Genomic DNA, 1,153,433 nt, shown 5'->3' on the forward strand with positions numbered 1-1,153,433 from the left:
AATTTATTTTCCCCTCAAAATAACTCAGAATATAGCCATTAATATCCAAACCCCTGGCAACAAACGTGAGTACACCCCTTAGAAACTACGTACATCCCTGAATGTCCAAATTGAGTACTGCTTGTCATTTTCTCTCCAAAATGTCATGCGACTCGTTACAGGAGTGCTGTCAGCATTGCTGGAGAGATTGAAGAGTAGGGGGTCAGCCTGTTAGTGCTCAGACCATACGCCGCACTCTGCATCAAATTGGTGTGCATGGCTGTCACCCCAGGAAGAAGCTTCTTCTGAAGACGGTACACAAGAAAGTCCGCTCGTCTCATCAGACCATAGGACATGGTTCCAGTAATCCATGTGTTTTGTTGACATGTCTTCAGAAAACTGTTTGCGGGCTTTCTTGTGTACTTCCCCCCCTACTTATAGTCTGATAAATTCATGTATATTTCCTATGGAAACAGTGCCTCTAATAAAACATTGTACCTTACTAAAGAATCACTCAATAAGTAGCAACTGGACATTTATATATGGCGGAAAACATTCAGGTGACTTCAAGTTCTGCTCCGGGACCCCCAGTTTGGCCAAATTTCAAAATTGTCCGATACGCATGTGTGATACATCATTGGAAAGCTTAAAATCTTGATTTTCTGAGGGAAGAAAAAATTTTGAACAGGAGGGCGTTTAAAAAAAAAAAAAAAAAAAAAATTTAAACCCTATCTGGAGGTGAGAGCACACAAGAGCAGAATTAAAGACACCATGACTTTAACAAGACATGATCGTGTACTTACCTTGCTTTGATCCAAAAACTCCATGTAGCATGTATCACTGAGTGTCAAGACACAGCTGTGAATAGCCACAGCTGGATTTTTGTGGGATTTTATGGGTGAAACATGGTAATATAACAAAGGTGGTGATGCAGAAATCGCAGACATCAAGGAGTGTTCGAGATTTTCTTTTTCATATATTTACCCTTTTAAACGTTTTTTTTTTTTCCAATTTTTCTTTGTTTGGATCGATTATTTATCATCTAACATATCGGAGAAAATGCGACAATAACAAAACAAAAAAATAAAATAAAAAAATACAATTACGCGATAGTTATGAGGTAGATATCCGTGACTTTTTTTACAGACGCCATTTTTTTCATTGTGACGTAATTTGTTTAAAAGGTTAAAATATGTGCATGAATAATTTTAAGTTTTTTTTTTTTTTTTTTTTTTAATGAAATATTAGATATCAATGAATGATTCTAAGCTAAAAATGACATTTTGAATAATATAATTTAGGGCTGTCAAAATTATTGCGTTAACGGGCGGTAATTAATTTTTTAAATTAATCACGTTAAAATATTTGACGCAATTAACGCACATGCCCCGCTCAAACAGATTAAAATGACAGCACAGTGCAATGCCAACTTGTTACTTGTGTTTTTTGGAGTTTTGTCGCCCTCTGCTGGTGCTTGGGTTCGACGGATTTTAAAGGCTTAAGCACCCATGAGCATTGTGTAATTATTGACATCAACAATGGCGGGCTACTAGTTTAATTTTTGATTGAAAATTTTACAAATTTTATTAAAACGAAAACATTAAGAGGGGTTTTAATATTACATTTTTTTAACTTGTACTAACATTTATCTTTTAAGAACAAGTCTTTCTTTCCATGAATCGCTTTAACAGAATGTTAATAATGTTAATGCCATCTTGTTGATTTATTGTTATAATAAACAAATACAGTACTTATGTACAGCATGTTGAACGTATATATCCGTCTTGTGTCTTATCTTTCCATTCCAACAATAATTTACAGAAAAATATGGCATATTTTATAGATGGTTTGAATTGCGATTAATTACGATTAATTAATTTTTAAGCTGTAATTAACTCGATTAAAATTTTTAATCGTTTGACAGCGCTAGTCTAATTACTTTCATTTTATGGCTGTGTTGAAACAAAAGCAATTGCGCGATGTTTGTAAATGGGGGTTTCCAGGGTAAAACGGACAAATTAAAAACAGTTTGGGGGCTTAATGCGCCATGAATCTGCTATGGCAGCATACAAACATATTGTTATGTCCAACACAACAGCTGTTTTGGCTTAAAATACCGCAGTTTCTTTTAAAGAGTGCAAGAGTAGAAACTGTTTAGTCAGTCTTGTCAGTGTTTTCTGCCATAATACATGTCCATTTAAAATAAATGCAACCAAAAATATAGAAATAATAACCTGAGAGACAAAAGTGGTTGGCAGATACAGTTTTTAATGTATCACAACAATGAGCAACAAACATACTTGATGAACTATTTCCAGAAATTGTTCAAATACCATCTACAATAAACGTCATTTCAACTATGACAACAGGTCTGTGACAAATAAAAAAAAAAACAAACAAAAAAAAGTTTCCAAAACCATGTTATTACCGTGATACGGTACAGTTGAGACCTCAAACAGTACAGTAACAAAAACTAATGTGACTACTCTCTATATATAAAACATCAATAACATTTTTGGTTTAGTTTATTTAAAGTTTTAGCCGTAGGGGCTTCTTCTTAATAAAACCTCAGGGTGCATTTCCTATGTTACCCAGATGTTGAAGAGTACATATTGAGTAGGATATGATTGCGCCATGAAAATCCCTTTGACATCCAGAAGAGCAATTCCAATTTTCAACCTTTTGAAGGCTGTCCTCATAAACATGACACAATCCGTCCATTTTTTTTTTTTTCATTTTTGTTTTTTTTTTAAAGTTCTTTTTTTTGTTTTGTTTTGTTTTATTTTTGGCTGCTGTGCAGTTGCAATAACTATGTACAGTTGCTGTTGGACCATCCGTTTTGTTGGTTTGTTAGCTGTAACCAGTCCGTGTTGTGGAAAGCGTCCTGTCTGTGATGCTAGCATCTTAGCACGCGATGCTAGCAAGCAACAAGTTCAGTCTTAAAATGCTGAGCCACCGAGTGGGGGAAAGGCAAAAAAGCCAAGTGGTGAAAGCCTTTGGAATCAGGACAGTCGCTCATGTTTGTACAATGGCAGAATTGCACCTTGGGAGGCCAGAATGTCTCTTAGGAAACACAATCGAAAAGTGTCTTCAGGATTAACGTAATTGATAAAAAAAATAATAACAATAAAAATCCAAATAAGGACAAAAAGCTCACAGAGAAAATCAAAAACGGACATTTTGCTTCAAAACTTTGGGAAGGAACACCTTTACAATACTCGAACAAAAGGAAATGTTACTTGATTTAATTGTTTGAAACAATAACTAAGCATGATTTGATTTAACCTGTCAAACAGTTGCATTACATGCTACTTGCTCATCTCAGAATAGGAAATACCAAAAAAGCAATACAATTTTGCATTTCTTCATATTAATAAATTTGTACCATGCACAGCCAACTATGAATATGTACAACAGCTTTGCTCTTTTTGTTCACAAGCCTTTCCTTTCATACAAATAGCCTTCTGTTACTTTGGAATGAACCACGTTAGTTTCAATGACCGAACTAGAAAGTGATTCTAAAAAACAAACAAAAAAAAAATAAACAAACTGAACACCTTTTGACAGTTTTCACATTCTTAGTTCCACAGCAAAATTAAAGAATACAACATAAAAAAATAGCAGAAGCAAATTAATTTATCAGTATTTTGTCTGGTAGAAGTTTTGAGAGAAATAATGGCGAGCAAAATATAATTACACAGTAGCAGCAAAACTTTTGTAAGGTAATACTTTGCAATGTTGAAATTATTTCATGAAATGAAGATGATCACAAGTGCCCGGAGAATTAATGGGAGGACGTCCACCTATGTACTCAAAAGCCGTACATAGGTGTAACACTGTTGTCAGATGTACGAGTACGTACATGAAATGATTTTTTTTTCTTTAAAAGCAGCGTATTTGCAAAGAAATGATCATACCTTTTGTTTTTTTTTTCTTTTTCAAACATTGTGTCCAACCTGTACCTTAACAGTTTCAAGTATACAGTACTGTATGGAGCCCTTAAAGGGACATTGACAGGAATAAAATAAATTTAAACCATCTGGTGCTCACAAGAATCAGAAAATAGTATGTGGTGCGCACCATAAACAATCGGTACGCACCGAATAGTATGTGGAACGCACTAGAAACTATCTGGTGCCTCCCAAATAGTATGTGGTGCACACTAGAAACTAACTGGTGCGCACCTAATAGTATGTGGAACGCACTAGAAACTATCTGGTGCATCTGAGATAGCATGTGGTGCGCAGTAGACACTATCTGGTGCTAATGAGAAACTATCTGGTGCGTCCCAGATAGTATGTGGTGCCACACTAGAAACTACCTGATGTGTCCCAGATAGTATGTGGTGCACACTAGAAACTAAATGGTGCTCACGAGAAACAATCTGGTGCGCACCAGTTAGATAGTTAATTGTATGTACCAGCTAGATAGTTTCTTGTGTGCACCACATACCATCTAGTGCGCGCCAGATTGTTTCTCATGCGCACCAAATAGTTTCTCGTGCGCACCAACTATCATCTGGTACGAAACCAGAGTTTCTAGTGTACACCACATACTATCTGGTGTGCACCAGACTGTTTCTGGTGCACACCAGATAGTTTCTAGTTTGCACAACATACTATATGGTGCACTCCAGATTGTTTCTGGTGCGCACCAGATAGTTACGAGTGCGCACTACATACTATGTGATGCTCACTATATTGTTTTTGCACCAGATAGTAGGTGGTGCGCACCAGAAAGTATGTGGTGCTCACGAGAAACAATCTTTTGCGCACCAGAAAGTATGTGGTGTGCACTACAAACTATCTAGTGTGCACCGGATACTATGTAGTGCGCACTAGAAACTATCTGGTGCTCATGAGAAACAGTATGGTGCGCACCAGATAGTTTCTCGTGCGCACCAGATAGTTTCTAGTGCACACCACATGCTATCGGATACGGAACATATAGTTTTTAGTGCACACCACATACTATCTGGGATGCACCAGATAGTTTCTAGTCCGTTCCACATAATATTTGGTGCGCACCATAATGTTTCTGGTACGCACCAGATAGTGTCTAATGCGCACCACATACTACGCGGTGCGCACCAGATGGTCTCTAGTGTCCACCACATACTATACTATGTGATGCTCACCATATTGTTTCTGGTGCGCAACAGTTTTTAGTGCGTGTCACATACTATCTGGTGCACACTAGAAACTATCTGGCGCTCACGAGAAACAATCTTATGCGCACCAGATAGTATGTGGTGTCCGTGTCCACGAGAAACTATCTGGTGCCCACCGGGTAGTATGTGGTGCGCACTAGAAACTATCTCACCAGATTGTTTCTGGTGCACACCAGATAGTTACTAGTGCACACCACATACTATGTGATGCTCACCATATTGTTTTCTGGTGCGCAAAACATACCATCTGGTGCACACTAGAAACTATCTGGTGCTCACGAGAAACAATCTTTCTCGCACCAGATAGTATGTGGTGCGCACTACATAGTAGGTGGTGTGCACTAGAAACTATCTGGTGCGCACCAGATAGTATGTGGTGCACACTAGAAACTATCTGGTGCTCATCAGAAACAGTATGGTGCACACCAGATAGTATGTGGTGCGCACTAAAAACTGGTGCACACCAGATTCTTTCTGGTGTGCACCAGATAGCATGTTGTGCGAGCTAGAAACTATCTGATGTGCACCAGATAGTATGTGATGCACACTAGAAACTAGCTGGTACGCACCAGATAGTATGCAGTGTGCACTAGAAACTAGTGTGCACCAGAGACAATCTGGTGCGCACCAGATAGTTCCGAGACAATTTAATGGTGACGATGTGCAAGTAATGCAGTAATATCTTTATAGTTGAGTCAAAGATTTTAGTAAAACTCAATTAAATCCTGTATTAACATTTTTAGCACGCAAAAACTGCTGGTGTCTGATGCGCACCTGCAGTTTCTGGTGTATAAAAGGGAACTTTCTGGTGCGCATCAGATACTTTTCTAGTGCACACCAGATAGTTTCTAGTGTGACTGTTTCTCGTGCGCACCAGATAGTTTCTAGTGCGCACCACATACTATCTGGTGCGCACCAGATGCTTTAAATTCATTTAATTTCTGTTGATGTCCCTTTAGGGTCTCCGTAGTACTGCTTTCATGGATGCACCAATTGTTAAATAGATTGCTAGGCATCAATCACGTAACACATATGGACCAGTATGTTGCTGCAATTGACAGAAATAATAATTAAAATCCATACATACAAACATACAAACCCAAAAAAAATCTATTAAATTAACAAATGGCCTATGTATATGAAAAAAACAAAACAAAATAAGTGCACTATAGTCCAGACACAAGCAGGTACCGTAACAGTATAGCAATTCACCAAAGAAAGTGTTCTATTCACATGATCAGAAAGTCTATCAAAACTAGAATTATTACCTCTTGAGAAAAGGGTGTGAGCAGAGGTACAAGTGAGAAGGTTGGCACAGATTAGTATAGAGTACAAGAACAAAAAAAGGGGCGGGGCAATTAAATAGTTACAACTTGTCGTATTAAAAACTGGCAAACGCGGGGTCGTAGTATGTTTCTTCGAACCGTTCTCAATTCCCTCAATGGCAAAACCACACCGTCTTTTAGGGCACAACTCAAATAATATGCACATCGTCCATTGTAACAGTTATATTGTCTCTTGGTACTCTATACACACCAAGGAAATGCGTCCGATAAAGCTCGACATGTTTTGGTTATAAGCCAAGTGTACCCAGGCTTGCAGTTTAACAAATGAGAAATGTTATGTTATCTGACCTGAGAATTTAAAGCTACTGAATTACACCTATCTAAAAACTAAGAGAGATTCTCTTTGAGGGTTTCTGGATCGTCATCCCATACAGTACATGCTAGCATTTTGGAAAACAATCCAGCTGAGGTGCAATTTGCTATCATGAGAGTTTTTGGCTTGAAACAAGCCCCCCCTCAAATGAGGGAGCCTGTGAATTTTTCCCTACTCCGTGTTTTTTGTATACAATATAAGCTCAGTCAAGCATCTGCAACAGTTCTGTCCATAACAAAAAAGAAAAAAAACGAACCAAAAAAACGAACAAATCTATCAATATCTTGCCAGCATATCAATATGGGAAAAACAATCCTGAGTCAATCATTTGGTACTGAATTTTTTTTGGGTTAAGAGAAACTTTGGAACTGCAGTTTTAAAAGTCTTTTTTTTTTTCTTCACGCAAGGGATCCTTTTGTCACTCCTACACACTGAACATATCCATTCTGATACTACTGAAGCTCGCGTCTAGGCCAGAGGCTGGCTTCGCCTTGACTTCCAACGCGTTATCTAAGTCGTCCAGCTTTTGGCTTAGCTCATTGTCAGACTCGTCTGAACAACTCTCGGTGGGTAGTGAAGTTGGAACCCCTGAGGTGCTGCAGGAAGTTGAGGTAACCGTTGACGGCGAGGACAGGGGAGGGGGAGGAGAGGTTGAAGGGGAGGAGGAGGAAGCAGCTTTCTGGACTGTGGTGGTGGTGGCCTGGAACAGGACGTTAGGCCAGGACTTCATGGACAAGTGAGACAGATGAGGAAAGGTGTTGTTAGAAGAAGCTGCAGACTGCGAGGTAGATGTGGTGTTAGGAGTAGGGGAGCAGACAGAATGAGGTAATAATCTAGTATGCTCTTTGGCATTTCTCATTGCTTGTTTGATTGTTTTCTCTTTGTGCAAGCTCGACTGAAGGTGTTGGCCAAGTGCTTCGTTCCCATTGACGACCACGTTGCAGGCGACGCACGTGTAGTTGCTCACTGCCTTTCGAAGCACCATCTCTTGCGGGTCGCTAAAAGTGTGTCCGAAGTAACAGAGGGATTTCTGATGACGTACCACGGAGTCTTCGTCCGGGAAAATCAACTGGCACTTCCTGCATATAAACTCATGCTTGACGGACGGTACGATAAAAGCGTCTGGAAAATCTTTCGTACTTTTGGTTTCTGTTTTCGGTTCTTCTTTTGTGCTTTCGGTTGAAGAGCCTGTGTTGATATCGTCCTTAGGGTGATTAGCTTCTTTTGGTTTGAAAGAGTTGGTTGCATTGCCCTTCGTGCTCTGGGGTGTCTTGACAGGGGTTGGTTTCTGCTGCTGCTGCTTCTGCTGTTGCTCCAGTTGTTTCTGCTGTTGTTGTTTCTGCAGAGAATCTTGGAGGGACTGTTGGTACTGTTGATACTGCTGCAGAAGAGCGGTTGGGGAGAGACCAGCGGCCATAGCGGCTTGTGGGACTGCTGCCGGGCCGTATGGGAACAGGTTCTCCATCCCGCAAAGCGGTGGGAAATAGCCCCCTGCTTGGACACCTCTGTGAAGCTGGGGTGAGAAGCAGTTAGGGAATCCAGGAAGGAAGTAGGGCAGGAACTGGCCTCCTAAGAAAGAGCTGGGATCACCTGCGGCCAGAGCGTTCTGAAGGGCCTGCAGTTTCGCCGTGTCTAGCGGAGGCTCACTTCCTGGTTTCCCTGCGAGTTTCTCCCTCTTCTTGGCCATACCGGTGTTCTCAGACTGTGAAGCGCTATCTTTCTCGCTGCCCTTCGTCTTCATCTGTGGCGGTTTGTCTCCCGTTGCTTTGCTGTTGTCTCTCTCTGAGTCTTTACCTTGCTGCTCTGTATTATTTACTGCTGCCAAAGGTGTGGAGGGAACAGGAGGAGGAGGAGGTGGTGGAGGAGGAGGAGGAGGAGTCTGCAGAATACTCTTGGTTGGGGTAGTGCTGAGAGACATGGCAGGAGATGGGGTGGCTGGTGTAGGGAACCCGAGCATGCCAGCACCAGGAGATGCTAAAGCTGAAATACAGTAGTATATAGATATGGAAATATTCAATATTTAGAAAGTCAGCAATAAATTGGGGAAATTCGTAAAGTTGTTCTTTTTAAATTCAATCTCTTATTTTGTTATGGATCAAAACTGTCACATTTGCATTAAGACACCATCAGTCAATCTTAATATAATACTATAAATAGCTGATAATTCGTAAATTAAAATGAAAGCCATGGTAAATACACATTTGTTGTACGAAAAACTTTCATTACCAGCTCAACTCTGATGATGAAAACCAGGCATGCATTACACCAACCATTTGTAATTTCAAAATTGTATTGAAAAATAGGACTCTCTGACTAACACCACTGTGACAGGAAAAACAGCAGTATCGAAGAATAAAACAGTGCATGATCGAGATCAGTTCACAAAGGTTGTAGTCTATTTCATCATGGTTTGTCATACTAACTCACCGGGTGTGTTGGGTGGGAAAACAGGAAGTGATGACGGCCCGTTGACTCCAGGAAGTAGAACTGGCGGAAGGCCAGAGATCCCTGGGTAGCCTGAGGGCAGGCTAAGGCCATGAAGTGCATTACTGTTGTCCATTGCTGTCTGTTGCTGCTGGCCAGGCAGACCGAGTCCCTCACCAGCTTTCTTCATGCGATCAAGTTCTTGCTGGGCCATCAGCTGTCGGACAGTGGTTGGTGCTAGGTAGTCCTTTTCCCTATCAACCTGGTTTCCCAGGGTTTCTTGCACTTTGGTGATGTGCTGTTTGGAGAAAATGTGGTCTCGGATAGACATCCGTGGAGTGTACTTTATGCCGCACAAAGTACACTCTGGTCTCGGTCCATCTGGCGAGCCTTGACTTATCATGAATGGCTTTCCAATATTTATCTTGAATTTCTTTTCTTTAGCTCTGGCATTCTGGAACCATACTTGGACGACACGCTTGGGAAGTCCAATCTCATTGCCCAGCATCTCGCACTCTTGCATTGTAGGAGTGCGGTAATCACTGAAACAGGCTTTGAGGACTTTGAGTTGCAGGTTACTCATCTGTGTTCTAAATCGTTTGTGACCTGGTCTATCCCCTGCATTGGTGCCTTTACCAGACTTGAAGGGGTTGCCAGACCCGAATGGACTTGGAGAACTGGGATCGGCGAGGCTTGACGATTCACTTCTGTCATTGGTCTCATCCAGGTCGTCTTCACGGGAGCTATAGTAATTGTCACAGTCTTTTCCAGAGAAACTGAGGGCAGGGCTCACCATGCTGAACTGGAATCGGTCATTGGCACCATCGGAATTTGAAACCATGCCACCTTTGTTTTCAGTCAGCTTGTCTCCTCCGTTAGCCGTGAAGCTTTCAACCTCATTGTTATTGCCCTCGTCTCCAGTTGTAGCATCACTAATGGCTGTATTAATTGATGATGTCTCATCAAAGTCTACCTTGCTAAGATCATAAGATGATAGATCTGCTGAGTTAACATTAGGCCCATCAGTTTCATCACAGTTTTCAGCTTTTAATGATGAAGGGCTTAAGAAGTTTTTTAGTTGCATTTCAGATGGTTTTACTGGAGTGGATGATGCGGTAGGCAACTCGTAGTCATTTGGCTCAGTCTTGGTAGGCAGCTGTGAAAAGTCAAAGAAATTATACTTTGGGCTATCATCTCTGTCGTTGTCTTGATTCATCATTGGGCTCGGTGGCAAACTAAATCCTGCCTGCTTTGCCTCATGCCAGTGTCTCGATCGTATGTGACTGTCTAGAGCCGACTTAGCTTTGAACAGAGCCCTGCAAAAGGGGCATTTTTTGTGGGACTGGGAGGGTCCAATTGCTCGGAACTGTCCCTTTCTCTCCCGAGCACGAGTGTTTTGGAACCAAACTTGTACCACTCTCTTTTTTAAGCCGACCTCTCTTGCAATGTGATCCAACATTTTTCTTGTCGGATTGGAATCAATCAGGTATTTATCATAAAGGACCTCAAGTTGTTCAGGTGTTATGGTGGTTCTCAGGCGCTTATCTCTGTGTTGTTCCTCACTGCTGTTCCCACCATCTTTATCATTGCCACTTTCATCCTTATCATCCAATTTTCTCTTCATTGGCCCTGATCCAGCAGCAGAGGTCAAACCGGAACTACCTTGGGAAGAGATTTGGGAGAGGCTTCCAGATAATAGCTGGCTAGCCATTAAGGGGTTGTTTGGGTCAAATATCATATAAGGCATATCAATGGGTCGCTCAAGGAACTGCGAGTGTAGAAATTGGTTCTGAGCTGCTAGGAAATGCATGTGTTGATGTTCCTGCCAAAGCTCCACTGTAGGGAATGCAATCTTACACTGGTCACACTGGTATTGAAGCATTTGGTGGGGCAGGCTGTTTGTGAGGGAGGAAAGTGCCAAGGAAAGAGGACTAGAGGGCACTGTGGCTGCCTGTGGCTGGGAATGGGGTCTTGACATTGGTGGCTGGGCTGCTTTTTGAGGGGGTGGTTGAGGTGTGCAAGCTTTAGATGGTCTTGGCTCCGGTAGAGATTTAACCACTGGTGAAGGTGCAGTCTCATTTTGTTTTGGTTCGCTTTCAGAACGAAGTTCAAAGTCTGGCTTAGGAGAGGCTTTTTCTATGCTGGCACGAGGCGAGGCCATTACAGGGGAGCTTGAGCCAGAGCTGGTAGCATTTCCCTGGGAATTTTGGGGTGGCTCTAAAGATTGCTGGACAACTTTAATCGGAAGTTGCTCATCTGTGTATTCTTCGCATTGGTTTTCCTCACTACCTTCCTCATCTTCATCCTTGTAACACAACTTCTTCTGGTGAGTGATGAGGTCAAAGATACGTGGGAAAACAATGCTGCACTTTTTACACTGGTACTGCATATTGCTAGTTCTGATGTATCGTTCATTTGTCAGCTCTTTTTTCTCACTGTCTTTAGAATCGGCTTGATTTTCATAGCTCTTGCGGGCTTTCTGGCGAGCGTTTTGGAACCACACCACAATCACACGAGTAGGTAGATTAAGGACTGTGGAAAGCTGCTCAATTTCATCGTCCTTGGGATAGGCATTGGTATCAAAGAAATCTTGAAGAACCCTCAATTGGTAATCTGTGAATCTGGTTCTGGAAGATCTTTTGTTGATGGCTGAGTCAGTCCGGTAATATTCATGTGTGCTTAACTGGGTCTCTATTCGAATGTCATCCAAAGTAGTAATGGGAGGAATATTAAAATTGTAGGGGGAGTCTTTGCTCCGCTGCCTCTCTTTGAAAAGAGTGTTACGGAACCAGTGTTTAATGACCTTTTGAGGCAAACCCGACTTTTCTGACATCTCTTGAATTTGCTCTTCATTAGGAGAATTGTTGATGTCAAAGTTGGCACGGAGGATTTTAAGCTGGTCGTCAGTTATACGAGTTCGAGGTCGCTTAAACTGGGACTGTCGAAGGAAGTTTGGATCGAGCCCCAGTTGTTGCTGGCAGAGTTGTGTAAGGTCTGTGGAGAGAGAATCCATAGTCGGCAGCTGGAGGGCCAATTGAGGGGGCAATCCCGGGTGCTGGACGGACTGCATCATAAGAGGTGGGAAAAGCGGCAAGTCCAGTGGAACGGGAAGCTGCACTTGGGGAGGTGCGGAGGAAGCAGTCGGTGTTGGGGGAGGATGCGGTGGCTGTAGTGTCGGTGCCTGGTGAGTTGTCTGGTGTGAGGTCTGATGGGGGACTGGGACTGGAGACGGTGCCGGTGTTAGGGGCTTGGGCAGTGATGTTGAAGTTGGTTGAGGTGTTGTCACCAGAGCAGTAGCAGGAGGAGGCGGAGGAGGTGGAGGAGGAGGCGGCGGTGGTGGTGGCGTCTCCGGTGAAGCTGGATTAATTGGGTAGAGTTTGTCGTAGGCCTCTCTGTACTGTTGGGCAAACTTTTCAAGCTCAACATATGGGAAAAACTGACTGTGTACATGTTCTTGGTGGCTTTTGAGTATGAGCATATTGGAGAACAGCTTTCCGCACATTCCGCACTCAAGCTTATCAGGGGTTATATGCATTTGTTCACCTCCATCTTTAGTTTTCTTTTGGTTCTTTTGTCTATTTTCATTGTATTGGATGACGAGTTCAAATCCAAAATTCTCCAACAATGCTTTGGCTGCATTACCCCTAGCTCCTGACACAATACGAGGAGGCGGAATCAGCGGCTCAGAGAATTTGGACTTTTTAGTGTCTTTGTTATCTTTTGGCCCATCCATAACAGCTTCACATCCATTTTCCAACTTTGCTTTGCCGTCTTGTTTTTCAATGTGGTCTTCAGCCTCTTTTGACATTTGATTATCTGAAACTGATGCATTGCTTGGCTCCATTTTAGGTTTTTGGTTTAACATTTGCTGGTTCTTCTGCTGCTGAATCTGTGACTGTGTTTGAGAGACTTGCTGTTGTTGCTGCTGCTGCTGTTGTTGTTGTTGTTGAGCCTGTTGCAGTTGGTGCTGCTGTTGCATCTGCTGCTTTAAATCTTCCAAGAAGGATCCTGTGAGACCTGGCATTCCAAAAGCTGCTGCCGAATGCAGAGCAAGCTCTGGGCTCAGGTTGAATTCTGCTCCCGGGATGTAGAAGGGGAATAAGAATTGCGGCTGTTGAAATTGCAGCAACGCTTCCGGGGTCATTGGGAAATGAGGGAAGAAAGCCGGGTTAAGAAACTGAGGCTGGAAGAAGGCAGCTTGCTGCTGGAGTTCATGTTGGAGCTGCATTTGCAGTTGCGCAGAGGACTGGGCTGACTGGTGGCTGCTTGACTGCGCTGAAACATTTTCAGTAGTTTGTTTTGTGTTGTTGTTGCTAGTAGCGTCTTTGGGTTCAACAGTGTTTTCTTTACTCGCTGATGGTGTTCCACTTCGAGCAGGGTCTGTGTTGCTGCTGTTTCCTTGTGTGCTTGGAGCAGGACTTTTTGCTGGCACTGGACCACTAGTGCCAATACTGTCTTTGCTCATTTCAGATTTGGCCGTTCGAGCTTTAGTCTGGTGTAGTACTGACCTCATGTGAATCTCAAGGGTTGAACTTTGGCTATAGGCAACATTGCAAATATTACATTTGTATGGTTTGTTGTCAATGTTGTTGCCTGTTTCTTGGGGAATTGGGCTTGATGCCTCTTGAAGGACTTTCTTTAACTTGTGCAGGTGGGAAACAGAATTATAGTGGACTAGTAAAATATTCTTCTGAGTAAAAGACTCCTTACATACTGTGCACTTGTAAGGTCGAGAAGGATCTAAAAACTTCTCCATCGTAAAATTTGGCCCTTTTCTAAACGGTAGGGTTCGTTTTGGTTCTGCTCCCATGTCATCGATTAGAGAGCTGCTGTCACTCCCAGTAGGACTGGGCTTATCTTCATGATCCATTTCATCATCCTTGTCCAAGTCATGCTCAAATGCCTGAGCTTCCTCCAAAGCCCTGACTTCACTTTCAGTGATGTCACCATTTAGAGGGAGATTTCCAATTAATTGCTGTACTTCAGCCTCAGTAAGTTCAGGATGTCCATTTTCCAAATGCTTTCTGAGGGCCAGGAATGTCCTGAAGCTCCGTTGGCAAAGGCTGCACATAGTGGCTGCTCTGATGGCATGGTACTGGGAATGTATCTGCAGCTTCTGCATTGTCTTGAAGGCAAGGCTGCAGTGATTGCAACGGTATTTGTAGACGTGGCGATCAGACACTGAGAGTTGCTGCTGCTGCTGTTGGAGCCTTTGGAGTTCACTGAGATGATCCTGAAGGACATCTGGGGACTTGCTGTCATGCCCTAACCCGCTTGCTCTCCTCCAGTCTGGAGCTTCTGACGCCTCCTTGGGGGGTTTCATTTCTTCACCTTGGAGGTCTAATTCATTCTTGTCTTGACTTGTCAATTCTTCTTTAGAAGAGTTTCCTTAAAGCAGACAACACAAGTGTGAACTCACTACTGGTAGTTTAGAATATCTATGCACGAATTATTACAAATGTAGTGTGTGGTTTACCTTGTGATCTTTTAGATTCATCAATCGAGGCTGGTGATTCTATTGAAGGCAGTCCTTTTTCTTGTCCAGATTGGGGATGAAGAGTGCTATTTGACACTGTTGTATCAGGTCCAACAACCTATGAGAACAAACAGTTTTTCTTTAATTAGTACAGCTTCAACATCTGCAGAAGCTAAATGACATGGTGGGTGACCTACAATTTCTGACAGCGAGGACAATAGTTTAAAAGGCAAATGTTCCGTATAACTTTTGTAATTTGCAACGAGGACAGCGAGGTCACTCTGCTGTTCTGATGAAATTATGCCATGCAATTACAGGCAATTACACGCACACATGCACACGGTCTTTACATACCGTCATAATGAGCTTTTCTACGCAGTCAGGTGCCACACTGTGAAGGTGGGTGAGATGCAGCTGTAGGTGAATCTTGTTGCTGAGGACATCCTGACATAGTGGGCAGCGGATTACTGGCTGCATGGAATGCTGGGACATCACATGGAGCTGCATACGGTTGGCGTCTTTACTGCTGAAGTTGCAATATGGACATTGCTGAACCTGAAACAAAAATGAACAAGGGTATCATTAGTTTGCTTATAAATCCAACCAAAGCAAGTACACAATAATACAGCTAGTTTTTCGAGAGCTAAGGATTTTGTACTACTTGGTGTGAAAATGACCATGTATCTGGTACCTGGTCTTTCTCCACACTGAAAATGTACAATTACCATGTTACACATAATTTAGTTAAGTGAATTTATTCGATTTTTTTCAGCCAGAATCATAACTAGGCAGAATGTTCAATCAGGAGATTACAACAGTGTATACGCTTTCATGCTATGTCCCTAGTACTCATCACAGGGAGTATGCAGTACATTCAGTAGCTGCCTCCCTACCACCTGTCTTAATAGAATCCATTCCTGAAATGACAAAGTCTTCCATTCTTATAGGACCCGGACGGGCTAATACTTCATAATCTAATTTAAAAACACATATAATTTAAAGAGATGCAAAATGGGGAGTAGCCAGGCGGCAGTTACAATGCGAGTGCAGGTATTCTATCTAAAAGCATGATGATTGTTCTTGATCGTAAAAAGCTCTGACAGGGAGGGAATGGAGCGCTGTACTTAACCCTTTCAAAGGGAACTGAAGAGTCCTTTCTTTCAATTTTTTGTACTCTTTACTCTGTTCAGGATCATGGCAGGAACTAAAGTTCATCCGAAATAATGTAGCGTCATTTTTGGACTAAGGCATACCTGACTATAAGCTGCCACCCACTAAATTTGACATGAAAACGGCATTTGTTCATAGATAAGCCGCAATGGACTATATACTGCAGTCGTCTTCATTGTATTAAGAGATATGTACATCTAAAGATATTAACCGGTAACACTTCATTTGACAGCGGCATCATAAGACTATCATAAGACCAAATGAACCACCATGAAGCTTTGAACTAATTGGTTGCAAAGCTTCAAGAAGCTTTATTTGGCCATCACTCCTCCCGACATTCAACATCTGCTGCCACCTGCTGTCAACACTGTTGTCATCCAACATACCTCCTAGCATGCAATGCGGCGCTACAGATGTAAATAACAATCAAAATTCATGTTCTGTGCTAATTATCTCTTCAGTTACTGTTCCAGTTGTTTCATTAATTGCTAGTTATGGTATTTGGTAATGCTTTTTTTGAAAATGGTGCCATAAGACTGTCATAAGACAATCATAATTACGGGTCCGATCACGCCATTTTCAAAGTATCGGAATCGGCAAAAAAATATCGGACATCCCCTTTTTTAATATACTGGACTGTCTCAGAAAATTAGAATACACAATATTCTAATTTTTTGAGACAGTCCTGTGTATATATACAGGACTGTCTCAGGAAATTAGAATACACAATATTCTAATTTCCTGAGACAGTCAGGAAATTAGAATATTGTGTATTCTAATTTCCTGAGACAGTCAGGAAATTAGAATATTGTGTATTCTAATTTCCTGAGACAGTCCTGTATATATACACAGGACTGTCTCAAAAAATTAGAATATTGTGTATTCTAATTTTCTGAGACAGTCAGGAAATTAGAATATTGTGTATTCTAATTTCCTGAGACAGTCCTGTATATATACACAGGACTGTCTCAAAAAATTAGAATATTGTGTATTCTAATTTTCTGAGACAGTCCAGTATATATATATATTTTTTAATTAAATCATTTTCTAATTCTATTTAACGTTACAGACAAAATGTCTTACATTCATCCAGAGTCTTTAGTTTCGGCTTAAAGTAGGGCTATCAAATCTATCGCGTAAACGGCGGTAATTAATTTTTTTTTAATTAATCACGTTAAAATATTTAATGCAATTAACGCATGACTGTCTCAGGAAATTAGAATATTGTGTATTCTAATTTCCTGAGACAGTCCTGTATATATACACAGGACTGTCTCAAAAAATTAGAATATTGTGTATTCTAATTTTCTGAGACAGTCCAGTATATTTGTCCGAGTTTTATTCATTTTTTTCTTAATGCATTGCCAAAATGTATATGATCGGGAAAAATGATCGGGAATGATTGGAATTGAATCGGGAGAAAAAAAAAAAAAAAGCAATCGGATCGGGAAATATCGGTATCAGCAGATACTCAAACTAAAACGATCGGGATCGGGAGCAAAAAAAACATGATCGGAACAACCCTAATAATTATGACATTTAGGGATAAAGCCAGCTATTTGTAACTTCTGTGTGTCTTAAACGCTTCACAATTAAAAAAGTGTGCAGCATATTCATCTTATATAGTGCTTGCTAGTAGGTACAATACCATGAAAACGCCAAATAAATCACCAATTGTGTTGCATTTGAAAGGGTGAGAACAGTAACAATCTCTGGGTGCACCTTAATAACTTGACAACGACTGAATTTTTTAAGCATTGGGTTACACAACTGTTAGATTCTGCAGACCAGTACCTGATCAGCGACGGAGTTCTTCACCTCAGCAGATTTGGGCCTTTTAGGAGGGCTTTCTATTTGTTGATCGGGCTGGAGTGAATGTTTCACCGCTGTGTTCTGTCCAGCCGATTCTTTAGACGTTGCGTTCGCTCCTAAAGTGTGGGAGGGAAACAATTAATACACAGACATATAGTATATACAGTACATGTACAGCTAGTCCCCGGTTTATGTTCCTACGCTGGCAACTCAACCACAATTTCCTCGTAACTTGGAATTCACCCTTTAAGTACCCCTAAATACCCCCTAAATCTTAAAATAACAATCCAAAAACATGTATTATACTAGTGCTACAACGATTAATCGATTAGCTCGAGCAGTTCGATTAGAAAAATGCTTTGAATCAATCTTTGCTGCTTCGAGTATTCGTTTGATTAGATTGGCGTTGTAATTAAGGCTTCTTTCGTGGCAAGCCAGACCAACTTAGAGTGTTTGTTGCCAAAAAGCTCAATCTTGGTCTCATCTGACCAAAGCACACAGTCCCAGTTGAAGCCTGAAACCGTGTGTCTTTTTGTGAAAGATGCACATGCTGAAAAGCACCTCATACCCACTGTGAAGTATGGGGGTGGGTCAGTGATGCTGTGGGGCTGTTTCGCTTCCAAAGGCCCTGGGAACCTTGTTAGGGTGCATTGCATCACGAATGCTTTGAAATACCAGGACATTTTAAATCAAAATCTGTTGCCCTCTGCCCGAAAGCTGAAGATGGGTCGTCACTGGGTCTTTCAGCAAGACAATGACCCTAAACATATGGCCAAATATACACAGAAATGGTTCACCAGACACAAAATCAAGCTCCTCCCATGGCCATCTCAGTCCCCAGACCTTGTTTTGCTGGCAAAAGGGGGTTGTACAAAGTATTAACACCAGGGGTGCTAATAATTGTCACACACATTATTTGAAGTCAAATTATTTTTTTCTTTATGTGGGATTTTTTCCCCACTGAATGAATGCACTTTTATTGAAGGTTGTATTTTTCTCTTTTTTTCCATTAAGGTCCCATATTATTTGAATTGAAAAAAATATATATTAGAAGCTAAAAAACTAGGGCTGTCAAAATTATCGCGTTAACGGGCGTTAATTAATTTTTAAATTAATCACGTTAAAATATTTGACGCAATTAACGCATGCACTGAATGAGCCGCTCTCGCATTGCCTCTAACAGATTTCAATGACGCCGTTTATGGACATTAAGAGTGAAGAGAATGCCACCGGCCGCTTGGGGGCAGCGCAGCACCGTTCCATACTAATGTTATTCCTTCTAATAGTGGGAGAATTAGTAGTTGTGAGACGTTTATGCTGTTGCTTTGTGCTCCACACATATTTCGGTAAGTTTGCTTTCTTTTAGTGGTAATTATGTGTCTCGTTGTATTTTGGGTAAGATATGGTGTTGGTAAATGGTGCTATACTTATATAGCGCTTTTCCACCTTTCAAGGCGCTTTACACTATCTCGCCATCCACCTACTGGTGACGCAGCACCAGGAGCAATGTGGGGTTCAGTATCTTGCTCAAGGACACTTAGGCAAGTTCATCAGGGCGGAGAATTGAACCCACAACCTCTGGGTTGGGGGACAACTACTCTACCACTGAGCCACGCCACCCCAATGCACAGAGATATATCTGTTATAAAGGCGAGTGGACACAGGCGTTCTTTGTGCTGCGCCGTTTATTGGCATAAGCTTCTGCAACATCTTCACAACAAACAGAAGTATCATTTAGTGAAAGCACAACAAATATTGCAATCTCTCAAAAAAAAATAATGTTCACAAAAAGAAAAGCACTTCAGTCTGTAGTAATGAGGCCCTATTCTCACACAGCTAAACAACAATGCAAAGTGAACTGGCATTACTCAGAGTTTGGTCACTCAGTTCTTATTATTGTTATTTTTATTCTTATTATTATTATATTAACTCTACTTTTGATTGAAAATTGTACAAATTTTATTAAAACGAAAATATGAAGAGGAGTTTTAATATAAAATCACTATAACATTTATCTTTTATGAACTACAAGTCTTACTATCCGTGGATCACTTAAACAGAAAGAATGTTAATAACGCCATTTGTGGATTTATTGTTATGATAAACAAATACAGCACTTATGTACAGTATGTTGTATGTATATATCCGTCTTGTGTCTTATCTTTCCATTCCAACAATAATTTACAGAAAAATATGGCATATTTTAGAGATGGTTTGAATTGCGATTAATTACGATTAATGACGATTAATTAATTTTTAAGCTGTAATCAACTCGATTAAAAATTTTAACCGTTTGACAGCCCTATAAAAAACACATCTTTTTCAGGGGTGCCAAAAATTATCGAGGGCACTGTATATGCTTTAACCATGTTCATGTTTTGTCGTATATACCCACTTCTCAAGTGGACACATAGGTGATCCTTTAAAGGCTTTGACATCAACATACATATCCAGGCGCTAGCTGCATCACTCATGCACACACACCAACACACGCACTTCCTACCCTGAGGCAATGTGAAATGGAGGAAGCTCATTATCACAGCACGACATACATTAAATGTTATGGTAATATTATACACTTCATTAGATCATATACATTTTCCTTGGCTGCTTCAACCATGCGTCCGTCTGCACGAGATGCAACATTTCGGTCTGGGGCGGGGGGTTGTGCACGGCTGGCGGTACAGTAACGTGCGTGTCGATTTGTACGTGCATGTGTAAGTGTGTGTGACGTTAACAAACAGCGCCCGGTGTGGGGAGATCAGCCTCTGGTTGTATTTAGTGATAAATCTTTCATTAGCTTCACCCTCACATACAGCCACTGCAGCTTAACACAGCCGGCACAAAACAAAGACCCAGCAACAGAAAACTCTCCCACTCCCCCCAAAGTCACCCCCTCCTCGCCTGGTCACTCAAGGCAATATTCGAGCCTCACTCTTGCGAATCAACGCTTCACGCTGGATGCACAAAGGGAAAAAAAATGGGAAAATCAAAGCACTGATACATAGAGAGAGGCTAGAAGAGAGAGGGGAAAAAGAAAAACATTTTGTATTTCATATTGGCTCATGTTTTTATTGGGTGCATATCAATTCCTCTGGCCCGTTCATGCATTTTAATTCTGTTGCATTAAGTAGGCGTTCCACTTATTTTATTTGTAATCCCCTATATCTGGAGCCTGAAATATTGGCCTGTCAAGGGAAGTGACAAGAGAGAAGGAGGGAGGGAGGAAAAAAAAAACACAAGGGCACAATGTGAATTTCCAAGAACATCCGAAAATTGGACCGCGGCTCAGAATAGCGAGGTAATCTTGTCTTACGCCGTTAGCCGCGGCCCCTGCGAGGCTTACACGTATGTGTGCACATTACGCATTCGGTGACAGGCCTCTGACACTTCATCGCAGCCATCATATAACCTGACCTTTCTGCTCCCTTGCCGCCTCGCCTCCCCTATTCATTATGACCGATTCTAATTTCAACTTTCAATTTTTGCCTCCGTCTTTCACTCAATTTGCAACTAAATTGCATCCTCGCGCGGGGAGATGAGGCGATTGTCGGACAAGAGGCTGCAGACACATTTACATGGCAGATGGGAGCGAGCCGCACATCACCATTGATTACTGTCACGGCGAACGCGAATGTATGTTTGCGTAATGGCTCGGTTGTGCGTCTGTCCTTCCGACGTCGATCTGTCTCGGCGCTTTCATCAAGAAAAACAGTTGGGCTAACCTTGAATGCCGCGAGAAGCATTCTCTCTGTGGCCACTTAGGAGATTTAAATGGCGAGCCCTGCCGGTGCATAATGAAGCTGTTTGGAGAAAGTCTAGTGTCCTTCAAACATATAATGACCTGAAACCCCATTGTACACAATGGGGTAAAAGCACAATTCAAATAGCATCTATGATTTTATGAGAGAAAATCAAATATCCATTTGTCGGTTTTGGCTCTGCGTGGATTGCGAGAGTCATTAAAAAATAATCACGGGAGTGAGCAGGACCTAGAAAAAAGATGGCGAACCACCCCCCTCGTTTTCCTTTGTCTGGGTGAGTCTGCATCCTACGCTTAATGACTATGCCCTTTTTCCCCTCCTCCTTTTTTTTTTTTTGCCTTTCCACCTTTCCTCCATCTTCATGTGGACTCCACCAGCTGCAGCCCATGAAGTGGCTGGGCCGAATGAACCTGACACCCTGTAACCGCTAGGACTCACCCCTCCCACCTTCACCGATGACAAATGTCTGCACGCAGCAGGACCTGGTTGATTAGATAAATCAAAAGGAGATTTATGACACTCGCCCCCCTTTTGCATTTCAGGGGGGAAGAGCGCAGCGCACTCGCAACCCATCTTTATTTGCAACTGTCAGTGGTGTTTAGGGCGTCGTAGGGGTCTTAGATGGAGAAAAGTAAAGAGCAGCGCATTGATAAATAAAGAAAATATATTAGAGGACAGAGAAGCATGCAAATTCATATTTTAATAAACACTCCATTTGGACGCCTACAAATACAGTGGTATGAAAAAGTGAACCGTTTTGGAATTTCTCACATTTCTGCATAAAATCACCATCAAATGTGATGTGATCTTTGTCAAAATCACACAGATGTAAAAACAGTGTCTGATTTCGCTAAAACAGGGGACCTGCGGGTTATTAAAAGTATTAAAAAAACATTGAATGTAGTTTTCCATTATTAACCCTTTAACACCTAAGTCTATTTTGGCCGAATTTGCATGCATTTGATGTTGCCTTTATATTTCAAAGAAAAAAATGTTCACAAAGGCCAATTTGGATCCCTTTTTTCAGTATATTCATGTCCAAACTGTTGTTTTCTTCACTGACCAACTTTAATCCACATTTTGGAACCAAAAAGACAAAAAAATCCCAAAATCTTTTTTCAAAATTTGTAATGTTGAAGTCACACTGACAACCAAACATGCTCGACCAACCGTTTTGAAGCTTGATAATATTTATTTAACTTGCTGGGATAAACATTCAATAGAAAAAAAATAAGATTGAATAGTTTTATGTTTGACAATTCAACACAAACAGCAGCTATGGTCATAGGCGTTTTTGGCCTTCACACATACTATGGTTAAAACAGGTTATATACAGTGCAAAATAGTGAGAAAAAAATTATATACAGTATATTATCCAACACAAAAAGGGTTTGGAGGATATCTCTTTGTGAAGTTAGGTATTGTACCCATCAACTTATCAAAGGTATATATGTACATGCAATCCAGCTTCTCGAACACACATCTATATAAAAATTGAAAAGATTCATCGTGAAGAAAAAATAACAAACATTGAAAAAGTATTTTCAAAAATATTGACAAGTAGTTCAGTTCAATTCAATTTTTTTTAGTCATGCGAGCCAATATATCTTTTTTTTGCGCACTCAATAAAGTTTGTTTTTGAACATGTCACTAAGCTGCGTCACATACAACGTCACACAGCCTACTCTTTCGCCCGTTTGCGCGCTGCTGTCACTTCTACTCGCCGAGACGCCGACTGATCCCAGGAAAACAATAACAAATACAGCTCATCCTATTTCTTGAGTTAATGAAATAATGCATTAGCTTGCGCTAAATTTAGTTTTCGATTCATTCTGCACGTTTCAAAGTCGCTCGCTGAATCCAACCGGCCGTTGCTTGCTACGCGTGTCTCCTTTCCCTTAGTTGGCGCCTTGCTCGTCAATTTATTAAAAATGTTCACATTAGGTTCGTCCTTCTTGACATCACAACGGCTCTTGAAATATGTCGTCTTTTGTGCTGCTTTCGGTTTTGAAAAAAGGACAAGAAATGATGGAAATATGGAGATAGACACATGGTCAATGCAGCGTTTTCATGCATATTTATGAGTGCAATAAAACTATAAAACTCAAATGACACTATCTCCCGTTTTACTTGGTCGATTGAATTCAAATAAAAACTGGTGTGGACATCAACTTCCGTACTTTCAAAGGAGACCAACCAGGGGCACGTGGGTGATGTAATTACAGCGTTACGAGGCTTCAAAGATGATATGCGTAAACGTGTCGCATCCGACACGTTCGGTGTTAAAGGGTTAAAGGGGTTAAAAATTAGCAGTCGTAAGTCTTGAATTTTTTCACCGTGGTTTTAATTTTGAAGAACATCTCAGTGCAACCTAAATTATATCCGTGACAAAGTTTTTTTTTTTTTTTTAATCCATAACGAAGATGACGCGTAGAATTTTTACGATGCACTGCACTACAAATCATAATGCACCACGTGCGTGCGCGCTGTTAGCATCATTAGCATCAACATCACAACAGCAGACAATCGCACAGTACTGTGTGCTAACGTAAGGAACTGCTCAGATGCCTTAGTTGTTATGTTTGACGAAAACCTTCACAAGACAACCAAGTCCAAACAGTTGGACCAGCATGTGAGGTATTGGATCGGCGACCAAGTCGCATCCAGATACTTTGGGTCGCAGTTTATGGGTCATGCGAAGGCAGTGGACCTGCTTAACATTTCAAAGTAAGTTGTTAGATTCAATAATGTATTTCTGCACGGTTTCCCTTTCGAATGAATGTGAATTTCGTAGTTTTAACTCAAGAGTTAGCCATGTTCAATGGGGTATTGGCAGGTGCACTAGCCTTAGCATGGATAAACCGGAGTCGTAGATCCACCATCACCCACAGATAAACAACACGGTTGACACTCTTATTGGAACGAGTGTGGGGTAACGTTGATCTGAATAACATGGCATGGTGATAGGCAAATTAGAATGTAGGTGATAGTAAAACACCTCCTGGTATATTTAAATGTTTTTCATAAGAGTATGGATTTTCTCTATCTGATTAAAAGAAATGTCTTCAATAGCTAACAAAGGATTAACATGTGTTTTGTATGCTTCTTGTAATGTGATTAGAAAAAAAACAATTACCAAGGGAAATGGTCATGTGGAGCTTTTTTATTTTGTGGTAATTAATGGTAAACTACTGCCATTTATTGGCTGTTTTTTAAACTTTCACTGCCAATTGCAAGATTTTCCCAAGCACTATTTTACAGTTAAGGTGACCAACTTGACAATCACTAACCTACCACCTTGACTAGGTCCTCTTAAAAGGGAAACCTGTTGTATTGCAAATGTAATTTCTGAAGTTGCTTTACAAAAATAGTGTAAAATCCATTTCATACTGGGAAAAAAAACATTCTGAAAGACCTTATATTTAAATGTGTTTTAATTGTATCTTCAGTGAATGTGTATTCTTTTGTCAAACACACTTAGTAATTGAGGTTAAATTTGATGTTCAGTGCTTTATTTTTTTAATATGATTCAATATTATCTAAATAATGGGTGCGAGAAAAGTATTAATTTTCAGTTGAAATGGCATTAAAAAAGGTCTTAAAAGTCTTGAATTTAGACTTATCAATCCTGGGGGGATCCTGTAAAACCACCCAAACATTTATAGGTTTTCATATTTTAAAGAGGATAGCACGCAAACAATGACAGAAGGGGGAAAAAAATAATAAAGTGAACCCTCTGCCTAAGGAGACTTAAATCATTCACTCCAATCCATTTTCACCGGAGCAAGGCCCTTCGCTCTTGGCCGTTTTACTGGATTTCGACTGATTTTGCAAAGCCCGCAGAAAATTCTGTTCTATTGTTAAACATGGAACCCACCAAAAGAAAGATTAGACTCTCTTCTTTCAGCAGAAAAAAAAGTTAGTTCATATTTTTTTTCCATTCTTTAGAAATCAGCATTAGAAAATAGCTGAGGTTGAGCAATTTTCCAATTTCTGATGAAAAAACGGATAAATTGAGCTTTTTGGGAAAGCATGCATTTCAAACATAACTTTGACTTATACACAGCTATTTTTTGCTATAGTTACATCCCAATTAATGTTTACAGACGCTAATTTTTTCATTGTAATGTAATTTGTTTAAAAGTTTAAAATATGCGAGTGAATCATTTTTTTAAGTCGTTTTTTTCCCCCCAACTAAATATTAGACATCTATTAATGATTCTAAGCTAAAAAGGACTAACATTTCGAATAATATATACGATTACTTACCATCTTTTTATGACTAGGTTGAAACAAAAGCGGTTGCGCGACGTCTGTAAACACGGGTTTCCAGCGTAAAACGGACAAATTAAAAATAGTTCGGGGATATAATGCGTCATGAATCTGCTATGTCACCATATAGACATGTTGTTCAATCAAACACAACAGTTCTTTTGGCTTAAAATACAGCAGTTTCTTTTAAAGAGGGGTGCAAGAGCAGAAACTGCATTTTCAGCCTTGACTGTGTTTTCCACCATATACATACTGTACATCTGTAGCTTGGGGCCATCTTATCTCACCGATGCTCTTGTTCCATACCGCCCCAACAGAACACTCCGCTCTCAGAATGCAGGTCTACTGGTAGTTCCCAGGGTTTCTAAAAGTACTGTTGGAGCTAGAGCCTTTAGCCACCAAGCCCCTGTTTTATGGAATCAGCTTCCAGCTAGTATTAAAGAAGCCGAGACAGTCTGCACATTTAAGATTAGATTGAAAACGTTCCTATTCAACAAAGCTTATAGTCAGGCTAGTTGAAGTCGGAGTAGACTCAAAGTTTAGTCTAAGCTGCACTAGAAGCTATAAAGCTGGGGGAAGTACAGCCACTGAGTTCTATCTCCTTTTTCTCACTCTATCTACCACTTATCTTACTTTATTTCTATTTTCCAATGTTAATATCTAGTTGTCTAGTCTCTTCATCACTAGTCACCCGGTGTCCCCTTTCCCCCCTCCCCACTGGGGAGGGGCTATTTTTCAGCTGCAGCCTCCTGACTTTCCGGACCCCACGCTGGATGGACGTCCTCGTTGCTACCCCCGTCTCATCTGGATAGATGGACCGCTTCTCACTCCTTTACTCCACTGCATCTTTACGGACTGTAACTTCGCCTGCTAATTCCTATTAGCGGTCCTGGGGCTTCCTGTCTATCCGTCCTGGGAGTGGATCTCTCCTGACTGTGGTACTCCCCAAGGTTTCTCATTTTTCTCCCGAAGACTCTGGAGTTTTTTTGGAGTTTTTCCTTGCCGACATGGAGGGTCTAAGGATGGGGGAAACCCAGGACTTGAATTTATTTATTCATCTTTGTTGCTTCATTTGCTGTTTCTGATTGTGTATCATATTGCCTCTGCAAAGCCCTTTGAGACATTGTTGTTGTGATCTAGGGCTATACAAATAAACCTGAATTGAATTGAATTGAATTGAAAAAGGCGTTGGAAGAAGCCGAGCTTTATTATAAGTACATTTTGGCTTCCAATTTAATATAAATGTTTTTCTGCTTGGTAGGGATGTGGTTTAGTATGTCATAAGAGCCAATGAAAAAACTACAGGCCAAATATTGATCATAAATTTCTTATTTCCTACAATACGTTCATTATTGCAGTCTGTAGAAGTGCGCTGTTATAACGAGAGCCGTTTCTTTATTCTTCCACGTTCATGCTGCTGTATACAAGATATTAACGCAGCAGAATTCAACAATACTATGAGTGCAACAATAAACATACTGCGGTGAAATCAATCCCCTCTCAGAATCGAGCATTATCGTCTTCGTAAAACCACTTTGTATCAGGATGTAATTTGATTGGAGAGACAGCGAGAATCAAAAGTGGTATTTGCCATGTGGCAATTTTTTTTTTTTGCCATTTGGCTTTTTTTTTTTGCCATGTGGCAAAAATGTTTTGCCATGTGGCATTTTCTTTGCTGTGTGGCAAAAATGTTTTGCCATGTGGCACATTTTTTTTGCCATGTGGCATTTTTTTTGCCATGTGGCATTTTTTTTGCCATCTGGCAAAAATGTTTTGCCATCTGGCATCTTTTTTTTGCCATGTGGCAAAATATTTTTGGGCATGTGGAATTTTTTTTGCCATGTGGTATTTTTTTTGCCATGTGGCATTTTTTTTGCCATGTGGCAAAAATGTTTTGCCATCTGGTATTTTTTTTTTTGCCATGTGGCAAAATATTTTTGGGCATGTTGCATTTTTTTTTTTTTTTTTATTGCCATGTGGCAAAAATGTTTTGCCATGTGGCATTTTTTTTGCCACGTGGTTTTTTTTTTGCCATCTGGCAACAATGTTTTGCCATCTGGCATTTTTTTTTGCCATGTGGCAAAATATTTTTGGGCATGTGGCATTTTTTCTTTTGGTTTTCGGCCCTGCTGTTTGATTGTGCGCCTGACGTTCGTGACTAAAAGTTTTTCATTCCGTGCAAAGCTACCTACTTTTGAACTTGTGCGAGCGACTGAGCAATTAAAGTCCATTCCAGACAATTTCGTGAAAATACGAAAGGCTCCACAACTTAAGCGCAAGCAGGCTGGGTGGCGGCAGCTTGGATTTAGTATTCAATTTAGCACTGTTGAGCCCTGGCAGACTGGCTAAGGTTATGAAGCAGTAAATCTAAGAGGGGGAGCTGGCCAAAATGGGCCGGGGAGGACCGGTTGACATGATTTACTCGTCTCTTGCTCCGAGGTTACGCATTGGGCTGACCCCTGGTCACTTGATCACATTACAACAACACACTCTGAACCCCAAACTCCCAACGAAGCAGTCAGTGGGCTACAACAGGAGCGAGAGAGAGAGAGAGCTGTTAAAGGGAACCTTGGACTTGTAAGCTCTAATAAGCCACACTTGTTCTCTTTTACTAAAATATGTTATTAGAAACACATATTATTGGCATTTATTTAAAAATCTATAATATTTAGTACGTTTTGACCAACAGAGGGTGACATGTACATGCTTGGGGGGATGACGCAGTCGGGCTGGACTTGAATAGCTGTATTAGCTAACAAACAAAGCTAGTATGACAACTGGCATGATTGCGTCACATTCTGCTGCTGGTCAGATTGTATTGTTACAGAGAAGTGGGATGAGTTCCCAACGTTGTACCTGCATCCAATTCCAGCTCATCAGCAGTGTCTTTAAACCGATCCTAGGCGGCTTGCCGAGATATTGACTTGCCTCTATTTGACAGTTTGTATTTCCCTTCGTTGCTAGTTGCATCATTGCCTTGTTTTTTTTTTTCGTTTGTCTGCCTCTCATAGCGGTTCACCCTCATTTTTTTTTTTTTTTTTAAATTGATCCCGACCTACAAGCCAGCCTCACTTTCTTTTCAGTTGTGTTTCCCATTCAGGTTTTACCGCACAGAGAAAGACAACACACGTATGTGGGTTGTGATTGTTTTTTAAGAAAAATCATGACCCAACGTCACGTGGAAAAAGGGTCCTGTGGTCTATGCGCTCATTGTCGCGCGGATTAATTGATTTTGCTGCTCGTTTTTTGAAATATCGACAATGCTGTCCTGCTTACCACTTTTCCACTCGGTTTCATACTGGAAGGGCAGAACTGACGACATGTTACGTAGCTAAAAAGTGAAACTGTGGTAGCCCGGCAGTGCTTCCCAGTGATGTCACCACCTAGCATGCATTGCGTTGTCAACAACAATGGCGACCTACTAGTTAAACTAAGGTTACAAATTTTGATAACACGAAAACAATAAGATGGGTTTTAATAGCGAATAAGACTCATACTGACATTTCTCTTTTAAGAAATACATGACTTTCTATCCGGGGTACCCAGAGGTGGGTAGAGTAGCTAAAAATTATACTCAAGCAAGAATAGCGTTACTTTAAATTAATATTACTCAAGTAAAAGTAGTAAGTCGTAATTCAAAAAAACGTACTCAAGTACAAGTAAAAAAATACTTGGTGTAAAGAATACTCAAGTAATGAGTAAAATTGTGTGAGTAACTGCTTACACTTTTTGTTTTTTGTTTTTTTTATATAAACAATGGGATTTTTAAGTAAAAAGTTATCAATATGAACTTTTGTTATAATGATACTGTAAAATAATTACAAACTATTATATACATATAACATACACATACATATAATTACATTACATAACAATATTAAGCCAAAGAAAATACAACAACAACAAAAAAATCATCGAATTCTGGCAAGGAAAAAAAAAAAATGACAGAAATGAAGCATTATTTATCCAAAGAGCATGTGTGCCCACTATTGGAGGAAATTGTTCCTAGTTTGAACAGTGAATGGTTCCTTCATAGTTCCTATTATAAGATTAAAAGGATCATATCTCCGGTTTTCCGCGGTCAATCGGCGCCGAATAAAATCTGAGAGAGGTTTAAATCTGCACTTTCAAGTCATATTGAGGGCACCGCTCTATATCAAATACTTCATTTTTTACGGTGCTTTAAAGACGTCACGTGAATAAACAGATTGGCGTGATCATAGAACGGTAAGCTTGCGTCTTATTGGTATAATGGAGTCATGTGATTATTGTTGCGACATCTCATTGGTGAAATTGGTAGAGCTACTCTTGGCATCATTGACAAAAATATATGAATAAATCTACCAAAAAAATGTTACGACTCTCGTGTAGCCCAAAGTAGCGGAGTAAGAGTAGCGTTTTTTCTTCACAAATTGACTCAAGTAAAAGTAAAAAGTATGGCTTAGTAAAACTACTCTTAGAAGTACATTTTTCTCAGAAAGTAAACAGAGTACATGTAACGCGTTACTAGCCACCCTTAAAAAAACAACCGTCTCGCCATGTATGCGTGTGTTTTAATGACTTGCCTTCTTTTTGTTCGAGTTGCATCTGATAAGCGAGATGAATATGAACAGGGCCTTGTCACATTTGACAAATTGGCTACGACGCACAACAAGCTGTCATTATAAAAACACACACGCATAGAGGAATAGCTGCAGGCCCGTAATTAAACATGGTAATATCTTTAATATATTTTAATCTCATCTCGGAGAGACTAAAAACGAGTGGAGCGCTCATCTCAAATTTGCTAGATGGATGCAAATTTCGAAAAAGGAAATATGGAATTCATAATAATCTGGTTCGGGTGCATTTCCATTTCGCTGTTATCGGAACAATCCGAACTTGTATATGCTTTTAATAAATTTCGCTGCGGGAGCGATGAGTAATAGCTTTGCTAATTTGAAGCAGGTAGATATCCGCAAAATTTTCTTGGACCGCATGATATGCTCATTTCCATTCCGGGGCCTTTTGTTTGGTTGGTTATTTATAAGAAGTAGGCCCCTGAGCCATGGTGACATGCGCCGTCTACACACACAGCACAAAGCTATCTGGAAGTAATCCACATCAGGGACATTTGCATGGAGAATGTAACATGGATTATAATTAATCTAAAGTGACATGGGATTTAAAAAGACAATGTAAATGAAGCAAGGGAAAAGCCCATTCTGCCTTGCCTCGCCCCCCTTCTTATATCTCCCCCTATTTTTTTTTTTTTTCCGCCATCTCCCTTGTCCCCTCTGCATCTATATGCCCCCTCTTTGTTTAAAGCGTCTCGGAGATGAAGTGCACAAGCAGCAGACTGCTCACTTGGCCACACTGTAATCCCTCCCCTCCATAGGGAATGGCACATACACACATCTGATGCGCGCCAGAGACTGCAGGCTTAGGAAGGAGTCGCTAAATTGAAGTACAGTGGTACCTCGACGATAGAGGTGGGTAGTAACTAGTGCTGCAACGATTAATTCGAATTAAATTTTGCTGCTATTTGTGTTAAAGTGGCGTTGTAATTGTTTTTGAAACTCTTTGCATTTAGTTTTATTTATCTGGGTGAATACACTGCCCTCTAGTGGCAATAGTGAATGTGACATAACTTATTTCACATGGCTAATTTCAGCTGCTCCCTGTTAAGACCAACATAAGCTAACTATTAGTTTGAGCCTTTGTTTTTTTTTTTTTTTTTAAACATATTTGTAATTTAGTTTATAAGTACCGTAATTTCCCGAATATAAGGCGCACCCGTGTATAACGCACACCCCAACTTCACCTGTAAGATCTAGGGAAAATTCTTGTACCCGTGCATAAAGTGCACCCTAATTTTAGCACCAATAAATATGAGTCTTGTGTCTCGAACTTTTATAAAGAACGCGGTTGCAGCATTTTTTATCCTTTTGTCAAATATTAAAAAAAATAAAAAATAGAAAATTAATTAGGGTTGTTCCGACCATGTTTTTTTGCTCCCGATCCGATCCCGATCGTTTTAGTTTGAGTATTTGCCGATCCCGATATTTCCCGATCCGATAGCTTTTTTTTGCTCCCGATTCAATTCCAATCATTCCCGATAATTTTTCCCGATCATAGACATTTTGGCAATGCATTAAGAAAAAAAATGAATAAAACTCGGACGAATATATTCATTCAACATACAGTACATAAGTACTGTATTTGTTTATTATGACAATAAATCCTCAAGATGGCATTTGCATTATTAACATTCTTTCTGTGAGAGGGATCCATGGATAGAAAGACTTGTGACTTTGTATATTGTGACTAAATATTGCCATCTAGTGTATTTGTTGAGCTTTCCGTAAATGATACTGTGGCCATGCCCAAATGCGTGATGGGAAGTGGAACCATGACTGTCCGTAGTGCTACCAATTGATATATCTGCTCTGCGTTGGGAAATAACATAAGGTATTAAGAAAACGATCAATTGCTACCTTGCTTCCCCACATTGCTCCCCATGATATTTCTAATCGTAGGGAGAGGGATTGTAAGGCTTTAGCCAATTAAACAAAGGCTCCAAAGGCTGCCAAAATTCACTCTACTCATTTTACGCTGCCTTTTATCTCTCTATATGGGTAAAACAGCGCCATTCCAGATTGAGCGCGATAATGCGTGAGTGGGTCGTGCAGCGCATGTATTAATGACAAAAAAACCCCCACTTTTTTAATTTCCTTTTAATTCATAATTTATTTGTTTTGCTATGTGTAATTGCTATTTGCACGTTGGCCCTGAAGTGCAAAACACAACGGCAAATCCAAAGATACAACGGCAAATAAAAAAAATACACAACGACAAATCAGAAAACACAAAGGCAAATTAAAATACAAAATTACAATGAGCATTACCAAAGACGCGAACGTAGCTTCTGCTATAAATGAATATTTTTATTCGGGACATACGTCTGAAGGAAGACATTGAAGTAAAATATTACTTCATACGTATATCCTGAATAAAAATTTAAATTTATATGAATGAATATTACATTGTAGCATCACTAGGCCTACTGACGGTGCTGCGATGGTGTGTCAGTGCGACTTTCCTATTGGCGCTCCCATTGTTTGGATTTTTTTGTCTCCTCGGACAAAACTCTTTTTTGCTCTGCCATCTTTGCAGAATTTGCATGAGACCGTTCACATCGACTTCTGTCTTTATAACCGAATGAGGAAAGGGGGAAGTGACATATGTCGTAAAGCAGTCAGCACATTTATAGTACTGGTGCACAATAATTATCGGTCCGATAATAGGAATTATGACGTCATCCCGATAAATCCAATAATATTTATAATAGGACCGATAATATGTACTGTTCTGGCTTTGCAGTCTACACAATAGTATGGGAAATCAGTTGACCATTTGCGGGGCATTGCTCCCACCTGCTGGTCAGAATAATTCAACGCCCCTATTTTTTGTTACAGTAGTTTAGTTCGATCACTTACACATTGCGGTGTCTAGCGGTAGCATTGACAGTCGTGAATGCTTTCTGTTACGTTTCCGCCTCGGAAATATATGTAAGTATTTTATGTTTACTATTACATATGGATGTACAAAAAATGTTTACTTCTGTGGTGAAGGGTCATATGTACAGAACTTCATAAGTTGTGTTATAGAAACCAGCCAATGTTTTAGTAGCTCATACTAGTGTGCTATGCTATACATATAATAGTTGTGTATATAAGTGTATTGTGCACTTTGTTGTATATTGAGTATTGAATATGTGTATTTTTCTGTTGTACTTTCACAATATTAAGACGAGTGTCTTCCCATAAAAGCAAGAAAAAGACCAAGCCTTATGGTTTATGGAAGTGCATTCATTCTTAGCTGGCTGTCGGGCAGTACAGAAGTGAAACGCACTGTTTTGTTCATGTCATTATAAAAAATCTGATGAGATCAAAGGAAAATCTATGACGAATCCAGCACTATTTTTTTTTTTAAACCTCCAGGTGTTCAAAAACTCAGGTTATACATTTTAAAAATTATATATTTATTATCGGTTATCGATATCGGTATCGGCTTTGAGGAGCAGGAAGTTATCGATATCGGTATCGGTTTCAAAAAATGGATATCGTACACCCCTAATTTATAGGGGTTTTTTTTTTGTGTGTGTGTGGCAGGGTTCCTGCCACCCTCCTCAAAGTTAATTAGTGCCGGTGAAAGCGATACTGACCCCCTCAAGATAGAAAAGAGGTGTCATTCAACTAATTGTCAGTCGACATATCGTCACAAATGCTATGAAAATATCTTATGAAGGTTGAAAAGTTACCTTGCGTTGCTTTAATGTGATTAAGTTTTTTGATTTGTCGTTTTTTAAATTGCCATTTTATGTTTTTGATTTACTGTTGTGCTTTGCACTTCAGGGCCACCGTAGTTTGTGATCATACAGTATTCATTAAGGATTTATCGTAGATTTTTGGGCTGTGTAACGCAGGAATCGCATTGTAATGTATTCTTATTGGGAAATCTGACTCGACATATGGCCATTTCTACATACAGGTCCTGGAAGGAATTAAATTCATATGTTTAAGTTACAAAAATGCAAAGGAAAAACAAAATAGGGTTGCGAATGATTACAGATGGATAGACAGAGAGACAGACGGATATTGTTGCCCTTTTTATCACCCTTTTTTGGTCTATGTATGAAGTGGTGTTGAATGACATTAGAGTTAATACACGGTATTGGACGCACGGATGGTGGTTCCTTCCCCCCGCCAGTCACTCAGACTGGCCTGTCAGAAAGATAGAGATGAAAGATAGATAATGAACCAAACTAATAGGCCCCGGCCTTACTCGGCTCGCCTTCTGCCTCATTGAGCCGCACATTATGAGGCGAGGTATGGCTTGCGCAGATGCAGGAGATGGGGAAGGTTACTGTGAGATAGATAGAGGGTAGGAGGTGGAGGTGTCTGCATGGTTAGGGTAAGAGGATGTTAGTGGAGGGAGAACTACAGGGGATGAAATGGAGGAAGTAAGATCATAGACGGCCACGAATTTCCATCTCGTACATAACCGGTTATACTGTATGAATTCTTATTTGGGAAATCACATCTTTCAAAATGGTGATGCTATCCTAAATCTGCCCCACTGCTGAACTCCGACCACCGGCCAGAATCCACATACAGTGGTATAAAAAAAGTATCTGAACCTTTTGGAATTTCTCACATTTCTGCACAAAATCACCATCAAATGTGATCTGATCTTTGTCAAAATCACACAGATGAAAATACAGTGTCTGCTTTAACTAAAACCATCCAAATATTTATAGGTTTTCATATTTTAATGAGGATAGTATGCAAACAATGACAGAAGGGGGGAAAAAAATAAGTGAACACTCTGCTTAAGGAGACTTAAAAGAGCAATTGAAACCAATTTTTTACCAATCATTTTCAGTCAGGTGTGTGCCTAATCACGAATGAGTGGTTTAAAGCTGCCCTCCCCACTATAAAACACACACCTGGTAAGAATTGTATTGATGAGAAGCATTGTCTGGTGGATTATGGTTTGTTACTTTGTATAAAACTGGGAAAGGATACAAAACCATCTTTAAAACTACGGATGTTCATCAATCAACAGTCAGAAAAGTTGTCTAAAAAATGATTTGGGGCCGTTTTGCTTTCTCAGGGCCTCGACAACTTGCAATCATTAATGGAAGAATGAATTCAAAAGTTAAAGAAGCTAAAAAAGGATGGATGCTGCAACAAGACAATGATCCAAAACACAGAAGTAAATCAACTTCAGAAGGATTTCAGGAGAACAAAATACACGTTCTGGAGTGGCCAAATCAAAGTCCAGATTTGAACCCCATTGAGATGCTGTGGCATGACATAAAGACAGCGATTCATGCCCGTCATCCCAGGAATCTGACTGAACTAGAGCAGTTTTGAAGAGAAGAATGTGCCTGATCGATGTGCCAGACTGATCTGCAACTACAGGAAGCGTCTGGTTGAAGTTATTGCTGCCAAAGGGGGGGGGGGCACAAAATATTTAATGTGATGATTCACTTACTTACTCCCCCCTTCTATCATTGTTTTTCTATAATATCCTCATTAAAATATGAAAACCTATAAATGTTTGTGTAGTTTTAGTTAAAGCAGACACTTTTTTCATCTGTGTGATTTTGACAAAGATCAGATTACATTTGATGGTGATTTTATGGAGAAATGTAAGAAATTCCAAAAGGTTCAGATACTTTTTCATACCACTGTACTGTATTGTTACTCATAACCATTCTTTAGAAAACAGTGCAATTTCAATGTTTAAATTAACAACCGTTGGGCAGTGTTACATATTTCCCCACAATTAATAGATGGATTGAGCCAGAGACACAAAATGAAGAGTATAGGGAGAAAAACTCATTTAGGCTTTGCAACGATGCACATTAGAAAAACATATACACAGCAGCCCTATCACCCAGCCCCCCATCTAATCCCGAGTTTATGAAAAATTAATATGTCATCCGAGAGGGCACAAGAACGGGAAAAGATTAATGCAAGGCGCTTATAAATTACAAGCACGCGAACTGATTTGATTAAAAAATAATCTGTGGCCTGGACATTGCCTTGTAATAACCACAACTTCTACCTCTCTTTTTCCTCATTTCTTTCTCTCACCCGACTGCTTTCTCTTGCTCGTTTTCTCTTTCTCATTCTATCTCTCACTCTCGCTTTTTGACAGATGGAAACGATTAAAGCAGGTCACATGGAGGCTAGACTGCAGCGTTCACATGTTACACACACATGTTTAAAACTGACTCCTGAGAGAAAGAAAGGGAAGGATCACTTGGGAAAGATGGGATGCTTTGAGCTAAGAGGTGCCTCTGTCTGTGTGTGTTTGTGCACTCACGGTCAGCTCTTCTACTGTCAGTCAAGTCTCGGTCACTGAGATTGGATGCGGGCCTGGAAGAAGAGGCAGGAGGTCTCTCGCCATCCTCCGTGGTCTCCTCTGAAAATGCAGCAAAGTAAAGACTGGATTACACATGGAAAAACAACAGCACTAAAACAGACAGAAGGCAGATGTTTTGAATGATATATTTGCATGTGTTACAAACAATTATCTTTTAAAGTAACATGTCAAGTTGAATTACTGCACAGTATAGTGTATATGAACTGCAAAATATATATATATATTTCAACATATGTCTATTTCAATATAGCCCTGTCGTTCCAGTTTTGGAGGGTGAAATAATAAACTCACGGCCAAAAAGAAGGGACATCAGATGCTGATGAATACCGTAATTTTTGTACTATAAGGCGTGACCCACCAAAGAAGACACGAAAACGACATTTGTTTATAGATAAGCCGCACTGGACTATAAGCTGCAGCTGTCCTCACCGTATTATGGGATATTTTCACACTGAAGGATCACCTGACTATAAGCCGCAACGCTCCAAATTTGACACGTAAACAACATTTGTTCCTTGATAAACCGCACTGGACTATAAGCCACCGCTATCCTCACTGTATTATGGGATATCTTCACACTATAAGGCGCACCTAACTATAAGTCACGACCAACCAAATGTGACACGAAAACGACACTTGTTCATAGATAAGCCGCACTGGACTATTAGCCACAGCTGTCCTCACTGTATTATGGGATATCTTTGCACAATAAGACGCACCTGACTATAAGCCGCGACCCACCAAATTTGACAAGAAAACGACATTTGTTCACTGGACTATAAGCCACACTGGACTATAAGCCACATCTGTCTTCACTGTATTATGGGATTTTTACACAAAATGATATTACCGGTAACACTTTATTTGACAGTGGCATTCTACGACCGTCATAAAACCAAATGAACCACCATGAAGCTTCATTTGGCCATCACTGCTCCCTTGGGAGAGACAGTCAACCTCTGCTGTCAACACTGTTGCATCCAACATGCCTCCTAGCATGCATTGTAGCGCAACAGATGTAAATAACAATCAAAATTCATGTTCTGTGCTCATTATTTCTTCAGTTACTGTTCCAGTTGTTTCATTAATTGCTAGCTATGGTATTTGGTGACACTTTATTTAAAAGTGGCGCCATAAGACTGCTATAAGACAATCATAATTATCACATGGCACTGTCATGAGCATTAATGAATGCTTATAACAGATGTCATTTAGGTTTTATCTGGCAAATTATCTCACTTTTGAATGGACGTAAAAGATCCGAGCTGCCCAGAAATGGAGTTAGTGACATAATTTGCCGGATGACAGCTAATGACATCCGTCATAAGCATTCAGTAATGCCCATGATCGTGTCCTATGGCAGTCTTATGACGCCGCTGTCTAATAAAGTGTTACATATTAACCCAAATAAATCAACAAACAAGCTGCACTGGACTATAAGCCGCGAGGATTCAAAATGAAGGAAAAAAGTAGCGGCTTATAGTCTGAAAATTACGGTAAACTGTATTTGTCATTCTGGTCACCTTTCACTTCTGTTTATGTTGAACTGTTCTCCAGATTTGGAAGGTTTTTTAACCTAAAGTTTATCACCGTATGTGAACAATAAAAAGTTAAATGCTCCGGACTGGTCTATTTATACGTACGCACTGTACACATACATACCTCTCACCAAAAATAAGTTCGTGCACACGCTGTCTGTGAACGCGTGTTCATTTGTGCCTGCATATAACCATATAGACACGCACACTCGCCACTATTAGCAGATTAGCCAAGCCATCTCTGAGAGTTCAGCCCCTTGTTTGATAATTCTGTGTATCTGCAGTGTTCTGCCAGTGGATTAAAGCCAATGTGTGCGTGCATTTGTGTGTAAGTGTGTATATGTGTCGCCAGCACAAGCTAACACTAATCCCAGCCGAGCTCCAGCGCACCCTTTCATCCAGCCATCATTTGTCTCCGGCTGGGCTGATGTCACTTTGTAATGAATTTTGAGCAGTCTGAGAGAGGCCAGATAACCAGGCACACACACCCGCACACGCGCACGCACACCTACACGCATACATGTGTGCATCTCTACATCCAGCCCTCCTCCATTTCAGAGCTAGCAAATGAATAAAAATCCCAAAGTGAAACACTTGCAGCCAGGCGTCAAATCAAATAAATTCGCACACACACACACACACACAAAACAAAATTCACATAAAAAGCTTTATAACTGTCATGTCTTCTGAATGTGTGAGTGTGGTGGTGGTTATAGCGAGAGGGAGTCTTTGCCCACAATCCCCTTATCCTGCCCAAAAACAAAAATGGTGTACAAATACACATACTATATACTGTACACTGCACAGCTGTGCCTATTGTGAAAGAGCTATATAGATACTTGACATGAGCCGAGTGTGTGTGTGTGTGTGTGTGTATATATATATATATATATACAGTGGGGAGAACAAATATTTGATACACTGCCAATGGGAAAACCCATTGGCAGTGTATCAAATACTTGTTCTCCCCACTGTATATATACACACAGATATACATACAGTATACGTATAAACAGATGCATACATACATACATATACTGTACATATTTATATATGGCGGAAAACACAGACAAGACTGAAAAAGCAGTTTCTGCTGTTGCACTCCTCTTTAAAAGAAACTGCTGTATTCTAAGCCAAAACAACTGTTGTGTTTGATAGAACCATATGTCTATATGCTGCCATAGCAGATTCATGGCGCATGAAGCCCCCAAACTATTTTTAATTTGTCCGTTTTACCCTGAAAACCCCTGTTTACCGACGTCGCGCAACCACTTTTGTTTCAACCCAGCCATAAAAAAAGGTAATTAAATATATTTACTATTCAAAATGTCTGTCATTTTTAGCTTAGAATCATGAATTGAAGTCTAATATTTCATTAAAAGAAAAAAACGACTTGAAAAAATTATTTACTCGCATATTGTGAACTTTTAAACAAATTACGTCACAATGAATAACATGGCGTCTGTAAAAAAGTCACGAATATTTACCTCATAACGATCGCTTAATTGTATTTTTTTTGTTTTTGTTTCTGTCGCATTTTCTCCCATATGTTAGATGATAAATAATCGATCCAAACAAAGAAAAATGGGAAAGAAACGTTTAAAAAGGTAAATATATGAAAAAGAACATCTCGACCACTCCTTGATATCTGCGATTTTTGCATCGCGACCTTTGTTATATTACCATGTTTCACCCATAAAAGCCCCCCAAAATTCCGGCTGTGGCAATTCACAGCTGTGTCCTGACACTCAGTGATACATGCTCCATGGAGTTTTTGGGTCCAAACAAGGTCAGTACGCAATAATATCTCCTTAAAGTCATGGCGTCTGTAATTGTGCTCTTGCGTGCTCTCACCAACACCTCCATTTTGCTGTTTAATTTTTTTTCTTTTTTTTTCACACAAAAATACACACGGTCCCAGGCTTCAACTGGGACCATGTGCTTTGGTCAGATGGGACCAAGATTGAGCTTTTTGGCAAAAAACACTCTAAGTGGGTCTGGCGTGCCACGAAAGATGCGCATGCTGAAAAGCACCTCATACCCACTGTGAAGTATGGGGGTGGGTCAGTGATGCTGTGGGGCTATTTCGCTTCCAAAGGCCCTGGGAACCTTGTTAGGGTGCATGGCATCATGAATGCTTTGAAATACCAGGACATTTTAAATCAAAATCTGTTGCCCTCTGCCCGAAAGCTGAAGATGGGTCGTCACTGGGTCTTTTATGGCCAAATCTACACAGAAATGGTTCACCAGACACAAAATCAAGCTCCTCCCATGGCCATCTCAGTCTCCAGACCTTGTTTCGTTGGCAAAAGGGGGTTGTACAAAGTATTAACACCAGGGGTGCTAATAATTGTGACACACATTATTTGATGTCAAATAATTTTTCTTTATGTGGGATTTTTTCCCCACTGAATGAATGCACTTGTATTGAAGGTTGGATTTTTCTCTTTTTTTCCATTAAAGTCCCATATTATTTGAATTAAAAAAAAAATATTAGAAGCTAAAAAACACATCTTTATCAGGGATGCCAATAATTATGGAGGGCACTGTATATACGCTTACATATATATATTTGTGTGTGTGTGTGTGTATATATGTATAAATATATAAACACTTAAGCTCTCTGCTACCATCTGAATACAAAGACACTGAACAAGTAGATATTATATATAACATGAGATATCTTGAGCTGGCAGCATGAAAAAACAGTGGCCATCTTGCGGTGGGGTCCACTGTAGTGGACATGAATTGAGCTACTTACACCACTAAAATACTCTTTACTCGCTGAATTAGTGATGAATTTACACATGGTTTTGTTTATAACAAACCATATTAACGTGCAGATTCAGGCTGGATATTAATATTATTATTATTTTAACCACTCCTACAATTGCACTTTACATTCTATAACTGTCTTTTCAATATTGTGTATTTAATTATTTTTTGTGTATATTTTATTGTTTTGTATGTAAATCTTAATAAATGCATTTTTTACGTGCTAACAATATTTTGATTTAGTTGTTCACTAAGGCCTATTTAAATATTTTTTTAAATATTATTTTTGGGACACAGAGTGTTGTGCAATTCAAATGTGATTAATCAAAATTAATTGTATATATCAATGAGATATATACTATATATGTATATATGCACTCAAGCATCTACAATCAATTAGGACATTTAATCAGATTAACTTAATGGATTTATATATGTATTGTGATTCATTTATTGGTAAAGAAAAAGAAGTGTGTTTGTAAGTGATGTAATACTTCCGTACTGTAATTTTAAGCCACTACGACCCCCCCGCCCGGTTTGAACCATGCAGTTGTGACTTTTATGTGAACAGTTTTCTTGTCAATTTTTGTGGGTGTGGCTTATTGACTGGTGCGCTTTACAGTCCCAAAATTGCAGTACGTTTCACTCAAAAGAAAAAAGAACAAATACAAAAATACTAAATGCATATTTTACAATAATATTCTAAGTAAATTATTTCATGAAAGATGGCATGTTGTGGTATTGGCAGCCTGCCCTGGGTCATTACAATCTCCCAAAGGGGTCTTAAAAAACCTCTAGGGAGAACTCTACCTGTAAACAGGATAGGACCCGAGAGATTGAGAGTGACAACGGAAGAGGGATGAAGAAGCGGGAAAATATAAGAGAGGAAAGGAAAGAGGAAGGTGATCATCTGGGCCTCATCAGTGTCTTTAGCCCCAGCACCCCACCTCTCCGACACCATTCTCATTGGTTAGATCAGTGGCAAGTGTGTATGCGTGTGCATACGGGAATGCGTCTCCACGCTGAGGACATTCCCAGACGAGCTCTCTCAATACATCAGCACAGTGTCTGCCCTCTGACTGACCCTGACAGTTACACACCACATGATGGTGTAGATGCGTAGGGGTGTGTACGTGCGTGTGCACGCCATTGATCACGTGTGTGAGACAGTGAGCGCATATGTTTGCGCGTGTGAGAGCAGTGACTATCAACTTAATCGCAACCAGAGGAAAACTTTCACAGCCACCTTACACTGCCTCGTGAACACGCGCACGCCGACATGTGCACGCACACACACAGCGGGTCAGGCAGTGGGTGTGATTTTGGATTTTGGCAGCCTGGCGAGATTCTCCTTTGATGTGGCTTGCTTGGAACATTAAAGCCGGCCGGTGAGCTGGATTCTAACCACACGGCCCGGGTCCGATTACCCTTGGCGACCAACGCCAGCCTATATTTAACTGTTAGGAGAGGAAGAAGAATTAAGTGACTCTTGATCAGCTACACACCCAAGTCGACGTGGTTTTACATTTAGCTATTAATTGGAAGCGCTGGCCGTGGTTGCGAATAAATGAGAAATCCACAAGATGGACATTTGGCATCTTTAGAAACAAAAATGTTCAGACTTGATGACATTTTTAAAAGTATTTAAAAGTAGATCCAATATCCTTTTGTAGCTGGTTGTTTTCCAGACTTGTGATCAGCTAAATGATGCCTCCTGGACAGAAAATGTGCTTTCCTCTATTTATCATATTACCATGGCAGTACAGAAATTTAAAGTATTTTGTTATGTTTTAATCACCTGCATATGTATGGGCAAAATAATCCAAATCAACATTTAGTTAGCACTAGTGCAGCAACGATTAATCGTTTAACTCACTTAATTCTATTCGAAAAAAGCTTTGAATCAAATTTTGCTGCTTTGAGGATTTGTTTAATTAGAATGGCGTTTTCACTAGAGATGTCCGATCACGTCATTTTCAAAGTATCGGACATGCCTTTTTTAATATATATATATATATATTTTGATTAAATCGTTTTCTAATTGTATTTAACGTTACAAACATAATATGTTACACTCATCCAGAGTCTTTAGTTTAGGCTTAAGGTAGGGTTATCAAATTTATCCTGATAACGGTGGTAATTAATTTTTAAAAAAATGTATCACGTTAAAATATTTAAAGTATTTAATGCATGCGCTGCACGACCCACTCACGCATTATCGCGCTCAATCTGTAATGGCGCCGTTTTACCTATATAGAGAGATAAAAGGCAGCGTAAAATGAGTAGAATGAATTTTGGCAGCTTTTGGAGCCTTTTTTTAATTGGCTAAAGCCTTACAATCCCTCTCCCTACGATTAGAAATATCATGGGAAGCAATGTGGGGAAGCAAGGTAGCAATTGATCTTTTTCTTAACACCTTATGTTATTTCCCAACACAGAGAAGATATATCAAATGGTAGCACTACGCACAGTCATGGTTCCACTTCCCATCATGCATTTGGGCATGGCTACAGTATCATTTACTGAAAGCTCAACAAATACACTAGATGGCAATATTTAGTCACAATATACAAAGTCACAAGTCTTTCTATCCGTGGATCCCTCTCACAGAAAGAATGTTAATAATGTAAATGCCATCTTGAGGATTTATTGTCATAATAAACAAATACAGTACTTATGTACTGTATGTTGAATGTATATATTCGTCCGAGTTTTATTCATTTTTTCTTAATGCATTGCCATAATGTATATGATCGGGAAAAAGTATCGGGAATGATTGGAATTGAATCGGGAGAAAAAAAAAAGCAATCGGATCGGGAAATATCGGGATCGGCAGATACTCAAACTAAAACGATCGGGATCGGATCGGAAGCAAAAAAACATGTTTGGAACAACGATTTGTTTTGAAAGTGTTTAGTGTTTTAGTGTTTTTTGATAGATTTAAACTGCCTTCCAGTAGAAACAGTAAATATCACGTTGTCTAACATGGCTGAATCCAGCTGTTCCCTGTTAAGACCAACATAAGGTAGGTTTTTGTTTGAGCTAATATGTTTTCTTATATACCGTCATTTTCACACTATAAGGCGCACCTGACTATAAGCCGCTACCCACTTAATTAGAAACGAAAACGGCATTTCCCCCCCCCCTTTTTATAGATAAGCTACACTGGACTATAAGCCTTAGCTGTCCTCACTGTATTATGGGATATTTACACCAAATGATATTAACCGGTAACACTTTATTTGACAGTGGCATCATAAGACCAAATGAACCACCATGAAGCTTTGAACCATTTGGCAGCGAAGCTTCATTGCTTCAAGAAGCTTCATTTGGCCATCACTGCTCCCTTGGGGGAGAAAATCAACCTCTGCTGTCAACGCTATTGTCATCCAACATGCCTCCTAGCATGCATTGTAGTGCAACAAATGGAAATACTAATCAAAATTCATGTTCTGTGCTAATTATTTCTTCCGTTACTGTTCCAGTTGTTTCATTAATGGCTAGTTATAGTATTTGGTAACACTTTTTTTGACAGTGGCACCAATAAAATTGTCATTAGAAAATTATAAGTATGACATGACACTGTCATGGGCATTAATGAATGCTTATTACAGATGTCATTTAGTGTTACCTGGCAAATTATCTCACCTTTGAATGGACGTAAAAGAGCCAAGCTGGACAGAAATTGAGTTAGTGACATAATTTGCCGGATGACACTTAATGACATCTGTCATAAGCATTCAGTAATGCCCACGATAGTGTTTTATGGCAGTCTTATGACACGGTCAAATAAAGTGTTGACTATCAACCCAAATAAATCAACAAATAAGCCAAACTTGACTATAAACCGCAGGATTCAAAATGATGGAAGAAAGTAGTGGCTTATAGTCCGAAAATTACGGTATTCGTAATTTAGTTTAGAGGTATATTCATGTGGGAATATGTGTTTGAACTATTTGTTAAGAGCCAAGTAAAAGAAAAAAAAAAGTTGGCAATTTATAGCTTTTAAGCAGTGTTGCTTTCCTCAACGATGACGAAAAATTTTTTTTTTTGTCAACAAACACTTTTTTCATGACGACGACAAGACCACAATGAGCTAAAAAACGTTATTTAGGGAGACTACAACATAACGAGATAAATGTTAGTTTTTCGTCTGACAAGACAAGAACGAGACAAAAATGCGCCATAGTTTCTGTCACATGTTCACATTGTCTGACATCTTATGTGTTGTTAGCTGGCATCGTAGCAGTGTCTGGTTGTGTTGTCCTTGTAATAATCATAATAATAGTAGATTTTATGTGATTTGATTTTATATTAGTCGCCCTTCTGAAACTCAAGGTTGCCGTACAATCATTTTAAAAAAATCTTTTTAAAAAATTTAAGATAAAAATAACAGTAAGAAATATAGGTATACAATGTTTAAAACAGATTTACTGTACTGTAAACAATAAAATGTAAAAAAAAAAAAAAAAAAAAAAAAAACTTTTAAATACTAGGCGCTACAATTTGTGCTAGACTGTCAATATTCATTCGAAATACTTGTAAACCTTTATATGTTTATTTCTTTTTGGAGTATTTATTATTATTATTTTTTTAATTTTACAGATGAAAATATTGAGTAAACAGCAACTAAAACTATACAAAATGAGTCTTGAGTTTTCGTCAACAAAACTGGATGAAGACAAACACAATCTGAAATGAATAAGACTAAAGTATGACTTATAAGTATTTCGTTAAGACGAAAATTAAAAGGGCTGTCAAAAACAACACTGCATTTAAGCTAGTGGTCTTTTTGCTATGCAAGTTAGCCAATTGTTCTTTTGTTGTACTTTGAGAAGCATTTATTCATGTTTTTGTACCATTTGAGACTGAGGTCAGGTATTTTAATTTATTTATAAATGCATGTATTGCAAGTGCAATTCTGCATAGTTTGAACAAAACACTCGGGAATTTTATTTTGTACTCGCATTAAATGCTTTGTGAAAGTGTAATCTTAGCAACTCAAAATAAATATAATTGCGAGCATTAAAACTTGGTTCTTTCATTTTACACGTAAAATTTATTCTCCATGGCATTAAATGTTTGTAATCTGATTATTCGTACTCACAAATCGACTAGTTAGTACATCTTGCTGTATCATTTTAGGCTTGCGAGTACAGCTCCACGACAAGTAATGATGCAGAGGATGGCGCGCAAGAAACAGATGTTTGGAAAGAAAATAGAAGAATAGACAAATGGGAGATGGATGCAATGGAGATTGTTTTGTGTGTGTGTCTCTCTCGACTTCTGTTGTATAATGACCTGCTCTGAGACCACTCGCTCTCCCTCCTGTCTCCCCCTAAGGGCCCATAACCACCATGCCGGGTCATTATGTGCCCGGTGGAGAACTCGGTTGCACAGCGCAACAACCACAGAGCAATAACATGCCAACAAACTGGACTCGGAGACTCCAAAATGGTTGAATTCATTAGTGGGGACCTAGCTGCCGCTAATTTGCTTCTTCAGGGGCTCAGATTGTGCCCCTTAAAGGATAAATGAGCACAATAAAAACATATATATGTACATATACAACCCCGAGCAAAAAGTATGGAATCACCAGTCTCGGACGAACACTAACTCAGACATTTTATAATGTAGAACAAACTCAGATAAAAAGCTTGAAAAAATAATGAATTAGTTCATAAGTGCAACTCTTTAGCATTCAGAAACACTAAAGGAAATTAATAAAAAACATTGTGCTATCTTTGTAAATCTCACTTGAACGGCACCAAACAAAAGTTCCAGCATCATCTCCTTGTCAAGAGTCAAGAATCTGAATTGGACAAGGTGATGATGCTGGAACTTTTGAGATTTACAAAGATGATTGGAGAAGACATCAAAATTCCCTCAGTCCTTGATGATATGGGGCTGCATGTCAGGCAAAGGTACTGGGGAGATGGTTGTGGGTAAATCTTCAATAAATGCACAAGTTTACGTTGAAATTTTAGACAGCTTTCTTATCCCTTCAACTGAAAATGTGTTTGTTATTTTCCAAGATGACAATGCATCATGCCACAGAGCTAAAATTGGAGAAAGACTCATCCAGTCGATGTCATGGCCTGCAAATAGCCCAGATCTCAATCCTATTGAAAACCTGTGGTGGAAATGGAAAAATATGGTCCACAGCAAGGCTCCGACCTGCAAGGATGATCTGGCAACTGCAATCAAAGAGAGTTGGCATCAAATTGATGAAGAATACTCATCAAATCCATGCCTCAGAGACTGCAAGCTGTCATAAAAGCCAGAGGTGGTGCTACTAAATACTAGGGATGTGTTTTGATTGGAGATGTCCCGATCGATCAGCATCCCGAACGATCGGGACATCTCCAATCAAAACACATCACGTCATTTTCAAAGTATCAGAATCGGCAAAAAAATATCGGCGATGCCTTTTTTTAATACATTTATATTTTTTAATTAAATCGTTTTCTAATTGTATTTAACGTTACAGACATAAAATGTTACACTCATCCAGAGTCTTTAGTCTAGGCTTAAGGTAGGATGATCAAATTTATCCCAATAACGGCGGTAATTAATTTTTAAAAAAATGTTTCACGTTAAAATATTTAATGCAATTAATGCATGCGCTGCACGACCCACTCACACATTGTCGCGCTCAATCTGTAATGGCGCGGTTTTACCTATATAGAGAGCTAAAAGGCAGTGTATAATGAGAAGAGTGAATTTTGGCAGCCTTTGGAGCCTCTTTTTAATTGGCTAAAGCCTTTCAATCCCTCTCCCTACGATTAGAAATATCATGGGAAGCAATGTGGGGAAGCAAGGTAGCAATTGATCTTTTTCTTAACACCTTAAGTTATTTCCCAACGCAGAGAAGATATATCAATTAGTAGCACTACGCACAGTCATGGTTCCACTTCCCATCATGCATTTGGGCATGGCTACAGTATCATTTACTGAAAGCTCAACAAATACACTAGATGGCAATATTTAGTCACAATATACAAAGTCACAAGTCTTTCTATCCGTGGATCCCTCTCACAGAAAGAATGTTAATAATGTAAATGCCATCTTGAGGATTTGTTGTAATAATAAACAAATACAGTACTTATGTACTGTATGTTGAATGTATATATTCGTCCGAGTTTTATTCATTTTTTTCTTAATGCATTGGCAAAATTATCAGGAATGATTGGAACTGAATCGGGAGCAAAAAAAAAAAAGCAATCGGATCGGGAAATATCGGGATCGGCAGATACTCAAACTAAAACGATCGGGATCGGATCGGGAGCAAAAAAACATGATCGGAACAACCCTAGTTTTGATTGTTATTTCTTTGTTTGTTTCTCAAGATTCCATATTTTTTCCCCTCAGAATGGAGTGATTCCATATAGATTTCCCTGCACTTGCTCTAAAAAATTAACATTTACTGACCACCACAATGTTTTTTTAAAAAAAATTTTTTAATCTGAGCTTGTTCTACATCAGGGGTGGGCAAACTATTCCACAAAGGGCCGCAGTGGGTGCGGGTTTTTGTTGCAACCCATTAAGCCGACACATTTTCACCAATCAGCTGTTTTAGAAGTGCAGTCAGTTGATTGCAGTCAGGTGCTTCTCATTTTTGCTGAAAACTCATTGGTTATACTATCTGTGCTGGGTCAGTTGGAACAAAGACCAGGACCCACTGCGGCCCTCGAGGGCCGGTTTGCCCACCACTGTTCTACATGATAAAATGTCTGAGTGAGTGCTCGTTTGCGACTAGTGATTCCATACTTTTTGCTAGCAGTTGTACACATATGTGTAGAAGTAATGTAGCCTTAACTCCTATGACCACCATGTCTCCTGTACTTCACGCTGATGTTGATGTTGATTTCTTCGAACAACTCCCGTCATGTCCCTTGTGAGTCTGTCTGCATGTGAGTGTGATAGTGCATCAATGCAAAAGGGGGCTCCGTGACGTCACCTTTCTGTGCGCGTGGCTCTAGTATAGTCTCTTGGTTCTAAAGGAGAAAGCTTTGAAACTGTACACACCGGCGGTCATACTGCCAGAGTAATAACCTTATAGACTTACTGATCTCCTTCTCTTCTGTTCTCTCACCCTCAAATCTTTATTTACCCAACTCTCCCCTCTTTTCCACCCCCTGCCTCATTCTGCCTGTACCTTCTCCCCCCGAATTTCAGCGCGTTTAACAAGCATTTAGATCTTAACCAGATGTTGTTAATGTAGCATGTCTAAAATACTAAACATCAACCCAGCAAAGGGAGGCTGCAGCTCCCGCACAAAAAAAGGGCCTGGAAATAACTCACATGCACACATTGTGCTCCAAGTATTTCATGCAGCGTTCAACATGCTAACATGTAAACACACGTGTTTCCATCCACAGCTTAAATCCACCCACATACGACTTTTATTGCTTAAAAACACGGTCGAAAATATTACAACTGTTTAGCTTCAGCTCAACCTGGAGGATAAGACAATAGCGTTGTCACATTAAACACACTCCTGGCGTGAATGTCAATGATGGAATATGCTGAAAAATGACTTTTGCGCAAAGGGGGAGAAAAAGAAATGCTCGTATCAGCAGCTTCAAATTTGCTTTGTTGTTGTCAATTACGACTTCCTGAGACACACTACATTGCATTTCATTTTCTCTCAAATTGCCCGCTCTGCTGTCTTACGGGCAACTAACAAAACATGTATTATGTTCACATAAAAAAAAAATAATAAGGATTTGAATAAACATAACCTAGATTAAAGGCGCGCTATACAGAAATGAGCTGTTGTTGCTCGTTAAAAGACGGGGGGTTCATTTTCAGTGCCGCGTGCATGCACGAGAGGTAATGTATTTGATTCTTTAAAGCTTAATACAAAAGACGGGAGAACAATAATGCTTCAAAAGATTCGGTCGGGCAACACCTGGCCTTAAACAAAAGTGCTAGCACACCTACTGTAGACTTCCACACGCAAGCACCTGTGTCTTGCACAACAGCCATATTGCATTTCGGCTACATGGATCACCGGAGGAGGAAGGGCGAGAGTGGAGAGACGTTAAGGAAAGCACACGAGGAGACAGTGTTGTTTTCGTCAACAATGACGACGATGAACACATTTTTTCATAACAAAAATGAGCCAAAAACGTAGCTTTGACGACTCACTGTAAATGCTAATATCCAACTTAATTAGATATGATAAGGGAACCAAACTAAATTGTTTACAACCTGTTGTGAACACTTATTTTTATCAAATTTATCCCAATTATGGCGGTATTTTTTTATTTTTTATGTATCACGTTAAAATATTTAACACAATTAATGCATGTGCTGCACAACCCACTCATGCATTGTCGCGCTCAATCTGTAATGGCGCCGTTTTACCTAAATAGAGAGCTAAAAGGCAGCGTAAAATGAGTAGAGTGAATTTTGGAAGCCTTTGGAGCCTTTTTTTAATTGGCTAAAGCCTTACAATCCCTCTCCCTATGATTAGAAATATCATGGGAAGCAATGTGGGGAAGCAAAGTAGTAATTGATCATTTTCTTAACACCCTATGTTATTTCCCAACTCAGAGAAAATATATCAATTGGTAGCACTACGCACAGTCATGGCTCCACTTCCCATCATGCACTTGGGCATGGCTACAGTATCATTTACTGAAAGCTCAACAGATACACTAGATGGCAATATTTAGTCACAATATACAAAGTCACATTTGTCCTTTAAGAATTAGAAGTCCTTATATCTGTGGCTCCCTCTCACAGAAAGAATGTTAATAATGTAAATGCCATCTTGAGAATTTATTGTCATAATAAACAAATACAGTACTTATGTACTGTATGTTGAATGTATATATTCGTCCGAGTTTTATTCATTTTTTTCTTAATGCATTGCCAAAATGTACAGTGGGGAGAACAAGTATTTGATACACTGCCAATGGGAAAATCCATTGGCAGTGTATCAACTGTTTTGTGGCAAAAGGTAGATTTTTCAGATGAATCTTCCATTGAATTACACCACAGTCGCCGCAAATATTGCAGGAGACCTACTGGAGCCCGCATGGAGCAGAGATTCACTCAGAAAACAGTGAAGTTTGCTGGTGGCAAAATCGTGGTCTGGGGTTACATCCAATATGGGGGTGTGCGAGACATCTGCAGGGTGGAAGGCAAAATAAATAGTCTAAAATATCAACAAATCTTAGCTGCCTCTTACATTCCTAACCATAAAAAGGGACAAATTCTGCAGCAGGATGGTGCTCCGTTGCATACTCCAATCTCTACCTGAAAGTTTCTCAAGGCAAAGAAGATCAAGATCCTCCAGGACTGGCCAGCCCAGTCACCAGACATAAACATCATTGAGCATGTCTGGGGTAGGATGAAAGAGGAAGCATGGAAGACGAAACCCAAGAATGTTGATGAACTCTAGGAGGCATGCAAAACTGCTCTCTTGTTCCTGTTTCATGTTCTTGATGACTTCATCAATAAATTGCATGAAACCTTGCCGAAGCCCATGGACGTCATACAAAATATTAAATTTGGATCTCACAGCACCACTACTTAATTCGCTTATGTTATGTAACATATTTTTGTATTTGAAGTACATTTTTGTCGAATTTCACACTATCTGTAAGCGACAAAACTTTTGTCTTGCCAAAATTTGACCTTTATGTCTTCATTAAATGATAAAAATTTTTTCAGTGGAATAAATATATTTTTGTACATTCAACATCATTTGGGAGGGTCTTAGCTTTCATATCAAGCAAGATTTTTTTTTGTTCCTAATTAGATGAGAATAGGGGTGGGATTAATTAAGTTTTCTTCTTCCCACTCCTTTCCAGGCGTGCAGTTGATGTTGCTATGTTACTTAGTTTTGCTGCTCTTTTTGTTATATGTTTATATGAGCTGTATATACTTGCTGTCTTGACAAGGAAAATCATGGTCTGAAATAAACTAATGAATGAATGAATATGAGCCATGTCTTAAACCAATTGAATTATTAAAAGTCAGGTTATGAGCAATTGTTTCTACAAAATGAATAAGCGACAAGACTTTTTGTCAGGGACTGTATTATCACTCACTTCCTGGACTAAGCTGTAGATGATGAATGGATGGGTTTATTATCATCCCAAAGTTGGTGTTGTCGTTGTAGATGCTACAATATGTGCTCGCCTGTCTATGTTCATTCAAAATTGTTGAAAACCTTTATTTATTTTTGGCCTAAAAATTTAGAATTTTCCAGAAGAAAACACTTCAAGTAACTGTCGACTAAAACTAGACAAAATTTGTATGATATTTCATCGACTAAACCTAGACGAAGAACACATTTTGAAATGACTAAAACATCACCAAGATTAAGAAGTATTTTTATCCAAAAGACTAAAACAAAAATTAAAAGGGTTGCCAAAAACCACTGCTGCGAGATTTAGGACTCATCAGAAAAGAGAATTTCTCTTCTCTGTTTCATATCTTTGCTCTATTTTCTTTTCTTTTATGATATCTAAGCACAATATTTAGTCAGCCCCCGATCTGGTCGACGAGGCAGTCTTCGCAGCGGCGGCTGTAAACACAGACACACACACCCCAGGAGGTGGCACACACAGTGGAAATATCACACTCGCTCACCAGGCTGACCCTGTCAGGTCCAGTGGATGGAAGGATGGATCGAGGGAGGGAGGAGGAGTAGAAGAGGGAGCCGTGAGTTCGCAACGGCAACAAAAACACACGACAAGGAGCCGAGGGTTAATAGCGTTCCCATTTCTGTGATAAGAATTCATTCTCTTCTGTTACCAGCACTTATCTCAGATGCTGCCTCGTGTCGCCGTTCTACCCTTCATATACACACTCAAACACACATGCACAGTGAGGGTCCAAGATCGATAGATGATCCTAATGAAGAAAGCCGCTGTTCCTCGGCATACCTGCCCAACTCTATCAGCCTGACAAGATCTCACTGTTACGTTTGTCCATCTATCCATCCATCCGACCATCCATTTAGCTATCTTTTCATCTCCTTTTAATCTTTCCGCACAGCTAGCCATCAACATATATCTCATTTGTCCCTCCATTTATTCCTCCTTATCTGAACAGCCATCGCCACACTGGTTAACAGAGAGGCAGATATCATTTGTAATTGACCACACTGGCCCTTGTCATGTAGTCGGGATTTATTTCTTCTTCTCAGAACTAATACCAGCCCATGAAAGAGGAAATTTAATTTTAAAAATGCAGTGGTTTTAAGAGCATATGCCCTCTGCTACCGATTCGTGTGTATCGATGCTTTTAAATGGGCCTGTGACGGCAGGAGACGAATAGATCTTTATCCTATAAGGCCGCCGTCTTGTCCGGGTGATGTAGAAACCGACATTTTCCCCAAACTGTCAAACACAACGATGTAGAGCTGAACATAGCGCTAATAAATAAGGCTAGGTTCTGACCGCAGGTCGTAAGGTACGAATTATGGCTGTCAAACGATTAAAATTTTTAATTGTGTTCATCACAGATTTAAAATTAATTAATCGTAATTAATCGCAATTCAAACCATCTCTAAAATATGCCATATTTTTCTGCAGGAGTGCCTAAATGTAAAAAATTATTGTTTTTCAGAAAGTCACAATCAAATAACCCTTGCTGGATTCTTCATGGAACAAAAGTAAATAAAATAAAAAAAAATTAAAAAAAAAAAATATATATAAACATATATTATAATACAATATAATATAATATTACTAGGGCTGTCGAAATTATCGCGTTAACGGGCGGTGATAAATTTTTCTAATTAATCACGTTAAAATATTTGACGCATTTAACGCACATGCCCCGCTCAAACAGATTAAAATGACAGCACAGTGTTATGTCCATTTGTTACTTGTGTTTTTTGGTGTTTTGTCGCCCTCTGCTGGCGCTTGAGTGCGACTGATTTAATGGGTTTCAGCACCATGAGCATTGTGTCAGTAATTATTGACATCAACAATGGCGAGCTACTAGTTTATTTTTTGTTAAATTGTCAAATTTTATTAAAACGAAAAAATTAAGAGGGGTTTTAAAATAAAAATTCTATCACTTGTACGAACATTTATCTTTTAAGAACTACAAGTCTTTCTATCAATGGATCGCTTTAACAGAATGTTAATAATGTTAATGCCATCTTGTTGATTTATTTTATAATAAACAAATACAGTACTTATGTACAGTATGTTGAATGTATATATCCGTCTTGTCATTCCAACAATAATTTACAGAAAAATATGGCATATTTTATAGATGGTTTGAATTGCGATTAATTACGATGAATTAATTTTTAAGCTGTGATCAACTCGATTAAAAATTTTAATCGTTTGACAGCCCTAAATATAATAGAATATAATATAAAATTATATTATAACACTATTAATCAAATAATTAACAACCAAATAACCCTCTCTGGGTTCTTCACAGAAAAAGCCAGAAAAAAAATAACACAAGTGAAAAAAAAAAAAAAATGTTCAGGGGGCCGGACTAAATGTGGAGGCGGGCCGCCCCTGCTGTAAGTTATTGTTGGAATGGAAAAATAAGACACAAGATGGACATAAACATTCAACATACTGGACATAAGTACTGTATTTGTTTATTATAACAATAAATCCACAAGATTGCATTAACATTAATAACATTTATGTGTATTTTGCATAGCTATTTGATTGGGAATACCAGTTCTCTTTGCATTGAGCACTTTTCTTTTTGTGGAAATTATTTTTTTGAGGGATAGGAATATTATTTTTGTTGTGATTTCACTAAATGATACTGTAGCGACTTAACTGTTCGGCCCAAATGTATGATGGGAAGTTGGGCAACCATGACTGTCAGTGGTGGCTGCAACAGTAAAGTTCACTAAATCCTGACCTCTGTGCCACTTTTCCTGTCGTGTTTTCCACGTCTTTCTCCCCTAACACACCTGAATCAGATGATTATGTCATCAGCAACCTCTCCAGAAGCCTGATAATGATCCTGATTATTTTGATACAGGTGTGTTGGATGAGGGAGACATGGAAAACACGACAGGAAAAGTGGCACCGAGGTCCGGATTTAGTGAACCTTGGTATACAGTATGTTCTGCGTTGTGTTCAATTAGGAGTGTTAAGAAAAAGAAAGTTTCCTGTTCTACCCAAATGCATGATGGGAAGTTGGGCAACCATGACTGTCATTAGTGCCTGCAAATGGTATACGATATGTTCTGCGTTGTGTTCAATTCTGCGTGTTAAGAAAATGATCGTCTCTTGCTCCGCCCAAATGCATGATGGGAAGTTGGGCAACCATGACTGTTAGTAGTAGCTGCCTAAGCCAATAAAAGGCGTGGTCCAATGAACCTGTGTCTACTCGCATTTCTCTGCCTTTTTGGTCTCAATGTGCTAAAACCGCGTCATTGTAAACTGTTTGAGGCAACGCATGAATGGCTCATTCCATCTATGCGTTAATTGCGTCATATATTTTAACGAGATTAATTAAAAAAATTAAAAACCGCCCGTTAACGCAATAAATTTGATAGCCCTAGTACGAATCCAAATTTTTCAGGTTTTTCCGACTCGAGTGAGGCATTAAGTTGACGGTCTGAAAGGGACAAGTTGCATACAAATGGGCCATTTCAAATCACTTTCATCTGTGGTTTAAACCTGATCTAGGCCACATTTTTCCAGAACGTGGCAGAGGTCTAAACTGTCAAGTCTCCCAAATGCATTATATTTTTCGTTATATGCATGCATTTTGAAATGTGAAAAAAATCAATGGGAGAAATTAGCGGCTACAGCATTGGCATCATAGTTTGCAATATTTACGTAAAATAAATGCTAACTGCACGTTCTTTTGCTTTAAACACAAGAATCGAGACTGTTTTACGTCCATATGTATAAAGAATCCAGGGATTTAGCATTTATCCCCAAGAGTTTTCAACGGAAAAAGCTCTTTGTTTACATAAGGCCGCCGCTACGTTTGCCTACTGACTAGCATCATAGTTCGCAAGATTTACGTAAAATAAATGCTAACTGCGCGGTTTGTTTGCGTTTAACCAAGAATCGAAACTGTTTTACGTCCATATCTATACAGAATTCAGGGATTTAAGCATTTATTCACAAGAATTTTCAACGGAAAAAGCTCTTTGTTTACATAAGGCCGCCGCTACATTTGCTTACTGACTAGCATCATGGTTCGCAATATTTAAGTAAAATAAATGCTAACTGCTCGATTTTTTTTTTCTTTTAACCAAGAATCAAAAATGTTTCACGCCCATATCTATACAGAATTCAGGGATTTAAGCATTTATTCACAAGAATTTTCAACAGAAAAAGCTCTTTGTCTGTGATTCCACTCAGTCAGCTTTGACGGCCACGCCAACAATGCAGGCCCGCTATTAATCGGCCCCGCGCCCTGTGAATACAATTTGAAGTCTATGATTGGTGCATAAAAATAGGATCCAGAAAGCCATGTCTCTGCACAATTGCTGCTTTCAGGAAGAAAAATACAAAAAACAAAACAAAAAACAATCGCACGTCCTGCAATGGGACTACTGCGCATGCACACATGGCGTTGGCAATGTGCAAACGATATATTGTGCAGGCCTAGTGAATTTGTTGTTTTTTTTATCGTCACATCTGAGGGGCATTTGTGGCTGTTTTCAACAATGTACATCTAAAATAAAGACATTGATTGTCAAAAAATGGTTCAATATTAGGTTAAATGTTTTTCTCATGTATATTTAAAATTGCTCTTTACCTAAAAAAAAAAAAAAAAAAAAAAAAAAAGTTTTATCTGATTAGGCACACCTGACTATAAGCCGCCACCTACCAAATTTGACACGAAAACGGCATTTGTTCATAAATAAACCGCACTGGACTATAAACCGCAGCTGTCCTCACTAGATTATGGGATATTTACACCAAAAGATGTTAAACAATAACACTTTATTTGACTGCTGCATCATACGACTGTCATGAGACCAAATGGACCACCATGAAGTTTTGAACCCATTGGGTGCAAAGCTTCATTGCTTCAAAAGGCTTCATTTGGTCATCACCGCATCACAGTCAACCTCTGCTGCCACCTGCTGTCAACACTGTTGTTGTCCAACATGCCTCCTAGCATGCATTACAGCACTACAGATGTAAATAACAATCAAAATTATGTTCTGTGCTAATTATTTCTTCAGTTACTGTTCCAGTTGTTTCATTAATAGCTAGTTATGCTATTTGGCAACACTTTATTTGACAGTGGCGCCATAAGAATGTCATGAGACAATCATAATACTCGATTACTAAAATATTCGATAGCTGCAGCCCTAGAATTATGTAATCATGCGTGACAGTTGTGGAAAAATATGCAATTATGCGAATGTAAAATGTTGATTTGAGCGCTTTAATTGAGGCCTTATCCAACGCAAATCACATTAACAAAGAATGCATTCATGTCATGGCAACATTCCTTATTGATGGGCGCTACCATTTTACAATTTCATACTCATGTGACATGTCATTTCCCTTCAGACAAGATGGCAAAACATTTCTTGGGTTATTATGTGTTCTGGAGCGCGGCAAGACTTTTCAACATAAGAAGAATATCTCTAGGCAGAAATATTCATTAGGCTGCTAGGAGTCTTCTGCGGAATGACCACATGCAACCTGTAATATGGCGTCTTGCAACACACACCTGGGGCAAATACCCTGAAGATGGTATTCCCAGATGGTTATAAAGCAGGAGTGTTGGCTTTCCTTAGACCTTTTCAAAAACATGCAAAAAATGTCCATTTCATTACTGGCTAAACAATGTCATATGGGCCCCCACCGACCCTAATAGAGGCAGACAAAGACAGAGGAGCTAACATATGCTTCGAATAAATCAGATTACCCAGGGAGAGGGGTGAGGAGGGGAAGAGAATGAGGGAGCGAAAGAGGGAAAGAAAGGGAGACACCGCCAGACACTTAGAGGATTGACAATATTCCCATTTCTAGCTACCTCGCTCCCCTTCCCCGCATCCCTCACTTTCCTTTCCTATAGCTCCCGCCGACCCTCCTCCCTCCTCCGGCGGGATCTGTTTTAGATTTGAGCCAGAGCTTCAGCCATATCTCTCCCTTATCTCTGCTAGCCGTCAGAAAACAGAAAGCTCCATGTTTCCATGCATTAGACTCCCAGTTCCTGACACGCCACTCAAGATGGCCGCGCAAAAGTGCAACGGTATGATTTAATCAAGTCAAAGGCTGGTAAGCGGCCCGCGTTTTCCCAAATTGTATCGGAGAACATCAGAATTTAAACATTTCATTCCATGACGATTCTTAAAATTTTTACTACAGTATTATTATTATTTTACATTAATTCAGGGGTGTCCAAAGTGGTCATCAAAGGCCGCTGTGGTTCTAGTTTTTGTTTAACCAATAAAGTTTCTGCTACAACAAGCAGCACCTGATAACACTTGTAAGTAGAGGTCGACCGATATGGGATTTTCAAATGCTGAAACCGAAAAATTCAGCCGATTTTGCAAGCCGATATGCTTATTATTATTATTTTTTTTTTAAAGCACGTAGATTATGAAATGCAATTTTAAAAAAATGCTTTATCAGCTTAAAATTTACAATGATGACCCGAGAGTTAAAGAATTACTACACTCAGCAAGAACAGTACATGATTTTCAAATAATTAAAACCCATCCGGACGTCACAATGAGAGGTTAACATGTCAGAGTTGAGTTGCTAATGCTAACATGAATGTTACGCTAACGCTACGAGTTACATTTAGAGTGTAAGGATCACTCAGTACACATCTTAAAAGGCTAAAGCAACACTGCATATTCTCTCATAAAGAGAGATAAAAAAAAATCTTACAATATTTATAAAACAGCAGCCTGCCTTCAAGCTGTTGCAGGGTCCTTCCAGGGTCCTACCGTCAGTCACAGCTGCCCGCAAAGACGCCTGATCAAAATCCTTTTTAATTGCCTTTTATTTTTTGTTAACTGTCTGAAGGCAGATGTTGGAAAGAAGTCCATATATTAGCCTGATACAGTGCCCTCCATAATTATTGGCACCCCTGAAAAAGATGTGTTTTTTAGCTTCTGATATTTTTTTTATTCAAATAATATGGGACCTTAATGGAAAAAAAGAGAAAAATCCAACCTTCAATACAAGTGCATTCATTCAGTGCGGAAAAAACAAACATATAGAAAAAATTATTTGACATCAAATAATGTGTGTCACAATTATTAGCACCCCTGGTGTTAATACTTTGTACAACCCCCTTTTGCCAACAAAACAAGGTCTGGGGACTGAGATGGCCATGGGAGGAGCTTAATTTCTTGTCTCTTGAACCATTTCTGTGTAGATTTGGCCATATGTTTAGGGTCATTGTCTTGCTGAAGACCCAGTGACGACCCATCTTCAGCTTTCGGGCAGAGGGCAACAGATTTTGATTTAAAATGTCCTGGTATTTCAAAGCATCCATGATGCCATGCACCCTGACAAGGTTCCGAGGGCCTTTGGAAGCGAAACAGCCCCACAGCATCACTGACCCACCCCCATAATTCACAGTGGGGATGAGGTGCTTTTCAGCATGCGCATCTTTCGTGGCATGCCAGACCCACTTCGAGTGTTTGTTGCCAAAAAGCTCAATCTTGGTCACACACAAAAATACACAAGGTCCCAGACTTCAACTGGGACCGTGTGCTTTGGTCAGATGAGACATTCAGCAAGAAAATGACCCTAAACATATGGCCAAATCTACACAGAAATGGTTCACCAGACACAAAATCAAGCTCCTCCCATGGCCAGCTTAGTCCCCAGACCTTTTTTTGTTGGCAAAAGGGGGTTGTACAAAGTATTAACACCAGGGGTGCTAATAATTGTGACACCATTCATTTGCACTAGTAAATGCTATTAGCATTTAACCTCATTGTTTATTTGTGATTATTTCTTGTCATTTACATGATTATTTGTACTTTAATAAACAATTTAAGTGTTCCAAAATAGTTTTGTGAATTAATAAGCATCAACAAAAATTTCATTGCTAAATTAGTACAAAAAAAAAAAAATAAAATTAATTGATTAGTCGATTAATCGTAAAACTAGTCGGCTGACTAATCAGGAGAAAATTTGTCGTTTAGGACAGCCCTAGTGTACCAGAAAATATTTTCTCCACACCCTTCTCACCTTTTTAACCCCTGACCCATGAAGAGGGCCCCTGGATATGTTCTCCTTAGGCCCCAAAATTGCCAAGTCCGCCAATGAGTATAGTATAGTATAGTATAGTATAGTATAGTATAGTATAGCATAGCATAGCATAGCATAGCATAGCATAGCATAGCATAGCATAGTGTTAGTACAGTTCAGTATAATACAGTACAGTATAGTATGGTGTCATATTAGTACAGTTCAGTATAGTACAGTACAGTATATTTATATATAATAATAATAATTAGAATAAAATCTTCATCTTGAGTATCACTTCTAAACAAGGAAAGTGTACTCAAAGTATGTACAACATACTACTCAGTACAAAGATTTGATCCGTTTTCACTACGCCATGAAAAAGTAAATAATTAAGAAACTGAACAACAAAATTCCACTTTAAGATCATAGTAATACCATTAGATATTAGATCATCTTTTACCAGCAAAATCAGCATCATTGTTGCAAATAATTACGATCACAATTTGAGGCGCCGAGACACACCGTTGTTCTTTTTCTCCCAATTAGCACTTTGACGACAGTACACAAAAGTATCGACTCCCCTTGAAGTTTGAACAAAAACATGGGAAAACTGTATTGCGGGGTGTATGTTCAAAGGAAAAAAATCTATATTCAAATGACTCTTTCTATTGATTTATAATTAAGTCTTAATTAAAGCAGGGTTTGGACATTCAAACTGTGCTGTCACAATAGCTGAGAGAGGAGATAGGGGAAAATTATTGATACACTCTAACAGCGGTGGTCGCCCAGACATTGATTCAGACATTTTGCGGTGCCTTTGGCATGCTTGGAGGATTTAAATGAACAGGCAATTGAGCTAACACACACTCTGCTGTGCACCTGCATTCACAAATTCACACACACCTAAGCGAACTACAAAGGATAATTAACCTTCATCGAGGAAAAGTCAGAGCTAGCTTATCTGCAAACTGAACTGTGTGTGTGTTGATGTGTGTGTGTGCCCATCAGATGTAATTACATTATTAGGTGGGGAGCTGATTGACTTCAGGTGGGAGGCAGGAATAAATACGTTGCAATCCGTGTGTGTTTAAGGCACATTTATTGGTGTCTCGGGTGCTCGCGGCGTTTTTTAGCGGCATATCGCAACATGTATGTCCCCACGGGGCTAATCAGGTATCTGGAACCTTTTGTTTTGGGAGCTCATTGATGGATGAAATCTTTATCTGCGCTATTGATCATGGAAGGGTGCAATGGTCCTAAACTGTCTGTCTCGCAGCCTGCCTGCTCCGTCTCTAACAAGATTGCCAGGGCCGAGTATATCAGTTAACATTTAATCAATGGCAGCTTAAGACACTGGGACACTGGGAGAGAGGCCCACCGCTTCAAGCCTTCTGCCCCAAACCATTAAAGGAAAATCTGTGTGAGTGAGACGGGGGTCCGGCAGATGATTACAAGGGATTGGGACAGGTAGATCACATGTCTAATGAGGACAATGGTGTTTCTGTTTGTAGGGAACTGCTGACTTGTCTACACAATGCAATATTTCCAAAACGAAAGAAGGAATACACAATTTAAAGGTGCTATGAAGTGGTGACTATTGGGCCTGCACAATATATGAATGAATGAAATATTTATTGTCATCATCATCAGTATCATTGACAATCATTGACAATTACAAAATGTGATATGATTTGCCCAAACGAACCGAAGAAGACAAAGGCTTGAGTTTCTTGTTTTCAGCGCGCATTAACTGGAGCTCTCTGACGATTTCTTGATTCTGGTTTTGAATCAAGCCAGTCAAGGAGACCTCCAATTTCTGTATGGAGGACTTTATTTCATCCAAGTCTCCAGGTTTCAAATTCTTTGGAGCCTTACTGGAAGTCGAGCTTGCTGGCCCTGAGTTGGCCCTGAGCGCTTAACGGTTGAGATAAGTTGCTCTTGGGAGCTCAGAAGAGTGTGTCTGTTCACAGCTTGAGCTGAATCAAACGTTTGAACATCGCCATTGCACTGTGTGCATGTGCAGTGGTCACATCGCAGGACCTGCAATTGTTATTTTGATTTACTTTATAAAAGCAGCAAGTGTCCTCTTCACTATACAGCCGTACTGTTGTATGAGAAGGACTAAGGATTCAGCTGATTTTGCTGATTAATTCGTTTATTTTTCACATCGCGCCAGCCAAACGGCTGCAGAAAAATCTTGCTGTACAAGGGAGAGGCGTGTTAGCCTTTTTGGGGCAAAAGGTTCCCATTCACCGGTGGATATTGGCCAAAACAAGCCCTACTACTGTGGGACCATGGGACTTACGAGGAAGTGAGTAGACATCTTGTATTATGTCAAATACTGGGATCATTTTAATATGTAGGTGGCTTGCATTTTGTGGCCGACATGCTCCTCGTCCCCTCAGCCGACGACCGGCGGCTTGTCGCACATCCCCCCGCCTGGAGAGCACTATACTCGGCTTATTGCCCTCTTCATGTGCCCGGTGTTCTGTCAAATTTTCAACCCCATCAGAAATTGCAACTTTATGTTACAAATGGCCGTGAATACAGCGATTACAAAGTAAACACTACAAACTTTCTTTAAATAAAGGACTATTCACTTACGTTTGACCATGGACGGACAAGTAGAAAAGCTCTCCTCAGACACATCCTGCCATGTTAGCTGCACAACAACTGCAGCTGCTCTCGTATGACTCACTGTTTACGTCTTCGCCATGTAGTAAAGCATTATTTTGCCATATTCGTGTTAACCATTTGGCAGCTGCACACTCTTCTGACGTTGGCCGGTTTGTCTAGCGGTCATTGTCCCACTACTTCCCTGCAAACGAGCCCTCTGCCCGCAGCAGGGGAACGACTAACTCTAACTTGCTCACCGCCAAAGGGGTTGCCAATCAGCGAAGACAATTGACAATCCCGCCGCCGTGTGAGATGATCCGGGCTAGTTTTGTGTGATTTTTCGCTTCGAAGACTTTGAAACATCACTCTGTTCGGGTTAGCATGTCGGCTAGCTGTCACGCCTCTTGGTTTGTTTACATTCTCCGAAGCCGTGGCAGGGAAATGACAAAAGCCCGACTAACTACGGTGGCATAAAATATCATTCGGGAGGTGCGACAGTAAAGGTGAAGTCGACAGTTTTGACCATTATGGAGTAATTTTGACATGTTGTACTGAATAAATGCATTTTTATTATTTCATATTCCATTTAGCACAAGACTGTTATTTTTTATGACCATACCATTTATTTAGGTATTGGGGAAAAATACTTTGATAAAAAAAATGTCTTGTAGAAATATTGGATAAGAGAGACTGAAACAATGACATTTTGCGGCTCTCGTCGTCACATTTTCCTCGTTCTGAATAACTCCCCCTCGATGCGCTGAATTGTAAATCAGATGAAACCATAACCCAGCCGACGTCATCCTCCTGTTGGGGACGCTAGAGCGCTATAATGGTAGGCGTGGCTAAACGGCGGATTAAAAGACTAATATCTCGTCATCTGCGCTTTGCCAAATTGTTGTAGTTGAATCATCTCAAAATTCAATTCATAATAAGGCTATTTAAGACTTTTTTTATCCTGTAGTACGCACCTTAAAGTCACCATCTGCCGTTTTTCATAGCACCTTTTCACACAATATCAAATATACTCAATCCGTTTTTTCATCACCGAATCACAACTTCAACGATTGACAACAAGAGGAAATACATTGTGTGGGTTTGTGTGTTTGGGCTTCTCTGACGAGGGAAGCCCCTCGTTTTGTCCAAAGCCTGGGAGATTCCCACCGCTGAAAATCAATGTTTGTGAGAGCAGACTACGCGAGCGAGTGTGTGTGTGTCAGGGTTTTGTAAGACAAATCTCTCCAGCGCGCGTCGCTTTAGTGCTATTGAACCAAGTTTCGATCACTTGGCCGCTGTGAATAATGCAAGGGAGGCTACTTGCTCACTTACAGCGCAGGACTCTCATGGCCATGCGTGACAAGATGCTCCCTTTCTCAACTCTTTCCGAATGCAAAAATTCGCCTCTTCTTAATCTTGTGTCAAATATAGGAACTACCACATTGCTATTGTCTCTTGGAGTGTATGTGCTACATATGTGTGTACCCGTGATGATGTACGCTGGAGGCTCCTACCGTAGACAGGAAGAACTTAACTCGACCTGACAACTCTGTGACACAACCTGAGTCATTGTTACATACAACAGGCACAGAATTGGAATATTGTCATTAAAAAAAAGATAATTAGAGATAAGGAAGAGGGGGAAAAAAATAGGTGAACGCGCTCATCTTCATGTCCTCAGGTATGTGAAGCGTAGACGTTCATAAACAGAAAGCTACCGTGTAATTATTTTGATTATAAATGATGAGAGTTCTGTGTTGTCCTGCTAATTAAACTGAAAGATGCGGAGTGACACAAACCATAATACTTTAATGGCGTCCTATAGTCGATGTAGCCGAGGGGGACAACGGACACGCAGATGCTTAATGCCGCTGTCTATGAACAACATCTCATCTTTGGCCATAACCATCCCTGTCATCACTTTGGAGGCAATTAAACAAAACATCACTTCCTATTTCCTCTCATCGTCATGTTTCATCTCCTCTACTCGTTCTTTTTTTTTTATATCTAGGAGGGTTTTTCGTTCTCTTCTCCTCTCCCACTTGGCTCTTCTTCCTCCTTTCCCATGCGGCTCCAAACAGGGTTTCAATTTCAGCATGCTGATTGTCTCATTGCCGACTCCATGCATGTCTAACACTCACTGGCACTCTCGGGACTGGCCTCTTTGACTCCCACGTGATTCTGTCGGGCGTGCGTGTGTGCGAGTGTGTGCGCAAAGGGGTGATGAGGGTGCAAAATGCCTATTACATTGAGAGTTTGGTCCCTCTTACACTGGAGAGAATTCTCTGGTGCCTAAAGAGCAGAAAATTGCAATGCTCTTCTTCCTCACTCCCCATTAACCTATGTTTGGAAACAAAGCCCCGGCCAGGTTGCGTGTGCGCGTGTGTGTTTCCAGGCAAAAATCTGCATTTAAATGGAGTGTTCTCCTTTGTAGGAATGTTATACTGCAAAATTATGGAGGTATTTTTGTCAAAAATAATATCTTATTTTAGTCGGTCAGGGCTAAAGTGATAACAGTCTAATATGCAGAAACATACAGTGGGGCAAATAAGTATTTAGTCATCCACTAATTGTGCAAGTTCTCCCACTTGAAAATATTAGAGAGGCCTGTAATTGTCAACATGGGTAAACCTCAACCATGAGAGAAGAGAATGTGGAAAAAAAAAAACAGAAAATCACATTGTTTGATTTTTAAAGAATTTATTTGCAAATCATGGTGGAAAATAAGTATTGGTCAATACTAAAGATGTCCCGATCGATCGGCGTCCCAATCGATCGGGTCCGATCACGTCATTTTCAAAGTATCGGAATCGGCAAAAAAATATCAGACATGCCTTTTTTAAATATAGATATTTTTTAATTAAATCGTTTTCTAATTGTATTAACGTTACAGACAAAATGTCTTACATTCATCCAGAGTCTTTAGTTTTGGCTTAAAGTAGGGTTATCAAATTTATCGCGTTAACGGCGGTAATCATTTTTTTTTTTTTAATTAATCACGTTAAAGTATTTAGCGCAATCAACGCATGCACTGCACGACCCACTCACGCAATGTCGCGTTCAATCAATAATCGCCGTTTTACCTATATTTAGAGCTAAAAAGGCAGCGTAAAATGAGTAGAGTGAATTTTGGCAGCCTTTAGAGCCTATTATTAATTGGCTAAAGCCTTACAATCCCTCTCTCAACAATTAGAAATATCGTGGAAAGCAATGTGGTGAAGAAAGGTAGTGGTTGATCTTTTTCTTAACACCCTATGTTATTTCCCAACGCAGAGAAGATATATCAATTGGTGCCACTTTGCACAGTCATGCTTGCACTTCCCATCATGCATTTGGGCAGAACAGTTAAATGGCTACAGTATCTTTTACTGAAAGCTCAACAAATACACTAGATGGCTATATTTAGTTACAACATACAAAGTCGCATTTATCCTTTAAGAATTACAAGTCTTTCTATCCGTGGATCCCTCTCACAGAAAGAATGTTAATAATGTAAATGCCATCTTGAGGATTTGTTGTCATAATAAACAAATGCGGTACTTATGTACTGTATGTTGAATGTATATATTGGAGTTTTATTCATTTTTTTCTTACTGCATTGCCAAAATGTATATGATGGGGGAACAATTATCGGGAATGAATTAAATCAGGAGCAAAAAAAAAAAGCAATCGGATTGGGAAATATCGGGATGGGCAGATACTCAAACTAAATGATCGGGATCGGATCAGGAGCAAAAAAACATGATCGGAACAACCCTAGTCAATACCAAAAGTTCACCTCAATTTTTTGCTTTTAACCAAGAATGGAGACCGTTTTACATCCATATCTATAAAGAATTCAGGGATTTAAGCATTTATTCACAAGAATTTTCATGGCAAAAAGCTTTTTGTTGTGATAAGACAGCGCCACATTAGCTAAAAGACTAGCATCACATTTGAAATATTTACATAAAATAAATGCTAACTGCCCATTTTTATGCTTTTAACCAAGAATCGAGACTTTTTTACGTTCATAGCTATAAAGAATTCAGGGATTTAACCTTTATTCACAAGAATTTTCATTGTAAAAAGCTCTTTGTGGTGCTAAGGCAGCCGCCACATTGGCTTAAAGACTAGCATCACATTCAACATCTTTACGTAAAATAAATGCTAACTGCCCATTTTTTGCTTTTAACCAAGAATTGAGACTGTTTTAAGTTTATTTCTATAAAAAAATCAGGGATTCAAGCATTTATTCACAAGAATTTTCAACGTATGTAGCTCGCGCTAGAGTTGCTTGTCGCTTTACCAACATCACGTCCGCCCGTAGCTATTTGGTCCACTCCGCTGTCTGTTTGCTGTGGCTTGCTCAGCCCTGGAAATTTGATCCGCGGAACGGTCGCCAGACTCTATCACTGGAACATCAGTGAGTCTGGAGCTCCAGGCAAGCTCACTAACACAGAATGAGTTGCCACAACAACTGTTTAACAAGTTAAACGATGATTGACACATGTGGTGCTTTGAAGTTTCGGTTTCCAAGCCTCTCTGTCAAGGTCCAAACTTAATGTCTGTCAATCAACGTCACTCGGCAGGAGCGAGAGTGAGAGGCTACGTGATCGGATCGGGACAGCTCTATAAATTACTACATTTATTTATTTTTTATTTGAAAAAAAAAATCCGCAATGGACTGAGAGCGCAAAGTTTGAAGTGTAAAATCGCGAAGGATCACAGTATATCGCAAACCCCCAAAAAGTCGCAATGTCAAGTTTTTTCCAATATCGTTCAGCCCTACTCCAGAGTACAAGTCCCACCCCCGGCTAAACCATGAAAAAAAAAACTGCAACTTATAGTCCGAAAAATACGGTATATGTAAAGTAGTGCAAAAAATATTAATGTAGAATATCATGATATTTTGTCTCAGCTCTACTCCATTCTTTATTACATGTCACTCCAATTCATTTTTCCAGATCCTTATATGTATGTTTCTAAATGAAATGTTTCCTCCTTTCTGTCCCTTGTTATAAAGAGCAAACGAGGAGATGTCATCTGATGAAAAGCTTGGAGATGAATCCAAGGAGGCATATTTGTTTAATTTGCACAAAGACATCCTACATCAAAGTCGAGACCCCCGGATCATTCTGCGGATTTTTATTTTCCTTTTTTTTCTTCCAGCATCCTCTTCTGATTCAATGTCACATATTTTCTGTCTCTCTCTATTTCCACAGTGTTATTAGTACATGATAAAAGCAAAAAAAAAAAAAAAAAAAAAGGGATGTCATGACACAGGACCCCCGGTAAGCATTAGGAGGTGGGAGAGAAAACGAAAGAGAATGAAGGAGCGTGTGGGGAGGGTGCAAAGGGGAGCGGCAAAGATGAAAGAGATTTTGTCTGGAAATGATTGCTCACAAGGCATTGATTCCGAGCTTTAATCTCACACCGGGCGCTCAAATTTCCTATTAGGGAGATGAAGAGCGAGCGAGAGAGAGATGTCGTCATATACTATATGTGGGAGGTGAAACTTTGGCAATACAAAAAAAGTACATTGTCCTTAATTTTGACACTTATTTGCAGCAAGGCTGAGAATGAAAAGTGGCATTTGCAATGTGGCAAAATGGATTTTGGCATGTGGCATTTTTTTTTTTGCCATGTAGCAAAAATGCCATGTGGCATTTTTTTTTGGCATGTGGCAAAAATGATTTTACCATGTGGCAAAATGGATTTTGCCATGTGGCATTGTTTTTTGCCATGTGGCATTTTTTGCCATGCAGCAAAATAGATTTTGCCATGTGGTATGTTTTTTTGTCATGTGGCATTTTTTTGCCATGTGGCAAAATGGATTTTGCCATGTGGAATTATTTTTGCCACTTGGCAAAATAGAATTTACCATGTGGCTTTTTTTTTTTTTTTTGCCATGTGGCATTTCTTTTTGCCATGTGGCAAAATGGATTTTGCCATATGGCATGTTTTTTTGCTATGTGGCATTTTTTTGCCATGTGGCAAAATAGATTTTGCCATGTGGCAAAATGGATTTTGGCATGTGGCAAAATGGATTTTGTCATGTGGCATTTTTTTTGCCATGTGGCATTCTGTTTGCCATGTGGCATGTTTTTTTGCCATGTGGCATTTTTTTTTTTTGCCATGATTTTTTGCCATGTGGCATGATTTTTTGCCATGTGGCATTTTTATTGCCATGTGGCAAAATTGATTTGGCCATGTGGCATTTTTTTTTGCCATGTGGCATTTTGTTTGCCATGTGGCCAAACTGATTTTTCCATGTGGCATGTTTTTTTGCCATGTGGCATTTTTTTGCTATGTGGCAAAATTGATTTTGCCATGCCATGTGTTTTTTTTTGCCATGTGCCATTTTTTTGGTATGAGGCAAAATGGATTTTGGTTTGTGGCATTTTTTCTTGCCATGTGGCAAAATTGTTTTTTTTTCCATGTGGCATGTTTTGTTGCCATGTGGCATTTTTTTGCTATGTGGCAAAATTGATTTTGCCATGCCATGTGTTTTTTTTTTTTTTTTTTTTTTTGCCATGTGCCATTTTTTTGGTATGAGGCAAAATGGATTTTGGTTTGTGGCATTTTTCGGGGTATGTGACATTTTGGTAGGCCATGCACGTCCATGCCATTGATGGTTATGCGAGTCCAAATTTTCCATTCATAGCCATTCATAGCCGTCAATGGCTTAGCCTTACTTGGGTGCCGATTGAACGTCAATGAGCTGTAATGTAAAGTGTACGGTCAAAATTTACAGCCACGCATGTTTTTCTGCCATTTAAAATGAATGGAAAATTTGGACGTGCATGGCCTGAAAAAATGCAATATACCAAAAAAAAAAAAAAAAAAAAAAAAAAAAAGCCAGATGCCAAAAACAAAAAGGCCACGTGGCAAAATCCATTTTGGCACGTGGCAAATACCACTTTTGGTTCTCGCTGTCTCTCCTTATCTGGCCAAAATCTCACTTTTTTACATTATCTTTCAGCGAGCATAGAGTGCAACACTCACAACAAGCCATTGACAGGGGCTATTGCTGCAAAGCTTCCTCTAGTTAGCGACGATTAGCCTGAGCTATAGGTAATCAATAACCTCTATCAATTCCATACCTTCCGCTGATGGATGAGTTAAGAAGAGGGAGGAAGGAGGAGGGGGGATGGCAGAAATTGTCCCTGACAATACCAACTTATCATGTGAATCTGCAAGTGTGTGTGTGAGAGAGAGCGGGTACGTGTGTGTCAGCCGCCTCCGATGTCCATCTGCGAACTGTATCATCGCCGTCTCAGATTAGCGGCTGCTTGGACCAAGCCTGAGCATTGCCTGGTTACCGTGGCTCCGGCCCCACACGGGCCCCCTCCCATCACCTGATTGTTTGTCTTAATGCTGTGTGACACAGCCCATTGTTTTGTCCATCTGTGGTTAAGAGTCAATGGACAGAGGGTGTATGAGGGGATCAGGGGTAGAAAAGAATGGAGGTGAAGAAGGATGAAATAAAGAAAAAAATGCAGGGGGCAGGAGGAGGAAAAAAACCCTGAAACCAGAGTTGTTTTTAGCAGCCCTTTTAATTTTTGTTTTAGTCTTAGTCTTTTGGACATAATTACTTATTAGTCAGATTTTAGTCAATTTAAAATCTGTTTGTTTTCGTCTAGTTGTAGTAGGCATGTGCCGGTATGAGATTCTGACGGTATGATAACCTAAAGCTAAAATATCACGGTTTTACAGTATCGCAATTACAGCTCTAAAATGTTTTATTTTGACATTCCTGGGTTCCTGTTTTTTTTTTTCCAGTGAACAGGATTTGTATTTTTCAAAACAACATATAAGCAAATTGGAATATAAGTATATTGCTAGGTAATATAAATTTATATTCTAAAAAAAAAATTTTTTTTGAAATTGGCATAATAATTGGCCACGTTATCTGCCTCGTGAACAAGCTTACATTACAATATGTTTTATCACTGCTAGACACACTACACATGCTGGAGTTAACTCTCGTAGCTAGTGGGAAACATTCATGACAGTGTTTAATCACCTTTAATTTTGTATAAATGCGAAATCATATTGGAGATATTGCCTTCTCTGGTAGCCGCCCCCCACAAACAGGTTTTACATTTCGGTTGGCCCATGTACTGTAAGCCGCGGCTGTCTGTAACTTTCCTGTACCCGAAGTACTCCCATACCAGTGATTTCGTTTTCTTCGATGGGGGAAAAAGTTCAGGTGTTTTATGTGAGCCCTGCATTTTTGGGACATAAAAAACAGTTAATACCTAGCAGTTTAGAAACCTTGATATTTTCATACCATGGTATACCTTGAAGCCAGTAACCTGCACATGCCTAAGTTGTAGTCGAAGAAATCTCATATAAATTTCGTCTAGTTTTAGTCGACAGTTACTGAAAATGTTTTCGTCTCTAAAATTAAAAAGATAAATACAGTGGTACCTCTACTTAAAAAATTAATTGGTACTGGAAGTAGTTTTGTAACCCGAAACTTCGTAATTATAGACGCGTTTTCCATGTAGATGCCCTAATCCGTTCCAAGCCCCCCAAAATTCAGACATAATTTTTTAAAAAAAGTATCAAAATGCATCGAAACATGTAACAAATACACATAACAATTACATTATTGCACGATAAACAAGCTGTCAGAACACGAGGGGCGAATGAAGAGGACCCTCACATACACATTAATTCTTGCACACTGTCAAGGCACCCAGTGCCAGAGGCAGCAAAACAACCCCAAAACATCATTGAAGCTCCACCATGTTAGACTGTAGGCACTGTGTTCTTTTATTTGTAGGCCTCATAGTTTTTTCTGGCATATTGGTGCCTTGACAGTGTGCAAGAAGTCATGAAATCTGGAGACTATCATAATATTTTAGGCTGTAATGCAGGGTGTTGTCAGAAAACTGGTTCTGCATCAGAGGTCATGGGTGTTGCAACATGACAATGACCCAAACGTACATTAAGTAGCACAAAGAAATGGTTGGGAGACTAAGCGCTGGAGAATTCTGAGGTGCCATCTCATTGAAGACCTATGGATAGCTCTCAAAATAGCCGTTGCAAGAAAGCATCGTTGAAATCTGAGAGAACTGGAACAGTTCGCAAAAGCGCAATGGTCCAAAATTCCATCTGAGAAGTGCAAAAAACTTGCTGATGGCTATAGGAAGTGATTGCTTTCTGGAACTTCTTCCAAAGGATCTGTAACCAGATTTTGAGTTAAAGGTGCAAACAATTTTGTCCAGCTATTTTTTTTTTTTAAAGTTTTGTCTAAAATTGTGTCAATTTTGGCTTTTTCCGCAGCTTTTTTGTGTTTTTCCAATGCACATCCAAGATGTAAACACATTCATACTGAAAACATTTGTAATTGCATTAATTTCTGTGAGAAATGCTGTATTTTCTGGGGAAAATTCCAGGGGTGCCAATTTTTTTGCCCATGACTCTACATATGTGTGCTACAGCTTTACAAATTATCAAATGTGAAGGAAGGAAAAAGCTTCAAAAACCACACTTGCCTTGTTTGCTGTCTGTCAAGCTGAACAACTTTTAGTGAACACGTTAAATTAATAAAGATAAGAATAATATACAGTGTGGTACAATAAGGTACTGTTTACGCAGTTAAAAAACAAAAACAAAACGCTTAGAGACAATGACTGACGAGACTCTGTTGTCGTACAGTCGAAATTGCGTAAGTCGAGTACATCGTAACCCAGGGACTACCTGTACAATATGAAAATGTCACGCATTGTGAACATATGACAGAAACAATGTCGCATTTTCGTCGCGTCAGACAAAAACTGGCACCTACAAAACCACGTTTTTAGCTCGGCACCGTGACATCATCGTCATGAAAAAAAATTGTTCGTCGACGAAATATTTTCGGTATCGTTATTGTTGACGAAAACAACACTGGCTGAAACCAAATCAGACTCTAGTTGAGAAAAAATCTAGCCTATAATAAGCGTTCTTCTTCAAAAACTGACTTTATATTCAACACTTCCTGCTCCAGAGGCTCCTAGGTCCATATGGACTTTTTTGTGACATCACAGACATATGAGACATCCTCCTCAAAAGGCTTAAGTCATATTTAGTATGCGTCCTCAGAGCACTCCGGCTTTGTATTGTAAATAAGGCTAATGTGGCATTGGTCAGGTATGCTAATTCAGATAATCAGTGCAATTTCTGCAAATTATAACTGTCAGTGTAGCAGGGCACAGAATCCTTGGCGGAAAACATGAGGGAACAATTTAGCACGGGTAATACCCCTCCACCAAAGAGCTGCCTCCACTCAAAGAAAAACAATCGGGCCGAGCTCTGACCGCCCCCCGCCGCACCATTTCAAAAATAGTTTATGGTGAATGAGACTCATTTCTTCAGTTAGACTCTCTACAGTATGCGCGCACACAAACCACACAGTAATTATCATTTGCTTGCATGGAATAATTCAAAAAATGACCACACTGCCTTAAGAGAGCTTGGTTTGGGGGAATTTGGGGGTAAATTACTGCTTGCCCAAAATATATTAATAAAACATCCATTGTGGCTTAGTCTCTTTTGGCTAATTCATCATTTAACTTGATTACCTTTATTCTAGGGCAGAGAGTACTTTCGGCCAAACAATTGTGCATGACTGCAAACAAAATGGTGTTTTTGCAAGGTTCTTGCACCCTTTTAAAAGTCAAATTTAAGACATTTTTAAGACCATAAACATATCATTTAAGAGCAAAACAAACTAATAGATAGAAAAACAAGCTGTTTTTATCCTCCTGTGAATTGGGAGTTTATCACTAGTTGACGTCCAATTCATTTAAAGAGGGATATATAGAGGGATCATACATTCCTTGTTTTGCTATGTGTAATTAGGACCCGAGCACCAACTGGCGCAAGAGCCCTTTTGTTTTGCAAAGGATTATTATTGTAATTATTATTATTGAATTTTTCAAAAAGGCCTCTCATATGAGGTTTTTTCAACAAAGAGCAATGAAATTTGGGGAGTCGATACCTTATGCAAAACTGCTCCAAAAAGTATTTTGCCGCCAGATTTCAAACCAAACAGGAAATCGGGAATTTTGGATTGAATGTTACATTTATATCGAGTTACTGGGTGCATATCTGAGACGTACTGGCACCTTGGAAGTTAGCTGGATCGTCCTCTAAATTGGTGAGACTGTTCATGAGACATATGATATCTTAAGTTATCAAAATGGTGAGTTTTCATTCACAGGCCTGACCTGGGCGAGGCGCCAAAGTCGGCAATTTTGTCGGCAATATGCCAAATTCAGTAAATAACTAATAACTCCCTGATACAAGGTTTAGTCTTTTTTTTTTTAGGCCCCCACATGGTGTAAACCGGAAATACATCTCGCTGACGATAGCACCAGCATATTAGTAACTATTCTAGTTGTTCAATGTATTTCTTGTTTTGTTTGTGAATGTGTTTCTTTTCTTTCTTCTTTTGTATTTCTTTTCTTCTGTCCCCCCATAATCCCTTCCTGTTCACTGCTTTGTCATAATAAAAAGGTATTCTGAATGATCACAATGGGATTATGTCAGATTCTCAATGTGAAACATTAAAACTGTTCAGACTATCCGGGCACTTAGACTTCCATTCTCTGTGTCAAACAGCTGAACAGGACAGGTTAAAAAAAAAAAAAAAAAAAAAAGGTTTAGTCTTTTTCCATATCTGGCATGTATGAGAGGTATCCCAGCCTGAACATGACTGCATTGATATTGAAAAAAGCAGTTGAACTCATCACAGGAGCTTTAATAAGACATGTGTTCAGTGGCCTGATGAAAAATATTAAACAGGAAAGTGAAAATGTCGTCATTTTGTCTCACCACAAATTTTGAACAGTCATAACTTGGCAGACATACAACATATCTGCGCCAAACTTCCTGGACATGGTGAGAATTGTACCCTGAAGGGTCCTGTAGTGCTTATTTTCATCAACTCTGCACCCCAACTAGTGGCAACAGAAAGTCACTCATTTTTCTTATATATGTCCAGTTGTAACGGCCCTGGCCGTTTAACAATTGTTTTGTTTTGAGACTCCTCCAGTCACCTGATCATCACTTCGCCAGTTGCCTGCCTCCCCTCCCAACGTGACGTACGCTGATTGATGCCGGACGGGCAGACGACATCGCCGCCGCTGATTGGCCACCGAAAGACTCTGCCAACTTCAAAAATCAGCCGCTGTCAACGCTCTGAGAAGTCGCATTGACAGCATTCTTACCGCGGTCCTCCTCGCCAGCTGTTTGCTCGCCGTTCATTCACTTTTGCATTTGATCGCTAGTTCGTAATACTCCCGCTTTTTCGGTGAGGTCTTTTGTATTTGCCATTATTGGATCGTTTTTAATCACCACTGTAAATAAGAGCACCGAAGCAGTAGGGGTAAGCTGCCATTTTCGTTCAACCAGTTTTCTCCTGTTTTGTTTAGTGTAGGAAGCCAAGGTAGTGGCTGTCTTTTTGTTCTTTCCTTTAACGATCAGGGTTTAGCTAGCGGGTGGGGTTTAAGTGTAGTTTCCTTTTGTTTATTATTTTGGCCTGGGCTTATCCTGAAGCCGCGCTTCTCTGTTATTTTGTATTCCTTGTTCATTTCGGGTTTGACTTGTATAAATAAATTGTGTCCGCTTGTATACGTGTGGCTCGTTCTATGTTACGCCATTAGCGAGCCATCCGTGGGATGTAACACCAGTTCTTTTCAGGTTTTTCATTGTAGTTACAAGACCTTTTGTAATACTACATTTTGAGGCCCATGTCTGTTGCCGTGATGACCCTTTGTTCGCCATTAAAGGACGATTTTTTCAGGGACTTAGGCATCTTATAGAGCCACGAAATTTGGCACACTTGGTCGAATTGGCCCGATTAGAAGATTCATTTTGGTTTTGAAAAAGAGTGTAGCTGCACATATCAGTTGCACCTTCTTTTTTGTAGGACCCTCTTCAGTAGGGTTTTTTTCTCCTAGGTGTGTGAATGTATTTCTAATCCCAAAAAAAGAGGCGAGTTTCGAGCAAGTTAGGTTCTCATGATCTCATGAGATGATGAGAGGGGGACGATCTGCCACCACCCTGACCTGCATGCCGTCCGAGTTGCGCCAAACTGCGAGGACCCGTTTAGTCCTTCTTGGAGGGCTAGTTGCTATTTGTAATCGTACCAGCAATATTTTTTAAGGATTCAGCGTAGGTTTTTGGGCTGTGGAACAAATTAATCGAATTATAATGTATTCGTATAATGTATTATGGGAAAATCTCACTCGACGTACGACAATTTCGACTTATAAACCAGGTCCTGGAACGAATTAAATCTGTATGTCGAGGTACCACTGTAGTTTGTTGTAGTGATCATTCTGAGATGTGTGTTGCTTATTTAGTAAACAACAACAAAAACCTATTGTTAAACTGATTTCACTCAGGCATTGTCAGACTGCGCTAATCTGTGTGGAAGGAGTACACTGTAGAAGATGGTAACTCAATCAGATGGCCTAACTAGTCTCAATGTGGCCTTCTGTGCTAACCAAAGGAAATGTGTGCGCGCGTGCGTATTGCATCCGTTCTCTCGCTTCTCCGACCATCCGTGAATGTTTATGTGACGGCCGCAAATTACGGAGACGAACCCTGGAAATAGACTTCTGTCTGAAGAGGGGCCGTCAAGAAAATAAAAGAGAACCGCTGGAATGGCGAAACCATCCCCACCGAACTGGGAAAAAAATGGATAAAGGAGTCAAAGTGAGAGAGACAAACCAAAAATGCCTCAAACACATCTTGATGTCATCACACACACATACGAAATGATCTATTTTCTACGCTGAAAATGAAGTGATCACACACTGTGTACACGCGGCCTGGTGATGCGGGGATTCATCATGGAACAAACTTCCCGTGCAAGTCCGCCACATCTCCATCCATTTACAAGCACATCCAAGGATAATAAGTGTCCATTAGGCTCATTTTAGCCTACAGCCGCTGGGAAAGTGGTTAGCGCGGCGACAATTATTTGGACCCAACATGTCCCAGAGCCTTATCACTCAGTAGAAAACAAAAGGACACACGCGGTACAATCGCACACACGCATGTGTTGAAAGTATTTTTGGTGTACAAGTTAGAGGTCTTTTGTTTAAAAGATGGACTCAGACAAAGGAGGTCCTCTCCCTCCCTGTTTAATGCATGTTGTGTAGTGACGGTGGGGGCTTCTAGGGGGAGGTCGGGGGGCTATGGATGACAGGCCTGGCTCTCAAAAGTAATTACCTCCATGAGATCCCATCTACCATCCTTTTTTATGGAGGACAGAGGGAAGAAAAGAAGAAACAAGTATGCAAAGGGAAGAAAAGTGTGCCCTTGTGTTTCTGCTTGATCTGACTTATGAGGAGCTTTACACATGACGGTCACAGGGTTGGCTAATGGCTGATGACACACGCACAAGCATGCGCACACACAAGGGCGTGGGTTTGGTCTCAATGTTGGTAGGGACGATATAACAGCATAACCTGCATGTACACTTTTTGCTGGGGACGGGATATTAATAAGACCAAACAGATTGGGTGAACAGGGGTCAGGGTTACATTTCTCGAATAATTTTATCCATCTTGTTTTGAGTGTTAAAGGCTAGTTTACAGATTAATGCGTCAGATTATTTTTTCTTATAAAGCCCATACATCTAAAAGCTGGTCATTTTTCACCTAAATCAAGAAGAAAATGCCGTCAAATTATGTTTTGAACAATACCTATTCTTGAATTAAGAACATTTCTTACAAAAAAAAAGAAGTTTTTTTTTAATTAAGATTATATATCCAAATATTTTGCCTAAAATAAGTGTTAAGAAAACAGCTAGCTGAAAATAAGCTTATTTCAAGAAATCTGAGTAAAATTTCAGTCCATACATCTAAAAGTTGGTCATTTTTCACCTAAATCAAGAAGAAAATGCCTTCAAATAATGTTCTGAACAATATCTATTCTTGAATTAAGAAAATTTCTGACAAAAAAAGTTTTTTTAAAAAAATTAAGAATATAAATACAAATATTTTGCTTAAAATAAGTGTTAAGAAAACAGCTATCTGAAAACAAGCTTATTTCAAGAAATTTGAGTAAAATTTAAGCCCATACATCTAAAAGCTGGTCATTTTTCACCCAAATCAAGAAGAAAATGCCGTCAAATAATGTGTTGAACAATATCTATTCTTGAATTAAGAACATTTCTGACAAATAAGTTTTTTAAGGTTAGATATACAAAACCTTTTGCTTAAAATATGTTTTAAGAAAAACAGCTAGCTGAAAACAAGCTTATTTCAAGAAATCCGAGTAAAATTTCAGCCCATACATCTAAAAGTTGGTCATTTTTCACATAAATCAAAAAGGAAATGCCTTCAAATAATGTTCTGAACAATATCTATTCTTGAATTAAGAACATTTCTGACAAAAAAAAAGTTTTTTTTTAATTAAGATTATATATACAAATATTTTGCTTAAAATAACTGTTAATAAAAACAGCTAGCTGAAAACAAGCCTATTTCAAGAAATCCGAGTAAAATTTCAGCTCATACATCTAAAAGTTGGTCATTTTTCACATAAATCAAGAAGGAAATGCCTTCAAATAATGTTGTGAACAATATCTATTCTTGAATTAACATTTCTGACAAAAAAAACAAGTTTTTTAAGTATATACAAATTATTTTGCTTAAAATAAGTGTTAAGAAAACAGCTAGCTAAAAACAAGCTTATTTCAAGAAATTTGAGTAAAATTTTGGCCCATACATCTAATAGTTGGTCATTTTTCACATAAATCAAGAGGAAAATGCCTTCAAATAATGTTCTGAATAATATCTATTCTTGAATTAAGAACATTTTTGACAAAAAAAAAAAAAGTTTTTTAAAGATTATATACAGTATATACAAATATTTTGCTTAAAATAAGTGTTAAGAAAACTGCTAGCTGAAAACAAGCTTATTTCAAGAAATTTGAGTAAAATTTAAGCCCACACATCTAATAGTTGGTCATTTTTCACCTAAATCAAGGAGAAAATGCCTTCAAATAATGTGCTGAACAATATCTATTCTTGAATTAAGAACATTTTTGACAAAAAAAAAAAAGTTTTATTAAGATTATATATACAAATATTTTGCTTAAAATAAGTGTTAAGAAAACAGCTAGCTGAAAACAAGCTTATTTCAAGAAATCTGAGTGAAATTTAAGCCCTACATCTAAAAGTTGGTCATTTCTCACCTAAATCAAGAAGAAAATGCCGTCAAATAATGTTTTGAACAATATCTATTCTTGAATTAACAACATTTATGACAAATAAGCTTTTTTAAGATTAAATATACAATCTTTTTGCTTAAAATAAGTCTGTTAAGAAAAACAGCTAGCTGAAATAAGCTTATTTCAAGAAATTTGAGTAAAATTTAAGCCCATACATCTAAAAATTGGTCATTTTTCACATTAATCAAGAAGAGAATGCCTACAAATAATTTTCTGAACAATATCTATTCTTGAATTAAGAACATTTCTGACAAAAAAGTTCCTTTTAAGATTAAATATAAAATCTTTTTGCTTAAGATAAGTGTTAAGAAAAACAGCTAGCTGAAAAAAGGGGTTATTTGAAGAAATCTGAGTAAAATTTAAGCCCTTACATCTAAATCATTTTTCACCTGAATCAAGAAGAAAATGCCTTCAAATAATATTTTGAACAATATCTATTCTTGAATTAAGAACATTTCTGACAAATAAAGTTTTTTAAAGATTAAATTTACAAACTTTTTGCTTAAAATAAGTCTGTTAAGAAAAACGGCTAGCTGAAAAAAAAGGTTATTTCAAGAAATCGGAGTAAAATTTAAGCCCATACATCTAAAAGTTGACCACATTAATAAAATAAAAAATGAAAACTAGGGAGAAGGTGGTAAACCTCGGTACACTACATTTCTTAAAGTTTAATTAACTTTAACAGTTAAAAGCAGCTTCCTCCTCGAGTTCGAAAAATTCACACAGATTAATGTTATGCTAACTCTGTTGCAGGTCGGACTTTCAGCAGCAACATTAGTGGTGTGTTCCCCACCTCCACAACATTGCTGTCTTATTACATTACTTACAGTGGCTGCTGCTGGCAGTAGCTGTAATTCGCTTAATGATGGTAGGGTCAATTCTATCCTTACAAAACATGGGAAGACAATCTAAATGACTTATATATCTAAAGTTATTATATAATGCAAATAAGGTTGCTTAAAAGTTGGTGGGGACAATTTGAGCATCCTAAAAAGTTGGAAGTGTTATGTCCCTACCGTCACTACACAAAGCCACGCCCTTGCGCACACACAACCTTACCATTACGGCAAAGACAGAGGAACAACAAGAGTATCTTGAGAAAAATCTCTCCACAAGTTGGTCGAAAATGCCGTGCAAGCTGTCATATTTGACTTCTACATGGACTTGATTAAACAAATCCATTTTGGGCATGATTTCATTACAGAGCAGAGAAGCGCACACAGAGAAAGATCTCATTTCTCTTAACAACTTTTGGACGACCCTCAAAGCAAAATGGCCTCTAAAGTCCTTCCACACTGAAGGGCAATCCATTTAGGCTAATTCTTATGATGCAAACTGGCTTTTTTTCCCTTCCTTTGAATCAACTCAATTATCTGTAACACTTCTAATTGTGCACACAGTAGCGCAATTTATCACAGCGATACCGACACAGAAGACTTTTTGTCTGTGAGGGAAACCACTAAAGGGTCATGGGAGAGTTTAGTAACAGGGATGGAAATTTGACTACATGTCCTTGACGAACTAGAGTGAAAATTAATAGGGATTTAACAAAATGAGCTTTTGTATTTGGATCGTACGGAACAATGGATCTCAAATAATGCTGAAACAGTGGAGGCCTGTGTGGAGCTCAACTGACAAACAGTTTTCCTGTATTTCGCCAAGTGGGCAACTCCAGAATTATTTGTTTTTTAAAGAAACAGTGGTACCTCTACAAACAAACGTCTCTACATACAGAATTTTCAGGTTAAGACACGCCTCAATGGGAAAATATCGCCTCTTGTTATGAAATAAATTTCAGGAAAAGAAAAGCAAAAATAAAGTATGGCTGGTGCTCACTTACTTATAGCTAGGGTTGTTCCGATCATGTTTTTTTGCTCCCGATCCGATCCCGATCGTTTTAGTTTGAGTATCTGCCGATCCTGATATTTCCCGATCCGATTGCTTTTTAATGCTCCCGATTCAATTCCAATCATTCCCGATATTTTTCCCCGATCATATACATTTTGGCAATGCATTAAGAAAAAAAATGAATAAAACTCGGACGAATATAAACATTCAACATACAGTACATAAGTACTGTATTTGTTTATTATGACAATAAATCCTCAAGATGGCATTTACATTATTAACATTCTTTCTGTGAGAGGGATCAACGGATAGAAAGACTTGTAATTCTTAAAGGATAAATGTGACTTTGTATATTGTGACTAAATATTGCCATCTAGTGTATTTGTTGAGCTTTCAGTAAATGATACTGTAGCCATTTAACTTCTGCCCAAATGCATGATGGGAAGTGCAACCGTGACTGTGCGTCGTGGTACCAATTGATATATATTCTCTGCGTTGGGAAATAACTTAGGGTGTTAAGAAAAAGATCAACTACTACCTTGCTTCCCCACATTGCTTCCCACGATTATTCTTATCGTTGGGAGAGGGATTGTAAGGCTTTAGTCACATAAAAAAAGGCTCCAAAGGCTGCCATAATTCTCTCTACTCATTTTACGCTGCTTTTTAGCCCTATATACTGTATGGGTAAAATGGCGCCATTATAGATTGAACGCGACAATGCGTGAGTGGGTCGTGCAGCGCATGCGTTAATTGCGTTAAATATTGTAACGTGATAAATGTATTAAATATTAATTCTCGCCGTTAACGTGATAAATTTGATAACCCTACCTTAAGCTTAAACTAAAGACTCTGGAAGAGTCTAAGACATTATGTCTGTAACGTTAAATACAATTAGAAAACGATTTAATTGAAAAAAATATATATATTAAAAAAAAGGCATGTCCGATATTTTTTTGACGATTCCGATACTTTGATTGTCCCGATCGATCGGGACATCTCTATTGCATTTTTAGGCATGATAAAAGATTTGTGTCTGAAAATTTGGGGGGCTGGAAGAGATTAGGTCATTTAAATGGAAAGCGCGTCTCCACTTACAGAATTTTCAAGTTAAGAAACTACTTCCAGAGCCAATTAATTTCGTAAGTAGAGGTACCACTGTAATTATTTTGTAATTTTAGAGACAAAAACATTTGAGTAACTGTCGACTAAAACTATGTATGAGATTTCGTCGACTACAACGACAAAAACAAACAGATTTTGAATTTTCAAGTAGTACTTCCAGGACCAAATAATTTTGTAAGTAGAGGTACCACTGTATTTTGAAGCATTATTTCCTGTTTTGATTTTTTTTCTCTCTCAGATTTTGTTCTCAAGCTCCGTGAAGTTGGCCCCCGGGGCATCACATGCAAATTAATATAAAAATGATGTCAATCGTTTTGTGCTACATTTGTCCTGCAGGAAGTTTCGTTCGTGCTGCTCTCGTTGAGATATTAACAATTCTTTTATAGGTCAATATGGGATCAAGCAGCCCCACATTTTGACTAAAAATGTCTAAAAATGGTGTTAATCGTTTGTGCCGTAAATGTTTTTGTTTATGCTGTAACAGTTTTGGAGATATTATGCTTTTAATTTGTAGTTTTGACGTCATTTACCGAAAAAATGGACCCGAAGTGGTGCCATTTGTTTGTGTTAGTTTGTGCTGTTATCGATTTATAGATATTGAGATATTGATTTCAAGTGATGATGTCACTCGCAACTCTTCGGTATCCTAACGACAGTGGCTGATGGAGCGTACTAACTCTCTCAATAAGGGAGGGGTGTCCGAACAACTAGTGCTAATGTAGCACAAACAAATGGCACCACTTCGGGTCCATTTTGCAGTAAATGGGGTGCTGCGAGTGACGTCCTCACTCAAAATTAATACATTGGTACCTCTACTTAAGAACGTCTCTACATACAGAATTTTCAGGTTAAGACACACCTCAATTGGAAAAATATTGCCTCCTGTTACAAAAGAAATTTCAGGATAAGAAAGGAAAAAATACAATATGGCTCACTTTGTTACTTATAGCTGCTCTGCCATTGGCTATTGCCTAGCATTCCTGGCATCCAATTGGCTAAGAAAGACCTCTACTGTATGTATGTATCCTAGTGTCCTCTTTATTCGCCCCTCGTGTTCTGACAGCTTTACATGAGTGTATTAACTTTGATTCTTTACTCTCTTCTTGGTTTTTTACACTATGTACAACTCAGATTTTATTTTTATTGTGCAACAACCTAATAGTAACAGGTATTTGTGAAATGTTTTCACACATTTTTAGGCCATATGAATATTTATAACTGAATTTCGGGGGGCTTGGAAAGGATTAGGCTATTTACCTGAAAAACCCGTCACGACTTACAGAATTTTCAAGTTAAGAAACTACTTCCAGAACCAATTAATTTCATAAGTAGAGGTGCCACTGTACTTAAAAAATGATAGCGGCACAAACAAAACTTTTTACAGCACAAACGTAGCACAAACGATTGACATTATTTTTATGTAAATTTGCATCTGTTGGGGAGGGCAACTTTACACATTTTTGGTTTCAGAATCAAGTTTTACTCAAGAAAGGGCATGATTCGGTGTCAGGATTAGCGATCAGATAGCATAGAATAGGATGCCAGCATACTCACATGGGATTCACACAAATACTGGGTTCTACACCTCACAGAGCCGATTTGTGTACACTCCACCGCTCCCAATCCCTTATCTTTCTGACCCCACCTTCTTTTCTTTTTTCCTTGGTCATCAGGCCCTCCACATGGTGTCAACTGGAATACAACTGACTAATGATCGCACCAACATATTCGTAGTTAGTGTCGGCGTTCAATGCATTTCTTGTTGTTGTTTGTACTTCTGTCTCTCTCTCCTTCTTTTCTTCTGTCCCCCATAATACCTTCCTGTTCACTGCTTTCTACTAATCAAAGGGGCTTGCTGAATGATCACAATGCGATATGTCATACACCTATGTGATACATTAAAACCGTTCAGACCAATCTGACACTCAGTTTTCCATTCCTCGAGTCAAGCAGCTGAACAGGACAGGTTTAAAGAAAAAATCATAATAATAACTTAAGAAAAAAAAGCGCATGATGATAGCATTGGACCAATTCAAATTCAAAGGGATGAAGGGTCGGACATAATCTGCCCTCCAAATTCTGGAATGACCCGTTACCTTTCAAACCATAAAATTAAACTGTGCAAGGGGGCGAAGCGACACGGTAACAAAGTAAACCCAGGAGAAGTGTTGCTTGCGTACTGCCTGTCAAAACACCTCCTCCCTTATGTTGCAGCTCCGCAGTGCTGTACCCTTAATTAGGCCATAAAATCAGCACCCAAATTGTTTAATGAAAGCCATTCACATGTACATAAAGTCTGGAGCATTAGAACCCTTATTCCCAAATGGGCCTGTAATTATCTGGCTCAGCGCCAGGTCCCGGCTTTAAGAGAAAGATACCGGTCAGCACTTAAATTAATCTTTTTCATACCGCTCTCTAATGAACCGAAAGTGCTCGAGTCAGGAGTTGTAGCCCCAGAAAAATAATAGCATGCACACACAAACAGACGAATACAGACTCTTTATAAGGACCGCTGGCTAGAAATGTTTCCTATTCTAGAGTTGCTTCAGTCAAAGGGGGTTGGGGATCCCATTGTTCCCCTAAATTCTGAACACTTCATGGCGAGGTGGGTAGTAACACGTTACATTGACTCCGTTACATTTGCTTAAGTAACTTTTTAAGAAAAACTTACTTCGAAGAGTAGTTTTATGATGCTATACTTTTTACTTAAGTGTATTTGTGAAGAAGAAACACTACCCTTACGTCGCTAATTAAGTCTACACTATAGTATTTACATTTTTCTTCTTTATACTACAGATTTTGATTTATTTTTGGCAGAGATCAGCATAGTAGCTTTACCAGTTTCTCCATTGAGACGTCGCAACAATAGCCACATGACTCCATTACACCAATCAGACGGAACAATACAGTCATATGACCTCTGATTACGCTGGCCTGTTTAATCAAATGGCATCTATAAAATGCTGTAAAAATTGAACTATTTGATATAAAGTCAACATAACTCAGCGCAGATTTCACACTCAGTTTTTATTTGGCACCAATAGACCACGGCAAACCGGATATACGGTCGTTTTTATTTTATGGTCGGAAAGTTTTTTTTCTCGACTAGAGGGCAGTCATGCACTTTGGACGGGTGATGTTTCATTTCCCTAGATTTTTCTGGTCTGAATCGGATGACTTTTGTGGGGGGGGTTTCGGCCTAATATGGCCATGTGATAGGTTATTGTACAGTATTATAATAATACAGCAGTACCTTGGCATAAGATCGCATCGACATATGATGTAAAATTTGCCTCATCATTAGTCTAGAGGCGACGTCATTAAGCGACGTAATCCGAATTTCCACGGAACTCCGAATTAATGCTTGAAGTACCCCTTAATCTTAAAATAACTTTCCAAAAAGTCCAAAGGTATTGTATTTTGTTTAATAATGGAGGCTGCACTACCCTCTGGTGGCAGTGTTGGGTCTGGCTGGACTGTGGCCTTATGACTGAGGAGCAGACTCTCGTCTGACATAGATAAAGGACAGCTGCGCTCTGGTTTGGCCCACATAAGGCTGTAAGTTGTTTCGGCTAATATGTTTGTTTATGCATTTATAATTACGTTTACAGCTACAGTTTGTGGAGTTAAGTGTGAGCGATTTTCTATGTGAAATTCTAAATACGTTAGCATTCATAGTATTTAAGCTAGCCGACTTTTGTTAGACAAATTAGGCTAATTTAATGGACTAAATTGACATTGATCAGACGAAATGGACTTTTGAACACCAATTGTTTTGTGTCAGGTAGACGGTTTCAAGGTATACCGTGGTATGAAAATGTCAAGGTTTCAAAACATCAAAAAAATTCCGTCACTCTGTCCCTTCAGTTTTAGCTATTTTTTTATGTCCCAAAAATGCATGGGGAAATCCCTCGCTAGCAACGGCAAGGCTCAACCCTCGCCCACCAGTTGTTGCTCAGTGTCAGTGAGTCAGCTGTGCTACATAACTGCTGGAGGAGGTGAAACTCCTGAACATTTTTCCCCATTGAATAAAACGAAATTGCTGGTATGGGAATACTTCAGCTACAGAAAACTTACAGACGGCCGCGGTTTAGCGAAGGAGGGACAACTGACTGCTGAGGAGGCTATACCTCCAATATGATTTGGCATTTATACAAAATTAAAGGGTAGTAAACACCGTCATAAACGTTTCCCACCAGCTACGATAGTTAACTCCAGCGTGTTTAGTGTGTCTAGCAGTGGTAAAACGTGTTTTTCTCTCTCTAAGAACTGTGTTGAGAAAGAGAGTGAGTGTACAACGTAAACATGGTACGAGTCATACACATGTGCGTTTTAAGGAAAATAATTCAATTATGTTTGTTCTGTTGGTAATAATATTGAGCTGTGGCTCTGGGTTTGGGCTCACCTAAAGGACTGCATTAATTTTAATTGTATTTGGATTTTTTTTTTTTTTAACTTATTATTAGGGGTGTAAGGGTACACAAAAATCTCGGTTCGGTACGTACCTCGGTTTTGAGGTCACGGTTCGGTACATTTTCGGTACAGTAAGAAAACAAAATGTAAAATATAAATGTGCTAGTTTATTACACACTTTTGTGCTTTCAACAATAGGAACATTAGCCTATAAAAAGCTAGAATTCTGCTCAAAAATAGAAAATACAATATTCTGAAACGTAGATATTTTGAAAAACAAAATAAAAATAAATAACATTGGCTAAGACTTTTTCTTTAAAAAAATATCAGATGTGCAAAATTGAACAGTTGCAACACTGATCAGTTTCTAATTTCTCATATAAACTTTATGACTGTTTCTTCCATGTCTACATTTAACTGTTACCCACGCTGCTCACTGCACTTCTGAGTGGTGCGACGGCCCTGGCCGTTTAATTGTTATCTTTTTTTTGAGACTGTCGGTCAGCTGATCGTCGCGTCCGCCAGCTGGCTGCTTCCCCTCCCAATGTGACGTACTCTGATTGACGCCGGAAGGGTGCCAACTTCAGAAACTAGCCGCTGTCTGTCATGTATCCATTGTGCAGCCCTTTGTTTACATTTGCGGCAATAACGACACTTGCTTTACGGCAGCTAAACCGATACAAGGTAGTACTATTAGGCCGTTGTTTAAGCTCGCATCCTCGCGTGTGTGTTGTATTGTGCCTGAGTCTTGTTAACCAAATAAAGGCAGCGTTAACAAAAGTCATCTGACCGCTCGTCATTTTATAGTCAACACTCAGAGTTTGCATTTGACAGCATACGTTGCGCGTACCTCCTCGCCAGCTGTTTGTTTGTTTGGAGCAAAATTTTATAAGGGTGCAAAATTTGACAGGACACTGCTCCGTGAAAAAAAGACCCAAATCACACCGGTCCGTGGTGCAAAAAAAGGTTGGGGACCCCTGCTATAGAGTAATTCAGTTACTAACTCAGTTACTTTTTGGAAAAAGAAGTGAGTAACTATAACTAATTACTTTTTTTAAATAACGAGCCCAACACTGAAAATAAGATGCTGTGTGGTGCAGTAAGGTACTGTTTATGCCGCAAAAAAAAAAATGACTGGACACAAAATTGGATACCAGACTCCGGCGTTGTAAAGTCGAAATCGTGTAAGTCGAGTATATCAGAACTCGGGGACTACCACATACACGCAGTCAAACATTTTGGTCATGAAATAACTATTTTGATGACTGACCATCAAAGCATTGAACTTTGGTAGAACTTCGTATCCACCATGTATCTTCATGCCTTAAAATACATATACTGGCCAAAAAGAGGGAATAAGGAGAAAATAAGCAATAAGTGGTTTAGATGCTGCCAGCTTCCGTTCATACACTGCAGTAGTTTCCCCTTGGAAATTCCCGATTTGGAGTCTACGTCAAGGCATGAAATGACAGCCGCAATGGCAAATACAGTGCATTTGAGGAGCAGAGCTTTTGGACTAGGTGCAGCGATCATATATTGCTTTTACAAATATGCTGTGCTCACAACATGGAGGTGGAAAATTTGGAATCTAAAAAGCAAGACATAAAAGGAGCGAGATAGCAAGTTGCGATGAGGAAGTGCAGTGCGGGAGCTCCCAATCTTGCCGAAATGTGATCTGTGTGTAATTAAAACCAAAGTTACAGCAGTAATGAGTGTCCATGTCAGGGTGGGGAGTGTGTGGGACGCACATGCTCGCACACACACATGAGTGTCAGGCCAAATATTATGCTGGAATGCTATTCAAAGCATGTTACCTTCTCGCCCAGCCCCACCCGCTCCTTCAGGTCAAGCAAAGCAAAAACAAGTTAAGCGCTCATTTTCTCCCTGCAGCATTAACATAAGGATGACTAAATAATGGACCCTGACTCTTCTGGTTTAAATTACACCATGAGACCCCACTCTCCTCCTCCAGCCCTCCCCTTACACCCTCACCAGCCATCAAACCCCCACTCAAAGAAAAACGATTAATCTTTCTTCTCTTTTTTTTTGCTCTCTCTGAATGTTTTACAGTTCTGTTACACTTATTAGCTGCTGGCAGGACGGAGACCCTTAAATGAAAGCCAAATTGCTTTGGTCATGAGAAAGGAAATGAAAGCTCACTCCAGGGAGAGGCTTGCATGTGTGTGTGTATATATATATATATATATGTGTGTGTGTTGATTGTAAGTGTGCACAGGCTGCGAGATCCTCCCAAGGTGAAATTTCATAAGCTGCCCGCCTGCTTGGGATGTCCCTGTGCACGCAGCGTGTGTGTTTGTGTCAGTGTGTGTGTTTGTGGGAGATATAAGCACGGCAGCCTAATAGGAACAGTATGCTCATTTTGGAGAGATTAGGAGGGAAGGACGGCTCTGTATCGGGAGACGTGATGCGGATAGGAAGGCCAAAGGCGAGAGGGAGGGAGAAAGATTTGACAGTGTGTAGAGGGAGTGGTGCGAGAAAGAGAAGATAGCAGGACTGCTAGCGAGGAAAGTAAGGTGGCTGTAATTATAGCCAAGGGCAATCACAGTGGAGAAAAATATCATAAGTGGAAAAATAATGCAAGATTTTGTACAGGTTGCAGATGGAAAAAGTCTACATGCATGTGTGATAAATAGTACGATCATCCTTATAGAGGAAATACCTTCAATGATAACTATATTCGGCGTATATGCCTGAAATTTGAGGTGACGATAATCCACTTGGCATGTCAAAAAGTAAAGTAAAATTCAAGTACTGTATTTTCCAGACGATAAGGATGAATAAATAAAAGAAAATAAATTCTAACTGCACAGTATTTTTTGCTTTTTACCAAGAATCGAGACCGTTTTACATCCATTTCTATAAATAATTCAGGGATTTATGCATTTATTCACAAAAATTTTCACCGGAAAAGCTCTGTTTACGTTAGGTAGCCGCTAGCCTCAGTCGCTAACAGAATAGCATTGTACTTTGAAATATTTACGTAACAAACACTAAATGCACGTTTTCTTGTTTTTTGTTCATTTGCTTTTAACCAAGAATCAAGACTGTTTTACATCCATATCTATGAAGAATTTGGGGATTTAAGCATTTATTCACAAGACTTTTCGCCAGAAAAGCTCTGTTTACATCAGGCGGCCGCTAGCCTCAGTTGCTAACAGAGTAGCATTGTACTTCGACATATTTACGTAAAATAAATGCTAACTGCACGGTTCCTTAGCTTTTAATCAAGATTTGAGACTGTTTTACGTCCATATCTATGAAGAATTTGGGGATTTAAGCATTTATTCACAAGAATTTTCGCCAGAAAAGCTCTGTTTATGTCAAGCGGGCGCTATCCTCATTCACTACAACTATATAACTAACTATACAACTGTATAATGACAATATGAGTTGTGATTGCATATAGAATCTATTAATAATCTATTTATATATATATATATATATATATATGTTCTACTCCATATATACTATATATAATATAATATTTAACATATTAAATATTAAATATATATTTACTAGGGCAGTCAAAATGATCGCGTTAACGGTCGGTAATTAATTTCTTTAATTAATCGCGTTAAAATATTTAATTAACGCACATGCCCCACTCAAACAGATTAAAATGACAGTAGTGTAATGTCCGCTTGTTACTTGTTTTTTGGTGTTTGGCGCCCTCTGCTGGCGCTTGGGTCCAAATGATTTTATGGGTTTGGGGAGTGAGCATGGTGTAATTATTGACATCAAAAATGGCGAGCCAATAGTTTATTTTTTGATTGAAAATTTTACAAATTTTAATGAAAAGAAAACATTAAGATGGGTTTTAATATAAAATTTCTATAACTTGTACTAACATTTATCTTTTAAGAACTACACATTTTTCTATCCATGGATCGCTTTAAGAGAATGTTAATAATGTTAATGCCATCTTGTTGATTTATTGTTATAATAAACAAGTACAGTAATTATGTACCGTATGTTGAATGTATATATCCGTCTTGTGTCTTATCTTTTCATTCTAACAATAATTTACAGAAAAATATGGCATATTTTATAGATGGTTTGAATTGCGATTAATTACTATTAATTTTTAAGCTGTAATTAACTCGATAAAAATTTTAATTGTTTGACAGCCCTATTTTTTACATAAGGCGGCCGCTAGCTACATTCACTAACATACTACCATTGTAGTTTGACATATTCATGTAAAATAAATGAAAACTGCATGTTTTTTTTTTTTTTTTTTTTTTTTTGCTTTTAACCAAGAATTGCGACTGTTTTACGTCTGTTTGGGGATTTAAGCATTTATTCACATAAATTTTCCTCCGAAAAGCTCTGTTTACATTTGGCGGCCACTAGCTACAGTGGGGTAAATAAGTATTTAGTCAACCACTGATTGTGCAAGTTCTCCCACTTGAAAATATTAGAGAGGCCTGTAATTGTCAACATGGGTAAACCTCAACCATGAGAGACAGAATGTGGAAAAAAAACAGAAAATCACATTGTTTGATTTTTAAAGAATTTATTTGCAAATCATGGTGGAAAATAAGTATTTATTTTCTATTCCAAAAGTATAAATAAAATAAATAAATATATAGAGAAATAAATATATAAATAAATAAATATATAACGATATACTTTGTCATTGACATTTACTTTTGGTCATTAACAACTACAAACGGAAAAAACAATGACAATATTTTTCATTGACTTTTACTTTCTGTCATTGAACACCACAAACGGAAAAAACAATGACAATTGTATTTTTTGCCTTTGCCTTTTCTGTTTGGCTTTCACATTGTCATTGTCATTTGTCGATCGCCTTTCCTCTTCGGGAATGTAAATGACAAATGCGCAGAGAAACGGTCTGTCAATCAAATGACGTTGGGCGGGGCTTTCCAACCAGGAATAGTAGTCGATAACTGATTATTCCTAGTTTACCTGAAGGAAAGTGATGTCGGTTATCGAGTTGCACGTGCGGTTTCTATGGATAGGATAGACTGGATAGATATGGATATGGATAGACTTTTTACGTGATAGATTCAACGATAGAAATACAGTTTTCTAGACTGGTAAAAAAATATATTATAAAATATATTATTCGACACACATGCCAGACCATTCAAAGAATAGTTATTTTCTATGTCCGAATCTTCGCGTTTATAATCATGACGACATTGGAGGAAGTGGCGTAGTGCAGTCACACAAAACAACAGCGGGCGCGCTTGGGTAGCCGTACGGCGCATGTGCGGAAAGTTAAACCAGGAATAATCAGTTATCGACTACTATTCCTGGTTGGAAAGCCGCTCCCAACGTCATTTGATTGACAGACCGTTTCTCTGCGAATTTTCCATTTACATTCCCAAAGAGGAAAGGCGATCGACAAATGACAATGTGAAAGCCAAACAGAAAAGGCAAAGGCAAAAAATATAATTGTCATTGTTTTTTCCGTTTGTGGTGTTCAATGACAAAAAGTAAAAGTCAATGAAAAATATTGTCATTGTTTTTTCTGTTTGTGGTTGTTAATGACCAAAAGTAAATGCCAATGACAAAGTATACCGTTATATTTTTTATTTATTTATATATTTATTTCTCTTTATATTTATTTATTCGTTCATTTATTTACCTATTCATTTATTTATTCATTCATTTATTTATTTATTCATTTATTTTTTATTTTGGCACTCCTGTGACTCCATAGCCGATATCCATTTGCAGTATAAGTGTAAAATTGGCGGGAAAAAAAAAAAATTTGAATATTGCAAACACTGAACTTAATTAAAATACCTAAAGCATGTCTACTGAAATTCAGGTAACGTCGCCAGCGTAGGGATTTGTTCGTAACCCTGGGACTACTTGTAACTGTTAATATGAGATGTTACCAGATGCATGTTTAGCCTTTTTTTCCCCATTTTACTCTATTTACTCAAATGGATAATGCATGGTAGAATTAAAATACCCGCCTAAAATCGCAAAATGCAAAGGATATTCCAGTACGACTCATATATAGTACGTTATTATTTTTCCTCTTCATTTTCTGGCTGGTGCGACTTAAAGCCCCCCAAATACACTACTGTACCTCCTTAACCCTTTAACACCGAACGTGTCGGCAACAACACGTTTACGCATATCGTCTTTGACGCTTCGTCACGCTGTAATTACGTCACCCACGTGCCGCTGGTTGGTCTCATTTGAAAGTGCGGAAGTTGATGTCCACGCCAGTTTTTATTCGAAGTCAATCGACCAAGAAAAACGGGAGATAATGTTATTTGAGTTGTATAGTTTTATTGCACTCATAAATATGCATTCAAACGCTGCATGGACCATGTATCTATCTCCATATTTCCATCATTTCTAGTCCTTTTTCAAAACCGAAAGCAGCACAAAAGACTACATATCCCAAGAGCCGTTCTGATGTCAAGAAGGACGAACTGAATGTGATCATTTTTAATAAATTTCCGAACGAGACGCCAAGCAATGAAAGGGAGGCATGCGACGCAAGCAGCGGCCGGTTGGTTTGAGCGAGCGACTTTGAAACATGCAGAATGAATATGAAACTACATTTAGTGCAAGCTAATGCATTATTTCATTAACTCAAGGAGGAAGATGAGCCGTATTTGCCGTCTTTTTCTTTGCATGAGTCGGCGTCTCGGCGAATAGAAGTGACGGCAGCGCGCAAACGGCGAAAGAGTAGGCTGTGTGACGTTGTGTGTGACGCAGCTCCGTGACCTGTTCAAGCTTTATTGAGTGCGCAAAAAAAAAAAAAAAAAAAACCTTTATTGGGTCGCATACCTGAAAATTTTGAATTGAACTGAACTACCTGTCAATATTTTTAAAAATACTTTTTTTCAATGTTATTTTTATTTTTTCTTTACTATAATCTTTTCAATTTTTATGTAGATGTGTGTTCGAGAAGCTTGATTGCATGTAGGTATATACTTTTGATAAGGTGATGGGTACAACACCTAACTTCACAAAGAGATATCCTCCAAACCCTTTTTGTGTTACATGATATATATAATTTTTTTTCTCACTATTTTGCACTGTACATAACCTGTTTTGACCATAGTATGTATAAAGGCCAAAAACGCCTATGACCATACCTGCCGTTTGTGTTGAATTGTCAAACATAAAACTATTCAATCTTATTTTTTTCTATTGAATGTTTATCCTAACAAGTTGAATAAATATGATCAAGCTTCAAAACGGTTGGTCGAGCATGTTTGGTTGTCAGTGGGACGTCAACATTACAAATTTTGAAAAAAGATTTTGGGATTTTTTTGGCTTTTTGGGTCCACAATGTGGATTATAATTGGTCAGTGAAGAAAACAACAGTTTGGACATGAAGTTCAAGGTGTCCTGAAAAAAGGGATCCAACTTGGCCATTGTAAACAATCTTTTCTTTGAAATATAAAGGCAACATCAAATGCATGCAAATTCGGCCAAAATAGGCTTAGGTGTTAAAGGGTTAACACAAGGTTTAAAAAGAGCCAATAAACAGCACAGACCTTGGCTGGAAGGACACTCCTTCACGTGGAACAGCTCGTGGAGGCTGAATCCGTCCTCGTCCCCTCTCAGGCCTTGCTGGTGCAGTTGCAGCTTCCTCAGGCCTTCGTTCTGCAAATGCCGGGCAGAGCGGGCATGCTGTACCAGGTTGAGTCGAGCCTTGGTGGAGTAGTCGCACAGCGTACAATGATAGACGTAAGACTCAGGGCTGTAGGCGCTGTCCAGCTTGTGTAAGTGCTGTTAAAGAGAAGGGGAAGCTTCTTTAGAAGTGTGCTCAATCATACGGAATAAAATTTGGGAGAACATCAGTTCACTAAATCATTTACCACTTAATCACCATTCAAACTTTTCGTTCTGCTCCGTTTCCAGTTCAGTTCCAATGATCCAAAGCCTAGAAATCCCACTTCCCTGGCTTCAGATGAGCCATCAATGGATAATATCCCCGCCACTTTGTCTATTTTTTCCAGCTAGTTGTTAATTAGAAATTGCAGTACGTGAGCTGAAGCCGCCCTAATAAAGCGAGGAAAAAAATGCTAAAAGCCACTTTTGGTTTTGTGTTTAATTTTGCGTTTTATGAAAGCATCATGCAGCGGTTCCAGCATTAAATTTATCTGCTATCAAATATCATATGATGATAAAGTAAAGCAGAAGAAAAACAGCTGTGCTCATGCACACAGCCTGGGTGTCATTAATTGGACAAGTCTGAGGTGACGTGCAGACTCAGCACATAGAAAAAGTTAAAATAAGGGGCTGCGAGGGGAAAGCTGTTCTTCTGTGAACGTTCACATTGTCCGGCTCGCTTCATTGTTGCCAGCTGCAGGGGTTTCTCATTCAACGTGTGCTGTCAGTTAGTTGCAAGCCCGCATCTCCACTTGCCTCTTTAATGGCACTGCAGCCATGCAAAGCCACCCCCTACATCTTGCCCTGCCCTCAGCGCCTGCATGTGCGCAGGCTGACAAACATGCACGCACAGCAACCCGACCTGCTCCAACCCCGCACCCACCCCTTGGTCTGTAGCGACCCACCTTGTCCCGCTCTCATACACCCGGTCAAGCCAAGCATATCGAGTGTGCCTCTGTTGTTGCTGCCGGGCTAATGAACAATGCACAAAAACAAAAGAGCAGGCCAAGCTTTTATTATCTGATCCTCTACGGTGGGAGGAGGGAAGTACGCGGGGGGTGTTGCATAGACGCCGGGCAAAATGTTACTTCCGTGAAGTTGGGCCCCCCCATCGGAAGCAAATGTATATCAAAACGATGTCAATCGTTTGTGCAACATTTGTGCATTAAAAAGTTTTGTTTGTGATGCCATCGTTTTTCAGATATTTACAATTCTTTTATAGGACAATCTAATGTCAACCAGATTGATTAAAAATGGCAGTCGTTGTGCTGTAAAAAAAAAAAAAGTGTTTGTGCTGTAAGGGTTTTGCCGATATTATGTGTAGTGATGACGTCATGCAGCCCCCACATTTAGTACAAAATAGACCCAAAGTGGTACCGTTAGTTTGTGCTACGTTTGTGATATAAATTTTTTTGTTTGTGCTGCCATCGCTTTATAGATATTGATATAAATTTTGAGTGATGACGTCAATCGCAGCCCTACTTGCCATTCCATTGACTGGAAGTCACCTGTAATCAACAGGAAGTGACCAGTTATCAAAAGGAAGTAGGGCTGCAGCTATCGAATATTTTAGTAATCGAGTAATCAACTGAAAATTCAATCGATTAATCGAGTAATCGGATAAAATATATTTTTAGGTGAAGAGCAATTACAAATATACATGAGAAAACAAGACATTTCATCTAATCTTGAACCATTTTCAGTCAATCAATGTCTTCATTTTCAATGTACTGTATATTGTTGAAAACAGCCAACAATTGCATCTCAGATGTAACTAGAATAAATTTTTTTTTTTAAAAAAGACTAATTTACTGCTTTCACTCAAAAAACCTTTAGATCTTATTAAAAAAAAAAAAAAATATATATATATATATATATATATATATATATATTTTAGGGCTGTCAAAATTATCGCGTTAACGCGCGGTAATTAATTTTTTAAATTAATCACGTTAAAATATTTGACGCAATTAACGCATATGTCCCGCTCAGACAGTATTCTGCCTTTTAGTAAGTTTTACAGCAAGGTTTTTTGTGCTGTCTAACAGCGAACTCTTGTGGTCGCTTTGTGACATGGTTTATTGCTTTCTTGCCAGTTCAATATGGCTGCACGACGTCTTGGGCTGACGCCTACGTTGTAATGTTGTGCTTATATGATCCTTGGACAAGATTTGTCCGTAAGTATGGTTGTTGTAAAGAATGTACATATTATGTTAGTAAGCGAAATGTTATATTTTTTGTATGAGACACTTTTTGTTTATATTTAGTGAACCTGTATAGCGTGCTAAACTAACGTTGTTGCTAATGCAATGCTTGTGTACTTTTTTTTTGTAGTTTCACTACGGTCTAAAGAGGACAATGGTTTGAGGCCATTTTATGAATAAATCAGATGAAAAAGAAAGAAGTCTGATTTTTAAGGCGTCGTTCACTAGCTGTCTAGCTTTGGAAAAAGTAGACGCTTCGGAGTGAGGACAGCATAGACAGATTTAAATGACTACTAGTAGAGTGAAATGCCCACTACAGTCCTTATGTACCGTATGTTAAATATATATATCTATCTTGTGTCTTATCTTTCCATTCCAACATATTATTTTACAGAATATATATATATAGTTTACAGAAAAATATGGCATATTTTATAGATCGTTTGAATTGCGATTAATTGCGATTTATTAATTTTTAAGCTGCAATTAACTCGATTAAAATTTTTAATCGTTTGACAGCCCCAATATATATATATATATATGTATATATACCTAAAAATGCCATTACGCTTGATAACACACATCACTTAAAAGTTAGGATTTTTTCCCACGTGTCTCAATTGAATTTCTATTTGTGTCAAGCCATTTTTAAGTTCTATTTAAGTTTTAAGTTAGTCTAAACTGTAAGTCCTGATAGGATTTTGAGTTTTTGTAGTGTTAAAAATAAATTTATGATACAGGCTGTATTGGAGCACATTGGGGACCAGTGCTACTTGGTGTTTTATCCAGCAATGACTACTGAGCTAAAATTGATAATTAGCATTATTGAGTTTTTATTTTACACCCTCATCACTCCACAACGCTATGTTATGTTGAAGCCTGTATGTAAGACACGTTAGCCATGCATCGACAGTGGTCATAATTAATAGAAACCTAGCCCTCCGCAGGGCTAACGTTACATGAGCTAATGACAGTAACGTCAATCTTATTCATTAGCGCTTAGCGCTCTTCATTAGCGCTTAGCGCTCTACTGCTTTAAGATGGCGGCTGTTTACTTACGCTGCCCAGACGTGGCCGAGTCTCTCATTTTGCATCGAGTTCAACATACATGTGATCTCGATGAGACTCATCAGACGCTACCTGCTACCAACGTAGCATCGTGCGGGCTAGTATTTAGCAACATCGGCGTCGTTTGTAGCGGCTGTCGGCTGCAGTGTTTTTTTTTTTGTGCTTCTTCCTCTACGCATGTGACATCAGCGCGTTGTCCCGCATTAAAAGTAGTCCGAGCAAAATGTGATGCTTAGAGCTGTCAAAATAAACGATTACTCGAGGTGAATAAAATTACTCGGATCAGTTTTTAAACTCGAGTTACTTGAGTTTCTCGAGTATTCGTTTCAGCTCTAAAAAGAAGTACCCCAAAACACCCTAAAATCAAAAGGAAGTGACCTGGCAAATACCCACATATCCTGGTTTGTCACTACGATTCATTCCAATGGTCCTATTTAGAGGTGGGAATCTTTGGGCACCTAACAATTCGATTACGATTGTGAAGCTACGATTCGATTATAAATCGATTATTGACGCCCACCCTGCTTTTAATGTTTCCTACATTAGTTCCAAAATTGTTCAAAAATCTTCTCAGGCTAAACCAAACTACTACTAGTTCAGTATCAAGTTAACAGTTCAAAACAGTAAATAAAATAATCAATGACCAATTCTGTATCAGCACCTTTAAACTAGATTCAATTAATTTAATGTTGTGAATGAACTGTTAAAGTTGTGAAAATCTCTCCCATTATTCCATAATTTCCCTTCTGTCTACTTTTGACATGTGAAGGTATTAAAACCGTTTCATGATTTAAAGATGGATTCAAGTCAAGATTTTGCCGATTTAGGAGTATTTTAGATAAAAAAGTTAATTAGGTTCGCTACAACAGAGCCTTCCAGAGAAGTCTACTGCTTTAAGATGGCGGCTGTTTACTAACGCCGGCAAGTCTGATATTTCGCATTCATGATGCCATGCACCCTAACAAGCTCAATCTTGGTCTCACACAAAAATACACACTGTCCCAGGCTTCAACTGGGACCGTGTGCTTTGGTCAGATGAGACCAAGATTGAGCTTTTTGGCAACAAACACTCTAAGTGGGTCTGGAGTGCCACGAAAGATGCGCATGCTGAAAAGCACCTCATACCCACTGTGAAGTATGGGGGTGGGTCAGTGATGCTGTGGGGCTGTTTCGCTTCCAAAGGCCCTGGGAACCTTGTTAGGGTGCATGGCATCATGAATGCATTGAAATACCAGGACATTTTAAATCAAAATCTGTTGCCCTCTGCCCGAAAGCTGAAGATGGGTCGTCACTGGGTCTTTCAGCAAGACAATGATCCTAAACATATGGCCAAATCTACACAGAAATGGTTCACCAGAAACAAAATCAAGCTCCTCCCATGGCCATCTCAGTCCCCAGATCTTGTTTTATTGGCAAAAGGGGGTTGTACAAAGTATTAACACCAGGGGTGCTAATAATTGTGACACACATTATTTGATGTCAAATAATTTTTTCTTTATGTGGGATTTTTTCCCCACTGAATGAATGCACTTGTATTGAAGGTTGGATTTTTCTCTTTTTTTCCCATTAAGGTCCCATATTATTTGAATTAAAAAAAAAATTAAAAAAATAGAAGGTAAAAAACACATCTTTTTCAGGGGTGCCAATAATTATGGAGGGCACTGTATATTGTGCAGGCCAAGTATAGCCTCTCAATAACAGAGGGGTGTCACAACAACTTGCCCCTCATTTTCAGCTAAATTGACCCGAAGTGTTACGTTTCGCGAATGTGGGATGCAAGATTAGACCCAAGAGTAGACAACAATTGAGGGGATGTGTACAAGGGTTTATCAATGCAAACAAAAACGCAATCGCGGAAAAGGGGGAATAACAAAATGGGTCTGTGACAAGAGGTTGACGGGGATCAAATAACACTAAACTAAGCAGTGAGCAGAGAGCCACAAGATAACAAAAATAAACACACTCCATACCTGCACAAGGTAGAGGAAACCGAAAACAAAAAACAGCTGACGGACAAGTTAGCAAATCCAAGGAGCCTCGAAAGCACAAGTGTCGAATGGCGATCAGCAAGTTAATATCTCGGCTTCGTTGTCTTGGATTGCCAGCATTTATATACAAATGTTGATTATCTGGAAATAGCTGCAGGTGTGATGTCGGGAATGTCCCCACAAACAAAACAAAATATAACCAGCAATGTTACACGCAGTGGTGTCATTTGTTTGTGCTCCGTCTGTGCTAGTTGTTGGGACACCCCTCTGTTATTGAGAGAGTTGGTACGCTCCGTCAGCCACTGAAGTTAGATGGTAAATGGAGAGTACTTATATCGCACATTTATCTACACTGTTACAATGCCCAAAGCGCTTAACATTAGCAGACATTTACCGTTTCACACACACATTCACACACCAATGGGACTGCTGCCATGCAAGGCTTTGCAATCTATTGGTGACAAGTTAGGTTTCAGTGCCTTGCCCAAGGGCACTTCGACAGTGGGCAGTCGTTAGCCTGGAACTCCAGACTCACCGCTGTTGGAGCTATAGAGTCTGGCGACTGTTCAGCGCATCAAATTCCCAGGGCGGAGCAAGCCACAGCAAACAGACAGCGGAGTGGGCCAATCAGCGACAGGCGGATGTGACGTTGGTAAAGCGACAAGAAACTCTAGCACGAGGACGTTAACATACGAGGAAAGCGGAGAAGTTTATTCAACATGGCTAGTGCGAGACAGACTGAGTTTTAGCGACTCAATGTGTTTTTGGTCATTTAAAACTGAATTTACCGCAGATAGGAACATATTCTCGGCTCTCCCGTTCGCCATCTGTGTTGTTGTGGAGACGACGTCCTACGTGCAAGAGTGCATTGCTCGTTAAGAACACGTCACACAAATCAACAAATCTGATTGCATGGACGATTTCGTTCGGCCTCGAGAGGCCAATAAGGAGCTGGGTCCCAGACTCTATACAGGGTCCCCCCAGAATTGAAATTCAAGACTTTTAAGACCTTTTTTAATGCCATTTGAACTGAAAATTAATACTTTTCTTGCACCCATAATTTAGAACATATTGAATCATTGAACTGAAAATTAATACTTTTCTTGCACCCATAATGTAGAACATATTGAATCATATTAAATAAACAAAGCACTGAACATCAAATTGAACCTCAATTACGAAGTGTGTTTGACAAAAGAATGCACATATATTGAAGATACAATTAAAACACATTTAAAGTAACATTATAAAGTCTGTCAGAATTTTTTTAAACACACACGCACACAATAATTATGGACAAAAGAGGGACAAAAAGAATGCTCCCTCCGGAAAAAAACACGATTTGACCAACATTATGTTTAACAAACTTTTCCAGCGTTATTTCATTGTGTAAATGCATTTATAATGATCATAAAAATATGTAGACTATTTAAACATTAGGAAAATGTGCGGTTTTTTTTCTGCCAACTGAAAATTCGTTACAAAAGACAGTTAGGACATCGGGAACGCTCCCTCTGGAGCACAACGCAATATGACCAACATTGTGACAGCTGATGCCGACCAAAAATGACGTAATATCCGAAACAGATTACCAATGGGCTCATTTGAAGTATATGAATGGTGGTCTGTTTTGGTGTTCAGAATCCACAATACTTCTGCCTGCAGGGTTTTCGTTCCACCGACAAACGGACGCATTCCCGATGCAGAGGTGGGTGGATTCTCCGTTTTGCCGGTTGCTGTGGTTTAGCACGCACGAGTTGCATTTCGATTTGTAGTGCAGTGCATCGTAAAAATTCTATGAGTCATCTTCGTTATGGATTTGTTAAAAAAAAAAAAAAAAAAAACTTTTTCACGGATATAATTTAGGTTGCACTGAGACGTTCTTGAAAAAAAAACCACGGTGAAAAAATTCCAGACTTACCACAGCTAATTTAATACTTTTAATACCTTTAATAATGGAAAACTAAATTCAATGCTTTTTTAAATACTTTTAATAACCTGCGGGTACCATGCTATAGCTGGAACAGCGGTGAGCCTGGAGTTCCAGGCTAGGCAGTCATAGCCTGGGCGATATGACAAAAAATTGTTATCACGATAAAAGTTTTCTTACCAGTCGAAATCGATAATTATCACAATATTTTTGTCTTTTAAATTTAACATCTGATTTTTGCCCCAGGGTGAAAGTTGACAAAACCAGATGCTGCTCCAAAAAGTTTCATTTCTTTCGTAAAGCATTAGCACTGTATTAATGCAGGCATGGTTCTTTCCTGCAACATACAAACAATACTGCGGTAAACAGGTTGAGGAAATGGTGTGTGTGTGTGTGTGTGTGTGTGTGTGTGTGTGTGTGTGTGTGTGTGTGTGTGTGTGCGTGCGTGTGTGTGTGTTGGACTGCAGGTGTGTGAGTTCTAACGCCCCCACCCCTTCTTCCGTCTTTGACAAACAGGGATTAGCAACTTAGCTACAGCTGCTAACACATCTTTTCTTCATTCCTTCTTTTCTTTCTTTTGTCGGAAATCTGACCAGGTTTTTCTCATGAGGCGGTGGGACGTCCCTGCGCAGTCAGAGGCCCTTTCAGAAGCCTTAAGTTTTAATTAAGTCCGAGTTGTCAGAGGAAAGCTCCCCTAGACCAGAGCTCAGGGCCATTAATTACTGCTATCTTTGTTTCTCTGTGAAAAGAGGCCTCCCTCGCACTCTTTCCCCCTTTTTACTCTCTCCCTCTTTTCTTTTCTGCCCTCCTGTGAAGGAGACGACCGAGTTGCATACATGTACTCCTGGATATAAACATATAGAAAGCAAGATTTGACAGTTTGGAGTCTTTCCACTGAAACAATTCTCGCAATACCTTTTTTCGTACTGATACCAATCATCATGTTCTGGCCTGTTATAATGGCCTTACATAATCACACCATATGCTAGGCAGCATATACAAGGGCCCCTATAGATCTTTCATTCTGTCATCAATCATTAGTCCTTCAGCGTAAAAACAATGGCGCCTTTCACCGCGCCTTCTTTTTTTTTTTGTACTTTCTCGATTCACTCGGAATTTCAAACTCGGCTCCTTACTCAATGAGTCCTTAGCGTTGAATAGCAAACCGGCACTCCATCGAGGCCTTGATTTTGTCCTGTGACAACAACTGCGAAAAGAAGAAAGACGCCATGTAAATGTGACAAAGCCTGTGTTTTTTTTCTTTTTCAAAGCCTTCAGCTACTGATATCTCCGCGAGAAAGAGTGAGGCTTCTTTCGCCGGAGTCATCCTCGACTGGTTTTCAAATGTTTCTCCTGGCAAAGCTGTTCAGGTAATTGAACGGGTTTGGAAATTAAAACGCTCGTTCAAATCGACGGCGGCCCCCGAAAAACGCTCGACACGGTTCGAGATTTTGACTTATTTGCTTTTAGGGATATGAAGCTTCAGTCAGACAGAGTTGAATGATACACTTGGGGTTGAAGTAGGCTGCCAGCTAGGTTTAGACCTAATATTAATTCTCTCGCCATCAGCACATTCCAGAGGGTTTGTTTAAGACCTAAACTAGAGGGCTGTCTGTCTGTCGCTCTGGCACTCAGCAGGCGCTCTGGAAATCGCGGGCCAAAATATCCATGATTTATGAATGTTTAAAGGAGCACTTTGACTCCTGCCAGGCGTGGGCTGTGTAATGCATATTCAAACACACAAACACAATGTTCCTGCTCCTGGGTTTGCGCTTGTGTCTGTATCCCATTTAAATGTGGATATAATTGATGGACCTGCTCTCAGGAGACATCTGTAGGACTTGGTTATAGGGCTGCAGCTATCGATTATTTTAGCAGTCGATCATTCAATGAACTAATTATTTCAAATAATCGAGTAATCGAATAGGGAGCATTAAAGAAAATCCTGAGCTGAGCCTCAAACGGTATTAAAAAATAAATACATAAATGAGGATCTATGTTCAACAAAAGAACAATTGGCTAAGTTACATAGCAAAAGTCCATTAGCTTAATTGCTATAAAACTTTTTTTTTTAATTTACATTGGTCTTGACATTGGTCATAAAAACAGTTAAATGTACCTTTAAACTAAATTACGAATGCATTAAAAAACATTAGCTCAAACAAAAACTTAGCTTATGTTGGTCTTCACAGGGAGGTGCTGGATTCAGCCATGTCAAATGAGGTAGTGTATCCACCCAAATCAATATAACTAAATGCAAACACTTTCAAAACAAACCATTACAAAGCCACTTTAGTTAAACGAATACTCGAAGCAGCAAAATTGATTTCGGATCTTGTTTTCCAATTGAATACTCGAGTTAATCGATTAATCGTTGCAGCACTACTTGGTTATTTTGGAATTAGTACATACTGTACATATTTTTTTAGAGCTGTCAAATGATTAAAATTTTTAATGGAGTTAAACACAGCTTAAAAATTAATTAATCGTAATTAATTGCAATTCAAACAGTCTCTAAAATATGCCATATTTTTCTGTAAATTATTGTTGGAATGTAAGGATAAGTAAAGTAGTGATTGAAAATACACCACAAGGTGTCAATAGCGAGTTTCAAATTAATTAGAGATCTAGCCAAGGCAAAGTCTGAGTAAGTTTTATGTGTTTTTCGCATAGCTATTTTGATTGGGAATGCCAGTTCTCTTTGCATTGAGCGCTTTTCTTTTTGTGAACATTATTTTTTTTGAGGGATAGGAATATTATTTTTGTTGCGCTTTCATTAAATGATACTGTAGCGACTTAACTGTTCCCCCCTAATGCATGCTGGGAAGTTGTGTACCATGACTGTCAGTAGTAGCTGTGAATGGTATACAATCTGGTCTGCGTTGTGTTCAATTAAGCGTAATATGAAAAAGATCGTCTCCTGCTCCCCCCTAATGCATGCTGGGAACTTGTGCAACCATGACTGTCGGTAGTAGCTGTGAATGGTATACAATCTGGTCTGCGCTATGTTCAATTAACCGTGCTAAGAAAAAGATAGTTTCCTGCTCTGCCCAAATGCATGATGGGAAGTTGGGCAGCCATGACTGTCAGTGGTGGCTGCAAATGGTATGCAGTATGTTCTACGTTGTTTTCAATTAAGCGTGTTAGGAAAAAGCTCGTCTCCTGCTCCGCCCGAATGCATGCCGGGAATTTGTGCAACCATGACTGTCAGTAGTAGCTGCGAATGGTTTACAATCCATTTGTGTTCAATTAAGTGTGTTACAAAAAAAGATCATCTCCTGCTCTGCCCAAATGCATGACGGGAAGATTTGCAACCATGACTCTCAGTGGTGGCTGCAAATGGTATACAGTATTTCCTGCTTTGTGTTCAATTAAGTGTGTTAAGAAAAAGATCGTCTCCTGCTTCACCCAAATGCATGCTGGGAAGTTGTGTACCATGACTGTCAGTAGTAGCTGTGAATGGTATACAATCTGGTCTGCGTTGGGTACAATTAGCCATGTTAAGAAAAAGATCGTCAATGAACTCATTTGTCCACTCCCAATGTGCTAAAATAGCGTCACTGTAAACTGTTTGAGGCAACGCATGAACAGGTTATTCCGTGCATACGTTAATTGCGTCAAATATTTTAACGTGATTAATTTAAAAAATTAATTACCGCCCGTTAACGCGATAAATTTGACAGTCCTAATTTTTTTTTAAACCTGTCCTGTTCAGCTGCTTGACATGGAAGATAGGAATCCAAGTGTCCTCTTGGTCTGAACAGTTTTAATGTATCACATGGGAGCAGAGCTGAAACGATTACTCGAGTAATTTGAGTAAATCAAATTTAAAAAATGATCGAGGAATTTTCTGCACCTCGACGAATCGTTTTATTTCGCCAGCTCTAAGCATGACGTCTTTCCCCGAACTACTTTTCGTCACGTACGTACAGGAAGAAGAAAGAGGTCCCGGATATAATTGATTTCAACCGTGCATGAATATAGAGGTACCGACGATGAAGCCGATGAAAGCAAAGAGAAAGACACCAAGAAAAGGCAGAAAATGTCAAAAAAGTGCAAGCATTTTAAGCTGGACACCAAGGCAAACACTTTCATGTATTCACTGTAAGACATCGCTTGCATACTACTACAGCACATCTTCACTGCCACAGCTCCACCGAAGGCACCCGGATACTCGGTACAAGTAGGCCTGTCGCGATAACAAATTTTAGTAGGCGATATATTGTCTCATAAATTATTGCTGATACGCGATATTATTGCCTGTTTTTTTTGTTTGTTCGTTTGTCACAAAATTAACATCTAACAGTGCAGTGGCAAAGTTGTTGAACAATCCACGAAAAATAACAGCACAGCACTTGGTTATATGCAATTTTCTAACAAATTCTCAAGAGAGTCCTTTGAATTAACACGTATACGCATTAGTGCCATGTTATTGTCTGCGTGTGTCCACATAATTACAAAAACACTCACAAATCCTTGTGGCTTATGGCACCTCATCACAGCGCCTGGTGGTGGTTAATTGTTGGGAATTAGCGTTTGGCAAACAACCAAATAAGCTAACATTCCCGGTGGGCCAATCAAGCTCATGAACAGCCCCCCCACTGTCACGGGTAGACCATAATGTAGCACGTACACCTTTTTTAGATGTTGGCGTATGTGCGCGCTCACATCCTCCAAGCCTCTCACATGGAATGCAAATCGCCACACGGGGGACTTACTGTTTATTTGTCAAAAACACGACGTTGTCACTCTTGTCCATTAAAAAAAAAAAAAAAAAAAAAAAAAAAAAAAAACACAAATTGGGAGAGGGTGGAGGAGAGTTAATTTGACAGGTGTGGGAAGCTCCCTTGTGGAGCTTTTGCATGTGTGTGTATGAGAGAGAGAGAGAAAGGCTGACAGAGAACTACATTCATTATTCTGAATGAGATGTTTACAAAACACCTTTCTGGCACACACGAATACAACTACACACACCTCGGTGCTCACTCGCTTGGTTTGCGGGGAGGGGAAGCGGCCGCGCCGCATCATATTCATTTGTTCTGTCTGTGGTGGCAAAGCTGTCTCATTAACTGAATTCTTAATAAGGCACGGCGAAAACATCTCTGCGAGAAAAAACTTCTTTTATCCTTCGCCTCGCGTTTGTGTGCGCGTGTGTGTTTATGCATCAGTCGTTTCCAGAGCATTTTTTTTTTTATATTTTCATTTGCCGTATGTTTTTGTCTGCCTATATAATTTCAATTGTGCGACTCTTTTTAGTCTTCGCCTCTGATTGTTGAGCGTGAACTTGTAACTACAAAACTATTTCAAAAGCAGAAGGCTCGCAAATTCCTCCATAAGCCCTATGACAAATTAGGGTACGTCGCACAAACATGACTCTTTCCTGTCATTAAGTGCAAAAGCAGGCCACTAATGAACACATATGCCACTGTAGCTATGTAGTAATAACTACTATGTGCATGTCACACCGAGTGCATACATGTTTTTATATTTGAAGGAAGATCACGGGTGTCCGTTGAGGGCAGCGGGAGCACATATGCAAGTGTGCCCCATCACACTGCGACGGCTCACCAAAAGAGACATCGACAGACATAAAATAAATTTAGAAATAATCTGTTGCGCACACGATACTATTTAGTAAACATTAGCATTATATAGCATTTAAGCTAGCGGACTTTTGCTATTCAAGTTAGCCAATTGTTGTCAACATTGCATTATATAGCATTTTAGTTAGTTGACTTTTGTTATGCAAGTTAGCCAATTGTTGTAAACATTAGCATTATATAGCATTTAAGCTAGCGGACTTTTGTTATAAAAGTTAGCCAATTGCAACAATGCAACAACTGGCTAAATTGCATAGTAAAAGTCCGCTAGCTTTAATGCTGCACCAGAAACTATCTGCTAGCTTAAATGCTGCACCAGAAAATATCTGGTCAAAGTTTAGCATTATATACCATTTAAATTAGCGGACTTTTGCTATGATAGTTATCCAATTGTTGTAAACATTACCATTATATAGCATTTAAGCTAAGTTAACTAATTGCGACAATGCAACAAATTTAAGCCAGCGGACTTTGCTATGGAAGTTAGCCAATTGCAACAATATAACAACTGGCTAACTTGCATAGCAAAAGTCCGCTATATAATGCTAATGTTTACGAGATGTAAACATTAGCATTATATAGCATTTAACCCCTTTAGACTCGTTTTTTTCTGCTGGGCAAAAAAAAAAAAAAAAAAAAAAAAAATCTGCGAGTATTTTTACTCCACTCAAACACCAGAACAAATTTCAAAATTCTTTGATCGGAGATATTTCATGCTTTTAATAGTTATTTTTAATGTTAATGTTAATGTGTTTTTAATGAGAAATGAGCACTTGATGTTATTCTTTTTGAAGCTGCTCAGCCATTTTCGAAGAGCCACAAATAGCAAAGAGGGCGTGCCAAACCTGATGATTTCATTTCGATGGGTAAAGTTTCATCCAATCATCTCCCAGAAGTGGCAATAGCAACTAAATTCAGTGTATTTATTGGTTTAAAGACGCGAACGTCATATTATTCAGGAGCATGCTTATGTCTGAAGGGGTTTTGCTATGCAGGTTAGTCAATTGGTTTTAAACAAGAGCTGTCAAACGATTAAAATTTTTAATTTTAGTTTTTTAGTTAATTACAGTTTAAAAATTAATTAATCGTAATTAATCGGAATTCAAACCATCTATAAAATATGCCATATTTTTCTGTAAATTATTGTTGGAATGGAAAGATAAGACACAAGATGGCTATATACATTCAACATACGGTACATAAGTACTGTATTTGTTTATTATAGCAATAAATCAACAAGATGGCATTAACATTATTAACATTCTGTTAAAGCGATCCATGGATAGAAAGACTTGTAGTTCTTAAAAGATAAATGTTCGTATAAGTTATTGAAATTTTATATTAAAACCCCTCTTAATCTTTTCGTTTTAATAAAATTTGTAAAATTTTCAATCAAAAAATAAACTAGTAGCTCGCCATTTTTGATGTCAATAATTACACTATGCTCATGGTGCTGAAACCCATAAAATCAGTCGAACCCAAGAACCAGCAGAGGGCTACAAAACACCAAAAAACACAAGTAACAAGTGGACATTACACTGTGCTGTCATTTTAATCTGTTTGTGCGGGGCATGTGCGTTAAATGCGTCAAATATTTTCACGTGATCAACTAAAAAGATTATTAACCCCCCGTTAACGCGATAATTTTGACAGCCCTATTTTAAACATTCGCATTATATAGCATTTAAGTTCGTAGACTTTTGCTATGCAAGTTAGCCAATTGCAACAATACAACAATTGGCTAACTTGCAGAGCAAAAGTCCACTACCTGAATTCTATATAATGCTAATGTTTGTCAGATTGTTTCTACTGCGGACTAGAAACAATCTGGTGCATACGAGAAACTATCTGGTGCACACCAGATTGCTTAAATTTATTGTATTTCTGTCGCTGTCCCTTTAGGGGCTCTGTACACTACGACGAGAAAAAACTTTTTTTTAATGGGACCAGGGCTTTGGTTGTTGGCTAAACCTTACTCGTGGAGCGTCACCAGCTTCCGGTGTTATCCCTTGAGCCCCCCGGAGCCATCCGAGACAAAAACAGCCCCACATGGCCCGCACACAACAAAAGCCTGTTTTGTTCCTTGAAAGTATTTTAAACACATACCAACACAGCCTGGAAGGCTGCCAAGTGTAGAATTCCAACCTGTGCTACCATCTCCCAAACGCGTTCCTGCCTACCACCGTTCAGCCCTCGGGACATAGGCGAGTGAATAGCGAGATCACTGCTGATGAATCTGAGGTACTAAAAAAAGAAACTGAAGGCTCAGGTACGTGTCACCTTCTGCCGTTAGCGAGACTAGCAAATGTAAAAAGCAGGAAAAGACACATTTTAAGCCAGATACAAGAACAGTGACTGCATAGTGTCAGGTGAAAACTTTTAAATCTCGATTTTATGACAAGGTTGGCTAATGAGATTCTCAGTGCACTGCACATGCATCATTAAAGCGGAATAAGTCAGCAACCAGTGAGTTTTATAAGGCCACATTTTTAACGACCATCTTACACGACCTCGAGACCACACATCTTCCATCGACTTTGATTGAAACACAACATCGAAATAGTGATATATCATGATACTTTGTGGATTTGGAGAAGATGTTCAACCATGTCCCTTCGGGAGTCCTGTAGGGGGTGCTTCAGAAGTACGGCGTACCGAGCCCGCTAGTAAGGGCTGTTTGGCCCCTGTACGACTGTAGCCAGAGTTTGGTCCGCATTGCCGGCAGCAACTCGGATTTGTTCCCCGTGAGGGTTGGACTCCGCCAAGTTTGCCGTTTATCGATGATTCTGGTCATAACTTTTATGGAAAGAATTTCTAGGCGCAGCCAAAGCGTTGAGGCGGTCTTGTTTGGTGGCCTCAGCATTGCATCTCTACTTTTTGCAGGTGATGTGGTGCTGTTAGCTCCATCAATCTGTGATCTCCAACTCTCACTGGAGCGGTTCGCAGCCAAGTGTGAAGCGGTTGGGATGAAGTACAGCACCTCCAAATCTGAGACCATCATCCTCAGTCGGAAAAGGGTGGCATGATCTCTCTGGGTCTGGGATGAGACCCTGCCCTACGTGGAGGAGTTAATGTATCTTGGGGTCTTGTTCACGAGTGAGAGTGAGCAGGAGATCGACAGGCGGATTGGTGCGGCGTCTGCAGTGATGCGGACTCTGTACCGGTCCGTTTTCGTGAAGAAGGAGCTGAGCCAAAATGCGAAGCTCTTGATTAACCAGTCGGTCTAGGTTTCTACCCTCACCTATGGTTACGAGCTGTGGGTTTTAAGCGAAAGAATCAGATCCCAGATACAAGCGGCCGCAATGTGTTTGCTCCGTTGGTTGTCTGGGTTCTACCTTAGAGATAGGGTGAGAAGCTTTGTCATCCGGGAAGGATGAGCTGCTACTCCTCTGCCTTGAGAGGAGCCAACTAAGGTGGCTGGGGCATCTGGTTTGGATGCCTCCTGGAGAGGTCTTCCAGGCATGTCCCACCGGTGGGAGCCCGCAGAGACGACCCAGGACACGCTTTAGAAACTTTGTTTCTCGGCTGGCTTGGGAACGCCTTGCGATCTTGCCAGAGGAGCTGGTTGAAGTGGTTGGGCAGAGGGAAGTCTGGGCTTCCCTGCTAAAGCTGCTACCCCCGACACCCAACCCTGGATTAAGCGGTAGATAATGCGCCTGCCAAGTATCGATATTTCATTTTAAAATGTGTCACTGTTTAAAAAAAAAAAAAACACGTTGCTAACAAACCTTCCACCAGAACAGTGTCTTTGTTTACTCAATGGCTGCCATTGACAGCGCTAAATGCCCAATCCATTTAGTGGAGCGAATGAAATTTCATTCATTCGAAAGCAGAGCATTCGCAGCCAGATTTCCCAATTTTCATGGCATTTCGAGGGCACTTTCTGTTCATTTTAGAGCATTTACAGATGACTTCCTGTTGAGTTTGAGTCACTGCCTATTCATTTGGGGAGATAGCCAAGTCACTTCTTGGTCTATGACCAAGAATCAACAGGAAGTAACCCATAACTTGGCCAAAATCAACAGGAACTGATCTATAAATGCTACAAAATCAACAAACTATATGTGTGTTACAGCTTTACAAACTGTAAAAAGTGAACGATATAAAACGCTTCAAAAACCACTATTACCTCTTTTGCTCTGTGTCAAGCTCAACAACTTCACGTTTAGTGAGCACAGATCACGTCATATTAATAAAGCAAAATAAAAAATAAGATACAGTGAGGTACAATAAGGTACTGTTTACGCGACTTAGAAAAAAAATAAATAAATAACTGTAGACAAAATGGCGGACGTTCTTCTCTACGGAGCCCTAAGGGGACATGGAAGAAGGAAAAAAACTGAGTGGGAAAAAAAGTTGACGTTAAAAAAAATAAATAAAAGTGCCAGTCACAAAAAAAAAAAAAAAAAAAACCCAGAAGTGAAAAAAGAAATTCACATCAAAGCAAATAAAAAAAAAAAATCTTCGGAAAAAAAAGTTAACACTGAAGCAAAAAAAAATCTTGGAAGCTAATCATGCCTCCAGGGCATTTTGAGTTTTGGGAATCGAAGAGATCATGGAGAACGACTTGGACACTCAGTGACCTGAGAGAGGGCAAAATAACGGAATCTTTTTGCAACCCATCCTTGCCTATACATCTTGAAGTTGACTAACAAGGAGCCTAGCATACGGCCAGCAGCCAGTGAGCTTCTGCAGGGTGAACTTTTCTGCAATAAAGATGTGGTAATCCATGGTTTGCCGGAAACTGTTCTTAATATCAAGTGTTGATCCTATGTCAGCATATTTTAGGCCTCTTTCAAAGTAAACTCCTGCCCCAAAGGTGAAGAAGCTCCATTGTTGCCATTGTTTTTGTGGCACTGTTGAATCCTTGTTGCTGTATTGTTAGATCTAGGTTGTGATTGTCTATGAGCGACAGGGGCCGCTGAGGCTACAGAAAAAAGAGCTCCGCATTATAGCTGGACAGTCGGCAATAAGTTTGTCAAAGGCAATAAATAAAATGTTGAACTCGACACTGGTAGTCTTCAATTCATCAAAGACAGATAAAGCATGGTACATTTTAAATTGAGCCGCACAACATATATTACCGCACAATATAGCAGAATTAGGTATTTTAATTTTTTTTTGCTGCGACCTCAACTTTTGTTTGTTTTTTTTTTTGCTTCAATGTAAAAAAAATTGCTTTGATGTAAATTTTTTTTTGCTTGACGTAAAAAAAATAAAAAAAAAATTTGAGGTAAAATTTTTTTTGCTTCGACGTAAAAAAAAAAAAAAAAAATTTTTTTTTTTGCTTCATGCAAAAAAAAATAAATTTTTTTTGTTTTTTTGTTTATGATCTCAAATTTTATTTTATTATTATTATTATTATTATTATTATTTTACTTCTGTGTTATTATTTTTTTCCCCGGGGCATTTTGTTGTGGTTTAACAGAAAAGAAAAAAAAAAGTGCCCTGAAAGGGACATGGAAGATTTTTTTTTCTCTATTTTTTCTCTTCTTCCATGTCACCTTAGGGGCGCCGTACTTCTCCTTGTGTACATGTGCTTGTGTGCGGAAGTACTACCTACTACACATAAAAAAATAAATAAATAAAAAAGAAAGAAAGACTGGAGACAAAATAGCAGCTGAGACTCCGGTGACGTAATCATCACGTCGTAACCCGGAGACTACCTGTATTTCAAAATAATAAATACAGAAAATACAAGGAAGTCACTGAAACGATTGATTTACATTTGTACTGTTAATCTGCCCAGCAACAGAGGCGTCTTTCCATGATATATCACACTGTAAAATCTTTTATTGAAACTTATCATCAGATTTTTACTTCAGCGTCACACTATGTAAATCTTCATCTTTATTTTTCACTCCCTCAAGGCAATTGTGCCCTTTTCCACCACTTTTTTTGCATAAGACTATAAAAAAATACCTAAAAGCAATAACTAAAAAACAAAAAAAAAACATTTTTTCCCCCTTTCTTGCTGATCTCCTTTCCATGTTTTGCTTGTAAAGCTTCCACTATCATAAAAGCTAAGAAAAATATTACCTCAAGCTAAATTACTTCTCCTGTGTCTCAGTCCTGGCTGATGACCGTCCCATGTAATCACAGCTCTGAGGCCTGTCCACGAGGTGCGTGAAGGCCCGTGGGCGAGCTTAGCTTAGGTCACCTAGAAATAATAAGCATCCATTGCATAATGTCTGCCAAGGCAAATAAATGAATTATCACACTGAGTCTTTCATATAAAGCATCCTGCCATCCGTCTGCTCGTATGCGCTCTCCCTCCCTCCATTCCGAAATTTACTCCTTGCTACTTGTCAGCGGACACAATGAGGACATAAAAGCGATAAAGCTTTGGGAAAAATAATATAACTCCCCGGGCCTAGCAACCGGATTTCCCTTTCTCTAACTTCCACACGCATGCATACATTTTACACTCTTGCAGTAGTGATGTAAGTATATCTGACATATGGGCCAAAGGTCAATCTGAAGTTCACAGCTTCCTGACCTTCTCGCCCCCCTTTCTTGGAAAAAACACTTCAGTCTCCCGAGCTCTCGTTTTTTTCTCTCTCTCCCTTTTACACAAGCATATCCCCCCGCCTCCTACACACACACACAGCCACCCCCTCACAAAAGGAGGAGACAAACAGCCTTGCTAAGGATTTACATGATCCATTTCTTCTGGTTTTAGTCAATGAAGCCTAGTCACACATATTTTACATTGTACTGAGCCAGCAGTTGTGAATAACAGACTCAAAGAAACACAGATGCCAGAAGAGGGCTTACTTACTCATAAGCGCGTATGTGTGTGTTAGGTGTCTTAAAAGCCAGTTCACCTTCACCCCCATCCGAATGGATGAGTATTTACATTAGCATTAGATTTAGAAAGCAAGGCTCAGCCACTTATTCCTTATTAGCTATCCCGACCTTAACCCATTAAGGTCTAAAAGCTCCCGCTAGTCTCCGTTGCTGCCAGGTGACTGACCAGACCTCACAATTAGGGCTGAACGATACAGGGAAAAACTGACATCGCGACCATTGGGGGGTTTGATTGCGATTAGGCATGAGCCGGTTACCGGTTTCAAGGTTTACCGTTATATGTAATCGTCACGGTTTCAAAACCACTAAAATTACCGTAGTACGGTATTACAACCCCTAGCAAAAAGTATGGAATCACCAGTCTTGGACGAGCACTCATTCAGACATTTTATCATGTAGAACAAACTCGGATAAAAAGCTTGAAAAAAATAATGACTTTTGTCAAAAGTGCAACTCTTTAGCATTCAGAAACACTAAGGGGCAGTTTACATGGCGACTCTGCGACACAAAGACGCAATGACTGAGTTGCAGACTCGCCTCGCGTGCATATGGTGTAGGCGAAGACGGAAGGCGAAGACGAAAAATTCTGAATCCTACCTCCAAAGTGGAAGAATCCGATTGCAGGGGGTAGAGGGGGGCTTCCTCGGCATGCATATCAAAGGCTCCTGCGGCGCGAGACCGTGTCGTTAACGTCAGCACTCGTACACGTCACATTGGGCGTGCGCAGCGGTGCTACTAAACATTAAAAACAGCAAATATGGCGGAACGTCGGCTTTAATTTACTGTTTTAATAATATCTTTAAATTAAATATGTTGAACGTTTCAATTTTTGTGCCTTTTTGAGCAAAAGAAAAATGACATTGCATCGAGTGGGCGGGCATATTTTTTTTCCGGGCTGAGGGAGCTTGGTGGGGTCAAAGTGCATCATTCTCTGTCGCCCAGTAAATCTGCACTGCCCCCTGCCTGCATGAATACTACATCGTTTTCATGCGGAATCGCGACATTTTTCAAATGGAGACGCAAATGCAAATTTGACGTTTTTCGTATTCTCGCAGAGTCACCATGTAAACGGCCCCTAAAAGAAACTAGAAACTGCAATTTCTGGAGATATTACTCTGGGTCTTTCCTGTGTGGAAATACAGATCTTAGCCCCGCCCAGGGCTATCAATAGAATGGACAAACATGCCAGTCAATGGCATTAAACAAAAAAAAAATGCCATTAGAAAAGATGCAGAAATTTAGACGTCGATGGCCGTCAATGGCAGCACCCTCCATAAGCGTCAATGGAATGGAGGACGTTTGGGGGACACGTTTTATTGAAATGTGGTAATTTCCTGGTGATTTGGGGGACATTGTTTTTATTTTTTTTGCCATTGAAAATGAATGGGGAAAAATTTGGACATCCGTGGCCATCAATGGCATCGACTTAAATAGGCGCCAATGGAATCCAAGTACATTGGCATCAACAGAATGGACGAATATGCCCGTCAATGGCATTAAACAAAGTAAATGCCATTAGAAATGAATGGGAAATTTGGACGTCCATGGCCGTCAATGGCAGCACCCTCCATAAGCGTCAATGGAATAGGGGAAGTTTGGGGGACACGTCCTATTGATATCAGGTTATTTCCTGTTGATTTGGGGATTTTTTTTTTCCTATTGAAAATAAATAGGAAAAATGTTGGACGTCCATGGCCATCAATGGCATCGTTTTACATCTGCGTCAATGGAATCCAAGTACATTAGCATCAATAGATCCGTCATGCATGGCCGTCAATGGCATCAATGCAATGTAAATTCCATTGGAAATCCCATTGGAAGTGAATAGGAAATTTTTCCATAAGAAATGAATAGGAAAGTTTTTGGCAAATTTCTGGGGAACCGTAAATTTTTTCCAAATTCTGTATACAAATTCTATGCCCCTCACCGAATTTTTTTATGCCTAAATTATGTGATTTGTAAAAAATTGTTGGACTAGATATATTTTGAAACTTTTTTTTGTTTTCAGAAAATTGCCGCTCACAGGCGAACGGAAAATTTTTCGGGGCCATTTGAGAAATTCCCTGCGTGGCACGAAAATTGCGGCCGTGCCGATACTTGAACAGTGGTGATCGGTGCAACGTTTACATTTAGAGAAAAAACCAAAAAAAAAAAATCACACGTCCTGCGAAGGGACTACTGAGCACATGCACATTGTGATAGCAATGTTCAAACAATGTATTACACAGGTCTACTCACCATATTAAACCATCTTTTTCCTCGTCTTACGGTGGGACGGAGATCATGAAGATCAAAATGTTTGAAATGCTAACACGCTCACGGGATTATAATTTTTTTTTCTTTCACAATGCTATGCAAGAGGGGAGGGATTCGACACTAATGCTCACACGCTCTTGGGCAGGGTTAATCATTTTCCAGTTTTCCTAACATGCAAAGATGCTCTGGGAGAAAATCAAGGCAAGGCCTAATTGATTGAAAGGATCTGTGAGCGATGTCAAGAAAAACAAAAATAAAAGGAATGGAAATCTGGGGCTTCAGCTAATTGCTTGGTAGCATCAAAGAGGTTTGTACTACACTGATGTTGTTATATTTAACTAAAACTGAAAGAGTAGGGAAAATATTTTTGGCGCCGGGAGGGGCCGCATTTTTTAATATAATTTTTTTCACGTTTGGTTGTCTTTGCTCTCTTCATGACTCATGCTCGGAAAATAATATCCATCAGTGATACACAGGAGGAATGGTAAAAATAGTGTGACCAAACGTCCTCTTTTGCCCGGACATGTCCACTTTTTACCTCCTATTCGCGGCGTCCGGCGATATTTTGTTATTATTTTGTTATTTTGTTTTCAAATGCCAATACTGATTATAACTGATTTTGTAAGTTGATATAGTGCTTCAAAACCAATGAACGCAACACTTCTTTTTATGATTATGCACACTCAGCAATAACCGTAAATAATTTTCAAATAATTAAACCCACCAGGATGTCACGCTAAGATGTAAACATGTGAGAGTGAGAGTTTAAGAGGATGCTCGCCATGCTAATGCTACGCTAATGCTAAGTGTTACATTTAGAGTGTAAGGATCACTCATTAAACACAATAAAAAGCTAAAGAGACAATGCATATTCTCTTATGAGTATAATTTAAGCACAACCCATAAAATTTGACACGAAAAAGGCATTTACTCATAGATAAGACTCACCGGACTATAAACAGCAGCTGTCCTCACTGTATTATGGGATATTTACACCAAAAAAGATTCATCGGTAACACTTTATTTGACAGCGGCATCATAAGACTGTCATAAAACCAAATGAACCACCATGAACCACTTTGAACCAATTGACTGCAAAGCTTCATTGCATCAAGAAGCTTCATGTGGCCATCACTGCTCCCTTGGGGGAGACAGACAACCTCTGCTGCCACCTGCTGTCAACACCGTTGTCGCCCAACATGCCTCCTAGCATGCACTGCAGCACTACAGATGTAAATAACAACCAAATTCATGTTCTGAGCTAATTATTTCTTCAGTTACTGTTCCAGTTGTTTCATTATTTGCAAGTTATGGCATCCAGTAACACTTTATTTGACAGTGGCGCTATAAGACTGTGATAACACCATCATGATTATGACATGACACTGCTATGACCATTAATGAATGCTTATGACAGATGTCATTTTGTGTCATCCAGCAAATTATCTCACTTTTGAATGGATATAAAAGATCCAAGCAGGATATAAATGGAGTTAGTGACATAATTTGCCGGAAGTTACCTATTAACCTGGGGTTAATTTTTACCGGACCTTGCCAGAACAAGATCCGGCACCTCTTGATTTTGGCCTCCCTGTATTCAGGGACTTATTTGGGCAGATCTGGCACCTCTCGTGTATAGAAAATAATATTAATATAAAAATGTTTTTTTTAAAAATGGATGAAATAAAATAATAAGCATACAGTAAATTCATTTACAGAACAAATCCCAAGAATTGCATGTTGTTTATAAAAAATTAACGTCATTTGAAAGAGTCGGAGATTTGTTGATCCACTGAAAAGCTGGACCAACAAATCACGCCTGCATCTGGGGAGCAAGCAGCCAGGATCAAACAGTATTTCAACATGCCAAAAAGACAGTTGCATTTACTGTATTTTTTAAAAAAGAAGAAAGATGGTTCAAAACGAGTCAGAAAAGATACAACCGATCATGCTACCGGGCAGGACCGGGTGCTACAGTAGGCTAGCGCCGCAGCAGCTAGCCAGGTTCACGGATAGCCAGCCAAGCCGGGGCAGGAGGCTGCTCCCGTGGCAGCAGCTGGTCAGGTTCAGCGCCTCCTGGAGTGGGGGTCAGCTAAAGCACCAGCAGTCAGCCAGGTGGACCACCAACAGCCGGAGCAACAGGCCAGTACCCTTATGGGAAATTTGGTTTTGGGCTGCACACTTTGTAAGGCAGTGGGAACTTCGGGGCCAGAGAGGACCAATGGGGGATGAAACTCAAAAGAGTGGCTTTGTGTTATTTATTGTAATCTCTGATTTTGTTTATGTTTGACAAGTTCGACCTGTTGAGAAACTAATTACTGACAAGAGGTGGGAATCTTTGGGCACCTAACGATTCAATTACGATTCAGAGGCTACTATTCGATTATAAATCGATTATTGATGACACCCCTCCAGCCATAAGCTGCTCTTAATGTTTTGTACATTAGTTACAAAAACTGTAAAATAAATAAATACATAAATAAATACATGAATAAATAAACGACTATTTCAGGATCAAGTTAACAGTTAAAAACAATAAATAATACACTCAAATCCCTATTCTGTATCAGCAGCTTTACACTACATTCAATTAATGTTGTGAATCAACCGTTAAAGTTGTTAAAATTGCTCCCGTTATTCCATAATTTCCCTTTTGTCTACTTTCGACATGTGAAAGTTTTAAAACTATTTTAAAGACCGATTCAACTCAATATTTTACCGATTTAGGAGTATTTTAGATAAAAAGTTAATTAGGTTCGCTTGGAAGGTTCGCTACAACAGCCTTACAGGGAAGTCTACTGCTTTAAGATGGCGGCCGTTTACTAACGCCCGCATCTAGCTTTCTGTACATGTGCTGCTAACGCCACCGAGTCTATTTTGCATCTAGTCCTATATAAATATGATATCTACCGTACCATTATGTGGAGCTGTTGGCAGCAGTCAGGTATGTTGCTGTTTTTTTTATCTCGCGGCATTAGTTGAGCTAGAGCCGTGAGTTGAGCATTGGCATTACCCGAGGGGCCGGGTAATGACAAGCACAATGTTTAGCTACTCTCGCTCTGTTCCTCATTCCGTCCCGAAGACCGCGCGGTGCGCTGAGTGTGTTTTACTTCCGCTTTACTTGACATATTCCAATAATCGGAATTTGGATGTTTGTGAATTGTTCTCGAACCTTCCGCGGCCGAATCGCGAATAATCTAAGAATCGGAAATTTCGCACATCTCTACTGCTGACTGTACTGTAAGTCCGGCCTGTGGTTATGTGGGCAATTGCCTGTGCAGAGTATAACCTAAATAATTGTAAATTGTTGTCATAATATTTATACCATGGGTATTATCTGAAATTGAGGGTTGTCCCACAGCATGGCAAGTGGGTATTTACCCGTTATTTTCAGCACCATTTTCTGCGTATGTTCCGGGATCTGTGCCCGTCTCGTCATCCCTTTGCTGCCATATGTACTTTGTGTTCCGGCACCTTATGATTTACAAATTAAGCACTGCTATTAACCCAAATAAATCAACAAATAAGCTGCACTGGACACTAAACCACAGGATTCAAAATGAGGGAAAAAAGTAACGACTTATAGTCGGGCCGAGCGTCTTCTTTTTTGGAAATCAAAATATGGTCACTTTAGGTAAAAATGCATGGCAAGACAAGCTGATTAGTTTGAAAGAGTGAGAAACTATAAGAGTTGAAAACAAAAGGACAGAAGGGGAGAAAATCATAGGGAAGAATCTAGACAAGCGTAGTCGGGTTCAAATCACTAATTACACATTCCTGAGCCTGTGAAGGGAGTATTGTTTTTCAGATAGCTTTTACCCTGTCACATGGTTTCACTTAGCACAAAACAAAAGGTACAGGGGAAAAAAAAAAAAAAAAAACATGTCTAATACCGAGAGTCCTGCTAATGAAAGAAATGGGAGAAATTATCCTAAGGGTGAATCCTCGTGAGAAATTGGGTGGTGATTACAGGACAAAGGGAAGTCATTTTGCAACTGTCACAAAATGTCAGACTGCATGTCTCCTTCCTTTAAGAAGTGCAGTAATTAAATGAGGCGCTCGTCATGCGGTGACAGTGTGCACATGACATATTTTAATCACACCTTTCAATCTTTAATACGAGTTGTTGCTTGGCTTGCTTTGCAGTTGATAGGGGAGATGGCACATTTGCCTTCCGTCTTGGAGGGACCAACCGTTATACTGCATACTTATCAGTAGGCCGAGACAGAAATAGAGACATAGGCGGAGTTTGACTTTTGTGGGAGGAGGGGGCAAAACATGTAGATGACCCTGAAACGCGGTGTCAGCAATAAAATGAACTCATTTATATTTATGTATATCTGTATATACTGTATACACTGTTCGTGTTCAATCATCGGTTCAAGCTCAGTTGTTGTTGAAGCTTTTGAAAGGTTTAAAAACAATTCAAAATATCCATCTTGCCTTTTCAGGTGTAGTTTTGGCTAAGCAAAGGACCGTCGCTAAGGTGCTAGTCACATGATCCGTTCGAAAAATAATTTTGGCCCATTAGGAAATACTTTGTAGGATTCTTATTCATTTATTCATTTTTGTTGTTTGTTTTATTGCTTGATAACTTTTATCGACAACATTTTAACGGCTAGGTCTTTATTTTAAAGGGGAAGTTCAGAATTTTTGACAATAGGCTTAATCTTCGAGTTAGTGGGGGTTTCATTAGGGGTGGAGTTGATTCCAACAAATTCTGTACAGTTTGACAGTTGTCTGTTAGTTTCAGGGCATCGGAGCGGCGAAGCTAGCGCGAGCGCCTGCTTAGCATCCCAATTAAAAACAATATTAAGAGATCTAAGATAGTCAAATAAATTCAAAATGAAGATCATTGTTGGAAATACTTATGCGGCCAAAACAACTTCACACCAAACTGCCTTCATTCATTTCATTCTGCAGGACTATTTTTTTTAGATGCGTAATACAACCACAATAGAGAGGAGTCCTTTAGCCACTCGTGCTCAGTCTGCTGGGGAGTCACTTTCGTTCCCACACACACAAAAAAAAAAAAACAGCAGTGAAAATACCGATGTGATATCACTCCGCCTTGCTTGCCTAGACAGCCTGTTCCCTGCACAGCTGCTGGATTACAAATGTTGCTGTTCATATCACAATTATTGACAGGCAATGGTAAGTTTTGATAACTTTATTCTGATTGCATGGGTCATTAGTGATTCTCAGACGTGCATATGTTGTTTTTTTAATTGGTATGCTATACAGGCACCATTGACTCGCAATAGCTTAGCCACTCCGGAGCCCTGATACTAACAAATAACAAACAAACTGCACAGAATTTGTTGAAATCAACTCCGTTGACTAATTAAACCCCGACTAACGCCATGTCAAATATTCTGAACCTCTCCTTTAATAGAATAGAATAGAATAGAATAGAATAGAATAGAATAGAATAGAATAGAATAGAATAGAATAGAATAGAATAGAATAGAATAGAATAGAATAAGGGCTGCAGCTATCGAATATTTTGGTAATCGAGTAATCGACTGAAAATTCTATCGATTAATTGAGTAATCGGATAAAACAAATATAATTTTAGGAGAAGAGCAATTATAAATATACATGAGAAAACAAGACATTTCATCTAATCTTGAACCATTTTCAGTCAATCAATGTCTTTATTTTCGATGTATAATGTTGAAAACAGCCAACAATTGCATCTCAGATGTAACTAGAATTAAAAAAAAAAAAAAAAAAAAAAGACTAATTCACTGCTTCCACTCAAAAAACTTTTAGATCTTATTTAAAAAAAAAAAAAAAAAAAAAATATATATATATATATATATATATATCTTACCTAAAAATGCCGTTACGCTTAATAACACACATCACTTAAAAGTTAGGATTTTTTCTCACGTGTTTCAATTGAATTTCTATTTGTGTCAAGCCATTTTTAAGTTCTAGTTAAGTTTTCAGTTAGTCTCTAAACTGTAAGTCCTGATAGGATTTTGAGTTTTTGCAGTGTTCAAAATAAATGTATGATACAGGCTGTATTGGAGCAAATTAGGGACCAGCGCTACTTGGTGTTTTATCCAGCAATGACTACTGAGCTAAAATTGATAGTTAGCATTATTGAGTTTTTATTTTACACCCTCATCACTCTACAACGCTATGTTATGTTGAAGCCTGTATGTAAGACACGTTAGCCACGCATCGATAGTGGTCATAATTAATAGAAACCTAGCCCTCCGCAGGGCTAACGTTACGTGAGCTAGTGACAGTACGTTAATCTTATTTATTAGCGCTTAGCGCTCTTTATTAGCGCTTAGCGCTCTACTGCTTTAAGATGGCGGCTGTTTACTAATGCTGCCCAGACGCGGCCGAGTCTGTCATTTCACATCTAGTTCAACATACATGTGATCTCTATGAGACGCATCAGATGCTACCTGCTACCAACGTGGCATCGTGCGGGCTAGTATTTAGCAACGTCGGCGTCGTTTGTAGCAGCTGTCGGCTGCAGTGTTTTTTTTTTTTTTTTTTTTGCTTCTTCCTCTACGCACGTGACATCAGCGCGTTGTCCCGCATTAAAAGTAGTCCGAGCAAAACGTGATGCTTAGAGCTGTCAAAATAGACGATTACTCGAGGTGAATAAAATTACTTTATTACTTAGTTTTTAAACTCGAGTTACTCGATTTGCTCGAGTATTCGTTTCAGCTCTAAATAGAATAGAATAGCCCTTTATTGTCATTATACAGCTGTACAATGAACTTGTGGAGCATCTCCCTTTATAGTGCTGGACAAGTAAAAATCTCTGAAGTGACTTGCACGTATAAAAGTATAAAATCTAAATTAATACAAAATGTGTATGAGGTAGTCCTACGTTCAGGCAGTGCAAATAATTAAAGTGAAGCAGCAGCAGTTGACAGTGAAAGCATTGAGTATTGAACATAATATTGCATGTAAATAAGTATTGCACATGGAATATGTGTGAATAGAATTGAAGTAGCAGCAGTTTGAAAGTGAAGGTATTGAATATTGCACGTTAATATACGTAAGTCAGTATTGCACATAGAATATTGCATGTAAATGAATAGTGGACATTGGGTGTCACATATGGGAGTTCAGGGTAGAGATGGCTTTAGCTAAGAAGCTGTTGCTCTGTTTGTTCTGTTGTTCATTTAAAGGAAAGTCAATTACATGCAATGACATTTTTCGGACCATGGTGGGGGCACTACCCACCGACCACCCTCAATCGCCGCCTATGAATAGAGACTGTTTGTCTTCAAGCACACTCAGATAATTCCTGTAACTGGCATATCCTCGAAACTCAATCAAACGCATTTTCAACAACATGATTCGTTCCATCTACTCCATAAACTGGGCGATGCACGACAAACAAATTTAGACGAGGCTACCCTGGCAGCACCATAAGGTAAAGTTGCCTGGCTGGTGGTGTTTGCCCAGACCCCGGCAGTGTAAAGGAAGGATATTGTTTTCCCTTGAAAAAGCCTCAGCCGTAGTGCACATACCAGCGTCCACTCAACATACCAATGAACTCTTTGAAGATTACTCAAATGTTTGCCTTTGTTCCCCCACCAACCCCCAACCGCCCAGTCTGTTAGCCCTAACCTAGACTCCTGCTTGACTGAAGAGGAATACCCCCCTCCAAAAACAAAAAAAAAAACAGCATCAAATGGCCACTGCTGGGGATGCAGAGCCATTTTAAAAAAAGGAAACTGTCTTGCAGAAAAGTTTGCACACCCATATGACTATTGCTCATACTTATGTTAGTCTTTTACTGCATATTCCAATGACTTCTGCAGAAATCAAAACAGTCCAAGGAATACAGGGCGAGGTGCAGAATATTAGCGTTTTACCTGTAGTTTTTATTATTGCCGAAAAGAAACTGCCTGCCACAATGTTTCAATTTTTTTTCCAGCAGTCAGCAGTAATGTTGATAAAACAAGTTGATTATTCATACTTACTTTTAATTGTTTCCTGATCTGCACTTTACATATTTTGTTTGTTTGTTTTTTGCATGCTGTAGGCCTATGATTACAAAAAACAAATGGTTGCTTAAATCTTTTCTTCATGATCACTACTGCCTCCATCCTATCGTTTGACACTTTACTGCCTTGCTGCCCTGTACTAGTTTCCACTTTGACTAAAAGTCATTAACATGAACCCTAAAATGTCCATAACATAAAGCTTTTTTTATCATCAAATCCTGCCGAATAAGTGTGATCACAAAACTAAACTTTCTCTCCAGTTCATTTAAAACAGTCTAGTACCGCAACGAGTAATCGATTAATTCCAGTAATTCGATTAAAAAAAAGCTTCGAATCAAATTTTGCTGCTTAGAATATTTGTTTGATTAGAGTGGCGTTGTCATGGTTTGTTTTGAAAGTGTTTGCATTTAGTTTTATTGATTTGGTTAGATACACTGCCCTTTAGCGGCAAGAGTGAATATGACAACTCATTTAACATGGCTGAATCCAACTGCTCCCTGTTAAGATCATCATAAGGTAAGTTTTTGTTTGAGATAATATGTTTTTGTTTTTTTTTGCATTCGTAATTTAGTTAATAGGTGCATTTAGCCATTTTGTGTGGGAATATGTGTTTTAACGATTTAACAGCATTGTAAAAAAAAGTTTGCGTTTTATAGCATTTAAGCTAATGGACTCTTGCTATGTAAGTTAGCCAATTGTTCCTTTGTTGTATTTCACAGGTGTCAAACCGATTCCAGAAAGGGCCAAGTGGGTGCAGGTTTGCTTTCCAACCAATGACGAGGACACCTTTTCACCAATTAGATCTTTTACATGTGTAATCAGTTCAACTTTGTCAGGTGCTGCTTGTTTCAGCAGGAAGTTCATTGGTTAAACTCTCTCCGCGGTATCGGTTGGAACAAAATCCAGCACCCACTTGGCCCTTTCTGGAATCGGTTTGACACCTGTGTTGTATTTAGACCTCAGCCCAGGTATTTTTATTTATTTTTGTTCCTTATTCGATTACTTGATTATTCAAACTAACTAGTTCATCGATTAATCGACTACTAAAATAATCGATAGCTGCAGCCTTACATCGGGGTATAAGGTGCACCTTCAACGAATGGCCTCTTTTAAAACTGTTTCATATGGAGGACATACAACATTATAAAGGCGCAGTAGTAGTAGTAGTAGTGGTTTGTGTTGTTTATGCATCCACTAGATCAGCGGTGCCCAAGTCTGGTCCTCGAGAGCCCCTATGCGGCTTGTTTTCCATGTCTCCCTCCTTTAACACACTTGAATCAAATGATCAGCTCATCAGCAAGCGCTGCAGGAGCCTGAGAATGATCCTGATCCTGTTTGCTAATGTAAAGCGCTTTGGGTTAGGGTTAACATTAACATTTATAGAATTTAGGCTAGCGGCTAAGATCAGGTATTTTAACTTATTTTTAAATGAAAGTTTTATTGATTTGGGTGGATATACTGCCCTTTAGTGGCAACAGTGAATATGAAATCACTAGTTTGATATGGCTGAATCCAGCTGCTCCCTGTTAAAACAAACATAAGTTTTTCTTTGAGCTAATGTTTCTTTATTGCTTCGTAAGTAAGTTTATCGGTATTTTTAGCAGTTTTTTTTTTTTTGTGGGAATATGTGTTTGATTGATTTGTAAAAAACAAACAAACAAACAAAAAACCTAAAACCAGCATTTTACAGCATTTAAGCTAGCTGGCTTTTGCTTTGCACATTAGCCAATTGTTCTTTAGTTGTACTTCGATCCTCATTTATTCATTTACTTATTTGTATACCGTTTGAGGCTAAACACTTGGGAATTTTATTTTGTATTCGCATTTAAGTTTCTACCAAAATCTTCATTCGCAGTCACTCTTTCCAATTTACGGGGCATTTACTGGTCACTTTTTGTTCGTTTTAGGGCATTTACAAGTCACTTCCTTTTGAGTTTGAGTCACTGCCTATTCCTTCCCGGGTCACTTCCTGTTCTGTAACCCAAAATCAAGAGGAAGTGACACATAAAATGCTCCAAAATCAACAGGTAGTGACCTAAAATAGCCCAAAATCGCCTGGCATTGGCTGCCACTGACAGCCATAGAAGTGGGTGGGTCCTGTATGAAATGGGAGGGGTTAATTTTCTGCCACCCTCCCATTTCAAATGGATTGGACGTTTACTAGAGATAAACTTACAGCAGAAGGATGAAGCTAGCTTGTTTTTCTGTGTATTAGTTGTTTTGTAGAATATCCTAAAATGATTTCCTGACCAATGTATCGATAATCCTTGTGTCGCCATATGGTGAGATCATTGTTATCATGAGCTTTGTATCGCGAATCGTACTGTAAGGTACCAAGAGGTTTCCTCCCCTCCAACCAACAGACGAAGCTGCGTTGCTGTGAGACCTGTTGCGGCTCAATATTGATTCACATATAAGGCGCACAGAATTATAAGACACACTGTCGGCTTTTGAGGCAAATTTAGGCTTTTAGTGCGGAAAATACGGTAATTTTACATGTGATTATTCCAGTGGGATAGTTAATGTGCAGAAAACTCCCACCTTCCACCGTCATCCGACCCACATTAATCCCAAACAAGCAAGTGGGCTTTCTATCAGGTCTATTTCAAAGCATTAGGGATTACCTCACAGAACCTAAGCAGCTTGAACTCAGAGGAGGTCAGAAGCATTGTGCTGCTGGTCGGAGGATAGGGGGCCACTGGGTAAAGGTGGGTGGACAGCAGTACAAGGCGGCTCTTCTTCCCCCTCCTTCCGCTGGCCCGCCAACACCATTCCTGTAGCTCTCTTTTCATTCCTATCGCTCTTTTCCACCATATAATCGAATATCTCCCACTACTTATCTATTCACTGAGCACCTAATGGTTAAAATCAATTAGAGCTGGAATGCTGAAATGCCGAATACTGGACCACATGCTGATAATGACAGAGCGAGAGAGAGAAAGAGACTTGGGACCGGTCCAAGGGAGGCACAATTACCTCCAAATCGATTGATTATTGATTTGCTAGTGGCGTTGAGGAGTATTTCAGCTCAACTTTGTCTACATCAATATCTTATGGTTTCAAGAGAAGAGAAAAGTATGGAAAAGCAAGGATCTGAACACCAGTATGAAGAAATCGGATGTCTACTAAAATGCTACTAATTGTGCATTTTTTTGTTTTAGTATTATTCGTTTGTCAAACACAAAACTGCCTGACCAAACGCCCTAAAGTTTTGAACGTGACCCCCCCAAAAAAAAAAAGCTGCCAAAACCTTGCCCGAGGAAGGGAAAGTGCTCATCTAACGCAAGAGAGAGAGCGAGAAAGAGAGCGTAACTGAATGACTGACTGGTGAATCAATACTAGCATACTTTTACACCAGAGACTGAGTCACATGATATTGAGAATCTGTCGATACCGGTCCCGATCCGCTACCGAAAAAAAAAATTAAACTTAAGTTCCAAACATGTTATTGTCCCACCGTGCCGTCTTTATAATGTGAATTATTTATAAACAAGAATAACGTAGAAAAATACTTAACTTTATTAAGTCTTCATTGAGTGAGTCCACTCATTCAGCAGAGAAAAGCCTCTCACTTACACTATGAGATGCCACGGCACACTTATGCAAGTTTAACGATGATTGACAGATTTGTGCTTTTGATCGTAGAGCTACCAAGCTTCTCAGGCAAGATCAAAGCTACAAACCTGTCAATCATTGTTAAATTTAAGTACCAAACGCAAGCTGGACAGTTTGGCCGCAGTGCTTAGCAGGAGGAAGGGTGAGTTTTTTTTTGTTTTTTTTAAAATTAAAACCCAGATTCTTTTCACTCGATTCCGATCCTCTGGAAAATGACGTGATTGGCCCGATTTCCAATCACGTGATCAGATCGGGACATCCCTAATAGATACATGGGGTTCATGCTTGGTACAGTACTTTAACACAATTTCAGTTATACAAAGCAGATAAGGGAGTCCTTACAATGAAGTACCACACAGGTAAGGTACTTAAAGTGTAATGAAACGTATTGTTTCCATTTTGCTGCGTCATTTGAAGTGGCGGCACATTGGTTAGCACGACGTTGACACCTCGTTGTTCTGAGATCAATGGTTCAATCCCGGGATCCGGCATTCCTGTAAGGAGTTTGCTTGTTCTTCGCCTGCCTACTTGGGTATTCTCCGTGTACTCTCCAGCTTGCTCCCACATCCCCAAAACATGCAATGTAGGTTGTGTGAATACTCTAAATTGTCCGTAGGTATGACTATGTGTGTAAATTGTTTTTTTTTGCCTTTGTGTGTCCTGCAATTGGCAATCAACTAGCCTAGGGTGTAACACCTTTGTGAGGATAAGCAGTGAGGAAGATGAATTAATGAAATTATTTGAGAATGGCTACCATTTATTGGTATCCTAACCAAATGCTTGGTAGAAAATCAATGCAGATTAATATTTGTCATTGCAAACTGAGCTGACATTAAAAAGTGGAAACGAGGTTAACACCACGGAACTTGAGTTGCAATTTAGGTTGTCAAAAAAAAAAAAGACTATAGATAGTCCCCGGGTTCCATTCCTACCATGGTGATGTAACCCAAATTGCGCTCTGGTTTAGGCTGTAAGTTGTTTCAGCTAATATATGTTTGCTTATGAATTTGCAATTAAGTTTAGAGCTACAGTTTGTGGACTTATGTGTGAGCGATTTGCTATGAGAATTGTAAATACGCTAGCATTCATAGCATTTAAGCTAGAGGACTTTTGTTAGGCAAATTAGGCTAATTTAATCTACTAAATTTACATATTGATCAGGCTAGATGGATATTTGGGCACCAATTGTTTTGTTTCAAGTGTTTTATTGTTAAAATGCGTGTCGTTCTGAACATACGTGTACCGTAATTTTCAGACTATAAGCTGCTACTTTTTTTTCCCCTCATTTCGAATCCTGCGGTTTATAGTCCAGTCCCGATTATTTGTTGATTTATTTGGGTTACGAGGGAATGCTTCATTGACAGTGGCGTCATAAGACTGTGATAAGACATCATATTTATGACACGACACTACCATTACTGAATGCTTATAACATTAAGTGTCATCTGGCAAATTATGTCACTAACTCTAACTCAGGATCTTTTACCTCCATTTAAAACTTAATTATTTGCCCGATGACACTAAATGATATTTGTTATAAGCATTAATTAATGTTTTTAAGGGTGTCATATCATAATTATGATTGTGTTATGACAGTCTTAAGGCACCACTGTTAATTCAAGTGTTACCAAGTACTATAACTAGTAATTAATGAAATAACTGGAACAGTAACTGAAGAAATGATTAGCATAGAACATGAATTTTGATTGTTACTTACATCTGTAGCACCGCAATGCATGCTAGGAGGCAAGTTGGATGACAACAGTGTTGACAGCAGGTGGCGGCAGAGATTGACTCTCTCCCCCAAAGGAGCATTAATGGCCAAATGAAGCTTCTTGAAGCAATGAATGGTGGTTCATTTGGTCTTATGACAGTCTTATGATGCTGCTGTCAAATAAATAGTTCCCAGTTGATATCTTTTTGGTGTAAATATCCCATAATACAGTGAGGACAGCTACAGCTTATAGTCCTGTGCGGTTCAGGTTCATCTATGAACAAAAGTTGTTTTCGTGTCAAATTTGGTGGGTGGCGAAAATTACAGTACATATGTGATATAGCTTTACAAGTTGTCAAAAGTGAAGGAAGTAAAAAGCTTCAAAAAGCACAATCATTTAGTGAGGACAGAACATATCATATTAATAAAGTAAAGGAAAAAAATAAGATACTGTGAGGTACAATAAGGTACTGTTTACGTGACTAAAAAATAATGACTGGAGACAAAATGGCGGACATCATGAAGTCGAAATCACGTAAGTCAAGTACGTCATAACCCGGGGACAACCTGTAGTCTGCACATCATACACATACTGTATCAAGTCCTGCGTAATAAAGATCTGCTAACCATCTGGTTCAAGTCTGGAAAGGAGAAACTCTTATTAATATCGAGGAGGATTAGCGAAGGATAAAAGCTGTCTACTCAAACGCTACAAGCCACAGTGTACACACACACACCCATTCACACAAGCACCTGCATTTATGCTTTAATTAGCCTTGTACCCTCCCCCACTTCACCAGAAGCTCTCATAGATATCCATTGTAATGGTGGCAGGTGAAAGGCGAGACTGTTTGAACCATTTACAAGGCACAGGGATGAGGAGGTGAAAAATGAGGGGACACAAGGTGAGGTCAGTCGGGTGAGAGGTCTGCATCATGACAGGACGCGATGATTCGGGAAGAATAACAACGATTTGAGTTAATGGGAGACAAGAACGCAGTGATCAAGCAGACAGACGCTCAAGTGGGAAGACTTCATAATGGAGACAACGTTTGAACCAGAGATTTAACAGTGGATATAAGTACACCTCGATGAATTTATGCAACGATACGCTTCCGTGTGAGCATATGCGAGGGACTGAGCCGTAAACGGTGTCATGCATTTGAAATTGATCTATCTCTTTACTATTCCTGAGGACTATCACAATGGGTTTTTATGCTAATCTACAGGAGTCAATCTCCTGTCTATTTTCCCATCACACTGGTCTATATGACAGTCTGATAATTTGGGCTGCATATATTTAGAGATATTTGATTTTCAAATGAGCGTAGGACGAGTTGACCCTCTCTAATAGCCAAGGCACAGCACTTGACTTAATACTCAAAATGCATAAACTAAGTGATCTGCATTCTAAAGAGATGGTCTAAATACAATATGTATGCAAGAAAGGCAATAAATAAGATAGGAAGAGATGCTGATAATGAGAAAAGGGCCGACTCTTAAGATGCATCAACAAATGATTTCCATTGTTTAATTGGCACCAGTTGTTAGCCAGGGGAATTATGGGTTATGACTAGGGCTGTTCCGATCATGTTTTTTTGCTCCCGATCCGATCCCGATCGTTTTAGGTTGAGTATCTGCCGATCCCGATATTTCCCGATCCGATTGCTTTTTTTTGCTCCCGATTCAATTCCAATCATTCCCGATAATTTTTTCCCGATCATTAAGAAAAAAAATGAATAAAACTCGGACGAATATATACATTCAACATACAGTACATAAGTACTGTATTTGTTTATTATGACAATCAATCCTCAAGATGGCATTTACATTATTAACATTCTTTCTGTGAGAGGGATCCACGGATAGAAAGACTTGTGACTTTGTATATTGTGACTAAATATTGCCATCTAGTGTATTTGTTGAGCTTTCAGTAAATGATACTGTAGCCATGCCCAAATGCATGATGGGAAGTGGAACCATGACTGCGCGTAGTGCTACCAATAATATATCTTCTCTGCGTTGGGAAATTACATATTAGGTGTTAAGAAAAAGATCAATTGCTACCTTGCTTCCCCACATTGCTTCCCATGATATTTCTAATCTTAGGGAGAGGGATTGTAAGGCTTTAGCCAATTAAAAAAAGGCTCCAAAGGCTGCCAAAATTCACTCTACTCATTTTACGCTGCCTTTTATCTCTCTATATAGGTAAAACAGAGCCATTACAGATTGAGCGCGACAATGCGTGAGTGGGTCGTGCAGCGCATGCATTAATTGCGTAATTATTTTAACGTGATACATTTTTTAAAAATTAATTACCACCGTTATTGGGATAAATCTGATAACCCTACCTTAAATACACTGTACAGAAAGTAATTTGGGAACATTTTTGCTTTAACATACTCAGAAAAGGTTGAAAAACACTGATTTATCGGAAGGTGTTCACGTTTGCCACTTCTCTCAACACGTGTGGAAAATAATGAGCAGAAATGCACGATGGATTCGGGATGTCCATTGGTGCTAAAATCATGACAGAAAACTGGACAGAGACAGGCAGACATTAGGACGGACGGGGGAGGGGTATTGGCGACTGAGGACAGTGGAAGATTTATTCAGAGAGCCATCTGAGAAACAGGTGCTATGGCCTATGAGACAGTGTGTCTGTGTTTGTGTGTATACGTATACGTGTGTGTGTGGTCCATGAACATGCAACATTGACCATGAACATTCTCCACTCCTAATGACCCAAGGGCACAGCCCTGATCGCAACCTCAAAGCCCAGTGGACGCACACACGTTGGCTAGAAACTGACCCCCCCACTTAGCCCTGCAACACTTGTGAATGGCACTGACAGATTTACTCCCGTCTCCTGTGCGTATTAAAGGCTGCTGTTTGTTATTACAAATCATAAACGAACCCATACATCATCATATTCAATGCTAAGCTAAACATGAGCGCCGGCCAGCGACAGACATGCTATGCTATGATCGTGTTTAATGTTCAGCTAACCACACAGGCTACTGGCACAACATGTGCACAAAGACTTGCACTCAACAGCTGTGCTAATACTGAATTTAGGTAATAGTAGATGTAACCTATAATATCTAACACAACTTTGTAAGAAATTTTAAACGGAAATTGCTTTTGATTTGACCATAATAAGCCCCTTTCATACATATAACCCGGTAAATTCCAGTGTATGGTGACACGGGATTTACCCGTGTCATGGCTTTCAGACATGGAGAGACAAATACAGATTAACAAGACTTGCAAGTTTGGAAAAAAAAGTTAACTAAATGACATTCTTGGAAAAGTAGGACTAATTCAAATTTATAATTCCCCCGGACAAAATGATTACATCAGTTGCCATTCTAAGGGAAGCAGGTCTATATTGACACAGGGTTGAATGTGGGATGGTTGAAAATTAAATCATGAAATACATACCTTATTACAAATAGACATTTTAAATAGGGCTGTCAAAATGATCGCATTAACGGGCGGTAATTAATTTTTTAAATTAATCACCTTAAAATATTTGGCGTACATGCCCTGCACAAACAGATTAAAATGACAAAACAGTACAATGTACACTTGTTATTTGTGTTTTTTGGAGTTTTGTCGCCCTCTGCTGGCGCTTGAGTGCCACTGATTCTATGGGCTGCAGGACCCATGAGCATTGTGTAATTATTGACATCAACAATGGCGGGCTACTAGTTTATTTTTTGATTGAAAATTTTACCAATTTCAATCGAAAACATTAAGAGAGGTTTTGACAGTAACATGTTTAAAACTTTTGTTTAAAAAAAAAAAAAACAAGTTTTTTTCGGTATCGGATCGGGACTCTGGATTGGCAGATTTTCAAAATCATGTGACTCAGACTCGGGTGAGATCGGGACATCCCTAATTTTAATTCCTCTGTTGTCAAAATTACATCATCTAATTATGATTAGGAGTTGGAACCTCTTGGTACCTCACGATACGATACGATTTGCGATACAAAGCTCACGATAACGATGATCTGACGATATGGCAATACAAAGATTTTCGATACAGTGGTCAGAAAATCTTCTAGGATATTCTACAAACAACGAATAAATAGAGAAAACAAGCTTCTGCTGTGAATTGGAATGTGTTTATCACTAGTAGATGTTCAATCCGTTTGAAGTGGGAGGGTGGCAGCGAATGAACGTTCGCTGCCATCCCTCCCACTTCAAACGGATTGGACGTCTATGGCCGTCAGTGGCAGCCAATGACAGGCAATTAGGTAATTTTGGGCCATTTAAGGTCTCACTGGAACAGCACCAAACCAAAGTTCCAGCATCATCACTTTGTCCAATGCAGATTCTTGACTCTTGACAAGGTGATGATGCTGGAACTTTAGTTTGGTGCCGTTCCAGGGCGATTTACAAAGATGATTGCCTGAAAAAGACATCAAAATTCATTTTGGGCCATTTAAGGTCATTTACCTGTTGATTTTCAGTTACTTGCTGTTGATTTTGGGGTATTTTATGGATCACTTCCTGTTTATGTTGAGTTACAGAACAGGAAGTGACCTGGGAATCACCCAAATGCATAGGCAGTGACTCAAACTCAACAGGAAATGACCTGTAAATGCCCTAAAATGAACAGTAAGTGACCTGGAAAACCGGACAGAATGACTGTGAATGCTCTGGTTTCGAATGAACGAATGTTCCCAGTAAAGATAGGTCCGATCACGTCATTTTCAAAGTATCGGAATCGGCAAAAAAATATCGGACATGCCTTTTTTTAAATATATTTTTTAATTAAATCGTTTTCTAATTGTATTTAACGTTACAGACAAAATGTCTTACACTCATCCGGAGTCTTTAGTTTTGGTTTAAAGTTGGGCTATCAAATTTGTCGCGTTAAAGGCGGTAATTATTATTTTTTATACGCAATTAACATATGCGCTGCACGACCCACTCACGCATTGTCGCGTTCAATCTATAATGGCTTACTGATTTACCTATATATAGAGCTAAAAGGCAGCGTAAAATGAATAGAGTCAATTTTGTCTTTGGAGCCTTTTTTTAATTGGCTAAAGCCTTACAATCCCTCTCTCAACAATTAGAAATATTGTGGGAAGCAATGTGGGGAAGCAAGGTAGTAGTTGATCTTTTTCTTAACACTGTTATTTTCCAACGCAGAGAAGATATATCAACTGGTGCCACTACGCACAGTCATGGTTGCACTTCCCATCATGCTTTTTGGCAGAACAGTTAAATGGCTACAGTATCATTTACTGAAAGCTCAACAAATACACTAGATGACAATATTTAGTCACAATATACAAAGTCACATTTATCCTGAGAATGTTAATAATGTAAATGCCATCTTGAGGATTTATTGTCATAATAAACAAATACAGTACTTATGTACTGTATGTTGAATGTTTATATTCGTCCGAGTTTTATTCATTTTTTTCTTAATGCATTGCCAAAATGTATATGATCGGGAAAAATTATCGAGAACGATTGGAATTGAATCGGGAGCAAAAAAAAAAAAGCAATCGGATCGGGAAATATCGGGATCGGCAGATACTCAAACGAAAACGTTTGGGTCGGATCGGAAGTGAAAAAACATGATCGGAACAACCCTAGTTCCCAGTCTAAATGGATCGGGCGTCGAGCACCGTCAATGGCAGCCTTAGAGTTAACTGAGACACTATGATGGTGGAAGATTTTGGTAGCAACTTTTTTTTTTTCAACATCGACACCTTTTTAAAACGATATCTCGATTCTTGGCAGGAGCATATCGATAACCTTTTGGGACACAAAGTATCACGATATATCACCATTTCGATATTTTGTCACACCCCTAATTATGATGGTTGATGTCTATCTGTGACAAAAAAAATGAAAACGGCAAGACAAGCAGTCGACTTTCTGGAAAAACATTCCTATTTTAGTCCTTTTTTTCTCCCCAAAGATATTCCACCAAAGCAAGGTCTTTTAACCGAGGCAAGTGAGGGCCAGCCCAATGCCCGCTCTGTGCACCCTTTGCACAGCAATACCACATCTACCCACTCGCCGACCTACAGACCTCAACAAATGTGCTCCACAGATGAAGCTTTTAATGCCTCTGGCAGTAGTCCCAATATTTTACCCGTGGCCATGTGGTACATGATCTAGTAAAGTCAAACAAGTGGGAGAGAAGGCAAAGGAGTGGTAGAACTGAAGTAGAGGAAAAAAATAATTTCTTTTATTTGACCAGAAAAAAAGCACTTCTTTCATGTATTGGCAGAGGTGAAAAGCACATGGGAATGGAGGTAGCTTGGCCCGGTGCATAAAAGATCCGAGTGTTGATGACTTTACCATCTGTTTTTTTGGAAACACGGAAAATCTTTATGGCATGGGAAACCATTTGAAGACACAAAACAAAAAGCGCATTCAGGAGATTTTATGACTGCTTTGTAGCGGCGACGAAGCACTTCTGAAGGGAATTTGAATGTGTCTTTTTTTCCATACTTTATAAAAGAGAGACAAATGACATTTGCAGCACATAGACATGAAATAAACGAGTTTCGTGGGACTGGCAAGTGTCGAGGGAGTCAAAATAAAACAAAAAGGTGGGGTTGTGGCAAGAAAATGCTTTACCCAGGACTGGACATAATGATCAAGTCATCTGAATTATTTTGTTTGATTGCACGTTGTTGTTTTTTGGACTAGAAGTTGCACCAGTCAAAGAATGCGCAATAAAGAGGAGATAAACGTAAGTAGGTCACACAAGAGTGCAGGTCGTCCCCGTGTTATGAACGAGTTCCGTTCCTACCCTGGCGACGTCACCCGAATTTCCGTAAAAGTCGATTTCAACCCTTAAGTACCCCTAAACCCCCCCCTAAATCTAAAAATAACTACCCAAAAACATGTTTTATACGTCATGTACTGTCCTAGCCAGAAGGCGAGCTAAACACCGAAATGACGATGTGGTTTGCTGACTATATTCATCTGCTCATGACATCAATACTTGCAGAATGTAATTAAAACAAAAATGACATTAAATCAGCAATAACAATCCACACAAACAATTAGCATGTATCAGTTAGCGTCCGTTCATCATCAAAACTGTGGATACTTCACAAGCAACAAATGCGTGCGCAAGCCTGCAGTTGTCATATAACACCAGTGGCGGACTTGGAAATTTTGGGGCCTAAGGCGAACATATCCATGGGCCCTCTTAATGGGTCGGGGGTTAAAAAAGTAAGATGGATGTGGAGGAAATATGTTCCGGTACACTAGGGCTGTCCTAAATGACAAATTTTCTCCTGATTAGTCAGCCAACTAGTTTTACGAACAGTTGACTAATCTAATAATTTTCTTTTTTTTTTTTTTTTTACTAGTTTAGCAATGAAATTTTGTTGACACTTATTAATTCACAAAACCATTTTGGAACACTTAAATTCTTTATTAAAGTACAAATAATCATCTAAATAACAACAACTAATCACAAATAAACAATGAGGTTAAATGCTGATAGCATTTACTAGTGCAAAAGAATGGAAAGTAAACAGATTCAGAACACTGACTTTGCCTTTCCAACATTCTTCGAAACAATTCTTTAAAAAAAAAATTCTAGCATTATTATTATAGTTGATACTATATATATAATAGTAGTATAATAATCATAATAATTATTCATTGCCAATCATATTTGTCATAAAGAGTGTCATTTGAAAGCTATTCTTAGTGTAGAATCTGTATTCTGCAAACACTCTAAGTGGGTCTGGCGTGCCACGAAAGATGCGCATGCTGAAAAGCACCTCATACCCACTGTGAAGTATGGGGTTGGGTCAGTAATGCTGTGGGGCTGTTTCGCTTCCAAAGGCTCTGGGAACCTTGTTAGGGTGCATGGCATCATGAATGCTTTGAAATACCAGGACATTTTAAATCAGAATCCTGTTGCCCTCTGCCCGAAAGCTGAAGATGGGTCGTCACTGGGTCTTCAGCAAGACAATGACCCTAAACATATGGCCAAATTTACACAGAAATGGTTCACCAGACACAAAATCAAGCTCCTCCCATGGCCATCTCAGTCGCCAGACCTTGTTTTGTTGGCAAAAGGGGGTTGTACAAAGTATTAACACCAGGGGTGCTAATAATTGTGACACACATTATTTGATGTCAAATATTTTTTTCTTTATGTGGGATGTTTTCCCCACTGAATGAGTGCACTTGTATTGAAGGTTGAATTTTTCTCTTTTTTTTTCATTAAGGTCCCATATTATTTGAAAAAAAAAAAAAAAAAGATTAGATTATTATTAGAAGCTAAAAAACACATCTTAACCAGGGGGGCCAATAATTATGGAGGGCACTGTAGGTATATGAAGTCGTTTTTTGTGGGAATACGTGTTTGAATCATTTGTTAAGAGCGTTGTTAAAAAAAAAAAAAAAAAAAAAAAAAACATTTTGTAGCATTTAAGCTAACGGACGTATGCTATGTAAGTTAGCCAATTGTTCTTTTATTGTACTGAGATCCTCATTTATTTACTTTTTAATACCGTTTGAGGCTCAGCTCAGGTAATTTTTATGTTCCTTATCCAGTTACTCGATTATTCGAACAAACTAGTTAATTGATTAATCAACTACTAAAATTATCGATAGCTGCAGCCCTAGTATGATACATGTTTTTGGATTGTTATTATTATTATTATTATTTTTTTTTTAAATTTAGAGGGAGTTTTGATGTATTTAAAGCAAGGGTGGGCAAACTATTCCACAAAGGGCCGCAGTGGGTGCGGGTTTCTGTTCCAACTCATCAAGAGGAAACCTTTTTACCAATCTGGTGTCTTGCAGGCGCAATCAGTTGTTCACAGGCAGGTGCTTCTTGTTTCAGCAGAAACTTCATTGGTTAAACTGTCCTTGCTGGATCAGTTGGAGCAAAGACCAGGACCCACTACGGCCCTTGAGGACCGGTTTGCCCACCCCTGATTTAAAGGATTAATTCAGATTTATGCCAGGGCAGGATCGGAACTCGTTCGTAAACCAGGGGATAACTGTACCTGCTCTACATAAAAAAAAATAAACTACTGAATACAAAATGGCGGCGTCTGTTTTCCGAAATTTCCAGGTTCGCCGTGAATCAGTAACAGGCACACTTTTGCAAAATAGAAAAAATAGAAAATCGTTTACTGTGACAAATGAGCGGGGAGCCAGCACACTCCGGTAAGGCGGCGAAGGAACAAAGCCAGGCGATCCGTACGTGACCCGCTGGCGGACTTCACGGTAAGTGATTTTCATTGCTCAGGGACATTTCGTTTTGCTGTAACGGTAACGCGGGGATTCTGGGGTTGACAAACTCAAATCTAGCGTCATCGTTGACATTTGTTGATACTTGTTTGCTTGCTCTTGTGGGATTGTAATCAATAAATCTCATTTATTCTGCATTTCCTAATCAATAAACATTGTCTATTTTGCAAAAAGTGTGCCTGTTACTGATTCAACGGAACCTGGAAATTTCGGAAAACAGCGTCGTAAAGTCAAAATCACGTTAAGTCAGTACATTGTCACCCAAGGTCTACCTGTATTGCCACCTGGTTCAAAGCAGGGCACATGCCTGTATTTTGTTGGAATCATCTTGCATCCACATGATGGGCTTTTTTATTTTTTGTCATTGCTTTCTCATGGGAACTTTTTAACCTTGTGATGGTCTCAGTTAAGAGGCAGCGCAAACTCTTTATAAACAAAAAGATGCCAAATCTAAACTTAGTTTGATTGTATCCAGCTCTCGCTACAGTGTATAGGAATGTGACTGATGTACGATATAACGCGGACAAACACTGCGATTAGATAAGAGCGGTTTTACCTTGTAAAGTCGTATGGCAGCCTCATGCCTCTGGTTGGTGGTGTGTAGCCTCAATTTATCCACGCTGTTGCTGTAGTAGTCACAAGCATTGCACTTGAGGTGCACGGGGTTGCCAATGGCCACACACTTTAATCTCCACTGGTTGGCCTTGCCTCCCTCCTTGATGTGGGCCACCAGCTGGTGCTTCTGCATGTGCTTGTCCGTCTTGCAGTGCAGCTGAAAGTTGGCCTTGAGCTGCGTGTTGTAGCTGCACAGCTTGCACTGGTAGACGTCGCCGACCACGCAGCGCCACTCCTCCTCGGGCAGCGAGCGCTCCGTGTTAACGTGGGCATTAAGAGCCTCCAGGCTGTCTGTAGAGTAGCAGTTGCACACGGCACACTGGTAGAGGCGCAGCGAGGGGTCACTAATAGGCGGCGACAGGGAGGAGAGGGAAGGGTCCACTGAGGACATGCCCCCCATTCCACCTGAGGACACCAGCGAGAGGTCGTCGGCCATCAGCTGACCGCCGGCGAGACGCAATTCCGATGATAGGTCACTGTTGACTGCAAAGCAAATGAATGATAAGGTGATATCAAAAATAAGATTCAGCTGAATTCCGGAGATTAGTATAGAACAACAAAAATACAAAAACAACATGGGAATAAATACGGTGGAAGAATCGAGAAAAACAAAGGGACGGTGAACCGAGTCCTCCATGCGGGCCTCTTTTACACAATAGGATTTGATAAAATAGAGCTTCACAGACAACTAGGGCTGCTTACAAAGTCTCATCTATAAAAAAGCCCTAATAGGATTGAATCAGGATCAATTACAATCATCCTTTTCAACTTGCTAACTCGCTCATCAGGTAGCTTTAATTACTTCTCTCAGCAGAGCCGGGACGACGCTTTTAAACCGCCGGGTTTTTCTCTCATCTAAGGACGCACACGCGAAGATGTGAAAAGAATGGACATTTTCTCTTTAAATTGCTCACCCAGACCTGGAAAGGAATCTAAACTAGCTTCCCCCCCCCCCCCCCCCCAATAGGCCCTAACCTGGAATTTTAGGGCCGTTAGTAGAAAGTAGTGCTGCAACGATTAATCGTTCAACTCAAGTAATTCTTTTTTGTTGTTGTTGTTGTTAATTAAACCTGTCCTGTTCAGCTGTTTGACACGGAGAATGGAAGTCTAAGTGTCCGGTTGGTCTGAACTAGAGCTGAAACGAATACTCGAGCAACTCGAGTTTAAAAACTGATCCGTGTAATATTATTCACCTCGAGGAATCGTTTAATTTTTCCAGCTCTAAGCATCATGTTTTGCCCGGGCTACTTTTAATGCGGGACAACGCACTGATGTCACGTGTATAAAGGAAGAAGCAATAAATTTAAAAAAAAAAAAAAGAAAATTTTAAACCTTACTGCAGCAAACAGCCGCTACAAACTACGTCAACGTTGCTAAAAACTAGGCTGCATGATGCTACTGTGGTAGCAGCAAGTAATAATAATAATAATAATAATAATACATTTTATTTCTAGAGCCCTTTTCAAAACACACAAAGACGCTTCACAAGAGACATGGAATCACAGTACGATAAAAAGGTATTAAAAGGATAAAAAATTAAAAGCGCAATAAAAAGAAGTAAAAACATAACAGAGCTAGGGGTTATGGTGGGTAAGAAAGAGTGAACAGGTGTGTTTTCAGTCTAGATTTGAAAAGTGATAGGGTAGATATGCTGCAAAGATCAGGGGGTAGGGAGTTCCAGAGCTGGGGGGCGCAATGACTAAAAGCTCTGGAACCAAAGGTGGAGAGGCGGACACGGGGGACGGAGAAGAATAGTGGTAAAGCGAAGTGAATGGGTTGGATTGTTCAGACGGAGAAGATCGCAAAGGTAGGGAGGGGTCAGGGGATGGAGTATTTTGAAGGTGATGATGAGGATCTTGTAGTTGTAGCGTCTGATGTGTCTCGTAGGTATCACTTGTATGATGAACTAGATGCGAAATGAGAGAGTCAACGGCTTTAATAAACAGCCGCCATCTTAAAGCACTCGCTCATGTAAAGTTAGCCCTGCGGAGAGCTAGGCTTCTATACATTATGACCACTGTCGATGCGTTGCTAACGTGTCTTACATACAGGCTTTATTTAATCTGTGAAAACATAGCGCTGTGGAGTGATGAGGGTGTAAAATAAAAACTTAATAATGCTAACTGTTAATTTTAGCTCAGCCATCATTGCTGGATAAAACACCAAGTAGCACTGGTCCCTAATGTGCTCCAATACAGCAGGTATCATACTGTAACGTTGACAAAGAGTCACCCGCTTCATTAGGTTGCAATTATTTATTTTTTTGGGAACTTGTGGAACAACCAACACACGACTGCTGTATGCCAAAGCCGACACGCAAGCACCCGCCAGAACCACACCAGGAAGGCACGTCGCTCGCTCTCCCGCACCTCCTTGACCCCCGCACGTCACGCGGTGCATTCAGGAACGCATGCAAATATCCCCGCCATATTCTAACTTGATATGTTACAATACATCTATTTTGAACACTGCAAAAACTCAAAATCCTATCAGGACTTACAGTTTAGACTAACTTAAAGCTTAACTAGAATTTAAAATTAGCTCGACACAAATGGAAATTTAACTGAAACACGTTGGAAAAATACCTAACTTTTAGGTGATGTGTGTTATCAAGCATAATGGCATTTTTAGGTAAGAATATATTTTTTATAAGATCTAAAAGTTTTTTGAGTGAAAGCAGTGAATGTGTTGTTTTTTTTTTTATTCTAGTCACATCTGAGATGCAATTGTTGGCTGTTTTCAACAATGTACATCGAAAATAAAGACATTGATTGACTGAAAATGGTTCAATATTAGATGAAAAGTCTTGTTTTCTAATGTATATTTATAATTGCTCTTTACCTATAAAAAATTTGTTTTATCCGATTACTCGATTAATCGATAGAATTTTCAGTCGATTACTCGATTACTAAAATATTCGATAGCTGCAGCCCTAGTCTGAACAGTTTTAATGTTTCACCTTGAGAGTATGACTTACTCCCATTGTGACCATTCAACATATATCGTTTATTATGACAAAACAGCGAACAGGAAGGGGTTATTGGGGAACAGAAGCAAAGAAACACAAGAAAAGAAAGAAAAGAATCACAAACAACAACAAGAAATACATTGAACACCTACACTAACTATTAGAGCTGGGAATCTTTGGGCACCTAACGATTTGATTACGATTCAGAGGCTCCGATTAGATTTTTTTTTTTTTTTTTAATGTTTTGTACATTAGTTCCAAAATTGTTCAAAAATCCTCTCAGGCTAAACCAAACTACTATTTCAGTATCAAGTTAACATATAACAGTAAACAAATATACAAAAATAACAGTAAATACAATACTCCGGTCCCCATTCTGTATCAGCAGCTTTAAACTACATTCAATTAATTTATTGTTGTGAATCAACCGTTACAGTTGTTAAAATTGCTCCCGTTATTCCATAATTTCCCTTCTGTCTACTTTTGACATGTCAAAGTTTTAAAACTGTTTCATCATTTAAAGATAGATTAGAGACAAGATTTTGCCGAGTTAGGAGTATTTTATATAAAAAGTTAATTAGGTTTGCTACAACAAAGCCTTCTAGAGAAGTCTACTGCTTTAAAATGGCGGTTGTTTACTAACGCCGGCAAGTCCGTCATTTCGCATCTCTGTTCAATAATACATGTTCTAACACCGCCGTCGTCTGTCATTTTGCATCTAGTTCTACATATATATGATATCTACTAGAGCTGGGAATCTCTGGGCACCTAACGATTCGATTACGATTACGATTCAGAGGCTCCGATTCGATTATAAAACGATTATTGATGCACCCCCCTCCTTTTTTTTTTTCTCCTTTTTTTTTATTTTTTAATGTTTTGTACATTAGTTCCAAAATTGTTCAAAAATACTCTCAGGCTAAACCACACTACTATTTCAGTATCAAGTTAACATATAGCAGTAAACAAATAAAAACAACATTAAATAAAAAACTCCAGTCCCCATTCTGTATCAGCAGCTTTAAACTACATTCAATTAATTTAATGCTGTGAATCAACCGTTAAATTTGTTAAAATTGCTCCCGTTATTCCATAATTTCCCTTTTGCCTACTTTCGACATGTGAAAGTTTTAAAACTATTTTAAAGATAGATTCAAGTCAATATTTTACCGATTTAGGAGTATTTTAGATAAAAAGTTAATTAGGTTTGCTTGGAAGGTTCGCTACAACAGCCTTGCAGGGAAGTGTACTGCTTTAAGATGGCGGCCGTTTATAACGCCCGCATCTAGCTTTTTGTAAATATGCTGCTAACACTACCAAATCTATATTGCATCTAGTCCTATATAAATGATATCCACCGTAACACTATATGGATGTACTTGTAGCAGCTTTTCGGCAGCAGTCAGGTATGTTGTTGTGTTTTTTTATCTCGTTGCATGAGTTGAGCTAGAGCCGTGGGTTGAGCATTGGCATTACCCGAGGGGCCGGGTAATGGGAGGCATGATGTTTAGCTACTCTCGCTCCTTTCCGTCCCAAAGACCGCGCGGCGCGCTGAGTGTTGTGTACTTCCGCTTTACTTTGCATATTTCAATAATCGGAATTTGGATGTTTGTGAATCGTTCTCGAATCTTCCACGGCCGAATCGCGAATAATCTAAGAATCGGAAATTTTGCACACCTCTAATATCTACTGTAGCCGTTTGTTTGTAGCAACTAGCAACCGGGCGTTGTTTGTAGCGGCTGTCAGGTATGATTGTTTTTTTTTTAATCTAGCGGCATGAGTTGAACATGATATTTACTCTCGGTCCGTTCCACATTGCGTCCCAAAGATCACGCCGACTGTGTTTTACTTCCGCTTTACCTGGTATAATTCAATAATCGGAATTTGAAAGTTTGTGAATCGTTCTCGAATCTTCCACGGCCGAATCGCGACTAATCTAATAAGCGGAAATTTCGCACGCCTCTACTAACTATTAATATGTTGGTGCTATCGTCAGCTAGATGTATTTCCGGTTGACACCATGTGGGGGGCCTGTTGACCAGGGAAAGAAGGGGAAGGGGGTGGGGAAGTCTATAAACTAAGTGACTGGGAGGGGTAGAGTGTACATAAATCAGCTCTGCTATCTAGAACCCAGTAATCGTGTGAATCCCTTGTGAGTGTAAGCCCTTTGGCAACCGACCCTCCGACGCCAGCCCCGGCACCGGGACCCCCCCACCCGACTAGAAATAATTCGACTAGAAAAAAAGCTTTGAATCAAATTTTGCTGCTTTCGAGGCTACGTTTAATTAGAGTGACTTTGTTATAATTTATTTCGAAAGTGTTGCATTTTCTTTTATTGATTTGGGTAGATACTATAACTGCCTTCTAGTGCAGTGCTTCTCAATTATTTTCTGTTACGTCACCCCCAGGAAGACATAAACGCCAACTCTCTGTCGCCACTGTAAGTAGAATTATTTGTCTATAAAAGTATTACTATAAGTACACATCTGCATAACATGGTGTCCTTTTTAATATTAAAGTATTATAGATCAACTTACAATTAAGTAAAAAAAGATTTAAAAGCGTAACAATTTAAATAGAAGTGGAAATTAGTAACAATAACAGTAAATAAATACTAAATAAACAATATACAAGTAAATAAAATACTCAAGTCCCCATTCCGTACCAGCAGCTTTAAACTGCATTAAACTGCGAAGAGAAAAAAAAACTATCATAATTGCTCAACGGTATATTAATGTGGCATAGAATTTTGTCCGCCAGTCACAGATTTTAGTGAAAGCTATTATTCATTTGGTGAATGGCACATAACAGTGCTCATTCCTACTGACAGTACTTAATATTTGAATATAAAACAATCAAGCTATCACCATCTAAACCTATGTACAGCTGCGCTCACTATAGGGAGCGGGGTGTTATCAGTGTAAATCACTGTGAGTACATCTTCTGGCTGGGCTGTGACCTCAACACTAGCGGAGGGAGTGTGTGTAACACTGCAGGGTCATTGTTAAATCTCCCTCACTCCTACGGGAATCCACTTCCTGCTGTGTGCCAGCATACGTGTGTTTGTGTGTGCGAGTTCTTTCTGAGGGTGTGGAGAGTATGGTGGTGAGGATTATGCTGATTTAAGAAAATTACAAACCAAAGATTAAAAATCATTCTCGTGTGTCGTCTCACAATCATCTTTTTAATCAGTGAGGGCTCAAAGAAAGAAGACTGACAGAGAGACGATAGGAGAGAAGAAATAAGGAGATGGGGAAAAAATGAGCTAGAGCAGCGCAGCTAACAGGAGAAAAATGCATGGTCGAGATAAAAAATGGAAAGGAATGAAAGAAATATACAGAAATACACAGATTATAACTGAAAAGGACACATTTTGAAAAGTGAATGACTCGATGAAAAACAGAATGAGAAGCAAACTTGAGACTAGTCATTTTCTTACGGAGGACCAGGAGTGCAAAAATTAAATGAATAGATACACAATAAAAAAAAAAATACGAAATGTGTCTTTAAAATGCTTCTATATCAATATTTTTTAAAATTTTTATTTATTTATTTCAATTTATGTCTATGTCTTTCAATATATCTTCATTTGTTTCAGTTTTTACTTAATTATTTCAACATTTCCATTGTTTTTATTTCCTTCAATATTTATGAATTAATTCCAATATATTTGTTTATTTCAATTTATATTTATTCATTTCATTTTTTTATTTATTTAAATTTTGGTTTCCATTTCTATTCATTTATTTCGATATTTATGGATTTATTCCAATATATATCAATGTATTTATTTCAATTCATATTTATTTATTTTAATTTTTATTTAGTTATTTCATTTTTGATTTAATTATTTCAATATTGATTTCCATTTTCATTTATTTCAACATTTATGTATTTATTCCAATATATATTTATCTACTTATTTGAATTTATATTTATCTACTTAAATTTATATTTATTCATTGAATGTTTTATTTAATTATTTCGACATTTATTTCAACATTTATGTATATATTCCAGTATTTATTTCAGTTTTTATTCATTAATTTTTTTATTCAATTATTTCAACATTTATTTCCATTTTTATTTATGTATTTCAACATTTATGTCTATATTCCAAAATATATGTATTTATTTATTTCAATTTTTATTAATTCATTTTTTATTTAATTATTTTAACATTTATGTATGTATTCCAATATTTATTTATTTCAATTTTTTTTTTTATTTCAATTTCTATTCATTCATTTCATATTTTAAATTTCATTATTTCAACATTTATTTCCATTTTTAGTTATTTATTTCAACATTTATGTATATATTCCAATGTATATTTATTTATTTAAAATGTTATTACTTGATTTCGTTTTTCGTTTAATTATTCCAACATTTATTTCCATTTTTATTTATTTATTTAAATATCTATTTATTTATTTATTTGAACGTTTATTTATTTTTTCATGATTTTTTTTTTAAATAAAGAAATATTTTTTATTTTGTTTTTTATTTAATTATTTCAACATTTATTTCCATTTTTATTTATTTATTTAAATATATATTTATTTATTTCAACGTTTATTTATTTATTCATGACTCTTTTTTTTTTTTAAAATAAAGAATTAAGAAATAGAAAATGGAAATGAATAAATTCACGAGGAATTTATTTGTAAATAATAAAGAAATTAGTAATAAAAATTGGAAAAAAAAAAAAAAATCTAAAGAGAAGCATTTTAATGACACATTTAATCATTTATTTAATTGCGTATTTATTTATTTAGTTAATTGTTGCACTCCCGGTCCTCCGTATTATCGAAGTATTGCTATTTTTGTGGAATAAAGATGGATGGTTGGAATGATGGATTGATAATCTTATTGAGGTTATTTCCCTATTAAAGTATTCACTCGTCAGTTGGCATTTAAAAAGTGGAACGGCCACCGTCTCGTCGTTAGCTCTCAAACATTTTCATAATTAATGTGTCACTTACCGAGACCGGATCCAAGAGCACTTGCTGTTGCAGCATCGAGCTGAAAGGGGTTGATCATCATCTGGGTGTCTGGGCCGCCGCTGATGGGGTTCTCCAGTTTGACACCTGCCAAGCCAATATTTTGAGCCAGATAATACTGGTAAAGCTCCGCCTCAGCAGGTGCCAGCCCTAGATGAAGACTGTGCTGGATTTGCTTCATGTTCTGCTGCAGCAGCATCATGTTGTGCATGTGTTTCTCGCTAGTCATATGAATTCGCAGGTTTCGGGCCACATTGGTCTCATAGTCGCACACCTGTACAAGGAAATAGTTATATTTAAATTAATCAAGGTCATGTATGTTTTGTGGAGGAAAACAATAAGACAATAGGATGAATCTTCAATTGTGTTGCGAATTAGCATGTTGCTATGACTGCATTACAATGCCGGTCTAGTAAGAGTTTATTTTGGATTACCTCACATCGCCACGTCGGCTTCTGTTTGGGCTTTGATGGCGAGGGTGCCCCACAGCCACCACCAAGGCCTGTACTAGCTACTGGGTTGGTATGGCTGTGGTTGTGGTTGTACTGTGCCTCACTTCCACCGTTCTGGAGTGTTTGGACATTGTTCAGATGCTTGTCTGACTGCATATGGATGCTAAGGTTGCCTTTGGTGGTAGTTGAATAGTTGCATACCTGAAATTCAAGATTTGTTGTTAGATATATACCTAGTATCTGTTATTAAAAGTGACACAAAGTTCAGTAAATGCGGTGTACAAAGGCCTTTTCACACTAGCGTCAGCCCAGTGTGAAGAGTGGTCCACGGCAAGCGCAAATGGTTGGAGCCACATAGCCTGGCGTAGATGTTGTCAGAAAGTGAAAAGCAGCAAGAAAAATTAATATAGTCCAGTGGTTCTTAACCAGGGGTAAGCCTCAGGAATTCGGTGAAGGTTAAGAAACACAGAGCCATATTTTGTACGCTGACTAAATTTAGGCAAATTGGTGTTCTAGACCAGATTTTGGACTGGTTTGCCCTCAATTTTGAGGCTTTATTGCATTTTTTCAAATGCTAGCCCATTATCTAATGGGTGGAGAAATTTGTTTGCTCAGTGGAAGGTTGACTGACACTTGGCATGAGGACGTAACAGACCTACAAGCAGTGTGAACTGCGTAGATAAATTTAAAAAAATTAATTTTATGCCATGAATGAAAACAAAAACAGAAACAGCGTGAAATGAAATGACTTTAGATTCATTGACCAACATGAAAATCAACAGCAAAAGGCAAAACTATTTGTAGTAATTTAGATATCTGGAAGAAATTTGAATAGGAATTTAATTACCGTATTGGCCCGAATATAAGACGGTGTTTCTTTGCTTGAAAAAGTGGAGGTCGTCTTCTATTCGCGGTCTAGCTATTACACCCATTCACGATGCTAGATGGCGCCAGATATCATTGAAGCAATGTTCTGTCATGACAGATCTCAGCTACTCTCACGTTTAACCAGTTTGCATTATTTTATTGCAATGTTTTTCCTTATTCAGATTTGTTTCAAGACTACAGTTAGTTATACTTCACTTTGATGGTTAAGGCAGTAATTGCAATTTTGTTGTTTTATCACAATAGATTGGTTTATTTACATTTCAAAAACCAGAAGCCATTCATTTAGGAATGTGATTGTACTTTAGTTTACATATTTAAATGCTCAGATATTAAAATTTGAATGAGGCAAAATAACATGCTTTTTCTCTCAAATATATTGTTATATTCATTTGTTTCAGATGTACTGTAATTATTTTCTGTATAAAAATAATTTGGTGTTCAAAAAGTCCTTTTTCAAACTTGAGTCTTGAAAAAGAGGGGGTCGTCTTATAATCGGGGCCATCTTATATTCGGGCCAATACGGTAGTTTAGCTAGCTAGGTTTTGAATTCGTTCTTGAAAATGGCTTTATTATGAAATTCCGAAGGGTTCGGTGAATGCACATGTGAAAGTCCTGGGGTCCGGTACCTTTAGCAAGCATCAATGTGTTTATTAGTCATTGTTGCACAAGAAAACAGTGACTTTGCCTATTTCAAGGAGTAAGGGGCATTATAGTAGCGGTGTAAAAGAAGAGTTTTACTAGTTTCGTTGAGAAGGTGAATAGTTATTTTTGTCGTTCGTTAACTATATTTCCATACAAACGCACATTGTGGTACAATTTAGCATTTAGCTTAGCAAGAAAGGTATGAGAGTCATCAAGTGTCCCAGATCTTGCAAAACCTTTTAAAAAGTGTATTTATCAAGGTTTCGCCAGCCGTGATTTGTGCATAACTGTCTTCCGAAACAGCCTGATAGTACAGATATAAGTACGCCTGCCTCTCTGCTACTGGATGCATTGTTGACGTCAGCGCGGTGATGCCGTAAAAATACAACAAGTCTCTATTTTGGGCCTCGCAACTCGGCAAAAATTCACTCAAGACTTTCTGCTCCATCCAAAATAACTACCGCCGCTCAATTCCCAACCCTTCGCGCTAGGCTGTCGCTAGTTTAAAACGGCCTAAAGGATTCACCCCTGCAATTATGCTCAGACAGTGATGTAAAATTGAACAGACCTCACAGCGGAACGGCTTGTATCCACAGGTATAGCTTTCCCCTCTGGCTAAACGAGGGTGAGGCTGTCCTGTACGGCAGTAAACACACGATCCTCCAGACTCTGGATGTTTCTCCTTCATATGAGCGTCCAGTGTCTGCTGGTACTTGTAGTGCCAGTTACACTTAGGACACTTCAGCGTCTTGCAGGAGTTCCGCGAATGCATCATAGTCATGTGTCCCCCAAGAGAACGAGAAGATCCCAAGACTGTGTCGCACTTCGGGCACTCCACACCACTTCCTGGCGAACCTTCACCTGGACCTGGGGTACCAGGTGTTCCTGGAGTACCAGGGGTACTGGGATTTCCAGTATTTGGATGAGGAGTTCCAGGACTGTCGTCCTCCCTCCGCATCGATAAAAATTCAAGGGGATGGGAGGATGGTGACGACCCATCCCGTCCCATCAGAGCTTCAAAGTTCGAGTCATTACTGCTCTCGCGCTCTCTGGCAGCAGCCAGTGCGATGGACAAGCGGTTCTTTTCCATTTCCAGCTTTTCACACATAGGCAGGGAGGAAGAGGCGGTGGATGCAGGAACTTTGCTGTCACTGTTAAACATTAGCACACTGTTGGAAAGAGGGGAAATACTTTGGTTTAAGAGAGGGAAATCTTTGCTACTGGTGCTGTTGGCCCGCTGGCCTTTCATAACTACGTTCATTGCCTGCTCCTCTTCATCCTCTGCCTCAATTTCCTCTCCGCCACCATTGGAGTAACTGTCCTCAAACGTCTCCGGACTTTGTTCTCCCACGACACCGGGCTCCCGCTTTATAGGGGGGTAGTGGCTCAGGTCCGGCCCATTGGGTTGCAAAGTGCACGTGTCCCCCATGTGGCCCTTACTATCAAGGTCAGAGTTCCGACTATCTTGGTTGCCACCAGTGGGAGCAGCAGCGGAGCTTCCACTGGAGGTTCTATGGGGACCTCCGAGGTTTGGGTTGGTCTCGGCCTTTGGCATGGTTTGGGATCTAGGATTTTGGTCATTGGAGGAGCTGCTGGCACTGCCCTTCAAAAAAGCAAAACCTGCCTGAAGGGACTCGACATTCTCCCCACTACTGTGGAAAGCGTTCCACAAGCCGCGGAGCCCAGTGTCCGGCCCTAGGAAGTTGGCAGGTGTAGGAAAGTGGGATAGCACAGATACAGGGGTTTTTTTTGGTTCCAGAAAGCTTATAAGAGGTTCTTTGTCCTTGCCGATGCCCTGTATGATAGCAGAAACACGCTTGTTGCTCAGCAGCTTTTGCTCCTGCTCATTCAGGGTCATACGGTGGTCATGGACAGCATGTGTCACGAAGGACCGGCTATAGCCAAATGAGAGCTTGCACAAGAAACACATGAGCACTGGCTTTCGCCGCCCATCGGCCACGCAGCCCTCAAATTTGGATAAGTCCACATTGTTGGGGACATCTTTGGACACACAGGAGTTTTTGGCTGTACCGTCCCCCGTCAGATAGTCTTTGTCATTCTTGTGGCGGAGGTCATAAACACGAAAACTGTGCAACACAGGACTAGCTCCAGCCCGCCCTCCATTTGAGGTATTGGATATAGAGAGGGGGTCGGCCGCTGACGATTTACTTCCCAAAGATGATGCGATGTGGAAGGAGTTAATGATCTGGGGATAGAAGGACATGGGTGCAGCAGGCTGCTCCAACCGTTCCCCCCCTTGGCCCCCACCACTTTGGCCAGTGGTCGACTGGGCGTTGGGGAAGGTCTGGGAGGATAGCAGTCCCCTGAAATGGAGAGCCCCAGGGAGCCCTTCCTTGTTGCCACGCTGCTCTTTGGAGTCCTCCATGATGAAGGCAGAGCCATCCGGCTGGTAGATGATCTCGCCGCACAAGTTCTCTACATCGCTCTCCTCTTCCATCTCGCGATTTATTTCCCCTCCGTCAGCCGCACCTCCCACACACTCCCCATCATCTTCGCTCTCCTCTCCTACCATACCGTCGATATCATCAATGTCTTCATGACATCCGGTGGTAGGCAGTCGGGCGTTGGGGCAGTGGTGCTCCATATATTTTTGTAAACTGGAGAAGGAGCCGGAACATTCGTTGCAAGGGATCTCCTTTGCCGGTGCCACAGGTGACGTGGCAGGGGCAGAACAGTCTGAACCCAAAGCTGCTCCACCTCCAACTCCTGGTAAAGTCCCAGTAACACTCCCTTTGTTACCGGTTGTAAAGCTTTCTCTCCGACTCTGCTCTGTAACAGAGTCGATGGTTGCACTGACAGAGGTGAGGGTAGCTGTCGACCGCAGTGGGCTAACAGTGGCCTCTCCAAGGCCATTCTCCATCTCTCTGGCTACAGGTGCTGTTTGGTTGTTATTGGCATTGTTGCTGTTGGCGACACCGGTCTCCATGGCCACAACGGAGTTGTCCTCAGCGGCAATGTGCCTCTGGCCACCATGTTCCTGCTGCCGTGAAGAGACCATAGGGGGGGAGTCACAAGTTGCCATGGCGTCCGCTACATAGGGATCTCATCTCATCCAGCCTAGCAGGGACCTGAGTTGGACAGAAAAGAAGAAATCAAGACACAGAGGTAAGTAAATAATCAGAAAAAAGTCATCGACATCTATTCGAAAACCACAAATTAAATTACTCCAAATAAGCAGTTTCTATTGAAGGCCTTTTAAAGAGGAACATTGAGTAATGCGTGAAAGGGTTTTTCACAGGCAGTGCGCAAAGTTTGTTTCCAAGAACATTTAAAGCTTTCACCTCAAATTACTGCATCTTGACTTTAGAGAACTGGATTAGATTAAGAAAAGCTTTCAGTAACGCGCTACCTTCGTCTCACCATGTTCTTTATTATTCAGGTGAAGTCACCACAAACATTTTAGCCCATTAAGTCCATTGAGGCATAAATTTGAGTCTACAGTATGTGGACAAAGAAAGCAAATTAGGAACAAAGAGAGTTCCTAACTCTTATTTTCTTTAATGCTAGCAACATACAGGCAAGACAAAAAGAGACTATAGACGCTGTTTCTATTAAGGGCAACCGATTTTAATGCTAGTTGCTCTGCACTGAACCAATCATGTTCTTGAATGGACCCAAATCAAGATATAAAAAAGGAGTTGTCATTCATGAACGGAGTCACAGTGAGGCTGAATAGACATCTTTGTTGTGAGGAAGCACATAAAAAGTTAGGAACTGTGGATGTTGCTTTTGCACTGTATAATCTGGTCAGAAACATGCACTGCAAACAATGTCACGTGCACGAATCAATCTCTATTTAACCAAGTGAAGTAGTCTCATATATGAACGCACACTCCATACACCTCCCACTCCAAGAAATAAAACCGTGTTACAAAAGACCAGTAAACACCATTGAAAATAAGGGATTTGAATGGATGAGTGGAAGTAATAATATACTTTGATATACAGTGTGTTGATAGATTGATTAAAAACAAGAGGTGTGCCATAGGGCTGCAGTTATCGATTATTTTCGTAGTCATTCATCGATCAACTAGTTAGTTCGAATAATCGAGTAATCGGATTAAGAACATTTAATGCGTTTCAGATGTTAAACAAAGGCTTGCTAAGACTGCACTTTTGAAATGAGCATAAAATGCGAACATTTAACATTTAAAAATATATTAAAATACCTGATCTTAGCCTCAAACGGTATTAAAAAAAATAAATGAGGATCTGAGTACGACAAAAGAAAAACTGGCTAACTTGCATAGCAAAAGTCAGCTAGCTTAAAGGCTATAAAATGCAAACTTTTTTTTCTTTTACAATACTCTTAACAAATCGTTCAAACACATGTTCCAACAACAACAACAAAAAAACGGCTAAAAAAACTAAATTAAAAAACAAAAAACCTATTAGCTTATGATGGTCTTAACAGGGAGCGGCTGGATTCAGCCATGTTAAATGACCTATGTCATATTCACTGTTGCCACTAAAGGGCAGTATATCCACCCGAAGCAATAAAACAAAATGCAAACACTATATCGCCACTTCAATTAAATACTCCAATCAGCAAAATTTGATTTGAAGCTTTTTTTCCCTAACCAAATTACTCGAGTTGATCGATTACTCACTGCAGCACTAGTGCGCCAAAATATCAAGAAGGTGATAAATCGAGATACTTTGCATCCCAAAAGGTTATCGATATGCTCCTGCCAAGAAACGATATATCGTTTTAAAAAGGTGTCACTGTAAAAAAAAAAAAAAAAAAAAATCTTCCACTAGAATAGTGTCTCTGTTATCTCAATGGCTGCCATTGACGACGCTAGATGCTCAATCCATTTAGACTGGAACCAGACTAGAGCATTCGCAGCCAGTCTTCCCGATTTTTGGGGCATTTACAAGTCGCATCCTACTGTGTTTGGGTCACTGCCTATTCATTTGGCGATATTCCCAGGTCACTTCCTGTTCTGTAACCCAAAATCAATAGGTAGTGACCCATAAATGCCACAAAAAACACGGGAACGCTTAATTGAACACAACACAGAACATATTGTATACAATTTGCAGCCACCACTGACAGTCATGGTTGCCCAACTTCCCATCATGCATTTGGGCGGAGCAGGAGACGTTCTTTTTCTTAATATAAAATTACTATAACTTGTACTCTAATTTATCTTTTAAGAACTACAGGTCTTTCTATCTGTGGATCCCTTTAACAGAAAGAATGCTAATAATGTTAATGCCATCTTGTGGATTTATTGTTATAATCAACAAATACAGTACTTATGTACAGTATGTTGAATGTTCATGTCCGTCTTGTCTTATCTTTCCATTCCAACAATAATTTACAGAAAAATATGGCATATTTTAGAAATAGTTAGAATTGCGATTAATTACAATTAATTCATTTTTAAGCTGTGATTACCTCAATTAAAAATTTTAATCGTTTGACAGCCCTAAGAATATCGTAAAATGATTTCCTGACCCATGATTCGATAAATCGTGAGCCTTGTATCGGAAATTCGCATCGTATTGTGAGGTACCCAGAGGTTCCCTCCCCTATTAAAAACAAAATAAAATATAACAAACGATAAATCTTTCTAGGTGATCAGGTATCAGCTGGTCTCGAGTAGCTTGCGGCTAAATGAGCTGACATTACAAGATAGCTTTAAAGGACTATGTCGACCTTCACCTCCATCCACCTTCCGCATAGTTCTGCCTTGCTTTCTACTCTCTCCCTGTCCCACAACAAAGCTACAAAGCAATTAGATTAATCTGTAACAATCCGAGGCCAAACAAAGCCAGTGGGAGAGACAGTGAAAGCGTGAGGAATGAAATCAAACGTGTGTGTGTGTGCGAGTGAGTGCATGTGTATGTGCACGCGCTATAATCAGGTCTAATCTGACATATCCAAGAGATGATTCCATGGGGACTAGTGATAGATTAAAAGAGAGAAATTATGTTTTCATTCTCTGTGTCTCACTCAGGTTCTATCATTTTATACAGTGTGTAAGATAAAACGGGGAAAGGGGAAATCAGGAGGGCAAGGAATCATTTGATTTTGTCTGTCTGATGTGTTTTGGGCCATTGTGAAAATTGTAGCAACTTAATTGAAAAACATGTAGGACCATTTCAAGTATTTTGGAATTGCAGGACATGAAATGACACTATTTCGCACTTACTGACACACACAGGCCCGCACATCAAACTAGGGCTGAAAATTCTATCAATTAATTGAGCAAATAAAACATTTTTTTAAGGTAAGGAGCAATTATAAATATTTCATCTAATACTGAACCATTTTCAGTCAATCAATGTCTTTATTTTTTATGTACATTGTTGAAAACAGCCAACAGAAGTGACTAGATTTTATTTTATTTTTTTACTGTTTTCACTCAAAAACTTCAAAAATCTTATTTCTTACCTAAAAATTTCATTACGCTTGATAACACTAGGGCTGCAGCTATCCATTATTTTAGTAGTCGATTAATCAATGAACTAGTTAGTCCGAAGAATCGAGTAATCGGATTAACATGAAAAAAATTTAAATACCTGAGCTGGGCCTCAAACGGTATTAAAAAAATAAATAAATAAATGATCTACATATGTACAACAAAATAACAATTGGCTAACTTACATAACAAAAGTCCACTAGCTTAAATGCTATAAAATACTAACTTTATTTTATTTTTTATTTTTTTAACAATGCTGTCAACAAATACTTCTGACACATATTCCCACAAAAATTGGCTAAATATACCTTTAAACTAAATTACGAATGCATTAAAAAACATTAGCTCAAACAAAAACCTAGGTTATGTTGGTCTTAACAGGGAGCAGCTGGATTTGGCCATGTAAAATGAGGAAGACTAGAGGGCAGTGTATCCACCCAAATCAAAAAACCTAAATGCAAACACTTTCAAGAACAAACCATTGCAACGACACTTTAATTAAACGAATACTCGAAGCAGCAAAATTTAATTTGAATTTTTTCTAATCGATTAACTCGATTCAATTAGCAAAAAGCTTCGAATCAAGTTTTGCTGCTTCAACCGTTCGTTTAATTAGAGTGGCTTTCTAATGGGTTGTTTTTAGAGTGTTGGCGTTAAGTTTTATTGTTTTGACATAACTTATTTAACATGGCTGTCTCCAGCTGCTCCCTGTGAAGACCACCATAAGGTAAGTTTTTGCCTGAGCTTATGTTTATTTATGCATTCGTAATGTTGTGTAGGGTTTTTTTGTAGAAATATGTGTTTGAAAGATTTGTTAAGAGCATTGTTTAAAAAAAAAAAAAAAAAAAAAAAAAAACGTTAGCATTTTATAGCATTTAAGCGAATGGACTTTTGCAATGCAAGTTAGCCAATTGTTCTCGTACTTAAAGCTACAATATTTAAGCTCAGGTATTTTTATATATTTTAAATGAAAGTGAAAAACGGCATAGTTTGAAGAAACACTCAGGAATTTTATTTTGTATTTGCTTTTAATGCTCTTTTGAAGGTTCAATCTTAGGAAGCCTTTGCTTTACATCTTTTAAAATTTATTCTGCAGTCCATACAAATTTTACTAATCCGATTACTTAAATATTCAAACTAACTAGTTGATAATCGACTACTAAAGTAACTGATAGCTGCAGCCCTACAAACAAGAACAACAATCAGCTCACACACATGCCGACATGGTGGCACCCTTGTAATTGTGAAAAAAAAATAGCAAGAATAAGCTTTACTTCGTAAACAAGCCACAAGTTATAACAGGTCCTAAATAGGTGTTTCATCACAGGAATGCGTGACGTTATCAAAATATGCAAAAGCATTCAGGCCAATATTCCTGAAAAGAACACCATTTACAAATGGGGTAATAATGACGCTAGGGCTGCAGCTATCGAATATTTTAGTAGTCGATTAATTGATGGACTAGTTAAATCGAATAATCGAGTAATCAGATAAGGAACATGAAAATTTAAAATACCTGAGCTGAGCCTTAAGCGGTATATGAGGATCTATTTACAACAAAAGAACAATTGGCTAACTTATATAGAAAACATCTGCTAGCTTAGATGCTATAAAATGCTAAAGTTTTTTTCACAATGCTCTTAACAAATGGTTCGGACACATATTCCCACAAAAAAACGGTTAAATATACCAATAAACTAAATTATGAATACATTAAAAAAACATTAGCTCAAACAAAAATTTAGCTCACGTTGGCCTTAACAGGGAGCAGTTGGATTCAGCCATGTGAAAAGAGGCAGACCAGAGGGCAGTGTATCCAACCTAATCAATTAAACTAAATGCAAACATTTCAAAATAAACCATTACAGCGCCACTTTAATTTAACGAATACACGAAGCAACAAAATTTAATTTGAATATTTTTTTCTAATCGAATACTCAAGTTAATCGATTAATCATTGCATCACTAAATGACGCATTAAAAAAAATAAAAAAAAATAAATCATTATTATACTACTGTATTGTTTTATAAAAAGTGTAAATTTAAAATTGATGTAATGTAAAATACATATTTGGAAACCTCCTCTGTACAAACTTCTGAGAAGTACTGTGTTTTCCGCACTATAAGGTACATCGGAGTAGTGCTGCAACGATTAATCGATTAACTCGAGTAATTCAATTAGAAAAAAATATTTTAATTAATTTTGCTTTTAATTAATGTGGCGTTGTAATGGTTTGTTTTAAAAGTGTTCGCATTTAGTTTTATTGATTTGGGTGGATATACTGCCCTCTAGTGGCAACAGTGAATATGACATAACTCATTTCACATGGCTGAATCCAGCTGCTCCCTGTTAAGACCAACATAAGCTAAGTTTTTGTTTGACCTAATGCTTTTTTTAACACATTCTTAGTTTATACGGATATTTAGCCGTTTTTTGAATGTGTTTGAACCATTCTTAAAAAATAAAGCTTAATAATGGACTTTTGCTGTGTAAGTTAGTCAATTGTTCTTTTGCTGTATTTAGACACTCAGCCCAGGTATTTTAATTTTTTTTTGTTCCTTACCCAACTATGTGATCTAACTAGTTCATCGATTAATCGACTACTAAAATAATCGATAGCTGCAGCCCTACATCGGAGTATAAGGTGCATCTTCAATCAATGGCCTTTTACATTACAAACTGTTACATATATAGGACACACCACATTGTAAGGTGCAGTAGTAGTAGTAGTGGTTTGTGTTGTGTTATGCATCCACTAGATGGAGCTGCGTTAAGGGAATGGCATGCCATGATTAACTGGCGGCCGTGATGCTGTTGGTAGCTAGTGTTGTCCTGGGACTGAAGGGTTCGATTCCCGGCTACGACCGCCCACTGTCGAAGTACCCTTGGGCAAGGCACTAAACCCTAATTTGCCCCTATTGAGTGGTCAAGGCCTTGCATGGCAGCAGCACCATTGGTGTGTGAATGTGTGCGTGAAAGTGTAAATGTGTTCTAATGTAAAGCGCTTTGGGTATTGTAACAATGTAGATAAATGAGCATATAAGTAATCTCCATTTACCATTTAACCAAAAGCTTTTGAAGGTCTGTGTGTAGTAGTTAGTCATATTTTAGTCATTTTCTTCATCTAGTTTTAGTCGACAATTCTCAAATTTTTTTCGTCTATAAACTTCAAAATTTTTTGTCCATGAATAAAAACATAAAAGGTTTCCAACATTTTCGAATGAACATTGACAGACAAGCACATAATTGTAGAGTCCATGGGGACATCAAAATCTTCATGATGAGATAATACACACTCAGCACATTATTTGCAATTAATTAAACTCACCTGGTCGCCACGAACTGTATGTAAAATGTTTTCCAAGAGTTTAAAAAGACACCGAGTCACCGCGCTAAATGCCAATGCTAACGCGAACGCTATGCTAACGCTACAAGTTAGTTTAACGTGTGATGATCACCAGCACAGACCTTTAAAGGCTAAAGCAACATGGCATATCTAGCCAAGATAAGAAAGCAAAGCTTACCAGGCAGCACCTGACACACACTGTATGTTTCAGAAACTCACCAGTTGGTGAGTAAGCGTGTGTGTGGGAGGTTCGGGGGGAGGGGCAGCATGTCACATGAGTGACACAACCAAACACTGCTAAATGCGTGCTAACTACACATACAACAAGAAAATATCACATATTATAAATTTATGACGGAATCTATGGCAAATTTTCATCTCGTGTCGTCAGACAACAACCAGAATCCATCTTATGTTTTAGTCTCCCATGACACGTTTTCACCACGTAATCATGACATGAAAAAACTTGTTCCTTGACTAAATATTTTCGTTATCATCGTCATTGACGAAAACAACATTGGTGATCATCACACACTAAATGTAACTTGTAGCATTAGCATAGCATTCCCGTTAGCATTATGCTAATGCTAACAGCGAGTGTTCTCTCAACTTTTTTGACATACAGCTCGTGGTGTCCAGGTTGGTATAATTAATTGTAAACAATGTACTGTTTTTCTGCTGGGTGTGTATAGTCACATGATAGATTTGTCGATCCTTGTTGATGCTAAAATATGTATAAATAGTTGGAGACCTTTACTTATTCATTTTTGGAGTATTTTTTAATTTCATTTTACAAACGAAAACATTTTGAGTAAATGTCGAAAAAAACTAGACGAAGACAAACACATTTTGATATGACTACAATGTAACTCAGACTAATAAGTATTATCATCCAAAAGACTAAGACGGAAATTAATAGGGCTGCCAAAAACAACACTGGTCTGTATTCATGATCAGAGAGTATTAAAATCATGCAAACATTTGTCATTAAAGTTTGCTAAATCTGATTTGTGTTCGTTGTAAGGCTTGTGATACATTGTGTAACCAGAGAACAAAAAAAAAAACAAAAACAAAAGAAAACAGAATTTCAGCCTTGACATACCGAGCTCCAGCTTTTGTCCTCCTGTCACACTACCATTCATAAGTCGCAGTCTAACATGTTACATGTGCAATGTAATCGTGGCGTCACCACAATGTCGCCTCTGCTTATGTGAGAATGTGTTTTAAATCCAAATTCTCCATTTATACTAGGGCTGCAGCTATCGATTATTTTAGGAGTCCATTAATCGATAAACCATAAGTTCGAATAATCGAGTGATCGGATAAGGAACATGAAAAATTAAATTACCTTAGCTGCGCCTCAAACGGTATAAAAAAATAAATAAATGAGGATCTATGTACAACAAAAGAAAAATTGGTGGTAACTTGCTAATGCTAACTTTTTTACAATGCTCTTAACAAATGGTTCGGACACAAACTCCCACAAAAATAGGCTATATATACTTATAAACTAAATTACAAATGCATAAAAATGCAAATGCAAAAAAAAAAAAAGCTTAACAAAATTTAGCTTATTTTGGTCTTAACAGGGAGCACCTGGATTCAGCCATGTGAATTGAGGCATACTAGAAGGCACTGTATCCACCCAAATCAATAAAACTAAATGCAAACACTTTCAAAATAAACCATTAGAACGTCACTTTAAATAAACGAATACTCGACTCAGCAAGATTGAATTTGAATTTTTTTTTTCAATCGAATACTCGATTAATCGTTGCAGCACTAATTTATACCAAACTCCGACAGGTGATTGCCTCTCAATTATGCATCTATTTCATTTGAGTCCACATGAATCCGATTGTTGAAAAGTCAAAGTTGTGGCTATATATCCAATCTTTGAGGTCTACCAGAAGGTCATCCTTTCTCACCATGCGGCCCCTCACTCAAACACCAAATCTTCTATCAAAATGTCAGCTGGCATTAACCAAAGACAAAGGACGAGTTTGCTGTGAAAGCCAGTGCATCCATCTCCTTCTGACACGGTCGTGAATAGGCCAACTCGGGTCTAATTAGGCCCGTTTATTTGTTGCGGTGCATAAGCGCAGGGAACAAAAAAACAAAGTAGGAGGAGAATGATCTGCCTTTGGATTAATTTACACACACATGCATTCAATTACAGGGCCAAGTCAAGTTCTTATTATTTAAAGAGAAAATAGGAGCAAATTAGAAATTGGAATGACAAATGTGACCAAATATTTTTGCTTTGCATGCAACCATTGTTTGTTGCCTGAAGGCAGAGGAGCAGACATTAGATACTGTGTTTAGAGGCACCGCACATCTTTTACTAGCTGTCTCGATCTTTGCTGTGTTTTTATTGCAAGCATGCAGTAGGTCATCATACTACAAAAAAGAAACCCATCAAAATGTTTGTTTAAGGTAATACAACTTGTACAAATCTTGACTAAAGATACAACAGTGTCAGATTAGTACACAGGATTTCATTTATGTTGTTAAAAGGGGCTAACTTTAGAACTTTTTGGGACCACAGAGTGTTTATCAAGTTACAAATGAACAGTGTTGTTAATCTTACTTTAAAAAAGTAATTAATTACAGTTACAAATTACTTCTCCCAAAAAGCAATTGCGTTAGTAACTCAGTTACCTGAATGTAAGAGTAATTAGTTACTTGGCAAAGTAACTGATGATAATTTCCATGTTTTGTTTTGTTTTTTTCCTCAAAAAAACAAACAAACAAAAAAAACCCATAGGCCACACAATGTGAAGTTTAAAAGGTTTTTGAGACAATTGGTCCTAGCCCAATCTTTACCCTAATTTACCCTTTACCCTGAGTCAACTGTTAAAAGTTGTTAAAATTGCTCCCATTATTGCATTAGTTCCCATCTGTCTACTCTTGACATGTGGAAGTTTTAAAACTGTTTCATCATTTAAAGATAGATTCAAGTCAAGATTTTGCCAATTTAGGAGTATTTTAGATAAAAAGTTACTTAGGTTCGCTAGGAAGATTCTCTGCAATAGAGCCTTCCTAAGAAGTCTACTGCTTTAAGATGGCGGCTGTTTACTAACTCATCTAGTTCCTATACTGTACATGTTGTAAATGTCATTTCGCATCTAGTTCTATATCTATGTGACGTCTAACATATCCACCATATCATGTGGGCGTAGTTTGTAGGCTATCGGCTACAGTCAGGTATTATTGGAGCCACCTAGCATCGCGTTTGCTCGGCGTCACAACTTTTTTGCCTCCTCCCTACTCCTGCTCTGCATGTCGTCTCGGTGAGTCCGTCTCCCTTAGACCTTTCTCGCATCATTCACCCAATATAGTAACGGACGCCTATCCATTCTCAGTAACGGTAACAGCGTTGCCAAGATGAGAAAAGTAATTAATTAGATTACTCACTACTGAGAAAAATAACGCCGTTATTAACAACACTGCAAATGAATACAAGACATGCAAGCAGGACTGAACGGACCCTCGCAGTTTGGCGCAACTTGGACGGCACGCAGCTCAGGTTGGTGGCAGGTCGTCTTTCTCTTATCAACTCATGAGAAACTAACATGTGCTGGAATCCTGAGATGAGAAATACATTCGCACACCTAGGTGAAAAAAACCCTATTGATGAGGGTCCTACAAAAAAGGAGGAGCTACTGAGCTGTGAAGCCACGCCATTATTGAAAACCAAAAATGAATCTTCTAATTAGGCTGACTTGATCAAGTGTGCCAAATTTCGTGGCTCTATAAGCTCCCTAAGTCCTTGAAGAAATCTACTTACTTTTAATGGCGAAAAAATGGTCGTCATGACAACAGACAGAGACATGTGGACATGGACCTTAAAATGTAGTATAACAAAAGGTTTTGTAACTACACTGAGCAACCTGAAAAGAACTAGACATGTGTAACTAAAATGAGTGACTTTCTTTTGCCACTAGCTGGCACTGTAGGGTTGATGCCCAAATGTTCAGCCATTTTGTTCTGGTTCTTCGCAAAGTCGCAAAATTATCGAAATGTATGCCTAGCTGCATGTATGTGCAAATTTGGGAGGATTTTTTGAGCAAGGCCTCGAAATGTTCCATTTTCATTTTCCCTGAAATAATAATAAAAATGATAATAATATTAATAATTCTCTGACATACACTTCATAATGATGTTGACGGGACACTTTCCCCAGACACTGTGCCACGCCTTTAGGTAGGGGGCCGTCCCACACTCCGCTTCAGTCGGTCCAAGTCGGTCACAGTTATTCTCAAACACATGCAGCAATCAAACGCCGGATTTAAGTTGGAAAAAGTAGGAAAGCTGTACCGCATGCAAACAGGAAGGATTTACTCAGGAGTGATTTGTTCGAGGATCCAAGGTAATTATTATATTTTTCGTACCATGCATGCAATTTGAAACATGAAAAAAATCAATGGGAGAAATTAACCGCTACGTCATTGGTGTCATAATTCAAAATATTTACGTAAAATTAATACTAACTGCTCGTTTTTTTTTTGCTTTTAACCAAGAATGGAGACTGTTTTACGTCCATATCTTTAATGAAATCAGGGATTCAAGCATTTATTCTAACGTACAAAGCTTGTTGTGATGATAAGGCGGCACCACAGTGGCTTAAAGACTAGCAGCACATTCGACATATTTACCCAAAATAAATGCTAATTGCCCGTTTTTTGTTTTTTTTTTTTTTCGTTTTTTTTGCTTTTAACCAAGAATCGAGACTGTTTTACATCCATATAAAAAAAATAATTCAGGGATTTAAGCATTTATTCACAAGAATTTTAAACGTAAAAAGCTCTTTGTCTGTGTTTACACTCGGTCAGCTTTGATGGAGATAGGCCCCACTATTTTATTCGGCCCCACGCCCCGTGTCCCGTCAATATATTATGAAGTCTATGCCTTTGCCTTTGGTGCTCGGGCCCTAAATATGAAGCAAACAGCAATGATTTAACCCTCTAGTTACCTAAGTTTTGCTGGGTCAGTTTGACACAAATAATGTCAAAAAATTATTTTTAAAAAAATTAAGGTCAGACACATTGGCTGCTATTGACAGCGATAGACACCCGAGCCATTTTGATCGAGCCTTTTTGACTTCCAAGTCAAAATGGCTCGGACGTCTATCGCCCTAAATGGCAATGAGAGGTAAATGTGTCGTAAACTTAAATTTTAAAAATTTAATCGAACTGTAAACATGTTATACTAACTTTAATTGAGCTAAGCATAACACGTTTAATACTAAAAAAATATATTTTTTTAACAAAACAAGGAGTCAATTTGACCTCGAAACTTACCAAGCAGCACCTGACACGTTTCACAAAAGTAGCCTTGAGTGGGCACATGGGGGGGCGGGGCATCACATCACATGAGTGACACGACCAAACGCTGCTAAGATAAGTACTAACTACACATACGATAAGAAAATGTTAGACATTGTGAACTTATGACGGAAACGATAGCAAATTTTCATCTTGTTCTCATCTCGTTTTGTTTTTAGTCTCCCAAGACATGTTTTTAGCTCGTCAACGTCAGAAAAAAATTTGTTTCTTGACGAAAACAACACTGGACCCATCAATATAACAGGTGGGTTAAGTCACCAATAGCGCTTCACATGCTCTAAATCCATGCAATCTGTTTTTATTAGAGTTGTTCCGATCATGTTTTTTTGCTCCCGATCCGATCCCGATCGTTTTAGTTTGAGTATCTGCCGACCCCGATATTTCCCGATCCGATTACTTTTTTTTTTTGCTCCCGATTCAATTCCAATCATTCCCGATAATTTTTCCCGATCATATACATTTTGGCAATGCATTAAGAAAAAAATGAATAAAACTCGGACGAATATATACAATCAACATACAGTACATAAGTACTGTATTTGTTTATTATGACAATAAATCCTCAAGATGCCATTTACGTTATTAACATTCTTCCTGTGAGAGGGATCCACGGATAGAAAGACTTGTCATTCTTAAAGGATAAATGTGACTTTGTATATTGTGACTAAATATTGCCATCTAGTGTATTTGTTGAGCTTTCAGTAAATGATACTGTAGCCATTTAACTGTTCTGCCCAAATGCATGATGGGAAGTGCAACCATGCTTATGTGTAGTGGCACCAATTGATATATCTTCTCTGCGTTAGGAAGTAACATAGGGTGTTAAGGAAAAGATCAACCACTACTGTTCTTCCCCACATTGCTTCCCACGATATTTCTAATTGAGTGAATTGAATCTAGTTAAGAGAGGGGTTTTGAGGCTTTAGCCAATTAAAAAGAGGCTCCAAAGACTGCCAAAGTTCTCTCTACTCATTTTACGCTGCCTGTTAGTTCTATATATAGGTAAAACGGCGCCATTATAGATTGAACGCGACAATGCGTGAGTGGGTCGTGCAGCACATGCATTAATTGCATTAAATATTTTAACGTGATTAATTAAAAAAATAAAATAATTACCCTACTTTAAGCCAAAACTAAAGACTTGATGAATGTAAGACATTTTGTCTGTAACGTTAAATACAATTACAAAATGATTTAATTAAAAAAAAATATATATATATATATTTAAAAAAGGCATGTCCGATATTTTTTTGCCGATTCTGATAGTTTGAAAATGACGTGATCGGACCCGATCGATCGGACTAACTACACATACAATAAGAAAATGTCAGACATTGTGAACTTATGACGGAAACGATGTCAAATTTTCATCTTGTTCTCATCTCGTTTTGCTTTTAGTCTCCCAAGACATGTTTTAGCTCGTCATCATCACGAACAAATTGTTCCTTGCCGAAAAAAAACACTGGACCCATCAATATAACAGGTGGGTTAAGTCACCAAAAGTGCTTCACATGCTCTAAATCCATGCAATCTGTTTTTATCACTGGAAAATTGCCAATATGCAGGAGAAATACAGTGGATCTAAAATAAAGTATTTGCGAGTTTGATAGAGAGCAAACGCTGGTTGAGTGGTCAGAAGGGTTCATTATTTTCACCCTGGAGCAGGTATGCAGCACCTATCATTCAGCTTGACGACAGGTAAATTGGCCTGGCCTGATGCTCTGGTAACATTACACTAAACCGCCCCAGGTCTACACCTGATAAGTCATTGTTCGTGAAAGACAATACCTGGCTGATGTCGGGAATACATCCCCCTCTCACACACTCACACACACATAAAAATTAATCAGATTCAAAAGTAAACTTGCTGACTAGGGGCTATGTTGATGAATTAAGAAACAGAAATCATGAGTGAGCTAGAAAAGCTGACCTGGGGTCAAATTCCATGAGCCTAATCTTCACCAAGATGACGGTAAAAGTTCTCCTCAGTCCAAAAGAACTATTGTCTTTCCCTTCTGAGCCATGACAAAAAGATTACTGTTAACACAACTGGGATAGTAGGACAAGACAACTTTGACTAGTATAATTTTATCTCAAAAACGGGCTGACACAGTGAGTCCAGTCTAAATATGTGTGTAAAACTCAGCAATATTGAGCCCGAGCTAAAACATTAAAATAAATAGTCAGACACTGCTGGGTCACAGTCTGCAATTACGGCCCTTGCTAAAGATTTTTTTTTTTTTTTTTTCAGCATCAAAGGAGAAGCCAATCTACATAGCTAATGCCTCCAATTTTTCCCCTTTCCGTCCTCCCAACTCAAAACAGCAGAGGCTGGGGGTAAAAGGGAGGTGGAATGAAAGGGGGGTGGAATTTTCTTTTGCTGGCAATCTGGAAACACTCTCCAGTTAATTAAGGTTGATTAGAAATGAACCGCACAAACAAAGGGCAGCCTATGCCCCGAATATTATGACTCGCGCACATGTATGCACGCGTGCACGAGGGAGGGGGTTGCTTTAGCCACCTCAGAAGCAAAGAAGAAGCTACCCTCTTTGGACACTCACCCTGATAACCCCCCCAGCCTCGTACCACCCACCCACCACCAGATTAAGGGAACGCACAGCCCAAAGAATGTGTGACGACCTCCACTGCCACAGAGAAAAAAAAAACTTCCAGCCCCTGATGCCACAAAAGGCAAGGAGGTAATTAAGTTTGAAAGAATAGAGGCACTACCACAAACAATGCAGCAGTGTCCATGGGGAGGGATTGGAGAGTGTGTGTATGTGTTTGGATGAGGGGGCAGAAAATCCATTAACATTCAGCAGCAGGGTGAGCGAGAGGAAAGAGGGCAAAGGGGAAGTAAGGATGGCATTCTCTCTCTTTTTTTTTGCTCTGTCTTTTCTCTAATCGCAGCAAGACTCGTCTGTGCATCCTTTTTTTATGTGTCTCTTCTTTAAGGCTTCTCTCACATCTGTTTTTGGAGCCCCCCACCTTCCATCCCAAATCCTGCACCCCTCCTTAGTACACAGCATCAGCCCTGCGGTGATCCTGTTTTTGCCCTTTTGATTTTCCCCTAGCGTAACCTTCCTTGCTGAAGCAGAGTCTAGTTTACAAGGATGCGTTTCATGTAGGGTTGCCAACTCCCTGGAAAAATAAAATAATATAAGGGACACCTCATTGGTAGAGCCGGCCAGCCGATAACAGTCACCCTTTATTTGAAAAGTGATTTTTTTTTTTTTTTTTTTAATTTAGGCATTTTTAAGTAGGTACATATTTGGGTGATGTACAGTGATCCCTCGTTTTTTTTAGTGTAACGGGGACCAGAACTCGCCGCGATAAGTGAAAAAACGTGATGTAACGCACCATCACTCTCCTTTGTGTGTGTGTGTATGTTAAATGTATTTATTCAGATTTAGCATGGAAAGAATACCTATAAGATGATTTTTTTTCACTTTTTTCCCCCCAAAATATAATTAAAAAAAACATATATATATATATATATATATATATATACTAGGGCTGTCAAACAATTAAAATTTTTAATCGAGTTAAATACAGCTTAAAAATTAATTAATCGTAATTAATCGCAATTAATCGCAATTCAAACCATCTATAAAATATGCCATATTTTTCTGTAAATTATTGTTGGAATGGAAAGATAAGACACAAGATGGATATATACATTCAAAATACTTTACATAAGGACTATTTGTTAATTATAACAATAAATCAACAAGATGGCATTAACATTATTAACATTCTGTTAAAGCGATCCATGGATAGAAAGACTTGTAGCTTTTAAAAGATAAATGTTAGTACATGTTATAGAAATTATATATTAAAACCCCTCTAAATGTTTTCGTTTTAATAAAATTTTCAATCAAAAAATAAACTAGTAGCCCACCATTGTTGATGTCAATAATTACTTACACAATGCTCATGGGTGCTGAAGCCTATAAAATCAGTTACACCCAAGCGCCAGCAGAGGGCAGCAAAACTCCATAAAACACAATTAACAAGTGGGCATTTCACTCTACTGTCATTTAAATCTGTCGGAGAGGGACATGTGCGTTAATTGCGTCAAATATTTTAACGTGATAATTTGACAGCCCTAATATATATATATGTATATACCGTAGTTTTTGCACTATAAGGTGCACCTGACCATAAGCCGCCACCGACCAAATTTGACAAGAAAACGGCATTTGTTCATAGATAAGCCGCACTGGACTATAAGCCGCTGCTGTCCTCACTGTATTATGGGATATTTACTAGAGATGTCCGATCAATCAGGTCCGATCACGTCATTTTCAAAGTATCGGAATCGGCAAAAGAATATCGGCCATGCCTTTTTTTAATATGTATATATTTTTTAAATTAAATCGTTTTCTAATTGTATTTAACGTTACAGACATATTATGTTACACTCATCCAGAATCTTTAGTTTAGGCTTAAGGTAAGGTTATCAAATTTATCCCGATAACGGCGGTAATTAATTTTTTAAAAAATGTATCACGTTAAAATATTTAACGCAATTAATGCATGTACTGCACGACCCACTCACGCATTGTCGCGCTCAATCTGTAAAGGCAGCGTAAAATGAGTAGAGTGAATTTTGGCAGCCTTTGGAGGCTTTTTTTGATGGGCTAAAACCTTACAATCCCTCTCCCTACGATTAGAAATATCATGGGAAGCAATGTGGGGAAGCAAGGTAGCAATTGATCTTTTTCTTAACACCTTATGTTATTTCCCAACGCAGAGAAGATATATCAATTGGTAGCACTACGCACAGTCATGGTTCCACTTCCCATCATGTATTTGGGTATGGCTACAGTATCATTTACTGAAAGAGATGACAGCTTAGCTCGCTGTCTAGCTAGGATTTAGCTCCTACGTACATACATGTTTTTGGATAGTTATTTTGAGATTTAGGGTGTGTTTGGCCGTACTTAAAAGGTTAATTCCGACTAACGCGGTTACGTCGCCAGCGTAGAAACGGAACTAGGTCGTAACCCGGGGACTACCTTTATATTAGCTGTATTAGCCTCTCTCTATCTATCTATCTATCTATCTAGCCTAACTAACAAAATGGCCAAGTTGCCTGCAAATACATAATGAGCCTTCATGATCCAATAGAGAATGTTGCACCACGTGACTCTTCTGTTGTACGATGCCACCTCAAGTTTACCTTCATTATAATATTAATGAGTTGGACGAACGTTTGTCCTCCTACAGAAACCATACTAAAAGAAATAATATCTTTCCCTCCCCCATCTTTTTCCATTTTTAAAAATTTATGAAAAACTCCAGGGAGCAACTAGGGTAGTGCTAAAGAGCCACATGTGGCTCTAGAGCCGCGGGTTTCTGACCGCCGAGCTTAAGGGACATGGACAGAAATAAAATAAATTCAAACAATCAGGTGCGCGGAAGAAACGATCTGATGAACATTAGCATTTTATAGCATTTAAGCTAGCAGACTTTTGCTATGCAAATTTGCCAATGCTTCTTTTGTAACATCCTCGTGTATTTTTTTTTTTCATAGCATTTAAGGCTAAGCTAAGGCACGCAACAGAGCTTAGCCTCAAACAATATAAAAAATAAATAAATAAATCAATGAAGATTTAAGTACAACAAAAGAACAATTAGCTAACTCGCATAGCAAAAGTTTGATATCTTAAATGCTATGTAATGCTAATGTTTACCAGATTGTTTATGGTGCGCACTAGAAACAATCTGGTGCGCACCAGAATTTTTCTGCTGTGCACCACATACTCCTGAAAATAAAGTGCACAGAGAAGAACAAGAAAACAAATGATCATCATTTTGAACATGCTTTTCACTCAAGCTTCACTCAAACCTCTTATCTTCCAAACTCTCAGGTTGTCTTCAGTTATCATCATGGAAAGTGACAGTACCTCAACCAATGAGACGAGTGGGCTTTCAAATTGTCATTTTCATCAGCTCATTGGTAAAAAAGCAGGAATAAGGCATTTCCCTGCATATTCTTGTAAAGCACAATACCAGGAGTCGTTCATTCTACAAATAAGACACTTTTTTTAAGTTTCAACATAATACGGGACAAAGTGCGTCCCTTGAAAGCTCAATACAGGACACGTACTTTTATTTCTGAATACGTGACATTTCTGTTTTTTAAGGGGCAGTTAGCAACCCTAGTTTCAAGTCATGTATACATTGACAGTGCCCCCATTAGGGCAGGTATGCTTTTAGAAAAGGGTTTTCAAAAACATTTGCAAACACTGCTGGATGAATATTATTTTTTTGTATCTTTGATATTAGTCTAAAATCCATCAGGAAAGGGCATTTGAATAAACGTTCTCAATAGGATCCATTAACATTATTGTTTGGAATATATGTTATCTGCCACAGATGAACGGTTACAATCAGGCAGCAATAATTTTACCGCCGCATTTCTCTTATGTGATACGAACTACAGACCCAAAAAATTCCCAACTTCATCCATTTTTAGTTGGACCCTAAAAAGACAACCCACCTGAGAGCGCTAAAGGCTAACAAGATTAGCGCCTGGGGAAAAAAATTACAGGAACAAATCACATGCACACATTACTTTCATCTCTGTTTTTTCGCCACTTCTCCGACACAGCGGTTTAACTCAATTAGCAAAGAATGTAATTTGATTTGCAAACTCAACATGGAACTTCGCAAAATGCCCGCATTCTCACACGGCACCGGCGAGCTATCCCTCTGCTTCCACGTGCTTGCAGCTCAAAAAAGAAGTATTCATTGCTCATGCATGTGTGTCAGCCTGAGTGCGTGAGTGCCTGTATGCGTTAACAGTGGACGGATCATGAGACGCGCAAGTGTTAATCGGGCAAATAACTGCTGATGTCAACGTGAGTATATGTGGATTGTGAAGGACAGAAGTAAAACAAAGTGAAACAAAACGAGATTGAATGTCCACTAGGGCTGCAGCGATCGATTATTTTTGCAATCGATCAACTAGTTCGAATAATCGAGGATTCATATTAGGAAAATTTAATGCGTTGCAGAATAAATTTTAGGAGATGTAAAACAAAGACTTGCTAAGATTGTACTTTCAAAAGAGCCTTAAATGCAATAATTTTTCCGAGTGTTTCTTCATAATATGCAGAATTGCACTTTCATTTCAAAATAAAATACCTGATCTTCGCCTCAAACAGTATGAAAAAAATAAATATGTGGATCCAAGTACAACAAAAGAGCAATTGGCTAACTTGCATAACGAAAGTCCGCTCGCCGAAATGCTCTAAAATGCTAACGTTCATGCTAGCTTAAATTCTATAAACTGCTAACTTTTTTTTCAATGCTCATTCACATTAAAAAACTGCTAAGTATACCTACAGTGGTATGAAAATGTATCCATAACTTTTGGAATTTCTCACATTTCTCCATAAAATCACAATCAAATGTGAGCTGATCTTTGTCAAATCACACAGATATAAAAACAGTGTCTGCTTTAACTAAAAACACCCAAACATTTATAGGTTTTCATATTTTAATGAGGATAACATGCAAACAATGACAGAAGGGCGATAAATAAGTAAGTGCCTAAGGCAGGGGTGGGCAAACTATCCCACAAAGGGCCGCAGTGGGTGCAGGTTTTTGTTCATACCCATCATGAGGACAGCCTTTCACCAATCTGGTTTCTTACAAGTTCAATCAGTTGATTGCAGTCAGGTGCTCCTTGTTTCCACTGAAACCTCATTGGTTATACTGTGTGTGCTGAATCAGTTGGAACAAAGACCAGGACCCACTGCGGCCCTCGAGGACCGTTTTGCCCACCCCTGGCCAAAGGAGACTGAGAAAGCAATAGACACCAATTTTTACCAAAAAAATTAATACAGGTGTGTTTGCCCAATCACTGATGATGATGATGCCCTGCCCACTATAAAACACACACCAGGTACAAATTGTCTTGATGAGAAGCATTGTCTGATGTGCATCATGGCTTGATCAAAAGAGCTGTCTGAAGACCTGCGATCAAGGATTGTTGATTTGTATAAAGCTGGGAAAGGATACAAAAGTCTGGATGGTCATCAATCGACAGTCAGAGAAGTTGTCTACAAATTGACAGAGTTTGGCACTATTGCTTCTCTCCCAAGGAGTGGCCGTCCACCAAAGATGATGGCAAGAGTTTAGCGCAGAATACTCAGACAGGTAAAAAAGAACTATAGCGTGTCTGCTAAAGATTTACAGAACTCACTGGCGCAGTCCAATATCTCTGTGCTCACATCAACTATGTGTAAAACAATGTCCAAGAATGGTGTTCATGGGAGGACTCCACGAAGGAAGCCACTGCTGTCTAAAAAAAAAAAAAAAAACATTGTTGCTTGTTTAACGTTTGCAAAAAGGCACTTGGACACTCCACAGAAGTTTTGGCGAAATATTTTGTGGACTGATGAAACTAAAGTTGAATTCTTTGGGAGTAACACACAACGTCATGTGTGGAGGAAAAACAGAACAGCTCACCAACATCAACACCTCATCCCCACCATGAAGCATGGTGGAGGGAGCTTCATGATTTGGGGCTGCTTTGCTACCACAGGGCCTGGACAACTCGCTATCAACAATGGAAGAATGAATTCAAAAGAATGAATGTGCTGTTTTCACTCACTTATTTTTTCCCCTTCTGTCATTGTTTGCATACTATCCTCCTATTAAAATACGAAAACCTATAAATGTTTGGGTGGTTTCAGTTAAAGCAAACAGTTTTTTCATCTGTGTGATTTTGACAAACATCAGATAACATTTGATGGTAATTTTATGGAGAAATATAAGAAATTCCAAAAGGTTCAGATACTTTTTCATACCACTGTATAAACTAAATTACGAATACATTAAAAAAAAAATTTTTTAAAAACATTGGTTCAAACAAAAACTCTTATGTTGGTCTGAACAGGGAGCAGCTAAATCCAGTCGTGTACTAGAGGGCAGTGTATCCACCCAAATCAATAAAACTAAATTTAAACACTTTTGAAACAAACCATTACAACGCCTCTTTAATTAAACGAATCCTCGACGCAGAATAATTTGATTCAAAGCTTTTTTTCTCATTAAATTACTTAAATTCATCGATTAATTGTTGCAGCACTACTGTCCACCTCTGGTTTGAGTCAACGACTAATTGCGACTTTGTTGCGCGATGTCTTTCGTAATCTGCCTGGCTTTGTCTCTGCATCTCACCAGAGACATGGATTAGCGCTAAAACGATGACTGCTTAATCCTTGATTTGCCTGTACTAAATAAATATTAATCTACTATGCTCATCATGCTCTTGTAAGGTACAACATACACAATATGAAAGAGCTTAGCTGTTACATAAATCGTGGCCTTATCTTTTGGATGAGGCTAAAGCACGGCGCAACACACACACGCACACACACCCCTACTCCATGCTGGGATTATTTGCCAAGTGAAATTATTAATCCTGCTAAATACAGAGCCTGAAAAAAAAAATCTCTTAAAAATGTTTTCTCTCAGGGTGTGTAGATGCACACAATTATGTAGCGGCGTGAGGGGGAGCAAAAAACAACACATATCACTCATTTGTGTTGATTCAGACCCCTCTCACTCAGCCTCTCAGTAGGTTTGTTTAGCGAAAATACTGCTGGGAATATAAAAAAATGAAAACTACCTTTGCTCCCAACCAACACACACACTTAAATTGACAAGTCCGTGGCAGTGCAGCGCAGAAGAGGTTAAGCAAACAGTGTCCACGTCAGTCAAGGATAGCACACACTCACAGAGACACAGAGCACAGTCTCTGACGCAGGCATTTCACATCCACCTGGCAAATATAAAAGGCCGGTTATACTGTATCAACTAGCCAGAGTCCCAAATTCTTTGCTTGTTTTGTGCTATCACAACTGCCCCACTTGCGAGTCATCTTGTATTTCTGACTGATTATTAAAGGGAAAAAAATGGGGGAAAGAGTTGAATATTCTAGTAAAACAAAGGAGATAAATAGCATCTTAGAAGGGAGAGTGGTGTCTACAAGTATTTTGGCAATGACTTGTAAATAGTGCTACAACGATTAACTCGAGTAATTCGATTAGAATCAAATTTTGCTGCTTCGAGGGTTCGTTTAACTAGAGTGGCATTGTAATGGTTTGTTTTGTGTGAATACACTGCCCTCTAGTTGCAACAGTGAATATTCCATAGCTAGTCTAACGTGGCTGAATCTAGCTGCTCCCTGTTAAGGACAATATAAGGTTGAAGTAAGTTTTTTATGAGCCAATATGTTTGTTTATGCATTAATTGTTTAGTTTAGGAGTATATTTAGTGATTTTTGTGTGGATATGTGTTTGAAAGATTTGTTAAAAGGATTGTTAAAAAAAAATGTTAGCATTTTATAGCATTTAGGCTAGCGGACTTTTGCAATGGAATGCAAAAACAATGGAATTTCATTTTGTATTTAAATTTAATGCTCTTTGAAAGTGCAATCTTAGAGTACATTTAGCAGTTTTTTTAGTGGGAATATGAGTTTGAATGATTTGTCAAGAGCATTGTTGAAAAAAAAAGTTAACATTTTATAGCATTTAACCTAACGGACTTTTGCAATGGATTGCAAATACAGTGGAATTTTATTTTGTATTCCCGTTCAAAGCTCTTTAAAGTGCAATCTTGGAGCACATTTAGCATTTTTTTTTTTTTTTTTGCATTTTCAAAAAAAAAAAGTTAGCATTTTATAGCATTTAAGCTAGCGGACGTTTGCATTGCTAGTTAGCCAATTGTTCTTTTGTTGTACTTTGTTCTTCTTTCATTATTATTATTATTATTTTTCCGTTTGAGGCTCAACTCATGTATTTTATTTTTTAATGCATTTATTGCTCTTGTGAAATGAAAGTGCAATTCTGGACCGTTTGAAAAAAACACTATGGAATTTTATTTTGTATTCGCATTTAAAGCTCTTGTGAAAGTGCAATCTTGGAGTATATTTAGCAGTTTTTTGGGGGGAATATGTGTTTGAACATTTTGTTAAGAACAGTGTAAAGGGAAAAAAAAAAACGTTAGCATTTTATAGCATTTAAGCTAGTAGACTTTTGCATTGCTAGTTAGACAATTGTTCTTTTGTTATACTTTGATCCTCATTTATTTATTTATTTAATTTTTAAAATATTGTGTGAGGCTAAACTCAGGTATTTTATTTTTAAATGCATTTATTGATTTTCTATTCACATTTAATGCTCTTTTAAAAGTGTAATCTTGGAGTATATTTGGCAGTTTTTTGTGGGAATATGTGAACGATTTGTCAAGAGCGTTATAAAAAAAAAAAAAAAAAAAAAAAAAAAAAAAAAAAAGCATATTATAGCATTTAAGCTAGCGGACTTTTGCATTGCAAGTTAGCCTATTGTTCTTTTGTCGTACTTATACCCTCATTTATTAATTTTTTAATTGTTTGATGCTAAACTCAAGTATTTTATTTTTAAAACTGCATTTATTGCTCTTGTGAAATGATTCAAATGAAAATGCAATTCTGCATCGTTTGAAAAAAAAACACCATGGAATTTTAATTTGTATTCGCATTTAATGCTCTTTTGAAAGTGTAATCTTGGAGTATGTTAAGCAGTATTTTGTGGGAGTATGTGTTTGAACGATATGTTAAGACCATTGTAAAAAAAGAAAAAAAAAAAAAGTTAGCATTTTATAGCATTTACGCTAGAGGACTTTTGCAATGCAAGTTAGCCAAAGTCTTCCCAAACAGAGCTATTCAAGTCATCTGGTGAAAATTCTTCTAGTTTTAATATTTCAATATATCGCAAACCCCAAAAAAGTCACAATGTAAGTTTTTTTCCAATATTGTTCAGCCCTAGTTCAGTCACAACCCCTGTTTATTGTCTTCAGAAACATCAGAAATTTTATACATGTACCCTGACACAGGCTACAAGCAATGCGGCCCTCATTTAACCATCAAAATAAAAAAAGAATTAAAAACAAAAAAACTAAAGCATGAATAAGCTACTGGGCACTTCAGAGCACAGAGGACGGGTGCAGACAACAAAACAACAACACATACCTTTTGCCTTCAATACTCGTGACAGGTCTAATTTCTGGACCCAGGGAATTACTAATTAACTTAAGCTTTTGGCTTTATATTTAATTAGAGAGGTCTCCAAATGAACTTTAGACCAAAGCCATTTGCTTTTAAAACAACCCAATGCCCCCCGTTTTTTTCCCCTTCTTTCTGACAGCTGCTGTTAGTTTGCCTTCTTCTCACACAAAAAAACACAGTTGCTATTTAGGCCATCATGGGTACTTTTTCTTGGTTGCCGAGAAGGGAATTTCAGAGGGGAGTGAGGTGGTGACTGTTGAGGATGGAAAAACGAGAACATTTTAATTTGATTTTACTACAAACAAGTAACTGTCAGATGTAATTAGTGTGGTTTTTAGATTAGCGACGAAATATCCCTTTATCAAATAAACAACCTGTCACGCAAAATTCAGGGCAGGACCGCTGAGGAGAGAAAATAAGATGTAATGGACGCATTACCGTTCTACTCGCTGTAGGAAATCAAGTATAAGGGACAAAAAAAAAAAACTTTCATGTTACAGAAGTCGGTAGTAACCAATGTTCCCTCTAAACTGTCAACAATCGCGCATTGCTTGCACAGAGTCAGCGCACAAGAAAATCTAGGCAGCGCACAAAATACAATTCAACAGAAACATATTGTAGCATCACTAGGAGTACTGTCAGCGCCGCAGTGATGTGTCAGCGCGACACTCCTATTGGTGGTTCGATGCAGCAATGTGACACTCCTATTGGTGAGTTCGATATGGCAACGCGGCGCTCCCATTGGTGGGTTACTGACACCAAGATTGTACAAAGTTGTGAGGTGCATGACATGAGGAGGGCTGAGAAAAATAAAGGGCTTCTTCAAGGGTTTGCTGAACACACAAAAAACACGCAAACGTTAAAATGGATTAAAAAAAATAAAATTAAAAAAAAGGTCCGTGACAGTATGTCAGGATCAACTGAAAAAAAAAAAAAAAAAAAACGCGGGAAAACAGCAGTTTGAGGCAGACGAACGGAAAAACCAAGGCAAGGATGCAACTAGCAACCAAGGGATATACACACACTGTCAAATGGCAGCAGGTCAATATCTCGGCAACCCGCCTAGGATCGGTTTAAAGACACTGCTGGATGCAGGTACGTAGGGCTGCAGCTATCGAATATTTTAGTTGTCGATTAATCGATGGACGAGTTAGTTCGAATCCTCGAGTAATCGGATAAGGAGCATGAAAAATTCAAATACATGAGCTGAGCCTCAAACGGTATATATATATATGTATATATATATATATATATTTTTTTTTTTTTTTTTTTTAAATGAGGATCTATGTAGAAGAAAAAAACAATTGGGTAACTTACATAGAAAAAGTTCGCTAGCTTAAATGCTATAAATTGCTAAAGTTTTTTTTACAATGCTCTTAACAAATTTTTCAGACAGATATTCCCACAGCGGTTAAATATACTTATAAACTAAATTATGAATGCCTTAAAAAACATTAGCTCAAACAAAAACTTTGCTGAAAAAGAGGCAAAGAGCAGAGGGCAGTGTATCCACCCTAAACAGTAAAACTGAATGCAAACACTTTCAAAATAAACCATTACAACACCACTTTAATTAAACGAATACTCTAAGCAAAAAAAAATTAATTCGAATATTTTTTTCTAATCTAATCTTCGAGTTAAATCGATTAATCGCTGCAGCACTACAGGTACGGCTCATCCCATAGTAACACAGTAAGACTCCTGTGCAGTTTTGCTGATGCCACATTCCGCTGCTACAGTATTAATTAATTCATAAATTTAGAACTGATATAATCTAGTTAATTAGGCCAATAATTTTGTTTCAGTACCATGTTGCTTCTTTGGTATGGGTAAGGGTATTTTTGTTGTTGTTGTTGTCGTCGTTTTTTTTAAAAAAATATTTTACACCAGTCCTGTAAAGCTGCTTTGACACAGGGAATAGGAATCTTGAGTGTCCTTATTGTCTGAACAGTTTTCTGACACAAAAGTGGACTATAAGCCGCAGCTGTGCTCACTGTATTATGGGATATTTACACCAAAAGATATTAACCGGTAACACTTTATTTGACAGGGGCATCATAAGACTATCATAAGACCGAATGAACCACCATGAAGCTTTGAACCAATTGGCTGCAAAGCTTCATTGCTTCAAGAAGCTTCATTTGGCCATCACTGCTCACTTGGGGTAGACAGTCAACCTCTGCTGCCACCTGTTGTCAACACTATTGTCGTCCAACATCCCTCCTGGCATGCATTGCAGCGCTACGGATGTAAACAACAATCAAAATTCATGTTCTGTGCTAATTATTTCTTCAGTTACTGTATGGTTTCATTAATTGCTAGTTATGGTATTTGGTGACACCTTATTTGACAGTGGTGCCATAACGACTCATAAGACAATCATAATTATGACATGACACTGTCATGAGCATTAATGAATGCTTATAACAGAGGTAATTTAGTGTCATCTGTCATAAGCATGTAATAATGCCCATGATTAATAAATGCTTATTACAGATGTCATTTAGTGTCATCTGTCATAAGCATGTAATAATGCCCATGATAGTGTCATGTTACGACAGTTTTATGACATTCTTATGTCTAGTAAAGTGTTAACTATCAACCCAAATAAATCAACAAATAAACCGTATCCCGAATCCCATGGACTATAAGCCACGGGATTCAAAATGAGGGGAAAAAAGTAGCGGCTTATATTCCGAAAATTACCAATGCTTTCCAATGCTAAATCTAAATAAATACACACGCACAAAAAAAAAAAAAAAAAACTACTTCGCTTCGATCACTGTATAGCATTTTGACAGCCTTAAAAGGGTCGAAAGGTGCAATGCAAGTGTAACATTTGCCATTACCATTTAACCAATCAGAGGACGGGATGAATACTGGTGGAGGAGAGAGAGGAACGGATGCATCTAAAGTGAAATAATCCAGTTTTTTTTTTTCACATCAGCCAGTCAAATTAAAAAAAAAAGGTCATTACCGATATACGTTAAATTTCCATATATCGGTGTCGATAATCGGCCCGGCCGATAATCAGTCTATTTCTAGTAAAAAAAATAATATTTCATATCTCAATGGTTACATCGTAATAGTTTATAATTATACCATAAAATCCATCAGCGCTTCCTAACAAATATTTAAGGCCTGCTTTGCTTTTTTAACAATTCCTGCACAGCCTTCTTCTATCTGCTCATCCGAACAGGATAAAACAGGACAAAGCACCCCCTCTCTTATTTAGTCTAGGAGCAGAAAGCTGATTCATCAGCCAAAACCACTGACAAAAACCACCCCTGTTAATACCTACAATTTCATACACAGGAACATTCCTGCCCCAGCTCTGCTCTTCTTCCTTCTCTTTTTCTCCACTGTCACACAAAAAAAGCCTCATTTTTTTCCCCTCCCTCCCTTTAAAAAGCAAATAATTAAAGATTATTCCATGACTGGTGCCAAGCGGGAAAAGTCCTGAAAAGGGTTTGAGAGGGATAGTCTTGGCTGGAGTCTACCCAGGGGAGATGTGGAGACACATGCTTGCCTGTTTTAGATCATTCCATGAAAAAAAAAAAATATTCAGCCCTTTTTTTGACATGCAAAAAACGGCTCATGCAGTTCTTATATTTGCCATATGCCGGAGTGTTGAATTCTAACTTGAAAGGAAATATTTCTTCTAATTACCTCTCTCACATGCTTATTATTACCTTTGTGGTAATGTTTTCACGCAGCTCGAGCTAAATTCCTTGGTAAACTTGTCTCATTTTTCATTACACTGTTGTTTAAACCCAGCGGTCATACATAATTAATTAGCCACTTATTCCCTGACGAGTTCCGCCAATGGCCCTGGTATTCGTGTGCAATTGCCTGCAGGAATAGCAAATGCCAATCATCGCGGAGGCCACTTCCATTAACGCTAGCATGCATGCGGAGTGACATGCAGAGTGGATAACTGATTTCACACAGATGACATATACAAATGTGTGGATTTTTTTTTTTCATTATTAATTGGATACACAACGCCATCTTCTCATCACTAATGCGCAAATGTCCCGTGACCGCGCTTGGTCAAACTGCGTCTTTGTCTTTCGGCAAACAAGGAGGAGAACGTATCGTTTGTCATGAGACGTCCAAACTTCTGCATGCTTAGTCATTCATTCAGCAGGTTTTTCTTTCCCATTCTAATTAAGGGCATCTCTGTTAGCTTGACCTTTAACCAACAGCTGGAGGTTCTGCATTAACTATGCTTTTAAAAGTCTTACGTTGTCCAGAGAAAAACAAAGAAAAGCAGTGCGGCAGATGCGCAGGACTGAAGAAAAAGTTGGACGAGGGCTTGTGATAGGAGTGAAAGATGACAAAGGACATGCAACAGACACCACCAGGCAAATATTATAGCTTAAAAGAGGAAGTAAGGCTGCAACAATTAATCAATTACCGTAATGTTCGGACTATGCGCCGCTACTTTTTTCCTTTATTTTGAATCCTACGGCTTATAGTCCAGTGTGGCTTATTTGTTGATTTATTTGGGTTGATAGGTAACACTTTATTTGACAGTGGCGCCATAAGACTGTCATAAAACTGTCATAATTATGACATGACACTATCATGGACATTATTGAATGCTTATGACAGGTCTCATTAAGTGTCATTCAGAAAATATGTCACCAAGTCCACTTATGTCCAGCTTGGATCTCTTACATCCATTCAATAGTGAGATAATTTGCCAGATAACACTAAATGACATCTGTTATAAGCATTTATAATTGCTCATGACAATATCATGTCATAATTATGATTGTCTAATGGCAGTCCTATGGCACCATTGTCAAATAAAGTGCTACCAAATACCATAACTAGGAATTAATGAAACAAATGGAACAGTAACTGAAGAAAAAATTAGCACAGAACATGAATTTTGATTGTTATTTACATTTATAGTGCTGCAAAGCATGCTAGGAAGTAGAGGTGTGCAAAATTTCCGATTCTTAGATTATTCGCGATTCGGCCGTGGAAGATTCGAGAACGATTCACAAACCTCCAAATTCCGATTACTGAAATATGCCAAGTAAAGCGGAAGTACAACACACTCAGCGCGCCGCGCGGTCAATGAGGAACGGAGCGAGAGTAGCTAAACATCATGCTTCTCATTACCCGGCCCCTCGGGTAATGCCAATGCTCAAGTCACGGCTCTCGCTCAACTCATGCCACGAGATAAAAAAACACAACAACATACCTGACTGCTGCCGAAAAGCTGCTACTAAGTACATCCACATAATGTTACGGTAGATATCATTTATATAGGACTAGATGCAATATAGATTCGGTAGCGTTAGCAGCACACCTACAAAAAGCTAGATGCAGGCGTTAGTCAACGGCCGCCATCTTAAATCAGTACACTTCCCTGCAAGGCTGTTGTAGCGAACTTTCCAAGCAAACCTAATTAACTTTTTATCTAAAATACTCCTAAATCGGTAAAATATTGACTTGAATCTATCTTTAAAATAGTTTTAAAACTTTCACATGTCGAAAGTAGACAAAAGGGAAATTATGGAATAACGGGAGCAATTTTAACAACTTTACGGTTGATTCACAACATTAAATTAATTGAATGTAGTTTAAAGCTGCTGATACAGAATGGGGACTGGAGTTTTTTATTTACTGTTATTTTTGTATATTTGTTTACTGCTATATGTTAACTTGATACTGAAATAGTAGTGTGGTTTAGCCTGAGAGTATTTTTGAACAATTTTGGAACTAATGTACAAAACATTTGAAAAAAAAAAAAAAAAAAAAAAGTCTTATGATGCCCCTGTCCAATAAAGTGTTACCGGTTAATAGCTTTTGGTGTAAATATCCCATAATACAGTGAGCACAGCTGCGGCTTATAGTCCGCTTTCATGTCAGATTTGGTGGGGGGTGGCTTATAGTCACGTGTGCCTTATAGTGTGAAAATTAAGGCAAATCAATTAAAATTATTTAATGAAGCCGTTGCCAACTAATTCGATTATCGTTTTTTTTTTTTCCGGCAGCTATGAGCATTCCCGTCTGGGTCCTTGTTTGTGTGTAATGTGAGGCTGCACAAGAACCTATTAGAATGCAAATGTTTATTTATTTATTTATTTTTCAATGAAAATGGCCTATTTGGACATGCTTGAAAACTCACCAAAATTTGCACATACATGCGGCTTCGCGTAAATTTCAATAATTTCGCAACGTTGCAAAAAAACGTTACTAAATGGCTCAGTGGTGCCCCCTTGAATTTTTAAAAAAAAAGGCCTCTCCTTTGATGTTTTTCAACGTGCAGCGATGAAATTTGGGGAGTTAATACGTTGTCAAAACTGCTCCAAAAAGTCTCTTGCACCCATATTCCAATCCCAACAGCAAATCCGGTATTTTGGATTGAATGTTAAAAAACATGCAATTTTAGTCAATAAACAGCGTGCATGTATGAGACCAGTGCGCCTAGGCAGTAAGTTGGATCCTCCTCAAAATTGGTGAGACTGTTCATGAGACATATGATATGTTAAGTTATCAAAACGGTAAGTTTTCATTTACGGTCCTGACCTGGGCAGGGTACCAAAGTCGGGCGTTTTTTTTTTGGGTTAAAGGTTTAGGGTTAGGTTCTCATTAGATGATTAGAGGGGGATGACCTGCCACCACCCCGACCTGCATGCTGTCCGAGTTAGCGTGATGTCTGAGTGCAACGTGCGAGGGCCCATTCAGTCCTGCTTGCAGGGCTAGTTTGATTTTGTTGTTTCGTTTGTTTAAAGGAAATAAATTAGTCATTGACACGATTTATATCAGCACTTTGACCACAAGATTACAATTTAATCAATCAGCAGCACTTTTTTTCATTTGAATGAACAGGACTTTTATCTTATTTGTGTACCGAGAAATTATTTTTATGTTTTATACTCAGAAGTTTTATTAAAAAACTTACGTACTTAAAACAGTATAGTTGGGGACTACAGTTAAGTCAGGAAGCTTCAAAAAGCTTTGTCATCCATTGTTACTTACAACATGTCTAAAAACACTTTAAGTTAAATTGTGAAGGTAATTGAAAAAAGTGACATTTATCCAATTAATCCATTAATCGTCCGATTAATCGATTAAAAAAATACAGGTAGTCCCCGGGTTACGACATACCCGACTTACATGATTTCAAATTTATGACGACAGAGTCTTCAGTCGTTTATTTATTTTTTTATTACATGTATTTTTTTGGACCCTATCGGGTACGGTAATCATTTGAGTGGATTCTTATTGCTGTATCAGCAGCTAGTTGTAAATGCAAATTTTAATTGCTGTTATTGAAGATGAAACTGATTTAATTTCATGATTATTTTAGTTTCATTCTTAAAATATTGATGTCATGAGCAGCTGAATAAAGTCAGCAAACCACACTGACGTCTGACATCGAAATTTTGGAGGTTAGCTCGTTGTCTAGCTAGGACTTAGCTCTAACATCTTGGCGAGGACAGTACAATGACGAATAATGCATGTTTTTTTATCGTTATTTGGATAATTGGGGGGTATTTAGGGGTACTTAAAGGGTAAATTCCGATTTACGCGGAAATTCGGGTTACGTCGCCAGCGTAGGACTACCTGTAATCGTTACTTGCAGCCCAAAAAGAAGAATCCTACTTTTTTTTGCCTAACGGAAGACCGTTTTGTTTGACCTAAAACTGAGACTGTCCATGAAATCTCCCCACTTCCACTTCGAAACGCGTAGAATCAGCATATTATTCTGCATTAAATAGCCAGGCCCATAGCTAATATCCTGGAGTAGATGCTGAGCAGGCAGGAGAGCCTGAGAAAAAGGACAGAGAACTCAGAGAAAGAAAAGGAGAGGAGAGGGGGAAAAATCCCCTTTCTGTTTTCCCTGAAGAGATTGATGAAGGCCCTGCGAGATGAGAGAGAGAGAGGGGGTAACACAATCCCGACTGGCGTGAGACCAACAGCAACAAAAACATTTAGATAACCGGGCTCAATAATGTACGATTTCAATGAGGACAAAAATTACATTTCCTACAGATAACATGCCCCCTTTCCCAAAACACAGCCTTGAAAAGGAGCCCTGAAACCGTGTCATGCTAAACAGTGTTGCTGGCGTATTATGCTAGCAGCGCACCGTTGTCTTAACTGCATTAGTATCCTTTTACTCTGTGAGATGACTGTGATTTAGGCTATGTCCACACTTGATAATTTTTTTTAATCTTTCCACAGCAATGGAAGCACACACAGCTTAGTTTTGTTTTGGGGGGGAAGCCACAGGTGATGCAATGAACCCCAACAAGGCCAACCGGCCAATTGGAAGACAGTAAAAGCCAAAGTGGGGAATTGAGGGATACTGAAATTCAGTGTTCCAGAAGGTGGAAGGGAATAAAGTGGAATTACTTAAATGTAATTCTAACTTTACAATCAGGGTCCCTTAATTAACATTAGTTAAAGCATTTTTAGACTATAACTAATGTTTAAGTAACATTATAATAATTCATACAATCCCTTAGCTAAAATTTGTTATAGGGGTGGGAACCTCTTGGTACCTGACGATATGATATAACTCGCGACACAAAGCTCACGATATCGGTAAGCGATAAGCGATGGCGATACAATGACTATCGATACATTGTTCAGGAAATCATTCTAGGATATTCTACAAAACAACTAAAATACAAAAAAACAAGCAGTGAATTGAAATGAATTTCTAGTAGACATCCAATCCGTTTGAGCTTAGAGGCTGGCATTCGCTGCCATCCCACCCACTTCAAATTAATTGGACGTCTGTGGCGGTCAATGGCAGCCAATAAGTTCAATTTGGGGCGCATTTAAGGCCATTTGTTGTTGATATATGGTCACTTCGTGTTGATTTTGGGGCATTTATGGGCCTACTTTCTGTTGATCTTGGGGCATTTATGGGTCAGTTCCAGTTTATTTTGGGTTACAGAACAAGAAGTGACCCAAGAATCTCCCCAAATTAATTGGCAATGACTCAAACTCAACAGAAAATTACCAGTAAATGCCCTAAAATGAACAAAAAATGACCTCTAAGCGCCTAGCAGGAACATATCGATAGCCTTTTGGCAGAGAAAGTATCACAATATTTCACCATTTCGATATTTTGTCTCACCTCTAATTAGTTAATATATCAATTAACATCAGTTAATGGATAGCCAAGCCATACAGTAACTAAACTAATCGCAGTGATGGATGAAGTACTCACTTATTTACTTGGTAAACGTACAGATACAGGAGCTAAAAATTACTTAAGTAAAAGTACACACAAGAGTGTGCAGCACCCATCTGAAAGCGGCTGCTCTCACTGTTGATTTTTATTGGTCAATATCTTCTTCACCTGACTAATCTTTCTTGTAGTCATGGTGCTTATCGATTGGTCTGGACGCATGAAAACGAAAAAACGTGTAACGCAGGCGACAATTTGAAAAGTAGTGGAGTAAAAAGTACAGATACGTCCTGTAAAACGTAGTGAAGTAAAAAGTACCACTTTCTACTTGTACTCAAATAAAGTTCGATACACAAAAAAAGTACAGTAACGAAGTATTTTGTTACATCAACCACTGACTAATGGTTAAGTCCCATTAAAAAAATGAAAATAATGCAATACTTAACATTAATTCACATATACATTAGTGCATTATTACACAGTTCATAATGTATACTGCTCCCAGTAAGTGAATATATTCTAATATCTTTAATAAAAATTTTCCGTTCGCCCGTGAACTGCGATCTTTTAAAAAAAAAAAAAAAAAAAAGTTCCAAAATGTATGTAGTCCTAATTTTTTGGGACCAAATCACATAATGTGTGCATGAAAAATTCCGGGACGGTGAGGGGCATAAAGGTTGCATATAGAAATTGGAAAAAATTTACGGTTCCCCGGAAATTTGCCAAAAACGTTCCTATTCATTTTTAATAGAAAATTTCCTATTCACTTTCAATAGAATTTCGAATGGAATTTACATTGCATTGATTTTTATGTCGAATCTATTGATGCCAATGTTCTTGGATTCCATTGACACATTTGTAAGTCAATACCATTGACGGTCATGGACGTCCAAATTTCCCATTTATTTCTAATGGCATTTACTTTGTTTAATGCCATTAACGGGCATGTTTGTCCATTCTATTGATAGCCCTGGGCGGGGCTAAGATCTGTATCTCCACACAGCAAAGCCCGACAGTAATTTCTCAAGAAATTGTTGTTTCTAGTGTTAATTAAGGGACCTCAATTTTTCAAGTCGTAAACATTCTTTAAACTGGATCGTGTACAGAAATAATCGTCAAAATATACATCTGCATTCTATGGAAATTACGTTATCGCAATCATGATGCCTTAAAATGTAAAATGAAATACTTTTCCATCATCATATAAAATATTTTTTATTTATTTATCACCAGATAAGATGGGGGAAAAAATCATGGTACTATGAAGTGAGGATATCAAATATGTCTACTGTCCTATTGCACGCTATTTACAGATAACTATCAAGTCTGTATGATAGCTCAATTACATCAACCATGTTTCTTCTGCATATCGCTAGCGCTACCTATGACATGGCTTGAACGGTCCACCCATGTGCATGACACACAACAAGGGCCCACTCCACCTAAACACTCAGGATCCACAGCCTACTTGATCCTGGCAAGTGGTACAGGTCACAGCTAGATTGCGATCGCTGCCTCTCCTGTGCAGCCAGCGCTCACTTCCTTTCACGCCAAATTCTGTCAAGTTGCTTGAGAGGGGGAAGAAGCAGGAAAAAGAGGAGATGCAGCACAGAGAGAGAGAGAGTGGGAGTCTTTGTCCTCTTCCACTCGGCTCCACCGTGTGTTTCCTCCTCTGGTCTGGCCACCATTTGCATATGAAAGGCGAGGGAAGGCGTGCAAAAGGTCAAAGAAAGAGGATCCTGTCCAATAACAGACAACAAAAACAGGCCGCATCGGCCTTTGTGGGGTTGCATGTTCTCCACCATATTACCCCCCCCCCCCCCCCCTCTTTTGCGGGATCATTTCCATACAGCAGACGCCATGGCTGAAGATGACGGTTGATCATAAATTAGTCACAAAAGTCGAGTCGGGTCACATGGAAGTCATGGTGGCAATTTGAAGTTGTGTCAACCGCCCCCTTGTACCACAAGTGCTCACACACATGGTATTCATATAAAACACACCTGCTTCGAACAAATCCGCGCTTCAATGTATGAACACTGGATTGTAGAACATGGCGGCCACGTAAACGCTACCTGAGCCACGACATAATTGCGCGGGAGGTTTTAGCTGAAGGGGGACTAATATATTGCTTTACATGACAGCCTGCGTCTACCGGCATCTGAAACGCACCAGAAAACACCAGCGTGGCGTTTCCGTGCTGCAGGTTCTTGACCGCCGACAGCGTCCGGGAGACAGCAGGACCGGAGGGGGGCGAGCGGAGGGGTAGAGCATTTCATCTCCCTTTCATCTCTGTCACCCAGTCAAGCATTCAATGCCCTATTCAGCGCCCGGCCAGCATTATGCAAAATAATGCTAATCCCCTTTCCCGTGCTTTCACACTTGTATAAACTGCCGATCCTGCCTCTGAAAAGCAATTATATCAGTTTACGTTGCTGTCAAAAAACAGGATTAGCATGCGACTACTAGTAGCAGCAGGCAGGCACCCACTTAGCTACCTTTGGCTACTATGTTTTCCCCAACAGAAGAGTACCAAAAAAACGTGTCACTATAACCAGTGGCAGACTTGGCAATTTTGGGGCCTGAGGCGAACATATCCAGGGGCCCTATATATGGGTCAGGGGTTAAAAAGGTGAGAAGGGTGTGGAGGAAATATGTTCTGGTACACTAGGGCTGTCCTAAAAGACAAATTTTCTCTTGATTAGTCAGCCGACTAGTTTTACAATTAGTCGACTAATCTAATAATTTTCTTTTTTTTTGCTAATTTAGCAATGAAATTTTTGTTGACGCTTATTAATTCACAAAACCATTTTGGAACACTTAAATTCTTTATTAAAGTACAAATAATCATGTAAATAACAATAACTAATCACAAATAAACAATGAGGTTAAATAGTGATAGCCTTTACTAGTGCAAAAGAATGGAAAGTAAACAGATTCAGAACACTGACTTTGCCTTTCCAACATTATTCAAAACAATTCTTAAAAAAAAATTCTATCATTATTATTATTATTATAGTATACTACTATGTATAATAGTTAAGGGTGTAACGGTACATGTATTCGTATCGAACCGTTTCGGTACTTGGTCCTCGGTTCGGAACGAAGGCGTACCGAACGAGTTTCTAACGTAATGTAACCCTAACTTTTCCAGGCTGTGAGTCGATCGGGTTACAGTTTCTTTGTGTAGATTATGTTCACTCCGTCTTCTCTACTCTAATGAGGACCAACACGGTAGGACAGAAACGTCAACGGCGCGACAACGTGGCCGCCGCGAGAACGCAGTGAAACGCGGCCGTTAGAGTCACTCAGCCAATGCACACCAGTCGCAGTGCGGCCGCGTGTTAGACGCGTCCCAGAAGTGGCTCAAAACGATGCACGCGAAAAGAACGGCTTAAACGGAAGTTTATTATTTGACGCGAGACGCGGCCCTCCTGCGTCAATACTACTAGCTATCAGACCGGAAGTCACTCGTGTAAAAATACGGAGGATCCGGTCAATTTTCAAACTAATATGCAATCGTAACCCACTTTTTGAGTCCATCAGATGTCTTGAGTGGTAGATCGGGGCACAGTTGACTTGTCTTTGTTGATTTACTGCTGTCTTCTCTCCTATAATAATAACCAATACGGCCCCGTGTTCAATACAAAACCCTCCTACCACAACAAAACAAGTAGGAACTAATATTCACATAGGAACTAAAGTTATACAACATAAAATATACAATATATGTATATGAATACAACATCACATTTGTAAAATACAAACACATAATAATAGCGAATTTAAATAAAATAAATTGAAATGAGCTAAAACTCCTGTAATTAAATAATAAGAATAATACACAGATCCTGCTTACACAATTAAATTTATTAATCACTGTGTGGCGCTTTAACTTGAGAAAATCCTCCAATAAAGCTTTTGAAAACCGTTCATAAGAAAAAAAAATAATTGAGGCATTTCATTTGTAAAATACATGTTAAAATCTTTGTCATTGGGATTGCTTTTCTCTTTAGCACAGGACTTCTTTTTTCTTCTTTCTTTCAGAAAAAAAGCTAACCAATACCAATTTGTCTGAAAGGCAAATTGTTGTAAGATTATTATCTTTAAATACCCGCTACTTTTTGAACAGAATTCTAGCTTTGTATAGGTTACTGTTCCTATTGTTGAAAGCACAAAACTGTGTAATAAACAACTAGCACATTTATATTTTGCATTTTGTTTTCTTACTGTACCAAAAATGAACCAAACCGTGACCTCAAAACCGAGGTACGTACCGAACTGAGATTTTTGTGTACCGTTACACCGCTAATAAAAGTAGTATAAAAATTATAATAATTATTCATTGCCAATCATATTTGTCATAAAGAGTGTCATTTGAAAGCTATTCTTACTGTAGAATCTGTATTCGGTAGTCTTTACTCATTATATTATAATAATAATTCTGAAGTATGTGGGATTAACTCCAGAAATCGTTATTTATATGACGAAAATGACGTGCTTTTATTTTGAAATGTTCATCGGAAGTACGTTCGCTAAACCGCTAACAGGAAGCTTTCCACTCCGCAAAAAAAAAAAAAAAAGCTCTTTTCGTCATTGCATGTGGTGTCTGCAATCAATTTTTTCCATTTTCTTCATTTGCAAATGCTGTTAACCAGCAATTTTTCATGTTTGAAGTGTCACCTTTTAACCGCAACTTTGCATTTTGGAGAAAACTGCTTATGTTTTATAGCAGGCTAAAGTAGGTTGTATTTTTTTCCCCGTTAGCCTCAATGTAGTAATGCTAACGTTTACAGTGTTTAATATAGATGTGTTTCCTTAATCTGTATGTCAAATTAAATTCTACGGCGTGTTGATGACCAATAAACAGCTGTGAAAAGAACTGGAGTCGCATATGCCATCAACACTCAAGTGTCCACGCACGCAAAAATGTATGCACGCACGCACGCGACGATAAAACGCAGCCGTGGAAAATTACCGCCCTCATTTTCATTTACCGTTCGATAAATTTACTCATTGCATATCGTGACATGCTTAGCAATAGAGGTGGGAATCTTTGGGCACCTAACGATTCGATTACGATTCAGAGACTCCAATTCGATTATAAATCGATTATTGATGACACCCCCCCCCACTTTTTTTTTTTCTTTTTTTTTAAATGTTTTGTATATTTGTTCCAAAATTGTTCAAAAATCCTCTCAGGCTAAATAAACCAAACTACTATTTTAGTATCAAGTTACCGGTTAAAAACAGTAAATAAAATACTCAAGTCCCCATTCTGTATCAGCAGCTTTAAACTACATTCAATTAATTTAATGTTGTCAATCAACTGTTAAAGTTGTTAAAATTGCGCCCATTATACCATAATTTCCCTCATGTCTACTTTCGACATGTGAAAGTTTTAAAACGGTTTCATCATTTAAAGATAGATTCAAGTCAAGATTTTGCCGATTTAGGGGTATTTTAGATAAAAAGTAATTAGGGTTCTCTATAATAGAGCTTTCTAGAGAAGTCTACTGCTTTAAGATGGCGCCTGTTTACTAGCGCGGGAAAGTCTGTCATTTCACATCTACTCTAGATATATGTGATATCTACCATAGCCGTATGTTGCCATATGTTTGTAGCAACTACCAACTGGGCGCTGTTTGTAGCGGCTGACGGCCGCAGTCAGGTATTATTATTATTTTTTTTTTTTTTTTTAACCTAGCGGCATTAGCTGCACATGATATTTACTCTCGGTCCGTTCCTCATTGCGTCCCGAAGACCGCGCTGACTGCGTTTTATTTCCGCTTTACCTGGTATAATTCAATAATCGGAATTTGGATGTTTGTGAATCGTTCTCGAATCTTCCACAGCCGAATCGCGAATAATCTAAGAATCAGAAATTTTGCATGCCTCTACTTAGCAACTTCAATAAAACACGTCGTTAGTTAGTTAGATGGACTTACAATATGCTAGCTTGTAATTATCTCCTGTCATCTTCCAAAATTACAACTGGGTGACGGCGCTTTAGGTGTTCATTCATGGCCGACATGCAGCCAAGCTTGGCATTGAAGCGACAGGACACAACAGTGTACCCTCCTTTGTTTTTCGTTGAAATAAATCAATGTTTTGGCCACTCTGGTGCGCTTTTTTGGCCTTTTGCCGCTTTCCCCGCTAACCCACTGCCCCATGTTGTAAGGTTAATTCTAAACTTACAACATGGGAAGACAAGCTAAATTACTTATATAGTTGAAGGCATTATATAATGCATATAAGGTTTCGTAAAAGTTGGTGGGGACAATTTGAGCATCCTGAAAAGTTGGTAGTGTTATGTCCCTACCGTCCCTATGCAAACCTAGGCCCTTGCTATAACATATGTGAACAAGCTATAACAGACGGAAACTCATATGTTGTTTTTATGCTTGTTTGTTTGACTAGACAAAATCCCAGTCATGTCCCATAATCAAAAACAAACTCATGGCTGTCTCCCTGCCAGTCTGAGCAGACGTAACACATGTGACACACCACTGAACCGCTGTCGTCCGACCAAAACCCCCGCCCCGAAACCCACCCGCCACACATTGACGCCACATGCGAACGCACAGCGAGTAGACAAACGAACATAGTGGGGGATTTTTTTTTTTTTTTTTAATATGCAAATACGCGTACAAGAGGAGCGTGTGTGCAAATATGAGCTGCTTTAATCTGGACAGTTGGGCCTCTCGCACTCTAACCTTCTCATGTTTGTGTGTGTCGGGTGGTTGTAGGGGGGTGTGTGACATCCATCCTGACTGGCAGCAGATCATGGGGACATTAGTCAGCACAATTAAGCAGGTTGTCATGGCGACTAATGAAATTTGGCAAAGCGGCCAGCCAGAGATTTACATAAGTGAGCTGGTTATGTACTCGCCATTATTCTTTCTCCCTGCCGTGGCACTACAATAGAACCACTTGTGTCCCAGCCCACATACCCATCGGCACTACAAGCCCTCCACGAGCCTGACAATTTGCATATGTTAATATAATTAAGTGCTAATTACACTAAAACTGGCATATTCACAAGCACCCTCCCTAGGAGCTACAGAGAGGCTTGATCTTATTCCAAGTCTTTAACCCTCCTCAGTGATAGGGAGAAAGCACGTGTGTGTGTGTGTGTGTGTTCGCTTGGTGGTGCCCCAGGCCTGACACAGGAAAGCCCCCCACACACCCAACCACCACCAGCGCTCCCCTCCTTCAGACGTAACGCTGAGCTGCAGCACACTTCTTCTTCTTGCCCCCTCACATCAAGGAAATTTAACACGTGCAGTAGGGCTGAACAATATTGAAAAAAACTGACATTGCGATTTTTTTTGGGGGGGGGGGGGGGGTTACGATATACATTTCGATAAAAAAACTCAAGCTGTCCAAATCATCGATGACGAAAATGCGTCGACGCATAGACTTCATTACCTATTGACGTGACACTTATTCATTCTTTGCGTAACGGGCTTAATTTAGTAATAGCCGAAGACGGCACACGCTTATGTCAGATTTAGGCTTGGATTTTTGAAGAACTACGAAAGCTGTACCACATACAAACAGGAAGGATTGTCTCAGGAGTGATTTGTTCGAGGATTCAAGGTAAATATTATATTTTTCGTACCATGCATGCGTGATTGAAGCATTTATTTGCAGGAATTTTCTTCTTTGTTTACACATGGAGGCGGCTAATTTTCGTAACTGACAAGCCTTATAGTTGGCAATATTCATGCAAAATAAATGCTACCTGCACGTTTTTTTTCTTTTAACCAAGAATCGAGACTGTTTTACGTCCATTTCTATAAAGAATTCAGGGATTTAAACATTTATTCACAAGAATTTTCTCCAGAAAAGCTCTGTTTATGCCAGGCGGCCACTAGCCTCATTCGCTAACAGAGTAGCATTGTACTTCGACAATATATGTAAAATAAACGCTAACTGCACGGTTTCTTTGCTTTTAACCAAGAATCGAGATTGTTTTATGTCCATATCTATGAAGAATTTGGGGATATGAGCATTTATTCACAAGAATTTTCACCAGAAAAGCTCTGTTGACGCCAGGCGGCCGCTAGCCTCATTCGTAAACAGTATACAGTGTATAATGATTATAAAAGACTGTTCTATTCTATAATAAGTTGTGATTGTATATAGAATGTATTAATAATCTATTTACATATTATTCATAATCAATTCTGCATGTTTTCCTCAAGTATTAAGTTTCTGATGTTAAATTGAGTGATTTATTAGCTGTTGAAAACTTGCAGTAAATAAAAAAATAATAAAAAGTTATATGATATGTTAAATATTGCTATTGATCCTGAAAATAGAGGTGATTATCTCTGCTTTCGTTGATTTTTGTGCATCTAGTGTGAAATTTGAGACTTTTAGAGCAATATTAAATTGTATTACACTTATATAAAAAATAATTAATCGGGATTTTATAAGGGAACGACTTTGAATGTTTTGATGCCGCTGCTCATGGAGACTCATATATGGCTAAGGTAGGTGCCTGTTTTGGTTTTAGGTCGGTAGCAGCTATGGTTTAGAAAAGTTTTTGAAAATATGCCTCTTATGTATCAGCCCCGTTTCCAGCGTCATGTCAATAGGTTATGAAGTCTATGGTCGACGAGCACAACAGCCCGTCGACGGTTAATGAAGGGTAAAAAAAATATACATGCATGGAAAGTTGAGAATCGCAGATGCTCTCTATGCAAGCGGGGAAATCTGCAAAAAGCCAAAAAAGTGCACTAGAGTGGCCAAAACATTGATTTATTTCAAAGAAACAAAGGAGGGTACACTGTTGTGTCCTGTCTCTTCCCTGCCAAGCATGGCTGCACGTCGGCCATGAACACCTAAAGCGCCGTCACCCAGTTGTAATTTTGGAAGACGACAGAAGACAACAAGCTGGCAGATAGTAAATCCATCTTACTAAAGACATGTTTTATTGAAGTTGCTAAGCCTGTCGCGATATGCAATAAGTCCATTTATCGCACTGCAAATCAAAATGAGGGTGGTTATTTCCATGGCTGCGTTAGCCGAGTGCGTGCGTGTACACGTGCGTGTTGATGGCATATGAGACTCCAGTTCTTTTAACAGATGTTTATTGGTCATCAACACGCCGTAGAATTTAAGTTTATACATACAAAATAAGGAAACATCTATATTAAACACTGTAAACGTTAGCATTGCTGACTGAGTTAGCATTACTGAGGCTAATGGGGAAAAATGAAAACCTACTTTAGCCTGCTATAAAATATTGGCAGTCTTCTCCAAAACGCAAACTTGCGGTTAAAAGGTGACACTTCAAACATGAAAAATCGCTGGTTAACAGCATTTGCAAACAAAAAAAATGAAAAATATGACTGACACCAATAAAAAGTGCTTTTTTTGCTGAGTGTAAAGCTTACAGTTAGCGGTTTAGCAAAGGTACTTACAGTGAACATTTCAAAATAAAAGCACGTCATTTTTGTCTAATAAATAACGATTTCAGAAGTTAATCCCACATACTTCAGAATTAAAGTAAGTAAAGAATTTAAGAGTTCCAAAATCTTATTTTGTGAATTAATAAGCGTCAACAAAAATTTCATTGCTAAATTAGTAAAAAAGAATAAAAAACTATTGGATTAGTCGACTAATCGTATAAATAGTCGGGACAAAAATAGTTGTTTGGGACAGCCTTAGTTAAAACTAGAAGAATTTTCACCAGGCTTGAATAGCTCTGTTTGGGAAGACTTTGGTTGACTCACTATGAACACATTGTATTCATTAGCGATGTCTCAATCTGATCACACAATTAGAAATCGGGCTGATCGCGCTATTTTTCAGAGGATCGGAATCAGGTGGAAAGGATCAGGATTTTAATTTAAAAAAAAAAAAACATTTATGTTTTTCTGCTTCATGCTCACATAGCCACCTATGCTCCCTCCGGAAAAGCAGTGCAACCAAACTGTTTTCCTTGGTCACCAGTGCAGCTGAAGTTTGGTACTTAAAGTTAACGATGATTGGCAGGTTTGTAGCTTTCATCTAGCCAGAGACGCCTCGATAGCGCTACGATCAAAGGCACACATGTGTTAATCATCGTTAAGCTTGGTACACAGTACGGCTGAACGATATTGGAAAAAAACTTACATTGCGACTTTTTGGAGGTTTGCGATATACAGTGGTATGAAAAAGCATCTGAACTGTTTGTAATTTCTTGGATTTCTGCATAAAATCCCCATCAAATGTCAAAATCACACAGATGAAAACAATCACTGGCACAGTCCAATATCTCTGCGTACACAATAACTATATGTAAAACTATGGCCAAGAATGGTGTTCATGGGAGGACTCCACGGAGGAAGCCACTGCTGTCTAAAAAAAAAAAAAAACATTGTTGCTCGTTTAATGTTCGCAAAAAGGCACTTGGACATGCCACAGACGTTTTGACAAAATATTTTGTGGACTGATGAAACCAAAGTTGAATTATTTGGGATTAACACACAACGTCATGTGTGGAGGAAATATGGAACAGCTCACCAACATCAACACCTCATCCCCACCGTGAAGCATGGTAGAGGGAGCATCATGATTTGGGGCTGTTTTGCTACCTCAGGGCCGGGACAACTTGCAATCAGTAATGGAAGAATAAATTCAAAAGTGTATCGGGATGTTTTGCAGGAAAACCTGAGGCTGTCTGTCAGACAGTTGAAGCTAAAAAGAGGATGGATGCAGCAACGAGACAATGATCCAAAACACAGACGTAAATCAACCTCAGAATGGTTTCAGAAGGGCAAAATACAGGTTCTGGAATGGCCAAGTCAAAGTGCAGACTTGAACCCCATTGAGATGCTGTGGCATGACCTAAAGACAGCGATTCATGCCAGACATCCCAGGAATCTGACTGAACGACAGCGGTTTTGTGGAGAAGAATGTGCCAAGATTAGTCCTGATCGATGTGCCAGACTGATCTGCAGCTACAGGAAGTGTCTGGTTGATGTTATTGCTGCCGAAGGGGTGGGGTGGGAGGGGGCACAAAATATTAAATGTGATTATTCACTTCCTTATTTTTTCCCCTTCTGTCGTTTACTGCATACTATCCTCATTTATATATGAAAACCTATTATTTTGGGGGTGGTTTTAGTTAAAGCAGACACTGTTTTTTCATCTGTGTGATTCTGACAAAGATCACATTTGATGGATATTTTATGCAGAAATGTGAGAAATTCCAAAAGGTTCAGATACTTTTTCATACCACTGTATTGGGATATATACTGCAATATTAAAACTAGAAGAATTTTTACCAGACGATTGAATAGCTTTGTCTGGGAAGACTTGAGATTTTCTCAGTTATCCTTGTGTTCTTAATTTTCTTTATTTTATATTCTTTAAACAATTTACAAATATTCTTCATGATAAAAATGTGATGTCAGTTTCTGCATTTTTTTATTCTTGCATTATACATTTAAGATGCTTCAATTTTAATTATATTTATTAATTTATTATTCATTTACTTAAGAACTAAGTGCAAAAAAACTGCAAAACCGCAATATATGATTGTATTCCCATTTAATCCATTCTAAGGGGGTTTATCGGTGAATGATGAAGATTTGTGTATATAAAAGGGATACAGGAGGTCATGTATCGGCACAATTGCTGCTTTTATGAAGCAAACCAAAAGTTTACGTGTTCCAAAAAAATAATTACGCAAATCTTGCGATAGGACTATTGCGCCTAAGCATATCGCGATGGCAATATTCAAACGATACATTGTGCAGGCCTTGTACACAGTCTGACGTGTGCTGTGGCAACTCATTCATTGTGTAAGTAAGAAGCTGTTCTGAGCAGCGTGAGCGTCAAAGCAAAAAAACAACACTTTTTTCAATATACAATTGGAACATCCCTAGTATTCATATAATACTGTTTAATCCAGGTTAAGGGGGTTTGTCTGTGAATTATGAAGATTGCTCTATATGAAAGTGATACAGGGAAGTCATGTTTCTGCAAAATTGCTGCTTTTATGAAGAAAAACAATTTTACATTAGAAAAAGAACACAAAAAACAAACAATCGAACATCCTAGGATGGGACTATTGTCTAAATGAACTAGGGCTGCAGCTATCGAATATTTTAGTAATCGAGTAATCGACTAAAATTCTATCAATTAATCGGATAAAACATTTTTTTTTTTTTTTTTAAGGAAAAGAGCAATTATGAATATACATGAGAAAATTTCATCTAATATTGAACCATTTTCAGTCAATCAATGTCTTTATTTTCGATGTACATTGTTGAAAACAGCCAACAATTGCATCTCAGATGTACTCCCGGATCATAGAAGCACTGCCTGGCATCGACGTCATCCGCCTTAGGTGCACTATTTTCGGCTTGAACTCCTCGAGCTGAGTCCCATGGCTGGCTGGAGCCCTGGTTGCCATTATTCTTGCTTCATCATGCTTTTATGCCATTGGCGTAATCACCTGTCACTTAAACATGTAGGAAGTAGCGACGAAGTTGGATGTTTGTGTCAAACTGATTCAATCAAAACTTTTTCTACTTAAAAAAAAAAATGAGTTAAATTTTTGTTTTTTAAATTAAAAAAAAAATATATATATATATATATATATATATATATATATATATATATATATATTTTTTTTTTTTTTAAGGAAGGGCAATTTTATTTTTTGCAAACAATTTTTTTCTTTAACTGAAAACAGTTTTTTTGGGTTGAAGCATTTTTTTCTGGGATTGAATGATTTGGACACAAATGTCCTCCCCATAATATGGCCCAAACAAAAAAAGGATTGATGCAAATTTCTGAGTCTCAAATATTTTTTCACATTCAAAAACTTTTCTATGATTAATTTTTTAAAATTTTTGATTGAAGTGATTTTTTTGGTTTGAGCCAACTAATATGGCCCAAATGCAAAACTACATTATTTCAATCAAAAAAGTTGTTTAAATAAAAAAAATTTTTTTAAAAACTTGATTTCAATCAAAAGAAAAAAATTCAATCCAAGAAAAAGTTTTCAAATGCATTTTTTTGAGCTTCAAATTTATTTTTGCATTCAAACACATTTTTTTGATTGAAGTGACTTTTTTTTTTTTGATTGAAGCAACTTTTTTTTGGATTGAATAATAAAGACACAAATTGACCTCCATAGAAACCTAGCCCTCCGCAGGGCTAACGTTACTTGAGCGAGTGACAGCGAGCGACATCGTACTTATTAGCGCTGAGAAGTCTACAGCTTTAAGATGGCGGCTGTTTACTAACGCCGCCCAGTCTGTCATTTTGCATTTAGTTCTACATACGTGATATCAATGAGCCTCATCAGACGCTACTAAAACACTACCATAGCATCATGCGGGCGTAGTTTTTAGCAACGTCGGAGTAGTTTGCGGTAAGGTATTTTTTTTTATATTGCTTTCTCCTCTACGCACGTGACGTCAGTGCGTTGTCCCGCACTAAAAGTAGCCCGGGCAAAACGTGATGCTTAGAGCTGGCAAAATTAAACGATTCCTCGAGGTGAATACAATTACTCGGACCAGTTTTTAAACTCGAGTTACTCGAGTTGTTCGAGTATTCGTTTCAGCTCTAATGTAAACATTGCGATTAGGGTTGTTCCGATCATGTTTTTTTGCTTCCGATCTGATCCTGATCGTTTAAGTTTGAGTATCTGCCGATCCCGATATTTCCCGATCCGATTGCTTTTTTTTTTGCTCCCGATTCAATTCCAATCATTCCCGATAATTTTTCCCGATCATATACATTTTGGCAATGCATTAAGAAAAAAATGAATAAAACGTGGACGAATATATACATTCAACATACAGTATATAAGTACTATATTTGTTTATCATGACAATAAATCCTCAAGATGGCGTTTACATTTTTAACATTCTTTCTGTGAGAGGGATCCACGGATAGAAAGACTTGTTATTCTTAAAGGACAAATGTGACTTTGTATATTGTGACTAAATATTGCCATCTAGTGTATTTGTTTAGCTTTCAGTAAATGATACTGTAGCCATGCCCAAATGCATGATGGGAAGTGCAACCATGACTGTGCCTAGTGCTACCAATTGATATATCTTCTCTGCGTTGGGAAATAACATAGGGTGTTAAGAAAAAGATCAATTACTACCTTTCTTCCCCACATTGCTTCCCACGATATTTCTAATCATAGGCAGAGGGATTGAAAGGCTTTAGCCAATTAAAAAAAGGCTCCAAATGCTGCCAAAATTCACTCAACTCATTTTACGCTGCCTTTTAGCTCTCTATAGGGGTAAAACGGCACCATTACAGATTGAATGCGACAATACGTGAGTGGGTCGTGCAGTGCATGCTTTAATTGCGTTAAATATTTTAACGTGATACATTTTTTAAAAAATGAATTACCGCCGTTATCGGGATAAATTTGATAACCCTACCTTAAGCCTAAACTGAAGCCTCTGGATGAGTAACATATTATGTCTGTAACATTAAATACAATTAGAAAACGATTTAATTAAAAAATATATATATATTAAAAAAAGGCATGTCCGATATTTTTTGCCGATTCCGATACTTTGAAAATGACGTGATCGGACCCAATCGATCGTGATGGCCTAACGTGCAGCAAAATAACACACGCGTTACGATTAACCTCAAATATTCCGTTTTCTGTTTACTTGAATCGGACGAGTCACAGTCCCTAAACGAAAGAGGATGGAATTGTGCGTCTGTCCGTGCAAACTCGGTGTTTTTTGATGCAGGACGAGGCCTTTCACATTGTAATGGCCATGAACCGGGAGGAAGCCAAGCGGTCGTGCTACAATTAGAGGTCCTTTGTGCCTCTTCCTCTGTCGCTTTCTCCCTCTCCTCACTTGTTTTTTCTCTCCCCATCAACTGTGTGTTAAAATAGCCTGAATAAGCAGCAAGAAAATATTTAAGGGGGGCTTTCCACCCCTTGCAATGTACCGGACACATGCATGAACCACAGCAGATGGTACAGGAAGGAGGATTAAATACCACACACACCTATAGGCACACGCGCGCCTTAATGAACGTCTGTAGGGAGTCGAAAGGCTCGTTTAGTTGACTCTCAATGAGATGCGGCATTATGACTATTGTAATAATATGCCCCTCCATTCACTAATCACCACGGCGGTCATTGTATGGCACACATACGCCAGATGTTGCTTGATCTCGACACGTGATTCTATGCAAATATATTAGAGGATGGAGAAATATTGTTCGAGCAGTCAAGCCTTCGTGTGGTAAACTACAGTGTTTGCTCAGCCATGACAGTTTGGATGTAGCACTATAGGAGAAAGGGGATGTGTGTGTGGCGGGTGGTAGGGGGGGATCCCTTTCACTAATACCTGCTACTTGGATTACACAGCGTCTTATGTATTCAACCGGACTCATATTTTCTCTTTCTGCCTTTTTAGGCAAATTGGGTGTCTTTACAGTGTAAAGCAGCGATACAGCCCTCCTTACTGAAGGCCTATGGGGATTCACTGAGATGAACATTAAAATGCAGCGATAGCCTTGTTGCAAAGCTCCTCTCCGTCTCTCTCTCTCTCTCGTTCGTTCGCTCTCGGTCTCTCTCCCAGCAGCAGCAAAGGCTTCTAAATCATCCAGCCTCCTCTATTAGACGGGAGACTTATTGAGGTAGAAACCATAAAAAATGAAGAAGGGAAATTTAATCCCTGAAATATTGATTTGCACATTAATATCAGATAGGCAGAGGGCAATCTAGCTGGGTGGAAATGACACATTGTCGACCCCTAGGAGAGGTTCGAGCCAATCTTCTTGCTGCATGTGTCTCAGGCCCAGGAGTTATAGGACAGACCCCCCCCTCCATCCCTCTCTCTCTCCATCTCCCATCATCTCCTCCTCCCTGTAACCCTCTCATCCCCCTCCGCCCTGGCGTGTGCACCCTTAATGAAGGCTGCAATACTGCAAATGCATTAGCTTTTAATAATCAAGAAGCATTTTCAAGCCAACAGCTATTGTCCTCAGCCCATCTCTCACACAATGTTTTTTTTTTTTATTCTACTCCCTCCTCGTCGTTTCCTTCCACTGCTATGGGTAAAATGAATACAGCGAGCTGCTTAACTAACACGCAGAGATACACGCTCAGCCCTTTGATAGAGCTAAGACGCCATGCAAAGGAAAAACAAAAACAAGGGGGACTCGATTGTGCAAACAAACCTTTAAAAAAAGAACTCGTTTGCGAGACCGGAAAATAAGAGTGAGACAATAGGATCATTAACTGATGAAATTCAATGCAATTAGAGAGTCATTTCATCCAACACATTCTTGATTTTTAGTCAGGCAAATGGGCCTTTTGGGGTAATGTTATAATTAAAATAGATTTTAAAAAGCATGCCTAGACTCATAAATATCTTAAAAATACACAAATTTATTTAATTAAAGTCATACTTCAAAAGAACGAAACAATTAATGTTCCCTTTAGAATCAGTAAAATCACATTAAAATACAATAGTAACCATTGTATTATAACAATGGCAATTATAGCTATTAAAAAGTCCTATTTTGTATTAATTCCAAATAAATAGAAATTGAAACAATACTGTTAATAGTCGATTAAAACAATTTAATTAGATTTTGCTTTGAATATGTTCGAGAAATACCAATTAAAAAGCAAATACATGCTTGACTCTATATCGAAAAATAAAAAAACAATATACTGAGTTAAAATGGCTTCCTTGCACTGAAAGATACACTTTCAATACACACACGTTTATAAACTCGGTTTAGAGACAGACTGGCCCCTTGGCCCTGATGTTTTTTTTCCCCCTGTGCGATCGATGACCTCTACCCAATCCCATGACCTGTCACTTGTGCCACTCTGAGACGTTCCTTTACGAAATAAAATAACACACACACACACACACAAAAAAACAACAACAGGGAAACGACACATACAATAGAAATGAAGCATAAACTGATAAATGGACGGAAGATTATTTAATTAGCAGGTAAGAAATGTTATTCTTAAAAATAATATTATAGAATTGTGAATAAATGCGAATGTATGAGGAAATGTGGTTTCTTTAATTGAATATTTGGAATAAAGCCGATGGAGAGTGTTTGGTTCATCCCCGGTCTCCCTCACGCTGACACCCGGGAACGAGTGCTCTCCCCCGGGCTCGCTATGCAATCAGCAACCGGTCAGTCGCTTGGTAGCCCACCCGAACCACCTTACGATAATAAAACTTTTTAAAGCACTTAAAGCGTAGCAGGTGAACGAATGTAGTTATAAACACCCGATTTAAAAATATATATTTTTTAAAATCCCTTTTTTTTGTTAAAATGATACATTTTCTTCGCGGAAGGTACTTCCACTGGACAGACCTCCTAGCACGAACAGCGTCCAAAAAATGGGTATAAAACGCAAGGAAGTGAAAGAAAAGAGGATTCATATCCGTAAAAGAAGGTTTCGCAAAAGCGGCAAAACGTTTCGTTTCGTCGCGGAATAGCGGGACAGTCGCGAACTTTCGTCCGGCTTTCAAACTCGGATAAGCGGACAGCCGCGGTCTCGGAAGCCGCTCGGAAGCGCTCCTCCGCGGCTGGCAGGAGCCCAGAGTGGTCGCAGCCAAATTGCCGGAGATGCACGGACAACTCCGGCGTCCACATCCGCCTCCAGTGTGGACTCTTAAAAAAAAATCCGACAAGGCATCCAACACCTGTTCTCCAAACTGACCCGATGTCAGTGAACCAGCAGCCAGATAGATAATCGATAGGCTCGCTCGCCGTAGATGGAGCGCACACACCGTGCCAACTACTCAATAAAAGTTAAAGGAGCGAACTTACTTTCTTCCCCCTCCAAAGCCGCCACCTCCGCTCCACTTCGCTCTTGCTCGAACAAAAAACAGTCACATCCAGCTCACGAAGACAATTACGAAAAACAGGTGAAATTGAAATAATCCTCCCACTTTAAGGTCGGGGGAAAAAAAGGGAGAGGGGTAAAAAATCACAAACGTCAAGCGGTCTCTCGGTCCCTTATTTTGGTTCCGGTGGCGGTGAGACGACGTGTCGACGGGGCTGCTAACGCGGTCTCTCCTGCGGGGACGGAGGCTCACCAAGCGCCAAGGTTGAAAAGGAAATGAAAATCCGATATGCCTTTATTCTGCTAATTATTATCGTTTTAGCGCTGTTTTTAAAAAAAATGGCTGATTAAGTTGAGTGCGCATGTCTTTGTGTGTCCATTTCCCGATATGCACTCTGGGAATGGGTCGAGAGACAGAGAGAGAGAGAGAGAGAGAGGGAGAGAGAGAGAGAATCAGAGAGAGAGAGAGAGAGAGAGAGAGAGAGAGAGAGAGAGAGAGAAAGAGAGAGAGACGGAGAGAGAGAAGTAGGCGGAGATAAGAAAAATAAGTGTAATTAGTGAGTTGATCAACAGTCGCCACAACGCAAATGAGACGACCACAGAAGGTCCATGCAGAGGAAAACGAATGGGATATCGATCTTGAAGCAAAAACGGAATAAATACCGTGTGAGAACATAAATGCAAAGTATAACATATAAGAGCAGGGCAGAACAATGGAAGAAATAAGCAAGATGGACAAGCAATGCATATTCCTATGCGGGGTTAATATGTTTTTTTCATATCTATTTTCTATAATATGTACACCTTCAAGTACATATTGTGTTTTCAAAAAATAAGATTAATATAAATATGACAAATTAACACCAAAGCGTGTCCAAAATATACACAGAAAAAAAAATTGATGGATATACTTGCTAAAATCATTGTAACAATTTGCACTTAAAATTCACATAGTAAAAGTGCAATTTACTACAAGCAGTAAAATTTACCTAATAAAAGTAAGTGCAAATTGTTACAATGATTTTATCAAGTAAATCCACCAAATATTTTTTTTCTGTGTTACACACACAAGCTTCTTTTACACATGCAAGTATGTGTAAAGGTCTGTGTGATGTGTAATAAAGTACATTGTACATGTGTTGCCCCTTTAGGACAATCAAGGGGCCCATGTGGGTTCACAAGATCCCCAAAATACTGTACAAGTTCAACCCACCCCACCCTCCTCCACCGCCCCCTATTCAAAGATGCACCACAAAGTACTCCTTTTGAGCGTTTCAATGCAAACAGTTTACTGTGTGTTTCCTCAATGGCGGCTTATAGGCGAGAGTAAGACTTTCTCTATAGAGGAGAAAATCAAGAGATCTGGTCCGCCTTGGTGGGGGGGAAAAATCGAAGCTGGGGGGTGAAGTGAACCGGGGCTTGGGGATGTGATGATAAGGCTGCTACTGGCAAGTGAACTATACTTGCTCCACTTTGCAGCCGTGCACGGACCGAACCGGATCCTTGAGAAGTCACAGGACCCCAGGCTTGGTTATTCTGGCTTCTTTTGACACCAAAAGAGAGAAAGCGAGCGAAGGGGAGGGGGGGTCGAGGCTGTCACTTTCTCACCGGATCCGAGGCAACTGCTGCAGCTGCCTCCCTGTCCTCCAGGGGGGTTCGCAGCTTGCAAAAGCCCGGCGACGCTGCGTTTGCAGGCGGCCCCGAGAACAGTGGAAACGCTCGCGTGACGGATGTCCAAGTAGCGCACCGGCGATTTGCTTGTCAAGCGTGGACCTACAGTATATTCTTCATTGCATAAGTTAAACACCGGAGGATTATACGGTATAGTCTTAAAACATCGCTTTCTCTTTTAATTTAAAGACGCATCTTTTCCTTGCACCCTTCATTATTTCTCTTCGTTATTTTCTTTTAAATATTTTCCCCTCAAATCAGAGGGGGTGATAGTGTTGGAAAATGCAAAAAAATGATATTGAATAGCGCGAATCTTGACTTTCATATCTGCCACTCCTGATCTCTCTGTCCGTATGCTCTTGCTTCTTAGGACCGCTTTAAAATACAGCGCATATTTCCAAGAGCGATTTCCATGCAGTAACCTCGATCCATAATTTATCTGAAAACAGCGTCGGTTGTTATTAAATATGCAAGTGTGTTTTAAATTGTAAATAAACCCACCTTGGAACCATTTTAAAATAAATAAATATTGTTGTTAAATTGTTGCAAAGCTCTGAATGCGTTTTAATTTGGTTTACCTTATCTATTAAAATGTTCAATAACTCATCTATAGTGTGAAAATCCCACACAAAAACTAATAATTTGCTGTCTATCAGATAAAATAAAATACTTTTGTTTTTAATCTGCTATGCTTGTATTCATTATAAATATAGATCTACTTACATAAGTGCTTTTTTAAAGATACCCCTTGATATGACACACGGCTGACCTGCAAGAATCCACCTAAAAACACGCCAAAAAAAAAGTCCACAGCTGTGACCCACACGCAGTGACCCACTGCTCATGTCTTTCCGTTTCACACAATCATACACACGTGCACAAAGCAGCAACACAATCAAAGAATCAACAAATAAAGTGACAATCGATCAGCAAGGTCGATATTCAGGAGAGACAAAAGATCCAAATATTCATCTAAAAATCAATGCATATTAACAATCGAAATTAAATCACTTATCAAAGTCACCAAGTTCATTCCCAACAAACTGCAAACTCAATTAAAAATGAGGAAAACCACCTTTTTACTTGAAAAGCGTAATTCGCTCACAATCAGCAACGCAATAAGCCATCAAAACGAATTAAATGAATTAAAAAACAACGAAAAATATATGTTTAGTTCAATATTCACTGCACGATACTTTCCCCCTCAAGAGCCATGCACATACATAAAAAATGCAATGTCTTGAAGACAAAAAAACGAAAAGAAACAACAAATATTTTCTTACCTCGCTTTAAAATCACCCATCAAAAAAGATCACAACACCACAAAGCCAATGATTGGGTGGGGGGGAATCAAATGGAGGGGGAAAAGTGTAGATTCTTGGTACCTTTGGTATAAAGCATTCCGTTTTGCCGTCTTTCTCTTGCTCAGTAGCGATCCGATAATAGCATATGGAAAGTGTTGTTCAAAATGCGCACATTTGGCACATTGTCATTGAGAGCAGAGGAGCAGTGATGCGCTCCTCCAACACGGGAAATGAGTTGCGGATTGGACGCAGCCCGCCTCGGTGCCGACTTATCCCACTTTAATTTAATATTCCGCAATCACACACACTAGTGATGGCATATAATTCAAGGAGAAATTCACAGGGAAGGAAATGCTTTGTGTGTGTGTGTGTGTATTTTTGTGTATGTGCGTGCATGCGCGCGCGCGCAGCGAGTGTTTTTACACCACTTTATTTGATTAAGGACAGACAGTACTTTTTTTTAAAATATATTTTCCTATTTTATAACCCTCAAACCAGTTCAATAGTCTTTATTATTAATATTTTTTGAGTGATTATATTTCGTATTCAAATCGGTTTTGGAACATATATAAATAAAGAGAGAAATTAGCAATCCGGACGTGTTTTCGCATCGTTGTAATCAGTTGTAACACAAAATCGAGACCCATAAACGCTTGTTTGTAAAACACTGAACCCGAAATCGATGTATTGGGACATTTCGATCGATTATATAAACGAAAATCCATACGCAACATGAGACCGGTATCAGCCCACTCTTCCGCTCCACTTTGAGAGAGAGACAGTGAGGGGGAGAGAGAGGGGGAGAGCGGGGTGGGGGAACTTGTAGTGTCTGCATTGAAAACAAAGAGTACCAGTGCAGACCTTTGCCTCCTTCTTTCAGATCACAGCTTAGCCAACAAGCCCCGAATGGACACCCCATCTTTTGTCAGGGTTTGCATCAAGGGCGTAGGTTTGCATAGGGACGGTAGGGACATAACACTACCAAATTTTCAGGATGCTGAAATTGTCCCCACCAACTTTTAAGCAACCTTATTTGCATTATACAACGAGTTCACCTATAAAGGTATTTTAGATTGTCTTCCCATGTGTTTTTGGATAGAATTGAGCCTACCATTATCAAGTGCATTACTTCAATTTAGGGCTGTCAAAAGATTACAGTTTTTAATCACAGCTTATAAATTAGTCGTAATTAATCGCAATTCAAACCATCTCTAAAATATGCCATATTTTTCTGGAAATTATTGTTGGAATAGAAAGATAACACATAAGACGGATATATACATTCAACATACTGTACATAAGTACTGTATTTCTTTATTATACCAATAAATCCACAAAATGGCATTAACATTATTAATATTCTTCCTGTTAAAGGGATCCACAAGAAAGACTTGTAGTTCCTAAAAGATAAACGTTACTACAAGTTATACTAATTTTATATTAAAACTAGGGTTGTTCTGATCATGTTTTTTTTTGCTCCCGATCCGATCCCGATCGTTTTAGTTTGAGTATCTGCCGATCCCGATATTTCCCAATCCGATTGCTTTTTTTTGCTCCCGATTGAATTCCAATCATTCCCGACAATTTTCCCGATCATATACATTTTGGCAATGCATTAAGAAAAAAATGAATAAAACTCGGACGAATATATACATTCAACATACAGTACATAAGTACTGTATTTGTTTGTTATCACAATAAATCCTCAAGATGGCATTTACATTATTAACATTCTTTCTGTGAGAGGGATCCATGGATAGAGACTTGTGACTTTGTATATTGTGACTAAATATTGCCATCTAGTGTATTTGTTGAGCTTTCAGTAAATGATACTGTAGCCATGCCCAAATGCATGATGGGAAGTGGAACCATGACTGTGCGTAGTGCTACCATTTGATATATCTTCTCTGCGTTGGGAAATAACATAAGGTGTTAAGAAAAAGATCAATTGCTACCTTGCTTCCCCTCATTGCTTCCCATGATATTTCTAATCGTAGGGTGAGGAATTGTAAGGCTTTAGCCAATTAAAAAAAGGCTCCAAAGTCTGCCAAAATTAATTCTACTCATTTTACGCTTCCTTTTATCTCTCTATATAGGGAAAACGGCGCCATTACAGATTGAGCACGATAATGCGTGAGTGGGTCGTGCAGCGCATGCATTAATTGCGTTAAATATTTTAACGTGATACATTAAAAAAAAATTTACCACCGTTATTGGGATAAATCTGATAACCCTACCTTAAGCCTAAACTAAAGACTCTGGACAAAGGTAACATATTATGTTTGTGACGTTAAATACAATTAGAAAACGATTTAATTAAAAAAAGTATGTATATTAAAAAATGGCATGGGATATTTCTTTGCCGATTCCGATACTGTGAAAATGATGTGATCTGACCCGATCGATCGGCATCTCTAATTAAAACACCTCTTAATGTTTTCGTTTTAAGAAGATTTGTAAAATTTTCAATCAAAAAATAAACTATATACACTAAATACACCACAAGGTGTCAGAAGCCAAATAGTGTGTTTTGTCCCTCGACTGACGTAGTTTCCTGTTTACTGGTCCATCCATTGTAATTCACGTCATTTGAGTGCTGGCTTCACAACGTACTTGACCTCCGATAGCTTGTATATTGTGAATAAATATTGCCATCCAGTATATTTGTTGAACTAAATGAAATGTTTGAATGGAGTTTGACCTAAGTCTGAGTAAGTTTTATGTGTATGTTGCATAGCTATTTTGATTGGGAATGCCAGTTCTCTTTCCACTGTTGTTTAACTGTGTGAGAATAGGGGCTCATTAATACGGATTGAAGCGCTTTTTATTTTTTTTTGAGAGATATTATTTTTGTTGTGCTTTCACTAAATATACTTATGTTTGTTGTGAAGGAGTTCCTGAAGCTTATGCCGATAAACAGCGCGGTCCAATGGAGGCCTGTGTCCACTCGCCTTTTGTAATATTCTGATATAGAATTATCTGAGGCACCTTGAAGTGCACGTGGCGCCAATGTTGTTTACTCACATGATGCAGGAGTGAGTTTGAGTGCCCGCACGTCGCGTGTGGTATACCTTTGTTAAGAAAAAGCACTAAACAAGACACCTTTCTCTGCCTCTTAGCTCTCAAGTGTGTCATTGTAATCTGTTTGAGGCAATGCATGTGCAGGTCATTCCGCGCATGCGTTAAAAAAGTATTTTTTAAAGCAATAAATATATAAATAAATATTTTAACATGATTAATTAAAAAAATTAATTACCGCCCGTTAACGCGATAAATTTGACAGCACTATTTTAATTATGTTCAGACTTACATTTACCCCTTTTCACTTGCTATTCAGCAGTGCCGTTCCATTTTTCCCCCTCACACACGTTTGATTGGCTGATGACTAGAACCCCCACATTCACACATTCTCGACAGAGATACATGTCAATATGCCACCTCCTCTGGCCCCTTTGAAGAGGAAGGATATTAGGAGTTTTTTTTTGGCCGGCAGCCACTGTAAGTAATGTAAAAAGATGTCAATGTTGTGGAACACGCCACTAATTTTGCGACTGAAAGTCCGACCTGCATCAGAGTTAGCATAACATAAAACTGTGAACTTGCTAACCTGTAAAACTCGAGTAGAAAGCTGCTTAGAGAGGTGTCTTCCTGTATGTTTTCTACTGTTAATGTTAATTCAACTGTGCATTTATTCATTATTAAAATGTATTTATTTTCTACATCATTTAAAAAAAAATATTTGCAGCCAATCCACATTTTAACCCCCCCAAATTAAAAAACACAAAAGCACAACCACTCTACATTTCCATTATATGAAGCAAGCATTACTTTCCCCCTATGAAAATAATTTTACCTTTTTTCATTTTTATGTAGTAACCAGCTATTTTTGAGAAATGTACCCAATCTGTTTGGTCTTATTAATGTCCCATCCCCAGCAAAAAGTGTGCATGCAAGTTATGCTGTTATAGCGTCCCTACCAATGTTGAGACCAAACCTACGCCCTTGGCTAAAATTGTCCCCACCAACCTTTAATCGACAGCGGAATGTTGATCCAACATCTTTTCAAAGTCAGTCTGCTAACTGGGAAATCACTCAATTTAACATCAGAAACGTAATCCTTGAGGAAAACATGCAGAATCAATTATAAATAATATTTAAATGGATTATCAATAAATTCTATTTACAATCACAACTTATTATAGATTAGAATAGCCCAATATAATCATTATACACTATATACGCTTAGAGAATGAAGTTAGCGGCCGCCCGGTGTAAACAGAGCTTTTCTGGTGAAAAATATTGTGAATAAAGGCATAAATCCCCGAATTCTTCATAGAAATGTACGTAAAACAGTCTCAATTCTTGGTTAAAAAAAAAAAAAAAAAAAAAAAATTAAAAAAAACTTGCAGTTAGCTTCTATTTTACATATATTGTCGAAGTACAATGCTACTCTGTTAGTGAATGATGCCTGGCGTAAACAGAGCTTTTATGGCGAAGATTCTTGTGAATTAATGCTTAAATCCCTGAATTCTTTCTACATATGTAGATATGGATGTAAAACAGTCTCAATTCTCGGTTAAAAGCAAAGAAACCGTGCATTTAGTGTTTATTTTACGTATATTGTCGAAGTACAATGCTACTATGTTAGCGAATGAGGCTAGTGGCCGCCTAGTGTAAACTGAGCTTTTCTGGCGAAAATTCTTGTGAATAAATGCTAAAATCCCTGAATTCTTCATAGATATGGAGGTAAAACAGTCTCAATTCTTGGTTAAAAGCAAAGAAACCGTGAAGTTAGCGTTTATTTAACATATATTGTCGAAGTGTAATGCTACTCTGTTAGCAAATGAGGCTAGCAGCCGCCTGACGTAAACAGAGCTTTTCTGGCAAAAATTCTTGTGAATAAATGCTTAAATCACCAAATTTTTCATAGATATGGACGTAAACCAGTCTCGATTCTTGGTTAAAAGCAAAGAAACCGCGCAGTTAGCGTTTATTTTACATGTATTGTCGAAGTACAATGCTACTCTGTTAGTGAATAAGGCTAGCGGCCACCTGACATAAACAGAGCTTATCTGGCGAAAATTCTTGTGAATAAATGCTTAAATCCCTGAATTCTTTCTACATATGTAGATATGGATGTAAAACAGTCTCGATTCTTGTTAAAAGCAACAAAAAAAAAAAAAGTGCAGGTAGCATTTATTTCGTGTAAATATTGCCAACTATGCGGCTAGTCAGTTACGAGAATTAGTCGCTTTCATGACGAAAATTTCTGCGAATAAATGCTTCAATCACGCATGCATGTACGAAAAGTATAATATTTACCTTGAAACCTTCCTATTTGTATGCGGTACAGCTTACGTAGTTCTTCAAAAATCCAAGCTTAAATCCGACATGAGCGCGTGCCAAATGAAGCTCGGCCCCCTCTGATAAGGCGTTACGCAAAGAATGACGAAGTGTTACGTCAATAGGGAATGAAGTATATGATAATTATTGTTTTTGAATTTTTTTTTTTTTGGGTGGTGTTGGTGGCGTAGGGGGTTGGGTCATAGACTTAGAAGTACTTCCAGATGCCCGCTGATCGTGCACCACACTGATGACAACAATTAAGACAGGAAAATGCCCCAATCAAAGGGGTGCACACTGGATTACATTGCATTTTAGGGGTCAAGGGGAATCATCTCACCGACCCCCACCGGCCCTTCCCCCCTCCTCAGCCGCCTACTCATACCCCCTTTTGCCCTTTGTTTTCATACAGCAAATATCACATTTCAGCATCATGTAACAAATGAAAGCAACAATCATGAACTGGGGGGGCCCAACACAATCACATATGCAAATGGAGTGCCCTCTTGTGCGCTGTCAGATGAGCATTAAGTGCATTAATATGCAACATGATATAGAGATGTGTGTGTATGCGTTGGGATTGCTGGTTGTAAAATGAGGTGCCAGTCATGTAAAATTTACATGGGACCACAGCTGTTTAGGCTCTGGAGACAGGAGAGGAAGGGGTTGAGATTTGGAAGGCAGAACTGTGCGGTCCATAGGACGAGCTAGGGAAATGCTAAGGGCGTCAATAAAAACATGTTCAAATAGAATTTGATGATAGCAGGATTCAAAAAAATTATACAAGACAATATAACAAAACAACAATAATACATATAGTAATAATCAGTGTTGTTTTCGTCAACAATTTTTTCATGACTGTGACGAGACGATAACGAGCTAAAAATGTGTTTTGTGAGAGTAAAACATAACAAAACTAATGCCAATTTTCGTTTGACGAGACGAAAATGCGCCAATGTGAGATATTTTATATGTAGTTAGCCTTCATCATAGCAGTGTCTGGTTGTGTCACTCATTTGAAGTGCCAGTGTCCCCTCCAGTCTCCACATTGCTTGTTTTTAGACACACACAGTAAGATTTATTTTCTTATCTTGGCAAGAGAGAATATGAAATGTTGCTTTAGCCTTTAAAAGGTGTGTGTGCTGAGTGATAATGACACAGTAAATGTAACTCGTAGTATTAGCATTAGGCTAATGTTCTTAAACTCTCGGACAACTTTTTTTTAATATACAGTTCGTGGCGTCCGGGTGGGTATAATTAATTGAAAATAATGTTTTGTTTTCCTGCTGCGTGTGTATTATCACCTAGTTGGCGTTGTCTTTGTAGATGCTACAATATGTGCTTGTCTGTCAATGTTCATTCGAAATAGTTGGGAACCTTTATTTATTCATTTTTGGAAGAAATATTTTTAGTTAACGTCGACTAAAACTAGTCCAAATTAGTCTTGAGCTTTCGTCAACAAAAACTAGTCGAAGACAGCCACATTTTGAGTTGACTAAAATATGACTAAGACGAATAAATGCTATTGTCCAAAAGACTAAGACTAAAACGAAAATTAAAAGGTCTGTCAAAAATAACACTGGTAATAAGAATTTAAATAATAACAATGAAATTCTTTTTCTAATGCGCCTTTTGCCCGTATCTCTGTTTTCTGTGATGCGGTAATTTCACCACAGTCTCTAATCTCACTCACTCTACCGCAGACCAGAGTTACCTGAAGGTGCAGGTCACATTTTAGAAAGAAGAGCGAGAAAGAGGAGGAGCATAAACGTGAAAAAGACAGGTTTGTTGTAATGAAAAAAACTTTTTTTAATTGCATAAACACGTTCACTTAGCAAAATTGCAAGCTCGCGGTTATTTACATAGAGTTTAGATGACATACTGCTAAAGCTAAATTATACTGTATCATTAGCCAGGGCTGTTGTTTTAGAAATATTTTTAGTATTTAGCCAGGTGTGTATTAGTATCAATTACATTTATTCCCTCTCCCATTTTAGAGAAAGTTGGACAAAGTTTATAGGGGAATAAAATTGGAGAGACAGCGAGAACCAAAAATGGTATATGCCATGTGGTCAAATGGATTTTGCTGAGTGGCATTTTTTTGCCATGTGGCAAAATGGGTTTTGCCATGTGGCATTTTTTCTCTGCCATGTGGCAAAATGGATTTTGCCATGTGCCATTTTTTTCTTTGCCATGTGGCATTTTTTTGCCATGTGGCATTTTTTTTTGCGATGTGGCATTTTTTTTGCCATTTTTTTTTTTTTTTTTACCATGTGGCATTTTTTTGCCATGTGGCAAAATAGATTTTGCCATGTGGCATTTTTTTGCCATGTGGCAAAATGGATTTTGCCGTGTGGCTTTTTTTTTTGCCATGTGGCAAAATGGATTTTGCCACGTGGCATTTTTTTCCATGTGGCAAAAGGGATTTTGCCAAGTGGTATTTTTTTGGGATTTGGCAAAATGGATTTTGCCATGTGGCCTTTTTTTGGCATGTAGCAAAATGGATTTTGCCATGTGGCATTTTTTTGCCATGTTGCAAAAGGGATTTTGCCATGTGGCCTTTTTTTTTTTTGCTATATGGCTTTTTTTTTTTTGCCATGTGGCAAAATTGATTTTGCCATGTGACATTTTTTTTTTTTGCCATGTGGGTCTTTTTGCCATGTGGCATTTTTTTTGCCATATGGCAAAAAGGATTTTGCCATGTGGCATTTTTTTGGCATGTGGCATTTTTTTGCCATGTGGCAAAATGGATTTTGCCATGTGGCATTTTTTTGCCATGTTGTAAAAGGGATTTTGCCATGTGGCCTTTTTTTTTTTTTGCTACGTGGCTTTTTTTTTTTGCCATGTGGCAAAATTGATTTTGCCATGTGATTTTTTTTTTTGCCATGTGGGTTTTTTTGCCATGTGGCATTTTTTTGCCATGTGGCAAAATGGATTTTGCCATGTGGCATTTTTTGCCATGTTGCAAAAGGGATTTTGCCATGTGGCATTTTTTTGGCATGTGGCAAAATTGATTTTCCCATGTGGCATTTTTTTTTGCCACATGGCAAAATTAAATTTGCTAAATTGCTACATCAATTTTGCTACATGGCAAAAAAATGCCACATGGCAAAATCAATTTTGCCACATGCCAAAAAAATGCCACATGCCAAAATCCATTTAGCCACATGGCAAATACCACTTTTCGTTCTTGCCTAACTGTAAAATTGTGTTTGCTGATTTTCATGTGATATGAAGCACTTTTACCTTGTGTTAAATTGTGCTATTCAAATAAAATTGCCTTGCGTAATTTTGCCAAGGTTAATTAAATAAATACACCATTAAATATGCAATTAATAATTTCATAGTTCTGTGGTATGGGGGACTAAAAGTGCCATGGATTGAGGCACAAGCACATATGTTGCCTAGGGTACCGAATTGGCCAGGTTGGAGGGAGGGGGGCACCTAGAATGGTGTTTCCAAACAGCCCTAGTTCCACACTGTTTATTTTATAAGAGCAAAATCAATGGCCTCAACCTGGCTCAGCCGAGCGAGCGAGGAAGACTGCCATGTTGGCGGCGTGAAGGAAGTCGGAAGAAGGCGTCGGGGTCACTCAGCAGAGGTCGCCCCCTCCTGATTTTTTTTTGTGTGTGCCTCCCCTCAAGAGAGGATATCAACACGCGCAAGGAGATCCAAAGCAGCACCAGCGATTCCTTTTCAGCTTCACCTCGGCCTCCTCCCACTTGGCCCTTTGCTCTTGCCATCTTTTTCATTGTTGATCCCTTTTTAATAGACACGCATCCGGTCACTGTCCTCCATCTATGAACTAGGAGAGGATGGGGGAGGGAATACAAAAAGAAGGACCCCCACAAACGCCCCCGTGTGATGGCCCAACACACACATTCACTTCCACAGCGAATCCTATTGATTATCACTCAGGCACATGCACTTATAGAGCCGTAACACGGCAGTAGATGCATGAGAACAATCGCACCTGCGAGATCGCTGTTCGGCGCGAGTGATAAAAAAGCCAAAATTGGAAATTACTCAGCGCACCTATTTGAACATATAATGCAGAAGAAAAAAAGCCAAGTACTAAATAAATACAGTACTGTCAACAGTGTAATCGAAGCAATAAAAAAAGGACCACCCTTATGGAAGTAAGACCCTATATATTGTCACACGGCTTATTAGAGTGCTTCCGACATGACAAGCCACAAGCTTGAACATGTCAATTTGGTGGTCCGAGAGGTCCTTTTAGATCTCAGCCTCTCTCTGGGGGACTGTCACCCTTGCACTTTTCCCACCCCATCATCCATTCATCTATGCACCCCTCACAACACTCCCCTCTCTCCGTCTTTCTGTCTTCCTTAACACTAGGTTGGCCGCCCAAACGCTCCAAATAACCTGCTCAGTAGCAAGAAGTCAATTTGATGTCAACATATTGATGTAGCAGCATCAGTTGCCATGTGGTTTGAGCAAAAGTGCAATTTCTCCTATGAATTTGGCAAAAAAAAGGGTACTAAAAACTCAAAATTGTATGAACACTGATCTAGTTGTTCATCAATAGGTAGTAAGCCTGCCTGTCAGGTGACCTAGCCACCACCCCACCCCCTAAAAAAAACAAGTCAGACAAAAACATTCTTTCAAATAAGAGACGCAGAGAGAGAAAAAAGCAAAACAAATGGTGAATTTTTCACGAGTTGCCATCATTTATTTGTGTGTGTTAGTGGCTGGATTTTCTATGACAAATATACATACAAATATATATGGCGGAAAACACACAAAAGCCTAAAAAAAAAAACAGTTTCTGCTTTTGCGCCCCTCTTTAAAATAAACTGCTGTATTTTAAGCCAAAAGAACTGTTGTGTTTGATACAACAATATGTCTATATGCTGCCATAGCAGAGTCATGGCGCAATTTTAATTTGTCCGTTTTACCCTGGAGACACCCGTTTACAGACACCGCGCAGCTGCTTTTGTTTCAACCAAGCCATAAAAAGAAGGTAAGTAATTATTTTTAATATTCAAAATGTCAAGCATTTTTAGCTTAATATCATTCATAGATGTCGAATATTTAATTTGGAGAAGAAAAAAAAAAATTATAAAATTATTCACTCGCATATTTTAAACTTTGAAACAAATGATGTCACAATGAAAAACGGATATCTACCTCATAATTATCGCTTAATTGGATTTTATTTTTTTGTTACTGCCTGCATTTTACCCAATATTTTAGATGATAATCAATCCAAACAAAGAAAAATTGAAAAAAAAAAATGTTTAAAAGGGTATATATTTGAAAAAGAAAACCTCCACCACTCCTTGATTTTTGCAATTTCTTCATTGCGACCCTTGTTATATTACCGTGTTTCACCCATAAAATCCCCCAAAAGTCCAGCTGTGGCCATTCACAGCTGTGTCTTGACACTCGGTGAGACATGCTACATGGAGTTTTTGGATCGAAACAAGGTAAGTACACGATAATATCACGTTAAAATCATGGTGTCTTTAATTATGCTCTCAGGTTGAGTTATGGGTTAGGCGTTGATGAAAAAAACTATTTTAAAAAATGGCCTCCTGTTCAAAATTTTTCTTCCCCAGAAAATTGAGATTTTAAGCTTTCCAATAATGTATCACACATGCATATAGGACAATTTTAAAAACTGGCCAAATTGGGGGTCTCAGAGCAGAACTTCAAGTCACCTGAGTGTTTTCCGCCAATAATTGATACACTGCAAAAACACACCTCCTTAAAACGAGTTGAGTTCCCTTGTTTTCAGTGTAAATCTACTAGAAATAAGTCAAATGACGTGCCAGTGCTTCAAGTAAATTTTAGTCAGATTTCTAGAAATAAGAAAAATAGCTAGCTGAATATAAGCTTAACAGACTTATTTTAAGCAATAAATTAGTGTGTTTAATCTTTAAAAAAAATCTTGTCAGAAATTTTCTTAATTCAAGAGTAGATATTGTTCAAAACATTATTTGAAAGCAAATTTTTCTTGATTTAGGTGAAAAATGACTAGCTTTTAATAAGATTTGAAATTAAGATTGATTTAATCATATAAAAATAAGTAAAATTTACTTAAAGTAAGTGTAGTAACCTTACACATTCATCTGTTAACAAGTCTAACACTCAGAACAAGATGGAGAAAATTATTTGACTAGATTTAAGAAAAATACTCTTATCAAGACATGATAAATTTGACGTGTATCTATCTACTGTATACAGTGATCCTTGTTTTTCGCGAGTAATGAGGACTGCAAGAATCGAAAATCCGCTAAGTAGAGGCGGAGTATATTTACATAAAAAATGCTTTTTTGTGTGTGTTCAAACTATTTATTCATATTTAACAGCATTGGAAACAGAAACATATACGACATGTTTTTCCCCTTTTTTTCCACCCAAAGAATAATTAAACAAATAAACAAGTACAGTACGAGAGCAAGTTTATAATTTGAGAGGATATGGCAAGTTTACACCACCAATATTTCATACTACATGTAAAGGAGTCTGTATGTGGGGAAAAACTAACAGCCTGGACTTACAATATAAGCAGTGCCAAAATATTCATAGATTCAAATTGTTTTATAAACAACAGGTCTGGTCACGATACACAGAAAGAGGTCTCTAAATGTGTTGGGTATATATATATATATATATAAATATTACATGCGTTATGTATAATAATGATTACATTTGTGATAGTTACTTATACTGTATGGATAATTACTGATCCATATATAATTACTGCAAATATTATAATCGGTATAATCGTTATGATTAAGTATAGTTGTTGTTATATTGGGAAGTGACTGTATTCTCATGGAATTTTTTTAAGAGTGAATTGGGGGTGGGACCTAACAAAAGCTTGGCTTCTTCCCACTCCTTCTCGTGCAACATGTGTAGTTATTTCTTATTCATTTTGTTATAATCATCATTACTGTTATTGTCATTGTTGTTTTTTTCTTCCACTCGTTATATTTCGTTATTATGGCTCGAAATCAATCAATCAATCAATCAATCAATCAATCAATCAACAAAAACCTCATACTGTATGTATACTTATATTTCATAATTTTTTTTAGCACTGGAAATGCAATGATTACAATATAAATGAGATAGACAGTATATTAAAGAAAACAATGATTTGTACATGTATGCATGCATATACTATTTGCATATATATACTACCAGTGCTGTTAAATAGGAACAAATACATTGAACACCCTCCCGCCAAAAAATTATGTAAATTTACTATTAACATGCTTTTTTTTTTTAAAAATAAAATGCAGTATTTATGTATTTATTTGAATTGAAAAATAAATCCACAATTGTCTGAGGTTTAAATCACAAAATATATAAAGTTAATATATAAATACAGTAGGTTATATATATATTTAAAACATGTAATGTACATGGGTGTGTAAATATGCTGCTTACTAGAAAGAAAATGTGCAAATGCATTTAAAAGACAAAAGAATATAAGACGTTAGCAGTTCACGACAAAACACTTGTTGGTTTCATTCCAGTGTTAAAAGTTTGCTTCACCTACCTCATTAATTTAACCATATGACCTGGGTTCAAGCAATCATTTGGGTTGCAATGATGGCAGTGGGCATAACTGAAATATTTGAACACAGCTTACAAAATGTACACTATGTGTGTATATTTTCCATTTATATGTCAGTATTGTTTTCGAATTTAGTAAAGATGTTTCTTTTGTTAAAAGAATAAATAGATTTATGTAATTAATTAGATTTTTTTTAATGGGAAAAAAAACAATGACTGTGTTGGAAACAACTCAACAACACACACACACACGCAAAATGAACCCTGTTATGTTTTCAATTTGGGTTGATATGCGGACATTTTCCTCGGTTGCATAACTGACTTCTCCCTTCAATTAAATGCTATTTCTTCCAAACAAAATGTCACAATCATCGCACACAGTGCGGTTCATCAGTGATTTGTTCTGAAAGCTGCGTCTTTCTCCGAGCTGTGCATTTTTTTTGTCTCCTGACCTCGATTCTTTATGCATTCAGTTAAAAAAAAAAAAAGAAATGGAAGAACATTTTTTAATTCCTAATAATACATATTGACAATAAAAAAAATCTTACATCATTCTATGTGACATCCTGAAAATTGTGTGTGGACGGATTATGACAAAAAGCTGTCATCGCTGATTTATTTATTTTTTTCACTAAAGGAAATATGGAATTGTATGTTGTTAAAAAGCTGAAATGTGATATTTTTATAGTTAATTATGAACAGGTAAATTTAGTTAAATAGGTACATTTAGGAATACGTTACAAGTCTGCACACATACACTCCGTTCATGTCATTTGCTGACTGTGAATCCAAGATGGCCGCGCACCTGCCGTTTTCAAATGGAGGTCATCTGAAGGCCTTAATAAGTTTGCTGTTTGCGGGTTGCTGGTTCAACTCTGCTCCAAATCCTGGCTGTTTGACCCTGGCGAGCGCCTTCTCCCTCTGTCTCTCATTCTATTTCTTTCTCGGTCCCTCTCTCACATCAGAAGCGTTGAAATGTACCCCAGGGCCAAATAGCACTGAACAACCCCTCTGAGCCAGAGGGGGGAAAAAAAAGAAGCTGGAATCCGTTTGTCCTGATATTTCACCAGCACCAGCCAGGAGCGTGGGGAGAGAGAGAGGGAGAGACATGGGATGGATGGGAAAACGACAAACCAGGGCTGCATTTATTTGGGGTGTGTGTGTGAATGCCACATTGTAGGCTGTGGGATGGTCTGGAGAAGTGTGAGGTGTCGCCGTTAAGTGGGGAAAGAGCATACCTAGATAGCGTGGTAGAAGACTTAAAAAAAATGGGGTGTGGAGGTGGTTGTTGTTGGGGGGGAGATGGAAGGATTGGTCATGCGCAAGGTAAGAAAGAGGCTTTGTTTGATTGTATGTGGGAGGAGGAGGGGGTACGGGATGGGAGGGAGGTGGCTGAAGCTGTTGTCTGTGGGGTTATTATTATTGCAGGCAATCTGTATGTGCGTGTGTGCGAGAGAGAAGGCGAGATGAGGCGATATGAGATTCAGCTGCAGGGTCATTATATATTTTTTCCCCATGTCACAAGGCTAAAAGGAGGTTTGAAGTCACACACTTCCTGTCAGCTTTGATTGTTTGGCTCTTTTGCATTGGTCAGTGCTAAGCAAGCATTGTGAATGGACATTTCTTGGAGTATCACACATAGCACTTTTTTGGTTATAATTTGGGGGAAATCCACCCAATTTAATGGCAAAACTGTCAATGGGACTAATCTGTATTTATATATATAAAGGTGCAGGCATCAATCAAGGAGTGTCAGACGATTGCTGAATCTGGGCTATGCGCCTCTTCACAGATGACTGATTAGCAAGCCAAAATCACCAAATCCATCTTCCGACGGTCACTTTTATTACAGTCATTTTTAAAGTGACAGCAACCTGCCTTGTCTCACCACACTGGCTATCGCATATATATTCTTATTCCCGTTGCCCCACCACCCGGCAACATCAGTCTTTCTTTCCCACCCACTGTTTGGTCATCTCCTGTTGTTTGGTATTCTCGATCCTTCTTTTAACTACTTTTATTTGACTTTTCATTCTCAAACACCTTCATTTCTATCACACACACCCACACCCACACACTCCATCTGTGGTACTCGTGTTATAGTTAGCCTCCCACTTTCCTGGGCAGGTTGTGGTGGGTTATATTTGTGCAGGCTTGTGTAAAGAGGATGAACAAGGCGTAACTCCACAATATGTAGCTCTAAACTTAATTACAAATACATACAAAGCATATACAGTGTGCAGCCATTAGCAGTGTATCAAATACTTGTTCTCCCCACTGTATTAGCTGAAACAACTTACAGCCTTATGTGGGCTAAACCAAAGCGCAGCTATCCTTTATCCATGTCAAATGTCTGAGTATGCTTCTCAGTCATACAACCTGACAGTCCAGTCAGACTCAACGCTGCCACAAGAGGGCAGTGTATCATCCACCATTAAACAAGTATAATAACAGTGGTACCTCTACATACAAAGATAATTCCTTCCAGGACCTTGTTTGTAAGTTGAAATGGTCGTATGTCAAGCAGGATTTTCCCATAAGAATACATTATACAGTCCCAGACAAAAGTCTTGTCGCTTATCCATTTTGTAGAAAAAATTGCTAATAACCTGATTGTTTAATTATTCAATGGGGTTTCAGAAATAGCTCATATGAAAGCTAAGACCCTCCCAAATGATGTTGAATGAACAAAAAATTATTTGTTTCACTGAAAAAAGATTGATCATTTAATGAAGACATAAAGGTCAAATTTTGGCAAGACAAAAGTTTTGTCACCTACAGAAAGTAGTGTGAAAATTGAACGAAAATTGTACTTCAAATACAAAAATATGTTACATAACATAAGCGGATTAAATAGTGGTGCTGTGAGATCCAAATTTAATATTTTGTATGACTTCCATGGGTTTCGGCAAGGATTCATACAATTTATCGATGAAGTCATCAGGAACTTCAAGGAAAGCACTCTTGCATGCCTCCCAGAGTTCATCAACATTCTTGGGTTTCGTCTTCCATGCTTCCTCTTTCATCCTGTTCATGTCTGGTGACTGGGCTGGCCAGTCCTGGAGGATATTGATCTTCTTTGCCTTGAGGACCTTTGAGGTCAAGATTAAAGTATGCAATGGAGCACCATCTTGCTGCAGAATTTGTCCCTTTTTATGGTTAGGAATGTAAGAGGCAGCTAAGATTTGTTGATATTTCAGACTATTTATGTTGCCTTCTACCCTGCAGATCTCTCGCACACCCCCCATACTGGATGTAACCCCAGACCATGATTTTGCCACCACCAAACTTCACTGTTTTCTGACTGAATCTTGGATCCCTGCGGGCTGAAGTAGGTCTCCAGCAATATTTGCGGAGACTGTGGTGTAAGTCATTTCATCTGAAAAATCCACATTTTACCACTTTTCCAGCATCCATCCTTTTGACAGGCTGTGGGCCTTGGCAAATGCCACACCGTTTTTGAATTGTCTGCACCCTGAGGGATAAATAGTCGTCGGATGTCGAAAAGATTGTGTGTTGAAGCGATCGTATGTCGAGGTACGGCTGTACATTTTGGATAGTTATTGTGAATTTTTAAAGTGTTACGTCGCCAGCATAGAAACAGAGGAACAGAACCGGTTCTGAACCCGTGGACTACCTGGATAGATATTCTCTTTTTTTGGGGGTTGGGGGGGGGCTCGTATGTTCACTTTCACTAATGGCATCTAGTCACCCTCGTCGTACACGAGTGCAATTCCCCCGTACAAGATACAGAAAACATAAATGAAACTACAGTGGGGAGAACAAGTATTTGATACACTGCCAATTTTGGCAGTGTATCAAAGAGGTCTGTAATTTGTATCATAAGTTCTCTTCAACTGTGAGGGACGTAATCTAATACATAAAAAACAGAAAATCACGTTGTATGATTTTTAAATAATACATTTGCATTTAATTGCATGAAATGAGTATTTGATACATCACAAAAATCAAACTTAATATTTGGTACAGAAACCTTTGTTTGCTATTAGAGATACCAAACGTTTCCTGTAGTCCTTGACAAGGTTTGCACACACTGCAGCAGGGATTTTGGCCCACTCCTCCATGCAGATCTTCTCCAGAGCCTTCAGGTTTCGGGGCTGCTGCCGGGCAACACGGACTTTCAGCTCCCTCCATAGATTTTCTATCGGGTTCAGATCTGGTGACTGGCTAGGCCACTCCAGGACCTTAAGATGCTTCTTACGGAGCCACTCTTTAGTTGCCTTGGCTGTGTGCTTTGGGTCGTTGTCATGCTGGAAGACCCATCTTCAGGGCTCTCACTGAAGGAAGGAGGTTGTCAGCCAAGATCTGGCGATACATAGCCCCATCCATCCTCCCCTCAATACGGTGCAGTCGTCCTGTACCCTTGGCAGAGAAGCAGCCCCAAAAAAATGATGTTTCCTCCTCCATGTTTCACGGTTGGGATGGTGTTCTTGGGGTTGTACTCATCCTTCTTTTTCCTCCAAACACAACAAGCCGAGTTTAGATCAAATAGTTCAATTTTGGTCTCATCCGACCACATGCCCTTTTCCCATTGCTCCTCCGGATCATCCAGATGGTCAGTGGCAAACTTCAGACGTGTCTGGACATGCACTGGCTTCAGCAGCGGGACCTTGCGTGCGCTGTAGGATTTTAATCCATGACGGCGTAATGTGTTTCCGATGGTTTTCTTCGAGACTGTGGTTCCAGCTCTCTTCAGGTCATTGGCCAGGTCCTGCCGTGTAGTTCTGGGCTGATCCCTCAACTTCCTCATGATCATTGATGCCCCACGAGGTGAGATCTTGCATGGAGCCCCGGAACGAGGCAGATTGACCGTCAACTTGATCTTCTTCCATTTTTTAATAATCGCTCCAACAGTTGTTACCTTCTCACCAAGCTGCTTGCTTATTTTCCTGTAGCCCATCCCAGCCTTGTGCAGGTCTATTACTTTATCCCTGATGTCCTTAAACAGCTCTTTGGTCTTGGCCATTGTGGAGAGGTTGGAGTTTGTTTGTTTGAGCAGGTGAACAGGTGTCTTTTATACAGGTAACAAGTTCAAACAGGTGCAGTTACTTCCGGTAATGAGTAGAGAACAGGAGGGGTTCTAAAAAAGGACTGAGAGCCGAAATATTTACTAGTTGGTATATATCAAATACTTATTTCATGCAGTTAAATACAAATTTATTATTTAAAAATTATACAATGTGATTTTCTGGATTTTTGTATTAGATTCCATCCCTCAACGTGTGAAGAGAAGTTATGATACAAATTACAGACCTGCAAGTGGGAAAACCAGCAAAATTGGCAGTGTATCAAATACTTGTTCTCCCCACTGTAATTTGCTGGATAACACTTAATGACATCCGTCATAAGCATTCAGTAATGCCAATGATAGTGTCATGTCATCATTATGACGATCTTATGACACCAGAGTGAAAAAAATTCTAACCTATTAACCCAAATAAATCAACAAATAAGCCGCACTGGACTATAAGGTGCAGGATGCAAAATGAGGGGAAAATTACGGGAGGTGCATAGTATTGTCACAGCTACACATGCATGGTAGTATTCTAAGAAACAGATGGAGGGGATAGGGTGCCTGGTACAAGTGTTAAAATGTGTAATAATAGAGGAAAAGGGGGTATCAGTTGACAGATTTGTTTGGTAGAAATGAGTTCCAGGGCTTGTCAGTACTATTTTCCTCTTTTCATTTGTATACTTACAAACTGTGTGCTAAATAAATCACAGCATTAAATGATGATTGGGAAATTGTTTTTTTTTTTTTTTTTTAAATAAAAAAAAGCAATGTTTACCTAACCGTTTACGTACACACGAGAGCCGGGCACTCTGACAGAGTTCTCCTGTGTCTTGGCAGGAGATATGCTAATCGGAATCGACAACAATCTGAAAAACATCAGGCCAAGTAACATGTGTCTGAGATTACATTTACAACCTCCCGAGCATAGAGGGACGCGCACACACGTGCACGCCGGAAAAGTGGGTCAGGTGAAGCAAGCAAACATTTTAGCGACAGAATGCCATTAACAATGCCCTAAAAAAATTTTTTTTAAATGACAAAAAAAAAAACATTAAGGCCTCAATTTTAAAGAGGTTTGTAGAAATGCTAAACACAGACAGCATTAGTCTTTCGTTTATGTCACTTATGCTCAACGCAAACATGTCGTCCTTTTGTTCAGACACTTAAAGTTATGATTTCCTTCCTTTTTTCATTGGAAAAATGAGTCATACTCTTTTTAAGGCTGCGATATACATTAGACAGAGGACAACCTGTGGCATATATAACAGGAACGCACCTGAACATCAAAGTAGCTGTGACGTGTATAAAATATGTCTTGCTCAAACCAATTTGGTTCTGCTCGTAAGATGTGTGTCCGCGTGTGTGTTGAGGGGGCAGATAGACAGACGTGCGCACAGGAAATCATAGTAATGGTGCTAGCAGCTGTGCCGGGCTAAGTGAACACATGCGACTGTAGGCTGTAGTGGATCGGTCCTTCTGAAAAGTTGGGATCAAGTGTGAGTGTATACACGTGGAAGTGACCGCAATCTCAAGTAAGAATGGGCCTTTTAATGTGCACTCTTGGATTAATTTGATAAATTATGATTAAATGCTTTCAAACAAACATTTTTACATCGTTTAATTTAGTAGGAACACATACAAATTGCATAGATTTCATAACCTGTTGACAGGACACGGGGAAACGGGGCCGATTCGTAGGGGACCTATTTTCAAAAACTTCAAATATTTTCAAAACCAAAGCTGCTACTGACCTAAAACCAAAACAGGCACCTACCTTAGCCATATATGAGTCTCCATGAGCAGCGTCATCCAAGAAATTCAAAGTCATCCTTTATAAAATCCTGATTAATTATTTTTTATATCATTATAACGGAACTTCAAATGGCTATGAAAGTCTCAGATTTTACACGAGATGCACAAAAATCACCAAATTCAGAGATAACCACCTATATTTTCAGGATCAATAGCGATATTTAACATATCTTATACGTTTTTGACCAAAATAGCAACTTTTTTAAATTTACTGAAGGTTTTAAATGCTAATAAATCACTCAATTTTAACATCAGAAACTTAATACTTGAGGAAAACATGCAGAATCAATTAAAAATAATACGTGAATAGATTAATAATAATTCCATATACAATCACAACTTAATATAGAATAGAATAGCCCTTTATTATCATTACAAACTATACAGTGGGGCAAATAAGTATTTAGTCAACCACTAATTGTGCAAGTTCTCCCACTTGAAAACATTATAGAGGCCTGTAATTGTCAACATGGGTAAACCTCAACCATGAGAGACAGAATGTGGAAAAAAAAAACAGAAAATCACATTGATTTTTAAAGAATTTATTTGCAAATCATGGTGGAAAATAAGTATTTGGTCAATAACAAAAGTTCATCTCAATACTTTGTTATGTACCTTTTGTTGGCAATAACGAAGGCCAAATGTTTTCTCTAACTCTTCGCAAGCTTTTCACACACTGTTGCTGGTATTTTGGCCCATTCCTCCATGCAGATCTCCTCTAGAGCAGTGATGTTTTGGGGCTGTCGTTGGGCAACACGGACTTTCAACTCCCTCCTCACCCCGTGGCGTCTAAATGATAACAAGAACGTTGAGCAAAAATCCCAGAACCACACGGGGTGACCTAGTGAATGACCAACAGAGAGCTGGGACCACAGTAACAAAAGTTACTATCAGTAACACAATGCACCGCCAGTGACTCAAATCCTGCACTGCCAGACGTGTCCCCCTGCTGAAGAAAGTACACGTCCAGGCCCGTCTGTGGTTCGCTAGAGAGCATTTGGATGATCCAGAAGAGGACTGAGAGAATGTGTTATGGTCAGATGAAACCAAAATAGAACTTTTTGGTAGAAACACAGGTTCTCGTGTTTGGAGAAAAAAGAATACTGAATTGGACCATACCCACTGTAAAGCATGGGGGTGGAAACATCATGCTTTGGGGCTATTTTTCTGCAAAGGGACTAGGACGACTGATCTGTGTCAAGGAAAGAATGAATGGGGCCATGTATCGAGAGATTTTGAGTGAAAATCTTTTTCCATCAGCAAGGGCATTGAAGATGAGACGTGGCTGGGTCTTTCAGCATGACAATGACCCCAAACAAACAACCAGGGCAACAAAGGAGTGGCTTCGTAAGAAGCATTTCAAGGTCCTGGAATGGCCTAGCAAGTCTCCAGATCTCAACCCCATAGAAAATCTGTGGAGGGAGTTGAAAGTCTGTGTTGCCCATCGACAGCCCCAAAACATCACTGCTCTAGAGGAGATCTGCATGGAGGAATGGGCCAAAATACCAGCAACAGTGTGTGAAAAGCTTGTGAAGAGTTACAGAAAACGTTTGGCCTCCGTTATTGCCAACAAAGGGTACATAACAAAGTATTGAGATGAACTTTTGGTATTGACCAAATACTTATTTTCCACCATGATTTGCAAATAAATTCTTTAAAAATCAAACAATGTGATTTTATCTTTTTTTTTCCCACTTTCTGTCTCTCATGGTTGAGGTTTACCCATGTTGACAATTACAGGCCTCTCCAATATTTTCAAGTGGGAGAACTTGCACAATTAGTGGTTGACTAAATACTTATTTGCCCCACAGTATATATTGTTAGCGAATGAGGCTAGCAGCCGATTGATGTAAACAGAGCCTTTCTGACAAAAAATATTGTGAATAAATGCTTAAATCCCTGAATTCCTTATAGATATGGACGTAAAACAGTCTTGATTCTTGGTTAAAAGCAAAGAAACCGTGCAGTTAGCGTTTATTTTACGTAGATTGTCCAAGTACAATGCTACTCTGTTAGCGAATGAGGCTAGAGGCCGCCTGACGTAAACAGAGCTTTTCTGGCAAAAATTCTATTGAATAAATGCTTAAATCACTGAATTCCTTATAGATATGGACGTAAAACAGTCTTGATTCTTGGTTAAAAGCAAAGAAACCATGCAGTTAGCGTTTATTTTACGTATATTGTCCAAGTACAATGCTACTCTGTTCGCGAATGAGGCTAGCGGCCGCCTGACGTAAACAGAGCTTTTCTGGCAAAAATTCTTGTGAATAAATGCTTAAATCCCTGAATTCCTTATAGATATTGACGTAAAACAGTCTTGATTTTTGGTTAAAAGCAAGAAACCATGCAGTAAGCGTTTATTTTACATTATTGTCCAAGTACAATGCTACTCTGTTAAAGAATGAGGCTAGCGGCCGCCTGACGTAAACAGAGCTTTTTAGGCCCCCCTACTTGAAGGCGTGGCACAGTGTGTGACTGGTGTGACCCGTCAATATAATTATGAAGTCTTTGGCCTGCATTTTTTCCTCCCCAGACAAAACCTTTTGTCTCTTTTGTTGCATAGCAATCTTTGCAGAATTCATGCGAAAGCATCAGCGTCGATTTCCGTCTTTACTAGAATCAGAACTTACACTCTGCCTATTTCCACACCTATTTCTTTTGACATCATTGAACATTTAGCATATTCAGCATTTAAGAACTAGATTTTTTTTTCCAGAGGAGCACAAATTCAACGTGTAAAAGAATTATTCATTTCAATGGAACGTTTCTTATAAAAGTCAGTCAATCAGGAGATGACAAAAGGAGCTTTCATTGAAGACTGTGAAGTACAAATTAAAAAAAAACAGTTTGAGCTGGCTCACCTCTGTTTTGTATGTAATATGTAATATTGGCAGGTTTCTCCCACTCTTCCAGAATTGGCCTTTCTTGTTTGAAAGGGAATCAAATTGAGATTTTTTTTTTTTAATGGCCCAGCTCCCTAGCCTTGTGAGAGGTCTAATGTAATTATGGCGCATAACTGTGGCAAAGGAGGCACATGCCATGAGATGGTATGCACATACAAGCTTTAAACTGCAACTTCTTCTTGGCTAAGAGCAATGTTGACTGGATCAATATGTTTAGCTGCAGATTGTAAAACGTTCCAGTTAGTGACTTTATTTAGACTTAACTCTGTCTGACCTCCTTGTGCTCAACCTTGACTCTGACTGCATTCAAAGCGCATACAAGCCTTTCACCACTACCAGGTGGCATTGCAATGTGGTGACGTGATTTTTAAAAAGTAAAAATAATTTTAAAAATAAATAACAACTATTCAAAATTATGAAAAGCTATTACATGACTAGATCTGATTGCACCTCCAAATTAACCCCCGCCCTGTAATTAAATACAAGACAATCAATGACCTTTTACTAACTTATTTAACCAAAGCTAAGTAAAACAGTAATATTTTTTGTAGCCGCCCCCCCGCCCCCCCCCCCCCCCCCCCCACACACACACACACGCTTTTCATGTGACTTCAAGTTGTGAGCTATTGTATTGTACACATTTACATACAAGCCCGTCAACTGGGTATGTTGTCCCGGGCCTCTGGACCATAGGGGCCCCTGAATGACCCTTAATTTATTTTTTACATTCACATATTTATTTTTTATTTAAATCATTGTCTGATTAAATATTATGTTCTACTCCATATAACCTTAAAATTTTTAACATATTAAATATTATATGTGGCGGAAAACACAGACAAGACTGAAAAAGCAGTTTCTGCTCTTGCACTCCTCTTTAAAAGAAATTGCTATATTTTAAGCCAAAACAACTGTTGTGCTGGATAGAGCAACATGTCTATATGCTGCCATAGCAGATGCATGGCGTATTAAGCCCCCGAACTATTTTTAATTTCTCCGTTTTACCCTGAAAACCCCCGTTTACAGACGTCGCGCAACCGCTTTTGTTTCAACCCAGCCACAAAACGAAGGCAATTTATTATATTTTTTATTCAAAATGTCTGTCGTTTTTAGCTTAGAATCATTAATTGATGTCTCATATTTCGTTTGAAAAAAAAAAATCGACTTTAAAAAATTTTTCAACAAATTATGTCACAACGAAAAAAAATGGCGTCTGTAAAAATGTCACGGATATCTACCTCATAACTATCGCTTAATTGTATTTTTTTTTTGTTACTCTCGCATTTTCTCCGATATATTAGATGATAAATAATCGATCCAAACAAAAAAAATTGGAAAAAAAAACTGATTAAAATGGTAAATATATGAAAAAGAAAATCTCAACCTCGCTTTGATGTCTGCGATTTCAGCATCGCGACCCTTGTTATATTACCATGTTTCACCCATAAAATCCCCCAAAAATCCGGCTGTGGCCATTCACAGCTGTGTCTTGACACTCGATGATACATGCTACATGGACTTTTTGGATCGAAACAGGGTAAGTATGCGATAATATCTCGTTAAAGTCATGGCGTCTGTAATTCTGCTCTTGCGTGCTCTCAGCTCCAGATGGGGTTTTGCTGTTTAAAAAACATTTTTTTAAAAATGCCCTCCTGTTCAAAAATTTTCTTCCTCCAGAAAATAGAGATTTTAAGCTTTCCAATGATGTATCACACATGCATATCGGACTATTTTAAAAGTTGGCTAAATTGGGGGTCTCGGAGTGGAACTTCAAGTCACCTGAGTGTTTTCCGCCATAAATATATATGTATATATATATGTATATATACAGTACTGTGCAAAAATTTTAGGCAGGACACCTGCCTAAAACTTTTGCACAGTACTGTATATATATTTTTTTAATTATTAAATTTATTAGGATCATGGAAGCTTCCACTTGGGGAAAATATATACATACAGTATATCCTGTATATGCATAATATAATAAAAATATACAGTACTGTGCAAAGGTTTTACATATATACTGTATATATATATATATATATATATATTAGGGCTGTCAAACGATAAAAATTTTTAATCAAGTTAATTGCAGCTTAAAAATTCATTAATCGTAATTAATCACAATTAATCGCAATTCAAACCATCTATAAAATATGCCATATTTTTCTGTAAATTATATATATATTCTGTAAAATAAATTGTTGGAATGGAAAGATAAGACAGCTAGTGAACGACGCCTCAATAATCAGACTTCTTCCTTTTTCATCTGATTTATTAATAAAATGGCCTCAAACCATTGTCCTCTTTAGACCGTCGTAAAACTACAAAAAAAAAAAGTACACAAGCATTGCATTAGCAACAACGTTAGCTTTGCACGCTATACAGGTTCACTATACATAAACAAAAAGCGTCTCATATAAAAAATATAACATTTCGCTTACTAACATAATATGTACATTCTTTACAACAACCATACTTACGGACAAATCTTGTTCAAGGATCATATAAGCACAACATTACAACGTAGGTAACAGCCCGAGACGTCGTGCAGCCATATTGAACTGGCAAGAAAACAATAAACCATGTCGCAAAGCGACCACAAGAGTTCGCTGTTAGACAGCACAAAAAGCCTAACTGTAAACCTTACCAAAAGGCAGACTACTGTCTGAGCGGGACATGTGCGTTAATTGCGTCAAATATTTTAACGTGATTAATTTAAAAAAATTAATTACCGCCCGTTAACGCGATAGTTTTAACAGCCCTAATATATATATTTATATATATATATATATATATTATTTTTTAAAATTAATCACGTTAAGATATTTGACGCAATTAACGCACATGCCCCGCGCAAACAGATTAAAATGACAGCAGTGTAATGTCCGCTTGTTACTTGTTTTTAGTTGTTTGGCGCCCTCTGCTGGCGCATAGGTCCAAATGATTTTATGGGTTTGGGGAGTGAGCGTGTTGTAATTATTGACATCAACTATGGCGGGCGAGCTAGTTCATTTTTTTGATTGAAAATTTTACAAATTTTAATAAAACGAAAACATTAAGAGGGGTTTTAATATAAAATTTCTATAACTTGTACGAACATTTATCTTTTAAGAACTACAAGTCTTTCTATCCATGGATCGCTTTCAGAGAATGTTAATTTTAATGCCACCTTGTTGATTTATTGTTATAATAAACAAATACAGTACTTATGTACCGTATGTTGATTGTATATAGCCGTCTTGTGTTTTATCTTTTCATTCTGGTCGTCCATTCGGTCGTCTTCCGCTGGTGCCCTGGCTGTGCGGCTAGGACGTTCGTTCCGTTGAATCGGGTTGCGGGTACTGCCCTCCAGTGGCCAGTTTTATTGCTGTAAAATTGATTTTCAGTATTGTACTTTGGAGCAAAGTTGCATCAGAACCTAGAGATGTCTCTTATGTAAAAGATGTATAAATATGTATTTGGGACACGGAAATAATTAAAAATAGAACGTATTTATACGTTTTTGGGAGCAAATGAGTTAACTGTGTTTGTTTGTGCAACTGTGTGTGAAGAAGGAAACAAAAGCAGGATTGACTAGCTATGGTGATTTTGCCTAAACAATATGTTAGCGAACTCTTCTGAAAGTCAATTTGAAAAATAGAAGAATATGCGCGTAAAGGGAGAATTAAACAAAAATTAGGAAGTACAAAATTCTCGATTTATCAATGCTCTCAACAAATTTTGTCAGGTTTTCCTGATGTTTTCAACCAATAAAGCCAAAATACACATACTGTATTCTGCTTTTTGTATGTGTGTGTCTATGTGTATGTGATATTGACAATCGCATCCCTTGATCTGTGAAGAGGAGGTGATGTTTCTTAACAGTGTGTATTTGCACCGCTAACAATCGTGTAATGTGTGTTGCATTTTGCGTGTGTACGTGCGTGCGTGCGGCTACTGAAAGCAATTCCTCAGAATAACCAGCAATTTAGGCTACCTGCTGGCATGAGCTAAGCTGGAGATCAATAACAAGTGTTTGTGCATCTATGTGCAAAGTGTTGGCTGTATGGTTATTTGTAAGTGCGGATGTGTGTGTGTCCACTGCACACTTACTGGAAGACTTTCTATATTTGGCTGGTTGTATGAAAGCAATCAATCCGGTATATATTTCAATCAGGCTAAAATCTCTAAAGTGAATCCAACAATTTCATCAAAGTCATTAAACAAATACATTTGCGCGGCGACAGATTTTAGGAGTTATATTTGCTCAATAATACATTTAGGACAACCTTTTGGATCACACACCCGCACAAAAGCGCACACACATTCAGTTGCTATGGTTTCTGGATACTTTTTACATGTCGTTGTAACTTGAAGGGCACAGTGACCCAGGCTGGGAGACGCTCTCCTTCTGCTGTCACGTCCAGTATGTCCTGACAACACACAAACCCCTTGTACAAATTGTGTCTCACACCCTCACTCATAGGAGCTAATTTTGCATGATCAACAGTAATGACAAAAAAGACTTTAATTCAAAAATAAGAAAATACTGTACATGTATTAGAGTGGAATCACTGAATGGACATTGCCAACAAACCAAAGCAGCGCTCGATGAAGGTTTAGTTAAAATACAAATAAATAAAAACATCAGCATTGGAAGGATAACGTATTTTTCCACACTATATCCGTGTTTAAGGCGTATCTTCAGCTATATTTTAAAACTGTTTCCATATACAGTGGGGCAAATAAGTATTTAGTCAACCACCAATTGTGCAAGTTCTCCTACTTGAAAAGATTAGAGAGGCCTGTAATCGTCAACATGGGTAAACCTCAACCATGAGAGACAGAATTTGGGGGAAAAAATATAGAAAATCACATTGTTTGATTTTTAAAGAATTTATTTCCTAATTGGAGTGGAAAATAAGTATTTGGTCACCTACAAACAAGCAACATTTCTGAGAGGTCTAACCTCTTCTAACTAGGTCTAACGAGGCTCCACTCTATACCTGTATTAATGGCACCTATTTTAACTCATTATTGGTATAAAACACACCTGTCCACAACCTCAGTCAGTCACACTCCAAACTCCACTATGGCCAAGACCAAAGATCTGTCAAAGGACACCAGAAACAAAATTGTAGACCTGCACCAGGCTGGGAAGACTGAATCTGCAAGAGGTAAAACGCTTGGTGTAAAGAAATCAACTGTGGGAGCAATTATTAGAAAATGGAAGACATACAAGACCAATGATAATCTCCCTCGATCTGGGGCTCCATGCAAGATCTCACCCCGTGGTGTCGAAATGATAACAAGAACGGTGAGCAAAAATCCCAGAACCATACGGGGGGACCTAGTGAATGACCTACAGACAGCTGGGACCACAGTAACAAAGGCTACTATCAGTAACACAATGCGCCGCTAGGGACCAAAATCCTGCACTGCCAGACGTGTCCCCCTGCTGAAGCCAGTACACGTCCAGGCACGTCTGCGGTTCGCTAGAGAGCATTTGGATGATCCAGAAGAGGACTGGGAGAATGTGTTATGGTCAGATGAAACCAAAATAGAACTTTTTTGGTAGAAACAGAGGTTCTCGTGTTTGGAGGAGAAAGAATACTCAATTGCATCTGAAGAACACCATACCCACTGTGAAGCATGGGGGTGAAAACATTATGCTTTGGGGCTGTTTTTCTGCAAAGGGACCAGGACGACTGATCTGTATATTGGAAAGAATGAATGGGGCCATGTATCGAGAGATTTTGAGTGAAAATCTCCCTCTATCAGCAAGGGCATTGAAGATGAGACGTGGCTGTTTTTTTTTTTTTAGCATGACAATGATCCCAAACACACAGCCAGGGCAACAAAGGAGTGGCTTCGTAAGAAGCATTTCAAGGTCCTGGAGTGGCCTAGCCAGTCTCCAGATCTCAACCCCATAGAAAATCTGTGGAGGGAGTTGAAAGTCCGTGTTGCCCAACGACAGCCCCAAAACATCACTGCTCAAGAGGAGATCTGCATGGAGGAATGGGCCAAAATGCCAGCAACAGTGTGTGAAAAGCTTGAGTTACAGAAAACGTTTGGCCTCCGTTATTGCCAACAAAGGGTACATAACAAAGTATTGAGATGAGCATAGAAAAACATAGAAACAGTTAACTAACAGGAAAGAACCCCGCCAAAAAAACCTCTGCATTGTGACCAAAATAGTATAATAAAAGTAAAAGTGAAACTGCTCTGCAACTAATTGGCAAACAAGGCTGCAAACTAGTGTCGAGGCTGCACTTTTCCTTTGGGACTGTTTGTCTGGTGACTGATTAAACAAGTAAAAATGCAGGCAAATACATGCTCGTGTGCTCAAAGAAAGTAGATAAGAAAGAAAGCTAACTTGTGTGGATGAGGAAAAAAACTAGTTCTCTGCTGAATACCACACTGAGTCACTAGGGATGACTTATTGATGAAAATTAAGAGAAACAGACCAAAAAAAAAACAAAAAATGTTCCATCTGTATCCTGAAGTGATTCAACTAAGTCATGAATACTATTTCATTTGTATGGCAAGAATACATTTGTATATAATGAATAGGACAGAGTTGATGGAATGTTGCTACAGCAAAGTAACAAAGTCAGACGCCAAAATATACAGTCTAACAGATTAAAACAAAATCTAAAACTATTCCCCCTAGGCAATTATATTCCTTCCCCGGTACAAAACATAATCACGCTAAAAATGAGGCGAAAGAGTCCTTTTTTGAAACTCGCCGTGGCTTGGACATGGTAATGAGGATGTTGATTTGGGTCTGATTATCAAGAATTGTGCAGCGGATGTTGATATTTCAGCACTGTGTACTTCCCTCCTGCCAGGCATCATGGACACCAAACTGCCAGCATTCATTTTTTTTTTTTAAATGCCCAATTAGTCACCATGATCAGTTCAATGAACAAGACAGCATTCTGGAAAATTGTGCGATTTCTATGGTTGGACCTGACTTCTGTTAACAAACAATAGTGTTATCAAGGGGGAGATGATAATGGATTTAGATGTGTCTGAAGGTGACAACATTTGGCACTCAATAAACTCTAGAAAAATGACTTTAAAATGATTATCTACTTATTGAATGAATTAATGATTTTTTTTTTAACCCTATATTGCCAAATGTATCACATCTGATACACCTAAAATTTCATGATTTTGAGACTAATTCAGAATTTTGACATTTCTTTTTGAAAAAAAAATGATGGATGCAAGTCAACACATGCATATGCAGGTTCCATGAAAAAAACAAACAGGATTTAGCAAGGGTTATAGATATCTGAGCGCTTATTACTAGAGATGTCCCGATCGATCACGTCATTTTCAAAGTATCGGAATTGGCAAAAAAAATATCGGACATGCCTTTTTTAATACATACATTTTTTTTTTTTTTTTAATTAAATCATTTTCTTAAATGTCTTACACTCATCCAGAGTCTTCAGTTTTGGCTTAAAGTGGGGCTGTCAAATTTATCGCGTCATCAGCGGTAATAACAATAAAATATTTAATGCAATTAACGCATGTGCTGCACTACCCACTCACGCATTGCCGCATTCAATCTATAATGGCACCGTATTACGTATACATAGAACTGAAAGGCAACGTAACAGGAGTAGAGAGAATTTTGGCAATCTTTGAAGCCTTTTTTAACTAGCAAAGGCCTTACATTCCCTCTCTCAACGATCAGAAATATTGTGGGAAGCAATGTGGGGAAGAAAGGTAGTAGTTGATCTTTTTCTTTACAACGTATTTTATTTCCCAACGCTGAGAAGATATATCAATTGGTACCATTACGCACAGTCATGGTTGCACTTCCCATCATGCATTTGGGCAGACGTTAAATGGCTGAATTATTATATACTGAAAGCTCATAAAAATCCACTAGATGGCAATATTTAGTCACAATATACAAAGTCACATTTGTTAATATGTTACACTCATCTCTTTAGAGTCTTTAGTTTAGGTTTAAGGTAGGGTTATCAAATTTATCCCGATAACGGCTGTAATTATTTTTTTTTTAAATGTATCATGTTAAAATATTTAACGCAATTAATGCATGCGCTGCATGACCCTCCCACGCATTGTCGCGCTCAATTCGTAATGGCGCCGTTTTACCTATATATAGAGATAAAAGGCAGCGTAAAATGAGTAGTTTGAATTTTGGCAGCCTTTGGAGCCTTTTTTTAATTGGCTAAAGCCTTACAATCCCTCTCCCTACGATTAGAAATATCATGGGAAGCAATGTGGGGAAGCAAGGTAGCAATTGATCTTTTTCTTAACACCTTATATAAATTGGTAGCACTACGCACAGTCATGGTTCCACTTCCCATCATGCATTGGGGCATGGCTACAGTATCATGTACTGAAAGCTCAACAAATGCTCTAGATGGCAATATTTAGTCACAATATACAAAGTCACAAGTCTGTCTATCCGTGGATCCCTCTCACAGAAAGAATGTTAATAATGTAAATGCCATCTTGAGGATTTATTGTCATAATAAACAAATACAGTACTTATGTACTGTATGTTGAATGTATATATTTGTCCGAGTTTTATTCATTTTTTTCTTAATGCATTGCCAAAATGTATATGATCGGGAAAAATTATCGGGAATGATTGGAATTGAATCAGGAGCAAAAATAGCAATCGGATTGGGAAATATCGGGATCGGCAGATACTCAAACTAAAACGATCAGGATCGGATCAGGAGCAAAAAAACATGATCGGAACAACCCTAACTATCAGTGTTTACATTGACCACATACAGTAGCAACTTTGGCATCTTACAACACTCAAATTAAGGAAACACATCGGCAGACTTCCGAAAGTTCTGATGGCTTTAATGTTATTCATCGATAACTCATTGGCTGCCAATGCCAATAGATGCCACTGGGTCCAAAAGACTTTTTGATGCAGTTTTGCACAAAGTATCGAGTCCCCAGTTTGCATCGCTCTATGTTGAAAAAACCTAATAGGAGGGACCTTTTTGAAAAATTCAAGGAGGCGATGATGAGCCAATTTTTAAGTTTTTTCTTTCTGCAAGGTTGGAAAATTATCAAAATTTACGCCAAACTGCATGTATCTTGAAAGTTTTCAAGCATGTTAGGGCCTCCAAGTTGTATTTTTCATTTGCTCCTAAACAAGAAGCAGCTAATGTGCGACAAAAGCCCCTTCCAGACTTAAATCCCGGTAATTTACAACAACAACCTAACAACAATTGGTTAACGTCCGCTATCTTAAATGCTATAAAATGTTTTTTTTTTCTACAATGCTCTCAACAAATCTGTCAAACACATATTCCCACAGATCTACCAATAAACTAAATAGTGCTGCAACGATTAATCGATTAACTCGAGTATTCGATTAGAAAAATAAATTCGAATTACATTTTGCTGCTTCGAGTAGTCGGTTAATTAAAGTGGCATTGTAATGCTTTATTTTGAAAGTGTTTGCATCCAGTTTTATTGATTTGGGTGGATACACTGCCCTCTTGTCTGCCTCATTTCACATGGCTCAATGCAGCTGCTCCATGTTAAGACCAACATAAACCAAGTTTTAGTTTGCGCTAATGTTTTTTTAATACATTTGTAATTTAGTTATCGGTATCGGTATATTTAGCTGTTTTTTTGTAGGAATATGTGTCTGAACTATTTGTTAAGAGCATTGTAAAAAGAAAAGAAAAAAGCAGAGTTTAATCATATCACCAGTGTTGTCACAGATTACTTAAAAAAGTAATTTAATTACTGATTACTGATTACACCTCAAAAAAGTAATCTAGTTACTTTACCGATTACTTCATCAAAGTAACTAAGTTACTTTAAAAGTAACTTATCCGTTATCCTAATGTAAAAAATTCTGAACTTCCCCTTTAAAATAAAGACCTAGCTGTCAAAATATTGTCTATAAAAGTTGTAAAGCAATAAAACAAACAACAAAAATTATTGAAATGAACAAGAATCCTACAACGTATTTCATAATGGGTCAAAATCATTTTTCGAGCAGATCATGTGACTAGCACCTAAGACACTAGCTTTTGCTTTGCTAAGCCAAAACTACACCTGTGGAGGCAAGATGGGTATTTAGAATTTCTGTAAAACTAAGCTTTCAAACGCAACCAACAACAACTGAGCTTGAACAGTTTTATATATGTGTATATATACAGTATTGGCCAACAGTTTGGCGACACCTCAAAGGTGGACACTTTGAAGAATGTAGAATATAATTTTCAGTTACTTCACTTTTTTTTGGCATTCCACATGTTCGTTTATAGTTTTGATGTATTCGGAGAGGATTTACAATAGTAGGGAAAATATATAAAATGCAAAAATGTTGAGGTGTGTCCAAACTTTTGACTTTAGTTTCAGTCATCAACAGGCTTTGCCCCCAGCCCCACAAAAGTAAAACTCCGCCTATGGTTACAAACACTGACAATAAAATGTGCATAAAAGCTGGTTACAAACTGTAGAAGTGCTGGCTGTCTTTTTACCTCTCGGTTTTTGCGAGTTTTGTCGCGTTGTCCTGTAATTCCAAGTGCTTCCTTGTTGAATTGGATGTAGAGTTTTTAGCGGCCGACAGTCTTTTTCAGCCAGCGTAAAGTTTGCAACGCACGGAGATATTTTTGTCATCTTTACTGGACAGAAATGTGAAGTAATGGCTGTATTTCCAGTGAGCAAATTCATCCATTTGCGGCATATACCCTGCCTTTCACTGTTAGCCTCGCCGGAATGCTATGTTGTTGACCGCCGTGGCAGACAGCCTCAAACAGCATCGTAAGACACGTGACCCCCCCCCAATGAGAAATGCTCTTCATACAAGAACAGTATTCTTCATTCTACATACGTTATGAGGCAAAAACAAAATAGTAACGCACAGGCACTAGGGAAACTAACTTTAATCGGATTACTGGCTTGGAAAAATGAACGCGTTAGATTACTCGTTACTGAAGAAAGTAATCAGATTACAGTAATTGACAACACTGCATATCACAATACTATTTTGTAACTGTCAATGATACCGATGATGATGACAATAAACAAACAAACAAACAAAGTGCTATTGCAAAACATGCACAAGAAATTTCAAGAACTTCAAAAAGTGAACAGAAACAACTCAAAACATGCTCTTAGTAAAAATGCTAAAAATCCGAGCACTCCCATTATACATAATTTAGGAGAATCTATATTCATAGAAGTACCGGGCGTGATGTGCTCAATGGGGTAAAACGCCCCTGTGTGGCTAATGGAACGGCCTGAGTTAAGTGATTGAGTGAAATGTGCTGGAAAGATTGGGAGGAATAGCGAAGATAAATAAAGAGGAGATTCTGCTTTTTTGCCGGGCTCAGCATTAATGCAGCATCTCCCCAGGTGATCAACACATTCAAATGAGGAGATCGAAGTAACGCGGAGACAGAAAGAGGAAAGCGGGACGGAGGGATACCGTGAGAGATGCCAGACGAAGGGAAAAGAGAGGGAGAGAGATGGGCCACTTGAAGAGATAGTCCCGCTCCACATGCACAAGGGCTATAATATCTCATATATCATCGTAATGTTACTGTTGGAAGGTTCAAAGGAAGGGAGGGGGTAGTGAGAAAATGGATCTTGGCAAATTCAAAGTAAAAAAAAAGAAAATAACCAAGGGACATTACGGAGCTTCTACAGTAGATGACTTGAGAAGGCCAAGGCTGTCACATGCATTTCTTTTCTCCTTTTTTCTCGTCTTACCTTCCATAATTTTGCGTCAAATGTGAGATGGCAGCCCTTTCTTTACACCTTCCTCTCTTCACATCCATTACCTTTGGAGAGATGCAAAGTGAACATTTCAATTGGGATTGCAATGGCCAGTTAGCGCTGCTTTGATCCCCACTCTGCTCTTTGGGGCCTCCATTGTCCCTGATTTGCTGCCTTGATTTGCCTGCCTGTGGATAATGGCCAGAGAACTACCGTCTGGCCTTCACATGACTACCTATTTTCCCTGATCAGAGCTATGAAGCTCAAAACAAATGATTGTATGCTGTGACATACAGTATTGTTGGACCAATACGTACTGTATCATTCAAAATATGTCGAAGAATCGCAAGTGCTCAGTCGCAGTGTGAGTGGATACAGACCACATGGGAGTAGGTTCGCATAGGGACGGTAAGGACATAACACTACCAACTTTTCAGGATGCTCAAATTGTCCCTACCAACTTCTAGGCAACCTTACTTGTATTATATGATGAGTTCAGTTATATAAGGTGGAAAACACTCAGGTGACTTGAAGTTCCACTCTGAGACCCCCAATTTAGCCAACTTTCGAAATTGTCCCATATGCATGTGTGATACATCATTGGAAAGCTTAAAATCTCAATTTTCTGGGGGGGGGGGGGGATTGAACAGGAGGGCATTTAAAAAAAAAAAAAAAAAAAAAAAAAAAAGGTTTTTAAAACAGCACAACCCTATCTTGAAGTGGGAGCATGCGAGAGCAGGATTACAGACGCCATGACTTTAACGAGATATTATCGCGTACTTAACTTGTTTCGATGGAAAAAATTCATGTAGCTTTTTTTTTGATTGAATAACAAAGACAAAAATCTATCTCCATAGAAACCTAGCCCTCCGGAGGGCTAACGTAACGTGAGCGAGTGACAGCTAGCTACATCTTATTTATTAGCGCTGAGAATCTACTGCTTTAAGATGGTGGCTGTTTACTAATGCCGCCCAGTCTGTCATTTCGCATCTAGTTCTACATAGATGTGATATCTATGAGCCCTATCAGACGCTACCTGCTACTACAGTAGCATCATGCAGGCGTAGTTATTCGCAATGTCGGAGTAGTTTGTAGCGGCTTTTTTTGTAGTTTTTTTTTTTTTTTTTTTTAAATTGCTTCTTCCTCTACGTACAGTTGTGGTCAAAAGTTTACATACACTTGTGAAGAACATAATGTCATGGCTCTCTTGAGTTTCCAGTTATTTCTACAACTCTGATTTTTCTCCAATAGAGTGATTGGAACAGAAGTTTGGTTCTTTTATGACTTTATTATGGGTGAACAGACAAAAGTGATCAAATCTGCTGGGTCAAAAATATACATACAGCAGCGCTAATATTTGGTAACATGTCCCTTGGCCATTTTCACTTCAATTAGGCGCTTTTGGTAGCCATCCACAAGCTTCTGGTTGAATCTTTGACCACTCCTCTTGACAGAATTGGTGCAGTTCAGTTAAATTTGATGGCTTTCTGACATGGACTTGTTTCTTCAGCATTGTCCACAAGTTCTCAATGGGGTTTAAGTCAGGACTTTGGGAAGGCCTTTCGAAAACCTTAATTCTAGCCTGATTTAGCCATTCCATTACCACTTTTGATGTGTGTTTGGGGTCATTGTCCTGTTGGAACACCCAACTGCGCCCAAGACCTAATCTTCGGGCTGATGACGTTAGGTTATCTTGAAGAATTTGAAGGTAATCCTCCTTCTTCATTATCCCATTTACTCTCTGTAAAGCACCAGTTCCACTGGCAGCAAAACAGCCCCACAGCATAATACTACCACCACCGTGCTTGACGGTAGGCATGGTGTACTTGGGGTTAAAGGCCTCACCTTTTCTCCTCCAAACATAGTGCTGGGCATTGTGGCCAAACAGCTCGATTTTTGTTTCGTCTGACCACAGAACTTTCCTCCAGAAGGTCTTATCTTTGTCCATGTGATCAGCAGCAAACTTCAGTCGAGCCTTAAGGTGCCGCTTTTGGAGCAAGGGCTTCCTTCTTGCACGGCAGCCTCTCAGTCCATGGAGATGCAAAACACGCTTGACTGTGGACACTGACACCTGTGTTCCAGCAGCTTGTAATTCTTGGCAGATCTGCTTTTTGGTGATTCTCGGTTGAATCTTCACCCTACTGACCAATTTTCTCTCAGCAGCAGGTGATAGCTTGCGTTTTGTTCCTGATCGTGGCAGTGACAAAACAGTGCCATGCACTTTATACTTACAAACAATTGTTTGCACTGTTGCTCTTGGGACCTGCAGCTGCTTTGAAATGGCTCCAAGTGACTTTCCTGACTTGTTCAAGTCAATGATTCGCTTTTTCAGATCCATGTATGTATATTTTTGACCCAGCAGATTTGATCACTATTTTCTGTTAACCCATAATAAAGTCATAAAAGAACCAAACTTCATGAATGTTTTTTTGTGACAAAGAAGTATCTGTTCCAATCACTCTTTCGGAGAAAAATCAGAGTTGTAGAAATAACTGGAAACTCAAGCAAGCCATGACATTATGTTCTTCACAAGTGCATGTAAACTTTTGACCACAACTGTACGTGACGTCTGCGCGTTGTCCCGCATTAATTAAAAGTAGTCCGGGCAAAACGTGATGCTTAGAGCTGGCAAAATTAAACGATTCCTCGAGGTGAATAAAATTACTCGGACCATTTTTAAACTCGAGTTACTCGAGTTGCTGAAGTATTCGTTTCAGCTCTACTATTAACATTAATTACACTGTTAGAAATTTAGTGAAACGGAGGTTCGTTTACCCCCTTTCTCCTCTTTTCACACTAGCGTCAGCTCAATGTGCTTATTTCAAGGAGTAGGGGGCAATGTAATAGTCATGTAAAGAGTTTTACTAGTTTCGGAGAGAAGGTGAATTGGTTTCGTTGTTGTTCGTGAACTACATTTCCACTCAAACGCACATCGAGATGTCATTTAGCTTAGCAAGGAGAGGTATGAGAGTCCTTTTTCAAGTGTCCCAGAGCTCACGAAACTTAAAAAAAGCGCTTTTACCAACGTTTCGTCAGCCATGGTTTGTGTATATCCGTCCGCCGAAACAGCCTGATAGCACAGATATAAGTCCGCCTGCCCCTCTGGTATTGGATGCGTTGCTGACGTTAGCGCGGTGGTGTTCTGGAAATAGAGCAAGGCTCTATTTTGGGCCCCGCTTTCAGCGCAAATTCATTCAAATTTGCTGTTCCACCCAGAGCCGCTGAACCCTTCACAGTAGGCTGCAGCTAATTTGAAACGGCTCTTAAATCCCAAATATGTATTTATTTATTAAGCCTTTCTGGTTTGGTCGCATATTAATACTAGAAAGGTTTGCACCAAATTACTTGATTTGACTGCTGAATTTGCTGCGCTGACAATGACCAATGTCATATTTGGAGTGCTTTTTGTAGCACATCTATTTATTGTTGGGTGCACAGTGAAGAATGTTCTTTCATGGTAGTATTTTTTAACAGCGTATCAGGCTTTTTGTAAGAGACAGAGTTCACAAAGTGCTGTTATGTGCACTGAGGTAGGTGTAATAAGCAATGCCTTCAGCCTACACACTGATTCACAGTTTTTATTTATTTATTTATTTTTACCGTGGATAAAACCACTTTTTGTACATCGTGTTTGTGTTATTTTTAACATTGAAGTGAATGCAATCAAAATGCTTTTGCCGGAGAAAAGTACAGGTAGTCCCCTGGTTACGAACGTTCCTACGCTGGTGACGTAATCCGAATTTCCAAGTAAATCGGAATTAACCTTTAAAAAAATAACTATCCAAAAAGTCCAAAAGTATTTTATTTTGTTTAATGATGGAGGATACACTGCCCTCAGGTGGCAGCGTTGGGTGTGGCTGCACTGTTGGCTTGGCTTCTATGACTGAGTTAGGAGACCTGTCTGACATTAACCATATAATTCATAATGATATTGACGGGACACTTTCCCCAGACACTGTGCCACGCCTTCAAGTAGGGGGCCATCCAACACTACGCTTCAGTCGGTTGAAGTCAGTCGAGTGTTCTCAAACACACTCAACGCCGGATTTAGGTCGAAAAAGTAAAAAAGCTGTATAGCATAAAAACAGAAAGGATTGTCTCAGGAGTGATTTGTTCGAGGATTTCAGGTAATTATTATATTTTTTGTACCGTGCAAGCATTTTTAAATGCTGTGAAAAAAATCTATAGGACAAATCAGTCTATAATGCATTGGCATCATAGCTCGCCATATTTACGTAAAATACATGCTAACTGCACGTTTTTTTGCTTTTAACCAAAAATTGAGACTGTTTTACATCTATATATATGAAGAATTCGGGGATTTAAGCATTTATTTACAAGAATTCTTGCCAGAAAAGCTCTGTTTACTTCAGGGGGCCGCTAGCCTCATTCACTAACAGAATAGCATTGTACTTTGAAATATTTATGTAACAAACGCTAGATGCACGGGTTTTTTTTGCCTTTAACCAAGAATCGAGACTGTTTCACATCCACATCTATGAAGAATTTGGGGATTTAAGCATTTATTCATACGAATTTTTGCCAGAAAAGCTCTGTTTACATCAGGCAGCCGCTAGCCTCAGTTGCTAAAAGAGTAGCATTGTACTTCGACATATTTACGTAACAAACGCTATATTCGCATTTCGTTGTTCACGCACTGTACACTTAATCAGCATTTTGTTCTCTATTGTATTTTTATATTAAATTACCTTTCAAGATGACATATCTGTTATATGCGTTGGATTTTATCAAGTAAATTTCCCCCAAAAATGCGACTTATACTCCGGTGCGACTGATGTTTTTCTTCTCTTCGTTGGGCATTTTATTGCTGGTGCGACTTGTAATCTGAAAAATACGGTACTAAATTTACATTTTGATGAAACGAGATGGACATTTCAACACCGGTTGTTTTGTGTCAGGTGTTTTATTGTTAAAATGTGCCGTTGTGAACTGAAGTGTACATACGTATGTGTGGTACAGCTTTACAAACTGTCAAAAGTGAAGGAAGGAAAACGCTTCAAATAGCGCAGTTGCCTTTATAAAGTTAAAAATAAGATCCTGTGTGGTACAATAAGGTACTGTTTACGCAGCTTAAAAAAAAAATGACGAGACAATGGCGGACGAGGCTCGGCGTACTGTTGAAAACGCGTAAGTCGAGTCCATCGTAACCCAGGGGACTATCTGTAGTGCCAATTTTAAGGGCCTAAAAAGTGGCAAAATATAATGTTTTCATTACAATTTTTTATCAGGGAATTCAATTTAGGAAAATTACCACAACACAAACACCACAACTATTAAATTTACAAACCACAGACAAAAAACAATGGTTTTCTTTTAAAATTTCTTGGGTGCGACTTATAGTCCAGTGGGCTTTCAAGTGAGTTCTAAGAATTTCTCTCTTTTGTTCAAAAGGAGTTCTGAGATCTGTAGAATGATTTCTTAATATTTTCTACAAGAAATAATGTAAGCTTCAGGAGAAAAGCTAAAATCTAATCACAAATTAATACTTTTCCTAAAACTCATTCAAGATTGTTTCAACTGTCCATTTACTTCTTACGCACCGATTCCTGAAGATGTTTCAGCTTTTATTTAGTGCAGTGCAGAAAACAAACCAAAGCAGAATGGCGCTCGAAGGTGATGATCAGTGTACGAATCGCACGTACCTGCAGCAAGTGTAAATAGAACACGCGGCGAGAATTTGCTCGAGTGTCTGGTCTCCTCCCAGATACAAATGAACAATTTGTTTTCCAATTCTTTGCCAACCTTCATCTCAGACGTTGGGCTTTGAAGTAGATAGGGAGAAAGGGGAGGAATGGAGGGAGGGGTCTGTTCAGATTGTACGATGCCGTGTTTGTCTTCAAAGGGTCCCAGCTTGCTTACAAATGCAGCGGTGAGTGCAACACCTTCAAGCTAAAACTGATAAATCTCGCTTTCGTGGCAGGGAAAATAAGCCGAATTTGGATGCTTTTTGGGATGCAAATGTTGTCGAACATGACAAACAAAATCAAACTGTGCCAAGTTGATAAGAATATTTGGGTAAAGGCCGGGAGGTAATTGCATTCATGAACATTCACCGGTGTCTGGCTCAGTCTCATCAAAGCTGATTGAAATAACATTTTCAAGCACTCGAAACAACTATGAGGTTCAGACGAACAAGATAGTAAAATAGTAAAAAATAAAAATACATTTTTGGACTGTAAATATTAGAGGCGTGCGAAATGTCCGATTCTGAGATTATTCGCGATTTGGCTGTGGAAGATTCGAGAACGATTCAAAAAAATCCAAATAACGATTATTGAATTATACCTGGTTAAGCAGACCTAAAACATAGGGGGGTAATATCAATAATCGATTTATAATCGAATCGGAGCCTCTGAATCGTAATCGAATCGTTAGATGCCAAAAGATTCCCACCTCTAGTAAATATCCACAATGGAAATAACTAGGGGTGTTAAAAAAATTGATTCTGAGATATATCACGATATTATGTCATGCATTTCTCGTATCGATTCAAAATTCGTCTGTATTGATTCTTACATGTGGGTTTTTGTTGGAAATAAACATTTCAGTGGCTGCAATTCTACTCCTGTCCAGTAGTTGGCAGCGTGCAGCAGCATTATCTTGCAGTTTGCTGAGGTAACAAAAACCTTATAAGTATTTGGTCAATACCAAAAGTTCGTCTCAATACTTTGTTATGTACCCTTTGTTGGCAATAAAGGAGGCCAAACGATTTCTGTAACTCTTCACAAGCTTTTCACACACTGTTGCTGGTATTTTGGTCCATTTCTCCATGCAGATCTCCTCTAGAGCAGTGATGTTTTGGGGCTGTCGTTGGACAACACGGACTTTCAACTCCCTCCACTGATTTTCTATGGGGTTGAGATCTGGAGACTGGCTAGGCAACTCCAGGACCTTGAAATGCTTCTTACGAAGCCACTCCTTTGTTGCCCTGGCTGTGTGTTTGGGATCATTGACATGCTGAAAGACCCAGCCACGTCTCATCTTCAATGCCCTTGCTGATGGAAGGAGATTTTCTCTCAAAATCTCTCGATACATAGCCCCATTCATTCTTTCCTTTACACAAATCAGTCGTCCTGGTCCCTTTGCAGAAAAACAACCCCAAAGCATGATGTTTCCACCCCCATGCTTCACAGTGGGTATGGTGTTCTTCGGATGCAATTCAGTACTCTTTCTCCTCCAAACACAAGAACCTGTGTTTCTACCAAAAAGTTATATTTTGGTTTCATCTGACCATAACACATTCTCTCAGTCCTCTTCTGGATCATCCAAATGCTCTCTAGCGAACCGCAGACGGGCCTGGACGTGTACTTTCTTCAGCAGGGGGACACGTCTGGCAGTGCAGGATTTGAGTCCCTGGTGGCGCATTGTGTTACTGATAGTAGCCTTTGTTAATGTGGTCCCAGCTCTCTGTAGGTCATTCACTAGGTCCCCCCGTATGGTTCTGGGATTTTTGCTCACCGTTCTTGTTATCATTTTGACGCCACAGGGTGAGATCTTGCATGGAGCCCCAGATCGAGGGAGATTATCAGTGGTCTTGTATGTCTTCCATTTTCTAATAATTGCTCCCAAAGTTGATTTCATTACACCAAGCGTTTTACCTATTGCAGATTCAGTCTTCCCAGCCTGGTGCAGGTCTACAATTTTGTCTCTGGTGTCCTTCGACAGCTCTTTGGTCTTGGCCATAGTGGAGTTTGGAGTGTGCCTGAGTGAGGTTGTGGACAGGTGTCTTTTATACCGATAATGAGTTAAAACAGGTGCCATTAATACAGGTAACGAGTGGATGCTCCTTAGACCTCATTAGAAGAAGTTAGACCTCTTTGACAGCCAGAAGTCTTGCTTGTTTGTAGGTGACCAAATACTTATTTTCCACTCCAATTTGGAAATAAATTCTTTAAAAATCAAACAATCTGATTTTCTGGGTTTTTTTCCACATTCTGTCACTCATGGTTGAGGTTTACCCATGTTGACAATTACAGGCCTCTCTAAACTTTTCAAGTAGGAGAACTTGCACAATTGGTGGTTGACTAAATACTTATTTACCCCACTGTAAATTAAGGATTTGGTGTAGGTTTTCGGGCTGTGTAACCCATTAATGTAATTATAATGTATTGTTATGGGAAAATCCTGCTCGACATACAACCATTACTACTTACAAACAAGGTCCTGGAACCAATTAACTTCATATGTAGCGGTACCACTGTATTTGGAATTTCTTTCTTTCATGTTTTGCCCCACCATGTCTCGCACAAAAGTCAAACTCCGCTAATGCTTTTCCGTCAATTTTTATTTGTTTTTTCCAAAGTGATATACAGATATTGCAACAATTGTCTCCGAGTGTAGTATTTGGATTAAATAGGATCGAATCAAATCGTGATTTGAATCGTCGTACGAATCGCCAGGTATGAGGCAACACACACCCCCTAGTAATAACATTCCATAACCTCTTCAAGCAAACAAACAAGGCAGCCGCAGGAACGGAAACGGAGGGTGGGGGGCGGGGTGCAAAGACAAAGAGAAAAGTCATCAATTGTCCATCTGCTGTGGATGACATATCTTGCACCCTCTCTGTCATGTCTGTCTCATCTGCTTGGATGGACACTCTCTTTCTCTTCCTTTCTCTGGGATGACTGCCTCGCTCAAGTCCCACAAGACACCTTTTTCCTTCTGTCTCTCGCCTCTTTCTTCCCCTCAGCTGCTGCTATCGTTCTGAAACTTTATGAATTAGTTACACCGCTCCCTCTCCTATTTCCCCGTCCTCACCTTTTCCTCGTTTCAGTGGGGCTGCAAATTCACCGAGCGCCCGTCTGTCCGCGTCTTTATCTCTACGTCTGTCTGCCAGTCTATTGCATCCGTCTCAGCCAGTGTGGTTTTCGTTAATGATGACTTTAACGAAAATATTTAGTCAACGAACAATTTCAAACGACGATGACGAGACAATAACGAGCTAAAAATGTGTCGTGGGAAACTAAAACATAACAACACGAATGCCAGTTTTTCGAGATCGAGACGAAAATGTGCCATAGTTTTTGTCACATGTTCACAATGTGTGTCTGGTTGTATCACTTATGTGATATGCTGCGCAGATTTGTCTTTTTTTCTTGGCAAGAAGAGTGAATATGCAATGTCACTTCAGCCTTTAAAGGTCTGTGCTGAGTGATCATCACACACTATATGTAACTCGTAGCATTAGCATAGCATTCACGTTAGCATCAGGCTATAGCTAACGGCAAGCGTCCTCTTAAACTCTCTGTGCTGAGTGATTGCCACACACTAAATGTTAACTCTTAGGGCTAGCATAGCATTCACATTTGCGTTAGCAGAGCGTCCTCTTAAACTCTGTACTGAGTGATAATCACAAACTAAACGTAACTTGTAGCGTTAGCAGAGCAGTCATGTTAGCATCAGGCTATTTCTAATGGCGAGTGTCCTCTTCAAGTCTGTGCTGAGTGACCATCACACACTAGTGCTGCAACGATTAATCGATTTACTTGAGTATTCAATTAGAAAAAAATATTCGAATTTTATTGCTTCGAGTAATCGTTTTATTAAAGTGGCGTTGTAATGGTTTATTTTGAAAGTGTTTGCTTACGGTGGATACAATGCCCTCTGGTCTGCTTCATTTCACATGGCTGAATCCAACTGCTCCCTGTTAAGACCAACAGTTTTTGTTTGAGCTAATGTTTTTTTTTTAATGCATTCATAATTTAGTTTATATATTTAACCGTTTTTTGTGGAAATATATGTCTGAACCATTTGTTAAGAGCACTGTAAAAAAAAAAAAAAAAAAAACCTTAGCATTTTATAGCATTTAAGCTTTTTTTTTTAAATTTTTTTTTTTAAGTACCGTTTAAGGCTCAGCTCAGGTATTTTAATTTTTCATGTTCCTTATCTGATTACTCGATTATTCGAACTAACTGGTTCATCGATTAATCGACTACTAAAATAATCGATAGCTGCAGCCCTATCACACACTTAATGTAACTCGTAGCGTTAGCATAGCATTCATGTTAGCATCAGGCTATTGCTAATGGTGAGCGTCCTCTTAAATTATCTGTGCTGAGTGATCATCACACACTAAATGTAACTCATAGCATTAGCATAGCATTCATGTTCAAGTTAGCATCAGGACATTGCTAACGGCGAGCGTCCTCTTAAACTGTGCTGAGTGATCATCACACACTAAATGTAACTCGTAGCGTTAGCACAGCATTCACGTTAGCATCAGGCTATTGCTAACGGAGAGTGTCCTCTTAAACTCTGTGCTGAGTGATCACCACACACTAAATGTAACTCGTATCATTAGCATAACATTCAGGTTCACATTAGCATCAGGCTATTGCTAACGGTGAGCGTCCGAAACTCTCAGACAACTTTTTTTACATACGGTTCGTGGTGTCCAGGTGGGTTTCATATTTTTTTTCATTTCACGAACGAAAACATCTTTATTAAACGTCGACTAAAACTAGACAAAATTAGTCCCGAGTTTTAGTCAACAAAAACACATTTTAAAATGACTAAAATATGACTAAGACCAAAAAGTATTGTCGACCAAAAGACTAAGACCAAAATTAAAAGAGCTGCCAAAAACAACATTCGTCTCAGCCATCGAACCCAAAACCTTCTTGGGAAAAAATATAAGACTGATTAATTTTGCTGGGAAATTATGATTGGTGGGTTTTTCACCTTGCAAAAAGTTCCCCGTAAATGAAACGCAGCTGCGGATCGAACGCTCCTACAACTCCCTGCTGCCTTCATTCCTTATTTTTCCAGAATTGGGCAAACGCAGAGGGTGGCGCGAATGAGTGTGCGTGGGTGTACAAGCGCATATCCTTTGTGACTGTTTTCCTGAACCCGGAGCCTCCCCGCACGGAGGGAAATGGCGGACTGTGGCAACGACAGGCCAGTTTTACAGTGTAGCAGGCTGAATGTTAAACTTATATTTAATGTATGACATTTCACACAAATCATCCGGCCACAGACATGACCCTGGGGTATTCCACAGATTGCTTTTTTACTGCCTCAGCAACTGTGGAATTGTTCGTCCCAGAGAGAGAGAGTTGGGAAGGAAGGGGAAGGGGGAAAAAAAAAAAAAAAAAATCACACTCTCGCCACATCGTCCATCCCGAGCTGGAAGCTTCTTTTCTCTGTGATATCATGATTGCAGCCCATGCCAAATTGAAAACATCTTGGCAGACTGGAGGCTGTTTGAAACACCCATACATTATACGTCGTACAACACCAGATTGGATAGCAAAACAATTATGCTGCTTTGCCATCTCAAACGATCCCCTTTGCCCCTCTCAGGCCTCCTTTCCTTTCATTTCTATACAGAAAAATGCTGTAAATATCGCACGTTGGATTCGCTCTGTGGGGATACATGATATGGAAATAGCGGCGAGCACAATAAGTTCATGAATACGCAGTGAGGGAGGCTTGAGCATTCCCCCCTCCCGAAAAAACACTCAGGCGCTGAAAATAAATACAGGGCTGCGGCAAGCCTTTCAAACTGCCCAGAACCGTACAAGCAAAGAAAAAAAAAATCAACATTTTCTTGGCCCTTCTTGTCAGCTCAGGCTTGCAAAACAAAGTATTACCAACTGACTCTAGTGGGGGGGGGGGGGGTGTCATCCATTTTATCTGAAGGGACATTTTTCAACATTTTGGCACGTTTTGTTGCTGCCAAGAGCAACGCCGTCTACTAAATCAGCATCACTCTTGCCTCTCAAGGTTAGAGAATGCGAGTGGAGACTTAAGGTACGTAAGGGCATGGTTACCTGTCACACTCGAAATAGTACGCACACGCATCCCGAACATGCACTTATGCGCACAACATTTACAACTGTGTTTGATTTAGCAATTGTTTTTTAGCAAAAGAAATAATTGCACAGATCTCAAACATCATATAAGAAAGCCATTTAACAAATAACATTGCTCATAAAATAAATATTTATAGTACTATATACCAGTCTCGCCCCTAGGGGCCAACTATGCCATCTTTGCTGGCCTAAACGTGATGTCTTATCACTCAGATGAAATTATATTCCTTTCTTTCAAACAATCTGTTATCATCATTTCATGGTATGACTGCCTCTTTAACTTCACAATTTCCACTCCAGTGTTGTTTTTAAAGCCCTTTTAATTTTCGTTTTAGTCATATTTTAGTCATCTCAAAATGTGTCTTCATCTATTTGTTGTTGACAAAGACTCATGACTAATTTTGACTAGTTTTAGTCGAGGTTTACTAAAAATGTTTTCATCTATAAAGTTTAAAAAAAAATCCTCGAAAAATAAATATATCAATAAAGTTTCCCATATTTCGAAATACATTGACAGATGAGCACATATTGTAGCGTCTACAAGGACAACAGCAACTTGGTGATAATACACGCTCAGCAGGAAAACAATACATTATTTCTAATTAAATATACCCACTTGGACACCACGAAACCACTTTTGTTTCAACGTAGCCATGGAAAGAAGGTAAGTAATCATATTATTCGAAATTTCTGTCATTTTTAGCTCAGAATCATTAATTGATGTCTTATATTTAGTTAAAAAAAAAAAAAAAAAAAGATTTAAAAATATTAGTCACTCGCATATTTTAAACTTTTAAACAAATTACGTCACAATTAAAAAATTAGCGTCTGTAAAAAAGTCACGGATATCTACCTCATAACTACTGCTTAATTGTATTTTTTTCGTTACTGTCGCATTTCCCCCAATATTTTAGATGATAAATAATCGATCCAAACAAAGAAAAATTGAAAAAAAAAAAAAAACATTTAAAAGGTAAAATATATGAAAATGAAAATCTCAACCACCACTCCTAGATATCTGCGATTTCTGCATCGCGACCCTTGTTATATTACCACGTTCCACCCATAAAATCCCCCAAAATCCGACTGTGGCCATTCACAGCTGTGTCTTGACACTCGGTGATACATGCTACATGGAGTTTTTGGATGAAAAATATGTAAGTACAAGATAATATCTCGTTAGAATCATGTCGTCTTTAATTATGCTCTCGCGTGCTCTCACCTCCAGTTAAGGGCAGTGCTTCTCAATTATTTTCTGTTACGACCCCCCTACCACTGTATTAAATGTCAAAGCCAGAAGGCAAACGGCCCGAAAAAAGTAGGTGAGGGCGGTCGTCGTGACGATCCCAAGCCGAAAATGGCACTTCCCGGGCGAACACGTGAGAACCGGAGAAGACAGTTGGTCACTGCATGAGCCCGGCCGGAAAACGGCTTTCGAAAACGGCGCACAGTTCTTCATACCTCTCCTCTGTGTGCTCTTGCTTACTTCAAAAATACTGCGCGCACTTTGAAAACGAGAGTGCCACTGCCACTCACTGAGTGGATGTGCAAGTACACTTTATTCTAGTACGGCCAAAAAAAAAAAAAAAAAGCATGTTCCCCGAGGTCACTTGCGTACGGAGCCCCCGGGTGCCAGGATAGAAAAAAAAAAATCATAGCTAATCTGTACCCACAGTTTACTAATCTGTACCCACAGATTAGTAAACTGTACCCACAGTTTACTAATCTGGACCTACAGATGACTAAACTGTACCGACAGATTAGTAAACTGTACCCACAGATTACTGAACTGTGCCCACATTTTACTAATCTGTCCCCACAGTTTACTAAACTGTGCCCACAGTTTACTAATCTGTACCCACAGATTACTAAACTGTGCCCACAGTTTACTAATCCGTACGGACCGTACCCACAGTTTAGCAATGACCCTGAAACAGTAGTCACCAATGTTTGGCGGGGACTCCGAGTCCAAACGCCGAGGAACCGACCGAGCAACCATCTGCACCATTTGCCCTCGGCGAACAAAGGGGTTTTAAAAGGTAACTATTGCACGTTTTATTTGGTAGGTGTCTTTCGGGTGTCATCAATCAATATGGCATGATGTGTTTGCACATTTTCTGTGCTGCTGTCATGTCCGTGCGTGGTTAATTCAAGTAATGTTCATTTGTCAGTTAGTGCGGCTACTAACACACAACATGCTATATTGATTGATGACACCTGAAAATGTAGACGGCTACCAAAGAAAATGTGCATTAGTTACCTTTTAAAACCCCTTTGTTCGCCGGGGGCAAAAGGTGCAGGTGCTTGCTCGGTCGGTCCCTCGGCGTTTGGACTCGGAGTCCCCGCCAAACATTGGTGACTACTGTTTCAGGGTCATTGCTAAACTGTGGGTACAGATTAGTTATCTGTGGGTACAGTTTAGTAATCTGTGGGTACAGTTGAGTAAACTGTGGGTACAGTTTAGTAATCTGTGGGTACAGATTAGTAAACTGTGGGTACAGATTGCTAAACTGTGGGTACAGTTTAGTAATCTGTGAGTACAGATTAGTAATCTGTGGGTACAGATTAGCTATGATTTTTAAATTTTTTTCTACCCTGGCACCCGGGGGGCTCCGTACATGCGACACCCCTCGCATCGCTCTGCCCCCCCCCAACTATTTGAGAAGAACTGAGTTAGGGTTTTGCTATCTATTTATTTATTTTTTTAATGCCCTCCTGTTCAAAAATTTTCTTCCCCCAGAAAATTGAGACTTTAAGATTTCCAATGATGTATCACACATGCATATAGGACAATTTTGAAATTTGGCCAAATTGGGGGCCTCAGAGCAGAACTTCAAGTCACCTGAGTGTTTTCCGCCATATAGAAAAAAAATGAACACCCCAAACACATTTAGTCATTGTTAAGCAACACTCAAAAAAAAAAACTCAAACACGATTTGACAGCAAACTCATGATAAATAAGATGAGAGTGCATTGCGTCTGATTATGCAGACGCATTTGATCGGGGTAGCAATATCAGCATTGTAAACACTACAAGGGAGATAAAAGAGAAAATCATAGACTGTAGTGTAGTAAAAACTTCTTGAAACCACATGCCCAAACACACAAATACTCACAAGTCCCGACCGACCACAGCCTACAGCATAATTAGCAGTTTTCCCTACGGGCTGTAGGAAACCTGTTCCTAATTGAAACCCAGTTGGGACTTTACATGGATTAAAATACATGAGGCGCGAGTAAGATGGAAACGCGCATACGCAGAATAGTGTAAAAAGGGAAGAAAAGAGCCCGATAAGTTGGCAACTTTTACCCTAAATTTCTATTTACGCTAAACCCGGCATGATCCCTGCCGTCTCGCTCGGCACGGCTGGAGTGAGTCTCCATAGGACAATTACAGAACTATTTTTGCCCCTTCTGTTTTGTATTCTGTTTTTCTTTTTATTTGTGTTCCATTTCCCTGACTTAAGCTGTTGTTTAATGGACAGCATCGTGACAAGAGAGGAGTTTGCTATCAGATTGAAGCCGCTTGGCCTTTTTGCCAATTTGCCAGCAGCCTCCTCTGTACTTGTGAGACGGCCAATTAGCTGACCATCTGACAGAGGCTCTCTGACCGTGGCTATTAAAACACCGAGAAACACACACACGCACGCACACATGCATACACAACCATCAAGTGCAGCCTGTCTACGACTGGCCGTCTCTATCTGTAGTTTTTGAGCCTAGATTTCACCCCTTCCCTTGCACTTACAATTAGGACGGGGGCACACAGAAACACCCGCGCGCAGTCATTTTCCTTCCTGACATGCACACTGACCCCCCGAATCAACACGCACACACACCAACACACACCTGTTTGCCATCTTGCTCCACCTCTGAAAGCTTTTCCTTTCTCCCTTTTCCTTTTTTTTTTTTTGATTTTTGAGATGTGTTGTTTGGAAAAAAAAATCATGCTTTAATCCAGTGTTTCTCAATTATACTCTGTTACTGTTGTTTTTTGTTTTCATATCTTGGCAAGAGAAAATATGCAATGTTGCTTTGGCCTTTTAACGTCTGTAAAGAGTGATCAACACACACTAAATGTAACTCATAGTGTTCATGTTCGTGTTAGCATTAGGCTAATGCTACACTAAGCAAAACGGTTGTTTAGCCACAAGTGGATTCATTACCTTATTACTAGAGATGTTCCGATCGGGTCCGTTCACGTCATTTTCAAAGTATCGGAATCGGCAAAAAGAATATCGGACATGCCTTTTTTTAATACATATATATATTTTTTAATTAAATCGTTTTCTAATTGTATTTAACGTTACAGACATAATATGTTACACTGATCCAGAGTCTTTAGTTTAGGCTTAAGGTAGGGTTATCAAATTTATCCCGTTAACGGCGGTAATTAATTTTTAAACGCAATTAATGCATGCGCTGCACGACCCACTCACGCATTGTCGCGTTCAATCTGTAATGGCGCGGTTTTACCTATATATAGAGCTAAAAGGCAGCGTAAAATGAGTAGAGTGAATTTTGGCAGCCTTTGGAGCCTTTTTTTTTAATTGGCTAAGGCCTTACAATCCCTCTCCCGACGATTAGAAATATCGTGGGAAGCAATGTAGGGAAGAAAGGTAGGAATTGATCTTTTTCTTAACACCCTATGTTCTTTCCCAATGCAGAGAAGATATATCAATTGGTACCACTATGCATAGTCATGGTTGGACTTCCCATCATGCATTTGGGCAGAACGGTTAAATGGCTACAGTATTATTTAATGAAAGCTCAACAAATACACTCGATGGCAATATTTAGTCACAATACACAAAGTCACAAGTCTTTCTATCCGTGGATCCCTCTCACAGACAGAATGTTAATAATGTAAATGCCATCTTGAGGATTTATTGTCATAATAAACAAATACAGTACTTCTGTACTGTATGTTGAATGTATATATTCGTCCGAGTTTTATTCATTTTTTTCTTAAAGCATTGCCAAAATGTATATGATCGGGAAAAATTATCGGGAATGATTGGAATTGAATCGGGAGCAAAAAAAAAAAAGCAATCGAATCGGGAAATATCGGGATCGGCAGATACTCAAACTAAAACGATCGGATCGGGAGCAAAAAAAACATGATCGGAACAACCCTACTTATGACTATAATTTTCAGACTGTAAGGTGCACCTGACTATAAGCCGCAACCCACCAAATTTTGCACAAAAATGGCATTTGTTCATCGATAAGCAGCACTGGACTATACAGTGCCTGACAAAAGTCTTGTCGCGTATCCATTTTGTCGAAACAATCGCTAATAACCTTTTAATTATTCAATTGGTTTCAGAAATTGCTCAAATGAAAGCTAAGACCATTCCAAATGATGATTGAATGTACAAAAATATATTTATTTCACTGAAAAAAGATTATTTAATGAAGACATAAAGGTCAAATTTTGGCAAGACAAAAGTATTGTCGCCTAAAGAAAGTAGTGTGAAAATTTAACAAAAAATGTACTTCAAAAACAAAAATATGTTACATAACATAAGTGAATTAAGTAGTGGTGCTGTGAGATCCAAATTTAATATTTTGTATGACTTCCATGGGCTTTGGCAGTGATTCATACAATGAAGGAACATCAAAGAAAGCAGTCTTGCATGCCTCCCACAGTTCATCAACATTCTTGGGTTTCGTCTTCCATGCTTCCTCTTTCATCTTACCCCAGACATGCTCAATGATGTTCATGTCTGGTGACTGGGCTGGCCAGTCATGGAGGATCTTGATCTTCTTTGCCTTGAAGAACTTTGAGGTATGCGATGGAGCACCATCCTGCTGCAGAATTTGTCCCTTTTTATGGTTAGGAATGTAAGAGCCAGATTTGTTGATGTTTCAGACTATTTATGTTGCCTTCCACCCTGCAGATCTCTTAGGGTGCAGACAACTAAAAAAAACGTGTCGCATTTGCCAAGGCCTACAGCCTGTCAAAAGGATGGACGCTGGAAAAGTGCCAAAAGGTGGATTATTCAGATGAATCTTCCATTGAGTTACACCACAGTCGCCGCAAATATTGCAGGAGACCTACTGGAGCCCGCATGGATCCGAGATTCACTCAGAAATCAGTGAAGTTTGGTGGTGGCAAAATCATGGTCTGGGGTTACATCCAATATGGGGGTGTGCGAGAGATCTGCAGGGTGGAAGGCAACATAAATAGTATTAAATATCAACAAATCTTAGCTGCCTCTTAAATTCCTAACCATTAAAAGGGACAAATTCTGCAGCAGGATGGTGCTCCATCGCATACTTCAAAGTTCCTCAAGGCAAAGAAGATCAAGATCCTCCAGGACTGGCCAGCCCAGTCACCAGACATGAAGAGGATGAAAGAGGAAGCATGGAAGACGAAACCCAAGAATGTTGATGAACTCTTGGAAGCATGCAAGACTGTTTTCTTTGATGTTCCTGATGACTTCATCAATAAATTGTATGAATGCTTGCCGAAGCCCATGGAAGACATCCAAAATATTAAATTTGGATCTCACAGCACCACTACTTAATTCGTTTATGTTATGTAACATATTTTTGTATTTGAAGTACATTTTTTGTTCAATTTTCACACTACTTTCTGCAGGCGACAAAACTTTTGTCTTGCCAAAATTTGACCTTTATGTCTTCATAAAATGATAAACCTTTTTTCAGTGAAACAAATTAGTAATGCAACGATTAATCGATTAACTCGAGTATTCGATTAGAAAAAAAATTATTCGAATTAAATTTTGCTGCTTCGAATATTCGTTTAATTTAAGTGGCATTATAATGGTGTGTTTTTGAAAGTGTTTGCATTTAGTTTTATTGATTTGGGTGGATACGATGCCCTCTAGTCTGCTTCATTTTACATGGCCAAATCCAGCTGCTCCCTGTTAAGACCAACATAAGCTAGGTTTTTGTTTGCAGTAATGTTTTTTTAATGCATTCGGAATTTAGTTTAAAAGTATATTTAGCCAATTTTTGTGGGAACATGTGTCTGAAACCATTTGTTAAGAGAATTGCAAAAAAAAAAAAAAAAAAAAGTATTTTATAGCATTTAAACTAGCGGACTTTTGCTATATAAGTTAGCCAATTGTTATTTTGCTGTACATAGATCATTATTTATTTATTTATTTATACCATTTGATGCTCAGCTCAGGTATTTTATTTTTTTATGATTATCTGATTACTTGATTATTCGAACTAACTAGTTCATCGATTAATCGACAACTAAAATAAACAATAGCTGCAGCCCTAAAACAAATATATATTTGTACATTCAACCTCATTTGGGAGGGTCTTAGTTTTCATATGAACCATTTCTAAAACCAATTGAATAATTAAAAGTCAGGTTAGCAATTGTTTCTACAAAAGGGATAAGCGACAAGACTTTTGTCAGGGACTGTACGTTTCAGTTGAATTTTATTTCGTGCTTTGTATAGATTTTCTTGCGCGCTGAGTATGTGCAAGCAGTGCGCGATTGCACACTCATACAACTTATAGGGGACATTGCTTGGGGTCCAGTTTCATGTCAATGGACTGACATGGTAAATGGTCAAAAATCACAAGGACCTGTGTTTTCCCGCCATTTAAAATGAATGGGAAATTTGGACGTACATGGCTGTCAATGGCATACCATTAGAAATGAATGGGACATTTTTGGGCGAATTTTGGGGGAAGTTTTTGGCAAATTCTGTATCCACCATTTATGCCCCTTACCGTCCTTGTGTAAATTATTTGGTCAAAAATTGTAGGACTAGATACATTTTGAGAAAAAAAAAATATTTTTTTTCAAAAAATTCACGTTCAGGGGCGAACTGAAAATTTTGAGGGGTCATTCGAAAAATTCCCTGCGTCACGCAAAAATTCTGGTCATTGTGATATCAGAACGGTAACGGTGTGTCAAATAGTTTGGGCTGTGCGGCGTGCCGAAGAAAGGCCATTCAAAAACAAAAAAAGGAATTTTACTATCTGGGCCTTTGCCTTGCAAAGCCCCATCTAATAATGATTTAAAATTGAGGATTTCAGAAATACCCATTAGAAATGGTGTAAACATTGAGCAAAAAAATCACATGAACTCAAGCTAAATACTAAAAATGACATTTGGAAAGAAGCACAACTGCAGCCTAGAGACGCTCTCCCCCCGTGAAGTCTAAGCTTTCTAACCCAAACACCCCCACCTCCTTGCGACCCTGTCTTTGTTGTCCATCAGTGGTTTGTTTTAAGCCTCCGCTCAGATGGCGTCACCCCACTCCCTCCATGGTCAAGTTCAAGGGTCCTCTGGAAACACACCGGGTGGTTATGGCGTATGTGTGTGCGTGTTGAGACATGGATGGAAGGTTCTATAAACAGACGTGTTTGTGCACCAGCCGCGCACATGGACAGCCTCGGCCATATTCATCGCCAGGAACTATCCATCCATTATAAAAATATATGAATATGAATGTCATGAGAGCAGTGGGCAGGAATATTTTGTCTTTTAAAAAGCATGCTTATAAAAAAATCAATAAGAAAACAAAATGCAACGACATTTACACGGTGTTGGCGGCGCACCTGCCTCCTCAAGGTCTGTCGGCTGAAGTCAAAATGGTGGACACAATAACAGCGGGCTTTGATTCCTAATATGGAGGAAACAATTCTATTTTTCGCCGGGCGCTCAAAAATTCAACCTCTCTCCTTCTCTCTCCCACGAGCGTGCACACACACCATATCAAACTCTATTTGGGGATACGTGGACATCAACGTGCGGCAGAAATTTAAGCGAGATGAACATTCTTTTGCATAAATAAGCGCTATTGTCGGTGAACGAATGAATTACTGTTGATTGAAGTTTGAATAAATAAACGATACTGTAAAATAAACACATTGATTTGCATTTGAAATGCAATCTCGGTGTCTGTCTTGCAGTTACTCCTAATTAATTTTTCCACATAATTCTTTGGAGACTATTTCATTTCCAGAATTAACACAAAAGGAACTCGTCTCACCAAATATAATTATAGTTAAAGAGGGTTTGCTCATTTAAAAAAAAAAAAAAAAAAAAAATGCTATCCGCATGACATCAAATATAAATCTTTGATCTATCTGGTTCTGTCCCTGATGGTTAAATGCTGTTAATTATATTCTGAGGAGAGAATTAACTTCCTCGGAATAATTAACACAGCAAGTCTAATTTTGTTTCCTGGGAGAATTGTGTGCTGCTAAATTCATTCCTGTGTGTGACAAACAAACTTCATACATACAATTGCTTATACACTGAAAATGTAACATCTGAACCAGATATTTTTTCTTAAATCTAGTTAAATATTTTTTTCCCATCTTTTTTTGAGTGTTAAAGACCAGTTAATAGATTATTGCGTCAGATGATTCCACTTACTTTAAGTAAATATTACTATTTGTTCTTATTAGGCCCATACATTTAAAAGTTGGTCATTTTTCACCTAAATCAAGAAAAAAAAGACTTGTTCTCTCCTCACTAAACATGAAGTTTTTCAGCTTGACAGAGAAAAAAAACAAGCAATTGTGCTTTTTGAAGCTTTTTACTTCCTTGACTTTTGACAATTTGTAAAGCTGTAACACACATATGCACACGTCTGTTCAAAACGACACGAATTTTCACAATAAAACACTCGACACGAAAAATTGGTGTTCAAACGTCCTTGTAGTTTCATCAATATGTAAATTTAGTAGATTAAATTAGCCAAATTTGCCTAACAAAAGTCTGCTAGCTTAAATGCTACAAATGCTAACGTATTTACAATTATCATAGCAACTTTCTTACACTTAACTCCGCAAACTGTAGCTCTAAACTTAATTACAAATGCTTAAACAAACATATATTAGCTGAAACAACTTACAGCAGACCAGCAAACCAGAGCGCAGCTATCCTTTATCCATGTGAGACGTCTGAGTGCTCTTATATGGAAGCATTATTGAACGACAGTCCAGCCAGACCCAACACTGCCACCAGAGGGCAGTGTATCCTCCATTATTAAACAAAGTACAATACTTTTGAACTTTCTGGATAGTTATGTTAAATTTTAAAAGGGTTAATTCCGACTTGCGCGGAAATTTGGGTTATGTCGCCAGTGTAGGAACGGAACTCGTTCATAACCTGGGGAGTACCTGTAACCTTGATTTAACCCCTTCTTGCCAAATGTATCACATTTGATACACTTAGAATTTCATGATTTTGAGACTAATTCAGAATTTTGAATTATCTTTCCTCAAAAAAAAAAAAAAATGGATGCAAGTCAACTCATGCATCTGCAGGTTCCATGAGAAAAACAACAACAACAACAACAAAAAAAACAGGATTTAGCAAGGGCTATAGATATTAGAGCGCTTATTACACATATATTTTTTTTCTTTTTTACAAATTTGAAAAAAATGTTTCATTAAGGCGTATTTTTCAAATTTTGTGATTATCTGAGAATTGCTTTACATTGCAGGCATTAAGGGGTTAAGAAGAATTTGACATTTCAAAGCTTTTTTTTGTTTGTTTTTTTAAGATTAAATGCTAAGGTTGCAACAACTAATTGATTAAATCGATTAATTGATTAATAATTTGATAATCAATTTGAATCATTTGGGTCCTTGTTTGTTTGGCATGTGAGGCTGCGCATGTGCTAGTGATCAGAGCAAGAGAGAGAAAGAGTTCACTGCAGCAACTGCAGGTGTTGGGTTGCTGAATTAATAATATTGTAGCGTCGACAAAAGAATCGCCCGCTTAGTCAGGTTTATTATTTTGGAACTTTTGGGAAACAACACGGCTCCTGTCTGCCGCAGCCGACCGCAACAACAACAACAGGAAGACATCTAACTCTGTCGCACCTCCTTCACTCATGTAAGTCACGTGGAGCATTTATTAAGTGTCAAGAGTTAGATTGCATCATGTGTTGTTAGATCCAGCGTGCCTCGGTCATAAGTGAGTATATGAAGCCAATTGTATTGTTTGTATTCTTTGTTGATGAGACTTTACTATTTAGCATGGATCGCTAAGTTAGTTAGCGATTATGCTAATTAGTGTTTGAAGCATTCATTTGTATTGTGTTCTGGAGAAGCATATTAGCACTTGAGTTATTGTTAGATCGTAAAGTTGTCTCCTTTCTTTTTCTTAAGAAACCACACATACAGTGCCTTGCAAAAGTATTCGGCCCCCCTTCAACCTTGCAACCTTTGGCCACATTTCAGGCTTCAAACATAAAGATATAAAATTTTATTTTTTTGTCAAGAATCAACAACAAGTGGGACACAATTGTGAAGTGGAACAAAATTTATTGGATAATTTAAACTTTTTTAACAAATAAAAAACTGAAAAGTGGGGCGTGCAATATTATTCGGCCCCCTTGCGTTAATACTTTGTAGCGCCACCTTTTGCTCCAATTACAGCTGCAAGTCACTTGGGGTATGTTTCTATCAGTTTTGCACATCGAGAGACTGACATTCTTGCCCATTCTTCCTTGCAAAACAGCTCGAGCTCAGTGAGGTTGGATGAAGAGTGTTTGTGAACAGCAGTCTTCAGCTCTTTCCACAGATTCTCGAATGGATTCAGGTCTGGACTTTGACTTGGCCATTCTAACACCTGGATACGTTTATTTTTGAACCATTCCATTGTAGATTTGGCTTTATGTTTTGGATCATTGTCCTGTTGGACGATAAATCTCCGTCCCAGTCTCAGGCCTTGTGCAGATACCAACAGGTTTTCTTCCAGAATGTTCCTGTATTTGGCTGCATCCATCTTCCCGTCAATTTTAACCATCTTCCCTGTCCCTGCTGAAGAAAAGCAGGCCCAAACCATGATGCTGCCACCACCATGTTTGACAGTGGGGATGGTGTGTTCAGGGTGATGAGCTGTGTTGCTTTTACGCCAAACATATCGTTTTGCATTTTGGCCAAAAAGTTCAATTTTGGTTTCATCTGACCAGAGCACCTTCTTCCACATGTTTGGTGTGTCTCCCAGGTGGCTTGTGGCAAACTTTAAACCAGACTTTTTATGGATATCTTTGAGAAATGGCTTTCTTCTTGCCACTCTTCCATAAAGGTCAGATTTGTGCAGTGTACGACTGATTGTTGTCCTATGGACAGACTCTCCCACCTCAGCTGTAGATCTCTGCAGTTCATCCAGAGTGATCATGGGCCTCTTGGCTGCATCTCTGATCAGTTTTCTCCTTGTTTGAGAAGAAAGTTTGGAAGGACGGCCGGGTCTTGGTAGATTTGCAGTGGTCTGATGCTCCTTCCATTTCAATATGATGGCTTGCACAGTGCTCCTTGAGATGTTTAAAGCTTGGGAAATTTTTTTGTATCCAAATCCGGCTTTAAACTTCTCCACAACAGTATCTCGGACCTGCCTGGTGTGTTCCTTGGTTTTCATAATGCTCTCTGCACTTTAAACAGAACCCTGAGACTATCACAGAGCAGGTGCATTTATACGGAGACTTGATTACACACAGGTGGATTCTATTTATCATCATCGGTCATTTAGGACAACATTGGATCATTCAGAGATCCTCACTGAACTTCTGGAGTGAGTTTGCTGCACTGAAAGTAAAGGGGCCGAATAATATTGCACGCCCCACTTTTCAGTTTTTTATTTGTTAAAAAAGTTTAAATTATCCAATAAATGTTGTTTCACTTCACGATTGTGTCCCACTTGTTGTTGATTCTTGACAAAAAAAATTAAATTTCATATCTTTATGTTTGAAGCCTGAAATGTGGCGAAAGGTTGCAAGATTCAAGGGGGCCGAATACTTTTGCAAGGCACTGTATAAACTTATTTATATAACAGCTTAGAGTCTCCTTGCAACACGAACTCAAACTAAATTGTCATAAAGGAGAATGTGCTTTGAAATTGGATTTGGATTGTATTCATGAATAATTGCTTGATAAAGAAAACAGATTCATTACAGTCTGCCTCCTCCTTTTTTGATTTTGTTGTTTAGTTTGTATAAAGAAAATAAATGAGTCTTTGACTCAATTTACATCAGCGCTTTGACCACAAGAAAAAAAAAAAGTCAATCAGCAGCACTTTTTCATAATCAATAGATAGAAGTGTCGAGAGTTAGTCTTTTGTGTTGTTAGATCCAGTGTGCCTCCATCAGAGGTGAGTATATGAAGCCAATTGTATTGTTTGTATTCTTTGTTGATGAGACTTTACTAGTTAGCACAGAGCGCTAAGCTAGTTAGCTATGATGCTAATTAGTATCTTAAGTGTCCGTTTGCATTGTATTTTAATGAAGCATTTTAGCACTTGAGTTATTGGTAGATAGTAAAGAGTGTCATTTCTTTTTATAAATAACCCACACTCATAAATCCATTCATATAACAACTTTCAAAACAAACTCCCGATTCAAACTGTAAATTGTCATACAAGAGAGTGTGCTTTGACATTGGGATTTACTGAACAACTGTTTCATAAAGAAAACTGATTCATTTGCAGTCCGCCTCCTCCTTACTCGATTTTGTTTAGTTTGTATAGAGAAATCTTAAGTGTCTGTTTGTATTGTATTTTAATGAAGCATATTAGGACTTGAGTTATTGGTAGATAGTAAAGTGTCTCATTTCTTTTTATAAATAAACCACACTCATATAAACAGCTTTTAACACAAACTCGCTTTTAACACAAACTCCGATTCAAACTGTAAATTGTCATACAAGAGAGTGTGCTTTGAAATTGGATTTGGATTGTATTTATGGACAACTGTTTCATAAAGAAACATATTTATTGTATTGTATTGTATCGTATTTATGTCATTTAGCTTATTTAAAAAAAAAAAAATGAGTCGTTGACACAATTTACATCAGTGCTTTGCTCACAAGTAAAAAATGTTGATTTTATTTGAATAAAAAGGACTTTTGTCTGATTTATATACTGAGAAATTCTTCTAATGTTTTATAATCAAAACCTTTATTAAAAACTTTATTACGTTTTATGTAATGTAGACTAAAGTTAGGAAGCTGGAATAAAATATTTTAGAACAGTCATCCATTTTTTCTTCATTGTTACAACAATGACAACACGCTACAACTTCAAGTTGAGTTGTGAAGGTAACTGAAAAAAGTGACATTTATCCGATGAATCGATTATGAACATAATCGTTAGTTGCAGGCTTATTATACAAATGTATTGCTTATTTTCAGCTAGTAATTTGTCTTATTTCAAGAAATCTTAGTGAAATTTACTTGAATCACTGGCAGATAATTCCACTTCTTTCTAGTACATTTACTTTGAAGACAAGGGAATTTAACTAGTTTTAAGGAGGTGTGCTTTTGCAGTGTACACACACTGGATAGCCATTTACTGCATATCAAAACACTGCTAGTCATTTCCGTAAATTTTAGTATCATAATCTGTATAAGTGTGTATGCTGTAAAAAAAAAAAAAAAAAAAAAAAAAAGAAATTAAACAAAAAAATGTGCAAAGCTCACATATGACTCACGTGTTTTTGACAATTGGGCGAGTGGAGGTAAAGGGGTAGGAGGCTTATCCATATCTTATTATACTCCCCTATAGAATACCACCATCTCCCTTGTGTGTCCATACACAGTCAGATGATTCATATTATCTTTACTATCCAACTCCTCGCTATAACCTTCCTTCCTGCCTGCCATTATGTAAAACTATGGATTACCTTTGGTATGCGTGCGATTCCCGCATTTGTGAGCGTGCCGTGCGTGCGTGTGTCTATTTGGGATGGATGTTGTATACATCCGTGCGTGCATGTATGTATGCATTCAAGCGAAGACCCCTCCCTCGCTCGCTCCTTCCACATCTATCATGCATCCATAGGTCTATCAGCTGCCTGAATGAGGTGTGGGGAAAGAAGAAGAAGGGACACAGGGTACCTAGGTGGGGTTGGGGGGACAAGAAATAAATTTAGCCCCCTCCCATACTTTAAAAATGCACATACATTTCCATACATTGAAAAGGCAGTGAGGTGCACAAACCCTTGCTGCTCTATCCCCAATATGCATTTCCCCCACCCACCCACACCCACACACGAACAGTGAATACAACAAAGATGGATGTGTGTGTCCCGTTCAGTGGGTGTGGGTGAAAGTCTAGCCCTCGCCATATTTATCTTCATAAGAGCAGGAGGTGCATATGTGTATTTGTCCATACGTGCCCCGTGTGTGTTTGTTTTTGTGTCTGTGTGTACATAAAAGATGTAAGGCACCTGAAGAAAATAAAAAATAAGGAATGTAGTTTATTCTTATATTTATGGAGCGCATCTAAAAAAAGCTATTTGGATTATTCGATGTATAATTCATTTTATTGTATTGCAACGTATAAATGGCTTGGAAGGAGAATACAGTAAATTGAATGTCTCTGGAGTGCTTCATATTTTTACCACTAGTTTAATCTAGTGCTGCAACGATTAACTCGAGTAATTCGATAAGAATAATTTGCATCAAATTTTGCTGCCTTGAATATTTGTTTAATTAGAGTGGCGTTGTAATGGTTTGTTTTGAAAGTGTTTGCATTTAGTTTTATTGATTTGGGTGGACACACTGCCCTCAAGTGGCAACAGAGAATTATTCATTAAGCATGGCTGAATCCAATTGCTCCCTGTTAAGACCAACATGAATTTTTTTTTTTTTTTTTTTTTTGTGGGAATATGTGTTTGAACAATTTGTTCAATTGTAAAAACATTAACATTTTGGAGTACTTTTGTTATGTGAGTTAGCCAATTGTTCTTTTGCTCTACTTAGATTCTTATTCTTTTTTTTTAATTATTTTTTTAATACCGTTTTAAGGCCAAACTCAGGTATTTTGTTTTTAAATGAAAGTACAATTCTGCATAATTTGAAGAAACACAAATTGTATTTTGTATTTGCATCTAATGCTATTTTTGAAGTGCAGTCTTAGCTCACAGACTTCATAATAATATTGACAGGACACGAGGTGCGGGGCCGATTAATAGGGGGCCTATCTCCTTCAAAGCTGACCGAGTGGAAACAGAGAGCTTTTTATGTTGAAAATTCTTGTGAATAAATGCTTAAATCCCTGAATTCTTTATAGATATGGACGTAAAACAGTCTTGATTCATGGTTAAAAGAGCAAAGAACCGGGCAGTTAGCATTTATGTTATTTAAATATGTCGAATGTGCTGCTAGTCTTTAAGCCACTGTGGCGCCGCCTTATTACAACAAAGAGCTTATTACGTTGAAATTTTTGGGAAGAAATGCTTAAATTCCTGAACTCTTAGATATGGACGTAAAATAGTCGTGATTCTTGGTTTAAAGCAAAAAAAAAAAAAAAAAACAGGCAGTTAGTATTTATTTTATGTAAATATGTTGAATGTGCTGCTAGCCTTTAAGCCACTGTGGTGTCGCCCTATCACAACAAAGAGCATTTTACGTCGAAATTTTTGGGAAGAAATGCTTAAACCCTGAATTATTTATAGATATGTATGTAAAACAGTCTCGATTCTTGGTTAAAAGCAAAAGAAACGGGCAGTTAGCGTTTATTTTACGTAAATATGTCGAATGTGCTGCTAGTCTTTAAGCTACTGTGGCGCCACCTTATCACAACAAAGAGCTTATTACGTTGAATTTTTTGTGAATAAATGCTTAAATCCCTACATTCTTTATAGATATGGATGTAAAACAGTCTCAATTCTTGGTTAAAAGCAAAAAACTGGACCGTTAGCATTTATTTTAAGTAAATATGTTGAATGTGCTGCTAGTTTTAGGTCACTGTGGCGCCGCCTTATCACAACAAAGAGCTTTTCACGTTGAAATTTTTGGGAATAAATGCTTAAATCCCTGAATCCTTTATAGATATGGATGTAAAACAGTCGGTTAAAAGCAAAAAAGAAAACGGACAGTTAGCATTTATTTTACGTAAATATTGAGAATTATGACAATGCCGTAGCGGTTAATTTCTCCCATTGATTTTTTTTTTTCACGTTTCAAAATGCATGCATGGAATGAAAAATATATTACCTTGAATCCTCGAACAAATCACTCCTGAGACAATTCTTCCTGTTTGTATGCGGTACAGTTTTCGTACTTTTTCAACCTAAATCAGGCGTTGGATCGCTGCATGTGTTGACTAACTGCGACCGACTGAAACGTAGTGTAGGACGGGCCCCTACTTGAAGGCGTGGCACAGTGTCTGGCGAATATGACCCGTCAATATCATTATGAAGTCCATGCTTAGCCAGTCTTTGTTTTACATCTTCTAAAATTAACTCTGCAATGCATTAAATACTCCTAATCCTATTCCTCGATTATTTGAACTAACTACTAGATAAATTAATTGACTACTAAAATATTTGATAGCTGCAGCTCCAGTTTAGTCAATAATCCAGTATTTTTTTAATACTTATTTTGCAAGAGTTCAACCAGAAATCATCTTTTCCCTTCAAAAAAAGCAACGACATCACTTCTTGTCGATAATGACGGGTTTGTTGAGAGACACAAGCACACTATTGTTCGGCAAGACGAGTTTGTTCGGGAGAAGTGATTTTTTGGCTTTTAAAAAGTTCCATTTTGCACTCCCCAGGCACCGCATATAGGCCACCCCAGGGAGGCGTGTGTGTGCGCATGGTGATCTATTGTGGGTGTGTGTAGTGTAAAATATTCTGACTGAACTGTCTTGTGGTTCATGGAGCAAGGAGATGTGTCCTGTCTCTTGCATTCTAATGTGAGTGGGTTTTGGAAGTAAAAGTAAACAGATATGCTTGCTTGAACGCACACATGCAATTGTATGTGTACTGTATTTGCGTGTGTGTGTGGAAACCTGGTATGAACCTGTACGCGCACTGATGTAAGTAGTGCGTTTGTACACATGTAAACACTGCACATCAGGATTTTCGCCTGTTTTGCTTCAACACCTTCACAATACGTAGAAGAACTTCAGTCTTTTGTTTAAATTATGAATAAGATGTCTAAAAGTCTGTATTATATTTGCAATTTTTTGTGTTTTTGTCCATCATGACTAAAGATGTCCCGTCGGGTCCGATTACATCATTTTCAAAGTATCGGAATCAGCAAAAAAATATCGGACATGCCTTTTTTTAATATATATATATATATATATATATATATATATATATATATATATATATATATATATATTTTAATTAAATCGTTTTCTAATTGTATTTAACGTTACAGACAAAATGTCTTTCATTTATCCAGAGTCTTTAGTTTTGGCTTAGAGTAGGACTATCAAATTTATCGCGTAAATGGCGGTAATTAAATTTTTTTTTTAAATTAATCACGTTAAAATATTTAATGCAATAAAAACATGCGCTGCACGACCCACTCATGCATTGTCGCGTTCAGTCTATAATGGCGCCGTTTTACATATATATAGAGCTAACAGGCAGCGTAAAATAAGTAAAGTGAATTTTGGCAGTCTTTGGAGCCTTTTTTTAATTGGCTAAAGCCTTAAAATCCCTCTCTCAACAATTAGAAATATCGTGGGAAGCAATATGGGGAAGAACGGTAGTGATTGATCTTTTCCTTAACACCCTATGTTACTTCTCAACGCAGAGAAGATATATCAATTGGTGCCACTACGCACAGCCATGGTTGCACTTCCCATCATGCATTTGGGCAGAACAGGTAAATGGCTACAGTATCATTTACTGAAAGCTCAACAAATACACTAGATGGCAATATTTAGTCACAATATACAAAGTCACATTTATCCTTTAAGAATTACAAGTCTTTCTATCCGTGGATCCCTCTCACAGAAAGAATGTTAATAATGTAAATGTCATCTTGAGGATTTATTGTCATAATAAACAAATACAGTACTTATGCACTGTATGTTGAATGTATATATTCGTCCGAGTTTTATTCATTTTTTTCTTAATGCGTTGCCAAAATGTATATGATCGGGAAAAATTATCGGGAATGATTGGAATTGAATCTGGAGCAAAAAAAAAAGCAATCGGATCGGAAAATATCGGGATCGGCAGATACTCAAACTAAAACGATCGGGATCGGATCAGGAGCAAAAAAACATGATCGGAACAACCCTAATCATGACTAAAGATAGACCGATTATCAGCGCCGACGTTAAGCCTTAGGTGAAGTTTTTTGGTTTTTGATTGCCTAAAACTGACTCATCAATATACCGCTATACCAGTTGCCCCTGTCTATTGCAATACAGCATTTTTATTGTCCTAAATAATTGTCCATATAGCACCTGAACTACTGTAATATAAGAAGGTGAGTGCTCTCTTAGTTGTGAATGTGTTACAAGGGAGGTGGTGAGAAGGGTAAAATGGGGCCCTTCAAACAAAATACGACCCGGTTAAAACGATCCCATTCCTATTGTCGACCATATTTCCTGCACTTCTTCCCTCTCCCAGTCTTGGTCCCGCTTCCCCGTCGAAGTCAGTTCGTTCACAGATGTGCTCTCTGTCACGGCCATGATGATAAATTAGCGCGGCTGCTGCCGTGTGAAATAGGAGCCGGTGTCTGGGTGCAGAGGGCGATCCACTGGACAATGCCAGGGATGAGGCACTGCTAGTTCAGCTGTGGAGTAAAGCTTTGGAAGGTACCATGAGTTAGGACTAGTGCCAGAACACTGACAGTATGCTGGATGGTCATTTTGGTGAAGGGTTTAGCACTCTGCTTTTTTATTTATTTGTTAAGATTATTATTTTAACCTAACTCTTAATACGTCTTTCTCTAGTACTGATCACAACTTGAACTAGAAACTGCAATTTCTGGAGAAATTACTTCTGGTCTTTGCCGAGTGGATATACAGATCTTACCCCCGCCCAGGGCTATCAACAGAATGGACAAACATGCCCGTCAATGGCATTAAACTAAGTAAATGCCATTAGAAATGAATGGGAAATTTGGACGTCTATGGCCGTCAATGGCAGCACCCTTCAAAAGCGTCAATGGAATCGGGGAAGTTTGGGGAACACGTCCTATTGATATCTGGTCATTTCCTGTTGATTTGGGGATTTTTTTGTTTTGTTTTTCCCATTGAAAATGAATGGGAAAAATTTTGGACGTCCATGGCCGTCAATGGCATTGATTTACATATGCGTTGATAGAATTCAAGTCCATTAGCATCAATAGGTTTTACATACATAGCCGTCAATGGCAACAATGCAATGTAGATTCTATTGGAAATCCCATTGAAAGTGAATGGGACATTTCCCATTAAAAATGAATGGAAAAGTTTTTGGCAAATTACCGGGGAACCGTAAATTTTTTCCAAATTCTGTATACAATCTTGATGCCCCGTCCCGGAATTTTTGATGTCCAAATTATGTGATTTGGTCAAAAATTGTAGGACAAGTAGCGTTTTGAAAATTTTTTTACAAATCAGAGAATCAGCGTTTACGTGAAAATGGAAAATTAACATTATCTGGCTTTGCCAAAAAGGCAAAGACCAGATAATTAGTGCTGCAGCTATTCATTATTTAAGTAATCGATTAACAGGTGGGTAGAGTAGCCAAAAACGATAAGAAAATATCACACATTGTGAATTTATAACGGAAACTATGGTGAATTTTCATCTCGTTCTCGACTCGTCAGACGACAACTGGCATCCATTTCGTTATGTTTTAGTCTCCCAAGCAGTGTTTTCTTCATTAAAGACAATAACTAAAATATTTAATTGCCAAACAAATTAAAAGAGCTAAAAGCGTGTCTTCGAAGACTAAAACATAATGAAACGAATGGCAGTTTTCATCTGACGAGACGAGAAGGATACGGAAATGAGGCGTAGTTTTTGTCACAATGTGTGACATTTTTATTTATAGTTAGCATGCAGTGTCTGGTTGTGCCACTCATGTGATGTGCAGCGCCAGTGTAATCACCAGTCTCCCCTTTGCTTGTTATGAAACACACACGGTAAGATTTTTCTGATCTTGACAAGAGAGAATATGCAATGTTGCTTTAGCCTTTAAAGGTCTGGGCTGAGTGATGACCACACACTAAATGTAACTCTTAGCGTTAGCATAACATTCCCATTAGCATAAGGTTAATGCTAACGGCGAGCTTTTTTTTTTTTTTTACATACAGTTCTTGACGTCAGGTGGGTATAATTAATTGAAAATAATGTTTTCCTGCTGACTGTGTATTATCACCAAGTTTGTGATATTTGTTGATGCTTGTAGAAGCTACAATATGTGCTTGTTTGTCAAAGTTGGAAACCTTTATTAATTTAACAGACGAAAACACTGAGTAAACATCGACTAAAGATGAAATTAGTCTGGGTTTTCATCAACAAAAACTAGACGAAGACAAAGACATTTTGAAAGTATGACTAAGACTATAAGCCGCTCTGTAGCGCTGCAATGTATGCTAGGAGGCATGTTGGACAACAACAGGGTTGACAGCAGGTGGCAGCAGAGGTTGACTGACTCCCCCAAGGGAGCAGCGATGGCCAAATGAAGCTTTTTGAAGCAATGAAGCTTTGCAGCCAATTGGTTCAAAGCTTCATGGTGGTTCATTTGGTTTTATGATAGTCGTATGATGCCTCTGTCAATTAAAGTGTTTCCGGTTAATATCTTTTGGTGTAAATATCCCATAAGACAGTGAGGACCGCTGCGGTTTGTAGTCCAGTGCGGTTTATCTATGAACAAATGCCGTTTTCGTGCCAAATTTGGTGGGTGGCGGCTTATAGTCAGGTGTGCCTTATAGTGCGAAAATTAGGGTAAGTATTATTGTCCAAAAGACTAAGACGAAAAATAAAAGGGCTGCCAAAAACAACACCAAGACACGATTTTAGCTCATCATCATGACGTCATTCATATGAAAAAATTGTTCGTTGACAAATTATTTTCGTTATTATCGTTGACGAAAACAACACTGAATCACTCTAATTCAACGAATCCTTGATTGATTGATTGATTTGATTCAAAGCTTTTTTTTTCTCCGAATCGAATTACTTGAGTTAATAATCATTGTAGTGCTGCAACAATTAATCGATTAATTCGAGTATTCGATTAGAAAAAAATATTCGAATTAAATTTTGCTGCTTCGAGTACTCGTTTAATTAAAGTGGCATTCTAATGGTTTGTTTTGAAAGTGTTTGCATTTAGTTTTATTGATATGGGTGGATACACTGCCCTCTAGTCTGCGTCATTTCACGTGACTGAATCCAGCTGCTCCTTGATAAGACCAACATAAGCTTTTGTTAAACTTAAGCATAAATTTTTGTTTGAGCTAATGTTTTTCTTAATGCATTCGCAAAGTAGTTTATGGGTATATTTAGCCGTTTTTTGTGGGAATATGTGTATGAACTAGAGCTGCAGCTATCGAATATTTTAGTAATCGAGTAATCGACTGAAAATCCTATCGATTAATCGAGTAATCGGATAAAACTTTTAGGTAAAAAGCAATCATAAATATATATGAGAAAACAAGACATTTCATCTAATATTGAACCATTTTCAGTCAATCATTGTCTTTATTTTCAATGTACATTGTTGAAAACAGCCAACAATTGCCTCTGAGATGTGACTAGAATACAAAAATAAAAAGATCAATTCACTGCTATCACTCGAAAAACTTTTAGATCTTATAAAATATATATTTCTTACCTAAAAATGCCATTACGCTTGATAACACACATCACTTAAAAGTTAGGTGTTTTCCCCACGTGTTTCAATTGAATTTCCATTTGTGTCAAGCTATTTTTAAGTTCTAGTTAGGTTTTAAGTTAGTCTAAACTGTAAGTGCTGATAGGATTTTGAGTTTTTGCAGTGTTCAAAATAAATGTATTGTAACATATCAGGTTATAATATGGCGGGGATATTTGCATGCGTTCCTGAATGCACCGCGTGACGTGCAGGGGTGAGGGAGTTGCGGGAGAGCGAGAGACGTGCCTTTCTGTTGTTGTTGTCGTTTCACAAGATCCCCAAAAATAAATAATAGCAACCTAACGAAGCGGGTGACTCTTTGTCAACGTTACAGTATGATACCTGTTGTATTGGAGCACATTAGGGACCAAAGCTACTGGGTGTTTTATCCAGCAATGACTACTTAGCTAAAATTGACAGTTAGCTTTATCATATTTTCCTTTTAAACCCTCATCACTCTACAACGCTATGTTTTCATAGATTAAATAAAACCTATATGTAAGACACGATAGCCACGCGCAGGGCTAACGTTACGTGAGCGAGTAACGTTAATCTTATTTATTAGCGCTGTGAAGTGTACTGCTTTAAGATGGCCGCTGTTTACTAACACCGCTGACTCTGTCATTTCACATCTAGTTCAACATACATGTGATATCTATGAGACGCATTAGATGTTACCTGGTACCGCGGTAGCATCCTGCGGGCTAGTTTTTAGCAACATCGGCGTAGTTTGTAGCGGCTTTCGGCTGCAGAAAGGTATTTTATATTTTTTTATTGCTTCCACCTCGACGCACGTGACATCAGCGCGTTGTCACGCATTAAAAGTAGTCCAGGCAAAACGTGATGCTTAGAGCTGGCAAAAATTAAACGATTCCTTGAGGTGAATAAAATTACTCGGAGCAGTTTTTAAACTCGAGTTACTCGAGTTGCTCGAGTATTCGTTTCAGCTCTAGTATGAACCATTTGTTAAGAACATTGTTGTAAAAAAAAATTTTTTTTTAAACGTTAGCATTTTGTAGCATTTAAGATAGCGGCCTTATGCAGTGTTAGTTAGCTAAATGTTCTTTTGTTGTAGATAGATCCTCATTCTTTTTTTTTTTTTTTTTTCTTATACTGTTTGAGGCTCAGCTCAGGTGTTTTAATTTTTTTTTTATGTTCCTTAGCCGATTACTCGATTATTCGAAATAACTAGTTCATCGATTAATCGACTACTAAAATAATCGATAGCTGCATCCCTAAATCATTTCATTCAATCATTTGCACAAATCGAAATCAATTGGTGTACAGATGTGTGCATGTTCAGGGCGGGATCTGGTAGCAGCTGCGTGTACAATATGTGCATTTTCTTTGTGTGTTTGTGTTCTTGCGCGATTCTTTTACCTGCAGGCTTTGGTTTTTGTGTGTGTGTGCGCGCGGACATGTGTTTCTTATGAAGTAAGGCCCATGCCGGGCAAATTAATTCTCAGAAGTTGCGTGGCAGGGGCTCTCCTTCCCTTTGAAATGGGGCATACGGCTCCCTGTAATCAATAAGTCAAGCCATCTTGGCTGCATGTTGCAACCCCCCGGTACACAGATGAAGAAGCCCAATTTACTCATCATAAATTCTGATTCCCTCAATAAATATGAGAGGAGGTCCCTCGGTATTTGAATATGTGGAATCTCAGGGGCGTTTGAAATGCCGAATGTCCCTCGCCTCGCCCGCGGTTGCTTTTGTTGGTCCGAATGCGTGCTTTGTGTTGAATAATAATGACGCGTGGTCAAGAATATTTATTTTTGATCTAAAAGAGATGAAAACCAAGCCTGTTTGGCTCATACAGATGTTCGGTCCTTTATCATGTGCGATGCGTTTCATGTTTTTGTCTACCTTTGGAACACATTTCTTTCTTTTTTTGCATCTTCACATTTTCTAATGAGGCTCGACAGGCACCTCCAGACAAGTAGTGACGTGCGCACTCAAAGGCATGTGACGTTTGGGGACACGTTAATCTTTCGGACAAGCGGTGTCTCTCCTGTTTATAGCCCGCTGTTTAAATTCTATGTGCATGACAGTGAACAGGGGAGGGGAACAAGTGTCCAAAATGCGGTGCACCTACAGTACATGGAAGTGGGTGAGGCCTGCTACATCTGTTCAAGTAACTCAAAAGAGAAGACACATTGTAGCAATAAATCATTTCTTTTTGTTGAGCGGCAGTCGCAGCATTTTTTTTATTTTACAAGCATACATTTAGTCAATGTGGTGCGCATACATGTGGGTAAACATGATTTAATGCAATATGGCAACTCTATAACTAGTGGTTTTGTTTGCTGGCTCATCACTGCAAAGTTCTTTTGTTAGATTCATGACATTTACGAGCCATGGTGAATGTTATGACAAAAAGACCGGAACAACACGTGGCTAAAAAAAGAAAAAAGCGGGTTGCTTAGCAGAATATTACTGCTATTCAAATGTTGATTACCGTATTTTTCGGACTATAAGTCGCGGTTTTACTCATATTTTGGCTGGGGGTGCGACTTATACTTAGGAGCGACTTATGTGTGGAATTATTAACACATTATGATATAATTTCACATGTTATTTTGGTGTTTTGCAGTGACACTGATGGTTTTGTAAAGTTGTTAGCATGTTCTTATGCTATAGTTATCTGAATAACTCTTTATAGCTATGGCCACGTTCGCGTTCTGCCTTTGGCAGTGTATGTTCAATTGTATTATTGGCTTTTTTATCTTGAAATGGATGCATTTAGTTTGTGGCGCTTTCATGCCCACGTGAGGGCGCACTCGTATTTGTTTATGTGAAGAAGAGTGCTCACATGCCAGAAGAAGACGGACAGCTACGTAGCTCTGAGTGAGTAAGTGAGTGAGTGGGCGAGTTAGCGAGAGAGAATAGACGGCTGCGAACCTACTTTCATTGTTTATGCTTTTAAATCATCTCTACAGAGGCAACGCCTGCGTGTATCATCTTTTCTGTTGTTGTTGTGTGTTTTCCACCCGCGATCGGACACTCAGAGCCAGTTGTTCGGTTGTTTGAACGATGTGCTAATGATAGCGAACGCATGCTAACCTGTTACTTATTACTAATAGTACCTAATTATCATTTATTTACGTTGATGCGAACCTGTTTTCTATCGAGGACCAAATTGATTCAGCAAATTATACGGACGTCCAGCATTGTCTTTTGGGAGTTCGCTGTATAGCCAGGACCGAGCCGTAACGTAGGACAGTATATTCACATTTCGTTGTTCATACACTGCACACTGTACATTTATTTAGCATGTTGTTCTCTATTGTATTTTTATATTAAATTGCCTTTCAAGATGACATGTCTGTTCTATGTGTTGGATTTTATCAAGTAAATTTCCCCAAAAAATTCGACTTATACTCCGGTGCGACTTGTATATGTTTCTTTCTCTTCGTTGGGCATTTTATGGCTGGATCGACTTATACTCAGGAGCGACTTGTAGTCCGAAAAATACGGTATATAATCAAATATTTATATAATTGAGGATGACATAAAAGGCTACATGATTTAAAAGCAAAGGTAAATACGCACCAAACTATAATTTCTTATTTTTAACATATTTAGTCAAATTAATCTACAGTGGGGCAAATAAGTATTTAGTCAACCACTAATTGCGCAAGTTCTCCCACTTGAAAATATTAGAGAGGCCTGTAATTGTCAACATGGTTAAACCTCAACCATGACAGACAGAATGTGGAAAAAAAACAGAAAATCACATTGTTTGATTTGGAAGTGGAAAATAAGTATTTGGTCAATACCAAAAGTTCATCTCAATACTTTGTTTTGTCCCCTTTGTTGGCAATAACGGAGGCCAAACGTTTTCTGTAACTCTTCACAAGCTTTTCACACACTGTTGCTGGTATTTTGGCCCATTCCTCCATGCAGATCTCTTCTAGAGCAGTGATGTTTTGGGGCTGTCGTTGGACAACACGGACTTTCAACTCCCTCCTTACCCCCTGGCCACACGGGGGGGACCTAGTGAATGACCTACAGAGAGCTGGGACCACAGTAACAAAGGCCGCTATCAGTAACTCAATGCGCCGCCAGGGACTCAAATCCTGCACTGCAAGACGTGTCCCCCTGCTGAAGAAAGTACACGTCCAGGCCCGTCTGCGGTTCGCTACAGCAGGGGTCCCCATCTGCCGGGCCGCGGACCGGTACCAGTCCGTGGTGCATTTGCTACCGGGCCGCACAGAAATAATAATTTAATAACGACCGCATTCTGGCTGAATTAACCCTGTGCCCCTGCTTAACACACCAATATCTCTGTCTACTCAAGATATTATACTACAGGATCGATTACAATGTTGTCATAGAAGCCCATTGATTGGACTGCTAGCAGTACATCTTGTTTGTGTATATAATATATCTATGTGCGCTTGTCCTCGATAATAACGTACTACTAGGCCGCGGGCGCAGCACATTTGTTCCCGGAAATAATTAGCCCCCACACGAGCGAAGATAACTGGAAAACAGACGTCTTTGGAGATATTTTTACGGCGAAAAGGATTTTTGCGGCGAAAAGGGCACCTGACGAGCCTACAACCTCGAAGACCCACGAACTGCAAAGGAGTGGTTTCGTGACCCGTTTGTGAATAAAAAGAGAGATCGCAAATGACGGCGACCTTATTAAACGTACATTTGAGACAACAACTCTACCGAGGTTCTGGATTCAAGTCATTCTGGAATATCCTGACATCGCGACAAGAGCGTTGAAAACCTTGCTACAATTTCCAACATCGTATCTTTGTGAAGCAGGCTTCTTAATTAATGTTTAACGACAAGGCGAAGTCGTTAATGGTGAACGCGGTGTGCAGCTGTTGTGTGAAGCTTACATGGCAGGATGAATCTGAGGAGAATTTTTCTACAAGTCCTTCCATGATCAAACGTAAGTTAATATTCCTTTCTTTCAAGAAAGTTTGTAGTGTTTACTTTGGAATCGCTGCATTTGCGCATTTTGCGGCTATGTTTAACGTTACGCGCATGCGCAGAACCGCATCGTTGCAATTTTTGATGGGTTGCAAAATTTGTCAGAACACCGGTCCGTGAAAAAAAAGACCCAAATGACACCGGTCCGTGGTGCAAAAAAGGTTGGGGACCCCCGCTCCAGAGGAGTTGTGCATGGAGGAATGGGCCAAAATACCAGCAACAGTGTGTGAAAAGCTTGTGAAGAGTTACAGAAAACGTTTGGCCTCCGTTCTTGCCAACAAAGGGTACATAACAAAGTATTGAGATGAACTTTTGGTATTGACCAAATACTTATTTTCCACCATGATTTGCAGATAAATTCTTTAAAAATCAAACAATGTGATTTTGTTTGTTTTTTTCCACATTCTGTCTCTCATAGTTGAGGTTTAACCATGTTGACAATTACAGGCCTCTCTTAATATTTTTAAGTGGGAGAACTTGCACAATTAGTGGTTGACTAAATACTTATTGCCCCACTGTATTGTATTGACTGCACAATTGCAGTTTTGAGCTTTAATAGTGAGAGGCAAATGTGATTTTCGAAGCTTATTTTTGACAATTTGTAAAGCTGTAACACACATATGTGCACTTATGTTCAAAACGACATGCATTTTAACAATAAAACACTTGACACAAAACAATTGGTGTTCAAATGTCCATTTAGTGTGATCAATATGTAAATTTATTTGATTAAATTAGCCTAATTTGCCTAACAAAAGTCCGCTAGCTTAAATGCTAAAAATGCTAACGTATTTACAATTCTCATAGCAAATCGCTCACACATACACTGCTGGACAAAGGTATTGGCAACCCTGCAATTCTGTCAGATAATGTTCAATTTCTCCCAGAAAATGATTGCAATTACAAATGCTTTGGTAGTAATATCTTCATTTACTTTACAGTTAGGTGTCAGATGTAGAGTGCGGCGTATGGTCTAAGCCAGGGGTCCCCAAACTACGGCCCGAGGGCCGGACACAGCCCGCAGCCACATTTGGTCCGGCCCCCTGAGGAGAAAAAAAAAAAAAAAAAACTCCCCCCTAATAGTGTTATTTATTTCCTGGCTTTTTTCTGTGAAGAACCCAGAGAGGGTTATTTGGTTATTATCTATTTAATTAATAGTGTTATTATTACATTATATTTTATATTATATTTAGGGCTGTCAAAGTTATCGCGTTAACGGGCGGTAATTATTATTTTTCATTAATCTCATTAATCACGTTAAAATATTTGACGCAATTAACGCACATGGCCCGCTCAAACAGATTAAAATGACAGCAGAGTGTCATGTCCATTTGTTACTTGTGTTTTTTGTCGCCCTCTGATGGCACTTGGGTGCGACTGATTTTATGCACCATGAGCATCGTGTAATTATTGGCATCAACAATGGCGAGCTACTAGTTTATTTTTTTTGATTGAAAATTTTACATATTTTACTATAACGAAAACATTAAGAGGGGTTTTAATGTAAAATTTCTATAACTTGTGCTAAAATTGATCTTTTAAGAACTACAAGTCTTTCTATCCATGGATCGCTTCATCAGAATGTTAGCAATGTTAATGCCATCTTGTTGATTTATTATAATAAACAAATACAGTACTTATGTACAGTATGTTGAATGTATATATCCGTCTTGTGTCTTATCTTTCCATTCCAACAATAATTTACAGAAAAATAAGGCATATTTTAGAGATGTCTGAGTTGCAATTAATTACGAATGATTAATTTTTAAGCTGTGATTAACTCGATTAAAAATTTTAATCGTTTGACAGCCCTAATTATATCATATTATATTATGTTATTTTTATTTTATTTACTTTGGGTCCGTGAAGAATCCAGAAAGGGTTATTTGATTGTGGCTTTTTGAAAAACAATACATTTTTACATTTAGGCACTCCTGCAATCGTCACACTTTTTCTATTACAAACTGACCCCAACCCCTCATCAGAGAAGGGAAGGGTTATGTGGCCGTCACAGGAAAAAGTTTGGGGACCCCTGGTCTAAGCACTAACAGGCTGACCCCCCCACCTCTTCAATTGCTGCAGCAATGCTGACAGCACTCCTGTAATGAGTCACATGACATTTTGGAGGGAAAATGACAAGCAGTACTCAATTTGTACATTTAGTGATGTACGTAGTTTCTAAGGGGTGTACTCACTTTTGTTGCCAGGGGTTGGATATCAATGGCTATATTTTGAGTTATTTTGAGGGGAAAATAAATTAACTCTATTATATAAGCTGCACACAGACTACTTTTCATTGTGTCAAAGTGTAATTTTGTCTGTGTTGTCCCATGAAAAGATACTTAAATATAGGGCTGCAGCTATGGATTATTTTATTAGTCGATTAATCGATGAACTAGTTAGTTTCGAATAATCGAGTAATCAGATCAGGAACATGAAAAATTAAAATACCTGAGCTGAGCCTGAAACGGCTTTTTTTTTTTTTTTTTTTTAATGATCTACATACAACAAAAGAACAATTGGCTAACTTACATAGCAAAGGTCCGCTAGCTTAAATGCTATAAAATGCTAACTTTTTTTTTTTTTTACAATGCTCTTAACAAAAGGTTCAAACACATATTCCCACAAATAAATGGCTAAATATATCTATAAACGAAATTACGAATGCATTAAAAAACATTAGCGCAAACAAAAACGTATGTTGGTCTGAACAGGGAGCAGTTGGATTCAGCCATGTGAAATGAGGCAGACCAGAGGGCAGTGCATCCACCCTAATTAATAAAACTAAATGCTAACACTTTCAAAATAAACGATTACAACGCCACTTTAATTAAACAAACACTCAAAGCAATATTTTAATTCTAATATTTTTTTCTAATGGAATACTCGAGTTAATCGATTAATCGTTGCAGCACTACTTAAATATCTGCAGAAATGTGAGGGGTGTACTCACTTTTGTGATAGACTCTATTTTCTTTTTGGGCCAATATAACTAGAATTACTACTCTCATCTGTACTGTTTTTTCGGGATGAGAGGATTGAACACCTATAAAGGTTCTGAGAAAATGCCAAGAATAGGCCATTGCTGGGAAATGCTAAGAAGAGAAGAAAGCACTCTCAGTGTTAGTCAATACCGATGTCTTCATTGACAGGGAAGCATTAGAAAGCTCTAATTCTTCACCTGTTAGTTACATGTGTGAAGAGCTAATCCATAATTCTGCTGCTAAGTGGTTCATCAGCGAGCGCCTCGGCATTGAATGTCACCAATTAAGACACCTAAATGACTTGATAATGCAGCGCGGAATGTACCGCCTATAATTACAACTCTCTCACACCTCGCTAATTGCGGCCATTTTTTTTGACAGTTTGGTTTTAGTGCATTCACAGGTTTGATTGGCAAAACAATTCAGCCCTATGGTCAAATCATTAGCAATTACAATCAAATCGCTTCCGTGGCCGAGCGCGGGATTCAGGTTTTTAATAGATACAAACGTCAAGGTAACCATTAGCTACTGATTAAACATTATATTTAATTACGTGTCATTAATGTGTTGTTACGCTTATTGTTGGAACTTAACACCCATATAAAGAACTCAATATAATTGACATCTTATGGTAATTACAGAGACTACTTATGATTGTGGTTCAAAATACAGTTGATTAGGGGATCTGTTAGTTTCTAAGGACATCTCGTTTCTACAAAATTTTGAATGCGTGAAAAAGTGGTTAAAGCTCTAGACATACTGACCAGAAAAGCTAAGTGGCTCTGCTTTAGACTGGCCAGAGTTTTAAAAGGAAACTCGTCATTCTGACGCTAATGCTAGTGCAAATGCTACGCTAACACGAGTAGTGACATTTAGCGTGGGATGATCACTCAGCACAGACCTTTAAAGGCTAAAGCAACATTGCATATTCTCGCTTCTTGCCACGATAAGAAAACAAATCTTACCGTCTTACCAAACAAGCAAGATAGCACTGCCTAGCTTGTGGCTAGCGGCCGCCTGGCATAAACAGAGCTTTTCTGGCGAAAATAAATGCTTAAATCCTCAAATTCTTCATCGATATGGACGTAAACCAGTCTCGATTCTTGGTTAAAAGCAAAGAAACCGTGCAGTTAGTGTTTATTTTACGTATGTTGTCGAAGTACAATGCTACTCTGTTAGCGAATGTGGCTAGTGGCTGCCTGGCATAAACAGAGCTTTTCTATTGAAAATTCTTGTGAATAGATGCTTAAATCCCTGAATTCTTTATAGATGTGGACATAAAATGTCTTGATTCTTGGTTAAAAGAAAAGAAACTATGCAGTTAGCATTTATTTTATTTTACGTATATATGTCAAAGTACAATGCTAGTCTGGTAGGGAATGAGGCTAGCTGACGCCTGGCATAAACAGACCTTTTCTGGCGAAAATTCTTGCGAATTAATGCTTAAATCCCCGAATACTTCATGGACATAAAACTGTCTTGATTCTTGGTTATAAGAAAAGAGCAGTTAGTGTTTATTTTATATGTGTATATGTCGAAGTACAAAGCTACTCTGTTAGCGAATGACGCTAGCGGCAGCCTGACGTAAACAGAGCTTTTCTGTTGAAAATTCTTGTGAATAAATGCTTAAATCCCTGAGTTCTTTATAGATATGGGTAAAACAATCTCGATTCTTGGTTAAAAGCAAAGAAACCGTGCAGTTAGAATTTATTTTACGTATATTGCCGAAGTACTATGCTACTCTGTTAGCGAATGAGGCTAGCGGCCACCTGGCGTAAACAGAGCATTTCTGGCGAAAATTCTTGTTAATAAATAAATGCTTAAATCCCCGCATTCTTCATAGATGTGGACGTAAAACCATCTCGATTCTTGGTTAAAAGCAAAGAACCCGTGCAGTTAGCGTTTATTTTATGTATATTGCCGAAGTGCAATGCTATTCTGTTAGCAAATGAGGCTAGCGGCCGCCTGGCGTAAACAGCTTTTCTGGCAAAAATTCTTGTGAATAAATGCTTAAATCCCCGAATTATTCATAGATATGGACGTAAAACAGTTTTGATTTTTGGTTAAAAGCAAAAGAAATCGTGCAGTTACCGTTTATTTTACATATATTGTCGTAGTACAATGCTACTCTTTTCGCGAAAAAGGACAGCGGCCGCCTGACGTAAACAGAGCTTTTCTGGCGAAAATTAGCATTAGCATTTATATTACATAAATATGGCGCACAATGAGCCTAGTCCATTAAGAATCTTACAATATGACGTTCAAATTCTCGTCCAGGATTTGAAGTTAGTACTACTCAAAACATTTTTCATTCTTATAATGTATTTTTTTCGTACAGCACATCCTCCATATTTGTACTGTATATTGGACCCTGTGTTGAGGCAGGACTTTTTTATTCAAGCTCCTGATAAATTCTCATATGATCCCGTCGAGTATTATCACAAATCAGCGGCAAAAAATAACAGACGAGAGCGTTTGTAGGAGGCGGCGGCGGTGGCGGAGGTCTCGTGAAGAATGAGAAGCGATAAAGATCTTTTCCGGGCCTCTCCTTGCCTTGGCCCACAGGTCTGAAGAGCAGAGCAAATTGTGCCTGAAAGGAGATGATACTCATCGGAATGTTAATGGCGCTGAATATTTCAGAGGTGGGATCATCGCATGGCAGGAGGAGGACGGGTGGGTTTCCCGAAAGCATTTAGCGTTTGAGGTTCGTTTCTGTTATTGTGAAGACCGAGTCGAAGATGATTCCGACGCGCAGCTAACAAGGCCCGTGAGCTGTCGGTGAGGTTTGATCTCTCCCAAAACACGCTAAAAAGTTAATGCTCGTCGGGAATTTCTGATCACTTGGAGTAATAATTCAGATCTTCACTTTGACTTTTTTTTTTTTTTTAAGCTCACTTTGGCTTAATGGGACTTCCCGATGCAACTTCCTGCAAGCTTAGTCTTTGTTTGCAGCAGATTTGTCAATTTCAGCATGTGCAACCTTGAGCGATAAACACAGATAACTTGTATTCCTTATGGTTGTTTCTAGGAACAGAATGCATGTGTCATTGTAAAATAAAACTCATGGAAAATCCAGTTTAAGTAGCTATTGGTTAAAAAGTGATTTCTTTTGAAGAAGTAGAGATAATCATGGGAGTAATAAAATTTATATAAAGAAAAAATAAATGGGAAGTCAGGGAATAGCTACAACATGTCTGTATAAACATCTGTCTAAGAAAAACGAGCTCTTATAAGTAGTTAAAAAAAATGCAAAAAAGCGAGGATGCAGGAAGGGAGGAGGAAGTAAGGGGGTTTTAAAATTAAGAGAATTATTGCATGTTCCCAGATGTGCAGTGGAAGATGACCTGCAAGTCAAAGTTGTCCCCCATCAATCATTGCCATATGCTCCCGGAGAAATGGATCCTGCAGGACACTTCATATTCTTCCTTCTGATTAGTTCATTTGAGAGATGAAGGAGGGGATGGGATGATAGGGAGGGGGTGGCGTTCTATACAAATGGACGGCCCCAATGTAACCCAAGACCGGAGAGGGTTCAATGTCAAAGTGAAGCGTCGCTATTTAGTACTTCAGGGATTTTTTCTTCTCATGGCTACCTTTTTTTCCCCCACTCTCTTGTTTTTTTTTTTCTTTTCACGTGATGGTGTCAGAGATGGACAAAAATTTGTTGCTAATTTATTCTAATAAAACTAATACAGGTCGTCCGCAGGTTATGACGTACTCAAACTTTCGCGATTTTGACTTTTTGACACCGGAGTCTCGTCTGCCATTGTCGCCAGGCGTTTTTTGTTGTTGTTTTTTTTTTTAGCTGCGGAAACTGTATCGTATTGTACCACACAGTGACTCCGCTGACGTCATCCACCTGTTGGGGACGCTAGAGCCCTATAGACCCTACCCACGTGACGTCACAACTCCGCCCTCCTGACTGGTGCCGCCCAATTGTCCGTCAACACATCGTGTTTACCTGTTACGGCTACGTACATTCCTCCTATTTACGGCGTGTTTTTCTGCTCGTTAACATTAATAATCAAAATGGTGAAGGCGTGTGTGGCGGTCGGTTGCAATAACAGAGTAGATAGACGGAGAGACTTGAAGTTCTACCGGATTCCGAGAGACCCGGAGAGGAGAGAGCGAGATGGGCTGCTGCAATTCGACGGGAAAACTGGGCTCCAAACGATTACCACAGATTATGTAGTAGTCATTTTATATCTGGTAAGATGCATTTAATATATTTAGAGGGTTTGGGGCTGACAACCACAATTAAGATCATTGCTAGGCTAATCGCCGACAGCATACACGTATGTATGTAGTGAGAGTGCTATCGCTAAACCATATAAACATTAAAAGCCCTACCTCCATTGACAAATGACATGAAATACATTAGACTTGACAGTGGATGTTAGCAAGAACAAAAGATTTTGAATTGAAAATTTAGGAACTCACCTTTCCAAGCACAAGATAGATTCCTGCCGAATTTTCGTGGACGAGGACCTGTTTCACCCAACCAGCAACCAAGTATTTATAAGCCTCCAAGCTCTTAAAGTTTTTCAAACTTTCGTGAGAATAGGCTGATTTTGTGTGGACAAGATAGTTGTACAGTTCAGGGTAGCTAGCAGATGTCAGGCAAATACGGCGAAGACAGCGGGTCGAAAAACATCGATTTAGGCATCAAATATGGATCTGGCGAATGGATAAACTGAAGCTTTTCCACATAACGCCTTTTATGCAACGCATCAAGTGAGTTTACGGCATCCGAAAGCACCGGGTCTTCCATGAAATGCATTATAAATTGCTCGATCAATTGAGACCATTGATAATACCGACACAAAATGACGGACAAGGGGGCGGAACAATACAGCCATCACGTGATTTTGTGATGTCGGTGGGTAGGGTCTATAATGATAGGCGTGGCTAACCAGCAGATTAAAAGACTAATTTCTCGTCATCTGCGCTTTGCTAAATTGTTGTATATAGTCGAATCGTCTCAAAATATAATTCAAATTCACATAATAATCCTATTCAAGACACTTTTTCTCCTGTCGTACGCACTTTAAGCGTGTGCCCATTCCAGGCTTCTTTTGTGAAACATCTCAGGTGCTGCTTGGCAAATTTTGTTCTCTTATCTTGGCTATGCCATGTTGCTTTAGCCTTTAACACTAGAAAACCCAGCAAAGGCCGAATCAGCCTTTCCCCAAGACAAATACTCCTAATATTCCCATATATGAATGGCTCTTGTCTGTCGGACAACGACTTTCCAATTCAAAAGCACTTGGGTCATTTTGGCCACCTCTGGGTTTTTCCGGTGTAGAGGCCAAATCGGTCATTGCTTGGGACGATGAGGAGTACAAGAATTCTCTGGGACTTCTAGTGTCTGTGCTGAGTGATCATCTCACTCTAAACTTGTAGCGTTAGCATAGTGTAGGGTGACCAAACGTCCTCTTTTTCCCGGACAAGTCCTACTTTCACGTGGTGTCCTCGTGGTCCGGGCGGGTTTTATAAATTCATAAAAATTTCCGGTTTTTATGATTTTTCACGGGACCAATTTGAAGAGAATCCCTCCGACCGCTGGGTGGCAGCAGTTGACATGGCTCCTACAAGAATGGAGGGAAGTAGTAGTTCTTGTTTTTGTTGGTAGTTTACCCCTATCATGAGGCATTACCGCCATCTACTGGGTTGACGATTTGGCCACAATGCCTGAAGTTTTTTTTTTCATGATAAATACATATATAATGGTAACTGTTGACTTCTGTCGGAGCTTTGACTGTAAAATCCTGTTTGGTGTCGCATCGGCGCTGCCGATGATTGTAAACTTTTATAGCAAAGTTTGATTTTTGCCTCAGCTAGCTGTCAGTAAGCTAAACCGCGCTAGGCATTATGGGAAACGTAGTTTTGAACTGCTACGTTTGGAAACATGCTGATTGAATAGTTTATCAGTTTATTTCGGTTTTTGTTTGTGTGCAATCTAGAACATTAAATGAGAACATCAATTGAATGGGAATAATAATTTGTCAAGGACAATTGTCGTGATAGTAATTTATAAAAATGTTTAGTTGGCACATAGCCTACTGTGTGTATGTGTATTGACTGGACTACATTTCTATGGGTCTGCATTATATACATATATATATATATATATTAGGGCTGTCAAAATTATCGCGTTAACGGGCGTTAATTATTTTTTTTAATTAATCACGTTAAAATATTTGACGCAATTAACGCACTAGGCCCGCTCAGACAGATTTAAATGTCAGTACAGTGAAAGGCCAACTTGTTAATTGTGTTTTATGGAGTTTTTTCGCCCTCTGCTGGCGCTTGGGTGTGACTTGCATATGTTATGTGGCGTAATGTCGCCCTCTGCTGGCGATTCAGTGCAGCTGATTATTTGGGTTTCGGCGCGCTTTTCTGACGTGATTATATGTCGACGCGAACTCACACTAATAGACAGTGCTATTCAGACCAGCTAATGTCCGCATCCAGTATTCAGTGGCAGTTCTCGTAGCCCCGTCACACTGTTTGTGTCTAATACATGCATCGCTTGTGAGTTATATTCCTCCTTTGTTTATATTCATGAGCATTAGATAGTTATTGATGATGTGTATTTGAATTTGTTCACATATATGGTGAAATGCAGTTACATTGTTAGATGCTTGTGAGCTAATTGGCTAGTGCTACTGCTCAAATGGACACGCGTGTGTACATTTTATGTTAGTTTGTGATTTATGCAAGTTATTGACACATTGCCTTGTTATTTTCAGTTTTACAAAAATACAAGAAACGTGCTCCTGTCAAAAAGAGATGACTTCAGTAAAGCCCATGCAACTTTGCCACACCGTCTGATTTCTTTTTGGAACTTATGTTCGCTATCTGTCAATTTGTGTACTCACACACATTGAGGACAGAATAGGGCTACTAGTTTATTTTTTGATTGAAAATTTTACTAATTTTATTAAAACGAAAACATTAAGAGGCGTTTTAATATAACATTTCTATAACTTGTACTAATATTCATCTTTTAAGAACTACAAGTCTTTCTATCCATGGATCACTTTAACAGAATGTTAATAATGTTAATGCCATCTTGTTGATTTATTGTTATAATAAACAAATACAGTCCTTATGTACCGTATGTTGAATGTATATATCCATCTTGTCTTATCTTTCCATTCCAACAATAATTTACAGAAAAATATGGCATATTTTATAGATGGTTTGAATTGCGATTAATTGCGATTAATTACGATTAATTAATTTTTAAGCTGTAATTAACTCGATTAAAAATTTTAATCGTTTGACAGCCCTAATATATATATATATATATATTTTTAGTCATTATTTATTTTTTTTCAAACTGCATTTTTCCATCCAGAGTGAGGGGGCACACTTTAAATATATTAAAGTGATATAGGCATCTCTGAGTGAACTTCGAGTAAAATTCAAGTATCTTGAGGCTGGGCTGAGTGTCCTCTTTTTTAGAAATCAAAATATGGTCACCCTAGCATAGTGGTCGCGTTAGCCTTAGCATTTGGCGTGGTGACTCGGTGTCTTCTTAAACTCTTGGGGAAAAAATGATATACAGTTCATGGCGTCCAGGTAAGTTTGAATAATTGCAAATAATGTGCCGTTTTCCTGCTGAGTGTCTATTATCATCATGAAGATGTTGATGTCGTTGTAGACCCTACAATGATGTGCTGGTCTGTCAATGTTCATTCGAAATTGTTGGAAACCTTTTATTCATCCTATACTAAAATATGACGAAGACTATTAAGTATTTTTGTCCAAAAGACGAAAATTAAAAGGGCTGCCAAAAACAATACTGCTTTGAATGATTAATTTCAGAAAATAATCAATGCTACTAAGTAAAGATGTCCCGATCGATCGGCGTCTCGATCAATCGGGTCCGATCACGTCATTCTCAAAGTATCGGAATCAGCAAAAAAATATCGGACATGCCTTTTTTAAATATATATATATATATTTTTTTTTTTTAAATCATTTTCTAATTGTATTTAACGTTACAGACAAAGTGTCTTACACTCATCTAGAGTAGTTTTGGCTTAAAGTAGGGCTATCAAATTTATTGCGTTAACGGCGGTTATTTATTTTTTTTAATTAATCACGTTAATAATTATTGCATGCGCAGCATGGCGCGGTTTTACCTATATATAGGGCAATAAGGAAGCGTATGATGGGTAGAGAGAATTTTGACAGCCTTTGGAGCCTATTTTTATTTGGCCAAAGCCTTACAATCCCCCTCTCGGCACTTAGAAATAACGTGGGAGGTACTATAGGGAAGAAAGGTAGTAGTTGATCATTTTCTTAACACCCTGTATTATTTCCCAACGCAGAGAAGATATATGAATTGGTGCCACTACGCTGAGTCATGGTTGCACTTCCCATCATGCATTTGGGCAGAAGTTAAATGGCTACAGTATCATTTACTGAAAGCTCAACAAATACACTCGATGGCAATATTTAGTCACAATTTACAAAGTCACATTTATCCTTTAAGAATTACAAGTCTTTCTATCAGTGGATCCCTCTCACAGAAAGAATGTTAATAATGTAAATGCCATCTTGAGGATTCATTGTCATAATAAACAAATACAGTACTTATGTAATGTATGTTGAATGTATATATTCGTCCGAGTTTTATTCATTTTTTTCTTAATGCATTGCCAAATTGTATATGATCGGGAAAAATTATCGGGAATGATTGGAATTGAATCGAGAGCAAAAACAAAAAACAAAAAAAAAAGCAATCGGATCGGGAAATATCGGGATCGGCAGATACTTAAACTAAAACCATCGGGATCGGATCGGGGGAAAAAAAAAACATGATTGGAACAACCCTACTACTAAGTAAAGAATCTGTGCTTTTTGTTGATATTTTCTCTTAAGATACTTTTACTCAAGTATCACTTTAAGGTACACTACGATTAAACGGTCTGCATTCACCCTCTTTAATCCTTCACCGTTAGCTCCTTCCTCTCTCCCGGCTCCGTTCTCCCTCCGCTCACCTTTCCCTCCCAGGGCATCGGTAATTATCGGCGAGGTCTTAGTGACTGCAAATGAAATTACCATTTAAGAGAGCGAGGGAGAAAGAGACATCCCCTTTACCATCGGAGGGGGGCTTAAGTGAGGCGGCTTGGATTTCAGCTATTGATTTTTAAACTGCTACATCTGAGTGTAATGCTTTCATAATTTCAAATAAACTGTCCGCTAAAACGAAGTACTAATGAGAGAAAGAGTAAGGGCATATGGAGCAAAGCCGGGGGTTGAATTTTAAGTGTTGATGCATGTAAAGGGGAAATTAAAGCGAAGCGCTAATCAGACAAGACAGTCTGTGTTGACGTACAGCAAATAGTTCTGTAATGTAAAGAGTTTTATAGAGCCTGTATTGAGATCTAAATGCTCAGTTGACTTTAAATCGGGGTGGGACTTGATTAAAGTAATAAGAGGCCCTGTTATTCAACTGATCTTGATTGCATTTTAAATGTACATCATACGCATAGGCAAAAGAATGTCAAATAGACAGGAAGATCTTAAATCGAGAAAAAGTCTTTCAAAGTCTGTCAAAATTAGCATAGATTAAATTTCTGCCTTTAATGAGTCCCATTTCGGCCATGTTTCATGTGAAGTAGTCCCATTGAAAATAGAGATGTCCTGATTGATCGGCATCCCGATCAATTGGGTTCAATCACGTCATTTTCAAAGTATCGGAATCGGCAAAAAAATATCGGCCAAGCCTTTTTTTAATATATATACTGTATATTTTTTAATAAATCGTTTTCTAATTGTATTTAACGTTACAGAAATATTATGTTACACTCATCCAGTCTTTAGTTTAGGCTTAAGGTAGAGTTATCAATTTTATCCCGATAACGGTAGAAATTAATTTTTTGATAACATATGACGTTAAAATATTTATCGCAATTAACGCATGCGCTGCACGACCCACTCACGCATTGACGCGCTCATTCTGTCATGGCGCGTTTTACCGATACAGAGATAAAAGGCAGCGTAAAATAAGAGTGAATTTTGGCAGCCTTTGGAGCCTTTTCTTAATTGGCTAAAGCCTTACAATCCCTCTTCCCACAATTAGAAATATCATGAGAAGCAATGTGGGGAAGCAAGGTAGCAATCTTTTTCTTAACACATTATGTTATTTCCCAACGCAGAGAAGATATATCAATTGGTAGCACTACGCACAATCATGGTTCCACTTCCCATCATGCGTTTGGGCATGGCTACAGTATAATTTACTGAAAGCTCAACAAATACACTAGATGGCAATATTTAGTCACAATATACAAAGTCACAAGTCTTTCTATCCGTGGATCCCTCTCACAGAAAGAAAATAATGTAAATGCCATCTTGAGGATTTATTATAATAAACAAATTTAGTACTTATGTATTGTATGTTGAATGTATATATTCGTCCAAGTTTTATTCATTTTTTTCTTAATGCATTGCCAAAATGTATATGATCGGGAAAAATTATCGGGAATTATTGGAATTGAATCGGGAGCAAAAAAAAGCAATCGGATCGAGAAATATCGGGATCGGCAGATACTCAAACTAAAACGATTGGGATCGGATCGGGAGCAAAAAAACATGATCGGAACAACCCTAATTGAAAACGTTTCTTCAACTTTTACACTTGTGATATTTGTGTTTACCTCTTTGTCCCTTATTCAGCACTAAGAGACAATAAAGGTTTTTTTTCTACAACTTTCGAGCGATTAAAACGCATAACGTCTAATCGGTCTCACTCTTTCTGTTTCCCACCACAGACCATGGGCCATTGGAGGCATCTTAGAAATCTCTTACATCTGGAGGAGCCATAATTCATGGGATTTGGCCTGACAGCCATGACAGCCATTGGGGCGGCCGGCAACAACTGTCTCCTGTGTTAGCAGCCGCAAGTGTATAAGAGGGAAAGAGAGACTCAAATTATACGGAAGCAGTGTTTGTGTACGCCTACATACAAGTAGCTTTGCTTAGCTTGTGCGTAAGGACTCCGAGAAGTAAAAAAAAAAAAAAAAAAGATTTTTTTTTCCTCCAGTTTTCCCCAAAATAAATACATAAATAAATAAAACTTTTTTTTTTTCTACTGGCGGAAGCAGGCAACAGCAATTAAAAAAAAAAAAATATATATATATATATATATATATATATATGTATATAGATTTTTTTCCCTCTGGCGGAAATGGGCTTCTTGTTTTGTAGTTTTCATACTTTTTTTTTTTTTTTTTTTTTTTTGAGTGGTGAGAATGGGATTCCATATTATCTACATTGGCTGGAGCCTACAAGTGTGCAACATCTACATTTACATACAGCCTAGCCTAGCTTAGCTTGTGCGTAAGGACTCCGAGAAGGAAAAAAAAAAAATATATATATATATATATATATATATATATATATTTTTTTTTTTCTCCCAGTGACAGAAACGGGCATAGCATGTAAAATAAATACATATATAAATGAATAAAACTTTTTTTTTTTCTACTGGCGGAAACAGGCAACAGCAATAATATATATATATATATATTAGGGCTGTCAAAATGATCGCGTTAACGGGCGTTAATTAATTTTTTAAATTAATCACGTTAAAATATTTGACGCAATTAACGCACTCCCCCCGCTCAGACAGATTCAAATGACAGGACAATGAACTGCTTGTTAATTGTGTTTTATGGAGTTTTGCCGCCTTTTGCTGGCGCTTGGGTGCGACTAATTTTATAGGCTTCAGCACCAATGGCGCATTGTGTAAATAATTATTGACATCAACAATGGCGGGCTACTAGTTTATTTTTTGATTGAAAATTTTACAAATTTTATTAAAACGAAAACATTATGAGGGGTTTTAATATAACATTTCTATAACTTGTTCTAACATTTTTCTTTTAAGAACTACAAGTCTTTCTATCCATGGATCGCTTTAAAAGAATGTTAATAATGTTAATGCCATCTTGTTGATTTATTGTTATAATAAACAAATAGTCCTTATGTACTGTATTTTGAATGTATATATCCATCTTGTATCTTATCTTTCCATTCCAACAATAATTTACAGAACAATATGGCATATTTTATAGATGGTTTGAATTGCGATTAATTACAATTAATTTTTAAGCTGTAATTAACTCGATTAAAAATTTTCATCGTTTGACAGCCCTAATACATACACACACACACACACACACACACACACACACACATATATATATACACATACATATATATATATATATATATGTATGTATTATTTTCCCTCTGGCTGAAATGGGCTTCTTGTTTTGTTGAAAAAAAAGTTTTCATACTTTTTTTTTTAGTAGTGGGAATGGGCTTCCATATTATCTACATCGACTGGAGCCTACAAGTGTGCAACATCTACATTTACATACAAGTAGCCTTGCTTAGCTTGTGCGTAAGGACTCCGAGAAGTAAAAAAAAAAAAAAATATATATATATATATTTTCCCCCAGTGGCGGAAACGGGCATTGCAAGTAAAATAAAATGAAAATAAATAAATAAAAAGTTTTTTTTTTGTGTGTACTGGCGGAAACAAGCAACAGCAATTAGAAAAAAAAAAAAAATGTTCATACTTTTTTTTTTTTTTTTGAGTGGCAGGAATTTAGGGGCTCCGTAGTTGCAACTAATTTAATGATCAATTTTAATCAATGGCTTGCTTAATAGACCCCAATTTCAGCTAAATGTTATGAACACGCACAATTCTTTAGAAGAGCTCATGCAAGGATGGCAGAAGAAAATAATTTACTAAGTTTTAATTGGAAGGTGTATTAAAAAAATAAGTGTATTTCTGGTAAAAACAACTAGTGTCTGTAACGTTTTATCACATTTCACTTTTTCTAAATGTCTGTCAGTTGGTTGGGGAGTATCAAAAAAGGATTTGTTTACAAAGACAAAAAAAAGCAATAGAAAAATTATTAAATTTCAAGTCAAAGAACCAAAATACAAAGAAATTACCACACCACACCGCAGAAAAAAGGACAATATAACATAGGACACGTGACACTAGCATTCAAACATTTTGGGCATTTGATAGCATTAGATATATTAATAAATAGATAATAACCCGCGTGTTTCGATGCTTGCATACAAGTGGCCTCACCCTCATAAATGTCCAGTGTTTCATGACGTGCCAGCGTCGGCCCTAAATATCACGCACAGACAGTAGCGATGACTTCCAAGCCTCAAATCCTACATTCCACATTCCTGTTTCTGACGGCTTGCCTGCTAAGCTGGGCAACACATGAACGGCCATTGTCAGGAAGAGCGAGAGAGGGGGTCATGTATCATTCCCTTACACTCCTCGGTCCTATCCGTCCGTCTTTATATTCTACCGTCCACCGCTTCTCTACCTCTTCTTGTCTGCCTTCATCGCTCTTATGTGTCGCTTTACTGCCCAATCCTACTACCTCATATTTCTTTTATTTCTTTTATCCTTGTCTAGACCTTACTTCAGGTTCCCACTGATGCTGTTAGGGTCGCTTCTGTTTTACGACACCTTCTGCTTCCTCTGTCTTTGTGTCCCTCTTGATTGCCGCTGCATGTCCCCTTCCCCGTCTATGTTTTCAGAAATTCATGTCAAGCTTTTCCTCACATTAGATATAGATTTATGGCCCTCCGCCTGATCCCCATGGCCACTAAATTTGATACCATAGACTAAGACACATTGTTTTCTTGCGTGTTTGGGATTGACTGTGATTGCGAGGCAGTCGGTATACTCTGTAACACAAGTTGGTTTCCAAGCATTCCAAGAAGTGAGACTTTTCTGTATGCATTCTGTACACAAACACACTCATACAGTGTCGGGATGTTCCAATCATGTTTTTTTGCTCCCGATTCAATTCCAATCATTCCCGATAATTTTTCCCGATCATATACATTTTGGCAATGCATTAAGAAAAAAATGAATAAAACTCGGACAAGTATATACATTGAACATACAGTACATAAGTACTAGAATTTATTATGACAATAAATCCTCAAGATGGCATTTACATTATTAACATTCTTTCTGTGAGAGGGATCCACAGGTAGAAAGACTTGTAATTCTTAAAGGATAAATGTGACTTTGTATATTGTGACTAAATATTGCCATTCAGTGTATTTGTTGAGCTTTCAGTAAATGATACTGTAGCCATTTAACTTCTGCTCAAATGCATGATGGGAAGTGCAACCATGACTGTGCGTCGTGGTACCAATTGATATTTCTTCTCTGCGTTGGGAAATAACATAGGGTGTTAAGAAAAAGATTAATTACTACCTTTCTTCCCCACATTGCTTCCCACGATATTTTCTAATCGTAGGGAGAGGGATTGTAGGCTATAGCATATTAAAAAAAGGCTCCAAAGGCTGCCAAAATTCATTCTACTCATTTTACGCTGCCTTTTAGCTCTATATATAGGTAAAATGGCGCCATTACAGATTGAACGCGACAATGCGTGAGTGGGTGGTGCAGCGCATGCGTGAATTGTGTTAAATATTTTAACGTGATAATTTTTTTTTTTAATTAATTACTGCCGTTAACGGGATAAATTTGATAAACCTACCTTAAGCCTAAACTAAAGACTCTGGATGAGTGTAACATATTATGTCTGTAACGTTAAATACAGTTAAAAAACAATTTAATTAAAAAATATATACGTATATTAAAAAAAGGCATGTCCGATATTTTTTTGTCGATTCCGATACTTTGAAAATGACGTGATCGGACCTGATCGATCGGCATCACATCTCTAATTATTATTATTATTAACTAGAATAAAAAAAAGACTAATTCACTGCTTTCACTCTTTAGAACTCAAAAAAAAAAAAAAAAAAAATATATATATATATATATATATATTCCTTACCTAAAAATGCTATTACGCTTGATAACAAACATCACTTAAAAGTTAAACGGATTTTTTTCCCACGTGTTTCAATGGAATTTCTATTTGTGTCAAGCCATTTTTAAGTTCTAGTTAAGTTTTCAGTTAGTCTAAACTGTAAGTCCTGATAGGATTTTGAGGTTTTAGCAGTGTTCAAAATAAATGTATGATACAGGCTGTATTGGAGCACATTAGGGACCAGTGTAGAGCTGAAACGAGTACTCGAGCAACTCGAGTAACTCGAGTTTAAAAACTGATCCGAGTAATTTTATTCACCTTGAGTAATCGTTTATTTTGACAGCTTTAAGCATCACGTTTTGCTCGGACTACGTTTAATGCGGGACAACGCGCTGTCACGTGCGGAGAGGAAGAAGGACAAAAAAAAAAAAACTTACTGCAGCCGACGCCGCCACAAACGACGCCGACGTTGCTAAATACTAGCCCGCACGATGCTACGTTGGTACAGGTAGCGTCTGATGCGTCTCATAGAGATCACATGTATGTTGAACTAGATGCGAAATGACAGAATCGGCCGCGTCTGGGCAGCGTTAGTAAACAGCCGCCATCTTAAAGCAGTAGAGCGCTAAGCGCTAATAAAGAGCGCTAAGCGCTAATAAATAAGATTAACGTTACTGTCGCTATTAGCTCACGTAACGTTAGCCCAGCGGAGGGCTAGGTTTCAATTAATTATGACCACTGTCGATGCGTGGCTAACGTGTCTTACATACAGGCTTTAACATAACATAGCATTGTGGAGTGATGAGGGTGTAAAATAAAAACTTAATCATGCTAACTATCAATTTTAGCTCAGTAGTCATTGTTGGATAAAACACCAAGTAGCACTGGTCCCTAATGTGCTCCAATACAGTCTGTATCATACATTTATTTTGAACACTGCAAAAACTCAAAATCCTATCAGGACTTACAGTTTAGACTAACTTAAAACTTAACTAGAACTTAAAAATGGCTTGACACAAAGACAAATTCAATTGAAACACGTGGGAAAAAATCCTAACTTTTAAGTGATGTGTGTTATCAAGCGTAACGGCATTTTTAGGTAAGATATATATATATATATATATTATTTTAATAAGATCTAAAAGTTTTTTGAGAGAAAGCAGTGAATTAGTCTTTTTTTTTTAAATTCTAGTTACATCTGAGACGCAATTGTTGGCTGTTTTCAACAATATACATCAAAAATAAAGACATTGATTGACTGAAAATGGTTCAAGATTAGATGAAATGTCCTGTTTTCTCATGTATATTTATAATTGCTCTTCACCTAAAAATATATTTGTTTTATCCGATTACTCGATTAATCGATAGAATTTTCAGTCGATTACTCGATTATTAAAATATTCGATAGCTGCAGCCCTAGACCAGTGCTACTTGGTGTTTTATCCAGCAATGACTACTGAGCTAAAATTGATAGTTAGCATTATTGAGTTTTTATTTTACACCCTCATCACTCCACAACGCTATGTAATGTTAAAGCCTGTATGTAAGACATGTTAGCCACGCATCGACAGTGGTCATAATTAATAGAAACCTAGCCCTCCGCAGGGCTAACGTTACGTGAGCTAGTGAAAGTAACGTTAATCATATTTATTAGCCCTTAGCGCTCTTTATTAGCGCTTAGCTCGCTACTGCTTTAAGATGGCGGCTGTTTACTAACGCCGCTGACTCTGTCATTTCGCATCTAGTTCAACATACATGTGATCTCTCTCTATGAGACGCATCAGACGCTACCTGCTACCAACGTAGCATCATGCGGGCAAGTTTTTAGCAACGTCGGCGTCGTTTGTAGCTGCTGTCGGCTGCTGTAAGTTTTTTTTTTTTTTTTTTTTTTTGCTTATTCCTCTACGCATGTGACATCAGCGCGTTGTCCCACATTAGGAGTACTCCGAGCAAAACGCGATGCTTAGAGCTGTCAAAATAAACGATTACTCAAGGTGAATAAAATTTATCGGATCAGTTTTTAAACTCGAGTTACTCGAGTATTTGTTTCAGCTCTAGAGTCAACTTTCAAATAAGTTGCACGGTTGTGACAAGCCCTTTTCTGTGGTCACAGCTCATGTGGTAATACACAAACATTTAAGTAAAGACAGTATACTGCTGTATTCAAAGATATAAAAATACATGCTTAACTCAGTAGCTAAAATAGAATAGTAGACAACCAAGTAGAATCCATAAAATGTTATTAATTCTGACAGTAGTCACTTCACAGCCACTTGTCCTCTCGCCATGCATTTTTGATTTGCTGTAGGTGATATTTGTAGTGTATTTATGTTGCCTTATTTAAATCCTTCAACTTGCTCCACAAGTTGCCACTGGTGAAATGGCACCTACCATTGTAATATTGTTTTTTTGCGGGAAACAAGGTGGAATTTGCAGTTTGATGTTCGGCTCGGAGGAAATGCACAAAATAAAGCCTCACAAGATAAAGGTGTGTTCCTGCACATGTCTTAGTGTGTGTGCACATGTTGCCTCCAACTATTTATCTGTCAGTCAGCGTATGCACATTGTTTGCAGTGGTGTGTGTGCACAAAAAAGCTGGATCGTGCTTGAGATCAAATAGTGTATCAAGGAGGAGAGTGACAGAGATGGTGAAAGTGATGGCTCTTTAATGGAACCTATCCACTCAAACCAAAATAAATAGAAGACCAGAAACACACAGAATAGGAAAGTATGTTTTAGGGTTAAAAGAGTGACATGAAACACTTATGCAGAAAAGCGCCAAACATGACGTTGGCTTTGTAGAAAAGGACAAAAGTGTCTCACAAAAATACAGAGAAAGAAAAAAGAATGAAGGCAAGCCACACTGAAGTAAGGGACACAAAACACATTTTAGGTGGCGCCTACCGACAGTCAAAAATACTTATTGGAACAACAAATTCTGTAAAAACAGCTAAAAATCACAAGATTTGTTAAATGCAATGGTAAAATACTATTTTAACTGTCCCTCCAATGACTTCTGAGTTCAGTCAGCCAATCACAAGATTCTTAACTGTGATATAGAAGTAGAAGCACAAGTAGCAATTATACAGTGGTACCTCGACATAAGATCCTTTCGACATCCGACGTAGAATTTGATTTGTCGTTTGTTTCGACATAGCCACACTAAGCCACAAGGTTGCTAACAGTCATATGCTATTGTTTAGCCACAACTGGATTCATAACCTTATTAATCCTTAACACAGCTGCTAGAAACAGAAATGTTGTTTAATCTATCTGCAGGCAAGATTGATTTTTGATTGATTGATGATTTTAGAACACTTTGTTGGTGTGCACTGTTCCTCATGGGAAACGCAGTCTTTCTTAAGACAAAACAGTACCGCTTTTGTCCACCGGCATCGCTAAAATCGACCAAAATTGAAAAACTACCAAGCGTTTGTTAGGGCTGCAGCTATCGAATATTTTAGTAGTCGATTAATCGATGGACTAGTTAGTTAGAATATTCGAGTAATCGGATAAGGAACATGAAAAATTAAAATATCGGCCTCAAACGGTATAATTTTCTTTTAAAATGAGGATCTCTGTACAACAAAAGAACAATTAGCTAACTTGCATAGAAAAAGTCTGCTAGCTTAAATGCTATTAAATGCTAAAGTCACTTAAATGGTTCAGACACATATTCCCACAAAAAACGGCCAATTATACCTATAAACTCAATTATGAATGCATTAAAAAAACATTAGCTTAAACAAAAACTTAGCTTACGTTAGCCTTAGCAGGGAGCAGTTGCATTCAGCCATGTGAAAAGAGGTAGACCAGAGGGCAATATATCCGCCCTAATCAATAAAACTAAATGCAAAAACTTTCAAAATAAACCATTACAACGCCACTTCAATTAAACGAATACTCGAAGTAACAAAATGTAATTCGAATGTATTTTTCTAATCGAATACTCGAGTTGATCGATTAATCGTTGCAGCACTACAAGTTATTAAATGTGATGGTTCATTTACTTATTATTCCCCATTCTGTCATTGTTTGCACACTATCCTCATTAAAATATGAAAACCTATAATTGTTTGAGTGGTTTTAGTTAAAGCAGACATTGTTTTTTCATCTGTGTGGTTTTGACAAAGATCAGATCACATTTGATGGTGATTTTGTGGGAAATGTGAGAAATTCCAAAATGTTCAGTTACTTTTTCATATCACTGTAACTGATGAATTACAGCTCAAGTTACTTGAACTCCTCTACTTCGCGCAGGATCTCATCTCTGAATCTGAGAGCGATCTGCAACCTTTTCCAACACAGGACCATGGCCTCAGCTCTGAAGGAGTCGATTGTTAAGCAAGCCCCCGCCCCGCCAACGTCCTGAAGCTTCAGGAACTCTTGGCAGATCTCATCCGTGGCGGCACTGTCATCAAGGAGCTTTTTAACCACCTCGGCGACTTCAATCTCAAAGAAAAGAGAGCCTCAGGGTTCCATTGCTTAATGCGTGACGTTCCATGAACATCAATAGATCTGCAATGCTCACTGTAATAGTTCTCGTTCACTTTATCTATTGAATATTTTTTTTTGTAGTTGTCGTACATGCCACATCAAACCATTTCATTAAGAGTTAAAAAATATTTCTCCATCTTAACATAGAACATGGTCACTGTTATCGCCCTCTTTTTGCACACACAATCACATAAAGGCACACTCCACATTCCTGTCCTTGTGCCTGACTCTCTTCTTGCCAGGAAATTAACCTTGACATTTCCAACACATAATTCCCTCTAATAAAACTAGCGTATAAATAAACAAACATGAAGAATATTCACTGAGGCGGCTGTAGGCAACAAAAGGGCCTGCAGAGTCTGAGGCTGTGCTCAAGTAAAGGGATTTTCTCTGTTTTTATAACAACACAGCAATCATGCCAGGATCAATTTTGTCCTAATGACAATATTCAAATCTATTGAACAATATCTTTGATATACAGTTCTACCTCTACTTACGAAATTAATAGATTCTGGAAGTAGTATCGTACCTTGAAAATTCTGGAATAGAGACGCGTTTTCCATGTAAATGCCCTTATCCGTTCCACGCCCCCCAAAATTCCGACATAAATCTTTTAGAACGTATAAAAATGTATCAAAACATTTAGCAAATACATGTTACAGTTATATTATTGCACATTAAACATAAAATCAGAGTTGTGCATAATGTAAAAAACCAAGAAAAGAACAAAGAATAAAAGTTCATACATGCATGAATGAAGAGGACGCTGGGATACACACATACACATAAGGTAGAGGTCACTTAGCCAATTAGATGCTAGAAATGATAATCAATAGCCAGTGGCAGGGTAGCTGTAAGTATGTGACGTTCAATAAACTCCGGGAGCTGCGAGTGCCAGCCGTTCTGTATTTTTGCTACATATTGTATGTAGCTCTTCGTGACAATGGCAGTGAACTTTTTCAGTGCCACTGACAATGTTAGACGCCCAATCATCGTTCCGCTGTGAATTTCAATGAGTTTATCACCAGTACACGTCCAGTCTATTTGAACTGTCCAGTCTATTTGAACTGGGAATGGGTTATGAGCTGTGGTGTTCCCCAGGGGTCAATCTCAGCACCCCTACTGTTCATTCTGCATAAAAAACATTGGTAAAAATCAAAGAAAATCAAAGGGATTGGACGTCTAAGGCCATTAATGGCAGGTTCTTTGACATTGATAAAAGAATCGGTGGAGAAATAGGCTAGTCTTAACTTTATTTTAACGTCAATGCATTGAATTTAATGGGAATGTAGGGTAGGGAAGGTAGGGGGCAATGAAAGGTCTTCTCATGCTTCTGTCATGAATTGAAATGAGTTTGTCACTAGTAGACATCCAATCCATTTCAAGTCGATTGGACATATATCACCGTCGATGGCAACCAATGAGTTAACGGGTATTTGATTTCAACTTAACTTGGGTTTTCAAACCTAGTTCTAAATTTAAAGATGTTTGTACACACTATCTAGACAGTAGTTTGCTTATAAACTTGAGACAAATCAACAACAACAAAATCTTTTGTTGCAGTTCATTAAAATGTTAGCTGTCAAAGGGCTTTTGTGGCTCCTGCTACATTTTTTTGTTTGTTTGTTTGTTTGTTTGGCGGGAGACCGTCAAAATGTATCTTTTGATTATCTAAGGTTGCTGAAATTAGCGTATTGGCCCGAATATAAGACTGTGTTTTTGGCATTGAAATAAGACTGAAAAAGTGGGGGTCGTCTTATATTCGCGGTCTAGACGTTATACCCATTCACAACGCTAGATGGCGCCAGATATCATTGAAGCGATGTTCTGTCGTGACAGATCTCAGCTACTCTCAAGTTTAACCATTTTGCATTATTTTATTGCAATGTTTTTCCTTACTCAGATTTGTTTCAAGACTACAGTTAGACTTCACTTTGATGGTTAATGCAGTTATTACAATTTTGTTGTTTTAATCACATTAGATTGGTTTATTTACATTTCAAAAACCAGAAGCCATTAATTTGCGAATGTGATTGCACTTTGGTTTACCTATTTAAATGTTTAGATATTAACATTTGAATGAGGCAAAATAACATGCTTTTTCTCTCAAATATATTTTTTATAATCATTTATAATGTACTGTAATTATTTTCTGTATAAAAAGTTGGTGTTCAAAAAGCCTTTTTTCAAACTTGAGTCTTGAAAAAGAGGGGGTCGTCTTATAATCAGGGCCGTCTTATATTCGGGCCAATACGGTCCTCTTGAGTTTTCGTCAACAAAAACTAGACGAAGACAGAACATTTTAAGATCACTAAAATATGACTAAGACTAATAAGTATTACCGTCCAAAAAGACCAAGACGAAAATTAAACGGGCTGCCAAAAACAAGACTGCTGCCTGCATCTGTCCATGCTCTCCAATGTTTTTCCCACGTTTATTTCGACAACTGTGCTGTAAGTAGTCTTTCCATGGGAGGAACATTACGCAGTACAAACATCGTGTACACCACAATTTATTATTCATAGAAGTAGGTCTGTGTAATCTTGCTCTTTCTCCATGTTTTTCTCGATACACACTGAAATTCACAACTACTGTGTTTGAATCTAAATCACAAGCATCCTATTCCAAAAGGATGCAACATATTATTTATTTGTGAGGGATTATATTCTTTTCCAGACAATGCCTGCATGTGGCCACCTGCGCATTACTTCATATATATTTTTGAGCCTTGCAAATGTACTACGCTAGAATGCTCCTATCGTAATGGAATGACACTGATGCGGATCCGAAATGTATGATTTTTAGTATCTGGACACTGGGGTTGAACCTACAGTAAATTGGTAGGGGTGGGGATGAGGATGCACGTGGGTAAGTAGTGATTGTATAATACCCATCGAGGAACAACACCGCTCCCCATCTGACCATGCATCATTTTAGGGCAATGGAACCACACAGGAAAAAGGTGTCAAAGGCAGATTATTCTGGCTTGGAAAATCAGCCTTCATGTTTTTATTCATGCTTGCACCACAAACAACAACAGAATGTGATTTTCAGTGTAAATATTCTGGATCGATGCTGTAGGGCTAGAATGTATGTATTTGTCATAACTAGTACATCAGAGAGGGAATTCTTTTTTTTTTTTTCCTGACGATGATAATGAATAATAGGGAATGACAGTCACAATGGGAAACAGTGAGTATCAATTAAGGTTATTAGTAGGGATGTCCCAGGTCCACGATCACGTGATCGGAAATCGGGCCATTTTTCAGAGGCTAGGAATCAGGTGAAAAGGATTGGTTTTACATTTTTTAAAATTGTGGTTTTTTTTTGTTTTTTTCAGGGCTAAAAAAGTAACAAAATAATCCAGAAATACAATGGCATTGCCAAAAGAAAATCAGAATATCAGATTTTTTTTAAAGGCTACAAAGCAACAAAGTAAGATGTACAAAGATATCTTGAAAAGTAAAAAAAAAAATTATGTTTTGTACTACAACATCGGAACTTGGTGGAAAATATATTGTGTTTCTAAGACTTTTTAATGGCTACAAAGCAACAAAACAAGAATATTGTCAAAAGAAACCAAAAAAATGTATTTTTTTTGTCATAAATTATTAAAGAAACCTTAACCCTAAACCAGTACTTCTCAAATAGTGGGGCACAGAGCGATGCCAAGGGTGGCGCGTGTGACCTCGGGGAACATGCTTTTTTTTTTTTTTTTTTTTTTTAATATATAAAGTGTACTTGCACATCCACTCAGTGGGTGGCAGTGGCGCTCTCATTTTCAAAGTGCGCACAGTATTTTTGAAGTAAGCAAGAGCACATGGAAGAGACTAATGAAGCACTGGAGAGCTGTGCGCCGTTTTCGAAAGCCGTTTTCCGGCCGGACTCACGCAGCGACCCACTGTCTTCTCCGGTTCTCACGTGTCCGCCCGAGAAGTGCCATTTTCGGCTTGGGATCGTGACGACGACCGCCCTCACCTACGGTTCTCCCTCGGCCGGCAAGAATGCGCTTTTTTCGGGCCGTTTGCCTTTTGGCTTTGACATTTAATACAGTGGTAGATTAGGAAAGACCACTGTTTACTGTGTCTAAAAATGATTATAGCGGACAGCCAGAAGCCAAATCAATTAAGACTCCACTTAAAGACATTAGACCCCAATCTCATTGATAAGCCGCTTGGTTGTTGTTTAGTGAAAATGTGCCGAATATTGCCAAAAATCGTCCCGCTTTGTCAGTGTTATATCAGTAAACCAGTGAGCACTGTTAGCATGCTCAGTGCAAAATAACCCCACACCATTGCAAACTGGAGGTGATACTGTCAGCAGCGAGACGCGAAAATAAAAACTGTCCTTCTGTCCAAAGGCACTTTTTTTTTTCCTATTCAGTTTTGTTTTTCCGGTCATTTTTTGGGGGGGCATATTGTCCTCATGAGTTAATGTTTCTAATCAATTTGAATTTGTTATTATTTACTGATTTTATTTTTCAGTATCAAATGGTCAAAAATGTACCTTGAGTGTATTTTTACAGTTTGGATGTGACTTTTTTTAAATTTTTTTTTTTAAGTTCAGGCAAATTGATGCGCGTTAAGTCTTTTCTGTTACAAACAAAATAATGTTAATAAAGTTATACTTTATAAGTTGATCTCTGTTATTTTCTCTAATAGAAAAAAAGGATACAATGTGAGGTAGAGGCGTACTTATAAAAGTAATATTATAGACAAATGATACTATTTACAGTGGCGGCAGAGTTTGGGGGGGGCGCGAAACATTTATGTCTTCTTTGGGGGGGGGGGGGGGGGGGGCGTAACAGAAAATAATTGAGAAGCACTACCCTAAACCCATGACAACCGTAAAAAGGAAGTAGACCGCTTCAGGGACTTATGCAGCTTATAGAAAGAGAGGAGTTTGGCACACTTGGTTGAATTGGCCCAATTAGAAGATTTTGGTTTTGAATAAGGGCGTGGCTGCACAGCTCAGTAGTGCCTTCTTTTTTGTAGGACCCTCTTCAATAGGCATTTTTTTCACCTAGGTGTATGAATGTATTTCGCAACTCAGGATATAAAAACATCTCTGTCAGCCATGCATGTCCACAACACAAAAGAGGTTCAACACACACAAAAAAAAAGGTGAGTTAAACCACATATTAGTTTCTCATGAGATAAATTCGGCCTATTCAGCCCTGCTAGTTTTTTTTTCTTAATTTTTTTTTTTTTTTTTAATTGTGGATTTTCTTTTGTTGACTATAATAACATTTTACTGCAATCCCCATTCATAATGCTTACAGAAGGCAGAAAAATGTAGTGTTTGTATGAATGAAAATAGTTTGCAAGGTGGATGAATATTTTGGGGTTATGCCTGTAACTATCTGCTGAATACCAAATAGTTATTTCAGTGGCTCCAAAAGCAACATGTCACATCATTCACAGTGTAATGGCATCTCCATAGCCAAGTCCAGCTCTAATCACCATCCCTTCCTGCTGGGCAGATGTCATATCTTGCGGAGCCAAATGACGGTGACTAGGATGAGGTACATGTACCTCCTGCGGATTACATGGCTCCTGTCTCCACGGTGACAGAGGCCCTAGCTGATACAAGCAGATCTCTGTGTGACTTTAGGTTCTTGACGTGATGTTTAAATGGATGGAATGGCAGATGGAGATCAGCGGTAGAGCAGACTAGCAAGAATGAAAGACTCTATTCATGCAGTGCACACATTAACTACACAAACATACTCTGGAAGTATAGATGGAAGGTAAAATAAAAAATAAAACACACAGATTTATGGATTCACAACATGGAGAGCATCCAGAGGTTCAAGGTAATTTTTTTTTTTGCTCGTGTAATCTATTATTATTTGAAACGGTAGTGCCTGGGTTACGAATGAGTTCCATCAAATTTCCGCGCAAGTCAAAATTAAACCTTTCAGTACCCCTGACTCTCAAAATAACTTTCCAAAAAATCCAAAAGTATTGTATTTGTTACATGATGGAGGATACACTGCCCTCTGGTGGCAGTGTTGAGAATGGCTGGACTGGACTCATCTGACATGGAGTTAGAACTTGTGCAACACAACACGGCTACTGTTAGCTGTAGCAGACGCCAAAAACAACAGAACATGAAAAGCAAAAAATCTGCCGCACCTCTCTCTCGTCAGTCACACGGTGCGTTCAGGAGCAGCATGTAAAACACACTTGTCACATTAGACCTAATTTGTTAAATTATTATTTAAATTATTATGAGAATTCCGATTTGTATTTATAATTTATTTGTTTTGCTAATGTGTAAGTGCTAATTGTAATTGTACATAAAGTATTTATTAAGGCTTTGGCGTGTGTTTTTGGCCTGTGGAATGAATTAATCGAATTGTAATGTATTCTTATGGGAAAATCCTGCTCGACACCCAACCATTTCGACATACAAACTAGAGCTGTCCCGACTAGTCGACGTCATCGATGACATAAATGCGTTGACGAGCACATGAAGGGTTAAAAAAATATACGCTTGGTATGCAACTGGGGAAAGCGGCAAAAAGCCAAAAAAGCGCACCAGAGTGGCCAAAAAATTGACTTACGTACACTACTTTGTCCTGTCTCTTCAATGCCAAGCTTGCATACCAGGCTGTACGTGGGCTGTGAATGAACACCTAAAGCGCCGTCACCCAGTTGGAATTTTGTAAGACGACAGGAAACAACAAGCTTGCAGATCGTAAGTCCATCCAACTAACTAACGACGTTTTATTGAAGTTGCTAAGCCTGTCGCGATATGCAATGAGTCCATTTATCGCACGGTAAATAAAAATGAGGGCGGTAATTTTCACGTCTGCGTTTTATCGCCGCGTGCATGTGTGGATAAATTTGCGCGTGCGTGTTGATGGCCTATCAAGATTCCAGTTCCTTTTACAGATGTTTATTAGTCATCAACACACCGTAGAATTAAAGTTCAGATATACAAAATAAGGAAACACATCTATATTAAACACTGTAAACGTTAGCATTGCTACAATGAGGATAATGGGGAATAAAAGACAACCTACTTTAGCCTGCTTTAAAACATTGGCAGTCTTCTCCAAAACGCAAAGTTGGGGTTAAAAGGTGCTTTTTTTCGCAGAGTGTAAAGCTTACGGTTAGCGGTTAAGCGAACGTACTTCCGGTGAACATTTCAAAATAAAAGCACGTCATGTTCTCCATATAAATAACGATTTCTGGTGTTAATCCCACATACTTCAGAATTCAGATTCTACACTAAGAATAGCTTTAAAATGACACACTTTATGAAAAATCTGATTGGCAATGAATAATTATTGTAATTATTATAATACTATTATATATAGTCGTATACTATAATATTAATGCTAGATTTTTTTTTTTTTTTTTTCAAGAATTGTTTTGAATCATGTTGGAAAGGCGAAGTCAGTTTTCCGAATGTTTACATTCCATTCTTTTGCACCAGATAATGCTATCAGCATTTGACCTCATTATTTTTTATTTATTATTGTTATATATGTGTTTATTTGTACTTTACATAGAGAATTTAAGTGTTCCCAAATGTTTTTTGTGAATTAATAAGCGTCAACAAAAAATTCATTGCTAAATTATGAAGAAAATAAATAAATAAGTAAATTATTAGATTCGTCAACTAATTGTAAAAATAGTTAGCTGACTAATTGGGAGAAAATAGTCGTTCGAGACAGCCCTAATACAAACAGGTGCTGGAACGAATCAAATTCATATGTGCAACCCTATAAAACAATAATCTTAAATACATGATCTAGATCAGATATGTTGGTCATATTGGGACATCGAATTTGAATAGTTTTCCTATTTTTTTTCTAAGCTTTAAAGATTTTTTTTTTCATGCATATATCCATGGACAAAAGATGCATGAATTTCTCTGGGAATTAAAAAAAAAAAAAGAGCCAGGAATCTGCATTAAACAAGGAGATGATGCTGGAACTTTTGTTTGGTGCTGTTCCAGTGAGATTTCGAATCGAATCGAATCGTAGCCCCTGAATCGTAATCTAATCGAATCGTGGGGTGGCTACGATGGCACACCCCTACTACAAGCTGTCATAAAAGCCAGAGGTGGTGCTACTAAATACTGGAAATGTGTTTTGTTATTTGTTTGTTTTTAATGATTCCATTTTTTTGTCCTCAGAATGGAGTGATTCCATATATATTTCCCTGCACTTGCTCTATAAAATTAACATTTACTGACCACCACAAAGTGTTTTATTCATTTCTTTTAGTGTTTGTGAATGCTAAAAAGTTGCACTTTTGAACATTCATTATTTTTTTCCAAGCTTTTTACCTTCTTTTTGTCCATGGAAATATGCATGAAAATATAACTCCACGAACTCAAGCACACTAGTAAAAATAAACATATCCCGATCAGTGTTGTCTAGCTGCAAGCGTCTTCACTTTAAAAAGTAAGATTCAGAATGCAGGATGCGTGAATTTCTCTGGGAATAAAAAAATATATTTATAAATAACCAATTCTAACATGTCGTAAAATACCGATATCCTTAAGCAGACATGTATTTTTTATGTATAGACTCCTGCCAGTGAATTGTACAGATGAGACACTTAAGGCAAGACAATAGTGTTATAGATTGTGGCAAGAGTTAAATCAATAGACCTTCTGAGGAGTAACAAGACACCCGGTAGCAAGTGCTACTGCTACACACGCATAGACACAAGAGGGGCTGGGAAACAAATGAGGACTGGCAGACAGAGGCTAAGACCTCAGTGTCACTGACTAGCCATTATATGTTAGGATGTATGTACTCTTGGTGCGCTCCTGTTGTGTGTCTGTGCATCCTGGCCTACTAAGAACATGTGTTATGGATGTGTGTGTTTGTGTTTGTAAAGCATAAGCAAGCGCAGATACCTGTGTTTCAGTTGTACTTTTATCTCTGCTTCTTGGCTCAGTAATCTCCCACTGGGCATCAAAGCAGAGCCCTATTACTAGCTGTACCACACCCCTATATATCCCCAAGATCCCTGTGTGGAGGAGTGTGTGCGTGTAAGAGAGAGAGGGGAAAAAACAGAGACAAAGGAGATTGAGGGTTGAGCAGAATATGTTGAGAGTGAGTGAAAGGAAGAGAGATAGGATGGCAGAATTCAAATGAATCAAGGTTGTCTTTTTTTAACAGGCAATGGGAGGGAGGGAAGCTTTGCGGAAAGCTTTGGACCTTCACCTCGCCACGGTTGTCTTCCAAGCTCTGTTTGCGAGCACCTCTCCAGGGCAGCTTCCGCTAACCCCCCCTTTAGGTTGGACTCCACCTCTACTGTCTCTCCCACCTCTGATCCGGGATCAGCAATTCCTGGGGCCATGATAGGTGTCGAGGTCCATTAACCCCGAGCAGGTCTTATCATATTCATCGGGAAGATCACAGATGAGACTTATCTCTGTTTTTATCAGATTTTGAGGCTTTGAAAGGCTGCCAAAGAGGAGAGGAAGGATCGTGACAGACGTTCAGATCACCACTCACTCATACAGCATTTCAAGAAACAGTCTGCTTTTACGGGGCTGTCACTTTAGACTGGTTTATAGAATCGAACAATCATTCAGTCACCTAATAGGTGTTCTAATCTTTCTGTTTAGAAGAATAATTGTTTTAGCCCATCGGTCATGTTTTGGGGTAAAGCTTTGATGAGCTAAGAAGTTACTATCAATCAAGGGCGTAGGTTTGCATAGGGACAGTAGAGACAAGACAATACCAACTTTTCAAGAGGCTCAAATTGTCTCCACCAACTTTTAAGCAACCTTATTTGCATTAGATAATTTGTTCAGTTATATAGGTCATTAAGATTGTCTTCCCATTTGTTGTAACGAAAGAATTGACCCTACCGTTATTAAGTGAATTATTTTCATTATTTTCAAACTTACATTTACCCCTTTTTCACTTGCTGAATGTGCCATTCCATGGTTTTTTTGTCCTCAAACGCACGCTTGATTGGCTGTTGACTTAACCCACCCCCCCTTACCTCTGCCCCTCCACACACACACATACACACACACAACTCTCACAGTACAGAATTACGTTACATGGGAGGGATATTATAAGTTTTTTTTCGGCCTAGCAGCCCTCTGTAAGTAATGTAAAACGTAACTGTTGTGAAATGCACAACTAAGTTTGTTACTGAAAGTCCTACCTGCATCACAGTTTAGCATTACCATTACATTAAACTGTGTGAACTTGCTAAAAGAGTAGGAAGCTGCTTAGGAGAAGTTTCCTTCTCTATGTGTTTTCCACTATGTTAACGTTAATTAAACTGTGAGAAATATAATAAACTCTGCTCAGCTGGAAGACATTTAGTGTACCAAGGTTTACCCCCGTCTCCCCAGTTATCATTTTTATTTTGTTTATGTGGTCTTAAAGCAGCACAAAGCAGCTTTCATTTTTTGTAGAGTTTGGCTGTGCTTGTGGACAAAAGCAGTAGTGTTTTTCCTGAAAGAAGGCTCCATTTTTATTATTTTTGGTTATTCCCTGACTAAGTTTTTTTTTTGTTGTATTTAATTTATTTAGACAATTATGAGTGGTATTAAGAAGAAATGTTTTTTTTTTTTTGTTTTTTTTTTTTTGTTTTTTTTTTTTGCATTCCTGGATACTTAGGGGATGATTAACAAGTTTGTATTTCTTGTGTATGTTAATATATAATTTGTGTTCAAATAAAGCAATTTAAAATTTCCTAATAAAATCAAGACATTTATACTGGAAGTTTTCAAAATGTTTCTTTCGCAGTTTTTGAAAACAAAGGTTTGAATCAAACCGTGTATCACCTAATCCAATACATCTGCACTGCATAAACCCACCTCCTTAAAATTGAAGAAAAAAATAATTCCCTTGTTTTCAGTGTAAATTTACAAAAAATAAGTGAAATTATCTGCTAGTGCTTCAATTTTACTCAGATTTCTTGAAATATAAAATAGCTGGCTGAAAATAAGATTGACTTTTTAAATGAAAAAAAAAAAAATGTATATTTAATTTTTTTTTTAAATTCAGAAATGTTCTTAATAATACCACTAGCTAATGATAACAACATATTCATAGTGTTGTAATTCAAGAATATTGTTCAAAACATTATTTTAAAGCTTTTTTTTCTTGATTTAGGTGAAAAATAAACGACTTTTACATGTATAAGCTTAAGAACTAATGGTAATATTTACTAAAAGAATCTGACGCATGAATATGTTAACTAGCCTTTCAAACTCAAAACAAGATGAAAATTATTAAGAAAAATTAACAGATTAAGACGTTATACTGTAAATTTACAGTGTGAAAGTTAGTATAGTCTCACCTCTCACAGACAAGACTGAAAAAGTTGTTTCTGCTCTGCACTTGTCTGTTTTCCACGATAAAAAAAAAAAAAAAAAATATATATATATATATATATATATATATGGCGGTAAACACAGACAAGGCTGAAAAAGCAGTTTCTGTTCTTGCACCCCTCTTTAAAAGAAACTGCTGTATTTTAAGCCAAAAGAACTGTTGTGTCTGATAGAACAATATGTTTTTATGCTGCCATAGCAGATTCATGGCGCATTAAGCCCTCGAACTATTTTTAATTTGTCCGTTTTACCTTGGAAACCACCGTTTACTGATGTCGCGCAACCGCTTTTCTTTCAAACCAGTCATAAAAAGAATTATATTTATTATTCAAAATGTCATTTTTAGCCTAGAATCATTAATCAATGTCTAATATTTTGTTTAAAAAAAATAAATAAATAAAAAAATAAAAAATGATTCACTCGCATATTTCAAACTTTTAAACAAATTACATCACAATGAAAAAAATTGGTGTCTGCAAATAAGTCACGGATATCTACCTCATAACTATTGCTTAATTGTATTTTTTTTTTTTGTTACTGTTGCATTTTCCCCGATATTTTAGTTGATAATTGATCCAAACAAAGAAAATTTGGAAAAAAAAATCGTTTAAAAGGGTAAATATATGAAAAAGAAAATCTCGACCACTCCTTGATGTCTGCGATTTCTGCATCGTGACCATTGTTGTATTACCATGTTTCACCCATAAAATCCCCCAAAAATCTAGCTGTGACCATTCACAGCTGTGTCTTGACACTCAGTGATACATGCTACATGGAGTTTTTGGATCGAAAAGAGGTAAGTACGCGATAACATCACGTTAAAATTGTGGTGTCTTTAATTATGCTCTCTCGTGCTCTCACCTCCAGTTAGGGTTTTGCTGTCTTAGTCATTTTGTCAGTGTTGTCCCATGAAAAGATAAACTTAAAATATCTGCATAAATGCGAGGGGGTGTACTCACTTTGTGATACACTGTATGTATAGAGATTAAAGTTTCACCGATACCGATACCAGTATCGGCAGGGGGCGCCGATCCGGCCCGAATTGGTGGTATCTGTATCGACGAGTACCAACATTTAGGGCGCCGATACCATCTACTGGCATCACTTGAACGCAAATGTACTGTCCTCCCCACGTGAACTAACTTCCCAAATCCCGATGCATGACATCTATGTGTCTTTGTCTCGAAATTACCAAACGAAATTAACACCTTCGTCTTCAATATTAAGGATGTAAACTACAACGCATATCCGTGATATTACGCTGCTCATTTAGCATGACATTCACAAATGATTAGCATGCGTAAGCTAACACCTGCCGTTGTACAGCCATTGGGATCAGAAAGGCTAAGACCGTGGGAGACTATGCAAACTCATGGTTTCATGATAAACAACAAGTGGCAAATTAAGAGCGCCGTACTTCAAACTCGTCCTTTTTATGAAAGTCGAGTGTCATATGCTGGTGTTGTGCAGTACAGAGCAGAAGTGACTTCTGTGGCCAGAAAACACTCTAGCGCAGGGGTGTCCAAACTTTTTGCAAAGGGGGCCAGATTTGGTGTGGTAAAAATTGGGGGGGCCGACCTTCGCTGACGTCCTTTATGTCGAACAATTTATTTTAGCAATCCATTCTGTGTGTCACATTTGCTCAAATATTTTTTAAATGAATAATTTCAACAGTCTCGCAACTAACCTTTGTGGCGTTCTCTTTCGACTCTCGGGCTCTTGCAAAATACTGCTGCTGTAAAATTAAACTAGCTTCAAGTTGCTGCAATCTCTCGCTATGGATCTTCCCTGTAATCTTGTCGTACATGTCAGCGTGTCTTGTTTGGTAATATCGCCTCACATTGAACTCTTTAAAAACAGCAACTGTCTTTTTGCAAATGAGGCAGACAGTTGTTGCTTATTTTAGTGAAGAAACAGTCCAATTTCCACCTATCCTTGAAGCGTCGGCCGTCGCAGTCAACGTTCTTTTTTTTGTTGTTGATTGTCCCCATTTTAGAAAATTGGGAGTAAAGGCCACACGGGATAATGTTGCTTAGAGTGCTGCTGCCTTTTCGTGGGTAAATGAGGAGCAGCATTTAGTGTGTAAAATACTTCATATGCTGGTAGCAGTACTGCTGACCAATTTATTAGGTATGTGTGCGGGCCAGACGTTATTGATTTTATGACAGATGCTGGGGTCCGGATGAAATTTGTCCACGGGCCGCATTTGGCCCCCGGGCCGGAATTTGGACATGTCTGCTATAGCGGGTAGCGGCGCAGCGCGCACACTAGATATCATCAAATGGCAACCTAGATGTCCTATGTTAGATCCCATGCGAACTCTCGTGCGCATACACTAGATATCATCAAATAGCAACCTAGATGTGCCTCATTAGATCCCATGCCATTAGCTACGTGAGCCCAGAGCGACGCGTAATCCATACACTACATTGATGAATTAGAAACCGCCTTGACTGAATGGAAGTTAAGCAGGCCAAATCAATGCATACCAGTGACTATAGATAATGCTGCAAATACTGTTAATTCAGTACATGTTACAGATGGACTCGGACCACAAACAGGATGTTTTGCTTATATGGTAAATATAGCTGCTCAGAGAGCTGCAGCAATCAACAGTGTGCCCCACTTTACTAACAGTAAAGATTGTTCTCAGCACTTATATACAAAATTTCTTCAGATCAGTAAGAAATAAGCACATAAATATTATGCACTATAATGCTTGTTTATATGATGGCACTGTTATTTTTGCTTGTTAGCAAAAAAATAATAATAAAAAAAAAATTAATAATAATAACAGTTGTATTTTCTAATTTAGAGCATTAAATGTATTGAATTGTATCAAAAAATCGTACCGAACCATGGCTTAACTGTATTGTTGCATCCCTTATATGTACTTTATTTTGCAAACAGAGTGGTATCGGAATGGTATCGACCGATACTGCACAGCCAGGTATCTGTATCGGTATCTGGCCCAAAAAATGGTATCGGTGCAACACTAATAGAAATGCACGATAATATCGGTCACCGATAATTATCGGCCGATAATGGTAATTATGACGTCACACAGATAACCCAGATAAAACGAAATTCAACCGATAATGCAATCCGATAATTATATACTTGATTTAGCCTCCAAATATGCGCAATCAACAGTTTTGTCCAATTCTGCTAGTTTTAAGGAGGTGTTTTTGCACTGTAGTAATGTGATATTTGTTAGGAATGGCTTACTTTTAAAGGCACTTTTGTGCAACTTGGGTGTTTACTCTCTAAGTAATTGTTGCCAAAAGCTTACCATTACACAATGTCATTGCCATTGTTTAGGTGTTGGAATTTACTACTTGTTCACATTTGATGTGGAAAAAAATAGCACTAAATTACATTTTTGCACAATAACATTTGATCTTGTATACTTTAAAATTTTACATACATATTTGAATAGAATTATCGGCATGACATTATCGGTTATCGGGTGGAAGGGGCAGGAAATTATCGGTTATCGATATCGGTTGAAAAATGTATTATCGTGCATCACTAATATATATGTGTATATATATATATATATTATATATACATAAAGGTTTGTAAATATACTGGACACACACACACAAAATTGAGGGGGGGGGGGGCGCTACTACAGGTTCTGGTCCCCATTAACCACGAAAAACGAGGGATCACTGTAGTGAGGTGTTTAAGATCCACATTGACTTAGCAAATATGGTTTTTTGGCTATAAATGGCTACAGGTATGCAAAATGCTTTATTCTTACCACTACCTGAATGTGTCAAAATCAGCCTAGGAAGTGAAGTAAAATGTTTCATTCCCTATAATTAGAATAATTTTATAATGAAAGGGAAAAAACATGTTGAAAAAGATCCTTTCTAACAATATAAAACACTCTTTGACCGACTATCACCTTGGGCCTTTAAGTTAGCGAAACCTGACATCCCATTTACCCCAGTCATGGGCTTCGGGGCTATCTGCTCTTGTCTATGTTGGATCTGAGAGTACACCTCTCATAAAAATACTTGAAGTTGAATGTATTTATATGCTCTAGCAGGCCTAATCATAAATAAAATTAATGAGTGCATTTTTCTTCTAAAATACAACATAATTTTATCAAGCTGACTACAAACTGTACATACTTGTGTTTACATCTTTCCCCTCTTTCTCTTTTATCTTCTTCTGAATTTTCATCCTTGTTGATATCCACTTATTATGCCTCCCTTGGACAGATTTGCCCCTTCCCTCCGATACTTTTCATACAATTTAATAGCTCTCTGTCTCCTTTCCTTCCACCTCGCTCGCTCTCTATCTGACTTCTCCAGGTCTGCTCTAATTCCCTCCTTTATTCATGAACCTAACCCTGCTGGGTTAGTTGGTGGAGTGTGTATGTGCATTTCCTGTCAGTGTATGTGTGCGAGAGCGAGTGTGATCGCACAAGCAGAGTGGGAGACAGTAAATAGGAATATGAATCTTTAAGAGCCTGCTGGTACTGCGGGTGAAATGACTTTTCGGAGCTGCAGTGATTTTCCAAGAAGGATGTTGATGAGGGTTGGATTGCAGCAGATATCAGTGTGTGTTTCATGGTGTGTGTACTTTTGAATATGGAAAAAATAAAAAAAAGTGATCTCAGTGCTCTTGTCTACAAATCTGCTTTATAGATCTGCAATCCATTTAACTTAATAAACCCCAGTCTATCCAACAAACAGATGCATTTTTCTTAGATTTACAGTATACTGTTTCTTTAAATATGGATGATGTTTCAACATGCCCCAGATGTCCAATAATAATACAGATTTTGCAAATCTAAGAATGTATAGAAATCATCTACTCCCTCTGAACATAATGTTGGTGATACACTATAAATATTATTTATACCAATCCTAAAACCTGAGCATCGCCGTTGGGGGTTGTGAACAGCGTGAGACACTTCTTTTCGAGCACTACAGCCATGTGTCCCGGACCCTAAATGTCATCTTGATTACTTGCCATTGATCACAATGAGTCAGCAATAATTTATTAGTGGCGGTGGAACGTAGATGGGGACGGCAGCTGTGGGTCAGGGTTAAGGGTAAAGGTCATGTCGGGAGGCACTGTTCACCGAATTAGATTAAGTGGGCCTCGTTTTAGTCAAATTCATTTGGGACATAAGGCGCCAAATGTTAAAAAAAAAATACAAAGTCAGAAGAAAGGTTAAATAAGAAGTCTTCAGATTAGAGCTGTCCCGACTAGTCGACGTAGACGACGTCATCGATGAAGTAAATGTGTCGACTGTCAATGACAGGTTGAAAAAAATATGGCGGAAAACACAGAAAAGGCTGAAAAAGCAGTTTCTGCTCTTCCACCCCGCTTTAAAATTAACTGCTGCATTTTAAGCTAAAATACATGTTGTATTTGATAAAACAATATGTCTATATGCTGCCATAGCAGATTCATGGCGCGACAAGCCCCCGAACTATTTTTAATTTGTCCGTTTTACCCTGGAAACTCCCGATTACAGACGTCGCGCAACCGCTTTGTTTCAACCTTGCCATAAAAAGACGGTAAGTACCGTATTTTTCGGACTACAAGTCGCACCTGAGTATAAGTCGCACCAGCCATAAAATGTCCAACGAAAAGAAAAAAAACATATACAAGTCGCACCGGAGTATAAGTCTCGTTTTTGGGGGAAATTTACTTGATAAAATCCAACACATTGAACAGACATGTCATCTTGAAAGGCAATTTAATAAAAAAATACAATAGAGAACAACATGCTAAATAAGTGTATAGTGCATGAACAACGAAATGCGAATATACTGTCCTCACCAGGACGCTTAACTCGGCTAAACTCCCAAATGATGATGCTGGACGTCCGTATAATTTGCTGAATGAATTTTGTCCTTGATACCAAACAGGTTCGCATCGACGTAAATAAATGATAATTAGGTGCTTTTACAGCAATGACATGACATAAACGGTTAGCATGCGTTCGCTAGCATTAGCGCATCGTTCAAACAACCACACAAATGGCTCTAAGTGTCCGATCGCGGGTGGAAAACACACAACAACAACAGAAAAGATGATACACACAGGCGTTGCCTCTGTAGAGATATTTTACAAGCATAAACAATGAACGTAGGTTCGCAGCCGTGTTTCTCTATCGCTAACTCGCCCACTCAGTCAGAACTACGTAGCTGTCGGTCTTCTTCTGGCGTGTGAGCGCTCTTCTTCACGTAAACAAGGGCAAGTGCGCCCCCACGTGGTCGTGAAAGCGCCAAAAACTAAAAGCATGCATTTCAATATAAAAAAAGTCAATAATACAATTGAACACACATTGCCAAAGGCAGAACGCAAACGTGGCCATAGCTATTAAGTTATTCACATCACTATAGCATAAAGAAAATGCTAAAGGGTTTACCAAACATTCAGTGTCACTCCAGAACACCAAAACAACATGTGAAATGATATCATAATGTGTTAACAATTTCACACATGTCGCTCCTGAGTATAAGTCGCACCCCCAGCCAAACTATGAAAAAAAACTGCGACTTATAGTCCGAAAAATACGGTAATCGTATTAATTATTCGAAATGTCTGTCATTTTTAGCTAAGAATCATTATTTGATGTCTAATATTTAGTTTAGGAAGAAAAAAAAAACTTTAAAAAAATTATTCACTCGCATATTTTAAACTTTTAAACAAATTATGTCACAATGGAAAAATTGGCATCTGTAAAAAAGTCACGGATACCTACTTCATAACTATCACTTAATTTTATTTTTGTCATTACTGTCGCATTTATCTCCCAATATTTTAGATGATAATCGATCCAAACAAAGAAAAAAAAAAAAAAAAAAAAAAGTTTAAAAGGGTAAATATATGTAAACGAAAATCTCGATTACTCCTTGATGTCTGCAATTTCTGCATCGTGACCCTTGTTATATTACCATTATTCACCCATAAAAGCCCAAAAAATCCAGCTGTGGCCTTTCACAGCTGTGTCATGACACTCGGTTATACATGCTACATGGAGTTTTTGGATCGAAACAAGGTACGTACGCGATAATATCTTGTTAAAGTCTGTAATTCTGCTCTCGTGTGCTCTCACCTCCAGATAGGGTTTTGCTGTTTAATATTTTTTTTTAAAATACCCTCCTGTTCAAAATTTTTCTTCCCCCAGAAAATTGAGATTTTAAGCTTTCCAATGATGTATCACACATGCATAAAGGACAATTTTGAAATTTGGCCAATTTGGGGGTCTCAGAGCGGAACTTCAAGTCACCTGACTGTTTTCCGCCATATATAAGTGGAAAGTTGAGAATGTCGGAAGCTCGGTATGCAAGCGGGGAAAGCGGCACAAAGCCAAAAAAGCGCACCCTAGTGGCCAAAACGTTGACTTATTTCAACGAAACAAAAGAGGGTACACTGTTTTGTCCTGTCTCTTCAATGCCAAGCTTGGCCACACGTCGGCCATGAATGAACACCTGAAGCAGCGTCACCCAGTTGTAATTTTGCAAGACGACAGGAGACAACAGGCTGGCAGATCGTAAGTCCATCTAACTAACAAACTAACGGCATATTTTAATGAAGTTGCTAAGTCTGTCGCGATATGCAATGAGTCCATTTATCGCCGCGTGCGTGCATGTCATGGCATATGAGACTCCAGTTCCTTTCACAGATGTTTATTGATCATCAACACGCCTTAGAATTAAAGTTCAGACATGCAAAATAAAGAAAACACATCTATATAAAACACTGTAAACGTCAGCATAGCTACATTGAGGCCAATGGGGAAAAGCTACTTTAACATGCTATAAAACATTGGCAGTCTTCTCCAAAACGCAAACTTGCGGTTAAAAGGTGACACTTCAAACATTAAAAATTGCTGGTTAACAACATTTGCAAACGAAAAAATGAAGGAAAAAAAAATATTACTGGCACCACATGAAATAACGAAAAGTGTTGTTGTTTTTTTGTGGAGTATACAGCTTTAGCGAACGTACTTCTGGCAAACCTTTCAAAATAAAAGCACATTATGTTGGTCATATAAATAACGATTTCTGGAGTTAATCCCACATACTTCAGAATTCAGATTCTGTACTAAGAATAGCTTTAAAATGACACCCTTTATGAAAAATCTGATGGGCAATGAATATTACTATAATACTATTGTACATAGTAGTATACTATTAATGCTAGATATTTTTTTTAAGAACTGTTCTGAATCATGTTGGAAAAGCGAAGTCAGTGTTCTGAATCTGTTTATATTCCATTCTTTTGCACTAGTTAATGCAATCAGCATTTGACCTCTTTGTTCATTTGTGATTTATTATTCTTATTTACGTGTTTATTTCTACTTTAAAATAAAGTTTAATTGTTCCAAAATGTTTTTGTGAATTAATAAGTGTCAACAAAAATTCCACTGCTAAATTAGTTTAAAAAAAAATATATATATATATATATATATATTAGTCGACTAATCGTAAAAATAGTCGGTTGACTAATCGGGAGAAAATTAGTCGCTTGGGACAGCCCTACTTCAGATGACACTGAGGCATCTTTGAGTATACAATATTTAATTACAGGACCCTATTAGAATTTTTGCTTCATGTCAAAAGACAGGTTCCATTGTAATTCACTTAGCATCTGCTCAAAGGCTCGTGACAATTAGAAAAATGTACTTCCTCATTATTCGAGTTTATCTATGCTCTAAAATAACTGCAGCATGCTGCAAAACCAAGAAACTGCAGTTCACTGTGTGCTCACAATCAAAATTTTGGTTGTGTGTTTATCACCGAGCGTGTGTGTGTGTGTCATAGGGGAAAGAGGGGCGAGAAGCCATTACCCTGCACCCAGATAATAACCTGGTTTTATAATGTTGCATATCTATATTCAGGGCAATTCCCCCTAGGGGGGCAAGCCAGAATAATAACGCTGGCCATTTTACCCCTCCGAGCGGGCGGCCATTTTCTGCCCTAATTCTCAGCACGGACCTCTCGTCATTCCCAAGGTATCACATAATGGATGCGGCTATGAGATGGAGTGACATTGTGGTGTCTGAAATGTGAAAAGCCTATTTGCCAACCTGGCCTGCCTCGACGGGGTGACCGGTGGAGATACAGGAGGTGTTTATGCTTAATCCTCTTTGCAATTTCATATGTTGTCATTTCGGATGATTGTCTCTATCTACGGCAAATTGGCAAATTTAGTAAATAGGTGCAAAAATGGCAGAGAAAAACATACCCGCTGTTAAACAGGTGCCGTGTACGTTCTGAGAACTGATTTACATTGCAAAGTTTCACGCATTCGCATAGGTCGTGTCTTTCAAGCTAACACATTTGTATCAACGCAATCATCGGCCGATCCGCATAGAGTGCAAGCAGAGTTTTAAAGTTGAGGGCCTGATGAGGAGATGTGGACATCCTTCTCACCAGTCAATGTCAATACAACTCCAGACAAAGAAAGGTTAGGCTGTATGGATTTCTGATTGTAGTCCCATTCAAAGAAGTGTACTGTGAAGCAGACATACTGCATCTCCCCCTTTCTCCCTATTCCTCTTCTGAACTCTAAATGCTATTCACTCACACTCGTCTTCCATCTTATCCCTTGCCTCTTCAATAATTCACATGCGTAGCTTTCTCTGGCCTTCCAAACCTTTTGAAAAGTAACCTACATCCAACAAACACACCGTTCTTGTTATCCCGTTGATGACGCGTATTTATTCCGGCCCTTTGCTCAGAAAGAAAAGGGAACGGAAAAGCTTCTTCACATGTCAGACATTATTGATTGTCATCGACAAGTTGATAGCAGATAAAACTGAAGTGCACTTTAGAAATAGCCCCTTATAGTAAATATGACTTGATATGTCACATGTGTTTGATTCGACAATAGATTTTCAAGTGGCGGATAAACATAGGTTGACTTTAATATACAGTACACTTCGATCTGTTTACTTACTAGTGAAAACTAATAAAAGCTTTACTTTATTAGTCTACATCACATTCTACTAAGTAGGGCTGCAGCTATCGATTATTTTAGTAGTCGATTAATCGATGAACTAGTTAGTTGGAAAAAGGAACATAAAAACTTAAAATACCTGAGCTAAGCCTCAAACGATATTATAGAATAATTCAATAAATAGGGATCCATATATAACAAAAGAACAATTGGCTAACTTACATAGCAAAAGTCAGCTAGCTTAAATGCTATAAAATACTAACTTTTCTTCTTGTTGTTTACAATGCTCTGACCAAATGGTTCAGACACATATTTCCACAAAAATTGGCTAAATATACCTTTAAACTAAATAACGAACACATTTAATATTCTCAAACAAAACCTAGCTTATGTTGGTCTTAACAGGGAGCAGCTGGATTGGGCCAAGTTGATATGAGGCAGACTAAAGGGCAGTGTATCCACCCAAATCAATAAAACTAAATGCAAACACTTTCAAAACAATCCATTACAACACCACTTTAATTAAACTAATACTCGAAGCGGCAAAATTTAATTCAAATCTTTTTTTCTAATCGAATACTCGAGTTAATCGATTAACCGTTGCAGCATTACTACTAAGTAAGTTTAATTAGGGCCCGAGCACCAAATGGTGCAAGAGCCTGATTAGGGTTTATAGGTTCAGAGTTTTTTCAACATAGAGTGGTGAAGTTTGCGGAGTCGATACCTTGTGCTCCAAAATGTCTCTTGCACCCATATTCCAAACCCAACAGGAAATCCGGTATTTTTGGATTGAATGTGAATTTTTTTTTTTATCGGTTTACAGGGTGCACATTTTAGACCTTGGCGCCTAGGGAGTTAGTTGGATCCTCCTCAAAATTGGTGAGACTGTTCATAAGACATATGAGATCTAATTTATCAAAATGGTAAATTTTCATTAACGGGCCTGACCTGGGTGCGGTGCCAAAGTCACCCTTTTTTAGGCAACGAGCCAAATTCAGTAAATGACTAATAACTCCCTGATCCAAGGTTCAGTCTTTTTAACATACTATATGGCATGTATGAGAGGCCTGGCGCCCCTGCTGTGAACAGGAAACGCCCGGTTTTACTAGACAGGCTCCTCCTCTAAGGGGAAAAAAAAAACAATTGATCTCAAACCTGCATCTGGGGAGCTTCAGGATATATGTTAAGGTGCCTGATGAAAAATACTGAGGTTTCATTGAAGCCAAGGGGTCCAAACAGGAAAGTGAAAATGACCATTGTCATTTTGTTTTACCACAAATTTTGAACAGTCATAATTTGGCCAAACTTCCCGTGCTTGTTGAGATTTGTACCCTGAAGTGTCCTGTAGGTGTCATTTGCAAGAACCCTACCGCGCCAACTACGGGCAACAGAAAGTCACTCATTTTATTTCCACACATCCAGCTCCTTTCAGGTTGGTCAGTGTTGTTACAAGACCTTTTTTACAAGACATTTTAGGCCCATGTCCCTATGTCTCTGTCTGTTAACATGACAACCCGTTGTTCACCATTAAAAGGAAGTACTTTTCTTCAGGGACTTATGCAGCTTATAGAGCCACAAAATTTGGCAAACTTGGTCGAATTGACCCAATTAGAAGATTTATTTTGGTTTTGAATAATGGTATGGCTGCATAGCTCAGTAGTCCCTCCTTTTTTTGTAGGACCCTTCTCAATAGGGGTTTTTTCACCTCGGTGTGTGACTGTATTTCTCATTTTAGGAATTACAAAAAAATCTTTGGCAGCCATGCCCACAACACAAAAGAGGTTCGCCACAAAAAAATGAGGCAAGTTTCGAACACGTTAGTTTCTAATGAGATGATGAGAGGGGGACAATCATCACTACCCTAAGCTGCGTGCTGTCCGAGTTGCGGGAAATTGCGAGGGCCCGTTCAATCCAGTTTACAGGCCTAGTTTTGTTTTATAATTACAACTTGAAACTCAACCAGAATCTCCCAAGATTAGAGTGAGTACGTAGAACTTTCAAAGTTCCACTGTCATGAATCAAAACCATTGGTGATGTCCTTAGAATAACTCCAAGTTTTCAAACTTTGTCTATCATTTCAGCAGTAATGAATAAAGTGTAATAAATGGTCTGCCTCAGCTTTTGAAAATGGAGGGTGAGAGGCTGCAATGCAGGTAGTCAGAGCGAGAAGCTCTGTCCAAGACAATCATACCATGTATCATTCATTCTGTCAGTGTGCAGATGCTCCCCCTCCCTCTTTTCGTCTCTCACTCTCGACTCCATCCCAGTCTTCCGTTGAGGCCATGATGATGCCCCTTCTCCGCATCACGCTGTAGCCACCTGACTGCACGGGGATTACACATTTCAATGACACGTTCACACTCACGCGCTCGCCAACATTGAAATGGCGCCATAAACAACTAATTCAAATGTTCCTGATGACTCCCCAACACTGCGGAAGGGAATATTTTGCCACTCGCACAATTCTCCTAATCCTCCCACAGACATCAAGGACATAATAGTGTGGTATCCCTTTTCATCAGGTGAACCAGTTTAGCGGCATGGCTATTAATTTGCGGTCCCATTTTATTCATCTTGGACTGCTGCGCAAGGTGTTTTTAAAAAGAGTGAGTGCTGCCTCGGAATCATTTGACCCTTGCGATTTGCTAATGAATGCTCGGAGCAATCACCATTTCCCAGAAAATGGACAAAAATGATCCCTCATCTGTAAACCTAATCACTTACTGCCATTATCGTGCATATGTGGGGTGCTTATGTGTGCGCCTGTGTGTACTAGGTGACTCTCTGATTACCATCCATGAAAGAAATTGTTGTTCAAAATGATCCTGTGGGAGAAGGGATCGTTATTCAAGATGAAACAGGGCAGGACTAGTTTGAAAGAAGGGTAAGGATCAAAAAGTGAAATGGGGAAAAGTAGAATTTTAATCAGTGGTTCTTGTTGGTGTTAACATTTTTAATGTGACTGGTTTCTCTTGAGAAGATTTTGTATTTTCATAAGACTTTTTTGTTGTTGTTTAATATCGATATTTTGGGCTCATAACGAACAGTAAAATTACATTTTTAGTTTCTTGAACAATCTAATTGGTACCTATTGCACTGTTGGAGAGAACTCCAATTCCCAGATTCTTTATTCACATTTTTTTGGTATATTCATATTTGTATTTTAATTTTTACAACTTAATTTTATTCTAAGAAACCATGAAATGCAACAACGTTTTGTTCTGTATTCACTTGTGCATACCAGAATGAAAGATGGACAGAAAGACAGACCTATCCATCCAGATCTTTCAATCTATCTATATCTGTCTAGATCTTTTGATCTATCTATCTATCTATCTCTCCATCTATCTAGATCTATCGATCTGTCTAGATCGATATATCTGTCTAGATCTTTCGATCTATCTATTAGTCTACATTTTTTGATCTAGCTGTCTGTCTAGATCTTTCGATCTATCTTTCTGTGTCTAGATCTTTCGATCTATCTTTCTGTGTCTAGATCTTTCGATCTATCTAGATCCATTGATCTGTCCATCTAGATCTATTAATATGTCTAGATCTATCTATCCAGATCGATCCGTCTAGATCTGTGTAGATCTTTGGATCTATCGAGCTGTCTAGATGTTTGGTTCTATCTGTCTGTCTAGATCTTTCGATCTATCAATCTGTCTATCTACATTTTTCTATCTCTGTCTGTCCAGATCTTTGGATCTATTTGTCTAGATCTTTCGATCGTTCGATCTAGATCTTTGGATCTGTTATCTAGCTCTTCCGATCTATCTATCTAGATCTTTCGATCTGTCGTTTTAGATCTTTCGATCTATCTATCCATCTAGATCTATAAATCTGTCTAGATCAATCTAGATTGATCGATCAGTCTAGATCAGACATGTCCAAAGTCCGGCCCGGGGGCCAAATGCGGCCCGTGGTCAAATTTCATCCGGCCCCCAGCCTCTGTCATAAAATCAATAACATCTGGCCCGCACACAGACTTAATAAATTGGTCAGCAGTACTGCCACCAGCATATGAAGTAGCTTACACACGAAATGCTGCTCCTCATTTACCCACTAAAAGGCAGCTGCACTCTTAGCAACATTACCCCGTGTGACCCTTTACTCCTAATTTTCTAAAATTACGACAATCAACAAAAAAAGTTGACTGCTAAAGGCCGACGCTTCAAGGATAGGTGGAAATTGGACTATTTGTTGACTAGAATACGCAACAACTGTGTCTGCCTCATTTGCAAAGAGACAGTCGCTGATTTTATAGAGTTCAATGTGAGGCGATATTACCAAACACGACACGCTGATATGTACGACAAGATTACAGGGAAGATACGCAGTGAGAAATTGAAGCAACTTGAAGATAGTTTAATTTCACAGCAGCAGTATTTCACAAGAGCCCGAGAGTCAAAAGAGAACGCCACAAGGCTAGTTGCGAGATTGTTGAAATTATTAATTTTAAAAAATAATGAAGCAAATGTGACACACAGAATGGCTTGCTAAAATTTGCTTAAATATATTATTCAACGTAAAGGTAGTCAGCCAAGGTCGGCCCCCCACATTTTTAACACACCAAATCTGGCCCCCTTTGCAAAAGGTTTGGACACCCCTGGTCTAGATCTTTCGATCAATCTATTTGTCTACATTTTTGGACTTATTTGTCTAGATCTTTCGATCCGTCTACCTAGATCTTTCGATCAGTCTATCTACAGTATGTCCATCCCCAGGTTGCAAGAAATACATCGATAATAACTGTAATCTCTTCAGATTTTTAATATAATAATTGTACATGTGAGAAAATTTGAATTTGTGCTAAACGTTAATATTCATTTTAGTTTGTTTCGTTTTTTTTTAGATCAATCTCTACAAATGTCCCTTCATAGAAGTATACATAAATACCTACTGTGATCGACTGTCCCTGGAATTCATACATTTTCACTCATTGCAGTCTTCCTACTTTATATTTACTTTTAATCAACAGGAACAAGTCAGACAGAAATCTGTGCACATGCCTTCACCTGAGTGTGAGCACCGAGTGACTTACCCAACCTCACGCAAACACATATACACAGACACACAAAAAGGGACGGGTAAGGCGACAAAGGTCACACTGAAGCATCGCGGGGATAAACTGAGTCACTCGAAATCCCATCTCCAATGACCAAATCAGATCAGTGCTGCAGATGTGGACACAAAGCTGCAAAGCAACAGGGAGGGGAAGGACAAGAAGAAGAAGGCAGAGGATTTGAATGAGAAAATTACATTTTCTTGTCTCTTCGCCGTGAACAAAGAGAAATTCCACATAATCGGCTTTTCCATCACACACGTTTCTATGCTATGGAACATAAAAAGACAGATGGACGTAGCTTTCCTTATGCCCACTATTTTGCTAATAAATGTCTAGCTTTTGTCAACTGGATTGCACAACTGAGTCATTTGATAAGGAAATAAAGCGAAGGAGGTAAACTCAGTGTAACGGACTCGGAAATTGTGGATTTACGATTTAACGGACAATATCCACTTGAAAATCGTAGTTTCCATTTGGACCTTAAAACACCTGCATGGCGCGTGAAAAGTCAGTTTGTTGCAGAATGATTCTTGTTCTGACAGAGCCTGCTATTATTTTCCTGTTGTTTTGCATGCCATGCCATACTGATTTTGTGACATTAATGATACAATATCAAATGAAGTAGGAATTGTGTCGCAAAACATTCTCTCAATTTGGAGAAAATACTTTTACTTTTTAGTTGTAAAGAAAATTCCAAAGCAAAAACTTTTGTACTTTTAATTTAGTACTTTTTTCTGAGTTACTTGTACTTTAAAAAAATTTTTTTGCCTTTGTATCCATACCTTCCCTAAATTTCAGACTATAAGGCACACCTGACTATACTGACTGAGTCTAGCAGTGAACTCTCTCTCTCTTGCTCCAATAACTGGCATGCACGCACAGCCTCACATGACTCAGAAACAAGGCCCCAAACGGGACTGCTGATAGCTGCCGGCAAAAATTATCAAATTAGTTGGCAAGTAATTTATTAATTGATTACCGTAATTTTCGGACTAAAAGGCGCACCTGACTATAAGCCGCCACCCACCAAATTGGACACGAAAATGGCATTTGCTCATAGATAAACACTGGACTATAAGCCGCAGCTGTCTTTACTGAATTATGGGATATTTACACCAAAAGATATTAACCAGTAACACTTTATTTGACAGCGGCATCATAAGACTGTCAAATGAACCACCATGAAGCTTTGAACCAATTGGCTGCAAAGCTTCGATGCTTCAAGAACCTTCATCTGGCCATCACCGCTCCCTTGAAGGAGACAGTCAACCTCTGCTGCCCCCTGCTGTCAACACTGTTGTCATTGAACATGCCTCCTAGCATGCATTGCGGCGCTACAGACAAAATTCGTGTTCTGTGCTAATTATTTCTTCAGTTACTGTTCCAGTTGTGTCATTATTTGCTAGTTATGGTATTTGGTAACACTTTATTTGACAGTGACGCTATAAGACTGTCATAAAACAATCATATTTATGAAATGACACCGTCATGAGCATTAATGAATGCTTATAACGGATGTCATTGAGTGTCATCCGGCAAATTATCTGACGTTTGAATGGGTGTAAAAGATCCGAGCTGGACATAAATAGAGTTAATGACATCTAGGAGTGGGAACCTCAGGGCACCTCACGATACGATACGATTCGCGAAACAAGGCTCACGATAACGATTATCACACGATATCACGATACAGCGATTATCGATATAGTGGTCAGAAATTGGATGATATTGATATTCTACGATACAACTCTTGCAACGGAAGAAGAAAAAAAAAAAAAAAAAAAAAACGATATTTCAAAATAGAAAAAATACTGTTTAAGTCATTTATTAAACAGTGACACCTTTTCTGTGCAACATTGCTATAAAATATAAATCTACTGCAAATTGTGCACCTGCACATACAGAGGAAACAAACCACAACCACTGATATCTCTTGGAGAGATCATGATGAATGGCACCCTTAATTTCTTTAAAGTTTTAAATCTTAAAAAAAAAAAAAAAAAAAAAACTGTGCTGTAGGTGTCAGTCAGCAGTTGAGCTTGGAGTGGGGCAATGATAAAATTGGTGGGTCTTTTCTTCGTATATGACCTTTGTTGCCAAAAGCGTTGGTTTGAGCACTTCCATTATCTGCTTCAGCATTTGAGATGTCAGACTTGGTCAGTCACAGTCTTCCTCACCTTAAAAACAACAAAATAAAACAAAAAATATTAGCTACTTCATAGCTTTTGAGTTGAAATCCTGATTGTGTGTGTGTGTGTGTGTTGGAAGTATTGAATCAAAAAAATATGAATTGAATGTATAGAAATTAAAAATGCAATAATTACCTATTTTCAATAAGTAGGCTACATTAATTATCATGCACATCACTTTATATATCTTGGAACCTATTCAAACCATTTTTATAGCTTATTGTATCAAAATGGCAGTAATAACAGTTTGTGTAGTAAACTAGATGGAAAGTGGTTCTCAAATAATATCAAATAAATCGGTAAATTCATGTGGGCTTGTTCGATATTCATTTTCATCCAGTTTAGGGTCCATGTTTATTTTAAATCATTCAACACCAAATGTCATCAAAATAATACATGTAAATTAAAAATCAATAACATTGCAAAACTTTCTTACCTCAAGTGATGAAAGCGAAGCAGTGAAGAAATCCGGTGTGCACTTCATCACCAGCTCCCAGTGAACCTTATTTTTGTTAGACAATTCTTGCATACAGCAAAGTCCTTGTTCACCTTACTTCCTTTCTTTTTGGTGTAAAATCTAAAGTGTGTCCACATGTGTGATTTGTAGCAATATTTTTCACATTTTTTCCTCCACCGTTCTTACGAAGCTTTATTTTTTCAACCCACTTGGAGCTGCCTCTCTTCTTCTCTAGACGACTTGTGCGCACTTTACCTTCACCGCCACTCTCGAGCGTCCCTAGTGGACCGCCAAGGAATTGCTCAACATACATTGAGCAGTTTACAGCATCCATACTCCATTATATGGCCAATATGTTAAATAAAAGTATCGATACTTGGCGGGAGCATATCGATAACCGATCGGGTAGCAAAATATCGCGATATATCGCTGTAACGAGATATTGTCACACTCTTAATGATTTCTGTCATAAACATTCTGTAACACCCATGATAGTGTCATGTCATAACTATGACGCTGCTGTCAAATAAAGTGTTACCTATTAACGCAAATAAATCACCAAATAAGCTGCACTGCGACTATAAGCCGCAGGATTCAAAATGAGGGGGGAAAAAGTAGCGGCTTATAGTTCCAAAATTGTGGAAGTTAAAAAAAGGGAGCACTTCATCCACCACTGCTCAATGGTATCACATTCCCTGAGGACTACCTTTCTACATATCATTTATGTATCGTATACAATGTTCCCCACTGTGGAGGTACAAATCCTTTCAAGAACACATATGAAAGTTGAGCTTTGTCATAACAGTGTTTTCACACACTGGCAAAATAAAAGAGCAGAGAGGAAACTGATAAAAGAGGAGAAAGAAGTTATAGACGGAAAATTTTAACGACTGTCAATACTGTTAGTGTTATCAGCGTTACAAAGGAGAGGAAGCTTTAGCAAAGCTTTCTTTCACTTCTAACATCAGCACTTTATAATACCCATTTGGGGATCAACACACCTATGTGAGTGTTTACGTTTGGACAAGTTGTATTTGAGTAGGCTACTTCTGTGTGCTCTAGTGGGAATGTGTACGTGTGTTTATAATTGTGCTTCCTATCCACCTGTGAGTGTGTGTTCTGGCAAGATTGGGTCACCTTGCATCCATCTTTTTTCGTTTTTTTAGACCCCCTGCAAGGATAAAAATCATCCTGTGAACTTAATCCAGGCTTATATCTTCTCCTTCATCCTCACTCACAAAAAGCACACACAAACACACACAAATACTGTACATGCAGACACATGTACACAAAAGTGTGCAGAGCTAAAACCAACACAGACACTTCACTGCTGGAGGCATCAATCAGTACACATACTTTAAGCATGATAAAGTAAGGTTAAAAAAATATATATATATTGAATGCTCAGACATATTTAATATTTGAAAGAGAAAATACTACTGTAGAGCTGTTTGAATGAATGATAAAGTACGTCTAGACATGAAAAATAAACCTTATATGCTCTATTTAACATACAACAGTGTCAGTGTTCTCTCAACTTGAACCATAAGATACTCCTTGTCACCCGAAGTTGCTCTTAGTAACTATGTACAGGTAGTCCCTATGTATACTTTTATCTTGGCGCAGAAGGCGGGTAGCCCTAATGGCACGCAGGTAAGAGCGCATGTACAAACAAAGAAGAACATATTTGCACACACGAAGAAGAGCGCATTTGCTCCGGCAAAGAAGTCATGCAACTGTGTTAGAGAGAGAGGGGAAAGATACGACTGCAAACCTGCGCGCACATTTGTTGCTTGTGAGGCATCCACAGAGGCAACACCTGTATATAACAACTTTTGTACTGTTTATTGTGCGTTTTTAATTGTGGGGCGAGTTTAATGATATTGTTTTTTGATGACGTGCGGACGCTAACTGATACATGCTAATCGTTTGTGTGGATAGTCATTGCTGTATCTGCAGCTAGGTTTAAACGCATATTTGAATCATTATTGAAGATGAAACTGATTTAATTTTATGTTTATTTTAGTTTTATTCTGCATGTGATGATGTCATGAGTAGCTGAATAAAGTCAGAAAACCACATGGACGTCTGACATCGTCATTTCAGAGCTTAGCTCGGTGTCTAGCTAGGACTTAGCTCCAAGGTCTTGGCTAGGACAGTAAAATGATGTATAATACATGTTTTGGATAGTTATTTTCAGATTTGAGGGGTATCTAGGGGTACTTAAAGGGTTAATTCTGACTTACGCTGAAATTCTGGTTACGTCGCCAACGTAGGAATGGAACTCGTTCATAACCCGTGAACTACCTGTATACACTTTAACTATTGTGCATCAAGTCATAGGCCCTGGCAGATGTCAGCAAGGTCAAAGGACAAATGGAACAGAAGACAACAAAAAAAACGAATCATTAACCCGTTAGTTAATGCAGATGGGGAAAATAATCGGTCGGCCAGAGCAGTTGATAATCAAAGGCATCCAAGGTGGATGTAGAAACCGTAGAATCTACATGAGCCTCCAGCTGAGCTATGTCCCCAAGTTCAGCTCAGCTCCAGTTTGTGAATGTATATAATTTATATAAAAAGATAAAATTATAGCTTTTTGTTTTCATCTCAATATAATTTAAAAAGTTGAAGACCCTGAATTTTGGTAGAATGATGAAACTTGAGTTATACAAACACACTCTAAAATATTCACACTATTCAAAATGAATGCTTTTACAACACCGATTTCTGACCTGTAAAATGTGTTGGGTCCTCTCTTTTTTCCAGGGTCTCCATGTCCTTTAACACCAACGTAATATTCCTTCCCTTTCTCCAGGCTGTCCAAGCCTGTTTGAAGTGGCTATTAGAGCCCAAATCAAAGTCTGCCCTTTTTGAATATTCACCAACGGTCCTGCTGGCCTTTTGTGAGCCCCGGGTAAAAAAAAAAAAAAAAAAATCAAAATCAGAATGGACCTTCATGTGCAATAATACTCTGTCTACTCCGGCCTCCGCTGTCAAAGCCATTTATAATTCATGCACCCACACTGATGGGTGCGGGACACGTTCAAGAGGTCTGCTTATCGCAGTTCATCAATAGCTGCCAGCCAGGTAGGGGACTATATTATTGAACGGTGGCCAATCACTGTTTTCTAATTATGAGAACTTCAAAAACTTTTCAGCCTCCCTCCGTCAAACTCTCCTTCAGTTTTCTCTGTTGGTAATTTAAACACTAGCGGTTTCATCCCTCGCCGCGGGTGTTTGTTTTACAATAAAAGGTCATCCTCATTTGTCCGTAGTCATGAAAGGGACCACCGTTGGGGCTGAGGTCAGACAACCAGACAGATATACCGAAGGACAGAGGGATGGTTGGCACTAAGAATGTAGAAGGACATGACAGAAAGATTATATGGTCCAGCAAAATCCAGCATATGCTGCTAGGCCCTACAGTGAGGAAAATAAGTATCTGAAGACCCTGCGATTTTGCAAGTTCTCCAACTTAGAAATGATGAGCGGGTTTAAAAATCAATGTTAATATTTGATAAAGTAGCCTTTGATTACAATTACAGAGGTTAAACGTTTCCTGTAACTTTTCACCAGATTTGCACTAACTGCAGAAGAGATTTTGAACCACTCCTCCACACAGATCTTCTCTAGATCAATCAGGTTTTTGGGCTGTCACTGAGAAACACAGAGTTTGAGCTTCCTCCAAAGATTTTCTATTGGGTTTAGGTCTGGAGACCAGAACCTTGATATGCTTTTTATCAAGGCACTTCTTGGTTATTCAGGCCATTGTCATGTTGGAAGACCCAATTACAACCCATTCTCAATGCTCTAACTGAGGGAAGGAGGTTATTCTTCAAAACTTCACAATACATGGCCCTGGTCATCCTCTCCTTAATACAGTGCACTCGTCTTGTCCCATATGCAGAAAACACCCCCAAAGCATGATGATACCACGCCCGTGCTTCACAGTAGGGATGGTGTTCCTGTGATGGTACTCATTGTTGTTCTTCCTCCAAAAACTATCAGTGGAATTAAGACCAAACACCTCCATTTTGATCTCATGTGGCCACATGACTTTCTCCCATGACTCCTGTGGATCATCCAAATGGTTATTGGCAAACTTAAAACAGCCCTGGACATGTGCTAATATAAGCAGGGGAACCTTCCGTGCAATGCATGATTTTAAACGATGACGTCTTAGTGTATTACCAACAGTAACCTTGGAAACGTTAGTCTCTTCTCCTTTGAGGTCATTGACCAGCTCCTCTTGTGTAGTTCTTGGCCGATTCCTCACCATTCTTAGGGGCAGTCTACATGGCGACTCTGCGACACAAAGACGCAATGACTGAGTTGCGGACTCGCCTCGCGTGCATATGGCGTCGGCGAAGACGCAAAATTCTGAATCCTGCCTCGAAAGTGGAAGAATTCGATTGCGGTGGAATGAGGGGGGCTTGCTTCGCATGCATATGAAAGGCTACTGCCGCGCCGGACCCGCGACGATAACGTCAGCACTCGTACACGTCACATTGGGCGTGTGCAGCGGTGCTATTTAACATTAAAAACTGCGGAACGCCGGCTTTAATTTACTGTTTTAATAATATTTTTACATTTAAATATGTTGAATGTTTCCATTTTTGTGCCTTTTGGAGCAAAAGGAAAATGCCACTGCTTCGAATGGGCGGGCATGTTTTCTTCCGGGCTGAGGAGCCCCGTGTGGTCAAAGTGCATCATTCGCTGTCACCTTGTAAATCTGCACTGCCCCCTAGGGCCTTGCATGAATACTACATCGTTTTCATGCAGAATTGCGACATTGTTCGAATGGAAACGAAACCATGTAGATGCACATTTGAAATTTTTCGTCTTCTCGGAGAGTCACCATGTAAACGGCCCCTTAGGATCATTCAAACCCTCCGAGGTAGATCTTGCATGGAGCCCTGGTCCGAGGGAGATTGACTGTCATGTTTAGCTTCTTATATGTTCAAATAATTGCTCCAACGGTGGATCTTACATCACCAAGCTGTTTGGCAATTAGCCAGGAACTCCAGACTCACCGCTGTTCCAGTTGGACCCAGCTCCTTATTGGCCTCTCGAGCCCGAACGAAATTGTCCGTGCAAACATTCATTTATTTGCATAACCTGTTCTTAACGAGCAATGTCACTCTTGCGCGTCTAAAGTCGTCTCCACAACAACACAGATGGCGAACGGGAGAGCCGAGAAAATGTTCCTATTCCAGTTTTAAATGACCAAAAACACATTGAGTTGCTAAAACCAACAGTCTGTCTCGCGCTAGCCATGTTGAATAGACTTCTCCGTTCTCCGCTCTCCTCGTATGTTTACGTCCTCGCGCTAGAGTCGCTTTACCAACGTACATCCACCCATCACTGATTGGTCCACTCAGCTGTCTGTTTGCTGTGGCTTGCTCCGCCCTGGGAATTTGATCCACTGAACAGACTCTATAGCTGGAACAGCGGTGAGTCTGGAGTTGCTACTTGGCAATTGCCCCATAACCCTGTCCAGCCTTGTAGAGGTCTACAATTCTCTCTCTGGTGTCTTTAGACAGCTCTTTGGTCTTGACAATGTTCGGAATCGGAGTCTTCCTGATTGTATGGGGTGGACAAGTGTTTATATACAGCTAACCGCCACAAACAGGTCAAGCATTCAGACTTAAAAGTTAAAAAGTATACCTCAACTCCACTTATTCTTTAGACTTTTTAAAGGCCACTAACAGGTCTTTGAGGCTTATAATTTTAGCTAATAGACAGGTGTTCAAATACTTATTTGCAGCAGTTTAATGCAAATAAATTGTTAAAAAAAAAAAATCAAACACTGTGATTTTTTCCTTTAGATTGTCTCTCACAGTGGACAAGCACATGTCACGAAAATTTCAAACCCGCCCATCATTTCTAAGTGGGAGAGCTTGCAAAATCTCAGGGTGTTCAAATATCTATTTTCCTCACTGTATGCTGAATTTATTGCGTTTTAGTGATGGTCTTGCTGGTGTAGACGCAAGACCAACACAAAAACAAAATGAATACAGCACTATATTGGATTTTCTTTCAGCAGTGCGATGCAAAGACAGCACGGGGAACAGACCAAAGGCGAGAGATGGCCGGGGCCAGCGATGGCAAGAGGGTGTGCTGATAACTAATCATGCTATCACCTCAAGTCTTCTCCCTCGCCTCTGTGCCTTCTTCACCTCCACCATGTACCTTTCCGGCATGATTGACGAGGGCACAGTCGACTGAGGTTGTCTCGGTCCCCAGATTAAAAAGTCCTCAAACAAATGACGCCTGGAAACGATCGCTAGGGAGCTGGAAGCCACAGGCAGACAGACAGGACACACACTTTGGCTCAAAGGCATGAGAGGATAGGGGAGGAGGGCCTGAGATGCAGATGGAGGAGAAGATGGTATATGGCATCAAAATTAACCTGGCCAACACAATTGAGTATACAGTGGTACCCTTCCTTACCAACGTTTCTACAAACGGAAATTTTTAAGTTACGACATGCCTCAACGGGAAAATATTGCCTCTTGCTATGAAAGAAATTTCAGGATACGAAAGGCAGAAATACAGTATGGGCTGCTACTCGCAGTTCCAAGAATTTACTGAACATAACATCCTTATAGCTGCTCAGCCATGTGCTATTGCCTAGCATCTTCCTGGCATCCAATTGACAAAGACGGACCTCTACTGGATATGTATGTGTGTATCCCAGCATCCTCTTCATTCGCCCCTCAAGCGCTACTTGAGTGTATGAAATAATCGAATTCTAACATGTATTTGTTACATGGTTTGATGCATTTTTATGCTTTATAACAGATTTAGATTAATCCTATACACTTCGCATTGTACAATCAGGGACGGCAGCGTCCCCTTGATTTCTGTGGAGCATAACATCTGTTGTACTCGTCATAAAAACGTTATTTTTGGCCAGTATATAGACAAATAGTAGCTCTTTCATTCATCACCACATGGCAGCACTGTCCTCTCGTGACGAAATGAGTTTTCCCGAGGCAACTGAAAAAGTCCAGTCAAAGTTCGTCCCAGTGGCGGCCATCTTGGATCTGCGAAGTTTCATATCCCCTCTGCTGGAATAATCCATTTTGATCACAATCATATTGGAAATATGGCATCACAACAACAAAGCAGGGGTAGAAGAAGGTGTGGAACACCAAGAGAAGACAATTCAGTCCGTTGGAGGCAAGTAGAAACAGTAAATTATGCAGTCTGATGTGGAATCACCAGAGAGAGGGGCAGGAGGTTGAGCCAGAGGCCCCTCCCAGATAGAGAAGATGAAGTTTCATTTCATTGAAATGAATAGAAAATGTTATTTTTCCAAGTTTCATGACGATAATGTCAATTGTTTACAGACTATTGTCAAAAATTTTTGGAATGTAAATTACTCCGTGCTCATTTGCTCCACCACTTATCAACTACTTTTAAGTTTTTTAAGTAAGTCCAAACCTTACAGAGATTTATAGTTTATCAGTAATCAGGCAATGTGTGTGATATCCCATATTTGGCATTTGAAATTCTTCAAATTCTGGGAATGACACTTTCCTAAATGTAAAAATTTGGGTGGAAAAGTTCATGACATAATCCTTTGATGATTTACGAATAAAAAAAGATGTACAACAAAGCATGTTTGAACTGTTTCTTTAGTTGGCAGAAAACAGTCAGGTGACTTGAAATTCCGCTCTGAGACCCCCAATTTAGCCAATTTTCAAAATTGTCCGATATGCATGTGTGATACATCATTGGAAAGCTTAAAATCTCAATTTTCTGGGGGAAGAAAAATTTTGAGCCGGAGGGCATTTTAAAAAAAAAAAAATAATAATAATTTATAAACAGCAAAACCCTTTCTGGAGGCGAGAGCACGCGAGAACAGAATTACAGACGCCATGACTTTAACGAGATATTATCGCGTGCTTACTTTGTTTCGAGCCAAAAACTCTACGTAGCATGTATCACTGAGTGTCAAGACACAGCTGTGAATGGCCACAGCTGAATTTGTTTGGGATTTTATGGGTGAAACATGGTAATATAACAAGGGTCGCGATGCAGAAATCGCAGACATCAAAGAGTGGTCGAGATTTTCTTTTTGATATATTTACCCTTTTAAACGTTCTTTTCAACTTTTTTTTGTTTGGATCAATTATTTATCATCTAACATATCAGAGAAAATGCAACAGTAACAAAAAAATACAATTAAGCGATAGTTATGAGGTAGATATCTGTGACTTTTTTACAGATGCCATTTTTTTTCATTGTGACATAATTTGTTTAAAAGTTTAAAATATGTGAGTAAATAATTGTTTTAAGTGTTTTTTTTTTTTTAAACGAAATATGAGACATCAATGAATGATTCTAAGCTAAAAACGACAGACGTTTTGAATAATAAATATAATTAATTACCTTCATTTTATGGCTGGGTTGAAACAAAAGCAGTTGCGCGACGTCTGTAAACGGGGGTTTTCAGGGTAAAACGGACAAATTAAAAATAGTTCGGGGGCTTCATGTGCCATGAATCTGCGATGGCAGCATATAGACATATTGCTCTATTAAACACAACAGTTGTTTTGCCTTAAAATACAGTAGTTTCTTTTAAAGAGGAGCGCAAGAGCAGAAACTGCTTTTTCAGCCTTGTCTGTGTTTTCCGCCATATATATATATATATATATATATATATACACACTCATAGAAAAATCAACCCCAAATTTCACCCAAAAAAATGCTCAGAGTGTATAAGTTAACTTTAATGATGAAAGTGGCCAAGAATACACTAAGGGATGGTATCTGTGCATTTCAGTTTGACTTTTATAGATTTTAGATTATAATAGTAACAGAGTTTAGTTTCTTTTCAATGGAGCACAATGATTCCAGAATTTTGAAAACATTTCTCATGATCACTCATTCCCTCCCCATGATGTCTCTAAAAGTAAAATATCAATTTTGGGCAGAGCTGGAAGATAATTACTAAATAATTATGATTTCTTGTGCTGATATTGTCAATTATTTACTGTAAACATGGTAATTATGATCTGCATGCAGCATCATTGAAATGTTTTAACATTATTTTCAGTACAAAATTATTTTGTCATGAACACAGGATCTTCAAGACAACGAGTAAATATGATAAAAAGGGAACATGGTGTTTTTAACAAAGATTCCCCTGAAATGTGGGATGAAATGCCAAGAAGAGTAATGATTAAAACAAGTAAAACGTAGAATCAGTGTCAGGTGTAGAGAAAACAGGAGCACACCTTTTACTATGCCACCTGTTCTCGACCCACCGAGATTATGGCTTTTGTTCTCATGTGCCCCGCAGTGGTGATAAGGTACATTTATCAGAGGCTAAACATCACCCAGTAACTCCCCCCCTTAGCACATTACATATCCAGCATCTTCTCCGCTACCTCTTGAAAAATGATTTTCTGCAACCGTAGCCCCGTTGTTTAAAATTCAAGCATAAAAGGAGGAGCAAAAAAATGTTGATATACGAGCAGATATTAAGAAAAAGTTTGATTTTTATAGATGTCCTGTGACCCGAGCATGAGTGCCCTCCATTTTCCCGAATGGCGCAGGCCCAAGGTTTTAATGGAGTCTCTACGAGTCATATATCAGCACAGCTTGTATCGTAAAGCTCTCCTCAGACCGACCTCACAAAGCACCTCCACCTTTATCAGGACACTTAGAGAGGTTTTCACGAGGAGGAAATAGATGTATTATGATTTTAATATAGTCAGCAGACAGGGGAAAAATGAGGATAGTAGATGGAGGAGTCTCTCGTTTTTTTAATCATTTACACTGTTTTCTTTGCTATCTCTGTACCAAATCCATCTTAATTTTCCACTCTCTCATGTGTCTGTGGAATGTCACAGTACGAAAGCAAGTCAACATGACACATTTTTGCAGTTTTTACAAAGAGGCTGACAGAGCAAAGGAGAGCTTAACCTTGTAACTTGCAATACCACCTGTCTCTCGCCATGTTGTTACTTTTTACTTAAAGGGGCATCAAAAGGTGACTGTATACATCCTAAACCTATAAAATATTTGAGTGTCGCAGATACTAATACTATAACTAATTGAGTGAATGAACCGTTCTCCATAAGTTCTTAACTCCTGTTTAAATCCAGTACTGCATTGCAGCCAGGAAGGGTTTATGTTTGAAAGAATGATTCGAGCTAAATATCCTTTTCCTTTCTACATACGTATGGCGGAAAACGCAGATAAGGCTGAAAATGCAGTTTCTCCTCTTGCACCCTTCTTTAAAATAAACTGCAATATTTCAAGCCAAAAGAACTGTTGTGTTTGATAGAACAATATGTCTTAATGCTGCCATAGCAGATTCATGGCGCATAAAGTCCCCGAACTACTTTTCATTTGTCCGTTTTACCCTGGAAACCCCCATTTACAAACGTCGCACAACCGCTTTTGTTTTAACCTAGTCATAAAAAGAAGGTAATCGGATTTATTATTCGAAATGTCTGTCATTTTTAGCTTAGAATCATTATTTGATGTCTAATATTTAGTTTATAAAAATAAAAAAAAGACTTTAAAAAATTATTCGCTCACATATTTCAAACTTTTAAACAAATTACGTCACAATGAAAAAATGTGCGTCTGTAAATAAGTCACGGATATCAACTTCATAACTATCGCTTGATTGTATTTTTTTCGTTACTGTCATATTTTAGATAATAATAGATCCAAACAAAGAAACATTTAAAACTAGGGCTGTCAAACGATTAAAATTTTAAAAATTAAATAACCGTAATTAATTGCAATTCAAACCATAACTTAAAATATGCCATATTTTTCTGTAAATTATTGTTGGAATGGAACGACACAAGACCGAAATATACATTCAACATACTGTACATAAGTACTGTATTTGTTTATTATAACAATAAATCAACAAGATGGCATTAACATTCTTAACATTCTTTCTGTTAATGGGATCCGCGGATAGAAAGACTTGTAGTTCTTAAAAGATAAATGTTAGTACAAGTTATAGTAATTTTACAATAAAACCCCTCTTAATGTTTTGATTTTAATAAAATTTGTAACATTTTGTAAAATTTTCAATCAAAAATTAACTCGTAGCTGGCCATTATTAACGTCGCCGAGCGGTGACGTCACATTGGCTCCCTGCCGTTCTTCCAGTGTCTTTAACTACGTAAGGTAGTGACTGAAATACACCACAAGGTGTCAATGGCGAGTTTTAAATTACTTAGGAATTAAGCCGATTAGAAATCAAGCGAATGAGTGTGTTTTGTCCCTCGACTGACACCGTAGTTCCGTTTCCATTGTACTTCACGGTCATTTGAGTGCTGGCTTCACAATGTATTTGTAATGTATTTGTAGAGCTAAATGATTGAAGCGCTTTTCTTTTTGTGAACATTTTTTTTTGAGAGAGAGGAATAATATTTTGGTTGCGCTCTCACCAAATGATACTTATGTTTGTTGTGAAGGAGTTGCCGAAGCTTATGCCAATAAATAGCGCGGTCCAATGAACGCCTGTGCCCACTCGCCTTTCTCTGCCTCTTAGCTCTCAATGTGCAAAAAACTGCGTCATTGTAATCTGTTTGAGGCAATGCATGCAGGTCATTCCATTAAATGCGTCAAATATTTTAACGTGATTCATTTAAAAAATTAATTACCGCCCGTTAACGCGATAAATTTGACAGCACAAAAAAAAAAAGTGTAAAAGGGTAAATATATGAAAATCTCGACACTCCTTGATGTCTGCGATTTCTGCATCGCGAACCTTGTTATATTACCATGTTTCACCCATAAAATCCCCCAGAAATCCAGCTGTGACCATTCACAGCTGTGTCTTGACACCAGGTGATACACGCTAAATGGAGTTTTTGGATCGAAAAGAGGCAAGTACGCGATAATATCTGGTTAAAATCATGGTGTCTTTATACGCTCTTGCATGCTCTCACCTCAAATTAGGATTTTTTTTTTTTTAATTGCCCTCCTGTTCAAAAATTTTCTTCCCCCAGAAAATTGAGATTTTAAGCTTTCCAATGATGTATCACACATGCATATAGGACAATTTTTAAATTTGGCCAAATTGGGGGTCTCAGAGCGGAACTTCAAGTCACTTGAGTGTTTTCCGCCATATATATTCAAAATACATTAAAACAAATGAAATCCTTTATTACCTTACCTATTACATTATTACCATCGGAACAAAAATAATTGAATTATTTTCCAGAAAAAGCTTGAGTGTATGACTCGTACCATGTTTATATTATACACACACCCTTTCTCAACATAGACAGTTGCCAGAGAGAAAAAAAAAACACGTTTTACCACCGTTAGACACACTAAACACGCTGGAGTTAACTCTCATAGCTAGTGGGAAACGTTCATGACAGTGTTTACTAACTTTTAATTTTGTATAAATGCAAAATAATATAATAAGGTATTGCCTCCCTCCGCAAACATGTCTTACATGTCGGTTGGGCCTCTTCTAAGCTGCGGCCGTCTAACTTTGTTGTAGCTGAAGTATTCCCATACTAGTGATTTTGTTTTCTTCGATGGTGGAAATCAGTGGTTCCCAATCCGGTCCACAAGGACCCCTGTGGGTCCTGGTTTTTGTTCCTACCGATCAAGTACAGACCGTTTAACCCATGTGGTTTCTGCTAAAACAAGCAGCACCTGACTACAATCAATTGATTACACTTGTAAAACACCAGATTGGTACACATGTGCCGTCCTGTTTTGTTGGAAAGAAATCCAGCAACCGCAGCGGCCCGATGTGGAATAGTTTGGGAACCCCTGGTGGAAAGAGTTCAGGAGTTTCACCTCCTCCAGCCGTCGTGTAGCACAGCTGACTCACTGACACTGAGCAACAACCGGTAGGGAGGCTGCAAGCAAAGGATTTCTCCATGCATTTTTCGGACATAAAAAATAGCTTAGGGACGGTATGACGGAAAATGTTAGCGGTTTTGAAACCTTGACGTTTTCATACCACGGTGTACCTTGAAACCGATAATCGGCACATGCCTACATCCGCCGTAAAATTTGACTAACCATTTGTCTCGACAAATGACGACATGCTGGAAATATGACGATTCATGACAGCGTCGCAATGTCATTGTTTTCCCGCAGGGCTAACGCACGGCAGACTTTCTTAATTAAAAAAATAAATAAATAGACCCCCGCCAGCTCGAGGATTAAGCCTCATGTCAAAAATTCTGAACTTCCGTCTTAAGATAAATTATCACTGTTAGTAAAACAGGTCTGTTTTCACTTCATTTTATTAGAAAATGATCTTGTTTTAAATGTCAATGTCCAAAAAGTGAACGGTTCTATCCAGACAGTGATCTTTTAATCTGCTAATGTGAGGGCAAGAATAATCCCACATCTGGAAGTTCTACCCCGGTACATAATTGCTCCCCCAATCCATCCAGTGCCTCAGAGAAAAAGAATGACCCGCATTCAGTCCCTGCGTGACAACATTTAGAGCCATGAAATTTGGTTAATTTCAAATGACTCGACGTTTCCAAACCAATTTGTTTTCTCTCGCTCTGTTTATTGACGTTTCTTTTAATACGAAGATTGACTGTGGCACATATTTCCACAAGTGATGGATTCATAGGAATCATAGCTTTTCTATCTTCTGTTCATCCCGTGCAGGATTTCATCTGGACAGGTGCTTCCTGTCCACACTCTGATGTGAAATTAAACACGAGTCCAGATGTGAAATCTTGTGTGCTTCACTATAGACAGACGGAAAGCATGTTTCTCATGCACGGCCATTTGAGGAAAGTGGCACAAGTAAAAGGTCATTGTCAACTTTCCATGAACCGTGTAACTCTTTAATCTAAATGTTTTATTATACGACATTTCGCTACGCTCAAACCACAATGTGTTCATGTCTTTAGCGTAACGTCGGCGTCTATTCATTGGATTTCAATCCAGTTTCAAAGTGAGCCCGGGTTAATGGCATCACAATGCGCCTTTCAAAGACCAATTAAATACAGTCGTCTACAAGATGTGGTTTTCAATTTTCCCGTTTCTTTTGTCGTCCTTGTCTTACATGCGGAGAGAGAAAGAAACCTGGGGATAAGAGAAGCATGGACAGAAATGGAAAGGTCAAGAGTGATGGATGCTTTGTGTGGGTCTGTCATTCCCAATTACTGAACTTTGCCTTCTAAAGCATCGCTTAGCTGCATTTCTCATTTCTGCCTTTCTGACTGATGAAGAACAGGCTCTGACTGGGGGCACTGCATTTTAAAGACTGCCTCGCGAGTTGGTCGCTATTTACTTCAGATGCAACGCAGAGCAGCAGCTCCTCCCACGATATTCCATGTCAGCTTCCTTGATCAGTTTATAATATGTGTGCTATTCTTCTGATTAGCTGTGGCGAATATACTTTATTTATGTGTTTGTTTTAGCTGTTGAGCCTACTAAACTAAACTAAAAATATTTTAGTTCAATGCAAATTGTACCGTAGTTTTTGTTCTGTTTTTCTCAGAATTTATGCATTTGGTATATACAATCGGATAAAGGTAATTATGTTATAGAAAAACCAGCTACCCTGACATTCCTGAAAAAGCATTTTGTCATGATAAAATTGAATTTATTATCATTAAATGTTATTTTTAGTGGGTTTGGAGAATCTCAAAATAATGCAGAGCAGATGAGCTACAGTATTATAGCAGAAGTTAACATTATGTTGTTGAACAGAGCTCACTTTATGTTGATTTTGTGATGGACTCAACAATAAGTTCCTGAAGGGTGAATATGGTTTAGTAATCTCGGCTGGTAATACCAGGTCACTAGTGCTAGAAGTGTACAGGCAATGGACCTATCGCAAAAACACGCCCCCAAATCATAAAAGTCGGACACCTCGCAGTAGAGTTGCATAGGAATACTGTGTGGTCGTGACTTAAAACATCTTTTTTCAAACTTTAAAATAGCAAAAACCCGATGGTTTAATGCTGTGCGTGGAGTACCTGTAATTTTGACACCAGGTACCCTGGAGGATTGGGCAGAGGAATTTTTTGTGCCTTTTTCAAAGATGAAAAAGGCCCTCCAAATGCACTAGGCATGTGCAAGTATGAGAATTTGACGGTATGATAGCCTTAAGCAAAAATACAGCAGTTTCACGGTATCACAGTATTGAAATTATAGCGGTAAATTGTGTTATTTTGAGATGTAGGAGTTAAAAAAACATTTTTTAAAAATTCACAACATATTTGCAAATTAGCAAATGTTTACAATTACGGAAGACTTTACAAAAGTAGGCTAATGGTAGAGAGGAAACTACTTAGCCGTCATGGTAACTAGCTACGTCATCTTCCTCGTTAACAAGCTTACATTATAGTATTTGTTTTACCATCGCTAGACACACTAAAAATTATCTGTCAAAATTATCGCGTTAACGGGCGGTAACTATTTTTTTAAATTAATCATGTTAAAATATTTGACGCAATTAACGCACATGCCGTGATCAAACAGATTAAAATGACAGCACAGTGTGATGTCCACTTGTTACTCGTGTTTTGTCGCCCTCTGCTGGCACTTGGATGCGACTGATTTTACGGGTTTCAGGACCATGAGAATTGTGTAATTATTGACATCAACAATGGCGAGCTACTAGTTTATTTCTAGATTGAAAATTTTACAAATTTTATTCAAACGAAAACATTAAGAGGGGTTTTAATATAACATTTCTGTAACTTGTACTAACATTTATCTTTTAAGAACTACAAGTCTATCCATGGATCGCTTTAACAGAATGTTAATGTTAATGCCATCTTGTTGATCTATTGTTATAATCAACAAATACAGTACTTATGTACCGTATGTTGAATGTATGTATCCGTCTTGTGTCTTATCTTTCCATTCCAACAATAATTTACAGAAAAATATGGCATATTTTATAGATGGTTTGAATTGCGATTAATTACAATTAATTTTTAAGCTGTGATTAACTCGATTAAGAATTTTAATCGTTTGACAGCCCTACTAATATGTTGTTTTGAAAAATAAAAATCCTGTTTCATTGGAAAAAGAAAAAAATTCAACTCAGACATAATAAAGGCAAAACAACACATTTTAGAGCTATAATTGCAATAACGTGAAACCATAATTTTTGCTTAAGGTTATCATACCATTAGAATCTCATATTGGCACATGCCTAACTAAGACTAATAAGTATTTCTGTCCAAAAAAGACTAAAACCATCATTAAAAGGGCTGCCAAAAACAACAGTGGGACACAGCCAAAACCCAAAGTGCAAAAACATGAGATGAAGCACCATTAAGCCAGGAGTTTCTAAACACAGAAGCAATGATGACCACGGTCATTTTACTTTCTTCCCTTTGCGTATTTTCTTTCATCCTTCAAGGTCAAGCGTTAGAGTGCGCCTGTATGTCACGGCTTCTTTGTCTATTCAGATAAAATTGCTGTATTCATCGTGTGTCAGATAAACCTCAAACGGGGAGCGGGGAGTGAGAGAAAAAGGTAGGAAAAAGGAAGAGGGGGAAAGTAAAAGACGAAAAAAACAGTGCTATCACGGCGTCCTCCAGCCTGCCCCCTTGCCTGTTTTTATCTGGCCATGACAAATTCCAGCGTTCACTCTCTCCTTTTTACTCTACATTTTCTCTGGACCTTATCTACTGTCTCAGCACTGCCTCACTTGCCATTTTAGAATAATGCCCGGCCATGTCTGTAATGACATTGGCTTTGTGCTTCAGATTACCTTGGGATTTTCAATCCTCGTGCCCTCACCAAAAACACCATGGACTCAAAAATCAAAATAAGAAGACCCAAAACAGGATATGTCATTAAACATGATCGTTACTAGGGATGTGACAATATTTCGAAGAGGAGATATATCGTGATACTTTGTAGCCCAAAGGGGTTATAGATATGCTCCCGCCAAGAATCGATATATCGTTAGAAAAAGTGTCACTAATATTGTATCTATGTTAGCTCACTAGCTGCCATTGACAGCGCTAGACATCCAATGGCGTACCGCACACAGGCTATTTTTAGACCGTGACGTCGCATCGTAAAGCGGAAGTAAAGCCGAAGTGGGACATGAAAGACCCGCCCTCGCATAGACACAACGTAATTTGAGCTAGTTTTATCCGGTAATCTTTCAAAAACGAACATGCCGATCACGCATTGCTTTTTTGGAACTTGTATAAACGACTCTAGACATCACGACACATGAAGGATGTTTTCTTCATACGTTTCATACGTAGCTCTGTAAACATCTCCTCCGTACACGATTTCCATTCATTTCCTATTAGGGACAAACGGTGGCTTGTCCCTACTTAGCAACGTAGCTAATGTCATGAATATTAATGAGCGGAACTGACGTGTTGCTTGCGGTCCGCCATTCATTTAGACAGGATTGGACGTCGAGCGCGTGTCAATGGCACTAAAACCAGAGTATTCACAGCCAGTCTTATGTGAGCATTTACAGGTTACTTCCTGTTCATTTTGAGTCACTTCCTATTTATTCGGGGGAATTCTTGAGTCACGAATCCAAAATCAACAGTGGGCGACCTGCGAATGCCCAAAAATCAACAAGACCTGATCTAGAAATACCACAAAATCACCAGGAAGGGACCAAAAATCAACAAGAAATGACGTGAAAAGCCCCAAAATTAACTCGTCGATTGGCATTGACAGCCACTGACCGCCACAGAAGTCCAATCCATTTGAAATGGGAGGAATGGCAGCAGATGACCAACTGTTCATTCGCTCCCAATCTCCCAGATCAAATGCAATTGATGTCTACTATTGATAAACTCAAAGCAGAAGGACGAAAATAGCCTGTTTTTCTGTGTTTTAGCTGTTTTGTAGAATATCATAGAATAATTTCCCCACCCATTTATCAATAATTGTTGTATCGCTATATCGCTCGATCTCTATCATGAGCCTTGTACAGAAAATCGTATCGTAAGCTAACCAGAGGTTCCCACCCCTAATGAATGCAATTTCAGGGGTAGACAATAAGGTAATTAGCTTTTGAAGTTCTTTTGCCCCACTATCAAAAGCCCTGGCCCAGGTCAATGTGTCAGTTATTGATCCCAATAATCACGAAAAAAAAGCAATTTGCTCTAATAAAAAATTTTTTAGGTAAATTTAATGAGAAGTGCAGCAAAACGATGCAAAAACAAGAATCTAGTGCAAATAATCCTATTCCAATTCCATATTCATTCCAGAGTACATGAATAAACCCAAATCGACTCCACTGACCACTTAAGACATATTTTGATGTTTTCGGAAAACAAACACATACAAAAAAAAAAATTCTTGGGCCGTCCAGGGGGAGGCGGGCCCACGGGAGAGACCCGTGCCTGGCAAAGCTTTCCTGTCTTCCCCTAACCGCCCTCTGGAAGTCTCGGTGTTTGTGGCAACAATTTAGAAGTCAAAGATTTGACTAGGGCAATTATGGCAAACAAATTTCAAGCTACACCATCGTTATGACGATATTATGACGCGGATTAATTATCACGTTATGTTCATACTATAGGTTTTATACTCATTAATTTTTCCCTAACTTACCGTAACTTTCGCACTATAAGGTGCACCTGAGTACAGGCCGCCACCCAACAAAATTGACACGAAAACGGCATTGTTCATAGGTAAGCCACACTGGACTATAAGCTGCAGCTGTCCTCACTGTAATGTAAGTGTCTGTCATAAGACCAAATGAATCAGCATGAAGCTTTGAACCAGTTGGCTGCAAAACTCTATTGCTTCAAGAAGCTTCATTTGGCCATTACCGCTCCCATGGGGGAGACAGTCAACCTGCCACCTGCTGTCAATACTGTTGTGAAATGCCTCTTGCATGCATTGTAGCACTAAAGATGTAAATACCAATCAAAATTCATGTTCTGTGCTAATTATTTCTTCAGTTACTGTTCCAGTTGTTTCGTTAATTGCTAGTTATGACATTTGGCAACACTTTATTTGACAGTGGTGCCAAAAGACAGTCATTAGGCAATCTTAATAATGACATGACACTGTTATGAGCATTAACAAATGCTTATAACAGTCATTTAGTGTTATCTGGCAAATTACCCCACTTTTGAATGGATGTAAAAGATCTGAGCTGGACATAAAGGGAGTTAGAGACATTATTTGCCAGATGACACTTATTGACATCGGTCATAAGCAATCAGTAATGCCCATGATAGTGTATGACTGTCTTATAACGCCGCTTTCAAATAAAGTGTTACCTATCAACCCAAATAAATCAACAAATAAGTAGCACAGGACTATGAGCCGCAAGATTCAAAATGAAGGAAAAAAGTAGAGGCGTATACTCTGAAAATGACGGTACTTGTCTGCATATGTGGGCATTGATCTGTACACCTCACAGTAAAGCTCGTTTTTTTATCTCATCATAGCTAAGCCAATTCCAGCGGTCTTGGTCTCGCAACTGGGGCTGAAAGTTTCTCTCCCTTTTCCTTTCATATTGGATTTTGCTTTCCCTCAGCTCCTCCATGGACTTTCTCTTTCTTAAGTAGTCTTTTTCCCCAGTACTTGGCTGGGTGCTGGGGGTTTCAGAAACATGTCATCTTGTAGTATAACATTAGATGGGTACCGAGATACTGACAATCAATCAGCAGCAGTAATCAGGTTGGACACATTCACGGAGAGCAACGCCTGGCTTCATACACTGTAAGGTTGTCCTTGATCGGGATCGCGTAACGTCAACAAAACACCGAACAACTGGGAATTAACGTGAAATAAAATGTTCTTTTTTTAAGTCGACGCATTATTTTTACTGGCCACACCAGGCCAGTGGTTGAAGAATTCTGGTTGCCCTGACGGTTTTAAAAGTATGTCCGGGCCATTTATATTGTCCACCCCTGAATTTTCTCATCTAGCATTTGCTTCAGGTATTAGATCTACGATCGTCGTGTAAGCTCCTTAAACTGTGACAGATCTGTCGCTTAGCAGCTGAACTGTCTTAATCACATGATAATTAGCCCACCACCTCACACAGGACACATAATGAGGACATTAGGCAATCTTGTGAAAGGACCCCCTATCAAGTGGAAGATCAATGGTCTGACCTGATGAAAGGTGGACTATGCAGCTGATGGTTGGATGCAAAGAGTGCTATTGATTGTGCACACACATCATCGGCTGTACCCAACTCAGTAATGAGGGAGCTTAAATTGGGAAGAAGAAAACAAAGCAAAAGTGACTGACCACTATATAACGCAATCAGTCATAAGTACACTATTCTTATTTATTTCTTCCTGCAAATACTGCAAAGCAGTAACGTGTTCAGTAAGTACAACTAGATGTTCTTTTCTCTCAGATTTACAATTAAAGACGGAGGTCATATACAATAGCTTTGTTTGGGCATTTGCTGTGATTTGATAGAATCAAGGCCTGTGCTGTGCAAGGAGTGGTAATGAGATTGTCAGTGGAAGTGAATCATTCCGGTCACAATGTGGCAACAATAAACCCCCACTATGCTGCACATCATATAAGCTGCTGTGACAATTCACGTGTGTGTGTGACGGATGAACTCTTCTACCCATACTTCCCTTGCCTTTTATAAATTCCATGTACAGTATGTATATTCCTATTCATGTCTGAATGCATTCCGGCAACACTTTGAATCCGGCCACGAGGTCCACTGGGGTCATTTTAATTGTCAGACGCATGTTGTGATCATAAATACTATCCTGTGTGCATGGCGCTTCTTTAAATCATGGACACATCTTTTTTTGTCCTCCCTTCCAGTGCCATTAGGTTTCAATTTGTAATAAAAAAAAACTGCAGCATGACACTGCCACAGTCGTTGATCGCATTTGCTTTTATTTTTTTGCATCTTTTCCCACCCTTTCTGCCGTCGCAGTGACTGACTTTTAATTTAATAAACATTGCATGAGCCCACTGACCAGAACAAAGGGAAAGATGGGGGAAGTGCCATTCTTAACATCTATCAGATCATTCTTGTTTAAAAAAAAAAAAAAAAAAAAAAGCCGGGGGTGATGCTCAGTACAGGGAAAGGGTAGGATATAAGGTTTCATGGCAAGATCGTAAAATTACTGAAGAATAAACCCCATTCATTTCACATGACATCACCACATTCTGAGGATGTGAGCTTCAGTGGCTTTAAAAGGAAGGCACAGTGTTTCCTTTAGTGGGATGTGCCTGGACATTAAATACCGCTAATAGAAATTAAAAAATAAACATGCAATAAAAACAAAAGTACATTCTGTGCTCGAACTGAGTTGCTTACCAAAAACAACATCAATTATACTGTATGTTTGTATACAAACACTACACTAATCATCCCCAAAACCTAGAGCGGTAGATCTCAATAACCTCTGAACTCCTTTGCACCCTGGATTAATGTTGTTTCAACATTGAAATCCAAACAAAAAGAATTATTAAAAATATTAGAACAACACTGAATCAATGTTATGCTTTCCTTCATTTTCAACCACGATGATATTAATGATTTCAAATAATATTAATAATAAAAGCATAATAAAAATACTCTCCGAAGCCATCGCGTTGCATTACCGTAATGCAAACAATGATCCAAATGAGGGACGGTTAGCTTGACTGCCTTATTACTTGTGAAGGCTGGCCTGACCTAAGGTTAGCAAGTTCACACAGTTTAATGTTATGCTAACTCTGATGCAGGCCGGACTTTCAATAGCAAAATTAATGGTGTTTCCCCCACCTCCACAACATTGACGTCCTTTTACATTACTTACAGGCTGCTGCTGGTCGAAAAAAAACTCCTCTGGTGGCAGGTTGTCGATATGAATCTGTTGGAGCTGAGTGAGTGGGCGTGTGTGTTCATGTGGCGGGAGGGGGGACTCAAGTCATTAATGTTATGTATTCCTTCATTTTCAACAATGATAATGCTTTCAAATATGCCTAGATATAGAGGTCGTTCTTTATTTACAGACAGAAGAAACAGCTAGGCTGAGAAATAAAATATTACACGTGAACAATAAAATATATCAAATAAATAATTTATCAATACAAAATAAAAATACTCTCTGAAGTCATCGCGTTACATTACCGTAATGCACATAAAGCAAACAATGATCCAAATAAGGAATGGCAAGCTTGACTGCCTTATTCCTTGTGAAGACTGGCCTGACCTAAGTAGTTTTGCAGGTTCGCAACTTAGTTCACACAGTTTAATGTTATGCCAACTCTGATGCAGGAAGACTTTCATTAGCAAAATTAGACGTGTTTCCCCAATCTCCACAACATTGATGTCATTTTACATTACTTACAGTGGCTGCTGCTGGCCGAAGAAAAAAACCTCATCTGCGGAGGAGGAGGCAAGTTGTTGATATGAATCTGTCGGGGCTGTGTGAGTGGGCATGTGTCTGTATGGGGGGGGGCTCTAGTCATCAGCCAATCAAACGTATGTTTGATGGGAGAAAAAATGAAGTGGCACATTCAGCAAGTGAAAAGGGATAAATGTAAGTCTGAACATAATGAAAACAATTCATCTAATAATGTTAGGGTCTATTCTATCCTACAACACATGGGAAGACAATGTAAATTACCTATATAACTGAACTCAATATGTAATTCAAAAAAGGTTACTTAAAAGTTGGTGGAGACAATGTGACCAGCCTGAAAAGTTGGTAGTTTTATGTCCCTACCGTCATACGCTCTTGAATGTAGCCCTGGCTCCTGATCTAAAGTCTGTTTAGTCTTTTTAATGTCCTGTCCCCAGCAAAAAGTGTACATGCAGGTTTTGTTTTTATTTCGTCCCTAGCAATGTTGACACCAAACTAGGGGTTTGTCATCTAAGGAATCGAATTGTGGGGTGCAATTACGATTTAGGGTGCTACGATTTGATTATTGAACTATCTTCACGGTAGTAGTTCAATGATCAGAATTTTCGAAGCATCTTTCCTTCCCTACCTTTCAGGATTTCTTTATTCTTACTTTCTGGCTGCTTCATACTTTTAAGCAAGGTATATTTGCCAGTAATTATTAATTAAAGCAGCCAAACAAATTTATGTCCGTTACGTTTTATTTCCAATCACCTAATGATCCAGCAGGAACAATAGAAACATGCCTATACAACACAAAGCTGACCTTAAGCTGCTCTTTTTCACAAGAAGGTACAAAACCATTAGCTGTTTCAAAGGCAGTACTTATTTATCGCCAAAAAAAAAAAAAGTACAAAATTTACACTGGTTGAATGAATTCCACATTTTCTGGAAGCAAAGAGCTTTTAGAAAAAAGACATCTTCTAACCAATATACTTTGTACTTAATCCTGGTTTTACACATTTTGTATATGGAGTAACTTTTGCACACAACCAAACAACACACGAATGGATATGGAAATACACGTAGCGAATTCGCTAATTAGCATAGTGCTCGGCGCTAACTAGTAATGTCTCAGGGTTCGTGAGGGTTCATGTACTCACCTCTTTTAGACGCACACGTGACTTAGCAACACACTCAGGACATGTTCCAATTAACATAACTTGAAACTACTGCTGGACAACTGAAAGGCAAGGAGCAGCGCACTATTTCTCTTCCCCTCTCGCTCTAAAAAATAACTTAAATAACCCACAGAAGAGGACCCATAGAGCGACCGCTTGGTCCTTGCCCGTCTCATACACAAATTTATTTTCTTGTCTTTTGTACAGGAATAAATCTCTCACTAAATAACTTGCACTGCACCCATCCTCACCTTCTGCATCCCTTAAGGCAGGGGTCCCCATCTGCCGGGCCGCGGACCGGTACCGGTCCGTGGCGCATTTGCGACCGGGCCGCAAAGAAAAAAATAATTTAATAACGACCGCATTCTGGCCGAATTAACCCTGTGCCCCTGCTTAACACACCAATATCTCTGTCTAGATATAATACTACGGGATAGATAACAATGGTGTCATAGAAGTCCATTGATTGGACTGCTAGAAGTACATCTTGTTTGTGTATATAATATATCTATGTGGGCTTGTCCTCGATAATAGCGTATTACTAGGCCGCGGCGCAGCACATTTGTTCCCGGAAATAATTAGCCTCCACACGAGCGAAGATAACAGGAAAACAGACGTCTTTGGAAATATTTTAACGGCGAAAAGGATATTTTTACAGCGAAAAGGGCACCTGACGAGCCTACAACCTTGAAGACCCACGAACTGCGAAGGAGTGGATTCGTGACCCGTTTGTGAATAAACAGAGAGATCGCAAATGACGGTGACCTTATTAAACGTACATTTGAGACAACAACTCTACCGAGGTTCTGGATTAAAGTCATTCTGGAATATCCTGACATCGCGACAAGAGCGTTGAAAACCTTGCTACAATTTCCAACATCGTATCTTTGTGAAGTGGGCTTCTTAATTAATGTTTAACGACAAGGCGAAGTCGTTAATGGTGAGCGCGGTGTGCAGCTGTTGTGTGAAGCTTACATGGCAGGATGAATCTGAGGAGAACTTTTCTACAAGTCCTTCCATGATCAAACGTAAGTTAATATTCCTTTCTTTCAAGAAAGTTTGTAGTGTTTACTTTGGAATCGCTGCATTTGCGCATTTTGCGGCTATTTTTAACTTTACGCGCATGCACAGAACCGCATCGTTGCAATTTTTGATGGGTTGCAAAATTTGTCAGAACACCGGTCCGTGAAAAAAAAGACCTAAATAACACCGGTCCGTGGTGCAAAAAAGGTTGGGGACCCCTGCCTTAAGGTGTCCAGGCAGCAGACGTGTCTTGAATTGCGTTCCGCTAGCAGCGGCTGTTATTAAGTTATTAGGGAAAATCATCGTTTTTGAACATTAATGAATCGTAATTGAATCGTCACGTGTCGAATCTCGATGGATCTAATCATCGATGTATTGGCAGACTGCTAGACCAAACCTACGCCCTTGTATTTTGGTATTTCAACCTTTAAAGATACATCTTATTAAGACACAAAATCAGCCATGGCAACTTGTTTTAGGTTTGATAAATAACATTGCATATGCTACATGAAACTATTTGGATGTACGACTAGCATGCAGTCACAATTGTTCGTAGATTGATCTCTACAAATTCTAGATTAAGCACGCTTTTCAAGTACATATTCCTTAACCATTTCCTGCCATGCATACTGTTAACATTGACCACAAATTTACTTTCAAACCCTGGTTTTTACCAATTATGTATATTCACGTGGCTGTCAGTCACTCGCCATTCGCCCAAGTATATGCTTGACATAAATGATATGTCGCCGAAGCGTGCTTCAGGGGTACTAATGGTCGGTGTGAATAGTTCCCAGCCAGTCTCACTGGAAAGACATCATTTCCACACAGGCCCCACGGCAAAACTACACCACACTCAAAGAAATACACTTCCACTTGAAGGAAACATACCAGCGAATATAGGACGGCTATCAAGAGTTGGGTGTTTGTACAGATGGGGAATCACTAAATTCCCTGAAATTGATTTGTTATTTTTTTTCATGAATATATATAATGGGATGGAATTATCTCCCTCGCCAGCATGTTCGAGTAGTGGGTAGCATGTCTGCCTCACAGTTGGAATGTTAAGATTGTAAGGTTAAAATTCTACGTTTGCCTTCCTGGGCGGAGCTTGCATGTTCTCCCCACTCCAGCATTGATTTGTCTCAAGCTGAAGTATAAATTGCTGTCCGTATTAGAGGTGCACGATAATTATCGATCCGATAATAGGAATTATGACGTCATCCCAATAAATCCAATAACATTATATATTATCGGGCCTACTAATATTAATTTTGGCATGGTGTCGATGGATTGGGATGTGTGTGTTTGTTTCCACTCCTGTTTTGCCAGTTTGCAAAGTTTTGTTACTGTTCTAGAGGCCTTATTTTTCCATCACCGAGTGATCAACCCTTGCTATAGCAATTAGCAAATGTTTGCATTTTACAGTGTTATGTTTACAAGTTATTGAGAGGCCTTTTGGTTATTGATAGGCGTGCTGTCCCATAATTGCCAGGTTAAAAGTTGTTTAATGGACCAAGACGACAAAAGTCTCCTCTCCTGTTGCACCAAATGTTTTATCTGCTGACAAAGCACAATACCTGTTGGGTTTATGTTTGTTTTAGTTCTGTGCTTATTGTTCAGGGGAACACATCGTCAATGACTGATTGATTGTGATTGACTCAAAATATATTTATTTGAAAAATTGATATGGGCACTTTATTTGAAGTCCAAACTGTTCTTGTCTTTGTTTTGTTCATTATAATAATGTTCATGACAACATGAAAATTCTGGTTAGGTCAAAGGCTGAATCCACCACTGGTATTTTTGACCTAGAGGTGTTCAAAAACTCAGGTGAATATACATTGTAAAATTATATACAGTGGGGAAAATAAGTATTTAGTCAACCACTAGTTGTGCAAGTTCTCCCACTTGAAAATATTAGAGAGGCCTGTAATTGTCAACATGGGTAAACCTCAACCATGAGAGACCGAATGTGGAAAAACAGAAAATCACATTGATTTTTAAATAATTTATTTGCAAATCATGGTGAAAAATAAGTATTTGGTCTAAGTTCATCTCAATACTTTGTTATGTACCCTTTGTCGGCAATAACGGAGGCCAAACGTTTTCTGTAACTCTTGACAAGCTGTTCACAGACTTTTGCTGGTATTTTGGCCCATTCTTCCATGCAGATCTCCTCTAGAGCAGTGATGTTTTGGGGCAGTCGTTGGGCAACACGGACTTTCAACTCCCTCCACACCCCGTGGCGTCAAAATGTTAACAAGAACGGGGAGCAAAAATCCCAGAACCACATTGGGAGACCTAGTGAATGACCTACAGAGAGCTGGGATCACAGTAACAAAGGCTACTATCAGTAACACAATGCGCCACCAGGGACTCAAATCCTGCACTGCCAGACGTGTCCCCCTGCTGAAGAAAGTACACGTCCAGGCCCGTCTGCGGTTCGCTAGAGAGCATTTGGATGATCCAGAAGAGGACTGGGAGAATGTGTTATGGTCAGATGAAACCAAAATATAACTTTTTGGTCGAAACACAGGTTCTCGTGTTTGGAGGAAAAAGAATACTGAATTGCACCATACCCACTGTGAAGCATGGGGGTGAAAACATCATGCTTTGGGGCTGTTTTTCTGCAAAGGGACCAGGACGACTGATCTGTGTAAAGGAAAGAATGAATGGGGCGATGTATCGAGAGATTTTGAGTGAAAATCTCCTTCCATCAGCAAGGGCATTGAAGATGAGACGTGGCTGGGTCTTTCAGCATGACAATGATCCCAAACACACAGCCAGGGAAATAAAGGAGTGGCTTCGTAAGAAGCATTTCAAAGTCCTGGAGTGGCCTAGCCAGTCTCCAGGTCTCAACCCCATAGAAAATCTGTGGAGGCAGTTGAAAGTCCATGTTGCCCAACGACAGCCCCAGAACATCACTGCTCTAGAGGAGATCTGCATGGAGGAATGGACCAAAATACAAGCAACAGTGTGTAAAAAACTTGTGAAGAGTTGCAGAAAACGTTTGGCCTCCGTTATTGCCAACAAAGGGTACATAACAAAGGATTGAGATGAACTTTTGGTATTGACCAAATACTTATTTTCCATCATGATTTGCAAATAAATTCTTTAAAAATCAAACAATGTGATTTGCTGTTTTTTTTCCCACATTCTGTCTCTCGTGGTTGAGGTTTAACCATGTTGACAATTACAGGCCTCTCTAATGTTTTCAAGTGGGAGAACTTGCACAATTAGTGGTTGACTAAATACTTATTTGCCCCACTGTATATATATTATCGGTATCAGCCTTAAGGAGCAGGAAGTTATTAATATCGGTATCGGTTAGAAAAAATGGATATCGTGCACCCCTAGTCCGTATGTGCAACACTAAAGATTTATCAATTATTTTACGTATATCTAAGTTGGGAGATGAGATTAATAAGAGTTGCATGCAAAACATATATACAAGACAATAAAGTATAAAATATTATTTTTCTTGCTTTCATAGTGACACATCATTTGGCACAGTATTGCCCCGCCCGGGGTGGGAGCCCTTGCGCAGTAGACGAAGCGTAGTAATTTCTCATCTATCAAATTATAGTTTATTGTTCAGCACAGCCACCTCAGGCTACACACGCAACCCTCTGCACTGACAGTTATGAAACATTAGATTTCTACTGTCATAGTCCAGCCTTGAGACAAAACTGGTGAAAGCAAACAGAAAGAGGGAATCTTGACACTTATCTCAGCGTGATCTATGTTAAAAGGACCACTGAAAATAGACCCTGTTGCTATTTTAGGGGGTTGCTAACAGCATTATGTTGCCCCAACTGCCATTAGGAACGACTGTATAAGCTTGTTTGTTATTGCCCTGGTAATGATTTTTCTGCCAAATTCAATTTGGTAGCAGGAAATTGTGTTTAATGCCACTCTAATGAGTCTGCTGTAAATTAGCCGTTGTGCTAGCGTGGATGACTAAAAGGCCTTTAAAGGACCTTTGGTCCTCGTTGAGAGTAATCTGATCCTTGGTGCCACTGATGACTCACTGAGCTTAATTTAAAACTACTGGCTTGACTGAGGCATTATCATAGATGTCCTTCACCCAAGACACGTTTAAAATCTTGTGATTAATTGACTCGAGCGTGTTTGGTGTACATAATACAATTGGAAAGCACATATACAGGCAGTAGTTTTTAAGGTATCGACCCCCACAAGTTTCACATGTTGATTCAACGAACCCTTCAGAATAATAAAGCAATTTGTTTCAAATACAAGACCAATATATCTAAGATAGCAAGCTAATAATTTAGCAAATTCCCATTAAAATTATTCTCATTTTGACAGCATGCTTTATAAACAGGTCAAAATTTGAGACCACGCTACCCGTCGGTCATTTGTATTGATTCATACCTGGTGCGAGTCAACCTTCCACTGTGCAAACCAGTTCCTCCCCCTATCAGATCGAGGACTAGCAGTTAAAAGAAACGGATTAAGCTTGTAAATTGGAAGCAAACCAGTCCAAAACCTGGTCTAAAAAGCCACTTTGCCTATATTTAATCGGCATACGAAAATATGGCTGTGTGTTTAGTTTTACGCAAGAGCTTTGCATCATGCAGCACATTTGTAAACCAGATAATAGTATTAAAACTGAAAATGTTAAAGGAAGCATAATTTTCAAAGTGGTTGGGTGTCATCATGTGGTTCAAGCTGTCTTGGTGTTTTGTGAGTTTTTGTACAAAACAAAGGATGTCATCCCAGCAAGGCTTGGACTGGTTATTGTTTCAGGGTACAATGAACATTCAAAAATTCAGTTGTCAGGACAGATAAGTGATATAACCACAACTCAGTTCTAGGAATCAAATATCATTCATTGCAAAATATGTCGTTGTATATGGCTTGCTAGCGGGCGTGTAATGAGGGATAGAACCAAGAGCAAGGAAACAAGGCAAAACAGGGAGCCGGTGCAAATTAAAGTTTATTTAACATAAACTTGTTTTCAGTAACAAAAGACTGGGCAAAACAAACGACAAGGTAACAAATCGAAACCTCGATCGAGAGAAACTTACTAGCACTGGGAAATACAAGACGTGGAAGCAACGATGATCTGACATGGACTACACAAAAACTGAGGGATTATATACACTTTTTGTGGATTCAGGTGGGTGACACGCGAGGAAGCCGATTGGTGGACACACAGGAAGCAGTTAACAACAGGTTAAAAAAAATAGGCGATATCCCAGTAAACTCCTGTGTGACGTGGGATTTACCCGTGTCATGGCTTTCAGATATGGGGAGATGTCCCGGGAGTTACCCAGGTTGGACACTTTCAGACTTGTACCGTGTTGGCGACGCGTTGCTCTCTGTGCATGGAGGGCGGGAGGCGGGTTTTTATAATTACGTCATTTTTGGTCGGAATCGGCACTAAAATAAACCACAAATTTCCAAAGATGGACGATGGACTGTATCTTCCTCGGCTCTAAGATCCAGTAGCAATTTACTTTTGTTATGTTTCCAGTTTTATTTTGCTATTTCTAGTTTGCCATGTTGATAATTGCAATATTTATTTACCGATTTTCGTCTTGCTGTGAAGAAAGAGAAAATGACAATCTACCCGCCATGATATTTACTGCATGTCATCAGCGTTCGCGCTGTGAATTACACTTCTGCTTTCACACACGTCGCGTCCCTGGTGAGTCCCGGATATTATACTCGGATGTGACCCGGTTAATTTCCGTGTCAGTCAACCCGGGAAATTGCTTTCAGACACAAGGGCTACTCGTTTAAATCCTGGGATTTAAACGGGTATGTTTGGCATATGTCTGAAAGGCATATGTCTGAAAGGGTCTTAAGGCACAAACATGAAACGAACTAAACCACTAACCAACCCAAACCCTGACATATAGATTGCAAAGTCCATAAAAAGTGATACAAAGAGTCAATGATGTCCCCAAAAACATAGGTTTAATACTTTGTCCAGTATATTTTTTTTATATTCATAATTGAGAAAAGTTTTCAAGTGTTGGCTTGAAAATTCCAGATGTACTCAGATGATAAAGTCTCTTAAATCGATGTGTAGGCAGATTTTTTTCGATGTGTGAGCTTTGTCCAGGCATTGTGGTGATCTAATCCTGAGAGGCAATTAGAGGTGTGTCTTACAGAGCTGGCCTTTGCATCTTATGTCTTAATGATGTGATGCTAGTCCTTAATACAGGTGGTCCCTCAATGGGGAGCCTGTTCCTCTTTAGGCGCTGTGGGTGTTTAAATGCTAACTCCCTGCTACGCCCCCTTCTAACCTTGCATTGCTATCAAACTCTCACCACATTTTACCACCCTAAGTTGTTCCCTCCCCTCCTCAAGCAGCACGTGCCCCTTCTTAGTGCCAACATACCCTCGTCTAGCCTCCCTTTCATCCCCCTCCACTCGTTTTTTCCCACGCCCGCCTTTTTGTCAGCTCGCAGTGGGAGTGGTATCACCGCACGTGCCGCTTTTTAGTGCCAACAAGATCCCCTGTGGCCCACTGCCCCCCTCGCCACCATCTTCCTGTACTTGCACCCCCAATCATGTTTTACCCCACCTCCCTCTCTTTCGCAGAGTTTCCCTCATTGCTATGTAAGAGGGGATGCCAGACTGCTTTGCATATGGCTGTTTAGTCCTTTGTGGCAGGCGGGGCGGCATGTGAATATGCAAAATGCTCATAGGAGGCATTTTGTACTGTGATGAGGAAGGGGAGAGGGCGGCACTTAGGAAAAAAAATAGCGGCTTGTGTTTGTGCGCTTCCGACAGATTTGTTGCGGCGGTGGTTGGCGGAAGAAGGGATGCCACCAGAACCAACGTGGCACTGGAATACCATCTTTGGCAGCCATCGTTTCAACATGGAGGGATACTTATCGCCTATGGCCTTCTATTCCGCGTGGGGGACAAAGCTTGGGTAGTTGTTTTTTTCTTCCTTATATTCGTCGTTATTGTAAATCCAAGGCGTCAACTCGACAAATCGGCAGCGCATTAAGAAGAAAGGGACGGGGAAGTATGTTTTACGTCCTCCTCCTTGTTGCGAGGTTTCCTTCTCTCCTACTTATCTGTGGCAGAGAGCCAATGGTTCATTGTAATTGGCCGTTGTCATCATACAGATGACACGCAGTCAGCACTCTGAATATCATTAGCGCCTTTGCATACCTCCGCTCTTTTGTCTTTTTCCCATCCTTTGCTCCTGTTCCTTTATTCCAAAGGCTCGTTTCGCGGTAAAATATTCCAAAAGGTAATAATCATCCATGAAGCAGCGCATCAATATGCGGGGAAAGGCATAATGGGGAACGAAGGTGCATGTCTGATTAGCGTTTTTTTCCACTCATTACCTCCAGCGCCAATGTAGAAGAATCTCCCGAGTACGAGGAAGGAACGACTGTACTTGTATGATTATATTCAACTGTCCTTACGTTGGATTCCATTGTTCATCTCTGCTCTCCATCGCTTGTTTGCATATATCAGCCTTTCCACGGGGAGAATAATTTCTCTTAATTCTTCTCTGCAGTGGCCGCCTTCTGATCCGCCACGAAAAAAATGAAAAAGCTAGACATTTAATTTGCATTCTCCGCATAATGATAAGGCGTCAGTTGTAGACTGCCTAATTACCAAGTCCTCCAGTCACTCTCTCTCTCCTCCTGGAGCGTTTGCTTTTAACCCTTGCTCACCCATTTGCCATTGCTTCTTCCTCAGAGGAAACCCTCGTCACGTATGGCGTTAATTCATCTGGAAGGGCGCAAAAAAAAAAAAAAAACCAAGCATATCAATGCAACGATAGACGATTCGTTCGTTCGTCTTCGTTTACTCCCCCCGTCTGTGTTTATTGGCTAATTTGCGGCTCCTCTTGCTCGCGGCGCTCCTTAAGCTACCCGCTTTGTCTTTGAAATTTACAAAATCGTACAAGAAATCAATACTTAATTGATTATTCGCTTTCCCGCAGCTTCCAACGACTGGTGAGTGCGTGTTCGGTGTTAAATCCAAAAGTGCGCACTTGTGAGTCTCTGCTAGATCCGGTGGCATTCCCAGTGCTTTTGAGGAAGCGAGCGGATGAAGTGGCAGGGAGCTCCGAGAGAAGCGGTGCAGCATCTTACGTTTTACGTGTGTGCGTATGTGTATGTGTGTGTAGGAGATGTACAGAGGTCCCCTCAACCACACCAAAAGCCAGAGAAGTTCCAAGATCTGGTGAGGATTGACTACTCAACCAATTTGCTCAGAAGGGAAACAGCCATCCAGGTAACAACAACAACAACAACATCAAGTCTGTGGGCACAGAAAGTACTGCAGGCTCCCGGTAGGATGTGGTATGAAGTATCCTTGTTTCTTTTAACCACCCTTTATGTTTTCTGTCCCAACTGGGCAACATGCCACCTGGACCCTTTCGAGGACTGGATGGCAAAGTGGGCGTGGAATGAAGGACGTGAGGAGGAGGACGAGTAGAAGAAGGGGGGGTAAAGGGTGCCCCGTCTCTGATATGCCAAAAGGATGGCAGGCACGTAATGATAGTAACTGTTTTTCAGATTGGCTTAAAGGAGGAAGAGGAGGGGGAAGCCAGATGGCAAAGCTGGCCTGGTGCCAAGGAAACGAAAACATGACAACACAAGGGATAGCGCCGACTACCCCCGCCCCTCTCACACACTTGTTGCTGCTACTTATGCGGAAGAATGACATAGCCTTATACTGAATTTAACCTTTGCTATAATGCCTGACCGGAGTATTTTCTTTAAAAATCATTGAGTATGTCAATACCACTAAATGTACACAATGCAGTGAGTGAGAAGGGCCTACAGCATAAAACGTGCATGGCCCCGAATTGACCTCCCATCTATAACATGCAGCAAAAGGCCAAATATCGACTCCTCCATGCTTCTAGTCTTGTCTGTCAAAAAAAAAAAAAAGTATGCTTCAACTAACTTTAACCTCTGTTTAACCACAGTGGATATATGTTTGTTATGTATGTAATGAGGAATAAAGCTGATGCTTCGTAATCTTTCATGCTTCATTCCTTCTTTGAATATACAGTGCTCTCCATAATTATTGGCACCCCTGAAAAAGATGTGTTTTTTAGCTTCTAATAATTATTTTTTAATTCAAATAATATGGGACCTTAATGGGAAAAAAAGAGAAAAATTCAACCTTCAATACAAGTGCATTCATTCAGTAGGGAAAAAAATCCCACATAAAGAAAAAATGATTTGACATCAAATAATGTGTGTCACAATTATTAGCACCCCTGGTTCTAATACATTGTACAACCCCCTTTTGCCAACAAAACAAGGTCTGAGGACTGAGATGGCCATGGGAGGAGCTTGATTTTGTGTCTGGTGAACCATTTCTGTGTAGATTTGGCCATATGTTTAGGGTCATTGTCTTGCTGAAAGACCCAGTGATGACCCATCTTCAGCTTTCGGGCAGGGGGCAACAGATTTTGATTTAAAATGTCCTGGTATTTCAAAGCATTCATGGTGCCATGCACCCTAACAAGGTTCCCAGGGCCTTTGGAAGCGAAACAGCCCCACAGCATCACTAACCCACCCCCATACTTCACAGTGGGTATGAGGTGCTTTTCAGCATGCGCATCTTTCGTGGCACGCCAGACCCACTTAGAGTGTGTGTTGCCAAAAAGCTCAATCTTGGTCTCATCTGACCAAAGCACACGGTCCCAGTTGAAGCCTGGGACCATATGTATTTTTGTGTGAGACCAAGATTGAGCTTTTTGGCAACAAACACTCTAAGTGGGAACCCTGGGAACCTTGTTAGGGTGCATGGCATCATGAATGCTTTGAAATACCAGGACATTTTAAATCAAAATCTGTTAATTATTTTAACAATGGTTTCACGCTACATTTTATTGTATACGTTTTTTTTTTTATTTACTTGTATTAACACCCAATAGGAGATAACCGTTTTCTTTGTTTTTGAACCATTTGTGGATTATAAATTCTGCTGTTACATTTCGCCGTGGGTCACATTCTGCGTTCCTACATTGGGTATTCATGTGTACAGTATTATTCACTGCATCATTAAATTCAAAACTATTTGGTTTTCGTCGTTGTGGCAGGTATAGTTCAGCTGTGACATGATTTAGAAATGTTCGACACGTTAGAACATCGTCATAGCATACAATGCCACTCTAGTAATCACTGGAACATTGTTTTAGCATATGTAGGAATGTTTCTATGATCAACTGTACCAGCCCAAAACAAAAACACAAAAGGATGAAATATGGATGGTTGTCTTGTGTGAGTAATTTCAAATGTGAAGAACGTAAATTATCTTCAAATTCTGAAATGACCGACCTAATAGACAGGGGTGCACATATTTTTTTGCCCAGGTTCTCAGGGGAGGACCTGGAGATGTGACTTGGTCCTCATTGAGCTTGACAGCCGACCCGCCTGATGCGATAAAAGTATGACAAGCTTTACTTAGAGCCAATTACCTTTAATTTATTATATTAACAATTAACACTTGATTAACATCAACTGGCACAACAAAATTGCCATTACTTTGAAGTGAAATGTAAAATAAACATAAAAGCACTAATTCAAAATAAAGGGCATTATGTGGCTCCCACATTAACTCCAAGCCTTTGTAAAAGTGGGATGTCTCCTCTTCATAAGAGCTCATTGAACGTGGATGTTTAGCTTTGTAAAATGCGAGCAAAAACACGTTTGTCAGAGCATGGCGCTGTTCTTCATTAACTTTATTCCACCACTTGTCCAAAGGGTGAGTGGGATCCTGTCTGACATCGCCACATGCTCTGTTTTTTTCGTGCTTTTCAAAGTTTGGATGGCTGAAATTCTTTGACCCTACATAAAATGCGCTGCTCTTATCAGCGACATTGGGATTCTAACGGCAGATTTAGCACCACATTTCCGTGCGAGTATCATTTGCTTCTAGCCATGGTACCTCCTGCAGCCACTTTTCACCAAAAGTCCTTTTTTTCGATAGCTCCGGTGACATCTCTGTCGTCTGTCTGTCTTTTGACGGGTGTGGGGGAACACGGAAATAATTACTCAGTGGGGCCTGCCTCTTTGACATTTTGAGAAGTGATTTTCTCGTGTCCGCCGCAAATACAGTGGTCAGCCATCGGCACGCAAAAGCGTATGGAAACGGTTGAGGGCCAGCGCATTTGTCTACCTCCAGTCCGCATGCGGACCACTTATGTGCACCCCTGCTAATAGAACATCGTTGTAGCATATGTAGAATGCTACTGTGATTACGTAAGCTCGCACGGTAGACGTAGTTGTCAGGTTATTCTGATAAAGTATGCTGGTCTGCCAGAACACTGGACTTGGGCACCCCTGCATTAGACCAAGATGACCAGGGTCTGTGGAGAGCTACATCGCAACATCACTTGGAAATGACTTGAAGGTTGAAAAGGTTCAGTATTCACACTGCACCAACTGAACAAAAGGCGCACTCATTGATTGGACAAATTTAGAAGAGGATATAAGAAGAGGGAGCGTGGTAGGAAGCAGCACGTAATGTAGAATTAGCGCACCCAGGCCTGCTTGCATTCACAGGCGAAGCAGGGTGTGCTTAAAGCAGCCCACGATTTTTGAGCGGACCAGAGTTTGTTTGTTTGGTCCAAACTCTGCCTGTCTCGGCCACTGTCACTCTCACACAGGAACTCAGGAAATGCATGCAAAACACAACCACCACTTTAGAACACGATTTTGGGTATCAAATGCAATAAAACCAGGAAAGGGAACCGCATAGTACCCGAAGTCATACTCAATCACTCTCCTTTTCGTGACTTTTGGACAGTCAAATTGTCGCCACTTCCCGGGGAGCCAGACTTACGAAACGGCCACCCTGAGAGGCTATGAACGTCTTTGCCACAGTCAATCTCACACAGGAACAGCAGGTAAAACACAACCGCCAATGAAAACCCAATTCTGGGTATCAAATGCTGCTTAGCGCAGCACAACAACATTTGGCCATGCTGATTTTTGATAGCGTACGCGCTGTACTTCTGCTTCCAAGGATGCGCTATGTGTAGTTTCACAGCCTGGAGCGTCACACACATAAAGTAGCAAAAGTGCACTTTAATCTGCTTGCATTCACAAGCGAAGCAGGGTGCGCTTAAAGCGGACCGAGACCCATGATTTTTAAAGCTGACCAGAGTTCGTTTGTTTTTTTCCGAACTAGAGTTCGGGTGCGCGTTTACATCTACAAAACGAAGTGAATTAACAGAGAAAAAGAACTCTGGTCCGTTTAAAACGGACCAAACAGTGCTAGTGTGAAAGCGCCCTTACGGTCTGTAACTGGTTCAGTCAAGCAAGAGGTTCTAACGGCATTAAGAATTCAGAACATTACAATAAATGTTGACGTCAGTTTTTGCTTAGCAGGCATTTTGTCGCATAAGGCATTTTTCACCGGTGAAAATGACCACACCATTGTTAAATGTTTCACGTTTTCTTGATTTGCATGATTGGCAGTTGGATGTAATGTTGGAGAACATCGTCAGAAGCTCTGTTATGTGTAGATAAAGACAACTCATTTAATCATACTCCATATGTGTTTGGCTAGTCTGACGGGAGAGAAATCAAACATCCATTTGTATAAGAACAATTATAGCCAGAAAATTGAGTCGCAGAGAGGCGGAAATAAGAGACAGTTTGACTTGCGGATCCAGCTATGCATATCTGCATGCTAATTACATAGTGAGAAGGGGGAAGAGTAGAAAGCGCCCCCTTTGCCTCTATGCGCCAGACAGAGTAAGGGCGAGGGAGGGAAGACATTGCAGACACGAGCGAGAAACGAAGGGACGGTTGGCGCAACAAACGGACAAACAAACGAAGAAATCAAAGGGGGATGTAGATGAGACGAGCAATTAATTTGCCATCGGCCTTTCTTCTACGCCGATTGGCGCTTTCTGGAAACAAAGCGACTCGTGGAAGCGGCGGAAAGGACGACGAAGAACGCCATTGGAGAGCTACTGAAGGGGGACATCTTAAAATTAAAATTATTGATTGATTTTAAGGTTGCCGAGGGGGGTTGCGGATCGGTTTTAAGGATGTAATTAGTGCGGACTGGGACAACGGCCGGGATGATAATAGATGACGTTGGAATTCATGATGGCGGTTGGCCATTAATCTCCATCTCAGAGGAGCAGGATATTAAAAATTATAATTGGAGAGACGAGAGTGATGTAGACGCTGCGTGTTTATGTACGATGGTGGGACGCTGCGCTACGATGTTTTTCCAATAATTGCCACCAAGGGGGAGTCCTTTGGACAATCGTCAATTGAATTCACTTGCTGTTTTGAATTATGAACTGTTCAGCATACAAATATGCATGTAGTGTCATAACGTGTGTATATATACAGTACAAATATATGCGTGTATGTAAGTAGCTTTTGCTTTTATTGCATGTTTTGTGTGTTTTATTGGGTATTGCACATGATTATGTATGATATATGAAATATAATAAAATCATTTTTCAACTGATTGTTATTATTCCTCAATAAGAAAAGCTCTTCTCGTGGTATTTCTACCCCTCATGGAGTGCTGTGATATCATCAGTGATGGCCTTGAATGCCACATCAACTCAGATTAATATGATAGTCCAATACTGTGCTTATCAATACATACACAACCTTGCATAACTTCCTGTGACACTGGAAATAGATTGTAAAATCTTACCGCGTCACCTACTCAATATTACAAATTGCCTCTGTGCAGCCTGTGTTTGTGCACGCATACGTCCGTGTGCGTGGGTATGACGTAAGCATGTACGGCGTTAATGCATATGTTCCTGTAATGTGTCCATGTAGTCACTTTGCATGATTGGGAACTGTCCTTGAATTAGTAAGATGAAAGTGCTACCCCCCCACGCGCATAAACACTCATTCATCCCTACATGCAAGTGGGCGCATACACAAACATAACACATGCATGCATAGACACATTCACGTAAAATATATGGAATGGTTTCACCTATGTTAATTCATAGTTCATTGTAAAAAGGGAATACCACTGCCTAGCTGCATGTGCGTGTGTGTGCCTGTGTGGCGGGCCAATGTAATGTCATTAAGTTAATGGCCTGGTGGTGGGGCTAGTCATTAAATGAGGATATTAAGGCAGGAGGCTGTTTTTTATATGCATGACAGAGTGATGTGCGAGGTCACAGTTGCTTGATGTCATCACTCATGTACAAATACAGACAGAGGTCCTCCCCTCTTTCTAAGTGACCAACAAACCACCAGGATTGTCCTTTTTTCGAGTTCACTTTTGTGTTGCCTTTAATCACAATATCATTATTGTAATGCACTTCAAAGGAAGGTGACAACAAAGCAAGAATATGAGACTTTCATCATCCGATTGGTCTTATTTACGATTCACTGTAAGTAGGAAATGTGCCCATGCACATTGGACAGTCAATTGTCACAAAATGGGTCTTCCTTGAAGCAACACTAGGGCTGGGTTCATACAGCAGGTTTTACTGCACGAATTAGATTTTTTCGTGTTTTTTGACAGTCCGAACGTGACAAGTCGCATAGAAGTGGACCATTTCAAGTCCGATCTGGGTTAGTTTCGTATGTGGTTTCAATCCGATCTGGGCCACATTTTTCCAGAATGTGGCGGCGGTCAACTGTCAAGTCTCCCAAATCGGAATTCATGCAATTATGTCAGCAAAGAGCGAGAGCAGCACGCAAGAAGGAAGCGATGTAGCTGTTCAATAGTGTTAGCGCCTAGCTTGAACTCGGCTTGTACTACGCAGGAGGCTGGCTTTACCGCACTCGTAAAAAAATACAATGAAGAAAGGGATAAGCCTGATAATGCTCGGTTTCTCTGTGCACCAAATGAGCAATATTTCATTATTGCTTACACGGCCCAGTTGGGGCAAACTGACCCATGCACGCATAGCACGGCAGCGATCTTACTATACAGTAGCATTAGCGCCTAGCTTGAACTCTGCTTTCTGGGAAGAGACGATCTCGACAACAGTCAGAAAAAACATAAAATGGAGGGGGTCAAGCCTGAGAATGCTCGGTTTTCTTTTTGTGTGGTAAATGAGCAGTAATGTATTTCAATGTTTACTTGGATAGGAGTCGGGGCAAACTGACCGAATGTGTGTGCGTCCATGCACACACATATGGTGCATGCCTTCTATCAATCCATATAAACTTTGAATATAAGACTAAACGGGTGTTATTTATGTCTGTTATTTGTGACTTCTTTTTGGAAATCAAAATGTGATAACCATAGAATGATGCAGAGCAAGCATGTGTAGTCATTTGTTTTGATGTTTTGATGCTTCCGTGCATGCGGGTCAGTTAGCTCAGCGCGTCGGACTGCGAGTTAATGCGCATGCATAATACTTGAACGTGCGAAATGGACAAAGGCAGTCTCAACGGGTTATGACAAAAAATCGGAATTGTGCATTAAGACGTGCAGTATAAACCTAGCCTGGGTAAGTTCAGTTTTGATGGATTTTAGCGACGCTGACGGACAAAAGCGGTAGTGTTTAGCTTTAAAGGGATCCTCTGTTTTTAAGAAAAGTAATTCTTAAAAGATACATGTTAGTATGAGTTATAATAATTTGATATTAAAACCTCTCTTAATGTTTTTGTTTTAATAGTTTGTAAAATTATTTTAAGTGATAGGTTGCCATTCCTGTTACGTCGCAGTGCGTGACGTCACTGGTCCCGTTGCCAAAATTCCAGCGTGTCACTCGTTAGCTTTCCCAACATGTTGTCAGTTCTACCCTTCCTATTTGAACCAGATCTGAAAAGTGAAGAGCAGGACAGCACTGTCGGTCGTTCACAAGACGAGCTTCAGGGAAAAATGTGTGCAGCAAATACCTGATAAGACAAAAGTTGGGCAAAACTGCTGGTGCGAGAGAGTCCTGTTGGGAAGTCCGTTTGGGAGCGAGAGTGTATGCTGTCCGGTTTTATTAGCAAATATTCAAGGTAAGCATATTGCGTTTTCAAACTTACCCCAATATAATTATGTAGATTGTTAGCATCCAGAGCTGCCGTGTGCTTACAGTACAGGCCAAAGAACACACCTTGTGTAATCCATGTCTTGTACATTGTAACGCGTGGTAGCTAGGATACGTATATAAAAGTACCAAAAAGGGGAGAAGCTTCCACTTATGCACATTTATTCACAAAAAATAATATTTCCACCTTGACCACTCTTCACTCGGGAGCTCAGCAGTACGCAAACACGCGTTCCCTGACGAACTCCCAACATTGTTGAAAGGTCCACGTCAGAGTCACTGTCGTCACTGTAGCGTGCCATAGTGCTTTAATTATTTAGTATGATTTGGGGAAAACTACCACGAAGAATAGTCAACAAAAAAGATAGCAATAGTAATCCAAATCCGCGTTTTTTACTCACTCGAAGATCCAGGAATTAGACCGATCCCATGGCAATGTCGCAGCCGTCGATTCCACAAAATAGACTGATCCGAAAAGCCGCTGTGGGACCGACGAATCAAAAAAAATGGACAGATCCAAAACCAATATTGCAGATGCGGTGGGACCGTCCGATCCAGAAAACAGACGGATCCCATACTTGACTGAGGATCCAGGAAAAATGTTCGGGCGCCAGTTGTAACGCGTGGTGGGTAGGATACGTGCATACAGGGACCAAAAAGGGGGAGAAGCTTCCACTTACGCACATTTATTCACTAAAAATAATAATTCCACCTTGACCACTCACTTCACTCCCCTTCTTTCCATTTGACTGGAAATTGCATCCAAAAGCTGCACATCGTGGCATTTTACTTCACGAGTTTAGGCAGCAATAAGCAATTGTTGAACACGAAAGATACCAATGACGTCATCACTGCGAGCCCACAAACCATGGCGCCAGTTAACGGTCAAAATATGGACTAAATATTATAAAATATTGCCATTGATTTAACATTTTATGTGTTTCTAACAACATATTTTAGTACAAGAGAACAATTGTGGTTTATTAGAGCCTACATGTATTTAAGTTAGAGGATCACTTTAAGGAAGAGGACCAGCGCACAGTGTTGTGATCTGATCTCCCGGTCGCCTGCGACATTTCTGTTTCCAGCAGCTGTGTGAAGGACGATTAGTAATGAGGTAATTAATCCAGTTGTGGCAAAAAAGTAGATGACATAGTAGATGACAATGTTGAAAAAAAGAAACATTTGATTTTGTACTGGAGTCACGTCAGCGAGTGAAAGCCGCGCCAATGTTTCTTCTTGAGTGTCCTTTTATCCTGGTAGCCTTCCTTTTTCGTCTCACCTCGCCATACTCACTTTGACCTATTTTATCAATGACAGAGTAAAAAACAATGCAATCCTACATGAGGTCCTTTTAAAACACATTTACCAGTACTTTATGTTGGGTTTTATGCAAAAGCTGAAAAGATGCTGACATGTTTTCTGATTAAAAGGCCAGACTTCACTTCTCAATTAAATGTGTAAGTCTACGTCTCAAGAAGATAATTTCTTGGAAATAAATCCTGATTTTCAAGAACAAAACAGTTTCTGGCTCCTGCTATTCTTGGAATAAGAAAAACAACAATTAAGTTGTACACACATGTACATAAATATACCAAGGCCTAGGTCAAAATCTTTAATATCTACATTGAATTTTATTCGGAAAATGTGTGCAAGATCTACATAAGCATGAGATGACTAAAACCAACACTTTATTATAATCTGTAGTTTCACCTTGCATCAACTGGGTATGGATGCATCCAATACAGACAGGATTTGGAAATTTTAAGAGTTACAGTGTTGGTGAAGCAGAGCATGGCCACGTGACTGCGGACGTGATTGCTGATTCTGAAAGCAGCACTGGACTCTGAGGCGGAGATTATTATGAATTTGGTCATTGGCAATGAGCACACTACAGCGGAGGGGAAAACAAATATTAGGGCCCCCTTCAGTGACGGGTCCAGTGTGAGCTATTTTCCATTTTAATGCATTTATGTGCGTATCAGCGAAAACGAGATGAGGTTTTTCTTTTTCTTGCGTGTGTATGTGTGTGCGTGTCCATGTGTGTTATTCAGCAAACTCAGATTTACATTTCCCTTGCACTGCCTGTGAAATGTTTTGAGACGTGGACAGCGTGACTGCAATAATATAAGGTTTGCTCTCGAGCACTCAGACCAACACACTAGACACACATTATTTTGCACAGGATCGAAAATGTGAGTTCGGTGGTACCTCTACTTACGATATTAATTAGTTCTGGGATTGGTCTCGTAACCCGAAAATTTCGTAATTAGAGACGAGTTTTACATGGAAATGCCCTAATCTGTTCCAAGCACTACTGACACTACACATTGAATTTTATAATTGGTGTAAAACTGGAATAAAACAGCCAAACGCATTTGAATTATTCCATATACATTACCTAACCGTTAATACATGTAATGAAGTAGATAATAGAAAAAAATGCAAAGGAAAAAAATTTTACCTTTTGAGTGAGGCAATGTCCTTTCACAAGATCAATGGTGCCTATAGACCCTACTTACCAACGTCACAGAATGACGTGTCGCTGTATCCGGCCGCCATATTGTCCGTAATTGTTTATCCGTATTCTCAATGGTTTCAATTTGTCGTGCAATTTATAGTGCAATTCATGGAAGCCCCGGTGCTTTCAGACGCTGTAAACTCATTGGATGCGTTGCATAAAAGGCGTTATGTGGAAAAGCTTCAGTCTATCCATTCGCCAGATCCATATTTGATGCCTAAATCGATATTGTTCGACCCGCTGTCTTCGCCCTCTCTGCCTGACATCTGCTACCCTGATATCTACAACTATCTTGTCCACACAAAATCAGCCTATTCTCATGAAAGTTTGAACAACTTTAAGAGCAGCACTCTAAGCAACATTACCCCGTGTGGACCTTTACTTCCAATTTTCTAAAATGGCAACAATCAATAAAAAAAAAAAGTTGACTGCGATGGCCGACGCTTCAAGGATAGGTGGATATTGGACTATTTCTTCAATAAAACACGCAACAACTGTGTCTGCCTCATTTGCAAAGAGACAGTCGCTGTTTTCAAAGAGTTCGATGTGACGCGATAATGATATTACCGAACAAAACAAGCTGACATGTACGACAACATTACAGGGAAGATACGCAGCGAGAAATTATAGCAACTTGAAGCTAGTTTAATTTCACAGCCGCAGTATTTCGCAAGAGCCCGAGTGTCGAAAGAGAACGCCACAAAGACGAGACTGTTGAAATTATGAATTTAAAAAAATAATAAAGCAAATGTGACACACAGAAGGGCTTGATAAAATTTGTTTAAATATATTGTTCTATGTAAATCAGCCAAGGTAGCCCCCTGCATTTTTACCACACCAAATCTGGCCCCCTTTGCAAAAGGCTTTTTGCTCATTTGGCTCAAACGTCCTGGCAATATCAACAATAACACTATTGCGCCTGTATACGTCATCATACTGCGATGCCCGAATTGAAACATCATGAACAATAAATAGACAGACAGAGAGGAATTCCATTACAGAGGCATGATGTATTACACATAAAAATCTTGTTCTTCAGAATTTTGTTTGGTACAAATGTTCCGTGTTCATCCAGTTTCTGGTACACCCGACTAGAAACAAAATGGTAGACGAGACTCCAGCGTCGTAAAGTCGAAATCACGTAAGTCGTGTAAGTCGTAACCAGGGGACTACCTGTATAAAAATAATAATATGAAGAAGAAGAATGTAACGAATCAAATTCTAATGGGTCGGCTGTGTTTTGCATGCTGTTCCTGAACGCACCATGTGACCGAGAGAGGTGCATTAGAGTTTTTGCTTTCTCTTTTCATGTTCGGTTGTTGTTGGTGTCGGCTACGGCGGACAGTAGCCGTGTTGTGTTGTTCTGAAATAAATGGCTAAAAACTTATAATGACTGGCAAACGGAGGTCGGAGGAGAACCGTTGAGATCATCAACATATTCCATCATTTCAATCTTAATTTCAATGGTAATGGTTCTTTTATGCATCACCTGCACTAACTGTGTTTTCAAATTGCAACATGACATAGAACATCAGTTAAATTAGAGTGAGCGCACATCCAATTAGGTCGTCTTTTGTTTTTCTACTGAGGAAGTAGAGTCCAAATCAGCAAGCAACAGTGTAGCATAATCAGCTAGACCTTGTCAAAGTTGCTGAAATCAAGCTCTAAATAAGCTTCGTAAGTTACAGCGACTTACCTGTTTGTTCACTAAAGGGCCAATGTGGACGCGCATGGCCTGTAAAAATGCCATACCCCCCTCCCCCCACCCAAAAAACAAAAACCAAAAAAACTGCCACATACCAAAAAAAATTGTCACATAAAATCAATTTGCCACATACCTAAAAAAATGCCACATACCAAAATCCAAATTACCAAATGCCAAAAAAAAAAAATGCCACATGGCAAAATCAGTTTTGCCGCATACTCAAAAAATGCCAAATACCAAAAAAAAAAAAAAAGTCCACATGCCAAAAAAATGCCACATCCCAAAATACATTTTGCCACGTGGCAAAATCAATTTTGCCACATGGCAAAAAAAGATGCCACATGCCAAAATACATTTGTCCACATACCCAGAAAAAAAAAAAAAAAGGCCACATGGCAAAAAAAAAAAAAGGCCACATGTCAATATACATTTTGCCACACGGGAAAATCAATTTTGCCACATACCAAAAATATGCCACATGGCAAAAAAAGCCACATGCCAAACTCCATTTTGCCACATACCAAAAAAAAAAAAAAATGCCACATGGGGAAAAAATGCCACATGCCAAAAACAAGCCGGCATACTCAGTGTACCTTTTTCACCATCCACCAGCATTGATCTAAGTACTGTATCTTATCTTTTACTCATTTTATTAATATGATGCAAAATATAGTTTCTGGTATGTTATTTTGATATTTAGGGGGTATTTAAGGTAAGCGGTAATTCCGATTTACGCGGACATTCGGGATACGTCACTAGCGTAGAAACGGAACTGGTTCGTAAACCAGGGACTACCTGTATTATTATTCCGAATTGTATATATAATTTATGTTTTGCGATGTGTAATTGCCATTTTTAATAGTACCAGCAGTATTTATTAAGGATTTAGTGTAGGTTTTTGGGCTGTGGAACGAATTAATGGAATTATAATGTATTCGTATGGGAAAATCCCGCACGGCATACAACTATTTCGACATACAAACCAGATCCTGGAATTAATTAAATTCGTATGTAGCGGTGCCACCACTATAAAGCTAAGATCCTTTTTTTTTTTTTTTTTTTTTTTTTTTCAAATTATTATCCTTCTTGAAATATTAAACAATAACGAAAGATCAGTATTGAATGACCACGAGTTACTGCTGTTCAGTAGTATTCTATGTAATTTTTTTTTTTTTTTTTTTTTGTTATATGGAAGGAATACAGCATGACAACACAGGAATTGAATTTGAGCTGCAACTCTTGAGGGAGGCATCACCGCTCCATTTACACACACACACAAACACGGACATACATCTTGCCCAGGTCCCCAAAGCTAATTAAAGTGAAGGTAGGCAAGCTGAGATGTGATAACTCTGTGAATCATGTAGAATAGTTGTAATGGGTGACCTTTCTTTCAGCGCGGGTGCAGCGGGCAGAAATCTCATTTGAGAGTGAGCCAGTCCAATTTGCTGCAGCGAAGCAGGTGTCAAAGTCTCACACAGGCAGAAAAACATCCCTCAGTCTTCTCTCTCTTTTGTCTGAGATCACATGACGACGTAGCGACGGAAAATGCAAAGACCCACCCGAGCAAATTCAAGGAGGTTGTACTGAATATTCGTGGACATCAACCAGTTTTCTTCTCCTCGAGTTACTTAAAAAGAAAAGTGTTTTCTGTCCCTCTGTTTTTGTGTAGTGACCGGATTATGAAATGAAATTTTGTGATCAGAAGCAAACATGGGAATTATAAACAGTCCATCTTCATTAGGCTTGAGGCCAGATATTACTGGGCTGGACAGCCTGGAATGTTTGGTCGTCCATTTAGCCAAAGGCAGGAGCAGAAGGGCTGCTGTGCAGGGCTCCAACACGCTTTGATCCTGTGCAAATGTGTGTGTATGTGTGCCTGCAATGTAATTTCACAACCCAAGTACACCAGCTGGTCCACGTTAAACTTCCAAGGTAACCATGGCGCCCTGCGGCTGGTGCAGAGTGTGTGAGTGTGTATGTGCATGATAACATGTGGAATACGTTTGGATGTGCTATCCACCCTTCACCCCCGCGGCCCCCTCTCCCCAGCTCACCTCCCTTCGCCCCCCTTGGCTTTGACTTTTAAGAAGTCTCGACACTGAGCTTTCGCCTCAATAAGGTAAACAAGATATGGGTCAGTGATTAGATAACATATAAACATTCACTTGACCATCACTATGCGAGGATGAGCGTACTGTATATCCTCCTGACCAATGAATACCTGGGGTTTTTGTGTGTATCACTTTCATGTGTCATTTTCAGTATCACGTACTCTTGTGTAAATACTGATTTGGGTGGTCTGCCAAGAACAATGTTGGGAGAAACATTGATAAGTACAATATACACAAGACCAAAGTTGATACTATACACAAGAATCAATTACAATAATATTTGTGGTGTTTTCATACACAAGTCAAATGTCTGATAGGCATTCACTGCGAAGCTTAATTCATCATCTTTATTTTGAATAAATACGGGGTTTAACCCTTTAACACCTAAGCCTATTTTGGCCGAATTTGCATGCATTTGATGTTGCCTTTATATTTCAAAGAAAAAAATTGTTCACAATGGCCAAGTTGGGTCCCTTTTTTAAGTAAACCCTTGAACTTCATGTCCAAACTGTTGTTTTCTTCACTGACCAATTATAATCCACATTTTGGATCCAAAAAGACAAAAAAATCCCAAAATACTTTTTCTAAATTTGTAATGTTGATGTCCCATTGACAACCAAACATGCTCGACCAACCGTTTTGAAGCTTGATAATATTTATTCAACTTGTTAGGATAAACATTCAATAGAAAAAATAAGATTGAATAGTTTTATGTTTGACAATTCAACGCAAACAGCAAGTATGGTCATAGGCGTTTTTGGCCTTTACACATACTATGGTCAAAACAGGTTATATACAGTGCAAAATAGTGAGGAAAAAAAAATAATATATATCATCTAACACAAAAAGGGTTTGGAGGATATCTCTTTGTGAAGTTAGGTATTATACCCATCACCTTATCTAAAGTATATACGTACATGCAATCAAGCTTCTCGAACAATCATCTTTATAAAAATTGAAAAGATTATAGTGAAGAAAAAATATATATAACATTGAAAAAAAGTATTTTCAAAAATATTGACAAGTAGTTCAGTTCAATCCAAATTTTCAGGCGTGCGACCCAATAAAGTTTTTTTCTTTTTTTTTTTGCGCACTCAATAAAGCTTCTGCATGAACAGGTCACGGAGCTGCGTCACACACAACGTCACACAGTCTGCTCTATAGCGCGCTGCTGTCACTTCTACTCGCCGGGACGTGGACTCATCCCAGGAAAACAACGACAAATACGGCTCATCTTCTTCCTTGAGTTAATGAAATAATGCATTAGCTTACGCTAAATTTAGTTTTAGATTCATTCTGCACGTTTCAAAGTCGTTCGCTCAAACCAACCGACCGTTGCTTGCTTCGCATGCCTCCTTTTCCTTAGTTGGCGCCTCGCTCGGAAATTTATTAAAAATGTCCACATTCGGTTCGTCCTTCTTGACATCACAACGGCTCTTGGGATCTGTAGTTTTTTGTGCTGCTTTCGGTTTTGAAAAAGGACAAGAAATGATGGAAATATGGAGATACATGGTCCATGCAGCGTTTTAATGCATATTTATGAGTGCAATAAAACTATAAAACTCAAATGACATTATCTCCCGTTTTTCTTGGTCGATTGACTTCAAATAAAAACTGGTGTCGACATCAACTTCCGCACGTTCAAATGAGACCAACCAACGGCACGTGGGTGACGTAATTACAGCGTGACGAAGCTTCAAAGATGACATGCGTAAACGCGTCGCTGCCGACACGTTCGGTGTTAAAGGGTTAAGGAATGAATAATCACCCCCACCCCTTCCAATTCAAATGAATTGGGTATCTCACTAAGGCCATGTCCACATGTGGCAGCAGTGTTATTTTTGGCAGCACTTATAATTTTTGTCTGAATATTTTTTAACAGAAACTTTATTTGATCTATTTGTTAAAGATGATTTCATAGTCGTGTAAAAAAGAGATGTAACTTACCTCAGGGCCGTGCCATGCTTCTCGGACAGATATTCAACCATGTCCCTGGCGGTGCGGAAGTTTCTGTCCCCACCCCCCCAGAGTGCACGTCTCTTCTGAAGGTCTGGGAGAGGAAGCCAATCTCTTAATCACTCTCCTCTTTGTCATGCTCAGAGCCATAGAAGCAATGTTGAACCTTGTGGGGCATCATTATCATCATTCTGATGAATGGAAGCAATAGAAACAAATAATGACTAACAAATAAAATTAGACCCTCCACAACACACATATGAAGTCTAATAAACAAAAACCTACCTTGTACTCCACATTGTCAGCCTTTTCACTGTCAGTTTTGTGCTCATCCTTGACAGGGTGTTTGAAACTTGTTGACCGCCTTGTCATAAAGATGTGGGAATGCCTGACCACACTGTCCTCCCCACATTTGTAGACAAGTTTCCTGAGTTTCATGGGCGGCGCAATCTTTTACATTTTCAGCTCCTCACACATGTAGGAAAAAAAACAAATAGGATGTCATTCTTTTTTTTTTTTTTTGCAGACAGATAGTAATTAAACTTTTGTTTTATTTAAAATGATTGGTGCATCTGAGAAACAGGTCAATAAATCACAATTTATAAAATTGTTAGAAATATTTTAACGAAGGTGGCGTATAAGTCCAGCTTCCTATCCTCAAAGTAGAATGCATAGTCTCGATATATGTCCACCAAAGTACAGTAAGTGTTGTTGTGAGGCACATCAAGTTGTCTTCCCTTGTCTAACAGTGTTTTCCACCTGTAAACAAACAAACAACAACTTGTCACACTTGCGTTTATGCATTTAGGGTAAGAAGCCCATGTACAGTATGACTTGTAGTAGTTGAGTGTTTTCTATTTATCGTTGTATAACTAGATTTTGCAGAGCTAATGTCTCAGCTGTGACCCAAAACACAGAATTGTAGTCAAATTGAATAAAATTGTGCCATCTTACATATGCTGAATAGCAACAGGCTTGCAACTGATAGCTTGTGTTGCAGCCACAGCAGTTGCAGTAAATAATATTAAAGATCATAATAATAATCATTGTAATAACAATATCAAAGACAACAAGTTGTTTCATACGCAAGACTTTAGCTTTAGTATTTTTGGGGCACTGGACACATGAAAATGCAGAGATAGAAAGAACATACCTTACATACAAAGCAGCAACATGGCTACATAAACACCCGGTCTTTGTGGTGGCACAGGCTTGGTTCCACATCTGCCTTCGTGAAGATGCCGTCCTCCCATTTCGCGATGATGACAGATGGATGCGGTTTGTCTTTTTTGAGGGATTTTGATGAGTGATTCCACTCCAGCTCCACTGTAGTTTTGGTTAAAGAAAGAGTAAAACGGCAGAAATGCGGAAATAAAGCGGAAGTACCTTGGAAACTTGTCTATAAAACCATCCCTCAGCATCTCATATATCCGGATCATTCTGCCTCGTTTCTCTATTCTACCGTGTAGATCTATGTGCCTCGATGACTTTTCTCTAGTGATGCACGATAATGCATTTTTCAACCGATACCGATAACCGATAATTTCCTCCTCATTCCAACCGATAACCGATAATGTCAAGCCGATAATTCTATTAAAAGATTTATGTAAAATTTTAAAGTATACACAAAAGAAAATATTACTGTGCAAAAATATAATTTATTGCTCTTTTTTTCAACATAAAGTATGAACAAGTCGTCAATTCAAACATCTAAATAATGACAGATTGTCTGACATTGTGTAATGGTAAACCTTTGGCAACAATTACTTACAGAGTAAATACCTAAGTTGCACAAAAATGCGTTTAAAAGTAAGCCATTATATATAACATTAATCCGCTGCAAAACACACCTCCTTAAAACTAGTCAGTTTTAAGTGTAAATCTATTGGCAATAAGTGAAATTATCTGCGATCGCTTCAAGTGTATTTCTCTCAGATTTCTTGGAAGAAAAATAGCTAGCTGAAAATAATCTTAACAGCCTTGTTTTAAGCAATACATTATTATACTTAATCCTGAAAAAAAAAACTTGAAGAAGGAAAGATTTTGAATAATATTTGTGGCTACAGAATATTGATTTAAGAATTTGATTATCTACTGTGACTGTAATTGAGCAGAGAAATAAGTTAAATAATTTGAAAAGTGATTGCTAATGTTATATGCTTTGTTGCACACTGTGAAAATGATTACCTCAAAAGAGCGAGATGTCATGTACCCATTCTGCAGCGCTTTGTTTACATTTGCGGCTTTCACATTTGCGTTACAGCAGCTAAACTGCTACACGGCAGTACTATTTGGACGGAGTTGGAGGAGCTCGCATCCGCGTGCGTGTTGTTTTGTGCCTGAGTTTTATTAAGCCGAAAATAAAGGCAGCGTTACAAAGTCATCTGACCGCTCGTCATTTCACATTCTGAATGCATTATTGACTGGCTGACTTCGTTTTCTCCATGTTTAAATTATCTTATAACCACTGTGCCGTCATGATAAGCTTGCTTACCGGACATCACTTTTTCATGAAGAATGGCGGTCGAATAAACTGCATTATTTCTTTTATCCAGGGCTTTGGTTCTCGGGTCATTAAGGTAAAAAAAAAAAAAAAACGTCCCTCGTCTCGGCGGCGGCGGCAGCTACATTCGTACCGGATAATCCGCCCGCCCCGGCCGGTTCGCCGCGGCGTATTCGGGTCCTGGCTCTGCTCGCACGCCGTGGGGGAACGCTCGAGAAACCGGGGTGTTCGCCGGAGGTCCAGAGACCGGGGAACCGGGCTCGGCCCGTCCCGCCCCGCCGATGGCGAGGCGGCGGCGGCGTGCCGGACTGGCCAGAGCGGCGGGCTCCGTCGGAAGATTGCTACTTGCCGACTATCGGTCTCCAGTAGTGCCGGTGTTTAGCCTTAGATGCGAATTTACCACCCGCCTTGGGCTGCATTCCCAAACAGCCCGACTCTGTATCGTCACAAGCCCTGTAGTTTAAATTAGTGTTTACAATAGCTTTAGCATTCCTGCTAGCAGCAGCCTCGTATTTGTTCCAAAATTCTTTGTGATGCAGTTTTAAATGGCTGCTGGGTTAGTGGTTTTGAATGAGGACGCGTTCTTTCTGCCTCGTGGAACTTCTACGGTACATGTTTCGCAGATGGCGAGACCGTCGTTTTTTTTAGTAACAGCCGCCATAATATTCAACTACTTCTTGTCTTGTAACTCCGCCTCCTCAACCCCTCCTCCCTCAGGGGCTTCAGAGAGGGGAGGGGTTGAGGAGGCGGCGTGCTGAATTCTTTGGTTGCGCACATTTGGAGGCCAAATCAAGTATATAATTATCGGATTGCATTATCGGTTGAATTTTTTTATTATCTGGATTATCTGTGTGACGTCATAATTGCCATTATCGGCCGATAATTATCGGTGACCGATATTATCGTGTATCTTTACTTTTCTCTCCATGAAACAATAAAATTATAGAAAACATTTTTCCCCCCAGAGTCTAAATAAGCGCTCATTCACCATACGTTGCGGCAATGTGCAGCAGCATTAGCCATGCAGCTTTTTTTGACTGGCTTCGAGCAGACAATGTGAATGTCTTGCTTTCATAAGGAGAATTTCAGAGGTCATGTTATGTTCTGTGTGTGCCATTTTGATGTCAGTAGGCTCACCAAACCAACTGCCATGGTAACAATGCCGTTCGACACAAATGAGTACAGACATGCAAGGTATTTGAATCCAAGAAAAGACCCATAGGTTTCCATATATACGGCAAAATCTTCAAAAGTAAGTATTTCACTGAGGATGAGTCATAAAATTGTAGTAAAGTTGTAATACTCTCCGCAGTATAGCATTTCTTTTGGCTCAATTTTAGCTGTATACACTTGATATGTGTCATTGTGAGGCAACTACGATGATTCCGATGGGAACTATTAAAAAAGATTGGATTGGAGTGGCAAACAATATATGAGTCTGCTCTGGGACTCGCAATGTTTCAGGTGTAGGGTCAGGAGATGATCTTATTGCCCACGCAAGATTTGTGTTTTGTACTTTCAAGTTTTACATGAAGACATTCTGGAAGAAACTTTTTGAATATGAAGTTTTCATGAACGTTTAGTATTGTACTATACACCTTGCGGCCTCTCCTTAGGCAATATTCTAATCACCCTTTGCATCTGGATGCAAGGAACCTCATTGACATCAAGTGCATTAATACCAAGCCCGAGCACTACACGATGAGTGGGAGAAAACACGGCCAAAAAGTATTCATATGCTCCTTTCTGACAGCTTTAAAGATGTTTAATATTCTTCTGAAATTAAATATCATCCTGCTCTGAAGCCATCCAACGCAAGACAGACAGATTCAGATGTTAATAGTTAGCGACGAGCGCTAAGCTAATTAGCTAATTCGCTAACGTGTATTTCATATGCAGAACGTGTAATTCCATGATCAAGAACAGCGGTAACACTCCAAACATGCGAAATAGTACAGAAATCTGTTGTCGCAGGAGAGAGTGGGAGAGAAGTGCGCGCGCTGTAATGAGTGTGTGCGTGGCAGTGTCAAAAGCAGTTGTGTATTCCACCTTTAACACTGTGAAAACAAAGTATGGTATATTGGTTAAAAGTATTTTTTTCTAAAGGCACTTTTTTTGTGTCCAGAAAATGTGGAATTCATTCTACCAGTGTAAATGTTATTGTATTGTTGAGAGAAAAAAGTACTCCCTTTAAAATGGTTCATGTTTTTGCACTTTCATGTAAAAAATAAATAAAAAGCAGCTTTAAGGGCAGCCTAACCCTAACCCGGTGATTACCTGTATGTTTTTTTTCCTCTTCAATGCGCAAGTTTTGGCTGGTGCGACTTATACTTGGGTGCGACTTATAGTCCGAAAAATATGGTGCTGCAAAGGTTTAGTATTTTATGGCCGAGTTAAATCACAGATCAAATTTAATCCACGAGCAAAAATGTCGTCAGATTTCACAAAGAACACAAAATTAAAAGTTTAACCAATGCATTATGAACAAAACAATAGACAAGTTTCCTGAGCGAAATATGGGCGCCGCCATCTTGGAAAATGTCTGCTTCGAACTTCCAGTTTAGAAAGAACAAACATGAATTGCGGTTGAAGTAAGCAGTGTGTTGACAAAGTTGAAAATGCAAAATTAAAGGAGAGGAACTCACGGAATCTCCAAAAATCAATGTAGAAGCACGCACGACGTAGATGAGATGTAGATGAGATTGTATGATTGTTCTCATCACTTCGTTGATCATTCGTGGACAAAATTCTAACAACCTGTCAGCCTGTGTTGACGTGAGGTGTTCGTTACGTCGGCCACTCGAGTGACCAAAATGAGGTGAAATTACAAATTATATTGAATTTGCTGAATGCAGAAGGGCTGACACGGATTTTGTTGTTACAAGGAAATACTACAAGGTATGTATATATAAACAAAAGTAGTATGTTATTCTTTTGTATTGCAGATATTGATCGCAATAAATCATTTGGCCAAAATGATTCCATTTCTTGTTTTATTGAAAATGATTGGTGCATGTGCAAAACAGGTCAATAAATCACGATTTAAAAAATTATTAGAAAAATATTATCGAAGGTTGTGCATACGAGGAATGTGTTATCAGACAGCAGAGCTTAAGGGAGCCTCGCCAAACTTTCACCCGACATTACGGAGACCTTCGGCGGCATTCAGATGGACTTTCTCCCGCCGTCCTCGGTAATTCCAGCTCCAATAGCGTATGTTAAATTGCTGCAGTAAAAAAGCTCGTAGTTGGATATCGGGATCAAGCTGACTGTCGCGATGCGAGCCACCGTCTTCAGCCCCAGCCTCTCGATCGCTCACGGGTAGGACGCACAGTCTAGATATACTGTATGTCCATCAACGTACAGTAAGTGTTTTGAGGCACATACACTTATCATCCCTTGCCTATCAGCGTTTTCCACCTGTAAACGAACAAAAAAACACTTGCATTTATTAGTTGACATAATTGTGCTATCCAACATGTACTGATTAGCAACAGGCTAGCAGCAGATATAGCAGTTGTAGTAAATAATATTAAAGCTCATCATAATGACAATCATCACCGTAATAACAATATCAAAGGCAACAAATCGTTTCATGAGCAATATTTTAGCTTTAGTATTTTTTGAGCACTGGACACATGAAAATGCAGGGATAGGAAAAACATACCTTCCATAACACAGCGGCAACGTGGCTGTAAAAACACCTGGTCTTTGTACTGGCACGAGCTTGGTTCCACATCTGCCTTCATGAACATCTTATCCTCCCCTGTTGTAATGATGGCAGATGGATGCGGTATTTCCATATTGTCTTTTTAAAGGGATTTTGATGAGTCATGTTACTCCAGCTCCACTGTTGTTTTGGATTGAGAAATTCTAAAACAGAAGTTGCTAGCAGACATGTGGAAGTAAAGTAGAAGTACCTCGGAAACTTGTTTATTGTGTTTTGGAGAAGTATATTTGCACTTGAGTTATTGTTAGTCTAATTTCTTTTTAGAAAGAAACCACATTCATGTAACAGCTAAATCTGCGTTCAACAAAATAAATTGTCATACAAGAGAGTGTGCTTCGAAACTGGATTTGGATTGTATTTATGAACAACTGTTTGACAATGGAAACTGAATCATTGCAGTATGTCTCCTCCTTATCCAATTTTGTTGTTTAGTTTGTTTCAAGACAATGAATGAATCACTGACATAATTTATAAGCGGAAGTACCTTGAAAACTGGACTATAGAACAGTCTTTCCTTGTTGGCGAATTGGATGGCAATTTTTGGAAATTAGGACATTTTGCTGAGTCAAAAGAATGTCAAATTCCGACCTGTAGCTTGAACCTAAGCATTGGTAAACATTTGAGGTTGAACATGACGCAAAAATGAGTCTTATTATCAATAAAACTGGAAAGTTACATTTGGTTTGTCGGTCAGCCATCTGCATGTTTCTCCGTGGCAGCTCAGCATTTAATAACCATGTCCATTGATTTCCCAGCAGACTGAACGGTTTGCACAATATGGACTCCGCTGATGTTTTTCAAGCGGGCAAGTCTCCCCTTTCCAGATGTGTACTAACTAGTTTAGGAGGCCATTTTCAAGAAGGCCCGAAACATAATGCCATGCTTAACATTAGTGAATGTTTGGCATTTTAATGCTTCAACTTGTTATGGTTAGACAAAAATTGGTTCCTGTTTTTCAAACTCTAGAATCTTTCGGGCAACTATGATGGAACACCCAGGAAGAATAAATCAATCAGACGATTAAAGATGCTTGAGAAGCCTGATCAACTGCAAGATTAATTATGGAAAAAACTATTGTTGCGATTTTTGGGGGGTTTGGGATATTATATTGCAAAGACATTTTCACTAGATGACTTGAATAGGTGTTTGGAAAGACTTTGGATTATTTACCGTAACACAGTGTACAGTGATCCATTGTTTTTCATGGTTAGTGGGGACCAGAACCCGCCGCAATAAGTGAAAAACCGCAAAGTAGCGCACCTCACCTCCCCAAATTTTTTTTTTTTTTTTTTTTTTTTTAAATTTTTTTGGGTCTGGGTGCAATGTATTTATTCAGATTTAGCATTGAAAACAGATACATAAGACATGTTTTTTTCACTTTTTCCCCCCAAAGTATGATTAAAAACATGTATATATATATATATATATATTATAGTTTATTACATATTTTAATAAATGGTTTTTAAGGACTTCAAATGTAATAATTATGATCAGTTTTAAAAATTACTGTCCCACCGAATCATTTTGAAACAAGAATAAAGTACTGTAGTAGACAAATGTGAATAAAGTACTATAGTAGAACAATGTTTGGCTTTATTAAATGCTTCTGTTTACCTACCTTGGCTGTAAGTCCTGGATTGACATGTAGAAATTACAAACTCCTCAAGATCACTTCTAGCGTTTATTGCCACGACATAACATGTCCGGCTGGCTGCCTCGAATGTCTCGACACACACACATTCATTCCAGCACGCGCTTCCTTGCGCAGCACATATAACCAGTTAAACAATGATTGACGTATGAGGCGCATGTGAAGTTGGCTTCTCTGGCAAGATCAAAGACAAACATCCGTCACCATCGTTAACTTTGATAAGCGAGTGCCACAGTGACTAAGGAACAAAGAGCTGGGCGAGGGAGGGAGGGAAGCTGTGCGAGCGCATAACGTTTGTGGGATAAAAAAAAAAAAAAAAACATTATCGCACGTCCTTGCGAAGGGACTATTGCGCATGTGCACATTGCGATGGCGATGTTTAAACGATATATCGTTCAGGCTTAGTTTGTAATGAATCGCAGCTGTTTTTATACTTTGGTTGTCCGTGAAACTTACAATTCGGGACTGAGGCACGGCTCTTTCATCCCCCAAAAAACTCGTGCCCATGACTTTACCTTGCCATCAATTATTAAGACGAGATCTTGGAGTGAAAAAGTAATTTTCCTTAAAAGAACCCAGATGGAATTGACATAAACCCAAGCCTTAAAACACACTCCAAGCGGTATCTAAAAGCTCAGTATGTAGCAATAAAAGAGGAGGGTGGAAAAAAACTAAAGTCATTCTAACAAAACAAAACAACAACTCCAAGAACAACCCATTGAACTGGGGAAGTGAAAAACAAGAGAGACTTAAGGTGACTCTAATCTTTGACTCCAAAGCCTAGGCACCCGCAAAAAAGTGGGAATGTAATTTCCCAGACTAGGAACATAAGCCAGCAGTAATCTGGCCTGTAATTCCTTCTGGTCCTTAAATAAAAGCCCTCCATTTTAGTCCTCAAGCTCGTTTCTTTCCCCCCCACTTCTCCCACCTTTAATAGGATTTGGCAGAAAATGGCTTTTTGAATCACTCTTCTCCATCTAGCTGAAGGAAGAGCAGAGCATCTTCATTGAGAAGTGCTTAATTGCTTCAAATGAGTGATGCGAATGGCCTTGAGAGCAGCCGCCGCCGTCGTCACCAAGACTGCACAACAAATGGTTTTCCAAGACGATTGGCTGAGGTTGGTGGGTTACAAGGAAAATGTTTGCATCAGATGGCTCTCCAGAAGCGTCATAAGAGGGTACTGGAGCATGAGGTGAGCCTCCTGCCATTTCTTGAATGTGGACCTGCAGGGACTGGTGTGTGGGCGTGTCGGTGCGAGTCTTATTGTCACCCCGGTAAGGGTCTAAATTAAAGCTGTGATTAATCGTGCCTGTCAGGACAGGACAGTAGAGAGACTCTAAACTGTAGTTCGCCTGCAATTACGTGCGAAGTAGGGGTGTTCCTAGACCTAATACAATTGTGGGGCACCTGCGAGTGACACAAATTTTTTTTAGCACTTATGTATCATAAAAAGTCAAATATACTGTAATTTTGGCACCATAAGGTACACCTGACTATAAGCCGCCACCCACCAAATGTGACATGAAAACAGCATATGTACATAGATAAGGACTTTTAGTCAGAGCAAATGAACCACCATGAAGCTTTGGCTGCAAAGCTTCATTGTTTCAAGAAGCTTCATTTGGCCATCACTGCTCCCTTGGGGGACACAGTCAACCTCTCTTGCCACCTGGTGTCAACAATGTTGTTGACCAATATGCCTCCGAGCATGCATAGCAGTGCTACAGATTTAAATAATCAAAATTCATGTTCTGTGCTAATTATTAATTGTTATTGTTCGAGTTATTTAGGGTTATTAAGTTATTAAGGGTGTAATGGTACATGTATTGAACGTTTCGGCACATGGTGCTCGATTTGGAAAGGAGGCGTACCGAACAAGTTTCTGACGTAATGTAACCCTTACTTTTCGAGGCTGTGAGTCGATTAGGTTACAGTTTCTTTGTGTCGATTATATTTACTCCGTCTTCTCAACTATAATGAGGACCAACACGGAAGGACAGTATAACCCAGAAATGTCAATGGTGCGACAACGTGGCCGCCGCGAGAACGCAGTGAAACGCGGGCGTTAAAGTTAGGCCAATGCACACCAGTCGCAGTGCGGCCGCGTGTTAGACGCATCCCAGAAGCGGCTCAACACGACATACGTGATAAGAACGGCAGAGTTTATTATTTGACGCGAGACGCGAGTCACGCGACCCTCCTGTGTCAATACTACTACCAGTAGCTAGGATCAGGCAGACCGGAAGTCACTCGTGTAAAAATACGTTGGATCTGGTCGATTTTCAAACTAATATATAATCGTAACCCACTTTTTGAGTGCATCAGATCTCTTGAGTGGTGTATCGGGGCACAGTTGACTTGTCTTTGTTGATTTACTGCTGTCTTCTCCGCTATAATAATAACCAACACCAATACATAACCCTCCTACCACAACAAAACAAGTAGGCACTAATATTCACATAGGAACTAAAGTTATACAACATAAAATATGCAATATAAATGAATACTATACAAACACATAATAAAATAAATAATAGCCCATTTAAATAAAATAAATTGAAATGAGCAAAAACACCTGTAATTAAATAATAATAATACAGATCCTGCGTCCACAATTAAATTTATTACTTTCTGTGTGGCGCTTTAACTTGAGAAAATCCACCAATAAAGCTTTTGAAAACCATTCATAAGAAAAAAAAAATGATTCATTGAGGCATTTCATTTGTAAAATACATGTTAAAATCTTTGTCATTGGGATTGCTTTTCTCTTTAGCACAGGACTTCTTTTTTTCTTTTCTTTCAGAAAGAAAGTTGACCAATACGCGGGGTCTGAAAGGCAAATTGTTGTTGGATTATCTTTAAATACCCGCTACTTTTTGAGCAGAATTCTAGCTTTGTATATGCTAATGTTCCTATTGTTGAAAGCACAAAGGTGTGTAATAAACAACTAGCACATTTATATTTTGCCTTTTGTTTTCTTACTGTACCGAAAATGAACCAAACCGTGACCTCAAAACCGAGGTACGTACCGAACCGAGATTTTTGTGTACCGTTACACCCCTGCTAGTTATGGTATTTGGTAACACTTTATTTGACAGTGGCGCCATAAGACTGTTTTAAGAAAATCATAACTATGACATGACACTGTCATGAGCATGAATGAATACTTATAACAAATGTCATTTTGTGTTATCTGGCAAATTCTCTCACTTTTGAATCGATGTAAAAGATCCTAAAGTGCGCCTTATAATCTGATGTGCTTTATGTATGGATTAATATTGGTTAATCACGGCATGTCGTTCCTTTTAGCACAGCTCCCTCTAGTGGATGCATAACAAAACCCCAACCACAATGATTACTACTACTACTACTACTACTTTGCTTATAATGCGGTGAAGCCTATACATAAAAACGCTTCTAAAATAGGCCATTCATTCAAGGTGCGCGAAAATACATTACTTGCTATTTGTATGGTAGCCAAATTCAAAAACTTTTCAGACACACAAATCGGTTTAGTATTGGGTGTCCAAAAAAAAAAAATACTGTACATACCATAGTATGCTTACATGCATTGTATGCAGTGTGGGTTTGCTTAACTGTAAAAACAGATTTCAGGTTTATTTTAGTTGCAAATAAGCAAGGCGCAGTACATCTAGAACTGACATCTGCAAAGAATAGACCTGCTCATTTGCCGTTAATAAAAACAGCCTGACTTTATTGGTGTAGCAGCAATGATGTGTAAGCCTCTGGCAAAGGCAAAGAGAAAGAAAAACACAGATGTGTGCGTCTTACACACAGAAACACATTTGAATAAAAGGTCAAATAGCTTTATCAATAACTGTGGAAAATGTGTTTTGTGAGAAGAAGGAACGGCTGATCTGACAGTGGCCACTGCCCTGATGAATAACTGCTCGTGGAATCAATAGGAAAGAGGAGTTGTGGTGGAGTGCGGGAACGTTTTGTCATCCAGCGGTACACTCCAATATCTAAGCTCATCCATCAAAATGCTGCAATGGCACTTTGTCCTCCGCTTTAATTGAAAGCACACAGAAACAAGTTATTTACATGACGGGCTGGATTTGAACGGCTGCACGGCAGCAGGAAATGTTGCGGATGTGCGCTTGCTAAATGTTTCTTTCATGATGCGGACGCTTTGGTGTGTCTGAGGCAAGGGCTGATAGTCAGCAGAACGAAACAACGATCGACTCGTGGCCTCTCTTAAGGTTTGAAAAAGAACGTAGGAGTAAACAATTATCATCTGACATTTCACCAAAGCTATTCAGTATTCGCAGTCATTCAGAAAAAAAGGTTATAATTTTTTTTTTTTCTTTTACAGCTGATTTTCTAAAGTGATCTTTGGCAGCATGTCCTCATTGAATTACTTTGGGACTAAAAGGTTAGTGATTCATAAAATCTCTAACTGATACTGTGACTTTCACTTTTTCTCTCCTTGATAAAAACACTTTCCATGCCGTCTTGAAACCATTCATTTACAAATTCTTCAAATTTCAGTGTTTTGAGGTTCAGAACGGACAGAATAAAATCAAATCGCAAGTTTCTTCAAGGCCCCGTAAGGCAGGGATCCCCATCTGCCGGGCCGCGGACCGGTACCGGTCCGTGGCGCATTTGCTACCGGGCCACATAAAAATAATAATTTAATAATGACCGGATTCTGGCTGAATTAACCCTGTGCCCCTGCTTAACACACCAATATCCCTGTCTACTCTAGATATAATACTACGGGATTGATTAGAATGTCCTCATAGAAATCCATTGATTGGATTGCTATCAGTACATCTTGTTTGTGTATATAATATATCTATGTACGCTTGTCCTCGAAAATAACGTATTGCTTGGCCGCAGGCGCAGCACATTTGTTCCCGGAAATAATTACCCACACGAGCGAAGATGACTGTAAAACAGACATCTTTGGAGATATTTTTATGGCGAAAAGGGTACCTGAAGAGCCTACAACTTCGGAGACCCACGAACTGCGATGGAGTGGATTCGTGACCCGTTTGTGAATAAAAAAAGTGATTCGAGCACGTCTGTGAAACAGGAAGATCAACTTGTAGAGATCACAAATGACGGCGACCTTATTAAACGTACATTTGAGACAACTCTACCGAGGTTCTGGATTAAAGTCATTCTGGAATATCCTGACATCGCTACAAGAGCATTGAACACCTTGCTACAATTTCCAACATCGTATCTTTGTGAAGCGGGCTTAATTAATGTTTAACGACAAGGCGAAGTCGTTAATGGTGCGAGCGGTGTGCAGTTGTTGTGTGCAGCTTACATGGCAGGATGTATCTGAGGAGAACTATTCTACAAGTCCTTCCATGATCAAACGTAAGTTAATATTCCTTTCTTTCAAGAAAGTTTGTCGTGTTTACTTTGGAATCGCTGCATTTGCGCATTTTGCAGCTATGTTTAACGTTACGCGCATGCGCAGAACCGCATCATTGTAATTTTTGATGGGTTGCAAAATTTGTCAGAACACCGGTCCGTGAAAAAAAGACCCAATTAATACCGGTCCGTGGTGCAAAAAAGGTTGGGGACCCCTGCCGTAAGGCATCCTTAAAGGGATCCACGGATAGAAAGGATTGTAGTTTTTAAAAGATAAACATTATTAATGAGTAAGGGTGTAACGGTACTTGTATTTGTATTGGACCGTTTCGGTACGTGGTGCTCGGTTCGGAACGGAGGCGTACCGAACGAGTTTCTGACGTAATGTAACGCTGTAAGTCGATCGGGTTACAGTTTCTTTGTGTAGATTACATTTACTCCGTCTTCTCTACTATAATGAGGACCAACACGGTAGGACAGTATAACCCAGAAACGTCAACGGCGCGACAACGCAGCCGCCGCGAGAACGCAGTGAAACGCGGGTGTTAAAGTCAATCAGCAAATTCACACCAGCCGCAGTGCTGCCGCGTGTTAGACGCGTCCCAGAAGCGGCTCAACACAATGCACACGAAAAGAACGTTTATTATTTGACGCGAGACGCGACCCTCCTGCATCAATACTACTACCGGTAGCTAGGATCGGGCAAACCGGAAGTCATTCGTGTAAAAATAAGGTGGATCCGGTCGATTTTCAAACTAATATGCAATCGTAACCCACTTTTTGAGTCCATCAGATCTCTTGAGTGGTAGAGCAGGGTTGAGCACAGTTGACTTGTCTTTGTTGATTTACTGCTGTCTTCTCTGCTATAATAATAACCAACACGGCCCCGTGTTCAATACAAAACCGTCCTACCACAACAAAACAAGTAGGAACTAATATTCACATAGGAACTAAAGTTATACAACATAAAATATACAATATAAATGAATACTACATCACATTTGTTAAATATAAACACATAATAAAATAAATAATAGCCCATTTAAATTAAATAAATTGAAATGAGCTAAAACACCTGTGATTAAATAATAAGTAATACACAGATCCTGCTTACACAATTAAGTTTATCAATTTCTGTGTGGCGCTTTAACTTGAGAAAATCCACCAATAAAGCTTTTGAAAACCGTTCATAAGAAAAAAAGATTCGTTGAGGCATTTCATATTTAAAATACATGTTAAAATCTTTGTCATTGGGATTGCTTTTCTCTTTAGAACAGGACTTCTTTTTTCTTTTCTTTCAGAAAGAAAGTTGACCAATACGCGGGGTCTGAAAGGCAAATTGTTGTTGGATTATCTTTAAATACCCGCAACTTTTTGAGCAGAATTCTAGCTTTGTATAGGCTAATGTTCCTATTGTTGAAAGCACAAAGGTGTGTAATAAACAACTAGCACATTTATATTTTGCATTTTGTTTTCTTACTGTACCGAAAAACAACCGAACCGTGACCTCAAAACCGAGGTACGTACCGAATCTACCGTTACAGCCCTATTAATGAGTTAAAATAATTATGTTGAAAACCCTATTGATGTTTTCGTTTTTATGCAATTTGTTAAATTAGTTTAAGTAGTAGGTCGCCATTGTTGTTGACGTCATATGGTTACGCTGCCGGGCTTCCAGAGTATAACACTAGCGACCAAAACATGTCATATGTTCAACCCTTTTAATATGAACCCGAGAGGAATATTAGTGAGCATGACAGCACTGTCGATATTTCACAAAACGAGCAGCAAAAGCAAAATGAACAGGAAAGACGGAATAAGACGAGACAAGAGTCGGACAAAACCGGTGTTCTGCCAAAATGTGCTGCACCGGCGAAACATTCTACAAGTTGCGAATTTGCAACGGGCGTTCATCTAGAAATTATGTTCTTCCTCGCTGAAGTAAACTCTTGGATGCACAAGCAGGTAATGTTGCTACTGCTTGGCAACCTAAAAAAATAATAATAATAATACTGTATGCATGATCCAAAGTGCCTTGTGACCTCTTGAAAACATGTTGGCAACTAAACAGGTGGCGTAATATATTCTGATCTGAAATGTTTGGGCATTGGCGATACTTGACTGTACTGGATCTGGATGACCCCGTGTGAACTTTCGAGAACTACTGTGTGTCAATAGTTTGTGTGCTTTGTTCCAAGCAAAGCTAACAAGGCGAGGGGCCAGCTGCCATCTGCTGAGCATATTCTTATGTGGAGCAGTTTTACCGAAAATATCCCTAAGACCACACTGACTGTTCATAGCTTTTCCACACAGACAAAACCTAAACAGGCAGCTTGAAGGGTTTTCTTAAAGTTGACCAAGCGAGACAAGCTGAGCCAACACCTATTCACACTCTGGGAAACCCAATGTTACTCATTTTATTTAATCCCAGTGTCACACATTTTATGGTGACAAAGCCAAATTAAACAAATGGCTAAATTCAAACCAAGACTGTTCACACTTGACAGGTTCGGTTCACGCAAATCAAACACATGACTCTAATCACCTGAAAAGTGTTAAGAGCTCAGAGAATGTAAAACCAAGCAAAGAGGTACAATTTCCAGTTGTGACATGGTTAAAAGTTCAAGATTGTTAAATTTAAGAGCACCCAGGGTTTGGCAAATATACCTAATCACAGGTTTAGAAGCATTTATAAATTTAACAAGGGCAACTAGATATGGTTCAAATGTTTACGTTTATCATTTTTAGGATTGTGACAAAATATCAAAATGGTCCAGCCAACCATCCATTTTCTCCCGCTTATCAGAGGTCGGGTCGCGGGGGCAGCAGCTTCAGAAGGGAAGCCCAGACTTCCCTCTCCCCAGCAACTTCAGCCAGCTCTTCTTGGGGGATCCCAAGGTGTTCCCAGGCCAGCCGGAAAACATAGTCTCCCTAGCGTGTCCTGGGTCGGCCCCGTGGCATCCTCCCTGTGGGTCGTGTCCGGAAGACCTCACCAGGGACGCGCCCCGGAGGCATCCTAATCAGATGCCCGAGCCACCTCATCTTGCTCCTCTCGATGTGGAGGAGCTGCGGCTCTACTCCGAGCCCCTCCCGGATGACCGAGCTTCTCACCTTATCTCTAAGGGAGAGCCCGGACACCCTACGGAGGAAACTCATTTCGGCGGCTTGTACCCGGGATCTTGTTCTTTTGGTCACGACCCACAGCTCGTGACCATAGGTGAGGGTAGGAACGTAAATCGACCGGTAAATAGAGAGCTTCGCCTTTCGGTTCAGCTCCGTCTTCACCACGACGGACCGATGCAGAGTCCGCATCACTGCAGACGCGGCACCGATCCGCCTGTCGATCTCCCGTTCCATTTTTCCCCCCACTCGTGAACAAGACACCGAGATATTTGAACTCCTCCACTTGGGAAAGGACCTCATCACTGACCTGGAGTCGGCATTCCACCTTTTCCCGACTGAAGACCATAGTCTCAGATTTAGAGGTGCTGATTCTCATCCTGACCGCTTCACACTCGGCTGCGAACCGCTCCAGTGAGAGCTGAAGGTCACGGCCCGATGAAGCCAACAACACCACATCATCCGCAAAAAGCAGAGATGCAATATTGAGGCCACCAAACCGGACCCCGTCAGTGCCTCGGCTGCGGCTAGATATTCTGTCCATAAAGGTGATGAACAGAACCGGTGACATAGGGCAGCCTTGGCGGAGTCCAACTCTCACTGGAAACGGATCCGACTTACAACCGGCTACACGGACCAAACTCTGACACCGGTCATACAGGGACCGGATCCCACGTATCAGGAATTCTGATACCCCATACTCCCGGAGCACCCCCCACAGGACTCCACGAGGGACACGGTCGTTCGCCTTCTCCAAGTCCACAAAACATATGTAGACTGGTTGGGCGAACTCCCATGACGCCCCGAGAACCCTGCTGAGGGTATAGAGCTGATCCACTGTTCCGCGGCCCAGACGAAAACCACACTGCTCCTCTTGAATCCGAGATTCGACTTCCCGACAGACCCTCCTCTCCAGCACCCCCGAGTAGACCTTCCCAGGGAGGCTGAGGAGTGTGATCTCCCAATAGTTGGAACACATCCTCCAGTCCCCCTTTTTAAAAAGAGGGACCACCACCCCGGTTTGCCAATTCAGAGGCACTGTCCCCGATGTCCACGCGATACTGCAGACTCGTGTCAACCAAGACAACCCCACAACATCCAGAGCCTTTAGAAACTCCGGGCGGATCTCATCGAAATGTTGATATATGGTAATACTTTATATCCCAAAAGGTTATCAATATGCTCCTGCCAAGAATCGAGATATAGTTTTAAAAAAGGTGTCGGTGTTCAAAAAAATAAAAGGAACCAACAAGTTGCTACCAAAATCTTCCACCATAATAGTGTCTCAGTTAACTATATGGCTTCCATTGACGGGATTTTCCTAAAAAAAATACATTACAATTCAATTAATTCATTCTACAGCCCAAAAATTTAGGCTAAATCCTTCATAAATACTGAATAATAATATAACGAATCGGGTGAATAAGGTGGCGGTTGTGTTTTGCATGCTGTTCCTGAACAGACTGATGAGAAGGTGCGCGAATGGTCACTTCAGGTCATTTGCTGTTGATTTTCCCAGTCATTTCTGGGTCGGGAATCTGCCCAAATGAATAGGCAGTCTCTCAAACTCAACAGATGTGACCACTACATGCCCTAGAATGAACAGAAAGCGTAGAAACTTTACTCCACTGTATTTTTACGGACTATAACTTCGCTTGCTAATTCCCATTAGCAGTTCTGGGGTTCCTGTCTATCCGTCCTGGGAGTGGATCTCTCCTGACTGCGGTACTCCCCAAGGTTTCTCATTTTTCTCCCAATTGACTCTGGAGTTTTTGGAGTTTTTCCTTGCCGGCATGGAGGGTCTTAAGGATAGGGGATACCCAGGACTTGAACTGTATCTATTCATCTTTGTTGCTTCATTTCTAATTGTGTATCATATTGCCTCTGTAAAGCCCTTTGAGACTTCTGTTGTGATTGAGGGCTATACAAATAAAATTGAATTGAATTGAATAGAAAAAAAAAATTCAACAGGATTTTTATTTTTCCAAAACATTAGCAAATTGGAACATAACTACAATGTTAAAAAAAAATGATTCTAAATATTATTAAAATAAATGCAGTCCTTTAGGTGAGCCTAAACTCACAGCCACAGCTCAACATTATTACCAGCAGAACAAAAATAATTCCATTAAAAGTAAGTGTGAATGACTCGTATCATGCTTAGATTATGCACACCCTCTTTCTCAACACAGACAGTTACCAGAGAGAAAAAAAGCCATGTTATACACCGCTAGTATCACTAAACATGCTGGAGTTTACACTCATAGCTCGTGGGAAACGTTCAAGACAGTGTTTACTAACCTTCAATTTTGTACAAATAAGAAATCATATTGGAGGTATTGCCTCATCGGCAGCCACCCTCCAAAACCATGTTTTACATGTCGGTTGGCCCTCCTCCTCTAAGCCGCAGCCGTCTGTAACTTTTCTCTAGCCGAAGTATTCCCATACCAGTGATTCGGGGGTTTTTTCTCGATGGGGGAAAAGTTTCACCTCCTCCAGCCATCGTGTAGCTCAGCTGACTCTATGACACTAAGCAACAACCGGTGGGGGAGGGTTGAGCCTTACAGCTGCAAGCGAGGAATTTCTCCATGCATTTTTGGAACATAAAAATAGCTCATACCTTGGGGACAGTATAACAGAATTTTTTTGCGGTTTTGAAACCTTTTTCATACCACAGTATACCTTGAAACCGGTCATCGGCACATGTCTACTTGGGACCCATGTTGATTTCTTTCACAAGAAAATTCTCCATGTTGCCGTTTTGTGGGAAAACAATGAAATTGTGACGCTGTTATAAATCGTCGTATTTCGAGCATGTCGTCACATGTCGGGACAAATGACGAGACGAATTTTACGTCGGCTGTCGAAAGGATTGTATGTCGAGGTGTTAGTATGTCGAGGTACCAGTGTAGTTCTGCCAGGTTGACCTTAAAATTGTAGACTCATTCATCTCTTATCCCTCGAGTTGTTAAAAGTGATGATGCTTAAAATATATTCTCTTAACCATAAAATGCTGAAATGTACTAGAAATTTAACATTTGGTCATTTGGCATTCCTTATTGATTTTTGCCAGCTCTTTTAAATGGATTTTTGATTATGTTTATTTTTGTCTTAAGCATTGACTTACAGTATGGATAAATCTTCGTTTTTGAGGGTCACTTTGACTCAGGACTCCTGCCAGTTTTGGATTGTTTTTAAATATGATCTGTATTTTCCTTGATTTTCGCAAAGAAAGATTTTTTTTTATTACTTCTGCGTCTTTTTTTTGGGGGGGTGGGGGGGTAAGTATAAAACACTAGTTAGGTGAGGGGCCGAAATGTCCTATGAAAACATTTCACCAATAGCCTGAGGTTTTGCCAAGGTAAATGAGCCGTGACGACTATTTTCATAAAAAGCAATAAAGATGGGTAATTATAAAAATGTCAATACAAATTCATCTTTCAAAAATCTATAAGGCCATTATATTCTTAATTAAAAAGATGATCAGATAAGTCTAAGTAAATTGCATTTTCCTGCACAAGCGACCGTTAGGCTTCAGCTCCCGTTTGTTTAGCAAATTCTTCAACAAAAACATTAAGTCTGAAATATTCATCTAATCCATTGTATTGATAGGAATCCCCCCCTCCTTCAAAACACAGGGTTCTGTACTTCATACACACATGCGTCATTAGCCACACTTCAGTCGCAGAGCCATTGGGTCATTAAGCCGCTGCATTTGCTCCTACACTCATTCACATTCCATTAGTTGACTTCAAAATGATTCATATTTACTTTTTTTTTTTTACCTAAATGCATCATCAAACAGGTGTAAAAACACAAATCATGGATTTCACAAAAAAATTAAAAATTAAATTAAAAAAAATAAAAATAAAAAATGCATATGCTCCCAAAATACTCTTTATACTATTTGATAGTAATTAAAATACTAAATAGAAATACTCTTATTCCATTTACTTACCATGTTTTACGATAGAGTGAAGCCCCAGTTATTTATGTATGTATGCATGGATGGATGGATGAAAAAAATAACTCATTAATCTTAGGGCTGCAGTTATCGATTATTTAAGTATTCGAATAATCTATCAACTACTTAGTTAGAATAATCGAGTAATCGGATTAGGACCAGTGTTGTTTTTGGCAGCCCTTTTAATTTTCGTCTTAGTCTTTCGGTCGATAAAACCTATTAGTCATATTTACCGTATTGGCCCGAATATGAGACGGTGTTTTTTGCATTGAAACAAGACTGAAAAAAGGGGGGTCGTCTTATATCCGCGCTCCAGACATTATACCCATTCACAACGCTAGATGGCGCCAGATATCATTGACGCGAATGCTGAACTTGAGGAGTAATGTTCCGTCATGACAGATCTCAGCTACTCTCAAGCTTAACCAGTTTGCATTATTTTATTGCAATGTTTTTCCTTATTCAGATTTGGTTCAAGACCACAGTTACAGTTAGACCTCACTTTGATGGTTATTGCAGTTATTGCAATTTTGTTGTTTTATCACAATAGATTGGTGTATCTACATTTCAAAAACCAGAAGCCATTCATTTACGAATGTCATTGCACTTTAGTTTACATAATAAAAGGTTCCGATATTAAGATTTGAATGAGGCAAAATAACATGCTTTTTCTGTCAAATATAATGTTATAATCTTTTTTTTTTTTGTCAGATGTACAGTAATTATTTTCTGTATAAAAATTAATTTGGTGTTCAAAAAGTCTTTTTTCAAACTTGAGTCTTGAAAAAGACGGGGTCGTCTGATAATCAGGGCCATCTTATATTCGGGCCAATACGGTAAGTCATTTCAAAATGTTTTCGTCTTTGTCTGGTTTTAGTCGAGGAAATCTCACACAAATTTCGTCTAGTTCTAGTCGACAGTAAATCAAAATGTTTTCGTCTGTAATATTCAAAAGTTTTAGTCCAAAAATAATGTAAAAAAAAAAAATGTTTTTTTTTAATTCCAAGATCCAACTATTCGAATGAACATTGACAGAAGAGCACATAATGAGCATATACAGTACAAGCATCAACAAATCTATCATGTTAAAAAACACACTAAGCAGGAAAACAGTACATTATTTTCAATGTATTATATCCACAAACTGTGTGTGGAAAAAGTTGAGAGTTTAAGAGGACGCTCGCCGTTAGCAGTGCCTAATGCTAACACTACTGTTAAATTTAGTGTGTGATGATCGCTCAGCATTGACCTTTGAAGGCTAAAGCAAGATTGCATATTGTCTCTTGCCAAGATAAAAAGCAAAATCTTACAGTGTGTGTCTCAATACAAGCAATGGCGAGACTGGAGAGAACCTAGGGGGTGATTTGGGGGGGGGGGGGGGGGTACAGCACGTCAAATGAGTGACACAACCAGACACTATGCAGTCTAACAACACATAAAATCTCACACATTGTGAACATGCGATGGAAACTATGGCGTATTTTCGTTTCGTTCTCGTCCCATCAGACGAAAACTAGTCTCCCAAGACAAATTTTTAGCTCGTTATCATCTTGTCATTGTCATCAAAAAATTGTTTGTTGACGAAATATTTTCGTTTTAGTCATCCTTGATGAAAACAACACTGATTAGGATCATTTAATGCTTTGCAGAGTAAATTTTAGAAGCTCTAAATCACAAAGGCTTGCTAAGAATGCACTAAGTGCATTAAATGCAAATCCAAATAAAATTCCCTAGTTTTTCTTCAAATTATGCAGAATTGGATTTTCCATTCCACAAGAACAATAAATGCCTTTAAAAATAAATGTAAATACCTGAGCTTAGCCTCAAACGGTTTAAAAAAATTTTTAAAAATGATCTAAATACAACAAAAGAACAATTAGATAACTTGCATAGCAAAAGTCTGCTGGCTTAAATGCTATAAGATGAACTTTTTTTTTAACATCTCTTAAAAAAATCATTCAAACATGTTCACACATAAAACTGCTAAATATACCTATAAACTAAATTACGAATGCATTAACAATCATATGAGCTCAAACCAAATTACACAACCTTATGTTGGTCTTAACAGGGAGCGGCTGGATTCAGCCATATTAAATGAGTTATGGCATATTTCCTGTCACCACTAGAGGGCAGTGTATCCACCCAAATCAATCTAACTAAATGCAACAATTTCAAACTAAACCAGTACAACGTAACTCTAATTAAACGGATCTTCAAAGCAGCAAAATTTGATTTGAATATTTTTTCTAATCGAATTAATCGATTAAATCGGTGCAGCACTAATTAATTTAAAGAACTGAAATATCACAATATGACAGAAGCCTTTCAATTTAGGGCTGCAGCTATCGATTGTTTTAGTAGTCGATTAATCGATGAACTAGTTAGTTTGACTTATCAAGTATTTGGATAAGGCACATAAAAAATTTAAATTCTGGAGCCGAGCCTCAAACGGTATACAAAAATAAATAAATGAGGATCTAAGTACAACAAAAGAACAATTGGCGAACTTGTAGAGCAAAAGTCCGCTAGCTTAAATATTATAAAATGCCAACTTTTTTTTTTACAATGCTCTTAACAAATGGTTCAAAAACATATGCCCATAAAAAAAGGCTAAATATACCAATAAACTAAATTACAAATGCATTAGCAAAACAGCAGATGAAACAAAAACTTAGCTTATGTTGGTCTTAACAGGGAGCAGCTGGATTCAACCACGTAAAATGAGTTATATTACATTCACTGTTGCCACTAGAGGGCAGTATATCCACCCAAATCAATAAAACTAAATGCAAAGACTTTCAAAACATACTATTACGACGCCACTTTAATCAAACGAATCCTCGAAGCAGCAACATTTCATTTGAATCTTTTTTCTAATCAAATTACTCGAGTTAATCTAATAATCGATGCAGCACTACTTCAATTCTCCATTGGATAAATTACACAAAATATCTGAGCTCCACATTATGAATGAGTAATAAAAAAATAACAATTATAACAATAATTATTTTTTTAAGTACACAAAAAACAGCATCCCATGACATTTTTATATAATACAATGAAATAAATTTGTACAAGGCCATTTTTTAATTATAAATGTTTGATTCCAAAGCTCTCAAACATGACATTCAAACATTATAAAGAAAACTTTGAGTGGTACACAACATCTCTCCACGCGTTATTTTAAGTGTGTTTTTGTGTGCATGGACATCTCACGCTCGTACTAATGTTTTGATCTGCTGTGTGTGTGTGTTCACATTGGACATTAGGGCATCTCTCAAAGCAGTAATGGGCTTTGATTCCCCAGGGCTGCAGTGAGATGGCCACTTCTTACATTAGCCAGTCAGGTATGACAGTGCCACGGCTCGCCTTCCCCTTGGTCGGCCTGGATTAATAATAAATGAAAGTGGTATTTCAGTCCTCCAAATCATCCACAGGGTCAAGACTCTTTTCTCGCAATGAACTTTGTAAGACGCGCCGAAGCGCAGCGAGACGCTAAAGGTTAGCGTCTCGGACAAGACAATGGTGCATTCGGCCTGCAAGCACAAGTAGTTGATAAACATCCACTACAACGACTCAACCCCTCCCTGTTGTTGGTGAGCACCTTTCTTTTGCGGCTTCCTACATGTGTACGTGCAGATGTGGCAGTTAGGCTTGCTAAGAGGAAACGTTAGCATTAATCTGCTGCTAAATTGCCCAACTGATTTTTCCAAAGACTGCAATTTTAAAAGCTCACACCAAAAATATAGCAATTTTCAATGTTATTTGCTCAAATGGCTTCAGATTAGTGTGTACTGAGATGACAAAAAAAATGTGGCAAAAGCAGCGATTTCAATTGTCCTATTGCTCATGCTTGAATAAGTTACTGCTTTTTAGCAACTGGACCAGTTTTGAGCTCAGTTTTGAGTTAAGTATTATAACAAAATTATAGATTCTGACAGTTTTTTTTTTCCTATCCTATTTTACGTTCAATTTGTCTGACCAGTCAAGTTTGCCAATTAGTGATTTTTTTTTTTTTATTTAAAATCCGAACCAAAATCACAAACTGAACAGAATTCAAATCGTTAACACTTCAAATAATTTTCAAAGGCATTTAGAAAGTTCAAAATTCAAAATCTAGTATAGAACAACTCAGTCCATCAAAAAATAAATAAATAAATAAAAATTCAATTCCTACCATAACCCTTGTTGTTCAGGTGGGGAAATAGAAGAAATCCAACTCGTGGGTAGCTCGCCACTTGGTTTTCACTGAGAATCCTGTTGTCCTTCAAGTCGTTGTCATCCTCGTCGTTCTTCAATCCGGTTGTCTGAATTTCTACTGAAACCTGGCCTGTTATCAGTCCACAAGATATTTTTAGTCATTTTCTAAACAAAACAAAAAAAAAGTTTAAAATTATTTCAATCCGGCTGTTAAAGTAACACTTGGTAAATTTTCAGTTTTGGTCGAATTTAGCGACGCCTGGCCGTTTCATAGTTTATTTTTTGAGACTCTTCCAGTCAGCTGATCGTCACCTCCACCCGCTGGCTACTTCCCCTCCCACTATGACGAAAGCTGATCGACGCTGGACGGACCGGCGACGTCGCCGCAGCTGATTGACCACTAAAAAAAGGCGCCAAGCTTCAAAAACCTGCCTGTCAACGCTCTCGGAGGTCACATTTGACAGCATTCTGCCGCGGTCCTCCTCGCCAGCTGTTTGCTCGCCTTTCACTCTTGTGTGCGTTTGATCGCTAGTTTGATACACTTCCGCTTCTTCGGTGAGGTCTTTTGTGTTTTGCCATTATTGGATCGTTTTTGTTCACCACTGTAAATAAGAGCACTGAAGCAGTAGGGGTAAGTCGCCATTTCTGTTGAACCCGTTTTCTCCTGTTTTATTTAGTGTAAGAAGCTAGGTTAGTGGCTGTCTTTTCTTTGTTCCTTTTCATGATCAGGGTTTAGTTAGCGGGCGGGGTTTAAGTGTAGATTACTTTTGTTTGTTGTTTTGGCCTGGGCTTACCCTGAAGCCGCGCTTCATCCACATTTTGAACATATTCATTGCGAGTTTGATTGTTGTGTAAATAAATTTGTGTCCACTCGTACGTTGTGTGGCTCGTTTTATGTTGCGCCCTTAGCGAGGCGTCCGTGGGACGTAACAGACGCCAGTGGACAAAAACGGTTTTGTAGGCCTGCACAAAATATCGTTAGAACATCGCTATCGCATTGTGCGCATGAGCAATGGTCCTATCGCAGAGGTGCAATTTGTATTTTGGAGGGGGGGGGGGTCTTCATAAAAACAGCAAGTGTGCAGAGACATGGCCTCCTGACTCCCATTTATCAGAGCTTGGTAGAGTAGCCAAAAATTGTACTCAAGTAAGAGTCGCGTTACTTCAAAATAATACTCAAGTAAAAGGAGTCATTATCCAAGAAATGTACTCAAGTACTAGGAAAAAGTACAAGGTGAAAAGAATACTCAAGTAATGAGTAACGCTGTGAGTAACTGCGCACAATTTTTAAAATTTAAATATGGTATTTTTTTCTCAGCACATACGCCAAATATATATATTTTTTTACGGTGCTTTAAAGACCATGTGACTGAACAGTCTGACGTGCTGGAAGAACGGCAAGCTTGAGTCTGATTGGTATAATGGAGTCATGTGATTATTGTTGCGACATTTCATTGGTGAAACTTGAGCATCTCTGACAAAAATAAAGTCGATATTTCGAATAAAGAGGAAAAATATAATGACTCTAGTGTAGCCCAAAGTAGCAGAGTATGAGTAGCGTTTCTTATTCACGAATCTAGTCAAGAAAAAGTACATTTTTCTCAAAAAGTTACTCAAGTAAATGTAATGGAGTAAATGTAATGCATGACTACTCACCTCTGCCTTTAAAATACAGCAATCTTCATCATTCAAAAATTAACCCCCTTAGCCTGGAATATACGGTATTATATGAATAGAATGTGGTCATGGTGAGTCAACCAAAGTATCTGTCCAAATTCTTCTGGTTATAGCATCGCAATATATTTCGCAAATGCGCCCCAAAAAATCGCAATGTCAGTTTTTTCCAATATCCAAATCGTTCAGCCGTAGTGTTTTGCCTTCAGGAAGACTGCGTTTCCAATGAGGACTCGCACAGTGTTGTAAAATCATCAGCCAATCAAAAATCCATCTCCCGGTCGCCTGCAGATGGATTAAAAAAACAATTCTGTTTCCAGCAGTTGTGTGAAGGATGAAGAGTAATAAGGTAATGAATCTAGTTGTGGCTAAACAATGGCATACGACGGTTAGCAACCATTTGGCTTAGGGGTCGTTTACATGTTGACGCTGCGACACCAAGACGCAACAATTGAGTTGCGAAATGGACTCGCCTTAATATGGTGACAGTGAAAACAGAGGGCGACGACACAAACCTTTGATTCCGGGCTCCAAAGTGGAAGGATTCGATTGCGAGGCTAGCTCCGCAAGCACATAATTGTAAAGCTCTCGCGCCGATGACGTCAGCACTCACACATGCATTTAGGGCATGCGCAGCGCTGCTACTAAACATCAAAAACAGCAACTATGGCGGAATGTCGGCTTTAATTTACTGTTTTTATAATAGTTTTGATTTAAATATGTTTATTATTTGCATTTTTGTGTCTTTTGGAGCAAAAGACGAATGCTATTGCTTGGAGAGGGCGGGCATGTTGTCTTCCAGGCTGAGGAGGTTGATGGTGCCAAGGAAATGCATATTTGGCTGTCGCCTTGTAAATCTGCACTGCCCCCTAGAGCCTGGCATGAATACTACATCGTTTTCACGTGGAATTGCGACATCGTTCGAATAGAGACGGAACCATATAAATGCAAACATGAAATTTGTCGTAATTTCGGTGCGTCACCATGCAAACTCCCCGTTAGTGTGGAAGCAAGTGAAAGCCGGGCCAATGTTTATTCTGTATATTCCAGTAGCCTGCCTTTTATTTTCCTCCTCAAACAAAACTTTATGTCTCTATTGTTGTTCTGCCATATTTGTAGAATTCGCGTGAAAGCATTCGCATCAACTCCAGTCTTTATAACGAATGGGTAAAAGGGGAAGTGACGTATTTCGTAAAGCAGTCAGCACATTTGTTTAAAGGGTTTCTGCCACCCTCCTCATAGTTAATAAGTGTCGGTGAAAGCGATACAGACCTCCTCAAGATATATAAGAGGTGTCATTCAACTAGTTGTCAGTGGACATATTATGACAAATGTTATGAAAATATTTTTAAAAAGGTTGAAAATAGGGCTGAACGATATTGGAAAAAACCTTTTGGGGTTTTGAGATATATATTGCAATATTAAAACTAGAAGAATTTTCATCAGATGGCATGAATACCTCTGACTGAAAAATTAGTTTCCCCCTTGTTTTTCTCATTTATCCTTTTATTCTTAATTTTTCCTTCTTTATTTTATATTCTTTAAACAATTTATCATATTCTTGATGATTAAAAAACATAATCTTAGTTTCTGTACTTTTTTTATTGTTGCTTAATGGATGTAAAGTGCTTCAATTTTTGTATTTATTTATTATTCATTTATTTAAGAACTGAAAGTGCAAAAAAAGTTTGCAAAACCGTGCTATATGATTGTAATCATATATTACTGTTTAATCCAGGCTAAGGGGGTTTATCTGTGAACGATCGAGAGTGCTGTATATAAAAGGGATTCAGGAAGCCTAATTTTGTGCAGGCCTAGTTGAAAAGTTACCTAGTGTTGCTTTAAGAAGACCGAATTTCGAGACCTAAAATGGGTTGGTTGCCCGTTTTTTTTTTTTTTTTTAAAACAGATTTTACAGATTAAATGAATCCAAATCACACAATATAATACATCATTATTTTTACATTAAAATAAAATAAATTTAAAAAAACAATGACATACATACAATATCATTCTCCGTTTAATTGTATAGGGAATGGGACGTACTACGTCACTGTTTGGCTAGGCCGCCATGCTGGCAATATGCTTCCGGCAGGCTCAACGGGGATTGTAACGTGTGGTAGTGCTAACCTAATTCCTTCGGTGTATTAGAAAGAAAATATGGGTGTGCATTGTTGTGTTACCGGGTGCAACAGTGTCTCCTGCGACAAAAAAAAAAGGGCGAGGAAAACTGGACTCACTTCTCACCGTTTTTCTGCATGGAGGACCAAATATCAGATCACGAAGGCACGACGGATGGCTGGGTTGCAGCGGTTCGTCGGAAAAGCATTTCTTTTGATCATATTTCTGCTGGAATGAGAGCGTGTTCCCGTCATCTCTACTCTTGTAAGTTGAACGATTTATCCGTTTTGGTTTCAATACGTTTTTTTATTTTATTTTTTTACCGTTGTGTAAATCTGCCTCGGTAGCAATGCTAACCTACTCCTCCTTCTCACCTACCTGTTGTGTTACTAGGTAAACCTGCTGACAAGACATCCCGATTGGTCACCATCTCTCTTCTTGGATTATTTGACAAAGAAAATTTGTTCAATTGAGTGGTTCCATTTGTCTTGTGTCGGAATCAAACAAGCCCCTGCAGCAGACGTCGTCTGGGTCTGCCTTTCTTGCTGATAAACTGCGGGCTTTTAACTTGTGAAAATGCAAGAACTTTAATGCACATATTTATTCTGCCTGGCTATTTAACTAAGGCCAGTGAAGTGTTGTTTTTTTTAACCACTTTGACAAAGACACGTTTCATTGTAATGTTGAATTGATAAATTCTATTATTATTTATAATTATTCTTGTTTGCACTAATGTAGACTTTAGACTGTCAATTCAAATAGTGTTGGAAAAGTTGCAATACCTAAAATAGAAATGCAAGAACTGTAATGTACATATTTATACACCTTTATCTACCTGAGGCCACTGAATGTTTTTTTAACTGCTTTGAAAAATACAGGTTTTGTTGTGATCTTGTATTTATATAGTATATAGCTTTTTATAATGTATTATGTATTATAATATTTGCTACCCCCTGTCAGAGTGTGGGCCATTTTGCACTAAAAGGATTTTAAACTGTCAGTTCAAATATTGTGTTGGAGAACTTGCAATACCTAAAATGGAAATGCAAGAACTTTAAACCACATATTTATTCTGTCTGGCAATTTACCCAAGGCCAGTAAATAGTTTTTAAACTGCTTTGACAAAGACACATTTATGTTAAACTTGTATATATTATAATTATATAATATTTGCTGACCCTATCAGAGGGTGGGCCTTGTTTGCACTAATTTAAAGATTTTAAACTGTCAGCTCAAATATTGTATTGGAGAAGTTGCATTACTTGAAATAAATCTATTGCAACTTATCAGTCCCAGTTCTTGTCTACAACACTGTCCACACATTGTCAATGCATATTCCAAATAGAATAACAAAATTAAGTCACCTGACTTTGTAATTATTACACCTGTTTATTATGAAGACCTGAAGTAAACAACAAGCAGTTACAGTTTGTCAGGAAGTTGTTCAAGTCATGTTTTGGTATTCATATTTTATTGACTTTTCACAACAACACTTGGGATCGTGTTTGTAAGAGCAGAGCAAACTGAAGTTTCAGCGTGCACTCTTCGCCTTTCCAACCTCTCATAACGCTCCGATGTGGTGCGCTTGACCTCAGAATAACCCAAGAAGAGATATGGTGACCAATCGGGATGTGTTGTCAGCATTTCATATGCAGGTTTTCCTAGTAACACAACAGGTAGGTGAGGAGGAGGAGTAGGTTAGCATTGCTACCGAGGCAGATTTACACAACGGTAAAAAAAAATAAAAAAACGTATTGAAACCAAAACGGATAAATCGTTCTACTTACAAGAGTAGAGATGACGGGAACACGCTCTCATTCCAGCAGAAATATGATCAAAAGAAATGCTTTTCCGACGAACCGCTGCAACCCAGCCATCCGTCGTGCCTTCGTGATCTGATATTTGGCCCTCCATGCAGAAAAACGGTGAGAAGTGAGTCCAGTTTTCCTCGCCCTTTTTTTTTTTTTGTCGCAGGAGACACTGTTGCACCCGGTGACACAACAATGCACACCCATATTTTCTTTCTAATACACCGAAGGAATTAGGTTAGCACTACCACACGTTACAATCCCCATTGAGCCTGCCGGAAGCATATTGCCAACATGGCGGCCTAGCCAAACAGTGACGTAGTACGTCCCATTCCCTATTAACAGTGGCAGGTGCATGTGCCTAATGCATAGTTGCTCCGCTAAAACAACTTCTAAAAATAAGCATTTATACAAAATAAAACTTACCAAAACGTGTCTGGTTGAGCTTTTGAGCCTTCCAAAGGGTCACACCGCTCTTCTGGTAAGACTCAGGGTCGGCCTTTTGGAAGGAAAAGAGTTTATTCGTCTCCGTTTGGTTAGCACTAGCTTGTAGCTAATTACTCAGCTTCCCATCAGTCTCTTGTCCAAGACTCTTGGGTAGGGGAGGGGCTCTTTCACACTTGCAAAAAACTTTATTAGCAAAAGAGAAAATTCTTAATCTATTGCGTATTTACAAATTTTATCCGTTTAGAAAATTACAATTTTGTTTACTTTTAATATAAAATTGACTTTCTATTTTGTGTTTCATTGATTACTTATTTGCTGATTTTTTGATGCAATAATTTTAACTGGGGTGACAACAACATAGAATGATGCAGGATGTGGTTCAGTATTTGTGACTGACATTCATTTCACTTTACTGCAGTTGAACCTACAGTATTTTATATTTAACGCAGGCAATTTATTTTAGGTCTTAGGATCGGTGACACAAATGACATCACTGTAAATGTCTCCAAACATCAGTTTTCACTTTAACAGGAGTTTAAAAAAAAAAAATCATATATCCTCTGCATAAAATGTGTTCCTAATATCCCCAAATGTCTATTGATTTGTGCGGCGCATTGTGTCAGTAAAAGTCACTTCAAAGCAGCAACCTCTTATAAATCTCCACGTGTGCGATCAAGTTGAGTTAATAACGACTGTTTATAGCTCCGTCCCAGACAGCCATTCCGCTTCATTCTTCTATTTACCCTGCAAGGTGAAGTTAACCTTCTTCAGCTCATTGTAGCCAGAGGAGAAAGCAGAGATTAGTGTATTGGTCATGGTGATGTGACTGTGCATAAAGTACACAAGCATATGAAAAAATATATATATATTGCTCTTCCCCGCAAGACAACTTTAAAGTTTATTGTATTGAAACTCAATGCCTAGTGACAACAGAGAATTGATTTGTGGAAGCCACTGACTGACAAGGCACCATATGCTTGTCTCTTATGATCACAACTCACAAGACGACCCTCGTGAGGAAAAGCGGTATGGAAAAAAGATGTGTTCTATTTGTGGTTGATTTTATTTCATATTTGTGTGGCGATGAATGTTAGCAAATTTGATTTGTAATCATTTTATCATAGGAAAAGTATTTGCTAAATTGTTTGTCACTTAATTTAATTGCTGGCATAATAAATAAATGTTTTAGGATGGTGATACTTCGTACCAGTGTTGCGGATTAGATTGTTCAACTTCCAGAGTAGGCCTGAACAATATTAGAACAAATTATTGCAATTTTTTTTCCTGTTTGCGATACTATATTGCCATATTAAAACTAGACGAATTTTCACCAGATAACTTGAATAGCTCTGTTTGGGATAGGTCTGAACAATATTGGAAAAAATTAACATTGCGATATGTATTGGTAAGGCTTCACACTTACTTTTTGCATTGGTTGCAATGGTGTGCATAACCGTTTCCTTCAAGGGCGTAGGTTTGGTCTCAAAATTGGTAGGGACGCTATAACAGTATAGGTTGCATGTGCACTTTTTGCTGGGGACGGGACATTAATAACACCAAATTACTCGTATATTCAACATACATCTACATACATACAAGGCATGTGCTGGTGTGACATTCTGATGGTATGATAACCTTTAGCAAAAATATCATGGTTTCATGGTATTGCAATTACAGCTCTAAAATGTGTTACTTTTAGATATCTGGGTTACATCTTTTTTTTATTTTTAACTTTTTTCCATTGAACAGAATTTGTATTTGTTATACTCTTGTAGCTGGTGAGAAACATTCATGACAGTGTTTACTAACCTTTAATTTTGTATAAATGCGAAATCATTTTGGAGGCATTGCATCATCGGCAGCCACCATCCGCAAACATGTTTTACACGTCGGTTGGCCCTCCTCATCTAAGCCGCGGCTGTCTGTAACTTTTCTGTTGCCGAAGTATTCCCATTCCAGCGATTTTGTTTTCTTCAATGGGGAAAAAAAGTTCAGGAGTTTCACCTCCTCTAGCCATCTTGTAGCACAGGTGACTCACTGACACTGAGCAACAACTGGTGGGGGAGGGTTGACCCTTACAGCTGCAAGCGAGGGATTTGTCCCTGCACTTTTGGGACATAAACAATAGCTAATACTGGTTTTGAAACTGTGACGTTTTCATACCATGGTATACCTTGGAACCGGTAATCGTCACATGTCTAATACATACTATAAAGTTTTATACATACTGTAATGCTTTTTACTGTGCTTACTATACAAACTATACATACATATGCAGAGATGAAAATTATGATGTCCTGAAAAAGGGGTCTCAACCAGGCCATTGTGAAAAATTTTTTCTTTGAAATATAAAGGCAACTTGAAGGCATGCAAAATCAAAAATAATAGGCAGAGACCTTAAAGGGTTAAGGTGCGTCACCACAAAATGAAGACGCACCCACATTTTTGATTGCATCACCTTTAACGCCAATTCATTCATTCTTTCATCTTCTGAACTGTTTATCCTCACGAGGTTTACGGGGCTGCTGGAGCCTATCACAGCTAAGTGCAAGCAGAAGGCATGGTACACCCTGAATTGGGTGCCAGCCACATCTCTACACACAACCATTCACGCACACACTCACACCTACGGACAATTTGGAGTGCTCAATCAGCATACCATGCACGTTTTTTGGGATGGAGGAACTCGGAGTACACTACTGAACTACCAAGTCCTCTCTGGCCAGATCAAAGCTACAAACCTGTCAATCATCGTTAACTTTAAGTACCAAACGCCAGCTGCGCTGGTGACCAAGAAAAACAGTTATGTCCCACTGAGGGAAGGAGGGAGGGTGAGATGCTATGGCGCAGTACAAGCATGAAGCAGAAAAACATGTCTCCGTGTTCAAAAAACAACAACAAAAATATAGCACCTCCTTCTGATGCGAGTATTGCACATCCGCACAACGCCATGACAATGTTCAAACGATATACACTACATACCTGTCAACCCGAGGCTGTTGGCAATCTTACAAATAGTGACGTATGCCCTTACAAATTGGTGACTAATCTTACAACGTTCTATATAGTGTGCAATATGAAATAAAAATAAAACTCAGTTTTTAAAATAATATGAATTTATTGTTAATATTGTAACATACAGTATAACCAAGTGCAATCAAAGAACAATATCTTCAGCTACTGCATGATTACTAAAATTTAACAGTGACTTTTGTTATAATTTTATGTAGCACTTTTGGCAATTTCTATCATGTCTTGATGGCTGCACTTTATGGCACTTCAGCTCGCAATTCAGTTTGACTTGAAGGTAATTCGTTGGTGTGTCCAGTTATAAATAAAAAAAGGTCAATTGATAAAATGAACTTACCGATGCAATCTTTGAGTCAGGGAACATTTCTTTTGCTAATTCTGAGAAGTGATCAGCAATAGTTGCAGGCAAATTGTGTTCGGCAACAAATTGGCAGAATAAAATCTTCACTTTTCATTCTGCAGACTTCATCTTTATGACCAGTGTTGTTAATCTTACTTTTAAAAAGTAATTAATTAGTTCCAAATTACTTCTCCCAAAAAGTAATTGAATTAGTAACTCAGTTATCTGAAGGTAAGAGTAATTAGTCACTTGGCAAAGTAACTGGTGTCAGGGCCGGCCCAGCCTATACGCAGACTATGCAGCTGCTTAGGGCCCCTGACCACTAGGGAGTCCCCAATCTGGCAATTGTTTAATGTATATTTTATTTTGTTGACTACAGTTTGCTTTAGTTGACTTTTTTGAGTTTTGATACTTAATTTCAAGCTTAAGAAATAAAAGTTCTTCCTTAACTTTTCATTTCCTCTTTTAGAAAAAGGTTTGGCGCTATATACTGTAAGTACTGACAATCATTTGGGGTGAGAAGTTTGAAGTATGCAATGCAACAAAATTTGATTAATATACAAAATATGGAAGTACAGTATGGGTTGGATTGCATGTATGGGTTTCACAGTACACTGTGACGAAATGGTGGGTCAAAAATATGGGCCCCTTGGCATTATTTTGCTTTGGGCCCCCAAATGGCCTGGGCCGGCCCTGACTGGTGTTACCCTTCATGTTTTTTGTTTTTTTTTTCATTAAAAAACAAAAAACATCGTAACCTTTGCTGTGTTTGGAAATCATTTAATGTTGTGAATCAACTGTTAAAGTTGTTAAAATTGCTACCGTTTTTGCATTAGTTTCCTTCTGTCTACTTTCGGCATGTGAAAGTGTTAAAACTGTATCATCATTAAAGATAGATTCAAGGCAAGATTTTGCCGATTTAGGCGTATGTTAGATAAAAAGTTACTAAGGTTCGCTAGGAAGGTTCACTACAACAGGGCCTTTCTGAGAAGTCTACTGCTTCAAAATGGCGGCTGTTTATTAACGCAGCCGTCTGTCATTTTGCATGCAGTTCTATAAGCATTTGATATCTAGGCGCAGATTGTAAGCTGTCGGCTACAGTCAGGAAATATTGGAGCCACCTAGCCTTTCATCGCGTTTGCTACTGCGTCACAACACTCAGTGTCTCTGGCATTTCTCGCGTCATTCAACCAACGTAGTAACGCATCATGACGCACATTGTCTCGTTGCCGAAACGGTGACAAAATCCGAACGGAGAAAAAAAAAAACGTAACACACGAAAAACGTACAGATTTTGAACGTACGGCGTACACATTTAAAAATCAGAGCTCACTTGTACAAATTACGCCGAAACCGTACAACTTGACAGGTATGGATATATTAGCTTTCTTATAGCTAATAGCAATAACCGAGTCACTTTTGTGTGACACTTCACAATCTGCCTTCATCTTTCCATCTTCCTGTTCATCTGTCCATCAATCAAGAGTGCTACTTAAGACGGAATCTCATCAGAACAAAGCAATCAGCCTCGCGTGTCACCCCTCATTTCATTAGAGGCCATACAAACCCTAGTGCATGAATGTGTGTGTATGTATGTGCACATGTGCAGGGGGGAGTGCTTATTAGCCAAGGTCAACTAATTATTTGACCAACTTAATGAAGGTCAGTACTTGTGTGTATCCCCATGCTGATGACCTGGACCTGATTGAGATAAATACTCCCCTTCAATGCACCTGTCATCTTGATTAAGAGACTAAGGGACACATTTTCTTGGTAATTTACTTTTTACAATTTTACATCAAGTTTGCTCTTCGTTAGGTTCCAAAGATCATTTTTATCAAGATGAGCGTATGCTTTGCATCCAAACTTTGGAAAAGACAATCTATGTAATTGTACAATATAGGCTTGTCACACAAGAATACAGTATAGTGTGCAGAGAACGTCACCATTAACATGATGGATCGGCCTACAAATGATGCAGATTTGGTTATAAGATTGAAATTACATATCCACTTACCTGGTTGTTTAATGAAGTGAAAGCGGCAATGTCTATTATTCTTGTGCTAGGTGTGATTACACAGTATGTCCAAGGCCTACTTACTGACTGGAAAGCACACGCAAGATTCTGCTATTGTATGAGGTGTGCACTCAACAAGATCATTATTGGGTCTATAGAGAGGTAGAAAGCCATTTAAGTTTCATTCTTCATTTAGATTTGCCATTCTAATAGTGTGGATAAAAAAACTTGCAAGCTGTGTAAGCCTCGTATTATACTAATATAATTTTATTACTGTACACAGAACAGTTAGTTCAACTCACAATATGCTGAATATTAGAGTTGTTCCGATCATGTTTTTTTGCTCCTGATCCGATCCCCATCGTTTTAGTTTGAGTATCTGCCGATCCCGATATTTCCTGATCCGATTGTTTTTTTTTTGCTCCTGATTCAGTTCCAATCATTTCCGATAATTTTTCCCGATCATATACATTTGGGCAATGCATTAAGAAAAAAATGAATAAAACTCGGACGAATATATACATTCAACATACAGTACATAAGAACTGTATTTGTTTATTATGACAATAAATCCTCAAGATGACATTTACATTATTAACATTCTTTCTGTGAGAGGGATCCACGGATAGAAAGACTTGTGACTTTGTATATTGTGACTAAATATTGCCATCTAGTGTATTTGTTGAGCTTTCAGTAAATGATACTGCAGCCATGCCCAAATGCATGATGGGAAGTGGGACCATGACTGTGCGTAGTGCACCAATTGATATATTGATCTCTGCGTTGGGAAATAACATAAGGTGTTAAGAAAAAGATCATTTGCTACCTTGCTTCCACACATTGCACCCCATGATATTTCTAATCGTAGGGAGAGGGATTGTAAGGCTTTAGCCAATTAAAAAACGGCTCCAAAGGCTGCCAAAATTCACTCTATTCATTTTACGCTGCCTTTTATCTCTCTATATAGGTAAAACGGCGCCATTACAGGTTGAGCATGACAATGCGTGAGTGGGTCGTGCAGCGCATGCATTAATTGCGGTAAATATTTTAACGTGATACATTTTTTTTTTTAATTAAATACCGCCGTTATTGGGATAAATTTGATAACCCTACCTTAAGCCTAAATTAAAGACTCTGGATGAGTATAACATTATGTCTGTAACGTTAAATACAATTAGAAAACGATTTAATTAAAAATATATATATATATATATATATATATATATATATATATATGTATAGTAAAAAAAGGCATGGCCGATATTTTTTTTGCCGATTCCGATACTTTGGAAATGACGTGATCGGACATCTCTACTGAATATACTGTGTAAAAGAGTGTAGAAGTCACATATGGCAGAGATTTAAAAATATACGTTTCTTCTTTTTAAAAGTTTTAAGATTGCGTGATTGTAGATTAAAGTGCCCATGACAGCATAAAAAAATCTTAAATAGCATTATTATATGAATTAGAATCATGTTTTGAGACGTTTCGACCATATACAACAATTTGGCAAAGCGCAGAGGTTGAGAAATTAGCCTTTAAATCTGCCGTTTGGCCCCGCCTGACATTATAGCACTCTTGCGTCCCCAGCTGGATGATGACGTCGACAGGGTCACGATTTCATCTGAATTAAAAGTCAGCCCATTGAGGGGGAAGATTTAGAACGAGGAAACTGTGACAAAGAGCAGCAAATTCTCAAGATCATTTCAACATCCCTAATATTTTTACAGGATATTCTTTTTATCTAAGTATTTTTCCCCAATTGCTAAATAAATGGTATTGTCGTGACAAATAACAGTCTTGTGCTAAATAGAATATGAAATATTAAAAATGCATGTATTCAGTACTGCATAATGGTCAAACTGCCGACTTCTTCCTCTCCCGAACGGTATTTTATGCCACCGAAGTTAGTCCGGCTTTTTTTATTTCCCTGCCCTGGCTTCGGAGTAGAAAGAGTGTAAACAAAACAGAAGGCGTGACAGCTAGCTAACCCTAAATGAACAGCTTTTCCAAGTCTTGTTCTCACCTTTCGAAAACGAAAACTCACACAAAACTACCCCGTCTCATGTCACGCACGGCAGTGGGGTTGATTGTCTTCACCGATCAGCCAGCCCCGGCGGCGAGCAAGTTACAGCACACCGTTCTGCTGCGGCTCTGGCGGGCAGGCAGAGAGGGGAATGAACGCCAAAAATAGTGCATTCTCGGTGGACAAACCGGCCGACGTCAGAGCGGGAGGGCTGCCCGAGCCCAAGATTGTGGTCTATTGGCGGCCACACGAGGAGAACCGAGGGGGTGGAAGTGACCATGGTATGTGACGAGCCACCGATCGTCGACCGAGTGGCTTTCTTGGTGGACAAGGAGCATTATTATCCACAAAAGGCAAGCCACCTCCTTACTAAAACGTGTGCCATGATCCCAGCATTTGACATAATACAAAACACGTAGTTTACTCACTTCCTCGTCGGTCCAGTGGTATCACAGTTGTCGGACTTGTTTTGGCCATTCTCCGCGGTGAACAGGAACTTTTTGAAACCCAAAAAGGCTCACACGCCTCTCCCTGGTGCAGCAACAAAAGCCTGTAGCACATTGGGCTAGCGTGATGTGAAAAATAAACAAATTAATCCACAAAATCAGCCGAATCCGCAGTCCATGTGCATGCTCTATAGCACTGATGTCAAACTGACTCCATAAAGGGCTGAGTGGGTGCAGGTTTTCTTTCCAACCAACGAAGAGGACACCTCTTGACCAATCTGATCTCTTACATGGGTAATAAGTTAAACTTTGTCATGTGCTGCTTGTTTCAACAGAAAAGTCATTGGTTAAACTGTTTGCGCAGTATCGGTTGGAACAAATTCCAGCACCCACTTGGCCCTTTGTGGAACTGGTTTGACACCTATGCTCTATAGCAATTTCTGTAGAGTGAGATGGTGACCCGGCTGACGTCACATTCGTATTCTTCCTCAATCCGGCAAGTCACTCCTTTTCACGGCGCGGGATTCAAAATATTGAATAAATAAATCGATCGCTTCCACACATCCAAGAAGTCCATTTCATTCAGGAGCATAAAATACCGCGTGAAATAGAAATAAACATGCTTTTTGCTGTCATAGGCACTTTAATAGAGTCATTTTCGGACTATTAGCCACTGCTGTTTTCTCTCCTTTTGAAACCTGAGACTTATATAATGAAGCGAAGTTTGTTATGACGAGAGGATGCAATGCTAGGGCCGATTTGCTGTTTTCAACCAGCAGTCAAAGGTGTTTTTGCCGACTAAGGTCCCATCAATGCCTGATGCCATTACAGAAGAACAGGTAAAGCTAGCCGTTGGTGTTTTGACAGTTTTAAAGAGGGTGGATAGTCACCGTGATTTAAAACAAAGCTACTATGCTAGAGCTAGCACTGTCAGCCGTTAGTCCTGAGTTTAGAGCTGTCCCTACTAGTCGACGTTGTCGACGTCATCGATGACGCAAATGTGTCGACGGGCAAAACATACCGTCGACGGGTAATGACGGGTTTAAAAAAAAAATTTACATGCAGTTTAGAATGGCAAGCGCTCGCGATGCAAGCGGTTGTTACTGGCACCCCCAAGGAGGCCGCTTTTATTTCAATGTAACCCGCTTTGTCAGATTGAGCAAAGAGGAAGAAAGTGGGCGAGCGAGAGAGAGGGAGCAAAATCGGTGAGTTGGGAAAGTGCGCGGGTTGCGTGGGGTTCAGTTGCTGCATCCCCCATGTTTTTGCTTTGGTCAATAAAAGTATCCATAAAGAGCCATCCGATATATATATATATTAGATTAGTCGACTAATCGTAAAAATAGTCGGCTGACTAATCGGGAGGAAATTAGTCGTTTGGGACAGCCCTACCTGAGTTAGTTAAATCATTTAGCGTGGGAATTTTTAAGAGGACTTGTATAGAGCATGAAAGTCAAGGTAAAGTGAATCTTGTTTTTTAAACCTTAAATATGTAGAGATTTTTTTTTTTCCCAAGATAGGTGTTTTAATGTTTTTGACTGCCGCAGAGAACATAGAGTGGGACTTGGCATGTTGATGTTAATTTGGTTAAGAAATATATTTTCCATCCATGAAATGTTTCTGTGTACTGTAAACAGGGTTCCCATATTAAGACATGGACACAGGCGACTGATGTTAAGGTGTGGTGTATATATGGATTTCTTTCTTGAATTTTGTGAAATTTGGACTGCACGATTAATATATAGGTGTGCTCGATAGTGTGGAAATTACAGTAATTCCCTTTGTATTATTCCCCATACAGTGAAATTGTTTAAATCTTTTTTTGGGTGCTCATTTCATCTTTCTTGAGTTGATTTACTTTGAGAAACAGTCTGGTAAGTGTGACTCTTAATTTAAAGCGTCAGTTCCCAAATTCTCCTCTCCGGTCCCAAAAATTCCTCCTCTCCATCAACCTTAAAAGTCCCTCTCTGGCTAGCTCTGCAAGGCTCAGCGTCTCTAACAAGCAGCGGATACAGCGCTGGATTACTGTAGGCGTTAAATCAATAGCTGCTGGTCTCCCAGGCACGACTATAGATTATGAATCAGTGTTGGTGAGCAGAGTGCCATAGTGGCGAAAGAGAGGAAGATGACTTGGGGAAACGCGAAGGTGGAAAATACAGATTGGCTCCATTAACGTGTCATATTATCAAATGTAGCATTACCTTCACAATTTAGGTCATAATTTAGAACAACGCCGAGAGGAAAACATGCATTGATTTCTCACTATTTTATTTTTGGATATGTAAATGTCATCATTTGTATGTGATGCGTATGTACAATGCATGTCCTGTTGAACAACCGTTATTGTCAATATGTATTGTAGGAATTCATAAACTTGAAACACTATGCAGGGTTTCCCCAAGGATTTTTTGAAGCTGAAATTTTTTTTTTTTACATTTTTTTTCCGAAGAAGAACCATAACAATTACCTATTTGAAATATTTCATAAGCCAGGCTAATGTCGTAGCTCTCAGCTACGGTACATGTACGTAAAACGCGTAGCTGATCACAGCGACATTACCCTAGGTAAAAATATGACTTATTTTTTTTCGTAGCAATAGTACGACTTACATCTCGTAGTCCTTCTTTTTCCTTTTTTTTGGCCCTAATACGTACTACATTACCACAACAAAAATACTCCTTCTGTTAACAGACCTATTTCAAGGAGTAAAGTGAAATTCTAATAGCCGTGTAAAGAGTTTTACTAGTTTCGGTGAGAAGGTGAATAGTTTTTTTTAATGCTTACTTTTAGTGGTTCCTAACTGTCGACCAATCACATGCACCTAACCCTCCCAATTCACACGAACTTAAGAAAACAAATTTGCACGAAACTAAAAAATAGGGACCCATAAAAACTTTATCGTTCTTTTGGTGTTCGTGAACTACGTTTCCACACAATTGCACATCGAGGTACCATTTAGCTTAGTAAGGAGGGTTATGAGAGTCATTTTTCGAGTGTCCCGGAGCTAGTGAACCTTAAAAAAAAGCGCATTTGTCAAGGCGTCGTCACCTCTGATTGCATATATCTGTCTGCCGAAACAGCCTGATAGCACAGATATAAGTACGCCTGCCCCTCTGCTATTCGATGCTTTGTTGACGTTAGCACGGCGGCGCTCTGAAAATAGAGTAAGGCTCCATTTTGGGCCCCGCCTTTCAGTGCAAATTCATTCAAATTTGCCAATCCGTCCAAGACGGGCGTCCAACGCTCACTTTTGCCGAAAAGACCGATCCAAAATGCTGTAATGCCCCGGATGGGGGGGTGAAGGAGAGGAGTCGGTATTGGCTTACCCACTAAATCGTGGTAACAATAATAAAGAAAAACAATAACAAAAAAAAGCGGGCTGCCACGAAATGCGACCACTATCTCTTGCTATTTCACCCGGTCTCCCATTCTTCCTACTCTCGTCCCCTTACGTCACAGCTCCCCAATCCGATCGTCTCCTAAGGGGGCCGCGCTTAGTTACGGACATTACAAGACACAATGAATAGGTGGCCCTTCTGAACCCTTCACACTAGGCTGCCACTAGTTTGAAACAGCCTTAAAAAAAGAAAACAAAAAACATCTCATTTGCGAGGCGTGATCGCTTTTATTTTGGTGTGGCGGTGCGCCACAATCTTTTTTTGTTAGGGGAAACCCTGCTATGCAATATATTCAGTATTAGAGGTCGACTGATATATTGGTCTGTGATAAATGGTCTTTTCTGAAACATGGGCCATCGTACGATTAACAAACAAAATTCACACACAAAAAAAAAAAAAAAAACTAATAAAAAAAAGGTTTTGATCAGGCATCTGTGTGGGCAACGGTGGCCGCCGCTGACTGATGGTAGGACCCTGGGAGGACCCCGCAGCAGTTTGAAGGCAGACTACAACAGGAAGCGTCAGGCTTGCCTGTTTTATAAATATAGGTTGTTGGGGTTTTTTTTTTTTAATCTTGCATGAGAGAATATGCAATGCTGCTTTTGCCTTTTAAGGTGTTTACTGAGTGATTATTTCACTTTGAATGTAACTTGTAGCGTTAGCATTAGCTTTAGCGTGGCGAGCATCCTCTTAAACTCTGACTTGTTTACATCTCGTCTCGATGTCATTGTTGGTTTAATTATTTGACAAGAATGTATTGTTCTTGCTGGGTGTGTATAATTAGAAAAATAAGTGCTACGTTCGTTTGTTTACTAGCACTGGACTAAATTATTGCTTTAAGTCTCAGGTCATCATGGTAAATTTGAAGCTGTTTAAACAATTTTTTAAAAATTGCCATTATAAACTACGTGCTTTAAAAAAAAAAGAAAAAAGTATATCGGCCTCAAATAACGATTTAAAAAATTGGCTTTGCATATCGGCAATCAGCCTAAATTTCTTTTTAGATATCGGTATCGGCATTTGAAAATCCCATATCGGTCAACCTGTATTCAGCATAAATAATTTAAACAATATGAAAAAAAAAATCAGTTTATGTATATCAGACAGGAAGATTAAAAGAATTAAATAAACATGTTTTCTTTTCCTTCGATTCAAAAAGTCTCTTCCCGGTGTCCTGATGAATATACTGTCCTTAATTAATGTAAACAATTCTGGTGAGCTAGAGCCAGAAATAACACATCACAGATGAAATATAGAAAATGCGAGGTTTCCAACTGACCCCTGCCAATATACAAGTGATTCATTGTGGGAGGAAAAAAATAAAAGCCCATTAACCTGTATTGAACTCTTGTAATCTCTGCAGTGAGCTGGGCTCTTTGCAGCTCCCCCGTTTAATTCAAGGCCCTCTGAGTCCTGTTTACAGATGCTATCTAAGTAGCTTGATTCAACTGCCAATGAATATTGGCATCTGTCTACACCCCATAGACCCTTCTATTAGGGGCTGAGACCACAGGGTTAGCCAAACACAAAGTGAACATGACATTTCCCTCGCCTTTGCAAGTCAGACGCGCAGGGATGCACGCATGCATCGACAGGGAAATAAACATGCAAAAAAATAACATCATTAATTGTATATCTCTCACATGGCAAACTATCAGGACTTTGCAGGTACATATTTAGCTGTCCCGAAAGTATGGGCATTGAAGTAATTGTACGGAAAGATGCACACACAAATACACACAAATAACCTTGCTATGGGCTGGGTTGCTAGACCCATACTGCCCCCTGGCTCGCCTCTCCACTCCTCCTCTGTTTGTTGAGCTGCTCAAGACGCCTAAGGAAGAACTTGTCTCCCACCACAGATTCAGGGTCAGATTACCCTGGACCAACTCCCTAACCTTAACTATTAGAAGGATAAGAAAATATCTGTTCTCGGATCAGGGGTTTGGGGGGAAGGGTCCAGATGATATTGAGGAGCTGTCAGAGGTGACTAAGTTCAGGGTCAGGCCCTCGGGAGCACTGAGGTGGGAATAGTCTGTCTGGCTACCGTACAGCAAAGTGTAAAAGGGAGTTCTCTGTCTGCTAGATAAATAAAGAAGGATGCTTACTGGCAGTGGCTTGTAGATTAGCTTGTTGCTGGCACTGTATTTCATTTACCTGCAAAAAACCCCCCCAAAAAAATGTGTGGTACAAAGAAACCACCCTCCTGATGCCTTCAAGATGGTGCGCTGGCAGCTAAGGCTGCTAGCTTGGGCTTTTGTCATGGTGGTTATCGTGCTCGCCTGCTGTGCTGTACGCGTCATGCGGCGTGAGTACGAGCCCGGACCTGGTCGAGCGGGACAGATCGCGTCATGCGGCCTGGTTCTGTGCAGTCCGGTTACACTGGTGCTGTGACCCGGCTCGGCAGTGAAGGTTTCAGGGGGTGAGTGTTACGGGTGCACGCGGGTCCATTGTGTGTGGTGCAAAGAAACCTCTCTCCCGATGCCTTCAAGAGGGTGCGCTGGCGGCTGAAGCTACTAGCCTGGGCTTTCGGCTTACTAGTTAGCGCGCTTGCCTGACCTGGACGGGGGGGACGGATCGCGTCGTGCGGCGTGGCTCCATGCAGATCGGTTACACATATGCATTTAAAATATTGAGGTGTTATGTCGATCGATGGATCTATCGCAAAGCCCCGCCCCCTTGGAAAACTCTGTCAACCCAAGGCTCTGTCAAATTCTCTCAGTGACAGTGATTGAGTGAACGAACGATTTATGGGTGATGGCGGGAGTTCAAATTTCTGAATTTGCACTACTACATCTGGCAATAGAAGTGTTTATTTTATTTATTTTTTTAATAAATGTTTTTTGTTTGTCTGTTTTTAAATGAATTTAGTCTAGAAGCAGACAGAGAGTGTTGAGGTAATGGAGCGGTGTGTCCGTAGTATTTACAGAGAGGAGACCATTATTATAATCGAAGCGAAAAGCTACCACTCACAACTTAAAACCAAGAAACAACAAAGGCAAAATATCTACCTAGCTATAATGTTGGCTCCTTAGTAATGTTATGTCATGTGTTCTGCCAAATTTTTCTCCCGAAATTTTTGTGGCGATGAATAAGCAATCTTTTACATTCAGTTGGATTCTCAATTTTATCCAGAGATGCTAAATAAACAACTTACATCATAAATATACATGGGCAATATGAATACGATTAGTTGACCACAGAAAAATGCTAGGTGTGTGCATGAGGAGAACTTTCCTTCGTGTGTGTCTGTGACCAAACGTAAGTACATCTTTCTTTTGAAATAGAAAGTTTGCGGTGTTTATCTTGGACTTTCAGTGCTGGGGTCTGGATAGCTTAGATTAGCTATATTTTATTCTATTTGTGTAGTAACAGGCTAGTAAAGAAGTAGGCTGTCAAATATTATCAACTTAAGTCTTATGTTTTGCTACATTCTGTCATTTTTTTTTTTATTTTTTTATTTTTTTAAACATCGATCATTAACTTACCTTTGAACAAGCACAAGTGTCCTTGGGTGACTGTCTTGACATTAAGTTTATGTGGTCGACGACAGAGCACTCCTCCAATCTTTGAGTGTACCTGGTGATGGTATTACAGGTACCCCATGCAGAGAACTAAATCATTGGGTTTTTGCTATTTTAAAGTTAGAAAAAAAGGTGTTTTAAGTCACGACCACATAGGATTCCTATTCAACTCTACGTCTAGATGCCCGACTTTTGGGATTTGGGGGCATGGTTTTGCGATAGGTCCACTGAGCTAGGCTTCCAATTACAATATTACCCTCTCACAGTGGATAATTGCAGAGCAGACAGTGTTAAGTGTTAGTAAGTTCGAGTTGCCACAACCTGCCAGCTGTGTCTCAAAAATGGCTTCCACCCTACTATGGAGCCGTCAAGGTCAGAGGGGACACACACACATAAAGAAGCACGCACACGCACTCCTCCAGCGGAATCTACCAAACAAGCACACATGCACACATAGCACCAGCATGATTAATCTGTCAATCAATGCCCCCCATTTACCGCATTGGACCCTCCCCATGCACAGTTGCTGTGAATTGAAACAAGAGCTTGAAAGATCAGTGTGCTACTTTTTTTTATTGGATTTGTGCAATCAGTCTATTCACAACATTTTACACGACACACATGCAGAGCATTATGCACGCTAGCACCTGATCCTATTTGGAGCTGCCTGCGTACACCGCGGTTAGCTTTCATTTTATCGCACTTTGGTCCACTGATGACAGCTGGCAAAGAGCAAGCTGTCGGAGAAGTGGTAAGTAGAGCTCTCAAAAAAGATGCAGAGATTGAGAATTGTGGTTGCATATGGACGATTTGTTAAAATACAGTAGGAGATATACACAAATAACATGCTTTTTAAAAGTTAATGATATCACTTGCACCCTTCAAAAAGTTCAATTTAATGCTTTTAAATACATTTTTAAGACCTTAAAAATATAATTTAAGACCAAAACAGAAAATCCTTGTACGATATTCTACAAAACAACGAACAAGACCATTTTTATCCTTCTGCTGCTAATTGGAATGAGTTTATCACTAGTAAAAATCCAATCTGTTTGAAGTGGGAGGGATGGCAACCTCAAACAAGTGCATCTGATTCAGGATAATAATGGAGGTGGACTTTTAATAGGTGGACTAACAGGTCTTTCAGGGTCAGCACGTTGGATTACACAATAGCGTAATTTTTACTTGAAATATTTACGTAAAATGAATAACTGCCTGTTTTTTTTTTTTTGGTTTTTTTTCTGCTTTTAACCAAGAATCTAGACTGTTCTATGTTCATATCCATAGAAATTCCAGGATGTATGCATTTTTTTACAAGAATTTTTAACTTAAAAAGCTTTTTGTGACGGCCGCCGCATTGGATCTATACACGGTAGCGTAACTTTACATTCAAATGATCAGGTAATTTTCGGCCGACTGCCGGTTTTTTGGCAAAAAAAAAAGTAGTAATTTAGACAATTCTTTGTCCATACAAAAAAAAAAAAAAATCTCAAATACTTTATTTTATGTAACATTTCAATCCCAATCAAAAAATGACGCCCAGGCAACAGTAACATCGGAATTCAACCTAAATAAGTTGTGATTGTATATAGAAAAATGCAATTTTTGCTTTTGTTGAGCAAAATTAAGATGACTCCGCAGGTTTTCCTCAAGTATTACGTTTCTGATGTGAAAATTAAGTGATTTGTTAGTTGTTGAAAACTAAAAAAAAAAAAGTTGCTATTTTGGCCAAAAACTCATGTTAAATATTGCTATTGATCCTGAAAATATAGGTGATTATCTCTGCATTTTATTCTGAATTTTGTGCATCTAGCGTAAAATTTTAGAATTTTATAGCCATTTTAAGTTTTGTTATACTTGTATAAAAGATAATTAATTGGGATTTTATTAGGGAAGGACTGAATTTTTTTTATGTCGCTGCTAATGGAGACTCACATATGCCTAAGGGAGGTGCCTGTTTTGGTTTTAGGTTGCTAGCGGCTTTGGTTTTGAAAATATTCCAATTTTATGTTTTTGAAAATAGGCCCACTACTTATTGGCCCCGATCCCCATGTCCCGTCAACTGATAGTGATGGCTATAGTTTGACAATTTTACATGCACATTGATTAACCTGCATGCAAGAGCAAATGTCCATAATCTACGAACTTCATCTTGTTGAAATGTCAATGCTACATTCTAACCGTCAAAACATATCTGTCGTAATCTCTTTATTGCGCTCCTCATTGCTATTCAAACGGCCTCATAAGATGAATACGCAAGCTTGTGATGTTGTTTACTGTACAGGAGATGTCTAATTATTACTTTGCATAAAATTAGAATGTGCACTTACTTCTCTTTATGAGTTTGATAATGAAGTATCACGGTTCTCATTTTCCAATTTAGATTCTGTTATTAAACCAGCATATTAATATGGTAAATCAACATCATTAAACATGTTGCGCCCAGAATTAATGACAGCTGCAGAGGCATATATATTAAATTTAGTGATGCGTTGGAGTGTGTTTTCAATTTGACTCATTTTCCCTTGCAAATGGATGTTTATTAGACTTCCTAATGAATGCTACATGAGACAACACTTGCATTTGACAGTTTTAATAGATCTATTTCTGCGGAATTAGTTAAATTACAAGGTTGGAGCACAAATGCAAACAGCACAGGCGTTCGCCTTCATTACCATCAAGTAGAGTGGCATTACTACCACCACAAAAAGAATCAAAGACTTGATTTTTTTAGTCACGTGAATGGTTTGGTAGCTTTATTTCAACATACAGTGGGGCAAATAAGTTTTTAGTCAACCACTAATTGACTAATTAAAAGTTCTCCCACTTGAAAATATACGAGAGGCCTGTAATTGTCAACATGGTTACACCTCAACCATGAGAGGCAGAATGTAGAAAAAAAACCCAGAAAATCACATTGTTTGATTTTTAAAGAATTTATTTGCAAATCATGGTGGAAAATAAGTATTTGGTCTATACCAAAAGTTCATCTCAATCCTTTGTTATGTACCCTTTGTTGGCAATAACGGAGGCCAAACGTTTTCTGTAACTCTTCACAAGCTTTTCACACACTGTTGCTGGTATTTTGGCCCATTCCTCCATGCAGATCTCCTCTAGAGCAGTGATGTTTTAGGGCTGTCGTTGGGCAACACGGACTTTCAACTCCCTCCTCACCCCGTGGCCTCAAAATGATAACAAGAACGGGGAGCAAAAATCCCAGAACCACACGGGGGTACCTAGTGAATGACCTACCGAGAGATGGGACCACAGTAACAAAGGCTACTATCAGTAACACAATGCGCCGCCAGGGACTCAAATGCTGCACTGCCAGACATGTCCCCCTGCTGAAGAAAGTACACATCCAGGCTCGTCTGCGGTTCGCTAGAGAGCATTTGGATGATCCAGAAGAGGACTGGGAGAATGTGTTATGGTCAGATGAAACCAAAATAGAACTTTTTGGTAGAAACACAGGTTCTCTTGTTTGGAGGAAAAAGAATATTGAATTGCACCATACCCACCGTGAAGCATGGGGTTGGAAACATCATGCTTTGGGGCTGTTTTTCTGCAAAGGGACCAGGACGACTGATCTGTGTAAAGGAAAGAATGAATGGGGACCAGTGTTGTAAATAACGGCGTTACAATATAACGGCGTTACTAACGGCGTTATTTTTTTCAGTAGTGGGTAATCTAATTAATTACTTTTCTCATCTTGGCAACGCCGTTACCGTTACTGAGGACGGAAAGGCATGCGTTACTATGCGTTACTATATTGGTCGAAAAGTCTGAGGGAGACGGACTCACCGAGACGACAGAGCAGAGCAGGAGTGGGGAGAGGCAAGAAAGTTGTGACGCCGAGCAGACACGATGCTAGGTAGCTCCAAAAATACATGTTGTAGCCGATAGCCTACAAACTACGCCCGCATGTTATGGTAGATATGGTAGACATGGTAGATACCACATGTACTGTATATAGATATAACTAGATGCAAAATGACAGACATGGCACTAAATGCGTTAGTAGACAGCCGCCATCTTGAAGCAGTACACTTTTTAGGACTGCTCTGTTGTAGAGAACCTTCCTAGCGAACCTAAGTAACTTTTTATATAAAATACTTCTAAATCGGCAAAATCTTGACTTGAATCTATCTTTAAATGATGAAACATTTTTAAAACTTTCATATGTCGAAAGTAGAGAGAAGGGAACTAATGCAATAATGGGAGCAATTCTAACAACTTTTAACAGTTGATCCAGGGTAAAGAGTAAATTAGGGTAAAGAATTGGGCTCGGGCCAATTGTACCAAAAACCTTCACAAAAAACTTCACATAGGATGGCCAATGTTTTTTATTTTTGTTTTTTTTGAGGAAAAAAAAAAAAAGTAATTATCACCAATTACTTTGCCAAGTAACTAATTACTCTTACATTCAGGTAATTGAGTTACTAAAGCAATTACTTTTTGGGAGAAGTAATTTGTAACTATAATTAATTACTTTTTTTCAGTAAGATTAACAACACTGATGGGGACATGTATCGAGATATTTTGAGTGAAAATCTCCTTCCATCTGCAAGGGCATTGAAGATGAGACGTGGGTGGGACTTTCAGCATGACAATGATCCCAAACACACAGCCAGGGCAACAAAGGAGTGGGTTCGTAAGAAGCATTTCAAGGTCCTTGAGTGGCCTAGCCAGTCTCCAGATCTCAACCCCATAGAAAATCTGTGGAGGGAGTTGAAAGTTTGTATTGCCCAACGACAGCCCCAAAACATCACTGCTCTAGAGGAGATCTGCATGGAGGAATGGGCCAAAATACCAGCAACAGTGTGTGAAAAGCTTGTGAAGAGTTACAGAAAACATTTGCCAACAAAGGGTACATAACAAAGTATTGAGATGAACTTTTGGTATTGACCAAATACTTATTTTCCATCATGATTTGCAAATAAATTCTTTAAAAATCAAACAATGTGATTTTCTGTTTTTTTTTTCCACATTCTGTCTCTCATGGTTGAGGTTTACCCATGTTGACAATTAGAGGCCTCTCTAATATTTTCAAGTGGGAGAACTTGCACAATTAGTGGTTGACTAAATACTTATTTGCCCCACTGTATGTTATACACGGTGTTATATTTAATACATTACCACAGGTAGGTGAATCAAGGAAATCTAAACATTGTCTGGAAAAACAGTATTCTTGTTGTGGAAAAAAAGAAAAACCTAAATCATCTTGCATTTCAATGTAAAAGTCGATTTACTGTGCAAATGCTAAAACAAACATGAAACTCACTCCAAATGGGAAAGTTCCCTTCGGCGTAACAGTTTACATAGTTTTCATTTGTCGCCTTACCACTCCAAATGTAAAACTAGCATTTAAATATATGTTATAATTAAAGATAATCGATCAGGATGCCGATCACGTCATTTTGAAAGTATTGGAATCGGCAAAAAAATATTGGACATGCCCTTTTTTAATACATATATTTTTTTTAATTAAATTGTTTTCTATTTGTATTTAACGTTACAGACAAAATGTCTTACACTACTCATCCAGAGTCTTTAGTTTTGGCTTAAAGTAGGGCTATCAAATTTATCGCGTTAACGGCGGTAATTTTTTTTTTTTTTAATTAATCACGTTAAAATATTTAACGCAATTAACGCATGCGCTGCACGACCTACTCACGCATTGTCGCGTTCAATCTATAATGGCATCGTTTTACCTATATATAGAGCTAAAAGGCAGCGTAAAATGAGTAGAGTGAATTTTGGCAGTCTTTGAAGCCTTTTTTTAATTGGCTAAAGCCTTACAATCCTTATCTCAACAATTAGAAATATCGTGGGCAGTAATGTGGGGAAGCAAGGTAATAGTTGATCTTTTTCTTAACACCCTATGTTATTTCCCAACGCAGAGAAGATATATCAATTGGTGCCACTACGCACAGTCATGGTTGCACTTCCCATCATGCATTTGGGCAGAACAGTTAAATGGCTACAGTATCATTTACTAAAAGCTCAACAAATACACTAGATGGCAATATTTAGTCACAATATACAAAGTCACATTTATCCTTTAAGAATTACAAGTCTTTCTATCCGTGCATCCCTCTCACAGAAAGAATGTTAATAATGTAAATGCTATCTTGAGGATTTATTGTCATAATAAACAAAGACAGTACTTATGTACTGTATGTTGAATGTATATATTCGTCCGCGTTTTATTCATTATTTTCTTAATGCATTGCCAAAATGTATATGATCGGGAAAAATTATCGGGAATGAATGGAATTGAATCGGGAGCAAAAAAAAGCAGTCAGATCGGGAAATATCGGGATCGGCAGATACTCAACTAAAACGATCGGGATCGGATCGGGAGCAAAAAAACATGATCGGAACAACCCTAGTTATAATGCAATGACATAATCGAACTAGTACTTAAATACGGGATTTTATCCATTTTCCCATAAATGTCGCAATTACCGCTGTCAGTTCCATTGAAAACCACGACAGCGCTGCTTGTGCTTGGAACTGCCCACACCCTACAGGAACCACGTGACCCCCTGCGGTGACATCAAAGAGTGTCCTGACTCTATACGGCTCTTGATTTTGATTTTTTAGTCACGTAAATGGTATCGTAGCTTTATTTCAACATATGTTAAATTGTACCGTTCGATTTAATTTACCTCTTTACAAAGGTGTTATAGGAACACGTCGTGACCGAGTGGTCTTATTTTTCCGACTTCTCTGACTAATCAGCGCTTCTCTAGCAGCCTCATGCTCCCTCATTTACTCTTTCACTCACACACATTCTCCCCATCACTTGAGCTCCTTGTTCGCCCACTGCCTTGCTAGCGCTAATTGCGTACAAGCGGTTCAGATGGAGAGCCAAAAGTTGGAAAATCAGGAACAAGACCATTAGCTCTTTATTGGAAGGGGGGGCTAAAAAAGTTAGCGTATTCCACGAGATCCAATCCGCATCAGTCACATTGGGAAAATTGGATTCTGAATAAAGAAACCCCAGGAGAGAGGTTAGGCTGTCCGTCTGAATCAGCAGAAGACCTTCGTTTTTTTTTTTCTCATTGAGGCGCTGTGTGGAGCTCGGTTCTGTTCTCACTTTAGTGAACCAATAGAGCCATAATAAGTATTGATTAAGCCATTAGCCGGCATTACCCAGGCACTGGTAGATACCTCGATTGGAATCAGTACCTCAAGACTCTGTCACAGTGTATCACGTGCGTACACGCAGACACGTATGCACACACACACACAGATGCCGTTTTAAAGAAGCTGATTGAAACAGGTTAGTTAGCGAAGTCAGTAAAGTGCTACTCTCTCGTCCATTTCCCCCCCTTCTGCCTTCGCCTGTCTTCTTGCACTCTATCTAGCGCTGTAACTGAACTCCAATCAAGTGAGGACACAGCTCGGAATACATTGTGTTCCAATAAGATGGTTGGGAAACACAAACACACATATAGACGAACACGCACACACACCTACACGTATACACAGCAAGAGGGGGATCAGATCAAAGAAGCTTGATTGCAAAGGACAAGTTCGTAGTGAAGAGTGACACTGGTTAGAGCCAAGCTATCAGAGTTAGGCAACACACAACAGCAAGTGCGCATACCAAACACAGACACACATATTCAATGGTTGTGTGTACGAAGAAACTGGTTAGAGAGCTTCTGAATGGTAATATTGGGTTGTAGTCACAAAGCTAATACTTAGTGCTGTCAAATTTATCGCGTTAACGGGCGGTAATTAATTTTTAAATATAAACACGTTAAAATATTTGACGCATTTAAAGTGCCTGTGACACGAAAAAGCATGTTTATTTCATAATACACGCCGTATTTTATGCTCCTGAATGAAATGGACCGCTTGGATGTGTGTGGAAGCGATCGCTATATTTATTCAGTTTTTTGAATTCCACGCCATGAAAATGCGTGACTTCCGGCTTTGGTCTTGCATTGAGGAGGAGGGCGCTGTGACGTGTACGGAGGAAGGAGTCCTCTTTACTATAGAGCCGTACTGTAAGGACTAAGGATTCAGATGATTTTGCGGATTAATAAGTTTATTTTTCGCATCACACCAGCCAAATGGCTGCAGAAAAATCTTGCTGTAGGAGGGAGAGGCGTGTGCGCCTTTTTGGGGTTTCATAAGGTTCCCATTCACCGGTGGATATTGGCCAAAACAAGCCCTACTACTGTGCGACCATGGGACTTAAGAGGAAGTGAGTAAACATCGTGTTTTGTATTATGTTATTATATTAGTATATTAAATACTGGGATCATTTTAATATGTAGGTGGCTTGCATTTTGTGACATACTCCTTGTCCCCTCGGCCGACGACCGGCGGCTTGTCGCACATCCCCCCACCGGGAGAGCACTACTAGTATACTCGGCTTATTCCTCTCTTAATTCAAGTGCCTGGTGTTCTGTCAAATTTTCCGACAGATCAGAAATTGCAACTTTGAGTTAAAAATAGCCGCGAATACAGCGATTACAAAGTAAACAGAACAAACTTTCTTTAAATAAAGCACTACTTACGTTTGATCATGGATTGGCAAATCATTGTCATTGATTGACAGCGGTCATTGTCCAGCTGCTTCCCCGGCGAGCTCCCCTGTCCGTAGTAACTAGGAACTAGCTGTAAATTGCTCTCCACGGGGTGGTTTGCCGATCGACGAAGACGATCGACAACCCAGTCGTCATGTGAAATGACCCGGGCTAGTTATGTGTGATTTTCCGCTTCGAAGACTTTGAAACATCACTCGGTTTGGGTTAGCATGTGGGCTAGCTGTAACGCCTCTTGTTTTGTTTACATTCTCCGAAGCCGGGGAAGGGAAATGACATCAGCCCGATTTAGGTGGCAAAAAATATCGTTCGGGAGGTGCGACAGTAAAGGTGAAGTCGAGAGTTTTGACCATTACGGAGTAATTTTGCCATGTTGTCTTGAATAAATGGATTTTTATTATTTCATATTCCATTTAGCACAAGACTTATTTGTCATGACCATGCCATTCATTTAGCAATTGGGGAAAAATACTTGGATAAAAAATAATATCCTGTAAAAATATTGGGGTAGAGAGACTTAAACAATGGCATTTTGCGGCTCTCTTCGTCACGTTTTCCTCGTTCTGAATTATTCCCCCTCAACTGGCTATCTGGTCCGTCTCAAGCCATTTATTTAGCTATTGGGGAAAATACTTAGGTAAAAAGAATATCCTGTAAAAATATTGGAGTAGAGCGACTGAAACAATGACATTTTGCGTCTCTCTTCGTCATGTTTTCCTCGCTGTGAATAATTCCCCATTAATGGGCTGCATACTAAATTTTGATGAAATTGTGACTCCGCTGATATCATCCACCTGTTGGGAACGCTAGAGCCCTATAATGGTAGGCGTGGCTAACCAGCAGATTAAAAGACTAATTTCTCGTCATCTACGCTTTGCTAAATTGTTGTATATAGTCAAATCGTCTCAAAGTATGATTCTAATTCAGATAATAATCTTATTTAAGACTTTTTTTCTCGTGTCGTACGCACTTTAACGCATGCAGGGAATGACCCGTTCATGCATTGCCTCAAACAGATTACAATGACGCATTTTTTGCGCATTAAGAGCTAAGAGGCAGAGAAAGGCAGTGGACACAGGCGTTCATTGGACCGCGCAGTTTAGTGGCATATGCTTCGGCAACTCCTTCACAGCAAACATAAGTATTATTTCGTGAAAACGCAGAAAAATAATATTCCTATCTCTCAAAAAAAAAAATGTTCACAAAAAGAAAAACTGGCATTCCCAATCAAAATAGCTATGCAAAATACAAATAAAACTTCCTCAGACTTTGGTCAAACTCTATTCAAACATTTTGTTTAGCTCAACAAATACACTGGATGGCCATATTTAGTCACAACATACCAACTATCAGTGGTCATCAGTCTAAAAAAAAAAAAAACAGGGAGCCACGGCGTCCGTCGAGGGACACAACACTCATTGGCTTGATTTCTAATTTAAAACTCATCATTGACACCTTGTGGTGTATTTCAGTCACTATCTTACATAGTTAAAGACACTGTGGAAGAATGGCTATGACGTCACCGCTCGGCAACGTCAACAACGGCCAGGTACTAGTTGTTTTTTTTTTTTTTGATTGAAAATTTTACAAATTTTATTAAAAAGAATTAAGAGGATTTTTAATATAAAATTACTATAACTTGTACTAACAGTTATCTTTTAAGAACTACAAGTCTTTTTATCCGTGGATCCCTTTAACAGAAAGAATGTTAATAATGTTAATGCCATCTTGTGGATTTATTGTTATAATAAACAAATACAGTGCTTACGTACAGTATGTTGAATGTATATATCCGTCTTGTGTCTTATCTTTCCATTCCAACAATAATTTACAGAAAAATATGCGTATTTTAGGGATGGTTTGAATTGCAATTACGATTAATTTTTAAGCTGTGATTAACTCGATTAAAAATTTTAATCGTTTGACAGCCCTACTAATATGTCATTGTGAGTGAAACATCCTCTGAAACAGTGTTTTCAACCACTGTGCCGTGGCCAGAGGTGGGTACAATAGCCAAAAATTTTACTCAAGTGAGAGTAGCGTTACTTCAAACTTCCTTAATATATTGACGGCTCACTTACCCCAGACACTGTGCCACGCCTTCGCGTAGGGGGCCTGCCCACACACAGCACCAAGAGCAGTTATTCTCAAACACAAGCAGCAATCTAACGCCGGATTTAGGTTGAAAAAGTACGAAATCTGTACCACATACAAACAGGAAGGATTGTCTCAGGAGTGACTTGTTCGAGGATTCAAGGTAATTATTTTTCGTACCATGCATGCATTTTGAAACGCTGTGAACAAAATCAATCGGAGAAATTAACCGCTATGGAATTGGCGTCATATTTCACAATATTTACGTAAAATAAATACTAACTGCCCGTTTTTGGCTTTTAACCAAGAATTCAGACCGTTTTATGTTCATATCTATCCAGAATTCATTCTTTCTTTCATTCTATTCTTGGATAAGTGATAGAGGAGTGACATTTGCTTTTTGCTCACTGTGCTGTGTGCATAAAGAGGGTGCACGATTGAGTTAGTAACTCATCGTTCAGGTACGTAATTCGTATTCTGTAATTTTTCAAAATATATTATAGAATTAAGAGGATTTTTAATTTTTCCGTGGTCTGTGGGTGCCAAATAAAAACTGGGAGAAAGGTTAAAATCCGCGCTTTCGAGTCATGTTGAGGACAGAATTTTCAACGTGAAAAGCTCTGTTTAGATATGGCGGACGCCACATTGACTAAAGGACTAGCATCGTACTTCGACATATTTACGTAAAATACTGGAAATGCTAAATGCACTTTTTTTTGTTGTTGTTGCTTTTAATCAATAATCAAGACTGTTTTATGTCCATATCTATGAAGAATTCAAGGATTTAAGCATTTAGTCACAAGAATCTTCAACATAAAAAAACTGTTTACATATGGCGGCCACCACATTGACTAACAGACTAGTGTCGTACTTTGACATATTCACGTAAAATAAATGTTAACTGCACGTTTTTTTTTTTTTGCTTTTAACCAAGAATCGAGACTGTTTTACGTCCATATCTATTGAGAATTCAGGGATTTACGCATTTATTCACGAGAACAACAACAAAAAGTGTTTGGCTTTTTGTCCAAAAAGGATGATAGTGAAAAGAGATGAAGACTGTAAAAAAGAAAATACAAAGTATCGTCACCAGTTAACGCAAACACACTGAGCCTGTATTGAATAGCTTTTTATGAGAAAATGACTAATTCAGATGTTCATTGACTGGTATCATACATTTAAGTTCAATGTTTCTCTACTGTGTCCTACTTAATTCGCCTTGGTATAAACTTCAGCGGTGTAATGATGCAAATGCTGTAATGTCAGACAATTTTATGACGCTAACACAGATATCAACACCCACGCAAGCCAAACTGGTGTTTACCGTTTCAAAATGTGCCATGGTGACGCCACCTCTAGCCAACGCCGCATGCTTTGGATATCTTAAGCAAAAATTCAACTGATTTAGTGGTCGCCAATACAATGTCAGAACAAATTACCTCCACTTAATAAGATCCTCGGCGGAAGCAGAGGACAGCGGAGTGGGAGAGAGGAAATGACAAGTATTAATTTGGGATTTTTCACAAACTGACACTCGAGTCTCCATCCTCAGGCCCCGAGGCTGTGTCACTTCTCACTGATACACACGTACAAACATGTACACACACACGTGCTCCTTGGCCTCTCTTCCCCCCTCCCACCGCAGATCATAGAGGAAATTCTACAGCAATTACCAAAGTCTTTTATCAGTCATTTCAAAGGAGGAAAATTAGAGCAATTGTGTCAGGATGGTCACATGGGCAGAAATTGCACACTTATTGGGTGCACTTATGCCTGTGACTCCACTGCCTGGCCTAATGGTGCCCATTGTTAGCGAACGTAGCCACGGTGGCTGCTGATTGGGGCGAGGAACGGATTCATCACCCCTTCCAAAATTTACAAAGCTCTCTCCCTTTTCCAGAGTCTCACTCCAACTCCACCTCGAGTCCCCAATTCCACCAGGCCTTTGTCACGCTAGAGCTCCCTATCGAACTTCACACTTAATTGATTGTACACCAGAGCCCAATTTACGAACACTCTGACCAATAAATCATATTTTAACACTAACAGATTGTTGGTGTTATTGTTAGGTGTGGTGGGAATGATTGTGGCCATCTAATATGAATAGTTCTATATAGAGATGTCCCGATCGATCGGCATCCCTTCCGGCGGAAGACGATGGAATGGACGACGACTGGAGGACCGAGCAGAACGACCGGGACCACTAGTGCATCGGACGATGACGTTGAGCCCGTGCTGCTCGCGAGCAGAGCCCGCAGAGACTCAAAAAAATTCATCTTTTATGAGACAGGCAGCGATGAGGGAAAAGTTGAACCGGCTGTCGCGGCCACAACGGCGTCATCTTTCAGTTAGTTATGTGTAAATAAATTGTTACTTTGCTATCAAAAGCTCTATTTGTCTTGTTGTTTACGTTATTTTGTAAAAGGAAAACGTTATTCAGATGTTTGGGATGTAACTAAAGCAAAAAATAGCTGTGGTAAAGTCAAAGTTATGTTTGAAATGTAGTTTTTTCATCAGAAATTGGAAAATTGCTCAAACTAAGCTATTTTTTAATGCTAATTTCTAAAGAATGGAAAAAGATATGAACTTTTTTTTCTGCTGAAAGTAGAGAGTCTAATCTTTCTTTTGGTGGCTTCCATGTTTATATAGCAATAGAACAGAATTTTCTGTGGGCCTTGCAAAATCAGTCAAAATCCAATAAAACGGGCGGGAGCGAAGGGCCTTGCTCGGGTGAAAATGCCTGGGAGTGAATGAGTTAATACAAATATCGACTACCGTTTCCGCTACTGACATGACTGAATTGTCAGCTTTGTTGGGTTCGAGTCCCCGGCTCATTAGGCAGTGGTGAAATGTACCTTTAAACCTAAACATGACCCCCCTCTCCCCTCGCCCGTGCTCAGAGGATGATGTGCCACACTGCTGTCTAGGAAGTCTCCATCTACAAAAAACACTGACAGCTCACAGGGATCTTTCCTTAAACGCTAACAAGATTCAGGCAGGGAATTCTAGCAGTAAATGCTAAGTCTATGGCTTAATCTTCAACTCGAGCCCCTTCACACCACAGGGAGCTGCCAGGCCTCTCTATTCCCACTCCACTGGCCACACATCTCCACCCAATCTGTCTTAGCATATTGATTTCCCAGCTGTCTCATTGGTTCCTAACATAATTATGGCTGGCTGGGCTCGGGGCGCAGGCGCGGGGGCTAATACATTTACACCCAGGCCCCATCAGCGCGGGCTTATATTCGTGTCATTGAAAGAGGCAAATCTACGAAGAGAATTCGGGGGTCTTTGCTGTAATGAAAAAGGGAATTAGCCGGCTCGACCTCCGCAGCTTCAAGAGATCAATAGCAACGTCCATGAAAATATTCAGTGCGACATAAAATGAAGAGAGGTAAAACAACATCCGTTCATCAAGCCTTTTATTAAAACTCGGGAATTAATTTTCTTTCTCTATTTTCTAGTCGTACGAGTTGAATAGGCAGGGAGAAAAAAATCAGGTTGATGGAGAAAATAAGGTCACAGTCCATCTATTTCACTGTGGTTAATAGTTGTCAGAAGATGACCTAAAACACCAAGACAGTATTTTTCTAAGTCAAGGATGAGGTAGAGGATGGGTGGGCCATTCATCACGTTCCCTCATCCCCTCACCCACTCACCAACCATAAATGCAAGGGACCGCTTGTTGTATGATTTGAAAGCAAAATACAACTCAATACACTATACTTAGTTACTTTTTGTAAATTTTGTACCGTAATTTTCAAACTATAAGCTGCTACTTTTTTTTCTTTATTTTAAATCCTGTGGCTTATAGTCCAGTGTGGCTTATATGATGATTTATTTGGGTTAATAGGTAACACTTTATTTGACAGCGGCATCATAAGACTGTCATAAGAAAGTCATAATTATGACATGACGATATCATGGGCATTACTGAATGCTTATGACAGATGTCATTAAGAATCATCTGGGAAATTACGTCACTAACTCCATTTATATCCAGCTTGGATCTTTTACATCCATTCAAAAGTGAGATAATTTGCCAGATAACACTGAATGACATCTGTTATAAGCATTAATTAATGCTCATGACAGTTTCATGCATAAGCGGATTTTATGGGGGGCCAGGCCCCCCTGGTGTCCGAAAAGTGTCATTGCATGTAATTGACTTTCCGATATATATAAAAGTTGAAAAGCAATAAAACTGCAACAAAAATGAATGAAATGAACAAAAATTTTTAATTTTTTTTTTTTATAATGGGTCAAAATTATTTTTCGAGCACCTTAGATGGTCATTTGCTTTGCATATAATTTAAAAAAAAAAAAAAAAAGTTTTTTTTGAAAAGAAAGATTTTAAAAAATGATTGTTTTCTTTGACCTAAAATGTTTTTTTTGTTTTTTTTTGATTGAAGCAACTTTTTGGGGGTATTTGAGTGATTTAGACACAAATGTCCTAATTTTAATATGGCCCAAAAACAAAAAGGATTGCTTCAATCAAAGAAAATTTTTTCAATGAAAAATTAAGTGTTCAAATGCAAATTTTTCAATCTCAAATATTTTTTCGCATTCAAGAACTTTTTCTATGATTGAAATTGTTCTTTTTTTTTTTTTTTTTTGATTGAAGTGATTTTCTTTTTTAAAATCTATATTTTTTGAAGCAACTTATTTTTTCATTGAATAATATAGACACAAATGTCCTAGCCAAACTGTGGCCCAAAAACACATCAACATTAGTTCAATCAAAAAAATTGCTTCAATCAAAAAAACTTGAAATGTACACATGCATTTTTTTTGGGGGGGGGGGGGGGGGGGGGGGGGGGTTTCAAATTTATTTTTGCATTCAAACACATTTTTTTTTTAATTGAAGCGACATTTTTTTGGTTGAATAATAAAGACACAAATCTACCTCCATATGGCTCTGCCCAGGGGATACAATTTTTGACTGGGGTAACTACATTAGCGTGACACCGGCGGGCGTACCATATTAAATGGATGACAATCTTGGCGAAAAGTATTGCCGAAGCAGCCTGATTTAGAATTCCCCTCAGGAATAATGGGAAACAAAAAACACTCATTGTCAACTTATGATTATAAATATTCTTGTAAGTTAATTTTATTGCTGACACTACGTTTCGGGGTCATCAACATGTTGTGCCCGCCCCCGCCCCAAAAGTCAAACTCCGCCTATGGTTTCATGTCATAATTATGATGGTCTAATGACAGTCTTATGTCGCCAATGTAAAGTGTTACCAAATACCATGACTAGCAATTAATGAAACAAATGGAACAGTAACTGAAGAAATAATTAGCACAGAACGTGAATAATAAACATGCTTTGTGTCACAGTGAGGACAGCTGCGGCTTATCCGGAAACAAATGCCGTTTTCAAGTAAAAATTTGACAGGTGGACGCTTCCAGACAGGTTCGCCTTATAGTCCGAAAATTACGGTATAGCCTATAGGATTTTATTCATCTTCATTGCACATTTTTTGGCTGGTGCAACTAATACTCAGGTGTGTTTTACAGTCCGAAAAATACGGTAAATGCAACCGAATAGAAGTGATTTTCAATGCTCAATTAAATAAGATTGGGTCATAGGAAGTAACTTGTCTTTTCAGTGGCCTGATTCCTTTTTTGTTGTTGTTGTTGTTGCTCTCAGTTCCAAAATTCCACTTATTTATTAATTTATTTGTCAATCTTTCGTTTCTCTGTGGCATTTTGGACAGTCCTCAGCAGTTGCTGACAGTTATTTTGGCTCCTGGCAGCGCAGACATTGACTGTCAACAGGATGTCTCCTTTCTTTTATTCATTTGGTCTTTGCTGAGAGATGCTGAATGTGAGTCAGTCTTTTCCCCCTGGAGGATGGGGGAGTACAGCGGGGTGAGAGCGGGAAGGACGTTGGGTGACGGCGGAAGGGGAGGGGTTATTGTGGAAAAGGTCCGCAAGGAAGGGAAGGGTGTTGTGTGGTGGACTGCCTCTCAATCTATCTGCTGTGTGCGAGCGTGTGTGTTCAAAGTGTGTCAAGGGTTATTCAAGAGGACAGTCTCCTGACCATCAGTCTGACATGCTGCAAATCCGTGGCCTGGAAACATGATGTGGAGGTCAAAAGTGTGGCTGCACCTGCTTGCTACTGTGCATGAAGTACAATTAAAAAGGGGGGAAAAAAGCAATCCAACAATAGTTCAAGTACAGTGAGGGTCCAAGGTAAGGTTTACATACACTCAAGAGCAAGTTACCATTATTGATGGTAGCTTTGCATGTAATGCAAAAGCAACAATCTATGTTATTCCTTTTCTTTTTTGAATGGAATTGTTGGTTTTTTCAATATATGTAGTCCCGCAATTTCTAGGTTTAAGCCCGTTGACAGCCCTGGCCACAGGTAAGTAACAGGTAATGTTAATTACACAAATCAGAGAAGCATCACATGATTTTTCAAAGGGTGCCAATGCTTTTGTCCGGCCCATTTTTGGAGTTTTGTCTAAAATATGATTTTATTATTTTTTTTCCCCCTCATTCTCTTTTGTGTTTTTTCATTGCAAGCAAAACAAATGAAGATATTGCTACCAAAGAATTTGTAATGGCAATCATTTTCTGGGAGAAATTGAGCATTATCTGACAGAATTGCAGGAGTGCCAACACTTTTGGCCAGCAAATAAGTATTTAGTCGACCACTAATTGTGCAAGTTCTCACACTTGAAAACATAAGAGAGGCTTGTAATTGTCAACATAGGTAAACCTCAACCATGAGAGACAGAATGTGGGAAAAAAAAACTGAAAATCACATTGTTTGATTTTTAAAGAATTTATTTGCAAATCATGGTGGAAAATAGGTATTTGGTCAATACCAAAAGTTCATCTCAATACTTTGTTATGTACCCTTTGTTGGCAATAACGGAGGCCAAACGTTTTCTGTAACTCTTCACAAGCTTTACACACAGTGTTGCTGGTATTTTGGCCCATCCCTCCATGCAGATCTCCTCTAGAGCAATGATGTTTTGGGGCTGTCGTTGGGCAACACGGACTTTCAACTCCCTCCACGGATTTTCTATGGGGTTGAGATCTGGAGACTGGCTAGGGCACTCCAAGACCTTGAAATGCTTCTTACGAAGCCACTCCTTTGTTACCCCGGCTGTGTGTTTGGGATCATTGTCATGCTGAAAGACCCAGCCACGTCTCATCTTCAATGCCCTTGCTGATGGAAGGAGATTTTCTCTCAAAATCTCTCGATACATGGCCCCATTCATTCTTTCCTTTACACAAATCAGTCGTCCTGGTCCCTTTGCAGAAAAACAGCCCCAAACCATGATGTTTCCACCCCCATGCTTCACAGTGGGTATGGTGTTCTTCGAATGCAATTCAGTATTCTTTCTCCTCCAAACACGACAACCTGTGTTTCTACCAAAAAGTTCTATTTTGGTTTCATCTGACCATAACACATTCTTCCAGTCCTCTTCTGGATCATCCAAATGCTCTCTAGTGAACCGCAGACAGGCCTGGGCATGTACTTTCTTCAGCAGGGGGACACGTCTGGCAGTGCAGGATTTGAGTCCCTGTCGGCGCATTGTGTTACTGATAAGTAGCCTTTGTTACTGTGGTCCGAGCTCTCTGTAGGTAATTCACTAGGTCCCCCCGTGTGGTTCTGGGATTTTTGCTCACCGTTCTTGTTATCATTTTGACGCCACAGGGTGAGATCTTGCATGTGGCCCCAGATCGAGGGAGGTTATCAGTGGTGTTGTATGTCTTCCATTTTCTAATAATTTCTACCAGAGTTAGTTTCTTTACACAAAGCGTTTTACCGATTGCAGATTCAGTCTTCCCAGCTTGGTGCAGGTCTACAATTTTGTCTCTGGTGTCCTTCGACAGCTCTTTGGTCTTGGCCAAAGTGGAGTTTGGAGTGTGACTGACTGAGGTTGTGGACAGGTGTCTTTTATACCGATAATGAGTTAAAACAGGTGCCATTCATACAGATACCAAGTGGAGCCTCGTTAGACCTCTTTGAAAGTCAGAAATCTTGCTTGTTTGTAGGTGACCAAATACTTATTTTCCACTCTAATTTGGAAATAAATTCTTTAAAAATCAATGTGATTTTCTGTTTTTTTCCCCCCACATTCTGTCCCTCATGGTTGAGGTTTAATCATGTTGACAATTACAGGCCTCTCTAATCTTTTTAAGTAGGAGAACTTGCACAATTGGTGGTTGACTAAATACTTATTTGCCCCACTGTAGCTGCTGCATGTATGGTGAATACGGACTGATTAATCTACATCCTGATGTGGGCTTTACGGTCAAACCTGATGCTTATTAATTGACTGCAATGATCTTTCATCACCTCTCGTCTGCGCGATTCATTGCATTATTCCATCTGATGCCGCGAACACACCGAGAAATTCCTAATCACTTTGGCAAACTTTTTCCCCTGCGCTTATTTGCATCCAAAGAAATGCCTATTTTATTCATTCCCCAACCAGACTCTTGTTTAATTGATTACCGTCTGTTTCTCCTTTCAATTTATACGGCTTTCTTCTTCTCGCGCCTCTCTTCCTCCCCATCAGAGTTGTGAGCGAGTGCTCGCTTTCCACGCTAGTGGGGCTACACAGGTTTTAAGCCTATACGGTTTGTCTGAGTGTAGTTGTATTGATCCTTGGCTGAGACATTAGATGTGTACGTCATGTCAAGGGTTTGGTGACCTCTAGCAGTCTACCTCCAAGTGATAGCTTTGATAAGCCCCATCCCTCTCTTTGTTCTATCTGCAGCTCGCCACTAACCTTTAGCCCTGCTCTGTGTTTGAGCATGACCTTTCTTTCATGTGTAATACACACCACGTGCCACCCCGCCACAGAGCGCACTCATTCACACATGAGACTTACACACATACACCGTTAGTCAACACCCCGAAGCATCAAATCCCATGGAACCTTATTAAAACCAACTTCAGTGGAAATGAGGGAAGTTCTCAAAGTCTCAATAACTTGTATAATGTGTTGTATGAATAATGTTTTATTTTTTTCCTCACCTCCTCATTTCTTCCCTGCTCAGTCGTTAATGCAGAAAACCCCAATTGAGACTGGCGCGCGCACACGGCAAAAAAGACAAAAGTCCACTCGAGGCCACCGATGGGCATGTGTTATTTACTCAGGGCAACAACAAGCGGCATACGTTTGCGCTCAGACGTAGATACTCTCTCGCCGCGTACGTTTGTTTGATGTTTGCCAATCATCCGAGATCCCTCACAGCTTGCCCTGCCTCCTACCAAATAGCTGTCTTCATTAATTAAAAAAGAAAAGGCAGCATTATTATAATTCCCTTTGCCTTCGCCTTGATGTCATAGAGGGGTACGCGTGGTGTTTTGTGGCTCTTCCCAAGTTTGCTTTCATCATTGTCTGCCATTCCCCACGGCTTTGCCTTACTGCCATCAAACTCCTTTCCTTCTTTTTTTGTCTTTTTATCCAATAAGAGGAAGTTATGGAAAAGTTGCTGGAGCCCAGTGAATTTTTTTTTCAGCGGTAGTTGCCCCCTAAGATACTTTCAGGCCACAATTAGCAATGTTAGCTTTATTAGCCTGTTTAATTATTAGTGGACTAATTTTCGAGGCTCGAGAAATTTTGTTTGGAAAGTGCAGATTAGGGCTGCAGCTATCGATTATTTGTTGTTATTTTTTTTGTGATTATTATTTTTTTTATACCTGTCCTGTTCAGCTGTTTGACACAGAGAATGGAAGTCTAAGTGCCCGGATAGTCTGAACAGTTTTAATGTTTCACATTGAGAGTCTGACATACTCCCATTGTGATCATTCAAAATACCTTTTTATTATGACAAAGCAGCGAACAGGAAGGGATTATGGGGGGACAGAAGAAAAGAAACACAAGAGAAGAAAGGAAAGAAACACATACACAAACAACAACAAGAAATACATTGAACATCTAGACTAATTACTAATATGCTGGTGCCATCGTCAGCGAGATGTATTTCCGGTTTACACCATGTGGGGGCCTATTGGCCAGTGAAAGAGGGGGACGGGGGTGGGGGTGTCTATAAGCCAAGTGATTGAAAGGCGTAGAGCAGGGGTGTCCAAACTTTTTGCAAAGGGGGCCAGAATCGGTGTCGTAAAAATGTGGGGGCCGACCTTGGCTGACATCCTTTACGTAGAACAATATATTTATGCAATATATTTTAGCAAGCCATTCTGTGTGTCACATTTGCTTTATTTATTTATTTTTTTAATTAATAATTTCCACAAAGTCTTGCAACTAGCCTTTGTGGCATTCTCTTTCATCGCTTGGGCTCTTGCGAAATACTGTTGCTGTAAAATTAAACTAGCTTTAAGTTGCTTCAATTTCTCGCTACATATCTTCCCTGTAATCTTGTCGTACATGTCAGCATGTCTTGTTTAGTAATATCGCCTCACATCGAACTCTTTCAAAACAGCGACTGTCTCTTTGCAAATGAGGCAGACAGTTTTTGCGTATTTTAGTGAAGAAATAGTCCAATTTCCACCTATCCTTGAAGCGTCGGCCATCACAGTCAACTTTATTGGTTTTGTTGTTGATTCTCGCCATTTTACAAAATTGGGAGTAAAGGGTCACATGGGGTAATGTTGCTTAGAGTGCTCCTGCCTTTTAGTGGGTAAATGAGGAGCAGCATATAGTGTGTAAGCTACTTCATATGCTGGTAGCAGTACTGCTGACCAATTTATTAGGTCTGTATGCGGGCCAGACATGACTGAAGCGCAGCCTATCCCTCTTTCCGCAGCCCAGCAAAGGAGGCATCGTCCCACCCCGGGGATCCAGGGTGGTCCCCCGGGCCACTCGCGCACCCATCGACCGGTCTTCAGGGATGGCAGGAGGGGACGCACCACCAACCCCAAGTCTACCCCCACCCCCGCCCGCCCACTCGCAACGAGCCACAGCCGCAGCCCCCCAACCAGCACGGCGCGCCACGGGACCCCCAGCGGCCCACCAAGCCCAAGGCAGGGCAGGGTCCCCCGCCGGTGCAGGCAACACCCCGCTGATACACCAGCGCCCAGCCGGCGACCCGCGACGGAGCAGAGGGCGGATGAAGTCAGAGAAGAGAGGGGAAGGCGGAGGCATAAAGGTCTACTGTATTTTTCATATAGTGTCAGTCAACCTTCCACTGTGCAAACCAGTTTCACCTTCTGTGGTAGAAGAGGATTTGCTTGTTGCCACTGTTAAAGGGAATTGAATGAAGCCTGCTGATTGGCGGTAAAGCGTTGGCAGTATTGATAAAGTTTGCTGCCCTCTTTTTAAAAGTACAAGAAGTCATCAAAACCTGCCCTAAAATGCCTCTGTGCTTGGGGTAGACTTTCGCAGGTCTAGATTTAGATGACATATGAAAATAGAACTCTATGTGGCATTATAGACCCTACCCACGTGACGTCACAACTCCGCTCTCCTGAATGGTACCGCCCAATTGACCGTCAAAACATAGTGTTAACCTGTTACGGCTACGTACATTCCTCCTATTTACGGCGTGTTTTTCTGCTCCTTAACATTAATAATCAAAATGGTGAAGGCGTGTGTGGATGTTGGTTGCACTAACAGAGAAGATGGAAGGAGAGACTTGAAGTTTTACCGTATTCCGAGGGATCCAAAGAGGAGAGCGAAATGGACGGCTGCAATTCGACGTGAAAACTGGGCACCAAAAAATCACCACAGACTATGTAGTAGTCATTTTATATCCGGTAAGATGCATTTAAGATATACTTAGAGGGTTTTGGGCTGACAAATAACCACAATTAAGATCATTGCTAGGCTAATCGCCGACAACATACACGTATGTATGTAGTGAGAGTGCTATCGCTAAACCATATAAACATTAAAAGCCTTAACTCCATTGACAAACGACATGAAATACATTAGACTTGACAGTGGATGTTAGCAATAACAAAAGATTTGAAAATTTCATAACTCACCTTTCCAAGCACAAGATAGATTCCTGCCGAATTTTCGTGGACGAGGACCTGTTTCACCCAACCAGCAACGAAGTATTTATAAGCCTCCAAGCTCTTGAAGTTTTTCAAATTTTCGTGAGAATAGGCTGATTTTGTGTGGACAAGATAATTGTAAATATCAGCGTAGCAGATGTCAGGCAGACAGGGCGAAGACAGTGGGTCGAAAAACATCAATTTGGGCATCAAATATGGATCTGGCGACTGTATAGAACGAAGCTTTTCCACATAACGCCTTTTATGCAATACATCCAGTGAGTTTACGGCATCAGAAAGCACCGGGTCTTCCATGAAATGCATTTTAAATTCCTCGATCAATTGAAACCAATGCTAATACAGAGACAAAATGACGGACAAGTGGGCGGAACCATACCGCGAGCACGTGGTTTTGTGACGTCGGTGGGTAGGGTCTATAGCCTGATATGCGCGTCTCAAAAAGTTGTCTTAGATTACACTAATTGTATTTCGTTTCGATTTTTGCAGTTCTGCTTATATTAAAACATGAATTGCCTGGTGTAAGTTTGACATATTTTCCTATGGAGAAATTGCCTAAATATAAGCAGATTAAAGGTCAAACACTTTTGCGAAAGGGAAACGATGACCAGCGTAATAGGGCAAATGGCAGCTTCTTTAAGACTTAGTCGAGAAAAACAATTGTGCATGCACAGTCCTAAATGACTAATGAGCCATGCAAGGAAAATGAGTGAGAAAGTAGAGCACACGTTTGCACTGTTTGCAAAGGCTAAACTTATTAGTGTCTTCTTAATGCCTCGAAGTGCAGATAGCATTAAGAAATACAGGGTAATGATGATTTGTGTTCTCTTCATCGAGGCAGAAGGAGTGGAGGCCACTTATTCCACATAAGTGTTATAATTGGTACCTTATTGCATTAGGGTGAGAATGCATTGTGTGATTTCCTGGGTGTCATTTTTGACTAATGGATTTTTAAGAATAGTAATCTAATCGCTGTCATTACTTCATCCCTGATGTTTTCAGAAAAGGCAAAAAGTAGCTGGGGCTGAAGCACTTCAAAATGTGGACGGAAATTAATCTGCACACCTTGCAAAAAGCCTGTTTTCAACAAATGGCAGGCATTAATTCACACGGTGGATTATTTTAAAGTGGTTTTCTTGTTTTCTTTCATATTATATATATATATATATATATATATATATTAGGGCTGTCAAACGATTAAAATTTTTAATCGAGTTAATTACAGCTTAAAAATTAATTAATCGTAATTAATCGCAATTCAAACCATCTATAAAATATGCCATATTGTTCTGTAAATTATTGTTGGAATGGAAAGATAAGACACAAGACGGATATATACATTCAACATACGGTACATAAGTACTGTATTTGTTTATTATAACAATAAATCAACATGATGGCATTAACATTATTAACATTCTCTTAAAGCGATCCATGGATAGAAAGACTTGTACTTCTTAAAAGAAAAATGTTAGTACAAGTTATAGAAGTTTTATATTAAAACCCCTCTTAATGTTTTCGTTTTAATAAAATTTGTAAAATTTTCAAATAATAAATAAACTAGTAGCCCGCCATCGTTGATGTCAATAATGACTTACACAATGCTCATGGGTGCTGTACAATCAGTCGCACCCAAGCGCCAGCAGAGGGTGGCAAAACTCCATAACATTCTCTTAAAGCGATCCATGGATAGAAAGACTTGTAGTTCTTAAAAGATCAATGTTAGTACAAGTTATAGAAATTTTATATTAAAACCCCTCTTAATGTTTTCGTTTTATTTAAATTTGTCAAAATTTCAATCAAAGAATAAACTAGTAGCTCGCCTTTGTTGATGTCAATAATTACACCATGCTCACTCATGGTACGAACACATAAAATCAGTTAGACCCAAACACCAGCAGAGGGCGCCAAACACCAAAAAACAAGTAACAAGCGGACATTACACTGTACTGTCATTTTAGTCTGTTTGAGCGGGGCATTTGCATTATTGCGTCAAATATTTTAACGTGATTAATTTAAAAAATTAATTACTGCTCATTAACGCGATAATTTTGACAGCCCTATTTTTTTTTTCTTTTTTTAAACAAACAATGCAGTAAAATTACAGTATAGAATATTGCCATGAACCTGCCTGCCTGCTGTTGTGATTTGGACATTGAGTCTGTTAACCCTTTAACACCTAAGCCAGTTTTGGCCGAATTTGCATGCATTTGATCTTGCCTTTATATTTCAAAGAAAAAATGTTCAGAATGGCCAAGTTGGGTCCCTTTTTTCAGGACACCTAGAAATTCATGTCCAAACTGTTGTTTTCTTCACTGACCAATTATAATCGACATGGCGAGCTTCTAACATTCAATAGAAAAAAACAAGATTGAATAATTTTATGTTTAACAATTCAACACAAACAGTAGGTATGATATTTATGAGTGCAATAAAACTATAAAACTCAAATGACATTATCTCCCGTTTTACTTGGTCGATTGACTTCAAATAAAAACTGATGTGGACATCAACTTCCGCACTTTCAAATGAGACCAACCAGCGGCACGTGGGTGACGTAATTAAGGCTTGACAAAGCTTCAAAGACAATATGCGGAAACGCGTCGCTGACGGCACGTTCGGTGTTAAAGGGTTAATCCGTCCGTACGTCCGCCCGCTCATTTTTTTTTTCATATCGTTATTAACGCATTTGCTCCCAAAAACGTATAATACGTTCTATTTTTAATTGTTTCAGTGTCCCAAAGACTTATTTATATGTCTTTTACGTTGTTATTTTTTTTCAAAAGACATCTCTGGGTTCTGATTCAATTTAACTCCAAAGCACAAAGCTGAAAATCCATTTTAAAGCAATAAAACTGGCCACTGGATGGCAGTAGCGCATTTGGTAAGATCGGCAACCCGATTCAACGGCAACGAACGTCCGGGCCACTCGGCCGGGGCGCCGAACAACCTAGAGGACACCCAGAATGTCAGGCGCTGGATGACCGAGCAGAACGACCGGGACTACCAGTGCAGCAGACGATGTCATTGAGTCCGTGCTGCTCGCAGAGCAGACCTCGCAGGGACTAAAAAAAAAAAAAATCCATCTTTATGAGACAGGCGACGATGAGGGAAAAGTTTAACCGGCTGTCGCGGCCACAACAGCATCATCTCTGTTAGTTATGTGTAAATAAATTGTTACTTTGCTATTAAAAGCGCTATTTGTCTTGTTGTTTATGTTATTTTGTAAAAGGAAAACATTCATCTGTTCGGGATGTAACTGAAGCAAAAAATAGCTGTGTTAAAGTCAAAGTTATGTTTGAAATGTATGCTTTCACAAAAAGCTCAATTTCTCTGTTTTTTCATCAGAAATTGGAAAATTGCTCAAACTAAACTATTTTCTAATGCTGATTTCTAAAGAATGGAAAAAGATATGAACCAACTCTTTTTTTCCTGCTGAAAGACGAGAGTCTAATCTTTCTTTTGGTGGGTTCCATGTTTATATAGCAATTGAACAGAATTTTTTGTGGGCCTTGCAAAATCAGTCAAAATCCAGTAAAAAGGCCGGGAGCGAAAGGCCTTGCTCTGGTGAAAATGGCTGAGAGTGAATGAGTTAATAAATGTTAGATAAGAAACTACAATGCCCTCCATAATTATTGGCACCCCTGGTTAAGATGTGTTTTTTAGCTTCTAATATTTTTTTTAATTCAAATAATATGGGACCTTAATGGAAAAAAGAGAAAAATCCAACCTTCAATACAAGTGCATTTATTCAGAGGGGGAAAAATTTTTAAAATCAAAATCTGTTGCCTTCTGCCCGAAAGCTGAAGATGGGTCGTCACTGGGTCTTTCAGCAAGACAATGACCCTAAACATATGGCCAAATCTACACGGAAATGGTTCACCAGACACAAAATCAAGCTCCTCCCATGGCCATCTCAGTCCCCAGACCTTGTTTTGTTGGCAAAAGGGGGTTGTACAAAGTATTAACACCAGGGGTGCTAATAATTGTGACACACATTATTTGATGTCAAATAATTATTTCTTTATGTGGGATTTTTTCCCCCACTGAATAAATGCACTTGTATTGAAGGTTGGATCTTTCTCTTTTTTTCTATTCAGGTCAAATATTATTTGAATAAAAAAATTTAAAAAAATAGAAGCTAAAAAACACATCTTAACCAGTGGTGCCAATAATTATGGAGGGCACTGTATATTAATTATTGTAATTAGAGATGTCCCGATCGATCGGGTCCAATCACGTCATTTTCAAAGTATCGGAATCGGCAAAACAATATCGGACATGCCTTTTTAATATATATATATATATATATATATTTTTTTTTTATTGAATCGTTTTCTAATTACAATATTTACCGCAATTAACGCATGCGCTGCACGACCCACTCATGCATTGTCGCGTTCAATCTATAATGGCGCCGTTTTACCCATAAAGTATATAGAGCTAAAAGGCAGCGTAAAATGAGAAGAGTGAATTTTGGCAGCCTTTGGAGCCTTATTTTAAATGGCTAAAACCTCACAATCCCTCTCCCAACGATTAGAATAATCGTGGGAAGCAATGTGGGGAAGAAAGGTAGTAGTTGATCTTTTTCTTAACACCCTATGTTATTTCCCAACGCAGAGAAGATATATCAATTGGTAACACGACGCACAGTCATGGTTGCACTTCCCATCATGCATTTGTGCAGAAGTTAAATGGCTACAGTATCATTTACTGAAAGCTCAACAAATACACTAGATGGCAAAATTTAGTCACAACATACAAAGTCATATTTATCCTTTAAGAAGTCTTTCTATCCGTGGATCCCTCTCACAGAAAGAATGTTAATAATGTAAATGCCATCTTGAGGATTTATTGTCATAATAAACAAATACAGTACTTATGTACTGTATGTTGAATATATATGACGGAAAACACAGACAAGACTGAAAAAGCCGTTTCTGCTCTTGCTACCCTCTTTAAAAGAAACTGCTGTATTTTAAGCCAAAAGAATTGTTGTGTTTGAAAGAGCAATATGTCTATATGCTGCCATAGCAGATTCATGGCCCATTAAGCCCCCGAACTATTTTTAATTTACCCGTTTTACCCTGGAAACCCCCGTTTACAGACGTCGCGCAACCGCTTTTGTTTCAAACCATCTATAAAACGTAGGTAATTAATTACATTTATTATTCAAAATGTCTGTCATTTTTAGCTTAGAATCATTATTCAATGTCTAATATTTCATTTAAAACAAAAAAAAAAACGACAAAAAAATTATTCACTCACATATTTTAAACTTTTAAACAAATTACTTCACAATGAAAAAAATGGTGTCTGTAACAAAGTCACAGATATCTACCTCATAACTATCGCCTAATTGTATTTTTTTTTTTGTTACTATCATATTTTCTCCGATATGTTAAATGATAATTAATCGATTCAAACAAAGAAAAATTGAAAAACAACATTTAAAAGGGTAAATATATGAAAAAGACCATCTCGACCACTCCTTGATGTCTACGATTTCTGCATCGCGGCCCTTGCTATATTACCATGTTTCACCCATAAAATCCCCCCAAAATCCAGCTGTGGCCATTCACAGCTGTGTCTTGACACTCAGTGATACGTGCTACATGGAGTTTTTGGATCAAAACAAGGTAAGTACGCGATAATATCTCATTAAAGTCATGGCGTCTTTAATTCTGCTCTCGCGTGCTCTCACCTCCAGATAGGGTTTTGCTGTTTAATTTTTTTTTTCTTTCCTAAAATTGCCCTCCTGTTCAAAAATTTGCTTCCCCCAGGAAATTAAGATTTTAAGCTTTCCAATGATGTATCACACATGCATATCAGACAATTTTGAAAGTTAGCCAAATTGGGGGTCTCAGAGCAGAAGTTCAAGTCACCTGAGTGTTTTCCGCCATATATTCGTCCCAGTTTTTTTCATTCATTTTTTTCTTAATGCATTGCCAAAATGTATATGATCGGGAAAAATTATCGGGAATGATTGGAATTGAATCTGAAGCAAAAAAAAAAAGGCAATCGGATCGGGAAATATCGGGATCGGCAGATACTCAAACTAAAACGATCGGGGGCAAAAAAACATGATCGGAACAACCCTACATTGTAATGTTACTTAAACATTAGTTATTGTCTAAAAATGCATTAACTAATGTTCATTAAGGGACCCTTATTCTAAAGTGTGACCAAAGACATTTTTTTAGAAATTGGACACCTTAACTTTTAATTGATGACCTCTGTCCAAGAAAGTCTATAAACTTGGCATTTGTCATGGAGACTCTGTCAAACATGCATCAAAAAGTATGGCAGTTGCAGGATTGAAATTCATAAAAAGTCTCCCCAGTGTGAGCAACATTTGCATTAAGGGTGATGTTTGTGAATGTTTATGCATGTCTTTGTGTGTGTCTGTCATTTAAAGTAGACAGCATTTATCAGGAACAAAATAGCCCCAAAGTGTCATCGACTAATGGACGTGTCCCTGTCCTCACTCTACCCCCTGTTGTGATCACCCGCAGAAATTCATTAGAAATAACGAATAAAAAGTCCGCTCTCATTTATAACAGCGGTAATTGCTCTTCCCTCATTGTAGGTTAAGTCTTTTAAACACTGTCTTACATCAGGACGTGCTCATCTTCGCCATCTATAATTCATGATATACTTTGCACCAAGCAAAGCTGTTAAATATTTAGTGAGTCATTGCCTTAAACTTAATCACTCTCTGATAAATGCATGTTTTTCCTCCGCCTTTTTTTTGTTGTTGCTTTGAGCTCTTCAGTCAAGAGGATACACACTCCAACAACTTGTATAATCTATTTTTAATTTCGCATTTTGCAAATTAACATAATACCACTTAGCGCCTCGTGTTAATTGCATTAGATTGTTAAGTGCGCCATTAGGTCTATGTGAAACAAGCTATTATCATTGTACTTCATAAAGTATTCAATGTAATCCATTTTTAAAGAATGCTTAAACATTAATTTGCTACACTTGCTGCTAATGTCTCCGCTCATCAAACTAATTCCCAACACGGCTGCAAAGTAGAGCAAACGGACGACTGCTTTAAACTGACTCGCTGTTTGGCCTCGGAGAATTTAACACGGCATCAAAATGTTAGGAAATGAAGTGTTTCTGTGACTTTGCTGCTTAAAGAACAATATGAATGAGGAACAAAAGTACTTGAACTCTTTTATATGCCTGTAGTGCATCTAGGACTTATTCATATTCCATAAATATATTCATTTTTTTTAAATTAAATGCTTTTATTAAAGTTTTTTTTCATTGAATGCTTTGAAACAAATGAAAAAAATGTGGATCCTATTGAAACCTCTATATTGTACAATATAATACCATTTTTTTTGGGCAGCTTTGAGGTTTGTTTGTATGTAAACCAGTAAATTAGGCTAGATAGATGGGTAGGTATACAGTGGGGCAAATAAGTATTTAGTCAACCACCAATTGTGCAAGTTCTCCTACTTGAAAAGATTAGGGAGGCCTGTAATTGTCAACATGGGTAAACCTCAACCATGAGAGACAGAATGTGGAAAAAAAACAGAAAATCACATTGTTTGATTTTTAAAGAATTTATTTCCAAATTAGAGTGGAAAATAAGTATTTGGTCACCTACAAACAAGCAAGATTTCTGACTGTCAAAGAGGTCTAACTTCTTCTAACGCGGCTCCACTCGTTACCTGTATTAATGGCACCTGTTTTAACTCATTATCGGTATAATAGACACCTGTCCACAAGCTCAGTCAGTCACACTCCAAACTCCACTATGGCCAAGACCGAAGAGTTGTCGAAGGACACCAGAGACAAAATTGTAGACCTGCACCAGGCTGGGAAGACTGAATCTGCAATAGGTAAAACGCTTGGTGTAAAGAAATCAACTGTGGGAACAATTATTAGAAAATGGAGGACATAAAAGAACACTGATAAACTCCCTCGATCTGGGGCTCCATGCAAGATCTCACCCCGTGGCGTCAAAATGATAACAAGAACGGTTAGCAAAAATCCCAGAACCACACGGGGGGACCTAGTGAATGACCTACAGAGAGCTGGACCACAGTAACAAAGGCTACTATCAGTAACACAATGCGCCACCAGGAACTCTAATCCTGCACTGCCAGACGTGTCCCCCTGCTGAAGGGGGACACGTCTGGCTCGAGAGCATTTGGATTATTCACAAGAGGACTGGGAGAATGTGTTATGGTCAGATGAAACCAAAATAGAACATTTTGGTAGAAACACAGGTTCTCGTGTTTGGAGGAGAAAGAATACTGAATAGCATCCGAAGAACACCATAACCTCTGTGAAGCATGGGGGTGGAAACATCATGCTTTGGGGCTGTATTTATGGAAACGTACCAGGACGACTGATCTGTGTAAAGGAAAGAATGAATGGGGCCATGTATCGAGAGATTTTGAGTGAAAATCTCCATCCACCAGCAAGGGCATTGAAGATGAGACGTGGCTGGGTCTTTCAGCATGACAATGATCCCAAACACACAGCCAGGGCAACAAAGGAGTGGCTTCGTAAGAAGCATTTCAAGGTCCTGGAGTGGCCTAGCCAGTCTCCAGATCTCAACCCCATAGAAAATCTGTGGAGGGAGTTGAAAGTCCGTGTTGCCCAACGACAGCCCCAAAACATCACTGCTCTAGAGGAGATCTGCATGGAGGAATGGGCCAAAATACCAGCAACAGTGTGTGAAAAGCTTGTGAAGAGTTACAGAAAACCTTTGGCCTCCGTTATTGCCAACATAGGGTACATAACAAAGTATTGAAATGAACTTTTGGTCTTGACCAAATACTTATTTTCCTCCATGATTTGCAAATAAATTCTTTAAAAATCGAACAATGGGATTTTCTGTTTGTTTTGTTTTTTTTTCTCCACATTCTGTCTCTCATGTTTGAGGTTTACCCATATTGAAAATTATAGGCCTCTCTAATATTTTCAAGTGGGAGAACTTGCACAATTAGTGGTTGACTAAATACTTATTTGCCCCACTGTACGTAAATAAGCTCTGCCACTACTTTGCGGATTTTGATTATCTGGGAGGGGGGGATTGGGAGGGCGGTCCCCATTAATGGCGAACTAAAACAACACTAGCTGCAAGTATTTTACCGCACATGGAAAGCTTTTTTTTTGTGTGTTTTTTTTTGAAGGTGTACCCTCTTATCTCTCTAAAGCAAAGGTCACTAACTAGTGGATTTTGGGTCAAATTCCAGACCAACAAACACCCACACACCCAAATTTACAGCCCCAAAATTTCAATGATTTTGTTGTACACATAACCAAACGAGCACACTTAAAATATTAAGGTTCAATAAAACCAAAAATTCAAGGTCACGGGGGTGCTTGAGCATATTCCAACTATTTACAAGCAGGAACTGGTTGCCAGGCAATAACAGGGCACAAAGAAATAAACAACTATTCACGCTTGCGTTCACACTTTAGGAGAATTCGGAGGGTTCAATCAATTTAGCGTGCATGTTTTTTTGGGATGTACCTGGAGAAAAAACCCTTAATCTCAAACCTCTGAGGCGTTGTGCAAACCAGCCATCCACTGTTCCGCCGCGCTCTAAACTGTCATTCATCGTAACATAAAATCGCACATGTAAATACGCCTGCATTCTTTCAACATAAACCACCTTTTTCTCAATAGACAAAAAGTATCTTTAGAGATTCTAAACAAGCCATTTTAATGCACATCCCTCTCATCGTTTCTCTCTCCTAGTGCATCTCCCCTCCTCGCGCCAAGGCACTCCATCTCCCTGATGTTTAATTCATTGTGCCTTTCCATCATCCTTCCACCTATCTCCACGGCTGTGTCAGGTAACAAACAATGAGTTTTTGATGTGAATAATTTAATGCGTGTACGGCAAATGGCGGCGCTCCGCATCGCCTGCGCCCGTACGTTGGGGCTGTCATTAAGACACCTGATTTCCCCCAAGATTCCTTGCAGCCTGCCTGCTAGATGAAAAGGCAGCACGCGTGTCGACATTTCTCCCCCCTTTACATCTAGGGAGGATGACTATATTTTTAGACAAGCTAAATGAAACAAAGACATTGATAAGCATTGAAAAGAGAAGGGGGAGAGCAAGACACAGAGCGGGTCGGAGGAAGGAAAGCGACTGTTTGGTCTTACATATTTTTTGTTTTCTCTCACTTTCATCCCATGTCACCACATCAAACAATAACCCTACTTTCAAAAGCTGGCGGAAGCACTGATTCAATATTTTCTCCCGGTCTGCGCCGCTGTGATCCTGAAACTGCTCTCTGGCTAGATGTTGAAACGCCGAGAGAAAATGATGGCGGCAACATCAAACACTAACGTGCAGTGGATAATAAACGCCACATCCTCATTCTCCATCATCTTATGACCAGGGGTGAAAGTGGCTAGAATTTCTTGCGGGAACTCCTCGACGTGAAGGTCGCCACAGAGCAAGAAATTGTATTTATTTTAGGGCTGTCAAACGATTAAAATTTTTAATCGAGTTAATTACAGCTTAAAAATTAATCGTAATTAATCGCAATTCAAACCATCTATAAAATATGCCATATTTTTCTGTAAATTATTGTTGGAATGGAAAGATAAGACACAAGATGGATATATACATTCACCATATGGTACATAAGGACTGTATTTGATTATTATAACAATAAATCAACAAGATGGCATTAACATTGTTAACATTCTGTTGAAGCGATCCATGGATAGAAAGACTCTTAAAAGTAGAGTCTTTCTTAAAAGACTTAAAAGATAGTTCTTAAAAGATAAATGTTAGTACTGTCATGTTTGTGTGTTCTCAGCTCTTTTTTCTTTATTCAGCTCCTGATTGAACCAGACTGGCAGGGTAACACAACACACCTGTGCTTGATTGGGAAAGCTCAATATTTAAGGAAGCCTGTCACCATCTGCTAGTGTCGGACTATTGCTTGCTACCTGCCTTGCTTACCGCTGTGTTCTCATCGTCGTTCTTCGTGCTTCCCGACATTCTACGGTCGTGGTCTGGTTTGATCATTTTTACGTTTGTGCTCTTTTGGACTTTGTAGTTAGGATTTTGTACTCTGTTATATTCGCGCCTTTCTTGCGTGCTCTCTTAGTTGTAATTTGTTACACTCACGTTTTTCCAGCGTGCTCCCTTAGTTGTAATTTGTTACATTCGCGTTTTCCAGCGTGCTCCCTTAGTTGTAATTTGTTACACTCGCGTTTTCCAGCGTGCTCCCTTTGTTGTACTTCTGATCTTCTGGTCTGTGTTTGGGATCCACATCAACGGCTTGCCGTTCATAACAAGTACAAGTTATAGAAATTTTATATTAAAACCCCTCTTAATGTTTCCATTTTAATAAAATTTGTAAAATCTTTAATCAAAAAGTAAACTAGTAGCCTGCCATTGTTGATGTCAATAATTACTTACACAATGCTCATGGGTGCTGAAGCCTATAAAATCAGTCGCACTCAAGCGCCAGCAGAGGGCGGCAAAACTCCATAAAACACAATTGACAAGTGGGTATTTCACGCTACTGTCGTTTAAATATGTCTGAGCGGGGCTTGTGCGTTAATTGCATCAAATATTTTAACGCTATAGGAAAAGGTGGCTTGGTAGGGTGGGAGGAGGAGATGAGGCGATGCTAGACAATGGGGTTTTAAAACATACAGTACATGAAGCACAAGGACAGAGCTCAAAGAATCTGGGCCAATATAAAACTATACAGCCAAGTGAAGTGGAAAGAAGTAGAAAGAAAAGAAATAAAGGGTGCAATGTAGTGAAGGTGGGTATGGTTTTAATAAGCCATTGTGGGGATAATTGAGGCATGGGGAGGTGGCTCTGAAAGCCTTTTTAAGACTCACTTCAATCTTGATTCACTTTCATCACTTCCAGTGTGGCCATGTTGATTGTGTGAAATCGGCAGGAGGGCCTTCAATTATTGCATCTCATCTGTACTCACACAGACACACACCCTTAGACACACATGATAATAACATGTTTGAAACATACATTCTCAATGAAAGTATATGTTCTTTTCGGTCTTACATAGACACACATACAGTATACGCCGAGCGGAATTATGATGTTCCCTTGATTTCATCCAAATGGCTGGGGAGAAAGGGAGCGGATACACAATAGGAACATGGACAAAAGCAGCGGAGATGGAGCAGTGTGTTGATTATTCTCTTTGTCTATTACGTTATTAGCAGATGGTAGCTCGATAATGAAGTGGGTACTTAATGTTGTCTCACAATAGGAAAAATGAGAGAAAATCCTATATATAATGACTTGGTGAATGGATTGGTTACCTTACAAGTGACTGCATGTGCATGTATGTGTTGTGTGTCAACCATGGCTTCCAGGAGCATCAGCATTGGTGTAAAACACATAGTGAAAGTATTGCAAACATCGTCAAATAATGCATTTTGCACTTATTCCACACCACTGTGCTCCAAATCAGTCTGCATTAAGCTGGGTGTACTCACAGAGTGAGGGCCTCCTTGCAGATCAGTTTTGTAGTTGAACAAGTTCAATGATCGAGCGTTCCTATTCGTTCATATTTTGAGCGAAGGTGAAGTCAATATTGTTTTGTAAACATTTTTGTGAATTCTGGTGCCAGTGAGTCATCAAAATGTGCACTTACAGGGCGTCAAACTGATTTTACAAAGCAAAGGGTGCTGGTTTTTGTATCAATAGATCCTGCAGAGACAGTTCGACCAATAAGGTTTCTGCTAAAACAAGCAGCACCTGACTGTTATCAACTGATTACCAGTGGTGAAAATGGTTAGAGTTTATTGCCGGAACTCCCTGATATAAAGGTAGCGGTCATACCTCCTAAAACCACCTGAAACCGCAGAAAGGCAAAGAAAGCTGTTTTAGCAGTTATACATATAAAACACAACAGGTTTAACACATGCATTATCCTACTGCATTACACTTACTGAAACAAGGCATTAATGATAAACTGATTTTTCATTCAAAAGTGGGTATTTTTTCAATGATGTGCAAAATAACCTCCTAATTTTTAATTTTCCCTAATTTCCTGACATCTAAACACAAAACCTCAAGGTTTTATTAAATACATACGAAAATACAGTGAGGCAGATAAGTATTTAGTCAACCACTAATTGTGCAAGTTCTCCCACTTGAAAATATTAGAGGCCTGTAATTTTCAACATGGGTAAACCTCAACCATGAGAGACAGAATGTGGGGGGGGGGGGGGGGGGAACAGAAAATTATATTGTTTGATTTTTAAAAATGTATTTGCAAATCATGGTGGAAAATAAGTATTTGGTCAATACAAAAAGTTCATCTCAATTCTTTGTTATGTACCCTTTGTTGGCAATAACGGAGGCCAAATGTTTTCTGTAACTCTTCACAAGCTTTTCACACACTGCTGCTGGTATTTTGGCCCATTCCTCCATGCAGATCTCATCTAGAGCAGTGATGTTTTGGGGCTGTCGTTGGGCAACATGGACTTTCAACTCCCTCCACAGATTTTCTATGGGGTTGAGATCTGGAGACTGGCTAGGCCACTCCAGGACCTTGAAATGCTTCTTACGAAGCCACTCCTTTGTTGCCCTGGCTGTGTGTTCGCGATCATTGTCATGCTGAAAGACCCAGCTACGTCTCATCTTCAATGCCCTTGCTGATGGAAGGAGATTTTCACTCAAAATCTCTCGATACATGGCCCCATTCATTCTTTCCTTTACACCAAAGGTGTCAAACCAATTCCAGAAAGGGCCAAGTGTCTGCTGGGTTTTGTTCCAACCGATACCGTGCAAAGAGTTTAACCAATGAACTTCCTACTGAAACAAGCAGCACCTTACAAAGTTTAACTGATTACACATGTAAAAGATCTGATTGGTGAAAAGGTGTCCTCTTCATTGGTTGGAAAGCAAACCTGCACCCACTTGGCCCTTTCTGGAATCGGTTTGACACCTGTGCTTTACACAGATCAGTCGTCCTGATCCCTTTGCGGAAAAAAAGGCACCAAAGCATGATGTTTCCACCCCCATTCTTCACAGCGGGTATGGTGTTCTTCGGACGCAATTCAGTATTCTTTATCCTCCAAACACGAGAACCTATGTTTCTACCAAAAAGTTCTATTTTGGTTTCATCTGACCATAACACATTCTCCCAGTCCTCTTCTGGATCATCCAAATGCTCTCTAGCGAACCGCAGACGGGCCTGGAAGTGTACTTTCTTCAGCAGGAGGACACGTCTGGCAGTGCAGGATTTGAGTCCCTGGCGGCGCATTGTGTTACTGATAGTAGCCTTTGTTACTGTGGTCCCAGCTCTCTGTAGGTCATTCACTAGGTCCCCTCGTGTGATTCTGGGATATTTGCTCACCGTTTTTGTAATCATTTTGACGCCACGGGGTAAGATCTTGCATGGAGCCCCAGATCGAGGGAGATTATCAGTGGTCTTATATGTCTTCCATTTTCTAATAACAGCTCCCACAGTTGATTTCTTTACACCAAGCGTTTTACCTATTGCAGATTCAGTCTTCCCAGCCTGGTGCAGGTCTACAATATTGTCTCTGGTGTCCTTCGACAGCTCTTTGGTCTTGGCCATAGTGGAGCGCGGAGTGTGACTGACTCAGAATGTGGACAGGTGTCTTTTATACCAATAATGAGTTAAAACAGGTGCCAGTAATACACGTAACGAGTGGAGCCTCGTTAGACCTTGTTAGACCTCGTTAGAAGAAGTTAGACCTCTTTGACAGCCCGAAATCTTGCTTGCTTGTAGGTGACCAAATACTTATTTTCCACTCTATTTTGGAAATAAATTCTTTAAAAATCAAACAATGTGATTTTCTGTTTCTTTTTCCACATTCTGTCTCTCATGGTTGAGGTTTACCCATGTTGACAATTACAGGCCTCTCAAATCTTTTCAAGTAGGAGAACTTGCACAATTGGTGGTTGACTAAATACTTATTTGCCCCACTGTACAAGCGATTGCAGAAAAGGGGGAAAAACACAATGGGTCCGTGACAGTAAGTAGACGGGGATCAATAATACTAACCTAAGTGGTAGGCAGAGAGCCAAAAAAGTCAGCAAAACAAATACACTCAAAATCCCAGCAGAAGGTAGGGGATTTCAAAACAAGGGTGGCAGAGGTTTCGAATGGCAAGTTAATATCTCGGTACCCTTCTTTAGGATCGCCTGGGCTTACATACAGTCTTGATGAGCTTGAATTGGCTGCAGTTACAACGTCTGGAACGTTCCCACAACCGGCTCTGGAACAAAGTACAATTTGACAAACATTGTGACAGCCGATGCCGACCAAAAATGATGTAATGTCTGGGTTATAAAATCGCGCCAGCAGCCCTTATCGCACAGAGAGCGCTAGTGGGACAAGCCTGTGAAAAGTGTCCAATCCGCATCATTCTCAGGACATCTCTACATGCATGAAAGCAATGACGGGAGTAAATCCCGCGTCACATTACACTGGAATTTACCGGAATACGTTTGTGAGAGGGGCTTTACACTCTAAATGTAACTTGTAGAGTTAGCGTAGCATTCGCGTTAGCATTAGCGTTAGCATGCAAAATCTTTTTTTTTTTTTTTTTTTTAAAACCTGTCCCGTTCAGCTGTTTTACACAGAGAATGAAAGTCTAAGTGTCTGGTTGTTCTGAACATTTTTAATGTTTCACATTGAAAGTATGACTTACTCCCATTGTGATCATTCAACATATCTCGTTTATTATGACAAAGCAGCGAACAGGAAGGGGTTATGGGGGAACAGGAGAAAAGAAACACAAGAGAAGAAAGAAAATAAACACAAACAACAACAAGAAATACAATGAACGCCTACACTAACTGTTAATATGTTGGTGCTATCGTCAGCTAGATGTATTTCCGGTTGACACCATGTGGGGGGCCTGTTGACCAGGGAAAGAAGGGGAGGGGGGTGGGTAAGTCTATAAGCTAAGTGATTGGGAGGGGTAGAGTGTGCACAAATCCGCTCTGTGTTCTAGAACCCAGTCATCGTGTGAATCCCTTGTGAGTGTAAGGCCGTTGGCAACTGACCCAACGCCGCCCCACCGCCAGCATGTAAAATCTGACAAAATTGGCCCGGACCTTAGAGGGGTAAGTCTTAGGCCATCATTTTAAATTATAAAAATTATATCATTACTAGGGCTGTCAAACAATTAAATTTTTTAATCGAGTTAATTACAGCTTAAAAATTAATTAATCGTAATTAATCGCAATTAATCGTAATTCAAACCACCTATAAAATATGCCATATTTTTCTGTAAATTATTGTTGGAATGGAAAGATAAGACACAAGATGGATATATACATTCAACATACGGTACATAAGGACTGTATTTGTTTATTATAACAATAAATCAACAAGATGGCATTAACATTATTAACATTCTGTTAAAGCGAGCCATGGATAGAAAGACTTGTACTTCTTAAAAGAAAAATGTTAGTACAAGTTATAGAAATTTTATATTAAAACCCCTCTTAATGTTTTCGTTTTAATAAAATTTGTAAAATTTTCAATCAAAAAATAAACTAGTAGCCCGCCATCGTTGATGTCAATAATGACTTACACAATGCTCATGGGTGCTGTACAATCAGTCGCACCCAAGCGCCAGCAGAGGGTGGCAAAACTCCATAAAACACAACAAGTGAGCGTTTCACTGTACTGTCATTTAAATCTGTCTGAGCGGGGCATCTGCATTAATTGCATCAAATATTTTAACGTGATTAATTTTAAAAAATTAATTACGGCCCGTTAACGCGATAATTTTGACAGCCCTAGTTTTAATGTTTCACATTGAAAGTATGACTTACTCCCATTGTGATCATTCAACATATGTCGTTTATTATGATAAAGCAGCGAACAGGAAGGGGTTATGGGGGAACAGGAGAAAAGAAACACAAGAGAAGAAAGAAAATAAACACAAACAACAACAAGAAATACATTGAACGCCTACACTAACTGTTAATATGTTGGTGCTATCGTCAGCTAGATTGATTGATTGATTGATTGACTGATTGATTGAATTTTATTTCGAAAACATGCATCACATTATGGATATACAAGAATACCAACAAAACATAAGATTCGAAAAGGAGTAGGAAGAAGTAAAAACTTATATGAATCCTACCCCTTTGTCCGCTACCGACTCATCAGCATGAATCAGACAAAACAAATACAATTCACAACAGTTCAATAATGCCTAAAGAACAATTGTTGGCATCACTCAACATTTTCTCAACATAAATACTATAATTCATTTCTATAATTACAGAAAACAAGATCTTTGTATTTTCTCTTAAACATGCTCAAATTAGCGCTTTTCTTTAGGTCCTCAGTAAGTTTGTTCCACAAGTCCATACCTAAAATTGAAGGACAAAAACTCTTTTTTGTTGTACGGTGGTATTGCTTTTTGAAATTTAACTCGACTCTCAGATTATACCCTCCTTGTCTATTTGAAAACAAAATTTGTATATTTCCAGGTAATGCGTTTTTCCGTGCCTTGAACATGATTATGGCCGTTTTGAATTTGACTAGATCCAGGAATTTTAACTGCTTGGATTCCAAGAACAGTCTATTTGTATGTTCGAGGTATTTAGCCTTGTGCACTATTCTTATTGCCTTTTTTTGAAGTACCACAAGTGACTGTAAATTGCTGGGATATGTATTGCCCCAAACCTCCACACAGTAGCTGAGGTATGGCATTACTAATGAAGAGAACAAGATATGGCGTGCTTTATAATTTAAAAAGGGTTTCGTTTTGTTCAGTAGTCCAACACTTTTTGCCAGTTTTGTTTTTATGTGCTTTATTTGTGACTTCCAATTCAACTGTTCATCCAGTATTACACCTAAAAATTTAGTCTCAGTTACTCGCTCAATTTCGCTATTGTCTATAATTATCTTTTCTGCAGTTTCTGTCTTTTTATTTCCAAACAAAATATATTTAGTTTTTTCCATATTTATTGATAATTTGTTTAGCGTGAACCAGTGATTCAGATATGTTAATAGATGTATTTCCGGTTGACACCATGTGGGGGGCATGTTGACCAGGGAAAGAAGGGGAGGGGGGTGGGGAAGTCTATAAGCTAAGGGATTGGGAGGGGTAGAGTGTGCACAAATCCGTTCTGTGTTCTAGAACCCAGTCATCGTGTGAATCCCTTGTGAGTGTAAGGCTGTTGGCAACCGACCCAATGCCGCCCCACTGACAGCATGTAACATCTGACAAAATTGGCCCGGACGTTAGAGGGGTAAGTCTTAGGCCATCATTTTGAATTATAAAAATTATATAATTATTTTTATTATTATGATTATGTTTTTTTTTTGTTTTTTGTTTTTTATATATCGGTATCGGCATTTGAAAATCCCATATTGGTCGACCTCTAATATGAGGCATTTTGTAAAATTCAGTCCAAGTGATTTTCTTCCTCCGCCTTCACTTCATTATTGATAAGCTAACTTAAAGGGATACGTTCCCACCTATGAACCCGTTCTCATTTTAACAGCAATTTAACAACAATGCTTTACAAGCATTTGGACAAATATAGGCCTCTTCTCAAATAAATGCCAGTTACGATTATGCAGTTAGAGAAACAAACGCCTCAAGCTATTGTTTGAAGAAACACCTTATTCTGTTGAAACTTCTGTGAGTTCAGACATACATACCGTACGCCAAATGTGTGAATATTAAGTCAGAGATGGAAGGTTTTGTGGCATTATGAGCATTATATCAGTGCATGTTTGTGTCTCTATTTCATTCTCTGCCTTGCCTTCATGCCTCTTCCTCTCATCCCTTGCTTACGATCAAATAAATTTGTCATGAAAGACCTCGAATGCATCATTCATGCCTGCTCGAGCACACACACACACACACACACACACACACACACACACACACACACACACACACACACACACACACACACGCACAGTGTCAGTGAATATAGACTCATAGGTGGATATGGAGGGCCCTAAGTCCTCTTTAAACCAAGCTTTTATTTCCCCTGTCGCTCAATGGCTTGTGCGTACGTGTGTGTTAGCGAGTGCAGTCTGAGCATAATTTTAGGACGGCAAAAATGCACAATTTAAATGTTTGCGTGCACCTTCACGGGTGTCGGTACGTCTCTTTTCTCATCTTAATTAAAATTGAGGCCCCAGTCACCGAAGCAGCCACTGGGAATATTTTTAATTATTTGCCCCCTCTCGTGTTCGACGTTTTTTATGTGATTACTGACAGTGAGCGGAGATTAAGTGACAGTGGGGTTGTATTTGCACGCTGCTGTACTGTTTGTCAAAGGTGACAGGAATAATGACTGCTGTAAAACATGCATCACTGTAGGACTGCATTCCTGTTTGGTTTGATCGTGCGTGAGTGGTAGTAACATTGAAAAGTAAGTCAACTTTAACAAATTTGTGTCAGTTAAACTAAAACAAGTACAGAATGTCTGTATCTCAACTAATCTGGACGTCTCACACACACTGTAACAGGAAATAATAGTCCTACTCGATTTGTTAAATAACTCAACAGGAGTACAAATCGTTAAAGTGCCTGCGACAGGATTAAAAAAAAAGTCTTAAATAGCATTATTATGTGAATTAAAATCATATTTTGAGACAATTTGACTATATACAACAAGGGTTGTTCCAATCATGTTTTTTTGCTCCTGATCCGATCCCGATCGTTTTAGTTTGAGTATCTGCCGATCCCGATATTTCTCGATCCGATTGCTTTTTTTTTTTGCTCCCGATTCAATTCCAATCATTCCCGATAATTTTTCCCGATCATATACATTTTGGCAATGCATTAAGAAAAAAATGAATAATAACGCGGACGAATATATACATTCAACATACAGTACATAATTACTGTATTTGTTTATTATGACAATAAATCCTCAAGACGGCGTTTACATTATTAACATTCTTTCTGTGAGAGGGATCCACGGATAGAAAGAGTTGTAATTCTTAAAGGATAAATGTGACTTTGTATATAGTGACTAAATATTGCCATCTAGTGTATTTGTTAAGCTTTCAGTAAACGATACTGTAGCCATTTAACTTCTGCCCAAATGCATGATTGGAAGTGCAACCATGACTGTGCGTAGTGCTACCAATTGATATATCTTCTATGCGTTTGGAAACAACATAGGGTGTTAAGAAAAAGATCAATTACTACCTTTCTTCCCCACATTGCTTCCCACGATATTAGTAATCGTAGGGAGAGGGACTGTAAGGTGTTGGTCAATTAAAGAAAGGCTCCAAAGGCTGCCAAAATTCACTCTACTCATTTTACACTGCCTTTTAGCTCTATATATAGGTAAAACTGTGCCATTACAGATTGAACGCAACAATGCGTGAGTGGGTCGTGCAGTGCATGTGTTAATTGCGTTAAATATTTTAACATGATAATTTTTTTTTTTAATTAATGGTATAAATTTGATAACCCTACCTTAAGCCTAAACTAAAGACTCTGGATGAGTGTAACATTATGTCTGTAACGTTAAATACAATTAGAAAACGATTTAATTATAAAATATAGATATATTAAAAAAAGGCATGTCTGATGTTTTTTTGCCGATTCCGATACTTTGAAAATGACGTGATCGGACCCGATCGATCGGGATGCCATCGATCGGGGACATTTCTATATACAACAATTTGCCAAAGTGCAGATGACAAGAAATTAGCCTTTTAATCTGCCGTTTAGCTACGCCTGTCGTTATAGCGCTCTAGCGTCCCCAGCTGGATGATGACGTCGGCAGGGTCACGATTTCAGCTGATTTAGAATTCAGCCCATTGAGGGCGAAGATTCAGAACGAGGAAAATTGCGACAGAGAGCAGCAAAATGTCATTGTTTCAATCTCTCTACTCCAATATTTTTATAGGATATTCTTTTTATCGAAGTATTTTTCCCCAATTGCTAAATAAATGGAATGGTCATGACAAATAACAATCTTGTGCTAAATGGAAAAATGAAATATTAAAAATGCATTTATTCAATATGACAGTAAAAATTACTGCATAATGGTCTAAACTGTAGGCTCCTTGTACCTCCTGAACAGTATTTTATGCCACCGGAGTCAGGCTTTTGTCATTTCCCTGCCCCGGGTTCGGAGACGGAGGAAAGAGTGTAAACAAACAGAAGGCGTCTGAAACCTAGCTGAAATGCTAACCCGAACCGAACGGCATTTCCAAGTCTTTTTCTCGCCTTTCGAAAACGAAAAATCACACAAAACTACCCCAACTCATGTCAAACACGCCGGCGGGGTTGATTGTCTTCACCGATCAGCCAGCCCACGACAGAGAGCAAGTTACTGCGCCCCGGCGGGCAGGCAGTGCTCATCGCCGGGGAGAGAAGGGGAAACGCCGAAAACGAAAACTCACATAAAACTGCCCCAACTCATTTCACACACGCCGGTGGAGTTGAATGTCTTTACCGATCAGCCAGCCCTTGACGGCGAGCAAGTTACGGCTCATCATTCTGCTGCCCCGGCGGCCAGGCAGTGCTCATCGCCGGGAAGAGAAGGGGAAACGCCAAAAATGTAAACAAAACAGGAGTAGTATTATCACCCGAAAATTGCAAGCCACCTCCTTATTAAAACGTTTGCCATGATCCCAGTATTTGACATAATATAAAACACGAAGCTAACTCACTTTCTTGTCTGTCCAATGGTTCCTCGGTTGTCGGACTTGTTTTGACCATTGCGGTGAACAAGGACCTTTTGGAAATCCAAAAACCTCATATCACTCTCCCAGGTGTAGCAACAAAAGCCTGCAGCACATTGGGCTAGTGTGATGCAAAAAAACAAATTAATCCTCAAAATCAGATGAATCTGCAGTCCTTCTGCATCATATATGGTAATGCTGTCTACCGCTGACGTCACATTCGCCTTCTTCCTCAACCTGAGTCTGGAGCCGGAAGGCACTCATTTTCATGGCGCGGGATTAAAAAAATTCCACACACATCCAAGTGGTCCAATTCATTCAGGAGCATAAAATACCGGGTGTAATATGAAATAAACATGCTTTTTGGTGTCACAGGCACTTTAATAGTGTGTGGTTTAGCAAGCAGCATATTAAGAAGTGTGTCATTCATTAATATGTAAACTAGTTTGCTGTTATAATATTGAGGTTGAGAAACCAGAGTGCATGGTGGGTAAGGTTGGGGGGTTGCGGGGGCGGTAAGGGAGTCAAGGCAGCAGAGTCAAGGGTTGATTGAGTTCAGCAGTGCTGATTGATAAGTGTTTGCGTGTACGTGCCTGTGTGTTTCTGGGTAGTTGGCTTTTTTTGTGCTTTTCTGAGAGAAGCCTCAAGGTTTTTTTGGTAAACACTGACTGGTATTTTGAACTGGTCATAATTCCTTCCATCCAATATTAGGCCCTAGTATCCATCCAATATAAAGCCCTAGTACACTGACAACACTATGTTTCAATGTTTTGGAGTTGTGTTGTTTATCTGTGATGTGCACTCTTGTATTGGTACCAAACATTCAGTGGTATAAAAAGTTTGGGCACCCCAGATAATTTTCAAGATTTTTCTCTAGAAATCATTAGTTTTATGGATCACCAACTTCGGTTAAGCATATCATATACAAGTAGTCCCTGGGTTACAACGTGCCTGACTTAAGTGATTTCGACTGACTTGACAAAATGGCGGAGTCTCCTCTGCCATTTTCCAGTTGTGTGTGTGTGTGTTTTTTTTTTTTTTTTTTTTTTTTTTTTTTTTTTTTTTAAATAATTGTTAAGAATTCTTCAAATTCAGGGGCGCTGTAAAGCTAAGTTCATACTCTTAATGCACAAATACGATTTTTTTCGTGTTTTTCCAACTCGAGTCAGACATTAACTTGACGGTCTGAAGAAGACAGGTCGCATAAAAGTGGACCTTTTAAAATAACTTTCACTTGGTCACTTTCGTATGTGGCTGAAATCCGATCTGGGCCAAATTTTTCCAGAATGTGGCAGCGGTCTGAATTTTCAAGTCCCCCAAAATCGGAATTCATGCAGCAATTACGTCAGCAAAGAGTGAGCGAGACAAGGCGCCACGTTAGCAATGGAGCTGTGCATTAGCGTTAGCGTGTAGCTTGAAACCGGCTTTTAGGGAAGAGGCGAGTTTGACGACAGTCATAAAAATATAAAATGGGGGGTTAACCATCCATCCATCCCTGCATCCATCCCTCCATCCATCCATCATCTGCCACTTAATCCGGGTTCAGGTCGCGGGGGCAGCAGCTTTAGCAGGGAAGCCCAGACATCCCTCTCCTCAGCCACTTCAACCAGCTCTTCAGGCGGAATCCCAAGGTGTTCCCAGGCCAGCTGAGAGACATAGTCGCTCCAGCGTGTCCTGGGTCGTCCCCAGGGACTCCCGCCGGTGGGATATGCCTGGAACACCTCTACAGGGAGGCGTCCAGGAGGCATCCGGACCAGATGCCCGAGCCACCTCAGCTGGCTCCTGTCAACGTGGAGGAGGAGTGGCTCGACACAGAGTCCCTCCCAGATGACCCAGGTTGTCACCCTATCTCTAAGGAAGAGCCTGGACACCCTGCGGAGGAAACTCATTTTGGCCGCTTGTATCTGGGATCTTGTTCTTTCGGTTACGACCCACAGTTTATGACCATAGGTGAGGTTAGGAACGTATATCGCCTGGTAAATCACGAGCTTCGCCTTTCGGCTTAACTCCTTCACCACTAAGGACCGGTGCAGAGTTTGCATCATCGCAGACGCTGCACCGATCCTCCTGTCGATCTCCCTCCTACCCTCGCTCCGGAACAACTCCACCTGGGGCAGGATCTCATCCCTGACCTGGAGAGGGCACGCCACCCTTTACCGACAGAGGACCATGATCTCGGACTTGGAGGTGCAGATCTTCATCCCAACCGCTTCACACTCGGCTGCGAACTGCTCCAGTGAGAGTTGGAGGTCACGGCTTAATGAAGCCAACAGCACCACATCGTCTGCAAAAAGCACTGATGTAATACTGAGGCCACCAAACCGGACCCCCTCAACGCTTCGGCTGTGCCTAGAAATTCTGTCCATAAAAGTTATGAACAGAATCGGAGACAAAGGGCAGCCTTGGCGGAGTCCAACCCTCACTGGGAACGAATGGTGGGTTATCTGTTCTCCAAAAAAGCAATATTTCAAGATTGCTCACATGGCCGAGAGTCGGGGCAAACTGTCTGTATATGTGTGTGTCATGCATGCACAGTGCTTGCATGTGATCAATCCATATAAACTTTGAATATAAGACTAAAACGGGGATTATTTATGTCTGTTATTCGTGTCCTGTTCTTGGAAATCGAAATATGGTCACCCTAGAATGCCTTTGAGCCAGCTTTTGTTTTGATGTTCCTGTGGGTCAGTTTGCACAGCGCATCTCGGACTGCGAATTAGTGCGCATGCATGATACTTAAACGGGCTCAATGGTCAAAGGCAGTCTGAATGCGCACGCCAAAAAACAGATATAACAAAAAATTGGAATTGTGCATTAGCACCTATGGTATGAACCTAGCCTGTGTCACTCACAGCAGGGGTTGCTGGGGATGTTTTTTAAGTTCTTCCTGTCCAAAAACAGCCATTTTGGTCCAAATTTGTCTTACTCACACGTTTTCCCAATACAAGGCGTGCACAATGGCAGTACACACTCATGCTGGATAGTTCACGTACTACTACTAGGCTACTATAAAGACAGCGGTCAATTTCACCAATAGTGAATGTTAAGAGTTTTTGTATTTGTATTTTGTACTGCAATGACACATAAACATATTTGAAGTCCAAAAAGCCTCGGTTTAACGCCCCTTTTACACAAATAGCGCCTTATTCAACGTGACCCGGTAGCTAGCAAGGTGTCAGGTGGTGGACATGTTATTAAAAAAAAACAAAAACAAACAAAAAGCTCGCTGTCTAGCTAGGACTTAGCTCCAACATCTTAGCGAGGACAGTACAATGTATAATACACGTATAATACACTTTTTTGGATGGTTATTTTGAGATTTAGCGGGTATTTAGGGATTCTTAAGGGCTAATTCTGATTTACGCGGAAATTCAGGTTATTTCGCCAGTGCTGAAACGGAACTCGTTCGTAACCCAGGGACTACCTGCATTAAATGGCATCTTTTATTCCTTTTTACTCCATATTTTAACTCATTGGCTGCCATGGATGGAGATAGACGAGCATTCTATCGCTGCCAACTAAGCCTGCACAATATATCGTTTAAACATCACCATTGTGATGTACATATAGTCTCATCGCAAGATGTGCAATTGTTTTGTTTATGAAAACTATTCTTTTGCTTCATAAAAGCAGAACATGCACAGAGACATGACCTCCTGGATCCCTTTTAAATACAGCAATCTTAATCATTCACAGATGAACCCAATTTTTCTGGATTATATGGTACGATATGAATACAATATGATCATAGTGAATCAACCCAAACAGAGCTATTCAAGTTATCTTGTTTTAATATCGCAATACATATCGCAACCCCACCCTAAAAGTGTCAATGTCAGTTCTTTCCAATCTTGTTCAGTCTTACGTCCACCCCTCCCAGTTCAAATGGATTGGACGTTTAATAGAGAAAACTAATGTAAATTCACAGCAGAAAGACGTAAAGTGCCACATGATTGGACACCTATCATTGTCAATGGCACTGAAATAGTTTATCTATACACCTAATTTAGTTGGTATAGATTTTTACATCCATTGTAACTGTACGGGCATGCATGCGTGCATATGGAGCACAAGTTCTGTTGACAAGCAGGAGCGTTTGATTGAGGATTCCAAATGAGTTGCCGTATATGTATTCTAGTGTGTGTGTGGGTGTGTGTGAGTAGGTGCCTTCCAGGGTCTCAAGGTCCCCCGGGTGATTAAAGACAATAAATATGCTTGATTACAAATGTCCTACCTCCCCATCAACTCCCCTTAATGTATGCAGTTTAATTGAGCGTCAAAAGCAAAGTATGAGTTATGGCATGAGCAGACAGGCCAATATCTCAGAGAGGCTGAAAGGGGGAGAGATTATTTGTCAAACACCACAAGAGAGGAAAAGCAATATTAATCAGGTCAATAAAAAAAAGTGGCCATTTGATATCAAATTGGAAAACCTCATTAGCTGCTTAACCCTGGATATGTTAGAAATTCTGACTTTTAACTACATAAGAATCAGGTTAACAATAAATACATTGCTTTATTATCAAATATAAAGCAAGTGTGTGGTTTCAGTGTGTCAGTGTTCAGTTTCAGTGGTGGAATGTACCGTAACTAGGGATGGGAATTGATTTTACAATTCCGATTACATTATCGATATTGCTTAACGATTCGATTCTTTATCAATTCTCTTATCGATTCTAATTTGGACTGATGGACTGCATGAGGTTCTGAGTTCAATATGTTTTATGGTTCATTCGCTTTGGGGTGTCGGTTAGAACACACGGCGCGGAGAGTGGAGTTGGTCTTTGGCACTTTTAATCCAACTTGGCAACAGGCGCAACTATATACCGGCAATGGCACTTGATATGACAATCACTCAATGAGCAGATGAGAGCATGCGGGGAAAGATGTTGATGTATTTGTACAGTATGTGTGTAGAAGAAGATTGGCATGTGTGGGTATATGTGTGGTTCTGAAAGGACAGAAAATTACATCATATTATTGCAAATGCAATAAACAATGAAAATTGACTGTAAAGCAGTCAATAACACACATACATGACTCGCACAGTATAATGAACACAAAGGTGTGTGGGGCGCGAGTGCGCGCGCACAACCCGGAAGCACGCTGCGCGCACGTGCCCTATCTCAGCCATAAAAGTAGCGAAAACTAAGCACTTTACACTCATATGGATGTACAACATCATCTTAAGATGCTAAACTAACACATTCCCTCTTAACACAAATGTGCAACGCGAATATAATGTTAACAATGCTCTCCTCGACGCAGCGAGAAAGAGCGGGAGCAACCAGCCGACGTAACAGTAAAAACACGAAACGGTCGCGCTATGACATGAAGAGGAAATACTTATATTCGCACTCTGTTCGAAATGCGCACCTTATGCCTATGACTTGAATCTATCTTTAAATGACGAAATAGTTTTGAAATTTTCACATGTTGAAAGTAGACAGTAGGGAACTATTGCAATAACGAGAGCAATTTTAACAACTTTAACAGTTGATTCACAACATTAAATGACTTCCAAACATAGCAAAGGTTACTATCTTGTTATCGCAACATCCGCAATACCCGTGTCTAGTTAGGTTTAAGGTTAAAAAATTGGGGTACGGCAAATTGTCCCAAAAACCCTTTGAACATGTGAAAAAAATAACTGGTGGATTTATTTGATAAAATCATTGTAACAATTTGCACTTACTTTTATTAAGGCGATTTTACTGCTTGCAATATTAAATTCGGCTCACAAGCAGTAAAATTTACTTAATAGAAGTAAGTGCAAATTGTTACAATGTGCAGATTAAATTGCAATTAAAGTGCAATGTAAATCCACCTATATACATATATGTATATATATATGTGTGTGAGTGTGTGTTATTTTTTTCAGTGTAGTTTTTTTTTTGAATGAATGAATGAATGAATGAATGAATGAATGAATGAAAAAATATATATATATGAAAAGTAACACCAGTGCCAAGTAACTAACTACTCTTACATTCAGGTAACTGAGTGACTAACTCAATTACTTTTTGGGAGAAGTAATATGAAACTGTAATTATTTACTTTTTAAAGGTAAGATTAACAACACTGGTCACAACCCCCTTCTCGCCTCCCCCCTCCCGCTCTGCACTTTCCGGGGCAGGCAGTCAGGCAAGCGGACGTGTGACAAAATCAGACAACTTGCGCTTCATTCAACCAAATTGTAGTAACGCACTAACGCACCCCTTCACATCCTCAGTAACGATAATGGCGTTGAAAAGATGGCAAAAGTAATTAATTAGATTACTCACTACTAGGGTTGGGCATCGTTTGAAATTGAACGACTCCGGTTCCGATTCCACATTTCGATTCCGGTTCCGAACGATTCTCGATTCCGATTCTTTTAAAAGGCAGGGTAAAAAAAATTGCATGGTTAATATTAAAGTGCATGTGACACGAAAAAGCATGTTTATTTCATAATACACACGGTATTTTATGCTCCTGAATGATATGGACCGCTTGGATGTGTGTTGAAGCGATCGCTATATTTATTTAGTTTTTTTAATCCCGTGCCATGAAAATGAGTGACTTCCGGCTTCGGTCTTGCATTGAGGAGGAAGGCGCTGTGACGTGTACGGGTGAAGGCGTCCTCTTCACTAAACAGCCGTACTGTTGTGTATGAGGACTAAGGATTCAGCTGATTTTGCGGAGTAATGCGTTTATTTTTCGCATCACGCCAGCCAAACAGCTGGAGAAAAATCTTGCTTTATCAGGGAGAGGCGTGTGCGCCTTTTTGGAGTTTCAAAAGGTTCCCATTCACCGTGGATATTGGCCAAAACAAGCCCTACTACTGTGGGACCATTGGACTTATGAGGAAGTGAGTAAACATCTTGTTTTGTATGATGTGAAATACGAATACAGCGATTACAAAGTAAACACTACAAACTTTCTTTAAATAAAGGACTACTTACATTGGATCATTGATAGGCATATAAAAAGCTTTCCTCATGCACATTAGCTGCACGTTAGCTGCACAACAACTGCAGGTGCACTCCTCCGGGGAACGAACTGTAAATTGCTCTCCGCCGGGCGGTTTGCCGATCCGCAGAGCCAATCGCCAACCCAGTCGTCATGTCAAATAATCCGGGCTAGTCATGTGTGATTTTCCGCTTCGAAGACTTTGAAACATCACTCGGTTCGGGTTAGCATGTCGGCTAGCTGTCACGCCTCTTGGTTTGTTTACATTCTCCGAAGCCGGGGAAGGGAAATGACATACTGTATGTCTGATTTAGGTGTCATAGAATATCGTTCGGGAGGTGCGACAGTAAAGGTGAAGTCGACAGTTTTGACCATTATGGAGTAATTTTGCCATGTCCTCCTGAATAAGTGCATTTTTATTATTTCATATTCCATTTAGCACAAGACTGTTATTTCTCATGACCATGCCATTTATTTAGCTATTGGGGAAAAATACTTGGATAAAAAGAATATCCTGTAAAAATATTGGAGTAGAGAGACTGAAACAATGCCATTTTGTGGCTCTCTTTGTCGCGTTTTCCTCGTTCTGAATAATTCCCCCTCAATGGGCTGAGTAGTAAAACCGATGAGCCCAGTCTACAGCTGACGTCATCCACCTGTTGGGGACGCTAGCGCCCTATAATGGTAGGCGTGGCTAACCGGCAGAATAAAAGACTAATTTCTTGTCATCTGCGCTTTGCTAAATTGTTGTATATAGTCGAATCGTCTCAAAATATGATTCTAATTCACCTAATAATGCTATTTAAGACTTTTTTTCTCCTGTCGTATGCTCTTTAAAGTCTTAACTTCTCGATTATTTTTTGAAATTATATGAACTTCTCACAGGGCTAATTTTAACTTGTATAAAGATATCAGTCATTGAACTTGGGCAATTTTTTTCCGCTCGGCGGTCAGGGCATCGAAGCATGGAATCGAAATTTAAAAATTCAAACGATTCCGGGAGCATCGGAGTGATAGAACCGGTTCCCATCGATGCTCGATGCCCAACCCTACTCACTACTTAAAAAGGTACAGCGTTATAAACGCTGTTATACTCTAACGCCGTTATTAACAACATTGGTAAGTTTATCGAAATGCTTGCTGATCCTCGCTATTTTTCGTTGTTGTTGTTTTGTTTTACCTCGCAAATTTGAGATATGAGTACTGGATGGTTTAGTGAAGAACGTTTTTTATTCTACGGTGAGAGGGCCTTTTCAGATGTAAATCCCATCGACAGTTAGAAAGCAAAAGAGTGTAGCCAAGTGGAAATTTACTTAGCATTTCCCACAAACTATTACCTGAAAATCATCTTCATCTCTGTTCCTAGCAGCAGGAAATATATGCAGAGGAAATCTGTAAAACCACTCCTGTGTCTGTCTCACCTCTAACCTACACACTTACACAAGCACATACACACTCAGGCCCTGGTCCTGGTATGGGTTTCTTCTAATTGGCTTATTGTCTTGAGAAGCCAGTGACAGAGGCATACTTTCAAACTCGGCTATGGAGAGGGATAGCTAATTTCCACCGGTTTCCCTGTCCGACCTCAACGCTGCGCATACAGTAGCGAGCCCTCTCTGGAGGGATCATTAGGAGTCTGGCATTCTGACTCGAGCTATCTCTACACACCCATACATCCCAAACCCACACTCACACATACTTCCACACTAGTGGTCAACAAGCAAACACACAGCTAACCTTTAGAGGAAAGTGAAACAAGGATCTTATGGCCCAAGCAAGAAGACAGGACCGCGGTCAAAATGCATTGTTCATAAGCCTATCAGACTCGCACATGCACATTTCCAAGGATAATGCAGGCGACCACTGAAAAATTTTACTTTTTTGACATGTACAACCTTTATCATTGCTTTAAAGGTTTGAGGAGGAAGGCTAGGAGCAGATTCACATACAATACATTAATATACAATACATTAATATTTGAAAAAAAAAAAAAGAAATATATTTTTTTAGGGCTGTCAAAATTATCGCGTTAACGGGCAGTAATTAATTTTTTAAATTAATCACATTAAAATATTCGACGCAATTAACACACAGATGCCCCGCTCAAAGAAATTAAAATGACAGCACAGTGAAATGTGTACTTGTGTTTTTCGGAGTTTTGGCGCCCTCTGCTGGCGCTTGGGTGCGACTGATTTTATAGGCTTCAGCACCTATGAGCATTGTGTAAGTAATTATTGACATCAACAATGGCGGGCTACTAGTTTATTTTTTGATTGAAATTTTTACAAATTTTATTAAAACGAAAACATGAAGAGGGGTTTTAATATAAAATTTCTATAACTTGGACTAACATTTATCTTTTAAGAACTACAAGTCTTTCTATCCATGGATCGCTTTTAACAGAATGTTAATAATGGTAATGTCATCTTGTTGATTTATTGTTATAATAAAGAAATACAGTCCTTATGTACTGTATTTTGAATGGATATATCCATCTTGTGTCTTATCTTTCCATTCCAACAATAATTTATGGCAATAAAATATGGCATATTTTATAGATGGTTTGAATTGCGATTAATTGCAATTAATTACGATTAATTAATTTTTAAGCTGTAATTAACTCGATAAAAAATTGTAATCGTTTGGCACCCCTAATATTTTTGTACATCTTCTGTTCTTTTCATCTTAGTCTAAGTCTTTTGGACGAAAATATTTATAGTCTTAGTCATATGTTAAAAAGTTTAAAATGTGTCTTCATCTAGGTTTTGTTGATGAAAACTAATTTGGTCTAGTTTTAGTCGCCATTTACTCAAAATGTTTTCGTCTCTAAAATTCAAAAGTTTTAGTACAAAAACTAAAATAGGTTTCCAACAATTTTCAATGAACATTGACAGGCGATATAGTGTGCGATATAGTAGCGCACATATAGGAGTAACAGTACATTACTTTCACTAGCCTGATGCTAACGCAAATGCAATGCTAACGCTACAAGTTACATTTAATGTGTGATGATCACTCAGCGCAGACCTTCAAAGGCTAAAACAATATTGCATATTCTCTCTTGCCAAGATAAGGAAGCAAATCTTACTTTGTGTTGCAAAACAAGCAAGCCTGGAGAGGAGAGGACACTGGTGAGTTAGGGGGGGCAGCACATCACATTTCACACAACCAGACACTCCTACGATGCCGGCTAACTACAGATAAATGTCAGACATTGTGAACATGTAATGGAAACTATGGCGCATTGAAAATGCACGCATGGTACGAAAAATATAATATTTACCTTGAATCCTCGAGCAAATCGCTCCTGAGGCAATCCTTCCTGTTTGTATGTGGTACAGCTTTCGTAGTTCTTCAAAAATCCCCAGCTTAAATCTGACATGAGTGTTGCTGTCTTCGGCTATTACTAAATGAAGCTCAGCCCCCTATGATAAGGCAAAGAATGACGAAGTGTCAGGTCAATAGGAATTATGAAATCTATGGTCAATGCAAAACTGACATCACATTCCAATGTTGTTTTGAATCATTTCGAAAGATGACTACGATTTAGAAATAAATTGAGGGTGCACAACGCGCAAATGCTGGTTTTGTTAGTGATCGCTAAGGGCAACGTGCTATTTCTGATATTCTTTGTACCTGCCATCTTTAAGTGATGCAAGTCTTTCCCAAGAATTGCGAATGTGACTGCCAACCCACGTGACGGCTTAAAATCAAGAGTAGGGCTCCAGGATTGGATTGTTGCAGGGACATGCAGTCAACCAGTAGTGAGGAAGGCGGTGGTGGTAGTGACTTCACGGGCCATAAAAGAGCAGACACCCCCATCCCGGGGGAGCTCCAAGTAGGCATACGCCCTAGGAGAGGAGGGTTTACTGCTAATTTACGAGCCCCTCTGCACCTTGGTCAACAAAAATAAAACTGCTGTGGTAATTACATATTCATTATTAATAGGGAGCATTATTTATGAGCAGCAAAAAGAGGTGCTACACGCCTGTGGTTTCTTTCGTATCTCGACCGGACTGATGATGTGGTGAAGACCCTGCCTGAGGCATTCTCATCGCTTCTCCTGTGTGGACCTGAGTAAAGGGCAAAGGGGCCAATATCAAGAGATAACGTAAAAAACCCGTCCAAGTGTTTATGGTATACTGTATGCAAGGGGCGACCCTGCATAAATCTGAAAGGCAACGCATAAGAGTTGAAAATCTTATCAAAATCGTTCTAGGATATATCCTATATAGATATATCACTAGTAGACGTCCAATCCATTTGAACTGGGAGGGTGGCAGCGAATGAACTGGCAGCGCTGCCATCCCTCCCTTTTCAAACGGATTGAACGTCTATTGCTGTCAGTGGCAGTCAAAGCCAGGCGATTAGGTAATTTTGGGCCATTTAAGGTCTCACTGGAACAGCACCAAACAAAAGTTCCAGCATCATCATCACCTTGTCCAATGCAGATTTTTGACTCTTGACAAGGTGATGATGCTGGAACTTTTGTTTGGTGCCATTCCAGTGAGATTTACAAAGATGATTGCTTGAAGAAACATTAAAATTCTCTCAGTACTTGATGATATGGGGCTGCATATCAGGCAAAGGCACTGGGGAGATGGCTGTGGTTAAATCTTCAATAAATTCCCAAGTTTACATGAAAATTTTAGACAGCTTTCCATAAGCGGATTTTAAGGGTGGGCCAGGCCCCCCTGGTGGCCGAAAAATGTCATTGCATGTAATTGACTTTCCTATATATGTATATATAAAGAATGAAATGAACAAAAAATATATATTTTTGTAATCGGTCAAAATTATTTTTCGAGCACCTTAGATCAGGGGTTCCCAAACTTTTTCCTGTGAGGGCCACATACTCTAACTTTTCCCTTCTCTGATGAGGAGCCGGGGTCAGTTTGTAACAGAAAAAGTGTGACAAATGCAGGAGTGCCTAAATGTAAAACAATGTTGTTTTTCAGAAAGCCACAATCAAATAACCCTTACTGGATTCTTCACGGAACAAAAGTAAATCAAATAAAAATAATAATATAATAATAACAATAAATAATAATAACACTAATAATGCTAATAAATAAATACTAATAGATAATAACTAAATAACAATTTCTGAGTTCTTCACAGAAAAAGGCCAGGAAATATATAACACTATTGAGAAAAAAAAAAAATTCAAAATGCTCTCAGGTATTGCTCTGGGGGCCGGACCAAATGTGGAGGTGGGCCGTATCCGGCCCGCGTGCCGTAGTTTGGGGACCCCCGCCTTAGACGATCATTTGCTTTGCATATAATTTTCAAAAATAAAAAATAAAATAAAATAAAAATATGAGAAAAAAAAAAGATTTTTTTCTTTGATTGAAAATATTTTTGTTTTTGATTGAAGCAACTTTTTTGGGGATTTAATTATTTATATACAAATGTCCTAATCCTAATATGGCCCAAACACAAAAAAATATTGCTTCAAAGAAAACCTTTTCCATGAAAAATTCAGTATTGAAATGCAATAGTTTCAATATAAACAATTTTTTTCATTCAAAAACTTTCTATGATTGAATTTTTTCTTTTTTTAATCGAAGCGGTTTTCTTTTTGAAAATCTTTTTTTTTTGAAGCAACTTATTTTTAGATTGAATAATAAAGACAAAAATGTCCTCGCCAAAATGTGGCCCAAACACAAATCAACATTACTTCAATCAAAAAAGTTGCTTCAATTCCAAAAAACACTTGACTTCAATCCAAAAAAATAAAAAATCAAATAAAAAAATAAAAAACTCAAAGAAAAATAGCTTTCACATGCATTTTTTTAAAAAGTTTTTTTAATTTCAATTTTGTTTTTGAATTAAAACACTTTTTTTTATATTGAAGCCACATTTTTTTGGTTGAAAATATATATTTTGATTGAAGCAACTTTTTTTTTTTAATTGAAGCAAATTTTTATTGATTGAATAATAATGACACAAATCTACCTCCATAATTGTCAACTTATTATTATAAATATTTTTGAAAGTTAATTTTATTGTTGACACTGCATTTCGGGGTCATCAACATGTTGTGCCACCCCCTTCCTTAAAACTCAAACTCCGCTTATGCAGCTTTCTTATCCCTTCAATTGAAAATATGTTTGTTGTTGACACCAAATTGATGAAGAATACTCATCAAGTCCATGCTTCAGAGACTGTAAGCTGTCATTAAAGCCAGAGGTGCTACTAAATCCTAGAGATGTGTTTTGACTGTTATTTCTTTGTTTGTTTCTAATGATTCCAGATTTTTTTCCTCCGAATGGAGTGATTCCATATATATTTCCCTGCACTTGCTCTATTAAAGTAACATTTACTGACCACCACAACGATTTCTATTCATTTCTTTTAGTGTTTCTGAATGTTAAAGAGTTGCACGTTTGAACTAATTCATTATTTTTTCAAGCTTTTTACCTGAGTTTGTTCTACATGATAAAATGTCAGAGTGAGTGCTCGTACAAGACTGGTGATTGCATACATTATGGTGGAAGATTTTGATAACAACTTGTTGGTTCCTTTTTTTTTGTTTTGTTTTGTTTTTTTTGTTTAATAAACATTGACAGCTTTTTAAAACAATATCTAGTTTCTTGGCAGGAGCATATCTATAACCTTTTGGGATACAAAGTATCACAATATATCACCATTTCGATATTTTGTCACACCCCCACTATAGAATAAGATGTCTGGCATCGGTCAATAATCGAATGTCCCACAATGGCACATTTCCCAAGGATGCAATGCTAATCGGAGAATCGATCTATACCGCAGTTTCTCTTAAACACCGCCACATAACATCACAGTCGACAGAATTACAGCGTGAATTCCAATAGTTCTCAATAAGATGAGAATTGGGGTATTTTTAGGCATTTGATCCATCCTGAGGTTCATGGATTTAAAAGCTTTTGTGTTATGACCGTGAAATGATACATTTGCAGGCCTACTTAAAACTCAATTTAACCATAGCTGCAGCATTGCCATAATGGCTACCCTCTATTTCCAGAGCTCTGCCAATCAATAACAAATTGCTGAAAGCACAAATGATTCCATTTTCTGCTAGGGGGAAACGAGAATGATGAGAAAATAGTTGAAATTGATATGTGAGGGAATATTATCAATGCTCTAAATGTCAGCAGGATGAGGTACTATGACCTTTCGGGCCAGAGAGAGGGGAAAAAACCCTCACAGAGGTAAACCTCCAAATGCAGACAAACAATGTATATAAATTAGCAAATGTGAAGCTATTATTTATTTTTTTTCCAGAAATGGATGGTTATTAAACATCACTAGCAAGGAAGAGTGATGGATTTTGCACAGACTTTATGCAGTGGTGGACCCACCAGGGTGAAAAGACAGGCTTGACACCCCAGTTGGGACCAATGGGGGGGAGGGGCGCCACTCAATTTGACATTTACTGCCATTAATTATTATAATTCTCGCACTATAAGGCGCACCTGACTATAAGCCGCGACCCACCAAATTTGGCACAAAAACAGCATTTGTTAATGGTTAAACTGCACTGGACTATACACCGCAGCTGTCCTCACTGTATTATGGGGTATTGACACCAAAAGATATTAACCGGTAACACTTTATTTGACAGCGACATCATACGACTGTCACAACACCAAATGAACCACCATGAAGCTTTGTAGCCAATTGATCCAAAGCTTCATGGTGGTTCATTTGGTCTTGTGACAGTCGTATAAGGTTGCTGCATGTGGCACCAGAGGTTGACTGTCTCCCTCAAGGGAGCAGTAATGGCCAAATGAAGCTTCTTGAAGCAGTGAACCAATTGGCTACAAAGCTTCACTGCTTCAAGAAGCTTCATTTGGCCATCAAATGATTAGCTGCAAAGCAATGAAGGGGTTAGCCATTAATAGCTATGGCCAAGAAGTTTCATTTGGGGCAGTGATGGCCAAATGAAGCTTGGCCCAAAAAAAAAAAAAAAAATGTTAGGGCTGTCAAAATTATCGCGTTAACGGGCGGTAATTAATTTTTTAAATTAATCACGTTAAAATATTTGACGCAATTAACGCACATGCCCAGCTCAGACAGATTTTAAATGACAGTACAGTGAACTGCCCACTTGTTAATTGTGTTTTATGGAGTTTTGCTGCCCTCTGCTGGCGCTTGAGTGCGACTGATTTTATAGGCTTCAGCACCCATGAGCATTGTGTAAGTCATTATTGACATCAACAATGGCGGACTACTAGTTTATTTTTTGATTGAAATTTTTACAAATTTTATTAAAACGAAAACATTAAGAGGGGTTTTAATAAAAAATGTCTATAACTTGTACTAACATTTATCATTAAGAACTACAAGTCTTTCTATCCATGGATCGCTTTAACAGAATGTTAATCATGTTAATGCCATTTTGTTAATTTATTGTAATAATAAACAAATACAGTCCTTATGTACCGCATGTTGAATGGATACGTCCATCTTATGTCTTATCTTTGCATTCCAACAATAATTTACAGAAAAATATGGCATATTTTATAGATGGTTTGAATTGCGATTAATTGCAACTAATTACGATTAATTAATTTTTAAGCTGTAATTAACTAGATTAAAAATTTTATCGTTTGACAGCCCTAACATATATATATATATATATATATATATTCCGGAACAAAAGTTTAATCCGCAACATGGAAGTATTTGCATGGTTGCGCACCAACGTGCTATTCCACAACGGGCAAGGAGGAATTAGGAACTGGACTCGGAAGTGAAGGTTTATTTCAGAATAGTGTCTTTATTTGCTTTAGCTAGCTGCATGGCAATGCACTTCCCCATATGAAGCGTCTTGAAGCAGTGAACCAATTGGCTGCAAAGCTTCATTGCTTCAAGAAGCTTCTTGAAGCAGTGAAACAATTGGCTGCAAAGCTACATTGCTTCAAGAAGCTTCAATTTGCCATCACTGCCCCCTTGGGGGAGACAGCCAACTTATGCTGCCACCTACTGTCAACACTGTTGTTGTCCAACATGCCTCTTAGCATGCATTGCAGCAACACATTTCAATTGAAGTTATGGAAAAAGTGCCTATAGTCCACCAGTATATTTGTTGTTGAAATCAAAATAATACAAACATCAATTTTTTGGATCAAGTGCAAATGCAAGTGCCAATAAGACACTGCCATACCGCATATGGCTCACACAGTACTTCTGGCTCAAAATAACAACAAAGGCGCACAGTGAATGAGGTATGTAATGAGTTTATAATTCTCAATCATTCATTGTTCATTTAATTTTTACACCAGGAATTCAAATGGTCTGCTCACATAACAAATGCTAATCATCTTAGTTTGGAGACATCTAATGGTCAATAAGCATAACTGCTGTGCAAAGCTGTGACCAGCCCTTGTACAAAGGCAGAAAGCTTCTACATGCGCTTGAAGGCAACATGCATTTGGCTCAAAACCGATATTGAAAAACCGATGGTGATATGATCAGATACAATGGGTTTATCCGCCGATAGAATCGGCTCTCTTACCCCGTAATGAGTTTATGTTCACTTTTCCTGACTGCCCGATAATCTCAGACAACTAATTCCAGTAAATAACGTTTAAAATAAAAAAAGTTTTTTAACTGTTAAGTAGGGTTGTTACGATCATGTTTTTTTGCTCCCGATCGTTTTAGTTTGAGTATCTGCCGATCCCGATATTTCCCGATCCGATTGCTTTTTTTTTGTTTTTTGCTCCCGATTCAATTCCAATCATTCCCGATAATTTTTCCCGATCATATACATTTTGGCAATGCATTAAGAAAAAAAATGGATAAAACTCGGACGAATATATACATTCAACATACAGTGCATAAGTACTGTATTTGTTTATTATGACAATAAATCCTCAAGATGGCATTTACATTATTAACATTCTTTCTGTGAGAGGGATCCACGGATAGAAAGACTTGTAATTCTTAAAGGACAAATGTGACCTTGTATATTGTGACTAAATATTGCCATCTAGTGGATTTTTATGAGCTTTCAGTAAATGATAATTCAGCCATTTAACTTCTGCCCGAATGCATGATGGGAAGTGCAACCATGACTGTGCATAATGGTATCAATTGATATATCTTCTCAGCGTTGGGAAATAAATTAGGGTGTTAAGAAAAAGATCAACTGCTATCTTTCTTCCCCACAATATTTCTGATTATTGAGAGAGGGATTGTAAGGCTTTGGCCATTTAAAAAAAGTTTCAAAAGCTGCCAAAATACTCTCTGCTCATTTTACGTTGCCTTTTAGTTCTATGTATACGTAATACGGTGCCATTATAGATTGAACGGGACAATGCGTGAGTGGGTAGTGCAGCGCATGCATAAATTGCGTTAAATATTTTAATGTTATTACTGCCGTTGACACGATAAGTTTGACAGCCCCACTTTAAGCCAAAACTAAAGACTCGTGATGAGTGTAAGACATATTGTCTGTAACGTTAAATACAATTAGAAAACAATTTAATAAAAAAAAAAAATATATATATATATATATATACTGTATATATATTAAAAAAGGCATGTCCGATATTTTTTTGCCGATTCCAATACTTTGAAAATGACGTGATCGGACATCTCTACTGTTAAGTTTAAATAATTTTTAATGCCTCAAACATTTAGTTTAATGTTTTTTTTTTTTTTTAACGTCTGAATTTTGACAAAATCCATTTAATGGCTTTAAAAGTTTTCAATGACCCGCATAATCTTTTGCACAAGGTACAGTATCTTAAAGGACGATAAAACAGTGTCCAAACCAACACATATTCTGTAATTTTCACAAATAATAACAAAAAAATGTAGGGCACAAAGAAATTTGACCTTACGTAAACATATAAGCCCTTTAACCTTTTGACTTAAATCACATTGTCTGGCTTGTCTTAATATCTTGCTTGAGGGCCATGTAAACAGTTGATATTGTGTGTGTTTTTTTTTTTTTTCTTTTCGTCTTCATTCTTTTTTGCAAGGGCATATATATATATATGTAAGGAGAAACACTTCATTCTTAAGAATAGCCTGCATGTTTTCCTTAGAGCAGTAAACACCATTGTGAAGGTATACAGCAAAGCAAGATTCAATAGAGACAAGGTAAATAATGAATATAACCTAACCCTGCCCTCAATAAATTCTCAAACATCTAAGCAATATTGTCTTTTTTATCCTCCTTTTTGTCACATTAGAAACGGATCTCGACATCCTGCATCTCATTCCTATCTTGGACTGAAGCTATCGATTATTTAAGCAATCTATTAATCTATCCATTAGTTAATTCGAATAACCGAGTAATCAGATTAGAAACATTTAATGCATTGAAGACTAAATTTTACGAGATATAAAACAAAAGCTTGCTAATATTGCACTTTCAAAAGAGCATTGAATACGAATATAAAATAAAATTCCTGAGTGTTTTTTAAAACTATGCAAAATAGCTTTCATTTCACAAGAGCAATAAATGCATTTAAAAAAAATTAAAATATATGAGCTTAGCCCCAAACAGTTTAAAAAATAAGAATGAGGATCTAAATTCAACAAAAGAGCAATTGGATAACTTGCATAGCAAACATCTGCTAGCTTAAATGTTATAAAATGTTAACTTTTTTTTTTTTAATAAAGCGCTTCATCATTCAAACATGTTCACACATAAATCTGCTAAATATACCTATAAACAAAATTACTAATGCATTAACAATCATGTAAGCGCAAACAAAAACGTACAACCAATGTTGGTCTTAACAGGGAGCAGCTAGATTAAGCCATGTTAGACAAATTCGGGCATCTTCCCTGTTGCCACTCGAGGGCAGTGTATCCACACATCTCAATAAAGTTAAATGCATCATTTCAAAAAAAACTATTACAACGTGACTCTAATTAAACCGATCCTCAAAGCAGCAAAATTTGATTTGAAGCTTTTTCTTAATCGAATTAATCGATTAATCGGTGCAGCCCTAATTAATTTAAAGAACTGAAATATCATTTTATATGACAGAAGCCCTTCAATCCTCCATTGGATAAATTACACATGTCAAAATATCTGAGCTCCAGAATATGAATGAGTGGTAAAAAGGAACAAAATATTACAATAATGTTGTTTTTTTAAAAGTAGCCTGTATAAAAAACAGCTTGCCATAACATTTTTATACAAGACAATCAAATAAATGTGTAAATGGCCAGTTTTTAATTATAAATGTTTGATTCCCAGGCTTAATAAATGAGGTTCAAAGTACAAGATGAGAACAATCAGCTAACTTGCACAGCAAAAATCAGCTAGCTTAAATGCTATAAAATGCTTTTTCTCTTAACAAATCGTTCAAACATATATTCCCACAAAAAACTAAATATATTAAATATACCTCTAAAATAAATTATGTATGCATAAACAATCATATTAGCTCAAACAAAAACATACCTTATATTGGTCTTAACTGGGAGCAGCTGGATTAAACCATGTTGAATGAGTTATGTTATATTCACTGTTACCTCTATAGGGCAATGTTAACACCCGACTCAATAATTAAAATAACGATAATTAAACGAATCCTCGAAGCAGCACAATTTTATTTGAAGCTTTTTTTCTAATCAAATTAATCGATTAATCGGTGCAGCACTAATTAATTTAAAGAACTGAAACATCACTTTTTATGACAGAAGCCCTTCAATCCTCCAGTGGATAAATTACACATGTCAAAATATCTCAGCTCCAGAATATGAATGAGTGGTAAAAAAGAAAAAAATGTAACAATAATACATTTTTTAAAAAGTATATAAAAAAACAACATGCCATAACATTTTTATACAATACAATGAAATAAATGTGTACAAGGCCAGTTTTTAATTATAAACGTTTGATTCCCAGGCTTAAATGAGGATCGAAGTACAAGATAAGAACAACTGGCTAACTTGCATAGCAAAAGTCCGCTAGCTTAAATGCTATAAAATGCTAACTTTTTTTTTTTTTTTCATAATGCACTTAACAATATTTCAAAGACATATTCCCACAAAAAAAACTGCTAAATATACCTCTAAACTAAATTACGAATGCATAAACAATCATATTCGCTTAAACAAAAACTTCCAACCTTATGTTGGTCTTAACAGGGAGCACCTGGATCCAGCCAGATGAGTTAGATGTTTATCATATTCACTGTTGCCACTATAGGGCTGTGTGTCCACCCAACAAAATAAAACTAAATGCAAACACTTTCAAAACAAAACATTACAACGCCACTTGAATTAAACAAATCCTCGAAGCAGCAAAATTTGATTCCAAGCTTTTTTTGTCCCGAATCGAATTACTCGAGTTCATCGATAAATCGTTGCAGAACTATTCCTATTTCCTAGCCGATCTTCATCAAAAATTGGAAGACGCTAAATCCCGATATCAGAGTATTAGAGTCCTGAGTTTAAATTCAGCAGTTTGTGTTCTTTTTTGTTTTGTTTGTTTTTTAATTTTAAGTGGATCGGTCTTGATGGTCATCCCACACCCAGCTTTAGGCCATATTGCACTAATTTCTCCTAAGCAATGAAGTGGAGAGTATTGTCTTTACCATGGCTAACGCTCAGTAAAATCAATGACAGGGCACATAAAGCTCAGCCAAGGCCCTCTGAAATCTCGTTAGTTTAAATGCCTGCAGGAGATATGTGCTAATAAATGAAAACACAATTAACAGTGCGCACTTTGGCTCCACTGGACTCTGATCTGACCAATGCAAGGACATACCCTGAAGTGTTTTCAAACAATTCGAGTTAATTATATTTTCTTATGTTCAGCACAGAAAAAAAATTAGAAGGATGTGCAAGTTAACAAGGAAAAAAACTGGATGTTTTGGCCTGCCTTGTCTGGCCTCCTGGGATCTAAAAATGATGCGATCTTTGAACTTCAACATAATTCTCAAAAGACTACAATTATTGGAAGGAGGTGAATTATGGAGTTGGCTGTTTGTGCACTAGCTTTTGCCTAAGAGGTATGAAATTGATATTATGGGTACGTTTATTAGAGACTAGCGCAAGTTGCAGTTAAATTTTAATCAGTATTCACATACCATAGGCTTGTTTTGATCATAAAAGGTCGAAACATGTGTTTGAGGTCAATAATGTGTTTCGACGAATTACGAAAGACAATCAGGTCAAAAACTCCAAAAGCATAATAACTGGTGCTGTCAAGTGATCGACATTTTTTATTATTATTATTAGAGATGTCCCGATCGATGATGCTGATTGATCGGGTCCGATCACGTCATTTTCAAAGTATCGGAATCGGCAAAAAAATATCGGCCATGCCTTTTTTAAATATATATATTTTTTTTTTTATTAAATCATTTTCTAATTGTATTTAACGTTACAAACATAATATGTTACACTCATCCAGAGTCTTTAGTTTAGGCTTAAGGTGGGGTTATCAAATTTATCCCGATAACGACAGTAATTAATTTTTTAAAAAATGTATCACGTTAAAATATTTAACGCAATTAATGCATGCGTAGCACGACCCAATCACGCATTGTCGCGCTCAATCTGTAATGGCGCTGTTTTACCTATATAGAGCCTTTTTTTAATTGGCTAAAGCCTTACAATCCCTCTCCCTAAGATTATAAATATCATGGGAAACAATGTGGGGAAGCAAGGTAGCAATTGATCTTTTTCTTAACACCTTATTTCTCAACGCAGAGAAGATATATCAATGGGTAGCACTACGCACAGTCATGGTTCCACTCCCCATCATGCATTTGGGCATGGCTACAGTATCATTTACTGAAAGCTCAACAAAAACACTAGATGGCAATATTTAGTCACAATATACAAAGTCACAAGTCTTTCGATCCGTGGATCCCTCTCACAGAAAGAATGTTAATAATGTAAATGCCATCTTGAGGATTTATTGTCATAATAAACAAATACAATACTTATATACTGTATGTTGAATGTATATATTCGTCCGAGTTTTATTCTTTTTTTTTTTTTAATGCATTACCAAAATGTATATATGATCATGAAAAATTATCGGGAATGATTGGAATTGAATCGGGAGCAAAAAAAAGCAATCGGATCGGGAAATATCGGGATCGGCAGATACTCACACTAAAACGATCGGGATCGGATCGGGAGCAAAAAAACATGATCGGAACAACCAATCATTAGCAGTTGTTCATTCACTGCCATCCCTCCCAATTCAAGCAGACTGGATGTCTATGGTGGTGTTAAGTTTCAACCCCTACTGGAATGCAAAGGATTATTATTATTCTTTTTTTGTGGACAAATGAAAATGGCCAGTTTGGAGGCCTTAAGATGCTCAAAAATTAGGCAAATTTTGCACATACCTGCAGCTTTGCGTAAATTTCGATCATTTTGCAACCTTGCGAAACAAAATGGCCCAACATTGCCCTCTTGAATTTTTCAAAATGACCTCTCTGAATAGGTTTTTTTCAACATAGCACGATAAAATTTGGTGAGTCGATATCTTGTGCAAAACTGCTCCAAAACGTCTCTTGGACCCATATTCCAAACCCAACAGGAAATCAGTTATTTTGGACTGAATGTGAACTTGAAATCGATTTACTTGGTACGTATCTCAGACATTGGCACCTCAGGAGTTGGTTGGCTCCGCCTCAAAATTGGTGAGACTGTTCATGAGACATATGAGATCTAAAGTTATTAAAATGGTGGGTTTTCATTCACAGGCCTGACCTGGGTAGGGTGCCAAATTTGGCCTTTTTTTGCCAACACGCCAAATGACGAATAACTCCCTGATCCAGTGTTCAGTCTTTCTTCATAACTGGCATGTATGAAAGGTATCGCAGCCTGAACAGGACTGCGTTGAAATATCACCCATTAGGCCTTGTGCCACATGCTGGGAACAGGAAACATGCTTTATTTTACTAGACAGGCCCCTCCTCTCGGAAAAAAAAAAAATCAATTGACCTCATCTTGGGAGCCCTAAGATAAGACGTTTTCAGGTACCTGATGAAAAATATTGAAGTTTCGTCCAGGAGTCCAAACAGGAAAGTGAAAATGACTGTCGCCATTTTTTCTCACCACTAATTTTGAACGGTAATCACTTGGCAGATATACAATATATCTGCGTCAAACTTCTCACGCTTGATGAGAGTCATACCCTGAAGGGTCCTGTAGGGGTCATTTGCATCAACCCTACAGCGCCAACTAGTGGCAACAGAAAGTCACTCATTTTACTTGTGCATGTCCAGTCCCTTTCAGGTTGGTCGGTGTAGTTACACGACCTTTTTAATACGATGTTTTAAAGCCCTGATGACCCATTGTTCGCCATTAAAAGGCATTAATTTCGTCAGGGACTTAGGCAGCTTATAGAGCCACGAAATTCGGCACACTTGGTCAATTGTCCCAATTAAAAGATTCATTATGGTTTTGAACAAGGGCGTGGTTGCACAGCACAGTAGTTCATTTTGGGAGGACCCTCTTCAATAGGATTTATTTCCACCTAGGTGTGTGACTATATTTTTCATCTCAGGATATACAAAAACATCTGTCAGACATGACAACAACACAAAAGATTCTCATGAGATGCGGACGATCTGCCACCACTCTAAGCTGCGTACCGTCCGAGTTGCGCCAAACTGCAAGGGCCCGTTCAGTCTTGCTTGCAGTCCTAGTTCTACTTTAAGACTCATAAGAAACAACAGTTGGGCATCTGAACTCTTGTAAGGATGAATTAACCATCAATTTTTTCAGCCTCACAGTTCTGAGATCTGTTGGAGTTCCTCTAAAATGTCCTTAGGTATGAATGTGTGCGTGCATGATTGTCTGTCTCCTTGTGCCCTGTGACTGACTGGAAACCAATTCAGGGTCTACCCCACCTACTGCCCATAGTTAACTGGTGAAGGGAAAAGACCAACTTTGGCACCCCACCCAGGTCAGGCCTGTGAATGAAAACCCACCATTTTAATAACTTTAGATCTCATATGTCTTATGAACAGTCTCACCAATTTTGAGGAGGATCCAACCAACTCCCGAGGTGCCAATGTCTGAGATATGTACCAAGTAAATCGATTTCAATTTCACATTCTGTCCAAAATAACTGATTTCCTGTTGGGTTCGGAATATGGGTCCAAGATACGTTTTGGAACAGTTTTGCACAAGGTATTGATTCACCAAATTTCATCGTGCTATGTTGAAAAAAACTTATTAAGAGAGGTCATTTTGAAAAGTTCAAGAGGGCAATGTTGGGCCATTGTGTTACCTTTCTCGCAGACACCATATAACTGTTTGCATTAGTCTAACACATTCATTATAGTAAAGCATTTAGAGAGATGTTACTACATGCCATTTGACACAGTAAAGTTGATTGGCTTATCAGCCCGCGCCTGATAAGCGAAGGAAAGGACGTCAACGGCTCTTCGGTGGGTCAGGGCGCCCTTGCCCTACCAAGACAACAAATTGATAGTGCGGTGTCTTAGACGTCAAGACATGCCTCAGTTGCCGTAGCAACCACGTCCCAGTCACGAAAGATGACACACAAACCTGACCGCCCAAAACCTGCCACAGAAGGATGATCCCAAGACAACACCCAGGCACACCTTCCGCCCGGCCCACTCCACCGCAGCTTTAAAAGGACTGAACATTTTAGCGAACAACGGTCGCTTCTCGGGGACATTTTGATGTATCCGTTGTTTTGCGGACCCTGGATCCAGCATTGCCTCTCCGTCATCTGTTTTGCCTTGCTTTTGACCACTGTCGACGAATAAATTGTCAACCTGTTTTTGGTGAGCCTTCCTTAAAGTGTTCAAAATGGAGCCAGTACAAAGGGTTAACACCGGAGTGGACGCACGGAGTTTGGCCTCGCCGGCCACCTTGCTGGAGCGGCGCCAGCGGAACGCCATCTGGTTCGGCTGTCGCTGTTCCGGCGGCTTGGCTGGGGGTACAAATTCCTTCTCTTGGATTGACTCCGGCACCCCCACAATGCTCGTGAGAATAAGCGACATGGAAGATGAATGATTTTTCAAAAATGCATCTCCAATAAGTTTACGGTTTCCATTCTCTGGACTTCTATGCGTGTTTAAAAATGCCCACATTGTCATGACTCCGCTAAACTCCATTGTTTGTACTCAGTACTTAGCATTCCCCCGAAAAGGCAAGTATCACATAGGTGCGACTATGACCAAGTGCATGTGCGCGGACGTGCATGTATGTGGGCCTGGCGAGTGCGTGTTGACCATGGAGGTGTACCATAGGCCATTTGCAGCGGCCCAGTGCGCTTACGAAATTGCTTCTGGGTGCGAGGGTGCTCACAATGTTCTGGACCATTAGCTCAAATAAGTCACAGCCAAAACTCTTAGTATCTGTCTCACTGCCCAAATGACAAACTGCATCCTCCCAAATCCCAAACAGGTAGGAAGAGACACGGAAAGACAGAGGAACTAAAAAGATGGATGTTCAATATTACTTCTTCCTGTAATTGAGAACTTTAATTACACAGCACTGCAAGGTGTACTTAAACCCTAACCCTACTAATATAAAAGACCAGAAAAAGCTTCCCTATCGCGGGAACTGTTACTTCTAAATAACATTACTGAAGCAATAGTAAAAATAGTCATCCAAAAATTTACTGAAGTCCAATTAAAAAGTATTGGTTGAAAAGAATACTCAAGCTATGAGTAATATTGCGAGTAACTGCTTACAATGTCAGAATTTTTTCTTTTTTTAAACGGGAAAAAAAAATTCTTAGCATATCTTCGTCTATATGAACTGTTATTATTATACTGTACTAAAACCTATTACGTAACCATATTAGGCCAAAAAGATGACACAAAAATCATCAAATTCAGACCAGAACAACACTATAAAACATCACCAGTCCAAAGACTGGAAAAAAACATTGTTACCACTGATTGTTATAATGGCGTTATGTGATTATTGTTGCGACGTCTGATGCTGCGTTTGAGGAAGATAGGAAGTCGGACTTTACTAATCTCCGACGAGGAAAAATATTATTGGAACGCCACTCGTGCTGGGAGGAAGTCGGAAAAAAAATACCCCGACTTCACAAGTCGCTTCAATCTGATGTCACTTGACAAAATGGCCCTACCCGTCGAGAAGCAGACCGTCAATAGTAAAACACAAGTTACACGATTATAAATAATATGTATCAGTATCTATTTATTATCAAATCAATATGATGAACTCTATGGCCAAAATAAAAAACAACTTATCGCGATCAGCCATCTTTGCTGTTTACATTCGCTTGGAACACTTTGAGTGATGAAGGAAAAGAGTCAATTTATCCTTGTTAGAGGTTGTTTTATTCTTATAACGAACAGGAGATGATGACACAGAATTCTGGAATAAAAAAGAACAAAGAATTTACACTTAAAGACAGACAAACAGAAAAGACAAGACATATTGGTACCAGGTGACAAAGAAAAGTGCTCCCAGCCTCCCCGTTCATAGCCTTTTTTTCCCCTTCTCGGGTAACTTGCTTGGAATGTACAACCCCCCGCCATGTTCAAATTACATACACTAAGAAGACAAAAGAGGCCTGTGTGAATATGTTAGAAAAGTAAGTGGCATTTTTCACGTGAGATTATTGTGAATAAATGGAAATATAGTTCTACAGTGAGATAAGTCCGAATTTCCACATTCACTGTTGTTTTCGTCAACGATGACTATAACGAAAACATTCCGTCAACAAACAATTTTTTACATGACGGTCACGTGACGATAACGAGCTACAAACGTGCTTTGGGAGACTAAACTATAACGAAAATAATGCCAGTTTTCGTCTGACGAGACAAGACGAAAATGCGACATAGTTTCCGTGACATGTTCACAATGTAGGACATTTTATGTGTAATTAGCCTGCATCGTAGCAGTGTCTCTCGTGTGAAGTGCCAGTGTCCTCTCCAGTCCCCCCATTGCTTGTTTTGAGACAAACACGGTAAGATTTATTTTCTTATTTTAACAAGAGAGAATATGCAATGTTGCTTTAGCCTTTAAAAAGTGAGTGCAATGGCACACTAAATGTAACTCGTAGCATTAGCGTAGCATTCGCGTTAGCATTAGGCTAATGCTCTTAAACTCTTGGACATTTTTTACATAAAGTTGGTGGCGTCCAGGTGGGTATATTTAATTGAAAATAATGTATTGTTTTCCTACTTAGTGTGTATTATTACCAAGTTGGCGTTGTCCTTGTAGATGCTACAACACGTGCTCGTCTCTAAATGTTCATTCGAAATACAGTATTTGGGAACCTGGGAGGATTTTTTTTTTTTCAATTTTACAGACGAAAATATTTTTAGTAAGTTTCAACTAAAACTAGTCTAAATTAGTCCAGTTTTTGTCAACAAAAACTAGACGAAGACAAACACATTTTGAGATGACTAAAATATGACTATGACAAATCAGTACTTTTGTCCAAACGACGAAAACAAAAATTAAAGGGGCTGCCAAAAACAATACCGCCCACTTTTCTCGAATGCACCATGAGACTGTTGGCATTTCTGGCAAAAATAAAGTCATTATGTAATTGACAAAAAAAAAAGAAAAATGTAACGACTCTAGTATAGCCCAAAGTAGCTGCGTAAGTGTAGCGAAAAGTGTGAGAGACTTAAGCTGCCCAGATAGTCACTCTGGACAATGTAAGTGTAGCCTCCAGCACCACAGTTAAAAACCTAGGAGTTCTGACTTATCGTTTAAAGCTCACATTAAACAAACCTGCAGAACAGCCTTCTTTCACCTGCGCAACATAGCCAAAATTAGAAATATTTTATCTAAAAACGATGCAGAAAAATTCACGTGTTCGTTACATCGAGATTGGAATACTCTAACTCCCTACTTGCAGCTTGTCCTAAAAGTTCTCTAAAAGGTCTTCAGCTAGTCTAAAACGCAGCAGAAAGACTTTTAACAGGAACCAATAGAAGAGACCACATCACCCCTGTGCTCCAGGCCCTTCACTGGCTTCCAGTTGAGTTTAGAATTAAATTTAAAATCCTCCTTCTTACATTTAAGACCATGAATGGGTTGGGGCCATCTTATTTCACCGATGCTCTGGTTCCATACCGCCCCAAGAGAACACTCCGCTCTCAGAATGCAGGTCTACTGGTAGTTCCCAGGGTTTCTAAAAGTACTGTCGGAGCTAGAGCCTTAAGCCACCAAGCCCGTTTCATGGAATCAGCTTCCAGCTAATATTAAAGAAACCGAGACAGTCTGCACATTTAAGATTAGATTAAAAACGTTCCTATTCGACAAAGCTTATGGTCAGGCTAGTTGAAGTCGGAGTAGACTCACAGTTTAGTCTAAGCTGCACTAGAAGCTATCATGCTGGGGGAAGTACAGCCACTGAGTTCTATCTCCTTTTTCTCACCCTACCTACCCCTTGTCTTACTTTATTTCTATTTTCCAATGTTAATATCTAGTTGTCTAGTCTCTTCATCACTAGTCACCCGGTGTCCCCTTTCCCCTCTCCCCTCTGGGGAGGGCCTATTTTTCAGCTGCAACCTCCTGACTGTCCGGACCCCTGGCTGGATGGACGTCCTCGTTGCTACCCCTGTCTCATCTGGCTAGATGGACCTCTTCTTGTTACTTTACTCCACTGCATCTTTACGGACTGTAACTTCGCCGGCTAATTCCCATTAGCAGTCCTGGTGCTTCCAGTCTATCCGTCCTTGGAGTGGATCTCTCCTGACTGTGGTACTCCCCAAGGTTTCTCATTTTCTCCCAAAGACTCTGGAGTTTTTGGAGTTTTTCCTTGCCGACATGGAGGGTCTAAGGATGGGGGATGCCCAGGACTTGAAGTTTATTTACTCATCTTTGTTGCTTCATTTGCTGTTTCTGATTGTGTATCATATTGCCTCTGCAAAGCCCTTTGAGACAACCTTGTTGTGATTTAGGGCTATACAAATAAAATTGAATTGTTTTTTTTTCTTCATAAATCTAGTAAAAATAAAATGCATTACGTGGTAAAACTACTCGAAGAAGTACATTTTTCTCAAAAAGTTACTCAAGTAAATGTAACGGAGTAAATGTAGCGCGTTACAACTCACCTCTGGTTATGTCTGTTTTGTGAAAACTGTCCAATGGTAGGGTTGAGCTTCATTAGGGTTGCAAAAACACCAAGTTAAGCTAGAGGTTTAACATTTAAAACCTTTAACCCGTCAGAAAAACGGCATTGAGTTGGGAGCCTGTGTAAAAGTGTTTGTCGAACTCCAACCTAACCACCTCATTTGTCTTCATCTCGCCGCCAACGGAACAATGACTTTTGTTTAACCCCGTTTGATTTCCCTTTTAGAGCTGATCCCTTGACGAAGGGGGCCCATTATCGGAGAGGCATGTTTCACTAACGAGCGATCACTAATGAAAGCTTTGATGTAGGATTAATTACACTCCAAATTGAATGTCTAATTGCTTTTATTCCCTTCCCATGAAATATGCTCCGGCTGCCACTTCAATGCCATCTGCTGTAATTACAAAAAGGGAAACAGCGATAGACGGGGGGGAGCGCCTATGGTGGGCGGTTGGGGAAGAGGGGCTTTCAGGGCCGCGGATTAATAGAAGATGCACAAGATGAAACCTTTTTCTGTCAGAAAATTCAAGCGAGTTGACCTTTTCCTACATTGCCTTTGAGTTGTATTCGACCTACCTTGATTACACCTCACAGATACATGATGAGCTTTTTCCGACTGAACCCTGGCTAATTACATCTCTTGATGAGTTTAGGCAAATGCATGAGCTAATTAGATTTGTGATCTTAAAACACGGCGTGATTGATCAAGTGTAGAAGATAGTGGTTCATTTCGGTTCATTCATTTATCTTCCGTATGGCTTATTCTTACAAGGTTCGTAGCGGCATAGGCAGAAAAGCCGGGTTCAGCTTCCTGTCATGACAACAAACTTTTCAGACCAATGTATTTTTCATCCAAAAAATACCGCGCTAAACGATATTATCTTTTTGTTTTTTGTTGTCCTGCTGGTATGCTGTTTCATCATAATTAATTATCATACAAATATACTGCATGCGAAACTCATTTAACATGTCTGAATCCAGTTGCTCCCTGTTAAGACCAATGAATATGAATGAGGGCCTATGAGAGATGTCATTGAGTGTCATTTAGTAAATTATGTCATTTTTGATGCAATATTGAGATTTTTTTTTTCAAATGTCTTTGGGTTGGGATTAGAGTTTAGGAACTGTGTCAGGGTTAGGACCGGTGTTGTTTTTGGCAACCCTTTTAAAATGTTTGTCTTAGTTTTAGTCTTTTGGACGAAAATACTTATTATATTTTAGTCATTTCAAAATGTTTTCGTCTTCTTCTAGTTTTAGTCGACAAAATCTCATACAAATTCTGTCTAGTTTTTAGTCGATAGTTACTCAAAATGTTTCCGTCTGTAAAAAAAAAAAAAGTTTTAGTCCAAAAAAAAAAGGTTTCCAAAAATTTTGATTGAACGTAGAAAGACAAGCTCATATTGTAGCATCTACAAATCTATCAGAAACTTTGTGATAATATACACTCAGCAGGAAAACAGCATATTATTTTCAAAGAAACCTACCAAGAAGCCACGAACTGTATGTAAAAAAAAAAAATTTTTTAAATATGTCTGAACGTTTAACTGATTTGCTCCAAAAACGTATAAATACATTCTATTTTTAATTGTTTCAGTGTCCCAAAGACTTATTTATACGTCTTTTACATTTTTTTCACAAGAGACATCTCTGGGTTCTGATTCAAATTAGCTCCAAAGCACAAAGCTGAAAATCCATTTTAAAGTAATAAAACTGGCAACTGGAGGGCAGTAGCGCATTTGGTAAGACCTCCAACCTGATTCAACGGAACGAACGGCCAGGCCGCATGGCTGGGGCGCCGGCAGAAGACGACCGAATGGACGTCCAGGATGCATGGCGGCGGACGACCGAGCAGAACAAACGGGACCACCAGTGCAGCGGACGATGCCGTTGAGTCCATGCTGCTCGCCGAGCAGAGCCCGTGCCTCCGTGCTCGCCCGTTCGCGCCCCCCACACCCTCCAGTGTCCCACACAGAAACATGCACGGCCAAACCAGTTCCCCCCCAGGAACACAAGTTCCCAGGCGAACTCTGCCACGAGGCAGTGGTCACCACAACAGAAAGACTAAAAAAAAAAGCATCTTTATGAGACAGGCGGCGATGAGGGAAAAGTTTACCCCGGCTGTCGCAGCCACAACAGCGTCATCTCTCAGTTAGTTATGTGTAAATAAATTGTTATTTTGCTATTAAAAGCTCTATTTGTCTTGTTGTTTATGTTATTTTGTAAAAGGAAAACATTATTCAGATGTTTGGGATGTAACTAAAGCAAATAATAGCTGTGTTAAAGTCAGTTATGTTTGAAATATATCCTTTTACAAAAAGCTCAATTTCTCTGATTTTTCATCAGAAAATGGAAAATTGCTCAAACTAAGCTATTTTCTAATACTAATTTATAAAGAATGGAAAAAGATATGAACTAACTTTTTTTCCTGCGGAAAGAAGAGTCTAATCTTTCTTTTGGTGGGTTTCATGTTTATGTAGCAATTGAACAGAATTTTCTGTGGGCGTTGTAAAATCAATCAAAATCCTGTAAAACGGCCGGGAGCGAAGGGGGGTTACACCGGTGAAAATGGCTGGGAGTGAATGAGTTAACATCCTCTTGACTTACTGACAAGAAAAGCCAAGTGGCTCTGCTTTATACTGGCCAGTGTTTTAAGAAGATTCTCGCCATTCTGAAGCTAATGCTAAAGCGAGCACGAATGCTAAGCTAACTCTCGGATTACATTTAGCATCTGATGATCATTCAGCACAGACCTTTAAAGGCTAAAACAACATCGCATATTCTCTCTTGTCAAGATAAGAAAGCAAATCTTACCGTGTTTCCACACAAGCAAGATGGAACCCAGCCTACCTTGAGACACATCCTAAACTCCGGTGAGGAGTGACATACAATATGAAAATGTTACACATTGTGAACATATGACAGAAACGATGTCACATTTTTGTCTCGCTGCCGTCTCGTCAGACAAAAACTGGCGTTCGTCTTGTTATGTTCAAGTCTCCCAAGCCACGTTTGTCGTCATTGTTGACAGAAGCAACACTGGTTAGGACAAGGACATCTGTCATAAGAATTCATTCATGTTCATGACAATGTCATGTCATAATTATTATGGTCTTCTACAGTCTTATGACACAGAGTTCAAATAAAGTTACTTAAATGGTCATACACTTTAATATTTTGTTGGAGCGCCTTTAGCTTTGATTATGGCACCCATTCACTGTGGCATTGTTTCAATAATCATTGGCAATGTCACAGGATTTATTTCCATCCGCCATTAGTTTTTCAGCCAGAGTCTTACATGAATGATGCTAGAATCGGTCGAACCACTGTTTTTACTGAGGATGTCCCAATCGCATATTTTTGCACCTGAGTCCGAGTCACCTGATTTGGAGAACTTCCCGAGTTCCGATCCGATACCGAAAAAAAGTTATTTTTTTAACAAAAATTCCAAAAATGTTACCGTCTCACCATTATAATGTGAATAATTTTTAAACAAGAATAACGTCGAAAAAAATACTTGCCTTTATTAAATGCTTCATTAAGTGAGTCCACTCAAATCCACTAACGCTTTGACGCTCACGCTGCTGAGAACAGCCTCTCACTTACACAATGAGTTGCCACAGCACACTGATGCAAGTTTAACAATGATTCACACAGTTGTGCCTTTGATTGTAGAGCTGCCAAGCTTCTCTGGCTAGATCAAAGCTACAAACCTGTCAATCATCATTAAGTTTAAGTACCAAATGCAAGCTGGACAGTTTGGCTGCACTGCTTAGCAGGAGGGAGGTGAGAGGTGAGGTGAGAAGCTGCGGCCCAATTTCCGATGACGTCATCAGATCAGGACATCCTTAGTTTTTAACTCTTGTAATCACTGTCGTGGGGAGGAGATTGTGGTTTTTGAAGAAGAACAAGTTCTTTGGGAGTCGTGCTGAACAATGGATTGGAATAAAGAGCACTAACATGGTTGCAGTCCATGAGTACAGTAAATACAACTGCTGTTTTGGAATAAGAAAAATGTAATTTCTAAAGAATCTCTGATGCTTCAATATGTGCAATTGCCATCTGCTTTGCTATTGTTTGTTGGGGGTGCAACATCAGTGTTGATTCAGAAGCCTTGTGAAATTATGAGACTGAAGACATTTGAATCAGTGAGGGACCAGAGATCACTGACCTAACTTCTCTCATCCTTATTTAGTCTTTTCAGTCTCATTCTCTCAGTCATTGTCATATGTTACTACTTTACACAATGACAAACAATAATATGGCATATGCCATCATTGAGGCCGTACAGTAGGGCATGTACAAAGCTAAAAAGGTGCACCATAAGGTTATTTTATTCCATAGAAGTATTGTATTTTTGAGCATGCATTAGTATTCAAGTGAATGGAAATGTGGCAGGTGTGCCTAATAACAGCACACCGCCTCTGTCGGATGAGACAATAACACACTTTGACAAGAAACAGCACCGATTGTCAGCAATTGTCCTCATAGAAAAGATAACACAGTGTTCAATAGCCGCACCGAGTGTGTGCGGGTGTGCATGTGTGTGTTAGATAGACTCCCCGAGGAGCAAATGGCTTTAAGCAACACAAGCGTCTGATCAATACATCAATATTCAGCTTAGAAGGTCTGACGACACACATTTTCACTCACGCACACACGCAAACAACCGCTCACACACGCATACGCTTCAGGCTCGGCAGTGTGTAACCCCTAGCAAATCGATTCCATGCCACATGATAGTGACGCCACGCGCCGCCATCATCGGAGCTGTGTCTTAGACTCGCAGGCGCACACACACGCGCACGGTTATAAAAGACTTGAGTCCACAAAGACAGCTTTGATTAACATCTTGTCTATTCTTTACCAGAGACAAATCCTCTACTGCGTGTGTATGAACGCACATGCACTTGTATCTCCTGACCTCACGCCTGCAGCTATAGCATATTGGATGGACGTCAGCTTATGGTGGCATCTGTATTGTGTTTATTGTTATTCTAATGAGAGGCTGAAACAACAGTATGGAGACCATGGCAGATAAAGCTTGTGTCTTCTTGATAATCCTACTGTCCACGCTCCACTCACGGCGATTGGTCACAGTTTGAGGTCTGGCTCGTTAGATAGCAGGCTGAGGGCATGTGCGTCAAGTTGTGTGATGATTTGGAAGAAAGACAGTAAGCAGGCTGACCTGACACCGATGAATCTTGTAGTAGAAAATCCATGGCCAATTGTTTACAGATGTATTTTCGTTTTATTATCATGAACAAAAAGGTTGTTTGTACTGAGGAATCGCAGGTGTCAAAGGTAAAAGTAAACAACATCTATCTGTCATCTTGGCTGACTTTTCACTGTGAAATGGTTGCCAACCAATGTAATAGCATGAAAAATAATACATTGGTAAGGTTAGCATATTAGACATGACAACAGTCTCTCCTGGTAGGGTGGGTGGCTGTTCATCTCAAGCTCGGGTCGTCAACCTGGGAGGTTGAGGGTCTTGCGCAGTACCTTTGCTGTTACTAGGACTGCGCTCTTCTGGATGTAGATGTCTGATGTTTCTATAGGTATCTGCTGGAGCCACTTCTCCAGTGTGGGGGGCACGGCCCCCAGAGCTCCTATGACCACGGGAACCACCGATTGCTTTCACCTTCCAGGCTCTGTCCACCTCTTCCTTGAGCCCTTGGTATTTCTCTAGTTTTTCGTGTTCTGTTATCCTGATATTGCCATTGTTGGGGAAGGCTACATCGATCACAATGGCTGTCCTTTGCTGATTATTCATGGTTAGGATGTCCAGTTGGTTGGCCACGACCATCTTATCAGTCTGTATCCGGAATATCCACAGCCCTCTCATTTTCCACCACCTTGGAAGGTGTTTCCCATTGGGATCTAGGGGTCTGTAGTCCACAGATGTCTGCACAGATTTTTCTGTACTCTATACCGGCTACTTGGTTATGGTGTTCCATGTATTCTGTTCCTGCCAGTATCTTACACCCTGTGTAAGATGTAGATGTGTATGTGTATGTGTTGGACTGTTTCAGGGGCTTCTTTGCACAGCCTGCACCTGGCATTCTGCTTGGTGTGTATATCTGGGCCTCTATTGCTCTGGTGCTCAAGGCCTGTTTCTGTGCTGCCATGATTAGCGCCTCTGTGCTGTCTTTTAGTCCATCCCTCTGTAACCATTGGTAGGACGTTTTCAGAACTGCCACTTCAGCTATATGTCGGTGGTACATCCCATGAGGTTTTTCCTCCCATGATGATTCCCCCAACTCCTCTTTTTCCAGTTTCCAGTGCCTGAGACAATCACTAAGTGGTTCATCTCTTGGGGCCATCTTCGTGATGTATTCGTGGAGCTTGGATGTTTCGACTTGGATAGTGGTCCTGATGCTCACTAATTCTCGGCCTTCCTCCTTGCGCTTAGTGTATAGCCTCTGGATACTGGACTTGGGGTGGAACCCTCTGTGCATGGTGATTAGTTTCTGTGTTTCCACATCTGTGGTTAAACGTCCTCTGGCCAGCTAATTATCCCAGCAGGGTATCTGATCACTGGTAGGGCAGAGCTGTTAATTGCTCAGCTCTTGTTCTTGCCATTTATTTGACTTCTCAGGACCTGCCTTACTCGATGCAGATACTTGACCATTGTAGCTTTTCTTCAATCAATCAATCATTCAATCAATCAAATTTATTTATATAGCCCTTTACAAAAACTGAAAGGCCCACAAAGTGCTTTACAACAAAACATGGCTCAAGATAAATAAAAGGCAGAAAAATATTATACAATGACATTTAAAAAAATAAATAAAACAAGAAATAAAACAAAAAATAAAACAAAGACGGCGCATCGCGATAAAAGTCCAGCAAATAAAACACTAAAACCGATAAAATCCAAAGACATTAAAAAACCCTTAAGCAAATAAAACCAGGCTATCCTAATCCGTGTGAAAGGCGAGTCTAAAAAGGTGTGTTTTTAGCCGAGACTTAAAAAGAGCTACATCCGTGGCGGTGCGGATTTCGGGGGGAAGGCTAGTCCACAACCTTGGGGCAGCAACCGCAAAGGATCGGTCTCCCCACTGTTTCAGTTTTGACCTCGGAACATCTAAAAGAAGCTGGCCGGTCGAGTGAAGAGTCCTGCCAGACTTACGAAAAGTTAAAATTTCCGATTAATAAGATGGAGCCTGGCCATTAATAGAATTAAAAACAAACAGTAAAAGTTTGAAATCAATTCTAAAATGGACTGGAAGCCAGTGGAGTGATGATAGCACGGGGGTAATATGCTCACGTCTAGGTGTACCTTTTCTTGTTGCCTCTTCGTGGTTACCATTTGCCTGTGGTATTTCAAGGTACTTGTAGTTGCCCTTAACATCTTCTATCCTGCCCTTTGGGAGTGCAACCCCCTCTTTCCGGACGACCTTCCCTCTCTTAGCCACCATTCATATATGTAGTGTAAATGGTACCGAACCCCACGAGTTTCACATGTGCATTCACCGAACTTTTCAGAACTGGATTAGCAGTTTTTTTTTTAAATTCTAAACCTGATATATTTAAAGTAGAAATAATTCCTCTTCGGATTTTGTCACATTTTGTAAGTATTTTTTTAAAATAGGTCAAAATTTGAGTCCACACTGAAATCTGTTGTACTTCTTCATACCGAGTCTACCTTCCACTGAGCAAATCAGTTTCTCTTTTCATTAGATAGAGGGCTTGCAGTTGAAAGAAATGGAATACAGCCTGTACAGTGGAGGCAAACCAGTCCAAAACCTGGTCTAAAACATCATTTTGCCTAGATTTAGTCAGGGTGCAAAAAAAGGGCACTTCGCCAAAACCCTTAAACTTAATCGCCAAAACCCTTAAACTTAATCGCCGAACCCCCGGGGTTCCATTAAACTCGTGTTAAGAACCTCTGATATATACAATACATACATATGTATAAAATATAGACGGTTTCTAGTGTTGCAAAGGTGCGGAGTACACCGAAAAGTGCATGGTTCTTAATAGGGATGTCAACGATCTGATCACGTGATCGGAAACTGGGAATTCTGAGATAAAACTGTTGTATTTTAAAAGAGAAGGCCTTGGTCGCCGTTCTATTTTCCATCATGGCAACAACTCCAAGCTAGGCATGTGCCGGTATGAGATTTTCACGGTACGATAACCGTGAGCAAAAATACCGCGGTTTCACGGTATCACGGTATTGCAATTATAGCTTCAAAATTTTGAGATGTATGGGTTAAAAAAAAAAAAAAAAAAAAAATTCAATTGAACAGGATTTTTTTTCAAAACATATTTGCAAATTGGACCCTGAATATAATGTGAAAATAAATAAATTAACAAAAAATAAATATTTTATATAAAATTAAAATAAATAGAACCTAGACCATGGGTGTCCAAACCTGTCCTCAAGGGCCGCTGTGGGTCCTGGTTTTTGTTCCTACCAATCGAGCACAGGCAGTTTAACCAATGAAGTTTGTGCTAAAACAAGCAGCACCTGACTGCAATCAACTGATTTCACTTGTGAGATACCAGATTGGTGAAAGGTTGTCCTCATGATGGGTTTGAACAAAAACCCGCACCCACTGCGGCCCTATGTGGAACAGTTTGGACACCACTGACCTAGACTATACCCACAGCCACAGCTCAAGTTGCTCAATATTAGAGTAAGAACAAAATAATTGCTATAAAAAGTAAAAAGACTTCTAAATAAAATTAAAAATATATACTGTATGACTTTTTTTGAGGGGGGAAGCTAAGTGAAGTTTCGCCATTTTCAGCCACTGTGTCAACTCTAGTCTACATGACGCCATGCCTTTGTGTTAAAAAGAACAAAGAATTCATAAGTTAATAAGTTAGTTAAAAATTTATAGGTTAGTTTTATGAATTAGTTAAAATGTAAATATTGTTGAGGAAAGGTTTCATCTAAAAAAAAAAAAAAAAAAGCGAGGAGTGAGCCCTCCTTTCTCAATTAGCGATCTTTGACGCGATTCTTTTTCTCCCCCCCCCTTCATTCAAGCTTGTCTCTCACTCAGCGGTTGTGAGACATAAAACCTCGACGAAGCTGCTCTCCCAGCTTAGCCTAGGCTAACATTCGTCTTTGTAAGTTTTAGTTAGTTTGTATATTGAATTTGAAAGGAAAATGTGTGTTTTGTTTTTAGCGAACTTTTTAATGGTGCTACTGCTATCCTATTGAACTTAATCACACGTGGAAAAATACAATTGTACAACGTTTTAAATGTATTCATTTGTATATTTCACCACGATTTGAGAGCTCAATAAATTGAAGAAAAGTACGCCTTGTGTTTGGAGGATTTGTTTTTGGGTTTGCTGGCTATTTAGCAGAATAGCGTTACTGACACTCACGGCAACAAACGGGAAGGGGTGAGCGCTGCCGCACCAAGCCACTTCGGCTGCATTTTGGCACATGAAAAATAGCGAATACCGTACTAAGGTATGACGGAAAATTTTAGTGGTTTTGAAACCGCGGCGTTTTCACACCACGGTAAACCGTGAAACCGGTAACCGGCACATGTCTACTCCAAGCACACACCCCCTGGCACAGAAGCATCTCTGAAGACAAACAGGGTCAGAGTGATACAGTGGCCAAGTATGTCTCCTGATCTGAACCTCGATTGAGAACCTGTGGGGAATTCATGGAACCAATCCATGTCACTGCAGAGCTAGTAGACATAGAGTTCTGCATCTTTATTGCTGTGGCAGCTAGTGTGAACATCATTAATAAGGGATGCTGTCAAGCTGAAGGAGTCATATCAGGCCTTTTTGGGCTGTGGAACTTCGGAAGCATCTGGACTCTTATTTTGGTTTTGATTCACTTGTTCTGAACTCATCTTTTTCTTCTTCACTCACTCTTGCTCTTTCTTGCCTCCCTCTTCCAACGATGGACAAACACAGAAGATTCTGTACACAAGACCATTCAGTAAAGTATGCATAATTCGATTGCATATCGAGATGATGCGATTCAATTACACAGACGCATTTAAAGCAATCACTCTTGTGGTCTTCATTCGTATCAGTAACATCATTTTACCATTTTCGGAACCACTTAGCCGCTAATGAGCCAAATGAAAATGAAAATGGAAATGGGGCCCTGAGAGCATCACAATTGACTATGGAGAGTTAAAAAGTTAAACGGGCTCTGTTTTCATTGCTTGAATTAACTGTCTTGTGCGTCAGTGGAAAAAAGATGAGATGCATTATGGTACTTCATTTGTTTCTGACTTTCAGTAGTCAGTGCATTAAAATGTGTGCATATTTTGTTCAATTGTGGCCTCCTTCTAATAATAAATACCATGCTCAGTGTCATTTTCTGAGCAGGAATCAAACCCTGTATATGGCTTCTATTATTGACTTGCTGTAAATGTAAAAAGGGCATGGTAGTATGTAAACATCTTGTGTGGCTCCATCGCTTAACTGTTAGTTAATTGACTACAAAAAGTACAGAGCCCCTTAAGGGACATCGACAGAAATAAAATAAATGTAAGCAATCTGGTATGCACCAGATAGTTTCTTGTGCACACCAGATTGTTTCTAGTGCGCACCAGAAACTATCCGCTAAACTTTAGTATTATATAGCATTTAGGTTAGCGAACCTTTGCTATGCAAGTTAGCCAATTGCAACAATGCAACAATTAGCTTGCATAGAAAAAGTCCACTATCTTAAATGCCATATAATGCTTATGTTGTGCTGATAGTTTCTGCAAGTTAGCCAATTGCAACAATTGGCTAGCATAGCAAAGGTCTGCTATCTTAAATACGATATAATGTTAATGTTTAGCAATAGCAATGTAAATTACTCCCAAGAACGGTCAGAGACGTAAGACAACCAGAGGATATAATATATAAGAAAGACAGGGCATATGGTGGTAAAGGATAGATTGTTGAAACAGGAGAATGTCATTGTCAGTGGCATAAGACAAAGGTGCCGATAAAAAAGCTAAGGCTAAGCTTAGGTCGGCTCGTTTCTTTTTTCCGTCTTTTTCAGCGCTCGACACTCAAGCCATCTCTTTAACTGAACATTTGAATGCTCTTCCACATCTTTACCAGTGAATTTGGCATCAGGGACATTATTCATTCATCATCATCGGACAGAATTGGTAGGTTTAGCTCTGTAAACATCTCCTTTGTAAACTATTTCCATTCATTTCCTATTGGGGACAAACGGGAGCATGTTCCCCCTTTAGCAACAGTAGCTAATGTCATGAATATTAATGAGCGGAAGTAACGGGTTGCTTGTGGTACGCCATTGGCTTGCATAGCAAAAGTCCGCTATCTTAAATGCTATATAATGCTAAAGTTTACAACAATTGGCTAACTTGCACAGCAAAAGTCTGCTAGCTTAAATGCTATATAATGCTAATGTTTACCAGATTGTTTCTCGTGCTCACTAGAAACTATTTGCCGATGTCCCTTAATGGACTTCCTAAATAACTCAATAGAATATTTTCTTTTTTGACCTGGACATGTGTTTAAAGAAATTGTTGAGGAAATTTTATAGAAGTCTTCAATGTGTCAAGTTTGGAAAACCTGCACAGTGGTTCTCTTATCCATCTTGAAAGGCCTGATGAGCCATACATCAGAATATATCAAAATGTGTCAAAGAAATTCTTTTGATAAAACTTGAAAGGTGAGCCGAGACAGTGTAATTTTTAGCTTGTGGTCCATTGAATCTATGATACATGTACATAGTATTCCCGCCACAACGTGTAAGAAAATATACATTTTTTAATCAGATTTTATTAATCCATGCATGTATTCTGTTCTACCTTCTGCAAATATGGGTACAGTAAATAATATGCAGCCTATTTTGGCAGAATGCATGAGATGGCAGCAAGATTGCTTGACTGTTCATCTTAAATCGTAAATAAAACATCCAGCTGCTCTCTTGGGAATAGCGCTCATGTCTGGTGACTTCCGAAAGGTTAAACCCAGTAAAAAGGTTAAACCTTGAAAGAATTATTTTCATTACTTTTCAGCCCTGCCAGTCACCCTTTCCCCTTATGGGAATCAGGGACTTAGTCCTTAGGTTGCATTCTGTGCTTCTCTTATTACTCCGTTATCGCTGCCATTTTTACGTTTCCCTGACCAGGTTCGCAAAACCTCTGGAAAAGGGGAGTACTGTCTAATTGTACAGTATGTCAAGAATTACTATAATGTTGGGTCGCTAACGGTTATTTTGACGACTTTCAGCAAGCCTTTCACAACTTAATTCGACACAACATTATTTATATACTGTAGCGTTTGTAACAAAATACTTTATGCGTAACATAATCTAACGAAAAAGTTCTGCCGAATCAAAATACACCAAAGCTCCCTTAAAAATAACTTATAATAGGCTGTTTATCATTGCATATCAAGATCTAATCTAGTAAAGATGATGCAAAAAAAAAAAAAAAAAAAAAAAAAAAAAAAAAAAAAAAGACATTTTATTATAATTAATAACAGGAGAAAAGTGTCAATAATAACTAGGCCTGCAAGCAGGAATGAACGGGCCCTCACAGTTTGGCACAAATTGCAGCTCAGGGTATGGTGGCACTTTGTCCCCCGCTCAAAATCTCATGAAAAACGAACCTGTGCTCAAAACTCTCCTCTTTTTTTGAGCGAAACCTCTTTTATGTTGTGCATTGCTGATAGAGATGTTTTGTCATATCCTGAGATGAGAAATACATTCACACACCGAGGTGAAAACCCCTATTGTGAAAGGTCTTACAATAAAGGAGGTGCTACATATCTTAAGGCTCCTCTGATGCAGGGTTGAGGCTATCTGGGTTTTTTTTTTCCTTGGAGGAGGAGCCTGTCTAGTTTCCTGTTCCCAGCAGGGGGCACCAGGCCTAATGGGTAATATTTCAATGCAGTCGTGTTCAGGTAGGGATAACTCTCATACATGCCAGATATGATAAAGATTGAACCTTGGATCAGGAAATTATCAGTCATTTACTGAATTTGGCGTATTGCCCCCCCCCCCCCAAAAAAAAGAAGGCAGACTTTGGCACCTCGCCCAGGTCACCCCCGTGATTGAAAACTCACCATCTTGCTAACTTTAGATCTTATATGTCTCATGAACAGTCTCACCAATTTTGTTGAGGATCCCTCGGCGCCAATGTCTCCCAAAAAAATTTGCATTCAATCGGAAAAAAAGAATTTCCTGTTGGGTTTGATGGATTGGTCTACAAGACTTTTTGGTGCAGTTTTGCAAAAGGCATCGACTCCTCTATTTTCATTTCTCTACATTGAAAAAAATTAATAGGATAGGCCCTTTGGAAAAATTCTGGCGGGCGCTGCTGAGCCATTTGTTTTTTGCAAAATCACAAAATTATCAACATTTACACTAAGCCGCATGTATCTGCAAAACATGGTGAGTTTTCGAGTTTGTTAAGGCCTCTAACTTGTCTATTTTCATTGAGAACAGTAATAATGAATAATACGAATCCTTTGCATTATAATAGGGCTCTCGCACCACTTGGTGCTCAGGCCCAAATAATAACATGTTAGAAGCTACTTCCACTAGCCATCAAGCAGTAACTCATAAACTGCAAGAAATTCTACATATAATTATTTGGGTTTACGCTCCACTGTGAAAAATATTAGAATAGTTGGGAGTAAAAACAACAATGGCGGTCATACAGTTTATATATGACATTAATGCCAATGATTATCTTCTGTTTCAGGGGTGCCGATTTCGTAGATCACAGTCAACCGACCAGTCGATTGCAACGTTAGTGTGGGTAGCTTGCGGCATCAAAAAAATATATATACATATGTACATATATATTAGGGCTGTCAAAATTATCGCGTTAATGGGCGGTAATTAATTTTTTAAATTAATCACGTTAAAATATTTGACGCAATTAATGCACATGCCCTGCGCAGACAGATTTAAATAACAGTACAGTGAAATGCCCACTTGTTAATTGTGTTTTATGGAGTTTTGCCACCCTCTGCTGTATAGGCTTCAGCACCCATGAGCATTGTGTAAGTAATTATTGACATCAACAATGGCGGGCTACTAATTTATTTTTTGATTGAAAATTTTACAAATTTTATTAAAACAAAAACATTAAGAGGGGTTTTAATATAAAATTTCTATAACTTGTACTAACATTTATCTTTTAAGAACTACAAGTCTTTCTATCCATGGATTGCTTTAACAGAATGTTAATAATGTTAATGCCATCTTGTTGATTTATCCTTATGTACCGTATGTTGAATGTATATATCCATCTTGTGTCTTATCTTTCCATTCCAACAAATTTTTTCCAGAAAAATATGGCATATTTTATAGATGGTTTGAATTGCGATTAATTGCAATTCATTACGATAAATTATTTTGTAATCTGTAATTAACTCGATTAAAAATTTTAATCGTTTGACAGCCGTAATATATATATATATATATATATATATATATATATATATATATACACACACAGTACATTCTTTTCAAAAGGTACATACAGTACATGATTAATTATGCTGTGTGAACAACTTTTTGGGGTTATTGCAGCATCACCCCCCCAGTGCTTAGGATAGATCGTGAGAGGTTGTCTCCTTGAAAATTACCTCAAGGAGCAAAAAAAGTGAGCACCCGTATCCTATTTAATGAATGGTATTTTACATTTCCTCATAAGGCTTTTATAATATACAGTAGCTATCCAAATAAACACAAATCTTAAAAGGAGCTTTTGTACAACTGATGTACGTATAACATCAGTCATCATTCCATTTTTCACAAAGATGAATGAATATCAGAAAGCGGTGAAAACTATAGATCAGTGTTCATTATGTCCCGCCATGTGTATTAATTAACTGTATTGACACCACACGACACTTGTGTTTGTTTGCCATCATGTCAACTTGTTCTACAGCACCATCTGCATTTAAACAATGAAACCATCAGCTAGGGTAACAAGAGTAGGGACAGCAGCTCGATACCTCTATGAGAGGTCTCCAATAATCAGCTGTGTTGAAGGAAGGCTGGATGTGGCCAAATACAAGCAAGCGGTATTGACAAGGTGCCGGTTGCCTTCAATCAGCTTCCATCTACTGACAGAGAAATCAGCCACACTCCACACGGGCCCACAATGATCCCTAATGGAGACATCAACCGAAGAAACTGAGCTAAGGCAACGACAAAGAACGTATGCTAAAGGGAACGGAGGGCACTTACAAAACAAGAATGCTGAATCTGTCCAAATTATTGATAATCTGAATCACAGATACTCAATATTACATCATTTTAAGTCAGTACTGTTAACACTGGAAGTCCCGGGTATTTTTGGCTATAAAGAAATACCAGAAAGACGTCAAATGACCCCGATACCAAACTGACTACTGGGCTTTCTCAAACAATAGACCACTCAAAGAAGCAATCAAACAGGCCACCCCGCTACACACTCCTGTGGAGTTGCTGCCAGTAGCAGCAGTTGCAAAGTAGGCGTAGAACGAAAAACTGCTTTGGCAACAACCTCCAACACCTAGCCTCGGGAAAAGGGAGAAGTGTCATATGTCACCACATAAAAAATGTTTTGTATTGTTTTGTTTTTTATTACACCGTCTCTTGTACAGTGGGTAAACTGCAGGTTTTGGAAGATGTAAAAAGGTTGTCCGCCCGATTGCCTGCCTGAGCAGTCCACTGAACTGGATGAGCCTATTCGGAAGGGGGAGAGAAAATGACTTCCAAAGGTATTTATTGCCTCAGACAACCATCCAATGGCACCTTTATGTCTCCATACAGTTGACACACACATACAGTATATGTGAGACATACTGTAAGTCTGACCACAGTATGCTTTCCATGCGTGACGTTTAAAAAAATTAATTAATTAATTAAAAAAAGAAGAAGAAAAAAAAAAAGAAAGACCTGACTAGTATGTTCCATTCGGTTTACACAGAGAGTAAAACTGGAAGAGTTCAAGGGACAAGTAAACACTTAAAAAGAAAAGCCACATCCTGTCAGTAGTTTGGTCTATTTTTAGGTGACTTTCACCACAACGCCATATTTGGTGTTTTTAATGTTTAGTAGCACCGCTGTGCACGCCCACTGTGACGTGTACGAGTGCTGACGTACGCGGCCTTGTCGCCTTTGATATGCATGCGGAGATAGCCCCCCTCAACCCCCCGCAATCGAATTCTTCCACTTTGGAGGCAGGATTCAGAATTTTTCGTCTTTGCCGACACTATATGCTTGTGAAGCAACTCCGCAACACAGTCATTGCGTCTTCGTGTCGCAGAATCGCCATGTAAACTGCCCCTACGACTAGCATCCATAACTGTAGCTAAACCAGACTCTCTACATTTCAGAAAATTGAGTGTTAGAACATCTGGGACAAATCCAATCAAGCACCTTTACTTTGTCTTGACAAGTCCAACATTCAGTTGTCAAGGTTCACAGATTATTATGTTGAAGCACACAATGACCAAAGAACTATCCACAACAACTCAAACAGCTGTTTTGTCACAGCAAAAACAAGCTTCAGTGTACATTACATTCTAGGCAAACTGCAGCTTTTGGAAGATGTAAATAGGTTGTCCGCCCGATTGCTTGCCTGTGCGGTCCACTGTAACAAGTGTTTTGTCCAACTGAACAAGCCTTTCCGGAAGGGGGAGAGAAAATGGTGTTCATTGCCTCAGAAAACCATCCAATGGCACCTTTCTGTCTCCATACAGTTTACACACACATACAGTATATGTGAGAAATACTGTAGGTCTAACCTCAGTCTGGTTCCATGCATGTAGTTTAAAGGGAAAAAAAAACAAAACTTGACTAGTATGTTCCATTTGGTTTACACAGAGGATAAAACTGGAAGAGTTAAAGGGACAAGTAAACACTTAAAAAGAAAAGTCACATCCTGTCAGTAGTTTGGTCTATTTTATGGTGGCTTTTTCACCACAACCTGTCTTCTGAGCTTGAAACTGACAACAGGCCAGGTAGAATAACACCAGTTTACCCTTCCCTCATCAGCCAAGGCACCCCTGCCCTGCAAACACTCAAGATGCTAATTGGAGCAATCCAACCCTGTGGTTTTGCGAGTGAATGGGAATGACTAATGAGGACTATAGTGCTCACAAAAATATGGTGATTAGGGTCAGATGATCCTTTTCTGATTACAAAAGTGAATTGTATCAACTGATCTACCCTTGGTAGTTCTAGTGTTAATATGATACTGCATCTGCATATGATGTTGACTGCTGTTCTGATAGGCTTAGCCTCAGTGCACATTAGTTGGACTCTGTTCGCACATGACATAGCCTCCCACACACAATAAATAAATGCACAACAGCAAACACATTTACATACTCATTTCTTGTTAGAACTTGAACTTCCATGTTTCGGTTTAATATGCCGAGCAGTTTCACACATAAGCCACAAAACTACACACGCGCAGATACGGAGAGAGCAAAAGCCAGGCACACATCACAGTGCTTGGGTCATATTAGGGTCACAAGCAAATTGGCTAAGTATAGCATGCCTCACAGCTTCTAGTTTATAGAGGCAAATTAATTAGCGGGCCATGTGGCACAGTCAAAGCAACATATTACTGATGCAGCTAAGATCACTTGGTAAAAGGATGTCTGTGTTTTGCTCAATCTAACGCTGTAGCTGATCAGGAGCAAGCGTTAGACGCAACACATTTAAAAGTCCATAACTGTGTTGTGTCTGGCAGCCCTTTTAAATTCCGTCTTAGTCTTTTGGACGATAATACATCGCCTGTCTAATCAGACCATAGGACATGGTTCCAGTAATCCATGTGCTTTGTTGACATGTCTTTAGCCAACTGTTTGCGGGCTTTCTTGTGTACCGTCTTCAGAAGAGGCTTCCTCCTGGGGTGACAGCCATGCACTCCAATTTGATGTAGAGTGCGGTGTATGGTCTGAGCACTAACAGGCTGACCCACCTACGTCTTCAATCTCTGCAGCAATGCTGACAGCACTCCTGTTACGAGTCACATGACATTTTGGAGGGAAAATGACAAGCAGTACTCAGTGTGGACATTTAGGGAAGTACGTAGTACGTAGTTCCCATGCGGTGTATTCACTTTTATTTGGTTTAGATATTAATGGTTATATTTTGAGTTATTTTGAGAGGAATATAAATTAACTATTATATACGATGGGGCAAATAAGTATTTAGTCAACCACCAAATGTGCAAGTTCTCCTACTTGAAAAGATTAGAGAGGCCAGTAATTGTCAACATGGGTAAACCTCAACCATGAGAGACAGAACGTGGAGAAAAAAAAAACAGAAAATCACATTGTTTGATTTTTAAATAATTTATTTCCAAATTATAGTGGAAAATAAGTATTTGGTCACCTACAAACAAGCAAGATTTCTGGCTGTCAAAGAGGTCTAACTTCTTCTAACGAGGTCTAACGAGGCTCAACTTGTTACCTGTATTAATGGCACCCGTTTTAACTCATTATCGGTATAAAAGACACCTGTCCACAACCTCAGTCAGTCACGCTCTAAACTCCACTATGGCCAAGACCAAAGAGCTGTTGAAGGACACCAGGGACAAAATTGTAGACCTGCACCAGGCTGGGTAGACTGAATCTGCAATACGTAAAACGCTTGGCGTAAAGAAATCAACTGTGGGAGCAATTATTAGAAAATGGAAGACATACAAGACCACTGATAATCTCCCTCGATCTGGGGGTCCATGCAAGATCTCACCCAGTGGCGTCAAAATGATAACAAGAACGGTGAGCAAAAATCCCAGAACCACAAAGGGGGACCTAGTGAATGACCTGCAGAGAGCTGGGACCACAGTAAGAAAGGCAACTATCAGTAAAACAATGCGCTGCCAAGGACTCAAATCCTGCACTGCCAGATGTGTCTCCCTGCTCAAGAAAGTAGACGTCCAGGCCCGTCTGCGGTTCGCCAGAGAGCATTTGGATGATCCAGTAGAGGACTGGGAGAATGTGTTATGGTCAGATGAAAGCAAAATAGAACTTTTTGGTAGAAACACAGGTTCTCGTGTTTGGAGGAGAAAGAATACTGAATTGCATCTGAAGAGCACCATACCCACTGTGAAGCATGGGGGTGGAAACATTATGCTTTGGGGCTTTTTTCTGATCTGTGTAAAGGTAAGAATGAATGGGGCTATGTATCGAGGGATTTTGAGTGAAAATCTCCTTCCATCAGCAAGGGCATTGAAGATGAGACATGGCCGGGTCTTTCAGCATGACAATGATCCCAAACACATAGCCAGGGCAACAAAGGAGTGGCTCCGTAAGAAGCATTTCAAGGTCCTGGAGTGGCCAAGCCAGTCTCCAGATCTCAACCCCGTAGAAAATCTGTGGAGGGAGTTGAAAGTCCGTGATGCCCAACGACAGCCCCAAAACATCACCACTTTATAGGAGATCTGCATGGGGGAATGGGCCAAAATACCAGCAACAGTGTGTGAAAAGCTTGTCAAGAGTAACAGAAAATGTTTGGCCTCCGTTATTGCCAACAAAGGGTACATAACAAAGTATTGAGATGAACTTTTAGAATTGACCAAATACGTATTTTTCACCATGATTTGCAAATAAATTCTTTAAAAATCAAACAACGTGATTAACTGTTTTTTTCCCCCACATTCTGTCTCTCATGGTTGAGGTTTACTCATGTTGATAATTACAGGCCTCTCTAATATTTTCAAGTGGGAGAACTTGCACAATTAGTGGTTGACTAATACTTACAGTATTTGCCCGACTGTAAGCTGCACACTGACTACTTTTCATTGTGTCAAAGTGTCATTTTGTCAGTGTTGTTCCATGAAAAGATATACTTAAATATCTACAGAAATGCGAGGGGTGTACTCACTTTTGTGATACGCTGTATATTTGTCTTAATATGAACTGGTAAAAATGTAAATGATGTACATACAGAATATTATGTACATATAGTTAATTAATGGACATATTTTAAGCCGTTGACAGTTTTCAGTTTCGATAAACGGCAGAAATTTAGATATGCACGCACATCCCTACTTTTCCCACAAAGTGCAGCGCGAGTGCTGAATCATCAAGAGCGGAGAAACTCCCGTTGCAGCCGCTGCCATTCAGCGCAGTGACGGGGGTAACAGTTGGCAGCTCAGGGGCCTGAGGCCAACCCCTGCCATATGGCAGACGCTGTAGCGCGGCTGTGTCCGACTCGGGCATGTTTTAACGACCAATTAGGCTCATTAGGCCTTGATTAGAGACAGTGAGGCCTGGGGGAGTCATGGAGGCAGGTGGGGACTCAGTGATGATTTACTGAGAGAGGATGCTAGGGAAAACGGATCAGTGTTGAATTGCATTTTCTGTTCGATGCATTAGAAATGTGTGGTTTTGTTTCAAATAGGTACATTCAAGAAAAATGAGTCAGCAGAAAACAATTAGGCATAAAGGTTTCTCCCGGTGAGAATTTAGGCTAAATAATTAAACAGATTAAACACCATAAAGTAATTGTTAGTATGAAATTGGAACGCTGCGTATTTTTTATTGTCATTTTTTTTTCTGTGCTGTGTCTCAAAAGAATCATGATTGACCGTTTCAATGTGGCAACAGTGGGACCTCCTGACATAAAAACAGTTTCTGTGGGTAATAATGTAGTGGAGTGAATGAATTTGTTCCAGTCGAGTCTTTAAATGTCACCATCATAAAACCTTAATTAACTCTAGAGACAAGGTTAAAATATGTTAACATCAATTGTAATGTAAGATACACTCAAAATATAACTGCTCACCCTTCAGTACATTTAGGAGTATCTCATAACGACTATATGGTGCAGTTAATAAGTGTTTTCTATGTTCTTTTGTTGTTGTTTTTACCCTCAAATGGTAACCATCAGTACTGAAATCCCACGCAAAATTAGGAGATCACCCTTATAAGGGTTAACTCCTTACTCGAGATTGACCGATTATTGGCCGGGACGATTCTCGAAGTCGGTACTTGGAAATTTGACGTACACTGCTGGCCAAAGTATTTGCACCCCTGCAATTCTGTCAGATAATGCTCAATTTCTCCCAGAAAATGATTGCAATTACAAATGGTTTGGTAGTAATATCTGCATTTATTTTGCTTGTAATGAAAAAATAACAAAAGAAAATGGGGAAAAAAATTAAATCATTATCATTTGGCATTTTACACAAAACTCCAAAAATCATGTGATGCTTCTCTAATTTGTGTAATTAACAGCACCTGTTACTTACATTTTGCACATAACAGGTGGTGGCAATAACTAAATCACACTTGCAGCCAGTTAAAATGGATTGACGTTGACTCAACCTCTGTCCTGTGTCTTTGTGTGCACTCCATTGAGCATGGAGAAAAGAAAGAAGACCAAAGAACTGTCTGAGGACTTGAGAAGCAAAATTGTAGCATTCAGATTGCCCATGCTTCCTCACAAGTCCATCTCTAAAGACCTGAATATTCCTGTGTCTACCGTGCACAGTGTCATCAATAAGTGTAAAGCCCATGGCACTGTGGCTAACCTTGCTCAATGTGGACAGAGAAGAAAAATTGATGAGAGATTTCAACGAAAGATTGTGCCAATGGTGGATAAAGAACCTTGACTAACATCCAAACAATTTCAAGTTGTGCTGCAGTCCGAGGATACAACCGTGTCAACCCGTACTATCCGTTGGCGTCTGAATGAAAAGGAACTCTATGGTAGGATATATAGAAAGAACCCATAAAAATGCCAGGCTGGAGTTTGCCAAAACTTACCTGAGGAAGTCAAAAACGTTTTGGAAGAATGTTCTCTGGTCAGATGAGACAAAAGTAAAGCTTTTTAGGAAAAAGGCATCAACATAGAGTTTACAGGAACACGGTCCCCACAGTCAAACATGACAGAGATTCCCTGATGTTTTGCGGTTGCTTTGCTGCCTCTGGCACTGGACTACTTGACCTTGTGCATAGCATTATGAAGTCTGAAGACTACCAACAAATTTTGCAGGATAATGGAGGGCCCAGTGTGAGAATGCTGGGTTCCCCTAGGAAGTCATGGGTCTTCCAGCAGGACAATGACCCAAAACACACTAAAAAAACACTAGAAAATGGCTTGAAAGAAAGCACTGGAGACTTCTTAAGTGGCCAGCATTGAGTTCAGACCTGAATCCCATAGAACACCTGTGGAGAGATCTGAAAATTGCATTTTGGAGAAGGCACCCTTCAAATCTCAGAGACCTGGAGCAGTTGCCCCCCCCCCCCCCCCCCAAAAAAAATGGTCTAAAATTCCAGTAAGAAACTCACTGATGAATACCAGAAGTGGTTGTTCACAGTTATTTCATTTAAAGGTTGTAGGGGAGACCCAGCTTTCTCACACTGGGCCCTACATTATGCAGCAAAATTTGTTGATAGTCTTCAGACTTCATAATGCCATGCACAAGGTCAAGCAGTCCAGTGCCAGAGGCAGCAAAGCAACCCCAAAACATCAGGGAACCTCCGCGATGTTTGACTGTGGGGACCATGTTATTTTTTTTTGAAGGCCTCGTTTTTTTCCCTGTAAACTCTATGTTGATGCTTTTTCCCCAAAAGCTCAGAAGTGGGGTGTTCCTGCGTATCCTGCCATAGAGTCCCTTTTCATTCAGACGCCAACGGATTATACAGGTTGACACTATTGTCCCCTCGGACTGCGGGACAGCTTGAACTTTTTGAGATGTTAGTCGAGGTTTTCTATCCACCATCCGCACAATCCTTCGTTGAAATCTCTCGTCAATTTTTCTTTTCCATCCACATCTAGGTAGGTTAGCCACAGTGCCATGGGCTTTACACTTATTGATGTCACTGTGCACGGTAGACACAGGAATGTTCAGGTCTTTAGAGATTGACTTGTAGCCTTGAGATTAGGGCTGTCCCAACCGACTAATTTTCTCCCGATTCGTCAGCCGACTTTTTTTACGATTAGTTGACTAATCTTGTAATTTTTTAAAATTTTTATTTATTTATTTTTTACTAATTTAGCAATGAAAATTTTGTTGACGCTTATCAATTCACAAAAACATTTTGGAACACTTACATTGTTTATTAAAGTACAAATAAACAGATAAATAACAATAATAAATCAAAACTAAACAATGAGTTAAAATGGTGATAGAATTAACTTGTGCATAAGAATGGAACGTAAACAGATTCAGAACAGTGACTTCACCTTTCCAACGTGATTCAAAAAATACCTAGCATCAATATTATAGTATACTGTATGACTATATATAATAGTATTATAATAACTATTCATTGCCAGTCAGAATTTTCATAAAGGGTGTCATTTTAAAGATATTCTTAGTGTAGAATCTGTAGTATGTGGGATTAACTCCAGAAATCGTTATTTATATGACGAACATGACATGCTTTTATTTTGAAATGTTCACCGGAAGTACTTTCGCTAAACCGCTAATTTAAGCTTTACACTCCACAAAAAAAGCACTTTTTGTCATTGCATGTGGTGTCAGTAATAGATTTTTTTTCCTTTTGCAAATGCTGTTAACCAGCGATTTTTCATGTTTTAACTGCAAGTTTTGGAGAAGGCTGCCTGCCGGCTAAAGTAGGTCGTCTTTTTTCCCCATTCACCTCAATGTAGCAATGCTAACGTATATAGTGTTTAATATAGATCTGTTTTCTTATTTTGTATGTCTGAACTTTAATTCTACAGCGTGTTGATGAGAGAAAAGAACTGGAGTCTCATATGCCATCAGCACGTACGCACAAATGTACGCACGCGCGCGCAGCGATAAAACACAGTCCTGAAAACGACCGCCCTCATTTTTATTTACCATACGATAAATGGACTCATTGCATATCGCGACAGGCTTAGCAACTTCAATAAAACATGTCATTAGTTAGTTAGATGGACTTAAAATCTCCTGCCGTTATCATTCAAGGCTGACGTGCAGCCGAGCTTGGCATTGAAGAGACAGACCTCCTTTGTTTCTTTAAAAATAAGTCAATGTTTTGGACTCTGGTGCGCTTTTTTTGGCTTTGTGCCGCCTTCCCCGCTTGCATACCAAGCGTCCGACATTCTAAACTTTCCACGCATATATATTTTTTCAACCCTTCATTAACCATTGATGGGATGTTGTGCTCGTCGACGGATTTACGTCATCGATGTCGTCGACTATGTCAACTAGTCGGGACAGCTCTACTTGAGATTGCCCATGCTTCCCCATAATTTTGCTTCTCAAGTCCTCAGACAGTTCTTTGGTCTTCTTTCTTTTCTCCATGCTCAATGTGGTACACACAAGGACACAAGATAGAGGTTGAGTCAACTTTAATTCATTTTAACTGGCTGCAAGTGTGATTTAGTTATTGCCACCACCTGTTATGTGCCACAAGTAAGTAACAGGTGCTGTTAATTACACAAATTAGATAAGCATCACATGATTTTTCAAATGGTGCAAATACTTTTGCCCGGCCCATTTTTGGAGTTTTGTGTAAAATGTCAATGATTTATTCATTTTTTTCATTCTCTTTTGTGTTTTTTCATTGCAAGCAAAATAAACGTAGATATTACTTCCAAAGCATTTTTAATTGCAATCATTATTTGGGAGAAATTGAGCATTATCTGACAGAATTGCAGGGGTGCCAATACATTTTGGCCAGCAGTGTATGTTTTAATTTCAGTAACTGACGTTTCAACGATTACCGTAATTTCCCGAATATAAGGCGCACCCGTGTATAATGCGCACCCCAAATTTACTTGTAAAATCTGGGGGAAATTATTGTACCCATTTATAACGCGCACCCTAATTTTAGAAGAAAACAGAGCTTGTGTACAGATACAGAGATGTCATTTTACTCACTGGTGAAACACAGCACAAGCATAGCACATTGGTAGTTCAAAACATTACCGTAAACTGACAATATTTACGGTAATAATATGATTTGACAACTTCTCCAACTTACCAGAATCTAGGAGAAAACAAAACAGATTTGACTTTTCTTTTAAAGGCTGCTGTATAACTTGCTCGTTTCCTCATGATGAATAAATGTTTCTTCCATGGATTGATACGGTAAAATGAAAGTGAGAACGTAAGTCAGAAATCCGTGAGAGCTCATAGCTGTCAACACGACAGTAACAAAAGGAACTATTGTTATTTGGGTTTGAGTTTCCCGAGGGACCGATATAGTTGACGGACACAAGTGTGTGTACTTACACTTGTAATGGTCCGAATTGCGGAGCTGCAATAAACGTTGACTCAAATGAGTTCAAGAAACTAAATTATGTGCTTTATGAAGAGTGAAAAAAGCAGAATTTAACACAGACGAAATCATTTGGCCGATTAGAGTGAAGTATTACAGAAACAAAACGGTGACGTCACGTATCGTAATGGTCGGCAACTGGTCGCCGCATACGTTTCTTCAACACAACGTGGCCGTGTCAATGAAAAAAAATCGGTTTATATATATATGTAACACATATATATTTCTGTCTCCATCCATGTACCCGTTTATAATGCGCACCATGAGTTTACAAGTTGATTTTGGGGGAAAAAAGTGCGCGTTATATTCGGGAAATTACGGTAATTGGTTGCCAAAATAGTTGTTGATTAATTTGCTCATTGATTAGTTGTCAGTTAATCGATTAATTGTTGCACCTCCATTGTCTTTACTCTAAGTTATGACATTTGAGAGAGACAGTTCCTGAGATCTTTGCTTGACTCCATTTTATTGACATTGAAAGTGGTTCTCCATAAAAAGTAATGTAAGATGCGAACCATCAATTCGGGGGAAGGTGTATGACAATTAATGAGAAAACATGAAAATAATATGACCCTTGTCTGGTCAAAACATCTGTACATATTTTTTCCTAAACCCAGTGTTTATCACATTGTCATTTAACAAATAATGCTGTATACTAACTTGCTGTGGGGAGGGGCTAATGAAAACTGAAAATACGGTTAAGTCTCTAACTGTCAATCAATTATATTGTGTTTGTGGTCGCGTGCGTGTTCAGGTGTGTGTGTTGGGGGGTGCATGTGTGTGATGTGTAGAGGATTAGAGCGCTAATGATAATTCTACATATGGTGGCTGGATAAACCTGCCATTGCGCTCAGATCATAAATCCAATCTGAGAATGATAATCCTTTTGCCAGATGAGGAAATAATGCAAAATATTATGCAGAGGAAAAGATGTTTGCGGTGCTGAATGCACAAGCATGTTTACCACAAGTACAGCAAATGGGGAAAACAAGGTTTTACCTATTTGCACAGCTATCCTTATCCTAAGTGGGTAAAAATAAGGTGTTTTATTTGCTTTAACTGAATATATCAGACTGTATAATAGCGCTTCTGTATTCTAGCTGTATTCCAGATGCCTACATATTTTGCATTTTCCTTTCTGTTGTTATTAGTGTGTGAAGTCACCCAGCACTAATCCGACATTGTTGTTATTGAGCTCAGGGCCATGGAAATGGACAGTGTGTAAAACATGCAGAGTGCATCTAAGCCAGATTAGTAGTGAAACACCCCCACAAACATTGTGGCCGTATTCAAATTCGTATTCATATCTATGTTTTGCTCAATAGGCTGTTTTTCTGTTATGTTGCAATAGTGCAAATATTGAGCTGGATAGAAGAATAACAGTATGAAGAGGAGGAATCGTGTAACGTGGGGGAAAAAAATGTATCAGTTGAAATGAATTCAAATCTCTTGTCGGTGCCCGTAGAAAATTATAGACCAAGAGAAAGTGGGAGAGAGAAGTAGATCCAGTGTTTGACATTTCACCTTGCTCAGTTGATAAGGGGTGTCACCCTCAGGTCCTCGGGGCTTTGACTGCTGTCTGAAGCCATCAGCCCTCCCCGGCATAGGAAACTATTGATCAACTACACCGTGCTGCCTTAACTGTGAGCATGTACGTGTATGTGTGTGGCAGTTAGGCTAGAAATTATTTGTGTCGGTTTCCGTGCCTATTCGCAGTGACATTGTTTGGAAAATGGAACCAGCTAATATGCTAGAATGGCAAAAGTAAGTACAGTAAACTTAATTGCGTTGAATTCATCTTGTGTAATTGTACAAATTGGGATTTGATCAAAAATAAAATGCTGAAATGCTTTGGATAAACATGCCTCTTGCTACAATTAATGTATGTGTACCGGCTTTCGATGACCAAGTAGCCGGGCGAATCGGAGTATAAAATTTCAGAGGCCCCTTCCGGTAAATGTGAGACGTCAATCCATGATCCTGTTGTTGATTGAGAATCAGGAATTCCCAAGCAGGTTCACAATTCCAAATTGTCTGTCGTTGTAAATCTTGTGTTTTTAAGTTGTCAAGTAGTTTAGGTGGTCCAAATCCGTGTGGCTACCTCGTCTGTGTCTAAAAAAACTCTCCCCTCTTACTTCCATTTAAACACACCTGATATGTGTAAGTTAAGTCAGCTACCGTAATACCAACTACACAAAGGGGGCGTCATATAAAGTTGAATAAAAGGTTCAATAAATAGCTCTCCGGAAAAAAAGTGTTGTTCCATAAAAGAAAATAAACAAACAAAAAAACTTTTAAACATGTTACCCTCCCACCGTGCCGCCTTCATAATCAGAACAATTTTTTAAACAAGAATAACGTACAAAAATGTGTGTCTCTATTAAATGCTTCATTGAGTGAGTCCAGTAAATCCGCTCACTGTTGAAAGCAGCCGCGCACACACACAATGAGTTGCAATAACACACTAGTGTTTATCAAGCGAAACGATGATCGACACATTCGGCGTCCTTGAAGGTAGCGCTGCCAAGCTTTTCGGACAAGATCAAAGCTTAAACGCTTGTCAATCATCATTAACTTTAACAAGCATAACTCGCAGTGCACTGCTGACAGTGAAAAGCAGCAAGAGGGAGAATGAAGATACAGTATATGAGCATGAAGCAGAAAAACATAAATATTAGGGTTGTTCCGATCATGTTTTTTTGCTCCCGATCCGATCCCGATCGTTTTAGTTTGAGTATCTGCCGATCCCAATATTTCCCGATCCGATTGCTTTTTTTGTGCTCCCGATTCAATTCCAATCATTCTCAATAATTTTTCCCGATCATATACATTTTGGCAATGCATTAAGAAAAAAATGAATAAAACTCGGACGAATATATACATTCAACATACAGTACATAAGTACTGTATTTGTTTATTATGACAATAAATCCTCAAGATGGCATTTACATTATTAACATTCTTTCTGTGAGAGGGATCCACGGATAGAAAGACTTGTGACTTTGTATATTGTGACTAAATATTGCCATCTAGTGTATTTGTTGAGCTTTCAGTAAATGATACTGTAGCCATGCCCAAATGCATGATGGGAAGTGCAACCATGACTGTGCGTAGTCCTACTAATTGATATATCTTCCCTGCGTTGGGAAATAACATAGGGTGTTAAGAAAAAGATTCATTACTACCTTTCTTTCCCACATTGCTTCCCACGATAATTATAATCGTAGGGAGAGGGATTGTAAGTCTTTAGCCAATTAAAAAAAGGCTCCAAGGGCTGCCAAAATTCACTCTACTCATTTTACGCTGCCTTTTAGTGCCCTATATAGGTAAAACAGAGCCATTACAGATTGAGCGCGACAATGCGTGAGTGGGTCGTGCAGCGCATGCATTAATTGCGTTAAATATTTAAACGTGATACAATCTTTAAAAAAGTAGGGCCGTCAAAATTATCGCGTTAACGAGCGGTAATTCATTTTTTAAATTAATCCCGTTAAAATATTTGACGCAATTGACGCACAAATGCCCCGCTCAAACAGATTAAAATGACAGCACAGTGAGAGGTGTACTTGTTGTGTTTTTCGGAGTTTTGCCGCCCTCTGCTGGCGCTTGGGGGCGACCGATTTTATAGGCTTCAGCACCCATGAGCATTGTGTAAGTAATTATTGACATCAAGAACGGCGGGCTACTAGTTTATTTTTTTGATTGAAAATTTTACAAATTTTATTAAAACGAAAACATGAAGAGGGGTTTTAACATAACATTTCTATAACTTGTACCAACATTTATCTTTTAGGAACTACAAGTCTTTCTATCCATGGATCGCTTTAACAGAATGTTAATAATGGTAATGCCATCTTGTTGATTTATTGTTATAATAAAGAAATACAGTACTTATGTACCGTATGTTGAATGTATATATCCATCTTGTGTCTTATCTTTCCATTCCAACAATAACTTACAGAAAAATATGGCATATTTTATAGACGGTTTGAATTGCGATTAATTGCGATGAATTACGATTAATTAATTTTTAAGCTGTAATTAACTCAATTAAAAATTTTAATCGTTTGACACCCCTAAAAAAATTAATTACCGCTGTTATCGGGATAAATTTGATAACCCTACCTTAAGCCTAAACTAAAGACTCTGGATGAGTGTAAAATATTATGTCTGTAACATTAAATACAACTAGAAAACGATTTAATTAAAACATTTATATATATATATATATATATATATATATTAAAAAAAGGCATGTCCGATATTTTTTTGCCGATTCCGATACTTTGAAAATGACATGATCTGACCCGATCGATCTCTAGTTCCCACTCCTAGATTATTGGCATCAGAACAGATGCATTGATGGACCAGTGGTTTTGATAGTGAACTTCAAAATTGGGCCAGTGGCTCCCTTATTGTCTACCCTTGCCAAGTAAACCTTTTCGACTTAAGTTGCAAGCGTATCGATCAGCATCTATCATATTATAAGAATCCTCCTGATCCACACTGAAGAGATTTACAAGATCAAAAACAGTATTACGAAGGGAAAATAAATGATGCACCTGCCCATTGCAAATTCCTCCAGAGTAGGATGGATTTGCATGCATCGTGTGGCTCGGGGACAAGGCTGAGGCTGAATAAAATGTGGGCAAGCACAGATTCATGTTAAAAATGACACAATTAGTTCAACTCTGAAGTGCGTGTTAGTCACGCACGGCTTCCCTCCTTAGACTCACATGAGGTGATCAGACAGGCAAATACTCCCAGGGCCTGCATGTGTACGGTCAAATGAAACACACATTTATTCACGCGCACACACTCGGATGAAAACGCCATGAACACACCTTAATGAAACAACAGCGGAACAGCTTCATAAAAACCAGCACATTTCTTCGCATCCTGGTTATGTGGATTGCGTAAACAGGACTAAAAGCTTCACACTCTAATTTGTGATATGGAAAGCGGGAAATAAAAATCCACGCACACGACAATATCCAATGAAAATGATTCAAAAACGGCAGTAAATCACTGCGGTTCTGAGGAAAACACGCTCTAATTCCACAGACTCTCGCACTAAAAAATTGATCTTTATTTTCGGGGCGATGCACTTTGAAACAAAGGGGAAAAGAAAGTTAATATGCAGGAAATGAAGAAATATGAAAAGTACAGTACACAGAGCACTTTGAGTTTGCACTTTCAAAGCCGGCAGAATCTACCGTTTGAATTTAGGCCCCCTCAAGAGATGGCAGGGAAAGGCAGGGCCTGATTTTATTAATTTCATCTGTAGTTATGTTTCTCCTGAATAAAACATTAATACTCTCAGGAATAAGGGAATAACACAGAGTGAAAGAAAGGCAGCTTCTTCTCTTTTAATTAGCAAGCGCTGCCGAGCTCTCCATCTGTCCCAGCTAGCGAGCTTTGTATTGCCCTTCAAGTGTTTCTCTGTCAATCAAGGCATCTTTCCCCTGTCTAGAAGCAACTAAATCTTCCAACTTGCACTCGATAAACAGCGATAAAAAGAATAGGAAATGTCGTTTTTTTTGTGTTCCGACTAATATGCAATTTTACTAGCCATTTTCTAATCTCCTAAAAGGCAAAGCAGGGTGCTGACTGACTTTATTGCGTGTGATTCATTTTTTAACGTTCTACATTAATGCCAAATCATTCCCTCTTGACATAGCTGACACTACTGAAGCGTATACTTTAGGCCAAGGGCATGAGATCAGGGGGAAAATAGCCTTACCCGTGAAGGAACACAGTATATTTTCACTCAATAAGGTATATTTATTAGAGGTCGGCCGATATATCGGGTTGAAATAGGAACTTTGTTCCATCATCAACCATCGGCTCTTTAACAAAAAAAAAAAAACCAAAACAAAAAAAAAATCAAGCGATTAACAAAAAAAAAAAAAAGAGAAAAAAAAAGCCGATAAAAAAGGATTTTGATCAGGCATCTGTGTGGGCAACTGTGGCCGCCACTGACTGACTTTAGGACCTCGGAAGGACCCCACAGCAGCTTGAAGGCAGGCTGTTACAGCAAACTTCAGGCTTACCCGTTTTGTAATTATTGTTAGTTTGTTTTTTTTAATCTTGCATCAGAGAATATGCAATGTTGCTTTGAGTGACCCTTAACTCTACATGTAACTCGTAGCGTTAGCGTAGCATTTGTGTTAGCATTAGTTTTACCATGACGAGCATCCTCTTAAACTCTCACTTGTCTAAAATTACTGTATAGGAAAAGTAGTCATTATCTGTTTGCGACTGCATATTATTTCCTTTTTACCATATTTTTCGGACTATAAGCCGCAGTTTTTTTCATAGTTTGGCTAGGGGTGCGATTTATACTCTGGAGCGACTTATGTCTAAAATTATTAACACATTATTATATCATTTCATATGTTATTTTGGTGTTTTGGAGTGACACTGGTGGTTTGGTAAACTTGTTAGCATGTTCTTTATGCTATAGTTATCTGAATAACTCTTAATAGCTAAGTTTCGTTAACATACCGGCCACGTTCGCATTTCGTTGTTCATGCATCATGTAACATTATCATACTGTACACTTATTCAGCATGTTGCGCTCTATTGTATTTTTATTTTAAATCGCCTTTCAAGATGACATATCTGTTCTGTGTGTTGTATTTTATCCATCATAACGTCTGGACCGCGAATATAAGAGGACCCCCATTTTTTCAGTCTTATTTCAATGCAAAAAACACTCTCTTATATTCGGGCCAATACGGTATATCGGCCGGTCGATATATGGACTTTTTTCCAATATCGGCTGATTAATAAGAAAAGAATAAGTCGATAAAAAAGGATTTTAATCAGGCATCTGTGTAGGCAACTGTGGCCACCACTGACTGACGGTAGGACCCCGGAAGGACCCTGCAGTAGCTTGAAGGCAGGCTGCTACAGGAAGCTTCAGGCTTGCCTATTTTGTAAAGATTGTAATTTTTTTTTTTTATCTTGCACAAGAAAATATGCAATGTTGCTTTACCCTTTTTAGGTGTTTACTGAGTGATCCTTTCACTTTAAATGTAACTCATAGCTTTAGCGTAGCATTGGTATTAGCATTAGCTTTAGCATGGCGAGCATCCTCTTAAAGTCTCACTTGTTCACATCTCGTCGTGATGTTCTGGTGGGTTTAATTATACGAAAATAATGTACTGTTCTTGCTGAGTGTGTATAATCATAAAAATAAGTGCTGCGTTTGTTGGTTTGGTCGCACTACACTGAGTTAATCCTTTGTCTCAGGTCATCGTTGTAAATTTGAAGCTGTTGAAGCAATTTATTTTTAGAAGTTTCCTTTATGAACTATGAAAAGTATATCGGCCTCAAATATTGGCGATCTTTGATCTATTTTTTTATTTTTTCAGTGTTCCAAAAACATAGATACGTCTTTTACGTTTTTTTTCTTTTTTTTTTTTTTTTTTGAGAAGAGGCATCTCTAGGTTCTGATGCGCAAAGCTCAAAACTCATTTCAGAGCAATAAAACTGGCCACTGGAGGGCAGTGGTGCATTTGGTAAGAACTCATCTCGGGCCAAGAAAGGAAGTGAAGAAAATTCTTCAGGAAACGGAAGTTGGAGGGATCTGGTGAAGACGCATGAGAAAAATGTGGAGAACGATCGCAATTAAAAAGCAAACGACTCTGGAGGAGTGTTTTGGAAAGAAAACGAAACCATTGTCAAAGAAGGATTAAAAAAAAATCTATCTTGATGAGACAGACGGTGATAGGAGAGTTTACCCCATCTGCCAAGATGGCCACAACAGCATCAGGTTCCAAACGCGTTCTGCGGAACTCATGTCGCGTCACCCCTGAGCCTGAGGTTGAAACCAACGATAAAGATAATGAAGATGATGGAAAAAGTGAGACCGATCTTGATTGGACTCATCAGATTACTGGGAGCCACCTCATTCAACAGGGAGCAGCCGAGGGCCTTCCCCGGATGTTATGTTCAAGTAAATTGTTATGTGCGCAAATAGTTTACTTATGTGTAAATAAATTGTTACTTTGCTATCAAAAGCTCGATTTGTCTTGTTGTTTATGTTATTTTGTAGAAGGAAAACATTATTCAGATGTCACAAAAGCAAAAAATAGCTGCGTTAAAGTCAAAGTGATGTTTGAAATGTATGCTTTTACAAAAACTCAATTTCTCGTTTTTTTTCATCAGGAATTGGAAAATTGCTCAAACTAAGCTATTTTCAAATGCTGATTTCTAAAGAATGGAAAAAGATATGAACTAACTTTTTTTTTCCTGCTGAAAGAAGAGTCTAATCTTTCTTTTGGTGGGTTCCATGAACAGAATTTTCTGTGGGCCTTGCAAAATCTGTCAAAATCCAGTAAAACAGCTAGGAGTGAAGGGCCTTGCTCTGGTGGAAATGGCAGGGAGTGAATGAGTTCATTATAATTGGTCAGTGACGAAAACAAGTTTGGACACGAAGGTTATGGTGCCCTGAAAAATGGGACCCACCCATGCCATTGTGAACATTTTTTCTTTGAAAAATAAACACAACATCAATTACATGCAAAATCGGACAAAATAGGCCGGAATCTTAAAGGGTTAATGCCTGTGTTTCTCTGTGTTGACACGCCTAATTGGAAACAGGGTTAGAGTTAGACTTGGGTTACACAATTCATCAATAACTCTTGTTGCCCTGGCTTGTATTTGAGAAGTTCCTATTTCTGTCACTTTTCCCGTCCCTAACCTAAAGTTATCAGATGCTTTTAATGTGCTAGTGTATTTCATATACAGTGATACCTCAGCTCACGAATGCTTAAGCTCACAAACTTTTCGCCTCAAGAACATTAGATTCGCGAGCATATAGTCTCTGCTGACGAACTAGTTTTCGGCGGACGAACTAAACCACGCGGTCGAACAGCGCCACGAGAAGCTGACGCACGCTCACGGCGTCCCAGTTCGTCCCCTCCCTTTCGTTGAGTGCGGACGTGGTTTGTGTTTGATAGACATTTTGGACCACATTGAGTGTACTTTTGCTATTATGGGACCGAAAAAGACCCCACCACAGGCTAGTGTTAAGCCTAAGAAGACATAAAGAAAATAAGGTAGATTTTTGTGTAGTTTTAAGGCTTGTTTAGTAGAAAATTATGTTTTATGGGGACCCGGGAACGGATTATTCTCATTTTAATGGTTTCTTATGGGAAATAAATGTTCGGAAGACGAACTTGTCGCCTTACACACACTTTCTGGGAACCAATTATGTTTGTGAGCTGAGGTATCACTGTATTTGTGTTCTATATATTTTGTTTTTAGCAATGATTTTGGTTATAATAAGAAAACGAGTTGTAAAAGGGAAGCACGCTATCTTGAATGCGAGGTTGAAATTTCGACTTTTTTTTATTGAACTGGGTGGGTTTTATGGTGTGATTAGGCCAGAGACCGTCTTTTCAATCTGGCAACTCTAATCACAAGTACTGAGCAAAGAAAAGTAATTTCCAGTTACAACTCGCCCTAAAGAACAGTAACGACAAACGCATTCGGGTGGAGACAGGGCAGTGAGCTCGGCAACTGCTACAATAGATCAGGAAACTGCATTCAGCAGAAAACCTCTTCAACTGAAAGAATCAAAGTTTACACCTTCAATGGGAGCTGTCGAAGAAAAGAAAAAAAAGATTCTGTTTAACCTTAAAACTTTCTCAAAATGGGAGGAATCCTGTTTCAATTGCTAGTCTGGTTTAAGAACATCAGCGCGTAAAGAGTCGTTTCAAGCATAAGGTCAAATGTTTTCATGTCAATATAGAATGTCGAGCTGCTAATTTAATGGCTGAAGCACCACTTTGTTCGCCTCATATTTACTGTATGGACTGTATGTCTGCCACCAGTGTGTTCCGCTCAGTCCACGTGAACTCATATCAATTCAGTATAATTGAAAGCCATGAAATTAACAACACTTTTGCTTCCGTGGAATTCGAAATACCTGTGTTCATGTCAAGGTTAGGGTTGAGGTCGAAAATATTTTTTTTAATGGCAAAAGAGTAAATAGGATAAGAACATTCTGTGGAAATGAATGTCATTAAATGTCCAGTGCATGTCAACTCTTGTATTCATGAAAGTTTAAATTTTTTGAACATTTTTATCAACAAAACAGCTATACGTTTTCATAGCCAATCCAAGATAAATTTGGGCTTAAGACAAAATATTTCCTGGACTTTTACGAATGACATAATTGTTTGTCTGATGTGGGCCCAACTTCACGGAGGTGTTAACTATTCACATTCACGCCATCATTGTGTCTGATCGGAACCCATGATGTGAGTGAAACACTACATCAGGATGACATTTTTTTGTTTTCTAGTAACGTCTTCACTGGTTGGCTAGGATATATCACAAGGTTGTGCAGCCATTTTTTTCAGAGATTTGTTCAGCTCTCACAGGACGACAACAGATGACAACGAAATTTTGTTCGATGAGTGAGCATCGGGCCGCCAACTTCTCTCTCTTCTTCAGAAATTACAGCGCAAGTTGCGAGTAGACACACATATATCATACAACATAGCAGGGATATGACACGACGCACAGGGATTTTTTGTACGAAAAAAAAGGAGAACTACCAGTCATGGCTGGAGGAAGGGAGGAGGGGTTAGTGATAGTAAGAAAAAGGCGGTGGCGGACTGGAGGGGGGGAAGGTTGTGTGGGAGTGTGTGTATGCACAAGTGTATCAGTCTGGGCTGTCAAACGATTAAAATTTTTAATCGGGTTAACCACAGCTTAAAAACTAATTAATCGTAATCAATCGCAATTTAAACCATCTCTAAAATATGCCATATTTTTCTGTACATTATTGTTGGAATGGAAAGACAAGACACAAGACGGACATAAACATTCAACATACTGTACATAAGTACTGTATTTGTTTATTATAACAATAAATCCACAAGATGGCATTCACATTATTAACATTCTTTCTGTTAAAGGGATCCACGGATAGAAAGACTTTAGTAATTTTATACTAAAACCCCTCTTAGTGTTTTCGTTTTAATAAAATTTGTAAAATTTTCAATCAAAAAAATAAACTAATAGATTGCCATTGTTGACGTCGCCGAGTGGGACATCACATGTGCTTCCAGAGTGTCTTTAACTATATAAGGTAGTGATTGAAATACACCACAAGGTGTCAATGGCGAGTTTTAAATTAAGTAGAGATCTAGCCAAGGCAAAGTCTGAGTAAGTTTTATGTGTATTTTGCATTGCTATTTTGATTGGAAATACCAGTTCTTTTTGCTTTGAGCACTTTTCTTTTTGTGAACATTATTTTTTTGAGAAATAGGAATATTATATTTTTTGTTCTTTCACTAAATGATACTGTAGCGACTTAACTGTTCCGCCCAAATGCATGATGGGAAGTTGGGCAACCATGACTATCAGTGGTGGCTGCAAATGGTATACTGTATGTTCTGCGTTGTGTTTAATTCAGCGTGTTAAGAAAAAGTTCGTCTCCTGTTCCGCCCAAATGCAGAATGGGAAATTGGGAAACCATGACTGTCAGTAGTGGCTGCAAATGGTATACAATGTGGTCTGCGTTAGGTTCAGTTAAGCGTGTCAAGAAAAAGATCGTCTCCTTTCATTTTTCTGACGTCGTTTGCCACAATACTTTGTGATTTGCCAAAGCTTAAGCCAATAAAAAGCGCGGTCCAATGAACGCCTGTGTTCACTCGCATTTCTCTGCCTTTTCGCTCTCAATGTGCTAAAACGGCGTCATTGTAAACTGTTTGAGGCGACGAACGAACGGGTCATTCCGTGCATGCGTTAGTTGCGTTAAATATTTTAACTAGTGGTGTCAAACAATTAAAATTTTTAATCGAGTTAATTACAGCTTAAAAATTAATTAATCGTAATTCATCGCAATTCAAACCATCTATAAAATATGCCATATTTTTCTGTAAATTATTGTTGGAATGGAAAGATAAGACACAAGATGGATATATACATTCAACATACGGTACATAAGTACTGTATTTCTTTATTACAACAATAAATCAACAAGATGGCATTACCATTATTAACATTCTGTTAAAAGATAAGTTTTAGTACAAGTTATAGACATTTTATATTAAAACCCCTTTTCATGTTTTCGTTTTAATAAAATTTGTAAAATTTTCAATCAAAAAATAAACTAGTAGCCCGCCATTGTTGATGTCAATAATTACTTACACAATGCTCATGGGTGCTGAAGCCTATAAAATCAGTTGCACCCAAGCGCCAGCAGAGGGCGGCAAAATTCCGAAAAACACAACAAGTACACCTTTCACTGTACTGTCATTTAAATCTGTTTGAGCGGGGCATTTGTGCGTTAACTGCGTCAAATATTTTAACGGGATTAATTAAAAAAATGAATTACCGCTCGTTAACGCGATAATTTTGACAGCCCTAATTTTAACGCCATAAATTTGACAGCCCTAGTCGCGGAAACAGCGACAGCCGAACTAAATGGTGTTCTTCAACACAATGTGGCCGTGTCAATTAAAAAAAATTGGTTTTTATATATATATATATATATATACATATATATATATATATATATGTAATATATATTTCTGTCTCCATCCATGTACCCGTTTATAATGCGCACCATGATTTTACAAGTGGATTTTGGGGGGAAAAAAGTGCTCGTTATATTCGTGAAATTACGGTATTCCCTTCATTTTCAATGAGGTTATTGAAAGACAAAGCATGTTTAGCAACTGGAAGCATGAGGCAAAAAGTGAATTTTATTAGCTTTGCTTGTTAAAGTTTTTAAGCCTTTTGTGTGAAATAAAGCTTTGATTTTTATAAGGCACTTTAAAAAAAATTTCAGATGGAAATGTGTAATTATGAGCTGCAGTATTCGGTATGACGTTCATATTGGATAAAAGGAAGTGTTGGGTCACATTTACTGTTTTTATACAGAGACAAGTTCAGCTTTGCGGCCTTGTATTTCGACTGCAATTAATTAAAAATGCTCCGAAAAGCACTTTGCACACGAAATCAGGTATTCACATTGATCAAAAGATATCTTTTAACAAATCTATTTACTTGACTGCAGAATAAGTAAAAAATATTTATCAAATTGATGCTAAATGCAATTTTTCAAAATGTAAGGCTTACAACCAGCCAAAGCACTTTGCATCTAGGTGGTAATATTGATATGTTGTATCATTAAGATTTGATCAATTCACATCCCCCTCCAGTCTCTCCAACCTGGAAATATGATCGCGGTTAATATGATGTCCCCTCAGGAGGCCTCGGGACAAAATATGGAAATAAACAAGCTAATGCCTTTTTGAAGCAAATAAGGAAAAATCCATATGTTCCGACTTGCTTGGTCGTATTGAGCTACAGATCTTAAGAACACTATTCAAGGGCGATTGTGCCATCTTCTGATACAAAACACACACTTGCTGTATTGCCTATCTCTAGCTCTCTCTCACACGCACACGCACGCATACTATATATACATAGTCTCCAATTCCTTGCCCCAGGGTGCAGCCAGTCTGAGATCACACTGGCAGGTTCACTTGTAAAGCTTCCAGACAGAGAATAATAGAAAAGTACAGACACTTGCTGCTGCAGGTAGAAACAGAGTTTGCTTCCAAAAGGGAAGCCACGCCACGTGATGAAATGATCGCCGGCATAAAAAGACACATTTTCAAGTCATTTGCTTCCTTCAGGGAACTCATTTGGAACAGAGACAGATTTGTAGAACCATTTTTGGAGCTAAAATAAAATTACAGTGATCCCCTCACTAATTCGCGCTTCAAACTTTGCCGCAGATTTTTTTTTCAATTACAAATAAATAAGAAGAAGAAATACAGTACTTTATTTAAAACTGTATTTATATATGCATGTATCCATGCTAGGGCTGTCAAACGATTAAAATGTTTAATCGAGTTAATCACAGCTTAAAAATTAATAATCGTAATTAATCGCAATTCAAACCATCTACAAAATATGCCATATTTTTATGTAAATTATTGTTGGAATGGAAAGACAAGACACAAGAAGGATACAGTGTTGCTAATAAGTATTTGGTGAACCACCAATTGTGCAAGTTCTCACACTTGAAAACATTAGAGAGGCCTGTAATTGTCAACATGGGTAAACCTCAACCATGAGAGACAGAATGTGGAGAAAAAAAACAGAAAATTACATTGTTTGATTTTTAAAGAATGTATTTCCAAATTAGAGTGGAAAATATGTATTTGGTCACCTACAAACAAGCAAAATTTCTGACTGTCAAATAGGTCTAACTTCTCCTAACGAGGTCTAACGAGGCTCCACTCGTTACCTGTATTAATGGCACCTGCTTTAACTCATTAAAAGACACCTGTCCACAATGTCAGTCAGTCACACTCCAAACTCCACTAAGGCCAAGACCAAAGAGCTGTCCAAGGACACCACAGACAAAATTGTAGACCTGCACCAGGCTGGGAAGACTTAATCTGCAATAGGTAAAACGCTTGGTGTAAAGAAATCAACTTTGGGAGCAATTATTAGAAAATGGAAGACATACAAGACCACTGATAATCTCCCTCGATCTGGGGTTCCATGCAAGATCTCACCCTGTGGCGTCAAAATGATAATAAAAACAGTGAGCAAAAATCCCAGAACCACACGGGGGGACCAAGTGAATGACCGACAGAGAGCTGGGACCACAGTAACAAAGGCTACTATCAGTGACACAATGCGCCGCAAGGGACTCAAATCCTGCACTGCCAGACGTGTCCCCCTGCTGAAGAAAGTACACGTCCAGGCCCGTCTGCGGTTCGCTAGAGAGCATTTGGATGATCCAGAAGAGGACTGGGAGAATGTGTAATGGTCAGATGAAACCAAAATAGAACTTTTTGGTAGAAACACAGGTTATCATGTTTGGAGGAGAAAGAACACTGAATTGCGTCTGAAGAACACCATACCCACTGTGAAGCATTGGGGTGGAAACATCATGGGTCTGTTTTTCTGCAAAGGGACCAGGACGACTGATCATGTACCATGTATCGGGAGATTTTAAGTAAAAATCTCCTTCCATCAGCAAGGGCATTGAAGATGTGACGTGGCTGGGTCTTTCAGCATGACAATGATCCCAAACACACAGCCAGAACAACAAAGGAGTGGCTTCGTAAGAAGCATTTCAAGGTCCTGGAGTGGCCTAGTCAGTCTCCAGATCTCAACCCCATAGAAAGTCTGTGGAGCGAGTTGAACAAGTACAAGTTATAGAAATTTTATATTAAAACCCCTCTTAATGTTTTCGTTTTAATAACATTTGTAAAATTTTCAAACAAAAAATAAACTAGGAGCTCACCATTGTTGATGTCAATAATTACACAATGCTCATGGAGCTGAAACGCATAAAATCAGTCGCACCCAAGTGCCAGCAGAGGGTGACAAAACATAAAAAAAACACAAGTGACAAATGGACATGACACTGTGCTGTCTTTTTAATCTGTTTGATCGGAGCATGTGCGTTAAATGTGTCAAATATTTTAACGTGATTAATTACAAAAATTAATTACCGCCCGTTAACGCGATAATTTTGACAGCCCTAATCCATGCACAAATGATTGTTTGCTTTTGTAATTGTTCCAGCGGTATTTATTAAGTATTTGGAGTAGATTTTTGGGTTGTGGAACAAAATAATCAAATTATAATGTATTCTTACGGGACATACGACCACTCAACATACAAACCAGATCCTAGAACGAATTAAATTTGTATGTTGAGGTACCACTGTACCCGTTTTTCTTCTTGAGGAAGGAGATGGCAGATCCCTATTTTACAGTGATTTATTTGATGCAAGAGCAAAAATACAGGACACATTGGACAAATTCAGATTCTGGACTCCAAATTTTTTAATTCATTCTAATTGGTCTAATTACACAAAATGAAAAAGAGACTGAGACTGAGGTGTGCTTCAGAGATAGGGAAGAAGAGCAGGTGGAAATGCACAGGAGTACGGGCGCAACGAGGAGTGAGAAAGGCCTCTGTAATGATGGAGAGGGATTACCAGAGAAGTCAGTCGACTGGGGAGGAGTGGATGGGAATAAAAGTCAAGACAGAAATTGAAGGTCAGGAAGATTTGGCTAAAGTTGATTTGTGCTTGTATAGTTATTTAGAAACAAATGGATTCACCATAATAGGGTAACTAATAACAACGCACAATCCTTAAGTTGTAACATCATGCACTGAAAAAAACCTCATCAATCCACAGTCAGAGAAGTTGTCTACAAATGGAGAGAGTTTGGCACGGTTGCTTCTCTCTCAGGGATTGGCTGTCCACCAAAGATGACGCCAAGAGTTCAGCGCAGAATACTCAGAGTGGTAAAAAAGAACCCTATGTTTTCTGCTAAAGTCTTACAGAAATCACTGGCACAGTCCAAGATCTCTGTGCGCACATCAACTATGATGTAAAACTATGGCCAAGAATGGTGTTCATGGGAGGACTCCACAGAAGGAAATGTAACGGCTCACTCGCAAAAAAAAAAAAGAAAGAAAAAAAAGGGGGGGGGCACAAAAATATTAAATGTGATGGTTCACTTACTTATTTTTCTCCCTTCTGTCATTGTTTGCATACTATCCTCATTAAAATATGAAAACCTATAAATGTTTGAGTGGTTTTAGCTAAAGCAGACACTGTTTTTTCATCTGTGTGATTTTGACAACCATCAGATCACATTTGATGGTGATTTTATGCAGAAATGTGAGAAATTCCAAAAGGTTCAGATATTTTTTTATACCACTGTATGTTGTATGTATATTTTTTGCACAATTTTGCACTGTTGGTCTACTGTATATAACCTGTTTTTACAACAGTATGTAGAAAGGCCAAAAACGCCTCTGACCATACCTGTTGTTTGAATTGAATTGTCAAATATAAAACTATTCAGTTATTAATATTTTTGTTGTTGTTGAAAGTTTATCTTACAAAGTTGAATAAATATTATCAAGCTTCAAAACGGTTCTTCGAGCACGTCTGATTGTCAATAGGACATCAAGATTACAAATTTTGACAAAAATTATGGGGATTTCTTTGTTTTTTTGGGTCCAAAATGTTGATCATAATTGGTCAGTGAAGACAACAACAGTTTGGAAACGAAGGTTGTGGTGTCCTGAAAAAAGGGACCCAACAAGACCATTGTGAACATTTTTTTCTTTGAAATATAAAGGCAACATCAAAGGCATGCAAAATTGAGCAAACTAGGCTCAGGTGATAAATGGTTTTAAGACAATCAAATGAAGAACAATTATAAGAAGAGCAGGAAGAATTAATCATAGCACATCCTCATATAATAACATACTGACAAACAATAACATTAAACACTAAATACACACATACACACACACAAAAAGAAAATACCTCCCTAGAACAGGAGAATTTATAACCTAGGTATGTAGGATTTTTTAAATGAACTGATCAGAATGCTTTTTAACATCGTTTTAAAGGTGGAGATGGATTTCAACGCTTATTTTAACTTGTCGTCGAGCTCATTCCAGATCTGCAGGCCTTTAGATACGATGCTCAGGCTGGTGCTAGCAAGTCTTCTATTTTTTTTTTGTTTTTGTTTTTTGCCACCGATGAGATCTTTGTTCCTAGTATCATGAGTATGGAAAGGAGCCCAGACTGGAATGAGCTCAGACAGTCTGCTATTCATGTTATTTGCAATTTGGAACATTATGCATGCATATTTCCAGCTATCTATTTTTCTTATTTTAAGAAATCTGAGTAAAATGTACTTTATGCACTGGCAGATAATTTCACTTATTTCTAGTAGATTTACACTGAAAACAAAGGAATTTAACTCGTTTTAAGGATGCGTGTTTTTGCAGTGTGCAATGAAAAAAAAAAACTAGGGTATTTACTTGATTAAATCATTGTAACAATTTGCACTTTTATTAAGTAAATCTTACTCCTTGAGAACTTATATTGCAAGCAGTAAGATTCTAGTAGATTTACACATAAAACAAGGGAATTGAACTCATTTAAAGGAGGCGTGTTAACGAGTTAAATTCCCTTGTTTTCAGTGCAAATCTACTGATTTACATGGTAATTCATTACCGTACAATCATTGTACTGAATAAAAATGCGAATCGTTACAATGATTTTAACAAGTAAAGCCACCGGTTTTTTTTTTAGTGTACACTGCAAAAACACGGTTCCTTAAAACAAGTTAAATTTCCTTGTTTTCAGTGTAAATCTATTAGAATTAAATGAAATTATCTGCCAGTGCATCAAGTAAAATTTACGCACTTTTATTAAGTAAATCTTACTGCTTGTGAACTGAACTTAATATTGCAAGCAGTAAGATTTACTTAATTAAAGTAAGTGCAAATTGTTACAATGATTTTATCAAGTAAATCCACCAGTTTTTTTTTTTTTTTTTTTTGCAGTGTATGTCTTGAATTTAAAAAATGCAAAGTACTAAGTAAATATATTTATTTGTGTTATGGAGATTGGAATATAAATTGACAATATTTAAAATACTCGTGATAAAATGTACGCAAACTCAACAACATAACATGAACAGATAGAAAATTCTTTACTTGCATGAATATTTAAATGGAATGTCAATGAAAAGGGAATCATTTTATTTTTTATTTAGTTTCTGATAAATTGTTCAATAAAGACTTATAATAATAGTGTAATATTTTATTTGGAGTCAGCTAAATAACCATTGCAGTTAATAAGCAGTGTTTGCTCATTCATTATGTGTCACGCTCTTCCCACAATTGATGGTTTAATTTCAGAATCATAAATGTTAATTGCAGAGACACTAATAATAAGATAATTGTATTTTACAATCTGTAGTTGACTGCATTCATTTTGAATCACAAGCAGTCTGAAATGACATATTTAGAGAACCGGAATCTGTGTGTTTTATCATTTTAATTAACAGGACATAAGCAAAATAAATTGAAATGTTTATCAGCGTGTCTCCGTTCGACAGAGAAGCCGTCCGACGTAAAAATAAAATATTGAAGGCGGGATGTGTATCGTCTCCACGCGGTTGCACGGTCTACCTATGCCTCCTATTGGCCTGATGACTACAGTCCACAACCATCTCGGTCCTTACATAGGAGGACGGCGGTGATGCAGGGGGAGGCGAGAAAGACAGATGAGGGATGGGGGACAAGAGAGGGTGCAACGGATGGAATGACGGTGAGTGACAAAGAGGGAGAAAATCAGGCGAAGGGGAAGAAAGGCTTTGGGGGTTGGTGTGAGTGTGTGTGTGTCAGGGGGTGCAATAGGAGAAAATGGAATGGGAGGAGGCGGAGGCGGGAGGCTTGGAGGGGGAAAGGAGATCTTATGAATGTTGACCACTGTCCCTCTACATAAATCTGCACATTAACTGCATCAAATGAGGCTCCCCATGTTTTCTCATCTTCTCCCCTGCATCCATCGAACACACACACACACACATAATGCCACCCCTCGTCGCCATCTTGCATCTGATTGGACCATGTCGTTTAGAATGTCTGTCTCCATCAGGGGACAAGCTAGGGACCGCCGTCTTAACACTTTCCCCTGTCATGCCCCAATGCCTGATGGGTAGAAACGAAGCCGCCGCAGCACAGAGATGTGTCAGACTGCTAATATTGATGATGAATAACGACACAGTATTACAACTGACCAACATTTGGGAACTTAAAATTTAAGGGTGTTTTTTTGGTTGTTGTTTTTATTCATAATGTATTCTCTTTCAAGTCGTTATAATTCACTGTTTATAATGATTACTTATACGTTTTTAATGTATTTACTTGATTAACTTATTCTTTTGCACTATGCAATTTTCAAAGACAAATGCATTCTGATGCTGAAAAAACAGAATACGCAAGTAAAAAAAAAAAAGAGGTGTGAAATTCCTAACAAACCAACAACAATTGCATGCAAAATGTGTACCTATATTACAGGATGTAATATTAATAGAAGAAGGAACATAATGTAATTTAACCCTATACAGCGAACCCTCGTTATATTGCACTTCAAACTTCGCGCCTTCAGTCCATAGCGGATTTTTTTTTTATTTAGAAAAAGGATTTTATTTAAAAATGTGAAGATTTATGCACGTGTACATGTACAAATCACTGTTTTCTTTTATATATATATCTCATTTAACATAATTATTACATTTGAAGTGCTTAAAAACCATTTATGAAAGCATACATATAAAGGTCTTTTGTTTGTTTTTGTTTTGTTTCTTATTGTACACATATTTTATATGTATCTCTCGCCAATGATGTTAAATCTGAATAAACACATCGGTAATACTTTATAATACCTATCCATTATAACTAGGTAATACATCATTATTAAATTGGTAATAAACAATTTATTGTTAATTTGTTAAAATGTTTTTTAACAGTTTTTTAAGCATTTATAATGATGCCTTATAAACATCTAGTATATATTATATATACATGTAAGGGTATTTTTTTAGTTTTTGTTTTTTTAATTACCTATACTTTGGGGACTTTCCAATGCTGTTGAATCTGAATAAACACATTGAACACACCAAAAAAAAAAAAATCATGTAAACTTTTTAAAAAAAAATTTTAATACATATAAATAAGCTCCACCTCATATTTGCAGGTTTTAGATTTTTGTGTGATAAAGGGGCAAAAAACGAGGGATCACCTTATTTGATACAAGCATTTCTTTCTGGACCTCAGTGCAGTAAAAAAAAAAAAAAAAAAAAAAAAAAATGTTTAAAACCTTATTGTGTTCAATCTATTTTTGATTTACCACAAGAACTGCATGCTTAATGTATATTATAAAAATTAAAGAACATATATGCATATTGTTATTATTTTTAATCATTATGTTTAAGGACTACAGAAAGTAAGGCATGATAGGTTAATATCAAAATTAGAGATCGACCGATCTGGGTTTTTCCCGACCGATACCAATTATTAGTAGTTAGAGGAGCTGATAATCGATTTTTGAAGCTGATATACATATTCGGTAAAATTTGGCGTAAAAAAAATGAATAATGCAAACACTCAACTTCATTGAAATGCCTAAAGCATGTTTATTGAATCACACAAATAGAAAATAATAGCTAATAATAGGGAGTGCCTTGGTTCAGTGGTAAAGTAGTCGTTCCCTAACCCAGAGTATGTGGGCTTGATTCTCTGCCCTGATGACCTCCTTGAGCAAGATCCTAAACCTCACATTGCCCCTGGTGCTGTGTCACCAATAGGTAGATAAGGATATAGTGTGAAGCGCTTTGAGGGCCTTAGAAAGGTGGAAAGGCGCAATACAAAGTTTTACTCCATTTACCATTAAAATTTAAGCAATCAGAGGACAGGGTGAATACTAGTGCAGAAGAGAGAGGCGTGGCTGCAGAAATAACTCAGTTTTAATTAGTTTTTTTTTGTATCGGCCAGTAAGATTTTAAAAAAGGCGGATTCTGATATATGTCAAATTTCCACATATCGGCGTCGTTAATCGGCCCGGCCGATAATCAGTCAATTACTAATCAAAATACACTGAGCAGCACATGAGATGAATAGAATGTTCAGATTTTACAAAACTAGGATTGCTCAATTTTGTCTGGCGACACCACAGAGGTATTCATTTGAATAAATGATAATTTTTCTTATTTTAAGTGCACTGATTCAATGATAAATTAGATCAATTAAATTCAAAAAATGGGAAAGTCATTTGTTTTAGAGTCTGAAATGTAGACAGAATGTCATTACCGTATTGGCCCAAAGATAAGATGGGTTTTTTTTGCATTGAAATTAGACTGAAAAAGTGGGGGTCATCTTATATTCGCGGTCTAGATGTTATACCGATTCACGACGCTAGATGGCACCAGATATCATTGAAGCGATGTTCTGTCATGAGAGATCTCAGCTACTCTCAAGTTTAACCAGTTTGCTCAGATTTGTTTCAAGACTACAGTTACAGTTAGACTTCACTTTGATGGTTAATGCAGTCATTGCAATTTTGTTGTATTATCACAATAGATTGGTTTATTTACATTTCAAAAACCAGAAGCCATTCATTTGCCAATGTGACTGCACTTTAGTTTACATATTTAAATGTTCAGATATTAAGATTTGAATGAGGCAAAATAACATGCTTTTTCTCTCAAATATATTGTTATAATCATTTGTTTCAGATGTACTGTAATTATTTTCTGTATAAAAATTAATTTGGTGTCCAAAAAGTCTTTTTTTTCCAAACTTGAGTCTTGAAAAAGAGGGGGTCGTCTTATAATCAGGGTCGTCTTATATTCGGGCCAATATGTTTATTGTTAGTACATGCTTTGTTATACAAATATTTGTGTTCTTCTGTAGTGCTGCAACGATGAATCGATTAACTCAAGTAATTCGATTAGAAAAAAGCTTCGAATTAAATGTTGCCGCTTCAAGCATTCGTTTAATTAGACGTTGTAATGATTTGTTATGAAAGTGTTTGCGTTTAGTTTTATTGATTTGGGTAAATAAGTTGCCCTCTAGTGGCAACAGTGAATATGACATAATTTGTCATTGGGATTGCCGTACACTGTTCTCAGTGTCTGGCAATAACCCTCATGTAATTAGTGTTTGATAACTCTGATTGACTATTGATCAGTGAAATTTGACCCTGGCAATAAATCTCAAGCTCTAGTTCAGGTCACAGCGAAATATTTTAGTGCTGGCTTAAGAGCAACGGCCATTTATCCAGCCCAACCCTCCCTGCACGCACCTGTTTATCTCTTTTTTTTTTCTTTTTATGACAGCGGTGCCCTCATCATTCCTCTTAAGTTTTACCCTTTTATGACCTTTCGCCGAGACCGAACGTGTCGGCGTTATATATGGGCTGTCCCGCCATGACGGGATGGCCAGTAGGTTATGGAGGTGCTGCATTAGGTGCTCCCCCCCTGCCTGCCTTACTCCCCATCCCACCATACAAGAGTACCCAACCCTGTTCCACTTCATTCATTTTGTTTGTCCCCTGCGGTCTGTTGGCAAGGCCTCTAAATCCCCTATTTTATTGTAGACAGTGTGCACAAAGGCAGGCCCGCGCTCTCATTTTCTTAATGCAAAAAAATTTGGGGAAAAACAAAACACACCTCCTGTTGTTCTCTGATATGTTGCGATTCCTGAGGAGGAGGAGCAGCGCTGATCCTAGATGGACGACGCTTAGTCAAGGACTACGAGATGACCCACTTGATCTTCTGGTTGATGCCAATTCTCCATCGGCTTTCTTTCTCTTGACACTTTCCTCCTAACGGGCAACAAAAGTAGGATTAGCCAGAGAGAGTGATAGCGAGACAGTAAAAGAACATCAGTGTGTTTATGTAGAGTTGAGCTATTTGAACCTGTGGTTTTCCCACCTCCAAATAGATGTCCTTCAAAAGTGACTATTATTGATCAGGAAAGAAGAAAGACAAGGCCAAGGCAGTACCACCTACATCAAGTCACAAGCAATTCTCTACCTCTTTTATGTTGTCACTCAATTCAAAACCATTTTGCTCCGGATAGGAATATATGGTGAAAATCATTATCTGCAGCTATTGATTATTACGTGAATCACCTAAATAATTATTAAAGATGTCCCGATCGATCGGCATCAATCACGTCATTTTCAAAGTATCGGAATCGGCAAAAAAATACTGGACATGCTTTTTTTTAATATATATATACATGTGTGTGTATTTAATTTAAATCATTTTCTAATTGTATTTAACGTTACAGACAAAATGTCTTACACTCATCCAGAGTAGTTTTGGCTTAAAGTAGGGCAATTTATTGCGCTAACGGCGGTAATTAATTATTTTTAATTAATCACGTTAAATAATTAACGCATGCGCTGCACGACCCACTCACACGTTGTCGCGTTCAATCTATAAGGATGCCGTTTTACTTATAGATAGCGCTAAAAGGCAGCGTAAAATAAGTAGAGAGAATTTTGACAGCCTTTGGAGCCAATTTTTTTATGTGGCTAAAGCCTTACAATACCCCTCTCAGCAATTAAAAATAACGTGGGAGACAATATGGGGAAGAAAGGTAGTAGTTGATCATTTTCTTAACACCCTATGTTCTTTCCCAACGCAGAGAAGATATATCAATTGGTGTCCCTACGCACAGTCATGGTTGCACTTCCCATGATGCATTTGGGCAGAAGTTAAATGGCTGCAGTATCATTTACTGAAAGCTCAACAAATACACTAGATGGCAATATTTAGTCACAATATACAAAGTCACATTTATCCTTTAAGAATTACAAGTCTTTCTATCCGTGGATCCGTCTCACAGAAAGAATGTTAATAATGTAAATGCCATCTTGAGGATTTATTGTCATAATAAACAAATACAGTATTTATGTACTGTATGTTGAATGTATATATTCGTCCGAGTTTTATTCATTTTTTTTTTTAATGCATTGCCAAAATGTATATGATCGGGAAAAATTATCGGGAATGATTGGAATTGAATTGGGAGCAAAAAAAAAAGCAATCGGATCGGGAAATATCGGGATCGGCAGATACTCAAACTAAAACGATCGGGAATTATTATCTATTAATTTTAATCGATTTAATCGAGTAATTGTTTTCATAATTGATTAATCAGATAAATGTCACAATTTCACAATTTACTAGTGCTGCAACGATTAATTGATTAACTCAGTAAAGCTGAAACAAATACTCGAGCAACTCGAGTAACTCGAGTTTAAAAACTGATCCGAGTAATTTTATTCACCTCGAGTAATCATTTAATTTTGACAGCTCTAAGCATCACATTTTGCCCGGACTACTTTTAATGCGGGACAACGGGTGAGTGTCACGTGCGTGGAGGAAGAAGCAATTAAAAAAAAAAAATTACTGCAGCTGACAGCTGCTACAAACGACGCCGACGTTGCTAAAAACTAGCGTGCATGATGCTACGATGGTGGCAGGTAGCGTCTGATGCGTGAGAGATCACATGTATGTTGAACTAGATGCGAAATGACAGACTCGGCCGTGTCTGGGCAGCGTTAGTAAACAGCCGCCATCTTAAAGCAGTAGACTTCTAAGCGCTAATAATAAGATTAACGTTACTGTCACTTGGTCACGTAACGTTAGCCGTGCGGCGAGCTATGTTTCTATTAATTATGACCACTGTCGATGCGTGGCTAACGTGTCTTAGACACAGACTTTATTTAATCTTCGAAAACAGCGCTGTAGTGTGATGAGGGTGTAAAATAAAAACTTAATAATGCTAACTGTCAATTTTAGCTCAGTCGTCCTAATGTGCTCCAATACAGCAGGTATCATACATTTATTTTGAACACTGCCAAAACTCAAAATCCTATCAGGACTTACAGGTTAGACTAACTTAAAACTTAACTACAACTAAAAAAATAGCTTGACACAAATAGAAATTCAATTAAAACACGTGGGAAAAACACCTAACTTTTAAGTAATGTGTGTTATCAAGCGTAATGGCATTTTAAGTAATAAATATATATATACTGTATAATATTTGTCAGATCTAAAAGTTTTTTGAGTGAAAGCAGTGAATCTTTTTTTATATTCTAGTTAAATCTGAGATGCAATTGTTGGCTGTTTTCAACAGTGTACATTGAAAATAAAGACATTGATTGACTGAAAATGGTTCAATATTAGATTAAATGTCTTGTTTTCTGATGTATATTTTTATAATTGCTCTTCACCTAAAAATATAGGGTTTTTCCAATTACTCGATTAATCGATAGAATTTTCAGTCGATTACTCGATTACTAAAATATTCAATAGCTGCAGCCCTAAACTCGAGTATTCGATTAGAAAAAAAGATTCGAATTAAATTTTGCTGCTTCGAGTATTCGTTTAATTAATGTGCTGTTGTAGTGTTTTTTTTCTGAAAGTGTTTGCATTTAGTTTTATTAATTTGGGTGGATATGCTGCCCTCTGGTCTGCCTCATTTCACATGGCTAAATCCAGCTGCTCTCTGTTAAGACCAACATAACCTAAGTTTTTGTTTGAGCTAATGTTTTTTTTTTTTTTAAATGCATTTTTAATTTAGTTTATAAGTATATTTAGCTGTAGGTTAGCAGCACCCAAGGAGTCACAGAGCAATGTTTCTCGTTTTAAAAAAACATAATCACTTACTAGTACCAGTACACATTCATAACTACCGTAATTTTTGGACTATAAGGCGCACCTGACTAAAAGCCGCCACCCGCCAAATTTGACACAAAAACGGCATTTGTTCAAAAATAAGCCCCACTGGACTATAAGCCGCAGCTGTCCTAACTGTATTATGGGATATTTACACCAACAGATATTAACCGGTAACACTTTATTGGACAGCGGCATCATGAAACTGTCATCAGACCAAATGAACCACCATTAAGCTTTGAACCAATTTGCTGCAAAGCTTCATTTGGTCATCACTGCTCCCTTGGTGGAGACAGTCAACCTCCTGCTGTCAACACTGTTGTCGTCCAACATGCCTCCTAGCATGCACTGCAGCGCTACAGATGTAAAAAACAATCAAATTTATGTTATGCGCTAATTATTTCTTCAGTTACTGTTCCACTTGTCTCATTAATTGCAAGTTATGGTATTTGGTAACACTTTGTTTGACAGTGGGGCCGTAAGACAATCATAATTATGACATGACACTGTCATGAGCATTAATGAATGCTTATAACAGATGTCATTTAGTGTCATCCAGCCAATTATCTCATTTTTGAATGGATGTAGGCTCCAGCACCTCCGCGACCCTCGTGAGGAAAAAGCGGTATGGAAAATGAATGAATAAATGAATGTAAAAGATCTCAGTTGGACATAAACAGAGTTTGTGACATAATTTGCCAAATAACACTGAATGACATCTGTCACAAGCATTCAGTAATGCCCATGATAGTGTTATGTCATAATTATGACGGTCTTATGACAGTCTTATGACACCACAGTCAAATAAAGTGTTACCTTTTAAGCGAAAGAAATCAACAAATAAGCCGCACTGGAGTATAAGCCGCAGGATCCAAAATGAGGGAAAAAAGTAGCGGCTTATAGTCCGGAAATTTCAGTATTTAATAATCCACTAATGTATATGTGAATGAAAAATGTTAAGTAATGTATTATATATATTATATATTATATATTATAACCTAACCTTAAGTATGGTATTATTTCACGTGAATGTACCTCATGAGTATTACTTAACCTTAATTAACCATTAATGAATGCTTTATGGACCCTTATTTTAAATTGTAGCACATGTGTCCCTTAACTAAGAAGTTATAAACGCGTACGTTAACAAACCCTAACCCTATATAGGCCTATTTTTTAATTTTTTTATTTTACCAAACCATTAGTTACCGTCTGGTTATGCATTAATTAATACATTAACTGATGCATTAACTATTACTAAATGTTAATTAAGGGATTGTATGAATTATTGTGATGTTAAATAAACCTTAAATATTGACTTAAAATGCATTAACTAATGCATTAACTTAATGCATTAACTATTGTTAATTAATATATTAATAAATGTTAGATAAGGGATTAAATGAATTTTTGTAATGTTACTTAAACGTTAGTCTAAAAATTCATTAACTAATGTTAATTAAGGGGCCTTATTGTAAAGTGTTACCAACAAATTATCTCTAAATATTAAGAAAACAAAAGCAATACTGTTCGGTAACCTAATAGCAAATTCTGAGTTGCAAATAACTATTACAGGTGTACCAATTGAACATGTAAATAAAGCAAAATTTCTGGGTGTTATAATTGATAACAAGTTATCATGGAAACCCCGTATCTGATACACAAAAAACTACATGTCTATCAATCATACATAAAGCAAAACAATACCTTGCTGTACAGTGTATAACAAATGTGAGTACACCCCTCGCATTTCTGCAGATATTTAAGTATATCTTTTCATGGGGAACCACTGACAAAATGACACTTTGACACAATGAAAAGTAGTCTGTGTGCAGCTTATATAATTCAATTGATTCATTTTCCCCTCAAAACAACTCAAAATATAGCCATTAATATCAAAACCCCTGGCGACAAAAGTGAGGACACCGCTTAGAAACTACGTACATCCCTAAATGTCCAAATTGAGTACTGCTTGTCATTTTCCCTCCAAAATGTCATCGTTACAGGAGTGCTCTAAGCATTGCTGCAGAGATTGAAGAGGTGGGGGGGGGCGGGGTCAGCCTGTTAGTGCTCAGACCATACGCCGCACTCTACATCAAATTGGTGTGTGTGGCTGTCACCCCAGGAGGAAGCCTCTTCTGGAGACGGTACACAAGAAAGCCCGCAAACAGTTTGCTGAAGACATGTCAACAAAGCACATGGATTACTGGAACCATGTCCTATGGTCTGATGAGACGAGCGGGCTCTTCTTGTGTGATTTTTGATCTTTGCCGGTTGGGAGTGGGGCAGTCCCCATTAACCGTGAAAAACGAGGGATCACAGTGTTCTAGAGCAGGGCGGTAAACCGAAAATTTACCGGTACCGAAATTCTTTACGATGACCGACGTCATTTTGACCAAGACGGTAAATTCGGTAATTTAATAAAACAAGAAAATATAGTCTTTTCATCCCGCTTTGACTCTGTGTTGTTCGGCTATGTTCATTCCCCTTTAAGAAAGCAGACAGTGTGCTTACGTATGGAGTCACGTGGTTACCAGGAAGCCAAACAAACGAGCCCGGTAGGCTAACGCTAGCGGCTAACGCTACAAGCAAACGTGATGGAGTGTTGCTTAAGGGAGGTTCGCCAAACTTTCACCCGACATTAAATAGACTCTTGGCGGCACCCAGACGGGCTTTCACCCGCTGTCCTCCCTTGTTCTCACGATTTCCAAAGAGGATACTTTCAATGCTTTCTACTGGTAGCCAAGCCACAGGCTAACGTTAGTGGCTAACGCTAGCGGTTAACGCTACAAATGAACGTGATGGAGTCGGATTGCGGCTCCAACCTTGTCGAAACAGCTGAACTTAATGAGTGGATTGGTCTCGGACTGCATCTAGCAATTAGTACATCACGTTATTGTGTATCTCTGTCTGTGTGTGATTTCTCTGATAGCTTTTGTGATGGTAAAGCATTCAGCATAAAGTACAATCTAACAGTGAAAATTACAATATAACTGTGTAATGGCCCCAGCTATTTTTCTGTATGTGCTTAATTCTGTGTCATTAGATCAATGCAGCTTTAATTGTGTGTGTGTGTGTGTGTGTGTATTAAAAAATGCACTGGGAAAAAAAAAAAACCTGAAACCTTGCAGTAAACACTTGCGTTGAGTAATTATGTCACAGCAGCCATTAACAATAAGTTGTCTTTTTGAAGTGTACTGTTCAAGCTGTAAGTAATGACATGTTTTAACAGGCAAATTGATTTTCACAATGTGCATTGTTCAAGCCATACAAGCTGTTTTAAATGTTCATACATGAATTCTTATTGTTTACAATAATTTTTTGTATACTTAATGTTTAGACTGCATGTACAATTGTTAAATATACTAAATTGAAAGCTGGTAAATAAATCATCAAGAAACGGTTAATCTGTATTTCATGCATTGATTCAGATTTTCAAATTATATAACAGTCTGCTTGGGCGAATTTATCGTCATTTATCGTTATCCAGGTAAATCTGCTCAATTTACCGGGATACGTGCTTAAGGCCATATCGCCCAGCCCTACTGTGTTCATGTTATTTCTCTGCAGTCCGGGCTCAGAAATCAGTCAAATTCATTTTATTTATTTATTGGAGCTAATTATGAATAAGCAAGTATAGGTATAATAAGTATAATTTTATCATTCACATACTTGTAGTAGTAGTGATAGTAATATTTTATTCATTCAAGAGTTACATTTTCTTTTTTTGAACATTTTGATGTTTTGATACATTTTAGAATTCATCCGACACAGAATGTAATAAAAAAAAAAAAAAAAAATCTTGATAAATAATATGCGTGTGTAGAAGAAAGTGGGAAAACAACAATATAACAAAAGCACTTAATGTACATTAGAGATTTTGATTTGAAAGCTCCATCAATGCCTTTAATGCATCTATTTTGCTTATTGCATTTTGTCTTCATTAAAGAAAAATGGGAGCGCAAGAAACAGGGGAAAAACAATAATTATGATGATGGCTTTAAAATCATATATAAATCAAGAATATTTATCAGACGCAAGTGTACTGTAATCCCCTGAGTGCTTAGTGAAGTTCAGTTTTTTAATGCCGCGCACACACACACGCGCGCGCAGGCAGAGCAAAAACAAAAAACATTTTTCCTTTCCGTGTTTTCTGCCGCTACATCTCTCCTTTCAAATATATCTTCTTAAGTTTTCATGATGGAGAAAAAAGACACTAATTGCACCTGAAAAGCTCAAAACGGAGAACACCCTGGATATCAAATCTCTTTGAGAATGAATTTTGAATTTCCTCTCTGGTGTTTGATGACTTTGCCTTTTAAATTTCAAGGGCATTTTAGCGGCGTATCTTATCTATCAATCGAGACATCAAGGCTCTTGTTTCTTTTTTTTTTTCTTCTTCTCCTGCCACAGTCCAGTTATGCATCACATACAGTGTTAAATTCATGCATTCACCAGTGACATCAGCAAGGCCTGGACAACGGGGAAAAAAGAGGGGGCACAACAAGATGTGTGTATGTGTGTGTCACGAGGGGGTTGGGTGGGCCATGGGGCGATTTTTCTGCCCCTGTAACCATGACAACCCTCATCTCTTGAGTGTTGGAGGGAAACGCAGTCAGTCAGAATTGTGATGTCTGAGGTCTCCCTTGATATTTTTGATGTGAAAATCTGTACTGAAAGCATACGAATTTTCTCATATAAGCAAAAATTACTGTATAGGAAAATTGGTTATTATCTATTTGCGACTGCTAATTATTTTCTTTTTAAATGAAACTAGGCAATCCAATACCAGGGTCTCTGCAGGGTTCAACAAGCCAAATTTAAGACTTTTAAAGAATTTTAAGACCAGAATGAATAAAATTTAAGATCCATTTTACATCGATACCGGCAAAAAACGTAGAGAAGATTTGAGGGAAAATTGGAGGCGTGGACTTATTTTATTTATTTCCAGCTCTTTCACACTGTGATACAAATGAACAAGAACTACTACGGGTAGTTGTAGTTGTAGTAGTAGTAGTAGTGAAGTAGTAAAGTCAATAGATTTTTAAGACCTTTCAAAATGGTATTTAAGACATTTTTAGAAGAATTTTAGATATTTTAAGGACTTAAATTCAAATGATTGTATTTAAGACTCTTTTTTTTTTGTTGTTGTTGAAAGTTTTTTAAAGTTTTAAGTTTTTTTTAAAGGACCCCGCCGATACCCTGAATATTGAAATAGGACTTATCCAGAGGTCACCCGATATATCGGCCGGCTGATATATATATTTTTTTCTAAAATTGTCCGATTCACCCCAAAAAAAAAAAAAAAAAAAAATAATAATAATAATAAGCTAATGAAAAACGATTTTGATCAGGCATCTGTTTGGGCAACTTTGGCCGCTGCTGACTGATGGTAGGACCCTGGAAGGACCCCGCAGCAGCTTGAAGTAAGCCTTAGGCTTGCCTGTTTTGTAAATATTAAACCATTTTTTTTTAATTTAAAGAGAATATGCAATGTTGCTTTAGCCTTTTAAGGTGCTTACTCAGTGATCCTTATACTCTAAATGTAACTAGTCGCATGAACTTAGCATTCGTGTTAGCATGGCAAGCATCTTCTTAAATTGTCACTCTCACTTGTCTAAATTTACTGTATAGGAAAAGTAGTCATTATTCATTTGCAACTGCAAATTAATTTCTTTTTCAATGAAACTAGTCATTATCTATTTGCAACTGCAAATTATTTTCTTTTTAAATGAAACTAGGCAATCCAATATTGAAATAGGATGTTTTTAGAGGCAGATATATGGACTTTTTTCCAGCATCGTCCGATTCACAAAAAATTATATATGCCAATAAAAAAGGATTTTGATCAGGTGTCTGTGTGGGCAACTGTGGCCTCCACAGACTGATGGTAGGCCTCCAGAAGGACCCCGAAGCAGCATAAAGGCAGGCTGCTACAAGAAGCTTTAGGTTTGCCTGTTTTGTAAACATTGTAAGATTTTTTTTTTAATCTTGCGTGAGAGTATATGGAATGTTGCTTTAGCCTGGAGTAAACACTTTTACTCTCAATGTAACTTGCAGCGATAACGTAACATTCGTGTTAGCATTAGCTTTAGCATAACGAGCACCCTCTTCAACTCTCACTCTCACTTGTCTTAAATTACTGAATAGGAAAATGAAACTAAATGAAACGAGGCAATCCAGTATTGGTATTGGACGTTTATAGAGGTCGACCAATATATGGACTTTTTCCCAACATCGTTCAATTCACGAAAAAATATATAAGCTGATAAAAAAGGATTTTGATCAGCCATCTGTGTGGGTAACTATGGCCTCTGCAGACTGTTGGTAGGACTCTGGAAGGACCCCGCAGCAGCTTGAAGGCAGGCTGCTATAGGAAGCTTCAGGCTTGCCTCTTTTGTAAATATTGTAAGATATTATTTTTATCTTGCAAGTATAGTATATGGAATGTGATCGTTTCACTCTAAATGTAACTTGCAGCGTTAGCACAGTACCCACGTTAGCAATAACTTTAGCATGATGAGCATCCTCTTAAATGCAATCCAAATCCAATATTGAAATAGGACGTTTCTAAAGGTCCACGGATATATCTGCCAACTGATATATCGGGCAGATATATGGACCTTATTCCAGCATCGTCCGATTAACAAAAACAAACAAACAAAAATAAAGCCGAAAAAAAAGAATTTTGAGCAGGCATCTGTGTGAGCAACTGTGGCCTCTGCTGACAAATGGTAGGACTCCAGAAGGACCACGCAGTAGCATGAAGACAGGCTGCTACAGGAAGCTTCAGGCTTGCCTGTTTTGTAAATATTATACACTATACAGTATATATACAGTGGGGAGAACAAGTATTTGATACACAGTCAATGGGAAAACCCATTGGCAGCGTATCAAATACTTGTTCTCCCCACTGTATATACGTCATTCAAGAAAAGTTTAGGGCAAGTGCCTATTTTGATTATAAAAAATATATATATACATATATTAGGGCTGTCAAAATTATCGCGTTAACAAGCGGTAATTAATTTTTTTAATTAATCCAGTTAAAATATTTGACGCAATTAGCGCTCAAATGCCCCGCTCAAACAGATTAAAATGACAGCACAGTGAAAGGTGTGCTTGTTGTGTTTTTCGGAGTTTTGCCGCCCTCTGCTGGCGTTTGGGTGCGACTGATTTTATAGGCTTCAGCACCTATGAGCATTGTGTAAGTAATTATTGACATCAACAATGGCGGGCTACTAGTTTATTTTTTTATTTTAATTTTACAAATTTTATTAAAACGAAAACATGAAGAGGGGTTCTAAACTTTCCATAACTTGTACTAACGTTTATCTTTTAAGAACTACAAGTCTTTCTATCCATGGATAGCTTTAACAGAATGTTAATAATGGTAATGCCATCCTGCTGATTTATTGTTATAATAAAGAAATACAGTACTTATGTACAGTATGTTGAATGTATATATCCATCTTGTGTCTTATCTTTCCATTCTAAGAATAATTTACAGAAAAATATGGCATATTTTATAGATGGTTTAAATTGCGATAATTGCGATTAATTACGATTAATTAATTTTTATAGCTGTAATTAACTCGATTAAAAATTTTAACCGTTTGACACCCCTAATATATAATATATATATATATATATATATATATACATATATATATATATATATAACAGATATATATATATATATTTTTTTTGTATCTTGCATGAGAGAATATGCAATGTTGCTTTGGCCTTTTAAGGTGTTTACTGAGTGATCCTTACGATCTAAATGTAACTTGTAGCATTAGCATAGCATTCCCGTTAGCGTTAGCTCTAGCGTGGCCAGCATCCTCTTAAACTCTCACTTGTTTACATCTCGTCGTGACGTCCTGGTGGGTTTAATTATTTGAAGATAATGCACTGTTCTTGCTGAATATGTATAATCATTAATTGGTAGCACTGGACTGAATTAATTATGTCTCTGGTCATCTTTGTAAATTTGAAGCTGTTGAAGCATTTTTTAAAATTCCCTTTCATAATCTACATGATTTACAAAAAAGCCAAATCGGCTTTGGATATCGTCAATCGGCTGAAAATGATTTTAGATATCGGCATTTGAAAATCCCATATCGGTCGACCTGTAGTTTTAAATATTGCGATATTGACCACTTCAAAATGTCTTTAGAATATTCAAATTTGACAGATCAACTTCTAAACAAAGAACCTTCATTCATATTCCAGGCAAGTGGTTGGTACATAGGCACAACTACTCCTATAGAGGAATATGAATGTCAGAGGGAACATTTTAATCATTTGGCGAGGTAGGAAGCCCAATCTCCAAACATCCACATTTTGACACACAATCTCCCTCTCTGCTCTTCCCTATCCTGCGGTTTCATCATCTCATCTCACACATTCGTGTCTCAGGGACCTATTAAATCCTCCCCCCTCGCACCCTCCTTCACCCGCCGGTACACCTCTTTCTCCCCCCCTTTTCTTTCAAATGTCACCTTCATTTTTTTTCTCTCCATATTCTAGGCCTGGCGATAGCATTGTAGACGGTTTAATTTTTGTGGCCCTCGCTGTGTGGTCTCTACTCTACCCTGTTGAGGCCAGGCGCACACAGGGATGAGGAGGCCTTTGTTTATGCGCGAGGGGAACAGCGGGCCTGCGTGTGCAAGTATAACAAGATACAATTTGGACCGATGTTGTTTCTCGTATTTGCCTAAACCCTTTTTGATGCGAGGGTTGTCCGAACACAAGAATTACACGTTGATTTTAATCCTTTCAACTACAAACAAACTGATATGTCCCCATCTGGATCAAAGTCTCCTTAACTACAATCTCATGTTAGAATGGATTTACTCTTCATCAAAAAAAAAAAAAAAACAAGGCTGCAAATGGTTTGTGTTAGCTTCTCTACTTGCACAATTGGAGAACTTTGACCAGGGAGTTATTTGTCTGCCAGGCATTTTTGGACTTGATCAAATAGTCTGCTGTTGACTTCACAGTTTGAACATTAAAAGAAAAATGAATCTGTACTGTGAAGAGGCATTTCAGGTGGTTTTCAATTTGTGGTTCGTGGCTTTTTTTTTTAGGTTGTCAGTGTCGCAGTGTATACAGGGGTGGAGAGCCGTTCTCAAAATTGGCGAGGGGGGTCAATAAACGGTAAGATTTTAGAGAATATTGGGGGGAACAATGATAAAAGTTAGAGCTATATCTATTAGAATCTTTTTAAGGTTTTGTAGTTTTATTACCATCATAAATAAACATTAAAACGCTACATGGACCATGTGTTTATGTCCATAGTTCCATCATTTCTTGTCCTTTTGTCAAAACCAAAAGCACCACGAAGAATTACATATCCCGGGAGCCATTTTGAGGTTACGAAGGACGGACGTAATGTGAACATTTTTAATGAATTGCGAGCGAGGCGCCACCTAAGGAGAGGGTTTTTAGTGTTGCAGTGTATTCAGGGGTGAAGAGCCGTTTTCAAAATTGGTGATGAAGGTCAATAAACGGTAAAATTTTAGAGAATATTGGGGGGAACAATGATAAAAGTTAGAGCTATATCTATTGCCATCTTTTTAAGGTTTTAGAGTTTTATTGCCCTCATAAATAGACATTAAAAAGCTGCATGGACCATGTGTTTATGTCCATATTTCCACCATTTCTTGTCCTTTTGTCAAAACCGAAAGCACCACGTATAACTACATATCCCAGGAGCCGTTTTGAGGTCACGAAGGACGGACGTAATGTGAACATTTTTAATGAATTGGCGAGTGAGGCACCTCCTAAGGAGAGGGTTTTTAGTGTTGCAGTGTATTCAGGGGTGAAGAGCCATTTTTAAAATTGGCGATGAGGGTCAATAAACGATAAGATTTTAGAGAATATTGGGGGGAACAATGAAAAAAGTTAGAGCTATATCTATTAGCATCTTTTTAAGGTTTTATAGTTTTATTACCCTTATAATGAAACATTAAAACGCGATTGGACCATGTGTTTATGTCCATACTTCCATCATTTCTAGTCCTTTTTCAAAACCAAAAGCACCACGAAAAACTGCATATCCCAGGAGCCATTGTGAGGTCACGAAGGACGGACGTAACGTGAACATTTTTAACTCATTTGCTCCCAAAAACCTATAAATACGTTCTATTTTTAATTGTTTCAGTGTCCCAAAAACGTATTTATACGTCTTTTACGTTTTTTTTTTCACAAGAGACATATCTAGGTTCTGATGCAAGTTCACTTCAAAGCACAACGCTCAAAATCCATTTTAAAGCAATAAAACTGACCACTGGAGGGCAGTAGCGCATTTGGGAATAACTCATATCGAATCATTAAAGGAAATGAATGAAGAGAAATAGTCAGGAAACGTTGGAAGAAGTAAGAAGCGTGAGAAAAATGTGGAGAACGATGTAAACACAAGGCACATGTCCCACACAAGTTACCTAGGGGAATTCTGTTATGAGGTAGTGGTCACTGCAAAAGAAAGATTCAATAAAATCTATCTTGATGAGACAGACAGGCGGTGATGAGGGAAAAATTTACCCCGTCTGCCGATACAGCCGCGGCCACAACAGCGTCATCTTTCAGTTCAATAGTTTAGTTATGTGTAAATAAATTGTTACTTTGCTATCAAAAACTCTATTTGTCTTGTTGTTTATGTTATTTTGTAGAAGGAAAACATTCAGATGTTTGTGATGTCACAAAAGCAAAAAAATAGCTGGATGATGGATGGATGGATGGATGGATGGATGGATGGATGGATGGATGGATGGATGGATGGATGGATGGATGGATGGATGGATGGATGGATGGATGGATGGATGGATGGATGGATGGATGGATGGATGGATGGATGTTGAAAAAATATTATCAAGGTTTAAAACGTTTCGTTGAGCATGTTTGGTTGTCAAGGGGGCATCAATGTGACAAATTTTCTCTTTACAGATCCAAAATGTTGATTATAATTGGTCAGTGAAGAAAGCAACAGTTTGGACAATGAAGGTCATGTGTGAGAGAATTTTATTCATGCTTAAAACACAACCATTACACATCATATTTTGTTGGAGCATAGAGCATCATTGTTATATTAACCTGTTTGAGTGTGCCTTCCCATAGCCTTGACTTATGTAGACTGTATCACAATATGCCCAAATTTGGACTGTTATGTTCCTGTTTTCCAATATGCCCTAAATGATCTGACTCACTTTCTACCAGCCGGGACCGGTGTTCAAGGTCTCAGCTCAAAGATGTTTTGTATAGAAAAATACCCAGGTTTGTGAGATGATGAGTTTCGTTTCTTAGTAAGTTTCGTTTCACGGTGGGCTTCGGCACCGCCCTTTCAACAGTATAAATGTCCAGCCCCTATTGTACTTCTTTGTACTCTGGGTGATCAGAGCTCCTGGCTGAATCCCATCATTTTGTACCTGAGAGCTCTTGTTCATAAAGCCTTCGAAGCAAAGCAATCAATTGTTGGGGTCGTATTCATTTCTCTAATCGAGCTATCGAGGTAACACTTGTCTTGGAGTTCAAGCTTGAGCTTCCCTTACATTATGGTGTCCTGGAGAAAAAAAAAGAGACCCAACCAGGCTATTTCGAACAATTTTTTCTTTGAAATATAAACATGAAAGGCATAAAAATTCAGACAAAATAGGCTCAGCTGCTAAAAGGTTAATCGAGCAGATTATTGTCTGCAGGACTCAATGCCTCAGGATGTTGTAGCGGCGATCATGGTGTTCTTTGTTTATGTTTGCGTTTGATGCGACAACAGCACCTCTATTGGTCGCTGACAATCAGCGCGCTCCGTTTTGCTTCTCGGTTACCTCAAGATGCTGTGAATCGGCAATCAATGCAACACGGCGGATAGAGAGGGCAAATGTTTTTATTTCTTTCTCGGTGAGAAAACAAAATGGTGGCGTCAAAAGAAAAACGAGTCGATAGGTGAGGAGATATTTTTAGTTTGCTGAAGGTGCAGAAGACCGAAGTGTAGGCTCACTTTACACATCGAGAACATATCAGTGTGGAGGAGCCGTGATCGCTAGTGCTTTTTCTCTTAATGCCTCTTGATAATGTCACTTTGGTGCTATAGAGTACTGTAGCTTACCTTTACTCTTTTTCCACCTCTGCCTCTCGTACACACACACAAAAACACAAGCACACACGAACATTCACCACAGGCTTTGCAGTTTCCAGCTGCTGCCAAGCACTGCATGAGGGCATAAATTGTTAGGTGTTGGCCAGTAATTCTAAAATGCAATCTTCTCTGCTCCTTCCCCGTTATCGCTTTCTCTCTCTTTCTCTCTCTCTCTCAATCTTATTCTTTTTCTTCTTTGCGCTCTCCCTCTATTCTCTCTCAACGTCGCTCCTACTTTGTTTGTCTCTTTACTTGACCTTTCTCTCTGCATCTCTGCTTCTTTGGTTTCAACTTTGTCTTGCAATATGTCCGTCCTTAACCCCTCCGCCGGTCTGTCTGTCTCCCTTAGCAGCCTTCCCCCACCCCCTTTCTGTATTAATGATAGCAGCAAAAGGTCACATGATAAATGAGTGGCAAACAAATCAGAGCGCGTTAGACTAGATCTCTGTTATCGCTCTGCGGAGGCAAAGGACCTAACTTCAATGAAGGCGTCTACTTTCTGTATTACGTTTCTGCTCAGTGGAGTTTAGTGAAAGCTAAGGCTGCAACTAACGATTATTTTTATAATCAATTAATCGGACAATTACCGTATTGGCCCGAATATAAGACTGTGTTTTTTGCATTGAAATAAGACTGAAAAAGGAGGTCGTCTTATATTTGCGGTCTAGACATTAAACCCATTCACGACGCTAGATGGCGCCAGATATCATTGAAGCGATGTTCTGTCATGATAGATCTCAGCTACTCTCAAGTTTAACCAGTTTGCATTATTTTATTGCAATGCTTTTCCTTATTCAGATTTATTTCAAGACTACAGTTACAGTTAGACTTCACTTTGATGGTTAATGCAGTTATTGCAATTTTGTTGTTTTATCATAATAGATTTAGATGGTTTATTTACATTTCAAAAACCAGAAGCCATTCATTTACGAATGTGATTGCACTTTAGTTTACATATATGTGTTCAGATATTAAGATTTGAAAGAGGCAAAATAACATGCTTTTTCTCTCAAATATATTGTTATTAAAGATGTCCCGATCGATCGGCATCCCGTATGTTCGGTACAAAGGGTTAAAATAAGAAGAGAACGCGCGGAGTTCTGCATTCCCGGTTGGCGCACGCGAGGCAGCATCGGCCAAGCGGCACTTGTTTTGGCTGTCGCCGTTTCCGTGCGGCTTGACTGGGGAGGCGAATTTCAACACTCCCTTCTGTCATTGTTTGCATGCTATACTTATTAAAATATGAAAACCTATACATGTTTGGGAGGTTTTAATTAAAGCAGACAGTTTTTGCATCTGTGTGATTTTGACAAAGATCAGATCACATTCGATGGTGATTTTATGCAGAAATATGAGAAATTCCAAAAGGTTCAAATACTTCTTTTTCATACCACTGTATGCCACACTTGAGTATGAGTCGCAGACCCAGTCAAACTATGAAAAGTGCGATTTATAGTATGGAAAATATGGTAGTAATTAAAACAAGTACAGGCGGACGAGTAAGAAAAGAGTTGGGACAAGAAAATAAAAAGACCCCCTTTACCTTCATACCCCCAAGGAGATGAAGTCGGGGAGTATATGAAAGCGAGAATAAGAATGAGACAGTCAGATAGCAGGCGGCGGGAGAGACTATTTGTCTCCTCTCTTGACACAGCAGGATGATAATGCATTTTAATGACAAGTCCAGAGACTGGTTTTATGAGGAAATGGACACACACACACAAGGCCACGAGAGTCATCGCCCCCTCCATTCCCAATCGCTCTCGTAGCACATTTTCGGCCAAAGAAGAAGCTCACGAGGCAAGACATCAGTTTCTGTTCCGAATGGCAAGAAGGAAAGAGGTAAGGAATCAGTGGGAAACTATGGCGGAAGGCAATTTGGAAGCAATCAGAGGGAAATTTGAGGTGGATTAGGCAGAAGGGCTTATAGGAACGAGGACCCGCCACTAGATCCATCTTGCCTATGAGAGGCCTTCATCAGCAGCCATCTTCTGGCTGGCCCAATCAATCTCTCCTTCTCGCTGCTCTCCCATCAACGCTTTCCTCTCCTCGGCTCCCCGCCATTTCACACTCAGGTTTAATTCGGCCCATCTTGCCTCTGAGTAAGAGGAAGTGACCGCTGTCTCGCTGAAAAGACCGCTAGAATCCGATCAGGCGGTACGGAGGTGATAACGCTCTTGCTTCTTACGTACGAGTACGTGCTACACTCATTGTGGGCATTAAAAACATGTAGCACAGATGCGAGGTTCAATATCCAATCATTAAATCTGCAGAGAAGTACAGACAGTACCTTTAAAAAATTGCTAGAACACTGAGTATTTCCACTCTGAAATGAACTGATTCGGTCTCCAGACTCCATTGGCAAAATGTTTTATATTATCTTATCCCTATCATTTACTATACATCAGTTATCATTGAGCCTCATTCATGAGGTCTATTTCATCTTTAGCGTATCCGCAGATGATGGAAAAGTGATCTATTCTGCTCAGGTATTACTTTTGGCAGTGGCCTGATCTCAGAGCGGCTACAGTGGAAATGACTTTAATATTGCTTCATTTTCAACCTGCTGTTGCTGCTACACTTTGTATTAAAAAAGTTGAGTCGGAGTTAAATATTTCAGAATGGACACTGTGACCCTAGCTAGAGTAAAGACTCTTAGCAATAAAGTATCAGTGATCTTAAAGTTAAATTGAAAACTTTTTAAGGCTAAAAATGTCGACTTTACATTAGTAACCAGTATCCCGATCGATCGGGTCCGATCACGTCATTTTCAAAGTATCGGAATCAGCAAAAAAATATCGGACGTGCCTTTTTTAAATATATATATTTTTGAATTAAATCGTTTTCTAATTGTATTTAACGTTACAGACATAATATGTTACACTCATCCAGAGTCTTTAGTTTAGGCTTAAGGTAGGGTTATCAAGTTTATCCCAATAACGGCGATAATTATTTTTTTTTAAATTGGATCACGTCAAAATATTTAATGCGATCAATGCATGCGCTGCACGATCCACTCACGCATTGTCGCGCTCAATCTGTAATGGCGTCGTTTTACCTATATAGAGAGCTAAAAGGCAGCGTAAAATGAGTAGAGTGAATTTTGGTAGCCTTTGGAGCCTTTTTTTAATTGGCTAAAGCCTTACAATCCCTCTCCCTGGGCCTGATAACCGAGGAGTAAAAGGAGGGTGGGGGAGTCAGAAAGAGATGTGATTTGGCGGGGTGGCGTGTACACGAATCAGCAGTGTGAGGTGTAGAGCCCAGTATTATGTGAGTCACTTGTAAGTGTGGATATGTTGACATCCGATTCTATGCTGCTTGATCGCGAATCCTGGCACCGATAGTTTCTCTACACCCATTCATGTGTGAATCCCATATGACGTGTGATAGTCCTGCGGACAAGTAGAAATGCTGCGGGGGGGGCTGCCCTAGGGCCCCTCCCAAGCCAATCGGGTGGGGCGAGCCGGCGCAGCTCATCCCTCTTCCTGCAGCTCCAGCAAGGGAGCCGCTGCCATCCTTCCGGGACCCAGGGTCGTCCCCCGGACCATCCGCACCCCCATTAACCGGCCTTAAGGAAAGGGATGAAGTGACGCGCCACCACCCCACACGCTGACCCGGCCCACCGGCCACCGCCATGGCCCACTAGGCCCAGGGCAGGACAGGATCTCCACCCGGAGTGGGCGACACCCTGCCAACCCACTGGCACTCAGCCAGCGACCCGCGCCGGAGCCCAAGGCGGATACCCGGGCAGAAAAGAGAGGGGAAGGCGGATGCCTGAGAGCATCGAGCCGGAACCCCGACCCACTACACAACCCCACCCCCGCAACCAGCAGCCCAGGCGAAAAGGACGCCACAGAGAAAAAGTGTAGGACCCAGTAGTCCTGACCCCCGTTCAATAATCTGGTTTTTATTAATGTCCTATCCCCAGCAAAAAGTTTACATGCAGGTTATGCCGTTATATCACACCTACTAATGTTGAGACCAAACCTCCGCCCTTGGTGTATAGATTTATTATTTGACTTTCGGCCCAATGATTCTTATTCAGGCTTTATGCCAACACAACTTACGGTTAAATGAGTCCCATTTGATTTTCCAATCCTATCATCCTTCATTGTTTTATTGCATATAAATAAGAACAATGTGGTATCTTCCTTGACCCACCTTTTCCATAATCCGGGTCACGACACTGCAAATGAGTTTATGGCTAATTCTAAGCCAGCAGGAGATCACTATCACGGTAGCCCGGAGGCATACAAAGAAACAGGGTTATCATCGACTCTCTCTCCAACTCGCATGACTGCTTTGGATCGTTTTGATAAGCGCTAACATGCAAATCTATCGACATCTCAGAGGGGCAGTGATTAAGCACATTTCCTGCTTTGGAGTAGCTGTGCATGAGTCACAGAACAACAAATGTGCTGTCGTTAATCTTATAAAGGTTTTTATACTGCACGCAGTCCGTTCAGCCGATGTATGTGTTGAATTTTTAATTTCATTCTTTGCCCACAATGCTCATTCTAATTTGAAATTAACACACTCAATAACTGATTGTGAAGAACAAATTGATCTATTTATTATGTAGCATATCATGTTTGTACTGTATATCGATTGGCAAAGAAGAACTCCATAAGGTACTATTTCAAAACGTGCCCACATTTTTAATTCATCTGGAATTAGGCCTCTCACGTTAAAAAACATTTTTAGCAGGAGATATATTGTCTCATAAATTATTGCCAATATGCTATGTTATTGTCAGTTCTTTTTAAACAATTCAACCACTAATGTATTGGCAGTACGTACTAAGAAATCACCCATTCAAATGGGTGATTTCTAATGGGAAATTTGGACGTCCTTTGCAGTCAATGGCATGGAATTCCATATGCGTCAATGGAATTGGGGACATTTGGTGGGGACGCGTCATATTGATATTTGGTCACTTCCTGTTGATTCGGGTTTTTTTTTTTTTTTTTTTTTTTTTTTTTTTGTGCCATTGAAAATAGGAAATTTGGACGTCCTTGGACGTCAACGGCATGGAATTCCATAGGCGTCAATGGAATTGGGGACATTTAGGGGACACGTCCTACTGAGATCTGGTCATTTCCTGTTTATTTGGGGACATTGATTTTTTTGTGCCAGTGAAAATAAATGGGAAATTTGGACGTCCATGGGCGTCAATAGCATTGATTTACATATGCGTCAATGGAATCCAAGTACATTGGCATGAATAGAAACGACAAACATGGCTGTCAATGGCATCAAACAAAGTAAATGTCACTGGAAAGGAATAGGAAATTTGGACGTCCGTGGCCGTCAATGGTATCGACTTCCATATGTGTCAATTGAATCTGAGTACATTGGCATCAATAGAATTGACATACGGGCGAACGGAAAAATTTTCGGGGTCATTCGAAAAAGTCTCTGGGTTGCGCGGAAATTCTGGACGTTTCGATATTCGAACGGTGCCGATCGGTCAAATGGTTCGGGCTGCTGAAGAAACACCATTCCAAAAAAAAATTTTTTTTTTTTTAAATGGAATATTACGATCTGGGCCTTTGATAGCAAAGCCCCATATAAATATTTGAGAGAAAACACCTCACACCATTTTGTTCTCTGCCAATTGTAGAGCCCATCAACAGACAATTAAATTTTTCATAATGAGTGTAATTGTAAAGCTATTCTTAGTGAAGAATCTGAAGAATATGACATTCACTCCAGAAATCTTTGTTTACAAGTTGAACTTGACGTCCTTTTATTTTGAAATGTTTACATTCGCTAACCCCTAACTGTAAGCTTTACACTCAGTAAACAAAAAAGTGCATTTGTCTTAAATTCTCATCACGCATGCGGTGTCAGTAATATTTTTTTCTCGCATCGTTTGCAATTGCTGTAAACCAGCGAGTTTTCATGTTTGAAGTGTCACCTTTTAACCACACGTTTACATTTTGGAGAAGACTGCCAATGTTTTATAGACGGCTAAACTGGTTCGTACATTGTCTTTTTCCATTAGCCTCAATGTGGCAATGCTAACATTTTACAATGTTTAATATAGATGTGTTTCATTATTTTCTAAGTCTGACATTTAATTCTACGGTGTGTTGATGACCAAAGGAGGAAAATGTACTTATAAGAGAAGTTTTACTAAGCTATACTTTTTACTTTTGCTTGAGTAGATTTGTGAAGAAAAAAACGCTACTCCTTCTCCGCTACTTTGGGCTACACAAGAGTCGTTACATTTTCCCTTTCTATTCTACATATTATATATAAATATATATGTTTTTTGCCAGCGATGCTAAGAGTAGAGATATGCCTGGTGTATTACTGGGGTACCTCTTCCAATTTCACCACTGAGACATCACAACAATAATCACACGACTCCATTATACCAATCGGACTCAAGCTTGCCATTCTATGATCACGCCGGCCTGTTCAGTCCCATGGTGTCTTTAAATCACCGTAAAAAAAGAAGTATTTGATATAGAATGCTGCCCTCAACATGACTCGAAAGCGCGGATTTTAACTTCTCTCCCAGCTTTTATTTGTCACCGATTGACCACAGCAAACCGGAGATATGATCCTTTTAATTTCAAAATAGTAATTATAAAGGAACGCTTCACTATTCAAACTCGGAACTATTCTCTCAACCAGAGGGCAATCATGCTCTTTGGATGAATAATGCATTTTCTTTATGTACCGTATTTTTCGGACTATAAGTCGCAGTTTTTTTCGTAGTTTGGCTGGGGGTGCGACTTATGGTCAGGAGCGACTTATGTGTGAAATTATTAACGCATCATGATATCATTTCACATGTTATTTTGGTGTTTTGGAGTGACACTGATGGTTTGGTAAACTTGTCAGCATGTTCTTTATGCTATAGTTATCTTAATAACTTAATAGCTATGGCCACGTTCTGCCTTTGGCAATGTGTGTTCAATTGTATTATTGACTTTTTTATATTGAAATGCATGCTTTTAGTTTGTGGCGTTTTCACGCCCATGTGGGGGCGCACTTGCGCTTGTTTACGTGAAGAAGAGCGCTCACACGCCAGAAGAAGACCGACAGCTATGCAGCTCTGACTTAGTGGGCGAGTTAGCGAGAGAGAAACACTGCTGCGAACCTACGTTAATTGTTTATGCTTGTAAAATATCTCTACAGAGGCAACGCCTGTGTGTATCATCTTTTCTGTTGTTGTTGTTGTGTTTTCCACCCGCGATCGGACACTTAGAGCCAGTTGTGTGATTGTTTGAATGATGCGCTAATGCTAGCGAACGCATGCTAACCGTTTGTGTCATGTCATTGCTGTAAAAGCACCTAATTTTCATTTATTTACGTCGACCTGTTTGGTATCAAGGACGAAATTGATTCAGCAAATTATACGGACATCCAGCATCGTCATTTGGGAGTTTAGCCCGCTGAATAGCCAGGACCGAGCCGTAGCGTCCCGGTGAGGACAGTATATTCGCATTTTGTTGTTCATGCACTGTACACTTATTCAGAATGTTGTTTTCTATTGTATTTTTATATTAAATTGCCTTTCAAGATGACATGTCTGTTCTATGTGTTGGATTTTATCAAGTAAATTTCCCCCCAAAATGCGAATTACACTCCGGTGCGACTTTTATGTTTTTTTTCTCTTCGTTGGGCATTTTATGGCTGGTGCGACTTATACTCAGGTGCGACTTGTAGTCTGAAAAATATGGTAATTTTTTTTTTAATCCCGCCGGAATTCAATTATTATTATTATTATTAGTTTGTTGTTGTATTTCTTTGGCTTAATGTGGTTATGTGATGGGTTATAGTACAGTATCATTGTAACAACAGTCCAAATAGATAACTTTGTGCTGAGGAAAAAAAATGTCATTGTTTAAAAAAATAATAAAAATATAAGCACTTACTCACAATGTTACTAATTACTTGAGTATTTGTTTCACCAAATACTTTTTTACTTGTACTTGAGTACATTTTTGGACGACTACTTTTACTTGATTAATATTATGTTTTTTAAGTAACGCTACTCTTACTTGAGTAAAATTTTTGGCTACTCTACCCACCTCTGCATGTGGCTAAAAAAAAATGTAATAAATGGCCTGTGATGATTATTATAGGATGAGAATACTTACAACACGATTCACAAAATTCTAAAATTAGGATATGTGTCATGGTAGTGTAAAGACAAATTGTTCTGTGAGTTGCATATAGACATTGAAATCTGAACTGGGTCCTGGACCTTTAATGTAAATCCAGTCAAGTGGATCCAACTAAAGAGATGCAAGCTTCTTAAAATACCAATATTTTTCAGGACAAATTCCCATTTCCCTTAAAAAAAAAAAAAAACTTTCCACCAATAAAATTATAATTTATAGCCCCAAAAGTCGAGCAAGGACATTTCTTTAAATGTTTATCGGTATTATTTACCAAACTGCTCGCAGTTAAATCATGTCTTTGTGTGTGTGTGTTTGCGCGTTCGCAAATGCGTGTCCATGTGACTGTGCGCGTATGCTCATTTTACAGTGTCTAGGGTAATTAAGCATTACCCGGGGATCAGTGGCTTGCTTTTAAGCAGCAAGCGGGTGTTTGTTTCATGTAATAAACGTCATGTATGCATGATTTCACATGTTCTTCGTTAGCAGTGTCATGCTGACTGTAAGCGTCAACACGATCTCCAACTATGAAGATCTACTAATGAAGCTAGCTTTTAGCTCAGATCATCACATGTACTCAGTGTGCATACCTTAATTAAGTTCTCAATTAAGTACTTGCTTATTCTCAGTCTTTTGTATTTCATCAATTTTAGCTTTTAGAATTTAAAAGTATTATCAGTTTCACCCTTCGGACTACCGTACTTCAAGCATTACCGTAATGCACATAATGCAAACAATGATCAAAATGAGGGACGGTTAGCTTGACTTCGTTCTGGCCTGACCGCAGTAGTTTTGCAGGTTAGCAAGTTCACAGTTTAATGTTATGCTAACTCTGATGCAGGTCGGACTTTCAGCAGCAAAATTAGTGGTGTTTCCCCCCACCTCCACAACATTGACGTCTTTTTACAGTATTTACAGCGGCTGCTGCTGCCTGGAGAAAAATTGTAATATCCCTCCTCTTCGAAAAGGGCGGAGGAGGCGGCAATTTGTTGACATGAATCACCCGGGGCTGTGTGAGAGTGTGTCTGTGTGGCAGAAGGGGGTGTCGAGTCATCTGCCAATCAAACGTGCGTTTCAGAGAAAAAAAATGGACCAGCACACTCAGCAAGTGAAAAGTCTGAACATAGTGAAAATAATTCACTTAATAATGGTAGCGTCTATTCTATCCTTACAACATATGGGAAGTGAAGGGAATAGTATCTTTTCCCATATTCACTGTTTGACTGTTTATATTACTCTAACACATCCATTATTAAATAAATAAAACACAGCCTTCTTCCGGACCACAGCCCACCTCGCCAGAGCCTTTAAAAGACTGAAGTTTAACTAATCACTGTCATTTTTCTCGGGAATCTTTTGATTGGTGACCCTGGATCCAGCTTTCCTTTTTGTCTGGGTCTGTTTGCTGTTTTTGCCTTGCTGTCTGATTGCTGTCGACGTGGAATAAATTGTCAACTTGCATTTCGAAGCCTTTTCCAGCTTTTAAAATTGAGCCAGTACAAGCGATTAAAACTAAAGTGAACACGCAGAGTTTGGCCTTTTGGCCTGGTTGTTGGTGTTGCCCGGGCACGGTTCCGGCGACCTAGATTCCATTAATCCGGAGAGAATCTGACTTTTTAAGGCAAATTTAAACAGAAGACAATCTAAATTACTAATAACTGAAAACATTACATAATGAAAGTAAGGTTGCTTAAAAAGTTGGTGGGGACAATTTGAACATCCTGAAAAGTTGGTAGTATTATGTCCCTGCCGTCCCTACGCCCTTGCTATAAACTGAGGGTAAACTTGAAAAATATAATTCAGTGAATGTATAATGTACTGAGACGAGACACAGCTAGCCTTTTTCTATATACCACACTATCATCCACGCTCAACCACAAATGAAAAAAACTGTAAAAGCAAAACACAATGGCATTTACATGTGCCATCTCTTGAATGAAACATCTTAAATGACTCTCAAAAGCAGATTGCTTACACTCAAGTCCTGCTTACAACTTCAATACTGCATTTTCATTACTAGAGAATCAGCACATCCAAACGGTGAAGAAAAAAAAAATTGTGGTATGGAAACAACAGAAAGAGTGTGCATAGCATGTGGAGGCCATTATTTTTTGGCGTGCTCCAAGGCTGAGAGAATTAGAAAATATCATTCTGTCAGGGTGATTTGATAGTGCGATGAAAAATGTCAGAAGTGGAGATGACAAATCATGGTGCTGAAGAGAGGGGACTGGGAGACAGGGGATGTCATTTGTCATGAGTGCCATTTGACTGCACCCCCCCTTTCCTCCCCGCTCCCCATCTGCCTCCTCTTCCACACCCACCACTACACGCTCCTCAACTTCCTCCTCCACTCTTTCCCCTCCTTTTTCTTTTACTTGTAATGATCTATTTGAACACATTGTACCATCTCTTCTCTTTCTTCCCTCACATACAGCCTTGGTGTGCTTGTCTCTCCCCAAAACTGCCTTCGTCCTCCACCAGCCATACAGTCCCTATCCAATGAAAATCCCATATCTCCACTTTACAATGATTTAGAACGTAATTAGATCGCTTGTATGCTCCTGCATGTCCTGTTAAAAGTAGGTCTGTGACAATACATCGAAGAATTGATGTATTGCGATACTTTGTAGCCCAAAAGGTTATCGATATGCTCTCACCAAGAATCGAGATTTTAAAAAGGTGTCACACTTTAAAATAAAAAGGAACCATCAACCAAAATATTCCATTAGCCAATAAATACCTGCAACATGAAGCAATTATCAGAGAATCCCAAAATTTGAAAAATAAGGTCCTAATGAAACCTTTTTTTCAAATTTGTAAAAAGAAAAGTCAAAATGAATATGTGTAATAAGCGCTCTAATATCTATAACCCTTGCTAAATCCTGTTTTTTTTTTTTTTCCTCGTGGAACCTGCAGATGCATGTGTTGACTTGCATCCATCATTTTTTTTTTCAAAAAGAAATGTCAAAATTCTGAATTACCGTAATTTCCCGAATATAACGCGCACTTTTTTCCCCCAAAATCAACTGGTAAACTCATGGTGCGCATTATAAACGGGTACATGGATGGAGACAGAAATATATATGTATTACATATATATATAAACCGATTTTTTTTTCATTGACACGGCCACGTTGTGTTGAAGAAAGGTATGCGGCCACCCGTTGCCGACCATTACGGTACGTGACATCACCGTTTTGTTTCGGTAATACTTCACTCTAATCGGCCGAATGATTTCGTCTGTGTTAAATTCTGCTTTTTTCACTCTTCATAAAGCACAGAATTTAGTTTCTTGAACTCATTTGAGTCGACGTTTATTGCAGCTCCGCAATTCGGACCATAACAAATGTAAGGACACACACTTCCTGTGTCCGTCAACTATATCGGTCCCTCGGGAAACTCAAACCCAAATAACAATAGTTCCTTTTGTTACTGTCGTGCTGACAGCTATGAGCTCTCATGGATTTCCGATTTACGTTCTCACTTTCATTTTACCGTATCAATCCATGTAAGAAACATTTATTCATCATGAGGAAACGAGCAAGTTATACAGCAGCCTTTATAAGAAAAGTCACATCTGTTTTGTTTTCTCCTAGATTCTGGTAAGTTGGAGAAGTTGTCAAATCATATTATTACCGTAAATATTGTCAGTTCACGTTAATGTTTTGAACTACCAATGTGCTATGCTTGTGCTGTGTTTCACCAGTCAGTAAAATGACATCTCTGTATCTGTACACAAGCTCTGTTTTCTTGTATTCTTCAATTTATTGGTGCTAAAAGTAGGGTGCGCGTTATAAACGGGTACAATAATTTTCCCTAGATTTTACAAGTAAATTTGGGGTGCGCATTATACACGGGTGCGCCTTATATTTGGGAAATTACGGTAGTCCCAAAATCGTGAAATTTTAGGTGTATCAAATGTGATACATTTGGCAATAAAGGGTTAGAATAGTGTCTACGTTAGCTCCCTAGCTGTCATTGATGGCGCTAGACGTTAAATTCATTTTCTGGATTGAACGTCTAGTGCAGTCAAAGGCACTGAAACCAGAGTGTTCACAGCCAGTCTTATGTAGGCATTCATAGGTTATTTTCTGTACATTTTAGGGCATTTACAGGTTATTTACAGGTTGATTTTGAATCACTTCCTATTCATTTAGTGAGATTCTCGATTCAGCTCCTGTTCAGTAACCCAAAATCAACAGAAAGGTGACTCGTAAATGCCCCAAAATGAAAAGAAAGTGACCGAAAATCAAGAAGAAATGACAAGAAATGCCCCAAAATGAACTCAATGCCTGGCATTGGCAGCCACTGATGGATGGCAGCGGAGAAACGAATGATATCAATGTCTTTAATATTGTGCTGGCTAGAGTCGCCAATGTTAAGAGCCACTTGACATTTTACAGTACGTTACTGTCACCTTGTGGTCATAATAATTCACTGCATCCATTCGGTAATGCAGTTTAAAGCACAGGCTCATTCACTTGCACAGTACACAGCCTGTCGGTCGTATTGAGTGCTTTCTGTTGCATTTCAGCCTTGAAAACTATACAGGTATGTCTATAAGTATTTTATATCGATACCAGCCTGTTATTTTTCCGTATATGTGTGTTTATGGGGAAGAGCTATATGAGAAAAAATTTGGTAATAAGTTCTGTTGTATGGAAGCTAACCTATACTTATAGCATGTAGCTCAAATGAAGTGTGATGTCTACATGGTATTTGTATACCGGTGTGTATTGTGCAGTTGTGTTGAATGCATGCGTGTTTATTCACAAATAAACTTAGACAGATTACTTCATATAAAAACAAGAAAAGACCGAGCCTTGTGTTTTATCGGAGGATATTCAATGTTAGCTAGCTGTTGGGCAGTGCACAAGGAAACACACGGTTTTGGGCAATATACATCTATATATTTTGTTGTTTTTTTAAGGGCTAAAAAGTAACAAAATAATCCAGAAATACAATGGCATTGCCAAAAGAAAAAAATATATATACATTTTATACTCCACAACACTCCCGGACAAAAGAGGAAAAGGCAGTACTATAAACAATACAGCAAGGGTCCCAACATTGGTAGGGACGCTATAACATCATAACCTGCATGTACATTTTTTGCTGGGGACTGGACATAAATAAGACCAAACAGATAGGGTACATTTCTCAAAAATAGCCGGTTCCTCCATAAAAATGAAAAGAGCTTAAATTATTTTCATAGAGAAATTCATTTTTCATTTTTTTGTGCAAGGGCTGCAAATATAAATATATATTTTTTCAAAAATGATGTAGAAAATAAATACATTTTAATTAATGAATGAATGCACAAAATGCACAGTTGAATTAAAGTTGACAGTAGAAAACATACAGGAGCAGCTTTCTACTCGAGTTTTACAGGTTAGCTAGTTCACGCAGTTTAATGTTATGCTAACTCTGATGCAGGTCGGACTTTCAGTAGCAAAATTAGTAGCATGTTCCCCACCTCCACAACATTGACATATTTTTACATTACTTACAGTGGTTGCTGCTTCTGCTGGCCGAAAAAAAAAACAAAAAAACTTCTAATATCTCTCCTCTTCAAAGGGGGCGGAAAAGGCGGCATATTGACATGTATTTCTGTCGGGATTGTGTGATTGTGGGGGTTCTAGTCATCAGCCAATCAAACGTACGTTTGAGGGAAATAAAATGGACTGGCACTGGTGAATAGCAAGTGAAAAGGGGTAAATGTAAGTCTGAACATAATGAAAGTAAAACACTTAATAATGGTAGGGTCAATTCTATCCTAACAGACCATGGGAAGACAATCTAAATTACCTTTATAGCTGAACTCATTGTATAATGCAAATAATGTTGCATATAAGTTGGTGGGGACAATTTGAGCATCCTGAAAAGTTGGTAGTGTTATGTCCCTACCATCCCTATGCAAACCTATGTCTTTGCAGTACAGTACTGTAACGTGTTTGGAACTTTTGTTCAAATGACGAAAATTTAACAAATAATAATAGCTGTTTTGTTTTTCGGTTTCGAATCAGGACTCAGTATCGGCAGATTCACAAAATCAGCTAGCAAAAAACTGAGCTTCTGTTTCTGGTGTTTTTTTTATTTTATTTTTTATTTTTTTCATTGTAGCTGTTTCTGTTTGGAGACTTGACTTCTGGCACTCTAGTTTCTGTCCTTCCTGAGCAGCGGGTGCCGCAGAACCCCTCCACTGTCGCAAAGCACTCACTGGAAGACACACTTTAAGCTTACCCTCATTGAAAGACCAGCATCCGCCACTACTAAGGGGTTCGGTAAAGGTTAGGTAAGACAATAAGGGTCCTCATTTCATACACCGACTACATTTTGGACTAGTTTACCCCCAATTTAGAGTCTTTTAAAGGCTAGTCTACTGATGTGAGGAGAAACTGGTTTGCTCAGTGGAAGGTTGACTTGCACTTAATATGAGGAAGTATAACAGAGTTATTGGGAACCTGGACTGAAATTTTGAAAACATGCTATCCAAATGTGAAAAAAAAATTAACAGGAATTCGCTTAGATACATACGCGGAGATTGAGGAGGGGCCAGGGGTCATAGCTAACCCCCCCCCAGCGGTGGCCAAAAATGTCATTGCATGTAATTGACTTTCCTATATATGAATTTAAAATTAAAGATCTTGCCGGTAAAATGTTGTCGATAAAAGCTGAAAAGCAATACATCAAACAAGAAAAATTAATGAAATGAACAAAAAAAATACATTTTTATAATGGGTCAAAATTAATTTTCAAACAGATCATGTGACTAGCACCTTAGATACGGCCGTTTGCTTTGCTTAGCCAAAACCACCAGAGGACAGAAGATGCAAGATGGATATACGTAAATTTTTTAAACCTAATCTTTCAAAAAGCAACAACAACAACTGAACGAGAACCAAGGTTTGAAGATGTGGACCATGAAATGGTGAGCGGAGTTGCAGTTTGCCCTACTAAAGACGTTCATTGTACAGCAGGGCCACAACCGGGCGTAACATATTCAATGGACGACAATCTTGGCCAAAAGCATAGCTGTCCTAAGCAGCCATATATAGAATTCCCCTAAAAAATAACGGGAAACAAAATGAAAACGTTCGTTTTCTCACGTAGAATTTTATCAGTTTTGAATTTGGGAAAAACATTTTGCTTTATTATCCAATACCGAAGTGTTCGGTGAATCCGCATATGAAATTTGTGAGGTCCGTTATCTTAAACAAGGTTAAGAAACACTGGTTCAAAGTAATTTAATAACTCTTTAAAGTCAGAAATCAAAATATGACATACATGGCAGTAATCGGAGAGGTCCGTGTCTAACTTCAAGAACATTTTTCAACCTCAGAAGCAAGAATTTTTAATGACATTATCAGCTCCTTTTCTTCCTCGTCTTTGTTAATCCGCGCTATCTGTTCTCAATAGATGGAAAGGATTAGACTGGCATGACATACCAAAAAAAAAAAAAAAACAGAAAGGAAAAAATGTAGCTGCATATCAAGTGCAAAGCCACACGCATTAATATAAACACATACATACATGGACATGCGCGGTCAAAATGTCAAGCCTGGTGACATTTAAGCCTTTCATCCTCTGCTGTCTGCTTCTGATCTCAAAACAAAAAGGTTAACGCAGCCAGTCGGGGCCCTCTGAACATTCCTGTTGCATATTTCTCTGTTTGAAATGCATTATGAGAAACATGAAATAGGGTAAATTAAAGGCATGTGAGGGGTTGCAACTGACTTTGGTGAACTGTCACTGGTGGTGATGACATTTTAATCTCAACTCTCAAATGCACTGAAGTTGGTAAAAAAAAAAAATCTGCGCTAAAATACTTTGAGTGCCAAATGTTGTCATGATTCAAAGTCATTTTGTCAAAATTTAGCATGTGTTATAATGTCACGTTAGTCGGTGGTGTTCTTCAACATTTTACACCAGGTACAGTGGTCCCCATTAACAGTGATAAGTGAAGACAAAAAAAGAATACAATGACGTGCTAAAAACGTGTCTTGGGATACTAAAACATTACGAGATGGATGCCAGTTGTCATCTGACATCGAAATTGATATTCGCCATAGTTTCCGTTTTAAGTTCACAATGTGTGATATTTTCTTATCGTATGTGTAGTTAGCACGCATCTTAGCAGAGTTTGGTCGTGTCACTCATGTGACGTGCTGCGCCTCCCTCAGTACCCCCCTGCCCCACACGTTCATTCCAGGCTCCTTATGTGAAACATGTGTCAGGTGCTGCTTAGTAAGATTTGTTTTCTTATTTCTTATTTCTTTCTTAATTGTAAATAATGTCCTGTTTTCCTGCTGAGTGTGTATTATGATCATGAAGATGTTGATGTCCTTGGAGTCACAGCCACACGTTTTTCTGCCATTTAAAACGAATGGAAAACTTGGATGTGCATAGCCGTCAATGGCATGGACGTGCATGGCCTGCAAAAATGCCATATACCAAGAAAAAAGAAAGAAAAAAAAAACAACATATCAAAATCCATTTTGCCACATACGAAAAAAAATGCCACATGACAAAATCAATTTGCCACATTGCAAAAAAATGCCACATAGCGAAAAAAATGCCACATGCCAAAATCCATTTTGCTACATACCAAAAATATGCCACATGGTAAAAAAAAGAATGCTACATGCCAAAATCCATTTTGCCACATACCCCCAAAAAAAGCCACATGCCAAAAAATGCCAAATACCAAAATCCAGTTTGCCACATGGCAAGAATAAAATGCCACATGCCAAAATCCATTTTCCAACATACCAAAATAAAAACGCCACATGCCAAAATCCATTTTGCCACATACCTAAAAAATGCCATATGGCAAAATCAATTTTGCCACATACCAAAAAAATGCCACATGCCAAAATCCATTTTGCCACATACCAATAAAAAATGCCACATGGCAAAATCAAATTTGCCACATCCCTAAAAAAAGGCCACATTCCAAAAAAAAGTGCCACATGCCAAAATCCATTTTGCCACATACCCAACAAAATGTCATATGGCAAAATCAATTTTGCCACATGCCAAAAAAATGCCACACAGCAAAATCACGTTTGCCACATACCCCAAAAAAATGCAACATACCAAAAAAAAAAATGCAACATGCCAAAAAGAATGCCACATGGCAAAACCAATTTTGCTACATACCCCAAAAAAATCCCACATGCCAAAAAAATGCCACATGGCAAAATCACGTTTGCTACATACCAAAAATATGCCACATGGTAAAAAAAAAAAAAAAAAATACCACATGCCAAAATCCATTTTGCCACATACCCCCCAAAAAAAGCCACATGCCAAAAAATGCCAAATACCAAAATCCAGTTTGCCACATACCCAAAAAAATCTCATATGGCAAAATCAATTTTGCCACATGCCCAAAAAATGCCACACAGCAAAATCGCGTTTGCCACATACCCCAAAAAAAATGCACCATAGCAAAAATAAATGCAACATGCCAAAAAGAATGCTACATGGCAATACCAATTTTGCCACTTACCAAAGAAAAAATCCCACATGCCAAAAAATGCCACATGCCCAAAAAACACATACAAAATTGCCACATACAAAAAAAAACGCCAAATGGCCCCCCAAAAAATGCCACCTGGCAAAACCAATTTTGCCACACACCAAAACAAATGCCACATGGCAAAACCTATTTTGTCACATACCAAAAAAAATGCCACATGCCAAAATCAATTTTGCCACATACCAAAACAAATGCCACATGCCAAAATTCATTTTGTCACATACCCAAATAAATGCCCCCTGCCAAAAAAAAATGCTCCATGGCAAAATCAGTTTTGCCACATGTCTACTTTTCATTCTTGGCTCTGGTGTGTCCTTGTTGACTCTACAATAATGCGCTCATCTGTCAATGTTCAATGAAATGTTTGGAAATCTTTATTTATTTATTTATTCATGGACTAAAACCTTTGAAGTTCATAGACGAAATTTGTTTCAAGTTTTCGTTGACTAAAACTAGGCGAAATTTGTCGACTTTTAGTTGACTAAAAACTAAACGAAGATGAACACATTTGGAAATGACTAAAATATGACAAAGACTAAAAAGTATTATCATCTAAAAGACAAAGACAAAAATTAAAATGGCTACCAAAAACAACACTCAAAGCAAGTGTATGATGCCTTATTGCTTTGGATATGAAGATAGAATACTAGGATGATTTTTGGAGGGGGGAAGTTGCCTCTGTGTGCACATCTCGTCAATTAATGTTTAACACGTTTACATGTTTGTGTGCACGTGGGGTCACGGGGCGGGAGTTCACGGGCATTGTGGTGGTGCTGTGCATATGTTTGGAGAAGGAGGGGGGAAGTCATCCTCAGCATGGTGTGAAGCGCTGTCCCCTGCCTTAATGCTGGGGTAATTAAGGAACGGCTTCAAGGTTGCATGGACACAAGACAATCCGGGCCTAATGAAGTATCGATCGGCCGCATTGGGCCCATGCTTGGACTAAGGCAAGATGACATTCATTTACAGCAGGGCCACTGCGGGGAGAGCAAACACACACATGGAGCCCAGATACATCACAAAGGCACTCTGATGACAATATAAGAGACTCGACAGCGCTGGGTTTTAATCACAAGGGAAACAATGAAGAGCCTCGTTTAATGCCACCGGGTTGATCTGTGTGCATGATGTGCGTACGTGTGTGTGTGTGTGCGCGCCCATCTTTCTATCACCTTCTGAGCAACCAATAGAAGATTCAAAGCAATCTCCCACTGAAAACAGTACTGATTATACGAATGGTGATTATGGTGGTGATAATGATGTTCCTGCCATCAGCCCGGTCATTACTGCCTGCTGCATATGAAGAAAATGTGTCACATTGTACAATCAATGTCATCACCATTTTATTTCAACAGAAGCATAATAGGCCATTTCACACAACCACCAGCACAGCGGATTAGATTTACATGTTATTTCTGTCACATTTAAAATGAAAAGTCAATTTATTGCGACGACAGATGCTTTAAAGAGCATACGACACCAGAAAAAAAGTCTTAAATGGCATTATTATGTGAATTAGAATCATATTTTGAGACGATTCGACCATATACAACAATTTAGCAAAGCACAGATGACGAGAAATTAGTCTTTTAATCTGCCGGTTAGCCACGCCTACAATTATAGGGCTTTAGCGTCCCCAACAGGTGGATGACGTCAGCGGTAGACTAGGCTCATTGGTTTTACTATTCAGCCCATTGATGGGGAATTGTTCAGAACGAGGAAAACGAGACGAAGAGAGCTGCAAAATGTCATTGTTTCAGTCTCTCTACTCCCAATATTTTTACAGGATATTCTTTTTATCCAAGTATTTTCCCCAATAGCTATATAAATGGCTTGAGAAGGACCAGTCAGCCCGTCGAGGGGGAACTATTCACAATGAGGAAAACGCGACGAAGAGAGCGGCAAAATGTCATTGTTTCTGTCTCTTTACTTCAATATTTTTACAGGTTTTTTTTTTTACCCAAGTACTTTCCCCAATTGCTAAATAAATGGCATGGTCATGACAAATAACTTGTGCTAAATGGAATATAAAATAATAAAAATCCATTTATTCAAGACGACATGGCAAAATTACTCCATAATGGTCAAAACAGTCGACTTTACCTTTACTGTCACACCTGCCGAACGATATTTTATGACACCTAAATCGGACATATGTCATTTCCCTTCCCCGGCTTCGGAGAATGTAAACAGACCAGAAGGAGTGACAGCTAGCCGACATGCTAACCCGAACCGAGGGATGTTTCAAAGTCTTCAAAGTGGAAAATCACACATAACTAGCCTGGATTATTTGACATGACGACCCGGTTGTCGAGTTTCTTTGCGGATCGGCAAACCGCCCGGCGGAGAGCAATTTACAGTTCGTTCCCTGGAGGAGGGTGGCTGGAATTGTTGTGTAGCTAACGTGCTAATAGCTAACTGCTAATGAGCGTGAGGATAGCTTTTTACATGCCTATCAATGATCAAACGTAAGTAGTCCTTTATTTAAAGGAATTTTATAGTGTTTACTTTGTAATCACTGTATTCGTATTTGACATAATACAAAACAAGATGTTTACTCACTTCCTTGTAAGTCCAATGGTCCCACAGTAAATATCCACGGTGAATGGGAACCTTTTGAAACTCCAAAAAGGCGCATACGCCTAACCCGCATACAGAATGATTTTTCTGCAGCCGTTTGGCTGGCTTGATGCAAAAAATAAAAGTATTAATCCGCAAAATCAGCTGAATCCTTCGTCCTCATACACAACAGTACACTGTAGCGTGAAGAGGACGTCTTCTACCGTACACGTCACAGCGCCCTCCTCCTCAATGCGAGACCGAAGCCGGAAGTCACTCATTTTCCTGGCGCGGGATTCAAAAAACTAAATAAATATAGCGATCGCTTCCACACACATCCAAGCGGTCCATATCATTCAGGAGCATAAAATACTGCGTGTATTATGAAATAAACATGCTTTTTCGTGTCACAAGCACTTTAAGTTTACGTGTGCAGAAACCTGTGTGACATTATCTTGTATCTAATTTCATTCTAACCATTACTACATCAAGCTGAGCAGGTAGGGACATGAAAGGTTTGAAAGTACCCGTTCAGGGACAGTCTGACCTAACACAGCGGCTACCGTTACAGTAGCAAAAATACAGTGGGGCGAATAAGTATTTAGTCAACCACTAATTGTGCAAGTTCTCCCACTTGAAAATATTACAGAGGCCTGTAATTGTCAACAATGAGAGACAGAATGTGGAAAAAAAACAGAAAATCACATTGTTTGATTTTTAAAGAATTTATTTGCAAATCATGTTGGAAAATAAGTATTTGGTCAATACCAAAAGTTCATTTCAATACTTTGTTATGTACCCATTGTTGGCAATAATTGAGGCCAAAGCTTTTCTGTAACTCTTCACAAGCATTTCACACACTGTTGCTGGTATTTTGGGCCATTCCGCCATGCAGATGTCCTCTAGAGCAGTGATGTTTTGGGGCTGTCGTTGGGTAACACAGACTTTCAACCCCCTCCACAGATTTTCTATGGGGTTGAGATTTGGAGACTGGCTAAGCCACTCCAGGACCTTGAAATGCTTCTTACGGAGCCACTCCTTTGTTGCCCTGGCTGTGTGTTTTGGATCATTGTCATTCTGAAAGACCCAGCCACGTCTCATCTTCAATGCCCTTGCTGATGGAAGATTTTCACTCAAAATCTCTCGATACATGGCCCCATTCATTCTTTCCTTTACACAGATCAGTCGTCCTGGTCCCTTAGCAGAAAAAGCATGATGTTTCCACCCCCATGCTTCACAGTGGGTATGGTGTTCTTTGGATGCAATTCAGTATTCTTTCTCCTCCAAATACGGGAACCTGTGTTTCTACCAAAAAGTTTTATTTTGGTTTCATCTGACCATAACACATTCTCCCAGTCCTCTTCTGAATCATCCAAATGCTCTCTGGACGTGTACTGGCTTCAGCAGGGGGAAACGTCTGGCAGTGCAGGATTTGAGTCCCTGGCGGCACATTGTGTTACTGATAGTAGCCTTTGTTACTGTGGTCCCAGCTCTCTCTAGCTCATTCACTAGGTCCCCCAGAACCGTTCTTATCATTTTGACGCCATGGGGTGGTCTTTTATGTCTTCCATTTTCGAATAATTGCTCCCACAGTTGATTTCTTTACACCAAGTGTTTTATCTATTGCAGATTCAGTCTTCCCAGCCTGGTGCAGGTCTACAATTTTGTCTTTGTTGTCCTTTGACAGCTCTTTGGGTCTTGGCCATAGTGGAGTTTGGAGTGTGACTGACTGAGGTTGTGAACAGGTGTCTTTTATATCGATAGAGTTAAAACAGGTGCCATTAATACAGGTAACGAGTGGAACCCCGTTAGACCTTGTTAGACGAAGTTAGACCTCTTTGACAGCCAGAAATCTTGCTTGTTTGTAGGTGACCAAATACTTATTTTACACTAATTTGGAAATAAATTCTTTAAAAATCAAACAGTGTGATTTTCTATTTTTTTTTCCCACATTCTGTCTCTCATGGTTGAGGTTTACCGGCCTCTCTAATCTAATAAGGGGGAATCACTGGTGACGTTTATGTGTCTTTGTTAACTTCTGTCATATCCTATCTTTAACTTTTATGTGTTTTTTACCTCTTTTTTGCGCATTTTTAAGTTGGTGCGACTTATAGTCTGAAAAATACGGTATTTAATTAAACAAATTAATTACCAAAACATTGTTATTTTATGATAATTGCTTATATTTTTAAGTAATCCTTGTTTTATAAATGTGCTTTTGTGTTGTGTCTATGTATGCTCAAGTTAGCTTATCGTCATTATTGATTTGTGTTCTATTTTGTCTCTGTTTTGGACAGTCCACTTATGATGTGAGATTATGCTGGCAGGAGGAGGTGCCATAGCAAAGGTTGGTGTGGATTTAGCTCAAATTCACGACTGCTGTTTTTAGAATGAGTTCATTCACTTCGACCGTGGAGTTTTTGTTTTTGCCAGGATTTGTTTTTAGCGTAGGTCCACCACGACAAGCTTAATACATTAAGATAAAACCTTCCACAGCTCAACAAGATTAGATGTACGTGAACTCAACAGTCCACTACAACGATGTCAGACTGTCCTTTGAGTGACAGGCATATGTACTATTGTAAAGCCACTGTATTGTGTTCAATAGTAACTAGTGTACTGTTTTTTGTTGCTCATTTCTAAGGGAAATATTGTATTATGCGACTGTGAAAAGTTAAGGCTTTGTTGAATGAATGTCATGGTAACATGAGACGTTGAGTTTAGTGCTGCAACGATTAATCAACTAACTCGAGTAATTCGATTAGAAAATGGATTCGAATTAAATTTTGCTGCTTCGAGTATACGTTTGACTTAAGTGGCGTTGGAACGGTTTGTTTTGAAAGTGTTAAGAACAACAAAAGCTAAGTTTTTGTCTGAGCTAATGGTTTTTTTAATCCACTCGGAATTTTGTTCATATGTATTTATGCATTTAGACGATTTGTTAAGAGCATCGGCATTGTAAAAAAAAAAAAAAATTAGCATTTTATACCATTTTAGCTCGTGGACTTTTGCTATGTAAGTTAGCCAATGGTTCTTTTGTTGTACATAGATCCTCATTTATTTTCCTTTACCGTTTGAGGTTATTTTTTTATGTTCCTTGTCCGATTACTCGATCATTCAAACTAACTGGTATATTGAGTATTACGATTAGAAAATAGATTCGAATTTTGCTGCTTCGAGTATTCGTTTGATTTAAGTGGCGTTGGAATGGTTTTGAAAGTGTTAAGAACAACAAAAGCTAAGTTTTTGTCTGAGCTAATGGTTTTTTTAATGCACTTGGAATTTAGTTCATATGTATTTATGCATTTACCGATTTGTTAAAAGCATTGTAAAAAAAAACAACAACAAAAAACATTAGCATTTTATAGCATTTAAGCTAGCGGACTTTTGCTATGTAAGTTTGCCAATTGTTCTTTTGTTGTACATAGATCCTCATTTATTTTATTATACCGTTTGAGGCTCAGCTCAGTTATTTTTTTTATGTTCCTTGTCCGATTACTCGATCATTCAAACTAACTAGTATATCGAGTAATTCGATTAGAAAATAGATTCGAATTAAATTTTGCTGCTTCGAGTATTCGTTTGATTTAAGTGGCGTTGGAACAGTTTGTTTTGAAAGTGTTAAGACCAACAAAAGCTAAGTTTTTGTCTGAGCTAATGGTTTTTTTTTAATGCACTCGGAATTTAGTTCATATGTATTTATGCATTTAACCGATTTGTTAAAAGCATTGTAAAAAAACAACAACAAAAAACATTACCATTTTATAGCATTTAAGCTAGTGGACTTTTGCTATGTAAGTTAGCCAATTGTTCTTTTGTTGTACATAGATCCTCATTTAATTTTTTTTGTACCGTTTGAGGCTCAGCTCAGTTATTTTTTTATGTTCCTTATCCGATTACTCGATCATTCAAACTAACTAGCATATTGATTAATCGATTACTAAAATAATCGATAACTGAAGCCCAAGTTGAGTTTAGGTCAGCCACTTTTAGTGTGCCCTTATGAGGTCAAATCCTATAGCTCAAGAGGCATTCTGGTTTTGTGTGCGTGTGCGTCCAATGAGTTCCCACTTCAGCCTGGAGCTTGGTGATTATGTCTCTGATTGACATATGCTTGGATTCACATCTATTGGCCTAATTCTGCCCTGACTTAAAGACGTGTGACATCATCCTCATCTTGATTCTCAGACAAGTTTTTGAAGGTAATAATGGCCAGGCAATCAGAGTGACACATGTAGACGACACAATGAACGGATTGAGAGACAAAGATGACAAGATGAACATGAATGATCTTGATTGTAATGGTTTGAAGTACAGTTTTGCGCAAAAACTGAGGAATAATGGCACAATAGTCTTGTCTTTTGCCTTCTCCCTTATTCACACTGCCTGGAAATGATGGTGCATAGACTTCACCATAAGTTGACAAGACAACTCAGACAAACATTGTGCCACGCCTTCCCGTTGGGGGCCGACCCAGGCAGAGCATTTGGCTTTCACTGTGATTAACTCAAACACACGCTGCGTTAAAACGCGGGATTTAGGTTGAAAAATGTTGTGGAAAAAAATGCATGGGAAAAATTAACATAACTTTAGCTGAAAATATTTACATAAAATGAAGGGTAACTGTCTGGTTATTTTTGCTTTTAACCAATAATCTAATCTATAGAAATGCAGGGATGTACGCATTTATTTAAAATATTTTCCACTTAAAAATCTCTGTTTTGTGATGGCCACAGTGTTGGATTCATACACAGTAGCGTAAGTTTACATTCAAATGATCAGGTATTTTTCGGCCAACTGCCCGTTTTTTGGCAAAAAAAAAAGTAGTGATTTAGACATTTCTGCGTCCATACCAAAAAAAAAAAAAAAAAAAAAAAAAAAAAAAAAAAATCACCTTTTTCGTGTTTTATTTTTTGTAACATTTCAGTCTAAATTTTGGGCAAAAACATAGTATGTTAAATATTGCTAGTGATCCGGAAAATATAGATTATCTCTGAATTTGGTGATTTTTGTGAGTCCAGCGTATAATTGGAGAATTTTATAGCCATTTAAATTTTTTTTTTATACTTGTATAAAAAAAAATAATTGGGATTTTATTAGGGAACGACTTTCAATTTTTTGATGTCGCTGCTCATGGAGACCCATGTACAGTGAGGCAAATAAGTATTTAGTCAACCACTAATTGTGCAAGTTCTCCCACTTGAAAATATTAGAGAGGCCTGTAATTGTAAACATGGGTAAACCTCAACCATGAGAGACAGAATTTGCAAAAAAAAAAAAGAAAGAAAATTACATTGTTTGATTTTTAAAGAATTTACTTGCAAATCATGGTGGAAAATAGGTATTTGGTGTATACCAAAAGTTCACCTCAATACTTTGTTATGTACCCTTTGTTGGCAATAACGGAGGCCAAACGTTTTCTGTAACTTCACAAGCTTTTCACACACTGTTGCTGGTATTTTAGCCCATTCCTCCATGCAGATCTCCTCTAGAGCAGAGATGTTTTGGGGCTGTCGTTGGGCAACACGGACTTTCAACTCCCTCCACAGATTTTCCATGGGGTTGAGATCTGGAGACTGGCTAAGCCACTCCAGGACCTTGAAATGCTTCCTACGAAGCCACTCCTTTGTTGCCCTGGCTGTGTGTTTGGGCTCATTGTCAAGCTGAAAGACCCAGCCACGTCTCATCCTCAATGCCCTTGCTGATGGAAGGAGATTTTCACTCAAAATCTCTCGATACATGGCCCCATTCATTCTTTCCTTTACACAGATCAGTCGTCCTGGTCCCTTTGCAGAAAAACAGCCCCAAAGCATGATGTTTCCACCCCCATGCTTCACAGTGGGTATGGTGTTCTTCGGATGCAATTCAGTATTCTTTCTCCTCCAAACACGAGAACCTTTGTTTCTACCAAAAAGTTCTATTTTGGTTTCATCTGACCATAACACATTCTCCCAGTCCACTTCTGGATCATCCAAATGCTCTCTAGCAAACCGCAGACTGGCCTGGATGTGTACTTTCTTCAGCAGGGGCACACGTCTGGCAGTGCAGGATTTGAGTCCCTGGCGGCGCATTGTGTTACTGATAGTAGCCTTTATTACTGTGGTCCCAGCTCTCTGTAGGTCAGTCACTAGGTCCCCCGGTGTGAATCTGGGATTTTTGCTCACCGTTCTTGTTATCATTTTGACGCCACGGGGTGAGATCTTGCATGGAGCCCCAGATCGAGGGAGATTATCAGTGGTCTTGTATGTCTTCCATTTTTGAATAATTGCTCCCACAGTTGATTTCTTTAAACTAAGCGTTTTACCTATTGCAGATTCAGTCTTCCCAGCCGGGTGCAAATCTACAATTTTGTCTCTGGTGTCCTTCGACAGCTCTTTGGTCTTGGCCATAGTGGAGTTTGGAGTGCAGTGTTTCCCACCAATGAAAGAGACTGTGGCGGCCCGCCACAGTCTCGTTTGGGCCCGCCACAGTCTCGTTTGCGCCCCCCCCCCCCCCCCCCCCCGCCGAAAAAAAAAAAAAAAGATACTAATCAGATGCGTCAGTCAGCCGATTACACAGCTGTAGCCCACTCCACTCTACTACCCGCGCGAGTGAGAGCAGCATTTTAGAGTAGTATTTTATTTATTTATTTATTCATTTAAGAGACGCAAGGGGAACGAGTAGGAAGAATGGGAGAACGAGCGAGATAGCGAGAGATAGCGGTCGCATGTCGTAGCAGCCCGCTGTTATTTTGTTATTGTTTTTCTTTATTATTGTTACCACAATCAAGTGGGTAAGCAAATACAGACGTCTCTCCTTCTTCCCCATATCCGGGGCATTACAATAGTTTGGATCGGACTTTTCGGCGAAAGTGAGCGGTGGACGGCCGTCTTGGACGGAAAGCAAACTTTGATTGAACTTGCGCAGAGAGGCGGGGCCCAAAATAAAGCCTTGCTCTATTTTCAGAGCGTTGGTCACAGTAAAGTATTTATTAGTTCAAGCAGAGTAAAATGATACATATTCACGGTACAAGAACGTCGTTTCTGTGTCCATCGATTGCTAAGAAAAGGCTGTTTGTACGAGTGACGTGTGGGCGCTCCCGTCGGGGGGACATTTCGCGTGGAGTGGCTATTTTTCGGCACAACACCGACGCGCCAACTTCAGACAATTACGGCTGACGAAAGTTGGATAAATGCGCCCTCCCGCCCCCCCAATTTCGCGAGCTCTGGGACACTCGAAAAATGACTCTCATACCTCTCCTTGCTAAGTTAATGGTACCTCGATGTGCGTTTGTGTGGAAATTTAGTTCACGAACAACGGGGAAAAAACTATTCACCTTCTCACCGAATCAAGAAAAACTTTACACGGCCATTAGAATTCCCCCAGTCCTGTAAATGGGTCAGTTGACAGAAGGACTGTTATTGTTGTGGTAATGTAGTACTTATGAGGGTCAAATAAAAAGGAAAAAGGAGGGCTACGACGGCGGTCTGAAACCCGCGGCTCTTGGGCCGCATGCGGCTCTTTAGTGCTGCTTCGTTTTTTTTTTTTTTTTTTTTTTAATGGAAAAAGATGGGGGAGGGAAATATATTTTTTGTTTTAATAGGATTTCTAGGAGGACAAACATGATACAAACATTCTTTCAATTCATTAATATTGTAATGAAGTTAAACTTGTGGTGTCATCGTACAACAGAGTAGTCACGTGGTGCGCTATAGGATCCACTGCAGGGAAAATAAACATTTAATCATGAAGGCTAATTATGTATTTCTAGCCAACTTATTCATTTTTATAGTAGGCTAATATAGCTAGTATTGATAATTATAAGGCTTGTACAAGGCTTTTAATTTTTTGCTGCTCCAGACATACTGTATCAGTTTTTTTTTTTGTCAAATATGGCTCTTTCAACAGTTTGGGTTGCCAACCCTGAGTCACTACGAGATGTAAGTCGTACTATTGCTACGAGAAAAAAAGTCGCATTATTACATAGGGTAACGTAGCTGTAATCAGCAACGCATTTTACATACATGTACCGTAGCTGAGAGCTATAACATTAGCCTAGCTAATTAAATATTTCAAATATATCTTTGTTATGGTTCTTCTTGGGGGGAAAAAAAAAAAAGAAAAAAAAAAAAATTCGCCGTGGCACGACATGGTGTGGCTGTCCGACTCCGATGCAGCTCACCACCACAGTTTCAAAAAATCCTATGGTCAGAGACCCTCCCACCACAGTCTCCTAAAATCCTGTGGGAAACACTGGAGTGTGACTGACTGACTTGTGGACAGGTGTCTTTTATACCGATAATGAATTAAAACAGGTGCCATTAATACAGGTAACGAGTGGAGCCTCGTTAGAAGAAGTTAGACCTCTTGGACAGCCAGAAATCTCGCTTCTTTGTAGGTGACCAAATACTTATTTTCCACTCTAATTTGCAAATAAATTCTTTAAAAATCAAACAATGTGATTTTCAGGTTTTTTTTCCACATTCTGTCTCTCGTGGTTGAGGTTTACCCATGTTGACAATTACAGGCCTCTCTAATCTTTTCAAGTAGGAAAAATTGCACAATTGGTGGTTGACTAAATACTTACCGTATTTGCCCCACTGTATATGCCTATGGGAGGTGCCTGTTTTGGTTTTAGGTCGCTTTGGTTTTGAAAATATTAGAATTTAGAATATATTTGAATAGAAAAGTTTTTATAAAAGGCCCCCTTCGGATCGGCCCTGCGTCTGACAGTGAAGTCTATGGATGGCGTTTTTCTACCAAACTACGAATTTTCTGCTTTTGGACACAGTATTTGAGCTCTAAAAAAATATGTTGGATACAGTTTGTGCATACAGTTGATAATTCTTAATCTTATGAAAGTCATATTAAGTCTAACACTCAACACTCTTGAAAGCATCTGTCGCTATCTGATCAGTGTTTTACATCGATTGTGAGAATGTGTGTAGCTATGTAAAACAACACAGTCATGACATATCCCCCACTTTTCTGCTTTCCATTTTAAAAAACTGAAAAATGAATGCCTTGTGTGTTTACCAACATACTTGGCCAATAGCGATAATGATACTGAAGAGTATGACTTAAGGTCGAGTGGGTCCAATCCGATGCACAAGTTTTGCAAGGTCTCGAATGAAAAAGCCATTGGCTTTTACACAGTTGTGATTCTAGCCTCTGGAACATCTGCAACTCTCAAGATCACAAGAGGTCATAGTTTGAAAATGGCCGACTTCACAGGTTAGAGATTCATCTAACTTCATCAGTATTGGCTTGGTTGTATCTGTTTAAAATGGAAAAAGGCAACACGTGCTCTGGAAAACTAGGAGCATAACTTTCTCATTACTCCATCCATTATTACATAAAACGGCACTGTTTGCACTTTTCACTCCCACAGCAACAGCGATACGCGTTCGGAGCTTGTTATTCCCATATCCCTGTATTCAAATGTATTCAAATGAGAACAGTTTAGACCCGCTGTGTTCCGGCAAAAGACGACTAATGGCGGAAGCTTCGCAAAGACGAGGCCAACTTCCATCTGTTAGCACCATTCTAAGGGTGTAACCTCACTCTGCAGTGCAAGCAACTTTGAAACCTACAGTTAAAGCGCTGACTTCATATTATTATATCAGCCTCCCCCTTGACTCGCGCCACGATTTGACGGCATACTGTGAATTTTTGAGCAGCGCCAAAATGCTCTCATTTGAGCCGATCACTCCACTCACATGCAAATGCAGCAGCCAGGTGGGGGCATATTTTCCAATGGTAATTGCTGGTTTTCTCACGGAGACTCCGGGTGTCAGTTGGAAGTATGTTTTAAGCCTTAATGGGTTTTGACGGGTCAGATCAGAAAGCGCCTGGCGTGCAACTGTGTATGAATTTGTGTGTACGCCACTATGCCAAAACCCGATGCATATTTAAACAGCGCCAATTACCCCACATAGTGAGCTTTGCTGAAACATTTTTATTGTGTAATACCTGTCACGTATAGAGACATCAGCATTCATTAGGCTCAAAGGCACATCCAAGTGATCGCCGAGGTAAGCCTCGACAAAAAGCGAGAGCACCTCAAAATGGATGCTAAATGCAACTGACTTGCAAGGGTCAAATACAAGCTTTCATATGATAATCACATGCCCAATGCGTAACAGTCATTTCATTTAAAGGAAAAAAAAAAGAATATTGGATATGAGTGTTAAGTAGGCCTGAACGATAATGGAAAAAACTGTCATTGCGATTTTCGGTGAGTTTGCAATATATTGCATTATCAAACCTAGAGCTGAAACGACTACTCGAGCAACTCGAGGAACTCGAGTTTAAAAGCTGATCCGAGTAATTTTATTCACCTCGAGGAATCGTTTAATTTAGCCAGCTCTAAGCATCACGTTTTGCCCGGACGACTTTTAATGCGGGACAACGCGCTGACGTCATGTGCGTAGAGGAAGAAGCAATAAAAAAATAAAAAAAACTTACTGCAGCCGTTACAAACTCCGCCAACGAGGACAAAGAGCAGGGCGCTCTGTCCTAAAACAAGCGTCTCGCCCAACCAGGATATATAGTTGATAACGGGCGCTTGGGACGTCAAGACCGACGTCGGTCGCTGTGGCAACCATGTCCTAGCCACGAAAGATGACGCAAGAACCTAACCGCCTAAAACCGGCCACAGAGGAATGATCCCAAGACAACACCCAGCCACTCCTTTGGGCCGGCCCACTCCACTGCAACTTTCAAAAAGACTGGACACTGAGATAACAAACGCTTCGCTGCTTGGAAACATTTCTATGTAGCCTTGTTTTGGATCCAGCAGTGTTCCTCCGTCGTCTGTTTTGCCTTGTTTTTTGACCATTGTCGACAAATAAATTGTCAACCTGTTTTCGGTGAGCCTTTTTCAAACTTTTGGAACATGGAGTCAGTACAAAGGGTTAACATGGGAGTGAACGAGCAGAATATTGGCTCCCACCGGTTGGCTTGCGGGAGCTGTCTCAGCGGAGCACCGTTTCCGTTCGGCTGTCGCCGTTTCTGTGACTTGGCGGGGGGGGTTGGGGGGTGAATTCCTTCAATAGCTAGCAATTAATGAAACAACTGGGACAGTAACTGAAGAAATAATTAGTACAGAACATGAATTTTGATTGTTGTTTACATCTGTAGCGCCACAATGCATGCTCGGAGGCATGATAAACAACAACAGTGTTGACAGCAGGTGGCAGCAGAGGTTGACTGTCTGCCCCAAGGGAGCAGTGATGGCCAAATGAAGCTTCTTGAAGCAATGAAGCTTTGCAGCCAATTGGTTCAAAGCTTTATGGTGGTTCATTTGGTGTTATGACAGTCTTATGATGCCGCTGTCAAATAAAGTGTTACCAGTTAATATCTTTTGGTGTAAATATCCCATAATACAGTGAGGACAGCTGCGGCTTATTGTCCATTGTGGCTTATCTATAGACAAATGCTGTTTTCGTGTCAAATTCAGTGGGTGGCGGCTTATAGTCAGGTCCGCCTTATAGTCCAGATTAAGCCTGAACGATATATCGTTCAAACATTGCCATCGCGATGTGCGCATGCGCAATAGTCCCATCGCAAGGACGTGTGATAGTTTTTTAGTTTTTTTTCCCAATCCACAAACCTTTGATCTGCTTCATTCGCTAGCACAGCCTCTCTCACCCCCTTTCCCAGCTCTCAGTCACTGCAGGCACTTGCTTATTAAAGTTAACGATGGCTTGATCTGGTCAAAGAAGCTGGGCAGCAATCTGTCAATCATCGTTTAACTTGTTAAACAGTTTCTGCAAAGAAGCGCGGGCTGGAATTAATGTGTTTGTGGGGGGAGAATGTGGAGACATTCAAGACATATAAAATAAATGCCAGAAGTGATTATGAGGAGTTTGTAATTTCTACATGTCACTCCAAGAGTCACAGCCATGTTAGGTAAACAGAAGCATTTAATAAAGCCAAGCATTTTTCTCCTACAGTCCTTTATTCTTGTTCAAAAATGATTCAGTGGGACAGTTATGTTTAAAACTGGTCATAATTATTACATTTGAAGTGCTTAAAAAGCATTTATTAAAATATATACATTTTTTACAATCATACTTTGGAGGAAAAAAGTGGGAAAAAACATGTCTTATATGTATCTCTTTCCAGTGCTAGATCTGAATAAATACATTGAGCACACACACACACCAAAAAGTGTGTGTGTGTGTGGGGGGGGGTATGCGCTTTCACAGTTTTTCACTTATCACGGCGGGTTCTGGTCCCTATTAACCGCAAAAAACGATGGAATACTGTACACTGTGGTCATGATGAGTCATCCAAAGTCTTTCCAAACAGCTATTCAAGTCAACTAGTAAACATTTCTTTAAAAAAAAAAAAAAATACTGTATATATATATTTTTAATATCGCAATATAATATTGCAATATATCGCAAACCCCCCCAAAAAATCGCAGCAATAGTTTTTTCCAATATCGTTCAGGCCTAGTCCGGATGTTACGGTATATATTATCTATATAATAATTTCGTAATTTTTATTGTTGACGAAAACAACACTGGTGTTGACAGCAGAGTGGGTTTTATAGTAGTTTCAAAAAGAAGCAGGTTTTATAGTAGTTTAATAAAAAAGCAGGTTTTGTTTACGTCTTATCTAGCTGTCTAAAAACGGAGGTTAAAATATGCATCAATATGCTGTAAAGTCATTGTCATACAAGGGTTGGTCTTTATTTTGTAGCCAAAAGTTAAGCATCCGTGGCCTTACAAATCTATCACTTTGCCAGATCATATTTAGCAATTAATCATTTCGCATGGGGAACATTCAGAGTGTCTCATTACTATGCATGTGTCACTGTCCCAGCAATTTAAAAAGCAACTTATCATTTGGCTCGACAATGAAGGTGCAGCAGAGGCACCAGATAGTGTTGACACTCCAAGTGGTTTTAGATTTATTGTGCATAATAAACACATGAGCAGGTTTTGAATGAAATCATCCGATGCATCTACATCTAGTTTTACTTTATCTGTAGCTGGCACATTTATAAACCGACGCCTGAGCGTACAGAGGTGCTTTGGCATGCTGATAGATCATAAATCATGTGAATTATAAATCACGGTTTGTTTGGACACACGGCGGAGGAGTCAAATTGCCGTCCAGTTTATGAAAAGTTTGCATTAATAAGGCGCGGCCCTCCTGGGCGGTCGTAAACAGAAACATGAGGTGTAGGTCTAACTTATGCGGGAAAGCTGGCTGCTAACGTTTCTTCAAACGGCATCGCTCAATGGAAAACATTCCTGTCTTGGATTCCAAATTTTGAAGAACATAAACATTATAGAAGAAGAGTGTACATGTCATATAAAAGTGTAACGCGTTTTTATTTTGTTGTTATAATTAGGGGTGCGAACCCCTGGGTAGCTCACGATACGATACGATTTGCGCTACAAGGCTGGCGATAACGATGATCTCACGATATAGCAATACAACAATTGTCAGGAAATCATTCTAGGATTTTTTTTTAATTAAAAAAAAAGCAAGCTGAGTTTATCACTAGATGATACAGTGGTATGAAGAAGTATCCGAACCTTCTGGAATTTCTCACATTTCTGCATAAAATCACCATCAAATGTGATCTGATCTTTGACAAAATTACACAGATTAAAAAACAGTGTCTGCTTTCACTAAAACCACCCAAACATTTACAGGTGTTCATATTTTAATGAGGATAGTATGCAAACAATTAAAGAAGGGGAAAAAATAAGTACCGTATTGGCCCGAATATAAGACGGCCCTGATTATAAGACATCCCTTTTCAAGACTCAAGTTTGAAAAAAGACTTTTAGAACACCAAATTAATTTTTATACAGAAAATAATTACAGTACATTTGAAACAAATGATTATAACAATATATTTGAGGGAAAAAGCATGTTATTTTGCCTCATTCAAATGTTAAAATCTGAACATTTAAATACAGTGGGGAGAACAAGTATTTGATACACTGCTTATTTTGCTGGTTTTCCCACTTGCAAAGCATGTAGAGGTCTGTGATTTGTATCATAAGTTCTCTGCAACTGTGAGGGACGGAATCTAATACAAAAAAAAAAAAAGAAAATCACATTGTATGAATTTTAAATAATAAATTTGCATTTAATTGCATGAAACAAGTATTTGATACATCATAAAAATCGAACTTAATATTCGGTACAGAAACCTTTGTTTGCTATTACAGATACCAAACGTTTCCTGTAGTCCTTGACAAGGTTTGCACACACTGCAGCAGGGATTTTGGCCCACTCCTCCATGCAGATCTTTTCCAGAGCCTTCAGATTTCGGGGCTGCTGCCGGGCAACACGGACTTTCAGCTCCCTCCATAGATTTTCTATCAGGGTCAGATCTGGTGACTGGCTAGGCCACTCCAGGACCTTAAGATGCCTCTTACGGAGCCACTCTTTAGTTGCCTTGGCTGTGTGCTTTGGGTCGTTGTCATGCTGGAAGACCCATCTTCAGGGCTCTCACTGAAGGAAGGAGGTTGTCAGCCAAGATCTGGCGATACATAGCCCCATCCATCCTCCCCTAAATACGGTGCAGTCGTCCTGTACCCATGGCAGAGAAGCAGCCCAAAAAAATGATGTTTCCTCCTCCATGTTTCACGGTTGGGATGGTGTCCTTGGGGTTGTACTCATCCTTCTTTTTCCTCCAAACACGACGAGCCGAGTTTAGACCAAAAAGTTCAATTTTGGTCTCATCCGACCACATGACCTTCTCCCATTGCTCCTCTGGATCATCCAGATGGTGAGTGGCAAACTTCAGACGTGTCTGGACATGCACTGGCTTAAGCAGCGGGACCTTGCGTGCGCTGTAGGATTTTAATCCATGACGGCGTAATGTGTTTCCGATGGTTTTCTTCGAGACTGTGGCTCCAGCTCTCTTCAGGTCATTGACCAGGTCCTGCCGTGTAGTTCTGGGCTGATCCCTCACCTTCCTCATAATCAGTGATGCTCCACGAGGTGAGATCTTGTATGGAGCCCCAGAATGAGGCAGATTGACCTTCAACTTGAACTCCTTCCATTTTCCAATAATCACTTCAACAGTTGTTACCTTCTCACCAAGCTGCTTGCTTATTTTCCTGTAGCCCATCCCAGCCTTGTGCAGGTCTATTATTTTATCCCTAATGTCCTTACACAGCTCCATAAGAGGACTGGGAGAATGTGTTATGGTCAGATGAAACCAAAATAGAACTTTTTGGTAGAAACACAGGTTTTCGTGTTTGGAGGAGAAAGAATACTGAATTGCATCCGAAGAACACCATACCCACTGTGAAGCATGGCGGTGGAAACATCATGCTTTGGGGCTGTTTTTCTGCTAAGGCACCAGGACGACTGATCTGTGTAAAGGAAAGAATGAATGGGGCCATGTATCGAGATATTTTGAGTGAAAATCTCCTTCCATCAGCAAGAGCATTGAAGATGAGACGTGGCTGGGTCTTTCAGCATGACAATGATCCCAAACAGACAGCCAGGGCAACAAAGGAGTGGCTTCGTAAAAAGCATTTCAAGGTCCTGGAGTGGCCTAGCCAGTCTCCAGATCTCAACCCCATATAAAATCTGTGGAGGGTGTTAAAAGTCCGTGTTGCCCAACGACAGCCCCAAAACATCACTGCTCTAGAGGAGATCTGCATGGAGGAATGGGCCAAAATACCAGCAACAGTGTGTGAAAAGCTTGTGAAGAGTTACAGAAAATGTTATTGCCAACAAAGGGTACATAACAAAGTATTGAGATGAACTTTTGGTATTGACCAAATACTTATTTTCCACCATGATTTGCAAATTTTTTAAAAAATCAAACCATGTGATTTTCAGTTTTTTTTTTTCACATTCTGTCTCTCATGGTTGAGGTTTACTCATGTTGACAATTACAGGCCTCGCTAATATTTTCAAGTGGGAGAACTTGCACAATTAGTGCTTGACTAAATGCTTATTTGCCCCACTCTGTCGGTATCTAGACAACAAGAATAAATTGCATTAATGCAGCGTTTTATCTACACTATCATCACTATAGACTAATTTATTGTTCAAACACACCTATTCTTATAGTAATAGAATGTTCTTTAGATGAATTTCAATTTAACGCACACACAAAAAACATGGAGGCGCTTAATTTAATTCAACATTAATGGCTGGAAGAATTTTCAATTTATTTCAAATAATAGATTTTGCTGAAATAGCTGCACTATTGACTCCTATATCTTCAACGTGACATAGTTGTCGTGATTTGAAGAGGCTATGAATTAATAAAAAATTACCGGAAAAGTTGCCGAGGAATGCAAATATTGCGCGCCGCGAGCAGCAATCAAGATTCCCCGTTCGACTGAAGAGTTTAAAAAAGAATCTATTTAGCAGTACTTTGCTAAGCGGAAAAAAAAAAAAAGTCTGAATTTATGCCCATTTGGAAAAAGTAGGACAGCGTAATCCTGTACCGCAAACCCAATCTCGGAGATCTGAAGAGTACCTGATTAATTCTTCGGTATTAATCATGTAATTCTTTCATATAAAACAAAGCTTAAGCCTTATTTGCTAAGATATTTGACCTTGACAGAGAGTTAAGACATTACAGCTTGGATTTAAAATGCATCTAAAGATTAAAAATGATGGTTGACTATTACCAAGGATTATAAACCCAAGGAAAATTGCTTTTCTATTTTGAAACAAAACTGATTTTAGAGGGAAGTTCCAGGGTCAGGTGGTATATGAGGTGACAATTTGAGCAAGGAAGGATACGCACGCATTTTTTTCCCCCCTTCCCGGTAAGATGAATCACGTACTTGCGTGTTTTCTTATGTATTTCTCATAATTTGCCCCCACCTTCTTCCCAAACACAGAAATTAAAGTAATATCCATGTAACAGAAACAAGAGGCGCTGTAAATTTATGCTCGGCTGCTTGAGGCTACGAGGCACCTCAGACGCACGGTTTATTTGATCTCTGCTCGTTGAGGGGAAAAAATCCTTTATGACTATCAAATGTGTCTCACCCTTTCACCGTGAATGTTGTTTACCACTGCTGCCGTGTGTTTATCTGTGAATGAAAATGACTCTGGAGACGCCGTGCACTCGTTTGCCCCAACAACAACATATTTCTTTCATTTCACACTCTTTATACGGGAGCGCCAAAAAAGTGAAGTGAAAGTACAAGGTCGTTTTCAAAGGTATCAATTTTATGCTACATGCAAGTAAGATGCAGGTTCCTTCTGGAGATGCGCAATATTGTTTGAGAATTGTCATCACCGTGAATGCAAGAGTGCAATCATCACATCTCCGGTCACGCAATGTACTGCACTAGCCTGATTTTCCGTATTTTTTGCACCAGACTATAAAATACAAATGTCCAAATTTTGCCATGGGTTATTTGGTCAGTGAAATCCACTGTTAATAGTGGACACGCTACTTTGCTAACTAGAAACAACTTCCTTCTTATCATTAAAATGTGGGTAAAGTGGTATGAAAAAATACCTGAACCCGAGGGCGTAGGTTTGGTCTTATTATTAGTAGGGACATTATAACAGCATAACCTGCATGTACACTTTTTGCTGGGGACGGGACATTAATTAGACCAAACATACAGTGCCTTGCAAAAGTATTCGGCCCCCTTGAACCTTGCAACCTTTCGCCACATTTCAGGCTTCAAACATAAAGATATAAAATTTTAATTTTTTGTCAAGAATCAACAACAAGTGGGACACAATCGTGAAGTGGAACAAAATTTATTGGATAATTTAAAACTTTTTTAACAAATAAAAAACTGAAAAGTGGGGCGTGCAATATTATTCGGCCCCCTTGCGTTAATACTTTGTAGCGCCACCTTTTGCTCCAATTACAGCTGCAAGTCGCTTGGGGTATGTTTCTATCAGTTTTGCACATCGAGAGACTGACATTCTTGCCCATTCTTCCTTGCAAAACAGCTCGAGCTCAGTGAGGTTGGATGGAGAGTGTTTGTGAACAGCAGTCTTCAGCTCTTTCCACAGATTCTCGATTGGATTCAGGTCTGGACTTTGACTTGGCCATTCTAACACCTGGATACGTTTATTTTTTAACCATTCCATTGTAGATTTGGCTTTATGTTTTGGATCATTGTCCTGTTGGAAGATGAATCTCCGTCCCAGTCTCAGGTCTTGTGCAGATACCAACAGGTTTTCTTCCAGAATGTTCCTGTATTTGGCTGCATCCATCTTCCCGTCAATTTTAACCATCTTCCCTGTCCCTGCTGAAGAAAAGCAGGCCCAAACCATGATGCTGCCACCACCATGTTTGACAGTGGGGATGGTGTGTTCAGGGTGATGAGCTGTGTTGCTTTTACGCCAAACATATCATTTTGCATTGTGGCCAAAAAGTTCAATTTTGGTTTCATCTGACCAGAGCACCTTCTTCCACATGTTTGGTGTGTCTCCCAGGTGGCTTGTGGCAAACTTTAAACGAGACTTTTTATGGATATCTTTGAGAAATGGCTTTCTTCTTGCCACTCTTGCATAAAGGCCAGATTTGTGCAGTGTATGACTGATTGTTGTCCTATGGACAGACTCTCCCACCTCAGCTGTAGATCTCTGCAGTTCATCCAGAGTGATCATGGGCCTCTTGGCTGCATCTCTGATCAGTTTTCTCCTTGTTTGAGAAGAAAGTTTGGAAGGACGGCCGGGTCTTGGTAGATTTGCAGTGGTCTGATGCTCCTTCCATTTCAATATGATGGCTTGCACAGTGCTCCTTGAGATGTTTAAAGCTTGGGAAATCTTTTTGTATCCAAATCCGGCTTTAAACTTCTCCACAACAGTATCTCGGACCTGCCTGGTGTGTTCCTTGGTTTTCATAATGCTCTCTGCACTTTAAACAGAACCCTGAGACTATCACAGAGCAGGTGCATTTATACGGAAACTTGATTACACACAGGTGGATTCTATTTATCATCATCGGGCATTTAGGACAACATTGGATCATTCAGAGATCCTCACTGAACTTCTGGAGTGAGTTTGCTGCACTGAAAGTAAAGGGGCCGAATAATATTGCACGCCCCACTTTTCAGTTTTTTATTTGTTAAAAAAGTTTAAATTATCCAATAAATGTTGTTCCGCTTCACAATTGTGTCCCACTTGTTGTTGATTCTTGACAAAAAAATTAAATTTCATATCTTTATGTTTGAAGCCTGAAATGTGGCGAAAGGTTGCAAGATTCAAGGGGGCCGAATACTTTTGCAAGGCACTGTATTTGGTGAATGGGGGTCAGCGCTACAATTCTCACCAATATGAACCTAATTAATTGATAGGCTAATTGATTAATGCAAAAATAAATCTGAATTGACTTATACTAACTTTCACACTGCAAATTTAAAACGTCATAATTAGAGATGTCGATCGATCGGGTCCGATCACATCATTTTCAAAGTATCGGAATTGGCAAAAAAATATCGGACATGCCTTTTTTAAATATATATATTAGGGCTGTCAAAATTATCGCATTAACGGGCGTTAATTCATTTTTTAAATTAATCACGTTAAAATATTTGACGCAATTAACGCATGCACTGAATGAGCCGCTCTCGCATTGCCTCAAACAGATTTCAATGAGGCCGTTTATGGACATTAAGAGTGAAGAGAATGCCACCGGCCGCTTGGGGGCAGCGCAGCGCCGTTCCATACTAATGTTATTCCTTCTAATAGCGGGAGAATTAGTAGTTGTGAGACGTTTATGCTGTTGCTTTGTGCTCCACACATATTTCGGTAAGTTTGCTTTCTTTTAGTGGCAATTATGTGTCTCTTGTTGTATTTTGGGTAAGATATGCTCAGAGATATATCTGTTATAAAGGCGAGTGGACACAGGCGTTCTTTGGGCTGCACCGTTTATTGGCATACGCTTCTGCAACTCTTTCACAACAAACAGAAGTGTCATTTAGTGAAAGCACAACAAAAATAATATTGCTATCACTCAAAAAAAAAAAATCATGTTCACAAAAAGAAAAGCACTTCAGTCTGGAGTAATGAGGCCCTATTCTCACACAGCTAAACAACAATAGAAAGTGAACTGGCATTACTCAGAGTTTGGTCACTCAATTCTTATTATTGTTATTTTTATTCTTCTTATTATTATATTAACACTACTTTTGATTGAAAATTGTGCAAATTTTATTAAAACGAAAATATGAAGAGGGGTTTTAATATAAAATTACTATAACTTGTAACTATAACATTTATCTTTTATGAACAACAAGTCTTACTATCCGTTGATCACTTAAACAGAAAGAATGTTAATAATGCCATTTGTGGATTTATTGTTATAATAAACAAATACAGCACTTATGTACAGTATGTTGTATGTATATATCCGTCCTGTGTCTTATCTTTCCATTCCAACAATAATTTACAGAAAAATATGGCATACTTTAGAGATGGTTTGAATTGCGATTAATTACGATTAATTAATTTTTAAGCTGTAATTAACTCGATTAAAAATTTTAATCGTTTGACACCCCTAATATATTATATATTAATTAAATCGTTTTCTAATTGTATTTAACGTTACAGACAAAATGTCTTTCATTCATCCAGAGTCTTTAGTTTTGGCTTAAATTAGGGCTATCAATTTTATCGCGTTAACGGCGGTAACTAATTTTTCAAAAATGAATCACGTCAAAATACTTAACGCAATTAACGCATGCGCTGCACGACCCACTCACGCATTGTCGCGTTCAATCTATAATGGCGCCGTTTACCTATTTATACAGCTAAAAGGCAGCGTAAAATGAGTAGAGTGAATTTTGGCAGTCTTTGGAGCCCTTTTTTAAATGGCTAAAGCCTCACAATCCCTCTCTCAACAATTAGAAATATCGTGGGAAGCAATATGTGGAAAAACGGTAGTGGTTGATCTTTTCCTTAACACCCTATTTTACTACCCAACGCAGAGAAGATATATCAATTGGTGCCACTACGCACAGTCATGGTTGCACTTCCCATCATGCATTTGGGCAGAACAGTTAAATGGCTACAGTATCCTTTACTGAAAGCTCAACAAATACACTAGATGGCAATATTTAGCCACAATATACAAAGTCACATTTATCCTTTAAGAATTACAAGTCTTTCTATCCGTGGATCTCTCTCACAGAAAGAATGTTAATAATGCAAATGCCATCTTGAGGATTTATTGTCATAATAAACAAATACAGTACTTATGTACTGTATGTTGAATGTATATATTCGTCCGAGTTTCATTCATTTTTTTCTTAATGCATTGCCAAAATGTATATGATCGGGAAAAATTATCGGGAATGATTGGAATTGAATCGTCAGCAAAAAACAGCAATCGGATCGGGAAATATCGGGATCGGCAGATACTCAAACTAAAACGATCGGGATCGGATCGGGAGCAAAGAAACATGATCGGAACAACCCCAATTCATATTTTGCATTTTGTTTTCTTACTGTACCGTAAATGAACCGAACCGTGACCTCATAACCGAGGTACGTACCGAACAGAGTTTTTTTTTGTACCGTTACACCCCTAGTATATATATTTTCAATCAAAGAAAAAAAAAATTATTATTATTATTTTTTTTTTTTTTATATGCAAAGGAAATGACCGTCTAAGTTGCTAGTCACATGATCTGTAAAATAATTTTGACCCATTATAAAAATATATTTTTTTAGGGCTGTCAAAATTATCGCGTTAACGGGCGGTAATAATTTTTTTTTGATTAATCACGTTAAAATATTTTACGCAATTAACGCACATTCCCCGCTCAGACAGATTTAAATGACAGTACAGTGAATTGCCCACTTGTTAATTGTGTTTTATGGAGTTTTGCCACCCTCTGCTGGCGCTTGGGTGCGACTGACTTTATAGGCTTCAGCCCCCATGAGCATTGTGTAAGCAATTATTGACATCAACAATGGCGGGCTACTAGTTCATTTTTTGATTGAAAATTTTACAAATTTTTAGGGCTGTCAAAATTATCGCGTTAACGCGCGGTAATTAATTTTTTTAATTAATCACGTTAAAATATTTGACACAATTAACGCACATGTCCCGCTCAGAAAGTATTCTGCCTTTTGGTAAGTTGTACAGCAAGGCTTTTTGTGCTGTCCAACAGCGAACTCTTGTGGTCGCTTTGCGACATGGTTTATTATTTTCTTCTTTTCTTTCTTCATTATGGCTGCACGACGTCTCGGGCTGATAATGTTGTGCTTATATGATCCTTGGACAAGATTTGTCCGTAAGTATGGTTGTTGTATAGAATGTTCATTATATGTTAGTAGGCGAAATGTTATATTTTTTGTATGAGACGCTTTTTGTTTATGTTTAGTGAACCTGTATAGCGTGCTAAGCTAACGTTGTTGCTAATGCAATGCTTGTGTACTTTTTTTTTGTAGTTTTACAACGGTCTAAAGAGGACAATGGTTTGAGGCCATTCTATTAATAAATCAGATGAAAAAGGGGGGGGAAAAAGTGATTATTAAGGCGTCGTTCACTAGCTGTCTAGCTTTGGAAAAAGTAGACGCTTCGGAATGAGGACAGCATAGACAGATTTAAATGACAGTAGAGTGAAATGCCCAATACAGTCCTTATGTATGTTGAATGGATATATCCATCTTGTGTCTTGTCTTTCCATTCCAACAATTTATTTTACAGAATATATATATAATTTACAGAAAAATATGGCATATTTTATAGATGGTTTGAATTGCGATTAATTGCGATTAATTACGATTAATTTTTAAGCTGTAATTGATTAAAAATTTTAATCGTTTGACAGCCCTACAAATTTTATTAAAACGAAAACATTAAGAGGGGGTTTTAATATAAAATTTCTATAACTTGTAGTTCTTAAAAGATAAATGTTAGTACAAGTCTTTCTATCCATGGATCGCATTAACAGAATGTTAATAATGTCAATGCCATCTTGTTGATTTATTGTTATAACAAACAAATACAGTCCTTATGTACCGTATGTTGAATGTATATGTCCATCTTGTGTCTTATCTTTCCATTCCAACAATAATTTACAGAAAAATATGGCATATTTTATAGATGGTTTGAATTGCGATTAATTGCAATTAATTACGATTAATTAATTTTTAAGCTGTAATTAACTCGATTAAAAAATTTAATCGTTTGACTAATCTAATTTTTTTCATTTCATTCATTTTTGTTGCAGTTTTATTGATTTACAACTTTTATATATAGAGGAAAGTCAATTACATGCAATGACACTTTTCGGCCCCCCTAAAATCGGCTTATGCTCTATCTAAAAGTAGTGTACACAGTCTGGGTATTACAGCAAACAGTTAATTATTTTAGCAATCCACTAAGTGTCATCCAATTAGTTTCATCATGGTAACCTCTCATAAAATGTTGTGTATATTTTGGGTTTTCTGTTGACGATAAGACAGTATAACCTTCAGCAATTAGAAGTCCATTATCCTCAAGTAATGTCAAGGTGTGTTGATGTCTTGCTCACAGCGGTGCACGTCCTCCTGTTGTTCAGTGCACCTATACGTAATTATATGAAGGTTTTGTGCCAGATTAGATCAGTCAGCAGGCCGACTACAACTCAGTACCAGTCCATGCTATGCTCGAAGCCGACTCTGGGCTCTATTTGACAAGATCAGACATACCTTCCTGCCCACCTCCCGTCAGTGGCCCGAGCCCAGGCAGCTTGACATTTATGACTGTGTGCTTTAATGCGCCTTCAGCCGTGCAGACGGTCCCTCATCGGCATCAAAGCCTCGCATTGGGCCTTCTTTAGCCAGTGAGGACTTTGAGGGAATCTCCTGACCACATTTTAGCTGTTTCTATAGGTGAAAAATACTGACTAAATGAAGACAAGAAACAATTACCGGTCTAAAAAATTGGTTAAGCGGGAAAAAAAAAAAAAATCACCCAAAAAATGTTTATACAAATTGCTTATACAAATCCGTACCATGATGCTAAATAATTTGCTGTTAAGTAGAATGAGTTTATCACTAGTAGACGTCCAATCCATTTGAAGTGGGAGGGTGGCAGCGAATGAACATTCGTTCATCCGCTGCCATCCCTCCCACTTCAAACGGATTGGACGTCTATGGCAGTCAGTGGCAGCCAATGCCGGGCAACGAGTTCATTCTGGGGCATTTCACATCATTTTCTGTTGATTTTCGTAATTATTAGATTATCGTAAACCGTAAGGCAACATAGAAGCGCACTCGCATAAAACCCATGCTAGAACTGCTTGGTAATCTTGCAAAAAAGAACATGCCGAGAAAACACTGCTGCTATGGAACTTGTAGAAATGACTCGAGACATTAAGACATATGAAGGATGTTTTCCTCATATGTTTCCCGAAGCCAAAAACTCAAAGGAAAAATGTGAACAATGGATCAACTTGTGTGGACATCCAAAAAACCTGTTTAACGCCAGCAAGGTGTAGCCATTCACCTTCATATGTAGTAAACATTTTGTTGGGGGCCACGGTCCAACAGAGGACGAAGAGGTAAGCCATTTTGATATTTCTACTTATTTTTTAGCATGACAATAAATGACCTGGAAAAAATTTAAATGGTATCTGACTGCCACTGTTACATTTTATGTTGTAAAAAAAAAAAAAAAAAACTTTTGTTAGGTAGAAGTGTAAATAAATTAATAGAATTAAGATTGAGGTTGGTTTTGGCCAATACCGTACCGCACGAATGCTATTTTTAGACCGCAAGCCTGTGTGACGTCACTATCGTAAAATGGAAGGGGATCAACATAGACGCGCACTCGCATACAATCCATGCTAGTACTGCTTGTTTTTTGCCGTTAATCTTTCAAAATAGAACATGCCGAGAAAACACTGCTGCCATGGAACTTGTACAGTGTATCACAAAAGTGAGTACACCCCTCGCAGTTCTGCAGATATTTCAGTATATCTTTTCATGGGACAACACTGATAAAATGCCACTTTGACTCAATGAAATGTAGTCTGTGTGCAGCTTACAGTATATAATAGAGTTAATTTATTTTCCCATCAAAATAACTCTAAATATAGCCATTAATATCTTAACTCCTGGCAACAAAAGTGCGTACACCCCTTAGAAACTACGTACATCCATAAGCGGATTTTAGAGGGAGCCAGGCCCCCCCCCCCCCGGTGTCCGAAAAGTGTCATTACATGTAATTGACTTTCCTATATATATAAAAGTTGAAAAGCAATAAAACTGCAACAAAAATGAATGAAATGCCTTAAACGGTCATTTGCTTTGCATGTAATTAAAAAAAAAAACAAGAAAAAAAATTTTGAAAAAAAATATTTTAAGAAATGATTTTTTTCTTTGATCGAAAATATTTTTGGGGGGATTGAATGATTTCGACACAAATGTCCAAATCATAATATGGCCCAAACACAAAAAGGATTGCTTCAATCAGATACATTTTTCAATCTGAAATATTTTTTCGCATTCAAAAACTTTTTCTATGATTGAAATTTTCATTTTTTTGATTGAATTTTATTTTTTATTATCTATATTGTTTTGAAGCAACTTATTTTTTGACTGAATAATAAAAACAAAAATGTCCTAGCCAAAATGTGGCCCAAAAACAAATCAACATTACTTCAATCAAAAAAGTTGCTTCAATCCCAAAAAAGAAAAAGAAAAAAAGTAGCTCTCGCATGCATTTTTTTGAGTTTCAAATTTATTTTTGCATTCAACCACATTTTTTTGATTGAAGCGACTTTTTTTTTGGTAGATAAAAAAAAATATATATATATATATATTCAAAAAAACTTGACTTCGCTCCCCCCCAAAAAAATCAAAGAAAAATAGCTTTCACATGCATGTTTTTTTTTTTTTTAAGTTTCAAATTTATTTTTGCATTCAAACACATTTTTTTAAATTTAAGCAACACTTTTTTTGGTTGAATAATAAAGACACAAATCTACCTCCATATGGCTCCGCCCAGGGGATACAATTTATGACTGGGGTAACTACATTGGCAAGACACTGGCGGGCGTACCATATTCAATGAATGACAATCTTAGCGAAAAGTATTGCCTAAGCAGCTTGATTTAGAATTCCCCTCAAGAATGATGGGAAACAAAAAACGCTCATTGTCAACTTATTATTATAAATATTCTTGTAAGTTAATTTTATTGCTGACACTGCGTTTCGAGGTCATCAACATGCTGTGCCCCCCCTGCCAAAAAAGTCGAACTCCGCATATGCGTACATCCCTAAATGTCCGAATACAGTACTGCTTGTAATTTTTCCTCGAAAATGTCATGTGACTCATTTAGAGCTGAAACGAATACTCGAGCAACTCGAGTAACTCGAGTTTAAAAACTGATCCGAGTAATTTTATTCACCTCGAGTAATCGTTTATTTTGACAGCTCTAAGCATCACGTTTTGCTCGGACTACTTTTAATGCGGGACAACGCGCTGATGTCACGTGCGTCGAGGAAGAAGCAAAAAAAAAAAAAAAAAAAAAAAACTTACTGCAGCCGACAGCCGCTACAAACGACGCCGACGTTGCTAAATACTAGCCCGCACGATGCTACGTTTGGTAACAAGTAGCATCTGATGAGTCTCATAGAGATCACATGTATGTTGAACTAGATGCGAAATGACAGACTCGGCCGCGTCTGGGCAGCGTTCGTAAACAGCCGCCATCCTAAAGCAGTAGAGCGCTAAGCGCTAATAAATAAGATTAACGTTACTGTTACTATCTCACGTAATGCTAGCCCTGGGGAGGGCTAGGCTTCTATTAATTGTGACCACTGTCGATGCATGGCTAACGTGTTTTACATACAGGCTTTAACATAACATAGCGATGTGGAGTGATGAGGGTGTAAAATAAAACCTCAATAATGCTAACTATCAATTTTAGCTCAGTAGTCATTGCTGGATAAACCACCAAGTAGCACTGGTCCCTAATGTGCTCCAATACAGCCTGTATCATACATTTATTTTGAAGACTACAAAACTCAAAATCCTATCAGGACTTACAGTTTAGACTAACTTAAAACTTAACTAGAACTTAAAAATGGCTTGTCACGAATAGAAATTCAATTGAAACACGTGGGAAAAAATCCTAACTTTTAAGTGATGTGTGTTATCAAGCGTAACCGCATTTTTAGGTGCAAATAAAAAAAAAAATATATATATATATATATATACCGTATTTTTCGGACTATAATTAGCACCTGAGTATAAGTCGCACAGCCATAAAATGCCCAACAAAGAGGAAAAAAACATATATAAGTCGCACTGGAGTATAAGTCGCATTTTTGGGGGAAATTTACTTGATCAAATCCAACACATAGAGCAGATGTGTCATCTTGAAAGGCAGTTTAAAATAAAAATACAATCGAGAACAACATTGAAATAAATAAACAGTATGATAATGTTACATGATACATGAACTACAAAATGCGAACGTGGCCGGTATGCCAATGTAACATAGCTATTAAGAGTTATTCAAATAACTATAGCATAAAGAACATGCTAACAAGTTTACCAAACCATCAGTGTCACTCTAAAACACCAAAATAACATGTGAAATGATCTAATAATGTGTCAATAATTTCACTCATAAGTCGCTCCTGAGTATAAGTCGCACCCCCAGCAAAATTATGAAAAAAACCGACTTATAGTCCGAAAAATACGGTATATATACATATATATCCATATATCCATATATATATATATATATATTTTTATTTATTTATTTATTTTTTTAAATAAGATCTAAAGGTTTTTTGAGTGAAAGCAGTGAATTAGTCTTTTTGTTTATTCTAGCTACATCTGAGATGCAATTGTTGGCTGTTTTCAACAATGTACATCGAAAATAAAGACATTGATTGACTGAAAATGGTTCAAGATTAGATTAAATGTCTTGTTTTCTCATGTGTATTTATAATTGCTCTTCACCTAAAAATATATTTGTTTTATCCGATGACTCGATTAATCGATAGAATTCTCAGTCGATTACTCGATTTCTAAAATATTCGATAGCTGCAGCCTTAGACTCATTACAAGAGTGCTGTCAGCATTGTTGCAGAGATTGAAGAGGTGGGGGGGGGGGTGAACCTGTTAGTGCTCAGACCATACGCCGCACTCTACATCAAATGGGTGTGCATGGCTGTCACCCCAGGAGGAAGCCTCTTCTGAAGACGGTACACAAGAAAGCCCGCCCGTCTAATCAGACCATAGGACATGGATCCAGGAATCCATGTGCTTTGTTGACATGTCTTCAGCAAACTGTTTGCTGGCTTTCTTGTGTCCAGTCTTCAGAAGAGGCTTCCTCCTAGGGTGACAGCCATTTTTAAGTCTAAATCGCGTAAAATCGAGTACGTCGTTACCCCTAATTAACAGTAGTGTTTTGCAGATTATTTCCTCATCCTTTTTCTGAATAATTTCCAATGACTAGAATATTCCTCTCAGGTGTTCACTTGGAATGATGGCAACATTTGCCGTGGAAAAAAAAGCAGGTGGTGGCTTCTGAAGCAGCTGAGCCCAGGGGAGAGCACGACACGACACTCACAAACAACTAGTGTTGACCTTGGTGCTCTTGGGCAAAAGACCTTCAAGGTGTATGCAAAAAGCTCAAAAGGAAAGCTCGACGTTTGAAGTGAAGCATGTGAGCGTTTGTTAGTGTGTGTGCGCCTTTGGGTGGTGAGGGGTACAGCGTGCATCCTGTTCAAACACAGCCATGGATCCCCATCGGCCAGAATTCTATAAGGCTCTTTGATACGAGTGTTTATAATTACAAACAAACCCGATCATGGTTAAAACATTGCTCGAGAACCGTACGTGTTGGTGAGTGTGAACCAGTGTTGTTTTTCGCAATTTTTTTAGATGAAAATACTAATTAGCCTGTCATATTTTATTCATTTCAAAATGTGTTCGTCGTCGTCTAGTTTTCGTAGATGAATTCTCATGCAAATTTTGTCTAGTTTTAGTTGACAGTTACTCAAAAGGTTTTCGTCTGGAAAATTTTAAAGTTTTAGTCCAAAAATAAAGGTTTCAAACAATTTCGAATGAACATAATCAGACGAGCACTTATTGTAGCATCTACAAGGACAACACCAACTTTGTGATGATGATAATACACACTAAGCAGGAAAAGCAGTTTCAAAAGGTTCCCATTCACCAGTGGATATTGGTCAAAACAAGCCCTACTATTGTATGGCTTAGGATCCTGTAAGTGAGTAAACATCGTGTTTTGTATTATGTGAAATACTGGGATCATTTTAATACGTAGATGGCTTGCATTTTGTGGCTGACATGCTCCTTGTCCACTCGGCCGACGACACCGGCAGCACATCCCCCCGCCGGGAGAGCACTATACTCGGTTTATTGCTCTCTTCATGTGCCCGGTGTTCTGTCAAATTTTCAACCCCATCAGAAATTGCAACTTTGTGTTGAAAATGGCCGTGAATACAGCAATTACAAAGTAAACACTACAAGTTTTCTTCAAATAAAGCTGTTTCATCATAGATGGGCAGGTAGAAAAGATCTCCTAAGACACATTCTGTTGTCATGTTAGCTGCACAACAACTGTACGCCGCTCTTTGTTTACATCGTCGCCGTATATTAAAGCATTGTTTTTCATTATATTCGTGTTGACCATGTGGCAGCTACGCGTTCTTCCGACGTAGGCCGGTTTATCCGGCGGTACTCTCCAGCTGCTTCCCCGGCGAGCTCTCCTGTAGTAGCAGGTGAACGAGCTGTAACTTGCTCTCCGCCGGGCGGTTTGCCGATCGGCGAAGACAATCGACAACCCCGCGGCAGTGTGAAATGATTCGGGCTAGTTTTGTGTGATTTTTTTGCTTCGAAAAGCGAAAATAAGACTGAGACGTCACTCGGTTCGGGTTAGCAAGTCGGCTAGCTGTCACGTTTCTTGGTTTGTTTACACTCTCTGAAACTGGGGGGCAGGGAAATGTCAAAAGCCTAACTAACTATGGCGGCATAATATAGCGTTCGGGAGGTGCGACAGTAAATATGAAGTCAACAGTTTTGACCATTATGAAGTCATTCTGCCATGTCGTACTGAATAAATGCATTTTTATTATATCATATTCCATTTAGCACAAGATTGTTATTCGTCATGACCATAGCATTTATTTAGCAATTGGGAAAAATACTTCGATAAAAAGAATATTCTTTAAAAATATTGGAGTAGAGAGACAAACAATGACGTTTTGCGGCTCTCTTCGTCGCATTTTCTTCTTTATGAATAAAACCCTGCCGACGTCATCCACCTGTTGGGGACGCTAGAACCCTATATTGGTGGGCGTGGCTAGACGGCGGATTAAAACACTAATTTTTCGTTATGTGCCTTTTGCCAAATTGTTGTATATAGTCGAATCGTCTCAATATGATTCTAATTCACATAATAATGCTATTTAAGACTTTTTTTACCCTGTTGTACGCACTTTAAATCTTTGACATTATCAGTTTTAATGACACACAATCACACCTGAAAAGCTGACACCAGACATGTCTCAGTACGAATAATGTACGTATGTATATGTGAGCACGCATGTGTGTGTCAATGCCCCGGTCATGTTTCAAAGGGAAGACTAATCCTCAGAAATGAGGCATGAGATCAATATTCCCATGTTTAATTGGATGCTGACTGATTTGCTTCAGAAATAGCCAGCACGACATCTCTCTGTCACGGCAATGCAGGCGCAACATGTCTGCCAATTTGAGTCGGGAGGAGGAAAAATAAGGGGGGAGGCAGGCGGGCAGACAGACAGAAGGAAAGTATATGAAAAAAAAAAGAGAAATTGGGAGCAGACTTCAAAGTGTGAGGACGTTATGATTGCTCTTGCCATTTAAGGGGTGCTTGGGGAAAGAGAAAAGCCCTCAGGGGGTCGTCCCATCATCATATGCCCCACTTGCCACTGTGATTTTGTGATTTTTGTCCGGAAGCCATGTTTTGAGAGGAACAGGAGGCAGTTTGGGGAGGAATGGTTGGATGGTAGCGAGGAGGGGGGGGGGGGGGTGATGCTCTAAAGAGAAAAGAAGGGAGGGAGAAAAGGACAGGAAGAACATGGGAGGGTGGGATGTAGTGTCCGGGGCTACAGTCAAATGGTTGAGGTGTTACTATGGCGACAGTCATGAAGGGTCTCAGGACACCCCAGGGGGATAAGGAAGAAGGGAGGGTATTGGGCAGGGAAAGCAAAGAAAATAGAAAGCTGGAGAGGGAGAAAAAAATAAGACGGCTGAAGGCTTTCTTTATATATTTTTAATAATTTCATTTTTAGTCTCTCGAACAGCCAAAGTTGCTAACACTTTACAAATTGTGTACCTTAATTAACATTAGTTAATCTAATTTTAGATAGACAATAACTAATGTTTACGTAACATTACAATAATTTATATAATCCCTGATCTAACATTAATTAATATATTATTAACAGTATTTGATGCATAATTAGTACCTAAAATAATGGTTAAGTACCATTAAAAAAATATGTGATGCAATACTTAACATGAATTAACATATACATTAGTGTATTAATACACAGTTATAAATGTTTTCTGGCCCGAGTAAGTAAGGGGTCCCCAAACTACGGCCCGCGGACTGGATACGGCCCGTGGCCACAATTGGTCCCCCCCCCCCCCCCCCCCCCCTTTTTTTTTTTAAATTAATTTATTTATTTTTATTAAATAGTGTTTTTTCTGTGAAGAACCCAGAGAGGGCCCAGAAATCAAGGGGACGCCGGCGTCCCCATTTGTACAACGCCGATTGTCTAGGGTTAATTAATCTTCATGTAGATGAGGGATAATATGAATGATTTTATTGTTACTAAAAATGCATTAACTAATGTCAATTGAGGAACCCTTATTGTCAAGTGTTACCCCAAAGTTTATTGCAGTTTCATGAAAATGAATCACTCTTGGTATAGCTAAATTGAAATATATGACGGATGTGAATAAATACATTTATTAATATAAATAAAAACCAAGCAAATGAATGCCTATTGATATAAAAATGCACAACGCTGATTAATAGTTTCCGCTTTTAAGTCCCACAGACTATTGATCCATTGGCCTGTAGATGGATATTAAAACCACCATCCTTAAGAAAGTTACATCCAAACATCCACAATATATTAAAAACATATCCGTCCTGAGGATAAATCTAATGTCCGTGTTTAAAGAAATGCATTCCTCTTAGTTTGAGACATAAATGCTTGCCATAATAGCCGGTTTTAATTGATCCATTATAACCTGATGGGCATTTAATGGTACCTGTAAAGCTGTCAAAGAGCAAATAATCTTACCCCCGGAGGTGATCTTTAACTGAACTTGAGCTCATTTCGCTGTGGTCTCCGTAAAAGTCCGAACCCTCGGCAGCCTGAGCTCTTTCACTGGTCATCAATAAGGCGATCAATATGCGGACATGTGCCTATTGACTTTTGTAATGATGATCGCTCTGCAGTCTCATACAAATATGGAAATGCTGTGAGTACACACTCATGCAAATGCACACAACCAACACGTCCGCGACCGGAGTGCAAACTGGGGGTTGATCAAAGCAAAAACAAAGTGCTTAGTGTTTGCATTTGACGGAGTGTTTCTGAGTGGCATAACAAGTAAACTGCACTCTCGTCTACAGTTGTTATAGACTTCCAAAGCAGCGCTTTATTTGCTTTATCGTGACCCTGATATGGCAGTGAGTGACTTTCATCGACTCGGCTGACCCGGACTGACTCACACCACGAGACGCACTATTTGACTGTCAGTCACTTCTCTTCCACTGGAATGTATTTCTAATCAAGGGTTTGCATAGGGACAGAAGGTTACATAACACTAGCAACTTTTCAGGATACTCAAATTGTCCCCACCAACTTTTAAGCAACCTTATTTGCATTATATAATGGGTTCAGTTATATACAGTGGGGCAAATAAGTATTTAGTCAACCACTAATTGTGCAAGTTCTCCCACTTGAAAATATCAAAGAGGCCTGTAATTGTCAACATGGGTAAACCTCAACCATGAGACACAGAATGTGGAGGAAAAAAAAAAAAACAACAGAAAACCACATTGTTTGATTTTTAAAGAAATTATTTCCAAATTAGAGTGGAAAATAACTATTTGGTCACCTACAAACAAGCAAGATTTCTGGCTGTCAAAGAGGTCTTACTTCTTCTAACGAGGTGTAACAATATAAACTGTATAAAACAGTATAAAAGACACCTGTCCACAACCTCAGTCAGTCACACTCCAAACTCCACTATGGCCAAGACCAAAGAGACAAAATTGTAGACCTGCACCAGGCTGGGAAGACTGAATCTGCAATATCTGCAATATCTGCACTTGGTGTAAAGAATTCTTAGAAAATGGGAGACATACAAGACCACTGATAATCTACCATCAAAACAGGGAGCAAAAATCCCAGAACCACACAGGGGGACCTAGTGAATGACCAACAGAGAGCTGGGACCACATTAACAAAGGCTACAATCAGGAACACAATGCGCCGCCAGGGACTCAAATCCTGCACTGCCAGACATGTCCCCCCTGCTGAAGCCAGTACACGTCCAGACCCGTCTGCGGTTCGCTTGAGAGCATTTGGATGATCCAGAAGAGGACTGGGAGAATGTGTTATGGTTAGATGAAACCAAAATCGAACTTTTTGGTAGAAACACAGGTTCTCGTGTTTGGAGGATAAAGAATACTGAATTGCATCCGAAGAACACCATACCCACTGTGAAGCATAAGGGTGGAAACATCATGCTTTGGGGCTGTTTTTCCTGCAATGGGACCAGGACGACTGATCTTTATAAAGGAAAGAATGAATGGGGCCATGTATCGAGAGATTTTGAGTGAAAATCTCCTTCCATCAGCAAAGGCATTGAAGATGAGACGTGGCTGGGTCTTTCAGCATGACAATGATCCCAAACACACAGCCAGGGCAACAAAGGAGTGGCTTCGTAAGAAGCATTTCAAGGTCCTGGAGTGGCCTAGCCAGTCTCCAGATCTCAACCCCATAGAAAATCTGTGGAGGGAGTTGAATGTCCATGTTGCCCAACGACAGCCCCAAAACATCACTGCTCTCGAGGAGATCTGCATGGAGGAATGGGCCAAAATACCAGCAACAGTGTGTGAAAAGCTTGTGAAGAGTTACATAAATGTTTTTGCCAACAAAGGGTACATAACAAAGTATTGAGATGAACTTTTGGTATTGACCAAATACTTATTTTCCACTCTAATTTGTAAATAAATTCTTTAAAAATCAAACAATGTGATTTTCTGGTGGGTTTTTCCATATTCTGTCTCTCATGGTTGAGGTTTACCCATGTTGACAATTACAGGCCTCTCTAATATTTTGAAGTGGGAGAACTTGCACAATTAGTGGCTGACTAAATACTTATTTGCCCCACTGTAGATATCTGACTTTTTTACAGACACCATTTTTTTCAGTGTGACGTAATTTGTTTAAAAGTTTCAAATATGCGAGTGAATAATTTTTTTAAGTCGTTTTTTCTTTTTGTATGAAATATTAGACATTAATGATTAATGATTCTAGGCTAAAAATGACAGACATTTTGAATAATAAGTATAATTAATTGCCTTCGTTTTATGGCTGAGTTGCGCGACGTATGTAAACGGGGGTTTCCAGGGTAATACGGACAAATTAAACATAGTTCGGGGGCTTAATGCACCATGAATTTGCCATGGCAGAATACAGACATATTGTTCTATCAAAAACAACAGTTGTTTTGGCTTAAAATACAACAGTTTCTTATAAGGAGGAGTGCAAGAGCAGAAACTGCTTTTTCAGTCGTCTGTGTTTTCCGCCATAGGTAACTTAGATTGTTTTTCCGTATATTGTAAGGACAGAATAGGCCCTATCATTATTAATACAACATGAGGTAACTTTTCAGCCTTTACAAAATATTTTCATAGCATTTGTGATATGTCGACTGACAAGTAGTTGAATGACACCTCTTTTATGTCTTGAGGGTGTCTGTATCGCTTTCACTGGCACTAAACCTAACCACACAAAAAAACTACAAATCTGCTTTACAGCATACCTCACTTCCACCCAGTGTTGATTTTGGCAGCCATTTTAATTTTCGTCTTGGTCTTAGGCTAGCTTCATACTGCATGTCTTAATGCACAAATCTGATTTTTTCGTGTTTTTCTGACTCGAGTGAGGCATTAACTTGACGGTCTGAACGGGACAAGTCGCATAGAAGTGGACCATTTCAAATTCCCAGGGCGGAGCAAGTCACAGCAAACAGACAGCGGAGTGGACCAATCATCGACGGGCGGACGTGACGTTGGTAAAGCGACAAGAAACTGTAGCGCGAGGAAATACTCATACGAGGAGAACGGAGAAGTTTATTCAACAGACTGTTGGTTTTAGCGACTCAATGTTTTTTGGTCATTTAAAACTGAATTTACCGAGGATTGGAACATATTGTTGGCTCTCCCGTTCGCCATCTGTGTTGTTGTGGAGACGACTTCTGATGCGCAAGGCAAAACCTGTGTCGCTAAAATCCACCAAAACTGAAAATTTGCCGAGTGTTACTTTAAAACTGACCAAACAGTGCTATTGTGAAGTGCCTTAAAAAAAAAAAAAGTCCAAGCATTTGAGAGGATGCTCATTAATGCTAACGCTACCAGTTACATTTAGTGTGTTATGATCAGTACAACCTTTAAGGGCTAAAGCCACATTTTTTATCTTAGAAAGAGAGAATATGCAAACAAATCCTACCATGTGTTTCCAAAGAAGCAAGATGAAGTGTAGCCTAGCTTAAAACACATCCTAAACTCTGGTGAGGAGAGGCACAGCACATCTTACACAAGTGACACGACCCAAACACTGCTACGATGCAAGCTAAAGTACTCCACGTACAATACGAAAATGTCCAACATTGTGAACATATGACAGAAACTATGTGGCAATTTCGTCTCGTCTGGCGAAAACTTGCATTCGTCTCGTTATGTTCTAGTTTAGTTTTTAGCTCGTCATCATCACGAAATGTCGTTTAATCCATCTGCAGGCGACCACGAGATCAGGATGTTACACTGTGCGCTGGTCATCATGGGAAATGCAGTCCTCCTTAAGGAAAAACACTACCGCTTTTGTCCACCTGTGTCGCTAAAATCGACCAAAACTGAAAAGTTACCTCGTGTTGCTTTAAGTGAGACATGTCCAAAGTCCGGCCCGGGGGCCAAATGCGGCCCGTGGTCAAATTTCATCCGGCCCCCAGCCTCTGTCCTAAAATCACTAACATCTGGCCCGCACACAGACTTAATAAATTGGTCAGCAGTACTGCTACCAGCATATGAAGTAGCTTACACACTAAATGCTACTCATCATTTACCCACTAAAAAACAGCAGCACTCTAAGCAACATTACCCCATGTGACCCTTTACTCCCAATTTTCTAAAATGACGACAATCAACAACAAAAAAAACTAAGAAAGTTGACCTTGACGGCCGATGCTTCAAAGATTTGTGGAAATCGGACTATTTCTTCACTAAAATAATCAACAACTGCAACAATACTGCAACAATAACAATAAATCAACAAGATGGCATTACCATTATTAACATTCTGTTAAAGCGATCCATGGATAGAAAGACTTGTAGTTCTTAAAAGATAAATGTTAGTACAAGGAATAGAAATTTTATATTTAAACCCCTCTTAATGTTTTTGTTTTAATATAATTTGTAAAATATTCAATCAAAAAAATAAACTAGTAGCTTGCCATTGTTGATGTCAATAATAATTATGGTGCTGAAGCCCATACAATCAGTCGCACCCAAGCGCCAGCAGAGGGCGGAAAGACACCAAAAAACACAAGTAACAATTGGAAATCTTTAATCTATTTGAGCGGGGCATGTGCGTTAAATGCGTCAAATATTTTAACGTGATTAATTTTTTAAAAATAAATTGACGCCCGTTAATGCGATGATTTTGACAGCCCTAATTGTTCTACGTCAAAAACGTCAGCCAAGGTCGGCCCCCCAAATTTTTACGACACCAAATATGGCCCCCTTTGCAAAAAGTTTGGACACCCCTGCTTTAAGTGAATTCATTTTGGGACAAAATATAGGTCATGGGGCATCTCTTGGCTCGTGCACCACTGGACAAATCGCAGATAGCGATCCTATTTGCGGGGCAAACTCTGAAGTGGAACACCCAAAAAGTGGTAAAAATGTGAAAGTCAATCTCCTGGAAAGTTAGCCACATATATAAAAAATTGAGATGTGTGACAATAACTCCTAGAACCAGAACTATTTACAATACATCCTAATAAAACTGTAATATATTTGTGATAAAATTGTAAAACCAAAAAAAAAAAAAAATCTTGAAAGAGGTACCTATAAAGTGGTCGAAATTTATTTGTAATTGTAAACTGCGTTCATCAATAGTCCGCTGGCCTGAAAGCCTGAAGACAAGCACCTTAAATTCATTAAAATAATCTCCGTTTGTCTTTTTTGTTGCTTTGAGTCGTGACACACATCGAGGCATTGTTCAGGAAGCCTCAATAAAAGCAACACTGACTTAACAGGCAATTGTGTCTGTCTTTCCACGAGTGCACTCTTAGTCACGGACAGTGAGTTTATTGGGCGGATCAGTGTCAAGAGCACATGCGTGTACAGACGTGCGCGCACACACACACTGTTAGCCTTTAATAAGCCCACACTTTAATTTAGGCCTCGTCACTACAATGAGGCTTCCAACATCAGACAGCAAATTGTTCTTGTTCAATGAAAAAAAATGTCTTCTTGTCTGGATGGAAAGACAGAGGGCAAAACAAAAGGGGGAGGAGTAAGTGAGAGGAAACACAAAAATGTATATGCAGCCAAGTGTTTGGGTGTTTACAGCATACAACTGTATAAGAGGAGGGGGCTTTGAGAAGATTGGATACCTAGTGCTACTAGTAAGGATGCCTCGATCTTATATTTTTGGACGTAGTCACCTGATTTTGAGGATCTGATACCTAATTGTGAAATGATGCCTTGGCAAGCACAAAGAAATATACTGTATTTACCTGTATATTCATACATCCACTATCTACCGCTTAATCCAGGGTCGGGTCGCAGGGAAGAACAGACTTCTCTCTCCCCAGCCACTAGAACCAGCTCCTCCGGTGGGATCTTAAGACGTTCCCAAGCCAGCTGAGCGACATGGTCTCTCCAACATGTCCCGAGTCTTCCCCTGGGCCTCCCGCTGGTGAAACATGCCCGGAATAACTCTCCGGGAAGGCCTCCAGGAGGCATCCGAACCAGATGCTCAAACCACCTCAGCGGGCTCCTCTCAACGCGAAGGAGTAGTGGCTCAACCCTAAGTCCCCTCATCTCTAAGGGAGAGTCTGGACACCCTGCAGAGGAAACTCATTTCAGCCACTTGTATCCGGGATCTTGCTCTTTCGGTCACAACCCACAGCTCGTGACCATAGGTGTGGGTAGGAACGTAGATCAACTAGTAAATCGAGAGTTTGCCTTTTGGCTCAGCTCCTCAACCTACCAGTATAGAGTCCGCATCACTGCAGATGCTGCACCGATCCGCCTGTCGATCTCCCTCCCTCCTACCCTCACTCACGAACAAGACCCAGGGATACTTAAACTCCCCCACTTGGGGCAGGATCTCATCCCCGACCCGGAGAAGGCACGCCACCCTTTTCCAGCTGAGGACCATGGTCTCGGATTTAGAGGTGCTGATCTTTATCCAAACCGCTTCACATTCGGCTGCGAACCGCTCCAGTGGGAGTTGGAGATCACGGATTGATGAAGCCAACAGCACCACATAATCTGCAAAAAGCAGAGATGCAACGCTGAGGCCACCAAACCGGAACCCTCAACGATTCGGCTACGCAAAGAAATATTCTGTGAATGAAAGTTATGAACAGAATCAGTGACAAAAGGGCGGAGTCCAACCCTCACTGGGAACGAATCCGACTGACTGCCGGCAATGTGGACCAAACTCTGGCACCGGTTTTACAGGGACTGAACAGCAATAAATTGCGCATAGACATAATCCAAGTCGTAAAGGTTGGCTCCTTCGAACATGCTGTCATGTCAATATTGAGAGAGACTTGATCAAATTGAACATATGTGTGTGTGTCATGCATGGACGTACATGACGCACACACATACGGTCAGTGCATGCGTTCTATCAATCCATAGAAACTTTGAATATCAGACTGAAGGAATTCGGCCTCCCAGCCAAGCCGCCGGAACAGCGACAGCCGAACCAGAAGGCGTCCCGCTGGCGTAGCTTTAGCAAGGTGGCCTGAAGGCCAAACCCCGCGCGTTCACTCCAGCGTTAACCCTTTATTCTGACTCCATTTTGAACGGTTTACAGAAAGCTCACCGGGAACAAGTTGACAATTTATTCGTCGGCAGTGATCAAAAAGCAAGGCAAAAACAGTAGAGGCAATGCTGGATCCAGGGTCAGCAAAACAACGGATCCATTGGAATGTTCCCGAGAAGCGACAGTTGTTAGCTAAATGTTCAGTCTTTTGAAAGTTGTGGTGGAGTGGGCCGGGCGGAAGGCGTGCCTGGGTGTTGTCTTGGGATCATTCTTCTGTGGCAGGTTTGGGCGGTCAAGTTTGTGTGTCATCTTTCGTGGCTGGGTCGTGGTTGCCACGGCAACTCACGCATGTCTTGACGTTTAAGGCGCCGAGCCATCAACTTGTTGTCTTGGTAGGGCAAGGGTGTTCTGACCCCACCGAAGAGACACTGATGTCCTCTCCTTACCTTTTCAGGCGAGGGCTGATAAGCTGGTCCACTTTACTCTGTCAAAGGGCATGGAGTAAAGCTGGTCCACTTTACTCTGTCAAAGGGCATGGAGTAACATCTCCTTAAACTATGGTTAAATGCTTTACTATAATGAATGTATTAGACTAATGCAAACAGTTATACAGTGTCTGCGAGAAAGGTAACTATCCCCTTCAAGAGTAAACCGATTATTTATGTCTGTTATTTGAGTCCGCTTTTTGGACATCAATATATGATCACTCTAGAATGACGTAGAGCCAGCATGTGTAGTAATTTGTAATGCTTCTGTGCATGCGAACCACTCTGCTCAGAGTGTGTTGGAACGCAAGTTAGTGCACATAGGTAATACATGAACCGGCAAATGGAAAAAGGAAGTCTGAACGGGCACGCCAAAAAAATATATGGAAAAAAATCTGAATTGTTCATCAAGACCTGCGGTCTGAACCTGGACTTAGTCAGCGAAAATGGGCCCTTGTGTGTCTTACTTGCCGAACCCCTGACACTTACTCACCAAACCCTTGGGGTTCCATCAAACCCAGGTTAAAAAACATTGCTTTAGCAATTACACAATTATGTGCACGTTGCCAACACACAGTCAGGTGGAAGTAGGGAACTTTGGTGTGAAGGGGGGCTGTTCAATATCTCTATAGCCTCTTGAACATGTTGGGTTAAATAACCCGATTGTTCTTTAAAAGCTTAATCAAACCTTCATTAGCATAGCTGTAATTACACTCGCCTGGTGGCTGTGGCCCATTGACACAAATTCCCATGTTAATTACTGTAATTGCCTCGCTAATGCTGTGAATACTTCAAAGTTATGCAAATACTGATGATTTGTAATCCACTAAGTGTTTCAAATGGCCATCATTACGCGCACATGAACGTAAGCATGACAAGCTGATTGTGAATTGCCGAGTGTGTTTCTGATGGAAGCACTCATAATTTAGATAAAGATGCACACGCGCGCCAACTAACACCTCCCACAGCCAATCAAAACCTCAGATCAAAGTGTTACATCATCAAGATGAAAAGCACTCAAAAGAGCCAAACACTTTAAGCAGGGTGGTGGTTGTATTAGCACAAAGAATTAATGAGGGTATGAAAAAACACTTGCACATGCACACACAGAGCAGCGGCAGACTATTCTGTGGTGTAATGACCCTTAGTTCCAGCTCTCTTTTATACACACGCACACATCAATGAAGGCCTGTTGACTGCTGTAATCCCATGCTAATACTCCAGGGAGTCAAATCAATGTGACCCCACAGTCTTTGTGCATAAAGCTACACTATAATGAGGTTGGCGTTAGAACACACACAAGGAGGAAAACACTTGGGTTTTTTTTTTTTTTTTTTTTTTTGAGAGACTGACCTCTCACAAACTGAGGATTAATGAGACACTAAATGAAGGGTCTATTTCCCATATGAAAAATGGTATGCTTGAGAGCAGATCTATGCAAATAGCTATGTTCACATTTGAGTGCGGTGCTCAAGTGAGTACGGTTAGCCAAGTTCACTTGCTTGACGGTAGAATTTTTGACTCTGGATGAAGGGAATAGTTACCTTTCTCGCACACACCATATAACTGTTTGCATTACTCGTTACGTGTATTAAATGGCACCTGTTTTAACTCATTATCGGTATAAAAGACACCTGTCCACAACCTCAGTCAGTCACACTCCAAACTCCACTACGGCGATGACCAAACAGCTGTCGAAGGACACCAGAGACAAAATTGTACACCTGTACCAGGCTGGGATGACTGAATCTGCAATTGGTAAAACGCTCGGTGTAAAGAAATCAACTGTGGTTGCAATTATTAGAAAATGGAACACATACAAGACCACTGATAATCTCCCTCGATCTGGGGCTCCGTGCAAGATCTCACCCCGTGGCGTCAAAATAATAACAAGAACGGTGAGCAAAAATCCCAGAACCACACGGGGGGACCTAGTGAATGCCCTACAGAGAGCTGGGACCACATTAACAAAGGCTACTATCAGTAGCACAATGCGCCGCCAAGAACACAAATCCTGCACAGCCAGACGTGTCCGCCTGCTGAAGCCAGTACACATCCAGGCCCGTCTGCGGTTCGCTAGAGAGCATTTGGATGATCCACAAGAGGAGTGGGAGAATGTGTTATGGTCAGATGAAACCAAAATAGAACTTTTTGGTAGAAACACAGGTTCTCGTGTTTGGAGGAGAAAGAACACTGAAATGCATCCGAAGAACACCATACCCACTGTGAAGCATGGAGGTGGAAACATCATGCTTTGGGGCTGTTTTTCTGCAAAGGGACCAGGACGACTGATTTGTGTAAAGGAAAGAATGAATGGGGCCATGTATCGAGAAATTTTGACTGAAAATCTCCTTCCATCAGCAAGGATATTGAAGATGAGACGTGGCTGGGTCTTTCAGCATGCACACACACAGCCAGGGCAACAAAGGAGTGGCTTCGTAAGAAGCATTTCAAGGTCCTGGAGTGGCCTAGCCAGTCTCCAGATCTCAACCCCATAGAAAATCTGTGGAGGGAGTTGAATGTCCGTGTTGCCCAATGACAGCCCCAACACATCACTGCTCTAGAGGAGATCTGCATGGAGCAATGGGCCAAAATACCAGCAACAGTGTGTGAAAAGCTTGTGAGGAGTTACAGAAAACGTTTGGCCTCCGTTATTGCCAACAAAGGGTACATAACAAAGTGTTGAGATGAACTTTTGGTATTGACCAAATACTTATTTTCCACCATGATTTGCAAATAAATTCTTTAAAAATCAAACAATGTCATTTTCTGTTTTTTTTTCCTCCACATTCTGTCTCTCATGGTTGAGGTTTACCCATGTTGACAATTACAGGCCTCTCTAATATTTTCAAGTGGGAGAACTTGCACAATTAGTGGTTGACTAAATACTTATTTGCCCCACTGTATGTAAACTTAAGTGCAATCACATTCGTAAATGAATGGCTTCTGGTTTTTGAAATGTAAAAAACAAAAAAAAAACAAAAAATCTATTGTGATAGAACAACAAAATTGCAATAACTGCATTAACCATCTAAGAGAAGTCTAACTGTAACTGTAGTCTTGAAACAAATCTGAATAAGGATAAACATTGCAATAAAACAATGCAAACTGGTTAAACTAAAAAGAGTACCTGAGATTTGTCGTGACAGAACATCGCTTGCTTCAATGATATCTGGCGCCATCAAGCGTCGTGAATGGGGAGAGTAGCTGAGATCCTTCATGACAGAACATCGCTTCGATGATATCTGGCGCCATCTAGCTTCGTGAATGGGTATAATGTCTAGACCGCGAATATAAGACGACTCCCCCTTTTTCAGTGTTATTTCAATGCAAAAAACACTGTCTTATATTGAGGCCAATACGCTATATTGTGGGGTTTTCTCAAAAATGCAGAGTACAAATTAATACAAACCCATATTTTTTAATCAAATCATTTACGTGTTCATAACATGTGCTTACACACACAGGCACACACACAGTAACAGTCCACGCAGACGGCTCCCAGGAGAGTGCCACTACAACTTCCACCACTTTATTATTGGTCAATTTGGAGGCTTCTTTCACAGGGGTGACACGGCTTAGGAGATGTCACAGCCCAACCAATCAATACCACTCTGAAAGCTCGGGACCCGCCGAGCTGTGTTTCCGTGCACGTGGTGGTGTGTGTGTGTGCGTACGTGCATGTGTGTGAGTTGTTGAGGGTTGCGGCAGCTGGACTCTACCCTTCTGACCTGTTTACCGGACAGTAATTACATGGGAAGAGACGTCCGTCCAGCTCCTGCTGACCACCTAATGAATTAACAAGCAGGCGGACAAGTCAGGGAAACTGGACAGACGTGCAGACAGATTTAGCAATATAAATGTATTTTCTGTGCAAAAAACTGTGTTTACCACGTGCAAGTCGGCTCATTGTCTTGCCGTTGCCTTCGGCAGGATAGGCCTGACTAGTGGATGAACAAGCCTCACAGCGTGTAAGCAATCCCGAGCGTGAGTTTCCCTGACAAACCTATTGATTGTATGGATTTCCACCCAAAGTTGTGATAATGATACATCATGGGCAGATTTGTCAGGACGGACTGCTGGGGGAAGAGGTGGCAAAGCAATTTGCAGCTGCTCTGATTGCTAATACCCCCAATGAAACAAAGAGCAAAGGAGAAAAATATCCCTCCATCTCTTTGCCTATTTTCCACCCCACTCTCCTAAGGAGCCTTGTTTCCCGGTGCGTCGATATGGATGTATGAATTTATTACAGAAAGATCCGGCACAATGGATCGGCTTTGCCGCTTTGTTAAAGATGAGGGTGGGCGCGGACTTTGCCGTGTTTGCCGTGTGAGCGGCAAGAATGAAGCTCAAAAGATAAACCTTTTGTATGTGTGCAGTTTTTTTTTTCTCTCCTCCAGGCGCTGAGCATCTTATCTTAGCAGTTGAATCCCAGGGTGTTTTGTAATATTAAAACTATCTTTCACTCTGTGGCTGAAAGGTATTTTAAATAAATGTATGAGTTCTTTTCGACACAACACAGCATCGCAGATCAGCTGCGAGATTTAAAAGAGTATTTGGAGGTGCAGATTGCTGAGTGATGCAAGACGTTGAGAGTTGCAAACATGTTCCTTGAGGATATTTAGATGAGGGTTTCCAGGTATTACACATGTGAGCTGCAAGCTCCGTGTTGTATTATACCAGTGCTGCTCAATTATTTTCTGTTACACCCTCCCAAGGATGATATACCGTAATTTTCCGACTATAAGCCGCTACTTTTTTCCCCTCATTTTTAATCCTGCGGGTTATAGTCCAGTGTGGCTTTTTTGTTGATTAATTTGGGTTAATAGTAGAGATGTCCCGAACGATCGGGTCCCATCACGTCATTTTCTAAGTATCGGAATCAGCAAAAAAATATCGGCCATGCCTTTTTTTAATATATATTAGGGCTGTCAAAATTATCGCGTTATTAAGTTTTTAAATTAATCACGTTAAAATATTTGACGCAATTAACGCACATGTCCCGCTCAGAAAGTATTCTGCCTTTTGGTAAGTTTTACAGCAAGGCTTTTTGCGCTGTCCAACAGCGAACTCTTGTGGTCGCTTTGCGACATGGTTTATTATTTTCTTCTTTTCTTTCTTCATTATGGCTGCACGACGTCTCGGGCTGATAATGTTGTGCTTATATGATCCTTGGATAAGATTTGTCCGTAAGTATGGTTGTTGTAAAGAATGTACATATTATGTTAGAAACCGAAATGTTATATTTTTTGTATGAAACGCTTTTTGTTTATGTTTAGTGAACCTGTATAGCGTGCAAAGCTAACGTTGTTGCTAATGCAATGCTTGTGTACTTTTCTTTTGTAGTTTTACGACGGTCTAAAGAGGACAATGGTTTGAGGCCATTTTATTAATAAATCAGATGAAAAAGGAAGAAGTCTAATTATTAAGGCGTCGTTCACTAGCTGTCTAGCTTTGGAAAAAGTAGACGCTTCGGAGTGAGGACAGCATAGACAGATTTAAATGACAGTAGAGTGAAATGCCCACTACAGTCCTTATGTACCGTATGTTGAATGTATATATCCATCTTGTGTCTTATCTTTCCATTCCAACAATTTATTTTACAGAATATATATATAATTTACAGAAAAATATGGCATATTTTATGGATGGTTTGAATTGCGATTAATTAAGATTAATTAATTTTTAAGCTGTAATTAACTCGATTAAAAATTGTAATAGTTTGACAGCCCTAATATACATATATATAAATATATTAATTGAGTCGTTTTCTAATTGTATTTAACGTTACAGACATAATATGTTACACTCATCCAGAGTCTTTAGGCTTAAGGTAGGGTTATCAAATTTATCCCGATAACGGTGGTAATTAAATTTTTTGAAAATATCACGTTAAAATATTTAACGCAATTAATGCATGTGTTGCATGACCCACTCACGCATTATCGCGCTAAATCTTTAATGGCGCTGTTTTACCTATATAGAGAGATAAAAGGCAGCGTAAAATGAGGAGAGTGAATTTTGTCAGCCTTTGAAGCATTTTTTTTAGTAGGTTTAAGCCTTACAATTCCTCTCCCTACGATTAGAACTATAATGGGAAGCAATGTGGGGAAGCAAGGTAGCAATTGATCTTTTTCTTAACACCATATGTTATTTCCCAACGCAGAGAAGATATATCAATCGGTAGCACTACGCACAGTCATGGTTCCTCTTCCCATCATGCATTTGTGTTGAATGACTGCAGTATCATTTACTGAAAGCTCAACAAATACACTAGATGGCAATATTTCGTCACAATATACAAAGTCACAAGTCTTTCTATCTGTGGATCCCTCTCACAGAAAGAATGTTAATAATGTAAATGCCATCTTGAGGATTTATTGTCATAATAAACAAATACAGTACTTATGTACTGTATGTTGAATGTATATATTCGTGCAACTTTTATTTTATATATTTGTATTTTTTTCTTAATGCATTGCCAAAATGTGTATGATCGGGAAAAATTATCGGGAATGACTGGAATTGAATCGGGAGCTAAAAAAAAGCAATCGGATCGGGAAATATCGGGATCGGCAGATACTCAAACGAAAACGATCGGGATCGGATCGGGAGCAAAAAAACATGATCGGAACAACCCTAGTAAATAGGTATCACTTTATTTGACAGCGGTGTCATAAGACTGTCATAAGAGCATCATACTTATGACATGACACTATCATGGGCATTAACGAATGCATATAACACATGTCATTAAGTGTCATCTGGCAAATTACAGTGGTATGAAAAAGTATCAACCTTTTGGAATTTCTCACATTTCTGAATAAAATCACCATTAAATGTGATCTGATCTTTGTCAAAATCACACAGATAAAAAAAAAACTGTCTGCTTTAACTAAAATCACCCATTTATAGGTTTTCATATTTTAAGTAGGATAGTATGCAAACAATGACAGAAGGGGGACAAATAAGTAAGTGAACCATCGCATTTAATATTTTGTGTCCTGCAAAATATTCGGATAAACTTTTGAATTCATACTTCCATTAATGATTGCAAGCTGTCCAGGCCCTGAGGTAGCAAAACAGCCCCAAATCATGATGCTTCCTCCACCATGCTTCACGGTGAGGATGAGGTGTTGATGTTGGTGAGCAGTTCCATTTTTCCCCCCACGTAGTATTGTGTATTAGTCCCCAACAATTCAACTTTGGTTTCATCAGTCCACGAAATATTCGGCCATAACCGCTATGGAGTGCCTTTTTGTGAACATTAAACGAGCAACAATGTTTTTTTTTTTTTTTTTTTTTTTGGACAGCAGTGGCTTCCACCGTGGAGTCCTCCAATGAACACCATTCTTGGCCATTGTTTTACATATGGTTAATGTGTGCACAGAGATATTGGACTGCGGCAGTGATTTCTGTAAGTCTTTAGCAGACACTCTGGGGTTCTTTTTTTCCTCTCTGAGTATTCTGCCCTGAACTCTTGCCGTCATCTTTGGAGGAGGGCCACTCCTTGGGAGAGAAGCAACAGTGCCAAACTCTCTGCATTTGACTGCCGATTTATGAACATCCAGACTTTTAGAGATGGTTTTGTATCCTTTCCCAGCTTTATACAAAACAACAATCCAAGCAGGTCTTCCGACAGCTCTTTTGACCAAGCCATGATGCACATCAGACAATGCTTCTCATCGTGACAATTCTTACCCGGTGTGTGTATTATAGTGGGCAGGGCAGCTTTAAACCACTCATCAGTGATTGGGTACACACCTGACTTAAAATATTTGGTAAAAATTGGTTTTAATTGCTCTTTAAGTCTCCTTATGCAGAGCGTTTACTTACTTATTTTTCCCCCTTCTGTCATTGTTTGTATGCTATCCTCATTAAAATATGAAAACTTATAAATGTTTGGGTGGTTTTAGTTAAAACACTGTGTTTTAATCTGTGTGATTTTGACAAAGATCAGATCACATCTTGTTGAGAAAATCTTGTCAATTCCGCTGAGAGACCAACTAATCAAATCCATTTTTGTTAGAGTCCAGCACACAGTTGATCCACAGAGGAAAAAAACACACCAAAAAAAGCAGACAGACGAGGACTGACAAAGATAGCAGATACCAGCAGGAACAAGGAAGAAACACGTCCGCACACACCATATAACTGTTTGCATTACTCTAACTCACGTAATATAATCAATCAGGGAATAGTATCATTTCTCATATTTACTGTAGGACTGTTTATATCACTCTAACAAACCTAATATAAAATAAATAGCACTTACACCATAGTTTAATGAAAAGAAGCGGAATAGAGGATACACGCCGCCATCTTATCCCAGACGCCCAACGCGTCATGAGCAAGATTGACGCACCAACTCTTGCAATCAGTTCTCCCGGGTACTCCAGGACAAAGAGCAGGGCGCTCTGTCCTAAAACAAGTAGTATTGCCCAACCAGGATAACAAGTTGATAGTGCGGCTGCCTGGGACGTCAAGACCAGCGTCGGTCGCTGTGGCAACCACGTCCCAGCCACGAAGGATGACGCACGAACTTAACCGCCCAAAACCGGCCACAGAGGGATGATCCCAAGACAACACCCAGCCACGCCTTCGGCCCGGCCCACTCCACCGCTTGCCTGGCACCACCAGACTATTCTCCCTGTATTTTTCAAACACTGGGAATAGTCTGGGACCAAGCCCATTAACGGCCTCTCGAGCAAGCACAAAATCAACCGTCCAATCAGATTCGTTTATTTGCGTGACGTGTCTTAACGAGTTACGTCTTTCTTGCGCGCCGAAAGTCGTCTCTACAACAACACAGATGGCAAACGGGAGAGCTGAGAATATTTTCCAATCCGTGGTAAAATCAGTTTTAAATTACCAAAAACACATCGACACAAGTCATTGACAACAGTCAACATGGCTCGCGCTAGCCATGTTGAATAAACTTCTCCATTCTCTGCTCACGCAATTGTCGCTTTAACAACGTCACATCTGCCCGTCGGTGATTGGTCCACTCCGCTGACTGTTTGCTGTGGCTTGCTCTGCCCTGGGAATTTGATCCGCCGGACGGTCGCCAGGCTACCAGGCTACTCCACCGCATCTTTCAAAAAGACTGGGCACTGAGATAACAAATAGTCGCTTTTCGGGAACATTCCAATGTGTCCGTTGTTTTGTGGACCTTGGATCCAACACTGCCTCTCCGTCGTCCGTTTTTGCCTTGTTTTTGACCATTGTCAACGAATAAATTGTCAAACTGTTTTCGGTGAGCCTTCTTCAAACTTTTGGAACATGGAGTCAGTACAAAGGGTTAACATGGGAGTGAACGCGCGGAATCTTGGCCCCCACCGGTTGGCTTGCGGGAGCGGTGCCAGCGGAACAGCACTTCGTTCGGCTGGCGATGTTTCCGTGGCTTGCCGGGGGGGGGGGGGAATACCTTCACTTGTCTTAGTTCTTTATATCTCCAGTGCTCTTTGCTGTGTGTTCTTGTTTGGTTAAAAAATACTGCGCACACTCAGAAAATGACAGCGCTACTGCCGCCCACTAACTGGATGTGCAATTACACTTTATCCTAGTATGTCAAAAAAGTATGTTCCCCGAGGCGCGCCCAACAATTTGAGAAGCACTGATTATATTCTCCTTTTTTATGAAACGCCTTAGCTAACCAGCACGTTGGAGACTCACTACTATTCCGGATAGTTTCATCCAGAGATTTTAATGTAATTTTGAGGACCGATATGTAAGAAAAATAATCTCCCTTAAAGTATACCCCGACCAATTTTAATTCAGTTCCGGCACAAAAATAACTATTTTTTTAAGCCTCTTAAAATTGCATAAAAATTAGATTTGCAATGCGCCCTTGCATAAACACAAGTTTGCATGAAAGGCAATAATTTATGGCCCATATTTCACTCCGATTAAAAACCCAAGCAGCGATTATTGTGACTACTCAGCAATCTCCTCCGTGTTTTTGCTCTCATTCTAATCCACTACATTATAATTATCGTTCCACGAGGGGAAATAATCATCTTTTGGTTATGTGAATGATTAGAGCGGAGAAAAGACACTCCTTCGGCAGATGGCTGCCATTTAAAATGTGGGGTATGTGGTCATTTGGGGTTTTTCTGTCATGAGACGTATCTTTGATTTAATGAAATGCTGCTTAGGGGCGCTGTCTTAAGAACGTACGATTCAATTGCCCCATAAATACAAGCTTTAATTAGAGTAATGTATTGTCATGCCTGTGTTTCATTGAGGCTGGAATTCATTCATGACATGCTGTACATGTCAACACGGGTGCTGTTCTATTTTACCCATCAGCCATAAATATTTTTAATCGCAGACTGTTATGTATCTAATGATGATTAACGATGTTGGATGGCAGTCTTTCAATATTATCTCACAATGACGCTTATATGAACAAATAATCATACCATTCCAAATACTCAAAACATTGAGAATTTTTTTTTATATAAAGTAAATCATAAAAGGACACATATTCCCAAGCATTTTTGTCTTTCTAGAGATTCTGGAGTTGCCAGTTGGCCATCCAATTCCCGGCCGTTAGGGCCAAATCAGGATTAATAACACCTCCCTTAAAAAGAAATGGCCGTAGCGGGGGGTCTGCCAACTAAAATTAATTCCACCTCTTATCAAAGGTGAGAATACGCCACTTCTTAACCCCGACATCCCTGGACACACACACTAAAGTTGTGCGTATAGCAATTTCTTTGCAGCGGGCCCAAACGGGGCATAATATCAGTATGGCAGACGTTTAGGTTTCAACTAGAGTTGTCCAATAAGTCAGAGGTGGGTAGTAACGCGTTACATGTACTCCATTACATTAGTTGAGTAACGTTTTGAGAAAAATGTACTTCAATGAGTAGTTTTACAAACCCATACATAGATTTGTGAAGAAAAAAAAAAACGCTACTTTTACTCCGCGACTTTGAGCTACACAAAAGTCGTTACATTGTTCCTCTTTATTCTACATATTAGATTCATTATTTTTTTGCAGGCGATGCCAAGAGCAGCGTTACCAATTCCATCAAAGAGACGTCGCAACAATAATCACATGACTCCATTATACCAATCAGATGCAAGCTTGCTGTTCTATGATCACGTCACTGACGCCAGCCTGTTCAATCATGTGGCATCTTTAAAAAACGTAAAAAAAAAAAAAAATAATAATTATTCAACATAGAGAGCTTCAACATGACTCCAAAGCTTGGATTTAAACCTCTCTCCCAGTTTGGGTTTTTTTTTTTTTGGCGCCAATTGACCACGGAAAACCGGAGATATGATCCTTTTAATTTCATGATTGTAACTATGAAGGAACTATTCACTATTCAAAGTAGGAACTATTTTCTCCACTAGAGGGCACTCATGCTCTTTGGAGGAATAATACTTTGTCGTTTTTTTTTTCTCTCGGCTGAATTCGATTTTTTAAATTTTTTTTATTTATTTTGTATTTCTTTGGCTTAATGTGGTTACGTAATTGGAAATTGTACAATAACAGTATAACAACAGTTCATTAGATTAAAAAAAAAAAAAAAAACTAAAAAGTAAACAGTTACAATGTTGCTCATTACTTGAGTATCCTTTTCACGAAATGCTTTTTACTTGTACTTGAGTACATTTGTTGGATGACTACTTTTACTTTTACCTGAGTAATATTATTTTGAAGTCACGCTACTCTTACTTGAGTACAATTTTTGGCTAGTGTACCCACCTCTGTTGGTCTGTATCAGTATCGGATTGATATCGGTATTGGATTTTGGGTTGGACAACATCAGGATATCGGTTAAAAAAAAAATCATTATTGTACAACCTTAATTATTTTACAACCTTAGTTTTACCATAAAATTGGCCATAATACTGCTGTATCTTTTTGCATTATTTCAATGGAAAGCTCTGGCATTTCTCAACATGAGGAGGAGAGGAACAGTATCTTAAAGACGAATATGTGTATATATTAGGGCTGTCAAAATTATCGCGTTAACGCGTGGTAATTAATTTTTTAAATTAATCACGTTAAAATATTTGACGCAATTAACGCACATGTCCCGCTCAGACAGTATTCTGCCTTTTGGTAAGTTTTACAGCAAGGTTTTTTGTGCTGTCTAACAGCGAACTCTTGTGGTCGCTTTGCGACATGGTTTATTGCTTTCTTGCCAGTTCAATATGGCTGCACGACGTCTCGGGCTGACGCCTACGTTGTAAATTTGTGCTTATGTGATCCTTGGACAAGATTTGTCCGTAAGTATGGTTGTTGTAAAGAATGTACATATTATGTTAGTAAGCGAAATGTTATATTTTTTGTATGAGACGCTTTTTGTTTATGTTTAGTGAACCTGTATAGCGTGCTAAGCTAACGTTGTTGCTAATGCAATGCTTGTGTACTTTTTTTTTTGTAGTTTCACTACGGTCTACAGAGGACAGTGGTTTGAGGCCATTTTATTAATAAATCAGATGAAAAAGAAAAAAGTCTGATTATTAAGGTTTCGTTCACTAGCTGTCTAGCTTTGGAAAAAGTAGACGCTTCGGAGTGAGGACACATAGACAGATTTACATGACAGTAGAGTGAAATGCCCACTACAGTCCTTATGTACCGTATGTTGAATGTATATATCCATCTTGTGTCTTATCTTTCCATTCCAACAAATTATTTTACAGAATATAGATATAATTTACAGAAAAATATGGCATATTTTATGGATGGTTTGAATTGCGATTAATTGCGATTAATTACAATTAATTAATTTTTAAGCTGTAATTAACTCGATTAAAAAATTTAATCGTTTGACAGCCCTAGTATATATATATATATATATATATATATATATATATATGTATGTATGTATGTATATATTCTATGGGCAGAGCTATTGCTATCGCTTTATGAATACTGCATCGAGGTATACTTTCGGCTGAGCAGGGACTCAGGGAGTGGTTTCATCTCTATGCTATGCATAAGCAAAAAATTTGATTATTAAGAATGATTAAAATAACATACAATTGCATTTACTGTACCTTCAATCGAAGTGTCTTTTTCATCTCATCACAGTACGAAATATGCATTGTGCCCCATAGCTTGTGACACTGCGAAACCGCATTAATAAACGTGTCCTCTATTTGCTCTTCCATGCTGTTTTTTTGTTTCCCTCTAGAATTACTCCACTGCAATTTCTCCTATAGGATGCGGCAAGTTGTCACCACCCGGCGCGCAAAATAAAGCATTTTAAATTCTAGCACGCCCGCCACAGCATCAAGCGGCCACATGGCAGCACATACGACGAGAATGGCTCGGTCGACGGCGGTCTACGCCGTGTTAAGCGCAGTGTGAAAGCACCTTAACAGGCACACACAGGCTGATACATGCATGCATGCACATTCAGCTTAATATGGAGTAGTCCTTGCCTCTCCCTGCTCAATATTCAGTCTGATTCAGACACCAAGCAGCAGCTTTTGGCCGAACTTGTGTCTTAAAATATTTCACTTTCAGAATTCAACATAATTTTGGATTCTGACTCACTACAAATGCTATGCAGTGGAAGCTTCAATGTCAAACAGAATCTCTTCTGTGACGCAGGTTGAGAAATTACATAAGAAAATTGAAATCATTTATTTTCAATATAATGAAATAAAACTACATCACCTTCCAAAAAGCCACTACTAGCTATTATGCTTTTAACTACATTGTATCTGTGTAAGTATAGATTTTTTTTTCCTGGTAGGTGTAATATTTCATTAATTGTATTGTATATGCTTTGTATTTGAGTCAGTTGTATTTCCATCCTATAATTATAATCACACTTTTCAGCTCTTCCATGGAGTCTTTTTTTTTGGTAACAAGAACAAAAACAGTCCTTAACTTTCTCAATAGGCTGAAGTAAAGAGCTGCAACTAATGACTACCCTAATTTTCGGGCTACAAGGTGCAACTGACTATAAGCCGCCACCCGCCAAATTTGACGCCAAAAATGGGATTTGTTCATAGATAAGCCGCACTGGATTATAAACCGCAGCTGTCTTCACTGTATTATGGATAAAGATATTAAACTGGTAACAGTTTATTTGACAGTGGCATAATAAGACCAATTGAACCACCATGAACCTTTGAACCAATTGGCTGCAAAGCTTCATTGCTTCAAGAAGCTTCATTTAGTCATCACTGCTCCCTTGAGGGAGACAGTCAACCTCTGCTGCCACCTGCTGTCAACACTGTTCTGTGCTAATTATTTCTTCAGTTGCTATTCCAGTTGTTTCATTCATTGCTACCTAAGGTATTTGGTAGGGGTGTAACGGTACACAAAAATCTCGGTTCGGTACGTACCTCGGTTTTGAGGTCACGGTTCGGTTCATTTTCGGTACAGTAAGAAAACAAAATGCAAAATATAAATGTGCTAGTTGTTTATTACACACCTTTGTGCTTTCAACAATAGGAACATTAGCCTATGCAAAGCTAGAATTCTGCTCAAAAGGTAGCGGGTATTTAAAGATAATCCAACAACAATTTGCCTTTCAGACCCTGCGTATTGGTCAGCTTTCTTTCTGAAAGAAAGAAGAAAAAAAGTCCTGTGCTAAAGAGAAAAGCAATCCCAATGACAAAGATTTTAACATGTATTTTACAAACGGAATGACCCAATGAATCATTTGTTTTTTCTTATGAACGGTTTTCAAAAGCTTTATTGGTGGATTTTCTCAAATTAAAGCGCCACACAGAAATTCATAAATGTAATTGTGTAAAGCAGGATTAGGGTATTATTCTTATGATTTAATCACAGGTGTATTAGCTCATTTCAATTTATTTTATTTAAATGGGCTATTGTTTATTTTATTATGTGTTTATATTTTACAAATGTGATGTAGTATTCATTTATATTGTATATTTATGTTGTATAACTTTAGTTCCTATGTGAATATTAGTTCCTACTTGTTTTGTTGTGGTAGGAGGGTTTTTTATTGAACACGGGGCCGTGTTGGTTATTATTATAGCAGAGACAACAAAGACAAGTCAACTGTCAAAAGTAGGTTACGATTGCATATTATTTTGAAAATCGACTGGATCCACCGTATTTTTACAGGAGTGACTTCCGGTCTGGCCGAGTCTAGCTACCGGTAGTAGTATTGACGCAGGAGGGTCGCATCTCGCGTCAAATAATAAACCCTGCCGTTCTTTTCGCGTGCGTCGTGTTGTTTGGGACGCGTCTAACACGCGATCGCACTGCGACTGGTGTGCATTGGCTGATTGACTTTAAGCCCGCGTTTCACTGCGTTCTCGCGGCGGCCACATTGTCGCCCCGCTGACGTTTCTGGGTTATACTGTCCTACCGTGTTGGTCCTTATTATAGTAGTGAAGGCGGAGTAAATATAATCTATACAAAGTAACTGTAACCCGATCGACTCACAGCCTCGTAAAGTAAGGGTTACATTACGTCATAAATTCGTTCGGTATGCCTCCGTTCTGAACCGAGCACCACGTACCGAAACGGTTCGATACAAATACATGTACCGCTACACCCTTAGTATTTGGTGATACTTTATTTGACAATGGCGCCATAAGACTGTCATAAGACCTTCATAAGTGACGGTCTCTATGTCAAATAAAGTGTTACCTGGTAACCCAATAAATCAACAAATAAACCGCACTGGACTATAAGTCACAGGATTCAAAATGAGGGGCTTATAGTCTGAAAATTACAGTATTTTTTATAATCGATTAATTGGATGAATGTCACTTTTTTCAATTACCTTCACAATTTAACTTGAAGTTGTTTTAGGCATGTTGTAAGTATCAATGAAGACAAAATGGATGACTATTTCCTTCAAAAATGAAATTTATTACAGCTTCCTGACTCAACTGTACTGTTTAAGTACACAAAACTAAATACAAAAAAGAAATACAAAAAAGAAAAAATAATCATTGAATTCCAACAAGACAAAAAAATAAATAAATAAATAAATTAAGCATTATTAGTTCAAAGAGAATGACTGCCCTCTGGTGGAGAAAACAGTTCAGAGTTTGAAAAGTGAAAGGTTTCTTCATACTTACCATTTTGAAATTAAAAGGTTCAAATCTCTTTTTTCCGTGGTCAATCGGTGCCAAACAAAAACTGGGAGAGAGGTTAATATCCGCGCTTTCGAGTTATGTTGAGGGCACCTCTCCATATCAAATACTTCATTTTTTACGGTGCTTTAATGACACCACATGATTGAACAGGCTGGCGTGAAGAAAGAACGGCAAGCTTGCGTCCGATTGGTATAATGGAGTCATGTGATTATTGTTGCGATGTCTAATTGGTGAAATCAGTAGAGCTACCCCGCTAATGCACCAGGCACGTCTCCCCTCTTAGTAATGCAGGCAAAAAAATAAATCAAAAAATGTAATATGTACACTAAAGATGAAAAATCTAACGACTCTTGTGTAGCCCTAATTAGCGGAGTAAGAGTAGCGTTTTTCTTCATAAATCTACTCAAGTAAAACTACTCTTAGAAGTACATTTTTCTCAAAAAGTTACTCAACTTAATGTAACGGTGTACATGTAACGCGTTACCACCCACCTCTGCTACCAACCCACCGCCAAAAACTAAATACCCACATTTTTCGTTGCTCAAAAAACTACATTAACAGCAGCAGCAATGAACTCTCTCTCTCTTTTGCTCTAATCACTGGCGCGCTCCTCAAATTACACAGAAACAAAGACCCAAACGGGACTGCTCATAGTTGTCAGCAAAAATCGAATATCAAATTAGTTGGCAACTAATTTATTAATCGATTTAATTGATTAGTTGTTGCAGCATTATAAAATTTTGATAGCACACAACATGACGGTTTTGAAGCTTTGTTCACCATTTATATGCATACTTTCCCAAAAAATTGCAAGACTTTATAGCTTTTCGACTACAGAGGTTCCACTCTACATTTATACTAGTGATCCACCGTGTGTATTCGCTTTCGGTCCGAAACAGTTTTTTCACCAAAATAATAGGGCTGAAACAGAATGTTATGATGATGTTAGCAAAACCTCGAACTCTGTCCAGCCGCCAAACTCTTTTTTTCTAAAATCTAAACTTACGCCAAAGTCAGGGTTCACCAGACGTTCTATTAGCAAGCAAGTGAGCAGTCTGGGTGGGCGGACTGTTCCCCGGGGACTGAGGCATCCACACTGCTTAGCCAAGCGCTCTGGCCTGTTTAAGCTGTGCGGATGCCCCAGTCCACAGGGAACAGTATGCTAGCCCAGAGTGCTCACTTGCTGGCCAGTACCAAAATCTGACACAAGCGAAGTTTTTTTTTTTTTGTCCCCAAAAGGTGTGTATACAGTCATGTGAAAAAATTAGGACACCCCATGAATTATTCAGTTGTTTATTAGGAAATGTTCACATATAAATGTCTGATCTTGTTTTTCTATTGAAAAGAAAGTGATTTAATTGCAGGTAAACAACAAAAAATAACATTGTTTTACTCATTAAACCAAATATATAAACCACAATGCAAATTCTAACTGAGGAAAAAGTTAGGACGCCCTAACACCTATTAGCTAGTATTACCCCTTTTGGCTGAAATGACTTCAGTGAGAAGTTTTTTTGTAGCCATCTACCAGTGTTTGTCATCAGCAGTGTTGTTAATAACGGCGTTACAATATAACGGCGTTACTAATGGCGTTATTTTTTTCAGTAGTGAGTAATCTAATTAATTACTTTTCTCATCTTGGCAACGCAGTTACCGTTATTGAGTCGGGAAAGGCGTGCGTTACTATGTGTTACTAAGTTGGTTGAATAAAAAAAGTCAGAGAGACGGACTCACGGAGACAAAAGAGCAGAGCAGGAGTGGGGAAGACGCCGTTGCAAACGCGATGCTAGGTGGCTCCAATAATACCTGACTGTAGCCTACAAACTACGCCCACATGATACGGTAGATATCACACATTATAGAGCTAGATGCAAATGATAGACACGGCTGCATTGGCAACATGTTTAAGGACTACATGCGTTAGTAAACAGCCGCCATCTTAAAGCAGTAGACCTCTCAGGAAGGCTCTGTTGTAGAGATCCTTCCTAGCGAACCTATTTTTTTGTTATATATCTAAAATGGTCCTAAATCGGCAAAATCTTGACTTAAATCTATCTTTAAATGATGAAATAGTTTTAAAGCTTACACATGTTGAAAGTAGACAGAAGGGAACTAATGCAATTGCGGGAGTAATTTTAACAACTTTGACGGTTGATTCACAACTTTAAATGACTTCCACACATAGCAAAGGTTACTATCTAGTTATCGCAATACCCTTGTGTCTAGTTAAGTGGAGGGTAAAGAATTGGGCTAGGGCCAATTGTCCCAAAAACCCTTTAAACTTCACATTGTGTGACCTTTTTTTTTTTTTTTGAGGAAAAAAAAACATGAAAATTATCACTAGTTACTTGGCAAAGTAACTAACTACTCTTAAATTCAGGTAACTGGGTTACTAACGCAATTACTTTTCGGGAGAAGTAATTTGTAACTGTAATTAATTACTTTTTTAAAGTAAAATTAACAACACTGGTCATCAGTCTAAAGAAAGTTTGCCCCACTCCTCAACGCAGAATACTTTCAACGACTGACTGTTGAAGTGAGAGAAAACACCATGGTGAGATCAAAGAAGCTGTCTGAGGCCTTCAGAAAGAAGATTGTAGACGCTTATGAGTCTGGTAAAGGATTTCAGAAGAATATAAAATCAGCCATTCCACTGTCCGGAAAATTGTCTACAAGTGGAGGACATTCAAAACAACTGCCAGCATGCCCAAGTCTGGCCGTCCAAGCAAGTTCACTCCGAGAGCAGGCCGCAAGATGCTAAAAGAAGTGTCCAAAAACCCTAAGATGTCATCACGGGACTTAAAGTAGGCTATTGCTACCGTTGATGTGAAAGTGCATGCCTCTACAATCAGAAAGAGACTTGACAAGTTTGACCTTCATGAGAGGTGTGCAAAGAGGAAACCTTTGCTCTCCAAGAAGAACATGAAGGCCAGACTGAAGTTTGCCAGAGTGAATGTAAACAATGACCAGGACTTCTGGAATAATGTTCTTTGGACAAATCAATCTAAAATTGAATTATTTGGACACCAGAACAAAGGACATGTTTGGTGTAAACCCAATACAGAATTACAGGAAAAGAAGCTCATCCCAACTGTGAAGCATGGAGGTGGAAGTGTCATGGTTTGGGGATGCTTTTCTACAGCAGGACCTGGCCAGCCCACCATCATAGAATCCACCATGAAGTCTATCGTGTATCAGAGGGGGCTTAAGGAACATGTGAGATCATCTGTGTAAAAATTAAAGCTGAAGCGAAACTAGACCATTCAAAATAACAATGACCCAAAACATACCAGTAAATCTAACACGGACTGGCTGAGAAGGAAGAAATGGAGAGTCCTGGAATGGCTAAGTCAAAGTCCAGATCTTAATCCCATTGAGGTGCTGGGGGTTGACTTGAAACGGGCTGTACATGCAGGAAGCCTCTCAAACATCTCGCTGTTGAAAGTATTCTGCGTTGAGGAGTGGGGCAAACTTTCTTCAGACCGATGTCAAAGACTGGTAGATTGCTACAAAAAGCTTCTCACTGAAGTTATTTCAGCCCAAACCGGTAACACTAGCTATTAGGTGGTAGGGTTTCCTAACTTTTTCCTCAGTTAGAATATGCATTTTGATTGATTTATTTGGTTTAATGAGGAAAACAATGTTAATTTTTGTTGTTTACCTGCAATTAAATCACTTTCTTTTACACAAATAAAGAAAAACAAGATCAGACATTGATATGTCAACATTTCTTAATAAAGAACTCAACATTTAACTCATTCACTCCCAGCCATTTTCACCAGAGCAAGGCCCTTCGCTCTCGGCCGTTTTTCTGGATTTTGACTGATTTTGCAAGGCCCACAGAAAATTGTTCTATTGCTATATAAACATGGAACCCACCAAAAGAAAGATTAGACTCTCTTCTTTCAGCAGAAAAAAAATTAAGTTCATATCTTTTTCCATTCTTTAGAAATCAGCATTAGAAAATAGCTTAGTTTGAGCAATTTTCCAATTTCTGATGAAAAAAACGGAGAAAATGAGCTTCATGTAAACGCATACATTTCAAACATAACTTTGACTTTAACAAAGCTATTTTTTGCAATAGTTACATTCCAAACATCTGAATAAGGTTTTCCTTTTACATAATCCCATGAACAACCAGACAAATAGAGCTTTTGATAGCAAAGTAACAATTTATTCACACACGAGATGGCGTCGTTGTCGCCACGTCAGTCGTGTAAACTTTTCCCTCATCGTTGTCTGTCGCACAAAGATGGATTATTTTTACGTTTCTGCGGGGTCTGCTCGGCGAGCCGCTGCACTGGGGGTCCCACTCGTTTTGCTCAGTCGTCCAACGCCTGGCCTCCTAGGCATCCTCTCGGTTGTTTTGTTCAGTCGGAGCACCGCCTGGCATCATGCCGCCAGCGCTCCGACCATGCTGCCCGGCCGTTCATTGCTATTGAATCGGGTTGCCTGGTCTTACGAAATGCGCTACTGCCCTCCAGTGGCCAGTTTTATTGCTTTAAAATGGGTTTGGAGCTTTGTTATTTGTTTCTCAGATAGAGCGGCAGTTATATATGCTTCTTAAATAATTTTTTTTTTTTTTTTTTTTTTTAAACGCAAAAGACGTAGAAATACGTTTTTGGGACAATAAAACATTTAAAAACAGAACGTATTTACATGTTTCCGGGAACAAATGGGTTAATGGGGTGTCCTAATTTTTTCACATAACTGTATGTGTACACATATGGCATCTGTTCTGCTTGTGTTTCTGTTTAATTAAATGAAAAACACTTTGTGCTGTATTTTCTGTCCATGAAAGCACAATACATTATCGATTCAAATATGACATGACATCACTGAACAAGCCACATGGGAACTCACACTTATGCAAATTCGGCAAAGTGCGAAAAATTAACTATTGAAACAAAAAAAGCTAACATAATACAAGGCTTTAAAATTTCAGCCAAAATTTTTCATTGCGGCGCATCCCAAATTCGTACTACAGCTGAGTAAGCAGGGAAGCTAAATATGGAGTTCTCCTAAATAACTACACTTAAATATTAAGTGGTTGCATAAAATACCAGCGCCAAAGCATCTCATCCTTCAGGCTTTCAGAATGTGTAGTTTTGAATGCAACACTTGATACCACAGCATTAGCTTCCCACTCCAGCTATATTGATTCACAGCATCGATATAGCTTGGCTCCCTTTGAAAATGTTTGGACTCTAAAATCAGCAATATGTCAAAGCTACTTGACTGTAATTCTTCAAAGTAAACACTAGATGCAAAGAAACAGCATGATGACTGTCTTTTAACAATCTTGGGATTGGTTTTATTGAAGGTTGTTGTTAAAAGTGACCTTTACACAAGTCACATTTAAGTGACATTCATTCTTGGCTTCAGGGTGCACTTTGTCTTTGTTTGCTAGTGTTTTGACTATTTAAATGCTTATGTTCCACATGCTTCACAGAATCATCAAGCACACCGTGTCCATTTGCTCTGCAGTCATTTTTACACACACGTAGGTGGCACATGGTCAAAATTCAAATCTGCCAGACAGATATGCCATGTTGCTTTAGCCTTTAAAGGTCTGTGCTGAGTGATCATCACACACTGAATGTAACTTGTAGCATTAGCATAGCGTTCGCGTTAGCATTTAGCGTGGTGAGTGTCATCTTAAACTCTTGGAAAAGTGAGAGACGCTACAATTATGTGCTCGTCTGTCATTGTTCATTCGAAATTGTTGGAAACCTTTCATTTATTTACAGTATTTATTCATGGACTAAAACTTTTGACGTTAACAAAGAAATCTTGGAGGTTTTTGAGCTTGTTAAGCTTCTGTTTACAGTGCAGTCAAATTTATTGCTTGTTTTCTCTATTCTGAAGTTTAAAATCAAACTAAGCATTCAATTAATTTTCTGGTTCTTTCTTTGAATATTGACTCAGATCTCTGTATGTGTGTATTTTATATATGTATATTACCGTAATTTTCGGACTATAAGCATCTACTTTTTTCCTTCATTTTGAATCCTGCAGCTTATAGTCCAGTGCGGCTTATTTGTTGATTTAGTTATGTTAGTAGGTTAGTAGGCTGCACAAGCCTCCTAGCATGCATTGCAGTGCTACAGATGTAAATAATCAAAATTCATGTTCTTTGCTAATTATTTATTCAGTTACTGTTCCAGTTGTTTCAGTAATTGCTTGTTTTGGTATTTGGAAACACTTCATTTAACAGCAGCGTCATAAGCCTGTCATAAGACCGTCATAATTATGACATGACACTATCATGGGAATTACTGAATGCTTATGACGGATGTCATTAAGTGTCATCCAGCAAATTATGCTACTAACGCTATTTATGCCCAGCTCAGATCTTTTACATCCATTCAAAAGTGAGATAATTTGCTGGATAACACTAAATGACATCTGTTATAAGCATTCCTTAATGCTCATGACCGTGTCATGTCATAATCATCTATTTAATTAATAGTGTTATTATTATTTATTTTTATTTATTTATTTTCCAAATTTCATTTACTTTTGTTCCATGAAGAATCCAGAAAGGGCTATTTGATTGTGGCTTTCTGAAAAACAATATTTTTTTTACATTTAGGCACTCCTGCAATCGTCACACTTTTTCTGTAACAAACTGACCCCGTCCCCTCATCAGAGCAGGGAAAAGTTATGTGGCCCTCACAGGAAAAAGTTTGGGGACCCCTGCTTTAACACATATTGCCAAAGGCAGAACAACGACCTATATGCCAATATATACCAATATTTCTTATTTGTATTAATTAGAAAAATGTTTCAGTAAAATGTTACACATTCTTTTGCATTTGCCACTTATTGCCACAGTTAACATTGAGGCTTTGGGCTTCTTTTGACCTCGTTGTGAGTTTGTAAGGTTGTGACTTCTGCTTAAACAAACTCGATGCCAATCAAAACGTTTGTTCTTTTCCCCCAAATTAGAATCGATAAGAGAATCGATAAAGAATCGAATCGTTAGGCAATATCGATAATGGAATCGGAATCGTAAAATCGTATCAATTCCCATCCCTAGTTACCGGTTAATATATTTTGGTGTTAATATCCCATAATACAGTGAGGACAGCTGCGGCTTATAGTCCTGTGCGGCTTATCTATGAACAAATGCAGTTTTCGTGTCACATTTGGTGGGTGGTGGCTTATAGTCAGGTGCGCCCTATAGTGCGAAAATTACGGTAAATATTTGCACTGGGAGAAAATACTTTTACTTGAAAAGTACATTTTAAAGCAACTACTTTTATACTAGTAAAAAAAAAAAAAAGAGTGCTTTATCCACCACTATGACTAACAAGTAATTTTTGTCTGAAAAGAAACCAAGATGAAAATTAAAAGGACTGCTAAAAATAACACTGTACTAGTGATTCACCCTCACTATAGGTTGATAAACATTGTTTGATGTATTCTTATCAGTACTTAATCTATAAATGCAATGTTATTCAGAGTACAGTGTTTTAAACTAGTAATGGCACATGCAACATAAAAATGATATAATGGAATAATTACTCATATATTCTGAATGAAAATTTTTCATTTTTGGCTAAATAAATTGGCTGATCTTCTTCCAAATCCATCATGACTTTCTGGCAATTTTCTGATGTTACTTTATTGTTTCCACTCTGACTGAGGACATGGCTGTGTGTCTGTGAGTTCGTGCGCCTATGTGTTTGGGGTGGGCATGTCTAAACTCTGTCATGTTGATTAGCTGGAGGTGTTAACACACTCAATACTGCCTCATCTCATTCTCTCTGCAGCTGATCAATGTCACTCTGTGTCTCTTAGTGCTTTTCCTCACCCGACCCCCACTGTCTTTGTATTCTAATTTTACATTTGTTATAACCCATACCCCAAACAAGAACAAGGACTGAGTGTTATTCAAAATAAAGCGCAGGGAAAGCTATATACTGTATAAGCAGAGGTGGGTAGTAACACGTTACTTTGACTCTGTTACATTTACAGTGGGGCAAATAAGTATTTAGTCAACCAGTAAATGTGCAAGTTCTCCCACTTGAAAATATTAGAGAGGCCCTGAGTAATATTATTTTTGAAGTAACGCTACTCTTACTTGAGTAAATTTTTGCCTACTCTACTCACCTCTTAGAGCCGGGCGGTATACCGAAAATTTATTGTTACCGAAATTCTTTACAGTGACCAACGTAATTTTGACCATATCGGTGAATTCGATAATTCAATAAAACAAGAAATTATAGTCTTTTCACCCCGCTTTGACTCTGTGTTGTTCAGCTATGTTCATTCCTCTTTAAGAAAGCAGTCAATGTGCTTCCGTATGAAGTCACGTGGTTCTCAGGAACTCAAACAGAAGGCCGGTCGGCTACTGCTAGCGGCTAACGCTAGCGGCTATCGCTACAAGCAAACGTGATCGAGTCGGGCTTAAGGGAGCTTCGCCAAACTTTCACCAGACATTAAGTAGACTCTTGGCGGCCTCCAAACGGGCTTTCACCCGCTTTCTTCCCTGGTTCTCATGATTTCAGGAGAGGGTGCTTTCTCCTGGTAGCCAGGTCTGAGGCTAACGCTAACGGCTGAACTTAATGAATGGATTGGGCACGTATTGCATTTAGCTATTAGTATGTCACGTTATTTTGTATGTGCGTGTGTGATTTCTTTGGTAAGTTTTAAGGGGGTATAGCATTCAGAATTAATTATAATGCAACAGTGAAGCCTATAATATGATTGTTTAATGGCCACAGCTATTTTTTGTATGTGCTTGCTTCATTCTGTGTCATTACTGCCATGATAAAATCGTAAACGTTTCATTGGAAAAAGAGCAATATAGCTTTAATGTGGGCGTGTGGGTGGGGGGGGTGTCTGTGTGTTTTCATGAAAAAATGCTCTGGGGAAAAAAACCTGAAACCTTGAAGTAAACACTTGTGTTGAGTAATTATGTCACAGCAGCCATTAACATGAAGTTGTCTGTTTGAAGTGTTTTGTTCAAACTGCTAGTCATTTGTTTTACAATGACACGTTTGCACAGTCGCCGTATTGATTTTTATCATGTTGTACATTGTTCAAGTCATACAAGCTGTTGTAAATGTTCATACTTGAATTCTTACGGTTTACGAGAAATTTGTATGTACTTAATGTTGAGACTGCATGTACAAAAGTTAGGGCTGTCAAAATTATCGCGTTAACAGGCGGTAATTTTTAAAATCCATCACGTTAAAATATTTGACGTATTTAATGCACATGCCCCGCTCAAACAGATTAAAATGACAGCACAGTATCATGTGCACTTGTTACTTGTGTTTTTTGGTAATTTGTCGCCCTCTGCTGGCGCTTGGGAGCGACTGATTTTATGGGTTTCAGCACCCATGAGCATTGTGTAATTATTGACATCAACAATGGCGAGCTACTAGTTTATTTTTTGATTGAAAATTTTACAAATTTTATTCAAACAAAAACATAAATATATAATATAAATCACATATATAAGTATAAAATTTCTATAACTTGTACTAACATTTATCTTTTAAGAACTACAAGTCTTTCTGTCCATGGATCATTTTAACAGAATGTTAATAATGTTAATGCCATCTTGTATAATGTACTGTTTTCCTGCTGAGTGTGTATTATCACCAAGTTGGCGTTGTCCTTGTAGATTTTTTTATTTTTGGAGTAAGTGTTTTTAATTTTACAGACGAAAACATTTTTAGTAAATGTCAACTAAAACTAGACGAAAATCTGTACGAAGACAAAAAAAAAACTGGACAAAGACAAATTTTGAGATGACTAAAATACGACTAAGATTAATAAGTGTTATTGTCCCAAAGACTAAGACAAAAATTAAAAGGGCCAGGTTGATTTATTGTTATAATAAACAAATACAGTACTTATGTGCAATATGTTGAATGTATATATCAGTCTTGTTTTATTTTTCCATTCAAACAATAATTTACAGAAAAATATGGGATATTTTAGAGATGGTTTGAATTGCGATTAATTAGGATTAATAAATTTTTAAACTGTGATTAACTCGGTTAAAAATTTTAATCGTTTGACAGCCCTAGTTTAAATACATTGAATTGAAATCTGGTAAATAAATCAACGAGAAACAGTTATTTTGTATTTCGCGCATTGATTCAGATTTTCAAATTATAAAGCATCATCATTTATCGTTATCGAGGTAAATCTGCTCAATTTACCGTGATACATACTTTAGGCCATATCGCCCAGCCCTATCACCTCTGTACATAAGCCACCTTAAACATGACAGTCAGCTTGTTGCTAATTGGTCTTCCATTTGTTGCGGGTGGCTCGTAAGCACGCAGCGCCCATAACTAACAGCTTGCGGCCTCTCAGCTGCCAGCCTCCAACCAACTGCCACTTGACATCTTCATTCGCCGTGTTTGATGATGTAAATAATTACACTCAATTAGCACTTAATTAACGACGCTGAAACAAAAGGACAAGTCCCTGGGCGCAGCCCGTCTCCAGCGCGCAACCCCTCGACACACATCAGAGGAAAACAAAACATGTCAGCTTTTGACAATGTGCCATCTGTCCCCGGGCCAGCAGATAGGCTTAGACACACGCTGGCATACAGCCCCCTCACCGCCCATAAGACATGCAGCAACACTAATCGGGTCCTTAGGCGAACATAATTACAGCAAGCTATGTTAATTACCTAACAATTAGGAGTTGTCTTTACAAAAGGGGCAATCAATGAAATAGCTCGTGAGTCCCATGTCGAGCCCTTCCATTCAAATTCTCCAACACGCCACACGTACAGAATGAGTCGATGAATTCACACTTTGCCGCAATGATTTTGTTTTATAATTGCAAGGTGGACTGTTTCACACTTTGAGGAATAAGAGTTGTAAAATGTATTTAATTTTCCCCTCAAACCCGAGGGCAGCCATTTGAAATACAATGCAAAATAGGCCTAGGTGGGAAATATTAAAACCGTAATCACGCTCGAGGAAATTGAACAAAGTGGGTGTCTTGTACTGCTCTTTGTCTTTGTAATTCCCGCTTGTTATCGAATGAATAATGATAATCCTCGCCGTCTGTGATGCAAAATATAAATCTTTATGCCAATGTTGATTGAAAACAAATTGGCGAAGCAGGTGCAGTTCTGGGACTAATGATCAATATAAAAAAAAACTCATATTTCATCATTTTCAGAAGCGCCCCCCCCCCGCACCCAAAAAAAAGTTACCACAATGAATGAAAAATGTGCACCCTTTAGCAGAGAAATCATCCATCACTGCTCCTATTGAATTTTCCATATTAAACCTCCAATATGGAAGTCATATATAGGCTGATAACGCAATCAGATTGAAAAATGAGAAAAATTCACCTCTTGCCGATAAATGTATATCACGGATTAGTGCACTTGGATGGTTGCTTCCTCTGGGGAGAAAATGCATTTATTTGACCTCCTGGAAGGAACCTTGGACTTGGCTCCTGTTGCTTTGAAGCCATGTGACCACATAACAAAATATAGATTTTGTCTTATTAATAAGGCTATCTTTCTCATTAATAATGTAAATTAGGGCTGCAACTAATGATTATTTTTATAATTGATTAATTGGACCATTAATCGATTCATCGGATAAATGTCACTTCTTTCAACTACCTTCAAGATTTTAGTTTAAGGCATGTTTAAAGTGAAAATGAAGACAAAATGGAGGACTATTTCCTTCAAAATTGATATTACAGCTGCCTGACTTAAAACAGTACAGTTGTAGACGACGGTTAAGCACAAAAAAATCAAGTTTTAAATAAAGGTTCTGAATATAAAACACAAATCTGAAAAAAGTCCTGTTCATTTAAATTTAAAAAGTGTGGCTGAATGACATATTTTTCACGTGGGCAAAACGCTGATATAAATTGTGTCAATGGATCGTTTATTTTCTTTAAGCAAACTAAACAAAAGAGGCAGTCTGTAACGAATCAGTTTTCTTTATCCGACAGTTGTTTAAAAATACAAATAAAAATTTCAAAGCACACTCTCGTATGACAATTTACAGTTTGAATGGGAGTTTGTGTTGAAAGGAGACTAAGCTGTTATATAAATGGTTTTATGTGTGGTTTCTTGATAAAAAGAAACTTTACTCTCTAACAATCACTCACGTGTTATTATGCTTCTCCAAAACACAATACAAATGGATAGTTAAAGCAACATTAGGTAGCTTTTCAGTTTTGGTCGATTTTAGCGACGCCGTTGGACAAAATCGGTAGTATTTCTCCATAAGGTATACTTCGTTTCCAATGAGGACCAGCGCACACCCGCACAGTGTCGTAAAATCCTGTCGACTGTAGATGGATTAAATGACATTTCTACTTTCAGTGACTGTGTGAAGGATAAATAGTAATAAGGCAATGAATCCAGTTGGCTAAACAATAGCGTATGACGGTTAGCAATCGTGTGGCTTTGTGTGGCTCAGCCACCACCCCACCCGAATTCGTCAGCGTTGACGTCATGCTAGCGAGTGAAAGCCGGGCCAATTCTTGAGTCTCCTGGCAGCCTCCCTTTTTCTCCTCCTCGGACAAAACTTTTTATTGCTCTGCCATCTTTGCAGCATTCGCGCAAAAACATTCGCATCGACTTCAGTCTTTATTATGAATGGGGAAAAGAAGTGACGTATGCTGTAAAGCGGTCAGCATATTTTAGTTTTTTGTGTGGCAGGGTTCCTGCCACCCTCTTCAAAGTTAATTAGTGCTGGTCAAAACGATACAGACCTCCTTAAGATATAAAATAGGTTGCATTCAACTAATTGTCAGTCAACATTTTAAATGTTATGAAAAAAATCTTATAAAGGTCGAAGATGTACCTAGTGTTGCTTTACGACACTGATTAGCATAATCGCTAAGTAGCTTAGCGCTCTGTGCTAAGTAGTAATGTCTCATCAACAAAGAATACAAACAATACAATTGGCTTCATTTACTCACTCCAAAAGGAGGCACACCAAATTGAACAACACAAAAGGCAATCTACTTCTCGACAACCCAACCTAAGTGTAGCATTGAACTCTCTCTCTCTCTCGCACTAATCATTGGCCTGCGCGCGCAACCTCACATTTATTTATTTATATATTTATTTATTTTCCCTTCAGGCGTGATTCAACCTGAAAAGAAAAGGGCTGAAGGGAGAAGCCGAAGCTTATTGAAACCCGTCCTCAGTATGCCATATAGGACGCAGAATGCTTCCTTCGCCTTCGGGTGTCTGAGTGTTACACACAAACGAGAACCCAAACGGGACTGCTCATAGCTGCCAGCAAAAATCGATTACCAAATTGTTGGCAACAAATTTATTAATCGATTTAATCGATTAGTTGTTGCAGCCTTAATGTAAAGTATCCATTATTACTATATTAACTCATTCACTCCCAGCCATTTTCACCGGTGCAACCCCCTTCACTCCTGGCCGTTTTACTGGATTTTGACTGATTTTGCAAGGCCCACAGAAAATTCTGTTTTATTGCTATATAAACATGGAACCCACCAAAAGAAATATTACTCTCTTCTTTCAGCAGGAAAAAAGTTAGTTCATATCTTTTTCCATTTTTTAGAAATCAGCATTAGAAAATAGCTTAGTTTGAGCAATTTTCCAATTTCTGATCAAAAAACAGAGAAATTGAGCCTTTTGTGAAAGCATACATTTCAAACATAACTTTGACTAACACAGCTATTTTTTGCTTTAGTTACATCCCAAACATCTGGATAATGTTTTCCTTACAAAATAACATAAACAACAAGACAAATAGAGCTTTTGATGGCAAAGTAACAATTTATTTACACATAACTAACTGAGAGATGACGCTGTTGTGGCCGCGACAGCCGGGTAAACTTTTCCCTCATCGCCGCCTTTCTCATAAAGATGGATTTTTTTGAGTCACTGCGGGGTCTGCTCGGCGAGCAGCACGGACTCAACGGCATCGTCTGCTACACTGGTTTTCCCGGTCGTTCTGCTCGGTCGTCCAACGCCTGGCATCCCGGGCGTCCTCTAGGTTGTTGTGCTCGGCCGTCCGCCACCTGGCATCCTGGACGCCATTTGGTAGTCTTCCGCCGGCGCCCAGGTCGCGCGGCCCGGCCGTTCATTGCCGTTGAATCAGTTGCGGGTCTTACAAAATGCGCTACTGCCCTCCAGTGGCCAGTTTTATTGCTTTAAAATGGATTTTCAGCTCTGTGCTTTGGAGCTATATTGTATCAGAACCGAGAAATGTCTCTTGAAAAAAAAAAAAAACGTAAAAGACGTATAAATACGTCTTTGGGACACTGAAACAATGAAAAATAGATCGTATTTATACGTTTTTGGGAGCAAATGAGTTAAGAGATTTAGAGCTTTCTGTAATTGCAGCCTCTGTCAAAGGATACCGTAAGTGGTAATGTACTCACTAATTAAGGTTTAAAATAATAGATGTCAATCTAAGATTAATAGACTTTCTTTCCAACTTTCCCCTGTGCCAGCATCACCGTCACTGACCACTACTCCCATGCAAGTCTTGGCCACGGACAGCTCTCTAATAGGCCTGGCTGTCTCCTTCTTAATTTGCTGAAATTGCAAAATCAATAGGTTTAGTCGCAGCCACCCTCTCCCTGTTTTAGTGGGAAAAGATAAAGTCTACGGGAAGGCAATCTTCACTTTCAATTTGCTCCCTGCTCAGCATTGAAGCCAGAGTGCTTATCACTCTACTTAAAGAGGCCGTATGGCTGTTTCATAGCGGGCAGGCCTACATAGGCTTTCTTTGGCTGGATTTACACTGCAGGTCTAAGTGCCCGGTTCAGTGCCTTTTTTCCAATTTAAATGTTTTCAACCAGCTACCCGCATGCACACTCAGACTCGAAAGCTCGAGTGACTGATTATACAAGGTGAAAGATTGGTTAGAATCATCATAGGATTCCTTATTAAATACTTGGCCAATTTTTAAGAATAATTTGAACACCTACAATTACTTGATCAGTTTATCAAACTACTGTGGAGTACATTTGGAGTCTGTAAGAATAATAGGATGCCACTTCAGTGTAAAACAGTAACTATAAGCCGATATTTTTTTGCCTTCATTTTAAATCCTGCATTTTATAGTCCAGTGCGGCTATTCGTTGATTTATTTGGGTTAATTAATAGGTAACACTTTTTCAGACAGCGGTGTCATAAGACTGTCATAAGACAGTCATAATTATGACATGAAACTATCATGGGCATTGCTGAATGCTAATGACAGATGTCATTAATTGTCATCCGGCAAATTATGTCACTAACTTTATTTATGTTCAGCTCGGATCACTGTAATTTTCGGATTATAAGCCGCTGCTTTTTTCCTTCATTTTGAATCCTGCGGCTAATAGTCCAGTGCGGCTTATTTGTTGATATATTTGGGTTAATAGGCAATGCATGCCTCCTAGCATGCGTTGGAGCGCTATAGACGTAAATAACAATCAAAATTCATGTTCTGTGCAAATTATTTATTCAGTCACTGTTCCAGTTGTTTCATTAATTGCTAGTTATGGAATTTGGTAACACTTTATTGGACAGCGGTGTCATAAGACTGTCATAAGACCGTCATAATTATGACATGACACCACCATGGGTGTTATTCAAGGCTTATGACCGATATCGTTAAGTCTCATCCGGCAAATTATGTCACTAACCACGTCCAGTTCAGATCTTTCACATCCATGCAAAAGTGAGATAATTTGCCGGATAACACTAAATGACATCTGTTATAAGCATTCATTAATGCTCATGACAGTGTCATGTCATCATTATGATTGTCTAATGACAGTCTTATGGTGCCACTGTCAAATAAAGTGTTACCAAATATTATAACTAGCAATTAATGAAACAACTGGAACAGTAACTGAAGAAATAATTAGCACAGAACATGAATTTTGATTGTTATTTACATCTGTAACACTGCAGTACATGTTTAGAGGCATGTTGGACGACAACAGTGTTGACAGCTAAGGTTGACTGTCTCCCCTAAGGGAGCAGTGATGGCTAAATGAAGCTTCTTGAAGCAATGAAGCTTTGCAGCCAATTGGTTCAAAATGGTGATTCATTTGATCTTATGACAGTCTTATGATGCCGCTCCCATAATACAGTGAGGACAGCTGCGGCTTATAGTCCAGTGCGGCTTATCAATGAACAAATGTCGTTTTGTGTCAAATGTGGTGGGTGGCAAAAGTGAGATAATTTGCCGGATAACACTAAATGACATCCGTCATAAGCATTCACTAATGCTCATGACAGTGTCATGTCATAATTATGATTGTCTAATGACAGTCTTATGGCACCACTGTCAAATAGTCTTGCCAAATACCATGACTAGCAATTAATGTAACCACTGGAACAGTAACTGAAGAAATAATTAGCACAGAACATGAATTTTAATTGTTATTTACATCTGTAGCGCTGCAATGCATACTTGGAGGAATGTTGGACAACAACAGTATTGAGAGCAGGTGGTAGCTGAGGTTGGCTGTCTCCCCGAAGGGAGCAGTGATGGCCAAATGAAGCTTTTTGAAGCAATGAAGCTTTGCAGCCAATTGGTTCAAAGCTTCATGGTGGTTCATTTGGTCTTATGACAGTCGTATGATGCCGCTGTTAAATAAAGTGTTACCGGGTAATCTTTTGGTGTAAATATCCTATAATACAGTTAGGACAGCTGCGGTTTGTTTTCAGTTGCGGCTTATCTATGAGCAAATCCCTTTTCAAATGTCAAACGTGTCAAATTTCATGGGTGGAGGCTTAATAGTGAAGTGCACCTTATAGTCTGAAAATTACAGTATATGTACTGTATACAGTGGCACCTCTACATACAAATTTAACTCGTTGCAGGACTTGGTTTGTTAGTCGAAATTGTTATATATCTAAAGGGATTTTCCCCTCAGAATACATTATAGTTCAATTAATTCGTTCCACAGCCCAAAAACCTACGCTAAATCCTTAATAAATGCTGCAGCTACTGGTGGCAATTACACATAGCAAAACAAGTAAATCATAAATACAAATTGGAATAACAATATAATACAGTAATAATAATAATAACAAATTAATATAACGAATCGGGTTCTAATGTGGCAGTTGTGTTTTGCATGCTGTTCCTGAACGTACCGTGTGACTGACCAGAGAGAGAGAGGTGCGGTAGAGTGGGAATTTTTACTTTGGGTGGGACTGGTGAGCAGCGTTGTCTAGTTAGTTCACTCACATGCACACCACGCTCATATTTTTCTATAATTTCCTTCTTAATTTCAATTTTAAGCGTCACCTTTTTCCTTTTTTTCACCACCTGATTTCTCTCACATGTAAATCCACCGTGTGTCCGTCATGCAGCAAAAAAATGAAATAAAAGCTCCAGATAATGAATGAATGAATAAAATGTTCATTGACATGATGCCTGAACTGTGGAGCACAAAGCAGAGTCATAGTCCTGCCTGTATTGATTGTTAAAAAATGGAGCTGGATGCATGTGGATAAGGCTTGTTTGTTAACTTCTATTGGGTTTCACTGCTCTGGATCAAGAGGCCAGTCACATCCCCTTGTCCCCCAGTGTCCCGCCTATTGTGTGGTGGTTATCTGTTTGTTTACCTGAGAGATCTTGTGCACATTTGTTGTATTGTGTCACATCACTTTCTATTGCTGCATGATAACTTGTAATAGCTATTCGTACCTACTGACTCGGTAATGTAGCTTGAATGTATGTTTAAAAACAGTTATACATTCCCATTTTTTGAGAGACAGTGAGAACGAAAAGTGCTATTATGTATGTGGCAAAATTAATTTTGCCAAGTGGCATTTTTTTGCCATGTGGCAAAATGTATTTTGGGACGTGGCATTTTTTTTGCCATGTGGCATTTTTTTGTACGTGGCAAAATGTATTTTAGCATGTGGCATTTTTTGCCAAATGGCAAAATGTATTTTGGCATGTTTTGTATGTGGCAAAATGTATTTTAGCATGTGGCATTTTTTGCCAAACGGCAAAATGTATTTTGGCATGTTTTGTATGTGGCAAAATGTATTTTGCCATGTGGCATTTTTTATGCCATGTGGCATTTTTTTTTTTTTTGGTATGTGGCAAAATGGATTTTGGTATGTGGCATTTTTTGGTATGTGGCAAAATGTATTTTGGCATGTGGCATTTTTTTTTTTTTTTTTTTTTTTTTGCCCTGTGGCAAAATGTATTTTGGCATGGGGCATTTTTTGGGGCACGTGGCAAAATGTATATTGGCATGTGGCATTTTTATTTTCATTTTTTATGTAGGGGGCAAAATGGATTTTGGTATGAGGCAAAATTGATTTTGGAATGTGGCATTTTTTTTTGCCATGTGGAAAAATGGAATGTATTTTGGCATGTGGCATTTTTTTGGGCATGTGGCATTTTCTTGTATGTTGCAAAATGCATATTGGCATGTGGTATTTTTTGGTACTTGGCAAAATGTATTTTAGCATGTGGCTTTTTTTTTTTTGCCATGTGGCAAAATGTATTTTGGCATGTGGCATTTTTTTTGTGTATATAGCATTTTTTTCAGGGCAAGCACGTCCATGCCATGGGCGGCTATGCACTTCAAAATTTTCCATTCATTTTAAATGGGAGAAAAACGTGTGGCTGTTTTTACTTTCACTTTTCGTGTTCAGCTGTTGGGCGTCAGTTGCTGGGGACAGTAGGCATGTTGTGTTGTACCAGTTCTGAAATAAATGATTAAAAATCTAACGAAGCTGGCGATTTCTTTGGCGATGTTACAATATTAATTGCCAGCTTAACTTATATAGACTGGCGAACGGAAGATGACCGCCGAGATTGTAGACATTCCACGGCCATAATGCCGAGCCATTTCATGGACGCGAACACTACGCTCAAATTTTCCTTTAATTTCCATCTTCATTTTATTGGTAAGCCTCACCTTTTTTTCCTTTTTTTCACCACCTGCACTAACATTGTTGGGTCCCATGTTGATTTCTCTCACAAGAAAATCCGCCGGGCGTCTGTCTTGCAGGAAAACAAAGAAACTGCCAGGCTGTCAAAAACCTTCGTAATTCGGGCATGCCATCGGGTGACAAATGGAGAGTCAAATTTTACGTTGGATGTTGAAAAGACCGTGTGTCGAAGCGATTGCATGTCGACGTACCGCTGTATTGCGCCAACATGCACACAGACAAAATTGTGGCATTTAAGCCATGTGGTGAAATTCCAGCCTTTAAATTCTTGCAAAGCACATGTGCATGTTCAAAATAGTCATATCATTTTTTTAAAAATGACTTTGCAGAGCTGTTTTCTGAAGAGGAAAAAAAATGGCCGAGCTCACACGTATTGTCAGTATAGTTTGTATTTACGGACATATGTCCTGAATATTCCCCCCCGCCTACAAAACGGCTTTCAGCTTGTGAAACCTAAATACTCACTCTAATAGCTCAAGACGCAACAAGGATTATGTGACAACATCTCAGCAAAATCCTTGACTGTAGTATCAGTACGCCACTTTGTCACAAAAGTTTTCCTGAAGAGGGGCACATCTGGACTATTTTAAGATTGTTTTGATGCATGACTTTATAGAGGGTACGGCTCAGTGGTTTTACACATGCGCGTCCACATTTGCAAATCTGAGTGGATTTAAATTGTGAGCGTGGTGTTTTGCGTGTGTGTGCGTGTTTGAAAATATGTGTGCTAAGCTGCTCTTGTCAGTAGGATCTTTTGTCTCAGGGAGCCTGTTCGTCCTTTCCTAATCTCCCCTTGATGCTGCCTTTACCCATAATCCTTTCTTTCATTAACTGCCCTCCTCGTACAGCGCCACCTTTATTGCAGTCTTTCACTTTCTAATTGCACAGAGACAAACGCAGGGGAGGTATGTACGTCTGTTGGGGGAAGGGGGGTTGCATCTTTTATATGAAGTTGTGTTTGTGGAGGCCAAGCCACAATCACAGGCAAAGGGGAAGGGCAGAGACTGTGGGCGGGGTGGGCTTTGTGCTTGATTGCTCAAATAATTTCACATGTTGAAAAGGGTTTAAAGAAAGACATTTTAATCTGGCTATATGACAGAGATAAATGGGTCATGGAGAAATTATAAACGGAATTGTTATAAAAAAAAAAATTAAAAATGGCAAAATGTATTTTGGCATGTGGCATTTTTTTGTATGTGGCAAAATGTATTTGAGCATGTGGCATTTATTTGCCATATGGCAAAATGTATTTTGGCATGTGGCATTTTTTTTTGTATGTGGTAAAATTGATTTTGGTATGTGGCTTTTTTTTTTTTTTGCCATGTGTCAAAATGTATTTAGGCATGTGGCACTTTTTTGCCATGTGGCAAAACGTATTTTGGCATTTGGCATTTTTTGGGGGCATATGGCATTTTTTTGCCATGTGGCAAAATGTATTTTGGCATGTGGCATTTTTTTGGCATGTGGCATTTTTTTGTATGTTGCAAAATGGATTTTGCCATGTGGCATTTTTTTTTTTGCCATGTTGCAAAATGGATTTTGCCATGTGGCATTTTTTTTTTGCCATGTGGCATTTTATTGTATGTGGCAAAATGTATTTTGGCATGTGGCATTTTTTTGTATATGGCAAAATGTATTTTGGCATGTGGTATTTTTTTTGGTATACGGCAAAATGGATTTTGGTATGTGGCATTTTTTTGGTATGTGGCAAAATGGATTTTGGCATGTGGCATTTTTTTGTTATCTGGTAAAATGGATTTTGGCGTGTGGCATTTTTTTTTTTTTTTTTTTAATGCCATGCAGTAAAATGTATTTTGGCATGTGCCATTTTTTTTGCCATGTGGCTTTTTTTGGTGGTGTATGTAGCAAAATGGATTTTAGTATGTGGCGTTTTTTGTATGTAGCAAAATTAATTTTGGTATGTAGCATTTTTTTTTTTTTTTTTTTGTATAAAGCATTTTTTCAGGCCACACACATCCATTCCATTGACGGCTATGCACGTCCAAATTTTCCATTCATTTTAAATGGCAGAAAAACATATGAGGCTGTGATTTTTGACCATACGCTTACCATTACAGCGCATTGACGTTCAACCAGCACCCAAAAAATGCACCTTGCCCAAATCTGTATGAGGGGGGAAAATGACTGTATATACTCATGTCAATCAAAACTGAGCAATTGACAGAATTTTTAATCAATTTTATTAATTTTATAACAATTCTTGCTACATCACATTAAGATTTAGAAAGAATTAGGAATGTTTTCAAAACTGATGGCTTGAATTTTCAAAATGTTGTTTCTGTGTTGTTAGTACCTAGTGGGGGAAAAAAGAAGGGAACTGGGAACAAGTTCAATTTGGAAAACACTCATAGTGATGCATAATGTATGAGTGTGCGTCACAAATGCACTTTATGATAAGGCAAATAATTCACAGCATCACAGACATCAATTTAACATATTCTATAAGCAGAGTTAAACGCCTTGTTTGCCGATGCCATTCCACAATAACCCATCCGACAATACACTAGCACACCCTCCCCACCTGCTCGTTGTTCCTCCATTGAACAGCAGCCTTGGAGAGGCCTGATACTTTGTTACACACTGGCCCCTATTGGCCGTTTTGTCACTTGGCCAAATCAGGAACATAGAACAATTGAATTTCTATAAATGGTTCAGCTTCTTTTTCCTATTTAAAATTGACCATTTACAAAAGTACTTTAATTTTTAAAAAAATGTAATGGGTATTTTCTGTCAAAGTCTTTGCCAAAAGGAAAATGACAAAATGACAGGCAAATTTAACCAAATGATTCAAGCTGCAGTTATTAATAATTGTGCATTTGTTTCATTAACAGGCGTTACATGTTTCTTATTCATCTTTTTTTTTCTTCTTCGCATGCAGACAGAAACATTTGTTCAGGTCTGAGGGTATGAATATTCCTGTCAGAAACATGGAAATTGACCCCAACAGTAATATCCCTTAATTAAAGTCGGGAGTTTTCTTTTTCCAGAGAGAAACAGCCCGTCGGTACATTTTTGCAGCTAAATACATGATTACACTTAAACCCCTGTAGTTAGCAGCATTCAATTTCCACACACGAGCACAAGGTCACAGTGAGGAACGGTAAAATGGAGGACGGAGTGAGGGATGGAGGAATTTTGACACGGGATGGCGCGATTTTTTTGTTACATTTGGAAAAGTAAGGGGGTTATAACCAGGATCCATTTTTGTTGTTGGAAGGTCCTTACAGGTTGATTTTAAAATGTTTGAAAAAGAATAACAAAAGGATTTAATTAACACTGTTATATATCAATTGCATTTGAGTGTTAAATGTTTTTAAACAGTTGTTTTGAGTGTTTATTTGTTATCTCAAATGAAACTGCAGGCTGTATATGGCCCATCAAACCTGCAATGCAAAAACACACCTCCTTAAAACTAGTTAAATTCCCTTGTTTTCAGTGCAAATTTACTAGGAATAAGTGACGTTATCTGCCAGTGCCAGTTCTTGAAAAATAGCTAGCTTGAAAATAAGCTTAACAGACTTATTTTAAGCAATAAATTTGTTGCTTGTTTGTCAGAAATGTTCTTAATTCAAGAATAGCTATTGTTCAAAACAATATTTTAAAGCATTTTTTTTTTCTTGATTTAGGGAAAAAAATGACCAACTCTTAGGTGTATGGGCTTAATAATAGTAATAAACAATAAAAACAGTAATAACAAACAGTAATATTTACTTAAAGTGGAATAATCTGACACATGTACCTGGTAACTAGTCTTTAACACTCCAAACAAGATGGAGAAAATTATTTGACTAGATTTAAGAAAAATAATCTGATTAATTTGCAGTGTGACATATGATTGGAGGCATGTGCCAGTATGATGTTCGGGCGAAAATGCTTTTAAAATTGCAATTACGCCTCTAAAATATGTTACAGGTAGTCCCCGGGTTACAAACAAGTTCTGTTCCTACGCTGGCAAAATAACCTAAATTTCCACAAAAATCGGAATTAACCCTTTAAGCACCCCTAAATAGGCCCTAAATCTCAAAATAACTCCATGTATTATACACATTAAAAACTAAAACATTTCTTCCCTCCGGTAACATCGATCACACCATAGTTCTTACAAATGACACTTATTAATTTGTCACCATCAAACTATGAACACACAATTCGAAAATACAATCATGACAGAGCGTACAATAATGCTATAAATTAAGTCAATACAGACATATTTGCCTACAACAACATTCCTCAATGGCTGCACAATAACACCGAGGGAAATGAGGTCCAAACCTTGGGCAATTCAATGAGGAAAACGGCAGCTGTGGCACCGGTCCAGCGGTGAAAACGAATGCTGCTCCATAGACTTCATAACCTATTGACATGACACGGGAAACGGGGCCGATTCGTAGGGGGCCTATTTTCAAAAACTTCAAATATTTTCTAAACCAAAGCTGCTACCGACCTAAAACCAAAACAGGCACCTCCCTTAGCCATATATGAGTCTCCAGGAGCAGCGGCATCAAAAAATGAAAAGTCGTTCCCTTATAAAATCCCGATTCTTTTTTATAAAACACAACTTAAAATGGCTATAAAAGTCTGGTTTTACAGCAGATGCACAAAAATCACCAAATGCAGAGATAATCACCTATATTTTCAGGCTCAATAGCAATATTTAACATATAAGTTTTTGACCAAATTAGCAACTTTTTTGTTTTTTATTTACTGCATGTTTTCAACAGCTAATAAATCACTTAATTCAACATCAGAAACTTAAAGTGAGTACGACAGGAGAAAAAAAAAAAGTCTTAAATAGCATTATTATGTGAATTAGAATCATATTTTGAGACGTTTCGACTATATACAACAATTTGGCAAAGCGCAGATGACGAGAAATTAGTCTTTTAATCCGCTGTTCAGCCACGCCTACCATTATAGGGCTCTAGCGTCCCCAACAGGAGGATGACGTCAGCAGGGTAATGGTTTCATCCGATTTAAAATTCAACCCAATGAGGGGAAATTATTCAGAACGTGGAAAATGTGACGAAGAGAGCCGCAAAATGTCATTGTTTCAGTCTCTGTATGCCAATATTTTTACAGAAAATTCTTTTTATCGAAGTATTTTTCCCAAATTGCTAAATAAATGGTATGGTCATGACAAATAACAGTCTTGTGCTAAATGGAATATGAAATATAAAAATGTATTTATTCAGTACGACATGGCAAAATTACTCCTTCATGGTCAGAACTGTCAACTTCACTTTTACTGTCGCACCTCCCGAACGATATTTTATGCCACCGTAGTCAGTCGGGCTTTAATCATTTTCCTGCCCCGGCTTCGGAGAATGTAACAAACCAAGAGGCATTACAGCTAGCCGACATGCTAACCCGAACCAAGTGATGTTTCAAAGTCTTCGAAGCTAAAAATCACACATAACTAGCCCAGATGATTTCACACGGCGGCGGGGTTGTCAATTCTCTTCGCCGATCGGCAATCCACCCGTCAGCGAGCAAGTTAGAGGTCGTCGTTCCCCTGCTGAGGGCAGAGGGCTGGTTTGCGGGGAAGCAGCTGGACAATGACCGCCGGACAAACCGGGCGACGTCGGAGGAGCGCGTAGCTGCCACATGGTCAACACAAATATGGCGTAAAATAATGCTTTACTACACCACGAAGAAGTAAACAGCGAGAGAGTTATACGATATTGTTGTGCACCTAACATGGCAGAATGTGTCAGAGCTTTTCTACATGCCCATCCATGATCAAACGTAAGTAAATCGTCCTTTATTTAAAGAAAGTTTGCAGTGTTTACTTTGTAATCGTTGTATTTGCGGCCATTTTTAACACAAAATTGCATTTTCAGATCGAGTGGAAGATTTGACAGAACACCTGGCACACAAAGAGGGCAATAAGCCCAGTATAGTGCTCTCCCAGCGGGGAGATGTGCGACAAGTCGCCGGTCGTCGGCCGAGTGGGCAAGGAGCATGTAAGCCACAAAATGCAAACCACCTCTGTATTAAAATGATCCCAGTATTTGACATAATACAAAACACAATGTTTACTCACTTCCTCGTAAATCCAATGGTCCCACAGTTGTCGCACACTTGTTTTGGCCTATCTCGAGGTGAACGGGAACTTTCTGAAACCCAAAACGGCACACACGCCTCTCCCTGGTGCAGCCACAAAAGCCTGCAGCCGTTTGGCTGGTGTGATCCCAAAAATAAACGAATTAATCTGCAAAATCAGCTGAATCCGCAGTCCATCTGTATGCTATAAAGCAATGCTGTATTGTGAGATGCTGACCCGGGTGACGTCACATTCGCATTCGTCCTAAACCCGAGACTGTAGCTGGAAGTCACTCATTTTCATGGTGTGGGATTCAAAAATTAAATATATAAAATGATCGCTTCTACACACATCCAAGCGGTCCATTTCATTCAGGAGCATAAAACACCGTGTGAAATATGAAATAACGTGCTTTTTGGTGTCATACGCACTTTAAGGTGCGTCTTATAGTGCGGAGAATACAACTGAAGTACCTTAAATCTATAATGCAACAACAAAAATTACAAACCCTAAGTAAAGATGTCCCGATCTCGGGTCCGATCACGTCATTTTCAAAGTATCGGAATCGGCAAAAAAATATCGGACATGCCTTTTTTTAATATATATATATTTTTTAATTAGATCGTTTTCTAATTATATTTAACGTTACAGACAGAATGTCTTACTTTCATTCAGAGTCTTTAGTTTTGGCTCAAAGTAGGGTATCAAATTTATCTCGTAAACGGTGGTAATTAATTTTTTTTAAATTAATCACGTTATAGTATTTAATGCAATTAATGCATGCGCTGCACGACTCACTCATGCATTGTCGCGTTCAATCTGTAATGGCGCCGTTTTACCTATATATAGAGTTAACAGGCAGCGTAAAATGAGTAGAGAGAATTTTGGCAGTCTTTGGAGCCTCTTTTTAATTGGCTAAAGCCTTAAAATCCCTCTCTCAACAATTAGAAATATCGTGGGAAGCAATGTGTGGAAGAACGGTAGTGGTTTATCTTTTCTTTAACACCCTATGTTACATCCCAACGCAGAGAAGATATATCAATTGGTGCCACTACGCACAGTCATGGTTGCACTTCCCATCATGCATTTGGGCAGAACTGTTAAATGGCTACAGTATCATTTACTGAAAGCTCAACAAATACACTAGATGGCAATATTTAGTCACAATATACAAAGTCACATTTAGTCTTTAAGAATTACAAGTCTTTCTATCCGTGGATCCCTCTCACAGAAAGAATGTTAATAATGTAAACGCCATCTTGAGGATTTATTGTCATAATAAACAAATACAGTACTTATGTACTGTATGTTGAATGCATACAGTATATTCGAATTTTATTCATTTTTTTCTTAATGCATTGCCAAGATGTATATGATCGGGAAAGATTATCGGGAATGATTGGAATTGAATCGGGAGCAAAAAATAAGCAATCTCATCGGGAAATATCGGGATCGGCAAATACTCAAACTAAAACGATCGGGAGCAAAAAACATGATCGGAACAACCCTAACTCTAAGATTTGTAATATTTTTATAATGAAGAATATGACACATTATTTAAAGAATATAAAGAAAAAAATTAATAATACAAGGATAAATGAAGAGAAAAACAAGGGGGAGGACTCGGGAAAAACTAATAAAATACTGAATGCAATACACACATACAAACACATTTCGAGTCAACCAAAGTCTTCCCAAACAGAGCTATTCAAATCATCTGGTGAAAATTCTTCTAGTTTTAATATTGCAATATAGTGTATATCTTAGTCAATATACAGTAAACTAGAGGAAATCAGCAGCAAATTAAGTATCCTGTTAAATGGAGTTGAGTAGAATCAAATGTTATAGCATTTTTAACTCTCAATATGCCATTTTAATTTGTCTTGATAAAAAAACAAAAAAAAATGAAACCGAGAGTTAAAACTGCATCCGTCATCTCACATCCTGACTGAACAAAAACATCCAACATATGCATCAACGCAGTCGTTTATTTGCTTTGCACTGACAGCTTTTCGGGTGTTACTCTTCCCTATGCAAACGAGTCGACTCTCCTCCTCCTCCTGAAGTGATATGAACTGCTGAATATAAATGATGGGGAGTGGGGGTGATTGATAGACCCTCCCACTTGCCTCCCTGCTAGACAGATTGAGATTCAGACAGACAAATGCATCCCTCATCCTTATACGTTTCCGTCTATCTCGCTTGCGCAGTCACTCCCCTGTTCAATCTAATCAGCCGTTGATCAGCCATACATTAGAACGATACTCTTTTTCATCCAATTTTTTAAAAAAAATGAAATTTTACAATCAAGTCAAAGCTTCCAGTGTGGTAATAAAAAAACTATCCTTGATCACATTCCCAGAGAAATTTGTGGACTGACACAAGTTGACCAGGACTGCATGAATACATCAATTCAAGAAGACCATTCCACTCCCAATAAGTTCCCCGGCCATTTTACATCCCTCAAGGTGTCAACTCTTCTCCAACTCCCAGCTTCAAAGTGTGACAAGCCCCTGCGGAAAATTCCAGCTAACTAACAGCCTGTGCTACGCGCTGATTGACAGCACAGCTCACCTGCATGTTAGCATTGGACTGCAACACGCGATGAAGAGACACCGAGAAACACGAATAAGAGGGCCGGTCGGGCTCGGGCGGCGGTGACATAGATTGACATTGCATTTGCGGTCAGAAAGCCAGCGAGAAAATAAAAAGAGGAATAAAATAATGGGTTATAAGACACGTCAAGGCAGACAAATAGCGAAATACAAAGGATTGTATTTACCGGGCTGATTCCGTCCGTTTGCCTCTCCCCAGTGCCCGTCTGGCCAGGTGTGTGTATGTCAGTGTATGTGAGCTTCTGTGTGCCATTTCTTTCAGACGGAAGACTGAAAATGGGGTAGAAGCCATTACGCTGGGAGAATCACCCAGAGCACCCCGAAATGAGGGGTAGGGGCCTGTCAGCAAGCGAGCATGTGTGTCCGTTTGCGCTTGTGTGTGTTTGGCAACAGAAAGGGTCTAGCCGTTGACCTTCTTCCAATGAACCCCCCCCATGATTTATTTACTCTGCCCTTATCCGACCTCTCCTCGCACGAACACATACTATAATCAAATGTTTAAGAGATGAGGTAGAATCAGCAAAAAAACAACTTTTTTTGTTTGTTAGTAGGGATAGGAAAGGACAGACAGGAGAAAATGGCACTTGGTACAAGGAGAACACATCTGTCAGCCCATCTTGCCATGTCGCGGCGTCTTATTTTCCCCTCCATTTCGCTGCTCACTTGAGCTCCATCTCCTGAGCCAATATGTCTACCTCACACCCTCATCCTTGCCTTACACGTCATGATGCGAGCCACGCTGGTGAGGATAGATGCCTTCTACTTTCTTAGTCTTTTCTTTCGTGTTTCTCCATTGTATTAGAACGATTAACTCGAGTAATCTGATTAGAAAAAAAGATTCGAATCAAATCTTGCTGCTTCGAGGATTCGTTTAATTAGAGTTAAAATGTAATACTTTGCTTTGAAAGTGTTATACCGTATTGGCCCGAATATAAGACTGTGTTTTTTGCATTGAAATAAGACTGAAAAAGTGGGGGTCGTCTTATATTCGCCTAGAATATAAGACGACCCCCACGAGAATTTTATACCCATTCACGATGCTAGATGGCGCCAGATATTATAGAAGCGATGTTCTGTAATGACAGATCTCAGCTACTCTCAAGTTTAACCAGTTTGAATTATTTTATTGCAATGTTTTTCCTGATTCAGATTTGTTTCAAGACAACAGTTACAGTTAGACTTCACTTTGATGGTTAATGCAGTTATTGGAATTTTGTTGTTTTATCACAAAAGATTGGTTTATTTACATTTCAAAAACCAGAAGCCATTCATTTACGAATGTAATAGCACTTTAGTTTACATATTTAAATTAGGGCTGTCAAACGATTAAAATTTTTAATCGAGTTAATTACAGCTTAAAAATTAATTAATCGTAATTAATCGCAATTCAAAACATCTATAAAATATGCCATATTTTTCTGTAAATTATATATATATATTCTGTAAAATAAATTGTTGGAATGGAAAGATAAGACACCAGATGGATATATACATTCAACATACGGTACATAAGGACTGTATTTGCTTATTATAACAATAAATCAACAAGATGGCATTAACATTATTAACATTCTGTTAAAGCGATCCACGGATAGAAAGACTTGCAGTTCTTAAAAGAGAAATGTTAGTACAACTTATAGAAATTTTATATTAAAACCCCTCTTAATGTTTTTGTTTTAATAAAATTTGTAAAATTTTCAATCAAAAAATAAACTAGTAGCCCGCCATTGTTGATGTCAATAATTACTTACACAATGCTCATGGTGCTGAAGCCTATAAAATCAGTCGCACCCAAGCGCCAGCAGAGGGCGGCAAAACTCCATAAAACACAATTAACAAGTGGGCATTTCACTCTACTGACATTTAAATCTGTCTGAGCGGGACATGTGCGTTAATTGCATCAAATATTTTAACGTGATTAATTTTAAAAAATAATTACCGCCCGTTAACGCGATAATTTTGACAGCCCTAATTTAAATGTTCAGATATTACCTAATTTGCTCCTAAAAACGTATAAATACGTTCTATTTTTAATTGTTTCAGTGTCACAAAGACGTCTTTTACGTTTTTTTTTTCATAAGAGACATCTCTGGGTTCTGATTCAACTGAGCTCCAAAGCACAAAGCTGAAAATCAATTTTAAAGCAATAAAACTGGCCACTGGAGGGCAGTAGCACATTTGGTAAGACCCACAACCCGATTCAACGCCAACTAATGGCCGGGCTACCCAGCCGGGCAGCACGGCCAGGGCACCGGCAGAACAACCGAGAAGACGCCCAGGATGCCAGGCGCTGGACGACCGAGCAGAACGACTGGGACCACCAGTGCAGCGGACGATGTCGTTGAGTATGTGCTGCTCGCCGAGCAGACCCCGCAGAGACTAAAAAAAATCCATCTTTATGAGACATGCGGTGATGAGGGAAAAGTTAACCCGGGTGTCACTGCCACAACAGCGTCATCTGAATTAGTTATGTGTAAATAAATTGTTACTTAACTATCAAAAGCTCTATTTGTCTTGTTGTTTATGTTATTTTCTGAAAGGAAAACATTAATCAGTTGTTTGGGATGTAACTAAAGCAAAAAATAAAGTCAAAGTTATGTTTGAAATGTATGCTTTCAGAAAAAGCTCAGTTTCTCTGTTTTTTCATCAGAAATTGGAAAATTGCTCAAACTAAGATATTTTCTAATGCTGATTCCTAAAGAATGGAAAAATATATGAACTTTTTTTTCCTGCCGAAAGAAGAGAGTCTAATCTTTCTTTTTGTGGGTTCCATGTTTATAGAGCAATAGAACAGAATTTTCTGTGGGCCTTGCAAAATCAGTCAAAATCCAGTAAAACGGCTGGGAGCGAAGGGCCTTGCTCTGGTGAAAATGGCTGGGAGTGAATGAGTTAAGATTTGAATGAGGCAAAATAACATGCTTTTTCTCTCAAATATGTTGTTCTAATCATTTCTTCAGATGTACTGTAATTTTTTTCTGTATAAAAATTAATTTGGTGTTCAAAAAGTCTTTTTTCAAACTTGACTCTTGAAAAAGAGGGGGTCGTCTTATAATCAGGGCAGTCTTATATTCGGGCCAATACGGTATTTAGTTGTTTTTATTTGGGTGGATACACAGCCCTCTCGTGGCAAGAGTGAGTACGCCATAACTTGTCTTACACGGCTGAAACCGCTGCTAATGTGATGCTAGTGAGCTAATGTGTTTGTTTATGCATTGGTTATTTAGTTTAGAAGTATATTTAGAAGTTTTTTTTTTTTTTTTGTGGGAATATGTGTTTGAATGATTTGGTGAGAGCTTTGTAAAAAAAAAAAAAAAAAAAAAAAAAAAAAAAGCATTTAAGCTAGCGGACTTTTGCTATGCAAGTTAGCCAATTGTTGCACTGTTGCAATTGGCTGACTTGCATAGACATAGTTTTGTTGACGTCATGGACAAAAAGAGCGACTGATTTTATATTTTAACCCTTGGCAAGTTAGCCAATTGTTGCACTGTTGCATTTGGCTGACTTGCATAGCAAATCACTAGCTTCACTAGCTTAAATGCTATATAATGCTAATGATTACAACAATTCGCTAACTTGCATAGCTAAAGTCCGCTAGCTTAAATGCAATATAATGCTAATGTTTACAACAATTTGCTTACTTGCATAGCAAAAGCCGCTAGCTTAAATACTATATAATGCTAATGTTTACCAGATAGTTTCTGATGCGCACCAATATATTATATTTTTTTATGTATCCCAGTATACAAGTGCAATTCTGCATAGTTTGAAGAAACACTCAGGTATTTTATTTTGTTTTCGCATTTAATTCTCTTTTAGAAGTGCAATCCTTATTATTATTCCAAGCATACACAGTTGTTGATGTTTTACATCTCCTAAAATTGAATCTGCAACGCATTAAATGTTTGTAATCCAATTCCTCGATTATTCGAATTAACCAAATGATAGATTAATCGATTACTATAATAATAGATAGCTGCAGCCCTATTTCTGTCCCTCACTTTTTCAATGTGTATAGCGTGATGAATTCCTGATTGCTATCTGGTAGCATCGTAAATCTCTTATTGGTCAGAAAATCATGAGAAAAGTCTCCCCCCCCTTCTCATTGGGTGCATATGACCATAATTGCACCCCTTCTAGTTCTCCCCCTTGGTTTCCATCTGCAAGCAGAGCAGCAGGAGGTTCTAATTTGAACCACCGGAGCCAATTATGCATATTAGCTTGCCCCAGGTTGACCAATGACCTTCTCCCCCATTTACGATTGCATAAAAAAAATGCATCAGGGGTGTCGGAACGGCTTTGGACTTGCACAGAAATACCTCAAAAACGCCTCATCTTTTACATACACACACAAGTGACTTTTTTGGTAATAAAAGACAAAAACAAATTGTCATTATATTGTAGCATCTACAAGGACAACGCCCACTTGGTGATAATGCATACTCAACAGGAAAATAGTCAATTATTTTCAATTAATTGTACCCACCTGAACGCCACGAACTGCATGTGAAAAAAAAAAAATTGTGCGAGAGTTTAAGATGACGCTCGCCAGGCTAAATGCTAATGCTAGCGAAAACACAAATGCTTTGCTAACACCCCGACTCACCTAACATCACGTTTGCAACGGCGTCACAACCCCCTTCCCTCCTCCCGATCTGCTTTCTCCTAGTCCATCAGGCATCTTGTGCGTCATTCAATCAAATTGTAGTAACGTGTGCCTTCACATCCTCGGTAACAGTTGCAGAGATGGGAAAAGTAATTAGATCACTCACCACTGACAAAAATAACACTGTTTTTAACAAAACTAATGACGAGCTAAAAACGTGTATTGGGCGACTAAAACATAACGAGACTTGTGCTTGAGACTTGTTAATCGATTAACCCGAATAATTAGATTACAAAAAGATTCAAACTAAATTTTGCTGCTTCAAGTATTCGTTTAATTAAAGTGGCGTTATAATTGTTTGTTTTGAAAGTGTTTGAATTTATTGTCTTTGATTTGGGTTGATACACTGCCCTCTAGTGGCACTAGTGAATATGGCATAACTCCTTTCACATGGCTGAATCCAGCTGCTCCCTGTTAAGACCAACATAAGTTTTTTTTGTTTTTTTTATGCATTCGCAATTTAGCTGCCCCCCCACCTCTTCAATCTCTGCAGCAATGCTGACAGCACTCCTGTAACGAGTCACATGACATTTTGGAGGGAAAATGACAAGCAGTACTCAATTTGGACATTTAGGGATGTACGCAGTTTCTAAGGGGTCTACTCGCTTTTGTTGGCAGGGGTTTAGATATGAATGGCTATATTTTGAGTTATTTTGAGGGGAAAATAAATGAACTATTAAATAAGCTGCTTTGTAAGTTGTGTCAAAGTGTCATTTTGTCAGTGTTGTCCCATGAAAAGATATACAGTGAGGCAAATAAGTATTTAGTCAACCACCAATTGTGCAAGTTCTCCTACTTGAAAAGATTAGAGAGGCTTGTAATTGTCAACATGGGAAACCTCAACCATGAGAGACAGAATGTGGAAGAAAGAAAACAGAAAATCGCATTGTTTGATTTTTAAAGAATGTATTTCCAAATTAGAGTGGAAAATAAGTATTTGGTCACCTACAAACAGGCAAGATTTCTGGCTGTCAAAGAGGTCTAACTTCTTCTAACGAGGTCTAACGAGGCTCCACTCGTTACCTGTATTAATGGCACCTGTTATAACATTATCGGTATAAAAGACACCTGTCCACAACTTCAGTCAGTCCCACTCCAAACTCCACTATGGCCAAGACCAAAGAGCTGTCGAAGGACACCAGAGACAAAATCGTAGACCTGCACCAGGCTGGGAAGACTGAATCTGCAATAGGTAAAACACTTGGTGTAAAGAAATGTGTGGGAGCAATTATTCGAAAATGGAAGACATACAAGACCACCGATAATCTCCCTCAATCTGGGGCTCCATGCAAGATCTCACCCCGTGGCATCAAAATGATAACAAGAACGGTGAGCAAAAATCCCAGAACCACACGGGGGGACCTAGTGAATGACCTATAGAGAGCTGGGACCACAGTAACAAAGGCTATTATCAGTAACACAATACGCCGCCAAGTACTCAAATCCTGCACTGCCAGACGTGTCCCCCTGCTGAAGCCAGTACATGTCCAGGCCCGTCTGCGGTTCGCTAGAGAGGATTTGGATGATCCAGAAATGGACTGGGAGCATGTGTTATAGTCAGATGAAAGCAAAATAGAACTTTTTGGTAGAAACACAGGTTCTCGTGTTTGGAGGAGAAAGAATAATTAATTGCATCCGAAGAACACCATACCCACTGTGAAGCATGTGGGTGGAAACATCATGCTTTGGGGCGGTTTTTCTGCAAAGGCACCAGTACGACTGATCTGTGTAAAGGAAAGCATGAATGGGGCCATGTATCATGAGATTTCGAGTGAAAATCTGCTTCCATCAGCAAGGGCATTGAAGATGAGATGTGGCTGGGTCTTTCAGCATGACAATGATCCCAAACACACAGCCAGGGCAACAAAGGAGTGGCTTCGTAAGAAGCATTTCAAGGTCCTGGAGTGGCCTAGCCAGTCTTCAGGTCTCAACCCCATAGAAAATCTGTGGAGTGAGTTGAAAGTCCGTGTTTCCCAACGACAGCCCCAAACATCACTGCTCTAGAGGAGATCTGCATGGAGGAATGGGCGAAAATACCACCAACAGTGTGTGAAAAGCTTGTGAAGAGTTACAGAAAACGTTTGGCCTCCGTTATTGCCAACAAAGGGTACATAAGAAAGTATTGAGATGAACTTTTGGTATTGACCAAATACTTATTTTCCACCATGATTTGTAAATAAATTCTTTAAAAATCAAACAATGTGATTTTCTGGGGGGGGATCCACATTCTGTCTCTCATGGTTGAGATTTACCGATGTTGACAATTACAGGCCTCTCTAGTATTTTCAAGTGGGAGAACGTGCACAATTAGTGGTTGACTAAATACTTCTTTGCCCCACTGTACTTAAAGAGCATATGACACGAGAAAAAAAGTCTTAAATGGCATTATTATGTGAATTAGAATCATATTTTGAGACGATTCGACTATATACAACAATTTAGAAAAGCACAGATGTCGAGAAATTAGTCTTTTAATCTGCCGGTTAGCCACGCCTACCATTATAGGGCTGTAGCGTCCCCAACAGGTGGATGACGTCAGCGGTAGACTGGGCTCATCGGTTTTACTATTCAGCCCATTGAGGGGGAATTATTCAGAACGAGGAAAACGCGACGAAGAGAGCCGCAAAATGTCATTGTTTCAGTCTCTCTACTCCAATATTTTTACAGGATATTCTTTTTATCCAAGTATTTTTCCCCAATAGCTATATAAATGGCTTGAGAAGGACCAGTCAGCCCGTCGAGGGGGAACTATTCACAACGAGGAAAACGCGACGAAGAGAGCGGCAAAATGTCATTGTTTCTGTCTCTTTACTTCAATATTTTTACAGGATATTCTTTTTATCCAAGCATTTTCCCCAATTGCTAAATAAATGGCATGTTCATGACAAATAACAGTATTGTGCTGAATGGAATATGAAATAATAAAAATGCATTTATTCAGGACGACATGGCAAAATTACTCCATAATGGTAAAAAATGTCGACTTCACTTTTACTGTCGCACCTCCCGAACGATATTTTATGACACCTAAACCGGACATATGTCATTTCCCTTCCCCGGCTTCGGAGAATGTAAACAAACCAGAAGCCGTGACAGCTAGCCGACATGCTAACCCAAACCGAGTGATGTTTCAAAGTCTTCGAAGTGGAAAATCACACATAACTATCCTGGATTATTTGACATGACGAGCCGGTTGTCAATTGTCTTAGTGGATCGGCAAACCGCCCGGCGGAGAGCAATTTACAGTTCGTTCCCCGGAGGAGGGTGGCTGGATTTGTTGTGCAGCTAACGTGGTGCTGCTAATGACCATTAGGAGAGCTTTTTACATGCCTATCAATGATCAAACGTAAGTAGTCCTTCATTTAAAGCAGTACTTCTCAAATAGTGGGGCGCGCCCCCCTGGGGGGGCGCAGAGCAATGCCAGGGGGGGGCGCATGTGACCTCGGGGAACATGTTTTTTTTAGTTTTTTTTTTTTTTTTTTGCCGTACTGGAATAAAGTGTACTTGCACATCCACTCAGTAGGTGGCAGTGGCGCTCTCATTTTCAGAGTGCGCGCAGTATTTTTGAACTAAGGAAGAGCACTCAGCACACACAGACAACAGATATGAAGAGCAGTGTGCCACCGCCGTTTTCGAAAGCCGTTTTCCGACCGGACTCACTCATGCAGCGACCCACTGTCTTGTCCGGTTCTCACGTCGCCGCCCGAGAAGTGCCATTTTCGGCTTGGGATCGTCACGACGACTGCCCTCACCTACGGTTCTACCTCGGCTGCCGTGAGTGCGCTTTTTTTTCGTGCCGTTTGCCTTTTAGCTTTGACTTTTAATACAGTGGGTGATGATGAAAGACCACTGTTTACTGTGTCTAAAAATAATTATAGCAGACAGCAAGAAGCCAAATCAATTAAGACGCCACTTAAAGACATTAGACCCCAATCTCATTGTTAAGCCGCTTGATTTTTTCAGTGAAAACGTGCCGAATATTGCCAACAATCGTCCTGCTTTGTCAGTGTTATATCAGTAAGCCAGTGAGCATTGTTAGCATGCTAATTGCAAAATAACTCCACACCATTGCAAAGGAGGTAAATACTGTGAGCAGCAAAAATAAAAACTGTCCTGTTCAAGGACACTTTTTTCCCCCTTTTATTCAGATTTGTTTTTTCGGTCAAATTTTTTGGCACATTGTCCTCATGAGTGAATGTTTCTAATCAATTTTAATTTGGTATTATTTACTGATTTTATTACATTTTATTTTTCTGTATCAAATGGTCAAAAATGTACCTTGAGTGTATTTTTTAGTTTGGATGTGAATTTTTTTTTTTTTTTTAATTCAGGCAAATTGATGCACGTCAAGTCTTCTCTGTTACAAACAAAACAATGTTAATAAAGTTATACTTTATTATAAGTTGATCTATGTTACTTTTTTTCTTTATTAGAAAAAAAGGACACAATGTTAGGCAGATGCGTATTTATAATAGTAATTTTATAGACAAATGATACTATTTACAGTGGCGGCAGAGAATTTGGGGGGGCGCGAAACATTTACGTCTTCCTTAGGGGGGGCGTGACAGAAAATAATTGAGAAGCACTGATTTAAAGGAAGTTTGTAGTGTTTACTTTGTAATCGCTGTATTCGTTTTTGACATAATACAAAACAAGATGTTTACTCACTTCCTCATAAGTCCAATGGTCCCACAGTAAATATCCACGGTGAATGGGAACCTTTTGAAACTCCAAAAAGGCGCATACGCCTCTCCCTCATATAGAATGATTTTTCTGCAGCCGTTTGGCTGGCGTGATGCGAAAAATAAACGTATTAATCCGCAAAATCAACTGAATCCTTCGTCCTCATACACAACAGTACACTGTAGCGCGAAGAGGACGTCTTCTACCGTACATGTCACAGCGCCCTCCTCCTCAATGCAAGACCGAAGCCGGAAGTCACTCATTTTCATGGCGCGGGATTCAAAAAACTAAATAAAAATAGCGATCGCTTCCACACACATCCAAGCGGCCCATATCATTCAGGGGCATAAAATACCGCGTGTATTATGAAATAAACATGCTTTTTCGTGTCACAGGCACTTTAAATATCTGTAGAAATGCGAGGGGTGTACTCACTTTTGTTATACACTGTACAGCCTGCATTGTAGCAGTGCTCACCGGTGTGAGAATATGCATTTAAGTTGCTCTCCGTGCTTGCTTTTTTTTTTTTTTTTTTTAAACACAAGGTAATATTTGTTTTCTTTTAAGAGAAAATTTGAAGAACAAAACACTAAGACGAAAATTAAAAGGGCTGCCAAAAACACTATTGTGTTCCTAACCTTTGCTCACAACTCAACCCACCCGAATGTAAATGTGACACTTGCTCCTAATTCTCTACATCCTTTCCCTTCATTGCCATCCCTCGACCGTTGGTGCAGAGATGGAAGCTGGTCGGTCTAATTAGCCGTGTGGTTTACCTTGGCTCAGTGGGGCCGGGCCGCCTTAGCTGGGTTTAAACAGGGAGATGGACGCTGTAACCGTAGACTGTAATTAGAGACAGGCTCACTGAGGGCACAGCACTGCTGACACAGAGCCTCTGTTCCACCACACACATACACGAAGGCACAAATACATACAAGCTTTAAATGCATGAAGACAAAAGGTTTTGGACATCAAGTGCTCCCATCCATGACATAGTGACTGGAATAAAGCGCACACACTTGGCATGTCCTCGCCTTTATTCCTAGTCACATTTGTGTGGTTTATTGCAGCAAGATGTCCCCAAACAAAGTAGTAATTACGTCCTTTCCCCTCACCTCATCTATTCTTACTGTCTGCTCTCAGAGTCTTTTTTTAAACACCGCTTCTTGCTTTTTACCATAATGCCGTCCCATGATTTATTACTTCTTTCTTCGGATTTCAGATCTCCCTTTTTTTCATTACCATTGTTAGTTTTGCGGCAGGGCCCCGTTTCTATTTAGGACACACCATATAGCCACCTTGCCAAACACAATACGCATCATCGGTGCCACGCACGTCCGCAGCGTAGCTGTTTATTCGCTGCAAAGTTAACTTCATCAAAGCAAGAAACAAAAGAGATGGAGCTAATCAATGAAATTCATTAATGAAAGCTGAAATGCATTTTATTCTTTTCTAATTACACGCATTGTAGCTCATAATTGAGCGGGGGGGGGGGGCTGAGATTGCTGCGTATTTGTGTGTCAGTACTGTATGTGTGCGTGCTTTGTTTTACTGTATGTGATGTGTGGCTAAGCAGAGACAGCGACAGAGAGAAATATAAAGATGGATGGAAAAAAATAAGAGGCAAAAGATAAAGTGAAGCAATGGGATGGAGCAAATGCATTCTTGCATGGTATTACACTGCCCCCTTATGGTAATAAAGCAAACTTCATTGACTTTCACTCCAATCTCCAATTGTCTATGAGACTTTTTGTCCCATATCTTTAAAATGAACCACATTTGCACATACCCAAACAAGAAAACATGCGCAACTTTGATTCGAGTTCATCGTTAGCTAGTTCTGACTAGATTTTTCTGACTTTCTCAGCGTCCCGAGGGGGAGATTTTTACAGCGAGTTCAACAGCAAAGACGAGTGTTGTCACTGAAGCCGGAGCAAAATTGACTTGATTTTTCCTCTCTATTTATTTCTTGCCGTTTTATCTGTCAAGGAGGGGAAAAAATGCATTGTTTTGTCATGAATGCGTGTCAGCACAACAGTTCAGTTGCAAAACGTCGATTGTAGTTGTTGACATCAGAGCAGAGTGTGACAAAGAGTGCCTACGTACAGGTGTCGGCGTTATTATCTCTTTTGACAATAGTGCCATCAACAGTGAGGTTGAACACGATATTGATCAAGTGCATGTTCAAAGCGGATCTAAGAACGACACGGAATTTCAACGAGGCCCAACATTTGGATATGCGCCGCAGTCACAATCTCATTTACACTGATGTGAATGGCGGTTGTTTTACGGATAAATGAAATGGGAGTTGATATTAAAACCTCTCTTGATGTTTTCGTTTTTATACAATTTGTAAAATTAGTTTAACTAGTACGTTTAACTAGTACTAGTACCATTGTTGTTGACGTCGCAGGGTGGGGACATCATTGGGTTATGCTGCCGGGCTTCCAAAGTATGACTGTAGCGACATAAACATGTCATCTGTTAAACCACCTTAAATTTGAACCTGGTAGGAACTTTAACCCTACAACACCTAAGCCTATTTTGTCCGAATTTGCATGCCTTTGATGTTGCCTTTTTATTTCAAAGAAAAAAAATGTTCACAATGGCCAGGTTGGGTCCCTTTTTTCAGGACACCTTGAACTTCATGTCCAAACTGTTGTTTTCTTCACTGACTAATTATAATCCACATTTCGGACCCAAAAAGACAAAAAAATCCCCAAATATTTTTTCAAAATTTGTAGGGCTGCAGCTTTCCATTATTTTAGTAGTCGATTAATCGTTGAACTAGTTTGTCGAATAATCGAGTAATCTGATAAGGAACATAAAATACCTGTGCTGAGCCTCAAACGGTATAAGAAATAATTTAAGGATCTATGTACAACAAAAGAACAATTGGCTAACTTACATAGCAAAAGTCCACTAGCTTAAATGCAATAAAATGCTAACTTTTTTATTTTTTTACACAATGCTCTTAACAAATGGTTCGGACACATATTAGCTTGTGCTGAATTTAGTTTTCCATTCATTCTGCTCGTTTCAAAGTCACTCGCTCAATCCAACCGGCCGTTGCTCGCTTTGCATGCCTACCTTTCCTGAGTTGGCGCCTCGCTCAGCAATTCATTAAAAATATTCACATGAAGTTCGTCCTTCTTGACATCACAACAGCTCTTGGGTTATGTAGTCTTTTGTGCTGCTTACGGTTTTAAAAAAGGACAAGAAATGATGGAAATATCAAGATAAATACATGGTCCAATGTGTTGTCCATGTTAAAGGGAAGAGCATGAGAGCACTGTCGGTATTTCAGAAAATGAGCAGCAAAGGCAAAATGAACAGGGAAGATGGGATGAGACAAGACAAGGGTAGGACAAAACTTGCCTGGCACAGCCAGACTGTTCTCCCTGTATTTTTTAAACATACACATACATATTTTATATTTATTTAGATTTTATACCCTATTTGCAAGCCCCTTTCGAGATTTTTTACTTGTCCTGCAAAGGGAGATGCTCCACAATTTAATTGTACAACTGTATAATGACAATAAAGGGCTATTCTATTCCAATTAATGAGTGCGCCTTTCATCCACGTGATGCTACCCGGAAAGTTCTGTTGGTGCAGTGTGAATGCTAAACCTTTTCAACAAGTCATTTGCAAGTGTTGTAACGATAGCTCTCAAACCAGACCCTCGTCCTCTTGGTCTGGGAGCAATATGAATAGAAGATGCTGGCACACAAAGCAAGACTACCCTTCTCGCTACTGTCATTATGGGGAAAAAAACAAAAACATATAAGTCACACACGTGTCGAAGTCGAAGATGCCAACCCAAAAAAATGAGATTAAAAAAACAAATAACCTCATCAGCGTGACAAATTATTGCAGCAAGAAAGAAAATGTCATTAAGTAAGTGCATGCTACTGTGCGTGAGTACGGGGTAACGGTTTCTCATCTAGCTAACCTGTGCTAACCGCCCCTCAGTAACAAATGTTCCAGCTCTCTGATAGGGCAATTAAAAGCAGCAGGGGCACTGCGCTGACGAGCGAATGTGCGACATCCATCATGTGAAACAATTGGCCTCAATGACTGTGTGCACGTGTGTGTGTGCGCGAGGGTTTTGTGTGTGACTGCTGCAAGCCAAGGCTGCTTAGTACAGCTAACTTCTGTGACTCATATCGCGCCAATAGATCTAAGCATACAATTTGTAGCTCTCTTCAGAACAACACAGACACAGTCGGTTCTTTGGAAAGAGGGTTTATCACTTGCACATCTTCTTTGCACCTCTTGCTCACGCCGTGACAACTATGATTTGTTAAGGCAACAAAAAGTACAAAAATGAGATGCAAAGCACTGACGTAAAGTAAGTGAAGTAACAAGGACAAAATTGTTTTGTTGGCCATTTGCCACATGTGGCTTTAAAACAACCTCTGAAAAGTCAACTTATAAGAATATTTTTTTTAAACCGCAGGTGCATATTTACAGTAAACTGTAAGTGTTTCCTGAAGCACTGGGTTTTTATAAATTTTACGTCCTTACAATTTATTAGACGGGGTTTTGCAAGGCAAAGGCCCAGATAGTAAAATTCTTTTTTTTTTCTTCTTCTCTTTTTTGCCCAAACCGTTGGCCCGACCGTCACTGTTCGAATATCAAAATCACCTGAATTTTCGTGCAACGCAGGAAATTTTTCGAACGACCCCCATAAAATTTCTGTTCACCCATAAACACAGGTTTTCTGAACAAAAAAAAAATTAAACGCTACTTGTCCTCCAATTTTCGACCAAACCACATAATTTACAGATCAAAAATTCCAGGACGATAAGGCACATAAAAGTTCTAGAAAAATTTGCCAAAGCCTGTTCCATTCATTTGTAATGGGATACTATTGACAGCCATGTACGTCCAAATTTCCCATTCACTTTCAACAGAAGTAAAACATAGATCCTTGTGATTTTTGACCATTTACCATGGCAGCCCATTGACATTCAAATGGCGCCCAAGTAAGTCGATGCCATTAACAGCCATGCACGTCCATGCCATAGACAGCCATATACGTCCAAATTTCCCATTCATTTTCAATGCCAGAAAAACCTGTGTGGTTGTGATTTTTGACCAAAAACTTACCGTTACATTGACATTCAACTGGCACCCATGTAAGTCTAAATTTCCCATTCACTTTTAATGGAAGTAAAACATAGGTCCTTGTGATTTTTGACCATTTACCATTGCAGCCCATTGACATTCAAATGGCGCCCAATTAAGGGGGCGTTTACATGGTGACTCTCTGAGAATACGAAAAATTTCAAATTTGCATTTGCATCTCCATTCGAACAATGTCGCAATTCCGCATGAAAACGATGTAGTATTCATTGTGTTTTCCAAATACAAATTGTTTTTTAATAAATGGAGAAAAGATCAGAGAGAATTGTCATAAATTAGGTTATCTGGAATATTATTGGAATATAAAATTTCTAGGAGATAAAACGTTATGGCAACAATAAAATAATGATTGATGATAAATAATGCTTTACCTATTATAAAAAATTTAAAAAAATCAGCCGTGCTATTTACATGAAGAACCGTAGTTCACGAAATACTATTGCTGTCAAAAATAGCGCGTTATTAATGCGGTAACATTGAACACAAAGTGGTCTCACAGACCACTGATAGTGCAGGCAACTTGATTGCTGTGGCCAGACAGCTTCCTTTTGAAAACTTGCCGTGCCTCGCACACAGTGTGCACCGAGCAGTCACGGTTTCTTTACACAACAGCCCGTTTGACAGCGCATTGGCAAAATGCCGAAAAGTTGGACATTTCAAACACAGCCCAGCAAATGCCGTGGAGCTAGAGCAGCAACAGATCGCACACCATCAGAAGAAAGAGTCGCTCACACAGGAAGTGTCAACTAGATGGAATAGTACCCATGAAATGATCAAGCACGTCCAGCGGAATACAGAACATCTGAGAGATTCGCTGGCCCTACACCCAACCAATGTCGCCATGCCAAAAGCTACCGAGCTGGAGAAAATGAGGAAGCTCAAAGCTGAGTTGGAGCAGTGCAGGTAACTCTTAGTTTGTCCATGTCATGTGCCTTTCTGTTAATTTAATAATCAAAGTAGATATGCTTCAGAACAGTAATGTTAATGAGAATGAGAAAGAGAGAGCGAGAGAGAGACATATCCCTCCTCTCTGCCCATATACTACTGTAACTACTGATACCAGTGTGGGCTGTGAGTGAGTGAGTGAGTGAGTGAGTGAGTGAGTGAGTGAGTGAGTGAGTGAGTGAGTGAGTGAGTGAGTGAGTGAGTGAGTGAGTGAGCGAGCGAGCGAGCGAGCGAGTGAGTGAGTGAGTGAGCGAGCGAGCTCTTTGTGACTAACAACACTGAAGAGCTTCTTTATATTACTGCAGGTACGTGTCTGAACTTGCATGAGATATTGCTTGAAATGTGAATGACTGCTCAAAGTGAGAATGGTACTGCGAAATATAACATTACATATTGTTTTCAATAAAAAAAATTTTAAAATGCACAAAGCAAGCCTATCCACTTTTCCATGTTGATAAGAGTATTAAAATAATTTAAGGGACATTTATAATAGATAAAAAGTTGTGATCAATGTGCGATTAATCGCGAGTTGACTATGACATTTGTGCGATTAATCGCGATCAAATATTTTAATCGCTTGACAGCACTACTAAATACTATTTATTTTGTTCATGCATCATTACCTCTGATACTCAAGAGGGTTGCAGGGAGTCGCTTGATCCTGGCCATGGGCAGGCGTAGGCCACTCACTGGTTTCCAGCCAATTGCAAAACAAACCTGCAACTTAAAAAAAAAAAAAAAAAAAATCAATACATTGATTGTTAATTTTCAGTTAACAAAATTATGAAACCAACAATAACCTCACTCCCATGACCACTTGAACTAAAATACATGCCACGACGACAAAATGATTTTCTGCATTTTGCGTTTGCTACATCAGGCCCTTTGCCATCAGGTTCAGAGTATCAATGACCTGTCAAACACGCACACCATTCCGGATGGAAAATAGATACAAAGCACTCCCAAATAGCAAGGTGTGTTGTTTTAAAGCAGATTTAATTATTGACACTTCCTGTCAAAAGTGGCCCTGAAGATACAACATCCCCCGCGACCGTGAATCAAAGCAGAACGCACGGCACATGAGTGACAATCGTTGCTCACTAGAATGACAGGGTGACATTGAAGAATGTCCGACCCCCGACTGACATTCAGCACTTGGCTAGACGGTACACAACCAGGGTTCATTTCAAATGATTTATCCATCAACTTGGAAAGTAGCTGACTCGAAGTTTTCAACTTTCCTTCTCTCTCCTCGTATTAATAATTCAGTTAGTTTCTTTAATAATGTTGGGTGTTGTTTTGGCTTAATGAAAACTCATTCATTACCTCTTTAAGACCTGGGCCTATTTTGTCCGAATTTGTATGCCTTTGGTGTTGCCTTTATACTTCAAAGAAAAAATTGTTCATAACGGCCTGGTCGGGTCCTTTTTTTCAGGACACCATAACTTTCATGTGCAAACTGTTGTTTTCTTCACTGACCAATGATAATCAACCTTTTCAAAATGTTGTCAAAACAAGTCAAAACTTCTAATATTAAAGGGCAACTGAAGACCTTTCCGGATTTTGGTGTAATTTTACGAATATAAACTTTGGACGAGTTCGTCAAAACAACCTAATGACATTATCAACACGTAATTGCAAGGATAATTTGCGTTTTTTTTTTGTTTGTTTTTTTAGTTTTTTTGCACTCCGTTAATGGTCCCTTGGCAAACCCGGAAGTGTGACGTAGGCAACAGAAGACTAACCATAGCTAGCATAGCAGCAACAATGATGTCAGTGATATTTCCATCAAAGGTAACCATTCAGGATCGCTCTTTCGTGACGCTACCGATGGCAAAACCTCCCAGGAAAGATGAACTACAATTAATCCCTACATGTTTTAACCTGAGGCATCAGATGAGGGCGATTTACTTGACACAGCAGATGGCGTCATGACGCCAACTGACAGCTCGACACTTCACGAACGGGAGAGTGAGTGGTAAGCCTAAGTCCAGCATCGTGATTTTTTTTATTAGAGAGAATGCGATTAAATAGTTGTATATTTTTCCACGCTCTCCACATAGCTAAAACTGGATATTAGGTAATGGGACAGCTCCTACTGATCTAAATATGGTAAAGTTAGCCCAATTGTGGCTAAATGAATGATATGTTATTGATTTTTCAAAATAAATGACAAACCGTTGACAACCAAACATGCTCAACGAAACGTTTTGAAGCTTGTTAATATTTATTCAACTTGTTAGGATAAACATTCAACAGAAAATAATGAGACAGAATAATTTTATATTTGATCATTCTTATAGGCATTTTTGCCCTTTCTACATGCTATGGTCAAAAAGGTTACAGTAGACCAACAGTGTAAATTAGTGGGGAAAAAAAGATATATACAGTGCTGGTCAAAAGTATTGGCACTCCTGCAATTCTGTCAGATAATGCTCAATTTCTCTCAGAAAATAATTGCAATTGCAAATGCTTTGGTTGTAATATCTTCATTTACAGTGCCCTCCATAATAATTGGCACCCCTGTAAAAGATGTGTTTTTTAGCTTCTAATATTTTTTTTATTCAAATAATATTCAGTGGGGGAAAAATCCCACATAAAGAAAAAAATATTTCACATCAAATAATGTGTGTCACAATTATTAGCACCCCTGGTGTTAATACTTTGTAAAAAATCCTTAAGCCAACAAAACAAGGTCTGGGGACTGAGATGGGCAAGGGAGGAGATTGATTTTGTGTCTGGTGAACCATTTCTGTGTAGATTTGGCCATATGTTTAGGGTCATTGTCTTGCTGAAAGACCAAGTGACGACCCATCTTCAGCTTTCTGGCAGAGGGCAACAGATTTTGATTTAAAATGTCCTGGTATTTCAAAGCATTCATGATGCCATGCACCCTAACAAAGTTCCCAGGGCCTTTGGAAGCGAAACAGCCCCACAGCATCACAGACCCACCATAGTTCACAGTGGGTATGAGGTGCTTTTCAGCATGTGCATCTTTCGTGGCACGTCAGACCCACTTAGAGTGTTTGTTGCCAAAAAGCTCAATCTTGGTCTCACACAAAAATACACGCGGTCCCAGTTGAAGCCTGGGACCGCGTGCTTTGGTCAGATCCACAACCGGACCACGGCACACCTCTCTGCAGACCCAGAGCAAATGGCACTTTTCACAAAAAAAAAAAAAAAAAAAAAAAAAAAAAAGCACTACTATTCTATCGCTGGATTTCGTTTAATTTTTAGTGAAATATCTTCCATGTTCCCACTTCTGTTGTCATCTTTATGACAATGATGCACTGACTGGCCGAGAGAGCGTGCATGGATGCGCTGATTGGCTGAGAGAGCCAGCATGCTACTAGCTAGAGTGGACGGACCACAGCAGTTTGAAATGTGAGTCGCACCCCGCACTTTGCAGTCCCAGTAGAAGACCGGATCTTACAAAAATGGCATGCTCAAAGTTGACCGGAAAAGTGGACAACGAAAATCACCATTTGAATGAGGAATGGACTGACAAATATGCGTCCATTTCACCAACTGCAAGTACCAAACCTATGTGCTTAATATGCTTCAAGACATTTGCTCTGATGAAAAGTGAAAATGTGAAACACCATTATGTAAAAGAGCACAACTCTTTCGAAGATAAATTTCCTCCTAAATTAGAATTGAGAAGGCAAGAATTTAACAGGTTGAAGCAGTCATATCAAGAGTCAAGCAAGGTTATTGTTAAATCTATGACACAACAACAAATTGCAACGGAGTGCTCACTCAGTGTCGTGGGTGTTGGCCAAACATAAGCCGTTCTCTGATGGAGAAATAATAAAAGAGTGTATGATTGAAGTAATGGCAGCAATGTTCTAAGGAAAAAGAGGATATGACAACAAATATCAAACAATTCGCACTCTCAGATTCATCAACCACAAGACGCACTGCAGTATTGGCTGATGATGTGAGTAAACAGCTTTGTGACCCCCAAATGCCATTTTTCTCATTGAGCAGTGTTTTACAGTTAAAGTTACTGTCAATAATTATTATTACGGCTGTCAAACAATTAAAATTTTTAATCGAGTTAATTACAACTTAAAAATTAATCGTAATAAATCGCAATTCAAACCATCTATAAAATATGCCATATTTTTCTCTAAATTATTGTTGGAATGGAAATATAATACACAAGACGGATATATACATTCAACATATGGTACATAAGTACTGTATTTGTTTATTATAACAATAAATCAACAAGATGGCATTAATATTATTAACATTCTGTTAAAGCGATCCATCGATAGAAAGATTAGTTCTTAAAAGATAAATGTTAGTACATGTTATAGAAATTTTATATTAAAACCCCTCTTAATGTTTTCGTTTTAATACAATTTTTAAAATTTTCAATCAAAAAATAAACTAGTAGCTCGCAATTGTTGATGTCAATAATTACACAATGCTTAAACCCATAAAATCAGTTGCACCCAAGCGCCAGCAGAGGGCGACAAAACTCCAAAAAAACACAAGTAACAAGAGGCCAATGGCACTGTGCTGTCATTTTAATCTGTTTGTGCGGCATGTGCGTTAATTGCGTCAAATATTTTAACGTGATTAATTTAAAAAATTACCACCCGTTAACGCGATAATTTTGACAGTTATTGTTTGCACCTTAATGACAGATCTTCAATTATTTAGTGTGCATATGTGAACATTGTACCTGCATGTTTTTTTTTTTTCTCCACGGGGATCAGAAGCAAGTGGGGCAATCCACATTAAGGAGGCAATCCGCAGTAGATGTGCCCATGATTCATTCATCAAATCCCCCGTAATTTTTATTTTGTATAACAAACAAAACAGAACAACCAACCCGAAAAAAAAAAAACAACAAAAAAAAACAAAAGACATGACGAAACCCACACCCCCATCCCCCAAGACCCCCGGCACAAATCTCCTAAAACATGTATTATTGTTATTGTTCCCCATTGAAGGGGAAAAGTACAAAGGCTACGTAACAAAAGTGTACACATCTATTATGAGGGTTTTCAGGCATATTTCAAAAATCTACATCAAGATGATAATCTGTGCTCCTAACGTATAACAAAAACGGGTTCCAAATGTTCTCAAAGGACCCAGATGATCCACCGAGTGTCAGTCTAATTTTCTCTAATTTGAGAAAGTACAGCATCTCTTTGATCCAATAGCCTTGCGTAGGCGGTACTGAAGATTTCCATCGCAAGAGGATTAGCCTCCTGGCCAAAAAGGTGGAAAAGGCAATGAGGTCCCTTTTCAGAAGTGGTAGAGAACGTGCGGATGGAGCTACACCAAACAAAGCAGTCAAGGGACTTGCAACAATATCTAGCTCAGTGACTTTGGATAGAACCGAAAAGATGTCAGACCAATATGAAGTTAATGAAGTGCATGACCAGAACATGTGAACATAATCGGCTGGAGCCTGCTTACAACGATCGCAAGTGGATGAGACTGTGTCAAATAATTTGGCCAGCCAAGCTTTAGTATAATGGGCCCTATGTAGAATCCTGCACTGAGTAAAACTATGTTTTGCACAAATTGAGGATCTGTGTGTGACTTCTCTCCAGACCTCCTCAGATATATTCATTCCCAAACTCGACTCCCAGACCGCCTTCAGGGTGTTTAAGGTGCAGTCTGAACTGATTTTATAAATGTTGGAATAGACTGTCGTTATTGCACCCTTTAATGATGGCAAAGGTGTTAAAAAGGTGTCTAAGGCAGAGGCGGCAGGGAGGGTTGGGAAGTTTGGCCAAAGTGAGCGGACATAACTGCGAATTTGAAGATATCTAAAAAAATGGCCATTGGGCAATGAATACTTTCCAACTAGCTGTTGAAATGAAGCAAACGTTGAATCCAGATATAAATCCTTAAGTGTTTCTATGCCCAGCCTAGACCATGTAGTGAATGTATTATCCAAGAGAGAGGGGGGGGGAGGCATGGTTAGGCGAAATTGGAGCCTGACATGGTTTTTTTGTGTTTTTTTTTTTTTGTGTATTTTTATTCTAAGTCAAGAAAATGTTAATTTATTTTTATTTAACCAGAATGTGCATGGTATTTTTGTGTGGTCAAAAGAAAACCACTTGTAACACCGTCGACCTGCCTTGTACTTGAACGACATTAATAAATGGACCCATGCTTGTATGAAAAAAAATAATCGTGGACCTTCAAGATTTGTATTTGAGGGCCCCTGGCCTAAAGGTTGTGCTACCAAGTATTAGGCAGAGGGTGCCAATGCTTTTGTCTGGCCCATTTCTGGAGTTTTGTGTAAAATGATAATGATTTTTTTTTTTCCCATTCCCTTTTGTGTTTTTTCAATGCAAGCAAAATAAATGAATATATTACTACCAAAGCATTTGTAATTGCAATCATTTTCTGGGAGGAATTGAGCATTATCTGACAGAATTGCAGAGGTACCAATACTTTTGGCCAGCAGTGTACGTACTTTTCGAATTGAACTGACTAGAAAGATGGACTATCAGGGCTTAAAATACCATGAACATGTATTTATGGACATATTTAGGCCACATTAAGTGCCCATGCAGCAATCTCCAATGTAAATGTACATTAGCATATATTATGACTTGGTGAGCTATGCAAATAAGCTGCCTTAATTAGGGATAAAAAAGTAATCTTTCCCATGCCGTGAAGTTTCTCGGGGCAAGTGGAGCACTTTGCTGTCAACTGGGAATTAACTAAACAAAAGTGCTGCGGAAAATCACAACTTTTCCCTCTTGTGACTAATTCCAAGTGTTTTTCCTAGTTAATAGTGTCATGGTTGGTGGCTCATTCCGTGGTCTCAAAGCTGCTCAGCTGTGGACTGTGTGCAAATGTGAAATTTGATTGGACGTTTCTGGGTTGGCTAGATGGCATGTTGGATTAGCTGCTGTATTAATTATGCTCTTAGACAATCAACAGCTAAGAATAAGGCGCCACTTTGATGCCAAGCTTCATTCCAGTGCATATCTGGAAAACTTTTTATTTAAATATAGTACATATTTTGCATACCAAAGAGACACATAAAACTTGTCAAATTAGTAGTATAGGCTCGTATCATCGTGGCTTTCTGCTTATTTTTTCCACTACTATAATAAGGACTCATCCATTTACAGTGACAGTTTTTTTTTTTTTGTCAAAGTAGTTTGGGTGATCAAATGCACTAATTTCAGAGTCATCATTCTCTCAACAAACACTGTTGACGCCAAGCTCAGATTTTCTGCAAATCTGTTGTCGATAGCTCACATATGGCTATTTAGCTAATTTTAATGTTAAAAACTAGGTACAGTGGTATGAAAAAGTATCTGAACCGTTTGGAATTTCTCACATTTTTGCATTAAATCACCATCAAATGTGATTTGTCAAAATCACACAGATAAAAAAGTGTCTGCTTTAACTAAAACCACCCACACATTCATAGGTTTTCATATTTTAATGGGGATAGCATGCAAACAATGACAGGAGGGGTAAAAATAAGTATGTGAACCCTCTGCCTAAGGACACTTAAAGAGCAATTGAAACCAATTTTTACCAAACATTTTATGTCAAGTGTGTGCCCAATTACTGATGAGTGGTTAAAAGCTGTCCTGCACTCTATAAAGAACACACCTAGTAAGAAATGTCATGATGAAAGTATTGTCTGATGTGCATCATGGCTCGGTCAAAAGAGCTGTCTGAAGAACTGCGATCAAGGATTGTTGATTTGTATAAAGCTGGGAAAGTCTAAAAGTCTGGATGTTCGTCAATCGACAGTCAGAGGAAAAGAAAAAAAATGCCTACCCTCTTTTTTTTGAATGAATAAGCGTCAACAAAACTTCCATTGCTAAATTAGTGGGAAAAAAAATAGTCGTTCGGGACAGCCCTAGTGTAAACGTGTCGCCACTGAAACGTTCGGACTTAAAGGGTTAAAAACCTTTTTAACTCATTTGCTCCCAAAAACGTATAAATACGTTCTATTTTTAATTGTTTCAGTGTCCCAAAAACATATTTATACATCTTTTACGTTCGTTTTTTTTTTGTTTTAGTTTTTTTTACAAGAGGCATCTCTAGGTTCTGTTGCACCTAAACTGCAATGCACAATGCTCAAAACTCATTTTAAAGCAATAAAACTGGCCACTGGAGGGCAGTAGCGCATTTTGAAAGAACTCATCTCGGGCCAAGAAAGAAAGTGAAGAAAAATAGTCAGGAAACAGAAGTTGGAGGGATCTTGTGAAGACGCGTGACAATTTGAGAAAAATGGGAAAAACGATCGGACAAAAAAGGCAAACAACACTGGAGGAATGTTATGAAAAGAAAACGAAACCATCGTCAAAGAAGGATTAAAAAAAAATTTATCTTGATGAGAGACGGTGACAGCCACAACAGCGTCAGATTCCACACACGTTCTGCGGAGCTCATGTTGCGTTACTCCTGAGCCCGAAATTGAAACCAACGATGAAGATGATGAAAAAAGTGAGACCGATCTTGATCCGGACTACTCAGTTTACTGGGAGCCACCTCATTCAACCGGGAGCAGCCGCGAGCCTTACCCGTTGTTATATGCGTAAATAGTTCAACAGTTCAATAGTTATGTGTAAATTGTTACTTTGCGATCAAAAGCGCTATTTGTCTTGTTGTTTATGTTATTTTGTACAACAAAAACATTATTCATATGTGCGGGATGTCACAAAAGCGAAAAATAGCTGTGTTAAAGTCAAAGTTATGTTTGAAATGTATGCTTTAACAAAAAGCTTATTTTCTCAGTTTTTTCATCAGAAATTGGAAAATTGCTCAAACTAAGCCATTTTCTAATGCTGATTTCTAAAGAATGGAAAAAGATTTGAAACTTTTTTTCTGCTGAAAGAAGAGAGTAATCTTTCTTTTGGTGGGTTCCACGTTTATATAGCAATACAACAGAATTTTCTGTGGGCCTTGCAAAATCAGTCAAAATCCAGTAAAACGGCCGGGAGCGAAGGGCCTTGCTCCGGTGAAAATGGCTGGGAGTGAATGAGTTAAAGGGCAGATGAAAAGTTCAATTCATGAAGGTTTTACTCAGTTAAATTGTATTGAATTTATCATTCTCTGTGTCAAAACTCATATTCCCCCAAAACATTTTTTAATTGCTACTCTACCCACCTTTGCTAATAAGTAATTAAATGTTTGTATTGATATTTCCATGAGAGAATTTTCATTTTGAATCAATCAATCAATTAATTGGATTGGACAAGTTCAAAAACAAAAATGGAAATCAAGCAGCAGCACCATATCGCATTAGTAGCAAATGGTGATCTATTTTACGCCCTTTCAGTTGAAGGCAATCATATATATGAGGCGAGCACGCTGGTGGGAAAATCTATAAAAAGAGCTACCTTTCTAAATTAAAAGGGGGCAGCGGAGAATTGCAGGTTGCTGATACTAATTGACTCATTCTATTCCTCCCTCGGCTTGGATTGTGGCTCCAGCCGAATGCATGCCAGGTCTATGATCTTTCGCTTCTCTCTGGTCATTTGCAAGCCTCACTTATCCTTCCAGCCAGTGATTTCATTTGGCTTGGAGTGCTTTTTTGAGGGAAGAATATCAACAGATGAGGTCAAGCTCAAAAACCGTGAGCCTCAGAATTTCATGCGCCTCTTATGGATATTAAGTGCAGCCATGTAAAACAAGCGAGGCTCTCGACATCCATCGCCAACGGTAAAAGCCGGGGTCTCCATTTAGGTTTTCGTACAATGAGGAAGAAACGCGGCAAATGTGCAACATGAAAAAAATAAGCGCTTTCTTTCAATACGAGCTCACGTTGGAGTGGCTTTCTTCTAATAGGGTTTCACAAATAAAAAAAGGTAACATTGAAGAATCTAAAAAAAAGAGCACGCGTTTAGTGCCTTAGTTTTCTACTCAAGTGGCCTCTCGTTTGATTATCCTGCCTGCCTTCCACGACCATAATGGTGTTGAGGCAATTATTTCTTGCGCATTGCTGCAACTTGGTTGCGTAAGGATGTAAACTCTTAATAACTGAAAATGCTCATGAGTTTGCCGATAAATATTTTGGGTAGGCATGTGCCGGTTATCCGTTTCAAGGTTTACCGTGGTATGAAACCATCGCGCTTTCAACCCACTAAAATGTTCCGTCATACCATAGTACAGTATTAGCTATGTTTTATGCCCCAAAAAATGCAGCTAAAAATTCGTGGCTTAGAGCAGCAGCCCTCACCCCTCCCCCTTTGGTTGTTACTCTTTTCTGTGTCTGTTACTGTGCTGTAGAATAGACAATGGCTGAAGGTTTTGAAACGAGACCTGAGCTCCCCCCCCCCCAAAAAGACAAAGTCGCTAGTAGACATGTGCCGGTTACCGGTTTCACGGTTTACCGTGGTGTGAAAACGTCGCGGTTTCAAAACCACTAAAATTTTCCGTCATACCTTAGTACGGTATTCGCTATTTTTCATGTGCCAAAATGCAGCCGAGGTGGCTTGGTGCGGCAGCGCTCACCCTTCTCCTGTTTGTTGCCGTGAGTGTCAGTGACCCTATTCTGCTAAACAGCCAGCAAACCCCCCCAAAAAAACCTCCAAACACAAGGCTTACTTTTCTTCAATTTATTGAGCTCTCAAATCGTGGTGAAATATACAAATGAATACATTTAAAACGTTATACAATTGTATTTTTCCACATGTGAGTAGGTTCAACAGGATAGCAGTAGCACCATGAAAAAGGTCGCCAAAAACAAAACATCCATTTTCCTTTCAAATTCAATATACAAACTAACTAAAACTTACAAAGACAAATGTTAGCCTAGGCTAAGCTGGGAGAGCAGCTTGGTCGACGTTTTGTCTCACAGCCGCTGAGTGAGAAACAAGCTTGAATGAAGGGGGGAGGAAAAAAAAGGATCGCGTCAAAGATCGCTAACTGCGAAAGGAGGTCTCACTCCTCACTTTTTGTTTTAGATGAAACCTTGAAACCTCAACAATATTTACATTTTAACTAACTTATAAAACTAACTTATACATTTTTAACTAACTTATTAACTTATGAATTCTTTGTTCTTTTTAACACAAAGGCATGACATCATGTAGAAGAGAGTTGACACAGTGGCTGAAAATGGCGAAACTTCAGCTTCTCCCCCTCAAAAAAAGTCATACAGTATATATTTTTAATTTTATTTAGAAGTGTTCTTACTTTTTTCTAGCAATTATTTTGTTCTTGCTCTATTATTGAGCAACTTGAGCTCTGGCTGTGGGTATAGTCTAGGTTCTATTTATTTTAATTTTATATAAAATATGTTATTTTTTGTTAATTTATTTATTTTCACATTAATTTATTTTCACATTATATTCATGTTCCAATTTGCAAATATGTTCTGAAAAAAAAACCTGTTCAATGGAATTTTTTTTTTTTTTTTTTTTTTTTAAACCCATACATCTCAAAATTTTGGAGCTATAATTGCAATACCGTGATACCGTGAAACCGCGGTATTTTTGCTCACGGTTATCGTACCGTCAAAATCTCATACCGGCACATGCCTAGTCGCTAGTATGAGAATACTTCGGCTACTGAAAAGAAACAGACGGCCGTGGCTGAGAGAAGAAACAACAGCACGACCTACAACATGATTTCCCATTTACAGTGGGGCAAATAAGTATTTAGTCAACTAATAATTGCGCAAGCTCTCCCACTTGATAATATTATATTGTCTCTGGTGTCCTTCAACAGCTTTTTGGTCTTGGCCATAGTGGAGTTTGACTGACTGAGGTTGTGGTGCCATTAATACAGGTAACGAGTGGAGCCTCGTTAGAAGAAGTTAGACTTCTTTGACAGCCAGAAATCTTGCTTGTTTGTAGGTGACCAAATACTTGTTTTCCACTCTAATTTGGAAATAAATTCTTTAAAAATCAAACAATGTGATTTTCTGTTTTTTTTCCCTCCACATTCGGTCTCTCATGGTTGAGGTTTACCCATGTTGACAATTACATGCCTCTCTAATCTTTTCAAGTAGGAGAACTTGCACAATTGGTGGTTGACTAAATACTTATTTGCCCCAATGTAGCACTGGTTCACAAAGCTGCATTAATGTATATATATCCTGTATAAAACAAAAAATAATGTTCTCAATTGCTCGAGTTTTCTTTTTGCATCATTGTACAATAGTCCAATTAATCTAGAAGAGTTTATTCTGGTCAGTGTCAGGTGTACTGAGACAAATTCGTGTTACAACCTGGCCGTAATTGACCGTGATGTCCTACCGCCCTAGCCACACCACAGCGACAGTGTCTTCTAATTAACTACAGATCTCCTGACAGCACGGTGCCACCTCCATCTGGGCCCCACTTAAAAGGAGCTCTAAGACCTGAGGGTTCCCGTCAGGCCCACTGCTCTGCGGACGGTGGGATATGTCCCTCTTTGACAACACCATTTTCCTCTGATCAAGCTCAGGAAGTCAGCAAGAGCCAGTGGAGAGAGGGACAGAATTTGAGATAGAAAAAGGGGAGAAAGTAATAGGAGGGGTGTTTATAACACTGTTCTTCTGCATTGTTATCTTGCCCAGCTTAGAGAGCAATGTCTTCCATCAACAGAGCCACAAGGCGACTGAATGTGGTACACATATATTATCTTTTATTCCAAACAAACATATGCAAACACAATTAAAACTGTCCATTGTTAGATGTTATAAATTTCTAGACATAATTTTTGTTTTGTTATTGTCGGACCTCCCGAACGTTATTTTATGCCACCGGAATTAATCCGGCTTTTGTTATTTCCCGGCCCCGGCTTCGGAGAGCGTAAACAAACCAGGAGGCGAGACAGCTAGCTGACATGCTAACCCGAACCGAGTGATGTTTCAAAGACTATTCTCGGCTTTCGAAGCGAAAAATCACTCAAAACTACCCGGGATCATGTCACACGGCAGCAGGGTTGTCGATTGTCTTCGCCGATCGGCGACCCGCCCGGCGGCGAGCAAGTTACAGCTCGTCCCCTGCTGCAGGCAGGAGAGCATGTTTGCCGGGGAAGCAGCTGGAGGATTACCGCCGGACAAACCGGCCTTACGCCGGAGGAGCGCCTAACTGCCACATAGTCAACACGAATATGGTGTAAATTAATGCTAAACTACATTTGACATAATACAAAATAGAATGTTTACTCACTTCTTTGTAAGTCCAATGGTCCCACAGTTGTCGCACACTTGTTTTGGCCGATCTCGTGGTGAATGGGAACTTTCTGAAACCCAAAAAGGCTCACACGCCTCTCCCTGGTGCAGCAACTGTTTTCTGCAGCACATTTGGCTGGCGTGATGCGAAAAATAGACAAATTAATCCGCAAAATCAGCTGAATCCGCAGTCAATCTGAGTGCTATAAAGCAATGCTGTATTGTGAGAGGCTGACCCGGGTGACGTCAAATTCGCATTCGTCCTAAAGCCAAGACTGTTTGACTTTTGGGGCGGGGGGGCACAACATGTTGATGACCCCGAAACGCAATGTCAGCAATAAAATTAAACTTTATATAATATTTATAATAATAAGTTGACAATGAGTGTTTTTTTGTTTCCCATCATTCTTGAGAGGAATTCTAAAACAGGCTGCTTAGGCAATACTTTTTGCCAAGATAGTCATCCATTGAATATGGTACGCCGGATGGTGTCGTGCCAATGTAGTTACCCCTGTCAAAAATTGTATCCCCTGGGCGGAGCCATGTGGAGGTAGATTTGTGTCTATTATTCAATCAAAAAAAAAAGTTGTTTCAATAGAAAAAAACGTTGCTTCAATGAAAATATACATTTTTCAACAACAACAAAAAAAAGTCGCTTCAATCAAAAAAAAAAAAAAAAAAAGTTTGAATGCAAAAATAAATTTAAAACTCAAAAATTGCATGTGAAAGCTATTTTTCTTTGAAGTAATGTTGATTTGTGTTTGGGCCACATTTTGGCTAGGTCATTTTTGTCTTTATTATTCAATCAAAAAATAAAAACATTAATTGCTTCAAAAACATAAATAAATAAATAAAAGTTTTCAAGAAGAAAAATCAATCCCAAAAAAAATTTCAATCATGGAAAAAGTTTTTGAATGCGAAAAAAAGAATTGAAGAAGTCCTTTTGTTGTTTAGGCCATATTATGGGTAGGACATTTGTGTCTAGATCATTTAATCCCACAAAAAGTTGCTTCAATCAAAAAAAAAAAATATATATATATATATATATATATATTATATATATTAGGGCTGTCAAAATTATCACGTTAACGGGCGGTAATTAATTTTTTTTAATTAATCACGTTAAAATATTTGATGCAATTAACGCACATGCCCTGCTCAGACAGATTTAAATGACAGTACAGGTTAATGCCCACTTGTTAATTGTGTTTTATAGAGTTTTGCCGCCCTCTGCTGGCGCTTGGGTGCGACTGATTTTATAGGCTTCAGCACCCAGGAGCATTGTGTAAGTAATTATTGACATCAACAATGGCGGGCTACTATTTTATTTTTTTTGATTGAAAATTTTACAAATTTTATTAAACGAAAACATTAAGAAGGGTTTTAATATACAATTTCTATAACGTACTAAGATTTATCTTTTAAGAACTACAAGTCTTTCTATTCATGGATCGCTTTAACAGAATGTTAATCATGTTAATGCCATCTTGTTGATTTATTGTTATAATAAACAAATACAGTCCTTATGTACCTTATGTTGAATGTATATATCCATCTTGTCATCTTTCCAACAATAATTTACAGAAAAATATGGCATTTTTTTTTAGATGGTTTGAATTGCGATTAATTACACTTAATTACGATTAATTAATTTTTAAGCTGTAATTAACTCGTTTAAAAATTGTAATCGTTTGACAGCCCTAATATTTTTTTTCCCCCCAAAGGATAAAAATCATTTGAAAAATTAAAATTGCCCTCCCCTATTTTTTTTTTTTTTGTGAAAATTATATGCAAAGCAAATGACTGTATACGTTGCTAGTCACATGATCTGTTCGAAAAATAAATTTTGAAAAATTTTTTTGTTCATTTCATTTATTTTTGTTGCAGTTTCATTGCTTTACAACTTTTATATAGATAGGAAAGTCAATTACATGCAATGACACTTTTCGCCCACCAGGGAGGGCCTGGCCCCCCACTTAAAATTCGCATATGCTGGAGCCAGAAGTTACTGGGGAGACAAAGCAAAAGAGAACTCGAATGCCACCTGAGGGAGGCTTTTTCGGATATCACTCTTCGCTCATATGGAGAAAAGGTGCTCGCACAATGAGACATTTTCTCTCGAGACGATGCTCGTATCGTGAAAAACTCGCAAGCTGAAGTGCTCATATCCACTGTATTTAAAACTTTGAGTTCAACTTCACCGTAAACCGTATACAGCCTTTAAATTCTAAACACTTTTTAAGACTTTTGTCCTTGCCGACAGCTGACATGTGAATTCCCCCTCAATTACCCTTCGCTAAACCTGGATTTACAGAAAGATGCCAAACTGCAACGATATCCTGCGAGAGCAGAGGCACTTAGCTTGTTGCGCTAAATCTCTGCGCCACGCCACAGGATCTGTCTTGTAGTGCGAGGCGCGTCACAATCAGGCTAATTGGACAGGTGTTTGCCGCCATTATGAAGCGCAATCCACATGTCAGAAAAAGACCCCGAAAACAGCACGACACCCCAAAAGAGCTGCTAAAGGATTAGCTGAGTGGATTGGATGGGCGGGAGAGCATTTGCATGTCATAGTTAAGAGAAATTTAGATGGAGGTTGAAAGAGAAAGAGGGGGCGCTAGATTAAAGAAGAGTAGCACACGCAGTATGTGGTAAGCGGGAGTCATCTCTTGTCAGCCACCCCCGGTGGGACTATGTGCCCCATACAGAGAAACAGAGACAGACACTGATGTGCAATCCACCTCACAACCGCACTCATTTACCCAAGGAAGAAAAAATATCGCCCAAAAACAGCGGGGGACTGGCACTTGCTCCTTTTTAGTTAATACCATGCAACTCCGAGGTGTCAAATAGACCTCTAAAAGAGGGGAAAAGGGCAAAAACACAACAACTTTCTCAATGTGTGATTGGATGTGACATAACAGGCTTGAAGTGAGACACTCAAAGAACAGATGTGTATTGATTTCACCTAAACTACGAGAAGCTGCAGGGCCACTTGTTCATGCTCCATCTACTCTGTGAGGGCTCTAGCCGAACACAAATCGCACATTTCCATCCTTAAACCCAACACATGTACATGCCGACCACTTGAAGCTCTCCTAAATGACTTCATGGAGTAAAGTGATGCTCATCACGTAACAACAAGGTGGGAACGGTGCGCAACATCCCCTCGTTGAAGGGTCGACAGCACCCAAAGGTCAACGAGAGGGTGTTGAGAGATGCTATACTACCAATTGTGATTATATATTAGAGCTGGGAATCTTTGGGCACCTAACGATTCGATTATGATTACGATTCAGAGGCTCCGATTCGATTATAAAACGATTATGTACCCCCCTCTTTTTTTTTTTTTTTTTTAAATTTCTTTTTAATAAATGTTTTGTACATTAGTTCCAAAATTGTTCAAAAATCCTCTCAGGCTAAACCAAACTACTATTTCAGTATCAAGTTAGCATATAACAGTAAACAAATACACAAAAATAACAGTAAATAAAATACTCCAGTCCCATTTCTGTATCAGCAGCTTTAAACTACTTTCAATTAATTTAATGTTGTGAATCAACTGTTGTTAAAATTGCTCCCGTTATTCCATAATTTCCCTTCTGTCTACTTTTGTCAAAGTTTTAAAACTATTTCATCATTTAAAGATAGATTCAAGACAAGATTCTGCCGATTCAGGAGTATTTTAGATAAAAAGTTAATTAGGTTCGCTACAACAGAGCCTTCTAGAGAAGTCACTGCTTTAGTACTGCTTTAAGATAGCGGCTGTTTACTAACGCCGGAAAATCTGTCATATCGCATCACAGTTCAATATTATATGTTCCAACACTGCCTTCGTCTATCGTTTTGCATCTAGTGCTACATATATATGATATCTACTGTAGCCGTATGTTATGTATGTATGTATGTATGCAACTAGCAACTGTGCGTTGTTTGTAGCGGCTGTCGGCCGCAGTCAGGTATGATTGTTTTTTTTTATGTAGCGGCATGAGCTGAACATGATATTTACTCTCGGTCCGTTCCTCATTGCGTCCCAAAGACCGCGCTGACTGTGTTTTACTTCCGTTTTACCTGGTATAATTCAATAATCGGAATTTGGATGTTTGTGAATCATTCTCGAATCTTCCATGACCGAATCGCGAATAATCTAAGAATCGGAAATTTCGCACGCCTCCATCAAATATAACCCGCTTCAGGCTGGATTTTCACTCCTGATTCACATGTAGTGCAAGTATTAGGGGTGCAAACCCCTCACGCCATCCCTCCCAGTTCAAACGGGTTGGACGTCTATGGCGGTCAATAGCAAACAATGAGTTTAATTTTGGGGCATTTCAGGTCATTCGCTGTTGATTTTCAGTCACTTCCAGTAAGAGGCGGACTGGGGGCAGTGGAGTGCCCTGGGAGAAGCGGCCACTTCATGGATGGTGTTTGAAGCCATCCAGCCGGCAACACAAGTACCTGTACCTTGATGGAAAAAAAACTGTATTTGATGTCGTTTTGGACAAAAATCTTATACAGTGGTATGAATAAGTATCTGAACCTCTTGGAATTTCTCACATTTCTGCATAAAATCACCATCAAATGTGATCTGATCTTTGCCAAAATCACACAGAAGAAAAAACAGTGTCTGCTTTAACTGAAACCACCCAAACATATATAGGTTTTCATATTTTAATGAGGATAGTATGCAAACAATGACAGAGGGGGAAAAATAAGTAAGTGAACTATCACATTTAATATTTTGTGCCCCCTCCCGCCCGTAGCTGCAGATCAGTCTGGCACATCAATCAGGACTAATCTTGGCCCATTGCTCTCTACCAAACTGCTGTAGTTTTGTCAGATTCCCAGGATGTCAGGCATGAATCGCTGTCTTTAGATCAACGCGGTTCTAAAGACTTCGACTTCACCAGAACGTGTATTTTGTTCTTCTGAAACCATTCTGAAGTTGATTTACTTCTGTGTTTTGGATCATTGACTTGTTGCAGAATCCATCCTCTTTTTAGCTTCAACTGTCTAACAGACGGCCTCAGGTTTTCCTGCAAAACATCCTGATAAACTCATGAATTCATTCTTCCATTAATGATCGTAAGTTGTCCAGGCCCTGAGGCAGTAAAACAGCCCCAAATCATGGTGCTCCCTCAACCATGCTCAACAGTGGGGATGAGATGTTGGTGAGTTGTTCCCTTTTCCTCCACACATGACGTTATGTGTTACTCCCAAACAATTCAACTTTGGTTTCATCAGTCCACAAAATATTTTGCCAAAACTATAGACCCTACCCACCGACGTCACAAAATCACGTGATCGCTGTATGGTTCCGCCCCCTTGTCCGTCATTTTGTGTCTGTATTATCAATGGTCTCAATTGATCGAGCAATTTATAATGCATTTCATGGAAGACCCGGTGCTTTCGGATGCTGTAAACTCACTTGATGCGTTGCATAAAAGGCGTTATGTGGAAAAGCTTCAGATTATCCATTCGCCAGATCCATATTTGATGCCTAAATCGATGTTTTTCGACCCGCTGTCTCCGCCGTATTTGCCTGACATCTGCTAGCTACCCTGATATGTACAACTATCTTGTCCACACAAAATCAGCCTATTCTCACGAAAGTTTGAAAAACTTTAAGAGCTTGGAGGCTTATAAATACTTCGTTGCTGGTTGGGTGAAACAGGTCCTCGTCCACGAAAATTCGGCAGGAATCTATCTTGTGCTTGGAAAGGTGACTTACGAAATTTTCAATTCAAAATCTTTTGTTATTGCTAACATCCACTGTCAAGTCTAATGTATTTCATGTCGTTTGTCAATGGAGTTAGGGCTTTTAATGTTTATATGGTTTAGCGATAGCACTCTCACTACATACATACGTGTATGTTGTCGGCGATTAGCCTAGCAATGATCTTAATTGTGGTTGTCAGCCCAAAACCCTCTAAATATATATTAAATGCATCTTACCAGATATAAAATGACTACTACATAATCTGTGGTAATCGTTTGGAGCCCAGTTTTCTCGTCGAATTGCAGCAGCCCATCTCGCTCTCTTCTCTCCGGGTCTCTCGGAATCCGGTAGAACTTCAAGTCTCTCCGTCTTCTCCGTCTATCTTCTCTGTTATTGCAACCGACCGCCACACACGCCTTCACCATTTTGATTATTAATGTTAACGAGCAGAAAAACACGTCGTAAATAGGAGGAATGTACGTAGCCGTAACAGGTAAACACGACGTGTTGACGGACAATTGGGCGGCACCAGTCAGGAGGAAGGAGTTGTGATGTCACGTGGGTAGGGTCTATTGTGGAGTGTCCAAGTGCCTTTATGCGAACATTAAGCGAGCAATGTTTGTTTCAGACAGCAGTGGCTTCCTCCGTGGAGTCCTCCCATGAACACCATTCTTGGCCATAGTTTTACTTATAATTGATATGTGCACAGATATATTGGACTTTGCCAGTGATTTCTATAAGTCTTTAGTTGACACTCTACGTTTTTTTTTTTTCATCACACAGATGGAAAAAAGTGTCTGCTTTTGCTAAAACCATCCAAACATGTATAGTTTTTCATATTTCAATGAGGATAGAAGCAAACAATGACAGAAGGGGGAAAAATAAGTAAGTGAACCCTCTGCCTAAGGGGACTTAAAGAGCAATTGAAACCAATTTTTACCAAACAATTTTAAGTCAGGTGTGCGCCCAATCACCAATGAGTAGTTTAAAGCTGCCATGCCCACTATAAAACACACACCTGGTAAGAAATGTCTTGATGAGAAGCATTGTCTGATGTGCATGGCTTGGTCAAAAGAGCTTTCTGAAGACCTGCGATCAAGGATCGTTGATTTGTGTAAAGCCGGGAAAGGATACAAAACCATCTCTAAAAGTCTGGATGTTCATCAATCGACAGTCAGAAAAGTTGTCTACAAATGTAGAGTTTGGAACTGTTGCTTCTCTCCCAAGGAGTGGCCGTCTCAGAGAGGTAAAAAAGAACCCTAGAGTGTCTGCTACAGACTTACAGAAATCACTGGCACAGTCCAATATCTCTGTGCACACAACAACTATATATGTAAAACTATGGCCAAAAATGGTGTTCATCACACCACAGAGGAAGCCACTGCTGTCTAGAAAAAAAAAAAAAAAAAGAAAAAAAAAAAACATTGTTGCTCATTTAATGTTGGCAAAAAGACACTTAGACACTCCACAGAAGTTTTGGCAAAATATTTTCTGGACTGATGAAGCCAAAGTTGAATTGTTTGAGATTAACGCACAAAGTCATGTGTGGAACAAAAATGGAACAGCTCACCAACATCAACACCTCATCCCCACCATGAAGCATGGTGGAGGGAGCATCATGATTTGGGGCTGTTTTGCTCACTCAAGGCCTGGACAACTTTGTTTGTTTGTTTCCTTCCTTTTCACTAAACACAGAAGTAAATCAACTTCAAAATGGTTTCAGAAGAACAAAGTATACGTTCTGGCCAAGTCAAAGTCCAGACTATGATGGAAAATTTTCGTGGTTTTGAAACTGTGACGTTTTCATACTACGGTCAACCTTGAAACCGGTAACCGGCACATGCCTAATCAAACCCTTAGTAAGTTACATGATGCATTCATTCCTTTGTGCATATATGGGGCTGAACAGTGTGTGTGTGTGTGTGTGTGTGTGTGTGTGTGTGTGTGTGTGTGTGTGTGTGTGTGTGTGTGTGTGTGTGTGTGTGTGTGTGTGTGTGTGTGTGTGTGTGTGTGTGTGTGTGTGTGTCACTGGGGTAATTAGAAAGAGGGAGGGTGGGAGTGATCAAAGGACGCAGTTTGCACAATTCTTACTGTTACAGTAGTGTGTGCGCGCAAGTGTGTGTGTACGTCCTCCAAGCTTTGATGCAGTAAGCTTCGTGGGTTAATGTACTAGGGATAAAAATACTACAGCATGTAATCTGGCATTTATCCCTCGAGAGCAGAAGCCAAAATGTGACACATGTCAAGAGGAAGGAGGCAGGGAGGGGGAGAAGAACAAGAACAAGTGGATGAGATGAAGAAAAGAAATGCAGGTAAGAAAGCCCAGCTTGTTCGGAATTGCTGGCTCACCTACACTGATTAAAGCAGATTTGTGAACAATATTTGAGGGGTAGTGGCCTATCGTGTTGAGATTTTGAGACCGACTCGGGAAAAAGCAAAAGTGTTGCATTTTTAATTATGTTTAGTGTATTTTGTCTGTATAAAGTTTGCCTTTATGGTCAGGAACTTCTGGGTAGCTCATGATACGGTTTGTGATACAAGGCTCACAATAACGATTATCTCACGATTAGGGCTGTCAAACGATTAAAAATTTTAATCGGGTTAATTACAGTTTAAAAATTAATTAATCGTAATTCATTGCAATTAATCGCAATTCAAACCATCTATAAAATATGCCATATTTTTCTGTAAATTATTGTTGGAATGGAAAAATAAGACAAGATAGATTTATGCATTCAACATACGGTACATAAGGACTGTATTTGTTCATTGTTACAATAAATCAACAAGATGGCATTAACATTATTAACATTCTGTTAAAGCGATCCATGGATAGAAAGACTTTTAGTTCTTAAAAGATAAATGTTAGTACAAGTTATAGAAATTTTATATTAAAACCCCTCTTAATGTTTTCGTTTTAATAAAATTTGTAAAATTTTCAATCAAAAAATAAACTAGTAGCCCGCCATTGTTGATGTCAATAATTACTTACACAATGCTCATAAGTGCTGAAGCCTATAAAATCTGTCGCACCCAAGTACCAGCAGAGGGCGGCAAAACTCCATAAAACACAACAAGTGAGCGTTTCACTGTACCGTCATTTAAATGTGTCTGAGCGGGGCATCTGCGTTAATTGCGTCAAATATTTTAACGTGATTAATTTTAAAAATTAATTAACGCCCGTTAACGCGATAATTTTGACAGCCCTACTCACGATATAATAATTATCAGGGTTAGGAAATCAGTCTACGATATTGTACAATACAACTAAAAAACAAGCTCTTTTCATCATTCTGTTCTCAATTTCAATGAGTTTATTCCTAGTAGACATCCAATCCATTTGAACTGGGAGGGTGGTAATGTAATGCCAGCCAATGAGTAACTTTTGAGGCATTCCAGGTCATTTTCTGTTGATTTTCATTTTTCAGACACCTCCTGCTGATTATGGGGCATTTCTGGTCCACATTCTGTTGATTTTGAGTTAGTTATGTCCCAATATGACTAGGAAAAGATTCAAAATCAACAAGAAGTAAATGTCCAAAAATGTGAAGTCCCTCAAAACCAGGAAGACTGGCTGTGAGCTCTCTGGTTTCACTGCCACGGACGGCGCTAAACATCCATTCAATTCCTCCAGAAGTGGGTAGTAATTAGGGGTGCAACGGTTCAGTTAGCCCACGGTTCGGTTTGAACCTCAGTTTTGGGATCATGGTTTCGGTTCGGTTTTGCGTTTTTTTTTTTTTTTTTTTTTTTTTTTTTTTAAACTGCCTTTATTTTGCTTTTAAAAATGAAATAAACACTTAAAATTTAAACATTTTCAACTGTTAAAATGCCTCTTAGCTCTTTGGCTAGTGTAGTGACTGACTACTGTAATACACACACAGTAGTAAAAAAAGTTACTTGGCAAAGTAACTGGTGATAACTTTCATGTTTTTTTTTCCATTAAAAAAAAACAAAAACAAACCCAAAAACATGGTAACCTTTGCTATGTTTGGAGGTCATTAAATGTTGTGAATCAACCGTTAAAGTGGATAAAATTGCTACCGTTTTTGCATTAGTTCCCTTCTGTCTACTTTCGACATGTGAAAATTTTAAAACCGTTTCATCCTTTAAAGATAGACTCAAGGCAAGATTTTGCCGATTTAGGAGTATTTTAGATAAAAAGTTACTTGAGTTCGCTAGGAAGGTTCTCTACAACAGAGCCTTTCTGAGAAGTCTACTGCTTCAAAATGGCGCCTGTTCATTAATGCCGCCGTCTGTCATTTTGCATGTAGTTCTATAAGCATTTTGATATCTAGGCGTAGATTGTCGGCTGTCGGCTACAGTCAGGAAATATTGCAGCCACCTAGCCTAGCATCGCATTTGCTACAGCGTCACAACACTCTTCTCTCTCAGGGTCTCTGACTTTTCTCACATCATTCAACTAACGTAGTAACGCAACGTAACGCACATTGTCTCGTTGCCGAAACGGTGGCAAAATCCGAACGGAGAAAAAAAACTTAATGCATGAAAAACGTACAGATTTTGAACGTACGGCGTACACATTTCAAAAGCGTGCTCACTTGTACAAATTACACAGAAACCGTACAACTCGACAGGTGTGCGTTACTGTTCATGTTGACTGATGCTGGACTGATACTGAGGTGTGTTGGGTCTAAAACTCGTTCTTTAACTTAGTTATTTACCCAAGGCAAGCTGACAAAAGGCAGGGCACGGTGAGACAGAGTCAGAGAGTTGACATTTTTCAACCTGCAGGTTGGGAGAGCCAGGAGACAGAGTTCCGCAATCAATGCTGTCTCATTAGAGTCTCTCTCTGAACTCTCCCGCACTGCTAACTTTTATTGAGAGCTTGTTGATGGGCGGAATACAGTTACAACACTGTTGTCCAACGTGGCAGTATTCTAATCACTGATTGAACAGTCACACTTCTTGATTGAATTAACAGTCACACTCCTGATGTTTTGAACACACATTTGCACTCAAAGTACTGTAGCTTGGTGGAAAAGTACTGAGACGTTGTGTGATGAATCGACATATGTGTGTGTATCTATTTATCAGCAGAATGTGAGCAATCACCGGTAAGCACATGATTATGAGCTAAAACTGTATTCTTCATAATAGCTTGGGAGTGCGCGTATAATAGCTGTGGGAGAGCAAACTGGCATAATATATTTGACATATAAAAACAAGCTTATCTTACAGGTGTTTAAACACCCCAGTAATGGGAGCCACCACTTGAGGGCAACGTCCAGATATCTCTAATCGGACAAGTCAATAGAGTAGGCAGGCTGATTGGTGTGTCAATACGCACAGGCCAGAATGCGGCTGTGTGGCCCAGTAGCACATGCGCCACGGACTGGTGCCAGTCCCCGGCCTGGTGGTTGGGTACCACTGATTAGATTAGGTTAGAGTACAATAATATTAAAAATAATACTAATAATAACAGTTCATAAAGATTACTTTATGCGGACAAAAAATATGCTATCGTAATTACTCGGTATTTAAGTAGGTTTTTGATCTAATAGTTTTTTATCGACTTTGAGGACATTTTTTGGATGACTACTTTTTCTTGTACTTGAGTAATATTTTGAACGCTACTCTTACCAAGTACAATTTCTGCCTACTCTACCCACCTCTGAATTGCTCCCACAACAAATGACTGTGCGTCAGGCAAAAATGACATTCTCTTTTAACATGCATGAACTGTAGAAAAATTGGCAGCGCACATATGATTTCGCAGGGGAGAAAAAGGGACAATCTTTAACAATGGCGGCTCAAAATAAATGAGCATAAATGTGGTGCTGTGGGGAGAACCTGCTATTAATGACGAGTGAAATCAGCAAGTGTGTGGGTGTTTGGAGGACGCAAGAAGCCCAGTGACTGCATGACACAGAAACTACTTTGGTCTGAAGAGCATGTGTCAGAGGACTCTAATTGTGCACTTCTTTCTTTCTTCTGGCATCACCTCAGTGCTTATTGGGAGAATGCCAGATCTGTGTCACTTTGGAAATGGGAGCAGTGGATGACGCTTGGCACTTTCCTTTCTCTAGGTGTTCATCCTCTAAGGTACAATATATGTCCAACTTTCTTAAAGCGATAAAGTTGCTATCTCAGCCTCTTCTTAACTACTACAAGTGGTCATAGCCTCAAGGTTGGAAAAGCAACTTAACTGCTGGATCAAATGTCCTACAAGAGTGGGGAAAACTGGTGCACTTGTAATGAAAATTTGAGCAAGAGTTTGAAAAATAACCGGCATATTTTGTGATTACTATAAATGTAAAAGGGAGGGTATATGGAAACATTTTTTACCTGTATACAAGTTTATTTCAGTTAAGGGCGTAGGTTTGCATAGGGACATACAGTACTGTAACACTAGCAAGTAGAGATGTGCCGATCGATCAGGTCCGATCACGTCATTTTCAAAGTATCGGAATCGGCAAAAAAATATCGGACATGCCTTTTTTTAACAGATATACTGTATATTTTTTGATTAAATCGTTTTGTAATTGTATTTAACGTACCAGACATAATATGTTACACTCATCCAGAGTCTTTAGTTTAGGCTTAAGGTAGGGTTATCAAATTTATCCCGTTAACAGCGGTAATTAATTTTTTTTTAAATTCATCACGCATTGTCGCGTTCAATCTGTAATGGCGCCGTTTTACCTATGTATAGAGCTAAAAGGCAGCGTAAAATGAGTAGAGTGGATTTTGGCAGCCTTTGGAACCTTTTTTTTATTGGCTAAAGCCTTACAATCCCTCTCCCTACAATTAGAAATATCATGGGAAGCAAAGTGGGGAAGAAAGGTAATAATTGATCTTTTTCTTAACACCCTGTTATTTCCCAACACAAAGAAGATATATCAATTGGTACCACTACGCACAGTCATGTTTGCACTTCCCATCATGCATTTGGACATGGCTACAGTATCATTTACTGAAAGCTCAACAAATACACTAGATGGCAATATTTAGTCACAATATACAAAGTCACAAGTCTTTCTATCCATGGATCCCTCTCACAGAAAGAATGTTAATAACGTAAATGCCATCTTGAGGATTTATTGTCATAATAAACAAATACAGTACTTATGTACTGTATGTTGAATGTATATATTCGTCCGAGTTTTATTCATTTTTTTCTTTATGCATTGCCAAAATGTATATGATCGGGAAAAATTATCGGGAATGATTGGAATTGAATCGGGAGCAAAAAAAAAACAAAAAAAAAGCAATCGGATCGGGAAATATCGGGATCGGCAGATATTTAAACTAACAACAACAACAACGAACAACCCTACTAGCAAGTTTTTAGGATGCTCAAATTGTCCCCAACTTTTAAGCAACCTTATTGGCATTATAAAATGAGCTCAGTGATATAATTTCCCTTATTTAGTAAGGATGGAATTGACCCTACCATTATGAAGTGAATTATGTGATGTCACCGCTCGGCGACGTCAACAATGGCGAGCTACTGGTTTATTTTTTGATTGAAAATTTTACAAATTTCATTAAAACGAAAACATTAAGAGGGTTTTGTCTCCCCAACTGTCTCAGCATCCCGCTAGGGCAGAGGTCCCCAAACTTTTTCCTGTGAGGGCCACATAACTTTTTCCTTCTCTGATGAGGGGCCGGGTCAGTTTGTAACAGAAAAAGTGTGACGATTGCAGGAGTGCCTAAATGTAAAAATTTATTGTTTTTCAGAAAGCCACACTCAAATAACCCTTTCTGAATTCTTCACGGAACAAAAGTAAATAAAAATAATATAAGATATAGGGCTGTCAAAATTATCGTGTTAACGGGCGGTAATTAATTTTTTAATGAATCACGTTAAAATATTTGACGCATTTAACGCACATGCCGCGCTCAAACAGATTAAAATGACAGCACAGTGTCATGTCCATTTGTTACTTGTGTTTTTTTGGTGTTTTGTCACCCTCTGCTGGCGCTTGGGTGCGACTGATTTTATGGGTTTCAGCACCATGAGCATTGGGTAATTGTTGACATCAACAATGGCGAGCTACTAGTTTATTTTTTTGTTTGAAAATTTTACAAATTTTATTAAAACGAAAACATTAAGAGGAGTTTTAATATAAAATTTCTATAACTTGTACTAACATTTATCTTTTAAGAACTACAAGTCTTTAACAGTTGATTCGCAAAATTAAATGAATGTAGTTTAAAGCTGCTGATACAGAATGGGGACTTGAGTATTTTATTAACTGTTTTAAAATGTTAACTTGATACTGAAATAGTCGTTTATTTAAACCTGAGAGGCTTTTTATACAATTATTGTAACGAATGCACGAAACATTAAAAGCATCTAATAGCTTGGGGTTTTGTGGGATTTTCCACTAAGGTTGTTGGTGTGTTTTGCTTTTTTAAGACAGTTTACAATATTATTTGCACATTTTACAGACTGACTATGCCATTTCTGTTATTTATAATGTTTTGCGTTTGTCACTGAATAAACAGGTCCGTTTCTTGTTGCCAACCGTTGTGCGTTATTCAAACTCACCTAATTCAGCTGGCTAGTTGTTATCAAGAGTACTAAAACCTTTTTCAACATGAGTCTGACAACTAAGTAAGGAGGCTGAATAACTTTAAACTTTAACACGTGCTCAGATAGGTCGGTATCGGTATCGGCCAGTATTGGTATCGGATCGGAAGTGCAAAACAATATCGGTATCGGATCGGAAGTGCAAAAACCTGGATAGGGACATCCCTAAATCAAACTGACAAATAACACTTTTAAGGAGAAACAAGACACGAAGAGGTTCCATACAACATTAATATACAACATTAATTTTAAGACCCAGATATGAAAATTCAATATTATTTCAGATATTTAAGGTTTTATTTCCAAATTCATAAATTAAATGCTTTTAAGACTATTTAAGACCCGCGGGAACCCTGTATAAATGAAAGCTGAATATATCTATAAACAGATTTTGGCAATGAGAAGCAGGCTGTGTGTACAGAGAATGCCGCTTAAAGACACATCCGCGCGCACACGCAAAGACAAGCACACACAATGTTTTGTTCCCTGAGGTAAAACCGTCAAAAGCACTCTGATTTTGAATTAGCACTGATTGGCTGTCATTTGCAGCATGGCCCATGCAGCTGAGACCACTCAAAACTACCCACACACACACGCGTACACAGACAAAAAGTTACATGTGCTCACACACACACTTTTATGGTTAGGGCATCATATTTCTCTAAAATGCCGAGTTCTCCAGGCTGTGTAGCCGTTTTAAGAGCAGCGGTAGAGGTCGCCGACTGTGTGTGTATGCGACGTGCGTGTCCATTTGCATGTTCACATCTGTCTCTATGACTGCTGTGGTTGAGAACCTACCAAAAATATCCATATTTTTGGAAACGGTGCGGGGGCGTGCATACTTTGACTAGCCCTGTTTCTAATTTACATGAAATAGTGATCTGGAAATGTGAGCCATTTTGATGTTCGAAAAACTACAAATCCATTCTCTTGCATTTACAGTTTGGGTTTATGTAGCCCTTCTTTGACCTGATCTGTTTTTAATCAAAATGTTTTTCATGCACTCGCTGACGGCGTGGTGGTGCGTTCGCCTGTCTTTGGCGAAGACGTTCAATTCCCGCGCAGTGACGGGTGTGAATGCGAGTGTGAATGGTTTGTCTTTGTACGTGCTCTGTGACTGACTGGTAACTACCGTAATATTCGCACTGTAAGGCGCAGCTGATTATAAGCCGCCACCCACCAAATTTGGGACAAAAACGACATTTTTTCATAGATACGCCGCACTGGACTATAGGACGCAGCTGTCCTCACAGTATTATGAGATATTTACACCAAAATATATTAACCGATAACACTTTATTTGACAGCGGCATCATACAAGACCAAATGAACCACCATGAAGCTTTGAACCAATTGGCTGCAAAGCTTCATTGCTTCAAGAAGCTTCATTTGGCCATCACTGCTCTCTTAGGGGAAACAGTCAACCTCTACTGTCACCTGCTGTTAACACTGTTGTCATCCAACATGCCTCCTAGCATGCATTGCAGTGCTATAGATGTGAATAACAAATAGAAATTCAAGTTCTGTGCTAATTATTTCGTCAGTTACTTTTCCAGTTGTTATATTAATTGCTAGTTATGGTATTTGGTAACACTTAATTTGACAGTAGCATCATAAGACTGTCATTAGACAATCATAGTTATGACATGACACTGTCATGAGCATTAGTGAATGCTTATAACAGAATTTACTTAGCGTTATCCAGCAAATTATCTCACTTTTAAATGGATGTAGATGGTGATGTGGATCACGATCCATGATGTGGATGGAGTTAGAGACATAATTTGCCGAATGACACTTAATGACATCTGTCATAAGTATTCAGTAATGCCCATGATAGTGTATTGTCATTATTATGATGGTCTTATCACAGTCTTATGACACTGTTGTCAAATAAAGTGTTACCTATTAACCCAAATTAATCAACAAATAAGCTGCACTGGACTATAAGCCGCAGGATTCAAAATAAAGGAAAAAGTAGTGCCTTACAGTCCGAAAATTACGGTAGTTCAGCTTGTAGGCTGCCTTTCGCCCTCGATGCCAGCTGGGATAGGCCTCAGCCCCCTGTGACTTGACGAGCATAAGCAGTATTGAAAACAGATGCAACCTACAGAAATACAGTATATTGCACTACAATAGGCTAGAATGATGTTCCATTAAAATTCTTTTACATAACGTTTACCAATATGTCGGTTATTCCGCGTTGAATTCAAAAGACCACAGTAATTGATCACTGGATCTTATTTCAATGAATCAAACCTTTTTGCATCGCTCAGTAAATTCAAATCAAATTCTTGTCCAAATAGCATACCCAGAAATCAGCTTAACAATAGAAAGTCAAACGTGCTTGCGCGTGTGTGTGCGTGTGCGTGTGCGTGTGTGTGTGTAAGGTCTGTCTGTCTGCTAGTTTCCAGAGACAGTACATGCGATACTGGAAAGGACTAACTGGGAATTGTTGGTACATGAGTGCACTCTAGTGGCAAAATGTAAAACTGCAGTCTGAGACCAGTATTGATGCTTTTGCTGATTTGATATTGGGGACTTCAATGATTTTTAAAAAATAAATATGTATTGACTTATACTAAATTTCATGTGTGGTGATACACGGTTCGATTCAAACCTTTGTTTTCAAAAACTACAAATAAAACCTTTTGAAAACTTCCAGAATAAATGTCTGGATTTTATTAGCAAATTTAATTTGCAATACTGGTATTTGAACATGAATTATATTAACATATGCAATAAATACAAACTTGTTAATGATCCAGGAATGCAAAAAACTTTTGTCTTAAGAGCACTCAATATCTAACGTCTAAATATAACCAGGGCTGAAAGTAAACCAGAACGGTCAGGAACGCAGTTCCGGTATAGGATTCAGCGCCAGAACGCAGTTCCGGTATAAGATTCAGGACCGGAATGCAGTTCCGGTACACGGTGGTTTGATTCTGAAAATATGAAGGCAACTGTCAAAACGCTATGTAAAAAAAAAAAAAAAAAAAAAAAGCTAAACTGCCACACATGCATTTCATCCCCCCCCCCCCCCCCCCCAAAAAAAAAAAAACACAGTCTATTCAAACAATCCATCAGATTTACATAATTGTTAATTCCACGGACGGCATGGAGGTTTCCCCGGCTGCTGCAGTTATCAGAGTCTGACGGTGATGAGTCTCATCAATGTACGAATGCACGCAGCAAAGCAAAACGCCTGGACTCATTTATCCGTTCAATTGGATGACATACTGACATGTGATCCCCAGAGATAGTTAGCTCTGATAGGCTCAAATGTGCATGTTTTCTGAAACAGCGAAAAAAAAAAAAAAAAAAAAAAAAAAAAAGGTTGTTGAATTGATGCGACAAAAAAGGGCAATGCAACATAAAATGGATCAAATCTTTAAGAGCAACGAAAGAGTTCAGGAGGCTTATTGAGCATATTTACCGTATTTTTCGGACTATAAGTCATAGTTTTTTTTCCCCATAGTTTGGCTGGGGGGGCAAGTCAATGTTTGCGGCATCTTCAAAATATATTCCATTTCACTCTGCATAATATAAGTCATTTGTACTTATTTTTCTGAATGTATGTTACTTATATCTTTATTATTTAATTTGAAAAAAAAAAAGTAAACGTTTACATTAACTTCAATTATACATTCTATGTTCTTAAGTAGTTAAAATTGAGATTTGGCATTTAGTATGTGAGGAAATGAGGGAAAATAAAAATTAAGAGATGGAGGTTGGGGTTATTGCTGTTTTTGTTAACTTTTATTTGGCAAATCATTGAAAAAATACAATTTTGAATGAAAATCAGTTTTTGTATGTGTTATATAAATAACTGTGCTAAAATGGTTTCCTTTGCATTTCAGTAGTTTAAAAGGTTTGACCCCCCCCCCCAAAAAAAAAAAAAGAAAGGAAAAAAATAACTCAATAAATAACATTTCTGGCTCCGTGGCCGACCTTCACGTCAGGGAGTTCTGGCAAGAAATTCTAACCACGTTCACCCCTGAATATACCGGTAACTGAAAAAAATTGTCAGAGAATGCAAGAAAAACTGAGCCTTCCTTCAGGTAAAACACTACTGCTTTTTGTCCACAAGCACAGCCAAACTTCACAAAAAACATTGAATCTCCTTTGGGCTGCTTTGAGACCACGTAAATAAAATAAAAATGACAATTAGGGAGAATGAGGTAAAAGCTCAATTCACGACTTATCTCTCTTTAAAATCATCATTACCACCATTAACATCCTCCTACTGAATAGTGAAGTGCCTCAAAACTTTTGACTGTGGTTGAGCCCAAAAATGTACAGGTAGTCCCCAGGTTACAACGTACTCGACTTACGTGATTTCGACTTTTCCGCCATTTTGTCTCCAGTCGTTTTTTTATAGTCACATAAACAGTAGCTTATTATACCTAACAGTATCTTATTTTTTACTTTACTTTATTAATATGACGTTTTCTGTCGTCACTAAGCGTGAAATTGTTCAACTTGACAGACCGCAAACAAGGCTATTGTGCTTTTTGAAGCTTTTTACTTTTTTAATAACTTTTGACAATTTGAAAAGCTGTAACACACATATGTACTCTTATGTTCAAAACAACAGGCATTTTAACAATAAAACACTTGACACAAAACAAATGGTGTTTAAACATCCATCTACTCTGATCTATATGTGAATTTGGAAGATTAAATTAGCCTAATTTGCCTAACAAAGGTCTGCTAGCCTAAATGCTACAAATGCTAACATATTTACAATTCTCATAGCAAATGGCGTACCGCAAGCAGCACGTCACTTCTGCTCATTAATATTCATGACATTAGTTACTGTTGCTAAGGGGGGGACACGCAATGTCATAACTTTTGCAATGTAAGTTGGCTAATTGTTCTTTTGTTGTACATGGATCCTCATTTGTTTTTTATTTTTTATACCGCTTGAGGCTCAGCTCAGGTATTTTAATTTATGTTCCTTATCAGATTACTCAATTATTCGAACTAACTAGTTTATCGATTAATCGAATATTAAAATAATCGATAGCTGCAGCCCTACAGCAAAGCCTTAGCTTTTTTATCGACGCGACTGACAATGACATTCTCCTGTTTCAACAACCTATCCTTTACCACCAGCCCTGTCTTTCTTATATATTATATCCTCTGGTTGTCCTACGTATCTGACCGTTCTTGGGGTGAATTTAGTTAGTTTTGTGTAGTGATCGCAAATGCTACTCAGTGACAGCCAACTACCACTTTTAATTTTTTCATTTGATAACAAATCTTAATTCTATAATTTATTTACACTTCCCCCTTACTAAAGTTTTTTTTTTTTTTTTTTTTTTTAACAACAGAAAAGGTAACTGGCAAACAGATACCATTTTAATTCTTTTCAGGTCATTCATTGTCAGACAGAAGCAGCACGGCACAACGTCACGCTGAATAATAAGTTAAAAATATCAAAATGGCTTACCTCTTACCGAAAGACCATGCCAAACCAACAAAATGTTTACTGCATATGAAATGTGAATGGATTCACCGAGCTGCCGTTAAAAGTTCGCGCAAGTTGATTCATTCTTCAAATTTTTTCCTCCGAGTTTTTGGTTTCGGGAAATGTATGAAGAAAACATCCTTCATATGTCGTATTGTCTTGAGTCGTCTCTCAACTTCCAAAAAATACATGTGTGATCGGCATGTTCGCTATTGAAAGATTACCGGAGAAAAGTAGCAGAATTAACATAGTTTGTATGCGAGGGCGGGTCTATAATGTCCCACTTTTACTTTACTTCCACTTTACGATGCGACATCACGGTCTAAAAATAGCATGTGTGCAGTACGCCATTGCTCAAGCATCACTCCACAAACTGTAGCTCTAAACCTAATTATAAATGCTTACACAAACATGTATTAGCTGAAACAACTTACAGCTTTATGTGGGCCAAGCCAGAGCGCAGCTGTCTAGTGCTGCAACGATTATTCGATTAACCCAAGTAATTTGATTAGAAAATAAATCCCGTAATTTTCGGACTATAAGCCGCTACTTTTTTCTTTCATTTTGATACCTGTGGCTTATAGTCCAGTGCGGCTTATATGTTGATTTATTTGAGTTAATAGGTAACACTTTATGTGACAGCGGCATCATAAGACTGTCATAAGACATGAGCATTACTGAATGCTTATGTTATTAAGTATTATCCGGGAAATTATGTCACTAGCTTCATTTATTTCCAGCTTGAATTTTTACATCCATTCAAAAGTTAAATCTTTTGCCAGATAACACGAAATGACATCTGTTATAAGCTTTCATTAATGCTCAGGACAGTGTCATGTCAATAATTATGATTGTCTAATGACAGTCTTATGTCGCCACTGTCACATAAAGTGTTAGCAAATACCATAACTAACAATTGATGAAACAACTGGAACAGTAACTGAAGAAATAATTAGCACAGAACATGAATTTTGATGAATTGTGAATCTGTACAATGCAATGCATGAGAGGAGGCATGTTGGATGACAACAGTGTTTACAGCAGGTGGCAGCAGAGGTTGCCTGTCTCCTCCAAGGGAGCAAAGATGGCCAAATGAAGCTTCTTGAAGCAATAAAGCTTTGCAGCCAAGTGGTTCAAAGCTTCATGGTGGTTCATTTGGTCTTATGATAGTCGTATGATGCCGCTGTCAAATTAAGTGTGACCAGTTACTATCTTTTGGTGTAAATATCCCATAAAACAGTGAGGATAGCTGCGGCTTATCGTCCAGTGCGGCTTATCTAGGAAGAAATGCCGTTTTCGGGCTAAATTTGGTAGGCTGCGGCTTATAGTCAGGTGCGCCTTATAGTGCGAAAATTAGGGTAAATAAATTTATTTTTATTTATTTGGGTGGATACACTGCCCTCTAGTGGCAACAGTGAATATGATATAACTCATTTCACGTGGCTGAATCCAGCTGCTCCCCGTTATGATCAACATAAGTTATGTTTTTGTTTGAGTTAATATTTTAGTTTATGCATTCGTAAGTAAGTTTATAGGTATGTTTGGCTGTTTTTAGTGGGAATAGGTGCATAAACCATTTGTTAAGAGCATTAAAAAAAAAAAAAGTTTTATAGCATTTAAGCTAGCGGACTTTTGCTATGTAAGTTAGCCAATTGTTTTTTTGTTGTACTTAGATCCTGATTTATTTTATTTTATTTTATTTTATTTTATTTTTTTTAAATACCGTCTCAGGCTCAGCTCATGTACTTAAATATATTATGTTCCTTATCCGATTACTCGATTATTCGAACTCGCGAGTTCATCGATTAATCAACTTCTAAAATAATCGATAGCTGCAGCCCTATAGCTGTCATTAATCCATGTCAAACGAGTCTGATGCTTAGTCATACAAGGCGACAGTCCAGCCAGACCCAACGCTGCCACCAGTGGGCAGTGTATCCTCTATCATTAAACAAAATACAATATTTTTGGACTTTTTGCATAGTTATTTTGAGATTTAGGGATAATTAAAGGGTTAAATCCGACGTTGCCTGCGTAGGAACGGAACTCGTTCGTAACCCGGGATTACCTGTATTTCAGAAAACTGAATACACAAAATGTTTTGATCATTACCTTGCTCTGACGACTTGCACTGAGTCGTCGCTCCTTCACCTTTGACCGTCACAGTCTTGTGTCATTAAAAGTGGCCCAAATGAAATCGTGGGAGGGAAAAAAATGATTCTGGAAGCTGTAAATTTACAAAACTTGGCTTAAAGATGCACCCGCTCTTGTAGTTTACAGCCACTGCTGCAGAAATTTGAAGTTACTGGTGTGTCTTCTTCTATTTTTTGAGGTTTTATGGCGGTTCCCAAACAATTGAAGGGTTAATTACCGCCACCTATTGATTTGCCGGTGTGTCACGCCGACATAATTAATTAATTTGTCACAGGAGTGCAAAAATGAGACATTAATTCCAGTCATGTACGTCAATCACAAAAAGGGAGAGCTGACATGAGTTCCTCCGTTAAAGCAATGATTACCAAACCATTTTTGCTGAATGGACTAAATTGAGAATGCGACAATTTTAAGGATGATTTCCGGCATGAGTTGTACCTGTCTGCTTGTAACACCCAAAACGCCATTTTTTTGATTCCCACAATAAACCAAATTATATCTGTCCTCAAAACACCGCTAGATGGCAGTATTGGTCTATTGACACAGCTTTTCCTCACCGATGCGTGTTTTGAAGTGGTCTTCACCGTTTTAAGTGGTCCCATTTTATTGTGACTTTTTAGTTTTATTTCCGATTAACAACCGTTCATGTTCATATAGATAGGTTAAAGATTACCCATTCACTCAAAATTAAACACTTCTTCCCCAGGAAATCGGTAGTATTTCTAGAATAATTTTAGGACAAAATTAAGACAAGTGTTTTTTTTGTTGTTGTTGGTTTTTTTGTTTTTGTTTGTTTGTTTGTTTGTTTGTTTGTTTGTTTGTTTGTTTGTTTGTTTGTTTGTTTGTTTGTTTGTTTGTTTTTGTTAAAATAAGAGATTTCAAATAGTTAATGTTTTTTTTTTTAAAAATTTTTATATATATATATATATATATATATATATATAAAGGGAGGAGGGCAATTTCCCCACTGTAATGTTTCAGATCACCCAAATTTGGTGGGTGGCGGTTTATAGTCAGGGGCGCTTTATAGTGGGAAAATTACGGTATTTGTTTGTGTCTGCACACTTCAAGGGACTTGTAAGTTTTGAAATAATAGTGGCTGAAAATATATTTATTCCTGATCATCTATTTACATTTATTTAAAAAAAAATAAAAAAAAAAATAAATTTTTTTTAAAAAGGAGATAAGCGAGACAAGACTTGACCCTTCTGGGCAGCCCAACCCTCTTTTATTCTCTATTGTAGTAAGACAAGCTGTTGTGCTGAAGGGTTAGCCTCATTTTGAGTTCATGAAACTGTTCAACACAAATCTGGTATTAAAATGTGCTTATGTGTAGATAATCCGCAATTGGTTGAATTGCACGTAATAATTTTGACAAAATTTAGCAAAATTATTGATGACATGGAATGATTTTTAACTGTAACTCTTCTTGTTGTGTCACAGTTTTTTCTTTTTTTTAAAAGATAATGATGGTTCTGATGGAGTCACGCAAAGTCAAAAGCGTCAATGAATTATTGATAAACGGTGTGGTAGCAAACCGACGCATGAGAGGCTCTCCAGTAACAACTGTCACACAGCGTGACAGCTGCCGCCACCATGCTGAAAAAGTGTCTTCCTGCCCAGCCCCCTCTTTTCATTGGTTGACCTAGTACAGTTACTATGGGAACCAATGTGCAGGGACTGCCACTACTAGATTTGGTGTGGAGTTTTTGAATTGTACACACATGGACATTAGGGGTGGGAACCTCATGATATGGCGATACAACAATTATCGATTCGTTGTCAGGAAATCATTCAACAAAACAACTAATAAACAGAAAACAATCTGTTTTCATCCGTCTCACAGATGATAAAACAGTTTTAACTAAAACCACCCAAACATTTATAGGTTTTCAGATTTTAATGAGGATAGCATGCGAACAATGACAGAAGGGGTCAAAATAAGTAAGTGAACTCTCTGCCTTATGAGACTTAAAGTGCATGTGACACGAAAAAGTATGTTTATTTCATAATACACGCGGTATTTTATGCTCCTGAATGATATGGACCGCTTGGATGTGTGTGGAAGCGATTGCTATATTTATTTAGTTTTTTTAATCCCGCGCCGTGAAAATGAGTGACTTCCGGCTTTAGTCTTGCATTGAGGAGGAGGGCGCTGTGACGTGAACGGATGAAGGCGTCCTCTTCACTATACAGCCGTACTGTTGTGTATGAGGACTAAGCATCCAGCTGATTTTGCGGATTAATACGTTTATTTTTCGCATCACGCCAGCCAAACGGCTGCAGAAAAATCTTACTGCATGAGGGACAGGCGTGTGAGCCTTTTTGGATTTTCTTTCTCCTCATGCACATTAGCTGCACGTTAGCTGCACAACAACTGCAGCCGCCCTCCTCCGGGGAACGAGCTGTAAATTGCTCTCCGCCGGGCTGTTTACCGATCCGCGAAGACAATCGACAACCCAGTCGTCATGTCAAATAATCCGGGCTAGTTATGTGTGATTTTCCGCTTCGAAGACTTTGAAACATCACTTGGGTCGGGTTAGCATGTCGGCTAGCTGTCACGCCTCTTGGTTTGTTTACATTCTCCGAAGCCGGGGAAGGGAAATGACATATCCGATTTAGGTGGCATAAAATATCGTTCGAGAGGTGCGACAGTAAAGGTGAAGTCGACAGTTTTGACCATTATGGAGTAATTTTGCCATGTCGCCCTGAATAAGTGCATTTTTATTATTTCATATTCCATTTAGCACAAGACTGTTATTTGTCATGACCATGCCATTTATTTAGCAATTGGGGAAAATACTTGGATAAAAAGAATATCGTGGTAAAATATTGAAGTAAAGAGACAGAAACAATGACATTTTGCAGCTCTCTTCGTCTCGTTTTCCTCGTTCTGAATAGTTCCCCCTCGACGGGCTGACTGGTCCCTCTCAAGCCATTTATTTAGCTATTGCGGAAAAATACTTGGATAAAAAGAATATCCTGTAAAAATATTGGAGTATAGAGACTTAAACAATGACATTTTACGGCTCTCTTCGTCGCGTTTTCCTCGTTCTGAATAATTCCCGCTCAATGGGCTGAATAGTAAAACCGATGAGCCCAGTCTCCCGCTGACGTCATCCTAACCTGTTGGGGACGCTAGAGCCCTGTAATGGTAGGCGTGGCTAACCGGCAGATTAAAAGACTAATTTCTCGTCATCTGTGCTTTGCTAAATTGTTGCATATAGTCGAATCGTTTCAAAATATGATTCAAATTCACATAATAATGCTATTTAAGACTTTTTTTCTCCTGTCGTATGCTCTTTAAAGTGCAATTGAAACCAATTTTTACCAAACATTTTAAGTCAGGTGTGTGCCCAATCACTGATGAGTGGTTTAAAGCTGCCCTGCCCACTATAAAACACACACCTGGTAAGAATTGTCTTGATGAGAAGCATTGTCTGATGTGCATCACGGATTGGTCAAAAGAGCTGTCTAAGGAACTGCAATCAAGGATTGTTGATTTCTGTAAAGCTGGGAAAGGACACCAATCTACCACCACCACCACCATCTCTTAAAGTCTGCATGTTCATCAATCGACAGTCAGAGAAGTTGTCTACAACTGGAGAGAGTTTCGCACTGTTGCGTCTCTCCCAAGGAGTGGCCGTCCACCAAAGACGACGCTAAGAGTTCCCGCTAGCCTGTCTGCTGAAGGAGATAGTACCTTTTTTCATAGCCACCGTCTAAGTGTTAGTATTACTCTAACACAGCCAATATAAAATAAATAGCACTTATACCATAGTTTAAGGAAGACAAGCAGAATATAGGGCATAAAAGATACACAACGCCTTCTTATCACGGAAGCCCAACGTGTGCGTCATGACCAAGATTGACAAACCAACTCTCGCAATCAGTTGTCCCAGACAGTCCAGAACAAATGGCGGACATTCTGTCCCAACACAAGGAGCACCGGAGAACGCCCGATATCCAACTGATAACATGACTGACAAGACTCCATGAGCCCCTTTGACGCTTAGGTGGCAAAATCCACAACCCTCGTTGCCCGGACAACAGTAACTCTCAAATCCTCTGGTCCAATCCACAAACAGACAATCATCCCAAAGACACCCTTCTTCCTGCCCTCGGCCTGCCCCGCGAGAGCCTACAAAAGACTGAATGTTTAACTAATCGTTGTCATTTTTCTTGGGAACCGTTTGTTGACTTCTGATATGGTGACCTTGGAACGAGTTTGCCTCCTCGACTGAGTCTGTGTCTCTTTCACCTTTCTCTTAATCGCTGTCGACCCGACTTGTTCTCGGTGAGCCTTCTTTAAACCTTTCAAAATGGAGTCAGTACAAAGAGTTAAGACGAAGGTGAACGTGCAGAGTTGGCCCTTCTGGCCGGATTGCCGGGGTCCTGCTTGCCCGGCTCGTTGGATTTGGGCCAGTGCAGGTCCGGCGGTTCGACTCGCGTGATTCCGGCGGAAGTTCGGATTCCTTCACTGTGAAAGACCTACAGAAAGTTAAAATGTCTGTCATTTTGAAGATACAGTAAATGTACATATAATATGTGTTACAGCTTTACAAATTGTCAAAAGTGAAGGAAGTAAAAAGCTTCAAAAACCACAATTGCCTTGTTGGTTGTCTGTTAAGAAGAACAACTTCACGTTTAATGAGTCAATCAAACCAACTCCATTTGGCTCCTGTGCAAACATAACGCACGCACAGTCCTCTCTGTCAGCATCAGCCAGCTTTGATTTGGCGGGCCTTTTACAAGTGATTGTTATGGTCTTACATAAGCTTTTTACATAAACCTCAGTGTGCCGAAACAGAGCGAGCGAGGAAGGGTGGCGGCGAGTGAAGGATTGCTGCACCATTACAAAAGGGATTTGCACTGCACCAATTCTTCTTCCTGCTGTACCTCGACCGCAACAAAGACATTTTTTAACAATAGCACCCAATTGATCAATATTCATGAGTCGCGCATGCAAGTCAGTAGCGGAGTTTGACTTTTGTGGGAGGGTTGGCGGCGCAAAACATGTTGATGATATCAGCAATAAAATTAACTTCGAAATTATACACTGCTGGCCAAAAGTATTGGCACCCTTGCAATTCTGTCAGATAATGCTCAATTTCTCCCAGAAAATGATTGCAATTACCAATGCTATAGTAGTAATATCTTCATTTTAGGGCTGTCAAACAATGAAAAATTTTTAATCGAGTTAATCACAGCTTCAAAATTAATTAATCGTAATTAATCGCAATTCAAACCATATATAAAATATGCCATATTTTTCTGTAAATTATTGTAGGAATCAGGGTCCAGGCCATTGGGGGGCCTTAAGCAAAATAATGTAAAGGGGCCCATATTTTTGGCCCACCATTTCATCACAGTGTACTGTGAAACCCATACATGCAATCCAACCCATACGTCCATATTTTGTATATTAATCAGATTTTGTTGCACTGCATACTTCAAACTTCTCACCCCAAATGATTGTCAGTACTTACAATAGCGCCAAACCTTTTTCTAAAAGAGGAAAGAAAGAAGTTAAGGAAGAACTTTTATTTTTGAAGCTTGTAATCAAGTATCAAAACTCACAAAAGTCAAATAAAGCAAACTGTAGTAAACAAAATAGAATTTTAATTAAACAATTGCCAGATTGGGGGCCCCCTGGTGGTCAGGGGCCCTATGCAGCTGCATAGTCTGCGTATAGGCTGGGCCGGCCCTGGGTTGGAATGGAAAGATAAGACACAAGACGGATATATACATTCAACATTCTCTACATAAGTACTGTATTTGATAAACAAGATGGTATTAACATTAACATTCTGTTAAAGCGATAGAAAGACTTGTAGTTCTTAAAAGATAAATGTTAGTACAAGTTATAGAAATGTTATATTAAAACCCCTCTTAATGTTTTCGTTTTAATAAAATTGTAAAATTTTCAATTAAAAAATAAACTAGTAGCTCGCCATTGTTGATTACAATAATTACACAATGCTCATTGTGCTGAAACCCATAAATTCAGTCGCACCAAAGCGCCAGCAGAGGGAGACAAAAAACACAAGTAACAAGTGGATGACACTGTGCCATCATTTTAATCTGTTTGAGCGGGGCATGTGCGTTAATTGCGTCAAATATTTTAACGTGATTAATTTAAAAAATTAATTACCGCCCGTTAACGCGATAATTTTGACAGCCCTACTTCATTTATTTTGCTTGCAATGACAAAACACAAAAGAGAAAAAAAAAATTAAATCATAATCATTTTACACAAAATTCCATAAGTGGGCCGGACAAAAGTATTGGCACGCTCAGCCTAATACTTGGTAGCACTACCTTTAGACAGAATAACTGCGAACAACCACTTCCGGTATCGATCAATGAGTTTCTTCCAATGCTCTGCTGGAATTTTAGACCATTCTTCTTTGGCCAACTGCTCCAGGTCTCTGAGATTTGAAGGGTGCCTTCTAAAAAAAACTGCAATTTTCAGATCTCTCCACAGGTATTCTATGGGATTCAGATCTGGAAACATTGCTGGCCACTTTAGAAGTCTTCAGTACTTTTTCTCCAACCATTTTCTAGGACTTTTTGAAGTGTGTTTTGGGTCATTGTCCCACGACCTCTGAGGGAGACCCAGCTTTCTCAAACTTCAAAATTTGTTGGTAGTCTTCAGATTTCATAATACCATGCACATGGTCAAGCAGTCCAGTGCCAGACGGAGCAAGGCAGCCCCAAGACATCAGGGAACCTCTGCCATGTTTGACTGTCTTTTCTTTGAAGGCCTCATTTTTTTCCTGTACACTCTATGTTGATGCCTTTTCCCAAAAAGTTCTACTTTTGTCTCATCTGACCAGATAACATCCTTCCAAAACGTTTTTGGCTTTCTCAGGTAAGTTTTGGCAAACTCCAGGACAGACTGTAGGACAGCTTGAACTTGTTTGGATGTTAGTCAATGTTCTTTATCCACCATCTTTTCTTGAAATCTCTTGTCAATTTTTCTTTTCTCTCCACATTGAGGGAGGTTAGCCACAGTGCCATGGACTTTACACTTATTAATGACACTGTGCACGGTAGACACAGGAACATTCAGGTCTCTGGAGATGTGCTTGTAGCCTTAAAATTGCCCATGCTCCCTCACAATTTTGCTTCTAAAGTCCTCAGACAGTTCTTTGGTCTTCTTTCTTTTTCTCAGTGTGGTACACACAAGGACACAGGACAGAGGTTGAGTCAACTTTAATCCATTTTAACTGGCTGCAAGTGTGATTTATTTATTGCCACCACCTGTTATGTGCCAAAGGTAAGTAACAGGTGCTTTTAATTACACAAATTAAACAAGCATCACATGTTTTTCAAAGGGTGCCAATACTTTTGTCTGGCCCATTTTTGGAGGTTTTTCGTAAAATGATCATGATTTAATTTTTTTCCCATTCTCTTTTGAGTTTTTTCATTGCAAGCAAAATAAATGAAGATATTACTACCAAAGCATTTGTAATTGCAATCATTTTCTGGGAGAAATTGAGCATTATCTGACAGAATTGCAGGGGTGCCAATACTTTAGGACAGCAGTGTACAGTGCCCTCCATAATTATTGGCACCCCTGAAAAACATGTGTTTTTTAGCTTCTGATATATATTTTTTTAATTCAAATAATATGAGACCTTAATGGACAAAAAGAGAAAAATCTAACCTTCAATACAAGTGCATTCATTCAGTAGGGAAAAAATCCCACATAAAGAAAATATTATTTGACATCAAATAATGTGTGTCACAATCAGTCGCACCCCTGGTGGTAATACTTTGTACAACCCCCTTTTGCCAACAAAACAAGGTCTGGGGACTGAGATGGCCATGGGAGGAGCTTGAGTCTGGTGAACCATTTCTGTGTAGATTTGGCCATATGTTTAGGGTCATTGTCTTGCTGAAAGACTCAGTGACGACCCATCTTCAGCTTTCGGGCGGAGGGCAACAGATTTTGATTTAAAGTGTCCTGGTATTTCAAAGCATTCATGATGCCATGCACCCTAACAAGGTTCCAGGGCCTTTGGAAGCGAAACAGCCCCACAGCATCACTGACCCACCCCCATACTTCACAGTGGGTATGAGGTGCTTTTCAGCATGCTGAATGCTGAAGTACAAAGTATGTACAAAGTATTAACACCAAGGGTGCTAATAATTGTGACACACATTATTTGATGTCAAATAATTATTTCTTTTCTTCTGTGGGGTTTTTCCCCACTGAATAAATGCACTTGTATTGAAGGTTGGATTTTTCTCTTTTTTTCCATTAAGATCCCATATTATTTGAATTTTTTAAAAATTATTAGAAGCTAAAAAAACACATCTTAACCATGGGTGCCAATAATTATGGAGGGCACTGTATCCATCCATCCATCCATCCATCTATCTATCTATCTATCTATCTATCTATCTATCTATCTATCTATCTATCTATCTATCTATCTATCTATCTATCTATCTATCTATCTATCTATCTGTCTGTCTGTCTGTCTGTCTGTCTGTCTGTCTGTCTGTCTGTCTGTCTGTCTGTCTGTCTGTCTGTCTGTCTGTCTGTCTGTCTATCTATCTATCTATCACATAATTGTTAAGTGACAGGAATTTATACTGTACCTGTAAATTCACATTTTATGCTGTACAGCTGTTCTCTGCTGAATGCAAATGGGACATGCTGTATATTTTATGATTGAGATTTTGTATAATTTGCTACTTAATGCGTCTTATATGTTCTGATTTCAGGATGAGTGATTTAGACTTGTATATGTTAAATTATTATGTACTGTGTTTAATTCGAGGTGTCTCTGGTTGCACTATGAAATGCACTTTTCCGCGCATGCCGTGTGTCCACGTTACGTTGTCACCTTTTTCACCCCTAACCAGTTTGCATGCCTGTAAACAGCGATGCCTCGTCAGTCAGACAGATTTTAAAGAGCAGCGAGCAAAGCAGGCATTAGAAGAAACACAATTATTCATTAAATATGTCAAATGGAAAGATTTTAATGTCAATCAAACAGGATAAAAGAAGAAAGTTGATGTGCTTGTCATTTCATGATAACACAATGAGCAACATTTCTATTGAAAGGAGACTGAAAAATAGATCAGTTCATAAAGTTGAGTTGTTTTCACTTATTTTCGCTATCATTGTAGAAACAGAGACTCAGGTGGTACCAGAATGAGAAGAATAACATTAAAACACAAGAAAATTGGTTTTACCACACAAATTGAATAGCAATCATTCATTGTAAAGTCACTATTTGATGTGATGCTTATGGAGGAAAATCACAGTATGTGTTTTGCCTCATTTAAGTATAAATAATGCCATTTGATTTAGGTATAAATATATATTTTTTATTAAAAACGCCAGGCTACTGGCATCATCCAAGTTGTCACCACTACCTTTTCCTATCCAAAAGTCAATTAACACACACACACGAGACGGAAAATGGCTTGCATACTAAACCTTTGTGCCCAGAAATCAACCGATGAGTGATCAGGTTACTTTTTTACCATCAGGGAAGAAAATGCTAAGTACGGAGCCCCCCGGGTGCCAGGATAGAAAAAATAAAAAATCATAGCTAATCTGTACCCACAGTTTACTAATCTGTGGGTACAGTTTAGTAATCTGTACCCACAGATTACTAAACTGTAGCCACAGATTAGTAAACTGTACCCACAGTTTAGCAATCTGTACCCACAGTTTACTAATCTGTACCCTCAGTTTACTAAACTGTACCCACAGTTTACTAATCTGTACCCACAGTTTAGCAATCTGTACCCACAGATTACTAATCTGTACCCTCAGTTTACTAAACTGTACCCTCAGTTTACTAATCTGTACCCACAGATTAGTAAACTGTACCCACAGTTTAGCAATCTGTACCCACAGATTACTAATCTGTACCCACAGTTTACTAAACTGTACCCACAGTTTACTAATCTGTACCCACAGTTTAGCAATGACCCGGAAACGGTAGTCACCAGTGTTTGGCGGGGACTCCAAACGTCGAGGGACCTGCACCTTCTGCCCTCAGCGAACAAAGGGGTTTTAAAAGGTAACTATTGCACAATTTCTTTGGTAGCCGTCTACATTTTCAGGTGTCATCAATCAATATGGCATGTTGTGTGTTAGTAGCCGCTAATACGGCTACTAAAAATAGGTAACTGACAAATGAACACTACTTGAATTAAGCACGCACGGACACGACAGCAGCACAGAAAATGTGCAAACACAACATGCCATATTGATTGATGACACCTGAAAGACGCCTACCAAAGAAAACGTGCAATAGTTACCTTTTAAAACCCCTTTGTTCGCCGAGGGCAAATGGTGCAGATGGTTTCTCGGTCGGTCCCTCGGCGTTTGGACTCGGAGTCCCCGCCAAACATTGGTGACTACTGTTACCGGGTCATTGCTAAACTGTGGGTACAGATTGCTAATCTGTGGGTACAGATTGCTAAACTGTGGGTACAGTTTACTAATCTGTGGGTACAGATTGCTAAACTGTGGGTACGGTTTACTAATCTGTGGGTACAGATTAGTAAACTGTGGGTACAGTTTAGTAAACTGTGGGTACAGATTAGTAATCTGTGGGTACAGATTGCTAAACTGTGGGTACAGATTGCTAAACTGTGGGTACAGATTAGTAAACTGTGGGTACAGATTAGTAAACTGTGGGTACAGTTTACTAATCTGTGGGTACAGATTAGTAAACTGTGGGTACAGTTTAGTAAACTGTGGGTACAGATTAGTAAACTGTGGGTACAGATTGCTAAACTGTGGGTACAGTTTACTAATCTGTGGGTACAGATTACTAAACTGTACCCACAGATTAGTAAACTGTGGGTACAGATTAGCTATGATTTTTTATTTTTTCTATCCTGGCACCCGGGGGGCTCCGTAGCTAAGTGACCTCAGAGCTTGATAATCAATAATCTTACTTGTGATGGGAGGGTAATCACGACCAAGTTCATAGACAAGGAAATGTGCACATTCCTAAATGGCTTTGCATAAAAAGTCCCTCTGCTTAACCGAGGGTTGAGAGAGAAAAAAATGCTCCATGTTGCACTACGTCACTATTGAATTATATTTGGGGGCTCGTCATGTTTAGAACAATCCTGATCTGCTTATATTACAGGGAAGAATAAGAAAAAAAACTGCACAGTCATTTGTCTTGCTACTAAAAATATATACAAATCATTAATCTACAAAAAATGCCAAGCTACATTCAGTTTCCACGCTCACCTTGATTTCCTAAAGTGTTTACATTTTCAGCAATACACAATGGCTTTTAGTTATATCCGAATAGGTACGTAAATCTCAATTCAAAACCCTGATGGAATTTTTTTGTTGCATTTTGGGGTCACCGCCTATTTTAAAAAAGCAGAGGCAGGCGTTTTTTGGAAGAAAGCCCCTTTTTTAAACCATTCAAAACAGTCTCTACTAGTAAGAAAACATGTACATTAGAAATTTGCTGTCACAGTTTGAATCCGCACGGTACGAGTTAAGATATAAAAACTGTTAAAAAGGATACAAACACATACACAAATGCTGTTTTTGCACGTGGGGAAAGCCATCCAGTGGAGCTGCGAGTACAGATTTTTAATGTTTGTGCGTGCATATTCCCTGACCTTTGTGCTTTGCACGTGTAGTTCAGAATGCAGTGTGCAGAGTGAAGAGCAATACCTGTGTTAATATACTAATAGTTTGATTTCAGTACAGTGGTGCCTCTACTTACGAACGTGTCAACGAACTTTGTTTTCAGGTTACGACACGTTTTAAACGTGAAAATATTGCCTCTTGTTAAGAAAGAAATTTAGGTTACAAGAGACAAAAATACTAAACAATACTGTAAAAGATACGTACGTACTAGAGATCGATCATTTCACTTGCTTAATGTGCCAGTCCATTTTTTTCCTCAAACGAACATTTTGATTGGCTGACGACATATGCAACATGGCGACAACATACCCCTCCCCTCTTTCAGTTACTATATTTTTTCGCACTATAAGGCGCACCTTCAATGAATGGCTTATTTTAAAACTGTTTTCATTTATAGGGTGCACCGCATTATAAGGTGCAGTAGTAGTAGTTGGCGATCGACTGATATAGTTTTTTTCAGGACCGATACCGATTATTAGTAGATAGAGGGGCTGATAACCGATTTTTGGAGCCGATATTCATATGCAGTAAAAATTGGCGTAAAAATTTTGAATCATGCAAGCACTGAACTTAATTGAAATGCCGAAAGCATGTTTATTCACACAATTAGAAAATATTAGCTGCAAAAGTGCCTGAATTTTCTAGATTCAGAAATATCTCTTGTAAAGTTGAATTAAAGCTCAAATAAATAGCTTTCCGAATTTTTTCCACAGAAAAGAAAGCCCTGATGACCAGTGTTGTTAATAACGGCGTTACAATATAACGAGGTTACTAACGGCGTTATTTTTTTCAGTAGTGGGTAATCTAATTCATTACTTTTCTCATCTTGGCAACGCCGTTACCGTTACTGAGGACGGAAAGGCATGCGTTACTATGCGTTACTTTGTTGGTCGAAAAGTCTGAGGGAGACGGACTCGCCGAGACGACAGAGCAGAGCAGGAGTAGGGAGGAGGCAAGAAAGTTGTGACGGCGAGCAAACGCGATGCTAGGTAGCTCCAATAATACATGTTGTAGCCGATAGCCTACCAACTACGCCTGCATGTTATGGTAGATATGTTAGACATGGTAGATATCACATGTACTGTACATAGATATAACTAGATGCAAAATGACAGACATGGCACTAAATGAGTTAGTAGACAGCCGCCATCTTAAAGCAGTAGACTTTTTAGGACGGCTCTGTTGTAGAGAACCTTCCTAGCGAACCTAAGGAACTTTTAATCTAAAATACTTCTAAATCGGCAAAATCTTGACTTGAATCTATCTTTAAATGATGAAACAGTTTTAAAACTTTCATATGTCGAAAGTAGAGAGAAGGGAACTAATGCAATAATGGGAGCAATTTTAACAACTTTTAACAGTTGATTCAGGGTAAAGGGTAAATTAAGGTAAAGAATTGGGCTCGGGCCAATTGTACCAAAAACCTTCACAAAAAAACTTCCCATCGTGTGGCCAATGTTTTTTTTTTTTTTTTTTTTTTTTTTTTTTTTAGGGAAAAAAAAAAGAAGTAATTATCACCAATTACTTTGCCAAGTAACTAATTACTCTTACATTCAGGTAATTGAGTTACTAACGCAATTACTTTTTGGGAGAAGTAATTTGTAACTATAATTAATTACTTTTTTTCAGTAAGATTAACAACACTGCTGATGACCTCGTCTGAGCATCCTTGAGCAAGATACTAAACCCAACGTCACTCATGGTGCTGCGTCACCAATAGGTAGAGGAGGATATACTTTAATGCAGTGGCGCCACCAGGGGGGCTATAAATTGGTTGGCCACCCCACTAGCCACCCCGCTTTCCAGTATATCGTTAGATTGCTGTAGCATCAGTTATGCATTTCATCCCAAATGAATGCATTTATTTTGTTTTGTTAAATGTCGGGCTGTCAAATTTATCGCGTTAATTTTTTTAAATTAATCAAGTGAAAATATTTATCGCAATAAACGCATTCGCTGTACGACTCATTCACGCATTGCCGCAAACAGCCTACAATGGCTTCATTTTACTTCTATACAGAGATAAGAGGCAGTGTCAAGTGAGTGGAGTAGATAAAAGCATTCATTGGGGCCGTGCTTTTAATTGGCAAAAGCTTTGTCATCTCTCCCACAGCAACTATAAATATTGTGGGAAGCGACGTGGGGAAGAATGACAGGAGTTGATCTTTTTCTTAACACCCTGTAGTGTACCCAACGCAGAGAAGATATAGCATTTGCAGCTACCACACACAGTCATGGTTGCACCACTTCCCATCATGCATTTGGGCAGAACAGTTAAGTCGCTACAGTATCAGTCACTGAAAGCTCAACAAATACACTAGATGGCAATATTTAGTCACAATATACAAACTCACATTTATCCTTTAAGAATTACAAGTCTTTCTATCCGTGGATCCCTTTCACAGAAAGAATGTTAATAAATTTAATGGCATCTTGTGGATTTATTGTTATAATAAACAAACACAGTATGTTGAATGTATATATCCGTCTTGTCTTATCTTTCCATTCCAACGATAATTTACAGAAAAATATGGCATATTTTAGAGATGGTTTGAATTGCGATTAATTAATTTTTAAGCTGTGATTAACTCGATTAAAAATTTTAATCGTTTGACAGCCCTAGTTAAATGTACACCTTATGCCTAACATATACATAACACAATAAAACAAAATTGTTGTGGAACTCAAAATGTTGACTGGACAGTTACGGACTATACACATTAAATTATTAGTAACATCAGATATTACACAATACACCAAAGTATATCAGTAGTCGTGTCCTTAAGTCTTTCTGATAGTTTTCCCCTGACCTTTTTACTGCAATAATATAATGAAAACCCGAAATTATGGCTTTAAGTTTTGGGCACCCCAAGATTTTAAGGGGCCCCATCTGGCCACGCCCATGAAAAATTTCTGGAGGCGCCACTGCTTTAATGTGAAGTAGTGCTGCAATGATTAATTGATTAACTCGAGTAATTCGATTGGAAAAAAGCTTCGAATCAAAATTATGCTGCTTCGAGGATTCGTTTAAATAGAATGGTGTTGTAATGGTTCGTTTTTATCGTGTTTGGATTTACTTTATTGATTTGGGTGGCTATACTGCCTACTAGTGGCAACAGTGAATGACATAACTTGTCTAACATAGCTGAATCCAGCTGCTCCCAGTTAAGACAAACAAAAGTAAGTTTTCGTTTGATGTTTTTTTAATGCACCCATTACTTTTAGGGCTGTCAAACAATTACAATTTTTAATCGAGTTAATCACAGCTTAAAAATTAATTAATCGTAATTAATCGCAATTCAAACCATCTATAAAATATGCCATATTTTTCTGTAAATTATTGTTGGAATGGAAAAATAAGACACAAGACGGATATATACATTTAACATACTGTATATAAGTACTGTTTTGTTTATTATAACAATAAATCAACAAGATGGCATTAACATTAACATTGTTAAAGCGATCCATGGATAGAAAGACTGGTAGTTCTTAAAAGATAAATGTTAGTACTAGTTATAGAAATTTTATATTAAAACCCCCCTCTTAATGTTTTCGTTTTAATATAATTTGTAAAATTTTCAATCAAAAAATAAACTAGTAGCTCGGCATTGTTGATGTCAATAATTACACAATGCTCATGGTGCATAAAATTAGTCGCACCAAAGCGCCAGCAGAGGGAGACAAAAAACACAAGTCACAAGTGGACATGACACTGCTGTCATTTTAATCTGTTTGAGCGTTAATTGCGTCAATTTTTTTTAACGTGATTGATTTTAAAAATTAATTACCGCCCGTTAACGCGATAATTTTGACAGCCCTAATTATTTTTAGAAGTATGTTTAGCAGTTGTTTTTGTGCGATTTTGAACAATTTCATATGAGTATTGTATAAAAAAAAAAAATTTTAATTAAAAAAAAAATGTTAGCATTTTATAGCATCTAAGCTAGTGGACTTTTGCCTTGCAAGTTAGCCAATTGTTCTTTTGTTCTACTAAGATGCTCATTTTTTTATTCTTTCATGTCGTTTGAGGCTAGGCTCAGGTATTTTATTTTCAAATGCATTTATTGCTCTTGTGATATGAAACTGCAATTCTGCATCGTTTGAAGAAACACTCAGCCAATATAAATATGATTGCAAGCATAAACACTTGTTTATTTTACATTTCCTAAAATTTATTGTGTAACACATTAAATATTTGTAATCCGATTTCTCGATTATTAGAACTAACTAATCAATAGATTAATCGATTACCTAAATAATCGATAGCTGCAGCCCTAGTGTGAAGCAATTTGAGGGTCTTTAAGGAAAGAGTTTTAAATAGATTTTTTTTTTTCATATCGGCCAGTCAGATTGAAAAAAAGCCATTACCAATATGTCAAATTTCCAAATATCGGTGCCGATATTCGGCAACCGGTACTTCCTGCTTTCTGCTTTTAAATGTCGCGCCATAAGACCTTGCTGCTCTATTGGTCATAACATTTCCCTATCATGCTTACTAATGGAATTCCGCTCTCCTATTGGCCTACTGTTGATGACTTTTCAATTTGGTTGTCGCAGTATGATGACTAGTGCTGCAATGATTAATCAAATAACTCGAGTAATCCGTTAATTAAAAAAAAAAAAGCTTCGAATCAAATTTTGCTACTTCGAGTATTCGTTTAATAAGTGACATTGTAATGGTTTGTTTTGAAAGTGTTGCATTTAGTTTTATTATTTGGGGGGAGGATACACTGCCCTGTAGTGGCAAGTGAATATGCCATAACTTGTCTAACTTAATTCAGCTGCTCCTTGTTAAGACCAACCTAAGGTATGTTTTTTTTTTTTTTTTAGCTAATATTTTTGTTAATGCATTCATAATTTAGTTTAAAAGTATATTTAGCAGTTTTTTGTGGGAATATGTGTTTGAACAATTTGTTAAGAGCATTGTAAAAAAAAGTTAGCATTTTATAGCATTTAAGCTAGCGGACTTTGCTATGCAAGGCAGCCAATTGTTCTTTGTTGTTCTTAGAACCTCATTTATTTATTTATTTTTATATCGTTTTAGGCTAAGCTCAGGTATTTTAATTCATTTTTAAATGCATTTATTGCTCTTTTTAAATGAAAGTGATATTCTGCATAGTTTGAAGAAAAACTCAGGAATTTTGCTGCTTCGAGTATTCATTTATTAAGTGACATTGTAATGGTTTGTTTGAATGTTGCATTTAGTTTTATTGATTTGGGGGGAGGATACACTGCCCTGTAGTGGCAAGTGAATATGCCATAACTTGTCTGACATGGCTTAATTCAGCTGCTCCTTGTTAAGACCAACGTAAGGTATGTTTTTTATAGCTAATATTTTTGTTCATGCATTCGTAATTTAGTTTAGAAGTATATTTAGCAGTTTTTTTGTGGGAATATGTGTTTGAACAATGTGTTATGAGCATTGTAAAAAAAAAAAAAAAGTTAGCATTTTATAGCATTTAAGCTAGCGGACTTTGCTATGCAAGGCAGCCAATTGTTATTTGTTGTTCTTAGAACCTCATTTATTTATTTTTTAATATCGTTTTAGGCTAAGATCAGGTATTTTAATTCATTTCTAAATGCATTTATTGCTCTTTTTAAATGAAAGTGATATTCTGCATAGTTTGAAGAAACAGGAATTTTATTTTGTATTCGCATTCAATGTTTTTTTTTTTAAGTGTAATCTTAGCAAGCTAAAATAAGTATTATTGCAAGCAACGCATTAAATGTTCGTAATCCGATTACTCAATTATTCGAACTAACTATTTGATAGATTAATCGATTACCTAAATAAGTGATACCTGCAGCCCTAATGATGGCGTGCACAGGCGCAATGGTGTTGTTGATATACCGGCCGCCAAAAGAGCACAAGGCTCCTCGTGTTGTTGTTTCACAAAGTTTTTTTAAGCCCACAGATGGCTCATGACATTAGTAGCACATTAGGGTATAGGTCTCCTCGCGTTTTTGTGTCACAAATAATGAGATAGGCACCATCGATCTCGTGAAAGAGGACTTTGCCTCACTCGAAAGTTAGGATATACTGTAGATATATTTTTTTGCTGTTATCTACTTCATTACAGATATTAACGGTTGGGTTTGCTATATGAAATGATTCAAATGTGTTTGCGTGTCAGTAGTGCTTCGAACAGCATTTACATGTAAAGCGCGTCTTTAGTTACAAATTTTTCGGGTGACAAGACTTCTTCCAGAACCAATTAATGTCCTACATAGAGGTACCACTGTACTGACCTATTGCAATAGGCATTGAAATTTCCAATAATACACAATAATTGTTTTGTAAAAGAATTAGTGTGCATGAACGTCTCCTGACACAGTCGGTTCAAAAGGAAGTTGTGATGCAGAACCATTCTCAATTGTTTTTGCATGCAAAGAGCTAAAGTGTGCCAAATGCACCATGTATGGCTTGAAAAATAGTACCATATTTACCAAGTACCAAGTGGTACAAGGGTTCTATGGTACCAAGTACCATAAAAGCCTTCTTTTCTATGAACTACATTTTTTGTTGTTGTAGATGTTTCATCAGGGTGCAAATCCATGTTTAAAAACAAAACTAACAACATTCCAGTCTGAAATGACACTTTGGCTCTAAAATGGGGTAATTCAAAGGTCATTTTTACATGGATGAGATGAGCCATCGTCAAGAGAAAAAGGATTTACATGTGTAACTTCACAAACGTTTTAGAAAAGCAGCTTATTTTCGCAGTACGCATTCATGAATTGAAGCTTTGAAATCCCCCCAACTCGGAGTTTTTGCAGGTAGTTGGAAAAGTGAACTTTTCACAGTTGTCAGATTGTCAAGGGTCAATCTCGGAAGTTCCAGTGAGTTCTAGAAAACGTTAATCCAGTGTTTTTTGGAGTCTCCTTGTGACTTTTCCCACATTATTTGAATCTATCCTTTTGGGAAGTAGCGCTTTTAAGAATCAAAAGGAATTCAAGCGCTGTTAACTGCACAGCGTAACATTTTTCTTGGCTTAGGAAAAACTTTGGCTCTGTGAAAACAAAACAGCGCAGAGGGGCCAGCCTCTTATGTCCACAGAGGCATGACGATAAAGGGAAACTACTTCTTGGAAGCTCTGGTTGTGGGGCCTGGTTTGGTTCCTGAGCGACGCACGGGTACCTTGGATACAGGGATTCTGGTGCGAGCCGGAGGAGGAGCTTGGGTCTTTGGTGGCAACGATTCAGCCTCCAGGACGGATGAGAGTGCTGACTGGCTCGCAGATTGAGGCGGTGTCGTTTGTTTGGTGCTTACTGGGATCTTGGATTCCCGGGGAAGACTGGCGCTACCTTTCATTGACCGGAATGAAGAGGAGGAGGAGGAAGAAGGAGGGCTGAGTTTGTATTCGGTCGACAAGGAAGAAGAACTGTTTTGGTCCTCATCGTATAGATCATACAGGTGGTCTCCAGAGCAACTATCACGTGACATATTGTGTTTATGCCGAAGCCCACTTTCCTCAGGTGTTGCTGTGGGTGTCGCAGATGGTGTATCCCAATAGCCTTCGTCACTGAGCGGTTCTTTATCTCCTGGTGATGCTGGATAACGACCCTGAGTTAAGGGAGTTTTGGTAGCTCGATTTCCCGCGCTGCCAACGACTGGAATTTTACTGAGGCCCAAAGATTTCACCTGCTGCATCTTAAGATCCGAACATGCATTGGTTGAAGGTTGGTGACAGCTGGAGTTGAGGGTGCGAAGCGGGTAGCTGGAGGTGGGAGTGGTGCAAGAGGGTTGATGTGATCGGGGTAAAGCGGGAGAGTTATCTCTGGTTGAAGGTAGCATATGCCAAAGTCCCTGCATGTCAGCATCGTCTACTCCCTCTGGACTGGCCATTTCCTCTCCGCCACCCATATAGGCGACCACTCCGCTACCCGCTGCCGGTGGTTGAGGGCTGGAGGGCACTCGGGCATGGGCAGGAAGTGAAGCCGTGCCAGAAGATGCGGTGAATAAGGGTTGTGCCAACTTGGAAGATAGCGGGACTTTCGATGGGGAGGCACGAGTTGCGGCGCAGGTGACGGCAAGCGGCCTGCCGACACCTGATCCCACTACATTCCCCATTCCCCCACCGCCGCCACCACTGCTGCTGCTACTAGTAGCGCTGCCCCCATTTCCCGCCGTCTCCTCATCTGCGTCAGCAATAATGTCCCCGCAGCCAGTGAGTGAATCAAAGCTCTTGAGGGATGTGACATCGTTGAAGAGAAGGGAGCAAAGGCGGTCCACCGAGGGTTCCGAGGGCGGGTCGCCTGTGCTACAGTACTCCAGAGGAGGAGTGGTGAGGCTGGACACTGAGGTTTTGGCTTTGCTGGTGGCAGGGTGCAAAGGGGAGTCATTGGGTGTGAAGGGAGAGGGTGAATCTGGCTCACCAGATGGGCCTGGCATGGCCACACAGTGTGAGGGTGTCAGAGAAACACTTGTAGTGTGAGCCTCAGCAGCTTGAAGATTACATTCTGCATCGGTCTTCCCAGAATCCTCCTGGAGATAATGTGGTGTTGGTTCAAGAGTGAGGGTGACGTCCTCTGCAACATCCACATCTTTCTCCTTCCGGTGTTCCGGTTCGACCCCATCTCCCTCGATCGTTTTATCCTTACGTCGCCAGCGGATGCTACTGAAAAAGCCCTTCAATCCCCTCCCTCTTCGCACAAGTCCCGCACCGTTTTCATTTGACCTAAGACTCCCGCGTCGCAAAAAAGAGAAGAAACTTAACGATTTACTGAGAGACCTCACTGTTCCCGTCTCCAGAGCTGACAGTACCTCACCTCTCTGTCCATCAGCGTCGTTGCTGGACCCCATGAGTCCATCGTGGGTTTTGCTTCTCACCAGCTCGACTGATGACATTGAACTATTCCCATTCACAGAATTGCCAGTGTCAGAATGCCCATTGGTCCTGCTTTGCGTAGCCCCTTTGTTCCGGAAGGAGAAGAAGCTAGCCATTCCGGAGCCGGGCCGTCGCTTTCCGAAGAGCTTGAAGGCAGCTTTGTTGATCTTCCCGGTGGGCTGGGGGTCGCACGGAGGGGTCGATATGGGATCCGTGCACTCTGTCTGCAACTCCATTATGTTTTAATTCTTAGCTTTAATGCTTCCCACTCTGTGGACTCCCACTAGCACTTTGCTTGCTCCCTATGGGCTTTCCCTGACTGCACATCCGCTCTCCCGCTCTCTCCACGCTGCTTCCAAATGCTATTTCACTCACACTCTGGCTGTCTTTACCACTTGCCTGCAGCTTTTCTCCCTCTCTTTCTCTCTCCCTCACTGTGCAGCTCCTCACTGTATCCATGGCAACAGGGTGGGCTAAGCAGCTTTCGTCAATGTTGGCAGAGCGCCAGAGTCGGTACTCCCTCCCACCCCCCGCCTTCTCAGTCACCAGTGCACTGTTGCCCCCCCCACCCAAACTAATCAATACTTTTCAAATCTTTGCATCCCTGTTTGTTTGACTGCTGCAGATTTTGCACCAACAGAATTTAAGACCACAAAATATGATGTAGTGATGTAAACAGAATAATTCAACAAAATTATGCTGTTTAGTTTTGAAAGAGATGTAGGAATTTTAACCACAAGTTTACAATTGTTATCTGAGTTTTTGCAATGATGTACAGTGATACCTCGTTTTTTGCATTTAATGGGGACCAGAACCTGTCGCGATAAGTGGAAAAACCATGAAGAAGCGCCCCCCACCCCCATTTCATTATTTATTTATTTATATATTTTTGTGTTCGTTCAGATATAGCATTGGAAAGAGACACATTTAAGGCATGTTTTTTTCACTTTTTCAGCAGTCTTGAATGCTTTCCAGAGTTCATCAACATTCTTGGGTTTCGTCTTCCATGCTTCCTCTTTCATCCTGTTCATGTCTGGTGACTGGGCTGGCCAGTCCTGGAGGATCTTGATCTTCTTTGCCTTGAGGAACTTTGAGGTAGAGATTGAATAATGCGATGAAGCACCATCCTGTTGCAGAATTTGTCCCTTTTTATGTTTAGGAATGTAAGAGGCAGCTAAAGTTTGTTGATATTTCAGACTATATATGTTGCCTTCAAACCTGCAGATCGCTCGCACACCCCCATTGTGGATGTAACCCCCGACCATGATTTTGCCACCACCAAACTTCACTGTTTTCTGATTGAATCTCGGATCCATGCGGGTTCCAGTAGGTCCCCTGCAATATTTGCGGCGACTGTGGTGTAATTCAATGGAAGATTCATCTGAAAAATCCACCTTTTGCCCTTTTCCAGCGTCCATCCTTTTGACAGGCTGTGGGCCTTGGCAAATGCCACACGTTTTTTTAATTGTCTGCACCCTGAGAGATCTGCAGGGTGGAAGGCAACAGAAATAGTCTGAAATAGGGTTGTTCCGATCATGTTTTTTTGCTCCCGATCCGATCTCGATCGTTTTAGTGTGAGTATCTGCCGATCCTGATATTTCCCGATCCGATTGCTTTTTTTTTTGCTCCCGATTCAATTCCAATCATTCCCGATAATTGTTCCCGATCATATACATTTTGGCAATGCATTAAGAAAAAAATGAATAAAACTCGGACGAATATATACATTCAACATAAAGGACATAAGTACTGTATTTGTTTATTATGACAATAAATCCTCAAGATGGCATTTACATTATTAGCAATCTTTCTGTGAAAGGGATCCACGGATAGAAAGACTTGTAATTCTTAAAGGATAAATGTGACTTTGTATATTGTCACTAAATATTGCCATCTAGTGTATTTGTTGAGCTTTCAGTAAAGGATACTGTAGCCATTTAACTGTTCTGCCCAAATGCATGATGGGAAGTGCAACCATGACTGTGCGTAGTGGCACCAATTGATATATCTTCTCTGCGTTGGGAAATAACATAGGGTGTTAGGAAAAAGATCAACCACTATCTTTCTTCCCCACATTGCTTTCCATGATATTTCTAATTGTTGAGAGAGGGATAGTAAGCCTTTAGCGAATTAAAAAAAAAGCTCGAAAGGCTGCCAAAATTCACGCCACTCATCTTACACTGCCTTTTAGCTCTATATTTGGTAAAACGGCGCCATTATAGATTGAACGCGACGATGTGTGAGTGGGTCGTGCAGCGCATGCGTTAATTGCGTTAAATATTTTATCGTGATTAATTTTTTAAAAATTAATTACCGCCGTTAATGTGATAAATTTGATAGCCCTACTTTAAGCCAAAAGTAAAGACTCTGGATGAGTGTAAGACATTTTGTCTGTAACGTTAAATACAATTAGAAAACGATTTAATTAAAAAAATATATATATTAAAAAAAAGGCATGTCCGATATTTTTTTGCCGATTCCGATACTTTGAAAATGACGTGATCGGACCCGATCGATCGAGACATCTTTAGTCTGAAATATCAACAAACCTTAGATGCCTCTTACATTCCTAACCATAAAAAGGGACAAATTCTGCAGCGCGATGGTGCTCGCAATCAAGATCCTCCAGGACTGGCCAGCCCAGTCACCAGACATGAACATCATTGAGCATGTCTGGGGTAGGATGAAAGAGGAAGCATGGAAGACGAAACCCAAGAATGCTGATGAACTCTGGGAGGCATGCAAGCCTGCTTTCTTTGATGTTCCTGATGACTTCATCAATAAATTGTATGAATCCTTGCCGAACCGCGTGGATGCTGTCCTTCAAGCCCATGGAAGTCATACAAAATATTACATTTGGATCTCACAGCACCACAACTTTAATTCGCATATGTTATGTAACATATTGTTGGATTTGAAGTACATTTTTTGTTCAATTTTCACACTACTTTCTGTATGCGACGAAACTTTTGTCTTGCCAAAATTTGACCTTCTGCCGATACAGAGTACGGATCTGATACCAAAAAAAAAGTTTTTTTGTTGTTGTTTTTTTTACAATAGTTAACCATGTTACTGTCACACCTTATATCACATATTGAATAACATTAAAATGTATAATCACCACTTGCACTGAAATATCTGCAAGTGTAATTTATAAGCAGTTGTAAATTGTACTTAATTGGATAGTTCATTGTCCATTGAACTGTTCTTTCAACTTGTTTGTGTACTTTTTGCGCAATATTTGTTTAATTTTGTTCTCACCTTGCCAGGATTTGAGTAATGTCATTGAGACATTGCCTTTTTATCCGCATAACTTGCATCACCCAATCTTGAGTGTTCATAATGTTGTGGAGGTGTTGTCTTTTCTGCTTCAAAATTGGAATTAAACGGTCTAGGATTTTGTGTGCAGAGAGACACCATAGGATGTAAACAAATAACTGTATTCATGCCAAAGAGCCTTAATCAGAGGGTCAAGGCACCCACCGCGCCGCTGATCAACGGTATGAGCAGGATTAAGCTGGGATATGGATTTAGAGACATTTTTTAGCACTGTTGGGCTCAGAGAAAGAGCTCAGACTTACCTCTTGTGCACTTTGGGCCAAGCATTTAATATTGAACATATGGTGCTAAACCGTCCATATGGACTCACAAAGGCAAGTGTTGGGGAGCTTTGACTCATCAACACACCTAGTTAGTTTAAAACAGCAACAAACAAATTTTTTAGTATTATTTTTGTGCATATAAGTCTTATGTTAAATATAATTTCGAAAACAATAGGATGGGTGGAGTTTCACCAAATGTATTATTGAACTTGAGAAGACAGCTGTGTTGTGGGTAGAGTTGTCTAACCTTTACCGCCTACCTTGGCAACCGATGGCTTTCTGGAGGCGTGGAGAACAATTATAGCTTTGTTATGGTCTTATCTTATTTACTATATATCCTCAAGTGATGTTTTCTAAACGACAATGTGCACCCAGTAATTATACAATTACAGCGGGGCTAATAAGTATTTAGTCAACTACCAATTGTGCAAGTTCTCCTACTTGAAAAGATTAGAGAGGCCTGTAATTATCAACATGGGTAAACCTCAACCATGAGGGACAGAATGTGGGAAAAAAAACAGAAAATCTAATTGTTTGATTTTGAAAGAATTTATATGCAAATCATGGTGGAAAATAAGTATTTGGTCAATACCAAAAGTTCATCTCAATACTTTGTTATGTACCCTTTATTGGCAATAACAGAGGCCAAACGTTTTCTGTAACTTTTCACTCTGCGCTTGGTGTAAAGAAATCAACTGTGGGAGCAATTATTAGAAAAGGGAAGACATACAAGACCACTGAAAATCTCGCTCAATCTGGAGCTCTATGCAAGATATCACCCCGTGGCGTCAAAATAATAACAAGAACGGTGAGCATATATCCCAGAACCACACGGGGGGACCAAGTGAATGACCTACAGAGAGCTGGGACAACAGTAACAAAGGCTACTATCAGTCACACAATGCGCCGCCAGGGACTCTAATCCTGCACTGCCAGATGTGTCCCCCAGCTGAAGCCAGTACATGTCCAAGCCCGTCTGCGTTTCGCTTGAGAGCATTTGGATGATCCAGAAGAGGACTTGGAGAATGTGTTATGGTCAGATGAAACCAAAATAGAACTTTTTGGTAGACACACAGGTTGTTGTGTTTGGAGGAGAAAGAATAATGAATTGCATCCGAAGAACACCATACCCACTGTGAAGCATGGAGGTGGAAACATCATGCTTTGGGGCTGTTTTTCTGCAAAGGGACCAGGACGACTGATCTGTGTGAAGGAAAGAATGAATGGGGCCATGTATCGAGAGATTTTGAGTGAAAATCTCCTTCCATCAGCAAGGGCTTTGAAGATGAGACGAGGCTGGGTCTTTTAGCATGACAATGATCACAAACACACAGCCAGTGCAACAAAGGAGTGGCTTTGTAAGAAGCATTTCAAGGTCATGGAGTGGCCTAGCCAGTCTCTAGATCTCAACCCCATAGAAAATCTGTGGAGGGAGTTGAAAGTCCATGTTGCCCAATGACAGCCCCAAAACATCACTGCTCTAGAGGAGATCTGCATGGAGGAATGGGCCAAAATACCAGCAACAGTGTGTGAAAAGCTTGTGAAGAGTTACAGAAAACGTTTGGCCTCTGTTATTGCCAACAAAGGGTACATAACAAAGTATTGAGATTAAGTTTTGGTTTTGAGCAAATACTTATTTTCCACCATGATTTACAAATAAAGTCTTTAAAAATCAAACAATTTGATATTCTGGGTTTTTCTTCCACATTGTCTGTCATGGTTGAGGTTTACCCATGTTGATGTACAGGCTTCTCTAATATTTTCAAGTGGGAGAACTTGCACAATTAGTGGTTGACTAAATACTTATTTGTCCCACTTTATGTCATTTTGTGTCATCCGGCAAATGATCTCACTTTTGAATGGATGTAAAATATCCGGGCCAATAAAGTGTTATCTATGAACCCAAACAAATCAACAAATAAATCGCACTGGAATATAAACTGCAGGATTCAAAATAAGGGGGGAAAAGTAGCAGCTTATAGTCCGAAAATTACGGTAGTTTGTGCTTGGTCTCTGATTAAGTAAAATGACCTCCCCAAGATTTGACTTGTACTCTAGTGCGACTGTATGAATGTTTTTATTCCCTCTTCATTGCTTATTTTTTTGGCTGGTGCGAGTTACACTCGGGTGCGACTTATAGTCCGAAAATACAGTATATGTACTAACTCTTTTTGGAGTCTAATATTGACGGTCCTGTGCTATGACGTCGCCAAAGTGCTCCTAAAGTTGGAAGCATAAAACTGTCCAAAATGTCTTTGTTCAAAGAAAAATAAAGATACAGAGAAACTATAGAGTCCAGTCAAGCTCTGATTGATTCATGATTTGATTTAAAGCTGCGCTTTTGTCACCCAGTGTTCTCCTTTCAGGCCTGATCTACAGTGGGTGCTTTTTTCCCCCCTGACGATTCCACCCAACCCCCCATAAATCTTCCTGATACACCGACCCAATTACAACCATCCGTCTTCTCCCACCCCTGCTTCTTTTCTCTCCTCCTCCTACTCCGTCACCATGGGCACCACAGCCCACTGCTATCAAACAATGTCTGCATTCATGCACCCCCCCCCCCCCCCCCGGCAACACACAGCACAAGGGCTTCCCCAGAGTGAGGCGAAGAAGCGCATCTAGCTCTTGCCCGTGAGGCATTATCACCTGCCCACACTGCCGACTGTCCAGTCAGGCTCAGAGCAGGCTTGCCGCTTCTCAGGTAGATGTAATGTTTACTAGCTGGAAAAAGCCCACGGGCGTGCTGGCAGGTCAGCTCAATGCTGAGCAGCAGATGGCTGATGGATTGATGAGTGGTAACACAATGAAACAAAGGATTCCGCTAGGGCATCACTGTTTTTATCACTCGAAATTTCAAATACGGTGACTCACTACAGCTTGTTTTTACAGACTAGTACTCTGTACAGTATATGCAACTGTCAATGTTAAAAATATCCAAGGTATTCCCTGTATTATTACATTATTAACCGGATTGTATTCATTATTTTCCTCACGTAGCTGTAGAAGAGCAAGCAGATGAAAAACAAGCACATTTCTCACCCGCCCCATCTGTCTATAAGTGGGGTTCCAATTTCAGCCCCTTGAGTGAAGCTCAGCACTAAGTGGGACAGTTGGAGGACACTCAGTCTTATTTCGTTTTTTTTTTTTTTTTTTTTTTTGACAGTCAGTCTGGTTGTATGCAATTTGCCTGCAAAACGCTGCTGTGCATTCTTTTGAAAACTCGAAACCACTAAAGAGCCCCAGGATGCATATATTGACATGTTTTAGTGCACTAAAAGACAGAATAAATGAAAGTTTATTACTAATATTTGAGTGCATGGTCTTCATGTGAACCTCTTGACACAACATTAGCCTCATAACAAACAAATATTCTGAGTTAATATTCATAAAACGGAACTTTCATCAAAGCTTAAGACAATATTTTAATGAACAGCCATATGTTTTTGTTTTTGCAACTGCCAAACCTATTATTCATAGGAAACCTGTAAACATGTTATTAAAAAAAAAAACAACAACAACTTGTATTTGCATATTTTAATAAATGGTTTATAAGCACTGCAGATGTAATTATTTCAATATAAATGAGATATATATATAAAAAAAACAAATGATTTGTACTTGTATACATGCATATATCTTAACATTTTAAAATTAAAAAAAAATTAAAAATGTATTTACAGTGGTATTAAAAAGTATCTGAAACTTTTGGAATTGCTCAAATTTCTGCATAAAATCACCATCAAACGTGCTCTTTGTCAAAATCACACAGATGTAAAAACAGTGTCTGCTTTAACTAATACCACCCAAACATTTATAAGTTCTCATATTTTAATGAGGATAGCATGCAAACAATGACAGAAGAGGGAAAAATAAGTAAGTGAACCCTCTGCCAAAGGAGACTTTAAGAGTCTCACTTATTTTCCCCCCTTCTGTCATTGTTTGCATTCTATCCTTAATAACATATTAAAACCTATACATTTTAGGTGGTTTTAGTTAAAGCAGACACTGTTTTTACATCTGTGTGATTTTGATAGTGATTTTATGCAGAAATGTGAGAAATTTCTAAAAAGGTTCAGACACTTTTTCATACCACTACGAGGGATGACTGCACTACTTTTTCCGCCGGTTGTAACCATAGGCGGGGATTGAAGGTGGTCTCTCTCTCTCTCTCTCTCTCTCTCTCTCTCTCTCTCGCTCTCTCTCTCTCATTATATATACATATATTAATATATACATAAACAGTGGAGCAAATAAGTATTTAGTCAACCACTACTTGTGCAAGTTCTCCCACTTTAAAAATATTAGAGGCCTGTAATTGTCAACATGGGTAAACCTCAACCATGAGAGACAGAATGTGGGAAAAAAAACAGAAAATCACATTGTTTGATTTGTAAAGACTTTATTTGCAAATCATGGTGGAAAATAAGTATTTGGTCAATACCAAAAGTTCATCTCAATACTTTGTTATGTACCCTTTGTTGGCAATAACGGAGGCCAAATGTTTTTTGTAACTCTTCACAAGCTTTTCACACACTGTTGCTGGTATTTTGGCCCATTCCTCCATGCAGATCTCCTCTGGAGCAGTGATGTTTTGGGGCTGTCATTGGGCAACACGGACCTTCAACTCCCTCCACAGATTTTCTATGAGAGCTGGAGACTGGCTAGGCCACTCCAGGACCTTGAAATGCTTCTTACAAAGCCCCTCCTTCGTTTCCCTGGCTGTGTGTTTGGGATCATTGTCATGCTGAAAGACCCAGCCATGTCTCATCTTCAATGCCCTTGCTGATGGAAGGAGATTTTCACTCAAAATCTCTTGATACATGGCCCCATTCCATTCTTTCCTTTACACAGATCAGTCATCCTGGTCCCTTTGCAGAAAAACAGCCCCAAAGTATGATGTTTCAACCCCCATGCTTCGCAGTGGGTATGGTGTTCTTCAGATGCAATTCGGTATTCTTTCTCCTCCAAACACGAGAACCTGTGTTTGTACCAAAAAGTTCTATTTTGGTTTCATCTGACCATAACACATTCTCCCAGTCCTCTTCTGGATCATCCAAATGCTCTCTAGCGAACCGCAGACGGGCCTGGACGTGTACTTTCTTCAGCAGGGGGACACGTCAGGCAGTGCAGGATTTGAGTCCCTGGCGACGCATTGTGTTACTGATAGTAGCCTTTGTTACTGTGGTCCCAGCTCTCTGTAGGTCATTCATTAGGTCCCTCCGTGTGGTTCTGTTATTTTTGCTCACCATTCTTGTTATCATTTTGACGCCACGGACAGAGATCTTGCATGAAGCCCAAGATCGAGGGAGATTATCAGTGGCCTTGTATGTCTTCCATTTTCTAATATTTGCTCCCACAGTTGATTTCTTTACACCAAGCGTTTTACCTACTGCAGATTCAGACTTCCCAGCCTGGTGCAGGTCTACAATTTTGTCTCTGGTGTCCTTCAACAGCTCTTTGGTCTTGGCCATAGTGGAGTTTGGAGTGGGACTGACTGAGGTGATGGACAGGTGTCTTTTATACCGATAATGAGTTAAAACAGGTGCCATTAATACATGTAACGAGTGGAGCCTTGTTAGACCTCGTTAGAAGTTAGACCTCTTTGACAGCCAGAAATCTTGCTTATTCGTAATTGACCAAATTTTCCACTCTAAATTGGAAATAAATTATTTAAAAATCAAACAATGTGATATCCTGTTTTTTTTTTCTACATTCTGTCCCTCATGGTTGAGGTTTACCCATGTTGACAATTACAGGCCTCTCTAATCTTTTCAAGTAGGACAACTTGCACAATTGGTGGTTGACTAAATACTTATTTGCCCCACTGTGTGTGTGTGTGTGTGTGTGTGTGTGTGTGTGTGTGTATATATATATACACATATATACATACAGTGCTGCTCAAAAGTTTGTGAACCCCCTCAACATTTTGGAATTTTCTATTATTTCAACCTGATTTCCTAATCAATCAATTCAGTAGTTTTTTTTTGTTTTTTTTAACAGTTGTGTTGTCGAGACTAAATTAAAAAGAGTTTTCATCAACTGATGTAGGTGCAAAATTGAACTGTTTGGTCACAACCAAAACCGCCATGTCTGGCGAAAAGTCAACACTGCATACCACCAAAAGAACCTTCTCCCAACAGTGAAGCATGGAGGTGAGAATGTCAAGATCTGGGCTTGCTTTTCATCCTCAGGACCTGGACAACTCCACATAGTCCAGGGAATCATGAATTCTGAGGAATATTGTCAAATCCTAGAACATAACCTGACGCCATCTGTTTTGAAGTTAAAGCTTGGCAGAAGGTGGATCATGCAACATGATAATGATCCAAAGCATTCCAGCAATACAACCAAGGAATGGCTGAAAAAGAAGAAGATTCGTGTTCTGGACTGGCCCAGTCAAAGTCCTGACCTAAATCCCATTGAAATGCTGTGGCGGGACCTGAAGCGAGCAGTTCATGCTAGACGCCCATCAAACCTCTCTCAACTGACTGCGTTCTGCAAGGAAGAATGGGCAAAAATCCCCCAAAGTAGATGTGAGAGGCTGATTAGTCACTACAGAAACCGTTTGGTTGAGGTAATCTCTGCAAAAGGAGGCGCAATATCCTATTAACTGAAGGGGTTCACATACTTTTGCACACATGATATCTGAGTTTTTCTTAAATCAACCACTTTTGTTAAATAAAGAATGACAATATAACTATTTCTTTTGTTTCAGTCCATTATTTGGAATGTCAGTATTGTGGATTTGGGTATAACTTAACATTTAATAAGGTTATTTTAGTTTTTTTTACAAAAAATCTGACCATCGCTGTGGGGTTCACAAACTTTCGAGCAGCACTGTATATATACATATATATATATATATATATATATATATATATATATATATATATATATATATATATATATATATATATATACACTTAATTATTTTCATTATGTTCAGACATTTATCCCTTTTCATTTGCTGAATGTGGCGGTCCATTTTTCCCCCCTCAAACGAACGTTTGGTTGGCTGATGACTTAAAGCCACCCATCCCGCCACAAAGACACACACACATACTCACAAAGCCCCGACTGATTCATGTCGACAACATGCCGCCTCCTTCGGAGAGGAGGGATATTAGGTTTTTTTTGTCCAGCAGCAGCCACTGTAAGTCATGTCAAAAGACGTCAATGTTGTTGAAGTGGAGGAAGGAAACACCACAAATTTTGCTCCTAAAAGTCCGACCTGCATCATACCTTGCATAACATTAAATTCGCGAACCTGCAAAACAGCCTCCAGCCTCCACAAGGAACAACAAAGTCAAGCTCGCCGTCCCTTATTTGGATCATTGTTTGCATTATGTGCATTACGGTAATATTGTCCCTACCAATGTTGAGACCAAATCTACGCCCTAGATTTGCCTCCCCAAACAAAAGTCAAACTCTGCCTGTGGTTGTAACAGTTTTAGAAATATCATGGGCACCTACCACAGATTGGTTAGTACATAAGAGGGCAAACCTTTGTGCTCAAGGGCAACTTGAGTGTTTGAAATCAATAAAGAATATTGCTCTTATTAAGATCTCTCAAAACTAATAGTGTTGTGCTCAAGACCACACAATCCGAGACCAAGCCTTGCGCGATAACAAAACTCACCTGGAAAAAGACCAACACCGTAAAAATCGCATTTTAAAAATAATGAGCTCATATTACGTTAAGCATGACAGCAGTGCTCCTTTCTTGTCCTCAGGAGTTTTCTCCCAGAATGGCGTGCAGTGTTCTCTTGAAATTCTGAATGATTTAGAGCCCAAGGAGAGAACGCTAAATGTTTCATATGAAGTAATTTGGCACAAGTATTGTAGGCGAGAAGAAGGCCACCAGTGACGATGATGAACATTTTACTCTAAATCGATGTTTTTTGCCCATTTTTCCAAAGGTTTTGTGATTTTTACAAAAGAAAGTAGCAGTACACTGAATAGGAGACTTAAAACTGCAACTGAAGAATGAAAGCAGGAGACCCACAAGCTGATCGATGCAGTATCAGCAATTCAGTCAACTCTGTATGAGTCTGTCGGGATGAAGGAGCTGAAAGGTTAAGCTCTCGATTTACCGGTCGATCCACTTGTGTTGTGCTCAAGACCACAGTACGCAAGACCAAGGCAAAACCATGAATGTTTGGAGTCCGGGATCGAGCCATGCTGAGAACGAGATGAGATCATGACCAAAAAAGTCCATCTTAAAATGAATACATTAACAATACACTTTGAATTTTAAGAAATCAGCTGCTAAACAGTGTTTAGATATGCAGCAAAGACTACACAATGTAAGGAGCAATAAGAATTTATCTATTATTTATATGAATGTACCATGGACATGCCCCAGTATTGATCTGCAAAGCCCCAGTATAAATTTCACCGATTAAATAAACTAGGACGTAGGTTTGGTCTCAACATTGGTGGGGACGATATTACCGTAATGCACATAATGTAAACTATGATCCAAATAAGGGACGGCTAGCTTGACTTTGTTGTTCCTTGTGGAGGCTGGCCTGAATGCAGAAGTTTTGCAGGTTAGCAAGTTTAATGTTATGCTAACACTGATGCAGGTTGGACTTTCAGTAGCAAAATTAGTGGTGTTTCCCCCACTGCCACAACATTGACATCTTTTTACATGACTTACAGTGGCTGCTGCTGGCCGAAAAAAAAACCTTCTAAAATCCCTCCTCTCCGAAGGGGGCGGCATCTTGTCGACATGAATTTGTCGGGATGTGTGAGGATGTTTCTTTGTGGTGGGACAGGGGGCTTCAAGTCATAGGCTAGCCAAACGTTCGTTTGGGGGGATGGACCATCACATTCAGCAAGGGAAAAGGGATAAATGAACATAATGAAAATAATTCACTTAATAATGGTAGGGTCTAATCTATCATTGCAGCATATGGCTAGACATTTTAAATGACCTATATAACTGTACTCTTTATATAATGCAAATACGGTTGCTTAGAAGTTGGTGGAGACAATTTGAGCACCCTGAAAAGTTGCTAGTGTTATGTCCCTACTGTCCCTATGCAAACCTATGCCCTTGAATATAAACACGTCTACATAGCGTAATCTACAGAATGCGCCTTTTGAAAATGGTCCTATTACTCTATTCACTTCATATACAAAATCTGCACATGGCTCCTTAATATGGTAATTTATGCGCGTAAATATGAGTTGATACTTCTGTGAAGCACTTTCGGGAGATATGCTGCATTCGTGTGTATCGGGAGATGAGTACCAAAGTTGGAAAATCGTTCTCATGTGTTGTAAAGTCGTAATGTGGGATAAAAGCATGGTTGCTACAAAAAAGAGTAGCCTATTTTAATGCTCCAAAGATACATCACACGTTCAGTGACTGGTTGGCGCTTTTTACAGACACCATGTAAGCAGGGCCGGCCCAGGCCATTTGGGGGCCCTAAGCAAAATAATGCCAAGGGGCCCATATTTTTGGCCCACCATTTCGTCACGGTTTACTGTGAAACCCATACATGCAATCCAACCTATATGTCCATATTTTGTATATTAATCAGATTTTGTTGCACTGCATTCTTCAAACTTCTCACCCCAAATGATTGTCAGTACTTACATTAGATAACGCCAAACCTTTTTCTAAAAGAGGAAAGAAAGAAGTTAAGGAAGAACTTTTATTTTTCAAGCTTGTAATCAAGTATCAAAACTCACAAAAGTCAAATAAAGCAAACTGTAGTAAACAAAATAGAATATAAATTAAACAATTGCCAGATTGCCCCCTAGCTGGGCCCACCAGTGGTCAGGGGCCCTATGCAGCTGCATAGTCTGCGTATAGGCTGGGCCGGCCCTGTAAGAGAGAATCATTTTTCCGATTACTCCAACAACACATGAATGCAGCGTCAAGATGCCAATCATACAGTCAACGGTGCAAATGACATCTTCGCGCCTGCTTTACAGGTCAGTGCCAGCTGAACTGCCCATCCTTGTTGTTCGTTTTTACCGCTGTGTTGTTGTTTGTTTAGTCGCTTATTCCCACGAATTGCGAATTTAAATGGTTCAACTTTACGTATCAGGCCGTTAACTGGGGTATACTAATCTGGTCGCAAATTGAAGTAGAAGATTAGCTGACGTCTTTTAGCGAACTGGCTATGAATACTTTGACAATTAAATGCCATTTGAGTGTTGTCAAGAGTGTTGTGTAATATTGTGTTGATATGATATGTGGTATTTGAACTATATCAATACTGATGCTATTTATTGCTATTTGTTTACATGACCAAAATGAATAGAATCAATCATTATAAATTAATTGCCTAGCTTTGGGATATGACCAGGGGTTAATTTGTGCCGGATCCTGCCGGAAAAAAATCATGCACCTCTTGATTTTGGCCTCCCTGTGTTCCGGGACTTATTTGGGAAGATCCGGCACCTCTCGTGTATAGAAAATAATAATAAGATGTGGACCGGCGATTTCCGTGCCTCATTTGTTGTCGCTCCTACGTCCGGTTCTTCCTTCGGGAAGGTGGTGTAGTGTATTGGAAGTTGGGGGCGCGGGGGGGTTGAAACTCGCAAAAGAATTGGTTTGTGTTATATATTGTAATCGCTTATTTTTTTTGCTTTGTTTTACAATTTAGACCTGTTGAGAAACTAATTGCTGACTGTGTACTGTAAGTCCCACCTGTGGTATAGCCTAAATCATTTTAAATTGTTGTCATAACATTTATACTATGGATATTATCTGAAATTGAGGATTGTAAGTCCCACAGCATGGCAAGTGAGCATTTGCTGTTTTTAGCACCATTTTCTGCATATGTTCCGGGACTTGTGTCCGTCTCGTCATCCCTGCACTGTCATATATACATTGCGTTCCGGCACCGTATGATTTACAAATTAAGCACTGGACGCTAACAATTTTGTATGTGTCCTCATCATACATATTTTTTAAATTTTTTACTGCAGTTCCTGTAATCTGTAACAAGATGTCTGATTTTTTTTTCTGTATTTCTATTCGATTTAAACAGCCATTACTCTTGCAAAAAGATATTAGAAAGTTATTCCTCGCAGCAAGGAGGAATGAGAGAGGTAAGCTAGGTAACCCACCTAGGAAACATAAAACACTTTTAGGTCACAACCTACCAGTTGACAAACACTTATTAATTGCATAACAGTTACAATGATATATCCCCATTTCTGTCCAGACAAAGTAGAGCAGCAGAGTAATGGAGAGATGGAAGTTGATGAGCATGAGCTATTTGACTATCAACAAGAGATGTCCCGATTTTGATGTTTTATTTTTGCAGTAACTCATATTTTGGTTTGATCATATTTTAGAGCGCTATACTTTTTATGATATGTATGTACAACTGTACATACAGTACATCACCTATGTACGGTCTTAATCTTAATCTGGAAGCTTTCCATTCCATCACTGATTCTGCTGGTGACACTTTACTCTTGTTCTATCTTTGTATTCAAGCCGAAGGGGTTAGGGGTCGTCCTAGGCACGCGGCACTACCAGCCTATCTTTATTGACAGTACAAGAATGACTGTGTTCGCTGCCTATGTCTCACAAGGCTCAAGGTCACTTTGTCTTGGTGTTGTGTGTATCAGTGAGTATGCATGAAAACCACAAAAGCACTCGCTTATGTCGTCAGTAGTGCTTTTAAATATGTAGTTCTTTTTTTGCAAGCGCACATTCAATTAAGTATTTAGTGGCTGGCTGAAACAGTGAAATGAAGCGTGCTGTACTGTTCTCAGCTACGCTGAGCAGCATTGGGAAGCAGTTCACAAATAAAACATGACGACTTTAATTTGCAGGCTGCAAAGGGTGGCTGCACACATGACAAGCGTGTTTATCCGGACATCTTTCAGGTTTTGCGACTTGTAATCTGATTGGATAAGTAAATCCAATCTGGTGGCAAATCTGCGAGGTGGAGTTCTTTAGCCTTGAGAAATGCAAATAGTTTGCTATCGCAAAAATGATTAATTTTTTACTGCCTATAATATATGTAGTCCCCCGATTATGACATACCCGACTTACGTGATTTCGACTTTACGACGTCTCGTCCGCCATTTTGTCTCTCTTTTTTTTTTTTGTCGCATTAAAAAAAAAAAATCAATTGAAGGGATAAGAAAGCTGTTTAAAATTTACAATGTAAACTTGTGCATTTATTAAAGATTTAACCACAGCCATCTCCCCAGTGACTTCGCCTGACGTGCAGCCCCATATCATTAAGGACTGAGGGAATTTTTATGTCATCTTCAGGCAGTCATTTTTGTACATCTCACTGGAACAGCACCAAACCAAAGTTCCAGCATCATCACCTTGTCCAATGCAGATTCCTGACTTTTGACACCTTGTCCAATGCAGATTCTTGTCTCTTGACAAGGGAATTGAAAATATGTTTGTCCTTTTCCAAGATGACAATGCATCATGCCACAGAGCTAAAACTGTTAAAGCATTCCTTGGAGAAAGACTCATCCAGTCGGTGTCATGGCCTGCAAATAGCCCAGATCTCAACCCTATTTCCTGTGGTAGAAATTGAAAAAAATTTCCACAGCAAGGCTCTGACCTGCAAGGATGATCTGGCAACTGGGATCAAAGAGCGTTGGCACCAAATTGATAAATAAATACTCATCAAGTCCATGCCTCAGAGACTGCATGCTGTCTTAAAAGCCAGAGGTGGTGCTACTAAATACTAGAGATGTGTTTTGTTATTTCTTTAATTCTCATGATTCCATATTTTTTTCCCTCAGAATGGAGTGATTCCATATACCGTATTGGCCCGAATATAAGACGGTGTTTTTTGCATTGAAATAAGACTGAAAAAGTTGGGGTCGTCTTATATTCGCGGTCTAGAGGTTATACCCATTCACGACGCTGGATGGCGCCAGATATCATTGAAGCGAATGCTGAACTTGAGGAGTAATAGTATAGTCCCTTAGTCTCCCTTAGTCTCCCTGAGTAAATGCATTCGTCAAATCAATGAATGGATGTGCCAGAATTTTCTCCAGTTAAATGTAGAGAAGACAGAGGTGATCATTTTTGGGCCAAAAAAGGAAAGGTCAAAGATAAGCAGCCAACTTAGCACAATGTCACTAACAGCTACAAATCAAGTCAGAAACCTTGGCGTAATTATTGACTCAGACCTAAAATTTGATAGCCATCTAAAGTCCGTCACTAAATCCGCTTATTACCACCTAAAAAATATAACCAGAATTAAGGGGCTTCTGACTCAACAAGACATGGAAAAACTTATGCATGCATTCATTTTCAGCAGATTGGACTACTGCAACGGTATATTTACAGGTCTTGATAAAAAATCAGTCAGGAAGCTGCAGCTAGTACAGAATGCTGCAGCCAGAGTCCTCACAAATACAAGGAAGCTGGACCACATTACACCGGTTTTGAAATCGCTACACTGGCTTCCAGTGAGTCAAAGGATAGACTATAAAATACTACTGCTCGTCTACAAAACACTTAATGGCCTTGGACCAAAATACATGCTTGACTTGTTAGATTCCTATGAGACATCTAGACCCCTAAGGTCGTCTGGAACGGGTCTTCTGCATGTTCCAAGAACAAGAACCAAGAGGGGTGAGGCAGCATTTAGTTATTATGCTCCTCACCTCTGGAACAAGTTACCCGAACGTCTGAAGTATGCTCAAACTGTTAGCTCCTTTAAATCAGGGCTAAAAACGCTTTTGTTTGGCACTGCATATCCATAACTGTCTATATATTTCAACCTGCCTGCCTTCTATTCCTATTGTGCTTATCTCCATTGCTGATTTCAATGATTATTAGTAGTAGTAGTTTTTGCTTTATTTTTATTTTTGTTTTATTTTTATTTATTTATTTTTATTCTGTGATTAGATGTGATCATTTGTCTTGGTTTTTACGTTGTGTTGATTTAAATGTGATTTTTATGGTCTTCATGTGATGTAAAGCACTTTGAATTGCCTTGTGTTGAATTGTGCTATATAAATAAATTTGCCTTGCCTTGCCTTGCCTAATGTTCTGTCATGATAGATCTCAGCTACTCTTTGCAGTTTTAACCAGTTTATTCGCGGTCTAGACGTTATACCCATTCACGACGCTAGATGGCGCCAGATATCATTGAAGCGAATGCTGAACTTGAGGAGTAGTGCTCTGTCATGACAGATCTCAGCTACTCTTTTTAGTTTAACCAGTTTGCATTATTTTATTGCAATGTTTTTCCTTATTCAGATTTGTTTCAAGACTACAGTTACAGTTAGACTTCACTTTGATGGTGAATGCAGTTATTGGAATTTTGTTGTTTTATCACAATAGATTGGTTTATTTACATTTCAAAAACCAGAAGCCATTCATTTACGAATGTGATTGCACTTTAGTTTACATATTTAAATGTTCAGATATTAAGATTTGAATGAGGCAAAATCACATGCTTTTTCCGTCAAATATATTGTTATAATAATTTGTTTCGGATGTACTGTAATTATTTTCTGTATAAAAATTAATTTGGAGTTCAAAAAGTCTTTTTTCAAACTTGAGTCTTGAAAAAGAGGGGGTCGTCTTATAATCAGGGCCTTCTTATATTCCGGCCAATACGGTACATCTTTTCACGGGACAACACTGACAAAATGACACTTTGACACAATGAAAAGTAGTCTGTGTGCAGCTTATATAATAGAGTTAATTTATTTTCCCCTTAAAATAACTCAAAATACAGCCATTAATATCTAAACCACTGGCCACAAAAGTGAGTACACTGTCCAAATTGAGTAGTGCTTGTCATTTTCCCTCTAAAATGTCATGTGACTCGTTACCAGAATGCTGTCAGCATTGCTGCAGAGATTGAACGGGTGGGGGGTCAGCCTGTTAGTGCTCAGACCATATGCCGCACTCTACATCAAATTGGTGTGCATGGCTGTCACCCCAGGAGGAAGACTCTTCTGAAGACTGTACACAAGAAAGCCCACCTGTCTCATCAGACCATAGGACATGGTTTCAGTAATCCATGTGCTTTGTTGACATGTTTTCAGCAAACTGTTAGCGGGCTTTCGAGAATCCAGACTGTTTTACGTCCACATCTATAAAGAATTCAGGGATTTAAGCATTTATTCACAAGAATTTTCAACGTAAAAAGCTATTTGTCTGTGTTTCCAATCGGTCATTATGAAGTCTACGACTGTATTTATTTATTTTTTAATTGGAAAAAAAAAATCTCCGATGGACTGAGGGCACGAAGTTTGAAGCGCGAAGTAGTGAGGCCTCGCTGTACTCACAGCTAAAGGTAGACTGTGCTATTAGCTCAGTAGTCAGCACACCCGACTGCCACAGTGCTTTATCACAACAGATTGGTTTATTTACATTTCAAAAACTAGAAGCCATTCGTTTACGAATGTGATTGCACTTAAGTTTACATATTTAACTGTTCAGATATTAAGATTTGAATGAGGCAAAATAACATGTTTTTTCTCTCAAATATATTGTTATAATCATTTGTTTCAGATGTACTGTAATTATTTTCTGTAAAAAAATTAATTTGGTGTTCAAAAACTCTTTTTTCAAACGTGAGTCTTGAAAAAGAGGGGGTCGTCTTATAATCAGGGCCGTCTTATATTCGGCCCAATACAGTATATTTCCCTGCACTTGCTCTATAAAATTAACATTTACTGACCATCACAATGTTATTCATTTCTTTTAGTGTTTCTGAATGCTAAAGAGTTGCATTTTTGAACTAATTTTTGTTTGTTCCACATGATAAAGTGTCTGAGTGAGTGCTCGTCCGAGACTGGTGATTTCAAACTTTTTGCTAGGGGTTGTAGTATGCAGAAGAACTGTGGATTCGGATGATTTTGCAGATTACTTGGTTTATTTTTTGCTGGGTGTTGTATTAGGAACATATCGGAAAATAGATAATACTTTTTTCTAGGGCTGTCAAAATTATCGCGTTAACGGGCGATAATTAATTTGTTTACTTAATCACGTTAAAATATTTGACGCAATTAACGCACATGCCCCGCTCAGACATATTTAAATGACAGTACAGTGAAATGCCCAAATGTTGATTGTTTTATGGAGTTTTGCCGCCCTCTGCTGGCGCTTGGGTGCGACTGATTTTATAGGTTTCAGCACCCATGAGCATTGTGTAAGTAATTATTGACATCAACAATAGCGGGCTACTAGTTTATTTTTTGATTGAAATTTTTACATATTTTATTAAAACGAAAATATGAAGAGGGGTTTTAATATAAAATTTCTATAACTTGTACTAACATTTATCTTTTAAGAACTACAAGACTTTCTATCCATGGATCGCTTTAACAGAATGTTAATAATGTTAATGCCATATTGTTGATTTATTGTTATAATAAACAAATACCGTACTTATGTACAGTATGTTGAATGTATATATCTGTCTTGTGTCTTATCTTTCCATTCCAACAATAATTTACAGAAAAATATGGCATATTTTATAGATGGTTTGAATTGCCATTAATTACAATCAATTAATTTTTAAGCTGTAATTAACTCGATTAAAAATTTTAATCGTTTGATAGCCCTACTTTTTTCACATGAATCACAGATTAGTCAGTAAAAATGTTAAAATGTTGTTCCTTGTCCGACCGGTTTGACTGATTTTGTTGCTGTGAAGCTGTGTGAGCGTCTGGTTTATTAGTACAAGCGACCTCCATTCAGGGTCATCCATCAGAACCTATTGTCCTGGCAGACAGGAGCGAGAATGGGATTTGGGATCAATTCACATTAGTAGGTCCGCTTATCTGATCAATGTGAGATGTAAAATAGGATCAAATGATCAGTAGTGGCAACTGGTGACAGCTGAGCCCTCTTCAAGGTTTTAGAGCCACAGCTGCTTTATCCAAAAGCAGAATGACGGCAATAATGAGCAGGGTTTTTTTTTTTCGGTTTGGTGTGATTTTCGTTTTGAGGTTGTGTGAGATTAGACTGGCTGAAGGCCCTCAGTGGGGATGAAAATCCATGAGTTCTTGTGGGCTTGAATGTATTAAAAAAAAAAAAAAAAAAAAAAGGGTGGGGAAGGATTACTGACGTAATGTGATTAATGTGAGATTTGTCATCAAATATTAGGACAACAAGCAATCGACCTTTTTAACATCAATCATATAATTAGACGCACAATAAAAAAGTGAAAGCACATATTTCACTGTGGATTAATTTATTTCGCTATAGTGCGTCCCAACATTCATTTAAAAAAAAAAAAGAAAAGCAAATGCATTGCTATAGGTGCAACATGATAATGAGGCTTTCCATAGAGATTTAGACTATACAGACATAGACATGGCCCATTTAGGACCATTTTATAATCGGCATGTAATCACATTGAAAACAAGAGCTTCTCCCCATACACTTTTCAGTAAACTGTTATATTGCACCTGTCCTCTCCTCATAATGCCTCCTTTTCTCAGCAGGTCATGCGTGCCACTCCAAACTCCAGACTCACTACAGCCGGTTCCTCTTTGGCCACATCGTTATTGTAGGTCCCTTCAAGCTCTCCGTAGCTCTGCTTACGGCTCTCGGTGCCGCTGCTGCCCTCTACTGTCCGCTCGGTGTCGGCGCTCTCGGTGGCCTCCTCGCCGATCTCCTCGTGCTCATCTTCCTCCTGCTGCCGACGGGCCTCTTTGTGATTGACAGGCGCTCCCAGAATGAGAGAGTCGGGGCGCGGCGGGAAGGGTTTGTCGAGTGAACGATGCTCCCTGGTCGGAGTGGCTATGGAGAGTTCGGCGCTCACGACTGGTGTCACGCCAAGCTGTTGGAGCCTCTATATGCAATAAAAGAAAATCAGAAAAAATGACTACAGGTATTAATTATGGAATCTTCACAGTCAACCAAGGGCGTAGGTTTGTTCTCAATATTGGTAGGGACCATATAACAGCATAACCTGCATGTACACTTTTTGCTGTGGACAGGACACTAATAAGACCAAAAAGATTGAGGGAATGGGAGTCAGGGCAATATTTTTCAAGAATATGAACCTAATTAATCGATAGGCCAAATGATCAATGCAAAAAAAACTATTGACCTAAACTAACTTTTATGTGTATTAGTTCAGGTGATACACCGTTTGATTCAAACTAAAGGAAACGGGTCCGATCACGTCATTTTCAAAGTATCAGAATCGGCAAAAAAATATTGTTGGACATGCCTTTTTTTAATATATATATATTTTTAAATTAAATCGTTTTCTAATTGTATTTAACGTTACAGACAAAATGTCTTACATTCATCCAGAGTCTTTAGTTTTGGCTTAAAGTAGGGCTATCAAATTTATCGCGTAAACGGCGGTAATAAATTTCTTTTAATTAATCATGTTAAAATATTTAATGCAATTAACGCATGCGCTGTATGACCCACTCACGCATTGTCGCGTTCAATCTATAATGGCGCCGATTTACCTATATATAGAGTTAACAGGCAGCATAAAATGAGTTGAGAGAATTTTGACAGTCTTTGGAACCTCTTTTTAATTGGCTAAAGCCTTAAAATCACTCTCTCAACAATTAGAAATATCGTGGGAAGCAATATTGGGAAGAACAGTAGTGGTTGATCTTTTCCTTAACACCCTAAGTTACTTCCCAACGCAGAGAAGATATATCAATTGGTGCCACTACGCACAGTCATGGTTGCACTTCCCATCATGCATTTGGGCAGAACAGTTAAATGGCTACAGTATCATTTACTGTAACAAATACACTAGATAGCAATATTTAGTCACAATATACAAAGTCACATTTATCCTTTAAGAATTACAAGTCTTTCTATCCGTGGATCCCTCTCACAGAAAGAATGTTAATAATGTAAATGCCATCTTGAGGATTTATTGTCATAATAAACAAATACAGTACTTATGTACTGTGTGTTGAATGTATATATTCGTCCGAGTTTTATTCATTTTTTTCTTAATGCATTGCCAAAATGTATATGATAGGGAAAAATTATTGGGAATGATTGGAATTGAATCGGGAGCAAAAAAAAAAAAGCAATCGGATCGGGAAATATCGGGATCGGCAGATACTCAAACTAAAACGATCGGGATCGGATCGGGAGCAAAAAAACATGATCGGAACAACCCTAATACTAACTTTCATGTGTATTAGTTCAGGTGGTACACCGTTTCAAACCTATATTTTTCAAAAACTACTAAAGAAACATTTTGACAGCCTCCAGAATAAATGTCTGGATTTTTTTTAGCAAATTTAAATTGCAATTATTTATCATAAATTATATTAACATAGTGAATGAATACAAACTTGTTTAAAAGCTCTTACCTATCCAGGAATACAGAAAATAAACATGTCTTAAGCCCACTCAACATTATCTGACTAAATACAGTAAATATAACTGAAAAAACGTATTAGTCAGACAATAACATAAATAAAAATGGAGCCTTCCTTCAGGTAAAACACTACTGCTTTTGTCCAAAAGCACAGCCAAACTCAACAAAAAATGAAATCCGCTTAGGGCTGCTTTAAGACCACATAAATAAAACCAAATAAAAATTGGGGAGAAGGGGTTAAACCTCAGTTTACTACATTTTTCACAGTTGAAATAATGTTAACAGTAGAAAACACATCTAGGAGGACACTTCTCTCTTCTCTCAGGACTATTTACTTACGTTTGATCATGGACCGAAATGTAGAAAAGTTCTCCTCAGACACATCCTGCCAAGTTAGCTGCACAACAACTGCACGCCGCTCTCTGTTTACGTCTTCGCCGTGTAGTAAAGCATTATTTTATGCCATGTTCGTGTTGACCATGTGGCAGCTACGCGCTCCTCGACGTCGGCCGGTTTGGTCGGCGGTACTCTCCAGCTGCTTCCCTGGCGAGCTCTCCTGTCCGTAGCAGGGGAACGAGCTGTAACTAGCTCCCCGCCGGGCGGTTTGCCAATCGGCGAAGACGATCGACATCCCCGCCGCTGTGTGAAATGATCCGGGCTAGTTTTGTGCGATTTTTTGCTTCGAAAAGCGAAAATAAGACTTGGAGAACTAAGCCACACGATTGCTAACATATCATGTTACATGCTATTGTTTAGCCACAACTGGATTCATTATCTTATTACTATTCTCGGCTCTCCCGTTCGCCATCTGTGTTGTTGTAGACACTACTTTCGGCGCGCAAGAGTGACGTTACTCGTTAAGAACACGTCACGCAAATAAACAAATCTGATTGGACGATTGATTTTGTACCTTGCTCGAGAGGACGTTAATGGGCTGGGTCCCAGACTATTTCTCACAGTGTTTGAAAAATACAGGGAGAATAGTCTGGCTGTGCCAGGCAAGGAAACTGCTTCTTAAGGCAAAACACTACCGCTTTTGTCCACCGGCGTCGCTAAAATCGACCAAAACTGTAAAGTTACATAGTACTACAGTTGGGACTGCTGCTCAATCTGTATAGTTTAGTCACCAACTAGTGGCAAGACGTTAAATTGCAATAGCATCTTGGCGCTGAAGCATTGAATTAAAGACTATCACGTCCTTATTTGCATCCCAATAGATGGCGCGGTCCATAGTTGTGCTGTGGAGCCATGGTTTAGAATCACTACGCTAGACTACTGAGCAAAAGTCATTCCTTCAGTTAACTTTGCATTAACAAAGCAATCATTTTTTTATAAAAACGAAATTTAGTCCAAGTTCGCTTACACTCTCCAGTGCTTGCAACTTGCTCTCCGCCATCCGACTGTTCTCCCTCCCAGTCAGGATGGTCTTCAGGACAGACTGCCGAGGGTGCATAGAGCGATCGAACTGGTGGTACATGTTTCTCCAAAACCTTGCGCACAAATGGACACGTATGAAAATCAGACTGCTAGTCATGTGACAGAGCTATAAAATATGGTACAAACTTGAAATGGTAGGGCAAAGTGGAGGGCTCAAGCACAGGGTGCGTCTCAGTGTACGAGAGGCTGTAGAACGGATTCAAGTAGTTCGATTTTTCACTCATTAGATGCGCCCACAATGAATGAGTCCTCTCTCTTAGCCTAGAAAAAAAAACAGTCATAGGAAAAATCACAACAAATAAAGATTTTTTTTGATGACCGAAATTAAACCAAACATATCTATCAAGTTTGCCATTATAAAGGCCAGTTAAGGATACTATCATTCGTTTTCAGTTGAGAGCATTGGGGACTCACTGCAGCTCTTCTCTCTGCCTCTGGTTGTTACCGAGGAAGTTTCCGTATTGACATGAGTGGACGTGCTCGTGGATCTGAAGCAGGAACCACTCGCTAAATTCAAATGCCTGGTGAAAGGAGTAAAAATGCATGTAAAATCTGGATAGAAAATAATAAAAAAAATCTTGCATGCGGGACACACACCTGAGGGAACTGCTCAGATAGCTGCCAGACACATTCAAGGAACTGAGTGAAGATGGGAGACACTTCCTTTGGGTCTCCGTCCAATTGATCACACCTAGGTTACAGTTTATATTCATGTGTCAACTGTTCACTCCGACAATGCTGCTCTACTGTTGTATAATTTGGTCATTTCATGTAGCTAAATAAGGTAATCAATTTTAGGAACACCTGTCATTAATGTGCAATGTATTTCTACACAACTATTGTACATAGTACTGTAAATCTATTAGCAGTGTGCCAAAAAAATCGATTATTAGATGCATCGAGATTCGACAGGCGACGTAGGACCCTGAATCATAATTGAACTGAAAAGTGGGGTGCCTACTAAGATGGCACACCCGTAATATCTATATCTAAGAATATTGTTATGTTTCCATAGGCAAGTACTTGACAATGCCATCATGCGAGATGTCAGCCAATCCTGTGAGGACTTCAATAAATCAGCATTTCTAAATGATTAACGCCACTTGTGAGGTTGCTATTTCTTTGGCTTTTAATGTCATCATGAAAGAATACGGCCAGTGATGTTTTTATCCTAGTGTCTTTTTGAAGTTACGAACTGAAAAAAAAAACGAGCAAACATTGTCTATACCATTTATAAAGGTGTTATGATCAAGGGCGTAGGTTTGCATCGGGACGGTTGGGACATAACACTACCAACTTTTCAGGATTTTCAAATTGTCCCCACCAACTTTTAAGCAACCTTATTTGCATTATACAGCTATAAAGGTAATTTCGATTGTCTTCCCATATGTTGTAAGGATAGAATAGACCCTACCATTATTAGGTGAATTATTTTCATAATGTTCAGGCTTACATTTATCCCTTTTCACTTGCTGAATGTGCCGGAACATTCCCCCCCCCCCCTTAAACACACGCTTGATTGGCTGATGACTTAACCCCCTTCCCTCCGCCACAGAGACACCCACTCACAGAGCCCCGACAGATTCATGTTATGCTGCCTTTTCCGCCCCCTTTGAAGAAGAGGGATATTAAAAGTTTTTTTCAGCCAGCAGCAGCTATTCTAAATTATTTAAAATGACGTCAATGTTATGGAAGTGGGGGAGACACCACTAATTTTGCTTCTGAAACTCCAACCTGCATCAGAGTTGTGTGAACTTGCTAACCTACAAAACTACTGCGGTCAGGCCAGCCTCCACAAGGAACAATAAAGTCATGCTAGCAGTCGCTCATTTGGATCATTGTTTGCATTATGTGCATTACGGTAATGCAACACGGGGGCTTCAGAGTGCAAGTCCATTTATCTAAAAAAACAGGGAACTATCCAAAAATGGGTCCACTTCAGGGGGACATGAACTGACATCAGAATTTCCTGAAAGTACTTTGGTTCGAGTCTTGGGGTAGTCTAGTATGCCTCGGATGTAGATCAGCCCTTGGATATCTCAGATTTTTTTTCATTAATTTTCTTTCCTAAATCACTTTCATATTACAATACTTTAGTTTGAGGCAAGGGGTGCTCTAGTGTCCCCCAGAATTTGATCCATTCTTAGATAACCCTTAACCCTTAACCCCTAACCCTTTTTTAATAAAGGGACTTGAGCTTCAAAATGTTTCTTTAGTAGTTTTTGAAAACAAAGGTTTGAATCGAACATTGTATCACCTGAACCAATACACATGAAAGTAGAAGTCAATCCAGACTAGCCCTGATCCCCGTTCATTAATCCGGTCTTATTAATGTCCCGTCCCCAGCAAAAAGTGTACATGCATGTTATGCTGTTATATCGTCCCTACCAATGTTGACACCAACATTGGTTATGATGCAGGCAGTTTGAGTGTGAAACAACGTTGGATATTTCACTTTACATTTATTCTAATAAGCAAAATAAGAATGATGAATGTGTTCAAACTACAATTTTTCCAAACGAATCTTGAAGTGTACTTTTACAAATCAGTTAAAAATAAAATGGCACCAAAAACTTACCTATCTGCAAACTTGTGGCCGAAGGAGATCCAGTCTTTTTCTATCAGTACCTAAAAAAAACAGAAAACAAGATGAGAACGACAAAAGTACTGTAGGACACAATAACATCCGAGGAATAAGTGGCAGTTACCATGAAACCCTTGATGGTACGATAGTAGGGATCCATGAGTAGAGCTCCAAGGGAGCAGACCTGCGCTGTTCGATCCCACCCATCAGAACAATGAACCAAAACGCTGGCTCCTTCCTGGGTCACCGCCTAGTGGTTGGATGGCACAGTAGTTTAAAAAGTGATGTTACTCACACTATCCAATGATGGGGTTTCTCTCTAAGGCATTGTATGTCTAATACAAAACAAAAAACGGATTCAAATGTGATAGTAACACACCGCATTTCAGGTTTATCAAAGTAAAACTGAGCCACCACTTTAGGATATTTAGTCATTTACATGAACCTAGGAGATGCATTGTGTCAGCTACATCCAATTCTTGATTGTGGTAAAGTACCGTACACGCATGCACAAGTCTACAAAAAAACTACATTCACGCATGTTACTGCACTTTGACGTTCTTTACTGGATGCAAAGCTCGGAGCCATCATTGCACGTTATACAAAAAAAAGCAGAATGGTTATAACAAAAAAAGCAGAATGGTTATAACTGTCCATAAGATCCACTCATTAATGACTTATAATCATAAGCCTTTATTACCATAATTTTCAGACTATAAGTTGCTACTTTATTCCCTCATTTTAGTCCGGTGCGGCTTATTTGTTGATTTATTGGGTTATTAGTAGGGGTGCCAAACGATTAAAATTTTTAGCCGAGTTAATTACAGCTCAAAAATTAATTAATCGCAATTAATCGCAATTCAAACCATCTATAAAATATGCCATATTTTTCTGTAAATTATTGTTTGAATGGAAAGATAAGACCGAGATGGATATATACATTCAACATACGGTACATAAGTACTGTATTTCTTTATTATAACAATAAATTAACAAGATGGCATTACCATTATTAACATTCTGTTAAAGCGATCCATGGATAGAAAGACTTGTAGTTCTTAAAAGATAAATAAAAATAATAAATAATAAATAAAATATATAAATATTTATAAAAAAATATAGAAAATAAATAAAAGATAATAACTAGTAAAAGTTATAGAAATTTTATATTAAAACCCCTCTTCATGCTTTCGTTTTAATAAAATTTGTAAAATTTTCAATCAAAAAATAAACTAGCAGCCCGCCATTGTTGATGTCAATAATTACTTACACAATGGGTACTGAAGCCTATTAAATCAGTCGCACCCAAGCGCCAGCAGAGGGCGGCAAAACTCCGAAAAACACAACAAGTACACCTTTCACTTTGCTGTCCTTTTAATATGTTTGAGCGGGGCATTTGTGCGTTAATTGCGTCAAATATTTTAACAGGATTAATTTTAAAAATTAATTACCGCTCGCTAACGCGTTAATTTTGACAGCCCTAGTTATTAGGTAACACTTTATTTGACAGCTACATCATAAGACTGCCATAAGACCGTCATAATTATGACATGACACTATCATGGGCATTAATGAATGCAAATGACTAATGTCATCAAGTGTCATCCTGCAAATTATGTCGCTAACTGCATTTATGTACAGCTCGGATCTTTTACATCCATTCAAAAGTGAGATAATTTACCTGATGATACAAAAAGATATCTGTCATAAGCACTTATTAATGCTCATGTCAGTGTCATGTCATAATTATGATGGTCTCATGACAGTCTTATGGCGCCACTGTCAGATAAAGTGTTACCAAATACCATAACTGGCAATGAATGAAACAACTGGAACAGTAACTGAAGAAATAATTAGCACAGAACAATGAGAAATGTATTTTGATTGTTGTAGCGTTGTAGCATCTGTAGCATGCTAGGAGGCATGTTGGACGACAACAGTGTTGGCCGCAGATGGCAGCATAGGTTGACTGTCTCCCTCAAGGGAGCAGTGATGGCCAAATGAAGCTTTGCAGCCAATTGATTCAAAGCTTCATGGTGGTTCATTTGGTCTTATGACAGTCTCAAGATGCCGCTGTCAAATAAAGTGTTACCGGTTAATATCTTTTGGTGTAAATATCCCATAAAACAGTAAGGGCGGCTGAGGCTTATAGTCCAGTGCCGCTTATCTATGAACAAATGTCGTTTTTGTGTCAAATTTGGTGGGTGGCGGCTTATAGTCAGGTGCACCTGATAGTCCGAAAATTACGGTAGGTTTGAATCCTGGAACTTACTTTGTTAGGATCCAATGAAAATCTCTACTCAAATTAAGAATTAATTTTATATTTAACATAGTGATTACAACCATACAACTTCATTTTAAAAATCCTATTTTAATTAAATAAAATTTACACATATTACTTTTCAAATGTACCTTAGCGAGGAAGATTGCTGCATCCACAACAGACTTTATATGCCTCAACCAGCCGCAGCTTTCCAGTCCTACCAGATAGTCACTCATGGAGAGGGACCGAGATCCAATCACTAAGGGACACATACAAATCAAGCTTAAGTTTACAGTACCACAGTGAATCTTTGATGCAGTAATTCAATTCTTTACCTTCAAGCAGTTTCTGCAGGCTGGTCCTCATTACATGGATGTTCTCGATGCCCACAAACTGGAAGCGAATGTTGGAGTAGTTGTCCTCGTTCTCATAGCCTTTGCCCGCCGCTCGGTTGGCGAGTGCGTTGAGCTGCAAGATAGCGGTAAGATGAAGAGCTAGCAGTTTAAAGGGAGTACAATTTGGAACATTTGTTTTTTCATGGCTAGTATGCAAGTAGTTCGGTCCCTAGAGGGCCTGCCAACCCATCAAGAGTGAATTACAGTATTCATTTCTGTGTTGCACCAATTGTGGACACTACTTATTAGAGGTGGGAATCTTTGGGCACCTAACGATTCGATTACGATTACGATTCAGAGGCTACGATTCGATTATAAATCGATTATTGATGACCCAAAAAAAAAAAAAAAAAGGACTAATTTACTATCAAATTAACAGTTAAAAACAATAAATAATATACTCAAATCCCCATTCTGTATCAGCAGCTTTAAACTACATTCAATTAATTTAATGTTGTAAATCAACCGTTAAAGTTGTTAAAATTGCTCCTGTTATTCCATAATTTCCCTTTTGTCTACTTTCGACATGTTAACGTTTTAAAACTATTTTAAAGATAGATTCAAGTCAATATTTTACCGATTTAGGAGTATTTTAGATAAAAAGTTAATTAAGTTTGCTTGGAAGGGTCGCTACAACAGCCTTGCAGGGAAGTCTACTGCTTTAAGAAGGCGACCGTTTACTGAAGCCCGCATCTAGCTTTCTCTACATGTGCTGCTATCGCCACCGAGTCTATTCTACATCTAATCCTATATAAATATGATATCTACCTTAACATTATGTATTGTGGACGTACTTTGTAGCAGCTTTCGGCAGCAGTCAGGTTTGTTGTTTTTTTTTTTTATCTCGCGGCATGAGTTGAGCTAGAGCCGTGAGTTGAGCATTGGCATTACCCGAGGGGCCGGGTAATGACAAGCATGATGTTTAGCTACACTCGCTCCATTCCTCATTGCGTCCCGAAGACCGCGCGGCGCGCTGAGTGTGTTTTACTTCCGCTTTACTTGACATATTTCAATAATCGGAATTTGGATGTTTGTGAATCGTTCTCGAATCTTCCACGGCCAAATCGCGAATAATCTAAGAATCGGAAATTTCGCACACCTCTACTACTTATGCTTGTAGTTCCGTACTTATTCATGCACCAAATTCACCAAAATTCATATTAGGGCAGTAACTAACGATTATTTTCATAATCGATAAATGCCACTTTTTCCAATTACCTTCAAGATTTAGCTTGAAGTTGTTTTAGACATGTTGTAAGTAACAATGAAGACAAAATGGATGACTATTTCCTTCAAAAATAGTATTTTATTACAGCTTCCTGACGTAACTGTAGCCTACAACTGGACTGTTTTAAGTACGTAAAACGTGTTCTTAACTTTTTAATCAAGGTTCTGAGCATCAAGCATAAAAAGAATTTCTCAGTATACAAATAATACAAAAGTCCTGTTAATTCAAATAAAACAAAGGGCGATTGACATTTATCTTGTGGACAAAGCGCTGATATAAATTGTGTCAATGACTAAGCCTCCAAATGAACAGGCAAACTGTAATGAATCCGTTCTCTTTATCAAGCAGTTGTTCATAAATACAAACCAATTTCAGCTCTGTTGGATATAAAAATGCGGATGTGCTTCATTAATCTTGGTGTGGCACACTGATTGACAAGAAAATTTGAAAGTGGCACTCCACACCAAAAAGGTTGCATGGTTATATGAATCGGTTTATGTGTGTGATTTCTTTGTTAAAAGAAATGGGAAAACTTTAAAATCTAACAATAACTCTAGTGCTAATATGCTTCTCCAAAACACAATACAAACGGACACTTTAGACACTGATTAGCATCTTCGCTAACTAGCTTAGCGCTCTGTGCTAAGTAGTAACGTCTCATCAACAAAGAATACAAACAATACAATCGGCTTCATTGACTCACCTCTGACGGAGGCACACTGGATCTATCACAAAAAGATAATCTAACTCTCGACAGCTCGTAAAGTTATTGATTCAGCAACCCGACCAGGCTAGCAGTGATCCCTCTCTCTCTTGCTCTAATCAGCGTGTTCTCAGCCTCACATTGCACACAAAGATCCAAATGGGACTGCTCATAGCTGCCGGCAAAAATCGATTATCAAGTTCGTTGGCAACTAATTTATCAATCGATTTTAATCGATTTAATCGATTAGTTATAGATTAGTAATACATATGATGCTATCTTTGTGCAGATCACGGTTGAAGCAGAATAATCAAAGCAGACATCGGGTCTTACTTTTGGCCTGGTGTCCATGACGTAAACAAATCGGCTGTTGTGGTTGGCTTTGCTGATGGCCTGAAGCATGCTCTCATCTTCTAAACAGCGTGCACTAAAGCCAGACAGAGGCTGGCTGCACCGGCACACTGCCGCCTGTCATGTACACACAATAGCCAAATAAATGAAAATATTAATCCATATCCAGACATTACTGAAAAAAATACCGCAATCAAGTAGCAAGAAGCTAATGCAATGAGAGTCAACTACTGACCTTCTTCTCTTGGTAGAAGTAAGTAAGTACTGGAAAGCGTCCTTTGCTCCTGAACTTGGAACTGCCCACAATAATGGGCTTACTGGCCGTGATGGGGACGTACAGGTCGCGTGGATATGTCTCACAAATCTAGGAAGTAAGGCATGCAAACATAACTACATTATTATTGTTTGGAAATGAACATGCAATAATGTTGATCTCATAGCGTTATTGTTGAGTTTGAACGCCCCCTTTTGGACCAACATGCACAACACTCTGAATTTTACGTTCCCTGGTATTAAACTTTCTTGTCAACTACATCAAAAATACATGGCTATTTATGTAAAAAAGAAGCAAAAATAATAAATCTTAGTGAAAGTATGCATTACACAACAGGTGCTCTATTGCAATCTACCGGTACATCACATTTTATACGATCAGAACATCATGGACCTTGTAGTCTCTGTTCACATCTGTGAGTTGCCATTGGTCGCAGGGGACGCCCATCCTCTCGAACTCTGCTCCTAAGTCAATTAGCTGCCAGCCTTCCTCACGCTGCTGGTCGTTCTGTTTGGGATTGTACGAGAATGCGTACAGCTCATCGTACGACACTGTAAAAAAGGAAGGAAATAATGGCGTTAGATTTGTTCCACAATTGTAGCCAATTCAACTGCAAGTGTTGTTTATTAAATGTCAATGGAATGTGCATGTATACGCAATGAATTCAGTGTATTAAAAAACTAGTGCTGTCAAATTTATCTCGTTATTGGGGGGTAATTAATTGTTTTAATTAATCATGTTGAAATAATTGACACGATAAACGCATGCAGGGAATGACCCGTTCATGCGTTGACTCAAACAGTTTACAATGACGCCGTTTTAGAACATTGAGAGCGAAAAGGCAGAGAAATGCGAATGGACAAAGGCGTTCATTGGACCGCGCCTTTTATTGGCTTAAGCTTTGGCAACTCTTTGACAACAAATATAAGTATTGTGGCGAACGACGTGGGGAAGAATGACAGGAGACAATCTTTTTCTTAACACGCTTAATTGAACACAACGAAGACCCGACTGTACACCATTTGCAGCCACCACTGACAGTCATGGTTGCCCAACTTCCCATCATGCATTTGGGCGGAACAGTTAAGTCGGTACAGTATCATTTAGTGAAAGCACAACAAAAATAATATTCCTATTTCACACAGGAGACGATCTTTTTCTTAACACACATACCATATTTTTCGGACTATAAGTCGCAGTTTTTTTAATAGTTTGGCTGGAGGTGCGACTTATACTCTGGAGCAATTTATGTGTGAAATTATTAACACATTATTATATCATTTCACATTTTATTTTGGTGTTTTGGAGTGACACTTGATGGTTTGGTAAACTTGTTAGCATGTTCTTTTTGCTATAGTTATCTGAATAACTCTTAATAGCGATGTTACGTTAACATACCGGCCAAATTCGCATTTCGTTGTTCATGCATCATGTAACATTATCATCCTGTACACTTATTCAGCATGATGTTCTCTATTGTTTTTTAAAAATTTTATTTTAAATTGCCTTTCAAGATGACATATCCGTTCTATGTGTTGAATTTTATCAAGTAAATGTACCCCCCAAAATGCGACTTATACTCCAGTGCGATTTATAGTCCAAAAATACGGTAATTGAAGACAATGCAGAACATAGCCTACTGTATACCATTTACAGCCACCACTGACAGTCACGGTTGCACAACTTCCCATTATGCATTTGGACGGAACAGTTAAGTCGCTACAGTATCATTTAGTGAAAGCACAATAAAAATAATATTCCTCTCTCTCAAAAAAATAATTTTCACAAAAAGAAAGGCGCTCAACGCAAAGAGAACTGGCATTCCCAATCAAAATAGCTATGCAAAATACACATAAAACTTACTCAGACTTTGCCTTGGCTAGATCTCCAATTTAAAACTCGCCATTGACACCTTGTGGTGTATTTCAATCACTACCTTACGTGGTTAAAGACACTGGAAGAACGGCAGGGAGCCCATGTGACGTCCCGCTCGGCGACGTCAACAATGGCGAGCTATTAATTTATTTTTTGATTGAAAATTTTACATATTTTAGTAAAACGAAAATATGAAGAGGGGTTTTAATCTAAAATTACTATAACATGTACTCGAATTTATCTTTTAAGAACGACAAGTCTTTCTATCCGTGGATCCCTTTAACAGAAAGAATGTTAATAATGTTAAGCCATCTTGTGGATTTATTGTTATAATAAACAAATACAATACTTATGTACAGTATGTTGAATGTTTATGTCTGTCTTGTGTCTTATCTTCCCATTCCAACAATAATTTACTGAAAAATAGGGCATATTTTAGAGATGGTTTGAATTGCGATTAATTACGATTAATTCATTTTTAAGCTGTGATTAACTCAATTTAAAATTTCAATCGTTTGACAGCCCTATAAAAAAACACAATATTGTCAAGAAACAGTGAAACCCACCAGGCCGAAGAAGGCGCAAAAGCGAGCTGTAGATGTCATGGCAGTCGCGTTCTCGCTGCACCACAAAGTGAACCACTCTGAAGTTACGACACTGAATGACCAATGGACAGCCCGAGGTGGTGAGCGAGAGCTTCTCCACAGATGCAATGTGGTGGTGCAAAATCTGCAAAGAGTGGAAGTTGTGTTCCGTTAGTACATCCTGAATTACGCAAACTGGGATGCATTTGAACTTGTAACACTGAGATCCACTCACCCAAACTTCTTGCCCAGCAGATGGGGAATTGTTGGAGCTGACCTCCACAAAGATGAGGTGCGTCGCTGTGAGGTATAGTGTGCCGCTGGTGGATTTGTTGCTGAAACGATCCAACAAGCGCACCTGCTCCACCTATAAACACACATCTCAAATAATCATCTTATGGATATATTGAGTGCATGCTAGAGCTGAAAATACTGACATTGCAACTTTTTGGGGTTTTACGATATATTATAATATTAAAACTAAAAGAATTTTCCCCAGATGACTTGAACTCTATTTTGGAAGATTTTGGTTGTCTCACCATGACCTCGTTGTATTCATATTACAGGTAGTCCTCGGGCTGCAAACTTGCAACGTAACCGACTTACATGATTTTGCCTTTTTTTTCCCCACTATTTTGTACCTACCAGTATCTTATTTTTTACTTTACTCCATTAATATGAAGTGTTCTGTCCTCAATAAACGTGAAGTTGTTCAGCTTTACAGATAGCAAACAAGGCAATTGTGCTTTTTGAAGCTTTTCACTTCCTTCACGTTTGACAATTTGTAAAGCTGTAACAGATATTTGTACACTTTTGTTCAAAACGACACGCATTTTAACAATAAAACACTTGAAACAAAACATTTGATGTTCAAACATCCATCTAGTCTGATCAATATGTAAATTTAGTACCGTAATTTTCGGACTAAAAGCGGCTACTTTTTTCCTTCATTTTGAATCCTGCGGCTTATAGTCCAGTGCGGCCTATTTGTTGATTTATTTGGGTTAATAGGTAACACTTTATTTGACAGCGGTTTCATAACATTGTCATAAGACGGTAATAATAATGACATGACTCTATCATGGGCGTTACTGAATGCTTATGTTATTAAGTGTCATCCAGCAAATTATGTCGCTAACACCATTTATGTCCAGCTTGGATCTTTTACATCCATGCAAAAGTGAGATAATTTGCCGGTTAACACTAAATGACATCTGTTATAAGCCTTCATAAATGGTCGTGACAGTGTTATGTCATAATTATGATTGTCTAATGACAGTCTGATGGCTCCACTGTCAAATAAAGTGTTACCAAATACCATAACTAGCAAATAATGAAACAACTGGAACAGTAACTGACGAAATAATTAGCACAGAACATGAATTTTGATTGTTATGTACATCTGTAGCGCTGCAGTGCATGTTAAGAGGAATGTTGGAAGACAACAGTGCTAACAGCAGGTGGCAGCAGAGGTGGGCTGTCAACCCCAAGGGAGTAGTGATGACCAAATGAAGCTTCTTGAAGCAATGAACCAATTGGCTGTAAAGCTTTATGGTGGTGTTTCATTTGGTCTTATGACAGTCGTATGATGCCGCTGTCAAAAGAAGCTGTATCCCATAATACAATGAGGACAGCTGCGGCTTACAGTCCAGTGCAGCTTATCTATGAACAAATGCCATTCTCGTGCCAAATTTGGTGGGTAGCGGCTTATAATCAGGCGCGCCTTATTGTGCAAAAGTTACGGTAGATTAAATTTGCCTGACAAAATTCCGCTAGCTTAAATGCTACCAATGCTAACGTATTTACAATTCTCATAGCAAATCGCTCACACATAGCTCAACAAACTGTAGCTGTAAACGTAATAACAAATGCATACGCAAACATATATTAGCTGAAACAACTTACAGCCTTATGTGGGCGAAACCAGAGCGCGGCTATCCTTTATCCATCCATGTCAGATGTCTAAGTCTGCTTCTCAGTCATACAAGGCAACAGTCCAGCCAGACCCATCGCTGCCACCGGAGGGCAGAGTATCCGCCATCATTAAACAAAATACAATACTTTGGACTTTTTGGATAGTTATTTAGTAGGGGTCCTTGAAGGGTTTGTTCAGACCTATCCGGAAATTTGGGTTACGTCGCCAGTGTAGGAACGGAACTCGTTGTAACCTGGGACTACCTGTATTTGCGCACACGAAGAAGAGCGCAAATCCACGCGCACAAACGAGGAAGAGCGCATTTGTTTTGTTCCCACGAAGAAGTCGCGCAGCCGAGTGCTATAGAGGGGAAAGATGACAATTGCAAGCCTGTGCGCACATTTGTTGCTTGTGAAGCATCAACAGAGGCAACACCTGTTACAACACCTTTTGTACTGTTTATTGTGCATTTTCAATTGTGGTCAAATACTTGGGCCGAGTTTATGTGATTGTTTTTGATGATGTGCGGACGCTAACTGATACATGCTAATCGATTACGTGGATTTTTATTGCTGTATCAGAAGCTAGTTATAAACGCAAATTTGAATTATTCTTATTGAAGATGAAACTGATTTAATATTTATTTGAGTTGCATTCTGCAAGTATTGATGTCATGAGCAGCTGAATAAAGTCACCAAACCGCACAGACGTCTGACATGGTCATTTCGGAGCTTAGCTGGCTGTCTCGCTAGGATGTAGCTCCAACGTCTTGGCGAGGACGGTACAAAGATGTATAAATCATGTTTTAGAATAGTTATTTTGAGATTTGGGAGGTATTTAGGGGTACTTAAAGGGTTGATTCCGACTTGCGCGGAAATTTAGGTTACGCCGCTAGCGTAGGACGGAACTACCTGTATTGTGCAGGCCTAGTACATACATACAGTGGGGCAAATACGTTTTTAGTCAACCACTAATTGTGCAAGTTCTCCCTCTTGAAAATATTAGAGAGGCCTGTAATTGTCAACATGGGTAAACCTCAACCATGAGAGACAGAATGTGGAAAAAAAAACCAGAAAATCACATTATTTTAGTTTTAAAGAATTTATTTGCAAATCATGGTGGAAAATAAGTATTTGGTCAATACCAAAAGTTCATCTCAATACTTTGTTATGTACCCTTTGTTGGCAATAACGGAGACCAAACGTTTTCTGTAACTCTTCACAAGCTTTTCACACACTGTTGCTGGTATTTTGGCCCATTCCTGCATGCAGATCTCCTCTAGAGCAGTGATGTTTTGGGGCTGTCGTTGGGCAACACGGACTTTCAACTCCCTCCACAGATTTTCTATGCGGTTGAGATCTGGAGACTGGCTAGGCCACTCCAGGACCTTGAAATGCTTTTTAGGAAGCCACTCCTTTGTTGCCCTGGATGTGTGTTTGGGATCATTGTCATGCTGAAAGACCCAGCCACGTCTCATCTTCAATGCCCTTGCTGATGGAGGGAGAGTTTCACTCAAAATCTCTCGATACATGGTCCCATTCATTCTTTCCTTTACACAGATCAGTCGTCCTAGTCCCTTGTATTAGCCTTTGTTCCTGTGGTCCCAGCTTTCTGTAGGTCATTTACTAGGTCCCCCGTGTGGTTCTGGGATTTCTGCTCACTGTTCTTGTTATCATTTTGACGCCACGTGGTGAGATCTTGCATGGAGCCCCAGATCAAGGGAGATTATCAGTGGTCTTGTATGTCTTCAATTTTTTAATAATTGCTCCCACAGTTTTTTCTTTACACCAAGCGTTTTACCTATTGCAGATTCAGTCTTCCCAGCCTGGTGCAGGTCTACAATTTTGTCTGTGGTGTCCTTCGACAGCTCTTTGTTCTTGGCCATAGTGGAGTTTAGAGTGTGACTGACTGAGATTGTGGACAGGTGTCTTTTATACCGATAGCGAGGTAAAACAGCTGCCATGAATACAGGTAACGAGTGGAGCCTCGTTAGAAGTTAGACCTCTTTGACAGCCAGAAATCTTGCTTGTTTGTAGGTGACCAAATACTTATTTTCCACTCTAATTTGGAAAGAAATTCTTTAAAAATCAAACAATGTGATTTTCTGTTTTTTTTTTTCCACATTGTCTCTCATGGTTGAAGTTTACCCTTGTTGACAATTACAGGCCTCGCTAATCTTTTCAAGTAGGAGAACTTGCACAATTGGTGGTTGACTAAATACTTATTTGCCCCACTGTACGCACACCATTTTCAGGCGATGTATTGCTCTGAAAAGACACCTCTAATTGTCATTTTGTACACCACGATCCAAGCCGGACTGCCACTTAATCCTGACCAATCACCATCCGCTACCACAATTCAATCGAAGCTGAGTAACCAGAATGAATCCTCATCCTGCCAATTTCTAAATGGCTTGCTGTCATTCGGGTTGTGGGATAACTGACTTTGTGCAAGTGGCAGAATACAACGTGGCTTGGTTGTCAATTGCAAGGCACATTAAGACAAACTAATCGATATTTACACAAACATCCAACATAGACTTCATAATATAGGTCGCAGCGTCTGGGGGAATTGACTTACTAAATAGAAATTACTCTAAGAAAAACAACAAAGCACAACTGTAACATAGTTGTTATTTACAAAGAGAAAACTAGAAAAAGTACTTTACTTATTTAGGTATTAAATTGAGACACTTGCTGTATGTTTTTACTGCCGTTAAGAGCAAAGGTACCAAATGTGATGTTTATGTTCCCCCATGCTATATGTCCTATCTGAATGTTACCATGCAAATTGATCCATGAGTTGATTATTCACCCATGTCACATGTCGGGCTTTTTCACACACAGGTTGTAAAAACCCAGCTAGGTGGTTAACTTATAAACATGCATATGGTTCTGTCGCAAAGGCTTATTTTGACCAATCATTGAGTTATAATTGCAGCAATTCTTGGCAACTCAAACATTCTTTCTGGGTTTCCTTTTTCCTGTCCTTGTCACAGAAAAGTGATGACAGCAGCTATGCTCAATACAGGAAGTCAGCAGTATATCGTCAACATTTGGGGTTGGTAAAGGTATCAATTCATTCCCCATAAAACAATTGTGCTCATTTCTTTTGGAATGCTGTAATATTGGTAAATATGTAGTGATATCAGGATTATTTGCAAACGAGTAGCAATTACATTTATCTCAATACTGTATTTTTTGCAATTAAAAATGATTTAAAGCTATTTACAGCGCCTCCCAATGGCCTCTTCGAAATCTGCAACATTCAGTCTGATCTTCATTAAATGATTTAGCCGGAGGTTACAGACTTCGACAATCCAATTATGTGCAAGTGCTGTTTTTTATGTACGAGATACATTTCTATAGTCTACTGGGTAGGATTTTAAAACCTTTAAGATAACAATCACATAATTCCAAAGTGCAACAGCAGTAATATGGTCTCTGTAGAAGAACATCACCTTCCTTCTAATGGGATCGTAATTACAAAAAATGTACAGTAGCGACAGCTTCGTTGTATCGATCAATACAATGAGGGCGTGACACTTGAAAGAGTAAAGATGAGGTGGTGCAAGATGGCACAAAACAGCTCCCGGATGCTTGTCACGCATAAAACGAACAAGATAGCGCAACATGCATAGATGCATTTACATTTGACTGCAACAAACGCATTGGGAAGCGGGTACATAATATGTAACACAAGCATATTTGTTTTCAAAGCCGAGGCCCCGTCTACTGATATTAGCTAGAAAATGTTAGCTACCTTCGGCGTTCGGATATGCTCCATGTCTCCAAGGCGTAACAGCTGTCAGCGACTTCCGAGTTCACGCAATGCCTTCAACGTATAACTCTATCATTGATACAATCGAATCAAAAATGTGTTACGCAAACATGAGGGACGGTCTGGGGTGCATTCAGTATGTTTATTGTCAATTACTTCACACTCCAGCATCCGCGTAAAGCGCGAGAAAATCAGCCCATGCCTAAAGCGGATTGCTTTTCAAAATAAGAGTACACGTGGCGCTGTCAACCAAGGTTGATGTAAGGTAGACCCTCAAATGAAATAAATCATCATATAAGTAGATATGAATATATGTTACGTGATTTTTGGTCGTTTTCGAGTTGCATTTTATCGCAACAGTTTTATCCCAACTTTATTTTGAAATGCAAATCTACGGTTGCGGCTCTATCGCAAACTTGTACGACACGTCATGCGGGTAGGAAGGCGGCATGCTGAGTAATGTAGTTTTTGAAATCATCCTGAGGAGGAGAGACAGCAAAACCAAAAGGGGTATTGGCCATGAGGCAAAATGGATTTTGCCATGTGGCAATTTTTTGCCAAATGGCAAGAGGATTTTTGCCATGTGGTATTTTTTATGCCATGTGGCAAAATGGATTTTGCTGTGTGGCATTTTTTTGCCATGTGGCATAATAGATTTGCCATGTGGCATTTTTGCCATGCGGCAAAAATTGTATGCCATTCTGGAAAATGGATTTTGCCATGTGGCATTTTTTTTGCCATGTGGCAAAATGGATTTTGCCATGGAGCATTTTTTTGCCATGGGGCATTTTTATTTGCCATGTGGCATTTTTTGTGCCATGTGGCAAAATTGATGTTGCCATGTGGCATTTATTTGCCATGTGGCATTTTTTGTGCCATGTGGCAAAATGGATTTTGCCATGTGGCATTTTTTTTGCCATGTGGCAAAAATTGTAAGCCATGTGGAAAATGGATTTTGCCATGTGGCATTTTTTTGCAATGTGGCAAAATGGATTTTGCCATGTGGCATTTTTATTTGCTATGTGGCATTTTTTGTGCCATGTGGCAAAATCCATTTTGCGGCAAAATCCATTTTGCCACACGGCAAAAAAAATGCCACATAGCAAAATCCATTTTGCCAAATGGCAAAAAAAATACCACATGGCAAAACCCATTTTGCCAAATGGCAAAAAATGCCACACGGAAAAATAAATTTTGCCACATGACAAAATCCATTTTGCCACATGCAAAAAAAATGCCAAATGGCAAAAAAAAAAAAAAAAAAAAAAAAAATCCACATGGCAAATACCACTTTTTGTTCTCAGCCCTGCTGGAGACAGTTCAGCACCTTTTTTGGACCTGCATTCTCAAACAAAATTTTGGAAAGACTTCAGCAAATTCATCATAAAGAACCTACACGTGGATTTTTTTGTTTTAAAAAAATGTGTAAAAAAAACTCAAAAATGAGAATGTTCTTTCTATTGTTAATCTACTCATTTTGTTTTCAAAATTCTTCCTCCACAAATGTATGTCATTTCTGGACAATAATGCGCCCCGGATTATAAGCCGCATCAGCCATACTCACAAAATTTTAGAAATAAAGCCACATATTTGCCGTACCTGACTATAAGATGTAGGTGTCCGTTTCTTAACATTAGATATTTACAAAGATGTTCCGCAAAAAGTTTTGATTGTTGAAAAATATATTTATTAACTAAATAAACATGCATCAACACCACCAACTTGTGTTGTCATTGTTCATTCTTTTCTTCTTTTGCTATTTGATACACTCACAATGGGAAAACCCATTGGCAGTGTATCAAATACTTGTTCTCCCCACTGTATATATTGTTTTAAATATTTATAAAACAAACACTAATATGCCAGGGGGTATATTTGTGTTTGTTTTAAATTTATTTTGTTTTTGGTATTTATCCTTGAATGTTTACCTTTTGTCTATTAACTCATGATAATTAAAAAAAAAAAAAAAAAAAAAGTAATATAGTTTAGTTTTATTACACTGACTGGCAGTCCCGATTGGTGTACAGATACACACTACACAACGCATTACGCAACTAGCGCATATACATGATATTTTATGTCAAATGATAACACATATATGATATTTTATGTCAAGTGATAACACATATATGATATTTTATGTCAAGTGATAACGTTCGTCCCGGTTGGCTCACAGAACACATTAAGCATCTAGCGCATATATATGAAATCTATCGTGTCACACTATATTACCCAAAATGCAATCGTACTTCGTTCAATTTGTTTAGCAGGCGGGGAAAGGAAAATCCATACCATGCGTGGATTTGTCCTTTGCGAGTTTTCGATATCTAAAAGAGATATGCTAGCTGGGATGTGCAGTGAAGAGCGTTTGGACTGAAGCGGATTTAATATTTAAATCATGGGTTGTCTAGAGAAAAACACAATTTTAGATTAAAATTGAACGTCTGTGGCCCACACGCGGGCATTTTGGTGAAGCTAACTAGCAGTAATGTGGCTAGTCGCTCGCTGCTAATGTGGCTAACGTACATAATAGCTTGACTTGAAGGTGTTTCATGCTTGAGGTACAATGTCTGGATTTAACTTCGGGACGGGAACACTCGGTGCCACCACCACCGCTGGTGGGGGATTTTCATTCGGAGCAGCAACCAGGTAAATGGAAACAATATGGCTAAGCTAACATTAGCATACTAGTGTTCTTAAAAAAACATCAGTAACCCATATTCAAGAGACTTTACCATTTAGACGTCATTGTGTGTCATTAGCTTTTGTCTGAAGAAGATTTTTCCTTTCTTTAACCGTTGTTGCGTAAAGTGCACCTGCGGCTAGTACTGGTGGCTTCTCGTTTGGTAATGCATTGGGTGCTGCCGCTGCCACCCCTGCCACGACAACCAGCACAACCACGTCCCTTGGACTAGGAGGAAGTCTTTTTGGCCAGAAACCATCCGGAGGGTTCTCGTTTAACACGCCGGCCACCGGTAAGACGCAGATGGGGTTCTGGTGGGTTCTGAAAAAGCCTTTTAAAAACAGTTTTAAATCCATTAATTTGACTTTAAGGCTAAAAATTAGGGCTGTCAAACAATTAAATTTTTTAATCGAGTCAGTTACAGCGTAAAAATTAATTGTAATTAATCGCAATTCAAACCATTTATAGAATATTTCATATTTTTCTGTAAATTATTGTTGGAATGGAAAGATGAGACACTAGATGGATATATGCATTCAACATACGATACATAAGGACTGTATTATAACAGTAAATCAACAAAATGGCATTAACTTTATTAACATTCTGTTAACGCGATCCATGGATAGAAAGACTTGTAGTTCTTAAAAGATAAGTGTTAGTACAAGTTATAGAAATTTTATATTAAAACCCCTCTTAATGTTTTCGTTTTATTAAAATTTTCAATCAAAAAATAAACTAGTAGCCCACCATTGTTGATGTCAATAATTACTTACACAATGCTCATGGGTGCTGAAGCCTATAAAATCAGTCGCACCCAAGCGCCAGCAGAGGGCGGCAAAACTCCATAAAACACAATTGACAAGTGGGCATCTCACTGTACTGTCATTTAAATCTATCTGAGCTGGGCATGTGCGTTAATTGCGTCAAATATTTTAACGTGATTAATTTAAAAAATTAATTACCGCCCGTTAACACGATAATTTTGACAGCCCTACTAAAAATGTCCAAAAATGTCAATACAAGTCTTAAATACAATTCTGAAATGTTTTAATAATCATTTGACGTTATTTTACTACAGGGTTGCAACTAACCATTATTTTTATATTCGATTAATCAGATAAATGGCACTGTTTTCAATTGATTGATTGAATGATTGATTTTATTTCAGGTGTGAAGACTAAATAATCCACACAAAAATTATTTGAAATAACAAAAAACATCTGAAAAGGAGTGAGAAGCATAGCTTTCAGGTCCCCACCCCTACACATTCAAAATACAATGAATTTTATGCATAAGACGCACCTCCATATAATTCAAAACTGTACATACATATCAATATAACAAAATAAATCAAGAAGTAAATAAACACAAAAAGATAAATACAAACTTCAAAACCATCATTGCACAGTTTCACACATGTAAGACTGAAATTTTGTTAATATACTGTTTAAACATTCTCTTGAATTGATATATATTTTGACATTCTTTTAACTCTACATTCATAACATTCCATAGCCTTACTCCACAAACTGATATGCTGAAACCTCTCATTGTTGTTCTGTTCCTAATCCATTTAAAATTAAATGTCCTTCTAGGATTATAATGCGCTTCTTCTAAATTAAATAATTGTTGAATATTACCAGGCAATTTATTATTTTTTGCCTTGAACATACAGTGCCCTCCATAATTATTGGCACCCCTGGTTAATGTTTTTTTTAGCTGCTAATATATATTTTTTTTTATTCAAATAATATGGGACCTTAATGGAAAAAGAAAAATCCAACCTTCAATACAAGTGCATTTATTCAGTGGGGAAAAAATCCCACGTAAAGAAATCATTATTTGACATCAAATAATGTGTGTCACAATTATTAGCACCCCTGGTGTTAATACTTTGTACAACCCCCTTTAGCCAACAAAACAAGGTCTGAGGACTGAGATGGCCAGGAGCTTGATTTTGTGTCTGGTGAACCATTTTTGTGTAGATTTGGCCATATGTTTAGGGTCATTGTCTTGCTGAAAGACCCAGTGACGACCCATCTTCAGCTTTCGGGCAGAGGGCAACAGGTTTTGATTTAAAATGTCCTGGTATTTCAAAGCATTCATGATGCAATGCACCCTAACAAGGTCCCCAGGGCCTTTGGAAGCAAAACAGCCCCACAGCATCACTGACCCACCCCCATAATTCACAGTGGGTATGAGGTGCTTTTCAGCATGCGCATCGTTTGCGGCACGCCAGACCCACTTGAAGTGTTTGTTGCCAAAAAGCTCAATCTTGGTCTCATCTGACCAAAGCACACGGTCCCAGGCTTCAACTGGGACATGCAGGGGTGCCAATAATTATGGAGGGCACTGTAATTTGTACTGTTCGGTAATGAACCAAATCAGCAAATTTTAAAATCTTTCAATAAAAAAAAAAAAAAAGTGAATGAGTATGGTCCACATATCCTGTCTTATGAATAACACGTACTGCTCTTTTTTTGAAGAATAGTTAGAGATTGCAGTGAGGTTTTGTAAGTATTTCCCCAGACTTCCACACAGTAAGTTAAATAAGGAAGAACTAAAGAACAGTGCAATATATAGAGGGAATCAAAATCTAAAAACAATTTTGCTTTATTTATTACTGAAATACTCAGATATTTTATTTTGCAAATATTTAATATGTGGTTTCCAATTGATTTTTTTCGTCAATAACGACTCAAAGAAATTTGATCTCAGAAACTCTCTCAATGTCCACACCTTCTATAGAAATAAATGCCTGTGAATTACTTTTATTATTACCAAACAACATGAATTTTCACAAAATTCCCTTCAGAATTTAACTTGTTGTTTTCGACATGTTGTTAAATGAAATATCATCTAGTTTATAAGATATGTGTTGGTGTATTGGAAATGTTATCTTAAAATTAAACTTTTCTAATGTTGTTTAGCTGCTGCCGCTCCCACTGCTGGACTAACGTTAGGTGAGTGTGTGTCTTGAGTGATTTTTTTTTTATTTTTTTAATCCTCCTTTTTAATACATTTTCCCAACTTCAATTCCTTTATGTGTCCAGGAGCCCCAGCTGCTACAACAGCCTCAACTGGCTTCGGGCTAACATTCAACAAACCCACTGGCTCAGCTGCGCCATTTTCCCTCACCACTGCTACCACCACCTCCGCGTCTGTCCCTGGGGCAGGTTTAACATTCGGCTCCGTCCTGACATCGACGGCACCGCAGCAGCCGGCAGCGACAGGCTTCTCGCTCGGGCTTGGGAGCGCGACGACCACAGCGACTGCAGCAACCGTACCTTCGTTGGGCTCGGGCCTCTTTTCCAGCACGGTCGCTACAGGTTAGCATACATTAAATGTCTGTTACAAAGCATCTATGTGATTTGTATTGATTGTATATTCCAGGTTTGGGTCAGACCACTCTTGGAGGAGCAGGAGGGGGGTTAACATTAGGGTCTTTATTAAGCACCTCGACGGCAGCCCCGGCTCCTAGTATTGGCCTGGGCGGGATTGACTTCAGTACCTCCTCTGAAAAGAAGAGTGATGCCTTATCTGGAGCCACTGCCCAGTAAGTCATGTTGACCGGTACAAACCTCGAATTTAGAATTTGATGAGGTTCACAACAACTGCTGACAATGGTTGCCATAAGTGTGCATCGAGTCAATAACATAGTAAAAAATATGTAATCATCACAGTTCACCAATATATTAATAGTGTTGGGAATCTTTGGCATGGCCTTCACGTCAGTTGGTTCTGCTAATTTGCGCCTTTGTTGACGTAATTAACACCAAATTTTCTCTGTCTTCCTTTAAGGGACAGTAAAGCTTTAAAGGATGAGAACCTGCCTCCAGTCATTTGTCAAGATGTTGAGAATTTCCAGTAAGTGTAAATCACAATTGCATCTTTTGTCAATTGTCTTGAATAGAATAAAATCAGGTTTCCCTTACGACAAAAGATTGTGGCGCACTGCCACGCCAAAATAAAAGCTGGCACGCCTTGCAAATGTTTTTATTTTATTTTATTTTATTTTATTTTTCTTTAAGGCTGTTTTAAACTAGGTACAGCATAGTGTGAAGGGTTTAGCAGCAACCCATTCATTGTGTATTTTGAAATGGGACTTTTCGGCAAAAGTGAGCGGTGGACGGGCGTCTTGGGCGGAACGGCAAGTTTGAATAAATTTGCACCGAGATGCGGGGGCCCAAAATAGAGCCTTGTTCTATTTTCATAGCGCCGCCGCGCTTATATCAACTACACATCCAATAGCAGAGGGGCAGGTGCACTTATATCTGTGCTATCAGGCCGTTTTCAGAGTTTGGATATACACAATCACGACTGACAAAACCTTGATAAATACGATTTAAAAAAAAATTTTTTTTTTTTTTTTTTTTTTTTTTATAAAGTTTTGCGTTCTCTGGGACACTTTAAAAATGACTGTCATACCTCTTGTTGCTAAGTTAAATGGTAATTCTGTTTTAAGCATGTAAAAACGACCTGAATATTGACATTGACATAATGTTTAAGTTATGTATGGCATGTGTTTAACCCGAATCGTCGCGTCCTAACGTAGCATTTGTTTGTTGCTGATGTCGCTGGTTGTAATTTCAGAGGAGTATATTGAAGTATTTAGAAAAGATTTTTGTCAACAGACGAGGGTCCGTTAACAGAAGGACAATCATTGTTGTGGTAATGTAGTACATATTAGAGCCAAATAAAAGGAAAAAAGACTAAGGGATGTAAGTCATTACTACGAGAAAAAAAGTCATATTTTTACGTAGGGGTAATGTAGCTGTAATAAGATACGCATTTTACGTACATGTACTGTAGCTGAGAGCTACGACATTAGCCTGGCTAAGGAAATATTTCAAATAGATCTTTGTTATGGTTCTTCATGGGGGAGAAAAAGTGGGGGAAAAAAATCTCATTTGTTGTGATATGAAGCAATTTCGCCACGGCACGACATGGTGAGGCTGTCCGATGCAGCCCACCACCACAGTTTAAAAAAATCCGAGGGGAAACCCTGAAAATAGTGTTTATTGTCATTGTACAAGTAAAACAAAAGTGAAAGTGCATCCCTTCAACATGCATAAACATTTTTTTTTTAAAAAAAAAGCATACCACATACACAAAAGCTGTTGACTGTTTTATTTTGCCGAACAAGAAAATCCCATTTATTTTCTCTCAAATCAGATTTTCCGATGTCGGTTACGATTTCTTGGGGAAAAAAATGTTTTATTTTTTTATTTAAAGACCCGATCCTTTTCACCCGATTCCGATTCTCTGAAAAATTGGCCCGATTTCTGCTCACGTGATCGGATCGTGACATCATTACTTGGACAAGCATTCACATTTATGAAAAGTGTCTTTCAAGCAGAGAGAACTGACCCAAATTTTGTTTTTGTTTTTTTCAGAAAGTTTGTCAAAGAGCAGAAACAGGTTCAGGAGGACATCAGCAGGATGTCATCTAAGGCAATATCCAAAGTCCAAGATGACATCAAGACTCTCAAGCAGCTTATCTCCGTCAGCGCCAGTGGTCTGCAGCGGCAGGCTCTGGCTATTGACAAGCTAAAACTGGAAACTGCACAGGTAGCTGACAGACCAAAAAGAGTATTTGGTTTCAGAAGTGCTCATTTAACTAGTGCAATAACAAAGAAGTCATCAAACTTTTAAATATTAATTGTACATCTTTGTGCTGGAATTCCAAAAGTCAACTGTACTTAAAAATAAAAAGTGATTAAATCTTTTATTCACATTCCTTTCTCAATTAAGGAGCTGAAAAATGCTGACATAGCACTTCGTACACAAAAGACCCCACCTGGACTGCAGCATGAAAACACTGCTCCTTCAGAGTAAGTAGTTATTCACAAATTTCTTTTTATCTGTTATGGGAGGAAAATTTTCAACTGTTTCTTCATTTGTTCAGTTATTTCCGCTGCTTGATCGAGCAGTTTGAGGTTCAACTGCAGCAGTACCGACAGCAAATCGAAGAGCTGGAGAACCACCTGACTACACAAAGTAGTGGCTCTCACATCACCCCTCAGGGTCAGAGGACTTAAAAATCACAAATTTTATGGTCTTGTTTTTTTTAATTCTCTAAATACTTTTTGTTTTATCTTGTTCCTAGATCTGACCATGGCTATGCAGAAGTTATATCAGACGTTTGTTGCCCAGGCTGCCCAGCTCCAGTCAGTCCATGAGAATGTAAAGGTCAGCACAAAGCGTTTTTCAACGGTTAATACGGTCAATAATCTTAATATCTACTAGGGATGTCCCGATCCGATCACGTAATTGGAAACTGGGCCGATCGCGCCATTTTTCAAAGGATTGGGATTTTAATTTTTTTCTAAAAATCTATACACAGGTAGTCCCCGGGTTACGACCTACCCGACTTACGTGATTTCAACTTTACGACGCCGGAGTCTCTGCCGCCATTTTGTCTCCAGTCGTGTTTTTTTATCGTTGACTTTTGTTTTGTGATGCATGCTTTTATTTTGGCGCCCGAAGCATAGAGCAGGTAGTACTTTCGCACACGAGTAAGAGCACATGTACACACGAAGAACGTATTTGCGCGGAAATGGAAGAGCGCATTAGCTCCCATGAAGTCATTCAGCCGAGTGAGCGAGAGAAGGGAAAGTTTCCAGCTGCAAGCATGCCTGCACTTTGTTGCTTGTGAAGCATCCACAGAAGCAACACCTGTGAATAACACCTTTTGTTCCGTTTATTGTGCGTTTTCAGTTGTGATAGAATACTTTGGGCGAGTTTATGTGATTGTTTTTGATGGTATTCGGACGCTAACTGATACATGCTAATGATTTGTGTGGATTGTTATTGCTGTATCGGCAGCTAGCAAATTTGAATTGCTGTTAATAAAGATGAAACGGATTGAATTCAATTTTTAGTTTCATGCTGCAAGTGTTGATGTCATGAGCAGCTGAATAAAGTCAGCAAACCACATGGACGTCTGACATAGTCATTTCAGACCTTGGCTCGCTGTCTAGTGAGAAACACAGACTTCATAATATATTGACAGGGTGCGGGGCCGATTAATAGGGGCCCTATCTGTCAAAGGTGACCGAGTGGAAACACAAAGAGCTTTTCACGTTGAAAATTCTTGTGAATAAATGCTTAAATCCCTGAATTATTTGTAGATATGAAGGTAAAACAGTCTCGATTCTTGGTTAAAAGCAAAAAAAAAATGCAGTTAGCATTTATTTTACGTAAACATTCCGAATAATGACGCCAATGCCGAAGCGGTTAATTGCTCCCATTGATTTTTTTCACATTTCAAAATGCATGCATGGTATGTAAAATATAATAATTACTTTGAATCCTCGAACAAATCACTCCTGAGACAATCCTTCCTGTTTGTATGCAATAGTTTCGTACTTTTTCAACCTAAATCTGGCGTTGGATCGCTGTATGTGTTTGAGAATAACTGCGACTGACTGAAGCGGAGTGTGGGACGGCACCCTGCTTGAATGCGTGGAGCAGTGTCCGGGGAATATGTCCCATCAATATCATTATGAACGTAGCTCCACCGTCTTAGTGAGGACAGTAAAGTGGCGTATAATACATGTTTTGGTATTTAGGGGTACTTAAAGCGTTTATTCTGATTTACGCGGAAATTCGGGTTACGTCGCCAGCTTAGGGAACGGAACTCGTTTGTAACCCGGGGACTACATGTATTTTTTTTTTTGTCTGCTACATGCTCGTACAGCCTCTCACTCTCCTTTCTACTGCTTTTTTGGTCAACAGTGCAGCTGGAGTGTGCCAGTTAGCTCACGATGATTGACACGTTTGTAGCTTTGATCTGGCACGTGAAGGCTCTTTAGCTCTATGATCAAAGGCACGAATGAGTCAATCATCGTTTAGTCAATCAGTGTCAAGAGGCTGTTGTAGGCAAAGCGAGAGTGAATTTGAGTAGCCTCACACATAAATTGTTTGAATGTTATGGAGAGTGATTAACAGTATGGCGTTAAAGGCGATGCAATGAAAATTTAGGGGAAAAAAGTTAGGCACACGAGTGCAACCAATGCAAAAAGTAGTGTGGAGCTTTGGCAAGATATATTGCAATGTTAATTCTTTCCAATAGCATAACAAAATAATCCACAAATACAATGGCATTGCCAAAAGAGAAAAATATGTACGTTTTATACTCCGCAACACTCCTGGAAAAAGTGGAAGAGGAAGTACTATAAAAAGTAGAGTACAGTACTGTAACAAATTTGGAACTTTTGTCCAAATGAAAACAAAATTAACTTTTTATTTTTTTAAATTGGGACTTTTTATCAGCAGATTCTCAAAATCAGGTGACTCAGACTCGGGTGCAAAAATATGCAGTCGGGACATCCCTAATTTCTACTGTTTTTGTGTATTTTAGATCTTGAAGCACCAGTACCTCTCTTACCGCCGGGCGTTTCTGGAGGACTCGACGGACGTCTTTGAGTCCAAACGGGCGTCAAACAGGAAATGGCAGAGCACGCTACGTGTGACCACTGGTCCAGCCCCGTTCTCAAGTGTGCCAAACGCTGCAGCGGTGGCCATGGCAGCCACACTGACCCAGCAACAGCAGCCGAACCCAGGTCTGACTGCCTACAAGTTTTAGAATTTCTCAGCTAGTTTGGGTGTGTTATTTAGAACAGTTTATTTAATTTGTAAATGGTGAATTGAAGTAAAACTGAATGGCGGGAAAAAAAGCTGGGGATACAGTTTCTCCTGATGGCATTTTTTTTATTGCCTTATTATCACGTCTGACACTATATGTGTTGGGTTAATTTATCTAATGCGCCTTAGTGTACTACACAAGAGTGGATATTGATGGCGTCAGTGGCAATTGATGTGACCTTCACAAAGCCCAAAAAATATTTGAAGGCCACTCAAATGCCCAAGAATATAAAGATTGAACTCACAACTCCACATTATTATATACTTGAATGGAGACCAAGCAATCAGTATTATTATTATTATGAGGATTTGTTGTGATTTAGGGATTTGGCTCGTGAAAAAACATGAGCGGTTTTGGATGTAAACTCACCCTGTGTGGAAGCTGCTTTACTTTGATTTTCTTTCTTAGTTATAATGACTGATTTTTAATACAGCTTTTGTTTCCAGTAGGAAAATGCAGGATATATTTTTAAATAATGCTATTAAAAAATGGTAGTTTTGAAGCAATCCTTTTCTGCTCAACAGGGTCTGGCCAGTAATAGGCGGCAGCACTGTTAAATCTCTTAAAAATTACCTTGTTTAAACAAGAAAGGCCAATTTATTATCAATAAATGTATGTGTCAGTCATTCCATTTTCCATTGAAATAATATCACAGTACAGTGGTACCTCGGCATATGATCCTTTCGACATCCGACATAAAATTTGACTCGACATATGACGATATGTTCGAAATACGATTTATGACGGCGTCGCAATTTCATTTTGCTGCGAGACGGACGCACGGCAGATTTTCTTGTGAGGGAAATCAACGTGGGCCCCGAGAAGGTTGTGACATACAATTGAAATTAAGATGTTAACAATGGCGGACTTTACAAAAGTAGGCTAATGGTAGAGAGAAAACTAGTTAGCCGTCTTGGCATGCTAACTAGCCACGTTATCTGCCTCGTTAACAAGCTTACGTTATGTTTTACCATCGCTAGACACACTAAATATGCTAGAGTGGACTCTCGTAGCTGGTGAGAAACGTTCATGACCGTGTTTACTTAAAATTTTGTGTAAAGTGATGATGGTCACATAAATGTGAAATCATGTTGGAGATGTTGCTTTCCCTGGCAATCACCCTCAGCAAACATGTTTGCTGTCTTTCCTCCACTAAGCCGCGGCCGTCCATTTCTTTTCGGTAGCCGAAGTACTCCCATACTAACGACTTTGTCTTTTTTGAGGAGGGAAAAAGCGCCGCTGCTCCAAGCCGCGGATTTCTTGCCGCATTTTTGGGACATAAAAATAGCTAATACAGTACTACTGTATGACTGAAAATTTTAGTGGTTTTGAAACTGTGACGTTTTCAACCACGGCAAACCTTGAAACCGATAACTGGCACATTCCCAGTGTAGAGGTACCACTGTAATTTGATTCCAATTTGAAACATACAACTATCCTAGTACACCATTATCATGTTTATACACCTACCTGTATTATTCCACCAGCTAAGCACTTCACAGCACAACCTCACAAGTGTATCCACTTTGAGCATGTTTCCTGGCACAGCATGGCAAATGAGTATTTGACTGTGTTGTAAATATTACTTAAGTGAAGAATCAGCAATCAAGGTGTAAGTTCGAAAGCAATAGATTTTTTTTTTTTTTTAAGGAAGTAGCAGGCTTTATTGGTCAGACACTTGATCAAATCTGGTTTGTTTTCAAAAACCTGCAACCAAAGCTTACAAATTCCACTTAACAATGTACTGATCTAACCATCACCAAGCTGTTAACCAATCATTTCAGTTAGAATTTTGACGTAGATTTTCAGTCATTTAGCTTTTAGTGACACAATGCTGCTTTCCTTCCTGGTGCCAAGTAAAAAGACAAATCGTAGTGAACATTTCGCTTTTATTATTTTGAATATGAGAGCACTTTGAACAGTGAGTTTTCTTCGTTGAAATATTGGGCAACAAGTGAAAATACATTGTATTAATTACTTCACTAATTCTTCATTCATGCTAGGGCATCATGAAACCATATCTTGTCCCATCTGAATTGTAGTTGGGCATCGAGCAGGGAGGGTGCTAATTCAGTTACAAACCATAGCTTGAGCCTGCGTCATCTCTATTAACTCGTGGTTTTAAAGGAGATATCACAAAGAAACAGTTCAACAGTGTATGCACATTAAAATAAAATTGTAATTTTCTGTTTGACCAACCATTGCTTTGTATTGCTGAGACGTTAGACATCCCACTTGGAGCGTGAAGGTCTAACTTAATAATTCAGTCAAATGTAAACAAAAACATGGCTGACACTAGCAAAGTTGGCGTTTACTTTGAAAAGAAATATGGTAATTTTCGGACTATGGACCGCTACTTTTTTCCTTCATTTTGAATCCTGCGGCTTATTTGTTGATTTATTTGGGTTAAAAGGTAACACTTTATTTGACAGCAGCTTCGTAAGACTGTCACAACTATGACATGACACTATCATGGGCTGTACCGAATGCTTATGACACGTTATTTAGTGTCATCCGTCAAATTATGTCACTAACTCGGCTCGGATCTACATCTATTTAAAAGTGAGCTACTGTATTGGCCCGAATATTAGACGGTGTTTTTTTGCATTGAAATAAGACTGAAAAAGAGGGGGTTGTGTTATATTCACGGTCTAGACATTATACCCATTCAAGACGCTTGATGGCGGCAGATATCATTGAAGCGATGTTCTGTCATGACAGATCTCCGCTACTCTCAAGTTTAACCAGTTTGCATAATTGCATTATTTTATTACAGTGTTTTTCCTTATTCAGATTAGTTTCAAAACCATAGTTAAAGTTAGACCTGACTTTGATGTTTAATGCAGTTATTTCAATTTTGTTGTTTTATCACAATAGATTGGTTTATTTACAAATTTAAAAAAACAGAAGCCATTCATTTAGAACTGTGATTGCACTTTAGTTTACATATTTAAATGTTCAGATAGTAAGATTTGAATGAGGCAAAATAGCATGCTTTTTCTGTCAAATACATATATTGTTATAATCATTTGTTTCGGATATACTGTAATTATTTTCTGTATAAAAAATTATTTGGTGTTTAAAAAGTCTTTTTTTTATTTTTTTTATTTTTTTTTTAAACTTGAGTCTTGAAAAAGAAGGGGTCATCTTATAATCAGGACTGTCTTATATTCGGGCCAATACGGTAATTTGCTGGATAACTTGAGCATCTTTGTGTGGCTTGAAAAGCGCTCTAGTTATAAAATGTATTTTTATTATTATTATTAAATGACTTTGGTTATAAGCATTTATTTATGCTCATGACTGTGGCATGTCTTAATTATGAGTCTAATGACATTCTGCGGCACTGTCAAATAAAGTGTTACCAAGTATGATAACTAGTAATTAATGAAACAACTGGAACAAAAACTGAAGAAATAATTAGCACAGAACATGAATTTTGATTGTTATATACATCTGGAGCGCCGCAATGCATGCTAGGAGGCATGTTAGACGACAACAGTGTTGACAGCAGGTGGCAGCAATGGTTGACTGTCTGCCCTAAGGAAGCAGTGATCGCCAAATGAAGCTTCATAAAGCATGGTGGTTAATTTGGTTTTATGGCAGTCATATGCTGCAGCTGTCAAATAAAGTGTTACCGATTAATACCCTTTGGTGTAAATATCCGATAATACAGTGAGGACTGATGCAGCTTAAAGTCCAGTGCGGAAATTACGGTATGTTGATGTATTTGACTGAGCACTAATAATAACATATGCTGCCACCAACATCCATCTTTGTGAAAGTAGTTGCATTATTTTAAATGGCTGTAGAAAGTTACGTTATTAATCCTGGTTTTGCTGGGTTCTGTGTAACAAGCAAGAAGGGCCAGGTCTATGATCTCACATTGATGTGCCATTGTGCAGGATCTCTTACGTGAAGTCTCAGATTGGTGATGCCATTTTTATAAGACATTCTCTTAATCCCTCATTGGCATACAGCTCTTTGCACCAAGTTTGCAGTTTTCTGGAAAGCCACCACAGTGTCATATTAGACTGGGTCATTTTAATAGACGGTCTTTGAACCAATCGTATTATTCAGTATTTATTGACCTATCTGTTTACATGTTGAAGTAGAAGCATTGACAAACAACAATACAGGTAGTCCCCAGTTTACATTGCACCCGACTTTAGGGCTGCAGCTATCGATTATTTTAGTAGTCGATTAATCGATGAACCATTAGTTCGAATAATCAAGTAATCGGATAAGGAACATGAAAAATTATATTACCTGAGCCGAGCCTCAAACGTTATAAAAATAAAGGAGGATCTATATACAGCAAAAGAACAATTGCCTAGCTTAGATAGCAAAAGTCCGCTAGTTCAAATGCTATAAAATGCTACTGCTCTTAACAAAGGGTTCAGACATACAGTACTGTGCAAACGTTTTAGGCAGGTGTCCTGCCCAAAACGTTTGCACAGTACTGTATATTCCCACAAAAATAAGCGAAATATACCTATAAACTAAATTACAACTGCATTAAAAAAACATTAGCTCAAACAAAAACGTAGCGTATGTTGGTCTTCACAGGGAGCACATGGATTCAGCCATGTGAAATGAGGCAGACGAGAAGGCAGTGTATCCACCCAAATCAATAAAACTAAATGCAAGCACTTTCAAAATAAACCATTACAACGCCACTTTAATTAAACGACTACTCGAAGCAGCGAAATTTTTGCAGCACGACCCGACTTACTTTAGTTCGACCTCGAGTCTCGTCCGATATTTTGTCTTCAGTCTTTATTTAAAAAAAAAAAACTTTGGCATGTACACACAAAGAAAGTATTTGTGCACACAAAGAATAGCGCACGCGTACACACGAGGGAAAGCGCTTTAGTGCCCACGAAGAAGTCGCACAGTCGAGTGAGAGACTGTAGATTTACAGCTGCAAGCCTGCGCGTACATTTGTTGGTTGTGTAGCATCCACAGAGGCAACACCATTTTTGATGGTGTGCGGACGCTAACTGATACATTCTAATCGTCTGGATTGTTATTGCTGTATCAGCAGCTAGTTATAAACGTTAATTTGAATTGATGTAACTGATTTCGTTTCATTTTTATTTTAGTTTCATTCTTGATGTCATGAGCAGCAATAAAGTTGGCAAACCACACGGACGTCTGACATCGTCGTTTCGGAGCTTAGCTCGCTGTTTAGCTAGGACTTAGCTCCAGTGTCTTAGCGAGGACAGTACAATGACGTATAATACATGTTTTTGGCTATAGGGGGCATTTAGAGGTAGTTAAAGGGTTAATTCCGATTTACGCGAAAATTCGGGTTACGTCGCCAGTGTAGGAACGGGACTCATTCGTAACCTGTGGGCTACCTGTACTTGTAGATGGTTGTTTGGAAGTGTGCGATGCTATTTGGTGCTGGCCCAAAATGTCTTTATCATATATGGAAATCAAATGTGCCAAATGACTCAGGACTACAAATGAAAGCTATTTTTGGGGCTAAATTGTGAAGCAAATTAGTTCTTCCATTTCTTTGCACTTGCTTGAAATCAAGAAAAGTTATAGTTGTCATCTATTGATTATGTTTGAAGTACCAGTAATTTGTAGGGATGCTCCGAATAGGGTTTTATGCTGCTGGTTCCGATACAAATCTACAGGTATGAGTAAGAGCTTCCAATCACGATACCCATTACATGGATTAGCTTTTTTTTTATTTTATTTTTTTTATTTTTTTTTTATGATGAATGCTGTAAACCTACTTAATAAAATAACTTTCAGCAAATATTCAATAATTTATCATAACACACAGAATTAATCTTTACCAGCTTGTAGTAACAACACTATCTTCAACAGGTCCAAATAACTCAACTGTACTATACTACATATAAAAAAAAAATAAATAAAAAAAAACCTTAAATAAGCAACATATACGGGTACATTGGAAAACATAACGTTTAAAAAAAATTATTTTGGGTTATTCAAATAAACTTTCAATAAATTACTGGAAACTATAGCATTATTTTGTGCTAATAAATAATAAACTAGTTGGTCTTGCTGACTTCAAAACAAGTTCCAATGAGCTACGACCCCCTGGCTCTATTGGCTAACTTGGAACCAACAGGCAACAATAAGTCCACTCTTAATCAGACCTGTGACAAAAAATAATCTTGTTAAGCGGATGGTTCTCACTATGATCTGTCCAGGAGTTAGAGCAGTAGCCATTTTAGTTGGTGTCCTTATCAAGAACACTAATGCAAGTGGGACCTTGAGCCCTGCCTCTGGGCAGTCTAAAAACTGCATTAGTGAAATTTAAGTGCATTTGCTTAAAGGAAGAAAAAATCCTGAAGCTCGTAGCTGCCGACATTCTTTCATATGGCTTTCGAAGTCAGTTAGCCGCCGAAGTGTTGTTTGAATTTTAAATTGAATCATGTTGAAGCTTTTTGATCTGCTATTTTTTTCGTGTAAGCTGCAAATTTTACATCACTCTCAAAACATTGCTCCTGTATCATACAGGAGGCATGTTTGTTTGGGTTAGTAGCTGCCATTTGCGCCTGCATCTTGTGAAGGATTGTAGTTTAAGGCGTAGTAACTCTGAACGCAGGCATTTAGGAGGGTGCGGTAACCCTGAACAAGGATTGCAGGCTGTCGTGGTCATTTGTGAGGGCATACTGTTCTCTGAGCAGGAAAGTCGTGGTCATTTGTGAGGGCATACCGTTCTCTGAGCAGGACTTGCTGCCCGGAAGACGCTAGTTAATTGACGTATTTTGATTGAAAGTTGACAGATATATCTGTCAGCCAATATATGGACTTTCTTCAAGATCGGCCATTGGCTTATACCTGTAATAGAAGAACTTATCTAAGATCAGCACAGCTAACATAAGTCAACCGATATGTTGGCTAGCTAATATATCGGGCAGATATATGGACTTTTTCCAAGATCGATCGATATAATAAGAAAATTTATGTTCACTGTTAGGGTGATGATCGCTCTTAAAAAGTTTGAAAAGGTCGATATATGGACTTTTTTCAAGATCAGCCGATATAATACGGTAACTGTTATGTTCACTGTTTGGGTTATGCTTTCTCTTAAAAAGGTCGGCTGATATATCGGTTAGCCGATATATGTACTTTTTTTGTTTTTTTAAGATCGGCCGATATACAATGGTACTTCAACATCCGCCGAAAACAACCGAACATGAAAAGTGAAAGTAAAAACTCTGAGGCACCTCCTTCACTTTCTCGTCAATCTGTTTAGGAACAGCATGCAAGAAACAACCTCCACATTTCAACCCAGTCCATAAGTTTCTGATTATTATTCCAATTTGTATTTGTAATTTGATTATTATTCCAATTTGCATTTATAATTTATTTGTTTTGCTATTTGTAATTGTACCAGCAGTATTTATGAAGGATTTAACGTAGGTTTTTGGGCTCTGGAACATATTAATCGAATTATAATGTATTCTTACCGGAAAATCAAGCTCGACGTACGACTATTTCGACTTACAATCCAGGTCCTGGAACAAATTAAATTCGTATGTAGAGGTACCACTTTATAGCCGAAATAACGGAAGAACTTATGTTAGCTGTTTGGGTTCTGTTCTTTGTTAAGAGTGATTTTGCACCACCTATTACCCAGTGTTATAAAAGACTAAATTACCTACCTTAAATAATCAAACTGCTTTAAAAACAAAAAGCATATCGGCTTACAAAATAGGCTTCAGACATCGGCAGTCGGCTAAAGTTATTTTTCATAAATCAGCATCGACCTTAGAAAATACCTTATCAGTCAACCTGGGTTTTTGATTGACAATAAAAGGAATGGTTCGGTCACCGACCAATGGAAATCTGCTGATAGCGATCGATGGCTAATCTGAGCACTTCTAGTCATAATATTTGGTGCATTGTGTTTATTTTAGAAATAGTTGGGTCAATATTTTCACCTAAGGGCTACAGGAACATTTCACATTCTTCTCAAACAGTCTCTAAGTTTTAAAGCTTGGAATTCATTTTATAATGAACTATTTGGCATTCAGAGGAGTCGGGACAAACTTGAACTTTTAGGTAAATCTGTAGGTGTCTTTCTTTTTTTTTTTTTTTTTTTTAAACAGGTCTTCCTTCAGTATTAGGTTTGACAATTACATCGATCTTATGTAGTAACACTGTTTGGTACTTGGTTGACAATAGTGCAGTACAACTGTATTTTTTGCTTTTCCAGACTGTTGAGAATGTCCCAGTTTTATTTTGGCTGTCATTTTTTTACTACCTATTTTATATGGTTTCTTAGAGGCCCACGAGTCAAATGAAAAGAACTGTTGAGCTCGTTTTAAGACAGATGAATGTGCATGAAATACACACGATATACCTGTAAACACTGGTAAAGATCAATCTATTTAACTGTTAAAACTGCTGGTTAGATAACACGCAATTACTTCGACTTTAACGTATCACCAAGTATTGTGTATTTAGAAGTTTACAGTGACTGGCAGCCCTGAAATGCCAAATCTTTGTCTTATCACTTCAGTGCTTTGACTTGTATTTAATCATATTTAACCAATGCCTGTTGATACACAGTATATTTAATATATATAATGGTGTGCCTTTTCAAACAATATTCAATAACCGTGTGATGTTTTTTTTTTTTTTTTTTTAACAGGAGCTAGTTCATTCACTCTGAAATCTTGAATCTTTGGAAACGTTTCAAATGCAGTAGCAGTTAGTAATTTTACAACCATGTTCTAAACTTGTTTGTGTCTGTAAATTGAGTTGCTTATCAATTTGACAATAAAACTTTTTTTAAAACAAAGAAACAGTTGTCCTGGTTTATTTTCAACTGAGGCTAATTTAGTAGATTTTGACGGGGGAAAAACAAGTTTTGGAGTGAAAGAACTAGCCGCTTTTTTGTTTGTTTTAATACTTTTGAGCACAAAAACTGCAGTGTAACTCCCGAAGTTAAACAACCCCAAATCTTGAATTGTATTGCCACAGAAGTCAAACGTTAAAGCAACACGAGGTAACTTTTCAAACTTTGTGAAATATTTTCATAACATTTGTGATAGGTCGACTGACAACTAGTTGACTGACACCTCTATTTTATTTTGAGGGAGTCTGTATCACTTTCACTGGCACTAATTAACTTTGAGGAGGGTGGCAGGAACCCTGCCACACAAAAAAATACAAATGTGCTGACTGCTTTACGGCATATGTCACCTCCCATTTTCACCATTCATTATCATAAAGACGAAACTTAATGCTAACACTTTCGTGCAAATTCTGCAAAGATGGCAGAGCAACAGAGACAAAAAGTTTTGTCGGAGGAGGAAAAAAAAAAAGGACGGCTACCAGTATATACAGAATAAACATTTGCCCAGCTCTCACTCGCTGGTAACCCTCGTCAGCGATGACAAGTTCTGGTGGGGTGGCAGTGTTAGCCACACAGTTGCTAACCGTCATATTCTATTGTTTAGACACAACTAGAATCATTACTTTAGTACCTTTGCTCCTTCACATAGCTACTGGAAACAGAAAACAGTTGTTGTAGTCATCCATTCATAAAGCAAAAAACTACTACTTTTGGCCACCAGGGTCACCAAAATCGACTAAAACTGATAGGTTACCAAGTGTTGCTTTAAGTGAATTACAGACTTTTCAGGCTAAAATATTGCCCATTCTCTATTACTTTATGTGCTTTTTTCTGACTCCACCATGTTCTGATAACAATACAACTAGAATTCAAACATACTGTGACAAGCACATTCTCACTGCAATATGATCATACAAATATTTATTCATGATCGTACGTAATTTTAATATACAGTATTAGTGAAAGGTTTTTACTAGAGTTGTCCGATAATCACTTTTTAACAGCTAACCGATATGGTCCAACTACAAAAGTCCTATGCCAATGTCAAACCAATATCGATATATGCAGTCGTGGATGGCTAACTGTATTGTGATGCATTAATAATGATAAATGTAACAACTTTTCCGAAGGTTTTCCGAAGAAACATTTTGTGAAAAATAAGAGAACAACTAATGAATAAAGTATTCATAGAATTTGGGATGTCCCGAACAGAGTCGATCGTGCCATTTTTCAGAGGATCGGAACCGGGTGAAAAGGAACGGGTTTTTAATATTAATTTTCTTCTTCATGATCGTACAGCGCCACAACCTCTCACCCCCAAACTGTTTATATTGGTCACCAGTGGTTACATATTATGGCTAATTGTATCGTGATGCCCACCTAGATGCTTTCATAATGATCGTGCTCACGTAACATCCCAAGCATCTTAGTTTAGACATCTAATTGTCAATAAGTATGGATGTCCCGATCGCATATTTTTGCGTCTGTCACCAAAATTTTGAGAATCTGCCCAATGTCCCGATCGCTAACGAAGAAAAAAAATTTTTTTGCTTCAACGATTTGACGCTCGTGCCTTCGATCATAGACCTACTAAGGCTTATCTGGCCAGATCAAAGCTACAAAACTGTCAATCATTGTTAACTTCAAGTACCAAACGCCAGCTGCACTGGTAACCAGCCTCTCCCTTACAAAGTGAATGAGTTGCCACAGCACAATTCAGGCTATGTACCAAACTTAACAATGATTAATACATTTGTGCCTTTGATCATAGAGCTACTGAGGCTTATCTAGCCAGATCAAAGCTACAAAACTGTCAATCATTGTTAACTTTAAGTACCAAACGCCAGTTGACCGGTGACCAAGAAGAACAGTTTAGTAGCACTACTTAGCAAGAGGGAGGGTGACTGGCTGTACGAGCATGAAGCAGAAAAACAAAAACCCGATCCTCTGAAAATTGGCGCGATCAGCCCGTTTTCCGATCACATGATCAGATCGGGACATCCCTATCAATAAGTATGACTGCTGTGCTAAGGTGTGACCAGCCCTTGTACAAAGGCAGAAGGCATCTCCATTCACTTTGAAGGCAACATGCATATTGGCCCGAAACCGATGTCGATATTATCAGACAACTCTAGTTTTTAAAGTACTTATGGTCAACAGTTAAAAAAAAAAAAATCTTATCCAATCAAGTGTCGTGGAAAATGTTCAAGTATACGAGTAGTTTCGTGATGATTTGTTAAGTACGGGGAAGGTACTCTATCAAAACGACGCTTTAAAAGGAGTAAAGAATCTCTCCGTGTACCATAGGGAACCAGGCACCCTTGGGTGGAGGGTTTGGCAACCCCTTTGCCACAGCAGTGGGCACTAGTTTGGGCTCGACCACTTTGGGAGGTATTGCCTAAGCTTTTGTTTTTTTCCTTCTGAAACTTTGATAGTCTGTGGGGACGCAGTGAGTGTTGAGTCTGAGCTTGGCTTGTCACATTTGTCTTTGTGTATGCATTCAGTGCGTTCACGTCACCGGAAAGCTCCACCGTTTTCATGCATGTTTGACAGCTGTGGACTGTCCGCAATTCTAAAAGCATGCCCCAGGCAATACTAAAAACAAAAGACAGAAAACCACTAACCTAAGTGGCCGATCTGAATGCTTGCAAAGCGTAGTCTGTGAATTTTTCTTTTCTTCTATTTGGCCTTTGCTTCGCCATGCTATGTGCTGTCAGTACAGTCCATGTTAGCTTGTGCAGGCTCACCCAGGTTTACCGGAGTTTGACTGACTGTCGTCTCACTCTCCCACAGGTTTTGGTGCAGGGCCAGGATTTGGTGGGGTGGGGACTGGGGGTTCCTCTTTTGCCTTCGCCTCCACCACTAAGCCTACAGGAGGCAGTCTGAGTGCAGGTACATGTGGATTGCATGATTCGCATGCAATTATTGACCCCCATCCCCCACCCCCTATTAGTTCTTAAAATTGCTCAAATGCAAAAATCGTTTGCTAATGGATTAAACTTTGGTTTTTGTATTTGCTTGGCAAGGACACTATTGAGCTGACATGACTAAATATTTGAATTAATTTAAAAGAACTAGGGATGCAGCTGTCGATTATTAATCTATCAATTAGTTCTAATAATTGAGTAATTTGATTACGAACATTGTTGCCGATGCAGAATCAGTTTTAGGATATGAAGACAAGTGTTTATGCTTGCAATAGTATTTTTTAGATTACACTTTCAAAAGAGCATTAAATGCGAATACAAAATAAAATACCTGAAGCGATGCAATAAATGCATTTGAAAATAAAATACCTGAGCTTAGCCTCAAACGATATTAAAAAATCGAAATAAGGATCTAAATACTACAAAAGAACAATTGGCTAGCTTGCATAGCAAAAGTCCGCTAGCTTAAATGTTTTTTTTTTTTTTTTACAAAGCTCTGAACAAATTGTTCGAACAAATATTCCCACAAAAAAAAATCTAAATATACTTCGACACTAAACAATGAATACATAAACAAACATGAACACATACAAAAACTTATGTTGGTCTTAACAGGGAGCAGATGGATTCAGCCAAGTCAGACAAATTATGGCATTTTCATTGTTGTACTCTTATTTTTCACGAATGTTTATTTGGAAAACCTTGAAGTTGTTACATTTATGATAACATTTATGATTGTTAAAGCATCACAATACAATTATCCACAATATATTAAGTCCACAGCTGCATGAAGTGGTATGAAGAAGTATCTGAACCTTATGGAATTTCTCGCAGTTTAGCATAAAATCACCATCAAATGTGATCTCATATTTGTCAAAATAACACAGATGTAAAAACAGTGTTTGCTTTATTTAAAACCACCCGATAATTAATAGGTTTTCATATTTTAATGAGGATAGCATGCAAACAATGACAGAAAGGGGAAAAAATAAGTAAGTGAACCCTCTGCCTAAGAAGCCTTAAAGAGCAATTGAAAACAATTGTTACCAAACAATTTGAGTCAGGTGTGTGCCTAATCACTGATGAGTTGTTTAAAGCTGCCCTGTCCACTATAAAACACACACCTGGTAAGAATTGTCTTCATGAGAAGCATTGTCTGATGTGCATCATGGCTCGGTCAACCCTAAGTTGTCTGCTAAAGACTTGCATAAATCACTGGCACAGTCCAATATCTCTGTGCACACATCAACTATATGTAAAACGATGGCCAAGAATGGTGTTCATTGGAGGACTCCAAGGAGAAAGCCACTGATGTCTTAAAAAAAAAAAAAAAAAAATTTAAATTGTTGCTCGTTTAATGTTCACAAAAAGGCACTTGGACACTACACAGAGGTTTTGGCAAAATATTTTGTGAACTGATGAAACCAAAGTTGAATTGTTTGTGAGTAACACACAACGTCATGTGTGGAGGAAAAATGGAACAGCTCACCAACATCAACACCTCATCCCCACTGTGAAGCATGGTGGAGGGAGCATCATGATTTGGTGCCGTTTTGCTATCTCAGGGCCTGGACAACTTGCAAACATTAATGGAAGAATGAATTCAAAAGTTTATCAGGATATTTTGTAGGAAAACCCCGGGCTGTCTGTCAGACAGTTGAGGCTAAAAAAGTGGATGAATGCTGCAACAAGACAATGATCCAAAACACAGAAGTAAATCAACTTCAGAATTTACTTCAGAATGGTTTCAGAAGAACAAAATACACTTTCTAGAGGGGCCAAGTCAAAGTCCATACTTGAACCCTGGTTGAGATGCTGTGGCATGAACTATAGACAGCGATTCATGGCAGACATCTCAGGAATCTGACTGAACTACAACAGTTTTGTTGAGAAGAATGGGCTAACATTAGTCCTGATCTATGTGCCAGACTGATCTGCAGCTACGGTTGAAGCTATTGCTGCCAAGCCACAAATTATTAAATGTGATTGTTCACTTATCCTTTTTTAATTGTTTGCATACTATCCTCATTAAAATATGAAACCCTATAAATGTTTGGGTGGTTTTAGTTAAAGCAGACACTTTTTTTTCATCTGTATGATTTTGACAAAGATCAGATCACATTGGATGGAGATTTTATGCAGAAATGTGACAAATTCCAAAAGGTTCAAATACTTTTTCATACCACTGTATATCGGTATTGGTTTGGTATCGGATTTTTTTTTTTTATTGGACAACTCTAGTATTTACAATTAAAGGCTTCATTTCTTAATTTTTTTTCTTACACTGCTTTTGTTAACTATTTCGCTTCTCTGTCTAGGTTTTGGTGCTACCAGCACCTCAGGCTTTAACTTCAGCAACCCTGGCATCAACCCCTCAGCAGGACTGACATTCGGGGTGTCCAACCCGCCCGCTCCCGGTTTCGGCACAGCTGCGCCGTTGCTGCAGCTCAAGAAGCCCCCTGCTGGTAATAAACGGGGCAAAAGATGAAAGAAGACCCAAAGAAGTTTATATGTTACGCAGTGTTTTTTTCTTAACCTGATTTTCCAAAAGAATACACACACTGGACAAACGTTTGGGGTTAGTTTTCCTATCCTTCATTATTGCTTACTGCCTTCCATTCCATTCTATTCTATTTTAACTAAGATCTGTATTCTGATAGGTCTGTTTGTTACCCAAAGTGCCGCACATTGGGAATCAAAATTTAAGGAAAATGACAACATTATTCATAAAAATGCCATTTATGAGGTAGGACCAAATCCTTTTTAGATAATGACTTTAGGATAGAGGTCTACATAAACTTGCTTTTGGGAAGGTCAGCTTTGTCATACTGAGCTTGGGTAAATCTTGTTAAGTTTTGATAACTTTGCCCCAGCTCCGTCCAGCTTATCGAGTTAAGGTTAATAGAAATGACAAAAAATAGCCTCAATAGTTGGCCACTCAGGAGTTCAGCCAGGCATACTTTTATTTTTGTAAGAGGTAAAGTGCTAAGTGGAAATCATCCTGATAGTCATTGAGTCTTGGCACGTTTTTGTTATTGTTTTGTTTAGACATGCAATGAATAATTTCGGTCAAACAAATGCTGTTTATCTCAAGATAGTCAAATCTTACAGATGCGTTGTTCAGTTTTCATGCAAACCTTTGTCGTGTGACTGCTAATGTTCATGTGTACAATTGAAACGTTTCTTTGTATTCATTTTTGTCTAATCAGCGATTTATGGTTGTTGGACTTTTATTTTCCGATCACTATCTGTACAACTATTTTGAAAAAGTTGTTTGATAATAAACTTTAATATATGATAATCCTGTCTGTGGCATCATGTCAATAAATTTTTGCTAGAACTGAATGTTTATCAGTTTGCGACGCCTTAAAAAACATATCTACTCAAAGGTGGGTAGTCATGCTTTAGTTACCCTGTTATGTTTACTTGAGTAACTTTTTGAGAAATGTACGCTACTCTTACGCCACTAATTTGGGCTACACTAGTCATTACATGTTTCCTCTTTATTCCTCATACAGTACTAGATTTTCACTTTTTTTTATTTTTTATTTTGGCCAGACACACCAACAGTGAGAGACATTGAGAACCAAAAGTGTTTTTTTGCCATGTGGCTTTTTTTTTATTTTTTTTTTGCCATGCAGCGAAAGGGATTTTGCCATTTGGCATTTTTTTGCCATGTAGCAAAATGGATTTTGGTTTGTGGCATTTTATGGGGTATATGGCAGTTTTGCATGCCATGCACGTCCAAATTTTCCATTTTAAATGGCAGATAAAATATTTGTATTCATATTTCCATGAGCCAGTTTTCATTTTGAATCAATTAATTGGATTGGACAAGTTAGAACAAAATGGAAATCAAGCAGCAACACCTTATCGTATTGGTAGCAAATGGTGCAATTTATTTTGGACGAATAATGCTTATCTGTAGATTTTTGTCTCAACGGAATTCAATGTTGTTGTTTTTGTATTTCTTTCACAATGTGGTTATGTAATATGTTATTAGTACAGTGTAATAATAACAGTCCATATAGATAACTTTGTGATGAGAAAAAAAATTGTTTAAAAAAAAGTCTTAAGCAGTTACAATGTTACTCATTACTCGAGTATTCTTTTCACCAAATACTTTTTTTTTTTTTACTCGAGTAATTTTTTTGGATGACTACTTCTGTAATATATTTTTGAAGTAACGTTACTCGAGTCAAATTTTTTGCTTCTTTACCCACCTTTGTAGATACGAGCAGGGGCGCTGCCAGGGACTTTGGGCCACATGAAAAGATATCACTTTGGGCCCCACCACCAGTGCTGGGACACACACACACATTTAGAGTATCAACTACGTCATTTCCTGCATTCTGGTGAATCATTACACATGAATTTGTGCATTTTCTGCATTAATTTAAGATGAAAATATACTTATGTAAACATACAGCGTATAGAGCAATAATGAATAGACTGATACTGTATCTATAAGAAATGTACTGAAGGCCATCTTTTACAATCTAAATATATTTTTATTAGAAATATTCTCAAAGCAAATACCATAATGAATGACTTAGAATAAATGTTTTGTTTGAACTTAACTATACTACAGTCAAGGGCGTAGGTTTGCATAGGGACGGTTGGGACAAAACATTACCAACTTTTCAGGATGCATAAATTGTCCCCAGCAACTTTTAAGCAAACTTATTTGCGTTATGTAATGACTTCAGTTATATAGGTTATTTATATTGTCTTCCCAGATGGTTTAATTGTTATAATTGACCCCACTATTATTAAGTGAATTTTTAAAATTATGTTTAGATTTACATGTGCATCTTTTCACTTGCTGAATGTGCCGGTCCATTTTTTCCTCTTAAACGCACTTTTGATTGGCTGATGATTTAACCCTCACACACACCCTCATTAGATATTACAGATATGACAAGTTTTTTTTTTCAGCCAGCAGCAGCCATTGTTGGAAATGTAAAAAGACATCATTGTTTTGGAAGTGGGGAACACACCATTAATTTTGCTACTGTAGGTCCAACCTGCATCAGTGTTAGCATAAGATTAAACAGTGTGAACTTGCTACCCTGCAAAACTCAAGTAGGAAGCTGCTTCGAGAGAAGTGTCCTTCTCTTTGTGTTTTCTACATTTAACATTTAATAAACTGTGAGGAATGTAGTAACCTCTGCTGGCAAATATGGAACTAGAAAAACGTTAGCAATAAGTTGCTTGGAGAGAGGTGCTGCATAACCTCGTACGTAGCTCCCACAACACAACATACAACAATCATAATTATGTACATTAAAAAATACATATGCAATACATATGCTCTCTGGGTGTTTACTTTTTGCCAAAAACAACACAAGAAAACGAAACCCTTCATTTTATTCCTATTAAAATTATAATTATTTATATTTCAATTTGCAAATGATTACCTAATGTTCTAATTTTCTTTGCGGACCCCCATCAGGGCATGGGCCCTTAGAATAACTCTCACTTTTCACCTCTATACAGCGCCACTGGATACGAGTATAATTGGAAAACCTGTAATTTTCAGTTAAATGAGTGGTTTTACACTGACGCAGATCTATTTGCCGAATGCAGTACTCATCATGCCAGCAGGGGGAGACATTACGCCGGACTGAAGCTGACGACCTGTTCAGCTTGCCCCGTCGCTTGGCAACCATGCTAGAAATGGCCGGTTGATGTAGCAAAAAGGAAAGAAAAACCTCTTTACGCCGAACATTTATAAACGTTTTGTTTTCTTGTCAATAATTCCAGCTCAACTACAAACAAGGTAATATATCCCTTCCCAGTGTTCGCATATTGAAACGCTTAGTTATAAGAGCTTGCGCACCTTTACAGCCTTCGACTTTACTAAATGCGAGCACCTGCCGTACTTAACAAATATCCTTTCAAGTGCTTCGTCTTTGAGTTAAACTCGTTATCTTTAAATTACCGACACTGTAGGCGTAATTCTTTACACTACGAATTCCTTTTAAAAGTCGTCGAGGCTTAAATTATTATTTAAAACGGCTGCTTATTGCTAATCACCAGAGCTAGTTAAGATAGGTAGACGAGTCCGTGACATCATCGACGAAGTATTGTTAATCAAGGTGCTCGTAATATTGATTGAAATGTTTTTTTGTAACTTTACGTGACACACCTGGATATGCTACCTACTTAAAATTACTGTGTTCATTTCAATTGTGCCTCGTGTAACAGCACAACGCTTTAAGTAAGGTACGAATGCAAGGTTCGGTGAATTAATTGTGTTAGCTGGAGGTGGTTGTGGTTCATTAGAATGCCATTTTGTTTGCAGCCATGCCTCCTCCGGAGACGATGTTCTGTTCCCAGCAAATCAACATCCCGGCGGGACTTCCTGAAGTTCTCAAGAATTTCACGAAAGCAGCCATCCGAACTCAGCCCAAAGACCTGTTGGTGTGGTCTGCAGCGTGAGTTCATTGTAAAATATCTATAGACTGAGGGCGTAGGTTTGCATAGGGACGGTAGGGACATAACACTAGCATCTTTTCGGGATGCTCAGGTAATCCCCACCATCATGCATTAGATAATGACTTCAGTTATATAGGTCGTTTAGATTGTCTTCCTATATGTTGTAAGAATATAATTGATTATGTTCAGACTTACACTGACCCCTTTTCACTCGCTGAATGTGCCAGTCCTTTTTTTCCCCCACCCCACAAACGCACGTTTGATTGGCTGGTGACTTGGACCCCCCCCCCCCCCCCCCCCCCACACACACACACACACCCCCACACCCACATCCACACCCACACACACCCCTTCACAACCTGACAGAAATACAACATGCTGCCTCCACTGCCCCATTCAAATACAAGGGATATTAGTTTTTTTCCTCCAGCAGCAGCCACTGTAAGTAATGTAAAAAGACGTCAATGTTGTGGAGATGGGGAAGACTCCACTAATTTTGCTACTGTGACAGTGCTTCAAGTCGATTTTACTCACTTAGATTTCTTGAAATAAGAAAAACGGTGAGCCAGGGTTGTTACTTGCAGCCATTTTAATTATCGTTTTAGTCTCTGTCTTTTGGATGAAAATACCTATTGGCCTCAGTGATATTTAAGTCATTTCAAAATGTTTTTCGTCTTCGTCTAGTTTTAGTCAACGACAACGCAGACAAATTTCGTCTAGTTTTAGCTGACAATTCTCAAAATGTTTTCGTCTATAAACTCCAAAAGTTTTAGTTAATGAATACATTAATAAAAGGTTTCCAACAATTTCGAATGAACATGACAGACGAGCACATAACTGTAGTCTACAAGGACATCAGTTTTCATGATGATAATACACACTCAGCAGGAAAACAGCACATTAGTTGCAATTAATTAACCTTACCTGGACGCTACAAACTGTATGTAAAATGTTTTCCAAGAGTTTAAGAAGACACTGAGCCACTGCGCTAAATGCTAATGCTAATGCTAGCGCGAATGCTATGCTAACGCTACAAGTTACTGTAGTGTGTGATAACACTCAGCACAGACCTTTAAAGGTTAAAGCAACATGGCATATCTAGCCAAGATAAAAAAAGCAAAACATACCAAGCAGCACCTGACACGTTTCACAAAATGAGCCTGGAATGGGCACAGGCTTACTAACCGGAGCGTGTGTGTGTGGGGGGGAGGCGCAGCACGTTACATGAGTGACACGACCAAATAAGACCGTTCTAACTACACATGCAATAAGAAAATATCACACTTTGTGAATTTATGACAAAAACTTAATTTTCATCTCGTTCTCGTGTCGTCAGACGACAACTGGCATTCATATCGTTATGTTTTAGTGTCCCAAGACACGCTTTCAGCGCGTGATCGTGACGTCATTCATCGTCATGAAAATATTGTTCATCGAAATATTTTCGTCATTGTTGACGAAAACAACACTGCAGCTAGCTGAAAATAAGCTTAACAGACTTATTTTAAGCAAAAAAGTTTGGATATTTAATCTTAAAAGAAAAACTTGTGTGTCAGAAATGTTTTTAATTCAAGAATATTGTTCAAAATATTATTTGAAAGAAAAGATGACCAACTTTTAGATGTCAATACGAACAAATAGTAATATTTACTTAAAGTAAGTGGAATAATCTGACTCATTAATCCAGTACTTCTCAAATAGTGGGGCGCGCAGAGCGATGCCGGGGGGGGGGGGGGGGGGGGGGGGCATGTGACCTGCATGTGAACATGCTTTATTTCTTTTTTTTTTTTTTTTTTTTTTTTTGCCGCACTGGAATAAAGTGTACTTGCACATCCACTCAGTGGGTGGCAGTGGCGCTCTCATTTTCAGAGTCCGCGCAGTATTTTTGAACTAAGGAAGAGCACTCAGCACACACAGAAAACAGATATGAATAGCAGTGTGCCGCCGCCGTTTTCGAAAGCCGTTTTCCGACCGGACTCACTCACGCAGCGACCCACTGTCTTGTTCGGTTCTCACGTCGCCGCCCGAGAAGTGCCATTTTCGGCTTGGGATCGTCACGACGAGCGCCCTCACCTACGGTTCTACCTCGGCCGCCGAGAATGCGCTTTTTTCGTGCCGTTTGCCTTTTAGCTTTGACTTTTAATACAGTGGGTGATGAGGAAAGACCACTGTGTTTACTGTGTCTATAAATAATTATAGCGGAAAGCCAGAAGCCAAATCAATTAAGACGCCACCTGAAGACATTAGACCCCAATCTCATTGATAAGCCGCTTGATTGTTTTTCAGCGAAAACGTGCCGAATATTGCCAACAATCGTCCTGCTTTGTCAGTGTTATATCAGTAAACCAGTGAGCATTGTTAGCATGCTCATTGCAAAATAACTCCACACCATTGCAAAGGAGGTAATACTGTGAGCAGCAAAAATAAAAACTGAACTTTTTTTCTTTTATTCAGTTTTGTTTTTTCGGTCACATTTTTTGGCATATTGTCCTCATGAGTGAATGTTTCTAATCAATTTTGATTTATTATTTACTGATTTTATTACATTTTATTTTTCTGTATCAAATGGTCAAAAATGTACCTTGAGTGTATTTTTTACAGTTTGGATGTGACTTTTTTTGAAATTCAGGCAAATTGATGCACGTCAAGTCTTCTCTGTTACAAACAAAACAATGTTAATAAAGTTATACTTTATTATAAGTTGATCTATGTTACTTTTTTTCTTAATTAGAAAAAAAATGACACAATGTTAGGCAGATGCGAATTTATAATAGTAATTTTATAGACAAATGATACTCTTTACATTGGCGGCAGAGATTCTGGGGGGGGCGCGAAACTTTTACGTCTTCCTGGGGGGGCGTAACAGAAAATAATTGAGAAGCACTGCATTAATCTGTTAACTAGCCTTTAACACTCAAAAAAAGATGGAGAAAATTATTTGACTAGATTTAACAGAAATTATCAGATTGCAACGTTATAAATTTGCAGTGTGAAAGTTAGTATACAGGAGGTCAATAGAGATTTATTTTGCATTAATCATTTAGCCTATCAATTCATTAGGTTCATATTGGTGAGAAATGTAGCCCTGACCCCCATTCACCAAATATGTTTGGTTTAATGTCCCGTCCCCAGCAAAAAGTGTACGATGCCAGCAAACTACACATAAAGTCACACATTGTGAACATGACGGAAACTTTAGCGCATTTTCCTCCCGTTTTCGTCTCGTCAGACAAAAAGTGGCAAAAGTCTCGTTTATCGTTTCATCTCCAAAAACGCCTTTTTAGCTTGTTATCGTCTCGTCATCCTCATGAGAAAATTGTTTGTTGACAAAATATTTTCGTAGTAGTCCTCGTTGATGAAAACAACACTGATTTATACGTTAAACTCGTGTCTATTTACGAAATTTTCGGGTTACGAGACTACTTCCAGAACCAATTAATGTCGTAAGTCGAGGTATCACTGTATTACAGCAACAGGCATCATATTACCTTTGTGTTTAAACCCCCCCTCGCCAAACCACGCCTACTTTACGCCCTTAGAGGCCTGGGTGCGGTCGCACCCCCATCACACCCCTAAGTTTCGCCCCTGGACCATACTGTTTGATAACACTATCCCCTTCATGCAGCCTCACGAAATACATTTTATTATTTTTTTGACATTTTCTTGGCATTGATTGGTTTTAATTTGATCCCAGGAGCTTCTTTGTCTTTGCACAACTGACTTCCCTTCACAATTGAAAGCCCGAGGAATATTAATGACTGTGTAACCCCTGTGGTAATTATTTGTTAATCAAGCATAGCTGTGTGTTCACAGAAATTGAGTCAGGCAATAAAAACAAAAACAATTGACGCATACAATAATGAATTAAAAATTAAAGATGACGTTTCGGGCTGCATGTGAATCTGTCTGTCTGAAAAAGAACCAAGGCTAGATTTAATGTTGTCTATGGTATTTTGAGGGGTCTAGTACACATGTTAAAGATTTTAAGCAATTCGATTGGAGGCCATTTTTGACCTTTTTAACAGGACTAGCCATCGATTATTTTAGCAGTTGCTTAAACTATCAACGAGTTAGTTCGAGTAATCAGATTAGGAACATTTAATACATTGCAGAATAAATTTAAGGAGATGTAAAACAAAAAATTGCTAAATTTGCCAGATTCCAAAAATACATTAAAATACCTGAGCTTAGCCTCAAACGGTATAAAATAATAAATAAATGAGGATGTAAGTACAAGAGAACAATTTGCTAACTTGCATAGCAAAAGTCCGCAAGCTTAAATGCTATAAAATTAACGAATGCATAAAAAAAATTTGCTCAAACAATAACTTACCTTATGTCGGCCTCAACAGGGAGCAGCTGGATTCAGCCATGTTAAATGAGTTATGTCATATTCACTTTTGCCTCTAGAGGGCAGTGTACCCACCCAAATCAATAAAACTAAATGCAAACTCTTTCAAAAGTAATTATTACAACACCACTCTAAACGACGACTCGAAGCGGCAAAATTTGATTCAAAGCTTTTTTTAGAATTAAATTACACGAGTTAATTGATTAATCGTTGCAGCAATGCACTTTACTGATGTCAGAAATCCATTATAACTTACTGATCGACATGTAAAATAATTAGAACAGAAGATAAGAATTAAAGTGCAATGACCCTATTTTGAAAATTACATTGTTATCGAATCTTAGCCTGGCTGACATCAATAAATGAACCTTTGACTAATTGAAAAATCTTTTTGACCTTTAAGATTTGCATTTCAGTCGACCTCCTAGAGATCACCATCATCATCTGACTCCTCCACTCACAAACAAATAACACTAATACCGTAATTTATGGACTATAAGCCGCTACTTTTTTCCCCTCATTTTGAATCCTGCGCCTTATAGTCCTGTGCGGCTTATTTGTTGTTTTATTTGGGTTATAGGTAACACTTTATGTGCCTGCGGCGTCATAAGACTGCCATAAGACCGTCATCGTTATGACATGACAGTATCATGGGCATTAATGAATGCTGACAGATGACAAATGTCATCAAGTGTCGTTTTTTTTTTTTTTTTTTTTTTTTTTTGCCGGATGACACTATCATAAGCATTCATTAATGTTCATGGCTGTGTCATGTCATAATTATGATGGTGTTATGACAGTATTATGACACCACTGTCAAATAAAGTGTTACCAAATACCACTAGCAATTAATGAAACAATTAGAACAGTAAGTGAAGAAATAATTAGCACAGAACATGAATTGATATTTACATCTGTAGCGCTGCAATGCATGCTGGGAGTTTGACTGTTTGACGACAAGTGTTGACAGCAGCTGGCAGTAGAAGTTGACTCCCCCATGAGAACAGTGATGGCCAAACGAAGCTTCTTGTGGCAATGAAGCTTCGGAGCCAATTGGTCCAAAGCCTCATGGTGGTTCATTTGGTCTTATGACAGTGGTATGAAGCCGCTGTCAAATAAAGTGTTGCCAAATACCATAACTAGCAATTAATGAAACAACTGGAACAGTAACTAAAGAAATAATTAGCACAGAACATGAATTTTGATTGTTATTTACACCTGTAGCGCTGCAATGCATGCTAGGAGGCATGTTGGACGACAACAGTGTTGACAGCAGATGTTGATTGTCTTCGCTAAGGGAGCAGTGATGGCCAAATGAAGCTTCTTGAAGCAATGACACTGTGCAGCCAATTGGTTCAAAGCTTCATGGTGGTTCATCTGGTCTTATGACAGTCTTATGATGCCAATGTCAAGTATTACCAGATACCAAAACTAGCAATTAAACAACTGAAGCAGTAAATAAAGAAAAAATTAGCACAGAACATGAATTTTGATATTTACATCTGTAGCGCTGCAATGCATGCTCAGAGGCATGTTGGATGACAACAGTGTTGACAGCAGGTGACTGTTTCCCCCAAGGCAGCAGTGATGGCCAAATGAAGGTTCTTGAAGCAATGACGCTGTGCAGCCAATTGGTTCAAAGCTTCATTGTGGTTCATTTGGTCTTATGACAGTCGTGGGATGCCGCTATCAAATAAAGTGTTCCAAATACCATAACTAGCAATTAATAAAATAATGAACGGTAAATAATTAGCACAGAACATGAATTTTTATTTATTTACATCTAACTATGGCAATGCATGCTATGAGGAATGTTGGATGACAACAGTGTTGACAGCACGTAGCAGCAGATGTTGACTGTCTCCCCCAAAAGAACAGTGATGGCCAAATGAAGCTTCTTGAGGCAATGAAGTTTTGCAGCCAATTGGTTCAATGCTTCATGGTGGTTCATTTGGTCTTATGATGCCGCTATCAAAAAAAGTGTTACCAAATACTATAACTAGCAATTAATAAAATAACAAACAGTAAAGAAATAATTAGCAAAGAACATTAATTTTTATTTATTTACATCTAACTATGGCAATGCATGCTAGGAGGCATGTTGGATGACAACAGTGTTGACAGCACGTAGCAGCAGAGGTTGACTGTCTCCCCCAAGAGAACAGCGATGGCCAAATGATGCTTATTGAGGCAATGTTTTGCAGCCAATTGGTTCAAAGCTTCATGGTGGTTCATTTGGTCTTATGACAGTCTTATGATGTTGCTGTCAAGTATTACCAAATACCAAAACTAGTAATTAAACAACTGAAGCATTATATAAAGAAAAAAATAGCACAGAACATGAATTTTGATTGTTATTTACATGTACATCTGTAGCGCTGCAAATAATGCTAAGAGGCATGATGGACAACAATAGTGTTGACTGCAGGTGTCAGCAGAGGTTGACATCTCCCCCAAGGGAGCAGTGATGGCCAAATGAAGCTTCTTGAATCAATGATGCTTTGCAGCCAAATGTTTCAAAACTTCATCGTGTTTCATTTGGTCTTACGACAGTCGTATGACACCGCTGTCAAATAAAGTGCTACCAAATACCATAACTAGCAATTAATGAAACAACTGGAACAGTAACTAAAGAAATAATTGGCACAGAACATGGATTTTGCTCGTTATTTACATCTGTAGCGCTGCACTGCATGCTAGGAGGAATGTTGGACGACAACAGTGTTGAGAGCAGGTGGCAGCTGAGGTTGACCGTCTCCCCCAAGGGAGCAGTGAAGACCAAATGAAGCTTCTTGAAGCAATGAAGCTATGCAGCCAATTGATTCAAAGCTCCATGGTGGTTCATTTGGTCTCGTGAGAGTCTTATGATGCCGGTGTCAAATAAAGTGTTACCGGTTAATATCTTTTGGTGTAAATATCCCATGATACAGTGAGGACAGTTGTGGTTTATAGTCCAGTGTGGCTTATCTATGACCAAATGCCATTTTCTTGCCAAATTTGGTGGGTGGCGGCTTATAGTCAGGTGCGCCTTATAGTACGGAAATTACGCTAATTGACCTAGTCCTTTATTTCTCCTGAGGGAGTAACAATTTGAATTATTGTACTTATTACATGTTCATATTTGACAGCTACTTTGAGGCATTGGCTAAAGGAGAGACTCTGCCAGTAAAGGATAGGCTGGAGTTGAATTTTGGCAACCAGAATAAAGATGCCTTGCTGACTCCAGGCCTGTTAAAGACCCTTCACAAACAGGTAGATTGATATTGCATTCATCATTTATTGATAAAAGTGTCAGACTTAACATTTTCTGGCGTGCAAATTATATATTTACACTGTATAATTGTGATTGCAGTTGTACTGTTTTACTGACCATATTCCTGAATGTATTGTTAATCATTACTGCATTGATAATACCTTCCCCGTATGCATCATTTAGGGTTTAATGCAGCATGAAATTATCTTTTTTCTTCATCACAATACATATTATATCGTCATACTGCACCATGTATCAATTTATTTTTCTCCTCAATGTATGCTGTAGCTGTCTACTGCAGAAACATGTGGCAGGGAGGAATTGCAGGACAAGTGGAAGGCTTTGTGTCTGCCCATGGACCAGCTGGAGGACATGTTGATTCTGGGCAACTTCAGCATGGAGATCAGTTGGATGGAATTTTTCGCATTGGGCTGCAGTGCTTTGGGAGATGTGAGATTTTTACTTTTTTGTTTGAAGAATTTAAAGAGGTTTACACATACAGTTAAAAAAAATAATTTGGAACATCAAGGCTACACTGCATTTGGAGTGATGGCGAGCATTTGCTGGAAGCCCTCACGATGACGCAGTACATGCTATTCCACGTTTTGACCACACGGGCCCAGTAAAGCTACATGTTCCTGATGCTCTGTTGTGTGTGTTTTAACCTGCTGTGCATGTTGTTTTCTCCCCCTAGTCTCTCAAGACCTCCCTCAAGGTCGCCTGCGAGATCCTGACTGAGGATGAGGAAGGGGGTGCCGCAAAGATCCCCTTTGAGATATTTTCATTGCTATGCACCTACCTGGCTAACTTGGACCCGGATATGCCGAAGGGACACGTCGATGGCTTCCTCAAAAGCCTGGAGCCACAAGTGTAGGTTCTTTTGATATACTTCATATTTTTTTCTTGGAGCTTATATGTTCTGAAGGTCCAATTTGTCACGTACACTGAAAGGTCAAAATACAAACTGCTCAAGAGGTGAAAAAATGTTTCGGTATTATATGTCTCAAAACTAAAAAAAAACAATCCAAAGTGAGACATTCATTTAGCATTAATACTAGCCGTTAACACAGTGAAATGATATGCAATCCCTACCCACACTTTTCACAGTCAACCAAAATGAAAGAGGAGCAAAACGAGCAACAAGAGGTTCAGGGTGCCAGATCATCATCTGACTCACGGTCATAGATTCAGACCAGGAGTCATTATGAAAATTATAAATATATTTTTATATGTTGCATATCCAAATATACTTCATATGTTAGAAAACGTTCGGAAGCGTATCATGAGTATTATTTTTAGGGCTGCAGCTATCGATTATTTTAGTAGTCGATTAATCAATGAACTAGTTAGTTCGAATAATCGCAGAAAAGGAACATGAAAAATTAAAATATCTGAGCAAACGGTATTAAAAATAAATAAATGAGGATCTATGTACAACAAAAGAACAATTGGCTAACTTACATGGCAAAAGTCTGCTAGCTTAAATGGTATCGACTGCTAAATTTTTTTCCAATGCTCTTAACAAATGGTTCAGACTCGTATTCCCACAAAAAAGGCTAATTATACATATAAACTAAATTACGATTGCATTAAAAAACATTAGCCCAAAGAAATACTTAGCTTACGTTGGTTTTAACAGGGAGCAGTTGGATTCAGCCATGTGAAATGAGGCAGACCAGAGGGCAATATATCCACCCTAATCAATAAACTAAATGTAAACACTTTCAAATAAAAACATTACAACGCCACTTTAATTCAACGAATACTCGAGGCAACAAAATTTAATTAGAATATTTTTTTTCTCATCGAATACTCAAGTTAATCGATTAATCGTTGCAGGACTAATTATTTTTCTTTGCCCCCGAGTATTTTTTTCTCCCCCAAAGCAATTTGGAGCCCCCTCCACTAGATGGCGCCCCAGCAACCTGCATAGCTCGCCTGTGCTCAAAAGTCAGGACCGTGTTCTACCCTAATAAATAATAATAAATACAGGTAGTCCCCGGATTATGAATGGGTTCCATTTCTTTGCTGGAGAAGTAACCCGAATTTCTTCAGAATGAACCCTTTAATACCTCCAAATACTCCCTTATCTGAAAATAACAAAGTACTGGAGAGTAATCCCTGTTTTTTGGGTGGTTAATCCGCGAATTAGTTGGAGTTTATTTACATTAAAAAAAATTAAAATATTTTTTGTATTGACTGTATTTATTCAGATTTAGCATTGGAAAGGGATACATATAGTATCCATAAGTATAATTCTTCATTTAGTGAGTAAATCCACTCACGCTGCTTAGAACAGCACACAACACACTAATGCTAGAGTTTAACAAGCTAAACGACTCAGCGTCTTTGAAAGGTATCGCTCCCAAGCTTCTCGGGTTAGTTCAAAGCAGCACCCTTGTCACTAATCGAACTTTAACAAGCTGCAGCTGCCTGCTGGGCAAGAAAAGCTTCAGGAAGTAGAGCCAGAGGCTGTACGTGATCATATCAGGGCATCTCTATAAAATAATGTATTTATTTATTTTTTTAATTGGGAAAAAAAAATCTGCGATGGACTGAGGGCGCGACGTTTGAAGCGCAAAGTCGCGAGGGATCACTGTATTGTATTTTGTGTAATGATGGAGGATACACTGCCATCTGGTGGCAACGTTGTGTCTGGCTGGATGCTCACTTTGTATTGACTGAGGAGCAGACTCGTCTGGCATGGCTAATTAGGACGGCTGTGCTCTGGTTTGGCCCACATAAAGCTGTAAGTTGTATCGGCTAATATGTTTCAGGCTGTAAGTTGTTTCAGCTAATGTTTTATATTGCATTTGTAATTAAGTTTAGAGCTAAGGTTTGTGGAGTTACGTATGAGCGATTTGCTATAAGAATTGTAAATACGTTAGCATTCGTAGCATTTCAGCTAGCGGACTTTTGTTCGGCAAATTAGTTGTCGTGTTTTATTTTAAGGGTTAAAATGTGTGTCGTTTACAGCTTTGTTGGCAAAAGTGAAGGAAGTAAAAAGCTTCAGAAACCACAATTGCCTTGTTTGCTGTCAAGCTGAATAACTTCACCTTTAGTGAGGACAGAACGTGTCATATTAATAAAATAAAAAATAAGACACTGTAAGGTACAATAAGCAATACGCTACAATACGCGAGTTTTAAAAAAAATACTGGACGAGACTAAAGCGTCGTAAAGTCGAAATCGCGTTGGTCGGGTGCATTCTAACCTGGGGACTACCTGTATACGCCTAATTTTGCCCAGCAGTTTTACAACACTGCAAGTGAGAATTTCTGACCTCTGTATGGTCCAAATGACATCCAGTCCTTTAGGGAGGGATTTGAGTTTCCTGATGCAACGCTTTCTCTGTCCCGAGAGAAAGAGGCTGGATGGATTTTTTTTTTTTTTAGTTTCTACATCAGCAGGAAAGTAAAAAAGGCTGAAGAAAATGACAGCGTTCCATTAACGAATTGGTTGAGCGGTGGTCCTTCAAGCACATTACCTCAAATTGTTCCCAATTACGAGTTAACATTGTCAGGATTGTCAAGCCCAACAGGGCTTTATCCAACAGTGTTCTGCTTAAAGTCAGGTCGGAGCATTTTAATGAGCAGCAAGAGACATACAAAGCGGATCGATTTAAGCTGCCAAAAGGACTAGCCGTTGTTAGCTATCATAGGCACAGACGACGTGGCAGCTAATTAATTGCGTTATGCCTTTCTCTACTGGCAAATAAGTGCCTGTTAAAGAGTTTTCTTTAGTTATTGAAAGTGGAAAGTAAAATTGACACACAGAATTTGTCAATTTGTGTTCAAGGTTGAAAAGCACGCGAACATTTAGTGTAATGACCTTGAGTTTTTAGTAAGTTTAAATCATGAAGTAATGTATTTAATTATAGTAGCCAACCTTGCAAACATTGGAGGCCACGTCTTGCTTTTAATTTAATCAAGATTCTAAATGGCAGAATAGCGTTTTTTTTTTTTTTTTTTACTATAAGTCGCAGTTTTTTTTCATAGTTTGGCTGGGGGTGGGGCTTATGCTCTGGAGTGACTTGTGTGTGAAATTATGAACACATTATGATATCTTTGATGGTAGCTTAGCATGTCATGCACTTTTAGTCCCCCATGCCACAGAACTTTGAAATTATTAATTGCATTTTTAATGGTGTATTTATTTAATTAACTTTGGCACTTTTAGGCAAGGCAAATTTATTTGATAAGCACAATTTAACACAAGGTAAAAGTGGTTCACATCACATGAAAGTAAGCAAGACAATTTTAGTCCACCATAGACTTTGTCCAAATTTCTCAAAAATCGGAGGGGGAGTAAATGTAACTGAAAGTAATCAACAGCTGGCTGAATACTGAAAATATTTCTAAAACAACAGCCTGGCTAATGATACAGTATAATTTTGCTTTAGCACTAAGTCATATAAACTCTATGTAAATAACCGCTAGCTTGCAGTTGCGCTAAGTCTACGTGCTTATGCTGTTGAAAAAAATCATCATAACAAACCTGTTTTTCTTCACGTTTATGGTCTCTTCTTTCTTTTTCTTCCGACCCAGAGGGCTTTTGTCTTTTCATGAAGTTAACTTGTCACCGTAACGTCGCTCAATTACGGAGGCTAAAAATAGCACCTTCAGGTAGCTCGCTCGTCTGCTGGGTGGTGAGGGAGACTAGGGTCTGTGGTGAAATTATCGCATCACAGGAAAACGTGAAACGGGCAGAAGGCGCACTAGAAAAATGATTTCATTATTATTTAAAGACTTATTATGAACGGTTTTGTTGTTCTTTTGTTTTATTGTTTTGTTTAATTTTTTGAATACTGCTATCATCAAATGTCATTTGAATAATTTTCTTGACGCCCTTAGGACGCTGCTCCACCCTTAGGCAGTTACCTAAATCGCCTTATGGGCGGCACGGGTCTGATTTCTCTTCACTTCCTTTCATGGTCCTATATGAGTTCTTACTAAATGCGCTAATGCCCTCCGGTGGCCAGTTTTATTGCTTTAAAATGGATTTTAAGCATTGTGCTTTGGAGTGAAGTTGCACCAGAACCTAGAGATGTCTCTTGTGAAAAAAAAAGTAAAAGAAGTAAAACTGAAACAATTAAAAATAGAACGTATTCACATGTTTTTGGGAGCAAATGAGTTAAGAGTGAGTGTATGATGTACACATAATACAAGTCATACACACACGCTTTTTGTGGAAAATAATGAAATTATTTTTGTTCTGATGATAATAATGTCTAACTGAGGGTTTACGCTCATCTAAAGTTTTTTTTTTTTTTTTTTAAGTTAACATTATACCTATGTTCCAATTTGCTAATATGTTTTGAAAAATAAGTTATATTTTTAACCCTGATTTTTCAAAGTAACATTTTAGAGCTGTAATTGCAATACCGTGAAGCCGTGATTTTTTTGCTTTAGTTTATCATACCATCAGAATCTCATACTGGCACATGCCTAGGACTCGTAACCCGGGGACTACCTGTACATATCTGAATAATTCTTAATAGCTTTGTTACATTCACATACCGGTCACGTTTCAGTTCGTCGTTTATGCGTCATGTAACGTGAGCATATCGTACACTTATTCATCCTGTTTTGTAGTCTATTTTTATTTTAAATTGCCTATCAAGTTGACCAGTCTGTTCTTGGTGTTGAATTTTATCAAATAAATTTGCTTCCAAAATGCGACTTGTTTTTTTTCTCGTCATTGTGCATTTTTGGCTGGTGCGACTTATAGTCCGAAAAAGACGGTCACTGAATAGTCATAAAATTAAATTAACAATGTACTGTGAAGATTTGCTAGAACTTTTGGAACTTATGGAATTGAGATTGTGTATGTATTAAGGAAGAAACTATTCCAATTTGGTGGAATTATTTTCAAGCAATATGAAACAGTTCATCCTTAAGGACTCCACCCTTCTGTTGCGTGGTCACCCTCCCTGAACCAGAAAATAGAATGAGTCATCCACAGATGGACAAAAGAATATATACATTCTTCTATACATTTTTTCCCCTCTGCCTTTGTTACTAGTTCAACCTTGGCAGAGGTTTGCTCTAAACCGAATGAAATGACAAGTTAAAAAAAAAAACAAGTTTGATAGTGCCTTTGTACGGAACTCAAAAGCTGTAATTTTAGCTATGAAATTGTTTGTATTCAAGCATACAGGACAAAAAATGTTTCTACGAATCGGGATAAATAGACTAAAACCTGAAGGTTTTCTGTCAAACTATTGTTCCTACATTTTGGGAAACATGACATCATGGCAAAGATCTGGACGGAATCTTGGCTTGAGTGTGGACTTTGTTGCTCAATAGCCACCATTTTTTTTAAAACGGCACATCACCAGAGACATGACAAATGTGGCAATGTAGTGCAAAGCAGAAGACGAAAAAGCTGACACAAAAGGCCTCTTGTGGCGTTCTGACTGTTGTGTAACATATGATGCATAATTGAGGTTAAATGTATTATATAGGGAACAGTTGCTTGTAGAGCAATACATATACAGTGGGGCAAATAAGTATTTAGTCAACCACTAATTGTGCAAGTTCTCACACTTGAAAATATTAGAGAGGCCTGGAATTGTCAACATGGGTAAACCTCAAACATGAGAGAGAATGTGGGAAAAAAAAAACAGAAAATCACATTGTTTGATTTTTAAAGAGTTTATCTGCAAATCATGGTGGAAAATAAGTTCATCTCAATACTTTGTTGTGTACCCTTTGTTGGCAATAACGGAGGCCAAACGTTTTCTGTAACTCTTCACCAGCTTTTCACACACTGTTGCTGGTATTTTGGCCCATTCCTCCATGCAGATCTCCTCCAGAGCAGTGATGTTTTGGGGCTGTCATTGGGCAACACGGACTTTAAACTCCCTCCACAGATTTTCTATGGGGTTGAGATCTGAAGACTGGCTAGGCCACTCCAGAACCTTGAAATGCTTCTTACAAAGCCACTCCTTTGTTGCCCTTGCTGTGTGTTTGGGATCATTGTCATGCTGAAAGACCCAGCCACGTCTCATCTTCAATGCCCTTGCTGATGGAAGGAGATTTTCACTCAAAATATCTCGATACATGGTCCCATTCATTCTTTCCTTTACACAGATCAGTTGTCACTTTGCAGAAAAACAGCTCCAAAGCATGATGTTTCCACCCCCATGCTTCACAGTGGGTATGGTGTTCTTCGGATTTAATTCAGTATTCTTTCTCCTCCAAACACGAGAACCTGTGTTTCTACCAAAAAGTTCTATTTTGGTTTCATCTGACTGTAATACATTCTCCCTGTCCTATTCTGGATCATCCAAATGTTCTCTAGCGAACCGCAGACGGGCCTGGACATGTACTTTCTTCAGCAGGGGGACACGTCTGGCAGTACAGGATTTGAGTCCCTGGCGGCGCATTGTGTTACTGATAGTAACCTTTGTCACTGTGGTGCCAGCTCTCTGTAGGTCATTCACTAGGTCCCCCCGTGTGGTTCTGGGATTTTTGCTCACCGTTCTTGTTATCATTTTGACGCCACGGAGTGAGATCTTGCATGGAGCCCCAGATCGAGGGAGATTATCAGTGGTCTTGTATGTCTTCCATTTTCTAATAATTGCTCCCACAGTTGATTTCTTTACACCATGCGTTTTACCTATTGCAGATTCAGTCTTTCCAGCCTGGTGCAGGTCTACAATTTTGTCTCTGGTGTTCTTCGACAGCTCTTTGGTCTTGGCCATAGTGGAATTTGGAGTGTGACTGACTGAGGTTTTGGACAGGTGTCTTTTATACCAATAATGAGGTAAAACAGGTGGTGCTATTAATACAGGTAACGAGTGGAGCCTCGTTAGACCTTGTTAGAAGAAGTTAGACCTCTGACAGCCAGAAATCTTGCTTGTTTGTAGGTGACCAAATACTTATTTTCCACTCTAATTTGGAAATAAATTCTTTAAAAAAAAAAATGTGATTTTCAGTTTTTTTCCACATTCTGTCTCTCATGGTTGAGGTTTACCCATGTTGACAATTACAGGCCTCTCTAATCTTTTCAAGTAGGAGAACTTGCACAATTGGTGGTTGACTAAATACTTATTTGCCCCACTGTATAGTATAAGAGAATATATTGCTGATGTCTGATTAAGTTATATTTTTTTTCTGTGTGCATCTCACTTAGTATCATTTGTGGCTTTGTAATTGAATTTTTGGGGGGCTCGCACACTACAGACTATCTCTGTGCACATCTTACCTTTGTTGTTTTGCGGTCACAAGTTACATCCTAGCTCTAAAATAACGCGGCTACTTAGCTGCTGCTAGCTAGTTAGTCTGAAATGCATTGTGAAGGTGCGGTTTATAGGGTTTAGTGTGCACACTTTTTACCACTATCTTTGGGGTGACTTCCTTCTGGAGTATCATCTGTGTTTCTCACTTTACGTATAGATGAGTACAGGAGCTGAGCTCATTCACATATGATTATCATCAGCGGATAGTCATAATAATACACTACTAATAATCACTCCACCACCTTGTAGGAGTCAGAGCAGAGTGATTGACAAATTTTCCACCCTGAAAAACAGACGGCATTCTTTGATGCGTCCATCTACCAAGGAACTTGCAATTGTAGCCATTTTTTTCCTGTTGTTCTACCGTATTAAAAAATAGACTGAAACAACAATAACAACGAATAAGTTACGTCTTTTTTAGCTGTTTGTGAAGTTTTTTGCTTGTATGCTACATTCACTTACATCCTGGTCATCTCCTGGGGGTAAAGCCCCACCTGTTCTTAAAACCAAGTGACACCCCTGTACATGCATAGAGATGTATTTACTTGCAATATGTGTATACCATTTTGGGATGTATGTGCATCTAAAATGCTAGCAGGTGTGTGTGGTCATGTCATTTAATGTATTTTGAACGTGGCTGTTTTAATCAATACACAGTGCACTACTGCACTTTCACAAGATTCGGTTTTTTTCAATATAACCAAATGGCATTTAAAAAGCTCTGTAGACTATTGACTGCATTTTCATAAGGGACTGATGTGAGTGTTCATATGTTAAGAAAATACATTTTGTGTTGCAGGAAAGTGCAGCACGGAATGATCAAACCTCTTGACTTCATCCATCGGGAGGATATACAGCCGCCCAGTGACGCATCGGTCTAAAATTGAGCAGAACATGACATGAGTGTAATATGGAAACGCCTCACGCCATATGCTGAATGCCATTCAGTTAAACAAAAACAAAGAAGAATAAGTATCTGAAAGACCAGAGGGACACCACTGCTATAATTAGTAGTTGCCAGTCAAGCACAAGCCCTCTAATCTTATTGGACATGACATCATGGCATGAGAAGATGCTCGATTAATCACTGGGACTACACTCAAGCTCACTTATTTGACAATTAAATACTAATATCCATGAATTTAATATCTCTATTGAGCTGTTGATATGGATGTTAAACTTTTGTTTTTGTACGTCTGCAATAATGTTCTGCATATTGATATTTCATCCAGCTTCAGGAAGACGCTAACGATAAATTAAGCTACAGGTATATGTAATGGCTATATCTGAAAATTGCTTTGACACACGACCAAACATTATGAAATAATAAGGTAATTAAGTGTCATTGTCGGCTGATTAAAATGGCTTCATTACTGTCTGGATTACTGCCAGTGGACCATTAGATATGTCCTTGTTTAGTTAGCAGCTAAATTGAATTAAACATACTTAGCTTGTCAATTGGCCTTGCTGTCAGCTATGAGAAAAAAAGGGATAGCTTCTCATGAATATTGAAATCATCTGCGTCTTAGCCTTTTACCCCAAGAGGGCAAAACAACAACGGAATTAGTGCTGCAACGACTAATCGATTAGCTCGAGTAATTCAATTAGAAAGTTTCTAATCAAATTTTGCTGCTTCGAGTATTCGTTTTTATTAGAGTGGTGTTGTAATGGTTTGTTTTGAAAGTGTTTGCGTTTAGTTATATTGATTTGGGTGCCCTCTAGTGGCAATATCGGAGATTTGTGCTGGACTGTGAGCAGGTGTGTTTTTATCACAGCATCAGTGACTGACATAACTTATTGAACTTGGCTGAGTCCAGCTGCTCCTTGTTAAAACCAACATAAAGTATTTGTTAGCGTTAGCATATATTAGCATTTAAGCTAGCGTACTTTTGATGTGCAAGTTAGCCAATTGTTCTCTTGTACTTAGATCCTTGGTTTTTTTTTTTTTTTTGAAAGTTTGCATTTAGTTTTATTGATTTGTGTACCCTGTAGTGGCAACAGTAAATAACATAACTGACTTGACTTGGCTGAATCCAGCTGCTTCCTGTTAAGACCAACGTAAGGTAAGTTTTTGTTTGAGCTAAAAAATTTTTTTTTTTATGCATTCGTAATTTAGTTTATAGGTATATTTTGCCTTTTTTTGTGGGAATAGGTGTTTGAATGATTTGTTTAAAGCAGAGTAAAAAGTTATCATTTTATAGCATTTAAGTTTGAACTAATTTTTTGTATAATGCATTTGTAATTTAGTTTAAATGTATATTTAGCCGCTTTTAGTAGGAATATGTGTTTGAACGATTTGTTAAGACCACTGTAAAAAAAAACACAAAAAATATTTTATAGCATTTAAGCTAAGCTTAGTGGACTTTTGCTATGCAATTTAGCCAATTGTTCTCTTGATGTACTTAAACCCTCTTTTTTTTTTTTGCTGCTTCGAGGATTCATTTAATTAGAATGGCGTTGTAATGGTATGTTTTGAAAGTTTTGGCATTTAGTTTTATTGATTTGGGTGGTTACACTGCCCTCCAGTGGCAAGTGATTATATCCTAACTTATTGAACATGGCTGAATCCAGCAGCTCCCTGTTAAAACCAACATAAGGTAAGTTTTTGTTTCGGCTAAAATGTTTTTTTATGTATGCAGGATTTTGTTACACTGCCCTCTAGTGGCAACAATGGAAATGTCATAACTTATTGAACATGGCTGAATCCAGTTGCTCCCTGTTAGGAACCAAAATAAGGTAAGTCTTTGATTAAGCTAAAATGTTTTTTTATGCATTCGTAATTTAGTTTATAGGTATATTTCGCCTTTTTTTTTTGTGGGAATATGTGTTTGAATGATTTGTTTAAAGCAGAGTAAAAAAAAAGTTTTCATTTTATAGCATTTAAGCTAACAAACGTTTGCAAATGAGCAAATTGTTCTCTTGTTGAACTTAGATCCTCATTTTTTTTTTAAAACCGCTTGTGGTTTATTAAATGAAATTGTAATTCTGCGTAGTTTAGAAACATTGAGAAATTTTATTTTGCATTCTCATTTAATGCTTGTTTTAAAGTGCAATCTTAGCAGTCCTTTTTTTTTTTTTTTTTTTACATCCCCTAAAATTCTGCAACGCATTAAATCTTCCTAATCCAATTACTCCATTTTATTTGAACGAGTTGATTGAATAATTGACTACTAAAATAATCGATAGCTGCAGCCCTAAATAGAATCATCAAAGCTAGCATCTTATGCTGCGGATGAGACCACAGAATGAGCTGTTTTTAGGTGTGGGAGCAAGGTCCTCTTACAAGGTCATGCCAGTCACCGTCACCTCTGCTGAAGGAAACTAATGATGTCATTAGCAAATGTCAAAGGAAGTACAAATAAGTACTAGATGTAAAAGCAACATGCAGTGACATTTTGTTAATTAGTGTGAGAATGGCATTAGACAAATTTCAGTGACTCCAAGAGCTATTAGTTACATCGGAGCAATTTGGTATGCTTGAATACATTGGAAAAAGCTGTTGCAGACGCCTGAAATCTATTCAAATTTCATACAAATATCAAGTTTGTTACAAGCTTGAACTGTAATCATAATAAGATTGTTTACTCCACAAGCTAAAATGGTATTTGTAAAAGTGCACATGATCAGTGTTGTTTTTGGGAGCCCTTTTAATTTTCGTCTTAGTCTTTGGGACGATAGTCTTGGTCATAATTTATTCATCTCAAAATGTGTTTGTCTTCAGTCCTGTCTACACATAGCTTCTTTAGCTTTTTACGGTTACGCACTTTTTGGGCATTGAATACGAGGGCTTCTAAAAACTCCGTCCAAAGTGAAGATGTGTGAATTCTGCGTTTGTGGCGCCATCAGGTGGACACTGATAACCGAGAATTTAACTGCGGAAATGTCACTGACTGCGAAAAACTTTGTTCCTACAACACACGAGACAAATGTTTACATCGTTTACGTTTAGACCTAATTATTAGACAGTTGCTTTTTGCTTCCATTTATTTACAAACTCTTGCAGTGCTTTATACTGAAGAACATGCGAAAGATGGGGGTATTATGGACAGTTATTTTTCGTGCATTGTTATGAATCTACTTAGAAGTGAATGAATGCGGTTGGCTGTGGAAGCTTTTATTTTATTTTTAGCAAACATGCTGGTGTAGATGTGATTATTTTTTCTGGACATATTAGGGCAGGATCCCTGCTTAAAATTTTTTTTTTTTTTTTTTTTTTTAAACTGCTAGGTGTGGACATAGCCTTCGTCTAGTTTGCGAAATTTTCGTCTGTAGAAATTTACTCCACAAATGAACATTAACAGACGAGCACTTATTGTAGCGTCTATCTGCAACGCCAACTTGGTGAAAATTCACACTCAGCAAGAAAACATTACATTATTTTCAATTAAGTATACCCACCTGGACACCACGAACTATATGTTAAAAAAAAAAAAAAAAAAGATGCTCGCCGTTAGCATTAGTCTAACACGAATCCTATGCTAATGCTACGAGTTAGATTTAGTGTGTGATGATCACTTAGCACAGACCTTAAAAGGCTTAAGCAACATTTCATATTCTCTCTGTTTAAGAAAACAAATCTTACAATGTGTGCAAGCCTGAAATATGTTCGTTATCGTTAATGAAAACAACACTTCTATGAAGACATTTTTGCTCCTACAACACTCTAGTAAACCTATGGAACTTTGAATTAACTTATTTTATTGCTGATTTAGCACTAAACTGCCAGACCAGTTCCTGTTTTAATATTCTGTTTTTGTTCCTCTTGCCATTCTGTGGTGGCATCACAAAAAACAAATGATAAAAAGGCTGAATGACTGCATGATGATGATTTCAACTACAAAACAATGCATATGCAATGATCAATTATGCTCACACTTTGCGTACAAGCTATCCAATGAGTAGTACAAATTTATTGTGCTTGTGCCCATATACAAAACATGACTACACAAATAGAATAGGTTGTGTGACATCAAGGCTCTTGTCCCAAAACAGCTTGTTGCTGGCCCCCATAATTAAACTAGTTTCCCATTTATGGTTAGTTCGTAAATGGTCCGGAAAGTACAGTTTTGTTTGTCCACAAAAAAGAGCCATGCGAGACAGTCATCGTGTTTTACAACCCTCTGTGGCCCACTGAATCACCCTCTAAAGTGACTTTGGTTTGCTTTGAATCTCCATGAGAAAAATACAACGTAGTTGAATACAAAATTGATGGTGTGGCTAAAGTTGTGTTAATTACTACTTGTTCGGGTTGTACACATTGCAGCATGTGCACATAAAATACATGTTTTCTTTCCTCAACTTGTTTTCTTTCAATTTACCGGTGTTTTACACTGCTTTTTAGTAGGGATGTAGCAGTAGGTTTAAAGTGTATGTACTGTATATAAAGTGGTACCTCTACTTACGAACGTATGTACATATAGAATTTTCAGGTTACGATACGCCTCAATGGGGAAAATATTGCCTCTTACGAAAGCCAAAAATACAATATGGCTGGTACTCACAGCTCCCAGAGTTCACTGAACATAACAGACTTATAGCTGTTCTGCCATCGGCTATTGCCTAGTATTCCTGGCATCCAATTGGCTAAGAGGGACCTCCACTGTATGTTTATATGTGTACCCCTGCGTCTTCCATTCCCCTGTGTTCTCATAGTATTACATTACATGAGTATTAAATTTTATTCTTTATTTTTGTTTTTTGACATTATGCACAACTCTGATTTTGTTTATTGTGCAATAATCTTAACATGTATTTGTTAGATTATTTGATTCATTTTTATGCAATATAAAAGAGTTATGTCTGAATTTTGTGAGGCTTGGAACGGATTAGGACATTTATATGGAAAACTCGTCTCTTACAGAATTTTCAAGTTAGGAAACTACTTCCAGAGCCAATTAATTTCATAAGTAGAGATACCACTTTATGTATTTATGTATAGGATGTGGGGGAAAAAAAACAATATACACAAGGGTGTATGTTTGCATAGGGACTATAGAGACAACACTACCAACTTTTTAGGATGCTCAAATTGTCCCAACCAACTTTTAAGCAACCTTAGTTGCATTATCCATGCATAAATGCCACCTCATCCGCCCCCTTCAAAGACAAGGGATATTAGAAGTATTTTTTTCGACCAGCAGCAGCCACTGTAAGTAATGTAAAAAGATGTCAATGTTGTGGAAGTAGGGAATACACTACTAATTTTGCTACTGAAAGTTCGACCTGCATCAGAGTTAGCATAACATTAAATTGTGTGAATTTGCTAACCTGCAAAACTCGAGTAGGAAACTGCTTAGAGAGGTGTCCTGTTGTGAGTATGCCCCCTTCTCCCCAGTTTTCATTTTTATTTTATACATTTATTTATTAAAGCAGCCCAAAAGAGCGTTCATTTTTGTTGTTGAGTTTGGCTGTTTTTGTGGACAAAAGCAGTAGTGTTACCTGATGGAAGGCTTCATTTTTAATTATTGTTTTTCCCTAAGAATTTTTTTCAGTTGTAGACAATGTTGGGTGGTCTTTTTTGCATTCCTAGATAGTTAAGAGATGATCAACAAGTTTGTATTAATTGTTTGTGTCAATATAATTTAAGCTATGCTCAAAAATTGCAATTTAAATTTACTAATAAAATCCAGACATTTATTCTGAAAGTTTTCAAAATGTTTCTTTAGTTGTTTTTGAAAACAAAGGTTTGAATCGAATGGTGCATCACCTGAACTATAATCCTAGTAAAAAATGTACATGCAGGTTATGCTGTTATATCGTCCCTACCAATGTTGAGACCAAACCTACATCCTTGAACATAAGATAAAATGGCAGTCCAGCAGTAACTCAATTTTTCGGGAGATTTTTTTATTATTACGTTTTATACTGGAATTGATATATAACCAGTTTTGTTAGGTTTTATACTGGAATTGATACGTAACCATTAACCAGTCTTAATGGTTGCCATCTTAGCTCAGTGTCACCCTTCTAGTCTGAATTTAAACTAGGGTTGTTCCGATCATGTTTTTTTGCTCCCGATCCGATCCCGATCGTTTTAGTTTGAGTATCTGCCGATCCCGATATTTCCCGATCCATTTGCTTTTTTTTTTTTTGCTCCCGATTCAATTCCAATCATTCCCGATAATTTTTCCCGATCATATACATTTTGGCAATGCATTAAGAAAAAAATGAATAAAACTCGGACGAATATATACATTCAATATACAGTACATACGTACTGTATTTGTTTATTATGACAATTAATCCTCAAGATGGCATTTACATTATTAACATTCTTTCTGTGAGAGGGATCCACGGATAGAAAGACTTGTGACTTTGTGGATTGTGACTAAATATTGCCATCTAGTGTATTTGTTGAGCCTTCAGTAAATGATACTGTGGCCATCCCAAATGCATGATGGGAAGTGGAACCATGACTGTGCGTCGTGCTACCAATGGATATATCTTCTCTGCGTTGGCAAATAACTCAAGGTTTTAAGACAAAGATCAATTGCCACCTTGCTTCCCCACATTGTGTCCCATGATATTTCTATTCATAGGGAGAGGGATTGCATGGCTTCAGCTAATGGCGTACCGCACGTAGTCTATTTTTAGACCGTGACGTCGCATCGTAAAGCAGAAGTAAAGCCGAAGTGGGACATTGTAGGCCCGCCCTCGCATAGACACAACGCAATTAATGCTACTTTTCGCCGGTAATCTTTCAAAAACGAACATGCCGATCACACGTTGCTTTTCTGGAACTTGTAGAAACGACTCTAGACATTACGACACACGAAGGATGTTTTCTTCATACGTTTCCGGAAACCAAAAACTCGGGAGGTAAACATGTGAAGACCAAATCAACTTGCGCGGACTTTAACACCAGCTCGGTGAATCCATTCACATTTCATATGCAGTAAACATTATGTTGGGTTGGCATGGTCTATCAGAGGACAAAGAGGTAAGCCATTTTTATATTTTTAACTTATTTTTTTAGCATAACGTTGTGCCGTACTGCTTCTGTCTGACAATGAATGACCTGAAAAGAATTACAATGGTATCTGACTGCCTCTGTTACCGTTTCTGTTATATATATATAAAAAAAACAACATTAGTAAGGGGGAAGTGTAAATAAATCATAGGATTAGGATGTTTTATCATGAAAAAATTAAAAGTGTTCGTTGGCTGTCACTGAGTAGCATTTGCGATCGCTACACAAAGCTAACTAAATTACCCCCAAGAACGGTATGAGACGTAGGACAACCAGAGGATATATAAGAAAGACAGGGCTGATGGTAAAGGATAGCTTGTTGAAACAGGAGGACGTCATTGTCAGCCGCGTCGATAAAAAAGCTAAGGCTATGCTTAGGTCGGCTCGTTTTTTTTCGTCTTTTTCAGCCTTCGACACTAAAGCCATCTCTTTAACTGAACATTTTTATGTTCTTCCACATCTTTGCCAGTGAATTTGGCACCAGGCACATCATTTTCGGAGAGAATTGGTAGGTTTAACTCTGTAAACATCTCCTTCGTACACGGTTTCCATTCATTTCCTATTAGGGACAAACGGTGACTTGTCCTTACTTAGCAACAGTAGCTAATCTCATGAATATTAATGAGCGGAAGTGACGTGTTGCTTGCGGTACGCCATTAAAAAAAGGCTCCAAAGGCTGCCAAAATTCACTCAACTCAGTTTGCACTGCCTTTTATCTCGATATAGGTAAAACGGCGTCATTACAGGTTGAGCGCGACATTGAGTGAGAGGACCGTGCAGCGCATACATTAATTGCGTTAAATATTTTAACGTGACACATTTTTTAATAAATTAATTGCCGCCGTTATCGGGATATTTTTGATAACCCTACTTTAAGCCTAAACTAAAGACTCTGGATGAGTGTAACATGTTATGTCTGTAACGTTAAATACAATTAGAAAACGATTTAATTAAAAAATATATATATATTAAAAAAAGGCATGGCCGATATTTTTTTGCCGATTCCGATACTTTGAAAATGACGTGATCAGACCCGATCGATCGGGATGCCAATCAATCGGGACATTTCTAATTTCAACCCAGACTTTAATTTTAGCAGTCAAATGTAACGTAAAATATTTTTCATTTTAGTTTTGTGTTAATTTCACAAAAAACGTTTTAAAGTGTAATCAGGGTTTTAATGGTATAATTATGACAGCTACAACTGCCAGTAGATCAAAAATTCAGCATTTTTTTTAGTTCACTCCTGAATGCTAATAATGATATACATGAATGATTAACTATATTTTTATATTATTTTTCTATTTCTACTAATATGTTCATGTGCAATGACAAATATTTTCTGATTTTGAAAACAAGTCACCTCAACTATGACTAAAATTGGGCTGTAACTACTTGATAAAGCAATGTACAGTATGTAAATATGTACTGTAGCTGCTAAAAGTGACTGTCACCCACACAGCGGCAAGCCAGCTGGTACCATAGCAATGATGGGGGAGCCGCAGGAGATCAATTCCAGCTCTCAGCGGGGGCTAAGAACAAGGTAGAATATTAATAGGCTCACACTGGGGCTGTTATGTACTTGCATTTTCCGCTACAGGTGGTCAGTCTTGATGCACTCAGCGAGAGTAAAAGTTGCACTTTCAGTTAATGATGTGGTAAAATTACATCGGGTGGTGTCAAGGGTTATTTTGAGTTCACCACAGTTGACTGAGCAAAAATAATCACATTTTTTTTTGTAGATATGTTACTGTGTACACTGTAACATGTTTTTACATTAGCCTTAATGTAATTTTGCTTTTATGTGGTGTAGATTATAGTGAAGCTTTACATCTTGTTGTAATGACAAGAAAGGCTTTTTATTCTATTCTATCAATGACATTTTAGACAACCAAAAACCTTTAAATTTTCTGTTTTGATTAAACATTTTATTTAGAAACTTTTGAGGAACATTGGTGACTTGCAGAGGTGGGTAGAGTAGCCAAATGTTTACTCAAGTAAGAGTAGTGTTACTTCTAAATATTAATATTACAAAAGTAAAAGTCATCCAAAAACTTACTCAACTACAAGTCAAAAAGTCCACTGAAAAGAAGACTCACGTGATGAGTAACATTGTGAGTAACTGCTTACAATGTCTGATAAAAAAAAAATTCTCAGCACAACTTCAACTATACGAACTGTTGTTATTATTATACTGTACTACAGCCTAATACATGACCATATTAGGCCAAAACGATGATACAAAATTCATCAAATTCAGACCAGAACAACACATTGACACCACATGTCCAAAGAGCAGGAGTGCCCTCTTGTGGGGAAAAACATTACCTCTGATTGGTACAACTGAGTCTCATTGATGAAACTGAGACAGCCATTGTCGGCATTTCCGGCAAAAATAAAGTCGATACGAAGAATAAATAGGGGAAAATGTAATGTGTGCGGGAGAGATAATATAAATGCAACATTCAAATGGCTTTCTTTTTTGTTTTGTTATTTGTTTGTTTGATACGCTGACATAATTATACATGACGAATAGTTGGGGGTGCTGCTGGCTCCGGTGGCCCAAGCCCTTGCTCGTTGGGACAAGGGCAGCTGGTTATGGGCCCCCTACTGGTTGGGGGCCTAAGGCGATCGCCTACTTCGCCTGAATAGTAGATCCGCCTATGCCTGGAGATTTCAGTCTATGAATAGAATTTTAATAGCGTAAAAGTGTCTTTAGAACAAAAGTAAAATTCAATTTTTACTGCTACACAACAAATGATCCATAATCACTGTTGCAGAAACAGGACAGCGTCATAAACCGAGGACAACTGTACTTTTATGGGAGGAGGAAAGAGCGGGGTGGGGGAGAGGGTTGTCCCGGGGCCATCTAATCGGATTAGGAGACGGCATGTTCGGTTTTCTGTCTCTCTCCCCGCCCTGCATGTCATGTTTGGATGCGCAGTGTTTGCAATTGTGTTCTACATGCTCTCTCACGGATACTAGTTGTAACCGCACTGTTAATTAAAAGGTTGAGCTCGCTCCGAATACTGATGGGCACGCAACGAACGACGTGACAGCGCACCACCGAAGGAGTGCATGAGGAGTTGAACTTTTGGGCCCAGAAATTTTGGATTGGACGCGAGCCCGGTGGAGGAGGCCAGTCCTATGCCCGCGCCCGGCTGGACAAGCAGCGCTCGATCGTGGTTAGATGGTGCTGATCACGGACGACAGGGATGGAGGAGTCGCAGCGTCGCTCCGGGTCAAGCAGCTCCAGCAGCACAAAGCCGGCGCGGGCATCGCTCAGGTCCACCCGACAATTGTTGAGGAGGAAGACTATCTTGGCTCGTGCGAGGATGACGAAGAGAGCGAGGACGAAGAGGAGGAGGATTTCGAAGAAGTTGACTTCGAGGACTTGGATGATACTAGGAGTATCGCGTCCGATGACTCCTTCTACCCGCCCGATGATGATGCGTTCGCGGACTCCGAGCGCTCCATGTCCCCTCAGAGCCCGGAGCCCGTGTCCTTCTTTCGGGCGTGCTGCACTAACAACCTTTCTATCGTCCGGATCATGATAAGGCATGGGCTGTCAGAGGACGAGGTCAAGCAGACGGACCGGAACAACAGGGTATGTCGCTCATATGAACACCTGTATGATGGCCACCTCCGGTATTCATGTGGGAAAAAGTATATGGATGTTGTATGGGGGTTGTAGTCTGGGGGAATTTAGCGCTCAATTTAGATTCATTTGTGGCCTATTAATACAAATTATTTAAAAAACCTTAAATTTGCATATATTTTTACTGAACTAGTACAATAATCAAGTCCATTTTTAAATGAAATGAATATAAAATGTAAATATTTAATTCCCCCCATCCCACGCAAGGGATATGACCAAAAGCTAGGGTGACCATATTTTGATTTCTAAAAAAGAGGACACTCAGCCCAGCCTCAGCCCGACCTCAAGATACTTGAATTTTACTCGAAATTCACTCAGAAATGCCTATATCACTTTAATATATTTAATGTATGCCCCCTCACTCTGGATGGAAAAATGTAGTTTGAAAAAAATAAATAAATAATGACTTTAAAAAAAAAAAAAAATATATATATATATATATATATATATATATATATATATATATATATATATATATATATATATATAATGCAGACCCATAGAAATGTAGTCCAGTCAATACACATACACACAGTAGGCTATGTGCCAACTAAACATTTTTATAAATTACTATCACGACAATTGTCCTTGACAAATTGTTATTCCCATTCAATTGATCTCATTCAATGTACTAGATTGCACACAAACAAAACCGAAATAAACTGACAAAACTATTCAATCAGCATGTTTCCAAACGTAGCAGTTCAAAACTACGTTTCCCATAATGCCTTGCGCGGTTTAGCTTACTGATAGCTAGCTGAGGCAAAAATCAAACTTTGCTATGAAAGTTTACAATCATCGGCAGCGCGCCGATGCGACACCAAACGGGATTTTACCGTCAAAGCTCCAACAGAAGTCAACAGTTGCCATTATATACGTATTTATCATTAAAAAAAAAACAAAAAAAAAACAGGCATTGTGGCCAAATCGTCAACCCAGTAGATGGCGGTAATGCCTCATGATAGGGGTAAACTGCCAACAAAAACAAGAACTACTATTTCCCTCCATTCTAGTAGGAGCCATGTCAACTGCTGCCACCCAGCGGCCGGAGGGATTCTCTTCAAATTGGTCCCGTGAAAAATCATAAAAACCGGACATTTTTATAAATTTATAAAACCTGCCCGGACCACGAGGACACTACGTGAAAGTAAGACTTGTCCGGGCAAAAGAGGACGTTTGGTCACCCTAGCATAAGCAGAGTTGACTTTTTTGGGGGAGGGGGTTGCAAAACTTGTTGATGACCCCGAAGCACAGTCGGCAATAAAATTGACGCAAAATATATACCGTAATTTTCGGAGTATAAGCTGCTACTTTTTTCCTTCATTTTGAATCCTGCGTCTTACAGTCCAGTGCAGCTTGTTTATTGATTTATTTGGGGTGACACTTTATTTGACAGGGGCAGGGCCGGCCCAGGCCATTTGGGGGCCCGAAGCAAAATAATGCCAAGGGCCCATATTTTTGGCCCACCATTTCAAATGCATATTATGCCAATATTTCATTATACTATAATCAGCGGAAGTCGTACATTTGCCGTTGCCGACAGTCGACAACTTGCTTGGCTTTACTTGATTTGCTCGGGGCCATCGCCCTGCGGCTAATGGCAATTACCAGTACGACATATTGACAAGCTCAGCTGACAACAGCGTTCAAGTCGGAGTGTCTTGCATAACAACATCAACAACATGCTCTACTACCTTGATACTGTTGTTTCTTTTCTTCTCCGATTTTCTTCTTTCGTTTCTCTGCTCCAGAAGGATAAATTCTCTTCGACATATTTGTGCATCTATTTTCCAAGCAAGTTTGAGCAACAATCATTGCAAAGCAGGTTCAACGTCACTCCCCAGGTTGCCAGATTGTAATGACAAGAAAATGGATGTTTGCGTAGATAAACGGCAATGTGCGCCGCATTATTCACAATGCTCTAGCATAAAAGCATGTTACCAGATTGGGGGCCCCCTAGTGGTCAGGGGCCCTAAGCAGCTGCTTAGTCTGTGTATAGGCTGGGCTGGCCTTGGACACGGGCGTCATAAGACTGTCATAAGACTAGGAGTGGGAACTTCTTGGTACCTCACGATACGATACGGTTTGCGATACAAAGCTCACAATAGCGATCTGACGACATGGCGTACAACGATTCTCGATACATTGGTCAGGAAATCATTCTAGGATATTCTAAAAACAACTAAAACAGAAAAACAAGCTTCTGCTGTGAATTGGAATTTATCACTAGTAGACGTCCAGTCCATTTGAACTGGGAGGGTGGCAGCGAATGAACATTCGTTCATTCGCTGCCATCCCTCCCACTTCAAACAGATTGAACGTCTATGGCCATCACTGCATGGCAGCCAATGCCAGGCAATGAGGTCATTTTGGGCCATTTAAGGTCATTTACCTGTTGATTTTCAGTTACTTCCTGTTGATTTTGGGGTATTTTACGGGTCACTTCCTGTTTATTTTGTGTTACAAAACAGGAAGTGACCTGGGAATCACCCGAATGAATAGGCAGTGACTCAAACTCAACAGAAAATGACCTGGAAAGGCCCTAAAATGAACAGCAAGTGACCTGTAAATGCCTTGAAAATCTGACAGAATGACTGTGAATGCTCTGGTTTCGAATGAAGGAACATTCCCAGTCTAAATGTATTGGGTGTTGAGCACCGTCAAGGCAGGCTTAGAGTTAACTGAGACACTATTAGACACTATTATGGTGGAAGATTTTGGTAGCAACTTGTTGGTTCTTTTTTTTTTTTTCAATAGACATTGACACCTTTTTAAAAATAAAATCTCGATTCTTGCTGGAGCATATCGATAACCTTTTCGGATACAAAGTATCACGATATATCACTGTTTCGATATTTTGTCACACCCCTACAGTTGTGGTCAAAAGTTTACATACACTTGTGAAGAACATAATGTCATGGCTCTCTTGAGTTTCCAGTTATTTCTACAACTCTGATTTTTCTCTGATAGAGTGATTGGAACAGATACTTTTTTGTCACAAAAAACATCCATGAAGTTCAGTTCTTTTATGACTTTATTATGGGTGAACAGAAAAAAGTAATCAAATCTGCTGGGTCAAAAATAGACATACAGCAGCGCTAATATTTGGTAACATGTCCCTTGGCCATTTTCACTTCAATTAGGCGCTTTTGGTAGCCATCCACAAGCTTCTGGCAAGCTTCTGGTTGAATCTTTGACCACTCCTCTTGACAGAATTGGTGCAGTTCAGTTAAATTTGATGGCTTTCTGACATGGACTTGTTTCTTCAGCATTGTCCACAAGTTCTCAATGGGGTTTAAGTCAGGACTTTGGGAAGCCCATTCGAAAACCTTAACTCTACCCTGATGTAGCCATTCCATTACCACTTTTGATGTGCGTTTGGGGTCTTTGTCCTGTTGGAACACCCAACTGCGTCCAAGACCCAATCTTTGGGCTGATGACTTTAGGTTATCTTGAAGAATTTGAAGGTAATCCTCCTCCTTCATTATCCCATTTACTCTCTGTAAAGCACCAGTTCCATTGGCAGCAAAACAGCCCCACAGCATAATACTACCACCACTGTGCTTGACGGTAGGCATGGTGTACTTGGGGTTAAAGGCCTCACCTTTTCTCCTCCAAACATAGTGCTGGGCATTGTGGCCAAACAGCTCGATTTTTGTTTCGTCTGACCACAGAACTTTCCTCCAGAAGTCTTATCTTTGTCCATGTGATCAGCAGCAAACTTCAGTCGAGCCTCAAGGTGCCGCTTTTGGAGCAAGGGCTTCCTTCTTGCATGGTAGCCTCTCAGTCCATGGAGATGCAAAACACGCTTGACTGTGGACACTGACACCTGTGTTCCAGCAGCTTCTAATTTTTGGCAGATCTGCTTTTTGGTGATTCTCGGTTGAATCTTCACCCTCCTGACCAATTTTCTCTCAGCAGCAGGTGATAGCTTGCGTTTTCTTCCTGATCGTGGCGGTGACAAAACAGTGCCATGCACTTTATACTTACAAACAATTGTTTGCACTGTTGCTCTTGGGACCTGCAGCTGCTTTGAAATGGCTCCAAGTGACTTTCCTGACTCGTTCAAGTCAATGATTCGCTTTTTCAGATCCATGTATGTATATTTTTGTCCCAGCAGATTTGATCACTTTTTCTGTTAACCCATAATAAAGTCATAAAAGAACCAAACTTCATGAATGTTTTTTGTGACAAAGAAGTATCTGTTCCAATCACTCTATCAGAGAAAAATCAGAGTTGTAGAAATAACTGGAAACTCAAGAGAGCCATGACATTATGTTCTTCACAAGTGTATGTAAACCTTTGACCATAACTGTACATAAGACCGTCATAACTATGACATAACACTATCATGGCCATTAGTGAATGCTTATGACAGGTGTCATGAAGTGTCATCTGGCAAATTATGTCGCTAACTCTGTCCAGTTTGGATGTTTTACATCCATTCAAAAGAGATAATTGCTGGATAACACTAAATTACATCTGTTACAAGCATTCATTCATGCGCATGACAGTGTCATTTCACAATTATGATTGTCTAGTGACGGTCTCATAGCGCCACTGTCAAATGAAGTGTTACCAAATACCAAAAATAGCAATTAATGAAACAACTGGAACAGTACCTGGAGAAATAATTAGCACAGAACATGAATTTTGATTGGTATTTACATCTGTAGCACTGCAATGCATGCTAAGAAGCATGTTGGACAACAACAGTGTTGACAGCAGGTGGCAGCAGAGGTTGACTGTCTCCCCCAAGGGAGCAGTGATGGCCAAATGAAGCGTCTTGAAGCAATGAAGCTTTGCAGCCAATGGGTTTAAAGCTTCATGGTGGTTCATTTGGTCATATGACAGTCGTATGATACTGCTGTCAAATAAAGTGTTTCAGGTTAATATCCTTACGTGTAAATATTCCATAATACAGTGAGAAAAGCTGCGGCATCTAGTCCAATGCGGCTTATCTATGACCAAATGCCGTTTTCGTGCCAAATACGGTGGGTGGCGGGTTATAGTCAGGTGCGCCCGCTGTTGGAAAAATATGGTAGTATATATAGTGTATATCTTGACACTGTTAAGTTGTTGTTGAAGCTTTTGAAAGCTTGGGTTTAAAACAACACTAGGTAACGTCAACCTTTATAAAATATTTTCATAACATTTGAGATGATACGTCGACTGACAACTAGTTGAATGACACCATTGACTCGCGGTAGTTTAGCCACTCCGGAGCCCTGATCCTGACAAATAACTGACACACTGCACGGAATTTGATGAAATCAACGGCACTGACTAATTAAATCCCCGCTAACTCGAAAATTAAGCCTTAGTTTAAAATTTCTGGACTTCCACTTTAAATTCATATATAGGAAAGTCAATTACATGCAATGACATTTTTCGGCCACCGAGTGGGTGGACCCACCTCAATCTCCGCCAATGGACATCAGGTAGGCCTACAGAGAATGAATGAAATTAGCTTACTAAAAATTTGTTGATTTATTGTATATACTAATAATTAAATATTAGGCACAAAATAAACTTTAACATAAACATTTATACATTTATCTTAACACTTGGTAATAAATATAATTGAAACAATTAAGAACAATACAATTTTCAATGTATTTTACACATTCTACATACGCTTTTTTTTTTTAAACTTCACCTACAAATGACTCGGTCCACCGATCTGATTGAAAAAGACATTGTGGCCCTTCACCAAAAACCTGGCCAGTAAATACACATACACTGGTATGAAAAAGTATCTGAACCTTTTGAAATTTCTCATATTTCTGCATAAAATCACCATCAAATGTGATCTGATCTTTGTCAAAATCACACTGATGAAAAAACAGTGTCTGCTTTAACTAAAACCACCAAACATTTATAGGTTTTCATATTTTTATGAGGATAGTATGCAAACAATGACAAACGGGGGTAAAATAAGTAAGTGAACCATCACATTTAATATTCTGTGGCTCGCTCCTTTGGCAGCAATAACTTCAACCGGACACTTCCTGTAGCTGCAGATCACTCTGGCACATCGATCAGGACTAATCTTGGCCCATTCCTCTCTACAAAACTGCTGTAGTTCAGTCAGATTCCTGGGATGTCTGGCATGAATCGCTGTCTGTTAGTCATGCCACAGCATCTCAATGGGGTTCAAGTCTGGATTTGGACTTGGCCGCTCCAGAACATGTATTTTCTTCTTCTGAAACCATTCTGAAGTTGATTTACTTCTGTGTTTTACATCATTGTCTTGCTGCAGCATCCATCCTCTTTTTAGCTTCAACTATCCGACAGATGGCCTCAGATTTTCCTGCAAAACATCCTGATAAACATTTGAATTCATTCTTCCATTAATGGTTGCAAGTTGTCCAGGCCCTGAGGTAGCAAAACAGCCCCAAATCATGTTGCTTCCTCCACCATGCTTCACGGTGGGGATGAAATGTTGATGTTAGTGAACTGTTCCATTTTTCCTCCACACCTGATGTTGTGTGTTACTCCCAAACAATTCATTTTTTGTTTCATCGGCCCACAAAATATTCTGCTAAAACGTCTGTGGAGTGTCCAAGTGCCTTTTTGCTAACATTAAAAGAGCAACAATGTTTTATTTTTTTTCAGAGAGCAGCGGCTTCCTCTGTGGAGTCCTCCCATGAACATTATTCATGGCCATAGTTTTACAAATAGTTGTGTGCACAGCGTTATTGGACTGTGCCTGTGATTTCTGTAAGTCTTTCGCAGACACTCTAGGGTTCTTTTTTTTTTTTTACCTCTCTGAGTATTCTGCGCTGGACTCTTGGCATCATCTTTGGTGGACGGCCACTCCTTGGAAGAGAAGCAACAGTGCCAAACTCTCTCCATTTGTTGACAACTTCTCTAACTGTTGATTGATGAACATCCAGACTTTTAAAGAAGGTTTTGTATCCTTTCCCAGCTTTATATAAATCAACAATCCTTGATCGCAGGTCTTCAGACAGCTCTTTTGACTGAGCCATGATGCACATCAGACAATGCTTTTCATCAAGACAATTCTTACCAGGTGTGCGTTTTATAGTGGGCAGGGCAGCTTTAAACCACTCATCAGTGATTGGGCATACACCTGACTTAAATTGTTTGGCAAAAATTTCAATTGCTCTTTCAGTCTCCTTAGGCAGAGAGTTCACTTACTTATTTCCCACCCGTCTGTCATTGTTTGCATGCTATCCGCATTAAAATATGAAAACCTATAAATGTTTGGGTGGTTTTAGTTAAAGCAGACACTGTTTTTTCATCTGTGTGATTTTGACAAAGATCAGATCACATTTGATGGTGATTTTATGCAGAAATGTGAGAAATTCCAAAAGGTTCAGATACTTTTTCATCCCACTGTACAATACACTGTGATCATAAGGACTGACACAACCTGACAAATAGATGAAAGTTGCATACATTGCAAAAGTTCTGTAACTTCCACTTTTATTTTCATGCCGCGTCTTGCTGACACACTGGGAGAAGTTCACTTCGGGCACCTCCCGATTCTGGAGAGAAATAATTAAGCCTCGGCTTTGTACAGAAGCTTAGGGGACTATTTTAAGGCCTCGAGAAAGGATACAGTCTGACCTCCATGTAATACTCTATACTGTACTTTACTTTTAGAGGATTGGCTAATTAGAATTATAGTGAAAATTCCAGAGTTCTATACAATGTGATGTAATTTTCTGAATGTAATCTTTTAATGCTTTGTTAATGGCTCATTCTTTCCCAATATAGTCGTTACCCACCTCATAATTTGCTTATTTTCATGAACTGTGGTTTATTTATGCGTCATAAGTTTAAAGTACGTACGACAGAATAAAAAAATGTCTTAAATAGCATTATTATGTGAATTAGAATCATAATTTAAGACGATTCGACTATATAGAACAATTTGGCAAAGCGCAGTTGAGGAGAAATTAGTCTTTTAATCCGCCGTTTAGCCACGCCTACCATTATAGGGCTCAAGCGTTCCCAACAGGATGGGTCATGGCTTCATCTGATTTAGAATTCAGCCCATTGAGGGGGAAGATTCAGAACATGGAAAATGCGAGAGAGAGCGGCAAAATGTCAGCATTGTTTTAATCTCTGTACTCCAATATTTTTACAACATATTCTTTTTATCTAAGATTTTTTTTCCCTAATTACTAAATAAATCAGTGGTGTCCAAACTTTTTACAAAGGGGGCCAGATTTGGTGTGGTAAAAATTTGGGGGGGGCCGACCTTGGCTGACGTCCTTTACGTAAAACAATATATTTAAGCAAATTTTAGCAAGCAATTCTGTGCGTCACATTTGCTTTATTATTTTTTTAAATTAATAATTTCAACAATCTCGCAACTAGCCTTTGTGGCATTCTCTTTCGACTCTCGGGCTCTTGCGAAATCCTACTGTGAAATTAAACTAGCTTCAAGTTGCTTTAATTGCTTGCAACGTATCTTCCCTGTAATCTTGTTGTACATGTCAGCGTGCCTTTTATTAGAGCTGGGAATCTTTGGGCACCTAACGATTCGATTCCGATTACGATTCAGAGGCTCCGATTCGATTATAAAACGATTATTGATGCACCCCACTCCTTTTTTTTTATTTATTTTTTTTAATTTGTTTTGTACATTAGTTCCGAAATTGTTCAAAAATCCTCTCAGGCTAAACCAAACTACTATTTCAGTATCAAGTTAACATATAGCAGTAAACAAATATACAAAAATAACAGTAAATAAAAAACTCCAGTCCCCATTCTATATCAGCAGGTTTAAACTACTTTCAATTAATTTAATTTTGTGAATCAACCGTTAAAGTTGTTAAAATTGCTCCTGTTATTCCATAATTTCTCTTTTGTCTACTTTCAACATGTGAAAGTTTTAAAACTATTTTAAAGATAGATTCAAGTCAATATTTTACCGATTTAGGAGTATTTTAGATAAAAAGTTAATTAGGTTCGCTTGGAAGGTTCGCAACAACAGCCTTGCGGGGAAGTGTACTGCTTTAAGATGGCGGCCGTTTACTAACGCCCGCATCTAGTTTTTTCTAGATGTGCTGGTAACGATACCGAAGTTATAACGCATCTAGTCCTATATAAATGATATCTACCGTAACATAATGTGGCTTGTAGCAGCTTTTCGGCAGCAGTCAGGTATGTTGTTGTTTTTTTTTTTATCTCGTGGCATGATTTGAGCTAGAGCCGTGAGTTGAGCATTGGCGTTGCCCGAGGGGCCGGGTAATGAGAAGCATGATGTTTAGCTACTCTCGCTCCGTCCCTAATTACGTACCGAAGACCGCGCGGCGCGCTGAGTGTGTCTACTTCTGCTTTACTTGGCATATTTCAATAATCGGAATTTGGATGTTTGTGAATCGTTCTCGAATCTTCCACGGCCGAATCGCGAATAATCTAAGAATCGGAAATTTTGCACACCTCTACCTTTTATGGTAATATCACCTCACAATGAACTCTTTAAAAACAGTGACTGTCTCTCTGCAAATGAGGCGGACACAGTTGTTGCATATTTTAGTGAAGAAATAGTCCAATTTTCACCTATCCTTGAAGTGTTGGCCAACGCAGTCAACTTTCTTTTTTGTTGTTGATTATCGCCATTTTAGAAAATTGGAAGGGTCACACTGGGTATTATTGCTTAGAGTGCTGCTGCCTTTTAGTGGGTAAATGAGGAGTAGCATTTAGTGTGCAAGCTACTTCATATGCTGGTAGCAGTACTGCTGACCAATTTATTAAGTCTGTGTGCGGGCCAGACGTTAATGATTTTATGACAGAGGTGGGGGGCCGAATGAAATTTGTTCACGGGCCGCATTTGGCCCCCGGGCCGGACTTTGGACATGTCTGAAATAAATGGTATGGTATTAGCAATTGTTTCTACAAAATGGATAAGCGACAAGACTTTTGTCAGGGACTGTATATTGAATATACAAAACTATTGCTTCCACACACATCCAAGCGGTCCATTTCATTCAGGGGTATAAAACACCGCGTGAAATATTAAATCAACATGCTTTTTGGTGTCGTACACACTTTAAGTCATGTGGTGCTTTATAGCATTACCACTACTGTTTTTTTTTTTTTAGATGCTTTTACATTTACTACAATCGTTTCCTCAAAATATCGTCATATCGCCCAGCACTAGTCTCTATGGAGCCAGCATCTCTCGCAATACCTGACTCAACAGTCTCTCACACACTCGCAGCCACGCTCAAACGCACGCAGCCACACACAGAATCTATCCAGTTTAAATGAGGCCACTGTTCTCGTTAGCCCCCCGTTTTCCTCCTCTCGACCACATTTTCCAAACAGGAGACAAGGAATTACTAATACAGAATGTTGTGAGATTACGTGTGATAAATATTATTTTAGGACAACACCCATCATGCGAACACGCAACATGATTGCAAATAGCCCACCTCATGTGAATGATTGGAAAAATCAAGGTCATGCACATGTGATTTGATATAGCTACAGACAGGCGTGTTAACACATTTATATTGACTGGAAATGTCCTCAGCACTCTCATCTTGGTACTGTTACATAATTTACTTTTTTTTAATAGTGAAATCTGGAATTAATTAAACCAAATAGAAGAAGTAGACTTGGCAAAACATTTTGGATAGATGAAGAAGATTCTTAGATAACAAGTTGAATAAATCATAAGCGCAAATATACTGTATTTTAATGCTAAATACATAATTACATGTCTCTTCCAGTGAGTGAGAGTGATATAAACTGTTCTATTTCTGGCACTGGATCAGTTCCAGATTATTCTGTGTGCTAATAATAACATGAGCACAATTCTTTTGCATGATTCAATACACAGCCTAACCTACACAGTGATTTCAAACCTATAGGGGGAATTTTTTTTTATAGTTCATTAAATTGGCTGTTTGAGACAGTTGTTTATACATTAGTGCTGCAATGATTAATCGAATAACTGGAGTATTCGATTAGAAAAAAAAAATATTCAAATTAAATTTTGTTGCTTCCAGTATTCGTTTAATTAAAGTGGCGTTGTAATGGTTCATTTTGAAAGTGTTTGCATTTAGTTTTATTTGATTAGGGGGATACACTCCCCTCCAGTCTGCCTCTTTTCACATGGCTGAATCCAACTGCTCCCTGTTAAGACCAACGTAAGCTAAGTTTTGTTTGAGCAAATGTTTTTTTAATGCATTCATAATTTAGTTTATACCGGTAGGTATATTTAGCCGTTTTTTTTTTTTGTGGGAATATGTGTCTGAACCATTTGTTAAGAGCATTGTTAAAAAAAAAAAAAAAAAACTTTTAGCATTTTATAGCATTTATGCTAGCGGAGTGTTTTTTATGTAAGTTAGCCAATTGTTCTTTTGTTGTACATAGATCATCATTTAAATATATATATATATATATATATATATATATAAGGGTTGTTCCGTTCATGTTTTTTTGCTCCCGATCCGATCCTGATCATTTTAGTTTGAGTATCTGCCGATCGCGATATTTCCCGATCCGATTGCTTTTTTTTGCTCCCGATTCAATTCCAATCATTCCCGATAATTTTTCCTGATCATATACATTTTGGCAATGCATTAAGAAAAAAAAAGAATAAAACTCGGACGATTATATACATTCAACATACAGTACATAAGTACTGTATTTGTTTATTATGATAATAAATCCTCAAGATGGCATTTACATTATTAACATTCTTTCTGTGAGAGGGATCCACGGATAGAAAGACTTGTGACTTTGTGTATTGTAACTAAATATTGCCATCTAGTGTATTTGTTGAGCTTTCAGTAAATGATACTGCAGGCATGCCCCAATGCATGATGGGAAGTAAAACCATGACTGTGCGTCGTGCTATCCATGCATATATCTTCTCTGCTTTGGGAAATAACTTGAGGTGTAAAGACAAAGATCTATTGCCACCTTGTTTCGTCACATTGCTTCCCATGATAATTCTAATCATAGGAAGAGGGATTGCAAGGTATTAGCCAATTGAAGAAAGACTTTAAAGGCTACTAAAGTTGTCTCAACTCATATTGCGCTGCCTTTAACCTGTCTTTAACGGTAAAGCGTTGTCATCACAGACTGGATGAGTGTAATATATTATGTCTGTGACGTTAAATACAGTGAGAAAACGATTGAATTAAAACATATATATAAAAAAGGCATGGCCGATATATTTTTGCCGATTCCGATACTTTGAAAATGACGTGATCGGACCCGATCTGCCGATCGATCGGGACATCTCTAATATATATATATATACATATATATATATATATATATATATATATATATATACCGTTTTAGGCTCAGCTCAGGTATTTTAAATTTTCCATGTTCTTTATCCAATTACTCGATTATTCGAACTAACTAGTCCATCGATTAATCGACGATTAAAATATTCGATAGCTGCAGCCCTAATATTTCTATATCTATTTTATTACAACGGGACCTTTTAATGCAATTAGTAATCTGTTTATCCCCTTTTTCATCATTTACACTGGCATGAAAAAGAATCTGAACTTTTTGGAATTTCTCACATTTCTGCATACAATCACCATCAAATGTGATCTGACATTTGTCAAAATCACACAGATGAAAAAAAGTGTCTACTTTCACTAAAACCACCCAAACATTTATAGGTTTTCATATTTCATTGAGGATAGCATGCAAACAATGACAGAAGGGGTAAAAATAAGTAAGTGAACCCTCTGCCTTAGGAGACTTAAAGAGCAATCGAAAGTAATTTCTATCAAACAATTTAAGTCAAGTGTGTGCCCAATCACTGATGAGTGGTTTAAAGCTGCCCTGCCCACTATAAAACACACACTTGGTAAGAATTGTCTTGATGAGAAGCATTGTTTGATGTGCATCATGGCTCGGTCAAAAGAGCTGTCTGAAGACCTACGATTAGGCACTGTTGATTTGTGTAAAGTTGGGAAAGGACACAAAGCCATCTGTAAAAGTCAGGATGTTCATCAATCGACAGAAGTTGTCTATAAAAGGAGAGAGTTTGGCACGGTTGGTTTTCTCCCAAGGAGTGGCCGTCCATCAAAGATTACACCAAGAGTTCTGCGCAGAATACTAGAGGTAAAGAGGTAAAAAAAGAACCCTAGAGTATCTGCTGAAGACTTACAGAAATCACTGGCACAGTCCAATATCTCTGCACACATCAGCCATATGTAAAACCAAGAATGGTATCATGGGAGGACTCCACGGAGGAAGACACTGCTGTCTAAAAAACCCCAAACATTGTTGGTCATTTAATGTTCGCAAAAAGGCACTTTGACACTCCACAGAAGTTCTGGCAAAATATTTTGTGGACTGATGAAACCAAAGTTGAATTGTTTGGGAGTAACACACAACGTCATGTGCGGAGGAAAAATGGAACAGCTCACCAACATTAACACCTTATCCCCACCGTGAGGCATGATGAACGAAGCATCGTGATTTAGGGCTGTTTTGCTACATCAGGGCCTGGACAACTTGCGATCATTAATGGAAGAATGAATTCAAACGTTTATCAGGATGTTTTGCAGGAAAACATGAGGCCTTCTGTAAGACAGTTGAAGCTAAAAAGAGGATGGATGCTGTAACATGACAATGATCCAAAACACAGAAGTAAATCAGCTTCAGAATGGTTTTAAAAGAACAAAATACACGTTCTGGAGTGGCCAAGTCAAAGTCCAGACTTGAACCCCATTGAGATGCTGTGGCATGACATTAAGACAGTGACTCATGCCAGACATTCCAGGAATCTGACTGAACTACAGCAGTTTTGTAGAGAAGAATGGGCCAAGATTAGTCCTGATCAATGTGTTCGACTAATCTGCAGCTACTGGAAGCATCTGGTTGAAGATATTGCTGCCAAAGGGGGGGCACAAAATATTAAATGTGATGGTTCCCTTACTTCATGGGTGTCCAAACCTGTCCTCAAGGGCTGTTGGTCAGGGTCCTGTTTTTTTTTCATACCAATCGAGCACAGACCGTTTAACCAATGAAGTTTGTGCTAAAACAAGCAGCAACTGACTGCAATCAACTGATTACACTTGTGAGACACCAGATTGGTGAAAGATTGTCCTCATGATGGGTTTGAACAAAAACCCGCACCCACTGCGGCCCTATGTGGAATAGTTTGGACACCACTGCCTTACTCCCCCCCCCCCCCCTCCTTCTGTTATTATTTGCATGCTATCCTCAATAAAATAAGAAAAACTATAAATGTTTGGGTGGTTTTAGTTAAAGCAGACACTGTTTTTTCATCAGTGTGATTTTGACAAAATTCAGATCAGATTTGGTGATTTTATGCAGAAATGTGAAAAATTAAAGGTTCAGATACTTTTTCATACCACTGTACAAGATGTTTAGATATATGATTGCAATTTTTACATACATTTGCATGCCTATTCTTCCATTTTGAATAATTATACTTATGCCAAGTCAGTACTTCTCAAATAGTGGGGCACAGAGCTATGCCGGGGTAGCGCATGTGACCTCGGGGAACATTTTTGCTGTACTAGAATAAAGTGTAATTGCACACCCACTCAGTAGGTGGCAGTGGCACTCTCATTATTAGAGCGTGCACAGTATTATTTTAACCAAACAAGAGCACACAGCAACGAGCACTGGAGATATGGAGAGCTAAGACAAGGAAATATGACTAGGGTTGTTCCGATCATGTTTTTTTGCTCCCGATCCGATCCCGATCGTTTTAGTTTAAGTATCTGCCGATCCCGATATTTCCCGATCCGATTGCTTTTTTTTTTTGCTCCCCGTTCGATTCCAATCATTCCCAATAATTTTTTCCGATCATATACATTTTGGCAATGCATTAAGAAAAAAATGAATAAAACTCGGACGAATATATACATTTAACATACAGTTATACATATAACATACATTTGTTTATTATGACAATAAACCCTCAAGATGGCATTTACATTATTAACATTCTTTCTGTGAGAGGGATTCACGGATAGAAAGACTTGTAATTCTTAAAGCATAAATGTGACTTTGTATATTGTGACTAAATATTGCCATCTAGTGTATTTCTTGAGTTTTCAGTAAATGATACTGTAGCCATTTAACTATTCTGCCCAAATGCATGATCGGAAGTGCAACCATGACTGTGCGTAGTGGTACCAATTGATATATCTTCTCTGCGTTGGGAAATAACATAGGGATCAATCAGAAAAATATCAGTTACTACCTTTCTTCCCCACTTTGCTTCCCACGATATTTCTAATTGTAGGGAGAGGGATTGTAAGGCTTTAGCCAATTAAAAAAAAGGCTTCAAAAGCTGCCAAAATTCTCTCTACTCATTTAAGGTTGCCTTTTAACTCTATGAATACGTAAAATGGGGCCATTATAGATTGAACGCGAAAATGCGTGAGTGGGTAGTGCAGCGCATGCGTTAATTGCGTTAAATATTTAAATGTTATTACCGCCGTTAACTCGATAAATTTGATAGCCCTACTTTAAGCCAAAACTACAGACTCTGGATGAGTGTAAGATATTTTGTCTGTAACGTTACATACAATTAGAAAACGATTTAATTAAAATATATATATACATTAAAAAAAGGCATGTCCGATTGGGACATCTCTAAATATGACAAAGCGTATGTAGCGTTCGGCTCTGTCTTTTAATACAGTGGCAGACGAGGAAAGACCAGTCTGTTTACTGTGTCTAAAAATGTTTGCAAAGGACAGCAGGAAGCTAAATCAATTCAATCTAAGCATAAGAACGAACCCCACCTCAAAAACGTCCCAGAAATTGAGGTTTGGAGATCGATAGAAGACTCAAAAAGTAAATGGTGCTTTCGCTTTAGTGCCAGTGAATCTGTATATTATTACACGTGAATGCTATTTATCATCTCTCATGAAACATTGATTTGATGGCTGTTTGGAATAAGGGTAAATCTGATGAAAACAGCAATTTCCATAAAGCAAGAATCCAGAAGAAATCATCATTTGCATATATATCACCAAGGCATAATAAATCCCTTAGTTTTTATCACAACCATAAAACTATAAATCACTCAAAAAATATATATATAAAATGACATCTCACTTGAGTTGCCAGTGGCTCGTGTTTTGGGAAAATTACTGGGGGGAAAAAAGCCCACGCGAGCGTGGGAAAAATACACATGGGATTTAAACCCAGATCCTCAAAAGTTTAAGACCGACTGCCTGAACTAGTGTACATCAGTATTCTTTATAATGCCATCAAATACACCTAAAAAATAATGCATTCTGCACAAATCTCTGCGCTTACAGAGACTTGCCATTATTATCCAGGTGTAACCTTTTACATAGAAAATAGTACATCAATATGAAAGCAAGTTGGATTTACATCAACATCGGGGATATAATTTGCGCAAAGCAAGGTTATACGAGGTCATCAGGAATCCAGTGAATTGGAACACAGGAGATTAAAAGTCAGGGAGGACATACAAAATGTCCATCAGCATAGAAATGATCAAAATGCATTTCTTTTTATTTGGCCGACATGAAAAAATACATAATCTCGAGTTTCTATTTCCAGAGGAAATGTCTTGTCAAGAATTCCTTTCAATTCACTTTGCTTGGTGAGCATCCTCAGTTAAAGTGCTCAGAATACAGCCAATGATATACAAAGTAGATACACTATACCAAACAATTATAACTAGAGGTTGTCCAATATGGGACTTTCAAAGACTGATACAGATTTTAAAAAAATTTTTTTAGCTGATTGCCGACGTCTTGAAAAAAGGTCCATATATTGGCCCGATATATGAGCTATATATTGCCCCGATATACGAGCTAGCCAAAATAGCGGTTGTTTCATACAAGAAAGATTCACACCCGAACAGCTAACACAGGTTTTTCTATTATATCGGCTATATGTAGCTCAATGGCCAATCTTCAAAAAAAAGTCGGTAGACTTACATAAGGAAGATTAGCACCCAAACAGCTAACATAAGTTCGTCTATTATATCGGCTTTATATAGCCCAATGGTTGATCTTGAAAAAAAAAGTCCATATATCAGCCCGATATATCGGCTGACCAATATATCGGTCGACCTTTATAAGAAAGATCCTCACCCAAACAGCTAACATAAGTTCGTCTATTATATCAGCTTTATATAGCCCAATGGTTGATCTTGAAAAAAAAAGTCCATATATCAGCCCGATATATCGGCTGACCAATATATCGGTCAACCTTTATAAGAAAGATCATCACCCAAAATTCTGAACAGAAGTAATGCTATTATATTGGCTGATCGTGAAAAAAAGGTCCACATATCTGCCCGATATATTAGCTAGCCAACATATCGGTAGACTTATAAAAGAAAGATTAGCACCCAAACAGCAAACGCAGGTTTTCTATTGTATCAGCAATATGTAGCTCAATGGCCAATCTTGAAAAAAAAAGTCCAGATATCGGCCCGATCTATCGACTGACCAATAGATCGGTCGACCTTTATAAGAAAGATCATCACCCAAACAGCTAACATAAATTCATCTATTATATCAGCTTTATATAGCCCAATGGTTGATCTTGAAAAAAAGTCCATATATCGGCCCAATATATTGGCTGACCAATATATCAGTCGACCTTTATAAGAAAGATCATCACCCAAAATTATGAACATAAGTTATGCTATAATATCGGCCGATCGTGGAAAAAAAGTATATATCGGCCCGATATATTAGATAGCCAACATATCGGTAGACTTATATAAGAAAGATTAGCACCCAAACAGCTAACATAAGTTCGTCTATCATATCGGCTTTATATAGCCCAATGGTTGATCTTGAAAAAAAGTCCACATATCGGCCCGATATATCGGCTGATCGATATATCTGTCTTTTATAAGAAAGATCATCACCCAGACACTGAACATAACAGTTATACTATTACTGTATATCGGCCGATATTGGGGGAAAAAAAGTCCACATACAGTATCGGCCCGATATATGAGCAAGCCAACATATCGCTTAACTTATACAGTATGAGAAAAATTAGAACCCAAACAGCAAACATAAATTCTATTGTTTTGGCTATATATAGGCCAATCTTGAAAAAAGTCCATAGAGAGTACTACATATGTCCAACCAAACAGAATGGTGTAGACCAATGCCATGCAGTAAAAGTGAACTCTTTTCCAGACAATTCAGCAATTATTCCCGACAAACATTCCTCCTTTGTTTCCCCATGGCCTGACAACACTAATGTAATTACGTGCACTAGGCTGACAGCCTGCTTGTTTTATTAGTTGTGTTTGTTTTACAACATTTCCATTACATCTGGGCTATAAATCCTGGGTTAAGGAGCCTGCATTATAGGGGGAAATGCCAAAAATCCAGTGATTTGACATTTGTATTTCATGCCATTGCAAAGGTCTTCTTTTTTCAGTATTTTTCAAATTTGATGTTTACGCTTAGGTTATAAGACTTCACAGTTTTAAACATATATAAATATTGGTATAGTCTTTTGGAGTTGCATTCAATACTTTTCTAAAGTAGGGGAAGTTACAATAATACCTACAGATAGAAGTAAAAATAATAGATTGAGAGAATGCAAGATAATTATTGTACTACCATAGAATCAAATAATAATACTAGTGATAATAGTGATTGCTCGTTTTTCGCCGCCCCCCACCCCCGCAAATTGGAGGCAGAGTTTACCGTAATTTGTGGACTATAATCTGCTACTTTTTTCTTACTTTTTGTACCCTGCGGCTTTTATAAGGAAGCGGCTTTTTATTATTAGGGTTGTTCCGATCATGTTTTTTTTTGCTCCCGATCCGATCCCAATCGTTTTAGTTTGAGTATCTGCCGATCCCGATATTTCCCGATCCGATTGCTTTTTTTTTGCTCCCGATTCAATTCCAATCATTCCAGATAATTTTTCCCGATCATATACATTTTGGCAATGCATTAAGAAAAAAATGAATAAAACTCGGACGAATATATACATTCAACATACAGTACATAACGACTGTATTTGTTTATTATGACAATAAATCCTCAAGATGGCATTTACATTATTGACATTCTTTCTGTGAGAGGGATCCACGGATAGAAAGACTTGTGACTTTGTATATTGTGACTAAATATTGCCATCTAGTGTATTTGTTGAGCTTTCAGTAAATTATACTGTAGTCATGCCCAAATGCATGATGGGAAGTGGAACCATGACTGTGCGTAGTGCTACCAATTGATATATCTTCTCTGCGTTGGCAAATAACATGAGGTGTTAAGAAAAAGATCAATTGCTACCTTGCTTCCCCACATTGCTTCCCATGATATTTCTAATCATAGGGAGAGGCATTGTAAGGTTTTAGCCAATTAAAAAAAGGCTCCAAAGGCTGCCAAAATTCTCTCTACTCGTTTTACGCTGCCTTTTATCTCTCTATATAGGTAAAACGGCGCCAATTACAGATTGAGCGCGACAATGCATGAGTGGGTCGTGCAGCGCATGCATTAATTGCATTAAATATTTTAACGTGATACATTATCAAAAAATTAATTACCGCCGTTATTAGGATAAATTTGATAACCCTACCTTAAGCCTAAACTAAAGACTCTGGAAGAGTGAGACATATTATGTCTGTAACGTTAAATACAATTAGAAAACGATTTAATTAAAAAAAAAAAAAATTATATATATATATTAAAAAAAAGGCATGGCCGATATTTTTTTGCCGATTCCAATACTTTGAAAATGACGTGATCGGACCCGATCGATGCCGATCGATCGGGACATCTCTAATTATTATTAATTTTTTTTGACAAACGAGCTTCATATTTTCTTGTTAAAAAATTTTTTTGGATTAGACATATGTTAAAAGAATGGCTTTCCAAATTTTGCCATGACATAGCTTTCAGCCGCTACACTTGCACTGATAAAACTTGCCAGAAACTTGTCAGACGTACTCAAAAAAAATCAAGATTTTATAGATGAACATGGCTCCATCTGATATGTTATGCTACTACAAAAGAACAATTTAAAATGAATGGGCATCCACTATTTGCTACGACAAGAGAACGCTATGCTAGCGTTGATTAGCCGTTTTGAACTGACACTTGGAGGACTTTATTGCTACAGTATATCACAACAAAGTTGCTATATAAGGGTGAGCGCTAGCCGTTAACCGTTTTTAAGAGGATTGCATCCACTTCAAGTTAAGAAGACAAGGTAAAATGGATTGTATATCTTTGTTGTGACCTGTTTTTTAAAGTTACTTTGTTTATAAGCATTCAGACATCACGAGTTGGTGGTGTTGATCCGTGTTTATTTCGTTAATAAATATGTTTTTGATCAATCAAATTTTTGCGAAACATCTATGTAAAATATCTAATGTTAAGACATGGACACGTGTGGCTTACAGTCAGGTACATCATATGTGGATTTATTTCTAAATTGTTTTGAAATTTAGACGGTGCGGCTTTTAATTCAGTGCGCTTTATAGTCTGGAAATTACGGTATTTACATAAGAAAAAAAAATGGCGGTTGTGTTCAATGTATTTATTCAGATTTAACAGCATTAAAAAGAGATACATATAAGACATGTTTACCCCCTTTTTTTTCTCCTCCAAATATAAAATAATGAAAACAACCTGATATGTATATGGCGGAAAACACTGAGGTGACTTGAAGTTCTGCTCTGAGACTCCCAATTTGGCCAAATTTCAAAATTGTGCCAAAGCATGTGTGATACATCCAAGGGCATAGGTTTGCATAGGGATGGTAGTGACATAACACTACCAACTTTTCAGGATGCTCAAATTATCCCCAGCAACTTTAAAGCAACCTTATTTGCATTATATAATGACTTCAGTTATATAGGTCATTTAGCTTTTCCTCCTATATGTTGTAAGGATAGAATTGCTCCTACCATCATTAAGTGAATGACAGCACTTTCATTATGTTCAGACTTACACTGACCCCTTTTCACTCCCTGAATGTGCCAGTCCGCCCCCTTCAAGGACGAGGGATATTACAAGTTTTTTTCCGCCAGCAGCAGCCACTGTAAGTAATGTAAAAAGACGTCAATGTTGTGGAGGTGAGGAACACTCCACTAATTTTGCCACTGCTACAGTGCTTCAAGTCTATTTTACTAACTGAGATTTCTTGAAATAAGACAGCTGAAAATAAGCCTAACAGACTTATTTTAAGCAAAAAAAGTTTGTATATTTAATCTTAAAAGAAAAACTTGTTCGTCAGAAATGTTCTTAGTTCAAGAATATTGTTCAAAACATTATTTGAAAAAAAAATAATCTTGGTTTAGGTGAAAAATGACCAACCTTTAGATGTATCGGCTCATTACGAACAAATAGTAATATTTACTTAAAGTAAATGGAAGAATCTGATGCATTAATCTGTTAAGTAGCCTTTAACACTCAAAAAAAGATGGAGAAAATTATTTGACTAGATTTAACAAAAAATATCAGATTAGGACATTATAAATGTGCAGTGTGAAAATACAGATACAATACAGATTTATTTTTGCAGTAATCCTTTAGCCTATCAATTAATTAGGTTCATATTGGTGAAAAATGTAGCCCTGGCCCCCATTCACCAAATATGTTTGGTCTAATTAATGTCCCGTCCCCAGCAAAAAGTGTACATGCTGGTTATGCTGTTATATTGTCCCTGCAAATATTAAGACCAAACTTACGCCCTTGGCTACATCATTGGAAAGCATAAAATCTCATTTTTCTGGGGGATTTTTTTTTTTTTTGAACAGGAAGGCATTTAACAAAACCAAAAAAAAATTCAACCCCTAAACCCTAACTTGAGGTGAAAGCATGAGAGAGCATAATTAAAGACACCATGATTTTAACAAGATATTATCGCATACTTTCCTTGTTTCTATCCAAAAACTCTGTCTCGCATGTCTCACCGAGTGTCAAGACAGAGCTGTGAATGGCCACAGCTGGATTTTTTGGGGAATTTATGGGTGAAACATGGTAATATAACAAGGGTCGCGATGCAGAAATCGCAGACATCAAGGAGTTGTCGAGATTTTCTTTTTCATATATTTACCCTTTTAAATGTTTTTTTTATCTTAAATTTTCTCTGTTTGGATCCATTATTTATCATATAGAATATCGGGGAAAATGTGACGATAAAAACAAACAAAAAAATTACAATTAAGCGAGAGTTATGACCTATTATAACCTATTTAAAGACACAATTTTTTCATTGTGACGTAATTTGTTGAAAAGTTTAAAATAGGCCAGTGAATAATTTTATAAAGTCTTTTTTTTAAAAAACTAAATATTAGACATCAATTCATGATTCTAAGCTAAAAATGTTTTACATTTTAAATAATAAAAATAATTACTTCATTTTATGGCTGGGTTGAAACAAAAGCGGTTGCGCGGTGTCTGTAAACGGGGGTCTCCAGGGTAAAACAGACAAAAATAGTTCGGGGGCTTAATGCGCCATGAAACTGCTATGGCAGCATATAGACATTGTTCTATCAAACACAACAGTTCTTTTGGCTTAAAATACAGCAGTTTATTTTAAAGAGAGGGTGCAAGAGCAGAAACTGCTTTTTCAGCGTTGTCTGTGTTTTCGGCCTTATGTTTATTTTAATAAATGGTTTTTAAGCACTGCAAATGTAACAATTATGATATAAAGGAGATATGTATAAAAGAAAACAATTATTTGTACATGTCTACATGTGCATATGTGAACATTTTTAAATAAAATACTGTATTTTTTAAAATTGAAAAAAAAATGCGATGGGCTGAGGGCGCCAAGTTTGAAGCGTGACGTAGCGAGGGATCACAGTATTCTGTACTAAATGTAAAGTCAACCTTATTTGTATACATTACTTGACGTATAACAAAAACAATAATGCAATCAACTACAGAAGCAATTACTGTTTTGGTTTTTTTTAAATAAAAAAATTGGTAATTCATAAATTGTAGTTATTGCTTGAAAATTGTAGTTATTGTATGTTTTATATAGGGCTGTCAAACGATTACATTTTTTAATTGAGTTAATTACAGCTTAAAATTCATCGTAATTAATCGCAATTCAAACTATAAAATATGCCATATTTTTCTGTAAATTATTAAGACACAAGACGGATATATACATTCAACATACAGTACATAAGTACTGTATTTGTTTATTATAAAAATAAATCAAGATGGCATCAACATTATTAACATTCTCTTAAAGCGATCCATGGATAGAAAGACTTGTAGTTCTTAAAAGATAAATGTTAGTACAAGTTTTAGAAGTTTTATATTAAAACCCCTCTTAATGTTTTTGTTATATTAAAATTTGTAAAATTTTCAGTCAAAAAATAAACTAGTAGCTCACCATTGTTGATATCAATAATTACACCATGCTCACTCATGGTACTAACCCATGAAATCAGTCACACCCAAGCGCCAGCAGAGGGCGCCAAACACCAAAAAACAAGTAACAAGCTGACATTACACTGTAATGTCATTTTAATCTGTTTGAGCGGGGCATGTGCGTTAATTGCGTCAAATATTTTAACGTAACTAATTTAAATAAATAATTACTGCCCGTTAACCTAAGAAACTTCTATAATACTGATAATACAGTATGTTAGCATCTGTAAAGTAAATGCGTGAATATTGTATATTAAAAAAATATTGGAACTATGACTGAATGTTGAAATATATAGTAAAACTATAGGTACAAGGAATACAATTTATAATTTTCCTTATGTTATGGTCAAATCGAAAAATAAATAAACAGAAAAAGAGCTAAAAGTGTGAACCAATGAAAAGTCGACTAAGAAGTAAACTTGTACTCGCCCATCATCAACCTTGTTTGTGTTGGCTTATGACTCAGCCGTTAATGTAGCCAACTTTTACTTTTACTCTCAACTGAGTTTTCGTGGGTCATCACCAAGGCAAACATAAGTTCCCACTCCCACACAGAGTGACATTCACACATGCGCATACAAACACAACCTCCTTTTCTGGCGCGTAACATCAGACGAGGACTCTAGCTTATTTTTCCGCTGAGTTCAACATGTCTCGGTTTGCAGTGAAAACATGTCGTATAAATTCACAGAGGTCCTTGCCTACTACCGCTGCGGTGTTTGGATTCCGCTTCATTTTCACTTTTTGTCATTTCAGACAGGGTTGCTGGTGGCTTGTTACCAAGGTTATGTTGACGTAGTCATAGCGTTATCTCAGTGTCCGTACGTGGATGCTAACTGGCAGGACAGCGAGGGGAACACGGCTCTCATCACCGCAGCGCAGGCAGGTAAGTCATCCTCTAAAACACTGACAAAATGATGCAAAACGACGCTTTAAAATGCCTCGAATCATGTCCTCCTTTGTGTCTTGTCTTTTCTTCAGGTCACATTACAATCACCAACTATCTGCTCAACTACTACTCAGGCTTGGACATTGAGAGGAGAAATTGTCATGGCTTCACCGCTCTCATGAAAGCTGCCATGCAGGGCCGCGTTGAATGTGTCCGCTCGCTCATGATGGCAGGTGAGGAGTATTTCTATTCCAGGTTTGGCCACATTTGATATTTAAAAGAGTCATTTCAACCTACAGTGGGGAGAACAAGTATTTGATACACTGTCAATGGGTTTTCCCATTGGCAGTGTATCAAATACTTGTTCTCCCCACTGTAGCTCCTAAGCTCCAAGCTCATCATTTTGTATGTTTCTAAGTGATCATTTTTGGGCCAAAAAAGGAAAGGTCAAAGATAAGCAGGCACCTTAACACAATGTCACCTACAGCTACAAATCAAGTCAGAAACCTTGGCGTAATTATTGACTCAGACCTAAAATTTGATAGCCATCTAAAGTCCGTCACTAAATCTGCTTATTACCACCTAAAAAATATAGCCAGTACTTAGGGCCTTCTGACTCAACAAGACATGGAAAAACTTATGCATGCATTCATTTTCAGCAGATTGGACTATTGCAACGGTAGATTTACAGGTCTTGATAAAAAAAAATCAGACAGGAAGCTGCAGCAAGTACAGAATGCTGCAGCTAGAGTCCTCACAAATACAAGGAAACTGGACCACATTACACCGGTTTTGAACTCGTTACACTGGCTTCCAGTGAGTCAAAGGATAGACTATAAAATACTACTGCTCGTCAACAAAACACTTAATGGCCTTGGACCAAAATACATGCTTGATTTGTTAGAATCGTATGAAACATCTAGACCCCTAAGCAGTGTTGTGCATGAACGCGTTCATATTTTGGGCGAACGTGAATTGAACGCATCATATTTCTGTCTCACGAACATTACTGTGAACGCTCGTTCTAGCAGTTGTGAGCGGTGCTCATAACTTCGTTCATGAGTTCATCACATTTAGAGCCTTACCGACAAAACTGCATATAAAGCCATAGGCTAAAAACACACAATAAAAAAATTAACCTTAATAGCAGAAAATTATCCAACCTGGCAACCCAAGCTGCCTGTCACGGCCATATTGTTTAAGCAAATACGTCATCACAACAACGGCAGCATGGACACAGAAGCTGGCAGCTCTCGAAACCCGGCCCGCTCAGAGCAATTGTCTACACAGTACCAGCATTTAAAAGAGTTTTACGAAAAAGTCAGTACCGACCCGGATGGCAAAAATATAACGTTTACTTGTAAACTTTGTCCACCTGGATTGAAGACCGTCCGTACGTCGGTAACGTCTTTAGCCGACCTTAAACGGCACATCGAAATAAAGCATGCGACAAGCCTTGCTAGGTATCTGCGACTGCGAGCATGTGCGATGAGACATTTTTTTCATTGAGCAAACAAGTAAGGAAACAAAAATAATAAGTGTTTATTGGGAATGTTTTGCACTTTGAGGTACAGCCTCAGTTTCCTACCTCAGCCTGGCTCCTACCTCAAATTTTGTTGTTTAGATTGAGTTAGTACAGAGTTATGTTGGCACTTTAACTTTGTTGTTAACTGTTGTTTTGTTTGTTGTTTTGCTTTGTTGTTAAATGCAGTTTACAATGATCTCTTTTGCATTTATATGCCTGAGTTGATTTTTTCCCCCCTCGGTGTTCTTGTTCAGTCTTGTTTTTGTTGTCACAATAAAGAACATTCAAACAGCAAGGTTTTGCTTATGCTTATGAAAATATACTGTAGATAAAAGCTGTAGAGCTGCTAATGTGTGGACTGAATGAGTGGCAGCAAAGCATTATGGAAATCCCAGTAATCTGAGGGCTGTCCCCTCACTGCTAGTGTAAACCCTGGTTGGACAAGGATTTGAAATTGAATATGAAGATGAATCCGACAAATAGTTTCAGTGTTAAAAAGGATACATGAATTGCTGTCTGTGGTTCTATATGGACACTGCCAGTAATAGCTTGCAACAATTTTTGGCGAACAAAAAGAACTGAACAACAAAAGTTCATTTTTTGGAACCATGAACTTTAGTTCAAAATTTTGAATTATGAACTATGAACTGAACAGTTCATTTTAAAATTTGTGAACTGCAATTTGAACTAGTTCATGTAGAAAATGAACTTTCCCAACACTGCCCCTAAGGTCGTCTGGAACCGGTCTACTGTATGTTCCAAGAACAAGAACCAAGCAGGGTGAGGCAGCATTTAGTTATTATGCTCCTCACCTCTGGAACAAGTTACCTGAAGGTCTGAAGTATGTTGAAACTGTTAACTCCTTTAAATCAGGGCTAAAAACGCTTTTGTTTAGGACTGCATATCCATAACTGTCTATATATTTCATTCTGTTTGCCATTTTTATGTATAATTTTATTTCTTATTTCGATTGTCTTTGTTTTTAAGTTCTATTGATTTTAATGTGATTTTTACGATCTTCATGTGATATAAAGCACTTTGAATTGCCTTGTGTTGATTTGTGCTCTATAAATAAATTTGCCTTACCTTGCCTTCTAAACAGAACGCTCACACAGCTCATGAATCCACCAACTACCGTAATTGTCAGACTCAACGCACCAAAAGATTTGAACCAGAAACACTTTATTCCACAGCGGCATCATAGGACTGTAATAAGACCAAATGAACCACCATGAAGCTTTGAATCAATTGGCTGCAAAGCGTCATTGCTTCAAAATCTTCATTTGGCCATCACTGCTCCCTTGGGGAAGACAGTCAACCTCTACTGCCACCTGCTGTCAACACTTTTTCTCATACATGCCTTCTCGCATGCATTGTAATTTGTAGATAATTTGCCAGATAACACTAAATGACATCTGTTATAAGCATTCATTAATGCTCATGACAGTGTCATGTCATGATTAGGATTGTCTAATGACAGTCTTATGGCGGTACTGTCAAATAAAGTTTTACCAAATAACATAACTAGCAATTAATGAAACAACTGGAACAGTAACTGAAGAAATAATTAGCACAGAACATGCATTTTGATTGTTATTTACATCTGTAGCGCTGTAAATGCATGCTAAGAGGCATGGTGGACAACAACAGTGTTGAGAGCAGGTGGCAGTAGAGGTTGACTGTCTCACCCAAGGGAGTAGTGATGGCCAAATGAAGCTTCTTGAAGCAATGAAGCTTTGCAGCCAATTGGTTCAAAGCTTCATGGTGGTTCATTTGGTCTTCTGACAGTCGTATGATTCCGTTGTCAAATAAAATGTTCCCGGTTGATAACTTTTGGCGTAACTGCCGCTTATAGTCCGGTGTGGCTTATCCATGAATAAATGCCATTTTCTTTTCAAATTTGGTGGGGGGCGGCTTATAGTCAGGCACGCCTTATAGTACAAAACGTACGGTAAATAACCATCAAAATTCATGTTCTGTGCTACAGAATATGAAATATTAAAAATGCATTTATTCAGTACAACAGGGTTAAGTACTGTCCATTTACTATTTAACACTGGAAATACCAGGGGGTGGGGGGGGTTTGGCTATCAAGAAATACCAGAAAGGCGCCAAATGACCCCGATACCAAACTGACTACTGTACTTGATTTTGTCAAACAATAGACCACTCAAACAAGCAATCAAACACCCTAGGTGTGAAGGGGGGGCTTCACTCTGGATAGCTGCAATTAGCATCTTGAATATTTGCAAATCCAGACTTGTTAACTCCTGGGTTAGTGTAAAAATGATGAGAGGGCCATGTGGCATGAAACTACAACTAGCATCCAGAACTGTAGAAAATTGAGCATTAAAACATCTGGGACAAATCCCATCAAGCACCTTTACTATGTCTTGACAAGTTCAACATTCAGTTGTCAAAGTTCACAGTTTGTTATGTGGAAGCACACAATGACCAAAGAACTTTACACAGCAGCCCAAACAGCTGTTTTATCACAGCAAACACAAGCTACATTTGTAGGCAAACTGCAGCTTTTGGAACCTGTAAAAAGGTTGTCCGCCCGACTGCCTGCCTGAGCGGTCCACTGTCCAACAAAGCCAAGGCCGCCCTGCCCTGCAAACACTCAAGATGCTAATTGGCGCAATCCAACCCTGTGGTTTTGCAAGTGTGAATGGAAATGACTAATGAGGACCAGAGTGCTCACAAAAGATATGCCGATTAGGGTCAGATGATCTTTCTCTGATTATTGTCGGTGAAGTTCACGTTTGAACTCCGAGACAAGTATCAACAAATAGCTCAAATGAGAGAAAAGAATCAGACTCAGCCAAGGATTGCCTGCTTCGAAGACTAAATAGATAAACAATACATATACATCAAGGGTACAATGATGTGATCCAGTCAGGAGCTGTGATCACGCAAAAGTACAACGAAAATACAAAAGTCAAGGGTCTATATTAGGGCTGTCAAACGATTAAAATTTTTAATCGAGTTAATCACAGCTTAAAAATTAATTAATCGTAATTAATCGCAATTAGAACCATCTATAAAATATGCCATATTTTTCTGTAAATTATTGTTGGAATGGAAAGCCAAGACACAAGACGGATATATACATTCAACATACGGTACATAAGTACTGTATTTGTTTATTATAACAATAAATCAACAAGATGGCATTAACATTATTAACATTCTGTTAAAGCGATCCATGGATAGAAAGACTTGTAGTTCTTAAAAGATAAATGTTAGTAAAAGTTGTAGAAATGTTATATTAAAACCCCTCTTAATGTTTTTTGTTTCAGTAAAGTTTGTATAATTTTTAGGGCTGTCAAACGATTAAAATTTTTAATCGGGGTTAATTACAGCTTAAAAATTAATTAATCATAATTAATCGTAATTAATCCCAATTCAAACCATCTATAAAATATGCCATATTTTTCTGTAACTCATTGTTGGAATGGAAAGATAAGACAAGACGGATAGATACATTCAACATACGGTACATAAGTATGTATGTGTTTATTATAACAATAAATCAACAAGATGGCATTAACATTATTAACATTCTGTTAAAGCGATCCATGGATAGAAAGACTTGTAGTTCTTAAAAGATAAATGTTAGTACAAGTTACAGAAATTTTTATTTTAAACCCCCTCTTAATGTTTTCGTTTTAATAAAAATTGTAAAATTTTCAATCAAAAAATAAACTAGTAGCCCGCCATTGTTGATGTCAATAATTACACAATGCTCATGGGTGCTGAAACCCATAAAATCAGTCGCACCCAAGCGCCGGCAGAGGGCGACAAAACACCAAAAACACAAATAACAAGTGGAAATGACACTGTGCTGTCATTTTAATTTGTTTGAGCGGGGCATTTGCGTTAAATGCGTCAAATATTTTAACGTGATTAATTTAAAAAATTATTTGCCGCCCGTTAATGCGATAATTTTAACAGCCCTAGTCTATATGCTTGTTGAAAGGGCGTTGCTTACTATGAAACGATACCTCCTACGAAAGCAAAAATGAAACTTATTACAACTCACCCTGGTGATTTTCAGCTAAAAAAAACATCCTGAGTTACGACCTTGGAAAACTAGCTCTAGCTGGTACAAGAGGGAGTCAAATCAGATAAGACAGTCAACAGAAATCCATTGTAAAATGTTCAAAGGAATATATGTGCAGCATAGTCTTACAAATGAATATAGTTTCACAGCAGTTATGTGTTTTATAAGCATGAATAAAATATTCTTTCACAGTTACAAAAGTGATTTGTATCAACTGATCCACCCCTTGGTAGTTCCAGTGTTAATATAAAACCGAGCTACATCAGAGTATTCAAATCTTCGCATGCAGTTCCAGATGCAAGTGTTTAGTTTTAGCGTGTATTCACACCCTGAATAGTTGTAAGTGTAACGCAATCGCAGTTCTGACTCATTTCCTCAAAATGTAACGCCCTTCCCTTTGTCTTGTTCTTCTCAGGAGCCACTCTAAACGCACGTGATTGTGGTCGTCAAATGACCGCCAGGGAGTGGGCCTTGTTCACCGGTCGCTACGAAACTGCCTGGGTGATGGCCCGATTGATGGAACGGTCAACTCCGGATCAAATGTGTGATACGTACAGGTAAAAATCAAAGTTTCCCTTGTGTGACTTGAATGGCAGCTCCAATATTGCAACAATGTTGCTTTCTCAGTCTAGAGTGGCCCCCTCTGGCATCAATGGTAGCCAAAGCTCGCGAGCCCCGAGGCTGTCTGAGGCGCTTGACTGACACCATGCGCGACGTGTTCAACATTGCGAATGTCACCAACCCCGAGGACGCCGGCGTCATCGACCACCTGGTGTCTGTGACGACAGCCATCAAGAGCCCTTTCATTGCAGTAACTTGTCATACGGTGAGTACCCTTGTGAATATTAACTCAGTACTACAATATTAGGGGGGGGGTGAATTGGAATGAGTTTATCACTAGTTCAATGGCAGCCATTAAGTTAACAAAGACACTATTATCCTGGAAGATTTTGGTACCAACTTACATTTCGACTTCGATTTCGACTTTGCGAGTCTCGTCCGCCATATTGTCTCCAGTCGTTCTTTTTTTTTCTGACCAGCTGCTGCCACGGTAGCAGCCTCCTGCCTCGGCTCGGCTGGCTGGCTGTCCGTGAACCTGGCTAGCTGCTGCGGCGCTAGCCTCCTGCTGTTAGCATGCCTCCTCCGTTAGCATGATCGCTGCAGCTACCTTCATCGCTGGTTGTTGCTTTTCTGACTTGTTCTGTAAAAGAATTTTTGCATATTATTATTGTATTTTACACTGTAATGTCCGTAACTATGCACGGTCCGATTAAGAGACGCTGGGACTGGAGAGCTGTGAGGTACTAGGAAGCGAGGGGGGGCCGGGAGAGAAGCAAAAGTTAGCGGTCCAATGTGGCGGCAGTCCGCTCTTATTGTGTTTATTAGGGTTGTTCCGATCATGTTTTTTTGCTCCCGGTCCGATCCTGATCGTTTTAGTTTGAGTATCTGCCGATCCCGATATTTCCCGATCCGATTGCTTTTTTTTTGCTCCCGATTCAATTCCAATCATTCCCGATAATTTTTCCCGATCACATACATTTTGGCAATGCATTAAGAAAAAAATGAATAAAACTCGGACGAATATATACATTCAACATACAGTACATAAGTACTGTATTTGTTTATTATGACAATAAATCCTCAAGATGGCATTTACATTATTAACATTCTTTCTGTGAGAGGGATCCACGGATAGAAAGACTTGTAATTCTTAAAGGATAAATGTGACTTTGTATATTGTGACTAAATATTGCCATCTAGTGGATTTTTATGAGCTTTCAGTAAATGATACTGCAGCCATTTAACTTCTGCCCAAATGCATGATGGGAAGTGCAACCATGACTGTGCGTAATGGTACCAATTGATATATCTTCTCTGCGTACCCTAATTATTTTTATTATTTTCTATACATGAGATGTGCCGGATCTGCCCAAATAAGTCCCGGAACACAGGATGCCAAATCAAGAGGTGCCGGATCTTGTTTTGGCAGGATTCGGCACAAATTAACCCCTGGTTTTGATGCATTTTTATAAAAAAATTATGTCTGAATTTTGAGGGGCTTGGAAGTTGGACCGGATTAGGCCATTTACTTCTCTACTTACAGCATTTTCAAGTTTCGAAACAACTTCCAGAACCCAATAATTTCATAAGTAGAGGTACCACTGTGTAATCACACTTGTGTTTCAGGTGTGCCCTGAGAGCCCCCCAAGTGTGGGCAAACGGCGTTACGCAGTTCCCGAGATTGTCCGCCTTCAACGCGCCAAAGAGCTCAGCGCCATCAATCCGGACAGGGTAGATACTCACCTCAGGCTATTCCGGAATTCACGGGTCACTCTGGTTCCCAAGCCCTTGCCCGATCGGCGGGCCAGCCTTCAGACGCAGAGCGCGGCGCCTCGAGTCAGGACCTCCAGCCTGGGAATGTTGTCTTATAATGGAACAGAGCTACGAAGGACCAGCCTTCTGCCTCTTCACATGATGCTCAGGAGGAGCAGCGTCAGGCCGGGATTCACCATCCCCAAAGTGAGGGTGTCCAAGGCCCCCGCGCCCACTTACGAGCCTGAAAAGATCCGCAGGAAGAGCAGTGCTAAAGATGGAAGCAGGCACTTGCTGCAGATTCCTAAGTGGCGATATAAGGAGCTGAAAGAGGAAAGGAGGAAAGCTGAGGAGGCTGAAAGGAAGAGGCTGGAGGCATTAACCAAGAGACACCTCACTGTCGGGATGAGGAAGTAATCATTTTTTTATGTACAATATACCAAAAACAGCCAATTGCTTGGGTATTACTTGACTCAGGGTGACTAGACTTACCGGTAGTATTCCATGAACACACAACAATGTTGCTTTTGTGTCATGAACTTGCAGTGGCTTGAAAGATTGTCACCAGCTTTAGAAACGCTAGTCAAATACGGATTACCCAGGGGTTTTGATACTTGAAAATGTTTTTAGCTTTAAGTTATTTTTCATATTTATTGCTTTTAAAAGTAGCGCTCATGGCCAAGGCTACGTTTTATAACTATTTTTTTTAAAATGTTTTTTCCTCGGAATAGGAGTGGGAAAAGAACTCTCAAAGCACAAGACAAAATTAAATTTTCTGGAAATCGTACAACGATATAGTCGCATTTGTACTGGACTTTTTCAGCAATACACTAAACACAAGTGGCAAATTCCGCCGTCACATATTCCACAAACACAGCAGACGTGAATGAACATGCTGTATTTTGTGATAAATAAATGAATTTTGCCAGCATTTCAAAGCTGTTTTATCATTATACAGTGAGGAAAATAAGTACAGTGGTATGAAAAAGTACCTGAACCTTTTGGAATTTCTCACATTTCTGCATAAAATGTGCATCAAATGTGATCTAATCTTTGTCAAAATCACACAGATGTAAAAACAGTGTCTGCTTTCACTAAAACCACACAAACATTTATAGGTTTTCATATTGTAATGAGAATAGCATGCAAACAATGACAGAAGGGGGTTGATTAGTAAGTGAATCCTCTGCCTTCGGAGACTTAAAGAGCAAATGAAGCCATTTTTTAACCAAACAATTTAAGTCAGGTGTGTGCCCAATCACTGATGAGTGGTTTAAAGCTGCCCTGCCCACTATAAAACACACACCTGGTAAGAATTGTCTTGATGAGAAGCTTGGCTTGGTCAAAAGAGCTGTCTGAAGACCTGCGATCAAGGATTGTTGATTTGTACAAAGCTGGGAAAGGATACAAAACCATCTCTAAAATTCTGGATGTTATCAATCGATAGTCAGAGAAGTTGTCAACAAATGGAGAGAGTTTGGTACGGTTGCTTCTCTCTCAAGGAGTGGCCGTCCACCAAAGATGACGCCAAGAGTTCAGCGCAGAATACTCGGAAAGGTTAAAAAAAACACTTGAGTGTCTGCTAAAGACTTACAGAAATCACTGGCACAGTCCAATATCTTTGTGCACACATCAACTATATGTAAAACTATGGTCAAGATTGGTGTTCATGGGAGGACTCCACGGAGGAAGCCACTGTTGTCTAAAAAAAACAACATTTTTGCTCGTTTAATGTTCGCAGAAAAGTACCTGGACACTCCAGACATTTTTGCTAAATATTTTGTGGACTGATGAGACCAAAGTTGAATTGTGGAGGAAAAATGGAACAGCTCACCAACATCAACACCTCATGCCCTTCGTGAAGCATAGTGGAGGGAGCATCATGATTTAGGGTTGTTATGTTGCCTCAGGGCCTGGACAACTTGCAATCATTAATGGAAGAATGAATTCAAAAGTTTATCAGGATGTTTTGCAGGAAAACCTGAGGACGTCTGTCGGACAGTTGAAGCTAAAAAGAGGATGGATGCTGCAGCAAGACAAATTATCCTCCATTCAAACACAGAAGTAAATCAACTTCAGATGATTTCAGAAGAACAAAATACACGTTTTGGAGCGGCCAAGTCAAAGTCCAGACTTGAACCCCATTGAGATGCTGAGACAGCGATTCATGCCAGACATCCCAGGAATCTGACTGAACTACAGCAGTTTTGTCGAGAACAATGGGCCAAGATTAGTCCCGATCGATGTGCCAGACTGATCTGCATCTAAAGGAAGCGTCTGGTTAAAGTTATTGCTGCTAAAAGTGGGGGTGGGGGCACAAAATATTAAATATGATGAGCCACTTATTTCCCCCATCTTCTGTCATTGTTTGCATACTATCCTCATTACCTGGTCTGTCCTTTGGAAAGATCAGGTATATGTTATTCTGTTTTTTTAAAAAAAAAATAGGAATCCTTCGGCGTGCCGCGCAGCCCAAACCGCTTGACCGATCGGCACCGTTAAAGTATTGACACGTCCGGAATTTTCGCGCGACGCAGGCTTTTTTTAAAACGGCCCCGTAAAATTTTCCGTTCGCCCGTAAACGGCAATTTTCCGGAGAAAAAAAGAAGCAATTTTCAAAATGTATCTAGTCCTACAATTTTTGACCAAATTACATAATTTAGGTATCTAAAATTCCAGGACTGTGAGTGGCATAGAAGTTGTATACAGAATTTGGAAAAAAATTACGGTTCCCTGGAAATTTGACAAAAACTTGCCATTCATTTTTATTGAGAAAAAAAAAAAGTTTCAAAATGTATCTAGTCCTACAATATTTCACCAAATCACACAATTTGGGCATAAAAAATTCCAGGATGGTGAGAGGCATAAAAGTTATAGTTAAAATATGAAAACCTATAAATGGGTGGTTTTAGTTAAAGCAGACATTTCAAATGTGTGATTTTGACAAAGTTCAGATCACATTTGATGGTGATTTTATGCAGAAGTGTGAGAAATTCCAAAAGGTTCACATACTTTTCATACCACTGTAAGTATTTGAACACCTGTCTATTAGCTAGAATTGTGAGCCTCAAAGACCTGTTAGTCACCTTTAAAAAGTCCACCTCCACTTCACTTGTTCTCTGAAATAAGTGGAATGGAGGTGGACTTTTGAGTCTGACTTTTAGACCTGTTTGAGGCAGTTAGCTGCATATAAACACCTGTCCACCCCATACACCCCAAAGAGCTGTCCAAAGACACCAGAGACAGAATTGTAGACCTCTACAAGGCTGGAAAGAGTTACGGGGCAATTGCTATGATCCACCTTTGGAGCAAATATTAGAAAATGGAAGAAGCTAAACATGACTGCCAATCTCCCTCGGACTGGGGCTCCATGCAAGATCTACCTCGTAGGGTCTTAATGATCCTAATCAGCCAAGAACCACACAGGAGGAGCTGGTCAATGAGGAGCTGGGACCACCATTTTCAAATTTACTGTTAGTCATACACTAAGACGCCACAGTTTAAATTCATGTATGGCACGAAAGGTTCCCCTGCTTAAACCAACACCCGTTTTAAATTTGCCATTGACCAACTGACCGATCCAGAAGAGTCATGGGAGAAACTCATGTGGTCATATGAGATCAAAATGGAACTTTTTGGTCTTGATTCCACTGTTTGGAGGAAGAAGAATGATGAGTACCATCCCAAGAACACCATCCCTACTGTGAAGCATGAGGGTGGTAGCATCTTGCTTAGGGTGTTTTTTCTACATGTGGGACTGTATAACTGCACTGTATTAAGGAAAGGAGGATTTTTTTTAGATTGTCTCTCACAGTGGACAAGCACCTACCATGAAAATTTCAAATCCGCCCATCATTTCTAAGTGGGAGAACTTGCAAAACCGCAGGGTGTTTTACAAATGCCGTTGCAGGATGACAGAATCGAAACAAACACTTCTCCTTACGGTGACTGTGCGCGTGTTAATGCTGGGAAGGAAATTGCATTGTTTTATTTAGCTCGTCTTCCTGTAGTGTAAAGCCTCAGGGATTTCATCCTTTAACTCCTAGTTTAAAATGGCAGCAGTGAAACAAGTCCAATTTTAAAAATAGTTTTGGCCTGCTTTTCATCTTTAGAATGGTGACAGTGCCAAAGATAGCTTAAAAAAGACATCAAGTTCAAATATTTAAGCATTGATAATATTGTTGATACACTGTATTAAGTTAATTCACAATTCAGAAGTATTTTTTTGTTATTTCACTGCTATTCGCATCATGTTTAAGATAAAGTCACATTATTCAATGAGTGCAAATGTTTCAGTCCTACCAGTCTTAACACCCATACAAATGTGTCTAAATTTACACATGTACAGTGTTGCTACATGCTTGTACATTATTCCAGAATGTGACCTAGACAATGGTATGCATCTCGGATGCATGACATAATATTTAGGTCACGAGTGTTGCTGAACCAGCTGTTATCTTCCAGTGTAACCTGAGATTATGACTAACTACAGGCGAGCTCCTCCTCTTTTATATGACCCAAATCCCTCATTCATTCAGAGAAGGATACATTTTAACAAGATTAGGCAGTACAGAGGATGCTGCCATGGGAGTTATGCCACCCATTTTAAACTAGGATTGCAACATTTTGTCAAATGATGCGTATCCGAAATAGCCACTGAACAATTAATTGGTAATGGCTAGCTGGTTATAAATGGTCATGTTCCAACTTGTTTGTGGATGCTTGCTTAAACGATGTCTCAAGTTTGTAGGGCTATTATTTTCACTCTTACTCATTAGTGGAGATTGAGGGGAGGCAGGCATGGCAGTATCTCACCCTAGTGGCTGACAAAATGTCATTGCATATAATTTACAGGTAGTCCCCGGGTTACAAACGAGTTCCCTTCCTATGCTGAATTTCCGCGTTAGTCGGAATTAACCCTTTAAGTATCCCTAAATACCCCCTAAATCCCAAAATAACTATCCAAAAACTTGTATTATACGTTATTGCACTGTCCTCGCCAAGATATTGGAGCCACGTCCTAGTTAGAGAGCGAGCTAAGCTTCAAAATGACGATGTCAGACGTCCGTGTGGTTTGCTGACGTTACTCAGCGGCTCATCACATCAACACTTGCGGAATAGTACTAAAATAAAAATGAAATTAAATCAGTTTCATCTTCAGTAACAACAATTCAAAGTTGCATTTATAATTACTTGCTGATACAGCAGTAACAATCCACACAAACGATTAGCATGTATCAGTTAGCGTCCGGACATCATCAAAAACAATCACATAAACTCGACCCGAATTTTCGATCACAAGTGAAAACACACAATAACTAGTACAAAAGGTGTTCTATACAGGTTTTGCCTCTTTGGATGATTCACAAGCAACAAAAGTGCGCGCAGGCTTGCAGCTGTAATCTTTCCCATCCTTCACTTGGCTGTGCAACTTCTTCGTGGGAGCAAATGTGCTCTTCTTAGTGTGCGCAAATAATCCTTCGTATGCGGAAGTACCATTTGCTCTAGGCTTCCTGCGCCAAAATAAAAGCATGCATGACACAACAAAAGTATCATAATCAAAACAAAAACAAAAAAAAGACTGGAGACAAAATGGCAGACAAGACTCCGGCGTCGTAAAGTCGAAATCACTTAAGTCGAGTACGTCGTAACCCTGGGACTACCTGTATATAAATTTAAAATAAAGACATTGCCGGTAAAATGTTGTACAGCAGTAAATCATATAAAAATCTATTTACCTGGACAAGAATCCTACTGTGTCTAGCACATTAGAGACGGTCCTTTACTTTGCTTTGCAAAAATGGCAGACGAGACTCCAGCGTCGTAAAGTTGAAATCACTTAATTCGGGTACGTCATAACCCGGGGACTACCTGTATATGAATTTAAAATAAAGACATTGCCGGTAAAAAGTTGTAAAGCAGTAAAACAAACAACAAAAATGAATTTACCTGGACAAGAATCCAACTGTGTCTCGCACATTAGACACAGTCCTTTGCTTTGCTTTGCCAAAACTACACCCGAGGAGGCAAGATGGATAATTGGAATTTCTTTAAACCTAAACTTTCAAAAGCTTCAACAACAACTGAGCTTGAACCAAGGATTGAACACGAACAGTGTCAAATCACGCCTCTGGTCTTACATTACTTTGATAAAATTTTTCATGGACATGACTCGTGTGCTTCATATTTTCGCTAGCTCTTCCTGAAACAGTTGGAGGGTTTATTGAACATCTGCAAGCGCATTTTTCTAACAATGTCTCAAATTAAGTTAATCTTCTGCATATATTGGTCATCAAATATAATGTGATCTTCCAAAACTAGTACCATAAAAACAAATATGTTGACATACGGAGCTTAACTTTCTCTGTACAACGTGGGGAAGAGTAAGGAAACATTTGGCTTTAAAGAACCTTCATTTGGCATCAATGAAGCAACCTGATGGTTGTTGATCAGATTGGCAAGTCAAGATGAATCACAGCTGGGATAAGGTTTTCAAGTTGGCCAAACAGTACAACTTCAGATGCGCAGCATTTTAAAAAGCGTTTCAATGTTTTCCCATGAACTCTATTCACTTTTGGTCTACTGCAGGCCGACTGGGTCCTCATCTCAAGTCAATTTCAGACAGTTAGCGACCTCTAGCGAGTGTTTAACGAACATGCAACTCTTCGCACTGTCACATACTATATGGCGGGTTTTTCAACCACTGTGCAGCGGCACACTACTGTGCCGTAGTCAGTGTTAGTAATCTTACTCTAAAAAGTAATTAGCTACAGTTACAAATTAGTTCTCCCAAAAAGTAATTGAGTTAGTATCTCAGTTACCTCATTTTACGAGTAATCAGTTACTCAGCGAAGTATCTGGCGTTACTTTTTATGTTTTGGCATTATTACATTATAAATTTTACAACATCATTCACATCAAAGATGTTTATATTCACTGATTGATTTCATTAAAAAAAAAAAAAAGAACAAAAAAAATGAAGGTCACACTTTCTACATTAAAAAAAAAAAAATTTCACCTACATAAGAGGGTAACATATACAAACTTTAACTTTCAAATGCTGTGAGAAAAAAAAGCCTTTTTTTTTTTTTTTTTTTTTTTTGCTGTTCTACTGAACTTGCTCAAAACCGTGACACCTGTATCGAGGTGAGTACTGAACCGTGACTTGTGTGTATCGTCACACCCCAAATATAGGGTGACCAAACTTTTGCCCGGACATGTCCACTTTTTTCATCCTGTCTGGGGTGTCCGGCGGGGTTTTATAAATTCATGAAAATGTCCGGTTTTCATTACTTTACGCCGGACCAATTAGCATGTGTTGAAATACAATATATTTATTTGTTGAGTAGCGCATAGGCCTCAAGCTTTTAAGTCAGCTGTAAGCTGTCATACATTTATAAAAAAATGAAATAAAGAAATACAACCTTCTGTGAAAAAGAAATCAGTAATACATATTCCCAAATGTTATGAGTTCTGGAGTGGAGGAAATGATCAAACTTTACCTAATTGGTTTAAAAAATATATAATCAGTTTACGACAAGGGTTGTGTTATCTATTTATGCATCTATGCTCTTCTACGAGATGGCAAGATGTACCATTAATCTGTTTTTCAATTACCGTAATACTTTGGACTATAAGGCGCCACCCATCAAAAATGGCATTTGTTCATAGATAAGCTGCACCTACCAAATTTGACAAGAAAATGATTTGTTCGTGTATTAGCCCACTGACCGATGAGCCATAGGGATAGTCGCACCTAATGACTACTGTTGTCACGATGCTATCATATTTTCAACTTGATATCTATACTTAAAAAAATACTCAATACCATTTTCAATTCTACATAGATCATAACAATAAAAATGTTTTTTAGGAACTCTTTCAGTGCCATTGGACGATTATAGACGTCTAGTCTTGTGGCTCATGAAAAATGACTTTAAAAGAGTTAATGACGAGTAGACGTCCAATCCATTTGAGCTGGAATGGTGGCAGTAACCTGTGGTAGGCAAAATAACCAATAGATAACTGAGTAATCTAATATTGTATCCCGACACATTTCAGTTTCAATACAATTCAATACTTTTAACAACCCTACTAAAGACATACAGTGCCGTCCATAATTATTGGCACCCCTGGTATTTATTTGACATCAAATAAGGTGTGTCACAATTATTAGCACCCCTGGTGTTAATACTTTGTACAACCCCCTTTTGCCAACAAAACAGCACCTAATCTTCTCCTATAATGTTTCACAAGCTTAATTTTGTGTCTGGTGAACCATTTTTGTGTAGATTTGGCCATATGTTTAGGGTCATTGTCTTGCTGAAAGACCCAGTGATGACCCACTTTCAGCTTTCGGGCAGAGGGCAACAGATTTTGATTTAAAATGTCCTGGTATTTCAAAGCATTCATGATGCCACGCACCCTAACAAGGTTCCCAGGGCCTTTGGAAGCGAAACAGCCCCACAGCATCATTGACCCACGCCCATACTTCACAGTGGGTATGAGGTGCTTTTCAGCATGCGCGTCTTTTGCGGCACGCCAGACCCACTTAGAGTGTTTGTTGCCAAAAAGCTCAATCTTGGTCTCATCTGACCAAAGCACACGGTCCCAGTTGAAGCCCCGATACCGCTTGGCGAACTCCAGACGTTTGCGTTTATGATTGTGAGTGAGTAAAGGTTTTCTCCGTGCATGCCTCCCAAACAGCTTGTTGGCGTGTAGATATTGTTTTCAGAAAAATAAACAAGCTTACAGAAAAGCATATTCATTCATATTAATGTATAGAGAAAATATAAGAAAAAGCCTTGGAGTACAAATGAGGGAAGAAAAGAAGAGATACAGAACAGAACAGCAGAAAAAAACATGAGAAAAAGCAGATTAGAATAAATTGTACACCAAATTAAAGAAAACTCCTATATGGAAAAGTCCAAACTAGACCAATGACATCACCTCATAACAGAAAAGGCATTTGGTTTTAATTGTTGAAGCACAAATGATGATGTCATTCTTTCCTCCACGTGATGTAGCCAATATAAGTACTGTCGTACGTTACACAAATTGCACCGAAATGCATCACTCCTGCTCACACATCATTAAAAATAGAAAAAATAGAAGAAAGGATAACCCAAGCCTACAGAAATAGCACCGTGCTATTCCCACGGGACGATGCCTCCCACACACGGTGTCGAACAATGAACAGAGGGGGGCGTCAAAAGCGGTCAGGGGAAACACCCTGCCTGTTGTTTTGCTATTTCACCTGCAGAGGGCGCACTACACCACTTGATTGAAAGGTTCGGAGTAAATGCGTGCGCTAGCCAGTGAGTGGCCGAGCGAGACAGAAAGCGGCTGTCTGCCTCCTTTCCCGTGCTGCCTGTCGCCGCAGTGCTTCGCCGCTCCTTATACACCTCCGAGCTACCTGCCTTTTCTTCCTAACATCACCCGTCCTCTTATACCTGTGCCCCGCGAATGCTTCAGTCCTTTCGTAGACGTCAAATGCACGCTGCTTCGGTCACCACAGCCCTGGAAGAAGGACAAGGCGACCGCACGCGTGCTTCCTGCTAAACTGAGCCGAGCACGCTGCTGTTTGGACGCCGAGGAAAGGCTCACCAGGGGCGGGAAGAAAAACGAGGAGACGCCGGTGGCCGGGATCTTATTTAAGTAAGTGTTTGAATTTAAAAAAAATATATATATATGGATGATTGACACCTGCCACAAGGTGTGGATGGATGAACATTTTATGTGTTTGTTGTATAATTTCCTAGCTGTCTTCAACTGTCAAGCAGGCAACACAAACAAAAAATCAGTCAATGGATGTAAAGATGCTGCAAGTGAGAGACAATAGCCAAGGGATTGGAGGATAAATTCGGAGTATGCTGTTAAAACTAAGTGAAGTTAGATTTTCAACATACTGCTCGCACTCATTGAGTTTACATGGGTGATGTCAGGTATGAACATGATTCTTCTTATCATCTTTTGGCTTACTTGTGATGATAAATAGACATTTTGTGCGAGAGGGATTGCACAGGCGGTTTGTCAAGGGCGTGCAATAGATCCTGCTGATGAGCTGGAGGAAGAGGAGGATGAGCAGAGGGGGTGGTGTTATTAGACATGATGTGGGTACATGCACAACTGACTGCGTGTCAGCACTTTGACAGGTGCATGATGGACAGCATCATCATACAGCAAGCAGAGGAAAAAAGGTTTGATTATATACGCCAAGGTCTGGCTGTATGGCATTGAACCCTGTCAAGTTCATGCAGGGAACAGAAGTGCAAAAAAAGACCAAGTGATGAAAGTGCGTGGTTATTCTTATATATGTTCTAAGTCAGTATGTTTCCATTACCATGCTGCAAAAGTTAATGGTCAAGGGTGCCAAGCATGTCCACTGTGAGAGAGATAATCTAAAGAGAAAAATCCAGAAATCACAATGTATGATTATTTTTTATTTTTTTAAAAACAATTTATTTATGCGATACAGTTGTCAACAGACTTGCAGGGGCCCGGGGACAAGACACCATTATAGGACCTCCCCACCCCAACCCTGCCACCGGCTTGTCACGACAACATACGCAGGACTTTAACGCTTTGCAAGCAATGACAGTGTAAATATTCAAATGATTTAATTTGAGATGGACAGTTAAATTTAACAGACCGTAATGTGATGTGACACAATTAGGCCTGTCAAAATTATCGCGTTAACGGGCAGTAATTAATTTTTTCAATTAATCACGTTAAAATATTTGACGCAATTAACGCACATGCCACGCTCAAACAGATTAAAATAACAGTACAATGTAATGTCCGCTTGTCACTTGTTTTTTGGTGTTTGGCGCCCTCTGCTGGCGCTTGGGTCCAACTGATTTTATGGGTTAGTACCATGAGTGAGCATGGTGTAATTATTGACATCAACAATGGCGAGCTACTAGTTTATTTTTTGATTGAAAATGTTACAATTTTTAATAAAACAAAAACATTAAGAGGGGTTTTAATTTAAAATTTCTATAACTTATACTAACATTTATCTTTTAAGAACTACAAGTCTTTCTATCCATGGATCGCTTTAAGAGAATGTTAATGCCATCTTGTTGATTTATTGTTATAATAAACAAATACAGTACTTATGTACTGTATGTTGAATGTATATATCAGTCTTGTGTCTTTCCATTCCAACATTAATTTTCAGAAAAATATGGCATATTTTATAGATGGTTTGAATTGTGATAAATTACGATTAATTAATTTTTAAGCTGTAATTAACTTGATTAATTGACAGCCCTAGACACAATATAAAAAAAACTATTTTCATCTACTGTCCCATGTAGGCTACAGTACAATACAACTGAGAGTGCTATGCCTGCCTGCTAGGCAAAGAAACAGTCCAACTAAACATCCTGTGCCTGCCCCTCCATATCCCTAGGGTTCTCAAGCCCTCAAACAGTGATGCGGCTAGATTTTTTTGACAGCAAAGTCATTTATTACATCAGTGAAATCCAATTTTTGAGCAAGCTCACGCTCAATGGAGAGCATGGTGTTACCGGCATCCTCAAGGGGCCGCTGTCCTCTACAATATTACCGGCCTTACCAATTTGGCGCAGTCGAAGAGGTGGGCGAGCGTAAGGGGTTGAGATAGAAGTTTTTGAGAGTTGAGTGGCTGTGAGTCCCCCATTGTTAATAAAAGTTCCCCAGCAAAAAGCCATCCGATGTGTCGCTGTGTTTTAATGCGCATCGCCACCTTCCTGAAGGAAAACCCGGACGATCTGATGACAAACGAGCCAAGTAAGCAACCGAGATGTGCTACTTTAGATCCCCCCGCCCCAAGTTCCATATATCGATGAATTAAAAACTGCCATGACTGAATGGAAGTTAAGCAGGCCAAATCAATCCATACCAGTGACTATAGATAATGCTGCAAATATTGTTAATTCGGTACGTAACTCAGATGGACTCGGACCACAAATAGGATGTTTTTCTCTTGTGGTAAACATACCTGCTAAGAGAGTAATAGCAATCAACAGTGTTCTCGGCCTCACTTTACAAACAGTAAAGATTGTTCTCAGCACCTTGATACAAAAGTTCTTCAGATCTGGAAGAAGTAAGCACATCAATATTATGCACTATAATGTATGTTTATATGATGGCATTGTTATTTTTGCTCGTCAGCAAAAAAAATGTATCTTTTGTTTGTTCTGAGCATTAAATGTATTGAATTGAATCGAAAATCATGTCCCTTGTATCGAAAATTGTACCGAACGGTTACTTAACTGTATCGTTGCATCCCTAGTCACGACTCATCTTCAATGCTTTGACTGAAGGACGAAAGTTGTTCCCCCAAAATCTCACAATACTGGGTCTCAGTCATCCTCTCTGTAATACAGGGCACTCATCCTGTCCCATGCACAGAAAAACACCCCCAAAGCATGATGCTACCACCCCATGCTTCACAGTAGGGATGGTGTTCTTTTGTAGTACTCATCATTCTTCTTCCTCCAAACAAGGTTGGTGGAATTATGACAAAAAAAATCAATTTTACTTTGATATGACCACAAAACTTGCTCCCATGACTACACTGTATCAACCAAATGGTCATAGGCAAACTTAAGACGGGCCTTGATATGTACTGGTTTAAGCAGGGGAACCTTATGTGCCATGCATGATTTCAAACCATGACGTCTAGTGTATTAGCAACAGTAATCTTGGAAACAGTGGTCCAAGCTCTTTTCAGGTCATTGACCAACTCCTGTCGTGTAGTTCTGGGCTGATTCCTCAACCTTCTTAGGATCATTGAGGTCATGTTTAGCTTCTTCAATTTTCTAATGATTGCTCCAACAGTGGACATTTTTTCACCAAGCTGCTTGGCAATTGCTCTGGAGCCTTTTCCAGCCTTGTGGAGGTGAATAATGTTGTCTCTGGTGTCTTTGGACAGCTCTTTGGTCTTGACCTAGTTACAAATTTGAGTCTTACTGATTGTATTAGGTGGGCAGGTGTCCTTATGCTGCCATCGACATCAAACAAGTGCATCTGATTTAGGATAATACATGGAGTAGAGGTGGACTTTTAATAGGCGGACTAACAGGTTTTTCAGGGTCAGAATTCTAGCTGATAGACAGGTGTTCAAATACTCATTTGCAGCTGCATCACACAAATAAATTTTCCAAAAAAATTCTTTTTAGATTATCTCTCTCACAGTGGACATGCAGCTAAGATGAAAATGTCAGACTCCTCCATGGTTTCTAAGTGGGAGAATTTGCAAAATAGCAGGGTGTTCAAATACTTATTTTTTTACTGTATGTTTGTGTTGATATGTTTTTTTTTCGGGTGGCAATTACTTGCATTTCTTTGTGTCCCGCATGTGCTAAACTCAGTACAAAACCAGTGATGTAGCATATTGTCAGCTGAGATCTTGCGTCTCATCATGTGATTGTGGTCCATCATTTCAAGTGTTGCAAAAAGCATAACGTAGGCTTGAAATTGATTCTTTGATGCTCGCTGAGCTCTTGTGAGATTTGCTGACTGCATGCATGACTGCAGTCAAATTTGGATGTTTTTTTATTCCAAATGTGTCAAAACACTTGAGATTTTGCTAGCAACCAGGACAGGATATAGCCAGGGGTGGATCTGCCGGGGTGGCATGGGGGGCAACTGCTACCCTAAAAGATAGGCTTGCCACGCTAATTAGCACCGGTAAAAACTGCCATCAATTAAGTAGTGGTGCCAATGAGGATCCCCATAATAATAATAATACAAAAAAGCTGTATATAATAGATAGTATATTTCAGTATTAACCTATAGTATCCAGGGGTCAGCAACCCAAAATGTTGAAAGAGCCATATTGGACCAAAAAAACAAAACAAAAATCAAATATGTTCAAGTCCGCAAAAAATTAAAAGCCTTATACTGTATAAGCCTGATAATGAAGGCAGCACATGCTGCATGTATCTGTATTAGGTAGCTATATTAGCCTACTATCAAAACGACTTAGTTGGCTACAAATACATAATGAGCCTTTATGATTACAGTATTTTCCGTACTATAAGGCGGACCTAATAGCCTTTATTTTCTCAAAAGCTGAATGTGCACCTTATAATCCAAGACTCCTTGTATATGGATCAATATTGGTTAATCATGGCATGACATTTCTTTTAGCGCTGCTCCATCTAGTGGATGCATAACCCAACCCCAACCACTAGTATTATTACTACCACTGCTACTACTGCACCTTATAATGCGGTGCACCCTATATATAAAGCATTAAAATAGGCCATTAATTGAAGATGCCCCTGATAATATTTCCTGCAGTGCATCCTATAGATAATAACAGACCACATGACTACTCTGTTGCACGATGCAGCCTCAAATTTAACCTTATTACAATATCAATGAATGTTTGTGTCATGGTTGTCCTCCAACAGAAACAATAATAAACAAAAAAATATATTTCCCTCCCTCATCTTTTTCCATTTTTAACCATTTTTGAAAAAGCTCAAAAGCTAGGGCAGTGCTAAAGAGCCACATGCGGCTCTAGAGCTGCGGGTTGCTAACCCCCGGTATAAGTATATATGAAAGTATAAGCATAATATACAGTGCTGCTCAAAAGTTTGTGAACCCCCTCAACATTTTGGAATTTTCTATTATTTCAACCTGATTTCCTAATCAATCAATTCAGTAGTTTTTTTTTTGTTTTTTTAACAGTTGTGTTGTCGAGACTAAATTAAAAAGAGTTTTCATCAACTGATGTAGGTGCAAAATTGAACTGTTTGGTCACAACCAAAACCGCCATGTCTGGCGAAAAGTCAACACTGCATACCACGAAAAGAACCTTCTCCCAACAGTGAAGCATGGAGGTGGGAATGTCAAGATCTGGGCTTGCTTTTCATCCTCAGGACCTGGACAACTCCACATAGTCCAGGGAATCATGAATTCTGAGGAATATTGTCAAATCCTAGAACATAACCTGACGCCATCTGTTTTGAAGTTAAAGCTTGGCAGAAGGTGGATCATGCAACATGATAATGATCCAAAGCATTCCAGCAATACAACCAAGGAATGGCTGAAAAAGAAGAAGATTCGTGTTCTGGACTGGCCCAGTCAAAGTCCTGACCTAAATCCCATTGAAATGCTGTGGCGGGACCTGAAGCGAGCAGTTCATGCCAGACGCCCATCAAACCTCTCTCAACTGACTGCGTTCTGCAAGGAAGAATGGGCAAAAATCCCCCAAAGTAGATGTGAGAGGCTGATTAGTCACTACAGAAACCGTTTGGTTGAGGTAGTCTCTGCAAAAGGAGGCGCAATATCCTATTAACTGAAGGGGTTCACATACTTTTGCACACATGATATCTGAGTTTTTCTTAAATCAACCACTTTTGTTAAATAAAGAATGACAATATAACTATTTCTTTTGTTTCAGTCCATTATTTGGAATGTCAGTATTGTGGATTTGGGTATAACTTAACATTTAATAAGGTTATTTTAGTTTTTTTTTACAAAAAATCTGACCATCGCTGTGGGGTTCACAAACTTTCGAGCAGCACTGTATGTAGGGGTGTTTAAAAAAAATCATTTGAGATATATCACGATATTGCATCACACAATTCTTGTGAAACGAGAATCTGTATCGATCCTTACTCGTGTGTTTTTCGTGGAAATAAACAATTCAGTGGCTGCACTTCTTCTCCCGTCCAGTCATTGGCAGCGCGCAGCAGCATTTCCTTGCAGTCTGCTGAAGAGTGGAGATTTGTGTATGTCGCCCTCTACTGGTTGCTCTGATTAGTCCTTTTATAAGTATGAAATTTGGCTTCATTTTGGCTTTAATTGTAAAAACGGAGGCATGGAGTACTTAGAATCTTGCATAATGCATGTTTGGTTGAAAGCAGGTTTGCACTAAAAAAGAGAAAATCTTCATATTTTGTTCAAACATAAAACAAAACGTTGTGGTTAGCACATCCGCCTCACAGTTCTGAGATCAGTGGTTCCATCCCGGGCTCTGGCCTTCCTGCGTGGAGTTTGCATGTTCTACCCGTGCCTGCGTGGGTTTTTTCCCGGGTTCTCCGGTTTCCCCCCACATCCTAAAAGCATGCATGGTAGGCTGGTCGAACACTCAAAATCAGGGGTCCTCAAATACAAATCTTGAAGGTCCACAATTATCTTTTTACAAGCATGGGTCCATTTATTAATGTCGGTCAATTAAAAGGCAGGTCGAAAGTGGTAAAGGTGGTTTTCTTTTGACCAAACAAAAATACAATGCACATTCTGATTAAATTAAAATAAATTAACAAGATTTTCTTGACTTTTAAATAAAAATGAAAAATCAGGTACAATGTTTACACATGTACACTAAATATTGACAAGATGTGTCATTAAGATGCAAACAAACACTGCTGGACAAAAAAGAAAACATGCAAATAGCAGTACAGTAGCACTAGCAGTAAAATAAAATGCGTTTTTTTCCTCATCAAAAATTGTTGCTACATGTTTTGGTCTGAAATTATAAAGTGGTATGAAAAAGTATCTCAACCTTTTGGAATTTCTCACACTTCTGCATAAAATCATCAAATGTGATCTGATCTTTGTCAAAATCACACAGATGAAAATACAGTGTCTACTTTAACTAAAGCCATACAATAATTTATAGGTTTTCATTTTTCATTGTTGTATAGTATTCAAACAATGACAGAAAGGGGAAAAACAAGTAAGTGAACCATGACATTTAATATTTTGTGGCCCCCCTTTGGCAGCAATAACTTCAACCAGACGCTTCCTGTAGCTGCTAGGGTTCTTTTTTTTTTCTTTTTTTTTTTAAACTGAGTATTCTGCGCTGAACTCTTGGCGTCATCTTTAGTGATCTTTGGTCTCCTCGGGAGAGAAGCAACAGTGCCAAACTCTCTCCATTTGTAGACAACTTCTCTGACTGTTGTATGATTGAACATCCAAGATTTTAGAGATAGTATAGTATCCTTTCCCAGCTTTATACAAATCAACAATCCTTGATCACAGGTCTTCAGACAGCTCTTTTGACCGAGCCATGATGCACATCAGACAATGCTTCGCATAAAGACAATTCTTACTAGCTGTGTGTTTTATAGTGGGCTGGGCAGCTTTAAACCACTCATCAGTGATTGGGCACACACTTGACTTAAATTGTTTGGTAGAAATTAGTTTTCATAGTCAGCTAAGGCAGAGGGTTCACTTACTTATTTTTACTCCTTCTGTCATTGTTTGCCATGCTATCCTCATTAAAATATGAAAACCTATAAATGTTTGGGTGGTTTTAGTGAAAGCAGACTGTTTTTTTATCTGTGTGATTTTGACAAAGATCAGATCACATTTGTTTATTGTTTACAGAAATGTGCGAAATTCCAAAAGGTCCAGAAACTTTTTTTTTTAATGCCACTGTACTTTCAAGTAGGGCTGTCAAACGATTAAAATTTTTAATCGAGTTAATTACAGCTTAAAAATTAATTAATCGTAATTAATCGCAATTAATCGCAATTCAAACCATCTATAAAATATGCCATATTTTTCTGTAAATTATATATATATATTCTGTAAAATAAGTTGTTGGAATGGAAAGATAAGACACAAGATGGATATATGGGTTTTCCCATTGGCAGTGTATCAAATACTTGTTCTCCCCACTGTACATTCAACATACGGTACATAAGGACTGTAGTGGACATTTCACTCTACTGTCATTTACTCCGAAGCGTCTACTTTTTCCAAAGCTAAACAGCTAGTGAACGACGCCTTGATAATCAGACTTCTTCCTTTTTCATCTGATTTATTAATAAAATAGCCTCCAACCATTGTCCTCTTTAGACCGTCATAAAACTACAAAAAAAAAAAAAAGTACACAAGCATTGCATTAGCAACAACGTTAGCTTAGCACGCTATACAGGTTCACTAAACATAAACAAAAAGCGTCTCATACAAAAAATTGAACATTTCGCTTACTAACGTAATATGTACATTCTTTACAACAACCATACTTACGGACAAATCTTGTCCAAGAATCATATAAGCACAACATTACAACATAGGCGTCAGCCCGAGACGTCCTGCAGCCATATTGAACTGGCAAGAAAAAAATAAACCATGTCGCAAAGCGACCACAAGAGTTCGCTGTTAGCACAAAAAGCCTTGCTGTAAAATTTACCAAAAGGCAGAATACTGTCTGAGCGGGACATGTGCGTTAATTGCGTCAAATATTTTCACGTGATTAATTTAAAAAATTAATTACCGCGCGTTAATGCGATAATTTTGACAGCCCTACTTTCAAGGTCTTAAAGATGGCTTGAAAAATATTAAATTTACTTTCCGCCCCTGGGTATAGCCCATCTCTCACCCAAAGTTAGCTTGAAAAGTCAACTAGCTCATCCTTGTCTCTAATGAGTGCTCTACAAAATGGATGGGCGGAATTCCAAATGGTGGCATTTGACTTCAGAGCTTCCGCTTTAAGTGATGAAGTATTACGTCCCTTCTTTACTGTCATCATTGTAATCTTTAGTCACATTTCTCATACATCCAACACCCTTCGCTGAAACTCCCTTTCGGAAAATTTCCTAAAAATGAGCTTATTTTCTGTCCTGCAACTCTCCCCAGTGGGCATGTGAAGCTTCGTCCTTTCGTCGCGGACACAGATTAGGCTAATTCACACAGCGGCGTGGGATGGTTAATCACCATGCAGTGGCGGCACAACACAGCAGTCTTTATAGTGTTGTAGTTGAGACGGGGGGGTGGGGCAAAGCTAGCCGCCGGAGCCTATTGATCCGGCGGCGCGGCTGCTGGCTGGCGTCCACGAGGATAGAGTGCTGACGACAGTCCAAAGGCAGCCATGATGAGCTGGCTGTGGAAGAAGGATGCTGATGACCAGGGAGGAGTTTGCATCAATAGTTAGTCTGCCTGGAGCTATATAGTTTAGAAGGGGAATGTTTCATGTTCAGTCTTATTGTCATCAACCTGTCAAGACTTGGCGCCAAAATGACCTTTCTCTCCTGTCTGCTGTTTTTTCTTTTTTCCTGGGAATTATCGTGAAAGTAAGACGAGCACAATGATAAGAAAGTGAGTGAGGCTGCTTCGACCTTCCTTTTAATTGGACAGGACCAAATCATTTTTGCTTTGGATGGAGAATGGAAGTCTAAGTGTCCGGTTGGTCTGAACAGTTTTAATGTTTCACATTGAGAGTATGACATACTCCCATTGTGATCTTTCAAAAGACCTCGTTTATTATGACAAAGCAGCGAACAGGAAGTGGTTAGGGGGGACAGAAGAATAGAAAAGAAAGAAAAGCAACACAAACAACAACAACAAATACAATGAACGCTTGCACTAACTATGAATATGTTGGTGCTATCATCAGCTAGATGCATTTCCGGTTGACACCCTGTTGGGGGTCCTGTTGACTAGGGGAAGAAGGTGAGGGGGGTGGGGGAGTCTATAGGATAGGTGATTGGGAGGGGTGGAGTGTGCACAAATCAGCTCTGTGATCTAGAAACCAGTAAATCTGTGAATCCCTTGTTAGTGTAAGCCCGTCGGCAACCAACAGACTACAGACTAAACCTTCATCCCACTTTCTTCACTCTAAAACAGTGGCTACATACTAGGCATGTGCCATTATGATATTCTGACTGTTATGATAACCTTAAGCCAAAATATCACTGTTTCAAGGTATCACAGTATTGCAAATACAGCTCTAAAATGTGTTACTTTGAGATATCTGGGTTAAAAAAAACAAAACCATTTCCATTGAACAGGATTTTTACTTTTTTAAAACATATTCGCAAATTGGCACATAAGTATAATGTTAAGTTAAAATAAAAAAAATGACAAAATATTCCTTATAAATTAAAAATAAATGCAGTCTTTAAGGTGAGGCTAAACCCACAGCAACAGCTCAACATTATTACCATCAGAACAAAAATAATTGATTTATTTTCCATGAAAAGCACGTCTGTATGACTCGTATCATGTTTAAATTTTACAAACATTCTCTTTCTCAACACAGACAGTTGCCAGAGAGAAAAAAAAACACTGAATGTTTTACCACCGCTAAACACACTAAACACACTGGAGTTAACTCTCGTAGCTACTGGGAAACGCTCATGACAGTGTTTACTACCTTTAATTTTGTATAAATGCGAAATCATATTGGAGATATTGCCTCCTCGGCAGCCTGAGCAACAACCCGTGTGGAGGGTTGAGCCTTGCAGCTGCAAGCGAGGAATTTCTCCCTGCATTTTTGGGACATTAAAAATAGCTAATACCTGAGGGATGGCATGACGGAAAATGTTTGCGGTTTTGAAACCTTGACGTTTTCATACCACGGTATACCTTGAAACCGGTTATCGGCATATGTCTTAAGTAGGCCTGTCGCGATAACAAATTTTAGTGTGCGATCATTTATTTCATAAATTATTGCGATAATATTGCACCCCCCCATTTAAAAAAAAAAATTACAATAACACTGTGAGAATACAGTATACAGTGGTACCTCTACATACGATCACTTCGACACACGATCTTTTCGACATCCGACGTAAAATTTGAGCCGCCATTTGTTTCTACATCCGACGAGTTGCTCGAAATACGACGACATGACAGCACTGCAAACGAACGCACGGTGGATTTTCTTGTGTGAGAAATCAACACAGTTTTCAAAAAAAGTTGATACAGTTGGAGAAATAAGGAAAAAAGTGATGCTTACCTTTGAAATGAAGATGCAAGTTATAGAAAAATATGAGCTTGGTGTGCGCGTCCCTGAACTGGCTCAACAATACAGCTCCATGGTCCTCTTCCGACCACCGTTCGCCACTATTTATAAGTTAAGGTGACAATTATTATTGTGGTAACATTGCCAAGGAAATCGCCAGCTTCGTCACGTTTTTATCATTTATTTAAGAACTTATCCAACACAAAACGCCCATTGTCTTAAGCAGTTGACTGCTCTCAAGAAAACGAAAGTATTATCTCTACCGCACCGACCTATCTCACTGAGACGTCAGCTTCGCGGTGCGTTCAGGGACAGTAAAAAGTGTCCGCCATATTAGAATCCGATTCGTTACATTATTTACAGGAATAATTATTAATTATTCTTCTTATTATTATATTATTCTGAATTATTTATTTATAACTTATTTGTTTTTCTATGTTTAATTGCCATTTGTAACAGTGCCAGCAGTATTTATTAGGAATTTAGTGTATGTTTTTAGGCTTTGGAACGAATTAATGGAATTATAATGTATTCCTATGGGAAAATCCTGCTCGACATACGACCATTTCGACTTACAAACAAGGTCCTGGAACGAATTAAATTCGTATGTAGAGGTACCACTGTATTTTAATAGATCACGTACACCCATTTAAACGCAATAAATGTTTACTCTTAAATTCAAAAATTCTTTTTAGGAAATCACAACTAAAAACAATAGACCATGCCTCTTTTAAGTAAAAGACAACAATATTAATACTGCACAGAAACACAGAAGAAATAAAATGTGTTTTTTAAGAAAAAAAAATTCCACTAAATAATTTAAGCATCTAGGCAAATGAAAACGTTTCCCCTCATAGCTTCTGCTATGGCGTTACATGTGTAATACAGTGGTACCTCTACATACGAAGTTAATTCGTTCCAGGAGCTTGTTTGTAAGTCGAAATGGTCGTATGTCGAGCAGGATTTTCCCATAAGAATACATTATAATTCCAATAATTCGTTCCACAGCCCAAAAACCCACACTACATCCTTAATAAATACTGCTGTTACTATTGCAAATAGCAGTTACAAAGAGCAAAACAAATAAAATATGAATAAAAATCAGAATAACAATAATATAATTATAGCAATAATAACAATAACACAGTACAGTACCTGTAATAATGTAACAAATCGGCTTCTAATGTGGCGGACTTTTTTTGCTGTACCTGAACGCACCGCGGGGCTGACGGTGAGCAGGAGAGCGCTATTTTACTTTCTGTTTCGATCCTGGCGTCAACAGCAGTGGACACTCGGCGAGTTGATGGAATAAATTATTTGAAACCTGACGAAGCTGGCGATTTCGTAGGCGATGTTACCACAATAAGAACTGTCACCTTAACTTATAAAGACTGGCGAACGGAGGGGGACCGCCGGCCGAGATCGGCATTCTACGACCCAGTTCATGGATGCACACACCATGCTTATATTTTGCTATCATTCACATCTTCATTTCAATGGTAAGCGTCACCTTTTCTTTTTTTTCTCCACCTGCACTAAACTTAAACTGCACTAAAGTAAAAACAGAACTAAAATGCATTTTGCGTAGTTGGTAACAAGGAAGCCGAACTTTTAACAGCACGTCAGCCGGACGCGCGCACGCAGGTGCACGCGAGGCGATAAATCGCAGCGGAAAAATTATCGCCTTCATTTTTATTTACCGTGCGATAAATGGAATTATTGCATTTTGCGACAGGCTTAGTCTTAAGGGTGTGACAAAATATCGAAAGTGATACTTTGTAGCCCAGAAAGTTATTAATTGGTTGCTACCAAGAATCGATAAACAGGTAGTCCCCGAGTTTTGTTCCCACGCTAGCAAATGTCCGCACGTGAAAATGTTTGTGGTTTTGAAACCTTGACATTTTCATACCACGGTATACCTTGAAACCGGTTATCGGCATATGTCTTAAGGGTGTGACAAAATATCGAAAGTGATACTTTGTAGCCCAGAAAGTTATTAATTGGTTGCTACCAAGAATCGATAAACAGGTAGTCCCCGAGTTCTGTTCCTGCGCTAGCAAATGTCCACAAGTCAGAATTACCACAAAAAAATATCCCAAAAGTCCGAAATTACGAACGAATTCTGTTCCTACGTTAGCGTCGTAAACAGAATTTCCACGCAAGTTGGAATAAACTTATTTAATCCCTAAAACAGGGGTGGGCAAACTATTCCATAAAGGGCCGCAGTGGGTGCGGGTTTTTGTTCATACCCATCATGAGGACAGCCTTTCACCAATCCGGTTTCTTTCAAGTGCAATCAGTAGATTTCAGTCAGGTGCTTCTTGTTTCCACTGATACCTCATTGGCTAAACTGTCTGTGCTGGATAAGTCTGAACAAAGACCAGGACCCACTGCGGCCCTCGAGGACCGGTTTGCCCACCCCTGCCCTAAAATAACTATCCAAAAGTCCAAAGGTGTTATATTTTGTTTAATGATGGAGGATACACTGCCCTCTGGTGGCAGCGTTGGGTCTGGCTGGTCTGTCGCCTTATGACTGAGGCGCAGACTCTCGTATGACATGGATAAAGGACAGCTGTGCTCTGGTTTGGCCCACATAAAGCTGTAAGTTGTTTCAGCTAATATATATTTGTGTATGCATTTGTAGTTAAGTTTACAGCTACAATTTGTGGGGTTACGTGTGAGCGATTTGCTGTGAGAATTGTAAATACCTTCGCATTGGTAGCATTTAAGATAGTGGCACATTAGGCTAATTTAATCTACTAAATTTACATGTTGATCAGACTAGATGGATGTTTGATGTTTCAAGTGTTTTATTTTTAAAATCCGTGTCGTTTTGAATGTAAGTGTACATATGTGTGTTACAGCTTTACAAATTGTCAAAAGTGAATGATGTAAAAAGCTTCAAAAAGCACAATTGTTGGATGTCTGTGTTGGTCTTATCAGGGAGCAGCTGGACTCAGCCATGTTAAATGAGTTATGTCATATTCACTGTTGCCACTAGATGGCAGTGTATCCACCCAAATCAAGAAAACTAAATGCAAACACTTTCAAAACAAACCATTACAACGCCACTCTAATTCAGCAAATCCTCGAAGCAGCAAAATTTGATTTGAAGCTTTTTTCTAATCTAATTACTCAAGTTGATTGATTAATCGTTGCAGCATTAATTCTTTTCACCAAATAAATTTTTACTTGAGTAAATTGTTCGGATGACTACTTTCAATTTTACCTGTGTAATACTATTTTGACGTAATGCTACTCTTACTTGAGTAGACTGAATGCGAATGAATAGGGCGAGCGGTGAAAAAAACGAATAGATGTTTTAATGCACTGTAACGTGAATGGGAAATGATTGACTCTCAGCGTTCACTAGTCTCTTAACAAAATTGCCACTCTTCTTTTCCGCATTTACAGAATGACCGGCTTTATAGTTCAAAAGAAAAGATGAAAAACCCAAAGTGGGACATTTAAGATTTGATGCTTTCTCTTTCATCTAAGCATATGTCATGGCTAGACCACAGCTGAGTGACACTGGCTGTGAACCTGTCTGTTGCTTTGATTGTTTTTTGATGGACTCCTAGAAGGTCTTGACAGCCTCCATATGCTCATCATTCATTCATGATTCTTGTCATGATTGGTCCAAGATGAGCTCGCTTAATGACGTTTCTTAAAAAAACACACACACACAATGCACAGTTGCTAATGGGCACTTGTAGAATATTCCCCATAAGGGTAGAAGTCTTACAAGATTAAATACACGTTATGCACCATTAAAGCTGTAACATCACTCTTCTTTTCCACTCGCAGTACAATACAACATCTTTCATGGCTGTCCTATGGGCCCATATTTAAATAATAGTCTATCTTGTTTTTAATTGTGGCCATTTGAGCCACTAATGTGCAATCATTAGTGATTGCTTTGTAAATGCTGATGACAGCACATTCAAAAGTTAACGCTGTATTTTAATCGTCATGTACTTTTGGAATACAGGTAATCCTCGGGTTACGACGTACTTGATTTATACGATTTCAACTTTACGACGCTGGAGTCTCGTCCGTCAGTTTGTCTCCATTTTTTTTGGTTTTTTTGTTGCACAAACACAACTCACAGTACCTCACAGTAGTACTGCAACGATTAATCGATTAACTCGAGTATTCGATACGGAAAAAAAAAATCGAATTAAATGTTGTTGCTTCGAGTATTCATTTAATTAAGGTGGCGTTGTAATGGTTTATTGTGAAAGTGTTTGCATTAAGTTTTATTGATTAGGATGGATACACTGTCCTCTGGTCTGCTTCATCTCACATGGCTGAATCCAACTGCTCGCTGTTAAGACCAACGTAAACCAAGTTTTTGTTTGAGCTAATGTTTTTTTAATGCATTCGTAATTTAGTTTATAGGTATATTTAGCTGTTTTTTGTCCGAATAGGTGTCCAAAAGAGCATTATAAAAAAAACAAAAAACAAAACGGTAGCATTTTATAGCATTTAAGCTAGCGGACCTTTGTTATGTAAGTTAGCTGATTGTTCTTTTGTTGTACATAGATCCTCATTTAATTTTTTTTTTTAATACCGTTTGAGGCTCAGCTCAGGTATTTTTTTTTTCATGTTCCTTACGTCATCAGGTAGTGGCCAGCAGCGAACCGCGTCTCTCGTTGCTAAGGTGTTGTTATGGCAGTAACTCAAAAATTATGCAGTCAATTCGGTTGAATTTTTTTGTAACATGAGTTTTGACAGAGCGAACAATGCAGTCAATACAATTTAACTGAGTAAAACACCCCAAAAATGGAACTCTTTATCTGCCCTTTACGCTAGTTGATTTCAGTAAACTGACTGGCAGGTAAATTTACCACTTTCACGTCCACTTTGATCGTTAAATATTGTCGAGATGAGCTGTACTCCAACAATGATGGTATGATTAGTTGTCGGCTGCTCTATTTCGGTTCAAGGCCTGAAGTTTAAAGTAGCTGGGATGTCCTTGAGTGACAAGAGGAATCCTTTACATCACACAAGGATGGTCAACTCGTCACTAAGCTTTTGACCTTAATACAAGGCAATAGAAGTGCGTTGGTAAAGGGAAGCAAATGAAAGACATACATTTATCTTTTCATAAGTACCAGTATCATGAAGCTACTTATAAAAGTGCTACATACAGCGATGGAGACAGCTTCTTTGTTATTGGCTATATTGTGTTCTTATTCTGTAGGACTGGTGGCAGTTAAACTAATCTTAAACATAAAAGAAAGCAAGCACAGTTGGAAACAACGCCCAAAAAATGCACGGGGTGCTAAAGAAGCTAACTTGTGTATTTAACTTTGTGCATCAGTCTTAAATTAAACTTTCTTCTCAGTCATTTTAGAGCCAAAACGAATACTCGAGTAACTCGAGTTTAAAAACTGATCCGAGTAATTTTATTGACCTCGAGGAATCGTTTAATTTGCCAGCTCTAAGCATCATGTTTTGCCCGGACTACTTTTAATGCGGGACAACGAGCTGACGTCACGTGCGTAGAGGAAGACGCAATTAAAAAAACAAAACAAAAAAAAACTTAACGCAGCCGACAGCCGCTGCAAACTACGCCGACGTTGCTAAAAACTAAGCCCGCATGATGCCAGTGTGGTAGCAGGTAGTGTCCGATGCGTCTCATAGATATCGCGTGCATTTAGGACAAGATGCGAAATGACAGACTCGGCCGTGTCTGGGCAGCGTTAGTAAACAGCCGCCATCTTTAAGCAGTAGACTTCTCATCGCTAATAAATATAACGTTACTGTCACGCGCTCACGTAACGTTAGCCCTTCGGAGGGCTAGGTTTCTATTGATTATGACCGCTGTCGATGCGTGGCTAACGTGTCTTACATACAGGCTTTATTTAATCTGTAAAAACAGCTCTGTAGAATGATGAGGGTGTAAAATTAAAATAAAGCCAACTGTCAGTTTTAGATCAGTAGTCATTGGTGAATAAAACACCAAGTCGCACTGGTCCCTAATGTGCTCCAATACAGCAGGTATCATACATTTATTTTGAACACTGCAAAAACTCAAAATCCTATCAGTAATTTACAGTTTAGACTAACTTAAAATTTAACTAGAACTTAAACATAGCTTGACACAAATGGAATTTAAATTAGCTTTCAAGTGAAGTGTGTTATCAAGTGTAATTACATATTAGGTAAGAAATATGTCTTTTTTTTAATTTTTTTTTTATAAGATCTAGAGTTTTTTGAGTGAAAGCAATGAATTTTTTTTTTCTAGTCACATCTTAGATGCAATTGTTGACTGTTTTCAACAATGTACATCGAAAATAAAGACATTGATTGACTGAAAATGGTTCAATATTGGATTAAATGTCTTTTTTTGTCATGTATATTTATAATTGCTCTTTACCTAAAAAAAAGATGTTTTATCCGATTACTCAATTAATGGATAGAATTTTTAGTCGATTACTATAATATTCGATAGCTGCAGCCCTAATTTTATTTAGATGAGGGCTGAACGATATTGGAAAAAAAATTGACATTGCAAGTTTTTGAGGGTTTGCGATGTATTGGGATATTAAAACTAAATGAATTTTCACCACACTTCAATAGCTCTGTTTTAGAAGACACTGACATGACTTTATGCTTCTGTGGAATCTTTTTGTACTTATGTCTAATACTGTGTCAATGTTTACACTTGGTACTTAAGGGTATTTATTATATGGGTTTTGCACTTTACCAACTTAGTTATATGGATGCTCCAAACAAAGTTTCGTTGTGCTTTTTGCAACAATGACAATAAATATTCTGAATCTTTTTTTCGGTATCAGGACTCTTAATAAATGGTTCAAACTAGGGTTGTTCCGATCATGTTTTTTTTTGCTCCCGATCCGATCCCGATCGTTTTAGTTTGAGTATCTGCCGATCGCGATATTTCCCGATCCGATTTTTTTTTTGCTCTCGATTCGATTCCAATCATTCCCGATAATTTTTCCCGATCATATACATTTTGGCAATGCATTAAGAAAAAAATGAATAAACCTCAGACGAATATATACATTCAACATACAGTACATAAGTACTGTATTTGTTTATTATGACAATAAATCCTCAAGATGGCATTTATATTATTAAAATTCTTTCTGTGAGAGGGATCCACGAATAGAAAGACTTGTAATTCTTAAAGGACAAATGTGACTTTGTATATAATGACTAAATATTGCCATCTAGTGGATTTTTATGAGCTTTCAGTAAATGATAATTCAGCCATTTAACTTCTGCCCAAATGCATGATGGGAAGTGCAACCATGACTGTGCGTAATGGTACCAATTGATATATCTTCTCAGCGTGGGGAAATAAAATAAGGTGTTAAGAAAAAGATCAACTACTACCTTTCTTCCCCACATTGCTTTCCACGATATTTCTGACCAATGAGAGAGGGATTGTAAGGCTTTAGCCAGTTAAAAAAAGGTTTCAAAGGCTGCCACAATTCTCTCTACTCATTTTACATTGCCTATGTATACGTAATACGGTGCCATTATAGATTGAACGCGACAATGTGTGAGTGGGTCGTGCAGCGCATGCGTTAATTGCGTTAAATATTTTAATGTTATTACCGCCGTTGACGCGATAAATTTGACAGCCCCACTTTAAGCCAAAACTAAAGACTCTGGATGAGTGTAAGACATTTTGTCTGTAACGTTAAATACAATTAGAAAACGATTTAATAAAAAAAAAAAAAAAGGCATGTCCGATATTTTTTTATCGATTCTGATACTTTGAAAATGACGTGATCGGACCCGATCGACATCTCTAGTTCAAACACATGTTCCCGCAAAAAACAGCAAAATTACAAATGCATTAAAACCATGAGCTCAAAAAAAACAACTTTTGTTGGTCTTAACAGGGAGCATCTGTATTCAGCCATGTGAAATAAGTTATGACATATTCACTGTTGCCACTAGAGGGCAGTGTATTCATCCAAATCAATAAAACTAAATGCCAACACTTTCAAAACCATTACAATGCCACTTCAATTAAACGAATACTCGAAGCAGCAAAATTTAATTTGAATCTTTTTTTTTTTTTTTATTAATTCGAATTACTTGAGTAAATCGATTTGTTGTTGCAGTTCAAACTGTGGCTGACAAATTACAACAATACTAAAAAAAAAAAAAAAAAAAACATGCATACATACAACTTGAGAAAGGCAATTACAAAAAATGATTTCACAAGTTTTTCTACTTTTAATCCTGCTGTATTTCTCTCTTTGGTTGCTCATAAATGCCTGTCTCTGTCAAAGGTGGCGAGAAATTGGGCAATTCGACAAAATATTTATTATAATTTCATTTTAAAGTAGTATAAAACTGTCTTCGTTAATCACCAATGAATTATTTAATACCAGTGCTAAAATATTGTATACTCCTCTTGGTATGAGCATAAGGCCTATTCATTTTATAATGATTCCCCAATACTATGGAAGCTATTTAGCTCAGCTATTGGCTGATTGGAGATCATGGAGTAGCGTGGACCTCGACATATGCTGACCTCGCAGTGAAAATCAAAAAGGCTTGTGAAACTTTTTAGAAGTATAACACGTGTCATCCTTATCATGAGAAATGGGTGTTCAAAATGAAACGATGAAAGATTTCGCCTTGACATTGCAGAGGCTGCAGATAACATGCCAAATAGGATTTATGAATCAAGTCCCAGGTAAAATGGGGGGACTGTTCAAGATGGATAAGACTGTTTTAAATCCCTTCAATCATGTGTCACGTATTTCACACGATGGTCAAAAGTAAGCTTAAGCAGGATTTTTCTTTTTTGCGCATTGGAGTGCCCTTGAGCTTTTAATCTCCCTATTCCGAATGCAATGGACTCTTTTGTCGTTTTTAAAAGAAAGAAAAGGTGCGAGATCTATTGAGCTTTGGCTAGGAACTCTTCATTTATGTGTGTATTGAAGCCACCGGAGTAGTTTTACAGTGAATGAGGTTTCTAAAGCATCATACTACTCGCATTGTTACGTGTTGTATATGGTGGTGATTAATGACCCCGAGTTTTGGAGGTAGCGATGTGTCAGCATTGGGACGGTTCCAGAAGGCTGGCAAAATGTGTGCAGATGCTGTATTTTCTGCTTTTTATTGTCTACCTCCTTCAAATGAGTTAGCCACAGATGGGAGTCCCTCCGTCCTCCATATAGGGGTGTGACAATACAGGTAGTCCCCGGGTTATGACGGACCCGACTTACTCGATTTCGACTTTATGACGCCTGCGTCTTGTTTTTTAATTGTTGACTTTTGCTTTGAGATGCATACTTTTATTTTGATGAAAGAAGCGTAGAACGGGAAGCGAACGAATGTACAGACGTGCCCGCCCACCCCACAGACTCACACACAGAGCAGCGGAGTGGCAGAGGTGACAGCCTGCGCGCAAATTTATTGCTTGTGAAGCATCCAGAAGTGACGGCTGGACAGTACATAGTAATTGTAATTGTGCGTTTTTAATTGTGGTCGAATACTTGGGGCCAGTTTATGTGATTGTTTTTAATCATGTGCAGACGCTAACTGATACATGCTAATCGTTTGTTACTGCTGTATCAGCAGTAGTGCTGCAACGATTAATCGATTAACTCGAGTATTCGATTAGAAAAAAATATTCGGATACAATTTTGTTGCCTCGAGTAATCGTTGAATTAAAGTATCGTTGTAATGTGTTATTTTGAAAGTGTTTACATTTAGTTTATTGATTAGGGTGGATACATTGCCCTCTGATCTGCCTCATTTCACCTGTCTGAATCAAACTGCTCCCTGTCAAGACCAACTTAAGCAAAGTTTTTTGGGGGGGGCTAATGTTTTTTAATGCATTCGTAATTTAGTTAATATGTATATTGAGCCATTTTTTGTGGGAATATGAGTCTGAACCATTTGTTAAGAGCATTGGGGAAAAAAACCATTCGCATTTTATAGCATTTAAGCTAGCGGACTTTTGCCATGTAAGTTAGCCAATTGTTCTTTTGTTGTACATAGATCCTCATTTCTTTATTTTTAATACCGTTTGAGGCTCAGCTCAGGTATTTTAATTTTTCATGTTCCTTTTCCGATTACTCGATTATTTGAATTAACTAGTTCATCGATTAATCGACTTCTAAAATAATTGATAGCTGCAGCCCTAATCAGCAGCTATTTGTAAACGCAAATTTGAATTGCTGTTATTGAAGATGAGACTGATTTGATTTCATTTGATTAGGGCCCGAGCACCAACTGGCTTGAGAGCCCTATTGGAATGCAAAGGATTTTTTTTTTCATATCTAATGAAAATGGCCAATTTGAAGGGCCTGAACATGCTCAAAAACGCACCACAATTTGCACATACATGCAGCTTTGCGAAGATTTTGATAATTTTGCAACGTTGCGAAAAATTGTAACAAAATGGCTCAGTAGCGCCCCTGTGAATTTTTTCAAAAAGACTTCTCCCATAAGGTTTTTTTAACGTTGAGCGATGAAATTTGGGGAGTCAATACGTTGTGCAAAACTGCTCCGAAAAGGTTCTTGCACCCATATTCCAAACCCAACTGGAAATTGAGTATTTTGGATCAAATGTGAAATGTTTATCGATTTACAGGGTGCACAATTTAGACCTTGGCGCCTAGGGAGTTTGTTGGACCCTCCTCAAAATTGGTGAGACTGTTCATGAGACATATGAGATCTTAAGTTTATGAGTTTTCATACACAGGCCTGACCTAGGCGGGGTGCCAAAGTTGGCCATTTTTTGGCAACACCCAAAATTCAGTAAATGACTAATAACTCCATGACACAAGGTTCAATTTTCTTTTCTTTTTCATATCTGGCATGTATGTGAGTTATCCCACCCTGAACACTACTGTATTAAAATATTACCCATTAGGGCTGGCGCCACCTGCTGGGAACAGGAAACTGCCTTTTTTTTTTTTTTTTTAACGACACAGGCTCCTCCTGCAAGGGAAAAAAATAAAGTGACCTCAAACCTGTTTCACGGGAGCCGTAAGACATGTGTTCAGCTGCATGATGAAAAATATTGAGGTTTCTTGAAGTACAGGGGTCCAAATAGGAACGTGAAAACGACCGTCGCCATAAATTTTGAACTGTCATAACATGGCAGACATACAACACATCTGCGCCAAAACTCCTGTGCTTGGTGAGAGTCGTACCCTGAAGGGTCCTGTAGGGATCAATTGCATCAACCCTACAGCGCCAACTAGTGGCAACAGAAAGTCACTCATTTTACTTATACATGTCCAGTTCTTTTCGGTTTGTTCATTGTAGTTTCAAGACCTTTTATAATATTACATTTTAAGGTTCATGTCCGCATGTCTGTTGCCTTTGTTTGCCACTAAAAGGAAGTAGATTTTTTCAGGGACTTAGGCAGTTTAAAGAGCCATGGAATTTGGCAAACTCGGTCGAATCGGCCAAATTAGAAGATTCATTTCAGTAGCGCCTCCTTTTTTCTCCTAGTTGTGTAAATTTATTTCTAATTCCAAAAAAAAAGAAGTGAGTTTCGAGCATGTCAGGTTATCATGAGATGATTAGAAGGGGACTATCTGTCACCACCCTCCCAGTTCAAATGGAATGGACGTCTACCAATGATAAACACACAGCAGAAGGAAATTAGCTGGTTTTTCTCTTTATTAGTTGTTTTGTAGAATATCCTCGAACGATTTCCTGACCCATGTATCGATAATTGTTGTATCATGACGCGCTCAGATGTTCCCACCTATCAGCCGGGAAACAAAGAAGTAAAGAAAGAATTGCAATAAAATAAGGTGAAAGAGGTGGGGAATATGTGAAGTGACAAAACAGCGTGAAGGTACACCGGGTTAAGGATGCAAGTGACAGAAGAAGGGATTCACAGGAAAGGGTAAGTGGCGAAAATGATGGAGGAGATGGAGTGTAAAGTGAAAGACACGGAGGTGGAAAATGGAGAAAGAGCAAGACTCTTCACACGCAAAGAGAGTGGCTATCCTATGTTGAGAACGCTAGGATTCATGAACTGCAGTGAGAAAGAACAGGATGGCTGTTTTTATTCCATCCATGGCATCGCATCTGGCCCTCATGTACCGGACTTCCTGAGCTGCATTAATAATTGGCTCAGCTAGCAGGTGTGCCGGAGTTAATTTAGCATCAAAGTGACGCTTTAGATGGAGAAGACGCGGAACATTTGGATCCCAGCAATGCAATGTCTCGTCACTGACAGAATAAAATAGTAGAATAAGGCTTAAAATGCCTGACTTATCATCTTAAATCCTTATGATTTAGAGTGGTCCAGTTGATGTGGTTTATTCATGTGCAGTGATCTGATATGGTGGCTGGCAGCAGAAGGTGCGACTAGACTAGACAATGTTTTGTCGTAATGAAAAAAAGAGAGAAACAACACAAACATTAACTTCAGCCTTGTTCAGACTGGTATCCCAAATCCAAATTTTAGCCCGTCCAGATCGATGGCTCTTTTGTAGTCTGAACAGTCACAAAGCACAGAAATCTGATTTTTTATTACTCGGATTGAAACCACATTCGGAAGGTACAGTAATTTCATATCAAATATGAACAAGATACTTCTCAGTCTGAACTAGGGCTGCAGCTATCGTTTATTTAAATAATCGATTAATTTGCCTGCTACGGCGGGGGACCCGGCCCTGCCCTGGGCTTGGTGGGCCGCTGGGGGCCCCCTGGCGGGCCGTGCCGGCTGGGGGGCTGCGGCTTGTGGCCCGGGTGGGCGGCCGGGGTTTGGGACGAGCGTGGGGTTGGTGGTGCGTACCCTCTTGCCATCCCTGAAGGCCGGTAGATTGGCACATAGGTGGCCCGGGGGACCACCCTGGATTCGGGGGGGTGACGAGGGCTCCTTTGCTGGGCAACGGGAGGAGGGATGGGCTGCGCTGTGTGGGGGCCGTGGCCCTGTGTCGGCGCCCGCGTGGCGTCTCAGCTCGTCTGCGTGGCTGTCCATCCAGCCGGTGGGGCTCGCGTGTGGCTGGATGTGATAGCGCACGGGGTCCCGGTGCCGGGATTGGCAATGGGGCGGCATAGGGTCGGTCGCCAACTGGCTTACACTCACAAGGGATTCATACGATTACTGGGTTCTACATCACAGAGATGATTTGTGTACACTCTACACCTTTCTATCACTTAGCTTATAGACTCCCCCACCTCCTTCCCCCTCTTTCCCTGGTCAACAGGTCCCCACATGGTGTCAACAAGAAATACATTTAGCAGACAATAGCGCCAACATATTAGTAGTTAGTGGAGTTAGGCGTTCAATGAATTTCTTGTTGTGTTTCTTTTTTTTCTTCTCTTGTGTTTCTTTTCTTCTGTTCCCCCGTCCTGTTTGCTGCTTTGTTATAATAAACAAGGTATGTTGAATGATCACCATGGGAGTATGTCAGACTCTCAATGTGAAACATTAAAACTGTTCAGACAATCTGGGCACTTAGACTTCCATTCTCCGTGTCAAACAGCTGAACAGGACAGGTTTAAAAAAAAAACAAAAAACTAATCGATTAATCTATCAATTGGGCAGTTCGAATAATTAAGTAATCAAAATGGGAACATTTAATGTGTTGCAGAAGAAATTTTAGGAGATGGGGGGGGGGCCTTGCTAAGATTGCAGTTTCAAAACAGCATTAAATGCAAACGCAAGATAAAATTCCTGAATGATTTTTTTTTTTAAACTGCAGAATTGCACTTTCATTTCACAAGACCAATAATTAAAATACCTAGGCTTAGCCTCAAATGGTATTACAAAAAAAAAGAAATAAATGAGGATCGAAGTACAACAAAAGAAAAGTTGGTTATCTTGCTAGCATAGCAAAAGTCTGCTAGCTTAAATGCTAAAAAAAAAAAAAAACTAACTTTTTTTACACAATGCTCTTAACTCATTCACTCCCAGCCATTTTCACCAGAGCAAGGTCCTTCGCTCCCGGCCGTTTTACTGGATTTTGACTGATTTTGCAAGGCCCACAGAAAATTCTGTTCTATTGCTATATAAACATGGAACTCACCGAAAGAAAGATTACTCTCTTCTTTCAGCAGAAAAAAAGTAAGTTAATATCTTTTTCCATTCTTTAGAAATCAGCATTAGAAAATAGCTTAGTTTGAGCAATTTTCCAATTTCTAATGAAAAAACTGAGAAATTGAGCTTTTTGTCAAAGCATACATTTCAACATACTTTAACACAGCTATTTTTTGCTTTAGTTACATCCCAAACATCTGAATAATGTTTTACTAAATAATATAAACAACTGGCCAAATAGAGCTTTTGACAGCAAAGTAACAATTTATTTACACATAACTAACTGAGATGACGCTGTTTTGGCTGCGACAGCCGGGTTAACTTTTCCCTCATTGCCGCCTGTCTCATAAAGATGGATTTTTTTGAGTCTCTGCGGGGTCTGCTCGGCGAGCAGCACGGACTCAACGACATCGTCCGCTGCACTGGTGGTCTCGGTTGTTCTGCTCGGTCGTCCGCCGCCTGGTATCCTTCCGCTGGCGCCCCGGCCGTTTGTTGCCGTTGAATCGCGGGTCTTACAAAATGTGCTACTGCCCTCCAGTGGCCAGATTTATTGCTTTAAAATGGGATTTTCAGCTTTGTGCTTTGGAGCTCAATTGAATGAGAACCCAGAGATGTCTCTTATAAAAAAAACAAACAAACCTAAAAGACGTGTAAATACGTCTTTGGGACACTGAAACAATTAAAAATAGAATGTATTTATATGTTTTTGGGAGCGAATGAGTTAAAAAATTGTCCAAACACATATTCCCTCAATAAACTGCTCAATATACCTCTAAACTAAGTTACGAATGCGTTAAAAAAACATTAGCTCGATGAAAAAAATTACAACCTTATGTTGGTCTCAACAGGGAGCAGCTGGATCCAGCCATGTTAGATGAGTTATGTCATTTTCACTTTTGCCACTTGAAGGCAGTGTATCTACCCAACGCAATCAAACTAAACGCAAACACTTTAAAAATTACGAGTTAGGAATGAGTTCTGTTTCTACGTTGGTTACGTAACCCGAATTTCCGTGCAAGAATTAACCCTTTAAGTCCCACTAAAATCTCAAAATAACTATTGCAACACAGATAACACCGTAGTTCTTCTTACAACTGACATTTATTCATTTGTCACTGTCAAACTATGAACACACGATTAAGAAAATAAAATACAAAAAATGACAGAGAGCATACAATAATGCTATAAAGTAAATCGATAGAGACATATTTGCTTACAAAAACATACCTCAATGGCTGCACAGTAATACCGAGGGAAATAAGGTCCAAATCTTGGGCAATTCAACAAGGAAAACTGCAGCTATTAGTGACACCGCGCCAATGGTGAAAACGAACGCTGCTCATTAAGCTAGCGTGCTAATAGTGAGCTAACAATTGCCAAGCCTGCACCATTAACAGTTTCTCTACCTTCAAAAAATGTTAACTGCTGTTTACCCCCGCTTCACCAACAAGCAACGCTAAAAAATAACAGAAAATATCGCTGGCGTGATGTCAAATAAGTCCGAGTGCAACAAAGAAAAGAAGACTGCACAGGTGTGCAAAGCAATTACTGTAGAAATCAACAATTTAGATTAATTAGACCTAATAAGCAACAAAATTAAATGACAAATAATCTCCTATATTCACCATCGGTGCTGAGAGGAGGCGGATAAGACACTGTTACGTGACTAAAAAAACTAGAAAACAACTGGAGAAAAAAAAAGCGGACAAACACGCGTTGTAGAGTCGAAATGACGTAAGTCGGGTACGTCATAACCTGAGGGCTACCTGGATTGCAATTATCTCATTACAAGCTTAATGCCTCAGCGATATCGAACCATGAGATTCAGCTGTCGTTCGACCCTAATGGCTTAAGCAGTATGAAAATAAGATGGCCACATGTGAAGATAATGAGCATGTCACACTCACTTTTAGACCTGTGGGCAACCTAAGCCCTTTTTACACTGCACTTGGTTTTCGTAAGCGTGTCCATATTTGGCACTGGTTGCTAAGCTACTGAGCTGTTATTTTACCCTAGCCTACGTTTACTGCCAAAATCTCTTGCTGTGTGAAATTTCTCCTCTACGATCTCTCCTATTCGATGCGCCACCCACTTTGCGCACAGCCCCAAGGAGCAACACGGTTCTTGGTCCTCCGCTGGCAAAATTCAAACCCAAAACATCAGATTTGCAAGGCAGACATGCTAACCACTCTTCCACTGCTTTGAATTCGACCGTTTACTAAATTTTGTTTTCTTATTACTCTTCGATTGGTCAACCTGTTGACGACCTGAGAGGATTCGACTTGTGACATTAGAGGTATGCTGTATATGTATGCATAGACTTCATATCCGATTGACATGACACGGTAAACAGGGCCGATTCGTAGGGGGCCTATTTTCAAAAACTTCAAATTCAAACATTTATTAAACCAAAGCTGCTACCGACCTAAAACCAAAACAGGCACCTACCTTAGCTATATATGAGTCTCCATGAGCAGCCGCATCAAAAAAATCAGTCGTTTCCTTATAAAATCCTGATTATTATTATTTTTTTTTTATAAGTATAACACGACTTAAAATGGCTATAAAAGTCTCAAATTTTACACTAGATGCACAAAAATCACCAAATAAAGAGATAATCACCTATATTTTCAAGATCAATAGCAATATTTAACATATGTTTTTGACCAAAATCGCAACTTAATTTTTTTTTTATTTACTGCAAGTTTTCAACAGCTAATAAATCACTCAATTTAACATCAGAAACCTAATACTTGAGGAAAACATGCAGAATCAATTATAAATAACATGTAAATAGATACTTAATACATTCTATATACAATCATGACTTGTTACAGAATAGAATAGCCCTTTATTATCATTAGCCGATACACTATATACTGTTAGCGAATGAGGCTAGCGGCCGCCTGGCATAAAAGGAGCTTTTCTGGCAAAAATTCTTGTAAATAAATGCTTAAATCCCCGAATTCTTCATAGATATGGACGTAAAACAGTCTCGATTCTTGGTTAAAAGCAAAGAAACCGAGCAGTTAGCGTTTATTTTATGTATATTGACGAAGTACAATGCTACTATGTTAGCGAATGAGGCTAGCGGCCGCCTGGCGTAAAAGGAGCTTTTCTGGCAAAAATTCTTGTAAATAAATGCTAAAATCCCCGAATTCTTCATGGATATGGACGTAAAACAGTCTCGATTCTTGGTTAAGAACAAAGAAACCGTGCAGTTAGCGTTTGTTTTACTTATATTGACGAAGTACCATACTACTTTGTTAGCGAGTGAGGCTAGCGGCCGCCTGGCGTAAAAGGAGCTTTTCTGGCGAAAATTCTTGTAAATAAATGCTTGAATCCCCAAATTTTTCATAGATATGCATGTAAAACAGTTTGGATTCTTGGTTAAAAGCAAAATAAAACTTGCAGTTAGCATTTATTTTACGTATATTGACGAAGTACAATGCTACTATGTTAGTGAATGAGGCTAGCGGCCGCCTGGCATAAAAGGAGCTTTTCTGGCGAAAATTATTGTCAATAAATGCTTAAATCCCCGAATTCTTCATACATATGCACGTAAAACAGTCTCGATTTTTTGTCAAAAGCAAAGAAACCGTGCAGTTAGCGTTTGTTTTACGTATATTGACGAAGTACCATGCTACTTTGTTCGCGAATGAGGCTAGCGGCCGCCTGGCGTAAAAGGAGCTTTTCTGGCAAAAATTCTTGTAAATAAATGCTTAAATCCCCGAATTCTTAATAGATATGGACGTAAAACAGTCGCAATTCTTTGTCAAAAGCAAATAAACAGCACAGTTAGCGTTTATTTTACGTATATTGACGAAGTACCATGCTACTATATTAGCGAATAAGGCTAGCGGCCGCCTGGCGTAAAAGGAGCTTTTCTGGCGAAAATTCTTGTGAATAAATGCTTAAATCCCCGAATTCTTCATACATATGGAAAGAAAATAGTCTCGATTCTTGGTTAAAAGCAAAGAAACCGTGCAGTTAGCGTTTATTTTACGTATATTGACGAAGTACCATGCTACCACGTTAGCGAATGAGGCTAGCGGCCGCCTGGCGTAAAAGGAGCTTTTCTGGCGAAAATTCTTGTGGATAAATGCTTAAATCCCCGAATTCTTCATAGATACGGACGTAAAACGGTCTCGATTCTTGGTTAAATGCTACCTGCACGTTTTCTTTTCCTTTATTTCGCCCGCTGTTGTCGTGCCAATGTAGTTGCCTCTGTCAAAAATTGTATCCCCTGGGCAGAGCCATATGTAGGTAGATTTATGTCTTCAATATTCGATCAAAAAAAATTTGCATCTATCAAAAAAAAGTTGCTTCAATCAAAATATATACTTTCTATTAAAAAAAAGTCACTTCAATTAAAAAAAAAGTGTTTGAATGCAAAAATAAATTTGAAATAAATTTGAAATTAAAAAAATGCATTCAAAAGCTTTTTTTTTTTTTTTTTTTTTTTTTTTTTTTTTTGATTGAAGCAACTTTTGATTGAAGTAATGCTGATTTGTGTTTTGGCCACATTTTGGCTAAGACATCTGTGTCTTTATTATTCAATCAAAAAATAAGTTGCTCCATACAAAAAAAATATATTTAAGAAAAATCATGACAATTAAAAAAAAAAAGAAAAAAAAAAAAAGAAATTCCAATCACAGAATAAAAGTTTTTGAATGCGAAAATATATTTGAGACGAAAAAAAATCTTTGATTTTAGCAATCTTTTTTGTGTTCGGGCCATTTTATAGGTAGGACACTTGTGTCTAAATCATTCGATCCCCCAAAAAGTTGCTTCAACCCTAAAAAAATATTTTCAATCAAAGACAAAAATCATTTGAAAAATAAAATTATTTATTTATTTTTTTTAAAAAGCAAATGTCCGTCAAAGATGCTAGTCGCATGATCTGTTCGAAAAATAATTTTTACCCATTATAAATAATCTTTTTTGTTCAATTCATTTTTGTTGTTTTTTTTCTTGCTTTACAACTTATATATATATATCTATATCTATATCTATCTATCTATATATATATATATATATATATATATATATATATATATATTTGGGCTGTCAAACGATTAAAATTTTTAATCGAGTTAATTACAGCTTAAAAATTAATTAATCGCAATTAATCGCAATTCAAACCATCTATAAAATATGCCATATTTTTCTGTAAATTATATAGATATTCTGTAAAATAAATTGTTGGAATGGAAAGATAAGACACAAGATGGATATATACATTCATCATACGGTATATATTAAGGACTGTAGTGGGCATTTCACTCTACTGTCATTTAAATCTGTCTATGCTGTCCTCACTCCGAAGCGTCTACTTTTTCCAAAGCTAGACAGCTAGTGAACGACGCCTTAATAATTAGACTTCTTCCTTTTTCATCTGATTTATTAATAAAATGGCCTCAAACCATTGTCCTCTTTAGACCGTCGTAAAACTACAAAAAAAGTACACAAGCATTGCATTAGCAACAACGTTAGCTTAGCACGCTATACAGGTTCACTAAACATAAACAAAAATCGTCTCACACAAAAAAAATAGAACATTTCGCTTACTAACATAATATGTACATTCTTTACAACAACCATACTTATGGACAAATCTTGTCCAAGGATCATATAAGCACAACATTACAATGTAGGCATCAGCCCGAGACGTCGTGCAGCCATATTGAACTGGCTAAAGGACAATAAACCATGTCGCAAAGTGACCACAAGAGTTCGCTGTTAGACAGCACAAAAAGCCTTGTGGTGAAACTTACCAAAAGGCAGAATACTGTCTGAGCGGGACATGTGCGTTAATTGTGTCAAATATTTTAACGTGATTAATTTAAAAAATTAATTACCGCGCGTTAATGCGATAATTTTGACAGCCCTAATATATATATATATATATATATATATATATATATATATATATATATATATATATATATATATATATATATATATATATATATATATATATATATATATAGGAAAGTCAATTACATGCAGTGAAAATTTTTGGCCACCGGGGGGGCCTTAAACTCCGCTTATGGGTAAAGCAAAAGAATGCGATAGACAGGAAAGCAACATAGAACATAGAATAGAATACATATATTGAAGCCAAATGGCCCAGAACAATGGAAAGGCTGACTCGACAGAAGTTATCTGTTATAACAAGGGAAACATAAATGTTAACTGTGTGCACAATAATTCTAACAATGTTATAGTACGTCAGTGATTTCAGATTACATTTTGTCGGAAAACATAACAAAAATAAGTGAAGATGGCAACCACCTATGGAAGAAAGTGATTTAGCCCAGAGTGTTGTCCGCATGTCCGTGGGAAGAGCAGAAAAATAAGGTTTCACCGTTGAGTGTTTTATTAGGTTATTTATTTATTGATGTGTGTTGGCGCTGGTTTACAGCTTCAGCCAGTTTTGGCCCTCGCTGTCTGCACCATTTGATTTCATTTTCCCTGAGCTAACAAAGGCTGCTTCTTGCTCCATCGTGTTTAAAGACACTGCCACTTTCTCCCGCCTATGCTCAACTCTAATGGTTTATTATTTTTCATATGACATGACATTTTGTTTTTTTCATAAAATGGCTAGAATATAAGAATTGTATACGCAGATTGATTTTACAATACAAGTGGCTTACTTCTGGTCTAGACCTTTGTGCTGCAATGAGTTATGAAGGCATTGACTATAATATTGATGCAACTAGTGTACATGTTTTTCTGTGGTGCTACTGGTGTGTGTTGAATTATATATTACAAACGCCTTAGGAGCAAAGCTTGGGTCCAGTGCAATAGATGCTGGAGAACATAAGCGTTTCCCCATTCATTATCTATACTAGTTTTCCTCACGAGGGTCGTGTAGGTGCTGAAGACTGTCCCTGCTTGCTGCACCCAGAACTGATTGACAGCAGTGACTGTAAAAAGGAATGGGCAATACCCTGGTGATGTCACCCAAAGCATTACCGTAATTTCCCGAATATAAGGCGCACCCGTGTATAATGCGCACCCCAAATTTACTTGTAAAATTTGGGGAAAATTATTGTACCCGTTTATAACGCGCACCCTAATTTTAGCACCAATAAATAGAAGAATACAAGAAAACAGAGCTCGTGTACAGATACAGAGATGTCATTTTACTGACTGGTGAAACACAGCACAAGCATAGCACATTGGTAGTTCAAAACATTACCGTAAACTGACAATATTTACGGTAATAATATGATTTGACAACTTCTCCAACTTACCAGAATCTAGGAGAAAACAAAACGGATGTGACTTTTCTTTTAAAGGCTGCTGTATAACTTGCTCGTTTCCTCATGATGAATAAATGTTTCTTCCATGGATTGATACGGTAAAACTACTGAACTATTGTTATTTGGGTTGAGTTTCCCGAGGGACTGATATAGTTGACGGACACAGGAAGTCTGTGTCCTTACATTTGTTATGCTCCGAATTGTGGCGCTGCAATAAACGTCGACTCAAATGAGTTCAAGAAACTAAATTCTGTGCTTTATGAAGAGTGAAAAAAGCAGAATTTAACACAGACGAAATCATTCGGCCGATTAGTGTGAAGTATTACCGAAACAAAATGGTGACGTCACGTACCGTAATGGTCGGCAACGGGTCGCCGCATACGTTTCTTCAACACAACGTGGCCGTGTCAATGAAAAAAAATCGGTTTATATATATATGTAATACATATATATTTCTGTCTCCATCCATGTACCCGTTTATAATGCGCACCATGAGTTTACAAGTTGATTATGGGGAAAAAAAGTGCGCGTTATATTCGGGAAATTACGCTATCTTGCTTCCTTTTCTTCACTTCTCCTTGATCAGGGAGCTGCAATGACAGCTGCCATGTTTTCCAATGCATTAGTGAAGCCTGTATTTCTACATCAGTCTCTGGACTGGAACTCGAAAGTAAGCAAACTGAGTCACCGGCCAGAATGCATCATTATTTCATAAAGCTTCATCTCTTCTAAATCTAAAGTGCCTACCTGCTACCTCCCACTTTTATACCCATGAAGGGGACGCAACTATCTACCGGTATAGTGCGACATTTTTAGGTCAAAATGTCATGTTTCGTAGCCAGAACAAGTCTTAAAGTGCCTGTGACACGAAAAAGCATGTTTATTTCATAATACATGCGGTATTTTATGCTCCTGAATGATATGGACCGCTTGGTAGTGTTGTATCGGTCGTGAACGATTCGTTCTTTTTGAACGAATTGTTTGGGTGAACGAGACCGAACTAATCACCTTCTGTACTGATTAGTTCTAGGAAGCTGGGGCTTGCTTGCTGCGTGGGAGGGCGTTGAGCAAGCGGCAGAGTCTTGACATCGCGCACGACCAATGAGACGCCAGTCTCATCGCGGGCAGGGGAGAGAGCGGAAACAGAATCAGAGCGTCTGTCGCTCACTTACTTCCACGTGTGGCCAATAAGCAGCCAGAGTGCAGGCAGGGGGCAAGACTGAGTTACGTCACTTACTTGGTACTCCGGCTACTGACCGAGCTTGTTGCTAACTTGACTTTCCAGTCACGCGGTGAACGAGTCAAAAAATGAAAGGAAATGACTTTGTCACATATTTGTTAATGTGGAGCCTATCATATGCTGCTCAAACAGAAAAACACCACACAAACCTAACGAGCATGGTTTAGTGTACTAATTTTCTCAACCGACTCGGGACTACATATGACAACATACTATCAAATTAACAGTAGTTTAAAACACTTTCGCGGGTAGCTACGAGGCGAGCAAAAGCTGAGCTGTGGTCGCGTGACGGCAGTCCAGGGGGGAGAGAACTGTCACCGTGTGGAGCCTTCACGGCAACGATATTTACCTCATATGTGCACAGGAAAATATATAATAATATAATAAAATGCGGAATGCACATCAGAAAAAGCATCTGAACTTACACAAATTATTCTGAAAATGGTTGTCCGGGACATTGCAATTCATTTTTACATTTAGAACAATATAGACAATGACATACCACAAAAAGAGTAAGAATTATTTTGACTCCTGTTAAAGAGGTGAAGTCACAGTGTTTCCGTATACAGTTTTTTGCACTAGTTAATGCCAGCAGCATTTGACCTCATTGTTTGTGATTTATTATTGGTATTTATGTTATTTATTTATATGTTAATAAAGAATTTAGGTGTTCCAAAATGTGTTTTTGTGAATTAATAAGCTTGAACAAAAATGTCATTATTAAAGTAGTAAAATAAATAAATAAATAAATAAATAAAAATGATTAGATTAGTCGACTAATCATAAAAATAGTCGGCTGACTAAATTGGTCAGTTAGGAAATTAGTCGTTATGGACAGCCCTAGTTGGCATCCTAATTTATGCTGCCTGATCGCTAATTCTGACACGGAGTTTCTCTACTTGAGTCTGTCTATTTGGATCTAGTCATGCGTGAATCCCATCAGGCATGTGATAGTCCTGCAGACGAGTGGAAAATCCACGCGGGAGCCGCCCCAGGGCCTCGGCCCTTCCACAGCTAATCGGGGAAAGACCAGTCTGTTTCAATTCTTCCTGATGTACAACATTCCGTGAGAATTTGACAACTTCTGACATTTTTGTGCGGCAAGCAAAATGCTGCGGTCACTAAGCTAACCTGGCATCATGCTGTCTTCTAAATTAAATTTGATTTTGCCTCTCGAATGCGTGTGATATCTCCAGCCTGATGTTGTGAAAGTGTACATTGATTTCACCTACAGTATGTCTTCTGTGTATACAGTGATGATTCATCATTTTTCACGATGTATTTTTTTTTTAATTGAAAAACAATCCGCGATAGACAGCGGGCGCGAAGCAGCGAGGGATTGGTAAGTTTAACAACAATCACCGTGGCTATGTGCAGATCATGTAACTAACATGTTATGAAGCTCATTAATTTTTAAGAGCTATTGTACGTGTATGTGTAATATTTTAAAGAGTGACATTTTTTGCGCCCACATGCCATCGCTATTATAACACATATCCATTATATATGGTGTTTAGTTGGTTGGAGATGCAGTGTGTGGTATATTGTGTATTTCAGGTTCACACCAAACAAGGAAAAACTAACAGTATGATTAGGTCCACACTGAGAAACAGAAAATCAGAAATCTGTCGGCGGTTTTGTTACCCACACAAATGAAAAGCTTGACGCAATTTGGAAAAATGATGGTGGCTTTTCAAATGTCATTCGGTAATTAATTTTTGCTAATTAATTTCCTTTTGAGGAGGATTGAATGAGCGCAATTTGGCTTTGCGAATTTACTCTGTTATTGTCGAAACTAGACATCATCGGTAGCGGTATAGAAAATATCTTGACAAACTACGACAGTTTTCGAGCAAGGCGAGTTTTACCCCACACTGTTGTTTAGGCAATTAGGCTTACAATGTGTAGGCTTTAGTGTGGCGGACAGGCATTCTCAAAGGGAAAAATAAATGAAACAAATCCCTTAAAAAGTCATGCACAGTATCTGTCTTTCTGTTTTTCTCTGTCTCACTGGACCTTGCAAAGATGAGACGACACCATCAATTGAGCTTTATAGTTGCAAACGTCCATGTTCAGAAAGAAAATGGAATGCATACTGTACATGTTCTGTTATGTGAGGCGACATGAAGATTCAGTGGTTCTCTGCACTTGCAACTTTGCATTACAAGTGGTTATTTTTTAATTTTTACTAGGGCTGTCAAACGGTTAAAATTTTTCATCGAGTTAATTACAGCTTAAAAATGAATCCTAATTAATCGCAATTCAAACCATATATAAAATATGCCATATTTTTCTGTAAATTATTGTTGGAATGGAAAGATAAGACACAAGACGGATATATACCTTCAACATACGGTACATAAGTACTGTATTTGTTTATTATAACAATAAATCAACAAGATGGTATTAACATTATTAACATTCTGTTAAAGCGATCCATGGATAGAAAGACTTGAAGTTCTTAAAAGATAAATTTTAGTACAAGTTATAGAAATGTTATATTAAAACCCCTCTTAATGTTTTCGTTTTAATAAAATTTGTAAAATTTTCAATCAAAAAATAAACTAGTAGCTCGCCATTGTTGATGTCAATAATTACACAATGCTCATGGTGCTGAAACCCATAAAATCAGTCGCACCCAGGCGCCAGCAGAGGGCGACAAAACACAAGTAACAAGTGGACATTACACTGTGCTGTCATTTTAACCTATTTGAGCGGGGCATGTGCGTTAAATGCGTCAAATATTATAAATCTCAATTTTAACTACTTAAGAAAATAGAATGTATATTAAAATTGAAGTTAATGTAAACATTTACTTTCGGGTTTTTTTTCATAATAAAGATATAATTAACATACTTTCGGAAAAATAAGTACAAATGACTTTTATGACTATTATGCAGCGTGAAATAGAATATATTTTGAAGATCACGCAAACATTGACTTTTTTAAGTCATAAGGAAATAAATAAGTAGCCTAACATAAATGAACAAATATAAGTCTAAAGTGCATATTGACAGCGAAGATGTTCTGAACCTCCCCATCAGAGCAAATAAAACTAAATATGATAAATAAGCCTCCTCAACTCGTTGCTCTTTAGTGCTGCAACGATTAATCGATTAACTCGAGTATTCGATTAGAAAAAAATATTCAAATTAAATTTTGTTGCTTCGAGTATTCGTTTAAATAAAGTGTTGAAATGGTTTAGTTTTATTGATTAGGGTGGATGCACTGCCCTCTGGTCTGCCTCTTTTCATATGGCTGAATCCAAGTGCTCCCTGTTCAGACCAACGTAAGCTAAATTTTTGTTTGAGCTAATGTTTTTTAATGCATTCATAATTTAGTTTATAGGTGTATTGAGCCATTTTTTGTGGGAATATGTGTCTGAACCTTTTGTTAAAATTTTTTTTTTTTTTAAACTTAAGAATTTTATAGCATTTAAGCTAGCGGACTTTTTCTATGTAAGTTAGCCAATTGTATTTTTGTTGTACATAGATCCTCTTTTTTATCATTATTATTATTTTTTTTTTAATCCCGTTTGAGGCTCAGCTCAGTTATTTTAATTTTTTATGTTCCTTATCCGATTTCTCGATTATTCAAACTAACTAGTCCATCTATTAATCGACTACTAAAATATTCGATAGCTGCAGCCCTATTGCTCTTAAAGATTTGATCCATTTTATGTTGCATTGCCCTTTTTTTGTCGCATCAATTCAACAACCTTTTCTTTTTGCTGTTCCAGAAAACATGCACATTTGAACCAATCAGAGCTAACGGATAAATGAGTCCAGGTGTTTTGCTTTGGTGCGTTCATTCGCACATTGACATGACTCGTCATGGTTAGACTCAGATAACTGCAGCAGCTGGGGAAACCTCCGTGGATGAAATAAATAATAAATATAGGTGGAAACGGATTACGCTACACAAGCACTTTATGCTTGTTGTTAACACTTGTGTATGTAAATCTGATGTCGGTAGATTGTTTTCTTCTTTGAGATGAAATGCATGTGTGGCAGCTTGGCACTTTTTTTTTTTTTCACAGCGTTTTGACAGTTGCCGTCATATTTTCGGAATCAAAGTACCGTGTACCGGAACAGCATTCCGGCCCTGAATCTTATACCGGAACAGCATTCTGGCCCTGAATCTTATACCGGAACTGCGTTCTGGCCCTGAATCTTATACCGGAACTGCGTTCTGGCCCTGAATCTTATACCGGAACTGCGTTCTGGCCCTGAATCTTATACCGGAACTGCGTTCCTGACTGTTCTTGCCCACTTTCACCCCTGGTGAAAGATGATACGGGCATTTTCAGTTATAAGTGCAGTCACGGAATAAATAATACTCCTAAGTGAAGACGTCAGTTGGAGATGGAGCTCTTGTACATGTGTATGTCATAACAAGTTAGTTGTGGTATTACAGAATCAAGGATCAAAATGTGTAACAGTGAGTGGGAGAGTCTTGCTTTGATGTTGTAGGCGTTCTAAACTTACTAGTCAAACGTGAGAACCAGGAAGGGTTTGGGTGCCATCATGTGTTTCAAAGTATTACATCATGAGCATGTCTGAAAGGCGGGAGAGAACACTGCAGCATGTTGTTTTGAAGATTTCTATTCTGGTGGGCCACGGAGAAAAAGACAACCCTAACATATGATTTGGATTTGGATGCAACAAATCCCCAGATTTATCAATAGCATATATTTTGTACTTATCTATCCGTTGGTCCGGCCATCCCAGTGGCGGATGCTGGTATTTCCAGGAGGTGAAGCTCAAAGTGTTTCCATCTGTGAGTGCTTTGTGACGGAGGAGGGGCTCAGCGGCACCCGTTGCTTGGGATGGAAAGAAACTAGAGGGACAGAAATCAGTCTAGAAATACAAAAAAGCAAAAAAAAAAAACACTAGAAATTAGGGTTGTTCCGATAATGTTTTTTTGCTCCCGATCCGATCCTGATCGTTTTAGTTTGAGTATCTGCCGATCCCGATATTTCCTGATCCGATTGCTTTTTTTTGCCCCCGATTCAATTCCAGTCATTCCCGATCATATACATTTTGGCAATGCATTAAGAAAAAAATGAATAAAACTCGGACGAATATATACTTATTTGTTTATTGTGACAATAAATCCTCAAGATGGCGTTTACATTATTAACATTCTTTCTGTGAAAGGGATCCACGGATAGAAAGACTTGTGACTTTGTGTACTGTGACTAAATATTGCCATCTAGCGTGTTTGTTGAGCTTTCAGTAAATGATACTGTAGCCATGGCCAAATGCATGATGGGAAGTGGAACCACGACTGTGCGTAGTGCTATCAATTGATATATTTTCTCTGTGTTGGGAAATGACATAAGGTGTTAAGAAAAATTTCTAGTGCTACCTTGCTTCCTCACATTGCTTCCCATGATATTTCTAATCGTAGGGCGAGGGATTGTAAGGCTTTAGCCAATTAAAAAAAGGCTCCAAAGGCTGCCAAATTTCACTCTACTCATTTTACGCTGCCTTTTATCTGTCTATATAGGTAAAACGGCGCCATTACAGATTGAGCGCGACAATGCGTGAGTGGTTCGTGCAGCGCATGCATTAATTGCGTTTAATATTTTAACTAGGGCTGTCAAACGATTAAAATTTTTAATCGAGTTAATTACAGCTTAAAAATTAATTAATTGCAATTAATCGCAATTAATCGCAATTCAAACCATCTATAAAATATGCAATATTTTTCTGTGAATTATATATATATATTCTGTAAAATAAATTGTTGGAATGGAAAGATAAGACAAGATGGATATATACATTCAACATACGGTACATAAGGACTGTAGTGGGCATTTCACTCTACTGTCATTTAAATCTGTCTATGCTGTCCTCACTCCGAAGCGTCTACTTTTTCCAAAGCTAGACAGCTAGTGAACGACGCCTCAATAATCAGACTTTTTCCTTTTTCATCTGATTTATTAATAGAATGGCCTCAAACCATTGTCCTCTTTAGACCGTCGTAAAACTACAAAAGAAAAAGTACACAAGCATTGCATTAGCAACAACGTTAGCTTAGCATGCTATACAGGTTCACTAAACACAAACAAAAAGCGTCTCATACAAAAAATATAACATTTCGCTTACTAACATAATATGTACATTCTTTACAACAACCATACTTACGGACAAATCTTGTCCAAGGATCATATAAGCACAACATTACAACGTAGGCGTCAGCCCGAGACGTCGTGCAGCCATATTGAAGTTGAACTGGCAAGAAAACAATAAACCATGTCGCAAAGCGACCACAAGAGTTCGCTGTTAGACAGCACAAAAAGCCTTGCTGTAAAACTTACCAAAAGGCAGAATACTGTCTGAGCGGGACATGTGCGTTAATTGCGTCAAATATTTTAAGGTGATTAATTTAAAAAATTAATTACCGCGCGTTAACGCGATAATTTTGACAGCCCTAATTTTAACGTGATACATTTTTAAAAAAATTAATTACCGCCGTTATTGGGATAAATTTGATAACCCTACCTTAAGCCTAAACTAAAGACTCTGGGTGAGTGTAACATATTATGTCTGTAACGTTAATACATTTAGAAAACGATTTAATTAAAAAAAAAAAAAAAAATTAAAAAAGGCATGGCCGATATTTTTTTGCCAATTCCGATACTTTGAAAATGACGTGATCGGACCCGATCGATCGGGACATCTCTACTAGAAATTTTTAACAAAGCAAGTGTCGCTAGGATGATGAGAAAAGTTTCCGGTTCAACTCAGGATAACGGAATGAAAATAGGAAAATTCAGAAATGTGAGGAATTCCAAAAGGTTCAGATACTTTTTCATAGCCCTGTACAATAGCACAATGGACTTTTCTTAAATCATAGCCCAATTATAAAGATCACAAAAGATCAGGAAACCTCAGCCTGCTCTACAACTCTGTAACACCCAATGACTTTTCCCTGTTAGAAGGCTGTAATCACTTGGGAAAATGTACTCCCACTCTTGCTGTCTTTTTATTTTTTTTTTATACGCACTCCCGGTTAAATTGAGGGCCAAAGGTTCCCAATAAGGGTCCATTGTTCCATCAATGCCCTGTAGACCCAGATTAGAATCCATGGTATCTACTTGCAAGTTCACTCTTGTTACCATGACAACTGAAAGATCACCAGCTCAACTTTATAATAACGCCAACAGATATCGATTGTGATCAATGAGAGTGAAGAATGAATTCAGTGTGGAGCTAAAGTTGCCCACCGTTAAAAAAAAAATCTATAAATTTAGGTGGGCCAAAAAGGTAGGGTGTGTGAGATCTAATTAACGTTGCCCTCCAGGGGAAGCAGTTGATCTCTCTTTACAGTACAGTGACCTCTCAAGGGGACATTTGAAATGCTAATTTAATAGCAGCATCCCGTCATACATGAGTGGCGAGGCGATGACAGGAGCGCGCACGCATAGTGGTGACCTATGATCCCCGTCATGCTTCATTCTCCGAGGCGGTTTTGTTGGTCAAAGCCCAATCAATAGTGTTGTTATTAAATGCCAGGGTGCCAGTGTTAGCCTGCAAACACAAGGTTAATAAGGTGCCTTCAGTCCACTGTGCTGCTACTCTTTGAATTTTATTACCAAGCTGTGCACAAATTGGACAACAACGCAAGCTACTAATAATCCGTCTCGTGTCAGTCTAGCCAATTACAGTCCAAGGCACAGTCTGAGGACATAAATGAGATATTTGTCACTCACAAATGAGAGTGCGCTGTAGATGTAATTGAAGTGTAATTTTCTGCGAGTTTCTTGTGTATTATTCATGTCAAGTTAATGACGGTGGGAGTTTTAGCGGACTAAAAAATGTGTGTGTTGGCGGATTTTTTTTTTTTTTAATCGACAAGAAAATCCGCAGCAGCTATTTGATCAAAAAGATAGGATTAACTTAAATTTACAAGCTTTTAGCAGAACAATATTCAAAAGATAACCCAGCTGAATTGTGTTGGTGTAAAGTTTTTGGCAGCCCTTTTAATTTTGTCTTAATCTTAAGTCTTTTGGACGAAAATACTTACCGTAATTTTCGGACTATAAGCCGCTACTTTTTTCCTTCACTTTAAATCCTGCGATTTATAGTCCAATGAGGCTTATTTGTTGATTTATTTGGCTTAATAGGTAACACTTTATTTGATTCGTCATAATTGTGACATGACACTATCATGGGCATTACTGAATAGGGATGTCCTGATCCAGGTTTTTGCACTTCCGATCAGATAACGATTTTGTTTTGCACTTCCGATCCGATACTGGCCGATACCGGCCTATCTGAGCATGTGTTAAAGTTTAAAGTTATTTAGCCTCCTTACTTAGTTGTCAGACTCATGTTGAAAAAGGTTTTAGTTCTCTTGATAACAACTAGCCAGCTGAATTAGGTGAGTTTGAATAACACACAATGGTTGGTAACAAGAAACTGACCTGTTTATTCAGTGACAAACACAAAACATTATAAATAACAAACAGGAATGGCATAGTCAGTCAGTAAAACGTGCAAATAATATTGTAAACTGTCTTAAAAAAGCAAAACACACCAACAACCTCACTGGAAAATCCCACAAATCCCCCAAGCTATTAGATGCTTTTAATGTTTCGTGCATTAGTTACGAAAATTGTATAAAAAGCCTCTCAGGTTTAAATAAACGACTATTTCAGTATCAAGTTAATATTTTAAAACAGTAAATAAAATACTCAAGTCCCATTCTGTATCAGCATATTTAAACTACATTCAATTCATTTAATTTTGCGAATCAACTGTTGTTAAAATTGCTCCCGTTATTCCATAATTTCCCTTCTGTCTACTTTCGACATGTGAAAGTTTTAAAACTGTTTTGAAGATAGATTCAAGTCAAGATTTTGCCGATTTAGGAGTATTTTAGATAAAAAGTTAATTAGGTTCGCTTGGAAGGTTCACAACAGCATACTAGGGAAGTCTTCTGCTTTAAGATGGCGGCGGTTTACTAACGCATCTGGTTTTCAATACTTCAATGTTGCTAACGCAGTCGAGTCTGTCGTGTAGCATCTGGTTCTATACACATATGATATCTATTCTCTCCAGTCAAACGACGTTGACGTAATTTGTTGCGGCTGTCAGCATCAGTCAGGTATTCTTGTGTTTTTTATCCAGCGGCGTACCAACTCTCTCCCTATGTTATTTTAATGAAGCGTACCAATTGTCTCAATAACAGAGGGGTGTCCTAACAACTAGCACAAACGAATGGCACCCATTCGGAACCATTTTGCAGTAAATGAGGGGCTTAGAGGGACATCATCACTCGAAACTAATATCTCCACCCCCCCAATTTACCGCAAAATGGACCCAAATTTTTTTGTGCTCTGTTCGTGCTAGTTGTTAGGACACCCCTGTGTTATTGAGAGAGTTGGTACGCTCCCTTAGCTGCGGGAGCTAAGCTAAGAAAAAGCCACGAGTGACGTCCCCACTTGAAATTAATTTCTCAATAAAAGCATAATACTGTATCTACAAAACTGTTGCAGCACAAACGATTAACATCATTTTTATATAAATTTGCGTTTGATGGGAGGGCAACTTTATGGAGGCCCGTAGAGATGGTCACAAAGCACATATAGCAACAAACAAAGTGACGTCTTTTTTATTATTATTATTATTATTTTTAACTTCTGGGTCATCGTCTTTGCAATTGTCTTGTGAGCCTTTGGCGGTCGTGCTGCGAGCCATTTGCTGTCGTGTTGTGGCAATTGGCGTTCGTGCTTTTGCCAATTTGCAATCGTGCTTTAGGAATTGGGGATTGTGTTGTGGCAATTTACATTCGTGCTGCGAGCCATTTGCTGCCGTGTTGTGGCAATTGGGGTTCGTGCTTTTGCCAATTTGCGATCGCGCTTTAGGAATTGGGGATCGTGTTGTGGCAGTTTGCATTCGTGCTTTTTTTCTTTTGCAAAGCGTTTGCAATTGGGGTTTGTGCTTTTTCTATTTGAAAAGTGTTTGTTCTTTGCATTTCGCCTGACACCTCTCGGCCACTGTATAAAACTAAGGTGAACGCGCGGAATTTGGCCTTTTGGCCTGGTTGTCGGATTACCGCCGGCCCTAGTCGTTGGAATTGCGCTAGCGCGGTCCCGGCGGTTCGACTGGCGTGATTCCGGCAATCTGGCTAATAGGTCAGATTCCTTCAGGGTCCAGCTTAACCTCGATCCCTGTCAGAAAGACTAGGGATCTGTGTGTTAGCAAGCAGGATCGGCATTCTTCGACCTATGTGAAAAGGCAGCAATATCTGTAGAGGTGAGAAAAGATAGGTGTGAAAATATGTCCCTCGGAAAGACTAAGCTATGTCAACAAATGAGCAGAAGGTGCTATGGAATTCAGTAACCGTGCGCGGTGGTCCTTTGTGCTCAAGGCTCGGCAGTGGGCAGCAGCTGTGGAATTAGCTGGGAAAATCGGCTTGAAGCTGGCTCCTGTGGCTATGGCATCCATGGTGTTAGAGCTATCCAGAGTTGGAGAAATCTTGTTAGGGGAGCTTCAGTGAAAATACCTGCAAGCTTTTAGCATGGGCAGTACTGTACATGGCTCTAAACATGTCGAATTGAATTCATCACCATGGGTACATGTTTGGTGACCCACATGGTTGTTTTGCATTGTGATCCTTCTTTCTTTTCATATCTGGTCTTTCTATTTTTCACAAACAAGCCTTAGACACATTGCTGGTGGTCAGCGTCAAACCAGAAAGCTTTACAACTCACCAAGGTCTCATATGCCTCTTGTGGTAATATCCTAGACTAAAAGCATCATTACCTCCCTGAGGAACAGAGATAGACAGAGAGGAAAAATCCACATTGAGTGTTTGAAGCGGGAATAGCAAGGGCTGAATTGGATGTACAGTACTGTGCAAAAGTCTTTCGAGCACACTAACTTTTTCAGCACGAACACTGCAGCGACCAACTTTTTCAGTGTTATCAGAACATTATTTTTTTAGCCTCTTCCTTTTCTGGGGTACAGCATGACCATGCATGCCGATTGTCTAAATTGGCTTATGAAATGGGCACCTAAATTATATCGGTATTGATGACTTATGATTAAGGCTGCAACAACTACTGTAATTTTCTGACTATAAATGGCTACTTTTTTTTCCCCCTCATTTTGCATCCTGTGGCTTATTTGTTGATTTATTTGGGTTAATAGGCAGGGGTGAAAGTGGGCCAGAACTGTCAGGAACGCAGTCCCGGCATAAGATTCAGGGCCAGAACGCAGTTTCGGTATGCCGAATTCAGTACAGAATTCAGGGCCGGAATGCTGTTCCGGTACACAGTCCTTTGATTCCGAAAATATGACGGCAACTGTCAAAACGCTATGTAAAACAAAACAAAAAAATGCTAAGCTGCCACACATGCATTTATTCTCCAAGAAGAAAACAATCTACCAACATCAGAATAATAATAATAAAGTCCTCGTGTAGCATAATCCGTTTCCACCAATATTTATTATTTATTTTATTCCACGGACGGCATGGAGGTTTCCCCAGCTGCTGCAGTTAGCGGAGTCTGACGATGATGAGTCACGTCAATGTGCGAATGCATGCAGCAAAGTAAAACGCCTGGACTCATTTATCCATTCAATTGGCTGACATGCGATCAGCAGAGATAGTTAGCTCTGATTGGTTCAAATGCGCATGTTTTCTGGAACAGCCAAAAAAAAAAAAAAAAAAAGCTTGTCGAATTGATGCAACAAAAAAAGGGCAATGCAACATAAAATGGATCAATGAAAGACTTGAGAGGCTTATTTATCATATTTAGTTTCATTTGCTCTGATGGGGAGGTTCAGAACATCTTGGCTGTCAATATGCACTTTGGACTTTTATTTGTTCATGTTAGGCTACTTATTCATTTCCTTATGATTAAAAAAAAAAAAAAAAGTCAATGTTTGGGCGATCTTCAAAATATATTCCATTTCACTCTGCATAATATAAGTAATTTGCACTTATTTTTCTGAATGTATGTTACTTATAGCTTTATTGTTAAAAAAGAAAAAAAAAAAGTAAATGTTTACATCAATTTTAATATACATCCTATGTCCTTAAGTAGTTAAAATTGAGATTTGGCATTTATTATGTGAGGAAATGAGGGAAAATAAAAAAATAGGAAATGGAGGTTGGGGTTATTGCTGTTTTTGTTATTTTTTTGTATGTGTTATAGAAACAACTGTGCTAAAAAAGTTTCTTTGCATTTCAGTAGTTTAAGACGTTTGACCCCCCCCCCCCCCCCAAAAAAAAAATGAAAGGAAAAAATTAGGGCTGTCAAACGATTAAAATTTTTAATCGTGTTAATTACAGCTTAATTTAATTAATCATAATTAATCGCAATTCAAACCATCTATAAAATATGCCATATTTTTCTGTAAATTATTTTTGGAATGGAAAGATAAGACACAAGACGGATATATACATTCAACATACGGTACATAAACACTGTATTTGTTTATTATAACAATAAATCAACAAGATAACATTAACATTATTAACATTCTGTTAAAGCGATCCATGGATAGAAAGACTTGTAGTTCTTAAAAGATAAATATTAGTACAAGTTATAGAAATTTTATATTAAAACCCCTCTTAATGTTTTGTTTTAATCAAATTTGTAAAATTTTCAAACAAAAAATAAACTAGTAGCTCGCCATTGTTGATGTCAATAATTACACAATGCTCATGGTGCTGAAACCCATAAAATCAGTCGAACCCAAGCGCCAGCAGAGGGCGACAAAACACCAAAAAACACAAGTAACAAATGGACATGACACTTGCTGTCATTTTAATCCGTTTGAGCGGGGCATGTGCGTTAACTGCGTCAAATATTTTAACGTGATTAATTTTAAAAAATTAATTACCGTCCGTTAACGCGATAATTTTGGCAGCCCTATTAAATACTTCAAATATTTTAACGTTATTCATTCCAAAAAAATAATTACCGCCCGTTAACGCGATAAATTTGACGGCACTATTTAATATCCATATGACCAAATATGTTAGAAAACACAGAAGCTTCAATAGAGTGTTCTAATTTTTTCACATGACTGTAATTTCTACCAAAGATAATTTTTTTTATTTCTGATCAGCTTTTCCCTGCTTCAAACCAATCAAAGCCTGAGTATATCACAAAGTGAAATCATAGAACCGTCGCATTCTTCTTCTCATACCTGTTAAGTTGTAGAAATTGCAAATAGGGAGATTTCTGTTTGCCAACTCCGATGACGAGCGGGTGCGCGACAATCGCTAAGACAAAATGCAACCATTTTTTTTCAAGTTCATTTTGGTCACAACACTTGTGTAAAAATTAACTACACTGTCAAAGAACCTCTTTTTGGTGGCATCAGAGATAGTCTTCAACTTGCTCCATGTATTGTCTGGCATCATGTGATACTGCTATGTTGCCTGTGTCATGCCAGTTCTCCTTGTTCCTGTACTCAACATCTAGAATATCCTCAGCTTTCCTGATCACACCATTTGCACAAATTTGGACATCAGCTTCCTCAGCAGCCTCTTCATCTCATCAACCATCACTCCAATTAGGGTTTCGTCAGACTAAATCAGCAAGATTAAAAACATTAATTACATCATTTAGAAAATTAATCATATTTGTTTTTAAAAGTATCTTTGTCATGGCAGTTTTTTAATTGAATTGTAACCTAGAATTGAAACTTTATATTTTTTGTTTCAGCACAGTAATAATGATATAATGTAATAAAGTGTATAGTATACACTTTAGCTTTAGCATAATAGCGAATCTAAATGATTAAACTTCAAGTAAGTAACGATATGCTCTCTCACTTAAATTCATATATTGTGGGGGTAGGACCGCAGTGGTTTAATATTCCATGATGTTTGATCCACGAAACACAGAGTAAAGCAGCGACTTCTTCCTCATCGTTCTCCCATCATTAGCTCTAATGCTATTAGCATTAGGCTAGTTAGCTATCGCTGGCAGGTAAGACTTACGGCAATTACGTTGACGAACGTCGTTTTTCCCGAATACTGGAGGCCGACCAGGGTCAGTTCCATCTCTTCCTTCCAAAATAAAGACTTGAACCAGTCTAAAAGCCGGTTTATTAGTGCCAGCATCTTGGGAAGTCGGTGGTGCTTCGCCTCTTCCCTCCCTGTCAGATGATTGGTTGGGCTTTTCCAGCTCTGAAGGGGAGTGAGAGCGGGGAAGTCGGAGACAGCCAGGCTATTCGTTGTTTGTCACTTTCCGAATCGGGCCGAATGGTATCGTTACAAAACGGTGAAAAACAAAAGCGTAAAAAAAAAAAAAAAAAATTTGACATTTTTGGAAAATCGGGAGATTTGGCTTTCTAATCGTGAGGCGTGAGCATTGGGGTCAAAATCGGGAGTCTCCCGACCAAATCGTGAAACTTAACAGGTCTGTCTTCTGTGTCTTTATTTGGACTGGAACTTGTTGATCTGGCACGAGTCAGGCGCATCTGACTAACCTCTCTCCTGTTAGTCTCATCTGACGTTGCTTCTGACTTATTCACTTTTGAAGCATCTGTTACTGAGTGCAGAAAAACACATTTAGTCCTTCAACAGTTCAACCGTCAAACCATCTGCCCCGAGGCCTTTTGGATTGTGACAATGGACAAAGAACTCCATTGTTTCGCCCGTGATTCAGTTATTACACCGAGATTAACACAGTGGAAGACGCCACTGACACCCAGGGGCTTTCGACCCAGAGACAGACTGACAGAGACTGGAAAGCGAGAGACTTTTATCATGTATTTCTCCCTCTCTCTGTTTCGCTCTCCCTCTGACAGACAGATACATACTTGCACATGATGTTACACGCCTATTCAGGCATCGCCAAACAAACAGTCGCAATTACGATTCAACCAGACGCACACACAAACACGCAAAGTCGGCCGCCGACTGTTCCGGAGGAATGTGTTCGGTGGCTGATAAGGGCGGCGGCATGAGAACAGAAATGGCAGCCTAGTGGCATCGCGTCTCTGACACGTGCAAGCCTTTCAGTGCGCACAGATTCTATTAAGAGCAGTTTCCATGAAAGAGAGGGTGGCTGAACTTTAAAGGGATGCAGAAAGAAGCAATGCACAGAGGAAGGAGTAACGCGGGGATACAATGAGCAAGTGAGCGAGAAGGTGAGGAAGAGGTAGGGATCCGTTGGGACCACTTCCCTCCCCTCCTCTGACAGATGTATGGCGCCTTGGTGCGATCAAACACTCGCAGCAGGATGATTTTGTGCTCTGAGCAGCTGGAAGAGCGTAGAAATAACATCAACATGCACTGTGTTCTTGTCAACCTTCTATGCTCTATGTATCACATGCACCATCAATTACTGTCACTCCCTTGTTAAATATCAAATATTCTAGTTGCTTTATTTAGCTATCGCGGATGAGATGGGCAAATATTAGAAAGCATCTGCTGCAGAATGAGGATTTTTGTCAAGTATGTTGTGTGAAAAGTATCTGAACCTTTTGGAATTTCTCACATTTCTGCATAAAATCACTATCTCAAATGTGATCTGAGCTTTGTCAAAATCACACAGATGAAAAAACAGTGTCTGGTTTAAAGTGCATATGACACCAAAAAGCGTGTTTATGTCATATTTCATGCGGTGTTGTATGCTCCTGAAAGAAATGCACCGCTTGGATGTGTGTGGAAGCGATAGTTTTATGTAGGGCTGCAGCTATCGATTATTTTAGTAGTCGATTAATCGATGAATCATTAGTTCGAATAATCGAGAGATCGGATAAGAAACATGAAAAATTACATTACGGAACCTGAGCCTCAAACGGTTTAAAAAAGTTAATAAATGAGGATCTGTGTACAACAAACAAATAATTGGCTAACTTACATAGCAAAAGTCCGCTAGTTTAAATGGTATAAAATTTTTAACAGTGCTCTTAACAAATGATTCAGACACGTATTCCCACAAAAAGTGGCTAAATATAGCTGTAAACTAAATTACAAATGCATTAAAAAAAAGGGGGAAAAAAAAAAACATTAGCTCAAACTAAAACTTAGCTTATGTTGGTCTTAACCTGGATTTACCTATGTGAAATGAGGCAGACTAGAAGGCAGTGTATCCACCCAAATCAATCAAACTAAATGCAAACAATTTCAAAATAAACCATTACAACGCCACTTTAATGAAACGAATACTCGAAGCAGCAAAATATAATTCAAATCTTTTTTTTCTAATCGAATACTCGAGTTAATCGATTAATCGTTGCAGCACTAGTTTTATGTATTCAATTTTTGAATCCCGCACCATGAAAATGAGTTACACTACCGTTCAAAAGTCTGGGGTCAAAGCGACCCCAAACTTTTGAACCGTAGTGTATCATATGGGATTTTGTCATAATGTACACTCCGGTTCAGAAGTTTAGGGTCAAAGCGACCCCAAACTTTTGAACGGTAGTGTACCTCCGGCTCCAGTCTCAGGTTTAGGACGAATGCAAGTGTGACTTCACCCGGGTCAGGATCTCACAATACAGCATTGCTTTATAATATGCAGATGAACTGTGGATTCATCTGATTTTGCAGATTAATTCGTTTATTATTCGCATCACGCCAGCCAAACGGCTGCAGGCTTTTGTAGCTGCACCAGGGAGAGGCATGTGAGCCTTTTTGGGTTTCAGAAAGTTCCCATTCACCCCGAGATCGGTCAAAACAAGTGTGTGACAACTGTGGGACCATTGGACATAGTGGGCAGGGCAGCTTTAAACCATTCATCAGTGATTGGGCACACATCTGACTTAAAATGTTTGGTAAACATTGGTTTCAATTGCTCTTTAAGTCTCCTTAGGCAGAGGGTTAACTTACTTATTTTTCTCCCCTTCTGTCATTGTTTGCATCCTATCCTCGTTAAAATATGAAAACCTATAAATTTTTGGGTGGTTTTAGTTAGAGATTTGTCCCGATCCCGATCGATCGGGTCCGATCACGTCATTTTTAAAGTATCGGAATCGGCAAAGAAATTTTGGATATGCCTTTTTTAAATATATATATATATTTTTTTAATTTAATCGTTTTCCAATTGTATTTAATGTTACAGACATAATATGGTACATTCAGTCTTTAGTTTAGGCTTAAGGTAGGGCTATCAAATTTACCCCGTTAATTTTTTAAAAAATTTATCTCGTTAAAATATTTAACGCAATAAGTGCATGCGTTGCACGACCCACTCACGCATTGTCACGCACAATCTGTAATGGCGCCGTTTTACCTATGTAGAGAGCTAAAAGACAGCGTAAAATGAGTAGAGTGAATTTTGGCAGCCTTTGGAGCCGGTTTTTAATTGGCTAAAGCCCTACAATCCATCTCCCTATGATTAGAAATATCATGGGAAGCAATGTGGGGAAGCAAGGTAGCAATTGATCTTTTTCTTAACTCCTCCCAACGCAGAGAAGATATATCAATTGGTAGCACTACGCACAGTCATGGTTCCACTTCCCGTCATGCATTTGGGCATGGCTACGGTATCATTTACTGAAAGCTCAACAAATACACTAGATGGCAATATTTAGTCACAATACACAAAGTCACAAGTCTTTCTATCCGTGGATCCCTCTCACAGAAAGAATGTTAATAATGTAAATGCCATCTTGAGGATTTATTGTCATAATAAACAAATACAGTACTTATGTACTGTATGTTGAATGTATATATTCGTCCGAGTTTTATTCATTTTTTTCTTAATGCATTGCCAAAATGTATATGATCGGGAAAAATTTTGGGGAATGATTGGAATTTAATCGGGAGCAAAAAAAAAAGCAATCGGATCGGGAAATATCGGGATCGGCACATACTCAAACTAAAACGATCGGGATCTGATCGGGAGCAAAAAAAACATGATCGGAACAACCCTAGTTTTAGTTAAAGCATACACTGTTTTTACCTCTGGGTGATTTTGACAAAGAACAGATCACATTTGATGGTGATTTTATGCAGAAATGTGAGAAATTCCGAAAGGTTCAGATACTTTTTCATTCCACTGTATTTGGAAGAAGATTTAATGGACTACAGTGGTGTTAAAATTGAATTGTGAGCTTTAACTTTTAAATCATTCCTCTTGCATTCCCCCTGTTGGGATTCCCTTCAAACTATATTTAATTGCATTAACAGCTCGTGATTGCCGTGTTTGCCAGCGCCGTCACGCAAGGTGTACATCATGCGTGTATTAAATGTCAAAGGCTGCAAGGGATGAAATGTGCGTGTCTCCCACAAAGCTTCCAGCAGGGGGATTCCGCCTCTGCCCCTCCCAGCTTTTCCGCAGCCTTGAAACTGACAAACTGCCTGGATAGACTTCACACAAAATGCATATGAACTAAGCCAGGAATCTTTTTTCTACTTAAGTATATAACTAAAATTGAAAAATGTCTCAACGTCAGTCGCACATGTGATCATTATTAAAATGATGGCATCGCCCACAACAAGTATCTATTAGGCATGAATGGCAACACAATTTATTTTCAATGTGGCTTCCCTGCAATTAAAACTAATAAGGCATCGCGTAGATGTTGTTTTCATCCTCGCTGCCGATTTAAACAACTGTTATGCGAAGAATTTAGACACGCTGCGCGAGCAGATCCATATTCATAGACGAGGTGATGTAAACTGCAGCAGTAAGTGACTTACTCGTACTTTCTCTCCATCCTTTCAGTTTCTTGTCCCTCTTTTACTTTCCAGCTTGTTCAAACCAGTTTCTTCTTTAATGCAGCTTGTTTAGGGGACTGACCTGTCAGTTCTGATCACCCCGTCTACAAGTAGCTGCCCTACTTAAGTAGTGGAGGCGGCGAGTGACATCACATTCTGGATTGGAGGCTGAAATTCGGGCAGGAACGACAAGTGCTGTAAGGAACAGAGGCAGAAATGAGTGAAAGAGGGCAGGTTGGATTTGTGTGCGACATGTTTGAATTGCTAATAGGAAAGGAAAAAATGAAAAAAAGAATGCAGGTTTTTTTTGCTGGATAAAGATTGAGGATATGTCAAGGTAGCATCCATTTTGAAGGCGGTCACTTGGTTTGTAAATGTCTCCATAGGGGTAAAGGGTGTAAATAAGCTGTCCTTCTCTTTCTCCCCTGCTGCTTTGTTTTCAGGCGAAATTCGCCGTTTTGAAGTCAAAAAGGGTGACCTACGTGAATCGTGTAGATCCGAGGAGAAATTTTTAAGTTGGGGGGGATGGGGGGGTTGGGTGTAGGCATGAGCCGGTTACCTTCACGGTTTACCATGTTATGAAAACGTCGCGGTTACAAAACCACTATAATTTTCCGTCATACAGTAGTACGTATTCGCTATTTTTCATGTGTCAAAAATGCAGCTAGAAGTGGCTTGGCGCGGCAGCGCTTTCCACTTCCCCTGTTTGATGCTGTGTGTGTCAGTGACGCTATTCCAGCGAACCTAAAAACAAACACTCCAAACACGAGGCGTACTTTTCTTCAATTTACTGACCTTTCAAATCGTGGTAACTCAGGGGTGTCCAAACTTTTTGCAAAGGGGGCCATATTTGGCGTGGTAAAAATGTGGGGGGCCGACTTTGGCTGACGTCCTTTACGTAGAACAATATATTTAAGCAAAATTTAGCTGTGTGTCACATTTGCTTTATTATTTTTTTAAATGAATAATTTCAGCAATCTCGCAACTAGCCTTTGCGGCGTTCTCTTTCGACTCTCGGGCTCTTACGAAATACTACTGCTGTGAAATTAAACTAGCTTCAGGTTGCTTCAATTTTTCGCTGCGTATCTTCTCTGTAATGTTGTCGTACATGTCAGCGTGTCTTGTTTGGTAATATCGCCTCACATTGAACTCTTTAAAAACAGCGACTGTCTCTTTTCAAATGAGGCAAGACACAGTTGTTGCGTATTTTAGTGAAGAAATAGTCCAATTTCCACCTATCCTTGAAGCGTCGGCCGTCACAGTCAACTTTTTTTTGTTGATTGTCGCCATTTTAGAAAATTGGAAGTAGAGGGTCACACGGAGTAATGTTGCATGAAGCAATTATCAGAGAGTCACTGGTGGTTGAAATCAACTACTCCAACCAATTAAACCCCCGCTAACTCGAATTTTCGAAAATTCAAATGGTCAAATTCGCCTCATGTAGACGTTTCGCCGATGTAGGACATTTTGGCAGAACATATTTCCTCCAAACCCTTCTCACCTTATTAACCCCTGACCCATTTTCATGCCTGCAGTTTATGGAAACCTGGGGTAAGGTGCCCTCAGGTGCTACTCAAGTGCTACAAGACGAAGTTTCATTGTTATATTCAAATTTTTTACATGCATTGTTACATTTTTTGCTGTTTATAGACTAGTTTATAGACTTGTTTATGTGTGGAGGTTATTATAACTTGCTGCCAGCACTTTGTGTGGCTGGAAGCGGAGGTTTTTCAGAGCGGAAGGGAGGGAGGAGACAAGTTCAGCACCTTGGACAGTGCACTAGAGTGACGACATGTTAGCTGACATCATGTTCTTTTTTTGATTCATGAAAAATCACTTGGTGTTTATTCATTCAATGAGTATTGTAATTTGATGCCTGTCTATTTAGCACTTTGAACAGCAGCAAGCGGCACTATTATTATTATTATTCATAAACCAACACAAGTGAAGACGAAGGGACGGTTTTTACAAGTTTTTGGTAATCTCACTTGTGGTCCCAACACGATTATAGTGTCGTCGAACTACAGTGTTATAAAAAAGTATGTGAACTTTTTGGAATTTCTCACATTTATGCATAAAATCTCCATCAAATGTGATTTGATCTTTGTGAAAATCACACAGATGAAAAAAAACGGTGTCTGCACAATGACAGAAGGGGGAAAATAAGTAAGTGAACTATCACATTTAATATTTTTTTGGCCCACTTTTGGCAGCAATAACTTCAACCAGCCGCTTCCTGTAGCTGCAGATCAGTCAGGCACATCGGTCAGGACTAATCTTGGCCCATTCTTCTCTACAAAACTGCTGTAGTTGAGTCAGATTCCTGGGACGTCTAGCAGGAATCGCTGTCTTAAGGTCATTCCACAGCATCTCAATGGGGTTCAAGTCTGGACTTTGACTTGGCCACTTCAGAAGGTGTATTTTGTTCTTCTGAAACCATTCTGAAGTTGATTTACTTCTGTGTTTTGGATCATTGTCTTGTTGCAGCATCCGTCCTTTGTAGTTTAAACGGTCTGACAGACGGCCTCAGGTTTTCCTACGAAACATCCTGATAAACTTTTAAATTCATCCTTCCATTAATGATAGCAAATTGTCCAGGCCCTGACAGAGCAAAACAGCACCAAATCATGATGCTTCACGTTGGGGATGAGGTGTTGATGTTGGTGAGCTGTTCCATTTTTCCTCCACACATGACGTTGGTGTTACTCCCAAACAATTCGACTTTGGTTTCATCAGTCCACAAAATATTTTGCCAAAACTCCTGTGGAGTGTCCAAGTTCCTTTTTACGAACATTAAACGAGATAATGTTTTTTTTTTTTTAGGCAGCGGAGGCTTTCTCTGTGGAGTCCTCCCTATTCTTGGCCATAGTTTTATATTAGTTGATGTGTGCACAGAGATATTGGACTGTGCCAGTGATTTCTGTAAGTCTTTAGTAGACACTCTCGGGTTCTTTTTTTACCTCTCTGAGTATTCTGCGCTGAACTCTTGGCGTCATCTTTGGTGGACGACACTCCTTGGGAGAGAAGTAACAGTCCCAAACTCTCACCATTTGTAGAAAACTTCTCTGACTGTCGATTGATGAACATCCAGACTTTCAGAGATGGTTTTGTATCCTTTCCCAGTTTTATACAAAATCAACAATCCTTGCACATAAGACAATGCTTCTCATCAAGACAATTCTTACCAGGTGTGTGTTTTATAGTGGGCAGGGCAGCTTTAAAGCACTCATCATTGATTGGGCCCAACCCCCTCCTGAGCTAATGGCTGAATATGCAAGTAAAGAGAAAGAAGTTTGACTTAGGATGGGCCAAACCAGTCAGGCAGGTTTGCAAGGAAGGTTTCGCCCAACGCCCTCCTGAGCTAATGGCTGAATTTCCAAATAAAGAGAAAGTAGCTTGACTTAGGAAGGGCCAAACCAGTCAGGCAGGTTTGTATTTGTTTGAATACCCTCTACATGTTAAAAACATTTTTGAAAAGATCAATTAACAATTTGCTGTGGATATACATAGATATTTAGAAATATTACAACTAAGCACACCAAGACACAGTGGTGAAACGAAGAGCACCACACATGAAATTGCTGGAAAAAATATGCAAGATTAGTAAATAGCACTCTTGGTTCAGAAACAAACTATCATTCAGGTTTCATACAATGGTGTAAATATTACATTGAATTTGAAACCAAATTTAAATGAAACTGAACTAGTGCTCCACATCTATGTGCATGTGTTGTGGACCCTTCCGTTTGTTACAAGTGTTTGTTTTGTTTGCTTTGCTTAAATTAATTGAAACAAGTTTAATACATCCAAATAATATTCTAACAGCTGATGACCAGTATTATCTACTCTCAATGTGTTTTCTTCAGTCAGAAAAGTAATAGTTAAAAAAGATTAATCACGATAAAAAGTACACTAATTAGTAGAGGTGTGCATCGACACTGCCCTCACGATTCGATTCGATTACGATTCGGAGGGCAACGATTCGATTCGGTTCGATTCGGCAATGCATTGCGATGCATTAAAGCCTGGGATGCATTAAAATTCTAAAGCAAAGCATATTTTTCGTGAATCATGAGCCAACACAAGCAGACAGACATTAAACAACTTTTTATTGGCTCTTGTGTCACTCCTGGTTGAAGTCAAATGAAAATAGTATACTTTCATATATATTTAAAAAAAAAAAATCAGATCACAGCATTTAATTAGTGCTTTGAATGATACCAGGGCTTCCTCTTTTTTTTTTTTTTTTTTTTTTACACACAGTAGCAGCCTTTCACACAGTGCAACATCTGAACTCCTGTGCAAAATCAGTAATAACAGTCACTGTATTTTAGTCACAACGACCCATCAATAAAAATATTCAAGTAAATATTAAAGAAAACGACAAGAAAATATTGTAGTGCAGCAGCATCTTTATAGCAATATCAATCCAGGGATCAGTTCAGTTGCAAACAAAACATCAACTAAATTGCAATGTAGAACAAAAGTAAATTGTAGGCCTAGCCTATCTTATATCTATAATATTTCTCGCTCCCTCTTTTTCAGTTTCAGCCATTGTTATGTTATGTCCCATCTCTCTGCTCTCTCGATTACAACTGCGCTTGTCTGTGACGTTACTCCGGTAAGGAAGCGGATTTGGGCTCCTCGTCCCCCCTGCATAGAGGTTAGATCTTGTGCCCGAACCCGACCCGACCCGAATTGTTAAGCATTCACGTTTCGGTGGGTCGGGTTGGGCCGACCCACCGAATTAAATTTTTAAAATATTAAAAAAAAAAAAAAAAAATGCGTAGAGGGCTGTGGCGCAGCCCTCTTTTTCTTCTTCTCCTCCCGTTATTTCGTTGTGTGAATGCTTTTATAATTCTCATAAAAATATGTAGACTATTTAAATATTGAGTAAGCTTGCGTTTTTTTCCTGCCAACTGAGAATTTGTTACGAAAGACACTTTTATTTATGCACACAAAGGCAACACAAATGTGATCCTTTTGAATCTTCTCCTCTGTGTGTCTGTTAAACCGTGTTTTTTTTTTTTTTTTTTAAATTAAACTTTCCCAGCGTTATTTCGTTGTGTAAATGCTTTTATAAATCTCATAAAAATATGTAGACTATTTAAATATTGAGTAAACTTGCGTTTTTTTTCTGCCAACTGAGAATTCGTTAGGAAAGACACTTTTATTTATGCACACTAAGGCAACACAAATGTGATCCTTTCAAATCTTCTCCTCTGTGTGTCTGTAAAACCGTGTTTTTTAAAAAATATTAAACTTTCCCAGCGTTATTTTGTTGTGTAAATGCTTTTATAAATCTCTTAAAAATATGTAGACTATTTAAATATTGAGTAAACTTGCGTTTTTTGTCTGCCAACTGAGAATTTGTTAGGAAAGACACTTTTATTTATGCACACAAAGGCAAATGTGATCCTTTCGAATCTTCTCCTGTGTGTCTGCAAAACCGTGTTTTTTTATATTAAACTTTCCCAGCGTTATTTCGTTGTGTAAATGCTTGTATAACTCTTATAAAAATATGTAGACTATTTAAACAGTAAGAAAACTTGAAGAAATGAAAATAAATTGCTGCTGCTGCTGCGTTTTTTTTCCCCGCATCACTCGGCTTGGGCATGCAAATCTATAGTTAATTGATCTGGCCGGTCGGGCTTCAATACCAGCGGGCCGTGTCGGGTTGGGCTGGAATTTTTTAGGCCCGATCTAACCTCTATGGGCTTGCTTTGAATGTAAAGTAACTCTCTCTACAGGTAAACATGAGAATAACAATACAAATGGGGAAACCAAATCCATTGCATCACCGGAATTGCGCAGGGAAGATTTTTGAACGTACTTATATATTTTAAAATGCGCTGAATCGATTCAGCGTGTTGCCCGCATCGAATCGAATCGTCCCTGCCCCGCATCGGGATGCATCGCCGCATCGATTATTGTTGACACCCTTACTAATTAGGGGTGTAATAAATAAAAAATCGACACCACTAATTTTAATGTTAGTTTATTGTTCATTGTGTTTCGTCATTTGTAATGTTTATTTTGTTTTTCAGTTTTGCTAAACGCACAAGTGCACTTAGTGCACTTTTTATCGTCGCTTTTGGTTACGTAACAACTGGCCGAACGGACTTATGACGTTCGTGAGTGTAAAGAGGTGTCCCAATTCGTAGGGCTGACGTTTCAAGCCCTGCTCCTTATTGCTTCGTTTGAAGGGCCAAGGGGTGGGGGAAGAAAAATTGAAATGGGATGCGGCCGGTGGTGCATAAGTAATGGCCCCATTTACAAAACAAAGGCTAGGCTCGCCCTTGGTAATATTAGGGAGCACCAAAACCCCTGGTACTTCTAGTGTCAAAGTCTTCTTAGGCAGAGGGTTCACAAACTTATTTTTTCCCCCTTCTGTCATTGTTTGCATGCCATCCTCATTAAAATATGAAAACTTACAAATATTTGGGTGGTTTTAGTTAAAGCAGACAGTTTTTTTTCATCTGTGTGATTTTGAAAAGGTCAGATCACATTTGATTGTGATTTTACACAGAAATGTGAGAAATTTCAGAAGGTTCAGATACTTTTTCATACCACTGTATGTGTGGCAAAAAAAAGTTTCAAGGATACCGTCTGGATTAAGATGTAGTTTTAGCATCAGGTGACACTGCCGAGGTCTGTCTAGACATTTCTTGGCTTTATACCTCTCGTCCCTTTTACTTGACTACCTCCTTCCATTCCAGTGTCAAAATAAGTGACATTATGGGGGAAATTCTATGGGGAGGCATGTTAACAATGGGCTGTGTGACAGGGACAAGAAAGTTTGGAATTATTTTTACCGCTTTTGACTGTGGGGGAATAAATTTCAGACTTTTTATGCTGATGCTTTCTCCAGCTTGTCAGTGAATGCTCAGCCCAATCTAGGTCAACCTGCTTCACAGACAGCAGCGCACTGTGCTTGCGAATGTTGCGCATTGAACACTCAAGGCTATGACAGACAATATATGCGTTTTCACAGGATTGAAAGCGATTGAATATTACTATTTTGCACTGGATGACTCCTGATAAACGGTGGGCTTCAGAGTAATAAAGTTGAGCATATCACAGGACTGCAGTAGCTGCAGGTATTGATTGAACGAGTGAAAGTTGCCCGCCTTTGAGGCCGTGGAAGAGCAGCGGGCCTCAGGCGTGAGATCACAGCCGCGTGTGAGCCGCCTCCTCAATGAGAATAGAAGGCCGCGGGAGACGTGAGACACGTCCACCTCCGGTCTCATCCTCGGGTTTCTTCAGGGCTCTACTCTGGCTTATCGCACATCCAGAGGGAACGGAAGACCCGACGTGCATTTTCAAAATCTGCACGCGGAGATCCCTGCTTTTATTTCTGTTACCACATGATGTTTTCTGTCTGGGGTATCTTGCTTGCGCAGGTTGTTTAGGAATGTACAAATTAATGCTAATGTCAAAATCAAAATGCTAATGTTCTGTTGTGAATTGGGAATGAGTTTATCATGAGTAGACGTCCAATTCGTTTAAAGTGGTGGCATCCTTCCCACTTCAAACATATTGGACGTCTATGGCCGTCAATGGCATTTTTTTTGTTTTTTGTTTTTTTGAGATAAGCTAAGCAAATGACCATCTCTAATGTGCTAGTCACATGATCTGTTTGAAAAATAATTTTGACCCATTATTAAGGGTGTAACGGTACATGTATTCGTATTGAACCCTTTCGGTACTTGGTGCCCGGTTCGGAACGGACACGTACCGAACGAGTTTCTGACGTAATGTAACCCTTACTTTTCGAGGCTGTGAGTAGATCGGGTTACAAGTTTCTTTGTGCAGATTATATTTACTCAGTCTTCTCTATAATAATAAGGACCAACACCGTAGGACAGTATAACCCAGAAACGTCAACGGCGCGACAACGTGGCCGCCGCGAGAACGCAGTGAAATGTAGAGGTGTTCAAAATTTCCGATTCTTAGATTATTCGCGATTCAGCCGTGGAAGATTCGAGAACGATTCACAAACATCCAAATTCCGATTATTGAAATATGCCAAGTAAAGCGGAAGTACACAACACTCAGCGCGCCGCCAGGTCTTTGGGACGGAACGAGCGAGAGTAGCTAAACATCATGCTTCCCATTACCCGGCCCCTCGGGTAATGCCAATGCTCAACTCACGGCTCTAGCTCAACTCATGCAACGAGATAAAAAAAACACAACAACATACCTGACTGCTGCCGAAAAGCTGCTACAAAGTTCATCCATATAATGTTACGGTGGATATCATTTATATAGGACTAGATGCAATATAGATTTGGTAGTGTCAGCAGTACATCTACAAAAAGCTAGATGCGGGTGTTATAAACGGCCGCCATCTTAAAGCAGTACACTTTACTGCAAGGCTGTTGTAGCGAACCTTCCAAGCAAACCTAATTAACTTTTTATCTAAAATACTCCTAAATCGGTAAAATATTGACTTGAATCTATCTTTAAAATAGTTTTAATACTTTCACATGTCGAAAGTAGACAAAAGGGAAATTATGGCATAACGGGAGCAATTTTAACAAATTTAACGGTTGATTCACAACATTAAATTAATTGAATGTAGTTTAAAGCTGCTGATACAGAATGGGGACTGGAGTTTTTTATTTAATGTTATTTTTGTATATTTGTTTACTGCTATATGTTAACTTGATACTGAAATAGTAGTGTGGTTTAGCCTGAGAGTATTTTTGAACAATTTTGGAACTAATGTACAAAACATTTAAAAAAAAAAAAAAAAAAAAAAAAAAAAAAAAGAGAGAGAGAGAAAAAAAAAGGAGGGGGGTGCATCAATAATCGTTTTATAATCGAATCGGAGCCTCTGAATCGTAATCGTAATCGAATCGTTAGGTGCCCAAAGATTCCCAGCTCTAGTGAAATGTGGCCGTTAAAGTCAATCAGCCAATGCACACGAGTCACAGTGCGGTCGCGTGTTAGATGCGTCACAGAAGCGGCTCAACGCGACGCACGCGAAAAGAACGGCAGAGTTTATTATTTGACGCGAGACGCGGCCCTCCTGCGTCAATACTACTCCCGGTAGCTAGGATCGGGCAGACCGGAAGTCACTCGTGTAAAAATATGGTGGATCCGGTCGATTTTCAAACTAATATGCAATCGTAACCCACTTTTTGAGTCCATCAGATCTCTTGAGTGGTAGATCGGGGCACCCCTACCAATGCATTATAAAGTCTATTTTGTTCATTTCATTCATTTTTGTTTTGTTTTATTGCTTTACAACTTTTATCGACAACATTTTACCGGCAAAGTCTTGATTTGAAATTCCTATATTGGAAAGTCAGTGATATGCAATCACTAGGGGTGTAACGGTACACAAAAATCTCAGTTCGGTACGTACCTCAGTTTGGTCTTAATGCATGAATCCAATTTTTTCCTGTTTTTTGGATTCAAGTGAGGCATTAACTTAGCGGTCTGAATGGGACAAGTTGCATAGAAGTTTCGGAAATTTCAAATCCGATCTGAGTCAATTTTGTATCTGGTTTAAATCCGATCTGGGCCACATTTTTCCAGAATGTAGCGGCGGTCTGAACTGTCATGTCTCCCAAATTGGAGTTAATGCAGCAATTACAGCAGCAAATGCGCCAGACCGGCAGCGATGTAGCTATGCATTAGCACCAAGCTTGAACTTCGCTTTTAAGCAGCAGGTGGGCTTGACCACGGTCATTAAAAAAAAAAAAAAAATGAATGGCGTTCTTTCTGTACGCCATAAAAGCAATATTTCAGTATTGCTTACATGGCGGAGTCAGGGCAGACTGACACACGCACATAAGGCTGACGTATGTGTGTGCGTCATTCATGCATAGTGCGTGCATACGTTATATCAATCCATGTAAAGTTTGAATATAAGACTAAATGGGGATTATGTCTGGAGTGATTATGGATTTGGATTATTTGCACTCGATTCATGTTTGTTCATCGTTTTGCTGCAGTTTTCATTAAATATACCTTAAAAAAAATGTTATTCATGTTATTCAAGCAAATATTTTAGGGCTGACAAAAATATCGCGTTAACGGGCAGTAATTAATTTTTAAAATTAATCACGTTAAAATATTTGACGCAATTAACGCACATGCCCCGCTCAAACAGATTAAAATGACAGTACAGTGTAATGTCCGCTTGTTACTTGTTTTTTCGTGTTTGGCACCCTCTGTTGTCGGTTGGGTCCAACTGATTTTATGGGTTAGTACCATGAGTGAGCATGGTGTAATTATTTACATCAGCAATGGCGAGCAACTAGTTTATTTTTTGATTGAAAATTTTACAAATTTTAATAAAACGAAAACATTAAGAGGGGTTTTAAAATAAAAATTTCTATAACTTGTACTAACATTTATCTTTTCAGACCTACAAGTCTTTCTATCCATGGATCACTTTAAGAGAATGATGATAATGTTAATGCCATCTTGATGATTTATTGTGATAAAAAACAAAAACAGTACTGATGTACCGCATGTTGAATGTATATATCCGTCTTGTGTCTTATCTTTTCATTCCAACAATAATTTACAGAAAAATATGGCATATTTTATAGATGGTTTCAATTGTGATTAATTACGATTAATTAATTTTTAAGCTGTAATTAACTCGATTAAAAATTTTAACGGTTTGGCAGCCCAAAAATATTTCTTTTTGGTGGTTATAGGGATCAATAACTGATGCGTTGACCTGGGCCAGTGAACTTTAAAAGCCAATGCTATGGATGCCTGATCAGATTCACGATGCAAATGAGAATTCTAGTTAACTGTTGTAAAATAATAGCATTCGACAGTATGTACAGTAATAGGGAATAGCAAAACTTGGAGGTGGTCCATAGTCGGAACTGTACAAGGCAAGGTAGATGTTTTTGTGCAGCACAGTTCAATACAGTGTGCTTTACATTACAACGAAACCAGCAAAAAAACAATTAAAACATTTTGCCATTCATCTTATGTTCAGAAAGAGTGCCACTTTATATTTGAAAACACAAACACTTTGTCACAGCTTCAGTCGTTCCTGTAGGGTTGTCATCCCAAAATTCTATTTTTGGCACTTGGAAGAGCATGCATATTATGTCCTTGCCTACACATGCATACAATTGTGCTCCCACTTCATCTCTGAGGAGTGCAAACTAAATGATGCATTATTCAGGGTTTAATATGAGACATTACATGGAGGTAAATTAGAGCCATCAATCATGGCAGACGTTTGTATGTGCCATTCGTCAGGGGAGCATTTTAGAAAAGAAAGAATCTTTAGTACTAAGAATGATGGGCTGGCAAAATTGTGTGGGAAAATGACAATGATTGCTGCTTTATTTTGAGCCTGGACTAAATCTGACAATAGCTCTACCATTCATTTGTTAGCAATAATTTTTCCGTAAGCTCTTGAGGAGGTTGAAGTCTGCATCAAATACAGGTTGTATTCAAAAACGCTCAACAGTCATTATTAGAAGCAGTCATAATTTGATTTTGGGTGTTCAAAACACCAAGACGAGTAGTGAAAGTATTCTGGTTGGGAAGCATTGCTTTAACAAATGATTTTCACGGAATTGGCTCTTTTGAAATGAGCTGTACGAATGCTTTAATCTGTAATTTTGCTTTCAGCACGGGCGGCAATCTTTTCATCGGAAGACGTTTTTATCAGAGTGTAGCATTTAATATGCATGGCGAGTGAATAGTCGATCGACGATTTACTTTTGTGAAACGTGATTGAGGGACTTAGTGTAATTAAAGTATGATTGTGGTCAGCTACTTTCAAGGCTTGTTGGAGGAAGCACATTAATGGTTCGGTGGTAACCAGTGTTATTTTTTGCAACCCTTTAAATTTTGATCTTCGTCTTTTGTACGAAAATACTGAGTCATATTTTAGTCATTGCTCTAGTTTTAGTCAACAAAATCTCAAAAAAATTTCACCTGATTTTAGACGACGACGACTCCAAATAATAGTTCAATAAATAAATAAAGGTTTCCAACTATTTCGAATGAACATTGACAGACACGCACATGATGTAGCGTCTACAAGAACAGCCGCAACTTTGTGATGATAATACACACTTAACAGGAAAACCATACATTATTTTCAACTACCGTATTGGCCCGAATATAAGACGGCCCTGATTATGAGACGACCTCCTCTTTTTCAAGACTCAAGTTTGAAAAAAGAAAATAAGAAAATAATTACAGTACATTTGAAAGAAATGATTAGAACAATATATTTGAGAGAAAAAGCATGTTATTTTGCCTCATTCAAATCTTAATATCTGAACATTTAAATATGTAAACTTAAGTGCAACCACATTCGTAAATGAATGAATGAATTACAACAAAATTGTAATACCTGCATTAACCATCAAAGTGAGGTCTAACTGTAACTGTAGTCTTGAAAGAAATCTGAATAAGGAAAAACATTGCAATAAAATAATGCAAACTGGTTAAACTTGAGAGTAGCTGAGATTTGTCATTACAGAACATTGCTTCAATGATATCTGGCGCAATACAGCGTCGTGAATAGGTATAATGTCTAGACCGCGAATATAGAACGACCCCCTCTTTTTCAGTCTTATTCCAATGCAAAAAACACCGTTTTATATTCGGGCCAATACGGGACTTAAATATCTGCAGAAATGCGAGGGGTGTACTCACTGTTGTGATACACTGTACAGTGGGGCAAATAAGTATTTAGTCAACCACTAATTATGCAAGTTCTCCCACTTGAAAATATTAGAGAGGCCTGTAATTGTCAACATGGGTAAACCTCAACAATGAGAGACAGAATGTGAAAAAAAACAACCAGAAAATCACATTGTTTGATTTTTAAAGAATTTATTTGCAAATCATGGTGGAAAAAAGGTATTTGGTCAATACCAAAAGTCCATCTCAATACCTTGTTATGTACCCTTTGTTGGCAATAACGGAGGCCAAACGTTTTCTGTAACTCTTCACAAGCTTTTCACACACTGTTGCTGGTATTTTGGCCCATTCCTCCATGCAGATCTCCTCTAGAGCAGTGATGTTTTGGGGCTGTCGTTGGGCAACACGGACTTTCAACTCCCTCCACAGATTTTCTATGGGGTTGAGATCTGGAGACTGACTAGGCCACTCCAGGACCTTGAAATGCTTCTTACGAAGCCACTCCTTTGTTGCCCTGGCTTTGTGTTTGGGATCATTGTCATGCCGAAAGACCCAGCCACGTCTCATCTTCAATGCCCTTGCTGACGGAAGGAGATTTTCCCTCAAAATCTCTTGATACATGGCCCCATTCATTCTTTCCTTTACACAGATCAGTTGTCCTCGTCCCTTTGCAGAAAAACAGCCCCAAAGCATGATGTTTCCACCCCAATGCTTCACAGTGGGCATGGTGTTCTTCGGATGCAATTCAGTATTCTTTCTCCTCCAAACACGAGAACCTGTGTTTCTACCAAAAAGTTCTATTTTGGTTTCATCTGACCAAAACACATTCTCCCAGTCCTCTTCTGGATCATCCAAATGCTCTCTAGCGAACCGCAGATGGGCCTGGACCTGTACTTTCTTCAGCAGGGGGACACATCTGGCAGTGCAGGATTTGAGCCCCTGGCGGCGCATTGTGTTACTGATAGTAGCCTTTGTTACTGTGGTCCCATCTCTCTGTCATTCACTAGGTCCCCCCGTATGGTTCTGGGATTTTTGCTCACTGTTCTTGTTATCATTTTGACGCCACGGGGTGAGATCTTGCATGGAGCCCCAGATCGAGGGAGATTATGAGTGGTCTTGTATGTCTTCCATTTTCTAATAATTGCTCCCACAGTTGAATTCTTTACACCAAGCGTTATACCTATTGCAGATTCAGTCTTCCCAGCCTGGTGCAGTTCTACAATTTTGTCTCTAGTGTCCTTCGACAGCTCTTTGGTCTTGGCCATAGTGGAGTTTGGAGTGTGACTGACTGAGGTTGTGGACATGTGTCTTTTATTCCGATAATGAGTTAAAACAGGTGCCATTAATACAGGTAACGAGTGGAGCCTCGTTAGACCTCGTCAGAAGAAGAAAGACCTCTATGACAGCCAGAAATCTTGCTTGTTTGTAGGTGACCAAATACTTATTTTCCACTCTAATTTGGAAATAAATTCTTTAAAAATCAAACAATGTGAATTTCAGTTTTTTTTGCCACATTTTGTCTCTCATGGTTGAGGTTTACCCATGTTGACCATTACAGGCCTCTCTAATCTTTTCAAGTAGGAGAACTTGCACAATTGGTGGTTGACTAAATACTTATTTGCCCCACTGTAGATCAAATTTCGAAATATTGGCACCGATAATCGGCCCGGCCGATAATTGGTGTAGCGCTACTCCCTAGTATACAGAAGACAGACTGTTCATGCTATCTAAAAACTGTTCAAACCAAGGCCCTTGCCCCACCTCCCCGCATATGGTTTTATTTTTTTGGTGAACAAATACTGATCAAAAAAAGCACTTTGCCTGAGCCATAAAAAGTCATGGCATTCATGTAAATCCCCATCCCTGCACCCTACCAAACCCTTTCCTTGTACAGATTAACAGGGAACAGCACACATCTCCAACATTGCAATTAAATATGTCCCAATCGCAGTCTAAGCTGAAGTCCCTGTTGTATTGTATTCCTCAGAAAATGGTGCATCCATTCAGTTGAAGGTGCTGACAATAGTCGCTGCGTGAAGCATTCTGGGAAACCACGGCATTGTGACACTTGATGGGAAATGTGTTATTTGCGCTTTTATCCCTGTAAATGCCAGCTTTGCAATTTTCCCAACACACTATTGGTCAGTGCATCAACCATTGTGGTTTCCAATAGATGATCACTTTTCCCAATGCTGTGCATTGTCACATATGTAAAGAGATGAAACTGAAGAATTTGGTCTGTTTGCACAGGACGTAATTGCATCTGTTGGCGTGTCACGATGATAAAGCCGAGCAATAATAGAGGATATCCGATGAGCTGCGCTCCTCAAAACGCGCTTACTCAATGTCAGTAAAACTCCCACTCCTTCGAGAAGGTGTTTAATAAACAGCTGAGTCTCTGAGACGCCGCTCTGCTCGTGTGTTGTCTTTGCCGGGGTCTTGCTTGCTCAGGATCCAAAGTGTGGTGACTCATTTCCTCTTATAGAGTCGAGATGCCAAACTCAGAAGTGCTGTTTGTCAGCCAGAGTGAAAATATCCATCTGCAGGCTGCCTCAGCAGCATCTTTTATTTACAGACACCACCCTGCTTCGCCTGCTGTCTCTGTCCGCTGGCTAGCGAACTAACTGATAGATGGACTGGATGTTTGATTTACAAAGCTTCTGACTTGTTTACGGTCCTTCTTCATGCTAATGGATTACTTTCCCTCAACGCAGATCGTATCCAACGGCGCGACGGGTGTCAGCCTGCCTATGGAACGATTACTTAAGCTAATTGTTTTCTTCTATTCAAGTAATTGTTCCATAAGAGTTAGGTGATGTGGAATGGACTGATAATGAACATTTCTTCTTGCAGAGATGCTCTTTATTCAGGATCGGCTGCTTTGCTTTTTAACACCCACTGGGCTCTGGGTGAGATAATTGTCATTTTCAGCCAGGGCGGGTCAAATGACCCGTACCCCCATACCTGTGAAGTACGGTTTCGGCGTGATTTGTACAAGTGAGCACTGATTTTTAAATGTTCAAAATCTGCACGTTTTTCGAGCATTACGTTTTTTTTCTCCGTTCGGATTTTGTCACCGTTTCGGCAACGAGACTGTGCGTTACTACGATGGTTGAATGATGCGAGTAAAGTCAGAGACGGAGAGAGAAGAGCGGGAGTGGGAAAGAGGGAGTTGTGAAGCTGTCGCAAACTCGATGCTAGGCTAGGTGGCTCCAATAATACAGTGGGGCAAATAAGTATTTAGTCAACCACCAATTGTGCAAGTTCTCCAACTTGAAAAGATTAGAGAGGCCTGTAATTGTCCACATGGGTAAACCTCAACCATGAGAGAGAGAATGTGGAAAAAAAAAAAAAACTGAAAATCACATAGTTTGATTTTGAAAGAATTTATTTCCAAATTAGAGTGGAAAATAAGTATTTGGTCACTGACAAACAAGCAAGATTTCTGGCTGTCAAAGAGGTCTAACTTCTTCTAACGGGGTCTAACGAGGCTCCCCTCGTTGCCTGCATTAATGGCACCTGTTTTAACTCATTATTGGTATAAAAGACACCTGTACACAACTTCAGTCAGTCACACTCCAAACTCCACTATGGCCAAAACCAAAGAGCTGCAAAATTGTAGACCTGCACCAGGCTGGGAAGAGTGAATCTGCAATAGGTAAAACGCTTGGTGTAAAGAAATCAACCGTGGGAGCAATTATTAGAAAATGGAAGACATACATGACCACTGATAATCTCCCATGGGGCTCCATGCTAGATTTCACCCCGTGGCGTCAAAATGATAAAAAGAACGGAGAGCAAAAATCTCAGAACTACACAGGGGGACCTAGTAAATGACCTAAAGAGAGCTGGGACCACAGTAACAAAGGCCATCAGTAACACAATGCGCCGCCAGGGACTCAAATCCTGCACTGCGAGATGTGTCCCCCTGCTGAAGCCAGTGCATGTCCAGGCCCGTCTGCGGTTCGCTAGACAGCATTTGGATGATCCAGAAGAGGACTGAGAGAATGTGTTATGGTCACATGAAACCAAAATAGAACTTTTTGGTAGAAACACAGGTTCTCGTGTTTGGAGGAGAAAGAATACTGAATTGCATCCGAAGAACACCATACCCACTGTGAAGCATGGGAGTGGAAACATCATGCTTTGGGGCTGTTTTTCTGCAAAGGGACCAGGATGACTGATCTGTGTAAAGAAAAGAATGAATGGGGCCATGTATTGAGAGATTTTGAGTGAAAATCTCCTTCCATCAGCGAGGCCATTGAAGATGAGACGTGGCTGGGTCTTTCAGCATGGCAATGATCCTAAACACACAGCCACGGCAACAAAGGAGTGGCTGCGTAGAAGCATTTCAAGGCCCTGGAGTGGCCTAGCAGGTCTCCAGATCTCAACCTGAGAGAAAATCTGTGGAGGGAGTTGAAAGTCCGTGTTGCCCAACGACAGCCCCAAAATATTACTGCTCTAGAGGAGATCTGCATGGAGGAATGGGCCAAAATACCAGCAACGGTGTGTGAAAAGCTTGTGAAGAGTTACAGAAAACGTATGGCCTCCGTTACTGCCAACAAAGGGTACAAAACAAAGTATTGAGATGAACTTTTGGTATTGACCAAATACTTATTTTCCACCATGATTTACAAATAAATTCTTTAAAAATCAAACAATGTGATTTTCTGTTTTTTTTGTCCACATTCTGTCTCTCATGGTTGAGGTTTACCCATGTTGACAATTACAGGCCTCTCTCATAATTTCAAGTGGGAGAACTTGCACAATTAGTGGTTGACTAAATACTTGCAGAATGAAAAGTGACGAAAGCGGAGAGTTCATTCTCCCAATTTGTTGCCGAACACAATTTGCCTGCAACTATTGCTGATCACTTCTCAGCAAATTATTAGCAAAAGAAATGTTCACTGACTCAAAGGTTGCATCGGTAAGTTCATCTTATCAATTGACCTTTTTAATTTATAATTGGACACACTAATGAACTACCAACAAGTCAAACTGAATTGCGAGCTGAAGTGCAGCCATCAAAAGACATGATAGAAATTGCCAAAAGTGCCACTTACAATTATAACAAAAGTCAATGTTAAATTTTAGTAATTATGATGTAGCTGAAGATATTGATTGTTCTTTAATTGCACCAAGTTATATGTGACAATATTACCAATAAATTCGTATTACCTTATTGGCCCGAATATAAGAAGGCCCTGATTATAAGACGACCCCCTTTTTCAAGACTCAAGTTTGAAAAAAGACTTTTTGAACACCAAATTATTTTTTGTACAGAAAATAATTACAGTACAAATGATTATAACAATGTTTGAGAGAAAAAGCATGTTATTTTGCCTCATTCAAATCTTAATTTCTGAACATTAAATATGTAAACTAAAATGCCATCACATTTGTAAATGAATGGCTTCTGGTTTTTGAAATGTAAATAAACCAATCTATTGTGATAAAACAACAAAATTGCAATAACTGCTTTAACCATCAAAGTGAAGTCAAACTGAAACTGTAGTCTTGAAACAAATCTGAATAAGGAAAAACATTGCAATAAAATAATGCAAACTGGTTAAACTTGAGAGTAGCTGAACATCGCTTCAGTGATATATGGCGCCATCTAGCGTCGTGAATGGGTATGACGTCTAGACAGCGAATATAAGACGATCCCCACTTTTTCAGTCTTATTTCATTGCAAAAAAAACACTGTCTTATATCCGGGCCAATACAGTATTTAAAAAATTGAGTATTATTTCTGTTTCGTATTGCACGCTATATACAACGTTGTAAGATTAGTCACCGATTTGTAAGGACATACGTCACTATTTGTAAGATTGCCAACGGCCTCGGGTTGACAGGTATGTACCCCAGTTCCAGTCGGGGAGTCTATGCAGCTCAACCTCTCCCCCTATCCAGTGCTTTATTCTTAAATCATAAGGTGCCGGAACGCAAAGTACATATTACAGCGCAGGGATGACAAGACAGGCACAGGTCCCGGAACATATGTAGAAAATGGTGCTGAAAACAACACGCAAATGCCCACAAGCCTCAATTTCAGAGCATTTGGACTTGCAATCATTTTCTGGGAGAAATTGAGCATTATTTGACAGAGTTGCCGGGGAGTGTTAATACTTTTGGCCAGCACTGTATAAAGCAATTATGTCAGCAAAGAGCGAGAGAGGCAGGAGCGTTAGCGCCTAGCTTGAAATGAATTATATTGTATGTGTATTGTTTTTATCGGTTTTTCGGCCAAGTGTTTCCAATATTCGGTTTTTGGTTTCTGGCAAGAATTTTTCTTTTGGTACTCCTTAGTTTATTCGCTACTATCCCTTCCAGTTCAAATGGATTTGAAGTCTACTCATGATAAACTTAGAGTAAAAGGATGAAAATAGCTTGTTTTTCTGTTTATTTGTTGTTTTGTTGAATATCCTACAACAATTTCCTGACCAGTGTATCGATAATTGTTGTCCTACATATCAGTATGTTTAATTAAAAAGGCTAAGAAGTGTTTTGATTGTAATGTTGAGTGTAAATTGACTTTAAAAGGTGCACAGTTCAACACTTCCACCGTGAAAAGTTGGCACAAGCTTGAAAGTCAAGATTAGACATTGTAATTGGACTGATGAGTCTCCCAGGAAGACTGCACTTACCTGGCTCATTATTTACTCCGCTCTATTGACAATATCCACTCCCTGTGGTGTCTTTGCTGTAAAACTTGCTGTCCTACTTCCCAATTTCTTAGTGTTTGTGCTAAGCTTTTAAAGAAGAATAAACATAAAAAATGCCAGTTGTTTCCAATTAGTGCTGTTCTAATGCACAACCCGCTTGCTTATATTAAAGTTTGGCTAAAGCTGAGATTTATAATGATGTCAAGGATTTTCGCACCTTGTAATCTTTGTTTCAGGTAGAGATCGACTGATAAGGGTTTTTTCAGGACCGATACTGATTATTGGTAGTTAGAGGGGCCGATAACTGATTTTTGGAGCCGTTGCAGTAAAATTGGCGTAAAAAAATTGAATAATGTAAACTCTGAACTTCATTGAAATACCTAAAGCATATTTATTAAATGCCTCTGCCACATGGCGGTTGCGTGGTTCAGTGGTGGAGCAGTCGTTGCCCAATCTAGAGGTTGTGGGTCCGATTCTCAGCCCTGATGACCTGGCCTAAGTATCCTTGAGCAAGATACTAAACCCTACATTGTAGAGCCGGGCGGTAAACCGAAAATTTACCATTACCGAAATGTCTGTAAATTCGGTAATTTCATTAAAACAAGAAAATATAGTCTTTTCATGCCACTTTGACTCTGTGTAGGTCGGCTATGTTCATTCCCCTTTAAGAAAGCAGTCAGTGTGCTTACGTATGGAGTCACTTGGTTATCAGGAAATCAAACAAACAGAAGCCCAGTAGGCTAACGCCAGCGGCTAACGCTACAAGCAAATGTGATGGAGTTGGGCTTAAGGGAGCTTCGCCAAACTTTCACCCGACATTAAGTAGACTCTTGGTGGCTTCTAGACGGGCTTTCACCCACTGTCCTCTCTGGTTTTCACGATTTCAGGAGCGTGTGCTTTCAGTGCTTTCTACTGGTAGTGAGGCCACAGGCTAACGCTAGCGGCTAACGTTACAAATGAACGTGATGGAGTCGGATTGCGGCTTTAAACTTGTCGAAATGGCTGAAATTAATGAGTGGATTGGGCATGGACTGCATTGAGCAATCATTATGTCACGTTATTTTGTGTCTGTGTGTGTGATTTTTTTGATAGCTTTTATGATGGTAAAGCATCCAGCATAAATTATAATCTAACAGTAAAGCCTATAATATGACCTTTTAATGGCCACAGCTGTTTTTCTGTATGTGCTTGCTTAATTATGTGTCATTACTGCCATCATTAAATCTTAAATGTTCCATTGGCATAAGAGCAATATAACTTTAACGTGGTTGTGTCTGGTTGGGGGGTGCGTGTGTGCATGCATGTATTAAAAATGCTCTGGAAAAAAATAACCTGAAACCTTGAAGTAAACACTTGTGTTGAGTAATTATGTCACAGCAGCCATTACCAATAAATTGTCTGTTTGAAGTGTACTTTTCAAGCTGTACGTCATTTGTGCTATAATGACATGTTTGCACAGTTGTCCTATTGATTTTTATAATTTTTGTAATGGTTTTTAAGTCAAACAAGCTGTTATAAATGTTCACACTTTAATTCCTGTTGTTTACAAGAATTTTATACTTAATGTTTAGACTGCATGTATGATTCTTAAATTGAAAGCTGGTAAATAAATTTCACGAGAAATGGTTAATTTGTATTTAATGCATTGATTCAGATTTTCAAATCATATAACAGTCCGCTTGGGCGAATTTATCCTCATTTATCGTTATCGAGGTAAATCTGCTCAGTTTACCGTGATACGTACTTAAGGCCATATCGCCCAGCCCTACTATGTTACTCCTGGTCCTACGTCACCACTAGGTAGATGAGGATATAGCGTGAAGCTCTTTAAAGGCCTGAAAGGGAACCACCGATAGAAAGATTTGTAGTTCTTAAAATATAAATGTTCGTGTGAGTTATGAGTATGACTCTAGCAACATAAAAATTTCATATGTTCAGACCTTTCAATTTGAACCCAAGAGGAACATTAATGAGCAGTGCAGCACTGTTGATATTTCACAAAACGAGCAGCAAACGCAAAATGAACAGGAAAGACAGGGTGAGATGAGAGTCGACAAACCCGTTGTTATGCCAGAAGGTCATACACTGGCGAAATGTTTGTTTAGATGCATATAGGCAGAATGTCCTAAAAATGTCTTAAGAAAATACTTAAATGTAGCAATCTCAAATGAGGGTGGTTTAAATACGCTACGTGACTAATGTGGTCAACAGATCAACAATCTGCTTTAAAGCTACCACAAGAAAACAATGCTTAAAAGTATGAGAAGGAAACACATGCAAAAAGTATTTTGAGGCAATGAAAAGTTAATAAAAGACAATAAAAACAAATATTAAGTACCCGCTGCTTTCAACCGATGTTCCCATGTGTAGACATCTCACCGCGTAGGAAGGAATTGCAGAACACCGGTAGTGTTCGTCTAGTGACAGTGACAGCTGCGGACTCCGCACTCTCGCTGAATGCAGGTAGCGCTCAAAACCACACTGTTTAGTAGCATTAACTAACACCACAAGGACCATTTTATTTTTTTTCCTCCATCAATAGTATGTACATTGTTGATCTCATAGCCACAATCAGTAGTAAGTCCTCAGATGAAAACCAACAATTCTGGTATGCTCCACGAATGCGGAAGCAAGCAGACAACAATAACAGAAGGATTGCGTACAAGGGTTGATTGAACACACACACAAAAAACGAAACACGATCGCGAAAAGGGAGACCAAAAAAAAAATAAAAATACAAGGAAAAACCACAGTGAGGGGCAGACGTACAAAAAAAAACAAAAAACGAAGCCATGGCTTCATCGCGCAACAACAGGGTCAAGAATACAAACTGTCAAATGGCAGTAAGTCAATATCTCGGCAAGCCGCCTAGGATCGGTTTAAAGACACTCCTGATGAGCTGGAATTGGACGCAGGTACGACGTCGGGAACTCATCCCACAGCTCTGTCACCCAACAATCTGACCAGCAGCAGAATGTGACAAAATTACGCCAGTCGTCATACTAGCTTCTCTTGCTAGCTAGCACAGCTATTCTCCCAGTCCAGCCCAACCGTGTCATCACCCTCAGCATGCATTGCGCGTGTAAAACATGGCGCCCTCGATAGATCAAAATGTACTAATTATTGTAATTTGAAAAAAAAAAAAAAGGCAATATTTTATGTGTTTCTAATATTTTAACGTTACCATTTAACCAATCAGAGAACAGGGTGAATAATACTGCAGGAAAGAGAGGCGTGGCTGCATCTGAGCCGAAATAACTCCAAATTATTATTATTATTTTTTTCATGTCGGCCGGTCGGATTAAAAAATAGGCCCGTACCGATATACGTCAAATTTCCAAATATAATTCGGCCCGGCCGATAATTGGTCGATCTCTAGTCTCAGGTGTTTAATCAATAATGAGGCTGAAGCTTGGAAAATATCAATCGATGACTCACCAGTGTGTCAAAATCCACTTGCATGACCTGTCTGAATATGAGTTGAGTAAGCTAGCAAATGTCAAACGTGTATTAATTCTGAATTTTTGAAGCCTGGCGTCTAAATAGATGAGACGTATATAAGAAGAAAAAAATACGATTCCGGTAGCATTTAATTTCACACTTGTGAAACGTCAGTGCTTCTGGCATGTCAAATATGTCTTCGTGCATTGTTGACAGCTCAATTTTAACGTCATACAAAGGATATTCTGTTATGTGTGTATGCAGATTTTATGTGGAAAATAGTATTGATAAGGATTTCAAATTAGTACTCAATTATCACATCAACATTCTTCATTTAAAATTTTTTTTTTTTTTAAATCTAAATGTCGCAAGTAATTAAAATTGTGATAAATTTCACATTTTAACAAGTTCAGGAGCACTCTTGATGTGACATTCAGGCAGGATGTGAGATCCGGTGTTACAGGATGATTTAAAAAGCTTCCCGAGTCACGACATCGTGAAACCTACTTTATATGGAGTGTGAACTTCTTCCCTTCACAGCGAAACAAGAACATTGAATTAATCAAAGGCATTGAATTGTGTTTTTCAAATGAATCGGGCTTTGGCTTTCATTTTTAAAAATGCATTTTGGTGTAATCTAGTGCTGCAACGATTAATCGATTAACTCGAGTATTCGATTAGGGAAAAAAAAGATTCAAATTAAATTTTGCTGCTTCGAGTATGCGTTTAAATATTGTGGCGTTGTCGTGGTTTATTTTGAAAGTGTTTGCAATCAGTTTTATTAATTTAAGTGGATACACTGCCCTCTAGTCTGCCTCATTTCACATGGCTTAATCCAGCTGCTCCATGTTAAGACCAACATAAGCTAAGTTTTTGTTTGCGCTGTTTTTTTTAATGTATTCGTAATTTAGTTTATGGGTATATTTATGACGGAAGGAGATTTTCACTCAAAATCTCTCGATACATGGCCCCAGTCATTCTTTCCTTTACAGAGATCAGTTGTCCTGGTCCCTTTGCAGAAAAACAGCCCCAAAGCATGATGTTTCCACCCCCCATGCTTCAGAGTGGGTATGGTGTTCTTCGGATGCAATTCAGGACTCTTTCTCCTCCAAACACAAGAACATGTGTTTCTACCCAAAAATTCTATTTTGGTTTCATTTGACCATAACACATTCTCCCAGTCCTCTTCTGGATCATCCAAATGCTCTCTAGCGAACCGCAGACAGGCCTGGACGTGTACTGGCTTCAAAAGGGGGACACATCTGGCAGTGCAGGATTTGAGTCCCTGGCGGCACATTGTGTTACTGATAGTAGCCTTTGTTACTGTGGTCCCAGCTCTCTGTAGTATATTCACTTGGTCCCCCCGTGTGGTTCTGGGATTTTTGCTCAAGTTCTTGCTATCATTTTGACGCCACGGGGTGAGATCTTGCATGGAGCCCCAGATCGATGGAGATTATAAGTGGTCTTGTATGTCTTCCATTTTCTAATAATTGCTCCCACAGTTGATTTCTTTACACCAAGTGTTTTACCTATTGCAGATTCAGTCTTCCCAGCCTGGTGCAGGTCTCCAATTTTGTCTCTGGTGTCTTTCGACAGCTCTTTGCACTTGACCATAGTGGAGTTTGGAGTGTGACTGACTAAGGTTGTGGACAGTTGTCTTTTATACCGATAATGAGTTAAAACAGGTGCCATTGATACAGGTAACGAGTGGGGCCTCGTTAGAAGAAGTTAGACCTCATTGACAGCCAGAAATCTTGCTTGTTTGTAGGTGGCCAGATACTTATTTTCCACTCTAATTTGGAAATAAATTCTTTAATAATGAAACAATATGATTTTCTGTTTTGTTTTTCACATTCTGTGTCTCATGGTTGAGGTTTACCCATGTTAATTACAGGCCTCTCTAATCTTTTCAAGTAGGAGAACTTGCACAATTGCTGGTTGACTAAATACTTATTTGCCCCACTGTATTGCCATTATATATTGCAATATTAAAACAATTTTCACTAGATGACTTAAATAGCTCTGTTTGAGAAATCTTGACTCACCATGACTACATTGTATTCATTAGAGATGTCCCGAGCCGATCACGTGATTGTAAATTGGGCCGATCGTGCCATTTTTAAGAGGATCAGAATTTGGAAAAAAGGGTCATGGGTTATGAAGGTTGTTGTGTATAAAAGGGATCCAGGAAGCCATATATTTATGAAGATAAAAAATACTTTACATTAAAAAAACAAAAAAAACAATTGCATGTCCTGCGATGGAACTATTGCGCATTGGCACATTGCGATGGCCCTGTTCAAACGATATATTGTGCGGGCCTACCTTTTACTATTCCAAATGCATTCATTTGAAGATCCAGTTATTTTAATTAATTGCGCCTGTAAATGTTTTTGATCATTTCAGCCATGCCGGTGCCAGAGCAGCCCGCCGAGCAGGAGAAGGGGGCCATGGTTCCCCCGGTGATGTCTGCCTCTAATGGAGACAGGTCAGAAACGGAGACAACCTCTTCCATCCTGGCCTCAGTCAAAGAGCAGGTAGTACAATTTCCTGTTACAGATGACAGTGGGCCTCAGGGGGCATTCACAGTGGAAACTAAACGCTTTGTTGGAATGGCAATGGTCTCAATTTGAAAATGCCGTTCATAACTTGAATATGATTGTGGATCACAACACTTTTTCGAAAATGTGCTCCTTAAACATAAAAAAAAAAAAAAACGTGCCGTCTTGTATGTGTTGCACGATGAGAAGCTTTTATTCTGCTTGAAGTGCTGATATGGCTAAGCAAAATAATTGGTTGTTGTTTTTCTGAAAATTGTCCTTGATGAATATTATTTTTATCTGATTTTTCTAAAGTTTTGTACAACGGGGGTGTCAAATATACGGTCTGAGGGCCGGAAGTGGCCCACCAGAGGGTCCAATCCAGCCTGCAGGGTTGCACGCTGTAGCAAAATCCTCCCCAAAAAAACTTGAGACAAAATGGCGGACGAGACTCTGGTGTTGTAAAGTCGAAATCCCGTAAATTGAGTACGGTTGCTGGATGCTGAAATTGATCCCACCAACTTTCCAGCAGCTTTATTTGCTTTATATAATGACTTCGGTTATATAGGTCATTTAGATTGTCCCATATGTTATAAGGATAGAATTGACCCAACCATTATTAAGTGAATTACAGTACTTTCATTATGTTCAGACTTACATTATTAGATACTTGCTGAATGTGCCAGTCCATTTTTCTTCCCTATTTTATGCTCCTGAATGATATGGACCGCTTGGATGTGTGTGGAAGCGATCGCAATGTTTTAGGGCTGCAGCTATCGAATATTTTAGTAATTGAGTAATCGACTGAAAATTCTATCGATTAATCGAGTAATCGGATAAAACAAATACATTTTTAGGTGAAGAGCAATTATAAATATACATGAGAAAACAAGACATTTCATCTAATCTTGAACCATTTTCAGTCAATCAATGTCTTTGTTTTCGATGTATATTGTTGAAAACAGCCAACAATTGCATCTCAGATGTAACTAGAAGGAAAAAAAAAGACTAATTCACTGCTTTTACTCAAAAAACCTTTAGACCTTATTAAAAAAAAAAAAAAAAAAAAATATATATATATATATATATATATATATATATATATATATACACACACCTAAAAATGCCTTTACGCTTGATAACACACATCACTTAAAAGTTAGGATTTTTCCCCGCATGTTTCAATTGAATTTCTATTTGTGTCAAGCCATTTTTAAGTTCTAGTTAAGTTTTAAGTTAGTCTAAACTGTAAGTCCTGATAGGATTTTGAGTTTTTGCAGTGTTCAAAATAAATGTCTGATACAGGCTGTATTGGAGCACATTAGTGAGTGCTACTTGGTGTTTTATCCAGCAATGACTACTGAGCTAAAATTGATAGTTAGCATTATTGAGTTTTTATTTTACATCCTCATCACTCCACAACGCTATGTTATGTTAAAGCCTGTATGTAAGACACGTTAGCCACGCATCGAAAGTGGTCATAATTAATAGAAACCTAGCCCTCCGCAGGGCTAACGTTACGTGAGCTAGTCACAGTAACGTTAATCTTATTTATTAGCGCTTTAGCACTCTTTATTAGTGCTTTAGCGCTCTTTATTAGCGCTTAGCGCTCTACTGCTTTAAGATGCCGGCTGTTTACTAACGCTGCCCAAACGCGGCCGAGTCTGTCAATGCGCATCTAGTTCAACATACATGTGATCTCTATGAGACTCATCAGACGCTACCTGCTACTAACCATCGTGCGGGCTAGTATTTAGCAACGTCGGCGTCGTTTGTAGGGGCTGTCGGCTGCAGTAAGTTGTTTTTTTTTTGCTTCTTCCTCTACGCACGTGACATCAGCGCGTTGTCCCGCATTAAAAGTAGTCCGAGCAAAACGTGATGATTAGAGCTGTCAAAACAAACGATTACTCGAGGTGAATAAAATTACTCGGATCAGTTTTTAAACTCGAGTTACTCGAGTTGCTCGAGTATTCGTTTCAGCTCTATATTTATTTAGTTTTTTGAATCCCGCGCCATGAAAATGAGTGACTTCCGGCAACGGTCTTGCATTGAGGAGGAGGGCGCTGTGACGTGTACAGGAGAAGGACTCCTCTTCACTATACAGCCTACTGTTTTGTTTGAGGACTAAAGATTCAGCTGATTTTTCGGATTAATACATTTTTTGCATCACGCAGCCAAACGGCTGCAGAAAAATATTGCTGTATGAGGGAGAGGCGTGTGTGCCTTTTTGGGGTTTCAAAAGGTTCCCATTCACCGTGGATATTGGCCAAAACAAGCCCTACTACTGTGGGACCATTGGACTTAAGAGGAAGTGAGTAAACATCTTGTTTTGTATTATGTCAAATACGAATACAGCGATTACAAAGTAAACACTACAAACTTTCTTTAAATAAAGGACTACTTACGTTTGATCATTGATAGGCATGTAAAAAGCTCTCATCATGCACATTAGCTGCACGTTAGCTTCACAACAACTCCGGCGAACGAGCTGTAAATTGCTCTCCGCCGGGCGGTTTGCCGATTCGCGAGGACAATCGACAACCCAGTCGTCATGTCAAATAATCCGGGCTAATTATGTGTAATTTTCCGCTTCGAAGACTTTGAAACATCACTCGGTTCGGGTTAGCATGTCAGCTAGCTGTCACGCCTCTTGGTTTGTTTACATTCTCCGAAGCCGGGGAAGGGAAATGACATATGTCCGATTTGGGTGTCATAAAATATCGTTCGGGAGGTGCGATAGTAAAGATGAAGTCGACAGTTTTGACCATTATGGAGTATTTGTGCCATGTCGTCCTGAATAAGTGCATTTTTATCATTTCATATCCCATTTAGCACATGTTACGTGCCAAAGATGGCTCGCGAAAGGCGTAACATAAAACAAGCCACACAAAAGTACGAGTGGACACAAATTTATTTACAGAACAATCAAACTCGCAATGACTATGTACAGAATGCCGAGGAAGCGTGACTTCAGGGTAAGCCCAGGCCAAAACAACAAACAAAAGAAATTACACTCAAACCCCACCCGCTAACTAAGCCCTGATCATGTAAAAGGAACAAAGAAAACACAGCTTCTAACCTAACTTCCTACTCTATACAAAACAGGAGAAAACGGGTTGAACAGAAATGGCGACTTACCCTTACTTGCTTCAGTGCTCTTATTTACAGTGGTGAACAAAAACGATCCAATAACGAATAAACACAAAAGACCTCACCGAAAAAGCGGGAGTGTATCAAACTAGCGATCAAAATGCAAACGAGCGTGAATGGCGAGCAAACAGCTAGCGAGGAGGAACGCGACAGAATGCTGCCAAATTGCGACCTCCTAGAACGTTGACAGCGGCAGGTTTAAGTAGCTTGGCGCCTTTTTCTTGGCCAATCAGCAGCGACGACGTCGTCAGTCCGTCCTGCGTCGATCAGCTTCCGTCACAGTGGGAGGGGAAGCAGCCAGCTGGTGGAGGCGACGATCAGCTGACTGGAAGAATCTCAGAAAATTAATCATTAAACGGCCAGGGGCCGTCACAGCACAATACTGTTATTTGTCATGACCATGCCATTGATAGGCATGTAAAAAGCTCTCATCATGCACATTAGCTGCACGTTAGCTTCACAACAACTGCAGCCACAGTCCTCCGGGGAACGAGCTGTAAATTGCTCTCCGCCAGGCAGTTTGCCGATCCGCAAAGACAATCAACAACCCAGTCATCATGTCAAATAATCCGGGCTAGTTATGTGGGATTTTCCGCTTCGAAGACTTTGAAACATCACTCGGTTCGGGTTAGTGTATCGGCTAGCTGTCAAGCCTCTTGGTTTGTTTACATTCTTACATTATGTTTACATTATTTGTCATGACCATGCCATTTATTTAGCAATTGGAAAAAAAATACTTGGATAAAAAGAATATCCTGTAAAAATACTGAAGTAGAGAGACTGAAACAATGACATTTTGCGGCTCTCTTCGTCGCGTTTTCCTCGTTCTGAATAATTCCCCCGTCAATGGGCTGAATAGTAAAACCGATGAGCCCAGTCTCCCGCTGACGTCATCCACCTGTTGGGGACGCTAGAGCCCTATAATGGTAGGCGTGGCTAATCGGCAGATTAAAAGACTAATTTCTCGTCACCTGCGCTTTGCTAAATTGTTGTATATAGTTGAATCGTCTCAAAATATTATTCTAATTCACCTAATAATGCTATTTAAGACTTTTTTTCTCCTGTCGTATGCTCTTTAAATGGTAATCGCGCGGCATTGACTGCCAATGACAGCCATAGACGTTCAATACGTTTGAAGTGGGAGGGATGGCAGCGAATGAACGAATGTTCATTCGCTGCCACCCTCCCAGTTCAAATGGATTGGACGTCTACTAGTGATAAACTAATTCCAATTCATACTAGAAGCTTGTTTTTCTGTTAATTAGTTGTTTGTAGAATATCCTAGAATGATTTCCTGACCAATGTATCGATAATCGTTGTATCGCCATATCGTCAGATCATCGTTATCCTGAGCTTTGTATCGCAAATTGTATCGTATCGTGAGGTACCAAAAGGTTCCCACTCCTAGTTATTTAAAGAACTGCCGTGCATGAAATACCATAAAGATTGAAAGATTTTGAAGAAGTATGCAAGTGTAATGGATGGAAATGGCGTATTACTGCGCTCCAGCTGTTGCCAAGCAATAATTGAAATAGTCATTAAGAACGAGGCAATTACTCGACGCGGTGCTTTTTCCATCTAGCTGGAACGTGACGAGAGCCAAGGTTGGTTTGTGGTGCCTGGGAAGAGGCGGAAAGGGTTAGAAGGCGAGTCCGCAAAAGTCAACAGCTATGGCATTTAGCGGTGCGCGTGTGTGAAATTGTTTGTTTTTTTATCTCATTTGAGCAGAAAATCAACATTCTCAGCCACAAAGAAGCAAGAAACAAAAGGCATTTGACAATCCCAAGTCGCACTCTGAAAAACAAAACATTGCTTTTGCACTAATTGCACTGGGTGATTGGTGTTTTGCCTTGGACTCATTCATTGTATAGCTGAATGCTGTTGCAGTAATTGGCATACACAGTATAATAAAAAAAACTTCACAGGCGATAAATATGTTTTTATTTTAATTAAACCGTGAAGGAATATCCGATTTACTCAGACGCGTGAAAGTGCACTTACCACAAATTGCTTGATGTACATATAAGGAATGGCCGTTTTCCTTGGGCACATGATAGCATGATTAATAATCAATAAAATGATAGTCCATCTGTGTTCTATATTGCTCGTCCTGATTATGGTTGCAGATAAATGGAGCGTGTCCTTGTTGATCTGAAATGTACATATAGACAAACGGCATTCAATATCGATGGTGTCTCTGCTGGTTTCAGGCAAGCGGCGCACTTCATTTTGACTCAATTTCTTCACGACAGGATTAATCAGCAATCAATTTTACAACCTAATGTTTAATTCATGTATGCCCATGCATCGGAATATAATCACATTTACATAGTGCGATTTTGTACTCACAGTTAAAGGAAACTTCCAATTATTCATGCTAACTGCAAATTTTCATTTAAAAAATGAGTACTGAACTGAATTCAGGAACACTATTAATCAGTTTTTTTTTTTTTTTTTTAAATTTTTTTTTTTTTTACATTTTTAGTTGTATTGCTTCTTTAAATGTGTTATAGTGGTAAGATTAGTTGTTTTTTTTATATTTTTTCGTTAGAGAGAATATGCAATGCTGGTTTAGCCTTTAAAGATCTGTGCTGAGTGATCATCAGATGCTAGACGTAACTCGTCGCGTTAGCGTAGCATTCGCGTTAGTATTAGCTTCAGAATGGCGAGCATCCTCTTGCCCAGTCTAAAGCAGAGACACTTGGCTTTTCTGGTCAGTAAATCAAGTGGAGAGCCAGTTGGCGAAATGGCATTTAGCTAATAGCCCACTTCAGCGGTTTTGTTTGCTAAATGAGCAATTACTGGGAAATACTGATTGCTTGGCTAGGCTCTAAGAATAGCCCCCCCAAAAAAATCCCTGACTTCCTCAATTACAGTGCCTTGCAAAAGTATTCGGCCCCCTTGAACCTTGCAACCTTTCGCCACATTTCAGGCTTCAAACATAAAGATATAAAATTTTAATTTTTTGTCAAGAATCAACAACAAGTGGGACACAATCGTGAAGTGGAACAAAATTTATTGGATAATTTAAACTTTTTTAACAAATAAAAAACTGAAAAGTGGGGCGTGCAATATTATTCAGCCCCCTTGCGTTAATACTTTGTAGCGCCACTGTTTGCTCCAATTACAGCTGCAAGTCGCTTGGGGTATGTTTCTATCAGTTTTGCACATCGAGAGACTGACATTCTTGCCCATTCTTCCTTGCAAAACAGCTCGAGCTCAGTGAGGTTGGATGGAGAGTGTTTGTGAACAGCAGTCTTCAGCTCTTTCCACAGATTCTCGATTGGATTCAGGTCTGGACTTTGACTTGGCCATTCTAACACCTGGATACGTTTATTTTTGAACCATTCCATTGTAGATTTGGCTTTATGTTCTGGATCATTGTCCTGTTGGAAGATAAATCTCCGTCCCAGTCTCAGGTCTTGTGCAGATACCAACAGGTTTTCTTCCAGAATGTTCCTGTATTTGGCTGCATCCATCTTCCCGTCAATTTTAACCATCTTCCCTGTCCCTGCTGAAGAAAAACAGGCCCAAACCATGATGCTGCCACCACCATGTTTGACAGTGGGGATGGTGTGTTCAGGGTGATGAGCTGTGTTGCTTTTACGCCAAACATATCGTTTTGCATTGTGGCCAAAAAGTTCAATTTTGGTTTCATCTGACCAGAGCACCTTCTTCCACATGTTTGGTGTGTCTCCCAGGTGGCTTGTGGCAAACTTTAAACGAGACTTTTTATGGATATCTTTGAGAAATGGCTTTCTTCTTGCCACTCTTCAATAAAGGCCAGATTTGTGCAGTGTATGACTGATTGTTGTCCTATGGACAGACTCTCCCACCTCAGCTGTAGATCTCTGCAGTTCATCCAGAGTGATCATGGGCCTCTTGGCTGCATCTCTGATCAGTTTTCTCCTTGTTTGAGAAGAAAGTTTGGAAGGACGGCCGGGTCTTGGTAGATTTGCAGTGGTCTGATGCTCCTTCCATTTCAATATGATGGCTTGCACAGTGCTCCTTGAGATGTTTAAAGCTTGGGAAATCTTTTTGTATCCAAATCCGACTTTAAATTTCTCCACAACAGTATCTCGGACCTGCCTGGTGTGTTCCTTGGTTTTCATAATGCTCTCTGCACTTTAAACAGAACCCAGAGACTATCACAGAGCAGGTGCATTTATACGGAGACTTGATTACACACAGGTGGATTCTATTTATCATCATCGGTCATTTAGGACAACATTGGATCATTCAGAGATCCTCACTGAACTTCTGGAGTGAGTTTGCTGCACTGAAAGTAAAGGGGCCGAATAATATTGCACGCCCCACTTTTCAGTTTTTTATTTGTTAAAAAAGTTTAAATTATCCAATCGATGTTGTTCCACTTCACGATTGTGTCCCACTTGTTGTTGATTCTTGACAAAAAATTTAAATTTCATATCTTTATGTTTGAAGCCTGAAATGTGGCGAAAGGTTGCAAGATTCAAGGGGGCCGAATACTTTTGCAAGGCACTGTAAATACTCGGACAACATTTACATACAGTTCGTGGCTTCCTGGTGGGTTTAGTTGAAAATGATGTACTGCTTTTCCTTCTAAGTGTGTATAATCACCACCAAGGCACTGTCCTTGTAGACGCTACAATATATGCTCGTGTCTCTAAGCTCAATCGAAATTGTTGGAAAGCTTGGCTTATTTTTGGACGAAAACTTTTCAATTTTACATCCAAAAACATTTTGAGTATTGGAATTTTAGGAATATAAGCCGCTACTTTTTTCCCTCATCTGGAATCCTGCGGTTTATAGTCCAGTGCGGCTTATTGTTGATTTATTTGGGTTAGTAGGTCACACTTTATTTGACAGTGGCGTCATAAGACTGTCATAAAACTGTCATAATTATGACAGATGTCATGAAGTGTCATCCAACAAATTATGTCACAAACTCCATTTTTGTCCAACACAGATCTTTTACATCTACACTAAATGACATCTGTTATAAGCATTTATTAATGCTCATGACAGTGTCATGTCATAATTATCATTGTCTTATATCGCCACTGTCAAATAAAGTGTTACCAAATACCATAACTAGCAATTAATGAAACAACTGGTAAAGTAACTGAAGAAATAATTAGCACAGAACATGAATTTTGATTGTTATTTACATATGTAGCACTGCAATGCATGCGAGGAGGCATGTGGGTTGACAACAGTGTTGACAGCAGGTGGCAGCAGAGGTGGACTGTCTCCCTCAAGAGAGCAGTGACGGCCAAATGAAGCTTTTTGAAGCAATGCAGCTTTGCAGCCAATTGGTTCAAGGCTTCATGATGGTTCATTTGGTTTTCTGACAGTCTTATGATGCCGCTGTCAAATAAAGTGTACCTGGTTAATATCTTTTGGTGTAAACATCTCATAATACAGTGAGGACAGCTGCGGTTTATTGTCCAGTGCGGCTTATCTATGAACAAATGCCGTTTTTGTGTCAAATTTGGTGGGCGGCGTCTTACAGCCAGGTGTACCTTATCGTCAGAAAATTAAGATGCTTTTATTTTTTGGACTATAAATCTCAGATCTTTTCATAGTTTGGCCGGGGATGCGATTTATACTCTCGGGCGACTTAAGTGGAACAACACACATTATTATATCATTTCACATCTTGTTTTCACACTAAACCGGAAGAGAGCGCTAAAGGCCCATGTTTTCAACGTTTGCGGTAACTTCTAAACACAATTAAAAACAACTGATAAGGGTTGAGCAAAATGACTTTAAAAAGAAAATGATATTCTAGTAGTCAAACAGCAGAAAAAAATTTTGGAGTTAGTGGGAAACTTGTAAGCGACTGGCGAAATACGGAGGTTACGCTTACTAAAATGAAGAAAACAAACAAAAAAAAGCTAATCATGGGCTTAAAAACTAGATGGATCAGAAAATTATGAATTTATTGCTTAAAAAGTGCTACACTCAGCGTTTCGATGGCTTTTTTCATTAAAAAAATAAATAAATAAATTCAACTCCATACGTTAGCATACCATACACTTATTCAGCCTGTTGTTCTCTATTTTATTTTTAGTTTAAATTACTTAGCTACGACATATAGTCCGAAAAATCCGGTACTAGTACTGACACATACAATGTATTTTCTTGTTTAAGCGTTGTGTAACTTTTTTTAGTGGTAGACTGTGAGTCAGTAAAACCAAGAGGAAATTATTCTGACTTATAATCGGCACATTCTCTGATGTGTAAATTTTCATCTAAAATGTCCACCATTAACATTTTCCTATCCCGCTCATACTGTACGTAATTGCTTCAGTTTCTCGAGATGCTTTGCAGGATGTTGCATCAGCTCTCAGGTTGCCTGAGGAGAACCTAAGCAGACCCACCGCTGCTAACATGCGTTACAGTGTTGCTTCATGGATTTTTATCCCCAGTTAAGGTCAAGTGGAATAGAATTCTTCCCTGAAAAAAGTCGTTTTGGTGATCAGGTGATGATGCGCATTATCACCTTCAAATTTATTGTTGCGTACTAGGATGGTTATGACATGAGCCATAAACAGCTTAATAGTGATTAATGACATCTTGGTAATGTGGATCAATTGGTGTGGTTACATGTCATTAGAATCAAAGACATCAGAGGACAGGGGAAACACCTTAGTTGTGGTGTTTATCTCAAAATTATGTGGCAGAATTAAGAGAAACTTTCAGGGCCAGCCTGGGAATTTAATGACTTTTTCTTTATTGATTGAGTTACTGGGATGTTCAGTGCCACATTGTTGTTTCTATAACTTGCTCTCCTTAATACAGTGTGAAGGAAAAGAGTCGATTTATCCTAGTTACAGTTTGTTTTATTCTTATAACGAACAGGAGATGATGACACAGAATTTGGGAATAAAAAAGAACAAAGAATTTACACTTAAAGACGCACAAACAGAGAAGACAAGACATGGTACCATCAGACAAAGGAAGAAAGTGCCCCCGCCTTTCTGCTCGGACTCTTTTTCTTCCCTCTAATTTGGGGGCAGGGTCAAATTGCTTGGAATGTGCATTGTGCACCCCAATCTTGCTCGGACTAGCTAATATTTTCCAGATGCGCTGCTATTCAATGGCATACACTGTCTTATGATGGAGAATGCAATGTCCACATATGATTATTGCGAATAAATGGAAATATACAGTATCTCAACAATTCCCTCTTTTGAATTAAATTAAAAATTAAGTTCAAGTGATCCTTCGCTACTTCGCACTAGAGCAGGGCGGTAAACCGAAAATTTACCGTTACCGAAATTCTTCACGATGACCGACGTAATTTTGACCATGTCGGTAAATTCGGTAATTTAATAAAAGAAGAAAATATAGTCTTTTCATCCCGCTTTGACTCTGTGTTGTTCGGCTATGTTCTTTCCCCTTTAAGAAACCAGACAGCGTGCTTACGTTTGGAGTCACATGGTTTTCAGGAAGCCAATCAAACAGAAGCCCGGTAGGCTAACGCTAGCAGCTAACGCTAGCGGCTAACGCTACAAGTAAACGGGATGAAGTCGGGCTTAAGTTAGCTTCGCCAAACTTTCACCCGACATTAAGTAAACTCTTGACGGGTTCCAGATAGAGATGGAAAAACCGAGGCTTTCTGAAACAATGAACCACTTTTAAGACAATTGCCCTAAATTGAATCACTGTTTGACAAACTGCAAGAGCCCCATCTACTGGATAAACAGTGCACGTTTCTTTTTAAAAGTAAAGTTGACAAATTGCCTTAGCATTACATATCCAATAGAATTAAGTGGATGTGTCTATTTCAACCAGGGGATCGTGTCGTCATTAAGTGTGATTTACACAATTAAAGTTGACCTCTTTAAGCCTGTGTCATTGCTTTTGTCTGTGAAGATGTGTTCAAAGCAGTATTTGTAATACACGACAGTGCTAGTCTTGTAAGTGGCTCGTCCTAGATGACGGGGAGTAACTATGTATTGTTTATTTTTTGTAAAAATTACAGTACAGTAAGCACAGTGCTTGGGAACAGGAATATTATTTATTGCATACTGTAAGGATTTCCAAAATCATAAGATGTAAATAATGGAGCCGAATAAAAGAAAGGAAAGGTTTGTGAAACATTTTATTTTTTAATTAAGTATAATTTTTGGGGGGAGGGTGGATGTGTCGTATTTGTATCTATTCTAAATATCTAAACGTATGCCACTATCTAGTGTATAACAATGCGGAATGAATTTAATGAAATTCAAGTGATGATATTTTTCAAGTCATACAAGCTGTTATAAATGTTCACACAAGAATTCTTATTGTTTACAAGATTTTTTTTAATACTTAATGTTTAGACTGCATGTGCAATTGTTAAATTGAAAGCTGGTAAATAAATTTAACGAGAAACTGTTAATTTGTATTCCATGCATTGATTCAAATTTTCAAATTATATAACAGTTTGCTTGGGCGAATTTATCGTCATTTATCGTTATCGAGGTAAATCTGCTCAATTTATCGTGATACGTACTTAAGGCCATATCGCCCAGCCCTACTTCGCACTACAAACTTTGTGCCTTCATTCTATCGCGGATTTTTTCTCAATTAAAAAAATAAATAAACAAATACCGTATTTCATAGAGCTGTCCCGTTCCGATTATGTAGTCTCTCACTCTCCCTCCTGCTGCTTTTCTTGGTCAGGCAGTGCACTGGAGTTGCTTGTTAAAGTGCCTGTGACAGCATAAAAAAAATGTTAAATAGCATTATTATGTGAATCGGAATCATATTTTTTGAAATGATTTGACTATATACAACAATTTGGCAAAGCGAAGATGACAAGAAATTAGTCTTTTAATCTAACGTTTAGCCCCGCCTGTCATTATAGCGCTTTAGCGTCTCCAGCTGGAGGATGACGTCGGCAGGGTCACGATGTCAGCTGATTTACATTTCAGCCCATTGAGGGGGACGAGTCAGAATGAGGAAAATTGCAACAGATCACAACAAAATGTTATTGTTTTAATCTCTCAACTCCTAAATTTTTACAGGGTGTTCTTTTTAACCAAGTATTTTTCGTCAATTGCTAAATAACAGTCTTGTGCTAAATGGAATATGAAATATTCAAAATGCATTTATTCACTACGACAGGGCAAAATTACTGCATAATGGTCAAGACCGTCGACTTCTTGCAGCTCCCGAACAGTATTTTATGCCACTGGAGTTAGTCGGGCTTTTGTCATTTCCCTGCCCCGCCTTTGGAAACTGAGGAAAGAGTGTAAACAAAGCAGGAGGCGTGACAGCTAACTGACATGCTAACCCGAACCGTGTGGTGTTTCCAAGTTTTTTCTGCGGTGGGCAGGCAGTGCTTGTCGCCAGGGAGAGAAGGGGAAACGCCGAAAATGACAAATCACACAAAATTACCCCAACTCATGTCACACGAGGCGGCAATGTTAATTGTCTCCACCGATCGGCCAGCCCACGGTGGCGGGCAGGCAGTGCTCATCGCCAGGGAGAGAAGGGAAACGCCAAAAATGTAAACAAAACAGGAGTTGTATTATCAACCACAAAATGCAAGCCACCTCCTTATTAAAACGTTTGCCATTAGCCCAGTATTTGATATAATATAAAACACGAAGCTTACTCATTTAGTCATCCGTCCAATGGTCTCTTGATTGTCGGACTTGTTTTGCCCATCGCGGTGAACAAGAATCTTTTGGAAATCCAAAAAAGCCTCTCACCACACTTCCTGGTGCAGCAACAAAAGCCTGCAGCGCATTGGGCTGGCGTGATGCGAAAAATAATCGAATCAATCCGCAAAATCACCTGAATCCGAAGCCTATCTGCATGCGATAAAGCAATGGCTGTGTTGTTAGATGCTGACCTGGGTGACGCCACATTCGCACTCTTTCTCAACCCGAGACTGGAGCCGGAAGTCGGTCATTTTCATGGCGTGGAATTAAAAAAATTGAATAAATAAAACGATCGCTTCCACACAAATCCAAGCGGTCCATTTCATTCAGGAGCATAAAATACAGCTTGAAACACGCTTTTTGCTGTCATAAGCATTTTAAAGTTAACGATGATTGACAGGCGTTAAAGTTTGATCTTGCCAGAGAAGCTTGGTAGCTGAAACTTCAAGGTGCCGCATGTGTCCATCATCGTTTAGCTTGTTAAACATTTTCTGTGGCAACTCATTGTGTTTTGACTGAGCAACCTGAGCGGATTTCAGTGGACTCAGTAAAGCATTTTTGTACGTTATTGTCGTTTAAAAATATTTCGGTGGGACAGTAACATATTTAAAACTTACTTTAAAGTGGCATTATAATGGTTTGTTTTGAAAGTGTTCGCATTTAGTTTTATTGCTGAGGGTGGATACGCTTCCTTCTAGTGGCAACAGTGAATATCACATGACTCATTTAAGATGGCTGAATTCAGCTGCTCCCTGTTCAGACCAATATAAGGCAAGTTTTTGTTTGAGTATTATATTGTATATTTATCCGTTTTTTGTGGGATTAAGTTTTTGAAAGATTAAGAGCATTGGGAAAAAAAAAGTTTTTTCATAGCATTTAAGCTAGCGGACCTTTGCTATGCAAGTTAGCCAATTGTTCTCTTGTTGTACTTAGATCCCAAATTAAAAAAAAAAAAAAAAATTTTATACCGTTTGAGGCTAACCTCAAGTACCGTAATTTCCGAAATATAAGCCGCTACTTTTTTCGTTCATTTTGAATCCTGCGACTTATAGTCCAGTGCGGCTTATTTGTTGATTTCTTTGTGTTAATAGGCAACCCATGCCTCCTAGCATGCATTGCAGCATTACAGATGTAAGTAACAATCATTATTCAGCATGCATTGCAGCACTACAGATGTAAGTAACAATCAAAACTCATGTTCTTTTATTTAATTATTTATTCATTTACTGTTCCAGTTGTTTCAATAATTGCTTGTTATGGTATTCGGTAACACTTTATTTGACAGCGACGTCATAAGACCATCATAAATATGACATGACACTGTCATGGGCATTACGGAATGCTTATGACAGATGTCATTAAGTGTCATCCAGCAAATTATATTACCAACTCCATTTATGTCCAGCTCGGATCTTTTACATCCATTCAAAAGTGAGATAATTTCCCGAATAAAACTGAATGATAACTGTCGTTAGCATTCGTTAATGCTCATGACAGTGTCATGTAATAATTACATCTAATTGTCTAATGATAGTCTTATGGCGCCACTGTCAAAAATTGTTACCAAATACCGCAACTAGCAATTATTCAAACAAACAGGAACAGTAACTGAATAAATAATTAGCAAAGAACATGAATTTCGATTGTTATTTACATCTGTTGCGCTGCAATGCATGCTAGGAGGCATGATGGACAACAACAGTGTTGACATCAAGTGGCATGAAAGGTTGACTGTCTCCCCCAAGGAAGCAGTGATGGCCAAATGAAGCTTCTTGAAGCAATGAAGCTTTGCAGCCAATTAGTTAAAAGCTTCATGGTGGTTTATTTGGTCTTCTAACCGTCATATGATGCTGCTGTCTAATGAAGTGTTACCGGCTAATATCTTTTGGTGTAAATATCCCATAATGCAGTGAGGACAGCTGCGGCTTATAGTCCAGTGCGGCTTATCTATGAACAAATGCCGTTTTCGTGTCACATTTAGTGGGTGGCGGCTTATAGTCAGGTGCGCCTTATAGTGCGAAAATAACAGTATTTTAATTGTGTTCATTTTGTATTTGAATTTAAAGTGCTTGTGACACGAAAAAGCATGTTTATTTCATAATACACGCGGTATTTTATGCTCCTGAATGATATGGACCGCTTGGATGTGTGTGGAAGCGATCGCTATATTTATTTAGTTTTTTGAATCCCGCGCCAGGAAAATGAGTGACTTCCGGCTTCGGTCTCGCATTGAGGAGGAGGGCGCTGTGACGTGTACGGTAGAAGACGTCCTCTTCACGCTACAGTGTACTGTTGTGTATGAGGACGAAGGATTCAGCTGATTTTGCGGATTAATACTTTTATTTTTTGCATCACGCCAGCCAAACGGCTGCAGAAAAATCATTCTGTATGCGGGAGAGGCGTATGCGCCTTTTTGGAGTTTCAAAAGGTTCCCATTCACCGTGGATATTTACTGTGGGACCATTGGACTTACAAGGAAGTGAGTAAACATCTTGTTTTGTATTATGTCAAATACGAATACAGTGATTACAAAGTAAACACTATAAAATTCCTTTAAATAAAGGACTACTTACGTTTGATCATTGATAGGCATGTAAAAAGCTATCCTCACGCTCATTAGCAGTTAGCTGTTAGCACGTTAGCTACACAACAATTCCAGCCACCCTCCTCCAGGGAACGAACTGTAAATTGCTCTCCGCCGGGCGGTTTGCCGATCCGCAAAGAAACTCGACAACCGGGTCGTCATGTCAAATAATCCAGGCTAGTTATGTGTGATTTTCCACTTCGAAGACTTTGAAACATCCCTCGGTTCGGGTTAGCATGTCGGCTAGCTGTCACTCCTTCTGGTCTGTTTACATTCTCCGAAGCCGGGGAAGGGAAATGACATATGTCCGATTTAGGTGTCATAAAATATCGTTCGGCAGGTGTGACAGTAAAGGTAAAGTCGACTGTTTTGACCATTATGGAGTAATTTTGCCATGTCGTCTTGAATAAATGGATTTTTATTATTTTATATTCCATTTAGCACAAGTTATTTGTCATGACCATGCCATTTATTTAGCAATTGGGGAAAGTACTTGGGTAAAAAGAATATCCTGTAAAAATATTGAAGTAAAGAGACAGAAACAATGACATTTTGCCGCTCTCTTCGTCGCGTTTTCCTCATTGTGAATAGTTCCCCCTCGACGGACTGACTGGTCCTTCTCAAGCCATTTATATAGCTATTGGGGAAAAATACTTGGATAAAAAGAATATCCTGTAAAAATATTGAAGTAAAGAGACAGAAACAATGACATTTTGCCGCTCTCTTCGTCGCGTTTTCCTCATTGTGAATAGTTCCCCCTCGACGGGCTGACTGGTCCTTCTCAAGCCATTTATATAGCTATTGGGGAAAATACTTGGATAAAAAGAATATAAAAAGAATGTAAAAATATTGGGAGTAGAGAGACTGAAACAATGACATTTTGCAGCTCTCTTCGTCTCGTTTTCCTCGTTCTGAACAATTCCCCCTCAATGGGCTGAATAGTAAAACCGATGAGCCTAGTCTACCGCTGACGTCATCCACCTGTTGGGGACGCTAAAGCCCTATAATTGTAGGCGTGGCTAACCGGCAGATTAAAAGACTAATTTCTCGTCATCTGCGCTTTGCTAAATTGTTGTATATGGTCGAATCGTCTCAAAATATGATTCTAATTCACATAATAATGCCATTTAAGACTTTTTTTCTGGTGTCGTATGCTCTTTAATGCTCTTTTGAAACTGCAATCTTGCAAGCCTTTGTTTTACATCTCCTAAAATTTATTTTGCGACACGTTAAATGTTCCTAATCCGATTACTCGATTATTCGAACGAAATAGTTGCTCGATTAATCGACTACTAAAATAATACATAGCTGCAACCCGAATTGCATCAAGACTTAATTTGTCACGACGGCCATAATTTTGTCCCCTGAACGACTTATTTTCATTTCCATTTCATATTTCACTAATACTACTGCAGTATATTTTACACAACTGCATTTTGTCTTTGGAAATGCATACGATTAAAACTACACATGGGTTCATTTCCTTGCTAAGCTTGTTGCATGCAAGCTGAAAGTTTCTATAATCCCCAAATCCACCATCAAAGGTTCTCCTCTGATGGAGTTTGTGTAAGTGACAGAAGCAAGGTCTTGTTCAGTGCACACAAGCTAATACGTTCTGTACTTGAGACTGCCGTTTGGTCTCTAGACTCTTTGTTGTTGCTGTTTGGCCTTTTAAAAGGAAAATCATATTCTTTCTAACTCCTTCCCTCTGACTTTACATCTCTTTGAAAATGTAGCTTCGGAAGTCTTTTTTTTCTTTTCTGTAGGTGTCTGCTTTTTACGACGCTCTTAAAGTACTTACCATCTTCCTTCCACTGTTATTAAAAACTGCCGAGTTTAAATCAAGTTAGTAATGCTGAATTCTCAAGTGCTTTGCAATTGTTTGGCAACCAGTTGAGGGTGAAAAATAATTTCAGTCATATAGAAATTATTGTAAAAAATACTGGAAATGTGTAAAAAAAAAAAATTAACCGCCAAATATTCCTGCTCTCAACGAATGTGGGTGCTTTTCTATTTAACTCCAGTCACACGCTGTCTTTGTTTCACACACAATGGTACCTCGACATACAATCCTTTCGACAGCCGACTTAAAATTTGGCTGCCATAGACTTCATAATGTATTGACGGAACACGGGGCGCGGGGCCGATAAATAGAGGGCCTGCAATGAGGCGAATCCGTCAAAGCTGACCTGAGTGGAATCGCAGACAAAGAGCTTTTTCGTTGAAAATTCTTTATAAATGCTTAAATCCCAGAATTTTCTTTTTTTTTATAGATATGGACATAAAATGGTCTCAATTCTTGGTTAAAAGCACAAAAAAAAAAAAACCCCAAAAAACGTGCAGTTAGCATTTATTTTACGTAAATATGCAATGCTAGTCTGTTAGTCAATGTAGCTAGCAGTGTTGTTAATTTTACTTTTAAAAAGTAATTAATTACAGTTACTAATTACTTGTCCTAAAAAGTAATCGCGTTAGTAACTCAGTTACCTGAATGTAAGAGTAACTAGTGATAATTTTCATGGTTTTTTTTCGCAAAAAAAAAAAAAGGTCACACAATATGAAGTTTAAAGGGTTTTGGGGACAATTGGCCCTAGCCCAATTCTTTACCCTCCACTTAACTAGACACAAGGGTCTTGCGATAACTAGATAGTAACCTTTGCTATGTGTGGAAGTCATTTAAAGTTGTAAATCAACCGTTAAAGTTGTTAAAATTGCTCCCGTTATTGCATTAGTTCCCTTCTGTCTACTTTCAACATGCGTAAGTTTTAAAACTGTTTCATCATTTAAAGATAGATTTAATTCAAGATTTTGCCGATTTAGGAGCATTTTAGATTTAAAAAAAAAATTACTTAGGTTCGCTAGGAAGGATCTCTACATCAGAGCCTTCCTGAGAGGTCTACTGCTTTAAGATGGCGGCTGTTTACTAACGCATGTAGTCCATAAAACATGTTGCCAATGCAGCCGTGTCTGTCAGTTGCATCTAGTTCTATAATATGTGATATCTACCGTATCATGTGGGCGTAGTTTGTAGGCTATGGCTACACTCAGGTAAACGAGGGAGTTTATTTTATATCCAGCGATGAAGTTGGAAGCAGTAATGCGGCGTCCTGTTCTGGTTTGTTTACATCCGTGGTACACTCAAAATGGCGCAAGGAGGCATGTCCGCTAGTTTGGGCATGTGACTGACAAAGACCGATTGGAGCCACCTAGCATCGTGTTTGCAACGGCGTCCTCCCCACTCCCTCTCTGCTCTCTCGTCTCCGTGAGTCCATCTTTCTCAGACTTTTTTTATTCAACCAACTTAGTAACGCATAGTAACGCACGCCTTTCCCGCCTCAGTAACGGTAACGGCGTTGCCAAGATGAGAAAAGTAATTAATTAGATTACTCATTACTGAAAAAAATAACGCCGTTAGTAACGTCGTTATATTGTAACGCCGTTATTAACAACACTAGTAGCTAGCGACTGCCTGATGCAAACAGAGCTTTTCCGAACGAATGCTTAAATCCCTGAATTCTTTAGAGATATGGACGTAAAACAGTTTCAATTCTTGGTTAAAAGCAAAAAAAAAAAACAAAAAACGTGCAGTTGGCATTTATTCTACGTAAATATGTCGAAGCACAGTGCTAGTCTGTTAGTCATTGTAGCTAGCGGCCGCCTGATGTAAACAGAGCTTTTCCGTTGAAAATTCATGTGAATAAATGCTTAAATCCCCGAATTCTTTCCAGATATGGTCTTGAAACAGTCTGAATTCTTGGTTAAAAGCAGAAAAAAAAACAACTTGCAGTTGGCATTTATTTTACGTAAATGTTGCAAACTATGATGCCAATGCAGCAGCGGCTAATTACTCCTGGTTAAAAGCTAAAAAAACCACACAAAAAAAAACGTGCAGTTAGGATTTATTTTACGTAAATATGTCGAAGTCAATGCTAGTCTGTTAGTCAATGTAGCTAGCGACTGCCTGATGCAAACAGAGCTTTTCCGAACGAATGCTTAAATCCCTGAATTCTTTAGAGATATGGACGTAAAACAGTTTCAATTCTTGGTTAAAAGCAAAAAAAACAAAAACCGTGCAGTTGGGATTTATTCTACGTAAATATGTCGAAGCACAGTGCTAGTCTGTTAGTCATTGTAGCTAGCGGCCGCCTGATGTAAACAGAGCTTTTCCGTTGAAAATTCTTGTGAATAAATGCTTAAATCCCCGAATTCTTTCCAGATATGGTCGTGAAACAGCCTCAATTCTTGGTTAAAAGCAGAAAAAAAAAACCTTGCAGTTGGCATTTATTTTACGTAAATGTTGCGAACTATGATGCCAATGCAGCAGCGGCTAATTACTCCTGGTTAAAAGCAAAAAAACAACAAAAAAAACGTGCAGTTGGCATTTATTTTACGTAAATATGTTGAAGTACAGTGCTAGTCTGTTAGTCATTGTAGCTAGCGGCCGCCTGATGTAAACAGAGCTTTTCCGTTGAAAATTCTTGTGAATAAATGCTTAAAATCCCGAATTCTTTCCAGATATGGTCGTGAAACAGTCTGAATTCTTGGTTAAAAGCAGAAAAAAAAAACTTGCAGTTGGCATTTATTTTACGTAAATGTTGCGAACTATGATGCCAATGCAGCAGCAGCTAATTACTCCCAATGATTTTTTTCACGTTTCAAAATGCATGCATGGTACGAAAAATATAATAAGTACCTTGAATCCTCGAACAAATCACTCCTGAGACAATCCTTCCTGTTTGTATGCGGTACAGCTTCGTACTTTTTCAACAGAAATCCGGCGTTAGATCACTGCATGCCTTTGTTTGTGAATAGCTCCTCTTGATGTGGACGGCCCCCTACTTGAATGTGAGGTGCAGTGCATGATAGTCTGACCCATCAATACATTATGAAGTCTATGAGACAGCAAACAAGCTAATAGTGGTTTTTGAATCTTTTTACTTCCTTCACTTTTGCCAATTTATAATGGTGTAACACGCATATGTACACTTACCGTATTGGCCCGAATATAAGACAGTGTTTTTTGCATTGAAATAAGACTGAAAAAGTGGGGGTCGTCTTATAATCGCGGTCTAGACGTTACACCCATTCACGACGCTATGCGGCGCCAGATATCATTGAAGCGATGTTCTGTCACGACAGATCTCAGCTACTCTCACGTTTAACCAGTTTGCATTATTTTATTGCAATGTTTTTCCTTATTCAGATTTGTTTCAAGACTACAGTTAAAGTTAACTTCACTTTGATGGTTAATGCAGTTATTGCAATTTTTTTTTGTTTTATCACAATAGATTGTTTATTTACATTTGAAAAACCAGAAGCAATTCATTTACGAATGTGATTGCACTTTAATTTACATATTTAAATGTTTAGATATTAAGATTTGAATGAGGCAAAATAACATGCTTTTTCTCTCAAATATATTGTTATAATCATTTGTTTCGAATGTACTGTAATTATTTTCTGTATAAAAATTAATTTGGTGTTCAAAAAGTCTTTTTACAAACTTGAGTTTTGAAAAAGAGGGGGTCGTCCTATAATCAGGGCCGTCTTATATTCGGGCCAATACGGTATGTTCAAAACGACACGTATTTTGACAATAAAACACTTGACACTAACGAATTAGTGTTCAAACGTCCATCTAGTCTGATCAATATGTAAATTTACTAGATTAAATTAGCCTAATTTGCCTAACAAAAGTCTGCTATCTTAAATGCTACGAATGCTAATGTATTTACAATTCTCAAAGCAAATCGCTTACGTGTAGCTCCACAAACTGTAACTGTAAACTTAATTACAAATGCATAGACAAACATATATTAGCTGAAACAACGTAAAGCCTTATGTGGGCCAAACCAGAGCGCAGCTATCCTTTATCCATGTGAGAAGTCAGAGTGCTCCTGTATGGAAGCATTGTTGAACGACAGTCCAGCCAGACTCAATGCTACCACCAGAGGGCAGTGTCCCGCCACCATTACACAAAATTCATTGTGTAATGTCAGACGTCTGAGTTTGCCTCTGTCATACAAGGCTACAGTCCAGCCAGACCCAACGCTGCCACCAGATGGCAGTGTATCCCTCATCTTTAAACAAAATAGAATAATTTTGGACTTTTTGGATAGATATTTTGAGGTACTTAAAGGGTTCAATTCTGACTTAAGCGGACATTCGGGTTACGTCGTTAGAGTAGGAACGGAACTGGTTCGTAACCCAGGGACTACCTGTATTATTATTAGGGATTTTCTGATCATGTTTTTTTGCTCCCGATCCGATACCGATCGTTTTAGTTTGAGTATCTGCCGATCTCGATATTTCCCGATCTGATTGCTTTTTTTTGCTCCCGATTCAATTCCAATCATTCCCGATAATTTTTCCCGATCATATACATTTTGGCAATGCATTAAGAAAAAAATGAATAAAACTCGGACGAATATATACATTCAACATACAGTACATAAGTACTGTATTTGTTTATTATGACAATAAATCCTCAAGATGGCGTTTACATTAACATTCTTTCTGTGAGAGGGATCCACGGATAGAAAGACTTGTGACTTTGTATATTGTGACTAAATATTGCCATCTAGTGTATTCGTTGAGCTTTCAGTAAATGATACTGTAGCCATGCCCAAATGCATGATGGGAAGTGGAACCATGACTGTGCGTAGTGCTACCAATTGATATATCTTCTCTGCGTTGGGAAACAACATAAGGTGTTAAGAAAAAGATCAATAGCTTCCTTGCTTCCCCACATTGTTTCCCATGATATTTCTAATCGTAGGGAGAGGGATTGTCAGGCTTTAGCCAAATATAAAAAAGGCTCCAAAGGCTGCCAAAATTCACTCTACTCATTTTACGCTGTCTTTAATCTCTCTATAAAGGTAAAACGGCGCCATTACAGATTGAGCGCAACAATGCGTGAGTGGGCCGTGCAGCGCATGCATTAATTGCGTTAAATATTTTAACGTGATACATTTTTTAAAAAATTAATTACCGCCGTCATCGGGATAAATTTGATAACCTTACCTTAAGCCTAAACTAAAGACTCTGGATGAGTGTAACATACAGTGGGGAGAACAAGTATTTGATACACTGCCAATGGGTTTTCCCATTGACTGTGTATCAAATACTTGTTCTCCCCACTGTATTATGTCTGTAACGTTAAATACAATTGGAAAACGATTTAATTAAAAAAAAAATATATGTATTCAAAAAAGGCATGGCCGATATTTTTTTGCCGATTCCGATACTTTGAAAATGACGTGCCCGTCGATTGGGACATCTCTGATGATTATTTTTATTCATATTGTTATTATTATGATTTTTATATATAATTTATTTATTTTGCTATGTAGGTACATAGGTATGGAACGAATTTATCGAATTTTAATGTATTCTTATGGGAAAATCCCGCTCGACATCCGACCATTTCGACTTATAAACCCGGTCTTGGAATAAATTATATTTGTATGTACAGGTACCACTGTATATGGCAAACACAGCGTAGTGCTATACTCCCATGTTGGAGTGCTGGCGGGGTCTTTTGTAAATTACGTCATCAGGTAGCGGCCGGCAGCGAGGCATGGCCTTCGTTTGTAAGGTGTTGCTATGGCAGTAACTCAAAAACTGCGCTGTCAATTCCATTTTTGTTTTGTTTTGTGGGTAATATGAGTTTTGGCACAGCAAATGATGCATTCAATACAATTTAACTGAGTAAAACACTCAAGAATTGAACTTCATCTGCCCTTTAAAAAGAACAACATGACATCAGAGCTGTTAATCATTTCAGTAATATCTTTTTTTCAATGTTTGCAATGAAAAGGGAATTCCACAGTTGTCTTACTCTGCGGTTGAAGTGGCTTTTCTTCACCAGCTAATAGACACTAGATATATAATTTTCTCGCTTACACCGTGTAGACAAACCTGTTACAATTGCAGCGGAGAAGCTTTATTTCTTACGGTGTGTTCCTCCCAGCCTTTAGGACACTCGATACACTGATAAACGGTGGCCGCAATTCTACTGCCGGGGAAGTAACCCAGGTGTCGACTGAGTGGCTTTTAAACAACACAAAAGCTGCCAAGGTGACTTGTAATGATTTTTCACGCGCGAGGTGTGTCACGGCAGTATCTTCTCGCCATCCTCTTGCTCGGTGAAAGAGCAATGGTTCCATCTAAATGAACAAAGAGGGGAACATTACAAGCAGGTTTCCCCATACAAATTGAAGTGTGCTGATTTGGGAATTCCTATCTCGTACTTTCATTAACTTGCACCTACATCGGTGCAACATACAGCACATTTAATTTGATTAACTTTTACACAGCCAAAAATGCATTTGCTGCCAATAATAATCATTCTAAGTTACGAAAGATGTCTGCAAACTGCGTGACTTAAGTACATACAGGTAATTAAATTGGATTTATGCAGCACTTTTCTCTGGCGCTTAACAGAACAGGCACACACTGCAAAAACATTAAAAAAAAAATCTCAATCAGAATTAAATGCATAAAAGCGGAAAAAAATCGAATTGAAAACCACATAAAACAAAATATCAGACATAGAATCAACTAACTGAAATGTCGAATACAGTTAATGTTCAGGGCTGAACCTGATGTTAGTAATGTAGTGATGTTAAATAAATATTTATTGATGAACTTCTTGATTTGTGGGCAAGGGCGTAGTTTTGCATCGGGACGGTAGGGACATAACACTAGCAACTTTTCAGGATGCTCAAATTGTCCCCACCAACTTTTAAGCAACCTTAGTTGCATTTTATAATGAGTTCAGTTATACAGTGGGGCAAATAAGTATTTAGTCAGCAACCAATTGTGCAAGTTCTCCTACTTGAAAAGATTAGAGAGGCCTGTAATTGTCAACATGGGTAAACCTCAACAATGAGAGACAGACTGTGGGAAAAAAAAAACAAAATCGCATAGTTTGATTTTTAAAGAATTTATTTCCAAATTAGAGTGGAAAATAAGTATTTGGTCACCTACAAACAAGCAAAATTTCTGGCTGTCAAAGAGGTCTAACTTCTTCTAACAAGGCTCCACTCGTTACCTGTATTAATGGCTCCTATTTTAACTCATTATCGGTATAAAAGACACCTTTCCACAATCTCAGTCAGTCACACTCCAAACTCCACTATGGCCAAGACCAAAGAGCACCAGGCTGGGAAGACTGAATCTGCAATAGGTACGCTTGGTGTAAAGAAATCAACCGTGGGAGCAATTATTAGAAAATGGAAGACATACAAGACCACTGATAATCTCCCTCGATCTGGGGCTCCATGCAAGATCTCACCCCGTGGCGTCAAAATGATAACAAGAACGGGTAGAAAAAATCCCAGAACCACAAGGGGGGACCTAATGAATGACCTACAGAGAGCTGGGACCACAGTAACAAAGGCAACTATCAGTAACACAATGCGCCGTCAGGGACTCAAATCCTGCACTGCCAGACGTGTCCCCCTGCTGAAGAAAGTACACGTCCAGGCCCGTCTGCGGTTTGCTAGAGAGCATTTGGATGATCCAGAAGAGGACTGGGAGAATGTGTTATGGTCAGATGAAACCAAAATAGAACTTTTTGGTAAAAACACAGGTTCTCGTGTTTGGAGGAGAAAGAATACTGAATTGCATCCGAAGAACACCATACCCACTGTGAAGCATGGGGGTGGAAACATCATGCTTTGGGGCTGTTTTTCTGCAAAGGGACCAGGACGACTGATCTGTGTAAAGGAAAGAATGAATAGGACCATGTATCGAGAGATTTTGAGTGAAAATCTCCTTCCATGAGCAAGGGCATTGAAGATGAGATGTGGCTGGGTCTTTTAGCATGACAATGACCCCAAATACACAGCCAGGGCAACAAAGGAGTGGCTTCGTAAGAAGCATTTCAAGGTCCTGGAGTGGCCTAGCCAACCCCATCGAAAATCTGTGAAGGGAGTTGAAAGTCCGTGTTGCCCAATGACAACCCCAAAACATCAATGTTCTAGAGGAGATCTGCTTGGAGGAATGGGCCAAAATACCAGCAACAGTGTGTGAAAAGCTTGTGAAGAGTTATAGAAAACGTTTGGCCTCCGTTATTGCCAACAAAAGGTACATAACAAAGTACTGAGATGAACTTTTGGTATTGACCAAATACTGTACTCATTTTCCACCATGTTTTGCAAGTAAATTCTTTAAAAATCAAACAATGTGATTTTCTGTTTCTTTTTTTTCCACATTCTGTCTCTCGTGGTTGAGGTTTACCCATGTTGACAATTACAGGCCTCGCTAATATTTTCAAGTAAGAGAACTTGCACAAGAGGTGGTTGACTAAATACTTATTTGCCCCACTATAAAGGTAATTTAGATTGCCTTCCCATATGTTGTAAGGATACAATTGATCCTACCATTATCAATTGAATTGTTTTCATTATGTTCAGACTTATATTTACCTCTTTTTCACTTGCTAAATTAATGTGCTAGTCCACCCCCCCCAACTCACCTTTGATTTGCTGATGACCCCCCCCCCCCCACCCACACACACACACACACACACACACACACACACACACACACACACACACACACACACACACACACACACACACACACACACACACACACACACACACATCCATGTGGTCCGGCAAGGATTCATACAATTTATTGATGAACTCCTCAGGAACATCAAAGAAAGCCGTCTTGCATGCCTCCTAGAGTTCATCAACATTCTTCCATACTTCCTTTTTCATCCTACCCCAGACATGCTCAATGATGTTCATGTCTGGTGACTGGGCTGGCCAGTCCTGGAGGATCTTGATCTTCTTTGCCTTGAGGAACTTTGAGGTAGAGATTGAAGTATGTGATGGAGAACCATCCCGCTGCAGAATTTGTCCCTTTTTATGGTTAGGAATGTAAGAGGCAGCTAAGATTTGTTGATATTTCAGACTATTTATGTTGCCTTCCACCCTGCAGATCTCTCGCACACCCCCATACCGGATGTAACCCCAGACCGTGATTTTGCCACCACCAAACTTCACTGTTTTCTGAGTGAATCCCGGATCCATGCGGGCTCCAGTAGGTCTCCTGCAATATTTGCGGCGACTGTGGTGTAATTCAATGGAAGATTCATCTGAAAAATCCGCCTTTTGCCACATATGCCTCGTCATATTTCCTCGTCTTAGCTCTTCATACCTCCAGTTCTCTTAGCTGTGTGTCTTGTTTGGTTCAAAAATACCGCGCACACTCTGAAAACGAGATCGCCACTGCCACCCACTGAGTGGATGGGCAATTACACTTTATTCTAGTACAACAAAAAAGTATATTCCCTAAGCTCACATGTGCCACCCCCGGCTAGAGATGCCGATCGATCGGGTCCGATCACGTCATTTTCAAAGTATCGGAATCGGCAAAAAAAATATCGGCCATGCCTTTTTTTAATATATATACGTATATTTTTTAATTAAATTGTTTTCTGATTGTATTTAACGTTACAGACATAATATATTACACTTTTTCAGAGTCTTTAGTTTAGGCTTAAGGTAGGGTTATCAAATGTATCCCAATAACGGCGGTAATTAATTTTTTAAAAATGTATCACGTTAAAATATTTAACGCAGTTAATGCATGTGCTGCACGACCCATTCACGCATTGTCGCGCTCAATCTGTAATGGCACCGTTTTACCTTTATAGAGAGATTAAAGACAGCGTAAAATGAGTAGAGTGAATTTTGGCAGCCTTTGGAGCCTTTTTTTAATTGGCCTTACAATCCCTCTCCCCGCGATTAGAAATGTCATGGGAAGCAATGTGGGGAAGCAAGGCAGCAATTGATCTTTTTCTTAACACCTTATGTTATTTCCCAACGCAGAGAAGATATATCAATTGGTAGCACTACGCACAGTCATGGTTCCACTTCCCATCATGCACTTGGGCATGGCTCCAATATCATTTACTGAAAGCTCAACAAATACACTAGATGGCAATATTTAGTCACAATATACAAAGTCATAAGTCTTTCTATCCGTGGATCCCTCACACAGAATGTTAATAATGTAAATGCCATCTTGAGGATTTATTGTCATAATAAACAAATACAGTACTTATGTACTGTATGTTGAATGTATATATTCGTCCGAGTTTTGCATTGCCAAAATGTATACGATCGGGAAAAACTATCGGGAATGATTGGAATTGAATCGGGAGCAAAAAAAAGCAATCGGATCGGGAAATATCGGGATCGGCAGATACTCAAAGTAAAACGATCGGGATCGGATCAGGAGCAAAAAAACATGATCGGAACAACCCTACCCCCGGCATCGCGCTAACATAATCTTTTGGTACACAAAGTATCTTGACATAGTATCACCATTTCGATATATTATCACAGGTAAGAGAGATTATGCTTTACCAAGCCATTTCAATTTTATGGGCGTCTTTAAATAATACCACTCTCACCCAGTTTTTCACCCATGTCTCGACAGCTACTTGGATGTACATTTACCGTTTTATTTTTACATATTCTTATTTTCCCAGAAACTGCTATTTACCACCATCAAATAATAGGACAAACAATACACTCACTTTTTCGAACAGTCTGTTGAGAAAACTCAAATCGTACTGTGTGCAAAAATAAAAAGGAGAATGATGGAGAAGATAAATTAGAGCAGGTTGAAAAAGCAAGCGAGAGTGTAAAGAAAGAAAGCCGCTACAGTTGTCTGAGCCCAAATGAATGAATCTCGCCAATTACTGTTTGAAGGTCAATCAGTGAAAGTGGAATGGCAGTACATTGCTGTTTGTGCACTCTGTTGCAGAGATAAATGATCCAATACAGTGAAAGTCTGCTGAGAAGCTCTCAAACAAACTTTCTTAGGGAGGAAAAAATTAAATAAAACAAGCAAAATGTGGCTCACACTGTATATGCCGAAGGCATATAAGGATGCGTAGGCAGTATACTTTACAGCTTTGTTGCTTTCTGCCTAGGCTAACAGTTCAAGTAAGCACGACACCTCCATAATGGCAGGGTTCTGTTAAGTCTGGTTCTCACAAGGATTTTTCATACCTTGGAAGACTTTTTGTGTATTTTTTTTTCTTTTAAATCTGTTGTCTATTGTGTTGTGTACCCAGATTTCAACTGAATACCAAATACACAAACTCTTTTTTTACCAACAAAATGTTCTCACATGATCTGTGAACTCACTAAAAAAACCATCACGTTAACCAGTTTTGTTTTCGTCATCAATGACGATACCGATAATTATTTCGGCGACGATGAACTGACGATGACGAGCTAAAAACGTGGCTTGGGGGAGACTAACACATCACAAGACGAATGCCAGTTTTTGTGTTATGAGACGACGACAAGACGAATGTGCGACGTCTTAGCTGTCTGTTCACAATGCGTGGAATCCTAGTGTTAGCGTAGCATTCGCATTAGCATTAGCTTCTGAATGGGGAGCGTCCTCTTAAAACACTGACCAGTATTGAAAATAAATAAGACTATTACTCACTTAATTTGCACTCATGGCAACGTTTTTTTTATATTTAGTTCCACACTATTCACATTAACATTTTACTTTTTTCGGGCTGTTATATAGTACCAAACATTGAATTAACAGTTTTCACAATCCTGGGTTTTTTCTTAAAGGGAAAAACGATACAGAGTAGACAGCGGGGCAAATAAGTATTTAGTTAACCACTAATCGTGCAAGTTCTCCCACTTAAAAATATTAGCGAGGCCTGTAATTGTCAACATGGGTAAACCTCAACCATGAGAGACAGAATGTGGAAAAAAAACTCAGAAAATCACATTGTTTGATTTTTAAATAATTTATTTGCAAATCATGGTGGAAAATAAGTATTTGGTCAATACCAAAAGTTCATCTCAATACTTTGTTATGTACCCTTTGTTAGCAATAACAGAGGAAATGCTTCTTACGAAGCCACTCCTTTGTTGCCCTGGCTGTGTGTTTGGGAACATTGCCATGCTGAAAGACCCAGCCACCTCTCAAATTCAATGCCCTTGCTGATGGAATGAGATTTTCTTTCATAATCTCTCGATACATGGCCCCATTCATTCTTTCCTTTACACAGTTCAGTCGTCCTGGTCCCTTTGCAGAAAAACAGCCCCAAAGCATGATGTTTCCACCCCACATGCTTTACAGTGGGTATGGTGCAATTCAGTATTCTTCTTCCTCCAAACACCTGAACCTGTGTTTCTACCAAAAAGTTCTATTTTGGTTTCATCTGACTACAACACATTCTCCCAGTCCTCTTCTGGATCATCCAAATGCTCTCTAGCGAACCGTAGACGGGCTTGGACGTGTGCTTTCTTCAGCAGGGGAACACGTCTGGCAGTGCAGGATTTGAGTCCCTGGCGGCGCATTGTGTTACTGATAGTAGCCTTTGTTACTGTGGTCCCAGTTCTCTCTAGGTAATTCACTAGGTCCCCCCGTGTGGTTCTGGGATTTTTGCTCCCCGTTCTTGTTATCATTTTGACGCCACAGGGTGAGGAGGGAGTTGAAAGTCCGTGTTGCCCAACGACAGCCCCAAAACATCACTGCTCTAGAGGACATCTGCATGGAGGAATTGCCCAAAATACCAGCAACGGTGTGTGAAAAGCTTGTTAAGAGTTACAGAAAACGTTTGGCTTCCGTTATTGCCAACAAAGGGTATATAATAAAGTATTGAGATAAACTTTTGGTATAGACCAAATACTTATTTTCCACCATGACTTGCAAATAAATTATTTAAAAATCAAACAATGTGATTTTCTGGATTTTCTTTTTTTGCACATTCTGTCTCTCATGGTTGAGGTTTACCCATGTTGACAATTACAGGCTTCTCTAATATTTTCAAGTGGGAGAACTTGCACAATCAGTGGTTGACTAAATACTTATTTGCCCCACTGTACATCAGAATTAATACTATAATATGTAAATACTAATACTACAGAATTCAGATTCTACACTAAGAATAGCTTTAAAATGACACCCTTTTTGAAAAATATGATTGGCAATGAATATTATAATAATTATAATACTATTATATATAGTAGTATACTATGATAATAATGCTAGATTTTTTTTAACAATTGTTTTGAATAATATTGGAAAGGCTAAGTCAGTGTTCTGAATCGGTTCACATTCCATTCTTTTGCACTAGTTAATGCTATGAGCATTTGACCTCATTGTTTATGTTATTGTTATTTACATGTTTGTACTTCAATAAAGAATTTTAAGTGTACAAAATGTTTTGTGAATTAAGCTACAACAAAAATTTAATTGCTGAATTAGTAACAAATTTTTTTTTTTTTTTTTTTTTTTAATTAGTCGACTAATAGTAAAAATAGTCGGCTGACAAATCGGGAGAAAATTAGTCGTTTGGGACAGCCCTACTAGAACATATCTCCTCCACACCCTTGTCACCTTTTTAACCCCTGACCCATTTTCATGCCTGGTCATTGCAAGGTGGAGATAACTGCGTCGGGAGGTAATACGACCAATATGCCGATATATACCAGTATTTTTTTTATTTCTATTAGAAAAATGTTTCAGTAAAATGTTACACATTCATGTGTATTTGCCACATATTGCCACAGTTAACATTGAGGCTTTGGGCCTCTTTTGACCTCCTTGTGAGTTTATAAGGTTGTGACTCTGATTAAACAAACTCGATGCCAACCAAAACGTTTGTTCTTCTTTTTCCCCAAATTAGAATTGCTAAGAGAATCGATAAAGAATCAAATCGTTAAGCAATATCGAAAATGGAATTGGAATCGTAAAAATCCTATCAATTTTACTATGAACAGCTGTACAAAAGTTGTCAGAGATGACATTGTCGATTTTTACTTGCGAAATTGAGGTTTGATATTTTGGTGTTTGAGAGACGAACATTTGTTGAAAAAAATTGAGTTACATTGTCCATTGGCACCACAAGCAAGTGTAAACTGGGTCAAGAGCACTGCACAACTTGCCAAGTATGATGCGGCAACATTCCCAAACGCGCTAAAAATGTGTTCATTCGTTAAGTGTCAGCCGTCTCCTCCTACATTCGTGCCTGGTCATTGCGGAATGATGCAGGATCCTGAAGAACTTGCCTGAACTATGACATTGTTAGACACAAAATGTAATGAGGCATGAAATCAATATGTACACTCTTGCTTCACCCAAGGCATGCTGGGTAATGGAGTGTCAGGAGTGCTTTGCGGCGGTTTTAATCACAAAGACCTTGGAATAGCTCCTTGTAAACAACTCCCAGAGTTACAATATGTGCGAGGTGGTGTATGTGCACCTGTGATTACTTTTGCTATAATTGAAGCAAACTATGTGTCCGTATGCCAGCATGGAGGCGAAACAGAGCTGAGCTCTGCATGAGTTTAGTGCAAGTCCGACTGTGTGTTCCATGTTATCTGTTGGCTAGCATTGCTTCCCCACCTGGTTTTGTTTTATTAGCCTCTAAGGCTACACATGACTTCTGTGAAGCAAGCGCTCTTCCTCCTAATCACTTAGCCCGCACCTTCATCCATTCCATCTACCATCTGAATGCTAATGCTACGCCAGCTCACATCATCTGCATGCTGATCAACTTTGTAACAATAACAGAATCAGAATCAGCCGAAGCCAAAGTCCCGCGATGAGCAGGAATGCTAATAATGTATCTAATAGACTTGACTACAAGTTGCACTGTAAGGCTCTTGGCAAGAATCTGGGATGAAACCATGTGTTGGTTGGGTGCCAGCATGAGACAATCAAGGGATGTTTCATGCAGATCACAGCAAGAGATTGGAGTTCCAATCGACTGGCGGATTTTTAAGAATCCGGACGAGTTTGGAATTGATTGGTGAAATGGAAAGGACTGCTTTGCTTCAATCAGCAAAGGCACTGTGGATTCACTGTTAAAGGGAACCTTGGACTTAGACTTGTAGGAGCTAGTAAGCCACAATTGTTCTGTTTTACTAAAATATGTTACATAGACTTCATAATGTATTGACAGGACACGGGGCGCGGAGCCGATTCATAGGGGGCTTACCTCCGTCAAAGCTGACCGAGTGAAAACAGGGAGAAAGAGCTTTTTCCGTTGAAAATTGTTGTGAATAAATGCTTAAATCCCTGAATTCTTTATATATATATATATATATATATATATATATATATATATATATATATATATATATATGGATGTAAAACAGTCTAGATTCTTGGTTAAAAGCAAAAAAAAAACTGTGCAGGTAGCATTTATTTTACGTAAATATTGCAAACTATGAGGCTAGTCAGTTAGGGAATTAGCGGCCGGCATATGTATAAAAAGAGCTTTTTCCGTTGGAAAATTCTTGTGAATAATTGCTTAAATCCCTGAATTCGTTATAGATATGTACGTAAAACAGTCTAGATTCTTGGTTGAAAGCAAAAAAAACCGGCAGGTAGCATTTATTTTACGTAAATATTGCGAACTATGAGGCTAGTCAGTAAGGAAATTAGCGGCCGCCATATGTAAACAAAGAGCTTTTTCAGTTGAAAATTCTTGTGAATAATTGCTCAAATCCCTGAATTCTTTATAGATATGGATGTAAAACAGTCTTTATTCTTGGTTAAAAGCAAAAAAACGTGTAGGTAGCATTTATTTTACATAAATAATGCGAGCTATGAGGATAGTCAGTAAGGAAAATAGCTGCCGCCATATGTAAACAAAGAGCTTTTTCCGTTGAAAATTCTTGTAAACAATGCTTAAATCCCTAAATTCTTTATAGATATGGATGTAAAACTGTCTCGATTCTTGGTTAAAAGCAAAACAACTGTGCAGGTAGCATTTATTTTTACGTAAATATTGCGAACTATGAAGCTAGTTATCGTCTCACAAGACAAGCAGACGAAAAGGTGCCGTAGTTTCCGTCACGTGTTTACATTATGAGACAATTTTATGTGTAGTTTGCTGTCATTGTAGCAATGTCTGGTTGTGTCACTCATGTGACGTGTTGCGCCTCCCCTACCCCCAACTCAGAAAACAAATCTTACTTTGTGTTGCAGTGTTGTTTTTGTCAGTGATGACAACAACGAAAATATTTCGTCAACCAACACTTTTTTCATGATGATGACGAGACGATAATGAGCTAAAACAGTGTTTTGGGAGACTAAAACATAACGAGTCGAGAACGGGATGAAAATTCTCCATCGTTTCTGTCACATGTTCACAATATGTGACATTTTTATGTGTAGTTAGAAGTTATCGTAGCAATGTCTGGCTGTGTCATTCATGTGACGTGTTGCGTCCTTCTACCTCCAACTCACCGGTGTCCTCTCACCTGCAACACAGCAGTGTTGTTTTTGGCAGCCCTTTTAATTTTTATCCTAGTTTTAGTCTTTTGGACGATAATACTTATTAGTCTTAGTTTAGTCATCTCAAAATGTATTTGTCTTCGTATAGTTTTTGGTGATGAAAACTCAAGACTAATTTCGTCCAGTTATAGTCGACATTTACTAAAAATGTTTTCCAAAAATAAATAAATTGTTGGAAATTTTTTCAATTTATTTTGGACTAAACATTTGAATTTTACAGCCGGAAACATTTTGAGTAAACGTCGACTAAAACTAGATGAAAACTGAGACTAATAAGTATTTTCCTCCAAAAGACTTAGACGAAAACCAAAAGGGCTGCCAAAAACAACACTGTCATCAACAATATTTTACTCAGTACAGCACTGATCATAAAAAGGAGTTTAGAACAGAGCTTGTTTGAAAAGACAAATAAGTTGGTTGTCCTTCCATCGTTCTTTGCTTTTGGATTTATCTTTTGATTACATACTGGTAAACCAGTCAAGCAGAGAAACCAATGTCAGAGCTCCTTTAGTCTATCGTCCACCCTTCATTGCATCTGACTTGATTGACATCCATGACAGCAAGTCACAAAACACATGCCTTGCATCTCCAAAATGTCATGTTAGGCACTTTCAGACTTTTCAGAACACTTGACTATGGCTGCAGCTATCGATTATTTAGATAATCAATTAATCACTCGATTAGTTTGTTCAAATAATCGAGTAATCAGGTTACAAACATTTAATGTGTTGCAGAATAAATTTAAGGAGATGTGAAACAAAAAAACAAGTGTTTATGCCTGCAATCACATTTATTTTGGCATGCTAAGATTGCACTTTCGAAAAGAGCATTAAATGCTAATCCAAAATAAAATTCCTGAGTGTTTCTTCAACCTATGTAGAATTGCACTTTAATTTCACAGGAACAATAAACACATTTAAAACTAAATCAAACTAGAGCTTAGCCTTAAACGGTATTAAAAAAATTTAAATTCGAATCTAAGTATAACAAAAGAACAATTGACTAACTTGCAGAGCAAAATTCAGCTAGCTTAAATGCTATAAAATGCTAACTTTTTTTTTTTTTTTTTTTTTTTTTTTTTTACAAAGCTCTTAACAAATCATTCGAACACAAAAAAATGCTAAATATACTTCTGAAATAAATAGCAAATACTTAAACAAGCATATTAGCCCAAACAAAACATACCTTATATTGGTCTGAACAGGGAGCGGCTTGATTCAGCCATATAGATGAGCTATGTCATATTCACTGCTGCCACTAGAGGGCAGTGTATCCACTCAAATCCGTAAAACTAAATGCAACATTCTTTCAAAATAAACCATTTCAACATCACTCTAATTAAACGAATCCTCAAAGCAGCAAAATTTGATTCAATGCTTTTTTCCCCCTAATCAAATGACTCGAGTTAATCGATTAATCGTTGCAGCACTAACTATGAGGGAGCTGAGGCAGAGTGAAAAATTACTACATTTAGTGCAAATCACCAAAGCAACATACTGTATTATCAATTTATTTGTGCCAAGATACAGTATATTTTTGTGTTTATAAGAATAACAGTATGATTTATCTGTATTCAATACACAGTGATATACAAGCATGCAGTAATATATTACATACTGTATATGCCTAGAGTAGAATATAAATTTCTTGTGTGAATCTTGCTTTTTTCTCCCCACCCAGAATGTAACAGCTTGTCACTAAAGTCGCCGACATAAACACCAAACCTCCTAACTTTAGCGAGTACTAAAACTCCAAAATTGAGTTGTCATTCTCCCTATTGATCCCAAAATGATAAAATGGATAGACTTTGCTATGATGGAAAGAGCCATTCCAGACATATATTTGTCATGCTGCCTGCTTTCCTCCACAAACTTATTTATCCTCCGTGGGATCACTGATTATGGATGGCTCATGTGGGCAGATTCACAGTCTGCATCAAATTACCTCATTGTGTAGCAACATTTCTAGGAGGAAAGACTCGAAATTCTCAAATAAAGGTAACCACCATTTCAGGAATTACTCTCAGCATGTTGAAAAACATGAAAAATTATGCAGTGAAGTTGTCAATCCAAGCTAAAATAAGATGATGTTTTTTTTCTGGCAGCTCCTGAATTGGATCTCATTAGATTGTGTAGGTGAATATATTTTGAAAACGACGTGGGTTGTTGTGACAAACACCTTTTTATTTTGGCTCCTGAGAGAATTGAACTAAACTGCTGAGAAACGACATGTTCTCAATTACAGAAGGCTTGTTTTGCCCTAGTTTCTTGTTTATTTTGTGTCACAATTTTTCAATCATATTTTATTGTATTTTTTTAAACAATGCACAAGATAGTATACATTTATTTTATTTTATTGAGTTGTGTCTTTTTTAAATTTATATTATTACAGTGGTACCTCTGCGTACGAATGTCTCTACATACTGAATTTATAGGTTAGGCTAGGTTAGGTTTATAGGTTAAGACACGCCTCAACGGGAAAATATTGCCTCTTGTTACGAAAGAAATTTCAGGAGACGAAAGTCAAAAATTCAGTATGGCTGGTACTCGCAGAGTTCACTGAACTTATAGCTGCTCTGCCATTGGCTATTTACGAGCATTCCTGGCATCCAATTGGCTAAGAGGGACCTCTACTGTATGTGTATGTAAGTATCCCAGCGTCCTCTTCATTTGCCCCTTGTGTTCGGACAGCTTTAGATGAGTGTATTAACTTTTGTTCTTTATTCTTGGATTATTACTAGGGCTGTCAAATGATTAGAATTTTTAATCGAGTTAATCACAGCTTAAAAATGAATTAATCGTAATTAATCGCAATTCAAACCATCTTTAAAATATGCCATATTTCTGTAAGTTATTGTTGGCATGGAAAGATAAGACACAAGACGGACATAACCATTTAACATACTTTACATAAATACTGTATTTGTTTATTATAACAATAAATCCACAAGATGGCAATAACGTTATTAACATTATTTCTGTTACAGGGATCCACGGATAGAAAGATGTGTTGTTTTTAAAAGATAAATTTGAGTATAAGTTGTAGTAATTTTATATTAAAACCCCTCTTAATGTTTTCGTTTGAATAAAATCTGTAAAATTTTCAAACGAAAAGTCACATCGGGCTCCCTGCCGTGATTCCACAGTGTCTTTAACTACGTAAGGTAGTGATTGAAAGACACAACAAGGTATCAATGGCGAGTTTTAAATTAATTAGAGATCTAGCCAAGGCCTGAACAGTTCTAATGTTTCACATTGAGAGTATGACATACTCCCATTGTGATCGTTCAACATACCTCGTTTATTACACAAATCAGCTCTGATCTAGAAACCAGTAATCGTGTGAATCCCTTGTGAGTGTAAGCCCGTTGGCAACTGACCCTATGCTGCCCCATCGCCAATCCCGGCACCGAGGCCCCCCACCCGGGCGCAACCAATCACATCCAGCCACGCGCGAGCCCCACCAAACATGCGACAGCCACGCAGATGAGCGGAGACGCCACATGGGCGCCACCCCAGGACCACTGCCCCTACCCAGCTAGCCTGGGGAGGGCGGGGAGGTGATGGGGGGAGCCAGCGCAGCCCATCCCTCCTCCTGCAGCCCAGCAAAGGGACCATCGTCACCTCCCAGGAATCCAGGGTGGTCCCCTGGGCCACCCGTGCCCTCATCAACCGGCCTTCGGGGATGCGAAGCGGGACGCACTACCAACCGCACGCCCAACCGCGCACCCAGCCCACGAGCCATGGCACGCCACTGGGCCCCCAACGACCCACCAAGCCCAGGGCATTGCAGGGTCCTCCGCCGGAGCAGGCGACACCCAGCCGACACACCGGCGTCCAGCCCGCGACAGAGCGCAGGGCGGATTGGGATTGGTTTGGGAACATTCTTGAGTCATTTCTTTTTCAGTTAGCCAAAATCGACAGGAAGTGACCCGTAAATACCCAAAAAGGAAAAGGAAGTGACTGAAAATCAACAGAAAAATGACGTGCAATTCCCTAAAATGAACTCATTGCCTGGCATTGGCTGCCACTGACGGCCATAGACGTCCAATCCATTTGAAGTGGGAGGCATGAAGGGATAAACTCATTCCCATTCACAGCAGCCAGATGAAAATAGCTTGTTTTTATGTTTATTAGTTTTTTTTTGTAGAATGATATCCTGACTCATGTATCGATAATTGTTGTATCGCCATATATTGAGACCGTTATGTATGCCTTGAATTGTAAAGTGCGATCTCGTCTCATTTAGTTTTCGAAAACGTTATCTCAACATTAAAATACAACGCGTGCCATACCCATTTGGTTATTTCTACTCCTCCGAACGTGAGAGCTAATACCTTCGCAACTGAAAAGCACCTGAGAGTTCCGAAATATTTAATTAGCCTCAGGCGCTAATTAAAATATCTCGGAACGTGACGGTCTAGATCATTGTCACGATAATGGTCATTTTTTTGAGCGGACCCTCGTGCTCAGGAACTTTTCTCTTTCCAAAATACTGTACTTCAAAATACTCTTCTGAAATAGCAACGAGTGACGTCAAATGCTATGCTAGGAGTAAGACGCGACGATTCGGGTCAAAAATACCCCTTAAAGAACTTAAACGTTACGTCAGTGTCAGTATATTAAGGTTGTTTTCAGTCTTAACCCAGAAATACATTAACTTCAAATGCCTTTCTGTTGGGTTTTCTTCCCGATTTCCATTCCTGCGCCGAGCCGACGTACAAGCCGCAAGCTTTCAGTAGAACTGGTGCGCTTTTCAAAATATAGCGTGAAAAGGAACAATTTGTATTTTCGGTGCTATTTCAGACTATTTATGGCAAATACTGCATACAAATGAGCTTCATATACAGTGGGGCAAATAAGTATTTAGTCAACCACTAATTGTGCAAGTTCTCCCACTTGAAAATATTAGAGAGGCCTCTAATTGGGTAAACCTCAACCATGAGAGACAGAATGTGGAAAAAAGACCCAGAAAATCACATTGTTTCATTTTTAAAGAATTTATTTGCAAATCATGGTGGAAAATAAGTACCGTAATTTCTGGACTATAAGGCGCACCTGGCTATAAGCCGCCAGCCACCAAATTTGACATGAAAACGGCATTTGTTCATGGATAAGCCGCACTAGACTTTAAGCCGCAGTTGTCCTCATTGTATTATGGGATATTTACACCAAAAGATATTAACTGGTAACACTTCATTTGACAAAGGCATTGTAAGACTGTCATGAAACCAAATGAACCACCATGAAGCTTTGAACCAAATGGCTGCAAAGCCTAATTGTTTCAAAAATCTTCATTTGGCCATCATTGCTCCCTTGGGGGAGACAGTCAACCTCTGCTGCCACCTGCTGTCAACACTGTTGTCATCCAACATTCCTCCTAGCATGCATTGCGGCACTACAGATGTAAATAACAATCTAAATTCATGTTCTGTGCTAATTATTTCTTCAGTTACTTTTCCAGTTGTTTCATTAATTGCTAGCTATTGTATTTGGTAGCATCTTTTTGGATAGTGGTGCCATAATACTGTCATAATTATGACATGACACTGTCATAAGCATTATTGAATACTTATAATAGATGTCGGTTAGCGTCATCCAGCAAATTATCTCACTTTTGAATGGACGTAAAAGATCTGAGCTGGACATAAATGGAGTTAGTGACATAATATGCCACATGACACATATTGACATCAGTCATAAGCATTCAGTAATGCCCATGATAGTGTCATGTCATAATTATGACGTTCTTATGACAGTCTTATGATCCCGCTCTCAAAGTTTTACCTATTAACCCAAATAAATCATCAAATAAACCGCACTGGACTATAAGCTGCAGGATTCAAAATGAGGGAAAAAAGTAGCGGCTTATAGTCCGAAAATTAGGGTATTTGGTCTAGCCCAAAAGATAATCTCAAAACTTTGTTATGTACCCTATGTTGGCAATAACAGAGGCCAAACGTTTTCTGTAACTCTTCACAAGCTTTTCACACACTGTTGCTGGTATTTTGGCCCATCCCTCCATGCAGATCTCCTCTAGAGCAGTGATGTTTTGGGGCTGTCGTTTGGCAACACGGACTTTCAACTCCCTCCTCACCCCGTACGGGGAGCAAAAATCCCAGAACCATACAGGGGACCTAGTGAATGACCTACAGAGAGCTGGGACCACAGTAACAAAGGCTACTATCAGTAACACAATGCGCTGCCAGGGACTCAAATCCTGCACTGCCAGACGTGTCCCCCTGCTGAAGAAAGTACACGTCCAGGCCCGTCTGCGGTTCACTAGAGAGCATTTGGAGGACTGGGAGAATGTGTTATGGTCAGATGAAACCAAAATAGAACCTTTTAGTAGAAACACAGGTTCTCTTGTTTGGAGGAAAAACAATACTGAATTGCACCATACCCACTGTGAAGCATGGGGGTGGAAACATCATGCTTTGGGGCTGTTTTTCTGCAAAGGGACCAGGACCATGATCAGTGTAAAGGAAAGAAGAAATGGGGCCATGTATCGAGAGATTTTGAGTGAAAATCTCCTTCCATGAGTAAGGGCATTGAAGATGAGATGTGGCTGGGTCTTTCAGCATGACAATGACCCCAAATACACAGCCAGGGCAACAAAGGAGTGGCTTCGTAAGAAGCATTTCAAGGTCCTGGAGTGGCCTAGCCAACCCCATAGAAAATCTGTGGAGGGAGTTGAAAGTCCGTGTTGCCCAGTGACAACCCCAAAACATCAATGCTCTAGAGGAGATCTGCATGGAGGAATGGGCCAAAATACCAGCATCAGTGTGTGAAAAGCTTGTGAAGAGTTACAGAAAACGTTTGGCCTCCGTTATTGCCAACAAAGGGTACATAACAAAGTATTGAGATGAACTTTTGGTATTGACAAAATACTTATTTTCCACCATGATTTGCAAATAAATTATTTAAAAATCAAACAATGTGATTTTCTGTTTTTTTTTTTTCACATTGTGTCTCTCATGGTTGAGGTTTAACCATGTTGACAATTACAGGCCTCTCTAATATTTTCAAGTGGGAGAACTTGCACAATTAGTGGTTGACTAAATACTTATTTTCCCCACTGTATACAATTAGATGTTAAATTATACAAATTATAAATTAGTGGATCTTTAAAAGCTTTTAAAAAAAAATAATTTTTTTTTGCAAGCCGTGGCGGCTTTTATTTTGTTGTGGCAGCCCACCGCGATATTTCAAATGTAGGGGGAAACGCTGCATTTATTGAACTGGGAAGAAAGGATCCACTTCCTGAAATAGTACTCAGCCGGTGACTACACCTTGACCAACTCACCTGTACAAACAGACCTCTATTTTTAGATAATGCTGTGTTGAGTGTTTTTTTTTTTTGTGCTTGTGTGTGACTCATTTCCCTTTTCATCCAAACATTGGGATTTTCGGTCTTGGCAAACAATCCAAGTCCTAATTGCAGAAACTACTGTAAGTTTTATTTAATTGTTTGGAAAGAGGCAATGAGTAATTGAACTATAGCATCCTGTTTCAAAGTGAATTTTGGTTTTCCATCACTGCCTTTGTTATTTGTTTCTATTTTATAGCACCCTTAGCTTTTGCTCCCTATGGCGTTCTAAATAGATAAATTACTCAAGTGCACTTGCCTGACCGCCTCTGTTGACATATTCACAGCAAAGACACTGTCTGATGAAGGATGGCTCTGTCATTGAACTTTTCTGGGAAATAAACAAGAGATCACGCCATTTTTTCTTTTTCAAACATGTTTTTTTCTTGCTTAATTCCCACGTTGCCCCTCCACGCATCGTTCATTCTCTCGCTGTAGTCTGACTCTATGAAATTAATGACACATCACCACAGAGAATGCATCATACCTCAGCCCTGCTAGAGATGCGCATCTAACCAATGTTAATGAGCTCGAATTGTTGTTTACTGTGAAGTCATTTGTGGATGCTATGGTGATTGTCTCAACTAAATTTGCCCATTTTTCCGCTGTATAGAAATCCATCACCAGCAGTAGCTCGGAGGCAACGTTGATTAATCTCATTTCATATCATTTTGTTTTTGTCATTAACTTCTTGTGGAATATTGGTTTGTCTTCTGGTGTGCATTACATATGAAATTGTTTTCATTGTCCTGATTGAAGAAAAGATAAGACATTTCACATCCATAGTAAATTATGGCAAAAGTAAATTTTATTAGACTCTTGTTGTTGTTCTACTGTTGGATTCCGCCAAGACTGCCCTATGTCACTGGTTCTGTTCATAACTTCTATGGACAGAATTTCAGTTCTCATAGCAAATTGATGATATGTAACTCCACAAATTGTTGGTCTAAACTTAATTACAAATGCATACCCAAACATATATTAGCTGAAACAACTTACAGCCTTATGTGGGCCAAACCAGAGCACAGCTATCCTTATCCATGTCAGACATCTGGATCTGCTTCTAAATCATACAAGGTGACAGTCCAGCCAGAACTAACGCTGCCACCAGAGGTCAGTGTATCCTCCATTTTTAAACAAAATACAATATTTTTGGACTTTTTGAATAATTATTTTTAAAATTTACTTAAAGGGTTAATTCCGACTTACGCGAAAATTCGGGTTACGTCACCAGCATAGGAACGGAACTCATTCATAAGCTGGGGACGACCTGTATATTAAAATACCTGAGCTTAGCCTCAAACGATATATAAAAAAATAAATAATAATACACAAATGAGGATCTTAGTACAACAAAATAACAATCGGCTAACTTGCATAGCAAAAAATCCGCTAGCTTAAATGCTATAAAATACTTTTTTTTTTTTTTTTTTACATTGCTCTGAACAAATCGTTCAAACACATATTCTCACCAAAAAAAAAAAAAACTTGCTAAATGTACTTCTAAACTGAACACTAAGTACATATTACCTCAAACAAAAACATACCTTATGTTGGTCTTAACAGGGAGCAGCTGGATTCAGCCATGTTGGACGAGTTATGTCATATTCACTGCTGCCACTAGGGGGCAGTGTATACACCAAAATAATAAAACTAAATGCAACCTTTCAAAACAAACCACTACAATGTTGCTCTAATTGAACGAATCCTCGAAGCAGCAAAATTTGATTCTTTTTTTTATTTTTTATTTTTTTTAAAAAAATCAATTAATCGTTGCAGCACTAGTGGAGGGTGTCCGGATTAAGTGGCTTCAGTATTGCATCTCTACTTTTTTCAGATTTAGTTCTGTTGGCTATATCAAACCGCCACCTTCAACTCTCACTTGAACGGTTCACAACCAAGAGTGAAGAGGTTGGGATGAGAATCAGCACCTCCAAATAAAAGACTGTGGTCCTCGGTTAGGAAAGGGTGGAATGGCCTCTCCTGGTCAGGGATGAGGTCATTTCCCAAGTGGAGGAATAGGCATCTCTGAGTCTTGTTTATGAGTGGCGGAAAAATGGAATTGGAGATCGACAGGTAGATCAGTGCAGCGTCTGCGGTCATGCGGACTCTGCTGCATCTGTCAGTCGTGATGATGAAGGAGCTGAGCTGAAAGATGAAGCTTTCTATTTACCCTCACCTATGGTCACGAGCTGTGGGTCGTGACCGAAAAGACAAGATCCCGGACATGCTAGGTAGAAAAGGTCTCCCGGCTGGCATGGGAATGCCTTGGGATCCTCTAGGAAGAGCTGGATGAAGTGGGTTGGGAGAGGGAAGTCCGGGCTCTCCATTAGAGATAAGTTGAGAAGCTTGGTCACCTGGGAGGGGATCGGAGAATAGCCTTTGCTCTTCCGCACCGAGTGGAGCCAAATGAGGTGGCTCGGGCATCTGATTAGGATGCCTTCAGAACAGCTGCCTGGTGAGGTGTTTCAGGTACGTCCCACTGGGAGGAGGCTGTGGGGCCGACCCAGGACATGCTGGGGAGATAGATCTCCTGGCTGGCCTGGGAATGCCTTGGGATCCTCTAGGAAGATTTGGATGAAGTGGCTAGGGAGAGGGAAGTCTGGGCTCTCCCTTAGAGATAAGGTGAGAAGCTCGGTCATCGGGGAAGGGTTTGGAGAATAGCCGTTGCTCCTCTGCATCGAGAGGAGCTAGATTTGGTGGCTCGGGTATCTGATTAGGATGCCTCCAGAACACCTCCCTGGTGAGGTGTTCCAGGCATGTCCCACTGGGAGGAGGCTGCGGGGCTGATCCAGCGTATGCTGGGGAGACTCCCGGCTGGCCCGGGAATGCCTCTGCATCCTCTAGGAAGAGCTTGATGAAGTGGCTAGGGAGAGGGAAGTCTGGGCTTCCCTGCTGAACTTGCTGCCCCCGCGGTGAAAATAGATGTATGTATGGATGGGTGTTCTTACTTTCTAACATTCATTTAAGATTTTATAATGCCAACATCTTGAGGGTGGAATGTGCTAATTTACTTTGCTTTTAATCTTATAACGATTTCAACACTTTTATTTATCAGGTATCAGTTGAAGCTCTCTTGGACTTTCCTACATAAAAATTTTATTTCCACCCTTCTTTCTTGTTTTTCTGAATATCTCACATTTTTATTATAATCTACCTTTTCGACGTTCTTCTTCACCCTTGTTTCATCGGCCCTTGAGGTTTCTCTTGAGATGTTCTTTTCTTAGTTTACATTTTATTCATTTTCTCTTTTTCTATAACTTCATAAACAACTTTCCCCTCTATGTAATCCCTCCCCATGTTGCTGTCAGCTTTAGAACTGTTACTTGAGTGGGCTACCAGAAACTTGTCTGTCACTTTTCGCTATTTTTCCTCTAACTTAGCCTCATTTTTATTCTATCTGCCTTTCGTACTTGATGTTTTTTCTGGGACTTTTAGTCTCTGCTTTCCTTACAGATTCACAGTGCTGAACTGTCTTCCTAAAACTTTCATCCCCTCCGCTAATATTGCAACACTGTGCTGTCATTTTGTTTTTACTCCTACTGCTTCTCTGCAGCCTTTACTTGGTTTACGTTGCTCTCCAACCTACCGGTCAGTCTCCGATCTATGATGTTGTTCAGTGAACTAATCACTTTGCGCAAGTCTTTATGATGAGTGATTAATGGTTGGATAACAGTAACGATACACAATTAGATCCTAAAGAAAACATACGAGTTATGCAGCTTGCGTTTTGCCCTGTGGTCAAGTTTCCTGATAATAAAAACTGAGCAGAGTGAATACCATTTTAGCAAACCAAAAATAATTCCAGAATATATAATAATAATAATGAATTATAGAATTGCAGACAGGCTGCTTGGTTCCGCTAATCAGGCATTGGTAGAAGATTGCCTCTCTTGTACATAATTTGGGCTAAACAAAGCATCTACGTGTATTAACAAGCAGCGTAACTACATTGATTTCTTGTTTTTGTTCCATTGCAAATCTCCTGACATGGCGACAGGATCAGTCAGAATCAAGCGCTTGTTCATGTTTCGTTGTTTCTTGATTGAAATTCAAAAAGATACTGACGTTTAATATCTTAAGGATCTTATTAGAATATTTTGATGCTTGCTGTATTTGCCAGTACCCATCCCATTAATAAGTGAAAATTTTATAAAAATAATTAAGATTTTTTTTTTTTTTTAATGTAGAAATCAACCATTAAGGTTAATTAGACCTAATAAATAACACAATTAAAGTAGAGACGCAAGCAAGACTGGTAGTTTGGTACAACTCGGACATCATGCAACTTGGATGGCACGCAGGTCAGGGTGGTGGCAGATCGTCCCCCTTTCATCATCTCATGAGAACCTAACTTGCTCAAAATTCGCCTTGTTTGGGGGGGGATTAGAAATACAATCACACACCTAGGAGAAAAAACCCTCTTGAAGAGGTAACAGAACACATATCCTAAGGCTCCCCTGATGCAGGTTTGAGGTCAATTAATTTTATTCCCTTGAAGGAGGAGCCTGTCTAGTAAGAAAAAAAAAAAAAAAAGCCATTTCTCGTTCCCAGCAGAGGGTAGCTGGGTTAGTAGGTAATATTTTAATGCAGCCGTGTTCAGGCTGAGATATCTCACATACATGCCACATATGAAAAAAAATGAACCTTGGATTAGGGAGTTATTAGTCATTTACTGAATTTGGCGTTTTGCCCCAAAAATGGCTGACTTTGGCAGCCCGCCCAGGCCAGGCCCGTGAATGGAAACTCACAGTTTTGATAACTTTAGGTCACATGCCTCATGAACAGTCTCACTGATTTTGGGGATGACCCTATTAACTCGCTTGGCGCCAAGGTCTCAAATGTGCACCCTTTAAATCGAAAAAAAAAAAAAAAAAAAAAAAATTCACATTCAAACCAAAATACCCGATTTACTGAATTTGGCATTTTGCCCCAAAAATTGCTGACCAATTGGGGAGGATCCTATTAACTCCCTTGGCGCCAAGGTCTCAAATGTGCACCCTGTAAATAAATAACATACCTGAGCTAAGCCTCAAACGGCATTAAAAAAAAAAAAAAAAAAAATTAGAATCCAAGTACAACAAAAGAGCAATTGGCTAATGCATGACAAAAGTCTGCTAGCTTAAATGCTATAAAATACTAACTTTTTTTAACAATACTCTTATCAAATCGTTCAAGCATGTTCACCCACCCCAAAAAGCAAAATATGCCTATAAATTTCGAATGCATAAAAAAAAAAAAAAAACAACAACAACAACATATTACCTTATGTTAGTCTTAACAGGGAGCAGCTGGATTCAGCCATGTTAAATGTTATGTCATATTCACTGTTGCCACCAAAATCAATAAAACTAAATGCAAACACTTCAAAACAAACCATTATAATGCCACTCTAATTAAACGAATTCTCGAAGCAGCAAAATTTAATTCGAAGCTTTTTTCTAATAGAATTACTCGAGTTAATCGATTAATGGTTGCATCACTCATTGCGACGCTATTGTAAATTGTCGTTTTTCTTTTTATCCAATCTGGAAAAGACACATCTTCCCAACGAGTGTCCTCCCACAGTTGTGCAATGAGTAAAACTGCATGATTGACCTTTAGAAAGATTTAAACCAGCTATTTTTGTCCTGTCATTGTCTTCTCGTTAGCATATCATTGCATGTTGTAGCTCCCTTTTACAAATCATGCAGAATGAGCTTTTTAGTTACACGGTGTACACTCGGCGTGCTCAGCTGATGCGCCAGCTGTGATGAGAGCTCTGTCACTGAAGCATTTCTGTTAATTAACTCCCTGAAAGAAGTTCACTTGACATTCCCTCAGCACACTGGACAATAAACCCAATTAGAGCAAGAAGTACATTTTTTGACCACATGGTGCTAAGCTTGTAAACATGCACACACACAAAGGCATTCATACAAGCATCCACAGGCTCACACAAACACACATATTGGTTTGAATGAGGGTTGCGCTTTTGTGTCATCACTTGGGAGCGGCAAGGGAATGCGTGCATCCTCCGGTGGTGCAGCAATGTAGGTCAGTCAGTCAGGGATAGGTCATGGCAAAGTGTGACGGGTGTATCCTGATGTCCGCACTAATCGTGGATCGTATTCAGCTATAAATAAATAGGATTATTATTCACTAAATTTGCACTCATGTACCCCTTTCCCACTGGCCAAAAAACCTGTGTCAACCCACTAACAATCGGCTTTTGGTGGCAGTGGGAAAGGTGCAGCAACCCGCTTCAACCCGTGTCAATCAACCCACCAAGCGACCCGCGTTAAAATCACCTCGGCTCTGATCGTCATGCAGTGTCAAAGCAAAACCCCGGGTCAACAGTCAACACCCTAATCTACGTGGTGACGTACAGTGCCATGCAAAAGTATTCGGCCCCCTTGAACCTTGCAACCTTTCGCCACATTTCAGGCTTCAAACATAAAGATATAAAATTTTACTTTTTTGTCAAGAATCAACAACAAGTGGGACACAATCGTGAAGTGGAACACAATTTATTGGATAATTTAAACTTTTTTAGCAAATAAAAAACTGAAAAGTGGGGCGTGCAATATTATTCGGCCCCCTTGCGTTAATACTTTGTAGCGCCACCTTTTGCTCCAATTACAGCTGCAAATCACTTGGGGTATGTTTCTATCAGTTTTGCACATCGAGAGACTGACATTCTTGCCCATTCTTCCTTGCAAAACAGCTCGAGCTCAGTGAGGTTGGATGGAGAGTGTTTGTGAACAGCAGTCTTCAGCTCTTTCCACAGATTCTCGATTGGATTCAGGTCTGGACTTTGACTTGGCCATTCTAACACCTGGATACGTTTATTTTTGAACCATTCCATTGTAGATTTGGCTTTATGTTTTGGATCATTGTCCTGTTGGAAGATAAATCTCCGTCCCAGTCTCAGGTCTTGTGCAGATACCAACAGGTTTTCTTCCAGAATATTCCTGTATTTGGCTGCATCCATCTTCCCGTCAATTTTAACCATCTTCCCTGTCCCTGCTGAAGAAAAGCAGACCCAAACCATGATGCTGCCACCACCATGTTTGATAGTGGGGATGGTGTGTTCAGGGTGATGAGCTGTGTTGCTTTTACGCCAAACATTTCGTTTTGCATTGTGGCCAAAAAGTTCAATTTTGGTTTCATCTGACCAGAGCACCTTCTTCCACATGTTTGGTGTGTCTCCCAGGTGGCTTGTGGCAAACTTTAAACGAGACTTTTTATGGATATCTTTGAGAAATGGCTTTCTTCTTGCCACTCTTCCATAAAGGCCAGATTTGTATAGTGTACGACTGATTGTTGTCCTATGGACAGACTCTCCCACCTCAGCTGTAGATCTCTGCAGTTCATCCAGAGTGATCATGGGCCTCTTGGCTGCATCTCTGATCAGTTTTCTCCTTGTTTGAGAAGAAAGTTTGGAAGGACGGCCGGGTCTTGGTAGATTTGCAGTGGTCTGATGCTCCTTCCATTTCAATATGATTGCTTGCACAGTGCTCCTTGAGATGTTTAAAGCTTGGGAAATCTTTTTGTATCCAAATCCGGCTTTAAACTTCTCCACAACAGTATCTCAGACCTGCCTGGTGTGTTCCTTGGTTTTCATAATGCTCTCTGCACTTTAAACAGAACCCTGAGACTATCACAGAGCAGGTGCATTTATACGGAGACTTGATTACACACCGGTGGATTCTATTTATCATCATCGGTCATTTAGGACAACATTGGATCATTCAGAGATCCTCACTGAACTTCTGGAGTGAGTTTGCTGCACTGAAAGTAAAGGGGCCGAATAATATTGCACGCCCCACTTTTCAGTTTTTTATTTGTTAAAAAGGTTTAAATTATCCAATAAATGTTGTTCCACTTCACGATTGTGTCCCACTTGTTGTTGACTCTTGACAAAAAAATTAAATTTCATATCTTTATGTTTGAAGCCTGAAATGTGGCGAAAGGTTGCAAGATTCAAGGGGGCCGAATACTTTTGCAAGGCACTGTAGGCTCTTACGTGATACGTCATAACAACATGCCAGTCACCTCCCATTTAACACGCCCCGCAACCGTAGTTACGTCGATGCTAACAACAAAGCTAGCAGAAGAAGAAGAATTCACATCGCCTACATTGCCTCAGCACAAGCAGAGTGCTGATCCTTTGCCGCATTTCGACCATTTTGAGGGCAGTAAAAAGCATGAAAACAGAACACAAACGGAAAGGAGGCTTCCATAATGCTCTGCATTGTTTACTTCCTTGAACTGAATGAATTCGGTCGCACTTGTCGACGTTGATCTTAGCGTGGTGATGTCACGTAACCTTACGCACGGCTGAAGAGGGGTGGAAGGATAGACGGGTGGGAAAAAAAAAAAAAACACGGCTTTTTTTTGTCAATGGGAAAGGTGCCAAATGCCAATTGCTAGTGGGTTGCATCAGCTTGGAAAAAACGTGCGTTGACCCACTAGTTTCAGTGGGAAGGGGGCAATGGTAACTTTTGTTGATTTTAGTTAGTTTAGTTCCATGTTTTCCATAATGTTTGAACATAAACAAGCACAAGTGTGCTACAGTACAATATAGGCTGAGAGGCAGTGACGAAGAGCGTGCCTGCCCTCTGCTGGCTAACTCGTAACATACAGCAACAATAAGTCCTCAATTAATTACTAAGCGACAGTGTTGTTTTCGTCAACATTGACGATAACGAAAATGTTTCGTAGACGAAATTTTGTTTCGTGATGATGATGAGCTAAAAACGTGGCTTGGGAGACTAGAACATAACGAGACGGATGCCAGTTGCCTTCTGACGAGACGACTACGAGACGAAAGTGCAACATCGTTTCGGTCATACGTTCACAATGTGTGACATTTTCATATTGTACGTTGATTACGTCAGCTTGCATCGTGGCAGTGTTTGGGTCGTGTCACTCATGTGAGATGTGTCTCAAGCTAGGTTGCACTCCATCTTGCTTGTTTGGAAACACGGTGAGATGTGTTATCTGGGCAAGAGAGAATATGCAATGTTTCTTTCGCCTTTAAAGGTTTGTGCTGAGTGATCATCAGACGCTAAATGTAAATCCTAGTATTAGCGTAGTATTCGCATTAGCATTAGCTTCAGAATGGCGAGAGTCTTCTTAAAACACTGGCAGTTGAAGGCCTGAGCAATGCTTCTGCGTTCCGTTGACAGCGGAGCGACCGCGTAGACCCTACTTCATCATTTAGCATTCGAAGTTCTGCATCAAGGGAACGCGTTGCTCTGCAGTTAACCGCGAAGCAACTAGAAGGGTGTGTCTTTGTGCAGTTTTGGGGGACTCTTGTCAAATTCCTTTAGTTTTCCTCCGGTCATAAACAGCAATGGTAACGAGATGGAACGCGTGTATTTCGAGCTGCTACTAATCAATATTGAACAATAAATCTTGAGGCGTAGGCGACAAATGTTTAGGCGTAGGCATCACAGAAGATGTTTGCGGACACTCCCAAGCCGAAAAGGGGGCTTTTCGGGCGGACACATAAAAACCTGAGATGACAGCGGGTGGGTGCTTGACCCCAGTCCGAAAAAGGCGCTTTATCGGCAGTCAGAGGAGAACCGGAGGTTAGGGTGGGTGTCGTGACTCTCCCAAGCCGAAAAGGGCGCTTCTCGGGCAGACACATGAGAACTGGAGATGACTGGGGGTGGGAGCTGACGCCGTCAGGAACTGCAGGACTGCGGCGACGCTGCTGGGGGAGGCGGCATGGCAGGAACTAGGTACTGGTTATGCAAAAAAAAAACAAAAAAAAAAACCACGACTGGAGATAGAATGGCGAATGAGACTTCCGCGTCGTAAAGTCGAAATCGTAACCCGGGGACTGCCTATACTGGCTTTTATCTGTTTTCTTCACTATTACAATGAGGGATGTCCCGATCTGATCATTTGATCCGCCTCCTACTGCTGTTCTTGGTCAGCAGTTTCCAGGAGTTAGCTATTTAAAGTTAACGATGATTGACGGGAGTGTATCTTTGATTTTGTCAGATAAGCTTGGTAGCTCTACCATCAAAGGCCCGAATGTGTCAATCATCATTTAGCTTGTTAAACACTAGGGGTAGTGTGCTGTGGCAACTCATTGTGTAAGTGAGAGGCTGTTCTCAGCAGAGTGAGCGTCAAAGCACGAGTGTAATTGAGTGGACTCACTCAATGAAGCATTTAATGAAGACAAGCATTTTTGGGGAGTACAATGCAAGACGTGATGAAACAACTTCTGCTTTTTCAGCTAGGATTCTCAATTGCTCCAGGGTTTTTCCCCTCTTTAACCATGGCAAGTTTTACCCAACTTAGTCCCGTTATCTTCATCATTACTTCTGATAACTTTTTCTCTGGAAGCAATTCCAATGTGACCAAACAAAATCTAATTTGTAAAGCTATTGTATTAATTAATAAAAAGGCCCACTGTGCTAAGTCTATCCAAGTTCTGATCTGGAAACCTACCAAAGCTTAATTGTTCGAGTTCGATTAAAACTTTGCTGATCTTGGCCAGTATCACAGTCATCTCTGGAAGTTGGTACGACATTTGTCTCATGACCAAGAAAGTAAGCCAGCTGGTACAGCTCAGTGTTTGTCATTTTCTCCACAGTCAACAAGGTTGCTGAATGTTCCCGCATTCTGTTGGATGTTAAATGACATGAGCAAGGTTTCACCACAAAGTTTTGCAAGACGAAGGAAGGGCACGGTTCATGGCTTGCGGTCTTGCAAAGAGGTATTGGTTGTCTTGAAGAACTCCAAATAGCTGTCTTTGCTGAACAAGGGGTTGAAATCGCGCACAGCATTTTTTTGTGTAAGGAGAATTGTGACTGCCCGGCCACAATTCCCCCTGATGATAAATCTTGTGAAGTGTCTGCACAGCTTTTTCTCCACTTAGGAGAGCACGGTTCCGTATCCCCGTGTGGATCGGTAGTGTCTCTTTCTGAAAATGTAGATAAGACCACGCTCGAAACGTCACCCTTTCAGCGTCTGTTAAAAAGAATCACTTGGCTGCAATGCATCTTGGGTAGAACCAAGAGTGGTCAACTTGGGTGTTCCTGTCAAAACTGGTAATAACCTACATTTGGAAGGATTGAGTGCTTGTGTTCAAGTAGAGTATAAGTGTATTATAAATAGGGCTGTCAAACGATTGAAATTTTTAATCGAGTTAATCACAGCTTAAAAATTAATCGCAATTTAAACCATCTATAAAATATGCCATATTTTTCTGTAAATTTTTGTTGGAATGGAAAGATAAGACACAAGACGGATATATACATTCAACATACTGTACATAAGTACTGTATAAAAATAAATCAGCAAGATGGCATTAACATTAACATTCTATTAAAGCGATCCATGGATAGAAAGACTTGTAGTTCTTAAAAGATAAATGTTAGTACAAGTTTTAGAATTTTTTATATTAAAACCCCTTTTAATGTTTTCGTTGTAATAAAATTTGTAAAATTTTCAATCAAAAAATAAAACTAGTAGCTCGCCATTGTTGATGTCAATAATTACACAATGCTCATTGTGCTGAAACCCATAAAATCAGTTGCACCCAAGCGCCAGCAGAGGGCGACAAAATACAAAAAAACACAAGTAACAAGAAGACATGACACCGCTGTCATTTTAATCTGTTTGAGCGGGGCATGTGCGTTAATTGCGTCAAATATTTTAACGTGATTAATTTAAAAAATTACCGCTCGATAACGCGATAATTTTGACAGCCCTAATTATAAAGTGTTGAATTCATTAAAATAAAGAACATGAACTCAATACCTTTACAATTATTCTTTATTGGGGTTAAACCAAATATCTATTTTGGTCATGGGAATGATAAGAAACCTGCAAATATGTATTTTGCTTGCAAATTTTATCTAGTAGTATTGATGACCAAACTCATATTTTTTTCATGTTATATTGATGGCCCAGCTTAATTTGCTCTCAAGCAGTTGTATTTTCACAGTGAAAAGTGAGATACTAAATGACTTTGGTTGTACAATTTTACAAATAACATATCTCAGCAATCCATTTAAACGACTCCCGATCTTGGCGGATTCAGCCATTTTCATTGAACTGCTCAAGAGCCACTTAAATAACATTACCTCATTCACTCCCAGCCATTTTCACCGGAGCAAGGCCCTTCGCTTCCGGACGTTTTGCTGGATTTTAAATGATTTTGCAAGGCCCCACAGAAAATTCAGTTTTATTGCTATATAAACATGGAACACACCAAAAGAAAGATTAGACTCTTTTCTTTCTGCAGAAAAAAAAAATCATTCTTTTTCCATTCTTTAGAAATCAGCATTAGAAAATAGCTCAGTTTGAGCAATTTTCCAGTTTCTGATGAAAAAACTGAGAAATTAAGCTTTTTGTGAAAGCATACATTTCAAACATAACTTTGGGAAACAAAAACAAAAACAGGTGTGTATTGTTGAAATTCGCCCCCAGACGCACCCGGGAACAGCACCAGCCAAAACAAGTGCCGCTCGGCTGACGCTGCCTCGCGTGCGCCCGCCGGGAAGGCCGAACCTCGCGCGTTCTCTTCTTATTTTTAACCCTTTGTACTGACTCCATGTTTCAAAAGCTTGAAGAACACTCACCGAAAACAGGTTGACAATTTATTCGTCGACAATGGTAAAAACAAGGCAAAAACAGACGACGGAGGGACAATTCTGGATCCAAAACAAGGCTACATGTGTCCGAGCAGCAAAAATCTGTGTTATCTCAGTGTCCAGTCTTGTTAAAGTCTTTGCTGAAGCGGGCCGTGTCGAAGGTGTGTCCGAAGGTGTGTCTGGGCGTTGCATTTGGGTCTTCCCCTCGGTGGCCGGTTTTGGGCGGCTTAGGTTCGTGCACGGATTGGGACGCCCGCTATCAACTTTGCTGTCCGGGCTGGCTGTACTTGTTTTAGGACAAAGCGCTTTGTCCTTGGAGTTTGCTGGGAGAGCTGATTGCAAGGGTCGGTGCGTCAATCTTGTGATAAGAGGGCATTGTGTATCTCTTCTATTTCTTCTCATGAAACTATGGTGTGCTATTTATTTTATATTAGTAGTGTAGTCCTACCGTAAATATGAAAATGATACTATTTCCTGATTAATTATATTACGTGTGTTAGAGTAATGCAAACAGTTAGACGGTGCCTACGAGAACCTGTACCATAAGTATGTGTTAGACTATATATGTGTTAGACTAATGCAAACAATTATATGGTGTGCGCGATGACGATATCTTTTCCCCTTCAGTATAAACACAGCTATTTTTTGCTTTTGTTACATCCCAAATATCTGAATAATGTTTTCCTTTTACAAAATAAGATAAACAACAAAACAAATAGAGCTTTTGATAGCAAAGTAACAATTTTGTTTACGCCGTCGCCGTAGAAACGATGGGAGTCACTGGAAAAATGTTTGCGTTGTCACCCCCGTTGTTGTGTAAACAGCCCCTTAGTGTCCCACTGCTTACAAGCGCAAAAAACTTAATAAACTAAGTTGGATAGACATTTCCTAAACTAAAGCACACATGGACATCGGGAAACACAATCGAGAAACTCTGAAACCTGACAAAACCAATAGCTGATGTAAGGCAACACAAGGGGAATGCCTGTTATTGTGCGAGTGAGGAAGATGAGATGATGACAGAGTGACTGTGGAGGAGTGAGTGTTTGCCTTGTGGGCTCGAGAGGCTGAAGGTAAGTCAGCAGACGGCACAAAGTGTCACTCTACATTTAGTCAACCACACAGGCAATTTATTTGTGGACGACGGTAGCTCCAATCCTAATGGTTTTTTTTTTACTTTCTGGTTACTTGACTGCGCTCCGTGCTCACAGCTTGCTATTAAACCTGGCGAAAATGTATGTGTTACCAAAGCCTTGTTGACATTTCTGTCTGTCTTTTCATCCTTTAGATTTGAGTTTGAGGCGGTGCTTATACTGTCATCTGTGTGCGTGTGAAAGCAGATCTGTTGCATGTCATCTTCTTCGCTCCCTCTCTTTCCTTGTCACACCCTAATGAATACTGACTTTTATCGCTCATGACTCCCCCCAGAGTGTTGTTGAACAGACACACGAACGCTCACACACACACAGGCATGCGAAGGCCTCCGGAGGTATGAAAAAAGCTTGGATGGAAGGTTGCTATTTGTGAAAGAGAAGGAAGAGGTTGAAGATGAGTGGATGGATGAAAGCAAACGTTGTTCTAAGGTGGTAAGTTCTAAAAGGATGTATGGAAAGGTAGAAGTGAGGTGACAAAAATAGAACGTTACTGTGTCGAAAAATATTTGATGGAAGGACTTAAAGCGGAAATGTGAAGTAAGGTTGGCCAACCATGTTTTTGAATAATATCAATGGCTAAACAATTATCAGCATATTTTCGTTATTTTTTTTAACGCAACCCTTCCAGATTCTTTGTTTAACCCATAGCATGCCCTTGACAACGAAAATGCTTTTCTTCGGCAACCTTCGGAAATGACGTCACACTGAGAAGTGCGAGGGAAGTCCGCCATACACACAGTATTGTTGCATTGCTTCTCGGTAAGATGCCACGGCGGTGTGTGGCGATGTTTTGTTCTCACCAGGGCTCGCGTTAACCGAATATTTTCCATCGTTGACCAGTTTTTTAAAACGGTGACGGAAAAAACTGAAGTCCATCTGTCATTTTGACAGGTTGCAATTCAAACCCCAGACCACAGGGTGGCGAGTGAGCATATTAATTAGCTATTGTCTCTCTTGATGCATGACGTCGTTGGCCTTACTCGGAAAAATGTCAAGGCAACTGAGTGTCCGATCTAAGGCTACATTCATACTACAGGTCTTAATGCACGAATCCGATTTTTTCGTGTTTTTCCGACTCGAGTAAGGCATTAACTTGAAGGCCTGAACGTGACAAGTCGCATAGAACGGGACCATTTCAAATCCGATCTGGGTCACTTTTGTATTTGGTCTAAATCCGATCTGGGCCACATTTTTCCAGACTGTCGCGGCGGTCTGTACTGTCCACATCCCGCAAATCAGATTTAATGCAGCAATTACGTCATCAAATAGCGAGAGACGGTACGGTAGCTACGGTAGTGATGCATCTGTACGTTATTAGCGCCTAGCTTGCCTTGAACACGGCTTTTTAGGAAGGGTCGGACTTGACAACAGTCATAAAAAAATAAAAATAGGTTTGAGGAGAAACCTGAGAATGATCGGTTTTCTCTCTGCTTCATATAAGCAATATTTCAACATTGCTTACACGGCCGAGAGTCGGGGCAAACTGCCCGTATGTGTGTGTGACATGCACGAACAGTGCGTGCATGCTATTGATCCATATACTTTGAATATAAGCCTAAACGGGGATTATATATGCCTGTAGAAGCATCAAAACAAATAACCATACAATCACACATGCTGGCTGTCATCCGTCATTCCAGGGATATCATATTTTGCTTATTAAAAAGAGGACACAAATAACAGGCATAAATAATCCCTGTATAATAATAATAATCCCCTTTTTTTTTTTTTTTTTTTTTTTTTTTTTTAATGACTGTTGTCAAGTCCGACCCTTCCTAAAAAGCCGTGTTCAAGGCAAGCTAGGCGCTAATAACGCACGGCTGCTTGATGTGTGATGGCGCGGTGTGGATTCTCTGTTAAACTTGTTCGGACAGAATATTAATTAAAGATGAATGAAAACTAAATATTATTGAATATGTCATTATTATCATTTTAAAAATTTAAGTGACGGGTAAAAATAGATTATGATCGGATTTTTATGACCCTGTCAGTCAAAATGACAGACAACGAAAAAGTGTAGCGCAACCTCTGGTTTTCACTCAAACGAAAAGTTGTATGAGTGGCCAAAGGATAGCAGGGCACGTAAATGGACATCTTTCGTTCGCACGAATTGAATGAATTTCACGCCATCATCGAGTAGTGTTCTCTGCTACAAACACTTCGAAGATGCCGGCTTCCTTAACCGGTCTGCTTATGATCAAGGATTTGCCAAAAAGTAAGAGTGATTTTTGGATAGATGACTGATGACTTTGTCAAAGCAGAGCTGCCAACTGTTGTGGAATGAACAGTAAAAGCTAGCGATGTTAGCCAAAAGCTAACTCGTGGCAATCCCCGATCATAGTTGTTGTTGCGTTCGCTAGGTTAAGCGTGTTTAAATTGTGCTTCATCTACGATCTTGTCCGATTGGGTTAATCCATTGTCAATCGGGAAAGGGGTGTGGATGTGCATATAAGCGGGTCGGCGTCGCGGTAATTCACAGTCACGTTGCCGTAAGAGACACACACCGCCGGTGAGTTTGTGCACATTTATTTGTATTTGTATTATGTATTTCCACCTTCATGCTTCAAGCATTACATTGCATTTGTACGGTTCGGTGTTTCTTTCACGGTGATCGCTTGATAGCCTTCTAGTTTGTGTTTTACGTACGAGAGCCGCTGACAGGTAACAACAAAAAGCGTGTTGGGTTAATGTCTGGCAGCGAATCAGTGAGCGGCAGGTCACTCAGTGAATCATGGAAAATATAGTCTCGGGACAACACTGAAGTTGTGCTTTGTAATCTGTTCGCTTGTATGAAAAATCTACATTTCCTCACGCCATTAGACGCCACTTCCCGCTGAGAGCCCCAAGCTGTGTTCGTACTGTTAGCTCCATGTGTTAATAAAGAAACAAAGTTGTCAGCACGTCGTGTGTTCGATACCTTTGTCAACAAAAAGCTCATAACAAGACACTATGCACGATCCGGTTAAGAGACGCTGGGACTGGAGAGCTGTGAGTAGTAGGAGGCGAGGGGAAGATGAGCGAGAAGCAAAACTTTGCGGTCGAATGTGGCGGCAGTCCGCTATTATTTTGTTTTCTTATTGTTGCCACAATAAAGTGGAGAAAGCCATCAACGACTCATCTCCTTCTTTCCCCCCAACATTTTTATATTATTTTTTATATGCACGAGAGCTGCCGGATCTGCCAAAATGAAAATGAAGTCTGATTATTATTTTTTTAAACAATGTCATCAGATAGACAAAAACATAAAATTATGTGCAAATGCCTGCATTTTCAAATCATGAAAATAATAACAGCCTATATTTTACCAATCTTGTAATCTTGATGGGTCTTGTCTCCATTCCGTGTCAGGTAGTCTAGGCACATTGTTTGCATCCTGGCTAATACATGTTAGGTCCAACATAAAATTCCAACCTCCTCTTCTTCCTCCAACTCTTCAAAAACTTGGATCTCCTCCCTTGCGCTCGATCTGTCGCTTATATCGCTGTTTGAATAATTGTTTGAAGGGCTTTGTATGGTGGCCGTATTTATGGAGTTGCCATCGCTGTTTCCGGTGTGACATATCACTTCCGGGTTCGTCCCCTTTCAGGCTCGAACTTCGGAAACGCGATTATTTTGTCAAATATACAACATATAAATAATTTTTTCATGCTTTATTTGTTGGACAATGTTTACTTTAATTGTGACCCTATTTGGCATGTTATGAAATTACTTCACATTTCTGGTTTAAGTCTTGAAAAGATTTTCAGCTTTGCTAATTTTAGGATTCACCCAAATGAGGTATCCATATGACTTTATTATGCATGTTATCTCTCACGCACATGTCTGTCCCTCATGCCCTCTTCCCTACTTTGCAGCAAATGCCAAAACGCTACAGTGCTGTCTGCCCAGCTCTCAATTAGATAACAGCAGGCTAAATGGATGCTGCTTGTGGCACCTCCAGGAACATGGGATCGGGAAGATAAGTGAAAAGCAGAACTGTGGATAAACATAGCCAAGCCTCTAATAATATTTTCATTCAGGGCTTATCACATCTTTTGCATATGATACCTATATAGACTATACCAGCATGTGCGAGCAGTTTAAGTAATGTGGCACCACAGTTTTTATCGCAAAAAGTCCAAAACAATTTACCAACAACAATGTAAATGTATTCTTTAGAAATATACAGTATAAACATGTTTTCAATCATGCAAAGAAGGTGATGGTGCTGAGTTATGTACAATGTATCATTGTGTGGGCTAAAAATATTTTCTGCACAAACTAACCCTTCAATAACATTTACCGTAATTTTCGCACTATAAGGCGCACCTGATAACCATATTTTTCGGACTATAAGCAGGGATGAAAGTGGGCCAGAACGGTCAGGAACGCAGTTCCGGTATAAGATTCAGGGCCGGAATGCTGTTCCGGTACACGGTGCTTTGATTCCGAAAATATGATGGCAACTGTCAAAACGCTATGTAAAAAAAAAAATGCTGAGCTGCCACACATGCATTTCATCTCCAAGAAGCAAACAATCTACCAACATCAGATTTACATACACAAGTGTTAACAACAAGCATAATAAATTCCTCGTGTAGCATAATCCGTTTCCACCAATATTTATTATTTATTCTATTCCACGGACGGCATGGAGGTTTCCCCAGCTGCTGCAGTTATCTGAGTCCAACCATGACGAGTCACGTCAATGTGTGAATGCACGCAGCAAAGCAAAACGCCTGGACTCATTTATCCGTTCAATTGGCTGGGTCATCCACCACCCGGCATCCATTCGGTCGTCTTTTGCCCTCTCCCCCGGCTTTGCAGCTTGGCCGTTGGTTGCCGTTGAATAGGGTTGCGGGTCTTACCAAATGCGCTACTGCCCTCCAGTGGCCAGTTTTATTGTTTTAAAATGGGTTAAAATTGGTTTTGAGCTTTGTGCATTCTATCTGAGATACATGAGAACCTATAGATGTCGATTGTGGAAAAAAAAAACGCAAAAGACGTATAAATACCTTTTTGGGACACTGAAGCAATTAAAAATAGAACGTATTTATATGTTTTTGGGAGGAAATGAGTTAATCTTATTTATTAGGTCTACGTTAACTTCATTTTACCTTGTCCTGAGTATCGCTCCTCTGCTCTCGGAGGAAATGGGAGGCCTTTGGTGGAGCAGGGGCTAGGCGGGCGGGTCGCGCAGTGACGCTCGGCCCGGGTTCCGGGGGCGGTCATCGGTCGCGGCGTCCCGCTGGGGGTGCGGAAGCATCGGCGGGGGTAGTGTTATGCAAGCGCTGTCTTAATGCATGAAACTGTATTCGCCTTGGTCTCCAACTTGAAATGCTTCCACACTTTTGCCATTTTCAGCTTTTTCTTGGTGCCTTTCTCTTCTCTTTCGTCGGCTTCTTCGTCGTTACTTCTACATTCATGCGTGGTTGAAATAAAATGTATCCACCGCCTCTCTATTCTTCCGGTACGCACCTGACGTTAGCGTGTTGTGCCGCAATAAAAGTAGTCCGTGCAAAACGTCATGCTTAGAGGTGGCAAAATTAAACGATTCGTCAAGGCGGAAAAAAATTGCTCGATCAATCTTTAAAGTCGAGTCACTCAAATTATTCGAGTCATCGTTTCATTTCTGTTCAGAATTAGAGGTACCACTGTCTTTTGATCTGGGAATTTTTGGAGTATTTGTTGGAGGAACCATGACCTGAAGCTGTGACCAACTTGTCTTGAACTGGGAATAGCATTCCCAGCCATAATTTTCCACTAATCTTCTGACAACACGGATCAATAATACCCTAATAACTAACAGCCGGTCTCTCGACGTATGAGAAGCCATAAAACAAGTTCCACAAATCACAAAAGTGATGTGTTGACAATTTTAGCCTGATGATGTCCTTCACTATTTCTGGATTACATTTTAAAGCGAGGCATTAAGAGAGTAATGTTTTTGTTTGGCTTGTTCTCAATCTCCCAGTTGTTATATTTTTTATTTACATTTAATATTTAGGGAAAGAGGGACAGTAATGTATGCTGCTTTGCATGCTCAGGCTGCCCTAGGCTAGATTAACTACAGAAATGGAACTCTGCACATGTGCACTGTGGTTTACATCACATTTGTTGTGATTGTAGCTTGCGTGTGTCGGCATCTGCTCACTGCACAGCCTGTTTATTTCTGCCCTGCAGGTACATTGGGACTGGAGAGATTATGGCTTATTGAAAGTGTGAATTTTGACAGTTGCTAAATGCATCATGCGCATCTTATAGCATGTTCATGGTCAGTTTGTGTCCGTATTTGTGGAGAGGAGAAAGCGAGCTCAGCATTTCAAACTGCTGAGTCTGAGGGATGGTGTCACATGACAAATCTAGGGGACACACTGTATCCAGCATTGGCGTTCTGTATATGCTACCCTTCAATCACACCTCATGACCCTCCTTCAACACGTACCTTGCCTTCCTTTTCACTCACTGAACGATGTTTGCACGTCTAGGTCATGCGCGGCCTTGCTTTTTAAATATGTAGAATAATATTTTCCCAATACAAAATGATGACACAAGTCAAAAGTAAGAAATAAGCTATGAAACTGTTGGAATGTATCCAATGGGAATTGTCAGGGAAATTCAATTTTGAACCCCAAGACACGTGTCAACTCAGTAGCTCGATGAGAGAAATGAATCAGACCCAGCCAAGGATTGCCTGCTTCGAAGACTTTATGAACAAGATATATATCCAGGGTACAACGCCCCAGCCAGGTGCTGTGAACACGCAGGAGTACAAAGAAGTACAATAGAGGCTGGACATTTATACTGTTGAAAGGGCGTTACCTAAGGATGCTTACTGTGAAACGATACCTACGAAAACGAAAGTGAAACCTCGGTATCAACTCTACAGAAAAACATGAGTTATGACCTTGGAAACTTAGCTGTAGCTGGCACGAAAAGGGAGTAAAATCAGATAAGAGTCCACAGAAACCCTTTTGTATTATGTTCAAAGAAATCGAGCAAACGAACATGGATGAATAGAGTCTAACAAATTAATTTAGTATCACAGCAGTTATGTGTTTTATATGAATAAAATATTCTTTCACAGGAATGTTAAGTGTAGTATTTGACATAGAGAAGGGGGAAAAAAATTGGAAGCCTAAATGCTTTGAGTCAACCAAAGTTTTAATGATATTTAAGAATCTGCCTTTAGTCAAATACCAAATTTATCGCACTATAAGTCACACCCGAGAATAAGTCACACCAGCTTAAAGAATGCACAAAAAGAGGAAAAAAAAACTCGCACTGGAGTGAAAGTCAATTTGGGGAGGTAATTTCACATACCATCATGTATGACTGTAAGACGCTACTTTTTTTCCATCATTTTGAATCCTGCGGCTTATAGTCCAGTGCGGCTTATTTGTTGATTTATTTGGTTTAATAGGCAAAACTTTATTTGACAGCGGCGTCATAACACTGCCATAAGATCCTCTTAACTATGGCATGATACTATCATGGGCATTAATAAATGCTTATGACTGATTGTTTTATCACAAACTCCATTTAAGTCCAACTCGAATATTTTACATCCATTCAAAGTGAGGTAATTTGCCAGATGACACAAAATGACATCCTTCATATGCATTTGTTGATGGTCATGGCAATGTCATGTCATAATTCTGATGGTCTTATGACAGTCTTATGGCGCCAGTGTCAAAATGTGTTACCAAATACCATAACTAGCAATTAATGAAAAAACTAGAACAGTAACTGAAGAAATGATTAGCTTAGAACATTAATGTTGACTGTTATTTACATCTGTAGCACTGAAATGCATGCTAGGAAGCATGATGGACGACAACAGTGTTGACAGCACAGGCTGACTGTCTCCCCCAAGGGAGCAGTGATGGCCAAATGAAGCTTCTTGAAGCAATGATGCTTTGCAGCCAATTGGTTCAAAGCTTCATGGTGGCTCATTTTGTCTAATGACAGTCTTATGATGTTAAATAAAGTGTTAGCGGTTAATATGTTTTGGTGTAAATATTCCATAATACAGCGAGGGTTATAGTCCAGTGCGGCTTATCAATAAATGTATCAAATTTGGTGTGTGGCGGCTTAAGCTCAGGTGCGCCCTATGGTCCGAAAATTACGGTAATCAGAGACCAAGGACAAAGATTATACATTATAGCTGTAATAAAACAATGGACAAAGTGTTAAATATGTAGGTATCTGTTAACATTAGGGATGTACCGAAAACAAAATTTTTGGCCGAAACAGAAAACTGAATATTGGAAACACTTTGCGGGAAAACCAAAAAGCAGAAAAATACACATGCATATAATTCCTTTTTTATTACATTTAGTCATTTTTCATTCATTTATTTATTTTTTTTCTCTATGGCTTGGCTCCCGGGGCGTGGCCTCCTTTCTGCATGGGCTGCCGGCCGCAGGAATGGGGGGCGGTCGGGGCTCCGATCCCGTGCCGGCTTCTTGCTGCTCTCCTGCTTTTGCCTTCCCCTCTCTTTTCTGCCCGAGTGTCCTCCCTGCGCTCCGCCGTGGGTCGCTGTTAGGGTACGGGTGGGTCGGCCGGGTATAGCCTGCAGGATCCTGTCCTGCCCCGGGCTTTGTCGACCGTTGGGGTCCCACAGTGTGCCGTCTTGTTTGGAGGGCTGCGGGACGTGGACCGGTTGGGCGTACGGTGGTGGGGGTGGGCATGGGGTGTGGTGGCGCGTTCCCTCATCCCCTCCTTGAAGGCCGGTTGACGGGGGCCCGGTTGGTCCGGGGGACCACCCTGGCTCCTGGGGGAAGGATGGCGGCTCCCTTGCTGGAGCTGTTGGAGGACGGATGGGCATTTCTGGCTCAACCCCCCTGATTGGCTGGGGAAGGGCCATGGGCCTCGGGCTGCTCCCGCGTGGCATTTCCACCCATCTGCCGGATTATCACATGTCTGATGGGATTCACGCATGACTAGGTGCAATTAAACACTCAAGTAGATAAACTATCAATGTCAGGATTAGCGATCAGGCAGCATAGAATAGGATGCCAACATATCCACGCTCACAAGTGATTCACATGAATACTGGGTTCTACACCTCACATGGCTGATTTGTGTACTCTTCAGCCCTCCCAATCACATACCTTTCTGACTCCCCTTTTTCTCCTTAGAGAACTGGAAATACAACTAGCTAACAAAGCACCAACATATTCATAGTTTGTGTAGGCGTTCAATGTATTTGTTGTTGTTGATTGTGCTTCTTCTCTTCTTCTTTTTCTGTTCTGCCATAACCCCTTCCTGTTCGCTGCTTTCTCCTAATAAACGAAACACTCAACCACCGTGAAAATAACATGTAAAATTATGTTATAATTAGGGCTGTCAAACGATTAAAATTTTTAATCGAGTTAATTACAGCTTAAAAATTAATTAATCATAATTAATCGCAATTCAAACCATCTATAAAATATGCCATATTTTTCTGTAAATTATTGTTGGAATGGAAAGATAAGACACAAGATGGATATATACATTCAACATACGGTACATAGGGACTGTATTTGTTTATTATAACAATAAATCAGCAAGATGGCATTAACATTATTAACATTCTGTTAAAGCGATCCGTGGATAGAAAGACTTGTAGTTCTTAAAAGATAAATGTTAGTACAAATTATAGAAATTTTATATTAAAACACCTCTTAATGTTTTCATTTTAATAACATTTGTAAAAAATTTCAATCAAAAAATAAACTACTAGCCTGCCATTGTTGATGTCAATAATTACTTACACAATGCTCATGGGTGCTGAAGCCTATAAAATCAGTCGCACCCAAGCGCCAGCAGAGGGCGGCAAAACTCCATAAAACACAATTAACATGTGGGCATTTCACTGTACTGTCATTTAAATCTGTCTGAGCGGGGCATGTGCGTTAATTGTGTCAAATATTTTAACGTGATTAACTAAAAAAATTAATTACCGCCCGTTAACGCGATAATTTTGACAGCCCTAGTTATAATGTGTTAATAATTTCACACATAAGTCACTGTACAGTATAAGTCAGATGGACCAGCCAAACTATGAAACAAATACTGCGACTTATAGTCCAAAAAATATGATACTTCCTGCCTCAAGTCAATTTCAGCTGGGTGTTAATTTATTAATGCCATAATCTCAATACAGGATGGATGATTGCACACTTTTTTTATTGAGATGAAAATCAAGAAGAATCATTTTTGGTGATGCTATAGATATGTACAGATCCTTCTACTCTATAACTTACATGAAGACAAATGCTTTGCAGTTATCAATAACCATTAAATATAGAAAGCTCATTCAGTGAATTCAAGCAGAACATGAAAAAATCCATGGTATTCCCAGCCATTGAACACATCCTGCTTTGTGTGCTTGCCATTAGGACAGCCAGGTAATGTTTAGACAACCCTGTCAATGAGAGAAACCTATCCTCATTCCCACCACAGCAGCGCGGAATTCAGAGTGTTTGCAAACCTGCACACAGCTCTTCGTGTGGGGTGGAATAATTCCCCGAGCTTCTTTCACGTTGGTAGCGAAGGCTGAAAAATAGCTGGCTTTTATCCCCCTCCTCACTTGTTTTTCCTGCCACGTTACAAAGCTGCATATTTAAAAATAGAAGACACTTTAAAACAATTAAAGTGACTCATTACGCTCAGCTCACACATCTGTTGCTGCAAGTGGCTTTGTTCCCACTTCCAGCAGGCCAAAAACATGTGATGAGCAACCAGTCGATGTCACATTTTACACGTCACTTGAAGTCGTAAAGTTGACGAGACTGTTCATCCGCTAATGCTCGCGCTGTGTTTTAATCCAGACAGTCAAGCTCCTTACACACTTATTTTCTGTGACATTTAGGGCCGTGAGATGGTTTAGTTGTGGTCCTCATTGTTGGTGACAGCAGTGATTCTTGGCAGAGCGACAGATGAGTCAGTCCTTGGTGCCTTTCCAAATACGAGGCATACAGAGGATTTTTGTCCTTCTTGGCAGCAGCGCGCATTACACCGACTGTAGTATACTCCTGCAGGTTAAATTAGCCAACGAAACGCTTTTAAAGACCCTCTGACTCATTATGAAGCCGTCTTGAAGACACCCACTTGCCCAGCAACATTAAGCAAATAAACAACTCTCGGTGCGGCGCCCTCTGTCTGCAATAATTGAAAAACATTACCGTAATATTCGGACTATAGGCCGCTATTATTTCCTTCATTTGGAATCCTGCAGCTTATTTGTTGATTTATTAGGTTAATAAGTATCAATTATGACATGACATGACACTATCAAGGGCATTAATGAATACATATGACAGATGTCATTAAGTGTCATCCGACAAATTATGTCACTAACTCCATTTATGTCCAGCTCGGATCTTTTACACCCATTCAAAAGTGAGATAATTTGACACAAAATGATATCTGTCATAAGCATTTATTATGACAATCTTATGGCGCCACTGTCAAACAAAGTGTTACCAAATACCATAACTAGCAATTAATGAAACAACTGGAGCAGTAATTGAAGAAATAATTAGCACAAAACATGAATTGACTGTTATTTACATCAGTATCGCTGCAATGCATGCTAGGAGGCATGTTGAACGAAACAGTGTTAACAGCAGATGGCAGCAGAGGTTGACTGTCTCCCTCAAGGGAGCAGTGATGGCCAAATGAAGCTTCTCGAAGCAATAAAGCTCTGCAGCCAAGTGGTTCAAAGCTTAATGGTGTTTCATTTGGTCTTAGTGTTATGATGCCACTGTCAAATAGTGTTACCGGTAGAGCTGTCCCGACTAGTCGACATTGTCGACGCCATCGATGACGTAAATCCGTCGACGAGCACAACATCCCGTCGACGGTTAATGAAGGGTTAAAAAAATATATGCGTGGAAAGTTCAGAATGTCGGACGCTTGGTATGCAAGCGGGGAAATCGGCACAAAGCCAAAAAAGCGCACCAGAGAGTCCAAAACATTGACTTATTTTTAAAGAAAGAAAGGAGGGTACACTATTGTGTCCTGTCTCTTCAATGCCAAGCTTGGCTGCACGTCGGCCGTGAATGATAACGACAGGAGATTGTAAGTCCATCTAACTAACTAATGACATGTTTATTGAAGTTGCTAAGCCTGTCGCGATATGCAATGATTCCATTTATCGCATGGTAAATAAAAATGAGGGCGGTCATTTTCACGGCTGCATTTTATCGCTGCGCGCGCGTGCGTGTGTGCGTACATTTGTGCGTGCGTGCTGATGGCATATTAAACTCCAGTTCTTTTCTGTCATCAACACGCTGTAGAATTAAAGTTCAGACATACAAAATAAGAAAACACATCTATATTAAACACTATATACGTTAGCATTGCTACATTGAAGTGAATGGGAAAAAAGACGACCTACTTTAGCCGGCTATAAAACAAGCAGCCTTTTCCAAAACTTGAAGTTAAAAGGTGACACTTTAAACATGAAAAATAGCTGGTTAACAGCATTTGCAAAAGGACAAAAAAATCTATTACTGACACCACATGCAATGACAAATAGTGATTTTTTTTTTGTGGACTGTAAAGCATAAATTAGCGGTTTAGCGAGCGTACTTCCGGTGAACATTTCAAAATAAAAGCATGTCATGTTCGTCATATAAATAACGATTTCTGGAGTTAATCCCACTTACTTCAGATTCTACACTAAGAATACCTTTAAAATGACACCCTTTATGAAAAATCTGGCAATGAATAATTATTATAATACGATTATATATATTGTACTACAGTATACTATAATATTAATGCTAGGTATTTTTTTAAGAATTGTTTTGAATCATGTTGGAAAGGTGAAGTCAGTGTTCTGAATCTGTTTACATTCCATTCTTTTGCACAAGTTAATTCTATCAGCATTTGAACTCATTGTTTGTGATTTATTATTGTTATTTATCTGTTTATCTGTACTTTAATAAAGAATTTAAGTGTTTCAAAATGTTTTTGTGAATTGATAAGCGTCAACAAAAATTTCATGGCTAAATTAGTTTAAAAAAAAAAAAAAAATGTTTTTGTGAATTGATAAGCGTCTCAAAAATTTCATTGCTAAATTAGTAAAAAAAAAAAAAAAAATTGATAAAAGAAAAATTAAAAGATTAGTTGACTAATCGTAAAAATAGTCGGCTGATTAATCGGGAGAAAATTAGTCGTTTGGGACAGCCCTAGTTACCGTTTAATATCTTTTGGTGTAAATATCCCACGATACATTTAGGACAGCTGTGGCTTATAGTCCAGTGCATCTTAAGATATTAACGTGAGACTAAATGAACCACCATGAAGCTTTGAACCAACTGGCACCAGAGCTTCATTGCTTCAAGAAGCTTCATTTGCCATCACTGTTCTCTGAGGGGAGACAGTCAACCTCTGCTGCCACCTCTTGTCAACACTGTTGTCATCCAACATGCCTCCTAGCATGCATTGCAACGCTACAGAAGTAAATAACGATCAAAATTCATGTTCTGTGCTAATTATTTCTGCAGTTACCGTTCCAGTTGTTTCATTAATTGCAAGTTATGGTATTTGGTAACACTTTATTTGACATCGGCGTTATAATACTGCCATATGATCGTCATAATTATGCCATGACACTGTCATGGGCACTAATAAATGCATATGACAAAGGCTATTAAGTGTCATCCGAAAAAAAGTCACTAACCCCATTTATGTCCAGCTTGGATCTTTTACATCCATCTAAAAGTAAGATCGTTTGACACAAAATGATATCAGTCATAAGCATTTATTAATGCTCATGGCAGTGTCATGTCATAATTATGATGGTCTTATGAAAGTCTCATGGCGCCACTGTCAAATAAAGTGTTATCAAATACCATAGCTAGCAATTAATGAAACAACTGGAACAGCAACTGAAGAAATAATTAACACAGAACATGAATTTTGTTGTTTACATCTGTAGCACTGCAATGCATGCTAGGAGGCATGTTGAACGATAACAGTGTTAACAGCAGGTGGCAGCAGAGATTGACTGTCTCCCTTAAGGAAGCGGTGATGGCCAAATGAAGCTTCTTGAAGCAATGAAGCTTTGCAGCCAATTGTTTCAAAACTTGATTATGGTTCATTTAGTCTTATGACAGTCTTATAATGGAGAGTATTTATAAAATGGAGCGCATTTATCTACATGGTTACCATGCCCAAAGTGCTTTACATTAGCACACATTTACCTATTCACGCACTCATTCACACACCAATGGCCACACTAATGCCGCTGTCAAATAAAGTGTTACCTGTTCATATCTTTTGGTGTAAATATCCCATAATACAGTGAGGACAGCTACGGCTTGTAGACCAGTGCGGTCTATCTATGAACAAATGCTGTTTATGTGTCAAATTTGAAGGGTGGCGGCTTACAGTCAGGTACGCCTTAAAGTCAGAAAATTACAGTACATTACTGTATACCAAACTATTAAAATACCACCTTGGTTGTAGTTTTCTTTATGATTGCATCCTCCAATCAGACAAGCACTTCTCAAATAGTGGGACGCACACCCCCAGGGGGGCACAGAGCCATGCCGGGAGTGAAATATGTGACCTCGGGGAACATACTTTTTTGCTGTACTAGAATAAAGTGTAATTCCACATCCACTCATTGGGTGGCAGTAGCGCTCTCATTTTCAGAGTGAGCGCAGTATTTTTCACCCCTCCCCTGGGGGAGGTGGGGGCGGCACCCACAGTGCCCTCCTGGGTCGGCCCGGCCTGGGCTACGTCCTCCTTTCCGGTGTCATACAGCGCGCCCCTCCTGGCCTGGGGTTGGGGTGGGGGGTGGGGGGGGGTGCTCCTCCGCTCCCTTGGCCTGTCTTTGGCTCTGTCCGCCTCTGTGGGCCTGTGGCAGCTGGCACTGCCATTCTTTCGGCGGGCCCTCCTGAGGCCCGTGGGGCCTGGGGTGGAGCTTGTTGTCCCCTGCCGGGGAGGTGAGTATCCCCTGGTATCCAGTGCTCAGTGTGGCGCCTGTGTGGGGTGGGTACCCTGGCGGCGCATAGTGGTGGTGGAGTCACCTCCCCATTGATTTTAATGCATCACACACCGAGCTTGTGGGACGGCTGGGACCTGTTGGGGGGGCGTGACATCATAGATGCCTCCTCACAGCAGGCCCCCGCATTCCAGCACCTCTTTTAACACACCACATACAGTACATTATACTCCATGGGGGAGTTTCGGCGAGGGGCGGCTGGGATGAACTTCCATGCAGCGGTCTGACTGCCCTAAGCAGGGCTCTCCTATTTTACTGCATACACTGCACTACCCTACCCACACAATCCCATCATGGTGCTGGGTAATGGCTTGCAGTTGGGGACCTGGGTACCACACTTTTTCTTTATGGCATGGCTCCCGGTGCGTGGCTTACTCTGTGCCTGGGCTGCCGGCCGCGGGGGAGGTCAGTGCTCCAATCTCGTGCGGCGGCGGCTTCTCAGCGCTCTCCTGCTTCCACCTTCCCCTCTCTTTTCTGCCTGGGTATCGGCCCTGCGCTCTGGCGCGGGTTGCTGGCTGGGTGCTGGTGGGTTGTCAGGGTATCACCTGCTCTGGGTGGGGATTCTGTCCTGCCCTGGACTTACTAGGCCGTAGGGGTCTTGCGGTGTGCTCTGTCAGTTGGGGGGCGGCGGCCGTGGCTCATGGGCTTGGTGGGGCAAACGGTGGTGGGGGAGGGGGTGGGCGTGGGGGTCGGTGGCGCATCCCCTCCTTGAAGGTTGGTTGATGGGGGCGCGGATGGCCCTGGGGCAGTCTCTGCGAATATAATACATGCTTCATCTATTTAAGGGTGCTCAAAGGGTTAATTACGCGGAAATTCGGGTTACGTCGCCAGCGTAGGGACGGAACTCGTTCGTAACCCAGGGACTACCTGTATTACTTTTTTTCTTTAATATGGAAAAGGACACAGTGGTTTGCAGAGGTGTACTTATAATAATTCATTTTATGGACAAATAATACTATTTACAGTGGCAGCAGAAAGTTGGGGGGTGCGCAAAATGTTTATGTCATTGTGGGGGTGGGGGGAGCGTAACAGAAAATAATTAAGAAGCTGAACTAGACTGATATTATGAGAGATGTATAAAAAATCATGCATATACACACATATCAGGGTTTATGAATTCTAATCTTAGGCCTTGTTCAGACTGGCAGAAAAAATCTGATTTTTTTAGCATATCCAGATTTAAACTGGATGGCTCTTCTGTAGTCTGAACAGCTACAAACCGCAGAAATTTGATTTTTGCGAAAGGGATTGAAACCACATATGGGATTTAGTTTCATATCAGATATGGACAAGATGCTTCTCAGTCTGGACAGTTGAGATTGGTTTTGACTCTGCGTGACATCATTCTACGCCGGATGATGCCACAACAACCTGTCAGGTGTGTCAATAATGTCTGAACAGGCCCAGATCTAATTTGGACACTTGCTAAAAATAGTGTGAACATTCAGCCTTAAAGTGGTCCTCTAACTTAAATACATATATGCTCTAATAAACCACAATTGTTCTCGTGTACTAAAATATGTTGTTAGAAACACATAAAATGTTAAATCAATGGCAATATTTTATAATATTTAGTCCATATTTTGACCGTTAGTTGGCGCCATGGTTTGCGGGCTCGCATTGATAACGTCATTGGTATCTTTCCAAATGTGTAGCGTGTTAAACAGTTGCATATTGCTGCCTAAACTCGCTAAGTAAAATGCCACGATGTGCTGCTTTTGGATGCAATTTCCAGTCAAATGGAAACAAGGGGAGTTAAGTGAGTGGTCAAGGTGGAATTATTATTTTTAGTGAATAAATGTGCATAAGTGGAAGTTTCTCCCCCTTTTTGGTCCCTGTATGCACATACCCTACCCACCACGCGTTACAACTGGCTCCCGAACATTTTTCCTGGATCCTCAGTCAAGTAAGGGATACGTTTATTTTCTGGATCCGATGGTGCCACCATGTCTGCAATATTGGTTTCGGATCTGTCCATTTTTTTTGATTCGTCGGTCCCACAGCGGCTTTTCGGATCAGTCTATTTTGTGGAATCGACAGCTGCGACATTGCCATGGGATCGGTCTAATTCCTGGATCTTCGAGTGAGTAAAAAACGCGGATTTGGATTACTATTGCTGTCTTTTATGTTGACTATTCTTCGTGGGAGTTTTCCCCAAATCATACTAAATAATTAAAGCACTATGGCATGCTACAGTTATGACACTGACTCTGACGTGGACCTCACAATGTTGGAGTTCGTCAGGGAACGTGTGTTTGCGCACTGCTGAGCTCCTGAGTGAGGAGTGGTCAAGGTGGAAATGTTATTTTTTGTGAATAAATGTGCATAGTGGAAGCTTCTCCCCATTTTGGTACTTTTATACACGTATCCTAACTACCACGCGTCACAATGTACAAGACATTGATTACACAAGGTGTGCTCTTTGGCCTGTACTGTATGTAAAGCACACGACAGCTTTGGATGCTAACAATCTACATAATTATATTGGGATAAGTTTGAAAACGCAATATGCTTACCTTGAATATCTGCTAATAAAACTGGACAGCGTACACTCTCGCTCCCAACCGGAGTTCCCAACACAACAGTACTCTCTCGCATCACCAGTTTTGCCCAACTTTTGTCTTATCAGGTATTTGCTGCACGCATTTTCCCTGAAGCTCGCCTTGTGAACGACCGACAGTGCTGTCCCGCTCTTCACTTTTCAGATCTAGTTCAAATAGGAAGGGTAAAACTGACGACATGTTGGGAAAGCTAACGGGTGACACGCTGGAATTTCGGCAACGGGACAAGTGACGTCACGCACTGCGACGTAACAAGAATGGCGACCTATCACTTAAAATCTCTTTACAAACTTTATTAAAACAAAAACATTGAGGGGTTTTAATATCAAATTATTATAACTCATACTAACATTTATCTGTTAAGAATTGTCTTAAAAATAGAAGATCCCTTTAAAAATCAGATTTAAGGAGCAATCTATTTGGAATCATATAAGCCTACACACTGAACGCAGCTTTATTTCCCTGCATTTCTTGACATAACCCCCATTTGGTGTCTTCTCATTCATACAATTCATGTCTTCTAACCTTATTCTCTCCCTGCTTTCCTCCAGTTTTTTCTCCCCACGTTATTTCCCCAGCTGTCATCTCCCTCAGTATGGGTGGGGGTGCTTCGTGGAGTGGGGGGGGGGGGGGCAGAGTCATGTTTTTACCTAATGATGCATTGCCAAGAGGGGGAGAAGACTTGACAGATAAGAACTTCTTCACATTCGCGAGCACCCAGGAACCCTCAAGCACACACGCACAAACACACTGAATCAACCTGAGGATCCACTGGAGGAATAATAGAATGTCTTGAAAAGGAACATTATAATTCGAATGATAATAATTCATGGCAATTTTATAAACTAGCAAAGTACCTCCTTTCCATCGATCTATCCATTCTGAATTCCGCATATCCCTACTTGGGCCGCAGATCATGGTCGATATATCTCGAACATGTTGGATTCATTGCTTGATGGTATCTTTCTATGGTTTATATATGAATATCAGACTGACTGAATTGGCTTATTTGTCATCACTGAAATATATACTGTTTTTTTATACTGTACACTTGCAAAATTCATTTGTTCTGGAAGTAGTCTCGTAACCTGAAAATTCCGTTAGAGATGTGTTTTCCATGTAAATGCCCTGATCAATTCCAACCGAGGGACCTGTTGCGGTTGGTGGGGGGTGACGAGGCAGTTGCCTCCCCCGCCACAGGCCCCGACATTCTTTTAACGCACCACATACATTACACTCATCGGGGGGGCTTCGGCGAGGGGCGGTGGGATGTGTGGCTGGGAAGAACTTGTATGTCACACTGTCCTCAGCCGGGCTCTTCTATTTGAATGCATACACTTCACGACCCTCCCCACACAATCCTATCACCGTGCTGGGTAATGCCTGCCAGTCTGGGACCTGGCAGCCATAGTAATGGGTGGGTCTCAGGCTTTTTGTCTATGGCGTGGCTCCCGGGTTGTGGTCTACTCTTTGTCTGGGCTGCTAGTTGCAGGGGATGGTAGGGGAGTCGGTGCTCTGGTCCCGCTCCGGCCCACGGTGGCTCCTCAGCCCTCTCCTGCTTCGTCCGTCCCCTCCCTTTTCTGCCCAGGTATCTTCCTCGGGCTCCAGCGTGGGTCGCTGGCTGAGTGGCGGTGGGTGGGCAGGGTGTCGCCCACTCCCGGTGAGGATCTCGCAGTGTGCCATGTCGGTTCGGGGGCTGCAGCGGTGGCCGGTGGGCTGAGTGCGTGTTCGGCGGGCATGCGTCTCGGTGGCGCAACCCCTCATCCCTTACCTAAAGACTGGTTAATAGGGGCGCAGATGGTCCAGGGGACCACACTCAGCATTCCCACTTTTCTGCAATTAGTTTCTCTACTTGAATGTGATTATTTGTGCCAGGATTAGCGATCAGGCAGCATATAATAGGATGTCAAAAAATCCAAGTAATTCACATAATACTGGGTTCTACACCTCACACTGGTGATTTGTGTATACTCCTCCCCACTTAATCACATCGCTTTCTAACCCCACCCCACCCGCCTTTTTCTGCCCAGTCATAAGGCCCCCCACATGGTGTCCACCCAAAATACAATTAGCTGTTGATAGCACTACTACTGTATATTCATAGTCACTGAAGGTGTTTAATCTATTTGTTGTGTTTTTTTGTTCTTCTGGTCCATCCCTCTCTCCTTTTCTATTTTCCTATCTGTACCTCCTTAACCCATTCCTGCTCGCTGCTTTCTTCTAATAAACAAAAACAAAACAAAAATGCTTGAAAAGTGCTCTATAATTAAGTCTGACTGACCTTACTAAATATTAAGGGTGTAACGGTACATGTATTTGTATTGAACTGTTTCGGTTCGGGGTGCTCGATAGAACGGGGGCGTACTGAACGTGTTTCTGACGTAATGTAACCCTTACATTTCGAGGCTGTGAGTCGATCGGGTTACAGTTTCTTTGTGTAGATTATATTTACTACGTCTTCTCTACTATAACGAGGACCAACACGGTAGGACAGTATCACCCAGAAATGTCAACGGCGCGACAACGTGGCTGCCGCGAGAACGCAGTGACATGCGGGCGTTAAAGTCAATCACCCAATGTACACCAGTCGCAGTGCACCCGCGTGTTAGACACGTCCCAGAAGCGGCTCAACACGACGCACGCGAAAAAAACGGCAGAGTTTATTATTTGACGTGAGACGCAAGCCTCCTTCGTCAATACAACTACCGGTAGCTAGGATCGGGCAGACCGGAAGTCACTCGTGTAAAAATACGGTGGATCCGGTCGATTTTCAAACTAATATGCAATCGTAAACCACTTTTTGAGTCCATCAGATCTCTTGAGTGGTAGATCTTGGCACAGTTGACTTGTCTTTGTTGATTTACTGCTGTCTGCTCTGCTATAATAATAACCAACACGGCCCCGTGTTCAATACAAAACCCTCCTACCACAACAAAACAAGTAGGAACTAATATTCACATAGGAACTAAAGTTACACAACATAAAATATGCAATATAAATGAATACTACATCGTGTTTGTAAAATATAAACACATAATAAAATAGATAATAGCCCATTTAAATAAAATAAATTGGAATGAGCTTAAACACCTGTCATTAAATACCGTAATTTCCCGAATATAACGCACACTTTTTCCCCCCAAAATCAACTTTTAAAATCATGGTGCGCATTATAAACGGGTACAGGGATGGAGACAAAAATATATAAAAAACGATTTTTTAAAAAATTGACACGGCCATGTTGTGTTGAAGAAACGTATGCAGCGATCCGTTGCCCACCATTACAGTACGTGACGTCACCATTTTGTTTCGGTCGTGGCGAGCTAGTGAAGGAGTCGGAGGCGGAGTATCGAACAACGGAGCTAATCTGCGTTGCTTTATTGACATTTCGGCTGCAACAAAATACGGTAGCAATGTCTGTCTCACATGCAACCCGCGGAATATAACTATCTTTCCGGCTGTTCCCTCAACAAAATACCTCCCCCCGGGAACTATACAACGTGCCAACATGTGTTCCGCCGGTGAATTCTGTTATAACTCGTTACACGGTAATACTTCACTCTGATTGGTCGAATGATTTCGTCTGTGTTGAATTCTGCTTATTTTCACTCTTCATAAAGCACAGCATTTAGTTTCTTGAACTCATCTGAGTCAACGTTTATTGCAGCTCCACAACTCGGACCGTAACAAATGTAACACAACACAGACTTTCTGTGTCCGTCAACTATATCTGTCCCTCGGGAAACTCAAATTCAAATAACAATAGTTCCTCTTGTTAGTCTACAGCGATGCGCGCTTTCGGTTGTCCGACTTCTAGCCTCACTTTTTTTTTAACGTATCTATCCATGGAAGAAACATTTATTCATCATGATTAAAATGAGCAAGTTATACAGCAGCCTTTAAAAGAAAAGCCACATCTGTTTTGTTTTCTCCTGGATTCTGGTAAGTTGGAGAAGTTGTCAAATCATATTATTACCGTACATATTGTCAGTTTATAGTAATGTTTTGAACTACCAATGTGCTATGCTTGTGCTGTGTTTCACCAGTCAGTAAAATGACATTTCTGTATCTGTACACAAGCTGTTTTCTTGTATTCTTCTATTTATTGGTGCTAAAATTTTGCCTGGCTCTGCCAGACTATTCTCCCTGTATTTTTCAAACACTGAGAGAAATAGTCTGGGAACCATCCCATTAACGGCCTTTCGAGCAGGTACAAAATCAATCGACAAATCAGATTCGTTTATTTGCGTGACGTGTTCATAATGAGCAACGTCACTCTTGCGCGTCGAAAGTCGTCTCCAACACAGATGGTGAACGGGAGAGCCGAGAATATGTTCCAATCCACGGTAAAATCCGTTTTAAATTACCAAAAACACATCGACACGAGTCATTGACAACAGTCTGTCTCGCGCTAGCCATGTTGAATAAACTCCGCTCTCTTCGTATGTTTACTTCCGCGCGCAAGTCCCTCGTTCTTCCCTCGTCATTTTACTAACGTCACGTCTGCCCGTCGCTGATTGGTCCACTCCGCTGTCTGTTTGCTGTGGCTTGCTCCGCCCTGGAAATTGTATCCGCGGAAACGGTGGCCAGACTCAATAGCTGGAACAGCGGTGAGTCTGGTGTACCAGGCAACCTAAAATTAGGGTGCGCGTTATACACGGGTACAATAATTTTCCCTCGATTTTACAAGTAAATTTGGGGTGCGCGTTATACGCGGGTGCGCCTTATATTCGGGAAATTACGGTAATAAGAATAATACACAGATCCTGTTTACACAATTAAATTTATGAATTTCTGTGTGGCGCTTTAACTTGAGAAAATCCACCAATAAAGCTTTTGAAAACCGTTCATAAGAAGAAAAAAAATGATTCATTGAGGCATTTCATTTGTAAAATACATGTTAAAATCTTTGTCATTGGGATTGCTTTTCTCTTCAGCACAGGATGTTTTTTTCTTACGCGGGGTCTGAAAGGCAAATTGTTGTTGGATTATTATCTTTAAATTCCCGCTACTTTTTGAGCAGAATTCAAGCTTTGTATAGGCTAATGTTCCTGTTGTTGAAAGCACAAAAGTGTGTAATAAACAACTAGCACATTTATATTTTGCATTTTGTTTTCTTACTGTACCGAAAATGAACCGAACCGTGACCTCAAAACCGAGGTACGTACCGAACCGAGATTTTTGTGTACCGTTACACCCCAACTAAATATACAACACGGGAGTGCACAAACTTGCACAAACTGCAACTGCTCATCAAAATTAAAATGTGGTGAACAATTTATAAAATCAAATAAAACCATGGCTTTAAGTAGCTCCTCAATAGCGATGATTGAAATCTTGTTATGTTATGAACGTCAATATCCATTCCATTAATTCCGTCAGAGTGTGATACATAATTAGCTTTGGTTTCTATGAGTGTCAGACAATGTGATAAATGCTTTTCTGTGAGGATTTTGTTTTAAGTGTGTGGATGCACACAAACACGCATGTTAAAATCAGTTCATACTTTGTCGCGAACATGCAGATGCACTGCTTGTTCTACAATGTCATCCAGCCCTTCCTTTCTGCATATTATGTGCGTTGTCTGATTGTGTCTGAGATTGTTTATATGCGTTTAATTTTCCATGCACATTTTCCCTGCATTATCTCATCTCTCCACCCTTCCCCCAGTTCAGATCCCGCGTCTCTTCTGGCGTTCTCGTCCAAACATCTCCTTAGTTTCCTCTCTCTCTCTCTCGCTCTAATGAGACGACATGGCCACAGTGTTCGTCTTCCACTTGGCGACAGGCTCTCTGTTGCCAATTACCGCACAGTCGCCGGCTTTCTGTTTGCTTTTAGAGATTATATCTCTGTTTGCAGATGCAACCTGCAAATGAGACGCGTCGTTCAAAGGCCGGCGATATCATCAACAGTTGTACTGTATATGGTACGGGCTTGTTTACTGATAGACTATAGAATGGAATGCCGTGTATGTATTGGTGGAGATTAATTTTGTTTACCCAGTTGCGTTTCAAAGACGATTCCATTTTGAGCTGCTAGTGTGAGGATCAACAATGTGTCTTTGTGTTATTTAGTCATATAAATCAGTGTTTTCAACAAACATTGAGCAGTTTACAGCATCCATACCCCATTGTATGGCCGATATGTCAAATAAAAGTATCGATACTTGGCGGGAGCATATCGATAACCAATCGGGTTGCAAAATATCGCGATATATCGCTGTATCGAGATATTGTCACACTCTTAGTTTCAATTGCTCTTTAAGTCTCTTTAGGCAGAGGGTTCACATTAAAGTATGAAAATCTATACATGTTTGGTTGGTTTTAGGTAAAGCAGACACTGTTTTTTTCTTCTGTGTGGTTTGGACAAAGATCAGATCACATTTGATGGTGATTTAATGCAGAAATGTGAGAAATTCCAAAAGGTTCAGATACTTTTTCATACCACTAATGTTGTCTGGAGGGGTGGCTAAGGTAATTTTTTTATTTTTTTGCTAACATGTTCAAAATAATGTCTGAATGTGTGTTTGGAATGCATATGGAAGCCTCTGTACCCCGGAATCCCGTAAGTGATATGCAGGCATGCTCACCGCTATTCTGCTTTGCTGCCGGATGACTTTTAAAACCAATTCAAATAATCCAGTATGTTATTACGAGTGAAAATGGGAAAAGTAGGACAAATTAAGCTTATGACGGCAACCGATGCAGTTAGTGGCAGCTTAGGCTAACACTCACCAACTCATACACACAAACACACCTCCTACAATTGCTGTGACTATGAGACGATGATGGTGATGAGGATGGTAATACATGTGATGTAAACCATGAAATAGCTTTATTTTCACACTTTGTCAACCTCAGCTGCTTAAAGTGCCTGTGACATGATAAAAAAATCTTAAATAGCATTATTATCTCAATTCAAATCATATTTGTAGACAATTCAACTTTATACAACAATCTGGCAAAGCGCAGATGATGAGAAATGAGTCTTTTAATCTGCCGTTTAGCCCCGCCTGTCATTATAGCGTTCTAGCGCCTCCAGCTGGGTGACGACGTCGGCAGAGTCATTATTTCAGCTGATTTAGAATTAAGCCCATTGAGGGGGAAGATTCAGAATGAGGAAAATGCGACAGAGAGCAGCAAAATGTCATTTTTTGAAATTTCTTGACTCCAATAATTTTACAGGATATTCTTTTTATCTAAGTGTTTTTACCCAATTGCTAAATAAATTGTATGGTCATGACAAATAACAGTCTTGTGCTAAATGGAATATGACATATTAAGAATGCATTTATTCAGTATGCCGGGGCTTAATTACTGCATAATGGTCAAAACTGCCGACTTCTTAAACCTCCCGAACAGTATTTTATGCCACCGGAGTTAGTCCGGCTTTTGTTATTTCCCCGCCCCGGCTTTGAAGACGGAGGAAAGAGCGTAAAAAAAACTGGAGGCGTGAGAGCGACATGCTAACATGTTAACACGGCTCTTCCAAGTCTTTTCCTCGCCTTTCGAAAACGAAAAATCACACAAAACTCCCCCTAACTCATGTCACACACGGCGGCGTAGTTGATTGTCTTCACCGATCGGCCAGCCCCCGGTGGCGAGCACGTTTCGGCTCGTCGTTCTGCTGCCGCCTCGGCAGGCAGGCAGTGCTTGTTGCCGGAACGCTGAAAATGGCGCATTCTCGGTGGACAAACTGGCCACGTTGAAGCCCATGCCTGCCCGAGCCAAAGCAGAGTAGAGCTCTCTTCAGGCGGGCACGCGAAGAGGACTGAGGGGGCTGGAGGTCTGGACACAATCGAGTCCCGCAGACGAGCGCGCGCGGTTGCCCGAGCATGGACGCTTATCGGCCGGCGACCATAGTGTGCGACAAGCCGCAGGTTGTCGACCGTGTGGCCTTCTCGGTGGACAAGCAGCATTGTCACCCACGAAATGCAAGCCACCTCCTTATTAAAACGTTTGCCATGATTCCAATATTTGACATTACATAAAACACGTGGCTTACTTACTTAGTCATCCGTCCAATGGTCACTTGATTGTTGGACTTATTTTCCCTATTCTTCATGGTGATCTTTTGGAAATCCAAAAAGCCTCACACCACTCTCCCTGGTGTAGCAACAAAAGCCTGCAGCACATTGGGCTAGCGTGATGCAAAAAATAAACAAATTAATCTGCAAAATCAACTGAATCCGCAGTCCATCCGCATCCTATAGTTATGGCTGTATCATGAGACGATTAGTCTACTGACGTCACATTCGCCTTCTTCATCAATCCAGACCGTGGCCGAAAGTCTCTCATTTTGGTAGCACGTGATTAAAATTTTTTTTTAATAAATATGGCGGAAAACGCTCAAGGTGACTTGAAGTTCTGCTCTGAGACAACCAATTTGGCCAAATTTCAAAATTGTCCGATACGCATGTGTGATACATCATTGGAAAGTGTAAAATCTCTATTTTCTGGGGGAAGAAAAAAATTTTAACAGGAGGGCTTTTTTTTTTTTTTTAGATATTTTTTTAAACAGCAAAACCCTAACTGGAGGCGAGAGCACACGAGAGCAGAATTACTGACGCCATGACTTTAACGCGATATTATCGCGTACTTACCTTGTTTTGATCCAAAAACTCCATGTAGCATGTATGACTGAGTGTGGCCACAGCTGGATTTTTGGGGGATTTTATGGGTGAAACATGGTATTATAACAAGGGTCACGATGCAGAAATCGCAGACATCAAGGAGTGGTCGATATTTTCGTTTTCATATATTTATCCTTTTAAACATTTTTTTTTCAATTTTTATTTGTTTGGATCGATTATTTATCATCTAACATATCTAAGAAAATGTGACAGTAACAAAAATACAATTAAGCGATAGTTATGAGGTAAATATCCGTGACTTTTTACAAATAAGTATTTCGTCAACCACGAATTGTGCAAGTTCTCCCACTTGAAAAGATGAGAGAGGCCTATAATTGTCAACATGGGTAAACCTCAACCATGACAGACAGAATGTGGGGGGAAAAAACTGAAAATCACATTGTTTGATTTTTAAAGAATTTATTTGCAAATCATGGTGGAAAATAAGTATTTAGTCATTACCAAAAGTTCATCTCAATACTTTGTTTTGTACCCTTTGATGGCAATAACGGAGGCCAAACTCTTCACAAGCTTTTTACATGCTCTTGCTGTTTTTTTGGCCCATTCCTCCATGCAGATCTCCTCTAGAGCAGTGATGTTTTGGGGCTGTCGTTGGGCAACACGGACTTTCAACTCCCTCCACAGATTTTGTATGGGGTTGAGATCTGGAGACTGGCTAGGCCACTCCAGGACCTTGAAATGCTTCTTACGAAGCCACTCCTTTGTTGCCCTGGCTGTGTGTTTGGAATCATCTGACCATAACACATTGTCCCAGTCCTCTTCTGGATCATCCAAATGCTCTCTAGCGAACAGCAGACGGGCCTGGACGTGTACTTTCCTCAGCAGGGGGACACGTCTGGCAGCTTACAAGCTCATTCACATACACATTGCGGTGTCTAGCGGTCGCATTGACAATCGTGAATGCTTTGTTACCTTTCTGCCTCGGAAATATGTCTGTTAGTATTTTATGTTTACTATAACATATGGATGTGCACCATATGTCTACTTCTGTGGTGAAGGGTCATATGTACAGAACTTAAAAAGTTGTTGTGTTATAGAAGCCAGCCAATGCTTTAGTAGCTCAAGCTAGTGTGCTATGCTATACATATAATAGTTGTGTATATAAGTGTATTGTGCAGTTTGTTATATATTAAGTATTGAATATGTGTATTTTTCTGTTTTACTTTCACATTATTAAGATGAGTGTCTTCCCATAAAAGCAAGAAAAGACCAAGCCTTGTGGTTTATGGAAGTGCATTCTGTTTTAGCTGGCTGTCGGGCAGTGCAGAAGTGAGACACACTGTTTTGTTCATGTCATTATGAAAAATCTGGTGAGATCAAAGGCAAATCTATGTTGAATCCACCACTAGTTTTTTTTTTTTTTTTAAACCTCCAGGTGTTTAAAAAATATATATTTATTATCGGTTATCGATATCGGTATCAGCTTTGAGGAGCAGGAAGTTATCTGTATCGGTTTCAAAAAATGGATATCGTGCACCCCTAGATTTTAAGCATAAATGTGAGAAATTCCAAAACGTTCAGATACTTTTTCATACCACTGTAGCAAAGAAAAATGAATAGTCCAGCTCCCTTTATCCCTACTACCTGATGCGACAGGACCCTCGGGTTTCCCAAAAGGTCATCCATCCTCTGGTTATCACAAGCACTCTTTTTGATAGATTAGCAATGCACATGCAAACCACTGCCTGCGCTCAGATAAACACACATGCAACAAAGCACTGAAGCAAACATAACTTTTGCAAATATAAAGACTTTCTCAGAAGAAAAGTAATAAAGAGATGCCTTTTGTGAGGACTCCAAGCAACAAATATGCAGTTTGAGGCTGCTTGAAGGTTGTAGTTAACTTGCCTCTAATATAAAAGCAGCACTTGACCAATTATTTGGTTAAAAGATTCAAAGAGAGAAGCCAATGGCAAACATCTTTGGAAATGTGTCCTTAAGGCTGTAAAGGTTGAAAACACACTCAAAAACTAACACTGCCCTGTTAGCTTTTAAAAGAAGAGGTCACCGAGGATGTGGGCATAGAGCCGGTCGTGTATGTGCATGCATCTGTATAAATCTCAAGGTAACCGCCAAGCTTGAGACCGCTTTGCCCTCCGTGTCAACCCCAGCTCGGCTAAACTGCAGATTGCAAGCATTTACTGTATGTACTGTATTTTAAACTTCTACGTTTGCCGTGTCGGACGAGACTAGCCGCGTTGGTGTGTGCATGCGTGCTAGAGATCCCCAAGTCTAAACGGGAGCGACAGCTATGACAATGGCAGAATCGCAGACAGGCCCTTCGGCGCAGCTTTCTATGATCGGTAAAGGGCTTAACAAGCATCTCTGCCAGCTCCTTTCTTTACAGTTCATTCACATTATTCAAATAAAGCATTCAGGATTCAGAAACGGGGCTTTGTGAGTGTGTGCGTGTGGCCCATTCATCATAAAGCAAATCATCACAATAGTAAATGCAAACAGATAAGCCTGTATCTGCAGGATGCAGAAAAACTGCTGAATTTAGGTAATTCCCACCGTGTCTTGAGCAAAATAATTTCCCCCCCCCCTTAACGTGTAGATGATATGAGTGTAAATTACTAGAGAGGTCCCGATCGATCATCCCGATCACGTCATTTTCAAAGTATCGGAATCGGCGAAAAAATATCGGACATGCCTTTTTAAATATATATATATATATATATATGTATATTTTTTTATTAAACCGTTTTCTAATTGTATTTAACGTTACAGACAAAATGTCTTACACTCATCCAGAGTCTTTAATTTTGGCTTAAAGTGGGGCTGTCAAATTTATCGCGTCAACGGCGGTAATAAAATTAAAATATTTAACGCAATTAACGCATGCGCCGCACTACCCACTCACGCATTGACGTGTTCAATCTATAATGGCACCGTATTACGTATACATAGAACTAAAAGGCAACGTTAAATGAGTAGAGAGAATTTTGGCAGCCTTTGAAGCCTTTTTTTAATTAGCTAAAGCCTTACAATCCCTCTCTCAACGATCAGAAATATTGTGGGAAGCAATGTGGGGAAGAAAGGTAGTAGTTGATCTTTTTCTTAACACCCTATTTTATTTCCCAACGTTGAGAAGATATATTAATTAATACCATTACGCACAGTCATGGTTGCACTTCCCATCATGCATTTGGGCAGAAGTTAAATGGCTGAATTGTCATTTACTGAAAGCTCATAAAAATCCACTAGATGGCAATATTTAGTCACAATATACAAAGTCACATTTGTCCTTTAAGAATTACAAGTCTTTCTATCCGTGGATCCCTCTCACAGAAAGAATGTTAATAATGTAAATGCCATCTTGAGGATTTATTGTTATAATAAACAAATACAGTACTTATGTACTGTATGTTGAATGTATATATTCGTCCGAGTTTTATTCATTTTTTTCTTAATGCATTGCCAAAATGTATATGATCGGGAATGATTGGAATTGAATCGGGAGCAAAAAAAAAAAAAAAGCAATCGGATCAGGAAATATCGGGATCGGCAGATACTCAAACTAAAACGATCGGGATCGGATCGGGAGCAAAAAAAACATAATCGGCACAACCCTATAAATTACCATAATAATTTTACATATGAAGCATACCATTGTAGCGGTTCCCTCTTGGCTGGGGACAGGGACGTCTGGGTTTCCCTGCTAAACCTGTTGCCCCCTTGACCTGACCCCAGACTTAGGGGTAAATAATGGATGGATGGATGGATCATAGACTTCATAATGATATTGATTGGACACCGGGCACGGGGCCGATTAATAGGGGGCTTGCATTGTTGGCGTGGCCATCAAAGCTGACTGAGTGGAATCACAGACAGAGCTTTTTTTCGTTGAAAATTTTTGTGAATAAACGCTTAAATCCCTGAATTCTTGATAGATATGGACGTAAAATAGTCTCGATTCTTGGTTAAAAGCACAAAAAAAAAAAACCAAAAAAACGTGCAGTTAGCATTTATTTTACGTAAATATTACGAACTATGACGCTAATGCCAGAGCGGCTAATTTCTCACATTGATTTTTTTCACAACGTTTCAAAATGCATGCATGATATGAAAAATATAATAATTACCTTGAATCCTCGAACAAATCACTCCTGAGACAATCCTTCCTGTTTGTATGCGGTAAGCTTTCGTACTTTTTCACCCTAAATCCGGCGTTGGATCTGCATGTGTCGCTGTAACCGACTGCAAATAACTGAAGTGGATTGTGGGATGGCCCCCTACTTGAATGTGTGGCGCACTTAAGGTCGAATCTGACCCGTCAATATCATTATGAAGTCTATGGAAGGATGCTGGTGCTACTACTGAATTACTCAGGTGCGACTTCATCCATCCCTCCATCCATCCATCCATCCATCCATCCATCCATCCATCCATCCATCCATCCATCCATCCATCCATCCATCCATCCATCCATCCATCCATCCATCCATCCATCCATCCATCCATCCATCCATCCATCCATCCATCCATCGTGTATGAAGTAGTGAAGGAATCTGAACTTTTAACCAGATTGCTGGAACCACGCCAGCCGAACCGCGCTAGTGCAGTTCCAACGACCCGGGCCGGCGGACCCAACAAACCGGCCAAAAGGCCAAACTCCGCGCAAGGGTGTTCGGAAGAACAAAAGACCTTGATATTCGTTGGGCTGAGTTTTAATTCAGTTCTACTACCCAAGTATATTGGCACCACAGTTTATAATTTGCCCTCCGACGTCTCGAACCCGTGCCTCACCACACCAGCCTTTAGTGACCTCTTGTTGGTCGGTGTTCAGTATGCCGAGTGTGCATACTGAACAAAGAACAAACAGTACAAGCAAACAAAACGGTTACTTTACAACAGTCACTGAAGAAACAGTCTGTACAGTGAACGCACCTTAACACTATAGCTGCTCGCGGTATTGGCAGTTGGTTCTGTGTAATGGTTTTTGTTTATGTATGTAATGTGAAAATAAAGGTATCAGCTTCTCGCCCCGGTAGCAGCGTGATAGGAGGTTTCACCTAAGAACAGCAAACTCGACTGGGCTCAGCTGGCAGTGCATGCAAGGGGAGTTGCTATCACATACCTGCGTATAGTGAGGCACGGGAATGGGTATATGAAAAAAATCAGGTATTTTCCTCAGTTATTGTCTTTACCAAATGGAATCAATTCAGCACTTAGCCATTTCAAATTTCGAAAGAACAAAAAATCACTATATAAGGGCTGAACACCCTACTCCACGCGTTCACCTTAGTCTTAACCCCTTTTACTGACTCCATTTTAAAAGCTAGGAAAAAGGCTTCAAAACAAAAGTTGGCAATTTATTCCAAGTCGGCAGCAACTATACAGCACAGAGAGACCCAGGCAAGGAGCAAACTGGATCCAGGGTCACCATATCACAAGTCAACAAAAGATTCCTGAGAAAAAGTGACAACGATTAGTTAAACGTTGTTTTTATAAGGCTCTAGAAGGGTGTGTATGGGCGTTGTTTAGTATTGCAATATTGTCTATTGGAGAGGAGAATTTGGGCGTTACAATTGTCAGAGCAACGAGAGTTAAGGATTTTGCCATCCATAGCACCACGTTAGTGTTCACTTCTCGGTCGCGGGTTCCTCCGTATCAGATGTTCCTTGTGGCAAGACAAGATGTCCCGCCATTTGTTCTGGACTATCCAGTAGAGCTGGTTTGCGGGACTTGGTGGTGCAGACGTGGGCTTGTTAGATGTCTTGCCTTTCACCTGCTTGTCAGCATCAATCTTGTTCAGTCAGCTGCAGGACACGCGCGTTGAGCTTCTGTGGTCAAAAGGCGTCCTGTATCTGTTCTGCCCTTTTCTGCCCGTTGTCTCGGTGCTGCGAGTTCTAATCATTTCAAGTCCAACTGTTCATAATATCAAATATATCCTGTTTATTTTTCTTAGATATGAATGCTATTTATTTTATATTGGGTGTGTTAGAGTAATACAAACAGTCAAACAGTAAATACAAGAACAGATTATATTCCCTTCAATAGCCATAAAAACTTCCATACTGTCAAAATTCCTTTCTACATGTCTATTCTGCTCCTACTATACTGCCCCAACCACTTACCCTATTCATCCATCCAAAGGGCTACCTCCTTTTTTTATCTGGAAAACATTAACATTTCTTCATGCTCATTCTTCCTCACCTAAATTTCTTACTGATATTCTTCTCCCATCTCAACACCTCCCTTCCTTTTGTCCTTCCTTGTTATCCATCTTATGCAGACGGAAGTGTTCTTTCAGTCCAAGTTTTGAAAGAAAATAACAAAAGTGCTGACAACCTAGCAACCACTCATTTCTGCAGAAGTGATACCCGCAGACTGGGTGCAGCTATTTGTACGTGTGTGAGTATGAGAGATCACCCCCACCCAACACACAATTGGACACATACAGAGCCGCAATGGCATTTAGGCGATGACATTTTCCAAATGACATTTTGTCTGCGGCCAAATCCATACTCGGGGAGCATGAACCGTAACGCTGCCGTGGAACACTGATGTAGATCTGCACGTGATTTCCCCCCTTTCCTCGGCCTGATAGACTAAGGGCAATAGACCCTGATCGATTCTCTCCTAATCCAGTGTAGGGATTTCTAGTACCTTTCAAAACACAATTCCATTGATCACGCATCTGAAGAGTTTTGACCTTGGGAAGACCTTAGCATCGTTTTAATCGACTGGACAGTACTGTTCTTCTTTTCATTACTGCTCACTGTGTGGCTTTTCTTGCTCCATATAAAGCGTTTAATTGAATCAATATGTGGTGTCAGGCAGTTAAATACCTTTCGCATCATTTTTGCTAATTTAACATGGTCACTGAAGACAAATGATTTACTGTAATGAGTCCATCCTTTAGGTTAAAAGCATGGCATCAAATTCAAACATTAAATTAGATGCCGTTCGACATAATGGTCTTCGAGACTGTCCGGTAGGCCTGCAGACAATAAATGTATCCACACTTCATTAGTTGACTTCTACTGGATTTACTAATAAGCAAATTATGCCTTGTATTTAGCTGCACGTGTCCTGTAAAACCTGGAAGATAAACAATATCTAATTCTGCTGCTTGCACAGACGCTCAATTAATTGTTCTGTTAAAATGATGAGGTCTCAGCAACACTTCTTCATATGATGCACAGTAGTTTCCTACCACTGGCTACAGCAGTGTACGCAAATTTAAAGCTTTAAAAATCACAATAACCTTTTTTGCTGTCCGAACAACTTCCCATCTAGTGAGGACAGAACATATTAATAAAATTAAGAAAACATTAAGATACTTTTATGTACAATAAGGTCCTGTTTACACTGTTATGTACTTCCTTAATCAAAGTACATATAAGGCCGAGACTTGAGTGGAACAACACTTCTTTATTCAGTGTGCTTCACATCACATGTGCACACGACTCATCACAGAGGTTCCTTTTTACCGTAATACCACATCCACAGGGAGTGCGCAACTATTGCAACAGCAGTGTGACATAAATATGTAAAAAAAACTGGAGACAAAATGGCGGACGAGACTTGGTCTGCGACGTAAAGTTGAAATCACGTAAATCGGGTACATCGTAACCTGGGGACTACCTGTATTAGACTAGCTCAATACTATATGTGTATATGGTGAATAGCCACATTAAAACAATGGGCAGTAATTACATAATCTATCACAAGTGAAATACTTTATAACTTTCCGACTGCAGTCCAAGAGAGAGAGTTTTGAGATTGTTCCGTGACCTGCATGTGGAATCCAGACAATCTGCTACTGGAGACAGATAATCACGGATGAGTTAATCACTAAAGCACCTCACCAACACACTCATTTAATCACGCTTGCAAAAGCCATTCGGGAGATGAACGAACAAGGTAAATGACGTGAATAAAAGCTACTGATCATTTATTGTGCAGCCGTTTAGACGTCCCTTTTGTTTACATGTACATGTTCGGTAACGAGTGCCAAAGATACGGCGTCACGTGTTGAACATTAAAGATGGTTAACGACTGTGATCGTGCAAGTGCACCCAAAGAGGTAATTTTAAATGACTCCAGGCTAAATTGAATAAAGGTAGGTGTATGGTCAAAAATCACAGCCACGCATGTTTTTCTGCCATTTAATATGAATGGAAAATTTGGACGTGCAGAGCCTTGGGTGCCAATTGAATGTCAATTCACAGTAATGGTAAGTGTATGGTTAAAAGTCAAAGCCACACGTTTTTCTGCCGTTTAAAATGAACAGAAAATGTGGACGTACATAGCCGTCAATGGCATGAATGTGCATGGCCTGCAAAAATACCTTGTACAAAAAAACAAAAACAAAAAAAAAAAGTCACGTACCAAAATCCGTTAATCACATACCAAAAGCATGCCACTTGAAAAAATACATTTTGTCAGATGGCAAAAAAAAAAAAAAAAAAATGCCATTTTGCCACATACAGAAAAAGTCAAATGGCAAAAAAAATAAAAATGCCACATGACAAAATACGTTTTGCCACATGGCAAAAAAAAATGCAACATGGCAAAAAAAAATGCCTCATGGCAAAATCAATTCTGCCACATGGCAAAAAAATGCCACATGCCAAAATCCATTTTGCCACATGGCAAAAAAATGCCGAATGGCAAAGTCAATTTTGGCACATGGAAAAAAATGACACATTGTAAAAAAATGCAACATGGCAAAAAAAAATTGTGACATGCCAAAATCAATTCTGCCACATTGCAAAAAAAATGCCACATGCAAAAAATCCATTTTGCCACATACCGCAAAAAAAAAAAAAAAAATGCCACATGGCAAAAAAATGCTAAATGACAAAATCCATATCCACATACAAAAAAGCCAAATTGCAAAAAAAAATGCCACATGACAAAGGACGTTTTGCCACGTGGCAAAAAAATACCACATGCCAAAACCCATTTTGCTACTTGACAACAAAAAAAATGGCACATGGTAAAAAAAACGGTCACATGGCAAAATCAATTTTTTCAATCAATCAAAAAATGCCCCATGCCAAATCCATTTTGACACGTGACAAGAAAAAAATGCCGCATGGCAAAAAACTGCCACATGTGAAAATCCATTTCGCCATATACCCAAAAAAATGCCAAATGGCAAAAAATGCTAAATGCCAAAATCCATATCAACATACAAAAAAGTCAAATTGCAAAAAAAAAAAAAGCCACATGACAAAATACGTTTTGCCACTTGGCAAAAAAAAAAAAAAAAAAATGCCACATGGCCAAAAAGTGCCAGATGCCAAAACCCATTTTCCCACATGGCAGAAAAAATGCCACATGGCAAAAAAATGCCAGATGCCAAAACCCATTTTCCCACATGGCAAAAAAAATGCCACATGGCAAAATCAATTTTGACACATACAAAATACGACTTTTCATTCTTGGCCCTGCTGTTATAATGTTGGTGCACCAATAAACAATTAAAAAAAAAGAAATGTTTGGTATTTACTGCACACTGTAACGAAAATCAATTATAATTCTGAGCACATTTTATCCGAATTCTTTTCTAGCATTAAAGCATTAATTTTGACTTGGGTTTAAGGTTTCACACACAGCCAATGTTTTTCTTCCAGATTTCAAGATCTGCATCCTAATCCCTTTTCTCTGATCCTTGATTGACTTAATAAAATAAAAAACAAAAACATGTCACTTTTTATGCTTAAGGCCATATTAAACTTTTTTTTTTTTTTTTTTTTTTAACAGTACAGTGGATGTAAACATTGACACTAAAATAGCATCAAAGCCTGAAAGCTGAGTCTGCATGTATGTTTTTTGACAAGACTCATGGTTTACTATTTACACCTCTCAAAAGCTTTCAGCATTTGCACACAATGGAAAAGGAGACGGGACCGTGTATGAGAGCATAATCAGAGACAAAGAGAGATGTTTTCATTTTGCCCACTGAGCTCCTAAATAATTTAATGATGGGGGGGATTTAACAGAGTATTGGTGTGTTTATGTGTTGAATATTTATAATGCATATAAAACTGTTATGGGCCAGCTGCTAGCAGCCTTGCATCTCAGATCTCTGGCTTTTTAAAGGTGTACTCCAACTTGATGCATCTAAAATGGGAGTGCAGATTCTCAGTCATCTAGGATATGCTAATCTGCAAAGATTGAATCTCGAAAAGCAAGGATGTTATGCTTTTCATTAGAAATGTCCCCGAACTGATCAAGTGATCAGAAATCGAGCCGAGAGCACCGTTTTTCAGAGGACCGGAATCAGGTGAAAAGGATCAGGATTGAAATCTAATCTATATTATTAAAAATGACATAAAAGTTGTAGTAGTATTAGTATAAAATACTGTATACAGGTAGTCCGCAGGTTTCGAGCGAGTTCCGTTCCTACGCTGGCGACGTAACCCAAATTTCCACATAAATCAGAATGAACCCTTTCAGTACCCCTAAATGCACCTTAAATCTCAAAATAACTATCCAAAAACATGTATTACACGTCATTGTATTTTCCTCGCCAAGACGTTCCAGGAGCTTAAGGGGCATAAAAGTTGTCTACAGATTTTGGCAAAAATGTACGGTTGCCCCAAAATTTGCCAAAAACTGTCCCATTACTTTCTAATGGAATGCCATTGACTGCCATGTACGTCCAAATTTCCCATTCATTCTCAATGGCCGAAAAACCTATGTGGTTGTAATTTTTTACCAAAAACTTACCATTACAGAAATTTGGATTCAGCACCCCAAAATTACATAAAATCAAGGCTTTGCATCACTTATATTTGGCTTGGATCTGTTTGAGCGGGGCATGTGTGTTGATTGTGTTGGGTCTAAAACACCTTCTTCAATTTAGCTGTTGACCCAGAGCGAGGTGACAAAGGCAGGACACAAGGAGGCAGGAGTCAGAGAGTAGACTTTTACCAAATTGCAGTTTTGGGGAGAGTAGGAGAGCGCAACGTGCCAAATCGGAATCTCACCGAGGTCTCTCTCCGGACTCCCCGCGCTGCTGACTTTTATTGAGGGCTTGTTGCTGGGCGGAAAATAGTTACAACACTGTTGTCCAACATGGCAGTTTCGATCAGGCAAAGTTCCTTATTCTAGTCATTGATTTAACAGTCACACTCTTGATTAAATTAACAGTCACAGCGAGCAAGATAACTTTGTTTTGAACACACATTTGCACTCAAAGTAGCTTGGTGGAAAAGTACTGAGATGTTGTGTGATGAATCAACATACTGTATGTGTGTGTATCTATTTATCAGCAGAATGTCAGCAATTGCCGGTAATAAAAATATAAGCACATGATTATGGGCTAAAACTGTATTCTTAGAGCTAACTTGTATAACCCGCAGGGTATAATGGTCATACAATCAAGCATATCTTACAATTGTGTCAAATATTTTAACGTGATTAGTTAAAAAAATTAATTAACCTCCCGTTAACGCAATAATTTTGACAGCCCTACTTTTAAACGTTAACTTTGAGCCTTCAATGGCTTGCCATATTGCTAAAAAGTATTGAGAACATGTTTTACCAGAAACTAAAGCCATAAATAATAGGATTTTATTGTGTACCACTTTACAAAACCCCAAAAAGCGAAGGCATTGAATCATGTATTTGAAATGCTATAATTAGCTACAAAACTATTCTGTGTATAAGACAGAATTTAAGGGAACTTGAGTGGAGATGCATGAACGAGTCGCAGCACATCTTCCTCCCCAAAATGTGACGAAGCTCCATCTATTTCAAACATGTGCTCTAAGGCTGTTTTCTGGAACGGCGCCTCTAAGTTAAGTAAGCAACAGCTATCCCCAAAACAGAACTGACAGGGTTCTCGACGAGGATTTTTGCAAAGTCGCTATTTGTATACATCACCGTGTCCGTTCACAGCCCAAAGTCGCTTACTTTAAAAAAAAAAAAAAAAGCTGTTTTAGCTTTCTTGTCAAAAAGAATTGGACTTCTTTGTACTTGAGAGGGTTTGAGATGCTGTAACATCAGGTGCGCCTGCTAAATTCTAGCAGCTGGGAACGTTGAAGGGCTTATTGAAGCATCCTTGAGTTTGGATGCTCAATTTTCCTTTTATGGGAACGGCTTCGATTTTGGTTGCTTGGTTGCATGTTCACTCTCATTAAAAGTATGATGAAAGCTTACATGCGAGATGTTTAGTCTGTTTTTGCTGTTCTGGTATAGGTTCTTAAACACGCTGATAATTCATGAGCGCTCTTTCAATATTTAATAAAAACTCAGATGATGGAAGAGTTTAATCCCTGTTTGCTTTAAACAGGACAGTTTTGAGAAGCTGCTGAAAATAACCCGCAGAATTCATTTCTGATATCATCCATGCATCATCCATTTATTTCCAAACGATAAATCTTGTCAAGTTGGATGAATTTTAATAAGGTCTAGTTCAAAACGACACATATTTTAACCATAAAACACTTGGCACAAAACAATTGGTGTTCAAACGTCCATCAAGTCTGATCAATATGTAAATTTAGTAGATTAGATTAGCCAAATTTGCCAAACTAAAGCCTGCTAGCTCCAATGCTATGAATGCTAACGTATTATTCTCAGAGCAAATCGCTCAAACCTAACACCACAAACTATAGCTCTATACTTAATTACAAATGCATACAAACATATATTAGCTGAAACAACTTACAGCCAATTGTGGGCCAAACCAGAGCACAGCTGTGCTTTACCCATGTCAGACGAGCAGTGTTGTCAGTAAGTAGTAATCTGATTTCATTCTCTTAGTAACGAGCAATCTAACTCGTTAATTTTTCCAAACCAGTAATCGGATTAGAGTTAGTTTCCTTAGTGTCTGTGCACTTATATTTTGTTATTGCCTCATAATTTATGTAGAACGAAGACTATTGTAGTCCTGTAAGAAGAATATTTTGAAGAGAAAATGTTCATTTCGTTGGGAACCGCTCATTGTTGATTCCTATTTTGGTCTCCAGTTGAGTGCGAGGTAATGTTGATCTGTGTGCGTCCATGAATGAACATATTTTTCCTTCATTCTGGAGGGTTCCAGCGATAGGTGGGAACCGCTACGTTGCCGGCCGTTTCGTAGCTTTGCTGTTGCAACGGCGGGTAGTTGTCGCTCCCGCTCGTCCTCGCGAAGTCCGCAAGAATTGTATCATATTCGGTGTTGCACATTTATGCTGTGAGGTGACGTGTTCGTTTAGCATTTTTGGGATGTGTTGTAAGTCCGATTGAGTGTAAAATGCTTATTTGCCACCACTTTTTGTGGCCAAATTGATCGCATGTGTGTATGGCGTACTTTCGGTTTGTGCGCGCGCATTTGCGCCCGCTCCCACATTTGTGTTTATTGCACTGTGGAATTCATTTATGTGTTTTTGATTATTGTGCAGTCAATTTGCATTGTTTTCCATTGCCACTGATATGCTGTTTACCCGAAACCCTAACCCGAAATTCAAAATTTTTGAGTGAGCGGGGGTTTAATTAGTCGGTGGAGTTGATTTCAACAAATTCCATGCAGTTTGTCAGTTGTTACTTTCAGGGCTCCAGAGTGACTAAGCTAGCGCAAGTCAATGCTGTTTGAAATCAACTCCATCGACTAATTATACCCCCGCTAACTCGAAGATTAAGCCTAATGTAAAAAATTATGATCTTCCCCTAAAAATTCAATTACCAGAAATTCAATTACATGCGATGACATTTTTCTGTTGTCATCTTATGTTGAGGAAGCAAAGGGTGAAAAATTGATAAAACGTAACCGATAAATTACTTTTAAAGTAACTTAGTTACTTTGATAATAAAGTAATCAGTAAATTAACTCGATTACTTTTTTGAGGCGTAATCAGTAAGTACCGTATTGGTCCGAATATAAGACAGTGTTTTTTGCATTGAAATAAGACTGAAAAAGTGGGGGTCGTCTTATATTCGCGATCTAGACGTTATACCCATTCCCGACGATAGATGGCGCCAGATATCATTGAAGCGTTGTTCTGTCATGACAGATCTCAGCTACTCTCAAGTTTAACCAGTTTGCATTATTTTATTGCAGTATTTTTCCTTATTCAGATTTGTTTCAAGACTACAGTTAGTTAGACTTCACTTTGATGGTGAATGCAGTTATTGCAAATTTGTTGTTTTATTACAATAGATTGGTTTATTTACATTTCAAAAAGCAGAAGCCATTCATTTATGAATGTGATTGCACTTTAGTTTACATATTGAAATGTTCAGATATTGTTATAATCATTTGTTTCAGATATAGTGTAATTATTTTCTGTATAAAAATTAATTTGGTGTTCAAAAAGTCTTTTTTCAAACCTGAGTCTTGAAAAAGTAGGGGTCGTCTTATAATCAGAGCCGTCTTATATTCGGGCCAATACGGTAATTACTTATTCAAGTAATCTGTGACACCACTGCAGACGAGTCTGCTCAACAGTCCAGCCAGACTCAAAGCTTGCCACCAGAGGGCAGTGTATCCTCCATCGTTAAACAAAATACCATACTTTTGGATTTTTTTTTGCAGAGTTATTTTGAGGTTTAGGGGTGCTTAAAGTGTTAATTCCGATTTACACGGAAATTCGGGTTGCGTTCCCAGCGTAGGAACGGGACTTTTTAATGCCCTGTACCAGAAATTTCTCAAAGACTGTTGATAATACAAACCTTTTGATTAATTAGAATTCCTGTATTAATTTCACATTTTAATTAATTTTGAGGCCAGTTTTTGACCAGTCACTTAAAATACAGTAAATATAAACTCATTCTTCCTTTGGCCAACATGCACCCTCCCGCCAAGTTGCCCGATTGTTCAAGTCTTAGTCTCTGAATAAAGCACACATATAAAGACAGATCCTCATCAATTATAGTGTGATATTCAACCAAACGTCCATCAACCATCACTAACTTCAGCTTCACAAGTCGACAACTGTAAGCTCTTTTCATTCGACGACATTATATTGTCTAACCGCCTATACTGGCAAGATAGAACCCACAGAATATCCATACAGTGATACCTCAGCTCATGAACGCTTAAGCTCACGAACTTTTCGCCTCAAGAACATTAAATTCGCGAGCATATAGTCTCTGCTGACGAACTAGTTTTCGGCGGACGAACCAAACCACGCGGTCGAACAGCGCCACGAGAAGCTGACGCACGCTCACGGCGTCCCAATTCGTCCCCTCCCTTTCGTTGAGTGCGGACGTGGTTTGTGTTTGGTAGACATTTTGGACCATCTTGAGTGTACTTTTGCTATTATGGGACCGAAAAATACCCCACCACAGGCTAGTGTTAAGCCTAAGAAGACATTAAAGAAAATAAGGCATATTTTTGTGTAGTTTTAAGGCTTATTTAGTAGAAAATTGTGTTTTATGGGGACATTGGAACGGATTATTTTCATTTTAATGGTTTCTTATGGGAAATAAATGTTCGGAAGACGAACTTTTCGCCTTACACACACTTTCTGGGAACCAATTATGTTCGTGAGCTGAGGTATCAGTGTATTTGGTTATATGAAATTTTAGTAATCATAGTTAGATGAATAATAAATGTCAAATAGTGAACTTTCCCTATTAGATTATGTTCCTCAATTATTAAAGGAGACGGAATCTATATTAAAACAGCAGAAGATGACATTGAGAAGTCCACAAACTGAGAAATGGAGCAAAACTAACACCAAAAAAAAAAAAAAATTGTATTTATGACTTGAGAGAACAAGAAAGAAAAAGCCAGAGAGGTCACGTGGTTGTGGTCCTTTCTTCTCCCCCACTCTATCTTGAATATTTAGAGGGAAGCATCACATTTCCTCCCTGTGGCCATCTTCTCATGTGACTTTCATCACCACAGTCACCCCACTGTCCTCGCCTCCAGGTAGTGGCCCACCCACCCCGCTCTACTTTGCGCTCATTAAAGTGGTGACACGTTCAAAGGAAAGGGCATGAATAAGTCCCTGCAATTTGAACCCTTGAAAAAAGTCACGTGACGCGCACGTCTTTCGTGGGCTGGTTGCGTTCGGTATTCGTCGGGGTAACGAAGTAGAGCGGCGTGACCTTTTCACCAGCTCGTATTCACGCGTCCTTTTCCCCGCTCCTTCCTTCCCCTCATTTTTCTGACCGCTGATTGAGGATGGAGAGGGAACGGTTGCGAGAGGGAGCATCACGTCTCAAAGAGAAGGTCAGAGCTCTGTTTGATAGCCTTTTGTCTCCCATCCAAAAACAGCTCTGCTAATAGCTACCCATGGGCCACTTTATAATGATTGGGCCTTATCTTCAGACACACACAGAGACCATCAAGCTCAGAGAGCCACGCAGCGTCTTTATGGCGGTGAGCAGGATCATTTGTCTCCGGTGTGGATAGAGCCACATTGTTTTTCTGTTTTTTTACAACAAAGTGAAAGGGCATGGTTGCTATTTATTCCATTCAAAGCTACGGTGTCTGAGCTATGACTGTTATCTTACATAATGTCCGTTCATGTTAAGCCCCAAATACAATGCATTCTGAAGTGAAAACAAGCATTATACTAGTATATAGGGTTGGGCGTCGTTTGAAATTGAACGATTCCGGTTCTGATTCCGGTTCCATGTTTTGATTCCGGTTCCGAATGATTCTCGATTCCGATTCTTTTAAGAGGCAGGGTCAAAAAAATCTATAGTTTAAAATTTTATTAGTTTACATTAATGTTTTCTCGATTTTTTTTATTTTTATTATGTATATGAATTTAAAATGTATCATTATTATTTATTTATATAAATTTAAAATGTATTATTATTGTTTATTGCCCTAATTTTCGCACTATAAGGCGCACCTGACTATAAGCCGCAGCCCACCAAATTTGGCACGAAAACTGCATTTGTTCATAGATAAACTGCACTGGACAATAGGCCGCAGCTGTCCTCACTGTACCATCGGATATACAAATGAAGCACCATGAAGCTTTGAACCAATTGGCTGCAAAGCTTTATTGCTTCAAGAAGCTTCATTTGGCCATCACTGCTCCCTTGGGGGAGACAGTCAACCTCTGCTGCCATCTGTTGTCAACACTGTTGTCATCCAACATGCCTCTTAGCATGCATTGCAGGGCAACAGATGTAAATGATAATCAAAAATCATTTTCTGTGCTAAATATTTCTTCAGTTACTGTTCCAGTTGTTTTATCAATTGCTAATTATGGTATTTGCTAACACTTTATTTGACAGTGGTGCCATAAGACCGTCATTACACAATCATAATAATGACATGTCTCTGTCCTGAGCATTCATGAATGCTTATAACAGATGTCATTAAGTGTTATCCGGCAAATGATCTCACTTTTGAACGGATGCAAAACATCCAAGATGGACGAAAATTGAGTTAGTGACATAATTTGCCAAATGACACTTAATGACATAAGCATTCAGTAATGTCCATGATAGTGTCATGTCATAATTTTGATGATCTTATGACAGTCTTATTGTTACAAGCCGCCGTCAGCGGTACTGATTTAGTCATTTCATATCCTGTTTTATTTTGGTAGGGTACTCTCTGTTCACTTCAGTCAGCTTTGTCATCCTCCCCTAATCACCTGAGTGCCTGCACCTGGTTCCTATTAGAAGCACTCCTTAAAAACCCTTCTTGTCTGTTGTCATTTGCCAGTGCGTTTTCAGTGTTTTGAGATCATTTGGAATCTACGCCACAGCCAACCTTGAAGTTAAGTTTTTTGCCTTGCTATGTTTTTGCCCTTGACTGTTTGTGTTGGAACTTTGAATTTCGTCATCACGTCCCTTTTCCTGAATTAAATGTTTATTGGACAGTGTTAATCTCTTGTCTCGTGCATTTGAGTCCAGCCGTGTGTGCCCCAACCCGTGACACTTATGACACCGCTGTCAAATAAAGCGTTACCTAAAAAAATCAACGAATAAGCCGCATTGGACTATAAGCCACAGGTATCAAAATGAAAGAAAAAAGTAGCGACTTATAGTCCAAAAATTACGGTATTTATAATTATTATAATTATCCAATTTTGATGGGGGAAAATATTATGTTATGCCTATGTATGATTGCTTTTGTTCCCTAGATTGTAACAACTTCTATTGTTTTTTACCTTGAGTCTCATAGTTAGGAGGGAATCTCACAGGACAATTTGTTTTGACGCGCCATAGTTAGGAGGGAATCCCACGAGATAATTTAAATAAACATTCTACTTTAACCGCTGGGAGCTTCAATTGGGGGGGAATCTCATACCCTTGCGGGGGTGGTAGAGGGGGTGTCTCACGAGTCCAGGCGGTGCGTGTTCGTGGGGGCGGGGAGTGGCCATCCGCGTCCCCGCGTTAGACGTACCTATAAGAGTCGGAAGATTCCCCCAACTCGCTGGAAGTCTGCCAGTGGATTACGTTTCGGGTCGCCTGGTTTTGTTCCTTTGCCGCTCTACCGGAGTGTGTTGGCTCCCCACTCATTTGTCACGGTAAGCGATTTTCATTTCTAAGGGACATTTTGTTTTGCTGTAGCGGTAACGCGGGGACTCTGGGATTGACAAACTCAAATCTAGCGTCATCGTTGTTCTTGTTTTTGATATGTGTGTGCTTGCTCTCGTGGGATTGTAATCAATAAATCTAATTTATTCTGCATTTTCTAATCAATAAACATCGTCTATTGAGCAAAAGTGTGTTGGTTGCTGATTCATCGCGAACCCGGAAGTTTCGGAAAACAAATTGATATGAAATTTATGAACTATATGAACTTCTCACAGGGTTATATTTAACTTGTATATAAATATCAGTCTTTATAATCGAATGTGTTTGTATATACAGTAAATATTAAAGATGTCTCGCTCGATCGGGGTGCCATTTTCAAAGTATCGGAATCGGCAAAAAAATATCGGACATGCCTTTTTTTAATATTTATATATTTTTTTTAAATATTTTTTTCTAATTGTATTTAACGTTACAGACAAAATGTCTTACACTCATCCAGAGTCTTTAGTTTTGGCTTAAAGTAGGGCTATCAAATTTATTGTGTTAACGGTGGTAACTAATTTTTAAAAAATTAATCACGTTTTAATGCAATTAACGCATGCACTGCACGATGGATAGCAAATAGACATGAACTCGACAGACCTTGGGATAGACAATGACCGAACAAGAACAGACTGCACATGGGGAACAAGGTGCAGGCCACAACAGGTGAGATCAATGGGTACTATACCCATTGATCTTGACCAATCCGCTGCCGCTTGTATCAACCACCTGTGTCTCATCGCCTCATTACCGCATGTCTGTATTTAAGTTCCCCATGTGCAGTCTGTTCTTGTTCGGTCATTGTCTATCCCAAGGTCTGTCGAGTTCATGTCTATTTTGCTGTCTATACCCCTCGTGTTCCTGCATCCTCTGTTTAAGTAAGTTTTTTGATGACTGGTTTGTACTTTGCTTTTTTTATAGGCTTATGTTTATTATTAAAACCATTTTGAGTTCACCTCCACCTCGCCTCACCTCCCCGTTACCCTGCTTTTGCGTGCACTTCGCTTTCACGTCCTGACAAGCATTCAAATTAGCATTAGCTTTAGCACGGCGAGCATTATCCTCAACTCTTAAAAAATGCTTTTTATTAGAGATGTCCCGATCGATCGGGATGCCGAGCGATCGGGTCCGATCACGTCATTTTCAAAGTATCGAAATCGGCAAAAAAATATCGGCCATGCCTTTTTTAATATATATGTATATATTTTTTAAATAAATAGTTTTCTAATTGTATTTAACGTTACAGACATAATATGTTACACTCATCCAGAGTCTTTAATTTAGGCTTAAGGTAGGGTTATCAAATTTATCCCGATAACGGTGGTAATTAATTTAAAAAAAAATTTATCACGTTAAAATAATTAACGCAATTAATGCATGCGCTGCACGACCCACTCACGCATTGTCGCGCTCAATCTGTAATGGTGCCGTTTTACCTATATAGAGAGATAAAAGGCAGCGTAAAATGAGTAGAGTGAATTTTGGCAGCCTTTGGAGCCCTTTTTTAATTGGCCAAAGCCTTACAATCCCTCTCCCTACGATTAGAAACATCATGGGAAGCAATGTGGGGAAGCAAGATAGCAATTGATTTTTCCTAACACCTTATGTCATTTCCCAACGCAGAGAAGATATATCAATTGGTAGCACTACGCACAGTCATGGTTCTACTTCCCATCATGCATTTGGGCATGGCTACAGTATCATTTACTGAAAGCTCAACAAATACACTAGATGGCAATATTTAGTCAAAATATACAAAGTCACAAGTCTTTCTATCCGTGGATCCCTCTTACAGAAAGAATGTTAATAATGTAAATGTCATCTTGAGGATTTATTGTCATAATAAACAAATACAGTACTTATGTACTGTATGTTGAATGTATATATTTCGTCCGAGTTTTATTCATTTTTTTCGTAATGCATTGCCAAAATGTATATGATCGGGAAAAATTATCGGGAATGATTGGAATTGAATCGGGAGCAAAAAAAAGCAATCGGATCGGGAAATATCGGGATCGGCAGATACTCAAACTGAAACGATCAGGATCGGATCGGGAGCAAAAAAACATGATCGGAACAACCCTACTTTTTATAATCTACGTGCTTAAAAAATATAAGGATATCGGCTTACATAACCGGCTTTGGAAATCTGCAATCGGCTGACATTTTTTTTAGATATCGGCATCGACATTTGAAAATCCCATTTCGGTCAACCTCTAGTACATATAATATAGCGTATAGTAAATGCTGTCATATTTTCAACATGGGGGCTTGTTGCATCCAAGCACACAGAAAGCATGAGGAAAAAGGAAAGAATAGTGTGCATATTGATGAGTAAGTGCTTCCTGAGAATGTTGGGGGAGATATATTGCATGGCACCGCGCTGTAATGTTGAGGAGTTGAGGGGATTGCGCTTGGAGACTTGAGATAGCGACGGGGGGATCAAGTCATTCAGCGCTTCAAATGGCTTTGAAAACCAATCAGACCAGTGCACGCACTCTTTACAACTCTCTCTCCCCGCCACTCGTTTTCCTCATTCTCCCCCACCACTTTCTCTCTCTGTTCCTCTGTGTCGCTCTCACATACACACATCATTGTACTTGCACAGTCCCACTGTAGGATTGGTTGAGTACTTGCACTTATTGATCCATGCATCTGTGATTCACTTGAATGTAACACCTTTGAATGCCTCAATGCACGTTATGCGCACACTCATTTCATGGTTTGAGTTCCATCTAGTTCATTGCTCAACTGTTAATAAATTAACTAGTCAGTAAATTCCCAAAGTAACCAATGGCGGACATACAGAACAGGTATTCTTGGTACCTTTTGTAAGAATTTACTTGATTTTAAGCCAAAAACTGACTTGAAGGATTTTGTTTTTTATGCATGGGTACATACTGTTAATCTTGGAATGATAGTAGCACTCATGTTGCCAGAGAAATGTCAAAATTGAAGAGGAAATGGATTTGTTGCAGGTAATTTGGTGAGGAATTTTCCCTCTTTTTGTACCCTTAGAGTTACACTGCGCATGATTAAACACATTCAGTTTTTAGTTATGGCGAAAGAAAAAAAAAAAAAAGTCATTTTAGTTGTTTGCATTCACCAAAAATGTTCATCTCACATGCAATTTTTTCCTTTCCCCATTCAAGTCAGTACAAGTTTTGCATAAGTGATGCTTTACATTTGAATAAACAGAAATCGGTGAAAAAAACACTCAATAATTTAACCCTTTACACTCCGAGCTTTTTTTGTGAAATTAGAGGTTGTTTTTTTAATGAGTATTCAGAAACTAAAAAAAAACCAAACCGTTAAAACATGTCTTGTTCCACATGGTTTTAGAGTCGTCAAAGGATTATGTCATCAAAGGTTTTCAAAAATATTTACATTTTTGAAAGTTTCATGAAGGAATCTGACTTTAGAGCCAGATTGCCGGAATCACGCCTGCCAAACCGCCGGACCCGCACCGGCGCAGCTTCAACGACCCGGCCCGGCGAAAAACCAACCACCCGGCCAAAAGGCCAAATTCCGCCTGATCAACCTTAGACTTAACCAGAGATGCACGATAATATCGGTCACCGATAATTATCGGCCGATAACGGCAATTATGACGTCACACAGATAATCCAGATAAAACGAAATTCAACCGATAATGCAATCCGATAATTATATACTTGATTTAGCCTCCAAATGTGCTCAATCAACAGTTTTGTCCAATTCTGCTAGTTTTAAGGAGGTGTTTTTGCAGTGGAGTAATGTGATATATGTTAGGAATGGCTTACTTTTAAAGGCATTTTTGTGCAACGTGGGTGTTTCCTCTCTAAGTAATTGTTGCCAAAAGCTTACCATTACACAATGTCATTGCCATTGTTTAGATGTTGGAATTTACTACTTGTTCACATTTGATGTGGAAAAAAATTTTTGCACAGTAACATTTGATCTTTGTATACTTTAACATTTTATACATATATTTGAATAGAATTATTGGCGTGACATTATCGGTTATCAGGTGGAAGGGGCAGGAAATTATCGATTATCGATATCGGTTGAAAAATGTATTATCGTGCATCACTAGCCTTAACACCTTGTACTGACTCCATTTTGAAAGCTGGAAGTAGGCTTTGAAACACAAATTGACATTTTATTCAGGTCAACAGCGATCGAACAGCCAGGCAAACAGCAAATAGGTCAAGGCGTGAACTTAGGCCTGTCGCGATAACAAATTTTAGTGTGCGATAATTTATCTCATAAATTATTGCGATATGCGATTTTATTGCACCCCCCCAATTTTTTTAAAACCAATTTACAATAACACAATGAGAATACAGTATATATTAAACGTCAAGTACACCCATTTAAACGTGCTAAATATTTACTCTTAAATTAAAAAATACTTTTTAAGAAATCACAGCTAAAAACAATACACCACGCCTCTTAAGTAAAAGACAACAATATTAATACCGCACAGAAACACAGAATAAATAAAATGTGTTTTTCAAGAGAAAAAAAATCGCACTTAATAACTTAAGCATTTAGGCAAATTAAAACGTTTGCCCTCATAGCTTCTGCAATGGTGTTCCATAGGGCTGCAACGAATCGGTACGATTTTCGATACGGGTGACACGATTTTCGATCTGATTCAATACATTTAATGCACAGAAAAAAAAATAAAAATGTTTTGTTTCGGGTTTTTTTTTTTTTTTTTTTGCTAACGAGCCAAAATTAATTTGCCATCATATAACATGCATTTTAGTGCATAATATTTATGTGCTTACTTCTTACTGATCTGAAAAAAATTTGTATAAAAGTGCTGAGAACAATCTTTACTGTTTGTAAAGTGAGGCGGGGCACACTGTTGATGGCTACAGCTCTCTTAGCAGCTAGGTTTACTACATGAGCAAGACATCCTATTTGTGGTCCGAATTCATCTGTGTCACGTACTGAACTAACAATATTTGCAACATTATTTATAGTCACTGGTACGGATTGATTTGGCCTTCTTAACTTCCATTCAGTCATGACAGTTTAGAATTCATCAATGTAGTATATGTACTACGTGTCCCTTAATCACTTTGGGCTCACGTAGCCAATGGCATGGGACGTAGCACATCTAGTTTGCCATTTCATGATATCTAGTGTGTGTGCGCATTAAAATAAGTTAGCAAACGCCGCTGTAGTCACGTCTGCTCATTACTGCACAACACCAGCATATGACAATCGACTTTCATAAACAGGACGAGTTTGAAGCACAGCGCTTTTAATTTGCCAGTCAATGTTCATCATTTTCATTTTCATTCAGCTGTCCGTTGTCAAAGCGAGGTTGTTCGTAGCAGCCAACTCGGTAACAATGTTTTGGCGGACTTCGTTGTAAATTTCCGGCGTTGTGCCAAAAAATAGCCGCCCCGCGTGAAATGTCCCCCCCGACGGGAGCGGCCACACGTCAACAACACCGGCGCGCCGGAGATGGTCCGCAGTCAATCCGTAGCACTGACGCGGCCGGTATACGTTGAACAATAGGATTTAATGGGAACGATTGGCTCCAGCGCTATTTTTTGCCGGACCTGGAACTAAGATGCATTTTGCGCAGTTGGTAACAAGGAATCCGAAATTTTAACAGCACGTCTGCCGCACGCACGTGCACACGAGGCGATAAATCGCAGCGGAAAAATTACCGCCTTCATTTTTATTTAACGTGCAATAAATGGAATTATTGCATATTGCGACAGGCTTAGCGAAAAGGCAGACTCAGGGTCACCATATCACAAGTCAACAAAAGGTTGCCGAGAAAAATGACAATGATTAGTTAAACATTCTTTCTTAAGGCTCTCGCGGTGCGGGCCATTGGCAGGAATAAGGGTGTGTTTGGCCGTTGTTTAGGATAATCTTCTATCGCAGTTTGAGCTGTTTAGTTCGTGTGTTACAGTTGCTGAGTCACCGTTACTGGGGCAACCACAGTGGGAGTTTTTGCCCGCCTCAGCGTCAAAGAGGCTCTTGGAGTCATACCAGTCATCTTATCAGTTGGATATCGGGCGTTCTCCGGTGTTCCTTGTGTTGGGACAGGACGTCTCGCCATTTGTTCTGGACTGTCCGGAGACTGATTGTGGGAGTTGGTGGTGCAGACGTGGCCTTGTCAGCGTCAACCTTGCTCAGTCAGTTGCATAACACACGCGTTGGGCTTCCATGATAAGAAGGTGTCATGTATCTCTTTATGCCCTATGTCAAATATATTCTGCTTGTTTTCCTCAAACTATGATATAAATGCTATTTGTTTTATATTGGGCGTGTTAGAGTAATACATACAAACAATCAAACAGTAAATACGCCAAAAGATACTACAGTTTTCGTCTCGTCAGACGAAAACTGGCATTAGTCTGATTATGTTCTTGCTCGTAATCGTGACGGCATGGTCATAAAAAAAAATTGTTCGTCGAAGAAATACTAATTGTCACTCTGTTCTAAATGCAGTTTATGCAAAATATGAACCCAATTCTAACAGTGCAATGCATGAAAGAATTTGAGACTAATTTCTTACTGGCAGGAGGAGCGCTAGCAGTGTCCACAAAGGGATTATGTGCTATTTTAGCATCTGGACTATTTTCAACCAATCACGGTTCCTCCCACCTGCTCTCAAATGCCAATCACATCCCAGCGAAAGAAAAATGATGACACCTCATTTCAGATATTGCATTGCTGCCTTTATAACTTGAGGCAAATATTGCATCAAATCGCATTTTGCTTCAAGTACTTTGCATATCGACATACGTTCCAGCAAAATGACAACATAACAGTATGTGGAATCATCTCAGAAAGTCGACAATTAAATATCTTGTTGTTACAGTATAGACGACGTGGGCGACACTTTGCAGCCAGGAGCGTTTTTCCTTCCGACTTTTTTGTATTAATTAGCTAGTAAAGTGTCGCCAACAAATGCAAGTCCATTTTAGGCATACTGTTTGCATTGTGCTTTGTTTAATGTACGCCGTCTCCCCTCTGCCTCTGCAGGAGCTTCAGTTCGAGCGTCTGACCCGGGAACTTGAGGCCGAGCGTCAGATTGTTGCCACCCAGCTGGAGCGATGCAAGCTGGGATCAGAAGCCGGCAGCATGAGCAGCATCAGGTGACTAATGATGATTTTTTTCCCCTTGCATGTGTAGGTGATAGGGAGTGGAGATTGGGTGACATATTCATTCCCCATCTGGCGATAGGTGCTAGCCTTGTGAAAATAATCCAGTGATACCTCTACTCACGAAATTAATTGGTTGTGGAAGCAGTTCTGGAACTTGAAAATTCTATAGTATAGACGCGTTTTTCATGTAAATGCTATACTCTATTCCAAGCCCCCCCAAAATTCAGACATAAATCTTTTATAATTCATAAAAATGCATCAAAATATGTAACAAATTCGTGTTACAACTAGAAACTGCAATTTCTGGGGAAATTACGATTGGGCTTTGCTGAGGTAGATACAGCTCTATCAGGTCACTCACTTTCTGTTGATTTAGGGACATTTCGGAGACACGTTCTATTGATATCAGGTCATTTCCTGTTAATTTTAGGACATTTGGGGGACATGTCTTGTTGATACATCAGTTTACTTCCCATTAATTTGGGGACAGTTTGGGGACACATCCTGTTGATATCAAGTCACTTCCTAAAAAATTAGGGACATTTGGAGGACGTGTCCTGTTGATAACTATTTTGGGGACACATCCTGTTGAGTTCAGGCCACTTCCTGTTAATTTGGGGACATTTCGGGGACATGTTCTCTTGATATCAGGTCACTTCCTGTTAAATTAGGGACGTTTGGGGGACATGTCTTGTTGATAACCATTTGGGGAACATGTCCTGTTGATTTCAGGCCACTTCCTGTTAATTTGGGGACATTTTGGGGACACACTCTCTTGATATCAGGTCACTTCCTGTTAATTTAGGGACATTTGGGGGACATGTCTTGTCGATAACCATTTGGGGGACATGTCCTGTTGATATCAGTTTATTTCCCATTAATTTGGGGACAGTTTGGGGACACGTCCTGTTGATATCAGGTCACTTCCTATTAAATTGGGGACATTTGGAGGACGTGTCCTGTTGATATCCATTTTGGGGACACATCCTGTTGAGTTCAGGCCACTTCCTGTTAATTTGGGGACATTTCGGGGACACGTTCTCTTGATATCAGGTCACTTCCTGTTAATTTAGGGACATTTGGGGGACATGTCTTGTTGATAACCATTTGAGAGACATGCCCTGTTGATATCAGGTCACTTCCTATTTATTAGGGACATCTGGAGGACGTGTCCTGTTGATATCCATTTTGGGGACACATCCTGTTGATATCAGGCCACTTCCTGTTAATTTGGGGACATTTCGGGGACACTTCCTGTTGATATCAGGTCACTTCCTGTTAAATTAGGGACATTTGGGGAACATGTCTTGTTGATAACCATTTGAGAGACATGTCCTGTTGATATCAGGTCACTTTCTATTAATTTAGGGATATTTGGAGGACGTGTCCTGTTGATATCCATTTTGGGGACACATCCTGTTGATATCAGGCCACTTCCTGTTAATTTGGGGACATTTCGGGGACACTTCCCGTTGATATCAGGTCACAAAATGTCAACGAGCTGTCATGGTAAATGGTCAAAAATCAGAAGGACCTATTTTTGGGGGGAATGGGAATTTTGGACGTACATGGCGGTCAATGGCATCCCATTAGAAATGAATGGGACAGTTTTGGGCGAATTTTGGAGGAACCGTACATATTTACCGAATTCTGTATTCAACTTTTGTGTCTCTTACCGTCCAGGAATTTTTGATACGTAAATTATGCGATTTGGTTAAGAATTGTTTGAATTTTTTTTTTTTTTTTTCAATCCACGTTTACAGGCGAGCGGAACATTTTTCGGGACTGTTCGAAAAATTCAGTGCAACGCACGAAAATTCTGGTCATTTTGACATTTGAACGTATGCAAAGGCCCATATAATTAGATTATAGCACAATAAACCTAAAATCAGAGTTGTGTATAATGTAGAAATTCAAGAATAGAGTCAAGAATAAATGTTAGTCCACTCATGTAAAGCTGTCGGAACATGAGGGGCGAATGTAAAAGACACTGGGATACCAATGCACATACAGTAGAGGTTCCTCTTAGCCAATTGGATGCCAGGAAAGATAGGAAATAGCCTATGACAGAGCAGCTATAAGTATGTTACATTCAGTAAACTCTGGGAGTGCCGGCCATACTGTGTTTTTTGCCTTTTGTATCCTGAAATTTCTTTCGTAACAAAAGGCAATATTTTCCCGTTGAGGCGTGTCTTAACCTGAAAATTCGAGACGTTCGTAAATAGAGGTACCTATGTACCTGTTGATGCTTGTGCGTGTGTATGTGTGTGTATACACAGCATGAAAAGTCAAACAAACGTTCGAAGAAGTGTTTTGAAGATTTGACTAAGTCAGAAATGTATGAGCAGATAAGCGTGACCCACATGCTAATGAGGTATTTAATGCTAACAGCCCACGTGTCGTGCGCGCTATCGTCTTGCATTAAATCACCTTCCTCCGAAATGCATCAGGTAGAAAGTTGGTTTTAAAGTATTTACTTTTTGTTGTGTTTTTTGGGTTTGTGTGTGTGTTTTTTTGTTTTGTTTTTTTATAAGCTCTTCTGCAAAGTCAAAGCGACACCCTTCATGTGAAGGCAACCTTCCTAACTTACTCGAGGAACTTGTGTATGCAAGCCCTCAGGAAGAAAACTTTTTCAGATGACTCCCAGATGAAACAGTTAGCTGGAACTGTTTTCAAGCCCTGTTGGGAAAAAAAAAAAATAGTTATTTGCATTTCAGAATTTTCTTTGACGAACACTTGATGCTGAACCTTTACATTGAAATTTTGACCACTTCAGCTGTGGTTTCAGTTGTTAGAAACAGCGAAGCAGTTTGACAACTATCGATTATTTTGGTAATCGATTAATCTATTAATTAGTTAGTCCGAGTAATCGGATTACGAACATTTAATGCTCTGTGGATTAAATTTTAGGATATGTAACAAACAAACGAGTGTTTATGCTTGCAATAATATTTATTTTGGCTTGCTAAGATTACGCTTACAAAAGAGCATTAAATGAGAACACAAAAGAAAGTTCCTGCATGTTTCTTCAAATTGGAGAATTGCACTTTCATTTCACAAGAGCGATAAATGCATTTAATAATAAATTAAAAGACCTGAGCTTAGCCTCAAGCGATATAAAAAAATAAATGAGGACCAACAAGGACGTACAACAAAAGAACAATTGGCTAACTTGCATAGCGAAAGTCTGCTAGCTTAAATGCTATAAAACGCTAACTTTTTTATTTTATTTTTTTACAATGCTCTTAACAAATCGTACAAACATACTGTATAACATCTAAATATTAGTGCCGTCAAAATTATCGCGTTAACGGGCGGTAATTAATTTTTTCAATTAATCACGTTAAAATATTTGACACATTTAACGCATGCGCGGAATGACCCGCTCATGCATTGCCTCACACAGATTACAATGGCGCCGTTTCTTTGCACATTTAGAAAGGCGAGTGGACACAGGCGTTCATTGGACCGCGCCGTTTATTGCCATAAGCTTTGGCAACTCCTTCACAACAAACATAAGGATCATTTAGTGAAAGCACAATAAAAATAATATTCCTATCTCTCCCCCAAAAAATAATGTTGACAAAAAGAAAAGCTCAGGCAGTTAAACAACAATGCAAAGTGAACTGGCATTCTAAATCAAAATAGCTATGCAAAATACACATAAAACTTACTCAGACTTTGGCCAAACTCTTCAAACATTTCGCCTATCTCAAAAAATACACTGGATGGCAATATTCAGTCACAATATACAAACTATCAGAGGTCTCGTACGTTGTCACACTCAAATGAACGTAAGGTACAGTGAACCCAGAAATTATGGCGTCAGTCGAATCTCTAATTAATTAAAAACTTGCCATTGACACCTTGTGGTGTATTTCAATCACTACCTTATGTAGTTAAAGACTGTGGAAGAACGGCAGGGACGGCTTAACATGGAGCAGCTGGATTCTGCCATGTTTGACGAGTTATGGCATATTCACTGTTGACACGAGAGGGCAGTGTATCCACCAAAATCAATCAAATTAAAAATACAACACTTTCAAAACAAACCATTACAACATCATTTTAAGTAAACGAATCCTCGAAGCAGAAAAAATTTGATTTGAAGCTTTTTTCTAATGGAATTACTCGAGTTAATCGATTAATTGTTGCAGCGCTATTGAAAACTTTACATTGCTTAATTAATTTGGTATCATTTTATAGGCAGCACTGTAGAATATTGTTGTAAGTTTTCTGAAGTTGGAGGTTCGAATAAGCTGCGTGTGTGCTCAGAGCTATGAACGGACCACTGAATGAAGGAAAGCCTTCATTATCTCTTTGGAGACGAGCTGTTTGATCATCTGGCCCACATTGATTTGGGAAACTTGTAGTCTGGGTTTGAAGTATCTCTTATAACACCAGTCTGGAACTTTTCTCAGATACCTTGTACGACGTGCTGCTACTGAGATCACTACTGGGCCAGTTGCTTTCATACATTTAAACATGTCTGCTTAGGATAGTAACAGAATAAGAAATGTTATTTGCCTCTGAAAGTACATAGGACTCCAGACTAAAAGATTTCTGATGATATGATAATTTCTGGAGAAATTGCTATGTGGCTTTGCTGTGGGAGATGCAGATCTAAGACACGCCCAGGTTGATTTGGGATGACTTCGGGGACACGTATGGTTGATAAATTACCGTTCGAGCCAAAACATTTTTGGGGGGGATTTTTTTTTCTTTTTCCCCCCCAAAATTTATGTAGTCCTAAAAATTTTATCCAATTCACGTAAATCATACATAAAAACTTTCAGGAGGTAAGTGGCACCAAGTTTGTATACAGAATTTGCCAAAATTTGCCTAAAATCTTCCCATATGTTTCTAATGGGATTCCATTGCCATGTACGTCGTTCCATTCATTTCTAATGGGGAAAATTTCCCCTTGATTTTCAATGGCAGGAAAACATGGTTGCTTGTCATTTTTGACCAAAAACTCACCAAATAAAGCTCATTGACATTAAACTTGCGCCCAAGTTAGTCGATACCATTGACAGCCATGTACATCCTTGCCAACGAAGGCCATGTATTTCTATGCCATAGACAGCCATGAATGTCGACTCTATTGATGTCAATTTACTTGGATTCCACACGTATGTGAGTCGATGCCATTGACGGCCATGTATGTCAAAATACAATGGGATGAAAATGTATCGGAACCTTTTGGAATTTCTCACATTTCTGCATGAAATGACCATCAAATGTGATCTGATCTTTGTGAAAATCACACAGATTAAAAAAACAGTGTCTGCTTAAACTAAAACCACCCAGACATTTATAGGTTTTCATATTTTAATGACTATAGCATGCAAAAAATGACAGGGGGGGATAAGTAATAAGTTATACCCTCTGCCTAAGGAGACTTAAAAAGCAATTGAAACCAATTTTTACGAGGGCTGTCAAAGGATTAAAATTTTTAATCGAGTTAATCACAGCTTAAAAATAATTATTCGCAAGTCAAACCATCTCTAAAATATGCCGTATTTTTCTGTTAATTATTGTTGGAATGAAAAGATAAGACCAGACGGACTTATACGTTCAACATACTGTACATAATTACTGTATTTGTTTATTATAACAATAAATCTATAAGATGGCATTAACATTATTAACATTCTTTCTGTGAAAGGGATCCACAGATAGAAAGACTTGTAATTCGTAAAAGATAAACGTGAGTTTGTATATTGTGACTAAATATTGCCATCTAGTGTATTTGTTGAGCTAAAATGACAGACGAATGAGCAGAAATGACATTTTCTAGTTTTCACACAAAACCGCAAGAGGGCGCTCAAGGCCTGTGTTTCAACATAAGGCGGTAACTTATAAAAACAACTGAGAAGGGCTGAACAAAATGTCACCGAAAAGAAAATCATAACCTGCAGATTACAAAGTGCTTATGTTTATGCGTCATGTCAAGTTAGCATAAGGTACACTTATTCAGCCTGTTGTTCAGCATTCTATTTTTCTTTTAAATTGCCTTTCAAGATGACATGTCTTTTCTTGGTGTTGGATTTCAGGAATAGTCTGGATATCTGAATTTCATTTAAAGTTTTAATTTTAATATTTAGATCTTTTCGACAACTACTCCATTAATTTTAAAGGGAGATCGGTAACAAAAATGCCTGCATAAAGCTGATTATTTGCTTTCGCGTTCCACACAAAAGTCATACGACGGATTAAAGCTTGCCCCGGGCCTTGAGTTATACACCTGTGTTTTAAAGCACGTCTGGACAAATACATGCGTCGGTCTGCTGTCTAATGGTTGCCTCATCTCATGTTAATCACACCAGATCTCGAGGATTAGTTGTGCTTATACCCATTGGGAGCTCATTATGCCGTCGAGTCAACGTTGATCCGCCCGTGCACTTAAACTTGTCAATGCGCGTTAACTCAAACGTGTGATGTGCATTTGACGTCCCTGTCTGCGCATCACACCGGAGCTCATGTGTGAATTTGTCCGGCTTTATTTCGTCTCGCCGCCTTGATTGACGCTATCCTATCATTCTGATTGTTAGCAGCCTAAGTATAGATAAGAGCATCTGTGATATGACTGTGAATGATCAGAGCTTATCTGATGGCATTCGGTGAGACGATGCTAACCTTTCTTTTTTATGACTGCTTATTTTCGCACCCGGTACTCCATGACAGAAATATGTTGACAGATTATGTGTTACTGTAACACATTTAAGGACATATAAAGGAAGAAATAGTTTGGTTTTGTCAGGTGGACAGAAAAATGAATTCATTGTAAATATCTTGCTAATCATTCACACAAAAAATGCATACAGTGGGGCAAATAAGTATTTAGTCAACCACCAATTGTGCAAGTTCTCCTACTTGAAAAGATTAGAGAGGCCTGTAATTGTCAACATGTGTAAACCTCAACCATGAGAGACAGATTGTGGGAAAAAAAAAATCACATTGTTTGATTTTTAAAGAATTTATTTCCAAATTAGAGTGGAAAATCAGTATTTGGTCACCTACAAACAAGCAAAATTTCTGGCTGTCAAAGAGGTCTAACTTCTTCTAACGAGGCTCCACTCGCTACCTGTATTAATGGCACCTGTTTTAACTCATTATCTGTATAAAAGACACATGTCCACAAACTCAGTCAGTCACACTCCAAACTCCACTATGGCCAAGACCAAAGAGCTGAAAATGAAAATGAATGAATGACAATGAAAATTAATGCTATGTTTTCTGTTGATATTGCCTAAAGGCAGCGTAAACAAGTTGGGCCCGGGGACCGACCCTTGCGGCACACCATAAATGACTCTGGAATACATTGATGATTGCTGGTTTACATTGACAAACTGGTACCTATTAGATAAATAGGATTTAAACCAGCAGAGAGCTGCTCTGGATCTCTATCGGATCTGCCTAAATAAGTCCCAGAACTCACGGAGGCCAAAATCAAGAGGTGCCGGATCTTGTTCGGGCAGGATCTGGCACAAATTAACCCCTGCTGTCAAGTTAATGCCTCACTCGAGTCGGAAAAACATGAAAAATTGGCATTTGTGCATTAAAATCTGCGGTATGAACCTAGCCATAGTGTGTGTGCAAACACTGCCATCTGCAGTAGTGGTATTTGATTGATATATATAACAGTTAAAGCGGGGGTTTTTCAGTGCATTCTAGAGCTGAAACGAATACTTGAGCAACTCGAGTAACTCGAGTTTAAAAATTGATCCGAGTAATTTTATTCACCTCGAGGAATCGTTTAATTTTGCGAGCTCTAAGCATCACATTTTGCCCAGACTACTTTTAATGCGGGACAACGCGCTGACGTCACGTGCGTAGAGGAAGAAGCAATAAAAAAAATACCTTACTGCAGCCGACAGCCTTTACAAACTGCGCCGACGTTGCTAAAAACTACGCCCGCATGTTGCTACGGTCGTAGCAGCCTAGCAGGTAACATCTGATGCGTGTCATAGATATCACATGTACGTAGAACTAGATGCAAAATGACCAACTCGGCGGCGTTAATGAAGCAGCCGCCATCTTAAAGCAGTACACTTCTGAGGGCTCATAAATAAGATTAACGTTACTGTCACTCGCTCACTAACGTTATCCTTGCGGAGAGCTAGGTTTCTATTCATTATGACCACTGTCGATGCGTGGCTAACTCTTACATACAGGCTTTATTTAATCTGTGAAAACAGTGCTGTAGAGTGATTAGGGTGTAAAATAAACACATAATAATGCTAACTGTCAATTTTAGCTCAGTAGTCATTGCTGGATAAAACACCAAGTAGCACTGGTGCCTAATGTGCTCCAATACAGCACAGCATTTATTTTGAACACTGCAAAAACTCAAATCCTATAAAGACTTACAGTTTAGACTAATTTAAAACTTAACTAGAACTTATAGCTTGCCACAAGTGGAAATTCAATTGAAACGCGTAGGAAAAACACCTAACTTTTAAGTCGTGTGTTATCAAGCGTCATGACATTTTTAGGTAAGAAATATATATATATTTTATAAGATCTAAAAGTATTTGGAGTGAAAGCAGTGAACTAGTCTTTTTTTTTTTTTTGTCACATTTGAAATGCAATTGTTGGCTGTTTTCAACAACGTAAATTGAAAATAAAGACATTGATTGACTGAAAATGGTTCAATATTACATGAAATGTCTTGTTTTCTGATATGTATAATTGCTCTTTACCTAAAAAAAATGTTTTATCTGATTACTCGATTAATCTTTAGAATTTTCAGTCGATTACTATAATATTCGATAGCTGCAGCCCTAGTGCATTCTGCTGATACCTCCACAGAGAGCAGAGACCAGCACTTGTTTTTTCACAATTTTGTCTCATTTTATATACTTGAGCATTTTTTGTAATCATTCAAACTTAGCAAGGTTGTTAACAACACTTTTCTCTGTCGTGTGTCAACATAGGCCGAGTTTGACTTTTGGGGAAGGGGGGGCACAACATGTTGATGACCCCGAAATGCAGTGTCAGCAATAAAATTAACTTACAAGAATATTTATAATAATGAGTTGAAAATGAGCGTTTTTTTGTTTCCCATCATTCTTGAGGGGAATTCTAAATCAGGCTGTTGGCAGGACAGCTATACTTTTCAACAAGATTATCATCCATTGAATACGGTACGCCCGCCGGTGTCGTGCCAATGTAGTTACCTCAGTCAAAAATTGTATCCCCTGGGAGGAGCCATATGGAGGTAGATTTGTCTTTATTATTCGATCAAAAAAAAGTTGCTTCAATAAAAAAAAAAGGTGGTACAATCAAAGTACATATTTTCAAGCTTAAAAAAAAAAAAGTCACTTCAATCAAAAAAATGAAAAAATTTGAAATAAAAAAAAAATGCATTTGAAAGCTAATTTTATTTGAATGTTTCTTTTTTTTTTTTTTTTTATTGAAGTCAATTTTTTTGATTAAAGTAATGTGGTTTTGTGTTTGGGCCACATTTCGGCTAGGCCATTTGTGTCATTATTAATCAATCAAAAAATAAGTTGCTTCATTCAAAAAAAAAAAATATGTTCAAAAGAAAAATCACTTCAATCAAAAACATTTTAATCATTGGAAAAAAGTTTTTTTCCCAAAAAATTTTGACACTCAAAAATTAGCATTTGAGCACTTAAATATTTTGTTTTAAAAAAGTTTTCTTTGATTTTAGCAATCCTTTTTGTGTTGGGGCCATATTATAGGAATGTCATATGTGTCTAAAATTTTCAGTCCCCAAAAAGTTGCTTCAATCATAAAAAAAAAATTTCAATCAAAGAAAAAAATCTTTTATAAAAAAATAAAATTGCCCTCCCCATTTTTTTTGTGTGTGAAAATGATATGCAAAACAAATGACCGTCTAAGGTGCTAGTCACATGATCTGTTCGAAAAATCATTTTGACCCATTAGAAAAACATTTTTTTTTTTTGGTTCATTTCATTCATTTATGTTGTTTGTTTTCTTGCTTTACAACTTTTTATATATCATAGCAAAGTCAATTACATGCAATGACACTTTTCAGCCACCAAACTCCGCTTATGTGTGTCAAATTTACAAGACATTTATTTTGGCTTTATGGGGTCTTTATGTTTAATAGCTTAGGGGCCCGGATCTGAGCAAGATGGCGCAAGTTACCTTTAATATGGGTTTTTTACCTCCTTTGTATGTGTTTTAATATTGGCTGTGTCTTCCTGTCGATGCCCACGTTGTCTTCAGTCATCTTTTTGGAGTCCTCAACAGAATTGTCGAGCTGAAAGAATGTTGTGCGCAGCAGTGCTGTGGGACCTTCCCGGCGAACATCTGTTCACACTGTGATCTGCTGGCATGCAACACTGCAGCACTTTACAGCAATGAAACAGACATCCGCGTGTAGGGACGACATGGTCTCATGCAAGCGCGTGACACCCAGTGCCACACAGGAGCCAATTTATCATTTTTCAAACATTAGTTGTAAGTAGCAGCCGGTGGGGAAACTCCTTACTCCTGCTGTTGTGAGCGTGCCTGACTGCCTGTGTTGCTCTCGGCCTCTTGATAAAAAGCTCAATCACATCACTAACACTTGATTTAGCTCAGTTGGAAATGACAAAAAAAAAAAAAAAAAAAGAAAGAAAATACCAAGTGGTGGTAAGATTACGATAGGTTTCATGAGAAACCCTCATCAAGGTATAAATGCTTTCAACTGCCTTGGTCTGATACTGTAGGTACAGTACATACTGTACCATGCAAAAACTACTCCATGAACATACGTAACGGATGGGCATGTAAAAAATACTTAGTCTTAAATATTAATCTTTTATGTGAAGCTATTTTAAGCTTATAATTGAAAATTTGGTGAAATATAATATCGCTACCGTATCAGTCTTTTTTTTTAAATATTTTTTTTATTTTTTAGAGATTTTGTGCAAATATAGTGGTATGAAAACGTATCTGAACCTTTTGGAATTTCTCACATTTCTGCTTAAAATCACCATCAAATGTGATCTGATCTATGTCAAAACCACACAGATGAAAAAACAGTCTGCTTTAACTAAAACCACCCAAACATTTAGAGGTTCTCATGTTTTAATGAGGATGGTATGCAAACAATGACAGAAGGGGGGCAAATAAGTAAATGAACTATCACATTTAATAGTTTGTGACCACCCTTTGGCAGCAATAACTTCAACCATATGCTTCCTGTAGCTGCAGGTCAGTCTGGCACATTGATCAGAACTAATCTTGGCCCATTCCTCTCTACACAACTGCTGGAGTTCAGTCAGATTCCTTGGATGTCTGGTATGAATCGCTGTCTTTACGTAATGTCATAGCATCTCAATGGGGTTCAAGTCTGGACTTTGATTTGGCCACTCCATAACATGTATTTTGTTCTTCTGAAACCATTCTGAAGTTGATTTACTTCTGTGTTTTGGGATCATTGTCTTTTTGCAGCATCCATCCTCGTTTTCGCTTCAACTGTCTGACAAATGGCCTCAGGTTTTCCTGCAAAACATCCTGATACACTTTTGAATTCATTCTTTCATTCATGATTACAAGTCGTCCAGGCCCTGAGGTAGTAAAACAGCCCCAAATCATGATGCTCCCTTCACCGTGCTTAACGTTGGGAACGCAGTGTTGATGTTGGGGAGCTGTTCCATTTTTCCTCCACACATGACGTTGTGTGTTACTACCAAACAATTAAACTATGGTTTTATCAGTCCACAAAATATTTTGCCAAAACGTCTTTGGAGTGTCCAATTGCCTTTTTTGCGAACATTAAACGAGCAGCAATGTTTTTTTAGACACCATTGGCTTCATTCGTGGAGTCCTTTCATGAAAATCATTCTTTGCCATAGTTTTACATATAGTTGATGTGTGCACAGAAATATTGGACTGTTCCAGTGATTTCTGTAAGTCTTTAGCAAACACTCTCGGTCGTTGTTTTTTTTTTTTTTTTTACCTCTCTGGGTATTCTGCGCTGAACTCTTGGCGTCATCTTTGGTGGACGGCCACACCTTGGGAGAAAAGTAACCATGCCAAACTCTCTCCACTTGTAGACAACTTCTCTGACTGTCGATTGATGAACATCCGGACTTTTAGAGATGGTTTTGTATCCTTTCCCAGCTTTATACAAATCAACAATCCAGCTCTTTTGACCAAGCCATGATGCACATTAGACAATGCTTCTTATCAAGACATTTCCTACCAGGTGTGTGATTTATAGTGGGTAGGGCAGCTTTAAACCACTAATCAGTGATTGGGCACACACCTGACTTAAATTGTTTGGTAAAAATTGGTTTCAATTGCTCTTTAGGTCTCCTGAGGCAGAGGGTTCACTTAATATTTTTCCCCCTTCTGTCATTGTTTGCATGCTATCCACATTAAAATATGAAAACCTATAAATGTATGGGTGGTGTTAGTTAATCTGTATGATTTTGACAAAGATCAGTTCACATTTAATGGTGATTTAATGAAGAAATGTGAGAAATTCCATAAGGTTCAGATACTTTTTCGTACCACTGTAAGTACAAATAGTATAGCTCCAACATAAAAAAATATTTCATTTGCTTCTTTTCATGACAGTATTTTTGGGACTGTAAGTATCACTTTTTTCCATAGTTTGGCCGGTCGTGTGTTTTCTAATTCCGTGGTCAAGCCAGCCGCATTTTCTTTTAAGTTGCGTATCCTTTCAGGTTTTACCACACAGGCAACACATGTGGGTTGCGATTGCGATTACAGTTTTCTGTCTACCAGACAAAACCAAAGTATTTCTTCCTTTATATGTCATTAAATGTGTTACAGTAACACATAATCTGTCAACATATTTCTGTCATGGAGTACCGGATGCGAAAATAAAAAAAAAATAAAAAAATTAAAAATGAAATGTTGGTTTTGTTCCTATGGGGTGCTACACACATTTACGCATATTTTGTTTTGTTTTGAAGTTTTCACCAGTGTTCGCCTGGCTGTCGAGTTCAGTGAGTTTTGAAGCATTCTGAGGGGGGTCAAAGTAGGGCTCAAAGCGTCGGCGGGACAAAGAATTACTTTCTGGGGGCGCTACATAGTGTATTTGGAATTTGTCTTTACACGGTATCAAAGATTGCACCCGTCTTGACCTGCCTGCCGATTTTGGTGCATTTTGAAGCATTCTAAGGGGGTCAAATTGAGTTCAAATGGGCTGCAGAACAAAGAATAACTATAGTAATAATTAGGGGTGCACGATATCCATTTTTTGAAACCGATATTGATAACTTCCTGCTCCTCAAAGCCGATACCGATATCGATAATCGATTATAAATATATATTTTTTTAAATGTATAACCTGAGTTTTTGAACACCTGGAGGTTTAAAAAAATAAAATAAAAAAATAGTGGTGGATTCAACATAGATTTCCATTTGATCTCATCAGATTTTTCATAATGACATGAAAAAAAACAGTGCGTTTCACTTCTGCACTGCCCGACAGCCAGCTAAGAATGAATGCACTTCCATAAACCACAAGGCATGGTCTTTTCTTGCTCTTATAGGAAGACACTCGTCTTAATATTGTGAAAGTACAACAGAAAAATACACATATTCAATACTCAATATACAACAAACTGCACAATCCACTTATATACACAACTATTATATGTATAGCATAGCACACTAGCTTGAGCTACTAAAACATTGGCTGGCTTCTATAACACAACTTATGAAGTTCTTTACATATGACCCTTCACCACAGAAGTAAACATATTTTGCACATCCATATGTAATAGTAAACATTAAATACTTACATATATTTCCGAGGCGGAAGCGTAACAGAAAGCATTCACGACTGTCAATGCTACCGCTAGACACCGCAATGTGTAAGTGATTGAACCAATCTACTGTAACAAAAAATAGGTGCATTGAATTATTCTGACCAGCAGGTGGGAGCAATGCCCCGCAAATGATCAACTGATTTTCCATACTATTGTGTAAACTGCAAAGCCAGAACAGTACATATTATCGGTCCTATTAGAAATGTTATTGGATTTATCGGGATGACGTCATAATTCCTATTATCGGACCGATAATTATCGGTCCGATAATTATCGTGCACCAGTAGTAATAATAATAAAACCGAGGAACCACAATAGGCTACCTAAAAAAAAACATTGTCACCTGCATGTCCATACTCTTTAGTTATGGATGTGTTTTAAGTCAAATAAAATCAATTCAACTTTTATTTGTTTAGACCAAATCACAACAACAATTATCTCAAGGAGAAAACAAAACATGTTTTAAGGTGCTGTAGCCCTACGCTGGATTTTTTTTTTTTTTTTTTTGCCCCCCCCAGGTAAGACTAATGCCCACCCTTACCTGGCATCCTGGTAACACCACTGATTTGGGCTGATATTATTGGAATCTGTTTTAACTCCTATGGTTCTTATTTGTACTCATACATGCAATTTACAGTCAGCATTTTACAGATGATTTATTGACTTTGGTCACTAGTTTTTTAGATAGCCAATTGCGGATGCAGATGTGTGCGTGGAATCAGTCAACTTCATTTACATTATCTTATATTTCTGAATGCAAATACACACTGGAATGACTGCCCACCCATGTGTGGGATTTAACAACACAAATCTTTTGTACGGTAAGCTTCTTATTGGGGAAAAAAAATCTGTGATGTCTTGTTTACATCAGATCACCACACTGAGTTTCTCCACCCGTGACTTGGCTGCCATTTCTAGGCGACAGCTTGAGCCTAACTGCTGGACTACAGGGAAGCATTATAATGTCAAAGCCAAAACATAGGCAGAGCTGCAATGTTTGCACCGATTAGCATGGGTTGAGTTTATTAATTATTCATTTCTGAAAACGGGCAGATATTCAAATGGTCTGTGAAGTTGGTGGCATAAGTGTGCCTTAACTAAAGCACAAAAAAATACACCTACTCTAATTTGATGGATTAGCCATAAAGTACTTCCTCCATGAGTGAAAATGGTTTATTTGGTGGCTCACCTTTTTCTTCAGATTTGTTTAGTTTAGGGTGGTCAAACATACGGCCTGAGAGCAGCCCGCCAGGGGGTCCAGTTCAGCCTCCGGGGTTGTTCTGCCTGACAGGCATCTAGAACCACATGCTTGTATTTTGACATTGGCGCAGTAAAACCGGAGATTTGTACATTTCTGCACTTGGCTCACTTTTGTATCCGTGGTCACGTTCGTTCATTCGCACCCATTCAGTCAAAATGGAATTTACGTCTATGGGGCGCCGTTTGTAAAGCAGCACATGTTGAAAATTACGACATTTTCTCACATTTAGCGCTACACGGTGTTGAAAACGTGGTGTGAAATTTTTAGTCACTTTTTTTGCACATTTACAACATTATTTAGCAACCTAAATGTTAAGTTTTAAATAAGAAGTTTTGGACCTGAATGTTTAAAATCCAGAACTAAATATTTAATTTAAATCTTAGATTTATTGTATATCCTATATCCTAAATGCTAAATCTGGAAACGGTTGGAACTAAATTTTTCGCTTAATATGCAAATTCACATGACTGGAGACCGGAAGTAACTAAATAAAAGATGGAGCACACAAAACACTCTTTAAATAGTTTCTCCTAAATATGTATTTTAGCTATATAGTCTTATTATCACAATGACTCATGTCCAAGAGCAGACTGCCACCGTTGAGGAGGTTTTATTCATTTTCAACCAACGTAAACAGACAGTCTGAGCTGCTCCACCAGCTTTTGTTTTGTTACTTCCGGTCTCCAGTCATGTGAATTTGCCTAATAAGCTAAATATTTAGTTCCGACCGGTTCCTGATTTAACATTTAGGATATAGGATAAAAATTTGAGATTTAAATTAAATATTTAGTTCTGGTTTTAAACAATAAGGTCCCAAACTTCTTATTTAAAAATAAATATTTAAGTTGCTAGATAATGTTGTAAATGTGCAAAAAAAGTGACTAAAAATTTCACACCATTTTAAGCACTGTGTGGCGCTAAATGTGAGAAAATGTCATAATTTTCAGCATGTGCCGCTTTACAAACGGCGCCCCATAGACGTCCAGCGCCGTCAATGGCAGCCGATTAAAACTAACAGGAAGTATCTGGATATTCCTTGAAATCATCAGGAAGTGCACAATCGAGAGGGAATGGCCCGGAAATGCCCTGAAATCAACAGTAAATCATCCTAAATGTACAGGAAGTCGACCTGTGATATAACATAGTACACATATTCCACAGTAAACTAATGAAAATTGCTGCTATAATTTCATTCTTTTAAGAAGCTATGTAACTTGCTATGATCTAAGGTTTTGAACAGGCGTGATACTGGTGTTAGGCCATTGCGTACACATCTGATGTTGCTCACAGTGGTCCTCAGTGTGCTCAAGGAGCTTGTGTGTCTGCTCAGACCAATAGCGGTTCCTAGCAGTGTTGTGTTTGGTGGCAAATTGCTAGGGGCGCATGCACGCAAGGTGCACGCAAGCGATTGTCTACAATCTTAATTGGCGCCACTAGCATTGCAATGACGCTCCCTGCAGGAGGCGGGGTTTGGATCCGTTAAGTGTCACTCACCTCGAGTTGACATTGTTTTTTTTTTTTTATTTATTTATATTTGTGTAGATTGTGAAAATTCCCCACAATGCTAGGTAGAGGAATAGTTGTGTTAAATGTATTTGTGTCTTTTTTTTTTTTATTTTTTTTATTTTTTTTTATTGGCTACGACTCTTAGCATCATGTCAAAATAATTAATGTGAGCTGTGAATCCAGTGGTTTGAAAGGAGATAGCATGCAAATGTTCACTATAGTAGGTTTATAGTTGAAATGATGTTTAATGTTTAATAAGCTAAACACTTTAAAACGGTTAATTTTCATCTGATACTAAACAAAGTGGAATGGAAAAGTTACTGAACCTTTTGGAATTTCGCACATTCCTGCGTAAACTCACCATCAAATGTGATCTGATCTTTTTCAAAATCACACAGATGAAAATACAGTGTCTGCTTTAACTGGAAACCCCCCAAACATTTATAGGTTTTCATATTTTAGTGAGGATAGCATGCAAACAATGACAGAAGGGGGTAAAAGTAAGTACGTGAATCTTCTGCCAAAGGAGACTTAAAAAGCAATTGAAACCAATTTTTAAAATTTTTCAAAATATTAAAAGTGATTATTTAATTACTTATTTTCCTCCCTTCTGTCATTGTTTGCATACTATCCTCATTAAAATGTGAAAATTTATAAATGTTTGGGTGTTTTTAGTTAAAGCAGGCACTGTTTTTTCATCTGTGTGATTTTGACTAAGATCTGATCACATTTGATGGTTCGATACTTTTTCATACTACTTTATTTGTACATGTATGCACACCTGCACATGAGCACAAAAATTAGTTTTCATCTCCTGTGCTCTCTAACCGGAGACCCTGTCGTGGTTAACAGCCAACTAGTCACAACTAGAATCTTCCCCACTTTTTAAAAATTATTTCTACAATATTTCATGAATGTTTGTGATTTTAAATTAATATTCTCTAGCACATATTTATTGTTGTGCACTTTCAACTGGTTTGACAGCGTGAATAAATGTAACATTCTAAGCAAATACTGTGGTTTGGTCATTGGGTTGTGCTTAGTATACTTCATGCTAGAGCTGAAACGAATACTCGAGCAACTTGAGTAACTCGAGTTTAAAAACTGATCCGAGTAATTTTATTCACCTCGAGGAATCGTTTAATTTTGCCAGCTCTAAGCATCACGTTTTGCCCGGACTGCTTTTAATGCAGGACAACGCGCTGACGTCACGTGCGTAGAGGAAGAAGCTATAAAAAAAAAACAAAAAAAAACTGACCACAGCCGCTACAAAATACGCCGACGTTGCTAAAAACTACGCCCGCAGGATGCTAGTGTGGTAGCAGGTAGTGTCCGATGCGTCTCATAGATATCGCATGCATTTAGGACTAGACTCGGCCGCATTTGGGCAGACGCCATCTTTAAGCAGTACACTTCTCATCGCTAATAAATATAACGTTACTGTCACTTGCTCACGTAACGTTAGCCCTTCGGAGCGCTAGGTTTCTATTGATTATGACCACTGTCGATGCGTGGCTAACGTGTCTTACATACAGGCTTTATTTAATCTGTAAAAACACAGCGCTGTAGAGTGATGAGGGTGTAAAATTAAAACTATGATAAAGCTGTCAGTTTTAGCTCAGTAGTCATTGCTGAATAAAACCCCAAGTAGTACTGGTCCCTAATGTGCTCCAATACCGCAGGTATCATACATTTATTTTGAACACTGCAAAAACTCAAAATCCTATCAGTACTTACAGTTTAGACTAACTTAAAACTTAACTAGACCGTAAAAATAGTAGACACAAATGGAAATTAAATTGAAACACATGGGGAAAAACACGTGGCTTTCAAGTGATGTGTGTTATCAAGCGTAATTACATATTTAGGTAAGAAATGTTTAAAAAAAATTTTTTTTTTTTTTTTTTTTTAATAAGATCTAGAAGTTTTTTGAGAAGCAGTGATTTTTTTTTTTCCCATGTCACATCTTAGATGCAATTGTTGGCTGTTTTCAACAATGTACATCGAAAATAGACATTGATTGACAGAAAATGGTTCAATATTGGATTAAATGTCTTTTTTTTTTCTCAAGTATCTTTTTAATTGCTCTTTACCAAAAAAAAAAAAAAAAAGTTTTATCCGATTACTCAATTAATCGATAGAATTTTCAGTCGATTACTAAAATATTCGATAGCTGCAGCCCTACTTCATGCGCTGTATTATGTGGGCCAACCGTTTTTTTTTGTGTGTGTTTTTTTTTGGGCAAAGTGTCTTGTCGCCCAGGGAACCTTGTAGCCTAGGAACGCCACTGGCTCAGACAAATGAAAAATTAGAGGGAACATTGATTTATACATGTTAAAAGGTGTTTGTTTCTTGATTGTTCACTCCTGCAACATAAGTTGAATTCTGATTTTGTAACATGATTTAATAATTTTTGTGCTACGTATGTTTCCAAAACAAAGAAAACAAGCAGGATGCTTTATGGCGACAATTACCAGTATTTAGGCAACGGGGGGGAAACTGTAGCTAAGTAAATGAGTTCTGCTTTTGTGAACTTGTCTTCAAAGGGAAAAGCCTTGGACTATCCACTTTAATTGAGCAATTATTTAATACCCAGTAGGTCAGATAGCAGAGTTCGGCAACCCCTGCAGGTAGGCTGAATATGACTTGAGCGAAACAAATTGGATTTTTAAGTCAATGCTTTGCTATTGAATTGTTTAGAAACAGAAAGCTGTATCTGTGCTGGGGGTGCGAGCACAGTTCAGAAGTAGCAGAGGAAATGCAAGGGGAAAAAAAGGAATGAGAAAAGCTAATAGATAGCTTTCATTACCCCATGGCAGCGCCACAGAATGGCTTCACTGATTTATTATTAGTATTTTTTTTCCTACTATCTGGCTCTGTAGTCCTTGCTTCTCATTTTTTTCCCCTTCATTTGTCCTTTGCCTAATTGCTCCCTAGTCGGTGTCATTCATTTCATTTTGAATGTTCTTTTACTTGACTTATTTATATGTGTAGTCGTTCTGTAGTCTGTCTCATCCTCAAAGAGCTGACCACAAGTGTCTCTGACAGTATTGGTTTCTTATGCATTATTCATAATGTCTACAAGATGTCTCCTCTGCCTTGGTTTGCTCCATTTGCCGTTCACAAGTACTGCATCGGGATTCTATCGTGAGCAATTTGGGGGAAAAAGACTGAAATTGTCATGTTTAAAACCAGTTTTATATCTTGGGCTGGATAACATCACGTCTATTTCAAAAATATATATACAGTATAAGTTTTGATAGTTTTTAAAGGGATCCACGGATAAAAATAATTGTACTTCTTAAAAGATCAACGTTATTTGAGTTAGAATAATTTGATATCAAAAAACCTCTTCATGTTTTCATTTTTATACAATTTATAAAATTAGTTTAACTAGTCAGTCGCCATTGTTGTTGACGTTGCAGGGCGGTTACATCACATGGTTACGCTGCCATGCTTCCAGGGTATGACTCTAGCGACATAAACATGTCATCCGTCAACCCTTTTAATTTGAACCTGAGAGGAACATTAATGAGCACGATCGCGCTGTCGATATTTCACAAAACGAGCAGCAAAAGCAAAATGAACAGGAAAGACGGGATGAGACGAGATGGTGTTCTGTCTAAATGTGCTCCACCGGCGAAACGTCTTAGAAGAGGCTAATTTGACACAGTATTGGATTAAATGTCTTTTTTTCCTAATGTATATTTATAATTGCTCTTTACCTAAAAAAAAAAAAAAAAAAAAATGTTATATCCGATTACTAGATTAATGGATAGAATTTTCAGTCGATTATGCGATTACTAAAATATTCGATAGCTGCAGCCCTAATCGACGCAGTTTTATCCAATTCTGCGCCTGCGCCTCAACCCCTCTGAGAGGGCATTTTTGTGTAATTAAGTACCGTATTGGCCTGAATATAAGACGGCCCTTTCTTTTTCAAGACTCAAGTTTGAGAAAAAGACTTTTTGAACACCAAATTAATTTTTATACTGAAAATAATTACAGTACATCCGAAACAAATGATTATAACAATATATTTGAGATAAAAAGCATGTTATTTGGCCTTATTCAAATCTTAATATCTGAACATTTAAATATGTAAAATAAAGTGCAATCACATTGGTAAATGAACGGCTTCTGGTTTTTGAAATGTAAATAAACCAATCTGTTGTGATAAAACAACAAAATTGCAATAACTGCATTAACCATCAAAATGAAGTCTAACTTTAACTGTAGTCTTGAAACATCTGAATAAGGAAAAACATTGCAATAAAATAATGCAAACTGGTTAAACCTGAGAGTAGCTGAGATGTGTCATGACAGAACATCGCTTCAATGATATCTGGCGCCATTTAGCGTCGTGAATGGGTATAATGTCTAGACCGCGAATATAAGACGACCCCGTCTTTTTCAGTGTTATTTCGATGCAAAAAAAATTCGAGCCAATACGGTATTTACTTTGTATTATTAATCAATTAATACAAATTGTTTAGATGTTGGAATTTACTACTTGTTAACATTTGATGTGGAAAACGTAGCAATAAATTTCTATTTTTGCATAGTAACATTTGCTCTTATTAGGGTTGTTCCGATCATGATTTTTTGGTCCCGATCGTTTTAGTTTGAGTATCTGCCGATCCCGATATTTCCCGATCCGATTGCTTTTTTTTTGCTCCCGATTCAGTTCCAATCATTCCCGATAATTTTTCCCGATCATATACATTTTGGCAATGCATTAAGAAAAAAATGAATAAAGCTGGGATGAATATATATACATTCAACATACAGTACATAAGTACTGTATTTGTTTATTATGACAATAAATCCTCAAGATGGCATTTACATTATTAACATTCTTTCTGTGAGAGGGATCCACGGATAGAAAGACTTGTAATTCTTAAAGGATAAATGTGACTTTGTATATTGTGACTAAATATTGCACTCTAGTGTATTTGTTGAGCTTTCAGTAAATGATACTGTAGCCATTTAACTTCTGCCCAAATGCATGATGGGAAGTGCAACCATGACTGTGCGGCGTGGTACCAACTGATATATCTTCTCTGCGTTGGGAAATAATATAGGGTGTTAAGAAATAGATCAACTACTACCTTGCTTCCCCACATTGCTTCCCACGATTATTCTAATCATTGGGAGAGGGATTGTAAGGCTTTAGCCATTTTAAAAAAAGGCTCCAAAGGCTGCCAAAATTCACTCTACTCATTTTAGCCTGCCTTTTAGCTCTATATACTGTATGGGTAAAACGGCGCCATTATAGATTGGATGCGACAATGCGTGAGTGGGTCGTGCAGCGTATGCGTTAATTGCGTTAAATACTGTAAGGTGATAAATGTAAAAAAATTCTAGCCGTTACCGCGATAAATTTGATAACCCTACCTTAAGCTTAGACTCTGGAAGGGTGTAACACATTATGTCTGTAACGTTAAATAAAACTAGAAAACGATTTAATTAAAAAATATATATTAAATAAAATTATATATTAAAAGGCATGTCCGATATTTTTTTGCCGATTCCGATACTTTGAAAATTACGTGATCGGACTCGATCGATCGGATCGGGACATCTCTAGCTCTTAAATATATATATATATACACAATTTTGAAATTATCCATATCTTTTAATAGAATTATCGGCTAGAAGGAGGAGGAAATTATTGGTTATCGGTATCAGCTGAAAAATGCATTATCGTGCATCACTACTTTTAAGCATTGTGTTTTCTTGTGGTAGCTTTGACCACATTAGTCTTGTAGCATATTTAAACCACCCTTATGTGATATCACTATGTTTAAGTATTTTATTAAAGCCTCTTTTGTACATTTTTTCTGTATGCATGTAAACAAAACAGGCTAAAAGCGCACGGTAGTACTTTTGGGGTCAAATTCGCCTCTTGTAGGACGTTTCACTGGTGTAGAACATTTTAAGAGAAATAATCTGATTAAGACATTATAAATTTGCAGTACAGTCTTAAACACATAAAACGAGATGGAGAAAATTATTTGACGAAGTTTAAAAAAAAAAAAATCTGATTCAGATGTTATAAATTTACATTTAAAAGTTTATGGGAGTCCTTAATTTTTATTATAAAAATTGTGTAGAATTTAGGGCTGTCAAAATTATCGCGTAAACGGGCGGTAATTAATTAATCACGTTAAAATATTTGACGCAATTAACGCACATGTCCCGCTCAGACAGATTTAAATGACAGAGTGAAATGCCCACTTGTTAATTGTGTTTTATGGAGTTTTGCCACCCTCTGCTGGCGCTTGGGTGCGACTGATTATATAGGCTTCAGCACCCATGAGCATTGTGTAAGTAATTATTGACATCAACAATGGCAGGCTACTAGTTTATTTTTTGATAGAAAATTTTACAAATTTTATTAAAATGAAAACCTTAAGAGTGGTTTTAATATAAAATGTCTATAACTTGTACTAACATTTATTTTTTAAGAACTACAAGTCTTTCCATCCATGGATCGCTTTAACAGAATGTTAATAATGTTAATGCCATCTTGTTGATTTATTGTTACAATAAACAAATACAGTCCTTATGTACCGTATGTTGAATGTATATATCCATCTTGTGTCTTATCTTTCCATTCCAACAATTTATTTTACAGAATATATATATAATTTACAGAAAAATATGGCATATTTTATAGATGGTTTGAATTGCGATTAATTGCGATTAATTACAACTAATTAATTTTTAAGCTGTAATTAACTCGATTAAAATTTTTAATCGTTTGACAGCCTTAGTAGAATTAGATTGTCTTTACTTGATAATATGCAATTGGGAAGCCCACTTTTGGAGTTTTCTACAGGGTAATGAAAGTTTCTATCTTTAATCAAAGATGTGGAAGCAGTGAAAGAGAGGAAATAATAATATGAAGCGTCTTTATCACCAGTCATGTACAGTTTGGGAAGGATACATTGCTTTTGAAAGCATCAAGCTTGAAGTCACATGAAGATGCGCATCCTGAGAAGTGTGAGGTGTAAAGTTCATGTCCTCAGGCTATGGCGGCTTTTAGTTTACACATCTGCCAAAGCCACCCAGTGGGAAGGTCAGTTGAAGGTAAAAGTGATTGTGTGTGTTTTTTTGTCGGTGATGGAAAAAGAAAATTAGTTAGTCTGCATGCACTCATGCCTCTCCAACTGTGTGCACAGAGATTCATTATTCTGATGAGGAAAAGCCATCAAATTAAACACCAATAATTCTGCACTTTATCCAAGTTTCCTAAAATAGTAAGTACACTTCAGCTCGGTGCAGTTTGTTTTGAAAGACAACCATTGTAAAGGAACAACAATTGAGGACATCTGACATTTTGTTGTCTTTTCAGCAAGAGGAGAAAAACGCTTTGTTTGACAAATGTTTTGTGGTCTTCCCATCTCGTTTCTTTTGTCACATGAGTGTGATTGTCTTCTGTCATCAGTCTTTGTTTTGTGTCAAAATGCAGAGTTGATTGGTGGGCTGAGGTCACATGGGATGCCTTAACTCACATGTATGGTATGCATGTTTTGTCTGTCAAAACGTCATTATCCTAAAGCAGGGGTGACCAGTCGCAACGCTAGTGTGGGTAGCTTGCGGCAAAAAAAAAAAAAAAAAAAATCATACTAAAAGGCGCACCTGACAATAAGCCGCCACCCACCAAATTTGACACGAAAATGGCATTTGTTCATCGATAAGCTGCACTGGATATTTACACCAAAAGATATTAACCGGTAACACTTTATTTGACAGCGGGATCTTAAGACCAAACTAACCCCAGGAAGCTTTGAACGAATTTTATGCAGTGGACGAGACAGACTGCATAACGACAGCATTTCCTCTTAAACTTGCAGTTATCATTTTAGTGCTTTTTATGTGCTCTTTTTGTGTCCTCGGTCACTTTCGTGTTTTTGCTGGGACTAAAATACTATCCAATTAGATTCCTTTATCTCACTATAGCTCACTCTCTTCTCTCAAGTTGGGTGATAATAGAGGGATCCATCACACCATTAGCTGCCGGCGGTTTTATAAGCTCAGCAAAACACTGCATAGAGAGAACTTAAATTATAGGCCACAGCCTTACACCTTAAAATATGCCCCATGTTGGAGTTTGTATGTGTGTGTGGGTGAATGCGTGAGTGTGAATGATGATAGCAGGAGTCACGCTTCCTCCTAATGACTGATGATACATTTCCAGGAGGGGAGGAGAGAAAAATGGTGGCAGGTGGCCGCATCTCTCACCTGGCTGTTGGCCTCACTGTCTGCTTCTCTCAGTGTTGTTTCATCTCATATTTCTATCTGGATCTGAAAATTACATCATTGGACTATTGAAAGAATTATGATAATAATTTGATACTACGGGTGTGACAATGTATTGAAAAGTTGATATTAGCCCAAAAGGTTATAATATTTGCTCCCACCAAGAACTGCTATATCGTTTTAAAAAGGTGTCACTGTTTAAAATAGGGAACCAACAATCTTCCATTAGAATAGAGTGTACGTTAGCTCACTAGCTGCCATTGACGGTGCTAAACATCCATTTCATTTTGACTGGATTGGACGTATAGCACCGCCAATGGCACTGAAACCAGAGCGTTCACAGCCTTTCAGGGGCATTTACAGGTCACTCCCTGCAGGGCCGTTCCTGACCAATTTGGTACCCTAGGCAACATATTTGTTGGTGCCCAACCCCCTATTTTCACCACATATATTTAAACACTCACACTGAAAAAGCACATTATCTCTTTGTAATTTCTTAAAAAAGACAACAACGGACAAATGCAGAAATTAAAAGAAAAATGGTCTAGTAACTATTCAAAAACACCAATCAAAAACACTTCAAAAACAAATAAAATAAAATACATTACAATTGTTATTACAATATTATTAACACCCACCCGCACAAACCTATATAAAGACACACAGAACACTTTAAAATGTAACTTTTTTAAAAACGTTTAACTTCGAATCATATTTTGAGACGATTCGACTATATCAGTGCTTCTCAATTATTTTTTGTTATGCCCCCCACAGGAAGACGTAAACGTTCCGCGCCCCCCCAACTCTCTGCCGCCACTATAAATATACTATATTATCATTTTTATATAAAATGCTTATTATTAGATGCACACCTCTGCTTAACATTGAGTTCTTTTTCATATTTAAAGAAAAAAGTCATATAGATCAACTTACAATAAATTGTAAAAAAAAAAAAAAAAAAAAAAAAGGTTACTGTAAAAATTACTCAAGATGCATTTTTTGCCTGTTTGATACTGAAAATTAAAATTTAATAAAATCAATAATAATGAATTCAAATTGATTAGCAACATTAACTCATCTGGATTATATGCCAAACAATTAGACCGAAAAAACAAAAATTAATCGAACAAAAACGACAGTGTCATTGGATGGAGGGACAATTTTTATTTTTGCTGCTGGCAGTATCAGCTCCTTTGTTATGGTGTGGGTTTATTTTGCATTGAGCAACTAGGTATGCCACGTTAAATGATGCTGACAGTCCTTGCTGGTTTATTTATTTAACATTGACTAAGCGGTAGGATTGTTGGCAATATTCGGCACGTTTTCGCTAAAAAAAAGAATTCCTGCTGTCCGCTGCAAACATTTTTAGACAGAGTAAACAGACTGGTCTTTCCTCGTCTCCCACTGTACTAAAAGTCAAAGCCAAATGCTACATACGCTTTGTCATATTTCCTTGTCTTAGCTTGTCATATCTCCGGTGCGCTTTGCTGTGTGATCTTGTTTGGTTAAAAAAATACTGTGCACACGTTGAAAATGAAGGCGGCACAGCCACGGCAAAAAAGTATGTTCCCCAAGGTCACATGCGCCACCCCCAGCGTCGCTCTGCACCCTCCTGGGGGGGCCCGCCCCACTATTTGAGAAGTACTGGACTATATACAACAATTTGCCAAAGTGCAGATGACGAGCAATTAGTCTTTTAATCTGCCATTTAGCCCCGCCTGTCATTATAGTGCTCTAGCGTCCCCAGCTGGTGGATGATGTTGGCAGGGTCACGATTTCATCTGATTTAGAATTCAGCCTATTTAGGGGGAAGATTCAGAACGAGGAAAATGCAACAAAAAGAGCAAACAGAGCAGCAAAATGTCATTGTTTCAATCTCTCTACTCCAATATTTTTCCAGGATATTTTTTTTGTCTAAATGTTTTTCCCCCAATTGCTAAATAAATGGTATGGTCATGACACATAACAGTCTTGTGCTAAATGGAGTATGAAATATATAAAAATGCATTTATTCAGAACGACATGGCAAAATTACTCCATAATGGTCAAAACTCCACTTCTTGCACCTCCCAAGCTATATATTATGCCACCGGAGTTAGTCCGGCTTTTGTCATTTCCTTGCCCCAGCTTCGGAGAGTGAAAATAAACAAAGAGGCGTGACAGCTAGCCGACATGCTAACCCGAACCGAGTGATGTTTCAAAGTCTTATTCTCGCCTTTTGAAAACGAAAAAATCACACAAAACTACCCCGGATGATGTCACACGGAGACAGGGTTGTCGATTGTCTTCACCGATCGGCCAACACCCTGGCGCGAGCAAGCTACAGGTCTTCGTTCCTCTGCTGCGGGCAGGAGAGCTCGTAATTCCCCTGCTGCGGGTAGGAGAGCTCGTTTGCCGGGGTAGCAGCTGGAGAATGACCGCCGGACAAACGGACCGACGTTGGAGGAGCGCGTAGCTGCCACATGGTCTAAACGAATATGGCGAAAATTAATACTTAAAAACACAGCGAAGACGTAAACCGTGAGACAGCGGTGTGTATTTGTTTGTGCAGCTAACAAGGCAGGATGTGTCTGAGGAGAACTTCTCTAGATGTCCGTCCATGATCAATCGTAAGTAAATATTCCTTTATTTAAAGAAAGTTTGTAGTGTTTACTTTGCAAATGCTGTATTCGTGGCCATTTTTAACACAAAGTTGCAATTTCTGATGGGGTGGAAAATTTGACAGAACAGCGGGCACTAAGCCGGGTATAGTGCTATCGAGAAACGAGGGGGGTGTGCAACAAGCTGCCAGTCGTCCGCCGAGTGGCGTTCTCGGTGGACAGGGAGCATTGTCAGCCACTAAATGCAAGCCACCTCCAAATTAAAACGTGTGCCATAATCCCAAGATTTCATATAATACAAAACAAGATGTTTATTCATTCCTCGTAAGTCCAATGGTCCCGCAGTTGTCGCACACTTGTTTTGGCCGATCTCGGGGTGAACGGTAACTTTTTGAAACCTAAAAAGGCTCACACGCCTCTCCCTGGTGCAGCAACAAAACCCTGCAGCACATTTGGCTGGCGTGATACAAAAAATAAACCAAGTAATCTGCTAAATCAGCTGAATCCGCAGTCCATCTGCACGCAATAAAGCAATGCTGTATTGTGGGAAGCTGACCCGGCTGACGTCACATTCGTATTCGTCCTAAACCCGAGACTGGAGCCGGAAGTCATTCATTTTCATGGCGCGGGATTCAAAAATTGAATAAATAAAACAATCACTTCCACACACATCCAAGCGGTCCATCTCATTCCGGAGCATAAAATATCGCGTGAAATATAAAATAAACATGCTTTTTGGTGTCATACGCACTTTAAGGCCTAATCGCCCAGCTCTAGTCGAGGTAGTTTTTCGTCTGCTCTCTGTTGGGTAGATGAATTGGTTCCTTTCCAAGACGTCAAATGATGTCAGAGTTGTTTGATATGACATGCTCTGACCAAACGTCCACGTCCCTGTCATTCAAGTTGTGAATACCAAGCTAGATAAATGGGCTGTGTTTATTCCTGTAGGAGTCAGCAGCTGGTGACTCCGTGTCAGCGCCAAGGAGATGGAGACCTTTAGGGCAACAGTAGCATTGTCTGTGTGTGCCATTGTGCTCCCGCGTGCATGTGTGTGTCCCTTTGCTGAGGGTAATCGGGGGGTGTTTGCTTCATTAAACATGCAAATGAAAGCTTATCTCCCCCCAACACCAGATATTGGTGTGAATAGATAAGAAGCAAGCATGGTTCAATGCCAGGGAAGCAGACGCTGAAAAGTGAGTGGAACACTGCAACCCAAACATTCTAAGTGAACGAAAGTCCAAAAACTGTGGAAAAAGGCAATTAGACACGTAATTGCAAGGGTAATTCCAGCCTATAAATTATATAACATGGCACCTGATGCCTAGTCGCCAACTTTTTTCACTCTCGGGGACAAAGCAGCAGTGTGATGGATCGCTAATGTTTGCATATTCGCATCGTAAATTATGTCGGGTTACCCTGAAGGGCGGCGCATAGGTGAAAACCAGGTGATAAATGTGCCGAGGATGTATAATAATAATGTCTGTTCGTTTTTCACCCCCATTTCAAAAATGCTGATCTGTGCTGAGTGGGCTCCGGTGTGCTCGAGATCCGAGTGACTTAATTACAGTCCATAAAACGATCAGAGTGTACGGGCATCCTATTTCACTGTTTTGAACAGTGGTGCTTATATAATTTTGGGGATAATGCTTTATTGTGCATTATTAAAAGAAATATTTTGATTAAAAGATGGGGAAGCTTTTAAGAATGTGTGTTCAAAGCATGCCTTGGATTAATTTGTATGAACGTTTTATCAGTGACCTCGAAAGTTTACAGTATAGCTGTATTCATCAAAAGCGGATGAGAAATGGAAAGTGAGAGATGTATATCGTGGTTTAGGGGGTCTCGGGTGAGTGCTAATACTTGTAGCTTGCTACACAATTACTGCATGTTTTACTCTGTTTACACTTTTTAATGCTTCTATGGTGCGTTTTGATGATAAAAGTGGTTGAACTAGGAGTTAGGGGTGTGACAAAATATCGAAATGGTGATATATCGTGTATCCCAAAAGGTTATTGATATTCTCCTGTCAAGAATCGAGATATCTGCCATAGGCTGCCATTGACGGTGCTCGACGTCCAATCCATTTAGACTGGGAACGTTCGTTCATTCAAAACCAGAGCATTTACATTCATTTGGTCCAATTTTCGGGGCATTTACAGGTTACTTTTCATTTTAGGGCATTTACAGGTCGTTTCCTTTTGAATCTGAGTCACTGCCTATTCATTGGGGTGATTCCCATGTCACTTCCTGTTCTGTAACGCAAAATGAACAGCAAGTGACCAATAAACTACCACAAAATCAACAGGAAGTAACTGAAAATCAACATGGGTAATTTGGGTTTGCTCCCAAAAATGTATAAATACATTCTATTTTTAATTGTTTCAGTGTCCCAAAGACATATTTATAGGTCTTTTACGTTGTTGTTTTTTTTTCCAAAAGAGACATCTCTGGGTTCTGATTCAATTTAGCTCCAAAGCACAAAGCTGAAAATCCATTTTAAAGCAATAAAACTGGCCACTGGAGGGCAGTAGCGCATTTGGTAAGACCCGCAACCCGATTCAACGGCAACGAACGGCTAAGCCGCACCGCTTGGGCGCCGGCGGAAGACGACCGAATGGATGCCAGGCGGCGGACAACCTAGCAGAAAAACCGGTAGGATGCCCGGGATGCCAGGCGCTGGTCGACCGAGCAGAACGACCGGGACCAATAGTGCAGCGGACGATGCCTTTAAGTCTGTGCTGCTCGTGAGCAAGAATTCTCAAAAGAATTAATAATCTTTATGAGACAGGCGGCGATGAGGGAAAAGTTTAACCGGCTGTCGCGGCCGGAACAGCGTCATCTTTAAGTTAGTTATGTGTAAATAAATTGTTACTTTTTTATCAAAAGCTCTATTTGTTTTGTTTTTTTATCTTATTTTGTAAAAGGAAAACATTATTTAGATGTTTGGGATGTAACTAAAGCAAAAAATAGCTGTGTTAAAGTCAGTTATGTTTGAAATGTATACTTTCACGGAAAGTCCAATTTCTCCGTTTTTTTCATCAGAAATTGGAAAATTGCTCAAACTAAGCTATTTTATAATGCTGATTTCTAAAGAATGGAAAATGATATGAACTAACTTTTATTTTTTGCTGAAAGAAGAGAGTCTAATCTTTTGGCGGGTTCCATGTTTATATAGCAATAGAACGGAATTTTCTGTTGGCCTTGCAAAATCAGTCAAAATCCAGTAAAACGACCGGGAGCGAAGGGCCTTGCTCCGGTGAAAATGGCTGGGAGTGAATGAGTTAAATGGCCCAAAATTACTCATTGCCTGGCATTGGCTGCCACTGACGGCCATAGACGTTCAATCCGTTTGAAGTGGGAGGGATGGCAGTGAATGAACAAATGTTTGGGGGGGGGGCACAAAATATTTAATATGATGGTTCACTTAATTTTTTTTTTTTTTACCCCCTTCTATCATTGCTTGCATACTATCCTTATTAAAATATGAAAACCTATAAATGTTGGTGGTTTTATTTAAAGCTGACGCTGTTTTTTCATCTGTGTGATTTTGACAAAGATCTGATCACATTAGATGGTGATTTTATGCAGAAATGTGAGAAACTCCAAAAGGTTCAGATACCTTTTCATACCACTGTATCACTGTATATTTATTAAAAAGTGGTTTGATTTTGAAGTACATTATCTGCAACTTTTAGAAACAAAAATAACTTTTTTCAGCATCACTGTCTATGAAGCTTGTAAGTATAGTAGAGCGTTAAACAGAATGAAAGACAAGACAAACACTTCATAAGATGAATGCATTGAAAAATAGACTACTGTATCCTTTCTATTTTATTGCTTGACAGAATATATTCATATGCTAGCCAAGATAGTACAGAGGGTGTAGATTAAGACGATAAAGCCAGCATCTTTATGTCCTCTAAGCCAGAGGTTGGACATTGGGGCAGAGTCCTCCCAAACTGTGATTACACTTTTCATTGTGACTTTTAGTACCTTCACTGGATGCACCATAATATATTACTGTTCAAATAGTAGCCCAGTCATTTTATTATATCTTGTCACAATACTAAAATAAAAAAGCTCCTACTATATTATTCAATATATTTACTTAAGCAACTGTTAAGTGCATTTTCTCCAGTAAACATATCTTTTGTCATTCTAAGAGTGCAGTTTGGTTTTCCTGATGTCCTTGGCTAATCCCAGGGGGACCATTGAAGGCTACGTGGCCTTAGATTGTCCTATGATGATTGATTCGGTGCCGCTAAGACCTGATGACTGGTCTCTCACTTGCTGGGCTGAGTAGTAAAGCACTCACCATGGGAAGCAGTATGTTAACTGCAATCACCATCTTGGGTTTCCCTGACCAGCTCACCTTGATTGTTGTGGTCTCCAGGTTTCTAGTGTTGGAGTAATAAAATGCTAAAATAATGTTGTCATCGCAACATATAATGACGGCTATATGATATACAAAAAACTTCATGTTGTTTCGTAGTTCCGGCGGGTTGTTTTTGTTTTGTTTATCACGTCACACAGTTCATAACCATGGGTCACGGTAGGAATGTACAGTGGGGCAAATAAGTATTTAGTCAACCACCAATCATGCAAGTTCTCCTACTTGAAAATATTAGAGAGGCCTGTAATTGTCAACATTGGTAAACCTCAACCATGAGAGACAGAATGTGAAAAAAAAAAAAACAGAAAATCACATTGTTTGATTTTTAAAGAATTTATTTCCAAATTAAAGTGGAAAATAAGTATTTGGTCACCTACAAACAAGCAAGATTCCTGCTGTCAAAGAGGTCTAACTTCTTCTCAAGAGGTCTAACGAGGCTCCACTTGTTACCTGTATTAATGGCACCTGTTTTAACTCATTATCGGTATAAAAGACACCTGTCCGCATTTCAGTCAGTCACACTCCAAACTCCACTATGGCCAAGACCAAAGAGCTGTCGAGGGACACCACTGACAAAATTGTAGACCTGCACCAGGCTGGGAAGACTGAATCTGCAATAGGTAAAACGCTTGGTGTAAAGAAATCAACTGTGGGAGCAATTATTAGAAAATGGAGGAAGATGTACAAGACCACTGATAATCTCCTTCGATCTGGGGCTCCATGCAAGATCTCACCCCGTGGCGTCAAAATGATAACAAGAACGGTGAGCAAATATCCCAGAACCACACGGGGGGACCTAGTGAATGACCTACACCAGGGGTGTCCAAATTTTTTGCAAAGGGGGCCAGATTTGGTGTGGTAAAAATGTGGGGGGCCAACCTTGGCTGACGTCCTTTACGTAGAACAATATATTTAAGCAAATTTTAGCAAGCCATTCTGTGTGTCACATTTGCTTTATTATTTTTTTAAAATAATAATTTCAACAATCTCGCAACTAGCCTTTGCGGCGTTCTCTTTTGACTCTTGGGCTCTTGCGAAATACTACTGCTGTGAAATTAAACTAGCTTCAAGTTTGCTTCAATTTCTCGCTGCGTATCTTCCCCATCATCTTGTTGTACATGGCAGAGTGTCTTGTTTGATATTATCGCCTCACATTGAACTTTTTAAAAACAGCAACTGTCTCTTTGCAAATGAGGCAGACCGTTGTTGCGTATTTTAGTGAAGAAATAGTCCAATTTCCACCTATCCTTGAAGCGTCGGCCGTCGTAGTCAACTTTTTTTTTTTTGTTGATTGTCGCCATTTTAGAAAATTGGAAGTAAAGGGTCACACGGGGTAATGTTGCTTAGAGTGCTGCTGCCTTTTAGCGGGTAAATGAGGAGCAGCATTTAGTGTGTAAGCTACTTCGTATGCTGGTAGCAGCACTGCTGACCAATTTATTAAGTCTGTGCGGGCCAGACGTAATTGATTTTATGACAGAGGCTGGGGGCCGGATGAAATTTGACCGCGGGCCGCATTTGGCCCCCGGGCCGGACTTTGGCCATGTCTGACCTGCACGGAGCTGGGACCAGAGTAACAAAGGCTACTATCAGTAACACAATGCGCCGCCAGGGACTCAAATCCTGCACTGCCAGACGTGTCCCCCTTCTGAAGAAAGTACACGTCCAGGCCCGTCTGCGGTTCGCTAGAGAGCATTTGGATGATCCAGAAGAGGACTCGGAGAATGTGTTATGGTCAGATGAAACCAAAATAGAACTTTTTGGTAGAAAGACAGGTTCTCGTGTTTGGAGGAGAAAGAATACTGAATTGCATCCGAAGAACACCACATCCACTGTGAAGCATGGGGGTGGAAACATCATGCTTTGGGGCTGTTTTTCTGCAAAGGGACCAGGATGACTGATCTGTGAAAGAATGAATGGGGCCATGTATGGAGAGATTTTGAGTGAAAATCTCCTTCCATCAGCAAGGGCATTGAAGATGAGACGTGGCTGGGTCTATCAGCATGACAATGATCCCAAACACACAGCCAGGGCAACAAAGGAGTGGCTTCGTAAGAAGCATTTCAAGGTCCTGGAGTGGCCTAGCCAGTCTCCAGATCTCAACCACATAGAAAATCTGTGGAGGGAGTTGAAAGTCCGTGTTACCCAACGACAGCCCCAAAACATTACTGCTCTAGAGGCGCTCTACATGGAGGAATGGGCCAAAATACCAGCAACAGTGTGTGAAAAGCTTGTGAAGAGTTACTGAAAACGTTTGGCCTCCGTTATTGCCAACAAAGGGTACATAACAAATTTGAGATGAAGTTTTGGCATTGACAAAATACTTATTTTCCACCATGATTTGCAAATAAATTCTTTAAAAATCAAACAATGTGATTTGCTGTTTTTTTTTTCAACATTCTTTCTCTCATGGTTAAGGTTTACCCATGTTGACAATTACAGGCTTCTCTAATATTTTCAAGTGTGAGAACTTGCACAATTAGTGGTTGACTAAATACTTATTTGCCCCACTGTAGATCCACATCAGGTCAGACAGACACAAAGCATCCCTGCAGATGCTACACCCATTCTTTCCTCACTCATAAACAAGACCTTGAGATATGTGAACTCCTCCGTTTGGAGCAGTACCTTATTCCTGACCTCTTTTTCAAGACTCAAGTTTGAAAAAAAATACTGTTTGAACACCAAATTAATTTTTATACAGAAAATAATTACAGTACATCTGAAACAAATGATTATAACAATATATTTGAGAGAAAAAGCATGTTATTTTGCCTCATTCAAATCTTAATATCTGAACATTTAAATATGTAAACTAAAGTGCTATCACATTCGTAAATGAATGGCTTCCGGTTTTTGAAATGTAAATAAACCAGTCTATTGTGATAAAACAACAAAATTGTAATAACTGCATTAACCATCAAAGTGAAGTCTAACTGTAACTGTAGTCTTGAAACAAATCTGAATCAGGAAAAACATTGCAATAAAATAATGCAAACTAGTTAAACTTGAGAGTTGCTGAGATCTGTCATGACAGAACATCGCTTCAATGATATCTGCCGCCATCTAGCGTCGTGAATGGGTATAACGTCTAAACGGCGAATGTAAGACGACCCCCACTTTTTCAGTGTTATTTCAATGCAACAAACTTATATTCTGGCCAATACGGTAAATGCAACACTTTCAAAACAAACCATGACAACGTGACTCTAAACAAATCCTCGAAGCAGCAAAATCTGATTCGAAGCTTTTTTTCTAATCAAATTACCGATTAATTGATGCAGTACTAGTTGGACAATATCAGTTATCAGTTGAAAAGTCATTATCAGACAGCTGTAAAAACTAGAGATGTCCCGATCTATCAGCGTCCCGATCGATCGGGTCCGATCACGGCATTTTCAAAGTATCGGAATCGGCAAAAAAATATCGGCCATGCCTTTTTTAATATATATATATATATATATATATATATATATATTTTTTTTTTTAATTAAATCGTTTTTTAATTTTATTTAACGTTACAAACATAATATGTTACACTCATCCAGAGTCTTTAGTTTAGGCTTAAGGTAGGGTTATCAAATTTATCCCGATAACGGCGGTAATTGATTTTAAAAATAATATATCACGTTAAAATATTTAACGCAATTAATGCATGCGCTGCACGACCCACCCACGCATTGTCGCGCTCAATCTGTAATGGCGCCGTCTTACCTATATAGAGAGATAAAAGGCAGCGTAAAATGAGTAGAGTGAATTTTAGCAGCCTTTGGAGCCTTTTTTTAATTGGCTAAAGCCTTACAATCCCTCTCCCTATGATTAGAAATATCATGGGAAGCAATGTGGGGAAGCAAGGTAGCAATTGATCTTTTTCTTAACACCTTATGTTATTTCCCAACGCAGAGAAGATATATCAATTGGTAGCAGTACGCACAGTCATGGTTCCATTTACCATCATGCATTTGGGCATGGCTACAGTATCATTTACTGAAAGCTCAACCAATACACTAGATGGCAATATTTAGTCACAATATACAAAGTCACAAGTCTTTCTATCCAGAAAGAATGTTAATAATGTAAATGCCATCTTGAGGATTTATTGTCATAATAAACAAATACAGTACTTATGTACTGGATGTTGAATGTATATATTTGTCCGAGTTTTATTGATTTTTTTCTTAATGCATTGCCAAAATGTATATGATCGGGAAAAATTATCGGGAATGATTGGAATTGAATCGAGAGCAAAAAAAAAAAGCAATCGGATCGGGAAATATCGGGATCGGCAGATACTCAAACAAAACGATCAGGATCGGATCGGGAGCAAAAAAACATGATCGGAACAACCCTAGTAAAATCATATTTTGTTGTGCACTAATCTCACTGCATTCTCCTTGACTTATTGTCAGTGACTAAACAAAAACTTCCTCTTCAGCCATATTAATTAACCAAGTACTAATGACCCTGGCTCATCAACACATGTAGCTAATGGCAATTCAGCACTGTAAATGTCAACATGCATGCTTGGTGCTGTTCTGCCAAGATATGGATTATTGCACTTTTGCTATATCCAGACACCAGTATTGGCAAATCATTGTGATAATATCATTTTCTGGGTGATTCCAGCCCCTTTCAAAAAGATACCAATAGTCACAAGTAAGCTGCGCCCTGCCGTGCCCAGATGGCTGCTGCATGTATGTGTACGCTCTACGTTTTAGATGGAGTTGTTGAGTCACTGTAGACCAGACGTGATGATATATTGTGATGGCTAGACCAGCCAGCGTCTTTCCCACCACTTAATTAAAAGCTCCGGTTGCAGAGTTTCACTGCCTGTCACATCCCATCCTTCTCATCCATCAACCTCAGCTTTGAATGTATTCCCATATACTGTATCCATGAATTCATATGTGTGTAGCTTTATCACATTATACACCTACACAACCTCCCACTGTGTGTTATTTGTGCTCCAAAATGTTATTTGTCTCCATGTTGTGAAACATTTGCTGTCTAGCCCTTAGTTACACGAGAGAAATGTGCAGCATGAGTGATAGGTTAACAGTAAATGACTGTGTTATTGTTTTCACACTGAGTATATTCTGTTTTGACGGGGAGAGTGATGGATTGAATAATAGCGTACATCCATTCAATTTGCTGTCCTGGGAGTAGTGTCCAAACTAGGCCGGTTAAGATTCTGAGTGCACGAATAATACAAACACTTTTAATTCTTTTGTTTGTTTGTAAGAAAAGGGGATAACAGCAAGATTAGCACGTCTGCGTCAATTTGGGCTTTACCTTAGGGGTGTGACAATCACAGGTGGGTAGTACTCCGTTGCATTAACTTTATGAGAAAAATGTACTTCTAAGAGTAGTTTTACAAACCCATACTTTTTACTTTAAGACAAAAAATGCTTCTCTTATTCCGCTATTTTGGGCTACACACAACGGCGTAAGTTTGCATAGGGACGGTAGGGACATAACACTACCAACTTTTCAAGATGCTCAAATTGTCCCCACCAACTTTTAAGCAACCTTATTTGCGTTATATAATGAGTTCAGATATATGTCATTTAGAGTGTCTTCCCATATGTTTTAAGGATAGAACTGACCCTACCATTATTACAGTACTTCTCAAATAGTGGGGCGCGCCCCCCCAGGGGGGCGCAGAGCGATGCCAGGGGTGGCGCGTGTGACCTCGGGGAACATGCTTTTTTTTTTTTCTTTTTTTTTTCTTGCCGTACTAGAATAAAGTGTACTTGCACATCCAGTCAGTGAGTGGCAGTGGCGCTCTCATTTTCAAAGTGCGCGCAGTATTTTTGAAGTAAGAAAGAGCACACGGAAGAGACTGACATGAAGAGCTGGAGAGTTCCCCATCTCGAGTTGTGCGCCGTTTTCTAAAGCTGTTTTCCGGCAGGACTCACGCAGCGACCCACTGTCTTCTCCGGTTCTCACGTGTCTGCCCGAGAAGTGCCATTTTCGGCTTGGGATCGTCACGACGACCGCCCTCACCTACGGTTCTCCCTCGGCCGCCGAGAATGCGCTTTTTTCGGCCCGTTTGCCTTTTGGCTTTGACATTTAATACAGTGGTAGATAATGAAAGACCACTGTTTACTGTGTCTAAAAATGATTATAGCGGACAGCCGGAAGCCAAATCAATTAAGACGCCACTTAAGGACATTAGACCCCAATCTCATTGATAAGCCGCTTGGTTGTTTTTCAGCGGAAACGTGCCGAATATTGCCAACAATGGTCCCGCTTTGTCAGTGTTATATCAGTAAACCAGTGAGCACTGTTAGCTTGCTCAGTGGAAAATAACCCCACACTATTGCAAACTGGAGGTGATAATGTGAGCAGCGAAAATAAAAACTGTCCTTCTGTTCAAAGACACTTTTTTTTCTTCTTCTTCTATTCAGTTTTGTTTTTTCAAATTTTTTTGGCATATTGTCCTCATGAGTTAATGTTTCCAATCAATTTGAATTTGTTATTATTTACTGATTTTATTTTTCAGTATCAAATGGTCAAAAATGTACCTTGAGTGTATTTTTACAGTTTGGATGTGACTTTTTAATTCAGGCAAATTGATGCACGTTAAGTCTTTTCTGTTACAAACAAAGCAATGTTAATAAAGTTGTACTTTATAAGTTGATCTGTTATTTACTCTAATAGAAAAAAAAGGATACAATGTGAGGCAGAGGCGCACTTATAATAGTAATATTATAGACAAATTATACTATTTACAGTGGCGGCAGAGTTTGGGGGGGGGCGCGAAACATTTACGTCTTCCTTGGGGGGGGCGTAACAGAAAATAATTGAGAAGCACTGCATTATTAAGTGAATTACATTCCTTGTGTTCAAACTTATATTTATCCCTTTTCACTTACTGAATCTGCCAGTTTTTTTTATTTTATTTAATCAAACGGACGTTTGATTGGCAGATGTTCTTGACCCCCTTCCCTCCCACACACATGCAACTTCAGCCCCGACACAAATATAACATGCCGCCTCCTCCGCCCCCTTCAAAGACGAGGAATATTAGTTTTTTTCCCGTCAGCAGCAGCCACTGCAAGTAATGTAAAAAGATGTCAGTGTTGTGGAGGTAGGGAACACACCACTAATTTTGTTCCTGAAAATCTTGAAACAAATGTTTATTTTTGGCATACCTAGGTAATTAAGAGATTATTAACAGGTTTGTATTTATTGTTTCTGTTAATATACCGTATTGGCCCGAATATAAGATGGTGTTTTTTGCATTGAAATAAGACTGAAAAAGTGGGGGTTGTGTTATATTCGCGGTCTAGATGTTATACCCATTCACGACGCTAGATGGCGCCAGATATAATTGAAGCAATGTTCTGTCATGACAGATCTCAGCTACTCTCAATAACCATTTTGCATTATTTGATTGCAATGTTTTTCCTTATTCAGATTTGTTTCAAGACTACAGTTAGTTACACTTCACTTTGATGGTTAATGCAGTTATTGCAATTTTGTTTTTTTATCACAATAAATTTTTATTCTTTCTAACCCTGTACGAAATCGGGAGTTTTTTGCCTTAGGGAAGACTGCGTTTCCCATGAGGACCAGCACTCCGTTTCCCATAAGGACCAGCGCTAAAATAAATAGCACTTATACCATAGTTTAAGGAAAAAAAGCAGAATATAGGTTTTAACAGATAAACAACGTCTTCTTATCAGGGAAGCCCAGCGCGTGCATCATGCAACTGACGCACCAACTCTCGCAATCAGTTCTCCCTGACAGTCCAGAACCAAGGGCGGGACGCTCTGTCCCAAGACAAGGAACACCGGAGAACGCCCAATATCCAACTGATAACATGACTGACAAGACTCCAAGAGCCCCTTTGACGCTGAGGTGGCAAAATCCACAACTTTTGTTGCCCGGACAGCAGTAACTCCCGAATCCTCTTGTCCAATCCATAAACAAACAATAATCCCAAACGCGCCCTTCTACCTACCAACGGCCTGCCCCGCGAGAGCCTTCAAAAGGCTGAGTGTTTAACTAACTTGTCATTTTTGACGGGAACATTTTGTTGATATGTGATAGGGTGACCTTGCCTGAGTGTTTGTTTCGCCTTGCCGTTTTGATCGCTGTCGACCTGAATAAATTTTCAGCTTGTTTTCGGTGAGCCATGTTTAAACCTTTCAAAATGGAGTCCGTACAAAGGATTAAGACTAAGGTGAATGCGCGGAGTTTGGCCTTCTGGCCGGATTGCCGGAGTCCCGCCAGCCCGGGCTGTTGGAACTGCACCAGCGCGGGTCCGGCGGTTCGGCTGGCGCGATTCCGGCAGTCTGGCTAGAAGGTCAGATTCCTTCAATGGGAAATTGACTTGTTAATACCCCAGAATCAACTGGAGGTGATCCATTATTGCCCCAAAAGGAAACCGAAGTGACCCAAAATCAACAGGAAATGACGTGAAATGCCATAAAATGAACTGGTTGGCTGCCACTGACGGTCATAGATGTCCAATTGGTTTGAACTCCCAGTTCAAATGGATTGGGCATCTACTAGTGATAAACCCATTGAAAATTACAGCAGAAGGATGAATATAGCTCGTTTTTCTGTTTCTTTGTGGAATATTATCGCAAATCATATTGTGTGGTACCAGGAGGTTCCCACCCCTAATTTGCCTGTTCTCCCCGTGCTTATTGTTTCCTTCCACGACATAAAATGTTGCTTTTTGGGTTAATTGAAGCCCACCAATTGGTGTGAATTTCATTCTGAAAGCTTGTTTGCGGATGTATTACCCATGATCTTAGAGGGACGTCTATGTCAACACAATTATGCCTCAGTGAGCATAATGTTCTTCTTGAGACTGCAAATTAGTTGTGTTGAAATTACCAGCTTTTCCGCGGGTTGCATTGATGTTGTGCATAAGATTGCTCTAACAAAAGGTTCAGTAAAAAGATTACATCCTTTCTCATCGAGAGATGAAACTTCCAGATTTTCATAAACACAACAGTAATGCAACCTATAGTATGTAATGCCTAAGTTTCTGAAAAGTACTACCTCTCGACTTGGTAATTTAAGGTAACTTTTTGTGCCTGTTACCTGCTAATTTTTTTGTGTTAACTAGTGCTGCAACGGTTAATCAATTAACTTGAGTAATTTGATTGGAATAAAAGATTTGATTTAAATTTTGCTGCTTCGAGGATTCCTTTTATTAAAACGGCATTGCAATGGTTTGTTTTGAAAGTGTGTGCATTTAGTTTTATTGATTTGGGTGGATACACTGCCCTCTAGTGGCAACAGTGACTATGACATGACTCATTTCACATGGCTGAATCCAGCTGCTCCCTGTTAAGACCAACATAAGCTCAGTTTTTGTTTGAGCTCATGCTTTTTTAATGCAGTTGTAATTTAGGGGCAGTTTACATGGCGACTCTGCGACACAAAGACGCAATGACTGAGTAATAGAATCGCTTCGCGTACATATGGTGTCGGCGAAGACGAAAAATTCTGAATCCTTCCTCCAAAGTGGAAGAATCCGATTGCGGGGGATTGAGGGGGGCTTGCTCCGCATGAATATCAAAAGCTCCCGCTGCGCGAGACCTCGCCGATAACGTCAGCACTCGTACACGTCACATTGGGCGTGCGCAGCGGTGCTACTAAACATTAAAAACGGCAAATATGGCGGAATGTCGGCTTTAATTTACTGTTTTAATAATATTTTTCAATTAAATATGTTGAATTTTTCCATTTCTGTGCCTTTTTGAACAAAAGAAAAATGCCATTGCTTCGAGTGGGCGGGCTTATTTTTTTCCAGGCTGAGGAGCTTGTTGGGGTCAAAGTGCATCATTTGCTGTCGCCTTGTAAATCTGCACTGCCCCCTAGGGCCTGGCATGAATACTACATCGTTTTCATGCGGAATTTCTACATTGTTCGAATGGAGACGGGCCCATATAAATGCAAATTTGAAATTTTTCGTATTTTCGGAGAGTCACCATGTAAACGGCCCTTTAGTTATGTATAGGATGAGAAGGATCACCTGACCCTAATCAGCATATCTTTTGTGAGCACTATGGTCTTCATTGGTCATTCCCATTCACACTCACAAAACCACAGGGTTGGATTGCTCCAATTAGCATCTTGAGTCTTTGCAGGGCTGCCTTGGCTTTGTTGGACAGTGGACCACTCAGGCAGGCAGTCGGGCGGACAACCTTTTTACATATTCCACAAGCTGCAGTTTGCCTATGTATGTACTGTACGTAGACTGAAGCTTGTGTTTGCTATGACAAAACAGCTGTTTGAGGTGCTGTGGAGTTCACAAGTCTGGTTTTGGAAATATTCAAGATGCTAATTCCAGCATTACAGAGTAAAAAAAAAAAAACTTCACACCGAGGGTGCTTGATTGCTCGCTTGCTTGTTTGACAAAGCCAAGTAGTCAGTTAAGTATCGGGGTCATTTGACACCTTTCTGGTATTTCTTTATAGCTCCCCAAAAAACCCGGTAGTTCCAGTGTTAAGCTAGCGGACTTTTGCTATTTAAGTTGGCCAATTGTTCTTTTGTTGTACTTAGATTCTCATTTATTTATTTATTTTAATACCTTTTGAGGCTCAGGTATTTTAATTTTTTTATGTTACTTATCCAGTTACTCGATTATTTGAACGAACTAGTTCACCGATTAATTGACTACTTATATAATCGATAGCTGCAGCCCTAGTGTTAACATATTGACCACTAATCATGATATAGAGCAGTACACAAGCCATAGGGGTCATCAAGAGGGACTTGTTCAGGCACACACACTTTCATCACATGGCTTAACACTATAACAGTCTTCCTCTTGAAGCAAAGCTTCTGATAGTGACTCCCTCTAAATCATATGTTAGATTATCCCCAGTGGGTTGAATGATTTAGGTTGCCTCAGCCTCCAAACCTCAGGATCCAACCAAGACATCAAACTATAAGCCAGTGTGTGGTGCATCAAAGTGACTGTGTGCATGAGCAGTTCACAGCGAGAAATTTACTTTGCAAAGTTGGTATAGTCATAAAACCAGGGTACACCTAATTTTAAGTGGGGATGAACAATTTTAGGAAAAAAATCCAACTGTCATTTTTCTGACCGATATTTCGATTGCAATAAATAACAATCACTTCGAGGAACGTTTTGTAACAGAAATGTTTATTTTATTTATTTATTGACAATGATTTCCCCACTCATTGTCATTTCATAGTTGTTGGGTGAGAGGACTCATCGACTTGTATGAAGAAGAGATGTAACCATGGCCTCAGGGCTGTGCAATGCTTCTCAGATAGATATTCAATCATGTCCTTGTCGTTGCAGAGGTTTTTCCCATAGTGCACGACTCTTCTAAGGGCCTGGGAGGGGAATTTTAATCTGAGCTATAGACTTCATAATAATATTGACGGGGCACCTTCCCCAGACACTGTGCCACGCCTTAAAGTAAGGGGTCGTCCCACACTCCGCGTCAGTCGGTCGCAGTTATTGTCAAACACATGCAGCGATCGAACGCCGGATTTAGGGTTGAAAAAGAACGAAAGCTGTAACGCATACAAACAGGAAGGATTGTCTCAGGAGTGATTTGTTCGAGGATTCAATGTAGTTATTATATTTTTCGTACCATGCATGCATTTTGAAACGTTCTGAAAATAGTCACTGAGAGAAATTAACAGCATTGGCGCAAAATTTACGTAAAATAAATGCTAACCGCCCGTTTTTTTATTTTTTATTTTAACCAAGAATCGAGACTGTTTTACGTCCATATCTATAAAGAATTCAGGGCCTTAAGCATTTATTCTAGGGCTGTCAAACGATTAAAAATTTTAATCGAGTTAATTACAGCTTAAAAATTAATTAATCGTAATTAATCGCAATTAATCGCAATTCAAACCATCTATAAAATATGCCATATTTTTCTGTGAATTATATATATATTCTGTAAAATAAATTGTTGGAATGGAAAGATAAGACACAAGATGGATATATACATTACATTACATTATGTACGGTACATAATGACTGTAGTGGGCATTTCACTCTACTGTCATTTAAAGCTGTCTATGCTGTCCTCACTCCGAAGCGTCTACTTTTTCCAAAGCTAGACAGCTAGTGAACGACGCCTTAATAATCAGACTTCTTCCTTTTTCATTTGATTTATTAATAAAATGGCCTCAAACCATTGTCCTCTTTAGACCGTCGTAAAACTACAAAAAAAGTACACAAGCATTGCATTAGCAACAACGTTAGCTTAGCACGCTATACAGGTTAACTAAACATAAACAAAAAGCGTCTCATACAAAAAATGTAACATTTCGCTTATTAACATAATATACATAATGTACATTCTTTACAACAACCATACTTACGGACAAATCTTGTCCAAGGATCATATAAGCACAACATTACAACGTAGGCGTCAGCCCGAGACGTCGTGCAGCCATATTGAACTGGCAAGAAAACAATAAACCATGTCGCAAAGCGACCACAAGAGTTCGCTGTTAGCACAAAAAGCCTTGCTGTAAAACTTACCAAAAGGCAGAATACTGTCTGAGCGGGACATGTGCGTTAATTGCGTCAAATATTTTAACGTGATTAATTAAAAAGATTAATTACCGCGCGTTAACGTGTTAATTTTGACAGCCCTAATTTATTCACAAGAATTTTCAACGGAAAAAGCTCTTTGTTTACATATGGCGGCCGCTAATTTCCTTACTGACTAGCCTCATAGTTCAAAATATTTACGTAAAATAAAATGTTACCCTCACAGTTATTTTTTGCTTTTATGCAAGAATCGAGACTGTTTTACGTCCATATCTATAAAGAAATCAGGGATTTAGGCATTTATTCACAAGAATTTTCACCGGAAAAGCTCTGTTTGCATATGGCGGCTGCCACATTGACTGACGGACTAGCATTGTACTTTGACATATTTACGTGAAATAAATGCTACCTGCACAGTTTTTTTTTTTTTTGCTTTTAACCAAGAGTCGAGACAGTTTTACGTCCATATCTATAAAGAATTCATGGATTGAAGCATTTATTCACACGAATTTTCAACGGAAAAGCTCTGTTTATATATGGCGACCGCCACATTGACTGACAGACTAGCATCGTACTTCGCAATATTTACGTAAAATAAATGCTAATTGCGCATTTTTTTGCTCTTAACAAAGAATAGAGACTGTTTTACGTCCATATTTAAAAATAATTCAGGGATTTAAGCATTTATTCACAAGAATTTTCACCGGAAAAGCTCTGTTTACAATACAGGCCCCTTATTAATCGGCTCTGTGTCCCTTCAATACCATTAGGAAGTCTATGACTCAACCATGTCCTTGGCTTTGTGGAGTTTTTTTCCAGAGTGCACAGCTCTTCTGAGGGCTTGGGAGAGGAATTTTAATCTGTGCAAAAAAACATTTCCAGGGGAATTTTAGTGGTTAAATTCCGATACCAAAATATATATATATTTTTTAATGGGCTTTTAAAATAATTTTTCAATTATGATTAAAGAATGTGAATGCATGATTGCTTTGCCTGGGAATAAAGGGCCACATAATGCATACAAGTGAACATATAAATGTGAGTACAAAACACTATTTGTTGTGTTTAGCCTCGAAGCTTAGGACCTAGGCTTTATAATTAAGCATCTAATGTATATAATACATTGATATCATCCCATGATAAGCAATCCAAACGGCAACACAGGTCGAAAAGATAATGGATAACATGCTAATCAGTTAGCCTGCTGTGTCAATAATTCTCACGCTAGGGTTCGACTGCTGACAGAGTGGTCGAGATTTTCTTTTACAAATATTTACCCTCTTGAACGTTTTTATTTTTCGATTGTTCTTTGTTTTGATTGATCGTATGTCATCAAAAATATTAAACAAAATGCGACAGTAACAAAAAAAAAACAGTTAAGCGATAGTTTTGAGGTAGATATCTGTGACCTATTTATAGTTTTTTTTCATTGTGACGTAATTTGTTTGAAAGTTTAAAATATGCGAGTGCATAACTTTTTAAAGTCGTTTTTCTAAACTACATATTAGACGTCAATGAATGAATGATTCTAAGCTAAAAATTATACATATTTCGAATAGGAAAATATAATCTTTTTGTTGCTAGATTGAAACAAAAGCAGTTGCAATGTGTCTGTAAACGGGGGTCGCCAGGGCAAAACAGACAAATTATTGCTTTACAAACATGGAACCCACCAAAAGAAAGATTAGACACTCTTCGTTCAGCAGAAAAAAAAGTTAGTTTATATCTTTTTCCATTCTTTTGAAATCAGCATTAGAAAATAGCTTAATTTGAGCAATTTTCCAATTTCTGATGAAAAAACAGAGAAATTGAGCTTTTTGTGAAAGCATACATTTCAAACACAACTTTGACTTTAACACAGCTATTTTTTGCCTTAGTTCCATCCCAAACATGTGAATAATGTTTTCCTTTTACAAAATTAGATAAACACAAGACAAATAGAGCTTTTTTTTTCATGTGGGGGGGGGGGGGGGGGGGCTGTTAACCAGGGAAAGAGGGGGCCGGGGGTGGGGAGTCTATCAGCTAAGTGATTGAAAGGGGTAGAGTATACACAAATCAGCTCTGTGATCTAGAACCCAGTAATCATGTGAATCCCTTGTGAGTGTAAGCTCGTTGGTGACTGACCCTACGCCGCCCCATCGCCACTCCCAGCACCGGTACCCCCCACCCGAGCGCGTCCTATCACATCCAGCCACACGCGAGGCCCACCAAATAAACAAATAGAGCTTTTGATAGCAAAGTAACAATTTATTTACACATAACTAACTGAAAGATGACGCTGTTCTGGTTGCGACAGCCGGTTAAACTTTTCTCTCATGCCGCCTGTCTCATAAAGATGGATTTTTTTGAGTCTCTGCGGGCTCTGCTCACGAGCAGCACGGACTCAACGGCATCGTCCGCTGCACTAGTGGTCCTGGTCGTTCTGCTCGGTCGTCCAGCGCCTGGCATTCCGGGCGTCCTACCGGTTGTTCTGCTCGGTCGTCCGCCGCCTGGCATCCATTTGGTCATATTCCGTTCCGTTCGTTCCCGTTGAATTGGGTTGCGGGTCTTACCAAATACGCTACTGCCCTCCAGTGGCCAGTTTTATTGCTTTAAAATGGATTTTTAGCTTTGTGCTTTGGAGCTAAATTGAATCAGGACCCGGAGATGTCTCTTTTGAAAAAAAAAAAAACGTATAAGACGTGTAAATACGCCCTTGGGACACTGAAACAATTAAAAATCGAACGTATTTATACGTTTTTGGGAGCAAATGAGTTAATATAATTTTTTTTAAACTAATGGTTCAGTTTTTTTTTTTTTTTTTCTAAAAGTCTTTAAAAAATATATACTTTAGTGATTATTTTAGCGATTTGTTGATCATTAATCTTTTATTATGTATGTCTCATTCTGCATAGAAAGACCCGTAGCTCCAATCTAGTATGATTGCTTAATATATTTTTTTAAAAAGAGGTTTAAAAATGGAGCCTGACAATCAGTCACAGGTGCCTCCCACGGGTAGCGTGTCTTTCGAACAGTGATGACAAGATTGTTGTCAGCCTTTGGTTTTTGTTTTCTGCCTTTTCAGTAATGTGCGGTGCTGACAGCTCATACAACTGTTTAATTTCGCCCTATTTTTGTGCTCATGACTGGCAAGCCAATGTTTTTTATGTCAGCAGCAATTCTTTTGAAATACAAATGAAATCTAACAAAAACAAAAAAAAATGGATGTAATCAGCGATGCTGTGAATTTGTGGGCTTGTTCAGTTTTACCCAGAGTCGTGTTGGCAAATAATGATTTGGTATTTTATGACTTGGACTTTAATTTCCTTGTGTGTTTAGCAGCCCTGTACATTTCCAATTGATATGCAAATGTGTACTGCGCCGCTAATACGAAGACTATTTAGTGACTGCTGTTCAGTGAAATGGGGCTTAATGGATTCAAAAGTGTGTGTGTGTGTGTATACCAATTTAATAAGTTGTTGTACATCACCTTGTAAGAAAATATTTCAAAACAGCTTCAGCATGCTTGTGCAACCACACTTCTGTTTGTGAGCGTAATTTCAACAGGGCATATGGTATGGTGTGAACAGAGTTGGCAAAATACTCTAATCTATTTTGCATGCCATGGCACTGGAATTGTATCATGTGATTTATCACCGGAGTTGCGTTTTTCCCATTTAATCCAAACACAACTGGAAATAGTAAAACTGCACATTTTAGGACTATCTTTTCCCCAGTTCTGGATTGGTTACAGTAGCAAAATGGAGCCCTTTGGCATGTTTCACAAGCTTAGTTAAGAATTGTTTTCTTACTGTACAAAAGTCTTGTCGCTTATCCATTTTGTAGAAACAATTGCTAATAACCTGACTTTTAATTAAAGATGTCGATGCCGATCGATCGGGTCCGATCACGTCATTTTCAAAGTATCGGAATCGGCAAAAAAATATCGGACATGCCTTTTTTTTAATATATATATGTTTTAATTAAATCGTTTTCTAATTGTATTTAACGTTACAGACAAAATGTCTTACACTCATCCAGTCTTTAGTTTTGGCTTAAAGTAGGGGCTATCAAATTTATCGCGTTAACGGCGGTAATGAATTTTTAAAAAATTAATCACGTGAAAATATTTAACGCAATTAACGCATGCGCTACACGACCCACTCACGCATTGTCGCTTTCAATCTATAATGGCGCCGTTTTACCTATATATAGAGCTAAAAGGCCGCATAAAATGAGTAGAGTGAATTTTGGCAGTCTTTGGAGCCTTTTTTTAATTGGCTAAAGCCTTACAGTCCCTCTCTCAACAATTAGAAATATCGTAGGAAGCAATGTGGGGAAGCAAGGTAGTAGTTAATCTTTTTCTTAACACTTTTATATCCCAACGCAGAGAAGATACATCAATTGGTGCCACTACGCACAGTCATGGTTGCACTTCCCATCATGCATTTGGGCAGAACAGTTATATGGCTACAGTATCATTTACTGAAAGCTCAACAAATACACTACATGGCAATATTTAGTCACAATATACAAAGTCACATTTATCCTTTAAGAATTACAAGTCTTTCTATCCGTGGATCCCTCTCACAGAAAGAATGTTAATAATGTAAATGCCATCTTGAGGATTTATTGTCATAATAAACAACATACAGTACTTATGTACTGTATGTTGAATGTATATATTCATCCGAGTTTTATTCATTTTTTTCTTAATGCATTGCCTGAATGTATATGATCGGGAAACATTATCGGGAATGATTGGAAATGAATCGGGAGCAAAAAAAAGCAATCGGATCGGGAAATATCGGGATCGGCAGACACTCAAACTAAAACGATCGGGATCGGATCGGGAGCAAAAAAACATGATCGGAACAACCCTACTATTAATGATTCAATTGGTTTCAGAAATGGCTCATATGAAAGCTAAGACTCTCCCAAATGATGTTGAATGTACAAAAAATATATTTGTTTCACTGAAAAAAGATTTATCATTTAATGAAGACTTAAAGGTCAAATTTTGGCAAGACAAAAGTATTGTCGCCTAAAGAAAGTAGCGTGAAAATTGAACAAAAAATGTACTTCAAATACAAAAATATGTTACATTACATAAGCGAATTAACTAGTGGTGTTGTGAGATCCAAATTTAATATATTGTATGACTTCCATGGGCTTGAAGGACTGCATCTATGCGGTTCAGCAAGGATTCATACAATTTATTGATGAAGTCATCAGGAACATAACAGAAAGCAGTCTTGCATGCCTCCCAGAGTTCATCAACATTCTTGGGTTTCGTCTTCCATGCTTCCTCTTTCATCCTACCCCAGACATGCTCAATGATGTTCATGTCTGGTGATTGGGCTGGCCTGTCCTGGAGGATCTTGATCTTCTTTGCCTTGAGGAACTTTGAGGTAGAGATTGAAGTATGCGATGGAGCACCATCCTGCTGCAAAATTTGTCCCTTTTTATGGTTAGGAATGGCGAGGCAGCTAAGATTCGTTGATATTTTAGACTATTTATCTCTCAGGGTGCATACAATTAAAAAACCGTTTGGCATTTGCCAAGGCCCATGGCCTGTCAAAAGGACGGACGCTGGAAAAGTGGCAAAAGGAGGATTTTTCAGATGAATCTTCCATTGAATTACACCACAGTCGCCGCAAATATTGCAGGAGAGCTACTGGAGCCCACATGGATCCGAGATTCACTCAGAAAACAGTGAAGTTTGGTGGTGGCAAAATCATGGTCTGGGGTTACATCCAGTATGGGGTGTGCGAGAGTTCTGCAGGGTGGAAGGCAACATAAATAGTCTGAAATATCAACAAATCTGAGCTGCCTCATACATTCCTAACCATAAAAAGGGACAAATTTTGCAGCAGGATGGTGCTCCATCGCATACTTCAATCTCTACCTCAAAGTTCCTCAAGGCAAAGAAGATCAAGATCCTCTAGCACTGGCCAGCCCAGTCACCAGATATGAACAGCATGAAAGAGGAAGCATGGAAGACGAAACCCAAGAATGTTGATGAACTCTGGGAGGCATGCAAGACTGCTTTCTTTGATGTTCCTGAGGACTTCATCAATTGTATGAATCCTTGCCGAAGCCCATGGAAGTCATACAAAATATTAAATTTGGATCTCACAGCACCACTACTTAATTCGCTTGTGCTATGTAACATATTTTTGTGTTTGAAGTATATTTTTTTTTGTTCAATTTTCACACTCCTTTCTGTAGGCGACAGAACTTTGGTCTTGCCAAAATTTGACCTTTATGTCTTCATTAAATGATAAATCTTTTTTCAGTGAAACATATATTTTTGTACATTCAACATCATTTGGGAGGGTCTTAGCTTTCATCTGAACCATTTCTGAAACCAATTGAAAAATTAAAAGTCAGGTTATTAGCAATTGTTTCTACAAAATGGATAAGCGACAAGACTTTTGTCAGGGACTGTATTTACTGTATATATTTCATTCTGTCCCATTTAGGCCTTCGTATTATAATATATAAACATTAGCACCTCAACCTCAAATTTTCACACAAGTGGAAGTTTGTGAGGAACTTTCGTGAGATGAAAAGACGCACTCTTCAAGTGTTTTCAGTGAAATTGTCAGCGCTATGCTCCATTGTTTTCTTTTTGGGTGGAAATGTCCCTTTTTGTTGCAGCTGTCAGTACTCGAGCATTTAAGGTGGTTTCAGTCAGACTTTGACAAGTTGGTTTCTATTCTAGCCTGACCAATTGAACTGTCAAAACTCACAAAAGTTTGTCTGAAGCCTGACTGGGAACAAAATTCTGCCCCAAAAAAGAAAAAAAACAAGTTGGCGCACAATCGTTTGCACATCTACAAACACATCACTGTCACAGAGCATTTCTTAGCAAACCAAATATACGGCTTTTGGAAGATTCAATCTCCACTGGAATTTGCAGGAAACATAAGGACAAACGCACACACTGTGTGAAAGACAAGCTGACTGCTTTGAGTGACAGGTTGTAGTTATCATGTCATGCTGACAATGATGACGCATTGATGGTTGTTGTGGCAACGATCAATGGATGGTTGTGCAGTTTATCGTCAAGGACGGATCTACAGTATATAAATCACTAAAAACATCTGAACTTCATCCTTAAAATTCCGACTACGGGGAGAAGAGGCAAAGTAGGGATGAGAACCTCTGGGTACCTCACGATACGATGTGTTACAAGGCTCACGATAATGACGATCTCATGATATGGCGATACAGCAATTACCGATACATGGGTCAGGAAATCATTCTAGGATATTCTACAAAATAAATCATATAAAGAAAAACAAGCTGAGATTATCGTTATTTTTTTTTAACCTGTCCTGTTCAGCTGCTTGACATGGAGAATGGAAATCTGAGTGTCCGATTGGTCCAACAGTTTAAATGTATCACATAGGAGTATGACAAACTCCCACTGTGATCATTAAACACGCCTTGTTTATTCGTAGAAAGCAACGAACAGGAAGGACTGATGGGAGGGACAGAAGAAAAGAAGGAGCGAGAGACAGACGAAGTACAAACAACAACAAGAAATACATTGAAAACCTCTACTATGAATATTTTGGTGCTATCGTTAGCCAGTTGTATTATCAGTTGACACCATGTGGAAAAAAGAAGAGGAGGGGGGGCAAAAATACATGTTCGTGGGAAAGGTGGAATGTACACAAATCAGCCATGTGAGGTGTAGAACTATTTTTGTGAATCCCTTGTGAGTCTGAATATGCTGGCATCCTATTCTATGCTATCTGATCGCTAATCCTGACACTGAGTTTTACTACTTGAGTGTTTCTAATTACAACTAGTCATGCGGGAATCCCATCAGACATGTGATAGTCCTGCAGGCGAGTGGAAATACCGATGGGAGCCGCCCCAGGGCCACGCCTTCCCCAGCCAATTAGGAATCAGCTCACATTTCATTAATATGCAGTACGTCAAGAAATGTTTACATTTGTGCAGAGTTGGCAATTAAAACCATGGGATTTGGGTTCCCTTCACTATATTCACTGCTAGCCAAAAGTATTGGCACCCCTGCAATTCTGTCAGATAATGCTCAATTTCTCCGAGAAAATGACTGCAATTACAAATGCTTTGGTAGTAATATCTTCATTTCTTTTGCTTGCAATGCAAAACACAAAAGAGAATGGAAAAAAACTTAAATCATTATCATTTGAACTCCAAAAATGGGCCGGACAAAAGTATTGGCAACCTCAGCCTTATACTTGGTAGCACAACCTGTCAACAAAATAACTGCGAACAACCACTTCCGGTATCCATCAATGAGTTTCTTACAATGCTCTGCTAGAATTTTAGACCATTGTTCTTTGGCCAACTGCTCCAGGTGTCTGAGATTTGAAGGGTGCCTTGTCCAAACTACCATTTTCAGATTTCTTCACAGGTGTTCTATGGGATTCGGGTCTGGACTCATTGCTGGCCATTTTAGAAGTCTCTAGTGCTTTCTCTCAAACCATTTTCTTGTGCTTTTTTAAGTGTGTTTTGGGTCATTGTCCTACTGGAAGACCCATGACCTCTGAAGGAGACCCAGCTTTCTCACACTGGGCCCTTATTATGCTGCAAAATTTGTTGGTAGTCTTCAGACTCAATAATGCCATGCACACGGTCAAGCAGTCCAGTGCCAGATGGAGCAAAGCAACCCCAAAACATCAGGGAACCTCCGCCATGTTTGACTGCAGGAACCGTGTTCTTTTCTTTGAAGGCATCATTTTTTTCCTTTAAACTGTGTGTTGATGTCTTTCCCCAAAAAGCTCTACTTTTGTTTCATCTGACCAGAGAACATTCTTCCAAAACGTTTATGGCTTTCTCAGGTAAATTTTGGCAAACTCCAGCCTGGCTTTTTATGTCTCTGGGTCAGAGGCGGGGTCTACCTGGGTATCCTAACATAGAGTCCCTTTTCATTCAGACGCCGACGGATAGTACGGGTTGACGCTGTTGTACCCTCGGACTGCGGGACAGCTTGAACTTCTCTGGATGTTAGTTGAGGTTCTTTATCCACCATCTGCACAATCTTTCGTTGAAATCTCATCAATTTTTCTTTTCCGTCCACATCTATGAGGTTAGCCACAGTGCCACGGGCGTAATACTTGTTGATGACACTGCGCACGGTAGACACGGGTACATTCAGGTCTTTTGAGATGGACTTGTAGCCTTGAGATTGCCCATGCTTCCTCACAATTTTGCTTTTCAAGTCCTCAAACAGTTCTTTTGTCTTCTTTCTTTTCTCCATGGTCAATGTGGTACACACAAGGACACAGGACCGAGGTTGAGTCAACTTTAATCCATTTTAACTGGCTGCAAGTGTGATTTAGTTATTGCCACCACCTGTTATGTGCAAAACGCAAGTAACAGGTGCTGGTAATTCCACAAATTAGAGAAGCATCACGTTTTTTCAAAGGCTGCCAATACTTTTGTCCGGCCCATTTTTTGAGTTTTCTGTAAAAAGATGATGATTTTATTTTATTTTCCATTCTCTTTTGTGTTTTTTCATTGCAAGCAAAATCAATGAAGATATTACGACCAAGGTATTTGTAATTGCAAACATTTTCATTGAGAAATTCAGCATTATCTGACATAATTGCAGGGGTCTCAATACTTTTGGCCAGCAGTGTATGTTTGTAGTCTCCGAAATGGTGTAAAACTAAGAATTTTAAACCCGAATTTATACATTTCGGTCTTTATACACTTGTGTTTAGTAAGAGCAAATTCATGTGACTTTGCACCCCTGAACACGCTAAGTGCTACTATGTGTAAAGGGAAGCAACTAGAGGATTTGGGTAGACTCACTCGAACGAAGTGTGTAGCTGTTTTATTAGAGTGATGCTCTTCAAGTTGAAGGTTAATGACTCATAAAGGAAATGGGTGCTGTGGTTTTTCCAGATGACTTCCTGGACTTTCCTTGAGAACTACCAAATCGACACTTTTGGGTGTTTTTGCAAAATAAATTAAAAAATAATATGTAAATCTTTGCATAGAGAGTGCAGTTATGTAAAGTGTCTTTGCACTATTTTAAGAAAGTAGAAGCCTGTTGGGATAGTGTTGCGGTATTCCTAGCGGATGTTTGCAAGAAAATAGAATGCCGCTGTACTCCCCTAGATGGTTTCTTATGTCTATCAGACCTGTCTCATAAAAGTTTTTTCTCACACTTTAATCCAATTTTATATAACGAACAACCTACTTTGGTCGCGTTACCTGTACCATGCAGGTTAATGTATCGAAAAAGTTTCAAAGATTTGTGGCATCTGTGTAGTGGGGCTGTACGATTTTGTACAAAATAACATGTATTTGTGTTTGTGCTTTTTTTTGCAGTTCGGCAGATGAACAGTTTCGTTGGAATGCTCAAGGTAATTAACAATTCACAGTTCAACAACGCTAACTAGAAATGTCCCGATCATATATTTTTGCACTTCGAGTTCCGAGTCACCTGATTTTGAGGATCTGCCGATAACGAGTACTGACCCCATACCGGCAAATACTCCGCATACTCGGCAAATAATTACTGTATTGGCCCGAATATAAGACGGTGTTTTTTGCATTGAAATAACACTGAAAAAAAGTGGGTCGTTTTATATTGGCGGTCTAGACATTATACCAATTCATGACGCTAGATGGCGCCAGATATCATTGAAGCGATTTTCTTTCATGACAGAACTCAACTACTCTTTTTAGTTTAACCAGTTTGCATTATTTTATTGCAATGTTTTTCCTTGTTCAGATTTGTTTCAAGACTACAGTTAGTTAGACTTCACTTTGATGGTTAATTCAGTTATTGCAATTTTGTTGTTTTATCACAATAGATTGGTTTATTTACGTTTCAAAAACCAGAAGCTATTCATTTACGAATGTGATTGCACTTTAGTTTACATATTTAAATGTTCAGATATTAAGATTTGAATGAGGCAAAATAACATGCTTTTTCTCCCAAATATATTTTTATAATCATTTGTTTCGGATGTACTGTAATTATTTTCTGTATAAAAATTCATTTGGTGTTCAAAAAGTCTTTTTTCAAACTTGAGTCTTGAAAAGAGGGGGTCGTCTTATAACCAGGGCCATCTATTATTCGGGCCAATACGGTAATTTATTTACTAATACATCACTAATTATTTTTTGCTTTGTAGCCATTCAAAAAAATGTTTTTCGACAAATTCCAATGTGCTCGGGCTCGAATTCTTATCGCGTGATCGGATCTAAGACATCTGTAATCGTTACATACAGGGATCCTTTGCTACTTTGCACTTTAAACTTTTTTTTTTTTTTCCCAATAAAAAGCTAGATACAGTATTTTGTTTTAAATTAATAAGATAAATGCATGTGTACGTGTACAAATCATTGTTTTCTTTTATATATATACAGTGGTACCTCGACATACAATCGCATGGACATATAATCCTTTCGAAATCCGACAAAAAATAGTTGTTAAATTCATTTGAAATGAGTGATCAGTTTTCACTGCCATAGACGGCGATATGATCGCTGCCAACCCCCCCAATCAATGGATTGGACGTCTATCGCAGTCAATGGCAGCCAATGAGTTAATAATTAAAAGTAGAAATTAATAAATACCTTTTAAAAACCCGATCTTTTTCACCCGAGTCTGATCTTATTAAAAGGGACGTAATCAGGCACAATTTCCGATCTGGTAGGGGACATCCCTACCCAAAGCTACTAGGGATATCCCAATCCGATTGCGTGATCGGAAATTGGGCTGATCGCGCCATTTTTTTTCCAGAGGATGGAAATTGGGTGAAAAGAATCAGGTTTTTAATTTAAAAATTTAAATTTAATTTATTTTTGTTTTTCTGCTTCATACTTGTACAGCCTCTCACAGTCCCTCCTGCTGTTTTCTTGTTCAGCAGTGCCCTGGATTTAGTAGCTTTTTAACGTCAACGCTGATTGACAGGGGTGAAGCTTTGATCTTGCCAGAGAAGCTGGGTAGTGCTACCATAAAAGGCCCGAATGTGTCAATCATCAATTAGCTTTTAAAACACTAGCGATAGTGTGCTATATGGAATCCCAAAACCCTTTGGGTGTCAAAACGTGAGTGGATTTGAGTGGACTCATTCAATGAAGCATTAAATTAAGAAGAATTTTTCTATGATATTCTTGTTTAACCATCAAAGTGAAGTCTAACTGTAACTGTAGTCTTGAAACAAAGCTGAATAAGTAAAAACATTGCAATAAAATAATGAGTAGCTGAGAGCTATCATGACAGAACATCGCTTCAATGATATCTGGCGCGATCTAGCGTCGTGAATTGGGAGAGTAGCTGAGATCTGTCATGACCGAACATCGCTTCAATAATATCTGGCACCATCTAGCGTCGTGAATGGGTATACTGTCTAGACGATGAATATAAGACGACCCCCTCTTTTTCAGGCTTATTTCAATGCAAAAAAACACCCTCTTATATTTGGGCCAATACGATATATACATTGGTAACTTGACATACGATCGCACCGACATATAATCCTTTTCGACACCCGACCTAAAATAGTCATTAATTCATTTGAAATGAGTGATCATTTTTCACTGCCATTGACGGCGATGCGATCGCTGCCAAGCCTCCCAAAATTATCACCAGTTACTTTGCCTAGTACTAATTACTCTTACGTCCAGGTAACAGAGTTACTAACGCAATAGCTTTTTGGGAGAAGTAATTTGTAACTGTAATTAATTACTTTTTAAGAGTAAGATTAACATCATCGGTCAGCAGTGCACTAGACTTAGCTATTTAACATTAACGATGATTGACGGGGTGTAGCTTTGATCTTGCCAGAGAAGCTTGGTAGCTCTACCATCAAAGGCCCGAATGTGTCAATCATCGTTTAGCTTGTAAAACACTAGCAGTAGTGTGCTATATGGAACCCCAAACCTTATGGGGGTTCCATACTGCTGTGGCAACTCATTGTGTAAGTGAGCGTTAGCATGAATGGATTTGAGTGATCTCACTCAATAAAGCATTTAATAAAGAAGCATTTTTCTACATTATTTTTGTTTAGAAATAATTCACATTATGAAGGCGGCACGGTGGGACGGTAACATGTTAAAAAGTTTTTTTTTTTTTAAACAACACTTTATATCTGATCGGGACTCAAAATAGGGTGACTCAGACTAGGGTGCAAAAATATGCGGTTGGGACATCCCTAAAATACTAGCTACTCTATATGAAAGATGACAATTTTAAGTGTGTGTTGTTCACAATTCCAAAATCATTGATTTTTGTTTCTATTTTCTCAGCAGATGGACAAAAGGATATTGAGGATGAATTGACTACAGGTTTGGAGTTGGTGGATTCCTGCATTCGCTCCCTCCAGGAGTCAGGAATCCTTGATGGTGTCGAACGTAAGTGTGCTTTTTGTGTGTGTGTTTTCAGAAGCAACAGGGGACTTTAATACGGTCTGATTGAATCCTAATTATTTTACACACTGCTGTGTTCTTGACACACCTCAAAGCAGACCTTCCAACCAAAACAAAGCACACTTCCACAAGCGTGCAAAAAAACAAACATCAGGGATTTATTCAGATTTGCTCTCAAGCGTGTTCATTTGTAGATAGGAAATAATTATGTGTATATTTTTCAATTTTCTTTCAGCTGTAGAAAGATCCAGGTCTTTTTGTCCTTATCAAGTTTAGTTAGTTAAACCATGATAAGGCAGTTTTTCAGAAGTAGAAAACAACAACAAAAACATCCGTTTCAGCATCAGTTGTTGGATTTGGTCAGAAGAAATAGAATTTTATTTTAGTGCACTGGTCACTAGGGGTGGGAACCTGTAGGTACCGCACAATATGATCGGATTTGCAATACAAGGCTCATAATAACAATGATCTCATGATATGGCGATACGATTATCGATACACTGGTCAGGAAATCATTCTAGGATATTCTACAAACAACTAATAAACAGAAAAACAAGGTTCCGCTGTGAATTGGAATCATATCATTAGTAGATGTCTAATCCATTTGAAGTGGGAGGGATGGCAGCGAATGAACGAATGTTCATTCGCTGCCACCCCTCCCACTTCAAACGGATTGAAAGTCTATTGCTGTCAGTGGCAGTCAATGCCAAGCGATTAGGTAATTTTGGGCCATTTAAGGTCTCACTGGAACAGCACCAAACAAAAGTTCCAGCATCATCACCTTGTCCAATGCAGATTTTTGACTCTTGACACCTTGTCCAATGCAGACTCTCGACAAGGTGATGATGCTGGAACTTTTGTTTGGTGCCGTTCCAGTGAGATTTACAGATGATTACAAGATGATTGCCTGAAGAAGACATAAAAATTCCCTCAGTCCTTGATGATATGGGGCTGCATGTCAGGCAAAGGCACTGGGGAGGTGGCTGTGGTTAAATCTTCAATAAATGCACAAGTTTACATTACATTACCTTTTTAAAACGATATCTCGATTCTTGGCAGGAGCATATCGATAACCTTTTGGGATACAAAGTATCACGATATCTCACCATTTCGATATTTTGTCACACCCCTAGTACAAACCAACTAATAAACAATAAAATAAGCTATTTTCATCCTTCTGCTGTGAATTGGAATGAGTTTATCTCTATTAGACATCCAATCCATTTGAAGTGGGAGGGTTGCCACCCTGCTATGGTCATCACTGGCAGCCAATGCAAGGCAATGACTAAATTTTGGAGCATTTCCACATTTGTTGTTGGTTTTCGGTGACTTCCTTTTCATTTTGGGGCATTTACGGGTCACTTCGTGTTGGTTTTGGGGCATTTACAGGTCATTTTCTGTTGATTTTTGGCAGCGATAGGTAGAGTAGCCACACATTTTACTCAAGTAAGAGTAGTGTTACTTCAAAATAATGTTACTAAAGTAAAAGTAGTCATCCAAAAATGTACTCAAGTACAACTAAAGTATTTGGTGAAGAAAAAAAAACTCAAGTAATGAGTAACATTGTGAGAAACTGCTTGTGATGTTTGTTTTCTGTTGTTGTTGTTTTTTAAAATAATAGTATCAATATAAAATGTTATTATTATACTATACTGTAACCTATTACAAAACCACATTAAGCCAAAGAAATACAAAAATTAATCATTGAATTTTACTCCAGTAAGAGTAGTGTTACTTCAAAATTACTCAAGTGGGAGTAAAAGTAGTCATCAATAAAAATGTACTCAAGTACAAGTAAAAAAAAACATTATTTGGTGTATAGAATACTCAAGTAATTAGTAACATTGTGAGTAACTGCTTGTGTTGTATGATTTATTATATATATATATATCTTTTTTATAAACAGTGGTATCTATATAAACTGTTATTAATATATTAGTCAAATTTTTCTTTTATCCCAAACAATAGTTATAGGTGGATTAAATACCTGACATGTTTTGGCGAACATTTCCGCATGTCAGGTATTTAAACCACGTGTAACTATTGTCTGGGATAAAAGAAAAATTCACTAAATCTACAAGTGTAAAAAAAAAAATGAACTCAATACTACTGTTATTATTTTTCCGTAACCTATTACATAACCACATTAAGCCAAAGAAATACCCAAAAAAATCATTGAATTCTGGCCAGGCGAAAAAAAAATGTACAGAAATGAAGCATTATCCGTCCAAAGAGCATGAATGCCCTCTAGTGGAGATAAAATTTTTCATACTATGAAACTAAAAGGATCATATCTCTGGTTTTCCGTGGTCAATCGGTGCCAAATAAAAACTGGGAGAGGGATTAAAATCCCTGCTTTTGAGTCATGTTGACGGCAGCGCGCTGTCGAAAACTAAATTTTTTACGGTGCTTCACGACGCCGCGTGATTGAATAGGAAAGCTTGTGTCTGATTGGTATAATGGAGTCATGTGATTACTGTAGCGACGTCTCATTTGTGATCCGAGCTGGACATAAATGGAGTTAGTGACATAATTTGCCGAATGACACTTAATTATATTTGTGTTAAGCATTCAATAATGCCCATGATAGTGTTATGCCATAATTATTACGGTCTTATGGCAGTGTTATGACGTCGCTATGAAATAGGGTTGCCTATTAACCGAACTAATTAAGCCGCACTCACTGGACTATAAGCTGCAGGATTCAAAATGAGGGGAAAAAAGTAGTCTTATAGTCTGAAAATTACGGTAAATGTATTGCATGATAATGTATGGTTGGGTTATGATAGCTGCGGGTGTAGCTTCCATCAATCCATTTTCTGTTATATTCAGATAAGAAACAGTTTAGCATGTGTAAGTGAGCGATCATTTTGAAACGTGCCTGGTGGAAATAAGAAAGAGAATGATTTTATGAAAGCTTCCATTGTGGTGCTCCTGCTGTTTTGCAAATGCACATCTCCCACTTGCATCTCAATGTGTGGGTGCTGATTAATTCAATTCATCATGCAGCGAATGTGACATGAGGTAAAATAATAATCATTTTTCAAAAGTTAAGTTCCCGTTGTCACGAATTGACGTGTGAATTGTATCTTTAAACTCCTCTTTCAGTCATGGCCATCATCTTTTTATTTTTGGAGGTTTTAGTGCCTACACGCAGGCACACGCATACACACGCGCAGCTTTTAATGAATGCATGTAATACATTCAGCCTCACTCATACAACACTAAATATATGACCTCCATACTCCCAGTAGCCTGCACCAACCCATATCCCGAAACAAACACGTACTGTACATATTTCTTTTTTCGTACGGTAACACCAAAGCTCTCTTTGACTGCTTTGGGAGCTCCGGCTCACACAAAGTAATAGTTAATAATTCATGACAAGCAAGGGATTGCATGGGGATGGGATAAGACAAGTGTTTTGTGAAGGAAAGAAACTGAGGAGGTTGATCTCAGTTTGCAGGGAGAAAGTCGTCGGATGATAGAGACTGAAAAATAAGACAACTTTAGTTTTTCTGGGGTAGGCACTCATGGTAGGCTTTCAAAATGGCGCTCATTGTTTATTTCTTATCGGCGTCGCGGTCTGGAAGCCTTTTTCTGAAAAATGAACGCTGGAGTTGGAGCACCTGTCTAAAACATAGTCTCAAGGAGGATTTAGAAGGATTTCATACGGAAAATGTACTTTGATTAAAAATAAAATATCGACAGTGTGTTGTTATGTGGTTTCAGTACAATAAAAGCATTTATATCTCCTATTTTCCGCCTTTATATTTCCTTTATAATCCTCTTTAAGAACCATACTAAGTTGCAGACAGCTAAAATTGTTTGGGAAAAGTTTACTATAAATTCAACTCTATAAAGGGTACGTTATTTTCAGCCCATGGCAGTTAGCAGTTTGTTGGCGCTAGCATAGCAGCTTTGATGTAGTACACTGGATTAGTGCTGCGACTATCAACACTAAGGGGCCGTTTACATGGTGACTCTCCGAGAATACGAAAAATGTCAAATTTGCATTTGCGTCTCCATTTGAACAATGTCGCGATTCCGCATGAAAACGATGTAGTATTCATGCCAGGCCCTAGGGGGCAGTGCAGATTTACTGGACGACAGAGAATGATGATCTTTGACCCCACCAAGCTCCCTCAGCTCGGAAAAAAAATATGCCCGCCCACTCGAAGCAATGTCATTTTTCTTTTGTTCAAAAAGGCACAAAAATTGAAACATTCAACATATTTAATTAAAAAAATATTATTAAAGCAGTAAATTAAAGCCGACATTCCGCCATATTTGCTGTTTTTAATGTTTAGTAGCACCGCTGCGCGCGTCCAATGTGACGTGTACGAGTGCTGACGTTAACGACGCAGTCTCGCGCCGCAGGAGCCTTTGATATGCATGCCGAGGAAGCCCACCTCAACCCCCCGCAATCGTATTCTTCCACTTTGGAGGCAGGATTCAGAATTTTTCGTCTTCGCCGACACCATATGCACGCGAGGCGAGTCCGCAACTCAGTCATTGCGTCTTTGTGTCGCAGAGTCGCCATGTAAACTGCCCCTAACACTACAAACGGTGGATCAGTCAATACAAATCACTTTCGTAACCAGAGAAGGATCATCTGACCCTAATCAGCATATCTTCTGTAAGCACTATGGTCCTCATTAGTCATTCCTATTCACACTCGTAAAACCACAGGATTTGATTGCTCCAATTAGCATCTCGAGTGTTTGCAGGGCAGGGGTGCCTTGGTTGATGGGGGAAGTGTAAACTGGTGTTGTTCTAGCTGGCCTGTTGTCACTTTCAAACCCAGAAGACAGGTTGTGGTGAAAAAGCCACCATAAAATAGACCAAACTACTGACAGGATGTGACTTTTCTTTTTAAGTGTTTACTTGTCCCTTCAACTCTTCCAGTTTTATCCTCTGTGAAAACCGAATGGAACATACTCATCAGGTTTTTTTTATTTGTATGGACCATACTGTGGTCAGACTTACAGTATGTCTCACACATACTGTATGTGTTTGTAAACTGTATGGAAACAGAGAGGTGGCATTAGCTGGTTGTCTGAGGTCATGAACACCTTAAGAGGTCATTTTCTCTCCCCCTTCCGAGTAGGCTTCTTCAGTTGGACACTTGTTGCTTGTCGGACAGTGGACCGTTCAGGCAGGCAATCAGGCGGACAACCCTTTTAAATCTTTCAAAAGCTGCAGTTTGCCTATTGTACAAGGGACGGTGTAATAATAAAAAAAATAGATAAATTTAAAAAAAATATGTAGTGACAAATAACACTTCGCCCTTTTACAGGGGCTAGGTGTTGGAGGTTGTTGTCAAACCAATTTTTCCTCCTGCGCCTTCTTTGCGCCCACGAGTTAGCCAATTCCTTTGCGAGACCCACCAAGAAGTCCACCCGTCTCATAGTGGCAGTTTACATGGTGACTCTCCGAGAAGAGGGGGCAGTGCAGATTTACAAGGCGACAGCGAATGATGAAGTTTGACCTCCTCAGCCCGGAGGACAACATGTCCGCCCACTCCAAGCAATGGCATTTTCTTTGTTCAGAAAGGCACAAAAATGGAAACATTTGCTGCCGCCATTTGCTGTTTTTAATGTTTAATAGTACAGCTGCGCACGCCCAATGTGACTTGTACGAGTGCTGACGTTATCGGCGCGGGTCCCGCGCGGCAGGAGCTTTTGATATGCATGCGGAGCCAGCTCCCCTCAAGCCCCCGCAATCAAATTCCTCCACTTTGGAGGCAGGATTCAGAATTTTTCGTCTTCACCTTCCGTCTTCGCCAACACCATATGCACACGAGGCAATTCCGCTACTCAGTCATTGCGTCTTCGTGTCGCAGAGTCACCATATAAACTGCCCCTTATATTCAAGATGCTAATTGCAGCTGTCCAGAGTCAAACCCCCAAGTCACACCTAGGCAGCGACTCCACAGGAGTGTGTAGGGAGGTGACCTGCTTGATTGCTTCTTTGAGTGGTCTATTGTTTGACAGTAGTCAGTTTTGTATCGGGGTCTTTTGACGCCTTTCAGTGTTAATCGATTAACTCGAGTAATTTGATTAGAAAAAAGCTTTGAATCAAATTTCGCTGCTTTGAGGATTCGTTTAATTAGTGGCGTTGTGATGCTTTGTTTTGATATATTGATATATGGATTTAATATATTTTTGTTGTTTGTTTTATTCTACAACTTTTGTGGTGGCGGTTTTTGTGGGAATATGTGTTTGAATGATTTATTAAAAGCATTAAAAAAAAAAAAAATTTTTTAAACATTGGCATAGTATAGCATAGCAGTATAGCATTTAAGCTAGCGGACTTTTGCTATGCATGTTAGCCAATTGTTCTTTTGTTGTACATAGAGCTGCATTTATATTTTTTAAGACCGTTTAAGGCTGAGCTCAGGAATGTTTATTTTTAAATGTATTTTTTGCTCCTGTTAAATGAAAGTGCAATCCTGCATTGTTTGAAGAAAATCAGGAATTTTGTCTTCGCATTTAATACTCTTCTTAAAGTGCAGTCTAAGCTTGCCTTTATTTTACATGTCCTAAAATTCATTCTGCAACACATTAAATGTTCCTAATCCGATTACACGATTATTTGAACTAATTGATGGATTCATCTAATACATAAGTAACCGATAGCTGCAGCCCTACACTACATGTCTGTAAAAATAAACATGTCAAACTAGTCATGGTTAGCCTGAGATTGCTCTTCAGTAGTGGCACCAATCAACAGACCGAAAATTCTTCCGTAATTCAATCATTATGTTTCTTGACAAACTCGACTAGCAATGGCACTAGAATTGCTACTTGTAGTAGTGGCTCATAGTATAAAAAATACAGTTTAACTTTTGATGAAAATAATAGCATTAGCATATTAGCAAGTTCTGTCTTTGTTCCCCTTGCCTGCAAAGGAGGCAACCAAACTCTTATTTGTTGATTTGTTTTGTTTCCTACTGCTTTCCAAAGTTGTTTAAAAATGATTTGTGCAATTGTGCTCTGAGGTTGAAAATACTGTACCATTAGCATAGGGTGACCAAACGTCCTCTTTTGCCCGGACAAGTCCTACTTTCACGTACTATCCTCGTCGTCCGGGCGGGTTTTATACATTCACAAAAATGTCCGGTTTTTATGATTTTTCAAGGGACCAATTTGAAGAGAATCCCTCCGGCCGCTGGGTGGCAGCATTTGACATGGCTCCTACGAGAAGGGAGGGAAGGAGTAGTTCTTCTTGTTTTTTGTTGCCAGTTTACCCCTATCATGAGGCATTACCACCATCTACTGGGTTGACAATTTGGCCACAACGCCTGCCCAGTTGTTAAGTTTTTAACGATAAATAGGTAAATAATGGCAACTGTTGACATCTGTCGGAGCTTTGACTGTAAAATTCCATTTGGTGACGCATCGTTGCGCTGCCGATGATTGTAAACTTTTCTAGCAAAGTTTGATTTTTGCCTCCGCTAGCTATCAGTAAGCTAAACCATGCTAAGCATTATGGGAAACGTAGTTTTGAACTGCTACGTTTGGAAACATGCTGGTTGAATAGTTTGTCCGTTTACTTCGCTTATTGTTTGTGTGCAATCTAGAACATTGAATGAGAATATCAATTGAATAGGAATAACAATTTGTCAAGGACAATTGTCGTGATAGTAATTTATAAAAATGTTTAGTTGGTAAATAGCCTACTATGTGTATGTGTATTGACTGGACTACATTTCCATGGGTCTGCATTTTATATATATATATAATATATTAGTCATTATTATTATTATTATTATTTTTTTTTTTTCAAACTGCATTTTCCCATTCAGAGTGAGGGGGCACACTTTAAATATATTAAATTGATATAGACATCTTTGAGTGAACTTCGAGTAAAATTCAAGTATCTTGAGGCCGGGCTGAGTGTCCTCTTTTTTGGAAATCAAAATATGGTCACCCTACAGTAACATATATCATAATCATACCCATTCATTCATTTTCTTTACTGCGTTGTGGTTGTGTTGGCACGATACACTTTGTGCCAGTCTCGTGGAATGTTATTCATTGACATATTTTATAGAATTTCCTTCTAAATATTTCTTGGAATATGCAGCAACACCGCTTTTTTTCTGTATAGCCGCAACTAACCATTAACCACCGCGTAACCCTTGTAAGCATTTCATTAATGTGGTGCATCCACCATGAGAGGTGTAATTAAGCACATCACAAGCATATCAGTCTTTTTGTCAGAAATGAAAAGAGACAGCGAGGGATTAAAAATAGTTGCCTAATGAAATATATATGCGCGATGGGAGCACAAGTCACAGACCTAACTGCCCTTGAATAAAACACAATGTGATATAAACACAAACGCACTCGTCCACACCACTGGCTATTGAGAGGTTTGCTAACAGTGACCTACTTAGTGTCACTCATATTTCAAAATACAGTTATTGGCTACAATTTATACACCTGTTCAAGATCCATATTCAACACAATAGCGGTAATGGACGTTCTTTACAAAGATAATAGTGCTTGTGATCATAGTGTTTTGACACTTATTTAATTAAATTAGGTTTAGCAACGTAGCAGAGCTAGCTAGAGTGTCATGCAGGGCAGTTTTACTATCATCACAACTAAAAGGAATAAATTGTCACTCGTCCACACCACTAACTATTGAGAGGTTTGCTAACAGTGACCTACTTAGTGTCACTTATTTTTTAAAATACAGTCATTGGCTACGATTCATACACCTGTTCAAGATCCATATTCAATGCAATAGCGGTAATGGACTTTCTTTACAAGGATAACGGTGCTTGTGATCATATTATTATAACACTTATCTAATGTAGTTAGGTTTAGCAACATATTAGAGCTAGCTAGCTAGTTTTCCTGTTATCATAGTAAACTAAAAATAATAAATCGTAACTGTATTACTTAATGTATCTCTTTAAATCAGAATTGAGCATTACACTTATTGTAAAGGCAGGCCATGCAAGTGTATATACGTAGGAATATTGACATTCATTTGTTAGCTTTACGTATGATTTATTATGTTACCTTTTTTTTTTTCATTATTATGTTCACTGTTATTAAATAACTGCCGAGATAGCAGACTGACATTGAAAAGATGTTGAATCAACATTCTGCTGTTGATCTTATATCGTTGAATCAACGTTGACACCAGACATTGATTTGTCATCACTTTTGCACCCTCGTTTAATGTTGTTTCAACATTGAAATCCTTACAAAACCTAAATGTCATTTCTATGATTAATAATATTGAGACAATGCTAAATCAATGTTATGTTTTCATTTTCCACCTTGATGCTTTATATGCTTTCAAATATGCCTATATTTAGAGGTACTGCTTTATTTACAGACACAAGAAAAAGCAAAGTTGACTAATAAAATATATACTTTTTAAAAATTATTTAAGTACAGTGGTACCTCGACATACAGTGGGGCAAATAAGTATTTAGTCAACCACAAATTGTGCAAGTTCTCCCACTTGAAAATATTAGAGAGGCCTGTAATTGTCAACATGGGTAAACCTCAACCATGAGAGACAGAATGTGGAAGAAAAAAACAGAAAATCACATTGTTTGATTTTTAAAGAATTTATTTGCAAATCATGGTGCAAAATAAGTATTTGGTCAATACCAAAAGTTCATCTCAATACTTTATGTACCCTTTGTTGGCAATAACGGAGGCCAAATGTTTTCAGTAACTCTTGACAAGCTTTTCACACACTGTTGCTGGTATTTTGGCCCAATCCTCCATGCAGATCTCCTCTAGAGCAGTGATGTTTTGGGGCTTTCGTTGGGCAACACGGACTTTCAACTCCCTCTGCAGATTTTCTATGGGGGTGAGACCTGGAGACTGGCTAGGCCACTCCAGGACCTTGAAATGCTTCTTATGAAGCCACTCCTTTGTTGCCCTGGCTGTGTGTTTGGGATCATTGTCATACTGAAAGACCCAGCCACGTCTCATCTTCACTGCCCTTGCTGATGGAAGGAGATTTTCACTCAAAATCTCTCAATACATGGCCTCATTCATTCTTTCCTTTACACAGATCAGTCGTCCTGGTCCCTTTGCAGAAAAACAGCCCCAAACCATGATGTTTCCACCCCCATGCTTCACAGTGGGTATGGTGCAATTCAGTATTCTTTTTCCTCCAAACAAGAGAACTTGTGTTTCTACCAAAAAAGTTATATTTTGGTTTCATCTGACCATAACACATTCTCCCAGTCCTCTTCTGGATCATCCAAATGCTCTCTAGCGAACTGCAGACAGGCCTGGACGTGTACTTTCTTCAGCAGGGGGACACGTCTGGCAGTGCAGGATTTGAGTCCCTGGCGGCGCATTGTGTAACTGATAGCAGCCTTTGTTACTGTGGTCCCAGCTCTCTGTAGCTCATTCACTAGGTCCCCCCGTGTGGTTCTGGGATTTTTGCTCCCCGTTCTTGTTATCATTTTGACGCCACGGTGTGAGGAGGGAGATCAAAGTCTGTGTTGCCCAACGACAGCCCCAAAACATCACTGCTCTAGAGGAGATCTGCATGGAGGAATGGGCCAAAATACCAGTAACAGTGTGTGAAAAGCTTGTGAAGAGTTACAGAAAACGTTTGGCCTCCATTATTGCCAACAAAGGGTACAGAACAAAATATTGAGATGAACTATTGGTATAGACCAAATACTTATTTTCCACCATGATTTGCAAATAAATTCTTTAAAAATCAAACAATGTGATTTTCTGTTTTTTTTTTCCACATTCTGTCTCTCATGGGTGAGGCTTACCCATGTTGACAATTACAGGCCTCTCTAATATTTTCAAGCAGGAGAACTTGCACAATTAGTAGTTGACTAAATACTTATTTGCCCCACTGTATATCTATACAGTACAGGCCAAAAGTTTGGACACACCTCCCACCTCAACAGGCCTACCTTTAACCCTGACAAATGTATCACATTTGATACACCTAAAATTTCATTATTTTGAGACTAATTCAGATTTTTGACATTTCTTAATGAAATAAAAAATGATGGATGCAAGTCAACACATGCATTTGCAGGTTCCATGAGAAAACCAAACAGGATTTAGCAAGGGTTATAGATATCTGACCGCTTATTACACATATTCATTTTGACTTTTCTTACAAATTTGAAAAAAAGGTTTCATTCGGACTTTATTTTTCAAATTTTGGGATTCTCTGATAATTGCTTCATATTGCTGGCATTAAAGGGTTAAATACGGCTATGCTTAAATGAAGTGTCTCCAGCAGAGCTAGTTTGGGATGATTTGCTGTTTTCCGGGTCAACCACAAAAACAACTATTTTGGGACTATAACTCCCGCTGATCTATAATTCGACAACTTTTCAATCATATTTCCCGGTCAATCATAAATCAACTATTTGTCAATGTTATTTCATCAACTTCACAACAATGTTAACCCAACCATTGGCTGACATACCATAGAACAACGTTGTTTCAACGTCACTGTCAGGTGTCATTAGTATTTGCAATATTGATTCAACATTGTCTATTGTCGAAAATTTCGATGTCAACTATACTGATGATTTTGATGGAAAATCAACGTTTATTCAACGTCGGTCTGCTATCTGGGTGTGATTACCCAGCACCCTGAGGCTTAAAAGCAGAAAAGCTAGCTTTGAAAAGCAGTTTTTACCTCCGATACTTTGCCAAAGTATAACATTCATACATTGTGAAGAAGGCTCAAGTCGAGATTTGTTCAAACCGACGGTAAAAAGTAACTTCCAACATGGGAAGAAACCTATCGAGTTGTTCCGTCCGTTGCAACTTCTTTCCAGCCTTCCTCTACCTCCTCCTCATCCTCCCATGTTCTCTGTTCCTCTGTTTCTCTTTCCCTCTGCTAATAAATTATGTATGCCATCTCCAACTCACGGAGTGCTGCACTGCTGCACTATCTGCTCTAAATTGCTCTCTCTCTCCCTCTCTTGCTTTCCCATTTCACTCTTCGCCTCTCACTCGCTCCCCTTCATCCCCCGCTACTCTTTGAATCGCTCTCTGGTCTTTCTCACTGTTTTCTCTCTATATATACATTCATACATGCGCGCTGGCATGACAAACTCAACCCCCATCCAACTGACTCCCGTCTCCATCCGTAGGACCGGCGCTCCTCTCCCAGAGTTCCTTGCAGCTCAACTCCACCCCGGAGGCTTCGCTCCAGTACTCTGCCAGCTACCATAGCAACCAGACCCTCGCCCTTAGCGACAACATCTCCGCAGGATCTCCTCAGCGCAGCGGGCAGGTTGGAGGAGCCGTGCACAGCTATAACCAGGTAGGATACGCTGCCGTGTTAGAAGACGGTGAGTTTGAATGCGACAACATGACTGCTTCTTGTTTGCTTGCCACTTTCACTTTTTCGCTAGTTAGACCACTTGACAGATTAAATAGAACACCTTGCGTGTAGTTTGATAAGGAAATGTTTTATAGCTTTTTTCTTGGTGCACTGAACAAACACTACTCACGACAAAATATTGCAAGCGTGCCCCTTATGCGCAGGCATTTTTAAAGTTTTCAAACATGGTTAAAGCTGTTATTAAGGAGACAGGTAATAAGATGCTCACCCACTCACAATTAAGAGCAATCAAAAGCACCCCAGTGAGTGTTGTGTTTAGAAGTTCCTGGGAAATGAAGCTGCAGTGGAAAGGCCTATCATAATCACAGCAGTGCGTTAATGAAGAGTAATACAGTAAGTCAAGATTTCGAAGGTGATGCATTATCATCATAAACGTGCTTATTTGCCCACAAGGGGCTTCTCAAACACATGCTTGCGATCATTAATAGCTTCAGTTTTTTTGAAAGCTATATAGGCTAAGGGTGTGCCGAAATGTCGAAAAAGTTATACAGTGGTACCTCTACTTACGAAATGAATTGATTCTGGAAGTAGTTTCATAACTTGAAAATTCTGTAAGTAGGGACGTGTTTTCCATGTACAGTGGGGCAAATAAGTATTTAGTCAACCACCAATTGTGCAAGTTCTCCTACTTGAAAAGATCAGAGAGGCCTGTAATTGTAAACATGGGTAAACCTCAACCATGAGAGACAGAATGTGGGGAAAAAAAATCAACAAAAAATCACATTGTTTGACTTTTTAAAAAATGTATTTCCAAATTACAGTGGAAAATAAGTATTTGGTCACCTACAAACAAGCAAGATTTCTGGCTGTCAAAGAGGTCTAACTTCTAACGTGGTTTAACGAGGCTCCACTCGTTACCTGTATTAATGGCACCTGTTTTAACTCATTATCGTTATAAAAGACACCTGTCCACAATGCCAGTCAGTCACAATCCAAACTCCACGATGTCCAAGACCAAAGAGCTGTCGAAGGACACCAGAGACAAAATTGTAGACCTGCACCAGGCTGGGAAGACTGAATCTGCAATTGGTAAAACACTTGGTGTAAAGAAATCAACTGTGGGAGAAATTTTTAGAAAATGCAAGACATACAAGACCACTGATCTCCCTCGATCTGGGGCTCCATGCAAGATCTCACCCCGTGGCGTCAAAATGATAACAAGAACGGTGAGCAAAAATCCCAGAACCACACAGGGGGACCCAGTGAATGACCTACAGGGAGCTGGGACCACAGTAACAAAGGCTACTATCAGTAACACAATGCGCCACCAGGAACTCGAATCCTGCACTGCTAGACGTGTCCCCCTGCTGAAGCCAGTACACGTCCAGGCCCGTTTGCGGTTCGCGAGAGAGCATTTGGATGATCCAGAAAAGGACTGGGAGAATGTGTTATGGTCAGATGAAACCAAAATAGAACTTTTTGGTAGAAACACAGGTTCTCGTGTTTGGAGGAGAAAGAATACTGAATTGCATCCGAAGAACACCATACCCACTGTGAAGCATGAGGGTGGAAACATCATGCTTTGGGGCTGTTTTTCTGCAAAGGGACCAGGACGACTGATCTGTGTAAAGGAAAAATGAATGGGGCCATGTATCGAGAGATTTTGAGTGAAGACGTCCTTCCATCAGCAAGGGCATTGAAGATGAGACGTGGCTGGGTCTTTCAACATGACAATGATCCCAAACAGACAGCCAGGGCAACAAAGGAGTGGCTTCGTAAGAAGCATTTCAAGGTCCTGGAGTGGCGTAGCCAGTCTCCAGATCTCAACCCCAAAGAAAATCTGTGGAGGGAGTTGAAAGTCCATGTTTCCCAACGACAGCCCCAAAACATCACTGCTCTAGAGGAGATCTGCATGGAGGAATGGGCCAAAATACCAGCAACAGCGTGTGAAGAGCTTGTGAAGAGTTACAGAAAACGTTTGGCCTCTGTTATCGCCAACAAAGGGTACGTAACAAATTATTGAGATGAACTTTTGGTATTGACCAAATACTTATTTTCCACCATGATTTGCAAATAAATTCTTTAAAAATCAAACAATATGATTTTCAGGTTTTTTTCCCACATTCTCTCATGTTTGAGGTTTACCCATGTTGACAATTACAGGCCTCTCTAATATTTTCAAGTGGGAGAACTTGCACAATTAGTGGTTGACGGAATACTTATTTGCCCCACTGTAAATGCTTAGGTTTGCATAGGGATGGTAGGGACATAACACTACCAACTTTTCAGGATGCTCAAATTGTCCCCACCAACTTTTAAGCAACCTTATTTCCGTTATATAATGAGTTCAGTTATACGTTTGATTGCCTGAGGACTTGACCCTAACCCCCACATGCAGACACACGGACACCTACACACACTCACCCAGCCCAGATTCATCTCGACAACATGTCGCCTTTTCCGCCTCCTTCGAAGAGTAGGATATTGCAAGTTTTTTTCAGCCAGCAGCAGCCACTGTAAGTTATGTAAAAAGACATCAAAGTGGGGGAAACACCACTAATTTTTGCTACTGCATCAGAGTTGGCCTAACATTAAACTGTATGAACTTGCTAACCTGCACAACTACTGCGGTCGGCCAGTTTCCACTAGACATGTGCGGATTACCGTTTTCAAGGTATACCGTGGCTTCAAAACCGCAAAGTTCCGTCAAACCGTCCCTAAGGTATTAGCTATTTTTTATGTCCCAAAAATGCTTGGAGAAATCCCTTGCTTACAGATGTAAGGCTCAATGCTCCCCCACCGCTTGTTGCTCAGTGTCAGTGAGTCAGCTGTGCTACACGATGGCTGGAGGAGGTGAAACTCCTCCTCCTTTGTCAACGGTTAACTTTTCCAATAGCAAGCAAGATATAAGGCTGTGACCATGTTATTAACACCAAAAAAATAAATAAATAAATAAATTCAACATGTGTATATATATATATATATATATATTTAATCCCGGAAGCTACAGTTGTATGAAAAAGTATCTGAACCTTTTGGAATTTCTCACATTTCTGCATGAAATCACCATCAAATGTGAGCTGATCTTTGTCAAAGTCACACAGATGTAAAAACAGTGTCTGCTATAACTTAAACCACCCAAACATATATAGGTTTTCATATATTAATGAGGATATCATGCAAACAATAACAGAAGGGGGAAAATAAGTAAGTGAACCCTCTGCCTAAGGAGACTTAAAGAGCAATTGAAACCATTTTTTACCAAACAATTTAAGTCAGGTGTGTGCCCAATCACTGATGAGTCGTTTAAAGCTGCCCTGCACACCATAAAACATACACCTGGTAAGAATTGTCTTGATTTGAAACATTGTCTGGTGTGCATCATGGCTCGGTCAAAAGAGCTGTCTCATGACCTGCGATCAAGGATTGTTGATTTGTATAAAGCTGGGAAAGGATACGGAACCATCTCTAAAGGTCTGAATGTTCATCAATCGACAGTCAAAGAAGTTGTCTACAAATGTAGAGAGTTTGGAACTGTTGCTTCTCTCCCAAGGAGTGTCCGTCCACCAAATATGATGGCGAGAGTTAAGCGCAGAATACTCAGAAAGGTAAAAAACAACCCTAGAGCGTCTGCTAAAGACTTACAGAAATCACTGGAACAATCAAATATCTATGCGCACACATGTAAAACTATGGCCAAGAATGGACTCCACAGAGTAAGCCATTGATGTCTAAAAAAAGAAAGAAACATTGTTGCTCGTTTAATGTTCGCAAAAAAGCATTTGGACACTCCACAGACGTTTTGGCCAAATATTTTGTGGACTGATGAAACTAAAGTTGAATTGTTTGGGAGTAACACACAATGTCATGTCTGGAGGAAAAATGGAATAGCTCACCAACACAACTCCTCCCCACCGTGAAGCGTGATGGGGGGAGCATCATGATGTGGGGCTGTTTTGCTACCTCAGGGCCTGGACAACTTGTAATCATTAATGGAAAAATGAATTCAAAAGATTATTTGGATGTTTTGCAGGAAAACCTGAGGCTGTCTGTCAGACATTGGAAGCTAAAAAGAGGATGGATGCTGCAACAAGACAATGATCCAAAACACAGAAGTAAATTAACTTTACAATAGTTTCAGAAATACAAAATACACGTTCTGGAGTGGCCAAGTAAAAGTCGAGACTTGAACCCCATTGAGATTCTGTGGCATGACAGCGATTCATGCCAGACGTCCCAGAAATCTGATTGAACTACAGCAGTTTTGTCAAGAAGAATAGGCCAAGATTAGTCCTGATCGATGTGCCAGACTGAAATGCAGCTACAGGAAGTGTCTGGTTGAAGTTATTGCTGTCAAAGGCGGGGACCCACAAAAAATTAAATGTGATGGTTCACTTATATATTTTCCCTCTTCTGTCATTGTTTGCATACTATCCTCATAAATGTTATATGATATATAAATTTGTGGGTGGCTTTAGTTAAAGCAGACAGTTTTTTCATCTGTGTGATTTTGACAAAGATCAGATCGCATTTGTTGGTGATTTTATGCAGACATGTGAGAAATTCCAAAAGGTTCAGATACTTTTTCATCTCACTCTATCGACCCAATTGTTTCAATATGTTCTATTTATGTATTTTTAACAAGAAAATAATCTAGCAAAACACTTTTTTCGCCCCGACACCAGGGGGTGCTGCAGCACCCTCAGTACCTCTCTTGCCGCGCCACTGTTCTTGTGTCACATCATTTTCAGTTACCCAAAATCAACAGGAAGTGACTGAAAATTAACAGCAAATGACGTCAAGTGTCCCAAAATGAACTCATTGCCTATCATTCGCTGCCACTGACGGCAATAGACGTCCAATCCACTTGAAGTGGGAGGGTGGCAGCGAATGAACATTCGTTCATTCGCTGCCACCCTCCCACTTCAAATGGATGGGACGTCTAGTAGTGATACAATCACTCCAATTCACAGCAGAAGGAGGAAAGTGTATCGATAATCATTGTATCGCCATATTGTGCGATCATCAGTATCATTAGCTTTGCATCGCAAATTGTAATTTTTAAAATTTCCTGAGCTACCTAGAGGTTCTCACCCCAAATTTGGGCCTTAATCTTTCATGACGTTACATCTGAGTTCATTAAGTGTTCTAATCATGTTTTAATGGTGTCACTTTCCCCCATAATTTCATATTAGAAATTGTCATATTTTTGCCAAAGCAGCGTTTTCCCTTCTTTTTTTTCCACCTCCTCCTCCTTGTCTTCTTGCCTCACCATCGCTGTCTGAATGTGTGCGCCTTTATGTGTAATCGCCTCTCATGTTTTGGCCTTGTCAGTGTAATTGGGCCAGAGCTGTCAGCAAGGGTCATGAATTGACTTTTTCACAAGCTACGGCTGCAGCTCGATGGGCAGGTGAAGCCCACGGGGTTGCACGCTACATATATGTTTTCATTGCCATGTATTTGCAGCAGTCTTTCTATTGGAAGCAAACAACCCAATGATTGCTTTTTATATTTTTGCTAATCCATGGAAATGACTGCATTTTAAGTCGGAAAACAATGGCGTATTTGGAGTGAAGTAAAAAAGGAGCGGCATGTTGGTACTCTTCTGCAGGGTATTTATAACCCTGAGAGGCTTTCCTTTAATAATACATGGCTACATGGCACCTCAACTACTTCAATGTTTTAGTGGCAGAAGCAGCACTGCAAAGGTGACAACCAACACAATAGGGAATAGGGGTGTGACAAAATATCGAATTGGTGATAAATCGTGATACTTTGTATACCAAAAAGTGGGTCTGATTACATCATTTTCAAAGTATCGGAATCGGCAAAAAAATATCGGACATGCCTTTTTTAAATATATATATATATATATATATATATATATATATTTTTTTTTTTTTTTAATTAAATCGTTTTCTAATTGTATTTAACGTTACAGTCATAATATGTTACACTTATCCAGAGTGTTTAGTTTAGGCTTAAGGTAGGGTTATCAAATTTATCCCGTAAATTTTTTTCAAAATTTATCACGTTAAAATATCACGCATTGTCGCGTTCAATCTGTAATGGCGCCGTTTTACCTATATATAGAGCTAAAAGGCAGTGTAAAATGAGTAGAGTGAATTTTGGCAGCCTTTGGAGCCTTTTTTTAATTGGCTAAAGCCTTACAATTCCCCTCCCTACGATTAGAAATATCGTGGGAAACAATGTGGGGAAGCAAGGTAGTAATTGATCTTTTTCTTAACACCCTATGGTATTTTCCAACGCAGAGAAGATATATCAATTGGTACCACTACGCACAGTCATGGTTACACTTCCCACCATGCATTTGGGCAGAAGTTAAATGGCTACAGTATCATTTACTGAAAGCTCAACAAATACACTAGATGGCAATATTTAGTCTCAATATACAGTCACATTTATCCTTGAAGATTTACAAGTCTTTCTATACGTGGATCCCTCTCACAGAAAGAATGTTAATAACGTAAATGCCATCTTGAGGATTTATTGTCATAATAAACAAATACAGTACTTATGTACTGTATGTTGAATGTATATATTCGTCCAAGTTCTATTCATTTTTTTCTTAATGCATTGCCAAAATGCACAGTACTGTATATATTTCTTTTTAGATTTTAAATTTATTAGGATCATGGAAGCTTCCACTTGGGGAAAATATATACATACAGTATATCCTGTATATACATAATATAATAAAAATATACAGTACTGTGCAAAAGTTTTAGGCAGGATATGATCGGGGAAAATTATCGGGAATGATTGGAATTGAATCGGGAGCAAAAAAAAAAAAAAAAAAAGCAATCGGATCGGGAAATATCGGGATCGGCAGATACTCAAACTAAAATGATCGGATCGGGAGCAAAAAAACATGATCGGAACAACCCTAGTTTTAATGTTAATTTATAAAGGAAATAAAACTATAAAACTCAATTGACATTGTCTCCCGTTTGACTTGATCTATTTACTTCAAATAAAAATGCGCGTCAACCTCAACTTTCGCACTTTCAAAAGACACCAACCAGCGGCACGTGGTTGATGTAATTACACCGTGACGAGGCTTCAAAGATGATATGCCCGCACGTGTCACCACTGGTATTAAAGGGTTAAAAGGGCTGTCAAAAACGACACTGATTGTAGAATATTGTTGAATAATTTCCTGACTAATGAACCGTTAATTGTTGTATCGCCGTATCGTGACATCATAGTTATCATCGTTACATTAGCCTTGTATCGTATCATGCTAATAGGGAACTCTTTCTTTTGCTCACTAATCATTTATTTGGCTTCTTAATGAGTTTTCCATCTGTTACGTGACTTTATATAACCTGTTTAATTTTCTAAAAATCGTTAGCTGGCTTCAGTTTTGGGTGCTGCCTCTAATTTCTGTTGGCAGTTGGCTTTGTAGAGTAGCTACTCCAGGGTCCCGTGAGTCTTATTCCTTGGATGCATCCTGATGAATATATGGGCTTCGCATCCTGACAGAAATTGCATGCTTGAAATAGACACTTTGGCTTCCTTACATCCACATACATTTTTAATTAGCGCTATATGTTAAAGAGTACATCATGGAATATATTTTCCCATGTCACTCTTACATACATATGACACAGGAAATACAATTAGGAAAGAATGAAAAAAAATCATTAGGGTTGTTTTGATGCAAGTTTGTAATTTATTCATGAAGGTTACATTGAAAATGAGATGATTTCAGCAGATTATAATGAGCATCTGAGGAAGCTGTTAAAAGGAAATGATAATTAGGTGGAGCGCAACTCACAGTTAAAACGCGAAAAGTCATTCATTTGCCAATTGAACTTATTTGAGTTGCCGTCATTTTAATCATTGGTTGCTAATTTGACATAAGAGCTAGTTCCTTTATTATGATTTTCTGGCATTTAATACAGATTCAACACAAGATAAATTATAGTTACTCTTATATTTGAAATACTTATGTAACAGGGTATTTTTTTCTTCAGTGGACATTTGTTATTTTCAGAGTATTTCACATTTTTATGTTTTGCTTTGATTTATGTGCACATACAGTACTTGGGATTAGGGCTGCAGCTATCGAATATTTTAGTAATCGAGTAATCGACTGAAAATTCTATCGATTAATCGAGTAATCGGATAAAACAAATATATTTTTAGGTGAAGAGCAATTATAAATATACATGAGAAAACAAGACATTTCATCTAATCTTGATCCATTTTCAGTCAATCAATGTCTTTATTTTTTATGTATATTGTTGAAAAAGCCAACAATTGCATCTCAGATGTAACTAGAATAAAAAAAAGACTAATTCACTGCTTTCACTCAAAAAACTTTTAGAGCTTGTTAAAAAAAATATATATATATATATATATATATATATATATCTTACCTAAAAATGCCGTTACGCTTGATAACACACATCACTTAAAAGTTAGGATTTTTTTCCCCACGTGTTTCAATTGAATTTCTATTTGTGTCAAGCCATTTTTAAGTTCTTGTTAAGTTTTAAGTTAGTCTAAACTGTTAAGTCCTGATAGGATTTTGAGTTTTTGCAGTGTTCTAAATAAATGTATGATACAGGCTGTATTGGAGCACATTAGGGACCAGTGCTACTTGGTGTTTTATCCAGCAATGACTACTGAGCTAAAATTGATAGTTAGCATTATTGAGTTTTTATTTTACACCCTCATCACTCCACAACGCTATGTTATGTTAAAGCCTGTATGTAAGACACGTTAGCCACGCATCGACAGTGGTCATAATTAATAGAAACCTAGCCCTCCGCGGGGCTAACGTTACGTGAGCTTGTGACAGTAACGTTAATCTTATTTATTAGCGCTTAGCGCTCTTTATTAGCGCTTAGCGCTCTACTGCTTTAAGATGGCGGCCGTTTACTAACGCTACCCAGACGCGGCCGAGTCTGTCAATTCGCATCTAGTTCAACATACATGTGATCTCTATGAGACGCATCAGACGCTACCTGCTACCAACTAGCATCGTGCGGGCAAGTATTTAGCAACGTCGGTGTCGTGTGTAGCGGCTGTCTGCTGCACTAAGTTTTGTTGTTGTTGTTTTTTTGCTTCGTCCTCTACGCACGTAACATCAGCGCGTTGTCCCGCATTAAAAGTAGTCCGAGCAAAACGTGATGCTTAGAGCTGTCAAAATAAACGAATACTCGAGGTGAATAAAATTACTCTGATCAGTTTTTAAACTCGAGTTACTCGAGTTGCTCGAGTATTCGTTTCAGCTCTACTTGGGATACAAACAAAGTATGGTGACGGTGTCTGACCTTATGTCACATTGGTACATTCACTTACTGACAATTACAACAACAACAAAAATCATAGACTTCATTATCAGTTGATGGGACACGGGGCTCTGGGCCAATCCGTACAGCCTATTTTTAAAAGCTGAAAATTCAAATGTTTTCAAAACCAAAGTCACTAGCGACCTAAAACCAAAGCACCTCCCTTAGGCATATATGAGTCTCCGTGAGCAGTGACATCAAAGTCATTCTGGCTATAAAATTCTAAAATTTTACATTAGATGCACAGAAATCACCAAATGCAGAGATAATCACCCATATTTTCCGGATCAATAGTAATATTTAATAGGGTTGTTCCGATCATGTTTTTTTGCTCCCGATCTGATCCCGATCGTTTTAGTTTGAGTATCTGCCGATCCCGATATTTCCCGATCCGATTGCTTTTTTTTGCTCCCGATTCAAATCCAATCATTCCCGATAATTTTTCCCGATCATATACATTTTGGCAATGCATTAAGAAAAAAATGAATAAAACTCGGACGAATATATACATTCACATACAGTACATAAGTACTGTATTTGTTTATTATGACAATAAATCCTCAAGATGGCATTTATGTTATTAACATTCTTTCTGTGAGAGGGATCCACGGATAGAAAGACTTGTAATTCTTAAAGGACAAATGTGACTTTGTATATTGTGACTAAATATTGCCATCTAGTGTATTTGTTGAGCTTTCAGTAAATGATACTGTAGCCATGCCCAAATGCATGATGGGAAGTGAAACCATGACTGTGCGTAGTGCTACCAATTGATATATGTTCTCTGCGTTGGGAAATAACATAGGGTGTTAAGAAAAAGATCAATTACTACCTTGCTTCCCCACATTGCTTCCCACGATATTTCTAATCGTAGGGAGAGGGATTGTAAGGCTTTAGTCAATTAAGGCTCCAAAGGCTTCCAAAATTCATTTTACGCTGCCTTTTAGTTCTCTATATAGGTAAAACGGCGCCATTACAGATTGAGCGCGACAATGCGTGGGTGGGTCGTGCAGCGCATGCATTAATTGCGTTAAATATTTTAACGTGATACATTTTTTAAAAAATTTAATTACCACCATTATCGGGATAAACTTGATAACCCTACCTTAAGCCAAAACTAAAGACTCTGGATGAGTGTAACATATTATGTCTGTAACGTTAAATACAATTAGAAAACGATTTAATTTAAAAAAAATATATATATATATTTAAAAAAGGCATGTCCGATGTTTTTTTGCCGATTCCGATACTTTGAAAATGACGTTATCGGACCCGATCGATCGATCGGGACATCTCTAATATATAAGTTTTTGCCCAAAATACATTGCCCTCCATAATTATTGGATTTATAATAATTATGGGTTTTTTAGCTTCTAATATTTTTTTTTCTTCTAAATAATATGGGACCTTAATGGAAAAAAAGAGAAAAATCCAACCTTCAATTCAAGTGCATTTATTCAGAGGGGGAAAAATTCCACATAAAGAAATAATTATTTGACATCAAATAATGTTTGTCACAATTGTTAGCACCCCTGGTGTTAATACTTTGTACAAACCCCTTTTGCCAACAAAACAGCACCTAATCTTCTCCTATAATGTTTCACAAGATGGGAAAAGACAGAAAGAGGGATCTTCAGCCATTCCTCTTTGCAGAATCTCTTTAAATCATCCAGAGACCTGGGTCCTCTCCTCTGTACTCTCTTCAGCTCACCCGACAGGTTTTCAATGGGGTTGAGGTCTGGGGACTGAGATGGCCATGGGAGGAGCTTGATTTTGTGTCTGGTTAACCATTTTTGTGTAGATTTGGCCATATGTTTAGGGTCATTGTCTTGCTGAAAGACCCAGTGACGACCCGTCTTGAGCTTTCAGGCAGAGGGCAACAGATTTTGATTTAAAATGTCCTGGTATTTCAAAGCATTCATGATGCTTTGCACCCTAACAAGGTTCCCAGGGCCTTTGGAAGTGAAACAGCCCCACAGCATCACTGAGCCACCCCCATACTTCACAGTGGGTATGAGGTGCTTTTCAGCATGCACATCTTTCATGGCACGCCAGACCTACTCAGAGTGTTTGTTGCCAAAAAGCTCAATCTTGGTCTCATCTGACCAAAGCACATGGTCCCAGTTGAAGCCCCAATACCGCTTGGCGAACTCCAGACGTTTGCGTTTATGATTGTGAGTGAGAAAAGTTTTTCTCCATGCTTGCCTCCCAAACAGCTTGTTGGCGTGTAGACAGCACCTCATACCCACTGTGAAGTATGGGGGTAGGTCAGTGATGCTGTGGGGCTGTTTCACTTCCAAAGGCCCTGGGAACCTTGTTAGGGTGCTTGGGATCATGTATGCTTTGAAATACCTGGACATTTTAAATCAAAATCTATGGCCCTCTGCCCGAAAGCTGAAGATGGGTCGTCACTGGGTCTTTCAGCAAGACAATGACCCTAAACATTTGGCCAAATCTACACAGAAATGGTTCACCAGACACAAACTCGAGCTCCTCCCATGGCCATCTCAGTCCCCAGACCTCAACCCATTGAAAACCTGTGGAGTGAGCTGAAGAGGAGAGGACCCAGGTCTCTGCATGATTTAGAGAGATTCTGCCAAGAGGAATGGCTTAAGATCCCTCTTTCTGTCTTTTCTCATCTTGTGAAACATGAAAGGGGAAGATTAGGTGCTGTTTTGTTGGCAAAAGGGGGTTGTACAAAGTATTAACACCAGGGGTGCTAATAATTGTGACACGCATTATTTGATGTCAAATTATTATTTCTTTATGTGGGATTTTTTCCCCACTGAATGAATGGACTTGGAAGCGTCTGGTTGAAGTTATTGCTGCCAAAGGGGGGTGCACAAAATATTAAATTTGATGGTTCACTTATTTTTCTCCCTTCTGTGATTGTTTGCATACTATCGTCATTAAAATTTGAAAACCTATAAAAGTTTGGGTGGTTTTAGTTAAAGCAGACACTGTTTTTTTCATCTGTGTGATTTTGACAAAGATACGATCACATTTGATGGTGATTTTATGCAAAATTCCAAAAGGTTCAGATACTTTTTCATACCACTGTATCACCATTTGATATTTTGTCATACCCCTGATATTGAAAATAACCGCATTTGTTAGCTTTGAAGTCTGCTAGCTTAATGTTAATGCTATGTAGCATTGCAATATACTTTGGCGCTATAATACCTTACACTCCAGAACAAATAAAAACTGTGCAGCAACACATGTAGACCGACAATATAATAGTGCTCACAGTCATATATTCTTTATCATCTGCAAAGAATTACAAATTAGTCTCTTACTGATGTGTTGGGAGATGAGTTGAGGCTCTGAATAAATAGTATAGTGATCAGTCCTATACTGGAGTGTGATTTTACGCATTACATTGGACTAGTTATATTGATTATTGATGTTGATTTGAGATGGGATTTTTTTTTTTGAGTGACAAGCAGCGTCCATATTAAATGCCCCAGTGTTTACTGTACAACTTGTGTTCTGCAATATTCATCCAAACAAGGTTTTGCTGAGCAGGCACGGCCTTTTTGCACTGCTGCAACTATTCCGCATACGTGCACACATACCTCTTTTTTGTAGATGCTATTTATTCCCGCTATTAATTGGGGAGAACCAGGAAAGTAGAATTTTGTTTTGCCAGCCAAATCGAAACAATGCCAGTGCTCCAAGGTGACTCAGGGACTGTGCGCTTGCATCATGGTGCATTATAGATGCTCGGGTGGGTAATAATGTATCTGGATCACCTTTACAGCTTTAAGTATCAACATAAGGCTGTGCGGCTCAGCTGAACACTGGCATATGTCCTCTCCCTCCCACCGCTTTGTGCAAAGACTAAGGCTGCGTGTTCTCATGAGAATTTTGAAAGGAATCGTGCCAAATGTTGGAACTTGTCTGTTTTGCAGCACAATTTAGTAACACCTGCCACAAAATATCTTCTCATTTGGGTTTTGTAGAACAATGATGTCGATTATTTGTAGTTTAGTCTCTGTTACTGTAGTTGTTGATGTCTCATCATGCACCAAAATAGCGTTTTTTACGACAATTTATAAGAAATTATTAGGGCTGTCAAAATTATCGCGTTAACGGGCGGTAATTAATTTTTTAAATTAATCGCGTTAAAATATTTGACGCAATTAACGCACACGCCCCGCTCAAACAGATTAAAATTACAGCACAGTGCAATGTCCACTTGTTACTTGTGGTTTTTGGAGTTTTGTCACCCTCTGCTGGCGCTTGGGTGCGACTGATTTTATGGGCACCCATGAGCATTGTGTAATTATTAGGGCTGTCGAAATTATCGCGTTCACGGGCGGTAATTGATTTTTTTAATTAATCACGTTAAAATATTTGATGCAATTACCGCACATGCCCCACTCAAACAGATTAAAATGACAGAACAGTGTCATGTCCACTTGTTACTTGTGTTTTTTGTCTCCCTCTGCTGGCGCTTTGGTGCGACTGAATTTATGGGTTTAAGCACCATAATGTAATGTAACTATTGACATCAACAATGGCGAGCTACTAGTTTATTTTTTGATTGAAAATTTTACAAATTAAAAACAATAAATAATAAAAAAAATACATTAAAAAAAAAAAGAAAAGAAAATCCATCTTGTCTTATGTTTCCATTCCAACAATAATTTACAGAAAAATATGGCATATTTTATAGATGGTTTGAATTGCGATTAATTGCGATTAATTACGATTAATTAATTTTTAAGCTGTAATTAACTCGATTAAAAAATTTTAATCGTTTGACAGCCCTAGACAGGACACAAAATATGTTGAAATTGACGAATTGACAAGACTGTGCAAATCACCTGGACAAGACTCTAATGGCTGTTTAACCGTGTTTATCTTAGAATTTTCTTGGTCTGCTACTCAAGGCCTTAACTCATACTGTGCCTGTGGTCTTTCCATTTCATCACTATGTTCCTCAAAGTAGAAACTGACAGCTGAAATCTTTTATGAAATATTTTATGTCACGCCCCCCCACAGGAAGACAGAAACGTTTCGCGCAACCCCCCCAACTCTCTACCGTCACTGTAAACAGAGGCGTAGCAAGGGTCCCCGGGGACCCCAGGCAACAAGCAACATGGGGCCCTTCTGAGTCACGTGCCACACATACATACTCGCGCAGTATACTGACCACAATGGTGTGTGAGGGGGAGAGGGGGTGGGAGTGCGCGCTGCGTGCACGTGCGGTCATCTTGGCTATAAAAGTGGTGAAAACTGAGCACTTTACACTGACTCATATGGATGTACTTACATTTGTTCTTGGACGCACACATTTTAACAGGTGGCCGTCCTCTGCTCGAAATGCGCACCTTACGCCTATTCTCGCTCCCAGAATACGCAGCGCTTGTGACTTAGGACAATAACAGGACTGGTTGTTAAGGGAACGTAAGCATACCCAAGGAACCTTGCTAAAAGGAGTATTAAAATTGCTATTAAAATCGTTTAGGATTATTTTAGATGCATATGTGTTTTTCTTATAGAGTATTCGACGAGGAATAAGATAGACCCATTAATAGACTTATTTTGGAAAAAATAACAATTTCTTTAAGTAGTCACATGAATAATGAGGTGGCTTGTGAAAATCAACGTAAAACAACTCGGCAAGGGCTTTCCGGAGAGTACTTGGTGAGTCAGTCTAAACAATCATGTGGTATTAATAGCTGATTGGACTCTATTAAACATGTATAATCTACGTGACATGGTTAGTGCTGATTGGGATTGATAAGAATCGTTAGATAATCTGCCAAATGATTCCATGGTATTGAAACACTCCCTACACTTGTCGCTGCTAAATCTGTTGGCCCTCTGGGGGCCCATGCTGGCTGGGGGCCCTAGACAATTGCTTTGTTTGCCTAAAGGGATGCGACGCCTCTCACTTTAAATAGTATCATTTGTCCATATAATTACTACTATAAGTACACCTCTGCATAACATTGTGTCCTTTTTAACATTAAAGAAAAAAAGTAATATGGATCAACATACAATAAAAGTATAACTTTATTAACATTGTTTTGTTTGTAACATTTTGTTAGCCTGAATTTAAAAAAAATCAATCTAATTATGTTGTTAGATCCAGTGTGCCATTTGTATTGTTTGTATTTGTTGATAAGACATTATTACTTAGCACAGAGCGCTAAGCTAGTTAGCGATGATGCTAATCAGTGTCCGTTTGTATTGTGTTTTGGAGAAGCACATTAGCACTTAAGTCATTGTTAGGATAGTAAAGTTGTCTCATTTGTTTTTATGTTATTTGTGTTTTTATGTTATTGTGTTGTTTATATGTTTCTTAAGAAACCACACACATACGCAAACCCATTTTATATAACTCTCCTTTCAACACAAACTCCCATTCTAACTAACTAATTGCCATATAAGAGAGTGTGCTTTGAAATTGGATTTGGATCGTATTTATGAATAACTGTTTGATAAGAAGAAAGAAGAAAAACTGATTTATTACAGCCTGCCTCCTCCTTCTTTGATTTTGTTGTTTGTTTGTGGAATTAATTGTCTAATTAATCCATTATGTAAATAATCGTTTAAGCAGCCCTAATTATTGCACACTTTTCTTAAGTCCTGTAAACTTTTTTGACTTCTCAAATATTACTGTTTGTCTGCCATATGATATATTTACTGAAAAAAATGACTGTACATTTCACTTGGCGGACGCATAACTTTCATATTAAAGCTCATATATTACCAAGGGCGTAGGTTTGTATAGGGACGATAGGGACATAACACCAACAACTTTTCAGAATGCTCAAATTGTCCCCATCAACTTTTAAGCAACCTTATTTGCATTATATAAAGAGTTCAGTTATTTAGGTCATTTAGATTGTCATCCCATATGTTGTAATGATAGAATAGACCCTACCATTATTGAGTGAAGTTATTTTCATTATATTCAGACTTACATTTATCCCTTTTTAGTTGTTGAATGTGCCGGTCCAACCCCCCCGCCCTTTCCCTCAAACGAACGTTTGGTTGGCTGATGAGCTGAAGCCCCCTCGTCCCGCCACAAAGACACACACACACATACTCACACAGCCCCAACAGATTCATGTCGACAACATGCCGTCTCCTCCACCCTCTTCAGAGAGGAGGGATATCCGAAGTTTTTGTTTTTCGGCCAGCAGCAGCCACTGTAAGTCATGTAAAAAGACGTCAAAGCTGTGGAAGTGGGGGAAACACCACTAATTTTGCTACTGAAAGTCCGACCTGCATCATAGTTAGCATAACATTAAACTTGCTAACCTGCAAAACTACTGCGGTCAGGTCATCCTCCACAAAGAACAATGATGTCAAGCTAGCCTTTATTTGGATCATTGTTTGCATTATGTGCATATGAGACCAAAACTTCACCCAAGTATATTCCATAATGTTTTTGTCATAAGAACGACTATTGGATTTAACAAAAAAGTCTAAATTGATGCAATTTATGTGACAGTAAATAATGATACGTTAATAATAAACAAATCCTTTGTAGTCGTCTCCTTTACTTTGAGAAGGTGGTACCATAAGGTTTAATGAGAGATTACTTGGGTCAGAGAAACTCCTCTGAGTGGATCGTCAGCTTTCAAGAGTCTGTTTGAATCCCTCCCACTGTGTTCCGCAGGGATTTCATTACGCTCTCTTTTAGGTTCATGTCGGCCTCCGTGCTCAAAGATGTGACTGAAGTCATTGTGCATAAAAGTTTTTTAATACTCCCTGCTCTTTTTCTCTTCCTATCATTTCTCTCTTTCCATTTCCTCCTTACCCTTAATTATTACACATATTCATTCATCCCTCCCTCCTCTGCATTTTTTAAAATCAACCCCAGGTGACATCGAGCCGTGCAGCCCAGCAGCAACAATCACAAAGTGGGGCAGGGTCGGGTAAGTATTCACCTCTCTGTTTTTTTATTTTTCTGGCCGCTGTTTAATCAGCCTTATATTTTTATAGTATTAATAAATCAAAATGACATCGCATGACAGTTTGCCGAGTTAAGGAATTTAAGGACAAAGACAGTTATGCCTTGACACCTTTAATATAAAGATAATTGTTATACTTTGTGCGACTAGTAAGATCGTTCAAAGTGATTTGCGACACTTAACAGTAATTATTGAACCTATGCAAGTGGTGTCCAAACCTTTCATGATTTTGTCCTAAGACTTGGTAAAGCAGTATGAGGTTCTTGAATCAGTTATTTTTTAATTTGTTAAAAAATTACATTTTTGTCCACATGAAGTGGGTCCATGTAGTTGAATAGTCCAGTGTAAATTGTTTACTGAGTACAATTTCTTCAGTTTTTTTTTTTTTTTTTTTAAAACAAGGAATTACAATAGAAGGACAATTTTTGGTATTTTGCCATGTTGATGATAATAATCCTGCATAAATATATACTATATATAATATTACTATTAGTGATATATCCACAGTATTGTTTAACATTCTCTCAAAAAAAAAGTGCAGATTTTCTCTTGCTGCCCTCAGTTTTAGCAGACTCCCACACGGTTGCTATTGCAAAAAAATAAAAACTAGGCCTGAAAGTAGGACTGAACGGGCCCCCGTAGTTTGGTGCAACTCGGACTGCACGCAGGTCAGGGTGGTGGCAGATCGTTCCCCTCTCATCATCTCATGTGAACCTAACTTGCTCGAAACGCACCTCTTTTTGGGGGGATTGGAAATACACTGACACACCTAGGAAAAAAAAAAACCCTAATGAAGAGGGTCCTACAAAAAAGGAGATGCTACTGAGCCATGACCTGATTCAAAACCAGGTGCCTAAGTCCCTGAAGAAATCCATTTCCTTTTAATGGCGAACAAATTGTTGTCATGGCAACAGACAGAAACATGTAGACATGGGCCTTAAAATATAGTATTACAAAAGGTCTTGAAGCTACAATGCATCCATCCAGCCATCTATCTGCTTCTTAATCTTGGGTTGGGTCGTGAGGGCAGCAGCTTTAGCAGGGAAGCCCAGACTTTCCTCTCCTCTGGCGAGATCCCAAGGCGTTCCCAGGCCAGCCGAGAGACATAGTCTCTCCAGCGTGTCCTGGGTCGTCCCCGGGGCCTCCTGCCGGTGCGACATGCCCGGAACAAGTCTCCAAATAGGCTTCCAGGAGGCATCCGAACCAGATGCCCGAGCCACCTCAACTGGCTTCTCTCAACGCAGAGGAGTAGCGACTCGTTACCGAGTCCTGCGCCTAGAAATTCTGTCCATAAAAATTATGAACAGAATCTGTGACAAAGGGCAGTCTTGGCAGAGTCCAATCCTCACTGGGAACTAATTCAACTTACTGCCGGCAATGCGGACCAAACTCTGACACCAGTCGTACAAGGACCGAATAGCTCTTACCAAGGGGCTTGGTACCCTGTTCTCCTGGAGCACCCCCCACAGGACTTCCCTTGAGGCACATTGTCGAATACCATCTCCAAATTCACAAAACACATGTAGGCTGGTTGAGCGAACTCCCATACACCCTCGAGGATCCTGCCGAGGGTGTAGAGCTGGTCCACTGTTCCACGGCCGGGACGAAAACCACACTGCTTCCCCTGAATCTGAGATTCAACTTCCTGACGAACCCTCCTCTCCAGCACCCCTGAATAGACTTTACCGGGGAGGCCGAGAGAGTGTGGTCACTCTATAATTGGAACACACCCTTCTTACAAAGGGGGACCACCATCCCGGTTTGCCAATCCAGAGGCGCCGTCCCCGATGTCCAAGCAATGTTGTAGAGGCGGGTCAGTCCAGGTGGTGTGGGACCAGACAAAGCATGACTCCAAAGACCCCTTATGATGATAAACAAAAATTCAATCAGTTTTCCCTTTCCTGGATGCGGGTTACCGGGGCCCCCCTCTGGAGCCAGGCCCGGTGGTGGGGCTCAAAGGCAAGCGTCTGGTGACCAGGCCTGTTCCAATGGGGCCCGACCGGGCACAGCCCGAAAAGGAAATGTGGGTCCCCCTTCCCATGGGCCCACCACCTGTGGGAGGGGCTAAAGGGGTCGGGTGCATCGGGAGTTGGACGGCAGCCAAAGGCGGGGGCCTTAGCGGTCCAACCCCTAGCTACAGAAACTACAATGACCAACCTGAAAAGAACTGGACATGTAAAAGTAATATGAGTGACTTTCTTTTGCCACTAGTTGGCGCTGTAGGGTTGATGCAAATGACCCCTTCAGGACCCTTAAAGGTACAACTCTTACCAAGCACAGGAAGTTTGGCACAGATATGTTGTTTGTTTGCCAAGTTATGACTGCTCAAAACTTGTGGCGAGACAAAATGGCGACAGTCATTTTCACTTTCCTGTTTGGACCCCTCTGCTTGAACGAAAACTCAATATTTTTCATCAGGCACTTGAACACAAGTCTTAAGGCTCCCCTGATGCAGGTTTGAGGTCAATAGCGTACCGCACGTAACGCGTTGCTTTGCTCATTAATATTCATGACGTTAGCAACTGTTGCTGGGGGGGGGGGGTCAAGCTTGCGTTTGTCCCTCTTGCTAGATGCATATAAATAATGTACGAACGAGATGTTTACTGAGCTAAACCTACCAATTCAGCCTGAAAATGATGTCCCTGGTGACAAATTCTCTGGTAAACATGTGGAGGAACATACAAATGTTCAGTTAATGAGATGACTTGAGTGACGAGGGCTGAAAAAGACTGAAAAAAGAGCCAACCTGATCCAGAGGTAGCTTTTTTATCGACACCTTTTTATTGTGTGCATTGCCTTACGCCACTGACAATAACATTCTCCTCTTTCAACAAGCTATCCTTTACCACCATATGCCCTTTCCTTCTTATATATTATATCCTCTGGTTGGCTTACGTCTGACTGTTTTGTGGGGTAATTTATATTGCTATTTTTGTGGAGCGATCGCAGTGAAAGTCATCGAACACTTAATGTTTTCATTAATAATCTTTATTTACACTTCCCCCTTACTAAAAGTTGTGTTTTTTACAACAGAAAATGTAACAACAGTGGCAGTCAGATACCATTTTAATTCTTTTCAGGTCATTCATTGTCAGACAGAAGCAGCATGGCAAAATGCCACGCTAAAAAATAAGTAAAAATATCAAAATAGCTCACCTCTTTGGAGCAGGCTGTGGCAGGCAATGGATCAGCATTGTCATCCGAAGGACTATGGCCCCCAACAAAATATTTACTGCATATTGCTGGCGTTAAACTGGTCTTTTGGACGTCCGCACAAGTTGATCCATTCTTCACATTTTTTCCCTCTGAGTTTTTGGCATTGGGAAACGTATGGAAAAAAAAAACATCCTTTATATGTCGTAATGTCTTGAGTCGTTTCGACAAGTTCCATAGCAGCAGTGTTTACTCAGCATGTTCTATTATGAAAGATTACCGGCAGAAAACAAGCAGTTCTAACATGAGTTGTATGCAAGGGCGCTTCTATGTTGACCCCCTTCCGGTTTACGATGGTGACGTCACGCAGCCTTGCGGTCTAAAAATAGCATTCGTGTGGTATGCTATTGATTTTTTTCCCTTGTAGGAGAAGCCTCTCTTAGTTTAAAAAAAAAAAAAAAAAAAAGGGAATTTCTTGTTCCCTGCAGTGGGAGCTAGGTCTAATGGGTAATATTTCATTGCAGTCGTGTTCAGGCTGGGATACCTCTTATACATGCCAGATATGAAAAAGACTGAACCTCGTATCAGGGAGTTATTAATCATAATTATGTCGTTATGACTGAATTTGGCGACAGGTAGATTAGAAATCCTTATCCCGAAAAATTCAACTTATTTATTGAATGACCCTCGTATCATTTTTTTTTTTTTTTTTTTTACCTTATAATATTTTTCATGCATATACTGTATACTGAATTTTTTTTGTCCTGCAGGAATCTACTACTCAAGCTCCACCTTACCTGCCCAACGTGTCAATTCCCCTCTGTGTGGTGGAGGAGGGGGTTCCGGGCCGGGGTCCCCCAACAAACTCCAACGCCTGGGTTCTGCCTCCGATTCTCTAGGGTATTCGACCACACAACGCCTGCCTTCCTCGTCCTCATCTTCCTCTCCCAGCAAACAGTGTCCTGCTAATCGACTGGCTAAGTCATTCAGGTACTAGAGTGAATGCGATGCTCATCTTGATTTTGATGAATTGCTGTTGATACTGAAGATGAAAAGTAACACTGATGAACAGAACGCTGTATTAAAGACATCAATCTTACAGCTGACGAGAGAAAGGTTGATAAATAATAATTTGATATGATTGAAAGCCGTGCAGATTGCAGTCGAAATGGCTCTTGGCGTGCTTAAATTTAGGAAAAATCAACATTTTACAAATGAATGATGTTTGTGATTTGTTCTCCAGTACCAACGTTGCCGTGACGACAGGTGGGGGTGGAGGTTCTCCCCTGAGGTTAGCCTCTCCACCCAATTCGACTGGCGGAGGGGCAGGCTCATCATCGTCCCCCTTACATCAGGTAAAATGTCTCACACATTCTAGCTAACAGTTATATTAGTAAAGAACAAGTCTATAAAGTCAGTCTATAAAATTGACCGTTATTTTCCTTGTAATAAAAAAAAAAAAAAAAATACGCGTAAATTTTAATACATTGTAGCGAAACTTTGCGTGGCAGTTACATATACAACCCCTAGCAAAAAGTATGGAATCACCAGTCTCAGTTGAGCACTAACTCAGACATTTTATTATGTAGAACAAACTTGGATAAAAAGCTTGAAAAAAATAATGAATTATTTCAGAAGTGCAACTCTTTAGCATTCAGAAACACTGAAATACATGAATAAACAACATTGTGGTGGTCAGTAAATGTTACTTTTATAGAGCAAGTTCAGGGAAATAAATATAGAATCATTCCATTCTGGGGGAAAATATATGGAATCATGAGAAACAAACAAAGAAATAACAATCAAAACACACCTCTAGTATTTAGTTGCACTACCTCTGGCTTTTATGGCAGCTTGCAGTCTCTGATGCATGGACTTCATGAGTATTCTTCATCAATTTGGTGTCAACTCTCTTTGATTGCAGTTGCCAGATCATCCTTGCTAGTCGGAGCCTTGCTGTGGACCATTTTTTTCCATTTCCACCACAGATTTTCAATAGGGTTGAGATCTGATCAATTTGCAGGCCATGACATTGACTGGATGAGTCTTTCTCTAAGGAATGCTTTAACAGTTTTAGCACTCTGGCATGATGCATTGTCATCTTGGAAAATGATTTAATTATCCCCAAACATATTTTCAATTGAAAGAGATAAGATAGCTGTCTAATATTTCAATGTAAACTTGTGCATTTAACGAAGATTTAACCATAGCCATCTCCCCAGTGCCTTTGCCTGACATGCAGCCCCATATCATCAAGGACTGAGGGAATTTTGATGTTTTTTTTCAGGCAGTCATCTTTGTAAATCTCACTGGAACGGCACCAAACAAAAGTTCCAGCATCATCACCTTGTTTAATGCAAATTCTTGACTCATCACTGAAAATAACCTCCATCCAGTCATTCACATTCCATGATTTCCTCTCCTTAGTCCATTGCAGTCTTGTTGTTTTCTGTTTAAGTGTAAATGATGGTTTCCTTTTGGCTTTCCTGTATGAAAATCTTGGCGATTTTGCATAGTTCTGTCACATACCTAGACTCACGCTTCCTCCCATTACTTCTTCATTTGTCTTGTTGTACATCTTCTGTTTTCAAGACATACGCTTAACTTAAACAACCTTGCCATGCTGCATGAAACTTGGTCCAGAGTTTTGATACAGCTGACTGTGAACAGCCCACATCTTTGGCAACCATACGTGTAGCGTTACCTTCTTCAAGAAGTTTGATAATCCTCTCCTTGGTCTCAAGAGACATCTCTCTTGTTGGAGCCATGCTACTTGTTAATCCACTTGGTAAGCCTGTCGCAATATGCAATAATTCCATTTATCGCGCGATAAATAAAAATGAAGGCGGTAATTTTACCACTGCGATTTATCGCCTCGCGTGCACGTGCGTGCGGCAGACGTGCTGTTAAAAGTTCGGATTCCTCGTTACCAACTGCGCAAAATGCATCTTCGTTCCAGGTCCGGCAAAAGCTAGCGCCGGAGCCAATCGTTCCCATTGTATCCTATTGTTCAGCGTATACCGGCCGCGTCAGTGCTCCGGAGTGACTGTGGACCATTTACGGCGCGCCGGTGTTGTTGACGTGTGGGCGCTCCCGTCAGGAGTGACATTTCACGCGGGGCGGCTATTTTTCGGCACAACGCCGGATATTTACAACGAAGTCCGCCAAAACATTGTTACCGACTTGGCTGCTACAAACAACCTCGCTTTGACAACGAACAGCCGAATGAAATTAAGAGCGCTGTGCTTCAAACTCGTCCTGTTTATTTAAGTCGATTGTCATATGCTGGTGTTGTGTAGTAAT

At 39.0% G+C, this 1,153,433-nt stretch overlaps 7 protein-coding genes and 1 long non-coding RNA gene across 27 annotated transcripts in view; 4 read left to right on the forward strand and 4 right to left on the reverse strand.

The window, feature by feature from the left end:
• Positions 1-1,504: 1,504 nt before the first annotated feature.
• On the reverse strand, positions 1,505-460,552 carry zfhx4 (zinc finger homeobox 4). 8 transcript variants are annotated; one of them, XM_057824356.1, is made up of 16 exons: positions 460,370-460,552; positions 459,930-459,992; positions 459,746-459,833; positions 410,478-410,550; positions 404,426-404,578; positions 149,560-152,080; positions 147,444-147,662; positions 146,992-147,283; positions 138,980-139,521; positions 93,867-94,101; positions 36,605-36,703; positions 17,673-17,806; positions 15,063-15,263; positions 14,709-14,826; positions 9,236-14,620; positions 1,505-8,788 (listed from the first exon to the last, which is right to left on the reverse strand). In XM_057824356.1, exons 6-16 carry the CDS (start codon positions 152,032-152,034, stop codon positions 7,233-7,235), a joined length of 11,256 nt encoding a protein of 3,751 aa, XP_057680339.1. In that variant the 5' UTR covers positions 152,035-152,080; positions 404,426-404,578; positions 410,478-410,550; positions 459,746-459,833; positions 459,930-459,992; positions 460,370-460,552; the 3' UTR covers positions 1,505-7,232. The 8 variants fall into 8 exon arrangements, with proteins under 8 accessions (XP_057680339.1, XP_057680340.1, XP_057680342.1 ...); XM_057824357.1 differs by lacking the exon at positions 459,930-459,992; XM_057824359.1 differs by lacking the exons at positions 459,746-459,833; positions 459,930-459,992.
• A 19,099-nt stretch (positions 460,553-479,651) lies between these two features.
• LOC130908674 (uncharacterized) lies at positions 479,652-716,142 on the reverse strand. The gene is made up of 4 exons (XR_009061636.1): positions 715,954-716,142; positions 681,602-681,701; positions 546,748-546,902; positions 479,652-479,921 (listed from the first exon to the last, which is right to left on the reverse strand). It is a non-coding gene; the product is annotated as an uncharacterized LOC130908674 (long non-coding RNA).
• A 10,759-nt stretch (positions 716,143-726,901) lies between these two features.
• amer2 (APC membrane recruitment protein 2) lies at positions 726,902-736,856 on the reverse strand. Its single transcript, XM_057825130.1, has one exon. The coding sequence runs from the start codon at positions 736,719-736,721 to the stop codon at positions 734,736-734,738; it is 1,986 nt and encodes a 661-aa protein (XP_057681113.1). The 5' UTR covers positions 736,722-736,856; the 3' UTR covers positions 726,902-734,735.
• A 20,388-nt stretch (positions 736,857-757,244) lies between these two features.
• Positions 757,245-776,958, reverse strand: mtmr6 (myotubularin related protein 6). The gene is made up of 15 exons (XM_057825069.1): positions 776,751-776,958; positions 771,309-771,440; positions 771,056-771,218; positions 769,008-769,165; positions 768,576-768,704; positions 768,323-768,457; positions 765,999-766,131; positions 765,813-765,922; positions 763,525-763,650; positions 763,395-763,444; positions 761,414-761,507; positions 761,231-761,337; positions 760,943-761,077; positions 760,743-760,869; positions 757,245-757,864 (listed from the first exon to the last, which is right to left on the reverse strand). The coding sequence occupies exons 1-15, from the start codon at positions 776,772-776,774 to the stop codon at positions 757,508-757,510; spliced, it is 1,980 nt and encodes a 659-aa protein (XP_057681052.1). The 5' UTR covers positions 776,775-776,958; the 3' UTR covers positions 757,245-757,507.
• Positions 776,959-779,002: 2,044 nt separating this feature from the next.
• nup58 (nucleoporin 58) lies at positions 779,003-803,198 on the forward strand. 3 transcript variants are annotated; one of them, XM_057824873.1, is made up of 14 exons: positions 779,003-779,417; positions 779,580-779,743; positions 782,385-782,417; positions 782,508-782,783; positions 782,848-783,010; positions 783,256-783,321; positions 784,851-785,025; positions 785,209-785,288; positions 785,363-785,481; positions 785,564-785,646; positions 787,820-788,021; positions 799,266-799,349; positions 799,752-799,850; positions 802,204-803,198. In XM_057824873.1, exons 1-14 carry the CDS (start codon positions 779,335-779,337, stop codon positions 802,371-802,373), a joined length of 1,797 nt encoding a protein of 598 aa, XP_057680856.1. In that variant the 5' UTR covers positions 779,003-779,334; the 3' UTR covers positions 802,374-803,198. The 3 variants fall into 3 exon arrangements, with proteins under 3 accessions (XP_057680856.1, XP_057680854.1, XP_057680855.1); XM_057824871.1 differs by lacking the exon at positions 799,266-799,349 and having other exon boundaries at positions 779,004-779,417; XM_057824872.1 differs by lacking the exons at positions 799,266-799,349; positions 799,752-799,850 and having other exon boundaries at positions 779,004-779,417.
• Positions 803,199-805,514: 2,316 nt separating this feature from the next.
• On the forward strand, positions 805,515-824,269 carry ropn1l (rhophilin associated tail protein 1-like). Of its 2 annotated transcripts, none has more exons than XM_057823765.1 (6): positions 805,515-805,667; positions 806,193-806,325; positions 813,806-813,929; positions 814,219-814,380; positions 814,625-814,800; positions 822,975-824,269. In XM_057823765.1, the coding sequence occupies exons 2-6, from the start codon at positions 806,195-806,197 to the stop codon at positions 823,054-823,056; spliced, it is 675 nt and encodes a 224-aa protein (XP_057679748.1). In that variant the 5' UTR covers positions 805,515-805,667; positions 806,193-806,194; the 3' UTR covers positions 823,057-824,269. The 2 variants fall into 2 exon arrangements, with proteins under 2 accessions (XP_057679748.1, XP_057679747.1); XM_057823764.1 differs by lacking the exon at positions 805,515-805,667 and adding an exon at positions 805,765-806,113 and having other exon boundaries at positions 822,975-824,028.
• Positions 824,270-833,334: 9,065 nt separating this feature from the next.
• ankrd33ba (ankyrin repeat domain 33ba) lies at positions 833,335-866,372 on the forward strand. Its single transcript, XM_057825070.1, has 6 exons — positions 833,335-833,751; positions 857,919-858,048; positions 858,144-858,284; positions 864,058-864,199; positions 864,270-864,468; positions 865,830-866,372. Exons 1-6 carry the CDS (start codon positions 833,335-833,337, stop codon positions 866,370-866,372), a joined length of 1,572 nt encoding a protein of 523 aa, XP_057681053.1.
• A 6,700-nt stretch (positions 866,373-873,072) lies between these two features.
• ctnnd2a (catenin (cadherin-associated protein), delta 2a) overlaps positions 873,073-1,153,433 on the forward strand; it is a 542,938-nt gene continuing 262,577 nt past the window's right edge. For 2 of the 10 annotated variants that reach the window (XM_057823756.1, XM_057823762.1), the window contains exons 1-9: positions 873,073-875,612; positions 952,987-953,117; positions 1,059,575-1,059,687; positions 1,114,346-1,114,380; positions 1,117,277-1,117,381; positions 1,129,524-1,129,696; positions 1,146,887-1,146,941; positions 1,150,901-1,151,120; positions 1,151,374-1,151,485. In XM_057823756.1, coding sequence (XP_057679739.1) covers positions 952,989-953,117; positions 1,059,575-1,059,687; positions 1,114,346-1,114,380; positions 1,117,277-1,117,381; positions 1,129,524-1,129,696; positions 1,146,887-1,146,941; positions 1,150,901-1,151,120; positions 1,151,374-1,151,485 — 942 coding nt within the window. In that variant the 5' untranslated portion in view covers positions 873,073-875,612; positions 952,987-952,988. Of the gene's footprint in view, positions 875,613-952,986; positions 953,118-1,038,185; positions 1,040,489-1,042,539; positions 1,050,255-1,059,574; positions 1,059,688-1,114,345; positions 1,114,381-1,117,276; positions 1,117,382-1,129,523; positions 1,129,697-1,146,886; positions 1,146,942-1,150,900; positions 1,151,121-1,151,373; positions 1,151,486-1,153,433 lie in introns of those variants that run through there. The other 8 variants (XM_057823753.1, XM_057823758.1, XM_057823757.1 and 5 more) reach the window with 7 other exon arrangements.

The sequence above is a fragment of the Corythoichthys intestinalis genome, chromosome 20 (genome assembly GCF_030265065.1).
Source record: "Corythoichthys intestinalis isolate RoL2023-P3 chromosome 20, ASM3026506v1, whole genome shotgun sequence".
NCBI classification, from domain to species: Eukaryota; Metazoa; Chordata; class Actinopteri; order Syngnathiformes; family Syngnathidae; genus Corythoichthys; species Corythoichthys intestinalis.

Coding starts and splice junctions, on each gene's coding strand:
- zfhx4 (XM_057824359.1), bottom strand. CDS start 152,034: ATGGCAACTTGTGACTCCCCCCCTATGGTCTCTTCACGGCAGCAGGAA. Junction 17,807..36,604: donor TGACAGTAGAAGAGCTGACC/GTGAGTGCACAA, acceptor CCCACACTTTAG/GAGCGAACGCAACGTCTAAA. Junction 8,789..9,235: donor TTTCCCACCCAACACACCCG/GTGAGTTAGTAT, acceptor ACTGTATTTCAG/CTTTAGCATCTCCTGGTGCT.
- amer2 (XM_057825130.1), bottom strand. CDS start 736,721: ATGGAGTTGCAGACAGAGTGCACGGATCCCATATCGACCCCTCCGTGC.
- mtmr6 (XM_057825069.1), bottom strand. CDS start 776,774: ATGGAGCATATCCGAACGCCGAAG. Junction 771,441..776,750: donor AGCATATCCGAACGCCGAAG/GTAGCTAACATT, acceptor GTGTGTTTATAG/GTGGAGCAGGTGCGCTTGTT. Junction 757,865..760,742: donor AGTTGCAAGCACTGGAGAGT/GTAAGCGAACTT, acceptor TATTGCATATAG/AGGCTCCAACAGCTTGGCGT.
- nup58 (XM_057824873.1), top strand. CDS start 779,335: ATGTCTGGATTTAACTTCGGGACGGGAACACTCGGTGCCACCACCACC. Junction 783,322..784,850: donor CAAGATGTTGAGAATTTCCA/GTAAGTGTAAAT, acceptor TGTTTTTTTCAG/AAAGTTTGTCAAAGAGCAGA. Junction 799,851..802,203: donor AGGAGGCAGTCTGAGTGCAG/GTACATGTGGAT, acceptor TTCTCTGTCTAG/GTTTTGGTGCTACCAGCACC.
- ropn1l (XM_057823765.1), top strand. CDS start 806,195: ATGCCTCCTCCGGAGACGATGTTCTGTTCCCAGCAAATCAACATCCCG. Junction 806,326..813,805: donor CTGTTGGTGTGGTCTGCAGC/GTGAGTTCATTG, acceptor CATATTTGACAG/CTACTTTGAGGCATTGGCTA. Junction 813,930..814,218: donor TAAAGACCCTTCACAAACAG/GTAGATTGATAT, acceptor TGTATGCTGTAG/CTGTCTACTGCAGAAACATG.
- ankrd33ba (XM_057825070.1), top strand. CDS start 833,335: ATGGTGCTGATCACGGACGACAGGGATGGAGGAGTCGCAGCGTCGCTC. Junction 833,752..857,918: donor AGACGGACCGGAACAACAGG/GTATGTCGCTCA, acceptor TTGTCATTTCAG/ACAGGGTTGCTGGTGGCTTG. Junction 864,200..864,269: donor CAAATGTGTGATACGTACAG/GTAAAAATCAAA, acceptor TTGCTTTCTCAG/TCTAGAGTGGCCCCCTCTGG.